Source organism: Ambystoma mexicanum, chromosome 12 (genome assembly GCF_040938575.1).
Source record: "Ambystoma mexicanum isolate Mex_15411 chromosome 12, UKY_AmexF1_1, whole genome shotgun sequence".
NCBI classification, from domain to species: domain Eukaryota; kingdom Metazoa; phylum Chordata; class Amphibia; order Caudata; family Ambystomatidae; genus Ambystoma; species Ambystoma mexicanum.
The window spans coordinates 124,444,242-125,597,674 of record NC_090936.1 but is presented as its reverse complement, the minus strand read 5'-3'; the positions used below and the strand labels follow the sequence as shown (position 1 = coordinate 125,597,674).

General features: G+C 45.1%; 1 protein-coding gene across 1 annotated transcript; it reads left to right on the top strand.

Annotated features, from left to right (window-relative positions):
• Positions 1-203,910: 203,910 nt before the first annotated feature.
• On the top strand, positions 203,911-1,001,987 carry SHISAL1 (shisa like 1). The gene is made up of 6 exons (XM_069628146.1): positions 203,911-205,292; positions 510,273-510,372; positions 636,319-636,532; positions 729,674-729,961; positions 931,159-931,298; positions 999,528-1,001,987. Exons 2-6 carry the CDS (start codon positions 510,306-510,308, stop codon positions 999,581-999,583), a joined length of 765 nt encoding a protein of 254 aa, XP_069484247.1. The 5' UTR covers positions 203,911-205,292; positions 510,273-510,305; the 3' UTR covers positions 999,584-1,001,987.
• The last annotated feature ends 151,446 nt before the right edge of the window (positions 1,001,988-1,153,433 follow it).

Sequence of the window (1,153,433 nt, the reverse complement as noted above, 5' to 3'; positions counted from 1 at the left end):
CCAGCCTTTTGCTTTGGGAAAATACATCACCTCACTGCCAAACCTGTAGTATGGAATGGCAGGAATATGGCGGTAAAGGAATTACTGCCCAGTTAGTGCTGTTTTTTACTGCCCCGCCGTACTCGTAATGAACCCCAAACACTTTAAACCACACGTGCCATGTGTTTTGCAGTATTTGTAACATGTGTGCCGTCAAGCTTTATCACAGGGGCTAGGAGATCATCAGGGTGCAAACAGGCATGGAAAATCAAAATGAAGATGGTACGTGGTGGCGTCAGAGTGCTAAAAGAGTGTGGGTTCAAAGCAGAGTGGGTTATCAATGTGCTGACCTAGTAGAAAGAATACACCAGGCTCCAGTCTACAGACCAAAACGTGACCAATACTCTCACCTACTCTCAGTCCCAGCATTCAACAGAGCCAAAGCCGGCGGCACCAGCTTTGAAGTACTAGCCCCAAAAGCCTGGAAAGCGCTTCCGCTTAGCTTAAGAAACAAAGAATCCCTCACAGTTTTCAGATAGGTACTGAAAACAAAATTATTTAACTAGACCACCTCCAAATTGTACAGCTTCGTACACTGTTCCCATGTAACCATACAACACCAACTGTCATTAACCTGTATTACTCCTATGTACAATCGGTGCTATTTGTATCACTACCTCTGTATATCTGCCCTCATGTACTTCTCTTACTTACTATATATGATATTTGTATCACTGCATATGTAGTATCTGCCTTCGGGTAATAAGTGAATATTCTGTAACGGTGCCACGATGCTCAAGGGCCGCTCGGCGCTTTATAAATCCAAATAAAATAAATAAATAAATGTATGTGTTGCATGAATGTGACAAAGAAGCGTAGGCAAGGAGAAGCTATTCAAAATGTGGTTATGGGGATACTGCGCTTCTCCATGTGCGATTCAGTGGGCCTCATTATAAGCATGGGGTTAAGGCAACAACGGCACCAGTATCGCTACCGGCACCGTTGCTACCGTACCGCCATACTACAAGTTGTGCTCGCCGGTCTCTCTCTGCCCGCCAGGGCCGACCAGGTTTGGTGGCAGTGCGGCACCAGCAAGCACAAATCGTAGATGCACCGTTACAAACAGTGCCCATGCATCCGAGCTCCCCATTCCCATCCGGCCCCAAAGGTGCTGAATGGGGATGGGGAGTCCCTTATTGCGAACACCCGCGAATGGGCAATTACCGGGTCCGCCAAACTTGTCATGACCCGGTAATTGCCCATTCGCGGGTGTGTTTTGTGAGCTAAAGCACATTTTTCTTAGAGCACAAACCCTTGGTACGACCCTGCACAAGCCGTAACTTAGAATATACGAATGGTATTTCACTCCCTATCCATGAGGCTGAAAATGTCCTTTTACTGCAGCCCAACAGAGTTTGATGCAGTAAGTTTCAGAACCATGTTTAACTTCCTGACATTTACCTTATAAGGCATATTTTTAATCTTCCAACAAACATGTTTTGCTCCTGGGAAACTGCATCTCATGTCCATCCTCTTCTTTTCATCTCTATGCATCCGTCAGCAATTTTACATTTCAACAGCTTAACAGTTTTTGTCGCACTAATCATTCAGCGCAAATGTTGCAAATTAGCTCAATTAGCCTAATTACCAACTAACGATTTCCTAGACTAGAAGCCAAAGTTATTGTCAGCATTGCTACCCCGTGCCATGTTCTGGAAAGCTAATTCTGCGAATATGTTTGTAAGTGATGCCTTTGGTCAAGTCAATGCTGTTAATCACTGCACTAGGCCTTTCGGATGAATGGGGCATTCTGCTAGCATCGCCATTTTGTCCTTCACTGGACTAGCAGACTGGGTATACTCGAGGGTCAATCTTTTTCATGATAAAGCAGAAATCAAAACAGGAATGATGGAAGAGCTGCTCTTGGAAACTTGCCTCCTTCTTTGTCCCAGGGGGGTGGCACTAGGGAGTCACCTGCCCTGAAGCTCCTGTGGGGGTGCCAGTGCAGGTAGATTTAGAGCCTCATGACAATGCCCACTCATGCTAAAAACAGAAGGGTCAGGAAAAAGAACTACAGAAGCACCAAGCCAAGCGGTGGTGTACTTGAACCACTTTGTTGGATTTGCAGAACACCGTTGGCTTCTCTAATGAGACATCCTCATATCAGGTGGGGAAGGGTCAGTGGGAATGTCTAACATAGCACTGATGCTGCCCTCAAACATCAGGGAACTTCCCTTAAGGAGATGATGCAGTTTTGCATGAAGGCTAATGGTCAGTGTGACAAATCCAAGGAGATTGTTACCTCTCCCTGAAGGGGAGCCACGCCCTTTGAAATAGGGAGCTGAGCCTACAATGCTCAACACCTCCTACTGGAGAGGTTAAGTGGTATTCCTCTGGAGGTGATCCCCCACTTAGGCAACAGGAACATCCAAGAGAGGGACTATCACCCTTTTCCCAGACACTAACACGTTTTATGGGATATGCAGGAGCCATGGTATCTGGTAACCCTACAACCCCATTTAAAAATGGTATGCTCAGCTGCTGACCCTTTCGTTACCAGGTCCTAATGACGAGAAGACCAGCATCCTGGAAGAACAATGTGTTGCACCTATCAGGAGAGTGTCTCGTACAAGCCCGCAACCGAGTTGCAGCGCACACAGCAGGGGTGGCCGGGAAGGTGGAGTGGACACGGGGCGCAGCATCCAGGCCTGCGAGTTGCACAGGAGAGTGACGCAGAACTCTGAAGACGGGAAACCACAGCCATCCTCTGCAGCAATGAGAGCGAGTATGGAGGGCCTCAGAGGACCAAGGAGGAGCTCTCAGGAGAAGTCACCTTCCGATGGCCTCGCGAGCAATGGGGATAGAAGAAGCACCACCAGCCAATGCAGAGTCCAGTTGATGAGTCACACAAGTGGCCCCACAGAGAGAGAGGGAGAGAGAGAGGCCAAGCAGTTGAAACCCCACTCCCATGGAGCACCGCTCATCATAAACAGGAATGCAGTGACTCCGGAGTGACGGGAGGTGGGCGGCAAGAGAAGAAAGAGATAGAAGAATCCCAGAGTGGGCATTGAACAGGAAAGTCCCAGAGTGGAAAGAAAGACAAAGTCCCAGTGTGGGGAGAGAACAGAAAAGCCTCAGAGTGGGGAGAGAGAAAGAGACAATACCCAGAGTGGGGAGAAACAGAGAGAGAAGCCTTGGAGTGGGGAAAGAGCAGAGAAACTCCACGCACAGAGTGTTAGGCAGAATCACATGCAGTACCCTTTGGGAACACTACACATCATTAAGACTACAAGTGTAAGTACAATGTCACCTTTGGTACAAGCCTGTACTACACAGTAAAGTGGTAGCGATGGCTGAGCAGCCAGACTTATGTCAAGAGTAAAGTTAGCAGTACAAGAGGTTACACAAAGGACTAGAAATTACAATGATTCCAATAAACACTTAGTCAAGGTTTCTTGGTAAAATAAAATACATTTATTTACACAGTCATTTAGAAAACATTCCACTAGCAAAAGCAGCTCAATATCACAATCTAATACACTACAACACACAACCAATTAGTTTCTGAACAAGTTCAGATCCCCTGAAGTGTGAGCAAAATGGCACTTCAGTTACTTAAAAAGGGGGTAAAAAGACAAGGTTATAAGAATCAACAGCACAAATACTTTCAGGGCAAAGGGTTTCAGTTCACTACAACCAGCAATTCAATTCAATAGGCCTGGGCCAAAGTCAATGGTTCAGAGTCTTGTATAGGATAGCACAGTTCTGGTAGTAAATAGTTAAGTCTTTGCCACGGATCTTAGAAGAATTCGGTCAGACGAAAAGTTAGATGTTGGTTTAGAGAAGGACAAGCCCTCAAAGTTGGGAAAGTTTCACAAACTTTCACTGCGGCCGAACTGAGTTCTGCACCGTACTTGCACAGTACCTTGTAAGTGAAGAAAAGTTGTAGCTGAGGCAATTGTTCCTGGCAGTTCCTGCAGATCTCGCTGTTCCTGAGCTTCAGTCGTGGGGAAAAGAAGGAGGACGTCGGGAGGTTCCTGCACTACCCATGGAAGAGGCCACAAGCTTGGCAAAACATTGGTTTAAGGTGTGAGTGCCTTAAAGACCACGAACTGGTATCCTTCCCACTGGCTATATGGTTCTCCACAGCACTCTGCAGAAAATTCGACCAGTATGGGGACGGTGTCCAAGCAGCTTACAAGTTAGTTGTACTCACCAAACTCAAAGGAAAAAGTTAACCTTGAAGGGCTTCTCTGTCGATGGAGTTTCAGGCAATTCGGACCTGCAGCAGGGCTTCACCGGTGAACCAGGAGTTGCAGTAGTGTTCCTCCAGCTCGTCTTCGGTTCCTTCATTCCAGTGGTCGACTCTGCTTTCCAAGTCCCAGAGGCCTACTTTTAAACAGTTTTTCCCCATTCATTCCAGCCTGGCTGTCGCTCACACAGCAGGGTGGCTGACCTTGCTGGACAGCCAGCCGGCCAATCATGCCGGAGTGCATTCAGGTCTACTAGGAGACTAAGCACAGGGAGTTTCGGGCACCTCCCTCACATCTTGTCCACCCCAGACACTCAGGCACCAGAGGAGGGCACCACACTTTTACATAGAGTGCTACCTACAACCTGTGGCCGGTATCACTGATTTATTTTCACCAGTGAACTATGCGTCCGTAGGCCTCATTACTGGTTCATAGACCCCCAGTAATCTATATATTGTATTAGATTTCCCCAGACAACATGCACTGGGGAACACACATATACACTTATTTATCACCGCTAAGTCTATCTGTATGAACAAGTGGGCAGCTGTATTACAAAAGAACAAAAATCTTCCTCACGTCTGCATGGGCAAACCCAAAACAATGAAAACTCAGAAGTATATATATATATATATATATATATATGTATATATATATATATATATATATATATATATATATATATATATATATATATATATATATATATATCTTATATTGTAAACAATTACCGTGTCATGATACAGTTCTTACCATTTACATTTCAGCACTACCTGCAACAAAATGAGAAGAGAAAAACAAAACCACAGATACAGTGCAAATAAATCTTTTTCAAACTAGGCATCACATTTCATAATTCAACACATGAGGAAAAAAAATGCAAATTATTTTCTTTTGCTTTGCTACTCTGACTGCCTGTTATTTTTAGATCACATTCATCAAACAATTGCACAAGAATAACCTCACTTCGACCTTGTATGCTTACCAAAGATTTGCAGTTCCCTCTCCCACACGATCTCCTTTAGCTCGATTCAGAAGGACAAGCCCAGTCAGCATGAGCATGGATTGCCTCTGTTATCTCGGGTGTTTGAAGTCTGTGGCGAAAACATAGAGTTCTCAAGCCAGTGCTAAGTGAGACTAGGCACGTCTGCCTGAGAGCCCAGTCATTCTCCGAACTAATTCTCCCTCTGCCCTTGTTCCCCTAGCAAAGTTCTGCACCTTCCCATTTTGCTTACGTAGCAAAACTGCATATACATTGCTCCAATCAAATTGAAGTCAGCATCACCCTTCCTTTAGCAAAATAGGCCAGTTACACAGTGAGTAACTGTATCTAATATCATTTCCTGGTATGCAGGCTCTCTGCTTACTGCACACAGAACAATAAGGGAGAAAAAAAAATCAGTGGACGTTTGAAAAACGAATTTCAGAAAATGTACTTTTACCCTATTTGCACATAGAGATTACATTATAATGTTAATAAGTTAGCTCTAGTAATTAGTAATTGTTAATTAAGTCAGTTACTTAGATGAATAATGTAGTCTCCTAGGTATGAGGTATTTCAAAGAAGAGAAAAAAAAAATGCTGGTGCACTTTTAAACCTGCAGCTTCACATTGCTTTTTGCTGTATTATAAATCCTGTCTCCAGCCACATACTGACATGTTATGCTGGCAACATAGACTGGCTATATGTGTATGCCACATTATTGCTGGCAATCACATTCAGTCAAGCGCTATACACTCCAAGGCACTATAAAGCGCTATATACTACTACATTATCCCTCCTTTTCTGACAATTTGGTAGGGTTCCAAGCCACAATTGGAGGAAACCCAACTTGCGCTCCTCTTTTTCTTTCCATTATGGCAACTCAATAATAAACATTCAAATTTTTCACAATAAATCACTGCTTAACCACCACAAAACCAAAATTCATCTCAACTGAGTCCACCAGTTCTTACAAAATATTATACATATTTCTTCCCAACTGAAGTGGCCATAGTCCAATGTCCAATAGACATCAGTTTAAGTGTAGATCAACATTTTAAGTTCAATAACAAAATAATGAAATAAAATAATTAATTAAAACAAAGAATTAACATAACTAAGTAAAATCATTAAATAAAACAAAAAAGTTGTGGGACTCCATCGCCCATACCTTCAGTAAACAATGTATCCACAACGCTGCAGGTTCAGTTCAATATTGTTTCATAAATAACGTCCACCTCTGAGACGTCCCGACCAGCAACATCACATCATCTGGTTCATTTGATGTATTCTTTCATTCTGGCACTCTTGGATGCTTTCTATAGAAGTCATCTCTTTTGGCGTCCTGGTTACTTTGTCTTCACCTCCATCTGGAGGTATTACTTGATCTTCATCCCGTGGACTCCAGGACTCCATCATCTCCCGTGTCCTCCGGTCCTGTGACCTCTGACCTCAAAACGCAGGTTAATGATTCTAAATCAAATAGAAAATAGACAGATTAAGTACATAGCACAATTTTAAAATATATATATTCCAAAACATTTCGCCCTTATTCTTCGGTCTCTGAAAGTAAGCACATGTTAGAGAGAAAACAAACATACATCATTGAACATTAAACATATCTCAACCTTGCAATAAAACAATATCATTTACTTCAGCCCCCTTTTAATGATCATCACATATTGTATTTTCATTTAAATCTATTCTATCACCACAATCATATCTATTTTATTCCTCTGGTATTGGACCCTATAAATAGACCAATGTGTTTTCTTCCATGTATTTAGGGCACTTGATCTGTTTCTACTTGCTCAAGTCTCCTTACCTCATGTTTGGGATGCCAGGGCTTAATTTGGTTAACATGAACAAATTGCTCTGTTACCGTTTTACCTTAAGTTCTCAAAATTTTATAAACCACTGGAGATACCTTATCTATAATTTGAAATGGCCCTTGCCAGGCTGCCAGATATTTAGAATTGTTCTGTTTACCTTTTCCAAAATGAAATTTATACACCTGATCCCCTACACTATACTCTTTCACAGATGTCTTTTTATCATAATATGATTTTGTCAGCAGCCCTTTCCAAATTCCGCTGCACAAAAGCAAATGCATGTTGTGGATGCCTCCTCAGTTCTTCCATATATTCATGAACTGTAGATGTGCTTACAAGTGTCTGCTCATGTGTCCTGTATAGCAGGTGTTGTGGTAACACCATGTTCCTACCTGTCAATACTTCATGAGGCTGATACCTGTTGCTTTGGCAGGAGTTGATCTGATTGCCATCAAAACCAGAGATAAACGTAAATCCCAGCTTGAACCTGCCTCTGCTACAAACTTCTTTAATATATCCATAAAAGACCTATTACAACGTTCAACACATCCAGAAGAGGCGGGTCTGTGTGCAATATGCAGCTTTCTTTTCACCCCCAGTATCTGCCACACCTTACTCATTAAAGCGCTTGTGAAATGACTTCCTCTGTCTGATTCTATTCTTTGTGGTAACCCAAATCTTGAAAATATATGATTTACCAGTAATGTAGCTGCTGTTTGCGCACTACAATCTGGTGCAGGAATACACTCTTTCCATTTTGACATTAAACAAACCACACTCAAAATATAACGGTTTCCCCTGCTTGACCTTTTTACAGGCCCTACATAGTCTATTTGCAAATCTGACCATGGAAGAGTTAAGCCTCTTTTCATTAATGGGGCTCTATGCATTGGTGAAGCAGGTTTAAATTGGGCACATACTAGACATCCCCTAGTATATAATTCCATATCTTGGGACATATGTGGCCAGTAAGCATAATCTTTCAGTATCTCTAGTGTTTTTTGTGACCCTCTGTGTCCTGCAGTTATTGCATCATGTGCATGGTGTAGTATTAGCCCTCTGAATGAAAGGGGTACCACCCATTGTATTTGTCCTGTTATGGATTCCCTAATCATGAGTCCATCCTGTAGTTTAATTCATTTTTTATTCTTTAATAGCACCCTCAACTCTTCTTTTACCACACAATCATTTTCTGTTAAAGGATTTTGTTCAGGGTCTATCAAATGATTATAATAGATTCCCAAAATTGGATCATCTTTTTGTGCCTTAATCAGGTCTTGATCTGGTGTATCATAACTCCATTGCACTACTGGTTGTTCTACCTCTTTTGGAGCTTTAGAGCGTGTAATTGCATCAATCTGTATTTCACCAAGTAAATGTTCAATAGGTAGCAACTCTCCCATCACAGCCCCAATTTTAGCTAAATGATCTGCCTTATCATTTCCCTCCTTATCCTCTCCTGGAGTTTTTAAATGTCCACGAATTGTCCTCCAGTATATTGTCAAATCATTCTCTGACACCAATTTGTCTATAGCCTGTATCATGTTTCCATGTTTGAGAGGCTTTTATTGTATGTAATCATACCTCTTGCTTTCCAGCCAGGCACATATTCCACAAAGCTATTCCATGCATAATCAGAATCAGTCACCAGGACAATTTCACTGAATTTATTATCAACTGCAGTAGTAATTGCTTCACAAATGGCTGCCAAATCCGCTACTTGACTGCTCCTTGCCCCAATTCTCATCCCTATACTGGGAATGTCTTGACATTTCAACCAGACATTTCCTATTCCTGATACCAATTGTTTATTACTGTCATTCTCAATGTGAAAAGCACCACTGTCAACATATACAGTTGGCAAATCCTTGCATGTCTTTTCATCAAAAGCTTTATGTGGTGATTGTCCAAACTCCTGTAAACGAGATTCCACTTCTATTTCATTTGATACATGTTCAGCTGCACAGTCATGCAGATCAGCTAAACCTTGCGCAACTGGGCTTTTTTATGTTGGCCATATCTCACTTCTACAGGAAAGCCTTGCAATGCTAGTGTCCATGAAGTAATTCTGGACTGTGCTACGTTGCCTGACCTAATTCTTTTACTCTCTAAATACTGCAATAGTTGATGATTTGTCTCAATGATTACCTTTATCCCCTGAACAATGGGGCGGAAATGCTGTAGCGCCCACACAGTGGTCAAAAGGGCCTTTTCACATTCAGTGAATTTAATTTCAATTTGGGAAAATGCCTAATTTGCATAAGCAATGGTTTTGTGATTCAAATCATGTTTTTTTGATAACACTGCTGACATACAATGTTCAGAGAAACCTATTTCTATAAAGAAATCCCTATTCTTTATGGGGTATGCTAAACATGGTGCCTTTATAAGACACTCCTTCAATTTAGCCACTGCCCCAGATTGCTCTTTTTCCTGTTTCCAGGGTGTATTCAGCTTCAGTAGTTTAGTCAATGGCTGAGTAATTTCAGCATAGTTTTCAATAAACTTTCTGTTATATCCCATCATTCCTAATAAACTTTTCAAACCTTTTACACTTCTAGGGTCTTTTAGTTTTTGTATGTAGATTTAGTCCATGTTCAGTCACTTCATGGCCTAGAAAATTCACCTTTTTCTTGCACCATTGTGCTTTTTGTAAAGGTACTTTGGCACCTGCCTTTTGCAATTGGCCAAGAACATGTCTAATTTAATCAAAATGGCTTTTTAAGCTTTCATTTTTATCAGAACATCATCCACGTAAACTATAGTTCCTCTTTCCGCTGCATCAGGCATAGCCTTTCTCAAAAATATGCCAAATTCACTCCCACTATTGACGTACCCGAATGGAGTTCCAACCCATGCTTATTGGATCTTATCATATGAAAATGAAAATAAATTCTGAATCTCCTCTGCCAATGGCACACACCAATATCCAGATGTGAGATCTAATGTAGTAAACACCTTTGAACCATGCACCTGAGCTAAGCCTTGATCAATGAATTGCAGTGGCCATCTGGACACTGGCACTCTTTTATTTAATTCTCTCAAATCTGCACACAGACACCGTCAACCATTTGGCTTTAACACACCTAAAATAGGTGTGTTGGATGTGCTATGAATAGGCCTGATAATTCCCAGAGACTCCAAATGTTTTATTATTTCTGCCAGTGATTCTAAACATGCCAGTGGTAATCGATACTGGCGCACAAATATTGGATTTCTACTACACCCTTCCGGTAATGTGGCAACATGTAAATCAGTTAGTCCAGAATTGTATGCATCTTTAGCAAATACCTCTTTAAACTACATAAATATCTTCCTCAATTCATTTTTATCTTCATCACTATCGCATGCATCTGGTGACAAAATCTGCTCCTCTACCATTTTTGAGAATTCTGGGAAATCCTCCAGTGGAGGAATCTCTGTGCCTTCTTCCAACTGTGTGGCTGTGTCTATCTGTAAAGCTGCCCCTTTTTAATATTTTGGCATATCAGCTTCCACTTCAGTGTACTGATTTTCTGTTTCACTTTCATTTAAATCAAATACTATATAATCCTCTTGATGACAGCACATTGTCTCATTTGAATCATAAGGGTAGACAGAATGAATTTTAAATATTCCTTTGGGCTGAGAATCCAGGTATTCTGACAACACACCCCATGCATCTACATACCTTTCAGGGATATTTCCAATCACCATGTTATTTAGATCTGCAGTATAATGTGATTTTTGTATGGCCATTCCTAATGAAAAATTTTCTTCTAAATGAATATCCTGACCCCCTTTATTATTCACTATAATTTTTACAGACCCTTTACCAACATCTATCAATGGAATGTATTCCTAATCCAGGCCTTGCTGTTTTATGGATTCATTCAAGCACACAAATGCATCAGAATCCTTCATCTGCTGTCCATTTTTGCACTTTAGTGTTATTGCAACCTGCTTGGTGAATGCAGGAATAATAGTATCCTTCCTCAGTTGTAATTCAATTGCATATGGGACCAGTTGTGCTAATGATAAGCCCTTCTTTTGTCTTCAAATTCAGGTGCAGGCCCACCTAGCTGTGACCATATTTTTTGATTAAGGAAATCTAACACCATACACATTCTGTGTATGATATCATTGCCCATGTAAAAGTCATTTTGTCTTCCATTCACTATCCATACATTATGATAAATTGTTTTCTGCCCAATGTTAATCTTAACCATGCATCTGCCTGCAATTCGGTTTTCAAAGTCTGGACTGTCTAAACCAGAGACATATTGGTTTTTAATTCTAAAGGTTGGGATTTCCTCCCTCGCCATTATTTTCTGCCGTAGCTTCTCATTAATAAAGCTTCTTTCCTGTTCATATGCTAGTATGGCTTTTACCAATTTAGAATGGTCATTTACACCAATGTGAACCCATGGTTTCTCATCTTCCATGTGTATTTCAGCAAGAGTAGTAATGTGTTTTTCTGTGTCTGTTTTAGGAGTATTATTCTTTTTTGTAGTGTCTAAATTAATTTGTACAGATTGTTTCCCATTTTCACTTTGCATTTTATCTTGACACATCAAGATAACAGTGAAGCTGGGTATATAGCTATTCTGGAGGTATACCTCCACTGCATCATTCGTTTTGGCAACTGTGTGGCATTCATTTATACTGCTGTTTTGTGATTTTATTTTCTTAGGTCTCAATGGTTTTTTGGTTAAAGACCACAATACTCCATTCACCCCATCTATGAGAGGAGACAATCTTTTCAGGCAATATGTCCCCATCAGAAATGGAATTTCACAAATAGATGTGATCAATACCTCCTGTTTCATTCTGTGTTTTCCTATCTTTACGCCAACTTCGGTAACACCTATACTAGGCACCTCTCCACCGTTAAAATTATGCACTGGACCTTCACTTTGCCTCACTGTGATCTTATTCTGTGGAGATCTCCCTTCAATGATATTTTTTACCAAGTCTTTGGACATAATTGTGGCCTGTGCGCCGGTTTCAATCATCGCAAATGTATTGTATTACTCTTCTACAGTGATGGGAGCATAATACATGTCTTCAACTTCCTCTAATACACTTAAAAAGTGTGAATTCTGAATGATTTCATGACTCACCTTTCTCAGGTCTTTTTCACTTTTGGCCAAGCGCATTGGTAAATGGAAAGACATTTTTCCCTCCTTTCTGTCCATTTCTGTGTGAGAGACTTTATTCATTTCCCCATGTTCAGAGGTTTTTTGTAGTGTGGCCACCGTTCGCCCATCCATCCAGGGATCATCAGAGGTCACATTACAATCCTCCAACTGAACATGTGTGACAACATCACTTGGCAATTTGTCATTTTCTAACGCTGTGCATTTGTAATTATTTAGTATGGTACCAGTCCTTTTAACTTCTTCAAAAATATGTGGCTCAAAGAATTCTTTGGGTGATTGACTTGTACCCTCCTTTTGAGTATTTATTTTTTCTGCCTGTGTTTGGTTATTGTTTTGATTGCCCAGGGAAGGAGTTCTAGCATCCCCACTTACTCTCTGCTCACTGATATTCCCCATGCATGTGTCATTTTTCTTAAATCTGTCTCTTTGTTCTTTTGGAATTTCAGGTTTTCCTTTCTCATTGGTACACATCTCCAATGTTTGATTTAGCTCTAGGTTAAACCAAACTTCTTTTTTAGAAGTATTTGCACTTTCTGTCACATGTTCACTTACTGGTACTTTCATTTTTAAATCATTAGGCATCTCAGAGTCATTATGCAAAAACACATCAGAGCAATCTGTTTTCTTAGCACTGCAGGTATCATAAATACTTAGTAACTTATCAGAAACCACCCGGTCAGTGCTATGGCCTTCTGCCCCCTCCTTTGATGACTGTTTTTGTGCTTTACAGAGCTTTCCTATTTGCTCAGCCAACATTTTCACCTGGGCCTCGAGACACTGGAATCTTTCAGTTTCTCTAGAATCCTCTCTCTGTGAGCTAGGTCGATATTGGTTGTTTTTCCCCCTGACTGAATCTATTCTGATACCTCTCAGGAGAATGATTTCTATTGGGGTTGTTCCTGAACTCTTTATTCATATGTGGAGGGGAGCGGAGTGCACCCATCCTTTGGTTGTAGTCCCCTGGTGGTGGCGAATCATTGTATTGACGTGGAGCATAATTCGTATTCTGCCTCATGTCCTGTCTCTCCTTTTGTGGCTATTGACCCCTATGTTGATTCCTATTATCAGTAAATTGATCCACATATCGGGGTCTATCCTGATTACCATATATAATGGTGTTAGGGTCAAATCTGCTCTGTGTCCCCAATGTCTGATAGGGACAATTATTTCTTTGATCTTGGTCTTGCCTCTGGTTATTGATCATACCTGAAATATCAGGCCGATATCCTGCCCGGGGCCTGTCCCCTAAGTACGTAGGGCTAATGTAATTCTCTCTATTACTAGGGTAATGTGATTGAAACATTGGTGTAGGGACTGGCGATTTCTGATGATTACCCCTTTGTTCAGGTGTCAAATTATTTTTACCTGGACATTGAGCAGATTCAAGGGACATTTTGGCTGACCTGATCTCCATCACTGTTGCTGAGGGTTCTTTAGATTTTGGTCTAGTGTTTTTGATTTTATCATTTTCTCTACCCTGACAATAGAGTACCTCATATACTTTTGTACTTTGGTGTACAATCCATTCAAGAGATTTGTCACGGTTAAATTCACGGACCAACTGTGATATGATGTCTTTCTGTAGCCCATAGAAGTAGGCAGTTTTAAACTCATTGGAATTAGGGTGAAAAGATACATCAAAATGAGAAAAAGCTCTTTTCAAGTCTTGCAAAAATTGGCGAGGTGACATGTTAGGCCCAGGGGTAATCGTGTAAGCAACCTTTTTAGCCTCTTGCAATAACTGGAAAGGAGAAAAATGGCGTCTAATCTCTTTTTCAAACTCTGCCCATGTCATGTTCTGCTGTTCATTTAATCCCCTTATGATGCTGGCCGTCGGAGCATCTAGAAATAAATGAAAATATTGCCTGTATTGCTCCTTGGGTATCTGGAGAGCTTTAAATATATCATGCGCCGCTTCTAAGTGGTCCTCTATGCAGCACTCCCCTCCTTTTCTAAATGGTTTGATCAGAGCTTTGATGGATTTCATTATCTTTATGGGGCTGCTTGTTGCAATGCATGGAATTGCACTACCTGGTGACTCAACCCTGGTTCCAGGTGTATGGGATTGGTGGCGGCCCCCAATGGGTGTATCAAATCCCCCACGGGCGCTGCAACCAAGTTCAGTCACCGGCCCTGTCACTGGAGCACTAGCTCTTTGGGTAGAAATAGAATTCACCTCCACTCCATTGGTGCCCTGCCGCCTATCCTGGGACCTGGAAATGCATATTTGCTGTTCCAAATCCTTGCACTTCTTAAGGAGCCTATCTGCCTCCTTATGCAAATAGTTGTTTTCCTCACTCAATTTATTAATTACCTCCTGCATATCGCCCATTTGCATTTGGCATTCATTGAATTCTTTGTTTCTCTTGTCTCTTACTTGAAACATTTCAACCATTTCCTGTTCAGCATTTTGGAGATCACTTTCTTTTTCACAATGTTCTTTTTGAAAAATCTGCATTTCCAAAACAACCTCATATTTGTCTTGCCTAATATGGTCTACCAACGCTTTCAAATGTACCAATTCTTGGTCACTATCCTCAAACTGTTCTTGCTTTTAGACAATTGAATATCAAGATCCCTATATTTTAACTGCATGTCTTTTTGACATACCTCCAATTCTGCTCTTAACATTTCGTCTTTTTTACTTGCCCCATCCAGATCAGCTTTTAACCTGTTAATCAGATTAGTATCATTTTCTTGCATTCGCAGGGATCTGTTCAGGATCAAGGATCACATGGCTATGTGCCATGTCTTGGCACATAGCAGTATCAAACAATCTTTCTCTGCATGTTTATCAGCTGCATTTAATAGTTTCAAAAGGCAGACCTGAATTATGCTGCCTTCTGCAAAAATGTTGTCTAATGGTTCTTTCTGTACTTCACCATAAATCCGGTCATGCCATTCTGTGGCATTATTTGACGACCATGTCCCATGTACATATAACTTTGCCTCCAGATATTGCACTAGCTCTGAGAATGTGGCTTCCATTTGAGACATTCTGAAATTCACTTTTAGTGTCACACTGTTATCATGAAATGGGTTCCCTCCAATGCACGTATGATAGTGTGAGACACACTTGCCACACCCAATAGGTACTCTATAATCACTTTCCCGGCCTGTGCACCATATATGTAGGATATATTGTGTAAATTTGAGGTCTGGCAGTATTTTCTTACCGCCAGAAGAAGAGTGGTAGTTAAGAAATACTTATCCTCGCGTTTAGATTGGGTATGTTCTCACATCATCCTAGAGACCATACCTTATTATATTATATTGGCGAATCCAGTAATATGTGTTGGTGGCGGTATTTGGTGGTAATAGATCACTTAGTGGTGAGCATAATTTTCCTTCCCTACATTATAGCCCCATCATACACAAAACTTTCCTTACTATTATAATACTCTTAGTGATCTATAGAGGGCCTCGGACCTACATTCAGAGACACCACACTTTTACATAGAGTGCCACCTACAACCTGTGGCCGGTATCACTGATTTATTTGCACCAGTGAACTATGCGTCCGTAGGCCTCATTACTGGTTCATAGACCCCCAGTAATCTATATATTGTATTAGATTTCCCCAGACAAAATGCACTGGGGAACACACGCATACACCTATTTATCACTGCTAAGTCTATCTGCATGAACAAGTGGGCAGCTGTATTTCCAAAGAACACAAATCTTCCGCACGTATGCATAGGCAAACCCAAAAATGAAAACTCAGAAGCATATATATATATATATATATATATATATATATATATATATATATATATATATATATATATCTTATAGTGTAAACAATTACCAAGTCATGATACAGTTCTTACCATTTACATTTCAGCACTACTTGTACCAAAATGAGAAGAGAAAAACAAAACCACAGATACAGTGAAAATAAATCTTTTTCAAACTAGGCATCACATGTTATAATTCAACACATGACAAATAAAAATGCAAAGGATTTTCTTTTGCTTTGCTACTCTGACTGCCTGTTATTTTTAGACCACATTTGTCAAACAATTGCACAAGAATAACCCCACTTCGACCTTGTATGCTTACCAAAGATTTGCAGTTCCCTCTCCCACACGATCTCCTTTAGCTCGCTTCAGAAGGACAAACCCAGTCAGCATGGATTGCCTCTGTTATCTCGGATGTTTGAAGTGTGTGGCGAAAACATAGAGTTCTCAAGCCAGCGCTAAGTGAGACTAGGCACGTCTTCTTGAGAGCCCAGTCATTCTCCAAACTAACTCTCCCTCTGCCCTTGTTCCCCTAGCAAAGTTCTGCACCTTCCCATTTTGCTAACGTAGCAAAACTGCAGATACATTGCTCCATTCAAATTGAAGTTGGCATCACCCTTCCTTTAGCACAATAGGCCAGTTACACAGTGAGTAAATGTATCTAATATCATTTCCTGGTATGCAGGCTCTCTGCTTACTGCACACAGAACAATAAGAGAGAAAAAAAAAATCAGTGGACGTTTGAAAAACGAATTTCAGAAAATGTACTTTCACCCATTTGCACATAGAGATTACATTATAATGTTAATAAGTTAGCTCTAGTAATTAGTAATTGTTAATTAAGTCAGTAGTTAGATGAATAATGTAGTCCCCTAGCTATGAGGTATTTCAAAGAAGAGAGAAAAAAAATGTCTGTTGCACTTTTAAACTTGCAGCTTCACATTGCTTTTTGCTGTATTATAAATCCTGTCTCCAGCCACATACTCACATGTTATGCTGGCAACATAGACTGGCTATATGTGTATGCCACATTATTGCTGGCAATAACATGCCATCACATTCAGTGCAGCGCTATACACTCCAAGGCGCTATAAAGTGCTATTTTTTGCATTCAGTGAAGTGCTACACACTCCAAGGCACTATAAAGCACTATACATACACTCCAAGGCACTATAAAGTGCTATATACTACTAGAGACCTTTCCTGGTTCCTTTACATGAGGGGACCCAGTCAATCACTTTTCAAAATGTTGCTCCCATAGACTCCTTCCAGCGTGCTTCTTGGGGTACACATATGCCTATTTTCCAAACTCTCCTGCAGCCTTTGTTCTGTTGCATGCATATTCATCTACCTCCTTCTCTCATCCCATCCTGCCCTGCCTTCCCTGTTCACCACCCACCCATCCATTCATGTTTGTCACTCAGGGTTCTTAGGCCACACACATTATTCTAGCTGGTAAACCATCTATATTATTGATGTGTTTCAATCCTTTAAGTTTCACTTTTGGGGGTCATGCCCCCGTAAAATGTCATTAGGGAGGCATTGCTGCAATAAGGGAATTTGGCATGCCGATTGGCGACAGCTATTTCACTGCTTTATTATGCAGGATTACCAATTGTTACAATGCTTACACTTTTCCCCTTCTGTGGTTAAAGTGGTCTCTCTATTATGTTCCAATTACTGGTTGAAAAGGCTGTTAAACCGATTCTGTGCGCTTTGCTCTCTGCCTGTTGAACTCCCCTTTCCTACTCCAATGAGCCTCAGTGTAAATTGCTTGTGAAATGTTCCTCATCTACACTTCCTCATCGTTGCTTGAAGCAGCTGGCGAAATGTGTGTACTTACTCTATGCACATAGATAGCATATTTGAGATTTCCTCAAATATGGTGCATGAAACAGATAGGGCCTTATTCATAGAATTATCGGCACAGAGAATAGGGTACTTGCGCGTGCAACTGCGCACAAATCCACCTTTGTCGATTCATGGAATCGAATGTGCAGTACTTTTCTTGGACTTGTGTGGAGTTCGCGTTGGCTCTGCACGCCTGTGCGAGCCATCAAGGGCCTTGCGCGAGCCTCCAAGCAGAGCATTGGCGTGGCTTGGGAAGGGGGCAGAACACCAAAAATGGGGAAGAACCTGAAAAAATCTGGGCATTTGGAGGGACGGTCTGCAGGCACTCCCTCGCATGCTCACAATTGCACGGCACAAGACGTATTCATGGATTTGATCGTGCAATGTCTCGGCTGGGAAATGACCACGCACGTCCTTCATACGATCCGATACTCGAAGGCAGGCGTCAGTACACTTGCGTGTAGGATTTGCAGCGTGCAGGTGGGGTTGCATGTCAGAATTTGGGGTGCGTGTAATCAATCTGGGTTACGATGTAACTTAGGGGTATGCGTAAGTAGTGTAGCAGGGTGCAGGAAGGTTTTACGAGGGTTAGCATGCAGATTTACCAAGTTATTGTGAGTTATGATTTTTCATGCGCAAGTTGTTGGGGTGCCGATACAGTTATGGGGGACCCCGCGGAGGATCCCTGAGTAGCTGGTCTGCTTATGGGGGAACCCATGCACTGTTTGGAGGTTGCATGTATACGCACCCGGGGAACGCGCAAAGGTAGTTGTTAGTATGCTTGGCATGTGGGTGTGTGTCGGGGCCGTTCTGGGCACGACTTGCGAATACGGTTACTTTGTGCTATAGATTCCATGAATACGTGGGGTGCTCATTTTTCTTTCTGCACGCAAGCGCGCAAAGTGTCCTTCTCAGCACGCGGCCCTTGCAGGATTTCTGCACGAATTTCCATGAATCGGGCCATGGATTTTACAATTTCCCTATCGAATTGCGCACTCTTCTAAATATGTAGGTAAGTGTAATTTGCCACACCACCAAATCTCCTAATTTTGTACAAATCACCTTGGCAAATGACCATCAAAGCTGAAAACTGGTTTCTGGCATTTAGCCAACAGCTGCTTGCTTTCTGGGACTTGTAGTTTAATTGTTCTCGTTATCATTCTTATTTGTCTACAGTGGATTACTACTTCTTCTGTAGAGGTCTGTATGCCACTGATGGTCATCCATTTAATTGAAGCTTGTGTATGCCAGAGAGGATACACAGAATTCAATTGGCTTGTATAATACTGACACTGGCACAAAGAGGCTACATCAAATTCCAGTCTGTGTTTAAAAACACTGTATGCTGTAAGCCAGGATGAACTACACAGCTGGAACATCAAATCACCGAGTTTTAGGCGATTTGACCAAAAAAGGTGTTAAGGAGTTCAATCAAGTTTGACTGCTTTGGCCTCTAAAGGGATACAGGTGGTTGGAGTACATTTTCTATCTTAGGCAGCCTTCAGAGAGACAGGAGGTTGTTGCTGGATGCAGGCTTAGGACATTTACCGGTGGGTTAATAAACGTCAGAGGAGTTGGAGTAGTTTAGTAGGAAGAATGGTAGGCGTGTGATTGGGGATTCGCTCAGAGTTCGATTGCGGGTAGGTTTTGCTTAAGCATCGTTGTGTGCTGAATTCTGTGTTGGTGAACAACTCAAATGCCATCGGGTGAGTTTAGGGATAGGGATTCCTTGAGAGTGACAGGCGCGTGGCTCAAGAGACACCACACATGCACGCACGCAATGTTTGATTTTGTGTGACACCTATACATGTCTCTAGGAAATAGCAGTGAATCTTGGGGCAAGATGAGATATTTGGCATCATGTGTCAGTTACTCTAAGTGACACGCATGAAATGAGAAAAGAAAATGGTGTCCGGCTTGCGCATCACACTTAAGAGGGACAGGAGGAGACGATAATCCCTCAAGCCAGCGGTGCAAGACTCACAGTTGCATGATTTTCTGGGAGGAATTAGCAGAGATTCAATGGGGCAGGAGATACCAGTCACTAGTCAGTCATTATCCATCTTGTGAAGTGAGTGGATGAGACATGCAGCATTTCTGAAACCTGGGAGGAGGAGGAGCAGATAATCCCAGAGGGCAGCATGTGCGATACTCCTGCTCACATGACACTTTTTGGAGGAAGTAGCAGAGAGTCAGTGAAGCAGCTAGATGCCACATTGTCTGCCTCTCTTGAAGTGAGCAGATGGGAGACATGCCTTTGGGTGACCCTTAGCAGGAGGAGCAGAGAATCTCTGAGGGCAGCTTGTGCAAGACAAACATTGTTGTTATTTTTGTGGGAGAAAGTAGCAGTGATTCTAGCAACTTGCAGATACCAGTCACTCAGTGTCAGAGGATCAAGTTCAGAATCCTCTGCATTGTCCACAAGGCCGGCTGGGGCCTTGGGCCAAAATACCTTCAACTCTCTCTTCCTAAATATCTTCCTTCTCGAGCTCTTCGCTCATCCGCCCCCAACTCCCTCAGGGTCAGCCGCTTCTCCAAACAACGAGTTGGGGGCAGATCTCTCTCCGCTGCAGGGGCCTCCCTCTGGAACAGCCTTCCTGCCTCCCTGAATCTTGAGGAGAACCATCTCCGGTTCCGGATGCACCTCAAAACCTTCCTCTTCGCCTCTGCTTTCTCTCCCCCTCTCCCCTGCTAAAGTTACTGAAACTGCACTGAATCTGCAACTGGGCCACACACCGTTCTTGGTCCTTGGCCCAGCCACTCTCCCCTGCACTGCCTCCCCGGCAACCCCTGCACTGCGGGACTGTGTCTGTATCCCTACAGCCCCCCTTCCCAGCACCAGCACTTGTCTGCACTTACCTCGCACTTGCCACCAGCTGGCCCTTGTTATTTATCCTGTATGCTGTATGCTAATAACCCTGTACTGCACTTTCCCCTCTCCCTTTCCCCCATGCACTTTTCCCTTCCCCTCTACCCTTGCACCTGCGCGATCTGAATGACACCTGGCCTAGTAGGATCGTTGTCTGTCTCCCCTTGTTTCCCCCCCGCCTCGTCGCACCTTGAAACACTTGTGTATAGGCGCGTTACAAATGCCATATGATATCATATCAGTGTTGTGAAGAGAGAGGAGGAGACATGTGCCATCGGGTGACACTTGGAGGTGGGGGGAGCAGGGGAAGTGAACATCCCATATGGCAGGTTATGTGAGACTTGCACTTGCCTGCGTTTTCTGGGAAGGTGTAGCAGAGATTCAGGGATGTCTGAGATACTAGTTAGTGTCTACCTTGTGAAGTGAGTGGACAACACATATGCCATTGTGGACCACTTAAGAAGATGATCAGGAGGAGCAAGGAATTCCAGGGGGCAGCTTGTGTTAGACACATGCTCACATCATTTTGTAGAAGGAAGCAGGGGCGATTCAGGATTGCGGGAGATGCTAGTCAGTGTCCTTCCTGTGGAATGGGTGAACTAGGCACGTGCCATTGGGAGACACTTGATATTGGGGGAGGAGGAACAGAGAATCCCTGAGTGAAGCTTGTGGGAAACTCACGCTTGAATGATTTATTCATTGGAGGAAGTAGCAGAGATGTCAGGACTGAGGCAGGAGATAACCTTCAGTGAGTCAATGGCAGATTGGGACAACATGTCGTCTCACAAAAGAGCTTGAGGTGGGGGAGACATGCTGCCCATAGTATTTTCATGTTGGAAGCAGCTTTTGCTCTGTGCGCTGGGAAAGCCAGAATTGCATGAGGTCAATTGAAAGTATAACCCATCTCACATTCTACACCCTGTCACATGTCTCTCTGGAGTACATGCACCAATACAAGTGCATGCACGGGTATTGCATCACACCAATGAATATCCACTGTGACTGACAAAGAGGGTGCAACTTTAAGTTCCACCCATTATCTCAGGGGCAGAAGAGGGAGCGGTTAAGATATTCTCTACTGAAGATCGTCGAAGAACAACGCATGGTAAAGTTGAACCGCAGTGGGAGATTGAAATGCAGGTCTCTATCTCTGCTACCCAATCCAGTAATTGATCAGCTATTCTTGATGATGATGACAAGGAGGATGATCAAGACACAGATTATGATCCATTTGAGCCGGGGCACGAATGTGCACTGCTTGGGGAAAGCAGTGATGCTGAGCAGGATTTGAATCATACCACAAATACAGTGGCTGTAGTACTAATGCAAGCCCCACCTCCTCTCCCCCCCCCCATTACATCCTCTTCAAGGAACAGCCTTCCCATCACAGATCAGACTTTATCACATCATGACATGGCATTTATTACGGCACCACCACCACCATCACTGCTAGCATCTTCACACCCGTCTGTGTTTTGTCAGCCCACAACAAAAGTCAGAATTGTGGCATTACTTCACGCAGAATAAACAGCATCTGAATCTGGCTACTTCACACTCTTTTGGAAAATGGAGTGCCGGGGGAAGGTAGGTTCCAATGGAGTCCCACATCTACATAGTGCCATATGCTGTGCAGGGTCGGACTGGGACAAGAAATATGCCCAGTCACCCCAAAAAAAGTGGCCTACCCCTCGCTTCAAAAAAGGGGCACACCCCTCGCCTCATGACCCTTGACTTCTGATGACATCTCCGGAAGTGATGTAATTTGACCCCACCCCAAAGTGACATCCCGGAAGAGATGAAACACGACCTTTCAACCATTGACAAAACAGGAAGTGGCATCAAATAGCATTGTTACTAAGTACACTACGAAAAACATGGTTATGATATCACTAATGTGATATTCATTTCATACAGGGAAGGATCACCATATGTATCATTAGTATCTGTGTGTATAGATCCATATTGTCAAATTACTGTGAATCCAAGCTGACTTCCAAGGACAAATGATAATATTTTATTGTATAGCACTTACGCTTAAGCTCTTTTTTTATAGAACAAATATGCATACAATATAACCCAACCGGTTTTGGTACTCATTTATCAACCTAAGAAGGATGAAAGGCTTTTTGAAAAGAACATTTAAAATAATAATAATAATAAATTCCAAATTATTTTTGCCAAACCGCCTAGGCATGGCCAGAAACCGGCCCCCACATCCCAGGGACGATTTCGGCCCCGCCACGGGCCGAAAGGCAGAGGCTCTAATCCGACCCTGATGCTGTGGTCATATGGGCAGACATGCAAGGAAGTCAATTGATCTGACGGACATCTCTCCCACACTATCAGGCAAGCAGCATACCACTGCCACTCTGAAAAATAACTGTGCAAAAATACTGCAGCTGTTTCATTGCACAGGACATAAAGCACTACTCCATCTAACACAGTGATTCATAGCAGTGATGACCCATTGTATCATGGCTGTGTTGTGGAAGCATTTAAGCATGGGCAAACATTTCACAAGCCAGATGACAAACAGCACCTGATCGTATAGAAATTGTATGAGGAGGTTATGGCTGTGGTGTTGCTGGTCCTACAGCAGACTGAGAGACAAAAATCCATGTTTCCCACGACATGTGAAGGAGAGGTCAAGCCATTAACTATGGTTTATAGTGATTTTTTCGACAGGAAATGTTTCTACATACAAAAGTTTCGACACAAAAGCATCGGAAAAAATAAGTTTTGAATGCATTTTTTTTTTTTAAATTAATGGGGGGGTGGTTCCCCACCCAACCCTCCGTTTTCTTTTTAAAACAACTTTTTTTTTCTGTACAAAATTAAAAATAAAACCGGTAACATGAAAAAAAAATGCATTCGAAACTTTTTTTTCGATGCTTTTTTGTTGAAACTTTTGTATGTGGAAATTATTTTTTCGAAAATATAACGGGATACCATTAACTATATGGCCATCACAGCACGCTGGGTGGCCTCTTCTTCTACAAGCCAAGAGGGCTCCCTGAGTACTGCAAAGGGGGCAGCAGGTGTAGGCATTTCGGTATCAGGCAACATTGTGCATGCAAGGGCTTCAGGGCAGCAGCCACAGGGCAGTTTACATCTGGGAGATGGTGGAGGAGTTAGAGGCAAAGTGGATAAGGTCTCGTACTTTGCATTTTGGCTTTGTTGCAGCAAACAATGTATCAAATGTCCTTGCTGCCTTGCAAATTGACAATACACGTCCCCTTCTCTTTCAACCTATGGCCACACTCTTTAGCAGCAATTTTCAGCCTCTGAAAACTATGGTTGCTGTGGCCAGAGGATTGGCTCAGATCTCAGATGTGTTTTTCTGCCCGAGCTGAACTTATGCAACAAAGTGAGAGACCATGCCTTGGCAAGTGATGTGATTGAGGAACAGCTGGTGAGGGGCCTGCTTTCAACCTTGCAAAGTGTTTGACAGATAGTTGCATTTAAAGGTAACATTAGGTACTTGTTGGCTTCCTTCATGGACCAATTTATGAAGTTAAATTGGCTGCTTTTCATCAGCATGTGTCTGTATCAAGGGAGGAAGATACACAGCCATCATTGCAAGAACATTGTGTACTGCGTAAATGTGAAAGGATGCTTTTCTGCAGTGCTTACAACATCAACTAGAAAAAGAACACAGGCAGCAGGAAGAGCATTAACCAGCCCAAAGCGTTGGCAACTACAATGGGAATGTCAAGCTCAAGATTGACCACATCCATGGCCAGTAAATCGCTGGTACCAGTTGAAAGAAGTGTGGGCATTACGAGAGAAGTGTACAGGGCGTAAAAGTGAAGACTCAAGACACTTGAATACAGACGAGTTACTAAGAGGACCAGGAACATCAGCTGCACAGAAGCTTGATGCCTATCTAATGGGCTCTTCGCCAGTGGAAAGGGATGATGACCTAGCAGAGTTTAGGCTAAGGAAGCAGCCTGTCCAGTGGCAATTGCACTAGTTGCTATCGAATCTCTGAGCTGCCCCTTTGCAAGCAGTCCGAGAGAATGTTTAGTGTGGCCATGACAATTGTCTCCAACCACTGGAGAAGTCTTGCACTGATGCCTGTTCAACAATTATCTTCATTTAGCTATGGGTATATTCACTTTTGTAGGCTTTCCTAAAGACTGTAGACGGACATCTACCCAGAACCAAAACACTAGCATGGATCATAACCCATGAGTTGTTGCGCAGTACATGTCAGACACGGAAAGCAGAGCAGGTCTCTGTTGCCTTATGCATGTGGTTGGGAAACGGATAGCTGTAGGAGTGACTGAGAGGCCCTGACCAGTTGCTGACTTGCACATGAAAATGCCTTCTCTGCCACATGATTTTTGAGTCCTACTATTTTCACAAACACAAGTACGACTTGTCAAAATGTGTCAGCGTCTACCATAGTGTGCAATCACCCCTTTAAGTTCACAGGCTCTCAGACCGAGTGCTTTTACCCCAAAATTTCACGGGCCTCCCACAGAGCAGAGACAGTCCTCAAAGTGTCCATGCTCTCCCAAAGAGCGCTGCCACCCCTATAAGTTCACAGACATCCCCACAGTGTGTAGGTACCCCTTAAGGTTCATGAGCTTTCCCACAGAGCAGTGCCACAGTCACATGTTGGGAGTCTCCTTCAGAGAACAGTCCCCCCCCCATGACAAACTCATTTCCCCCCCTAAACAGTGACCTAAGGATGGACAGATGGTGGTGCAGTATTTGCCACTCGATGGTAGCGCCAACTACGGTGAAGACCAACTCCCTCTGGCTGAGAGGCAGCGGGCAAAGCAAGCAATGGGTGCCTGCATAACCCATAAGCCGGGTACCATGGATTCTGCCCAAATGTGGGTGCTGCTAATGGTGTGCAGGCACCCTACCTCTTGTTGGGATGGTGCTAGCAACAGAGGCCTGTCCCTCACCAAATTTGCTAGAGACCACTCACAGTGGTTGGGCAGGTTTAGTTGATACAGGGTTTATGCTGTTTAACACTGTGGCCCTGATGGCATCATGCTGCACCCTGGCCCAGGGAAGTACTAGAAACTGCATTTTGACAACTGCTGGATGGAGGTGGTGGGGGCAGCTGGGACAGTGGAAGCAGAAGACTCAGTCACCTGGTAAATATCTTAATGCCATCAGAGACTGCTGTCAACCCCAGGGCATGATCCCTTTATTCTCTTGGCCCTCCACACTGTAGAAATCCTCTCCCTCTTCAACCCTCACAGTCTGCCACACCCAAGCCCATGAAAGCTGGGTAGGATGGGATGTATTTTCTCCCTAGGAGTGCACCTTTTGTGCCTGACTTACCTGGTCGTTTATGGCAGGTGTGGAGTGAAACCTCTTCCCCTACCATTTACTTGTCCCTCTTTTTTTACATCCTACCCCTCATGTAGATCCACCACCTCCTGCAGCACCACCATAAGCAAGACATGCCTCTTAGGCTCTTTCCAACACAAGGCTCCTCCTGAAGGACCTTCCCCTGCTCTGCACCCTTGCCCTGCTGAGTGGAGACCTCTTTTCTTCCCCCTCGGCAATGTCACAATCCAGGCTGGACATGACCCACTGTATTTCCTCTGCTGCCACATGAGGAACATGCCTGTCTCCTCCTGCACCACCTTCATGCCCTCTTGCTCCACTAAAGGATGTGCATCCTGCAAAGGCACTGTCTTCCTTGCTTCCAAGGGAGCCTCCTGAGTCCGAGATTCCTATGCCACTAAGATCTAGGGGTTTCCGCCAATGACCCTCCATCCTCCTCTGCTCCTGCATTCAAGGTCAACTCCAAAGTCTTGGTCTTCGGCACTGACTCTGAAGACCAGCCATATTTTGGGGTTTGCTAATCAACCAGTTACTAATCAACTGGTAACGTTCTTTCGACTGGATGTTCCTCCAACGTATTCCACTTCTTTGACATATAATGTCCACAGCTGTTCACTTCTGAAACTTTTTCGGCAGAGGGCGTCCTGCGTCGATGACGTCGTGTCAATGTCCCTCGAAGGTCTCAATGGCGTGGAGGGCAGATGGACATTTCAAGAAGGTCTGGCTACCATGCTCTCCTGGCCCAATCCGGAGCAATGAGGATCATGTGGGAACCGAACCTCCGTGGAATGACCAATCCACTACAAACGTGTCTCCTAAGGCTCCTCTCGGAGGAAATTCCCTTGAGCAGAATCTCTCACACTTTGGGTTGGCACTGGTGGCAAAGAGATCCACTTGCGGGGTTCCCCAAAGGGCGAAGATCTCCTGAAAGACCTCCTGAGCCAACTCCCACTCATGAGAGATCAAGCTCTGCCTGCTCAGAGCGTCCGCCGCTGCATTTTCATCTCCGGCCAGATGAACTGCTGAGATCGAAATTCCCTGCTGGATGGCCCAGAACCAGAGCTGCATCGCCTCTCTGCACAATGGGAGTGATGCTACCCCCTCTTTTTCATTGAGGTAATGCATGGCCACTGTGTTGTCCATCATGATCAGGACACATTTCCTCCACACAGCTGGCAGAAAAACCTTCAGGGCTAGCCTGATGGCCCTCAGCTCTAACAGGTTGATGTGGAGTTCGGACTCCGACGGAGACCAACGACCGCTGGCTGTCAAGTCGTTGGCATGAGCACCCCATCCTGTGAGGGAAGCATCCATCACTACAGTCACCTTCGGCCATAGTTGCCAAAACTGCTCCCCCTTCATCAGATTCCCTTCATTGGGCCACCACAGAAGATCTTGGAAGACCGAGGGTGGAACCTGAACAGGATCCGACATCTTGCCCGAGAACTGCGGCCACTCCATCTTGAGGACCCATTGCAGTGATCTCATCCTCAGCTTGGCCTCTGGCAGCAGAAAAATGCAGGATGCCATGAGGCTGAGCAACCTTAAGAATTCGAAATTCGGTAGACTCTGGGCATGTTGAAACTTGTCCACCATCTGCACAATGTGATGAGCCCTCACCTTGGGAGCCGAGCACTTCCCCAAGGACGTGTCTAACACAGCCCCGATGTACTGGAGCTGTTGGGAAGGTGTCAGATGTGACTTCTTGAAATTGAGGGAGAAGCCCAGCCTGTGGAGGGAGAGGCAGGTGAGACCGAGGTGATCCAATGCTTGCTCGGGAGACCGCACCGGGATCAGCCAGTCGTCCAGGTAGGGGTAGACGTGAATCCCCCCTCGCCTGAGGTACGCTGCCACCACCACAATTAGCTTGGTGAAGACCGTCGGGGAGGAGGTCAATCCGAACGGCAGGACCCGAAACTGAAAGTGCGAGTCTCCAGCCGCAAACCTCAGGTACTTTCTGTGCTTGGGATGAATCGGCACGTGAAAGTAAGCATCATGTAGGTCCAGTGACACCAACCAATCCTGAAGTTGAAGGGCCTGGAGGACTTGAGAAAGAGTACCTATCTTGAACTTGTCCTTCCTGAGAAGTTTATTTAGCAAACGCAAGTCCAGGATGGGTCTCAATCCCTCGTCTTTCTTGAGGATCAAAAAATATGGGGAATACCATTGCTTGTTCCTCTCCACTACAGGCACCAGTTCTATAGCGCCTTTCTCCAGCAGGGTTAAGATTTCCTGCACAAGGAGCGGATCTGGACTCTTCAAAGAGAGTTTCCCCGGTGGATTGTCATGAGGCCGCTGATGGAAGGGAAGGCAGTAGCCATGGACTATGGTATCCAGAACCCACGCCTCTGAACTAATGGCCCGCCATTCTTCGAGATGCTGAGACAGTCTGCCCCCAACCGGTGGCCTCATGACTGTTTGGAAGTGGCTGCAGCAGTGCCTGAAAGCAAAGAGGCAGCTGCCTGGCCGGCTTTGGCACCTATATTTCCCCGCGCACCACGGGTACTCTTTCGCTGGCCCCTTTGACTGGTGACCCCTCTCGTTCTACCAAAGGCGGAGTAGTAACGAAAAGAACCTCCCCTCCACTGCTGTCCCCTCGGACAAAAAGGCAAAGGTTGAAGCACAGCTGCGCTTAAAGATTTTGCCGCAGCCTTCAAGGTCTGCAACCTCTCAAGGCTCTTGTTAGCATTGTTGCCAACCAAATGTGCGCCATCAAAGGGCATGTTCAGAAGACAGCTTTGCACATCCGCCGCAAAACCCGACTTCCGCAACCACGCAAATCTGCGTATAACGGTGCTGGCAGCCATGGACTGGCTAACACTGTCTGCCGTATCCAAACCCCACTGAAGGGATTCGCACATAGCATCCTTGCCATCTTGCACAAGAGCCAGGAAGCCATCCCTTTCTTCCCCCTCGGGAATATGTTCAGCCGCTAAAGAAACATAGTTCCACAGAGTGTGTGAGAACCTTGCCAAGGCACAAGTGGAGTTTGCCAATTTCAATGCCATGCTCCCAGCAGAAAATAACTTCCGAGTCCAACTGTCAACGCGTGTTCTCCCTATCAGGAGGGATGGTAGGGTACGCCGCCTGCCTCGAACTGGCTGTGGCCACCTGAACCACCAAACTCTCTGGAGTGGGGTGAGTGGATAAATAGCTGGGGTCGCTAACGTAAGGGCAGTACTTTTTTGTCAAAGATTTATTAACAGCCGGAAGAGATTCTGGTGACTGCCAAGCAGCTGCCACCCTTTTCTGTAAGGTGAGATGAAATGGTAACACCGGGTCAGAGGACGGACCTTGATCTAAGATGTCCGTTAGATCATCCTGCACAAGGTCTTCAGGAGGACTGGACCAGCCCAGATACTCCGAGACCCTAGCCATGAGTCTCCTGTATGAAGGGTTTGCCTCTACTCCTCCAACTGACTGTCTCCAGAAAGAATTGGAGCGACATCCAGTTCACCAGGGTCCTCAAATTCAGACCTTTCATCCTCTTCATATGTGTCATCCAGAGGGCGTGGAAACCCAGGCCTGGGGACAGAAGAGAGCCTGGAGTCCAATACTGGCCTCAAAGACTTCGCCCTAGCCTTCCTAGGAGGATCCACCACATCGGGGTACTCAAATGACACATTTCAGGCAAAAATCCCTGAAGGCGTTGAGTACGTCGAAGGCGTCGACGCTGAAAGCGTTGAGAACCTCAGCGTTGTGAGTGCCGAAGGCTTCGGCGTTGACGTCGACACAGGTGCCAACGGTGCGGTGGGCTGATAAGATGGCAAAGCTTCGAGCCCTTAGTAGGTTGCAGCGGTCTCGCTTGGGACGAGGACCGAGACCTAGAGGCACGTCTCTTGAGACCTTCTGAAATCTTGTCCAAACGGGACCTCGAAGGCTCCTGATGCGAGTCACGTCGTGGACCCAAGCCGAAAGGTGTGCGAGCCACGGTACGAGACCGATCCTGGCCGGCTTCGTTAGAAGGTGCGACCGGACCTGTGCCCTGCGATTGAAAAATCGCTAACATTTACTCCTTAAAGGCAGCCCATTCCTCCAGAGTCGAGGACTTTGTCAGGCACGCCACTTTCCTCGCGGCTCCATCCTCCGAGGCGGACGGGGAAGGTGACGGGTGACGGCGCCTCCGCAAATGCCGTGATGAGGAAGAAGAATGGCGGGTACTACTCCGGGACCGAGAACCCCAGACCTCCTCCCGTTGCGGAGAGTTGACCTCATTGGATTTCGACTTGGATTTTCGGGACTTACTGAGCTTAGAACCCCTACCTACCTGCAGCTTCCCCTTCCCCTCCCGCAAGGCCTTGGAAGTTAGCGACTGCCATTTTGAACAGTCGTCTGTGTCGTGACTCTCACCCAAAAACCACAAACAAATGCGATGCGGGTCATTGATTGACATTTTCGACTTGCAGTCCCGGCAGGTCTTGAAGCCAGAAAGCGGAGGCGGGGGGCGGTCAAAGAGAAAGACATCTTAACGATGAACACACAAGGTTCGCAGAAAAAACGGAACCGAGGCAAAGGGGGCTGTGCGTCCTATTTGTAACATCCGGTGATGTCGCCCTCGACGAAGGCCTTTGAGGGACATCGACCCGACATCATTGACGCAGAATGCCCTCTGCCGAAAAAGTTTCCAAAGTGCACAGCTGTGGATATTACATGTCAAAGATGTGGAATATGTTGGAGGAGACAATCCATTCGAAACAACTTTTTTTCTTTTTTGGGGATAAGGATTAGGGACAGGAACTTTTACTTGGCATTTTAAGTTTTATCAAGGGAAACAAAAAAGAAAAGGGACAAGTGGACAGAGCATTGCTGAAAAATAGATTTGTTAAGGAAGTCTGCAAGGGAAAGAATAAAGGGAACAACATTCACAGGACATTGCATAAATGGTTAAAAAACTAAAAACTTAAAGTGCGCAGCAAAACGAAAAGCATGTTTCAGTTTCATTTTTTATTGAAAATATTTTATCCATCTGGCTTTTTTTTGCCAGAAAGTAATACAGCCTTAAATTAGGTCATACCAAATTGAACCACAGGTTGTACAAGATCAGCACACATTCTATGGAAGGATGCATATACTGTAGGGAGGCATGCACAGAGTATGTTCAAGCATTATGGAAGAGTTAGGAGCAGAAGTTGTGCCAGTGGGATACAGTTGCAGGAAGATGGAATCAGAAGGCAGAATAGGAGGAATCAGATTGTACGGCCAGTCGCTTCTCCAAGCAATGAGTTGGTGGTAGATTTCTTTCTTCGTCTGGGGCCTTCCTTGGAACAGTCTCCCTGCCTCTCTGAAACTTGAGGAGAACCATCTCCGGTTCCGGAAGCACCTCAAGACCTTCCTCTTTGTTTTTGCCTTCTCTCTTTCTCTCCCTTCCTGATTTCTTGTCTGAAAATGCACTGGTCACCTGGATACCCTCTGATCTTGGGCCCAGGTCACTGCCCCGCCCAATTGGACAACCGCACTGCCTCCCAGCAACCCTTGCACTTAGGTCTGTATCTGTAACCATACACCCCCCTACCTGCACTTTGGACAGCCTGCTGTCTGCACTTACCAATGCACCTGCCACTCGGGTGCACTTCTTGTTATTGTTTGATCCCATGTACAGCACTTCCCCCCTCCCCTCACCCTTCCCCTCAGCTCTCCCCTGCACTTGCGTGATCTCAATGTCACTTGGCCTAGTAAGATCATTGTTTCTGTCCTCCCTCTGTCCCGCTCCCTTGCCTCGTTGCGCATTGAAACACCTGTGTATAGGCGCGTTATAAATGCCATATCATATCATGTCTGAAACAGGGAAGTGGGGGAAGCTTATGCTGACAGTCCATTCATATTAGGGATGCTGAACATCGTCACGGTTTCAGGGAGTAGAAGTAGGAGTAAAAGTAGTGGAAGAAGAAAAGGAGGGAGAGGAACAAGAAGGCAGTACATAAGACCACAAGGACACCGGATGCAGTCATCTTGACAGCAGCACATGATTGTGGAAGGATGCAGAGGAGGGCACTTCTCCAAAGTAAGAGATGCACATAGGGATGCAGAAACAGCACACTTGCTCGGGCGGGGTCTAGCACACAGGTGGGGGGATAGAAAACATGATATGGATGCTATCTGGGGCCGGGTTATCAAAGAATTGCACTTGTGCAAAACGTGGAGCAAACGAATTTAGGAATTTAGCACCAATTTTGCTACTTGGATAATATGGAATGGAGCAAAGAGGTTTAGCCCCAATCGGTATTATCTAAAATTCTTTTCACCTGGGCAAAAGCAAAGCAGGCTGTTTTATTTACTATGTTTGCGGCATGACATGCCATCTTGGTTCTTCCAGGTCACTTCTGCTTTAGCGAAAAGAGAATGCAATAATTCACCTGGTAAAGGAGAGGAATAGAAAGGCAAATGGGTGAATTGCTTGGGTTGAATTTCCTGTGCCAACGTGGCAACAAGACAGGGCTAAAAGGGAGGGTAAAGAAAAATTAGAGGTCAACAATCAATTATTTCCTCCCCACTGAGTCATTGGAGAGGTCTTGGGACAGGCACACGCGAGGGGAGTGGGTGAAAGGAGGAAAAGCCGTAGGGGGGGGGGGGGGAAACATCCATTCACCACCCTCCCTCCATCAAGTGCAAGTGCACGGATTAACCAGTTGAAGCTATCAATAATGCAGGATGACTGCAACCTTCCCACTCTCACTGGATGTCAGCTGATGCCATGTTAGCCAATTAGAATAGTGCCCCTTCCTCTGCTCCAGCTGCAGCATGGGAAATGGGAGACATTTCTCAATTCATAACCCCCTGGAGAAGGACCGACAAGCTGGATGCTTAAGGGTTAATACTGCAAATGCAGCTTACTGGTCCACCAGTGATGTCAGCTCTCCAGTCCTCAATGCATTCGTGCAGGAAGTCAGCAGGAGATGTTTGAGGTGCAGCACCGGCCATGGTGACCACCTCTGTGATCCTCCTAAAGTATTCATCTGGCTAAAAGCCAGTTCGATAGCCAGAGAAACATGTTCAGACAAGTGGAAATGTGCAGCCTGAAAAATGTCAAAGACACCAAAAACGACAAATACTTTAGTATTTTAGTCTTTACAAGGTAACAGAGTTGAATTGCAATCAACGTCTGGCCCATAAGCGTGAAAGCTGAACATGTCATGGACAGTTCATCAATGTTTCCTTGGCTCTAAGTTTTATCCTTTCTAGGGTTCAAGCAGGCATGACAATGCTTTACTTTTCTGGGAGATGAAACATGCCAAAGACAGACCTTTAGTCAACATCTGCCTTTGCCACTAATCTCCACTCATCATGCACGCAGATAGGGTTCCTGATTGGCAAGGGCCAGGGGTGAACTGGGCTACAGGGAACTCTGGAGATTTCCAGGTTGGCCTCTTTTGTGTGGTTACCCTGGCTTTCTGCTCCTCTGTATCCCTCTCGCATGCACTCTGCCCCCATTCCATGTATTCTCCCCCGCCCCCCGGCCACACTCCCCCCGCCCCGGTACCGTGCATCTCTTTTAAGTAAAGTATCTGCTATAAAGCATCCACTGCATTTTTGCTCACTTGTAACAAATGTTAAAGGGCAGTTTTCGTAATGTTTAACAACCCTTTGGTCCCTGTGTGGGGGCTTTAACATTCACTATCTCGCCCCATTTCTTCACAATCGCTTTGTTCGACGACCCCCAAAATCCTATAAGAGGATCTGGCTTGCTCACACTGTGATAGGGGGCCAGCCTGAAAAACAGTTTCAAGGCAACCTTTTGTTCCCAGTCCTCCCCTGGCGACAGTTTCGTGAAGGTGCAGATACCCGTGCCTCACCAGTGCTCTACCAGAGGTTTAAAAGTGCCCACCAGGATTTCACGAGAAGCTTCACATTTTGGCCAAGTATTTTCTGTTGCTCATCAAAATGACTTCTCGTAGGAATACGCATTCTATTCACAGTCCTCGGTACTATTCACCGGGGAATACTCCATGATAATTTGCCATAGTTTTAGACATATATTTGCCATTTGACTTTTGGTTTTTTCACATCTGAAGATTCTTTAGGGGTATAGTTGGACCAAGGCGGCTTCTTCAAATCACCCAGCTGGAAATGCCTTGGCAAGGTAGTTGTACACATAGATTTGGAAATATTTAAGTGTGCCTATGAAGATTTGGGCAGTTGCTACCTGCTTCTATAAATGCAAACAATGGGCCTCATTACGAGTCCGGCAGTAGCCGTGCTGGAAAAACCGGCAGGCTGCCGCTGGACCAGTAATTCCATTCCGCCTCTGTGATTGCCAGAATCACCGGGGCATTACAACCCCGGTGACGCAGTAATTCTGGAGGCGGAATTCTGTTAAGCCCCATCCCTGTGGAGTCCAATAGGACTCCATGAGGATGGGGACCATGGAAACACTGGTTCCGTCTATGACAGAACCGGTGTTTCCATGTCCGCCTGCAGGCGGGTGGTGTTACTTTCGCCAGGTCAGACACCTCCCGCCTGCAGGACTCGGAATCAGCTGGTCCGGAAACAACGGTGGCGGCGGATTTACCGCAACCGTTGTTTCCGGACCGGCTGACTTGTAATGAGGCCCAATGTGTTGACTAGATTATGTTGCTTAAAATACATATTCCTTGTCCTAAAAATCTTTGTGTTTCTGCCAAGGAGGTACAATCAGTAAATTATTCGCCTTGATACTACTCTATCAGTGAAAATAGCGTGGTCATATACAGTAACAAAATGAACTGCATTTTACAGATGAGTAAAGCTGGTGCACATTTTGCAAAATAGACTACATCATTCTTTCAAAATCCAAAATTGTGCTACACTTTTGATGTCAAAGTGGTATTGGCTAAAGGTGAGAGGCCGAGGGATGATTGGTAGAAATCATGCGTATCTTATGGTTTATTAGGTGAATGGCTACTTTGTATGTCCAAACATGTAAAATGATATGATGTTGGGGGTCAACGTGTCTCCATGTGTTTCTTGAAGGTTAGAAATAGTTAAAACAAACACTGATAAAGACAGTCAGGGGCTTTGACTTTGCTATCTTGTACATGTTTTCTCTGTTCACATACATGTAGAAAGAGAGAATGCAGTCATGAGGATAAGTGTTGAAGATGGCAAGCAGACATAGGTGCAGGAAGCCAATTGGGTCCTGTTGGCATGACATGATATGAAAAGTCATTTATAGAGCTCCTGTACACAAGTGTTTCTAGGCGTGACAAGACAAGGAGGGGGGACAAAAGAATTATCTTACTAGGCCTTGTGTCATTCAGATCACACAAGTGTGGGGAGGAGGGAGGTGAGAAGTGCCAGGGGAATGGGGGGAGAAGTGCAGGTAACTCAATAAGTGCTGTTGGAGGGTGGCTCATAAGTGCAGAGAGACAAGGGACTGTAGGGTTGCCGATACAGACCCTTAAGTGCTGGGGGAGCCCGGAGGCAGTGTAAGGGCAACAGGACATGCAGGAGCCTGGGCCCGAGTTTCAGTGGGTGACCAGGTGACCAGTGCTCGAAGCAGTCAGGGACATCAGCCAGGGAGAGGAAGACAGAAAGCGGAAGCAAAAAGGAAGGTCTTCAGTTGCTTCCGGAACCGGAGGTGGTTCTGCTCAAGTTGGAGAGAGGCAGGGAGGCTGTTCCAGAGGGAGGCCCCAGTAGAGGAAAGAGATCTACCACCCCCACTCTCTGCTTGGAGAAGCGTCTTACCCTCAGAGAGTTGGAGGTGGATGCTCGTTCTATAGCAAGCAAATATTTCCAAATACAATGAAAAACATTTATCTGATGAGCACATGCATGCATACAAAGACACCACACATATGGGGACACACACCCAATCATATACCAGATACCCCAGCAAAAACAGGCATTGCAGGCAGCCTTCTATCTCGTTAGGCGCACCATATTCAAGGCGTTGTGATAATTCAATACTGTTATCATGGGCTAGTTTATCATCTCGTAATTCTGCGATAGCATAGACAGTGTGCCATTTCACGCGGGCATGCCACACGAAGTGAGAAGTTTACTCGGGTGACTATTAATGGCTGGTCAAAGTGAATGCTTCAGCCTGGTCAGCCACCAAGGACACTCAAATGCCAGTGTATTTTAAGACCCTGTGGAGTGGTCCTAGATCGTCAGTTCTTCCATGGTTGTCTCTTTGAATCTGTATTAGGCCAATGCCACATTACAGACACCCACAATGTGGGGCAGCCTCACTGCCATGTCAAGCTGGGTATCCTGAGGAGGCTGGGTAACATGCCAGCCTTGGCATGGCTTAGGAGGGATCCGTTGCATGGCACGGTGTGTCATATCTGTGATTGAGGACAGGAATTAGGCAGTAGTAGTTACATTGCAGGATAGCATGGGTGGCTGAAGTTAGTCACGTGTCAGGCCAGCATGTGGGAGGTAGGGTTATTCACATATCAGACGTGTGCCTCAGAGGTATGGTAGCCGAAGGCAAAGTCAATTACATGTTGGACTAATATTGCTGTCCAATTAGTCACACGTTGGGCAAAAAGCATGAGGCAGAATCAATCGTTTGTTGAGCTGGCAGAGCATAGTTTGATATTTTAGGCACATGTCACTCAGGAACTTGCAGGGCTTCATCAATTAAAGTGCAGGACAGCAGAGCAGTGACCTCCAGTCACGCGCCAGGCTGATGGAGTGGGGCAAAGTCAGTTACATCAAGCCCTTCCCTGGAGAGGTCATCAAGGATGGGATGAAAGGAGTCGCCACCGGAGGCACAAGCATGGCCACACCCACATGTCTGACTGGGGATAATATTAATCTCTTCCACTTTCTGCCAGACAAAAAGCAATCTGACTGAGGCGTAGTTAACCCGACCCCCCCTTGAGCACAATGAAGGTTTGCTGGCGGTGCCACTCGAAGCCTGGAGGAATTACGCCAGTCTTTCAGGGTCGCCTGATTGATGAAACATCCAAGCATTATAGGTAAAGGGCACTTGCCATAATAGTCCCATGATCAATGGCAGGAATCTTGTGATATCAGAAGTACTCGCTAGGCCGCAGATTGATTCAATGGGCCAAAGTACCACTCGGATGACTGAGTGCAAAGGATTTGTGGGACCTAGCTGTAAAGCACACTGCTGCCTTTGATAGGGTGGCGTGTACGTGGATTGATTGAAAGCCACCAGATGAAGGCCCCAGACACATCAGGAAACTGAAACTTGTAGGGGTCATTTCTCTGCATTCCCAGAGCGGCAATTGTGCAAACGAGGACAAATGGAGCTTACAGTGGGGACAAAACAATATGTGCCATTGTTTGTTAGATATTAAAATGCTATTTGGATCCTAAATTACAATATTAGTATTTGACCGTTTATGTTGTTTTATGCTAACATTTTTTTTTTTTTTTTTTTTTTTATTTGTATTTAATCAAAAGATTTTTACAAAGTTTGAGGTTTCTGTCTGTGTCTGTAAGCGTGGCGAAGATAAAAAGGAAAGAAGATGATAAAATGAGAACAGCTCTCTAAAAATGTGCCTTTATCGGCCAGTTTATGGCTTCCAAGATTTTGTAGGATGCTATTTGCCATGATGTTTTGTCGCCTCCAATCAAACGAGACCAACATGTTTCTTCGTCCTCTATGATGAAATCTGAGAAGGTTGCTTTTAAGTATCTTCTTCTTATATGTTGGTTTGAGGCACATTTTAGGAGCAAGTGGCGGATTGTTTCCTTTTCTTGTGTCTCACAAAATCGACAATTATTGTTCTCCGACTGGCCTCTAATTGTCAGGATCTCGTTTGTCTGCAAGACATTTAGACGGGCTCTCATCAGCATGTCTCTCCCTTTCCTGGATGGGAACTTCTTTATATATTCCTGGAGTTCATTGAGTTTTTTCGTGGTTGACGGCAGGTGTAAGGTTAGTTTGTTTTTTCCTGCTGTCTCCAGGGTGCTTATCCAGTCGAGTTCTTTGATTTTGGTGAAGGTTCTCTTTGGGTACTTTATTAGTTGTTCTTCGTCTGCATTGACCTGTTCTAGCAAGCTGAAGTTTTCTTCTTTCCATTTTTTGAGGGTTTTGCTTGTATTCCTTTCTATTTCGAGGTTGATGAGAAAGTATATTGATGGTGGTTCAGCCATCCGGCATTTCCTGAACAGTCTTAGAGACGATTGTGAGACTGAACTTCTGAGAGAGGGTAAACTGAGCTCTCGTCGAATTGCTAACATTGTGTAATGGTGGTGGGTTTGTTTAAATGCTTTATTGTGAGGAATTGGTTGTGTGTTTTGCAAACAAAATGAATGCTGGAGTTGTACTCAATTATTTATTTGTGTTATTTATTTATACATATTTTTGTTCAGTGCTGGCCCTTCTCACCTGGTTTCCGAAGCCTTTCAAGGTTCAAAGGCTGAAAAGGTTGGAGTTGAAACAGAAGTTACAAAATGTGTTCAGGATAGGATAGAAATATTAGGATACACAATTAGTAGCAGGGGACATGGGGTGGGGGTTTGGGGGTGAAACAGGTATGCGTTGAGGCTCTGTCTGAAAGTGGTGCTGGAGGGTAGAGGAGATGTGGTGAGATAAGGTGTTCATGCCCTGGGTGCCCAGTGCATAAATGCTTGTTTTTGTGGACATGCTCGTTTTCAGAGTGGAATGTGTAGGAGCTACTGATTCACTTGTCTGGTGGTCGTATGGGTGATGGGTTTGAGTTTGGCTTGAAGGTAAGATGGGGTTTTATGGTGGATTTTTGTATTTGTTTATTATTTGTATCGCGCACCTAACCCTCAGGTAACTAGGCGCTTGAAAAAACTTAAGAACGTTACAGGCAAACATATCAACAGGCGATTCGACCAAAGGTTATATATAGGTCTAATAGCCAATAATTACAGATAAGAGCATAGGAAGCATTTGAATGACTAAACGATAAGGCACATGTATCTATGTAATACAAGGTAAGGGTAGAGATAAGTTGAAGGCAGATGTGGTCGCAGTACATACTAGGGCTTTAGATGGAAGAGTTTATCAGTGAGCCAACTCTTTACTCTGAATGGCTTTGAAAACAATGCAGAGACCTTTGAAGGCAATTCTTCGGGGTACAGCGGAGTCTGGCCAGAGCTGGGGTAATGTGTAAATGTTTGGGTAGGTGGAGGATGAGTCTGGCTACTGTGTTTGTTATATCTTGCAGGGGGGCAAGGTTGCTGCTGGGTGGTCCAGTGAGGAGAACATTGACGTATGTGTAAAGGAAAGGTGGGGGTTGAAGGTGAAGCCAGACAATTTGACAGGTGTTGAGTGGGATATGTATGCGTTGTTGGGGGAAAGCACCAAGGGGTGAATTTAGGTTTTTGAATGGGGGTAAGATGGGGAGGTATTCTGTTTTGGAAAGGTTGAGTTTGAGGAAGTGGATGGACATCCAGGTGGAGAGACGACTTTTGAAGATATGGAGTTGTGAGAGTGATGAGATTTGAAATTATATCTGCATGTCATCTGTGTTTTGGTGCTAATGGGTGTTGGGTTTGCTAAGGTTGAATATACAGATTGGGGAGTAGTAGAGAAGGAGAAGAGCCTTGCGGGATCCCGTACTTGCTTGTGTGGTGTCAGATAGAAAAGGAAGCAAGGACACAATGTGTATCCGGTCAGTACGGACGGCGGTGAACCAGTCATGGACGTGCCTCAGAGTTTCATCCTTTGGAATAGGAGTTGAGTAGAATGCTGTGGTCAATGATGTCAAAGGCTGCAGAGAGGTTGAAGAGTATGAACAGTGCTGTGTCCTTTGTCTGTGATGTTGTGGAGATCATCGAGGATGTTCAATGTGGTGATCTCAGTGCTATGTCCAGGTTGAAAACGAGATTGGAAGGGGCAGAGTAGGTTGTTTGTGGTGGTGTGTTGTTGCAGTTGGGTAGTGACGATGCGTTCCATGATTCATGCAAGGTCTTGCATGATAGTGATGGGGAGTATGGGCTAGAGATATGTTTTTTTTGAGGAAGGGTGAGATTTTCCAGTTTTGAGTGCAAAGGGGATAATGCCATGTGAGAGACTGGAGTGGATGATGTTGAGCCAGTGGGGAGCGAGGGTGGTAATGCAATTGTATGTGGCTTGAGGGAGGTGCGTATGCATCATCAAGGGAGTGTGCTGGTTTTGTTCTGTTAGTAAGATTGATGAGGTTGCCTGTGTCGATGAGAAGTAGCCCCATGTGTTGGAATGTTTGGGAGCGGGGGCTGGGAGTGGAAAAGCAGAGGGAAGGGCTCGCCTGGTGTGTATTCAGAGAGGAAGTAGTCCAAGAGGGAGGTTCATACTGCAGTGGATGGGTGTGCTGAAGGTGTGGATGGTGGTTTACAGAAGGATTTGACAATTTTGAATAGTTTCTTCATACAATCCACGGTGGTTAGGAGTTCTTGGAGGAAACGGCTGGTTTTGGCACTGCATATGTTTGTTTTGTTTTCTTTGTGGTTGTGTTTGAGTGGCCATTTGGTGGTGGGACATAACTTATTTAGTCAGGTGCTTTCTGGGTGTCTGGCTTGCTGCTTGATAGAGAGGATGGAGCTGTTGAACCATGCTTTAGGGTATTGACTGATGGGTTTTTTAAATTTGAGATGGGGTAATTGTGTTGAGCGCCTGTGTGATGAAGGTGTTGTAATTGTTGAAGAGAGTGGAGGGATGGTCATGTGGGGAGGAGGAGGGTGGTTTGAGTGGTGGCAAGGCTGTGTCTGTAATGTGTTTGGTTTGTCTGGCTGTGGGGTGAGAGAGATGTGTGGCACGTCGGGGGATTCTTCTGTGGTAGAGTGAGCAGGCCGGCGAGAGATAAAAGTGATCTGACCAAGACGTCTAGATTCGATTTTCCACAGAAAAAGGATTTTTTGCTTGAAATCAAAAGGTCCAGGGTGTTGCCAATTTCTGGGTGTGGGGTAGGGGATGAGTTTTATTTTTGTTTTATTTTTTTTTACATTTGTAGAGCGCACTGCAGCCCATAGACATCAAGGCGCTATTACATGAAGGCGTAAGCAGCAAGATTATGTAAACATAGGAAACATAAAGGTACTTAGTTACAAAGAGAGGAGCGGAGCATAGTTACAAATGACGTTCGTATGCCTGTAGATATAAAGGCAGGAAGGTTTAGACAAACAGCCTGGTTTTTAAGGCTTGTTTGAGGTCATAGGGGGTGAGTGAAGTGAGTATACTTTTTAATATATGGTTGCTACCTGGATATGAATTACCAGGTTTGAAGTCGCCAAGTTAAATATCGATGCAGGGGGAGCTTTGGTTGTTAGTTGTGAAGTCAGTCCAGTTGATGTGCAAGTTGGGATTGTGTCTTGTGGGGTGGTAAAAGAAGTGGAGAAAGGTGGGGTGTGGGTCTGATTGAGGGGAGCACGTGAGAGAGGGTTTCTTAGTGCGAGTGACTCTATATATGATGGCAATGCCACCACTTTGCTTGTGTGGTTTGTCTCTGTGATGGATAAGATAGTGCCATGGAACAGGTCAGGGATACTAGGTGTGTGATGGTTTTTGATCCATGTCTCCATAAAGAAGTGTTTATGTGGGGGTGGGGGGGGTGCTAATGAGTTCATTCATTTCATGTGTGTGAGCAGGTGCAGGGTGGCAGGGCCAGGCGTCGGACCATGGCGCGGCTCAGAGAGTACAACTGGAAGGTTCAGTGGCACCTCTACCATGCGGTTAGATCCCAGACTACATTTCCCAGGGTCCTATAAAGGACAATGCACACACAGGCGTCTGCTGACATTATCACGTTCTGATATAGAGCCGGTAGTATGGCGAAGTTAACCTTGTTCTTGGAATGTCCCAGCGCTTCACAACTGCTAACGCGAGAGTGGCACTTTGTGATTGCTGTTTTGGCTTTTTCTTGGACATGCTTTTTCCGTTGATTGGCTAACTGCATCTTCCTTTGTTTTGGAACCTTGTGTTTACACTTTGGTCTGGATTTTTGTACATGGACTGTGTTGGATGTCCCTTGGGTAGGTCGCCGTGGGTTTTGCCTCTTGGATTTGGACTCGATTACTTGGATTCCTTGTGGTTTATGATTTGGACTTGAGTTTTGGGCTTGGACATTGGCCTGTGTGACTGTTTTCCTTTGGATCTTGTGCATTCCTGGCTCTCAATCCCTGGAAAGTCTTCTCACTGGCTGCATCGGCGGGGTGTATCCCCTCACAGTTATGCAGGGATCTGGAGGGGCAGGGTAGGGAGGAGGATAAGGGGTATTGTTGGCCATAATAATGTGCAGTTTTGTTACCTTCCAGCCCCGTTGACGAGAGTCTTGCAGAGCTCCAAGACCTTTCAGTGCACTGACTCATCCACAGGTGATACTAATCTGTGGGTGGTCTAGTGGACAGGAAGATCTTGCTTCCGCCTGAGTAGGTGTCTCTGGGGACCCAAGTCAGTACAACATAACAAGCAGTTAAGAAAAATGCAGGTATATGAAACCGTTATTTTAGAGGAGCGCTGTTGTAGACTTTGGATTTGAATGTTGGATTTGTGCTTTGAATGAGGCACTTATGAAACCCACACCCGCAACATAAACAAGAATGAAAATAGAAAAGATAATTGCAAGAACCCTTAGCTCTGCCAACTCTCTGCTATGGATGCTCTGGCGAGCCGGCACCCTAAGTAAATCGCTTAAATACCCAAATTAACCCAGAAGTACTTCAGCAGAAAAGAAAAGAGATGTAAACAGGAAGCCAGTGGAATGTATTAATAAAAAAAATGTCCTCATAACTTTAAATTGGAAGATTGATATTTTACAAGTCTCCAAAAATTAGACTGAAAGTAATGTAGATTTTTTGTGTGTAGGAAACTATAAGGAAAGAGCAGAATTAGGGATGTGTCTTTGTATCAGTTAAGCACATGTACTTCCTCTATCCTTAGTGCATGTAGACAGATTTATTTTGGTAAACACATTTTAAAACAGTAAAACATCTTTGCATGTTAATATAAAAAAGATTGCATAGCATAAATCGGCTAAATTCAAATAGTGGCAAGGTACACAGGTAAGGTGTATAAAAGGTGAGAATTATGTTCAGTGCGGAGGCATAAAATCAATAGACGCTTTTTCCTGATGGACCAAGCAGTTCTCATGCATGAACTGTAAAATTGGCTGCGGAAGTTTGTAAACCGAGCAGTTGTATTCTCCTGGCCATGAAGTTGTTTCAGATCACTATAGCCCAAAGCCCCATACCATATTTGGCTTTAGCAGTAACCTTAGATGTATACGTTTTGAAGATCAGATCAATTGGTGAGCATTTAGAAGATTATGGAAACTGAAGCACACCTCTAGTTGCTTGGGCCATTACTTTTGCTTTTTTTGTACAGTGTTTTGTACCCAAAGAGGAAGGTGTGAAGGTCAAACTTAGGTAATCATATGATGTCACCTGAGTAAGTTTTGAACTCTTTATGGAAAAAGAAGGAGAGGGACCAACCTGCCTTGTTATCGGATTCATCCTACAAATCATTACGGCCAATTTGTTGATATTAGTTACTAATGCCAGACTATCCATAAAATCAGTGTATGATTTAATGAGCATTAGGAGAAGCCCTCGGAGTTCTGCCGATTAAAACTGTGCCATCTGCATACGCCAGTATGGCAATATATATATTCCCTAAACGGGTGACATAATCATGCCATACCACAAGCCTGTCCATACGCCGATTCATGTACATTGAAAACAGACTTTAAGGCCTTACGCATCCCTGTCTGAGTGAAGTCTCTACAGGGAACCTGTCAGTACAGTGCCCATTATAGCTGCTTCTCACAGAAGCTAACATTTTTGTGTATAAGTTTTCAAATGTGGACTAGGTCTTCTGGACAGTTGTAGTCCCTCAAACACTTGCATGAAATCTCCCTATTAACCTTGTCAAAGGCATTTCTGAGATTTATAAAGGAAAGGCAAACCCTCTCCTTTAGCTTCTGTGACTGTTCTACTACCAGTTAGAGATTCAAAGTCTGCCCATTAGTACCTAGGTCTTCTCTAAAACCAAACAGCAATTTGGGGAACATTTTTTCGCTAGATACCCGAGCTTGGATTATAGCCAAGATGACTTTACCAAATATTTTAAACTGGGAATTTAACATAGGAATTGGGCAGATCTCTTGGTCCCTTCTTATAGACTGGAAACATAACCACATAATGCCATGCATCAGGGAAATGTTTATATTCCAAATATACATTAAAAAATATGGTTTGAATGAGTTCCCAGAATTCATGCACAATTTTTAATAGTTCTAGAGGGATGCCATCTGACCCACGGCTCTGGCCTAACTTCTGATTATAAAGTGGTAGCTCACTTCTTCAAGGGTTATTCTCCTCTGTGTCTGATTTATGGAGTGCACAACCTTTTCACTGGCAGTATTAGATTTGGCCGTGCAAACGTTACCATAATGAGTGACCCATGCAAAATCAGAAATACTTACTTGAATTTCACTCAGTTCCCAATATGCAGGGGACCATAATTAACCAATTCCCAAACGATTTTAGAATTATGTTGTGATGCGACCAGAGAGAATTCTTCCCAGACCTCCAATTCGAATGTCATCTTGTTATCTACATTGATTTATTTATACTCTTTATGTGCATCAGCTATCTGGGTACTGGTACTATTAGGTGATTTTAATAGGGAAAGTAAATGTTTTTTTGCACGACAACAATTCTGACTGAACCAAGACTTCTTAGGGGAGAGCCAATCTGGACCTTCTGGTGCCTAAAAACCACGTCAGAGATCTACGACTTGATATCTGGATAATTATGCTCTGCTGAATGAATGATCCGTTTACCTCCTTCCATCTAATTACGTTCTTAGAAGTAGCTAGTGTGACATTTATGGCTTGTGGAATTACCAGTCTAGTGGTAGAGGACCCTGGCCATGAAACCTGGAGCAACATGACATAGTGATCACTAAATAAATCAGATAGTATTCTGAAATCAGTAAGCATGTTCCATTTTGATATGGACATGCAAAAGCAATCTATGGTTGAGTTACCATGATGACCAAGTAACGTATAGCTACCTGGGCAATCGTTGAAGTGTCTACTATTCGCTGGCCTCATTTCTCATATCAATAAATGACTAAAGACTTTCAAACTCATAGAACACATACGTGAATCATTCATTACAGGATGCAGAATGTTAAGTAGCAAATTCATGCTTACATCAAATAGGTCAACTTCAATGCGCTGACCAATCTTTGCATTAAAATCACCAACCAGGATGAACCAGGACACAGTAGGATCAGTAAGTTAGTCCATGATGTTTCATAAATCCAAAAAAGGTTGGTTGGAATTAGCTTTGAACAGGCTGTTGTAAAAATGACATAGATTAAAAAACAGGATTATTATTAGGCTTTCTAAACAGTAAAAACTGAACATATTCTGACTTAATAGGAACAATGTTAACAAATGATGCAAGCACTGACTTTATCAATATAGCAAGACCATCAAACAGGTGACCCAAAGCTTTTTTTGATGCATGGATCTGGTAGGTGACATTACCGTCCAGGATTATCTCAGAATTAGAACAAGTTTCTTGAAGTAAAATAATGTCATTGTTAATGTTACAATAGACAAGCTCAATCGAATATTTCAACAAAGGGCACTAACCTGGTCGGTATGACGGTCCAGAAGCAGCAATGGCAGAAAGCAAGAGACTCCCTGAGGACCCTGCTCCCCCACCGCGATGGAAAACCCACGGGGGAAGGAGCACGAACCCCAGGGAAACCCTCTGGGGAAGAAATCCCTGAACGATATGGAGGAGTGCCCCTCAGGTGGATGAGTTCTTCTGACGTGGATTCTCTGTGGTACGGAAGCCTGGACTGGGAAATCCAATCCAGGAAAAGGGCGTTAAATGGGATGAACAGACACCCTGGAAATGGAATCCGCCTGGAATCGATATCCCAGAAATCCCAGAGGTTCTGTATTAGAAAGTATTGGGATCGAGCGTTCACCCAACCGGTGACTGGGGAGCAGAGGATCGGCTGGATCAGAAGGACTCAGAAGTACGGCTTCCTCAAGCGGGTCAAGAAGGGCTGGCGCTGCAAAGGTGTTGGAGCGTCTCTGCTAACAGTAGCGACGCGACGAAGAGAGCCTTGCTGGTGTTTTAATGGGATCACATGACTTGCAATCGATGTCCGTTGCGGACGTAGAATGACTAGACTGCTGATACTTGCATAGGCAGGATTGGCTGTCCTTAATGTGACGGAACGTTGTATTGATCCACAAAGCCTTCTTTTGTAGAACGACCATCGCCTAAAAGGTGTAACAGTCATACTGTGACAGTTTAGAAGCAATCTCAAGATTATGAAGCTTTGATTTTGATTCAGCAATGCGCCATGAGATCATGTTGACGAAGCCTGATGAATGAGGAAGTAGCAGGACACAGGTTCCTGAATTTACATGCACCAACTGTACTCACTGATAAGATAAAGGGGTTAACATTTCTCAAGGGATAAGTCTTCAAACCTATTCTCGGAGAGGGATATGACAGAGCTAGATAGGTGGTGCTTTTCAACGGGCTCCAAACCATGCAACACCCTTACTATTACCTTCCTAGTTTGCACAGGCCTCCTGGTAGATACACTGTTTGGCATAGGGGTATTAGACCCACTAGGCCCCCTGGATGCCAAGGAATGGTGTGGATCGGGATAGGACTAGTAAGCCGCCAAAATGAAAAGGAGTAAAGCGGAACCACTTTCATTTGGGTTTGAGGGAGATTTGAGGTTAAATTGGAATGCAGAATATACTCCAATAAACGGGAGTTAGAAAACGTAATAACAATACAATCCCCTCAAGCACTGACCTTCCGAGTCCAAACCAAGATGTTCTTCTAGCCATTAAAATTTCTCCACTGTTAATATTTGGTCCTACAATATTCATATTCATCCAGTGAGATACTTTTGTTTAATAATGTTGTTGTATTTTCAGGAGCATTCAGGATTTACCTGAACGAAGGCACAGACTAGCGATAGTGCTTCTATTGGAAGAGAACTCGAATTGAAGGGGCTGTTAGAAGTCAAACATGGCTCCAAGACATTTAAATTAACCTTTCTTTGGACAGACGTTGGTGGCGTAGGAACAGGCTTTCGTAGTGCTACGGATACATCAGGTTGTGTCACACTGCAGGAAACTGGTTGGTGCTCCGAATTGGACAACACATCCTTTGACAGTTTATCCGCAAGTGACCATGTAAGATTGTCCAAAATAACCAAAGAATTAATTACGGCTGCCTTGAAAGTTTTAACATATTCTATTAAAGATTTGAACAGGTCTCCAAGTGCAACCACATCTTTATCGATGTCAGAGCGCCTTTTGTTAGTTTTTGCGTCTTCAATGGCTGACTGCTCATTTAACAAAATCTTGAACTGCGGAAAGTTTGCAAATTGACAAGAACACCACACCGGAGAAGTCAAGCTATTTATGGCAGGAAAGAGAGAGGGGGAAGGACATACAGACTCTGCAAGGGACCATCAAATGATTAGCCAGAGGGATAGATTTGGAAGCTATTACAGCGAACGGAATTGTACAATCACACCGGAAAAAAGGTCTGACCGTACAAAAAGTCAGAAAAAATCTACCACCAAAGGTTTGAACACCAAAAGTTTGAATCTTTTATGGTAGCATTGTTGGTAAGTATACTGTGTGGTATAGTGAGCACGGTGTTGCAAGGGACAGCCCCGCAGCACATCCGAAAAACAAAAAGCGGGGGCTGCGGGGGTGTCTCCCACAACACCCCGCTCACTATACTTTACAGTATAGTGAGCAGGGATTGCGGGCGAAACCCCTGTTGTCAAACTAGAAATTATATCGTGCCTCCTATTGCTATGAATATATGTATATTGGCCTACGCCAAGCTGCTAACAAGCTGCTTATAAACTACATGTGAATAAATTCGCATTGGAAGGTCCTGACCTTAGAAACCATGTAAACTGTAATTTTGGGTCAAGCCGCCATTTTAGGTTTTCTTGCTCTATAAAGTCACCATGTGAGCTAAAATGGTAGCCTATGTTATTCAGAACAGAACTCGATTGTCATGACCTCTGTACAGCCAATGTATAACTTGCCTGCAGGCCACTTGTTAGGGTCATGAGCTGAGACCTTGTCCTTCTGCTGACCTGTGTGCAATGGATTACCTGTATCACCGAAACTGATCTATAATTGAATGAGAACACCTGCTTAACTATATTTTATAAATTAAGTCCCCCATTGTAATGTTAGGCCTAGAGCATACATTATTACCATTTCTTCTTGTTAATGTATAAACCTAAGATGAACTAGATTTGACCTGGCAAGGGACCCTAGAGCAGTAACTTATTTATGGAATGGTTAACCCAAAGGAGGGCTGAACAGCAGGCTTGAAATGTATAAAAGCCTGACTGTTTCAATTCATTTTTGCACTCACTGAGCACACCGAACCACGCCGGAGTTCGCTGTGTTGTACTGAGGGTCGATAGCTATCTGAATTTTGTTCTGTTCTTTTGTAACTGGATTCAGTATAAAATAAAGTGCTTTGTATGTTCCTTTGCAACCTGTGTTTGGTGTGTTTCCTTTTTGGTTACCCTGCCTCATATTATTTCCTTGTTTTCACAGTTGGTGCCCGGAATAGGGACCCTCAAGATTGATGCCGGATTATTGAAGGTTGACGCACGCTATCGGACCGGGATCAGATGGTGTGAAATAACTGGCCCGACTGAATGAGACGCGACACCTCAACAGCGCTGCACGATCCGTTCCCTGGACAATAGCCGTGTGGTCTGAGATGGCATCTTGACGAGGGTCAATTTTTTGAGGCGGGCAGATTTGCCGAAATCACCATACACAAGGTAAAATTCGTTAGGTAAGTCCTTTGTAAACCGATCGGTCCTCCTTAGGTTTGGTCAGGTGAGTCGTTACCCGACTCTTAATTCAACCCTGACAATTTTAATTTGGCGCATTGTATCTGCAGACACAATTATTTACCAGGTAACACCGAGTATTTGAGAAATGCCTGGGAAATTGTCTAGCTGCTTTAGGGCATTATCCCGCAGCGATAGACAATCTTTGGAATTTAGCCGTCCAGCACCACAGGAGGGGTCACCGGCATGTACTATGTACTGTAAGCATGGCATTGGAAGTGTAGTATTTAATAAAATTTGGCACAGACAAACCAGACATGCCTCCGAACTTCAGTGGCCAGTCAATGGTAGTTTTGAGGTCCCTCGTATTGAATATTTAGAGTCAGTCTTGTTAAAAAAGAAGGCCAGACCTGCAGCATTTGATGTTTTGCAAAATTGGAAAAGAGAAGCGTTGCAGCAGCTTAAAAGTAGGGAAAAACATGTGCGCCGCCATAAAAAAAATGCTGAAAAGGTGTTGTTATATGATCAGGACAAACAGTCTGAGTCGGTTAGGAATATGGACAGGGCTTTCTCACTTGGTATTCAGAAAATCTATCCTTCTAAAGATCTTCATGTTTCTGATGAGTTTATCGACAAATTGTTAAATGAACGAAGGCCTGGTGCCTCTGCACCACCTCCGTATGTTCCTCTTCCTCCTGTTGTACCTCTTCCTGCTGTTATTCCTGCTCTTCCTGCTCAACCTGTTGTTCCTATTCCTCCGGTTGTTGTTCCTCCACCTGCTCCTCTGCCTCTTCCCATTGCACCAGTAATAGTACCTCCATTGAATTTGCCTGCACCCTCACTCCCAAGTAGTTCTGTGCCGCTTGTAGTTGATTAGGGTGCGGGGTCGAGGATTGTTACTCGTAATACTGTTCCTACAGAAAAGAAACAGGATTTGTTTGCATGGGCTAAGCATTGTATGGAGAGAGATGATCGAGCTAATGTTCTTGCCACACTTTCTAATATGGATAATTTTCCTGAGAAAAATGTTTTCATTGAAGGCTTAGGGATTCATTTATGTGTAATGTGGGGTAAATTAAATAATGCAGACCTCCCACAAGGGTTGAGGGACCTGAATACTTTAGCGTTTTCAAGAGACACTGTGGAGAAGGTACATGAGCATGTTGAGAGGATATTTGAGTATAGAAAGGAGTTGGAAAGGTTACGGAATAAGGATGACGAAGAAGAAAGTATGTATGTACAGAAACGATTTCTTCCGTGTCGTAAATTGACATCTGAGGAGGCGCGAATTTGTACAAAAGATGCAATTAGATGGATTTCAGACATATCGATAACTCCAGTTGAGGTATATGACACATACAGTCAATATACGCTAGAAATGCAGAGGATAGTGATACAGGTAATGGTAGAGTACCTGCAGGATGAATGTTTAAAGAGAAAGGTTAGTTGTCCCACAGAGTTATTGAGCATTTATAAGAGAGCTTTTTCACTTGACACTTCTTCGACTGCTTTAGCGCTCGACTTGGCTCTGTTGCTTAGTAAGCGTTCGGAGTCACCTATTTCTCAGTTGCCTATGAGAGAGGTTCCTCCGACATTTGTCCCAAAGGTTGAGGTTGTGGCCAATGCTGTAAATAACATAGTCGCTGTGAACATTCCTGCACATTATGTATCGCAGTTCGTTCACGTCCCGTTCTCAAGACAGGAAGTGAATACTATTAGGCAATCTATTCCTGATATTAGGAAATATCTGACTGGGTTCTATAAAGAGATAGAATCCGTTTTGCAGTCCTCAGTGTTCACCTTAGGTGACATTGATTTGTTGTTTCCTATACTCCTGCCCGTATATTTACGAAAACAAGTTAGAACTATTGACGATGTACCCAGGTTGGGAGATACATGGGCGAATATAACCAGACTCGATGGGGAAAGGCCAGCTGGCGAAAGACCGCAACAGGTGATATTAACTCTGCCTGACAGAATCATTGCAAAACTGAAAACTATAATCCCCGAAAAGAGAATTATTTGGGACAAGCTTACGGCCTGTGTCCAAGGAAAATCTGAGCTTGCTAGCGAGTTCTTTAATTGGTTCGAACAGGTATTCTCGGATTTCAGTGGACAAGACTTAGGCACAGAGTCTGGCAAAAGATTATTTGTGGACAAATTTGTACGTGGATTGCTGCCTGACATCCAGTCACAAATTATGTCTTCTGAGAGCGCTTGGCAGGCGAAATCCCAATCAGAAGTACTGCACATGGCTCAGTACTACGAGAACCGTGTCAATAATGAAAAAGATAGAGTCGAGAAGAGAAAAGGTGATTTGAAGACTAAAGTATTGTTACAGCAAATTGTTAGAGGCCCCAGAGGGGGTAGTTCGCAGATTAGAGGTCAGTATGTTCCACAAGGGAATGTGCCCTTTGGTCCTGTGAATATTAACCAGTGTGCCTATTGTCGCCAGGAGGGTCATTGGCGTGCACAATGCCCCGTCCTTCGACAGAGGTCGAATAACACATTTGGAAATATGGGTAGACAATCCAGAGGTCGCCCGGGTGTAGGGGGCCCTGGTAGAGGCCAGTTTTCGCAGGATCCCCAACAACCTTTTTCACAGGATAATCAGACTTCGAGTGTGGATACTAGAAACATATTTGATCATCCTTCTGCTGCATATCTATCTGAAGAGCTTCCTTTTGATGATATTTTGTTTCGTTATGATTGCCCGAAGCAGGGTTTGGAGCCTACACCTATTCCCGTTAATCAAAAAGGTCCCTACGTTGAAATGATAGTGGGAAATAGGAAACATCAATTTTTGATAGGCACTGGAGCACAGAAGTGCTCCATTGATCATTCTCGGGTTCCAAACATTCCACTGTCAGGGCAAACCAATGTTTCTGTAGGGTTTTCTGGCACACCAGTTGTTTGTCCGGTTTCTTCACCGGTACCTATTTCTTTGGGTCCCTTTATGGACCACTGTCCATTTCTCTTGACTTCGAATTGTGGAGAGAATTTGCTGGGGTTGAATCTGTTGAAGGAATTAAATGCGGTAATTCATTGTTCTTCTGATGGAGTGCGTTTGACGATTTCACCACAGCAATGTTCTGTTTCGCAATTCTTGACTAGACCTTTGCTGCCAGAATTCAGTAATGTACCAGAGTGTTTGTGGGCAGTTGATGACAATGATGTCAGCGTTTTGCAGATTGAGCCTATTAAAATAGTTTTGAAACATGGAATCAAGCTGCCCCGTATTCCACAGTATAAGATCTCAGTTGAAGGCGAGCGAGCTTTGAAGAGCATTGTTTCCGATTTTGTGCATCGTGGGGTGATTGAGGAGATTGCAGGAAGTTTGTGCAATAGTCCGATTTTACACGTGTACAAAAAAGGTGATAATGCAATTCCATTTCGTTTTATAATTGATTTACGTGCCATTAATAAAGTCGTCGCTCCGCAATTTCCAATTGTGCCTGATGTGACGACAATATTAACCATGATTCCAGCTACGGCTACTCACTTCAGTGTTGTGGACCTAAAGAATGCTTTCTTCAGTATTCCTATACATGAGGATAGTAGATACTTGTTCGCGTTCACCTTAGGGGGACGCTCATTCACATTTACTCGTGCACCTCAAGGTTATACTGAGAGTCCTAGTATTTATAGTAGGGCTTTGAAAGAGCAGCTTGATACCCTTAGATTGCCCCCTACTTGTACGTTGCTTCAATATGTTGATGATTTGCTTTTAACCGCTGACTCTGAGAGCTCTTGTAAAGAGGGCACTGTGTTGTTGCTCATCCATCTAGCTAAGCATGGTCACAAAGCTTCGCTTAAAAAGTTTCAATATTGTTGCCTGGAGGTCGCCTATTTAGGCTATCTCCTGTCAAAGGAGGGAAGAAGATTGACACCTGAAAGAATAAAACACATTTCTGGCATGTCTGTCCCAAATACACAAAAGGAAGTTAGAGCCTTGATAGGTATGGCTTCTTACTGTAGGTTATGGATCCCAAACTTCTCACTAGTGATAAAACCGATGTTGGCCTTGACGAAGAAGGGTATTTCTTCGCCATTGCCATGGAATACGGAGCATCAACATTCATTCGAGTTGCTCAAGACTGCATTATGTTCGGCGCCAGTTTTGGGCACACCGAACTATGAGAAGGCCTTTGTGTTGTTTGTGCATGAATGTGATGGATGTGCTTTGGCTGTATTAATGCAGGAACATGGAGGGAAGAATAGGCCATGCGGTTACTACTCTTCCGCCCTTGATCCTGTTGCATGCGCTTTGCCAAGATGTTTGCGCGCTGTCGATGCTGCTGCTGCGTCTGTAAAACAGAGTGAGGGAATGGTCCTAGGCCATGATTTAACCCTGATGGTGCCTCACTCTGTAGATATTCTATTGAACAAAACCCAAACGCAACACCTCACCTCCGCACGACTGACAAGATATGAATTAATCTTGTTTGCTCCCCACATTCAAATTAGGAGGTGCTGTGTTCTTAATCCGGCTGAACTCCTACCTTTCCCGCAAAATACTGTTTGCGGTGACGAAGAGCCACATGACTGCCTGTATACTACTGAACAAGATACAAAAGGCAGAGTTGATTTGAGGGACACTCCTTTGGATAACCCACAAGGGGAGCTGTTTTGTGATGGCTCCTGCTTCAAACTACTGGATCGTACATCCACAGCTTCTTATGAAGTCACTACATTGAGTACGGTTGTGGAGACCAAGAGAATTACGCATAACTCTGCGCAGGCCACAGAGATTATAGCATTGACTCGAGCTTGTGAGCTTTCCGAAGGGCTAAAAGTAAACATATATACTGATAGCCAGTATGCCTTTGGGGTGGCTCACAACTTTGGGAGACTTTGGTCAGAGAGAGGGTTTTTAACTTCGCATGGCACCAAGATCCAACATGGCTCCCTGATAGTACAATTGCTTTCAGCGCTTGCGCTCCCTAGTCAGTTAGCAATCATTAAGTGCGCAGCACATCGCAAGATTATAGATGATGTAGGGAAAGGGAATGCTTTCGCTGATCAAATAGCTAGACAAACTGCCTCTGATCTCTTCACGGAGATGTATGTTTCAAGGGAGACTGTAGATGCCTATGCAATGGATGAGGGTGTTGGGTCTGTACGGGATATCCAAGCCGATGCCACATTAGAAGAATCCAAGAGGTGGGCTGAGAGCTTGGGGAAACTCGATGATGATGGGTGTTGGGTGGACATGGTTGAAGGGAAATGGTTGCTTCCTAATGCCTATATAGTAATGATGGTTACCATGGCACACGGTCCCACACATGTGTGCGCTCAACAGATCACGAGAATGTTAGAGAAAGTCTGGGTAAATGATAAGATTTCAAAAATTGCCCAGCATTATGTCCAAAATTGCATGATTTGCCTACAACACAATGTGGGAAAGGGTACAGCAACTCCAAGAGGTAGCTTTGGGCCTCCTTCTGTCCCGTTTGAAGTGATTCACTTTGACTTTATTGAAATGGAGCGATGTAACAATCTAAAATATGTCCTTGTGGTCATTTGCACCTTTAGTAAGTGGGTCGAGGCTTTCCCTGTTAAAGACGCTACAGCCATGACCACTGCAAAGACCATGTTAAAGGAATTCTTCCCACGGTTCGGTTTGCCGAGAGTTATCTGGTCGGATAATGGTCCACATTTTATCGCTGCTGTAATTCTACAGATATGTATGGCATTGCAAATTGACAAACGATTCCATTCGGCCAGACATGCTCAGAGTGCCGGATTAGTGGAAAGACACAATGGTATCATAAAAAACAAGCTCGCTAAGACGTGTGCCGGCACCAAACTAAAATGGCCGGACGCCTTACCGATCGTGTTACTTTCAATGCGGACAACCCCTCAAACTAAGACTGGGCTCTCTCCCTTTGAGGTGGTAATGGGGAGACCTGCTAATATTTGGGGTTTGCCTAAAAGCTGCGCATTGCGCGATGTAGAAAATGTACTTCTCTCCGACTATTGTAACCAATTGACTAAAAACCTGTTTTCAATTTATCACCAGGTGCGAGAGGCATTGCCGGTGAGGTATGAGGGCCCCAGTCACAGTCTACGACCAGGGGATTGGATCCTCGTTAAATCCTTCGATAGAGCGTCTTGCCTCGCACCACGTTGGAGGGGCCCCTACCAGGTGCTCCTGGTCACTCAGACTGCGGTGCGGGTAGGAGGACGTCACCACTGGATCCACGGCAGCCACACCAAACGGATCCCACACCCAGTGCCATACGATACAGAAGACGCAGAAGCCCTTTCCGACATTGAAACCAACGTACCCGAAACGGCAGACGGTGGAGAGAGAGTATCGGAGGCCGTTCCGGAAGTTGTAAGGCCCGACAAAATGGCCATCTTGCCTCCTTGCTCTCCCACTGCATCGTTTGTGGATCATCCATCTTCTGATCCAACTTCCCTTCACTCGCTACCTCCTGTGGGAAGTGACGACATCCTGTCTGCTGATTCTTTTGCACCGGAAACTGTGAAGTATAATCTCCGCCCAAGGAGATAGGTTTGCAATACGGCTCTTGCTGTACAATTGAAAGAATTTGAGGGCTTGCCTTTTTTTGGCCCAATTGCATAAAGGGTACTGCTGGCTAAGGGTTGTGGGAAAAGACATTAAGAAGAAACGCGGCCGGAGTCGCCAGCAAACGAACAATTGGTGTTTCTCGATTGAAGACGACAATGCCCGCATCCGCTACCGTTCGTACTGAACTTTTGGACAAAAATGTGACTAGGAGAGACAATGAGCAGATATGTATGGGGGCCCCGAAAACGTTTTGTTGTCTACTGGTGATAATCACGGGACTTTTAGTAACTGTTGGTTGTGGGTTTTGGTATTTGGAGAGAATGTACCCTTTGAATGATTTCCTACCTGTTGAAAATATAACTGTTGTTCCCACTCCTTCTGTGCAACTACATACCTTGTCACCTAGAGATCTTTTGCATAGACGGAATTATCAAAATAACACTCTACTTCCAATTATGAATGCTACCCGTGCAATCTTTAACAGAACCAATTGTTGGATCTGCTCGCATTTACCGCAACATGGGGCTAGGTTGGTATATTCACCCTTTACCTTTGACAACTGCTTGTTATGCTTCACTTAGAGCACTGTTCTTTGGCCGATGGAACGATAGCATCTCGGGGAACTTTGATGGCACTAATTTGAATAGTTTTGAGAAACGTGTTCTGACTCCCCTGGGATGCTCGCTTTTCACAAATAGGAGTAAGCTCAATATTGCTTCTATTAGGCCTTCTGATAGACTGTCTCGTCCTTTCCAATCTTTGATTTCCTTTAAAATGGCTCCGATAGGCAATAAGGATGCCGTGCCTCCTTCTTATACTGTTAACCATAGCCCTGATTCAGTTTCTTTCTGCATACAGAGGAATGGCACCCGGTCAATGGGAGATTTTAAAGGTTGTGCCAATGTTGCAAATTTGACTGGGGAAGACAGACCTTTGTATGTAGACGAACCTATCTATTTTGTTTGCGGTAATGTAGCATTTCCATGGTTGCCCAGGGATTGGCAGGGAACTTGTTATCTAGGAATCCTGTTACCTGGGGTGTTTATAGCAAGTACTGTAGAGGTTTCAAAGGCTCGTCCACGGCGGGACGAGAATGGCGACACTCCAGCACAGGTTTTAGGAGATGTAGCAAAATCATTCCTTCCATTCTTTGGGCAGATAGCGAATTCCGAGGATATCAGGAAACTAGCGAGAGTACTGGAGAGAACCATCAACCGGACCACAGATATACTCTATAATATGACTTAGAGCAGAAAGCGATCAGATTGGTAGCGCTTCAGAACCGGATGGCATTAGATGTCATTCTGGCTGAACGTGGTGAAGTATGTACACTAGTGGGGTACGCTTGCTGTGTTTTCGCACCGGATTCCTCCCCAACTATTTTTAAGGCAATACAGAATCTGCACATTCTTAGTTCAGAAGTGCATGTTCCCGAGGGAAATTGGGATCTTAGCGCTTGGTTCTGGGACTTCTTGCGGTTTTGGGGTTGGAAAGTGCTTTCAGTCTTGCTGATTATTTTGGGAATTCTGCTATTTCTTTGTTGTTGTATCCAATGTCTACCAAGTATATGTTCAATGCTAGGGGGATGTTGCGCTCAGGCGATAGGTACAATAGGACATAAAGTGTATGCCCCGGATAAAACCTCTAAGGAGTATGTACTGAAAGAGATCTTAGTAAAAGATCTAATGGCGATAGATATTTCTGACAGCTATTCAGGGTGTATGGACGATGACACATGGAGTTATTTGCAGGGAGATCAGAAGTAGTTTAGCACTTGGCATAGGCCAAAAGGAGGGTTTATCAAACTAGAAATTATATCGTGCCTCCTATTGCTATGAATATATGTATATTGGCCTACGCCAAGCTGCTAACAAGCTGCTTATAAACTACATGTGAATAAATTTGCATTGCAAGGTCCTGACCTTAGAAACCATGTAAATTGTAATTTTGGGTCAAGCCGCCATTTTAGGTTTTCTTGCTCTATAAAGTCACCATGTGAGCTAAAATGGTAGCCTATGTTATTCAGAACAGAACTCGATTGTCATGACCTCTGTACAGCCAATGTATAACTTGCCTGCAGGCCACTTGTTAGGGTCATGAGCTGAGACCTTGTCCTTCTGCTGACCTGTGTGCAATGGATTACCTGTATCACCGAAACTGATCTATAATTGAATGAGAACACCTGCTTAACTATATTGTATAAATTAAGTCCCGCATTGTAATGTTAGGCCTAGAGCATACATTATTACCATTTCTTCTTGTTAATGTATTAACCTAAAATGAACTAAATTTGACCTGGCAAGGGACCCTAGAGCAGTAACTTATTTATGGAATGGTTAACCCAAAGGAGGGCTGAACAGCAGGCTTGAAATGTATAAAAGCCTGACTGTTTCAATGAATTGTTGCACTCACTCAGCACACCGAACCACGCCGGAGTTCGCTGTGTTGTACTGAGGGTCGATAGCTATCTGAATTTTGTTCTGTTCTTTTGTAACTGGATTCAGTATAAAATAAAGTGCTTTCTATGTTCCTTTGTAACCTGTGTTTGGTGTGTTTCCTTTTTGGTTACCCTGCCTCATATTATTTCCTTGTTTTCACACTGTAGCTCCCGAAAAATAAAAAAATAAAAGGACCCTGCGGTGCCAGTTCCCAATCACGAAGTGAAAGGGAACAGGCATCGCAGGCACACAGCCTGAAGAAAAGGTAAGTAGGGTTTGTTTATGTTGCGGGTGTGGGTGGGGGTGTGTTGAGGGTGTGGGTGGGGGGTGTGTCGTGGGTGTGGGTGTGGGTAGTGGTGTGGGTATGTAGGGGTTTTGAACGTGTGTTTGCATGGGAAATGTACAAACCTTTTGTGGTTCGTACATTTCACATGCAAACTTTTCAGCAGCGGGAAAATCAACCGCGGTCGGATCACGTAGATCAACAGCGAACGGGGTAGGAGTTACTACCGTGGTTGGTGGCGTTGTTCTCCCTAGCAAAAGATGGAAACCAACCTTTAGTGAGCCCATAGTACTTGACTCGATTACTCTGACGGGGGCAGATGCTGAAGCTGCCAGATGGCCTAATGGAGAATTAGTAACAGCTCAGCTAGCCCCATGCTTCTTTCATAGCACCTCTTCCGTTACTGACATCTGTTCATCCAATTTCCATGAGATAACCTTTAAATGGGCATCAAGCGATCCCTTAGCAGAGCTTAGAAAGAGAACTGGCAGAGAGCCTTTCCTTTGCTTCTTTCTGATTTCATATTTAGCTGCACCAAAGCCTTATGTTCTACTATACTTGCACCACTCAGTAGTTACTGAAAAGTAAGTAAGGGTATGTCAACAGCATTACCCCTTGATCTACACTCTGTTTTTTTGTTTATTTATTTGTAATGTGCGCCAGACCCAGGGGTAACCGGCGCAGCAGAAGAATATGCGAGACTTGCAATGTTACAGAAATGATACAGACATACACAGTATTACAGAATATACAAGTTATACAAAGGTTATACAGAGGTTCATCAAATACAATTTACCAATTTACATAGATACCAGTAAGTATGGGCAATAGTTAGAGATAGGGTATGTTAGATGCGAGGTAGCAGGGTTCCATCAGACTAGAGGTAGAGGGTTTGAGAAATTATGGATTACTAGCATTGATGTAGTTGATAAAGTTCCTTCTGAAGTGTGCGAAGGGTTGGTCTAATCTCAGGTGGTGTGGCAAGGCATTCCACAATTTAGCGGCTATTACTGGGAAGCTAATACCACCAATTCTGGGCAATTAAATCTTGGTGTTACCAGACAGTTCGAATTGACCGATCTTGTTGGTCTGTAGGAAGTTTTTCTCTTTATTTTGGCCGCCCGGTAGCTGGGCGCCGCATTATTGAGTGCTTTATGCGTTAGGGAGATCATTTTTAGATGGATTTTGTCGTCTTTAGAGAGCCATTTATGTTGTTGTCTAATAGAGGAGATATGTTCTCTTTTATTTATGCCGAGTGCAGCTCTAAGTGCATTATTTTGTAGAATTTGGAGCCTTTGGGTGATGGCTTTGTTGGCCACACTGTAAAGGGTGTTGCAGTAGTCGAGACGGGATAGTATAAGGGCTCTTGTTGGATTATACAGCTGGCATTGGAAATGAATGGTTTACCTGCTCTTATTAGTTTACAGGTATAGGCTGCCGTAGAGACTAGTGAGTTGACCTGTTTGGAAAATCACAAAGTGGAATCAAGATAAAAACCAAGCGTTTTTACTTCCCTAGAGACCCTTATGACATTGCTGTCTATGCTGAATGCGGCGTAGTCTGAGCCTAATTTCTTGATATTGGCCTGTGTGCCCAGGATGATCAGCTCTGTTTTGTCGTCATTCAGGCATAGACCATGTAATGCCATCCATGCCTGAATGATGAGATACACCCTATTCACCAACTCCGCATCCCTGCCATGATCCCCAGAAAGCGGAAGGAGAAGCTACACAAACCACACTTATCAGACTGCACTACTGTGCTTGAACTTTTCTGCATCCTCTCCGTATTCAGGGTTATAGATGCCCAACTTGTAGCAGCCCAAGCCGAGTATCTTCCTTTTACCCCTCTTCAGGTCAGGTCAGCAGAGCTGCAGAGAGTCATAGTGGGACGGTCCTACTGCATTTTATCTGTTCGAGCTATACTACAAATGCTATGGAGAAAGGAGGAGAACCCGGTAAGGACCAGGGAAGATGAAGTTAGAAATATACTGTGGAGTACATGGAATACACTGCAATGAACCACACCAACCAATATAATCAGACATGATCATCTCATCCCACTTCCCCCATCTCTCATTCCCGCAGGCAAAACCAGACCCCAATCAGGGGGTAAGGGATGATAAAGAAGGAGGATAAAAAAGAACAAAAGGAACTCTAACGGCTTGTTACCAGCATATCACTGGTGGCCGTGGCTCAACAACCCACCAAGGCCTTCTCCATGCCACAGCCGGCACCCTTCAGTACCTGCCAGCTTCCAAAACTACTATTTTTCAGCTTGCACAGTCCCAGGCCCTCGATGATCATTGAATGCAGGACCGGGAACACCAAGAGCACTGAAGTACCCAGCCGGTAGAGGTTCGAGGAAAGGACCTTTCAGCGTGCCGTCAACGTGAGCCTGCATAAAACTGCATCGCACCCCCTGGAACAGCTTCTTCTGTCATACCCTGGTAAAAGGGTGTAACTCCTGCAGTTAATCTGTATCTCCCGTGGTAACTGGACAGTGATGTCTGACAAGTCAAGGTCTTATCTCAGGAGGGGAGGAGGGTGGCAATGGGGCACAATAGACACCAGCAACCAGCACTCAAAGAGGATTGCTCACATAGCATTGTCTATGAAAGTACACTCTATTACTGAAAAGTCAAAGAATAATTATCTACAGGTAATTGACTACAAACTATTAAAGACTTTACAGAGAAAAATGACCTGAAAGGGTCATAACCAGGCAGAACAAAATACACAGTGGGCCTCATTACGACCCTGGTGGTACGGGGTAAACGGCGCCATAAAAGGTGCCGGCGCCGTTTACCCTGTACCGCCTCATTACGAGGTCCCCTCGCGGGACCCAGGAAGCAACGCCTGGTCAAACCAGGCGTGCTTACCGGGTCCCGCGAGGGGAAGAGGGAGCAAACAACGGGCCAACTCGTAATGGCCTGTTCTTTGCTCCCTCTCCCATTCCCATTCAGCCCTATGGGGGCTGAAATGGGAATGGGGAAAGACCGGGTCCGGGTCCTTGGAGGGAGGAATTACCGGGCCTTCCGAACTCGGAATGGCCCGGTTATTCCTCATTCTGAGGACCTGGACCCGGAAGCGATTTTGGCGGCATGGCTACTGCCAAGGTCGTAATGCGGCCCAGTGACTCATAGGTGTTATGACAAATATTTACATCAAATACAGGGACAATCAAAGAATTATGAATTATAGACACAAAGCTTAGTGACCCCACAAGAGTCATGTAGTTTAATGTAACAGTTGTTAAGAGGTCACTCAGTACACAGGAACCAACGGGTCAGAAAGACCTGAAAGAGTGAATTAGCAAGTCCAATACACCATACAGACACTCAGAGGTGGATTTGGAGTGAATCATATCCAAACCAGTGCAGGCAGAGCCTAATTGGGAAGGGGTTATACTGCTTTCCAGGCCAAGGCTGCACTTAGTTCATGACCATATATGGCCATATCCATCCCCATAGAAACTGGGTCGCAAGGAATAGTTTAAAGTCCCTTTGGGATTTAAAGGGGGCAAAGAAAAGCAATTGGAACACTGTTTTGTCCTTTACTGGACATCACTGAGACACATGAGTTAAAATGGCTTCTAAATAAAGGCGGAAATCATGTCCCACAATGGAAAAAATAAAGCGTTGGCACAGCTAAAAAACTCTCAACTGTCTAGGTAGATAAATCCCCCAAGACACAACTTGACTCTAGTTGTTATAGGAACACAAAATCATATATACCAGAAAGTGTATACGAGATCCAGTCCTCAATGAGATGTTACATAAAGTCGTACTAGAAATAAACAGAGTTAGAAACAAAGTTACCAAACAAGTAACATGTCTGACAAAAGTCAGCCAAACTTAAAATGAATTTTACCTGACAGTCAGGAAGCTCTTGGCTTGTTATTACAGTGTCCTCTGGATATTGGTGCTGCAACACACATGAGTACAATTCAGGACACGTTAGGGATTGCAGAGCATGCCAAGCCCTCTTCTATTGTAGTTTACAGATTTATAATGGGAAGCTGGCATGCGCCCTTCCTCTGTCATTCTGGCGATATCGTAGAATATTGGGACTATAACCTGAGAACACCTTCATTTTAATGTGCTATGTAGAGATAATGGAGTCATGTCAAACCTGCAGCACTTTATTTCATATTCATGTGGTTTTCCCCAGGAATATAAATTTCCCCTCTTAGTTTCTTCAATTGGTTAGGATTATTTGCTTTTCTTTCAGGATTAGATTTAATTGTAAAATGCTTGGTGTAGCCAAACATTTAAAATTCTTGTCTGCCATTTTGAAGTCAGGCAAAAGGGTCTGATCAGAGCAGTGGTGCTCCGGAACTGGAGTCCTGTGTCTATGTGAGGATACCATAAGTTTTCTTTAGACATTGCCTGTGGGTTTTGTTCCAGCGTGTGGAGGAGGGTGCAGGAAACTATCTTTTATAGACAACAAGCAAGCATTTCTCAGTTGTTTTCAAGGCTTTTCATCCTCGAGATGGCTGGAAGTCAGGTTCTTTTGCAATCACAAGGATTGTTGCATTTAGTCCCAATGATCAACAGGAGATTTGGTATTACAATCTTAGAAGAATGAGAATGCCTAAGGGTGCAGTCAATGTAAAGGACATTTTGTACACTGAGCTGTTTCACAGGGGGTGGTCCACCCCAGGCACTGTTCCCAATCCTAGCGGTGCCCCGTCCATCATGGGGTGCATCGCTTCACCGCCATGTTGCCTTGCACCTCGTGACAGTCCCACTGCAGACTCATATCCTGGGAGGGTGTCATCATCACTGCTGCACTGCCCGTGCCTCCTTTAGTGCATTGGCAGATCTTCATGGCCCAGGAGGGGAGTGGGGGATATTATTTAAACAGGTAGTGGCCCGTCCATCACATGGGACCACTGAGTCCACCGCTGTGCTGGGCGAATATCGATCTCTTCAGGCAGTGTCCCTGTCACTGGTGCAAGTTACAGGGAGCGGAGCCGGCCCTTTTACAATATGCACATGTGCGATGCAATGGAACAGGCCCACAAGTATACACTGCCACTCTTCACCGTAGCTCTTCACCACGTCTCCCGTGGCTCAGGAGTTCATCAGCTGCATTCCCCCTTCCATCTGGCAACAGGTAGAGTGGGCTTAGGCCACCACTGTTACCCCCTCTTCTGGCTCTCAGGGACAGCGAGGTCTTCTCTTATTGGTCTGCCTGGTCTTGCCCTGGGCGGGCCAACATGGGGCATGGCCGTTCCGCATGGTACGCGCTGCTCCATGCACACGGCTTGGGCTGGGCGGCCTTGATCTTCTACCAGGGCCACTGAAGACATACGTCCCGATTGCCTTTTCAAATGTTGACAGGGCCTGGCAAAATATTTTAGTACTTGGGTATTTGTTTGTACAACCTATCATTTGATGAGAGTACCTGGTCTTTGATGTTGTTACCTGGCAATGGTATGTGTACCTGGGATCTCATGGTTGAGTGTGGTGTAACGTGAATAAAAAAGCCTTGAGTAAGGCATTAACCCCTTGTATTGTATTGTAATGTACTGTATTTATTCTTATAAAGAGCTTTATACCAAAGCGCTGTACAGTTACAACAACAGGGTACATTTAACATAACAAAAATTGTAACAACAGAAGCAAATTACAAACATGAATCAGTCACCAAAAACAGAATGTACAACAAGTATTCAGAAGGGGAAGGGGAGAGGAGGGGGAGGGCTGGGAAGAATAGGGAGGGGAAGGTGGGAGGAGGTTGGGAGGAGGGGATGGGAGAGGATAAGGGGGGAGGAGGAGAAAGGGGGTAGGAGAGGGGGGGTGAGAGTACGCCACACCACATATTGAATCATGTGTACTGAGGAGGGGTGGACCTCAACTTGCGTTCCGCTACGTTCCTTCTTCTCCGGCATACAAATGCTTCAACCTTTGCGCCAGCATGAATTTCATGCCTGTACGCCACCTTTTGCCCTGCACTTTAGCATTTGACTGTGCAAATGATGCAACATTGGTGACAGTGAGCTGCATGCATGTATGTCAACACGTAACGGCTCCCTACTGCTAAATTACATCCTTGAGGAACGTGAGCTCCCTAGTGTTGTGATGGCAGTACCTTGCAGTGCCATGTGGGTACGGCCATTTTTAAGCAAGACAACATTGCCTTGTAATCACATACACAAAATCCCAAACTATTGGTTTTGTTAATGGTGGTTTAATTGCAAGACACAAATAAAACAGGGTTCAAAGATGCCTGCACTATTATTTACAATTCCAATAATGCAGTCATGCGCTGCTTTAAATTTAGACCAACGTGATCAAATTTGCATAACAGTCTGCTCACACATTTCCCGAGAACATGTAGTCCATTAAAAATATGTTGCGCTGATTCTGGGACATAATTTAACCCTCCATTTCCGGCCCCGCTGTTATGGGTAGCAGTGAGGTCAGCAAGCGGGGCAGATTTGGTTGGGAAATAGGCACACGATCAGTCAAAAGGAAACAAATAAGCCCTTGAGTGGTTATACTTATTCAAATTATAAACCCCAATGGAGTGGGTTGAATCATAGCAAATCATACGTCAGTAGCCGTGTCAACATACCATTCCCCCCTCACTGTTTCTCCAGGAAGCAGCTGAAAATCAGAGTTCACGCCAGGTATTTTAAAAAGAACATTTATTGTAAAATCACACTGTTTTCTAGATGGGGCGGACACAAAAGACATTCTTGACCTTTTCTCACATATGCATGATGCTACTCAGAGCGTGGAGGATTTCCCGCATGGTGTGGGAACCCCGCATGCAACCCATGAACCAGAATTCCCACACTAATCAGTCTGTGAGGATAAGTATCCCTTAGTTTCCGTGGACTGTGGCCACTTTTCCCAAGCTACAAAAAGCAGAGCAAGTGTATACCTCAGTAGGCAAAGATGTCCGCCATGATTGCCATGGTAGCCCCAATTACGTGTATACCTCAGTAGGCAAAGATGTCCGCCATGATTGCCATGGTAGCCCCAATTACGTGTATACCTCAGTAGGCAAAGATGTCCGCCATGATTGCCATGGTAGCCCCAATTACGTGTATACCTCAGTAGGCAAAGATGTCCGCCATGATTTCCATGGTAGCCCCAATTACGTTTATACCTCAATAGGCAAAGATGTCCGCCATGATTGCCATGTAGCCCCAATTGTGTGTATACCTCAGTAGGCAAAGATGTCTGCCATGATTGCCATGGTAGCCCCAATTGTGTGTATACCTCAATAGGCAAAGATGTCCGTCATGATTGCCATGGTAGCCCCAATTACGTGTATACCTCAGTAGGCAAAGATGTCCGCCATGATTTCCATGGTAGCCCCAATTACGTGTATACCTCAATAGGCAAAGATGTCCGCCATGATTGCCATGGTAGCCCCAATTGTGTGTATACCTCAGTAGGCAAAGATGTCCGCCATGATTGCCATGGTAGCCCCAATTACGTGTATACCTCAGTAGGCAAAGATGTCCGCCATGATTTCCATGGTAGCCCCAATTACGTGTATACCTCAATAGGCAAAGATGTCCGCCATGATTGCCATGGTAGCCCCAACTGTGTGTATACCTCAATAGGCAAAGATGTCCACTATGTTTGCCATGGTAGCCCCAATTGCAGATGTCTGGAGCGCATGCCTGCAATGCAGAGATCCAGTGTAGCTCATTGACTCCATGCAGCGAAAGGCACATAAACATGTTGGAGATCCCCTGCCCACCACTGGTTAGGTACCTGTGCTTTCCAGTGCGTGCATGCAGCGACCCCTTGTTCTGTGATGGATCAGAATGAGCAGGAAGCAGCCTGATCATGTGGATGTACGAGCCGTCAGGCTACTTCACCCCATTTATCAGCCTCATACAGCACATGAAAGCGATCGTGTCTGTATGAAATTGAGCAATCAAATGCATTGATCCTATTTCCATCGTTTAATCCTCCAAGTTTTTGGATCCTTCATACGGAGATCCAAAAGGCTTCACACCTGAGGTTCACACTGAATCTTTTCTGAAACGGAATTATGGTGACACATTAGGTTCCATTTCGTAGAACATCCTATAACCATAATCTCTGTTAATTAAACAGTGAATACATATTATTTTTGGACATTGTGTCGTTATTAAGATGTGTTTAAAACAATAATACCGCCATGACATTATAGAAAGCAACTGTGACAAAATGACTACTGTTGTTCAGGTGTAAACGGATGAGTTGTTGCTGAAACTCTGGATATCGATCCCGGTGTCTGCTCGGGATGCACCCACAATTCTCCAATTTTTGCAAATCTCTCAAAACATGGCTCTTTCAACAACATCTGACCAAGGGCTAATTCCAATGGACGCACGTACAGATGCACAAACCTCACAGTACTGCACTACTGTTAAAAGACGCCAGCCCAAATACTGGCAACCTACACTCGGCGTTCTGCTGCTCTCGAGCTAGGTCTGCGCTTTAAACAATAAAATAAATGCAAATAAAATTACGACAAAACCATCAGTGATCATGATCATAGAGGGGAAACAGCCAGAGCCTTACAGGGGTACCTCTTTTGTCCCTTTTGGTAATGTCTGCAGAGGGCAGGCTGTACTCATCAGGAGGATAGTGAGCTGTTATAGTTGCAACACAAACCACAATAGTACAGTGGCACCAAAATAAACGAATGGCCAAACAAGGTTTTAGAAAAAATAGAAATTTTAATAAAACTAACAATGCACACAACTAATTAAAAACACTAAACACTCTTGTAATGGAAACACAGAGAATGCAGACTTTTAGAAAAAACGGGCAAGCTGGATTGATAGGGTTGTTCAAGGAAAAGAGGTCAGCGGCAATGTGAATGTTCAAGACTATTCTTCAAAAAGTAAAGAACGGGGGCAGAAAACTCAGTAAGGTTCTAGGACCTCTTCAAATACTTTTGCTTCACAGTCTTTGGTGATCAACAGCATTGCGCCAGATTTCTAGACGCTTTACTGCACTTAAGCTGGCGTTGTGACAGTTGAGGCGTGCTTTTAAAGCAGCAAGTTAGTGTTGGTTCAAGGTGTGTGCTCGCAGTGGATTGGGTAAGATTTCATGACAATCGAATTGATGTCTTCCAGCAGGTCAAGTCGACGGTCGAGTTGGCAGCAAGAAGATGCTTCTGCTGGGCCGAGTCGACATTCAGGTCGGTTGCTTCCAAAGGATCGGGTTAAATTGAAGCAGTTTACTTCAATGGGCCAAATCTGCGTTTGGACAGCTTGAAAAACAGTTAAGCAGTTAAAAGGTTGGAGGGTGCCAAAAGTAGCGCTGCAGATCTTGTAATGCTGTGAAGGGAGTCGAGCTGGTTCAAAGTTGTCTTAAGGTTTAGAACAGGGTGCTGAGCTGCTTCTGGAATTTTCAGTTGTCGAAGGGCCTAATCCAGGGTATCCAGAGACAAAGTGCATCCTTTTTTCTACACTTCCACTCAAGAAATATTCTCTGGCACCTACAGAATACGTTCACCTCCAATGACCAAGATCCTGGTTCCAGTGCAGCAAATATGTCTTGGCTCACAGCAGTGACACCCCCAATTGTACCCCTGGGGTGGGTGGGGAGAAGAGCATGTGTCTTCCTTTGCAGCTTCTGTCTGCACCTTTATGTATGGCAGAGGACTGTGGAATAGATTGTATCACAAACAGAGTTCCAGGTGAATCCTTCTTGTCTTAAGGTCCAAAGATGAATGAACTAAGGGCAGGAATTCATGCCCTTATGAAGGCACAAGGCTACAGTGGATTAGTCCAAAGAAATCCTGTTGTCAGGGGTCCAATCCTGACTGCTGCCACAGGGGTTCTTTTTCTTCTGATGTCATACCCAGAGTTCTTTGTCTGCAGGACGTGGCGAGGGGGCAGGAAGTGTAGGAAGCCCTACAAAAATCCCAAGTGGGGGACCCCCTCTCTTGGCCTAAAAATGTCCTCTGAATACTCTAAATCCACACACGTCCCAAATCTGCCTATTTCAAATGAGGTTGAGAGTGGCTTTGTTATGCCAGGGACGTTTTTGAAGCACCAGTTCCCAGGGGATCTCCAAGTGAGAGTTCATATGCCCCAAATGAAGGTGTCACCTTCCTCAGAAGGATCAAAATAGAAGCTTCTTGGGCAGGACACTCCACGGTTGCTGTGGAAATACCCAGGCTTACAGCCAACACACACAGCCCTGTCATGGCTGGAGTACTGCTCACCATGCCGACACAAAATGACATCAAAATACTGTGGCTCTATAATTGTGTGACCCCGGTAGCCACCATGATATAACCAGGCATGACTTATATTTACATTTTAATGTGCCACCAGGCTGACTAGGTACACAATTATTATGTTTTAAATCAGGGGTGCTAATGATTAAAACAACTCTGCTGTTGGAATTTTGTGCTCCTGCAGCTATCAGGAATGCACATGTGACCTATGACCCTGCAAGGCAGTTGCTAAAGATGTCAGGAAACAGGCACAGCTAAGGCACATGTGTGTATTATGCTTTTGTCATGGAACATTATGAAAGGGTGGTCTGATTAGCAGGCCTCTCTTTCAGAAACAAAATTACCTGCATCCTTTTAATACCAAAATGATTAAACTCTCAAGCTATCCTGCCCTCACCAGATGGCATTCTGTGAAACCGACAAATACATGTGCTATTTATTATTTTAGAAAAAGCATGCCTCCTAGTGCACTGATTAAGAGTATTTGTGGACTTATCTATAAAAACGTTCCCTTCATTGACATTGGATCCTACAGTTTCAAACTTCACTCTGAAAAAAAACATGTCTTCCAAACTATAACATTTCATTGCAGAGTATATTTTTTAAATTCAGATTAACTGAAGTGAATGTATGAAAACAAGCTATGATCTCAGTATTTTAAAACTGGGAACGTCCATGGTCATAGTCAATTGGCACAATACTCCCACAACATACCAATCTTCGAAGCTAAAGAATGTGCTCCAATTGTATGAATTCCAGAATGGACAGTAGTAGTGGGCGAACTAGTTAGTGCAAAACTTGAATCACCCGAAAAATGTATACAAAGGTGTAAATCGTTCTTGGGGTGCCGGAGGAGGGAGACCATGAAGAGGAGTTTGGGAGTGTGGGGGCCTGGGTCACACTCCAAAATTGACCTGAAAAATGTCATTGGTCACTGAACGTTTGGACAAGTGACCTGCACAATTCTGTAGGTCATTTTTTGTGGAGTTCATAAATGACCCCTGGAAAGCAATCTGCTCTGTGGTTCTGGACATTGGAAGCATCATTTTCACTGGGACATGCGCTGTGCAAGTACACCACCACTATCACTGTAATCTTGTTATTACACAACCAGGGGTCAAAATCAGAACACTGCCCAGATTTAGACCTTCGTCAATTTGACCTAAGAGTGTTTTTTCAGAGGACCTCTGGTACTCAGGGAAGCATATGGGTGCCATGTGACAGAGTTGAACCCCTGCTATGCACAAACATCTGCCAAAGGATTTCTCCTCAGTGAGGGGGCAGCAAATGGTCCTTTTCCACCCAACAGTGCAATTTAGGGATGTGTTCTAATCAACATAAACATTAGGTGGAAACAAAATCTACTGAGTGATAAAACCAGGCAAAAAACGAATTGCATCACTCTCGCAAGCATTGCATAGCAGAGGCTAGGGCTGACTTCCCATGAGAGCCCCAGTAAAGCCCCTGCAAAGAGAGGATTTCTTGATGCTGCTTGACAAACACACTGCTTGTAGCTTTGGGTCCGGCTACACCAGAATCAGCCCCTCAATCCCATCACTCAGTGTTGTTGTTTTCACATGTTTTGGTTCTATTTCTACAGAGATTTTGAAATGCCCGCTGGAAAAAGTGGAAGTAAACCTGAATCCCTACCATAAAAAGAACTAAAAAAGCATGTATTTTTATTTTATTTTGATTCTATTGTGCATTTGTAAGGCGCTTATACAACAAGTAAATTGTGTTTCAAAGCGTGCACAGGACAACAGGGAGGGGGCATGGGAATGAAGAACAAATACAACAATGAAAGATAGAGTTGAACCTACTAGGCCTTGTAAGCATTTAGAATATGCAAGAGCAGAGGGAGAGAAGGGATGGGGGAGTGAGAAGCTGTTAGTGCATACGTGGAGTAGTCAGACGCCAAAATCAGTAATTGCAGGCCAGCAGTGTCATATTCCAGTGGGTGCCAAAGCAAAGTGCTGGGAGGGGTGGAGGCTGTAGGAGATTGGGTGTGGACGGCCAGGACCAGGAGGACGCATAAGGGCCCTGGTCACCAATCTCAGCAACTGTGGGATTTAACAGAGGCACAATGATGTGGATAGGTATGTATGCAAGATTAGGTGTGTGTGTGTAAACACACACTTGCATGTATGCACGATTAGGTGTGTGTGTGTGTGAACACACACTTGCATGTATGCAAGATTAGGTGTGTTTGGGTGTGTGTGCAGTGATGAATCAGATCGTATCATCACTGATTTCCCAGCAGTTACCTCCTCCCATGTGGCCAGGGGATGGCAGCCGCTACTTGATCCTGACCCTGGGTCAGCAACATGAGGGAGGATTACATGGGGGGAGACAACCTCTGGGAGGGGGTGATGGTATCAGCGGGTGAGACATGCTATCCATCTTTCCCCTTGCAGGATGAACCTCTCACTTACAACACACTAATGGCCTATTGGAATACTTGATATGATATGATATGATATGATATGGCATTTGTAACGCGTCTATACACAAGTGTTTCAAGGCGCGACGAGGCAGGGAGGGGGAACAAGGGGAAGACAGACAACAATCCTACTAGGCCAGGTGTCATTTAGATTGTGCAAGTGCAGGGGTAGGGGGGAGGGAAAAGTGCAAGGGGAAGGGGGGGGTGCAGTACAGGGTAAGTAGAATAAAAAATAAATAATAGAGCCAGCTGGTGACAAGTGCAAGGTAAGTGCAGACAAGTGCTGGGGAGGGGGGGCTGTAGGGATACAGAGACAGTCCCGCAGTGCAGGGGTTGCCAGGGAGGCAGTGCAAGTGGAGAGTGGCTGGGCCAAGGAGCGAGGTCGGAGAGAGTGGCCCAGTTGCAGATTCAGTGCAGTTTCAGTGAAGAATTTATTTCCCCTTCTTTCTCCACAGAGAGTATTACATCCCTCTCAAACATGAATTTGCCTTGTAAATCTGCTAAAACCATCTGTCTTAACTCCACATATCAATCCTCCAGGACTGACTTGCCATCAAAACCTGTTATGAACATTCTTCCAACATTTTCATGCAAGTTGCCAAAAAGGGGCTACTGTTCCCATAAAACCACCCACAACACTGCGACGAGCAAGAGGAGTGGAGGAATGCAGAGCAAGAGAAGCCCAAAGCACATTCAGTGCTCTAGTTGCTGGTAACACACACTTGCACCAGGAACATTTAATTAAGAATTGCAAGAAACTCAGAGGGACTGCTGGTGGGAGCGAGCTGCTCCTCTCTGCACGATCAAAGGGCTGGAAGAAAGTCAGTGGAGCCAACCAGCCCAGGAGTCAGATGCAGAAGGCTGCACATAGAAGATATCACATGGCCGGAATGCCAGAAGCCAGTGCAGGGCTCCTGGGTGTTCGTTGGTGTCAGAAAGCAGCAGTTCACCTACCAGAGACGCGTACAAAGCAGACGAGCCCAGCTGGAGTCACAGGAAATGGGGACGCAGAAAGAGAATGGTCTCGATGAAGAAAGCACTCAAAGACTGGTGGGCTGCAAGAGGAATAAGGAATGCTGTGAAGAGCCAGTGACTCCCCGTTGTGACAGAGTGAACGGTGGTGCGTGTTGGCAGACCACGTCAAACTCAAATAATTAAACATAATGGAACTGAGAGAGAAAGAGAGCCATTTGCAAAACCCAAGAGAGAAAGCATGAAATTGCATCTTCTAAAGAAGGGGGACTTTGATGTTTGCAAGCATGTGCCACATATGCATGGAAGAAACACTAACAAAGCTACATATATTGGACAGAGTGTAAAAGCCAACAAGGCTAACATGGCAAACTATAAAGAGTGGAAGTGTGAGTAAAAGCAGACAAGTGGAACGCCCTGGCAGGGGAGTATACCAAGCAGTTACAATTGTATGTTTGCAAGAAGCCATGGCAGGAGAGTATACCAGGCAATTGCAAGAGTGTGATTCCAGGAAGCCTGGAAGTATAGTACCAGGCAAGTGCAAGTGTACAACAAAAGTCCTAGTAGGGAGAAATATCAAGCAAGAACAAAATGAGAAGCATATGAGAATAGCCAAAATGTAGTGCTGGCACAAGAGATTGAGGAGCACATACCTGGCAGTAGAGTACACCAGGTATCCTGGCAACACAAAAGGGGCATAACAATGTGTGTGTATGATTTTGTTGTCAACCAAGAGGAAAATCAAGAACTGTTTTTTATAAGAAAATGTGAAGAAGCATCCAGGGGAAGGGAGACATCCTCTGGAGCAAGGAGCTCTATCCATGAGAGACTTTTTGTTGGAGTTACCTATTTCTTTACCCTTTTGAAAATTTCTAGAACACTGAAGGCCAAAGAAATTATCCTTTTCACCTTAGAGTTTATTCTTTAGAATGTGAGGGACGCAGAACGGTTTAGTTTTGGATATTCAGACACTGACAGATCGTTAGTTTCGAGGTCAGGTATGGGAACACCTCTAATGCAGGGACAGCGAGGCATTTTCCCAACCCCCTTTTATTTATCAATACAAGTCTTTAGCAAAAAGCATGTCTAACTTGTGTGTGAGTTTCATCCCTGACTCCTCATAGCACCCACACACTTGCATGTGTGTATGCATGCAAGGTTAGAGGTGGGTGAGCGTGCACACACACTTGCATGTGTGTATGCAAAAGTGTTTGTGTGTGTGCACACACTTGCATGCATGTGCATGTGTGAAGTTCTGCGGTACATCATATTTATAGTGGCAACTGTGGTAAGCCAGAAGGAGGACTCGGACTAAGAAACATCTTTATCAAAGGGTTTTATTAAAACTTAAATGAAAACGCTTTTCTAGCCCTACTGTTAAAATGGGAATTTCCTTTCTGACAAACTATACAAACTATACTAAGTTGCTTGTCAATAGTCAAAATAACAAAAATGGTCCTCTTTCCAAAACATATCCTCTAAACTGGCCCCTAAGAGAAAAACTAGGCAGAGGGTCCTGCCTTTAGAGGTATTCACCCCAATCTCTCTAAGGGTTGCCAGGAATCCCTTCTAGTTTAATATCCACAGGCTTATCCATAGAAAACACTTCTCCCTGGGTTACCAGTTCTTGACCATCTGTCAAAGTTCCAAAAGTTTCTCAAATTTACAAAATAAAGTCTCACGTTCCTGAAAAGATGAAATGTCCTAGCTGTCGTAGTTGGAGGGATATATTCCTCAAACCTCTCCACCACTTGTGTGGGTTTCTCCCCCACTAGGTTCACATCTTGATTGTCTCTGTGTTTCTCTTGAATTTGTTCTTCACTTGTCTTATTGTGCCCCCATGGCTCCATTGGGTCTCTCTGTCCCAATGTCTTACTTATCTCCCAGGGGTATGGGGAACACCTCTTTACATATGTCTCTCTTGGTTCTTGGCAGTGTCTGTGAGCCATTTGTCTGATTACAATATTTAGATTTCTTGGGCTCCCCTAACCCTGGAGTTCTCTTCCCAAGGTCTTACGTCTCTCTCTCTCTTTGGGGCATGGGTATCCACTTTTCCTATGTGGCTCTCAACTTTTGAGGGGGTTTCTGTGAGCTGTTTCACTATTTTACATATTTCTTTGAGATATAGGTGATCCCTCTCACCTTCACTTGGCTTTCTTTGTCCCAATATCTCACTTATCTCCCTGGAGTATTAGTAGCCCCTCTGTCCATATACATTTCAGGATTTTCTGTAAACCGTTTGGCTGATTACAATATTTGTGTTTCTTGGGTCCCAGTAACCCTTATTGTTACTTAGTTCTTTCTCTCTCTCTGGACCTTTATGCCCCTCGTAAGGGATTAGGGTAATCCTTCCATCTTCCCCTTTCTCTCTCTAGTCTCTCTGCCCCACCTCCACTATGAGCAACCAAGGTAGTTTACCCATCACAGTGTTTGCTGCAGTGACGTGGTATCTGTGCGGTAGCGCTGGCGTTCTCCATGGGTTTCTGGCTTTCCGTTTGTATATGAGTACCCTTTGTGTTTCGTTCACCTCAGCGTGTCTCTGTTTCTTGGCTTCTTCATTGCGAGTGGAGGAGTCATTCCTCCCTCGCGCTGTGGATCCAGCGTTCTTGGGTCCCAGGCCCACCATGTCCTCTGCATGATCTCTCCTCCAGATAAGGCCGCTGCGCTCGACCTTGGACTCGCCGACTCTGCACGGTTCTGTGCCTGGTCGGGAGCACCTCTTTTCCTCTCCTTCTTCTCTCCATGCACAGCCGGCCCGCTGTGTAGCGTGGCCCTGTCCCTCAGTGATGTGCTCACGTGGGAGGCTTGACATCTGCATACTGCTGATTCACCTCCATTCAAGGGTAGTCGCACCATTATTCTCGCTATGTGACCAAAAAGGGGAATGTTGTTTATGTTCAGCTGTCAGGCCCATGGAGAGACCAGCATTGTCTTCAGGCAAACATCCAACAGCACTTTCAATATTGTTTTGAGTTCCACAGCTGAATGGAACATCAGTTTCTCAGGTTCACATGTATGCAGATATTCTTTTAGCTGTAGGATGTTCCCCATGGAAATAGGAGTCCTTGTCCACTTCAGGGGAGTCCCTCACAATGAGGTCCCACTTTCCCAAACCCCTAGGGAGGGTTTTGCTTAGTGGGCTGTCCTCCCTAGCCTTAAAGGAGGTGGCTACTCACTCAGAAAAACTAACAAAGCCCTCAGATTCGTCATGCAATGCTTTGTTCAGAGTCATTTAAATACTTAGATGCAATGATGGTATAGATGGTGTCCCAAGCTTAATTAAAGTAATTTACAGTGACCTTACTGGCATAGATGGTGGCTGCAGCTTTATGAAAGTGATTTACAGTAACCATACTGGCATAGATTGTGGTCACAGCATCCTAAAACTGATTCACAGTGACTGTTACCGGACAAGATTCTGGCTGAAACTTCATAGAAGAGATTTACGATGAGCATACTGGCAGCCACATCTTCATGAACGTGGTAAGCCGTTACCATATTTGCAGAGATTGAGCCACAGCTTCATGAAAGTGATTTACGGCTAACATACAGGCATAGATTGTGGGCACAGCTACATGCAAGTGACTTACAATGACAATGGTATGCACAGAGGCCTTATGCAAATGTTGTAAAATGCTTGTGTACTGTCGGTGACATGACATCTGCTGCTTTTTTTCATGTGTTAACATAAAGAGCAAATTGTGTGGCTTCCTACCCCATTTTCTCAAAGAGATATGCTGTAAAATGCACCATGTCAACACAATATTTTAAAATATTCTTGTGTGGTAGCCCCTGCAACTTCCCTCCATAGTGATTGGTTGCTCGTACCAATTTGTGGGAGATTTTAACGCCACTGCAGTAAAAATATTATTCTGCCACCAGTAACCTTGAATCTTTGGGCCTCATTACGACCCAGGCGGTAAGGGGTTTACGGCAGCGTAAACAGCGCCGACCCTTACCGCCTGATTCCGAGGTCCCTTAGCGCCATGGCGGATTTAACACCTGCTTTTAGCAGGTGTTAAAATCCATGGCGCTAAGGGACCATGTTGTTAATTACGCCACCGTAATTTACGGTGGCGTAATTAACGCCTTCCCCACTCCCATTATGCCCTATGGGGCAAAAATGGGAATGGGGAAGGGTAAATGGGGATTGGGGACTTACCGCCCCGCCGACCTCGGAATGGGGGGGTAAGTCCGCCAATCACCATGGCGTAAACCTAGTTTACGCCATGGTGGTAAAGGTACGACCCAGGCGGTAACTTACCGCCTGGGTCGTAATGAGCCGACTTGTTTACACTGCTAATACCTACTCGGGAGCTTCCCAGGACCATGGTACCCAAATCAGCTGCTGCCACTGGCAAGCATATAGTAATTGTACTGGCCGTGCGCAGTGGTGGCTGGTATGCTTGTGCGTAACCCTCTTGTTTTGATGCCAAGTGAAAGATGTTCATTTGGCTTAATGACGTGTTTACATATTTCACCCAGTGCATTGTGTCCTGCAGCAACACGATCATCATGTGCATTGTGCTTTGTGGTGGACCAGGCCTGGGCCTCCTCAAGGAGATCTGGTGAGCCCTCCCTGCAGGGCTCGGAGGGGGATCCCCCAAAATGTGTGTCACGCCACTCCTCACGAGAAGTGATGAAGTACATTATGTATATTCGTATATGCTATTCGTTTTCAACATGGACTAAAATAAATGCATTTTGTGACACAATGAGGTCTATCCGTATTTTTTTTTAAGGAGGTGATTGAGTGGCACATTGGTCGTGGTATTTTCAAATGATTTGCAGTATTCTTCAAACCAAACTTTGACACCCATCGTTTCTTCCACATCCTTCCGCGTGTTCCTTTTGCTTGTGAAATCCTCTAACCTGGCCTATTTCTCATTCCCGATCCACAAGCATCAGCGGAAGATGAATCGTTGCAGCAGATTTCAAATTGGGTTTTGAACCTACTGTATGCTGCTGTTTTATTTCTTTTCTTTGAAGACTTGGCCCTAAATGTATTACTGGCAGCTGTTGTTAAGTTCACGCTGCTTAAGTCGACTCAGCGGATTGCGTCCTCGAACACCGAAATTCCTCAGGATCTGGGTCCTTCGGGGTATATCATCAACTGGAGCCTCAGCGAGGAGGCAGTGGGAATTGGTTGAGATATTTCTCTGTTGTTACGAACCATTGTCTCACCAACTGTTTGCTTGTTAATGGTGGATCCGAAAATGAACGCTGATTTGCATCTCTGAAGGACTTCTCTGCTTGTGGGGGCTCTGTTCAGAGCCGGCCACTGAATGCACAGAAAGATCGATGTCTGATTGTAATTACAATTTCCCCCATTCTTTATCTGGAGGTATGTGGCCATTTTGATTCTGCTAATCAGGCTTTTGGTAGCAAGCACTGACCGAGCCAATTGGTTTTGGCTGTCAAATGCAACCTTAGATGCCATCATTAACTTCATGCAATGATTTAAGGGTAGCAATCAAGTCTTCACCATGACATGTGTATAATATTTAACACAAGTAAGGCACTTACCGCACACACATAAATAGAGCAAAACAAATACTGTTCTGTTAAATCTGGCATTTGGGACTCTATCCATTACATTGACAACAGAGGCAACCAATTGCAACTAAGGCACACACAAAGTATTCACCTTGCAGCAAATCACAATGCCGGAAACATACAAAAAGGAATCATGAAACAATAAGGACAAATCACTAAAGTGGATGTTTGTTCAAACATATTTGCCATCTACCACTATTCATATTAATAGTTGAGCATTGGTTCCGTGTTAGATGGAATGTCCCTGTGACGAATTGGACTCTGCCCTGCAGGAGTAGAAGGATGAGTAGTGGCTAAACCGATTCAACACAGCCCTCAAACTTCTTGTAACGCTCACCTGATTCCCGTAGAGGCGCCGGTCTTGACTGGGCGTATACCGTATCTTCTAAGGTGATGTGTAACACACGGCTGGCTCTTTGGGCTGGACCCCTTTGCACTGTATGGCTGACTTGAAGGGTAAGGTGTCTGCAGATAGAAAATATGGGATTAATGAACTGGGTTATTGAATGTCTCTCTCTTCTTCCCTTTCTCTTCTCCTGTAGGACCCCAAAGGTTAACGCGCTCACCTTAGGTAAGTGAACGCCGTGCTCTCCATCTGCTTCGGAGCAGGGTGCTGAAACCAGTTTCCTCACTGGATAAGGGAAGCAGGCCTCTTGACTTCAGAGGACTGCTGTCCGTCGTTTTCTTCACGCACGGTAAGTTTCGAGTAATTCAAATGTCTTTACAAGTCTTTAGTAATGTTGTATCTTGTTTTGCAGGGTTCCGGCGATGGCGAAGATGGAGCCCGTGTAATGAATAGAAGCGCCTTGAAGCACGTAAGTAAGCGCTTGCTGCCTGCTTCACGGCGCGCTCTAACTGTCTTTTTTCTTTGCAGGTATAAGTTCGGAGTGGCTGCAGGGTGCCGGAATACCCACTGGGTTAGATGTGAATAAAGTAATGGCTCGTGAGTATTTAAGTTCCCCAAAGTCTTTAAACGCACCTTGTTTTATCTTTCAGATGCGGGATGCAGCGCCGAAGGCCTCCGGAGCGTGCGCAGAATTGGTAAGCTTTTGTCTTTCAGATGCCGGAATGCAGTGGAGCGTTGATGACAACCGATGGATCAGGTAAAAGGAGAGCTGTCACTGAAGACCGTAATGCTAACCTGTTCTTTCTTGTCTTTGTAGGTGTTGCTGAAGACTGGATTCAGGATGGTAAGCCTTTTTCCTTAGGCCCAGGATCAGATGCAGAAGACACGATGAGCGTTCTGCTGCAGAGGATGCAGAATAACGCAAAGCAAGATTCATCCATCGGGTGTGGTTTAAATAGCCTCCTGTAGTGCTTAGGTGTCTCCTTCCACAGCCACGCCTAGGAAAGAAAAGAGTCCCTGCTTTCCAGAAGAGTTCCAGGGTTCTGAACCTAGGGAGTGGCTCCTGCCCCACCCAACAGGAAAAGTAGTCCCGAACAGAAGAGGATCAGAGGCTCAACTGGCAGGTAAGTAAGCAGCATGGTCTGCCGCAGGTAAGTCCACCCAAGCATTATGAGCCCGGCGCTTCCAGCGCTGGGACTGGGCACATTTATGAGCCTGGCGCCACCGGCGCCAGGACAGAGTCCAAAAGGTCCCAATTGGGACCGGCTGGCGCTCGGAACCTGGGTTATGGGTCTGCTTCCAAGGGAGTTGGGCAAGTCCTGACCTCTTGGAAGCAGAGATCATGACAGTACCCCCCCTCAAGGCCCCTCCTAAACCGGGCTTCTCCGGGGGTTTGGGTTTGTCAGGAAATGTTCGATGAAATTTTTTGATTAGGCGAGGAGCGTGGACATATTCAGCAGGTTCCCAGGATCTCTCTTGGGGGCCGTAGCCTTTCCAGTCAATTAGGTAAAATAGTTTAGATTTGGAGATCTTGGAGTCCAGAATGCTTTTGACTTCAAACTCGAGTTCTCCATCAACTAGGATGGGTTTTGGAGATTTAGTTAGTCGGGTTTGAGGTTGCACGGGTTTTAATAGAGAGACGTGGAAGACCGGATGAATCTTCATGTGCGGGGGCAAGTCCAACTTGACCGCTACTGGGTTTACTATGGTAGTGATGGAATAGGGACCAAGGTATCTTGGGTTGAATGTACGTGGCCCTTTTAGAGGTAGATATTTGGTAGATAACCAGACTTGATCCCCTACTTGATATTGAGGGGCTTCCTTCCGATGTTGATCTGCTCCTTTCTTGTATTGTTCTTTAGCCCTTTGAAGGTGAGAAACAGCTTCCTTAAAGGCTTGGGTGATTGTAGCATGCAGGTATTCTACTGCTGGTGTTTCAAGATCTTGGAGGGGATCCAACTCCGAGGTTCGAGGGTGACTGCCGTATAAAAGAAAAAACGGGGTTTTCCCAGTTCCCGAATGGACAGAGTTATTGTAGGCATATTCGGCTATCCAAAGGATGTCTTTCCAAGTTTTTTCAGTTTGTTGCAGCATGCAGCGTAAATACTGTTCCAGAGATTGATTGGTCCTCTCGGTTTGTCCGTCGGTCTGAGGGTGGTGACTGGTCGATAGTCTCACATCAATTTGAGCCGACCGACAGCAACTTCGCCAAAAATGAGAAATAAATTGACTACCACAATCCGATATTAGAACCGAAGGAAAACCGTGCAGTCGGACGATGTTTTCCAGAAATTCACGGGCCAGAGTTGCTGCTGTTGGCAAGCCTTTGAGCGGAATGAAATGCGCCATCTTGGAGAATAAGTCCACGATTACTAGAATCGTATTGTATCCGGAGCATGGAGGTAGATCGGTGATGAAGTCCATAGAAAGCGTATGCCAAGGGCGAGGTGGGATGTCAATAGGGCGTAAGAGGCCTGCTGGTCTTTCCTTTTGACTCTTGTTTTGGGCGCATACTCCGCAGGACATTATAAAGTCTCTGATATCTTTTTTCCAAGACGGCCACCAGAAGTAGCGCTTGATCTTTTCTGAAGTCTTGGTCATACCGGGATGTCCTTCCATTAAAGAATCGTGATAACAAGAGATTACTTTTTTCTGTAAATCTGTGTTGGGCAGGTATAATCGTTCTTGGAAATACAACAAGTTGTCCTTTACTGCAAAGTCCTTTCCTTTTAAATGCCAACTCTGTATGTCTGCTGGAGTTACAAGTTGCCTGGCTTTATCCTTAACTTCCTCTATGGATTGTGTGGCGATTACACCCAGGATTCTTTGTTCGGGAATGATAGGTACAGGTTTAGGGTTGATCAAGTGTTCTTCCACTCCCATTCGAGAAAGGGCATCGGCTTTACCGTTTTTTGTACCGGGTCGATAGGTAATTATAAAGTCAAATTCGGCAAAGAATAATGCCCAACGGAGTTGTCTAGAGGATTGGGCTTTTGCAGTTTTCAAATATTGCAGGTTTCGGTGATCCGTAATCACAGTAACGGTGTGTCGGGCCCCCAGCAGATAATGCCGCCAAGCCTTAAAAGCAGACTTGATAGCCAGAAGTTCCTTGTCAGTAATCGTGTAATTGATTTCAGGAGGCGAGAATTTGCGGGACCAAAATGCCACAGGATGCAACTGATTGGTTACCGGGTCCTTTTGTGATAGAACTGCCCCCATGGCAAGGCTTGAAGCATCAGTTTCCACGATGTAGGGGAGTTCGGGGCGAGGGTGTTTTAAGATTGGTGCAGAGATAAATTTAGTCTTCAAATCCTGGAAAGCTTGTTCCGCCTCGGTAGACCATTCAAAACGTTTGTTTTTCTTTAACAAGGCAGTGATGGGCTGGACTATTCGAGAAAATTCGGGGATAAACCTACGGTAAAAGTTAGCGAAGCCTAACATGCTTTGCACACCTTTTACGGAGGATGGTGATGGCCATTTGAGAATTGCATCGACCTTCTTTGAATCCATACGTACTCCGCTAGGTGATAATATGAATCCCAAGAATTCAACTTCAGTCACGTTGAAAACACATTTTTCCAACTTAGCGAAAAGTTTGTGTTGACGCAATCTTTCGAGGACCATTTTTACGTGTTTCCGATGTTCAGATTCCGATGAAGAATAAACAAGGATGTCGTCAATGTAAACAACAACACACACATCTATGAGCTCTCTGAGGACATCGTTCATAAAATATTGAAAGGCTGCCGGGGCATTGCAAAGTCCAAAGGGCATGACCTGATATTCAAATAGCCCATATTTGGTGCGGAAGGCCGTCTTCCATTCATCGCCCTCCTTTATTCGAACCAAATGGTAGGCTCCTCTAAGGTCCAACTTTGTATATATGCATGCTTTTCTAACCTGGTCCAGGAGTTCAGGGATCAAAGGTAACGGATATCTATTCTTGACGGTGATCTGGTTCAGGGAGCGATAATCTATACAAGTTCTAAGGTCTCCTTCCTTTTTTGGAACGAAGAACAAAGCTGAAGAAGCAGGGGACTTGGAAGGACGAATAAACCCATTTGCCAGGTATTGATCCAGGTATTGACGAAGGTGAAGGTTCTCAGGCTCGGTGAGGGCATAAATTCTACTACAAGGAGGAGTAGATCCAGGTATCAGGTCTATCTGGCAGTCATAAGACCTATGAGGAGGTAGAGAGTTAGCCTGATCCTTCCGGAAAACATCTTGGTATTCTTGGTATTCGGGAGGTAACTGGGGAGTCGTCTCTGAAGAAGTAGCTGCCAGTGCAACACCAGGTGGAGGATGACAAGTAGAGACACATTCTGGAAACTGGACCGTTCTTGCTCGCCAATCGATCAGAGGATTGTGTTTCTCTAACCAAGGAATTCCTAGAATAACCTGAAACTGAGGGGCCTTGATCACATCGAACACGATCTTCTCATGGTGTCCATCTTGACTTACGAGCGTCACTTCTTGAGTGGTATGCGTTACTGGTCCGGAGGCTATCTCCGTTCCATCCACCGTAGTAATGACGTCCTTTACAGCCTTGGGACAAAGAGTTAGATTCATCCTCAAAACCATTGCATGATCCACATAATTGCCGATGGCACCGCTGTCGACGTAAGCTTCAATTGCATGTAATCGATCCGGATTATCAGGGCTAATGAGGACCATAGGTATCACGAAATGCGAGGTCACGGAACTGGTTTTCACGCTCGGCAAGAGGACCTCTATTCTTGTCGGGCGAGGTCGTTTCCCTGCTCTGAGTTTGTAACTTTGGTAACTGCAGCTCCTACTGCCTTCTTGGCAGGTTTCACCGGACAGTCTCGAAGAAAGTGCCCTGAGTTTCCGCAATAGAGGCATAATTGCAACTGTTTTCTTCTTTCCCGCTCCTTTTGTGTTAGAGGACCTTTTAGGCCCCCTACTTGCATGGGTTCCCCGGAGTCTACTCCTTTGGAAGGAGTTGGCGGTTTGGAAAATACTCGAGCATCAAACTTGGAACGATCAGCCTTCCTGTTCTGCAGTCTGTGATCTATTTGAACAACTAAATCTATATAGTCCGAACAATCTTGTGGGGGATTCACTACTTGGGCTAACACATCTTTGAGCTCTCCACGTAGACCTCTATAAAACAGCGTAATCCTTTTGTCCTCAGGCCATTGAGTTTCCACTATCAGTCTGTTGAAAGATGCAATATAAGCCAAAAGGTCTTGATTACCTTGTCGCAACGAAAGAAGCTCATTGTCCAAAGCCTGCCCCTGTGAATGTCTTGCGAAAAGTTTTTCCATACTGAGCTGAAAAGCTTGACAATCATGGAGGACCGGATCATCTTGATTTACTAGAGGGATCGACCAGTCTGCCGCATTACCACTAAGGTACGAAAGCACGAAAGTTACTTTAGCCTGATCAGTTGGAAATGCTGCTGGCCGGCATAAGAAATGCAACCGACACTGATTGATAAATACTGCAAACCTCTTTGGGTCACCAGAAAATCGTTCGGGCGGAGCCAGAGGTACATTCCCAGGTAGGTTGATCTGCACTGGACTCATAGAGGATGTAGAAGGAAGATTTCCCCCAGATGCGGGTAACGGGGTCTGTCCGGCTTGTGACTGTAGCAATTGCCTAGCGAGATCATCTGTTCGCTCCTTGGAAATAATCAGTTCCCTTTTTAGAGCGTTGGTTTCCTGACGGGCTGCATGCACTTCTGCCCTTAGTTCCCCAAGCAACTGGGCTAGCTGGTCGGTATCCGAGGTTTCCATAGCGCCTGGACGGGAGTTTTGTGGTAGGCTTTGCGTTCTGTAACGCTCACCTGATTCCCGTAGAGGCGCCGGTCTTGACTGGGCGTATACCGTATCTTCTAAGGTGATGTGTAACACACGGCTGGCACTTTGGGCTGGACCCCTTTGCACTGTATGGCTGACTTGAAGGGTAAGGTGTCTGCAGATAGAAAATATGGGATTAATGAACTGGGTTATTGAATGTCTCTCTCTTCTTCCCTTTCTCTTCTCCTGTAGGACCCCAAAGGTTAACGCGCTCACCTTAGGTAAGTGAACGCCGTGCTCTCCATCTGCTTCGGAGCAGGGTGCTGAAACCAGTTTCCTCACTGGATAAGGGAAGCAGGCCTCTTGACTTCAGAGGACTGCTGTCCGTCATTTTCTTCACGCACGGTAAGTTTCGAGTAATTCAAATGTCTTTAAAAGTCTTTAGTAATGTTGTATCTTGTTTTGCAGGGTTCCGGCGATGGCGAAGATGGAGCTCGTGTGATGAATAGAAGCGCCTTGAAGCACGTAAGTAAGCGCTTGCTGCCTGCTTCACGGCGCGCTCTAACTGTCTTTTTTCTTTGCAGGTATAAGTTCGGAGTGGCTGCAGGGTGCCGGAATACCCACTGGGTTAGATGTGAATGGAGTAATGGCTCGTGAGTATTTAAGTTCCCCAAAGTCTTTAAACGCACCTTGTTTTATCTTTCAGATGCGGGATGCAGCGCCGAAGGCCTCCGGAGCGTGCGCAGAATTGGTAAGCTTTTGTCTTTCAGATGCCGGAATGCAGTGGAGCGTTGATGACAACCGATGGATCAGGTAAAAGGAGAGCTGTCACTGAAGACCGTAATGCTAACCTGTTCTTTCTTGTCTTTGTAGGTGTTGCTGAAGACTGCATTCAGGATGGTAAGCCTTTTTCCTTAGGCCCAGGATCAGATGCAGAAGACACGATGAGCGTTCTGCTGCAGAGGATGCAGAATAACGCAAAGCAAGATTCATCCATCGGGTGTGGTTTAAATAGCCTCCTGTAGTGCTTAGGTGTCTCCTTCCACAGCCACGCCTAGGAAAGAAAAGAGTCCCTGCTTTCCAGAAGAGTTCCAGGGTTCTGAACCTAGGGAGTGGCTCCTGCCCCACCCAACAGGAAAAGTAGTCCCGAACAGAAGAGGATCAGAGGCTCAACTGGCAGGTAAGTAAGCAGCATGGTCTGCCGCAGGTAAGTCCACCCAAGCATTATGAGCCCGGCGCTTCCAGCGCTGGGACTGGGCACATTTATGAGCCTGGCGCCACCGGCGCCAGGACAGAGTCCAAAAGGTCCCAATTGGGACCGGCTGGCGCTCGGAACCTGGGTTATGGGTCTGCTTCCAAGGGAGTTGGGCAAGTCCTGACCTCTTGGAAGCAGAGATCATGACACTTCTACATACCAAGAGCCAACACAATCATAAAGGTAAAACTGGCACAGTGAAGGGCTATACCTTCCTCGCCTTTTTTGGTAACGTGGGCCGACGGAAGGCTGTACTCTCAAGAAGGGTGTGACTGTGGATCAGTAGCAACCCAAATAGTGAAGTATAACAGTCCAAAATAAAGGAATGTCGAATCAAGGTTCATATAACAAATATATACTTTAATCAGAGGTTGAAGTGTACAAAAAGAAGTAGTGGAACTATGTTCCCTACCGGTCTGCCCACACCCCCCCATACCTGAGCCTCCTTTCACACACAATCCAAACCACCAAACAAACACACCTGCTATTTTTGGAATGTATAGTGCAGTGCACTGAAGTGCAAGCTTCAACTTCATCCTACACTTTTATTTTAAAACTAAACCATTCCAGAACTGTTTCTTTATAAAATAAAAATATAGGAACGGTGAAACTTACAAACAAAAAGTATTGGAGCACCGCTCCCGACCACTCCCGCCCACTTCGACCTCTGACTTTAATGAAACACACCATGTACAATAATAACTAGATAACACTGTAACCTCCCCATAGAAGGAACCCAGAATATGCAAAGATACAACAGATGCAGCACTCTGGGTGATGAAACAGGGGATAAAAAGCAGTTCAAAAGCAACAATGTTCAAAAGGATATGTCTTGAGCATCCAGAAGGGATTAAAAACACCTAGCCAGTTGCTAGGGCCCCAAGGTGGACCATGGGGGCATAGATCGGTCACAGATCGACGGCGGTCGAGCTGGTGCTGGGATGCACAGGCCAGTCAATTCTATGTGGAGTCTTGCAGGTCGCTGTTCCGGAAGCACCAGGATAGGGTTGATCGACTTACAGGAGCAGCGATGAACAGGCCAGTGTTTCAGATGAGGACTCTAGCAATGCAAGACAGCAACATTTTGTTGGTTTGAGCCAAGGCTCTGGTGCGCTTCAGCTGGTGATGAATGGAGTTGAACAGGCAAACAGCCATTAGAAGAATAGTGAACACCAAAAGCAGCGGCGAAGGATCCTGATAGTTTGCTCGGTGTGGAACATGCGCGAATCGCGGCTGGCAGCAGGTCAACATCGAAAACAGGGATCTTGGCTATTCTGGATTCCAGGTGCTGCAAATCACACTCAGGGTCTCAAGGGCCAGGATTAGTAATTTTCTCAGGCTCCCAAACAGAGGGGAGGCTGGCACACACCTTCAAAGATCCTGGAACACTGAGGTCCTAGGCAACAGGGTGGCTGGAAAAAATGCAGGGACTGGTCTGGCAGCAAAGTTCACCCCCAACGCTCCCTGGGGATGGTTAGAGGACAGAGCTTGCCACTGCCTTGGAACACGTGCTGCCACCTCACAACTGGAGGACTTTAGAAAGGACTGTTCTCTGTAAGGTCCAGTGAAATCTTCTTCCAGATTTGGATTTGAGAGATGATTCAAAGAAGTGATGTGAGACCCCTTCTTTTAAAGCTGAAAGCCCACAGGTATTTGGACTAAAGCTAGCCTGCTTTAGGAGTCCAATCCCTCCTCTAAAATTAGTAGAATGTGCCCTTCTAACATCACACCCAAAGTGCTTTGTAGTACAGGAAGTGGAGGGTTTAGGAAAGAGAGAGGAAGAGAGAAACAAGATGGCAGAATCATCCCCAAATGGTACCGATGTCTCTCTGGCTACACTAACCCCACCCCCTTCCCTTCTCAATAGAAATAAAGGTCTTTATCAATGCAGCACCCTGGTGTGGGGCCTAGCCCTTTGTGAATAGGTGTGCCCTTTGATTTCTGTTCCAAGGACAGCTTCCTCTGGAGTGGCTGTCTATGGGGAAAGGATATTACCTGCTCTTACAAAAGAACAAAGAGAGGCACTCCCCCTGAGGCTACAGTACTACCGATCGGCAGGGGGAGGCTTGTCTGGAACAAATACATATAACCCTTCCACAGCTGATCTGCGCCCACAGGACTGACACATGTGTGATATGAAATGTAATGTGTCTGGGATAACTATGGGAGAGGCTGGCCACCATTGCCTAAGTCAGGTGTGGCTTATTTTTACAGTTTACAGTGGACACAATCCTCAGAGTTATGCAGTTTTTGGAATAGGGGTGTGTACCTTAAATGCAGCCCTTGTTCTGCAGACACTTGGCTGTTACTGCAACTGTCAAGAGGGCACCTCTGAACCTGCTCTGTGCCACTGTTAGAGCAGGTGCTGCAAATCAAGATACTGAAGTAGCACAGCATAAGTACACACTACACTATGCTTTTTGCATGGAGCTTATGAAATAGGAATCTGATTGGCAGATTTCCCTTTCAGAGATGGAATTACCCATATTATTTTATTATTTAATACAAATCAAAAAATCCAGGGCTTCTACAGCCTTGCTTGATGGGAATTCCTCACATCCCTTTTTTACCTGGTGTGGTACCCCATGTACCTATTGCTGGATTCTTGGATTTATTGCTCTGGATTCCTTCCCAATAAAGCTTGTTCTAAAGAATCTTTGTGAGAGTGACTCTGTTTTTGTGTGTCTTTCCTTAAGAGCCTTTAATACTCCCATGGAAGAGATACCCAAAGGTATTGTATATTGTTCCTGGGTGGATCTTTCCTTTCTGTTAGTCATGTGGCTAGACTGGTGTCAGTTTTCCTTTGCGCAAAATAATCACCACTCAGTGGAACCATTTTTGTCTTGCTGTGGTCCTTTTTTACCTACTCCTACGGGTTCCTAAAGAGGAGGCTGTCTTTGTTTACATCCCTGTCCTGGGGATTGGGGGTGCCTGTGTTTGTGAGTGTGCATGTGCATGGAGATTGGCCGCATGTGGTCACAAGAGGGATATTTCTCTGAGCTAGGGTCTGTAGCAGCCTGAACCAGTTCTGACAGTTATGTGTAGATGCCTGACTGGGATGAATGTGGATTTGGTTCATTGTGTGTGAGTGCTTGTAGATACCTGCATTGGTGGCCAGCCATTGTCTGGAGGAAACATGTTGGAATGTATCTTGCTGTGTGCGAAGACAACAAGAAGATGAGTTTTCTTTCATTCCTTGTCATATACAAGATGTCCCCTTTCCCACTCTCTTAGTATTGCTGCAGGATTGCAAACCTGCATTCCTACAATACCTGCTGTTCTTTGAGGAAGGGGACTGAAGAACTGTGCCAGTGTTTTAAGTGCTCCAAGAAATCAAATGGCAAAGCTCTGCCACACCAGTGACCCAAAAGGAATCGGCTGTGGACTTCTTCCACTCATTTGCCCAAAGAGACTCTCTCCCTGAAAATCCTAGGCATGCTTTCACCATCTGTCCCAGAAGCGGGAGACCCTATCCTGCGGACAACCAGTGTTGTTCTGTGACTGCTGGATCCGAATATTTTCCTTTAGGGGCACCTAGAAAGTGCCCCTGTTCTCCTACCCTATCTGAGAGGATCCCAGGGCTTGTGCCGTCTAGTGTTGCCCGACCGTATCATCGAATATCCAGCCCGACAACTCTGTTGTCGCTGGCTCCTCTCCCCTGTGGTCCCGAGGATGAATCACTTATGATCTTTCCATGAGGTCTCCTAATGCCACCTATATGTCTGGAATCCTGCGTCTAGGTTTCTGGATGATATAGGAACCGAGAATCTCCTATAAGTGCCAACCACAGCTCTGAAGGCCCAACACCTACTTCCCATGCTGCTGGCTCAAACCAATGGCTGAGTTGGCGAAGAGCATTTCATAGTCCATCCTCCCTGGAGTTTGACAGTCCCCTTTGCACTGGTGCAATATTACTGAGGCCTTTGGTAGAATTTGATGAACCTTCCCCCGTGACCTAAACTTGGAGCCGAAGAACACACCTGCACTAGGACTTGATCCTGGACTCTGGGATTCCACTGTCTTTCCTCTGACATTGAACTTTTTTTTTTTCATCTTGATTCTTATTTTGTGGTCTTTGCCACCCTTAAGATCTGACCAGAGACCTGGGACTGCAACTGTTGTCCTCCTTGGGAATGTGAGATCTATCCACACAAACACTTTTTTCTGCAAGGCTTTGTCCCATTGTGGCACTGTGGTTTTTGGAAATATATTTCTTCAAGGTTGGGGGTGACGATGGGTGGTGTATTTTAGACACCTTTATGGGTCCTGGGTCAACACACAAGTGTGGCCTGAGGTGTATTTTCTGTTAGGGTTTGTTGATAGGTTTCTTCTGTTTAAACTCAGTTTGTTTCAGCCTTTGCACTTGGGGTACAGGCTTTATTTGGCACTTCGGTGGTGGAGATCTTTGCTTTGACTCTGATGGGTCTGGCCCCTTTTGGGGTGGGTATCATCTGGGTGTATGTTGTACCATGTGTGGTGCAATCCTTTACAAATGTACTTGTACTTGGTGTTAATGTTTTACTTTTAATATGTCTTTTCCCAAAAAACCCTTGCCATTCCATTTGATTAAATCATGTTTTCCAGAAAAAGCATCCATTTTTCTTTGAGAACTATAATTACCGGACCTGTACTGATATGTTTGTGTGCTCTTTTCTTGATGCAACGTGTGTCAGGTCAATGCAAAAATAATTTGTGGCCTAGCCTCTCTTTTTTGTTGTGTAGCCTTTGTCCCATAGACTTTGCTTGTGGTCTCTGGGATCGGTGCTGTAAGTAACGCCAACCACTACCTGTTCTCCAGTGCACAATTTGCCATCCACAAGATGGCCACCACGTTTTTTCCACATTCCGCTGTTACGCTCTGCAGGAGGAGCCTGCTTTACCCGGACATCAAAACAGAGGGCTCTGTTCACCCCGGTGCGTTGTGACTTTCCTCTTGCCATTGACACTTATCTGATATTGTTTCTCCTTGTCTTTCTGACTCCATGTGAGCCCGCTCCTCTTTACTTTCCTTACCTTCTGCCAGCTCTCGTTTGCCTCGCTCATCTCGTACTGTGTTTCTTCAGTTCTGCTTCCTTTCCACTCGCTCTGCCCTGGCTTCTCTGCATTAGTGCTGCTTCCTGACATCTTATTGCCACTCTCCTGCTTTCATTCTACATTGCTCCTCCTGATCTACCAAGACATTTAAGAATATTTAAACCATGTTGCTTACAGTACACATTGATGTTACACGGTTTTCCTTACCCGTGGATGTAGTGATATTCCTTTCCTCTGTTTTTGTAAAGATTATATTTTTCAAAGAATATATAGAATGGACAATCTTTAATTCTGTGCTTATAAAAGTGTTTACTAAACCGTCTCACCACCATGCGTACCTTGCATAGAGTTTGCCCTACCGCTTGGAGAGCCAGGCATATTTAAAGGAAACCCCGAGAACCACCAAGTAAAGTGGATGTATCAGGGCCCTGTAAACAGTATCTTAAGGGAAATCCTTCCAACAAGTGTTAGCAGCGGTGGGATATGATGTCACATACTTAAGGTAGCTTAAAAAGGGTTAAAGCTATAAAATATGAAGGTGTTTGTTGTAACTCTATGGTTCCTTCCGGAGTGTCCGTGAGCCCCGTCCCACCGACAGAGCCACACGCACACAGATGTGGTTGGTTCGGGCTCCCCGGTCGCTCTGCAGCGGCCTGGAACACCCCCTTTATTTACACTGCATTTGTCACTCTGTCGCATGCGTGTGCCCTAAAGGGGCAGCACCACAGTGTTCACTAGTGTGTCCCTCAACAGATTTAAAGTTGAAAAACTCAGAGTGTAGGAGGAAAGGGAGCTCAGCAGGCACAAGGTCTGAGCTGAAGCAACCATTATTCAATTTTAGGATCAGTTTCAACAGAGGTGGAAACCTCTTAGTCTGCCTCTTCTCCAGCTGGCACAGGCACATTTCTAGCCTTACAATAAATGATTCCCTGAGACTTAAGTAGATGGAGTCAGACTTGAACTTTCCCAGCAAGGAAAGGTCCGAGCTGACGAGTTTAAGAAGTTCTACCTAAAGCTTCAGAAAGCTAACAATGACAAAGAGACAGAACACAAAGCCAAAGAACTGGAGCCAAAGCTGCAGAGAAAAGATTGTGGGTTGCAGGCTCAAAGCCAATAGTGCGCTATCTAGTCAGACCATTGATGTTAGCGTTAGAGCCCTTCCTTAAGAATTCCTCTGGGGTTGGTGCGCGAGTATAAAGAGGGGAATGCCATTTTATTATGGTTAAGTGCCTGTTAAGTAAATTGCCAGAAAGCACTCTCTAACCTTTTCTGACCTGACCTTTTCGTGGAGTTGAGTGACACTGAGCAAAAGGACTATGAGTAAATGAAAAGTGCTTTGATTGTTAACTTTTGGAAAACTCCTGTGATGTTTTGGATTCCGCTCTGCAGGAGTACACGGGTGAGTAGGGGTAACATGGCCCACTCAGCCCCCACCCCTCTACAAACCAATATCCAATGCAATCATAAAGTTAAAACGGGGACAATTACGACATATACCTCTATTGCCTTTTGTGATAAAGTGGGACAATGCAAGGCTATGCTCTTAAGAGGGGTGTGGATGTGATCCAATAGTGACCTAAACAACACAGTAAACACAGTCCAAAATAAAGGGAATGTCCTATCAAATTTCTATAAATATATATATACTTTCCTTAAAGACACCATCCGCAATAGAACACAACACAAACACTGTACACAAACCCACTCCTGTGAAACACAGATGAATTAACAGACTGGAGAAAGTAGATCTCTGAGCGTGGGGACAGGGGTGATGGGCAAATACCAAACCACGAAAGGAAATATCTTAGGTGAAAGAAGGTGCTGCAGTGACCAAACTAGTCTCTTGGATCCCAGTGGGGGCAGTTTGTGGTCACCAAAAACTAGTTTCAGTTATGTTGGACCCGGTGTCGAACGGTGATGCAAGTGAATCAAGATCAGTTCGAGCATGTTGGATCATGAGGTCCCAAGCTGCAAGCGGGCGCCAAGTAGGGGCGAATGCGGTCGCTCTGTGTGGTCAAAGGGGTACTCCCAATGATGCAGGTCAGGGCCTTCCCAGGGTCTCTTTGCAGTTTGGCCAAGCCGAGTCAGGCTTTAAATGCTGGCAGTGATTGATGAGTGATGCTCCAGCGGTTCGAGTCGGCGGGTGATGGTCATCGAAATGGTGATCTGGCTGCATTGATGATGCACCGTTCAAAGGCTAGCTGGGCCGAACCATGGTTGTATCCTCTGGTCAGAGTCGGCATGTGACTCACCAGTGATTCAGATTGGTTCTCACCGTCGAGCAGTTGATTCAAGCCTAGCAGGTGATGGGCTCAGCCACGGCCGCATTGAGCTGGTTAGAAGTGCAAGCAATAGTTGGGATTGGTGGAGGAGTGCAAAAGTCAGAGCTTGCGCCTTCCCTCAGATTCAAGATGTGGAGAACATGGTGAAGCTGGTTCGGTGCTGCAGAACAGGGAGTGCAAGTTAGTCTGGTATTCCAACTGCTGTTGGCCCACTCAGGGGAACTCAAGGACAGGAAGGTTCCATTCAGGGTCTGCTCTCCTAGCTTTCTGATGCAGTGTGGCAGGTCCTGATCCACAGCAAAGGTCAATCCCAATGTGCCCTGAGAATGAATGGGGGCAGATCTCTATTCTGCCTTGGACAGTTCCTTGTTCACCTCAGATGAGGGCTTTGGAAAGTGCAACTTTCCCAAAGAAAGTCCAGTGAGTTCTTCACAGGTGCATCAGAGAAAATCTTTCCCGTGGTGATTGGACTACATCTATTGTGATGACTCTTAGTATGTTGTCACTGCTTACATAGGGGGAGCCCCTTACCATGAGCCGGAGAGGCGAGGCCATTGCCCAATACTTCCCCTGGTGGTGGTACTCAGCAGGTGGATCTTGTGAGAGAGGAAACCCCCTGTGGGACCAGTGATGACTTTTGTGGGAGAATGTTGTATCCACCTGACATCCTCAGTTCGCTTTCACCCACACTCTCTTCATTCCCTCCCTCCTATCCCATATACTTCTGTACTATGCAGGAAATAGGAAAGACAGAGACGAGGAAGAATAGGGATGAATGTTATGAAAATCCAGAACAAGAAAGGACTCAGATGAAGAGGAGGCACCGATCCACAGGGATCACTCAAAGGAACATACCTGAATGGTCTAGCTTTCAATTGCAGACCCTGAGGACAACATGCACATAAACTGACAACGGACTTCCCCGAATTTCAGATGCTCCAGTGAGGAACCGCGAGAGGGACCAAAGCTCACAGATTTAGGCAGTAGGAGCAGACCCAGGCATGGAGACGCTGAAAAGGCGGTCTCAACCGGAACCGCTCAAGAAACCGAAAGGCTGGCTGCAGAAAGCACCAGCAGCACAGCACTCGAGAAACATGTGGTCTGGAGGGAACAAAGATGCTGAAGTGTGTCTGAAGCCGCGTAGCCACTGCGGCAAGCCCAGAAGAGTCACAGAGCACCGACAAAGAAGAGGATGATACTGGGAAGCCCGCAACCGACCAGAGGGCTGCAGTCAAGACCCTAAAGATACTTGTTTGGCTGAGCCTGAGGTTGGGGGCTCCAGGAGGGTGAGAGAAGCCCTAAGAAGCATAGTGAATGAACATTTACTGAGTTACAGTAACAAGGGGAATAGGGTCTGGGACCCTTATAAGAAAAGGACATACCAAGTTGCAAGAAGCTTTAATGTTCTTCATGGCAGTACTTGGAGGGAGGGCGACCCAGGACTGTTACATAAAAGAGAGTGCATATGAGAGAGAACTGTCAGAGAAATATATATGAAGACAGTACTTGGCAGGGAAGTAAAGCAAGTCTGTGTGTGAAAGCAAGAAGCCATAAAGAGAACTTTGAAAGTGATACCTATGGAGTCAGTACTTGGCAGCAGAGTAAATCAAGTCTGTGCTGTAGACAAAGAGACCGGATATAGAGGAAATAAGTCCTGCCAATCAGGGTCAAGTACCCATCAGAGTTTGGAGAAGCATCCAAGTCACTCTTCCTCATCATCGCAGTGCCTGGTAGGAGGAAACCAGGTCTGCCAACCAGGGTCAGGGACCCATCATAGCTTGGAGGAGCATCCAAGCCGTTCTTCTTCGCCGCAGTGCCTGGTGGTGGACACCAGGTCTGCCAACCAGGGTCAGGGACCCAGCATCATTTTGAGGAGCCTCCAAGCCACTCTTTTTTGTCACAGTGCCTGGTGGAAAAGAGTCAGGTCTGCTAGTCAGGGTCGGCTACCCTAGAGACAGAGAAGAATATCTGAGAAAGGCAACTGGTGAACAGTAATATTTCCTATTGAATGTTGAACTGTGTTACAAGCCTGAAGAAGGCTGGCGAAGGGAGACATGGCCCAGCTGTTAATGAAATGTACTGGAAGGGAGACATTCCCCCAACACTAAACTAACTAATACTCCAGAACTGTCTTTTCATCCCGGGGAAGACAGTCACTCCTCTGAGCTCGAAAGACCACCTTATTATTTAGTTTACCTTAGAGTGTGAAGGCAGAGCTATGATTTTGACATTCAACTTTGCGGCTTTCATTTTGGACATCCTTACTGTGACATTAACAGTTTTGGTTGAGGCAGAGGACACCCCATTAGAGTTAGGGTAAGACAGGGTTTTATTTTCATTTTTCACTTGAATAAGCGTTTATGCCAATCACCATGATCCCTCTGTGTCAGAGTCGTACTTCTGTATCCTTAAACTAGCTGCCTGCCTTAGTGGTCTAATCCCTGCTCTTGAACATAGTGGACTTTGCCCTTCTGATGTCACACTCAAAGTGCTTTGCCCCAGAGCAAGTGGAGGAGACTGGAAAGAGAAAGAGACAGGGAGAAACAAAATGGTGGAAGTCTTCTTCCATTGACTAGAACACTCCTGTTTACTCTAATCCTGCCCCATACCCTTCTCACTAAGAACAAAGGCCTTTTGATATGCAGCACCCTAGTGTGAGGTTACTCCTTTTGAATGGGTGTGCTCCTTTGATGTCTGGGCCCAAGACAACTGCCTGCTGTGCGGCTGTCTCTGGGGGAGGGTGTTACCTGCCCTCACAAAGAGATCAAAGAAGAGGTCCAGTTCTCCAGGGAATACACATCACCTACCAGCTAGCTGACTCACGGGAGCGGACACATGTGTAATATCAATTGGGATGTGGCGGCCACGATAAGTAGTGCCATGCACCATGCCTAAACTCAGGCATAGCTTTATTTGAGAGTTTACCCTGCCAACATCATAGGTTACTTATCATCATAGCTTTAGCAAAGGGGGGCATATTTTATATGCAGTCCCCTGCGCTGAAGAGACTTGGCTTTCACTGAGGCTGTCAAGTAGGCATCTTGTGACCTTTGAACTTAGTCTACACCACGGGTAGAGCAGGCACTGCGGATCAGGCTAATGGTGCAGCAGGGCACAAGTACACTATGCTTTTTGGCATGGAGTTGACAAAAAGGTGAATCTGGTTAGCAGATTACCCTTTTGGAAATGGAATAACACACAATGGCCCTCATTACGACCCTGGCGGAGTGGGTCTACGCCAGCGTTATTCGCGGCGGACCCGTCCGCCCTACTACGAGATCCCGTAGCGCCATGGTGAGTTTTCCGCCCGTTTTTTCCGGGCGGAAAAATCCATGGCGTTACGGGACCTCGTCGTTAATTACGCCACCGTATTTTACGGTGGCGTAATTAACTCCTTTCCCACTCCCATTATACCCTATGGGGCAAAAATGGGAATGGGGAAGGGTAAAATGGGGATTGGGGATTTACCGCCCCGCCAAGGTCGGAATGGGGCGGTAAATCCGCCAACCCCCATGGCGGTATCGGCAGCTTTCCGCCGTGCTCCATGGTGCATTTAGCACCACGATCTCCGCCAGGGTCGTAATGAGGGCCAATGTTATTTATTAATAAACATAAAAAAAGAGGACTTTGCACCCTTGCCAGATGGCAATTACTCACAATACCTTGAGAAGTTTAGGAAACACAAGGAAAAAGATAATGTGACCATGTCTGAATAGGTGAATACGTCAATGAAGGACATGCATGGATGGTTGAAAGGTTACAAGATAGACTGAACCAATGGCATGATTAATTTGGTGATGGCTGAGCACACTTTCAATACCCGTTCCCCAATGTTACATCACCCCCTTTCTAACTCTGGACTATTAGACCCAAAAGAAGCTGCTGATTGCAATTGACCTCTGAGTATCCAAGCAGTTAACCAATAAGGGTTTCCTCATCATATTATGAGGCACAATATACCGAACACTGACAAACATCCACCCAAGCTGGACGTCAAGAGTAGTGGGATAAGCACCGTGGCAGAGCGGATAGGGTGAGTGGGACACCTGAGGACAAGAAGGAGATTGTGAAACAACTAGATTCACACTTAAATATGATGATTGTGATTCTTCTGACTATTGGAAGGAGCTCCTTAGTAAAAGGAAACACCAAAAGAGATCCAGTCCAAGAGCCTTACCTTCCTGTCTGAGGGTGAATCGAGTGGTGCCTCCTCAGAATTGACCCTAGTCTCTCTGAAATCATTTACTTACTGTCCTACAGGACATCAATATAAAAACAAGAAGGTACCTTCAGATGATTGACAAGGCTAAGGGAAAACCTAAAGAAACAAGGGTAAACTTTCCCCCCTGAGCCGGAACCTGTGCATGAGCCAGCAGATACAGCAGGGTGTGTTCACTAAAGGAAGACCCTCAAGGTAATGTAGTGGCAGAGACCCTTGACATGGGAAATCATTGTGACCTACAAAGTCTTCTAGCAATACGTGCCCCTCCAGGTAAGAAGTCACCTAAGTCAGAAAAAGTGCAACACTCTTGTGAGACTAAGGTAACAGGCTCTTTAATATTCTACGGGATTATTCCCTGGAAAGCACAACATCTGTTAGGATGGTTGCCTTTAATGTCAGCCTTTAGAGCCATAGCCTGATGGCTGCAAGAGATTGGTGGTGCACAATGGTTAAAGGCCCATCCTTTTGGAGTTAACCCACAAGGCACCTCTGACTTGGTACCTTGGTGTGAAGGAAACCAATTAATCTTGTTGTGCCAACAAGGGAGTTAAAATGGGAGGCTACTGCAGCTCGGGCCACACTTGCCAAACTTTAAGCGAAGCTGATGGTATTTGCTAGAGTCACCTCTGCCCAGTGGTGACGGTGTCTGTCAGACCTTTGGCTCCCTGGTACACTCAAGGTAGACTAATTCCGAATTCAAAACAGCAATGTGTCAATTGGTGACACCTCACAGTAGCAAAATTCAAAGTGGTGAAGCTTCACAGCAACATAATTCAAAAGCAGCAGTACTCGGTGGTGCAAATCTCACATTAGCAAGATTCAAAATGGTGCAAACCTCACAGTGGCAACACTCAAAGTGATGAAATTCAAAACAGCAAAGTTACAAGTGCTGGAACTTTACAGTAGCAAAATTCAAAGGCAGCAGAACTCAGTGGTGCAAAATTTAAATTGGGCAAACTTCACAGTAGCAGGATTCAAAACATCAACGTTCCAAGTGGTGGCAATTGATGAATTCAAATTTTTTTGCGCGTTGTGCGTATGTTGCATCGTCCATTAGCTTCTTGTCTGTGGTCCCCTGGGCCGGCTTGGAGGTGGGAGAGATGGGTGAGACTGCAGCGCAAAAAAGGAAATTGCCACTTGAAAGGTCATGAAGAGTGCCGTTCCGGGTCACATGACCACCACCAGCACTAATCGGGGCCTGGGGAGGGTAGGCTGGGGAGTTCTCTTTGAAAGGTTAGAGGTTGGTATAGTCTGCCCCACTGACACTCCTAATTCCTTGGGCAGTAGAATCATTCTAGTGGTTGGTTGGCCATACCAATAGGTATCCTGAGGCAGTACCTATAGGTTCTGTCAATGCCAGAGCAGTGAGCAGAGCTCTCCTGGGTATCTTCACCCGGGTAGGATTTCCAGACATCAGGAATCAATAAATGAAAGCCATGTGGGCAGAATGTAAGCTGCAAATTCACCACAGTTTACCATCCCCAGATCAACAGTCTATTTAGGAGATTCCACAAGAGCTTGAAAAGCTTGATGGGTGCCTTAGAAGAAGATAAAGAGGATCTTCTCTTTCCACGCTTATGCTTTTCCTACAGAGAATACTTCATGAGGAAGTTGTATTAAGCCCCTTTGGGTTGATCTTTGGACACCCTGTGATAGGCCCCCTATCCTTAGTCAGAGTCGTTTGGGAAGCCTCTTCACCCAGTCCAATTTTAAACGTTGTGCACTATGTTCTGGACCTCTGAAGATGGATGGTCAGAATGATGCGTGAGGCAAATGAGAATCTGAGGGCAAGCAATACTCAGGCACAGGTTCTTGCTCAGTGGGAAAAGATTCCTTTAGACTTTCCCTTAGCCATGGCAAACATTGGTTTGACCTGAGGGACTCCCAGGTTGATCTCGTTGAAGGACAGACAGTCTATATTATGGATCACACCAAGCACAGAGTTCTAGAAGACAAGTTGACTGGCCCATACATAGTTCTCTCCCATATTGGGAAAGTCAATCCCCTAATTGAATTGGGGATTCCCAGAGAGGGTCGTATGTTCTTTAAGAGAAAATGTTTCTGCTTTGCTTCTGTGCTCAGAAAGATGAAGATTGAGAAAGTGAGCCTATCCCGAATATTGTACAGAACAAGCACAATGTGTAGGGATTAAGTCTCCTACCGCAGTTGACTCCTTGAGAACAGGAGATTGCAGAGTTTTTCCAAAGCAGTTTTCATCCCTTCTTTCACTAGAACCATGTCTCAGTTTATTTTGTATCATGTGGACAAATGGAGCAATGTAAAGAACAGGAGCGACAGGATGTCTGACAAAGTTAGCTTTCAATTCAAAGCTGCGGTCACCAAGATGTAAGGCAGGTGTGATAAGGCACTCCAACAGTACTTGGTCCAGTCCTGTGGTACTTGTACTTTGCCAGTGCGGTAATGTGCTGGTAAACCGGATTACTGGCACATTATTACTACACCGGCAAACCCATAATTAGCCCTGTTGTCTCACACCTGGGTGCTTCTGGAAGATTACTTTACACTACACTACGCTATGCTATTGGGCCTCACACACAAGCTCACAGAAAGGAATATTGCATTTACCAGTACTTTCACAACTTTGGAACTCATACTAATAAATACCTAAAGGTACCCACCCCAGACTCATACAACCCACGAACAAACAAATCTCAGAAAGCATTAACCAGAACCTTAGCAGAACTAAAGTCAGATCATAAAAACCCTACCACAGAATAAATGCCTTCAGATAAGAAAGACAATAGAGCAAGAATGGAAATAGAGCAAGAATTGAAATAGAATCCTCACATGCAACACACACACACACACACACACACACAAGACCCACAGGAATCTTCCACCTTCTCAACACACCATAACCCGTGCCAGTGAAGAAAGAATATATACAAGGACAGTACCTAAAACCTTACATATTGGAAAATATCTCTCCACCTACAAACCCTCAGAACCCACAACTCCAAGGATGACAAGAAGTACCCAAACTAGGACAAACTCTAGGGAATAATACAACAGTTAACCCGCCTCAAATTGTAATGCATGTTAGTGGATACCACTCAAGGAAGTAGATTGAGAGGGGAACAATACTCACCTAATTCACCTTTCAATAACAAGAGACTGGAGGTAAAATGCCAGAATGTTTCCCAACAACACTATAGAACAAACAAATCCCACTGGAAATCACCTGGAACTAATAAATAATGAGACAGAACCAATAGCGAAGAACCCCACCATCCAGAAACCAGAATTAAAACCTAACATCTTTGCAACGCAGGAGGAGTCAAACATCATGCCAATGTCAAAAGAGAACAAGACACTCTGCAACCTAATCATTGTTCAATCCATGGCAAATCACAAAACAGAAATCTTGCGCAAGAAAGGCAAAGTGATCCTCTCCATTACAGAACCAGGCTATCAGATGACTACAAAGCAGTGACACACAAAGCCCTAGACAACTCCAAACGTGCACATGCAAAACGAGAGGGAAGAAAGAGGGAGGCCTGGCCATGACCCACAGACACCTCCTCACCATCCACCCACCCCCTCCTCAGAGATCCCTGACTGCAACCCACTGTGCATCAACCTAACATTCACCCATTAGACTAACAAGACCACCTTACTGATATAAAGACCACCCACCTACAACCCCTGCTTCAAAGAAAAACTAGCGGATGCGTAAGCCAATCTTGCATTAAAATATGAAAACATACTAATAATAAGGGACTTTAACATCTGGTTTTTAAAAGACAAGGAAACCTTAAGCAACTCTCTCTGTGCTCAACTGACAAACATTTACCTCAAACAAATGGTCAACGGAGCATGCACTAAGGGGATATATCTTAGATGACATTTTCTGAAAAGAGGTGCTTACCACCACCAACTCACTCTTTCCATTTATCTGAAGCGATCACCTCATGATCTCTTTTTCAAGCAACACATCGACACTCACACACACACCCGCGACACAACACATTTCCTAGCAACACTGAAAAAGAACTTGAAAAACGTTAATATAAATAGTCTGATGAACCTATTGGAAAACACTAAACTCAACAACCAGCAGTGGATCTGAAGATGCCAGAAATACTTGAAGAAGAACTCCATAACTCGGTCACAAATGCCCTCGGATGCAGTGATACCCCTTAAGCATTTCAACCTATCAAAAATAAAATGTTAAATGGATCACCCAGCAAAGCCAAAAGCAGTTTCCTTAAAAACAAAAGGGGGGGCGTGGCTAGCCGCCATGTAAGCAGGACTCTCTCCTTGTAGCTCCGCATGATGTGCCCTTGATTCTGCTGCCGAACTGTGGCTTTACCCCACCACTGCCGCTGCAATTCGCGACACCCGGAGCTGAGAACCCAGAGCACCTGCATGCCAAGTCTGGAAACGCTACGACCTTCGGGAACAAAGATATTCGATTAATACCGAACTACGTCGGCACCAGGAAAATGGCGCCCACCTAGCCGAGGACGCAGCACGGGAGACACGGCGAGCACAAGCTGACAGCACCGTAGACTGGTGGTGCCTGCGGCGCCCGCGACGAAGCTGAACACCCTCCGCGGCGACGACCCGCACTCTGGTGTCCCCCCCCCGAGTCCCAGGGTGGCTATAACGGGCCCCGACACAGAGCGGCCAGCGACGCATCGCAAGAGGAAAGGACCCGCAGCCTGGGGCCACTGGCGGGGGCGAGGGAGACCGGACGGCAATCCAGCCTCGAGCGGCCCGAGGCGAGTCACCGGAGCCTCCAAAGACCAGACCAACACCCGAGAGGGAAGCCGCGCACCGGACCAGCACCCGGGGGGAGGGCTGTGCGCCCTCCGCGGCGGGGTCCTGTGCTCTTGAGGACCCCGACGAGGAGGGGCCAGCGACGCGCTGCAAGACCTCCCTGGAAAACAAGAAGGGTGAAAGGCCCCATCGAGCCCGCCCACAGAGGAAAGACCCGCAATCCGGAGCTGCTGGCAAGGGCTAGGGAGACCAGACGGCTTCCGGCTCCGAGCGGCCTGAGACGAGTCACCGGAGCCTCCAGGGACCGGACCAGCACCACACCCAAAGCGGAAGCGAGCGCGGAGAGGTCCGCCCAACACACGCGGTAAGGAGGGGGCGAAAAGGGGATCCCAACCACCATCACCAGCGCCCCACAAGAAATAAGCGGCCCCCCCCGCATAGGCGCCCCAGCTCGCTGCACTACATCATCCGCAGAGACAGCTGAGACCTGCGCGGCACCAACAAGGAGCCTACCCCGGGGTTGATGCACCGGGAGGGGCGCGCCCCTCCTCCACTGGGCCAAGAGACACAGCACCCATAGACTGAGGGTGTTGCGGCCAAAACACTCCACTAGCCCCACAGCACGCAGCGGCCAGCCCGGCCTAGCCGATCGAAATGTCAGCAAGAGGCAATAAAAATAAACAGCGGCAGACAACGATGGAAACATATGCGGCCTGCGGCCCAGCCAACCAGGACACCGACACCACCAGCACAACATCTCCTCAGGAAAAGACCCTGGAACCGGCAAACTCACAGCAACTGGAAGCCATTAAAGCCCTACAGAAGACCATGGAGACCAAAATCGACGCCGTGGCAATCGACCTAAACCTGCTGCGGCAGGATGTCCGTGCCATAGCCAATCGCACCGAAGCACTGGAGACCCAGGTCCGCGAAAACACGGAGATGAAAACCCAGATGCTTAATGACATGGACGCCTTGGTGCAAAAGGTACAAAATCTAGAAAACAGGGCAGAGGAAGCCGAAGGACGGGCGCGCCGCAACAACGTTAGACTCCTCGGACTCCCTGAGGGTATAGAGGGGAACGACCCCACGAACTACATTGAAAACCTCTTGCTGCAGGAAATCGGAGCTGGCAAGCTGTCGCAGGGCTTCACCATCGAACGAGCGCACCGTTCCCTCACCAAACGACCACCCCCCGGGGCCCCGCCCAGGCCTGTAATAGCCAAGGTACTCAATTACAAAGACAGAGAGGCGATCCTCGCATTCTCGAGAGCGGGTGGCCGCATACAACGAGACTCAGCCAAAGTGGCCATATACCCGGACTACACATTCCAAGTCCAAATGGCGAGAGCCCAATTCATCACCACCAAGGCACGACTGAAAAACGCAGGCCTACGCTATATGCTACTCTACCCGGCCAGGTTGAAAGTGCTACACAACAGCAAAGCACTACTGTTCGATACAACAACGGAAGCCAGCGAATGGATGGACAGGGAGCAAATCCCAGACATTGAACCCAGAGAGCACAAACCGCGGACGCAACGCCCCAGGTGACACAGGCCACTCAACCCTGGAGCTCGACCGACATGAGAATCAAGACACACCGCACTGCAGCAACATCGATACCCACAGGAGCGATATGGGAGTCCGTTAACTCCCCACAAGGCAACAACAGGAGAGCTCCTGCTGAAGGACCCCCAGAATTTTGGGTGCATTAACCCGCCCGTAGGGCGCCTGAAGACCTCGGTCAATGGTGCGGAAACGGGAGAGTCAGAACGAGGGGAACCTCGCTAGACGTGTTCAGTTAAAGGGAAGTTTAAGTTTGTTGGGAAGGGAAACCCAGTTTAGAGGACCCAGTTGGAAATTAACGAACGTTAAGTTAGTGGTTATGGTTCACTTAGAAGGGTATCCTAGAAGAGGTACCCAGTTACGGTTACATGGGTTACAGACCAGGTCCATCCGCTGCAAGATCGCCTCGAGGTTAGCTGAAGCCACCCGCAATCCCACCCCAAAACCACCCACAAGCCCAAAACAATGCATAGACCATGGCTGACAAAATTAGAATAATGTCCTGGAATGTCCGGGGTCTGAATAGTTATGTCAAGCAACATCGCATCCTTTCCTTTATGAAGCGACACAAAATCAGTATCGCCCTCCTTCAAGAGACACACCTTAACGCACCCAAACTCGCCGCACTGGCCAAAGCCTGGAGAGGAACCTGTGTTGGCACCACGTTCTCCTCATACGCAAGAGGAGTCTTGATTTGGATTGCACCATCCGTCCCCATCGCCCTATCACACACCAAAACAGATAACGAAGGCAGAATGGCCCTGATACAAGGCACCATAGAAGGAAAAGACCTATGCCTAATCTGCACTTACGCCCCCAATCATAACGCCACCGTCTTTTTCCATTCACTATACGCTCGCCTGAGCCCTTATAGGGAAGGCCTAATACTATGGGGAGGTGACCACAATTGCACCCTAGACCCGCGCATAGACAGAGCAGACAGCAAACACTCCCACCCCTCCCCCCCAGCCAAAGTGCTCAACGCCCTAACACAGCAACTCGCCCTGAAAGATCTGTGGAGAACACAACACCCCGACGCCAGAGCCTACTCCTTTTACTCCCCACCGCACAACGTGCACACTAGAATCGACACACTTTTTGTCAGCGAGGAACACCTGCCCTACTTTGAACACACCCAATACTTGGCTAGGGTGCTTTCTGACCACTCACCGCTGATCACCACAGGGTCCCTGACAACCCCCAGGCCCCCCGTCCCGACATGGAGGCTCAGAAGCGAGGCGCTCCTCGACAAATCCTTTAACGAACAAATACGACAGGGTACAACGAACTACTGGCAAACTAACATCGACAGTGTCCAACATATAAGCACAGCGTGGGAGGCATACAAAGTGGTAATAAGGGGCGAAATGATAGCCGCCTCGGGAGGAGCCCAAAAGCACATCACATCCCTGCTTGAGCGCACTGAAACTGAGTTGAGGGACCTGGAATCTGCACCATCCCCTGACCCCTCCCACTTACACAAGGTGATCGAACTCAAACAGGCGTGTTTAAAACACTGGGAGACACTAGGAAAGCTAAGCCACGCGAAATATACCGAGAGAAACCATGCACTAGGTGACAAACCCGGCAAACTACTAGCGTGGCTATACAAGCGTGAGATCCCTAAAACACCCATCTGCCTACTCTGAGACGAGGAAGGCCAGAACATCCACACGCAAGCCGAGATTAACCTAGCGTTCAAAAAGTACTATCAGGCCCTATACTCCGACCCCACCCCCCCTAGGGACACGGACATAGAGGATGCCCTCGACAGTATCAGGCTACCACACCTAGACGAGCACGTAACCGAGGCCCTAGATAACCCCATCACGCCTGAAGAGGTCATGGCCACCATCAGATCAATACCCACGGGGAAAACACCAGGACCTGACAGGCTCCCGGGAGAGTTTTATAAGAACTACGAAGATATATTGGCCCCCTTGCTATCCCAGGTATACAACGAGGCATACGAATTAGGCCACCTCCCCGACACCATGAACGAAGCGGTCATCATTCCCCTGCTGAAACCCAGCAAAGATAGCCAGGACTGCGGTGCATACAGGCCCTTGTCCATGCTCAATGTAGACTATAAGATACTGACAGCATTGCTAGCTAAGAGACTACAGGCGGCCATCCCACATTTGATACACAGAGACCAAACCGGGTATGTGCATGGACGTTCCATCACTGAAAACCTGCGGAAACTACACCACGTCATACACAGCACGGACAACAAACCTGATAGAAGTGCGGTGGTGTCCCTCGACGCCACCAAAGCGTTCGACTCGGTCAGGTGGAAATGGCTCTATGCCACCATGACCAAGATGGGAATCGGACCCACCTTCTTAAACTGGGTCAAGCTCACCTACGCACATCCCACCGCCAGAGTCCGAACCAACAACACCTATTCAGATAAATGGTGCCTCTCCAGAGGAACCAGGCAGGGGTGCCCCCTATCCCCCTTACTCTACATCCTGGCCATCGAACCAGTGGCAGCATACCTTAGGCTTGAATATGGCGATGGGGGTATAACAATAAACGGAGTGTCCCATTTGGTGTCCATGTACGCGGACGATATGCTCCTCTACCTGAAAGACCCCGAGCACATACTACCATACATACTTGAAACCCTAGAAGGATTTTCTAGATGCACGGGGATCCAAATTAACCACGATAAATCCTGCCTATACCCTTTGGCAGCCCTAAGTAATACCAGGAAAGAAAATCTCCCCCCATTAGCACTCCGGTGGGAACCCACCACATTCAAGTACCTGGGCATCAACATCCACCACGACCCCAGAACAGAGCATATAATAAACACAGTACGAGCTAAGGAGGGCCTAGCCAAATCAATCGACTTCTGGAGCAAGCTGCCCCTTTCGGTGGCTGGCAGAGCGGGGCTACTCAAAATGGTGGCACTACCGCGACTGCTGTACTACTTCACCAATGTCCCGTTCTACATACCGCCACAATTCTTCAAAGAACTTAACAAACTCTGCCGAAAATTCCTATGGCACGGGGGGCGATGCAGAGTAGCCCTAGAAACCACACAAAGACCGTACGACAAAGGAGGCCTCAAAATCCCCAACTTTGAGCTCTATTATCTGGCGGGCCAACTGAAACATGTAATACAGTGGATGGCGGACGATGCAACCACAGATACCCACCTACTACAACCCAGAAACTCCCCATGGCTGCTTAGAGACTTACTCTGGACTGAGTCGGAGAGGAGTCACCGAGACTCATACCTAATTCACCTGGGCATCCGTACCTGGAAGAGGGCCTGCAGAATCGCCAATCTGGCGGACCCCTACTCCCCACAAATTCCAATAGCCGCAATGATGTCACACAGGACAGAAGACCTGAAAGTGATCAGGAACATATGGGAACCCCTAGGCATAGCCACCCTGGGAGACCTGGTAGACGACCGAGGCATTCTCAGTTTCACCGAACTGCAAGAAACTACGGGAATACCGCCTGGTCAATTCCTCCTACACGGGGCAGCAGCGAACAAACTCACAAAACGATGGCCAGAGATGGAGACCCTTGACACCGGCCACGAACCCATCGAGAACCTACTAAGTGCGGCGGAGGGAGGCCACGAAACCTCGAGGCTCTACGAAACTCTACTGAACAGTGCCACGCAACAAAGTCTCAAGAGTAGAGACAAGTGGGAACTTGAACTCGGCGAGAGATTCGAAGACAAAGAGTGGGATGCAGTGACGCGCTACCACAAAAAAGTATCCCGGAACTCACGGTTCCAGCTCATACAATTTTACATTATTCATAGGGCTTACCTCACCCCACGTGTCATCTCCAGATTCAACGACACGAGCGCTGCAGCATGTCCAAAATGCCTGGATCCCTCTGCGGGAATGGCCCACATGTTCTGGGGATGCCCGGCAATCCAAACCTTCTGGTCACAGATCCAAACCAGGGCAGCTAATGCGGACATAACGCTTGACATGCAATCCCCCAAAGCCTGCATCCTGGGCCGATACCCCAAGAACAAAAAAAACAGGTCACTGAACAGACTCAAAGACCTCATGTACATCTTAGCAAAAAGAAGAATTGCTATGGCCTGGAAAAGCCCCAAGGCACCCGATGTGGCAACGTGGTGGGAGGACCTACACAGATGGACCACAGCCGAGACGGGAGCATGGGAACTGGCGCAAAGACACCAGAAAATCGACACCTCGGACGATCTACTGCAGTGGGTGACTCTTACGGTGTCCTTGTTCCACCCCAAGGGAGACAGCTCCACCGATGGAGACATAGACAGCACAAACTGACCTGGAGGCGTAAGACTGCAGGGCGTGGTTATGGACTTGGTCGGGGGGGGAGGTGGGAAGGAAATGGACCAATCCCCCATTGGCTTAGGGGACACTATGTTTGTATGTTCTTATTGTTAAGAAAATAATAAAGAAATTTAAAAAAAAAAAAAAAAAAAAGACACTACACAGTAAGAATTAGAAGACTGTTCAATCCACAAAATGAAATGATCAAACTCAAAGAGATAAGGACCCCTGCTCCATGCATCAACAACCCAACACACCATCCTTGAATTCAACCACCAACCTCCCACCTAAGAAAAATACAATACCAATTATTGACCTCAACGTGTTCAGGCCAAATACCACAGAAACGTTCTGCATACTTGGACTTATTTACCTCACACCTTTGGGAATGGAGACCCCGGACACCTGCCCAGGTAAGGCCTCTGACCTACACCTTTTATCCACTCACCCACCCACTGCCTGACCCCATCCCCTTAAAGTTCAAAAAGGAAAATGCCCCCAATCTACTCCCCAGCCTACCCTCCCCAGGCCCCGATTAGTGCTGGTGGTGGTCATGTGACCCGGAACGGCACTCTTCCTGACCTTTCAAGTGGCAATTTCCTTGTTTGGGCTGCAGTCTCACCCATCTCTCCCACCTCCAAACCGGCCCAGGGGACCACAGACAAGAAGCTAAGGGACGATGCAACATACGCACAAAACATTTGAATTCATCAATTGTCACCACTTGGAACGTTGATGTTTTGAATCCTGCTACTGTGAAGTTTGTCCAATTTAAATGTTGCACCACTGAGTTCTGCTGCCTTTGAATTTTGCTACTGTGAAGTTCCAGCACTTGTAACTTTGCTGTTTTGAATTTCACCACTTTGAGTGTTGCCACTGTGAGGTTTGCACCATTTTGAATCTTGCTAATGTGAGATTTGCACCACCGAGTACTGCTGCTTTTGAATTATGTTGACGTGAAGTTTCACCACTTTGAATTTTGCTACTGTGAGGTGTCACCAATTGCCACATTGCTGTTTTGAATTCGGAATTAGTCTACCTTGAGGGTACCAGGGAGCCAAAGGTCTGACAGACACCGTCTCCACCGAAATGCCAGAAATACCACCCAAAAGGAACAAGCTAAATCACACACATTACACTGCAGCCTGCTCAACATACAATGTATGGCAAAGCACAAAACAGAAACGTACATCCTCCCAAGCTAAGGCGGCACAAACACTCTCTTTTCCACAGAAGCATGGCTCTCAGACAACTACACCGTGATCACTCATGAGGCCATACCCGATAACTACAAACTAATACAATCTAACAGAGAAGCTGGAAAAGGTGGATGAATCACCTTTGTACATTAAAATTACATCAGCTCCACCTCCATACCCTCAACAAACATAGAAGACTGCAATCATTCCAAGTCAATACCCAAATTCAATGACCAATTCAATGTACTCATCCTTCTGATCTACAGAACACCAACCTACAACCCTACCTTTGCCAGAGAACTCACGAATGCCATAGCTAACCTTTCCACCAAACAAGACAACATCAACGTTTGGGCAGACTTCAACATTTGGTTTGAAAAAGATAATGAAACCACAACAAACCCTCTTAGCACCCTACTGTAAAGCCTTAATCTCAAACAAATATTGAACGGACCCACTCACAGAGCTAGATTTACATTTCTGCAGGGATGGACTTTAAACCGCCGACCGACCGGAATCAATGATGTGGAGCAAACACTGCATGATCCCTTTCAGCATCGCAATCCATAGATGCATGATGCCCACAAACCTAAACTCGCAGTGAAAAACAAAAAGAAAATAACCTTAAAACATTGACACAACTAATAGAAACTTAGCTTCAAGCTAAACAAAAAAACACACAAGACACAGTTGAAGAGAAACTCCACACCTGGATCATGGATGTGTTAAACCATTTAACAACCTTAAAACTCTTCAAATCTACACCAGAAAATTCACAGCAAGATGGGTCACAGAGTAACTGAGGAAAATCAAAATAACAAACCGTAAACTTGAAAGGTGAAAGAGGAAGCACTACAACCAATTGGACATAACTACCAAAAACAAATCCGGCTATACAAATCAGTAGTCCAGAAAGCCAAAAAAGCCTAACATAGTGTGGGAATCCAATCAGTAACAAATCGGCAAAATGAAACGTTCAGAATCATCAAGGAAATAAAAAGACCCAACTTTTAGCAACAACATCGTACTCTCGCAAATCTTATGCAACCGCACCACAGCCCACCTAAGAGCAAAAATAGAAGCAATCTAACAAGCCATCGATGCATCCCTATAGGACCACAAACAACGCTTTTTAAGAAAACAACACCCCAACAACCAACACAACACTCAACTGATTCAAACCTATAAGCAAGGAAACCTTTGACAGACTACTAAATGGTACCAACATAGCCGAAGCTCCCAGCAACCCTTGTCTATCAGATATCTACAAAATGCTTTTCAACCACAAAACACCATCCCACTACAACCGACTACTAATGAATCTGTCCCTAAACGCGTGAATAGTACAAACATCATTCAAATTAGCATATTTATTAATGTATTTAATGTTTGCTTGTTAGGTGCTAATAAAATAAGACAATACTGTTTCCAAGCGCCCACAGGGCAAGGGAAGAGAGCATGAATCGGAAAGACATTGAAATACATAAAAAACTAAATATTTAAGAGTAGTGGGGAGAAAAGGAAAAGAGGATGAACCTACTATGCCTTGTGAATATTTAGAATGTGCAAGTGCAGCAAGGAAGAGGTCGGGGGTAAGTACTGGGTAGTCTGAGCTCATGTTTGAGCTCATGTGTGAGCCACAGATAAAGGGCTAGGAATGTTGAGTGCTACACGACCTGTAGCCACGAGGGGTGTATGTGCAAGCCTCAAGGGCAGAGGGGATAAGTGCAAGTGCAGAGGATAGACAGGAGCTGGGCCAATTGGGTGTGGGAGGTCATGGGCCCGAGGATGCATAAGGGCCCACGACACCAATCGCAGAAACTGTGGGATTAGCAGGGGAGAGAAGAAGGGAAGGAGGAGGTAAAGATTAGAGTCTTAAGGGGCTTGCGGAATTCAAGAAGATCCTGCTCAAGGCACAGGGGACGGGGGAGGCTGTTCCATAGGAGGGATCCAGCTGAGGAAATCAAACAAGCACCTGCCCTCTGTTTAGCAAAACACGTTACACACAGAGAGTTGGAGCCAGTGGAGCGTAGTGGTCTAGAGGGAGAGTATTTAGCAAGATAGAATTGAAGATAGTGTGGGCCCCTTGGCCCAGGCCACCTTGTGGATGATGCAGAGGGATTTTAATTTAATCCGTGCAGCAACCAGAAACCAGTGAAGACTTTTTAGTGCTGGAGAGATGCAGTCTTTGGGCTTAAGGCCAAGCAAACATCTCACTGCCCTATTCTGTATTAGCTGTAGGGGTTGCAGAGTGGAAGATAGTAGATTCAGGAGGAAGCTATTGCAATAGTCAAGCCTAGAGAGAACCAGGGCTTGGGTCACATTGAGTCTCTGGGGGAAAGCGATAAAAGTGAGAATTCCTTTGAGAAAGAGAGCTGAAAGTGGGACTTTTATGGCAATGTCCTGAGTGTGAGGGAGGAAGGAGAGAGAGGAGTCGAAGATGACTCCAGGCTTTCTGGCTTCAGAAGATGGCACAGGGGAGAGACCAAAGAGGAAGGCCAGAGTGAAGGGAAGAAGGAGGGAGCAGGGTTCCCGATGGAAAGGATCTCGGTTTCACAGGAGTTGAGTCAGAGATCATTGGTGGTGCACCAGGACTGGGTGGCAGATAGGAGGTCAGGGATGATGGAGGGTGCAAGAAGGTTGACAGGGAGTATGAAAAAGAGCTGCTTAACACTGGAAGTTGGAAGAGAAGGAGATGAGGCAAGCAAGAAGAGAAGGGTAGATGTTAAAGAGTTAGGGGGAGAGGATGTAGCCCTGGGGGACACCACAGGTGGAGAGGGAAGTTGGATAGGAGAAGGTGCCCATGATGACTTGGAAAGAGCGGTCAGCAAGGAAGGATGTCAGCCAGTCTAGTGCCCATTCCGACATATCAAGGGCATCATGGAGCCTTTATATGAGGAAGGAATGCTTCACTGTGTCAAAGGCAGAGGATTGATCCAGAAGGATAAGGACAGCTGAGGAGTTGGAGTTCAGAGATACAAGCAGATCTTTACAGGTGTTAAGAAGAGCAGTTTCCATACCTCTGGATACTCAGAATTCATATTGATGGTCATGAAGACCACCAACAGGTTCATTGTGTGAGTTGAGTTGGGGCAAAGCCAAATCCTCCAGAAGTTTCCCAGGAAGGAGGTGATGGAAATAGGGTGATAGTTGGAAGGACAGGTAAGGTCTGATGAAGGTATGTTCAGGAGTGGGTGCACAAGGGGGTGCATAAGGGAGGAGGAGAACAATCCTGAGAGGAACGAGTGATTTCAGAAATCAGTGAGAGCAGTGGCAAGAGAGACAATGTTGTCCTTGATGGTCCTCTATGAGCAGGGGGAACCCTGCTTAGAGTAGGCCTTGATGGAGCAGACAACTCTGGTAACTTTTTCAGGCGTGACAGGGTTGAAGGTGGAAAATGAGGTTGGAGGAGGAAGGGGGTTGGAGGTAAGGGGGTGGAGGATGTGTTGTGATGGTGTGAAGCAAGGGTGGTAAGGATGTCCTGGGTTTTGGAGGCAAAGTGTGAGGCGAGTGTATTGCAGAGGGCCTCAGAGGGAGAATGGGAGGAGGAGACTAAGGAGGAGTTGGCTAATTCCCTGCAGATCTTGAAATGTTTAGCCATGTTATTGGATGCACTGGAAACCTGTGAATGAATTTGGTCTATTTTCTTGGTATGGATGGAGTGTCTGTATTGCCTTTAGAGCAGGCGACAGGCCAGTTTGCCAGAGGATGACCCTGAGGTTTGTACTTCTGTTCTGCTGCCCTGCACTTACGTTTCAGGGCCGCAAGTTCAGTGTCATACCAGGCATACATCAAACTGCTCCTAATAAAATGAGGTGTGAAAAAGAGACAACCCTACTAACTACAGACCTTTGTCAGAGCTCCCATACACAGCAACATTTTTGGAGAACCACCTGTTCAAAGAATTACTCAATCATGTAGAAAGCAACAAAATATTTGACCAATCCTAGGTTGGGTCCAGAGCAGTGAGAGGAACCATATCAGCACTCCCCTCCATATGGGATGACCTAAAACTAAATGTGGCTAACAACACCCAATCGTCCCTCATACTACTGGACATTTCAGCTGCTTTCGATATGATCAAACAAATAACTCTAATCAAGAGACAAAACTCTGCACTACAATGTCTGTCTTTCCCACCAACCGAACCAAAAGAACCCACCTACCACCATTTACATCGAACACAAAAAGCATCACCTGCAGCATACCACAAGGATCAAGCAGCTCCCCACTACTCCAACATTTACTTGACCCCTCTAATGAAGCTCATTCAAACCCATGCACTGACAGCTTACAAATATGAAGCAGACAGCCAGCTCACCTTCAAGATAACCACAAACCACAACTGTGACAACACCCTCAATAAATGCCTTAACAATATAAACACATGGATGGCAATCAACAACCTCAAACTAAACCGTGCTAAAATAGAAAAAATGATCTCCCTACAAGAAGACAATCCAACACAGACATCCCTCACCTGGACCCCGAACATGTGAACTCAAGCCGAGACATCAACAGTGATAACAAATCTGGAAAACTTCATGAATTATGCTCTCACTCTACAACAAAAAGTCAAGGCATTAGCAAAAAATGTCTACGGTTAATTAGAGGGATCCTCCCTTACCTCAATTTCCCACACAGAACCCTTTTGATCATTTTCTTGGTATTATCAAGAATAGACTATGCAAATAGTCTCTACCTTGGAATGCCTGAACGCTTCATCAAAGAACTACAATGCATCCAAAATACTGCAGCAAGACTACTCCTGAGACTAAATATAAGCGACCACATCAGTCTGGCCCTATAAACTCTACACTGGCTACCAGTAACGCAACACATCAACTTCGAAGCACTTTGCATTGTCATAAATCACTACACGGACAAGCAGCTAAATTCCTCAAAGCAAAAATCATCCACTATCAACCCAAGAAAAGATTTAGTATCTAGCACCGACCTCCAAATAGAAACAAGACACCATGAGAAAAGAAAATTCTGAGGAACCGCTTTCTCCCAAACTATGGAACTCAATCTCAAAGGAAATAAGAACAACGGAAGACTGCCTAACTTTCAGGAAATTATTACATCCTAGTTAGTCAATTTACCGAGATAAACACAGACCAACTATTCAACAATGACCCTCACCAGCAGACCACCCCAACCTCTAACAATGCCTGCCTCTGCAAACTGTAACCCTAGAACAATGGAAACACGGGGTGAATACCCACGCAATGAAACAATAATACACTATACCCAGATACCACACAAAAACCACTAACCATCCTCCCTTCTCTCTCTACTACACCCCAACTTCTTGCCTACCACACATGCCTAGAGGGCTAGTGAAACAACCAACCAAAACACTCATATCCACACATCACTCTCTAGCCAAACTACAAAACAAATAACCTCCGACACCAAACAACTTAAACACTGGATGCCTCCCTTCTGGACACAACAAGCACAAGCGCACAAAATGAAGCACAACCAGAAAGCTCACATGCACAGACCCCAGTTCCTTCAGGTTCTGCAGGCATCAACCAATGTCCACAACATCTATCCTACCCCTCTCTCTCTCCCCACTAATCAACCAAACCCACTTTACCTTACAGAGCCAGATGAGCACCTGAGGACCATAGAAATGGCAGTGGTGCACGGTATAAATCAACTTAACAAAAACTCAGAATAGAACAACCACGCGTTCTCACCCAATGAACCCTGCCCCAGCCATCTTCAAAAATCTAATCTCAGACCACTATTTCCAAACATTGACAAATCGCTCGTTGGAAACAGAACAATTCCAAAGAGATTCAAAGTTGCATGAGTGAAAACATCCCCAAAATGAACACAGGAAAAGCAGACAACCCAACTAATTAAACGGCCATACCTAAGATACTGTAGCCAGCTAAAATCCTGGGTCGTTACTTTTACAAAGAGAGACAAGAACATATGGAATCAAATGGATACCTAGCCATTCTCATGTAGGGTTTAGTCCACAGGTGCAGAATCCGTACTTCTATGTATCTGCGATTACGTTAAACTTCACGCTCAAAGTTACACTGGCTCACTGCTCATTCTACTCGAGATATCGGAAAGCCTCCATCGCCATCAACAATGTAGCACCAATCAAGAGACTACAAGAATCAGGTATTCAGTACTGAGCGGTACAGTGTTCAAAACCCTTCTTTACAGATAGAACTGTATCAAAATGTCTACCTCCCTTCACCTCAAGAACACAAACCATCAAATGCAGCATTCATCAACTGTCAAGTCTTTCACCACTCCTTTTGCACATTTACATGGACCCACTTATGAGATTAATTAAAACGTATGCACTAACAAGTTACAACTTTGCGGATGGCACTCACCTTTTTTTCAAGCTGACGATGGACAAGAACTCAAACATCTCCGTCGCCAGCAGCCTCAATAAAATAAACAAGTGGATGACAAAAAACAACCTGGAACTAAACCATAACAAAATTTAAATCATGGCATCTCCCAAAAACTAGGCAACACATGAACTGCTTCTCTAACCCGCAAAAACGGGAATGAGACTGAATCTTCAGTCACAAAAACCTTGAAATTCTCATGGATGTTGTGCTCGCTCTTCAGCCACAAATCAACATCACAGTAAGAAAATGTTCCTATCACCTGCATTCAGTCAGACATTTCATGCCTTATCTCAGCTTCCCACAGAAATCACTCGCCATCATCTCAATAATACTCTAAAGAATCAACTATGCAAACAGCCTATACCTAGTTATGGCCGACTACCCCACAAAAAGATTCCAATGCATCCAAAACAAAGCTGAAAAACTAAAAAGCCTCCACTACCTAACAGTGAAGAAAATGACCCTTTGAAGTCACTATGCATTGCACAGAGAGCAGAATTTTTACAGTCCAAAATCGAGCCCTACCAATCACAAAGGATTCTCAGATCCAGCAGCGACTTGATGATCGAAATCAAACTATATGAAAAAAGCAAAGACGGAGGCACAGCTTTCGCGACCCAAATAGAATAATTGAGGAACTCCATCCCTAAAGAAATCCAGATACCAGAAGACCATCCAGCACTCATGGAAATATTAAAGACAGGGCTCTTCAATGTACTAGGGTAGAGGATACCCACAACTAAGTGAAAGGAAATACCTACAGCACACTATAATAATTGTACCACCTTTGGACGGCTTGTCTCCCAACTAGGAAATGTTTCCCACTTTAGGAAACATAAGAAACACTCTCAAGAGCCAACCTACAAATGCACAAAAAAAGAGAACAGGCCCTAACTCCACACTGCTATCATGCCAGCCAAGCACAATCCATAAAACTCCAAACTCATCCTACGCAACAAGCAAAAACCCAGAAAGGAAGAATCACCAATCCAAAACACCCACTCTTCAGTCGAGACCAAAGAAAGATAATCATAACCCATAAAATAAAATTGTGCAACCTACCAAAAGAGCACAATCCACCAACCAACCCAAAAAAAATATCAAAAGCATGACCTCTAATTCCGCTGGACCACCATCAAAACAACATGACTGGGGAACGGCACAACAACAAGCAAAACCATTTGTGGAAGAGACCACCACCCTAAACATTTGTGGACTAACACTCAACAGGCAAACCTCAAACACTGCCAAGGACATCACGCTAAGCCAGAGACCAAAAGTATCCCTCCTTGGAAGCAGGTGCCACCTGGGCTGTGGATTACCGTCCACCAGAAGAATAGGCCACGACAGGCACCTGTTGATCCTTGCTGTGTACACACTACCTTGAGCACTGCAGCTTGTCTTTCACCCTACTCCTGTGACCATCCTACTCCTGCAAAATCATCAGCGACGATAGTGTGCTGAGGCAACATGAGCAGCATAAATCCCAATAACTGCAATATATTTTCCATATCTATTGTGCGTTTCCCCTAAATCCATTCCTAAAAAAGTATATTGCACTATATTTGTGCTTCTGGGTGCCCGTTGGAGGGAGCGTTGAATTCTTCTATGCTGTGTCATAGGCTGTTCACATCTAAATATCCATTAGAAATCTACTAACAATGCCAAGTTGGACCACCCTCACCCTCACTGACCAACTTGCCAACACAGAGTGCTAAATAAACTCCATCCGTCAGCCAAAAGATTTCAAATGTCTCCATATGTAGAGCCAACCTGCAAAGCCCACGACCTACCAAATTTCCCTGACATGTCAAACACATGAGGCCTTCCCATATGGAAACAAAATGCCTCAGGTAAACAAATGTGTACCTAGAAAACACCTGCACAGACTTCTTTCTCCTGGTTCTACAAGCACAAAATCTTTTCGCTCTACTTCAGTAACCAAATCTCACCACCACCTTTCCTTTCTGATCCCCAAGACTGCCTGTTGACCATCCAAATCACAGTGGTGCGCTATGTGAATCCACAAATATCATAACACAGAGCATACCTGCTCCAGACTCACCGCTTCTAAATTTGAAGTCTGCTGATCTGGCGTGAGGAGAAAAACAAGTGAGTCAATAAGAACCAGCCCTTTGGCCACACTTACTGCACACAACACAACTAAACCGTGAGCACACGTGACAATGTTCTGGTGGCTCCAGGATGTTTGTTGTTGCCTCCAGTGCAGGAACAACAGCTGAACACACACATTTAGTCCTGTAGCCATCATTGGAATTGTGCATTGCATAGTGTTTGGACTCTGGTTTCAGGAGATCTCAGAACCACATTTTTCATATTGAGGCAATATGCCCCGAGGCGGCAGGCCGACCCTGTAGGTAAGGGCCCGCTGCCCAAGTTAAGGGCCCGAGCACAGCAAGGGTCCCTTAACGATGGTGGCTGTGCCATTACCGAAAGGGTCGGCCCGCTGTCGAGGGGCAGATTGCCATTAACACCTGTGTAGTTTTCTACACAGGTGCTAAAGTATTTACTTTTTTAAAATAATGTTTTAAAAAAGAAACATACCCTTCCTGCAGCCACGACCGGGCTGCAGAGTGCTACTGAAAGCCGCAGTCCATTTTCATTGTTGATGACTGTACCATCATCAACATGAAAACGGACTGTGGAACAACAACACCGCTGGGCCCAGTGCAGCGCAGGAATGGTAAGTTTCTTACTTTTTTTTTTAGAGGAAAAACAAGACACCATTAGCACCCGCTTAGTAGGAAACTACACGGGTGCTAAGGTGAGTGGGAAGGGGGCGCGGGGAAGGGAATCGCCCAACCACTTAATGAAAGTGCTTGGAATGCGGGCTCACCTTTGTGAATATATGTTACAAAAAAGGAGGGGTGAGGTGCGCACTCCAATTCCTGGCCAATATACTACATGAAAAAAGAAAAAGAATAAACGTGTTAAATCCCAAAGTGTCCAATTCACTGGGTTAGATCCCAATTGTTGCAAAAATATTCACAGGGCTGGATCCCTTATGCTGTATTTGGGCTGCTGTTCTCCTCCTCCCAGCGCTTTCGTGTCCCAACACTCTTCAGGGAGGCTGTGTTGCCTTTCACTTCAGGTGAATCCAATTAAATTGCTAATGCAGTCTCTAAGACATATGGGAGCTGTAGTGAAATCATTAGTTCATTTCAGGTGACCAAAGAAAGACTCCCCTCCAGGAGCACACATCTTACCCTTAGCAGGGGGAGAAGGGAAAACCATAACTATGATTCTCCACTGTAGGGAAAAATGTCCCCGGTGCTGGTCTCTCTCTCTCTCTCTCTTTTTTCTCTACCTTTGTGAATATAGCCCGCCTTCCAAGCATTTTCATTGGCTCCGGGCGCCTCCCAGGGTGCTAATGAATGGTATGTTGACCAACTAGCAGCTCTTAGCTGCATGTTGCACTATGAGAAAATGCAACAGTGCACAACAAATATCTACATGATTACTAATACTCTTGTCCGCGGATACACGAATACTAAAATGTCTTATGAGTATCGAAAGCTTTACTCGCTAAGCTCATTCAAGCAAGCCAACGTATGGCCAGCTCTAGCCTACAGCATGGCTCTTGAACCTCTGAGGATTTTGCTCTTATACATCAGAATTCCCCTCTCTGTACGCTTCCGGGTACATAGTGCTTCAGGAAGGGGTGCAATGAGAACTTCACCAAAGAAGAGTGCAAGCGATTGTCTTGATAAAGGTAATCAGCGAGTACAGAGGTTTGACCATTACAAGGCTGAGCATCCATTCCATAGAAAAGGTAAACTCAGTCTTTCGCTTGGGTTCAACATATGGCGGTTCTGTGACGGCCCGAGTAAAACAGGCATGCATCAAAGTGGTCTAGGGGATTGACTGGGCTATGAGCTTCATGACAACATGGAGAGCACCATGCCTCCTGTTGCTATAGTTCATCAGCCATTAGACAAGCCTAGAAGCAGGAGAATTTCTGGGACAGACGATTGTCCCAGGAGGATAGCTCTGCGACAACATGCTCGTCTTGGAAGCCTCAGGGTATTTAAGTGTGTTATAAATATACAACTAAGACAAAAAAACAATTCCGCCACTAAAAAAAAAAACAATTTCTGTAACAGTGCCTCGATGGCCGCGGGCTGTCTGAGCGCTTTAAAAATGCAAACATAAATGAAGAAAATAGAAGAGTCATAAGGGAAGTGATTGTTTGGCCACTGCACAGCTATGCTGCATGTGTACAGGAAAAGGAATAACAGTGCAGCAACACACATCCGAAGGTATAACTTAACATTCCTACTTCCCCAGGTGGGAACCAATAGGTATTTCAACCAGTATTGGCGCATGCTTACTGTTGCAGTTGTTTTTCAAAAGGCTGAAGTCTCCCACTGCAAATAGTATTTGTTTTAGTCTAGCATGGCTGCCAGTGTTGAACACTGTACTGTGAGGATTTAAAAGCCCAGCTCCAGAATCACAAACAGCTTTGGCAGGACTGGTGAAAGTGCTGGTTGGCAAGTAGTTATGCTACATTTCAGAGAATATGACCCCTACCTGCATAATTCCCTTTGCCTTTTGTTGTGTTATACTCGGCATATCTGTGTGAAATAACAATAATGCTTATGTCAGAACCATATGGACCGTTTAGCAAGCGCATAACAGATTTTTGAAGAAAAAAAAACGTGGCCACCATTGTTCAAAAGTATACTGTAACCACTTACTGTAGGGGTTTTCACATTATGCATTTGGACTGATTTCTAATGTGTTGCCTTGGCAATGAGCATCCCCGTGCCTGCTTCTGATAGTTGCCCGTTGCATCATGTCCAGATTCTACTCTTCCGTACCCCCGTCCGCACCACCCCCGTTCCTCCATTTCTATCCCCCCTGCCTGCACCTGCATAAGTGTTGCTAGCTACTGCTCATCTGTCTCCTTCCCCACACTGTGATGGGCATCCAGGTCTTCGGAGGGATGAGGACTCAGATAAGGATTGCAGTACATCCTAGTTCGGGCCTTGATGTCTCTGTGAATTGCATTCTGGGAGTTTTATCTTGGTGTGTTTCAATCAAATGCATTAGGTTAAGTCAGACCGGGCGCCATGACCTAAAGAATAAGGAATGTCTATGGTAATAGGAACACCCCAGATCTACTCATTTTGCCTGGATTTTGTGGATGCCCTATTGTCAAATATTACTCTCCTAACATTATTTCTATTTTTTTCTAATTAAATGTATTATCTAAATGTACAATATTATATGTGATATAAAGTTTGGATTAACAGTAACATAAGCCCTGTTCACCACCTTTTCTGAATCAGGTGCGAAATGTACAGCTGTATATATATATATCAGCTGAGCATTGGTCAAAACACGTGACTGGGAAACCAGCAACCCCAGGAGCTGGGGTTCTATCTCCCCCTCTGCCCCCACAAACGATGTCATACTTTTCTAAATGATATTGTAATTATGTAATTATTATCAATGGGCATGTCCTGATAAGGGTTAATCCACTCTTAATGGAAAGACCAGCCTTCCGTTGCTAAACTGTACTTTGCTGCTTTCGCGGCGTAAGCCAGGTGAGCCACAATATGAAAGTTGTCCTTAATTAAGGTTGAGCCCTGCTACGCAGTGTCCTCTGCAAGTGGGGCTGAGGGAGAGCAGAGAGCTTTACTATACGCTGATAGAGGGCAGTTTCTACAGGCAAGTCATGAGGACTAGTCTGGCACTCTTGAAAGGCACTCCTCAGCTTGAGCGCAACCACCACAGTGCACAATGTTTTACAGTGGCAGCCACATGGCGGGTGCCCTCTGCTTTCACCTGCGGCGCGTCATGAAGGTCAGTACAAGTCAGGCGTTAAGGGTTTAAACGCGCCGTCGGCGCCGTTAACCCTTAAAGCCTGATTCACACTTTAACGCCTGCTTTTTGCAGGCGTTAAAGTCCAAGGCGCTAAGCGACCTTGGTGCTAATTACGGCACCGTAATTTACGGTGCCGTAATTAGCGCCTTCCCCATCCCCATTATGCCCTATGGGGCAAAAATGGGAATGGGGAAGGGCAAATGGTGAATGGGGAATTACCGCCCCACTCACCTTGGAATGGGGCGGTAATTCCGCCATCCACCATGGCGGAATCTGGCATGGACCATGGTGCTAATAGCACCATGGTCCACCGCCTGACTTGTAATGAGGCCCAGTGTGTATCAAGTGGCGGTGGACATGTATGCTGTGTGCTAGCCTGGGAGAAACAGGTGAGAAAAATCCCTTCAATCAATCTTCATTCCGTATACAGGTACACAATAGACAGTAACCAAAAAAAATGACAAGGTCGTAGCCACATGCATGTTATCTTATAGGAATGGAGTGTGTTTTAATGTTCATTGTGGCTGCATTGTCCGTCTTGTTCAGTCAATAGACACCATCCATTAAACAGTAGTTATACAATGGATAATCGCGCGCGTACACCTACACACACACACACACACACACACACACACACAAACACACACACACACACACACACTCACACACACACACACACACACACACACAAACACACACACACACACACACACACACACACACCCATATTTCATTCATGAAATCTCTTAACAATTTAGAGCATGTGAGGTTTTTTGTATGCTCCTGCACATCTCTACCGTACCATACAAACACATACAGATATTAGATTAGAGCACTGGCGGAGAGGTTCCCAATGCTTCTTTTTTCAAAGCTGAGTGCTCAGATGTTTACTCTACCATGCTCTGGTTGTTATATGTCTATACGAGCTTATTAACTTAAAACAGGTAAATAATAATAATAATAATAATAATATTAATAATAATAATAATAATAATACTTTTGTGATATAATCCATAATTTGGACTTTACACAGCATATGGAAGCATAGAAACAGAGAAAATAAGATGCAATAGAAAAATGAATTAGTAAAATAAAATACAGTAAAATACAATAGAACTAAAAAAAAAAACAATTCAATTTAGCTTCAAGTGCTCAATACTCAAATTCATCTGACATTTCTCAGTACAATTCATCAGACATATCTCAAAATAATTAATTAGAAAACCACAGGCAACTCTGGTAAAAAGGCAACTCGGGTAGAAGGCAAATTCCAAGGATACTATGAAGTTCACCACACCAATGGGTATCAAAAGATGCCCAAAGGAACAGATATATGGAGACACTAATGATTAGGATTGCAAATGTTCCTGTGACAATCTCCTTCTAAAAAAAAAAATTCTCGTTATTCTCTTTGAAGTCAAATCTATTTACTTCCTCCCTTCCGTAATATACGGGTAATTTCCTTTTTTCTTTTTATTGGTCGAACAGTTTTCAACCTTTAACATATAAAGTTCCAATTTCCAAAATCTTCTGGCCCCTTGAGCCTCTTTAAAGATCTTCTTGGTTCTCCAGATCATAACAGGATTGCTCATTGATCTCCAGGAGTGATAAGCAGATCCGTTCCACCAATTTTAGGGCATTCAATATCTGCCTAAGTTTATCAACCATCATTAGACGTTCCCACCATTCTTCCTCGACTATAGCATCCAATGGCACCGAGGAGTTCTTCAAATAAATGCTGCTTATTTTTTGGAATCTCGGGCAGGAGAGAGTCAGTTGCCTCATAGTTGCTAAGATTTCTGATTTTCTACAAAAAGACAGCCTGCCTCTTGAATAGTGAGCTGTTTTCTAATATGCTGCACTTCTCTTGACGGCAATAAGTTGAGTCTGAAACGCATCAATAGGTTCCTATATTGGGATGATGGAAATCTTGTGAGATACGGAGGGGAATATTTAGTTGTTTTCTTTCCCAAATAATATTATGACAGTAGATATTTTGCACCTTATGCATGTCCGTATCAATCCAGTCCTTCTCGCGTAGCAATTTCTTGGCCTTTTCCGGGTTGTCTTTCAGGGTCTCTGCAAAAATACTGTTTTGTTGCAATAGGTCTTTACATTTCTGTCTCCAGTTATGCAGAATTTTCTTGGGCTTGTTGTTTCCTGTTTTTGCCACTATCTCAAATGGGATAGGTGGAGAATCCAATAGGCATTTGCGATAAAGGGAGATAGTTTTCCATAGAACTGTCGAGGACATGGATTGTAGCCTTAACTCATGTCCGATTGCTTCAACTTTTAGGCAATTTGGTAGTTTTAGTATTTTCCGCCAAAAATAGGCCTCCAACTTCCCCCATTCTGCCCATGACAGATGTAGGCAGATCTCAGCACCATGAGTCAAAATAGGTACGACCTTTTGCTTATAAAAGGAGATGATCGGTAACAGACTAGGTGCCCTATCTCCGGTTGAGGGCTCTCCCCTGATTTGTTAGTTTTTCCAGGCGTTCTCTGATATCGGGTAAGTAAATGTTAGATTAACAACAAGATATCTGCAACTAATATACAGTCGACCAATGCAATTGCTCTTTATTTCGAATATGGCATTTACTCCTGAGAGGACATTTGTTACAGACATTCTAAAAAACTTGCAGAGAGGAGATGATCTTCCGTTGAATGATTGCTCTATGGGCAGAGTTACTTCATTGAACTGGTGTAGCCGGGATTGTAACTATGAATGGCAGCTAATATGTTGGTCTATGTAGATCTATAGTGTGCATAACATGTCCTACCTATAGATTGCCTATGCTCAGGTAGGCTTTATGTTCTGTCTAGTGTAGTCTTTTATGCAGATATTTCAAATCGATGGATAAAGGTTATTTCATTCAAGCTGACCACAGACCATCGGTATGCGCCGGGCACCATTTTAAGGATGGCATCCCTTGCCTATGCGGCTGGACAGTGCATAAAGTAAAATGCAGAGAATCTCAAAACCTATGCATAAGGGCAGCGTTATCTGCATGCAGATCTACACTGTGAAAAGTGGAGTTGTGCAGTTGGTTGCGTTTTAGGCTTTTCAATATTAGGGAGAAAGCAGTCCATGAGACGTGGGGCACCACATGACGGCAAAAGGCACATTGCAGGGCTACCAAAATGACGAGTGTCCATGACCTGTATTATAGTGGGTCTCAATGGTGGCTCAATTAAAAACAGAGCACACACTTTTGGCTATCGAAAATGGAAAATATAATATTTGATTTAAAATACATCTATTTGACTTTTTTCAAAAACCCAACTCAAAGGAATGTTGCATAACGAAAAGCCCCCGGAAAGGCGTGATTCATCGATTCTGCCATGGCCCACTGTGCAGGCCACAGCCGCAAGGACATTTTGTGAGAGTTAGTGCTTGTGTTTACTTAAGATTCTATTACAGTGTATGGAGCAACTTCTGCTCAAATTCTGGACCCCGAGGTCAGCTCTGAGGTCATTAGAAGAACTCCAAATGCTTCCCAAGTACTTGTTTAGAGAACACACTGTTTACATTCTTGGCTCTGGTGAGGACTTGAGCTGCCTTTCCCACAAGAAGTGTTTTTGTACCGAGAGTGACCCGCCGTGCCAGTTTTGCAAAGTATGCGCGTACTTATGCTTCTCACACAGAAAATAGCATGAAGGTTGACAAAGTTGGAAACCGCACGGGCACACCATAGACAGAGCCAGAGGGGGAGGCGAGAAAGATTACGACCCTGGCGTTAACCATGGCGCTATTAGCGCCATGGTTGACGCTGTATTTTACCAACTCCACCCTGGTAAATGGCGGAATTACCGCCCCATTCCGAGGTTGGCGGGGCAGTAATTCCCCATTCACCATTGGCCCTTCCCCATTCCCATTTTTACCCCCATAGGGCTCAATGGGATTGGGGAAGGCAGTAATTATGGTACCGCAAATTACGGTACCGTAATTACCTCGAAAGTCCCTTTGCGGCTTCCTTCCTTAACGGCTGGTAAAACCAGCCGTTAAGGTCGGGACCCGCAAAGGGACCTCATAATTAGGCGGTAAGGGTTTAACGGTGCCGATAACCCCTTACCGCCTGGGTCGTAATGAGGCCCACTTACTCTGATATCACACAGAAAGACAATAACAGGCACGCATTCACAAGTTGACACCTCTAAACACCCATTACACATACATAGGTTCACATATATATATTTTTTTAAATCACACAGAACCAAAGAGAAAAGAGGAAAAAGAGTATAGTTGGACACATACACACACAGATACAGCATAGGCAGATTGTAAACACGTAAGCAAAGAATCCCATAGACAGATGTGTGTGCACATGCATGCACCCTCACAGACAGGCACACATACGTATACAACACAGAAAGGCAGAGGGGGATTGAGAGACCCATACTTGCCAACCCTACTGATTTAGGCAGTAGGCTACCGCTTTTTAAGCAGTCCCACTGCCTACAGAATTGCGCGACAGATCCTACTGCTTTTTACAGTGGCAAGTCATTTATGTGACTCTAAGGCAATTCATCTGTCTGTGTGGGGGGCAGTTAAGTGATACATGTGAGTGATGGGCTCAGATCAATCCACTGGCCTGACAGCTACATGGCTCCGCCCTGCACTCTTGCAGGGACCGACATTAGGTGAACCACCAGTGAAGGCAAGTGGCATCGCGTACCACCATCACACAGCATCTGCCTATCAGACTGCGGAGGGTATCAGTCTCCATGTTGTTCAGTGTTCATCCTGCACTGCAGGATTAATTATCTACTGCCCGGGCAGCTACTACAGAGCAGTGGCAAACGTTGCCTACCAGCTCTGTGTGATTATTTTCTGTGTAGTTAGGTAATTGAATTTGGTGTTAACTTACCATTCACATTTATACATTTTAAACATTTGAGCATCTTTCCATGTTGTGCTGTTTGATGGGTTGTGCATTTTAAAATGCTCCAGTGGTGGCAACAATGTATGTTATGTAATTTCCTGTGATTTCATTGTTTTGCTATGTATTATTTTTGAAACATGAAAAATCCTACATCTTTTTGCTCACAGAATTTTGGCAGATATGGAGACCTAGGGGATGGGGTGCACGCATTCAGCCCAAATACAGAAAGACACACACATACAGGGGTGCACACTCACATCACACGAACAGACAAAGCGCGCACACAGCCATATACATCTAAAGTGAGGCACTGACACTCAGATCTGTAGATAAACAGAGGCACAAAACAAACACAGGAACGCACGCTCCTAGAAACAAAACACAGAACCACACAAAGCATCGCAAACTCACACACACATACACGGGCAAATGTATATACACAATCAAGCATGCAACAGCCACACGCTTGCAAATACTTTTCTAGATGTTAACTCTGCGTTTGCTGAATGTTTTCAAATAGAGGGGAGGCGTAGCAGCCAAGCTGCAGATCAAATAGTTGCTTCACAGATGAACCACACACTGTCTCTGACAAACGTTGCCAGCAATTTTCAAGGCAGCCCGCATTTTTCCCGTTTGTTGCCTGTCTTCATTTTAGATGTCAGCGTTTTATTTCCCTAGACCTTCCCTGCCCCGCGCGCTGTTAATTTTCTCTAAAATGGCAGCAGATAGCTGTTGTACTGTAACCGCGCAGAGGCCGGTGCTTGCAAAGCCGGGGCGACAGACACCTGCGTCATCCCGTTCCTAGGAGATGCTTTCCGAGTGTCTCCTTGCCATTTCATTTCCGCATAACCAACGGACTGGCTGGGTTCAGTTTTAGCACTAATTGAAGTCTGCTCGAACCACGCGCAGGCCCACACTTTGCCATAGTAACCGGGCCTTCATTAGCAAACTGAGTCTATAGTAAATTGTGCTTGGCAGGGAAGGGATGGGGTTATAAAAAGAGGCGTTTAGCTTGCTAATTTAATGCTCCTCATCTTAGAAGAAAACACAATATCAGGAGCATTCTTGGGGCTACTGCAGAGATTTGCACGGATTTGACACTGGCAGAATCACTTGATAGCGTGACAGTGACGTGTACACGTTATACTTGTGTTGTGGTATCATGTGGTCTCCTGGAAGTTCCATGCCACACTCTCCAGCTCTCTCGAGCACAGTGCTCAGAGGAAATACATATATATTACATTCAGTGAAAAAACCTTGTTAATTCGACGTTATGGTTAAGTTGCATAATAAAAACCTATCAAATTCAGTGGAAAAAACATAGTTAAAGCCAGGGGAGTTGCTAGGTCTGGAAAAGACCCGGGGCTACGCTGATGTCGGAACTGTTGGGACTGGGGGCTAGCTAGTCTTTTGGCTGTAGCTCCTGGGATTCTATCCGGGGCTACAACCAAAAGATCAGGGGCTACAGCCCCCTCAGCCCCCCCCCTAGCAACGCCCCTGGTTAAAGCGATATTATGGTTACAAGTAAAAGCGAAAGAAACCCAGAAATTCACCTAAGCAACCATAACTCGCGCCACCACCGTGCACTGCTAAGACTAACACCAGGACATCTGGGGCACTTGGTTTTGTTCACCGACATATGAAAGTCAACCGGTTTTCTTCACTGACTGTAAGAATGTTTAAATAAAAAAGTTGCTATATATGTAGAATACGTTAACCTTCGTGTATATTGGAGGAGTACTTTCCTTAGGGTTTGGTGTCAGCTCAGGGTGCACAGATATAGGCCAATAAGCCGGCCGTACACACACAAATCATTTGAGTACTTCATGATGAACTGTAATGTTATTGACATTTTGTATTGATGTTGTTTCTGTCTTCTATGCTGTAGTTTGCCCGTATGTGTTTCTAACTTGTATGCATTGTGGCTCTATATATATATTGTTTGTACTAACACACATATGTGGTAAGTCTTGACCTTACCTGTGTATTCCATGCTTACCATTACTGAAACCTCTGCAAGGATATCTTTCATTATTGTACAAAGCAAAAGTACCAGAATAAAAATATTGTACTTCTACAGTGTACGCTGCACCCATTTCTTATGTGTATGTATGATTACCTTCCTGTATTAAGAACAACACTAATATAATGTTTTTTTTACATAAGTACATTCGTTCATACATTAAGTAGTTTTGCGTAGATCTCCCAATCACCCCTAACACTTTGTTATCACCATTATAAACAGAACCACTTGTAAGGAATTGAAAATTGTGATGTCATCTTTGATGCCCTGGGTGTTAGTTTTAGCAGTGCAGTGTGGTGGTGTGAGTTATGGTTGCTTAGCTTACTATAACTGCCGAATTTCTGGGGGTTTTCTTGTTTTACTTGTAATCATAATACCCCTTTAACAAAGTTTTTCCACTGGATTTGATAGGTTTTTGTTAGTGCAACTTAACCATAACGTCCCTTTAACAAAGATTTTTACTGAATTTCATGGGTTTTTACCAGGACACGCTTACTTTTTCTACATGTCCATTACATCATACTGCCCCCCTTCCCCCAACATGATAGCCACAGAATCTGCGGACTGTGCGACTGTCCACGGTCTTTGGACAGCATTCACACTGCCCAAAAGCACAAGGGTTACCTTAAATTATTATATCCTGCAACGAACAAAGACATGTAGTTTAAACTACAACAGATATGTGTAGCATGTGTAGCACATTCAAAAATTAGATATGTACACACATTTTTATACATATGAAACCAGAAGTACAATTTCATAGGTTGCACAACATAATGGAATGCATCAAGCACAAAAGTGAACTGCACATCTAACAGTATTACCTAAGTGCAACCTTGCGTACACATTCAGAAGCAACTCCAAGATACTCAGAAGAAACCCTTACAAAAAGTAGTAAGTACACTATATTTCTGCCTGTAATAGTAGGGTTTGTTGTATGTACATGACTTGTAAGAAATAGCAGTATTGTTTTCTTTAAACAGAAATGGCAAGCACCCTGGAGTCGTTAGAAGAACATTTCCCCCATGATGAAATGAGTTAAGGAAATAACTCTAATGGTACAGAATACCATTTTTAAAGTAGAAACAGTGATGTAAATTGTTTCACAGGTCACTAAAACATGGTTTTCTTTTTAACAGTACATATTGCAAATGAAGAAAGTGGCCCTGAATAACTACTAAATGACCAAGAAGATGGGCACAGACAGCCCCTAAATCCAAATGCAGCAAATTAACTATTAAATCTGTCTGCAAAAATGGATGAATCGAACAATAATTTTGTACAGTTAATGACATTTGTTAAAAGTCATATTAAAGACAATATTCGATACCACTGCTCCACTTGTACCTGTGCCCCTTCCCCCTGTCCCAGCCAATTATCCCTACCAAATTCCTTCAAAGACGCTACGATGAAACTTCAATCCCTTCCTCCCCTCATGAACAGTCTGTAGAAAACAACAATTCCCCCATATATGTTTCCCATTCTGCTACCCCTTCCCTTTCTTAATTGACACTATTTCTGTGTCCTAATAAATATCTATTTGTGTACTGTTGGTGTGTGTTTTTTAAAAGCCTGCTTTGGATTCCTCGGATAGCACGACTGTCTGGGATGTCTGCAACCAAAATGGAGGTGTCCCAAAGAGCGCTCCTGTCCGGAGATGTCTACAAAGTCATGATACACTTTTATATAGTTCGGGCCGTGCCTCTGTCCTGTGGACACCTGGGCGCATCCATTTGCGCTGTGCAACCCGAACATCGCGCCTGTCTGGAGATGTCCGTAAAGTCGTGACACACCTTTATATATTTTGGGAGCCCCGCCCCTGTCCTGCAGACACATGGGCGCATGCTCATCCATTCGCGCTGTGTCCCCGAACATCGCATCTGTCAGGAGTTGTCTGCAAAGTTGTGTCACACTTTTAATTAGTTTGAGGGGCCCATCCCTGTCCTGCATGCACATCTGATCTCGCTGTGCTCCTGAACACCGCGCCTGTCCGGAGCTGTCCACAAGCATTTGTCGCACTTTTAATTAGTTTGGAGGCCCCATCCCAGTCCTGCAGACACCTGGGTGCATGTGCACACCGCATCCCACTCAATAGGTGTCTGCAAGACAGCCGTCCTATCCACGGATGTTCAGGGACGTCAACATGTGACCGCACCCGCGCTGCACATCAGGAGTATATGCGGACACTGTTCATAACCCCGGACAGTTAAAAAGTGAATTTTTTTGCCAATCCAGGGTGTCACCCTTGCAGAGGTCCTAGACCATTTCCTGGTTGATTGAGCGACTTTTTGTAACTTTTTGAGCTGTACCTGTGGATCGAACTGTCAGCGGACATTGGCGCGGTACCCATACAGCACCCCTAAAAGGGACACACCCACAAATGCTCCTCATTGTGTTTCTGGCTGGCCAGGAGTGAGCACCTGCTGCCGATTAGGAGATTGCCTATCCATGCTTTCTTTACATTCTTGAGAATGGCTTCCATGGCTGCTGCAGCTGCCCCACCACCACCACCATCACCTGGAAGGCCTGGAGTGGTGAACAGGCATGGAGATACAGAGGTGGATCAAGAGGACGAAGAGGATAAGGTAGTGGAATTCCCTGTCACCAGCTCCCAGCATGAATCTTGGGTGTGGAGGCTTTTTACCACCGTTGGGTGGGGGGTACCCAAGGCACATGCGGACAAGGTTCCATGCACTGAGTGCAAACTTATGCTAAGTCACGGGAAACCAGGTCTGTATAGCTACGGGACCACCTCCATGCAGCAACACCTAAAGTCGAATCACAAGGGAGCAGTTTGAAGGGTCGTACCTTTCGAAGGGGCGAGCAGTTTGACATCCACTATCACATCCTCATAATCCACTCCTGCCACCACAAAAGAAACTCCTGTGGGGCAGAGGATCCCTTTTGTCTCGGGAGGATAGCTCAGGGGCAACGTACTTTCCTTGGAAGCAAGAAAACACAGAGCAACACAGGTTCGATCCCCGGGTCCGCACTTAGGAACCACTGGGTATTAAGCGCGTTATAAATAACCTATCATATCATAATCATACTTTTTGAGGGTGACAGTGCTCTGTATGCACTGTGACACACTGCTCTGTAGGGGGGAGCAGTTTTGAAGTACTTTCGAGGCTGTGGTCCGGGAGCACGAGAAACACTGTCCCCTACCTAATTAGGGCCCACCCAACATCTTCCTCTCTCCGTCTGCCCCTTTATCCCTGTGGTTTGTGCACCTTCACTTCCCTCCCCTCCCTTGTGTCCCCGGCGAAAAAAAATCTAAAACACAAAAAATCGGTTATTTTCAGAACCACTTTTCACAGTTCAAAAATAGAAATACCAAAAAAATGTGCAGAACCCTATGCAGCATGCGAAGTTCGCGGACACCGTGGTAGTCCATGGACATCTAAAAATGTGGCTGGTAGTGCCATCAAAAACATTGTACTCTTTTGCGGGGGAAAGTGGTGGCTCTGAAGGAGAGTAGATAAATAATAAATATAAATGAAAAAGAAAATAGAGGCAATAAACAGTGGTAGTGCAGCCAAGCAAGTGGCAAGTGTTGTGTTTAAGGCAGCTGACTGAGTAAGTCTGATAAGTGCAGAAAAAGGAGAAAATGGGGGTGGGGCTGTTTGGGTACAGATACAGTCCCCAGTGCAAGGGGTGGCCAGGAGGCAGTACAGGAGGGTGGCAAGGTGAGCAGGTACCTGGGCCCCGGGGAGAGAGGGTGACCAGGTGCACAGTGCCAAGAGAGAGCAGATCAGCAGGGGAGAGGGGGAGTGAAGGCAGAAGCGAAGAGGAAGTTCTTTAGATGCTTCCAGAACCGGAGATGGTTCTCCTCAAGTTTTAGAGTGGGAGGGAGGCTGTTCCAGAGGGAGGCCCTAGCCGAAAATAGAGATCTAACCCCAACTCGTTTCTTTGAAAAATGATTGACACGGAGGGAGTTAGAGGTAGAGGAGCGAAGAGCTCAAGAAGGGAGGTATTTGCGGAGGGATAGCTGAAGGTATTTTGGACCCAGACCCCGGAAAGCCTGGTGGACAATGCAGAGGGTTTTGAATTTAATCCTTGCATCCACTGGGAGCCAATGGAGAGATTTCAGAGCTGGAGAGATACGATCCCAGAGCTTGAGGCCAAGAACAAGTCTTGCAGTCCTGTTCTGGATAAGTTGCAGAGGTTGGAGAGTAGAAGCAGGTAGAGTTAGAAAGAGGCTGTTAAGTAGTCCAACTTAGAGAGAACCAGAGCTTGGGAGACAGTGAGCTTCTGAGGGAAGGAGAGGAAAGGCAGAGTACCTCTGAGGAGGTGCAGTAGGAAGTTTGACTTTTTAGAGACCTCAGAGATATGGGCGGAGAAGGAAAGTGTGGAATCAAAGATGACCCCGAGGTTCTTAGCCTCACAGGTAGGGGTGGGAGGAGGGCCAAGGGAGGCCAGCCAGAGAATAAGGAAAAAGGATGGAGATGGTGTGCCGATGAGGAGGATCTCGGTCTTGCTGGCATTCAGACAAAGATCATTGGTGGCACACCAATCTTGAATGGCAATTAGGCAGTCAGAGATGAGAGAGAGAGAGGAGGTGGCTGAGGGCAGTTGGGAAATGAGTTGAGTGTCATCAGCGTAGCACTGGAAATTTGAGCAGAAAATGGCAATGCAGTAGGCGAGAGTTGCCAGGTATTGGTTGAAGAGCCAGGGTGAGAGGTTAGACCCCTGGGGGAACCCCACAGGTAGAGAGGAAGATAGATGATAGGAAGGACCCCAGTTGGACCTGGGAGGGTCGATCAGAGAAGAAAGAGATCAGCCAGGCCAGAGCCTGATCAGTGATACCCAAGTTATCACGGAGACGGTTGAGCAGAACGGTGAGGTTGACCGTGTCGAAGGCAGAAGAGAGATCAAGAAGGATGAGGACAGAGGGAATGTTAGAGTCGAGGTTGGAGAGCAGATCTTCACGGATGTTCAGGAGAGCAGTTTCCGTGCTTCTGGCCGCTCTGAAGCCAGACTGGTGGTCTTGGAGACAGCCAACCGAATATGAATGAAGGGTAAGCTAAGAGATCGCCAGCTTTTCAAAGAGTTTGCCCAGAAAGGGGGTAATGGAAATTGGGCGATAGTTAGACGGACAGGAAGGGTAAGATGTGGGTTTCTTGAGAAGAGGATGCACAAGGGAGTGCTTCAGAGGGGAGGGGAAGGATCCAGAGGCAAAGGAGTGGTTGCAATTATCGGCCAGGGCCGGAGCGAGTGTGTCAATGTGGTCCTCGATGGTTTTAGAGGAGCAGGGATGAACCTGTTTTGACGAGGCTTTCATAGATCGGACTTGTCTAGTAACCTCGTCAGGGGAGAAAATAGGAAAGGAAGAGAAGGACGATGGGGTGGGTTAAAGGGGGGTCTATGAGCACAGACTGAGAGGGAATAGGGGGGCAGGGGAGGAGAGGGTGGACAGGATTTCCTGGGTTTTTGAGATAAAGTGTGAGGCAAGGGCATTGCAGAGAGCCTGGGAGGCAAGAGGAGGGTGGAGACTGCTGCAGGGTTGGCAAGCTCCTTGCAGATCTTAAAGAGTTCAGCAGAGTTGTTAGATGCCGCAGAGATGCGGCATGAATTTGGGCTCTCTTTTTAGTGCGGACAGAGAGTCGGTATTGCCTTTGGAGCAGACGACAGGCCAGTTTGTCAGAGGATGAGCAGGAAACCCTCCATTTCCTCTCAGCCTCCCTACACTTACGTTTAAGTGTAGCTAGGTCGGAGTCATGCCAGGAATTGCACTTGGCTTTGGACTTCAAGCGGATCCTCATGACAGGGGCAAGAGCATCAAGAGTGTCAGAGATAGAAGAGTAGAGAAGGGACAGGGTTGTGTCGGGATGTGTGTCAGCCAGAGGAGGAGGAGGAGGAGAGAAGGTGGCAGCGAAAGCCTCAGCAGGCACACGCTTCATAGGTCAGATATCTGAGAAAGTAAGTGGCAGTGTTGGGGTGGGGTTGGCTTGGGGGGAAGAGAGTGAGAGATGGAATGAGAGAAGGCAGTGGTCACTCCAGGAGAGAGGAGTGGTCAGAGGGATAGAGAGGGGGAGGCCATGGGAGATCAAGACATCAAGTGTGTGACCTGCAGAGTGCGTTGGGCCGGAGGGGAGGATAGAGAGGGAGAGGGAATCACAGAGGTTGCGAAAGAGCAGGGATGAGGGACAGGGAGAATCAAGGTGGATGTTGAGGTCACCAAGGAGGAGGAGTTGAGTGGTTGAGGGCAGGAGGGAGGAGGAGAGGTCAGCCCACTCAGTGAAAAAAGAGGTGATATTAACAGGGGGCCGGTAGAGAGTAGCAACAGTAAGAGAATGGCAAGGATGGAGACATTGAGAGCCTGCAGGCAAGACTTTCAAAGGAGTAAAGCTGAGTGGGAATGATAGGGCAGGAATCCATCCAGGAAAGATCAGGGCTACGTCCCCTCCAGGTCGAGAGGATCTGGATGCAGAAAGGATCTTGTAGCCATCAGGGAGTAGAGTGTCAAAGCTTGTGACACAGCTGGCCGTGAACCATGTCTCTGTAAGACCGAGGACATCAAGGTCCAGTTCTTCTAGGAGATGGCAGATGTCAGAGGAGTGTTTGACAGCAGAGCAAGAGTTGAGAGTGGCAAGATGAAGAAGGTTGCCGGCCTTAAAGATCTTCCGGGGAGGGGTACAAATCAGAGGTACGCCCTGCGGAGTGGCAGAGGTAGGCTGAAGAGTGGCAGAGGAGGAGGGAGAAGTGGTCAAGGTAGCCAAGGAGTGAGAGGAGGAGACAGATGGAGATGAGAGGAAGTTGATGAGGCGAGGGAAACGCCTATCGAAGAGGAAGAGGTTGGCCTGAGGACCTTGGACGTTGACAGTGCCATTTAGGTAGACATTAAGGATGACTCTGGAGGAGTCGAAAGAAGTCATGAGGACATCTCAGCGAGTGCCACCATTAATGGGAGAGGAGGAGACAGGACAAAGCACAGAGATCATATGTGAAGTCCATAGATCAGGTGAATGAACAACAAAGAGGATGTCAGTGAGGGTCTGTCTGGAAGAGGCGCTGGTATAGGTATCAGCGATAGGGAGACCAGGGTTGGAGGCCAAGATATCCTTTTTAAATTTCTTTTTTCCAGACTTAGTGAGAAGGGAAGGATAGTTGATAGAGAAGCAGTTGGAATAGATGGGAGAAACAGAAAGCGCCATGAGTGGTAAAGGGAGGAGGCAGAGGAAGGAGTATGCAAGTAAAGGAGTAATGAGCAGTTACTCATGTGCAATTTCATTAACTTTACCACACATGCATACTTGCTACCTAACATTCTCCTTTCTAATCTGTACATACTTCTTGGCTTCTTGATTTTTCTCTGCATACTGGGACTTGTAGTGCACCATTTCTATTACAAATAGTGCAACATCAACTCCTACACTTTCAAAACTCTAGCACCGTAGGGCATACTTATCACGGGACCACCAGCCCCATTACCAACGCTGGTGGTGCTCCCATGTCCCCATTCCCATACAGTGCTATGCAACTCCAACCAAATAGAGACTAACATTTTCCACCACCTGACATTCCAGGCCAACTTGACTTGTAATGACCTGGTGACACTGGAAAGCTAGCTGCCCAACAATTATTAGGAATCTGGTGGCAACCCACCTGCATCAACGTCAGTGTTACAACAATACTCATAATCACGTGCAATGTTATTAATTCTTCTTCCCAACAACTCCTCCTACAGCGCAAAATAACGCCTTCTTGTACTACAATTACTTTTCCATTACCACATATACCCACTCATTTTCTTCTTTCCCAATTGTAGTGAAGAACAGCCTCCTGAAAGACAACAACCTCTCTCCTAGAAGTCAACCAGAAGAAAACGACTCTTTGCATCCTACAAAGTAAGTGCACTGGTGTAGTAGTATTCTTTCTGTTACTCAGTGTAGCCATATACTAGCCTACAAAATTCTCTCCAAACCAATATAATTTACTTCACTCTTACTCATTGCACCTCAGCAGGTAAACTCTTTGTATTCTCATCTGAACACCAGTATTGTAACACCCACTAGTATCGTGAAAACAATACATTGGGCCTCATTAAGAGTCCGGCAGTAGCTGTGCCAGAAATACCGGCAGGTTGTCGCTGGACCGGTAATTCCATTCCGCCTCCATGATTGCCAGAATCACCCGGGCATTACAACCCCGGTGACCCGGTAATTCTGGTGGCGGAATTCTGTTAAGCCCCATTCCCATGGGACTCCATGCGGATGGGGACCATGGAAACACTGGTTCCGTCTATGACAGAGCCGGTGTTTCCATGTCCGCCTGCAGACCTGGTCAGACCTGACTGAGTGACATCTCCCGCCTGCAGGACTCGGAATCAGCTGGTCCGGAAACAACGGGGGTGGCGGATTTACCGCCACCGTTGTTTCAGGACCGGCTGACTTGTAATGAGACCCAATGTCCTTTTTTATTCATGCACCGTACACTATCTTACGCACTAAACCAAGCCCTTCACACATGTACACACACACAGCTACTCTTACAACCTTCCCAACAAGAACTAACAGCCCATTGCACAATCACACAGCCCTCTTTCTATGTCTGCCCTGATATTCACACACTCATTCACAATGCACGCAAATACATTGCACAACTTTCAAACCGACATGTTCCTTTTTTCACCAAAAGACAGAAAAGAATGCCTACAAAAATGCAACTCTGTAGAAAACAACAATAACACAGAGCAGATAAAACTAAAAGCATGCAAAATACTCATCCACCTCTAGCAGAACTTAGAGAAAAATGTTCAAACAAAACTGCTAATACAGTCAGTCAACAAACCAGAACCAGCTAGCAGTAAAAAAACTAGGGTCCCTCTTCCAAAAAGTAAAAATAAAAGAAATATATAAAGAAGAAAAAAACTACTAATAGCGCTAGCACTACATCTACCAATGTTAACGAAGCCACAGTTAAGCATTCCAAAAAATAATTTTACTAAACATTTTCCACTGTAGAGTACTTCAAAATCTTATAAAAACAGCAGAAAAGCCAGTCAACCCTTAAAAATGACAGCGGATGACTAATCCTGGAAGCTTTCATTTACAGCGCAATGCTCCTCAAAAGAAAATTGTTTATATTAATTTTAACCAGAATGAAACCACTAACAAAAAGAATCAGTAAACCACAAAAAGTACTAATAAACATGAGCAATGTCAACATAGACACCTTTGCAAACTTCTGTGCAGGTGAATGGCACAGAACTATATCTCAATGAAGATGCATATAAACAAGAGCAGAACAACCCAATTGCAATACATGGTGGTGGCAGAGGGCATGAAATGGTAGACAATGCCATAATGGAGCAAGAAACCCTCACTGAAAAAATGTCCCCAACAAACTTACAATCAACTCTTCATTCCACCGAGCCAATCCGTCAACAAATGGCCCTGCATCACAATGTGTAACATACGGAAACAATCCTTTATGCCAATTCCTCAAACACTATGTGAAAGTAAAAGAGAAAATTAGAATGAAAACTTTGAAAAACATGGACTCCTGTCCAGTGCGCAATTACACTGGATTGCAAGGACATTAATTAGCCTCCATTACAGGACCTGTTTGCCAAAGCACCTTCCACCACATCGAAATGTTAGCAACACACTATTCCACTATACATAATCTTTTTCAGAGACTGTACTATGAAAAACGTCCTGCTTCAGAACTGCAGCATTTTAATAACTTTCTCCTACATAGCACAGGCAAAGAACTCCAACAAATAGACCACATCCAAAGCAAATATTTTGGAAGTGAAGATCACTTACAAAATTCAGTAAATTTAGAGAAGAGCAGCAAAAACCTTACGAATACTAATCTTCTAATACATACGTCCAAAAAAGAAATAGCAAAGTTTAAAAGCACATCTGCTGAAGTACTGTACCAGGTATGTGTGTGTTGTTGCAGAACCTTTTATAAATGGAGCACCAAAACTGTAGATATAACTTACAAAATAGAAGACAATGAGGAATCTCAATGGTTCCAATTAGCTCTAAATCTTATAGCAGAAAACAAATACAAAATTACTAACCCCTCAATACTTCGCACATACTGCAACCCAAAGCTTGATAATAACCAAATGCCTTCACAGGCTATCACTTATAACTTGGAAATGTTTCCACATAAAACCTCTCCAACAGGTTTATTTGTATGAAATCATTATAATCCATAAAGTAGACCCATTTCAAGCTATAATATGCCTTCAATCTAAAACAGCCAAATTGCCTCCTTCTGAATTACTAAAAGGCATTTCTGGCAAAGTAGTTTATGTGCTATTAGATCTTAAAGAAAATGTAGACACTCTGGGAGTAGAACGGCCAATAGATCAATCTTTGATTATCCTAGTGTGTGGTATACCAACAAAAGATAAAGAAATTAGGCAACGACTAGTGGACTTAAACAAATTTAAAAAAGCCCTACAATATCTTAAAGAGAACAATGAGTACTACAAAGAAATAAACATTGACAAAACCTGGGAAACCACTGAAATAATTCAGGATTCCTCACCAACTGGCCAATTTGAACTGGTAGATCCTATTAAAGCCTCCAATATTTTAGACCAGTATACAATTCACCCACTACACTCCAAAGACACCATAGACGATGCACTAGAAACATATCAAATGCGTCAAGCCAAAGGATCTCCAATCAGCATATGGATAAAAGGTGTAGAAGCACAAGCCTTTCCTCTACTCTTTCATACAGGAAATGAGGGAAAATAAGATGAAAGATGCACACAAATAACAGCATTAGAATACCACTCTTTACAAATGTATTCTGAAGACCCCTGATTCAGACAAAACATTGAATACATATTCCACCTCCAGTTTGAAAGTGAACTAGCAACTCTATGTTACAGAGCTGTACACACATTGAATACAGGTTCCAATGTGTTAAACATGTCTGCTACCCAACTACTTCAAAAGATAAAAGACAAAGATTAAGTTTTGCAGTCAAGTATCACAAATCTCTTGGCAAACATATGTGGTACAAAAGAATACTGGTTCCGATGTCACACTGAATACAGTGTATGCTACGGAACCTTGGCCTACCCACATGGTTTTTCACGTTGAGTTGTGCATAATATGCATGGGAGGACTTGCACAACGTCTTACGCATAGCAAACCAAAACAAAGAAGGGATAGACATCAAAACACCAGGATAACTCTGCTCTCTTGACCCTGTAAATATATTTTAAGATTCTTTCACGATCACTTTTTTTTGCCAAGCTGCAAACTTTATGCCCCTTGGAGAAGAGCAACACTTCTTTTGGATAAAAGAATATCAATCCAGAGGAGCACCACACATCCACGTGTTTTTGTGGATAATTGATGCTCCTACATTTTTTCATGACAGCGATCGCACTGTTTTGCAGTTTAATCACAAATATGTAACCTGCAACATCCCTTCAGAAAGCACACATAGTGAACTACATACACACATTTTACACTTCCAAAAACATAAGTGTGTCAAATATTGCCAACACCGATATAAGAACAAAGGTAAATACTATACCAAATGCTGCTTTGGTTTCCCTAGACCAGTTTCAGCAAAAGGACAAGTAAACAGCTTCATGTCTACTGTTAGACAGAGTGTGAAAGGCAAATTGCCTTAAAAACACACCGCATTAAAAGAAACAAAGCTTCAAAGTACATCAATGATTACAATGCAATCATTGCCCTCTTGTGGAATGCAAACATAGATATACAATATATTGCATACAATTCCACTGCTGTTGCAAGATATGTTACAGCCTACCTAACCTAAACTGAGAAAACCGAACAAAAAGACCTCTTGGATGACATATCATCAGACAAACCACTGTCACAAAAATTGCACAGCTTTGGCATAAAAATGCTCTCCCATAGAGAATGTGAATGCTACGTAGCTGCAGACCATTTAACAGGCACAGCCTTATATGGCAAATCTGAACACATAGAATCGGGTGCAGAAATGGTGCAAGGGCCGTGCACCGAGAAGGACCCTGCGCGAACCGTGGCATAGATAAAAACTTGGCGGGCATGCGTATTCATGGAGAACATGGAGGGTGCCCCAGAGAAAATGTGTGCCCTCCCACGCAAGTCCAGGCCGTACCCCAGTGAAATCACACAAATACACCTCGCAATCCCCGGTCGCATACCAGAGAAAACATGTGCCTTCCCATGCAAGCCCAGGCCGTACCCCAGCGAAATTGCGCAAATACACCTCGCAATCCCCAGCCACACCCCATAGAAAACATGTGCCCTTGCACGCAAGCCCAGGCCATACCCCAGCAAAATCACTCACACCCTCATAATTGTAGGCAGCCCCCCTCCAGAAGGGACACCACCCCCAGCACCCCTCACCTGTGACACCCACTGCAGGCAGCCCCCTCCCAAAGGGACACATCCCCCTGGCCCCATCACCTGTGACAACCCTTGTAGGCATTCACTGCAGCTACATCCATGAGTGGAGAATCTGCGCACACACCCTTTCTGGCCTTAATCATCCCCCAATATACACATCTGACAAGTGATTGGTAAAACTGGTTCCTGCTGACCATGCAACAATGCCAATGCATCAAAACATAGTGACCAAATGTGTACCCATGACAGAAGCAAACATACCAACAATGTGTGCCACATCCACAAACAATGGCCAGGCATGTCACAGCCATGACCGGTCCAGGCATGGGTGATGGATAGGGCAGTCAGAGAGTGCATGACTCAGAGACTGGTGAATTGTGCAGCCACTCTAGAATATCAAAAATGTGCCACTACTGTATTCCAGTGGTAGAGGTTGACCAACACCTGAGAGAAGCCATTCTGCGATACCACATGCTTCCAAAGGTGTATGCACGGCATGTGTGTTACACATCAATAACAAAGTCATGTGCCATGACTGTGAGCAAGGAACACTCCCACAGTCAGCCCAACTCCATACATCCCAACCACAATTAAGCCAAATACAGAGTGATGCAGCACAGGTCAAAGGAAATACTAATATACTGTGCACACCCATCCATCTAGTTGACACACCACCACCTGTAAGCCACCTGTGCATCTTGCCCTTCGCCAACCATTCCAGCAACAACAATGCACAAGCATGTACGCAAGCAGACACATGACTCCCAATGGAGATAAGCACAGGCTCAAAATACAACTAGCAAACAGGCCCACACCCAAACGAACAGCAAGAAGCGAGGAATTAAACAAACAAAAAGATACATTATCAATAAAAAAATCACATCATAAATTAACAAACAAAAAAATAAATATGTCCATGTACATTTTCAAAAGAAACATACTCATTATGCCAAAATAACTATATACAATTAAAGATGGTAAGTAATGTCCAAAAACTATGGTGAAAAACAAAACAATAAAAGGAAACCGACACCTAAATAACTATATACAGTACAAAAGGGGAAGTAATGTTCGAATAGTCTGGTCAAAATAAAATAAATAAAAGGAAACCTACACCTAAATAACTATATACACAGGCAGTGGGCTAGCCCATCTCCTTCTCTCCAATGTTGCTCAGACTTTCCACCAGGGCATCATCCAGCGCTGCATCCACTTCCTACAGGTGAGCCTGTGGTGTTTCCTGGAGGGTTTGCAGGGCCTCCAGCATATGTCTCTCCATCCCTTCCGCCTCCCTGCAAGTTGCCTCCAGGAGGACAGCCCACCTCCTCGCCCGACACAGCGCAACTTCCGACCTGGTCATCCTCACCCAGCCTCCCGAGCCCGCTGCCTCTCTGCTCCTATTTGCTGCCCATAGCACATGAACGCGGAGGACATCCTTATTCTGAGTTCCACGTTTGCATTCTGTACTATGCCTGTCACTTGCTCCCTTGTGATGATATGCCCTGAGAAAAATAGCCTCCTCCTTAGAGCCTGCTGCTGCCACAGTGCCCGGTGCCTGATTCGTGTGTACACCATCTGGGCTGATGACATTACCCCAGGGTTTACGGCCCATACCCGCTCGCGGGTGCCTGCTGTCCCTTCATTGCCGGTGTTCCTGACGGTGCCTGGATTGGCACGGTGACCACCTCAGCCGATTGACCCCCGACTCCCAACTCAGGCAGGGATGTTGGCTCCACCAGAATGGGCAATCTGAGTGGGACTGGTGCACAGGGGGACCTGGTGGTATCTGGGCCGGTAAGTGCCCCGGAGGATGACTGGCACACAGAGGAGGAAAACAAGGAGGGGGTCGCATTAATGAACAGCCCACGCAGTACATACTGGACAAGGAATGTTGCGAGCCACATGAGGAGATGGCATACCTCATCATGATGATGGCTGTACGCCTTGCCACACCGACCTGCAGGGTTACCAAAATGTCCTGAATGGCAACAGCCAATGGAATTTCAGTGTCGGTCTGTATGTATGCATCCAACACCAGGAGCTGGGTCTGGGTTGAGGCATGCCGGCAGGTGCATACAGCTACATCTGCTGGCAATGGGGCAGGAGTTTGCACAGGAACCGCAAGGGTGGCCTGCACACCCTCATGCCCCAGGGACAGGACTGCAGTAGTCACGCCTACCTCATCACATCCGCCTGACCCCATGGGATGTGCTTCTATGGCCACCTACTCCCCCTCCACCCCCGCCAACCTGGATTACTCTGGGGCATCTTGTGCACTTGATGGCTCCCCTGTTGCATCACCTGTCCCCCTGCTGCTGAGCAGTCCACAGCCACCTTCGCCCTCTTGGACTTACTGTCATGGTCATGAAGTCAGGGGCACAGGCATGCAGGGGTCGCACGCACAGGAGACCTGGGTGGACACTGTCCTGGCGCCTTTGGCGCCAGGCTCATGAACAAAAGTAAACAAGAACATCCATTTAACACCAAAAAGCTTGTATTATGGACATAGCACTTCCGATGCATTAACCTTGAACATTCCATCCATAAAGCAGGATGCATTAACCTTGAACATTCCATCCATTAAGCAGCCCCAAGTGTATTCTTGGGTGTGGCTGCTAATGGATTGCCTTCGCACATGCTCACTCTCTAGGAGTGGCAGGGTGTGGCTGGTATACCGGCCCTAATGGCCGTGCCCACGATCTCAGCTATTTAAGCTGCCCCGATCCTCAAGACAGACGCTTCGCGTTATTCTGCACTTGCAAGCAGCGTAACGTTCACTGTCACCTGAGATCAGACTTACCTTTGAAGATCCTGCTTCCTGGACATCCTGCTTCCTGCCAGCATAATTACCAACTGGGGGAAGCTGTTCTTACCTGTACATCTCTTCGGCGAACCAAGTATTCATCTTTACACTTTTTCTGGAATGCCGAAATCTTTATCTTGGCACCGCAGCACGACACGCTCCATCGTTGACAGCAGCACCTGCAAGATAAAACAGAAGACAAGGTTAGACATCAAAAAAACAGTCAGTTTAAGGTTGCTCTTCACCATACTTTGTGCTTTTCCTTAAACAATTACTACCTGCTGACGAACATTGCGGTAGCAACCATCTTCCATCCGGCCGCGTCTCACGTCTCACAGCTGCATTGAGGCCACATTTCCATCTAAGGGAAGAAAACAGAAGAGAGACATTATTGCAGGCATTAAAAGGAGCAACATATAAAGACATTAAACAGAACGAACATCATCACAAGAGCTCAAGAAAGAGTTACCAATCATAAGGAGAAGCATAGTCACAGCTGGACTGGACTAATCCTTATCAGGGATCAGCGAAGATACTAGATCCCATTCGACGCGCCCCTGCCAGAAGTAGCAGGACGGAGAGCTTATCTTCCATAATTCACAGGTGAGCTTTCTGGGCCAGCGTATGCTCACAGAAACCGTACTTTGGGGGTGAAGGGTTCGAGAGATACAAAAATCACAGATTGGCGCACTCACACACTCTTATCTCCATGCAGGAGCAGTATCGCCATGTACCACCGCTCACATCTTTTCTACTGAGGGAGAGGCCTGAAGGGGGTGATTCAAGTTCAGGGAGGGCTGCAACCATGCTCCAACACCTCCGCAGAGACTAGGTGAGCGTAATACTTACCCCTAGCAGCACTCCCCGATGGTCCTGGCGCGGCTCCAGCCACCTCACTCTCTGATGATGTACTATCATGGGTGATTGGCTGGGCGTTGCGCCTCTGCCTGGTGGAGGCATCCCTGCTGCCATGCTCAACAGCACTGCTTCCGCCCTCTTCTTCAGATGCAACTGTGGAAAAGGAGACACAGAACACAAACATCAGTTTACTGCACCAATGTGTGCGTGGCAATACAAACATTCATATGAAGTTCACTAGTCAAGGGAACAACCATCATCCTCCACCCCCACACACATGGACATGAAATCCACATCCATGCACATACATGCATATCCATCACTCCAGACATTCACATCAAGGTACATGCCACCTCACAACCAATCCATTTCGTATGCTACACACACATGCAACATGTGCTCATACACATGTCATGCACACACATCAACTGATAGTCCACAAGCAGTGTGATGAGCAATCACATCAGAGTCCCGTCAACTGTAATCCCGCAACATGACTACGTCAGACATTGAAATGCATGTGTTGCATCCAGCCCTGAGCACGTAATTTACATGACACTTGCTGCGCTCTGGCATTCAGTACACCAGAATTGGGGATATAGAAGTATGAGTAGACGCAAATCAGACCATTTGTGCAATTGGGAGTTGATGGACGAGTGGATTACTGTGATTTTTGGTGTGCCATGCAATTCGTTCACTTCTGGGACAGTACCAACTTCTTATTTTGGTGGGGGATTTGCCTCTGCTCATATGCATGTCTACTTTTCTTTTTTCAGTGGCTAATGGTGAGTCGCGTATGCATTTTTCATACTCTGCGTGCCCGTGTGTATCGCGTACCTCCATTCTTACCATTACAGTAGCTTTAAGGGCCCCGTGAACGCATTTTATGTGTTGCTAGGTGCCACAGCGTATCACGTAATGCTTATTCTTTTTGCGGAAGCTATTGAGGTCTCGCGTATACAATTTTTGTATTTATTTGGGGTGCCTGTATGTTGTGCATCCCGTGTTTTTGTGACATGGGGTACTTTTGAGCCTTGCTAGACCACAGAAGTACATTTTCCATCACGTACACTGCCCCCTGACTCTAATTGCCCTGGACAATTGCTTGGTGTGCCTCCATTGTTCAAATCCACCTGGACCATGAGTGGTAAGGCCCCAAGAGGGAAAGGTGGCAGAGGTGGCTGGAGTCGGGGCATGCAGTGGAAGCTTTTGCCTCCCCCACCCCCAGGGTTAGGGACCTGCAGTGGATGCTGCTGTGACCCCCCAGGGTCATGGACTTGCAGTGTAAGCTGCTCTCCCTGTCCCGTAGGGCAAGGGACGTGCAGTGAAAGCTGCTGTCCCCCCCCAGGGTTCAGGGACCTGCAGTGAAAGCTGGTGTCCCTGTCCTGAAGGGAAAGGGACATGCAGTGATAGCTGCTGTGCCCCCCCTAGGGTTAGGGATCTGCAGTGGATGCTGCTGTGACCCCCCAGGGCCATGGACTTGCAGTGTAAGCTGCTGTCCCTGTCCCGAAGGGTAAGGGATGTGCAGTGAAAGCTACTGTCCCCCCCTGGGGTCAGGGACCTGCAATGGAAGCTGCTGCCCCCCCCCCAGGGTCAGGGACCTGCAATGTAAGCTGCTGTCCCTGTCCTGAAGGGTAAGGGATGTGCAGTGTAAGCTGCTGTGCCCCCCCTAGGGTTAGGGACCTACAGTGGATGCTGCTGTGTCCCCCCAGGGTCATGGACTTGCAGTGTAAGCTGCTGTCCCTGTCCCGAAGGGTAAGGGATGTGCAGTGAAAGCTGCTGCCCCCCCCTGGGATCAGGGACCTTCAGTGGAAGCTGCTGTCCCTGTCCTGAAGGGTAAGGGACGTGCAGTGTAAGCTGCTGTGCCCCCCCTAGGGTTAGGGACCTACAGTGGATGCTGCTGTGTCCCCCCAGGGTCATGGACTTGCAGTGTAAGCTGCTGTCCCTGTCCCGAAGGGTAAGGGATGTGCAGTGAAAGCTGCTGCCCCCCCCTGGGGTCAGGGACCTGCAGTGGAAGCTGCTGCCCCCCCGGGGTCAAGGACCTGCAGTGGAAGCTGCTGCCCCCACCCCGGTTAGGTAAGTGCAGTGGACGCTGCTGTGTCCCCCCAGGGTCATGAACTTGCAGTGTAAGCTGCTGTCCCTGTCCCGAAGGGTAAGGGACATGCAGTGAAAGCTGCTGTCCCCCCCTGGGGTCAAGGACCTGCAGTGGAAGCTGCTGTCCCTGTCCTGAAGGGTAAGGGATGTGCAGTGAAAGCTGCTGTGCCTCTCCCAACCCCCTCCAGGGTCAGGCACCTGCAGTGGAAGCTGCTGTCCCCAACCCCCTGCCGGGGTAAGGGACGCACAGTGGAAGCTGCTGTCCCAGCATCATTGGGTGATGCCATGGCTCAGGCCACTAGTGGTCCAGCATCTGGTGTCCTGAGTGGTCCCAGCCACACAGGGTCAGCACCACGTGCCAAGAAGTCAAAGCCTGCACAGCAGGAAGAGGCTCAACCCCATGGCATGGCACAGGACACTGGCACGTTGAGGAAGAGGAACTAAAATGAAGAACTCCAGATCCTCATGGACTACGTGACCGAGCACCACCATGACATGTGCCTGCAACCAGGGAGCACACATACACCTGCTCAGGGTATGGTGCATTAGCAGCATGTCACGGATGAGATAAACACCTTAGGGTATGAGAAGCGCACTGCTTCTCAGGTCATGAAGCGGTAGAATTACCTCAACCATCGCACCAAGTCCAAACTAGGTGCCAACCTCACCTCTGCTATGGCAAATGGAGGGGGGTCACCGGAGGAGCAGGAGCTCACCCCACATGAATAGGTTATGAGCCAGTTAATTCATATGGATCAGGTGCAAGGCGTGGGAGGCCAGCCAGATAATGAGGGCACATCCAGTGAGTGACCAAGCTTGTGCATGCTGAGTAAGTGTAGGGAAACAGAACCAAGAAGTATGAATGTGTTGCACTAGTGCCTGCATTTGAATGACTGTCCTGGCTGAATGATGTCATGGTGTACTGATTCATGCACAGTATACTCTAGAGTGGATACAACCCATGTGTCGTACATCTGTTACACAGGACATTGTGACAGTAGTCATCCCCCACCAGCATACACACACAATATTTTCACCATGCTACCACAACATGGCATCTAGTTAGTTGCATCAGTGATGTGCGTGACTCTGCTCTGCTAGACAAGTGCTTCTGTCTAAAGCATGTGTTACACATCATGCACTGCATGGTGTATCTGGCCATTTACCCATGTACGTATGTGTTTCCATGCAACAGAAAACTTCCATGAAGACTACCAGAATGCCTCACAGTAAGCCATGAGTGACAATGCATTTTTCAACACTGTGCGCATCCCCTCTGCAGGTATGGCAATGACCCCAGTGTCAAATATTTGTGAGGACTAATCCCTGTTACCCTCCCATACTCAGCACACACTCAATGGGTCCATGCCCCTGTCCCTCTTGTGTGTCAATGTCCCGTGTCTCTATCTCCCAGTGCATGTAACTACTCTCTTCACATCACACATCTTGTCTATGTGTTACTCTTACAGTCCTACTTCAACTGGGACTCCACACTCAGGCCATGTCCACATTGTGTGCACTCCCTGTGCTAGTTCAACACTGATGTGGCTTGTGATTGACGTGTACATGGATGTGAATATGTGTGTACCTGTTGACCTGTAATGTAATAGCATGTTACAGAGCCAAATGACCATGCCCATTTGGCATGTTTTTGTCAATAGTTTGCTATGCCATGGGCCAGAATGTGCTTTCAGAGAACCATGTCTGTTGGCAATGTGTCCACGGGCTACATGGAGATGAACATGGCATGTTGTTGCAAGTCTGCATATGCCATAATCAGATGGCTTCTTGTACTTAGTGTGTGTATGCGATTTCTCTCATGCTGACATGCCCGACATTGGCCCTCATTACGACCCTGGCGGAATTCGGAAAACGATGGCGGAAATGCAATACCGCCATCGAATAGCGCTCGGTGCGACTATGACCCGTCACCGCAAAGTACGAAGCCATTAGCGACACCGTAGTGAACGCCAACGCTAACTGCACCAAGCACGCGCGCGCGCGCCATGCCAAACCGTAAACACCACCATGGCGCAAGGGTACGCCAATTCCGACCCTAGCGGACATGTACCTAACGCCATCAAGCATGGCGGAATGTACCATTCCGCCATGGTGAGAAGTACGGCATCGCGAATCAACCGTAAACGGCCCCACTGAGTGCCTGTACACCGCTCCCTGCCCACAAAGTACAACTCCCCGTAGGTGCAATGAAGTCACAATGCAACCATTGAAATGTACAAGTCACCCATGCATGCCAACGAACAAATGAAACACAAGAGGGGCCAATGGGAGCTGCAGGGCACAGATGGCACGAATACAGAAGCCATCCCAATGGACATGACCACAGTCCCCCACCAAGAAACGCACGCAAACACAGGCACCTGTGACCAGCAATATTCCGAAAATCACATCATTCCACCAGTCCACCTGGCTGACCGGCATCTGTTACACAAAACCCAATCCCCCGCCCCTGAGCATGACAACATTCAAACAGTCATATTGGCAGCCCCCATCCCTGACCTCACGGGCTTCGTAGGCAAACGCGCCCAGTACAGTACCACGCAACTAAACTCCGAAGCTGGAACCCAATGCAGATCTCCTCACAATACATCGCTCCCCAAATAGGCATATGCCACATCACTTGCAAAGAAGAACGCTACACGGGCCAAATCAGAATAGAAATTTAATGCACATCAAAATCACCAAGCCCATACAGCCATCAGGCCATGAACTCCAAAACACATTTCACCATTGTGGGCTGCATCCGCAAGAAATGACCAGCCACTACTTGTGTGACGCCCTGTTCCATCATGGTACACAGAGCCACATTCACGTACGAAAAGGCAACATGGAAGCGCACAGAACCGCAGGGCCGTCCCAATGGGGAGGCACTAGTCCAGCTGAAAGGCCGAAATGTTGCTCCGAGCCACCAGTACTGCGTAAGGGCATGTGGCCCATTGGCGATCGTCCCATAAGATCGTAATGCTGCTCCACTGATTAACACGAAGCAGCAGGTGTCGGGAGTAAAACCCATCTGCAGGAGTGGCATACAGATGGCAGTGGCAAAAGGGGAGGAGATACCTGTCAACCAAAAGAAAAGAAAAAGAACAGAATGGCCATCAGAACTACATTCCAACAACTCACTTCAATGATCACACTAAATCCACAGCCATATGCATGCTAGCCCACTCCAAAGGTCCATCACCACCCAAAAACCACTTGCGACTCATAACTATCTATATCGAGGTGTAAACACCATCACAAACGAGTGTACCTGTGCATGCGTCTGTCAAAACAGAATCCATCAGATGGGATTGGTAACGTGCATGGACACAAGTGTCTGAGGGCGCGTCGAGACAGGGAGGGCTCAACAAGGCCAGATAGACGATGGTCCCACTATGGCAGCCCTGCATCACATAGCGTAGGGGAGGCGGATAGATCCCAAGAAGCCCTGTACATGGCAAACTCTGTATCAAATCACCTGCCCATGCATCCATTCATCATTCCCTCATCCCGGGATTAAAACGCCTGAATATTTACTCACATAACATTAGAAATATCCATTGAGTCTGTGCGTTATGCAGCCTGCAAAATCCACAGTGCCCCAGCCCGTAATTCCAGTGTAGTGAAGTAACATGTATTTGGGAACGTCCGGCCTCATCGCCCACGTCGCCATTGCGCATCCCAAACCATTCATATCAATCATTGCATCCTCGCCATGGCCCCTGTCCCAAGGACATTGAACAATAGTACGTTATATTTGCAGTCAGACCTGTGGGCATTTCCTCGCCGCTAGCTGAAAACCGAAAGCGCCGCCCTTCGAATTCCTCATTTGCAACATCACGTCGAAGAGGCATCTGTGGCCGTTTGAAATCACTAATTAATCCATCGAGTGCGGCTGTGTGTGAAAATGGCAACTGCCTTCACCCACAAATGGGACGCCCCGCCCGTCGTTGCAACTCGGTACAGTGATGCATGAGGGCCCACCGTTACTCGAGTACTACGTTCCACTGACCCTTCACAAGTCTGTTCGCGACTGCACAGATAGTATGTGAAACAATGGGACCACAGCAGAATGAACATATCAACCAATGTTACACGGCCATCGGGTACAAATACATGATTGCAATAGCAAGATGCCATTCCCCGAATTGCAGCGTTGTGCGCGGGACGTGCTCGGCCAAAGGGGAGAGCAGTTTGCACAGGTGGAATGAATCACCACAGGTGGAGGCCATACAGCCTGAAAACACATAAATTGCACAGCCAGTCTCCTCCCACAACCACACCGAAATGCTACCGGCAGGACTCGCGATGTTGGCCCTGGGGGACATGATAGCCCTGCAAGTACTCCAACTCCAAGAAGAAGACGAACACCAACTACAACCGGCCGCACGGAGGAGACGCAGGAGGAGGAGGAGGGCAAGGCAGGGCCAGCAAGGGCCGCCAGCACAGCCACTACCACCACGCAGGCAGCCCGCAATCCCACGCCTCCGAGCACATCCGTTCAACCTCACTGATGAGCAGATCCACACCCTCTACCGTCTGGACCGGGACACCATAGCCGCCATTGTGGACATGACACAGGCTGACCTTGTCAGCATGATAGATAGCCCAACCGCCATCCCACCCCTACTGAAGGTGGTGTCTGTACTCCACTTCCTGGCCACAGGCACCTACCAGCACACAGTCGGACAGTTGCATGGCATTTCTCAGCCACTGTTCTCACGGACACTATTGCAAGTGCTCGATGCCCTCCTGCAGCACGCAGACGACTACATCTCCCTACCACGCTCGGAGCAGGAAATTACCAACACAAAAGTGGGATTCCATGCACTTGCCGGCATACCGGGTTGCATTGGTGCCATCGACTGCACCCATGTGGAATTGGTCGTCCCACATGCCATGGAGGCCCAGTACCGCAACCAAAAACAATTTAATTCTCTGAATGTACAAATGGTGTGTGACTCCAACAGGATCATTACACATTGTTGTGCCCGATTCCCTGGATCAACCCATGATTCTATGGTCTTGAGGAACTCTACAATACCACGCTACATGGAGCGACACGCAGGGAACAGATCCTGGCTACTCGGTGAGTCTCATTACATGCATGATAATGTGGGGTATGTGATTCGGCAATGACCTGGCAGGAAGGGGGCAGGGGGTGTGCGTACGTAGCAATGGCATTCCACATCATACGTTTATCGTCCACATACAGGTGATGCTGGATATCCACTGAAGAGATGGCTCCTCACACCAGTCCGGAACCCACGGGACCAGCATGAGGAGGACTACAACCATGCCCACTCACGTACCCGTGTAGTCATTGAACAGGCATTCGGCCTACTGAAGGGTCGTTTCCGCTGCCTCAGCAGGTCTGGCGGGGCACTCCTGTACCGCCATGAGAAGGTTGCAAAGATGGTGATGGCATGTGTCATGCTCCACAACATGTGCGTACGTAGAAATGTGCCCATGCCCCCTGACGCAGAACTGCAAGCACCTGATGATGGTCATGATGAGGGTGGGGATGTGGCAGCACCTCAAGGAGTCTGCGAGGCACCGGAGGGCCGTGACATTCGTCAGCATCTCATTGATGTATGCTTCTAGCACTCACGCCTGGTGGCTGATACATGGACACGGGACTCGTGGCACTGTGTGTGTCTGGGACATGCACAATATGGACTGTACGCCTATGATGGCCTAGTACACAAAGATCAATGTCCACACATCTCATTGGTTGATCGTGCACTGTTTATGGCATATGTGATATCATGTTGTACACCCTATCGACCCGCCACCCAAGTGAGCCCAACACACCCCCTCCACCCTCCTACCTCCCCCCCGAACACCAGTGTCCAAAGATGCTCATTGTCAGTGGGCAGTCGCTATTGCAAGCCCCCTCTGCGGGTATCAGGGGCACCCCTGCCTGTGGAGCGCAGGTTCCTCCCAGATCTACGTTGGGGGCTGCCCTGGACGGAACTTGCAACGGATGATGTCTCTGCCTGCTCACGTCCATGCATGTCCCTAAGGGTTTGCGAGAGCTCAGTGAGCACACGGCGCACTGCGGCAAGTTCGGCACATACGTCCTTGGACGTCGCATGCAGTTCCCCCCTCAGGCTCTCGGTGCTTCTCTCCATTTGGACTCCCAGGCTCTCGGTGCTACTCTCCATTTGTGTCCTTAGTGTCTCTGTACCTCTCTCCATTTCTGCCCTAAGTGTCTCAGTTGATGTTTCTATGTCTGCCTTAGTGCCCCCACATTCATCGGCATGGTCCTTGAGGAGCGTGGCCAGTTGCTGCTGTTGCACGATTAACTGGTCGAGGGACTGTTGCCTCTGCTGGGCCATGGCCATTTGCGGGGGTGTCACAGAGGGGCTGTTGTCCTCATGTTGCCTTGCCACAGGGCTTGTGGGGGATGGCCAGTCGTCGTCTTGTGGGTGCCCCTGCGTGGTATCCTCATGTTGTATGGGATGGGACAAACAGGGGGATTGGGACAGGTCATGGATGGATCTGACTTCGACATCCCCGTCTTCTGTGTCGGAGCATGCTGCCATCAATGGGGTGTCACCTATGGTGCTGCTGCCACCAGAGGCAGTGCCTTCTGTGGCATCCGTTGGGGGGACCTGTGGTGGTGGTGGTGTGGGCATGCTGGCTGCTGGGGTGCCTGTTGATGTTCCCTCCTCTGTGCTGCCACCTGATTTGTGCTGCTGCCGTGTCTTGATGCGTGCAGCTGAGGTGGAGGGTCTTTGGCCGTTGGTCTTGGCCCTCTTTGCAGGTGTGCTGGTAGGGGTGTCCTGAAGCTCGTCGTTTGGATCGGACCCTGTGGTGGAGTAAAGGAGGGCGAGGGTTATTGATGGGTCTGTGGGAATTGGAATGGCATTGTATCACATGCATTGGGGTGGTACCTGAGGGTGATTTGGGTCGGGGCCTTGGAGGTGCTTTCATTTGTGTGTGGAGTGAGGGTGCAGTTGTTGGGCAGCCTGCAGTTAGGGTGTGCCTGCTGCACGTGTAGTGCGTGTTTTAGGGGTTTTTAATTATTTATGTATTTATTGTGGGTTTTAACGTGCGCTATCAGGCCGATGTGTGTGGACGTTCTCCTGGACATGTGTTTCTGTTGCACTATGTGGACACATGGTACTTCACATGGATGGACTTTGTGGATTTGGCATTGTTTTATTTGGCCCACCTACCTGAATCTTCGGATGTCTGCACTCCTTTCTCCATCCCTCCGACTCCCTCTATGCTCTCCATTCCGATGGTGGAGGCACAGATTTCTTCCCAGGGGGTCAACTTGATGGGTGATTCAGGACCTCCCCCGGTGGCTGTGGCAATGTTGCGGTTGGCAGAGAGTATGCTGCGGACGCGTATCCGCAGGTCGTCCCATCGCTTGCGGCATTGCTGTGGGGTGCGGGGTGCGGTCCCCACCGCACTTACCCGCTGTGCCACCAGAGCCCATATGGCCTTCTTGTTTGCAAGTGCCGTCCTGGTCATTTGCGTGCAGAAGATGACGGCAGCATTCTCCTGGAGGGTCTCTGTTAGCACGGTGAGTTCCTCACGGGAGAAGTGGACCTGCCGCTTGCGGTCGCACGCTTTCTTCGCTACTTTTCCCATTTTTCTTGGTTTCGCTAGGGTGGATGACGGGTTGGGGTGTGTCTCAGGGTAGTGTTTTTAGTGGTTGTGTGGTTTTAGTGGTTTTATAGGTGTACGGCGGGATGTTTCCCGTTCCGGGCCCATGTTTTAACTTCCGTTTCCGTATATTTCCGGTCACCGTACTTTCCAGTAGGCGCACACTGCGGTGTCCGCTGTGATGGGTGGCGGTATTGCACCTAGGGCGCCGTACGGCGGCGGTGTGGGCCGTTTTGGGGTCATTTCCGCCATCGCGGACTTTGCACTTCCGCCATGCCGTGGTGCTCGTGCCCGATGGGTCGGAATGGGCCGCACTTTGCTCCTTCGTGCAATGGCGGAAACGCTATTTACGCTGTGGCGGTCCGGTCAGTCACTTTCCGCCAGGGTCGTAATGAGGGCCATTGTGTTGCAGGACAGAAATGTGATAAAGATGTTTACTGTCGACACAATTCAAATGAATCCTCATGTCTTTATATGTCCTTGTGCAGGTGATGAGGCATCAGATGCAGAGGAGGAGGAAGAGGAGGAACGAGGAGTCTGTGCTGTTCTAGACCACCAGTGCATGATGTGGTGTGGCAGCCTCGGAGAATCCACTGGTGCAGGTTACAAATTGGGCATTTTCCCTAATTTGTATTTTACGGGGGATCAGTTTTTAAACAGGAAAAATTCAAAACATCAAGAAAAAGCAAAAACTGATTTCCTCCCTCTCTGTCCCAAAAGAATGCAAATATTGGTACTTCAAAAATTATAACTTAATAATCACTGCCATGACACTACTACAACCTCTCTCTCCCCCATTTTGTTTTCCTTATTCTATCCCACCATATGGTTTTTACCAATTTTTTTATGTGTATTGGGTTCTTCTTTGATGTGTGTTTTGTAAACTCTTTTAATGACTGTTATTTCACACCACATTAGTTGTGTTGATAAAATAACAATCTTTTATGTGATTGAATGAAATGTAATTGTATTTTGAATAACACTTGTGTTACGTTATGCTTCATGGCTGTGATTATTAAGTTATAATTTTGAAAGCAAGAGACAGTGGCATCACATCAAGGGTCATGCTCCCTTGGGTCAGGCTGGCGTGGTCCCCGCACACATGGGAGGCATGTGCATGCTGTGGAGACAGTGTAGGAGCAGTCAATGTTGCATGCTGCACATCAACAGGGTGCTGCCTATGTTATTTTAGCTGAGGGCATTGATAGGGTGGCCAGTTCCATGAACCCACCAGCAGAACAGGTGGAGCACGAGCTGCAGGCATTGCGGTCCCCATGCCACTCACACAGGCTGAACATGGAAGCCAACAGCAGGATCTGACGGGCCGATCTGAGGTCTCTGCAGGCATCCGTGCTTGCAGAGGTTTGGGCCCAGAGGGAAGCCCTGAAGCAAGAGTTGTTGGGCCTCAGAGCTTTAATGGAAGACAGGAGATGCAACTATTGAGGCAGACCATCTCGGAGGAACTCTGTGCATCCCGTGAGGTTATGCATGGTGACATCCAAAACCTCATGGTGATGATGCATTCATCAGTGTCATGCCTGGTCGCTGCCACTGAGGATCCGGCCAGGGTAATGCGATGTGAGCGTCCGGCACCACTACCACCTTCTGATTCTGCCCAGGAAGGTAGTGCCAGCAGAGACATGCCTCCTTTTCCACCATAGCTGTACGGTCCATGAGCTCATGAAGGGAATTTCTTATTTCAACATCCACCCAGGTCGGAGTTGACATGCACCCTGCCCCTCCCCCGCCCGGTCCATGATGGACATTTTATTTTTATTTTATTTTTTTTCACCCCCAGGCCCGGATGTTGGCATTGTATATTTTGATTTGCCCTTTCCTGGTTTTCATTTTTGTTAATTTTTTACTTTATTTCACTTGAGTAGTGACACTAACAGCTCAAGGCCAAGACGTGTGCAGTGGTGTACATGCAGGCATGCATAGTGAAGTCAACTAGCATGTTTGCATGGTGGCGCACAGGGTGGCATGTGCAGGTAATTATGGGGTTGGTGTTCCGTTGCATGGGTGTGCTGTGTCAATGGTACTTCACAATGGCTGTTTTAATGACCTCTCCCATGTTGTTTCAGTAATTCGTGATGTGGCAGTGACTGCTGTCCCGGGGCAGACACCCTGCACCCTTTCACATCCATGCTCCCCATGCCCTCCACCAGGCATTGTCCTTGCTGTACCTGATTAGGAAACACAGTTCCAGGTGAAGGTGATGCGGGATTGACACAATGCCGACACAGTCAGCCGGCAAGCTTTAGCACTGTCTTGCATGTTGAGCATGCATCATTGGTGTGCATGTTTGCTGCATGTCTTGCTTATCTTATATGTCCTTTGCATGCTGACATGCCGGTATGGTAAATTGAGTGGTGCTCATGTCACTGTGTTACCTACCTATGTGTATTCCTCTATGGGCGCACCTACTGTGCTGTACAGCATGTCATTGTACATCAGAAAACCCGGCAGTGTACTCCTTGATCTGCCATTTCCTTGGGATTCCATCTCTGTGTCCTTCTCTCGCCCTCTCTCTGTTGTGGTAGACTGTACTCCTGGGATAACCACCATCTATTCCCATTCACCCTGTGGCACCCTGTGTTGTTCATGCAATGGGTGGTGTGTGTAGACATGCATGTGCATGTTGTTCCTGCTGTTACCATTAATAGTATTCAATTTAGAGGAAGCGTCTCCCGGTGGTGTGCATCCTATGCAAGGCAGGTTGGTTGCCTGGACAGGTAAATGAATGGCATTTGCTGACACTTGCGTGGGAGTGCGGCACGTTGTGTGTGTTCACTTTCGATGGACTTAGCTTGTGGTCCAACAGTACTTCTTCTGGGGGGGCATGTTTCACAGGGGGTGCTTCTAATGATGGGTATGGCCATGTTCTTCAAATGCATGGCTGGGGGCACTGTTCACTGATTATTGTTATTATTTTTTAAATTAAATTTAAAGTGCAAATTGGTTAATTAAAACCTTATACACTGAAATAGCTTAATAATACACAAAAAGTTAAAAATACATAAGAAATAGAGCATAGAATACATGGCATGAACAGAGCTTAATACATTTGCATAGGACAGTTCATATGTTACATCATCACAGAATCCATCGGATCCGTTTAGATCACAGATAATTCAGAACATAACATCCCCCCTCCAAAGATTGAATGGTTTACGGTAGCTCTATTCCAAATATAGAAGGCTGCACAGATATAAACCATACTTTCTGCCACATATATGGCAGACCAAAATTGGTCAGATAGAATCATATGCTGGTCACATACAAAATTGCCATAACCTCTAGAGTACAATTCTTGCAAATGTTCACATCCTGTAAGTATGTGTCTAATAGATTCTATCTCCCTTTTGCAGTGTCTACACAGTCTTTCTTCCATTGCTAAACCTGACCAGGCCCCTGTTTTTCCCCTGCAAGGCAATGTATTAAATCTAAGGAGAGCAATAAATCCTAACAGGCTTCTGTTTCCAGTCTTGAGCAGATAGCATCAAGAGGCCATTGGTTTTATGGGTTGTATTTGAATTTGTTTTATTTGTAACGCGCACCGTCAGGCCCGGAGGCATCAGGGCGCAACTTAGGACATGGTTACATAATGAGCATACATATATTCACATTTAGGTACAGTGCAAAGTATTCAGTGAACAGGAATTGGTGGGAGCCTTAGTACATAGGTCGAATATTGTTTCTTTTTGGCCAGGTTAGACACGTTTGAAAATACATCCCACTCAAAAGCTTTCTTTTTAAAACGGCTGTAAGGCAGATTCGTTTCTTCCATTATAGTAGGCATCTTCATATTAATTTCCATAAGGAAGGTGAGTGTTACTTCTTTCAAGTTGGTCATGTATGTGTTCAATTTGTCTCGCACATGCAAACTTTTGCCAATAAGTCCCAAAAAGCTCACTCCCTCCCCATCTCCCAACAAGATCTTCATGTGGAGCTTATAGCACCATATTTTCCAGAGCGTTTTAAGGGAAACCAACCCCAGTTCACTTTGTATTGCTTCAATTGGGCTCGATTTCGGGAGTCCCAGTAAGGGTTTCAATATTTTTCCCTCCAATTTCTCACGATTTTCCATATCTGAGGCTCCCACCAATTCCTGTTCACTGATTATGAAAACTGTGCATTCTAACTGTGTGGGCCTTTCATGGTTGTTTGGGAGTGGGTAGCATGGTCAAGTGTTTGTGGTCTGTGCCAGGTGCTGATGGTTGAGCTGATTTGTGTGTCATGTGTAATGAGTGACACTTCGGATCCCTAGTACGGTTTGTGGTAATATGGCTGTATGTCACATTTGGCCTGTCTAGACTATGGATCGACTATTACGGTGTGTAGCAGCAGCAGTTTAAAGCCACATACATGTTGCTATGTATGATTTTATGAGGGATATGTTGTTTACCAGAACATTAGGTTAGTGGTGTTTGTGCTTTTTCATGGATTTCACATGCATGCTGCACCATGGTTTTTACACCTATTAGTGCAAAGCGGCTGGGTGCATGGTACTGCTGCATTTTGCTGTGACAATGAAGTCTGCATTGACAATGCAGGTGGTTTACAGTATACTTTTAGCATGATTTTATCGTTGATTGATGTATCACACTGCTTTGTGCTGTCTGCTTATGTCTTCCATTGCGGCAGTACATTGTGACATCAAGCATGGTTCTGGCGGAGGTGCAAGAGGCGAGTATTTCAGTAATTGCCAACAAATCCAATGTATATTCTGCAACAGCTCCGTCACAGTACCTTTGAAATCTGCTTGCATCCCATATGTTTTGCAAATACACATGTCTAACTAAACCTACTTGTGGCCAGCTCTTCAAACACAACCCTCCGCACCTCTGGCCCCTCTACCACTCACTGTCATCATTTCTCATTCTCCTCATGCACTCATGTCTCCCCTGAAGTATTCACTAGAATACACAACTCCATGAAGTTGTCATCCCAAATGCTGTGCCGGTACTCCTAATGAACCATCAACAGCAACATTTCCTCTCTGGCAACTTTTCTTGCTGATCTCTGCAACCACTCCTTCGCTGCTGTTTAGTTTCCATCCTCCATCAAGCACTCCCTTGTGTGCACTATCCTTACTATGCCATATGAAATGCCTTCCTGACCAGAAAACTACTGGCACATTTCTTTCAACACCTTCCTGGGGAAACTGCTTGGCATGTTTGCCCTCCCACAAATCGCCACCCATGAGGTTGTTGTTGGGGATGTCTATGGACACCAGTGTGGATTGAAATGGTCTGGAGCCTGAGACACTGCTCTCCAGGACACGCATGAATAAATGGTAGCACACCTCAATTCACAATCTCCTGCTGTCCTCATCCTCCTTGATATCTCGTCTGCTTATCATACAGGGAGGCATTCCATCCTCATTAAGATGCTCCATGAGCTGCCAGTGGACTTGCTTAGCTCATTCCTAAAGAACCATTCCAAATAAACCATCCTGTGTCCCTTCTTCTACCCTACGTCAGCCTCCACCTGTGGCATCACGCAGGTGTCCATTCTTTTGCCATGCATCTTTGACATAAACATTTCCCTGCTGAAACGCTTCTTTGAATCATTGTACAACAAATTCATGTGCTATGCTGATGACACACTACACTTCAGCAATGTTCCTACTGACACACTTGCACCCTCATTCACCATGACTGCCTCTCAGCCATCCTGGCCTGGTGCACTGCAAATGACCTGCACTCCTACTTCTGGCACTGACTCTGTCTTTCATACATGGGCTCACTCACTGCCCCCTCATCTCAAGGCAGGAATCTTGGATTCATCTTCGACCACCCCCTTCCCTTCATGCCTCATATTTGTGAGAGTGTCAAGAAGTCCAACTTTCAGCTCTTGATGTTGAAAGTTACTGCACCCTTCCACACCCTCACACAGAGGTGCAATGCTACATGTGCTGTGGTCCTCTCCAGGCTACACTACTGCAACAGCCTACTCCTAAGTGTTCCTTGGTCCACCCTGCAACCCCTACAGCTTACCCAGATTAGGTCTGCAAGACTCGTCATTTGTCTCAGGGCCAGGGACCACATCTCTCCCCAATATAAAGGCTTCAGAGGCTCACAGACTCAGCACAGATTACATTGTAATCCCTGTATATCATCCAGAGGGCTGTCTGGGTCCCTGTTCTGTCTTCAAAGCTTCCTGATGAAATACTTACCTTCTATACTCCTGCATTCCTCTGGAAACTACTCCCTGTGTGTGAAGCACTTCAGTATTGAAAGGGCTGGTGGTGGCTCCATTTCCTATGCGTGATGTCTTCTGTGTAATAGACTCATTTTCCCTCTGTGTCTTGAGCATGAACTCCGTAGGTTCACGTTAATAATCAAGTCCTTTCTCTTCTCCACTTCCTTTGCCCATTCTCTTGCGTGCTGTTGATGCATTAGCGTGCCTCATGTTCATGGCCCTTATGTTTCCTGGGTGCCCTGACCCCACCATGTATCATCTGATTTACTGTGTATATACTGAACTTGCTCACAATCAGCATCACCACGTGACTTAGCACTTCCGTTTGTGTATTATGTTCTGCCCTTTTCACCACAAGATGTTCTCCATGCACTAATCAAAACCTTTTCCCTTAACATGTTGTGAACACTCAGAAGACATTGTGGGCTTGTCTCCCCTCCCAGTTATTGTCATGATTTCTTGGTAGTATTGATTGTATGATTGATCTCTGTTAGTAAATCATTTTCTATGTTCACCTGTCCCCAACCTGTTGCCCTTTGTGCACTTGTCAACATTTGGGGTTATTCGACAAATGCATAAGCAATGAACAACACATGTGTTTATCGATAGTATGCTTCCATGACTGTGATCAGTGCACTGTCCATATACTACGCAGGTGATGGCTAGCCATATCATGACATTGGTAGTCTGCCAAGGGTGGGCCATGTTTTGGATGAGATAAATTGTATGCATATGTGCCGTCTTCACAGTTTCATGCAGCATGGGGAGTGAAGTGTGCATTTTGTATGTGACATTGTGTAATGAATGTGGATGTGTTGCATGCACATTTGCTGCATGTCATTGAGGGGAACAGGCAGTGTGGGTGATTTATGGTGCGAGTGTGTGTGTATTGTGTGTTTGAATTGCATGCAGTGTGCAGGTGTTTGTGCATGTGTGCAGGGACACATGTCGATGGCTGTATTGGGACTTGTGCTTTGCATCTGTTTGATTTCACTGTGCCTGTGGTTCTTCAACCTTTGTTATGCATTTCTGTGGTACATGAACTATGTTTCATGTTTTTCTTTGTCTTCAGATCCTTATGTCAGGTAATGATGGCTTTTTCATGTAGTGAAATGTGAGTGTCAATTGCATGGCAAGGGGACAGGTAACATCTTCTTTTATATTGATCCTTATGGAAAGTTACACATTTGACCAGTATGGTAGTTATTCAAACCCACCACTGCAGAACGGGTCCACTGCAGTGTATATGGTGCATAGGGTTCACGGATTAGGCTATGGTGTGGTTAACCTCCTTTTTTTCTGACCACCCATCCCAGGTGGAACTCAAAGCATTTCCTTCTTCTATGGCTCTTCCAAACTGTGGCGTTCCCCAGGGATGTAAGCTATCCCCCTGCTTCTTCTATGTGTACATGGCTGACTTTGCAGTTGTGATTAGCACTTTCACCTCTGAATGCAGCGTTATGTGGATGACACCGCATTTTCTTTCAGGCTAACCTCAGCCGCCTCCTCTTCATCACTCATATCTGACTGTATGTCCACGATTCAGTCATGGTGTGCTGCAAAGAACCTCTGCCTTAACGCCAGCAGGACTGAGTGCATTTGCATTGAGACCCCTGCTCCAGATTTCCCACTTTCTGACTGTCCAGACTCTTTTCCCCTGCAGCCGTAACCACCTGCACATATATTAATCTTTGGGGTCATTTTCGCCTCCACTCTCTCCTTCTCATGTCACATTTCAGTCATCTCTATAAAGTACAACTATCAGTTACACCTCCTCACAGGTACTGTACCTTTTCTCACTTTCCCCCATCAGGTCACTCTCTCCACAGCCCTGGTTATCTCCAGGCTGGACTACTGCAACTGCCTGTTTCTCAACCTCTGTGCTTCTAATCTGCACCCTCTATGACTCACACAGAAAATGACCGCAAAAATGATCCTTGGCCTCAAGACCAGGGAGCGCATATGTCTGGCACTGATATCTCTCCACTGGCTATCTGTTGCTGCAAGGGTCAAATTTGAGAAACTATGCATTGTACACAAGGCTTTGTGGGGCCTGTGAACTACATGTCTGCAACTATTCATACCTCAATACGCTCCCTCCCTATTCCTCTCCTCCTGTATCTCCAACCTTCTTCAAGCGAACCAGTTGTCGGTGAAGAGATTTGGAGGAAGATCTTTATCATCAGCAGGGGCCTCCCTCTGGAATAACCGCCCTGCGTATGGAGCCTCATATCCTTTGGTTTCTGGAGCTCATCAGGAGTTTCCTCTTCTACTCGTCCTCCTCTCTCCCTCTTCCCAGCTAACCTATCCCTCTGCTCTCTCCCTCCTTTTTTCCTTACAGCTTGAAGACTGGCTGCCTGATGTACCTCAGGGTCTCACAGGCCCATGGCACCCCTGGCAGTGTTGTGTACACTTGCCTCCGGGACCTGCACTAGCCTCATCATTACTGCACCTGGTGAATGACCCTATAGAGTTGCATCTATCTGCACTTAACCCCGCCTCCACTGAATATATGCACTTCAACCACCCCAAACTTGTTCCCACACTCCACCTTCCACTCCCCGTCTGTGCACTTGCTCGTTCTGATTGCACCATGCCTGTACATTGTCGGTCTGTTCCACCCTGTCCTCGATCCCTGCATGGTGGCACATTCATGTACTTGATAAAACTGTAGATTCATCGTCAAACCTATTCACTGTTACCTCAACTGTTAATTATATAATATGCACTGACTCTGCTGGTACTGATTATGATGGTTTCAGTGATTCCAGGGCTCTGTACGAGTGTTCTTTCCCCATTGTTCCATCCATCCTTGAGCGCTTTGAGACACTTGCCTTGTGTATCAGGCATTTCGGGATATACTGTTTCATAACATGCAATACCATGACAAGTCTAATTATCATTTTACATGACATATGGGATGGTTTGCGTGACACAGAGGTGATTTGATTGAATGGTTGCCATGGTGGTAGTGGTGTCATTGTGTTCCTTTTGGAACACAAAGAGAAATGTCTTTTAAGTTCTAAGGGATGTACCCAATTTTGCACTTCTAATGGGACATGCTCAGGGTGGTTTTGTGGGCACAGGGGATTGGCCCATTGTCATCATTGAATGGGACCTGGAGTGGGGGTAAGGGGGTTTAGGTGAAATACGTTGCCACAAGCAGGGCACGTGTAGCCTCTGCACATGCCCTTTGCCCAGACATAAGCAGGCGGCGGGCCTGTGGGTGTGGACGGGGTGCCACATCATGTGCACTGGGACGCCAGACTGTGTTGCAACATTGTGCAGGACACAGGCATCAACTATGATCCTGCGGACTAGTGGTGATGCATATAGCAACACACCACCAGAGTGGTCAAAGGGGCAGAAATATGACTTGAGCACTCCAAATGTGCGCTCCACTATGGCCTGAGTTGTAATATGGGCAGTGTTGTATCTTAACAGGGCAGGTGTGTTGGGGTTGCATAGTGGCATCATCATGTATGTGCTCAGAGTGTAGGCACTGTCCCATGTAGAGGTGCGAATGTTTGTCATTTCTGGACAGTGTATATTTGTAGGTGTGCAACATGCATGTGCATGGAAATTCCTACTCACCAATAAGCCATGTGCTGCCATGCTTCCCAGATTCCAGTGCCCGGTGTCGGGGGGACATCCTGAAGGTGCAACTATCATGGTTGCTGCCAGGTGAGTTGGCATAGACAGAAGTAATGATTCCCTTGCCATCACACACAACCTGCACGTTGATAGAGTGGCAGTGTTTTTGGTTGAGGTAAATATGTTCTGTTGCTCGAGGTGGACGAAGAGCAACATGGGTGCAATCCATTACACTGAGCACTTTTGGGAAGAGCGCCACTTCAGCACTGCCTGCCTTCCTGCAGGTGTTCTGGGCATATATATATTCCGGCAGACAGAAGGACATGCAGGTATTATTGCCAACACCTGGTGTAGGCAGCGTGACAGAGTGGGCTGTGAAATTCCCCAACTATGGCAGTGGTCCGCTGGAATGAGCCATTGTGATTGTTTTACTGTGGAAGGCCCCTCGTAAGGCCCACATTTTCTCTTGTTCTTCCCCATTCCACGTGTTCCGCCCCCATTTTAGGTAGCTGCGCAGACAGCGTTTGCCCTTCGCTTGGAGTCTGACACAAGGCATTCGTGGTGTTGCAGTGACGTGTTGGACCGGTGTGGATTCCTTGCAAGACCCGGGTAAGACCAGCGCATTGTGTTCCATGAAGTTTTTGGACAAATTATTCCATGAATCGGGCCCAAAGTCTTCCCCATCAAGGGTTTGATTTTATTCTGCTACAGAGTCTCCCCAATCAAGGGGGGAGTTTATTTCTCTTTACAGTTTCTCCTCTTCAAGGGGCATAGTTTATTCTGATACAGTGTCTCCTCTTCAAGGGGGACATCTTATTCTGATACAGGGTCTCCCCCATCAGCTGAGAGGTTTTATTCTGCTATAGAGTTTAACTTTCAAGATAGAGAGGTAATTCTGCTACAGAGTCTACCATTCAAGGGGGAGTTCATATTGCTACAGAGTCTCCACTTCAAGACGGAGAGTGTATTTTGCTAGAGTCCCCCATCAAGGAGGAGAGTTTGTTCTGCAACAGAGTCTCCCCTTAGAGGGAATAGTTGATTCTGATACAGAGTCTCCCTTCAAGGGGTAGAGATTTTTCTGCTACAGAGTCTACCATTCAAGTGCAAGAGTTTATACTGCTACAGTGTCTCCCCTTCAAAGGGGAGAGATTATTCTGATATAGAGTTTCCCTCTTCAAGGTGGTGAGTTTATTCTGCAACAGAGTCTCCCCTTCAGCTAGGAGAGTTTACTCGTTTACAGAGTCTCCCCCTTCAAGGGCGAGAGTTTTTTCTGCTACAGAGTTGTCCATCCAACAGGCATATTTTATACTGCTACAGGGTCTCCCCCTAAAGAGGAGACTTTATTCTGATACAGTGTCTCCTCTTCAAGGGGAAACATTATGTTGATAGTGTCTCCCCCATCAACTCAGAGGTTTTATTCTGCTTCAGAATTTAACTTTCAGGATAGAGAGGTTATTCTTCTACAGAGTCTTGCATTCAAGGGGGAGAGTTAATTTTGCTACAAAGTCGCCCCACAAGGGGTAGAGTTTATTCTGATACAAAGTCTCCCCCTTCAAGGTGGCTAGTGTTTTCTGATACAGATTCCCCCTCAAGGGGAAGAGTTTATTCTGCTTTGGAGTCTCTCCATCAAGGGAGAGAGTTTATTATGATACAGAGTCTCCACTTCAAGAGGCAGACTTTATTCTGATACAGGGTCTCCTCTTCAAAGGGCGTGCTTACTCTGATAGAGTGTCTCCCCCATTGAGAGAGAGGTTTTATTCTGCTACAGAGTTTACATTTCAAATTGGAGAGTTTATTCTGATATAGAGTCTCCCCCATCAAGGGCAAGCGTTTGTTCTGAGAGTCCCACATTCAAAGGGGAAGAGTGTATACTGATACAGTGTCTCCTATTCACGGAGGACATCTTATTCTGATACAGTGTCTCCCCCATCAACTGAGGGGTTTTATTCTGCTAGAGAGTTTAACTGTTAAGATGGAGAGGTTATTCTGCCGCAAAGTCTACCTTTCAAGTGCAAGAGTTTATACTAGTAAAGACTCTGCTTCAAGGGGGAGAGTTTATTCTGCTGTAGAGCCCCTCCTGCCCCCATCAAGGGGGAGAGTTTGTTCTGCAACAGAGTCTCCCCTTAAAGGATAGAGTTGATTCTGGAACCGAACCTCCCTTCAAGGGGGAATAGTATTTTTCTGCTAGTGTCTCCCATTCAAGTGGGAGATTTTATTCTAATATAGAGTTTCCCTCTTTGAGGGGGTTAGTTTGTTCTGCAACAGAGTCTCTCATTCAAGTGGCAGAGTTTATTCTGCTCCAGGGTCTCTACATCAACGGGAAGAATATCTTCTGATACAGAGTCTCCTCTTCAGGTAGGAGAGTTTATTCTTTTATAGAGTCTCCCCTTCAAGGATGGAGAGGTTTTTCTGCTACAGAGTCTCGCATTCAAGGGAGAGAGTTCATTCTTCTACAAAGTCTCCTCCATCAAGGGGGAGGGTTTAATCTGCTACATAGACCCTGCCTTCAAAGGGGAGTGTTTATTCTGATATACAGTTTTCCCCATCAAGGGGGAAAGTTTGTTCTGCGACAGGGTGCCCTCAAGGGGAAGAGTTTATTCTGCTATAGAGTCTCCCCCTTCAAGGGGAAGAGTTTATTTGTTTACAGATTCTCCTCTTCAAGGGGCAGCATTTACTCTCATACTTTGTCTCATTTTCAAGGGGGCAGCTTATTCTGATACAGTGTCTCTCCCATCAACGGAGAGATTGTATTCTGCTTCAGAATTTAACTTTCAAGAGGGAGAGTTAATTCTGCTACAGAGTCTCCCATTCAAGGGGGAGAGTTTATTCTGCTGCAGCGTCTCCCCCCCTCATCAAGGGGAAGAGTTTATTCTAACACAGATTCTCCCCCTACAAGGAGGAGAGCATTTTGCTACAGAGTATACCCTTCAAGGGGGAGATTTTATTCTTATACAGACTCTTCCCTCAAAGAGGGGGGGTATTCTGATATAGAGCCTTCCCCATCAAGGGGAAGAGCTTATTTTTATATAGTGTCTATCCCATGAAGGCGGTGAGTTTATTCTGATATAGAGTTTCCACCATTAAGGGAGGAGTTTATTTTTTTACAGATTCTCCTCTTCAGTCTCCTTTTCAAAGGGGACATCTTATTCTGATACAGTGTCTCCCCCATCAACCAAGAGGTTTTATTCTGCTACAGAGTTTAACTTTCAAGATGGAGAGGTTATTCTGATACAGAGTCTACCATTCAAGGGGGAAATAGTGTATTCTGCAATAGAGTCCCATCAAAGGGGAGAGTTTGTTATGTGACAGAGTCTCCCCTTAAAGGGTACAGTTGATCCTGGTACAGAGTCTCCCTTCAAGGGGGAGAGTTTGTTCTAAAACAGCATCACCCATTCATGGGGGAGAGTTTATTCTACTCCAGGTGACTCCCCTTCAAGAAGGAGAGTTTATTCCAATGTAGACCCTGCCCCTTCAAGGGGGAGAGTATATACTGCTACAGAGTCTCCCCTTCAAGGGAGAGAGTTAATTTGTTTACAGATTCTCCTCTTCAAGGGGCAGAGTTTATTCTGATACAGTGTCTCCTCTTCAAGGGGGGAAGCCTATGCTGATAGTGTCTCCCCCATCAACAGAGAGGTTTTATTCTGCTACAAAGTTTAACTTTCAAGATGGATAGTTTATTCTGAAACAGAAACTCCCATTCAAGAGGGACGTTTATTCTGCTACAGAGTCTCCCCCATCAAGGGGAAGTGTTTATTCTGATACAGAGTCTCCCCATCAAGAGGGAGAGTTTATTCTGATACAGACTCTCCTTTCAAGGGGGTGGTGGTATTCTGATACAGAGCCTCCCCATCAAGGAGGAGAACTAATGTGTATGCAGTGTCTATCCCATAAAGAGTCTCCACCTTAAAGCGGGAGAGTTTATTCAGCTATAGGCTCCCCTACAATGGAGGGGTAGGAACTTATGCTGATATAGAGTTTCCCCAATTAACTGGCGGAGTTTATTCTGCTACAGAGCCTCCCATTCAAGGGGGAAAGGGGTTATTCTGCTACACAGTCTCCCCTATCAAAGGGGAGAGTGTATTCTGCTACAGTCTCCCCCATTAAGGTAGAGAGTTTACTCTGTTACAGAAACTCCTCTTCAAGATGCAGATTATATTCTGATACAGTGTCTCCTCTTGAAGGGCAAGAGCTTATTCTGATACAGTGTCTCCCCCATCAAGGGATAGGTTTTATTCTGCTTGCGAGTTTACTTTTCAAGGGGGAGATTTTATTTGACTACAGTGTCTCCCCTTCAAAGGGTCGAGTTTATTCTGTTTCAAAGTCTCCAACATCAAAGGGGAGAGTTTATTCTAATACAGAGTCTCCCCCTTCAAGGGGGAGAGTTTATTCTGATACGGAATCTCCACCATCAAGAGGGAGAGTTTATTCTGCTACAGTCTCCTGTTAAAGCATACAGTTGATTCTGGTACGGAGTTCCCCCTTCAAGAGGAGAGTTTATTCTGATACAGAGGGCCTCATTATAAGTTTGACGGGCCAGGAACTACGGTACCGGTAAGCTTGCCCCTACTGTAGTTCCCGGACAAGCAAACTACGAGTTGTGCTCGTGGGTGCCTTTCTGCCCGCCAGGTCGGACCTGGCGGGCAGAGCGGCATCCGCAAGCACAGCATGTCGGATGCACCGGCACCGTTCATAACGGTGCCGGTGCATCCGGCTTTCCCATTCCCTTTGAGCCCTATAGGGCTGTATCAGAATGAGCCCTATATGGCTCAAATGGGAATGGGGAAGAATTTTTCGTGGCGCACAGGAATGGGCAAGTTCCGGATCCGGCAAGGCCATAAAGTCTTGGTAATGGCCCATTTCTGGGTGCCAAAAAATTCAAATACCGGTGCCTCCGTGCTTGTATTACAGGCATAGCTACCGCTAGCCTCGTAATGAAGCCCAAAGTCTCCCCCAACAAGGGTGTGAGTTTATTCTGATACAGAGTCTCCCTTCAAGCGGGGAGTGTATTCTGATACAGAGTCTCCCCTTCAAGGGACAGCGTTTATTCTGATACAGAGTATCCCATCTCCAGGGGGAGAGTGTATTATGCTAGAGTCTCTCCCCATCAAAGTAAAGGCTCAACAATATTTCGGGACTTCCCTCGCCTGACTAGACTTTTCCAAAACCCTCCCTAGAAGCGTATAGACTCAGTTTAAAAAATACCAGATGGTGAAGAGTTCAAAAAGAGACGAAATTAATTTCTTGTCATGGGTGAGGATTTATTTCACAAGGAGAGATTCCATTTCAGAATAAATTCCCCTGGGGAGACTTTATTTCAGAATAAAGTCTCCACAGGAGACTTTGTTGTGGCACAAACATAGGGGCAAGGCCAGGGAAAATGCCACTGCCAAAGAGGAGTGCCTACACGAAGATATTTCTTCATTGTTTGACAAGCAAGTTCATCAGTTCAGTAATTAGTTCTCCTGCATGTGTCCAACACTTTAGCATTGTAGGAATATGTCTGCTCTTTTTTCTGTGCATAGATGGTCAATATGTTCCACTTGCCAACTTTGGAATCAGAGCAATATGTTAATTATGGTGATTTCTTTAAAGAAGCTCTTAACATTTATCTAATTTATAGGACACAGCGAGCATGATAGTATTTTAGTCTTGTTCATTGGTGTCTGTAAATCTCACAACTATCAATTGGCGCCTAGAAACACCATATGTTGTATCAGTGCCTTACAAATATCCAATAAAATAAATGGAATTGTACGATCGGACCGAAAAAAGGTCCGACCATACAAAAAAACAGAAAAATGCTAACACCAAAGGTTCGAACACCAAAAGTTTGAACCTTTGGTGGTAGTATTGTAGGTAAGTATAAAAAATAATAAAAAGACTACGGGGGCTGTCTGGAATAGTGAGCGGGGTGTTGCGGGGGACACACCCGCAGCACACCCAAAATAAAAAAACACCCCACTCATTATACTGTGTGCTATAGTGAGCAGCGGGTTGCGGGGGACACCCCTGCAGCTCCCGAAAAAAAAAATGAAAAGCACCCTGCGGGGCCAGATCCGGATCATGAAAGTGAAAGGGGCGCTGCAGGGACTCCGCGTGTAAAAAAGGTAAGTGGGGTTTGTTTATTTTAGGGGTGTGGGTGGGTGTGTGTTGAGGGTGTGGGTGGGGAGTGTTGTGGGTGGGGGTATGTTGAGGGTGTGGGTGTGGGAGTGCTATGGGTATGTTGTGGGAGTGGGTGGGGGTGTGGGTATGTAGGGATTTTGAATGCGTGTTCGCATGGGAAATGTGCACACCTTTTGTGGTGCGCACATTTCTCATGCAAACTTTTCCATCGTTGACTTTTCCGTGATGGGAAAATCACGCAGATCCAAATAAATAAATAGATTCATCATTCTCGATGGGCCAGTTGGAGTTTCAGCTTTAACCCCATATATGTTGACACTGTGGGGGGGGCAGCTGTGCATGGGAGCTGCCTGCCCCTACGTGTCACAGGCGTGCTAGAATATATTTGATGATTGGCACAAGTTAAATACTGCCTCCACATCAATAAATTGATCTCCCAAGGACCCGCTCCCAAAAAGATACTTTCTGTTGGGTGGAGAACACCACAAATCTCTTGATCCAATCTTTAGACGAGGACCTACCACCTGCCTCCCACACCTTAGGAACTTCCCTTTTCACAGCAATCACAGCCCTCCGAAGCCTCTGTTTGGATCCACATGAGTGCCTCAGGACACAGGGAAGCACACCCAGGATAATTTAACTCCAGCACTAATGTCCTACTACTGGCGGTAAGGTGTAATTGCATAATGTGGTGTTGCCTGGCAGAGTGATAATCTTGGCAGAGCAGTCATTTGCTGATAGTGGTATTTTGTAATGGGGACCAGGTCTGTACAGGAAGGTGTCCATTCACCATTGGCCCATAGTCTATCAGAAATATTGGCAATCATGTGGAGACTACCACCCAAGCAGGCGTTTGCTACTTCACACCTGGGTTCATTTCTGAGAAGGTTCCTTCAAACACATTTGGAATCCGTGCCTGTCTCCTTATATTCTCGTCTCTAAATCAGAATATAGTGAATCGACTATGATGCCCCCCGATCTGAGCTACAACAACAAAAAAACAGGGACTAACTGATTTGCGTGCACTCAGATTAAAACATATCACGAGCATAGGTTAACTCAAAGTGTATGGTCTTTAGAACGTGTTTCTTTAGACCCAGGAAACGCTGCTTACATGACCATACCAGAACAGACAGGGCCCATGGTGGCCCGGACGAGGGAAGTTACGGGGAGAGTGGGGACTGGACTGGAGACTGTTTGCCCGGGTGAGGTGTGAGGGTGTGATGACCACAACGCAGTGGGGAAAGGTGGATAGGCGGGGTAGAGTGGCGAACAGGGGGTTTGGTGGGTGAAACCCCCTAATGGAATGAAATCCCTGCCCTTTCGCAGAAGCTCTGGGACAGCCAAAAAAAAGAGTGACCTTTTGGAGGAACGGCCTCAATTAAAAAAAAATGTTTTCATTTATTGAACATTTGTATGGCGTCTATACATCAGAAAGTGTTTCCAGGTACCACAAGGCAAAAAAGTGGGTAGGAGTTGGGGGGGGCGGGGGAGGGGGACAAAGGGAAAAAGATAACAGTAACGGTCCTACTAGGCCTTGTGATATTCGGATTGTGCAAGTGCAGTATAAGGAAGTGCAGGGAGGGGGAATAGGGAGAGATGCAAGAGGGGCTAGGGGGGAGGGCAAGTGCAAGGGAGGCCTGGGAGGGAAAGTGCTCAGGGAAACAGGGAAAAATGGTGGGAAAAGGTAACATAGTGCGAGGGAGGGTGAGCCAGATTAAGTCAGTTGGTCAGGGAAGGGTACCCAGGGGCAGGTTCTGGAGGGGTTGGGGGGGCTGGTTGAGGAGGGCCTGGACCCGGTAAGGCTCATTAGGGAGACAGGCAACCAGACAGAGGCAGGTGGAACTAGTTGGGGGGAGGGAGTGGGAGGGATCTGGGAGAGATCATGACATATAACTGAACAAAAGCATAAAGGGGGGATTATTTGAAGGAACGTTCTAGGAAATGACTGCAGGAGTGAATTTCTCAGCACGAGAGTTATGTAGAGATGTCATGATTAGAACGTTCACTGTCATCAATACAGAGTAACCATATGAATCTGCCATGTGGGAATACTTTTATTGAGATAATACTGTTCAAAACCTGTTGAAGGCCTATTTGTAGATGGGTAATGATACAGAGAAAATTATGTGTACCCTCTCTTAATCCAAAACACAAAGGGCCTCATTCCAAGGTTAGTGCTACTAGTCATGGCGCTATTAGCGCCATGACTAGCATCATTACCGGTACCGTGTCCGCCCTGGTTCAATGGGGACTTACCGGTCTAGTCCGACCTTTGCAGGACCGGTAAGTCCCCATTGAAAATGTTGAATTGGGAGAATGGGAAAACAAGCTCCCCCCAATCTCATCAAGACCATGGCCTAGAGGATCACGGCCCAGACACCCCCCACGGGATGAGTTCATCTATCTACCAGATGACAAAATACCCTGGTTCAGGAACATAAGAGTGTGCCCACCAGCCTGTCCGAATCAAGCCGACACCTGCGGCATGGATGAACTCGACTAAGACAACAGCCACAAGTATCCACATCGTTAGAGATGCCATAACGACCTAGCCAACTGCCAAGAACACACGTGCCACCATGCACACTGGTCACTCACACACCAACCTACACGAAGAACATACTCAGTGCTATGACGTAGGTGACTGACACACCAACTGACGTGCATCGTTGTTGTTTTTCACATAGGCCTTTTTATAGTAATGCAGAAACGCAAAACGCCTGAAGAGCTCATGCATACACTTGCTGATGCTTCTCCCACCACTCGCCCTGTGACGACACCATCATGTATACCTAACACTGCTTGTGACGCCATGTCAACCCGTGATCTCCATACAATGGATTATGTATCGCCACCCATGAACTAGGCCCGAGTAGGCCGCAAGCAAGAGCCTCACCAGGAATATCCTCTCAGAGCAAGAGTACAAGTGCTGATCATGCAGAACGAGCCCCAGCGAGAGCTCATAGCCAAGGCCACGATGTTGCAACTCGCATGCTACCAGCCCGGCGCCAAGGTTACACCTGTAAAAAAGCCAAGCCCACAGAAACGAAATACATATCTAATGTGCAGGATTCTGCTCCAGCTACGGTCTCTCCACACGTGACCAAGCCGATCTGACAAGGTGCCAGACCCACGAGACAGAAGGTCGCCTGGGTCCCATGTCTGGGACACAGGTTGCAACAACGAAGCGGCAAGATGGACACCTACGGAGATGGGAACGACCTGCTCACAAGCCTATGAGCAGACCTGTACGTTGCCTGCACAAACACATAGTTGCACATTGTTGCTAATGACAGGTACACCGCGAGCTGGGAACGACGATGGTCCCAGGCTTGGGGGCTCGCGGGAGAACCAATCAGAACACAGGGGGGCTCATCACTGACGCCAGTAGTATTAGCCAATCACCAGGGGTCCCCTTGTAGCAATTTTCAAGTATCTAATAGTAGGGACAGCACAAGTATACCACCTGACTCATCCTTAACCACTAACATCCTTCTCCATATGTACCCTATACTAACCCTACCACTCGGGCAACCAATCCAGAGTGGCAATAGGTTTTTTGCTAACTTTCCCAGGTGACGCAGATAGCGTGTCATACTGCCGTAAAAAGGGCCTGCGAGCCCCACTAAGAGTGAGAGTCTGGAAGGACGCGTACGATCCGAGACCCATCCCTGCCGTCGTTATAATAAACAGCAGAACCACCTTGCTCCTGTGTGTGTCTCATACTCCTTTTGGGAAACACGGGAGGAGTTGGGGCCTCCCAGCCCGGAGGTCCGCAGACGGCTCTGCCGGCCCCGGGATAATCACCCGACAAGTTGGAGGCACTGCTGAGATCTCTTTAAGGTCTACCCTTTTGAGTTTTTTTGTCTTTTTCCAAGGCCTCTCATTGTGAGAAGGCCCGGCGACGCGACCCCCTCTGCCGCTGCCCCCTTTTGAGGACTAGAGGACCATTGCGGAACTGCGAGAAGACCGGACAGCGCAATCCTGATATTAGCCCTCTGGAGCCGGTTGAGAAGTATCCCGCCCGTGGTTGGAGAGTCTCCAGTCATGGTCCAGACGAGGGGAGGTGGAGAGCCGCTTGGAGGGGTGCACGCAGTCGAGCGGCCCGCATCAAGAGAACTTGGTGAGTATGGCACACCCAACGAGCAATGTGACATTGTGAGGGAGGGCGGAGGAGTTGTAATAAGGGCGGCGGGAGGTGTTATTACAGTGTGTTGCGAAGATTTGATTAATAAGTGTTGATAGACAAGTGAGCGGTAACGGGACAGGCACGAGGGCCGTCCTCTACCACATCACAGAAGCAGGGTGGGTGGAGCCATGAGGCACCACGTGCGGTTACTCGTAGACACTGATTGGTCCAGATCGTGGGCACCTGTAGAGGGGGTGTGTGTGGCTTTCCTACGAATTGGTGTTTTTGATCAATGAGTAGATGAGGATCCCTATTGATCGAGCAGTTGAAACTCGATAGATAGGTGATGTTTTCCTGTAGGAGGTAGCTAGATTGTTGCTAAGTACGGAAGATAATTGGCTGGTGAAGGCCCCCCCCCGGCGAGGGGTGTGTCACACGCGAGGCGACGCAGTGTGCGCAGTCCGATTATAAGAGTGTATTGTTGGTTACCTTGTTCCGGGCGTAACAAGAGGACAGCTGTGGGGTTAACGGGGACAAGAAGTTAAAACTTATTGCGCGCTCTCTTGAGGTGTAAAAGATCTTACTGGTAATAGTTGAAAGAGGTTGGTGACGTCACCCGTAAGGCCTTCATAGGACACCTTGACCACATTGCGTTGTCTGAGGGGTGGTAGGGGAGTAAGAAGAGGATAAGGGCGGCACAAGAGATGTGGGGAGGCCGCGCACGGAGAACACCGGCCACCCCCCAATACGGGAAGGGTGAACAGGGGGAAGTGACCGTGCACGGAGAACGCCGGCAACGCTGGGTAAGGTGGAAGAAAGAGGGGAATGGAAAAGGTGGGGCGGCTGTACAACCACATCACACAGGACACGCAGCCGCAGGGGGCTTCGTGTGCCGCGGCCGCAGGGGGCCGTACCAACCGTATCAAAGGAAGAAAACAAACATAGGAAAAGGACTGTATACTTGTAATTGTTCTACTTGATTGTTTTACTTTTAGCGGACGGCCGAAAGTCCCCCATCTACCGGGCCAGGTAACGACTGCTGTGCTGAGGGGAGTTAAAAGCACAGTATAACCATGTCATACGGGTCAGGATCTGGAGGGTGGGGGAACACTCTGACTACCCCCCTACAACATATTTGCAAAATGCTGTCACCCCACAGGGAAAAACCTATCAAATATAGCATAGAATGGACACAAGGAACAAACAACAAAATGACGACACCATGGCCGCCTAACGGCAGTTTTGAACCGTATGTCCAAAACTCACTGCTGACACACATACACAACACGTACAAAGGGAAGAAGTTGGCTCATCACGTGGAGGTGTTTAAGTTGTGGAGGATGTTCCAGGGATCCTGGCCAGGACCAACCGGAATGTTCACCGTGGAAGGGACGGCAGAAGAGAAGGGGAGCAAAGAAACAAAGGGAGGGAAGGAAATTAAGGAGGAAGAACGGAATAGGGAAACGGCGACCAGTAACGCACAGTGCACGGAAAGAGACAGGAAGGGGGATGAAAGGTCTGGTAATGGACATGAAGTAGAAGTAAAGAGGGAAGGAACAGAAGACATGCCCCTAGTGAAGGTAGTGAAGAAGGAGGAAGGTGGGTTATATCCTGTGACGGAATTACGAGAAGCAGCAAGGCAACAACTGACGGCAGCTGAGGGGTATTCAAACCCCGCATACAGCCCTCCACCATATACCGCTGCAGGTAGCTACCAGAGGGGGGAGGAGGTGACGAGCACGGTGGGTTCGAGATGCACGCAGGCGCGCACAAAGGGAGGGAAGAACAGCGAGGAGCACATTTCGAACATAGGAGAAGACGAATGGATAGCAGTGCAGGTGCTCTTAAAGCTGCGAGGGACATTAACAGGAGAAGAAAAAGATGTGGTGAGGAGAATAAATAAGGACGACACAGGTAGTACTGGAATAGGGGGTGAGGAGAGTAACACAAGGGAAGGAGAGCTGTCACAGGAAGAGGAGGAGATGTTGGAGGAACGATTGGCTGAATTGAGGGATGAGCAGAGTGCACTGATTAAGCAGCTCGAGCAAGAGGCACGAGGAAGGAGGAAGGAGAGGAAGGAAAGAAGGGATGAATTAGAAAGAATGAAGGAGCGTACAGAAGAGAGGAAGAGGGAAGTGGAGAGGATGAAGGCAATAGCGGAAAGGGTATCCCGAGCAGCACAGCGTGACATGAAGAGGAGGGAGGAAGAGAAGGAAAAGGAAATGGAACTATGGAAGAAGAAAATACTCTCTGAAAGCACCAGGAAATACGAAGAAGGTAAATTAATAGAAAGCATATTAGAAAGGGAAAAAGAGAAATGGGAAAGGAGGAGAAAGGAAGAAAGGATATTAGCGAAGGTAAGTAGTGAGCTGATGGAGGAATTGAAAAAGAAGAGAGAGGAAATAGGTGGTGAAATAGTGGAAAAGAAGGAAGAGGAGAGCAGAGGGAGGAAAGTGGAGCCTGGGGTAAGAACATATGCGTGTCGGGATGCGGAAGCGGCTACAACATCAGCGCAAGGGGGAGTAACTAGTAGAGGCGAACAGAAAGGAACGGATTTAATAGACTTAAAAACGGTGACAGTAAGGGGGAAAAGGACAGATTGGGGGTTGTCGCTCCTGGATGAATTCTGCAGCGAAGAAGAAGAGGGCGTGGGAAGAGAAGGAAAAAGCGGCGGTAGGGAGAGCTTAGATAAATTGTACATCACACGCGCTAACGGGGAATCACCATGGGCATGCAGGAAGAGGGAAGAAGAGAAGAGAACTGAGGAACAGGTAAGAGAAGTGGCAGGAGGAACAGCACACACAGTAACAGCCACATCATCACGCCCAACACGCCCACCCACACCCGTGCCTGAACACACACCATACATCGGCAGGCTCAGAGACCTCCCAGGACGCAGGCAGGAAGAACGGCCACTCACACCTGCAGTGAACCAAGAGAGTACTAGGAGGGGGAGGAGAAACGAAGGAGAAGATACGACAAGCAGCGGTAATATAGATATGGCAGCAGATTTACTTGATACAGAGGAAGAGGAGCAGTACACGGATTCCACCCCACAACAACGGGGGGGGGCAAATGGGGTACAATTTAATGCCACTATTGGAGAAGGGAGGGGCCAGACCACAATATGTCCCTTGGAAGCATGATGATAAGGAGAATATAAAGTGCAGGCTCCCATCACTAAGCGGAGGAGCGGGTGAAATAGATATACGAGATGGAAAAACACCGCGGGACAGAAACTAGCAGTGGGAGACGTGAAGGGACTATTAATATCAATATTAGGGGACGTGGCAGATGACATTTGGAAGAGGGCAGGCTTCCCCGGAGTTACAATAACAAACACGTCACATGACGAGGCGCCATTTGCCAACTGCAGGCATGCATTGTAGCAGGCCCTGAGGGTCCAGTACCCAGACACATCAGATATAGGAGCAATTACGTCACGCAAGATGTGTGAGAATGAAGATCCTGTTGATTATATCCAGGAGATTCAGGAGAAGTGGTGCTTGGAAACTAGGGAGCAATGGGACAAGACACCAGCCATTTTTTACCACATACTAGTACAAGGGCTCCCGGAGACAGTACAAAGACAACTAAAGAAGATAGTAAGAATGGAAGCTAAGGCCTGGCCGGAAATACAACTAACAATAATACACCACTGTAGGATGTGGCAAGAAAAGATGAAACAAAAGGAAGAAGATAGGAAAGCAGAAGAGGCAATATTAGTGCAGAAAAAACTAACAAAGTATACCATGGAAGGAGCACTAATAACTGCACCGGCAATAATGGCACCAAACCCCACCCAAGTAGTGGCTGCACAAGATTCCACACAACAACAAATAGTACCATTACCACAACTACCACAACTTATAACACAACAGATGCCACCACCCCCACCAAACACGGCTCCTACAGGAGGAGGGTACATGCCACCGGGAAATGGATATTATAACAACCCCCGGGGAAGGGGCGGAATGATGAGAGGGAGAGAGTATGGCCAACATGCACAACAGCAAGGGGGAGGATTCCAAAGTTACTACCCCAATGGCCAACAAGGGTACCAAGACAATGCGGGGAATTTCCCAGGGCAGGCCAGGGAACCACCTGTATGTTGGGTTTGTGGAATGTTGGGACACATGTCACGCACATGTAGAATGAGGCCCACCCCACCAGCCTGGGGGGAACAAGGACCACAAGGGCCTATGAGGGAGCAACAGGTTTGCCAGCGACAGCAGGGAACGCAACAGAGCAACACACAACAGCAAGTATCACCACAACAGCCACAGCAACAGATACACCACCACGCTGCACCACAACAACAGTTACAGACATACACACCACCGCAGCAACAGGTGACAGTAACACAACAACACCAAGTGCAACCAGTACAACAGCTCACTCAAATACAGGACCATAAATTGACACCCATTGATACACCGCTACAACAAACACATTTGGGGAGGGTGACTGTCTTGGGAAACAACCCTTACACGTGAAGCGGTCAGTCACTGTACCCACAATAGGACAGCCCACAGACATCCTTGGTGTGTCTCATCCTGTCGATAACACCTAATAGTTCGGAGGAACCACGCATTCAGGTTGCGATAGGTGACAAAAAATGTTCCTTCCTTGTTGACACTGGGGCAACTAGGTCTTGCATAAGGGAGGGTACATTTAAAATGTCAGGCGAGGCCATGCACACTCAAGGATTCTCTGGGGCTAGAGGGTTGGTTGCCTTTACTGATAACATCTCCTTATCTATAGGAGATTATGACATGTCTGTCCCACTCCTGTATTCAAAGGAGTCGCCAGTGAACATACTTGGAAGGGACATAATGAGCAGATTAAACATGACGATCTCCTTCACGTAGAACGGCATAATTTGTTCCACACCAGGAAAAAACATGCTTACTGCACGACAAATACTGCAAGCTTACTGTGGCCAGACAGTAGCTCGAGCTGAGCCTGTGGATGGCGAACTGTTCCAATATGGAACAGACATCGCATTTGCATGGATGCCAGGAATAGAAGGCAAGATTTGGAGGAGGCCAGCAGCATATTTGTTCAGGCCTGAGACACCAGCTAGTGAACCAGAGGGGAAGATGATTTCAGTGAGCATCGAGACCATTATAGCAACTGCAGATTACATTGCAGTACATGCCCAAGACAGGGAAGGGAGAGCATGGAGAGCAGTAATAGCACTGGCTGAGGGATGCAGGCTCACGCAAGTGTCTGACGAAGAGCTCTTTTCAGAAAGAAGAAGGAGAGATGGTATTTATGATGAGGTTGACATCTGGTTAAGAGTGACATACAAGCAAGTAGCACTGAAAATGGCAATGGCACTCGAGGCACCTGCATCTACCCCAGCACCATTTTACGAGGAAGACATGGCTAAAGTTCCAGCATCACTGTGGACCACCAGTCCCTATGACGTGGGCTGCATAAAGAGCATTGGAGGAGTCAAAATAAAGCTGAAAAAGGGCGCAATACTACCTAGAGTGAAGCAATACCCACTATCAAAAGAGGCAGATGAGGGCATATACGAATCCATAACAGCCCTGATAAATAATGGCATATTGGTACCATCAGAATCAACATGTAACACGGCTGTGTACCCAGTGCGCAAAGCTAAAGGAGGGTCTTGGCGTTTCATCCAGGACCTCAGGCCCTTGAATTACATTGTAGAGGCAGAATACCCCATAGCAGCAAACCCAGCCACGATACTATATGGAATACCAGCAGAGGCATCACGGTTCACTGTGATTGACCTCAAAAATGCCTTTTTCTCAATACCTCTGCACCCAGATTCACAAGATTTGACAAGCTTCACATACAGGAATACAAAATGGAAACACACCAGGTTACCACAAGGGTACTGCAAGTCACCCTCAATTTTCAACAGAGTAATACAGATGGATATGGGAAAAATTGAAATGGAGAGCACGGTGCTGCAATATGTTGATGATATAATTTGCAGCACAACTGAGGAGAGGTTCAGGTAAGACTCAGTAAAAATGCAGACAGTGTTGGCTGAAAAGGGGTACAAGGTAGACAAGGAAAAGTTACAGTACTGTCAGGAACAGGTACTATACATTGGCCAACTAATATCCCAGCACGGAAGAAACATTGCACCACAAAGAGCACAAGCCATAACCAACACACCACAACCACAAACTGTGAGGGAGCTGCAGCAGTTTCTGGGCGTATGCAACTACTGTAGAGCATGGGTTTTCGACTACAGCTCATACATAGGACCCCTGCTCGAAGCACTAAGAGAGGCACAAAAGGGGGACAAGAGGTTGGGGTGGACAAGAGAAATGAAAGAGGCATTTGATGAGTGGAAACACGCCATATCCACAGCTCCCGTACTAGCCACTCCAAATTACGAACATCAATTTTTCATTTTTTCACATTGCGACTCAGCAGTAATGAAAGCAGTATTGACTCAGAAAACTAGCATGGGACACAAGCCAATAGCTTTCTACAGCGGTCACTTGGACCCTGTCATGTTAGGACATTTCCCTTGCGAACAGGGCCTCGCCGCAGATGCATTTGCGGTGGAAAAATCATCATCGATAACAATGGGGTGCCCCACCACATTATTTGTGGAACATGCACTGTTTGCAATTTTGAACAAACCTAAGTCCACACTGACCAAACAGAGGGCGTCAGGTTACGAAATCATTTTGTCCAGACCCGAATTGACAATTGTCAGATGCAGTACTGTAAACCCAGCCAGATTCATAGCAAAGGTTGTTGAGGAAGGTGATTATGCCCACGATTGCACACAGACTATTGAAATGTACTCCAGCACAAGGAAGGTGGAGGAGGATGCCCTTAAGAGGGGTGAGATAATGTACATTGATGGGTCATCAACTATTGATCAGAGCGATGGGATAAGGAGAACTGGGCCAGCAGTAGTTAAAATGACGGAAGATTTGATGTATGTCCCAGTAGAATTCGTGCAATTACCGCAGCATTATTCGGCTCAGGCAGCGGAATTGGTTGCACTGATTTTGGCACTAAAGGAAAGTCTTGACAAAAGAGTTACTATATACTCTGACAGCGCATATGTCACATCAACGGTGCGCTCCAGGTTAATAAAATGGCAGAGAAGGGGGTTTAGTAGAGCTGATGGCACCCCAGTACAACATGCCATCTTGCTAGCAGAATTGATTGAAGTAATTAATGACCCCCAAGAGATAGCTTTGGTTAAGTGTCCAGCACACACTAATAGAGATGACTATATCTCGAAAGGTAATGAAACGCAGACGCATATGCCAAGCATGCTGCATATTTTGGTGAAATATGGACCCCCACAGAATCCGAGAGAGGGGGGGGAGGTCTATGGTAAAACAGATGATGATGAAGGAGGGGTAAACTCATATCCCTGCAACACATATAATGGAGTTGCAGGCAGCTGCACCAATGGCAGAAAAAGAACTGTGGGTAAAGAGAGGATGTACGATGTCCCCAACAGAAGTGCTGTGGTGTCAAAATAATACTGGAAAGGTGGTCTTGCCATTGGCACTGTTGAACACCTCCCTGGCCCAGCTTCATCATCCAGCACATACGGGAAAGGAAGTGATTGCAGCACGAATTATGGAGGCTTGGTTCTGCCCCGAGTTAAATTCTCATGTTACTAATTTCATCAGCAACTGCCTCACATGCCAACAGTTTACGGCCAGTCACACGCTGCAAGTGATAAAAGGTACTATACCCCGTCCAGAAGGACCCTTCCTACACCTTCATATTGACTACGTTGATATGATCAATGTATGTCAAGGACATAGGTATATGATTGTAGTGGTATGTCCATTTTCCAGGTGGGTCGAGGCCGGACCCTGCTCACACGCGGATGGGTTTAGAGCAGCTAAATGTCTAGTGAGAGAGGTCTCCCCCAGTGGGGTGTTTGCGAAGTGCAGCGGTCGGACAACGGCCCACACTTTGCTAAGGAAATGTTTGAGCACATCACATCTTTGCTGGGTATTAAACATAAATTTGCATGTGCATACCATCCGCAGGCCAACGGTGCATGTGAACGTCTGATGACCTATTAAAAGAAGAAATTGCAAAAATTCAGCAGACAACTATAAAGGGCTGGTTGTACTGCCTTCCGCTGGCTCTATTTGAGCTGAGGAATACGCCAGGATCTGATCACCACCTCACTCCCCATGAGGTGGTGACAGGACATCAAATTCGCCTTCCTTTAACGCCAACACCAAGAGCCTTTACTGACCATGATAACACTGCAAAGGTTTTTGGTGACGAAATGTATCAATATGTGTCTTCCTTGATTACTAGTGTCGCCTTTGTATCTCAACAGCTCGAGTGCACGCGGGGCGGGTCGAAGAGCTCTCAACAAGAAGACACCAACGAGGAACAAGAGAAGGAAGGACTATGCACTATTGCAGAGGGAGATCACGTGCTCCTCTGTAACTTCAATAGAAAGTGGAACAGCCCATGCTTTACCGGGCCGCACTTGGTAGAGGCAGTGGCTCCCAGAGCAGTAAAGCTACATGATAAGCGCGCCTGGAATCACCTACACGACGTGAAGCCCTACAAACATCAGACCCGCCCTAGCGTTGACGACAGGGCCATTAGAAGACCAACAACATCAACAACCTCGGCTACAGAGAAGGATACAGAAACCATCGCTGAGGACAATTGTGTCACTGCCCCTGACCACTCCTCAGTCACAAACACTGCCATTGACTTTGGACACTTGCCCATAGCCCACCCCATGGTCACAAGATCACCAAGTAAACAAACCTCTGCCCAACCCAGCCCCAGTCCCCTGAGCCCCAGCACCGCCAAGGCCACCACCGATTGAAGGACATTGTACAACAAACTTTGATGTTACACACACACATATAAAACACTTGTATATTTTTCTTCTACTTTCTCTCGCACATGCAGGTACCGCAAATCATTGTATTGTTTAGAAAGTGAAGTAACTAACAGTGTGCTCTGCTCAGGAGTAGATGCTGCCCACAGATGATAACACCCTGAGGCCCTATCACACCAATTTGCATATCATATAAGAAGGCCAAAGTACCTAAAAAGAAGAAGGGTACGCGTATATTACACCGCGTTTGTTTTGGCCATAGAACAATCATTCCCCCATCTTCACAAGCACTTTCCGGCTTTGAGGAATAGGTCACTAAGATTAGCTTGGGAACAGCTCCTCGCCTGGGCACTGAACGATTACTTGATAGGGAGAGCTTAACTAACAAATACTAACAATAATAACGAGCACATTCAGGATTTTCAGGCGGGGACCTTTAACATCGCACGAATAAGCTGCCAGACTGCAGCGAGGTAAGAGCAAAAATGCCAGTGAGAATAGCTCTTGTAATAAAATTGATAGGAGTGTTGGTCATCACTGGTCTATTGGCTGCCTCTGTATGGCAGAAAAACTATGCTCCCAATTTTATGACTGCATCCAAAACTAACCTACCCCCTCCCACGGCCGCACCAGGTATGATATCAGGTGGTACTAGCAACCCTAAAGGTAAGGGAGGTAGAGTTAAACGCAGCACATATACTGACAATAACGGTATCGATAATTACATAACAGATTCAGCACACGTCTCAAACAACATGTGGTACCAGCACATGACCCAAATTGGTAAGCAGACAACTGAGGGCAACTGCTATGTGTGCTCATTGATCCCATACGCCATGAGCGCATCAAGAACATTTGTTGCCACTGAAATACAGGAAAAAACAGTACAATGTATGATATATCTGGCACTATTCCAAACGAGGGGACGATTCCATGGGACGGTGGTGAGAATGCAGTGGAAAACAAGGGACACATACCCATACTAAAATAATTTCCTCAAGACATATTTGAACTACCACAAAAGCAGCTTACATGCTGAAGCATTCAGGTACATGACGGATGGCCCCGACAAAGGAGAAACAAAGAAAGTAATGCTAGAATACCTGCCGTGTGATTGGTACGCCACTGAAGTTCCTGGTGTACAAGGATGCTGGGAGAGACAACTGATAACAATAACTGGGAAAATATATATGAACAATTAATGGGAAATAGGAGTGGTTGGGAGCAACATGATAACAAGAGAAAATATTACCACCATACAGGAGCACAACGACAGATGTTGGACGACATGGGGTAAATATGTACCCATGCTGACGTGGATGGAGAAGGATGAAGACCCAAAAAGCATATTACCACTAATTGCACCCAAACTATGCTACCAACACAAAGGAGATGTGGATGTGGGATACAACACCAACTGTTGAAGCGTAGTGGAACTACCAGAGGGGGGTGCTGGAACGGCAGTTATAATGGACCACTATTGGGCCTGCGGTGATAAGGCATACCACACCTTGCCTCCATTATGGAATGGAATATGTACCATGATACACATCAACATACCATCACTGGTAGTGCCTCAAAAACATGTTAACATGGCCAATTTCCCCAAGATGGACGAAGGGAACAAGAGGAGGAAAAGATCTATTCAATCACAGGAAGGAGAGTAATCACCCCGACAATGTCAATCCCAATTCCCATTTGAGCCCCCATAGGGCTCAATGGGAATGGTAAGGGTGCTAATAACGGTACTGTAAATTACGGTATCGTTTTTGGCTCTGAAGTCCCTTTGCGGGTCCCGTCCTTAACGCCTGCTAAAACCAGACGTTAAGGAAGGACCCGCAAAGGGACCTCGGAATAGGGTGGAAAGGGATTACCAGCACTGGTGTCATTACCGGTGCCCAGTATCCCTTTGCGCCGGGGTCGTAATGACCCCCAATGTGTTGACATGCTTTGGTCACATTATGGGTTCAATGTTTTAACACTTGCATGCTGCATGTTTTTGAGATGCAAAGAGTTTGTTTTGGATCCTGAACAGAGGACATACACGAATGTGGAAATAGTCAACAATTCTTGAATCTCCGTAGTATTAAAAAAGTGGTGGGCACCACCCATATTGTTGATAATGTGCCTTCTGTTGTCTTTTGTGTATAAAATTGTATTTTCTGATCAGATGCAGAAATACATTTGAAAAAATAGGTCAGTACTACCTCAGGTGCTTGTTGTAAATTGAAAGTGGTTGCGAGCAGGCATGGCTGGGTGGTGGATGCGATGGCGGGATGTGGTCATGAGAAGATGGTGTGGTGGTTGGGGCTTCTTAGAATCATCTATGGGGCAGGATGAAAGTTGAGAAGGGTGGTGATAATGTTTCAAGATGCTGCGGGAGGGCCATGCTAGGAAGCCCGAACATAACTGTGTTTGTAATGCTTTGAACAAAAAGTAAGAAAGACCGGGTGTAGAGTGCATCCCTGCAGGCATCCAAAGAAGACAGAAATCGGCTCCAAAACGCAAGTACTATGATGAGAAAAAATGTAATTCACTTCCGTACCATAGTGTTATTCAATCTTACAATGATTTAATTAATGTAAGATCGCAATAAGTAACATGAATTTAACAGTATGATAAAACACTATTTATCAATACAAAAAAGTCTAAATACTCAGAAAAGAAAAACTCATTGATAAAAAAAAGATGCAGAAAGAAAAGGAGCACCTATTCAATCAGTGGTGGACAAACCTGCCAGACTAGACTAAACAAAGGAAAAATAGAACACTAGAAAAAACCTCACCCGCTACTAGTACAGGTTCAGTGCAACTACAAATGAAAATCAGCACAGAAATGTGTGAAAACAATCAATACATAAAAAAACTGAAAACAGAAACAAAGACAAACGCGTCACTATCAATACCTCTTCGTGTTATACCTGAACAGCGCATTCCATGAAAATGAGCAATGGCCAATGTCGGGGAGTACATGTTGAACCACTGAACATCTGACGGCAGGTATAATGGGTGGTGAAAGGCAGTATAGGCCTAAGGATAACTGTTTATACCACACTGTCACTGAGATGAAACTGGGCGTCCCAGCTAAACTCATGAAAGGTACCACCAGTCATCATGAATCCTAATTACTGAAATCCATTGGCAAGTAAACTGAGGTGCACACGATTGCTGTTGTGGTGTCCAGTTAAAGTACCGAATTCAAAAGGATCGAATGCCAAAGGTGAGAGTCAATTTGACCTAAAACAAAAGGGTCAATTTTTTTTTTTTTAAATCTTTTTTTTTTGGGGTTTCCGTTTTGGAAAAAAAGTGGTTATTACCACAAAAAGGGGGTTTGTGGGGGCACCCCCCCCCCCCAAAAAAAAGCATTTCTAAATTCGACCCTTTGGTTTTCGGTCCTTTGCATTCGAAACTTTGACCTAGAACCGCCGGTTTATGACTACATGCTTGCATGTGCTGATAATGATAGTTGGAAGTAGTGGGGGGGTGGCTTTGTGCAGACAGTGCTGATATAGACGTGACCTTCGTAGAGTTGTGCTGGTGATATGATGCAATACTGTTGCTGAGTTAGGTGGTTCCGGGAGTGGATCTGGAGGCAGTGGTATTCATTGCTGATGTGGAAAGTACCACAGGACACCGCCCTAGAGTGGCGCAGCATATCAACCACTTTCACTGTCTCAATATGGGCACATACTCCCAACAAGAGAAGTACAAACACGTCCAGAATAATAATAAGAAACAATGGACTTCTGGGATCTTGCCCGCCCGCTTTCAGCCCAGACAGCTCAGTGGCTGTGTTCTGATCAGTGGTACCAGCAGAGCAGTGCCAGACTTCTGGGATCTTGCCCGCCTGCTTTCAGCCCAGACAGCTCAGTGGCTGTGTTCTGATCAGTGGTACCAGCAGAGCAGTGACAGACTTCTGGGATCTTGCCCGCCTGCTTTCAGCCCAGACAGCTCAGTGGCTGTGTTCTGATCAGTGGTACCAGCAGAGCAGTGCCAGACTTCTGGGATCTTGCCCGCCTGCTTTCAGCCCAGACAGCTCAGTGGCTGTGTTCTGATCAGTGGTACCAGCAGAGCAGTGCCAGACTTCTGGGATCTTGCCCGCCCGCTTTCAGCCAAGACAGATCAGTGGCTGTGTTCTGATCAGTGGTACCAGCAGAGCAGTGCCAGACTTCTGGGATCCTGCCCGCCCGCTTTCAGCCCAGACAGCTCAGTGGCTGTGTTCTGATCAGTGGTACCAGCAGAGCAGTGCCAGACATATGGGATCTTGCCCGCCCGCTTTCAGCCCAGACAGCTCAGTGGCTGTGTTCTGATCAGTGGTACCAGCAGAGCAGTGCCAGACTTCTGGGATCTTGCCCGCCGGCTTTCAGCCCAGTCAGCTCAGTGGATGTGTTCTGATCACTGGTACCAGCAGAGCAGTGCCAGACTTCTGGGATCGTGCCCGCCTGCTTTCAGCCCAGACAGCTCAGTGGCTGTGTCCTGATCAGTGGTACCAGCAGAGCAGTGCCAGACTTCTGGGATCGTGCCCGCCTGCTTTCAGACCAGTCAGCTCAGTGGCTGTGTTCTGATCAGTGGTACCAGCAGAGCAGAGCCAGACTTCTGGGATCTTGCCCGCCTGCTTTCAGCCCAGTCATCTCAGTGGCTGTGTTCTGATCAGTGGTACCAGCAGAGCAGTGCCAGACTTCTGGGATCTTGCCCTCCTGCTTTCAGCCCAGACAGCTCACTGGCTGTGTTCTGATCAGTTTTACCAGCAGAGCATTGCCAGACTTCTGGGATCTTGCCCGCCTGCTTTCAGCCCAGTCAGCTCAGTGGCTGTGTTCTGATCAGTGGTACCAGCAGAGCAGTGCCAAACCTCTGGGATCGTGCCCGCCTGCTTTCAGCCCAGACAGCTCAGTGGCTGTGTTCTGATCAGTGGTACCAGCAGAGCAGTGCCAGACTTCTGGGATCGTGCCCGCCTGCTTTCAGCCCAGACAGCTCAGTGGCTGTGTTCTGATCAGTGGCACACAGACGCCGAGGGAACTGGAGACCCCAAACACTGCTGGAGCAGTGCATCGCTCCAGGGGATAAACTGGAGCTTCCCCCCCCACCCAGAGGTAAGCCTCTGGGCTCACCCCCTTCCGAGTGAAGTGGCCGCATTTTTTTCAACTTCTGCGCTACTTTAATGCGCATTGCCGGCCTCAGTAAGCCCTTCCCCATATGCTGCTCCACGGATGCCTTCTACCGATACACAGCGTTTTCAAACGTTAGCTGATGCACTAACGTAAGATGGCCGCCCAACGTTCTTAGCCCACTCCTGCATTGTCTCTGGGCCCCACGCTTCCACCTTGCCTGATTGGGCCACTCTACTGCACCTGACCTTAAAGCAAGCCTATCAAACGCTGGGAGGCGTAGCCGGCCATCGCACAAAGGCCTGCACAAAGGCTCCAGTCCTGTCCCTGCCTGTGATCACACAGACACCGAGGGAACAGGAGACCCCAAACACTGCTGGAGCAGTGCATCGCTCCAGGGGAGAAGCTGGAGCTCCCCCCCGCCCACCCGGAGGTAAGCCTTTGGGTTCACCCCCTTCCGAGTGAAGTGGCTGCATTATTTTCAACTTCTGCGCTACTTTAATGCGCATTGCCGGCCTCGAGTAAGCCCTTTCCCATATGCTGCTCCACGGATGCCTTCTACCGATACACAGCGTTTTCAAAAGTTAGCTGATGCACTAATGTTGTGCTGGCGCTATTCCAAGATGGCCGCCCAACGTTCTTAGCCCACTCCTGCATTGTCTCTGGGCCCCACGCTTCTACCTTGCCTTATTGGGCCACTCTACTGCACCTGACCTTAAAGCAAGCCTATCAAACGCCGGGAGGCATAGCCGGCCATCGCACAAAGGCCTGCACAAAGGCTCCAGTCCTGTCCCTGCCTGTCCTTGCCTTTCCGGCCGTCGGCCAGACACCCTGCATCACTGCCGGTTGTCGCAGTATCCCCGGCGGACCCCCTGCAAAACAGGTACACTTCTAACCTCAGTATCATCTTGCCACTTCCGACTGCCCAATGACACGCATTGATACTGCACATGATGCCTGAACAAACACTGCAATTAATGACTCTTTGTGAACTGCCCTAGTTACACTATTCTTTTCAATGTGTTTTTGGCTGCGCTGTGACTTTCACATTTAGGTGAAACATTGCCCTAGTTATACTACGCTTTTTAATGTGTTTTTGGCTGTGCTGTGACTTTCACATTTAGGTGAAATACTGCCCAAGTTATACTATGCTCTCTAATGTGTTTTTGGCTGTGCTGTGACCATCACATTTAGGCGAAACTTTGCCCTAGTTAGCTAACCTGTACTCCTGTACTTGCTGAGTTTGCCACTACTTGCACTTGCCAGCTCGCCTACCTACCTAGGTCCTAGTCTATCTGTACTTGCCTAGATTACCTAACTACCAGCATACGGCCTCCTACTAGATTGCTTAAACTCCCCTACTACCGAATTGCCACAACTAATACAGCTACGTGTCTCTGCACACAGCACTAGTCTACACCTTAGTCTGTACGTAGATTTGCCCATCACTAACACTTCCCTGCCTATGACCATAATGAAAACAACCCCATACCAAACACTTCACCTTGTACTGAGCCTCCTCACCACCATGGCACATGTGTCCGCCACATCACACCCCCCTAAGGATAGAAACATGAGACTGAGGGCAAGATTGACCAGTATCCTCGAACCATCATCCTACCACAACCATAGAGGCTACATTAATCTATCAAACAAACGCTCGCAACACCTCAAACTTGCCCCTATCCATCTCGCCCACATAATAACTAACCAGTCACCATCACAAAGAGTCACCCTAACTAAAAATAAACAACTTCCCACTACCATACCAACTAACACCATATTACTAACTGGGTCACTCGTCAATGCTAGATCCATGGTAGCCCACGCTACACAGATCTCTGACACAATATCCAATGAGAACCTAGACCTACTGGTCATAACCGAAACCTGGCTCCATGAGGCGGCTGGCCCTGCCATCATGCTAGCAATACCTGATGGCTACCAACTACTAAGAGTCGACAGACCTAATACCAAAGGAGGCGGCCTAGCCATCATTCACAAATCCACCTTACCCATTAGATTAGCTACTACCTTGCTATTTCAATCATGTGAACTCCTTACTGCTAAATTTCACCTTTCCTGCAACCGAACCCTTACCATGTATGTCATTTACAGACCACCTGGACCACTAGGATCCTTTGAAGACGACCTAACTAGTATCTTAACTAATAACACCAAAGACCATGCTCAAATTCTACTATTGAGAGACTTTAACTTGGGCTTTAATGACTGTAATGACAAATACGCCCTATCTGTTGCTACACTATTCAATGACTATGCCCTAACACAAAAATTCTCCTCCCCTACTCATATCAAAGGTAGGACCTTAGACTGGGTTGCTGATCGGAATTGCAACATTAGCATTACCAACATAATGCCACAATCTTGGACTGACCACTACCTTATTGTATTCAATGCCTCACTTGACCTTATCCGACCTAAACCTATACTTATGGCCCCGCCACTTCCCACTAGAAGTAAAAAAGACATCACAGCAGAACAACTCTTACCCCACCCCCTCCCTACTCTTGACCATCTAGACAACATCACTGACCCCACTTCGCTCGTGGAAACCTACAACAGCACGATGATTAAGGCACTTGATTTGATTGCCCCCACCAAAATTCGTAAAAGCAAACAACTTTGTCACTTGAACAACTGGTTCACACCACAGTTGAAAGACCTCAGAATTCAAAAAAGAAAGTTACAGTCTATTTGGCAACACTCACCCACTGCGGAGAACAAATTCATATTAGCCACTGTTGCCAAACAGTATAAAAAGGAAATTATAAGCGACAAAAGGAATACCTTTAATAATAGAATGTCTAAGGCTAAATCTGATACCAAGGAACTTTTCGCCATCCTCCGGGAAATGGAATCACCCATACCCCCGACTGATAACATTCCAAAAAATAAACTCTGGTGCACTAATATACAAAATGCCCTCGCGGGTAAAATTAGCTTGCTCCAAACTAAAATTGCTAATAAAAAAGCTTCCCTGCTCCTGCCAACGGAGGCCACACCTCAGTCACAGCTTCCTCTAAACCAGCCTAACACCCCTCACGTATTCAGCTTCAGACAAATAACTATATTAGAGACAGAAAAAATCATACTATCTCTAAAGCCGTCTAACTGCAAAGGAGATAACTGCCCTGCCCAAATTATAAAAGATGCAGCTAGAGACCTAGCCCCCTTCATCTTTAAACTCATCAATGCATCCTTTAAGTCTAACCTAGTGCCCAATAACTTAAAACAATCTTGGGTGCTTCCCTTGCTAAAAAAACAAACACTTGACCCCGCAATACCGACAAATTACAGACCCATCACCACCGTCCCATTTTTGCTTAAAATCAATGACAGAGTAGCGTACCTGCAAATTCAGGACTACTTAGAAACTAACAATCTACTAGGCTCAGGGCAATCTGGCTTCCGTCCTCTTCATGGTACGGAAACAGCCCTGATTGACCTTAAGACCCAAATTGACGAGTTGAAGGACAATGGCAAATCAGCTATGCTACTCCTCCTTGACCTTTCTGCGGCCTTCGACTTGGTAGATCATGCAGTCTTATGCAATCACCTCAGTTCTGCCGCACATTTTTCAAGTGATGCCATAACCTGGGTACAATCCTTCCTTGCAAACCAGACAATGAGAGTCTTCTCCCCCGTAGCAGCCGCTGATCCCACACAAGTTTCATGTGGTGTCCCTCAAGGATCATGTGTATCTCCGACGATGTACAACATCTTTACTAAGCCCCTGTTTGACAAGTTGGACAGACTGGGTAACTGGGTATCATCTTCACTAATTACGCAGATGACACTCAGATCCTTATCCCCCTTTTGGGCAACTACTTGGAAGACATGGCCTTAGTAAACAAGATATATCTCCTCATTCAGGCATGGATGGCATCTCACGGCCTCTGCTTGAATGACGACAAAACTGAGTTACTGATCCTCGGCTCAGAGTTGGCCATAAAAAAACTTGACCCGAACTATGCCTCATTCAACATCGACAACAATGTCATCAAAGTGATGCCTGCAGTCAAAACCCTCGGGGGCTACCTTGACTCAGCGCTCACCTTCAAGAAACAAACTAACTCACTAGCATCCTCCACTGCATATACTTGTAAACTGATCCGTGCATGTAGACCATTTCTAACTGAAACTAGCTGCATTACTCTAGCTAATGCACTCATCATATCCAAGCTGGATTACTGTAATGCTCTATCTGCAGGACTTCAAACTCTCCAAAATAACGCTATTAGCGTAGCTTTAAACATTCCTAATAGAGCTCATATCTCCACCTCTAGAAAAAACATCCATTGGCTAAAAATCAAAGATAGGATTGCCCTTAAAACCCTCTCCCTCACCTCTAAATGCCTTAACAATATAGCGCCCCTTACCTAGCAAACAGAGTCAACAAGAGAATATCAAACCGTCCCACTAGAATGACCAATGCCTATACTTTAGTGGTGCCTAGATACAAAAAGAGCACAGCTGGCGGCTCCAGTTTTCCTGTCATAGCTGCTCAAACCTGGAACAGACTCCCTCTTGATCTCAGAATGGACCAACCCTATCCCAGTTTCAGGCGGAAAGTCCTCACCTAGATACGCTCCAATGACACTTAGCTTGACCCCCACTGCCACTTACCCTTGAGACCCTGATGCTTGTAATTAGATTAATTGCTCTCTGGGCATCTTGCTTTATCTGCATTTTTCGTATTCGCTTGTACATGCACCTTGTTTCTATTTTAACTGTATAACTGCATTTTCCTGTAACCAAGTTCTCAAGTATCCTTGTACTGTCCGCGCCCAGCTACCCTTTTTGGGTTTGGTTTTTTGTGCTATACCAAATAAACAAACAAACCAGCAGAGCAGTGCCAGACTTCTGGGATCTTGCCCGCCTGCTTTCAGCCCGGACAGCTCAGTGCCTGTGTTCTGATCAGTGGTACCAGCAGAGCAGTGCCAGACCTCTGGGATCTTGCCCGCCTGCTTTCAGCCCGGACAGCTCAGTGGCTGTGTTCTGGTCAGTGGTACCAGCAGAGCAGTGCCAGACTTCTGGGATCTTGCCCGCCTGCTTTCAGCCCAGACAGCTCAGTGGCTGTGTTCTGATCAGTGGTACCAGCAGAGCAGTGCCAGACTTCTGGGATCTTGCCCGCCTGCTTTCAGCCCAGACAGCTCAGTGGCTGTGTTCAGGGCAGTGCCAGAGGGAAGGGCTCTAATATTATTACTGCCTGATCAGAAGAGAAACTTTCGGGTGAAAATGCACCGTTTTATGTGCATGAATTACTAGGTGCAAAGAGTTATAGATTATTTAAAAAAAACACCTTGAAATGTTGAATTGGCAACAAAACACCCCCAATGGGAAATCGGAATTACTCATTTTCCGCAAAAAAAATGTAACACCCAAGTTAACAAAAATAGGCAGTAAAATACTTTCACTTTAAATCTTACCTAGAGTTTTGATAGGGCAGGCGGGTTGGTAATTGCAATGAGGCTGGGCGATGGTGTCTATGGATAGGAGATGATGGCTTGGCTGGAAAATGGCGTTGTGTGTACATAAATAAACGTGCTGTGGCAATGGTGTAGTTGTGCATCAGAGATGTGCAATGCTAAAGATCGTGTGGATGGTTGGGATAGTGACAAACGTAAGAGGTGGCGTGGGACACAGACGTGCCATGATGGGGGAGTGCTGGTGGCTATGAAGTTAGATCTTATGGCTCTGGGAACTCAATATGGCATCGGGGCACTTGGTAGGATAACGTGACGCTGTGAGACTGCAGGCAGAGGGAGGCAGTGAAGGGGCGTGTGGCATTTGTGGAAGTGTGGTGTGCAGACCGAGAGGGTGTGCCTGGGATTCCGGCGGAACCTAACAATGTGTATATGTGGGCGGTGGTGGCACAGGTGGCTGGTGCGAGGGACTATGCCTACAGTATATTGGTGGGTATGGCTTTGTGAGTTTAAATGTTTTTATAGAGTGCCTATTGGGGTCGGTGGTGTGAGTGGATGGCGCGCGTACACTGCACTTAGGATACAATTGGGGAGAGTGCCGATATGGCAAGTGGGGGAGGGGTAAGAGGACGGTATAGTATTTGGAGCCGGTGTTTGCGGGGTGATGATAGTGAGGTGGGCAGATGGGGTGACAGTGAGGAGGGCATATGGAATGGCGAGGGACAGTGAGGTGGGCAGATGGAATGGCGAGGGATAGTGAGGTGGGCAGATGGGGTGACAATGAGGAGGGCAGATGGAATGGCGAGGGATAGTGAGGAGGGCAGATGGGGTGACAGTGAGGAGGGCAGATGGAATGGCGAGGGACAGTGAGGTGGGCAGATGGGGTGACAGTGAGGAGGGCAGATGGAATGGCAGGGATAGTGAGGTGGGCAGATGGGTGACAGTGAGGAGGGCAGATGGAATGGCAGGGATAGTGAGGTGGGCAGATGGAGTGACAGTGAGGAGGGCAGATGGAATGGCAGGGACAGTGAGGAGGGCAGATGGAATGGCAGGGATAGTGAGGTGGGCAGATGGGGTGACAGTGAGGAGGGCAGATGGAATGGCCAGGACAGTGAGGAGGGCAGATGGAATGGCAGGGACAGTGAGGAGGGCAGATGGAATGGCAGGCATAGTGAGGTGGGCAGATGGAATGGCAGGGATAGTGAGGAGGGCAGATGGAATGGCAGGGACAGTGAGGAGGGCAGATGGAATGGCAGGGACAGTGAGGAGGGGAGATGGAATGGCAGGGACAGTGAGGAGGGCAGATGGAATGGCAGGGATAGTGAGGTGGGCAGCAGTGGCGTAACACAAAATGTGGGGGCCCCCCTGCGAGCCATGCTGAGGGGGCCCCCCAACTCGGCAACAAATCACGGGTTGCGCCACACTCTGGGCCGGCCTAAACTGTCACGCTTGCACAATACGCATGAACGTGCTGCTGAAGGGGTATGCCGCACACTGCACTAGGAAAAAGATATAAATATGTGTTTTAATGCAATATACAGCACACTTTCTGAGATAAATTGGCTATAAAGCCAGAGTGTTTGCAATTGTTTTGTAGGGTAACACAATCCAATACATGGAAGTCACCAACAGTGCACAGGAACATTAATGCTTCCAACTGGCTGCACAATGTAGACCAGTGTAAACACGTAATAACATTATAGTACAGAATGCCAGGCCACATTTAGAAATACCTAGACTGTTTTCAGCAAAATGCCAGTCAAAGCAATAACACTCATCAAGAAGAGAGCACACAATAAAGCATGTGTCTCCATGGCCTCGAACAACACGGCCAAACTCTTTAAAATCTGCAAGGAACTGGTCAATCCTGTTGTGGTCTATACCTCTTCTGTTCCCTCCCATGCCCTCTGTACAGCTCTGGCCTCTCATTTCTCTGCTAAATCTCAGGACATCCTGTCCTCTATGTCATCTTCCTCTCTCGGCCCATTTCGGCCATCTCTTCTCTCCTCCTCCTTTTTCCTCTTTCTCTCTGACAACACCTGACGAGGTTTCTAGACAAGTCCGATCTATGAAAGTGTCGTCCAAACAGGTGCTCCGCTGCTCCTCCAGAACCATCAAAGCCCATATTGACACCCTCACTCCAGCCTTGGCCGATTTCTGTAATCACTCTTTCGCCACTGCAATGTTCCCCTCTCCCTTTGAGCACTCCCTTGTGCACCCACTCCTCAAGAAGCAGTCTGCTGATCCTACCTGCTGGAAAACTATCGCTCAATCTCCACCTTTCCTGAGCAAACTCTTGGAAAAGCTTGCCATCTCCCAGCTTACTCTCCATATTGAATCTGTTGGTTCTCTCCATGACCATCAGTCTGGCTTCAGAGCTGCCAGAGGCATGGAAACTGCTCTCCTTAACACCTGTGCTGCTCTCTAACCTTGATGCCAGCATTCCTTCTATTCTCATCCTTCATCTTTCCTCTGCTTTCGACAGGGTCAACATCGCCATCCTGATCAATCGACTCTGTGAGAACCTGGGCATCACAGATCAGACCCTAGAGTGACTGACCTACTTCCACTTGGACCGCCACTCCGCTCCCAGGTCGATCGTGGTCCCATTCTCTCCGCCACCTCTCTCTACCTGTGGCATTCCCCAGGGCTCTATCCTCTCACGCTGGTTTTTCAACCTCTACTTGGCCACTTTGGCCTCCCTGATCTCTACCTTATCTTCTAACTTTCAGTGTTGTGCGGATGACTCAGCTTTCCTTCAGGCTCCCCTCATCCTCCTCTCCTCTCTTGCTCATTCCCTACTGTCTATCCACGATTCAGGATTGGTGCGCCTCCAACAATCTCTGCCTTAATGCCAGTAAGACAGAGATCCTTCTCATTGGGACCCTTGCCACTGTGTTTCCTCTCTCACTATAGCAGACCACCTTGGGCCTTCTTCCTTTGCCTTCCTGCGAGGCAAAAAACCTTGGTGTCATCTTCAACGCCACACTCTCTTTCTCTCCTAACATCTCGGACATCACCAAGAAGTCCCACTACCAGCTGCTCCTCCTCAAAGGGACTCTTCCCTTTCTCACTCTCCACCAGAAGCTCACTGTCTCTAAGCTGGACTACTGCAACAGCCACTTTCTCAATCTGTCTTCCTCTAGTCTCCGTCATCTGCAAATAATCCAGAACAGGACTGCAAGACTTAGCCTTGGCCTCAAGCCCTGGGATTGTATTTCTCCAGCCCTGAAATCTCTCCACTGGCTGCAAGGATCAAGTTCAAGAACCTTTGCATTGCCAACAAGGCTTTCTGGGGCCAGTGCCGACAGTAAATCCAATGCTCTCTTCCAAAATACCTTCTTTCTCTAACCCTTCACTCAGCTACCTCCAACTCTCTAAGGCTTAGACATTTCTCCAGGCAGAGAGTGGGGGTAGACCTCTCTTTTCTGCTGGTGCCTCCAACTGGAATGGCCTCCCTGCCCCTCTCAAACTTGAGGCGGACAACCTGAAGTTTCGGAAGCAGCTAAAAGCTTTCCTCTTCTCTGCTGCTTTCGCTCTCTCTCCCCCCCTGCTGACCTACCTGACCTACCTGTCTGCTGTACTGACTGGCTGCTTGGCTACCCTCAGAGTCTCTCTGAGTCCAGGCTCTTTCTTGATTGGTCACCCTTGCACTGCCTCCGGGCCTACCATGCACTTAGGGGCTGTAACTGTAACCCTGCAGTCCATTGTTCTCCTTGCACAACCAATAGCTGCTCTGCCCTGGCTGCACTTACTGAGAGCATTGCTGCCCTGTTTTCCCCTCCCCTCTCACTTGCACTTCCCTGCTCCCTTTTCCCTTGCACTTCTCGTTCTCACAATGACACAAGGCCTAGTGAGTTTGTTTGTCTTGTCCTCCCTCTATCATCCCTCCCTTGTGTACACTTGTGTACAGGCGCATTATAAATGACTTCAATCACATCATATCATTTTATCACAGATGCCCAAAAAAATATACAATGCCGCAGCAAGAAATGGCTAGACTGGCAGCACCCAAATGCCAATCTAGCCAGGTAATTAAAGTTAGCAGGACTACTTTATCAGAAATGTCCAGTTAAAAGAAAGTCATACCAAACTGAGGAATGACTAGACTGGCTAAATCAAAATGCCTCTCTAGCCACTAATACCACATATCATGCCTGCTTAGCCTGGACATGGACAACCATTATGATTTATCACACAATCCTGCCCCCCCACACATCCACTCCCCCTCCCACCCACCACCCCAACCTCCACAATCAGCTCCTTGGCCCAGAATTACCTCTGCGTCCCTCTTCCTTGTCCCAGAGCTTTCGTATGAGGCTCCTTGCCTCATAGGTAAGTACTGGGATGAGGAACAGTGGGACTAGGAGTGATGAAGATTACAGGTAGCTAAATCAGGCATTACCTCCATGTACCTCTACCTCTTCCCAGTACTTTTGTATGAGGCAGAGTGCCTCAAACACACGTACTGCCTCGTATATAAGTACTGGGACGAGGAAGAATAGGGCTAGGAGTAAGCAAGGCATTAAACACAAGTAGTAGCGCAACACCATTGAGTTGACTGGGCTTCAGAACTACCCCCCTAACATTTTGGGCTATATTGACTCAACTTGGCTAACCTTTAGAGCAGTTGCCAGACCGAACAGGACAACAGATTTTAAACGGCACCTGGTTTTTGCTGTTAACAAGAACCCAGCAATTACCAACGTAAAGCATTTCACTGTTAGTACCTGCATTCAAATGCCACATTGTTTAGGCGATTGAAATCGTGATGTGGGTTTAGTACTTGCATGCCAAGGGAGTGATTGGAAGGGTAGAGAGGGAACAGGAGACTTATAGGAGAGAGTTAACTGCTTGTAACATTGAATCTGCACTAGAATAGTCTCATTAAAATGCGTAAATAATTTGGATGCGCCCACACAAATAAGTTTCCCCCTCCCCACCGCATGTGAAGTTAGCGCCTCTCCCAACATTTGAAGGGTTAGCCCCCCGAAATGAAGGTTTTCTTGTGCCCCTGTACACAAGCACACACACCATTCACCTTATACACACCCAGTCATCCACACATTTAAGTGTGCACCCTTTCACCATACACTCACACAGGTAGCCACCTATACATTTATGTGTGCACCCTTTCACCATGCAGGCACACCCCCACAGCCACCCATACATTTAAGTGTGCACCCTTTCACCATACACACACAGGCAGCCGGCTATACATTTGAGTGTGCACCCTTTCACCATAGACTCATACACGCACACCTCATGGAGTTGAGGGGGGGCCCTATTACTTAAAAAAGAAATTGGGGCTCATTACGGGTCCAGCGGTAACCGTGTCGGTGCTATCGGCGGGTTGCCGCCAGACCCATAAAAAATTACTATGGCCTGACTTCCCGGTGCCACCGTGCTATTTCAAGTCCGGCGGCTGGGAAATCAGGTGCCGGTAATTTCGTTAAACCCCAGACTCCACGGGAATGGGGACACAGAAGCACCTGCACCATTGTTAACGGTGCCGGTGCTTCCGTGACAGGTCTGCCTACTGTGGCTGCTGTGCCTGGCAGGGTCAGACCTGTCGGGCACGGCAGCCCCACCAGGCAGACCTGTAATATGCCGGTCCGGAAACAACAGTGCCTGTAAGCTTACCAGCACCGTTGTTTCCGGACCGGCATGGTCAGAATGAGCCCCATTGTTTCTTTTTTAAGTCACTATAACTTCATTAAGAAATTATTTCAGTTAAGGACCGAACCATAATCAAAATAATTTCTTTATGATGGCTGAGTGGCTTCAAAAACAAACAATTTCTTTTTGAAGGCATAGGGTTCCCCACCCCCCTCCCACCCCATGACATGGAGGCCTCCAGCCTAGGGTCTTCCATGTCATGGGGTACAGGGGCCCTCAGACTTCAAAAAGAAAGTTTCTTTTTGTAGTCACTCTGCCTTCATAAAGAAATTATTTCTGTTACAGAAATGTTCTTTATGAATGCAGAGTGAATTTCAAAAGAAACTTTTTTTTTTTTTAATTTTTTTTTTTTTTTTTTTTTAATTTTTTTTTTTTTTTTTTTTTAATTTTTTTTTTTTTTTTTTTTTTTTTTTACTGGGGCCCCCTCCCAGCCATGTGCTGGTGGGGCCCCCCACACCGCGGGGCCCCCCCGCACCGCGGGGGCTGCGGGGGCCCCTGTTACGCCAGTGGTGGGCAGATGGAATGGCAGGGATAGTGAGGAGGGCAGATGGAATGGCAGGGACAGTGAGGAGGGCAGATGGAATGGCAAGGATAGTGAGGAGGGCAGATGGAATGGCAGGGATAGTGAGGTGGGCAGATGGGGTGACAATGAGGAGGGCAGATGGAATGGCAGGGACAGTGAGGAGGGCAGATGGAATGGCAGGGATAGTGAGGTGGGCAGATGGGTGACAGTGAGGAGGGCAGATGGAATGGCAGGGATAGTGAGGTGGGCAGATGGGGTGACAGTGAGGAGGGCAGATGGAATGGCAGGGACAGTGAGGAGGGCAGATGGAATGGCAGGGATAGTGAGGAGGGCAGATGGAATGGCAGGGATAGTGAGGAGGGCAGATGGAATGGCAGGGATAGTGAGGTGGGCAGATGGGCTGACAGTGAGGAGGGCAGATGGAATGGCAAGGATAGTCAGGAGGGCAGATGGAATGGCAGGGATAGTGAGGTGGGCAGATGGGGTGACAGTGAGGAGGGCAGATGGAATGGCAGGGATAGTGAGGTGGGCAGATGGGGTGACAGTGAGGAGGGCAGATGGAATGGCAGGGATAGTGAGGTGGGCAGATGGGGTGACAGTGAGGAGGGCAGATGAAATGGCAGGGATAGTGAGGTGGGCAGATGGGGTGACAGTGATGAGGGCAGATGGAATGGCAGGGATAGTGAGGTGGGCAGATGGGGTGACAGTGAGGAGGGCAGATGGAATGGCAGGGATAGTGAGGTGGGCAGATGGGGTGACAGTGAGGAGGGCAGATGGAATGGCAGGGATAGTGAGGAGGGCAGATGGGGTGACAGTGAGGAGGGCAGATGGAATGGCAGGGATAGTGAGGTGGGCAGATGGGTGACAGTGAGGAGGGCAGATGGAATGGCGAGGGATAGTGAGGAGGGCAGATGGAATGGCAGGGATAGTGAGGTGGGCAGATGTAATGGCAGGGGCAGTGAGGAGGGCAGATGGAATGGCGTGGGATAGTGAGGTGGGCAGATGGGGTGACAGTGAGGAGGATAGATGGAATGGCAGGGATAGTGAGGTGGGCAGATGGAATGGCAGGGGCAGTGAGGAGGGCAGATGGAATGGCGTGGGATAGTGAGGTGGGCAGATGGGGTGACAGTGAGGAGGGCAGATGGAATGGCAGGGATAGTGAGGTGGGCAGATGGGTGACAGTGAGGAGGGCAGATGGAATGGCGTGGGATAGTGAGGTGGGCAGATGGGGTGACAGTGAGGAGGGCAGATGGAATGGCAGGGATAGTGAGGTGGGCAGATGGGTGACAGTGAGGAGGACAGATGGAATGGCAGGGATAGTGAGGTGGGCAGATGGGTGACAGTGAGGAGGGCAGATGGAATGGCAGGGATAGTGAGGTGGGCAGATGGGGTGACAGTGAGGAGGGCAGATGGACTGGCAGGGGCAGTGAGGAGGGCAGATGGAATGGCGTGGGATAGTGAGGTGGGCAGATGGGGTGACAGTGAGGAGGGCAGATGGAATGGCGAGGGATAGTGAGGAGGGCAGATGGAATGGCGTGGGATAGTGAGGTGGGCAGATGTGTGACAGTGAGGAGGGCAGATGGAATGGCGTGGGATAGTGAGGTGGGCAGATGGGGTGACAGTGAGGAGGGCAGATGGAATGGCAGGGATAGTGAGGTGGGCAGATGGGTGACAGTGAGGAGGACAGATGGAATGGCAGGGATAGTGAGGTGGGCAGATGGGTGACAGTGAGGAGGGCAGATGGAATGGCAGGGATAGTGAGGTGGGCAGATGGGGTGACAGTGAGGAGGGCAGATGGACTGGCAGGGGCAGTGAGGAGGGCAGATGGAATGGCGTTGGATAGTGAGGTGGGCAGATGGGGTGACAGTGAGGAGGGCAGATGGAATGGCGAGTGATAGTGAGGAGGGCAGATGGAATGGCGTGGGATAGTGAGGTGGGCAGATGGGGTGACAGTGAGGAGGGCAGATGGAATGGCAGGGATAGTGAGGTGGGCAGATGGGTGACAGTGAGGAGGGCAGATGGAATGGCGAGGGATAGTGAGGGGGGCAGATGGAATGGCGATGGATAGTGAGGAGGGCAGATGGAATGGCGAGGGATAGTGAGGAGGGCAGATGGAATGGCGATGGATAGTGAGGTGGGCAGATGGAATGGCAGGGATAGTGAGGTGGGCAGATGGGTGACAGTGAGGAGGACAGATGGAATGGCAGGGATAGTGAGGTGGGCAGATGGGGTGACAGTGAGGAGGGCAGATGGAATGGCAGGGGCAGTGAGGTGGGCAGATGGAATGGCAGGGACAGTGAAGTGGGCAGATGGGGTGACAGTGAGGAGGGCAGATGGAATGGCGAGGGATAGTGAGGTGGGCAGATGGAATGGCAGGGATAGTGAGGTGGGCAGATGGGGTGACAGTGAGGAGGGCAGATGGAATGGCAGGGATAGTGAGGTGGGCAGATGGGGTGACAGTGAGGAGGGCAGATTGAATGGCAGGGATAGTGAGGTGGGCAGATGGGGTGACAGTGAGGAGGGCAGATGAAATGGCAGGGATAGTGAGGTGGGCAGATGGGGTGACAGTGATGAGGGCAGATGGAATGGCAGGGATAGTGAGGTGGGCAGATGGGGTGACAGTGAGGAGGGCAGATGGAATGGCAGGGATAGTGAGGTGGGCAGATGGGGTGACAGTGAGGAGGGCAGATGGAATGGCAGGGATAGTGAGGAGGGCAGATGGGGTGACAGTGAGGAGGGCAGATGGAATGGCAGGGATAGTGAGGTGGGCAGATGGGTGACAGTGAGGAGGGCAGATGGAATGGCGAGAGATAGTGAGGAGGGCAGATGGAATGGCAGGGATAGTGAGGTGGGCAGATGTAATGGCAGGGGCAGTGAGGAGGGCAGATGGAATGGCCAGGGATAGTGAGGTGGGCAGATGGGGTGACAGTGAGGAGGGCAGATGGAATGGCAGGGATAGTGAGGTGGGCAGATGGAATGGCAGGGGCAGTGAGGAGGGCAGATGGAATGGCGTGGGATAGTGAGGTGGGCAGATGGGGTGACAGTGAGGAGGGCAGATGGAATGGCAGGGATAGTGAGGTGGGCAGATGGGTGACAGTGAGGAGGGCAGATGGAATGGCGTGGGATAGTGAGGTGGGCAGATGGGGTGACAGTGAGGAGGGCAGATGGAATGGCAGGGATAGTGATGTGGGCAGATGGGTGACAGTGAGGAGGACAGATGGAATGGCAGGGATAGTGAGGTGGGCAGATGGGTGACAGTGAGGAGGGCAGATGGAATGGCAGGGATAGTGAGGTGGGCAGATGGGGTGACAGTGAGGAGGGCAGATGGACTGGCAGGGGCAGTGAGGAGGGCAGATGGAATGGCGTGGGATAGTGAGGTGGGCAGATGGGGTGACAGTGAGGAGGGCAGATGGAATGGCGAGGGATAGTGAGGAGGGCAGATGGAATGGCGTGGGATAGTGAGGTGGGCACATGGGGTGACAGTGAGGAGGGCAGATGGAATGGCAGGGATAGTTAGGTGGGCAGATGGGTGACAGTGAGGAGGGCAGATGGAATGGCGAGGGATAGTAAGGAGGGCAGATGGAATGGCGATGGATAGTGAGGATGGCAGATGGAATGGCGATGGATAGTGAGGAGGGCAGATGGAATGGCGAGGGATAGTGAGGAGGGCAGATGGAATGGCGATGGATAGTGAGGTGGGCAGATGGAATGGCAGGGATAGTGAGGGGGCAGATGGGTGACAGTGAGGAGGACAGATGGAATGGCAGGGATAGTGAGGTGGGCAGATGGGGTGACAGTGAGGAGTGCAGATGGAATGGCAGGGGCAGTGAGGTGGGCAGATGGAATGGCAGGGACAGTGAAGTGGGCAGATGGGGTGACAGTGAGGAGGGCAGATGGAATGGCGAGGGATAGTGAGGTGGGCAGATGGAATGGCAGGGATAGTGAGGTGGGCAGATGGGGTGACAGTGAGGAGGGCAGATGGAATGGCAGGGACAGTGAGGGGGCAGATGGAATGGCGTGGGATAGTGAGGTGGGCAGATGGGTGACAGTGAGGAGGGCAGATGGAATGGCAGGGATAGTGAGGTGGGCAGATGGGGTGACAGTGAGGAGGGCAGATGCAATGGCAAGGATAGTGAGGAGGGCAGATGGAATGGGAGGGATAGTGAGGTGGGCAGATGGGGTGACAGTGAGGAGGGCAGATGGAATGGCAAGGATAGTGAGGAGGGCAGATGGAATGGCAGGGACAGTGAGGTGGGCAGATGGAATGGCGAGGGATAGTGAGGTGGGCAGATGGGGTGATAGTGAGGAGGGCAGATGGAATGGCAAGGATAGTGAGGAGGGCAGATGGAATGGCAGGGAAAGTGAGGTGGGCAGATGGGGTGACAGTGAGGGGGGCAGATGGAATGGCAGGGACAGTGAGGAGGGCAGATGGAATGGCAGGGATAGTGAGGTGGGCAGATGGGTGACAGTGAGGAGGGCAGATGGAATGGCAGGGATAGTGAGGTGGGCAGATGGGTGACAGTGAGGAGGGCAGATGGAATGGCAGGGATAGTGAGGTGGGCAGATGGGTGACAGTGAGGAGGGCAGATGGAATGGCAGGGATTGTGAGGTGGGCAGATGGGTGACAGTGAGGAGGGCAGATGGAATGGCAGGGATAGTGAGGTGGGAAGATGGGTGACAGTGAGGAGGGCAGATGGAATAGCAGGGATAGTGAGGTGGGCAGATGGGTGACAGTGAGGAGGGCAGATGGAATGGCAGGGTTAGTGAGGTGGGCAGATGGGTGACAGTGAGGAGGGCAGATGGAATGGCAGGGATAGTGAGGTGGGCAGATGGGTGACAGTGAGGAGGGCAGATGGAATGGCAGGGATAGTGAGGTGGGCAGATGGGTGACAGTGAGGAGGGCAGATGGAAAGGCAGGGATAGTGAGGTGGGCAGATGAGTGACAGTGAGGAGGGCAGATGGAATGGCAGGGATAGTGAGGAGGGCAGATGGAATGGCAGGGATAGTGAGGTGGGCAGATGGGTGACAGTGAGGAGGGCAGATGGAATGGCTGGGATAGTGAGGTGGGCAGATGGGTGACAGTGAGGAGGGCAGATGGAAAGGCAGGGATAGTGAGGTGGGCAGATGGGTGACAGTGAGGAGGGCAGATGGAATGGCAGGGATAGTGAGGTGGGCAGATGGGGTGACAGTGAGGAGGGCAGATGGAATGGCGAGGGGGCATTACTGTATGGCATGGAGATTATAACCCATTCATTCAGATAGGAAGAAGGGCGAGGTGGGGGCCCAGTGGTTGCAATGTTAGCGCCAGTGGGGACATCTGCAAAGGTGACAGAGTGCGTTTTTTTGGGGAGTATGTGAGAATGTGTGCAGCACAAGGGTTGGTCTTGAGGGGTAATAACGGGGGCAAAGTGAGTCCTTCTGGGAGGATGGGGGGCTGTACAGGGCAGGAGTTCGTCTTGTAACCCGGCAGAGGGTGGAACAGGGTTGGTGCCCGCCCGGGCAGGAGGTGGTTGGTGCTGGCAGCAGGAAGCGCCGTTCCCATGGCGTGAAGGACACGAGGGAGGCTGCCAGCGGCTGGGGGAAGTACGGGGCGGCTGGGAGAGCTGTCTCTCGGGATGTGGCAAAGAGACAGCCGAAAGCAAGTCACTGCCAAGGCGGGGTAGGCGCACCAGCTGTAGGGCTCCAGGCGCAGGCAACGACGGATTGCAACTGCGCGAGCTGCCTGCGCCACGCCATTCCGCTGCTCACGCAGTAGCGCTGAGTTTGGGAAGACGCGTCGGACGCCGAAAGCATCACTTTTTCATGGCATAAGAGGCGCGGGGAACACACAGACCACCCGCCCTGTCAGGCGGGGGCCAACCAGACGCGGACAACCACTGCGTGCCAACCCCCACCCCCCCCCCCAGGAGTTATTGACTGTGAGAAACTGGGGGCCGGGAGGGCTTTCTCTAACACACGGCCCTTTGCCACACCGCGCTCTCCCCTACCGTGTCCGCCGTGCTGTGCCCACACACTGCAGCGACCACACTGGAATTGGGTGTGAACTAAAGGACTCTTTCTTAACCTTGCGGTTGTGATCCTGTGCCCAGCTCGCGCTGCTGGAGCGCCGAGGTTGAGGCACCTGCCCACGAGTGGCTGGAGGATGTGGCACCTGCCGGCTTCGTGGGCATGACTCGGACTTGAGCACGGGAAACACTTGTCTCCTTCACTGTGATGAGTGTTACTCTTTTCCTGGTTGAGGGGGGGGCTGCAACTCTTTAATGCGAAACGGGACTCTCACGGGGGTGCCTCCTTCTAGTGTGGAGGGCGGGGGCGTTCTTCGCGAGTGAAGGGACTCGCCTGCCTGGTGGAGAGGGACTGGACGCCGCTTGGTGCGTGGCGAGTGACCAGGCTGCCTGGGCGTGTGGCAGGCCATTACCGCTTTGACCGACAGCGGAATGTTCATGCGGACGACTGGGACTCGGACGGCGTGCAGCGACCTGGCCCGTGGTGTGTGGAACCCGAGCGCACCGTGGAGAGATCGCATTCGACATGTGCAGCCGCCTGGCGTCCGTACTGTGTAGGAGCCCGACTGTGGTGTGACGGGCGGAGTCTCCTGTTTTGGAAGAACCACCGCTTCTCTCGTGCAGAGGGAGCCTGGCACTCGTGGTGTGGAGAAAGCCGACGCTCGAGGAGTTGAGGACCTGACTCGGACCGGGATCTTGTGGCGTGGCTGAGGGGGGGCCTTGAATCGCCTGTCATTCACGGTGTGGACTCGCCTGACTCCCTCGGCGTGAAGGAAACTCGCTGCCGTGCTGTGGAGGGACCAGTCACGCCGGTTGTGGCGGGAGAGAGGCTGAGCTGTGTGGTGCTTCTGACCTACGATGCTTTCCCTGGCGGAGCCGTGGAAAGGCCATCTCCCACCGCAGAGACGCAGGTAAGGGTGCGGTTTTGAGCGCAACACTCGTCTACACTATAATAGACTCGTGCAGCTGCTGCGCTACGGGCAGTTTTGCTGCACGCCTTTTAAAAGAGTGACGACTTTTGTTGTGATGGTTTCGTAAAAAACAGTGTACGTGTGTGAAAGTAGACTTGAAGTGACAGCAACCAGTCAGTAACTTAATAGGCTAGAAATAGCCTTCAAGTGAGAGCGGAAGGGGTGCTTTTCATAAAAGCGCGGAAGATGCGCGCGGAGATCCAGCCGAGAACCATGTCCCGTGCGCGTAAACGGGAACCCCCGTCTGCACGCGTAATAGTCTAGACTCCTGGACCTTACGCATAGGCGAGAGAACCTCGAATGTGCGGACGCGGGAGACGGAATCCGCGAGCGCAGATATCGCAGGACATGAAGCCTCCACCTGAACGCATGGAAAAGAGATTTAAGTCATGATTGCGTGGCAAAAGCCGCCCGGTTCGCAGGCAGGTACGTGGGAACGGCATGCTGCACAGGCGGAACACTTATCCGCGAGTACACCCCAGGAACGGAACCTGTGCTGCACACGCGAGGACGGGAACCTCAAACAGGCGCACACAGTTTCAGGGACCGGAACTTCTGCTGCTCACAATATGCAACAGCCCCCGATGTACACACACGTCGGCGTGTGGTACCTGCGCACAAGTGGTAGAGAACTTCTGCGCACGGCGATAATCGATCATGGAGACGGGCACATTGTATATGAACCCGCTATCTGTGCCCAAGTAGGAGCCCCGCCCCCTCCCTCTGCACATGGCGAAGGGAAGCAACGCCTGCCCCCTACGGGCGGCGTCCCCATGTTTGGACACACCCTGATGGGAAACAGTGTTGTGGACAGTGGCTCTTGTCTGCGCACATTAGAACATAACCTGTGTTGCACGTCACCCCTGTATGGGGACATGGTATCTTCCAGTGTGTATGTTGTGGTCACATGTTGTGATCACATGGTTCCCCATGTGACCACGTTAATAAAAGGTACGAGCTGCTTCCAGCTCGTCAGTCAGGACTAAACTGACTCCGGTGTCGTTCCTGTGCCGCGCCCCCCTGGTGCCATACCGCGTGCTGTAGGCCCGAGGACGGGGCCCAGGATGAGGACGGTGCCCCTGCCGGGCAACGCCGTCCCAAGGAGTGTGGAGGCCATGTGAACATGGCTGTTGTGGCAACCCCGGCCTGGGTGCTCCCAGAGCCGGGGCCGTCATGTGCTGGGTGCCCCCAGTCACGTGTGTACCTCCAGTGATCTGGAGCGCAGTGTGGTGACCCCCACTGCATCATCAGCAGCGTGAGCGCCGCCCAAGTGAGCCCGTTAGGTGATCCTGACATGAGCATGGGGCCCGGACCCCCCATCAGTGGCGATAAGGAAAGGGGCCCCGCGTGCCCTGAAGAAGAAATGGTGAGGCGGGCCCATCTCCAACTGGGCCCGCAAAGAAGAAAGGTTGGCGAGCTGCCCGCCCTGTCCCCCGCGGGAGACAGAACAAGTCGGCGGCTGCGCCACGTGGAAGAAAAGATGTGGCCCCGGGAAGAGGAGCGGCTGCCCTCCCCCCGTGTGAAGGAGGATTTGTGGCATTGGCCGCGTGAGCTGCTGCCCCCCCTGCTCCCCTCCAGTGAAAGTAAAAGAAAATGCGGCATCTGCACTGCAAGGAGGAGGCGCTGTCCCTCCCCCATCCGTAGCCGCGGAAGTGAAGAGCGGCTAACATCGCCGCAGTGAAAAAATGAGGCGTGCCCAACTCCAACTGGGCCCGCACGAGCTGCCCGCCCCGCCCCCGCGGGAGACAGAACAAGTCGGAGGCTGCCCCACAACGAAGAAATGAGGTGGCCCTGGGAAGAGCAGCTGCTGCCCCCCCCGTGTGGAGGAGGATCTGCGGCGTCGGCTGCCTGAGCGGCTGCCCCCCTCTCCCATCTGAGGTGGACTGCTCTGCGGCGTCAGCCGCAACGTGAAAAAAAGAGAGAGGCCACACGAAGAATTGCTGGTGGCCGGAGCCGCAAGGAAATAACCAGCCCACCCGCCTTGGCCGCCACAGATAGGGCCGGCCCAACAACAACTGGGCCCGCAAAAAAACGAAATGAAGAAGCAACGGTGACCGCAACAAGGAGGTGGACTGCCTGCCCCTCCTCCACACGCCACACGCGCTGTGCTGGAGCCGAAATACAGTGGGGCTGCCAAACAGCTGACGCAGCCCCATGGGAGGCGGGCCCAACAACAAATGGGCCCGCGCGAAAAAAAAACCCAGCAAAATGTTAAGCTTGCGGCAGCCCATCAAGAACAGGCCTGCCGCGGTGAAACAAAAATAAATAAAATAATTATGATTGAGGCGGGCCCACTCCAACGTGGCCCGCAAATTAAATAACAATGGTGAGGTGCCCGCCCCACCACCCGTCGGAGACAAAGCATGGCAGCGGTGCCGCGATGAGGAGGCGCTGCCCCTTCTCCATCCCACCGGAGCAGGCGGCTTCACAAAGGCCCGGAGCGGGCTCAATAAAAACAAAGGAGTGGACGTGGCCTAAGCAATCCGGGCCCGCGGCGGTGAGGAGGAACATATCGTCCATTTGAACATGTACGTAGCCAAGCAAGGGGTACCCTGAGGAAAGAGGACAGAATGCCCTGTGGCCTGGCAGCAAGGCTCATAGCACTGCACCAGGGTCATTGTGCCAGCAGCCCACAGCGCAAGCAGAATGGAAAGGGCCCATATACGTTGAGAACAGGGCGGAGCATTTACTCCAAGCCTTACGTCCTGAAGAAGGTCTCCGACCGAAACACGTGTCGACGCTTTTCTGTGAGAGATATCTGGTCAAATTTGGCACCAGATATACAACGACACCAGATATTATGGACTGGGTCACTGTCTGATGTGATAATTGAAAAGATTTGGTGTAACAATATTTCCAATGCTTATTGATGTATTAAACACTTGGGTGTTTTTAGATTTGAATGTCTGAATGAGTCCTGTATGTGGTTATGATTGATGGTACGAATTGATTGTTCTTTTATCGTTTTTTATGATATTAAGATGAATTTACTGAATACAAATTTGATATGTATTGAAATTTAGCTAGTGTCATCCCATTCTACTGATCCAATTTTGGATATTTGTATAGTATACCTGAAGGATCAGGGACTTGAGTGCAGGTCTACCCCTTTATTTACCCTTGTATGGGGACATGGTATCTTCCAGTGTGTATGTTGTGGTCACATGGTTCCCATGTGACCACGTTAATAAAAGGTACAAGCTGCTTCCGGCTCGTCAGTCAAGACTAAACTGACTCCGGTGTAGTCCTGTGCCACGCCCCCCTGGCGCCATACCGTGTGCTGTAGTCCCGAGGACGGGGCCCAGCACGAGGACGGTGCCCCTGCCGGGCAACGCTCTCCCAAGGAGTGTGGAGGCCATGTGAACATGGCTGTTGTGGCGACCCCGGCCTGGGAGCCCCCAGAGCCGGGCCGTCGTGTGGTGGGTGCCTCCAGTGATCTGGAGCGCAGTGTGGTGACCCCCACTACATCATCAGCGGCGTGAGCGCCGCCCAAGGGAGCCCGTCGGGTGATCCCGACATGAGCATGGGGCCCGCCCGGTGCTCCGGGCGGACCCCCCCAAAAACCTGTATCTGAAATATTACTATTGCAAATAATGCCTGAACCTCTTTCTGCACACGTAGCGAGAGGACCCTCTGCCTGAACACAAGGTGCAGGTAGTGTGTGCGCGAAAAGGGAACCTCCCTCGGAACTCTGAGCACACGGAGAGCAGCCGCGCTGCCCACACACACACACAGAAGGGAGGCGATGCTGCACACGGGGGCAGTGGGATCCACGTCAGCACGCTCTACGGACCCTCTATCGGTACACACGAAGGAGGGGACACCTCTCTGCACTCACGGGTCAGTTAAGATCTGCACACTAAGAAAAAGGGGACATGTGCGCGTGCGTGTCTGAGACTGTGATAATTATAATAACAAGAAGGAAGGCTGTGTGCACGCAAGCACAGAATAGCCCTTAATTGCACACATGGCAAAGGGGTGCACTGCCCTGCACACAAGGAGCAGGCAACTTCTGCACAGCATGTCTGCCTGCACACACACACACTCTCACTCTCTCTCTCTCTCCCGCTCCCTCTCTCTTACTCTCTCTTTAAGAAATCTGCTGTATGCTGCACGCATGGAGAGTGGAAGCAATGTCAGTACATATTATATTGGAACATGTATCTGTGTTGATACTAATAGCTCAACCGCAGCCTTAATAATCGAACCTCGATCCGGGCACAAGTACAAGAGAAGCCCTGTCTGTGCACATGGCGAAAGCCTCCACTGCCTGCACACAAGGAGCAGGTGACGTCTACACACAGTAACAAGGACACCTCCAACTGCACACACAGAGAAAGGGTATGCTGCACACATGGAGAGTGGAACCCATGTCTGGACGCTTTACCTGTACACAAGGAGAAGATACACCCCCCCCCTCTGTCAGTACACCTGGAGAGGGGAACCTCTGTCGGTACACTTGAATAGGGGAACCCCCCTCTGTCAGTAAACTTGGAGAGGAGAACCTCTGTCTGTGCACTTGAAGAGGGGAACCCTTACTGTCGGTACACTTGGATAGGGCAACCCCCGCCCCCCCTTATCCCCCCGCAGTCGGCAGGCATGGAGATGTAACCACCTGCCTTCAGACATGAAGGGAACCTCTGCCTGCACGCATTGGGACGAGAAACCGTGTCTGCACACACGTGTGGCGAGAGCTCTACCTGTACATGCAGGGACAGAAACTCTTACCTGTAGACCTGAAGAAGGGAGCCCTTGACATCACACATGGAGAACGGATCCTCTGCCTGCATGTATATATACAAAACTGTCTGCACACGTGGATAATGACTTCTCTGCCTGCACGCACGCGGCTGGGTACTTCTGCCTGCACACACAACGGAGGGGACTCAGGCCTGCACACATGGAGAACAGAACCTCGGCCCACATTCAATAGAAAACCTCTGTCTGCACGCCTGAGCAAGGGAACCTCTGCCTGCACACTTGAGCAAGACGCATCGGCCAGCACTCAGAGGGATAGCTACTTGTGCCTTGTCACACATAGAAGGGATCCTCTGCCTGCACAAATGCAGATGGGTACACCGCGTGCACACATGGGGAAGGGACCCCCTGCCTGCACACTTGGAGATGGGTACACCGCCTGCACACATGGGGAAGGGACCCCCTGCCTGCACACTTGGAGATGGGTACACCGCCTGCACACATGGGGAAGGGACCCCCTGCCTGCACACTTGGCGATGGGTACACTGCCTGCAGACATGGTGAAGGGACCCCCTGCCTGCACATATGGAGATGAGTACACTGCCTGCACACATGGGGAAGTGACCCCCTGCCTACACACTTGGAGATGGGTACACTGCCTGCACATATGGGGAAGGGACCCCCTGCTGCACATATGGAGATGGGTACACTGCCTGCACACATGGAGCAGGGATCCTCTGCCTGCACATATGGAGATGGGTACACTGCCTTCACACATGGGGAAGGGATCCTATGCCTGCACATATAGAGATGGGTACACTGCCTGCACACATGGGGAAGGGACCCCCTGCCTACACACTTGGAGATGGGTACACTGCCTGCACATATGGGGAAGGGACCCCCTGCTGCACATATGGAGATGGGTACACTGCCTGCACACATGGAGCAGGGATCCTCTGCCTGCACATATGGAGATGGGTACACTGCCTGCACACATGGGGAAGGGATCCTATGCCTGCACATATAGAGATGGGTACACTGCCTGCACACATGGGGAAGGGACCCCCTGCCTGCACATATGGAGATGGGTACACTGCCTGCACACATGGAGCAGGGATCCTCTGCCTGCACAAATGCAGATGGGTACACTGCCTGCACACATGGAGTAGGGATCCTCTGCCTGCACATATGAAGATGGGTACACCGCCTGCACACATGGGGAAGGGACCCCCTGCCTGCACACTTGGAGATGGGTACACCGCCTGCACACATGGGGAAGGGACCCCCTGCCTGCACACTTGGAGATGGGTACACCGCCTGCACACATGGGGAAGGGACCCCCTGCCTGCACATATGGAGATGGGTACACTGCCTGCACACATGGGGAAGGGATCCTATGCCTGCACATATAGAGATGGGTACACTGCCTGCACACATGGGGAAGGGACCCCCTGCCTACACACTTGGAGATGGGTACACTGCCTGCACATATGGGGAAGGGACCCCCTGCTGCACATATGGAGATGGGTACACTGCCTGCACACATGGAGCAGGGATCCTCTGCCTGCACATATGGAGATGGGTACACTGCCTGCACACATGGGGAAGGGATCCTATGCCTGCACATATAGAGATGGGTACACTGCCTGCACACATGGGGAAGGGACCCCCTGCCTGCACATATGGAGATGGGTACACTGCCTGCACACATGGAGCAGGGATCCTCTGCCTGTACACATGGAGAAGGGACCATCTGCCTGCACATATGGAGATTGGTACACTGCCTTCACACATGGGGAAGGGACCCCCTGCCTGCACATTTGGAGATGGGTACACTGCCTGCACACATGGGGAAGGGACCCCCTGCCTGCACACTTGGAGATGGGTACACTGCCTGCACATATGGGGAAGGGACCCCCTGCTGCACATATGGAGATGGGTACACTGCCTGCACACATGGAGCAGGGATCCTCTGCCTGCACATATGGAGATGGGTACACACCTGCACACATGGGGAAGGGATCCTATGCCTGCACATATAGAGATGGTTACACTGCCTGCACACATGGGGAAGGGACCCCCTGCCTGCACATATGGAGATGGGTACACTGCCTGCACACATGGGGAAGGGACCCACTGCCTGCACACTTGGAGATGGGTACACTGCCTGCACACATGGGGAAGGGACCCCCTGCCTGCACACTTGGAGATGGGTACACTGCCTGCACACATGGAGCAGGGATCCTCTGCCTGCACATATGGAGATGGGTACACTGCCTGCACACATGGGGAAGGGACCCCCTGCCTGCACATTTGGAGATGGGTACACTGCCTGCACACATGGAGCAGGGATCCTCTGCCTGCACATATGGAGATGGGTACACTGCCTGCGCACATGGAGAAGGGACCCCCTGCCTGCACATTTGGGGATGGGTACACTGCCTGCCACATATGGAGAAGGGATCCTCTGCCTGCACATTTGGAGATGGGTACACTGCCTGCACACATGGAGTAGGGATTCTCTGCCTGCACATATGGAGATGGGTACACTGCCTGCACACATGGGGAAGGGACCCCCTGCCTGCACACTTGGAGATGGGTACACTGCCTGCACACATGGAGCAGGGATCCTCTGCCTGCACATATGGAGATGGGTACACTGCCTGCACACATGGGGAAGGGACCCCCTGCCTGCACATTTGGAGATGGGTACACTGCCTGCACACATGGAGCAGGGATCCTCTGCCTGCACATATGGAGATGGGTACACTGCCTGCGCACATGGAGAAGGGACCCCCTGCCTGCACATTTGGGGATGGGTACACTGCCTGCCACATATGGAGAAGGGATCCTCTGCCTGCACATTTGGAGATGGGTACACTGCCTGCGCACATGGAGAAGGGACCCCCTGCCTGCACATTTGGAGATGGGTACACTGCCTGCACACATGGGGAAGGGATCCACTGCCTGCTCACTTGGAGATAGGTACACTGCCTGCGCACATGGAGAAGGGACCCTCTGCCTGCACACATGGAGATGGGTACACTGCCCACGTACATGGAGAAGGGATCCTATGCCTGCACATATAGAGATGGGTACACATCCTGCACACATGGAGATGGGTACACTGCCTGCGCACATGGAGAAGGGATCCTATGCCTGCACATATAGAGATGGGTACACTGCCTGCACACATGGAGATGGGTACACTGCCTGCGCACATGGAGAAGGGATCCTATGCCTGCACACATGGAGATGGGTACACTGCTGCACACATGGAGAAGGGATCCGCTGCCTGCGCACATGGAGAAGGCATCCTCTGCCTGCACACATGGAGATGGGTACACTGCCTGCACACATGGAGAAGGCATCCTCTGCCTGCACATATGGAGATGGGTACACTGCCTGCGCACATGGAGAAGGAATCCTCTGCCTGCGCACATGGAGAAGGCATCCTCTGCCTGCACATATGTAGATGGGTACACTGCCTGCGCACATGGAGATGGGTACACTGCCTGCGCACATGGAGAAGGGATCCTATGCCTGCACACATGGAGATGGGTACACTGCCTGCACACATGGGGAAGGGATCCACTGCCTGCACAAATGGAGATGGGCACACTGCCTGCGCACATGGAGATGGGTACACTGCCTGCACACATGGGGAAGGCATCCTCTGCCTGCACAAATGGAGATGGGTACACTGCCTGCACACATGGGGAAGGGTCCCACTGCCTGCACACTTGTAGATGGGTACACTGCCTGCACACATGGAGAAGGGATCCTCTGCCTGCGCACATGGAGAAGGCATCCTCTGCCTGCACAAATGGAGATGGGTACACTGCCTGCACACATGGGGAAGGGACCCCCTGCCTGCACACTTGTAGATGGGTACACTGCCTGGACACATGGAGAAGGGATCCTCTGCCTGCACATATGGAGATGGGTACACTGCCTGCGCACATGGAGATGGGATCCTCTGCATGCACATATAGAGATGGGTACACTGCCTGCCCACATGGGGAAGGGATCCTATGCCTGCACATATAGGGATGGGTACACTGCCTGCTCACATGGAGAAGGGATCCCCTGCCTGCACACATGGAGAAGGGATCCTCTGCCTTCACACATGGAGATGGGTACACTGCCTGCACACATGGGGAAGGAATCCTCTGCCTGTACATATGGAGATGGGTACACTGCCTGCACAAATGGAGATTGGTACACTGCCTGCACACATGGGGAAGGGACCCCCTGCCTGCACATTTGGAGATGGGTACACTGCCTGCACACATGGAGAAGGGATCCTCTGCCTGCACTTATGGAGATGGGTACACTGCTTGCACACATGGAGCAGGGATCCTCTGCCTGCGCACATGGATAAGGGATCCTCTGCCTGCACATATGGAGATGGGTACACTGCCTTCACACATGGGGAAGGGACCCCCTGCCTGCACACTTGGAGATGGGTACACTGCCTGCACACATGGGGAAGGGACCCCCTGCCTGCACACTTGGAGATGGGTACACTGCCTGCACACATGGAGAAGGGATCCTCTGCCTGTACATATGGAGATGGGTACACTGCCTGCGCACATGGAGAAGGCATCCTCTGCCTGCGCATATGGAGATGGGTACACTGCCTGCACACATGGAGAAGGGATCCTCTGCCTGCACAAATGGAGATGGGTACAGTGCCTGCACACATGGGGAAGGGACCCCCTGCTTGCACATTTGGAGATGGGTACAATGCCTGCGCACATGGAGATGGGATCCTCTGCCTGCACGAATTGGGACGAGAAACCGTGTCTGCACACACGTGTGGCGAGAGCTCTACCTGTACATGCAGGGACAGAAACTCTTACCTGTAGACCTGAAGAAGGGAGCCCTTGACATCACACATGGAGAACGGATCCTCTGCCTGCATGTATATATACAAAACTGTCTGCACACGTGGATAATGACTTCTCTGCCTGCACGTACGGGGCTGGGTACTTCTGCCTGCACACACAACGGAGGGGACTCAGGCCTGCACACATGGAGAACAGAACCTCGGCCCACATTCAATAGAAAACCTCTGTCTGCACGCCTGAGCAAGGGAACCTCTGCCTGCACATATGGAGATGGGTGGGGAAGGGATCCTATGCCTGCACATATAGAGATGGGTACACTGCCTGCACACATGGGGAAGGGACCCCCTGCCTGCACATATGGAGATGGGTACACTGCCTGCACACATGGAGCAGGGATCCTCTGCCTGCACACATGGAGATGGGTACACTGCCTGCGCACATGGAGAAGGGATCCTATGCCTGCACATATAGAGAAGGGTACACTGCCTGCACACATGGAGATGGGTACACTGCCTGCGCACATGGAGAAGGGATCCTATGTCTGCACATATAGAGATGGGTACACTGCCTGCACACATGGGGAAGGCATCCTCTGCCTGCACACATGGAGATGGGTACACTGCCTGCGCACATGGAGAAGGGATCCTATGCCTGCACATATAGAGAAGGGTACACTGCCTGCACACATGGAGATGGATACACTGCCTGCGCACATGGAGAAGGGATCCTATGTCTGCACATATAGAGATGGGTACACTGCCTGCACACATGGAGATGGGTACACTGCCTGCGCACATGGAGAAGGGATCCTATGCCTGCACACATGGAGATGGGTACACTGCCTGCACATATGGAGAAGGGACCCCCTGCCTGCACACATGGGGAAGGTGTCCTCTGCCTGCACAAATGGAGATGGGTTCACTGCCTGCGCACATGGAGATGGGTACACTGCCTGCACACATGGGGAAGGAATCCTCTGCCTGCGCACATGGAGAAGGCATCCTCTGCCTGCACATATGTAGATGGGTACACTGCCTGCATATATGGAGAAGGGACCCCCTGCCTGCACACATGGGGAAGGAATCCTCTGCCTGCACAAATGGAGATGGGTACACTGCCTGCGCACATGGAGATGGGATCCACTGGCTGCGCACATGGAGAAGGCATCCTCTGCCTGCACAAATGGAGATGGGTACACTGCCTGCGCACATGGAGATGGGTACACTGCCTGCACACATGGGGAAGGAATCCTCTGCCTGCGCACATGGAGGAGGCATCCTCTGTCTGCACATATGGAGATGGGTACACTGCCTGCACACATGGGGAAGGGATCCACTGCCTGCGCACATGGAGAAGGCATCCTCTGCCTGCACAAATGGAGATGGGTACACTGCCTGCACACTTGGGGAAGGGACCCCCTGCCTGCACATTTGGAGATAGGTACACTGCCTGCACACATATATAAGGGATCCTCTGCCTGCACATATGGAGATGGGTAAACTGCCTTCACACTTGGGGAAGGGACCCCCTGCCTGCACACTTGGAGATGGGTACACTGCCTGCACACATGGGGAAGGGATCCACTGCCTGCGCACATGGAGAAGGCATCCTCTGCCTGCACAAATGGAGATGGGTACACTGCCTGCACATATGGAAATAGGTACCCTGCCTGCACACATGGGGAAGGGATCCACTGCCTGCGCACATGGGGAAGGGATCCTCTGCCTGCACACATGGAGATGGCTACACTGCCTGCAGACATGGGGAAGGGACCCCCTGCCTGCACACTTGGAGATGGGTACACTGCCTGCACACATGGGGAAGGGACCCCCTGCCTGCACACTTGGAGATGGGTACACTGCCAGCACGCATGGAGAAGGGATCCTCTGCCTGCACAAATGGAGATGGGTACACTGCCTGCACACATGGGGAAGGAACCCCCTGCTTGCACATTTGGAGATGGGTACAATGCCTGCGCACATGGAGATGGGATCCTCTGCCTGCACATAAAGAGATGGGTACACTGCCTGCACACATGGGGAAGGGATCCTATGCCTGCACATATAGAGATGGGTACACTGCCTGCGCACATGGAGAAGGGATCCTCTGCCTGCACATATGGATATGGGTACACTGCCTGCACACATGGGGAAGGGATCCTATGCCTGCACATATAGAGATGGGTAAGCTGCCTGCGCACATGGAGAAGGGATCCACTGCCTGCACACATGGCGAATGGATCCTCTGCCTTCACACATGGGGAAAGGATACACTGCTTGCACACATGGGGAAGGAATCCTCTGCCTGCACACATGGAGATGGGTACACTGCCTGCACACATGGGGAAGGAATCCTCTGCCTGTACATATGGAGATGGGTACACTGCCTGCACACATGGGGAAGGGATCCACTGCCTGCACACATGGAGAAGGCATCCTCTGCCTGCACAAATGGAGATGGGTACACTGCCTGCACACATGGGGAAGGGAACCCCTGCCTGCACATTTGGAGATGGGTACACTGCCTGCACACATGGAGCAGGGATCCTCTGCCTGTACACATGGAGAAGTGATCATCTGCCTGCACATATGGGGATGGGTATACTGCCTGCGCACATGGAGCAGGGATCCTCTGCCTGCACACATGAAGAAGGGATCCTCTGCCTGCACATATGGAGATGGGTACACTGCCTGCACACATGGGGAAGGGACCCCCTGCCTGCACACTTGGAGATGGGTACAATGCCTGCGCACATGGAGAAGGCATCCTCTGTCTGCACATATGGAGATGGGTACAATGCCTGCGCACATGGATATGGGATCCTCTGCCTGCACGCATTGGGACGAGAAACCGTGTCTGCACACACGTGTGGCGAGAGCTCTACCTGTACATGCAGGGACAGAAACTCTTACCTGTAGACCTGAAGAAGGGAGCCCTTGACATCACACATGGAGAACGGATCCTCTGCCTGCATGTATATATACAAAACTGTCTGCACACGTGGATAATGACTTCTCTGCCTGCACGCACGCGGCTGGGTACTTCTGCCTGCACACACAACGGAGGGGACTCAGGCCTGCACACATGGAGAACAGAACCTCTGCCCACATGCAATAGAAAACCTCTGTCTGCACGCCTGAGCAAGGGAACCTCTGCCTGCACATATGGAGATGGGTGGGGAAGGGATCCTATGCCTGCACATATAGAGATGGGTACACTGCCTGCACACATGGGGAAGGGACCCCCTGCCTGCACATATGGAGATGGGTACACTGCCTGCACACATGGAGCAGGGATCCTCTGCCTGTACACATGGAGAAGGGATCATCTGCCTGCACATATGGAGATGGGTATACTGCCTGCGAACATGGAGCAGGAATCCTCTGCCTGCACACATGAAGAAGGGATCCTCTGCCTGCACACTTGGAGATGGGTACACTGCCTGCGTACATGGAGAAGGGATCCTCTGCCTGCACATATGGAGATGGGTACACTGCCTGCACACATGGGGAAGGGACCCCCTGCCTGCACATATGGAGATGGGTACACTGCCTGTACACATGGAGAAGGGATCATCTGCCTGCACATATGGAGATGGGTACACTGCCTGCACACATGGGGAAGGGACCCCCTGCCTGCACATATGGAGATGGGTACATCGCCTGCACACATGGGGAAGGCATCCTCTGCCTGCACATACATTGGGCCTCATTACACGGATGGCGGTAGGGATTTACCGGTACCGGTAAAATACCGGTACCAGTAAATCCCTACCGCCTCACTACGAGGTCCCTTTGCGGGTTGGGGGATTTAACGCCTGCTTTTTGCAGGTGTTAAAATCCAACCCGCTAAGGGACCTCGGAGCTAATTACGGCACCGCAAAATTGCGGTGCCGTAATTAGCGCCTTCCCCATTCCCATAGAGCCCTATGGGGCAGAAATGGGAATGGGGAAGGGCAATGGCGGAAAGGGGATTTACCGCCCCTCCAACCTTGGAATGGGGCGGTAAATCCCCTTTCCGCCAAGGCGGTGCCGGTATTTTACCGGCATGAGCCATGGCGCTAATAGCGCCATGGCTCACCGCCTACCCGGTAATGAGGCCCATGGAGATGGGTACACTGCCTGCACACATGGAGAAGGGACCCCCTGCCTGTACATTTGGAGATGGGTACACTGCATGCACACAAGGGGAAGGGACCCCCTGCCTGCACACTTGGAGATGGGTACACTGCCTGCGCACATGGGGAAGGGACCCCCTGCCTGCACACTTGGAGATGGGTACACTGCCTGCCCACATGGGGAAGGGACCCCCTGCCTGCACACTTGGAGATGGGTACACTGCCTGCGCACATGGAGAAGGCATCCTCTGCCTGCACATATGGAGATGGATACACTGCCTGCACACATGGAGAAGGGATCCTCTGCCTGCACTTATGGAGATGGGTACACTGCCTGCACACATGGAGCAGGGATCCTCTGCCTGCACACTTGGGGAAGGGATCCTCTGCCTGCACATATGGAGATGGGTACACTGCCTGCACACTTGGAGCAGGGATCCTTTGCCTGCACATATGGAGATGGGTACGCTGCCTGCACACATGGAGCCGGGATCCTCTGCCTTCCAGCAGAAAGACCTTTTCAGCCTTAATGGTGCAGCTGCCCCTCGTCAGGCATCCCTTTTGCTAAGAATGCAGCAGTCAGAATGCCTGGCGAGGAGTAGAAACGCCATAAAGGCTGAACACATGTGGTTGCTCCCCGTCCCCCTAAACAGGCATCCTTTTAGGTAATAGATGCAGAGATCAGCACCCTCTCCCTCTACAATGGACTGCCTGGTGGGGGTGTCTGCAGCCCATTAACCCGGGGATGATTAAGCGGGCGTGGCCTAAGAAGCCCAGGCGACCCCTCTGCCGTCAGCCCCGGCTCATTTTGCAGTGCCACATAAGGCACTGCTCGACACCCTTATAACCTGTTCAATGAGGAGTTTCAGGAAACCCACATATCCCACTGCAGGCTAACTAGACAATACAGTGCGTCTAACCTTCCGAAATCTCACAGCGCCCACTGTTGCCGTTGAGTTTCACGCGCTACCTAACACAGCCTGCTGCGATTATCGACAGAGCGAGAGGCAAGTGGACAGAACTTGAAATGAAAGCCTTAACTCAGCGGGCCAATCAGGATATACGTAGGGTGAACAGACGTGCCGGATTTACAATCACAGTCCCGGAACTGGGCCCTCTGTCACCCCCCCCCTTACAGTTTTTTAAATCAAAAACCCTGTCAAGGTTTTTGAGGAATGTGAGGGTGACTGTCTCGGTTTCCGGGAAAGGCAGGGTCGGCAACAATCATAAAGTAAACAAACATCAGACTACACTGAGCATTTCGCCATGATGGGTTGGGCTCGAACCCCCAACCTTACAGATACCAGCCTCATTGTTAATGGATTACGCCACTGAGACGCATGAAGCAAACGAATGGACAGCAAGCCCGGTAATATGTATCAGAGCAAAAGCTTACTTTTCTACTAGGTATGTTCCTACCCACGGTCAAAGCAGGCAATATATATATGCAAGAGTGTTTACAGTCATTGCATCGAATAAAAGAACATCAAATGCCTACCATAGAAAAACAAGCATCAAATGCATTTTTTTCAATTTTTTAAATGGGTATTCACCCCAGCCCGCTTTTTTTTAACCTTTAAAACCCATTATAATTAAAATAAACCCTTTACCTTTGAAAAAAATGCGTTTGATGCATTTTTTTCTTTGGTAAGGCATTCGATGCAATGACCAGATACCATGCAAGAGCACTGCTGGACATATGGTTGGATGAGGGAGGTTTGGCGGAGGTTTGAAAGGAGGGTGCAAGGTAGGTGGGCCAGCTATGAGGAGGGGTATTCTTTTATGTTGTTGGACATCCCCGTTTTGCATCTTAAATATCTGGTCACCCTATATATATAGTGCCAATCTTGACTGGTGTTCAGAGAAGGAATTGGGCCGGAACAAGATAGAGCTGTGCTCCCGCAAAAAGCGTCTTTTCCGGAGCGCTGCACAACCTGAGAGCCGAGTCCCTCCAGGTTGAGGAAACTCCCTGTCCCCTAGTGCTGCGAGTCTCTTGAACGTTGAGCCTTTGGAGTCTCAATGCATACTACAAGCTGCGTTTTTACAAACTGCACCTGAAAGTCCTTCACTCACCAGAGCAGCCCAACCTCAAGCAACGAAATGGGTCAAAACTCTATACATGTCTTCTACTTTACATTCTACTGTCAGGGTGACTATTCTGACAGATGAAACGAGCACCATACCCAGGGTGCATTGCATGCTTAGAAGTAATACACGTTTGAATTGATTTAATATCAAAGGCATGTTTGACAAATTGGTGGTCATTCTTAGTTCCCAAAAGGCATTTGTTTTTATGCAAAGCAGCCAGCATCCGATCTTCAGGGCACCCACATTATTTGACACCTAGCCGCCCCACCCAGTCTTACTCACACCACTGCTACCCTGCACACCCATGTTCCCCCAGTACATTTTGTCATTTTTCGGAACTGCTGGCGTTGCTCAACTACACACAGAAAGAGGTCGTTTTTAAGAGCAGTTTTGAATGAAAAGAGGTTCCAGGATGGGAATGGCAACTGCCAGCAGCAACGTGCTCCCCAGGTCTAGTTCTTCACCGAGTTAAGGCTACCTCACAGCATACGCTAAGCATCCATCAGCCATTTCTGATTAGGACTGGGGCTCCCTGAGCAGGGATAATGCATAAGAAAGAATGCTTTATTCAGTGGTTGCGAGGCAGTCTCGGACTGGCCTATATGGAAATAAAAAATAAAAAAAAAATTGAGAACCGGCTACCCCTCTCTCTGTACTACCAGGTCAGGCGAGGTGATCTACAGAGTCGTGGTGAACAGAGCTTTCACTTACCAATTAGTGAGCCACATCCATGCACAAGGCAAAGGAAATAAGGCAATGCCCGAACCAAAAATGCAAAATGCTAGAGTGGGCTAGTTTTATGTGTCAAAGTGGGCCACTTTTTTGGCCAGTGTCTGCCAGTTTGATGAGTTATTTCACCATGCAGCTGTTAGGTTTGGCCAGTGTCTGCCAGTTTGATGAGTTATTTCACCATGCAGCTGTTAGGTTTGGCCAGTGTCTGCCAGTTTGATGAGTTATTTCACCATGCAGCTGTTAGGTTTGGCCAGTGTCTGCCAGTTTGATGAGTTATTTCACCATGCAGCTGTTAGGTTTGGCCAGTGTCTGCCAGTTTGATGAGTTATTTCACCATGCAGCTGTTAGGTTTGGCCAGTGTTACTGAATACATATTATTTAACATGCACAATTTGCATCACATTTTATAAAAAAAACTCCCCCATGGTTATTAGACCCTCTCCAAGCCTCGGCCCAACTGACCTGTTGTTGGAGTAACCCTGATCTTCCCTGAGTGGGTCCCTACCTCTATCATACCCACCCAGCCCTACTCCTCCTTCGAAAGACTTGTTTGTAAGCTTGGTGTCTCTCTGACTCTCTCACCCATGCCGCTGCCTACAGTCCCCTAGGCCCTGTTTCTGTGTTTCTTTCGGAATGGGCTGACTTCACTTCCTCTCTTCTGACCTCTACCTCTAAACTCCTCCTCCTTGCAGACTTCAACATCCACTTTGACTCCACTGTTTCTACCCCCTCTCTCTTCCGTGATCTCTATACCTCTCACTTCCTCTTTATTCTCTACTCCGGCCCCACCCAGTCTGCCAGTCACACTCTTGATGCCTTCATGCCCACTGATCTCCCGCTCTCCAACCCTCTCACCACCTCACTCTCCTGGTCTGATCACTCTCCCCTCGCCTCAGATTGGTACCTCTTGCCCCCTAACCGAGCCCTCCACCAGCACTGGCAGCCTCCTTCGCGGTCAACCTTCCGATGAAAGAAGTGTCAGTTTATGCATTTGCTACCACCTTCATCCCTCCTCTTTACACTCCATCGACTCTGTCCTTGCCAACCTTCATCTTGCTATCCCCAACAATCTTGAAATTCTTGCCCCTGTCATGAGGATTTCACCTGAAACCTGCCTCCAAGCGTAACAGTTGATACGATTCTGATCTAGCCGCTCTGAAACGTAAGTGCAGGGTTGCCGAACAGAAGAGGCAGACCTCTGGCTCATGCGCTGACAAACTGGCCTGCTGCCTATTCCAAAAGCAATACTGTCTCTCTGTCTGCTCCAAGAAGAGGGCTCACATCCAGGCTTGTATCGCTGGAGCCTCAAACATGGCCGAACTCCTCAAAATCTGCAAGGAACTAGCCAATCCATCGGCAGTCTCTGCCTCACCTCTTCGTTCTCAGGCCCTCTGTACTTCACTGACCACCCATTTCACCTCTAAAACTCAGGACATTCTGACCCCGGCTTCCATTCCTCAACCTGTGCCCCTGCCTCTGTAAGCCTCTCTTCCACCCCTGCCACTTTCTCTGCCTTCTCACCTACCAGCAGGGTGAGATCTCTAGAGTAGTCCGCTCTATGACTGTCTCCTGCAAACAGGGTTCTCCCTGGTTTTATAGAACCATTAAGGACAACATCTCCTCCCTCGCTCCGGCTCTTGCTGACTTCTGCAACCACTCCCTATCATCTCGCTCTTTGCCCTCTTCACTCAAGCACTCCCTTGTGCACCCCCTCATAAAAAAGTCTTCAGTCGACCAGTCAAGTCCGGCCATTTACTGCCCTATCTCTGCTATAGACTTCCTTGGGAAACTCCGGGAGAAGTTGGTCTTCCCCAAATTGGCAAAACACACCGAGCTCGTTGGCTGTTTACTTGACCATCAATCTGGATTCCAGAGCCACGGACACTGCTCTCCTGAACACCCATGAAGAATTGCTTGCAAATCGTGACCCTAACTCTCCTGCTGTTCACATTCTCCTTGGACTCTCTTCTGCTTTTGACACAATCAACCATTCTATCCTCATAAAGCGGCTCCAAGACACTCTGGATATCTCAGACTGGGCACTGGATTGGTTGACCTCTGTTCTCACTGACCGGCCTTCCCAGGTGCTCCTGGGTTCCTTCTCCTCCTCCACCACTCTCCCCACATGTGGTGTTCCCCAGGGCTCTATCCTCTCGCCTTGGCTTTTCAACTCCTACCTTGTTCTGCTTGCTCAGATCACTTGATCTCTGCCTTCTCTCCACATTTCCAGTGTTAGACATCTGAGAACACATGCCTTTGGGAGAGGAGGTGAGCAGGCACTCTCATACTGTAAGTCCACACCTCAATGTCTGTCCCCGCACATGCAAAAATGCATGACCAAAAGTTGTGACACATTCCTATATACATCTGTGGATGCCCATGTGTGAGTCTCCTTCTTTAAATGGGTCCTTAGACAGGTTCCGACACATGGGTTGGCATCGGTGGACACCCACAAGTGCATCTGCTCCTTAGAATAGGTGCATACACAGGTTCTAAGGATTAGGTCTAGTTTGGGATGCCCCAGAAATCTTGAAGGACCTAGTGTGAGTGTATCACATATGGTTTGCATATAAATTAGAATTTCTTTTTTTTACTTAAATAGCACTTGTGTTATGAAATAATATAAACAAATATATCTTTTTCACAGCTGTCAACTGATTTTTCAACAAAAAAAACAAAGTTTTATTCCAGAAAGGAGGTTTCCCTAGGGTGTCCAATGTATTTCGGTCCGACGGACCGTGTTCAGGGTCAAGTTCTACAATAGAATAGTCAAATACATATTGTAAGTAAAATGTTGCTCAGGATATTCTTATCATATTGTTGCATTTGCTAATTCCACATATGTTAATTACCTGCCTGTAGTGTCTTCACTTCTCTATGAACTTCTGTTTCTTCTATCAAGTTGATAGACAGGTGTGCTTTTCTGGTCTGCTTTTTAGACCCGGGGGTCTTCATTAGAGACCTAGGGTGTAAAGTGTAAGTTACCTATAGTCCTGTATGCCTTTCTATGTAACTTTGTACATTCAGTAGAATGTGCACACTGGTAGTTGAATAGGTCATACCTGGTGATGTGGGGTGTTATCCTGCAGCAGTACCTCTCCTCGTGACCTATATGTGAAAACTTTCAGTTAGGTTGAGTTAGGGATTTCAATAATTACAACTAGATAGTTGATGCCTTGTGTTCCCTCAAAGGTCTTACCTGTGTTTCTCTTTCCTCTATCTGTCCGGTGTGATGAGGTCATGGAGCGCCGGTCGCCATTTTGTGTTATTTACATTTTGAAATGTATGTTAGATTCGGAATTCTCTGAACCACAGTAGTGTGGCAGGTTAACAGTACCAAATAATACGTGTCACATGGAGACTGATTGGGTTTTTAGTACATACTTGTTCCCAAGAGCCACATTTCAATGGCATGTTTACATGTGTACATGTAACATGTCACCTGGGTGTTTGCCAAAGATACGCAGAATTCTGTACATTCGTGATCTAATTCCGGAATTCCACAAAAGGTCAGTTTGTTTTATCACAATAAGGTATTCACTTAAAAGCTTGACACAATTGCATTGAATGTTAATGTCTTTTTTTGAGCACTCAAGCATTGAAGATTGTTATGTTACAGTGAGGTGCCCACTTAGATATCTGTGTTGATTACATTAACTGTTCCAAAGCGCATTACGGCAATCAAGCAAGGGTGATGGTCTAACGTGGTATGCTGGAGATGTATTCCTCGATTACAGTTTTATACATGTTCACAGTTTAAAGCGTACACATAGAGTGGAGGTTTTGCATGGATTAATGAGTACATATACAGTGGTTATTAAGCAAGGAGTAGCCAAATACATTAATAGACTAATTTTACGCTTCGAAAGGAGGTTATTATAATATATAACAGAACTAGTGACTATGCATGGGTGATGGTCAAGTGTGGTAGCAATATACATCTGGGCTACATTCTTATACATTGCAGAAGTGCATAAAAACGGAGCAACCGTGTATTTCAGTGTATATCCGTGGAGCAATTCTGTGGATACACAAGGGGTCATCACATACCGACACACTGTGCAATTCACCTATATGTTGGTATCAATTAAATTCAATGTCTAGGAGTGCATGTTAACAACCAAACATCCCAATATATAACACAATGGATATATGCCAAGTGTTTATACAATTTAAGATTCTCTGGTACACAATAGTTCCCAACATTTTTGTCAGTTATCAGGTGATTACATGTAAAGTGGTATGTGCAAGCCAATACAATATTTATCTGAGCTTTTAGTTGGATGGCCTTATGTTGTCACATTTCAAGAAGCTCTGTACAATGATAAATAGTGTGTGTGTGAAGTCTTGTATATGGAGTATCCCTTACCTTTGAAGGCTTAGTATCCATCATTACACTCTACTTTTTAGAGAAAACAATCAACATGACATTCCTTATTCATACACCTTGGGTGTAGGGAATTCAACTTTTCTATCCAGTATGTTTCTCTCTGGTCTAGAAGTTTGGAAATGTTGCTGTCCCCTTCCCTAGTCTTTTGACTGTTTCTAACACCTGACAGTTCATTTGGGATATCTGGTGTGTAGCTTCTTGGAAATGCCACGTCACTGGGGATCTGGTGTTACCTGTGCGAACAATGGAACAGTGTTCGTTGCAACGCAGTTTTGCTTTTCTGGTTGATTGTCCAATGTAATATTTGCCACACAGGCATTGTATACTGTAAATGATGTTGCTTCTCTCACATGTGGCAAAGCATTTCAAAAATATCTTTTTCCCCCCTGTTGGGGTGTGGAACACTGTTTCTTTTCTACACGAGACTACACAACATTATCAACCCCCTATACACATACACACATACACACACACAATTCAGTTATTGTGTACCGTGTGCAACAGGGAAGTAGACACACTGTGTATTTGTACTTCTAGCTGGAATTTGTTGAGCACAACCCTAGCAAAGGAGCAGAAGAGTGAAATAGAGGATAAGGGTCTTATCTACATTCCGTGTCAAAAAACAACATGGGAATAGGTGAAAAGAGGAGATTGGTTAAAATGATATTTTTGTAGAGTCCTTCATGCCGGATTCCTCTAATAGCGGTAATTGTTCCACAGTTCAATGGCTCTCAATTTATAAACTCCAGGGAAAATCTGGGTCTTCTTAGCAACCTTTCTTCCCAGGCCCATTTTACGATCAGTGATGGAACCCCTGAATATTGCTGTGGCAAATAGCTACATCTGGAGGTGCAATCCTGTCATTGTGCTGTTTTTTTTCTTGTTAGCTGTGGGGATGAGAACAGGTTTGATGGATGCTGAGAAAGGCAGTCAGGTTCCATTCCTGTATGAACATGATTGGTGCAGGAAGGATGGACCAGTGGAGACCTCTGTGTGGCAAAGAGAGACATTGGCCCTCATTCCGAGGTTGGTGCTAGTCATGGCGCTATAAGCGCCATGACTCGCACCAATACCGGTACCGCCACCGACTTGGTGGTATTGGGACTTACTGGTCCAGTCCGACCTTGGCGGGACCGGTAAGTCTCCATTTGTAAAGCCATTCCCCATTCCCATTTGAGCCCCCATAGGGCTTAATGGAAAGGCGTCAATAACGGTACCGCAAATTGCGGTACCGTTATTGACCCCGGTATCCCTTTGCGGGTCCCGTCCTTAACGCATGGTAAAACCAGGCGTTAAGGGAAGGACCCATGAAGGGACCTCGGAATAGGGCGCAAAGGGATTACCGGCACCGGTGTCATTACGGGTGCCCGGTATCCCTTTGCGCCCCCCTTGTAATGAGGGCCATTGGCTTCTGGCTGTTTCTATCTGGACAGTTTGTTGGCAGTTGGAGAGGGAGTTGGGGAAACATTGGAGAATAGTAACTCTGAACCCTAGTACTATTTATCAATATCCAGTGGCTCATTGTATCAAAGTTTGTTGAGAAATCAAGTAGTTCCAGCAGGTAGGGGATCAGCATTGTCTGTAATGTGGAGTGAGACCTCAACTTGTTTTGTTGCAACTTTGGTGTTATGTTGAAAAGGGAGGCGAATGAAAACAAACAGGAACTCCATGTACGACGGGAACTAAATGTAATCTAGGGAGGCGAAGGCAGCTCTAGAGAGGAATTTCACTTTAGTGTATAGGACGATGTCCTTATCTATGATGCATTTGAGGGATGATATTAAGAGATTATGATGGGAGAGTTTCTTAAAGGAATTCTGCAGAGGTGTGTTTTTGGAGGTATTGGCAGAAGAGCGGGGGTTGTTTTTTTCTATTGTCTATATGTTGTCTGATTGTGTACATTTGGAGATTAGACTTTTTAATGATGGATGATGTATTCTGGGAGGGAGCTGTAGCATTCCTGAACTGATTGGAATATATCTTGGCACTTGCTAAAGGCTTCGGATCGAGCTAATGGATCGCATGTGACCTTTGCTGATTTGATGAGTTTTCGCACTTGTTGAAAAGAGAGCTTATCGTTTTAGTAGATTGTCATCAAGTTAAGCTTGTGCTGCTTTTGCTTGTGATTGCAGATGTATTGCTAGCTGCGTGACACTTCACTTGTACAAGGAATTTGAGTGTTTTATCTTTGAGGAACATATCTTCAGGCAGTATCTGAGTACCTGAAATGTTTACGGTGCGGACGAGTGTGTCCAGGAGAATGTTGATTTCAGGGAAGGGTGGGTTTGAGGTCCTTGTAAAGAGCAGAGGTTTGAGAAATGTGATAAGGAAGTTGTTGAGGGCCTAAAAATGCTGTTGGAAGGGATTTCTGTAGAAAGGGGTGGTTGCATGGTTGCTTAATGTGTTTCCTTTCAAATTGGTTGTGCAACCGATAAGCTCTCTTATGTTGAGGGTGCGATAGTGATCAGATTGAGTAGGGCTTCTTTTATTTTTCCGGTTGGTGTCACTGTGTTGGTTAAATACTCTAAGAAGAATGTCAGTGAGTGGCCTTTAGCTGTGGTGGCAATGAGTTCAGCAGTTTAATTGGGGAATGTGCTGTGTGCGCCTGGCAATCTGTACGTCAGAGTATAGTGGATAATATTGTACTATTTTTTATTTGTTAGTAATTTGTGTGGAGCCCCTTGTAGGCAAGCTTCATTGTGGTGCCAAAGGTGAAATGAAAGATTGCAAAGTGAGGAATAGGGCAGATGCGCAGAGGTAGCCCTATTAAAGGGTAAATGGTGCAGCAGAAGAACGTAGCAAGTTGAAGGGAGGATAGCTCAGGGGCAACACGCTCGTCTTGGAAGCAAGAGGACGTGGAGCAAGACTGGTTTGATCCTCGGGTCCGTGCTTAGAAACCTCTGGGTATTAAGTGCGCTATAAATAACCAATTACAATACATGATAAAAGTGTTTGTATGACACTGCAACTTAAAGTAACATTACTATTTTTAGAAATAACGAGCACCTATCAGGATACGATACATAATACGTGCAGTTCCCTAGTACCCAATTTAGGCCTGTTCTGAATTGGGTACTAGGTACTGGACCAAGTGTAGGCAGAGACCCAGGATTCCATATTAAAGGAGTAGGCCCGTAAAGAAGAAAAGCTATTTTAATCAGTTCAGTTTTCAATGCTTGTTGGAATTTCAAATAGTACCCGTCTTTCCCCAAAGAAGGGGGAAGGCGATTCCATTTTCCTGTTCCATTTTAGGAATGCAAATCGTTTATCAATGCATTTAGTATAATTTTTCATGATTTTATTTTAACTTTTTCTATGACCCTCTGTGCTAGAATGTACAGGTTGAAATTTTATTTTGGTAGAGTTATCTTATGATGATATTAGTATTACTCGGGTGAGGGGGGTGAAGGGAAGTTGTTGAGAATTCTTTGGCAACAGTTTCATCAGCTTCTGTGTCCTGAATGTAATACGTTCCAGCTTAGTGTGAGGTCCTTAGTGAGTGGTCTCTCTACTTGTAGATCACCCTCTAAGGAGCATTTGGAGAACTTTTCGGGACAAAGGTGTTTATGAGGTTGTGTCTAGTTAGATGTTGTGGGGGAAACCTCTGGTATGTTGCCCTCTTTGTGAGTAGATTGCTCCATTGCTCAATGCCTAAGATCACAAGACATCTGTGGTGAATCCGATGGAGTCATAATTTCTTTCCCAGTGGTGAGCTCTCCCTAAGTGGTCAGGGGATGGTAGTCGCTACTTCATCCTGACCCTGGGGGTGGCTATATGAGGGAGAATCACATGGGGGAGACAGCCTCTGGGGGAATAGTGAGAAACCATCAAACACGGCATGGTATTCCCCTTCCTCTCTTGAGGATACCCAATCCATAACAAAAGCCCTCATGCCATATTGTTACACCTTCCCTCATTCCCCTAGGAAAGGTACTGAAGATCTTTGAACAAGATCTGCATGTGAACTCTCAAGATTTGACTTGTCACTAAAATTCAGGAAAGTATCTCCTCAGACTCATCCTATGAGTTATTAAGGAAAAACCTGCCTTTAATGACTTTAGAAAACACTTACACATCAAACGTAAACTACCAATCCCATAACCAAAGGAATACTGGGATGAGGAAGATGAACTGAGTAATGCAGAGCAGAAAAGACCAAGAGAACAAGCTGTCCTCTAGTCTTTGTGAGTAGGTACCTGTAACTGGGAGATTTAAGCCACAGCTGGCTATGGCACGCTACTGGGGAGAGGAAGCTGCTTCTCTAGGAGTTGCAGAAGGTGTCGTGGAGCAAACCGGCTCATGGAGGAAGAAAAGGAAGGCTGACAAAAAAGAAAAACATGCTGCAGGAATGCCACATGCCAATGCAGGACTCCTGGGCATTTGCAGGAGATCTGAGGCAGCGTTTGCCTTACCGATATTCAGCAAGAAGCAGCAGAGCCCAGCAGGAACAGCAGGAGACAGAGAAGCCAAACAAAGGCAGCAAGGCAAGAAGAGTCACTGAGCGTCCACCACAGGCTTGCCACGAGAGAAAAGCAGCACACCAGCCAGAGCCAGTGAGTCCAAGAATGGGAAGCAGGAACACCAGGGCGTGTTGACAATCATGCCAAAAGCGAATGACTGCAAAGGAAGCAAATTAAATATATGATAAAGAAAGAAACCGTGAACATTTCTATAATGGGGAAAAATAGAATGAAAGCAATGAACTTTCAAAGTGATGAGTGTATGCAATACACATATGAGAAAAGCCCTGGCAAGGCAGTATACCAGGCAGTGGCTGTATCAGATGAAGCAAACGTAAGAAAATCTTACCTTTGGGAGTGTGTTCAGAGCCCACACAAGAAAAGCCCTAGCATGAGAGTACACCAGGCAGTTACACCAGAGTACATTTGATAAAGCCCTGGCAGCACAATATACCAGGCAGTTGCAAGTGAATGTATTTGAGAATGTCCTGGCAGGAAAGTACACCAGGAAAGAAAAAAAACTGAAGAAGAGTGTATTGGAAACACAGTACGCAAACAGGTGTCCTGTGAAGGATGAATCAGGACTAGTAAAAGGCTATGTGGAAACTAAAAGAGAAGAGGAGTGAAAACCTGGCAGGAGAGTACACCAAACATTCTGACAAGAAAAAGCCAAAGAGCCAAGTTGTTTTTGTATCAATTGTGTTGTGGAACAAGAGAAACTCAAAGACAAAGAACCAATGTAGTTTTTTTTAGTTGTGTGAAACCAGAGCAACTCAAGGAACTGATATCTTTGCATCTACAACAGAAGGAAGAGCAAGCCAGGGAATGGGAACCACCCTCTGGAGAAAGGAACTTCATCCTTCTGGAACTTTTGTGTTGGAGTTATACTTTTTCCTTTTTGAAAATATATAAACCACTCAAGGGCAAAGATATTACCCTTTTCACCCTAGAGTTTATTTTGTTAGAGTGTGAGGGCCAGGTTAGCACTTTGGACAAAGGACGGTTTTTGCTTTGGACATTCTGACAGTTGACAGATCCTTAGTATTTGGTTAAAGGTAGGGAAACATCTATACTGCAGGGACAGAGAGGCATTTCCCCACCCCCTTTTATTTTAATAAGTCTTTGACAAAAACCACAAAGCCCTTGTGTCTGACTCTCCTTCCTGGTTCATTGCACATCTGATAAAGCGTTATGCTGGTTTGTTTATGGGACAGTTCAGCCAAAAGTTGGACACCCATGATAAGAAGTTTCCCTCCAATGCTTGGAGGTTTATCATAACATTGTTGTATTCCTTAATGGATTTGCGGTTGTAGCCAGGTGGGTGGTATGCTGCTGTTGTGGTAATAGTAGTTATGTGGTTATTAATGCATTTACTGAGTTAGCTCTGGAAAGATAAGATGATTTATGTGGTGTATATATTTTGAGGTTCTAAGAGTAAAATCACAGTATAGGAGCAGGACAGAGGAGAGAGGTGTGTTGGTTCCAGGTGCATGCAGAGCCAGGAGGTAGTGTGATGAATCTAGCAATGCCACTGCTTCCCTGGAGGGAACCTCCCCTTATGTGGCAAGGGAAAGGCAGAAGCTACCTGATTCCTACCTTGGAGGTGGTTATCTGTGGGAGGACCACATGAGGGAAAACAACCCTTAAGGAGGTGGAGTAAAGTTTCTAGGTTAAAACAGACATTTTCCTGTTTTGTTAGCCTCTGGTAACACCCCCATGCTCCCCCACCAATTCCTGTATGGCATACTGTAGTGTGGGTATAGAACCCCATGTCATGAACAATCATCAACCGTATTTTCATCACCCTTTGCTTGAAGACACTGAGACGAGGAAGCGGGCTGGAGCAATAAAGATCACTAGAACTGGAAAGCAAACGCTGCATTCTAGTTGTTGGAGAAGGTTAACAGGTGCTTTGACAGTTAAATGCACCACACCTGGAGAGAAAGAGACTCAGAGCCAGACTAAAACTCACTTCTCACGACATTGGTCGGGACACTGAAGGAGAGCAGACTGCTGCGTGGAATTGAGAAGCTGATGCAAGTGCCATTCAGGGAAGTCTAGAAAGATTTGCCGCTCTTGTGCCACAGACAGCAAAAGCTGTCAGGTTAAGGAGGCAAAGCGGGAACCGGAGAGCAGACGGGATGCTCTACCAGCCGGCAGGCAAGCACAGCGAGGATGGTGAGATGCAAAGGACACAAAAGCCACTGACAGAGATCGGTGGGCCTAGAGAGCGAGGTTGGGATGCCGGGGCACTTCATGGCAGATGCCACGTATCGTTTATGAACCTGGAAAGCGCAAACCGGGGAGATGGGACACAGGGCTTATTGAGCAAAGAGACTAACACAACTGAAAAGGGATAGATGACCCAATATATAAAACCTATAATTAAAAAGTCTTGGAACTATATAAAAGAGAAGGAGATTACTGATGAGAAGTGTGAGTCCGAGACCCGCACCCAAAAACTGAACCAAATAAGAGTTCTAGCAGGAGAGTAAATCAGGGTCTGGGCAGGAGAGTAAACCAGGCATACAGCAAGTCTGGGACCCACACATAATCAAAATTGTTGAACTTAGGAAAAGGGGAAAGTAGTTCCCCAAATGTGTGGAATATAGGTGAAGGGAGTCTACCTCCGCTTTCTCTGTGAAGTTGGTACACTGTGAAATGGTAAAGAAAACCCCGGAGGAGCTAAGGAAATTCAGGGAAGTATAACCCCGGAAACAGTGAATTGTTAAGCTGTGAAATCTGTGAATTGTGAAATTGTTAAGAAAGCTCAGGGGCAGAGGCACACTCCTTGAGCATGTGTATTGTGGAACTGTCAAAAGCTCAAAGGAGAGAGTCATACCCCTTTAAATTGTGGAATGGTATAACCCAAAAGGTGGTCAAAAGAAATAACACACAGCTTGAGTTGATGAACGGTGTAAACTGGAGGAAATTAGGGGAAGAGTCATCCTAGAAACATTTGTGTTAAGGAGCGTTATAAATACCAAATCACATGATATCATACCCCCCTTGAGATTGTGGAGTATGTTATTGTGAAATTGAACAACATTGAAAAGCCAGAGAACCCCAGGGGAAAGGAAGACCCCTTATACTGGCAGAACCTTGTTGGCTTCTTTTAGACTTTTGAACTTTGTTGCAACTTTGTAAAGAAACTTCAGGTAATCAGCTAAAAGATATTCTCCCCCTTCACGTTATATCAAGTTTACTGTGTGAGGGCCAGGTTCGGATTTTGGACACAGGACAGAGAACGTTTTGTTTTGGACTTTCTGACACAGACGTTCCTTAGTTTTGTTGAGGCAGGGAAAAGTCTTAAACAATCACCATAAGTTACACTGTGTCCAAATCTTACTCTTGATCCCTTATAGTGGTTAAAAAGAAAAGTATACACAAAATAACATAATTAATACAAATGAAGCATTTTACATTTCTGTTCTTAGGGCGAATAGCCACTCCCCACCCCCTCCGCCTAATGGGGCATTGCTGTGAGCTATCGTTCCTGTTTCAACTGTGTTTTTGTGCCTCTTGTGTCTGACACTAAGATGTAGGCTCTTTTGATCCGTGTGACTCTAGCCACGACTAAATCGCTCCATATTTTAGTAATTTATCATCCGCCCGCTGCAGATCCATTGTAAGTTTCAAACTTTCTGGAGTTTGAGGCAGACCTTAAATTGCACTTTGCCAATCTCATTATTGTCAGTGATTTTAATATGCACCCCAATGATCCTTCTGATCTCCAGGTAGCCCATTTTATTTCAGCACTGCTGCATTCAATCTCTCTGTTGTCCATAGACACTACTTGACTTTTTGGTAATGGCCTTGATTTGATTTTTGCGCCACCTGATCTGTCATCAGTATTCCCTTTCTAAGCAGGTTTCATGGGCGGATAGTTTTATTATTCTGTTACAGATTGAGGAGCCCTCTCTCTCTATTCCAGTGTGTTCTGGCCCTCCTCCTTGTGAGGAATTTGACCATCCACACAGTGGGTGTGCGCTCGCCTTGGCTTTTTTGAACTTTTAAATAAAACTGGTAGATCAACCTCTGGAAAATGTGTGGGGCTAATCTGCACACATTTTGCTATGCTCACCACATGACATACGCATAGACCTGTGTACTCTGGCTGGACACAGCCTACAGACGCAGTCCCCACTGTCCTATTTAGTTGGAATATGACAGCCAGGAGTACACCATGTCATCACAGAAGGGGGAGGGCTAAACCTTCCCCCAGCCATGGCCAGCCTATTTAACAAACAAAGGCAGCATGGATCTGCCCTGTTCTTTTGTTGAGCCCTGTAGCTGGTGGCATCATTAGCATACTAATCTGAGTTTAATTCAACAGGCTCACATGGTGCCTGCTGCAGAGGCAAACAAAAGAGACAGGAAACCCCAACACCCTTTCATATGCAGTGTCTTAACGTGATGCCAGCTCCCACCCTCAGTAACGATTGACAGTGAAATGTAATTTCTTGGACTGCTTGTTTACAGTAGTCATCCCCGGAAGAAGACCCCATTCAGAAGGTACAAGTATGTGGATTGACGGCACCTGAAAGTCTGGTCTCGTCACAGCTTCAAGGGAGACCTGATACTTTAACCAGGAACAACAGAGAGCTCCATTAACCAGAGGGACCCTTTGATCCACAACAGGCAGGACAATGGGTGGGACCTAGTAGTACATGTTTTAAAACCCTTTACATTTTCTGTTGCAAAGCAGTCTGGTTATGACCTCATGCATACAAGAGATTTTTGGTGGGACCCAGGATTTGTTCATTAAGGTAGGCTTAGCCTACACAAATCCCTGTGGTCCGTTTGGCTTTAAAAGAGGGCTGAGCCCCTCTTTTGGCAGATCATCTGAAGGCTTCATCAGAAGCAGAAAGAAGAACTCACATTAGACCCTGGCTGAAGGTACAATCTGCCTTACATCATCCGCCAGTAAAAGAAGGCCAGGACCTTCAAGAGGGAAACAAGATCCCTCCCCAAAACATCTCCCAGGCGACAAAGGAAGATACAGAATCCAGAGGACCCTCCAGGAGCTCCAGAACCGGTATCCAGTGAGCAAACACAATGTTCTGGTAGGCTCTGCAGCAAGCTAGCTAGGTGGGAAGTGCCAGAGAGTCTCTGAACCAAACCAAGCAAAAGACAGCTGCCTGCAACATTCTCCTCAGTTTTGGGCCATCCACCTTAAAGTATGACACATGCCCAGTGAAAAAGCTTGGAGGTGTGCATTGACAAACTCTCGAAACAGGGTATGTGTACAGTAGCTTGATTCCCCTAATGAAATAAGGGCCTAGACAAAAGGTGTTCAATACACTAAATAGATAATGCTAGGAAACTGAGTCGAAAGCCTTTTCTGCATCAAGCGTTGCCGTAGCCTTGTGGTTGATTTGAGACATTATGCTGAAGAGTCTACTTAGGTTATGCACAGTAGATTGAGAGGTGTGAGGGGTCAGAAAAGTGAAGTGGACAACTTTGTGAAGGTTTTTCAAAAGATGCCATTTTATTAAACTCAAAAAGGATTGGATAATCGCCTCACTATTTGTACCCTAATGAGGATTTCCTTGCCTAAAGTAAACTAAAGGAAACACTCGAACAAAATGATTCTGTCCCTCGCACTTGTACATACAACAACTCAATAAGGTAACATATGGCAATTCAGATACAACAAAATCATCAGTTATAGTCAAGATCAAGTAAGTGTTTCTCCTTGAAACCTGGATGAATCTCCCTTCACCAGATTCAATCATGAAAAAAGGAAATCCCATCTTGCAAGAAAGTACAAATATAGTTCCAATATGTCTCTCAAATAAATGTAACCAACAGTTCAAAGTGTGCAACAATTCTTTGGTCTCTCCACTTGGAGCAGAGAGTTCTACACAACTTTTCTTGAAAGAACAAGGACGCTTCCACAGTTCATCAAGAACAATAAGGCTTTCATCAGGATGTTTCTGAAATGGATCACAACATACTTACACGGTGTGTGTTTGTGGACTTACCACTTCTTCAACATTTTTAACCACATCACATTACTCCAGTGACTTTTGCCTGGTCCACTCACCTGCCAGGCCTATACTACAAGATCCCTTGTCCTGGTGTACTCCACTGCCAGCACTAGCAAAACTACTACTGATTCTACAAGTGCTCTTGTGCTTTAGTTTTATCTTCATACAACTGACAAAGTCTTATAATTTGGTCCCAAGAATTTGGGGTACTTCTTTTTGAAAAACATGAGACACATTGATGCTGCTTGTTCCACACTTATGATCGCCACATGCAATTCAGGTTATGCTCATCTCCTCCCGTACACTTTTTGTCAGAAGGGCAGCCTTCCTGCCACTCTTGGTTTACCCTCTTGCATTACCCAAGTGCTGACAGTGGCTTCTTCTCAATTCTGCTCCTCTTTGGCTTAGACAATGCTTGTTTAGGTCAGTTCCCTCTATTGCCTCGCTCTTCCTCTGACAATAGGGTTTACAAACAACTTGTTTCTTAATTGTTCCGCCTTGGCTTTAGAAATAGTTGTTTATGTTTGCTTCTAGCAATATTACCTCCTTGTATTGTTGGTAATTGTTCTGACCTTCAAATTCACACTGATAGTCTTCTGGTCTGCTTGCCAAGCTCTTACAGTGTCACTTTCTCCACTCTACATTCGACTGCCATGCAAAATAATAATCTTTCTGCTTTACATCAATTCAGCATGCTTCATGCTTATGTTTCTGTCACTTCACTACTTTTCTAGTATTTCGATATTCAAAAGCTCCTTTTCGGGCCAGCAGGCAGATACAGAGCGCTCCAGGGTTACAACACACAAGTGAACTCACCAGGTTTGCTGTGCGCATCTGCTCGGCTCGCTGCCTGTGGGTTCTCGGCTTCTTCTGCTCCGGGCAACATGGAAAACAGCCTCCACTGGTTTTCCATGTCCTGCGCTGAGCAAAACCAGAGCGTTCTGTGCACTAAAGGTGCTCTGGTGCTCGTCTCCCACCGGAGTCTGCCTTGTTGTGGGCAAGGCTTAGTGGCTTCATGCTTCCCGCCGCGCTACCTCTGCAAGCAACCACAATCTTCAGTGGGGAAGCTTGTAAAAATAACGCTTCCCACTGCACAAACTCTGCACCTCAGGTATCTGAAGGAAGAGACCCTCTCAGAATCAGCATCCGTACTGTAAGCCATGGCAGTTCTGGCATCTCTACGCTCCTTCTGCTGCAACGTCTGTAATGTTGAGTCCCTGCAACCACTCCACCTTCCACTGCTACTCTTGTCTATGGCCTGCATCTGAGGGGGGCTTCTATGCCTTTCAGCTTCCCCCAGGTGTGGGCCATTAACCCTATTAACCTGCACCCTAGGGCCTCTTCCTCCCTCTTCTTTGTCCCAATACTTCTGGCATTATAGGACTTGAAGTCGCCAATGTCCAAGTTGATCCTTTTAGGGGAATCTTTATTCACACCTTTATCTTTATCCTTAATTATCCCTTTAAAAGGAGTTTCACAAGATTCTACCGAATGGTTTGGTTCTCTAGGGGAACAGGACTCTCAGAATCTAATACAATAACATTTAAAGATTCAACTTTAATATTCCCCTGCTGAACATGGGAGCTTTCACCTCTACATGTATGCTTCACTTTGGGAAAACGATTCTTACTCCCAATACAGGATTGGTGAGAATACATTTGTACCATCATCCAGACAAATGGCGTTGGGAAAGAATAGCCTCTTTGGACAGCACGCCATTACATATGCAGGCATTACTGACTCTTCCACCTCCAAGGAAAAAAGAAATTCTGCGTCTCTCCTAGTGAAGTCCTCCCGCTCCCTTGTGGACCATCTCCTCCCAGGTGATCCTCCCAACTAATGCCAGCCCCAGGGTTGGGATCAGGACTCTGCAGGATTCATCACAGAGGGGTCAAAGCCCAACTGGTCTGGGTGGACCAGCTTGGTCATAAATGGAAACAATCTTGCTGCCAGAATCTTCCAAAGATGTTTGTATCCACGTTGATTAATGACAACCACTTGTACGAACCGAGTTCTTGCATCAGTTTATTTGGTTTGGGTAATACAGAGATAATTGCTTCCCTGAGAGATTGGGGCGCAATACACCTCCATCTATTGACTCTCACCATACTCTGTGTAGGTGTAGGGCAAGCAACTGTTTGAATTCCGCTAGGAACTGCTCTGTTAGATAAGGAAGCCTGAAACACTAACCTTGATAGATTTAGCTGGATTTCAGCAGATGGTAGTGAGAAGCACCTTGTAACCCCTGCTTGCCTGGATATTAAAGGCAGCCAGGCAGGGAAGCAGAAGCCTCAGGGAACTCCTCTGGGGGAAGAAAACCCTGATGGTAAATGGCTGGAACCTCAGTGGAGCAGGATCTTGTATGGAGCGGCTTTACCCGATGTAGTGAAGCGGGTCCAGATAAGTAGAATGGAGCGAGGCCGACATGGCAGACAGAAGATTCAGGCAGCTCTGTTAAGAACACACGATAAATATTAAGAGTTTAGGTAGAAATGGACAGAGTTACAGTATGAAGTATCAAGGAAGAAGAGCATTAGCAGGCACAAGCTTACAAGAGCGTATGTGGTTACGCAGCTTTTGATGGCTTCCTTATTCAGAAACCTGCATTGGGAGTCATCATCACACAGCGTAGCAATGATTTGACCGCAAGCACAAATTTACAAGAGCGTCTGTGCTGATAAAGAAGTGACGCGCATGTCTCTGTGGTTCCGCAGCTTTTGATGGCTTCCTCGTTCAGAGACCTGCATTGGGAGTCGTCATCACGCAGAGTAGAATCTAGAACACGACGGAAACTCCAGACATGGACAAAAGAATAGAAACATGAAGCCGCTTCCACCAATGCCAAACAGACCATCGTCTGCGATGCAGCATGACGCCATCTGATCTCTGTACTTTCACTGATGACAGGTCAGCAATAGCTTGCATCACTTCCTCTGCCGTCACCTCCGCCTCTAAGACCAAATCATTATCAGCAGTCCGGACCGGTAGATCATTGCCACAACTCTGTTTGCTATCATACAAACCACTGCAAACTTTAGCTACTGTAGCTTTTCGAACGACACCACAGTTGTCAAAGAGAACCCAACAAGCTTCAGATATCTCACACAAAGACCTGTAAGCGTTGCATAGATCAGCCATGTTTGCATGGTAGAGGTACTAGTATAAACATTGCCACAGTGCAAAAAACAAACATGCGTAGTGGATACATTTGTGGTCCGGCAGGCAGGAAATTGCTATTGTAATTCAACATCATTAAATAGGTGTTAAATCTCCATGGAAAAGATAGATCCAAAGTCATCTTGACATCAGTGCTAGACCCCTGTGAGAGAGAGGAAAATAACAGACAATAAGGGCCTCCTGATTTTTTCGGATGCGAACAAAAGAGATTGAAATCGACTTCCCTCTATTGTGTACAATACGGTGGATTTCACTGTTTCCCAGTATGGCGACTAACCGCTCTGTTGTGGCGTTCCCACACCTGTGCAATGTATTTCCGCATGGGTATCCAAACACCAATGGAGCAGGCATCTTCATGGCACAGAGCATGGAAATTCAAATTACAGAAGCACTGCATAGCTCTCATGGATTCAGCCCAGTATTTCTGTGTGAAAACCATTCCCAGTCCATATACTGGGAAATAGTAGTCTCCATACTGACAATGGCAGCAGTTAGTTCAATATGAACATGCCTGTGGTAGACTATCAGATGCAATATATAACAGGCCATTGCATTCCCTGTAGCCTGCAACCTCTGTTCTTACACCAGTGGGTTTCTGTGCTGCTGGCATGTTTCACCATGCTTCCTTTACTTTTTTGGGGTCCTCTCAGGGTTGTCCAAGTCTGGGCCTCGAGCGCCAGAATCCTGACTGGTTTTTAGGATATCCCTCATTAATATTCATGAGGGAAAATGTGCATACATTTGGAATCATTGTATGCAAATTTAGCTGATTAATTTTTATGAGGGGTATCCTGAAAACCCGGCATGGATCCGTTCCTTGAGGCCTAGAGTTGGACAACCCTGCGGGTCTAAGCCCTCTGCTCTTCTTAAACTCACCCACTGAACTGCTACTTCACCCAGTCACCCCACTTACCTTCTGTATGGCACATCGCACCAGTCCCTGGTGTCACTCCATGGTGTCTTCTCCCACAGTATGCCATGATGCTGGACCCACTCCACCGGTGTTTGATTCAGCCTGGTTTGTTCACTCCTAGCCTGGATACGCTGATCCATTAGCAGGTGCATGCATTCCCCCCAGCATTTTCACCCAGAAAGCAGCAGTCATTGCTTACCTGCATAGTGGACATTTTCCCAACTCCATTGCATTTGTGCATCGAAAGGAAAGAAAGCCCAGGCTGATTCCAAGTTCTCATGGTCTTTGGTGGACCTGTGCAGTGATTAACAGATCTTCCTGTGTGTGGGGATGGAACAGAATCATGGGAAAGAACCCAATGGAGATGTCGCTCTACTGGGTGATGATTTTGCAGCAGCCATTTTTATAAGATAAGAAAGAGGTGCCAAATATCAAATATAACATTCATACTAGACTTAGAGGGAAACATAGTGACCCATAAATTAGACTGTGACGTATCAGTGTCTGTGTATTCCCAATTGTATGTGAAGACTGACATAATATGAGTTTTGATTGTGGTTTCTACCTCTGGAAACAAATTGGTAATTGCGAAGAGGGGCTAAAGCATGCCCACTGATCATTTGCATTGATAATCACTGCCAGGATACTATTGGTACAATACCTCTGCTTATTACCAAAGCGGCTGAGAAAATAAAGAAGAAAAAAATGGTGAGTGTCTAATCTTGACTAATCAGAGCTTAATGTGTGTAGACTTATCAGACATGCTCTCTTACCTCCTTTCTAACCAACCAATCCCAGCAAGGTAAGTTGGGCCCACCCATGTCTGATTCTCTATCGGCCAGGTGTGGTGTGCCCCAGGTTTCTTCTCTGTCTCCACGATTGTTTAATATTGATATATGTCCACTGTTGAGTATCTTTTCTGATTTTGATCTGCAATATCATTCTTATGCAGACGATACAAAAATTTACGTCCAGATAAAACAACCAGTGGAAGCGATTGACCGAGTATTATCTTGTGCATATAAAATAAAAACTGGATGCTTGAAAACAAGCTTCAATTGTACCCTTTGAAAACTGAAGTCATTGTATTTGGCTCAAAGAAGGAACTAGCCAATATCCTACAATCTGTTCCATGTCCAGCCCTTTTTGAAGTTCCCACAAAGTTCTCACTCCAGGTAAAGAACCTTAGTTCCATCTGGCAGTCAAGCTTGAACTGCAATTTACAGGTTAATCAAATTGGTAAATCAGTCTACTATCAAATTAAACTGTTGAAGTCCCTACTACTTCTCATTGCAGAGAATGACTGTTGAGCGGTAGTGGGAGCACTAACTAACTCAAAGTTATACTATTGTAATGCCCTAAATTCATGGGCATTCCAAAAAGCCAAATACAGAGACTGCAGGTTGCTCAGAATTGCACTGTTGGACTAATTCTTTCGCAGCCTAGGAAATCGCCTAACTCCACCGCTTTGTAGGAGCTTCCATTGGTGTAACAGAGCATCTTGTTTAAGACCCTTTGTCTGGTTTTTAAATGTATCCATGGCCTGCTCCCGCCTAACTTGCCTCAAAGATTGCAGTCTACCACCCCAATCGGTCACTTCGATCCGTGGGATAGCGTCTTCTTGTGGCTCCACCATCTAGGTCCATTTCTTGGGGCGACAGATGCTTCTCCGCTGTAGACTTGTGGACCTGGTATATTCTGAAAATTGACTTACGAAAAATCGATTCTCTATGTATCTTTATGAAAAGGCTAAAAACCTACCTCTCTGAATAACGTTCTATGACAATGTTTAATTTTTCTGATCAATTGCTTTTATCGTCTGTGCCCAGATGCAGACTCTGCTTGGTTCCATGTGATATGCGTTATACAAGTACAAAAATCAAATCAATAATGACAGTCAATGGAAAGGGCAATTAAACACAATGATTTATACGTTTTGAACATATCCACACCTGTAAATATTTAATTGAAATTAGCACCCAGAGTGGAACATTAGAATCTTGTCATCCAACCAGGATCCATGGCTTCCATTAAATAATTGATCTTGGAGCCATGGATAGTGCCAGTTGGCATGATTGCAACATGCTCTCAGAGCTTCTCTGGTTGAGTCCTCTGCCACTCACCATCCGCCACTTATCTTTCTGTGTACCCCTTTCAATCCTTCTCTCAAGCCTGGCCCACAATCATCTCCTAATGCCCGCCATCACCTGACAAGCGATCTACCCAGTCCATAGCTATGCCATGCTCTGGCTTACTGATTCTGGCGGATGCTTAGTCACTCCCGCTGCGCATCACCAGTAGAGTGAACATTTATTGACACTCACTGCCCACCGAACAACAGAAGCTCAGCAGACCCTTTTCTCTCATTTCAAGGCAAATTCAGACACTCAATGTAGCACCTGGCAACACGATCGGTGGCTAGTACCAATATTACATGAAGCTGTTTGGCAATAAATAATATTGTGATCTTATACCTCTCCTTATGTGCCCTTGCTTTGCTCGGGCCCATACATTGGGCTTGCAGGCTCTTAACATCCTGTATTGCCTACAGCTCCAAGCAATATGGCTTAGTTCATCCCCTACCTGGAAGCTAGCACAGGCCACTGCAAACCTCAGGTAGTCTAGAGACGCCACAGGGCTCCATGCAAGCTTTCCATAGCTCTACCAGCTGCTTTATAAACATTTAAAATATATAATGCAACAGCAATACAAATGCAAATAAATTACGTACTCGCTTTGAAAATAGCAAATAACCCACGTCCCTCATCCTCACCACAAACCTCAGCCCCAACACTCGACTACAGATTTCAGATTTGTTTTTTGCATACTGCATGCATGTTTGAGTATTCAAGCTCTGCTAGTTGCAGTTTCTTGTGTAATTCAGTTTTAGCATGAAGTGGCGCATATGCAACCACATTTCCAAAGTTGTTACCCTTTACTGCTAACAAGAAAAATATGTATTTTCAGTGCCCGCTTGAGCAGGCTTGGTTCAGCCCAAATATGACTAGGAAGGCATAATTATAATAGGTCATTTATAACCCGTGTTGCTCTGCGTCTTCTTGCTTCCTGACCTATCCTCCCGAGCTGCTCAACTAGAGTTCCTGCTACTGGGTTGCCTTCAAATGCTTCCCTCTTACCTTTGGAGGGATGGTATCTTGTTCTGGAAAGCACACTTTAATATTATTGGTGCCATATAGAGTTTAACCTGTTTTGTGGCTGGTGTGTGGTCCATGCATCATCCAGTTTTTTTTTTTTTTTTTAGGCTTGGGAACTATTGTGATGCCTGTTAACATGCTAGAGTTATCAACACTTTTTTGTATGTTTTATAAAATAATCAGAGATGGTGGTTTCTGTGGCTTACCTGGAATTTGTAATGGGTTGGAGCATCAATTTTCTGGACTGTCCAGTTGCATTCTGTCAATGAAGTGAAGATTTGCGTGGGATTTTAAAAGTCACTTAGGCTGTCAACATAGCACAGCGGCTTAAGCCTGAGGTGGACTTATTGAGTTTCCTCCACAGAATATAAAAAATCCTTTAAATGATATAAAATGTAAAAATGGGCCTCTAAAAATGTACATAATTTAGTGTACATTTTAACTGTACATAAGCGTATGTATGCTGACATTTTATATAATAACTTCAGGCACAGGTTTTACAATATGCACAGCCAATAACCAAGTGTGTATGGTAGAGGGTCAGAAGAAGGTGATAGACTAGAATGTTCTATTCTCAGCTTTGATTTAGCTAATATGAAAACTGCCTCACTTTCCCTAAAGTATGGGGTTTCCTACCTAAGAAAAACGAACTGCGGTGTCCATTGGTCAATTGTGAAGTCCAAAGTAATAGTCTGTCCTTCGTCTGATTCTTACATACTCTGATGCTACGACTAATACATACCAACTAAAGTCCAGGAGAATTAGTCCCTTCTCCTGGGTTGCTTTCTCAGCAAGTTTCTATCAATATAGAATCATTAGATCCTTCTTGGTTATCACTTACCAGTCCGTTAAACTCTCTTAGTGGATTTGTCCAATTCGCTTGATCTCTCATCTCTTGGTTCTTCAAAGTCCTCTTTAAAGGGGTTCCTTTTCCTTGAGATTCTTTTACTCTGGTTTTATCACATAAACTTAAAAGTCTCGCTTCATCGGACATCCAACTTGTATCTTGGATGGCATAAGCAGTCCTGTTTTTATCATAATTCACAATCCTCTTAAAACTTTGGTTTTTACCGGGATGAGACAGTTAACCACAGTGATGATCCTCTTTCTTTTTACTACTCTGTTTCACTGAGACGAGTAAGATGAACCCAGTATTGAGTCTCACTCTTCTGGTTACTTTGTGTCTCACTGGCACAAGTATGAGTATAGTATTCCTTAAACTGCCTGGGTCCCACGCACTTACCGTTCCTTCGTGGTGTTGGGATTGCATCACTGGGTCGGTAATTTGTTTCTTGGACTCTTCTCTATGGGTCAGGATGGCAACTCTAGTTTTCTCGTACTCTCTTGCTGTCATGCTCCACATTATGGCTTTGTGCGTAGGTGCACAGTATGGGAACCACTTCCCAGTATTCTCTCCTCACTCGTCGGGTCTGATTGTCTCTTCCCAGAGAACTGCACTTGCTAGCTCTGCTCTCCAGGGCTTTGCTTTTTCCTGCACCTCGAGCACCGCTGTAGGCAAACCTCCCTATGTAGGAAGCCATGCCGCCTTCTCGCCCTCTCTCGCTTTGCTGCAATAGCAGCTTTCAAACTTCCTGGGTTTCTCTCTCACTGTGGTCTCCTCCCACAACAAGTATGATGCTGATGCAGCGCTGGGGCTTCCACTGCATTACGTTATAGTCCGTCTTTTCTGTTGGACTAGTGCTCATCATTGTTCCATTGGTTTTCTTCATCACAGTACCAGACAGGTACTTTTTCTCAGGTGCAATATCACAGTAGCAAATGTATAGTGATTTGTCCTGCTCTCTTCAAGCAGGTTTCACTAACTTTGGTTGTTGAGTGATTTGGGTAGGGAGTATCTCATCAGAACGCGAGTCCTTGTCATCATTGGGGAGTCTTTCCCAGTGAGGTCCCGCATGCCTCTACCCCTAGGAAGGGTATCGCGTAGTGGACTCACCTCCCTAGCTTCACAAGAAAAGGTTCCCCTCTGGGGAGAAGTGATGTAATCCTGCAATTCATCACAATATTTAATTTGAAAAGCCGCATTATGTCAATTTTTCATAGAAAGACCCATGTGTTCAGAAAACATTGAGAAAGGATGTTTAATTTAAAGCTCATTTGCTCTACATACATTTGGGAGAGATGCTGGTCGAAATAGCATTGGAAAGCTCATTGTCCAGGGAAAAAACAAATTATATTTTAAATAACCCAAGCCATGATTAAAAAATCCCCAAATTTACTTGAAATCGTGGATTCTTCCCAGATCATCATCTGCTTGCTTCACAGGACAATTTTATATTTAAGTGCATACTATGCAAAGTAGGCTAAGCAGAATCTATGATCTTCAGTTAACCTCCAGGTCATTAAGTGCAGCAAGCCCAAAGCTAATAGTATTCCGCAGTTCAAATGGCTAGTCAAATGAAGCCCTAAAGGAGTACATGCCAGAGTTTTCCTATGTCACATGTGTGGCAGGAAATAGAGAATGGGTTAAGAAAAATTAACTGAAGAATAGTTTGTTGTGTTGTCAATAAGATTTCAATTGAGTTAAACTCTTATTAAAATATAGAATCACCTAAAATTCCTGTTGCATAAATAAATATATATGCCTTATTGTGAGCATATGCTGCATCCATTCATATGAAGAGTACTGGCATTAAGTCAACTTTTACAACTAAAATATAGACATCCTCATTTTGCAATCTAAAGAGACCGGATGATTTGGAATACCGTTTACTCAGCGAGAGACCTATGAAAATGTGATTTTTTAACAGTGATATACAGAACCTCTACCAAATTGCGTGATTATTTGTCATGCAGTCTGCAATCTGGTGATGTGAGCTGCAGAGAGAAGTGCTTATTGGTTAAAGGAACCATAAACTAAGACACACTCATATATCCAGCCTTCTTATGTGAAGGAGCCAAAAGGAAATGTTTTGGTGTGAGATGTGTCATTTTGCCTTGGCTCTAGAGACCAATAAAATACACTGATCAAAAGGAATCCACTTTACTCCCCTTCCTGTTATGAGTGGAGTTTGCTGAATATTCAAGCTCAAACACATATGAAGAAAAGACAGTTTGGGGAAAACAGAGAAGCGAGAGAGTTCTTCAGACTGGAAAAAAAACGGCTTGGATTTCACCTGGATGTAGCAAATGGGCATATATCTTTAAAGGGCCTCACATAGATTGGACTGAATACAGAGGCAAATCCCAAATCAGCACAACATTATCTGAGTAGGATTCTGGAACAGGTGAACATTCAGAAGGGAGCGCTTACCTCACAGACCTGATTGGGGCCAGTTGGGCCTTTGAAAGACAGGCAAAAAGTGAGTACCTATGCCCAAAGATTATTTAGACATTTTACTGGGAATAAATTAAATCTTGGATAGAATTTAAAACCATTTTGGGAACCCTGTGTAAGTTATATCACTGATAAAATGAACATTGGACAAGGATCATTTGCTTTGTGATTTACAATGAAAAATACTCAAGGTAGCAAACATTAATTGCCACTTTGCCCTGATTTTTGGGACACCTGGAAGCTTGAGACATCAGAAACTGAACATGGAATAACAAGTCCTATGATTGGTGTCTGCCTTAGTCAATGAAGTAACTGACATCTATTCCTTAGTGGACACATATAATTGGGATGTTTTGAAGTGTGCCTTTATTCCATGAAAACCGTGAAGGTGTTAGACCCCACTGCCCCAGCATACCAAAAGCAAATGAAATCACGGGAAACACTAACCTTTATAATTGCCTGCAACAAATCCAACATCAGAGAAAATGCAGCTAAGTAGAGTCATCTATGCCCAAGCTAGGAACCAATAGTTTGTCATAGATTGTTTCTAACATTTTAGATTTAACTCAGCCTGAAATGTGGAGAACCATATTTTATGTGAGCTACAACTGCAATAATTATGAAGAAAAAAAACGTTATTCTGAGAACTGCTTCACCTTTTCGATTTGAGGTCGGATGCGGGCCTAATGTAAGCATATTTCTGTGAAACCTTCAATACCAAGTTGTGTGCCTACATGTAAAGTTAAGTCAACAATTAGACTTAGTTTAGAATGAGGTTCAGGTGCAGCCCCACTGTAATTCAAAAGGGGAATTACTTATCAAATTACCTTGTTTGTTGTCTCTAAATGTATGCGAGTGGGATCATTAAATTACACATTGCTCAATCAATAAATTGAGGATATGAGACCAAAAATAGAAACTCAAAGTAGGTTAAATGTGGTAATCTTTTTTGGTGGTGTGTTTTTAATCTTCCTTGCATAGAGTATCACCCAATTGATAAATAATCTGATGACACAATGTGATATTATCATTAGCACTTGTGGTGGAATATTCATAACCTGGCAGGAAATCACAACCAAAGGCTTCCAGTCATTATGCTCTGATATAGGCCAACATTCTTGTAATTCAGATGAATGTCGAGATTTCAGTAGCTCTCTGTGTGCTGTGGTTCCTCTCCCGGCCAACACCTACCTCTCTTGTACTCTATACTACAGGTTCTATCTCATTTATGGACTGTGTGCTTTCTGCCATCCCTCCAGTTTCTTCTGGGATGCAACTCTGAACGTGCACCAGCGGTAGTCAAGAAGGATTTGCTTAGTGATCATCTTCGAGTTTTGTTATTGTCTTGACCCTCAATTTGGTGGTAATTAAGGGTCATAGCATATCATCTGGACCTACCAACAGAACCTTTTTAACTGTAAAGCCTGGTACAGTTGGGAAATCCCGAGAGCTATTAACCCTGATCCCTCCTTATCCACCCCTGTCTTCAGCTCATGGCCATAAGTCAGGCTTCCAGTCCCATAACTCCCAATCTTGATTACCAAGCAATGCACACATGCTAGTTACCATTGAAAAGGGAAGGGCTGGCCTTTTGGTCTTACTTGACATGTTGGCAGCTTTCAACCTGCTCAACCACAACCGCCTATTGAACACACTCAGACCTTTAGCAAATTGTTTTAAGAAAGCCACTGAATGGATCCAAGCTTTTCAGTCCCTCCGCGTATCCAGAATGTATTGAGGCAACGCTTTCTCATCTTGGGCCCCTATCAAGTACTGTGTGCCCCACCTGCATGTCACCAATGTTATTCAACCTGTGCATAAGACCTCTTTGCATGCTTCTCGAGGAATCAGATATATTTTTTACAAACTACACAGACGGCACACAGTTAGTTCTGGAAATTAGTGGGGACTATGCACAGGACTCGTCTAATACCCTTCACATCTACAATCTAATAGAGTCATAGAAGACTAGTAATTGGATGTGCCTCAATGAAGTCAAGACCGAGTTTCTGATTTTTGGTTCTTCACAGGCATGAGCCGAACTGAACCTAGCTTATAAAAGCTTTGTAATGAGCAGTTGCAACCAATACCTCCCGCTGCTAAAAAAAACATCCGGCCATTCCTCACTGAAGAGAATTGTGACACTATTGCCCGTGCAACCATACTATCGTGGTTGGATTATTTCAATGCTCCGCTGATGAGGGCAAACACCATCTGCCCCGGGAAATGCCAAGTCATTCAGAATGATGCCATCAACATCATTAAGAAAATTCAGAGGAATGAGCACATCTCCAAGTACAGGAGAGACATCCATTGGTTGGTGGTGCGGGACCGCATTAACTTCAAAGTAGACCCCCTTGTTCATCATGCCTCTTTTGACCGTACCGGTCTCCTTAAAGTCCTTAGTCTCCCGTTACTCACCGACCATATCAGTGCACTCCTCCGACCTTGCACAAGTCCATTGCCCTAGGCTTAAATGCGATAATGGCTTAGGAAGATCCTTTTGTCGTCTGCACTGCAAAACTTTGGAACACTCTCCCACTTAAACGCAGACTTGAAGAACATACTAGGGTTTCCATAGATCATTAACAACCTATCTCTTTAATTAAACAGATCTCCCAATCAATTATTGGGCCAACTTAGGATCTTGAATTGTGATGTCTTTATGTTTGTCTAAAGAGTAAAATTGTGTACCCTGATGCACATTACCGCACCAGCCAACTGTAAGTTGGCCAGTGTGACACCTGATTTACCTCCAGCCTAGGGCAAAAATAGCCTGCATTGCCAGCACCGGTATTACCAGTGCTAGTAATACAGGCGATTCTAGGACTCCATGAAATAGGGATTTGCAACCCTTACCGCCACTTTTAATCCAGCGGTAATTCCTCCTGACCAAGTGGCCCTAATGGTAATTCCTTTTCCCCATATCCTGGCGGAATTACCACCAGGATACCAGAAAACCTGGAATGAGCCCCATTGTAGTTTCACCAATTCTTTAGAAGGAAGCCTGAAGTTATGGTGTTACAATAGTTTCAACAGCAAATCACTACTGACTGCATCAGAGTTTTTCTGAGATAATAGTAGACCTTGGACAACCCAGTAGAATGCATTGTCACAGAGACCCTTTGTAGTAATCACATGCATTAACTGCAAATTGCAATGAGGGTTTATGAACAGAACTATGCTTGGCCAACTTCAAAACATAGACTCAGTCTTCCCCCGACCACGTGGCACCCTGTCTCCTCCCATTTAACTGGTCCAGCTCCTTTGCATTTTCCACAGCACCTGCCCCAGAAGGTTTGATCCAGACCCTATTTTCTTTCTAGAATTGAAGCCAAAACTAAAAATAAATGTATATTAACAAAACAGTCTTCGAGTCTTTTAGTATCAGCAGCCAACTGGCTCATTCATTTAATGTTATTGACTTCCTCAGAGCTGAATATTGATTTGTAATCAGTTATAATTAGTTTTATCCAGTGTTTTAATGAATGTTTAAAATATATGCAATGTTTTGCTGAATCGTGATATATTATCATGGTAATTTTCAATTTGATGCTATTTTTGCTCAGATTGCTTCAATGCAGAAAAGTTGAAGACCGACTGATTGCATTATGCATTAATCTCGAATGAACTACTCAACTATGATCATAACTTTTCATTTTCAATCACCACTTGAGTTACTTTTTTGCTCCCAGGGATAGGGTTATACAAAGATAACACTTTGCTTGAGTTTGAAGTAAAGTCATGTGAACATAATGCAGTCTGTAATGCAGTTTCATTAATTACCTACAATATGCCCTAGCTCCTTAGAACTTAATTCATGTATTCCCACTGCAGGCTGTATTAACAGGAGTTTGCAGTAAGGTTCAAACAACTGGTTGTAGCTCTCAGTAGACTTGTAGCACTTAGCTGAATTTAGCAGTGGGATTCTGTGAAATTCATGTGTTTGCATATAAGTTATAGGCATTCATTTTGTGTTTTATTTTTTAAGTTGTATTAATATTTGTACATTTATTGTTTTAATGTTGAATTTGTATTAAATACTTCTGTATTAATTATAATTGTTAGTATTTGTTGTACATGTATTTATTATTTTTCCAACAAAACTGACTCCGCCAGCCCCACACCCACCATTGCATATGTTCCAGTGCCAAGTATCCACCCCACTCATAGATGTTGCACTTTATGATACAGGAAATAAATACATAAATTGAGTTTTTGTTTAAAGTGCGCTGGTTGATTTATCCAAATTATTTCCATGATCAGTTCACCTGGTATGAATTTTAATTGTGGGACATGTGCTGTGTGGGTTGACAGAAGTGCACATTGAAGTTCTGTTAGTACTCCTACCTTCTTCGGCATCAAGTGTCTATTGATTTTTTAACTATCGCATAAAATAGTGAATTCATTAATTTTAATGTGTTAACGTAGAGGGTCACTGAGTCCAAGCATACTATGATGGATTAATTATACTCATCATGATTCCTTTTCCAAACTATAGAACTTTCTAGAGCCTCTGGGCACACTGTATTCTCAAACAAAAAAGCCCCTCGATCTTCAACAGACCCCATAATCTGCCAGTTTACTGAAGCAGCCAATATTGGTTTGCTGCTTATCTCTGCCACGTGCCTCACTGTTCTGAGGGTAGGGAGAGATGCTGATAGATTTGTGCTCTCTAGAGGAGGACAGGAAGTAACCCACCCATCCTCACTGCAATTGGATTCCTTGATATCAAGGAAGGTGAATGCTGAATTGAAGAACAATTGTGTGGAAGCTCAGCTTTCTTTGAGGATGAACACTGGCCATCCTACATTATGTAATCCCTTTTCAATGATTTCCAGGATCTCTATTGAAGAATTTAAGAGGGGGCAGAGCGTGCATTGAGGTTGGAAACTATGCTTCAGCAGGCAAAGTTGCTTTCGTACCTGACATTTGAAAGAATGCTGGCAGCTGTGTTCATTGTGTGCACGTCAGCAACTGCTAGGGTACCTCACAGAAGAACGTGGCGTTGAGGATCAGTTTACAAGGCTTGATGCTGTTCAGGGACAACATAAGGAGAAGGAGTTTAACATTTTCAAAGAAGACAAGGATGCTGGTACCCACATCTCAAAAGTAACCCGAGAATGGCAGCACTTCCATCTCTGTGAAGCTGAACTCCTGTCCTCAAGGGGTAGGTCCTGTTACAAGGGGAAGCCTTCTTCCACAGCACAGCAAATAAAAACATTGTTTGAGGTGGGGCCAGGAATTCCCAAGATGTTTGGGGAGGTTGATCCACATCTTCTTTCACTGGCAGGCTCAGTTTAGGATGTCTGGGTTCCTGAAATGGGAAACTGGTACCGGATAGGGTGCCACTCTCCGTTTCCCCTCTAGGGAAAATATTAAACTCCCTGACAAATGTCCCAATCAAGGGATTTTTGTTTCACGAGGGGTTTCCAGGTCTTCCTAAGAAGGAACCCTTCTCACAAGTGTCTACCAGGCATGAGGGGGTTAGATGTTACATCGTCATCTTTCTGGTTCACAAGATGAAGGAGGGCTTTCAAGTAGTGCTCAATCTAAAGAGAGTAAGCAAGTCAATTGAGCCAGTCATGCCCAGGGTGGAAACATGCCAGGCATCCTCCTCCTCGCATTGAATTGAGACTGCCTGGACTTATCATGGACGCATACTTCCATATTCCATGAGAGTGGTAGATGACCAGATTTCAATGTATTGTTCTCCACCTCAGACTACAATCAGCCTCAATAGTGTTTTCAAGATAGCAATCTCCCTTGGTGGGCTTCTTTAACAGGAAATGTTCATCTTCGCAAACCTCAAAGACTGCTTCATACAGGTGAATTCATGACACTTTAAAGTAGATGGTGTGTAAAGAATGTCTGCCTTATTAATGAGGGATGCATTCCTTCTGAACGAGGAGAAGTCACACCTGACCCTACCACAAGACCTCGCCTTAAAATGCAACACTTCCACACTGGGACCGGTCTGGCGAATCTGCCTGGGAACAGGTACTTTTCTCTCTGACATGAGCTGGTGGTTGTCTGCGGCCAGTCGGAAGCATCTGCTTTACTGGGGCTGCAGATCCAGGGGATGAAGGCATAATGAATAATTATGAAATCATGAGACATGCTGCCTCTTTTACCTCCAATTGCTTATCTCCATGTCTGTTTTTTTCTGGGTTCACAGGACATAGAGAGCCTAATTCCTGTGTTGTTGACAGTGAGAAAACTTCTGCAGTGGTTGATTGGGTCTGGAAACCTGCCGACGGGCTCTCCTCTTTTACCTACTGTAGCTACGTTGTTCATGATGAATGTGAACACCCTGCATTGTTATGTGATACTGGGGACCATGGCTACTCAGAAGCTCTAGTCGCAGCTTGAATCAGAGATGAGATGCAGCTGGACGGGGCTGGTCATGATTGTTAGGTCACCAAAGTTCTTTGGACCTTGTGTCAAAGGCAAGGCCATCCACATAAAGCTAGACAACACCTCGACATAGGGTAATGCCAAGCAGATAAAGAGGGACAGCTGCTCATGAGCAATGTATAGGACTCGATTTGCATTGACACCTTGAAAGGAATTCACCTGCTTTCCCAGACAGCTTCTCACATCAAGGGTTTGGACAACCCCATCATGGGTGCCCTCAGTAGGATTTACCTGTTTTGCAGGAGATGGCTAATTTTCCAGAGGCTTTCTGGTTGTTGGCAACATCCTTTGATCTACCTATTTGCACCTCGAACAACAAACGTGTTCCACTGGTCCGCATGAGGTTTCCACACCCAAGTGCCTAGGATATAGATGACCTAGTGGTAGCACAATTGAATGCTCTCTTTTAAGCCTTTTCGACAGATCTGCTTGATCCTCAGGGCTCTTCTCAGGGTAAGCGGAAGCTTGGCATCATGGCATTCACAAGACTTGGGGGAAGAGTGCTGGAGAAGCAGCTGATCAGGGGCTTTCCATATATGATATATGGTATGCAATTTATAAAGCGCAACATCCACCTTGAAAAGGCCTCATAGCACGGAAAGAGATAAAGTCAAAGCTCAAAGCACAGGATCTTGAAGGGGAAATCCCATCCCCAACGAGAGTAGACCAGAGAGACTGGTGATGAATCCCTAGATGCTGTCACTTCTCCCCCAAGGGGGAGCCCCTTCCTGTAGGGTGTCCTGACCCACGTTTAAGCTACCCTGCTACAACATTTGGTGCTGTGGGCTTAAGAAATTCAAGATGGCGGAAAACCCACATGTGCGCCGAAATCCAGGAAAGCTGCGCAGTTGTGCGCACACCAAAATGGTTACCTAACTTGCCACCCACCAGGGTAAAGAAAGGTTTTTGTTAACAAAATCCACTTTTACTGATGTCAAAAAGTTGCTGAAATCGTGACTCATTGGACCACTTTAAAGATTCAACCCTTTTTGTGGGGTTCCACATAACCATCTTACTGTAAGGAGCCCCATCAAAACAATGTTAAGCAAGGATTTACTACCATGTAAGAACCATTCCTGTTTAGAATGCATTAATCCAAGAAAATCCCAAAAATGGGTGCAGTACCAGTACTCACCACTATCCAAAAGCCGGCGTTTTAAAACCCACTGTGTGTTTTTCTGAAGGCAAGCAAAATGCCTATTTCAAACCTTGCAACATGTGCAAAATATTCACTGAACACCAGCAGACATTTGGCAGAATGGAGTTTTGTGTGCCTACAAAATCTGGGAAATGAAGAGCCCAAAAACAATGCTTATAACAAAAATGCTATGGAGTCAGCAGCTTAAGCCTAACTGCAACTGGATTTAAAACCACCAAAATCGAAAATGTTAAATTAAATGAGTGACCTATGTTTGGTGTCACATGCCTTTGTAACTGTTGAAATGTCATAGTTTTGCACTTAGAATCAGCATTCTAGCTGCATGTGTAAAATTACAAGTTATTTTAAAAGCAACAAAAAGTTAGCTGAAGGTCTGGCTTAAGGAACTTGATTTTGCCTAGCAACGGATCCCATCAGGAGTGAAACTTGAGTCACAACTATGTTCCCAGGCCAATGTTCCTTTTGCTGCCCTTTTGCTGCTCACACAAAGGATATGCCATCTATCTGAAAATTGAATTATCTGTGCTCTGCAAGAGAGTGAACAAAGCCCTCTTCACTCAGGCAAAGGTTTTTATTACCGCAGTCGTAAATTGTAGCTTCCTCTTGGCAGGAGCTGGGAGGAGCACTGCCTGTGAGAAGCAAGCTGGCTTGGCAGAAACTGGAAAGACTGGTTTCTGTACCATGTGACCTGAAAAGACACACCCCTGCAGCAAGGATATGGTTTTATAAAAAGGGGGATAATTCATAGTGCGGACATGTGAAAATTTTATAAATGATACCATAATTCTTGTGATTTTTCTGCCCACGGTTTAAGACGTGGTAGGAACCGGTGGTATGTTCAGGGGGGTTTTAGCGGAAAAGTGGATATTACTCTAAATGTGTGCATGTTAAAAATCTGAAACTTCATCAGTTAATGTCCCTACCCCCTGCACACATGTATGTAAAGTTGGGTCCATGTCGGAAATTGAAAAAGCAGTTAAAAAGTCAATTATGTACACTCTTTGAATGCGAGCTCCTAGAATGAGCAGATTTGGACATAGACATGGCTAAATTCAGCCACACCATGTATATGTAATTTTAAACAAATGTGTACCTGTGCAAATATGTTTTTAGGTCAGATATAGATTGTGTGTAAAGTTGACAGGGGTGGGTTCTCTGTATCATAAACAGACCTCATCATGATGACACTTCATTTCATTCCCCCAATCAAGTAAGGAATGAAAATTTGACCAATGACAGGTGAGAGAGGCAAGTCTAGTGATGCAACACACACACCCATTCTCAAGAAACAGATAAAAGCAGAGAGTCAGGACACATAGGGACATTCAATTTCATCTGCCGCTGGAAGCCCTGCCGGAAAAATCCATACTTACCTCCATCAAACTCCAGAAAGCCAAACTAGAGACTTCAATCTATCCAGAGCAGAGACCAGACCAGAGAGAAAGCAGTGCTGTGCCTAGCAGAGACCAGACCGGAGAGAAAGCAGTGCTGTGCCTAGCCGAGACCAGACCAGGCGCTGTGAGCAGAATCCGGAAAGACCTGACCAGACTGAAGATCGTGACCAAGTCGCTTTCCTGTTCAAAATCTCTTGTGAGTACTTAGCAAAACTCAGAACACATCTCTTAGTTTAAATTCATCTAATTCAATCTATTTAACCTAAGTAGAACTGCCTCCTATCTGTCACCTGTCATTTCTAGTAAAATTTGTCATTTTGAAAAAGTGTGCGTTTAAAATTTACAAAACCAAAAACGACCTTTACTAAATTACTCATATCTCCGCAACCGTTTGGGCTAGAGACTTGCAATAACTTTTATTTGGAAGCTGAGATCCCAGGCTTTCCTAGGACCCCAAAACGGTAGAGATAGTCCTTGCGGTTCCTTTGTAATAGCGCTCGGCGCATCCGCGAATTTTGCCGCGATTTGCAATTTCTTCACATGTAAAAAAACTGCTGCTGCCTGATTTCATTTGCCAGAAATTCGTTTAACCTGCTAACTATCCCTGCATCATTGCTAGTGTGAGCCTGGACTAATATTAACTAGATACCACTCATCCTGAACCTCTAAAAGGGAATTAAGAGCGTTTCCAGCATATTTCTCATTCATTGCTAGCACCTATCAAAGCATTTGCCTGTGTTTTCAAACTTCTGTCTAAGCTTGCTGGATTGAACTGATTACATTGATTGCATTTCTGAGAACTGTGTGCTTTCCTCCCATTTCCTTGCATTGCATAAAGAGGGGGGGAGTAGCCAGAGAAAAGTGATTACATTGTTTGGTTGAAATCATATTGCGTATTTTCTGTACTGCATTCATTGAATATTGCATCCACCTGAGCCTACATAAAGCATCCTCTACCACATTATACTTTTGTTCCTATTTACCAGTGTGCTACCTTATCCATTTCATGTCAACTCATTAGTGATTAAAGAAGTGTGCTAGTGCCAGATTCTCCGTTGTTAATATTTACCATATCAGATTAAGTGTGATATTCAATTATTAATTTATTAAAAAGTGTGATATATATTTTAATTTATCAAATAAACCTTTTAAACTTGCAAAACAGAATTACTTCTTGGCTCAGTGGGGTCAGGGGGATTCCAAGAGAGGGGTGTTATACAAGGGTAGTCATCCAGAACGCATGAACTGGACCTAAAGATATATCAATAAGGGTTTTCATTCAGTATTCTAGACTAGGCGTTAACTTGGCTGTAGTGCTGAATTGAATCCTCTTACAAAGTGGGGGCTCGAGCCGAGACGTTGGGTTAGATTTACCAGTTGTGCAGCTTAATACAGTGTGCTAACTGACGGGATACATACACCCGGTCGGATCACCACGCTGCATTACGCTGTGAAGCATTCCTCAAAAGGGACACTCCAAGAAAAGTTCTGTTCTGCAAAAATAAAATACTAACTTCTGTAAGTCAGGACAGAGACCAATCTCTAGAATGACGACCTTAGTAGACATGAAAATAGCCAGAGAGCACCTCTTGCATAAGCTATTTGTGAGAGGTGAATGGACCGAACAGGGCCAGGATGTGTGGTTGCAGGCCATCACACAACAGGTCACTGAAACAGGGTCAGATATATATAGAGATCAGGGTCCCTTACATGTGGCCCTGAGTGAACTATATATGGCTCCTAAAGCCAAAGAGGAACACAATAAGATCGCCAGGATAGCAGCATACCTGTACCTATATATGGGAGACATGCAGGATAGATGTGCTGAAAGCCAAAATCTGGCAAATAGGCAACAGATGGCATTACAGAAGGTCCAATCTGATCTGGACTCTTCTGAGCAGAGGCTGCAGAGGAGCCAGGAGTCAGAAAATGACAGCAGACTGTACATTACTAAAATAAAGGAGGATATGGATGTGCTGCAAAAGGAAAAGTCAGAACAGGATACTAGATTTCTGGCCCTGCAGAAGGAGCACCAAGACAGTTTGGACTCCTTACTGCAGAGCCAGAAAAAGCTGGAGCAACAGATCAATTTCAACAGGGCATGCACAGAGCAGGTAGCCACCCTGCAAATCCAACTAGACAGAGAGAAAGAGGAGAGCAATAAACTGATCCTGAAAGACCTGGATACCCAGGCAGAGTTTGATCAGGAGCGCCAGAAAGCTGGTGCCTTCCAAAGGCAAAGGGACGACCTGGCGGCACAAATGCAGGCTCTTAGTCAGGAAAGAGACGCCTTAGGCCAGGAAGTCTGCCATTTAAAAAGGAAAATGGAAGAAAATCACCTGGCCCACCAGGGACTGGGTGACCTCCAAAAAGAAAACCAGAACTTGCTAGAGCACACCAGGAGGGTGGAGGATGCTCTAGCAAGAAAGGAGCAGGCCAATAGGGACACAGCTCAGGAGGTAACCCTCCTGCAGCAAAGACTGGCCCAGTTCTCCAGGACCAACCAGGAAGCACAGAGGGAAAATGAGGCCCTCTGTCAACACAATGATAGGCTCCAACAGCAGGTAGCGATGCAGGAGAGACTGATAGAGTCGAGTAAGGCCTTAACTGAGGAACTGAAGGCACAAATGCAGGCTCTTGCATTGCAACAGGGAGCAGGGGCGGATAGAGATGAGGTTCGCTGGGAAATGGAAACTCCGGAGCATAACCTCAGGAGCCCTAGTACCAGAGGCCCTCATACCTCTCAGTCCCTGGACTCTGCCACCCCCATGTCCCCTGGCGCACATGAGCACAGGGCCACAGGGATGGCAGATTACTATCCAGCCAGAAGCATGGGGCTCATAGGCCAGTACCATCCAGGAATGGGGGGGTGGGCATCCGGGTATGGGCACCCAAGTACAATACAGTTCAGTGGGGAACCCCAGGAGAGTAGGCCCATTAAGGGCATCCTGAAAACCTCTGCCCAGTTAGGTCAGTGGAGGGGGTACCCATCAAATCCTGACAGCAAGGAGGAATCTGAAGACTCCTCTGAACTGCGCAGGACACAGGAGACCAGGTCCCCACATTCTGCCAGCCATTCCCAGGCTCGCAGAATCCGGGAAAACCTGGAAGAACAGACGGGAACCTCTGGGAGCAGTGCCTCTGAGTCCGACGAAGAATGGACAAGGGTTACCCGAACCAAAAAGGCCAATAAGGCAAAAAGGGCCTTGCTCAAGGACCCCTTAAAGCAGATTAAGGCGATCAGGAGCGTCATCACGCCTTACCATAAGAACGCTAAGTATTCTGTTTGGGAGCACTTAGAGTTGTTTGAACAAATGATGGAGACTTTCCATTTGAAGGACAGCCAAAGCTGCATTCAATATGTAAAGTGGACCTTCTCCCCGGAATACTCCAGTTTCTTTGCGGGGCTGGAGGACCAAAATCATTTAAGATGGTCCACCTATAAGGCGGCCATCCTGAAACATTTTTCTGTTCACAGAAATCCTCAAGAGGCTCGCAAGGCAGCCTACAATTTGCAATGTGGGGAGGATCAGGCCCCACAAGAATTTGTGCAGGAGTTAAAGCGGGCTTTTGCACAGACCACAAGAAGGGTGCGCACGGATAGCCGTGAATTTATAAACACGTTTTTCCATGCCTTGCCCAAATATATAATGACCCAGCTCGTGAGAGATTTTCATGAGAAAAGATCTTTAGACTGGGTCATTGAACAGGCTACCCGCATCTATGAGGTGCAGAAGCCCATAGAAAATAAAAGCAATGCCCAGAAAAACCCCAAAGCCAACAGCACCCCTGCTGCTGCCAAGGTGGCAGAGGTAAAGGTCACCCCCGTTTTGGATTTGGAGATGGGGGGGCCTAAAAACCTACCTGCACCTAATAATGCTAGGCCCAGAAGGTCCTCGGGCCAGTCGCAGACAGGGAGCCAGGGAGGCAGCCCCACAAATGGGGTCCCTCGCTCTCCTGACTATGTAAGTCCTCGCTACAAAGGTAACAGACCCATCCTGGGTTATGTGTGGACTCCTCCAGCCCAAGGGGGGGGATCCAGCCAAGCACCTAACCCAGGGAACTTCCCTCCAAACTTCCTACAGGAGGGCAGAAATTCACCAAACCCTGGGCAGAACTTTTTCCCCAGATATCCACCCGACTTCCAACCCCAAAATCATCCATCCTTCTTTCCTCAATTCCCTGAGCCCAGACCACTGAATCCGGGAGAGGGGAGGCCAAGGGTGGAGGGGTACCAAAATCTTCCCAACCAGGGGTACTACCAGAGGAGGGACAGCTACCCTTCCCGGGATCAGCCCAGGGGAGAAAACAGGGCCCCGTATCAGCCTGAGCGGGTTTCCCAGTTAGAGCGCCAGGTTCAAAACCTGGCGCGGGATATGGGTCATATACTGAGGGCACAGCAGAACCCTCAGATCAGCATGCCGGCGCAGAACGCACCCAACTCTGGACCTGGTGCTCCAGAACAATGACGGGGGCAGCACCCCGATAAATCACCGGTTCCCAGGGAGGAGGCACAAAGGGAAGGGGGGTGTAAAGCCTTGGAGGAAGCTTCCTTCCTCACTTGTAAACAGCCCCTGGAAACCCAGGAACCGGAAACAAAATCTCTTGCCCCTGAAAGTCTGCCTCCTAAGGAGCAGAGGGGGGGTAGGAGAAACAAAAGACCCAAACAGACTCAGTTTGAGGAGGAGGTACAGATCTTCCAATTTGAGGGAGAGGGATCCTCAGAGGATCCTGGGAAAAGGATCTTCTCCTTCAGAGAGGGGGGAACTCCTCCCAAAGAAAAATGGGTCCCTAGGGATGCAAATCCAGACTGGGGAGAGGTGGAGACTGAGCTACCGCCGCCCACCATCTCACCCCAGAACCAACAGCAAGAAAATCCCCTGGTTCAAACCCATCCTGGGGACTGCCTCCAAAAAGGGGGGGGCGGCCCAGAACCGGAACCAGGGGAACCCACAATGGCTCTGATCTCCAGTTGCCAACTTTTTCTTTCAGATTCCCAAGGCTCTCCACAGAATTCTGCCCAAAATTATTCTCTCGCGATGTCCAAAACCAGAAAATTAGCCCACCAGTTGTCCAAAAATGTACATTATCTGTGCCCCCTTGAGGAGAAGGAGGGAAGATATTATGCCCCGGTACAAGTACAGGGGCAGGGTACAATCTCAGCACTGGTGGACACTGGATCTCAAGCTACCCTTCTGTCCAGAAGGGCCTTTGACGAACTGAATGCAGGAAGGGGAGAGAATTACCAAATTCCTCTCACCTCTCTTCCTGGACAACTGCAGAACTTTGACGGGAAGGAAATTCCCGTTGAGGGGACTGCAGACTTGGACATTAAGATCGGGCGACACAAGTTGAAACACCCGGTCATAGTTGTGACCCCAGAGGGCACCCCTTGTTTACTAGGGAATGACCTCCTGAGAAGGTTGTCACCCCTAATAGATTGCGTAAACAAGGTCCTCTGGACCCAGACTAGCCGACCAATAAAATTAAAACAGAGTGTCAACCATGTTAGTTTAAACGGCACATGCCACATGGTTGAACAAAAATCTGACCAAGTAGAATTTCACTTCCAGAATAGCCAAATTCCAGACGTGACAGTAATAGCAGTAGGACAAGAGACTGGTGATGGGGGGTCCTCTCTATTTCTGAAAATCAACCTTCCTTCCAGTCTAAAGTGGTATTCCACGCTGGAAGGAAACACTTTGAAATTCTATACCAATCCACAATCTGAAACTCCCACTCCTACAGTCCAGAAAGATGTGAAATCAGCTCAGAGCCTGGCTGATATTCAGCAAATTGGAGAGCAGTTGTTCATCCCTGTTCAGTTAAATGATGGGAAGGACTCTGTTCTCGCTCGAGTGTGTGTGAACAACGGTAAGAGCTTCATCAGCGAAGCCATGTTTCGCCAACTCCCAAAAGATCCAGCCATTCCCACCTTCAAACTGATAGACAAGTGGGAAATGGACCTGGAAGCACCCAATTCAAAACATCTCCTGCCAAGCAGGTGTATGCTCAAAATCTCCATTGGCAACAAGAGCATAGTCCACAATTGTTGGGTCGTGCGAGACGTCCCTGCCGCCTTTTACTTAGGCAGTGACATTCTCAATCGCTTTGCCATTAGTTTGGACCTAATAAACTTCAAAGCTTGGTCCCGATTAGCGGATAATCCCATGGGCTTTGATGATCCAGAAAAAGCATTTAGGTCAGCTCAATTGCTACCTTATGCAGTTGAAATTCAGGTTAAAGAGGAAGTCACCATCCCAGAAAGGACCCGACAATTCTCCCTGGAAGTGAAAGTTAAAAGGGGACAAGAGTTGAAAAACCCTGATGCTTACATACATCTAAATGCTTCTCTCCAACAGCAAGGGTTGGGGGTAAACCCAACACCATTAGTCAACATAGAACATGACACCATTCCAATAGAGGTGGATAACAGCGACTTAAAGAGTGTTACTCTAGCCGCAGGCACCATTATTGGAATGGCGGTTGATGACCGACATTTTTCCATGGATTTAGGTAACGAACTGTTAGGACCAATCCCCAAGGACTGTTTTGACAGTGACAGTGATGACAATACAACACCAGACAGGATTTTCACCCGGCATGGGGGGAACTTCCTGGTGTACACTTCCTGCCCCTATGGTAAGGAAGATGTGACGTGTGACTTCAGGAGGGATGAGGTGATTTTCCAGGTCCATGAGGGCTGCCTTTCCCACCTGAAGCCTCCGGTCCAAATCAGCACTCTGACCAGGGACTTCTCCACCCAGCTGGAGGAGGCCGCGGAGATAGCCAAACCAGAAGTCTTCCCGGGCTTCAGGCAGATGGTGGAAGAGAGAGTTAACCTAGCTGATGCCTGTGTGACTCTGGAACAAAAGCAAAAGTTGAAACAAGTTTTCTTGGATTTCCAAGATCTCTTTGCGGTAGACTCCTATGACTGTGGTCGCACTGACATCCACACAACAACAATCCCCACGGACCCTGGCATGACTCCAGTGTTTGTGAAGCAATATCGCTTGCCTCTCGCATCCATGGAGTCCCTTACTGAAATAATTAAGAACCTTGAGTCCCGGGGAATAATCCGTCCAGTCCACAGCACCTTCAATAATCCGGTGCTGGGAATATTGAAGCCAAACGGCCAGTGGAGACTCTGCGCCGACCTCAGGGAGCTCAACAAACGGGTCCATACTTCCCGATGGCCTCTGCCCTACATTGACCAAGGGCTGGCCCAGATTCAGGGGTCACAGGTATTCACTGCAATAGACCTGACCAATGGATACTGGACCGTGCCTGTCAGTAGGGAGGACCAATACAAGCTGGCTTTTACCTTTGGGGGCCAGCAGTACACATGGACCCGGACTCCCTTCGGATACCTTAACTCCGGTAATGAGTTCAATATTTTCCTACATAAGGCCATGCCCGACCTGGGTACGAGGGGTAACCTGGCTTATGTAGATGATGTCCTCATCAAAAGTTCATCTGTGGAGGAACACATAGCGGAGATCCGTTATGTTCTGACACAGTTGAGGGCCGCCGGAGCAAAACTTTCCTTTCAGAAAGCACAGTGGTGTAGAACCCGTGTTAATTTCTTGGGGCATGAGATTACTCCTCAGGGTCTCTGTCCCCAGGAAAAGAAAGTGGAAGCACTTCAGAAACTGAAAGACCCCACAACTCTGCGGGAACTAAGGAGCCTCCTTGGACTGACTAATTACAGCAGAAAGTTCATTGAGGGCTACGCAGAGATCACCAGACCCCTGATTCATCTCCTGAAGGGGGGGGTCAAGTGGGAATGGGGTCCAGAACAAGCCGAGGCAGTAAAACAACTCAAAAGAAGCCTCTCACAAGCGCCTTGCCTAGCTTACCCTGTCAGAAACAAGGAGTTCTTCCTGGAGACGGGGTTCTCTAATACGTGCTTGACGGCAGTATTATACCAAAAGCATGACAAGGTCAATAAAGTAATCTCCTATGCGAGCAAAACTTTATCCTCTGTGGAGGAAAAATTCAACGATTGTGAGAAGGCACTCCTGGCAACGGTGTGGGCATTGAAGAATTACCGCCCGTTTATCCAGGGGGAACACATCATAGTGGAGACTCCGCACCAGCCTCTGCAATATCTCCAAAGTGACAGAATCCGGGCCGGAAATGTGAGTAATTCCCGAATTACTTCCTGGATTCTGTCAATGCAAGGCTTTCCTGTGGAGGTCCGATATGGCCAAAACAAGAAGAGTCCCCTCGCGCAAGGTCTGGCTGACTTGCATGATTGTGCCAGAGAAAACTGTCTCGAGGACGAAAGTCTGAAAATCAAGGACAACATGGAGGCATACCTTAATTCCCCACACAAAGTCTTGGAAGAAGACAAGTGTGAGGGAATGCCCACTGTCTATGTGGATGGATGCTCTTACCATGTTGACAACAACGGGGAGAAAGAACTGGTGGCTGGCGTAGGGAATGCATGGGTGAATGAGTCCCCAGAACCCTCCGCTGGATACAAAATTGGTCCCCGAAGTAGTCAGGTGGCAGAATTGATGGCTGTGCATCAGGCCATCCTCACTGCTGTCCAGCATCAACTCCACAAACTGGTCATAATCACAGATTCGGATTATGTACGGAACGGGTTCGTGGAGCACCTGGTTAATTGGAAAACCAGAGGCATGTTATGTGCTAACAACAAACCCTTGAAACATGGGAAGTTGATCCAAAACATTGATGATCTGGTCACATCGAATGGGATGACCATCTATTGGAAAAAGATCAAGGGTCATTCCAAAGCAGAGGGACCAGAATAAACTGGAAATGACTTAGCTGATCAGCTGGCCAAAACCGGAGCCATCCAAGGGGATCTAATTGAGATTGAGTCCCTGTTGGGGGAAATCCAGGTCACTGCCATCACTAGGTCCCAGACAAATGCTCACAACAACCTTTCAATTGCACAATGGAGTAAGGAGACCCCTGATGCTGATTTGATTACCGCTCAGAAGGGGGATCCAATTATTGGTAAATTTTACCAGCACCTTGAGGACCCTGAGAACTTTCCCCTGACGGATACCGATTACATTGGGAAAGAGGACCTAAGAGTGTTGATGAAATGTCCCAAAATGTTCCGGATCCAAGACGGTTTGTTGGTAAGGAAATCCAAAGCTGGCCACGATCAGTGGGTGGTTCCTACCTCATTCCGAAGCCTGATGTTAAGTCACGCCCATGATGCGGCCACTGCCGGTCATAGGGGGTTTCACACAACATTGGAAATCTTAAGAGAGGTTGCATACTGGCCACACATGGGGCAGGACCTCGACCAGTACCTGAAGGGTTGCCTTGTGTGTGCACAATTTCAGCCATCATCCCTCACACACCGGGCGCCTTTACAAAAGAGGGGAATGACACTGCCATGGTCAGATTTACAAATCGACTTTGTAGGCCCTGTGATTCGCTCGGCTAGGGGGAATAAGTACATGTTGACTGTGACATGCTTGTTTACCAAGTGGGTGGAATGTCTCCCAGCCCCAAATTGCAAGGCAGAAACTGCAGCGGCCTTGATGATTAACCACATCTTTTCCCGTTTTGGTCTACCTCAAAGGATTGAGTCAGACAGAGGTAGCCACTTCACCAGTGAAGTAATGACAAAGATGTGGGAGATACTGGGGGTCAAGAGAAAGCTGCATATTGCTTATAGACCAGCTTCTTCTGGGGCAGTAGAGAGATATAACCGGACAATTGTGAGCATATTAAAGAAGTTTGTGGCAGATTCTGGGCCAAGTTGGGATATCCGATTACCTCTGGTCCTAATGGCCATCAGATCTACCCCTTCATCTGCAACCAAAATGTCACCATTTGAGTTGATGACTGGGCGCAAGATGGTGCTTCCGCAGCATTTGCTCTACAGGACCCAAGAGCAGACACTGATAAATGCCTCCACTACTCATGAGTATGTAGAGAATTTAAGGAAACACCTCCAACATGCTTTTGCTTATGCTCAGCGGAATCTAGAAAGATCGACTGATAGCATGAAGACCCATTATGACCTGAAAACTTCCAGGAAGGAATATCAGGTGGGAGACCGGGTCTATCTATACAACTTCCAAAGGAACCAGGCCAAGCAGCGCAAATTTTTGCCTACATGGAAGGGACCCTTTGAGATCGTCGATAAGATCTCCCCTGTGGCCTACAAGATCCGCATCCCCAAAGGTGGTTCGGCAGAGGGGGAAGACAAGTGGGTCCACATAAACCAGTTGAAATGTTGCCATCCCAGGCACACTCTGCAACAACTGGAGGAATCCTCTGGAATCCTAGCGGGTACTGTATCAGACTAATTCAGTTCCAATCATAAAACCTACCACATCTAGTCTCTAAAATATTGTGATTTACATGAAACTGTCTCTAGTGATACTGTTTTTTTTTTCAAAATAAGAATGTAATGTTTTGTTATGATGAAATGCATATGCTGCCCCACTATCTCAACAGTGGTGGAAAAAAATCGTCTATGAGTAGATATTGCCGCTTTTGCTTTATCATCCTAGGAGAGATGAAACCATGAAGGATGACCAAGGAGGACGATCCGGAGACCGGGAGCAGAGACGCAACGGGCCCGGGGTACCGCCCAATCTTCCCATCAGGACCGGCGAGGAGAACTGATCGATCTGACCGGATGGAGAAGAAGATGCTGAACTGTGCCATCTACAGAAGAGGAAGAAGATTATGCGGACAGACCGGTGCGTGGGTCAAAACCCTTGGGCACGCGACTCCCCATCGACCCAAACTCAAAGTGCAGTCACGTGGGGGGGCTTGTAGGGTGTCCTGACCCACGTTTAAGCTACCCTGCTACAACATTTGGTGCTGTGGGCTTAGGAAATTCAAGATGGCGGAAAACCCACATGTGCGCCGAAATCCAGGAAAGCTGCGCAGTTGTGCGCACACCAAAATGGTTACCTAACTTGCCACCCACCAGGGTAAAGAAAGGTTTTTGTTAACAAAATCCACTTTTACTGATGTCAAAAAGTTGCTGAAATCGTGACTCATTGGACCACTTTAAAGATTCAACCCTTTTTGTGGGGTTCCACATAACCATCTTACTGTAAGGAGCCCCATCAAAACAATGTTAAGCAAGGATTTACTACCATGTAAGAACCATTCCTGTTTAGAATGCATTAATCCAAGAAAATCCCAAAAATGGGTGCAGTACCAGTACTCACCACTATCCAAAAGCCGGCGTTTTAAAACCCACTGTGTGTTTTTCTGAAGGCAAGCAAAATGCCTATTTCAAACCTTGCAACATGTGCAAAATATTCACTGAACACCAGCAGACATTTGGCAGAATGGAGTTTTGTGTGCCTACAAAATCTGGGAAATGAAGAGCCCAAAAACAATGCTTATAACAAAAATGCTATGGAGTCAGCAGCTTAAGCCTAACTGCAACTGGATTTAAAACCACCAAAATCGAAAATGTTAAATTAAATGAGTGACCTATGTTTGGTGTCACATGCCTTTGTAACTGTTGAAATGTCATAGTTTTGCACTTAGAATCAGCATTCTAGCTGCATGTGTAAAATTACAAGTTATTTTAAAAGCAACAAAAAGTTAGCTGAAGGTCTGGCTTAAGGAACTTGATTTTGCCTAGCAACGGATCCCATCAGGAGTGAAACTTGAGTCACAACTATGTTCCCAGGCCAATGTTCCTTTTGCTGCCCTTTTGCTGCTCACACAAAGGATATGCCATCTATCTGATAATTGAATTATCTGTGCTCTGCAAGAGAGTGAACAAAGCCCTCTTCACTCAGGCAAAGGTTTTTATTACCGCAGTCGTAAATTGTAGCTTCCTCTTGGCAGGAGCTGGGAGGAGCACTGCCTGTGAGAAGCAAGCTGGCTTGGCAGAAACTGGAAAGACTGGTTTCTGTACCATGTGACCTGAAAAGACACACCCCTGCAGCAAGGATATGGTTTTATAAAAAGGGGGATAATTCATAGTGCGGACATGTGAAAATTTTATAAATGATACCATAATTCTTGTGATTTTTCTGCCCACGGTTTAAGACGTGGTAGGAACCGGTGGTATGTTCAGGGGGGTTTTAGCGGAAAAGTGGATATTACTCTAAATGTGTGCATGTTAAAAATCTGAAACTTCATCAGTTAATGTCCCTACCCCCTGCACACATGTATGTAAAGTTGGGTCCATGTCGGAAATTGAAAAAGCAGTTAAAAAGTCAATTATGTACACTCTTTGAATGCGAGCTCCTAGAATGAGCAGATTTGGACATAGACATGGCTAAATTCAGCCACACCATGTATATGTAATTTTAAACAAATGTGTACCTGTGCAAATATGTTTTTAGGTCAGATATAGATTGTGTGTAAAGTTGACAGGGGTGGGTTCTCTGTATCATAAACAGACCTCATCATGATGACACTTCATTTCATTCCCCCAATCAAGTAAGGAATGAAAATTTGACCAATGACAGGTGAGAGAGGCAAGTCTAGTGATGCAACACACACACCCATTCTCAAGAAACAGATAAAAGCAGAGAGTCAGGACACATAGGGACATTCAATTTCATCTGCCGCTGGAAGCCCTGCCGGAAAAATCCATACTTACCTCCATCAAACTCCAGAAAGCCAAACTAGAGACTTCAATCTATCCAGAGCAGAGACCAGACCAGAGAGAAAGCAGTGCTGTGCCTAGCAGAGACCAGACCGGAGAGAAAGCAGTGCTGTGCCTAGCCGAGACCAGACCAGGCGCTGTGAGCAGAATCCGGAAAGACCTGACCAGACTGAAGATCGTGACCAAGTCGCTTTCCTGTTCAAAATCTCTTGTGAGTACTTAGCAAAACTCAGAACACATCTCTTAGTTAAAATTCATCTAATTCAATCTATTTAACCTAAGTAGAACTGCCTCCTATCTGTCACCTGTCATTTCTAGTAAAATTTGTCATTTTGAAAAAGTGTGCGTTTAAAATTTACAAAACCAAAAACGACCTTTACTAAATTACTCATATCTCCGCAACCGTTTGGGCTAGAGACTTGCAATAACTTTTATTTGGAAGCTGAGATCCCAGGCTTTCCTAGGACCCCAAAACGGTAGAGATAGTCCTTGCGGTTCCTTTGTAATAGAGCTCGGCGCATCCGCGAATTTTGCCGCGATTTGCAATTTCTTCACATGTAAAAAAACTGCTGCTGCCTGATTTCATTTGCCAGAAATTCGTTTAACCTGCTAACTATCCCTGCATCATTGCTAGTGTGAGCCTGGACTAATATTAACTAGATACCACTCATCCTGAACCTCTAAAAGGGAATTAAGAGCGTTTCCAGCATATTTCTCATTCATTGCTAGCACCTATCAAAGCATTTGCCTGTGTTTTCAAACTTCTGTCTAAGCTTGCTGGATTGAACTGATTACATTGATTGCATTTCTGAGAACTGTGTGCTTTCCTCCCATTTCCTTGCATTGCATAAAGAGGGGGGGAGTAGCCAGAGAAAAGTGATTACATTGTTTGGTTGAAATCATATTGCGTATTTTCTGTACTGCATTCATTGAATATTGCATCCACCTGAGCCTACATAAAGCATCCTCTACCACATTATACTTTTGTTCCTATTTACCAGTGTGCTACCTTATCCATTTCATGTCAACTCATTAGTGATTAAAGAAGTGTGCTAGTGCCAGATTCTCCGTTGTTAATATTTACCATATCAGATTAAGTGTGATATTCAATTATTAATTTATTAAAAAGTGTGATATATATTTTAATTTATCAAATAAACCTTTTAAACTTGCAAAACAGAATTACTTCTTGGCTCAGTGGGGTCAGGGGGATTCCAAGAGAGGGGTGTTATACAAGGGTAGTCATCCAGAACGCATGAACTGGACCTAAAGATATATCAATAAGGGTTTTCATTCAGTATTCTAGACTAGGCGTTAACTTGGCTGTAGTGCTGAATTGAATCCTCTTACATTCCATGAGTCCAGAGTAGTGAGGCCACTACCCAATAGTTCCCCTGGGATGGTCCACAGTGGGAGGATTTCATTGGGAGAGACTGACCCTCTGGGGACAGGAATGACCATATAGGGTATGGCACAGGACATAACACCACAACCACACATCCCCACTCTTTTATCTTCTTATGAGAGCTAAATACCAAATACCCTGTCTATTTCAGAAGTAGTGCCATGAAAAAGAACATACTAGACCTAAGGAAATCTAGGACTGAGATGATTTGGCCCTGCAGAATGAAGATCACACCCCAGAAAACAGAAGGACTTAACCCTTTCATCAGGAATATACTTGAAACAAAGTATAAAGGTTGACATAGGACTAGACCTTTTGTCAAATTCAGTGGAACGAGGCATCAGGTTCAAGGAATCTCCAGCATGGGAGATTCAAATCCAGTCTGGGAACTGACACGGAATGGAGGACGCAGGCGTGTAGTCACAAGACTTCCTGCAGGGCTTTAGAGGAGCGCAGCTGCGCCAACTGCTCAGAAGAAGGGCAGGTGAGCAGCCCGATAACAGGAGATGCTAGACGACCATAGATGCTGCTGACGAAAGCCCAGTGAAGCAGAGAGCGGAGGCAAGGTACCAAGACCTGAAGAAAGGTCACTGGCAGTACAGGAAAGCCTGAGGGGAACACAGGGACAGTTAACAGGCGGGTGGACTCAGCCCCTGCCCAGCCTAGAAGTGAGCAACCGGCTACAGGTTCACTGGAGAGGCAGAGAGGTGCTTAGGTGGAACAAGAACCATAAGAGGGGGAAGGGGAACCCCAGCAACCAGAGAAGAAGGTTCTGGCACCCTAACAGTTACACAGATGTAAGTCACCTTCTTCATGGCAGTACTTTGCAGGAGAGTGAACCAAGTCTGCCAAATCACCAAAGCAGAGAAATACGGGTCTTAGATCAACACCCAAATAAAGAGGGAAGTACAAGTGATGTTCCTTGTGGCTATACATAGCAAGCAAAGTGACCAAGTGGGCTATACTAGGGAACCTTGGGTCAGGGATCATACTTGTAAATTAACTGTTGAGAAAGAAGGAATACAGTGAAGCAAGGATCATCAGGAGAGGGGAGTAATTCCTCCTGAGTATCGCTGAGGGTAAAGTGACTGTGAAACTATTATACCAGGAGAAGGGAGTCATTCTCCTGGTAGTACTACATCCACAGAGAAGAAGTCTGCGGAAGGGAGTCATTCCCCCAGGTTAAAGAAAAGCCACAGTCAAGCAAAAGGAGTCATTCTCTTGACAATTGAGAGAACCTTGAGGCCACAGTAAAGGGGATAATTCCCCTGCCAAGACATGTACTGTGTTGGGAACAAGTGATCCAGGGGAAGGGAGTCATTCCCGCAGGAGTGAGGAAACAGTGAACCTTCTGATACAGAGTGTTAAAGGATTGGCACTGCTTTGTTTGTGAAGGATTGGGACCAGGGGAAGGGAGTCATTTCCCCTGGTTAAGAACTTGCAACCAGAACTGTGCCACCCAGTCCAGGAGAAGGGAGTAATTCTCCTGGACCAAGAACATTGATGCAACCTTCTAGTTTAGTTATAAGTGCAATGGACAGAAGAGCAAGTTACTTATCTTACCTGGTAACGTTCTTTCGATGGGATGTTCCTCTGACGTATTCCACACCTACGACAGTAATGACCACAACTGTGCTGCTTCGGAAAATGTTTTGGCGTAGGCGTCCTGGGTCGATGACATCAATACGCTGTCCCTCGAGGGCCTCCGTCGAGAGTCCACATCACTGGATGTTATATATAGGACGCACAGCGCCCATAGCCTCAGTTGTAGTGTTTTCCCAGAATGTGTGGCACCAATCTCCTGCCAGTATGACTGCTGAAAGCCTTGCAGAACTGTAAGCTGCAATCGCATAAGAAATTCTGTAGAGGGGCAGGCTGGGAGGGTTTGATGTGGAATACATCAGAGGAACATCCCATCGAATTAACTTTACCAGGTAAGATAAGTAACTTGTTCTTCGAGGGGATTGTGTCCTCCGACGTATTGCACATCTATGACAGACTCTCAAAGCAGTACCAACGTATGGAGGTGGGAAAAGAATTTGCAAATTTAGAATGCCGAATCAAATTTCTGAATATAGGACTGCCTTACCAAAGGCCAACTCCTGCCCATGGATAGAGTCCAGGGAATAGTGTCTCACAAAGGTATGGACAGATGCCCATGTGGCTGCTTCGCAAATACTGCAAATCAGAACGCCCCTCTGTAGAACCGTGGAGGCAGCCACACCGCTTGTAGAGTGAGCCCGTAAGCCTACCGGAGGGTCCTTACCCGCCAAACGGTAACACTCAGAGGTCATCAAAATGATCCATCTGGACAAGGTCTGCTTGGAAACAGCCTGACCTAAACGTCTTCCAGCATAACCAGCAAAGAACTCATCGTCCACTCCGACCCGGGATATCCGTAAGAGATAGAAACTCAAAGCTCTCCTAGGATCCAACCTCTGGAGCATCTCCTCTTCCTTATCAGCATGCGTAGGAAGATAAAACGCCACAAGAATCACCTTCTGGCTTAAATGAAATTCCGACACAACCTTCGGAAGAAAAGAAAGACGAACCCTAAGGACAACCCTTTCCTTATGGAACACCGTGAAAGGTGGCTTGGCGGAAAGTGCCTGCAACTCACTCACTGTGCGTGCGGAAGTAAACACATCTAAAAATACAGTCTTAAAGAACAACAGTCTCAATGGACAAGAATATAAGGGCTCAAACAGAGATCCCATTAGGAACTTTAAAACCAAATTCAAATCCCATCCCAGCACCTGGAAAGGCGACGGTGGAAACACATTAGTGAGCCCTTTTAGAAACTGTGAGATCAAAGGGATCTTAAAATAAGAACATTCCTCAGACGAGCGCTTACATATGGACAGCGCCACCAGGTAACCCTTAATGGTACCTACTTGCAGGGCCTTGTGGGCTAAGAAAGCAAAAAGGACAAAACCAAAGGAATGGAAAATTGGAAAGGATCCACATTCTGTACCCTGCACCAGTCGCAGAACTTCCTCCAACGGCAATGGTACAGGGATTTCGTTGCAGGCCTTCTGGCCGAAAGCAACACCTCCATTACGTCTTCGTGGAGGTCCCAATCCTTATACCTCAGCCTTTCAGATACCAAGCATGAAGGTTGAGAGACTTGACCTCTGGATGGAGAACTCGACCCCTCTCCCGTGAGAGCAGATCGTCTCGGTAGGGAAGACGGTGTGGAGGGCAGATGGACATATCTAGAAGGTCCGGGTACCACGCTCTCCTGGCCCATGCCAGAGCAATGAGGATCATCCAGGGACCGAACCTCCGTAACCTCTGCAACACTTGCGGAATGACAGGGACTGGAGGGAACGGGTACAGCAGTGGGAAGGACCACTCCACTATGAACGCGTTCCCTAAGGCTCCTTTTGGAGGAAATTCCCGCAAGCAGAATCTCTCGCACTTCCAGTTGATACTGGTGGCGAAGAGGTTCCCCAAAGGGCAAAGATCTCCAAAAGAACTTCCTGAGCCAGCTCCCACTCGTGAGAGACCGTGCTCTGCCTGCTCAGAGCGTCCGCCGCAGCGTTTTCGTCTCCGGCCGGATGAACTGCCGAGATCGAAATATCCTGCTGGATGGCCCAGAACCAAAGCTGCATCACCTCCTTGCAGAACGGCGGTGACCATGTCCCCCCCTTTTTGTTGAGGTAGTGCATGGCCACTGTATTGTCTGTCATAATCAGTACATTTTCCAACCACACAGACGGCAGAAAAGCCTTCAGGGCTAGCCTGACAGCCTGCAGCTCTAACAGATTGATGTGGAGTCTGTACTCTGACGGAGACCAACGGCCGCTGGCTGTCAGCTCGTTGGCATGAACTCCCCAACCCATGAGGGATGCGTCCGGCACTATCGTCACCTCCGGCCATGGTTGCCAAAATGGAGCACCCTTCATCAGATTGATTTCGACGGCCCATCACAGAAGATCCTGTGCGACCGAGGGCGGAATCTGAACGTGATCCGACATCCTGCCGGAGAACTGCGACCACTGCATCTTGAGAGCCCACTGCAGAGATCTCATCTGCAGCCTGGCCTCTGGCACCAGGAAAATGCAGGATGCCATGAGGCCGAGCAACCTCAAGAACTCGAACGCCGGGGGACTCTGGGCACGTTGAAACTTGTCCACCATCTGCAGAATGTGATGAGACCTCACCTGGAGAGGCGAACACAGCCCCAGGGATGTGTCGAGCACTGCTCCGATGTACTGGAACTGCTGTGTAGGTGTCAAATGGGACTTCTTTAAATTGAGGGAGAAGCCCAGCTGTGAAGGGAGTGGCAGGTGACGGACAGATGATCCAGGGCTTGCTCGGGAGAACGCGCTGTGATCAACCAATCGTCCAGGTAGGGGTAGACGTGAATCCCCCCTTTCCTGAGATACGCTACCACCACCACCATCAGATTGGTGAAGACCCTCGGGGCGGAAGTCAATCCGAACAGCAGGACCCGATGTCATGATTCCTGCCCCTCATGTCCCCAGCCCTCCAAGATGTAAGGCTGAAGCCAGGCCACAATCACCGACATGGCCCTCAAGGGCCTCTCCATCCCTCCAAAGACCCACTTGGAGTCAAACTTGGCACTTGTGGCACCAGACTCACTCACTCCCGTAGGATAACATTGGGGATTGGACTTGTAGTGCATTGATGGGGACAAGATGGATGCCCCCACATATTTAGGTTCCCAGAACTGCATGTGCAGTCTATTCTTTTGGGTGTGGTTCAGCCCAGAGCCACCTGGGATACCCAGAGACTATTTAAGCCACGCCCAGGCTGAGAAATATGCTTTGTGTTTTCTGCACCTGCAGGTTGACACTCACCGTGTTCGGATCGGTCTCCAGTAGGCCTGCATCTTTCTTCTGCGCTCAGAACAAGAACACCATTAGGAACAGCCTTAGCTTGCAGCGCTTCTGCCCATCATTCATCGCTCCTTCTGTTCTGCGGGCATCTTCGGCGGTGTCATTCCCATCCCGGCACGTCGCTTCCTAAGGAAAAGGGAAAAGAACAGAAAAAAGGCATTAGTAAGCATTCAGCAAATCTTTGCTTATTTTTAAAGACTGTACGAGCTTTAAACTCTTACCTGAATCCCAGCCACTCTGGGGGAACTCTGTCTCCGAAACTTCTCATCCATCTGCAAAAGGGAATAGACACTCCAAGTTAGCGTGGAAACATCTAGAGGCGCTGCATACCGCGCTTTCTCACCGCATTTCTTCTTAATACCCGGCATCCACGCTGAAAACGTTGCGGCACCTAAAAGACATAGAAAAAGAACTCAGTTCAATACAAATACGAAAGGGTCGCATCGCGCTCTCACTCACCTTCAGCGCTACTCATCTCAGCAGCACGTCGCCATCCCCGGACAATGCCCATCATCTAAGGAAGGAAAGGAACGAAGTTAGTGAACTGTTCAAAAGACTCATTATACTTACCTGTCGGACTCTTGCCAGTGAAGTAACTAGGCAGCAACGAGCCTGCATCAATCAACGCGCCCCTGCAATGAAAGCAGGACGAAGAGAGCACACTTTCCAAGAAAACAAGGTGAGCTGTGAATCAAAGGGAAGGGTTGGACCCCGGGGAAGAAGGGGTTCAAGCACACAGAGACAACAGGGAGTTAAACTCTACCAATCCTGTGTTTTAGGCCCAGTCTCCAGTCGAGTAGACTCCAGGGAAGGGTTTGAGGTCATAAGAGGTCAGAACAGGCTGAGTGACGTCCCCGTGGACACCAGGTGAGCGTTACAGAACACAAAGCCTCACATCAAAATCCACCTGGACGTCATGGAAACATCAGAAACCGACCAGTTATCCCACATGTTGGGCAGCTACGTTCCGAAGTACATGCAGCCAGGCAGGAGACCAACACCCAGAGGAGAGAGCTGATAGTAGCCAATGAACACACTGATGATTTAAGCCGGCAACTTCTCCAGTCACAAGCAGGGCATGCACCATTGCCGGGAAGCGTGCCCTCGATGCCAGCACCATCAGCCAATCCCGTTCAGATAACCCTTCCTGGGGCAGTTCCCTTGGCCCCGCCTAAACGATTTACGGGGGATCCCAAGAGATTTGCAATGTTCATGAACCAGTGCCGCCTGCACTTCCTTTGTAGACCAGGGGACTTTCCGAATGACCAATCACGGGTCGCTTTTGTGCTATCCTACCTGAGTGGTAGCGCCGCAGACTGGTCTGTACCTTTTGTGGCCCAAGATGATCCTTTGCTGCATGACTTCAGGGGCTTTCAGCAGGAGATTGAAAAGCTGTTCGCCCATCGTACTCATGGGCAGGCATTAGACAACGAACTTCTGTCCCTACGCCAAGGGAATCAAGACCTGTTAACACACATAGCCACGTTCAATAGACTCGTAGTTGAAGCAGAATGGCCAGTGGAGAAGAGAACCACGTTATTTCATCGTGGGTTGAGGGGGGCGCTCAAGGATGTTCTCGCACAAGTAGTGAACCCCCCGAAAGACTGCTCAGAATTCATTGACCTTAGTGTTCAACTGGATCATAGGTTGCAGGACCAAAGAGCAGATCGAACCAGACCGGACCCTTGCCCTATGTATGTGCGTTCAAAGGACAATATTGCCCACAAAATGCAAGTTTCAGGAAAACCAATGCAAATCGGGGGGGTCAGATCCCCATTGACTAAAGTGGAAAGGGATAAAAGGAGACAACAGCAGTTATGTCTGTACTGTGGAAGGTCAGGTCATTTCCTTAAAGAGTGCCCTGTGAAGCCACCGAGGAGGACGTTAGGGGCCACGGACAAGGAAGATACCATCAAGGAATCGAAAACTCCCCAGCCCGTAGTGTAGGGGTCCACTTGTCGAGCGAAGAAAGTGAACTACAGACCTCCCATTTTGCACTATCTGTGGTCTTGATCAATCACCAACAACCATCTTGGATGCATGCAGTAAGAGCGTACATTGACAGTGGACCGTTGGGAATTACATCGACCATGATCTTGCGGCAAAGATGGGGCTTCCGTTATGCCCTAAATCAACCACCGACACTGTTACCACTGTCGACGGTACGGAAATAGCTTCTGGTCCAGTATCCCAATGCACTGCAGCTTAAACCCTTCTGTGCCAGGATGGACACCAAGAATCTATAGTTTTCGACCTCATTAAGGCTCCACAGTTCTGGTTGATTTTGGGAATGCCATGGTTGGTAGCTCACAATCCTCGAATCAATTGGCGAGCAAAAGAATTGGCCTTTCCCGAGACTTGCGCCCACACATGTTATCGCCAAGAGAAACAACCAATAGACACCAGAACCTCCACGCTTGCGACTGTGGCAATCGCCACCCTACCAAGTGAATACCAGGACTTTCAAGATGTCTTTCAGAAAGAACAGGCTAATACCCTGCCACTGCAAAGACCATATGATTGCCAAATCGACCTGATACCCGGCGCACAAATCCCTTGTGGGCGAATTTACGCACTCACGGAACCAGAAAACCAGCACCTGAAGGCCTATCTTGACCAATACCTGGCCAACGGGTTCATCCGTCCCTCGAAATCTCCAGCAGCCAGTCCTCTATTCTTCATACCGAAAAAGGAGGGGGACTTGAGAAAGTTCATCGACTATCGCGCACTGAACCAGATTACCGTAAAAAACGCTACCCCCTGCCACTGATCCCTGAATTGCTTGATCAAGTCAAAGATGGCCAAATCTACACAAAACTATACCTGAGGGGGACATTTCACCTTGTTCTCGTAAAACAGGGGGACGAATAGAAAACCGCTTTTCGCACCAAATACGGCTTGTACGAATATCAAGTAATGCCCTTTGGACTTTGCAACGTGCCTGCAGCATTTCAATACTTCATGAACGATGTCCTACGGGAATTGATTGATGTCTGTGCTCTAGTATACATCGACGATATTCTAGTATATTCCGCATCAAAGCAGGGCCACGTTAAACACGTCCGATCCGTATTGGAGAAACTCTGTCAACAGCAGCTCTACGCCAAGCTCGAAAAGTGCTCATTTCACGTGTCCGATGTGGAATTTCTGGGCTTTATTCTCAGCCTGAATGGAATCTGAATGGATGTACACAAGGTAGATGCTATCCTGAACTGGCCATCCCCAAATTCATTCAAAGGAGGTTCAAAGTATGCTGGGTTTTGCAAACTTCTACCGTCGGCTCATCCCAGGATTTTCGCAAATCGTGCATCCCATCACGTCATTGCTAAGGAAAAGCAACAAAAAGTTCCAGTGGACAACAGAAGCTGAGGAAGTTTTCCAGGAACTCAAAGCAAGATTCACATCTGCCCCAATCTTACGCCACCCTCACCCTGATCTCCCATACCTGGTGGAAACGGACGCCTCAAGCATGGCTATGGGAGCTGTCCTCTCACAAAAGGACCCCAAAACGGGCCAGTTACACCCTGTTGCCTTCTGGTTGCATAAATTCACACCTCCTGAACTAAATTACGCTATCACAGACAAAGAACTCCTGGCCATTTAGTGAGCCTTTAAGGCATGGCGGCACTACCTCTTGTACGCCAGACACACAATCACTGTAATAACTGACCACCGGAACCTCCAGTACCTAAAAACGGCAAAGGCCCAATCCTCACGACAACTACGTTGGGCACTTTTTTTTGCTGAATATGACTACGTGATTACATTTCGACAAGGGGTGAAAAACGGGAAGGCCGATGCCCTTTCCCGTATGGGGGTGGAAGAGCAAGGGTACAAGACCCCTGACCCAATAGCAATCATCCCGAGTGACAAGCTCCTAGGAAGTACAGCAACCATAACTCTCAGAAAGAATTACATGAAGAAATCCAAAACCTGATGAGTCCGGAGCAATTACAAGCATGGAGTGCACAAGGAGAACATTACATGATAAAAGATCAGTTGCCCTACTTCAGAAATCGTTTATTCTTACCAAACCAAGAACTACGAGAACAAGTCATGTCCAGTTATCATGATTCCTTGATCGAGGGCCACCCCGGAATCGCTAAAACCCTAGCGAAGGTAAAACGAAATTATTGGTGGCCCACGTGGCGTAAAGACATTATCCAATTCATCCTATCTTGTGGAGTGTGTGCTCAAAACAAGTCATCCAAGCAGAAACCGGCTGGGCTATTACAACCATTGGAAATCCCACCAGCACCCTGGCACACGTTGTCCCTCAATTTTATTACTGACTTACCACCCAGTCAAGGGTTTAACACTATTTTTGTGGTTGTGGACCTATTTTCAAAAATGGCACATTTCATTCCTCTTAAGGGGCTCCCAAATGCTTCCACTCTGGCAAAGGTATTTCTTGAAGGCATCGTACGGCTCCATGGGTTTCCTTCAGTTTTAGTCTCAGACCGAGGGACTCAATTTGTATCTAACCTCTGGAGAAAATGCTGCTCTATGGCCCAGATCGACATCCGGCTATCCACCAGTCACCATCCCCAGACACCCTTTTATACCATGTATGGCAGGCACCCACATACTTCTGAGTTGGACGTTCCTACAACCCTGGAAATGCCAGCAGTCAAAACCTTGCACATGACCATTTCTCAAACCTTTAAAAAGGCAGCTGAACACCTACTTCAAGCTAAGAATCGCCAAAAGAAGTTTGCTGATCAACACTGAGCAAAGGCCCCCAACTACCAAGTGGGAGACAAAGTCTGGCTGGCGTCTAAATACGTGTCCATTAAAGGAACCCAAACCTTCCGTCCAAGATACCTGGGCCCATTCACCGTCACCTCTGTGATAAATCGTGTGGCGGTCAGACTAGCTTTGCCGTCAAACATGCAGATTCATCCTGTATTCCACGTGTCTCTCCTTAAACCTGTTCAACCTGGGACCCGGGTAGCAACGCCACCGCAGCCAGTAGTAGTCTCCGGGGAGCCAGAATTCGAAGTCAAGGACATCCTGGATTCAAAGTATGTCAGATCCAAATTATACTACTTAGTAGACTGGAAGGGGTATGGTCCACAAGGCAGGACATGGGAGCCTTGTGAGTACATCCATGCACCTCGCTTGCTTAGAGGATTTCATCAAAACCATCGAAACAAACCAGGACCAGACAGAAGAGCCACCTTGAGAGGGCCTTGGGGGGGGGAATGCTGTCATGATTCCTGCCCCTCATGTCCCCAGCCCTCCAAGATGTCAGGCTGGAGCTAGGCCACGATCACCTACATGGCCCTCAAGGGCCTCACCATCCCTCCAAAGACCCACTTGGAGTCAGACTTGGTGCTTGTGGCACCAGACTCACTCACTCCCATAGGATACCATTGGGATTGGACTTGTAGTGCATTGATGGGGGCAAGATGGATGCACCCACATATTTCGGTTCCCAGAACTGCATGTGCAGTCTAGTCTTTTGGGTGTGGTTCAGCCCAGAGACACCTGGGATACCCAGAGACTATTTAAGCCACGCCCAGGCTGAGAAATATGCTTTATGTTTTCTGCACCTGCAGGTTGACACTCACCGTGTTCGGATCTGTCTCCAGTAGGCCTGCATCTTTCTTCTGCTCTCAGAACAAGAACACCATTAGGAACAGCCTTAACTTGCAGCGCTTCTGCCCATCATTCATTGCTCCTTCTGTTCTGCGGGCATCTTCGGCGGTGTCATTCCCATCCCGGCACGTCGCTTCCTAAGGAAAAGGGAAAAGAACAGAAAAAAGGTATTAGTAAGCATTCAGCAAATCTTCGCTTATTAAAGACTGAACAAGTTTCAAGCGCTTACCTGAATCCCAGCCGCTCTGCGAGAACTCTGTCTCCGGAACTTCTCATCCATCTGCAAGAGGGAAAAGACACTCTAGGTTAGCGTGGAAGCATCTAGAGGCGCTGCATACCGCGCTTACTCACCGCATTTCTTCTTCATAACCGGCATCCATGCTGAAAACGTTGCAGCACTTAAAAGACACAGAAAAAGAACTCAGTTCAATACAAATACGAAAGGGTCGCATGGCGCATCGCGCTCTCACTCACCTTCAGCGCTACTCATCTCAGCAGCACGTCGCCATCCCCGGACGCCGGCCATCATCTAAGGAAGGAAAGGAACGAAGTTAGAGAACTGTTGACTCATTATACTTACCTGTCGGACTCTTGCCAGTGAAGTAACTCGGCAGCAACAAGCCCGCATCAATTAACGCGCCCCTGCGCTGAAAGCAGGATGGAGAGCACAATTTCCAAGAAAACAAGGTGAGCTGTGGATCAGAGGGAAGGGTTGGACCCCGGGGAAGAATGGGTTCAAGCACACAGAGACAATAGGGAGTTAAACTCTACCTCTACCAATCCTGTGTTTCAGGCCCAGTCTCCAGTCGAGTAGACTCCAGGGAAGAGTTTGAGGTCGTAAGAGGTCAGAACAGGCTGAGTGACGTCCCCGTGGATACATGGTGAGCATTACACCCGAAACTGAAAATACGAGTCACCAACCATGAACCTCAGGTACTTCCTGTGCTTTGGATGAATGAGCACCTGAATGTAAGCATCCTTGAGGTCTAGAGACACCAACCAATCCTGCAGTTGAAGGGCCTGGAGGACTTGAGAAAGAGTTACCATCTTGAACTTGTCCTTCCTGAGGAGCTTGTTCCGCCAACCCAAGTCCATGATGGGTCTCAATCCCTCGTCTTTTTTTGGGACCGGTGGATTGTCGTGAGGCCTCTGCTGGAAGGGCAGACAGTAGCCGTGAGTTATGATCTCCAGAACCCACACATCTGACGTAATGGATCACCATTCTCAAAGATTCTGCGCAAGTCTACACCCAACCGGCGAACCATGGGACATGGCCTCATGACTGAGCAGACGCAGCTGCGGCAGTGCCTGAGGGCAAAGAGGCAACTGCCCAAGCAGCTTTGGCACCTCGAGTACCTTGTTTTCCACCTCTGGTACTTCTACGGTGGACCCTTTGACTGGCAGCTCCTCTCGATCTACCAAAGTAAGAGTAGTACCGAAAGGAACCTCCCCTCCATTGCTGTGCCCTAGGACAAAAAGGCAGAGGTCGACGTACTGCAGCGCTCAAAGACTTTGCTGCAGCTTTGGAGGTCTGCAACCTCTCAAGGCTCTCGTCAGCCTTGCTGGCAAAAAGATGGACACCATCAAAGGGCATATTGAGAAGCCGGGATTGCACATCAGGGGCAAACCCCAACTTCCACAACCACGCAAACCTGCGTATCACAGTGCCCGCAGCCATGGACTGGCTGACACAGTCTGCCATGTCCAGACCAGACTGAACGGATTCACACATGGCATCCTTGCCATCTTGCACGAGGGCTAGAAAACCATCCCGGTTTTCCCCTTCGGGAATATGCTCAGCCACCAAAGATACACAATTCCACGGAGTGTGAGTGAATCTTACCAAGGCACAAATGGAGTTGGCTGCCTTTAAAGCCATACCCCCAGAAGAAAATACCTTCTTCGCCCAACCATCAAAGCGCTTGTCTTGCCTATCAGGAGGGATGGTAGGGTAAGCAGCCTGCTTCGCTGGGGCCGTAGCCACCTGCACCACCAAACTCTGCGGAGTAGGATGCGTTGACAAGTAGCAGGGGTCACCACTGGCTGGACGGTACTTTTTCGGAAGCGACTTAATCACTGCCGGGTGACTCTCCGGAGCAGTCCAAGCCGCCTCCACCCTTCTTTGCAAAGCCATATGAAATGGCAACACTGGATCAGTGGGTGGACCTTGGTCCAGGATATCCGTCAGATCATCCTGAAGAAAATCAACAGATGGAGCAGACCACCCCAAGTACTCAGTCACCCTCGACATGAGACGCCTATACGAGGATTCGTCATGCGTACCAGGCTCAGGCCTGCCAAACTCAATCTCCGGAGAGGTGTCAAGACCACTGGCATCATGTAAGGACTGACGGAGGTCTTCCATTTGACTGTGACCAGACAACAGGTCATCAGGAACCTCAGGAGGCACAACCCTCTCCTCATCAGACCCACCTCTGAAATATAATCCAAAGGTTGGAATAAATCCAATCTGGATAGGGGAGCATAGAAGGGCTCATAAACAGGCCTCACGGACTTACAGAGAGCCTTCCTCAGAGTTTCCACAGCCGTCCGGGGCACCTCCTGCAAATTCTCCTATAACTTCGATAACTTCGACAACTGCTTCGAGGCCGGAGCCCCAAGAGTGTCCTTCGACGGCCTTGGCACCGTGGCATCAACGACTTATTCGGAGCCAGAGCCTCGAGAGAGTCCCTCGACGGATACGGCGCCAACGGCGTTTATGCCTTCTTGGAAGGCCTCACAGGCTCCGATGGTCTCAACGGCGTCGAGGACCGGGACCTGGAGGCATGGCTATGGTGATCATCCTTGTCCGATTGGGACCTCAACGGCTTCCGATGATCGTGCCGAACACCCAAGGCCGAAGGCGTGTGAGTGGTAGCTCTAGCTCATTCCTTGCCGGCTTCTCTCGAAGGCACGGATGGAACGGTGCCTTGCGTTTCGAAAATTGCCATCATCTGCTGACGGAATGCGTCCCATTCAGCCGGTGATGAATCCTTGGTGGGACAAGTCACCCGCCTTCTGTCAGAGTCCTCCGACGAGGACGTGGAAGGCGACCGGTGACGGCGCTTCCGAGAATGCCTAGAAGAGGCAGAGGAATGGCGGGAACCACTCCGAGACCTCCTGGACTTACGAAGACGTGGAGAGTCGCCCCTCGAGTTGTCAGTCGAAAGCCCAGCAGATTTCAACTTACGGGTTTTAGATACCCTACCTACCTTTAATTTCTTCTTTCACTCCCGCAAGGCCTCCGATGTTAGGGACTGGCAGTCATCGCAGTTGTCGGTGGTGTGGCTTTCGCCGAGGCATCAGAGTCAGACGTCGTGAGGGTCCGTGATGGACATTTTGGAACCGCAGTCCCGACACTTTTTAAAGCCCGACTTCGGGGTATAAGAAGACGAAGACATCGCAATCAAAGTAGAAGAACCGAGCGCGCCGAGATTCTGAAGCAAACACGTTTGCAGAAAAAATGGAACTGGGGCTACGGGCGCCGGTTGTCCTACATATAACATCCGGTGATGTTGATACTCGACGGAGGCCCTCGAGGGACAGCGTATCAACATCTCGAGGCAGGACGCCTACGCCGAATAATTTTTCAAAGCAGCACAGCTGTGGTCATTACTGTCATAGATGTGGACTACGTCGGAGGACACAATCCCCTTGAATTAGCTATTTTGACACAAGACGGTGGACTCGTTAGTTTATAAGGACATTCTGACAGACCCCTTTCGTATTTTAGTTGAGGCAGGGAAACCCCTCATAGAGATAAGAAAAGTTAGGGTTTCTCTTCCTTTTCTGCACTAATAAAAGTCTATAGCAATCATTATGCCAGTCTCTTCCCTCTGCACCCTTACACATCACTCTGGGGTGGAAACAGAAAAGTATTTAAATTATGCCTGAAATCTAAGTTACAGAGGTGCAGTGGAGTGCCTTAGGCAACGAGTTCCAAAGCTTTCACACCTGAACAGAGAAAGAACGGCGAACTCATCTTTCATATCTAAACTGTTTAAGGACGGTAATGTTGAAAACTTTTACTCAAAGTATGAAAAAGCTTTGTGTGTAATGTGTAGAGCATTACACTTTATTCTTTGTTCAACAGGGAGCCAATGTAAAGAACAAAGAGATGAAGAAATGTGGTCTACGAACCCAATGCAGCAGAAGCCTTGCGGCTGCATTTTGGACCCTTTGCAATCTGTGTATGCAGAACTTAGATGATCCTAAATGGGTCGCATTACAGATGTCCAATCCGCTAGAAACAAAAGCATTCAGCAGTTGGATCCTATGTGAAAACGTGAAATTGTCCAAAAGTCTTTGGAACGAGCACAAGTGAAATAAGTAGGCACTAGACAGCAATGAGATGTGGCCATTGAGAGATAATGATTCATCCAGCTGGACTCCACAGTTCCTGCCCCTTGGGGCGGGCGCTGGAGAGGCTCCCAGCGTGGAAGGCCAGAAATGAGAGAGCCATGACATTGCTGAAGGAGACCCATCGTTTGGCGGCCTCGAATTATACACCGTTGTGGAGCATCGCAACATCTAATTTTTTTAAATATTGGGATGGTGTGTGTTGTAAATAACACTGTTAACAGGATGATCTATTCCAGGCATTCCTTGTAATCACCCATGTCTCGCTCTTGCCTCAGATAAGTGGGTGGTCCCACCATGGGATCTTCCCCTGTTGCTCTGGGCCTGGCAGGGGTCCACTTTGAGCCCATCACTGTAGCCGATGGTAAGTTCCTCCCCATAAAGACATTCTTCCTGGGGCCATGCCATTGGCTAGGAGGTAGGCCAGCTATAGCCCTTTTGTGATCAACACCCTTCCCGGTGTGCTCCCTAGAGCCTTTGCCCTGCTCTGCGAACCAATATCTGCCTGCAGGTCTTCAGGTTCCACAGTTCAGAGGCCATTTTCCAGGCTCTCTCTCCCCTCTGGTTCTCCTTAGGACAAAAAGGCGCCCAAAATCATATTGTTGTACATCAAACAGCCTCTATGTCACATAAGCAGCGCTGGGGGCGTGTAGGAAGCCTATCCCCTCTCCATTACTCGGTTGCTGAGGGGTGCCTTTTCCCTGGCTTACCCCTGGTTACTCTACTGCAGCTATCCAGCCAAGAGCCACAAAAGCTGAGGCGGAATCTTGGGCTGAGGTGGGTGTGTCTGTCACTACAGGAGCTCTGCAGGACAGACAGCTGAGCTACCCCCAGCACACATGTGCATCATTATCAGCTTCACCTTCCCAGAGTGGTTGACCCCTGTTATGGCTCGGCCGGTCTCCAGTTCACACTTCCTGGACTTCTAAATGCTTGGAATTACCTCCACTAGTTCTCTCACTGTACTGTGGTCAGTGTGTGTTTCCATCATGTGGCCCAACCTGCTGTTTTTGGTATGCTTCACAAGTAAGGCCTGGTACGAGGGGGAGGGGCATGAGGGAAATGCTCTGATTGCTTACCAGTAATCTCCATTGCTCCTGGTCATGCTCTTCCTCGTACCAGTCCATATTCCATTTTCATCCACACTGGTGGGCATATCACCTTTGCTTCATCAGGGGGATGCTGTAGAGATTAAGCAACATTGCTCCCGGTATGGTTGGTGCCTGGGATTTTTTTAAAAAGAAAACATATGTTTGGGAAATGGATGCCTGTTCAGAGGTGGACCGGCTTGACAAGTAAGTACCTTCGCAAGAAAGAGAAGCAATAGGAACACTCAACTCACTGGTAAGCAATCAGGTCATTAACACCTTTTATCTGAATGTACATCTTCACAGACTCACACAATCTGACTCCAAACCTTCGCTCACTCAGGCCCAATCTTACAGCAAACGAGGCTTTCATGTGCCTCAGAAAATTCCAGGGCGTTCCAACCAGTCCTAGTTTGAGGTTTATTACAAGCAGTACCTCATTTTAATAAACCCACTATAAATTAATTAACATTAGTACACACGAACTACAAGGAACTCACACCATTACATTGCAAGCTTCAAGTAGATTGTCAACTTCCACGTACTCAGTGGAGTAACTTTGCTGAAAACGTTGGGGGGTGGGGGGGCATGACATCTGAAGAAAAGGTGCCCCAGTGAAATGAATGGAGAAAATGGTGAGCCATGAAAGTTGGGGGGGGGCAGACACCCTGTCCCCCCCCCCTAAAATTACGCCCTTGCATGTACTTCAGACAGCCCACTGAAAATAAACTGCACGGCCGGTCTGATGTGTAGTCCAATTAAATCAGTGTCCGGACTGCACATTAAAATGTTTCTATGGCAACTGAATCTCACTGCAAACATCTGGTAACTCAGACAATCCCACTTCAGCCATCTGACAGCTCACACAACCCTCAGATGTAGTAACTTACACAACTCCACCCGACGTCTGGTGACTCAGAGGCCCTCGCTGCCAGCAGCAGCTACTGCAGTCCAAGCAGCGGCCTTGCAATGTCAAAGACTGCAGCAGACAAAACATTACTGAATACTCTGCAGTCAGTCTCATTGGAAACCTCAGCAACTGTAACTCACAGGACAGGATTTGGGATACAGTAACCCGCAAAATGCAAGTAACTACCTTACCTGCAGAATCCCACACGATCACTGCCAAATTCAAAGTCAAGGGAGGGGACGCTTGATCAATGCTTCTATGCTTCTTAACCACTGGAAAGTACCGTTAGGTTTTCATCATTTTAGATCCTTTGTACCATCAAAGAAGCGGATGAACCATTTGCAAATCAGTCTTCACCCATTTGCAAATCAGTCTTCACCCCCCTCCTCCAACCCCCACCCGCGAGGGAGGAGCAGTGCCATCACTGTTTGTTTTCCTCAATGAGTGTCTCTTGGTGGATTTTAAGCTTACCGCGCATTGGCACCTAAGCTTCACCTCATCAAAAAAGGTCGCATTTGAGGTTGAAAAATATCCGTGGTTGCAAAAGTCAATAGGTTCTACTTTTGTACAGTGAGTGTTTTCGGGTTTGCCAGGTATTATCAGAAGTCAATTTTTCAGGTGTTGGCATCATTCGCCCAGGCAGTCACGCCAGCTGCCAACCTTCGGCATATAGCTACTGATAACCAAACACTGCGTTGCCGGCATATAACCAGGTACTCGCATCATTGCCAGATTTTTCCATGATATGCCTTGGTGCTGAATTCATGTCATAGGTTTTGCTATTAAAACATTGCAATGGGTGCAAACTTTGCCCAGTATCACTTAACGTTTCCGGTTTTTGTTCTTATTTTACACAGATTTACCTTTGCTGAGGTAATTTTACTTTAAACACATACTAGCCACCAACCAACCCAACACTGGGTCACGGGTGGCAGAAGAGCCGCAGTGCGCACACTGCACGCCGGGCCCTCTTCCCAACCGTTGTGACCGCCTTTCCCCTACTTTGCACGCCTGGCCCTCTTCCCAACAGTTGTGACCTCCTTTCCCTACTTTGCACGCCTGGCCCTCTTCCCAACAGATGTGACCTCCTTTCCCCTACTTTGCGCGCCTGGCCCTCTTCCTAACTGTTGTGACCTCCTTTCCCCTACTTTGCACGCCTGGCCCTCATCCCAACAGTTATGACCTCCTTTCCCCTACTTTGCACGCCTGGCCCTTTTCCCAACAGTTGTGACCTCCTTTCCCCTACTTTCACATATATGTGTAACGCCTTTTGTCAATTTCAAAGGAAAAATAAAGAGAATGAGAGAAAGATTGAAATAAAGAAAAAAGTGAGCTTGAAAGAGAAAATTTGAGATTGAAAGAAAGATTGAAAGATAGAAAGTGATTGAACGAAAAAAAGTGAGATTGAAAGAAAGAAAGAACAAATCAATAATGATCAAAGGAAGGGACTAGAAATGAAAAATGAAAAAACAAGGAAGGGTCTCTTTGCTCAATCTGTGACTCAAGCTCAGTAAAGTGTCACAAAGCCTGACCCCGTCGCAAGTAATTTAGGGAACACTGGCAATGAAGGGTGCTGTGCTGGGGACTATGGGACTCCTTACGAGGTCAGCGGTAACCCACCAGTGCTACCGGGGGGTTGCCGCCAACCCCGTAACACTGAATTCGGCACCTAACTTCCCAGTGCTACTGGGAAGTCCTGGTGGCGCGGGAAGTCAGGCACCGGATTTTGTAAGTCCCCATTCCTATAGTCTGATAGGGAATGGGGACTCGGAAGCACCATCACTGTTGCTGAAGGTGCCGGTGCTTCCATGGCAACTCTGCGTGCTGGGGCCGCTGCGCCCAGCAGGGTCATAACTGACAGGCGCAGCGGCCCTGGCAGGCAAACCTGTAGTGTGGTGGTCCGGAAACCTTGGTGCTGGTGAGCTTACCGGTACCCTTGTTTCCGGACCGCCACACTTGTAATGAAGCACTATGTCTCGTATGATTGCCAGGCACTAAATCACTGAAATTGTGAACTTCATAAAGTAGTGAACTGAGTGTTATATTCCTGTGACTGTATTTATTTATGCAGAGGGAGACCCCTATTTCTGTTACATACTGTAGGAGATCCTTGATGCAATGCAGGTGACTCCATGCTGACACTTTCTCTTTGGATTGTTCCAAGGCAGGGATTGCCTTTTTAGTTTTGGATAAACTCCTAGTCCCTTATATGCATCTATCACAACCCCATCCCGACCGAATATTAACTCTGAAACTCAATCTTGGTGTCATGTGTTTAGTCGATTCACCACAGTAGAGGTTCCTGTAAGCAATTGGAAAATAAGAGAACTTGAAGTAGGACATTGACACTGCCAGCAAACAATGCACGAGTTCTGAAATGTTGCTAATCCAAAGAAAATGTGTGTTGTAAATAACACTGTTACCTGTGCAGTTTTTTGATGCAGTCCTGGTGCTGCAGGGACTGCATTTAACTGCTACCTTGTTGCTGTGCACGGTCAGCGGCGTTGCTAGGGCGGGAATGAGGGGGCTAAAGCCCCGGCCCTTTTCGTTGTGGCCCCGGATAAAAGCTCAGGGGATACATCCAAAAGGTTACCTAGCGTAGCCTCAGATCTTTTCCAGACGTAGCAACACCACTGCTCACTGTGTTTAGCCACTTAGGGTACATGTGTCCCCCGGGTCTTTCTAGGTCTGTCCCCTCTTCCCTCTCTAAATATTCCCTCAAAGACACATGTTCTCCTCCTTCATTTGTTTTCCTACCACCTCTTTACTTAAACTGAAAACCTATTTCCCTGCTTCTCTGCTTCTCACCTTGCTCATCTAGTTTCCTTCCTCCCAGCTTTTCACATTAGCCACATTCTGCATAATGTTTAATCCTACAAGACAGAAATAATTTACATCTACGCCCATCTTCCCCCCACGCCTTGCCATCTGCCATCCCTTTCCTTCCCAAACCCAGTTTCCATTCCTCTTTAGCATGAAACCTAAGTTGTTTCGACAGCAAAATGAGGCGTCTTGCCTTCCTAGCCATGTCTGCCAGCTCTGCCCACTGTAACCCGTTCCATATTTTCAAAATCTATCCTCATGTAACCACTCACTCTGCTTAGATATGGATCACCACACTAGTCCTTGGGGAGCTAAACAAATGTAATATGAAAGGGGTGGACCTTTTAATTCTTGCACTGATATTAAGGTACACAATGTTTTTTAGGTTTTCATGCAGAGGATTTAATCAGTGATTTAGGTAGGTCAGCTAACACGTGTTTCGAACCTTAAGCATCTTTCTCAAGGCTAAACTAATTCTTGGCTGCACATGGATGATGGGTTTATGGCTTGCCGGTTGGATAATCCCGTTAGCAATGGTAGAGCCGGATTCCTTGGCTCTGTTGGGAAAGTGAAAATTGGCCTTAAGTATTTGTGGCTTAGTAACCCTGTGGGTATTGGCCATATGGTGCTTGCTGTACGAATAACAGGAGCCGAAAGACACAGCAAGCCCACCGGGGCTAAACCTATAGGATTACTAACCCACAAATACCTGAGGACAATCTTCAATTACCCAACGGAGCCAAGGAATCCAGCTTTACCATTGCTAACAGGAATGTCCATCCTGAAATCCATAAACCCATCAACCATGGGCAGCCAATAATTAATTTAACCTTGAGAAAGACTCTTAAGGCTCGAAACACGTGTCAGTTGAACTACCTAAATCACTGATTAAGGGCCTCATTACACGGATGGCGGAGAACCATGGCGCTATTAGCGCCATGGTTCATGCCGGTAAACTACCGGCATCGCCTTGGCGGAAAGGGGAATTACCGCCCCATTCCAAGGTTGGCGGGGCGATAATTCCCCCTCCACCATTGCCCTTCCCCATTCCCATTTTTGCCCCATAGGGCATAATGGGAATGGAGAAGGCGCTAATTACGGTACCGCAAATTGCGGTACCGTAATTAGCTCCGTGGGTCCCTTTGCGGGTTGGTTTTTAACGCCTGCAAAAAGCAGGCGTTAAATTCCCCAACCCGCAAAGAGACCTCGTAGTAAGGCGGTAAGGATTTACCGGTACCGGTAAACCCTTACCGCCATCCGTGTAATGAGGCCCTAAGTCCTTTACATGAAAACTTGAACAACTTTGTGTAGCTTATTATCAGCGCAAGAATTGCTGGGTCCAACCCTTTAATTTTAATATAAGAGGTGTTGGCAACACCTCTCCCTCCCGTGAACTTGCTGCTAATTCAATTTACCAAAACCTAAACCAACTGTATACCTAATGACCCAGTGCTGCGCGTGTTGATTCTGCCTCCATTGCACACTTTCCTCTTGTCACTAAACAAATTTAATAGCGTTTAAACATTCTGCTGTACAACACATTAAAAATTACTTTACTGGCGCATTTAAAACAATATTGACTTTGTTCAATAGGAAAATATTCACATACCAATAGATATCCGAACACTGTTTCCATCGATGAAACCCCTGACATCTCAGTGGTTTTAATATTGAGAGTCCCTTCAGACGTCCTCATAAAGTCCTATATTTCTATGAGCTCTAACAATTGTGTGTTCTCTGTTGGAGAAGCAGCACTAACTAAAGTGTGCAATGTGACATTGCTGCAAGCTCTTTAGCTCCTGCTTCTAACCCAGGAGAGCCTGGTTCTCTTGCCACCAACAGATATCAGGAACCACATTTGGTGGGCAAGCTGGTGCCATACAAACATACCTATGTGGCGTTCATTTCTATATCTGGCAATGTGTATAAAGAACGAGTAGAGACATCTAGAAGGCATTTTAAGCACAATTAATTGTATACAGTGGACAAAAAGGAAATGTGTGCAGCTCTCACAAAATGTAGATTTGTGTCACTCTGTGTGCTAGCTCCTGGTTCTCCTGTTCCTGGTTCTCTAGGGATATCTCCTGCCTACTAGGTGATAGCCAATACCCAGAAATTAGTTTTAGCTCCTGCTCTTGAAATCTTAATTTCGACCCCTACCTCTGCCAGACTATATTCTCCACAGAAGTAACGAAGAACCCACAACAACCCAGATACACCAAGACCAGCTCCTGACAGTCTACCTCCTTAGGATCACAGGTGAAGAGAACAGAAAGGGACAGCCTTAGGTAGGCATTGATTCTACATGACTGGCTCTGTATTCATGGGACTTGTAGTCCCATCCTGGGGGATATTGTTTCAGAGGATGATGTGTCAGTCTCCGATCATTCCCATTCTTCCTCTGTGCATTGCTTTTGCCTATTTCTAACCTGCTACACCTGCGTCAACATTAACTGAACCAGTGGCCCCAATGCCACCACAACCTAACCTGAACCCGGAGACTACAGATACCATTCTAACAAGAGTATGGGGCATGGGAGGGGTGGATGTTGTGGCAGATGTGTCAATGCTGGGTGGTTTGAGGTCACAAACGTGCGTATTTTTCTCAATTTATAAAATCTTTCCCTGTAGAGAAAGTATCTTTTGTTGAATTTATTTTGTACAGAAAGGAAATGAGAAATTCACGTTTTAATAAATAAAGATACACTTTATTGTGTGGTTTATAAGGTTCCAGAATTTGAGTAACTTCAAAATCCTTCTGATAAGGATGTAACTTATACAGTGTTTCTTGCTTGAGAAACTAGGCAATCCCGTTGGTTGGGAGTTAGTCTGATTCTATGAAGGTACTTCACCACTCCAGTGAAAGGACCTACCGAGGTCACGCGTTGTCAAAGCTTTCACAGTTAAACGATGTCTGCCGTGTGGAAGACAATAATGATCCCTGGGAAAAATGTGTTAACAAATACTTTTAACACCCCAGTGTGGCAGGGGGGAGCAGTACTAATATCATAACAGTCTGAAATACCCACAAAGGAAACTGCACTACCTTAAAGATCTTTAGTATCTAAATGTGCTAAATACATTTTGGGACTGATATCCATGTAGACCATATAGGAGACGCTCTTCCAAACTTCTGCAAATGCTTGATGGATTGCAGGCGTTAGATAACTAGTCTGGCCGTAATTCAGTTATAATTCCACTGAATTACCACCATAATCGGTTTCCTTACTACCACTTGGTCCCTTGGGTTTACCACAGGATTACAAGTGGTGGTAAGGTGGTGTTAGTCCCCATTTCCAAAGTCCATAGAACTCCGTGGGGATTTTGGCATAATTACTGCTAGCATTACAGCACTGTGCTCTTCTCATTGGGCTTCCATGCTCTCCATATCGCAGCTCTCCCCCTTCCATCCCATCCTTGCCCTTTGCAACACTCACAAAAGGTACCCTAGTTTTCTCTTTGACTACAGCCTTATCTACCTCATCTCCCATTCAGTGCTGCACACTCTGCTCCACCCATGCAACTCTATAATGCCTGATCGCTCAATAATAGGACCTGCTTCCCCACTGACCACTTTGACTTTTACTACCCTGAGCTCACTGTCACGGCCATCACTAAATCATGGATCTCCCCTCCCATGGCAAAACCATGCCCACTGTCCCCAACATAGACTTTATCATAAATAGAAATTGGCCAAAATTGGTTAATGTAGGAAATTGCAGTGAATTAACACACTAAACTATAATAAATCTAAAATGGATTCTGGAAAGATGTGTCTTTTCAGGTAATAAGATTGAAACGGTCAAGCAGTTTTAATACTTAGGGAAAACCTTTGAGGATAAGAGAATTGATGAAATGGAGAAGAATACAGATAGGTTGTTGTGAATCGAGGGAGACACTGGAGTCTACTAGAGCTTGGTTTGGAAATAAGAATGACAAATAATCACAAAAGAAGCTGACAACAACATCTTTAAGAAAAGGGCTACCAACACTTTTATAAGATGCACAGTTTTTGATTTAATTGATTGGATAGGCTAGCGGGAAGGTTATGCCGTAACACTTTGGGGATTGCTAATGGCATTTAATGAGAACTGATAAAGGGTCCACAATGACTATGGACATTTGCAATTCTCCTCTATATGCAATATTTTCGAAAACCTTGTCTCACTACAGCAGCTACATTTAGAGTGTCTGGAGACAGTGCAAATGGCATTGGTGCGTGGTATAAATCAACATGACATAACATAACATATATTACATGGGATTTTTTAGCAATATTTATTTCCACTACAGAAAGAGGCTCATTAGTAAAATAACACTTTTGGTTTAATCTTAAATTCTTTGAAAATAAAAATGGATGGTTATGCCACTTTGAAATGTTTTCTAGAATACGTAATTGTAGAATACGTAAATGCGCTTATTACCCAGAGTAGTGCAGACCCGGGAATCGAATCTGTGTTGCTCCACGTTGCCTTGCATCCAAGGTGAGCATGTCACCCCTGAGATATCCTCCCGATAAGAAAGATGTTAAGAAAGCATTCACCAGGCATGTCTTTTTTGGAATTACGTATCAAGGCACAAAGGGGAAAAGGCCATCTAATGGATAGCTTAACAAGTTTACTTCAACATGAATACCATGTGTACACATGAGACAGCTTGTTTAATTACAATTCATAAATATTCAGACAACATGGAGAAGAAACACGTTGTAACTATTGTGATGTAATCATTCTGTAAACTATGTCAATATTGTTCATGAAACTTAGATTTGAAGATACTCTAATTATGAAGTGCATAAAAACATCGATCAAGCAGAGAACTGCGTTCACAGGACAAATCCTACAAAACAAAAAGAACCATCTCACAAACTATACAAAACAGCCACACACCAGAAGTCTTGACCACACACGCTGATAACAAACAAGGAATCTGGGCTTGGTTACCAAAAGCTCTAACGATGCACCGGAAAAAATAGCAATTCACCCACAGAGAGCTCACTCCAACAACAACACCACAAGACGAAAACCTGCATCGTAAAGTGAGAGTATGCTTGTGGAACACCAGAGGGCATTCGCATTTAACAGCTCCAGGAGACGTCAATCTAGGACAATTTGACATCATATGCCTCCAGGAGACATGGTTAACAAGTGCACCAACCTTGGAAGGATTCCAGATAGTTATGTCGCCGGCAGTCAAGGGCCATTTAGGGCGACCGATGTCTGGACTCATGATTGCCTGTCTTACCGGATGTGGACTCTCTATTGGTACAACCCTAACTGCAAACCTGTCCCTCCTGGCAGTAAGCGTCACATGGAAACAGAAGAACATCACTGAAGAAACAGAAAACTCAATAATCGTTTTCAACGCATACTGGAATCCTGCTGCAATCAGTGGTGAAAGCTTTATCACAATGTGCGAACATGTCATCGACGAAGCTATGTCAAAGCTGTTAGTGTCCTCTTTACTGATTTGCGGCGATTTAAGTGCCAATTGCAATATTGAGAAGAGCCCACGAGCCAAAAAACATCTAACAGCCGCAGAACAACGTGGCAGAACATGGCTCGATCTGACGCAATCTCGAGACCTACACAATCTCGACCTTGCGTTCCCACAATCAAATCGAACACCGACTTGGGAACGTGCGAACACGAGTGAGACAATTGATTACATATTTTTCTCCAAATCGCTATTAAGCGCTACTACGTTCTTCAACGTACGTCGAACAGCTGCCAGCGATCACAATCTCTTGGAGACCTGCTGGACAATTCAAAGCGCAAAAAACAAGTGCACAAATACGGACATCGAGATTGATGCAAGAAGAACCAGACTCAAATTAAGTGTAGCCGGGATTAAAAACCTAACACACAAATACAAAGGCGATGCACAGTCAGCACATTCTAAAGCAGTCGACTACCAGCCTCTTCTAGTGGCATACAAACACAAGAAAACAAGTTTAAAGGTCACAGTCAGCATCAAAAAACACACCTACAACAGTGACCTAGTAACAAGAAGACGCGAGTACAGAAGAGCCAGGAGAAATGCTAACAAACTCGCATTAACCACCAACGACATTACTACACAAAAAGCCTTGAAATCAGAATACAGTGCTTGGTTACGAGACCATCGAGGCAAACTGTATCAGCAGGACGCCGAAAATATTACCAAAGCTCTAACGATAAACAATGCAAGAGGCATCTGGTCCTTACTAAGATCAACCGAACAGTCAGAGGCGAACCAGATAACGAGCAACATCTCACAACTGACCTGGGAAACACACTTCGCTGAGGTGTTCAAGTCTGTCGTACCCAAAAACAAAGTGAAACATCAGTACCAAGAAGCAAAGTGGACCAATCTAGAAGACAAAGACGACATTCTAGAAATCATTAAAAAGCTCAAAAATTCACGGGCGCCGGGCCCAGATGGAATCACCAACTTTGAACTCAAAGCGCATCCTGAAGAATGGGTCACTTTCATCAGTGAAATTTTTCGGCGCTGCACAGAGTCAAGCTCGGTACCGAAATCATGGACAACAGCTACAATAATCCCCATTTACAAAAAGGGAGATATAAAGGACCCGACAAATTTTCGGCCGATAGCTTTTCTGGACTGCATCGGCAAAGTCTTCGGATCATTACTTTTAAGAACATTTCAGTCCTGGGCAGTCACAGCCAAATGTAACGACCATCTGCAATCAGGTTTCAAAAAAATGCGGGAACATCGGGCAATATACTAATCTATAGTATACTGAAAAGCAGAGCCCTCCAGTCTGGTCATCCGTTGTTCGTTGTGTTTATGGACTTCATACAAGCGTTCGATCGAATTGAAAGACATCATCTCTGGATGAAGCTGAGAGGCTGGCAATGTCCCGATGCCTTACTGGCCCCCATTCAAGCCTTGCACCACAACACCTCGATGAGAGTGCGCCTGAGCTGTGAGGGTGAGCTATTCGAGGAAATTCCAATTTCTCGGGGAGTGAAGCAAGGATGCCCACTAGCTTCAGCCTTATTCCTAGCCTACATAGGCGATCTACAAGTTCGTACAACCAGCACGCGGGCCTTTCCGCCAAAAATTGGAAACTCTACGATTGAACGGCTCTTATACGCAGACGACCTTACACTATTTGACCAGACACCGGTAGGCCTACAACGCCAACTCAATGGCCTACAAGAGTACGCAAGGGAAAATGTTCTGGAAATTAATAAAGGAAAAACCAAGGTAATGATCCTACAAGACACAAAGAAGAAAATCACAAATTTCAAGTGGTCCCTTGAAGATTCTAAAATCGAAATCGTTCAAAACTTTAAGTACCTGGGAGTACAACTCGACAGCACAAAGACTGAAACAACTATGCAATCTGTTCTGTTTAAAAAGATCAAAAAGCTAGCAGCTCAGGCCAAGACAATCGACCGCAAATTTGGGAAATTTTCATTACAACCAATAATCAATTTCTACAAAATGAAGGTCGTGCCTGCAATAACATACGGAGCAGAGGCCATGCCGGCCATTCCAAAAAACATCTGGCTCAGGCTGGAAGCCTCATTCTGGGGGTCAGTGCTCAAGCTCCCGAACTCGACCTCAGGAGTAGCAATAAGATGTGAGCTGAGCCTCCAGTCCATGCAATGCACAGTAAACTGTAATACACTAATGCTCTACAGAAAGTGCAGAATGGTCGATGGTAATGAGATCTACAGCATGATCAAGCGTGAGATGGACCTGGGCAAATCCGAGATGTTATCAACTTGGCAAAAAGAAAACACTTTCCTCTTGGATACCATTGCCTCTGACGAAGCTGATCTTATCCACAATTCATGCTAAATTTTACAAAAGCTGAAGGAAGCGGACTGGGCAAAGACGACCGAGCAAGCCTCAGCTCAAAGGCTCACCGCCCACCTCCCTGGCAATACAAGAAAATTGAACGAGCTTCAAAATTACATAAAGAGATTCCCGAACAAATGGGCTCGGAACCTGATTCTAAGAGCGCGTCTGAATCTTTTACCAACAAATGAAATCTTGTACATAAGAGGGCTATCACCAACAGCAAATTGTCGCTTTTGCCACGGCACAGAGCCTCTGCCACAAGAAACAATTCGACACATTTTAATGACCTGTCCTGCGGCGTGCTCATTGAGACAAAGGTACTTCTCGCACGTAACAATAAACAACCAATTGATGGAAGAACCAACATGGTGGTGCAGACTCATTGGTGGTGACAAAACCAGCTGGCAAATAATAACAGCCAAAATACTGGAATTCATCGCGAACAATCTACTAAAAACCAAAGAATGATACAAAGAGTCCAAGTTTCACAAAGAAGGCCCAGATACAGGAGAAACAGAAGCACGTGCCTCAAAATGGATACTGTTGGCAGCAATGTTCATACAAATAAAACAGTAATAACTGTCATTAACAAACTAATAATGTTTTTGACAATTGAAAAAACTCTATTGCGTTAATCTATCTAAACAGCCCTGGGCTGATCACCTATCTATCCTTTATACACACCATTACTCTTTGACTGACTAGTGAATACATATCCTAGTTGGTGTCTTAAGCAAGGTCTCACTTACTACACAGTACAAGAATTTGAATATATCGGAGTGTCGCACAGCATAATATTCACTCATCCTTAGTAGAATTGTTTAGTTCCACAACAATTTTGTTGTGAGTAGTTAGTTGAGTTTAAAAGTAGATGAGAAGGGTTTGGGGTCTAGAAACAGGGAAATGGAACGGGCCTACCGAAGCATACTTATCTGGTTAAGCCCAGATGCTTCCACCAGACATCACCCACCCCTGACTTCTGCCATTTTCCTGGCCTAGCACGCAGGTTCATGTGGCCTATTGAGACCCAGGAAGGTGGTCCCTGTCTGCAAGGACACATGACAGAAGGAGAACCAAGAAAGAAGTGTGGGAATACCCAAACCCCCCAACAGTGAGTGACTGAACAGTGAACAAAAAATTTAGGGAAGGGACTAACGCCTGAGAATCGGAAAATCCAGAGAGTTTTTTGATTCCCAGTAAAAACAATGGTTTATAAAACTATTGCTAGAGTTAATTTGTAATTTATGCTCTTGCATGTCTATGCAATTGGACCTATGTAAGCAGTACAGTAAGAAACTTCAAGTTGAGAGTCAAAGAACATTTATGACCCATCAAGAATATAAACACATTCTATCCCTTAGTGATGGCTTTTGAGAGGCATCTGTGGCAAGCCAGACATAGGAGATGGACAAGAGGGCTTGTTTGAACAAGATGTTGTATCAAAGAAATAAAATAAAACCTCTTCTAAACCCCATTATTATGATGCATTCCCTGTGCTAGAAAACAACAAATGGGTGCTAGTCAGAATGTCTCACAAATATACTCTATCCTTCAACAAAACCTACACTAACCTAACATCTACTGTATCCCTATGAAAAGAAAGTAGGAAACATAATCTAAGTTTTACCTTAGAATAGGGTTACTACCCCTTGGGTACATTAGTGGTGGCTGGCTTTCTGACCCACACCAAACAGTTCTCAAGGTTTCTTCCAGCTATTGGGTTCTTAGAATGGTTCCACTCAAAACCAACAAAAAAGAATGTCTCTCAGCTTTCCTCTTTTCATTAACACAATATCCTGGCAAGGTAGTCCAAACAATTTCTTATGTATCCCTTCTCCTGGGATGTATCCTCCTGATCTGTTTAGGTTGTTATTCACAGCAAAAAGAGAAGGTACCCTCTGTACCTTCGGGGTTGTTCAGTGTCTTAGCCTCGTGTAGACTACACACTTGTTCAGCCCTGCTTGGTTTGTTCCTTTTCTCACCCTCTCTTGGAGTAGCCAGTTTCTCAGCCCAATCTGGGCTATGGGCCAGCTCAACCCTACTGTCGGTGTCACTTCTCGCACCCCCTTCTGGGTATTCATATTTTCATCACAGCATGGACTCGGGTGTGGCCTGTCTGCCCTCCACCAGCTCCTCGTATGCTGCTGCATACCTTCTCTCCAGCGGTTGTGCTCGTTAGTGGAGGTGGTCTCTCTGCCCCATGTGGATCTTCGTAATCAACTTGGCTCTTGTCTGTGTGGTCGTCTGTTACGCTTTGATTCTCCCTTCACGGGACATTTGTGTCGGCAAGAAAGGACGCCTGTCTCGCTTTCTTTGGTTTTGCTTCCTTCCCCAGTGGCCCATGTTTGTTGGGGTCTCTGTCTTCTTCAAAACACCAGCATTTCGCAGGCTGCCTTGGGTTTCTACACACTGTGCTGACCACATGGGCCTCAGCTCCTCCAGTGAGGGAGATACTCCCTCTTCTGTGCATCTGTGCTCTCCGGCTGATTCTCCCTCACGATGTTGATGTCCAGTTGTAGGTTCATAGCTGGAACAAAAGTTAAGATTCTATTGGTCCCGGTTTTCCCAAAGAGGAGGAAACAAATACAGTTCAGAAACCAAGCCAACCTCTCTAAAGCAATGTGTGATTGCTATGTTCAATCCACATATAAACAACAAAGATTTGGGTCTTTGAAGTGATGGGAGATGGCATGAAATCCTTACTTGGGCATTCCTGGTCTCCAGGAGGGAAGGGGGTCACCCCCAGTTGGATCCCACTTGCCCCGTCTGCTAGGGAAGGTATTGCATAGTAGGCTCACCTCCCTAGTCGCAGAGGTGATGGTTCCTCTTTGGGGAGAAGGGAAGAATACCCTGGATTTGTGTCACATAAAAGTGATGCCATATTTCTGAAAATATGGCCTAACAAAAATCAAACCAAACAGGAGAGGAGGAAACCTGGAAACCGGATTGAGAAAAGAAGCTAAAATGATATTCAGACTGAATGCATGGGGGGGTCATTACCATTTTGGTGGCATCCCATTGGAATTACCAGCGGGATGCCACCAAAACGGTAGTACCATTTCTGCCAATTGGAATGCCAAAATTACCGGCACCAGAATTAGTGCAGTAGTTCCGGCATTATTTTGCCAGTGAGGGCAAGGTTTACCTCCAGCTCTTTGCTGGAGGTAAATCTGTGTCCCCACCAGCAAACTTATGTTTTGCAGGTGCGGTGACAGGGCCAGTGCCGGAATTAGCAGCCCTTTTACTGCATCAGCAAAACTGTAATGGGGCCCAAAAACAACAAAGGGAGTCAATATTGCAGATGGCTTACATCTCTTCCTTTTCTAAAAGATGTAATAAACAAGATGAACATCAAACATTATATAACAGCACTCATTTCTTCATTTAAGGGTGGAGCGTGGTCTTTTACTATTCTATTTCCTATCCATCATCATAACTTACTAATTAGAAAAAAGGATGTTTTGATACTAAAGCACATAAAGGTGGAATAGATATATGTTGTGGATTAAATCAAATATATATTTTATGTTTCCACCTAATTCTCCAGTTACTAAATACTGCAAACCTTTTCCTCACTTCACCATTTACAATTTGTATACCTTATTATTTGGTAATAGGACCACCTTGATGGTAGTTTTGTTATTTTTCAAATGATAGGTCATAATTTAAGAGAGAATGGTAAACAAAAGGGGAAAGGGATTAAAGTATAACATTCTACTACTATTGACCAATTTACAAATCAGCTCAACAGATTTCTTTCTCTCTGGCGTGAGTTAATGAGGCATTTTTATCATGATAGGATAAATGGTTAATTACTTCCAGACTTTGGCTAATATCTTACTTATTTATACTTAAATGAAGTATTTTTACATGTCAAAGTAACTAGCTCATCACTGGAAACGGTAGGACATATATAGCACTGGCATACACTGTTTTGGTGCAATGAAATACACATTCATTTAACTATCGTAATGAAAATGACATCAAACCAAGTTTGTTTTTATACCACCTAATAGGGCATTCGAAGTTGAACATTTTGAAACATACATTATCTTGCTGCAACATTCTCTTTGGGAGATATCACCAGAAATATTAATCGAATATAACATTTGTTTAATACAAAATAATATGACAACTGCAGTTAGGTCTGCTAATAAAAGAGCATCTGGAGCCTTTTGCTGTGAGTTCAGAGCTAAAGGTATTAATGATTTCAATCTGGCAGTGGTACAGTCTTTTGTAGTTTAATGTTTCTGGGGGTTTCCAGGGCTTAGCAGATCTTGGATAAAACATTCTGCAAAGATTCCTTTCCTCAGAAAGGCCTGGGAGTTTGAAATAGCAGATTTGACAAAACAGATAACAGGTCAAGCAGGATTTCTATTATATATTTAAGATGTTAAGCCCACCACACACAGATGCAGGCCATAAACAAGCCCACCTTGGAATTTATAGCAAGTTCGGACATAGTTCCATAGACAGTCATTATTTGTATGGCTCAGTTTCAAATGAAATCCAATTCCTTGAGAGGGCAAGGCATATCAGTTCTGTTGTTGTTCTGCTCTGGAGCTTGTGGATTGAACAGACTATCAGACATCAGAGTTCAGTCCTGGCTTTATTTATTGTGGTCTCATTCACGATTGCCACTCTTAAAGTTACATTTTCTTCCCCTAGACTTCACCTTTTCATAACACAGTAGTTTATCCATTGAATTGGATTATGAAACTTCTATCAAAGGTCCACATTTTCAACATCTGTAGGTTTCATAACCATGACCTTTAATTTCTGTAATAAACACAAACACCAGCAGAAACTACAAGCTCAAATCCATTTTTTCTGCCACTAAGAAAAATGCATTGATTTTTCACTCTGATTCAAAGGATCTTCATTTTGATAAGAGTTGCAGGATATGCTCTGGCACTTGAAAATATGTATCTCGTGCATTGTCACCATTCTTTGGTCTTAGGGGCTACAAAACATCACACATTTTGCTTGCACATATGTTTTTAAAATGCTGTGTGCAGGCTGCATTTTAAATGCTTGTTTTCAAAATGCGTGTGAAAAACAGTAGAGAGATCCCAGATTCCGCTCAAGGCGGTATCCTACCTTGATTTGGGAGAACAAGACTTATCAATACATAGAAAGGTAGGAAACAGGTTGTTTGTCAACAGCTATTAGCTCTTCAAAAACTACATCAGTTTAGAAAAAATTGTCAATTTTAATATTATCTCATAAAAATCAAGAAACATTGTACATATAAAATACATAATCAGACACTCTAAAATAGTACACATATGTAACAAGACACAAAACATATAACGATTTCTAAAAAATAGAGATATAAATTATATCAATCTATGTTCAAACCTATGCTATAAATCCTTGTCAAATCGGGGTTTTGATCCTTGTGGATCACTCAATGTTTATCACTCAATCTTATGTTTAATTTGGATTGGGACCTCCTCTGTGTGGGATATTAAATACTACCATCCAATTTAGTATTATTTCTAAATTGGGAACTCAACATGTTTCAGTCCTCCTTGTAGTTGTAGGGACTTTCTTCAGGAGTAGTCAGAAAAATAGTATTTAGAGTAGCAGCAATTGGTCTGGAATCTTCTTGTTTTGAAGATTTATTCAATAGAAGAGCAGTAACTGGACTTCTTCGTGTAGGTGCTCTCTTGACTGTCAGTAGAAAAAGTCCACGACTGTTGGACGTATTTTCTTGTGGAAGAAAGGTTCTTCCTCTTTATCCTTCTGGAGAGTCAGTGGCGATATCTCTATGGAGCCACGGTATGATTAGTGTATTAATTTTCATCTGTTGAATGCTTCTTGGCTGCATGGCGTTTCTGCATTGCATACGGAAGTATCGGGAACGGACTACTATTAATTCAGATGTATTTTATGAGGGGTATCCTGTATCGGGAACAGACTACTATTAATTCAGCTGTATTTTATGAGGGGTATCCAGGATACAATTTTTCTGACTACTCCTGAAGAAAGTCCCTACAACTACAAGGAGGACTGAAACATGTCGAGTTCCCAATTTAGAAATAATACTAAATTGTATGGTAGTATTTAATATCCCACACAGTGGAGGTCCCAATCCAAATTAAACATAAGATTGAGTGACAAACATCGAGTGATCCACAAGGATCAAAACCCTGATTTGACAAGGATTTATAGCATAGGTTTGAACATAGATTGATATAATATATATCTCTATTTTTTAGAAATTGTTATATGTTTTGTGTCTTGTTACATATGTGTACCATTTTAGAGTGTCTGATTATGTATTTTATATGTACAATGTTTCTTGATTTTTATGAGATAATATTAAAATTGACATTTTTTTCTAAACTGATGTAGTTTTTGAAGAACTAATAGCTGTTGACAAACAACCCGTTTCCCACCTTTCTATGTTTTTAAAATGCACCTTGCTCTGCATCTTTTTAAAAATTAGATTTCAATATATAACCACATGGTTCATCCCCTCCCTACTTCTGGCCACCCCTCTCCAGTCTTTATTTTCCGACTCCATCTCAAACTCCATGTATGTCCACAACCAATTTTCATCAGTGCTCACTCAACTTCCCAAAATCCCCATACCCCTCTCTCAGTCCGTAGGGTTTAGCCATGCCCCCAGGTTAAACTCATTGCTTGCAGCTCCCCAATCTGGGTCATAATTATGAATTAAATCTTACCGGTTCACAGGCTTTCCCCAACTCCGCCCTGCCGCTAGATTTTCAGTGGAGAAGCCAAGCCTTAACCAAAGCTATCTAGTATTGTGGAGTCCCATTCAGATCCTCTCCGGAATGGGCATGCTTGTTCAGTACTCTGTGGTTCGAATACACGCATGGCAGCTCTCAGCGGTAACTGAAATTGATTGGAATAAGTTGCTAACGTATGCTATATTATTTCAAGGAGCATACGTTGTGGCTTGTACCGTGTGTTTCTGAATTCTAGCTTTCTTCTGCCAGTAGTCCTGTACTAGTTTGGAAGTAGCAGACACTCCTTCTCAGGCGGTTCTGATAATAGCCTCATATCACATTTTAGGGGGCAAGCTCTGGGATCAATGGTGATGCAGAGTTGCATCTGCGTTGTTGACTTATTCATATGTTATGCTTTTGAGGTGGCTAGAGGCCTGTTGGCTATACATGTGGTAAATCCCTGCCAAACAGCTGTGCCATGGTGGGTTGGACCAGGGTCACCTATTCACACAACCCCAAGTACCAACATTGCACAGCAGGTGTTGACTTCCAGCCCCATGTCCACCCCACCCTCTATCCCAAAAGCCAAATAGGGGACTTCGCCACACAACTTTACATTAGATTGCATTATTTAATGTGTTGGATGCTAAAGGAGGCAAGGGCAGTTTACTTGGGGACTGTACGCAATGGCCTTCCATAAAAACGAAGAGTTGCAGTTCACATGGTCAAAGGGAATGGCTACAGTAGTCTGTATGGCAGTATTTGGACTAAGGAAGGCAACTGAATGCAAACTGCCCAGCCTCAGAATGGACGGTATATGTGATCATATAAAGGGGGAGTATTGATGCATCATTGTTGAAATGCTTTTAATGTTTGAATTGATTGAAAAGTTTAAGGTTTGCCAGAGTAAGAAACCATATTATCTGAATAAAACAAACACATTGCCTGTCCAGACCTCTCTTTATTACAACGGCATGCATGCTCTTTGCTGTCATTTTAATCAGACCATCTGCTTTTTATAAAGTTCAGCCTGAGAGCTCAACCATGCTACCAAATCCCTTGATTGACAGACTAAGAGTCGTGCAGGGGAGCTGTGCTGGGGAGCCATAGAGTCACAGGTGGCTCGAATCACTCTGAGGCTTGAGGACATTTCAAGGGTTTTTATGTGTGCCCTAGGTCCATTCCTCCTCTCATCTCCCTTGGTGTTCCTCCCTAACCCATGCATGCATGATCCCAGGTTAGTACTACTGACTGGTAACCCCTACTGTCCAATTTCTGTCTTCAGCAACTGATGATTCGCTAAGGCAATGGCTCTCAAAAATCTCTCAGGGACTTCCTAGCTGTCCCTATTCCAGTCAGTTGCTAGTGTTCTGAGTGGGTTGGGAAGTGCCTTGCACTTACTCAGTTGAATTCAGGCTTGTTAACTCACAACCACACTTTCCTCCTTCCCTTCTACTTACTGTCTCATCGTCCTTCTTACTCCACCCACCCCTCGTCTGTCCCTCCAGTATTTCACTCTTAGCTCTTGCCCCTACTCTTTGAGGTTAAGTTTCCTCCCACACTCTTCTACTACTGCCCCACACCCCTACTCCCCACTGCTACTCTACCGCTCCCCTCCTACCCCTACTACTACTGTTATCCCTCCCACTGCTACACACCTCCTCCCACTACTCTCCTCCTCCTACTACTACTCCCCTCCTCCCTGCTCTCCAAGTACCCTCTTTCACCATGTACTAACCACTTCACGTTTACTCCCTACACTGATTTACTCTTGTTACGTGCTACACAAACATGCACACTTACAGTGCAGAACCACTATTACTCCTAAGTATTACCACACCTGTTCCACAATTCACATCCACAAGCCGACGCTGTCTCCTTCCTCCCGCTGGTCTCTTGGTCCACTTCCACCACAGACCTCACCTCAATAGCCCTCACTTCCTACTTCCTGCCCCCTGCTTGTATCTCCCTCCCTCTGTCCTGGTTGGCCAGCTATCCCTGTCCAATTATGCCAGGCCAACCCTCCCAGGGCATGTAGTGTCAGAGGGACTCTTTAAATGGGATTTGGCCCTGCCCCCTTTTCCTCACTAGGGCTTGTTGGCATTTTAATTCCCAGTCTAATGTCTCCTGATTTGGGGTTGCTCTGTGGTTTCCCTGCCCGCCCGGTTGCGCGGCGCTATTCTTCTCCCGACATGTATGAATGCAGCTTCTCGCTCTCTTGCTTGTGTGAGGCCGGTGTCTTTGCTGTGCATCATTGTTATCATCTAGCCCTCTTTCTGCACCGGCTGGAGACTCTGCTGTGTGTGGCTCTGCTGTGGTTGCGGGCATCCGTACTTAAGGACAAGACACAGTCAAGCAATTGCGCAACGTGGTAATGCTGGAGGTAAGGGTCTGCCATCATTCATACCGGTACAATAAAAGGGGTCAACTTGAACAGGATCTCCTTTCCTGGGTTTTCTCTTCCAACCTGGACGGGTTATGTACTGCCCCCTTTCACTTCGCTCACAGGCTGAAAAGCGTTGTCAACCCTTCTTGACAAGGCAAGGGTGCTGGCCTTGCCACAGGCGGTTAAAGAGATCCACATTTGGGCCTTCCCAAATCTCCCTAGTGCTAACACACTGATTCCCATTCTCACAGCCGTGCAATGGCGGTTTTTGTGTGTTAAAGATTCATGGTTTACTATTGGGAATACACATTTTTGGAGATGTATGCAAATTTGCTTGAAAATGTTGTTCTTTTTTGGTTTACCTATTCTCAAGAGAGCTTTAACTCTTACAGCCAGCGTATGAAGATTGTGTCAGCTGGTATTATAGTTGCACGTTAATGGACTCAGTAACCTTCTCATCTATTGTATGTATAGCATCACCCTTTAGACACCAAATGGCATACATAATAAACCTGAAAAGGACCTTACTGCCCTAAAAACCCTTTAACCTATGTCAAGTTTCAGAAATATATCCCTCCTGGCACCCCAACAATCAAACACACTGCACCTCAAGAGAAGACCTGTCAAATCCTGCAAGCGCTTTCTAAATGATCTTCAAATACATCTGCTTCATATAGAAGACTAACATGTACTTAGCATTATAGAATATAGCCAGAATCCAATAGACAACAGAGGAGCTCCATGTCAAAAGAAGCTCCATGGAGAGATACTCCAATGGAAGAATGAGGACAATACGGAGAACTAGCATATACCTAGCATTATAGAATATAGCCAAAATCCAGTGGACAACAGAGCAGCTCCGTGTCAAAAGAAGCACCAGGGAGAGATACTCCAATGGAAGAATGAGGACAATACGGAGGACTAGCATATACTTAGCATTATAGAATATAGCCAAAATCCAATAGACAACAGAGGAGCTCCATGTCAAAAGAAGCACCAGGGAGAGATACTCCAATGGAAGAATGAGAACAATACGGAGAACTAGCATATACCTAGCATTATAGAATATAGCCAAAATCTAATAGACAACAGAGGAGCTCCATGTCAAAAGAAGCACCAGGGAGGGATGCTCCAATGTAAGAATGAGGACAGTATGGAGAACTAGCATATACTTAGAATTATAGAATACAGCCAAAATCCAATAGACAACAGAGGAGCTCCATTTCAAAAGAAGCACCATGGAGAGATGCCCAGTGTTATAATAGAAAGAGGACAATATGTAGAACTAGCATATACCTAGCATTATAGAATATAGCCAAAATCCAGTGGACAACAGAGCAGCTCCATGTCAAAAGAAGCACCAGGGAGAGATACTCCAATGTAAGAATGAGGACAGTATGGAGAACTAGCATATACTTAGCATTATAGAATATAGCCAAAATCCAATAGACAACAGAGGAGCTCCATGTCAAAAGAAGCACCATGGAGAGATGCCCAGTGTAAGAATAGAATGAGGACAATATGTAGAACTAGCATATACCTAGCATTATAGAATATAGCCAAAATCCAGTGGACAACAGAGCAGCTCCATGTCAAAAGAAGCACCAGGGAGCGATGCTCCAGTGTAAGAATGAGGACAATATGTAGAACTAGCATATACTTAGCATTATAGAATATAGCAACATCCAATAGACAACAGAGGAGCTCCATGTCAAAAGAAGCACCAGGGAGAGATACTCCAATGGAAGAATGAGGACAATACGCAGAACTAGCATATACTTAGCATTATAGAATATAGCCAAAATCCAGTGGACAACATAGCAGCTCCATGTCAAAAGAAGCACCAGGGAGGGATGCTCCAATGTAAGAATGAGGACAATATGTAGAACTAGCATATACTTAGCATTATAGAATATAGCAACATCCAATAGACAACAGAGGAGCTCCATGTCAAAAGAAGCACCAGGGAGAGATGTTCCAGTGTAAGAATGAGGACAATACGGAGAACTAGCATATACTTCGCATTATAGCCAAAATCCAATAGTGGAGCTCTAGAGAGAATCAATGGGAAGAGATGATCCAGGAAAAAAAAGAGAAGGGAACAATAAGTAGAACTAGCATATACTTAGCATTATAGAATATAGTCAAAATCCATTAGACAACAGAGGAGCTCCATGTCAAAAGAAGCACCATGGAGAGATGCCCAGTGTTATAATAGAATGAGGACAATATGTAGAACTAGCATATACCTAGCATTATAGAATATAGCCAAAATCCAGTGGACAACAGAGCAGCTCCATGTCAAAAGAAGCACCAGGGAGAGATACTCCAATGGAAGAATGAGGACAATACGGAGAACTAGCATATACTTAGCATTATAGAATATAGCAACATCCAATAGACAACAGAGGAGCTCCATGTCAAAAGAAGCACCAGGGAGAGATGTTCCAGTGTAAGAATGAGCACAATACGGAGAACTAGCATATACTTCGCATTATAGCCAAAATCCAATAGTGGAGCTCTAGAGAGAATCAATGGGAAGAGATGATCCAGGAAAAAAAAGAGAAGGGAACAATAAGTAGAACTAGCATATACTTAGCATTATAGAATATAGTCAAAATCCATTAGACAACAGAGGAGCTCCATGTCAAAAGAAGCACCATGGAGAGATGCCCAGTGTTATAATAGAATGAGGACAATATGTAGAACTAGCATATACCTAGCATTATAGAATATAGCCAAAATCCAGTGGACAACAGAGCAGCTCCATGTCAAAAGAAGCACCAGGGAGAGATACTCCAATGGAAGAATGAGGACAATACGGAGAACTAGCATATACTTAGCATTATAGAATATAGCAACATCCAATAGACAACAGAGGAGCTCCATGTCAAAAGAAGCACCAGGGAGAGATACTCCAATGGAAGAATGAGGACAATACGGACAACTAGCATATACTTAGCATTATAGCCAAAATCCAATAGTGGAGCTCTAGAGAGAATCAATGGGGAGAGATGATCCAGGAAAAAAAAGAGAAGGGAACAATAAGTAGAACTAGCATATACTTAGCATTATAGAATATAGTCAAAATCCATTAGACAACAGAGGAGCTCCATGTCAAAAAAAGAAATCACAGCTGAAAAACTACTCCCACTTCTCCTACCAACTCTCATAGCTAGTCCTAACGATTCCAACCCTAGTGAGTTAGTTGAATCCTTTAACAACGCCATGACCAAAGCGCTAGACTTGATTGCCCCTACCAAACTTCACAAAAGTAAACGTGAAACTCACCTTAACTCTTGGTTCACCCCCCATCTCAAAGAAATGCGTATCCAAAAACGTAAACTCCAAGCTATTTGGAGGCATACTCCCTCTGCCGACAATAAAACCACACTTGCTAACTTTGCCAAAAAATACAAAAAGGAAATTATTCAAACGAAAAAAGACTCATTCAATCATAGAATTAGTAAAGCCAATTCTAATTCCAAAGAGCTCTTCACTATTCTTCGTGAATTGGAAAACCCTATTGCCCCCACAGACAATGTCCCTAAGGACAAATCCTGGTGCACTAGCATCCAAAATGCTCTTGCAAATAAAATCATAACCCTTCAATCTAAAATTGCTGAGAAAAAAGCCTCCTTGCACCCTCACGGTACTCACACCACCCCATTGAAGGAGTTACCCAGCACACCCCCACAAAACAACGATAAGCCCTTCAGGTTCACCAATATCTCTATATTGGAAACTGAAAAGGTCATTCTGTCCCTTAAACCATCAAACTGCCAAGGCGACAGTTGCCCTGCGCAAATCATCAAGGACGCAGCCAGAGATCTAGCACCTTTCATCTCGAAACTTATCAATGCCTCCTTTAACACGAGCACTGTACCTACCAACCTTAAAGGATCCTGGGTTCTCCCCCTTCTCAAAAAACAGACACTTGACCCAGCTATCCCCACTATCTACAGGCCTATTACTACGGTCCCATTCCTCCTTAAAATCATTGATAGAGTAGCCTACCTCCAAATCCAAAACCATTTGGAGACGCACCAACTGTTAGGTACACGGCAATCTGGCTTCAGACCACTGCACGGTACCGAAACAGCCCTCATTGACCTCAAGACACAAATTGACGAGCTGAAGGACAAAGGTAATACAGCTATGCTCCTCCTCCTTGACCTGTCAGCGGCCTTTGACCTTGTGGATCACGCAGTATTATGCAACCATCTAGCGTCTGCCGCTCACTTCTCAAGTGAAGCTATAGCATGGGTACAATCCTTCCTAGCCAACCGTTCGATGAGAGTGTTCTCCCCTGTAGCAGCAGCGGACCCAATCCAGATCACTTGTGGTGTCCCACAAGGCTCATGTGTCTCCCCGACTATGTACAATATCTTTACTAAGCCTCTCTTCGACAAACTTGACAAACTAGGGGTAACCTACACGAATTATGCGGACGATACGCAGATTCTCATACCTCTATCAGGCAACTTTGTCGAAGATACAGCTCTAGTAAACAAAATCTACCTCCTCATTCAGGCATGGATGGCCTCCCATGGCCTCTGCCTAAATGACGACAAAACTGAGATACTAATACTGGGTTCCGACTCCAACCTAAAAAAACTGAGCCCCAACTATCGTAATTTTAACATAGATGGCAACACAATCAAGGTGGCTACCGAAGTAAAAACCCTGGGCTTTTACCTCGATTCCACTCTATCCCTCAAAAAACAAGTCAACACCCTGGCATCCTCTACAGCGTACACCTGCAAACTAATCAGGACCTGTAGACCTTACCTCTCTAAAACCAACTGCATCATGCTTGCCAATGCGTTAGTCATGTCCAAACTGGACTATTGCAATGCCCTCTATGCAGGTGCCAGAAAATCCATCATAAATAAAATGCAAATCCTTCAAAACAACGCTCTTAGAGCAGCCCTTGACATACCCCGCAAAGCACATATCTCAAACGTTAGGAAAGACCACCACTGGCTCAAAATCAGCGACAGAGTCCTGCTCAAGACACTATCGCTTACCCATAAAGGGCTCAACAACACTGCTCCCCCCTACATCTCAGCCAGACTGACTAGAAAATCATCCAGGCACCATACCAGGGCTACTAACCACTACCTGCTCGAAACCCCTAGATTCAGACGCTCCAAAGCGGGTGGAGCAAGCTTCCCTGTCAAAGCTGCCCAGGCCTGGAACGCAATGCCCACTGCACTAAGAGCCAACTTACCCTACTCCAATTTTAGATGCAAGGTAAAAAACTGGCTCTGGACAAACGACAACTAACTCTTGAGGCACCCAATGACCATGATACCGTTGTCCAAAATGATTCTGTTCTCATACCTATACCTGTACACTCCCTCAAATCTACAATATGCTAGTTTTTTTCTTCTTCCACACGGCGTGTATTGATATGTCTTACTGTACTGTTATGTTGTTTCTCGCCTATACTCTGTATGTAACCCAAGCTTAAGTAACCTTGTACCTGCTGCGCCCGGCTACCCCTGGGTTTTGTGCACATTATCAAATAAACAATACAATACAAAAGAAGCACCATGGAGAGATGCCCAGTGTTATAATAGAATGAGGACAATATGTAGAACTAGCATATACTTAGCATTATAGAATATAGCCAAAATCCAGTGGACAACAGAGCAGCTCCATGTCAAAAGAAGCACCAGGGAGAGATACTCCAATGGAAGAATGAGGACAATACGGAGAACTAGCATATACTTAGCATTATAGAATATATCCAAAATCCAATAGTGGAGCTCTAGAGAGAATCAATGGGGAGAGATGATCCAGGAAAAAAAAGAGAAGGGAACAATAAGTAGAACTAGCATATACTTAGCATTATAGAATATAGCCAAAATCCATTAGACAACAGAGGAGCTTTAAACTGAGATGTTCCAGTAAAATAATGAAAAAGAGGATGATGAGTAGAAAGATCATATACTGGCAGTGCCTGGCCGACATGTGCCACCTTGGTTCAGTGTCAGGCTTTCTCGTCAGTTACATGTTAATGTCCTAGCTGAAGTGTTTTGGATTGACCCATTTTCTTTCATCAAGATATACGCTTTCAAGTGGGCCTGCTTTACCTCTCAGCAAATGTAGAATAGTTTTTTTTTGGTTCTTTGCCGCACGTTTGACATAATCCTACAAGTGACCCACTCCTCGTTGCAAGCTTATCTCACACATTTCAAAGAAGCCCTGACAACGTAATGGCTCATGCACCGGTACACAGCAACGGGGTGCATTCCAACGAACTAGAATAACACATCAAGCGCCTTTTGTATCATCATCATCAGTAACTTTATTCGGCCCAAAACGCCATCAAAGTACATCCTAACAATACATTTCTAAAATAAAAAGAATAAACAAAAATAAACAAAAACAGGTATTCCAAAACATTTTTTGGGGCGAGGAAAAGCAACACAGAAGAGCACAACACTCTCCTTAAGCACCACAATGCAAATCCAGGGGTTAACAGATCGACATTGGCCATTTCCTCAGCTGTAGTGCTGGTAAATGAATAGTTCCAAACATGACCTTGAGTGGATCCAGGTCGCAGGAGAATCTCCCCCTTAAGGCGTTGGTTAAGGGTACTTGGATGCTCAGAGCCAGGTCCCACCGCCGTTACCCCCCCCCAATCTTGTGTATAGTCAGTAGTAACAGTCCTGGGGATAGATACATTGCCTGCACATGCACCCACAGGGTGGACTCCAGTACCTAGGCGATCTCCTGTTGCTTTGCAGATATGCTCCCCCCCCCCACTGTTCTTCGATCCATTCTGAACTTGCGGTCGACTTTAGATAAGGGGGGGGGGCTAATAGATCTGACATAAGGGCCGATTTGGAGAGGAAGAGGGGGGGAAGGGGAAGAGGTCCTCCACCTCTGCAGTACCATCCATTCATTGATACAGTCCCCGGGCAAATCAAGTCTCTAGTATAAGGGAGATCAGCAGCTCTCACCTTGCCAAGTCCAAGTCCAAGTCTGCTGGTCCACTGGGAAGTCTGTAAAATGCTGCAGCCTTTCCTTTAGGGCTCCACCAAGAGCAGGGTGTGAACACCCAGGTGGGAGCAAACACACAGGCGGGAGCAAACACCGGGAGCAAACACCCACGCCCTTAACACCCGCGGGCTTCAGGCCCTGCGGGAAAATGCTGGAAGATTTATGGGGAGGGGGCGTGGCCTCCCCTCCAGGCTATATTGTGGCAAACAGCCGCGCGCTTAAGCCCCGTATAGTCTTTCTCCACTATTTAACGACATTAAATGCAATAATATTTAAATATGAAAAAATAGCTTATGTGGCATCAAATGCTGAGACAGCCTTTTACAGTGGACTCAACGCAACAAGGATGATGCCAGGACCTCCATGAGCCATGCAGGCGCCCCCCGTATATCTGGCAGAGAATCCAGAAAAGGCCAGGGCTATAGGAAGGAGCACCTTCATGAGAGGGCAGTCAAGCGCCCCTGCACATCTCCTACTCAGTCACAGTGCATCTCTGTGTGCACCCTCTTTTGCATGTCACATGCCATTTGTATGTATAGCAATAGCATGGGCTGCTTCTGTTTGGTTCTGTGGTTGCCACCAAACCATGGTGGTGCGATATAGCCACCCACGCGCAGAAACTAACGATGGGACCAAAGTGCCACCTCGTAGTCCACACTATGTAACCCCACTAGGTGGTGCTAATGCACATCCTTTGCGCCAAAACTAAACATGGTGTTCCAGTACCCCCTATGAGCCAGTGCCAAGTAAACCGAGCACTACTGGATAATTCTTCTGCATGTCTGCAATACCACCCCTCTATCTATACACACACATTGTACCAATGCTTCTGCTTCCCGGGATGCTGCTGAAGCGTAATCCATGAGCCAAAATCAAACGAGCAAGCATGTGCATATGATCAAGTACTATTTAACCTAGCAAAGAAACGCTACAGACCAGCACATAAAGCAAACAGAAAAAGGTACAGACACTTCAAAAAAAATTATTTTTAAACTGGTGAAAAAATTGTATTGTACGAAATTACTGAATGCAAAAAGTCCGACCCCCAAAAGTCCGACCCCCATTTTTCCGCAGATATATATGTGGAGGGGTAAAGTTAAAAAAAAATGTATAGGGGTAAGCTAGGGGGATGTGGGGGGGGTCTCCCCCCACATTTATATTTGCCGAAAAATTGAAGAAACAAAAAAAGGACTTTTGGAAGTCAGACTTTTGCATTTGGTCATTTCACGCAGATCCGAAAAAATCCCAAACTCGTTTAGTGCATACATACCTCAAGGCCTAATATTCTCGCACCTTCAGCAGAAAATCATTTTAATTTTGATGTATGTACATGTTTTCCATAACATAGGTATCTGTTTTTCATCGTGCCAACTTAACTACATAGTGGGAAAAGATAGAAATAATGCCTTACCCCTAGTGATTAAAGGCAATCTTAATAAATGTGTTTACCGCCAGATTATCAAACCCGTCCCCTTGTGCAAACAATTGGAGCAAATGTATTTATCACTAATATTGTTGGTTAGCCAATACGGAATGGAGCAAACAGCCCCATTCCATGTTATCTAAAAATGTTTTCACTAGCGCAAAAAGACATTTTATGTAACAACAATAGTACAAACAAACGTCCAATAGTTTTTTTTTTTTTTTTACCCTAGTGAAAACGATTTTAGGTAATACAGTTCGTGACAAAACCGGTTTGCTCCATTACGGATTATCTAAGCAGTTGCTCAATTTCCAGCACTGGTGCAAATGTTAGATTATTTGTTCGCCGGCAAACAGATTATTTAACATTTGCACCAGTGCAAAAAAGTGAGCAAATGCTTTGATAATACAAAATGGAGCCAACCAGTTTTGTGCCGAAGTCCACATTATGTAAAAATATTTTCACTTGGGCAAAAATACATCTATTTTTTGTACTATGTGTGGGAACGGCATAAAATGAATGATGTTTACTACATTTATTTTCCTATTATGCTGCCTCGTTATTATAGCAGTCTGCTTCAATTTTGCCCTCCTGACATTTAAACCTGTTTGCTCCATTCTGTATTATTTAAACAGAAAAATGGGTGCTAAATTTGCTTGCTCTGCTTTTTTGCACAAGTGCAAAGCGTTCATAAAATCTGGCCTCGGGAGGCTGCTATGCACTGTCAGTTACTCTTTGTACTCAACCACTTATTTCACAAGTTTAAGTACTGTCATTTCTGTCCCTCCATTTATCAAGTTGTACGATACGAATCTTCGAACCGCACTAAAGTGCAATATCAAGCAAACATGAAGCAATACATTCCCGTTGTCTTTTTTTGAGTAGTTGCATGGACTATGAATGCGAGGGAGGGTCAATACTACTCATTTGGGACAGGTGAAGGAAAGGGGCCAGATTCTCAAAAGGATTTCTGGCATGGAGAGATGCGTTAGTGCAACCTCTCCATTTCTGCCAGAAAAACGTTGCCCTCTATAGTGATGCACACCCCTGCTCCCACCACATACCATACGTGCATTTGTGCAAATCAGCGAGTGGAAAGGGGTACGTCTGTGCATTTCAGAAATAAGGTGCACTTTAAACGGCGCACAAATTAAACACCCGGGAACAGGTTTAGGGGGATGCAACGTGCATGAGAGAACCACTCCTTAGGTGTCATGTTTTTTTTATGTAGGACAGCGGTATGAAGCAAATGAAAAAGCACCACACTTATAACAATGAGAAAAATGCTGGTTTGCCAACTCACTCACTGCAGTGCACAAGGTGACATGAATGGCGGGAGGGATGTGTGCAGCGAACACAACTCTGAATGGCAACTAGAGTCCACTGTACAGCAGGTAGACGTGCAGAGTCAAAGATGAGAGAGGGTTGATGGACTGCCTTAATTGTTTTTTTGTTTTGATATATTTGATTCTTAAAGAACCAAATAAACAGAAATATAATACCATAACAAGCGTATGAGTGCAGCTACAGTACTATCTGATCATTACAAGACTGAGGGCAAGCTTACATATTTGGTTTTAAAACAGACGGTCATCAAATTCTTTCATCAATTCTTTGATAACGGCAAATCCGCATATCACGTTTACAATGATTATTTATTTAATTTCTTACAACAGAGGGCAAAAATTCAAGTTTCAAGCTACTAGCCAGTCATAGAAAAGTCACTTGCTACCTCAATGGTATCCATACACACTGCGGGTGTATGTTCAGCCCCAGGATACAGGTGAACTGCATCTGGCTAAGTTAGACCCAAAGATGCAGGAATAAGGAAAGCAAACTGCTGGCTGTCAGCCAGAAGGCCAGTATTTAACTCTCAACAGAATTTAACTTAACTCAGCTATTGTCTTCAGAAAAAGAAAACCAAAACCACTAATTGGGCCCTGTGTCCGATTGACAAGGACGAAAGGTTACCACATCATTCAACCATGTGACCCCTATGAGACTTATAACACAGTCCATCTTTGTCCAAAACAAGGAAATGCTCTGAGGAGCATTCTGCAACTTTGATTGTAAAAGTACCACATCAAAAAGAAAACTCCAGTGCCAGTAGTAATTCCAAGGCCCGCTTCAATGAAGGTTGTGACTCTGTTAAGCTGTTGACAAATATTTACATAAGCAGCACGTGGGAAACTGAAGGGAAATGTATTGTAGATGTAAAGCAGATGAAATGTGAAAAGTGCAAAATACAAAAGCACCATACTGTTTTTCTGTTCATAAGAACTGACTTAAGGCTGTGCCGGAATACACAGGGAAAGCATACCCCACCAGAGCACAAGGGTCAAACACTCATTCACCTCCCATTTGGTCAAACCCCTTTGAAGCTCAGCTGAGCCAGGAAGGATGGACTGTGGGCCTGGGACAGGAGTTTATTGGGTTGGAATGATGACCAATGAGTAAACAAAACTGCAGCCCATGGATCCTGAACTTTCTAAAATAATCACAATTGAATTCAGTTTGTGATGGGATCCTGGGCTGGCTGCCAATTTGACATGCAACAGCAGATAACCTGATCCCAAGGGGTGGAGTTATCCCCCTCTGCAAAAGGAGGTCAGGAAACACATGTTCAGGCCATTAACCTGGGAAGAATGTTAAGAGGTTTTGTTGCAGACTATGTCAACAGGAGACAGAAACCCGGCATTTATAGGGCTTGAGAATAGAAATATTGTATTTAATTAAGCTAAAGTATGCAAATAATGGGCTTCTATGGAGAATTACATGTTGCTCATAAACTGGTTAACCGTAATAGATAGAAAGATGGCTCATACGACTTCAGAAAACACACAAGGAGCATTATCTGCTGATAGGACTCGGCTCACAATTCAACCTGGGGAACCAAAGTTGTAAGCTAAAATATGATTGCAGCTCCCCAAAATAAGTTACACATCTGAGAGCCAGGTATCTTGTAGTTTATGGAATCAAATACCTGTTTGTAAAATATAATGATCCTAACTGTAATCCTTTCTGGGGAAATCACAAAAATCTGTCATTCATGCAGGCAACCTCCTGCCGACACCCGACAATGTTCATTGCAATCAGCATGATTAGACCCATTTTAGAAATATATGGGTTGAGACCCTTATTTGAAAATTGGAGAAAAGTGTCATGTTGAAGATCTTAACCTCATATTTCAGTTGTTCAGAAATGCAATTTCAGATGGGTGGAGCAAGAGCTCCCAGGAAATGGGGCCTGGAGGCCGGATGACCAATCATTGGGAAGGGGCTAGGCCTTGTGTAGGGGAAAGAGCGATCAATGTCCAATCCAAATCATTAGCCAATAAGCCAGCACATCCTCATTTAGACATTTTTGGGGTGTGACTAGGAGGGTTAAAACTGGCTGCACAATGGAAGTGAGGGGGAACTAACATTTCCAGGAAGAAAGGTGGAACTAAAATCAGGAGAGAAAAACAGGAGAAGGGCTCAGTGCCTTCCAGCCCAGAGACCAGGAGAGGGAGACACAAGGGCATGGGGTAATCCATAACTAGGTCCCATTGCTTCTCATGATATAACCCATGATGCCTGATGACCTCTCCTGTGCACGAACCCAGTTCAAAGTAAGTGCATTAACAGAACAAACCACTGGTGGGTATCTATTGGAATTAATATCTCCCCCCTATATATACACATTAATGAGATGAGTTGATCCCTAGCATTTCTTTATTACTTATTTAATTCCCACATAGCCAAAGGACGTGGGGCGATCTCAGGGAAATTAGAATTCTCCGATATCTCTGCCAGCGCTGGTAATGATATAGTTGTTAAAGTAATTGTGGATCACCTATTACCCTTTTGCCTATGCCAAACATTCTCTAAATGGGAGGGACGCATTAGAAAACGAAACTCTAAATTGTTCAACACTCTCTGTACCCTGCATTAAAGCAGAAGGACTTCCCAAGGGTCAAGCGAATCTCTGGGTCTGGGCTGTGCAGAAAAGTGCTGTCATGGTTAAGCAAAGTGAAAATAAGTGATGTAAAAGCACACTCCCTATCGAGAGTCAGCCCGGAACTCCAAATTGAATGGGAACATTCTAATTGTATAGTGACAAAGGGAAGGTTTTTATTATTTGTTGAGAGAGTATTTTATTAAATGTTGTTTGTGCTAGAATATTGCTAGAAATGGAATGTGCGCTGGGATGCCAGAGATAAAGAGCGCTGAGCATGTCAATTTCTTTTGTTCAGCAAAAGGGCACTACATTTTATTTAAGTTCGGCCACATATCAATTGCATTGTAAAGCACAATTGTCCTGTCACTTCCTAGGGTGCTGCATTGACTATCTTTACTTTGGGAGTATTATTGTGAGCAACCCAATTATCTGAAGTATTCTTTAGACCTGTGACCAGGGGGAACTAGAGACCAGGATTGAAAACTGTACATGCTGTGCTTCATATATTCTATGATCTGTGGCTCTAAAACACATTGATGGGTTTCACTTGTTTGCTGTAAGAAACAGTGTTAGGAAGGAAAGGTTTTGTTACACAGAGTAAGGTGGCATGCTTCTAGATAATCATTGCGTAAATATGGATATTTGCAATTAAATACAATTAAATATATATTCTTTCTGGAGGCCTGCCTGGTTCTTGGCTTCTATCTGGTAGAAGGGCTGATGGAGTATTGTGGTTGTATATGTTTCAAAGAAAGAGTTAGTCAAGAACCTTATTTAATTATCAATTTGTAAGGTGCTCTTGATTGGCGGGTTGGGGGTTGCAAAACTCCTTGAGTTAATTATTGCACCATAAATATAGTCTACAACACAGCAAACCATGTCTTACTCGCCAAGATTTAAATATCACCAGCCATTGGCTGGTGGTGAGTGCAAATGTTGCACCCTGGAACGCAACCTGCTAGTGTGATTCTATCCTATCAAACAACCAAGCATGATCTGCAGGTATTTTAAGGAGATCTCTATACAGGACAATTGGTGGGGGTATGGTGTTGATTTAATTCCCTTGCATTTCTAGAGTTCTTAATAGTTCATCATAAACCTGCCAGATTTGTTCCAATGTATCCAGGAGTGGTCTTCTTCAGAAATTCCTGCCTTTTAGCTCTCGTTATTTAAGAGAGTTGAATCTACCAGCAGCGGACAGAAGGCCACACTCACTATGTCACGTACTTAACGTGTTTTGCTTAGCTGAAATGATTACAGCGTGCAGAGGTCGTTTATCCATGGATGGATTTTCATTAAAGGTATGCCCTCACCAAAAAGTCAAAACAGTGACGATTCTGGAAGGACATGGACCTCATTATGTTGGTCACTTCCCCCCATAATGACTTTACTTCAGGGCACAACCAGAACATATGACTCAACGATCCAAGATCCTGGTAGCTGCACCAGCATACAGGAGAGTCGCTTAGTCCATTTGAAACATTGTTATGCGGATTAAGATATATCTTGCATTAGTTTGTACTGTTTCCCCGAGTCTAAGTGAGGTTGAAACATCTGGAATCAAAGACCATACAGCTGCAAACTCTGCAGTTTCTTATTGTACAATTCATTGAATTTGTCCTGTGCATAATTCTCTTCCAGGCAGGAGAAAACCAAGCAGACTTAATTGCATCTAGCCGGTGTTCTTAAATAGGAAGAGATGATTGTAAGATTACTGAGAAAGATTAGTTGTAAGCTGCTTTCGAAAACATGGATACAAATTTTGTAGTCTGAGATGATTGGAAAGAGTATTCGATAGATGCGTACCTAAAATAAAAAAAAAAAAACAACATCTCCGCTCTGGACGAAGTGAGAGACAGGAACTGTTAAAAGATATTGGGGCGGAACAAAGCAGTGATCGTAATTGACGATAAGGTACACTTTTAGTAGCGAGATAAAGGGGGACAAGCCCAAAAAGGCACCTGTACACCAGGCAGAGGGTCTTGATAATGATTCTCTGCTGGACTGGGAGCAGGTGAAGGTCTTTGGATAGTGGGAAGCAGATAAACATGTTGGGAGATGGAACACAAGGTCTCACTGCAGCTGTTTGTGCCCCTTGTGATATTGAGAGTTGCTTTCCCAGGATTCCTCTCAAGATAGCATTGCAACAGTTGAGTTTATTTGTGAACCTACCAATAATGGTTAATATTACACATTTACGCGTGGATCTTAGGACCAAGAGTGTGCCAAGGATGCTATGCGCAAATTATGATCTGCTATCAGCAACAAGTCGATCAGTTTAATTTGTAGATATGCTTCATCCATGTCTCTAACAAATTCTTCTCAGGATCTTAATCGACGCACAATAGTGGTGGGATCTTCTTTTTGTTGCAGGTCCCAATGTTGTACTCTCTATAGAAGCCTTTCTGTTTTCCCAAGAATGTCCTTGTTATATAGCAACTCAGACCTTAATTATTGCTTTTAAAACCATCTATTGTACAAACCAAAAAAAAAATAAGAATATTCTGTATATTTTACCAAAATAGGATTTGTGAGCATATGGTTTTTCTCACTACCTTTAACAACCACCATAATGTTTGATGATCACAAACTCTTTTTCAAGCTTCAATGGCTAAACTACGCATTCGCTCACTGTGGTGACTTTTGTGCTCTATCCACATTGTATATTTTGGGTCTAAGAAACTTTGCATGCATGACAGGAAGCATCCTGCTTTTGATCCCTGGCATACGAAGACTGTGATGAGATTGTATGGAACTTATTTAGATTTGAACCACCAGTTGGCTTTAATAGCAGCTCCAATGCAAAACAACTTCTCACAGAATGCAGCTGCATGGCTGAAATTACCCTGTGGTTGTGTACGTCATGAGAGTTGTTTCAGCAGATCACGTATGAACTGTGAACATGTCTGTTCCAATTTAGATTTTGATTTCATATGTTGCTGTTCCTAGATCGTATTTCAACCATTTGTCTTAAAACATCTTGTTACCCCCAAAGCAATGTAAATTAGTGTTGAGGATGCTGAAAGAGATGGGGTGTGTGCAGCAAAACCACGTGACCTAAACCAGAAGTGATGCTGGTCTCATCATCGATGAACCTGCACATCTAGACCTTTCATAGTGGATGGATGCAAATGTGCCTGAAATGTGAAACACAAATGACAAAATAAAAACATAAAGAAACAAATTCATATTGTGACAATATGTTTACATAGATAAATACATAAAGTGGGTAAAATGATCAGGAAATAGAATAATGAAAATCTGAGCATAATGCATACATAAAGAAGGATACAAGAAACCAGCAGTACTTTTAAGTATTGAAATGACTCCCAAACATCAGTAATACTGTGCCACCTTTAATCAAAGGCAGGCTGACTCTCCTTCCTTTTGAAAGTAACAAGAAGTCATATATCTGATTACCCTTATGAAATAGGTAATTATGCTGATTTTTCTTGATTTGTTTACCATATAGGAAAGTTATACTTAACCTGCATATCAGTTATTTTTATTTTTATTTTGACCTCGACATGTCATACTTTGTATCTTTCTAGGATTTGAACTACTAAGTATAACTTCTATGAGATGCTTTCGATTGTTCAAGACAAGTGTCCGAAATTCTCTTTGTGGACACCAATATGACAATGATTTAAAATCGATTCTAACGTCTGTTTGACTGTACCATCCCTGTGGGAACCACAAGACTGGGGTTCAGTTCATCTATTTTGATCAAGGGATCCAAGTCTCATTATATGTCTATTGAGGTTGCCACTATGAAATCTGGTGTCAATTGTTTGCAAATATGGTCAGATTGAATTTATACTATACTTAAAGAAGGGACTAATGTGGTCATTCACCTTATGCTTCTTGTTTTTTTTTTTTGCCATGGTTTGAGTTCAGATGCTACTAGAATAATGTACTTGATTCTAGAGCATTTATCACTAAATTGAGAAATCCAAGATGGTGCTTACAGTGTAGCACGTGTTTACATCATTACGTAATTACGTTCACTGAACCGCTACAAATATGGTGGCCATCTTTGTGCCACGGGTATAGTGGCATTCAGTAACTTACGAGTAACTCAGCTACTTCAAAGACCGTACCTTGCAGTAACAGGTACAGAAACCAAAGGCTAATTCCTTTTTCTCCCCCTACAAGTGACTGGTTATTATTTCTTCCACAGAGATTGGTGAGTCTTTACATAATTAATAATCCTTGTTTCTATTGTTTTGCCCTTAGATCCTTTGTCTAGACGAACATTGGTCTGACTTATTGTGAAATAAACCTATTTAGTTTTGAAAATACGGCGTGTCCCAGTCTATTTCTTGACTTTGTTCATTAGAAGACAAGCATGGCCGATGTTTTTCTATTGATACAGTAACTCCTTTAATAATATTAGATCTGACCCTTGTGGGCATATTGTGGATCATTATCTTTTGATGAATTGGCTCATTTTTGTCTGAGCACTACTATCCAATTTGAAAGGTAGGACCTACTTTTGTCCGTACTTTGTAATATACTATCAGAATACATACATGCTTGATGATATTGACACAGACATATCTATTTTTAGATTATCATGCAAATTCCTTTTGGGCTATTCTCTTCGATGTAGGAATTCGATAGGAATCATAAGGTAAATTACCTTAACTAGTTCCTCATCTATTTTCTAGAATTCCTTTCTTTGATATTAAGTTACTGATGGGTTCCCATCTTTATATATCTTACAGATTTATTTTGAATTTCTCCTGATAAAGGGAGAATAGTGTCCCGGAACGCATCGAGTTGGGGCCGATTGCTTTTATGAATACATCTACTGGACAAAGAATAGAAGCATTGTATATTGAAATTCATTTTTTTTCAGCTACATCACTTGAAATATATACTGGAATACTTTGCAAACTTGAGCTAATTTGTTTGTTTGGCGTTTCTTAGCCTTGAATAGAGTGCAGGGGAAGGGAGTGTCTCTATTATTAGGATACTATGTTTTGTTACTTGTTTATTGCAAACTTTGTGCCAGGATTGTCTTTTCTCCCCTGCACCTTGAATCATCTTACTATCCTTTAACTGGATTTTGACAATTGAATTTTCCCATATGGTATAAGAGTGCCGTGTAAGGATTGTTCTTCTTGATTATGCATTGTGAAGAACTGAAATGCATGCACACATTTTGTTGTGACACAAACGGACACAGGGGTGTTGCTAGTTCTTGAAAAGATCTAAACTACGTTAATGTTGGGACTGTCGGGACTTGGGGCTAGCTATCCATTTGGTTGTAGCCCCTGAGCTTCTTTCTGGGGCTACAACCAACAGACCTGGGGCTATATCCCCCTATGCCACCCCCTAGCAACGCCTCTGAATGGACACATTGCGTGCATGTACCATGCATCCAGGTATTCCACGTGTCTGAATAAATCACCACCATCGGACTACTAGAGTATCCCTAATATTCATCACTTTGTGTCCCCTCACCTTTGATCTGTCTACTATCTGTCTGTCTATCTGTGCGTGTTTCACAGTTATTTGCTGATGCTGTATAGAAGTGTTTACATCTCTAGGAGTTTCACTGACTTTCAGGAAGTATATTGCTGTTATGACTACTCTCCCACCCTTCTCTATGTGTACGTCAGTATGATATGATATGATATGGCATTTATAACGCACCTATACACAAGTGTTTCAAGGCGCGAAGAGGCAAGGGGGGGACAAAGGGAGGACAGAAAACGGTCCTATGAGGCCAGGTGTCATTCAGATCGCACAAGTGCATGGGAAGGGGGAAAGGAAAAGTGCACAGGGGGAAGGGAGCTGGGAAGTGCAGTACATGGGAAGTGGAATAATATGACACATAAAGTGCCAGCTATTGGCAAGTGCAAGGAAGTGCAGACGTAAGTGCTCCTAGGGGGACTGAGGGGATACAGAAAACGGTCCCCAAGTGCAGGGGTTGCCATGGAGGCAGGTGGGTAATTGATGGGGCCTGGGCCAGTGATCAGAAAGGGTGTCCAGGTAGCCAGGGCAATTTCAGTCAGGAATTCAGCAAGGGAGGGGAGGAGAGAAAGCAGAAGCAAAGAGGAATGTTTTGAGGTGTTTCTGGAACCGGAGATGGTTCTCCTCGAGTTTCGGGGAGGCAGGAAAGCTGTTCCAGAGAGAGGCCCCTGCTGAAGAGAGTGATCTGCCACCAACTCGTTGCTTGGAGAAGCGACTGACCCTAAAGGAGTTGGAGGCAGATGAGCGAAGAGCTCGAGAAGAGAGATATTTAGGATGTGGCTCTCTGCCTCCTCTTCCAGACTTGTAAAGCCTGTGGAGCTAGGCCCCTGAGAGAACTGCCCACATGCACCCAAGACAGGGCATGGCTTTCATAGCAGGTGCATATATACAATATAGCCTTGAGGCCTACTTGTGCACATGCCGTGGTGTCCCTGAAGGGCAACATGCTCAAACATTCCTCTCATGCATGTACAGAGCCCTGCACATACACGCCAAGCTGATATTTAGTGCGCCCGACGGTGGGCATTGCGGCTGCACCGCATAGTCGTGTGCACAGTGGAATCTAAGCACTGCACGCAGCTTCTGCAATCTAACCTCACTCACCTGATATTTCTATGATAGCACAGTATTGGCCCTCTAAACCATTCAAGGGATGGCATCTACGCTTACAGTTATGGGAAGGTGGGGGTATGGGGGGGGCGGTGCGAAAATACAAACGACCGGACCGAAGACACAACACCCAAAATCTGCGGAAGGCAGCAGTCTGTTTTTCTTTTCTCAGAAAATTCAATGACAGGGATTTGTTTTCCAATGTATTCATTTTTTTATTTTGGCATTAAGGCTAATTAATTGCTGTTTCAGGAAGCTCATTAGAATATGAGTGCTTCCATGACAACAAGGCCGGAGCGTCATCATTATTTTTCCGTGTCAGGTTTTGTATTCACGTAAGAGAACTGAGAATCTGTGCGGCTCTAAATATTTTTTTATGGATGGAAAACCAAATAGGCTTTCTGCTTTTCAAACAAAAAGGTAAATTGCTCTCAGAGCAGAGAAAGGAGGGCGGCTCGTATGATATGTGTATATAAACAGATGACTTTAATACGCTGTTTTAATTGGACAGTAGGTTTTGAAGTGGGCTCTCTCATCCATCACTTGAATCTATATTTTGTTTAGCCTTCTGTCTCATGCAGTGTTCTAAAGCCACTTCTGTATGTAATCGATGACTGATGTGTGTTGCGCTCATATTACCCATGTTACAAATGACAAAGTATTCTTAATCTCATGCAACTTCATAAAATTGCACAACATATTCTAATACACTTTCCAGAAACCTGATTGGCCGATTTCTGGGCTATACAAACTGGTATAGCCCGCAGATTGAATATAGCCCAGAATTTAATTGAAGCCACATGCCTCTGCACCTCGGCCCCTCCCGCATCCCATTCACGACCTTCAATAGTTAATGTTCTGCGTTGCTGTGCGAGCGTGCTGGACGTGGCCCAGCCCCCTCACGGAAGCTATCTGAAAAAAAAATCTTTTTGGTCGCTGCCATTGTAATTCACCTGTGTCCCTTACCACACCGCAATCCGGCAATACTGTATTTGCCATCGGGTATGTGCTGGCTGTACTGTGCCGAGCATGCCCAACGTGTCCCGGCCCCCTCACCTATCGTGAAAAGAGCTTCTCTTTCGTCCTCTGCTCTCCTATTACGCCCGCGTCCCATTCTGCACCGGCAATTGTTTATCTGCCGCATTGCTGTGCAACCATGCTTAACCCTTTAAGTGCCAAGGACGAGGTATCTCGTCCTTGGGATTACCTCCCCAGTGCCAAGGACGAGGAGAAATGTGGCCCTCACCATCTCACAGAAAGAGACGAAACGCTTTCTTTTGGCATACATAACAGTGAAAACGGCTGAAACACAAACATCTACCTACAAAAGTAACGTTCAAACAGTGTCGAATCCTTGCAATACTACCTGCTAAATGTCATTGAAGCAGTATTTATGGCTTATATGAAGAAACACTATATTTACATTAGTAACTACTTTAGCCCCCCATTTCCCTGCATGAAAAAGAAAATACTCGCACCTGCAGTTACTTTCCCCAATTAGAACACCCTTCTATTTAATAAAATGCTGAGGTGGTTCTAATAGCTTTATAAACCTGCTGCTCGGGCCATAGCGGTCGTTATGGTCCCTCATACCTCGTTAAACTCGGTCTTCCGGGCCCATTCCACCTGATACGGCCCTCTCTGGAGGTCTATAAAGCTATAATGAGGCTTTCTAGTCAACCTTTCCAGGCTCAAACTGGTTTTATCAGCCTACTCTGGATTAAGGGCCCGAGGGGAGCCGAGTACGCTTAACACGGGAGAAGAGACCAATACCAGCCGTTAATGCCCAGCCAGGGCAGGCTGTAACACCGTTATGATGAATTTGAAGGTCGGGTCAAGCGATTAGTAAGAAAAGAAACATGGACGAAACTGCTGTTGTGTTGTGAGAGCATCAATTCGAGCGACAATACTCTGTAGGCCCGTCCTGCGTAGGCTTTACAGAGAAGGCGCAGCGTTTTTCGTACAAAGAGTTTTGGCCCAGTGTTAAGAAATGCTTCAGGATTTACTATTAAATAAGGATCTTGCAGTGAGAATCTGCACAGCTACCATCACGGGGAACGTGCCAGCGAGCTGGAGACTCTGAAGCATTTGACATTATATTGTCAGAAGCTAATACTTATTAAGATGGAATGTTGTTCTCATTTTTTACATAATTCTTATTTTATTGCTACTGGGGTTTTCTGGAACAGATTTATGTTAGGGGTGCAAATGTGGTTGGTTATAGACTTGACTCATTCTTTATTGAAGTTATTTGTCTAATTGGGTGAAAAATTGTATTTATAAAGACTCAATTGTATTAATTATTGATGGAGCATGTGGTTTTATCACGACAGTCATATTTATATGTCAATTAAATGTTTCTTTGTGATGAAAGGTTTACATGCTGAAACGCATCACACCGATAAATAGTAGATACATGAAAAAACAAAAAGCAGGAGTACTCACCCTTGCGTGATGGGCGTGATCATGGAAAGGGGTACGCAGCGGGAGAAGTTTCACTGCTGAAGGTGGGAGCACAGAAAGAGGACATACAAGGCGGCCAGACAGCAGGGAATATGGAACAAAATGGAGGCCGGGCCAAGCGCAGAGGATGGAAGACAGCCCCCTTGCTGGGGGCAGTAATATCAATGGAGACAATAAAGAGCAGGCCGCATGCAATGAAGAGCGGGCACGGTTACCATCAGTGCTTTAACTGGGGTGAGAAACCAAGTGGGGGCTGTAACAATGGGGGTATGGCCTAAATGATGGGCGTGTCCAGAAGTGTCCCCAGAATGCGACAAAAAAAGTGGCTTTCCTCGCTGTCGAGTTACTTTGTTTTTTATTGTCCCGTGCTGAGGAACCCTGTCATGACAAGTCAGTGTTGCATTGCACTGTGCTATTTAACAGTCTATTAAATGAAATAAAAGAAATGTAACAACTAAGGAAGAACACAGTGCAAAGTGGCACTGGCTTGTCACCGGCAGTGCTGGGTTTTGAATCCCCAGCATGGAGATAAAACATAAGTGGCTGTTGGGGTAGTGTGAGCCCTGGAAGCGCCTTACCTCGATTGAGGTTTTTGGGAGACTGCCGGGGCTCAGCCTTGGCTAGCCCCAGCCCACTTAAAGCCCTGGTTATCAGGGAAGAAGGCTGGTACCGATGGACCAAACAGCAGTCCAGCAGCCATGGCTGAATCAGGATCAACATTCTGCAGTGCAGGAGAACGGCCTAACCCGGGTAGCGAGATTAACTGGAGTGACAGACACTATTGTGATTGTTTAGCGTAAGCAGAAAACATGGTGCCCAAAACAACTGCGTGGTGGATCTTTATCTGTAAGACACAGGCGTATCTTATATCAGTAGTTAGGATCTGGTCCAGCAACATTGGAACATTGGCTGTTGAAGGCCTCATTCCGAGGTTGGGGCTAGTCATGGCGCTATTAGCACCATGACTAGCACCAATACCGGTACCGTGTCTGCCGTCCTTCAATGGGGACTTACCGGTCTAGTCCGACCTTTGCGGGACCGCTAAGTCCCCATTGAAAATGTCAATACCCATTCCCATTTGAGCCCCCATAGGGCTCAATGGGAATGGGGAGGGCGCTAATAACGGTACCGTAAATTACGGTACCGTTATTAGCTCTGAAGTCCCTTTGCGGATCCCGTCCATAACGCCTGGTAAAAGCAGGCATTAAGGAAGGACCCGCAAAGGGACCTCTTAGTAGGGCGCAAAGGGTTTACCTGCACTGATGTCCTTAACGGTGCCCGGTATCCCTTTGCGCCCTACTCGGAATGAGGCCCAAATAGTGTATCAATACTGCTGTGACTTAATAAACATTGATAATTACATCAAAAACCTTTGGAATGTTCAGTGCTTTTGTGCACAATTAATGAATATTAAACTATGACATGGAGTGCAGACAAACATTTTAAGGAAAAGGAAAGCATATATTTCTACTTAAAGAGAATGGTCTTTCAATAGCTTTGCATACTGCTGAGAATAACTTCAAATGTCGATATCAAGCACACATATTTTGGGAGAACATTTTTTGAAAATATTATGGTCTTTCTTTTTAGGAGCCAATAGTGTTTTCGGGTGGACATGTTTGCCCATATATAACTAACGAATACAGTTTGCATGGTGTGAAATTCCTACACCCTGAATCCTATGCTTCATTCCGCAGAGCGGCAAGGAATGCCCGTGCATTGCGGTTTGCACCATGCAATGATGGCATGTCCATCACACCTCGGATGCTGCCATTCATTTCGGGATTATACCACTTGAGCTGGGGGAAAACGCAGTCCAGACTAACAGCTGTCTATCATGTATTATTTAGTTGCTGTTACGGCTAGCGAGGGCTTCACCAGGACTACCAGTCATCCATTCCCCCTAACTTAGTGATTTCCTTTGTGAGGAACTGACAAAACCAAGAAGCCCAGTTTGTCCTCTCAGGATAATAGAGCAGTTAGTTTTTGTAATCTCTCTCCAGTCCATGTTGTCAAAACATAGAGAATTGTGTGAAAAAAAATACAGTCTACCCAAGTGAACCTTATTTATTAAGTAATGAGGTCCGTTAAGTGATTAATGATTTGCGATCAAGTTCTGAACACTTCTTTTGCTCCCATGAATAAAATAAGCAGGAGAGTAGGATTTGTAGGATTAAGTAATGTATTGTGTTCAGTGAGACATCTTTCAAGAAATAACCATGAGAGACAATTAAAATATACAGGTAGGACTATAAAGAGAGGAAAGTGGGAACTGCAGCTTCTTAACCGAGTATTGACTGATAATGTGGCTGTGTTAGTTACAATGTGAAACCTCAGGCAGCAGATTAGTCAGGATGTCAACAGTATACACACCACCTGCCATTTCCGAAAACCACCTGGTTACAATGTATGTATTTATTTATTGTGCATTTGTAATGTGCTTATACATAAAGAAATTGTGCTTTAAAGCGCCCACAGGGCAAAGGGAAGAGGAACAGGAAACAGCAAAACAATGGAATAGAATGACAATGATTAGTAAAATACAAAGGCGGTCCCTACTAGGCCTTGTGAACATTCGGAGCGTGCAAGTGCAGAGAGAGAGAGAAGGGATGGGGGGGTAAGTTAAGTGCTAGAGGTTCCACAGAGGGTGGAAGTGCCGGAGAGCCAGTTGCAAGGCAACAGGTAAGTGCCGGGCAGTGACCCCTTGTTGGATGAGGGGTCACCAGCTAACACAATAAGTGCAGGCCAGTGAGACAACATACGTGCGGGGGGGGGGGGTGGATGCTGCAGGCGATTGGACAGAGGCCTGGACTCAGAAGGATGCATAAGGGCCAACACCACCAATCACAGTGACAGTGGGATTTAGCACAGGAGGGAGAGAGGGAAGGGGGAGGAGGACAAGAGGAAGGTATTAAGGTGCTTGCAGAACTTGAGATCCGGATCAAGATGGTAAGAAAGGGGGAGGCTGTTCCAGAGGAGGGAGCCAGCTGAGGAAAGGGAACGCTTGCCCGCTCTCTGATTAGAGCAGTGCTTGACATGCAGAGAGTTGGAGCCGGAGAATTGGAGTGATCCAGGAGAGTATTTGGGGAAAGCAAGTTGCAGATAGCATGGTCCCCGGACTCAGAGAGCCTTGTGGATGATGCAGGGGTGATTTAAATTTGATCCTTGCAGCAGGCGGGAGCCAATGGAGAGATTTTAGGGCTGCAGAGATACGGTCACTAAGCTTGAGGCCAAGGTTACGCCTTGCAGCCGTATTCTCGATTAGATGGAGGGTGCGGAGAAAGGAAGAACGTTGATTAAGGAAAAGGCTGTAACAATAGTCCAGCCTGTAGAGTACCAGAGCTCTGGAAACATTAAGCTTCTGGGGAAAAGTGAGGAAAGGGAGGATGCCCCTGAGGAGGTAGAGTTGGAAATGGGCCTTCTTGGCAAGGTCAAAGATGTGAGGAATGAAAGAGAGAGGAGTCGAATATGACTCCCAGGTTTCTGGTTTCAGAGGAAGGAGAAGGGGGGAGCCTATCAAGGGTGGCCAGAGTGAAGGGAGAAAGGAGGAACAGGAGTCCTGATAGGAACAATCTCAATATTGCTGGTATTGAGACAGAGATCAATGGAGGTACACCAAGACTGGATGGCGGACAGGTAATCAGGAATGATAGAGGAAGTCAGATGGGATGAATTGGGTAGTCTGATGAAGAGTTGAGTGTCATCTGCATAACACTGGAAGTGCGGGGAGAACGTGGCGATAAGGTGAGCAAGAGGGGCGAGATAGATGTTATAGAGCCAAGGTGAAAGGATAGAGCCCTGAGGAACACCACAAGTGGAGATAAAAGGGGCTGAGGAGAAAGAACCCAGGATAACCTGGGAGGGATGCTCAGTGAGGCAGGAGGTCAGCCTGTCCAATTCCCACTCCGAGATACCAACGGTGTGATGTTGCCGTTTTATAAGGATGGAGTGTTTGACCATGTCAAAAGAAGAGGAGAGATCGATTAGAATGAGAACAGCGGGTGAGTTGGAGTCAAGAGAAGCAAGCAATTCCTCAGAAGAGCAGTTCCCATGCCTCTGGATGCTCAGAATCCTGATTGATGGTTGTGCAGGAAACCAACAAGCTCTGTATGCTGGGTCAGTTGGGGGAACGCCAACTTCTACAGAAGTTTCTCAAAGAAGGGAGTGATAGAGATGTTGGCCGGACACAAGGTTTCGGCGGAATACTTTTTCAGAGGGAGTGCAAAAGGGAGTGCTTGAAGGAAGAGGGGAAAGGCCCAGTGTCAAGAGAGTGATTACAGAAGTCAGCGAGTGCAGGTGCAAGGGAACCAATATTGTCCTTAATAGTTCTGGAGGAGCAGGGGGAGATCTGTTTGGAAGAGACTTTCATCCAGCGGACTAGTCTACTAACCTTGTGCGATGCGATAGGAGAGAAGGAGGAAAGAGTGGATGGGGAGGAGGAGGGGCCAATGGTGGTAGGAGGATGGGAGGGAGGAGAACTCAGGATGTGCTGAGTTTTTGCAGTGAAGTAGGTGGTCAGTGCAGAGGGCCTGTGAGTGAAGATGTGAGGTTGAGATTGCAGATGGATTGGCCAGTTCCTTGCCGATTTTAAAGAGTTTGGCCATGTTGTTGGAAGCTCCAGGGACGCTGATCTGGATGTGAGCCCTCTTCTTGGAGTGAATAGGGAGATGATATTGCCTTTGGAGAAGGCAACAGGCCAGTTTATCAGAGGATGAGCTTGAGGGCTGCCGCTTCCGTTCAGCAGCTCTGCACTTGTGTTTCAGGGCTGCTAGATCAGAGTTGTACCAAGTGTTAAGCTTGGTGGGAGGTTTCAGACAGATCCTCATGACAGGGACAAGAATATCGAGAGTTTTAGTGATAGCGAGATGTAGATTGTTGAGAGCAGAGTCAATAGTTGATTCAGTAGAGGGAGGAGGGGGGTGAAAGTGGAAGCAAATGCAGCCACTGACACACGTTTCATCAGACGAATGTCCGCAAACAAGGTTGGCAGAGCTGGGGGAGGTTCGGTCAGAGTGCTGAGAGGTCCCAGGTGGGAGGAGAGGAGGGAGTGATCAGACCAGGAGAGTGGGGTGGAGAGTGGAGAACAGAGCAAGAGATCAGTATGAAGGATGGCATCGAGAGTGTGTCCAGCCGAGTGGGTAGGACCGGAGGGGAGAATAGAGAGAGACATGTACAGCAGAGGTCACGGAAGAGAGTGGTGGCCGTGATTAAAAGATCCAGATGGATGTTGAATTCATCCAGAAGGAGGAGTTTAGAGGTGGAAGTCAGGAGAGAGGAGTATAAATCGGCCCATTCTGAGATGAAAGAGGAGATAGGGCCTGGTTGCCTATAGATAGTGGCAATGGTCAATGAGGAAGTAGGAGAGATGCCAAGCTTGCAGATCAGGCTTTCAAAGGAGGAAAAGGGCTGGGTGGGTATGAGGGAAGAAGGGACCCACTCTGGGATGATCAAGGCTACTCCTCCACCGGCATGGTTGGGGGAGGCTTAGCCGTCAGGGAGAAGGACGTCAAAACCACGTCTGGGTGAGCACAAGGACGTCTAGGTCAAAGTCTGCAAGGAGGAGGCAGATGTCAGAGGAATGTTTGATAGCAGAAGAAGCATTATGTTTGGCTAGGTGAAGCCGGTCACCAGCCTTAAAGGTTCTCTGAGGGAGGGTCAGGGGGTGGTACACCCGTCAGAGGTGGTAAGGAGGTGCTGAGAGAAAGGAAGAAGGGATAGCAGGAGCGGAAAGACGTTTATGAGGAGATTAGGCTGTGGACCCTGAGCCATGAAAGTGCCATTGTGATGGACATTAATGATGCATCTCGAGGCTGAGAAGCCAGTCAAAAGAACTTCCCATCTAGTGCCACCACTAATGGGTGAGGAGGAGGATGGGGAGGGAGTGGAGATCAGATGCGGAGTCCAAAGGCAAAGAGAGGGGACAATGTGTCTGGAGGTAGAGATAACATAGGTGTCTGCAATAGGTAAGCCAGGAGTAGAAGAAAGGAGATCTTTGTTGAACTTTTATCTTCCAGACTTCATGAGGAAGGCTAGGTGATAGAATAGCAGTTACAGTAGATGGGAGAGACGGAGAGAGACATAGTGATGGATGAGAAGGGAGTAAAGGGATACAAGGTGATACTGCACAGGCACAAGATGACTCATCAGGCAGCCTAGCAGCCCAGAGCAGACAATGGCTGAAAAGCACACCTAGATCTGACATTAGCCAAAGAGCACTAAACAGCACAGAATGGAGGCTGCGGCAAGTTTAAAAGCACACCTAGATCTGACATTAGCCAAAGAGCACTAAACAGCACAGAATGGAGGCTGCGGCAAGTTTAAAAGCACACCTAGATCTGACATTAGCCAAAGAGCACTAAACAGCACAGAATGGAGGCTGCGGCAAGTTTAAAAGCACACCTAGATCTGACATTAGCCAAAGAGCACTAAACAGCACAGAATGGAGGCTGCGGCAAGTTTAAAAGCACACCTAGATCTGACATTAGCCAAAGAGCACTAAACAGCACAGAATGGAGGCTGCAGCAAGTTTAAAAGCACACCTAGATCTGACATTAGCCAAAGAGCACTAAACAGCACAGAATGGAGGCTGCGGCAAGTTTAAAAGCACACCTAGATCTGACATTAGCCAAAGAGCACTAAACAGCACAGAATGAAGTTGCAGCAAGTTTTAAAGCTCACCTAGATTTGATTTTAGCCAAAGAGCACTAAACAGCACAGAAGAGGGCGAGATGTTTAAGGCGTACTGCAGGAGTTCTAGAGGAGGATAAAAAGGGTATGGCACAGGTAGGCAGCAGAAAGCATGCTAATGGTGTTGTGTACAATGAATAACCAAGGCAAGAGGGAGGAGGTGACAGTTGCATGAGAGTGCAGGCACCCAGTTGGAGGGAATAGTGCCAGTGGTGGTTGATCTGGTGTGCAGAGTGGAGGTGCAAAGCCCATGGACCCATACTACAGGGATGGCGACAGTTAGGGCAGTGTGCATAGTGGACTAGGAGGCTTGGAAGATGTGCAGCTCCGTAAAGGGGGGGTGAACCGAACAACCTCAATAGGCAGAAGAGCACTGCTGTAATGTACAAACACAGTGCTGCTAGATTTTGGGGGGAATTACAGCACACAGCACCCCACACAGTGAAATGTGCGCAATTGAAGAACCAGGTCCCGCAGGGCTTACCTTGCGCTGCTGATTGGCGGTAGAGGTGCTTCTGCAGCCTTGCGCGTGTCTTCGGACTCACTCGCTGTACATCCACCAGGCTCGCAGTTTATTAAATGGTGGTCGCAAATGCCCAGAAAGAAGCAAGGTATCCCTCCAGGACCTCCAGAACCCGGATAGGCCCAGACAAGGCAGATTGCAACCCTTTGAGGCAGCCCTTTGAGGGGGCTGGCGTTCGCCTGCCGGCTCCCGTGCCCGTTTCTGGGAAAACTGGAAGGGTAGCCAATTGGCGGTGTCCTCACAGGATGCAGGATCAGCTGATGCAAATGCACATTGCAGCGGCCATTATGAAAGGCCTGCTCTGATGCGGCCTGAAAGGTGTTCGAGCAGCCTCAGGGCCCAGGTGATCATGCCCTGGGTGCAGGATGTGGACAGGGGATAACTAGATTACTACAATATACTGTAGGCAAGGTAAAAACAAAACATGGTACAATAAGATCTGATTGCCAGCTCAAAGGTTCCAAACCAATGAGCTTCATCAAACCGAAACAAACATTTTGCAGTTGTTTGATCTACAGCATTTTAAATGTGGATGGTTCGACCATGGGCAGTTGGTCGCCGTGGCCAAACAGCTGTTTCGATAGAGTTGGGGAAAATGAATGGATAACCAAGAGAAGGAGGGGGGTGGTGGACAGGGCTTGGGGGAAAGTCGGTATGAAGGAATTCACCATTATAAGAAATTATAAAAAAGAATACAAGCTAACGGCCAAGGGTACACATGTCACCATCAAACCAGCCTTTAAAATCATCAACATCACACATCAAATTAATCAAACTAGAAAAGACTTCCACAAACCAGTTTAACAGTGTTAGTCACATGAACATTTAGGTCTCGGGAGGAGAGCTCAGGGGCAACGTTCTCGACTTGGAAACAAGACAACGTGAGAAAGAAAGGTTCGATCCCCACCTTTGGGTTATAAATAACCAATTATAATTATAAAAAGTTGAACATAATCCTTCAATCCACCACCTAGACTCTCCTTTAACTAGCTTGCTTTCTATTAAATTGTTCACAGGAAGAACATCCTTCTTACACCTTACCCTAGCCTCCTTAGACAAACTTTCCAGAGAGGTTTGATAAAACCTCAATGCACGTAGTCTCAATAGCACCCTCAAAACCCCAAGATCAGAATATAGGGGTCACCACTCACAAACTGCCTGGTTGTGCCAAATGGTTTTGGTGCTGCATAGAGGGAGATAACCGCATGACCAATGTTTCAAAATGTGTAATAAGAAAGTCCCAATTAAAGGTTTGTAATAGAACATTTGGTATATGGTTGACATGACATACATCACCACCAAATACCTATGCCCCCCTAAAAATGTAAAAATCTGTCAGGTCAACCAGTTATTGGCAGCATGTTAACAAGAGATTGGAAGACCGAGTACAGAAAGTACAGAAAGCCACTTTCAAAGTTTCCTAGAAGAAAGGCTTCTATGTAACTATAAATATGCAAAGAATAGACAATATATCAATGGTTATTCATTTTGAACAATTCTTCAAAATAGATCCCATCTCAAAGTACACAGGTGCAACCCCAAGATTTAAGGACTTGTGAGATTTTAAGAACAGTAGGGATATATTAATCATGGGGCGTTGTAAAACCCCATACACCACCCTGACATTTTAGCTAACCAAAATAGGTATAGAAACCTGTTTATGGAATGAGAGGATGGTATTTATTTTTGCTACCATTTGCTACTCGCCATCTACTTTTTTTTGTTGCATTGCTAAACATGTTCTTCCAGGTGACCTAAGGATCTGGGCCATAATTGGCTCTCTCCATTGTGGGTTGCCTTGCACTTACCCGTTGTCACCCGCCATTGTAACAGTCTCACAACCTTTATCTAATTTGGTGACTTCTGATCTGAGATTACCCCTTGTGAGTCCTGTTGTCACTGTCTGTTCCCATTCACTTGTATTTCTTTCATGGCAATTGCCTGTTCCAATTATTGATATTTTATTAATTTTTGTATTGATATAGCTGACTAAGTCAACTTTACAATATTAATAAAACATCTTCATTTAACAGCATTGTTCAAATTAATACATAATAATAATAATAAAGAGAAGCATAAAACACTTATAAATTGATATCAAAACAAATCAATCTTAACTTCAATCAATATCAATATCAAATACAGGTTCAACTAACAAATTTGACACTAAAACAGGAACAGAAATCCTCCACATAAAACAATTCATAAAATAAAATCACACGATAATAACCAATAGTGTTATTACAACAATTCATAACAGCATAATCAATTAATTAATTCCATTCTTGCCTATAAATCTCTTTAACCTTACTCATTATATCGATACATTAAGGTTTGGTTCTTTGATCATTATAGCACCAAGTAGTTGAACCAATGCACAAATCTTCATACATTCAGTCTTTGCATCGTTTCCAACTTCAAAGCTTTTAAGGATGTTACTACACCAATTCTATATGAGGCAATCTGACCGCAAAAGACATATTGCCAGAGCAAATCCGGCATCATATCTCTGTACTCCTGAAATAACGGTCTCAAGTAGCGTAAATGCAGAGGTGTCAACATTTCACACCTTACCAGTATATGCTTTAATGTTTCCTTATTGTTTTCGCTCTTACAATTTTCTTGATATTGTATGTGGCCATTGCACTTCTATCTTTCTCTTCGTACGTATCTGATCGGACTACTGTACACCCCACCTGTGCTTTGGAGGTTCAGTTAAGCCATTTGTCGCAGTTAAACACATCACCTAGGTATACAAAACATAAATCCCAGTGAATGTCCAATAACATTCACTAGACAGAATGTTGCAAGAAAAAAAAGTACCAGCGAAACCTGGCAAGAACTCGTGGGACAGAGACCGTAAACACCAACCTGACTCTAGGGAGAGCAAGGAGGGAACCAACGCAGGACTCGGAGGGAGCGAGCCAAGGCTAAGGAGTAAAACTGACAACTGGTTAACAGGGTAAGAGACCCGACGCACCTGGGTAAAGCAGAGGTTGATCAACTCTTGAAACCGTGAGAGCGAGATTGAAAGCATTAATTGCTCTAAATGATGCATGCTTGGAATCTGAGTCATAAAATCCAGAGTAAACCACCAATCCCCAGACCACTGACAAACGCTGGCCATTGCCCCACAGGCAAAAGTCCCTGCATGGCCCACTAAACACAGCAAGTTAGAGTGAGGTGCGATACAGCGTGCCGATCAAAATCAAACGGAAAGTGTAATGAGCACCAGGGGTTTCCATATGCCAGGCATCCCTAGTTCTGAACTAAAAGTTCATGCCACCCATAACCCAAATATATATGGCAATGAGTGATGTCTCCAGACTGCCCCTCCACTCATTTGACAGTTGTCAGATCTTTGTTGCACACTGGGTGCGGTGTATCTATATGAGAATAATAGCAAGAGGTTTTATAGAGGTTGTAGCTGATGAATATACATATGAATTGTGTGACATGCTAACCCCAATTCCCATAACAAAATGATGCTTATAGTACACTTGTTATGGGAGATTACATGACATATTGGCTGCTTATTGCTATGCAAGAAAAACCTTTCCTTTCAACTAGATTTGATTGAAATGACCGCATATCATTCCGGATGGGGCTTTTAATGACAGGGGAGAGAATTCTGCTCTGGGGTTGAGAGTGAAATACATCTGGGTATTATCACCATATTTGTATTTTTTATTTGATTCTTGTTTGGGAAAAATTGCCTTTCACAAATCAAGAATAGCATACAGAGATTGAAAAGCATCACAATACTTTTTTTTTCTTTTTTATTGATTTAGTTGAAAACAATCAACCTTTCAATAGATGACATGAATACAATAGATAATATACATTAATATTGATAGATTATCATCAGAAGCGACATCAAAATTGTTTAAAAAGAAAAAAGAAAAAGAATAGATACGACAGATTTTTCCTTCCATTTTGCATTCTGTTATAACAGAAGAAGAATGTGAGTTTCACAATTAAACAATAAGTAGAACACTGAGAAAATCTAAATTAAGAGATATCAAAAAATGTACGACAGCAATTCTAATAGAAGTTTGTTGGCAATTGAATAATCGATTCCACAGTGATTCACAAGTTAAAATAAGATAGTCACAGAAAAAATGCTCAAAATATATCTTCTGTTTGACAAGTAAAGTGGGGCAAGAGGTCAATAAATGCTTAAGAGTTTCAGCTTGTTTACGATTCTGACGTAATCTGCATATACTAATTTCTTTGGGGATAATCTTACTTTTGGCTAAAATGTCATTTGTCTGCCACAAATTGAGTTGGCATCTCAGAAATGAGTTTCTTTTTTCAGCTGAAGGGAATGTGATAAAATACGATTCTTAACTATGGAACCGCTTAACGTAAAACTGTTGTCTTTGGAAATAATTATATGTCATGCACAGATCCAATCCTGTAACCACAATTTCTCTTTGGATCTAACTGGATTATTTTTCAAGAAATCCTCTGATATGCCTGCGAGTGACATGGAGGCCAGGATCTTCTGTTTCCAGACATGCATTCTTTTATGCACAGTATTTAGATATAATATTTATCAGAGAGCCCTGATTCGAAGGCCGCAGACTCTTCCTATACAGGGAACACATTTTCCACATATATGAGCTATTTAGAGACAAGAGGCGGAATTTGTGTAGCAGAAGGCACACCATTTGGCTTTGAGGCAGAGATAGGACTAGTTTCATGAAAAAACCCTCAACTCGAAGCCAGAAACATTCCGGACATCAAGCTCTAGATTCAGTTCAATCTATAATGGTTGGAACAACCTTCTGATTGTAAAATGTTAGATGAGGAAGAAGGGTAAATGTACCCCACTTTGCATGCAATATAAGGGCTTGTGCTGCTGATGTTCTAACTTTCCTACTAACGTCAAGCAGATATGGACGATCAGATATATGGTTATTAGTGTTTAGGCCCATATACGTGTATTTGTCGACTATCTGTAAACGTTTCTTTTGTAGGAACCAGGTGAAGGAGGGCTTCTTAATGGATCATCTGGTTACAGATATCAATATCGTGGATTTGTTAAGATTCACTATGAGCAAATTCAGATCTGTATATTTTCCCAATTGGGTCAGCAGATGTAGGCCTCAGGGAGTTTTAGCTAGGAGGACAATGTCATCCGCGTAAAACAGCCAGGGGATTGCATACTGACCCAATTTTGGTGAGTCAGAAATAATAAATAATGTCTCATGTCTAAGATAAAAAAAATAATAATGCAGAGGCTAAAATGCAGCCTTGTTTCAAGCCCCTAGAGGTGGGAATAGGTGCTGATAATTTTCCATCTAGAGTTACACGTACTTGAATGGTAGTATCAGAGTGGAATTGCAGTATCCAAAACTGGATGCTGGACGGACAGGCAGCATTTTCCAATTTGGACCTAAGTAGTTCTCTGGAAACAGAGTCAAATGCTGTTTGGAAATCTCTAAACGCCCTATATACCGGTTGCTTCATTTCAAACTCATGTAATTTGATGGCATGAAGGGTTTGTAGGTTGACTGCCGTACCCAAACCGGGTACAAAACCAGTCTGAAAGGGATCATGGAGGTTCATGGATCGCATCCAACAGTTGAAGTCTTTGAGTATCATATGAGCAAATAATTCATCAGGGACATCAAGTAATGAAATTGGTTTATAGTTTTCGGGAAAGTGCCGATCTCCTTTCTTATATACGCGAACAATATTTGACTTGCATCATGATGGAAGAATTTGGCGGGTTTTTAGGACTCTGCTAAAGATACTGAGCAAAATGTTAGCCCACGCTTCCAGGTGGGACTTGAGCATGGCATTGCTAAGGCCGTCCCATCCCGGCTCTCTGGATGAGCTGATTTTGAATATGTGAAAGTTTATGTCCTCCACACTGAGGTTAACGCCTCTACTCTCATGGACAATTAGTTCTGATTTCGGGCCAGATAGCGGGACGGAGGCATATAGGGGGTGGTGGTAAATGTTCCTGACTTCTTTGGGTACCGCATTTATCTGCATAGGTGTCGGGGTTACGTTACCAGCCTTATTCAGCAAACCCCATATTAGAGCAGAATATTTGGAAGCAAGGGCCTGTAACATTTATTTGGCATCTCGTTGAATAATCAGAGCTTTCCTTGATTTAATCCAGTTTTTGTATATGGTTTTAAGGAGTTTCATCCTGGCAGACTTGACTAATAGTGGAAGCATATCCAAGGCTCACCTGGATGAGCAATATGAAGTTCTTGTAACATGGAGCTCATGATCATATGCATGTAAGTGTGTAGGTTGGGGTCTGAAAGGAGAGTGTGTCGGTAGCCTAAAGCGCTGTAAAGCAGCAACATAGAGGATATCTGTGTAAATTAACTCCTGGTGAAGGATATCGGAAGGGTATTCTAGTTATAGATTTAATTCCTTTGGTAGATTGGGGTCCATCTAAAGCGGTTTCTGCCATTGGAACCTGTTAGGGCTTGAGCATAGCATTAATGTTGAGTAACGATAATCGGGGAGGACCAAGACCACAAGATCTTGGTCACTGTATTTTGGGGGTTTGAGCTGAAAATGTTCAATCTTAGCAAAGAGGTTGCGACCAACATAAACATAATCAATAAGGGCTGCCTGCCTATCTCTGTTGCAGGTGTTATGAGGCGGAATGTCATCGGGTCAATCCGTTGACCATGGTAAACTGTCTTTCTTCCATAATAGATGACCAACGGCTTATGAGATTCGAAAGACGAGTACTAGTTTTAGTGATGCAATTCATATTGAGATCACCAGCCAAAATCGTGTGGTCAGTCAAATGGTCGTTGCAGATCAGATCTAATACGAGCTCTAAATCACATAGGAAATCATTGTCTTGTATGGCAACATGATTTCAATAGATGTTTATCAAGGCTAAAGTATGGCTAGATGAATTGATTTTGCCTAATTGCAAATACATATTGGGATTAGCTCACAGAAGAAGTTGCAGGCCAGATGAGAGCTACCAGAAGGCCTGCCATGGGTCCTCATCTAGCAAGAGCTTTTGCTGGTAACAGGGATAATGTTTAATTGTCTCAGATCTGCGGTGAAGTAAGCCAGATCTCCTGGAGGGGCAACAATGTTGTACAAATTTAGAGGATTAGAGATAGTTGATGAGAGATGTCTGTGGCCTCTATTATTCCAACAGGCAAAGTTGCACTTGAGGGTTGTCTTGTGCTGGAGTTAATTTTGATACCTAGTTATGGATGCTGTGGGCATTGGTTCTACTTGACGCAGTGTTTGAAATGCTCCTTGGGAACAGGTTATCTTTAAAGGTAACAGTGGAGAAAATGTGTTTGTCCATTCAGCCTTTTTATTTATGACTGGATGGAGCGTATGCAAGTCAGATAAGGGTTGTTGGGTCAATAGGAATCCCAAGTTGTAAAGAGCTTATCGGGCTTGCCATATCATATTGAGGACAATCCCTGACTGCATCCACAATCTGACAATGGAGGAATCATGATTGTTTATAAATTCAATTTGGGCAATGTCAGCAGAGGAGAGGTCTTTAAGTAGCAGAATGTCCTTAAGAATGTTTAAGACACTAGTTCTGTTAAGATCATAAACCGGATAGCGACCACCTCTACATTGGAGAGTTAAGTGGTGGTAAGTGTTGGAGGTACAGCTACCATTCTTTAACTTAGGAGCATCAGTCTCATTTGCAAATGAGGACTTGGCAGTGTGTTTTAAGGATTCATGTCCTACGAAATTGGTTTTGCAGGGGATTGTCTCAATCTGATTTTGTGCTGAGTTTTCGATGTGCCTGGCATTTGCATGAGGGTGGCTCAAATTGCTGTGAGAGCCAGCAACAAAAGGAGCAACTGGCTATGCAATCTTGGCTCGTCTCGCTTCTAAAGTGAGAAAGTTGTCATTTATAGTGGAAGAAGAGGAGAGGCTGGGTTTAGTAAGAGCAGAGACAGAAATAGATTCAGAATCGGGAACAGAAGGCAAGGAGGTCGTTTTGTGGGGGCATCCAATCACCAGCAATAAATCATCTGAGGGTTCATATGCCAAGTAAACTGTAGGGTTCAATATAGCTGGTGCATCAATCTGCTTTTTCCGCAAGATATTTTTATGGTGGGCTAAGTTTGCATATTTTTTGGTAACAGCCGCATCAGCAGTTTGGACATTGTTTTTTGGAAGTGTCAAAGAATGTATAAAGTATTGTGAACTCGATCGATCGGTTGCAACTGCATGCTTGACTTTCTTGTTTATTTTGCAAGGGAGAGGTAATTTAGAAGATGTATTCGAATTTGAGAAGATTGTAAATGCCGGTTTTACAAGGGGTAAGGATAAAAAAGGGATTACTTTGTGGTTGACTATCTGGGATCACAAAGATGTCTTTGTGTTGTGCCACTGAAGTGATTGCAATGGATGAGTTGGGTTCATTACAAGGAGGCATGGAAGAGGTTAAGGAATCCTTAGCAAAGGATCGCATTGGGGGGTCCGTTAAAAACAGATCACTAAAAATCACGCTTTTTGGCTCAGATTCCAGTGAATCCTTTCGGGTTGTAATGTCTTATTCATAATAATACTAGGGAATCTCTTTGAGGTAGGTGGCGTGTTAATCCGCAGTCGTTGGTTTAATATGTCTGTTTAGCCATTTATTTTCTTATCAAGAGTTCCATATAATTTCATCAGCGAGAAGAGGGCTCTATTCATGGCTTGGAGTGGAGTGACTGGATTTTGACTAATTGCAAATACATATTGGGGGTAGCTCACAGAAGAAGTTGCAGGCCAGATGAGAGCTACCCGAAGGCCTGCCATGGGTCCTCATCTAGCAAGAGCTTTTGCTGGTAATGAAAGGTGGAACACCAGCTCGCAGGGATTGAGGGATGGAAGACCGAATGGTCGTGGTTTTTCTAGGAGTCGGATTGGCAAAGGAAAGTGACAAGACAGACGATTCATGAATTGAATTTGAAAACAGCGCTTTATAAATAAACTATCATATCATATTACCGCAGATTGGGAGAGTGTTGGCAAAGAAGGCGAAGGCAGAGGCATTCTTGCAGCTGCAGGTGATTTGGGAATTAAATGAGGGGGTGATTCGTGGCTTGGAGCATTTTCAAAGATAGCCTCTGCATCACCGAGCACATTGTTCTGAAGCAGTGCAGGTGATTTTAAAATACCATGAGGAGAGAGTGACTGATTGTGATCTTGGGCCCTAGTAACCATCTGATCAGCGGTTTCTAGAATCGAGGCACAATCCATCAAAGGCTCGGGGAGTAGGGGACAACCTGTCCGGCGGGGTACACAACTTAATAGTGAGGGGAGTGACGCTGTTGCCTTCAGTACATGAACGGTGCAAAACCTGAACAGTGGGTTAGTCACAGTTGGGATCATAATCGGAGTGAGCAGGGAGTTGGATGTGCAATAATTGCGAATGTCTGCTGTCAAAGGCATGGAGCTTGCAGGCGTGAGGGCGTTGCCACTCTTAGTTGGAATCAAAGTTTGGGACGTCCATTTAGGAGTGTATTTCGACTTATCCAACAGCTTTGCTATCTCCTTTGTAGGGGGCATTGCAGAGGTTAGTGTATAAACACTGGACATGTATGCTTAGACAGATATGATGGACAAGCGAGACGCGTAACTTGGTAAAGGTTTGAGATATTCAGACTGGCAAAATAACAGAAGGAACGAAGCTCACCAGCTCACAGCATACAGCCAAAAGCACTTGCAAAAGCACTTCGAAAATGTGCGCGCGCAAAAGTGCTAATGAAGGCTTGTAGGTAAGTGGGTGGAGCCAGGTGAGTTTTGTTTACTCTAGGAGGTAAAAGTAAAGTAGAATAGGTTGATTAAGTATGGCTCCCAGCAAATACATAAGTGCTCACACAAGTCCATATTAGTCCGTTTCATAATCCATAGCAGGTGAATTTTTCTTGAAAAACTAGGCCAGCGGGACACAGCAGGACACAGCCAACAGCACTTGTAAAAGCACTTAAAAAATGCGGCAAGTTAAAACTAGTTATCACAATTTATTACGTCATAAAGTACCATCATTTTTGTAAAGCTCATAACTATTTCCACTTTTCTATATAGATAAATGAAAGCAACAGCTAAAATGATCAAGCCTCAATTTCAGTCTATAAAGGTAAGACACAAGGAGCTCCTTCGAAATTCGGCAGCACGTGTGGCCACTGACACTCCTGGCTCCCACATTTCCCCCACACTTTTCTTTCTGCACTGGTTGACTGCATTTAATCGCATTTCCTTTAAGTCACTTTGTGTGGTTCACCGGGCATTCTAAGGGCTGGGTGTGGTAAGTGTCCCCCTATCTTCCGGTACGCCCATTACACTCTCAGGATGATCACCTGATCTTGGCTCCCCGATTTAGGCTAGCTATGACTGGTGGACGCTTCTTCTCTGTTGCTGGGGCCAAATTGTGGAAGACCTTACCGCTTTTCTTAGGGCTATAGAAAATCATCTCCAGTTGAAACGTTTGCTGACGACACCCTTTTTTTTTTTTACTTCTTTGGGTCTTCTGGTTCCAGTCCTCCTGTTGTACCTTGAGCGTCAAGATGACTTTGGTGTATGTAAAAAATAAAATTAAAAAAATAAAAACATAAATAAAAAAGGAGAGGGTTGCAATAGTCGATGCGTCTCAAAATGAGAGAAGCAACGTCTGGAGCATGAAAATAAGAGGGAAGAAAGGGAAGAACCTTTCGAAGGACTTTTAACTGGAAATGGCTGATCGGCATATGGAACTAACTTGCACTTCAGTTGGCAAAGAGACAGAGATTTTAAAACCACAATTTTTCACCAAAAATACTGGGGTGGGAAAGGGACCGAGGTCTGACGGCCCAAAAAAAAAGGAGTCCAGAAGGAAGAAAGAGGAGAAGAACCGAAAGTTGGGCAAACCACCAATACCTCAGTGTTGTCTCCATTCAATTTGAGCCAATTGCCACTCATCCAACATCTGGCCGCAGCCAAACAACCCCTAAACTGAGACGCTGTGTCCAGCTGAGAAAAATGTAACCAGACAATAACTTGTGTGTCATCAGCATAGGAGTAACAGTGAAAGCCATGGGAGTGGATGAGTTGAACAAGAGGCTGGATGTAAACATTGAATAAGGTAGGGGACAAGGCTGAGCCCTGGGGCGCCCCGCAAGAAAGAGTGTGAGAAGAAGAATGAAAAGAAGAAAGTGCAAGATCCTGGCCCCTATCACCCAGGAAGAGGGTGGATCTCGGCATAACTAGCCCAGCAAGACCAGCTCCTGATCGAGGTGAACATGAAAACAATAGCCGCTAGAGCATTTGTAAATCAATGAGCTCTCTTTGTGATCCAACATAACCAATGGTAGATCCAGTCTCACAGGTTGCCACATTGTTGGCTGGTTATTTGTTTCCTATTCATTCCAGCTCATTGCCGGTCATGCTGGGACGACCTGCAATGAGGACGTAGTCAAAATCGTTGGGGATATTGAGGAGCTACTGACTGGCTCCAGACACCAGCAGATGAGTGGTGATGGAGATGAACTGGTATATCAGAAATATAACTTTACTTAAAATGGCTGCGTGGAAAGCGTCTTGGAGAAGATCATGTTCATAATGCTCGTCTCTCGCTCTCCTTTATGCACCCATTGTGCACCATTCCTAGCAAGGTACGGAAATCAGATATATCAAAAATGCTTCTTGTTTCCACCCAACGACCATCCCCTGATAACCATCCAGCTCCTTGTTCCACAAATGTCGAACGAGGAATGGTTGATCCCCGTCCCAAGAACAGGTGGGCAGGCCGTGTCTTTAGCATGTTATGCACACCACTATTTAGAAATAAAAGGTTACAAAAAGGTTTTTTTAACAAAATCACTTTTTTCAGTCATCCAAAAGGTTTTTAAGTTATGCTTCTCCCAAGGAGCTGGCGTTTAAGCACATTTTATGAAACAGTGACCGCCGCAGTGACCACCCGGCACTCAGTGATCGAGTCCTCGTAGAAAGGTCTGCTGTAACTGGAAGGTCCCGCCTGCTGATATTTGGGGTTCTTCACTCTGTTCCCGATGGAAACAATGCATGATGGAGTAGACGGGGCGTGTTCCCAGGGCACTAGAGTAACTCGGCAATGCTTTATTGTTTAACGCTGCTTTTTACGTAATCATAGAGCGTCTTACCCTGTTGATTGATGCCTCGCTGGCCTTTAATGTGTACACGGACAATTATGTGCCCTCAAAGCACATTGTGATACACATAAGTTGAATTCCATGGCAATGTAGCCTAATGTAGCATTCGCAGACATTTGATATGGCTGATAAACGTTGCATTTTTAATTCTTTCTGCATGCCGTCCACCTTATGCCATTCGTGAATCCTTTTTCGATTTGCCAAGGAAAGTATCCACAACAGAAATGGCACTGTGTAACGGTGAGATATATATATATATATTTTTTTAAAAAAATTTTTTATTTGATTTAATTGTGTTACAATTTTTACTTTTTAATTTTTTAAGAACACATGCCAACAACAACAGGGAGGAGTCATAATTCTTCAGCTGACGTACAAATTCCCGGTGTCCTACAAAAGTCCTGCACTTCAAGTTAAAGTGGTTGTCTTATGATATGCCTCTAAGATGGGTAATTATCATGACAATTAACATGGTGTCCCTTGATTTGGACAAGGCTCTTTCAACCTAGAAAAGCCAGTCGCTTCTAGCGTAATCTCGAGAGGCCGGATAGCGAGCAATTAAAAGCAAGCCTCTTTATATTTTTAGCCTAAGATTCTCACGGGTGACGTGACGGCGCAACAGAAACGCCTTGGGGGAATAAGCATGCAGTCCATGTTATTTCCTGTCTCTTGGAAACATTAAGATGAAGAGCTCTCGACAGAGCTGGGAACCAAAATTGGCCCTGGAAATGTTTTTCGAAAGAGCAGAGGTAGCTCGTCCATAATGGTTGAAGGGGCGTCGACCCACCGGGTCTTGGCCCCCTCTGACCCATTATGGAGGAGCCAGCCCAGTGAAATAGGAGCACTCCCACAGCAGTTTTTTTCAACTGAGGGATTGCTCTTAACTGTCCCTTTAACAGTTAAAGTTCCCTAGCCATGCAAGCTCCATGAGCCATGCAAGGTTGGGGCGTTTGCTTCCCCAGCCTTATAGCTCATTGGAAATTCTGGCTGGGGAACTGCATGTCTGTATGTGCAAGGGGCCGCTCCTGCGCCTCCCCCCGCATGCAGACAGAGGAGGCTGGAGTGGGACATCTCGCCACTCACGCTCAGGCCCCTCTTAGCAGGAAGCTTCCTGGTTCCTGTTCATGCTAGCAGCGGCCTGTGTGCTGGTGAGAAAAGACCTGCGGCAGAAGGTCATTTTGTTTATGTTCCGTTTTTTTAATTTTAAATTTTGTGTATGGATGCGTGCATGCGTGTGTTGTTAGGTGAATGAAGGTATGATGATAGATGCTGGTGTGCATGAGAGCGCAATTGCTGTCTGCATGTTGTGTAAATGTGTGTGTTTGTATGTTCATTTATTTATTATTTAAATATGTGTATGGATGTGTGTATGCCTGTGTTATAAGGGAGTGCATGATGGGTGCTCGTGGGAATGAGACAGAGTGCTTGCTGAGTGTATATTGTGTAAATGTGGGCACAGGGGGCAGGCATGGCATGTTCTACTTGGTATGCTTAGTAAAGCATGCCAGCCTAGTTAGCTGGGAACCCTAGCAAATCATATGTAATGTCAAGCCCGGCCTCCAAGCCCCCCAGTGCCTCAGATGTACACACAATTAGATATCTGTACATGTTAAGCGCTGGAGGGCAATGAAGGAAGAAATGCCATTTATTATTGGGCATCTGATAGATGCACAGTAGAAAATACCATGAATAGGCCCCCCAGCACCTCACATGCACACAATTAATGTGTGCCTGTGAGATGCTCAGGGTCTCAGAGGGTGGGCATGGCAGTATCTCCTTGACATCTGTACCCAATAAAAAAACATGACTGTACCTTTTGACACCAGCTCCTGGCACACATCTGCCCTATGGGCCCCCCAGTGCCTTGCAATCACACATAATCACATTCATCATTATATGATTATGTCTGACTGCAAGGTGCTGGCACACCTTGGAGCAGGCATGGCATTTTTGACGGTGCATAGTTGATAAAGCAAGCATAATAAGTGTTACTATTTAGCTAGATATGCATTTTAATGCAGCCAGTCTAGCCATTTATTATTGTGGTATAACATTTTACATTGCCCATCTTTGATAATGCAAGCATGATCAGTGGTATTATTCTTTTTGTGGCATACCCTTTTGTATTGGTATCTTTGATGAAGCAAACATGATAAGTGATAATATGTAACTAGAATGGCATTTTTATGCAACCAGTCTAGCCATTTCTTACTGGGGCATGACATTTTGTATTGGTATCTTTGATAAAGCAAACATGATAAGTGATAATATGTAACTAGAATGGCATTTTTATGCAACCAGTCTAGCCATTTCTTACTGGGGCATGCCATTTTGTATTGGTATCTTTGATAACACAAACATGATAAGTGATAATATGTAACTAGAATGGCATTTTTATGGAACCAGTCTAGCCATTTCTTACTGGGGCATGCCATTTGGTATTGGTATCTTTGATAAAGCAAACATGATAAGTGATAATATGTAACTAGAATGGCATTTTTATGCAACCAGTCTAGCCATTTCTTACTGAGGCATGACATTTTGTATTGGGCATCTTCGATAAAGCAAGCATACGTGTTAATGTGTAACTACACTGGCATTCCAATGCAGCCAATCTAGTCATTTCTTATTGTGGTATGATATTTTGTATTGGCCATCTTTGGTAAAGCAAGCATGGTAAGTGTTATTATGAAGCAAGACTTGCATTTTGTATTCATCCATTCTAGCCATTACTTACTGTGGCACAACATTTTGTATTGAGCATCTTTGATAAAGCAAGCAGGATTAGTGGTATTATTCTTACTGTGATATGACATTTTGTATTGGGAATCTTTGATAAAGCAAGCATGATAAGTGTTATTATGTAGCTCAACTGGCATTTTAGTACAGCCAGTTTGGACATATCTTCATACTTTTGCATGCATTTCTAATGGTAAAGCCAACAGGAGTATGTTCTTATGTGGGGATACTGCCATATATTGGCAGAACAAACATGGACTGTTTTATTATAGTATCATTACTGCAATGCACAAAGCAAACATGAGTGTGTTATTGTATCAGAATGATAAGGTATAAAAGGTACAGTCAGCATGGAAATGTATGAGCACAGCCAGTGTGACTTTTTTTTATACTGGTAGATATTGTGGGAAAAGGCATCATGAAAATGTGTTGGAGAAATCCTCCTGTGCACTGTTGGTGACATACAATTTTTCTAAACAGGGTGCTCTAAAAGACCCCATTTTCAACCATTATTTCAAATAAATTCTGCAAGTGGTAGAACCCCCAGAACCCCCCTATTGAGTGGTGCGGCACCCTCATTACGCGTTAATCCCTTTGGCATATCTGGGACAAATATTCACGCACCTCAAGTTCAGTATCAATTCAAAAATTCAGTCCAATATCAATTCAAAAATTCACCAGCCGCCACTGCCAAAGTGCCCCCATATTAAAGCTGGTGAGCAAATGCAGCAAGCTCAAACTATACAAATAGGGTTTGGTGGGGTAGGAGGGGTGGGTGGGTCACCCCCATAAACTTTAAAAAATGTAAAAGCACATTCATCCCCATACACTTAACATAGGTTTAGGGTGAGGAATAACATACTGGAAGCTTTATAACAAGTTCCTTACTTTAAAGGAAAGCGAGGAGTGGGGAGAGATATAAGGAAGGGGGTGAGGTAACTGGGAGAGAGGCTGAAAACCAGGGTACCTTCAGAAAAGAGGCTCATTGCGCAGAGGCCAACTGGGAAATCTCTGGAGTACTTTGTAGGGCAGTCCACCCCCGGCTATCGAAAGATGATCTAGTTCCAAGTCAAAAGACAATTTAAAAAAGGGACATATATTGTTTTTCATGAACTATAAAACTATGCCTCACTCAAAACCCTGTATAGATATATTTCTTCCCTTACCCTTTACCATACTATTTTTCACCTATTTCTGAAGGCAAACCACTAAAGATATCTTTCAAAACTAATTGTCAAGATTCAGTAAATGGGGTTTGGAGCTGTGCCATTGCCTAGATTCACGAAGGCTAACAATCCAATGAATATTCAAGAGTGGTTTATACGTCTGCCCTGTGCTCTAGATACGTTTTTGAAGTGGGAGTATTTTACTCCTTTTTTAAAGGTGGTAGTTAAATTATGTTTTAGGTAGTAAAAAATGTAAATTCCATTCCTAATGGTGGTATTTTATAAGCAAGTAAAAATGTTTTAACTGTAAATCAGAAAGGTTTTTGCACTAAATATTTATTTGCACCTGGTTATTCATGAACATTAAAAGATACATGTTTACTTCGTCAGGCCAGGCAGTAATAACAGTTGTATTTCTCTTGCATTATGCACACTGATGGTCCATACGTATCCATGGAGCCAGCTGTGTGCGTGAACGCAGGGGCACATGCTCAGAGGTGTCTGTTTCCTGCTTATTGTTGGGAGTATTTTTACACTCTATTTGTATTTTTTGGGAGTATTTGCCTATTTTTAGGGAGTAAAAGTGACTGATACACGCATTATCTGTAGGGGTGCGTCCGCCTCTTGCACACTCATTGGTATTCTGAAGAAGGGGTGCTTGCCTGCATTAGCCAGCATGCCTATGTTCCTCCCTTCCACATAATGATGTAGACAGGATGGTTTCTAAATAGGCCCGCCCTGTTGATTTCTTACTGTTGGTTTTTGAGCACCAGTTTATTTCAATGAGGTAGCTCTGCTGTGGCCGCAATTGCTTCCTGTGTGTTCGGTGCACATGTCTGTGTGGATATTCCCAACACCATTGTGGAAGGGGGTGGGTGGCGGGGGCAAGAGGGCAGAGACTTGCTATGGTGCAACCACTCAGTGAATCTCTGGTGCTCTGCAACACGTGACCTAACCTCCGCCTCCATGATCTTTTCTGAGGCAATGAAAAACTCTCCACATATATAAATTGCACCATTCACATCTGTAGGCATGTACATAATCTGAGTTCCAGTAAAACCGTGTATTTGCTGTTTTGTTTTTTATTTTGTTATTTTTTTTTGTTGTGCATTTAGTTCGCAAGAAAACTTTTACACAACATACATTCACAAAATACAACAAAATAGCAAAAACTATGTCAATACAATAAATATAATTTAATAAATAAGACAAAACTAAAAATGTATTTGCACAGTACACATTTGCAAGGGCAGAAGCCATTTTTACTGCTTCAGAGCAGTTACTGGACCAAGTTCTTTCTCTGTTTCTTGGATCTCTTCATCCTTCGCACAGCCTTTGATTTTATTTATGCTGGGCAAATCCTACTGTATTGTTCCATGGACAATTTGTTCAAGCACAGATAACCCAGACATCGCCCTGCCCCCCAGCAGTGCTCTCAACAGATATATCCGAGCCTTTGACATCAGCTCCAGGCACTCATGCCTTGGGGGTCATTTGTGCACTTTCAGCTGGTAAGATAGCTCTGCAGCTTCAGCACTCGCTACTGCGATCCGTGTGTGATCTGCAGGGCGCAGGTTCGAATCCCAGCAAGGCCAACTCAGCCTTTTATCCTTCCAAGGTCGAGAAATGAGTAACAACTTCAGTGGGGTGATATTGTATTTAAATAGATTCTATACAAAGCGCTATATGCATAACACATCATTATCATTAAGTATCCACAGTCAATGATTTCTAAACATGCTGCAAACCAGCATTGTATTTGCATGCATATGTATAGCATAAGCAAACGTGGACAACACTGTAAAAGCATGAAATGCTGATTTGCCCCCTCGCCCGTAGGGTGAGGAACAATCCTTGTTGCATTCTATATAGAAATGTATTCTTCGGCCAGAGAATTCATATCTGTTTGAGAAATAGTGTTTGGAAACTGAAGAATGGGTTGAGCCGGATTAAGGTCTAAAGTGTATTTATTTCTCAGTCATTTCAATCGTGCCCACCAGCAGCAAAGCGTCCCTCTATACAGTAGGCTCAGCTGGCGATCTCACGTTTTAAAGCCTTGACACTAGGAACCTCCCCTACAGTACGTCATCAACACGTGTGCATGGTAGAATACTACACCCCTGCCTCCTATTAATACAACACACCATCGTGAATCTCGCAGGCTTGCGTGTCCACCTGAATGGTCTGTTACCACCAATCGTCAAGTTATATGCACTTTGGTCTCTTGTGAAGTTCTCACTCCGCCCCACTTGATCAATGGCACTCTCAATCCTCTCTCAATCCTCTCTCGCTCACCTCTTGCACCTCTTGAACCTCTCATTACCTTTACCACCATATTCATATTCCCAAATCTTCCATCTGCTGTCTTCACTGAATTACAAAGCACCTTTAAAACTCTGCATGGTGAGGACCGGTGTGCAGTTATGTCTAAAGTCTTAATGTGGAAAAAAGAATGTCGAATTTTTTTTTTTCGAATGTTTTCTTTTTTTATTTACATGTTTTTTTTGGGTTCCGCAAGTTAAAAAAAAAGGGTAAAACAAAAAAAAATTACAAAAAAGGGAGATTGGGGGGAACCCCGCCCATTTCAAACAAAAAACAAACAAAAATAGACATTCGACATTTTTTTTTTTTTACTTTATTTTTTTGACGTTATGACTTTCGACATAATGTAATTCGACATTATCACTACTAACCGCGAGGACCATATCATGGGACCCTGCCTTAATGGACACAGTAGTTTAATCCTGAAATAATCACCTTCTTTCACCTGGTTTCCTTTTACTGATTTCTGCTCATCATACTTCAGTTTTTCCTCATTTACTTCCCTTTTATCTTCTCTGTCACTTGCTTCACACCCTCCCACATCCATCTCACACTTTCCATCCACGGGGGGACACAGTTTATATTTGGGGCATTAAGATAAGTTGGCACCACTGTAGAAGAGGTGCCCAAGCTCACACAATTAGTCAGAATAATACTCAAGAATGGAAGACTCGGGTGCATGTCAAAACACAGCTTTATTCACTCAACAAATCCGAGCCGGGACAGCATACAAGCATCATGGTTCTCACAGCTCTCAGTTTTACATGGATTACATTTGAACTGTACACCATTATCCGTCACAAACTCCACTGGATAACCTTCCCTCCTAAACATCTCTTCCATGAATATGATCACATCTTTCGTGGTTATGGACCTTGTTACCTTTACTTCCACCCATTTGGACAAGATGTCTATCAATACAATACAGTACTGGTCTACACCTGTACTATGAATGGGACCAACAATATCCATGTCTACCCTCTCCCAAGGCCTTTGAGAAACTTGCACCAGTGACATCGGACCCAGTCTTGACACCCGATTATTTTCACTCAAGCAACATGGAACACAGTCCCTCACTATCCTCTCCACTTCCAAGTCACACCCAGGCCACCCAAACTCCACTCTCACAGCCCGTTTGGTTTATGTGATACCTTGGTGAACCTTATGGGCTGTTTCAATTATTCGTTTCCTCACTCCAATGGGTGGAATAACTCATTACATACCATCTTCTCCACATGTAGTTCTTTGCATACATTACATAGTCCTTTCAAATAAGCACCACCTACTGTTTCTTTCCTGAACACCTCACCACAGTCCAACACTTCCTTGACCTTTTTGAGAGCGTCATCTTCTTCAATAGTTCTCTCCCATTCATCACTTGTTATCATTTTTTGTTCACTCTTCCTCCTCCTGCTAATCCTTATCATCCTCTTCATCCACACCCAAGCAAGACAAACAATCCGCTGGAGTATTTCCCTTCCCGGGCACATATACCACCCATCTTCTTATTTGTGAAGATATGCCATCCAGTGCATTCTTTTGTAGTCTCTCTCAGCGGCTTGCGATCCATGCAGCGTTCCACATTTTTCTATTGCCCATCTGACTGCAAGTAGTTCTTTTTTAATAGTGGGGTAATTTACTTCAGCCCCTTTTAAAAGTCATGAAGCAAAAGCGATGATGAATTCTTTGTCTCTTTCCACTTGTGTAAAGACGGACCCTAGTCGTGTGTTGCTGGCAACAGTTGATAATATCGATTTTCTGCTAAGTCTTTCAGTGATGGTGTGCACTTTAATGCAGCTTTCATTGTAGTGAATTCCTGAGCGCATTCTGGGATCCAGATGAACAGTGATTCTCGAGCAGCATTCTTATGTTCACAGTCATGGTGGAGAAATTGGGAATGAACCTTGAATAGTATTCCACCATATCTAGGAACGTATGCACTGCGTCTGTTTTTTGGCTCCACTGCATTTTTCATACTATTGGCAAGTCTCTCCTTCATGTTTACGGCCTCCGATGTGACTATATGTCCCAGATACTCTATCATCGTTTGATTAATTTTGCACTTTCCTTTGCCAAATGTCAGACCCTCCCAATCAACATTTTCATCACCTTGTCCAGTCGCGGATCGTGTGTCTGCTGATCTGGACCAAATGCTAAGATGTCATCTTGCACACATATTACCCCTTCTATGTCCTTAAAAATCTGGTGGTACATAATCCTCTGGAATATGGAAGCGCCAGAGAGAGGCCAAAGGGCATTCTCACAAACTGAAATAGTGCTCCCTTTGTTATGAATGCCATCAATTGTTTTCATTCCGGATGTAACGTAATCTGGTGATATGCTGCAGTCCGATCCAATGACAAAAATATTTTCACACCATTCATGGTCGATAGAGTCTGTAATATGTTTGGGAGGGTATGGCATTCTGGTATTACACACTTATTTAGAGCACAAAGGTCTACACACACCTTTGGGTGTGGTAACTATTACTAGAGACGAGAACCATCTCAACGGCTGTGTTCCCTCGATTATACCGCCCTCTTCCAGTTGTTGTAAATTCATTTTTAACTTCTTGTCTTAGGGCCAAAGGGACAGTCCTTACTGTTTGGCCAATCGATTTGCATCTGGTGTCAAACGAATCTTATGGACAAATCATTTTAGGCATCCTAGTTTTTCCACAGAATACCTGATCTTGTATCTCCAATTTATCAATCTGTAAAACACATTCTGCATCATTGGGATTCAGTCTCATCTTCAATCTTTTTTGTTGCAGCCAACTTAAAAGAGGAACTGATCCCCTCTCTGTCACATACCCTTTTCCTACAGCTGTTAAACTCCATCATGACATCTAACCATCCGGTCAAATCAGTTTTGGCACCACTGTAAGCCTGCGGTTTGATATAAACTTTCAACAACTGTTTATTTGGTAAAGTCTTATCAAATATACTTCTCGGAAGTAGAGTATATTTTGCTCCAGAGTCTATCATCTGGACCTTACTGTCATCTATAGTCACCAAATCTCTTGGAACATCTAACTCCTCCTCTTCTCCAACAGCAAATGCAGCCTCTTCAGAATTGTCATACCAATTGTCTATCAAATGAACATTGCTAAATCGACAGAATTTCGTTAGATGCCCTTTTATCTTGCATTTCTGTCACCTAGCATTGAGAGCTGGGCATGCAGGACTATTGGCAAAGTGTCCACTCACTCCATCTAAAACGACTTTTCTGTGAATTTGTTGGTTTTGCAGCAGCCCTAGAGCTTGAGCCAAGTTTTTTTGTACTGTTTGCTTTAGGGTTGGTTGATGAAGAGAGCCTATTACCTGAAACAATTTCTGTTGTTTCAGAAGCATCACTGGCACTTTTTTCTTCTGGCAATTTTATTTTTTTAACCTTTGTTTCCATTGTTTTCACACACTTGTTGGTATGTTCTACTTCTTTTGCTTTGCCTAGCACTTCCTCGAGTGGTGGATCTCCCTTAGACCACAGTTGTTCTCTTATTTTCCTGTCGTTACATCCAACATAAACTGATCCCTTAACCGTTCATCCATGGTCTGACCAAAATTGCAGGTCCTTGCCAACCTCCTCATCTCTGTGATAAAGGCCTCCATTGTTTCACCCTCGATCGGAGTTCTCTTTCCAAACTTGTATCTTTCAAAAATGATACTCTTTTTGCACCCATAATGTTTATCAAGTTTCGCTATGCATTTTTCATATTCAATAAGGTTGTGAGCTTCAACCTCCGGTAAGTTAGGGAAGTCATCAAGTTGTTCTTGACCTGGGGTGCCTAAGCAATGCATCTACAGGGAGTTCTTCTGCTCAATACCATAGCTAGACCCACACAAAGCTGACGCATAATGTTCAAAATACTTCTTCCAGCATTTCCATGGTATTGGGGGGTCACCCAGATTAGGTAGAAATGTGATTGGTGGAGGAACATTCTGCATTTCCGGGAATGTGGTATGCCAGTCACCTGAAGCAATTTTATCTTACTTGAAATTGTTCACTGGTACTCTGCCATTCAAATTAATATATCTGCTCACATGTGTGTTCTGTGCAATGTTCATGCATACATGTTCATGTAAAATCTTTGCACTTTGCTGTTTATTGCAGCATGATTGCTGTTAATTTGAACTTGGTCACTGTGTTGCAGGCAGAATTAAATTTGATTATGCCTGTAATCCTTTGTGATCCCTAATTTGAATTTGCTGACTGTGTTGTAGGCAGACATGTTGCCCAGTGGGATGAATTCTAGGTGTAGCTCGCACACTGTATATCATGGAATACGAGTACATGAAAATCACATTAAAGACTGCAGTGCTTTGCTTGGGAGATAGTTGTTGAAACAGCTCAATAACATGCATGGTTTTGCGTTGCTTAGAGCTGATGCCTCATCCCCTTCCCACCGTCTGTGAATTTGTGTCCATCACTCAATTGCCTTTTTTGGCTCCTGGCTAGGTGGTCTGATTTCTCTCACGAAGTGCAGACGAAACAGAGGTGATTCCTGTTTGGTCATTTTGGGACATGGAATTGGCCAGAACTGCCACTGGTGAACTCTTCCATCCTACACTTCAGGATGGACCTGAAGAGACTACTCTTCAAAGAAGATCTCAACAATTGCTGCTCGTTCCACTCAATCAGACTTCTTCCACTCTGAAGTTCCTCTCCACCTCTACGCATCACAGCTATATCTGACATATCACAGGTATATCTGACATATCACAGCTATATCTGACATATCACAGCTATATCTGACATATCACAGGTATATCTGACATATCACAGCTATATCTGACATATCACAGCTATAGCTGACATATCACAGCTATATCTGACATATCACAGCTATATCTGACATATCACAGGTATATCTGACATATCACAGGTATATCTGACATATCACAGCTATATCTGACATATCACAGGTATATCTGACATATCAGAGCTATATCTGACATATCACAGCTATATCTGACATATCACAGGTATATCTGACATATCACAGCTATATCTGACATATCGCAGGTATATCTGACATATCACAGCTATATCTGACATATCGCAGCTATATCTGACATATCACAGCTATATCTGACATATCACAGGTATATCTGACATATTGCAGCTATATCTGACATATCACAGCTATATCTGACATATCACAGCTATATCTAACATATCACAGGTATATCTGACATATCACAGCTATATCTGCTACCACGGAACCCAACATGTAACACCCACCCCCGAGTGCATCCACTATGTACTGCACACGTGTGCTTCCCGACTAGGTTTGCGATTTATAAATCACATAATATATAAGAATAGATGCAGCATCTATGTGGCTAAGGAGGTGTCTACTCAGAGCAGCAGGACTCTGTGCAACCTAACCAGTAGAGGGCTGCACAGACTTACTGTGACTACAAAATCTATGCAGGTGAAAACCGCAAATCATAGTCATTTTCAAATGTCACTACTTCCAGACAACGTTCCTCTCATAGGTAGACCCTGCCACCATCAACGTAAACCGGCAAATGCCACAGGCATAACCATAACACTTCAACTTCCCATTGAAACAAATCAATGTCATGTGTTCCTACACCTCCAACTACACTAAAACTGCTGCCCCATGCTGGTCTCCCCACTATTGGCCTAGCTTTCCCTTTATTCCATGGGACCGCAAAAGACCAACGCGGGCATCCACAAGCTGAGGCAAACTTCCCCAGTTTCTTAGAGTATGATCAGCGTTTCCTCGGTGAATGCCACCTCCATTAAGGTTTTACCCTGCGTTTCTGTAGCTCACCCACACCGTCATGCAGCCACCTCCATTGAGGTTTTACCCTGCTTCTCTGTAGCTCACCCACACCGTCATGCAGCCACCTCCATTAAGGTTTTACCCTGCTTCTCTGTAGCTCACCCACACCGTCATGCAGATCGTGTGATTGCTTCGTCGGCTCAGATCAGGACAGTCATTTGCTGTGCGGCTCGGCCACTGCTCCTTCGATTTCACGGCCTCTTTCAGCAGTGACTCCGCCTGCTTAACCCACCATTTAACTAGATCATGTTCTAGGGAACTCAGTTGGCAGCCAAGTGATTCCGGAGGGAAAACTCCAGGCTCTATGTGATCATTGATATCGAGGTGGGATGAGCATTGAAGAACTAAGGGTGCAAGGAGGAGGCAGCGTGTGTTGAACTCTACAGTTAGAGTACAGGCCATAGGAGTGCAGTTGAACTGTTGTACGATAAACAGTGCAATCAACTTAGTACATGTTGGCATGTCACTTGAATGCATATACAAACCTTATTTATACATGCATTCCAGTGACATGCCAACATTAGGGCTGGGCAAAATGTTTAGATTTTGTTCTGCCAGCCGCCAAAGGAAAGTCTGTCAGATTTCAATCCACTTGGCCCTGAACCACCATTAAGCCATGCCTGCAATTGGAAAAGAACCGCACAAAGTTTCTCGTGTCGCTGCGCAATACTAGCACGGATCGGGGATCAAACATTTGCAAAATTTCTCTGGTCGCTTCCCAGAGTTAAGACGGTTCAGAACGAATTGCACAAGGTTTCTCCTGTCGCTGTGAGAAACAAGCACGGATCAGAGAAAAACATGCAAAGTTTTTACTGTTGATATGCAATACTGACATGGTTCAGAATGAGCAGCACAACGTTTCCCATGTCACTGTCTGAAACTGGCACCAATCGAAAAAGACCCTCAGGATGTGTCTCGTGTTGCTGCGCGAACCTAATACGAATAAAAAAAAGGGTGTAAAGTTTCCTGTGACGCTGTGTGAAACTAACATGGTTCGAAAAAAACGCACAAATTTGCTCGGTTCGCTCAGCGAAACTAGTACGGGTAAAAAAGAAAAACCTGTGCAAAGTTTCTCATCTCGCTAGAGGAAACCAACATGAGATCGAAACACCATGCTCTGTGCGAAACTGCACAAAACCAAGCAAAATTTCAGTAGCGGCGCAACTGTAATGCTGATTTCACGTAACTGCCAGAAGTGGAATACAGTGTGGAAATGTCACCTACCTCTAGCACACATGTGCTAAGTTGATTGCAATATTGTTTAGCACAGTAGTATTGATTTTGAGCCCAATGGGGAATATGTGGCACTTAAGCTCTCACGTACAATGCGAGCGGCGCAAGTAACATCTCTTATAGCCAACTTTACCAATAAGCAAGGAGGTCTTACGCTTTGGGGCACGCGCCAATTATACACGCAGGTATTTATCCCTATGATGACTTATGGTCTAGAATCTCTTCTGGACTTAGATCTCAGTTGGCTTCAAGTCATCGAGGGGAAGTTCTGGCGTCGTATACTTGGCCTGGGCCCGGGAGTTCCGATGGCAATTATTCGGTTAGAATTAGGACTACCCTCTATGAAGGCTATCGTCATGAAAAGGAGATTGGGGCACTTCTTGAAAATGCGTAGCACAACATCTAACCCTCTCCTGACTACTATCTTCCAAGAATTGTGCAAGAAACAAAATCTTCAGTCACCATATGTGATGATGATAAAACTTCTTGCTACAATTGGATGGACCTGGCGAGAAGGGCCATATTCTAAGCAAGTCCAAAATGCACTTGACAAGCGGGTAGAAATGTGGGATTGGTTAGAGAATTTCGCTCACCTTAGCGCGTTGAAAAGCTACGCATTTGTACAATACAGGTTATACTCATTCTTGCAACCCCAAGGGTATCTCAATCTCTGCCCCTCAAAAAAACTGCGACGATTTATTCTCCTATTAAGGATGGATCAACTGCCTATCCTGTTGGTCACGGGCAGAAGATTGCAGTTGCCAGTGGAACAACGCACCTGTCGGCTGTGTAAAGGAAGCAATGAATTAGAGTCAGCAAGACACGTTTTGACAGAATGTGGCACTATGATCAGTGTAATTCAATGTCACCTGGGGAAGTTCTCCCATAATCTAGCATCAATTGGAACATCATTATTCTGGCACCACTGCATGAATTCTGAGAGTATGCGAGTAATGTTAGCTTTCTTCAACATCTGGACTAGGATAGAAGAAATATTGAATATTCAGATTTGAAATTAGTACTCGTATTCTAAAACAGTATTCGCTGCCCCTGCCCTGGGAGGAGGTAATGGGCTGTGCTGTGAGTGCCCTTGGTATTGTAGTTATGAGAAATGAACTAAGTATTGTAGTTGTGAGAAATGAATTAGGTATAGCTCACCGCCTTGAATTTCTATCCGTATATTATAGTGGGCATCGTGGATGTTATTGTATAAATATGTCCTGTCTTCTTTTTTTTTTTTATACTTTTTTTTTTTTTTTCTTTTTCTCTTATTTACATGCTATATGAGCTTTTAGATTGATTGATTTTTTTTTTATATGTGAAAATGGTTTATTATCTATCATATTGTTATATTGTTATTATTCTGCGCATTGAAGTTTAGTTTATATATGTGTTTACTTATTAATATGTGTAAAGTTTATTAAATAGACTGTATCACATTAAATAAATAAATAAATAAATTGTTTAGCACAGTAGTGCAACAGCTTTCATATGGCCTGTAACGTAGCTACAGAGTTCAAAATCCATGCCTCCTCCTTGCTCCCTTAGATGTTCAACGCTCATTGCAGCTCTGTGTCAACGATCACATAGTGCTTGGAGTCTCCCTAAGAATGACTAGTATGCCAACGTGGCTTCAGCTCTTCTGAGAGGTCAATGAGGTTGCGATGGCATGATTTTCCAGGACAGGGTTACTCCAGAATGTTTGTTTTCTGGTGATTATTGCAGTGCACGGAGGGAGGACCACGTTGTGGTTAGGGGGTAGGACACTGTTGATGTGCAGGGGGCAATGCTGGATTTCTATTTCCCTAGATATCTCATTGGAGTTCATCTCAGTACGGGACGACATGCATTGGCAGAAGATAATGGAGTTCTTTTGCGGCATGGGACGTGTGACCTATGCCTGATTTTGAAAGCAGTGTTGCCTTTTGGTGGTCTTCTGTTAACTTTATGTCTTCTGTAAGGATCTCCCAAAGCTTTGGCTCTTGGTATGGTCAGCTTTCTGGACAGGATCTAGTAGTCTGGTACTGTCGCTCTCTGATTGGCAAATGCCTGGCCAATTATAGTTATTATCCAATAAAATGATTATGTTTGGAAATAAGGTGACCACTGAAGAAAGGCCTTTAGTATATAGCATTGTTAGGCAGAAACCTGTGCAGTTCCCTTAGGGACCACTGCAAAAGATTTAAGACTACAGGTGTTGGCAGTAAACCCACTTGGTAGCAGTCCGCACCACCCAGATTTACCTGGTAGCTGTGGCTGAGCAGTCAGACTTCCCTCAAGAAAAGTTAGGCAGTATGCAAAGTATGCACAATAGGCACTCAGATACAATAATACAAGCAAACACTGACCAGAGCTTTGGTATCAAAGTATATAATTATTTATTTAAAAACACGCAGTTTGAAACACTCCAGCACTCTTGTAAAATATTCTAAACACAGTTACTATTGTAATATATACACCCTTTTTCAGATTTTTCAGACCCTTATCAGATAAGTCACAGTAAAACACCACTTATTTTCATACAGAGGTGAGCGCTTAACTAGATTGCACGCCAATAAGTTTGTGAGAAAGGGGGGGGGGAGACAGAATATGGAAAGGTACACCACTCTAAGATTCAGGAACACTATAAGCAAGGCAGAAGAGCAAAAATCACTGGTGAGCCAAAGGCTGGTCCCACTCTTAGAGAGAGCAGAGCACAAATGCGCCCAAGATCACACGGTTACACTAGGCTCAGAAAGTCTTGCAGAGGGTTCAAAAAGAGTTTAGAGAGGCTTAGGAAAGTTTAGCCAGGGTGTACCAGGCTAACACGGGTTCGAAAGCCGGGGGCTAAATCTACCCAGTACAGTCGGTAGCAAGGGAAGCCAGGCGGGACACGGTACCTTAAGTGGGAAGGATCCTCCAGCGGTGGCAGTTGTTCCTGGTAGTGGGTGCAAGTTGCGTCGTCGTCCAGGGGAAGAGAAGATCTCGACTTGGACGAAAGATGAAGGTCGTTGCACTACCAGGGCAGAAACCAGCCGCAGAGTTTTCCGGTTAAAGGTGGTACCTTTGTTTCGCGGTCGTGGTAAAACGTGGTATCCCGGTTGCCGGGGTGCTTGGCACGGGCAAGGCGGCCATGAGGTACGTCGGGAAGGCGAAAAGACGGTGAAACTGGTTATCCCCACCAGTCAAAGGAAGAAGACTCTCCGGCGGGAGATCTTCTCTGTCGTTGGGAAAAGTGGTGAGGCAGTCCAGCAGGGCTCCACCGGTGGTGGTGTCGTGGCAGGTCGGCTCACCTTCTCCCTCGTCGGATTCTTAGGTCCTGTGGCGGCTTCTGAAGTTCCAGTCCCCAAAGCCCTGCTTTTATGCAGCAAACCCCCATTCACTCGGCCTAGCTGTCACTCAAACATGCTAAGTGGTGAGCCGGCCGGCTCACCACTTGGGCCAATCAGGACGGAGTGCGACTTGAGTTGCCTAGGCAACTCAGTCCAGGGTGCCTACATTCCCCTCCACCCCTCCTAAGTACCCCAGACAGAGTGGCACCACTTTGGAGGGCTTCTGTGGAGAAGCCTGCCAAAAAGTGGAACAAAGGGCTCGACTTGGGTTGGAGTCACAGAAGAGAACACAAACGCCATTTTAGAATCAAGTTTTGGCAAAAAATACCAACCGGCGAATTAATATTAATTAAATAAACCGGCGGTATGTTCGAGGCTACCGTAAATAATTAAATAAAGGTAGTAGCCTAAAACAATGGGAAATCCCATAGGAAAATATTCGCGGTTGAATATAAAAAGTAGTATCCACTGCCACCAGCCAAAACTCGATCAGGGGGGACGGAGACGTGCCCCCTCGACTAACAGACCCCGGGGCAATTGAATTGCCCCAGCCAGTAAGTCCAGAATATGATGGTTTATACTGGTTCTGTTCAGAATTTAAGACTAGTAAAGTCAATGGTGACTTTACATGCCCTGGGAGACAGTAGTCAGTCCCAGGGTATGGAGTCTATACTGGGGGGTTACTATGACACCCCTGTGTTACTGCACGGAGGGTGCTGTGTAACACACATCACAAAAACACATGAAGCCCTATGGAGTAAAAGACCCCATAGCCCATTAAACACATCTAGATTCAAGGAAACACACTGAAATCATGCCCAAGAGTGAGGGTAAAAGAGTCTCACTCTTGGCAGGAGAAAAAAATAAACCCCAAAAATCCAGCAAAGCTGCTGGGGGACTCACTAGGTTAGGAAATTCAGCCTAAACAGAGAATTCTCCCTAACAAGCATAGAGAATGAATTTTAAATATTCATGGTGGTGAGTCCTACCGAGCAGTCAGAGAACCCTTATATGTTGGATTCAAGTGATAAGGAAACATTTCAGCAACTCTAAGCAGGAGGGAACTGCCCTGGGTCTAAACAAATAGGCCTCAGCACGGGCTTGCACAAGGGGCAAGGGATGTTACTACTTAGTAATGAGCCAAGGAGCAGAGAATTATTGATTTGAGACCTTTCCACACAATGGGGGAAGAATGTTCTGTTTAAATAAAGAAACAGCCAGCCATTAGCACCCTGGAAAGGGGTGCTGGCCATTCAGGATGCTCGGGACATGGGCTGTATTGTCTAGTACAAGCCCGCGTTCCAAGCAGCCTGGGTGCTGCAAGTCAGAATCCCCTTCCCCACCCAATTTAGCACCCATATAGTTTCCAACGCGGAAGCTAAGAGTGTGTAATTTCAAAAGAAACGTACGTTGATGCACGTCCCGGTGCCTCGCGGAGGTTTCCCAAGTCAATTTTCAATGTTGATAATGTCACAATTATCAATATTGAAAACGGACTCAGGAACCACGACATGGTTTCTTTTTTTTTATAAACACACCATTAGCACCTGTGTGGGTGCTAGTGGCAATATCACGGGCCGACTGCTGCCGGTAATGGCAACCCCACCCGCGTTAAGGGACCATCAATTCGATCAGGGCCTTAACTTGGCACACAGGCCGTTACTGACAGGTTCGGCCTGCTGCCTCTGGTGATATCGCTGCATTATTGCCCCCTGCCACCCCATTGACTGCAATGGAACTGCCACCATTCCAATGTTCTAAAAAGGCGGTTTCACGTGTTTTAAACAATTTGTTTTAGAAAGTCTGCACTTTCGTCGACATGTTGGTCAATTCGACCATATGTACGTGACCAAAGTGCAGATTTTCAAAAGAAAGTCATTTAAAACACGGGGCACCTTAATATGGTATATTTGAACCGGTTGTAACAGCTGCTTCCTTCTCCGCTGGGAAGCACTGGCTCATGGGAATAGGAAGGTTGTACAATGCGCCATCTATCGACAATCAACACGTGTAAGGACATTCGACTTCCGGCCAACGCAATGGGGAGGTGAGGAAAAAAAGGACTTAATTTGTACCAGAGTTATAAATAGACACTGCATCCTTCAATGTACCAATAAACAGTAATATTTCAAGTGGAAGACCAGCCAAGAGTTACTCAATGTTTCCTAAACACATCATTAAAGACACAGTAGGCTGCTCTGCGGCTACAACCAAAGCCCGATATGTCTAATTAAGTTAAGGGGAGTTACACTAATCTGGGGTGCAAATCTAAGGCACATTTTCCATTCATAGAATCGCGCAAAGCACGCCAAAAAAATCAGCTACGTTTGCAAGATACTGTTACCAGCACTGTTAGTAAACGTGAAGGTAAACGAAACCCCTCGAAAAAGGAGTTCATTGTCTAAAATTCTCCTCAAGTCCGATCCACTGTATGGCAATCTTCTCATCACAGTTGGCCGGCCCTTCTGCACCCTGCAGGTACAAAGGTCAAACGCGGCACGCTGCCCACCGCGCTTAACACGACATAACACACTGTTGCCTAGTAGAACGAAATTGGGGCAAATTCACAAAGACGCTTGGAAAAGAAACTTTGCACTGGTGCAGTACAGTTTTGCATTGCAAGGCACCAATCCAAAACTGCCAATATTACAAAGTACATGGAAGCAAACCAGACGTGCCCGGGGACAAGTATTTTGCTGGTTAAAGTATCAGGGCAACATTGCACCGCACCCCTGCAATCTGTTTAATACAGACCCTGGTGTGCAGTCCAGATCTGTGGACCTCAAAACAAAAGCCACGCCACTCAAATACACCTATCCCCAAACTATTAACCCTTTCCCAATTTAAAAAATAGTGCCAATGCTTATCTTCCCAAGCTCAATTTCACTATAACTGATAGCCCTGCCGATTACTGACGACCAGTATTTTCTGAGTATTATAATTCTGCTGCAAACACAGAAGCATAGGAACGATTGATCGTTTGAAGTATTTCCTTATTGGTGTCGCTAGGGGCAGTCAGCTAGGTTCTGATCCAACTCTATCGTCCACTCATTCTTCATGGGACCCTCTTCTCTTTCCAGTGATACTTCCCAGCATTTTGCATATTCCTGTTACATTGGCACTGTTTTACATGGCTTACAGGGCAATGTAAATAGAGGAGAGGCATCAGCCAAGACACCCTGCTGGCGTACCAATGAGTTGTTCAATATATTTTTCAGCAACTCATTTTTTCTTTTTTATGTGGGGATTGAGGCAAATCACAGGAATTCGTCCCTTCTCCCCAAAGGGGAGCCCCCTGTGAGGCTAGGGATGTGAGCATGGTTTGCATCACCCTCCCTAGGGCTTAAGGCAAGTGAAACCTCAACCAGAGAGACTCCCTGTGTGGGGACAAGGACTCCCGTTCCTCTGAGGAATGCCCACATGTGTTTATGGCCTACTTAGGAACATGAGAAAACATGAACTACAAGGTATAGATATATATGTCTGTTTAAATAGGGAATGCCACTTAAATAGGGCCACGACACTGAGTCCAGGGAGATGCCGCAGTCAGCTGAGGCAAAGAGATGTCTAGGACAGACTGGAATGCCCTAGACTGATGCAACACCTAAGAGGGGAGGAGACTAACGCCGGCAAAGCACACAAGTATGAAAGTTACTGTGAAGCCGCAAGAGGAACGCAGGACACAGAGCGTCCAGAGGGACCTGAGACGAGAGAAGGCAATTGGGGTGGCATGACCACAGAGTCCCCGTGGTGGACCGAGGGTCTCTCAAGCTGCTCCAACACCACTAGGCTGATACAACCGCATACCAGAAGGTCACCCGAGGAGCTGATAAACTGTATTGAGAAAGGATACCGATATCGAGACGCCAAAGTGAAGCAAGACTACGAGATAATGAGGAAAACAGCTGACCCCGAGCAGACCAAAGCCCCAGTGACGTTGCCCCAGTTAAACACAAGTAACAGGTAATATGGGATAACCGATAACCGTGAGGCCTAAGGGTAATCATTATGGAACCATTCATACTCGTCCAGGTAATAAAAAAGAGAGAAGAAGAAAACGCAATGATAAGAGAAATCAGAGTAATCATTGTGGCACCATTCATACTCATCCCAGTAATATGAATGAGAGAAGAAGAAAACGCAATGATAAGGGAAATTGGAGTAAACATTGTGGCACCATTCATACTAGTCCAGGTAATAAAAAAGAGAGAAGAAGAAAACGCAATGATAAGAGAAATTGGAGTAAACATTGTGGCACCATTCATACTCGTCCAGGTAATAAAAAAGAGAGAAGAAGAAAACGCAATGATAAGAGAAATCGGAGTAATCATTGTGGCACCATTCATACTCGTCCAGGTAATATAAATGAGAGAAGAAGAAAACACAATGATAAGAGAAATCGGAGTAATCATTGTGGCACCATTCATACTCATCCCAGTAATATAAATGAGAGAAGAAGAAAACACAATGATAAGAGAAATCGGAGTAATCATTGTGGCACCATTCATATTCGTCCAGGTAATATAAATGAAAAAAAATAAGACAACAGACTGATCAGAGTAATTATTATGGCACCATTCACACTGATCTCAGTATTAAGCATGAAAGAGTAACACCATGGATTGATGATGAGAAAAGACGCCAGGGTTCAATTAATATTGGAAAATATAGTACAATCAAGACACAAATGCTTGAGGAAAGAACGAGAGTATTTGATGCAAGAAATACAAATGCAATAGTGACTGTGAGACACTTAAGGAGTGAGAGAAACAGGCATGATGAAAAGGGCCACCACACATATCTATCAAAGGCCAGAGATGCTGAAGAGACTGAATACCATGACATAAGGGAAAGAAAGATTTAAAGAGAGAGAAACTAATAGCTTGGGAAGAGGGTAATAGCATGCTATGTAGGCCAAGTAATTATTCAAGACCCAAGAAACCAAATTCCAGGAAAGGAAAGAATTGTAATACAGCCTTGAAGGAACTGTATGAACTGATAAAAGGAGTCACGAGGCACTACTTAAAAATATTGTACTGAAAGAGAAGACAGAAGAAGGAACTTGCCAGGAACAAGCTACAGGAGAAGGGAGCCATTCTCTCGTCTTTTTTTGAGAGAATAGTGGTAGGCTCAGTTAGATTTAGTGTATGGTGGACACTTTTCTTTTGGACATTCACTGACGACTGATAAGCACCTCTGTTAGTTTGATAGGTAGGGAACTCCCCATGGAAAGAGGGACAGGTAGGCATTTTGATTATTCCTTAATAAAACCTGCATTGAAATGGCCACAGAGTCAGTGCCCTCCTCCACAGGATGTGTAGGCATTCTGCTAGTGAGGTCTATCTTACATTGACATGTCACCATATCCCTGAGACCCACTATGACTTCTGCTCATACACAACGTGCCAAGCATATCGTTTTAAGATTACATTCATGGAGATGGGGTTACCCCATAAAGTCATCTTTGCTCTACCCAAAATCTACCTTTTCATACCGGTGGATAGCTCGCTGACCTAGCACTTACCTCTGGCACGGGACAGACCTGCATGCTTGCTTACGCAATGATTATGGCCTTGGCCTTCATGCTTCCAAGCTCGGACCATTCGGTTGGTTAGTATCAACATGTATTATTACAGTGCTTAGAAGCAGGAGGAATCCAGCATGAAATGTTACATTAACAAATTGATATTCCAAATCTTGTTAGAATTTCTGCCTTTTCACATGCTGATCAGATTAAATAGTTCTTCAAAATGAGTTGTTTCTGATATTCTTTCTCTACACGGCCTGCTTGCCACCCTTTTTCCTAATCTTAAAACCCATTAACAGGTTTGCCCAGCTGGTGTAGTAACAAAACTGCAAAATGAAAAACACCTCTTCCAACAACCTCAGAAAGGTTTTGAGGCTTGCTTCTGCCCTATCACAAGCCTATGTTAATTTGTGTAAGATCTTAAAGCTAGCTATTTTCCTCACTCCCTCTGTTAAACTTATCCTTGAAAATTCCACTCTCTAAATCACTGTTCAGACACAGTTTTTTGGAACTGCCAAAGTTTTCTAAGTTTACCTTGTAACCCGAAAGAGAATCACACACATGCGTTCTCCCAAAGTCTTCATAATACAGTTTTTGAGGTTTTACCGCATGGTAAACATATCATCTACACAAACAAAATATTTGTATTTGTGTCAATGATGAGGCTGCCCATTGCCCTAAGGCAGTGGTCCCAGAGTCAGGTCAAATAGAGTCAACAGCAATGGGCTTTCATGTCTCGTTCCCCCTTTGAGTCAAAAAGCATGAGCTCTTCTATTTATTCCGACAAATGCTTCGGATTCCGCAAACATAGCCACACCCCCCTGTGAAGCCCCGATAGAATAGGAAAGTCTCTGGGGACATGCAACACCATCACATTCACCTAAAATGCGTCTCTGCATGCACCCCCAGAGCCATTATAACTATCCCCATAAAGGCAAGATATTGACAAACGGCTGTTATACATCACTTGCTATCGCAATATGTTGCTATTCTGAAGCACGGCATGAAAGGTGCTATTATTACACAATGTAATGGTACCGCTGACCTCGGAAAGTCGAGGACAGGCTGCGTCGAGCATCCTGGGATTCACACTTTGACTTGCAAGTTCAACTGAGAGAGCAGGCACTTATCTCACCGAGCTATTTGACTGGTCTGTCTCTGGCCCAGCATGAAACTAATGGAGCATACTATGATATGGAAAAGCGACGTTTATGATATGGGGACCAGTTGGCATCTGCGGTACAACAACGGGAAGAGCCCAGGACTATCCGGAGGATACTGAGAACATGCCTAGTCCCCACAGAATGCATTGGCGTGGAGGACCTCATAATGATATGACAGGTTATTTATAATGCGCTTAATACCCAGAGGTTTCGAAACGCGGAGCCGGAGATTGAACCTGTGCTGCTCCGTGTCGTCTTGCTTCCAAAGCGAGCGCATTGTCCCTGAGCTATCCTCCCGAGACAAATGTCAATCAAATCAGCCGGAGCAGGCTCACACAGAGTGTGGCAACTAAATCACTCAAACACAAGGTAATTGGGTAGCCTTTGCTACCAACTTGGTTTTGAGCTTAAATGTCACTCTCCCGCCCACGAAAGAGGTTTGCACAACACATTTGCCCCTTGACAACTTAAAAAAATGTATCAATTTGCTACAAAAAGAAAAAAAAATGACCTAAATGTGTTACGGAAAGAAAACACTCTGAGCAAAGAGGCAAATGTCAAATGCACTTTCAAATGAGCCATGCATAATATTCCCACAAATACAAACATTCAACCATGCATGGAGCACATGTGGTCTAATCAGGGTAATATACATCATGCTGTTCACCTCTCCATAAGACACAGCGATGGTGCATCATGGCCAGGCAGTCAGTATTTGCTGCTTTCTTTTAATTACAAAGGGTATTTACTATCTGCAGATTGCATGATGCAATGGTTGACCCATCAAAGATAATGGGCCTCATTCCGAGTACGGCGCTAACCAATGGCGCTATTAACGCCTTGGTTGACGCCGTACCCGGACCGGCAGCGCCTTGGTGGATGGCGGAATTACCGGCCCATTCCAAGGTTGGCGGGGCGGTAATTCCCCATTCACCAAGGCTCTTCCCCATTCCCAAATGAGCCCCCATAGGGCTCAATGGGAATGGGGAAGATGCAAATAACGGTGACCGTTCATTACGGTCACCGTTATTGGCTTGGAGGCCCCTTTGCGCCCTCGACTTTAACACCTGCTCAAAGCAGGCGTTAAGGGCGAGGGCGCAAAGGGAACTCGGAGTATGGCGGTAAGGGATCACCGCCACCGGTCTCGTTACCGGTGGCCGCTATCCCTTACTGCCATACTCGGAATGAGGCCCAATGATTTGTTATTTGTATAGTGCCTTCGCCAAAGCCATGTACATAGAAGATGTGCATACAATTATCACACAACCGAAATGAGTGTAGGCCCATCCCCAGCCTCTTTGCGAGAGGCAGCAGCTATGTCATAATTGCGCCGCCTGACAGCCGTGGTAGCCCTGGTTGCATATCCGAAGCCTCTTCAGAATCCCGCGCAATGCAAATCTCTGCTGGGAAAATGATTGTATTTCTTCTGTTTCCTCCAGCGTCGCGCAGCGATGTTTTATCGCTGCCTCAATGGCTGCTCGCGTGAAGATTCCCCGCACCCAATGTTTGATGTGATCATCAGAGAATCTTCACATGACAGATGTTCCAATGTGCTTCATTCCATGCCAGCCTGTTCTTTCAGAAGGTTTCCTTGTTCTTCCTGAGATGGAATGCCTCCCAGCTCTATGGATGACCCAATTCTTCCATGTAATGCGGCTTCAGTATATGCTAAGGCGGGCTGCGCCAGTGCAAATGTGTTCTACGCTTCATAATCCACCAGCCTTTGGGCAGGTGGATTACGATTCCCACCCACCTGCCCAAAGGCTATCGAGTGCAGAAACACAACGGTGGATAGGGGTGGGGGGAGAGTGAGGCTACGAGAGTCAGAGAGCGAGATATCAAGGAAAAGAGCGGGAGATCATTCTGAAGTCTAGAACACACATACCTCTGTGGTTACTGATTTTTATTTTTTGGTTCAGTGCCGTCAACAAAAACATCTACGACAACACAATCAGTGAAAAAATACTCATAAATCATAACGAAGACCCCTACCAAAAACATATATACATAGCTAAATGTTCTATTAGACACAAGCGGTGAAATTTAAGATGCCATTTTTGATGATATGTTATGCAGTTGGTGTTATCATTTATTTTTGTTTTGTATAGCGCAGTAACACAAACAAGTTGCTTCACAGCACTTGAGGGAAGAAAAGAAAGGGTGATGCGCATGCAAGCCAATACTGGTGCTGCGCGTGAAAGTAAGACCAGTGGTGGTTTAATACGGAGAGACAAAATTTCATAGCCTCTCCACCCGCATGAAAATAGATGAGACAGAGAAACATGCATTCAGTTATCCCTTAATTCCCTCTTCTTGGTCAATATTTATAGCAATCCTTGCTGTAGTGATGTGTGTAAGTTTCTGGATACATTGTCTGATCTATGCAAAATGTTCTTATGTGATAAAGATGGAGTCCATATGCTATTGGCTGGGGATCTCGATGCGGAATGTATTATAGCTTTGAATATGGGGTGCCAGTTGGTAGGGGGGAGGAAGGTTTCCGATTCCAGAACTCTGGTGGAAGGCAAATTATAGGTAGAATTCTTTAAAGCACTGAATTTGAGTATCACTAAAGCCTCCACGTTTGGTGATGTTCCACCGAGGCCAACGTGGAGATCTGGTCAGAAATCCTTGTTCCTGGTCTATTTTGCACTCTTACCAACCCTGTTGGATCTTTGTGAAGAAATGAGTCTCTGAGACAGAGCTAAGTGACCATCAAAAGTTAAAAATAAGGATGAGATGCGAAGTGTCTAGCAAAACGGACCCCCTGTTAACACATTTATTGGTAAATCCGAGTGGAAATGGCATTTCCAGACACATTGGAAATAGGTACAATGCTTTAAAACAAGATTACCTTAAACATATCCACACTGGAGCAAAAGTCATCATGCATTAAACCTGGTATATTCAAAGTTGTTCTCCATGAATTTAACTGTACGCCTCACGGTAACAAGATAGATCGAACACACTGTGCCCCACACCTTTGACTGTATATTCCAAAATAAAAAGTAAGTGATAAGCAGTGAGGAAGTGCGGCTAGAGAGCTGAGGCATACGAGATGCCAAGAAACTGAAACAACAATTCCAAAACTGGAGAAAGGGTTATAAGTTCACACCGTCTCTCAAAGTAGGATCTAGAATGTTGCAAATCTGGACCCAGCGTGATTCTAGGAATTCCTGGGATTTGATAAAGGGCATGAATGTACGCCAGGGTCACCGACAGAGCAACCCTTAGCAGAGGGGGAGTGGGTAACACTTTCTTCATTTGTATAGGGAGCCATGCTTTATAGTGATATTTTCGAATTCAATAATTTCGAATGCATTATTTTCGAATCAATAATGTTGAAAAAAAATGTTGTTTATTTTTTATTTTTTTTTAATGGGGGGGTTCTCCCACAACCTCCGTTTTTTTAAAAAATAACCCTTTTTTTACTAGCCAAACCCCCAAAAAACATAAAATAAAAAAATAAATATTCGACATTTTTTTTTTCGACATTTTTTTTCTTCGAAATTAATGCATTTGAAATTATTGATTTGACATTTTCACTGCACACCGGGAGCCATTACAAGAGATCTGTGGCAATCCCTTCTCATATAATTTCACCCATAATAGGTCCCTGTGTATGCAGTTAAAGGCACCAGACAGATCCAGAGAAGCCAGAAATGCCGGAGTCCTGTAAACAGCAAGGAATGTTCTGGTTATCAGGAACACATTCACCTGTTCTGTGGTGCTAAGGCTTTTGTGAAACCCAAATTGGATACAATTATTGGATTTGATGTTCTAGACCATAGCAGATTTCTACTTTATCGTACTTACCCAAACAATTTGGTGATTGCGTCGGACAGGGAAGTAGAAGGGTAGTAACAAGAAGGGTTAACCCAATCACCCTTTTTGAAAATCGAAACCAGAATTGAATGCTTCCAGTTAGCAGGGATAACGGGATCTCTGTTATGATATGATATAAGTTATTTATAACGCGCTTAATACCCAGCGGTTTCTAAGCGTGGACCCGGGGATCGAACCTGTGGTGCTCTGTGCTGTCTTGCTGCTAAGGCGAGCACATTGCCCCTGAGCTATCCTCCCGAGACAATGAATACTGTTAACAGTATTGAAGAAACAAAAGGCAATTGGAGGCCACAAAGCAGGGTCAGACCTGTATTCATTCAACGGGCAGATATCAGGACTCCAATGGCTTGCAGTATCTTTCAGGGCAGTTAACTGACGGATGACCGTATCGTATGACGATATACTTTATTTTACTCAACAGCACTACATTCACTGCAATCACCTTGTTCTATGTTTAAGGACCATGGCTTTGATGTCCATCTAGGATCAATGCAGATTTGCCGAAATTGCTGTTAAAAAAAAAAAGCGATTCATAACTATAACGCCTTCGCAAACCACAAATTGAATGGTTGCCTGCCACAATATTAGCAGTCATTTCCTAACTCGGTAGTACTCCGTTTATCGACATCTTCACACCTGTGAACTACGAGTTGCAGACAGATTTCTGCAGTGGGTCTGTTAACCCACGGAGCGGCCCCTTACTGACTGAAGGAGACCTACACAGTACCTCAAAGTTCACATTGCAACTTTCCAAGGGCCTCAAATCTCTCCAGTTGCCTCAAACGTCCCTTAAATGGGAATATTATAAGACGATAGGTGGGGGTTAAAGGGCAGAGATCTCAAACCCTTCAAACGTCCTTGATTTTCTTAAAGAAACTTCATGGGGCGCGTGAGCTTCTTTTCAGAAAGTTTTCCCAGGACCAATCAAAAGCTTTGATTGAAGGAATTGTCTCGGCCTCTGGCGAGCACTCTTCATTTAGTCTTGTTTCTACGAAAAGTGTTTACGCTACCGCAGGTGTCTCCCTTTTTGAGATGTTTTGTCACTAAACTACAACATACTTACAGTGTGCAAATACACATTTAAGTTGCACTGCATTACACAAAGGCATTATGTTGCATCATGCACACACAAAAACACATTATTAATTTGTGTATAGTTCAAAGAACTTCTACAAACACAACACATTAAAATCACATGCAGCATATAAGATTAAAATGAGATCCAATCGAGTCCCTGTTATAAACACATTCAACGCCCCTGCAAATTAAAAGGACTACAGAGAACACATTGAAAAGACCAGCAAGTATAAAAAGTAGTCATTGTTTCAGTCAAATAATGTGTAGAAATCTGGTCTTGGAAACTGTTCATATTACAAGTGAATATTTATCGAAAGGCCACGCAGATGAATTAGGTGGCACCTGATAGTAATGTTGAGCAGACCTGTTAAAAAACACCACTTTTCCTCGGGTCAAAGAAGGCAAGTCTCCTATTCCCCCACAGCTAAGCTCTCAAACCTCACAGCCTGCGCTCCCTTAGCTTGCGAGATGCCTGGCAGACGTTCTTTCAGCCCGCGGTGATTAGTGGCGCCTCTGTACAGTATTGCCTTTCATTTGGCTACAAGACTGTTATTATCATGTTTGTAATAAGATCTATTTTAGAAACAAAGGCAGCTACTAAGAACGTGTCATAGTGTTCCATGGGTGTCTGTGTCTGAGCTGTCAAACGCCCAACTGTTTACCAGCCAGAGCAGTGCCAGCAGGTGGCACCTCGCCAAGTTTACTCTTCTTGCAAAGCCACACGACTTTAAAAAGGGAAAAGGGATTGCATGCTTTATATGGAATGCCATGCATTTATTGCACGAGGGATACAGCCAATCGGGCTGCTCGGAATTCGGCCTGTCTCCGACGGTATAAGTCCGCTGTTTCAAACAGCGGGGGGAGGGGCCCTGAATGACCCTCATCATTTGCCCCCGTGACGTTGGCACTGCCTGCAACATCCCCCACTGGCACAGAGGTGCTTATGGCTAGAGTAAAAACACGAAACCAAAAAGATATCTCACTTCTGCGACCTCATGACGTTTCACTCAGATGGATTCTCTTTTTTTGTTGGTGACTTCGCTGTCAAATCAACACTGAAAATGGACTACTCCTGATAGAAGTAGCCTCGTTGGGAGAAACATACGTATTATTTTCATTTAAAAAAAAATTATCCTAGCCTTCAGCACCTGCATTGCAGGATTGCTAATCGTAATGTCGATGCCCGCGTTAAGGGTCCTCACTTAGCCCATGCCCTAACGTTGGTAGGTGCGCCATTACCAACAAGATTGGCCTGCTCTCGAGGTTAAGAGTGCCTTTAAAAACTAGAAATGTAAACTAGCAAGTATGGACAGAGCCAATAGGCCTGGCTTTCATTCAATATTACATAGAGCCTGATATGTCAACTTATGTAAATTACTTTGCCATGCAGAGCTTCCCATGCCCAAGTGCTGCCATCATATGCCGGGTGCAGTCACATACGCCATGTCTTTTGTGTCTTAAATGTGATCTCTGTAGCCAGGTAAGTTTCACAGACCCTGAAAATGACAGAGGCACACAGTATAATTCCTAATATTTCCATCAAACCTCCACTCCCCAGGCTGGGTCCTGCTCTTTGCTAAATCATGTTGACTTATTGTAGGATTTAGAACTCTATAGGCACATGTATCACAAGGTTGCCGGGACTTGTAAGTCATTCTTGTGTTCAAAATGACAACCAGTTCTTAAATAAATACATATGTATTCTGAATGTCACGAAATGCACTGGTCTCATTGAAGAATATTACATTCCACTGCCAATAGAACAAGGTTCACCGCCTACAACGTACTACCCCTAAACCCACCCAACCAGGGTATCATTGGTTAATGCATAAGGGTGGTGCTTGGATCAATCAGGGAGGGATGTTGAGAAGCGGACATGTAAGTGAATGCACAAAGTGAAGCCAAAGTGTGGGGAACAACAGAAGTAAGACACCACCCGTTGTCTTCCCACCCTGCCACATGGACTCAGTCACAGAAGCAACTATACTTTGCTGGACCAACAATTAAATGGCACTGTTCAAAGACCACACATAGAAATTGATGCATCTGGTATTCTGTTATTCATGGAACAACTTCCTTTTGGCACTTCTGAAAACATCATGAAGCAAGACACAGACAACAGAATTTTTCAAAATTTAAACAGAAAGGTTTTATTAATTTAAATGTCACGATGGTTGAAGGTCTAACTTGCCCCAAGCTTATGTCAGATTTCCCTACCTAATGAAACTAAGGACAACCTGAGTCAGGAAGTACAACTTAAAAGTCTGTCTGTGTCCAAAACCAATAGTTGCCCTCACAATTTAAGCTAAACAATGTGTAGGGATGGCAATAATAAAAGAAATAGTGTTCCAAATAAGGTTCTGAGCTTCTTCCAGTTATTGGCTTAATTTCCAGGTCCCCTTGCCCAAGTTCAATAGAGTTCCACAAAGTCTCTCTGGGTTCCCTTCCCTGAGTTCAAGGCAGTTCCACAATTCAAAACAAAACAGTTCACCAAGAATTGGGATCCTTCCCAACTTCCTTACCAGGGTTACTTTCCTTAGTTCTCCAGTCCACATTGGTAAACACACAAGTCTCTTTCTAGATATTTTCATTGGCCCACTCCTCATCACATCAACACTCTTGCCTGCTCCTTTCAGCTACATTTCAATGTAGAAAACTCAGTCTAGGCGCAGTTGACAGACCACACGGTCCACCCATCACAGGTCGTGCAACCAATGCTCCTTTCTTGGATGTGGTTGATCAGTATCGCTTGCATGCAGGGGTCCCCCTGGTCTAGCTGCAGTTGACGGACCACACAGTTCACCCATCACAGGTCATGAAACCAACACCCTTTTCATCTGCTTTATCAACCACGGTTCACTGTTTTCAATAAACAGTGAAGAATAATGCCTGCATCCTGTTTACTTTCTTCCAACACCTTATCGTGGCTCGTTTGGCCACCATTCACTTAGTTGTGCTCTTGATACTTCTCTGGCTCCTGCCAATACCGGTTTTCTTCGAACCTGCAGGTCTTTGATCACTTGACTTGTGTCAATGCTCTTCTCGCCACCTTCTTGGGATTTTACTTGCTTTGCCAATACTTGTATTTCAGTCAATTCATTCTGTGGCACTCGCCCCTTGCAGAACGTTGCTTTTATTCCATACAAAATATGCTCATCTGCTTTCTTTCAGTGCAGCATTCAAAATTGCTTGCTCAAACATCCTCATTACTTATTTTCTTTCAGTATAATATTCAGCAAGGCTTTCAGTTTGTTTGGTATTCAAAACTCACAGGTTTAGTAATGGTTTCTGTGATTCAAGTTTGCAAACACTTGCTGCAGTATTCAAAAGTGTTTATAACAGTTTCTGCAAAGTTCATTGTTCATGAAAACCTTATTGCCGGATTGCAGAGCACCCGTATGAGTGTTCCCCTTCTGCACTCACTGACTTGAGGCTGCAGCTCCCGACAGCTTTGCATTCTTCCTTGCTGGCTTTCCCCACCTCCATGGTCTATGCGCTTCTCTCAAGGAGGGTGGGAAGAGCCCCACCGCTCTCTCAGATGTCTGCGCCAACCGTAGAATTTTGGCGCCTCACAGCTTCTGCTTGCACCTGACACAAAGGGGGCACAGGACTTCCAGACCTTCTCTGGGCCTTCCCCGGTGTCTCTGGTCATCATACGGCACAGCTTCCAACACTCGTGTCACCCTCTCCTGTTTCTACAGTACGCCAACTTCCAGCTGCAGCCGGCTCCACACTCCTGCCTGCTGTGCAACCTCTCTCCATCTGCAATGCACACATTTTTATTCTCGTTGGGCTTACTAAGAGGCCACAGGTGGTGGTCACTTAGTCTAATTGCCTGACCATAATTAAAGGGATATGCCTGTTTTTCACCATACTCAGCAGGCCTTGTCCTTGTCTCAGTACTAGAATGGTGAAATGACCTACCAGTGTTCATCACTCTGAGTCGCCTCTTCCTCGTCCCAGTACCATAGTGTGTTAAAGGATGGAAACTGAAGGAAAAGGTGTTACAATAACCCATAAAGGCCAGAGGGGAGGGGCTGTTCTTCAATAGGGAAAGGGGAATACCAAGTATCACCTTTGGATATCCTCTCCCCAATCCCCAAGGACCCTTCACCCAGGTGATCCTCCTTCACTTCTCCACTCCCAGTGATGGCCTTTTCCTGGCCAACTGAGGAGAGGATCCAAGGGGATTAGGTGCGAGGATACCCTGAGGTTTCCACACACTCTAGTTCTCTTTGGTGGATTTGTTCATTTAATTTTTTCAGATAAATTATCTTTTCTAGCAAAAAAGTCAACAATGGTGTATTCTTTTCTCAAATTCAAATGCTTTTATGTTAGCTAGTGTTATTGGTCTTGTGTAGAGCTATATCTGCCGTTTGCATGTGCTCTTGATGCTTTGAATCCTACACAGAGGTGGATCGGTGGTTAGTGGTAGAAACAGCCCTACAGATAATGGGTGTATCAGCCACTTTTACACCCTAGAAATAGGCAAATACTCCCCAAAAATTAAAAATAGGGTGTTAAAATACTCCCAACAAAAAATAGGAAATGGGCACATAGAAACCTGTCTTCCCTGCTTTCCCACACACGGCTCCATAGATATGTTTGGAGCGGTAGTACACGTAGTGCTACTGGAAGAAACTATTACTTTCATTGCCTGATTTGAAGAGCTAAAAAATTTATCTTTTAATGTGAATGAATAACTAGTTGCGACGAAATGGTTATTACACAACATTTCTGCTTTACTGTTAAAACATATTGAGTTATTTATTAAATACTCCTATTACGAGTGGGACTTACTTTTTACTGCCTAAAACTAATTTTACTCCCAACTTAAAAATAATACGGAGTAAAATACCCCCACTTTAAATTGTATCTGGAACATTGGGTAGAATAGCAAGTTGTTGTTGCTTAAAACATGGTGTGAGTTGATCTGAGAAATAATGCTCTGTCCTGGGTAAGTGTATATGTAGTAGGAACATGAGGTAATGTATGGGCGGCAGAGTAAGATCCCAGGGTGGTCGATTAAATGCCCCATGGCTTTCAAAGGCATCTTCCTGACTTGCGTGTGTTCATGATCTGTGGGCGTGGTTGACGAGTTGGTCAGTGTGTGGCATGAAATGTAGGTAGTGGTTGGTTGTGATTTTCCATAATACACGGCTATAGGAAGGAGTATGAGTTGGATGATGGGTGCTAGCAATGAAAGTTTTCTACATGGTGCTATTCTAAAGCAACATGGGTACTAGTTAGAATGTTAAAGTAAATGTTAGATAAAAGTTAATGCCAGTAGCATGGTGAAGGATACAAGGGGACAGAACTCTTATTCTTGTACCTCTTTTGATACCATCCACCCTTATGTTGCACTGTTGCCAGTTCCCTCAACCTCATAATGTCATCTATAGATGGCTACCTTTTTCACTCGTTCACTCTTGTACCCTCTTTTTCTATTGCTCTTTCTTGAATTCTTGAATTCCCTCTCTGTCTCTCTCTCTCTCTCTCTCTCGCTCTCTCTCTCTCTCTCTCTCTCTCTCTCTCTCTCTCTCTCTCTCTCTCTCTCTCTCTCTCGATAGATTGTGCAGCAAGCAATAAAAAATGCCACAAAGAGGGACCTGGGAGCATCCCTCGTTTGGTAAGTGCTGTGCTTTCAGGGAGGCAGGAAGATAACACTTGATATGTTAAAATTCATGTTCACATGACTCATTCTGAGTGATGCAGGATGGTATCAGGTAATATTATGCCCATAAATAATGTCACCATACATATAGTCGCTGGGATATGGCACAGGTGACATTATTTAGGGAGACAATATGTGGGGTAAATGGGAAATGGAATTGCGGTGGTGTCACCTGCTGTATTTAAAAAAAATAGGAGCTGCGAGGTTGTCCCCCGAAGGGTCCACGGGGTAATATTGCTGCAGAAAAACAGCACCATTCTTGTATGGCAACATTTTTGTGAGGATAGTATCACATGGAACCACATGGTGTGTGGTTAGATCAGTTTCAGACCTGAGACTGTGTTGCACATGCGCTGCGCCCACCGGGGCGTTTTAGATATTTACCCATCAGAACTAGACCCTTCAGACAAAGAGTAGAGCTTGCACAAAACAAGAGGGGTCCTGGGAGTGTCTCTCCGCCAACCTATATCCCAGGAGAGTCTCAGCCTCCTTCAACAGAGTAATTATGTCTGTGATTTCCAGCCAATCCCACAAAAACAAGAACACCCATTATATGCATCATGGCTTGATCTATCAACAGCGTTTGATACCATCAAAAGAAATCAACTATGGGCAAAACTTGATAAGTGGGGAATTACTAAAAGCCTCCTGGCATTTCTAATGAGCCTGTATCAAAATACCACCATACGCATAAGATTTAATCCACAAGGAGACTTGTCCGACGAGATAACTACAGATAGAGGCTTTAGGCAGGAATGTATCTTCAACCTCCATCTGGCAGACCTCAATGACACGCTAATCCCATTCCCAATCGCTCTAGTGGATTGCTTATGCAGATGTCATTGTCCTGTTAGATTACAACCGAAAGGTTTGCAACAACTATTAAACGCATTTGAGATTTATGCAGGAAAAAACGATTTATTGATAAATCCCGCTAAATCTCAAATTCGGATAATTCAAAATCTGGGTATTTGTAATCATAACTACAGTTGCAGAAGCGAGCAATACCACAAGTGAACTATCTAATACATCTGGCTCAGCCTAGGGCCACTCGTGGGGAAGATATTGAACACAAGCTCATTCTCCTTATAGCACAGATGAAAAAAATATTTTAGACCTATTGCAAATTCTCAATAATTCCTCTGATAAACTACTACAAAGCAAAGGTTGTTCCATCTATGCTATACGGCTTCAACACAATCCCTGACTCACAAATGATAAATTGGGACCGAGTCCAAGGAAAAATATGAAAGCAAATGTTATATATTCCAACAAGCTATCCAATAAACAGCCTTAGATATGAATTAGGGCTAGCATCATTGAGAATGAACCTCGTCTGGAAAATACTAACCTTATTCAGATGCATTCTGAAGATTCCTTGTATAGGAATGTTCTAAGCAAACTCGTCAAAGGTCAAAATAACTTTAATACAACTAAACAAGTATGTAATCTCTGTTCTGGGAGACTGATATCGTACTATAGCTGACTTGGTAGATAACCCAGAGGGAGTAAAGTCAGCTGTATCGTGAGCAGACTGGATTAAGTCTATCATATAAATGCAAAGTTATAAAATACATACATCACTTGCAGCTTTCGACAAACCTAAGCATCATTTACCAATCTATCTTTCCCGATTCCCTGATATCAAATTTATGATAGAATTTCTGAGAATGAGACTGCATCTTATTAAAACTGGTGAGGTTCAGTCCATTCGAGAAAGGCTGATGGCCGTAGCAAAGTGTAACTTATGCTACAATTTATTTATTCATTTGTATATTTATAGAGCACCGTAGCCCGCAGTTATCAGGGCACTTGACATAAAACATACAGATAACACATCAACCAACAAGCATAGTGCAAGACACTCAACACAAATACAAGGACGGGATATCTTAACAAATATTGAGAGGGTTAGCTATGGCCGCGTGCTACAAAACCAAACAGGTATATAATAAAGCTAGGGTTAGATCACAGCTGCTATCAAGGACTACTGCAATTCATTAATTAGTTCAGTACAATTCTAAGGTTAGTAGAAAAACACGCGTCTTGTGAAATTAGACATCTGTTTAGATACATGGGTAAACTGCTGGACCCACAGCCCACTGCAATACAGTCAGTATTGGCCATAGAGCACCATTTATCAATCCGAATACGCCGAAGTACTTTTAGGTCGAACGGTCTTACACAATTAGGGCCCACTATGGAGCCTGGCAACATTTGTGATTATAAAGTTTCTGGGATCTAGAGCAAAATTCCGAAAACTAGGGTCCACAATTTTGTCCATTTTGATTTTTTCTTTGTCGAATGTCACTACTGGATGGCCGTGCCAACGAAGAGAGTGATTTAAAGGGAGATATGATGACTTCTCGAGAAACTTTGGCCCCCCCGACCTGGGGCTCGGTTAACAAGCTTCCCTAACACGGGTACCCCAGTGGCAGAGGGCTCTAAAAATGGGAGGTTTGTGAGAAGTTGTGTGTTCTCTCAATTTTGGGAGGATTCAGTCTCTTCGCAGTGAAAGGGGTATCTTGAGCGTGTTGGAACCAACCGATTCCGCCCATCTTTGAAAGTCCCTAATGTTCATGCAAGCCTCAAGTTCCCTCAGAAACTGCTCCTGGAAAAGTCGCCAAGGCTCTGAGGGCTTAGATTTCACCAACCCCTTGTCCATGTTAGCCCCTATGCTTAAACCTAGCAAGTCCCCCTTTGTCTTTGGCTGGACTAGACCAGGAAGGGCTCCTATCCATGTGTAACCATCTGGTTGATCCCCTTCTTTCTTCTTGTCCTCCCCCCATTTAACCCTCCATTATTAGCTTTAGGGTTGGCTGCTGCTATCTGCGGGGGTATACCAGATGGTATCAAGGGGTCAGCCGCATTATCCTTACCAGGGAGATCGTTCTGGAGGTCATTCTGGAAATCCTTGCTAATGTGCAGGAGATCAGAGTAGGCAAGCTGTTCTTGCTGTAGGTTAAGTCTACGTTTGGCACTAAGTGCCAAGACCTCAGATAGGCGATTGCTATTCCTAAGAGGTGTCAGTGGTGTCAGTTTGTTGGGTGTCCTGACCCACGTTTGAGCTATCATGCTGCAACATTTGGTGCTGTAGGCTTAGAAAATCCAAGATGGCCAAAAAGCCCACAAGTGCGCCAGAATCCAGGAGAACCACGCAGTTTGTGCGCGCACCAAAATGGTTACCTAACTTGCCACCCACCAGTGTAAAGAAAGATCTTTGTTAACAAAATCTACTGTTACTGATGTCAAAAAGTTGCTGAAATCGTGGCTCATCGGACCACTTTAAAGATTCAACCCTTTTGTGCGGTTTCACATAACCATTTTACTGTAAGGAACCCCATCAAAACAATGTTAAGCAAGGATTATTTACTACCATGTAAGAACCATTCCTGTTTAGAATGCATTAATCCAAGAAAGATCCCAAAATTGCATGCAGTACCAACAAAATCCTCAAGGCGGCGCTAGCGGTCTAAACTCTGACAGGAGAACTGAGTGCAGTTGCTGACAAAGGGATTTGACTCAGCTGACTTCAAAGGCTGCATTTTAATTAAACATTAGCCACATGCTGTTCCCAGAGGCCTGAAGCCTGGGAAACCCTCTCACCTCCAGAGATTCACACCAGGAGTTAGAATCTCACATGACCTCTTGATTGATAGAAGGCAGACTGGCTGGGAGCCTCCTGGAGACCACACAATAGGCTCTTGCAATTGAATAGGATATGTTGATTTTGACTGTTTCCTGTCAACAAAGGCCTGCCTGCCAGAAGACACATGTGACTGACCCACCCAAGTCTTGGAGGCGGACTCCAACACTCTGAGAACTGAATTGAAAGCAAAATATATATTTTACAGAAACACTGATAACTCTTTGTAATCAAATGACAGAAATGTATAACTTTGAGAGCCTTAATTTAAAAAATGTACCTTCAATTCAAGCCCAAACTCCAATTTGTGTGATGTTCTGGGGGCAAACTAGCAGTTAAGAGGGTATTACTTAAAATGTATGCATGTTAAAAGTCTGATACTTCATCAATTAATGCCTGCATGCCTTGCACACATTTGGGTAAATTTGAGTAAGAATCTGATATTGGTAACCTGACCAAAAAGTGCAAATGTTGCCATTTCTGAATGCAAGCTCCCAGGAAGAGCAGATTTGGACAGGGTATACCTCCTGTGATATGTGATGGGTGCATGTAATTTTAAACAAATGTGTACCTGTGCAAATATGTCTTTTGGGTCAAAATATAGATTTTGTGTAATTTGACAGGGGTGGGTTCTCTGTACCATAAACAGACCTCATCATGATGACACTTCATTTCATTCCCCCAATCAAGGGGAAGAGGATGAAGTGGCCAATGACAAGTGGAGAGGGGTAGGGCCTAGGAAGCTAGCCTCTCCACCCATTTTCAAAACACATAAAAGCAGACAGTCAGGACAGATAGGGACATTCAATTCCATTTGCTGCGGAGCATGCTGCCGGACCATACAACATCCAGAGATCCAGACTTCAAATCCATCAATCTCCAGAATCCAGAGAGGCTAGACCAGCAGAGCAGAGCTGACCCAGACCGCTGTTAGCAGAACCAGAGAGCTGACCCAGATCACTGTGAAGAGACTCAGACCAGACCGGAGTCCAGTCCAAAACCTGACCAGATCCGTGGCGAGGCCCATTCTATTTCTAAATATATTGTGAGTACCTAGCAGAACTGTGCAGAACCAATCTCTTAGTTAAAATAATCTAATCCAAGCTATTTTAATCTAAGTAGAACTGCCTCCTAACTGTCACCTGTCATTTGCAAAGCTGTCACCTGTCATTTCTAGTTGCTAGCTGTCACTTGTCACTTTGAACTTTAAAATTTCAAATCTGAAAAACAACCTTTACCATATCGCTCATATCTCTGTGACCGTTTGTCTTAGAGACTTGCAGTAACTTTCCTCTGAAAGCTGGGAATCTTGGCTTTTCAACATTCCTATTCCATACACTTTTGCCGCAATCGCGAAAAACACACTCGCGAATTTTGCCGCGATTTGCGATTTGGCCCGATTTCTTTACTTGTAAAAAGACAGCTGCTGTTGCCTGAACTACTAAATTTCGTTTGCCTCTTAAGAACCATCCCTGAATCATTGCTAGAGTGAGCCTGGACTAATATTAACTAGATACCACTCACCCTGAACCCCTAGAGGGATATAAAAGCATTTTAGCATATTTTTCACTTCATTGCCAGCACATATAAAAGCATTTTAGCACATTTTCCAATATAGTGCTATCACATATAAAAGCATTTTGGGCCTGTGTTTCAAACTTCTGTAGTCTAAGCTTGCTGGGGTGAACTGAATTACATTTGATTGCATTTCTGAGAACTGTGTGCTTTCCTTCCATTTCCTTGCATTGCATAAAGGGGGGAGGGGATTGCCAGAGAAAAGTGATTACATTGTTTTGTTGAAATCATATTGAGTATTTTCTGTATTGCATTTTCATTCAACATTACATCCATCTGACCTTATATAAAGTATTCTCTACCACCTTATTCTTCTGTTCCTATTCACAAGTGTGCTAGTGCCAGACTATCCATTATTGATTACTGCTCAGATTAAGTGTGATATTCAATTATTAATTTATTATAAAGTGTGATATATATATCTATTGTTTAAATTATCAAATAAACCTTTTAAACTTGCAAAACAGAACTACTTCTTGGCTCAGTGGGGTCAGGGGGATTCCAAGAGAGGGGTGTTATATAGGGGTAGTCATCCAAACGCATGAACTGGACATAAAGATATATCAATAAGGGTTTCCTTCTTGATAGTAGACAGGAAACTTGGAACCATGCCACGTTACCTGAAAAATTCCCAGATCGTGAGATAAGAAACAGCTTTCTCAGACTGCGACTGAACCTAGCCTACACAGGAGAAATACTGGCTCAAAGAAACCAGGGAGAGAAGGCAACAAAATTCTGCAAAATCTGTAAAACCTCGAACCTCCAAACTTTGAAACATCTACTGCTGGAGTGCGAAGGCACATGGGCCACAAGAGTGTCTTTACTGAGGAGATTTGTAAGCAGAGAAGAGAGTCTAAATCAAGATGCATTCTGGAACAGACTGATCTCCGGCCAGGAAATCATGCTCACTGCAGCGATAGTAAAAGTCTCAGAGAAACTTACTATACTAACAAAGTATCAAAAGACGACACGGCCTACTGAGCTTCCTGGTTGACATTCTTCGGTCCCCCCAGTTATTCTAGTTATTCCCTGGTTTCCGAGATCCTATTGTAATTTTATCTAAGGAAATGCACTATTCTTTTGTAAAGGTTTTTCTTTTAAAACCAAAAAAAAAAATAAAAAAAAATAAATAAATAAGGGTTTCCATTCAGTATCCCAGACTAGGCATTGACTTAGCTGTAGTGTTGAATTGAATCCTCTTACAAATTGGGGGCTCGTCCGGGAGGCTCTGGCAAGAAAGGAGCAGGCCAATAGGGACACAGCTCAGGAGGTAACCCTCCTGCAGCAAAGACTGGCCCAGTGCTCCAGGACCAATCAGGAGGCACAGAGAGAGAATGAGGCTCTCTGCCAGCACAATGATAGACTCCAACAACAGGTAGCGATGCAGGAGAGACTGATAGAGTCTAGTAAGGCCTTAACTGAGGAACTGAAGGCGCAGGCTCTTGCATTACAGCAGGGGCGGATAGAGATGAGGTTCGCTGGGAAAGAGAAACTCCTGAGCATAACCCCAGGAGCCCTAGTACCAGAGGCCTTTATTTCTCTCAGTCCCTGGACTCCCCCACCCCCATGTCCCCTGGCGCACATGAGCACAGGGCCACAGGGATGGCAGATTACTATCCAGCCAGAAGCATGGGGCTCATAGGCCAGTACCACCCAGGAATGGAGGGGCGGGCATCCGGGTATGGGCACCCAAGCACAGTGCAATTTGATGGGGAACCCCAGGTGAGTAGGCCCATTAAGGGCATCCTGAAAACCTCTGCCCAGTAAGGTCAGTGGGGGGGGGTACCCATCAAATCCTGGCAGCAAGGAGGGATCTGAAGACTCCTCTGAGCAGTACAGGACACAGGAGACCAGGTCCCCACATTCTGCCAGCCATTCCCAGGCTTGCAGAATCCAGGAAAACCTGGAAGAACAGACGGGAACCTCTGGGAGCAGTGCCTCTGAGTCAGAAGATGAATGGACAAGGGTTACCCGAACCAAAAAGGCCAATAAGGCAAAAAGGGCCTTGATTAAGGACCCATTGAAACAGATTAAGGCAATCAGGAGTGTCATCACGCCTTATCATAAGAACGCCAAGTACTCTGTTTAGGAACACTTGGAGCTCTATGAGCAAATGATGGAGACTTTTCATTTGAAGGACAGCCAAAGCTGTATCCAATATGTAAAGTGGACATTCTCCCCAGAGTACTCCAGTTTCTTTGCAGGGCTGGAGGACCAAAATCATTCCAGGTGGTCCACCTATAGGGCGGCCATATTAAAACATTTTTCTGTTCACAGAAATCCCCAAGAGGCTCGCAAGGCAGCCTACAATTTGCAGTGTGGGGAGGATCAGGCCCCACAAGAGTTTGTGCAAGAACTGAAACGTGCCTTTGCGCAGACCACCAGAAGGGTGTACACGGATAGCAGAGAATTTATTAATACGTTTTTCCATGCCTTGCCCAAATACATAATGACCCAGCTCGTGAGAGATTTTCATGAGAAAAGATCTTTAGAATGGGTCATTGAACAAGCCACCCGCATCTACGAGGTGCAGAAACCGGTGGAAAACAAAAACCAGCCCAAAAACCCCAAAACTAACAGCACCCCTGCTGCTGCCAAGGTGGCAGAGGTAAAGGTTGCCCCCGTTTTGGATTTGGAGATGGGGGGCCTAAAAACCTACCTGCACCTAATAATGCTAGGCCCAGAAGGTCCTCGGGCCAGTCACAAACAGGGAGTCAAGGAGGTAGTCTCACAAATGGGGTCCCTCGCTCTCCTGACTATGTAAGTCCCCATTACAAGGGAAATCGACCCATCCTGGGTTATGTGTGGACTCCTCCAGCCCAAGGGGGGGGATCCAGCCAAGCACCTAACCCAGGGAACTTCCCTCCCAACTTCCCACAGGAGGGCAGAAATTCTCCAAATCCTGGGCAGAACTTCTTCCCCAGGTATCCACCCAATTTCCAGCCCCAAAATCATCCATCCTTCTTTCCCCAATTCCCTGAGCCCAGACAACCTAATCCGGGAGAGAGGAGGCCAAGGGTGGAGGGGTATCCAAATCTTCCCAACCAGGGGTACTACCAAAGAAGGGATAGCTACCCTTCCCGGGATCAGCCCAGGGGAGAAAACAGGGCCCCGTATCAGCCTGAGCGGGTTTACCAGTTAGAGTGCCAGGTTCAAAACATGGTGCAGGATCTGGGTCACATACTGAGGGCTCAGCAGAACCCTCAGATCGGCATGCCGGCGCAGAACGCACCCAACTCTGGACCTGGTGCTCCAGAACAATGACGGGGGCAGCACCCCGATAACTCACCGGTTCCCAGGGAGGAGGCACAAAGGGAAGGGGGGTGTAAAGCCTTGGAGGAAGCTTCCTTCCTCACTTGTAAACAGCCCCTGGAAACCCAGGAACCGGAAACAAAATCTCTTGCCCCTGAAAGTCTGCCTCCTAAGGAGCAGAGGGGGGGTAGGAGAAACAAAAGACCCAAACAGACTCAGTTTGAGGAGGAGGTACAGTTCTTCCAATTTGAGGGAGAGGGATCCTCAGAAGATCCTGGGAAAAGGATCTTCTCCTTCAGAGATGGGGGAACTCCTCCCAAAGAAAAATGGGTCCCAAGGGATGTCAATTCAGACTGGGGAGATGTGGAGACTGAGCTACCGCCGCCCACCATCTCATCCCAGAACCAACAGCAAGAAAATCCCCTGGTTCAAGCCCATCCTGGTGACTGCCTCCAAAAAGGGGGGGGCGGCCCGGAACCGGAGCCAGGGGAACCCACAATGGCTCTGATCTCCATTTGCCAACATTTTCTTTCAGATTCCCAAGGCTCTCCACAGAATTCTGCCCAAATCTCTTCGCTAGCGATGTCCAAAACTAGAAAGTTAGCCCACCAGTTGTCCAAAAATGTGCATTATCTGTGCCCCCTTGAGGAGAAGGAGGGAAGATACTATGCCCCGGTACAAGTACAGGGGCAGGGTACAATTTTGGCACTGGTGGACACTGGATCTCAAGCTACCCTTCTGTCCAGAAGGGCCTTTGACGAACTGAATGCAGGAAGGGTAGAGAATTACCAAATTCCTCTCACCTCTCTTCCTGGACAACTGCAGAACTTTGACGGGAAGGAAATTCCCGTTGAGGGGACTGCAGACTTGGACATTAAGATCGGGCGACAAAAGGTGAAACACCCGGTCATAGTAGTGACTCCAGAGGGCACCCCTTGTTTACTGGGGAATGACCTCCTGAGGAGGTTGTCACCCTTAATAGATTGCGTAAACAAGGTCCTCCGGACCCAGACTAACCGACCAATAAAATTAAAACAGAGTGTCAACCATGTTAGTTTAAACGGCACCTGCCACATGGTTGAACAAAAATCTGACCAAGTAGAATTTCACTTCCAGAATAGCCAAATTCCAGACGTGACAGTAATAGCAGTAGGACAACAGACTGGTGATGGAGGGTCCTCTCTATTTCTGAAAATCAACCTTCCTTCCAGTCTAAAGTGGTACTCCACGCTGGAAGGAAACACTCTGAGATTCTATACTAATCCACAATCAGAAACTCCCACTCCTATAGTCCAGAAAGATGTGAAATCAGCTCAGAGCCTGGCTGATATTCAGCAAATTGGAGAGCAGTTGTTCATCCCTGTCCAATTAAATGATGGGAAGGACTCTGTTCTCGCTCGAGTGTGTGTGAACAACGGTAAGAGCTTCATCAGCGAAGCCATGTTCCGCCAACTCCCAAAAGATCCAGCCATTCCCACCTTCAAACTGATAGACAAATGGGAAATGGACCTGGAAGCACCTAATTCCAAACAACTCCTGCCAAGCAGGTGTATGCTCAAAATCTCCATTGGCAACAAGAGCATAGTCCATAATTGTTGGGTCATGCGAGACGTCACTGCCGCCTTTTACTTAGGCAGTGACATTCTCAATCACTTTGCCATTAGTTTGGACCTAATAAACTTCAAAGCTTGGTCCCGATTAGCAGATAATCCCATGGGCTTTGATGATCCAGAAAAAGCATTTAGGTCAGCTCAATTGCTACCTTATGCAGTTGAAATTCAGATCAAAGAGGAAGTCACCATCCCAGAAAGGACCAGACAATTCTCCCTGGAAGTGAAAGTTAAAAGAGGACAATATTTGCAAAACCCTGATGCTTACATACATCTAAACGCTTCTCTCCAACAGCAAGGGTTGGGGGTAAACCCAACTCCATTAGTCAACTTAGAACATGACACCATTCTAATAGAGGTGGATAACAGCGACTTAAAGAGTATTACTCTAGCCGCAGGCACCATTATTGGAATGGCGGTTGATGACCGACATTTTTCCATAGATTTAGGTAATGAACTGTTAGGGCCAATCCCCAAGGACTGCTTTGACAGTGACAGTGATGACAATACAACACCAGACAGGATTTTTACCCGGCATGGGGGGAACTTCCTGGTGTACACTTCTTGCTCTTATGGTAAGGAAGATGTGACTTGTGACTTCAGAAGGGATGAGGTGATTTTCCAGGTCCATGAGGGCTGCCTTTCCCACCTGAAGCCTCCAGTCCAAATCAGCACTCTGACCAGGGACTTCTCCACCCAGCTGGAGGAGGCCGCTGAGATAGCCAAACCAGAAGTCTTTCCAGGCTTCAGGCAGATGGTGGAAGAGAGAGTCAACCTAGCTGATGCCTGTGTGACTCTGGAACAAAAGCAAAAGTTGAAACAAGTTTTCTTGGATTTCCAAGATCTCTTTGCGGTAGACTCATATGACTGTGGTCGCACTGACATCCACACAACAACAATCCCCACGGACCCTGGCATGACTCCAGTGTTTGTGAAGCAATATCGCTTGCCTCTCGCATCAATGGAGTCCCTTACTGAAATAATTAAGAACCTTGAGTCCCGGGGAATAATCCGTCCAGTCCACAGCACCTTCAATAATCCGGTGCTGGGAATATTGAAGCCAAACGGCCAGTGGAGACTCTGCGCCGACCTCAGGGAGCTCAACAAACGGGTCCATACTTCCCGATGGCCTCTGCCCTACATTGACTAAGGGCTGGCCCAGATCCAGGGGTCACAGGTATTCACTGCAATAGACCTGACCAATGGATACTGGACTGTGCCTGTCAGCAGGGAGGACCAATACAAGCTGGCTTTTACCTTTGGGGGCCAGCAGTACACATGGACCCGGACTCCCTTCGGATACCTCAACTCCGGCAATGAATTCAACATTTTCCTACATAAGGCCATGCCCGACCTGGGTGCGAGGGGTAACCTGGCTTATGTAGATGATGTCCTCATCAAAAGTTCATCTGTGGAGGAACACATAGCGGAGATCCGTTATGTTCTGACCCAGTTGAGGGCCGCCGGAGCAAAACTTTCCTTTCAGAAAGCACAGTGGTGTAGAACCCGTGTTAATTTCTTGGTGCATGAGATTACTCCTCAGGGTCTCTGTCCCCAGGAAAAGAAAGTGGAAGCACTTCAGAAACTGAAAGACCCCACAACTCTGCGGGAACTAAGGAGCCTCCTTGGACTGACTAATTACAGCAGAAAGTTCATTGAGGGCTACGCAGAGATCACCAGACCCCTGATTCAACTCCTGAAGGGGGTGGTCAAGTGGGAATGGGGTCCAGAACAAGCCGAGGCAGTAAAACAACTCAAAAGAAGCCTCTCACAAGCGCCTTGCCTAGCTTACCCTGTCAGAAACAAGGAGTTCTTCCTGGAGACGGGGTTCTCTAATACGTGCTTGACAGCAGTATTATACCAAAAGCATGACAAGGTCAATAAAGTAATCTCCTATGCGAGCAAAACTTTATCCTCTGTGGAGGAAAAATTCAACGATTGTGAGAAGGCACTCCTGGCAACGGTGTGGGCATTGAGGAATTCCGCCCGTTTATCCATGGGGAACACATCATAGTGGAGACTCCACACCAGCCTCTGCAATATCTCCAAAGTGACAGAATCCGGGCCGGAAATGTGAGTAATTCCCGAATTACTTCCTGGATTCTGTCAATGCAAGGCTTTCCTGTGGAGGTCAGATATGGCCAAAACAAGAAGAGTCCCCTCGCGCAAGGTCTGGCTGACTTGCATGATTGTGCCAGAGAAAACTGTCTCGAGGACGAAAGTCTAAAAATCAAGGACAACAGGGAGGCATACCTTAATTCCCCACACAAAGTCTTTGAAGAAGACAAGTGTGAGGGAATGCCCACTGTCTATGTGGATGGATGCTCTTACCATGCTGACAACGACGGGGAGAAAGAACTGGTGGCTGGCGTAGGGAATGCATGGGTGAAGGAGTTTCCAGAACCCTCCGCTGGATACAAAATTGGTCTCCGAAGTAGTCAGGTGGCAGAATTGATGGCTGTGCATCAGGCCATCCTCACTGCTGTCCAGCATCAACTCTGCGAACTGGTCATAATCACAGATTCGGATTATGTACGGAACGGGTTCGTGGAGCACCTGGTTAATTGGAAAACCAGAGGCATGTTATGTGCTAACAACAAACCCTTGAAACATGGGAAGTTGATCCAAAACATTGATGATCTGGTCACCTCGAATGAGATGACCATCTATTGGAAAAAGATCAAGGGTCATTCCAAAGTAGAGGGACCAGACAAAACTGGAAATGACTTAGCTGATCAGCTGGCCAAAACCGGGGCCATCCAAGGGGATCTAATTGAGATTGAGTCCCTGTTGGGGGAAATCCAGGTCACTGCTATCACTAGGTCCCAGACAAATGCTCACGATGATCTTTCAATTGCACAATGGAGTAAGGAGACCCCTGATGCTGATTTAATTACAGCTCAGAAGGGGGATCCAATAATTGGTCAATTTTACCAGCACCTTGAGGACCCTGAGAACTTTCCCCTGACGGATACCGATTATATTGGGAAAGAGGACCTAAGAGTGTTGATGAAATGTCCAAAAATGTTCCGAATCCAAGACGGTTTGCTGGTAAGGAAATCCAAAGCTGGCCACAATCAGTGGGTGGTTCCTACCTCATTCCGAAGCCTGATGTTAAGTCACGCCCATGATGCGGCCCCCGCGGTCATAGGGGGTTTCACACGACATTGGAAATCTTAAGAGAGGTTGCATACTGGCCACACATGGGGCAGGACCTCGACCAATACTTGAAGGGGTGTCTTGTGTGTGCACTATTTCAGCCATCATCCCTCACGCACCGTGCGCCTCTCCAAAAGAGGGGGATGACACTGCCATGGTCAGATTTACAAATCGACTTTGTAGGCCCCGTGATTCGCTCTGCTAGGGGGAATAAGTACATGTTGACTGTGACATGCTTGTTTACGAAGTGGGTGGAATGTCTCCCAGCCCCAAATTGCAAGGCAGAAACTGCAGCTGCCCTGATGATTAACCACATCTTTTCCCGTTTTGGTCTACCTCAAAGGATTGAGTCAGACAGAGGTAGCCACTTCACCAGTGAAGTGATGACAAAGATGTGGGAGATACTGGGGGTCAAAAGGAAGTTGCATATTGCTTACCGGCCAGCTTCTTCTGGGGCAGTAGAGAGATATAACCGAACCATTGTGAGCATATTAAAGAAGTTTGTGGCAGATTCTGGGCCAAGTTGGGATATCCGATTACCTCTGGTCCTAATGGCCATCAGATCTACCCCTTCATCTGCAACCAAAATGTCACCATTTGAGTTGATGACTGGGCGCAAGATGGTGCTTCCTCAGCATTTGCTCTACAGGACCCAAGAGCAGACACTGATAAATGCCTCCACAACTCATGAGTATGTGGAGAATTTAAGGAAACACCTTCAACATGCTTTTGCTTATGCTCAGCGGAATCTAGAAAGATCAGCTGATAGCATGAAGACCCACTATGACCTGAAAACTTCCAGGAAGGAATATAAGGTGGGGGACCGGGTCTATCTATACAATTTCCAAAGGAACCAGGCCAAACAGCGAAAATTTTTGCCTACATGGAAGGGACCCTTTGAGATTATAGACAAAATCTCCCCTGTGGCCTACAAGATCCGCATCCCCAAAGGCGGTTTGGCAGAAGGGGAAGACAAGTGGGTCCACATAAACCAGTTGAAGTGTTGCCATCCCAGGCACACTGTGCAACAACTGGAGGAATCCTCTGGAATCCTAGAGGGTACTGTCTCAGATTAATTCAGTTCTAACTTAAAATATCCTACATATCGCCTATCAAATTCTGAGTTTCTCAATGTGGGTGTTTTGGTTTTTGAATGCAAAAAGAAATGTGCATGTTCATATGTTTTGACTATAAATTTATATGCCACCCCACTATATCAATGGTGGGGGAGAAATGTCCATGAATAGGTATTGCCGCTCTTCCTTTGTCGTCCTAGGAGAAAGAAAACCTGGAGACGGGCCAAGGAGGACGATCCGGAGACCGGGAGCAGAGACGCAAGGGGCCCAGTGTACCGCCCAATACTCCCATCAGGACCGGCGAGGAGAACCGATCGATCAGTACTGGATGGAGGAAAAGATGCTGAGCTGTGCCATTTGCAGAATTGGAAGAAGATTATGCGGACAGACCAGTGCGTGGGTCAAAACCCTTGTGCACCCGACTCCCCATCGACTCAAAGGGCAGTCACGTGGGGGGATCTGTTGGGTGTCCTGACCCATGTTTGAGCTATCATGCTGCAACATTTGGTGCTGTGGGCTTAGAAAATCCAAGATGGCCAAAAAGCCCACAAGTGCGCCAGAATCCAGGAGAACCACGCAGTTTGTGCGCGCACCAAAATGGTTACCTAACTTGCCACCCACCAGTGTAAAGAAAGATCTTTGTTAACAAAATCTACTGTTACTGATGTCAAAAAGTTGCTGAAATCGTGGCTCATCGGACCACTTTAAAGATTCAACCCTTTTGTGGGGTTCCACATAACCATTTTACTGTAAGGAGCCCCATCAAAACAATGTTAAGCAAGGATTATTTACTACCATGTAAGAACCATTCCTGTTTAGAATGCATTAATCCAAGAAAGATCCCAAAATTGCATGCAGTACCAACAAAATCCTCAAGGCGGCGCTAGCGGTCTAAACTCTGACAGGAGAACTGAGTGCAGTTGCTGACAAAGGGATTTGACTCAGCTGACTTCAAAGGCTGCATTTTAATTAAAAATTAGCCACATGCTGTTCCCAGAGGCCTGAAGCCTGGGAAACCCTCTCACCTCCAGAGATTCACACCAGGAGTTAGAATCTCACATGACCTCTTGATTGATAGAAGGCAGACTGGCTGGGAGCCTCCTGGAGACCACAAAATAGGCTCTTGCAATTGAATAGGATATGTTGATTTTGACTGTTTCCTGTCAACAAAGGCCTGCCTGCCAGAAGACACATGTGACTGACCCACCCAAGTCTTGGAGGCGGACTCCAACACTCTGAGAACTGAATTGAAAGCAAAATATATATTTTACAGAAACACTGATAACTCTTTGTAATCAAATGACAGAAATGTATAACTTTGAGAGCCTTAATTTAAAAAATGTACCTTCAATTCAAGCCCAAACTCCAATTTGTGTGATGTTCTGGGGGCAAACTAGCAGTTAAGAGGGTATTACTTAAAATGTATGCATGTTAAAAGTCTGATACTTCATCAATTAATGCCTGCATGCCTTGCACACATTTGGGTACATTTGAGTAAGAATCTGATATTGGTAACCTGACCAAAAAGTGCAAATGTTGCCATTTCTGAATGCAAGCTCCCAGGAAGAGCAGATTTGGACAGGGTATACCTCCTGTGATATGTGATGGGCGCATGTAATTTTAAACAAATGTGTACCTGTGCAAATATGTCTTTTGGGTCAAAATTTAGATTGTGTGTAATTTGACAGGGGTGGGTTCTCTGTACCATAAACAGACCTCATCATGATGACACTTCATTTCATTCCCCCAATCAAGGGGAAGAGGATGAAGTGGCCAATGACAAGTGGAGAGGGGTAGGGCCTAGGAAGCTAGCCTCTCCACCCATTTTCAAAACACATAAAAGCAGACAGTCAGGACAGATAGGGACATTCAATTCCATTTGCTGCGGAGCATGCTGCCGGACCATACAACATCCAGAGATCCAGACTTCAAATCCATCAATCTCCAGAATCCAGAGAGGCTAGACCAGCAGAGCAGAGCTGACCCAGACCGCTGTTACCAGAACCAGAGAGCTGACCCAGATCACTGTGAAGAGACCCAGACCAGACCGGAGTCCAGTCCAAAACCTGACCAGATCCGTGGCGAGGCCCATTCTATTTCTAAATATATTGTGAGTACCTAGCAGAACTGTGCAGAACCAATCTCTTAGTTAAAATAATCTAATCCAAGCTATTTTAATCTAAGTAGAACTGCCTCCTAACTGTCACCTGTCATTTGCAAAGCTGTCACCTGTCATTTCTAGTTGCTAGCTGTCACTTGTCACTTTGAACTTTAAAATTTCAAATCTGAAAAACGACCTTTACCATATCGCTCATATCTCCATGACCACTTTCGCCGCAATCGCGAAAAACGCACTCGCGAATTTTGCTGCGATTTGCGATTTGGCCCGATTTCTTTACTTGTAAAAAGACAGCTGCTGTTGCCTGAACTACTAAATTTCGTTTGCCTCTTAAGAACCATCCCTGAATCATTGCTAGAGTGAGCCTGGACTAATATTAACTAGATACCACTCACCCTGAACCCCTAGAGGGATATAAAAGCATTTTAGCATATTTTTCACTTCATTGCCAGCACATATAAAAGCATTTTAGCACATTTTCCAATATAGTGCTATCACATATAAAAGCATTTTGGGCCTGTGTTTCAAACTTCTGTAGTCTAAGCTTGCTGGGGTGAACTGAATTACATTTGATTGCATTTCTGAGAACTGTGTGCTTACCTTCCATTTTCTTGCATTGCATAAAGGGGGGAGGGCATTGCCAGAGAAAAGGGATTACATTGTTTTGTTGAAATCATATTGAGTATTTTCTGTATTGCATTTTCATTCAACATTACATCCATCTGAACTTATATAAAGTATTCTCTACCACCTTATTCTTCTGTTCCTATTCACAAGTGTGCTAGTGCCAGACTATCCATTATTGATTACTGCTCAGATAAAGTGTGATATTCAATTATTAATTTATTATAAAGTGTGATATATATATCTATTGTTTAAATTATCAAATAAACCTTTTAAACTTGCAAAACAGAACTACTTCTTGGCTCAGTGGGGTCAGGGGGATTCCAAGAGAGGGGTGTTATATAGGGGTAGTCATCCAAACGCATGAACTGGACATAAAGATATATCAATAAGGGTTTCCATTCAGTATCCCATACTAGGCATTGACTTAGCTGTAGTGTTGAATTGAATCCTCTTACAAGTTGTGCCAGAGGTATATAAGATTCCTCCCTAGAAGTGGTGATGGTCAGGTCAGTACCCTCAATGATGCTTGACGCTGCCTTCATCCTCGTCACTGGCATGTTTACAGGCTAAGAAGTGCCATACCACTGGGCTTTCACAGTACCTGAAAACCCATCTCTAGTGTTCACCTAGAGAGTATGCACAAGCCTGTGTTCATCGCTTACCCACCAGAAAAGTACAGCGCCAAGTAAACGCTTATGCGGGTGGCTGGATGGCCCTTAAAAGTATTAGCAGATATTTAGAGATCTAAGCTCCGACTCCCATGTCATGCGCCAGCCACTGACCACCCACATACAGCTAAGATAGCGGTGGGAGAAACGGCGGAGCTGGGCAAGGTACGGGCAATGGGCAGAAAACAGGGTCGGGCTGCACCACTCAATGTAGCAGGCACAGTCGCATGAAGTGAGCAACTGCAGTCCTCACGATAGGACTCCACGCACAGCTGCGGTCTCTGCTGCAGCCCTCGCCGCCTGCCTTCTCCGACTCACTGATCTCTGCACTCCCGACATGGAGTCCAGAGTAAGGAACCCTACACAGGTAGAGACAGCATCAGGCCGCACCGCCTTACACGGCCGGCTCCGACGCTGATCGAGTTACACCCTAAGCGAGATACAATCATTACATCACATACTGGCATTGTGCAAAAGTACAGAGGTTTTCCGCAAAATAAGATTAAGGAAATGTGTGGACTTTAATGCATGGCTCAACACAGACTGTTTCTGGGAACGCATGATAGCAGGACATGAAGGAAATGTATCCATTGAAATCATTAAAGGTTTAAATGAATTAGGCATGATTACATTGTAGCAAAGTCATTTTATTGAGTGAATGACTTGTGTCCTTTTATATGTAAATAGGGATATGTGTTTAATTCATGTATATTTTTTCCTTCTTTTTATATTGTAGAAATTGGCATGTGAATGTAGTTTAATATGTGTATAAAAAGTCTGTTAATTGGCTAAATACACAGCAAAAAATAAATAGTCATTCAGTGTGCTAGAAGGCCAGCAAAGAGACAGACAGCGTGCATGGTGCGGTTCTGCAGCCAGTGTTATAAAGAGTGGCAAAGCTTTGTTTAACACATATTCAATGTAATTTAATGCTCAAAATAAACGACTCCTAGACAGTACACAGGCACCTATCAACACCATGGCACAGAGCTTAATCCAGATGGCCCTCCATCGATTGTATTTGGTGTCCAAACTTACCTGTGCTCCCACAGCATGAGATGGTGCTCTAAAACATCACGACAGGTCATTCCTAGGAAACTGTATTTTATTTCAATTCAATTCACCTGATGGCCTTGTATAGAGTACTTATGGTAGATATTTGTAATCTTAGCCAGTATGTGATGTGCCCTTTGCAGCTATACAGTACACATCATGTTGGCGAACCACCCTCCAAACATGTATTCCTTTTAACCCATCATCTATAATATATGCCTAAAACAAACTAACTTGATCATCTGCATTTTCTACACAGTGTGGAATTAAAAACTAACCACACTACCCATGTGCGAGTTTTAGCCAAACCCAACATGTCACAAAACCCATTGTCCTTTAATATAGAAAGAGAAATCCATCCTCAACATGGCACCTGCTGCATAGTGATGTAATGTACTAATTTTAAACATGTTCATGCTTCTATATACTTTATAACCAAATCATTGGTAGTGTACAGGTTCGAGAAGGAAGTTGTCAACAAACTCCATGATTGGATTAACCAAAACGGCCTGCTCTGTGTTTACCAGTTTGAGTTGAGAACAGAATGTGGCATTGAAACAGCCACCATCCATATCATAGAGGATGCTCTTCAAATCATGGAACAAGTGATGCATGCCTTCTTCTCCACCTCAACCTCACTGCCATATTTGGCACAGTCAACAACCACGGACTGAACATCCTACTTGCAAACAAAATGGGCTCCTCTGGCAAAGTTACTAACTGGTTCATGCCATACCTCTGAAACAGGCACCAAGTCGTCCAGATGGGTAACTTCAAGTCAGGCAGCCACCTTGTGGCCTGTGAAGTCTCACACAGCTCATTACCCTCCCTGATTATCTTTAATCAATACATGGAGCCATAGGGATTACTTCTTCATGACCCCGGCAACTCACCCCACCAACACACTGTCACTACACAATTATACCTCAAGGTCAGTGACACAAAGGAAGTCTCATGCCTCAGGTATTGCCTCACCCATATCCATTCTTGGATGATGAGCACATACCTGAGTGTCACTCCCACAAAGACTGAACTCTTCCTATTCAGTCATTCATGCAAGCAGGATACCATTCAGTTTTGCCTAAAAAACATAATCCTCGATTGTTTCACACCACACATGGGCTGACTGCCAAACCATTCAGCTTCACTATAGACAGCCCTCTCTCCTTCTGAAAGCACATGAAGAAAAAGGACCAAACCGCCTGGTACCAGCTAACCCTCCTCCAGAAAATAAAACCCTTCTTCCAAGCAACAGACTTCAGATCCACATTCCTAGTCCTGGTAATCTCGCAAATCGATGGGGGAAAACCCTTCTCACCTGCATTCTTGCAACGCACCTGGTTCCGCTTAGGGCGCTCAACATGCCATGACTCATAATAGGAAACTAAAGATAAGCCTCAATTTCTCCCACCCTCAGGGAGCTGCAAAAATTTCCCATCCCAGCCAAAATACTCTTCAAGGTTGCTTGCCTTACCTTTCTGGGAGCCACTGCTTGAGCAAATGTCTACTTAACTTCGCAAATATGTAGCTTTGGTGGCTCAAGCTCCTCCAGGAATGAGATGAAACTTATGGGCAAATTAAAAACAGGTGTGAGGTTGGCATGGTGACAAGAGAGACAGATGCAAAAGATATCATTTTCGAAAACCTGAATTCAAGATAGTGGGTTGGGATGAATGCATAACTGGCCCCAACTCTAAGGTGGGAGTAATCTCGATCATAAAGAAAATAAAAGGAAGTCCAATCAGTCAGTCAAAACAGAGTGGCTGTCTGTGTCAAACCTATGCTTGCCCTCATTTCTCGAGATCGACAATGTGTACAGGGTTGGATACACTTAAATAGTGTTCAAAGTAAAACAGGATGGCACTGGAGCTTATTCCACAGCTCCCTTTCCCAAGTTCAAGACACTCGGGTTCGTCACAGTTCAGTAAAGTTCTCACAGTTTGAAATAAAGTTCACACAAATTTTTACAATTTAGGCAGGATTCTTCAGGCTTCTTTTCCCAGACTCAACCCTTCTCTTACTTTCACACACTTCAATAGGCTTCTTGGGGCTCCCTTTTCCAACCTCAAGTCGTATTCATAAACATTCAATGGGCCTCTCAAACTTCCGTTGCTGAAGCTTAGGCCCTCTTGGTTTCACAAAGTTCAGTTCTAACTTCAAAGTATCCAAATCTTCATATTCATAGTTCACCTTTTCAAAGTACAAATCCTCTAGGGGTTCCCTTTCCCATATTTCACAAAGTTCTCTTGATTTGATTTTATAATTCACACATTCGGTGGGGTCTCCCTGCGTCATGGCGCAGTTGTCAGACTGCACAGCCCACTCACTACAGGTAGCGCAACCCAGGCCCCTGGGGCTTAGCTTCACCGCCTCTTTAGCAAACTTAACTTTATCTTCTTGATCAACTTCCAACTTGACACTTGTATGGTTTATTTCTGCTTCAAATATTTCGGCTTAGGGATTTCGCTCACTTTTCCTTTCTCCCGTAGCTCTCCTGCAGATGCTCTCTATTTTGCTTGCTTTTCAGTTGGTGCACAGCTCCCCTTCACATTCAGAGCTTCCTTCATTTTCCTTTACTTCAACAGAGACTGTCGAGAACGTGTACTCTTGCACGTGACCACCCTCTTACTTAGTATCTGATGCTTCCTTTCCTTGTGAGTTTCGCTATCACCTTTCACACAGTTCAATGGGCGCGTTCCTTTTCCTCCGCGCTGGCATGCAACTTGGTTTATTCGTGCATTCACAAACCGGGCTTTTCATTAGCATACAAACTCACCGACTGATTTGCTTTTGCGGTTCGTCACGCTGGGGCCAGGGTCTCACTATCTGCCCCTCAGGCACTCCTGGGCTCCCTCTTTAGCCCAGGGCAACAAGTAGCTTCTGAACAACACCTCCCAGGGGATCAGCACCCTTCCCAGCTCCTGCTCCCTCTCCTACTCCGTCCTTTCATTCCAGTTTTGCTCACTGACTCTTCTCAACAATGCTCCTACTCCCGTTCCAACCACACGCAAACTACTGAGTTTCTCTCTGTCTCATGAGACTCACCACCAGTAGCGCGGTGCCGGCGAGCAGGTCAAATGGGTTTGCATCGAGGTCAGGGTCTCACCACCTGCTCCTCAGACATCCTTTGGACCAGCACGTGTCTTAAGGGGAACAAGCATTTCATGGAACACCGCCAGCAGGATACAAACTGACTCGCTCCGGCTCCACTGAGACACGGTTCCCTAGCCACACTGCAGTCTCTCAAGAACACCAGGCCAGCGTCTCGGCATGCCATTCCCCTCTGGAACCTCCAGGCTTCTCTTCCTGCAGCTCCCTGCTCCGTGGCCCATCTGGTCCAGTCAACATCCCCAGCTCGCTCTGCTTCTCTGGGAAAACCTCTGTTAGGAATGAGAAGGGATCCACTGCTGGACTCAGCCACACAGCCACCTTCCTTCTGCTCTCCTAACTGCTTTTTATGTACTGCTGGGGGCTTTACCTTTTATGCACCTGAGCCCTGTCAAGAGGTTTTAGGTGTGATTGCTTGGCTTTGCTTGCCTGGCTCCAATTAGGCCAATTAAAGAGGCATGCCTCACTCTCAGCTCTCTTTTTCTTCCTTCCAGTACTAAAGTGGCAGGCAATAGAGTGCAGGTGTGTATGGGTGTTGCCAAATGCCTGACTCTGCCTGACTTCATTAGAGCAACATGTTGGCTTCCTCCTCACAGTACTATGGGGACTGTACCCATAGGTAATCGTTCCTACTCTTAGTTGCCTCTTCTTTGTCTCAGTATGTGTTTGAAATGGGGGGGGGGCAGGATACGATTTACAATATCCCGTTAAGGCTGAGAGTGAGTAGGGTGATTGATAATTGGGCAAATGTTACAGGTGGGAAAATGAGGGGAGATGTTTTACAACAGCCTAAAGTGGTCATGGGAGGGGTAGATTAACCATCCAAAGGAAAAAGGGGATATCACGTCTGCCCCATGGGTACCCCACTCCTAATACCCAAGGACCCTGCACCCAGGCTTTCCTCTTTCGCTTGTCCAACCCCAGGTTCTGGATCCAACAGGGGAGAAGGAGTGAAGATACCCTCAGGTTTCTCACACAGGAAACCGGCTTCTCTTGCTATGCTCCTGCCTAGTAAAACACTATCCAAGTGGCAATCTGGACTGTACCAAACCTATTGCAGTTCAGGAAGTAACTCAAGACATTACTTTTCAGTCAAAACCAAGGTGTCACTAAGGCTTTATGTATTCCTGCATTACAAACCACCCCCATGACCTGAAAATCCCATGCCACATGCTGTAACCCACCTCCTGAACTCATGTTACACTCAATGATATGTACAGCACTCTGTTGCTTCTCAGATAGGTATTCAATCCTAATACAAGTTCAAATACATAAATTCAACTTGAAAAAGATAGCAGCTTTGGGAAGTGGGTTTTGACGTCTTTGCCAGTGCTCTGTTTTTATTTTGCTAATTTCTATTGAGCATGCAAAAAAGATCCGACAATCTCAAAAATGTATATAAAGTCATTATAAAACAAAATTGACTGTTTCGATATTTTGGAGATCTTCGGCACACACCACTGATGCTGAAGTAGTGCACAACATTTTTTTAAAACTGAACAGAGAGATTCCAATTTCAAACAAAACAAAAAGAATTAGTATTTCTGTTCATGCACAGTAGGTTCGGTGGGACAGATGGATTACAAAATATCTCAAAATGTCCAAAACCATTCACAGCCACAACACACACCTTTTTTAGTCATGAAGAATAGGGTTGGTGGGGTTGGAGTGTCAAAATAAAATCAACAATATACTGATAATTGGAAACTGTTCTACAAAACACACAACATGATCAGCGACATCGAACATCGGGTAGGACTGCTGTACATGGGACAAAAACATTTAGCAAAAGGGGAAATATTCAACGAAAATGCACAAACATTTGCAGCCCCCAATACACACACTCATCGCTGCTCATCCCCTGCTCATCCCTTACTCTACCTGTGCAGACTATTATCGTCTCAGAATTTGGCTCTGAGCAACTGTTTTTCCCCATGTTCCCATCCTCCTTGAGTGCTTTGTAACACTTGCCTATGTATAGCCTCTATATAAATAAACAATACCATACCATACCATGTGCATAAGCACCAGAGGAACAACATTAAATTAAAAACATTACCTGAAAATAAAAATGTTCGGTAAAACAAACAAGATGGTCAGTCACGGCCACATGTACTGGGCTGGCATACGCGTGCAGTCGGGTCGGATAGACAAAAAGAAATGAAAAACATTCAGCAGAATAAAAAATATTCTACAAAATACACAAACATCCATAGCTCCCAACACACGCTACATCTATTTAGTCCTGCACAGTATGGTTGGGAATACAAAAGCCTGGGAGGCTGAGAAGGAAATTCCAGAATACATTTAGTGGAGGAGGGTGAAACGCCAACCAACAACCAAATAGGTCAGAACATTAAATTGTGCTACTTTTGTTTCTTTTCTTCAGAGTGCCAGGGCCAGTTAGGTAGTTTAGGTTTAAATAGAGGACATTATTGTGTTATGTAAGACAACCTGACAAGCACCTTTAGTATTTAATTTCTTAGAGAGGGAACGCCATCATAGCAATAGCGTTAGTTGAGGGACTTTCTTTTGTTAATAAAACGTGTATGTTAAACTTGTCCAATTGTATTTACGGTATTGTCCACACTTTAGAAGACTGCGCCACACTTAATACTCGTGAGATAGTTGATCTTTATTGTATTGCCTTTTATGGATAACACGTGTTTCGACACACCAGTGTCTTTTTCAAATCAGGGCTATTAGCACAACTTAAAACAAAATAAATACATTGTTCGTGTGGTGAAATTCACAAAATAAGCACATGTTTTAGATCAATCATGTAAAGTAAGGCACATATAAGCACAAAGCACAATAAAAGAAGATAATCATGGTGTGGTGTAATCACAGAGAGTTGGGAGGGGGGAAAGGGGAGGAAGTTGAAGGTAAGTACAAAAGAACAGTGTAGGAAAGGAGGATAGAAACAACACGTTATTAGTTATTTCAAAGCAAAAATGTGAATCATACATACAAGGTATCATTTATCCTTTATAGAATACTAATATAAAAAAGGGGTGGTTTTTGCCCTTTGGGCCCTTACCTATATTCCAAATCTAGATTTGCAATTCACTGAAACAAAACAGTCACGGGATGAACCCCCCATTAGGAATGACGCCAAAAAAAATGGCCTGAAAAAGGTATGAAACATTTCATTCTACATTTTGCTACATGTGGCATCACCGTTATTCATCACTTGTCAGAGCTCTAAGGCGATTTCACCTACAAAGGTAAACATTAAGCAAATAAACTATAATCAGAATAAAATAGTTCTCACAGTTAATGCAGTAGCTCTAAACAGAGAAAAATAAAACATGCAATCGAACATTTCATTATATTGGACGTTGAAATACTTGTTGCCCCTCCCCGATTCTTATCTTGCCAGTGCTCTATCTAAGGTGATTTCACATATAAGGTCAAAATTCATCCAAAGGAGTATGGTCTGAATAACATAATTTAACGTTACCTTGTCACATTCCATTAGTTGTCTGAATATCCGGGTATGGTTAATAAACACTTTTTTGGATGTTAGTAACCTTGGTTAATCTGAATTTGTACCACTTGATAAACTTTTTCCTGCATTAGTAACATGCACTAGTATCCCTTTGCCATTATGTTGTTACATTAATTAGTTGTCATTCCTCACAATAAGTTCTGATTTGCATATACAGTGGGCCACTGTCCATCTTATAAATAATCCTTGATAGATCTCATGTACAGCTCGGTGTAAATTAGATCCTATGATCACTGCATGTGTATTCGTGACACTGCATAATATTGGGTCTAAAATAATCCTTAGATTCTTGAAAGCTTGGAGCTTTTTCTATAAAAACTTGTCAGTTGCTTGTAAATATATCCTCCTTATTAGGAAAGTGGTTAGCTCAGTGCTCAGATGGTGGTGCTCCGCTGATGTCTGACAGACCCACTGTGTCCCAGTCAGATCTACAATGCCGAACAGAGAGCAAGGTACCTGAAGTTCTAAAACACTAAAGGTACGGAATGCTTAGGAGAAAAACGGCAGTTGGAGGAATGCCACCAGGCTCTCTCCCAAACTGCAAGAGAAGGAGGGACACGTCTGTGATTTCCAAGGACTAGAAGAGCAATGATATTAAAGAGATCAGAATGGGATATTGAGGAGATCAGAAGGACACCTACCTCGACCAACAGGATGAAAAACCAGAGACCTAGGGACAGGGGAGAGTGTCCATGTGGGGAATAATCCATAGGCCAGAGGGGCCCGCCGAACACAGTTGACTTGTACGGATGGACAGAGTCCAGAAGTTGGCAAGGTGACTAACCTGAATGGGATGAAAGGCACAACTAGATAAAAGGATTCCAGGATAAATCCAAACTGAACACCAGGAGCTTCTTGGAGACTGAAAAGTCAACACTAATCCATGGCCCAAGGAGAAGCAAGCAGAAGACCGCAAGCAGAGTGCAAAGGTTGGATGAATCCAGGAGCAACAGTAAAGAAAACCAGTCCAGACAAGCCAATTTTATGAATACTCCAATGTCAGAGGAAGAAAATCCAAAATGTAATCCAACCACAGCCAAGTTGAAGCACTGTCCCAGTAACATCACAACAGAAGGGAAATGCAAAAGACAACACACTCAGTTTTAGGTCAAGAAAGCGAAAACCAGATAGCACCAAAACAGCAAGGACATGCAGACAGAAAATCCAGTAATCAATCGGATGTCAGGAAACAAGAATTTGAGGCAAGACAAGAAAACACATACTCATGCAAAGTCAGCACAGCAATTACATCATGGCGCTAGACGTCGCACTATTCTGGACACTCCCATGTGCGTCACACTGTGCCATGGTACTGCCAGCTTCTGGGTCACCATGTCATTTTGTTTAGGTCGTTTCCCACAATTATCAACATATACATGTACTGTATAGGTGGTATCCTGATGAGAAACAGAATACAGGGCCAGGCCAATGGCTTATCTTGTGTCATCTAGGATTACAAATGTTTAAGACAAGTGTGGACTGAGGGGGGGCAGGAAGTGCAACATGGTGGAAATTATGGGAACTTCCTTTTTGTGTAGCATTAAAATGGCACAGGTGATTAAACATCCATTGCCCTTGAATGTTTCAACAGTATGGTGTTTCGGAATAATTTTTTACAAATTTTTATTTTTTTAATTTTTTATAGGTCATTACAAACTTTTAAAATATTTTACATGATCAGCAAAAGAACTTAAAATATGAAAAAGAAAAAAATGTCTGCACATTATTATACTTCCAAATCAATTCAACGAGGATTCATAGTTAGACGTAGTAACATGTTATATCATTGTCTTTCATGAACTCCTATTAGGGTACTGGACAGTGGCATTTCTGAACCAAAGTACACTAGCTCAAGCAAAGTCCGCCATTGTACTCTCTAATTTCTCCCGTAAAAAAGTTAATGCGAAAATTAGTTTAAAGTCTGTTCCTTCTCAAATTATGTTCCACCAATCTTCTCCTTCTAAATGCAGCCTCTTTAGAATTTCCGGTCCCAAGAGTGCCGTTCTTAGATTTCTTAATTTTTTACAGTATAGCACTAGATGTTTTAACGTTTCTTTTTCTGTTTTGCAGAATCTGCAATCTTCGTCAGGATCTTTGACTTTGCTTCTTATGTTCATGATTGTTTTGGTTTTAAACAAGTTCATACGAAATTTCAAGTAGATGTTTCTTCTTTTAATACATGGAAAATTTTGGAGATATTTGGGAAGAGTGTTAACTGCCCTTGCTTCGGATGCATTTTCAACCATACATCTGTGGACTGATCTTTGGTCCTGGTTTTCGCAACAGTCGAGCTCCCATAATTTCTTTTTTACAGCATTCGGATTCTGCATCAGTAGCAATTGGTCTGTTTGTAGTTGTTTTAGAGGGTTCATACAAGTTTGTTTCCACATACGCAGAACAGATGCTTTAGGATAGTTTTCTTCGTTACGAAGAATTCAATATTGAGGCAGGTCATCAGCTCCCAAAACTTTCCTATGCACTGACAGCATGTTCCACATCACCTTTGCATTAATTGAAGTTAAACCGAGCTCATATCGAATACAAGCAGATGGGGTCCCTCTGGGTAATGATAGCACTTTTCCACAGAATGTGTTTTCACACCATGACCATATCCCAGCAGGACAGCCAAACATTACCTCTGCACCAAAAATCAGTGCTGGGATAACCTTTGCTTTATAGAATTCTATGGTCTTTACTGTGAATTTCCCGTACTTCTTATTTAAGGCGACACCTTGGGCTGCTAAAGCTTTACATTTCCGACGGATTTTTATCACCATGTTGTCGTCATTAATACTGGAGTTTATCATCACTCCCAAGTACTGGGTTTCCATCGTCAGACGGATTGCTTGTTTTCCAGTTTCCAATTGAATTTTCGCTGATTACTTGCTCCAACTAGGTTTTGAAGAATCAGTATCTCTGTTTTCGTTGGATTAATCACAAGCCCATTTGCGTCTGTTATTCTTTTAAGGCCGTTAGTTTCTTTTGCAACCCAATCGGAGTTACATCCATTAACACGATGTTGTCAGCATATAGTATATGACCAATTCGAATTCCGTTTATTTTCGGATCAAAGGATCTAGTTGTTTCAAATGCTCTTTGTATGTCAGAAATGAAAGCACTAAACAGTGTGGCTCCAAGGGGGCACCCCTGTTTAACACCCCTTGATGTTCCAATAGCTGCTAAAAGTGTTCCTTGCAAATCCAATCTGACTTTTATAGTGGTGCCAGAATAAAGTTGTTTGATCGCAGTACGAAGCTCTTTGGGCATCCCCATTTACTAAGTTTAGTCTACAAGAGCTCTCGATCAATACTGTCAAACGCGTGAGCCAAATCTACGAAGGCTAAGTAAACTTTTGATTTTTCCCTTATGGCGTCCATTTTTAATAGATTCATTAGCATTAGATTTAGTCCGCATCCAACACCTTTTACAAAACCAGTTTGGCGGTGGTCGGCCACACCTGCCACTTCTATCCAGTCTGTCAGTTGTAATAACAGTTGGGTTGCAAAGATTTTTCTCACAACATCCAAGACGGCAATTGGTCTATAATATTTTGGGTCTGTTCTTAATCCCTTCATGAACACATGCACGATTATGGCACTTTTCCATGAATTCGGAATTCTTTTTTCCTCAATGATGTTTTTAAATAGGATAAAGCAGAACTCCGGCCATGCCTCAGGATGTAATTTTAATGTCAGGTTTGTTAGGCCGTCCGGACCAGGAGCTCGAGTCGAGCTAAGCCTTTTAATGTTTTCAAGGATATCTTCCTTATCAATGGAAATGTCCCAAGTTAAAGATGTATTTTGTTCGCTATATTTGCTGTCAGTGTTTTTAGTAAATAGATTTGCAAAATGATCAATCCATATCGTTTCGGAATAATGAAAACCTTTTTAGTAAACTGCAGCCAAAGCATCCAGTGAAAGTCCATTTTTGGCCAGGAATCGGCAAACATGATCCAGAAGCCATGGTCCTCTTTGAGAAGATAATGAACAGAGCCTTGGCATAGAACATTAGCTGTGGGATTTAAACTTATGTATGAACAGTATCCCGAAATATCAGATAATTAGGTACAACAAATGAAAACATTCATAGGTTGGGTCATTCATGCAGACCTAAGACATCAATCAGGTCAGAACTCCTTCAGATTTTATGGACCCAAATCCACTCGAGATGGTCTTGGGGCAGCTTAAGGGTTATTTGAAGCATGTTTCCTTGAGGGTCTAGAAGAAGGAAACTAACAAGGAGGGATCATTTTGGGACTATAAACTTTTATTATGAAAGAAAAATCCTATCTATCCCTACTTCTAAGAGGCCTGCCCTGACTCAACCTCGGAAACTTTTATGACCAGTCAGAATGTCCTTCCAAAAATAATATGTTCTCCATCCTCGCCAGAAACCTAGCAATCTAACCGTAACACTTAAACCAAAATTCTATAACAAAAGTAACGTTCCTTCACAGGATCCTGACTCCCTTCTGCTGGTGGTTTGCTTCATTCTTCTCGTAATAGGAATTATTTCAGTGTGCCTTGAAAACAGGTTCAGGAGAAAGACTCCCTTCCCCTGCTTCCTTTATTTATCAAAGTTCTCCATGACAATTCTTGAGCGCTTCTGCAGAAACTTGTATCAGTCCCTTCAATTGTTTCCAAGAAGTAGAAAAGCTCACATCATTATCTGGCCTCCCAACAATGTCTGGATGATAAGTACCTCTTCCAGGCTCCTCTGTGTCCTTCTTGTAAACCATTTGCAAGTCTACTTGAGCAGTGGTAATGGTTAGGCCACTACAACAAGGGAGATGAATTCCGATGCCTTTGGAGCAGTGATATTGGCTTGGCCACTGCGACAAGGGAGATGACTCCTGAGGTACACTGCTTGAGCTATGTTATGGGTTGGGCCACTGCGATGAGGGAGATGTCTCCCGATGCACTCAGAGGGAGCTGGGCCTCTTCCCGGACCCCATCCGGTCTTCCCACCATTCTTGTTACCTGTGTTGCTTTGGGGACTCTGCTTCCTGGGGTCTCGGGGGCCTTTCCTCCTCCTCCTCCTTGCTTCCTGTGTGGCTCTCCGACACCTTTTGGTCTCTGCATCATTTCTGACCTTCCACAGGTCACGCCACCACCAAGTGAGTATACTCCCTGCTGACTCTCAGGATGCTCTGGCAACATTCTGCCTTTCCTCTCTCGTTCCTGGAAAGATGTGATTGCTCAGCTGTAGAGTTCCATCCTTGAACTTCCAGGCTTCATGTGTTTTCTCCTGGCTTCCACAATGAGATCTGTCTTGTCTATTCTCGCATTCCTGTTTATAGTGTTTATGATGCCCTTGTGTAATGTCAACACTATTTGTGAATGGGCCTCATTACGACCCAGGCGCTAATGGGTTAACGGCGCAGTAAATGGCTGCGGAGTCGTTAACCTATTAGCGCCTAATTACGAGGTCCCTTTGCGGGACCTGACCTTAACGGCTGGTGTAGACCAGCCGTTAAAGTAGGGACCCGCAAAGGGACCTTGGTGCTAATTACGCTGGCGCAATTTGCGGCACCGTACTTAGCGCCTTCCCCATTCCCATTGAGCCCTATGGGGCAAATATGGGAATGGGGAAGGGCCATGGAGTAAGGGGGAATTACCGCCCCACCAACCTTGTAATGGGGTGGTAATTCCCCCTTTCTCCATGGCGGAGTCGGTAACTTACCGGCATGGACCATGGTGCTAATAGCCAGGGTCGTAATGAGGCCCAATGTCTTGTTTGCACTCTTCATGCCTCCAGTAAGACGCTCATTACAGTACTTGGCTGACTCTTCATCTGGTCACTCCATATACCTCATTTTCTTCTTCATTTCAGTAGGTCTTATACTTGTCATGTTAAATTTTCTTATACTGTGCAGTATTGACACCTTTGTGGTCTCTTGGTGCTCTGGTGGGTCTTTAATCCAAGAAGGCCGGGGGTGGTTAGTAGGATTGAGCGGGAGAAAAGGGCAAGAGAGCTGTGATGTGCTGTTGGCAGCTTCAGTTCGATACACCGTTCATAGAGCATAGGTATGATTTTCAGTTGGCGGCCGCCATGTAGTGTTGGGTGAGATTATGCGTAGTTTGTTTAGTTGTTGCTGTGTTGTGAAGTATGTGTGGTTTGTGGTGCTGTAGAGGTATGGTTATCTTTTGTTCAGTTTGAAAGGTGTATCCAGAAGGGTGAGTTTTTAGTGCTGTTTGTTAGTGGCAGTACATTTCCTACCCCTGCTGTTCTGACTAAATGCAATGCATATCCCTTTGACTGTCAATCATTCCAGAGTGTAGCAGTTACTACCTCCACAAGATCCTCCAGCGGTAGTGTGTTCCCTGTGGCTGCCTGGTTTCTGCATCAAGCACCAATCCTTTATGTGTGACAAGTTGTACACCCTTGGTGGTCCAGTTAAGTGGAACACTTCTCCCTCCACTGTTTCCACCTTTGGCCCTCTATCAGGAATGATTTACCTCATGTCTAAAACCACCCTTCCCAGTCAGACAACTCTCTTCTCCCCTGCCCTCCACTTCGGTCCGGCCTACCCCCACTCCTTCTATTATGTGTTAGTTTCATGGTGCTTGGAAGGTGTTCAGTAATTGTCATCCGGATCAGAGCTGCAGTGCCAGGTTTTTAGAAGTTTTCTGAATTTTAGATGGTCCTTCATAGTTCATATTTCTCTGGGAGGGAGTTCCAAAGTTTAACGGCTATACAAGAGAATGTCGATCCACCAAGTTTTTTCCTCGTGAATGGTTTAGGTTTTAAGCGGATGTCATCACTGCATCTAAGTCCTAGTCATGGGTTTAGAGTAGCACATGCTTTTACTATCAAGGGTGGATGACTAGAGTGACCATGAGGGTAGGGGTTTATGTGTTGTGGTGGTGGTGGTAGTATGGAGGCTTTTTCCCAGGTGGACGTTCTTATTCCAGGAGAGGAGCCCCTCCATATGAGGTCCTCCTGCATATCACCATCCCTAGGGGGACTATTGCTCCCAACCCTTCCGGCGAGAAGGGACGAGACCTGCGGAATCGTCACAGTTCAGAACTGTCTATTGGCCTGTGTCCTTGCAAGAAAAACTACTGTCATTTTATATGAATTGTGCAAATGTCAGTCTCATCACACATTTTACCAAACACATATGAGATGATTGCGTTTTTGGACAACTATGCTGTAGCCTTAAAACCACTTCTTAGCAGTGCTACTGTGCTTTGCTGGCATAGGTCCTAAGCAAGTAAATGAACAGTGGCCTCATTGATTCACTGCGCGGTCTCTTTCAAAATAGTTATGTTGCCACTCATTGATGCATAAACTTCAGGTGTGTAAGATACTTCCCTGTCTAATGCTGTCACAATTACTTTTGTGTTCAGATAAGTTCTGGTCTAATTGGGATCACACTGCATGTGGTCCACTCTTTGTCTACTGTCTACTGTAAAATGAACGCTGCATTGTAAAATAGCGATGCATACAGCAGTACTTCCACTGGTCACTAAACATCTGAACCTTCTCCAGAGCCCTTCCTTAGCAAGGACGCTCATACTCTCCCACACACCCAAACTAAGCAAGGGATCTGACTGTACCAATGGTATTAAGCAGGCACAACCTCATCCCACTGTACAACTTACTACATGTACTCATACACATGTTACGTTATGTTAAAGGATATTTATACGGAACACTCTCACCATCTGAGTGGTACCCTGGTGCGCTGGTGGATCTGAAAAGCAAGAGGGTAGGGTAAGTTAGTAGGTCTGAGCGGGGAAGAGTAAGAGAGCTGTGATGTGCTGTTGCCAGCTTCATTTCTGTTTACACTGTTCGCTGAGGTTAGGTGTGTTTTTCCGTTGGTAGCCTTCATGTGCTGTTCTGCGAGGCTATGTGTGGTTTGTTTTTTTGTTGCAGTGTAGTGAAATGCGTGCGTCTGGATGTGACGCAAGCTAATATTCACAATTCTGTCTGGATGTGATGCATGCTAATCTTCACAATTATATCTAGATGTGACACAAGGATAATCTTCACAATTCAGTATAGATGTGATGCAAGCTAATATTCACAATTCTGTCTGTATGTGACGCAAGGCTAATCTTCACAATTTACCCCATCCATAACTGCCCCAAGTGTTAACTGTGGCTGACTAATCCAATAGGGTTGATGCAATGTATGGAAACACACTGAGACTATCTTCAGAAAGGCTACCTTTTACAAGTGTGGTAAATGCTGACTACGGCTGATAAGCAACAAGTAGGTGGAGTACCTGGGGAGTAGGAACATTGGGTAATCAGACAGGTGTGGTAGTTAATGGAGTACAGTAATGGCTGACTACAACTATCAGGTTAAATGTGAGATAAGATTACTATACAAACTGTGGGCTGGACGAATCAGACAACAAGCTAATAGAGAATAAGATGGGAATAGTTGGGGTTGGTCAGTTTAGTGGGGAGCAGTAATGGCTGCACCCACCGCCCGAACTGCATTTACCTTGTCCGTAGCTTCTGGTTGATTGCTGAAGGCCTCACATGTTAACACGGGCCAACACAGACTGGAGCTGCTTCTTCGGGAGCTGCCCTTCGCCTCAAAGCCCTTAGTCGAGGCTTCCTGGACTGGAGGCTGCCCTGGTGGGTTGGTCTTAAATAACACTGCAGGCCGAATCAGCTGATCCAGGAGACAGGACTAGGGCGGGAATGCAGAGAAAACGTGAAGCGGTCTTGGGTGAAGAGGGCAGCTAAAGGCACACAAGGAGTGCAACTACAGTACCAATCACAGGGGAGGGGAGGCGGAAGGGGTAGGGGTGAAAAGCAGGTAGAGGTAGAGGGTTGGGGAGAAGGGAAAACTGGGAGGGAAGAAGAGAAAAAAGCTCCAGTGAGAGAAGGAGAGAGAGAGAGGAAGACAGAGACGGAGAGAGAGAGGAAAGAAATGTGTAAAAGAGCAAACATGGAGGGGGTCAAGAGAGAGGGACCACTCACCTGCAGCCTGTTGCAGGTTACAATACCGTCCTGGCTCAGGAAACCATCAAGGGGCACAGGCGTCCACGGAGGTCGGCCAATAACAGGGGAGGGGAGGGAAGGAAGAGGGGCGAGAAGCAGGTAGAGGAAGTGGGTTGAGGAGAAGGGGAAAACTAGGAGGGAAGAAGAGTAAAAAAGCTCACACACGTTCGATTCTGGAGGTATTTTCTAGAAAGAAATAACACCTGGTGAACCCATTGTAAATGCAGGCCTATAAGTCCCACAGTACAGAGAATATAAGGTTCAGGTCACCCCAGCCCCTCACACCCAAAATGTCACCCTTACAGTGGTGGGAAATGTTCCTAACTTCCATAAAGATAAGTGAGCCTTTTGATGTTGTTCACAGAGTGTCTTGTATTAAGCATTAGCAACCACCTCTAGTGTAAAGAAGAGGACACTCTAGCAGTGTGTGGCCACACTTGATCAACTGCACAAGGATTTTGCCCTCTGTATGCCATCTATGAATGCATTAATTTGCATGGAATTGCATGATTCTCCTATAAAAACAAATGAATACATACAATTAATTCTGTGGACTATTCAGGGAGGTCCATGCATTCAGTAGCAATAATGTTGGATAGTGGATGAGTGTTGGCAGTGAGGGTTTTCATGAAACAAAATAGCTGTGTTCATAGTTGGTGCAGTGATGTCCTGGATGATGGTGTATTGGTGTCTTGGCATGCCATTTATGACAATAGCACTATATATGACTATCACAAAGATAACTTTATAATCACATTAATGCTGTGGCTCAAAGTGGCAGCACTGTGCCTTGCATGCATAGGTTTGTTTATGTTTCTGTTTATTCGTTTATAATGCGCCAGAGACCGCAGGCATCAGGGCGCAACATATATAATGGACAACGCAGACAGCCTAAAATTTAGACGAACAATAACGTCTTAAGACGTTTCCTCAAGGTGGTACTATTTTCTTCCATACACATGTCAACTGGATGTGCTAAGTAAAAGGAATACTCAGTGGCCTCATTGATCCACTGCACTGTCAGTTTCTAAAAAGAGGTGTGGCTGCTCATTTGCACACTGTACCATGCAATACATGTTCTCTAATATCTTATCTGTCACTATTGCTCACAAATATTCTAAGAGTTTGAAATGGCAACACTCTCATTGGACACTGTGTGAGATCACACATTTGATCCTTCCATTCTCATGAATTCATTGCATTTTAGAAAGTGCTGAGTCTGATCATCCATGAGTCTTTAACGGACAAACAGCATTGTAATGGCCCTCTTATTGAGAGGCCAGGTTGCCCTGTTGTTTAGCCCATCAAAGTGTTGAACAGCCCATCAAAGGCAACTGATTTAAACCATTGCTGATGGCCATGGAAGCTGACAAAATGTTTGAAAATAATCTTGATCATCTCACCTGGAGCGTGTTTGCAGTTGCTAGCGAGGCTCCACAGTAACAGTTCTAAATGGGTAGTTGGGCAAGTCAACATCAGGGATGCTTTCCTTAGAACCATTGTCGGGGGGAAATTCTGCCGGGGTCGGCCGGGCCGTCCGCGGACCTCCAGGCAGGGAGGCCCCAACTCCTCCCGTGTATATCCCAGATGAGATGAGATAGAGTATGAGACGCACACAAGGAGCAAGGTGACTCTGCTGTTTATTAGACAAAACGGCAGGGATGGGTCAAGGAGCGCACGCGTTCGTCCTGACACACACACAATCGTGGGGCTCGCAGGCCCCTTTTACTGTATTATGACGCGCTACTTGCGTCACTTCAGAAAGTTAACAAAAAACCTATCGCCACTCTTAATTGGGTGTTCGAGTGGTAGGGTTAGTATAGCACACATATAGAGAAAGATATTAGTGGACAAGGTGTAGTCAGGTGGTATATCTGGGTTGTCCCTACAATTAGATACATGAGAATTGTTACATGAAGACTCCTGAGGATTGGCTAAATTTGCTGGCGTCAGTGATAAGAGCCCCATGTTCTGATTGGTGCGCCCGTGAGCTTCCCAGCCTGGGACCACCGTCGTTCCCAGCTCTCGGTGTACCTGTAAGTTGCAACAATGTTTCACTATGGGTACATGCAGACAATGTGAGGACTTATTCATAGCTGGACGGGGTACCGCTCCCACTGTTGCAGATGTCCATTGAGCCTTTCAAGTGTATCTGCCAGTGTCTCGTAGCGAGGGATCCAGACGCCTCTGTTCTCCTGGGTTTGGCATCTCGTCAGGTTCGGCTTGGTCACGTGGGGAGGGACCGTGAAAGAGGCAGAATTCTGCACAATTAATATTGTTTTTCCACTGCGCGTCTGGTTTAATTTGTTGGTGTGACTTTAACGTTGGTGCGCGGAGTACGAGGTTGCAACATCGTGCCTTTGATGATTTGCTCTTGGAACGTGGGTTTGCAACATTGCGACCTTGGCTGGTTGCTTCGCCGAGCTCATTCTGCAGGATCAGCAACTGACTCTTGCCTTGTTGATGTCCACGGGAGCTCTTGTTTGAGGCCTACTTGGGCCTGGTGCATAAGTTGTCCGTTTGGTGCACAGGTACTTTAGGTTATAGGAGCATATAATTTCATGACCAGTATTGTCTTCATTTTACTTCTCATGGCGGTAACTGGTTTCAAGAGAAGCGTGAGCAAGCTAGTAAAAGAGTTCATGACGCGTCTTGCGTTTCTTCATTCTGAAAGCCTATGTAAAAATAATAAAGATGCACGTCCGTGAATATGCCTGTCGCCTACGTCATAGCACTGAGTATATTCTTCGTGTAGGTTGGTGTGGGAATGTCCAGTGTGTACATTTGTCCAGATGTGCTTCCCGTTGTCTAGGTCGTCATGGCATCTCTAACGACGTGTATGTTTTAGTCTAGTTGATCCGTGCCGCAGGTGTCGGCATGGCCAGTGCGGGCTGCTGGGCAAGCAGATGGACACATCCGTATGTTCCTGTACCAGGGTATCTGGTCGTCTGGTAAATGGACAAACTCTTCTCGTGGCGGGTGTTTGGGTCGTGACCCTCTAGGCCAAGCGCGAGAGGCGAAGGACGGGAGCCTGGTCTTCCATTCTCCCACTTCAGTCCCCCCTCTGGTCGACTTGTCGACCACAAACATATCCTTCTCGTTATCTCCTCTTACTCGCCATATCTTAGTTATTCCTCCGAGATGTCCATAGTGGTTTACATGATCTTCAAAGGACCAATACATATATTCACAGGTACCTCCAGGAATACAGTATACCCATCTTCCTATGTAGCTCCTGGGGTTTCTTGGGTTCTCGATCTTCACTGATGGTGGATCTAGATGGTTGGTAATTATTTGGGTGCGCAGCTTCTCCCTCTCCTGTATTATTACACCTGTATGCTGGCCGTCATCTGCTGGCATCAAGGGGTGCATTCCCACCATTTCCAGCAACTCGTCAGTAGTGCGTGCCTTTCGTGCCTTCCAAAATCTAATTATGATCAGGGTAGCTCCAGCCAATATAGTACAGCCCACTATTATTTTCAGTCCATCTGACAGCCAGGATGGCATCCATGACCATAATAGTGAAAACCAGCTCTTATCCTTGTTCACACCGTTGCTTTCATCCATCATTTTGGAGTGCATCTGGGCCAATTGCGAAACTGCTTCTGTCAGTGTACCATTGTCAGCATCATTGGCAGGTATGAACGTGCAGCATGATTGTCCTATCTTTGCACAAACTCCTCCTTCCATTGCTGTGAGAAGGTCCAATACATATCTGTTCTGGAGTGCTACCATCCTTACAGCTCGCAGCTCCTCTTTTATTGCGTTGAACCCATTTACTGTAGAATTGATGGTCATCATTAGTTCCCATCTAGTTATTTGGAGCCATTTTGTGTTTGCGTAAGCCTGTAGTCCCGGGTGTATTATTGAGGAGAAGAACATTGCTGCTCTGCTAAATAGTCTGTGTTCTGGCGGTATTGATGTTAGTGCCGTTTCCGACCTTCCCCACAGGTAATTTCCTGTCAGCGGCTCTCCTTGTCTTTTTCTTCTATTTAGGACAGTGTCATTGCTGTTGGTCCTGTTCCCTTGCTCCTCCTGAAGTGGTGCAGATCTCTTTCTTCTCTTATCCCCTTCATTCATTCTAGGAAATTTCGCCACATTGACGTGCTTCTTAGGTACCACTAGTGATGGTACATTGACGTGTACCATTGTGCACACACCATTCCACAGGGGAGGCAGTGTATGGTATGCCTTTTCTCCACAGGCCCAATAATGGTCCATTATTACTGCTGTTCCCGCTCCCCCCTCAGGTAACTCCGTCACACTTGCGCAATTGGTGTTATATCCTACGTCCACCTCTCCTTTATGCTGGTAGCATACCTTGGGCGCAGTCAACGGTAGTATCGTTATTGGGTCTTCATCTTCTTCTACCCACGTGAGCATTGGTACATACTTGATCCACGTCGTCCAACATCGGTGATTGTGTGTCTCGATGGTTGAGATAGTTTCTTTTGTTACCATGTTGCTGCCAATCACTCCTATCTCCCAGCTGTTGTCCAGATACACCTTTCCTGTTATCGTCAGTAGCGGCCTCTCCCAGCATCCTTGTTTACCCGGAACTTCAGTGGCGTACCAATCACATGGTAGATACTGCAGTGTTACTTTCTGTGTTTCTCCTTTTGCAGGGCCACTTGTTATATATTTGAATGCTTCAGCATGTAAACTGGTCTTGTGATAACTCAAGTAGGTCTTGAGGAAGTTGTTTTCATATGGGTATGAGTCTCGTGTTTTCCATGTCATGTGCACTACAGTTCCTTGGAATCTTCCTTTCGTCTGGAACAGTGCCAAGTATATTATGCACTGCGCTATCTTCTCATTTATTTCTGTGGCAACAAATGTTCGTGAAGCACTCATGGCGTATGGTATTAATGAGCAGACGTAGCAGCTATCCTCAGTTGTCTGCTTACCAATGCGGGTCATGTGTTGGTACCATATGTTGTTTGTGACGTGTGCTGAATCTTGTACATAATTATCAATACCTTTATTGTCTGAGTATGTGCTGCGTTTAACTCTATTTTGCTTGGGTGCAATGTTACTACTACCACCTGACGTAACACCTGTTGCAGCAAGGAACGGGGGTATATTAGGTTTGGGTGCAGCAACAAAATTGATAGCACAGCTGTACTGCCAGACAGAGGCAGCCAAAAATCCGGTGATCATCAAAATCCCTATTATTTTTATTACAACTGCTAATCTCACCGGCATTTTGCTATTACCTTGCTGCAGTCCTGGCAGCGTATTCTTGCGACGTTAAAGTTGCCCGCCTAAAAATTCTCAGAAATGCTCGTTTTTAGATGTTAGTTTTGTTTTATTTAAGCTCTCCCTATCAAATAGTCATTCAGTGCCCAGGCGAAGAGCTGCTCCCACGCTACTCTAAGTGATTGGTCTCTTAGGACCGGCAAGTATGGGCGGAGGTGGGGCATGTAATATTCTATGGCCAGGAGGAAGGCTGTGTAGTAGACACGTACCCTTCTTCTTTTTAGGTATGTTGGCCTTTTTATTTCGTATACAAATTGGTGTGACAATTCTTCTGGGTAGTTATCGTCTGGGAGTACCATCTACGCCTGGACAGTGGACTTGTTAATTAGCTTTCTACTTAACAATACAATAATACGCAGTTCCTGTATGTGCGAGAGAAAAAAGAGAACATTCACGTGTTTACATGTGTATTTGTGCGAGAGAACATTCAGTTTAAGTTGCAATTATACAATAATACGCAGTTCCTGTATGTGCGAGAGAAAAAGAGAACATTCACGTGTTTACATGTGTATTTGTGCGAGAGAACATTCAGTTTAAGTTGCAATTATACAATAATACGCAGTTCCTGTATGTGCGAGAGAAAAAGAGAACATTCACGTGTTTACATGTGTATTTGTGCGGCCAGTGGCTTTCAGTTTAATTTACAACTGTCCTTGGGAGTCAATGGGCGGGGGGGGGGGGGTTTTAGCGCTCAGATGGCGGAAGTATTTTTACTCTTTGAACGTGTGACCATGGGGTGGGCAGTGTAGTGATCACCCCTTTCTTCGTCAGTTGTTTTCTCTGGGGTAGCTGGGTAGTGACACGGTAAGGGAACAATTGGGTCGTTGTCTGTGGTAGAACTTCCTTCCGCTGTCGGGGATGTTGTTGCTGTTCTTCCAATGGACCTGTCGTTGGCGCTGGGGCGGGTCTGCAGTTTGTATATCTTTACATCATGTAGGTGGTTCCAGGCACGTTTGTCCTTTAGTTTTACTGCTCTTGTTGATACGTCTTCTACCAGATGTGGGCCGGTGAACCTTTTGTCGTTCCACCTCCTATTGAAATTGCGAAGTAGCACGTGGTCACCTTTGGCAAGTTTGCACAAGTTCTCTTTTTCTAATTCGGTACTTGCGCCTTCTTCTTTATTTCTGGTGGACCCGCCCCGCGTGCGCTCGAGCTGTTGAGACACAAACACAACACTAGTAATCAAAGACGACACATATTGATACATTTCATCACCTAGTACACTCGCTGAACTTTCGTGGTCAGTGAATGCCCTTGACGTTGGCGTAAGGGGAAGGCGCATTTGACGTCCAGTAACCACCTCGTGTGGGGTGAGGTGGTGGTCGGACCCTGGCCTGTTCCTTAGTTCGAATAGGGCTAACGGAAGGCAATACAACCAACTTTTCTTTGTTGTTTGTTGTATCTTTGCAATTGCCTCCTTCAACAAGCCATTTAGGCGTTCACATACACCGTTAGCCTGTGGGTGATATGCACATGCAAATTTGTGCTTTATGCTCAGCAGGGCTGTGATATGTTGGAACATTTCGTTTGCGAAATGTGGGCCGTTGTCTGATCTTAACACCTCGCACACTCCCCACCTGGGGAAGACCTCCCTTACTATGAATTTGGCTGCTCTAAATGCATCTGGGTGTGAACAGGGCCCTGCTTCAATCCACCTAGAAAATGGGCATACTACTACAATCATGTACCTATTACCTTGACATATGTTGATCATATCAACATAGTCAATGTGAAGGTGCCGAAAAGGTCCTTCTGGCCGGGGTATGGTACCTCTTATCACTTTTAGGGTATGACCGGCCGTAAACTGTTGGCATGTGAGACAATTGCTGATAAAATTTGACACATGACAATTTAACTCGGGACAAAACCAATCTTCTCTAATTCGTGCTGCAATTATTTCCTTGCCTGTATGGGCTGGGTGATGTAATTGGCTCAGGGCGGTATTTAAAAGTGCCAACGGTATTACAATTTTCCCAGTACCACCCTGGCGCCATAGTGCGTCGGTTGGTGACATTGTACATCCTCTTTTTACCCATATTTCCTTTTCGGCCATTGGTGCTGCTGCTTGTAATTCCATAATCTGTGTGGCTGGGAGATGGGTGTACCCTTCTCTTATTAACATCTCCCTAGCCATTCCCCTCCCTCTCCCTCTCTGTGAGTCTGTGGGGTTCCATATCTCACCAAAGTATGCAGCATATTTCGCATGTGCGTCTGCTGCTGCATTCCCTTTTGAGACGTGGTCTTCACCATTGGTGTGTGCGGTGCATTTTACTAGGGCTAGCTCTTGGGGGTCGTTTATTACTTCAATTAATTCAGCCAACAAGAGGGCATGTTGCACTGGAGTGCCATCAGCTCTCCTAAACCCTCTTCTCCTCCATTTTGATAGCCCTGAGTGGACAGTGGATGTAACATATGCACTGTCGGAATATATTGTTACACGTTTGTTAAAACTTTCCTTTAACGCCAATATTAGTGCAACTAGTTCAGCGGCTTGAGCAGAGTAATGCTGTGGTAACTGTACACACTTCATAGCCACACACACCGGAGCCTCCATCATTTTTACCACTGCTGCCCCAGTTCTCCGTATCCCATCTCCTTGATCAATAGTTGATGACCCATCAATAAACAAAAGCTCACCTCCCTCTAGTGCATTTTCTTCAACTTTTCTAGTACATAAATATATTTCATTTAGTTGGGTGCAGTCGTGGGCGTAATCTCCCTCCTCAATTATTTCTGCTAGAAATCTTGCAGGGTTAACAGTGCTACATCTAACAATCGCTAGTTCAGCCCTAGACAAAATGATCTCATAACCTGATGCCCTTTGTGTCGTTAGTGTTGACTTGGGTTTATTCAATATTGCAAATAGTGCATGTTCCACAAACAGTGTAGTTGGACACCCCATGGTTATTGCTGATGCCTTTTCTACTGCAAAAGCAGCTGCAGCGAGACCTTGTTCGCAAGGGAAGTGGCCTAACATCACGGGGTCTAAGTGACCGCTATAAAATGCTACTGGTTTATAGCCCATGCTTGTTTTTTGGGCCAATACTGCTTTCATTACTGCTGAGTCGCAATGTGAAAATATAAAAAAGCGTCGCTCATAGTCTGGGGATGCCAGTACTGGAGCTGTTGATATCGCGTCCTTCAATTCGTCAAATGCCTCCCTCATTTCCATAGTCCACCCCAACTTTTTCTCCCCTTTATTTGCTTCCTTCAAACCCTCAAGCAGGGGTCCTATGTATGAGCTGTAATCAAATACCCATGCTCTACAGTAGTTGCATAACCCCAGAAATTGCTGCAGTTCTCTCACAGTCTGTGGCATGGGAGTGCTTGAGATGGCCTGTGCTCTTTGTGGTGCAATTTTTCTTCCATGTTGTGATATCAGTTGGCCAATGTAAAGTACCTGTTCCTGACAGTATTGTATTTTTTCCATGTCTACCTTATACCCCTTTTCAGCCAATATAGTCAACATTTTTAGAGAGTCCTCTCTGCATTTACTTTCGTTTATACTGCAAATTATTATGTCATCCACATACTGTAACACTGTGCTTTCCACCTCAACGTTACCCAAATCCATCTGTATTACTCTATTGAAAATTGAGGGTGATTCACAATACCCCTGTGGTAACCTGGTATGTTTCCATTTTGTATTTCGGTAAGTGAAACTTGTCAAATCCTGTGAGTCGGGGTGTAATGGTATTGAGAAAAATGCATTTTTAAGGTCTATTACTGTAAATCGTGATGCTTCTGCTGGAATGCCACACAATATTGTGGCCGGGTTTGCTGTTACTGGATATTCTGCTTCCACTATGTTGTTCAAGGGCCTGAGGTCCTGTATGAAGCGCCAAGACCCCCCTTTAGCCTTGCGCACTGGGTACACAGCCGTGTTACATGGTGATTCTGAGGGGACCAATATGCCATTGTTTATAAGGGCCGTTATAGTTTCATATATGCCCTCATCTGCCTCTTTTGACAATGGGTACTGCTTTACTCTTGGTAGTATGGCACCTTTTTTCAATTTTATCCGTACACCCCCTATGCTTTTTATGCATCCTACGTCATAAGGGCTAATGGTCCATAATGATTTGGGCACCTTTGACATATCCTCCTTAAAGAAAGGGACTGGGGTGCATGCAGGTGCCTCAAGTGCCATCGCAATTTTCTGCGCTATTTGTTTGTGAGCCACTCTTAACCATATTTCTACACTCATCATAAACACCATTTCCCCCTCCTCCTTTTCTTCAGAAAACAGCTCCTCATCTGACACCTGGGTCAACCTACATCCTTCTGCTAGTGCTATCACTGCCCTCCATGCTCTTCCTTCTTTGTCTTGGGCGTGCACAGCAATATACTCAGCTGTTGCAATAATGCTCTCAATGTCTATTACAAACACCTTTCCTTCTTGTTCATTAACAGGTGTTTCTGGTCGAAACAGATAAGCTGCTGGCCTCCTCCATATTTTCCCTTCTATCCCTGGCATCCATGCAAATGCCATGTCTGTTCCATACTGGAATAGCTCGCCATCTACTGGTTCCGCCCTAATTGCTGTCTGCCCGCAGTATGCTTGCATAATCTGTCGTGCTGCTAGCATGTTAATCCCTGGAGTAGAGCAAATTATACCATCCTCTGTAAAGGAGATTGTCATATTTAACCTATTCATTATGTCCCTCCCCAGTATATTTACTGGTGAGGCACTATAATACAAAAGTGGAACTGACAGATCATAATCTCCGATAGATAAGGGAACGTTATCAGTAAAAGGAACCAATCCTTTAGCCCCAGAAAATCCTTGGGTGTTCATGGCTTCGCCTGACATCTTAAATTCACCTTCCCTTATGCAAGACCGGGTTGCCCCGGTGTCAACAAGGAATGATAACTTTTTGTCACCTATCGTTACCTCTATGCGTGGCTCCTCCGCACTATTAGGTGTTATTGACAGGATGGGACACACCAAGGCCGTCTGTGGGCTGTCCTATTGGGGGTACAATGATTGGCCATTCCCTGTGTAAGGGTTGTGTCCCAATACCGTCACCCTACCCAATTGCGTTTGTTCAGTTTGGGGTTGTTGTGTTAGCGCTACTTGTTGTTGTGGCAGTGGCTGTTGTTGCGTTATTTGTTGTTGTTGTATGCCCTGCTGTTCTTGTGGTGGCCTAGGTTGTGCCTGCTCATTCCATGCTGGTGTTCCTGGCCTGACCCTACACGTACGTGACATGTGTCCTAGTAGTCCACAACTCCAACACACGGGTGGTTCTCTGCTCTGCCATGGGAAGCTCCCTGTGTTGTCCTGGTATACCGGTTGCCCTGTGGGGTAGGAATTTCCAGGTCCCCCCACCTGCTGTTGGGTATTATATCCGTATCCTCTCCCTCTCATAAATCCTCCTCTCCCCCTGTTATAACTATAATACCCAGCTCCTTGCATTGGGTACCCTCCTCCCACGTTTGGTGCGTGTAATTGCAGTGGCGGCACTTGCTGTGTTATACTTTGTGGAGGTGCTATTTGAGCTGGATCTTGTGCAGCCACTACTTGTGTGGGGCTTTGGGCCATTGGTGTGGGCGCAGTTATTAGTGCCCCTTCCATTGTGTATTTAGTAAGTTTTTTCTGTACTAGTTTGGCCTCTTCTGTTTTCCTGTCCTCTTCCTTTTGTTTCATTTTTCCTTGCCATATCCTGCAATGATGTACTATAGTCAACTGTATTTCTGGCCATGGTTTTGCTTCCATTCCCACTACTTTCTTTAGTTGTTTCTGAACTCCTTCTGGGAGCCCTTGTACTAGTATATGATAAAATATGGCTGGTGTTTTATCCCATTGTTCTCTAGTTTCCATGCGCCACTTCTCTTGAATATCCTGGATATAATCGACAGGATCCTCATTCTCACGCATCTTACGGGAAGTAATTGCTCCTATGTCTGATGTGTCTGGGTACTGTACTCTCAGTGCCTGCCATAGCGCATGTCTGCAGTTTGCAAATGGCGCCCCATCATGCGATGTGTTCGTTATTGTTACCCCATGGAATCCCGCTCTCTTCCAGATGTCGTCCGCTCTATCCCCTAATATTGATATTAACAGGCCCTTCACATCTCCCACTGCTAGTTTCTGTCCTGCGGTGTGTTTTTCCATTTCATATATCCACTTACCCGCACCTCCACTTAGTGATGGGAGCCTACATTTTATATTTTCTTTATCCGTATGCTTCCAAGGTACATACTGCGGTCTAACCCCTCCTCTCTCCAACAGTGGCATTAAGTTGTGTCTTGTGTCACCCTTTATGCTCCATAATATTGAGTCCTCACACCCCTCCTCTTCCCCCGTTTCCTTTACCACTTCAAATTCTTCCTTACTACCCCTCCTCCTACCTACCTCTCCGTCCTTTCCCCTTTTTCCGTCATTTCCTGTGTTTAATATGGGTATGTTTATTTGTCTGTCTTGCCTGCGGCTAGGGAGGTCTCTAAGCCGACATGCATAGGGAGTCAATTCGTCCATGAAGGGCGCAAGCTTTATTGTGCGCAGCGAGCGTGTGGCGGTTGAGCATGTAGGGTGCGATGGGGGAGGGCGTGATGGAGATGGCGATGATGTGGCTTCATGGATGGTTTGTTTTTCCACTAGTTGTTGCACCCTCTCCTCACTTTGTTCCAGCTCCTCCCTTCTCTTACTGATCCATGGCGAGTCTATGTTTGTTCTAGTGAGGTACAGCTTATCTAAGCTTTCCCTTTCACTCTTTCTTCCTACCCTCTCTACTCCTTCTTCCTCCTCACTGCAAAAATCAGTCATAAATGGTATCCCCCACTCTGCCTTTTTCCATTGTACTGTTACTGTTTCTAAGTCTATTAGCTCCATTTCTCCTCTTCCTTTGTTACCAACTGTTCCCCCTGGTGTTGATGTTGTTGCTACTTCTCTACTTCTATATACATCCCCCCATTTTTCACTCTCCTTATTACTCCCTCCTCTTTCCCCTTCACTCCTCTCCTCCATCTCCCTACTATTTTCCTCCCTTTTCCTTTTTAATTCCTCCATCACTTCGTTGCTCATCTGTTCCAATATTCTTTCATCTTCTTTCTTTCTTTCCCATTTCACCCTTTCTCTTTCTATTGCTTTCCCCTCTTCATATTTCTTAGCTGCCTCTGATACTACCCTCCTCCTCCATATTTCCAATTCCCTTTCTTTATCTTCTTCTTCCTTCTTTTTTTCTCTCAACACTACTCTTGACACCCTTTCTGCTGCTGCTTTTACCCTTTCAGCTTCTATCTTTTGCTCCTCATTTCGTTCCCTTAATTTGTCCAATTCGTCTTTACCCTCTTTCCTTTTCCTCACTCTCTCTTTTTCCCCCTTCTCAAGCTGTTTTATTAATTCATTCTGCTCATCCCTTAGTTTTGCCAATTTTTCCTCCAAAATCTCTTCTCTTTGTCGTAATAGCTCCTCCCCCTTCATCTCACTCTCCCTTGTACTATCCTCGTCTGTTCTCTTTACTGCCTCCCTCTCTTCTCCCGTTAGTGAACCCCGTAATTTTAATAATATCTGTGCAGCTACCCACTCATCATGTCCTATTTCTACAATCTGCTCTTCTCCAATCCTCCCCTCCCCACTATCATCTTCCTATGAGCCACATATGGTGGAGGGCTGTATGCCGGGTTCGAGTATCCTTCAGCCGCCCTTAACTGTCCTTCTATTTCTCCTAATTCTCTTAAAGGGTACAACCCTTCTCCCTCTGTTTTCACTCCCGGTGTTATGGGTATCTCGTTGCTCGGTTCCTTTTTTATGTTTTCTAATTTATCAATCTTTTCTCCTCCCTCTCCTTCATTCCCCGTATTCTTTATCCTTTCACACCCCTTTTCCCCATCCGTTCCCTCTTTCTTAATCTCCTTTACTTCCGGTGTTTCTCCCATAGAGAACATTCCATTTGGTCCTGGTCGGGACCCCTGGAACATCCTCCATAAGTTAAACACCTCCACATGGCTCGCCAACTTCTTCCCCTTGTATATATTGTGCAGGTGGTTTAGCAATGAATGTTGGGCATATGGATCGAAACTACCATTAGGCGGCCATGGTGTTAACATTTTGTTATCCGTCCCCTGGGTCCACTCTATGCTGTACTTAATTAATTTCTCCCTATGGGGTGGCAGTGTGGTGCATATGTGTTGTAGTGGGGTAGTGAGGGTGTTCCCCCACCCTCCCGACCCTGTCCCATGTGACATAGTGGTGCCCCACTTGTTACTCCTCCCTTCACTATCAGTTTGCAATTTACAACCTTATATTGTTTACCTGGCCCCGTAAGTGTGGGGACTTACGACAATCCTTGACAAATTATGCAATAATAATAATTAATAAAAAACAAAAAATAATAAAACACAAATGTATATATGTATAATTTTGTATTGTATATTCCTTCCCCTACGGCCCCCTGCGGCCGAGGCGCACGCAGCCCCCTGTGGCTGCGTACCCCTTACGACGATCTTATACAGTCGTCCTTATTCCTCGTTCTCCTCCCCCTTTTACACTTGCCGTGGCAGGCGTTCTCCGTGCGCAGCCACGCCCCTCTCCCCTTCTCCTCTTCCGATCCACTCGTTTATCGTTTATCTTCGTATCCGCTCCCTTATCATGTTTCTCTTCCCCACCACTTTCAAAACCCAATGTTCCTTGTGCTCGCGATATCCTATTAAATCCCTACTGGTGACGTCACCGATGTCTTTACGCTACTGGTACATTCTCATTATTAAATTTCAAAATACACTTGCAATCTACCCCCGCTAACCCTACAGCTGTCTTCCTGTCTCTCCTGGAACAAGGTAATCTCATCAATAATATAATCGGACTGCGCACGCTGCGTCGCCTCGCGTGTGATACGCCCCTCAACAGGAGGGCTTAACCAGCCAATTATCTTCCGTATTGGGCAACTATGCAACTAGCTACCGCCTACAGGGAAACGTCATCTACCTATCGAGTTTCTTGCTCGAACAATAGGGAACCTCGTCATCTACCTATCGAGTTTCTTGCTCGAACAATAGGGAACCTCATCTACTCATTGATCAATAAATGCCAAATCGTAGGAAACCACACACACCCCTACACGTTAGTCGCGACTTAGGCCAATCAGTGTCTACGAGCGGCCACACGTGATGTTTCGTGCTCCGCCCCCCTCTTTCGCGTGACGTAGCCGACTGCTCTCGCACTCGTCTCGCCACCATTCATTCCATTATCAACACTCAGTTGTTAATCCTTCGCCGCACATCTGTACAATACCTCCCTCCTCCCTTATTTACTTCCTCCCCCTCCCTCACAATTTCGCATTGCTCGTTGTGTGTGTCATGCTCACCAAGTTCTCTCGATGCAGGGCCGCTCGACTGCGTGCACCCTCCAAGCGGCTCGCCACCTCCCCTCGTCTGGACCACGTCTGGACACTCGCCAACCGCGGGCGGGATACTTCTCAACCGGCTCCCGAGGGCCAATATCCGGATTGCGCTGTCCGATCTTCTCGCAGCTCCGCGATGGTCCTGTAGTCCTCAGAAGGGGGCAACGGCAGAGGGGGCCGCGCCGCCGGGCCTCCTCGCAACGGGAGTGCCTGGAAAAAGTAAAAATAAAAAGTCGATCTTAAACAGATCTCAGCAGTGCCTCCAACTTGTCGGGGGGAAATTCTGCCGGGGTCGGCCGGGCCGTCCGCGGACCTCCAGGCAGGGAGGCCCCAACTCCTCCCGTGTATATCCCAGATGAGATGAGATAGAGTATGAGACGCACACAAGGAGCAAGGTGACTCTGCTGTTTATTAGACAAAACGGCAGGGATGGGTCAAGGAGCGCACGCGTTCGTCCTGACACACACACAATTGTGGGGCTCGCAGGCCCCTTTTACTGTATTATGACGCGCTACTTGCGTCACTTCAGAAAGTTAACAAAAAACCTATCGCCACTCTTAATTGGGTGTTCGAGTGGTAGGGTTAGTATAGCACACATATAGAGAAAGATATTAGTGGACAAGGTGTAGTCAGGTGGTATATCTGGGTTGTCCCTACAATTAGATACATGAGAATTGTTACATGAAGACTCCTGAGGATTGGCTAAATTTGCTGGCGTCAGTGATAAGAGCCCCATGTTCTGATTGGTGCACCCGTGAGCTTCCCAGCCTGGGACCACCGTCGTTCCCAGCTCTCGGTGTACCTGTAAGTTGCAACAATGTTTCACTATGGGTACATGCAGACAATGTGAGGACTTATTCATAGCTGGACGGGGTACCACTCCCACTGTTGCAGATGTCCATTGAGCCTTTCAAGTGTATCTGCCAGTGTCTCGTAGCGAGGGATCCAGACGCCTCTGTTCTCCTGGGTTTGGCATCTCGTCAGGTTCGGCTTGGTCACGTGGGGAGGGACCGTGAAAGAGGCAGAATTCTGCACAATTAATATTGTTTTTCCACTGCGCGTCTGGTTTAATTTGTCGGTGTGACTTTAACGTTGGTGCGCGGAGTACGAGGTTGCAACATCGTGCCTTTGATGATTTGCTCTTGGAACGTGGGTTTGCAACATTGCGACCTTGGCTGGTTGCTTCGCCGAGCTCATTCTGCAGGATCAGCAACTGACTCTTGCCTTGTTGATGTCCACGGGAGCTCTTGTTTGAGGCCTACTTGGGCCTGGTGCATAAGTTGTCCGTTTGGTGCACAGGTACTTTAGGTTATAGGAGCATATAATTTCATGACCAGTATTGTCTTCATTTTACTTCTCATGGCGGTAACTGGTTTCAAGAGAAGCGTGAGCAAGCTAGTAAAAGAGTTCATGACGCGTCTTGCGTTTCTTCATTCTGAAAGCCTATGTAAAAATAATAAAGATGCACGTCCGTGAATATGCCTGTCGCCTACGTCATAGCACTGAGTATATTCTTCGTGTAGGTTGGTGTGGGAATGTCCAGTGTGTACATTTGTCCAGATGTGCTTCCCGTTGTCTAGGTCGTCATGGCATCTCTAACGACGTGTATGTTTTAGTCTAGTTGATCCGTGCCGCAGGTGTCGGCATGGTCAGTGCGGGCTGCTGGGCAAGCAGATGGACACATCCGTATGTTCCTGTACCAGGGTATCTGGTCGTCTGGTAAATGGACAAACTCTTCTTGTGGCGGGTGTTTGGGTCGTGACCCTCTAGGCCAAGCACGAGAGGCGAAGGACGGGAGCCTGGTCTTCCATTCTCCCACTTCACCATATAACCAGGGGAGGGATCTGTACCACCATGGGTAGCAACCAGAACAGCGACTGGAAGGAGAAAGGAGCTACTGCATGTTCGTGCATGGGCGAGTGGTGCTGTGGGGGAAGCCATCCTGGGAGAGCCTAATGGAGGCAGTGCCACAGCGGTATTGCATTGGGGATAGTGAGTTTCATCCAGACAGCAGCCATGCTGGGTGTCAGGGGAGGAAGCTGGAGTGAGCACAATGAGGGAAATTGATCCTTGATGGTGCACAGGGGAAAGGCATGGCAGACACAAGTAGTTCCTCCTCAGTTACTTGCTTAGCAATGCAATGGATGACAAAGTCAGTGTCCCTTGCCAGTGACCCCTGTGTTTCATGTTTATGTTTATTTACTTATATTGCGCTGGAGCCCGCAGGCATCAGGGCGCATACATAAAACAAGGAAGAACAGACAGTACTAACATGAAGTAATTAGACAAACAATAGTGTTTTAAGACTTTTTCTGAAAGCAATGTTATTTGCTTCTCCGCGCATTTCCACTGGGAGGTTGTTCCACATCATCCCCGCCTGTGAAGCAAAGGATCGTCCATTACCTCGGACCCTTCTTTATTTTGGCTGAACTAGCCGCGTAGAGTTGTTTGAGTGATTTTGCCAGTACGTTCCAGGACTAATCTGTCCTGCAAGTATTGATGTGATTCACCACGAATGCATTTGGTACAATTGAATGAAGTTTAAAACATATTCTCGCACACATTGGGAGCCAATGGAGCCCCCTCCTGTGTATGTGTATCGATACCGGGTCTCGTCTTGTGGTAACCTTGGTAATACGGACTGCATCATTTTGGAGTGTTTGAAGTTTTTTTTATGCATCCCTTGTTGGCTCCTGCAAGAAGGGCACTGCAACAATCCAGCCTGGGCATCACAACGGCTTTCACCAGGGCTGCGCAATTGACTACTGACACATACGGCTTCACCAGTCTAAGTAGCCTTAGATGTTGCTTGTCTTTCTGGACCACGTTATTCACATGTGTTTCGTAGCAGAGTGAAGACTCTAGAGTCACTCCCAATGTCTTATATGGGCGATTGGGATATAGGGCCTCATTACACGGACGGCGGTAAGGGTTAACGGTCACCGTTAATGGCAACGGTCACCGTTAACCCTTACCGCCGTACTACGAGGTCCCTTAGCGGGTTGGTGCTCTAACGCCTGCTTTTTGCAGGCGTTAAAAACCAACCCGCTAAGGGACCTCGGAGCTAATTACGGCACCGCAAAATTGCGGTGCCGTAATTAGCGCCTTCCCCATTCCCATAGAGCCCTAAGGGGCAGAAATGGGAATGGGGAAGGGCAATGGCGTAAGGGGGATTTACCGCCCCACCGACCTTGGGATGGGGCGGTAAATCCCCTTACCGCCAAGGCGGTGCCGGTAATTTACCGGCATGGTCCAGGCTGCTAATAGCACCCTGGATCACCGCCTTCCGTGTAATGAGGCCCATAGTGTCCTATATGGTGTCCAGTTAAAGGGGCGAAAGCAAAAGGGTCGAATGCAAAAGGGTTGAGTGCATTCGACCGAAAACCGAAGGATCGAAAAAAATGTGTAAATATATGTATTGTTTTTTTGCTCTAGTGTACCTTTAAAAAGGTGTTTTTACCCCAAAAACGGCGGTTTGGTGGTACCTCCCCCCCCCAAAAAAAATACAAAAAAAATGTGATCCTTTTTTTGGTCGAATTGACTCGACCCTTTTGTCATTCGACCCTTTTTTTCGATCGTTTGACCTACAACCGTCCCATAGCATACAGCCCTTTGATCTGTGCAGTCCCGTCTTCTAAGAGACACACCTCGTTCCCTGATGGTGCAAATGCAGCTTCTTGCTTCACAGTCCAGTGATTGTCTTCTACATCTTTGAGAGTGGCATGGAGAGTGGCAACCCTGCATGTTGCAACTCTTATATAGACACCCATAAGCCCCCTTTTGCACTGGAAGAGCTCCTAGGCAGTCTCCAGCCTCATTGCCTTCAGGTCCATCATCCACCCGGTTAGGAGGTTTTAGTGAGCTCTTTCTTCCACCAGTAATGCCATCAGTGCCTTTGATGGTAAAGTCTCTGCTAAGAAATGTTTTCGTACAAGTTGCAGCACTGGTAAGGACGCTGAGGTTCGGGTGCCGAAGGCAGCATACATGCAGTCAAGTTAATGTAAAAGAGAGAGCATACAGGGCGAGTACAATAGAGAGCAAGTGAAGGGAAAGGAAACCGGCCTACCGCATGGTACAGTTTAATGATGAAACAGGCTTTGATCATTTTGGGGTCACTGAGTCGCTCTCCACCTTTGTGGATGCATTCTGCTTCTCAGGCCTTTTCAAGGGTGGCGACATGACAACAATGGTCTACTGACAAACGTAAAGGTTTTTGTAGCATGTCCGTATGGTCTATTACTTTAAAAAAACAAACGTTTTTTGATTGTATACGGGTATGGAAACACCAACAGTAACACTTGGCAACTCCTTGTGATAGTTATTTTACTAGGTTAAGTAGAACCAACAGCCTATATAACCTTGCAGCTTACAATCTATGCCCCCATACATTCCATTATGGCCCCATTGCATGATGGAGAGGACTTATTTATTTATTTTAATTTTTAGCCACGCGACAACTCGCCCGAAGGCGTCGGGGCGCACGAACGTCTATCAGCAAATAGTCCTCCTGATTTATCCATTACAAATCCAGGACTGAAAGTCTCAGAAAAATCTTCTGCCGTCATCTAGTGAAAACAAAATGTAGTGTCCTGAAAAGACAAACTACCGTCACCATCATGCAAGCCTACTTTTAAGCACAGATGTAGGTGTGCATTGTGAATTGACCAGGTGTCTGTAGAAATCCAATAAGAAAGGCTGGACCCTACATGGCCCTGATGGGCACTGTAGTGGGGTACTACAGCGCTGTTCATTAAACACTTTAATCAGAATATCTTATATAAGGTTTTTATGTTGCACAAAGATGTATTCCTAGTTGTGGGCAGAGCAAAACATATAGAGGACGTCAGGATTTAGGATGGAACCGGGAGCCACGGTGACTGCTTACTTCCCTGGCAAGGGTTCCAGCCTCTGGTCCATGCTCGCTCAGTCACGCGCGCCCAAACACGTTTGAGTGTACTTTCATCCCAAGACACATGTACACATTGCAGACACATCATCTATGTGCGAACACTAATGGTCATGCTGAATGATGCGGCGACACGTCACGCCTCATGCAGAGTGCGCCACCAAACTAGGGAGGACATTGGCTAGTATGCTGCAAATCCTTTGCAAACACATTTGCCCTATAACGGACTCTCAGAACAGGCCCGTTCCCCAACAGGTAGAAAGGTGAGGATTATTTTCTCCAGTTACACAATTAACAAACTGCGACATTCCCAAACAGACAGGATGTGTGCAGCAGGATGCAGAGGAAAGCTGCACTGTGCCCCACAAAGCAAATTACAAATGCCTTTCGTAACAGTCACCTGACCCAACTGGCCAATCAAAATGCTCCCTGTATGCGAAGTTTGCTCTGGAGTCACCACCAGTTGTATAGCTATGGCTGCCTGGAAAGTTAGCAGATAACGTTGAAAATAATTAAAACTATCGACTAATAATCTCCAAATCTGACTGGGTGAAAAGAAATCCTCTCCAGTAGGAAGCAAACTGGTGAGCAAATATAGCAGAAAATATAGACATATTTTTTAAAAAATATATGTTTTAAAGCTCCTCACACTCTCGGCATGCCCTCAATATGCCGAGACTGTGAGGAGGATGTACAGGCTAAGAGACAGCAGGCCACGGTGGTTGTGGACGCATCTAGCATGTCCTGATACACTGCAGGCATTTGCTACCAGGGTGATCGTACTTTGTAAGACTGCGCATCATTGGAGTGCGATGAAATGGTCATCGCTGAAAGTGGGACATCTGTTTGTGTCCACTGTAGCCAAGGGAGGCTGTTCAGTGAATTTCTTTCAGAGAATAGTTGGTAAGTGTGGTTGCTTTCCTTGGCTGGACAGACTTTACCTACCCCCCCCCCCCACCCCCCCTCTTGAACAGCTCAATGGACTCATCTTGGATGGCTGGGAAGAGTAGCTGAGAGAGGAGGGAGATGATACAATTGGCTAATGTGATGTGTAAGGTGTCGGTGATATTGATAGTGGACTGTGGTGTGGAGAGTGCACAGAGATTGGGGGGCATCTGAAGGGGAGATGTGGAAGATGATGCATAAGGGGAGTTCCAGGTGGAGGAGGTGGGTAATGTCGGGCACCTGAGGGATATGAATGTTGATGTGGATCATTAGATGAATAGTGGGTGGATATCGGGTAGGAAGACAGAAGGGGAGTGGATCATGGAATGGTGATGTATGGTGTGTACAGCGATGCGTGGGATATGTGGAGAATAATCTTCATGTGGAGGGTAAGAGTCCTATGGACATTGAAGGTGAAATAGTATGGAAGAAGTTAGGTACATGAAGGAGATCTGTTTACAAGGGGAGGCGGGCAGTTTGTTCACGGGGTTCTACGACTTGCCCATTGTGGAGGGAGTGTGCGCTTTCCTTGGGAAGAGCATTTTGACAGGGACACCGAAAGAAGAGTGGGCAGGGGTATACAAGGTTGTTCCATAGTGAAGATGATGTAGCATTCTTTTTTAAGGTTGTCTTCAGATGGTAGCAGTAGGTTTTGAGCATGTATGATTATATGGGGAAGATGTGTTATTCATGAAGGGAGTACGAGATATGAGGGTTCTGTGACTGGTGGTGGGGGTGTTTAGAAGGTGTTCTGGGGGATGTGGGGTGCGTCAAAGAGGGAATGGAATTTGAGTAAATGAAATGGGAAGTGAAAAGGTGTTGTGGAGTGTGCTGTGATGTGTGAGGGCTGGACGTGGCTGGTGATAATTCGAGGTTGAAAGCCCGAGCTAGAAATGTTAGAGGGAAAAAAGACCAAAGATTATTTTTCCGAAATAACCTTGGTTCTTTTCTCCCCGAAACATTTCCTACTTGGCCCCTGCCCCTACACACAGACCCCCACTCCCCTACTTACCTTGCTGCCGACTTACTGTGTCCCTGCAACACCTGTTCCTGTTCACTTCCGTGATCGGGAACCGGCGCCGCAGGGTCCTTTCCTTTTTTTCCAGGAATGGCTGCTGCAGAAACCCCCGCAACCCCCGGTCACAATGTAGTACGTGATTGCGTGATTTGGTTGAACTTTTCGGCCGTTCAACATTTTTGAACTGCTGAAATATGGCCAAAACACGCATTCAGGCTTTTGAGCTTGGTCATTTTGGAGGATTTTGCTGGTGATGTGTACATGGAGGGTGAAAGCAATGCCAAGTGCAGCAATAAGTAAAATGGTGGGCAGTGGAAGTGCAGTGGGGCAAGAGGCATGGGAGGTAGTGTTTCAAAACAGTTGGACACTCTTAGTTTTAGGAAAGGAGGCAAGAACATTCCTGGGCATCTGCCTATGCCAAGAGGGTAAATGACACTATCAATTGTGTATGCAGGCTAATGCGCTGGGGAGAGGAGGCGGGCACGCGGTGAGCTGAGTTCATTTGGATACTGTTTGGGTAATGTGATCTAGACTTGGTGAAGAGTGTCAGAGGAGAACGTGAGGTGCTCAAAATGGGTGGGGCAGCCAGCCAGTGGAGTAACTTTGCTGAAAATGTTGTGGGGGGGTGCATGACATCTGAAGAAAAGGTGCCCCAGCCAAATGAATGGGGACAAAGTGGTGTGCCATGAAAGTTGGGTGGACAAACACCCCCGCCCCCCCCTAAAATGACGCCCATGCAGCCAGCTGATGTGGGAGCGTGTTCTAGTTATGATGGTGGGAGCGAAGGAAAGGACGCATGGCAGGGCTGGTGAGTTTCACACTTTGGAACAGAGGTCGCCCTGCGGGATGACACATTTCAGTGAAGTGCAGAGGTGGAGAGAGACCATGGCGGTGGCAGCAGCCATGCTGGTTTTGGTATTAGAGGCTGCGGGCTAATACTCTATGATGCAGTGGAGGACCGTGGCTGTGCACACGGGTCTTGGGTGGGAGCCAGCACTCCTAGTTGCCAACATGTGAACTAGGCAAGACTTTTATATTGTATTTCTTCCAGCAAATTGACGATTCCCGTTGGCATAACATTTCTTTCAGGTTTTTTCTTTACAATTAAGAAATATAGCAAGAAAAATGTAGAATTATGTTCTCTTGAAAACAAAACAGTCTAAACCATGTGTTCTGAGCGATTTAAAAATAATTGTAGGAATTGTGTACTTTCTTTTATGTATGAAAGCTTGAAATTCTTCAGTAGTTTTTAAGATCCAAAGATTGAGGGTTTCATTGTGTACAGCCAGTACACAATATTACAGCAATATGTCTGAATAAGTAGGTCATTCCTTTTTAAAGCCTAGGATTTTTGATTTTGTTTCTGGTCAGTGTTGCATTTAGGCGAAGGTGTGCAACAACAGCAACTGTGCAAACAATAAGCTAAAGGGGGGACCGCGGAAAGATGCAAAGCACAAACATCCTCTGGTGAAACAGTTATTGTGCCCTTTAGGGTTGCTTGCTAACAATGTACTTCACATTGGAGAAAAACCTAATTTAACAACGTTCTCTCTAATATCAGTGTTATATGTGGAAAAGTATACACTTCGCCTGCTTGGCTTTCCATTTTCATCATTTCCTTTTTGTCTGGTGGGTGCCTCTTCCCAGACATTCGTTTTGGAGCTTGTTTACACGAGTATTCTTTGTCTCTGTTAATAGTGTAAACATGACATGTCACATCGTGGGTGGTCTTTATCTGCGAAGCACAATCTGGTAATGTCGATGACGGGTTCATGAGACTTTCCCTAAAATCTGTTCCTGACTTTCATGAGCAATTTCTTAATTTCTGTTATTGCAGTGGTGGCAGAGTAGTAGTAAAATGTAGGACATAAAATCAACAATCAGGTTTGTGAGCACTAAAACATAAAAGACAACGTAAATATAAAATCAATGATGCAACACAGACACAAGCTTAAAATGTAAGCACCATGAGCCATGAGTCAGTAAAGTGTCAGTGCTTTAAACCAGAGAGTTGAACTATTAACATTTTATTTTACTACACCATAAAAGAAAACAAGTGGGGGAAGGCAGTCTAAAAATCCGCAGGGAAGTGCATTCTAGAGCAGGGTCTGCCCTCTGCAGTTCTCTAGTTGTTTTGAACTAAAGCTTCCATGATCTCTAACCATTGACTACACTGGCTAGGGTTGATGGGCGGGGGGGTGCAGGGGGGGGGGGGTGGATATAGTCTATAACATTTGGAGAGCCAAACGTTTCAAACCCCTGGTCTAGAGCAAAACAACTCTTACTGAAATAGTTTTCCCTGTCTTATCCTTTCTGTATTTCAGATTTTTGCATCTTACTAGAATAAGGGTGCTACAGGGGATGTACCATTCAATCAGGTTTGTCAAATAACTTAGAGAAGCCCAATTAGCCACTGTCCCTATATGTATAAGCAACAACACTCTGGATTTGTGCCACCACCTTTAGCCAGTGAAAGTGTGTACAGGCTATCAAAATATGGCATTTCCTTAAAGAAATAAGAAATTAAATATAGTTTACAAGCAATAGTCAATCCAGGTGAAATGATTAGAAACCATGCTTTTGCCCATTAAGAACTGAAATGTAACTTTCCCTGGGCGAGTTGGGCCTTCCAATGTTTCCCTGCTTAAGCAACTATTATAAATTCCAGCAGGCATATTAGGACTGCACAAAGTGTTTCGAAGTGGTTTGGCCAGTCTTGGCCTATCTCCAATTGACATTTGGGTTTGTTCATCTCCATTATACATAACAACCCAAATCTGCCAGAATCTTCAGCCAGGCCATGAATCATCGGAGGATTCTCAGGAAGGTTTCAGGTGGTCCAGGTTTCAGGGACAATATTCAAGGTACACAGTCCAGAAAGGATACTTTCAAAAGGAGTAAAGGACACAGGCAAGATGGAAAAATCATGAAAGTGGGGGTGGGTCTGGTTAAGGGGTGTGATGGGTGGAAAGGAGCCAGACACGTTTAGGACATTCCGACTTGTTTTTAATGTAATTAAGTGAATAAGGTCAAACATTCCCTACTGCTAGAGGGAATTCCCTGCCTAATTAAGGGAACCAAAGGTGGTTGTCGGAAGTAAGGAAGTCCCAAAGTAAAATGTCGTCGGTCTAAACCTAACTCTACATGACCCTGCCAGTAATATAACCAACTCAAATGAGGCCAAGAGAATGTCTTTCTTCCCCAGGTCTCTCATCTTCTGGTGCTTTAAACATCTCTTTCACTCCATATGTTTTCTAATACAGTCTTCTGGAATAGTCTCTGGGTATCTCCTTGATAAGTTCTTGTAGCTCCTCCACAATGCTTTTGGGTCTCATTGTCTCTTTACTGATATCCTTCTGATAATTCTCCTAGAGATACTTTCCCGCAGTCCTGTCTACCCCTGTAGATCTCTCACAGTCTAGTAACCCTGGCTTTCCTAACTTGGGTTGAACTTGATCCCATTTGATAATTCACCTTTCCTAGATTCTCTCAACAACAGTCTCTTTCTTTATCTTGTTCACTTGCTAGTCCTATCTCACAACCCTCATTACAGGATTGTATGCCAGGCTTTTTCCACTTTTCACCTTTTTCCCTTTTTTTCCATGATATTTATTTCCAGTCTTTAACTATTTCCCATTCAGGGCTGCTCGTTATTCTCTGTATCTGTTTTCCACACTTCCAGCTAAACAATTTGTTAGTGAACACCTCGTCCTTATGACTGGGACAGGTTTCTCTCTTCATATAATCTTACCCCAGTGGCCTCCCCTTTTCCCACTCTCCCTGGTACCCCCATATATGCAAGGACATGTTTTGGGGCTCAGCACTCACTTGGCAGTCCTCTTTGGTAGCTTGTTTCTCGTGCGGCAGGATGGATGTATGTGATTTCTCAGAAAAATGTTCACCTAATGGAGATTTGACTGAATCCATTTCACGGAAAAACGAAAATCTACTTTTTACTTTTTCTACTTTTTTTTATAAGGCGGGGAGACACCCCGCAGATCCCCCACACCCCTCCCTACCCTAACTTATACCCTTACCCCACACCCCACCTATTATGCATTACACATATACCACTGCCCCTGCCATTTTCGGTGAAATAAATTTGGTGAAATCTCATTAGGTGAAATGGTATTCAAAGAAATCTACGGTAACACGCACGGCTGGACTGGGAACTAAAAGAGGCCCTGGAAATAATTACTGGGGACCAAAAGAGGCCCTGGAAATAAAGTTCAAAGTGGCCCCAAATTATACATTTTCAGCAAGCCCAATGCTTTTCCTATGAGAACATTTGGAAATACCACAGAAAAGAGGCCCAGGGTGCAGAGGCCCACCGGGAAATCTCCAGAGTTCCCTAAAGGCCAGTCCACCCCTGGTAACACGGCGTGCTCAAGGGACGAATGTGCTCGATTCGTTACATGGTTATCAGAAGAAAATAGAGGGGTGTAAATCTTAGACTACTCTAATATACAGCAGTGTATTTGCAGCTCGATATCAGAGTAGGAAAATAGGGGTGCTCCTGAGATGCATGTTTAACCTGCAGTTACATGTGTAAATCGGTAGCCTTTTTTCCTTCCGGAGCTGATAAGATGGGTAATGTTGGAGCGGGTAACTGAGATTTCATTGCAGACGTGTACCTGTAAAGGTCTGTGACAGAGATAATAAAAGGTCTGACCTGTGTGAGTCTAATATTCATCGCTCTGCGTTCAGTAAAATGAGTGCTGTTGAGGTGTGTATTGATGCAATAGTTTAGTTTAGTTTAGTTTATTATTTGATAATGCGCTCCAAACCCATGGGTAGCCATAGGTAAACACATAGTCGACGTGTCTTTGAAAGGCATACAAGGCAGAGCTAGCGTCGATAAAATGCTTCACTTTCATGATGCAGCCTTTAATCTATACATGCATACCATTGAGGTTGGTAATTTTGTAATTTGGGCAGTTCATAACTGACAATCTTTAACCTTTAAAAAAGTTCCTACAGGTTGTGGCACAGATAGTAACATGGAAGGCATGCATGATTCAGCCATTATCTTTTTTGAAATTGCTTGCTTCCTTGAATGTGTCCAGCAATACAATATGGAGATTCCATGGAAGGCGTGTACCTTTAAAACTGCATGTTGGGTTGGAACCAAGTCAAGTTATGCGCATTAAGGCCCAAACACTCATGTTGCAAACATGCATGATGCAGTTATCCATCCCTCTGCTGCTGCTATTATGATTACTAATTAGACATGACATATTGGGGTAGTATGAGTTGTCAGTTCTGTAAGTGTAAAAGAACAGTTCTACATCCTTTTTGTACCAGTGAAATATAAGACAATATTTATGTTTTCTTTTAGAGATAAAATAGCATATAATTAACAAGCAATTATCCGTGAGAGCAACATTTTTCTTACATTGGACCTCTGCAGGTAGAAAATGCCATCAGCCTGCAATTGTCATGACATAAACCAAACACCCATGCTTTCAGATGTTCATTAAACTTCAAACACCCTGAACATGTGTTTGGTTCTTAGTTTAGCCAGATCATTCCTCGTACCTAATGCCAAATATCAGATTTTTAGCACACGACACAATGCAAGTCTCCACATACCTTGCCACAGAGAATGACAATCACCACATGGCCATCAGAAAGCATGGCAAGTCTTCCACATACCCAGCAACAAGTGCGACTAACCATGACATGCCCATACACGGGTATGGCCAATTCAATGTAACAGGTATTCCCAGTTTCCTCCTTTGCTATTTTAGCTCAAAGCTCTTCTGTTCCTGTATCTTTCTGTACATTCCATCAATTTCCTCATCTTGCATATGCCACCCCTATACTTTGGCATCAATTTACTAAAAGGTCTTCATAATTGAAAACGTTTGTTTGCTCCCACAAGCCAATTAATACATTGTCATAAATAGGAGCAAAATAAGTGGCCATCGTTATACCCTCTTCTGGTGAAACACAATATTCTCATGTATAGAAAATGATTAGGCAATACAACCCCAGCAGGGGGGCATTACCGGTATGGTCCGAGGGTTATATTGCTATCAGTAGCCCAGCACGTTGTTCCACTGTACAAAGAGCAATTTTTCTCGAGTTGTGAAATGACGCTGCAAAAGTTTCTCTACTCGAGAAAATAAATGAAACAAAATGTCCACTTGGGATCGGGAAGAAGGACCTACACGTAGTACCTTCTTCATTTGCATGGCACCCATAAAAATAAATGTCAAAAAAGTAAAGAAACAAAATGGCCGCCATGGAATGGGCGAAGGGACTACACACAGTCCCTTCTCCCATTCGCTGGCGGCCACTCGCGGGAAAGAACTTCAGGATGCCGCAGCGTCAGAGCCTTGTCGGGCGGGTGAGGGCCAATGAGTTTGCTTTTAACAAGCTCATTGACCCTCGTCGGGTACTGATATTCAACATTAGAGAAGCTCTCTCATTAAACATTACTCTGCTGCTTAAGATTTGAACAGCGTGTTTGTGAAGTGTATTTCAGTGTGGACAATCCCGCATCTTTATTGATGCAAGAGTATGAAGGCCCGCTTCCACTTTCGCTATAAAATAATCATTTTGCTGAGATCTTTGTTGTGAAACAAGGCATACATGGAATAATGAAGCCGCATTATATCTAATAATGCTTCATGACAGAGTCCTCATACTTGCGAGCGTGCTAACAGCAGTTGTCATTATCCAAGTCTATGGTTCTCTTTAATGTTATGTTTGTGTACCACACCTTGCATAGTTGTAACAATTTCACGGCCTCTGTGCACTTAATGTTGAATGCCAATTATGACACACATGTTTAAGTACATGTTTTACAAAAAGTATATGGAGTGTTAACTGATGAGAGCAGGCCTCCCAATGTGGTTGCGTGTGTTGCTATGCACACTTGGTAGAAAATAAATAGTTTGGGCTAAAAATATTTCACTAGTAACCGATTGTTAAAGCCTCCCTCAGAGACCAAAACGACTGGTATCAACTGCTCAATTTCCTATCTATTTGTACATGCTTGCTTACATAGTAACCAGAATAGCACACCCAAAGGAGACAAATAGGGTTGATTTCATCAATACTCCTCTCTGTGTTTCCATGTATTGGTCTGCAAATGTTTGGCTGCGGGAACATCAGTTTATTGCCTAATTGCTTTCTGTTCCTTCTCGTTGATCAAGACCCGGAAGCTTTCTCTTGCCGCTCAGCCATCAGTGAATGGGAACACCTTTCTCCAGTACTCCTTGTGGCCCTTTAGATCTTCCTCTTAACATCTAACTGGACTATTACGAGATGTAAATGAGGTGGGATAGCAAGTCCTCACGGTTCCATATACCTGTGGCCATAGGTCCTGCTGCACAACACTGCGCGGAACTGGCCAGAAGGCACCGTGCAATGCTTGCAAAACTCCAAAAGATGTCAATAGATTAACAAATAGAAGGCTTGCAAAATAGTTTGTGTTTTTATTTGTTCAATTGTTTGGGACTATGTTGTCACGAAAATGGGGTGATTGTGAACGTGCTATTGTCATCATTGACATGCAGCTGAGTCAAGGCAGCCAAATGATTGGCAAACGAGCATATTCTGCTGCAGGTTGCTAACAGCAGGAGTTCACAGCATCCCTCACATCCAAACCTGTTGCGTTATCCATCTGCCCGATAGAAGCATAGCACAGCCCCTGCGACTCGAAATAGCATTCAGGGATGAAAGCCCTGAGAGAAGGATGTGCACAAAAACAGCCCATTAAAGGCTTTGGCAGTGGGGAAGAGTCTCAGATAGCTCGGGCCGCTGTTATAGATCTTTAAACACGCTGGTTGGTTCACACGTGTCCCAGACCAGCGTGGGGAATACGGATGGCCCACTGGAACAAAAAGGTGAACTTTGCATTGAAACATTGTCCTTGAGCACAGCTCACATGCATAGCAGACCACACCCACTGTGCGGGTAAGAGGGTTCCCATGTATTGGGCAGGATAAATGGGAGCGCATTTTAACAAAGACTTTAAGTAGAGCAAAGGCTTCCTGCTGGTGCAGCCAGAGACTGAAGTGTGGCTTATGGACCCCGGCCCAATGTGTCCCACTCATCCAGTTGTTTGTGTAGTTGGAGCTGTGGATCAAACATCTGTCAATTCTCAGGTGAAGCTCTGAAGTATGTCCTGACCTTATACCGAGGGGTGTGTGTGCTCCGTGCAGAGTCTTCGATGTCACAGTGTCCCTTTTGCGACTTAACACAGCTGCTCTGACAGCATTTTGATGAATGCAAAGCTTTAGAGGTTCAGGAGATTTTCTCAAAGCCACAACATCTAATAGAGGCTGTGTCCTAGCCCAGTATAATTGGTAACACCGTGCTGCTTCTGGGGAATGGGACTCCTCCTCGCTCTATATTGATGGGGTAGTGAGCAGCACCGTGCTAAGGAAGCAGAGTGATTAAACGCCTGAACGAGATGGGGCAAGAACAGCAGGACATCAGGTTTTTAAACATATACGTTCTTTTAATTGAGATGGTGGAAGGCTGGACGTCAAATGCACACACATATCAGGGAATGGTGTGCGAGACAGTCAATATCAAGTAGGTTTTTTTGTATAAACAATTTCTGTTGAATACATATTGAAGACATATCACAAAGTCTATTATTTTTGGAAGGGGAAGGTGGATCTTTTGGGTACCCAGAAATACAAAGAGGTATTAATAGGAAGCACATGCTTTACTTAGAGCCAACATAGTGGACATCTCTAAAGGTCCAGGAAACTCTTGAAAACCTAGATCTGCAAGCAAGATTTCACAAACCGGAAGTCACCCTGCTTCCTGCCCGCAGCCCTCCTCTCAATCTGGATGCCTTTCACATCTAACCTAGCTCCTGCTCCAGATGCCTCCTGGTGGCTGCCTGAGGCAGCATACCCTTCCATAAGTAGTTGCCCAGTCTCCTGTACTGAGTCTTGCAAGCACTTGTACAACACAAACATCTAGGAAGATGCTAATGAAGTCAGCTTCCATCTCTCCCTGCCTGCGCCAACAGGCCCTCGCCCAGCAATATGGCCTCTTCCCAGATCACCGGATGCTGTGCAACAAATGAGTGTTCTTAGACCGTTCACCTCTCCCCTATCTTCCCCTCGCACGTCCAAGATTAAATAGCGGGGCACTGTGAACTATCGTCTCCCACTTTTCTTCCCTTTGGGTGCTATGAAGCGAGGGCTCTATGTGAATACTGCGGGGGCAAATATACTGCAGCCGAAAAAAAATTCTCCGCACATTTTAACGCAATTATATGCCTGGGAGACACCCCCTTCCCCCACAGTACCGCCCCTTACTCCCCTCACATCATTTATTACGCTAACTCAACCCCCCACATAGAATTTCGTTAAAATACACAGTGTAATATACATCATTTCCGGCTTCAGTTTATGCAGAGCAGTAATGGGGTGATACCTAAAGCGATTCTGTCACGGTGGGTTTCTTAAAAAATTATAAATATACGGCTATTGTTTTGACTTTGAAACATTCACACTCGCAGAAAAGGTGCTTCTGCTGCTTTTCCATTCAACTTTTTCCAAGCAGCATGTAAGATACGTTTACATATTTTCCAGTCTTTTATTGCACAAAGAACTATGCATGAAATGGAAGATTTCCATGAATGTTGACATTCCCTGGAAATTCCTGTGTGATATTGCATATGGCGAGTTTAGAGGGAACATTGCAGGAGTTCGAAAGTGGGAGAAGCAAGAGGCAGTGGCGCTCTTCATACTGCATATAGAGTTAAAAGATAAATTAGCACCCGGGGCGGGGGAGCCAAACACGCGGGTTGCTCGGGTCGCGGGCTGCAGCCCACAATCTTAGCCCACGACCGAGCAGCCTTACGGCCGATTCCCCTGCCCCACCATCTGCACCCCCTCCCCTCGAGATTTTCAAATCCCTTCCCAACCACGCCCACTTACCCGATTCCTTTGGCATCAGCGCCCAGCAGTCGCCGCTATGTGTCCTCGCCGGCCACCATGGAAATGGAAGAGGGCGCTCTGTATGGAACCCCGCCTTGCAGTTTCAAGGTGGCTATCTTGAGTAAGTATTTTCAAACAAAATATGTTGTTTTTAGCACTCCAGGTTTCCTAATTGAAAACCAGGGGTGCTAATAGCAATAATCACCCGTTCTGGGGGCTTGACCGGCTGGTAACGGTGCTGGGGTCCAGAGTTGAGGTTGTCTCTTCGCTCAGGCCTGTAACTCGGGACACATCCGGTGCAGCTCCCAGAAATGATGCTTATTGCTATCTCAAAGTATTTATGAATTATTACACACCTGCATTGCTCTTTGCCCTCTACCGCTAAAGAAATCATGCGACCGGTGAGAATGGGGAGGAAACCAGTTTTTTTGCCAGAAATCTTTGCCCTTTTCTCAACATGTGTACACTTTAGGTCCTTCGCCGGTTACAATCTATGTAAACACGAAGATCGAAAACATTTTTGGGTTCACAATGTAAAATAAATGTATACCTTCACTCGCTTGGCTAAAGGAACATTCTGGTATGGCACGTCAGTGCATGATTTTGCCAGACAACTTCTGTGCATGTAATAAAACCTGGGCATTTGATTTTCTTCCACACTATTTTTTTTAAATAAAGTTTCGAATTAACTTCATTCAGTATCATTTTGGAGAGGAGATGGCTGAGTGATGGTTCAGCCCCTGAGTGTGGAGGGGTCTCCTACATGCTCCACGATGATGATATTGATTATAGATAGATGGCAAGCAGAAGGACCGATCAGAGTGATTTCTTTTTACTGTGTTGCTGTGTAAGGATTCACGAAGACCAATGGCCACGTAAGCTATTAGCGCGGCCCACGTCCCATATGGATTGGGGTCGAGAACACAAGAGATGTTCCTACCAGTGGGACAGATCCCAGCTTATTCAAGTGATTTTCTATGGGTCGGTCTTTTTGAGCAAAACACGTCAAATAATTGCTTTCAGGTACAATCAGCACACACATTATTTCAATACATTTTTAAGGTTTTGGATTAGTCAAAATTTTTCTATGTATATTATTTCACAACACACTTGATCACTTACATTAGCAACAAAGAAATGATAACCCTCCCCGGGGAGCAGCACATGTGAAGAGACACTGGACAAGGTGATAAAACACATGAAGTCTTATAACAGAAAAGGAAAAAGTGCAAAATGATTATTATTTTTTTAAAATGTATTTGCATATAACTTTTTAGATTTTTACAAAGACGTTTTCATAGTTAGAGAAAAGAAAAATGTGTAAAGTTGCTATGGCTGAGAAGTGTTGCCTGCTTTTACTGTTCGTTTCCGGTAAAATTGGCAAGGGTGCTGTACAGCGATAAGGTCCCGAAATGTTCTTCTAACTTGATGTGTTTTCCTGTTGAGGTTGGTTGGCCTTCTCCATGGCGAAAGTTATGAGTTTTACCGTCGCTATTAGCCATCTAGTTTGGGCTCCTGTGATGAGACGGTTCCACCACGTGTCTTCGTCGTCAACAAAAGAGTTTATGAGCAGAGGATCGAAAAAGGCATTCCTTTCTTGTTCTATTGCTGGGCAATCCATCAGTAGGTGTACTATTAAGAATATGACAACTTATTTGTGAAGTAGGCGGCGCAGCGGCGCAACACTGCGTTTCGGCGGGACTGAGTGTATCGCCTTCTTCAGGATAAGGAACCCTAATAGAGATAGCAAGGGTTGAAGAAGAGAGAGCTACTAAGCTAAACAGAGGGCTGCAACCTGATACAGAAGGTTCCCAAGTTACAAAGGACAAGCGCTGCATCTCTCACCGGTTTTTTAAGGGTTCATAGCGACCCAGTGTTGAAGGTGCTGGAAGTGTAAATGCCGAACCAGTCAGTCTTCTGCGGGTAGAACTCTCTCTATATTATTTGTGGCTTAGCGGGAAGCTGGAAACCACCCAATATTATACATGAATATGCTGGGCCCATATGTAACCGTCTATAACAGCATTAAGAGTGAAACATTCTGGTGGTACTGTTTGAAAGCCGAACATAAATCTATACATATCGCTTTGTTCAGCATTTGGAAAGAAATATTAAAATCAGGAAAATTAGGAAATCCGTCCAGTTAGTCTCGCTCATTGATAAACACATTGGCCATGGAACCCAGTAAGCTAGCTACTGTAAGTAGCTGTCTGATGGGCTTGATGGTCTTACTAATTGGCTATGACGAACTAGTAGGCTATAATGAACTTGGTACGATGAAGTGATTGGTACATTTTATATTTTATATTATTGGGAAGATCACATTAAGGATTGTATATAACTAACTACACATGTTTTTTTAATTTATTTTTGTCTTGATATTGCACTGCTACGTATGTTAAGGTATGAATTCTATGATGTATGTACGTAATGTATCTATTAGTGATCAATTGAACAATTTTATTGTTTTTATATTATGATAAAGCTCGTTTGAGCTATAAACATAATACAATTATATACACATTATTTCTAGAGAGAGATATATAGATTTTGGATAGTGGAAAGACGAAGAGAAAACATTCCGTACTTCATTTTGAAGCGTGTGGCTACATTATCAGTACAAGAAATATACAGCACAATGTAGGTAACTACATTTGTATAATTTGATTATGAACATACCCAGAACAAATTAGGATCAGTCGTAGTAGCAACAGTTCAGTGGTGTAACTGTAGGCCAGGCCAGGCCAGGGATAGAATGGCATATAAGTGATACCTTGAGAATTGGTCTGTGGCAGTAAGAAAAAGAAGAGGGGAGAAAATGCTATAATTAGGCATCAGTCACAATAAAGAGACCACATCTGGGTGGTCTCGAATAGGAAGCGCGTGGGGAGGGAACAGTAAGTGAAAGTAAAACGTACTGGAGAGAGGTGTAGTGGTCAGAACCACTCCTCAGCGTTACGCTGGACTAAAATGCTGTTCTTGTTTATGTATAGTCGTGGTATTTATTAAATATTAATATGTATCAGGATCTGGGGGGGGACAAGTAAATGGGGTGAGAGCAGGCTGAGGTGTATCCACACTCATTGTATACATGGATGCCATTGAAGGGAGCCCGAATAAAGATTACGGCAACTTACTTTATCCTCACGGAGACGTGAGCGAGGTCGCGTGGTGGGTGCAGCTGGGTTGCTGGAGATAGAACACTTGCGGTCACGGGTGACAGATTTAGACAGGCCACGCAGACCGTGGTGGTTGTGTATCCATGCAACCAATGTTAACAATCACGTGACTATGAAATGGTGAATGCTCCACGTGGGAATAGGAGGAAATAAGTAGTCTCAGAAGTTGTGTGTAATTGGAATAGAAGAAGGACTACAGGCAGATGACTTAAAGGTAGATAAAGGAATACACGGACTGGGGCTGGATTCCTAGTTAACACGTGGATTGAGGTGACACGTTACTAAAGATTTTATCAGCGTGGTCAATGGCCTTTGAGGATTCTGGTGAACCAATGGCTACATAGTGATTTGGTGTGGAAGTGTCCAGTAAGGACTGTTGTCTGCCCAAGGCCACACGTTAGATTGATGAACTACCGTTCCTCGTAGTTTTGGATGAGAGACCCTTGACCCCAAATTGGTCGGAAGATACGCAGCATTAATTTTAAAGCTTGGCCTGTTCAACGGATAATTTACGATTCTCTTATTCCAAATGTAAGATCTCATATGAGACATGGAAACTGGGATACCCCGAGGAAGACAAGTGATGCGACTCTGCTGGGTTCAAAGTGTATTAGTTCTCAGTGCTGAAACTAAACCAAAAGGATGATGTATTTCAACAATACAAAATCGAAATTCAATACTTACACTCGGAAGCAAATGAAAGGCAGAGAAGGTCACTTTTTAGAGGAGTCATAAGTACTCTATATTTTTATTTTAACTAAAGCACACCCTCGCCAAAGGACACAGTCAGCACATTTTAGTAAATACATGACAATAAAGAAAACTTAAAACCTTTAAGAGTATAGACCACATGGGCAAAGCAGGTCTTGCGGATGGAACAGCTGCATTCGTCTTGTACCTGCAGGGCTGCGTCCAACAAGCAGTGCTCAAGAGGCAAACTCTCGAAGAATGAAACACTGCAGTCTCAGTGTCTCGCAAAGCCTGCAGCTAGCACTGTAAAGCCACCATTTTGTCACATTTGATGCCATTTGAGTAGCCCGCTACCCTATTTCTTATTCACTTACCTGGTATTGGAAAGTGGTCGGGCGAAGGATATGTGAGAACCATTTTGGCCCTTCTCGAGGAGAACGTGGAATATAGTTTTTCACCAAATGCAGATTCTAGTGCTTCCTAATATGACCAGCTGTGATATCACATCTGCATTTAAATGTGCTCACGGGAAGGTCCCTTGACGGACAGATGCTGCTGCGTGTACATAGTCTCAGGGACATCATTGCACCGAAATGCCAGGCATAGTAGAGTGGACATCACACGACCCTTGACCTCTGGTGACATCACAGGAAGTGATGTAATTTGACCCCTACCCAAATGACTTCACAGGAAGTGATGGCATACGACCTTCAGATGCATCTAACACCAGTGTTTCCAGTCACACTTATACACCTTCTCTTGCATCCACTCACACTGCATCCTCCACACAGGCACGAACCCACCCACTTCACAATCTTGGTGAACATGATCTTGCTGGCGCCAAGTTGTCTCTCATATCTAGTATGTAAAAATTGTATAGTGTGGCTGCTAAGGGACACCCTTGTTTCAAACCTTTAAGCGTGTTCAATGGTTCGGTAAGGGTGCCACTTTGATCTAAACGCACCTGCATACTCGTTCCCGTATACAGTGCTTTTATGGCTGCTATCAAATCTGATGGACATCCCTTGTCCTGCAGTTTAGCCCATAGGATGTTTCGATCAACTTGATCGAATGCTGCTGCCATATCTATGCACGCTAGATAGAGCTTATCGTTTCCTCTCACGGTCTTTAGTTTAAGTAGATTTATTATTAACAAGTTCAATCCACAGTCTACTTTCTCGACAAAACCTGCTTGTCTGCAGTCAATATTTCCGGTCTCTTTTAACCATTCTTTAAGTCTCCTTAGTGATATACCTGCAAAGATTTTGCCCAGGAAATCCAACAATGATATATGCAATAATTTTCTAGGTTTGTTCTGTCACCTCTTCTGAAGATTGGAATTGTTATCTCCCTTTTCCAGGAGTCTGGGATCTGCCTGGTGTTATTTATTCTTGTGAATAATGTGAAGCACATATCGGCCCACATTTCAGGTGTTTGCTTTAACATTGAATTCGTCAGGCCGTCAGGGCCCAGGGCTCTGGATGTACTCGCCTTGTTAATCAGGTCCAAGATTTCTTGTTTACCTTCCAAAATACTCTTTTCCTTTCTCGTTCAACCTCTTCTGCCTCATTTTTTGCCTGTCCATATTTATGTTAAAGTGCTCCAACCACTGTGCTTCATCTATAGGATGTGTTTGTTCCACTACTTGTTGATTTGTTTTCTTGTTTATTATTGACCAAAAGAACCTTGAGTTTTTTGTTATTCAGTGCCATGAGCATGTACTCTGAGTCTTTTTGGTAAAGGATTGCCCAATGTGATTTTACCCAATGTTGGTAATTTCTTTTTAATTCTTTTCTGTGGTTTGCTGCGTCTGGTGATTACAGTCTCCTGATTGTCCTTAGATCTTTTGCAAGTTTTCGCTTTCTTTTGGCCAGCTCTTCATTATAATTGTGCAGTCTTATCCCTTTGTTTAATACCGTTTGTTGGCCTAATACACTAAAGGCTGTCAGGCAGCTTTCGTAATCTACTTGATTGGTTGAAATCAGCTGCCATTTAGTTATCTCGCTCTCCAATTTAGCTGCTGATTTTTGCACCGTCAATTTGAGCCGATTCAATCCTTTATTAGCGGTGACTTGGTGAACCCATTTTGTTGCATTATTGGATCTTTGTTTTTTCATATTCAGTTCTCTGCATTTAAGGAGTAGGATGCTGTGGTCACTCTTTACTGATGGCACTATCTTTAGCGACACAATTGTCCTAAAGGTTTCTCGATCCACAAAATAGTAATCTAGCGTTGCTGTGGCATTATGTGAAGCCCATGTTTTGGCTCCTTCCAGATCACCTGTAACAGCTTCATTTACCATATGTAGATCTCTAGCTCTCATCACTGTCAGCCAACTTTTAGCTCTTTTCATTTGTTGTTTCCTATGTTGTGGCATATCAGCTCTTCCTACCGTAATGCAGCAGTCTATATTTAGGTCCCCACATAATATCATCTGTGGCATAGAGTATGTTGCTCTTAATTCGTCAATGTTCAATGTAACTAACTCCAGAAATGTTTCCCCGTCTTTAGCTTTAATATTCCAATATAAGTTAAAGATTATTTGGGTTTTATTGATTTCCATTTCTTGTGGGTCATCTTGGAGTATGATATTTGTATTAGTGGTGACGGTGTTAGTACACTCACAATTTTGCCCCTCCAATCATTTTTGATTAGGGTCAATAGGCCCGCTGACGGTCTCCCTTTTTGTCCTTTGTGGGCTTTGTTTAAGTAACTCGTGAAGCCATCTAGAACCGGCGCCTCCATTAACCAACTTTCCTGTAGACATGTATGTCCGCATCGAACACCTCTGCGTTGATGTTTTGAAACATGTGGTTAAATCCTCGAGTGTTCCACGAGGACATGTGCAGGCCACATTTTTCTACCTGGCTTCCGGTCTAGTACTGTTCCCATCCAGTACTGTTCCCATCCTCCTAGTGTTTCTGCAAGCCATGACCATGATTTTTCAAGATCGTTCTTGGTCACCATTTTCTCGTTATTTCTTTCGCTTCCACTGTTGAATTTGGACATTTGGCCCTCTATCTTCATGCGTAACGCCTTGGGGCCTTTTAAGACCGTCGGCGAGAATCTGATAGGCTTGCTGTTTATCTCATCATCTTCCTTGTACTCTCCCCCAGGTTTTTAGAGGACTTCTGTATATTTGGTCCCTTGTCTCTTTGCGTCTGATCCATGGATTTGCCTCGGTACTGTGATAGGTCAAAACCCAGGCATCTCAATTCATCCATCGCTGCTAATATTAGCTGCATTGCTGACTTAAAAGTTAAGTAGATACAGATATTATCTGTTTCCTCTTCTTTTGGAAAGGCTACGATCTTTATATCTCTTGGATCAATTACCATAATTGTGGTACACTATGTAAGAGTCTCATGAGGTTTGCCCGATTTAGAATTAGGCCATCTTTGGTTTTAATGACTCTTTCCAGTATTAATTTATGAGCTGTTGTTTTTTCACGTAATGATTCAGCCCGTTTCAAAATTTGTTGTTCTTTCTGTTCTCCTTCTTTTTGCCTTTGTCGCATTACCTCTTGATTCTTATTTTTTTTTCTGTATGAAGCTTTCTTTTTTCGATTGATCGATCATTGTTTTAAATAATTATTTTTTTACATTTGTTTGTTTATTATATTTTTCAATTGCCTGTCTTTTTTCTTCCAATGATAGAAAGCCATCATTTTTTAAAAATGTTTTAGTTATTTTATTTACGGTTACTTGCGACTCCATCGCATTCTCATCACTCTCAAGATCAATTTCCAATTCTTGTTCGCTTTCATCATCATAGACTGATAATAGGAGGAGTGCAGCTTCATCTCCTTGCTCCACTTCTGCCTGTTCAGACTCTAGCTCCGGTTGTATGCCTATAAAGGTCAGTTTCTCTTTTTGTGGTATTAGTGCCAGATCTTCATTTGGCTTTTTCATTTCTAAACCGTTTTTTTGTGTCTTATTCATGATTTTATCTTCAAATGGCTTTAGATTTCTTATAAAATTTCTTGTTCCACCATTTGTCATCAATTTCTGTTTTGCCTGATTGTTTGTCTTTTTGTTTTGTTTTTCCAAGATTTTCCTTTTTTCCTCTTTCCCATTCTCCTTTTTTTTGTTTTCCTGATCAAATATTGCAAACAGCTCCTTAGTTTGGTTGGAAATTACCCTTTCTGATATATGTCCTGTTTGTGGATCAATAGTTATACTTTGTATTTCTTTCGTAGATTTTCTGTTTTCTTCTTGAGTGATTTCTTTTCTTTGACCATTGATTCTTTTTGGCATATCTGCCAATGTCGTGTTTCTCCCCTTAATACACTCACCAATTTTAGGTTCATTTTCTATTATTTCCAAGCTTTTATTTGACTCTAGGTTGCTCTCTTTTCCACTCTTTCTCTCTTTATCAATTTCGTCTTTTTTTGATTGATCAATTTTCTTAGGTTTCAAAGTCTTAGACAGTTTAAAAATGCTCTCTTGTCCTCACGAGCATCCTCCAGTGAGTCTATAAACGTTTTGAGGATCACGTTTTCAGAGTCCTTTTCTCTTGCCTTCCTTTCTTTTGTAGCCTCGATATATGATTCCATGTATATTAGGTTTGATTGCATAAGAGCCATCAATGTGGTTTGGTCTCTATAATTATCATACAGTGCTTCATATAATTTGAGAAATGGAGCAAGCGATATAGTAACCATGGATCCAATTGATGTTTGTAAATTAGCGCATTGTTCTGTGAAAGCTTCAAAAAGCTCCTGTGTAATGGGACTTCTACTTTCAATCATGTTTAGTTTATTTCCACAGTACCTTTTTTGTCCCAATGTATTCTTAGTAAGGTCAAGTTCACACTCCTTGTCATTGTCAAGTAGTCTTGTTTCGTGCATTTGCATTTCTTTATCTTGTTTTTGCATCTCTGTTTGTAACTCTTTGTCTATCCCTCCATTATGGACATCAACCATGGATGTTTGACATGCTTTTTCCTTGTACAAATCTGGTTTAGCCTCCTTTTCAGGGGCCATTTCTAGCATAGATTTATTGGTGTCTACTTCTGTTATTGCACATTTTGTATTTCTGTTGTGAGCAGTCGTGGTTTTGATGAATGCATAATCCTCATTCCTGTAGGTCTCATCCAGAATACATTCTTCCTGGTTTGATAGCTTTTCAGGGTATCCTGTTGTTAAGGTGATTTGTTTTCCCATTGCATTTTGCTTTATTGTAGGCGTTGTCACCTTTTGCCCTTGCTTTACTCCATTTTTTCCTTGTAATTTCTTCCCCTCATTTTCTTCATTATCATCTGTTGTTGTTCCAAGATCTGCTTTCCAAGCATCATGGATTGGAGTACATTGAGTTGATACTAACAGCAATTCTTGATCAGTTATTTCTTGTATATTTTGTGTTTTATCATACTCCTGCGTATCCATGTTTTGCATGGTTTGCTCTTTCCTATATTGTAATATCACTGGCTCCTTTACTTTGAAATGCCATTTTATTGATCTATTTTCTGTCATTGATTTAGAATTTATTTTCACCTTCTGATTGTTTGATTTTTTGTGTGATTCCATCGGTTTTCTCTTTTGTACCATTTGCTTTGTCTCAAGCACTTTACTTGCATTACAGTCCTTCTATTGTTTTGTATTGTCCATGGCCCCCGGCACTATGACCTCATTCTCCACGTATTGCACTTGTCTATCTTTATTCAGTTTACTGATATTAGGCATAGAAACATTTTGTGAGGAATTGTTTCTTTCTGCACTCATTGGAAGTTCTTCCACCACGTTCAAATATAAAGGAGAGTCAATTGGCAGATCTACAACTCCTGCCGGCATCGTTCCTATTTCAACTTCCACCGCTGTTTGCAATCTTTTTTTATTGAGGTCAAATACACCCTTTTCCAAAGGGACACAGAAAACCTCATCGTTCTGTTCCCAACTGGCCTCCCTGTCGAGCACAGGGACCTTGCTGAGGTTCCCAAGCCCCCTTTTCCTCTCGCCCTCACACAGCGAGTCATTCACTCCCCAGCCGTCGTCTCCAGCTGCCGTCGCGCTGTGCGCATGCACCGCATCCACCCCCACATCCCCACTGTTCGCGCCTCGCTCGCCTCGGGAATGGCAGCTCCCCACGCTGCCCAGCCTGCGGGAAAGTTAACAAGGTAAGGGTCTGTGCGTTTGGGGGGTGGAGGGAGGGAAGTTTCATGCTCCGGCAGCGGACATCAATTTCATTTAATTTAACAGCGAGCGCACAGGACACGGCGGCAGCAACTTACTTCTTAATTTTGATGGCTCTGCTGCTCTATTGTTGTTTGCCAGCTCGTCGTCCTGTGCTCCGACTGGTGTTGCTGATGTCTTTGATTTTGAAGTAGATTTTGTAGTTGTTTGCCGTGTGTAAGGCACAGATTGTGCCAGTACTGAGTCGTCCACAATTGGATGGTGGTGTTTGATACCTTCAGCCACATCTTCTATATTTATATTGGGATCCAAAGCATCCAAGTTATTTACTGTTGTTTTGACACAACTCCTCGTGCGTGGTACAATCACGGGTATGTTTGGTTCCATGCTCACTCTCGGCGAACACTCGGCTAACACACCGCAGACGCTCTGCGCCAGGAGTGAGTCTTTATGGCCAGGGCCAAGGCACAGCACAGCAGAAACTCCGCCTGCAGTACTAAGGGTAGTAGAGTTACTCCAGTCACTCCACCAGCACAGCTAACACTCGTCTAACACTCCGCCTCTAACACCCCTCTTGACCTTCACCCTCCTCCTCTCCTCTGCTGAGCCCTCTCTTCCACTTCTCCTCTCCAAGTGTCTTCAGTCACCAGCCTCCTCTTCACTCCTGGTGCCATCTACCTCTCCCTACGTGATATTCTTCCCTCCTCATCACCACTCCCGGCATGCTCCTCCTTCATTGGCCGTCCACATCTGCTACTTGCCACTACTCACTCACCTCCTCAACTGTACTGCTCTCCAGCTTAGCGGCTTTCTTATACACCTTTTCCTTCCACCTTCTGCCCTACTCTCCTGAAGATTGCAAGACTCTGCCTGCCAGGGACAGAGAGAGAGAGATGGATGCCTTAGTTGGTGTTAAAGAGGAAAGGTCAAGATGCTCCAGATTGTCTTACAGGGTTTAGCCACAGGTCAGACCCTGCATGGCATTATGTCAAAATGTTTCCACGCCCAATGGCCTTTTAGAGGCATGGCTCGCCAAGAGCTATCCCAGTAGCCGTAGAGGGCAGTTTGCCTCTGGACGAGGCCACACTTTAAGTTCGTATCTGCAGGCAATATTACAGGACAGAACATTATCTTACAGATATTTATATGAATATACTTCAGAAGGGTATATAAAAAAAAACCTGCTAAAGAGAGTGCATATATCTCAGCAGGGACATGCACATAGTACAGAGCCTTTTGTGCATTGACAATTTAAATTATATTACGAATATTGCTCTGGTGATATTTTTAAGGGACAGCATGGGTTTAAGTGGGCCGGGGCTAGCCCCATTGAGGAGCCCCAGCTCATTTTCCAGTGCCACTTAAGGCACTGAGGGACAGTACAGGTACATTTTTACTGGAAATGTATAACGATTGTATTTGTATGCACAAACATTTTCTATACCTTGTACAGGTACTTATATGGCTCATGCAAAGAATACAAGGTTTTTCTCATGTAAAAGAATATCTATATTTCCAGACTGCCACCATGGTAATAACAAAGGGACCTGGCCAAGTCCCTTTTCCATTTCCATTCGAGTCATGTGAATAGCGGTAAGGGGGAGGGACGGGGCAGTGTTGGGGGCAAGCGGTGGGCCCGCAGAGGGAAAGTCCAGCAAAGGGAGATGAAAGGTGGCGCATGGAGCGGAACCGAGGGCTGGCAATGCATTGCCCTTTTCAATTAATGAATCCCTCCTTCCGAGCCTTCTGATTGCCTGAGGCATGCCGCACGGGTGCAAAGACAACTAAATGAAAATTTCTATAAAATTAGGTGCAGGACACACTTATTTCCAGCCTTCGAGCTTTTTTATAAACTAAAAGTTAATTAGATGTTGCCAAAGAAGGTATAAACATTCAAAAATGTGACCAGCCGGCTCACAGTGGGGGAGGAGTAGAGGCAGAGGTGGTTTACCAGGAAGTGCAAGAACTTAAAAAGTACCTCTCGCGACTGACATTGACCAACACACTTAATTTCTGACCTACTGCAACCACTGTTGTTGAAGTATAGGGACCCACAGATGGCTCTATCGATGCACCTCACTCCTTCCCTGCAATTCCAGTACTCGGACCCACACAATTCCATGCCAATTCACCTCAATACCCACATGAAGAAACTGTGTTATTTGTATTTCATTGTAGTTGTCATTTATATAGCGCCTTTTACCATTATTATAGTATCAATGCGCTGTTAGTTGGAACGCCCTCGGAGGACCGAAGTCCAGCGTGTTGGAGTTTAGGGAGTATGATTAGGGTGAGTTTGTGTATTTGGCCAAATAAGGCTTAGCAGGGCTGGCCAGACTATCGTAGAGAGCAACCCATGAGGTCAGGCATGTGGATGGGTGATGAGAGGAGTGAGGAGATGTCGCGAGTGTTAGAGACTCGCTATGTGTTGAACGTGCCCAAATTTGTCATAGGTTTGCGCTGCATTCTGCTGTCAGAAATGTTGAGGCGTAGTCTGGTGTAAGTAGGCAGAGAATTATGGGAACAGCACAACCACATTTTGTCATTGTCCTTGCTGTATTCTGATGTGTGCGGGTAGCCATGCCTGCAGCCAGTGTCCACGGGTGAGGTGCGTTATACGCACCTACCAAAGTTTGTGGTTATTTGTTCTTTGTGCGCCTGCCGAGGTAATTGGCTCCTTCTGTCGATTCTTGGGGGATCCAGCAACCATTCAGAACTAGAACCCCTACACACAGCTTTGGAGGCGTCAGCACTTGTGGAATCCCCCACACAAACATGTATAGATGTGTGCGTTATGCAGCACATTAGGGAAGCAGACAGACAGGATGCAGCATTGGCAGCGCCAGCACAAGATTCCACTAAGGGGACCAGGGCAGCATGAGAAGCAGCACACTCAGAGCAGCAGTTGCCGCAGTAGTGCATGCTTCTCTGGAACAAACACAGAAAAAGCATTGGCAATACCAACTATAAGGAGTTTTGTGTAGGCATGGGAAAGGCACTTGCCAGGCACTGCCACATTGGTATTAATTAGCCATTAATGGAAGCAGCTGCACAATGGTGCGAGTACCTGGGCATCTAAAAGCAGTGCCTGGAAAATGTCCAATATTATGCATAAGCCAAAACGGTTGGCTTTGCCAATGCTTGCTTTTGTCAGGAATTCAGTGAAAGACATGCATATTGCTTTTAAATCGAGAAGCTAATGGCATACCTGGTTAAGACATCTTTATTACACCTGTAGCGGGTTTACAACTCCAATTAAGCCATTAACTCTCAGAACACTAGCGTTGAAAAAACACTGTCAGGAACTTTGAGTGCAAAATTTGATGGTAGGGCTTAATTAAAGCAAGCTAAGAGTTCCCATGAGGAGGGGTTTTGGACTAGGAGGGCCAGGAACTGGGTGGGAATGGCCATAGGGATTGCCATGGCCATGGGCGGTCAATGGGTGGGTAAATAACCAAAGAAAACACCTACAAGGTGTGTGTCCTTCCGCATATGCCATTTCTCCTTACTGTACTCCACTGCCGTATTGTTAGCTTATAGGCGGTGCAAGCACCACCTGATGGTCCAAACTAACAAGTACAATGGAGGCAGCAGTACAAGCTTCACCACACAGATGCACAGAACAGGCAGCAGCAGACTGGGTAAAGCATGGCTAGCACCAGCGCTGCAAGCTGCACCCACACCCCAGCAGTTACAGCACATACGCAGCACCACACTGAGCTTCCCCAATTACATGTGCACACACAAGGAACAAGTAAAGCATAGGCAGAAAAGTGAAAGGGTCCCCTCATTATGAACCCACAGGATAGGTCTAGCCCAGGCGTCAGGTAGGGACGAGCCATCCGGTTTGTGCAAAACACAAACCACACACATTTTAGAGTGGTGTGAGTCCCGCAAGCTTTTACAGCTTTTACAACTTTTTGGGTAGTTTAAGGAATAAGGTTCAACTGAATTTATATAAATGTATGTAAATATACAACCATTATAACATAAAACAATTCAACAAAGGCAGGGCATCCCTCAGGATGAGGGTTATGTTTCCTATTCCTCCCTTACTATTTTCTGGATGGTTATTTCCTAGTATAGACTCTGACTCATTAACAGACTACATGGCTCGAAATGTATAGTAAAGTAATTGTAAGTGTGTAATTATGAAAGGGCCTTCAGTGGACAGTTGTGATTATTAAATCGAACCATAAGTAAAGGAAGGCCCTTGGCATTTGTACTGTGCATTGTAGTTTTTTGCAGGTTATTTCCATATATAATAGATGATCCATCACATAGACTAGTTTATGCAGGTGTGCTGTGAGATTGGCATCATGGAAGGTGACACAGACAACATGTTCAATGTATAACAAAAGACTGTTATTAAATAAAATGTCAGGACGGAGTTAGGCCTAACTAGTCCTATGTTAAGGTGGGGTTTCCCTACCTAACGAAAGTAAGGATAGTCTGTGTCAGTACGTTCAACTGAAAAAAGTTGTCTGCATCCAAAACCTGCACTTGCCCTCGCAACTAAGACAAAGCAATGTGTAGGGATGTCAACCATAAACTAAACAGTGTTGCAAAATTAAAGTTCTGATCAATTTCCAGCTCAGGCTTACTCTTCAGTTTCTTTTCCCCAAATGTCAATATGTTCACTACAATGTTCAATTTACCTTCTTTTGGATTTGAAACAGTCAAGTTCCACACTTTTATAAAGGTCAGGATGCCCTTCTGCAATGTTCAACTACAGTTGCAGAGCAACTCGTCTCAGGGTTTTCTTCCACAAATTCAATACCAAAAGATTACACAAAAAGAAGTACCTTGAAGCTTTGGTTTAGTATTTCAACAATTCTTTACAATTCGGGCTCCCTTTCCCAAGTGTGGTATACACCAATGTTTGTTTTCCTTTTTCCACAACAGCAAATTTCCTTGTTAGCATATAGGGGTTATCTGGTCTTAGCGCAGTTTTAGACAACACTGTCCACCCATCACAGGTCACACAACCAGGAACCTTGCATTCACATGCAACAGTTCTTTATTCAACAGAAAGTAATTCTATGGACTTGGTGCAGTTTTAGACCACACGGTCCACCCATTACAGGTCACTTAACCAGGAACTTCCAGGTCTCCTTGAGTAGTTCAATATTCAGCCAAATAAGTAGTTTCTCCAATGTAGCTCCACAACTTTAATACACAAGTGGTTTCTCAACCTTGACTCCAATTTTTCTCTCAGAATCTTTCCTTCAACTTAGTTTCCCATTTTCTTTCAGTCATTGTTACCATGTTTGGTCTTCCCTTTCATTCAGTATTCAACAGATGCAGATTTTTCTTATTTCATTCAGTTCAGTACTAAATAAATGTAGTTCAATTCATTTCAGTCAGTTCAGCATTCACTAGGTGCCACTTTGGTTGTTTTATTCAATTCAGTATTCAATAAAGGCAACATTGCTTGTTTCATTCAGTTCTGTTTTCAACAAAGGCAACTTTGCTTGTTTCATTCAGTTTGGTATTCAGTAAAGGCAACGTTGTTTGTTTCCACGGACCGCTTCTACATTCATGGTCCCCTTGAGCGTCCAGCTGGTTACAGTGTCCTTGATACTTACCTGGACCCGGCAGCTCCTGTTAACAGCGTATCCATGAGCGGGAAAGCCTGTTTCCCAGGCGCTTACTCAGCACACTCCGGCTCTTGTGCACAGCTCCATCTCCGCTTCTTGGCAGCGCCTGCTGCCCACCTTCCCTTCTGTGGGATCTCCATCCTGCACAATCACACCAGCAGGAATCCCGGGTTTTGGTCGCCGTCTCGGGCTTCTCTCGCTTACGCACGGCTCCTTTGGCTTACATACCTCCTTCCCTGCTTCTCTGATGTGTGTCAGCCCTCCACCTCTTATACATCTGTGGTTCTCTAATGAGTTGCAGGTGTATACCATTAATGAATACTGCCTGGTGGCTCTGATGACACGATTATGCCTGACCTTTGTGCATCTTCTTCGTCCCAGTACCAAAGTGGTTAGAGTACATGGTGTCTATTCCTCTGAGTTGCATCTTCCTCGTCTCAGTACTAGAGTGGGGAAAGTGTGTACTATTCATAACTCTTAGTTATTTCTTCCTCGTGTCAGTACTGTTAGGTACCCCAAGAGGGGAATACAGGGATATTGCTGTATACTGACCTATTAAGGTCAGGAGAGGGTTAGGCTGATTGTCATAAGGACAAGGTGGATACTGTGTTTTGTCCCAAGGTATTTGTATATATTTTTATTTATTTTTATTTATATAGCGCTTTAATCCAAAGTGCTTAACAAGAGGAACAAGCATAATACAATAAGCAATACATGACAATTGAATCAGAACCAGAGAACAGTACAAGGAACAATTTACAATATTGATAGGAAGGTGCTAACGGAGAGGGGCTAAGCGAGGGATGGGGTGGGAGGAGTAGGAAGAGGTAGAGTCAGTAATGAGAGAGGAGAAAAGGAAGCTAGGGGGGTGAGTGAAAGAGATAAGATTTTAGAGAGGTGCGGAATGAGGAGTAGGCAGTAATAGAGCAGAAAGGAAGGGGTAGGCGGTTTCAATGGAAGGGAGCGAGAAGTGTGAAGGAACGGAAGTGGGAAGGGGCGCAGGGTGGAGGAGAGAGAAGAAAGAGATCCGCAGAACGGAGTGAGCGAGAGGGAGTGTAAAAGGTGAGAAGGGAAGATAGGTAGGGGGGGCAAGGGCATAGAGGGATTTGAAGACTAGACAGAGGAAATTAAATGTAAGCTATGAGTGAAAAGAGAGCCAGTCTAGTGAGTTGAGAGAAGAGGAGATGGAATCATGAGGAGAGAGAAGGCAGAGGGAGCGGATGGTAGAGTGGTAGATGGATTTGAGGGGGGAGAGGTGAGAGGAGGGGAGTCCAAAGAAAAGAGTGGATCAGTAGAAAAGTCTGGAGAAGATAAGGGAGGTGACTAAGAGTTTAGTAGCGTGAAAGGTTAGGAAGGGGTGAACTTTACAAATGTAATGGAGGTGGAAACTGCAAGATCGGGCAGTGAGAGAAATGTGGCGAGAGAGGGAGAGGTGGGGGTCAATGTGGAGACCTAGGTTGCGGACGTGAAGAGAGAAGGGGAGTTGGGTAGGGGGGAAGAGAAGAAAAGGAGGAGGGGAGGGAGCAGGAAGAGTGTTGGCTGGGAAGAACAGGATTTTGGTTTTGTCAGAATTAAGAGCAAGGAACTGGAAGGACATCCAAGATTTAATAGCGGAGAGGCAAAAGGAAAGCTTATGGTGGATGTCAGGAGAGAAGGAGGAGAAAGAGAGGAAGAGCTGGGTATCGTCAGCATAGAAATGGTGTAAGACACCAAAGTAGGAGATAATGGGAGCCAAGAAGGAAGTGTAGAGAGAGAAGAGAAAGGGGCCAAGGACAGAACCTTGGGGAACAACATGGTTGAAAGGAAAGCTGGAGGAGGTGCGGTCACCCCAGGAGACTGAGAAGGAGCGGTTAGAAAGATAGGAGGAGAACCAATTAAGTACAGAGTCTTTAAGGCCAAAAGAAGAGAGAGAACTAAGGAGTAGAGGGTGCTCGACAGTATCAAAGGCAGCAGAGAGGTGAAGGATGATAAGGATAGAGGAATGCTTAGAGTAGCGGGCAGAGAGGAGAGAGTTGCAGACAGAGATGAGAGCGGTTTCCGGGGAGTGCAGAGGGCGGAAGCCAGATTGGGTGGAGGGGAGGAGAGAATGGAAAGTTGAGAATAGACAATGCGCTCAAGAAGTTTAAATAGGAAGGGTGGAAGAGAGATGGGCCGATAGCTGGAGGCAAGTAGGGGATTAGCTGATGGTTTTTTGAGAATGGGTATGATGGTAGCATGCTTGAAAGGAGTGGGGAAGGAGGTTGTGGATAAACAGATGTTGAAAAAGGAGGTAAGATAGGGTATGAGGAGGGGGTAGATTATAGGGATGGAGGAGGTTGTAATTGGGTTCAGAGGGAGAAGCAGTGGGATGAGTTTTAGAAAGGAGGAGGGCAACTTCAGATTGAGAGATAGGAGTGAGTGAGGACATGGAAAAGGGAGAGGGGTGGAGGAGGAGAATAAGAAGGGGAAGAAAGGATAGATTGGCGGAGATTAAGGACTTTGTTAGAAAAGAAGGTGGCAAGATCAGAGGCAGAGAGAAGAGAGTAGATGGAGTAGTCAAGGGTAGGAAGAGAGAGAAGTTGAGTTAAGGTTTGAAAGATACTGCGAGGTATCCCATACCAAGTGTTTCTCCCTCTCTGTCTAACACATCTGGGATGACAATATTTCCTGCTCTTCTCAGAGATAAGGGACCTTGTTGAAGAATATTCCATAACCATTTCTGGGATAGGGGTTTCCTCCTGAAAGGAGGATGTGGAATACTGTGTTTTACCTAAGGGGATCCCACCTCCAATCCCCAAAGACCCTCTATCCAGGTGATCTTCCCATGCTTATCTACCCACAATGGCAAGATCCAAAAGCGATGCATTTCCCTGGCCACCTGCACAGAGGATCCAGGGGGAACACATGACAAGACCCTCGGGTTTCTCACAGTACTTAAAGTAAACCGACAGTTATTATAAAATGGGAATAGGTTGGTGAACTATTATAATTCGTAAAACTACCTTTAAATGCGTTATTACTAGGGGCTGCATGTGCAGAAAAAATGGTGCTATCGGAATGGTGCTGGTTTTCAGAGCCGTACCTCACCATCTATGGACAAAATATGGAAAGGTCTCGACATTCAGTACAACAGTGGATTTTCAGGGCCGGCCTACTACTGCGCACGCGGGCACATGTAGAATACTGCCCACTGAAAATATTTCACAACAGTTATGTGCCCAAGTGCCGACAAGACCAAATGCGCGCCAGAGCCTGGGGGCCCAATGTTTCTGTATAATCAGTGGAAAAAAAATACAGACACAAGAGCGCCGGTTTCCCCCATCAGCGACAGTAATTACTTTGTGGTCATTTACTTTGACATTTTTCATCATTTTTTTGTTTGGGGGTCTGCCCCCATGCCCCCCTTCCCCCTTCATTGCTCCCCCTACCCCATACCCCTCTCTACCCCGTTTTTACTCCTTAACCCACAATTATCTGTATTTTTCAATGACATTTTGAAGTAATTACTTTGTGGTAATGAAAGAACGGAATAGAGCAAAAGTCCACTGCGTTTTTGGATAAGAAATGACAAATGAATACTCTAACATGATGGTTAACAGGAGTACTTTCATGACAAGCAAGCCAGTCACTGACACATTGCCAATGTGGAGTAATTACATCGGTCTTTTGAATAGAGGCTTAAATACATCGATTTGTGTGCCCAAAACCGGGAAATCAGTGAAACTTGGCACCATTCATTGATTTCAGCCATTAACGTTATTTGCTCATATAATACGGGCAAATTGTTTTTTCCCCCACAGACAACAGGATCTCATGCTATTTTGAAGTTACTAGAACATTCCAACAGGTCATGACTTCAACTCTGATATATCCCATCGAATACAACCAAAAATCTCAAGAAAGATCAAGCTCCTGGGCAAAATGGCAGGGGCAGAGCGGAATTGAACCAACAGCGGGAACAGACATATCAGAAAGACTAGACTGCAAGCAGCAGTCATGTTGTGTGTGTGTGTGTATGTGATCCCATCACAGTCATGGGTTCACCCATGCCAAACACGGCCAACACAGAGTTTCAGCCACATGAGCCATCACTTTGCAGTCTACTGTTGACAAGGCTGCTGCTGCTGGGCTGTTTTAGTCTGTAGGTATTAATGTTTATGATCAATTAAAGTGTACCCTGGTTGAATTCTCCACGCACACATATACAAGTGTATATGATGTGAAGGGAGCGTAAGTGACTTATCCCCTATAAGTTAGTAAGTTACCTGACCTGGCCTGATGAGACGGGGAGTCTGTTTGTCATAATTAAGATAATTTCGTATCAGGTTTACTCTCTTCACTCTGATGCCTGTCATCCCTCATGTTTTGAATCAGCTGTTTTAGTCTGTGCCCGACGCCATGCGGGTTGAATGTGGCATGCCTCATGGAACAGCGTCTGCAAAGTTAATGGAATGCGAAAAGCATCATTTGCCGTTATCATCTGATTTGGCAGCCGATAAAGATGAAAGAGGTGGTGTGCAGCGCTGCTACTTACAATGTATTTAACTTTATGGGTAATGCTATAATATAATGGCCCTTATCTGTCAGGCAGAACTTTATAACATTATATCCGTAGTCATCAATGAACATGTGATGCTTGGGTTGAAACAGGGAAACCACTGGTGCTTTTGAGGTTTATGACACTGGTATGGAGCCTATGTTCTTATTTTTCCTCTGCCAGAGGTTGCCAATATTTTATATTTTCAGTACTTGTTCTAATTTACATATTTATTCAGTTTTTAACTTTTTTTTAGAGACGTGAGAGACGGCAATTCTTCACTAAGCATTACTTCATTGATTTCTATAAAAGTCAACAAACTAGTCTCTAATTCACAACAGTTTTGCTGCTTGTGGGTGGGGCTAACAGGTAAGGAAGTCCTGTGAAGCCAACAGCGCGGCGTTGTCGGGCACACTGTAGACCATGGCGACCGTCGTTGGTATAACTGTTGGTGTCTCTGTATTCATGGGTCATTAAATAGATATAATACCAAACACATGCTGCCACTGGTATGGCTTTCAGGTGCTGTGGCGGATGAGCGCCCTTGGGAAGACCTGAGTTTGAGCAGGCCTGCAAATGAAAGGAAGCGGTACAATGTGTGCATGCATTTATTGCCAAATTAGGGATAGACAGAGAATAGCTAGGTCTCTGGCAGCAATGCACGTTGCAGAGGCGTGAGGAAGAGTTCTGTTTCAGAGTCTATGTGACAGCTGGACCGCATTTTGGACCGAGGTGTATTCTATGGGTCGCAGCGTGCAAGGGGGTGGAGGGTGTTGGTTTAATGTAATAGTTTGTCTTGCATCGCAAATTGCAAAGGTATGGGGAGAAGTGCTATGTTAGAGGCTATGCAACAACTGGGCTCAATTTTACATGGTTCCTAAAACAACTGATTGCTGGCTTTGCTGCGCGTGGTGTACAGGACAGCCTGCCCCTTTGGCATACAAGCAGACGACATGCAGTTACAGGCACAAATCTAGGGTGTGACACGGATAGCCAATGTCGGATTTCCATTTGTCATTACCATCTTTATGTTGAGTAGTAACTACTGTGTTGACTTGATGTGTGGAGAAGATATTGCACAGTCACCTATGGAGGATCGAGCTCAATACCTGTGTTATTGCCGGTGTCATGGGAGTATCCAGACCTTTCGAGGGAGACTTCACGCTATCCTCTATGATGCACCACCTAACTGTGTACCTTGGGTGTGCGATTCCCCAAGAGGGAGGCTTGTGGAGGGGTAGGAAGTCATGTGGGAAAAGAGATCCAGATTATATATGGAAGTGTGCTGCGGGGAAAAGCCATGCTTGGGGTGCCTTCATGAAGGCGCAATGGTCCACTCTGCAGCGCATAGATACTGGGAGGGAGTTACAGATAGTGTGTGCTTGAACTGAGACTCAGGACCCCCCCATTTGGTCACTGGGATGACAAGCAAGAGTTCTGACCTGATATGAGGTGTCTGTTAAGCCTGTAGCAGGTACATTTTTGCTGCAGGTACTCATGTCCTTTGTTGTAAAAGACTCAGTGGGTGATGCACATCGCCTTGAAGGAAGATTGCTGCGATCAGAAGACAGTGTAGGACACGGTGGGCAGGGGAGATGTGTTGTCTGGGGCCAATTGCTACAGGGGAGATGTGTTGTCTGGGGCCAATTGCTAGGAGGAGACTTGCTGCAACATTTTGCACTCTTTGGACTTTTCTCAGCTGCAAGACGGGGCCCCTAGGTAAAGTGCATTGGCATAGTCAAGTCATGAGAGGACGATTGCGATGATCGCATTGACTATGTGGGAAGATCAGGAAAGGGAACCGGCAGCGAAGGATGTGTATGTGGAGGAAACGACTTTGATGCAATGTGACAGGGTCAAATCCGCGTCAAGAATGCACCAGAGATTTTTTACTGTGTTGAAGGTGGGTGGAGGAAGGTGTAAGGAGAAGGGCCACGCGGTGGTTTCAGGGAACAGGCTGGTGTTCCCACATAGCAGAATCTCAGTTTTGCCTGGAATGAGTAAAAGGTGGCCGTCATCCAGCGTTCAATCTGAGCGAGGCAGGTTACGAGATCGGGAGAGGTAGAGGAAGGCTGTTTGGGATTTTGAAGATGAGTTGGGTGTCGTTGGCCTAATTGTAGCACGGCAGACTGTGAGATTAAATGAGTGTGGGCATCGGGCTCACATGGAGGTTAAATAAGAGAGGGGGATAGTTTCTTCACTATATTAGGGAAGGGCGCAGTAGGAAGGACAGTGTCATAGAGCCACTAATTCAGTTTGGTAGATTTACCCAGAGGCTGGAATCGCAGTTATGAGAATGCCAAAGTGGCAGGATTCAGAGTTAAGAGCCAAACAGCTACAGGATTCAGGATGAGCAGGGTCTCACAGTGACAGAAGTCAGAGGGCCGAGTCTCACTGTGGTAATACCAGTGTTTGGGGGGCCTCTGCAGCTAAGATTCAAGTGACAAAATCTCGCTGATGTAGGGATTCAGGAGGGCCGAATGTCGCAACGGTAGACATTTGTGTGTCAAAGGGGCCAAAGTGGTCTATTTTGGCAGTGGCAAACGTACAGTGGCGGAGCCTCATGGCAAAGAATGAAGAGTGGCAAAATATGACAGTATTATCTGGGAGGTTGAATGAGGAGGTGGCCAATAACTTCCAAAGTCGACTTCAAGAGTGTCAACATTACATTGAGAGAGCTCAAAGAGGCAGAATTTATAGTGTGGAAAGATATCATAGTGGTGAGATTCGAAGTGGCAAGGCTTTCATGGGAGGAAACAAGAGTGGCAGATTGCAAGAGACGCATCATAATGGCTCGATTCAAAGAGGCAAAGACCTATAGTTGAGCGATCTTAAAGATGTCGAATGCAAGCGTAGCAAAATATCACAGGCGAGTTTCAAAGTGGCTGAGCTAACAATGGCAAGATTCAAGAGTGGCCAAATGCAAGTGAGGCATAATATTGACAGGCCGTGGGAGGTGGAGCTGGACTCCATGGGCCACAGAGTGTGGTAAAGGGCGCTTTCTAGCTGGCAAGGCCTACTCACGCCCAGGAACGGCTTCTTGTTGCTGCCTGCCTCAGTAAATATATGAAGAAAACATGATCAACTTCTACTTAGTAAGAAGAGTATAAATCCGGAGAAGAAAACTAGAAAGATAACATGACCCTACAAGTGTGTTATAGCTACCACTTCATTTCTATTACACACGGTAAGCATTTTCCTGCTCATAATGATGCAATCATGTTTTTCCTCAGTTTGATGGAGGCAGATTTCCCAAAGTTCCGTTCTGTCTGCAATGGAAATTTGGGACAGCCTCCTCGTCGCATTTCCGACCGTTTACTTTGCTTGATCTCGCAGAGAAGATGGCAGACACCAAGCTTTCACACAGATTGAAGACCTTTTAAAAAGGGTGTATCCTCCTCTATCCACAAAAATGGCAAATTTAGGGCTCAGCGATGGGACATGTCATTACAGATGTCCGTACTGTTCTCAAATCAGTGTCTTTCCCACTGCAGCCCCTCCAAGAGACTGCGGAATGAGTTGGGCTGAGTTGGAACAACCAGTAGGGGGCGCAATATGTTTTGGTATGAATTACATTTCACAGTTTCATGATGAAAATTAAACATCACTGACCAAATTCAGAAAGATAATCTGTCCACATGGTTAATGTCATCGTGGAGGTGTTCTGCTAAAGCGTGACCAGAGCAGGATTCCTCAGAGTATTATCTGAAGTCAGGGTTCCAAAAGATAGCCTTACAATAGGGTAAGAATCATCAGGGATAGTAACATCAGCATGCTAATTATATGTTAAGATTCAATCTACTCCTATTCTTATTTTCCTGCATCACTGCAACGTGTACAAGTATAATGCCACCATGTCTCAGGATTAGGTCTGCCATCAAAGCTTCAAAAGAATTGAGTGTTTTGATTAAACATGTCTTTTACTTCTCCTTCCATTGTGTTCAATTGGAACTAGCACCTCATGTTAGTGCGGTAGTGAATGTCTTTACTGGTGATAAGGGCAATACGTTCAACATGATTATACCTCTTTCTATGTGTGACCCCGTATTTGAGAGAATATCCTATGGTTGTACATGAAGTGGGGAACAGGACAGTGCCAAGTTTGGTGAGTGAGATGCCATCTCATCCATGCAGTAGCCACGATACAGTATTTGGCATATGGCTTGATTTTTTATATGACAGCACCAGAATTTGGGGTGTGCAGGTCTGACACTAGAGCACAGTGCCTTAATGTTGGACTGGAGTATGGCTTTCTTATTTCGATAAGCATCTATAAAAATATGGGTTTTTAATTCAGTATGCCTATCTAAATTTCTACTCGAATCATCTGACTCTTGAGCATTTTGTAATGTTCAATTCCTTTTCTACCCTTTTAGGGACAACATCAATATATTTAATTGTACCAGGTGTCATGAAAGGGGGGAACAGTAGCCTCAAACAAGCAAATGTAGGGTTCTTAAGAGGATGTTGGCTAATGTTCAAGGATAAGAAACAGAGCTAATGATAACATGCCATATGAGGTCCTACTTGGCCGTAGGCTTTAGAATTCCCCAAGATGTTCTCCAGCCCCAAAGAAACAAGCTAACTCCAAAGAACCTCCTTCATAAGCAGTAGACTGTTGTCTCCTGGTTCAAGGGTCACTCAACTTGGTATGATGACCTGATGAGTTTTATGTGGGATTGGCATATAGACTACAGGGTACGACTGCATCTCAAGAGGAGGTACAACTAAGCAGAACAGTAATATGAATGAGGATTAAGGTGATGTTGGAGAAAAGAGCCTACTCTAAAGGACTCGAATCCCAAAGTCCAGCTCTAGCCTAATATCAATACAAAGTTCAAATGTGTCTTCCCAGGACAGTGGTCAGGCAGTCACTCAGTCTCAGGGTTTTTAAAGGCGTCTCAGCACACTTCTTCTATAATGATGGTATGCTTTATGGGCTTTATGTGACTGTGGCCTTGGTCCTGGCTGTCATCTGTGTATTGCTGAGTGCTGAAGCTTTGGCCATTTTTTTGTCCTTGGATGGAAGGATAAGGCAACAGCCTCACAGCAGCTGCCTGGGCACGAGAGGTATGCGACCTGGAAGGCTGTGAGTGAATACAAGGTGAGTGAATACAAGGTGAGTTCATGGCTCTTGGAACGTGCATCTGTTACTGGATGGGATTACAACAGAATAATTCGGAGTAAAATTACCCGACAAACTCAAGAAGATGGCAAGTTGCTGTTTTATTAGCAATTATCTAAAACAGGGAGTTTAGAACAAACATCAATGAACGTACGCTCATTCTCTCTGCTGTCCACATGAAATACAATGATATATTTCCTTACACATCAGAATGACATCAGGCTAGTTGGCAATAGTGAAAAACCTATCAAGGATTGGGACTGTTTAAGGGACATATCTATAGATACAATCATATAGGAGCTAGGGTTGTTATTGGTTGCCCGATATCAGTTGGACAACTCATGACTACCCCTTCAAACATGTCATTTAAGAAAAATCAGTTACACAGCATGTCATTGGTTTCTCAAACTATAAGGTCCTTTGTTATAAGGACTAATATAATTGGTTTGGCACATTGTGCCATGTCTGGAACATTTGGTTCAATTAGGAGCATTTAAGCCAAGACCCAGGTGCATTAGATGTGACGAAGCTGCACTACCACCCAATTATCCCATCATCTCTCATCACACATGCCTTCTGCCATGAAATTCTCTTTGTACTTGGCCTTGCAAAGTATTCTTGTCCTAGGAATTCAACGGTAGTGAGGGCACCCACTAGCATGTCTGGCACTGCAAGTTCAAGCAAAATTTACATCCTCAACTCACATGAAAAGAGACCATGATTCTGTTCATTCTGCAAGCTTTTAAATGTTTTAAATGAATTAAGACTTGGCATCCTTTGTGTTCCTCCTTGCACCTTAACGTGAGAGGATTCATCCTCCACACACATGTTCCTCTTCAACGTAGATAGCTGAACTCAACTTCTAAGTTCTTGACTTCAGTCTAGACAGCCTCCCAACGCAGCTCCACCAACCTGCTATTCTACTGCGGCACAGTCCTCCATGGTTCTTCGGCTAACTTATTTCATGATACTAAAGTCCAGTTTCTGTACAATGGTGGCTCCGCCTGCATTCTTTTCACTACTTGTAGCTAGCCTATTCTATGACTTGATATATCTTGCGTTTAAGCGTATGTACATTCATTAAACTTCTGATTTCCGCAAGACTTTCTAATGTGTAATCTTCTTTTACATTTTTAAAGTTCACTTGATTCTTTACTTCGTCATTTCTCATCTAGGATCCATATATCGTCTTCATCCAGTATTTAATTTCTTTGTGCACAATTTCTTATGACATCAGTTCATTTTCTTAGCTCTTTCTCATACTCCTTCAGGGAGTTCGTCCTGCAGGCTGTTATCAACTTGAGGGTACATTCAACATGGTCATCTTAATGGATACCGTCTTCCATATACTCCCTGCCGTATTGGTACAAGAGCTGGTGTTAGACAGGGCACGGTCCCATGACTCCAATACAGGGGAGTTAGGGGGTAGGATTTCCAGCAGATATGTACTTCTGCTCCTCTACATTCCCCCCTCTGGTTGAGTCCTTGACCACCTCCTCAAGTCGTCCTGCTTCTTTGAATATTCTCTTGAATTGTTGGGTGTCCTGACCCACGTTTGAGCTATCATGCTGCAACATTTGGTGCTGTGGGCTTAGAAAATCCAAGATGGCCAAAAAGCCCACAAGTGCGCCAGAATCCAGGAGAACCACGCAGTTTGTGCGCACACCAAAATGGTTACCTAACTTGCCACCCACCAGTGTAAAGAAAGATCTTTGTTAACAAAATCCACTGTTACTGATGTCAAAAAGTTGCTGAAATCGCGGCTCATTGGACCACTTTAAAGATTCAACCCTTTTGTGGGGTTCCACATAACCATCTTACTGTAAGGAGCCCCATCAAAACAATGTTAAGCAAGGATTATTTACTACCATGTAAGAACCATTCCTGTTTAGAATGCATTAATCCAAGAAAGATCCCAAAATTGCATGCAGTACCAACAAAATCCTCAAGGCGGCGCTAGCGGTCTAAACTCTGACAGGAGAACTGAGTGCAGTTGCTGACAAAGGGATTTGACTCAGCTGACTTCAAAGGCTGCATTTTAATTAAAAATTAGCCACCTGCTGTTCCCAGAGGCCTGAAGCTTGGGAAACCCTCTCACCTCCAGAGATTCACACCAGGAGTTAGAATCTCACATGACCTCTTGATTGATAGAAGGCAGACTGGCTGGGAGCCTCCTGGAGACCACACAATAGGCTCTTGCAATTGAATAGGATATGTTGATTTTGACTGTTTCCTGTCAACAAAGGCCTGCCTGCCAGAAGACACATGTGACTGACCCACCCAAGTCTTGGAGGCGGACTCCAACACTCTGAGAACTGAATTGAAAGCAAAATATATATTTTACAGAAACACTGATAACTCTTTGTAATCAAATGACAGAAATGTATAACTTTGAGAGCCTTAATTTAAAAAATGTACCTTCAATTCAAGCCCAAGCTCCAATTTGTGTGATGTTCTGGGGCAAAACCCTGCTATTTATGTATACTACAGACTCTGTGTTTAAGCTAGAGACATGTTAATTTACTGGAGTATGTATGGACAGGCTGTGTACATGTGTACAAATCTGGAGAAAAATCCGATGTTGCAAAACCACTAAAAAGCACAAAATATTGCCATTTCTGAATGCAAGCCCCCAGGAAGAGCAGAGTTTGAACAGGGGCTACCATCAGTAAATGCATGATGGGTGCATGTAATTTCAAACCACTGTGTATCTATGAAGTGTGCATTTTGATCAAATATAGATTTTGTGGGCAAACTGACCAGGGGAGGATCCTCTGACCCATAAAACCTACAGCATCACTCTGACTCACAGTTCCTTCCCCAATCATGGGAGAGGGGAGAATTGGGCCAATGGGCAGTTGAGAGAGGGGCTGGCTAGTGATGCTGCACACACACCCACTTTCAAAACACATAAAAGCAGACAGTCAGGACAGATAGGGACATTCAATTCCATTTGCTGCAACGCGCTCTGCCGGACCACACAACATCCAGAAGATACTAGATTCCACACCTAGACTTTAAAACTCCAAAGAACTTGATTCAGAACTCAAAGCAAGGGCCTAAACCCACAAACTGAGAATTCTTCTCAGTGGGCCTCAGCATCCAGCAAACCTAACAGCGATAGCAGCATCCAGGAGCCGTGCAGATCAGCGCTGGGTCCAGAGAAAGCTGTGCAGAAAGATCCAGAAGCAGTGCTGTACCCAGAGAAAGCAGAGCAGTATCCAGAGCCAGAGGCAGAGCAGAGCTGACCAAGACCGCTGTGCGCAGAGACCGTCCGTGGCGAGTGAAGAAAACCTGTTGACCAGATCCGTGGCGAGGCCCATTCTATTTCTAAATATATTGTGAGTACCTAGCAGAACTGTGCAGAACCAATCTCTTAGTTAAAATAATATAATTCAATCTATTTTAATCTAACCAGAACTGTCTCCTAACTGTCACCTGTCATTTGTAAAGCTGTCACCTGTCATTTCTAGTTGCTAGCTGTAACTTGTCACTTTGAACTTTTACAATTTCAAATCTGAAAAACGACCTTTACCATATCGCTCATATCTCCGTGACCGTTTGTCTTAGAGACTTGCAGTAACTTTCCTCTGAAAGCTGGGAATCTTGGCTTTTCAAGGAACCTAGAACCGCATTCCTATTCCCTATACTTTTGCCACAATCGCGAAAAACGCACTCGCGAATTTGCCACGATTTGCAAATTTCTCCACGTGTGAAAACAGCAGCTTCCTTGCTTTCATTTGCCAAAAATTCGTTTAACCTGCCAATCATTCCTAGAACATTGCTAAAGTAAGCCTGAACTAATTTAAACCAACTAATCCTCAACCTGAACCTCCTGAAGGGAAATAAAAGCATTTTCAGCATATTTCTCACTGCATTGTCACCATATTAAAAGCATTTTGAGCCTGTGTAAAACTCATATCTATTCTCCTCTAAGCTTGCTGGGAAACTGGAACTCTGTATTACATTGTGATTGTATACCTGAACTGTGTGCTCTTCCTTCCATCTCCTTACATTGTATAGGGGGGGTGAATTGCCACAAAGGGAAAGTGATTACCTTGTCTTTTGTGAAACCATATCAGTTTATCTTCTATACTGCATTCCATTCATTCAACCTTGCATTTCCTTGAACCCTATAAAGCATTCTCTACCACCTTATTCTTCTGTCCCTATTTACCAGTGTGCTACCTTATCCATTTCATGTCAACTCCTTAGTGATTATAAAGAAGTGGGCTAGTGCCAGATTCTCCGTTGTTAATCTTTATCATATCAGATTAAGTGTGATATTCAATTATTAATTATTATAAAGTGTGATATATATATCGATTGTTTAAATTATCAAATAAACCTTTTAAACTTGCAAAAAAAAACTACTTCTTGGCTCAGTGGGGTCAGGGGGATTCCAAGAGAGGGGTGTTATATAGGGGTAGTCATCCAGAACGCATGAACTGGACATAAAGATATATCAATAAGGGTTTTCATTCAGTATTCTAAACTAGGCGTTGACTTAGCTGTAGTGTTGAATTGAATCCTCTTACAAATTGGGGGCTCGTGCCGGACGTTTGTATTAGATCTATCACTTGTGCAGATTAATACAGCGTGCCAGCTGACCAGATACACATATCCGGTCGGATCACACGCTGTGTTACGCTGGAAAGCACTCCTCAAAGGAACGCTCTAAGGAAAAGGTCTTTTTTGCAAAAATAAAATACAAACTTCTGTAAGTCAGGACAGAGACCAATCTCTAGAATGACGACCTTGGTAGATATGAAAATAGCCAGAGAGCACTTCTTACATAAGTTATTTGTGAGAGGTGAGTGGACTCATCAGGACCAAACGGTTTGGTTGCAGGCAATCGCGAAACAGGTCACTGAAACAGGGTCAGATATATGGGGAGATCAGGGTCCCCTACATGTGGCCCTGAGTGAACTATATTTGGCCCCGAAGGCCAAGGATGAGCACCACAAGATTGCCAGGGTAGCAGCATATTTATATTTACATATGGGAGCCATGAGGACAAATGTGCTGAAGGCCAAGATCTGGCGAGTAGGCAACTGCTGGCATTACAGAAGGCCCAATCTGATCTGGACTCTTCTGAGCAGAGGCTGCTCAGGAGCCAGGAGTCAGAAAATGACAGCAGACGGTATATCACTAAAATAAAGGAGGATATGGATATGCTGCAACAGGAAAAGGCGGACCAGGATACCAGATTTCTGGCCTTGCAGAAGGAGTACCAAGAAGGTTTGGACTCCCTACTGCAGAGCCAGAAAAAGCTGGAGCAACAGTTAGACTTCAATAGGGCATGTGCTGAGCAGGTAGTCACCCTGCAAAGCCATCTAGATAGGGAGAAGGCAGAGAGCAATAAACTGATTTTGAAAGACCTGGATACCCAGGCAGAGTTTGACCAGGAGCGCCAGAAAACTGGTGCCTTCCAAAGGCAAAGGGACGACCTGGCGGCACAGATGCAGGCTCTTAGTCAGGAAAGGGATACCTTAGGCCAGGAAGTCTGCCACTTAAAAAGGAAAATGGAAGAAAATCACCTGGCCCTCCAGGGACTGGGTGACCTCCAAAAAGAACACCAGAACTTGTTAGAGCACACCAGGAAGGTGGAGGATGCTCTGGCAAGAAAGGAGCAGGCCAATAGGGACACAGCTCAGGAGGTAACCCTCCTGCAGCAAAAACTGGCCCAGTGCTCCAGGACCAATCAGGAGGCACAGAGAGAGAATGAGGCTCTCTGCCAGCACAATGATAGACTCCAACAACAGGTAGCGATGCAGGAGAGAATGATAGAGTCTAGTAAGGCCTTAACTGAGGAACTGAAGGCGCAGGCTCTTGCATTGCAACAGGGAGCAGGGGCGGATAGAGATGAGGTTCGCTGGGAAAGAGAAACTCCTGAGCATAACCCCAGGAGCCCTAGTACCAGAGGCCTTTATCTCTCTCAGTCCCTGGACTCTGCCACCCCCATGTCCCCTGGCGCACATGAGCACAGGGCCACAGGGATGGCAGATTACTATCCAGCCAGAAGCATGGGGCTCATAGGCCAGTACCACCCAGGAATGGAGGGGCGGGCATCCGGGTATGGGCACCCAAGCACAGTGCAATTTAATGGGGAACCCCAGGAGAGTAGGCCCATTAAGGGCATCCTGAAAACCTCTGCCCAGTTAGGTCAGTGGGGGGGTACCCATCAAATCCTGGCAGCAAGGAGGGATCTGAAGACTCCTCTGAGCGGTACAGGACACAGGAGACCAAGTCCCCACATTCTGCCAGCCATTCCCAGGCTCGCAGAATCCGGGAAAACCTGGAAGAACAGATGGGAACCTCTGGGAGCAGTGCCTCTGAGTCAGAAGATGAATGGACCAGGGTTACCCGGACCAAAAGGGCCAATAAGACAAAAAGGGCCTTGCTTAAGGACCCCTTAAAGCAGATTAAGGCAATCAGGAGCGTCATCACGCCTTATCATAAGAACACCAAGTATTCTGTTTGGGAGCACTTAGAGTTGTTTGAGCAAATGATGGAGACTTTCCATTTGAAGGACAGCCAAAGCTGTATTCAATATGTAAAGTGGACCTTCTCCCCGGAATACTCCAGTTTCTTTGCGGGGCTGGAGGACCAAAATCATTTAAGGTGGTCCACCTATAAGGCGGCCATCTTGAAACATTTTTCTACTCATAGAAATCCTCAAGAGGCTCGCAAGGCAGCCTACAATTTACAATGTGGGGAGGATCAGGCCCCACAAGAATTTGTGCAGGAGTTAAAGCGTGCTTTTGCACAGACCACAAGAAGGGTGCGCACGGATAGCAGAGAATTTATTAATACGTTTTTCCATGCCTTGCCCAAATACATAATGACCCAGCTCGTGAGGGATTTTCACGAGAAAAGATCTTTAGACTGGGTCATTGAACAGGCGACCCGGATCTATGAGTTGCAGAAGCCAATAGAAAATAAAAATAATGCGCCCAAAAACCCCAAAGCCAACAACACCCCTGCTGCTGCCAAGGTGGCAGAGGTAAAGGTCACCCCCGTTTTAGATTTGGAGATGGGGGGCCTAAAAACCTACCTGCACCTAATAATGCTAGGCCCAGAAGGTCCTCGGGCCAGTCACAGACAGGGAGCCAGGGAGGCAGCCCCACAAATGGGGTCCCTCGCTCTCCTGATTATGTAAGCCCCCGTTACAAGGGAAACAGACCCATCCTGGGTTATGTGTGGACTCCTCCAGCCCAAGGGGGGAGATCCAGCCAAGCACCTAACCCAGAGAACTTCCCTCCCAACTTCTCACAGGAGGGCAGAAACTCACCAAACCCTGGGCAGAACTTCTTCCCCAGGTATCCACCCAACTTCCAGCCCCAAAATCCTCCACCCTTCTTTCCCCAATTCCCTGAGCCCAGACAACCGAATCCGGGAGAGGGGAGGCCAAGGGTGGAGGGGTATCCAAATCTTCCCAACCAGGGGTACTACCAAAGAAGGGATATCTACCCTTCCCGGGATCAGCCCAGGGGAGAAAACAGGGCCCTGTATCAGCCTGAGCAGGTTTCCCAGTTAGAGCGCCAGGTTCAAAACATGGCGCGGGATCTGGGTCACATACTGAGGGCTCAGCAGAACCCTCAGATCGGCATGCCAGCGCAGAACGCACCCAACTCTGGACCTGGTGCTCCAGAACAATGACGGGGGCAGCACCCCGATAACTCACCGGTTCCCAGGGAGGAGGCACAAAGGGAAGGGGGGTGTAAAGCCTTGGAGGAAGCTTCCTTCCTCACTTGTAAACAGCCCCTGGAAACCCAGGAACCGGAAACAAAATCTCTTGCCCCTGAAAGTCTGCCTCCTAAGGAGCAGAGGGGGGGTAGGAGAAACAAAAGACCCAAACAGACTCAGTTTGAGGAGGAGGTACAGATCTTCCAATTTGAGGGAGAGGGATCCTCAGAAGATCCTGGGAAAAGGATCTTCTCCTTCAGAGATGGGGGAACTCCTCCCAAGGAAAAATGGGCCCCAAGGGATTCCAATCCAGACTGGGGAGATATGGAGACTGAGCTACCGCCGCCCATCATCTCATCCCAGAACCCACAATACCAAAATCCCCTGGTTCAAACCCATCCTGATGACTGCCTCCAAAAAGGGCAGGGCGGCCCAGAACCGGAACCAGGGGAACCCACAATGGCTTTGATCTCCAGTTGCCAACTTTTTCTTTCAGATTCCCAAGGCTCTCCACAGAAGTCTGCCCAAATTTCTTCTCTTGAAATGTCCAAAACCAGAAAGTTAGCCCACCAGTTGTCCAAAAATGTGCATTATCTGTGCCCCCTTGAGGAGAAGGAGGGAAGATATTATGCCCCGGTACAAGTACAGGGGCAGGGTACGATTTCAGCGCTGGTGGACACGGGATCTCAAGCTACCCTTCTGTCCAGAAGGGCCTTTGATGAACTGAATGCAGGAAGGGGAGGGAATTACCAAATTCCTCTCACCTCACTTCCTGGACAACTCCAGAACTTTGACGGGAAGGAAATTCCCGTCGAGGGGACGGCAGATTTGGACATTAAAATTGGGCGACACAAGTTGAAACACCCGGTCATAGTTGTGACTCCAGAGGGCACCCCTTGTTTACTGGGGAATGACCTCCTGAGGAGGTTGTCACCCTTAATAGATTGCGTAAACAAGGTCCTCTGGACCCAGACTAGCCGACCAATAAAATTAAAACAGAGTGTCAACCATGTTAGTTTAAACGGCACCTGCCACATGGTTGAACAAAAATCTGACCAAGTAGAATTTCACTTCCAGAACAACCAAATTCCAGACGTGACAGTAACAGCCGTAGGACAACAGACTGGTGATGGGGGGTCCTCTCTATTTCTGAAAATCAACCTTCCTTCCAGTCTAAAGTGGTATTCCACGCTGGAAGGAAACACTCTGAAATTCTATACTAATCCACAATCAGAAACTCCCACTCCTATAGTCCAGAAAGATGTGAAATCAGGTCAGAGCCTGGCTGATATTCAGCAAATTGGAGAGCAGTTGTTCATCCCTGTCCAGTTAAATGATGGGAAGGACTCTGTTCTCGCTCGAGTGTGTGTGAACAACGGTAAGAGCTTCATCAGCGAAGCCATGTTCTGCCAACTCCCAAAAGATCCAGCCATCCCCACATTCAAACTGATAGACAAATGGGAAATGGACCTGGAAGCACCCAATTCCAAACATCTCCTGCCAAGCAGGTGTATGCTCAAAATCTCCATTGGCAACAAGAGCATAGTCCAGAATTGTTGGGTCGTGCGAGACGTCTCTGCCGCCTTTTACTTAGGCAGTGACATTCTCAATCGCTTTGCCATTAGTTTGGACCTAATAAACTTCAAAGCTTGGTCCCGATTAGCGGATAATCCCATGGGCTTTGATGATCCAGAAAAAGCATTTAGGTCAGCTCAATTGCTACCTTATGCAGTTGAAATTCAGATCAAAGAGGAAGTCACCATCCCAGAAAGGACCCGACAATTCTCCCTGGAAGTGAAAGTTAAAAGAGGACAATATTTGCAAAACCCCAATGCTTACATACATCTAAACGCTTCTCTCCAACAGCAAGGGTTGGGGGTAAACCCAACTCCATTAGTCAACATAGAACATGACACCATTCTAATAGAGGTGGATAACAGCGACTTGAAGAGTATTACTCTAGCCGCAGGCACCATTATTGGAATGGCGGTTGATGACCGACATTTTTCCATTGATTTAGGTAATGAACTGTTAGGGCCAATCCCCAAGGACTGCTTTGACAGTGACAGTGATGACAATACGACACCAGACAGGATTTTTACCCGGCATGGGGGGAACTTCCTGGTGTACACTTCTTGCCCTTATGGTAAGGAAGATGTGACTTGTGACTTCAGGAGGGATGAGGTGATTTTCCAGGTCCATGAGGGCTGCCTTTCCCACCTGAAGCCTCCAGTCCAAATCAGCACTCTAACCAGGGACTTCTCCACCCAGCTGGAGGAGGCCGCTGAGATAGCCAAACCAGAAGTCTTTCCAGGCTTCAGGCAGATGGTGGAAGAGAGAGTCAACCTAGCTGATGCCTGTGTGACTCTGGAACAAAAGCAAAAGTTGAAACAAGTTTTCTTGGATTTCCAAGATCTCTTTGCGGTAGACTCGTATGACTGTGGTCGCACTGACATCCACACAACAACAATCCCCACGGACCCTGGCATGACTGCAGTGTTTGTGAAGCAATATCGTTTGCCTCTCGCATCCATGGAGTCCCTTACTGAAATAATTAAGAACCTTGAGTCCAGGGGAATAATCCGTCCCGTCCACAGCACCTTCAATAATCCGGTGCTGGGAATATTGAAGTCAAACAGCCAGTGGAGACTCTGTGCCGACCTCAGGGAGCTCAACAAACGGTCCATACTTCCCGATGGCCTCTTCCCTACATTGACCAAGGGCTGGCCCAGATTCAGGGGTCACAGGTATTCACTGCAATAGACCTGACCAATGGATACTGGACCGTGCCGGTCAGTAGGGAGGACCAATACAAGCTGGCTTTTACCTTTGGGGGCCAGCAGTATACATGGACCCGGACTCCCTTCGGATACCTCAACTCCGGCAATGAATTCAACATTTTCCTCCATAAGGCCATGCCCGACCTGGGTGCGAGGGGTAACCTGGCTTATGTAGATGATGTCCTCATCAAAAGTTCATCTGTGGAGGAACACATAGCGGAGATCCGTTATGTTCTGACCCAGTTGAGGGCCGCCAGAGCAAAACTTTCCTTTCAGAAAGCACAGTGGTGTCGAACCCGTGTTAATTTCTTGGGGCATGAGATTACTCCTCAGGGTCTCTGTCCCCAGGAAAAGAAAGTGGAAGCACTTCAGAAACTGAAAGACCCCACAACTCTGCAGGAACTAAGGAGCCTCCTTGGACTGACTAATTACAGCAGAAAGTTCATTGAGGGCTACGCAGAGATCACCAGACCCCTGATTCATCTCCTGAAGGGGGGGGTCAAGTGGGAATGGGGTCCAGAACAAGCCGAGGCGGTAAAACAACTCAAGAGAAGCCTCTCACAAGCGCCCTGCCTAGCTTACCCTGTCAGAAACAAGGAGTTTTTCCTGGAGACGGGGTTCGCTAATACGTGCTTGACGGCAGTATTATACCAAAAGCAAGACAAGGTCAATAAAGTAATCTCCTATGCGAGCAAAACTTTATCCTCTGTGGAGAAAAAATTCAACGATTGTGAGAAGGCACTCCTGGCAACGGTGTGGGCATTGAAGAATTACCACCCGTTTATCCAGGGGGAACACATCATAGTGGAGACTCCACACCAGCCTCTGCAATATCTCCAAAGTGACAGAATCCGGGCCGGAAATGTGAGTAATACCCGAATTACTTCCTGGATTCTGTCAATGCAAGGCTTTCCTGTGGAGGTCCGATATGGCCAAAACAAGAAGAGTCCCCTCGCGCAAGGTCTGGCTGACTTGCATGATTGTGCCAGAGAAAACTGTCTTGAGGACGAAAGTCTAAAAATAAAGGACAACATGGAGGCATACCTTAATTCCCCCCACAAAGTCTTTGAAGAGGACAAGTGTGAGGGAATGCCCACTGTCTATGTGGATGGATGCTCTTACCATGTTGACAACAACGGGGAGAAAGAACTGGTGGCCGGCGTAGGGAATGCATGGGTGAAGGAGTTCCCAGAACCCTCCGCTGGATACAAAATTGGTCCCCGAAGTAGTCAGGTGGCAGAATTGATGGCTGTGCATCAGGCCATCCTCACTGCTGTCCAGCATCAACTCCACGAACTGGTCATAATCACAGATTCGGATTATGTACGGAACGGGTTCGTGGAGCACCTGGTTAATTGGAAAGCCAGAGGCATGTTATGTGCTAACAACAAACCCTTGAAACATGGGAAGTTGATACAAAACATTGATGATCTGGTCACCTCGAATGAGATGACCATCTATTGGAAAAAGATCAAGGGTCATTCCAAAGTAGAGGGACCAGACAAAACTGGAAATGACTTAGCTGATCAGCTGGCCAAAACCGGGGCCATCCAAGGGGATCTAATTGAGATTGAGTCCCTGTTGGGGGAAATCCAGGTAACTGCTATCACTAGGTCCCAGACAAATGCTCACAACGACCTTTCAATTACACAATGGAGTAAGGAGACCCCTAATGCAGATTTGATTACCGCTCAGAAAGGGGATCCAATAATTGGTAAATTTTACCAGCACCTTGAGGACCCTGAGAACTTTCCCCTGACGGATACCGATTACATTGGGAAAGAGGACCTAAGGGTGTTGATGAAATGTCCAAAAATGTTCCGGATCCAAGACGGTTTGCTGGTAAGGAAATCCAAAGCTGGCCACGATCAGTGGGTGGTTCCTACCTCATTCCGAAGCCTGATGTTAAGTCACGCCCATGATGCGGCCACCGCCGGTCATAGGGGGTTTCACACAACATTGGAAATCTTAAGAGAGGTTGCATACTGGCCACACATGGGGCAGGACCTCGACCAATACTTGAAGGGGTGTCTTGTGTGTGCACAATTTCAGCCATCATCCCTCACGCACCGTGCGCCTCTCCAAAAGAGGGGGATGACACTGCCATGGTCAGATTTACAAATCGACTTTGTAGGCCCTGTGATTCGCTCGTCTAGAGGAAACAAGTACATGTTGACCGTTACATGCTTGTTTACCAAGTGGGTGGAATGTCTCCCAGCCCCAAATTGCAAGGCAGAAACTGCAGCTGCCCTGATGATTAACCACATCTTTTCCCGTTTCGGTCTACCTCAAAGGATTGAGTCAGACAGGGGTAGCCACTTCACCAGTGAAGTAATGACAAAGATGTGGGAGATACTGGGGGTCAAAAGGAAGTTGCATATTGCTTACCGGCCAGCTTCTTCTGGGGCAGTAGAGAGATATAACCGAACCATTGTGAGCATATTAAAGAAGTTTGTGGCAGATTCTGGGCCAAGTTGGGATATTCGATTACCTCTGGTCCTAATGGCCATCAGATCTACCCCTTCATCTGCAACCAAAATGTCACCATTCGAGTTGATGACTGGACGCAAGATGGTGCTTCCTCAGCATTTGCTCTACAGGACCCAAGAGCAGACACTGATAAATGCCTCCACAACTCATGAGTATGTGGAGAATTTAAGGAAACACCTTCAACATGCTTTTGCTTATGCTCAGCGGAATCTAGAAAGACCAGCTGATAGCATGAAGACCCACTATGACCTGAAGACTTCCAGGAAGGAATATCAGGTGGGGGACCGGGTCTATCTATACAATTTCCAAAGGAACCAGGCCAAACAGCGAACATTTTTGCCTACATGGAAGGGACCCTTTGAGATTATAGACAAAATCTCCCCTGTGGCCTACAAGATCCGCATCCCCAAAGGCGGTTTGGCAGAGGGGGAAGACAAGTGGGTCCACATTAACCAGTTGAAGTGTTGCCATCCCAGGCACTCTCTGCAACAACTGGAGGAATCCTCTGGAATCCTAGAGGGTACTGTCTCAGATTAATTCAATTTCAACCCTAAAAGATCCTACATATAGCCTATCAAATTCTGTGTTTCTCAAGCTTATGTGTTCCTGTCTCTTAATTTAAAAAAATGTGCATGTTCATATCTGCTGAGTTCTAAAATATATATGCCACCCCACTATATCAATGGTGGGGGAGAAATGTCCATGAATAGGTATTGCCGCTCTTCCTTTGTCGTCCTAGGAGAAAGAAAACCTTGAGACTGGCCAGGGAGGACGATCCGGAGACCGGGAGCAGAGACGCGAGGGGCCCAGGGTACTGCCCAATATTCCCATCAGGACCGGCAAGGAGAACCGATCGATCAGTACTGGATGGAGGAAAAGATGCTGAACTGTGCCATTTGCAGAATTGGAAGAAGATTATGCGGACAGACCAGTGCGTGGGTCAAAACCCTTGTGCAACCGACTCCCCATCGACTCAAATTCAAAGGGCAGTCACGTGGGGGGATCTGTTGGGTGTCCTGACCCACGTTTGAGCTATCATGCTGCAACATTTGGTGCTGTGGGCTTAGAAAATCCAAGATGGCCAAAAAGCCCACAAGTGCGCCAGAATCCAGGAGAACCACGCAGTTTGTGCGCACACCAAAATGGTTACCTAACTTGCCACCCACCAGTGTAAAGAAAGATCTTTGTTAACAAAATCCACTGTTACTGATGTCAAAAAGTTGCTGAAATCGTGGCTCATTCGACCACTTTAAAGATTCAACCCTTTTGTGGGGTTCCACATAACCATCTTACTGTAAGGAGCCCCATCAAAACAATGTTAAGCAAGGATTATTTACTACCATGTAAGAACCATTCCTGTTTAGAATGCATTAATCCAAGAAAGATCCCAAAATTGCATGCAGTACCAACAAAATCCTGAAGGCGGCGCTAGCGGTCTAAACTCTGACAGGAGAACTGAGTGCAGTTGCTGACAAAGGGATTTGACTCAGCTGACTTCAAAGGCTGCATTTTAATTAAAAATTAGCCACCTGCTGTTCCCAGAGGCCTGAAGCCTGGGAAACCCTCTCACCTCCAGAGATTCACACCAGGAGTTAGAATCTCACATGACCTCTTGATTGATAGAAGGCAGACTGGCTGGGAGCCTCCTGGAGACCACACAATAGGCTCTTGCAATTGAATAGGATATGTTGATTTTGACTGTTTCCTGTCGACAAAGGCCTGCCTGCTAGAAGACACATGTGACTGACCCACCCAAGTCTTGGAGGCGGACTCCAACACTCTGAGAACTGAATTGAAAGCAAAATATATATTTTACAGAAACACTGATAACTCTTTGTAATCAAATGACAGAAATGTATAACTTTGAGAGCCTTAATTTAAAAAATGTACCTTCAATTCAAGCTCCAATTTGTGTGATGTTCTGGGGCAAAACCCTGCTATTTATGTGTACTACAGACTCTGTGTTTAAGCTAGAGACATGTTAATTTACTGGAGTATGTATGGACAGGCCGTATACATGTGTACAAATCTGAAGAAAAATCCGATGTTGCAAAACCACTAAAAAGCACAAAATATTGCCGTTTCTGAATGCAAGCCCCCAGGAAGAGCAGAGTTTGAACAGGGGCTACCATCAGTAAATGCATGATGGGTGCATGTAATTTCAAACCACTGTGTATCTATGAAGTGTGCATTTTGATCAAATATAGATTTTGTGGGCAAACTGACCAGGGGAGGATCCTCTGACCCATAAAACCTACAGCATCACTCTGACTCACAGTTCCTTCCCCAATCATGGGAGAGGGGAGAATTGGGCCAATGGGCAGTTGAGAGAGGGGCTGGCTAGTGATGCTGCACACACACCCACTTTCAAAACACATAAAAGCAGACAGTCAGGACAGATAGGGACATTCAATTCCATTTGCTGCAACGCGCTCTGCCGGACCACACAACATCCAGAAGATACTAGATTCCACACCTAGACTTTAAAACTCCAAAGAACTTGATTCAGAACTCAAAGCAAGGGCCTAAACCCACAAACTGAGAATTCTTCTCAGTGGGCCTCAGCATCCAGCAAACCTAACAGCGATAGCAGCATCCAGGAGCCGTGCAGATCAGCGCTGGGTCCAGAGAAAGCTGTGCAGAAAGATCCAGAAGCAGTGCTGTACCCAGAGAAAGCAGAGCAGTATCCAGAACCAGAGGCAGAGCAGAGCTGACCCAGACCGCTGTGCGCAGAGACCGTCCGTGGCGAGTGAAGAAAACCTGTTGACCAGATCCGTGGCGAGGCCCATTCTATTTCTAAATATATTGTGAGTACCTAGCAGAACTGTGCAGAACCAATCTCTTAGTTAAAATAATATAATTCAATCTATTTTAATCTAACCAGAACTGTCTCCTAACTGTCACCTGTCATTTGTAAAGCTGTCACCTGTCATTTCTAGTTGCTAGCTGTAACTTGTCACTTTGAACTTTTACAATTTCAAATCTGAAAAACGACCTTTACCATATCGCTCATATCTCCGTGACCGTTTGTCTTAGGGACTTGCAGTAACTTTCCTCTGAAAGCTGGGAATCTTGGCTTTTCAACGAACCTAGAACCGCATTCCTATTCCCTATACTTTTGCCGCAATCGCGAAAAACGCTCCACGTGTGAAAACAGCAGCTTCCTTGCTTTCATTTGCCAAAAATTCATTTAACCTGCCAATCATTCCTAGAACATTGCTAAAGTAAGCCTGAACTAATTTAAACCAACTAATCCTCAACCTGAACCTCCTGAAGGGAATTAAAAGCATTTTCAGCATATTTCTCACTGCATTGTCACCATATTAAAAGCATTTTGAGCCTGTGTAAAACTCATATCTATTCTCCTCTAAGCTTGCTGGGAAACTGGAACTCTGTATTACATTGTGATTGTATACCTGACCTGTGTGCTCTTCCTTCCATCTCCTTACATTGTATAGGTGGGGTGAATTGCCACAAAGGGAAAGTGATTACCTTGTCTTTTGTGAGACCATATCAGTTTATCTTCTATACTGCATTCCATTCATTCAACCTTGCATTTCCTTGAACCCTATAAAGCATTCTCTACCACCTTATTCTTCTGTCCCTATTTACCAGTGTGATACCTTATCCATTTCATGTCAACTCCTTAGTGATTATAAAGAAGTGGGCTAGTGCCAGATTCTCCGTTGTTAATCTTTATCATATCAGATTAAGTGTGATATTCAATTATTAATTATTATAAAGTGTGATATATATATCGATTGTTTAAATTATCAAATAAACCTTTTAAACTTGCAAAACAGAACTACTTCTTGGCTCAGTGGGGTCAGGGGGATTCCAAGAGAGGGGTGTTATATAGGGGTAGTCATCCAGAACGCATGAACTGGACATAAAGATATATCAATAAGGGTTTTCATTCAGTATTCTAGACTAGGCGTTGACTTAGCTGTAGTGTTGAATTGAATCCTCTTACAGAATAAGGGATTCTTTGGTATCCATATCTTCATCAGCCCCTACAGGGTGCCCACATTTTTTAATATGTTCGTCCCCACTTCAGGTCAAGTAATTGCATTCTATACTTGGGGTACAGAAGACCCAATGTCCCAAATAATTCTTATTATCTCTTGGGTACAGGAATGTCATTCCATCAGGTGCCACAAAACTTGCTTTTATGCAGTCTCTAATGGTACTTTCAGTCTGCACTTTGTCTTCTCTTTCATCCGTCACATCAATCATGATCTTCATTCCCACTGCTTTCTTTGCTGTTTCCTGGCATTGTGCAATTTTTATCCTTATAACACAGAATCCGAACATTATCACCAATATTGCTCCTAGGACCTTGAATATATTTGCCATCAAGTCGGCAATCCATGCAAACAGAAATGATAACCAATCATCATCTCCAATAGCCTCTGTCTCCTCCTCCATTTTTATGTGCTGTTCTGTCAACATGGTTACGGCATGCATTAGAATCCCGTTCTCACCATAATGTGATGGTGTGAAAGTACAGCAAGAAGGCCCGACCTTAGTGCAAACGCCTCCTTGCATTACTGAAATCATGTCAAGGACATACCTGTTATGGAGGGTCATTAACCTTATGGCCCTCAACTCTTCCTTTATGGCATTAAAATCCTTTTATAGTGGCATTGATTGTCTGTAACATTTCCCACCTGGTGATCTGCAGCCATTTGGCATTCACAGCTGTCTTGCTGAACAACTTGCGTTCATCAGGAATATCTTTATAAGCCTTTATTGATTTTGATGAAATATAATTCTCTCTTTTCATCCACTGGAGTGCAAGTGACCTTTTTCTCAAGTGGTCATCCACTTTTGGATAGTCCTTGATATTTATGTCACTCTGGGTAATCACCAAGGCTTGAACATTGATGAGTACAATGGAACACACTCCTCCCCAGTTCCTGGGCAACTTCGTATAAGCTCTGGTTCCACAGGCAAAATATCAATCCATTAGGACAGCAGTGCCTTTCGTCATTCCTGGGACATCAATTATGTTTTGGCACCCTTTATTCTCTCCAACTCAGACTTTACCTTTGTTTCGAAAGCACCCTGTTGCATTAATCAATGGGACTACAGCCATTGGTCCTGATTCATCATCCACCCATGTCAGCAGTTTAGAGTTATTGGCCCATGACTTTAGGCACTCATTCATATTCTGCACCTTGTGCACTGGCTCCTAGTAGATCAGATGCACAGGACATCATCCCACTTTTCCCATCCTTTGGTCATAATCACTTGTCCATAGATTAACAGCTCTGAATACTCCCAGCATCCATGCATGCCAGTTTTTTCAGTTTTGTCAGAGCAATTCATCCTCTTAATTTCTTCAATTATTACTTTGTCTTGTCCCATGGAAGGATACACAAGCATCTTTTCTGTCCATTCAGGCTCGTTTTCCGTTTGCATTGTCTTGATATAATCGTCCTGGTATTTTTTCAAAGTTAATCTGATCTCTGCTATTCTTTCCTTAAGGAGGCCGTTGAGCCTCTCACCTAGCCCGTTTGCTTTCTCAGGTTACATGCACCGGGTAATGCAGCTGCTCAAGTGCGATTTACAGTAATGCCACTGGCATCACTGGCTTTCCAGTACTTTCCTGTCTCCATAGTGCTTCAGTGGGGGATTGAAGAACACCCCCTATGTCTCCATAGCTCCTGCTCGTCTTGTGGGGCTCTACCATGTATCTCCATTAGTTGCGTAATTGACAGCATATTAAATCCCTCTCATACCAGCATGCTTCTATTTAATACTTCTTTAACATTTTCAGTTTTGCAACTCGAAATTTCAGAGGAATACGCAACCTTCTTGGCTTCTAAGTCTGTGGCTTCATTTATGCGAGAAATAAAGTCTGTTTGTTTAGTGTGCGCTGTGTATTATACGACTGCTATGGTCACTGGGAGTTGTAGTGCATTAATGAGCCTGTCCAATAAAGACACATGTTGCACTAGAGTGCCGTCTGAGCAGAGATAACACCTCCTGTTCCAACGTGACAGCCCTTCATGTACGGTTGATGTCACATAGGCAGAGTCACTGTACACCGCCACTTCCTGATCCTTGTGTTTCTCGAGCGCAACAAAAAGCGCTACCAATTCTGCTGCCTGTGCTGAAAAATGGGATGGTAGTCTTGCACTCCCCACTACCTCAAATTAACCATTCAATCTGTATCTTACAACTGCAGATCCTGAATGCCTCTCCCCACTAGTTTGATCGATTTTTGAAGAACCATCAATAAAGAGAATCTCCCATCCCACTAAAGCATTTTCTTTCACACTGGGATAATCATCATACAATTCAACATAATTAGTGCAATTGTGTACATAATCACCTTCTTCTATAGGTTCAGATACAAACGTAGCTGGGTTCACTATTTTACATCTCACAATTTTAATCGCTGGATTAGAAATCATTACTTCATATGCAGAAGCTCTTTGTTTCGTCAATGTTCCTTTGGATTTCTCTAACATGGCAAATAATGCGTGCTCCAAATATAGCTTCATTGCACAGCCCATGGTAATACTTGTGGACGACTTAATCACAACCCTAATGTTGTTCTTAGTGTGAGTACAGTTGTCATTACTGACCCATTGGTGTGTGAAAAAAAATACAATTCTTCACTATAATTGGGAATTCCTAAAACTGGAGCTGTACAAAATGCTCTTTTTAATACCTCAAATTTTTCCTCCATTTTGTCAGTCAAGTCTATCTGTGCTTTCTTAAGTGCTTGTAAAAGCGGCTTTGTGTATGTGCTCTAGTCACACACCCAGGGCTTGCAATAATTGCATAAGCCCAGAAATTGCTGCTTTTGCCTCATTGAATTTGGCTTCGGTGTTTTCATGATAGCCTCAGCTCTCTCAGGTGTCAATTTCTTTCCTTCTTGTGAAATTAACTGGCCTATATACACCACCTCTACCAGGGAGGACATTTAGGGATTGTCAGGGGTCGCACCCGCGCCCCATGGGGTCTCCCTCGCTACCCCTGTGGTCTCCCTTGTTACCCCTAAAATAAATTAAAAAATAAAATTAGATATATTTTTTTAATTGAGGCTCCTGGGCTGTGGCCAGCAGCATGTGGCTCTGTCTTTCTTTAGTGGCTCGTTTTCTGACAGCTATAGCCAGTAAGATAGCTCAGTGGGTGGAGTGCTCACTGCAGAAATGTACGTGTGCTCTGCAGGTTGCAGGTTCGGCTCCCAGCAAGGTCAACTCGGCCTTTCATCCTGCTGAGGTTGATAAATGAGTACCAACACAGGTTGGTTGATATTGCATGTATATAGGTTCTATATGAAGCGCTTACACGTAAGTGCTATATAATAACACATCATTATCGTTTGGCCTTGGATGTCTGCTTGCATTCACAGTAAATTGGTAAATGGGCCCATACCCACTGACATTAACGATGCATATGGTGATCCATTCTTGTATGAAATGTATATCACTTTACAGTGATAATGTAACCATATTTTACATGGTGTACTTAGAAACAATGCTATGTGAGCCACTTCCTGTTTTGTCAAGGGGTGAAAGGTCATGTTCCATCGCTTCCCATGATGTGACTTTGGGTCGGGTCAAATTACATCACTTCCTGTGATGTCATCAGAGGTCAAGGGTTGTTTGATGTCACTTCCACTACCCCTGGCATTTTGGTGAAATGACGTCCATGATCTCTACCTGGCATACTGTAATTTCTCCTCATCTACTTTGTATCCTTTGTCTGCCAATATAGTCATTTACTGAATAGAGCCCTGCCTACATTCATCCTCTGTTTCATGACAGATTAATATGTCATCTATGTACAGAATTGCTGCACTTTTGAGTTCAATGTTACCTAAATATATCTGTTGGACCCTATTGAAAATCGACAGGGGACTCACAGTACCCTTGAGGCAATCGAATATGTTTTAGTCTTTTTTGTCTGAATGTAAAGGAAGTAAGCTCTTGTGAGTTTTTGTGCAACAGGATCGAGAAAAACGCATTTTTCTTAATCGATCACAGTGAAATACTTAGCTTCAACCGGGATGCTACAAAATATTATATTATCGCAGGATTCGGAACTATTGGAAATTCTGCTTCTACAATCCGATTAAGAGGGCACAAGTCCTGGATAAATCGCTGCAACCCCCCATTTCATTTTTTTTTGTTTTATCGGATAGAGCACAGTATTGCATGAGGATTCTGATGGCACTAGGATTCCCTGCTTCATCAACGCTGCTATAGTCGTAAATATGCCTTCATCAGATGCTCAAGAAATGGGGTACTGTTTTGCTCAGGGTAAAATTGCTCCTGGCTTGAGTTTTATTTTAACCTCCCCTATTCCCTTTAATAGGCCCACGTCATATGGGTACGTAGTCCAAAGGACACTTGTCACTTTTTCTATGTCTTTCTGAAAGAACGCTGGTCTTAGCCGCATCAGAGCCGTTCGCTGTGGGACTTCCCTTTTCTCAAGCTTTATCCAATATGTAATGTTTATGAAAAACATTACCTCATCTATACGTTCATCTCTGAAAATATCTTCATCTGTTTTATCAGTCACTCTGCATCCCTCCTCTCCTCAAGAGCTATCACTGTTCTCCATGCTCTGCCTTCATCATCTACTCCTTCAAGCATTGCTATTTCCCTTCAGACTATAGCTGCTTCTAATTCTATAGGAATAGTCTGCCCTTGGTCCTCATTCATAAGTATGTGTGGTCTAAATATAAATTCATCTGGTATCCTCACAATTTTCCCTACTATCCAAGTAGCCATGTTAATAAAATGCTCACCCCATACATGAAAATTTCCGGATCTACCAGGACCCCTTGTAGAGCCACTTGTCCTGTAAATGCCAGTATAAACACTCATACATTTAAATAGTGTATTCCTGGAGTGGAGCACACCATCCTTGATCAGCGAATGAAATAGTCATGTTAAGTTTCGTCATTAAATCTCTTCCCAGAATGTTAACTGGCATTTGTTGCGAATATTGTAAGGGGACAGACATGTCACATTCCCCTACAGAAACAGGTAATTTATCAGTAAAATTAACTAAATTCATAGCTCTAGAGAACCCTTGAGCATTCATGGCAATACCTGACATTAGGTATTTTCCCTTCCTTATCAAGAGTGAGTCGCCCCAGTGTCTACAAGAAAAGAAAAAGATTTGCCTCCTATCATCACATCGACCCTTGGTTCCTCTTGGGGGTCAGGGATTACTGATAGTACTGAACACATCACGTCACCCTGTGAGCGATCCTATTGAGCGTGCACATTCATCCCTGTCAATGTAAAAGGATACACTCATAGCACAGTGACAACCCCTATCCTAGGGGCTAGTGTTTGCCCTGTGTTCACATTCGTTTGTGTCTGCATAGGTGCTTGTTGCGACTGCCCTTGCGGTGGGTGCATTTGCACTTGGCCCTGCTGTTGTGTCTGCTGTGCTTGTGTCTGGTAGGATGTGTGATCCTGGGCGAATCCCTCTTGTGTTTGTGTGCTGTATAGCTGTGGATAATCTGTCACCTTTCTTGAATATTGCCCATTTTGTTGCACATTTCCTCGACTTCTACATACACGTGCAATATGCCCTGCTATCCCACTATTCCAACGCAATGGGCGTGGCCCTCTGCCAAACTCACAATTTGTATCCTCCCTGAGTGTTCTGACTTCCACCCTGGGCATTTTGGAATCCACCTTGGGTGTTCTGAAATCCACCTCATTTTCCTTTAAATCCTCCACCTATTCCTCGTGGCCAAAACCCACGCCCACTTTGATCCACTGGGTGTACATTATTCATCTGCGATGCACCCATTATTTCTTGCGTTCCTACTCCTTCTCCACTTGTCAATAATGCCCCTTCTACAGCACATTTTGAAAAAAATGTGTGAACTAACTTGACTTCCTCAACCTTTCTGTTCTCATCTTTCTTTCTATTCTTCTCTTGTAACAATCGGCAATGATGCAAGACAGTCAACTGTATCTCGGCTCACGGCTTTGTTCCATTCCTACTTGTTTTTTAATTTGTCTCTGTACCTTTTCTGTCAAACCCGACACAAAATATTATAGAATAATGCCACAGTTTTTTCCCAAGGCTTGCACGTCTCAAGCTGCCATCTCTCTTGAATATCCTGAATATAAGCAATAGGGTCTTTTCTCTAATTCGTATATACATTTTCCAGCCCTGAAGTCATGCATAACTTACATTTTACGTTATCCTTATCCATCTGGGACCATGGAATTTATTGTGGTCTTTCCCCCCCACCTCTCTAGCAAGGGGAACTGTGTGGACCCCATCCCATATAGGGACCTCATTGTTCATTTATTCAATGCAGGGTTAATCGCCCCTGTTCGTCTTTGTGCTGGTAACAACCTTAACCTACTCGCATAGGGTGGGGATTCTCTTGCCACACTACACAATCGTCTTTGGGAAAATTGTGGGATATGGTATAGGATTTGGTGTTCTTTCCTTAAGCTGTTCCAGTTCTCACCTTATTACCCCTTTGTCCAGATTTTGATTTCCCAAGGGGGTGCATGCACCCTCCCCTTCTATCTCACGACCTGATCCCCTTTTTTCATTTCAAATTGCTACACCCCAACTGGTATGACCATAATCCTCCTCTTCCCTATCTAAATGTAACCTACTCAAAGACAATGCTCTGCGTTCATCACTGAACATGTTTTCCTCCTCATTCTGTGTTTTTGGGATCAGGGATCGTCTGACTCTTCCTTTAGTCCCATAGTAATTTTTTCCCTTATTTGCTGATATATCTTATCGATCCTCTATCCAATACTTTCTGCATCATATTTTTCCTCTCATTGGGAAAACTTTGCTTCTTGTTGGCCATTTCCCCTGTATTTTGTCACTGTGTTTTATTCGTTCTTTAAGATCGAGACTGGCATCAAGATCTCGCTGCCTTCTATTCTGTTTTATTCCTTCTTCCACTTCCCTTCGATCTCTTGCATCCCTTCTTGCACTCTCTTCTTCTTACTTTCATGCTTTTCTTATCTCTTCTTCTTCTCCTCTGTAATCTTTTTTCCTTCAATCGTTGTGCCTGTTATTCCTCTCTCTTTCTTTCTCTCCTATCCCTTTCTTCTATTTCTTTCTTCTGACTGTCATACTTCCTTTGTTCCTCTGCCCGCTTTTCCTCTCTATTTTTTCCCATCATTCCCTGCTTTTCCTTCCTTGTTCATCCTCCCTAAACCACCTTTTTCGTTCCCTATCCTTTTCTTGCTCGTCTTGGTCTTCCTTTGTCTAACGTGCTCGATGCTTTACCCATCTAACTTGAGTAATATCTGTCCCCCCATCCATTTGTTCTGTACAAGCATTACCTCGTAGACCCTATCCTTCTACCCTTTCCATCTCTTAATTTCCTTGCCTATATCTGTTGATATAGTGGATCTCACATCTCGTTCCTCTTTATCTTGTATGAATTTACACTTGTCTTCCTTCTGTTTTCTCTCTTCTAGAATGTCATCACTACTATAAGCAGTGGTGCAAATACTGGATTAATATACCCCACTGCTGATTTTAATTCTTCTTTAGGGCTTGATCCCGTCCCCTTTTATGTTGATTAAGCAGCCACTCTTCCTGTGGCTGGTCTTCTTTCTACTCTTGATACATTTTCCAGAGTTCTAAAACTGCCAGTCTTTTCTCAACAACCTATCTGTCTTCTGACTGGCACCAATCGTTTACTACACTCAACTTAAACCAACTTAAATTCCAACTTTCACAATTTATTACTTTTCAGAACTTCATACATCAAATAATAATCAAAATAATAACACAACATATATTAATAACCCGTGTGATCACCTTCCCTTTTCCCTATAATTATTTATAGTAAGAGGTATTCTTTCTTCACCTTTAATTATGTTAACCCATACAGAGTTTAGGACATCACCTTCGATGGTCCTGACCTTGTGTATCCTCTCGCTTAATATTCCAACTGGAATTTGAGACGTCTTCTTTTATCTCCCTTGAAATAGGATTAGCTATGCGTTCTGTTATCCACACAAAATTCCCGTTACCCAACTTATTTGCATAAAATATCACAATCCCACCCCTTTATTTTGCATTTCCCTTAGTCTTCTTACATCCGTTTAATCGACTTGAGGCCTTTTGTATTGACTCCTGCTCCAATCCGACCACTTTGTCTTCCGTCCGCGAAGCGCCTGTGGAAACTGAGCAAAAATGTCTTCAAAGAGAGACCTGTCCACCTCCTCGGTTTCTCTTGCAAGTTTATTTCTATCACCGCTCTCCACAGGAAACTCCACGATCTTCCAGCTAATGGCAGAGGATGCCCGATCGTCCAAAACTCTGAAGCCAAACTAGATTAGATTGAAACCATCCGCACTGCTACCACATGAGCGTATGGCCCTTGGAACGTACATCTGTTACTGGATTGCATTACACCAGAATTATATGGAGTCCAAATAACCAGGCAAACACTTGAAGATGGCAAGATGCTGTTTTATTAGCAATGATCTAAAACAGGGAGTTTACAACGAACTTCAACGGGCGGACGCTCATTCTCTCATATTTCCACATGAAATACAATTATATACTTCTTTATACGTCAGAATGACGTCATGCTACGTAATAGTGAAAATCCTATCAAGGGTTGGGATTGGTTAAGGGACACACCTAGATATACAATCATATAGGAGCTAGGTTTGTTATTGGTTGCCCGATATCAGGTGGACAACTCATGACAACCTCTTCAAACATGTAATTTAAGAAAAATCAGTTACACAGCATTTCATTGGTTTCTCAAACTATAAGGTTCTTCGTTATACAGACTAATACAATTGGTTTGGCATGCTTGTGCCATATCTGGAACATTCGGTTCAATTAGCAGCACATAGGCCAAGACACAGGTGCAAGTAGACAGGGCATGAAGCTGCCCTAACACCCAATTAGCCCATCATCTCTCATCACCAATGCCATCTGCCGTGAAATGAAATACTCTTTGCACTTGACCTTGCAGAGTATTCTTGTCCTAGGAATGCAACATGATTGAGGGCACTCGCTATTGTGCCTGTAACTCCAAGTTCAAGCTCTATTTCAATCCTCGACTCACGTGACAAGAGACAACGATTCTATTCATTCTGCAAGCTTTTAAATGTTTTAAATGAATAAGACTTGGCATCCTTTGTGTTCTTTCTTGCACTTTAACGTTAGAAGATTAATCCTCTGGAGACATGTTTCTCTTCAGTGTAGGTAGCTGACCTCAGTTCTTGACTTCAGGCCAGACAGCCTCCCAACGCAGCTCCAACAACCTGCGATTCTTTTGAGATACAGCCTTCTATTTTCTCTCTGTGGTTCTTTTGCTTACTTATTTCATGATACCAATGTCCAGTTCTGTACAATGGTGGCTCCGCTGGCTTTCTTTTCACTACTTGTTGCTAGCCTATATGATGACTTGATATATCTTGCATTTCAGCATATATACATTCATTAAACTTCTGATTTCTGCAGCACTTTCTAAAGTGTAATCTTCTTCTTTTACACTTTTAAAGTTCACTTGGTTCTTTACGGTATCAGGTAATAAAATTGCGGCAAAAATGTTGCCAGTAAAAAAAATCACAGCAAAAATGCTGTGGTTTGACCCGGCAAAGGTGTTCCCCATTATACCATTTAAGGGAAGCAGGGGTTGCGGGGCTGTCCCTCGCTCCCCTTAAATGGTATAATGGGTCTGGGGGTTGTGGGGGTGTCCCCTGCATCCTTTACATGATTGTGGCGGCAAAGCCACAGCATTTTTGCTGCAATATTTTGTGTGCACGGCCATTTTTGCTGCGATTTTAAGACATGGAACTGTTCTTTACTTGGGATCCATACATCGTCTTCATTCAGTATTTCAGGACTTTGTGCACACTTTCTTATGACGTCCTCAGTTCATTTTCTTAGCTCTTTCTCATATTCCTTCAGGGTGTTCCTCCTGCAGGCTGTCATCAACTTGAGGGTTCATTTGATATGGTTGTCTTAATGGATACCGTCTTCCATATACTCATGGCGGTATTGGTACAATAGCTGGCGTTAGACAGGGCACGGTCTTGTGACTCAATACAGGGGAGGTAGGGGAGTAGAATCTCCTGCGGATATGTACATCTGCTCCTCTACAAAGTAAATACTCGAACCAGGGTGTACCTGGGGACTGTTTACTGGGCCAAAGTAATAGCTGAATTAACTAAGTGAGATGTGCAAATGTTGTGAACCCAAATGAAGGGTTATTATGAACTGTACGAATAAGATGAACCGTGAGCAAAAGAATAAGAATTCAGAACTATTGAATGCCCAACTAAACAAAAGCTTTTTGACGAGCCTATGCATCTTTTTGAGAAGACTGTGAAAAGAAGAGAAGTGTGTGTGAGAAGAACACGTACACTAGATTGAAAGCAAAGAATTAATCTTATGAAATGCAGTGAAAAGCAAGAATTGAAAATTGCTGACGAGTATGAAAGTAATGTGGCAAAGCAAGAGATTGGCAAAGAGAAACAGACATCGTGGCAAAGCCAAAAGGCTGGCAAGGATAACGTTTAGTGAATGTAAACCTGAACACTGAGACTTTGTGGAACTGTCTTGAACTTGGGTAAGGGGAGATGAAAAGTAAGCCTAGAACTGGAAGAAGCTCAGAACTTTATTTGGAACACTATTTCTTTTGATGTTGACATTCATACATATTATTTAGCTTCAGTTGTCAGGGCAAGCACAGGTGTTGGACACAGACAGACATTTAAGTTGAACTCACTGATTCAGACTTTCCTTAGTTTTCATTAGGTAAGCAAATCTCACCTTAGCATAGGGCAAGTTAGGCATGCAACCATGCTGACATTTAAGTTAGTAACACTATTCTTGTTTGAACTTTGAATCTGATGTCTGTGTCTTGCTTCATGATGCCCTCACAATACCTAGTCATGTCCGCCCTCAGGTTGCCTTTAGCAGATTTTCACTGACAATAAGAATAGCTTCCTTTAACAAAGGAGCATTCACTTTATTTATTTTTTACACATTCTTCATTCATTTTGCGAATGTCTGCATTTTCGGAAGATCAAATTCCACAATGTTTAAATCTGGAGATTAAAAATAAAGTCTATATAAAGATCTGCAAATTAACAACTTTGGTATCAGTTATCCTCGCAACATCTATAATATAATTCCAGAGCTGGTCTATCAACAGGAGAGAGGGGGAACATGCGAACTCATCATGAGAAAATGAGAGGCTAAACTACCTTCAGGTTTGGTTGAATCAAAAATGGACTCAATGCAGATCATAAGCTAAGTGTATACGTACAAAGCAGAACTAACAAGAAACACAGAATATGTCAATGTCATAGACAAACATGACTGTATTTGCAAATACTTACAGCTAATAGGTGGTGCGAAATAATAGTGAACTCCAATCTATGTTATAAAACATTAACTGGTTCACCAACATAGAATAATGTCTCCGCTTTTGGACCACCATTTTTTGTGCGGTATAATGGTATGTTTTTAATAAAACCTATTATGAGGTGTTCTCTTTAAGGGTAAAAAATATTGTTTGGTCAAGGGATCAGTGGAACATAAAAAGGCAAATCTATAAAATTGAGCACATGAGAAACAACCGGCACAACAACACATTCAAAGATGTATCTATTTGATAGCTAATACCACGGAGCAGTCAACTTCTGGTATAGTATTTCTGCTATTACATGGCTTCCTACACCAAGTTGTTAGTTTTACCCATGTTTATGCTGCAATTACAAAATCGGTGCTGATATGTGTGAGAAGTCGACTCACTAACACCCTACAAGGGCTTCATCACAATGGATAAGCAACTGTATTTTCCTTACCAACAAACACTTCAGGGACCCTTTAGGCACAAAATTAGGAAACAGAAACTAAAACTCAGCAAATTTTATTATCAGAGTCCAAGAGTCAACAGGTCTTTTAGAAGTAAAAATGAGCTACTATAACTTGGGCCGGCATCCTGTAGCACGGCAATATCTTGGAAAGTGATCCCAAGCATACAATGACATCATGAAGAAGTGGAACCAATTTAATTAATCTCAATTTCAGTAAAATATATAGTTTCTCAATAAATCGCTTTATCTACACAGCGTTAATGAATGTGCACATATACTTGTGAGAATTAATTAAAAGAATTAATCAAAAAGGAAAACCAAGATCCCATAAGAATGACCTATAGAACATCCTTGAACCTTGATCACATTTAGGAATATAACATGGTAAGAGCAATTTTTCCTAATTTTTCCTTTGCATTTCACTTCCATTTCTACCTAGAATAGAATATAAATCATAGCAATAAACACACTTCGAATTGTCCTAATTTACTTTTTTTAAGCACCAGTGGATTCAAGAGGATATACAAAAATTCACAACATACTAGCAAAGCACCAGCTTTGATCCCTCAACCTCATGAAAGTAGAGTACAAAAATGAATGCAGCTATATCAGTAATGAACAATGAGCAGTAACAAGAGGTAAAGAAATGAAAGTACAATAGGATGACTCACTTCATTGTGATTAATTTGTAATGTGACCAACATTGTCACAAATGTCATTGTTTCTTTTGTTTCCTCCCTCTATTTTATGGAATAATCGTATCTTGGCAATCTTTGTTTTTCATTTTGCGTTACCTCATACTAACATTGCAGGAGTGTGTTGCTTAAACAATTTTTGATCACAGTGGTGGAGACAAATATTATTTGAGAGAACATTACTAGTTTTCCCTGTAGAAGCTCGCAAAGACTGAAACGGGTGTAGGCCATGGAGGTTTAAGATTTAGCTGAGATATACTGTAGGAAGCTATTTGTGCAAATGTTTAACACAATTTGTATGGTTACAAAATTATGAAGATGGTTGTCACTACACACTCCAGCCAAATTTCCCAGGTTTTCTTGCAATGAATTGAACCATCTGAACTTAACTTTTCACTGAATTTCAAGGGGTTTGGTATGCTATATCCTCGATGGTCTAACTGGCCATTGCCTTAAGCTGTATCCACTGTCCATATTGCAACAAGAAAGCAAAATGAATGACCGTATATACTCTGCGTAGCATCTAATCAGATCCCACCTGTTTTGGCAAAGGCTTGTGGTCGTGTTCACTGTCAACGTCAAACAATTAGGCCACTGGTGCATGCCCCCCTCTTATTTCCACTGTAGGTTCCCTCCAAGAAATTCCCATAGAAGCCTACCGTGGTCACCTCGCTTCACCTTGTAATACTACAGTAATCATTCCCGGTAAACATTCCTGCGGTAATGTATCATTTGCTGATTACCGAGTTAATGGGAAAACGATTGACAATTCATAAGTCTCTGCAATCCCCACTGCCACTCTCCATGTGCACCTCGCCTCCTTTCTAGAACACCCACATCTGCCCCACTCTGTAAATCCTCCCGGACCCTCTCCTATTACACCCTTTCACTCACCAGCTCATTTGTTGCATTTTCTCCAAGCACATCTTGCAACATTTCTGTGTACATTCAGAGGGAATCCTGTGAGATTCCTGTGATACAATGGAAACATTCTGCTACCAAACAGGCTCTAGCGCCCACCCCAAACTCTCCATTGATTGGCTCCTCTGTTCCCCCTCCCTACCTGTAGGTTAGTGTGAACCCAGCCCTTTCCCTCCACCATATCTCATTTTGAGCACTTTTCTTTTTCGGCTTCCCATGGGATTTACGCAGTATTTGGCCACTTCCAGCAAAACAAAACAAAAATAGTGAATTTTCATTTCAGAAAAGCTTCACGGCTGCAATGTGACATGGAAAAAATATAGACCTTTTTTACAGCATGGGGCATCCCCTTCCCTGTCCATTTATGTTCCAAACGACTTACCGGATTTACACCAAACCAAAAAGAAGGAATAGTTTGTGCCCAACTGGGTTCTCAATTGTTTAACACATGTTCCCCAAAACTTCCAGTTTGAGTGTGGGGGAGGGGCCGGGTGTTAAATTGGAAGGGCTAGGCTAAACATTTATTTTGCTAAATCTTAGCAGACTCAGTCCGGTAAGTCAAACATTATTACCGACAGAATTTGGGGAAATGTCCATGCAAATATATTGGGTTTAAAAATGCTATGTATAAAATAGCACTGCACTATAGGCAAAGACATTTTCCTGGAGAAAAAGGCCGGACACGTTAGCTCATTTGCAGACCCATAAAGCATTGCCCATCTGGCTCGGAACTGGTGGTGAACCTTCCAGTGATCCCTAGTAGGTGGTGCTGTGATGTGTGTGACTTGGCTGAAATAATTGCCAACTCTGCTACAGATAATTACTGAAAACTCCTTAGTTTGGAACTTATAGTTGCAGCTCAAACAATCACAGAAAATAACTTGCTCTTGTTACCAAGCCAACCAAAACTCTGCAATCCTATGCAGAGCCATTTCTGCTGTAAGCAAGAACAAAGGTTGTCAATAGTGTTTGCACGGGGAAGACAACTTTTGGAAGCCTCGCCCCAAAACGTTTCCCTCCACAGACAGAACGTCAAAAAGCAGTTAACACAAGTTATTTGCAGCTCTCAAAGTACAACAAGCAGTAATTGAAGCAAATTAGATGTGCCTGCTTAAAAAATCATCTACTTTCTTGAAGATGTTTGTGTGTTTGCTTGCCATGTCATGTTGTGGTCAGAAACGCTGAGGCCTTATGATATATGATATGGCATGTATAATGCGCCTGTACACAAGTGTTTCTAGGCGTGACAAGACAAGCGGGGGGGGGGAACAAAGGGAGGACAAAACAACGATCTTACTAGGCCTTGTGTCATTCAGATTGCACAAGTGTGGGGAAGAGGGAGGGGAGAAGAGCCAGAGGGGGAGGGGGAGGGAGAAGTGCAGATAAGTCAATAGGTGCAGCCAGCGGGTGGCTCATAAGCGCAGAGAGAAGGGACTGTAGGGTTGCAGGAACAGACCCTTAAGTGCTGGGGCAGCCCAGATGCAGTGCAAGGGCAACTAGACATGCAGGGGCATGGGCCCACATTCAGAGGGTAGCCAGGTGACCAGTGTGCATAGTAGGCATGGACATCAGCAGGGGAGAGGAAGAGAGAAAGTGGAAGCAAAAAGGAAAGTCTTGAGTTGCTTCCGAAACCGGAGGTGGTTCTGCTCAAGTTTGAGAGAGGCAGGGAGGCTGTTCCAGAGGGAGGCCCCAGCTGAGGAGAGAGATCTACCTCTCACTCTTTCCTTGGAGAAGCGCCTGACCCTCAGAGAGTTGGAGGTGGATGAGTGGAGAGCTCGAGAAGGAATGTGTTTAGGAAGAGAAAGTTGGATGTTGCGTGGTCCCATGCCCCAAAAAGCCTTGTGGATGATGCAAAGGGTCTTAAACTTGATCCTTGCAGCCATAAGGAGCCAATGTAGAGATTTCAGAGCTGGAAAGATATGATCCCTGGGTTTGAGATCAAGGACACGTCTTGCAGACCTGTTCTGGATGAGTTGTAAAGGTCGAAGAGTAGAGGCAGACAGATTTAGAAAGAGGCTGTTGCAGTAGTGCAGCCTAGAGAGGGCCAGAGCTCTGGAGGCAGTGAGTTTCTGGGGGAAAGTGAGAAAAGGAAGAATACCTTTGAGGAGGTGCAGCTGATAGTTTGACTTCTAAAGCCTGGATGCTACTTTATGTTCCAGGTGAGGGGCAGGAAGTAAAGGGGAGAAAGAGGACATAATAGGATTGATCTAGATTGTAGGAGAGAAGCCCACCCAGGAGTAGGATGTAATGTTAAAGAGAGGGATAAAAGAGTGACTGAAGCCAGGGAACCTACATCTCGTCCGTCCTTTCATGATAGGCTTTGATTATTTATGCTTTTCTTTTTGGTCCCTGCTAATTCCATTCTATGCATTAATGATCTAAGTGGGAGAATTAAATGTTTGGAGTCAGTTGTCACTAATTCTGGGGAGTATAGGGTCACCCTATTCTTAGGAGACCCTTTCTTGACCCTTCCCCACCCTTCTAATTACAGCCTATCTTACTTCTTTTTTTTCATGCTCCTTGAATGTATTGTGTATTCTCAGGTATCTGTGTACCTCCACAAATCCTCTCTTCTCCCTCTTTGTCAATCTGGCTTCCATCTTCTTCACTCTACGCAGACTGCTGGTCTTTCTTTCTTTCTTTCTTTCTTTCTTTCTTTCTTTCTTTCTTTCTTTCTTTCTTTCTTTCTTTCTTTCTTTCTTTCTTTCTTTCTTTCTTTCTTTCTTTCTTTCCGAGGCTCGGTACTTAATTGGTTTTGTTCCAACTTGACTTACCGCATCTGCTCGGTTTCTTGGGCTGGATAATCCTCAAAGGTGCTTCACTGCAATGCTGTGTTCCTCAAGGCTTGGTGCTGGGTCCTTTTCTATTTTCTCTTTACACTATTCCCCTTGCACCATCATCTCATCTTTTGGTCTTTCATGTGATTTCTATGCTGATGATTCACAGCTTTTTCTTTCGTTCTCTTCATTTTCCTCCTCTATTCACTCTAATTTCACGTCCTGTCTGTTGGCCATCCATTCTTGGATGTCTGACCACTCTCTTCCTCTGAACCCCTCTAAGACAGAGGTTCTCTTTTCTCCTGCTACCCCCATTCCTCCGTCTCTATCTCCACCTTTTGTTTCTTTCCCACTCCTCTCTTTCAGTCTCATCCTCTGCTCGGAATCGCTGCATAATCTTTGACTCCTCTCTTCTGTTTTCTCACTGTGCTTCATCTCTTACTCGGTCCTGTCGACTTCATCTTTTCAATTTTTGGAAAGCTCGCCCTTCATTGTCTTTTCATGCTGCTAAAACCCTTGTTTCTTCTCTCTGTTTCTCTCTCCTCTTGTATTGCTCCCGTCTTCTTCTTAGCCTACCTGCCACTCACCTGGCTGCGCTTTGCTCTCTATAATCCTTATATGCGAGCACTCTTTTCTCTCTCTTCTTGCGACTCCATTTTCCCTGCACTAATGTTGCTTCCTTGGCTCCCATTTGAATCACACTTACTTTTCAATTTCCTGTGTCTGGTATTTAAATGCCTTCCGGGCATGGCTGCTCCCTACAGGCCTGTCCTTCTCTCCTTCTATTCTACCACTCGCTCTCTCGCTGCTCTCAGTCCCTTTATCTCGTTTGTGTACTCTGTGCTCAATCTGTACCTTTCCTTTCGCTCATCTTGCCCCTAAGCACTGGGAAGCACTTCCCCTCCCGCTCCGGTCTGTCTCTTCTTATCCTCATGTTCGTACTCGTCTTCAGGACCATCTCTCATCTCAATGATCAATACCTGCTTCTGACTCGTTTGATTTAATCCGCTGTCCAGAACATTTTTTAAAGCGCTTTGGTGTGTAGTGATCAATAAATCAAATAAAATTCAAATAGCATTTACATGTAATTCATTACTAATGGCAGAAACGTAGAAATGCCCAGGGAAAATGATTTGTGGCCTCTGAAATCCACTGTAAAGAAACGGGTCCAATTACGAACCTTCGCAAATCAAAGATACACACCAAATGCCAATATAACGTATACATGAAAAGGGATGTTCAGTAATAACTACTTATGTGGCCATAACAATTGTCATCACCTATATATCAACGTGATCTTTAATTTAAATTGGGCAGACGAGGCTGGACTGGTCATTAGTCTCTGGTGTTCCCCTTAGCCATTGAAAGGGTGGGATTCTACCAGTGCAACAATAAAGGTTTGCAACCTAAAAGCTGTTGCTTATTGAAAGGTCTGAGTCATGGAGATGGGGGAAAAATTGGATGGTACTAAGTAAGTTTCATGAATTTGGATCTCATTGCTAATCAAGCACATTTTGCATGTTCCTTACAGATGCAAGTAGTATTTCAGTAAAGCAGTACAAGAGTGCAGAGGGATACGGCTTTCGGGATCTCGGACCCAATTTAATGATCTAAAATAATGAAAGGTATTTCCTGTTGTGATATCCCACTAAACTGAACAATATAATTGAACCAGGCCTAGGATCAGACTCTCGGCACGTGATTCTGGCCGCGGCAAAAGGAATTCAATCGTATAGGAAATGGCGAGGATAAACTGTGGCAATCGTTAGAGATTTAGAAAGACGGTAAGAATTTGCTGACGGGTTTTGTGGAATGAGGACCGGTCAAGGAAGTGAAGGGTGGGAGAACAAAACAAAAGGGTTTATATGATGCACATGTCTTCATAGGAACCACAGGTGATTGTCCTCAAAAGATCACCACCGATGCCAAGCTTAGCTTCCACACACAGAATCTGTACCAGTAATTAAAGGGCCGACTTCATGTTTTAAGCCGAGAGCAAGATTTTAAGGTTGCAGCCTTTCAGAGTGGAGCGGAGTGTGCGTCAGTGGCCACTTCCATGCCATCTTTCATTCAGTTGTTGTCTCTATTAAGTGCAGTTGTCGGAGGTAAAGTACAGCCGTACACGTCTGAAGACAACAAAGATGCCATTCACGTTGTATGGGACTCTTCGGGCCGATGTGACCCGATAACAAAAAATTACAATAGCATTCTTGGGGAGATAGTTTATTGTAGTCATAAACACAGCAAGAATGAGGCGATAAACAGGTTTATGTTCATTTATTAAATCGGTCAACATCCTGTCTGCACATTTCAAAGCAGTTCTCTGCATAGAGTGGCTGCATGGATTCGGCCGAGCTCTTTCAATCCTCAACTAAAAGCTAAAATAGGACTGCATTATCATCTGTTTGAGCAATCTTAGTAAGTGTGAGAACATTCAAATTGCGCTTAAGGTACACCACAAAAAGAGTCGTTTGCACATCTGAGGTGCCCCATAAGTATGAGTCAATGTGTAGAGTGAGGTTCTTAGTCGACACTGTAGATCACCCCTCCATCCTTTATATTCTTTCACTACTTTGCTTCATGGATACTGTACTTAGTGTCCTCCTACCTCTCCGACCACTCCTTATATATCTTATGGGACACCAGCATATCCCTGCCCCCCAGCCCCCCTCCATGCACCAGCTAGTGGCCATTCCTCCTAGATCAGTCCTAGGTCCACTTTGCCTCAACATACATCTGCTCCCTCAGCAAATGTATTTGCTCCTTTGGTTTTAAATCTCATCTCTTTGTTGATGATACTCATATTTCCTCCTTCCCCCTCCTTCACACCTGCAATTTCCGAACACACACCCAACTGCCCATCTACCATCCAGCACTGGATGATCTATGCTGCCTCATGATCATCTCCACACAGTCTGTTGTATTTCTCACTGCATCCGAGGCAACCCCACTGCTCCCCTTTCCCATCTCCTCCACTCGTACTAATCAACCCCTCATCATTGGAGCATAACCTTGGGGTTCCCTGACAGTGACCATAAACTTTTCATCAGCATAGTCATCAACCTCGTGCCGCATATTCTTTTCAACTCACCAAGATCCTCCCCCACCTCTATCAATGTTCACCGCGCTGGATGGCACTCCATGCAAAAGTGTTCTCTTTAAGTTCCAGCTAATCATCTATGATTCCATCAATGGTCTTGCATCCCACTATCTCAATGAGTGCATCTCACTGTAATCTCCCTCAAAAACCCACAGCTCCTCATTTCTGAAAAACCTATCAGTCCATCACCCCTCTGCACCTACTCTTGCTTGGCTCCATTTCCCTACTTGCCACACTCCTCTGCAATGCTTTTCCTCTGCCCATCAAAGCCATCTCTTCAGTGGAACTCTTCAAAATGAGAGTCAAACTCCACGTGCTAGCAATGGAAAGAACTCCCTAAACCCTTCTACCCTCCTGTACAAACGAACCCCCCAATCCACCTCCCCTGCATTCTTCCCTCAGGATCACTCTTTGTAAATGTGTAAATATTGGGCCCGGTGTCAGTGTCAAAAGGTATTCTGACCTCCATCCCTGCCCCGTGTATATGCTCTCACTCTTGCCCATTCACCCCCTATGTAGATCACTAAATCAAACAATGGGCCTCATTACGACTTTGGCGGTAGCCATGGCGCTACTGGCGGCATGGCTGCCGCCAAAATCGGGTCCAGGTCCGAGTTCCCGGAATGGGGAATTACCAGGCCATTCTGAGTTCGGAGGGCCCGGTAATTCCTCCCTCCAGGAACCCGGGCCCGGACCTTCCCCATCCCCATTTCAGCCCCCATAGGGCTGAATGGGAATGGGAGAGGGAGCAAACAACGGGCCGATTACGAGCGGCCCGTTGTTTGTTCCCTCTTCCCCTCGCGGGACCCGTTAAGGACGCTTGGTTTGACCAGCCGTTACTTACCGGGTCCCACGAGGGGAGCTTGTAATGAGGCGGAATGGGTTTAACGGGTCAGCCTCCTTTAGCGGTGCGCTTTAACCCGTTCCGCCTCACTCGTAATGAGGCCCAATGTCTCTAATATAAGGACACCTTAACCTAGGATCCTCTCTGCTCTGCGTCATTGCATACTTTACATTTCATTGCTCTTTGACAAGACTCCCTTTTCTTGCAAAATATAAATTTATATAGCGTGAACCCAGCCAGAGAACTGCGGAGTGACACCTGGCAATATTGTAGATTATGTTAATTGTGACCACATAACTCCATTTCACTGTTCCAGAGCATTTCTAGCACTGGACTTTACATGTGTCTGTTGTACGTCCTGAAGCTTAGGGTGCTAACGGCATTCCCGAGACAGGAAACCTCAGGTTTGGGGTATCTGCCTTCAGTATGGGTAACATTCCTTCCAGCTCTTTTGATGTTCCTACTTGTATATCTTTACAAATGCATTCATAATGTCAGTGTAAAAATATCCTGTCAATAGACTGATGGATATTGACAGGATATTGACGCATTTCTCACTTGCGCCTTGAGACCATACCAATGGTACATAAGGCGCTATATAAATGCAAAGTAACATAACTTAACCTTGCGGCCATTCCCCATCAGTAAACATCATCTAACTTTTTCTCACAATTGATTTGCAGACTATTGATAACAGTTTGATTTTCCTACAGTAGTGCATGAAAGACATTAGTGTCATCAAGAGCAGGTGATAATGACTCCTAATCCTGCTACTGCATTTTTCTCAACAGGTAATTCTCTAATGGCCGAAAGAAAGCAAAACGATGACTAGTTGTGGCCGACAATCCTTCAACGTGCTGACCGTTATATTATTGTTGATGTCATCAGCAGGTAACTCTAGTCCATCAAAAGCATATCTAGTTCAGAAAATGTTATAAGTATATGTTTTTGTATTTGTATTTTGTATTTTATTTATTTATAATGCGCACCTAACCCAGGGGTAAGCAGGCACAGAGGCAGCAAGAGGGTTGCAGAACTTAGTTACATACAGTAGGGTGAGGTCCAGCTGCGGTTACAGTGCCGGACGTATCACGCTTATTGAAGTATGAAGACACAGATTTTATTACGTATGTGGATTGTTTTACGGCATTGGCAAGCACGTATCCATGATATACTTTATGTTTACTAAAAGTATTATTTCAGAGACTGCATACATGTCAGATAAAGAATGGCAACCACATGAAGGGTGGGGCGCACTAATGTTAATAGAGTTGATTGACTACAGGAGAAATGTTCAAAATCATTTCTGGTGCTGGTGGCTGAAGGTTACATGCGATTTCAACAAATTAATTTACAGAGAATACTGTAATAAGAAAATGCTATAACGAAAAATATTTGAGTTTTTTTGTTTTTAATTTTATGGCCCCCTCTAAATCCCCCTACCCCTTTTCCTATGCTTTTAAACCCACCCCAACTCTCTCCCCATCACCTCAACCCCTTTCCCCATATACATTTTATACCAACAATTCGATATTTTTCGTTTTAACATTTTTTCTTATTACATCATTCTCTGTAATTTGATCTGTTAAAATCACTGCACACCCCTGGCTAAGGGATACATAGACACGACAAAACAACACATGTGTTCCTTGAAATTAATCAAGAAAAGGCAAATGCACTCTTATGGGAATAATCCCTTATGATTTCATACAAACTGATATCACGTAAATACACAAGGCAGATTTTTTTAAAGGAAAATCAGGTTTTTTATATCTATGAAAAAAGCTAAATGAATATTTTGAGTACAAGTTCTCAATCAGATTCAAAGAAAATATGTAATTAAAGCACAACCAATACATAGGTTAATGGTCACCTTGCTGATTCTGTGGTGACAATAATGTAACGTTTTACAAAGATGTTGCCACAAACATTAGGAAAACATCTTTTGAAATGATGCAACTGGATTGAGCTCACACAGGAGTAGGAGCTCTATTTATCACTAAGATATTGTATGCAGTAATGGGTTTCCTGCTCTGACTACACGTTTCGGATGTTATTCTCCCTTCTTCAGGTGAATGGAATTCTACCCTTCATGAAATGAAAATGATAAGATTGAATATTACCTCGGTCTTGGGAAAGATAGAAGCCCAAATCACACTATGCGAAAGCTCGGATAAAGGATGGACTGGCCTTGTTTAGTCAGAGTTATGTTCTAAACACAATCTCAATAAGCCCTGCCACTGAGGAGGACTATGGTAATGATGAACTAATGAAAATAATGTAAAGGAGATTCAGCCAACCTCTCTTAGTTTTCGATAAAGAACCTAACACACTAGTGAAGCAAAAACTACCCACTAAAAAAAACAGTCAACGAGAAAATGTGGTAACATATGGAATGCCATATGGGTGACTATCAACTGGGGGGTCAATATTTCACTTCGGGCTTCAGAATCCTATCTGTTAGACAGCAAGAGTGATGATCGATTTGTCCATGATATGGCTTTGAACCCTTAGATGGAATATTTCCCCTGACTTTCTAGTCACCCTATTAAAAAGATGAAGCTTTGGCAGTATGTAAAAAAAATTAAAAAAAACACTCTTACTTATTTGCATATACTTGAAGTCCAGTACATGGGTAACAGGGCCCTCGGCCTCCTTCACCTCTACGCTCGCTCATTCTCATTGCCTCTTCTTCCAGAGCCTCCCCAGCACTTCAACCATCTCAACCACCAACAATTCCATCTTAGAACTTAGGCACTCCCTTCTCCATGACATCATGAAATCTAAAACTGTATACAAGGAACATGAATGCACAATACAACACGCCCCTCTAGAATTGTATGTTTATGGGCGTCTTTCATGCCATTTTAACATTCTTGGACGAAAAGGTAGAGTTCTGTCTTCTAAGAAGGATGTTGCTTCCTATTTCGGCATAATGTGGGGTTCTGAGAGGAGTCAACATTGTGCAGAAAACCGTCCTTCAAAGGAGTAAGATAGGTGTGTGATGTCACTGCAGTGAAATATGATTTTTATTTTTCACTGCGGTTACTTTTTATTTTGGGTGTATTGTATAATGGACTTCAGAGGAAGCCATATACATCAAGTTAATCTAACATATGTGACAGGGCCAGCATTGTGGCTCTGTCAAAGGGGGCAGGGGAGCCCACACCCACCCAAATCGAGTGCCTGAATGCAGGCAGGCTCCTTCCCCCACCCCTCCTTACCTGCAGCGATGACTTCCACTGGGCCTTAAATGGAAGGGGGCAGCTGTCCCAAAAATGCGGAAGACGTCAGTAGCGGGGTCAGGGAGAGCCCCGCCACATCCAGGAGAGACGCTGGAGAGCACCCGGTATTGGTGGCATCCATAACACGTATGGCACAACACCTACTGCAGGTCTCAGCAATGGTCGATGCGGCACCAAGGGGTGCCACTCCACCACAACACCGGACTGTCTGCTGGAGTCTGCCCCTATAGGGAACCACTACTAACCCACCAGGGAAATTGTATTAATAAATACAGGCCTCATGAAGTCCTTTAAACACTATGCAGGGATATAATCAACTATCATGATGATTAAAGGCCCTGCAGGCCTTGAATGTGCCAGCGTCGCAGGACACCAGCAGAGGCCATGTTGGAAAAAGGGCAGGGCTTATCAGCCCTTTTAAGCCATCCCATTGCCTTCCCCTGTCGGACCCCTTGAAGGCAGGTAAGTGACTGGACACGGTAAGTAGCTAATTGTGGGAGGGAGTGGGATATTTAAGCATATTTAAGGAGGTGTGCGAATGTGTAGGTGTGGGTTAGTTGGGTGAGGACAGGAGGCAGTGGAGGAAATCCAAGAGACCAGTGGAGACGAGAGCGATTGAAGTAGGGAGGCTATTGTTAAGGAGGGGGTCTGTGGAGTGTTTGTGTGTGAGAGAGAGAGAGTGTTAATATTAGAGGTAGAGTAGGAGTAGTGCTGGACTGAAGTAGTGGTAGACGTGGTGGTAGTAACTGGAAGTAAATAAAGTTGGTAGTTGGAGTAGCGAGTGAAGTATATGGATGGTAGTGGGGAGTAGAGGGGTGTGCCAGGCACCATTTCGCTGGGTGTGCCTGGGTTCTGATCAGGGGTTAACGAGAGAGAGGTGAGCAGGGCCCGATATCCCTGGAGGTCCAGTGAGAGGAAGACAGTGGTAGTAGAGCGGTAGCAGTAGTAGCAGGATAGGAACAGTAGTAGAGCGGGAAGAGCAACAGTGAGTCAGAGAGTAGAAGTGGCTATTAGCATTAAGTAAGATAGAAATGATGATGATTATTGGCTGTCCAATATCCGGTGGACAACTCATGACTACTTCTTCATAGTGTCATTTTAAGAAAAATCAGTTACACATTATTTCATTGTTTTCTCAAGCTATAAGGTCATTCGTTATATGGACTAATACAATTGTTTGGCACGTGTGTGCCATATCTGGAACATTCGGTTTAATTTTCAGCACGTAAGCCAAGACACAGGTTCAACCAGCTAGGACAAAAAGCTGCCCTACCACCCAATTAGCCCAACATCTCTCATCACCCATGCCATCTGCCGTGAAATTCTCTTTGTACTTGGTCTTGCAGAATATTCTTGTCCTGGGAATGCAACAGGATTGAGGGCACACACTATCGTGTCTGGAACTCCACAAGACCTTTTTCCTGCCTCGACTCACGTGACAAGAGACCACGATTCTGTTAATTCAGCAACTTTTAAATGTTTTTAAATGAATTAAGACTTGGCAACTACTGTGTTCTTTCTTGCACCTTAACGTGGGAATATTCATCCTCTGCACACGTTCCTCTTCAGCATATAAAGCTGACCTCAACTTCTCAGTTCTTGACTTCAGGCCAGACAACCTCCCAATGCAGCTCCAACAAACTGCTATTCTTATGTGACACAGCCTTCCATTTTCTCTTCATGATTCTTTGGCTTATTATTTCATGATACCAATGTCCGGTTTTCTGTACAACAACCGGCTCCACCTGCATTCTGTTCACAACTTGTAGCTGGCCTACACGATGCCTTGGTCTGTCTTGTGTTGTCGGCGTATGTACATTTGTTATACTTCTGATTTCTGCAGCACTTTAACGTGTAATCTTCTTTTACAATTTTAAGATTCACTTGATTCCTTACTTCATCATTTCTCCTCTAGGATCATACATCATCGTCATTCAGTATTTCAGGACGTTGTGCACATTGATGTCATCAGTACAGTTTCTTGGCTCTTTCTCATATTCCTTCAGGGATCTCCTACTGCAGGTTGTCATCAACTCGAGGGTACAACGATATGGGAGTTTTAATGGATGCCTTCTTCCAAATACTTGCTGGTTTTAGACAGGGCACAGTCCCATGTCTCCAATACAGGAGTCGTAGGGGGGGTCAGATCTCATGCAGATGTGTACGTCTGCTCCTCTACATGACCCTAGGCGAAAGTGGGCACCATTCCATATTCCCCAAGTTCTAACCAATGACAGGAGAGAGAAAGTTAGAAGTTCCCTAGGGAGTCAGGTAGCCATCGTCTCAACGAAAACACCTAAAGTTTAGAGAAGAATAAAGACAGATAGGTGTTACCGATCTGAGTTACTAATCACCCCTATAGGGGCGTCAGGGCTAGGGAGGTGGGAACCAGGCCTGGGGAAGCCGAGAGCAGAAGGGCCGGTTCCAGTGCAAACATCCTGAGCCCCTTTAGACCCCAAAGAACCTTGTGAATCAACCATTCTGAACATAACAAGTCTTTAATAAACACCCTTGAATTGATTCTAGGAGCCAGCATGCTTATTTGTGGTGGGTATCCCGTCACACATGTGAGCAGAGCAGATTAGCCAAGGCCAGAAGGCAAGGAAGATACACGTGCCAATGTAGAAAGAGCACCCTGATTCACACAGAGGAAACAAGTCGCTTGCCCTTGTACAATTTGCTCTTGTTCCAACCTTGAGTAAATCAGATTTGGAACCCAGGCCATTTAGGAGGAACAAATGAGAATTTCTTCAAACAATTCCCTGAAAGTGGTTTACTTTCCCCAAAGGCTTTTATGACTTTCAAGACAACATTTCTTTCACTTTTCACTTTCCTGTGTCTGTCTTAAATTGTACTTGTAGGGGCTTGGGCCTGGTGTTCTTCCTCTTTTTACTTTAACTGCGTTCATTTGAGTGTGCACATTAAGATTGGCGCAAATTGCATGTGTCTGCATGTCAGGTTGCTTATGAATCAAAAAGTGCACGCAATGTATATGTGGTCTCAGTCACAACTTGTGGCTACTGTACTTTGTCGGTACATATCTATTACTTTGTGTTCTTTGCGTTGGGTCCCAAGTAAAATGCATATCAAGATGAAGATAAAACAAATTACTAAAACTAGTGAGTAAAACAATTCACTTAACAAAAGGTCTGAGGTCGAGGAGACATAAGTCACCCACTTATAAGCAGCCATTCATGCATGCATGTAATACAATATTGGGGCTAGGAGAGAATCATCTTAAAACGTAGATTTAAGAACGCTCTTAACAGGCAGCGATAATAAGGCAACATTTCTTAATGGAAAAAATACAGGCTGGGTACCAGGAGCCTACAGCTCAGAGTGTTTCAGAGGCGCCAGAGAAGTAAAGGACACTCATTTCTTTCAATAAAACAATCACAGCCCTCCGAAATGTGGTTACAAGCACTGGGAAGGCAAGTGGCATTTGGAACACAGACGCGCCTGCGGTGGGGACACAGAAAAACTGCTGACCGCAAATGCATTTTGAAAATTAATAATTGTATTTTCCCTAGTGCATATGCCATTTTGACTAGAACTAATGCTGTTGCAGAAGCACTATTTGCACCAGCACAAACTGCATTTATGCGCAAATAACCCTTTTGCTGACTTCAGAATTAGTGGACAGATTTTCAAAAGAATCGCAGAGAGCAAATGTATACTGCACTTATACAAACAGTGGGTCTCATTACGAGGTTGGCGGTATCAACGGTACCGGTATGCTTGCCGGTACCGTTGTTACCGGACCGGCAAACTCCGAGTTGTGCTGCGGGTGCCTTTCATTCCGCCAGGTCTGCCCCGATTTTACTAGCAAGGCTACCTCCAACCTTGTAATGTGGCCGAGTGTCTTTCTGTGCAAAATTGCATTAGCACAAGGGAATATGTCTTGCACACTAACATTAATGAATCTGCGGATGCACAATCTGTTTGCAAACATGCATGTATGCCCCGCTATTTGTTTGGTATTCTTGTGGAATACGTTAATGTGGTTGGGGACATTACGTCTGCCAATGGTACACCTTTACATTGACACTTACCTGGAAGAGCATGGGGTTCAATTCTGTAATCCCATAGTTGCATTACAGCTGCTTTTACTGAGAGGCAAAAAAGGAGTACCATAACAGGGAAACGTTATCTTAAACACCACAATCAAAATCTATAATGTGCTAAAAGATAAACCACAATTCTCCTGAGTTATATGTAATTGTTGATGCTCAATACATGGAGGTTCTCAGATACAACCACATTGGATACAATATAAATGCAGAGAGTGTGTCTACGAGAAAACAGTGTGATCATGAGTTACACGAAATATTGAAACATTCTGTGAAAGGAAATACTTATATAATAATAATCTCTGTAAACAGTGTAACAATGCAGCCCGCACACAACTCTACACTAGAAAGAAAGTTCTGTAACTTTATTAGAGCAAGTCTATATACATTGCTAGGATTTGTTATGGTCAATATCCCATATCCTAGGCATATAGTATACAGGGAAACCATTTAGTGTGACACACCAATGTCTCATGGCCATCAGAAAGTAGCAATGAGGTATTCGATTGGTTTTCACTTTCTTTATTCAGTGGAAATCCTATCAGTGGTTAAGTTCGTACAGGTCACTTCGTTGCATATTCACTGCTTCAATGAAGCTTTCACTGGTGTTGCAGAAGTGAAGAGAAAAGGCCAGAATAAGGCAGCCTCTCTCTTTCGGCCCACTATAGGACCCCACTTTTGAATACATCTGGCTCACCTGGCCCTGATGACATTTCTGCAGGTGCTGAACAGGCAAATCCTGGTTGATAGCCTTCTTTATTGCCCCCACTTCTTATATGAATGTGTGGCTTTGAGATCATCTCAAGTTCTTGGAAGGGCTGCGTTTTCATCTCATTACATAAACAAGCATTGGCAATGCCAACCGTTTGGGTTCCCGTACGTCGGAACTATATCAACAAATATGCAACCCATAATGTGTGGCCAACTAATATATCCAGTCGTTTAACAAATCTATTTCATCGCCAGCTCACCACCTATATTCAAATGCACGTCTATATGCAGGGGCTTATTTGTATTAAACTTCAGCAATGCACTAAATACACATGTTGTCTTATTACTTAATAATTGTGAACTTCAGGGAGAAAATGTGCATGAAAATAATCTAAAAAAAGCAAGAGTATTATTTGCATGCACTATTATGTGCCAGTTAATGCTCATTATGGCAGCTTAAAATGTGATGGCAAAACTACCTTGGCAAAGCCAACAGTTTTAGGTCTGAGTAGGCATGGGATAGGCATTTGGCAGGCACTGCCATAATGGTAGTAGATAGCCATAAGCAGGTACCAGCTGTAAAATGATGTGAGTACCTGGGCATATGATAGCAGTGCCATGCAGGCGTCTACCTAAAGCCTACATACAAGCCAAAAATGTTTTTTCCATTGCTTATTTTTAACAGGATTTCAGTGCAAGGAACCAGATGCAAGGATACATATTCTGTTATAAGTCAAGTAGCCGAAGGCTTTCTTGTTTAAGATATGTGTATTACAGCAGCTCTACATTTACATGTCCAATTATGCCATTTGTTCTAAGAATACTGCTTTGAAATAACACTGGCAGGCTATTTACAGCACAACATTTGATGTTACTGTGTGACAGAGCTAGCTCAAAGATCGGTTTTTGGTAGGGAATGGCCGGTTGGGGGCGGGAATGGCTATAGAGATTAGCAATGCCATGGCTAATTAATGGGTGAGTAAATAAACGTCCACAAGCTTTGTGTCCCTCCTCACATCCCATCTAACTCTTCTCATATTACAATGCCATAATTGTGGCTTATATGTGGTGTGTGAGCACCACCTAATAGCCAGAACTAATAAGTGGCTTGACAAATTAGCATAAGGACAGCACAATACCTCTGGAATTGACATGGGAGGACACGAAGACAGAGCAACTTAATACGAGTCTCTTTTAGGACATAGGTGTGTACTCAGCTGAAGCGGTTCATTCACTTGATTGGCAGTAGAACTTGTTTCTATTCTGCTATGGAGTAATAATCTACGTGTAGTGTTAGCTTTCTTATATAGAAGTATAAATACTAGAACGCAAAGTGTTGTAAACTTCATAAACAAAGCTAGCTGAACACCTAAGGCCTGAAAAGGAGCCACTTGAGACCTCTGCAAACTGGCTACTACCGAAAAGATTTCAAGACACTCCAAAGAAGATTTCAGGGTAACCCCTGTTTTTAATCATTCTTAATCCAGAGGATGCATCTTGCTGTTATCCTGATGGGATTAAATCTGCATTTCAACAGCAGTCAAACAAAAAGTCATCATACAAATCAAATAAACCTCTTTGAACCATTCACTTATTTGATTTAGTTTTTGTTTTCTGGAATTCAGGTAAATATTGAGAAGCCGGTTTTGGGCAGTGTGGTCTTTGCCTTTGTTATGGATACGTGCAGATGACAAATGCAGTGCAAAAGAAAACAGGAACCAGATAATAACAAGCAAGTGCAACCCAGCAAGAGTCTGCATTGGGGTGCTCATCTCCACAGGCTCTCACGCCAGCCTTTCGTTCTAGGGAGACTCATCTTGTCTCTAAAATAAAAAAGGTAACCTGAATTTTCCACCAAAGATGCCACTGTGATATAACAAACCCCAGTAACATAACATAACATCCCACTGTTCAAAGTGACAGTTTAACATTCATCTGTATGTTGCTGCAGAGCAGCCAAAGCTACTAGTACAAGACCCATAAATTTCATAAAGCGCCTGTATTGTCTACCCATAGATTTTAGTGCTAAGTAGCAAATTTGCAAGGTGTGCTTCATAGCTTTACTTAAACTGTTATGCCTTATTACGCTATATTAATGACATGCTGCCAGTGTCCCGCAAGGTGTACAGCAGTGCCTGGAAAAAGCTTAAAACATATGCACAAGCCAAAAATGTTGGCTTTGCCAATGCTTTATTTAAACAGTACTTCAGTGTCTTTGCCAATGCTTGTTTTTAAACAGGATTTCAGTGAAAGACACTGCTTATGATTTGTGTATATATCATGGGGTCACCCTGTGTGTATGAGATGTTTATATTATGTAGTATTACTGTGTTATGAATTGCTGTATTTATCAAATGTACTGTTTTATGGAAATCTTTTTACGGAGTGAACACATTTGACTGCTTATAAATCGAATGGCTGAATGCAGGTCTGGTTGACAATTATTGCACCTGTAGTGTGTTTACAACTCCAATGAAGTAATTACATTTCAGAAGATTGTTTTGAACAAACACTGGCAGGTGCTTCGACTGTAAAGTCTGATGGAAAGGCTTGTTAAAACGAGCTCAAAGAGTTCCTAGGAGGAGGGGTTTTGGGAAGAGGCAGGAATGATGGGTGGAAATATCCATAGGGATTAGCATAGCCAAGGAGTATGGGGCGGTTATGAGAATTGTAGGGCCAAATTAAAAGTGCTTCTTCGTGCTGCTGATTGAATAAACCGAAAAAAGAGAGTCCTTGATAGGAAGCTCCCATGCCTTTATTAAATCAAACTTTGATCTTTTTAGTTTTTTTTCTTTTTCTTGTGGGCAAGCTCTAATTGGAATGAAGTGGTCCAGGTTGTTGGCCTACAGACACCACGTTTTATTTTTGCTGGCATTTGTTCCATATCTGGCTGGTGTTTCTTCCATTACAAAAAATAACTTCATTGATAATCATAAAGCACTGAATGTTTTCACTTATTATAACAACAGAGAGAATGCCTTAAATGGATAACTAACACACTCTTGCCTTTCTGTACAGTTTTTAGTTTTGCATACCTTTATGGTCAAATGCGGTTTGTGTATTCCTGCAAGGGGACAGGCACCATTGCTTGTTGATTCACCCGTACTTCATTTATCCGGTCATTATTGGATGTTAAAGCCTTGCCCACTCACCCACTTGCTTGGGCTAAGGTTACAATACAATCTCAACTATTGTGCTGCTCCTTTCTTTCAAGATTTGAGGCTGCATTATACACTTCTTGGAGGCAGGACCTTAGAGCAAATTACACATCTTTGGTTTTCGGGTAGGTACTGGTAATAAGCAGCCATCTTCCCCACATGCCGTTGGTTTACGCAAGTGTCAGCAGAAGTGAGTCCAGAATGCTTATGACGGGTGTTCCTCCAATCATACTTTCAGCTGCATTCATTCATTTTATACATTTTTCATGTATAATGCGCTTAAAGGATAGTTCCGGGACTTTTTTTTTATTGTCCCTACGGGTCGGCCATGTGTTTGTAAGCATAAATCGGTAGATCGTAGGAAACTTTCCTATGGACCTTACCCGACTTTTCGCCCATTATCGCACTCGAAATCAGCCTCCATTTTGTGATAATCCTATCATTCCGCCGCATCGACCTGGCTCACCTGCCTTTGCGGCACTAAATCAAATCCCCCGCCCCTGAAACAGACTTTATCAAAACATTCATATTCCCCACCTCTATCCGTGACGTGACTGAGCTGCGTAGGCAAACGCGCCCAGGCGTCTTCTACGCGACTCCACACAGACCCCGGAAATCAACACAGATCAGCTCACAATACAGCGCACCACAATTCGGAATATGAAACTGTACTTTGAAATCAAACCGCAAGATTGTAAATGTGGTAAAGTACATTTATTTGACATCAAATGTTTAGAGAATATTCAGCGATTTGCATTTTTATTTGCTCATGTTCCAAAAAGTTCGTATTGAGGAACGCGATGGTCCTTTGCTGTACACAGGGTCTTAGAGCATCTCACAATACAGCGCCACAATTCGGAATGTGAAACCGTGGTTTAAAAGCAAACGGCAAGATTGTACATTTGGCAAAGTACGTTTATTGGACATCAAATGTTTAGAGAATATTCAGCGATTTGCATTTTTCTTTGCTCTCGATCCAAATTAGTTCGTCTTGAGGGAAGCGATGTTCGTGTGCAGTACACAGGGTGTTGGTTTACGATAAAAATAAGCTCTTCGGTCGCACTGATAATCGCATGGCTGTTCCAACAACGAGGCACTAGGCCACCACAACGGTAGGTATGTTGCATCTAACCGTTAGTACCGCGTAAGGGCATACTTGTACTTGGCGATCGTCCCATAAAATGGTCAGGGTGGTAACGTTGTTCACGCGGAGAAGCAACTGGCGGCTGTAGAAGCCGTCCGCCGGTGTCCGGTACTCGTGACACAGACAGTAGTGAATGATGTACCTAAAAACATAAAAAATGAAATTAGTCTCACCATCAGATCCTTATTAAAATCATAGCGAGGACAGCGCTACTGGGTGTACACAAGTGTTTAAAGGCGTGGCGAGGCAGGGGGGGGGGAGTGGAGTACAAGGTAAGTAGCATAAAATAATAAATAAATAGGGCCAGCTGGTGGCAAGTGCAAGGTAAGTGCAGAACAAGTGCTGGGAAGGGGGGGCTGTAGGATACTGAGACAGTCCCCCAGTGCAGGGGTTGACAGGGAGGCAGTGCAGGTGGAGAGTGGAAGGGCCCAGGACCGAGGTCGCAGACAGTGGACCAGTTGTAGCAGGGGAGAGGGAGAGAGAAAGCAGAAGCAAAGAGGAAGGTTTTGAGGTGCTTCAGTAAAAGCAGATGTTTCTCCTCAAGATAGTGCGCGGTAGAAAACAATATGCCACATAGAACGAACAAGTACAACTGAACCCGTCTTTAAAGCCACTGTATAGTAATGAAATTGCGGTATAAACTCATCAAAAGTTACTTACATTATATTTGCATTTTCCATTGTGTCTCTGTGTAGGGCAGACCCGAAACACCACTCCTTCTTTGCCGACGTTACTTCTTCTAATGAACGTGGCTCATCGTTTCGTTTCTGAAATTTTATTCATTATCTTTTCTTAGTCTTTCAGGATGGTCCCGGCCTGTCAAGGTCAAATCACAATAGAACCTTATACTGGGTCGTGGGCCGTTCCGCCACCCGAGCAAAACATCAAAGCAGCTGACCTTCACTTTGAGCGAGCACACATTTCTAGTTAGCTCCAGTTAGTGTAAGGGCATCTTGTCTGCGTGCCTTTTTTTTTATTGTCCCTATGGGTCGGCCATGTGTTTGTAATACGGAAACATTCTATAATTTTTGTAAAAATGATTTATATTACTGTTTGGTTTAATTGCAATGGGCCTGCAACATGAGGAGACTCGAGAGAACAGACAATCAAATTACAATCATTTAAACCGTGATGTGTATTTCTCAATGAGCTCTGCTTTAGGTGGACATGGAACAGAGGCAATGTTGGGTGGCAATGCAGTTGTCCCCTGCATAGGTTCGTTCACCACTCCATGTATGTGCCTATCGAGGACATCTACGATAAGTCTCTCAATAAACTCATATTGCATATCCTCAAACACTGGTTTGATCACCCATTGTTTACTTCTTTTAGTGAAGGCCTTATTGTAGCGAAGCGTCCCTAAAGTTCCGGTCGTCCTACTTTGTTGACGGCCAACATTATGGTTATGTGCCAAGACCGCTAGAAGAGTCCGATTTATCATGCCTTCCATGCCAAAATGCAATCTTTTGGGCCTGTACTTTAGGCACATATTGTGGAACACCTCCAAATCTCCTGTGTGGCAGAATTCCGTGAGTCCCCTCAAATCTCTTGTTATAGTTTTATCAAATACAATCTTTTCAATGGCCTTGTGAGTGGGTGATGAAGGAATCAACCACTTCTTCTTCCGTGCCTCCTCTGTGGACAAATGGCCATGTTCACATTTGTGGAAATGCTCATTTGTCGACCATCGATGTACGTTGCTACAGTGCAACATTACTGACCGCCATTTTTCCAGTAGAATTTCCAACGACCCTTCACATGTTTTTGAGCTCCACCAAAGATGGTTGCTGATTGACTTGGACCACTGTGAAATACCTTGCATATCTTTTTTTTTTCCTGCAGCCGACAATTTTTTATTGATTGTTTTTGCAAGATGCCATACGTCAAATTGGTGATTTATATTTTTGTACTCTTCTCTCATTGTCTTGGCAATTGAAACATGTCTGTCCGTGGCTATCAGGTCGATCACCATTCCCCGCGATTGTAGTTCTTGCAATGATGCTACAAAGCCAACTTTCTCCATGGCCACTGAGGATGTACTTTGTGACACCTGCACGACCACCGAACTCACAATTTTCTTACTTTCCATGTCCTGAAAGTGGTAGGTGCAGTACTTGGCTGAAAATCCTGGGCTGTCGCACTGTCCATCACCGGCTAGCCTGAAGCGTTTGCCCGCGAATGTACTTTCCATTGACATTTTTTCCATTCTCCAAGCTTCGCTGATGGCTGGAAATAGATAATCGGTTTGGTATTTGTAGAACTGACTTTTCGCAATGAAATGGATTCCCACAAACTGAAAGAAATACTGTAACTTTTTAAAACTTGAACCACTAAAAAGTGCGGCCGCTGCACAAAGTAGATTGCCTGCTGGCAGTTGCCCCAGCATGGGTTGTGCAGACCATGCGAACGGATGATATTGTGTACAGGTGGCATGTATTTTAAGGTTAGTGCCTCGAATTGCACGAGTCACATTAATCAATGGCTCCCCACATACTTCCCCACCAACCCAATGCCCACATTTCATCATCATAATAATATCCATCAAACAGCTATCGAATACAATGAATTTGGCCTCTTTCCTTATACTGTCACTCTGCATCCCAGCTGGTTCGGCCTGTAACGTTGAGGACATGTCACTCGCATGAAAGGTACAATCTCTGATATCGTCTTCCGCTATGCTGAGTGATATTGATGGTGTTTCATTGTCGTCCACTTCATTCTCTTCCATTGCAACATCTGTTCCTTGTCCGGAGATGGGAGAAAAAAACAATGTCTTCAACTTTCGCGCGCTCTTATTTTTTGCGGGTGTGGATTCTGTGAATTGATCTCCGACTGCATCCAAACTACCAGGAGGACATTCACTATCAATGGCTGGTGGTGGTATAGCTCCGTTGTCAATCACTTCATATTCTTCCCATTGGCACGATGCATCTCCAGTCTCAAGTCCCTGCCAAAAGGTTTGACAAGCAACATCTCTCGTTCGCTTCACTGTCTGTGTAGATCTAGTTCTTACACCCACTCGCAACTAGAGGACAGATTAGAAAAGGGATGTTCAGTTTAAACACAACTTACAGTATTGAACTATTGACAGTGAAAGACAACATAATATAGTGAACAGGACACTAACCTTCTTTTGCTTTCTTTTCTTTGAAACTTTCTTGCCTAGAAATTCAACATCTGGACGCTGTTGCTCCGACTCGTGTGTGCATGTCTCCACTTCCTCTCGCGCTGCAACGACTATATTTTCATGATAAGCACATCCATCACTCACTGAGGCTCCATCGACTCCCTGAAACATAGAACTTTCATTAGTATGTATAATAATATTGAAAACACAAAATGTACTTGGGGACCAATACCCATACGTACATCTCAATAGCAAAACACGAATGAACGCATTGTGTAGAACATTCAAACGACAATAGTTCACGCATTGTTGATCTAGTTAGATTGAACTGTCAAGATCCATACCTCGGGCTCCGCATAGACTTCCATTGATGATATTATTGAAGATGACGCTTCAGCAACTCCCTGAAACACAGTAATTGCATTAGTATGGTTTTCTATTTTGTTTAAAAGAACATAAACTTTCTGCAGGCGTCAACGGCTCATCTAAATAGACCTGCACAAATGATCAGTTGTCTAAAATAAATAATGGATATCTAAATATGATTCGATTTGCTCCATCGTTGGAAGTGTCACCACCCAGAGATCTGCATCAACTACTAGGGGTGATGTTCTTGTTGAAGAAGCTCCGTCAGCTCCCTGAAACATAGTACTTGCGTTAATAAAGAAGGAAGTATAGCGGATGTAATCACGTCATTTGATCTCGCATGATTGATCTGTCAGTATCCATACCTCGAAATGCATAAGAACATCAAGGGACGCTGTAACTGCGGTGCACACTTCTGCAAGCTGTTGCGCCGACCCGTAACTGCATGCTCCCCCTTCTTCTTGGACTAATGCTCCATCGACTCCCTGAAACATAGGACTTTCATTAGTAATGAACACAATATTGAAAAAAGAAGACACATAGGAGGGCGACGACAGAAGGACATACCAATGGCTCAAAACGAAAGAAACATTGTGTGTAACAATCACGCTACAAGAATGCAAGATCTGATGATCTCCATCGATGGAACTGTCCGGAAACGTACCTCGAGCATCTGAGTGACATCTACGGTTGTCGTCAATGCGTTGGACTCCTCAGCATCTCCCTGAAAGACAGTACTTGCATTATTTTGGATAACAATAATTATAACTGAAAACAAAGACTAGAGGACGAGTACTGTGGTGTACCATTAGGTAAAATGATTACACGATCAATTAAAACTATTGATTTACATGCCTAAAACAAGTCAGTGTCAGAATAGCTAAGTAAGATTACCCGATAGGCGCTTGAAGTGGCTGATGACTGCAATAACGACACGGATGGAGAATCTTCCGCCTTCATATTGAGTGGATACATAAATGGGGAAATTATTGTTAGCTAATGCTACACACTACCGCAAGGCCGAGAGACAAATACGTAAACTTGACTCACCAGTGGAGGGATGTGGAGGAATAGAGTGGGAATAGCGGTTGAGAGCAATTTTCGCCTCGCTCGCGGTGTTTTCTTCTTTATTAGCAATGATGTGGAGTACATGTCTGGGCTAAAGTGCCTGCTGCAGATGCGGTATCGATCACCCCTCTTGTCCGCAAAGACTTCAAGGACTCTACTTTCTAGCTCAGAGGCTGGATATCCGCAATATCGGACCCATTCTCTTATCTGATCTATTGTTTTAGGGAAAACATGCATTATAGTATCTTCAGATTTGTTATGGGTCTTCGAAGGGCAACCGCCAATGGAACAGGCAGGCATTATGGAAAGTTCTGAAAAGTAAAGATCAACAATTCTCTATGAATACCAATGTGTTAAAACATTAAATGACACATAAAAGGTTCAATTTTTTGTTTTGGTTCTTGGAACTATACACGTTATTCACATGCGGATAAGTATTTCAATAACTTTCAAAAAATAGAAAAAGTAATTTGACTAAACTCAGAACATGTGACTAGTTCCTTACATGTACTGTCGTGAACGAAAAGAAAACATGGATGCAATTTGATGACTACTAGCAAATAGATATAAATTAAAAAATTGGACGCAAAATGATTATGGTACATGGACTTACCTTGACGAACAAACAGTTAGATGCAGGGATCAGAGTAGTTTCTTGTCGTAGAACAGGGAGCAGTTCACAGGTTGCAAACTGACGAGTTTGCTCAAAGTGGTCACGGAAGTTCACAGAGACGAAGAGCAGATAACCAGCACCTTCACGGGTTGACTAGCAAAGCGCAAAGAAGTTCTCATTAGAAATATGAAGTGGGTTATAAAGAATTCGAAACAGGGGTGTGTTTGTGAATGAATGACGTGTATATGTCGTGGCATTATGCGGTCTGCAGGGGGCCGTCCAGCGTGAGGGGGGATGCTTGGCAGGAGACACGGGGTCTGGAGGTAGACATGGGAACAACAAACCCATGCTCTATAGACCACTTTGAAGTGTACATGGTCTTTGGCACCTCTTGGCCTTTATCGCTCCCTGACAGCTCCACTTGCCAGCAGCGCAAGTACCCCGGTGCGAACTGCCTTTGATAGGGCGGGGGGTGGATCGGGGCGGTGGTCGTGCAGACAAGACACAGGAAGACTCGTGAATGGAGACACACTTATGTGGATTGCAGGGGGCCGTCCAGCGTGAGGGGGGATGCTTGGCAGGAGACACGGGGTCTGGAGGTAGACATGGGAACAACAACCCATGCTCTATAGACCACTTTGAAGTGTACATGGTCTTTGGCACCTCTTGGCCTTTATCGCTCCCTGACAGCTCCACTTGCCAGCACAAGTACCCCGGTGCGAACTGCCTTTGATAGGGCGGGGGGGTGGATCGGGGCGGTGGTCGTGCAGACAAGACCCGTTTGCCGCAGGGCCTCACCAAGGAGAGGCCATCTAACTGAATGTAAGAGGATGGCTGCAGGATCTACTACATGGAAGGCAGGGGGGTGAGGAGAATATATGGGGGTCATCTCTGTACCCGGTGCCCAAAAAGAGGATTTATTATGATCAACCATATTTATTATTTACCTATAACCATGTTTTGTATCAATAAAATCCAACAGCTTTTTATTGCCAACGCTTGATGCCAACCCACAAAATAATATATGTATGACTGCTGCATATATGGGTTCAACGGTTATGTGGATTGAAGGTGTGCGGCCAGCGTGAGGGAGGATGCTGCCCGGAGACATGTGGTGTGACAAGACAAGGCACTGGAAGGCTATTCAACGGAGACACACTAGATTCATTTAAAAAATCAAAACAACCATTGCTAAAATATATGTTGGGCTTTATTTTAGATTTTAGTTAAACATAAATAATAAACATTACACATTGTAAAGTTGAGGTTGCAGCACATCGAGGGAAAATCCGCGGTATTGTCCACTGTCACTGGGGAAATGTTGTCTAATGGCAAGTACCGCACAGGCAGGTATTACTCTCCGAACGCGGTGTCCGAGCCTCCCGTGAAGCCACCAAGTGAAGCAACGATAGGCCACCAGCCTGTACCACCTGTGAAAAAAAAAGATGCAAACTGTATTAAACTGACCAAACTTTCTTATCAATGTCGATTCAGGTAACACATGTCATTTTTCTTAGAAAAAAATTATATCTAGAAAATGCACTATATGGAACCAATTTACATGCGTTCGAATGATATGTAAATGTAATTTTATATGTGGGAGACGACCATGAAATAGTGGTGGCATCACTGACATCACAAACAGAGTATACTTACTCGTTACTCGGATTACGCGGACGAACAGTGCCACGAAGTTCGTGCATAAGCACCATCATCATCCTCAACACTGTCCGTGAGAGGCAGGCTTCCCTGAACTCTGGCAGCTCGGTGATGCATTGCGGACTTTGCTCGCCTTCCTGCAGACTTTGCTCGCTTTCCGAAATGTAGGCCAAGCACCCGGAATTTTCACGGCAGCAGCAGTTCTCCTCCTCAGTTGGCATTAGCTCGCACCGATTGCACGTGCACCAGGTGGAGACGCCGTCCATGCGACATGGTCCAGGCTCTTCATCCGTTGACTGGTCCTCCCAACTGCCGTCCGAATCCCCATCGTTTTCGCGTGCTTGCCTTTCCAGTAGTTCCTCCTCGGTGTACTCGGGCTCGTACATATACGGCATTATTGTGGCCATTGTGCGGTAAAGATAGTAAAATAATTTACAGAGATGGTACAGGTGTTCACACGGGCTACAAGCGGCGAAGGTAGCTGACCAGAGCACTGAAACGAGTCACAGAATACTCAAAGTAACACAGAGAGAGGAATGGAATCGAAAATCTGCTGCTGTATGTTGTGAAACGGTCTGTTTATACTTATTGGGGAAAGAGGCGTCCTGCCATTTCCATGGCAACACGTCAATAGCTGAGGCGCAGCGATTGTTGACACGAGACGTGCTTGAAATGGGCAGTACGCGTCTGCTGATGTCAGGCTCAGGGGCGGGGGATTTGATTTAGTGCCGCAAAGGCAGGTGAGCCAGGTCGATGCGGCGGAATGATAGGATTATCACAAAATGGAGGCTGATTTCGAGTGCGATAATGGGCGAAAAGTCGGGTAAGGTCCATAGGAAAGTTTCCTACGATCTACCGATTTATGCTTACAAACACATTGCCGACCCGTAGGGACAATAAAAAAAAAGTCCCGGAACTATCCTTTAATACCACCAAGTGGTTTCTAAACGCAGGGATCGGGATTCGAACCTGTGTTGTGCTGCTTTGTCTTGCTTCCAAGACAAACAGGTTGCCTCTAAGCTATCCTTCCTCTGTCATTGTCAGTGACCATTTCATTCCTTCTGTTTTGCTCTGTGAAGTCATTTACATTTTAGTGAAAATGAGATGCTCCAGGCAGCGCTTCAGTGAAAATGGACCAAGAGGGCAAGCTCATCTTTACAACCTTTTTGTGTGAAAAGTTAGTAATCTTTGACAAACCGGGAAATATTTATGTTTTTAAGACTGTGAGGGGCAATCTGAATTTAAAAACCAAATCCCAACCACAGCCTGGGTTGGTTACATGTCTTTATATCGAAGTAATGTATAATGAATGCACATATATGAAATCTTTTATCTTGAAAACTTTTATAGTGAATGCATTTTTTTCTTTTTTTGGGGGGCCCGCCCCCAAACCCCTGTTTCCATCCCCTAAAAACCCATACCGACCGTTTCCAAAAAAATATTTAACCCTTTACCCCACCCTAAATACATTCACTATATCGGTTTTCAGTATTCAATATTCGATATATGGCATTCACTTTAAGATATGTTCACTTCATGTGCATATATACATGGGTGCCTGCTATGGATTTTCACTATGGGGGCAACATTTCTGACACTGATTGAAGGGAGAGAACGGTACGCATTCACAGGTCAAAACAACACATTTTAGGAAAGAAGCCTCATGATTTAAAGTAAGGTATAAACATGTAACATCTCACATTAGTACCCAGCATGCGCGGCGCAACGGGAATGCAGCGTGGTGATTGGCTCATTTGCGAGCCATACCACACGGTATTCCCTTGTACTCCGTGCGTGCCGGGTACTCTGTTCCCGGCGAGGGGCATGGCAGCCCCTGAGCCAATGAGGAGACTCGAAACGGGGAAATCCCCGTTGTCAGGCCTCTGCTCCACCTCCCCCTTCTCCTCACCTGATTCTTTGGATGTTAGGTCCTTGAGAGCAGCCTTAGCCCTTAGACGGTTCTTCTCCTTGTTGGAAGTCTTGTCCTTATGAGTCCGGACCTTCCGCTCGTGTAAATAAGGTCTGGTCCCTCCGGAGGCCACCTTGACAGTGATATGAACCTGCCCTCGGGGGCTCCCAGGGTGCCAGCCTCAACTCCCAGGGAAAAAGCCGGAAGGCAGAAAAAACCCTGGAGATCTTGTTTAAAGGAGTTGTGGTAAGTGGATTTCCGGAACCAATGAGTAGTGAAAAAACTCTTCAATCAGCTGAGTTGCCAAAGGAACACTCAGTAGATGGCTGATGTTTGCTGAGTCGGAGGCACAGGTAAAGTGGAAGAGGCAGTCTCCTCTACAAACCAAGAAGCACTAAAAGGATAGACAGAAGAACTGGACACAGTAGGATGAACATCCACAAAGAGAGGAAGCATCCAGAATGCTGGTGAGTCCCAACCGATAGAAAGATTATATATAGAGCCAACAGGTCAAAGAAAAAATAAAGGAGGAAGGTCCAAGAAAAAGGCTGACAACGAGTGGAAGGCAGAATCCGAGGCAGAAGAGAGGAATGGCCAGACGCCGCAGTACAGTAAGTAAGAATAAGTAGAAAGAGAAGGGTAGAGCCGCATGCAGTCAAGATGACCGCAGGCAGCGGAGCCTGGAACAGCAAGAGTGCTGAAGTGAGAGGTAAGCAACCCGGCACAGGGAGCCGAAGCGGAGAAGAGTAAACAAGCGAAGATAAGAGCGAACCGATGAGGAGGAATAACAGACAGGCTCTAAGTATATCAAACTGGAAATTATATTGTGCCTCCTATTGCTATGAATATATGTATATTGGCCTACGCCAAGCTGCTAACAAGCTGCTTATAAACTACATGTGAATAAACTCGCATTGCAAGGTCCTGACCTTAGAAACCATGTAAACTGTCATTTTGCGTCAAGCCGCCATTTTAGGTTTTCTTGCTCTATAAAGTCACCATGTGAGCTAAAATGGTAGCCTATGTTATTCAGAACAGAACTCGATTGTCATGACCTCTGTACAGCTAATGTATAACTTGCCTGCAGGCCACTTGTTAGGGTCATGAGCTGAGACCTTGTCCTTCTGCTGGCCTGTGTGCAATGGATTAACTGTATCACCGAAACTGATCTATAATTGAATGAGAACACCTGCTTAACTATATTGTATAAATTAACCCGCATTGTAATGTTAGGCCTAGAACATACATTATTACCATTTCTTCTTGTTAATGTATAAACCTAAAATGAACTAGATTTGACCTGGCAAGGGACCCTAGAGCAGTAACTTATTTATGGAATGGTTAACCTGCAGAAAGGCTGGACAACAGGCTGGAGAAATGTATAAAAGCCTGACTGTTTCAATGAATATTTGCACTCACTGAGCACACCGAACCACGCCGGAGTTCGCTGTGTTGTACTGATGGTCGATAGCTATCTGAATTTTGTTCTGTTCTTTTGTAACTGGATTCAGTATAAAATAAAGTACTTTGTATGTTCCTTTGTAACCTGTGTTTGGTGTGTTTCCTTTTTGGTTACCCTGCCTCATATCATTTCCTTGTTTTCACAGTTGGCGCCCGGAATAGGGACCCTCAAGATTGATGCCGGATTATTGAAGGTTGACACACGCTATCGGACTGGGATCGGACGGTGTGACATAACGGGCCCGACTGAACGAGACGCGACACCTCAACAGCGCTGCACGATCTGTTCCCTGGACGATAGCCGTGTGGTCTGAGACGGCATCTTGACGAGGGTCAATTTTTTGAGGCGGGCAGATTTGCCAAAATCACCATACACAAGGTAAAATTCGTTAGGTAAGTCCTTTGTAAACCGATCGGTCCTCCTTAGGTTTGGTCAGGTGAGTCGTTACCCGACTCTTAATTTAACCCTGACAATTTGAATTTGGCGCATTGTATCTGCAGACACAATTATTGACCAGGTAACACTGAGTATTTGAGAAATGCCTGGGAAATTGTCTAGCTGCTTTAGGGCATTATTCCGCAGCGATAGACAATCTTTGGATTTAGCCGTCCGGCACCACAGGAGGGGTCACCGGCATGTACTATGTACTGTAAGCATGGCATTGTAAGTGTAATATTTAATAAAATTTGGCACAGACAAAAAAGACATGCCTCCAAACTTCAGTGGCCAGTCAATGGTAGTTTTGAGATCCCTCGTATTGAATATTTAGAGACAGTCTTGTTAAAAAAGAAGGCCAGACCTGCAGCATTTGATTTTTTGCAAAATTGGAAAAGAGAAACGTTGCAGCAGCTTAAAAGTAGGGAAAAACATGTGCGCCGTCATAAAACAAATGCTGAAAAGGCGTTGTTATATGATCAGGACAAACAGTCTGAGTCGGTTAGGAATATGGACAGGGCTTTCTCTCTCGGTATTCAGAAAATCTATCCTTCTAAAGATCTTCATGTTTCTGATGAGTTTATCGACAAATTGTTAAATGAACGAAGGCCTGGTGCCTCTGCACCACCTCCGTATGTTCCTCTTCCTCCTGCTGTACCTCTTCCTGCTGTTATTCCTGCTCAACCTGTTGTTCCTATTCCTCCGGTTGTTGTTCCTCCACCTGCTCCTCTGCCTCTTCCCATTGCACCAGTAATAGTACCTCCATTGAATTTGCCTGCACCCTCACTCCCAAGTAGTTCTGTACCGCTTGTAGTTGATCAGGGTATGAGGTCGAGGATTGTTACTCGTAATACTGTTCCTACAGAAAAGAAACAGGATTTGTTTGCATGGGCTAAGCATTGTATGGAGAGAGATGATCAAGCTAATGTTCTTGCCACACTTTCTAATATGGATCATTTTCCTGAGAAAAATGTTTTCATTGAAGGTTTGGGATTCATTTATGTGTAATGTGGGGTAAATTAAATAATGCAGACCTCCCACAAGGGTTGAGGGACCTGAATACTTTAGCGTTTTCAAGAGACACTGTGGAGAAGGTACATGAGCATGTTGAGATGATATTTGAGTATAGAAAGGAGTTGGACAGGTTACAGAATGAGGATGACAAAGAAGAAAGTATGTATGTACAGAAACGATTTCTTCCGTGTCGTAAATCGACATCTGAGGAGGCGCAAATTTGTACAAAAGATGCGATTAGATGGATTTCAGACATATCGATAACTCCAGTTGAGGTATATGACACATACAGTCAATATGCGCTAGAAATGCAGAGGAAAGTGATACAGGTAATGGTAGAGTACCTGCAGGATGAATGTTTAAAGAGAAAGGTTAGTTGTCCCACAGAGTTATTGAGCATGTATAAGAGAGCTTTTTCACTTGACACTTCTTCAACTGCTTTAGCGCTCGACTTAGCTCTGTTGCTTAGTAAGCGTTGGGAGTTGCCTACATCTCAGTTGCCTATGAGAGAGGTTCCTCCGACATTTGTCCCAAAGGTTGAGATTCCTGCTAATGCTGCAGCAGGTACACCTGCGGTGGACATTCCTGCACATTATGTATCGCAGTTTGTTCACGTCCCGTTTTCACGACAGGAAGTGAATACTATTAGACAAACTATTCCTGACATTAGGAAAAATCCGACAGGGTTCTATAAAGAGATAGGCCCTCATTACAACTGAGGTGCTAAGTGCACCAACTTTACCACCATGGTGTAAACTACGTTTACACCATGGTGGATGGCGGATTTACCGCCCCATTACAAGGTGAGTGGGGCGGTAAATCCCCATTTCCCATTTTCCCTTCCCCATTCCCATTTTTGCCCCATAGGGCATAATGGGAGTGGGGAAGGCGCTAATTACGGCACCGTAAATTACGGTGCCGTAATTAGCACCAAGGTGCCTTAGCACCATGGAACTTAACGCCTGCAAAAAGCAGGCGTTAAGGTGGGAATCAGGCGTTTAGGGTTAACGGTGGCGTTAACCCTTAACGCCTGAGTTGTAATGAGGGCCATAGAGTCCGTTTTGCAGTCCTCAGTGTTTACCCTAGGCGACATTGATTTGCTATTCCCTGTACTCCTGCCTGTAGATTTGTGGAAACAAGTTAGAACTATAGACGATGTACCATGGCTGGGAGATACATGGGCTAACATAGTTAGGCTTGATGGGGAAAGGCCAGCTGGTGAGAGACCACCTCAGGTGATACTAACTTTGCCTGACAGAATAATTGCAAAACTGAAAACTATAATCCCCGAAAAGAGAATTATTTGGGACAAGCTTACGGCCTGTGTCCAAGGAAAATCTGAGGGTGCTACCGAGTTCTTTAATCGGTTCGAACAGGTATTCTCGGATTTCAGTGGACAAGACTTAGGCACAGAGTCTGGGAAAAGATAATTTGTGGACAAATTTGTACGTGGATTGCTGCTTGACATCCAGTCACAAATTATGTCTTCTGAGAAAAGTACTGCACATGGCTCAGTACTACGAGAACCGTGTCAATAATGAAAAAGATAGAGTTGAGAAGAGAAAAGGTGATTTGAAGACTAAAGTATTGTTACAGCAAATTGTTAGAGGCCACGAGGGGGTAGTTCGCAGATTAGAGGTCAGTATGTTCCACAAGGGAATGTGCCCTTGGGTCCTGTGAATATTAACCAGTGTGCCTATTGTCGCCAGGAGGGTCATTGGCGTGCACAATGCCCCGTCCTTCGACAGAGGTCGAATAACACATTTGGAAATATGGGTAGACGATCCAGAGGTCGCCCGGGTGTAGGGGGCCCTGGTAGAGGCCAGTTTTCGCAGGATCCCCAACAACCTTTTTCACAGGATAATCAGACTTCGAGTGTGGATACTAAAAACATATTTGATCATCCTTCTGCTGCATATCTATCTGAAGAGCTTCCTTTTGATGATATTTTGTTTCGTTAGGATTGCCCGAAGCAGGGTTTGGAACCTACACCTATTCCCGTTAATCAGAAAGGTCCCTACGTTGAAATGGTAGTGGGAAATAGGAAACATCAATTTTTGATAGACACTGGAGCACAGAAGTGCTCCATTGATCATTCTCAGGTTCCAAACATTCCACTGTCAGGGCAAACCAATGTTTCTGTAGGGTTTTCTGGCACACCAGTTGTTTGTCCGGTTTCTTCACCGGTACCTATTTCTTTGGGTCCCTTTACGGACCACTGTCCATTTCTCTTGACTTCGAATTGTGGAGAGAATTTGCTGGGGTCGAATCTGTTGAAGGAATTAAATGCAGTAATTCATTGTTCTTCTGATGGAGTGCGTTTGACGATTTCACCACAGCAATGTTCTGTTTCGCAATTCTTGACTAGACCTTTGCCGCCAGAATTCAGTAATGTACCAGAGTGTTTGTGGGCAGTTGATGACAATGATGTTGGTGTTTTGCAGACTGAGCCTGTTAAAATAGTTTTGAAACATGGAATTAAGCTGCCCCGTATTCCACAGTATAAGATCTCAGTTGAAGGCGAGCGAGCTTTGAAGAACATTGTTTCCGATTTTGTGCATCGTGGGGTGATTGAGGAGATTGCAGGAAGTTTGTGCAATAGTCCGATTTTACCCCGTGTACAAAAAAGGTGATAATGCAATTCCATTTCGTTTTATAATTGATTTACGTGCCATTAATAAAGTCGTCGCTCCGCAATTTCCAATTGTGCCTGATGTGACGACAATATTAACCATGATTCCAGCTACGGCTACTCACTTCAGTGTTGTGGACCTAAAGAATGCTTTCTTCAGTATTCCTATACATGAGGATAGTAGATACTTGTTCGCGTTCACCTTAGGGGGACGCTCATTCACATTTACTCGTGCACCTCAAGGTTATACTGAGAGTCCTAGTATTTATAGTAGGGCTTTGAAAGAGCAGCTTGATACCCTTGGATTGCCCCCTACTTGTACGTTGCTTCAATATGTTGATGATTTGCTTTTAGCCGCTGACTCTGAGAGCTCTTGTAAAGAAGGCACTGTGTTGTTGCTCATCCATCTAGCTAAGCATGGTCACAAAGCTTCGCTTAACAAGTTTCAATATTGTTGCCAGGAGGTCGCCTATTTAGGCTATCTCCTGTCAAAGGAGGGAAGAAGATTGACACCTGAAAGAATAAAACACATTTCTGGCATGTCTGTCCCAAATACACAAAAGGAAGTTAGAGCCTTGATAGGTATGGCTTCTTACTGTAGGTTATGGATCCCAAACTTCTCACTAGTGATAAAACCGATGTTGGCCTTGACGAAGAAGGGTATTTCTTCGTCATTGCCATGGAATACGGAGCATCAACATTCATTCGAGTTGCTCAAGACTGCATTATGTTCTGCGCTAGTTTTGGGCACACCGAACTATGAGAAGGCCTTTGTGTTGTTTGTGCATGAATGTGATGGATGTGCTTTGGCTGTATTAACGCAGGAACATGGAGGGAAGAATAGGCCATGTGGTTACCACTCTTCCGCCCTTGATCCTGTTGCATGCGCTTTGCCAAGATGTTTGCGCACTGTCGCTGCTGCTGCGTCTGTAAAACAGAGTGAGGGAATGGTCCTAGGCCATGATTTAACCCTGATGGTGCCTCACTCTGTAGATATTCTATTGAACAAAACCCAAACGCAACAACTCACTTCCGCACGACTGACAAGATATGAATTCATCTTGTTTGTTCCCCACATTCAAATTAGGAGGTGCTGTGTTCTTAATCCGGCTGAACTCCTACCTTTCCCGCAAAATACTGTTTGCAGTGACGAAGAGTCACATGACTGCCTGTATACTGCTGAACAAGATACAAAAGGCAGAGTTGATTTGAGGGACACTCCTTTGGATAACCCACAAGGGGAGCTGTTTTGTGATGGCTCCTACTTCAAACTACTGGATGGTACATCCACAGCTGCTTATGCAGTCACTACATTGAGTACGGTTGTGGAGACCAAGAGAATTACGCATAACTCTGCGCAGGCCGCAGAGATTATAGCATTGACTCGAGCTTGTGAGCTTTCCGAAGGGCTAACAGTAAACATATATACTGATAGCCAGTATGCCTTTGGGGTGGCTCACAACCTTGGGAGACTTTGGTCAGAGAGAGGGTTTTTAACTTCGCATGGCACCAAGATCCAACATGGCTCCCTGATAGTACAATTGCTTTCAGCGCTTGCGCTCCTTAGTCAGTTAGCAATCATTAAGTGCGCAGCACATCGCAAGATTATAGATGATGTAGGGAAAGGGAATGCTTTCGCTGATCAAATAGCTAGACAAACTGCCTCTGATCTCTTCACAGAGATGTATGTTTCAAGGGAGACTGTAGATGCCTATGCAATGGATGAGGGTGTTGGGTCTGTACGGGATATCCAAGCCGATGCCACATTAGAAGAATCCAAGAGGTGGGCTGAGGGCTTGGGGAAACTCGATGATGATGGGTGTTGGGTGGACATGGTTGAAGGGAAATGGTTGCTTCCTAATGCCTATATAGTAATGATGGTTACCATGGCACACGGTCCCACACATGTGTGCACTGAACAGATCAAGAGAATGTTAGAGATAGTCTGGGTAAATGATAAGATTTCAAAAATTGCCCAGCATTATGTCCAAAATTGCATGATTTGCCTACAACACAATGTGGGAAAGGGGACAGCAACTCCAAGAGGTAGCTTTGGGCCTCCTTCTGTCCCGTTTGAAGTGATTCACTTTGACTTTATTGAAATGGAGCAATGTAACAATCTAAAATATGTCCTTGTGGTCATTTGCGCCTTTAGTAAGTGGGTCGAGGCTTTCCCTGTTAAAGACGCTACAGCCATGACCACTGCAAAGACCATGTTAAAGGAATTCTTCCCACGGTTCGGTTTGCCGAGAGTTATCTGGTCGGATAATGGTCCGCATTTTATCGCTGCTGTAATTCTACAGATGTGTACGGCATTGCAAATTGACAAACGATTCCATTCATGCTCAGAGCGCCGGATTAGTGGAAAGACACAATGGTATCATAAAAAACAAGCTCGCTAAGACGTGTCCGGCACCAAACTAAAATGGCTGGACGCCTTACTGATCGTGTTACTAGCCATGCGTACAACCCCTCAAACTAAGACTGGGCTCTCTCCTTTTGAGGTGGTAATGGGGAGACCTGCCAATATCTGGGGTCTTCCGAAGCCTAGGGCATTGAGGAATGTAGAACATGTATTGCTTTCAGACTATTGTAGCCAGTTGACTAAAAACCTGTATTTCATTTATCACCAGGTACGAAACGCTTTACCCGCGCGATACGAGGGCCCAGGCCACAGTATACAACCTGGAAGTTGGGTTTTGGTCAAATCCTTTGACCGATCTTCCTGCCTTGCACCTCGGTGGCGGGGTCCGTTCCAGGTCCTGCTGGTCACCCAAACAGCGGTGCGTGTCGCAGGCCGGAAGCATTGGATCCACACGACGCATGTCAAGAAACTTCCTCACCCAGTGCCACATGTTACAGAAGAAACAGAACCCCTCGCTAACGCTGCAACCAATGATCCCAAAGCAGTGAGTAGCACTGAGAGTGCGTCGGAGAATCTTTCTGAGCCCGTGAGGCTTGGGGAAGCTGCCATTTTGTCTCCGCACTCTCCGAAAATGTTGCTCCCGAAAATTGCTGTTCCAACTTCACTTGTCTCTGATACGTTGCTTCCAACGGGAAGTGACGACATCTTGTTCTCGGATCAAACAATACCAGGCACAGCAAGATACAACTTCCGGCCACGAAGATAGACATACGGCACGGTTCGGCTGTGCATTCAAGGAAGGAAAGGATCATCAAGGGCTTGCTTTTGCCCAAAAAGTTGAGGAAGGGGATTCTGTTGGCTAGGGGTTGTGGAAGGACTAAGAAGCCGCGAGACCGTAGTGTCGCCAGCAACGAACATTGGGGTCGTCGATTGAAAATCTACAATGCCTGCTACCGCCACCGCTGCTGCTCGTATTGGACTTATAAATAAGGGGGTGACCAACTCGGACAATGAACAATGTGCCTGGGCCTCGAAAACGTATTGCTGTGTTTTTATGATAATATTTGGTTTTATAATAGTCACTGTCTTAGGCCTTTGGTATTTTGAAGAAACTCATCCTTTAGAGTCTTTTGCTGCCGACTGAAATTGTACCCACTGTTCCTACAGCTTTTGTAAATTTGCATACTCTGTCACCTAGGGACTCACAGCATAGACAGAAGTATCACAATAATACCTTGTTGCTTATAATGAATGCAACACATGCCATTTTTAATAAGGCTAATTGTTGGATCTGCTCCCATTTACCGCAACATGGGGATAAGGGGCTAGGTTGGTATATTCACCCTTTACCTTTGACAACTGCTTGTTATGCTTCACTTAGAGCACTGTTCTTTGGCCGATGGAACGATAGCATCTCGGGGAACTTTGATGGCACTAATTTGAATAGTTTTGAGAAACGTGTTCTGACTCCCCTGGGATGCTCACTTTTCGCAAATAGGAGTAAGCTCAATATTGCTTCTATTAGGCCTTCTGATAGACTGTCTCCTCCTTTCCAAACTTTGATTTCCTTTAAAATGGCTCCGATAGGCAATAAGGATGCCGTGCGTCCTTCTTATACTGTTAACCATAGCCCCGATTCAGTTTCTTTCTGCATACAGAGGAATGGCACCCGGTCAATGGGAGATTTTAAAGGTTGTGCCAACGTTGCAAATTTGACTGGGGAAGACAGACCTTTGTATGTAGGCAAACCTATCTATTTTGTTTGCGGTAATGTAGCATTTCCATGGTTGCCCAGGGATTGGCAGGGAACTTGTTATCTAGGAATCCTGTTACCTGGAGTGTTTATAGCAAGTACTGTAGAGGTTTCGAAGGCTTATCCACGGCGGGACGAGAATGGCGACACTCCAGCACAGGTTTTAGGAGATGTAGCAAAATCATTCCTTCCATTCTTTGGGCAGATAGCGAATTCCGAGGATATCAGGAAACTAGCAAGAGTACTGGAGAGAACCATCAACCGGACCACAGATATACTCTATAATATGACTTTAGAGCAGAAAGTGATCAGATTGGTAGCGCTTCAGAACCGGATGGCATTAGATGTCATTCTGGCTGAACGTGGTGGAGTATGTAAACTAGTGGGGTCCGCTTGCTGTGTTTTCGTACCGGATTCCTCCCCAACTATTTTTAAGGCAATACAGAATCTGCACATTCTTAGTTCAGAAATGCATGTTCCCAAGGGAAATTGGGATCTTAGCGCTTGGTTCTGGGACTTCTTGTGGTCTTGGGGTTGGAAAGTGCTTTCAGTCTTGCTGATTATTTTGTGAATTCTGCTATTTCTTTGTTGTTGTATCCAATGTCTACCAAGTATATGTTCAATGCTAGGGGGATGTTGCGCTCAGGCGATAGGTACAATAGGACATAAAGTGTATGCCCCGGATAAAACCTCTAAGGAGTATGTACTGAAAGAGATCTTAGTAAAAGATCTAATGGCGATAGATATTTCTGACAGCTATTCAGGGTGTATGGACGATGACACATGGAGTTATTTGCAGGGAGATCAGAAGTAGTTAAGCACTTGGCATAGGCCAAAAGGAGGGTTTGTCAAACTAGAAATTATATCGTGCCTTCTATTGCTATGAATATATGTATATTGGCCTACGCCAAGCTGCTAACAACTGCTTATAAACTACATGCCTGCTGTTCCAACTTCACTTGACTCTGATACGTTGCTTCCAACGGGAAGTGACGACATCTTGTTCTCGGATCAAACAATACCAGGCACAGCAAGATACAACTTCCGGCCACGAAGATAGACATACGGCACGGTTCGGCTGTGCATTCAAGGAAGGAAAGGATCATCAAGGGCTTGCTTTTGCCCAAAAAGTTGAGGAAGGGGATTCTGTTGGCTAGGGGTTGTGGAAGGACTAAGAAGCCGCGCGACCGTGGTGTCGCCAGCAACGAACATTAGGGTCGTCGATTGAAAATCTACAATGCCTGCTACCGCCACCGCTGCTGCTCGTATTGGACTTAAAATAAGGGGGTGACCAACTCGGACAATGAACGATGTGCCTGGGCCCCGAAAAAGTATTGCTGTGTTTTTATGATAATATTTGGTTTTATAATAGTCACTGTCTTAGGCCTTTGGTATTTTGAAGAAACTCATCCTTTAGAGTCTTTTGCTGCCGACTGAAATTGTACCCACTGTTCCTACAGCTTTTGTAAATTTGCATACTCTGTCACCTAGGGACTCACAGCATAGACAGAAGTATCACAATAATACCTTGTTGCTTATAATGAATGCAACACATGCCATTTTTAATAAGGCTAATTGTTGGATCTGCTCGCATTTACCGCAACATGGGGGTAAGGGGCTAGGTTGGTATATTCACCCTTTACCTTTGACAACTGCTTGTTATGCTTCACTTAGAGCACTGTTCTTTGGCCGATGGAACGATAGCATCTCGGGGAACTTTGATGGCACTAATTTGAATAGTTTTGAGAAACGTGTTCTGACTCCCCTGGGATGCTCGCTTTTCGCAAATAGGAGTAAGCTCAATATTGCTTCTATTAGGCCTTCTGATAGACTGTCTCCTCCTTTCCAAACTTTGATTTCCTTTAAAATGGCTCCGATAGGCAATAAGGATGCCGTGCGTCCTTCTTATACTGTTAACCATAGCCCCGATTCAGTTTCTTTCTGCATACAGAGGAATGGCACCCGGTCAATGGGAGATTTTAAAGGTTGTGCCAACGTTGCAAATTTGACTGGGGAAGACAGACCTTTGTATGTAGGCGAACCTATCTATTTTGTTTGCTGTAATGTAGCATTTCCATGGTTGCCCAGGGATTGGCAGGGAACTTGTTATCTAGGAATCCTGTTACCTGGGGTGTTTATAGCAAGTACTGTAGAGGTTTCGAAGGCTTATCCACGGCGGGACGAGAATGGCGACACTCCAGCACAGGTTTTAGGAGATGTAGCGAAATCATTCCTTCCATTCTTTGGGCAGATAGCGAATTCCGAGGATATCAGGAAACTAGCGAGAGTACTGGAAAGAACCCTCAACCGGACCACAGATATACTCTATAATATGACTTTAGAGCAGAAAGTGATCAGATTGGTAGCGCTTCAGAACCGGATGGCATTAGATGTCATTCTGGCTGAACGTGGTGGAGTATGTAAACTAGTGGGGTCCGCTTGCTGTGTTTTCGTACCGGATTCCTCCCCAACTATTTTTAAGGCAATACAGAATCTGCACATTCTTAGTTCAGAAGTGCATGTTCCCGAGGGAAATTGGGATCTTAGCGCTTGGTTCTGGGACTACTTGCGGTCTTGGGGTTGGAAAGTGCTTTCAGTCTTGCTGATTATTTTGTGAATTCTGCTATTTCTTTGTTGTTGTATCCAATGTCTACCAAGTATATGTTCAATGCTAGGGGGATGTTGCGCTCAGATGATAGGTACAATAGGACATAAAGTGTATGCCCCGGATAAAACCTCTAAGGAGTATGTACTGAAAGAGATCTTAGTAAAAGATCTAATGGCGATAGATATTTCTGACAGCTATTCAGGGTGTATGGACGATGACGCATGGAGTTATTTGCAGGGAGATCAGAAGTAGTTTAGCACTTGGCATAGGCCAAAAGGAGGGTTTGTCAAACTAGAAATTATATCGTGCCTCCTATTGCTATGAATATATGTATATTGGCCTACGCCAAACTGCTAACAAGCTGCTTATAAACTACATGTGAATAAACTCGCATTGCAAGGTCCTGACCTTAGAAACCATGTAAACTGTCCTTTTGGGTCAAGTCGCCATTTTAGGTTTTCTTGTTCTATAAACTCACCATGTGAGCTAAAATGGTAGCCTTTGTTATTCAGAACAGAACTCGATTGTCATGACCTCTGTACAGCTAATGTATAACTTGCCTGCAGGCCACTTGTTAGGGTCATGAGCTGAGACCTTGTCCTTCTGCTGACCTGTGTGCAATGGATTACCTGTATCACCGAAACTGATCTATAATTGAATGAGAACACCTGCTTAACTATATTGTATAAATTAACCCGCATTGTAATGTTAGGCCTAGAGCATACATTATTACCATTTCTTCTTGTTAATGTATAAACCTAAGATGAACTAGATTTGACCTGGCAAGGGACCCTAGAGCAGTAACTTATTTATGGAATTGTTAACCTGCAGTAAGGCTGGACAACAGGCTGCAGAAATGTATAAAAGCCTGACTGTTTCAATGAATATTTGCACTCACTGAGCACACCGAACCACGCTTGAGTTCGCTGTGTTGTACTGTGCGTCGATAGCTATCTGAATTTTGTTCTGTTCTTTTGTAACTGGATATAGTATAAAATAAAGTACTTTGTATGTTCCTTTGTAACCTCTGTTTGGTGTGTTTCCTTTTTGGTTACCTTGCCTCATATTATTTCCTTGTTTTCACAAGTAGATAAAGAAAAATACACAGCAAAAAAACGAATTTCGAGGAGCCGAAGGAGAGAAGCGAGTACTATGGAGTAAACGGAGCGTCAGAGTGAAGGTACACAGATACAACGCACCGAACCAGGGGGCGGAGTCGGATATTATAGGAGACTCCGCCATGTTTGGTGAGGACTAGAGTGTAACTATGCAGTATGCTAGTGCCTCCAGTGATTCCAAATCTTCCACCCTCGGTTCCTGACAGTATACCCCCATCTCCTCGGTGGACCCCCGGGTTTACCCGGGTGTAGCTGGTGAAACCTCTTCACCTGGTGGGGAGCATGGATGTAGCTCTCTGGTTCCCAGGATCTTTCTTCTATAGGATAGCCCTTCCAATGAACCAGGTATTGCAATCTGCCCTTGCGGTATCTGGAATCAACTAGACGAGCCACCTCATATTCGTCTGGAACCTGTTCCACCTGAGTACGCCCTCTATGGACTGGTCTTTGGAATGGATCTTCCTTATACTCCTTGAGTAGAGAGACATGGAAGACAGGATGCACTCTCTTGAGATAGTCATGGATTTTGAGCCTAAAAGCCACTGGGTTCACCTGTTGAACAATGGGAAAGGGCCCAATGAAACGCGAGGAAAACTTTCTGGTATGGACCCATTTAGGTAGAAATCTGGTGGACAACCACACTAATAGTCCCGTCTTCCAATCCGGATTGGAGCGTCTGCTCCTATCAGCCCATCTCTTTTGTGACTGTTGGCTAGCCAAGTGTGCCTTCTTAGCTAGCTCATGTACCTCGTGCAGGTCCTTCAAAGCCCCGTCCAACGCAGGAACCTTGGTAGCAGGTGAACTAAGCCAGGGCAGGTGTTGGGGATGAAATCCGTAATTACAAAAAAAAGGACTCATCTGAATTGAAGTGTGAATAGCATTTTTATAGGCAAACTCAGCTCGAAGGAGAAACCAATGCCACTCTTCCTGCTGGGGACTACAAAAGCATCTCAGATACTGTTCCAGGCTGGCGTTAAGTCTTTCAGTCTGGCCATTGCTCTGAGGATGGTACACCGAAGAAAGGGCCCTATGGATACCCAGGATTTGGCAAAGAGTAGCACAGAATCTTGAGGTAAATTGAGGTCCACGATCTGAGACAATGGTCCTGGGCAACCCATGCAGACGGACTATGTCTCGAAGAAAAGCTGCAGCGGTCTCTGAGATAGAAGGAACCTGTTGGAAGGCTGAAAAAATGCACCAGTTTGCTGTACGAATCAATCGTCACCATAATCACTGTCATGCCATAGGACTGGGGAAGATCCACTATAAAATCCATGGATATGTGTTCCCATGGGCGTTCTGGTAACGAATGTTGCTGCAGCAGTCCAAGGGGCATACCCATCTGATGCTTGTTGGAGGCACAAACGGAACAGGTAGACACGTACTGGTATACGTCGTTTCTGAGGGTAGGCCACCAAAACTCCTACGTGGTAATTCATAGGTCTTTCTAATACCTGGATGTCCGGTCAAGGGTGTATCGTGGCACCAGGAAAGAACCAAATTTTGGAGTCTCTTGGTGGGAATGAATAGAGCCTTTTCATGATAGTATAACCCATTGTTTCCTTGGACTATCGTGGAAGGAAGATCTGTGCAGGTCTGATACTGGGGAATCAACTCCTTAAGAAAAGAGGAAGTGGGAGCCAGAATCTTAAGCTCTGGAAAACCAAGTCATGCCCCTGATAAGACCCGGAGCCTTCTCCATGACTTCGTGACAAGGCATCAGCCTTCTTGTTTTCTATACTGGGAATGTAAGTAATAACAAAGTCATACTGTAAGAAAATATAGGCCCATCTGGCATGTCGTGCATTGGTGCATTCCATTTCATGTAACACTCGAAGGTTTCGGTGATCAGTATTGATAACAAAGCGATGGGCTGCACCTTGCAAGAGATGGCGCCACTCTTGGCAAGCTAATTTGATTGCCAATAGCTCTCTTTTCAGTACTGAGTAGTTACGTTCACTGCTAGTCAATGTCTTGGAGAAGTATGCCACTGGATGTTCATATCCGTCGTCTGATCTTTGAAGTAGAATGACCCCTACTGCTCCTATAGAAGCATCTGTTTCAAGGATGAACGGTTTGGTCTGATCAGGTTGGGCCAATATGGGTGCTGTGGAGAACCTCTTCTTGAGCGTAAGGAAGGCCTCCCTGGGCTCATTATCGAAGGTAAATTTGACACCTTTCTTGAGTAGAGAAGTAAGAGGGAGCACTGTTTTAGAGAAATTGTGAATGAACCGTCTGTAAAAGTTGGCTAATACCAGAAAACTCTGTAACTCCTTGATGTTTAACGGTTCCCTCCATTCCTTAATCACCTTGACCTTATTGGGATCCATTTCAATTCCCTTCTGGGATAAGATGAAACCTAGATAAGTCACTGAAGTAACCTCAAACTGGCACTTTTCTGGCTTGACCAAAAGCTGATGGGATAGCAGACGTTGCAACACCTTCTTGACCAGTTGCCTATGTTCAGTTAACGTCTTGGAAAATATCAGAATGTCATCTAGGTAGACCACCACTGACAAGAACAACATGTCTGCAAATACCTTATCCATATATCTCTGGAAAATGGCAGGTGCGTTAACGAGAGCGAACAGCATTACCCGATATTCAAATAGTCCAAAGGGGGTACGGAAGGCCGTCTTCCATTCGTCTCCTTGTCTTATTCTCAAGAGGTGATAAGCACCTCTCAGATCAAGCTTGGTAAAGTAAACAGGACCTTGAACTGCCTCCAAGATGTCCCGTATCAAGGGCATGGGATAACGGTCTCGGATGGTTACCTTGTTGAGACCTCTGTAGTCAATGCATGGGCGTAACTCGGCGGAATCCTTCTTTGGAATAAAGAATAACGAAGCTCCACAAGATGATTTAGACTCCTGAATGAGCCCATTTTGAATATTGGCATCAAGATAGTCTCGGAGGGCACTTCGTTCCGGGAGAGACAAAGGGTACATCCGTCCGAAAGGCACCGTTGCGTCCGGCATCAGGTCAATGCAGCAGTCTTCTGCCCGGTGTGGAGGTAGTGTCGGGGTATCATATCCAGGAACACCTCTGAATACTCCTGATACTGGAGTGGGACTGAGGATACTATTAAGGGACCGATGATATTGGTTCCATCCTTAGTTACTGCCTTGGTAGCAGAAGGATTTATGCAATTCGATTTACAAAACAGCGAGTTAAAGCTCACCCTATTGGCAGTCCAATCGATGTGAGGGTTATGTGTAACGCTCACCTGATTCCCACGGAGGCGCGGGTCTTCGCAGGAAGATGTCTGTAACACGAAACATGATGTGCAGGATTCGGTTGGCTTCTGGGGTCGAACCTCTCCGCACTGTGTGTTGGACTCGAAGGGTGAGGTTTCTGCAGGTGAAATAATATGGGGGTTAAAGGTCTGGGTTGTGAATGTCCCTATCTCTCTCCTCCCAGCCTGACTTTTGAGCCCCCCTCCCAGGTCAACGTGCTCACCTTAGATAGGTGAATGCTGGACTCTCCATCTGCGTCTAGTGCAGGGTGCCGTTGCCAGTTCCTTCACTGGTGAAACGTTGGCCTCTTGACTTCAGAGGATGGGTACCGTCGTTGTCTGCACGACCAGTAAGTTTCTGGACACCTTTAGTCTTTATAGTCTTTTTATGCGTGGCGGTGAAGCGCCTGGAATTGCGTAAGTATGGCAAGCGCTCTTACTGTCTCTTTCTTTGTCTTTGCAGACGACGATGCAGAATGAAGAAATCCGGAATTCGCCGCGTGCCGGTAAGTGTAACACTGCTGTTGTCTATGAAGATGCAGCGTGAAGAATCCGGAATGCACAGCGTGCCGGTAAGTAGAATAATGCTGTTTATCTTTGCAGGTGAAGATGCAGCGTGAAGAAGCCGGAATGCACAGCGTGCCAGTAGGTATGATAATGCTGTTTATCTTTGCAGGTGAAGATGCAGCGTGAAGAAGCCGGAATGCACAGCGTGCCAGTAAGTATGATAATGCTGTTTATCTTTGCCGGCGAAGGTGCAGCATGAGACACGGCCGCTGCCGATGGATCAGGTAAGTAAGCACTGCGTGTTAAAGTTCGTTCTGCTAACCTGTTGTTTCTGGTCTTTTGCAGGTGCTGATGTTGATCGGGTACAGGAATGGTAAGTATAATTCTTGCAGGTTCAGGATCCAAAGAAGAAAGGCTGGAACAGACTCGGTGAGCGTTCTGCTGCAGATGCAGAATAACGCGAAGCACGTTTCATCAATCGGGTGTGGTTTAAATAGCCTAGGAGTGATGAGGCGTCTCCTTCCACGGCCCCGCCTAGGTAAGAAAAGAGTTCCTGCTTCCAGAAGAGTTCCAGTGCTGTATCCAGGGAGTGGAGCTGCCCCACCCAGGTAAGAAAGTAGTCCCAGTTCACCGAGGACTTCTAAGAGTCTGGTAAGTAAGCAGCATGGTCTGCCGCAGGTAAGTCCACCCAAGCACCTTCACACCAATGATGAGCCCGGCGCTTCCAGTGCCGGGACCTATGCTTCTGATGAGCCTGGTGCCACCGGCGCCAGGACAGGGTCCAAAAGGTCCCTGTGGGGACCGGCTGGTGCCTAGGATCAGGGTTAGGGGCCTGCTTCCAAGGACGTTGGGCTGGTCCTGACTCCTTGGAAGCAGTGATCATGACAGTATCCCCCCTCAAGGCCCCTCCTAAGTGTGTCTTTCCCGGGGGCTTTGGCTTGTCGGGGTGATTCAGATGGAATCTCTTGACCAGACGAGGTGCGTGGACATGTTCTGAGGGTTCCCAAGACCTTTCCTGGGGACCGTATCCTTTCCAATCAACCAGATAGTATAATTTAGACCTGGAAATTTTGGAGTCTAGGATGTTCTTCACTTCGAATTCGAGTTCTCCGTCTACCAAAACGGGTTCTGGGAGTTCAGTCAATCGGGTTTCTGGTTGTACTGGTTTTAATAAGGAGACATGGAATACTGGATGTATTTTCATATGCGTAGGTAATTCCGATTTGGCAGCCACCGGATTAATTATGGCAGATATGAGGTAGGGCCCAAGGTATCTCGGGATGAAAGTGCGGGGTCCTTTTAAAGGCAGGTGCTTAGTGGATAACCAGACTTGATCTCCTACAGCGTAGTGAGGGGCCTCTTTACGGTGCCGATCGGCTGCCTTTTTGAATTGAGCTTTAGCTCTTTGCAGATGGGCAGTGGCTTCCTTAAAGGCACAGGTGATCTCCGAATGCAAGTGATGCACAGCAGGTGCTTCAATTTCTTGGGGAGGATCCAGGTTGGAGGTTCGAGGATGGTGTCCATATAATAGGAAAAAAGGAGTCTTCCGGTTCCAGAATGAGTCGAATTGTTGTAAGCGTATTCAGCGATCCAAAGAATGTCCTTCCAGGGTTTTTCTGTTTGTTGGAGCATGCAGCGTAGATATTGTTCTAATGTCTGGTTTGTCCTTTCGGTTTGTCCGTCAGTTTGGGGATGGTGACTGGTCGAAAGTCTTACATCAACTTGGGCTAGACGACAGCAACTGCGCCAGAAGTGGGAGATGAATTGACTTCCCCTATCGGAGACTAAAACCGAGGGAAAACCGTGTAAGCGAACGATGTTTGCCAAGAATTCCCGGGCCAATACTGAAGCTGAAGGCAGACCATTCAAGGGTATGAAGTGAGCCATTTTCGAGAATAGATCCACGACTACTAAGATGGTAGTATATCCCAAGCATGGAGGTAAGTCCGTGATAAAATCCATGGACAGGGTATGCCATGGACAGGGAGGAATGTCAAGTGGCTGTAATAGGCCGGCTGGTTTTTGCTTTTGACTTTTATTCTGGGCACACACACCGCAGGAGATTACAAAGTCTCTAATATCCCTTTTCCACGATGGCCACCAGAAATGTCTTTTAATCTTTTCCATGGTTTTGGTAATGCCAGGGTGCCCCTCCATTAGAGAATCATGATAACCGGAGATTACTTGTTTTTGTAGTTTCTCACAGGGCAAGTGCAATCGTCCTCGGAAATATGGTAGGTCTTGATCTACTGAGAATTCTTTTCCCTTTAATTGCCAGTCCTGCAAATCGGTCGGAGTTAGGAGCGATTTCACCGTGGTCTTGATGTCTTCAAAAGATTGAGTGCTGACCAAACCCAAAATCCTTTGTTCTGGGATTATGGGTATTGGATCTGGATTGATCAAATGTTCATCTACTCCCATTCGGGAGAGGGCATCCGCCTTTCCGTTCTTACTACCTGGTCGATAAGTAATTATAAAGTCAAATTCTGCTAGGAACAGAGCCCAGCGAAGCTGTCTGGAAGACTGAGCTTTGGCTGTCTTTAGATATTGTAAATTGCAGTGGTCAGTCATTACGGTGACTGTGTGTCTGGCTCCAAGAAGATAATGCCGCCAGGCTTTAAAGGCCGATCTGATGGCCAAAAGTTCCTTGTCTGTAATTGAATAGTTGATCTCAGGAGGCGAAAACTTGTGGGACCAAAAGGCAACCGGATGTAGTTGGTTTGTGACCGAATCTCTTTGTGATAACACTGCTCCCATAGCAAGACTAGAAGCATCCCTTTCCATGATATAAGGAAGTTCTGGGCGAGGATGTTTTAAAACAGGTGCAGAAATGAATTTAGCTTTTAAGTCTTGAAAAGCTTGTTCCGCTTCAGAAGACCACTCAAAACGTTTGTTCTTTTTCAACAGAGCGGTGATGGGCTGGACTATCCGGGAAAATTCAGGAATGAATCTGCGGTAAAAGTTAGCGAATCCTAACATGCTTTGAACTCCTTTTACAGAGGTTGGTGATGGCCACTTGATAATTGCATCAACTTTCTTTGAATCCATATGGACTCCGTTAGGTGACAATATGAATCCCAGGAACTCGACTTCCGTTGCGTTGAAAACGCATTTCTCAAGCTTACCAAAAAGACTATGTTGACGCAATCTCTCGAGAACCTTTTTAACGTGTCTCTGATGTTCTTCTTCAGATGATGAATATACAAGGATGTCGTCAATGTAGACAACTACACACACGTCAATGAGCTCTCTAAGGACATCGTTCATAAAATATTGGAAAGCAGCAGGAGCATTACACAGTCCAAAGGGCATCACTTGATATTCGAATAGCCCGTACTTGGTGCGGAAGGCCGTTTTCCATTCATCGCCCTCTTTGATCCGTACCAAGTGATAGGCTCCTCTGAGATCCAGCTTTGTGTATATACATGCATCTTTGACTTGGTCCAGGAGTTCAGGGATCAAAGGTAACGGGTATCTGTTTTTAACAGTGATCTGATTCAGGGCGCGGTAGTCTATGCAAGTCCTAAGGTCTCCTTCCTTTTTCGGAACGAAGAACAAAGCCGATGAAGCTGGGGATTTTGAAGGACGGATAAACCCGTTAGCTAGGTATTGGTCCAGGTACTGTCTGAGGTGAAGGTTCTCTGGCTCGGTGAGGGCATAGATCCTGCTGCAAGGAGGAGTTGTTCCAGGTATTAGATCTATTTGACAGTCGTAAGACCTATGAGGAGGTAGGGTGTTAGCTTGATCCTTCTGGAAGACGTCTTGGAACTCCTGGTATTCGGGAGGTAATTTGAGAATCTCCTCAGAAGAGATCGCCGCTAGTGAAACATCAGGTCGAGGATAACAAGTGGTAGAACACTCTGGAAACTGAACCGTCTTTGCTCGCCAATCAATCTGAGGATTGTGCTTCTCTAACCAAGGGATTCCCAGAATGATCTGGAACTGAGGGGCCTTGATTACATCGAACACTATTCTCTCCCGGTGTCCATTGTGACTCAACATTGTCACTTCTTAGGTGGCATGCGTTACTGGTCCGGAGGCTATCTCCGTGCCATCCACAGTAGTGATGACGTCTTTTACTGCCTTAGGGACAAGGGGTAGATTCATCCTTGATACCATTTCACGGTCCACATAGTTACCGATTGCTCCGCTGTCAATGTAAGCTTCAATTGCATGCAAACGATCCGGACGTTCAGGACTAATGAGGACCATGGGTATCACGAAATGCGAGGTCACGGGACAGATCTTAACGCTCGGCAAGAGGACCTCTACTCTTGTCGGGCGAGGTTGTTTCCCCGCTCAGAATTTGTGGTACAGGTATCCGCGGCTTCTACAGTCTTCTTAGCTGGTTTCACGGGACAGTCCCGAAGAAAGTGTCCTGAATTACCGCAATAGAGGCATAATTTCAGCTGCCTTCTTCTTTCCCGCTCTTTCTGGGTCAACGGTCCTCTCATGCCCCCTATTTGCATGGGTTCCACAGTGTCAGCTCCCTTATTCGAGGTCTGTGGTTTGGAAAACACTCGGGTATCAAATCTGGAACGATCTGCCTTCCTGTTCTGTAGTCTATGGTCTAGTTGGACAACTAAGTCAATATAGTCCGAACATTCTTGTGGAGGATTCACAACTTGCGCTAGCACATCCTTGAGCTCTCCACGCAGGCCTCTGTAGAAAAGCGTTATTCTCTTGTCCTCGGGCCATTGTGTTTCCACTATGAGTCTATTGAAAGAGGCTATATAAGTCAAGAGGTCTTGGTTACCCTGTCGTAATGAGAGAAGTTCATTGTCCAAGGCCTGCCCTTGTGCATGTCTTGCGAACAGATTCTCCATGCTGGACTGGAAGGCTTGAAAATCATGTAAAACCGGATCATCCTGGGTGACTAAAGGGATCGACCAATTTGCAGCGCTGCCACTGAGATAAGAAAGCACGAAAGCCACCTTGGCCTGGTCTGTTGGGAATGCAGCTGGTCGACATAAGAAGTGTAGGCGGCACTGGTTGATGAACACTGCGAATTACTTTGGATCACCAGCAAAGCGTTCAGGCAGAGCCAAGGGCACATTACCGGGCAGATTGATTTGCACTGGATTTGAAGCTGATGCAGAAGGATAACTCCCTCCTGGAACGGGCAAAGGTGTCTGTCCTGCCTGCGTTTGTAACAACTGCCTAGCAAGGTCTTCTGTTCGCTCCTTCTAAATTATCAGTTCTCCTCTTAGAGAGCTTGTTTCCTGGCGAGCTGCATGTACTTCTGCTCTTAATTCCCCAAACAACTGGGCTAGTTGATCAGTATCTGAGGTTTCCATTGCGCCTGGGTAGGAGTTTTGTGGTCGGCTTCGCGTTCTGTAACGCTCACCTGATTCCCACAGAGGCGCGGGTCTTGGCAGGAAGGTGTCTGTAACACGAAATGTGATGTGCAGGATTCGGTTGGCTTCTGGGGTCGAACCTCTCCACACTGTGTGTCGGACTCGAAGGGTGAGGTTTCTGCAGGTGAAATAATATGGGGGTTAAAGGTCTGGGTTGTGAATGTTCCTATCTCTCTCCTCCCAGCCTGACTGTTGAGCCCCCCTCCCAGGTCAACGTGCTCACCTTAGATAGATGAATGCTGGGCTCTCCATCTGCGTCTAGTGCAGGGTGCCGTTGCCAGTTCCTTCACTGGTGAAACGTTGGCCTCTTGACTTCAGAGGATGGGTACCGTCGTTGTCTGCACGACCGGTAAGTTTCTGGACACCTTTAGTCTTTATAGTCTTTTTATGCGTGGCGGTGAAGCGCCTGGAATTGCGTAAGTATGGCAAGCGCTGTTACTGTCTCTTTCTTTGTCTTTGCAGACGACGATGCAGAATGAAGAAATCCGGAATTCGCCGCGTGCCGGTAAGTGTAACACTGCTGTTGTCTATGAAGATGCAGCGTGAAGAATCCGGAATGCACAGCGTGCCGGTAAGTAGAATAATGCTGTTTATCTTTGCAGGTGAAGATGCAGCGTGAAGAAGCCGGAATGCACAGCGTGCCAGTAAGTATGATAATGCTGTTTATCTTTGCAGGTGAAGATGCAGCGTGAAGAAGCCGGAATGCACAGCGTGCCAGTAAGTATGATAATGCTGTTTATCTTTGCCGGCGAAGGTGCAGCATGAGACACGGCCGCTGCCGATGGATCAGGTAAGTAAGCACTGCGTGTTAAAGTTCGTTCTGCTAACCTGTTGTTTCTGGTCTTTTGCAGGTGCTGATGTTGATCGGGTACAGGAATGGTAAGTATAATTCTTGCAGGTTCAGGATCCAAAGAAGAAAGGCTGGAACAGACTCGGTGAGCGTTCTGCTGCAGATGCAGAATAACGAGAAGCACGTTTCATCAATCGGGTGTGGTTTAAATAGCCTAGGAGTGATGAGGCATCTCCTTCCACGGCCCCGCCTAGGTAAGAAAAGAGTTCCTGCTTCCAGAAGAGTTCCAGTGCTGTATCCAGGGAGTGGAGCTGCCCCACCCAGGTAAGAAAGTAGTCCCAGTTCACCAAGGACTTCTAAGAGTCTGGTAAGTAAGCAGCATGGTCTGCCGCAGGTAAGTCCACCCAAGCACCTTCACACCAATGATGAGCCCGGCGCTTCCAGTGCCGGGACCTATGCTTCTGATGAGCCTGGTGCCACCGGCGCCAGGACAAGGTCCAAAAGGTCCCTGTGGGGACCGGCTGGTGCCTAGGATCAGGGTTAGGGGCCTGCTTCCGAGGACGTTGGGCTGGTCCTGACTCCTTGGAAGCAGTGATCATGACATTATGCTTCCTTAACCAAGGTATTCCAATTACCAGAGGAAAGTGAGCTGCTCTGATTTGGTCAAATACCAGAAATTCTTGATGGTTGCCCAATCTCATTTGCAGAGGAATTGTCTCTCTCATTATAGGCCCCGAGGACAGGGGCTTCCCATCCACACCTTCTTTGGAATGTGTCTTGACTTGGGTCTTGTGGGGACAAGGTTCTCCTTGGCCCAGTTAAGGTCCATGAAATTGCCGGCTACCCCGCAGTCTAACAATGCCAACACCTCAGTAGGATCTGTATCGGACCACCGCAGGAAGACCTTGAAAACCATCAAACTGTTTTCTTCAGTATCCTCTAGTGTTCTTGAGTTGTAGGAAGGGTGGTTAGTAGTTCCCCCGAAACTTCCCTTGCAGCAGATCGGGGATTGGAGTTTTCCATCCTCCTAAGAGGAACCTCTGGACAATTTCATAATGGATGTTTCGAGGAACCACAGTACATGCACAACCCGGCATCTCAACAGCGTTTTCTTTCTTCAGGAGTAAGGGGTCCACTAGTGGCTCCTATCTGCCTGGGCTTATCTGTAGGGGGAGCTGACCTCGGAGCCGGAGTCTGGGAGGGTAGACCGATAGCCTGCAGAGTTCCGCGAATTCGTCTTCTTTCTTGCCGACGTTCCTGCAACCTAAACTCGATCTGGAGAGACAAAGTCATCAAATCCTGGAAGGACGTGGGCCGGGCTACCCGAGCAAGTTCATCCTTGATCACATCTTGGAGACCTCATCTGAATATCGTCTGCTGGGCAGAGTCGTGCCAATCAGTCTTGGCGGCTAGTCTCTGGAAGTGGGAAATATATGTTTGGACATCAGTGTTTCCCTGGCGAACATCCAAATTAGCTTCCAAGGAAGAGTACAAAACTTCGGGTCTGTCGAACCGGTCCTTAAAGGCCACTACAAATTGGTCATAGTCATTCAAGGAAGGATCATCATTGGTGACCAACGGTGTAGCCCAGGATAAGGCATTTCCTGTGAGATTTGCAATGATGAAACCGACTCTGGATCGGCCCGTCACATAAGCATGGGGCCGGAAAGTAAAGTATACTTTGCAAGCGTCTAGGAAATCCTTGAGTCCTCCTGGATAACCATCAAATGTGCAAAATTAGAGTGGCATAGTCGGTGTAATGCCACTTGTTGTCGAAGAGCGATATTTTCCATTCTCAAGGCTTGTACCTCTGCTGTAAGATTATGCATTGCAGCTACTAGTTCTTGATACTGCTCCAGGGACGCCATGGGTAAAGTTGGCGTTGTATGTTGTGAGGCTTCGGCTCCACCTCCCCCTTCTCCTCACCTGATTCGTCAGATGTTAGGTCCTTGAGAGCAGCCTTAGCCCTTAGACAGTTCTTCTCCTTGTTGGAAGTCTTGTCCTTATGAGTCCAGACCTTCCGCTCGTGTAAATAAGGTCTGGCCCCTGTGGAGGCCACCTTGACAGTGATATGAACCTGCCCTCGGGGGCTCCGAGGGGGCCAGCCTCAACTCCCAAGGAAAAAGCCAGAAGGCAGAAAAAACCCTGGAGATCTTGTTTAAAGGAGATGTGGTAAGAGGGTTTCCGGAACCATTGAGTAGTGAAAAAACTCTTCAATCAGCTGAGTTGCCAAAGGAACACTCAATGGACGGCTGATGGTTGCTGAGTCGGAGGCACAGGTAAAGTGGAAGAGGCAGTCTCCTCTACAAACCAAGAAGCACTAAAAGGATAGACAGAAGAACTGGACACAGTAGGATGAACATCCACAAAGAGAGGAAGTATCCGGAATGCTGGTGAGTCTCAACCGATAGAAAGATTATATATAGAGCCAACAGGTCAAAGGAAAAAGAAAGGAGGAAGGTCCAAGAAAAAGACTGACAACTAGCGGAAGGCAGAATCCGAGGCAGAAGAGAGGAATGGCCAGACGCCGCAGTACAGTAAGTAAGAATAAGTAGAAGGACACACAGTCAAGACGACCGCAGGCAGCGGAGCCTGGAACGGCGAGAGACGCCGAAGCGAGAGGTAAGCAACCCAGCTCAGGGAGCAGAAGCGGAGAAGAGGAATCAAGTGAAGGCAGGAGCGAACAGATAAGGAGGAATAACAGACAGGCTCTAAGTAGATAAAGAAAAACACACAGCACAAAACGACTTCGAGGAGCCGAAGGAGAGAAGCGAGTACTACGGAGTAAACGGAGCGTCGGAGTGAAGGTACACAGATACAACGCACCAAACCAGGGGGCGGAGTCGGATATTATAGGAGACTCTGCCATGTTTGAAGAGGACTAGAGCGTAACTATGCAGTACTCTAGTGCCTCCAGTGATTCCAAATCTTCCACCCTCGGTTCCTGACACCCGCTCCGAGCCTCCCCATGGCTGGAGGCTTCCTTCATCCCCCGCCGGGGACAAAGGTAAGACTTTTTATTTCCCCTTTTCTCCTTCCTCCCACCCCCCCACTTACCTTCTATCCCACGGTCTCCGGCGGGGGATGATGGAAACGTCCAGCCGTGAGGAGACTCGGAGCGGGGACATCCCCGCTCCAAGCCTCCACATGGCTGGAGGCTTTCATCGTCCCCCGCCGGAGACTGCGGTACGTTTTTTTATTTCTTCCTTCCCCTTCACTTCCCTTCTGCCCTCCCAACCCCACTTACCTTCTTTTTCTTCTGGTCTTGGGAGCGAACGCACTAGAAACACTTCTGTTCCCAGCGCGTCCGCTCCCGATGGCCACCATGGAAAGGGAAAACGGACTACGTTTTCCCTTTGCTTTGCTAGTGAGCAGCGCTTGATAAACTTAGTTATTGACTGCTTGGAGTTTATTTCTTTTGACACTTAAAATAATCCTTATTTGTACCTTCTGAAATGAAAGCATATTGCTAATTTGGACAATAACACCAGTGAAACTTCTGCAATAACAGCAGTTATTTTCAGTTAGCAAAACACAATCACCATATTTTTGCAATGAATTTCACATTCATATAGTGTTTCGAAATCAAACTTTCAAAAATACATTTTGCAAACACTATTTCTACCAATTGTATGTGGGAAGAAATGTGTTCAAGTTCCTGACTTGCATACTGCTCTCAGCTCCCGCTTTCAACATTTAACCAAAGTGAGTGCTCCCGGGCAAACCCTTTGTCACACTATGCCTGCCTATGATCAATCACCATCAATATTAATAAGAAATGTGTTACTTACCTGTAACTCTGGTTCTCCAGATATTGATATTGATATTGATATTTTATTTCTATCGTGCTCGTACACAAGTGTTTCAGAGTGCGACAAGGCAAGGGAGGGGAACAGGGGAAAACAAAACAGCGATCTACTAGGCCCAGTGACATGGGAGAGGGTGAAGTGGGAAAAGTGAACAAAAGGCTCCCACCAATCCCCTCTCAACCATGGCCTAGAGGATCACGGCCCAGACACCCACCACGAGAGGAGTTTGCCCATCTCCCAGACGACCAAATACCCTTGTACAAGAACATACGGATGTGCCCACTCGCATGCCCACCCGCATGCCCACCTGCCTGCCCTGCACATGCCGACACCTGCGGCATGGATGAACTCGACTAAACCATCCAGCACCAAATCGACACATCGTTAGAGATTCCATGACGACCTAGCTAACGGTCAGCACACTCATGCAACATACACACCGGACACTCCCACACCAATCCACACGAAGAACATACTCAGTGCTATGACGTAGGCGATGGACACACCCACGGACGTGCATCTTTATTATTTTTAACATAGGCTTTTCAAATGCAGAAACGCAAGACGCATAATGAACTTATCTAAAAAGGCTTGCTCACGCTTCTTCTAAAACCATGTACCATAATGAGGAATATAACGGAGACACGATACTGGGGATAGAGCAATATGATACCGTAAGCTAAAGCGCTCTGCATCAAATGGTTCCACCCATGCACCAGGCCCAAGTAGGACGCAAGCAAAAGCTTCCATGAACATTAAATGAGCAAGGGTTTGGTTGCTGACCCTGCAGAATGAGCCCAGTGAAAGCAGACAGTCAAGGGCACAACGTTGCAAACTCTCATTCTGCAAGCCGACGCCAAGGTCGCACCTGCAAGATAAGCCAGGCACACAGTGAGAAATGCAATATTAATTGTGCAGAATTCCGCCTCAACCACGGTCCCCACCTCACGTGACCAAGCCGAACTTGATAGGGTGCCAAGCCCAGGAGGAAGAAGGCGTCTGGATCCCCCTGTCTCAAGACACAGGCAGATACAATTAAGCGACTCAATGGACATCTGCAGCGGTGGGAGTAGTCGGCCTTCCTGCTTATGAATAAATCCTCACATTGTCTGCACATACCCATAGTGAAACATTGTTGCAAATGACAGGTGCACCGCGAGCTGGGAACAGCGATGGTCCCAGACTGGGGGGCTCGCGGGTGAACCAATCAGAACATGGGACCCTTATCACTGACGCCATTAACATTGACCAATCCTCAGGGGTCTTCATGTAACAATTTTTATGTATCAAATTGAAGGGACAACCCAAGTATACCACCTGACTGACCCTTAACCAATAACCACGTCCTCTATATGTATGCTATACTAACCCTACCACTAGGGGAACCAATCCAGAGTGGCGATAGGTTTTTTGCTAATTTTGCTAAGGTGACGCAAGTAGCGCGTCATGCTAAGGTAAAAAGGGCCTGCGAGTCCCACGCTGCTGAGAGAGTGTCAGGACGGACGCGTACGATCCTTGGCCATCCCTGCCGTTTTGTTTAATAAACAGCAGAATCACCTTGCTTCTTGTGTGTGTCTCATACTCTATCTCTTTGGGATATACGGGAGGAGTTGGGGCCTCCCTGCCCGGAGGTCCGCGGATGGCCCAGCCGGCCCCGGGAGAATTTACCCCCCGACAAGGGGGAGGGGAAAAGTGCATGAAAGGGAGAGAAGTGGAAAGTGTGAAGCAGAGGAGAAACAGATAAATAACAATAAATAAATAATAAAGGCAACAAACAGTGGTAGTGCAGCCAGCAATTTGCAAGTGCTAGGTTTAAGGCAGCAGCCAGGGTAGGTCTGATAAGTGCAGGAAGAAAAAGGGGGAGCTGTATGGGAACAGATACAGACCCCAGTGCAAGGGGTAGCCTGGAGGCAGTGCGGAAGGGTGGCAGGGTGAGCAGGTACCTGGGCCCTGAGTGCAGAGGGTGGCCAGGTGCACGGTGCCAAGAGAGAACAGATCAGCAGGGGAGAGGGGGAGCGAAAGCAGAAGAAAAGAGTAAGGTCTTGAGGTGCTTCTGGAACCAGAGATGGTTCTCCTCAAGTTTTAGAGTGCAGGGAGGCTGTTCCAGAGGGAGGCCCCAGCCGAAGACAGAGATATACCCCAGCTTGTTTCTTTGAAAAACAAACTGACCCAGAGGGAGTTGAAGGTAGAGGAGCGAAGAGCTTGTGAGGTGAGGTATTTGCGGAGGGATAGCTGAAGGTATTTTGGACCCAGGCCACAGAAAGCCTTGTGGACAATGCAGAGGTTTTTGAATTTAATCCTTACATCCACTGGGAGTCAATGGAGAGATTTCAAAGCTGGAGAGATACGATCCCAGGGCTTGAGGCCAAGGACAAGTCTTGCAGTCCTGGTCTGGTTTAGTTGTAGAGGGCGGAGATCAAAGGCAGGTAGATTTAGAAAGAGGCTGTTACAATAGTCCAAGCTAGAGAGAACCAGAGCTTGGGATACCATGAGCTTCTGGGGGAAGGAGAGGAAAGGCAGAGTACCTCTGAGGAGGTGTAGTAGGAAATTTGACTTTTTAGAGACCTCAAAGATGTGGGCAGAGAAGGAAAGGGTGGAGTCAAAGATGACCCCGAGGTTCTTAGCCTCGCAGGTGGGGGTAGGAGGAGGGCCACGAGAGGCCGGCCAGAGAGTGAGGGGAAAGGATGGTGAAGGTGTGCCGATGAGGAGGATCTCCGTCCTGCTGGCATTCAAAGATCATTGGCGGCACACCAATCATGCATGGCAGTTAGGCAATCAGTGATGAGAGGAGGGAGAGGAGGTGACAGAGGGCAGCCTGAAAATGAGTTGAGTGTTGTCAGCGTAGCACTGGAAATTTGAGCAGAAAGTAGCAATGCAGTGGGTGAGAGATGCCAGGTATGTTTCATAGATTCACATGCTGTGAGCATGACCCTGTCGGCCGGTTGGGAATCCTCGGTAGCAGAGCAGTTTGAACCTAAATTGAAAACTTTCAGTCAATTTTATGCCCTAATACAGTCATTTTGGTTCATACTGCCCACAGCCAATAGGAACACCTACCTTAACTCCTCCCCTGTCGACGATCTTCAGATTTGGCAAGCGCACATGAGTGGCAGCAAGAGCTAAAAGACTAGCCATGCAGAGTAGGTGGGTTGGTCGCATGTGAATCTGTGAAAGATACCAATGCTGGAGAACTGGAGTTACAGGTAAGTAACTAATTGCTTCTCTAGCACTGAATCTGTCATATATTCACATGCTGTGAATAGATTACAAAGCAGTATCACAACAATACATATGGACGGAGGCAAGCGCCCAGCATAGCTTACCATCGGAGACTTACTGAACTCACGCAAAAAGGTTCTGCAGAACGGACTGGCCGACTCTAGACTCTTCTGCAGAATCTCTGTTGACACAGTAGAATCTAGTGAACGTATACACCAATCTCCAGGTGGCTCCATGGCAGATATCAGGCAGCGGGATTGCCCAGAGGAAAGCAGTGGTTGCTGCCGCTGCTCTGGTGGAGTTTGCCCGTGGTCTGCCGGGAAGCTGCCTGCCGGCCTGTTGATGTCCGAATGAGATACAGGCCACAATCCATCTTGAAATGGAGGACTTTAACAGAGCCTTTCAGGTCCCTGAAGGTCCAAATGAAATAAACAGTTGATCTGTTGTACGGAATAACGAGTCACATAGTGCTTGAGAGATTGCACTACAACCAGCGTGTGCAGGGCCTGCTCTGCTGGGGACGGTGTGCCAAAGAACACGGGCAAAACCACCTGCTGATTGACATGGAAAGAGGATGACACCTTGGAAAAGCTGTGGGGACCTTGTTCCTCCCTGCTGTAGACATAGAACGTAGATGTTGTGTTGTCAGTATAAATCCAGACCACCTTTCCCCTCAGGTGAATGAAAGACTTCAGGGCCCAAAAAGACACCCATAGCTCCAGCAGGTTGATGTGCTGGGCTTTTTCCTCCTCCGACCAAAGGCCTCTGGTATGTTGGTCCTGACAGTGTGCGCCCCAGCTTTCCAGTGAAGCATCCATTGTGACGGTGGTCTGATGGTCTGGCACTAGATGTTTCCCCACTGACCACCAGCAAAGGCTCTGCCTGAACACTGGTGTTAGAGCAACGTGGTCGTCCCAGGACCCTGAGACTTGGATCCAGAGGGCATCCAGGAATTCCAGCACTGGCCTCATGTGTAACTGACAGTTGATTATCAACAGCATACTAATAAACCCATTGCCAATCCTTACTTCTAAATACAAATGGTGTGGGAAAACGATCTATGCAAAAGAAAAGTGTTCAAGAAACAATATGTCAGGATAGTTGAGCAGTTGGCGTCCCTTCTCCACGTTTTCAACAGGGGACAAGCTGGCGCACTCAAGCTTCACACACACTCTGGCTTCTCTTCCATGAGGATGTAGTTCAAAAGATGGGTATCTGGTCCTTCTGCGCCAAAGTCTCTTTCCTAATAAAAGTCTCTTATTGCAATACGCCTCGGGTAACACACAAGCACCAAAGTTCTTTTCTCATCAGGATTTTCACATTCACAAGTTCTCGGGTGTACTGTTCACCACAGGTTTCCCTCTGTCGGGCTCAGACCTCCTTAAACACAATGTTCAAAATTGGTCTCCCTTGATCGGCCTCAGACCTTAAAATCTAATTTTCTTTGCTTTCTTTTTGTTATCAAAATTCGAAGACTTTCGACAGTGCAATGGATTTTTCTTAAACCATCACAGGACCACTTTGTTTCACTTCATCTATAAGATTCACTTTATTGCATTTGTTTCTGCCACTTCTCGGCTGGGTACATCTCACATAGACTTTCAATTGAGCACACCTGCTGTGCCAGACCACTGTGTTACTTTGTCTCATAGCTTCTCTGATTCATATTAAATTTCAAACATCCATCAGCAATCGAGCTTTCCTCTCGTCTTTCATCGCACACATTAATATTCTTCGCTCTTGCGCTCTTCATACAATGTTGCTTCTTGCAACCTTGACTTCAACACAGACCGGTCTTGCATCGGTTTCCGCAACTCACCAGCTGTGTTGATCTCTCTGGTGCTGCTTTAATCCTAGAGCCAAGGATGGTACCACAGTGGCTGCTGCTCCTTGCTGACTCGGCCAGTCATGCAGGAGGGCCCTGGGTATCTCTGACAATGTAGGATTCTTCAGTCTGGTTTCCTGGCCCTGCGCTTTCTAATCTGAAGGTTTCTGGAAAGTAATGGTGTTTCGCCGGAAAGGTCTAGGTTATCTCCCTCCTTGCTCTCAATTCTAGGTTTGCTGCCTTTCTCCCCTCTTTCAGCTGAGTTACATGTCTCTCCACCAAACATTTTCACCGAAAAATTGTTTCAATGAAAAATGTTCATTGAAAACTTTTTCACCTAATGTAGATTTATGACACTATTCATTGAAAACCTGTATACCAATTTTTTTTCAATTGGGGATGCCACCCGAAATCCCTGTTTTCTGCCCTTTAAAACACCCCAAACATTCCCAAATATATATTTCTTTTTAATTTGGGTGTCCCCTCAAAAACCCTTTTTCAAAATGTAATCCTTTACCCCACCCAAACATATAAAGATATATTTTTGATTTAAAAAAATTCAGGGAAAGATTTTTTCTATGATAAAATCTTCCAATTAACATTTTTCGGTGAAACATCTTTTGAAGAAAAATGTTTCAGTGAGAAGACTGTATACCGTTCAGCTTCTGTCTGGAAAACGTTGCTCCTTTGTGTGCTTTGCCTCGTTCAGAGTGTGCTCTGTTGCCTCACCTTTTATCCTTGTGGGGAAGCTTAATGGAAGTCAGATGTGAATTGTTAGCAGTAATTGCCTGACTTTGCATGTCCATAGTAGTGGGAAATGTTGGCTATATTGCTCTGGTATGAGTATTTTTCTCCCAGAGAGAGCTATCTGTGTGAAAGTGTACATGCAGGGAAGGGTGGGGGAGTTACAGCTGCCAGGTATCCTACCTGGTAGGATGGATTAAAGGTGATATAGGGGGGAATACCACATCTCGCCATCAGGTGTACCACTCCGACTCCCTGAAGACTCCTCACCCATGTGTTATTCCCGCACTGGTCCACCCCCAGGGTCTGAATCCAAAGGCGATGGCCGTGCCCTGGCCAACTGAGAGAGAGATACCCAGGGACTAGCGGGGGAGTCACCTTGTGGTTTCTCACTCCAAAATAGGGTTCCTGTTGCAATGGAACCAGGCACGACTTCAGGAGGTTGATGAAGACGTCTCCTCGGGGTGATGGAAAAGGCCTTGGCTCTCCTTGCCTGCTGGCCCCCCTTGGGCACTGACCTCTAGTGAAGACCGGTCTTTGTGCAAGGATCTGCGTTCATCGCCGGAGGTATCTTTATGCCTCTTCCTGCTGGTGGCCTGTACGTCCTGCGATCTTGACCTCTTAATAGAGGTGGTTCGATGGACCATTCTGCCCTGCCGTAATGAAGCATGATTCCGTACCGAAGCAGATTCAGAGGCCCCACTGGCGTCCTCGAGCTACGCGACAAGACGACGAAGTCAATCCCTCAACGTCTTGTTGGATAACGACTGGCAGATTCCGCAATCTTGGATGACATGGTGAGGGTGAAAGCAATAGAGGCAGTCATTGTGATGCTCCTCTATGTAGACATTCTCCATGTCATCCCAAAAATGTGATGGTCCTGTGTGGTAGGCCGAGCTTTCTCCTTCGCAGCTGCCAAACTGTGGAATAGCCTACCTGCAGCACTGAGGGGGATGGGAAAACCATCTCATCTGAAAGTTATCAGTTTAGGTTTAAACTGCTCTACGTTACCGAGGATTCCCAGCCTGACGACGTGGAATATTGTGAAGATCCAATGCTGGAGAAGGGAGACAGTACCAGCTTTTGCACATGCTCCTGCATGGATCTCTCCCGGTGTCTTCATCACAGAGTACTCCACATTGATTGCTGCAGGTCTGGCAAATGCAAGCCCAAATAAAATACACCTGCTGATCTGTGTTAAGGGGCGCTTAAAGGAAACGGTTCACACTGTCTAATTAATCCAAATTCTGTATGGCCACCAGGAGCTTTGTGACTTTAGCACGAGACATCTATTCTGTGCAGGGAATGGGCCAGAACACAACAGAGCGGGGCTCTGGCAAAATATGTCCTGCCGGAACAGAGCTCCTGCAAAATATGTCTTACTGCTCCAGACCAAGGGGTTTGCCCACGACACTCCTGCTACAACCAGCAGGTGGCTTTCAGTAGACTCTGCAGCACTGCCCAGTCTTCTGAAAGCAGTCTGCTTGATGAAGCACAGGTTGCTTGTGCATGTGACAACTCGGCTTCAGAGCAGGATGTATTTGTTCTGAAGTCAAGTTATCACATGCACAAGCAACCCATGTTTTAACAGACACTTTGAGTACGTTTGGCATGGGCAACTGAATACAGAAACAGCCAAATCCTCATGTATTTGTTGCAGCTGTCCAGACTGGTAAATATGTCCTGCAATATAGAGGCATTCATTTCTTTGCGTGAGTAGTGTGACCAATTAAGACTGCAGAGCCCAACTTCCATCTTTCGTGCAAAAGGGTTTCTTACTGAATCACAATAAGACTGGTTTCAAATTTAAAATTCTGGACATAGATAGGTTCTCATAATACTGTCTGCTTTTATGCAAATCGCCAGGATTGGGATCTATGAAGAGATACTGTATTGCGTGTTCTGGCCTGGGACCACGCCCCTCAGCCCGCCTCTCCTCACCACGGCACGCCCCTCCAAGAATGAGAGGGTTCCCAGAGTTCATCTTTCCAATTTCCAGCACTGCATCTATTACCTGTGTGTACAAAAGGAGCGGCCGACACATCTACCGCATTAACTACATCCATGGACGACAAACGTTCACCCTTATTGCGCAATGCAGACAATGATTGCAATGCATGTAGCCTTATACTCTGTGGAACAAATAGCCAAGACCGAAAGACTTGGGTTCTAATGTAAGACTTTCCCTTACTTACAAACATATGTGATCCTGGGTAAATCTTTGCATATCTTTGTGCCCCAGAAAAAGTTGAAAGGACCGGACGTAGTCCCTGGTCCCAGTTCTGTTACCTGCCCAAGTTTGTAGCACCGAGAAACAGCTCGCACCAAATTTCACTTGATATGTAAAATAGTACCTATTACCGTACTGGAATAGATATATTTACTCTCGCGTACATCCTCCCTTCTTTCCCCAAATGTTTAGTTCCTCTGAGCGTTTCTCTCAGGGTTCCTACGCTGTACAGAACACAAAAGAAACACATAGAATGCCCAGAAACGGCAGCAGTCCTCTGCGACTTATACGGATGGAACCAATGAGACATCTTGTTTCCCCCCTCCTATCACGTGACTGTTCTGTTTAAGTATTCAAGACAACTGCCAAGCTGGGGGAAATGGACTTCAAACCTCAGTTCCTCGGTTGACTAATCTGTGTGATCCTGGGCAGAACACGTCAACTCCCTGTATATCAATACCCGCATGTCCCGAAATCATGTGCCCTTAGAACAGCAGTATCCAAACCTTTTTAATTGCAGCCTCCCATAAGTACACATTTTGTTGGGCGGGGCGCCCAAATGCAATACCTCCTTATATGTTTCATTCAAAGTAGTCAAGGCCCACCCCTTTAAGGAGCTTCATGTCTCCCATGGCCATTCTTTGCCCCCCCCTTTTGCAGGAAAGTGTTTGAATGCTGTTATGATAGAATAATACACAAAAATGAGAACTTAAAAATGACGTCATAAAGCATACTGCATTGGAACTCGTTGCACATTCAAACGTTTCTTCTGGAAACGTCTTCTGAGTGCGCTTTTTATGCACTGAGACTCTAGTTCTGTCCAGATTAAAACGAAGAAGCTGACACAAAGTCCAGTCCCACACCGCCTTGTTCCAACCTGCAGGTACCCAGCATTCGCCTGGATCTCTAACCCACATCACCATTCGTACACATAGCACGTAAAGCTTTTACCGCTTTCCCCAAATACAAACCAATTCAGGTTTCCTTCAAGAAACGGAGAAGGGACTTGTTGATGCCCGCATATCCTGCGCGATGACGTTAGGTAAAATGCATAGGGCCTCATTACAGCTTTGGCGGTAGCCATGCTGCTATTGGCGGCATGGCTGCCACCAAAACCGGGTCCGAGTCTGGGTTCCTAGAATGGGGAATTACCGGCCCAGTCCGAGTTTGGAGGGCCCGGTAATTCCTCCCTCTGGGATCCTGGGCCCGGACCTTCCCCATTCCCATCTGAGCTCCCATAGGGCTCAATGGGAATGGGAGAAGGAGCTAACAACGGTCGGATTACGACCGGCCCTTTGTTAGCTCCCTGGTCCCCTCGCGGGACCCGGTAACGACGCATGGTTTTACCAGGCGTCCTTACCGGGTCCCACGAGGGGACCTCGTAATTTTGCGTAATGGGTTTAATGGGTTCGCCCCCATTAGCGGAGCCCGTTAATCCATTACGCAAAAGTCGTAATGAGGCCCATAACTTCAATGAGAATAACACGTAGAAATCAGCTCAATTCAAGTAAATTGCGTGCCAGGGTGCCGGGATCTCGTGAGAACACACCTGCTAACAGGCGAACGACACTATGCAGTTTAGTGAGCGAACAACCTCTCTGAAAGCATCATTTGCCAATGACAAGCTGGGTTGCACGCCACACACGCAAAACACGTAGGCTACGTAAAGGTACTTGGTATGACTGCATCATAGACATAGAAGAAGGAGGTGCACTTCTGACAATCGAATGGCTTGATGGAAGCAGCTCAAAGAGTTCCCATGAGGAGGAGTTTGGGTGGAGAAATGTCGCAAATGGGTGGGAATAGCCATAGGGATTGGCAGGGAATGGGTGGGCTCGTAGCCAAACAACGGTGTGTCCCTCCTCACATGTCATATGCCATTTCTCCCTATGTGTACTTAAAAACTTGAATCGGGATAATATGTCATCTGTTTAGCTTTGTGAATTCTCTTCATCCTCCATTCCACTGCTTTCCTCCCCCATCTCCCTGTGCTCCGATTTGATTAAGCTAATTTCATGCAGTGCATTACGAAACACTAAAATAAATAAGTAGGTACATTTCCTCCTCCTTGTAGTCCATCGGCTTCAGATTGGGAGGAACATAAATGTGAGTGATTGGGATTAACATGAGCGTGAGGGAAAGTGTTCTTGTCCAGATTGTATCGGTTACATTGGGATAGCTCTTCGCCTCTTGGATACATATACAAGAATACAATGTACTCTTCCAAAATAAACAAATCCAGCTTTCTTCCATGCTGCCACAATGAAGCGAAGCCTTAATGGTAAGGTCAAAGTTCAATATCTCCAAATCAAAACAATAATGTGTTATTTATATAGCGCTTTAATCTACATATATACATTAGTATTACAAATTGTTTTTTTTTCACAATAAAAAGAAATCATAAGAAATGTAAAATGACCACAGAGAAAAAAAGGTAGGCGTTAAATACAATTATTAAAATCGTTACCACTCTGCCAGACTTTCCTTCATAATTCCACAAGGAACAGTATTTTTTAATTTAGAATTGTTTTTTAAAACTACTTATTAGGAACGGTTCCTCTCAAATCAAAGTCTATGCCAACTCTCTGGTAGAGCACCAGAAAGAGGAGACGATGCTCTATTGGCTATTAAAGTCACGTGCCTGGAAAAAAGGTCCTTGTTTAAACCATGTGTTCAGGAACATTTCAGTATCGAAAAAGAAGCTACATTTTTTAGGGTAAGTATGAGTTGATAGTGGTAATCCCCTCCACCTGTTTTTTTTTTTTTAAATAAGAAAATCTACGAATTAGGTACCACTTAAATATACAAAAGTTCATGTTAATTGTTCTTGTGCTTTTACTTGTGAACTAGACCGACAACTTAAATCTGAGTCTCATCACTCAAGAGATTGTGAACATCAATAATGAAGGTGATGGGTGAGAGGCTTGGAGATCATTTCAAATGTCCTAGGAGGCGATTAGGAAGAAACAAGGAATATATTTTGGGAGTGAATGTATTGTTATGTAATATTAATCTTTTTAAATGATTGGATTTTTTTGATTGGAGAATAACCTGATGTACTATTGACTTTGGTAAACATTGTTTGCCTGGTTTTAATGGAAGCATGCAATAAATGTTGTGCTTGTTATCACGTGCTGTACGGCTTGCCGGATGCAGTCTCCAAAGTGAAGTGGGATTGAGGAAGTGATTATCTCCTGTTGGAAATATTCCTAGACTTCATGTGAGAGAAAACAAAGACAATAGGCCTCATTACAAGTGTGGCACTCCGGAAATAAGCGTGCCGGTCGCACCGTACCGGCACCCTTTCCGGACTACTACACTACAACGCTGCTGGTGGCGGCCGCTGCGCCCGACAGGTCTGACTTGCCGGGCGTAATTGCACCCATCCACAGAGTTTCAACGGAAGCACCATTAGCAACGGTGCCGGCGCTTCCGTCTCCCCAGTCTCATGGAGTCGTGTGGGACTCCACGGGAATGGGGAACAACATTTTCCGGTGCCTAAAATCCAGGCCCGATGGGAGTGTCCCGGTTACACCAGGACATCAGGTCCCAGAAAAGTGTTACGAGTCCAGCGGCAACCTGCCGGTCGCACTAGCGTGTTACTTCCGGACTCGGAATGAGGCCCATTAATGTCTGCAAAATCCAATTTTTCCATATAAATCAATGAACTGATCTTGCGTCTACAAGCGGTCGCTCTTTGCGACCGCTTGTAGTCGCAATGTTTTAGTGGTTTCTTTTGAATTGAAGTAGATTAAAGTACGCAAAGATACCCCTGCATTCGAAACATATGTACTTGTGCCCATTGTTAGCTCATGCCGCCACTGCGCAGAGTTCAATAACAATCGCAATAAAGGGGGCAATAGGAACATAGGTCATCGTGTCAGTCAGTTAGTGTGAGTTTATTTCAGATACAAAGATGCATGAAAGAAGAGATGTGAATACATCACATGAATATAATATAGGTTAATGATAAAAAGGAACATTTACAGGGTGGAAAGTAGAGAATTTCTGTTTGTTTAATGCTAGCCTTAAAAGAGTTAGCACAGCCCAACCCACTAGAGTGGTATCAAGCAGTATTACATAGTAAAGTCCAGCTGGGCATTGCTCAGGCCCCATGTCTCTCACAGTAGGTTCCGCTGCAGTGGCTCTAATGCGACTATACGCAGGGCACAGAAGTCAGATTTTATTTGCAAGCATTTTTAGGAAGTATTAAACCTACTCTACATGAGTCCGGCCATTTGGTTTGTGTGGATCCCTGCTGAGGTGTGTTCGTTTATGCGAGGCTGACTGGCAGGGTATAGTCAATATAGTTTATACCCATGGAGGGGGCGCTATACAGATCCTTATTGTAGCAGGGCCTTTTGGGAGTAGAATAGGAGAAAGAACGTTCCCGATGCCCTGCAACATTTGGAAATGTGTAACATTTAGTAAACCCAGGATGGCTGCGTGTGCAGGTGGATTAGGAAAGCAGATTAACCATTTGGATTACCACTCCTCTGCCCACGCTACCCTGAAACGGGGTGGCACAATGAACATACCCTCCTAGCTTTTCCCCCAATACAGGAGGTTTGCATAAGTCGTCAGCGCAAAACTGAAACATTTTGCCTGATGTAAATATAACTCCCAAGTGCAGCGAGAGAGTTAAAGTACTTTCTATAGCGTGCAACTATTTAGGAGACGACAGTTCATAGTATGGGACTTCTAATGTATTTTATGCTGAAAACGCGTCGCTGATATAAGCGGCTGCAAATATTAGTTATGGAATTGCCTACAGCCAGGGATATCAATTTACCAAAATACCCGGGCTAGCGGAACGGACATCACTCACCGAATAATGACATCTCACAACCGGTCGCCCTGATGACATCACAGGAAGTAGCACCATAAGGCCTTTGGCCCTGATTACAACAGAGAAAGTTACAACGCAGATTGATACGGTCATTGATAAAATAACAAACACCTATGAAAATAGACAAAAGACTTTAGTTACCAACCACATTTAAACTAGAGCGCTACCCTGATATACCATGGGTGGGATCATGATACGCTAGCGGCACATGCATCATAAGCGGCATACGCCAGCAGCGCTGCCTTAAGATGGCAGCGCCAGCATAAATGGCCTGTTATTGCCATGCGTAGTCATCATCTGCTAAAGAGTGCAATGCATTTCCAGGTGCTGCCATACTATGCTGAGTGTAGCCTCTTATATGCGGGTCCTGCTGTCTAATGCCAGTTAAAGCCTCACATAACAGGTGAAGTCCTACTATGAGATTGGGGTTCCTGGACCATAGCTGAAATGTTCGAGGGAGAAAAGACCAAAAGTTATTTTTCCGAAAATAACTTTTGGCCTTCTCACCCCTGAACATTTCAGACTTCGCCCTTGCCCCCACACCCCTATTTACCTGTGGTCGGCACACCTCCTTGTGTGCCGCCGTCCTCAACATCCCTCTGTGACGCCGGTTACCTTCACTTACATGTGTGGGAACCAGCGCTGCAGGGTTCCTTCCTTATTTATTTTTTATTTATTTATAACTTGTTTTCTTTTTTACATACGTGGTGTCCTATATGCGGGGCACAGCCCCGAACCCCCTGAATCTGAAAATGCAAACATGGCGAGCGGGAGACACCCCCGCAACACCCGCCCCTCATGTTCGGTATTTTCCCATTCGTACGAATGCTATAGGACTTATTCTGTCTTTTGTACCATTGGTACGAATGGATTCGGTCTTTTTTGGGCGTTTCCCTAATATGCCTCACATGTCCAGGTAATTCTGTAGTATGCTAAGTGCAGTATTATATGACCCACGGCTGCCAAGTTAGATATCGAAGAAAAAACCCATCGGATGCCAGTTAAAGCCTCCGACGTCTGTGATAGTCACAGCGCCTGGAGTACAGGTGCTGCGTTACATTCTAAATGCATCGACACTCTCTATCACAATAACATTCTAGATAATGCTGCATACACCTGTCGTAGTGACAGAGGTAAGTTTACAAGGGTACATGTCAATGTGCTGCCACCATTTAGCAAGTGCAATCTCAACTACCCCAGGAATGGCATCTAATGACAGTCACGGGCTCTTATAAATGATACAGCCTTCACATACAAGCTACATCTTACCATTCTGCTGCTGCTATAATGGCTTGCCTTCCCCTGCCATCACTCTTACCTCAAAGGGCCTCTTAAAAACCCATTGAGGAACCACCTTGCAAATCACAAAGCAAAGGGGTGGGCGGGGTTTGCACCACTTACAGATGCAAGATGCATGAATGGAACTCGTGCGCTGGCTTGTATCGCAATCGGTTCTATTATTCTGATTCAAACCTTTTTTTATGAAGCCGTCCAAAAAAATGTATATTTTCTGCAATTAGAAATACCAAGGAAAGCTATTGTTCATCTGGCTCGTTTTCCATCAGTGTAGACATGCCCCAAACCCTGTAATTATCTGGAAAAAAGCAGCATGTTGTTCTTATAGCACTGCTGAGGGCCCCCCTACTGTGGGAGCAAGGGATTTCTCTCTTACAGAAAATCATCCCTTATTCAATGGTGAAGACATTTCAGAGGGGATGCCGGCTGCATATATGTCACACCCATGTAACTTTGCAGAGTTTACAAAATATATATATATATATATCTATAGTGCACCGATATCCCGCAGGCATCAGGGCGCAGAGGACAACCGGGGATACAGCCTAAAAAACAGACATGCTAATATAATCCAATAAAGTTATTTTCAATCTTTTCCTAAATAATAAACCATTTCTTTCTCGCAGATGGGTGGTCAATCCTCAGATGTGCTGCCTGTACCTGGAATGATTTTCTTAGGCCCTTCACTGGTCTACTCTTCGGAATGGCCAGACAAACCGCGTCACTGGATCGAGTTACTCTCTTGGGGCGCTCACAGAGTCCTGGAGGTAACCAGGAGCATGACCGTAGAGACATTTATGCACAACGGCACATACTTTAAAATGGATCCTGGCTGCTACCGAGAGCCAGTGCAGAGCTTTGTGATGCTCTGAGATATGTTCTCTTCTGGAGACCCCTTCAATGATGCGCACAGCATCATTTTGTAGAATTTAGAGCCTTTGTATGCAGCCCTTGCCAGCGCCAGCCAATAATATGCTGCAATAATCAATATGTGGCATAATCAGAGCCTTAACTATGGTGGTATAATTGGCCTCTGATACAAAAGGTTTGACTAGTCTAAGTAGTCTTAGAAAGTATTGCGCCTTGCTTAGGGTACGTTGGATTTGGGCTTCAGAACTTAATGAGGCCTCAAATACAACTCTCAATGTCTTAACTTTTGAAACAATGTTTACAAGCTGGACCTAGATGGCAGAGCTAAAACGGGAGGCATCCAGTTTAGCACGCGCTTGAGCAGAGCCAAAAATCAAAAGCTCCGTTTTGGCTGCATCGAGACACATACCATTGTGGTTATACAGTGTACAACACAAACAGAGATAGTGGTCGGGGGGGGGAGTGGCTATCATAGCTAGAGAATCAATGAAACAATTCAAAGCAAACTTTATTTGCAGTGGATCTGAAACCCTACAGTTGAAATTAACCTCCACAACCAACGACTGCCTTAACATAGTAGTGGCTCATAGGCCTCCTTCCGTAGCTTCAGATTTTGCTAACGAGCGCAGTTCCCAGCTCATAAACCTGAAATCACCAAGATACATCTCCATTGCTAGTCGGTAACTTTAACTATTGGAGAGGGAATGTGGCTGTTAAAGAAGTCATCTCACTTGAGAATATTCTAAAAAACCTTGATTACTTAGTGATCAATAATGAACCTACAACCCCACAAGGTAACCAATTGGACTGGGCCTTAACTCAAAACTTGCAGACCCAGAAAATCATTACAGAACCATGTATATTGAGTGATCGTGTTTTGGTTTCTTTCGAGGTAATATTGGAAAACAGCAGAAACTTTAAAAACATAGGGGCAGAACAACTAAAATCCTGCATCTCCGAATCCTGAAATCATTTAAAGATCAAGATAGCTGTGTAATGATGCTAAATAAATACCTTTCACAGATTCAAGACTTGGTGGAACAAGAAGCTCCAATGAAAACCAAAAATAGCTAGAAAAAATGGCAATCACCAGAAGTGGTTCAGTGAAGAGTTAAACAAGCAGAAAGTAGAAAAAAGAGCGCCAGAAAGAAAATGGCACCAAAATCTCTCTAAGGACAATAAAGACAACTGGAGACAAGCCAATAAAAACTACAGGGAAAGTATAAGAGAAGCAAAGGCTAATCATTATAATAATGAAATAGCAGCAGCATCAAATGCCACAAGTAAAATATTCGAGATATTAAAAAGTATCAAAAAACCAAAGGTCCTCACAACGCCCTTCTCCCCATTTAAGGAAGACTGCAACATAGTCCAAAATGCTTTCGTAGCAAAATCGCAAAAGGCAAGAAATAATATAGTGAAGGCCAGAGAAAACTCAGGAGAATTCTCGCCAGAGAAAGACTGTCCCAATTAGATACATTTAACTTCGTATCAGTTTCGGAAACTGAATTGCTGGGGGTACTGAATCAAACGAAACCACCATTGTGTGCTGAAAACATACTTCCTTCAAAAGTCATATTACAAAACAAGGAAATATTTGCACCAGTCTTGGTCAAAATAATGAATGCATCATTTAAAGAAGGATCAGTGCCTAAGGAAATCAAGAAAGTTACAATCACGCCTTTAGTTAAAAAGGCAGGTCTTGACCCCAAGGACCCAGGTAATCTTCGTCCAATCACTAATTCTAATTTCATCCTTAAGATATTAGATAAAATAGTGACAAATGAATTACAGAAACACATAAAAGATCAGGTATCACTTCATCAACAACAATCTGGCTTCAGGGCCGTCCACAGTAGGAAACGGCCAGGTTGGACCTGCAAAGCCATATGCTCGGGCTAGTTGACAGAGGCAAAACAGGGATGCTAATGTTGCTTGACCTTAGCGCTGCCTTCGATCTGGTAGATCACCAGTTCCTAGTAAAAGTGCTAAAAAGAATAGCTGAGTGCTCCCAGGTTGCCCTGGACTGGCTCACATCTTTTCCCACTGAGCGCCAAGCCAGAGTGCACTGGGGGGAAACGTTTTCCAAGGCCATTTCAATCATCTTCGGAGTACCTCATGGAGCAAGTTTGTCTCTGTTGCTTTTTAATATATACATGAGAAGCCTCTGTGACCTGTTCGATGATGTCGGCATCTTCTTTACAAATTACGCAGATGGTACGGAACTCGTTGTTGAATTGGAAGGAGAATACACCAGGGATAGTATGAAAATAGCTGAAGCGTACCGCATAATAGACCTATGGATGCAGCAAAATTGGATGTGTTTAAACAACGCGAAAACAGAGCCCATGATCTTCGGAACCAGCACAGCCAGGGCCAAATTAGGAGAGGATTACAAAACCTTCTCTATTAAAGAGGCTAAAATTCAGGTCTCGAGCAAGGTTAAGACATTGGGGATGATGGTTGATGCCCTGGTGAGCTCAGAAGCTCAGGTTCATTATTTGCATAAAAACAATGCATACTACCTATGTCTCATGAGAGCAATCAGACCATACCTGAATGAGGATAATACTGCAACCATTACCAGAGCAATAGCATTGTCTAGATTAGATTACGGGAATGCATTGTTATTAGGAGCAACTAAAAAAGATCTTGCCAGGTGTCAAGTCATGGAAAACGACCCGGTACTTATAGTGAATAGAATAAAAGCCTGGGATCATATAACAGAGGCAAGAAAATCTCTGCATTGGCTAAGAGTCGAGGATAGAGTGAATTTTAAGTCAATGACCATCATTCACAGGTGCATTTTTGGAGATGCCCCTCCCTACTTCAAGAAGCAATTTGTAAGATACATTACCTTGAGACAGTTACGCTCAGCGGACAAAGGATTGCTTAACGTGCCAAGATGTAATCTTAAGGCAGGTATGGGCAGATCCTTCTCAATATGTGCTGCGCAACAGTGGAACAAATTACCATCCACCCTGCGGCTGGAAAAGAATGATCAAGCGTTCAGGAAATGCCTGAAGACATGCCTCTAAGTGATCGCTCACTGTTATGAAATAAAGAGCCCATTGGGATTATTTTGGGTGTCCCAAGTGTGACCAGCATATGTTGTATGTTATCAGCGCCCTGTTGCCTGCGGGCTGCCAGCGCTATATAAGTACACATAACATAACATTGCTGGCCATCCAGTTTTAAACGGTATTATAAATTCTAGAAATAAGGCTCAAATCTTCTTCATAATTCCCACTGATGTTTATAATCATTTGGGTATCATCGGCGTAATTAGAAAATATCACTCCTAATGAGTCAAGGAGCTCACACAGTGGATGACGAAATATATTATAAAGAGCTGGAGAAAGACACACCTTGTGGTTCGCCAGAAAGCAGCATCTCTGGGTTAGAACGAGTTTCACCCCAGATGATTTTGGACACCCTATTTTGGAAGGAGGACTCAATCCAGAGGACTGCCTTCTCAGAGCAGCCAACAACATTCTTCAAATGTTCCATTAACTTGCTGTGGTTCACAAGGTCGAAAGCCGCTGATAGATCAAGCAACATCAGGAGCCCGACCTTGCTATTATCCACAATTTTAAGCATTTCACTCTGGGGGTCCAAGGAACGTTCTGTGCTGTGATGAGATCTAAAGCTGATTGTCTAGGGTGTAAGGTTTGTGACGTTTCCAGGTGTTCTTGCATTTGCGAAGTGGCCACGTTGTCCACCACCTTCAAAAGAAACAACATTTGGAATAGGTCTATAATTACTATATAGACCTTCTGATCGGACCCTGCTTTTTTCAATAAAGGAGTCACAGTCATTTTTTTTAACAGAATTGCGTATGTAGCTATCCCTAAAAGTCACGTTTACAAAATGCACTAGGAATGGCAGAAAGGTCTTGAGATGCTCCAAAATTGTTTTGCAGGGGAGAATCTCCCCCTGACAAGTTGTGGGTTTCATTTTGCTTTACAATTTAGCAAATAAATCTTCCGAAATAGGCTTAAAAGAAAAAGCTGTATTTTGCTCCTGATTGGTTTCATATTTATTCTCAGCCCAGTGGACCAATGAGGAGTTAGCTAAATTGTCCTTGATTTGGGAGTGAGCAACCAACATTTTATCTGCAAACATCCTCCGAATTGCTTCACAATCCTCGGTACAAGGAGAGAACTGGTCAGTCAAAGATTTAGGTTTTTCTAGGTCTCTCAAAATTTCAAACAACTTCTTGTCGTCATTCTCAGCCGCCCGGATCTAAAGGTCAAGGAAACTTTTCTTTGCCTGCAGGACTTCCTGATGATAAAGTTTGTCCAGGGACTTCCAAGTCTCCTTATGTATCTGTGTCTGATCTTTGTGCCATAGTCTTTCAACTTTCCTCTTTTTCGGGCGGATAGGGCTGCCATGAACCCTATCATTATTGGACAACTCGCGAAGAAGCTTACATCTGACAGGTGCAGCCCTGTCCAGGTATTTTACTAAGGCCTGATCATACTCTGTCACCAAGTGGTGAGGGGATTCCTCCTCGATAGTGTTAATCATTAGCTCCTCCAGGCATTGTTCCAAACCAACTACATTCACTCTATTGAAATTTCTACTCACCACCCTTTTAGCAGTGTTAGGTCTCATAATGGATGGGCGTGGGAGCGTCATAGTGAAGCTCACATAAAGTGGTCAGACCAAATCCAAGGTTTAATACATGTGGAACTGAGCGTCAAGTTCCTAGCAATGACCCAGTCTAAGGCAGTTGCTAGATTGTGAGTCAGGTCCCTGCTAAGGAACATAAAGTCATTGTCCATGAAAAGTTGCTCCAAATGAAGAGCTTCTATATCCTGCGTATTATTGAGCCATCTGTTGAAATCCCCTGGTACCAACGTAAAGCTATTGGGCTTATAAAGGGAAGCTAGGATGTTAAAAATGTCTTCATAGAACAAGGGTGTATCCGACGGTGGGTTGTAAAGTAGTACCACATTCATGCAGTTGTTAGGAGTAGGAGTGGTCTTCAGGAGAATCATTTTGCAGCCTGAACACCTAAGAGTTACTTGAAAAAAGTGCAAATCTTCTCGTACCAAGCAGGGCACCCCTCCACCTCTACAAATCTCACTGTTAGAGAAAAACATGTAGCCCAGAGGGATTGCCAGATGAATATTAGGACTACTGGAATCCTGTAACTTTGTTTCTGTAAGGCACATGATATCTATGTGATGATCCAATATATTATCCTTGACATCTAAGGCATGTTTGTCTAAGGTCTGGTATTTAGCAAAGCCATATTCACAGTTTTGTAATTACCTTCAACGCTCAGAAAAATATTCGGCACCATATCGGACTTCAAAGACATGGTGTGCTGCAGATCGTGTTGTTTAAAGTTAAGATAAAGACCCACTAGAGCTGCAGCGTCTCCAAGGCCGCCGGTACTGACGCGCCTGAAACTAAATGTGTAGGACACTACTACTTTAAAGATTACTGGGAGATGTAATCTCAACACAGTACTCCGAACCAAAACAACAGCAAAGCGGGGTAAAGAGGTCTCGTTTCTTGCCGAAAATTACTGGAAGGCAAGAGACAATAAAGTATTAGCTAAAAATGAGGTCAGTGCAAATTATTAAATAAATGCTGAAATATTCAATTTAAAAATTCTAATAATGTGCAAATGCAATGTGCATATATGTAAGCAGCTCAAACAATTTAACTGATTGAACTGATTGTTGTCCGGAAGCGAGAAATACTTTTACAATTGTGATATTTGGATGGAGGGGTGCTTCTGGCCACCACCTGTGCTCTAGCTCATTCGCGGCTCCAGTACCCATGTTTGCGATGTGTCGCGGCCCACACCAAGTGCCCGCCTATAGATTTTACAGTTTTTTCTCTTTTTTTTCTCCTGCATCACGGAGCCGCTCTTTCAGGCTGTACGGAACAGATACATTCTCCAACTTTAATGCGGGACCTCACTAGTGCTCACTGTATGGTTTTGGAGGTGCCCTTTTACGGGTGACACTCTCGCGGCCCCAACCAACTTTTTATTTAGTTACCAAATGAGGACACACCTGTGAACCCCTATTTTTCTCGGTCCCATAGCATATCTTTCTTTTTGGACCCCACCTGCCTGCTGCCACATGAATCCCCCCCCTCCCCTCCTCTCCCATGCCGTGCCGCCTTCTCCTGTGGTAAGCCATTTCTGCCATGGAAACCTTTTTTGTTGAAACTTGCCCATGATAAGATGACCTGGCGCATGTTGTGTAAGCATTATTTTGCACACAGTTACTTTATTTGATACCCGTTATTCCTTGACTTTGTACATGAGGGCTTGGAAACTGAACCTGCCACATAACATGGATGTTACATACACTCAGGGTTGAGAATTGAGGTGGGCTGCAAGCTATTTGCTCCTATATGTGGCTTAGTAGAGCCTGGTTACCTGTACACCAACAGCTATCAGGAGCTACTGTTGGCACTCCACGCCAAATGCTGACAAACATACCTATTTTACATTACCTTTGGCCATTTGGTACAATGTATAAATGAGCCCTAGAGCACATCTATAGAACATTTAAAGCACAAAGGGTCCCAAATAATAGACATGTTAATTTTACATGTTATACGAAAGTTAGGTTTGCAGAAAAATGGAAATTTAGATGGTATCCAATCAAGATCACTTGGAAATCTGATATCCCTAAAAGTCAATTTACTAATGCTGATGCATTTTTCAGTGATGTTACCGAAGATCAAGTTAGAGCTCCATAGGTGGTCCCTCTTAAAGCTCCCCCTCTGAGGGGGAAGGTCAACTGCATTAAAATTAATATGACATGCAGGATCAACTATATTGTTTTGATGCTCACTCTAAGCCCACCCAAAAACGTTTTTAAAGGAGTTGGATGCTATGATGCCAAGATCCTTATGGGACTGCAAACCACCAAGGCTAGCTCTTGGGAATCTACAGTTGTCCAACCACTTAGCAGGTATTAATGTCCATAACTTCAAGGCATATCCGTAAATTGACAAGACCCGAAGTTGACCTACGAAACTGAATCAAAGTTCACAATTGTAGCCAAGGACATTGATAACCACGAAATCCCAAAACATGCCAGAGAGGAACCCTCTAATGAAAGTTCTACATGTGAGCTTGTGTTCTATGGAAAACATGTTTTGGCCAAATTGGTATCTGGGTGGTATTCGTTATGTCAAAGATCTCCTTTAAGATGGCTCCCTTATTGCAGACTCTGCCAACAACATGTTTTGCTTGATTAGACCTACTCATAATACTGACAATTAAGGTGAATCCTGGTGATAGATCTAAGATGTACATCTTTTTGCAATGGTAATGAAGCGTGGTCACAAATGGAACTCTGTACGAAAAATTCCCATCCGGCTACCACATTTTACAGATTCTTGGCATTATCAGGCAAAGAAGATATTGAAGTCATGACGATGTGTGCTAGAGAATTTTCATTGGAACGGGGTTTGAGGTCTTCCTAAATCAAGATGCTACATAGAACATATTGGTCCCGGAACAGATGTACAGAAGGAACATATGAAATACTGATTCATGCTGGAACTGCCAGAGGGATAAAGGAACCCTGGGTTATATGATTTCAATCTGTGATAGGACCATGGAGATTTGCAAGGGGATTTCGAAAAGACTGAATTGATTGCAGGAAGCTGACGTGCCAATGCGTCCTTCCCTGTCTATCCTATGTGATGACAAGATACTACATGACATGACAAAAGCCTGGCTTTTCAGAGGAGGCATGCTTGCTAGGAAAATTACCCTACATGCCTGAAAATCAGCTAACCGTCTGTGTGTTGATAATTGGATTGATGAAATGCTAACCCTTTCCACTTTTGAGAAGATCGTTTATAAGAACAAAGGAGGTTTATACACATTCCAAGAGATATGTGCTCCATACCTTGAAATATATGGCTGAATGAGGTGCAGATGGCCTATGCGAGGTCCATGCCTTCTGCGATATATGCCCTTTAAATTGTAGTTTTTAATGGTTCATGACTGAGGTCAAGACACATTTCACCTCCTACTCCTAGTGTTCCATATCAAGTCAGTTGTTTGTCTACCCATCCATTTGCGTAATAATCTGATTATTTTCCTCTCTTTTTCTTTCCTTGATTGGACTGTAGAGAGTGCCTGGTTCTGAAATATGTGTATAGAGGCCCCCTGATATGTCTGGTCCACCTGTGTGTGACTTGCAGACATCATTTCCTGTTTTGTGGAAAAGAAATGGACTCTGGTGATTACTTCTGGTGTGCCTGATGTCGGGAAGCCTCTGCAGCCTTGCAGTCTATGGGTGCGATCCAGCATAAGAATCGATTTTCGCAATCTGGGAGGAGGGTTTGGAAGAGGTTGCTAATGTAGGCAGGCACGGCTTGATCTGATACGGAGGTGGGACCCCCTTTGATGCAAATGTTATCCCTGGGAGCCCTATTTTCCAAATTCTCCTGCTTGCGGTGCATGCTCTCGCTATTTCCTTCTAGGGTTTCGAGTTTCTGCTGTAGTTCCGCAATTTGCGTTGAGTGTTCGAGGACCTGGTCCTCTGTTCCACCTCTTCCATTCGGTTGTCTGGCTCTTCTATTTTGGTCGCAAACTCTGTCATGCAGTTGCGGAATTCTATCTTAATGTCTGCTAAAAGGGCTTGAATATCGTCCTTTATGGCCCATTGGCCCTGGGATAATTCAGGTGAAGAGGCCTTGGCTTGGTTGGGGTCTGCTTTCTTGGGTTTCTCCTGAAGTTGTAGCATGCTGGCTATGTCCACCGATTTCAGGGGCTTATGTTTGACCATCGTAGAGTAGGGACAGTAGCCAGATAGTGAGAGAGTTCGAGTGGTACTGGGCTACCAGTTTTCAGTAAGTGTCCCAGTGCTTTTAGACCATGTAAAAGTTTCGGGCATATGTGGTGGTTTTGTGCAGCTCGTGGGTTGTATGCCCCTGCAAAGTGACTGCTGTTTTCCCTTCCGGAGTCGGGGCTGCTTCGTTTATGGGGGCGAGTCCGTGCAGTTAAGTAGAGTGAGACCTGTGTGATTCCCAGAGTGGTTGTGTCTAGAGTGCTGCAGAGGGCCCCTCGCTCTAAGTGCTGGCGATGGAAGGTAAACCCAATTATTGGTGCCTTCTGGTAGTCCTGTGGAGAGTCTTTCCTTACTTGTGCGGCCTCTGCCGGCTTCCCCCGACGCGTGGGCCTCTATTGTAGTATGCAGCACTGTCGTCTGCGAGGCCTGCTCCTACTGGCCGGGGTAAGGTGTCTGGGAGAGCCCAGGCCCACTGCTGCTGCTCATTTAACTTAGTGCTGGTGCTGCCGCATTGTCTTGTCCACTTTCTCCCACCCTGAGTCTTCGGTGGCGTGTGAGTCAGGCCTCCAACGAGGTCTCAGAGCTTTGGCTATCTTTCTGTCCAACGTGGAGAGAAGGGTGGGAGGGGCTCCTCTACTTTTGCAGGCCCTAGCTGCAGCGGGTTGCTGGGGTGCTTATGGCGTGGGTCGATGTTCACTCTTCTTTCCCGGTGCCCCGATTTTGCGGGCGGGTGGGGAGAGTCTGGATCCAGGGGTGGCGCTCTGGGGGGCGGGGGGGATTTGGGCCTCTTGTAAAGCATTGTTGGTGAGTTGGGCCCTGCCCCAGCGAGGCACTCAGGGCATGGTGTGGAGGTCCTGCTCGTCTGCAGGTATACTGCCTGGGGGCCTCAACCGCTGTGGGTGACTGTAACGCCTCTGGCATAGGCTGAAGGTTGCCTTACTTTCCCCAGCGCCTTGGCTTTGTGGGTAGTCAAGGTGGGTCCCCCTATGGTATGGAGTTGGTCTCCTCCTTCAGTGGGGCTCCCTTCAGTTTGCCGGAGCACTAACCAGCTGTGGCACTCAGGGTATTGTGTGCTGATTCAGCCGGTCATTCCTAGTGGGCATGGGAGTGTTCACTGCTCCGCGACCGAGGGTCGCTTCGGGTTAGGAATTCGCTCCTCCGATGTCTGTCGGGTGTGGGCTCCAGGATTTAGTGCTGCTGATCACCAGCGGGTCTGGGGGCTGCAGAGCGGGAGCGACAGCAGCGAGATGGCCCGCTCCTCCTCTTTCGCTCTCGGCACACTCAGGGTGCCGCCATCTTGGCCTCAAGTGTTTCCCTGGCGCAGCTTCAGGAGCAAAGAGTTGTGGTCTCTGCACTCCGATTTTCCCACAGATTTCGGCCAGCTGTTCTAGGGGGATTCTGCCAACCGCCAGGTCGTCTCTGTGCCTTTTCCAGCTTCTATTACGGGCGTATAGTGGCTAGGACCCGGGCGTCCCACGAAGCTCTTAATGAGGCGACCGCATTAGCGGCGTCTCAAGCCACGCCCTCATGCGTTATACTTTTTGATAAACATTGGAATAATTCTCACACTGAGCTATACTGATGTGTCCCCTTCAGATACACCTGTGCTTAATGCAGGTTGTGACTGGGTCATGACCCTATGAAAGGATGGAGCAGAGATGGGGGTGCCCAGCCTCTGAGACCCCATCGTATGCCATGTCTGTGAATACTAGGGCCATCCACTGTCGCAAAATGCCTGCCAGCACTTTCTCTGTTCTGTATTCTCTCTTTTCAATTTCAGAACTCCAACTGCACATGGAAGCAACTGAGAAAGCCTGGCCTGGGGCCAGGAGAACGGAATCAAGAACAGTCATGATATGGACTGAGAATTTCCCTTCCTGATAGAAATGAGCCATCCAAAACCACCCTGACAACCCCAGACAGACCTCAAGCAAATGGAGGGTTAAGGGGGCAGCAGAAAACACACCCGGAGTGAGAAGTTACTGCAGGGGGACAGAAGAGACCAGGAAGCCTCTCCAAACCGAATTGGCAACTAAACACACCAACATCATAGAAAAGCCACAAGGAAAGCGAGTAGCCAAAGACCTTGGCTACTACCATTCCCGAGACTGCTTCCTAAACCATGCTGGAAAATGAGGAGGGAGTAGAGGGATTTTTAAAGGCCCTTGTAATCCAGCTCCAGGGGAAAAGACAGGCACTGATTGGTTCGTGGAGTCCGGTGAGTGCTGCAGCCAATGAAACAGGAAAAGTAAGATAGACCCAGCAGGATCATGGTATTAAAGTAGCCTGAAGGAATGGCATAGGCGGTGGTCAGAGGAGTCAGAGGCAGACCAAGAGACCAGGTGGAGGAAGGACCGTGCAGAGGAGCGTGGAAGCAGATTACTCAGGCAGACTGCAAGGTGAGGTATGTGTGAGGGAGAATAGTACCAGTTTGTGAGAGAGGCAGTGAATGAGGGCGTGTTTTTTAAGGTGAGGGTAGTAGTGAGGGAGGAGTGGGTGATAGGGGTAGGGGAGTGAGGGGAGCAGCTCGAGTGAGAGAAGGGGTGGGTTTTGGGAGAGAGTTAGGATAGCAGAGAGGGGTGTTTATGTTTATTGAGTTTATATAGCGCTTTACACCAAAAGCGCTTTACAGAATAACAACAGGTACAGTAATGAATGAAGCATAATTTACAAACATGAAATAAACCAGTGGTACAGTATTTAGAACAATTTACTCAGAGGAGGGAGGGAAGAGAAAGGGGGGCAGGTGACCGCCTCCGCACTATGGCGGTTCCAGTGTCCAATTTGAGGTCATCGGGGAAGGGAGGGACAGGGGGGAGAGAGGTAGGGAAGGAGAGTCGGGGGGGTGGAGAAGAAGCGCTTTCAGGGAGGAGCGGAAAGATGGGTAGGTGGGGGTGGAGTGGATGGAGAGAGGTAGGGAGTTCCAGCGGTGGGGAGCTAAGAGTTGGAAGGAGCAGAAGCGTGAGGAGGCACAAGGGGGTGGGGGTTCAGTGAGAAGGTAGAGATCAGCTGAGCAGAGAGAGTGGGAGGGAGAGCAGAATGAGAGGAGGGAGGAAAGATAGGGGGGGAACGTCATGGAGAGATTTATAGACAAGGCAGAGGAATTGAAATTTCAATTGTGAGCCAGCCGAGTTAAGAGAGTGAGGTAGAAATAGAGTCTTGAGGGCTGAGGTGACAGAGTACGGATAGAGGAGTAGTAGATGGATTTTAGGGGAGTCATGTGAGAGACAGGGAGTCCAAAGAGAAGAGAGGAGCAGTAGAGACGACGAGAAAAAAAAAGGGAGGGGATTAAGAGTTTAGAAGCGTGGAAGGTGAGGGAGGAGCGGAAGTTGAAGAGGTGGTGCCAAAAGCCACAAGAGGTCAGAGAGATGTGGTTGGAGAAGGAGAGAGAGGAGTCAATATGGAGGCCAAGGTTGCGGCGTGGGTCGAGATGGGGAGATTGGAAGGGGGAAAGTGGATGAAGGGAGGACGATAAGGTGAGAGAGTGCTAAGAGGGAAGAAAAGCACTTCGGTCTTGTCAATATTGAGAGAAAGAAAATGGGATGACATCCAATTTTTTATGGCCGTAAGGCAGGAAGAGAGAGTGTGGTGGAGGTCAGAGGGGAAGGAAGAGAAAGAGAGAAAGAGTTGGGTGTCATCCACATAGAAGTGGTGTGAGATGCTGAAAGAAGAGATGACGGGTGTGAGAAGGGAGGTATTGAGAGAGAAAAGGAAAGGTCTGAGAACTGAGCCCTGGGGAACGCCAAAGTTCAGGGGGAAGTTGGAGGAGGTGCGGCTGCCCCAGGAGACAGTAAAGGATCGGTTGGCGAGGTAGGAGGAGAGCCAGGACAGGACACAACCTTTGAAGCCAAAGGAGGACAGAGTGCTTAGAAGTAAGGGGTGATCTACGGTGTCAAAGGCTGCCGAGGATGAGAATTTAAGATTGCTTAGCGTAGTGAGCGGTGAGGAGAGAATTGAGTACATAAGTGAGAGCTGTCTCAGTGGAGTGTTTAGGGCAGAAACTAGACTGAGAAGTGGGGAGGAGGGAGTGAGAGGAGACGAAAGCTGAGAGTTCAGAGTAGGCTATACGCTCGAGGAGCTTTGAGATGAAGGGGTGAAGGGAGATTGGTATGAAGTTGGAGGCAAGAAGAGGGCTAGCAGAGGGTTTCTTCAGGATAGGGATGATGGTAGTGTGTTTGAAGGCTGAAGGGAAGGTAGCAGAGGAGAGACAGATGTTAAAGAAGGTGGTTAGGTAGGGGATGAGGAGAGGGTAGACTTTGGGGATGAGGGAGGTGGGGATGGGATCAGAGGGGGCAGCGGTAGGGTGAGTTTTGGACAGGAGATGGGATGCACAGGCTGGGGTGATAGGAGAGAAGGTGGACATGTTAGCAAGGGTGGAAGAGGATGAGGGGGAAGAGGGAGAAGGAAGGAGGGGATGTTTTGGTAAAGAGAGAGAATTTTGGATGAGAAGAAGTTGGCAAAGTCAGAGGGAGAGAGGGGAGAGTTCACGGAAGGATCAGATGTAGGAGGGGAAAGAAGGCGAGAGAGGGTCTGGAAGATACGGCGGGGGTGAGAAGCTTGTGAGTGGAGGAGGTTAGAAAAGTAGGAGCGCTTGGCAGATGAGAGGCAAGAGTCATAGAGAGAGTGATAAGAGAAGTAAGAGGATTGGTTGGTCAAAGAAGGGGATTTGATCCAGCATCATTCTAGGCGACGGAGGAGGCGACGCATGGATAGAAGGTGAGAGGAGAGCCAGGGTTGGGAAAGTTTGTGAGATGGTGAGAAGGAAGTAAGAGGATAGAGTTGGTCGAGAGAGGAGGATATAGAGGAGGACAGTGAGAAGAGGGTGTCATCGGCCGAGAGGGATGAGAAGTCAGGGAGAGGGGGGAGGAAGGAAGAACAGGAGTCAAGGAAAAGAGAAGGGTTGAAGTTACAGAGATCACGACGAGAGAAGGAAGGAGAGGACAATGAGGAAGGGGGAAGAGTAAGAGAGAAGGAGAGTAAGGCATGGTCAGAGAGATAGTTGGGAAGAGACTATACAGGGGAGGAAGAGTAAGTTGATAGAAAGATCAGATCGAGAGTGGATCCAGAGGAGTTGGTAGGTGCGGATGGTAGGGGAGAGAGGAGGTAGGAGTCAAGTAAGGAGAGAAGAGGGGAAGAATGAGATGAGATTTAGAGGGGGACGTTAAAATGACCAAGGACAGAGAGAGGAGTAGGGGAGGGAAAAATTAGAGAGAGAAGATGGTCCAGGTCTTCATAGAAGGAAGAGAGGGGGCCTGAGGGGTCTGTAAATGATTAAGAAGGATATTGCGTGAGGGAAGGGGAAGGATTTGAAGAGAAATTCAAAGGAGGAGAAGGTAGGGAGAGATAAGGAAGGGGATGAGGAAAGACATTTAGGGTGAAAAATGAGTCTGACGCCGCCTCTGTGACCTTAGGGGCGTGGGACATGAAAGAAAGAGGAAGAGGGGGTGGAGAGAGATGCAGGAACGGTGGAATTGAAGGGGGGATCCAAGTCTTGGTGATGCAAAGGAAGTGAAGGTTGAGTCAGAAGAACAGATCAAGGGTCGCAGTGGCTTTGTTGCAGATGGATCTGGCGTTCCAGAGGGCGATGTTGATGAGACTGGAGGGATTGGCAGTTGGGAACTGGATAAGATTGGAGCGAGAAGGGATTGTACGAGGGGGAAGGGATGTGCAGTCGGGAGGTGAGAGACTGGGGAGGACATGAGGATGAGCGGAAGGTGAAGGAAGAGGAAGAGGCGGGAGTGGGGGAGGGAGATGGAGGGAGGCCGATGGAAGGAAAGGCAGGTAGAGTGCTTGACAGGAAGGGGATGAGAGTGGGTGCTGGTGGTCACACAGCAGAGTGCCCACAATTGGAGTAGGTGTCAGGAGCTATTGCAGGTAAAATGGAAGGGGAACGGAGGGTGGGAGGGCTGGGGAGAGTGAGGTTTTAGAGAGGGAGGGTGTAGCAGTGGGATGCAGTGAGAAAGGTGAAGGAGAGAAGTGTGAATGAGAGGAGTCAGGGTATTGGGAGAGTCAACTGATCCCCTGTAAGGGTGAGTAGGACATCATAACCCGGAGTACGGGTACGAAATTAAGTGTCAGGAAGTGTGAGGAGAGATGGTGTGTAGAGTAGGATGGAGGAGAGTAGGAGGAGTTAAGGGAGAGTGATAGAGACACACAGGCAGAGGAACTACAGGGTGTACAAGGGAGAGGATTGAATGGGGCTTTGAGTGTCTGTAAGGCACAACCCTACAATACCTTTAGAACCATTGTCATTGATAGTGTAGAGCTAACCTAGAAGGTCTGTGAGAGAGTTTAGTCAGATAAGATGTTTGCCTTTTAGACCATCCCTTATATAGATGTCAGAACTTTGATAGTAGAGAGAAACAATCACTTTATACTGACCTTGGGGAGAAGGGAAGCCTGGGTTAGGATGGGACTGGTGCATTTTAAAGGACACCCTTTCCAGCCTGATAGTCTATTCTCCCTATGTTTTCTTGGCCCTATGCTTAAGAAAAGAAAAGGTGTGAAAGAGTATGTGTGTCAAGGATGGCACTCTGTCAAGAGTGGCACCGGGCACCCAGGTAGGTTTTGGGTGGCTGTGCTGATGTAAGGTGACAGATAAGAACACACAGCAGGAAGCTCAACAAGAAAGAAGAATAGGTAACAGTAGCTGTGAAAAAAGGGGCAGAGAAAACAAAGGTACAAACAAACTGGATTCCCTCTTGGGGTGTATGCAGAAATGGGAAAGAGTGCTCCACGTCCTTTTGGAAACTCCAGCCTTCTGCACAGATTGCTATTACAGGAGCCCACTCTGTATGCTCATGGCTGGGAACAACAGCTGTGAGTGTCTGTACAGAAACAGTATAACTGGAATGGATAACCTAAGGGAGGACCAAAAACTCAAGGAATAGAAGGACAGGGATCAAGAACAGGGGTTGCAAACAAGGAAGAGAGCAAAGGAGCAGTAGCCATGAAACAGGGGGGCTGCAAGCAAGGAATCAGGGCTGGAGTAACGGATGGCACAAGGTGCAGGCAAACTGTTGAGGACTGCAGAGGACTGTAGTAGGCAGCAAGCAGTGCTTTAAGTGGGCCGGGGCCTGCCGGGGCTGGGCCCCGGCAGTCTCCAGAAAGTGGGGCTGAGCCGGGGCCCAGCCGGGGCCCCCGTCCCACACAACATTGGCGGGATGCATTATCCCGGCACGGCCGAAGCCGCGACGGGAAATGCGCCCGTCATTATGTCGGCCAAGCAGACAGAAGTGCCAGCCAGCCACAGCTACGCTGAGGCTGGCGGCACTTCTGTCAGTGTAACTCCTCCTGATGACCCCTCATCAGGGTCATCAGAGGAAGTTACTGTCCCTTTGTTTTCCCTCCCCAGGTCACTGACCCCCGCGGGCTCCGTGATCTAATATGCAGATTAGATCACGGAGCCCGCGGGTTCGCAGAGGGTGAAAGACGCCTCGGGCTCAGTGATCTATGTGCTCAGAGCAGATAGATCACAGAGCCCGAGGTGCCTTTCTCCGTCGGCAAAGCTTTATAAAAGATGCCTTGAACTGTGTACGTTTCAAGCCATCTTTTATAAAGGTAGAAATATTTCTATGTTTATAAAAGACGGCTTGAAACGTGCACAATTCAAGGCATCTTTTATAAAGCTTTGTCGACGGACAAAGCCACCTTGCGGTTTGTTTTGTCCGTCATCAACGCTTTATAAAAGATGCCTTGAATTGTTTACGTGTCAAGCCATCTTTTAGAAACATAGAAACATGTTACAAATATCTATGTTTATAAAAGGTGGCTTGAAAAATACACAAACCATAGTAAGGTAAGCACACAAGTGTGCGTAACTTACTATGGTTTGTGCACTTTTCAAGCCACCTTTTATAAACATAGAAATATGTAACATTGCTATGTTTATAAAATATGGCTTGAAAAGTACACACACCATAGTAGTACGCATACAAACATATAAATGCTCACATACATTTATATATTTGTTTGCACACCTTACTATGATTTGTGCACTTTTAGGCCACGCCCACAATGAAAGCCATGCCCCCAAACGAGGGCCCCCCTCAATTTCTTACCCCACTTAAAGCACTGGCAGCAAGGCAGGGAGTCCAGAGGAGCAGGACAGAGAGCTGTAGTAGGCTGCGGACAGAGAGCCCAGAGGAGCAGGGCAGCAAAGGAGTGATCCCAGAGGAGCAGGGCAGTGAGGCAAGGAGCCCAGAGGAGCAGGACAGAGAGCTGTAGAAGGCTGCAGACAGAGAGCCTAGAGGAGCAGGGCAGCAAGGAGCGAGCCCAGAGGAGCAGGGCAGCAAGGAGCGAGCCCAGAGAACCAGGGCAGAGAGCTTTAGTAGGCAGCAGAGAGCCCAGAGGAGCAGGGCAGCAAGGAGCGAGCCCAGAGGAGCAGGGCAGCGAGGCAGGGAGCCCAGAGGAGCAGGGCTGCAGGCAAAGGAGTGTAGCAGGCTGCAAGGCAGGGAGCCCAGAGGAGCAGGGCAGAGAGGCAGGGAGCCCAGAGGACCAGTGCTACAGGCAGAGGAGTGTAGCAGGGTGCAAGGCAGGGAGCCCAGAGGACTAGGGCTGAAGGCAGCGGGGTGTAGCAGGCTCCAAGGCAGGGAGCCCAGAGGAGCAGGGCTGAAGGCAGCAGAGTGTAGCAGGCTGCAAGGCAGGGAGCCCAGAGAAGCAGGGCAGAGAGGCAGGGAGCCCAGAGGACCAGGGCTACAGGCAGAGGAGTGTAGCAGGCTGCAGGGGAGGGAGCTCAGAGGACTAGGGCTGAAGGCAGCGGCGTGTAGCAGGCTGCAAGGCAGGGAGCCCAGAGGAGCAGGGCAGCGAGGCACTGGATCAGAAGCAGGATAATACGGCAACAGGAACAGCATACAAATTGTGGCTCAAGGCAAAAAGGGGCTGGGAGAACTCTTGATGCAAGAGACTGAGCGCCTAGAGGCAGCTGCTTAAATACAGCCCTGCCATGTACTGAGCCAGGCTAATTGGCAGCACCTGGAGCAGCACAACTGTAGGTAATCTGCCTCCTCCCTCTCTGTTCCTGAGAAGGTGGAAGCTGTATGGATTGCTAGGGCTTCTGGGGATTGTGATTCCAATACTGATGAATGGGAATAGCCAGGAATTGATAACTGTAGCAAGGTGCATTATGGTACATGTAGTTAGCCGAATTAAATAAGAAAGTACCAAAGTCGTGCAAATGGAAATTAAGGACCAAAGTGTGAATAGGGGTTGTTCAAAAAGTATTCTGAAGATAAATGAGTTCCAAATAGTCCATGATGGTTGCCAATGTGTGTGCCAGTGGCACATGCATGACAGTATGCCCCTCTCCATGCCCCTCTCCAGGCCCCCAGAAGACTGACCAACAAGAAGAGCACGTCCAAGGCCTGTCACACCGTGAGAGAGTCTTATACTAAAAAGACACATCATGAAGATCCAAAAACTGTTTAAGGCTGCAAGGTGAGAGTTTTTAAAAGAGGAAACTTTACCATTGTTCAGAACCTTTGAGATTGAATTCAGTCTTAGGGGCACAAAACACAACAGTGTGTTCATGAACTGAGGAACTGTGAAGATCTGCTGCAGGCTCCATGGCATATATGTCTTTGAAAGTAGTGGTCTTCCTTAGGGCTGTCAACGGTACAGTGCTGAAAGATGGAACCAGAGATACAGCTGAATTGGTTGCTCTAGGAAGGTCTTCCAAATCTTCAGATGTATTGGTAGTCGGCGTGATCTTTATATTTGAAGACAAATCAGGCAAGACAGGAATTTCATTGCAAAGTGTAAACAGGGGTGTCTCTTTGTTCACAAATGGATCTTCAGCGGTATTCAGATACCTGGACTGGTTCTTGAAAGGAACGGTATCCTCTAAGCACTCAGTTGTCTCATTTGATATGATAGAAACTATCACCACTCCAGGAAAGTTTGAGGGATGTATTTCAGGAAGAGAAGGTGCTGTGGGATCAGGTTGTGTAGCAGAAGCAGAGGATTCAGCCGCAGCGAGCATAGCTGCGGAAGAAGCAGAATTCGGGGCATCGAGAGAATCAGAAGTAGCTTTAACTTCAGGAAACACAGCGGCAGGTTCTTCAGAAGCAGCAATGGCAACATCAAGATCTGCAGCAGGGACTTCAGGAGTCACAAATGTTGCAGGGATACCATGAGTTACAGGGAGTTCAGAAGCCACAGCAGCCGGGAGATCAGGAATAGAAGTAGGAAGTTCAGGTGCTGTAGCAGCTGGGAGTATAGGCGCCACAGGAGCACCAGCGGGCAGGGACGCAACTGAGACTGATGGAGTAGAGTCTGGTAGTTTAGGTGCTGCAGAGGCACCAGCAGGAACAACCGGAGCTGTGGCCTTAATAGGAGAGCTGTTAACTGGCATTGCAACAGCTACTGTCCTTGCAGGCAGAGAGGAAGGGGGTGCTTCTACTGCAGTAAGAGCGATTTGAGATGCTGCATCAGTAGTAGATTCAGGAGTACTAGCAGGAGGAGCAGCAGAGATTGGGCTAGCAGATTCAGCAACTGGTAGCATGGCTGATGTAGGGTCAGGAAAGGGTAGGCTTTCGGATGGCTGGCCTTCAAAGTCTTGTGTGCTCAAGTAGATAGATCGGTCTGGGGTATTGACTGTTGGCAAAGCTGGATTCAAGACAGGTACTGGGTATAGTTCAGGATCTGACTCATGGTCTGGTGCACAAAAGTCCATAGAAGCAGAGTACATCACTTCAGTAGAGGCTGTAAGTGTGAGTAAAGGACCACCATCAAGGGTAAGAACGGGGCAATCCTTTGACTCAGCAGGATCTCAAGTCAGATGATTACACTTGATTTGTGGTGTAATGGCAGTGTGAGTGATTCGGGCCACCGGAGGAGTTAATTCTTCATATCTGAACAACAGCCTGAGTTACTGTGGATAGCAAGTCAATGAGCTGTGTGAAGCTTTAGTTGGTATGCATATGCCAAGTTCAGGTCTTTCATCTGCTCTGTATAAGTCTGTATCCTTTTCTGTGTTGCCATTCCAGGCCTTATGTCAATCTCTAAAGACAGAATGTCGGGTGTTGGGCATAGTGTCAGATGGTCTGGTAAATTGTGTCCCTTTGCTAGATTCTTACAATGCAAATAGACAAATTCTTCATAGAGGTCTTTGGTTTGTCTCTTAAGGTGCAAGAGCTGTTCTTGTAATTGGTATGTTCCATTTGCCAGTTCTACAACTTCAGAATGTGGTGTAGCAGAAAGGCCAGGTGTTGCAATATGAAGACTGACCTTAGTGTTATCGTGGTTAGTAGTTACCGGGGAAGCATTAAGACATCCGATGGTCAGTATTGGTCTTTTGTACCCAGGGTCAGATGCACTAACCTCAGGATACTGAATGCCTTGTCCTGTTAAATGAGTGTTATCAGCAGTCTGGGGAGGTTGTGTAGCTTGCCAAGCTGATCTTGAGCATATCACTTTGGCAACAGCGTACTTTGGTTGAGAGTCTGCCACAATGAGTGCAATATATTTGGCTGTAGCAGTGTTAAGACATTGGTCCTGAGACAGAGCAGCCTGGAATAAAGGAATACAAGGTTTGTGTACAGACTGAATGTCGAATGCAGTGTCAGAAGAAACGCCACTGTTTGGGCTAACAAAGTCTGCAAGAATTCATTGGCCCTCATTACAACACCAACGCTAAACCATGGGGCTATTAGCACCATGGTTTGTGCCGCTGTTGTAACGGGTCCGCCATGGTTCAATAGGGAATTACCACCCCATTCCAAGGTTGGTGGGGCGGGAATTCCCCATTGAACCATGGCCCTTCCCCTTTCCCATTTTCGCCCCATAAGGCTCTATGGGAATGGGGAAGGCGCTAAGTACGGTACCGCAAATTGTGGTACCGTACTTAGCACCAAGGTCCCTTTGCGGATCCCTACTTTAATGGCTGGTCTAGACCAGCCGTTCAGGTCGGGTCCCGCAAAGGGACCTCGTAGTAAGGCGCTAAGTGTTTAACAGCGCTGCAGCCTTTTAAGGCGCTGTTAAACACTTAGCGCCAGGGTTCTAATGAGGCCCATTATCTTGCTGTAGTTCTTCTACAGCTTGGGACTGTGGATACAAATGTCATAGTAGTTATACATAGAAGGGTCAAAGAGCCAGTGGGTGTAGTACTGTGCTTGCAAACCTTTGTGTACTAGGGCTAGTCTGTCTTTTAAACTAGGGTTTTTGTTTGCTGTCCTTAGGAAAACTTTAGATTTTTGCAGAGGTTTCTTGAACCGAAAGGAAAGCATCTTTGGTCTGTGTGTGCCTTTCCTGCCTATGGGACAAGAATTTATTGGCTCTTGCTTTCTGTCAAGGATGGCACTCTATCAAGAGTGGCACCGGGCACCCAGGTAGGTTTTGGGTGGCTGTGCTGACGGAAGGTGACAGATAAGCACACACAGCAGGAACCTCAAAAAGAAAGAAGAATAGGTAACCGTAACTGTGAACAAAAAAGGGGCAGGGAATACAAAGGTACAAACAAACTGGGTTCCCTCTTGGGGTGCATGCAGAAATGGGAAAGAGTGTTCCACGGACCTTTGGAAACTCCAGCCTTCTGCACAGATTGCTATTACAGGAGCCCACTCTGTATGCTCATGGCTGGGAACAACAGCTGTGGGTGTCTGTACAGAAACAGTATAACTTGAATGGATAACCTAAGGGAGGACCAAAGACTCAAGGAAGAGAAGGACAGGGATCATGAACAGGGGTTGCAAACAAGGAAGAGAGCAAAGGAGCAGTAGCCAGGAAACAGGGGGGCTGCAAACAAGGAAGCAGGGCTGGCGTAACGGATGGCACAGGGTGCAGGCAAACTGTTGAGGACTGCAGAGGACTGTAGTAGGCTGCAAGGCAGGGAGTCCAGAGGAGCATGACAGAGAGCTGTAGTAGGCTGCGGACAGAGAGCCCAGAGGAGCATGACAGAGCTGTAGTAGGCTGTGGACAGAGAGCCCAGAGGAGCAGGGCAGCAAAGGAGCGAGCCCAGAGGAGCAGGGCAGCGAGGCAGGGAGCCCAGAGGAGCAGGACAGAGAGCTGTAGTAGGCTGCAGACAGAGAGCCCAGAGGAGCAGGGCAGCAAGGAGCAAGCCCAGAGGAGCAGGGCAGAAAGGCAGGGAGCCCAGAGAACCAGGGCAGAGAGCTGTAGTAGGCTGCAGACAGAGAGCCCAGAGGAGCTGGTCAGCAAGGAGCAAGCCCAGAGGAACAGGGCAGCGAGGCAGGGAGCCCAGAAGAGCAGGGCTGCAGGCAAAGGAGTGTAGCAGGCTGCAAGGCAGGGAGCCCAGAGGAGCAGGGCAGCGAGACAGGGAGCCCAGAGGACCAGGGCTGCAGGCAGAGGAGTGTAGCAGGCTGCAGGGGAGGGAGCTCAGAGGACTAGGGCTGAAGGCAGCGGAGTGTAGCAGGCTGCAAGGCAGGGAGCCCAGAGGAGCAGGGCTGAAGACAGCGGCGTGTAGCAGGCTCAAAGGCAGGGAGCCCAGAGGGGCAGGGCATTGGGGCACTGGATCAGAAGCAGGATAATACAGCAAAAGGAACAGCATACAAATCGTGGCTCAAGGCAAAAAGGGGCTAGGAGAACTCTTGATGCAAGAGACTGAGCTCCTGCAGGCAGCTGCTTAAATACAGCCCTGACCTGTACTGAGCCAGACTAATTTTGGCAGCATCTGGAGCAGCACACCTGAAGGTAATCTGCCTCCTCCCTCTCTGGTCCTGAGAAGGTGGAAGCAGTATTGATCACTAGGGCTTCTGGGGATTGTGGTTCCAATACTGATGAATGGGAATAGCCAGGAATTGATAACTGTAGCAAGGTGCATTATGGTACATGTAGTTAGCGGAATTAAATAAGAAAGTACCAAAGTCGTGCAAATGGAAATTAAGGACCAAAGTGTGAATAGGGGTTGTTCAAATAGTATTCTGAAGATAAATGAGTTCCAAATAGTCCATGATGGTTGCCAATGTATGCGCCAGTGGCACAGGCATGACAATGGGCCTCATTACACGGAAGGCGGTAATGGTTAACGGTCACCGTTAATGGTAACGGTGACCATTAACCATTACCCCCTTACTACGAGGTCCCCTAGCGGGTTGGTGCTTTAACGCCTGCTTTTTGCAGGCGTTAAAAACCAACCCGCTATGGGACCTTGGTGCTAATTACGGCACCGCAAAATTGCGGTGCCGTAATTAGCACCTTCCCCATTCCCATTATGCCCTATGGGGCAAAAATGGGAATGGGGAAGGGCAGTGGTGGAAAGGGGAATTACCGCCCCGCCAATCTTGGAATGGGGCGGTAATTCCCCTTTCCACCAAGGCGGTGCCGGTATTTTACCGGCATGGACCAAGGTGCTAATAGCACCTTGGTCCTCCGCCTTCCGTGTAATGAGGCCAAATGTGTCAGGATGTCCTACGAATAAACCTCAGTCCATTGTCCAGAAACCTAACCTGATCTCTGTCCCTACCATGAAAAAAAGAGCCTAACTTAAAGAAATTGACAATTAGGGCTCTTGTTCAAATGATAGAATGGTGACTGGTTTCTGATCCTACCATTACATCTCTGTATCACAAAGAACAGGGTTCTTGCCCTGTTGCACAAAACACAATGAAGGCACCAAAATGTCTCTCCCACATCCCCTCCTAGGCATGAGTAACAGTCTTTGTTGAGTCTCTTTATCAACTGCTTTGTAACAGTCTGATCAGGATCTTTGGCAAACACTTTATCTCACTTGCACTGATGAGGGACCCCCTGGTTCACAAGGCTGCACCAGCTATTTTCTTTATGCTGTCCACGACTGTATCTCGTGATGTTTGTTCCACTCTGCTACCTCCATTTCTATTTCACTCTCTAGGGTCTTGGGTCTCATACAACACCTTGGTGTGTAGTTTCGCTCAGCCCACTGTGGGCCCTGGTTCCTTTCACCTCACCTTGGGGTTGTATCACTCTCTCTCCCCACATAGAGCTCTGTTTCACCCCACCTTGTGGTTTCATGGCTCTTTCCCCGCTTAGGAGTTTTAGTCTCATGCCGCCTTGGGGTCTGCTTGTATCCACCCAACCTTGGGTTCAGGTTGCTCTCACTCTGCTTTGGGCTGGGTTGTTCTAATCCTGCCTTGAGGTCTGATTGCTTGCACCCCACTGTGCCTCCCCTTTTCCCTGTAGCCAATGGGTACCATTTTTCTCCTTGCAGTGCTCCTTGGGAGGTCAAGGAAGTTTGGCCTTGTCATTGCCTGTTCCCCAGCGTCTCCTGGGTTCTCTGCACCAGACATAGATCGCAACTCTCCTTTGCAGGCTTCTGGCTCTTTGGCAGCACTCAGTCTTCGGCTCACTTGTCATTGCATGGTCTGGGCCTTCTCTGCTCCAACTCTGGCAAGGCTGTCAGCGTTTGAAGTACTCGCTCTCCCAGTCCACCAGGCATGGTGTATGATCTCCTGAACCTGCCACACCACCAAGGAGGAGATCCCTCACATAAAGCTCTGCATGCTTCTCTCCTTTCCTCTTGGTCTCCTGCTGATTAGACCTTTATCTTCCAGGATGCACCTGGCCACCCTCTGTCCCCTGGGCCCAGGTACCTGCTCACCTGCCACCCTTATGCACTGCCCCCCGCAACGCTTGCACTGGGGACTGCATCTGTACCATGCAGTCCCCCACAGCCCCATTTTCTTCTCTTTACGCACTTATCAGACTTACCCAGTCCTGCTGCCGTAAACACAGCGCTTGCCACTTGCGCTGGCTGCACTACCCCTTTTTATTGCTCCATTAAAAATGTATTTGTATTTATTATTATGTATCTGTTCTCCTCTGCTCCGCACTTTCCACCCTCAACCTTCCATGCACTTCTCCCCCTTCCATGCACTTTTCCCCTTTCACATGCACTTGCACGTTCTCAATGTCACTGGGCCTAGTAAGATCGTTGTTTTGTTTTCCCTTGTTCCCCTCACTTGCCTGATCACACTCTGAAACACTTGTGTACGAGCGCGATACAAATAAAATATCATATTATATCAGGAAACAAGGGGTTGAGCTCATCGCCTATTCTTTGGTCAGAAATGTGGATGGTGTGTGAGGAGGGTCATAAAACATACCAGCCATTGGGAAAAAAAGTGGTAAGCCCTTGTACAATTCAGTTCCAATGTAGCCAACATATTATATTCCTCTAAGACAATTGAGGATAACACATCTCTGTCTAGGGATTACGTGTCCTCAAAGGGGGTAGGGAGTCCACCTCCACTGGGATCCCACTTGCTCTCTCCCCTTGGGGGAGTGTCAAGCTTAGCAGGCTCACCTGCCTAGTCCCAAAGAGGGTAGCTCCTTTGGGGAGAGGAGACGAATTCCCCAGATTCATCAAACCATCCATTCAAAGATCCCCCTCTGAACATCCGAGGTCCACAGTGCATATAGTTGTGTCCCAGTGAATGAAAATATCATAGTGGGAACAGATCTAAGGGTGAACCTGCCAATGGACAGTTTCAGGTATTTCACAGCAGCCCTAAAACACCAGGCCAGCACACCATTTGTATTTGCCTCGTGCAGCCTGGTCTCTCTGGGTGGGTTCTGTCACAGATGGCCTTAATAACTTAAAGAGCACCACTGAACACTTGAGGGTTTTTACTTTCAAAACAGTGTGAGATGTATTGACAGGTATTGTCATCATTATTAGATTGTTCAGTAATCAGATAGGCATATGGTCCAATGGACTGCATCGGGATGAAAAGTGTTTGTAGGAGGTTCTAAAATGCACCGGTCCCTCCCAAACCTATGCTCCCCTACTCCCCAGGTCAGTATCTACTGACTGTTTCTCCCTACTATCTAAGCAGACTTTGATCAAAGGGCATGTGTGTATAAATAAATGAATATAACAAGGGGGGTACTGGGAGACTCTCTGCCAGACATGAATCCTGGTTACAAGAGCCTTACCCAGAGTCTTTATCTCACTATCTTTCACAGAGGAGAAATATCCTACACATATCGGTCTTTGTCCTGCCCTGGGGCAGTCCAGCACTGAAATGCTAGGCAATTCTCCTCTGAACAAGTGTACCAACAGCAACCCCAGACACGTGTTTCGGTCTGGTTGAACCTCATCAGTAGGGTGTAGCTGTGCCTCTCTAAGAATAGTGAGGGGTCCACGTCTGGATTCCCCTAGTAACTTAGGGCGATACCCAAAGTTACTTGAAATATGCAAATAACAAGGGGGGTCCTGGGAGACTCTCTGCCAGACATGATTCCTGGTTACAAGAGCCTTACCAAGAGTCTTTAGCTCACTATTTTGCACAGAGGAGAAATATCCTACACATATCGGTCTTTGTCCTGCCCTGTGGCAGTCCAGCACTGAAATGCTAGGCAGGTGTCTGGGGTTGCTGTTGGTACTCTTGTTCAGAGGAGAATTGCCTAGCATTTCGGTGCTGGACTGCCCCAGAGCAGGACAAAGACCGATATGTGTAGGATATTTCTCCTCTGTGCAAAATAGTGAACTAAAGACTCTTGGTAAGGCTCTTGTAACCAGGAATCATGTCTGGCAGAGAGTCTCCCAGGGCCCCCCTTGTTATTTGTATAAATACATGGGCAGGGATGTCTAATAATAAACAGTAGGGACAGAAAGACAGTTCCTAGAGGTATCAGGGTCCAAATTCTGCCACATGCTCTCCATACAAAGCAATAACACAGTTACTTACTTATGGTGTTAATATACTTAACTTATTCATACAGCACTAAATATCCACAGTAGTAGGATACTGTGACCCAGCTAAGGGGATCCAGACAGTCTGCTTGGAGAAAAGAAAATGATCAATGGAAACATAAGAGGACGGGAATGCGGCCAGTAGATGCTACAAAGGGAGGAAGGGATGCAGTAGCGGAGGAAGGGATGCAGCAGCGGAAGAAGGCTCTGTGAAAGATTGGGTGCGCACATGCCCTGCTAAATGGACCATGATCTGCACCCGTCTTAAAATGCTGTGATGAATGCTTGTAATTGCAAGACAGATTTGGAAAATTGTGAATTGGTACGCAGAGTAATCTACTTACTTGGACCCACAATTCACAATGATGCAAAAATCAGACTTTGGTCCAAGAGAGCACCTACGGCAAGCAGCCCTCAACCTAATTACTGTAGTGGAAATGAGATTTAAATTATTGGCAGCTACGAGCCAGCTATGCTCCTTTACTGTGTAAGACTAAACTAAAGCTAAATGTAAGTCCTGATGCAGGGGTCTCCAAACTTTGGCTCTTCAGATGTTCTGTACTACATCTTCCATCAGCCCAACCAGCATTATGAATGGTGCGGGATCATGGTTGTAGCCCAAAACATCTAGAGAGCCAAAGCTTGCAGACCTCTGCTCTAATCCAAGCGTGCCTCCTTCCCTCAGAATCTCCAATTACGGAGAAGCGGAAACAAAATACAGAGCTGTCACGACTGTGCCACTGGCGCACCAATTGGTACTCACTATGGATTATTTTGACTCATGCATCTCCATAATCCTGCCTGGACAATGCCTATTCATATGTTTGTCTTTACTTTCTGTTTGCAAGACTTTAGAACTTCCTTATTTAATTTCACAAACTACATGTCCCATAATACACATTGTGGCAGTTCCCATTCCATGGCTATTCCTATGCAGCAGTATTAGAACTACAATGCCCAGAAGCATTAGAGATCAGTGCTGCTTTCACTTCCCAGGACCAGAGAGGGAGGAGGCCAATTTTCTTTAGGTGTGCTGTTCCAGCACAGGGCAGGTCAGTTTTTAAGCAGCTGCCTGCAGGAACACAGGTATTTTGCATTGAGCTTGCTCCAAGCCCTTTGTGCCCTGATGCTCGAAATTCTGCTGTTCAATGTTGCTGCCAGAACTTGTTCCTTCTCCTGTTCCAGTGCTCTGTGCTCTCTGCCTGGCAGCCTGGCTACTCTGCCTACTCTCCCCTGCCTTCTGCCCTGCACCTCTGTGCTTCCTGCACTGCAGCCCTGCTGCCCTGCTTGCAGTCTCCTGTTCCCTGTCTGAGGTTCCATGCTCTGTGCCTATAGTCCATGTTCACTGGCCTAGCCTTCTAGATTTCCAGTCCTGAGCTTCCTTTTTCTGGCTGCAGTTCCGCCCTTGTTATCCTAGCCCAGAGTTACTTTCCCTTGTCTTCCGGTTACATGCTACAGTCCAGTCTGTGTTATCTTAGTCCAGAGATTCAGTCCTGAGTTTTCCGTTTTCCTGGTCCAGAGTTTAGTCCACTGTTCCTTGATACCGGTCCTTAGTTTCTAGTCTGTAGTTCCAGTCTCCTATACCATTGCACTTCGATTATTTTCTAGTTGCATTTCCTCTTTCATTCAGGATCTCTGTGCTGAACCTTGCTTACTTTGACTGCCTGTTCTTCTCCAGGAATTTCTGTTACCGTTCTTGTCCTCACTCGTGCTTCTGTTATTCCTTTGTTCACAGTTTGGCTGCTGGGTTTCCTAGCAGGCAATCTCTGCCCCTTCCTTTGTCTCGTTCTACTTGTAGTCTATGGAGAATTTAATGTAACCGTGTGTTGGATTCTGTTCCCTCAGAGGGCATCCGCTGTCGGTACCGGCTGGACCCATTCCGGCTTGTCTCATATAAGTACACTCCTTGTGTGTGCCCTAGGGTCCAGACACAGAAGCCCCTCTTGCTGCCCCCTTCCATGGGCTTGCAGGTTGTGGTGCCTGTAACAGTAGCATACACAGAGGCATTGAGCTTCCCTTATATCTGTGGGCAGTCTCTAGTCCAACCTGTATAAACACTCCTAGTAGGAGTCCTCATTGTTTGTCCATTGCGCCTTGAGACTATACCAATGGTACATAAGGCGCTATATAAATGCAAAGTACCATAACATAACGTAACATTGCATGGTTCCCATCCCTTCTTGTTTACCACTGAGGTCTGCCCTTTCCTCCTTCTCTGTTGTTCTGCATTACTGTGTCTATTCTTCCTTCTTGTTTAGTCTCGTGCTGTATGTGGTTGCCTGCCCCATTACATCAGCACAGCCACCCAAACCTACCTGGGCGTCCTGTGCAACTTCTGACAAGGGCAAAGCAGTACTTGGATCAAAAATGAACCACAGAAGATTCTATGTGCTTAGGAAATTCCGTTTTTTCGGCCTTGCACATGTATAGGGCTTAATCTTCAAGTACATCAAAAGATAAGTGCCTGGGCCTTCCGGGTAATCTTCACAATTCTCCCGAGTGTGCAGATCTTGCTTTGCTCAGCACCAGTGCTCCATTCCAGCTTCCCATTGTGGAGTCAAACAGCTTACGGCCCTTTTAACAGCGACCAAAAGCTTCAAAGGTCGATCTATATTCCTTCAATGTGCATAACCATAGATGTTTCACTTGGAAAGTTGGCTTCTTATATTTTCATACATACATAAAGAGGTCATCTGATTCTCCAGTCAGCCGGTCTCATTTGTGTGACCTCGGCTGCTGCTCGTTTGTGCTCGCACGATCCTCCAAGTTCCCTCAGCCAGATCAAGCGACAGCAACCTCTCCGAGCCTCGAGCCACAAGCAGAATCGGGAAGTACACTATTCAGACACACACAGCACAATGCCTCAAAGGGAATGGCTTAGTGCACTTATAGAAAAGCCTCTCACAAGTTACAAACACAAGTGCTGTCGGGGCTCTATCTAGGTCTGGAAAAGATCTGGGGCTATGCTAATTTTTGGGACTGTGGGGACTGGGGGCTAGCTATCCTTTTTGGTTGTAACCCCTCAGCTTCTATCCAGGGCTACAACCAAAAGACCCGGGGCTATAGCCCTCTGACCCCCCCCCCCCCAGCAACGCCTCTGAGTGCTGTTATACTTCAAATCATAGCGAGTGGGGCTAGCTGCTCTTTGCCTAGACTCTGACTGCTAGTGCCACGCTTTGAAACACATTGTGTAGAGGCGCTATATAAATAAAAATCATATCATGTCATATCATATCATGACACAGGAATGGCAAAGTACTGTGTTCCTCGGGTGCCTCTGACATGATAAGAGTGGTGCAGGTCCACCAATCGCGGGGCACGCTTTTTTGAATGTGTCCCTCCTTAGCCCAATGCCATCATTTTCAAACTTTTAATCCACAAATAGTGTATATTTGTGTTAAATGCTTATCTTGTAAAACATTCAGTGTATTTTTAAGTACACACGCATGACATGTTCCCAGCAGCTGCCTTCTCATCCAATGCTCTATGTGACAAGAGCATATTAAGTGGGCCTATAGTAATAATGGAGCATTTATATAGCGCTACGAACCCTCAGGTATCTGAGCACTGCTTATAATTAACCGCGCTGTGTGGTGCTCGTTTAACAATCTCGGGAAGGATGAAAGGGTGAGACTCCTGCCGGATTCGAACCTGCAACAGCAGGCTCTGCAGATATCAAGGCGAGCGTAAAGCAGCAATACATCACAATAAAAAAATAAAAAAATAAGTATCAATCACTTTTAAATAGCAATTTCTGACCTTCTTGGTTCTTGCTATTTCCATTGGGGAACCAGACGTCTAATGCTGGTATCTATGAAAATTAACAATACACTATCCAGCAAAACAATTCTGCGGGTTGCTCCCCCTGAACTGCCTGATGTTGCAGAAGAAAAGGGGTGGGTGGGCTGGCTGATGGGGGACTCTGGAGATTTCGGGCCTCCACAGGGTTTAATCCGGCACCGCTGTCATGTGGTCTCGGCTATGGCCTCTACAATCCTCCAAGTGACCAGCCACGCTGCCATGTGAAGCCAAGGAGCTTTTAATTGAGCTAATACGCTGCTTTTGAACACAGGTGGCTTTTAAATCACACATTTGGAAGACATTGGGAGCCTGCTTTTTCTCACCCTTCTGAGTCGTTCTGCACTTCTTGTTCCCATTCCAGATCTCAGTCTATATGTGCATTCCTGGGGCATGTTGGCATGTCCTGCACACAACATCCGCACTCTGTAGGTTTCTGCATAACAGACACCACTGCAGCCTCTCTGTTGCAAGGGGTATCCCACTATTATGAAGATTGGGGGGGCATTGAGCATAATGCAGTTTGGTGCCAAGTGGAAAGATATGTATGGGGGCCTTTTTTAATTGCATTTTAGAATGAGACTCTCACTGCACTAAACAATTGTGACGGCAGTTGGAGGGGCATCCATACGGTTCTATGTTCTTAGATAGTTTTTTTTTTTCGTTGAGTTTGTCGAATATTTTTTGCAGAAAAAAATAATTGAATTTTTATTTTCTATCTTGGGGGGTGGGGAAGAAATCCACTTTCTTCCATATTATCTAGTCCCTATTCCCCACACACCCCCATCGCTTTTATCCCCTTACCCGCATTTTTTGAAGATTTCTTTTAGCTGAATATTTTCGGAAAAAAACTCCGCTATAAAAGCCTAGCAATGTACCAACATCGTAGCATGCATACACAGAATCAATTTGCCCTTATATGGCCTACAGTTTTCTGCCCATCCGGGTCGTCAAGGGTGCTTTGCTCTGCATCACTGCAATGCCTTCTCTGGGGAGCATGGCTCAGTGCCCTCCATGTGAACACCGGCTTTATGGCACAGTGTTATTTCAAACAGAAACATCTATCAATCTCCATAATAGAATCTCTGCTGATGTGGCAGGGGTTCTTGTAGTGCTTAAAGCAAAGGGGAGATTGCCAATTGCACCCTTAATCGTGGCAAAAGCTGGAACACATTGTTTGCCAAGACCTGAAGCAGTGCAATCTGTTGGCACCACTCTCTTAACGAAGAGCAACTGGCTATACAAAAAGAAGCAGACAATGCCACTCAAACAGCAGACATTTAACCCCATCCATGGACTATGATAGGTAGTCTTGATGGGGGTTGTAGTCAAAATATGAATCCCACACCAATCCCATTGACTATGGTGGCTGAATGCACTGGCTGGTCATAGTTCCATAATAAGGGCATTGCATATCAGAATGAGTGAAGCTCAGGAACAGACAGGATATCCAAATAACTCACATCAACTTACATTCCTAAACCTCAAGGTTTATGGTACTATGCTGGCACTGTGACCATACAAAGGGAAGTAATGTCAGGGTCCCGCAACCTGCGGCTCTTGAGATTCCATCACCCCTACCCGTTGCCTTTGATGGGTAGGGCTGATGGGAGTGGCAGTCAAAACAATGGGTAAGCTAATGGGTGTCCTTATATTTGTGTCCCCTCACCAACAAAACATATGCAGTAAAGTCTCGGGAGGATAGCTCAGCAGCAACGTGGTCGCCTTGGAAGCAAGACGACACGGAGCAACCCAGGTGCGGCTTGGAAACCTCTGGGTATTAAGCGCGTTATAAATAACCCATCATATCATAAAGAGAAAGGCCTCTTCCTAAAGGACTGTTCTGTAGGCGACGCGCGCTGTCTGATCCCTGTTGCGGAATAACGGCATCGTGTATTAGAATAAGTTTGGTGTACAGGCAAGCCAGTGATAGTGCTTCCAAAGTCATCAAGGGCAAAGCATAGGTCGTACTACGTACACATGCTACCTGCCAGATGTGGCACATGCCACCAGAAAACATTCTGATTCTACAACATGAACAGAAGCACAAGCGGGGGGGACTGGCAACCAAATGTGGCCCTGGAAATTATTTTCGAAATGGCCCCACATTACACATTTTCAGCAAACCCAACCCTTTTCCTGTCGGAAAATGGGGAAATGTCACACAAGAGAGGTCCAGGGTGCAGAGGCCACCGGGAAATCTCCAGAGGAGCCTATAGGCCAGTCCACCCCTGAGTGCAAGGCACGTCTATGGTACATATGGCAAAACCTGAAATACTGTTGTGTGCAGTCGAACTATACTGTAATGCACTGTCACTTAAAAAAGGTCGATATAATGGTTGGCTGAATTGCTGGGGAGTCGGTCGATAAACCACACCCCATACCTGATCACGGAAGTGGGGAGAGTAGAGGCATAGCAGGGGGGGTTTCTGAGGGGGCTATAGCCCTTGGTCTTTTGGTTGTAGCCCTAGACAGAAGCTCAGGGGACCTAGCAACACCCGAGGGGAGAGAACACGGCCTGGGTCTTTTGGTTGTAGCCCTGGATAGAACCTCAGGGGATCTAGCAACACCCCGAGGGGAGGGAACACGTCCTGGGTCTTGCAACACCCCGAGGGGAGAGAACACGGCCTGGGTCTTGCAACACCCCGAGGGGAGAGAACACAGCCTGGGTATTTTGGTTGTAACCCTGGATAGAAGCTCAGGGGATCTAGCAACACCCGAGGGGAGAGAACACGGCCTGGGTCTTTTGGTTGTAGCCCTGGATAGAAGGTCAGGGGACCTAGCAACACCCCGAGGGGAGGGAACACGGCCTGGATCTTGCAACACCCCGAGGGGAGAGAACACAGCCTGGGTCTTTTGGTTGTAGCCCTAGATAGAAGCTCAGGGGATCTAGCAACACCCGAGGGAAGAGAACACGGCCTGGGTCTTTTGGTTGTAGCCCTGGATAGAAGGTCAGGGGACCTAGCAAGACCCAAGGGGAGAGAACACGGCCTTGTTGTTTTGGTTGTAACCCTGGATAGAAGGTCAGGGGACCTACCAACACCCGAGGGGAGAGAACACGGCCTGGGTCTTTTGGTTGTAGCCCTGGATAGAAACTCAGGGGACCTGGCAACACCCCGAGGGGAGAGAACAGGTGCTGGGTCTTTTGGTTGTAGCCTCGGATAGAAGCTCAGGGGACTGAGCAACACCTTGAGGGGAGAGAACACGGCCTGGGTCTTTTGGTTGTAGCCCTGGATAGAACCTCAGGGGACCTAGCAACACCCCGAGGGGAGGGAACACGTCCTGGGTATTCTGGTTCTGGCCCCGGAAGTCTGCATCATCACAGAGCTGCATGCGAGATGAACATCACACCAGGAGGCAACGCTCACATACTGAACCATCGTGCATGTGACTCCCATACAAGGTGAGCACCAGAAGTCTGCATCACCACGGAGCTGCATGCGAGTTGAACATCACACCAGAAGGCAACGCTCACATACTGAACCATCGTGCATGTGACTCCCATACAAGGTGAGCACCAGAAGTCTGCATCACCACGGAGCTGCATGCGAGATGAACATCACACCAGAAGGCAATGCTCACATACTGAACCATCGTGCATGTGACTCACATACAAGGTGGGCACCAGAAGTCTGCATCACCACGGAGCTGCATGCGAGATGAACATCACACCAGGAGGGAACGCTCACATACTGAACCATCGTGACATACTGAACCATCGTGCATGTGACTCCCATAGAAGGTGGGCACCAGAAGTCTGCATTACCACGGAGCTGCATGCGAGATGAGCATCACACCAGGAGGCAACGCTCACATACTGAACCATCGTGCATTTGACTCCCATACAAGGTGGGCACCAGAAGTCTGCATCACCACGGAGCTGCATGCGAGATGAGCATCACACCAGGAGGCAACGCTCACATACTGAACCATCGTGCATGTGACTCCCATACAAGGTGGGCACCAGAAGTCTGCATCACCACGGAGCTGCATGCGAGATGAACATCACACCAGGAGGCAACGCTCACATACTGAACCATCGTGCATGTTACTCACATACAAGGTGGGCACCAGAAGTCTGCATCACCACGGAGCTGCATGCGAGATGAACATCACACCAGGAGGCAACGCTCACATACTGAACCATCGTGCATGTGACTCCCATACAAGGTGAGCACCAGAAGTCTGCATCACCACGGAGCTGCATGCGAGATGAACATCACACCAGGAGGCAACGCTCACATACTGAACCATCGTGCATGTGACTCCCATACAAGGTGAGCACCAGAAGTCTGCATCACCACGGAGCTGCATGCGAGATGAACATCACACCAGGAGGAAACGCTCACATACTGAACCATCGTTCATTTGACTCACATACAAGGTGGGCACCAGAAGTCTGCATCACCATACAAGGTGAGCACCAGAAGTCTGCATCACCACGGAGCTGCATGCGAGATGAACATCACACACATCATGAGGCAACGCTGGCATACTGACACATCGTGCACGGCATGGCTACTGGCACTGGGCACATACAGAGGGTCGAGCACAGGCCAGACGTTTGCCAGTCGCTGTTACAACACTTGGTGTGGGTGGCCCCAGGGTGTGCCCGTGTGTCTCTCCTGAATGCACTATGGAGCATCAATTTGTTTTGTATCATCGAAATATTGCCTCCGCGGTCAAGTGGCCGAGAACCTGGGCGCTGATCTTTGCGAGGCCTACCTGCAGCTCTCAAGCGAGAGCGCAGACCTCCTCGGCCGCCAAGCTGCAAGGCTAATGTTTGCCCCACCCGCGCACAAGCTTCCCCCCACAGCTAGCATTCTTTTGTAAAATTGTGCTCGGCAACTGGAAAACGAAAGCAACAGAGAGAAATACATGTAAAGGCCGGCTCAGCAGGGCTCTGGACGAGATGAGCTGGTTATTGTTAGCCATTATATGTAGAGTATTATGGGCAGTTAAGACATCAGTGCACACTTTAATGAAGCAAGAGTTGCTCACACTTCTTTTGAGTGAGTGCAAGTGTGACTGCCTGCACAGATAGTACAACACAGCTTTGTGTGTCAAAGGGCTTAGATCCAATTCTGTGCGGTGTCATCGCAAACGATGCGCCATATTGCCAGGGCCACGCTGCTGGGTGGCTATTTGCTGGACTCACGCGCTTCACCCTCCACGGCGGCAATGGGAATGCAAAGCAGCAAAACAAAAGCCAATCCGAAAAGGCCTTGGGAGGAGGTGAGATTCGAGTCCAGCCCCCAATGCCGATACCATTTCGCGGGTGTACATCCAAGCCACTTGCACCCAGCGCGTCGCTTTGCAGCGCACCCGCACACTTTAGCAGACCTGGGACCAGATTACAGAGACTTTGCACTAGGGCAAAGTTTGCCCTATTTTTAAAAACAGTGGCACACACTAGAAAATGATTGCACCATGACAAGGGCAGTTTGACATATTAAAAGCACCTTGGCAGAAATTGCCCTAGTGCAAAAAAGATGCCTTTTTCACTACATTATTGCACCAGGGCAAAGTTTGCCCTGGTGCTAATACAGAATAGTATTAGCACTAGGGCAAACTTTGCCCTGATGCAAAAATGCATCATAAATGTATCTTTTTGCACTAGGGCAATTTTTGCCCTGGTGCTTTTCACTTGTCAAACTACACTTTTCTAGTGTGTGGCACTGTTTTTAAAAATAGGGCAAACTTTGCCCTAGTGCTAATACCGTGCAACTTTGCACTTGCACCAGTGCAAAGTTTCAGTAATCTGGCTCCTGGGAGTGCCACCATAAAGCGCCATGCTCTTGGCGCAGCCAAAACTGACACATTGGCTGGCTGCTTTGTGTCAAATGCAACGCCATGGACAGAGTGAAAAGGCGCGGTTAGTTTCTTTTTTGGTCTATGGGTGACACCTCCCAGGGCTTGTTCTAAGGTCACATGTTAGTGACCATGTGACTTGAAGTAATAAAAGGGACGGGCCAGCTCCGGCTCGGCAGTCCATGTGACCTGACTCCTGCCTGCTGTGTGTTACTGCAGCGCAATGCTGGCGCGCGTGTCAGGCAGAGGGCCTGGTGTTGCAGGGCCCTATGCCTGGACAGTGGCCCTGCTGGGCAACGCCGTCCCTGCTGCCCTGGTCGCTAGGGTGTCACAGAGCCCCGCTGGGCAACTCTGTCGTCCTGTGTTCTGGAGCCCCTGCCTGGTAACTCTGGCTCGGTAGTCTGGATGACCCCAGGCCATTTTCCGGGTCTGGGTGATCACGGCCCATCAGGGTGATCCCTGCAACCAAGTATGGTGGGTGCCCCGACCACTCTGCGAGCCAGCCCGCAACTGTTGAGGTCGATGTGTGTGCTGGGTGCCACCAGCGATGGACGCACTGGCCTGCGTGAACGCAGGTCCAGTCACAACATTAAGGATTTCTCACCTGCGCCCGGTAAATGCACCGTTCACTCAGGTATCATATCTTAAAAGGCGACTGCATCAGCCTAACCTGTCGCTCTTCCCTTCCACTAGCAAGTAAACCATGTTTCTCTGCACGTGCTGTTATGACCCATCAAGTGTGCATACCACCGTGGCGCTACAAACATACATTTAGGAAGTAGCACAACTGTTTTTTTCCTCCAATTTTGTCACTTATTGAAATACGTTTCAACTACCCTGGTTTCAAAATGTGCTATGAACACCTTCACTGATGGATGCCAATGACATTTCAACGTATTCTCTTTCACGGGTTCTGGGCACAATTTAAATGGCAGGGGGATGGGGGAGCTATTCTCAGTGGGCGCTATATCAATTGTTGTGTCACTGGGGATGGTTGGTGGGATTCAAAGATGTAAATGCGCCATGATATAATAGCGCAAGCCAGAACACTTCTGCTTGGAAGAGGCCCCATTACACGTGCAGCTGCGGGCGTGTGCATGACCGCAGCCGTGTCAGCGAGGTGCCATGCAACGAATGGGGCCGCAAACCCAGAGGAAAGCCTGCTCCATAATTCATCACCTACTCCTTTATCTTTCAGACAGTGTGGAACACAAACTGAACAGCACACACTCTGTATTTAATGTCACAAGCTGAGAGACGATGGGCAAACCCAGCACTTTGAAGAGAATGGATAGCGCGCCTCGTGCCGCCGTGCAGGCACGGCCTGCCAATTTACCCAATTATTCCAACGTGACATGCGCACCGGCGTGGCCACCGGGCCATGAAGAGGGCTTGTTTTCCATTAGCCCTCATAATCTTCCTCTGTATTTACAGGGTTTGTTCCAGATTTAGCTGGTGAACGCCTGACTTCTGCTTTGAATGCCGTGAAATATTAATCATCGGGGCTTGGACCGATTACAGTGGATTGCATTTAAGGAAGCCGCTGTTAAGGATCTGTAAATGCGGCACTCGGTCACATAATCTCTTGTGCATGCACATACAGCCCCTGGTCTATGCCTTTTCACCGTGCACCGCTGCCATAACGCCTCAGAATATATTACTTCCCAGCTGTCCATACAATAGATGATGAAAGAAGCCTGGGGCCAAGTCAGTAGTACTAGGTTATCTTCCATTGCATTGACAACTCTGATAGCCATTTAAATAGTAGCGCCCAGGGTCGGGGCTGTGGGGGCATTAACACCTGGTAATAGCCCAAGGTCAAAATGACATGCCCAGGAGAAGTGTGGCCAAGAGAGGATGGCGGCAGTAATTGCCCCCAGTGAGCACTAGTGGACAGTTCTAGTGGAAGGTAGGTGAGAAAACAGATGCAGGAAAGTCAGTCAGCAATAAGGAACACGGTCCAGAAAGGTGTGACACTGGAAGGGAGCGAGCGTGAAGAGGAAAAAGCAGTAGCGTAGCACACACTCTGGGGGTCCCCCTGCGAGCCATGCATGGGGGGCCCCCAGGCTACTTAAAGCACCGGCATCCTGCACGAACTATGCCAATGGTACACAGGTGCTCCTGCCTCTCTCTGGTTCCTATGCCCAAGACGCGGCAGCGCTCCACTTAATCTACAGCATCATCCAAGCTTGGATGGCTACAAAAGGGCTTTATTTATTTGATCACATTTGTTATATGCCCAGACCCTGAGGTATCACGGCGTAGTTCCAGACAATTCCAAAATTACAGTTCTTAGCAGATACAGACAATTCAAAATACAGTTCTTAGCATTTATCAGCATAAGGTGGCAGGAGGAGACATATAGGAGAGACAGGACGAGAGAGAGACTAGTGATATAAACAGTGATTAAACTGAGATCATCATAATCTGCCCTAATGAGATTTTATCTAAACTGGGCCAACAATACTGCAACGTCACCATAGACAACTCAATCATCCCCGTCTCTCAATCAGTCAAGACACCAGGTGTCTACCGAGACTCAGCTCTGTCCTTGACAGGTCAGGTTAGCGCCATTGCCTCAGCCGCCGCCCAAACTATGAAGCTCATTAATGAGATTAAAGTTTATCTCTCCAAACAAAACTGCCTTGCTATCGCCAGAGCAACTATCGGAGCAAAACTAGATTACTGCAACATCCTCCTAGCAGGGACCGCTGCAGAAAATCCAGAACAATGCCCTTTGAGCTGCTCTCAACATACCCAAAAGGGACCATATCACTCAAGCAAGGCGTGATGCGCACTGGTTCCCCGTGAAAGATTGGATCAAGTTCAAGACACTCACACTCAAGTGTCATACACTCAATGCTCCACCCTACCTCTCCGACACTATTGCTAGAGATGTTTTCACTCGTCCGAAAAGAATCTGTCATGCCAATAAACTTTGCATCCCTCCATAAAAAGGGCCAAAGCCGGGGGCATTGGTTTCCCCCATATTGCACCCAAACTATGGAATGCACTACCTAACTCACTCAGAGCGGAACCCTCCCTCTCAGCATTTAGGAAAAGTTTAAAAAACCACCCTATGCAACTAACCACCGTCTCTATATGCCCTCTCCTTCTCCTACATTGTTTCTCTAATTCCACGTTTCTGTAACTAAGTATGTATAGCATGCATTTGCTTATGTTTTGTACTATGTAACCAAGCTCTAATGTTCTGAAACAGCGCCACGATGCCCAAGGGCTGCTGTGCGCTTTACAAATGTGAATAAATGAATGAACACAGCAGGCCGGCCCGGACCACCATGTGTGCTCAATGTCCATTGAGCTTAGGGCCCTTTAGGAACCTGATCACACAGAATAACTCCAAATCCAAATAACGAACAAACTCAGGAAGATGGCAAAGTCTGTTTTATTAACAATGATCTAAAACAGGGAGTTTACAACAAACATCAACAGACATACGCTCAGGTTCTCTAAGCAATCTTCACACAAATCATAGCTTTTATATCAAAAATACGTCAGAGGTGAGGTCATACTATGTGGCAATAATGAAAAACTTATCACGGGTCGGGATTTGCTTTGCATCTAAATGTACTTTCTATAGAAACTAGGCTTGTGATTGGCTGCCCACTATCATGTAGACAACATATGCCTACCTCTAAAACATGTAATCTTCAGAAACATTAGACACACAGTTTCTCATTGATTTTCAAGCTATAAGGTCCTTCATTATATGGACCTCTACAATTGGTTGGCATGCTTGTGCCAGGTCTTGAACATTCAATTCACTTAGCCCATAAACCCAAACCCAGGTGCAAGCAGATGGGGCATGACACTACATCCCCACCCAATTAGCCCAGTATCTCTCATCACCCATGCCTTCTGCCATGAAGATTGTCTTTGTACTTGGCCTCACAAATCCAAGTTCGAACTCTATTTTCATCCTTGGCTCACGTGACAGGAGATCACCATTTGGTCCATTTTGCAGGTTTTTAATGCTCTAAATGAATTGAATTTGGCAGTCTTGGTGTTCTTTCTTTACACCTTAACAAGGAATGACTCATTCTTTGCACGTTCACTTCTTTCCAGAATAGATAGCTGGTCTTGGCTGCTTCAGTCTTGACTCCAGGCCAGACAACCTTGTCTTGTATCTCCACGGTTCTTCTTATTCTTGCTGTGACACAGTTTTCCCTTCCTGCTTCATGGGTCTTGGCTTTCTCAATTCATGATACCGATGTCCAGCTTCTATACAATGCTTTGCCTGTGCCCTATTCACTACATATAGCTAGCTTCTATGATGACTTAGTCTACGTTGCGATTCAGCATCTGTACAATTATTGAACGATTGATTTTCTGCAGCACTTCATGCATGTGTGATCTCCTTTTTCATTTTCAAAAATTCACTTGATTCTTTACTTCGTCATTAGTCTCTTCAGGATCTATAGATCGTCTTCAGCCAGTATCTCGGGACGTCGTACATACTCTTTTGTGATGTCACTGGCTTCTTTTCTCTGCTCCTTCTCATAGTCCTTCAGGGAGTTCCTCCCTCAAATTGACATCCCTTCGGGATACATTTGGTGGGGTTGTCTCAATGGGTATCTTTTCTCGAACACACGCTGCGGTATTGGCACAATTGCAGGTGTCCAACACGGCACAAACTCAGGTCTCCAACATATGTGCGGTAGGGGGCTGGGTTTCCTGCAGAGACATGCAGCTGCTCCTCTACATTCCCCCCTCTGGTCGAGTCCTCGATCACCTCCTCAATAGTTTCCACATCCTGGTATTTTTTCTTGAAAAAAGTGTTTCTTTGGTGTCAATATCTTCATAACCCCCCTCCTGGTGCCTGCTGATTTGACATGTTCATCTACACTCCAGGTCATGTAGTTACATTGTCAATTTGGGGTGCAATAGACCCATCGTCCTAAGTACTTCTTATGATCCTTTGGATGCAGAAACTTGGTTCCTTCAGGTGCTGCGATGCTAGCCTCTATGTATTTTCTAACGGCGTCATCAGTCAGCTCTCTGGCGTTTGGTTCAGGTTTGACATTGATCATGATCTTCATCCTTACCACCTTCTTTGCCATTTTCTTGCATTGGGCAATCACCATCCTGGCCATACAGAATCCAAACATTACTAGCACCAGTATTACTCTAAGAACCTTGAATATATACTGTGGAATCCATGAAAACAAAGAAGCAAACCAGCTGTCATTTTCAATGTCATCTGTCGCATCTTCCATCTTGGCAGACAGGTCTGTCAACGACGTTATGGCCGCTGTCAAGGTTCCATTCTGGTCATTGTGAGAAGGTATAAATATGCAACATGATTACCCAATGCTGGTGCAAACCCTCCTTCCATCGCTGTGATCATATCAAGGACATAACTATTCTGGAGGGTCATCAGTCTTATGGCCCTCAGCTCTTTTTTAATGGCATTGAATCCCTTTATGGTAGCATTGATTGTCTGCAAAATACCTCATCTGGTAATTTGCAACCACTTGACATTCGCCACTGTTTGGCTTCCAGGCATGCATATAGCTGTCATTATCGTAGCAGTTTTGTTGAAACACTTGTGCTCCTCAGGAATGGTATCATACGCTGTTATTGACTTGGCTAAGAAATACTGTTCTCTTTTCGTCCTTTGGAGGAGTTCAAGCAATCTTTTTCTGAAATGGTCATCCACTTTTGGAAATTCACCAATGTTTAGATCGCTCTGAGCAATCACTAATTCTGAAACATGGATGAGCCCCGGGGAACACACTCCACCCCAATCCTTGGGCCACTTGGGCCACTTCATATAGGCTCTAGATCCAAAAGCCCAATATCAATCCATAAGGACGGCTGTCCCTTCTGTCATATCAGGAACATCAATTGTGGCTTTGCATTCTTTGTTATATCCCACGTGGTTCTTTCCATGGTTTTGGACACATAGTGTTGCATTAACCAATGGTACTACAACTACTGAGCCTGATTCGTCTTTTACCCATGTCAACAATTTAGAGTGCTTGGCCCATGACGTTAAGCATCCTGCATTCACTTTCTGCACTTCTTGTGCATAGTCTGTCTTCAGCAGATGAGCTACACAGGACACCATTCCTTCTTCCCATCCCTTCTTGGTATGCACTCGTCCAAAGATCAACATTTGAGTTTGTTCCCAAGATCTAGGTGATCCTGCTATTTATGTCACATCAGGACAATTAATTCTCTTCATTTCTTCAATGATAATCTTATCCTGTCCTGCAACAGGATATACACACATTTTGCTTTCCCATCCAGGCTCTGTCTCAATTTGTGTGGTTTTGATATAGTCATCCTGATATGGAAATGGGCATTTTGATCTCCATCGCAAGGTCGCCCAACTTCCTTGAAACTGTCCTCGAGTAGTACATGCTGCAAGATGGCTGAGGCATTTCGCATTGTGTGCTGAAACCTCCTTTGAAATGAAAGTCCTTACTATATTCATGGCATAGAGGATGAGTGAGCAGACAGAGCAACTCTCATCAGATACTCTTCCCCCCAACTTTTTCATGTGTTGATACCACATGTTATTCCCAAGGAAGCTGAAATAACTAGAAAAGGATTTATCTCTTCATTATCTTTCTCTACATCTCTTTTATGTCTCCCAATATACCTATAGAGATCAAGGAATTTGTCATTATCATTTTCATAGTGGGGAGAATCATAGGAGCTCTTTCTTCAGTAGAAACATTAAGATGATAGAGACTGTGAAAGATCAGGAACTAAAAACAACAAGAACAATCATGCAAATATAAATTACGCATAGTAATCTGGGCAGCCATTTTTTGTGCCATCCTACTGCTGGCTGAACTCGTGTTCATTCTATAATCGTACTTTCTTCTTTATGAATAATTTCTAATACAATCATCAGGCTTCTTTTATGTTTGCAGCTGTTTGTTCAATTATAGCAATAAGGAGTCTTTGTATCACTGGACCGTTTTAGGATCCTGTAAAAAAAGTCTGAATATTAACGTCACGTCTAACAAGAGCAGGGTAAGATTGAAGTATGTACACAAAGACAGCAACCACAAGCCGATGAACATCACTGCCATCAGGTATCATGTTTTTTTATCACCTAAAACAAATATTCTCCATGAAATGTATATGGATATAGATCATTTTTCCAATGTCTGATCAAGAACTGACGTTTAGGCATAATTCTGATTATATATTTATAAGGGTTCATTTCGAAACTCCAGGAATTCTCTGCAAGTCCTGCAGAGAATTTGATCGGGTCTGCACACACGGAAATGTTTCTTCTTGTCTTGCTTCTGCATCAGCAATGGTGGGAGGGAGGGTCTCGCCTTTATAAACCTTCATGTCGTTCAGATGCAAATAAGCTCTTCTTCCCTGAACCATAACAGCTGAAGGGGACACTTCTTCAACACAGAATGGGCCATTAAAGCGAGGCTCATGCCACTTCCGGGTAAAGTTCTTGATCAGGATCAGGTCCCCAACATATAACGTAGGTGGTGGTAATAGTTCACTTGGATTGGTTGCCGAATTATCTTCTTCTGTGTTCCTAGAGCATCCCCCCAATGCTTGACTTGATCTGAAATGAAAGAAATACTGGTAGTCATACATGTCAAATAATCATGCATCTCATCACCTAAAGTTTTGGCTACACTGTGGGCATCACTCATAATCCTAGACGGAGGTGTAAGGGCATACTCATTGGATCCCCAGTTACTAGCTCATGAGGGTTGAGGTGGTGGTCCGACCCTAGCTGATTTTGGAGACATATAAGGCCAGGGGTAGGCAATAGAGCCACCCCTTTTTCAAAGTCAATTTAATCTTGCCAATCCTTTCTTTGAAGAGGCCTTTGAGTCTCTCACAAATCCCTTTAGTTTGTGGGTGATACGCAAACAATAACTTGTGCTTTATGCTTAATATAAGCCCTATTTGCTTGAATAGCTCATTGACAAAATGTGGCCCATTATCGGATCTTAGTACTTCACACACACCCCACATCGGAAATACTTTGTGCACTAAATACTTCGCTGCAGAAGTGGTATCACGGTCTGTACATGAACCGACTTCGATCCACCTAGAGAAGGGACAAACCATCAGTAATAGATACCTATATCCATTACATATGTGCTGTAAACGGTTAAACGGACCAATCGGTTGAGGTATTATTCCTCTAATCATTCTCAGTGTATACCCAGCAGTAAACATTTGACACATGATGCAATTCACCATAAACAGTGCACATGTTCCAGTAAATTAGGAATGAACCAGCCTTCTGCAATATTGGCAGCAAGCCTTTCTCTAGTTACATGCGCAGGGTAATGCAGCTGTTCTAGCGCAACTTTCAAAAAAGTTACTGGTATCACTGGCTTTCCAGTGCTGTCCTGTCACCATAATGATTCCGTGGGAGATAAAGAACATCCCCTTCCTTTCCACAGTTCTTGCTCTTCCTTTGGTGTGCTTCCCTGAATCTATTAATTGGGTTATTGACAGCATATTAAACCCCTCCTGTAATAACATGGTTGTAGTCGACTTTTCTTTAATATCCTCAATATCAAAACTCAAAATTTCTGGAGAACATGCAACCCTTTTGGCCTCTACGTCTGCGGTTTGTTCCTGCAACAGTCTGTTTGTTTAGTATGCACTGCACATTTTACGACCGCTATGGCGACTGGGATTTGTAATGTCTTAATGAATCTCTCCAATAAGGACGCATGCTGCACTGGAGAGCTGTCTGCATGGAGGTAGCCCCTACTTTTCCAATGTGCCAACCCTGCATGTATGGTTGCCGTCACATAGGTGGAGTCACTGTACACCATCACTTCCTGTTCTTCATGTTTTTCAAGTGCGACAATAAGTGCTATTTAGTGAGACGGTAGCCTTGCACTTGCTACTACCTTGAATTCCCCATTTAATCTGTGCCTTACTACTGCAGAGATTGAATGCCTTTCTACACTAGTGAAATACATTTTGAAGAACCATCAATAAAAAGAATCCCCCCGCCAAAGCATTCTCTTTCACACGGGGTATATCATCATCAAATTCAACATAATTAGCACAGTGATGCACCTGATCACCTTCTTCTACAGGTTCAGATATGAATGTGACTGGGTTCACTATTCAACATCTTACAATTTTAATTGTTGGATTAGAAATCATTACCTCATAGGCCAAAGCTCTTTGAGATGTCAACGTGCCCTTGGGTTTCTCTAGAATAGCAAATAGAGCATGCTCTACGTAAAGTGTCATAGAGCAGCCCATGACAATACTTGTGTACTTCTCAAATGCAAAGGCGGCAGCTGCCAAAAATGGTTTGCAATGGAATTGCCCTCTCATAACTGTGTCTAAAATCCCACTGTAATATGCCAAAGGTTTATACCCTAATGTTGTCCTTTGTGTAAGCACTGCTGTCATTACTGACCCATTTGTGTCTGAAAACAAATAAAATGCCTCGCCATCATTGGGATTCCATAAAACTGCAGTGTACAAATAGCTTTTTTCAATCCCTCAAATCCTTCCTCCACTTCTTTGGTCCATTCTAGTATTGTTTTACAAACTTGTGCTTTCTTTAATGCTTGCAGAAGTGGCCTTGTGTACGTACTATAATCAAACACCCAGGTTCTAACGGAATTGCATAAACCAAGAAACTGTTGCATCTGTCTCACTGTGTTCGGTTTTGATGTTTTCATGATTGCCTCAGCTCTCTCAGGTGTCACTTTCTTTCCTTCATGTGACATCAACTGACCTTTGCATAACACCTCTACTTGACACTACTGTAACTTCTCCTTGTCCACCTTATATCCTTTACCTGCTAAAATAGTCAATAATCAGATAGAGTCCTGTCTACACTCATCCTCTGTTTTACTGCAAATCAATAGGTCATCTATGTACTGGATCACCGCCTTTTTGAGATCGATATTGCCTAGATCCATCTGTAGAACTCTGTTTATGATTGATGGGGACTCACAGTACCCTTGAGGCAAACATATGGATGTTTTAGTCTGTTTTGGTGAAGCGTAAATGAAGTCAAGTCTTATGAGTCCTTATGCAACAGGATCGAGAAAAACGCATTATTCAGATCGATTACCGTGAAGTATCGAGCTTCTTCTGGGATACTACACAATATTGTCACCGGATTAGGAACTAAAGGAAACTCTACATTTACAATTTGGGTAAGATGTCTCAAATCCTGGATAATTCTCCACGATTCTCCTTTAGATGTTTTAATCGGGTACACTGCAGTATTACACAATGACTCTGATGGCACCAGAATCCCCCGATTCCTCAGTGCTGAACTAGTCAAAAATGTACCTTGATCAGCTTTTCGAGACATCGGGTACTGTTTTGCTCGGGGTAAAATTGCTCCTGGCTTAAGCTTTATTTTAACCTCTCCTACCCTCTTCAATAAACCTACGCCTTAGGGGCCTGTGGTCCATAGGGTACTCTGCACCTTTTCAAGATCCTTCTGAAAAAATGCTGGTCGTAGCAGCATTATCGCCATTGTTTGTGGGACTTCCCTTTTCTCTATCCTTATCCAGTATGTAATGTTCATGAAGAACACTAGTTCGTCATCGCTTTGGTCTTCCCTGAACATATTGTCATCAGTTATGTTGGTCAGTCTGTACCCCTCCTCAAGAGCTATCACTGTTCTCCATGGTCTACCCTCGTTATCTATCCCTTTGAGCATTGCCATTTTTTTCATACTATAGCTGCTCCCAACGCTATAGGAATAGTCTGTTTACCCTCCTCATCCATAGGTATCTGTGGTCTAAATAAAACACATTGTGTATCCTCACAATCTTTCCTACCAGGCCATGTAGCCATGTCAGTAAAATGCTTACCCCATATAGAAAAATCTCTGGATCTACTGGAACACCTTGCAGAGCCACTTGACCTGTTAACGCCAGTATGAACTCTCTCATGTTAAAATAGTGTACTCCTGGTGTGGAACACACTATTCTTTGATCAGTAAATTAAATTATCATATTAAGTTTTGTCATTACATCTCTTTCTAAAATTTTAACCAGTGTCTGTCATGTATATAATAGAGGATAGACATGTCACATTCTTCTATGGAGCAATACAAAAAGGAGGTGGGCCAACTAGACCAGAGATGACAGCTGACTATTTTAAGTCATAGTAGCATAGCATTTATTGTACAAAAAACAATCATTAGAAAATAATCGATGGCATTTACATCAACAAAATATGGTTTTTCTATACCGCAAACACATCCCTCCATACCACTTCACTCATTAAATATTCTCAAGCATTCATCATCCCTTTATAACAAAACATCCGTGATATACCATTGATATCACACTTTGGCATCAATATCTATTTCCCACTTTGTTACTTTACAATGTGACCCTCTGACTATGTTCAGGGATTTAGAAAACTGTTGTCAACATGTTTCGGTTGAGTTCTCTGCAAGGGAAAGGTCCCCTTGTCCAATCCTTCGTAATCAGCCTTCTTCAAGACTGAGAGCAATCGCTGGTTCTGCCTTGCCTCTTCAAACATACACAAATGGGGGTGTGTGGCTGAAAAACCTCGGTTCTAAAAGTAATGTTAGAAGACTCAGTTAGTCTACATATTGTCATCTCTGTGATTAAAACCTTGTAATCGGTGAAAAAGAACAGCCACAACATTTTGCTGTAAATACCGGGCTCACCTCCTCTGTATTGCTAGGGGCCGTGGACCGGTGAGGTGGATTCAATCCTGGCATGAATGCTCTCGTTTGTAATGCTTCAGGCACAATTATCTCTCAAGTTACAGCTAAAAAGCGGCTTACTTACATGTGGCGCCTACTGTCAGACGGTGGATGGTTGTGATGTAACAAGATATACTCCTTCTCGTATTATACCGTCGAGACTAGGCTCTGTGTGAATAAGTCAAAAATGGAACCGGTCAGTGGACCGTAGCGCTGTTTGTGGTGCGCTCTAATCTGCTCGTGAATATGTTTACTTACCCGGTATTGCGCCGTATTCCTGCTTCCCGAGGTGTGTTCCTCACTCGGATATCTGCTTTTGATGCTTCGGCCGTGGTTTGTGCCCTTAGTTGAAGCATCGGCCGTATGCGTATCAGTTAGTATGCTCGGCCGAGACACGTGACCAAGGGAGGTGGTTGTGGGAGTTGTAGTTCGCCTATTGGGGAACTTAGTAGTTGGAGAGATTTGAACTCGAATACTCCTCATTTGGGACTTATTCTGAGTCAGAGCCTAGCATATATACATATATGCATCGAGTATAGTATCTCGTACACTTCCCAACGGAATTCTGGGTAACTTCATAAAACAAGGTGTTTGTACTCGAAATTTTAACTGTCAAGAAGCATATTCTGGATCAGTGCATGGCACACATGTGTATGCACATCAAGTGTAGTATCTCGTGCGATTCCCAAAGGAATTCTGGGTAATGTAGTCACAAAGATAAAGAGCACACACAACTTGTCTCATATTTGCTCATTTATGTAATTTTCCTTACAGTCCCAATCGGGCAGGAAAATCATGGGCTTCTGAGAACAGTAGGTGAACAACACCCCATCGTATCCCGCATCAGGAGTAGTCACCATGATTAAGTGTGTCCTTATGGCCTAGGAGTGCTGGTTATTTGTTATTCAATGCATTCCATTCCACAGAAATGTTTAACCCCATGTTGTACCGTGTCCATTTTTGTTCCAAATGGTGTAAAGCACTGGCCATATCTCCACCTCTGGTTTTCGTTTGGATGGTTTGTAGTATAAACCATTTCATTTCTGTATCCTTGTGGTTGTTTTTATTGAAGTGATCTACTAATGGTTTGTCTGGTGTGTGATTCCTAATGCAGGATCGGTGTTCTCTGATTCTCACTCTGACTTCTCTTGTTATTTTACCCACATATAGTAGGGAGCAAGGGCATGATATCACATAAATTGCGTTTTTTGTCCGACAATTAGTGTGACTTTTCATTGTATAGGTTTTTGTCCCGTATTGGAATGTCTGTTTTGTCTCGGTGAAGGGGCATACACTACAGTTACCACATTTGTAGTGTCCAATAATTGGAGGGAGGCCCCATTGGTTCCTGACAGTGTTGTCCTTAGATTTTTCACGATAGGTGTGGACTAGCTTCTGACGTAAGTTAAAGTTACGTTTGAAAGCAAACATAGGTCTTTTTGACAGAGTGCCAGGGTGTTTTACTAAATCCCAATTGTGGTTGATGATCTTTTTTATCTCATTGCTAATGGGATTGTACGTGGTAACACATACCAATCTTTTGTTTGTCCTTTTGTCCTTACTTTGTAGGGTGAGTTCCCTGTTCATGTTGGCAGCCCTCTTCAGATTGTTCTTAATTAGGCGTTTCGGGTAGCCTCGTGTGTTTAGTCGGGCTTTTAACTGTGTTGCATGTGTATTATAGTCCTCTCTCTCTGCACAATTACGTTGGATCCTTAAAAATTGTCCATACGGTAAATTATATTTTAGACCCTCAGGATGGAAGCTGGAGTAGTGAAGAAGAGTGTTTTTATCTGTGATTTTTCGAAAAAGCGAGGTGGCCAGAGTGTTCCCTTGTTTTTTTATCAATAAGTCCAAAAAACGTACTTGATCCTGGCTCCATTCAATGGTGAATTTGATATTCATATCACATGTGTTGAGCAATTTATGGAAATTAAGTAATGATGTATTGTCACCTCGGCATATGATAAACACGTCGTCTATGTAGTGATGCCACATTTTCAGTTGTCCCTGTGTTTGTTCTTGTGTGGCCCCTTTGATGTACCTTGATTCATACTGGGCCATATATAGGTTGGCTACATGGGGTGCAAAAGTTGCCCCCATGCTGACTCCTTTTTGTTGTTTAAACATTTGGTTTTTAAAGAGAAAGAAATTCTCTGTCATTGCCAGCCTCGAGCATTCAAGAATAAAACCTGTAGGTGGTTTATGAGGTCTATTACGCGTGTCTAGTACTTCAACTAATGCTTCCAGACTTTCCATCTGGGGTATGGACGTATACAACGCCTCCACATCCATGGTGACTAGTAAGTCTCCTTCTTCGATGGTGATATCCTGTAGGATTTTAATCATATCCGTAGTATCTTTGATGTATGATGGCATAGCTAAGACAAACGGTTTAAGGAAAAACTCGCTATAGATTGATAAAGGTTCTAATAGAGAGTCTATAGCCGACACAATGGGTCTACCAGGTGGGTTGTCGATGCTCTTATGTACTTTTGGTAGTATATAGAAGGCTGCTTTTTTCGGATGTTTTTTATTTAGAAATTTAGCTTCATCTGTACATATCCATTCTTCTCGTAATGCATATTCCGTGAGACTTTTAATTTCTTCTTGTAATCTATCGGTCGGATCTATTCCCAATGTTTTGTAAGATCTGGTGTGATTCAATAGTCTCATGCATTCTTTTTCATACTTGTCAGTGTCCATAAGGACAATCCCACCTCCCTTGTCGGCTGATTTTATGGTCACGTTCTCTTGGTTACTCAGGTCCTGGAGACTGTTCCTTCCGTCTCGGATTAGGTTATCTGCATGGTAATTTTTCTTCTTTAGGCTGGCAAGAACCTGTTGTGTCACCCGGTTCTCAAATGTGATTATTTCAGGGGGACAGGTGTGCACAGATGGTGTGAAATTAGATTTAATTTTTAAACCTGTGATGTTAATTTCCCCAGTATCTCTACCTTGTTCTTCTGTGAGCATCTGGTTCTGACTTGGTATGTATACTTCAAAGAAGTGTTTCAACCTGATGTTTCTGAAGAACCTCTGTAGTTCCAGTTCTACATTAAACGGATCTGCCTTCGTAACCGGGACATGGGACAGTCCTTTCCCCAATAGATCTTTTTCTGTTTGTCTCAGGTTGTGGGAGGCTAAATTGAATATAGGCATGGTGTCTGGGGTCATTGATTCGAATACCACTGTCTGGTTCTGACCCCCTGCTGTTGTTGTCGCGGTCTTCCTCTGGGACCTACTCTGCGAAAACCCCCTTGTTGTTGGGGAAAATTACCTCAGCCTCTTTGTGGTGTGCCCGATGTACCGGCCATTGAAGAGTCTGATCCACTCGAGGATCCGGATGAGTTTGAAAAAGTAACCGTCCGGTTACGTTTGAAGTTCTGGTTTGAATGAGGAGGTGGATTGGTGAAGAAACCTTCTTTTAAATAGGGATAGGTTTTATCTTCTTTATAACCTGCAATATCTTTTTTTAAACTTCGTGATCTTTCGATCTAGATTTATCTGACTAAATTTTTTAATCTCTAAATCTATATTTTCAAGTATTTTCTTGGCATCTTGGATGTTTTTATCTTCGATAAATTCTTTCTCAAGTTTGTCTAGCTCTTCCCCTTGTTTCTTTGTCACCTCCTCTGCTGTTTCGATTATCAATATAATCCAGTCACGAGAACAGCGATTACCAACACCACTGAAGTTTTTCTGAAATTTTGGATTATCGGTGAAAATGCAAGGAATATTTTTCACCTGAAGTCCCTCCGGGATGATACCGGCTTTTAAATATTGTTGCATAAACTTGCCATGAAGTTCAGTACGGGTTATTTTCTTCTTTTTTTGTAAAATTGTATCACTCTTATCTTGTTCATCCCCTGTTGTAGTTGCGGCTAACTGCAGGGGTTTCTAAGAGTTTCTTATAATGTTCATCGGTAAAAGAGAAAAGGTTCACTTTATTAAAACTAAAATTTAGTGAGTATTTACCAGCACGTGAACTTTACTCATGTTTATTATTAAATAGAATTCTTACACATTGTCCTTCATATTATAGGACTGTTTTTGTGTCGTGAAGCATTACAAACGAGAGCATTCACGCCAGGATTGAATCCACCTCACTGGTCCACGGCCCCTCGCAATACAGAGGAGGTGAGCCCGGTGTTTACAGCAAAATGTTGTGGCTGTTCTTTTTCACTGATTACAAGGTTTTAATCACAGAGATGACAATATGTAGACTAACTGAGTCTTCTAACATTACTTTTAGAACTGAGGTTTTTTAGCCACACACCCCCATTTGTGTATGTTTGAAGAGGCAACGCAGAACCAGCGATTGCTCTCCGTCTTGAAGAAGGTTGATTACAAAGTATTGGACAAGGGGACCTTTCCCTTGCAGAGAACTCAACCGAAACATGTTGACAACAGTTTTCTAAATCCCTGAACATAGTCAGAGGGTCACATTGTAAAGTAACAAAGTGGGAAATAGATATTGATGCCAAAGTGTGATATCAATGGTATATCACGGATGTTTTGTTATAAAGGGATGATGAATGCTTGAGAATATTTAATGAGTGAAGTGGTATGGAGGGATGTGTTTGCGGTATAGAAAAACCATATTTTGTTGATGTAAATGCCATCGATTATTTTCTAATGATTGTTTTTTGTACAATAAATGCTATGCTACTATGACTTAAAATAGTCAGCTGTCATCTCTGGTCTAGTTGGCCCACCTCCTTTTTGTATTGCCTTGTGATATTGCCTGGAGGGCCATAGACGTTAATCAGGCACCCTTATTTTTCCTTCACATTCTTCTATGGAGACTGGTAATTTCTCAGTAAAATTAACTCGACTCGTAGCTCCAGAGAACCCTTGAACATTCATGGCAATACCTGACATTGGATATTTTCCATTTGCTATACACGAAAAAGTTGTTCCAGTGTCTACAAGAAAAGAAAAGGATTTGCCTCGTATTGTCATATCAAGCCTTGGTTCCTCTTGGGGTTCTAGTGTCTCAGAGGGTATTGAACACCTCAAGTCACCCTGTGAGCTGCCCTATTGTGGGTACAAGCTCATCCCCGTCCCTGTGAAAGGATTTCCTCCTACCACAGCGACACCTCCTATTCTAAGTTTTAACACCTGTCCTGTATTCACATACTGCTGTGTCTGCATAGGTTCTTGTTTGCGACTGTCTCTGGAGTGGATTGATTTGTGTTTGTCCCTGCTGCAACACCTGCAATACTTGCAGTGCTTGTTCCGGATAAGATGTGTGATCTTAGGCAAAGCCCTCTCTGGTCTGTGTGCTGTATGGTGGAGGATAAACTGTCCCCCCTCTGGAAAACTGGCAATTTTGTACATTCCCTCAGCTCTGACATACACGTGCAATATGTCCTGTCATTCCACTATTCCAACATACTGGGGGAAACCTTCTGTTAATCCTTCCTTGGCTACATCCCCCCTGAGCACTCTGGTTCTCATTCTGTGTATTTTGAAACCCACCTTTGTTTTCTGAAATCTGCCTCCTCTTCCCCTATACCCCATACCTCTGCCTCGTGGCGTAAACCCCTATCCACCGTGGGCCATCGGGCGCAAATTATTTGCCTGTAATGTACCCATTACTTCCTGCATTCTTATTCCTTCTCCGCTTGTCAATACCACTCCTTATACGGCAAATGTTGTCAATTTTTTCGGAACTAACTTGGCTTCCTCAATCTTTCTATTCTCATCTTTCTTCTTGTTCTTTTCTTGTAATAACCAGCAACGGTGTACTATTTTCAACTGTATGTTAGCCCATGGCTTCGCTTCCATCCCCACTTGTTTTTTCATCTGCCTCTCTACTGGCTCAGGCAACCCCTGACATAACATGTGGTAAAATAATGCCACTGCCTTTTTTCCTATGGCTTGCGAGTTTCAAGCTGCCATTTCTCCTGAATGTCCTGAATGTAAGCAATAGGGTCTTCATCTTCTTTCATTTTTCGTGTGATAATTGCACCCAAATTCTATGTGTCAACTCTTGATAGACTTTATCATTCCTTTCTCCGATGCTCTCTGCATCAAATCTTTCTTCTTCCAGTACTACTCTAGATGCTGCTGGCATTGATTCCTTTATCGGGAGAATATCTTCCACTCTATCCCATCATATTTCTGGGCTTGGCCTCATTTGTTCTTTTCGAATAAGACTAGTATCTGAACTTCGCTGTCTCCTTTCGCTCTATTTCTTCATCCACTTCCCTTCGCTTTCTTGCATCCCTTCAAACTCTTTCTTCCTCTGGCCTTCGTTCTTCTCTCCTTACTCCTTCCCTTTTCTTCGTCTATGTAATCCTTTGTTCCTTAATCTCTGTGCTTCTTCTCTCTTTTTTTCCTTCCTGTCCCACTCTTCTATCGCTCTTTGTCTATTGCCATACTTTCTTTGTTCCTCTGCCTGTTTTCAATTTTGTCTTGCTCCTCCTGATATATATGTTATCGTCGCTCCCTACTTTTCCTTGTCTGCTCATTCTTTTTCATTCTTTTCTCTCATTCCTTACCCTTCCTTTTTTGCTCGTCCTTATCATTGCCTAATTTCCTCAATACTTTTCCCATCTATCTTGAATAATATCTGTCCTCCCATCCATTCATTTTGTACGAGCCCTGTCTCGTCTGCCTTATCCTTTTCTCCTTTCCATCTCTCAATATCCCTGTCTATTTCTGTCAACAAATTAGACTGTTCACTTCCCCCTCCCCTGAGAAAATGTTTTGACTAATGGGTTAAATGGTGCATTATACAGCACACGTTTTGTGAAAATGTAGGTAAAAGGACAGACTGTCTGCAATCAGTTTTTTAGGGTGTAGTGCAACTCATGAAAAAAAGTACAATAGATGCAAGTGACCAAAAGCGCACAGGCGCTTTTCCCAATCCATTGTCATTCTGGTCCCTGCAATAATTGCCAGTATAAAAATATTTTCATGCTGGCTGTGCCCATAAATTTCCCTGCTGGCTCCACCAAAATATGCTAGTATTGCCATATAAGAACATACTCATGTTCGATTTGAGATTTTTAAATAGTATTACTGGCACTAGGCACAAAGCGGCTCTGCCAATATATGCCAGTGCTCCTATAAGAAAATACTCTTGTTGGTTTGACCATTAAATGTGACATTTCACAATAAGAAAACATGTCAAAACTGGTTTCAATGTAAGCCAGTCTAAACCTGTAAGAACACTTATCATGCTTGCTTCATTATAGATGCTCAGTTAATAAAATGTCATGCTATAGTTAGAAATATACAGGCCGATACAGCAAAACATAAGTCTAGCGAGGTAATACTACTTATCATGCTTGCTTTAGCAAAGATGCTGAGTAATGAATGCCATGCCACAGTAAGCAATGGCTAGACTGGCTGCATCAAAATGCCAGTTTAGCTAGGTAATTACACAAATGAACGTGGCTTTGCCCGAAAATTCTATTAAAACATGCAAAGTTAATAAACGATGTGTCAAAAAGGCTGTAGTGATTCCCAGTCTTCCAGGGCCTTACATTCACACACACACGTGCATCCCCTTTCACCCACCAGTCACTCACTCATACATCTTCTCTCACATTCATTCACACTACATTCAAACACACAATGACATTCATACCCATTCACCCACTAGTCACACATATACCTTCTCTCACATACACTCAAACTGGCAACCGCCCAGAACACACACACACACACACACACACACACGCACACGCACACGCACACGCACACACACGCACACGCACACGCACACAAACACACACACACACACACACACACACACACACACACACACACATTCCTACTCACTCGCCCACCATTCACTCATCCATAAACCTCTCACCTCCACTTGCACTGCATTCTCCACACAGGAATGCACCCACCCAGAACATTGAAACAGACACCATCACATTCCTACTCATTCACTCACCACTCACTGACCCATACACCTTCTCTCGTATCAAACCACGCTGCATTCTCGAAAGGGGCACATACCCATCCCGATTATTCAAGCACACTATCACATTCCTACTCATTCACCCACCAGTCACTCAAACATAAACCTTCTCTTACATCCTCTCACACTGCATTCTCTACACAGGCACAACCCCACACACCCAGAACATTCAAAAACACACTATCACATTTATTCTCATTCACTCACCACTCACTGACACACAGCGCAGACATACATCTGACACACACATATACATGCACAATACACATCACATTAAAAAAAACAAAACACATCCACAAAACGGAGTGCTCCAAAGTGACTTGAGCAGAACCATCTCCGGTTACGGAAGCCTCTCAAGACTTTCCACTTTGCTTCTGCCTTCTAGCTTCCTCTTCCCTGTTGATCTCCTATCTGTCACTGCACTGGTTACTTGGTTACCCACTGAACCTTGGCCCCTGGTCCCTGGCCCCTGTTGCACACCTGCACTGCTGCCTTGGCAACCTTGGACTTGGGGCTGTAGCTGTAATCCTGCAGTGCCCTTAGCTGCACTTCCAATCACTTGCACTTAACCGTTGCACTGCCACCTGCTGGCCGCACATCATTTTCTTTTGTTTTATGCCTTAGTTGATTCTATGTGCTGCACTTCTACCCCTGCCCTTCTACCCCTTTCCGCTCCCTGGACTTGCACGATCTCAATGTCACTGGGCCTAATAAGATTGCTGTCTTGTTCCCCTTGCTCCTTTCCCATGCCTCGTCGCGCGATCAAACACTTGTGTATAGGCGCACTATAAATAAAATATCATATATCTTCTTTCAACTACCTCGACGGATTCAGGACCTTCTTTTTTCCTTGGGATTAAAGACATGGCGCTGGTGTTTTTGTCCCATGACTGGAACTTTTTCCGTCCAGAACTGGAGACAGCCTTAGGCTGGAGACGCTGGGATTTGTCCAGCCCCACTTAACTTAAGCATCGCCTATTTACATTAACTGACAGCTTTACCAGTTATTTGCAGACATACACTTTGACCCACTCTCTGTTTTCAAGGCAATCGAATATCTGCACATCTGTGATGAGTTAGTTTCAATAAAAAATAAAAAGAGTTTGGAGGTATCTCTAGATATAGAGAGAGAAAGACTCCAACAGTTCAGATCCACATTATAATTTACTGAAATGGGCTACAATGATATTGTGGCTCTCCAAAGGGCCAGTAAAAGGCATTTTGATACTTTTATTTACAAACTGAATAGTAATTTGTTCTCTGAAGGTTCTTGCTCAGACCAAATGTCTATTAGCGAAGCTCTTTGTGTTCCTAAAGGTTCATCTCAACAGGCTCAAGTTGAACTATTTAAGATAAATAACTCAAAAGTGGTTATTGCACTTAATTCAACCTAAACAGAGCTTGCAGCAAAATATGGCTATGCCTGTAAGTGGCTAGTTTGCGGATTAGAAGGTTTTTCCTAACCTGCAGACGTACATTGTAGCAACTAGTGATACTTAGAGCTCCTGTCAGCTCTTGGCCTGCTCTTAAAAAGGATTCGAAATAGCTTCTATCAATCAAGCATCTATTGAGCTGATGTGTGAGCTATTTGGAGCCGAACCTCAAAATGGCAGATTTCATTTGAATGTGGCTGGCATGGAAACAATACACAAAATGGAAGCTCCTTTACTATCTCGAGCAGACCCGACGCTCTTCGAGCAAATAGGCATTGGGTGGCTCAAAACCAAATCCAATTCACGGGAGTTATTGAAGTCACTGGATGCTATACTTCCCATTTCCTGTTTCCCCTTTTTGTCTATTCATGATTGTAGCTATGCACACCGTTCTTTGCCTAGCTATTTTCTGTTATACCACCCTGTGACATTTTTTAAAGAGGAGCGGTCAGGAAATATTGTGCTCTAAAACACGGAAGTAATTACCAGTGGAGCATTGTAGAGCACATATACATCCAGAATGAGCCCCACAGTTGGCGTCTGGGGCCATTTTCTTTTGCACGGCCTTGCATGGGGCCATGGTTCCTTCCACAGAGTTTACTATTCCCTGCAGGAAACGCTTGCAGATGCCATGAGCCAATTCTATTAAGTACTACATCATGCGATCTTGCAATGCTATTTTGACCCACTCCCCCCCAGTCTTTCGTTCTTTCAGTCCTACCTTTTTCTTCCTCTTTTTCCATTTTTCCTTTCAATTTGTTTTTCTTTTATGTTCTCCTTTTACCTACTTTCTTCTTCCTCCATCTCTAGCCTTCTCTCGTGGGTTTTCTTTTTCCATCTTGTTGCATATGGCAGTTTCTCCCTTTTGCTTTCATTTCTTCTCTTCGTGTTGTTTACTTCCTTGTCTTTCCTTCCCTCTTTTTTCGTCATTTATCTTTCCTTCTCTCTCCATGTTTCTGTATTTCCTTGAGCCCATCCTTCTTTCTCTCGTGCCTTTCTTTTCCAGCGTGTATGGATATGTATATATATGGAAAGCTGTGTACTCCTGAATAGTCTCCAGGTTATCTCTGCCGATTTCACAGAGATGGCATTAAAAGATCTGACAAATAAACTGAAATCTTTGTCAGTCTTTCTCCAGTAATGCAGGACCAAGGTTACTACCCTTAGCTAAAGGTCACGGCCAGTAATGAAGGAAAGAAGTGATGAGTGAAAAATTAAGAATGAGGAGAGGTGGAAAGACAAAAGGAGTAAATCAACGATGCAAAGAATGATTAAATGACAAACACAAAGAAATGAGGAATGAAAACAAACGGAACAAAGACAGGGAGAAAGGGAAAAACAAGAAGTGGTGCGAAGAAAAAAAGAGGAAAAAGGGAACAATAAACAGAAAGGAAAGTGAAAAAGGAAGGAAGAAAGACAAATGGATGAGGAAGCAAGAGAGAGGAAGTAAGGAGACAAAGATTGAAAGTGAAGGAAAGAAATGGAAGTCAGAAAGGGGTGGAAAGCAAGGAAGAATAGAAAATAAAATAAAATGATGAACGAAAGAATGAAAGAAGACAGAAAGGAGTAGAAGTATTAAAAAAGAGAAGGATGAAACGTGGGCCAAATTATCAGTGCAAAATAGTATTATACATCTTCTAATTGTGAATTAGTAAATCTCACAACTACATCAATGCACTTCAGTTGAAAAATGCCCACAGTCCATTAGCAACCGGGACAGACAGCACAGCCAATCAGCTTGTTCGAATTGTGGGCTGAATCCCATGATACGAACCTGCATTCCCAGCATGCTCGGAACTGTGAGCACCCACCCCACCATTTTTCCCCCACTTTCCCCCTCTCTGCTCCTTCACCACCACACGCCTCCTCAGCCCTCCCCACCACACTTACCATATTTATCTGGTGGTGGCGTCACTGAACCTTCTGCTTCTCAGGTTGCTGAGTCAATGGAAGGCGGTGCTACGTATTGAGCCCCGCCTTCCAGTTCCATGTTTATCCTAGGCAAGGAGATATCTCGTCCTTGGCACTTAAGGGGTTAATTAATGAAAACATGTTAGAAGGCATTGAATGGCGAAACACCGAAATCACCAAAAAAGGCCTTGGCACTGGGGGGTGGGAGGGACCCATGGCAGTTACAATTAAGAGCAATAACACCCTTGGATCAGGTGGAATGGCACCGGGGCCCATTGGATCCAGTCCACCAGTGAGGGATTTTAGCAAGAGGATCTTAGTTCCCGGAAAGCCCTCAGAAGCACCTATTCTTAGTCCTGCAGTTATGTCCTCACCTTCCCCGATTAGGCCTGGCCTCTCTAATAGCCACAACCTTTGCAATGTCAGGATATGATGATGCATCAGGGTAGCCACCCGATATTGCAGTCAGATCGAGCCGAGAAGCTTCGATCAATGTGAGAGGCTCAAATACATTTTCAAATCTTGTTAAATGTTTTGAGCCTCTGCTCTAAAAATGCCCTGTCATTCAAGCAAATTCAAACCTTCAATTGGAAACTCATTTGAGTTGCGTAGATACCAGTTCAACAGCCTCTAATTTTACTCCTTCTAATGTATATATTGTTTTCCGTCCCTTCATGATGCTCATTTCCCGTTGGCTATATATGATATGATATGATAGGTTATTTATAACGCCCTTAATACCCAGAGATTTCTAAGCACTGGGCTGGGGATCGAACCCGTGTTGCTCCATGTTGTCTTGCTTTCAAGGTCAGCACGTTGCCCCTGAGCTATCCTTCCAAGACATGAAGTTGTCCACCACCATCTTTATTCTTTCCTCATATAGTAATTACTCCACTACTTTAATACATTTGATAAACATTTGCATTTTTTCAAGTATGTGAGTGATTGTATATTTTAACACAGAATAACTACATCATCGCCACTATTGTGTGCAAAGACTGACGCTATGACCAGATAACAGGTCGTCAGGAACCTCATCAGGTACCAAACCTTCCTCAGACCCTTCATCCACCTCAGAGATATAATCCAGAGGCTGGAATAAATCCCTGGATGAGGGCACAGAAAAAGGTTCAAATACAGGCCTCACTGACTTCTTCAGGGCCTTCCTCATAGTTTCCACTGATGCAAATCTCCGGTAAAGCCTCCACAAAAGGTGTCGAGGGCTTCGATGGAATTGGCATTTACGTCGAGCGTGCCGCCGATGGATTCGACACAGGCCTCGAGGGCAGTGCCCTGAGCGTGTCCTTCGACGGCCTCTGCGCCAATGGCATCAACGACTTCCTCGGAGTCGGAGCCTCAAGAGAGTCCCTCGACGGACATGGCGCCGATGGCGTCGACGTTTTCTTAGAAGACCTCACAGGTTACGCCACTCTAAAGGGCGTTGAGGACCGGGACCTGGAGCGGGCTTGGCTAGAGCGATCCACCTTGTCCGATTGGGACCTCAAAGGCTCCCGATGATCGTGCCGACCGCCCGAACCCTGAAGTCGGTGGCCCTTGCATTGGCCCTAGCACATTCCCTGACAGCTTCTTTCAAAGGCGCGGACGGAACGGAACGGAACCCTGCGATTGGAAAATCGCCATCATCTCCGTACGAAATGCATCCCATTCCGCAGGAGAGGAATGCTTGTTGGGACAAGCAACCCGCCGTCTGGCGGAGTCCTCGCACGAGGAGGCAGAGGAATGGCGGGAACTACTCCGGGACCGAGACCCCCTGGATTTACGTCGACGACGCAGAGAGTCGCCCCTCGAATCGTTTGTCGAAAGCCCAGCGGATTTTGACTTTCAGGGTTTGGAAACCCTAGCTACAGTAAGCTTCTTCTTCCGCTCTCACAAGGCCATCGACGTTAACGACTGGCAATCGTCACAGTCATCGGTGGCGTGGTCCTCCCTGAGGCACTAGAGGCAGACGTCGTGCGGGTCTGTAAGTGACATCTTGGAACCGCAGTCCCGACACTTCTTGAATCCCGACCGCGGGGTAGAAGAAGACGAAGACATGATATCTTCACAAACACCAAGTTCGAAGAACCGATAGAAGTAACAGAAGAACAGAGGCGCTCCGAGATCTCCAAAGCGAACACGTTCGCGGAAAAAATGGAACTGAGGCTATGGGCGTCGTGCGTCCTACTTATAACAGGTATCAGGTAATATTATCCCCATATATATTGTCGCCGTAAATAATATCGCCGGGAAAAGGTTGTGGCGATATTATATGGGTAACCATATATATGGGGACAGGGGCAAAAAAAACAAAAAGATAATGTCGCCACAGAAAACAGCCATTTTTTGGCGATATTTTTTCATGGCGAGGTTTTTGTGGCGACATTATTACATGGAACCCTTATAACATTCAGTGACGTCGGCTCAACGGAGGCCCTCGAGGACAGCATATCGACGTCATCGACGCAGGATGCAGACGCCAAACATTTTCGGAAGCAGCACAGCTGTGGTGATTACCTGTCATAGATGTGGAAAACGCCGGAGGAACCAATCCCTTCAAAGTAGGGTTTCTATGTTTTACACCCACATCTGCCCATTTGCCTCAGTGTGGTATGTGCGGCTGCATACAGGTTTAGTTAGCTCAGGCATCCAGACAGCACAGTGGAATTTGCATACTGCGAATATCGGGTGACGCTGCCGTTGCTGCCGTCCCCAGACATCATCTTTTTTGCTGGTGATTCTGTGCACCAACCTCGAGCTTGCATGATACAGCAACTGGATAATCATGAGGGTTTCTTTATGCTTGGCAGATGTGCCTGGCAGTGGATTTCTCTGTGTGGCAGTGTGCACCTTGCCCAGAACAGGAAAAAGTATATAATTTGCCGTAGCCCCAACACACGCACTGTCTGGGGAAATGTGCGATGTTGGCAGAATCTGGGGATTCTCCTCATGCATACCTTGGGGACCGGAAGTTTGAACAAGCTCTTTTGCAAACCGTTTTTCATGTGTGCAAGCAATCGCTTATGCACATTCTGTGAAGCAATCCTAGACAATTGATCAACCGTAGTGTACAGAAGGCTCCTCATGGATATCCTACCCAGAAAGGATTAGAATCATGCTCTTAGAGTTTAAGTGGCACCGTAATGACACATTGTCTGCTCCTGATAAAATTGAACTATTTGATGAAGGATAATATTGAATTGAGGAAGACGAGATTAGGCAATCTACACCGGGCAAACTCTCTGCCTTGATGCAGTTTCCAGATTTAATGCGTATTTCCTTTTTCCAGATATTCATTGGAGCCAGTCTTTTGCTTGTATGTGGTCTGATGTCTTAGTGAATGTTTTTTTAAAGGCCATAAAGATATAGGGCCTCATTACACGGTAGGCGGTAAGGGTTTACCGGTACCGGTATTTTACTGGTACCGGTAAATCCTTACCGCCTTACTACGAGGTCCCTTTGCGGGTTGGCGAATTTAACGCCTGCTTTTTGCAGGCGTTAAAAATCCAACCTGCAAAGGGACCAGGGAGCTAATTACGGTACCGCAGTTTGCGGTACCGTGATTCGCGCCTTCCCCATTCCCATTATGCCCTATGGGGCAAAAATGGGACTGGGGAAGGGCAATGGAGGAAGGAGGAATTACCGCCTTCCCAACCTTGGAATAGGGCGGTAATTCCCCTTTCCTCCAAGGCGGTGCCGGTAAATTACCGGCATGAACCATGGCGCTAATAGCGCCATGGTTTACCGCCTACCGTGTAATGAGGCCCATAGTCTAATTTATCGATTCGATTATTAGGCTATATCCATTTGTGTTAGAACAGATTTGATGAGTATTTTAACTTCAATTGTATATTACAAAAGCACTATTATTATTACTATGGTATTTATTGAGCATGGACTTAGCTTTGGGGAACAACGGAGCACTTTACATAGGGTGAAGAACAAGGTTAGGGAGCAGAGAAACAATGGAGTGGGGATCTAACAATAGTGGAGCGACGGAAATTGTCAGCAATGGGATCTACGAGTAACTAGGGGAGGAAACAGTGGGGATCAGATCACGCAATCCTGTGTATGGTTTGGATTAGAGGGTGTATGGACCTAGGTGTTAGGGAGGAGCCATTCCTTAAAGAGGAGGCTCTTGAGCTCCTCCCCGAACTGTAGAAGTACAGAGGCGAATGGAATGTTGATGGGGAAGAGGTTCCAGAGTCTTGGGGCATAGACAGGGAAGGCCTATCTTCTGATTCAATGCTTCCTGCACCGGCAGAGTTCAAGTCTGCACATTTCCTTGCTTCTGGTGGATCATAGGCCTCCAGAGATGCTGAGTTTCTCAGTGAGGTCGACATAAAATATAAGGTCAGAAATATTAAAAGCAGTACTTTCAGTTCATAAGACAGCTGATTTGCTGCCGGTTCGTATCCCCAAGTCTGATCTACAAAATCTCTGTAATGTTTGTTACTCCTTCAGAAGTCTATTGTACCTTGCATCAAACAGAAAAAACACAATTATGTGCAATTAATTGCTTTGATGCTATTGTTAATGGCAATTCTGTAATAAGATATTAGCGTGACAATAAGAATCAATGTTTTAAAGAATGAAAGAATATTATATTGAAGTATGGTCTGGGTAAATAATTCCAATGTTTTTCTTTTTTAGCTTTTTCTGCCCATTTCCGGGTCTGTGAGCCATACGTAGACCACAAGGGCCGCTATCACTTTGGATTTCACTGCCCTCGTCTTTCTGATAACAAATCCTACATCCTGTGTTGTCACCATAACAACACAGTCTTCAAATACTGCTGCAATGAGACAGAATTTCAGAGCGTCATGCAGATGAACCTCACAATGGGTCCCGATGGATACGTGCACAAGTGAGTACAAGAGCCCCAGAAGCCATGTCGGCCGCAAGGAGTTTGCATGAGGAAACCATACTGTCTATGCAGTCAAGTTCATGTGACAAAGAGATTAGACAGTACTCGCCATTAATGCCAATGAGGGAAGGGTTGAATCCTAGAGATTGGAGTCTGATGTGGGTATTTCACTATGTTTATGCTTTCCACTACTGGGTTGGCCTTTCTGATCCTAATTTGTTTTGATTGCACCGGTTATATGATTATACTGCTATGGAACCGGGGCAACACTTTACTTCAAGTGTATGGACCCAGATTAAAAAAACAATTAAGATGTCTTCGAAAATGGAAAGAAATTTAAGATAGCATTTGTTTGTATGGTCTTGGAGAGTATTTTAGTTGTCATACCATTTCTGAGATTAATACATGTTGATGTGTTTACAGTGGTTACAGTTCACAAAAAGGAACTTGCACCAACATACGTATACCTCATACCGTACTTCATCAAGACCCTACTTTTCTCCTCCTCTTTCCCTCTCCCCCTCCCCTGCTAACTCCTCCCTCTGCCTCAGTGACTGGCTGCCTGGTTCCCTCTGAATTTTACAGGGCTCCAGTCCCCCCCATGCCCAGTCCACCTCCCTTCTTCGCACTTAACATACGGACCCACACCACCACAATAGCTGGCACTTGCCTTCCTGGCCTACCCTGATCCCTTGCACCTGCTCCTCCTAACCCTGCTTTTCCCTTCTCACACTAGCACTTCACTTATTGCGTAGACCAGCACTCCCAACACACCCCCTCACCCACGCACTTCTTGTTCTAGACTTGCACAATCCGAATGTTGCAGGTCTTAGTAGGACCATTATTGTATCTTTCTCCCTTGTTCCCGACCCTCTTTTTTCTTGTGGCGCGTATACTTTATGGTATAGTGAACGGGGGCTGCGGGGGATACCCCTGCAGCCTTCCATTACAAAAATAAAAGAAAAGCAAAGGACCCTTCAGCGCCGGTTCCTGATCACGGAAGTGAAAGGGAACTGGCGCCGCAGGGAACCCAGAGTGAAGATGAAGGTAAGTGGGGTTTGTTTATGTTAGGGGTGTGGGTGGGGGTGTGCTGAGAGTGTGGGTGGGGGAGGTGTTATGGGTGTGTTGTGCGTGTCGGTGTGAGTTTGTATGTGTGTTCGTATGAGAAAGGTGCAAACTTTTGGTAGTTCGCACCTTTCTCATGCGAACGTTTTGCCCGCGGTAGTTTTAGCAGCGGGCAAATCACTGCAAATCTTACAAACACCATTTGTTGTCTAGGCACCTTAGAAATATCCAATAAACTAAATAAAACCACCCAAACTGTCCGTCTCTGAATGCTTATCCTCAGACATCAATCTTTCATACCCACTCATACTCACCTACACAACGTTTTAAAAACATATGTGTGAATCCGAATACTTTTTAGCAACTAATAATATGTTGGAACGGATTGAGTTTTTTGTTGTTTTTTTATTTGTTTTGTTCTCTCTCATTTAATAGTTGAGTTTATGGTAGTATTTAAGTGGGGGGAAGACTTGTCGTACCTTCAAAATGTTTTGTTAGTCTTAAAGTTATGATGCTTTCACTGAAATATATTTTTATGTATGTTTATATGATGGTAAACTGAATAAAATAGTTTTTGTTTTTTAAACAAAAAAGGAACAGATTGAGGCAATTGCAGGCAGTATGCAAAACATTTTCGGGAGTCTCATCACTAAAGACTTTAAGGTCAAATAAGGCAAAGGACATGGGGGGTAATTTAGATCAGAAGCATTTGGTACAACATGATGCATCGGAGTAGAAGATACACAGTGGGGGTCCTTGTAAAAGGTGGTAATGGCATATGGGGGACCAGCAATTGGCTTGTTTGTGTTGGTGTGTCCCCTGCATACAATGTTCAACTTTTACAAAATGGAGTAAAAAACGAAAGCGTAAAAAACAGGCGAAATCACTTGTACTCCTTTCATTTACCCTTAGGTTTGTAGAAAAATGTAAGCACTGCCTGCAAATTACACTTTGCTGATGGCATTTATAATGGTTTTTTTTAATGGAATCCACGTGCAAGGGGTATAAAATGTATTCATGTTTTACTGTACAAGGCCAGGGTGTAGACAGCAGGGAAGCCCCTCTAAATTGCATGCCCTGCATCATCCATGGCCAGCCCTTGGACAACAGAACTATCCTCTAAATTGCATATACTGTAAATTAAGTGCTCAAGCTTTAGGCAGCAGAGCTACGCCCCTAAGTCACGTCTCCTGCACATGCAGTGCTGAGGCTCTAGACAGCAGAACTATCCCCCATAAAAGGCGCATACTGTGCACGCCCAAGCTTTGGACAGCAAAGCGAACCCCCTCCTTTGCAGGTCCTGTACCATAAATGGTTGGACTTTAGACACCAGGGCTATCTCCCTAAATTATATACACACTGTACCTCACATGCTCATGCTTTAAGGAGAAAAGCTATCAAGAGCCAAGGCATCCCAAGAAAAGTAGAAAATGACCAGGCAACCAAAGGGAGTCCACATGGTCAAAACGTGTATTTCTTTCATAGCTTTTTGATCCAGCTCGACCTGAAAAAGCAGAGATTCCAGTCCATTCCATATCCCTTACTAATGCCTTCTTGCCCTTGCCAAGGAGGGTCCTGATATTGATTGGCAACATTCCCTGCAGGCCACTGGGCACAGCACCTGAGCATGCTAGAGTGAGGTTTGAGGTGTTTCTCAGCCTGCCAACAAACATACTAGGGAAGGCAAAATGGGTTACCTCAAATTCTAAGTAGCCCTTTCTCTGAACAAAAGGTTCTCATCTCCCATAACCCTTTGCAAGTAGCTTATAGTAAATCGTGTGGAGGTTCCAGATTCTCCCTATATCTGCCAGACCACAGATTTGTTTTGTTACACATGCAATACAAAGTATCTATTTGAAAGAGAGTGACAGTGGAAATGTGAGCTACACACACATATAACCCACCTAGATGGATACCACATACCTAGCCATTAGCACATCAGCACCTTCCAAGCAAAGACTAGCTTTACTCTTTAGCCTGATCACACTCTCCCACATCAGCGGCTAACCAGACCCAAAGAGCTGTAGTCTATCAGATCCCGGGATCTTCCCTACGGATGAGATACTCCCAAGTATCACTGTGAACCCCATAGAAAGCCGATCGGCAGATAGGAACCGGCTACTTCCAAGCTGCACTCAGCAACACCACAGGTTTCACATCTTCCCCTCACAATGTCCCACTAAAGCCCCCCCACACCCTTTTCTTACAGAGCCAAAAGCAGCAGGGCCACCAATAGTGGTGGAAGCGCTCCATGCAAGACCACTTGCATTACATGTTACGCTTTACTTTTGAGCTCGACCCCTTAAAAATGTCTCTCGATAGGTTCTAGCTTTTGACTCTGTTTTATTGATACATTCTCTCATTTGAATAACAGGAGCTTAAATTAATAAGGTTTTATTTGCAATTGTTATCTCCACATTGAAAGGTTTTGACAGAGAAAAAAAAACATGAATCTTTTTCAAATAGTTAAAACAAGAAATGGGAAAACTTCCACTCTCAAGTGATCTTATTTTGGGTGTCTTGTATGCTTTTATTATTTGTTTTATTCCTTTAGTGTGACATGATTACACATTAAACCTTACACACGTTATATGTACAAACTATATGAAATACATTAAAGTAACATCTATATAAAAAAGATACAAATATTTTCTGATCAGTGTCATAGATAATTCAATGTTACAAACTGTATCTGCATTCCAATACAGCTTAATACTTATGTTGTCATTTGATACAGTTCATCAGAAAATGTAGTTTATATTTTTCTCGAGCCAGAGCGTGAATTTGTCTACATAATTTGTATGCTATGGAGGATAGACTAATTGATTTTCCTGCCCTGATATGATTCCAGTGCGCATCTGTGTCCAGTGCTAAAATGTCATACATAAATATAGGGTAACTTCAAATTAATTTCAATTGTAAAGCCTTACATTGACTCAACAAATCTTGAGTTATTTCTAGAAATTGATTACAAAGTTTGCATTTGTGATATTTTTAATCTAGGGCCAAGTACTATGACTGTAGGAAGCGAAACAGATTAAATCACAGTGACATTATGAACAAGTGTAATCCAAGATCTCTGAACAAATCAGGGACAGGGGTAAGATTTTGGAATTCTGTCTGCTATAGTTCAATAAACCTTATTTGATGCAATCAGCACTATAGCTGTAATCCCATAGAGTTTGGCCCTATTATTCAATGTCGCCTTTATTTGGAAATAACTCAATGTTAAATCTTGCTGCCAATTTATCGATTCATCGAGAGATATGCAAGCTTTTACAAACATTCCATTATTTTACATTGTGTGGAGCCTTCGTGAATTATCTTAACGCGACCCAGGGGAGAATTATCATAAATTGTGATCATCTTAATGTAGAATACTCATGCGCTTCATCTTTAATAATGTGAATAGAGAGGTAAGTCCCAGTTCTCACCTAATTGCTTCAACAGAAAAGCCGCAATGTAATCCCAAAGCATTTCACCAGAGTGTTCCCTATACTGTCTTTAGCCAATCATTGATTTTTTTTCTGGGTAATCTTCCAGTCCATAAAACATACCTGGACTTATAATTGTTTATATATTTTAAGTAGACTATCAATCGAGGAACCACTTTCTGACAATGTAAATTCTTTTTTTAAGAACATGAATTTGCGTACGGCCTTGAATGCGACATAATTCTGCAATCTCGATTTCATATTCTTGCTGCTTAAGAGCGCACCAAGGTAAACAAACTCAATCGGTACATCATCTGTTTTTCATGAGAATTTCCTCAAACCACAATGTTTGTTTTATCATAATTATTTTTCAGATGATTATTTTTAGAATAAGCAGCAAGAACACGAAGAGACCCATGCAATCCAATAGGCGGCTTCTCCATTACTAGGTCATCTGATTATCCTAGCCAATTTATGGGGCTTGAGTTTAGCTTTGGAGTAAAGCAGCACATGTCTTTCAATGCTATGTGAAGATCAGAGCTGTACAAGTTGAACAATATGGATGCAAGGTCACATCCCTTTTTCGATCCGGTATTTGTGGGAACAGATTTAGATAGTTTGCCTGTTTTGCCCGGGCTTATTTTAACAGAAGTCTTCATATGGTATTGTTTGAGTAGATGCAGGATACGACCAGGAATATCCCATGTGTTTGTTCTTATGCAAGACTCCACACTAGTCATATTGGAAAGCTCTCTCATGGGCTGTGTGCGGGGAAGCCACCCAAACAAAACGCCAATGGGCCTCAATGTGAGTTTGGGAGAGTGGTTCAAAAAGTGGCAGTAATTCTGCCACGGCCACTTTTAGCACACTACCAAATTCCGAATGTGGACTTGAAGTGGAGGATTGACCTCCAGGATGATACTGGAGGTAAAACCTCCAATTTAGACCCACAAATAGGTGGATTTGGTATGGGGTATCGGTGCTTGTAATAAATCCTACACAAATCCCAAGGGACTTCTAGATCTATGTTGCCATACCACCACTCGGAATTCTGTGATTAGTCAATGGGTGCGAGTGGAAGTAGCAGTAAACAATTTTGGTGGTAAATCGGCAGATGTATCACCAATTTACCGCTAAACTTGAAATGATGCCTAACGTATTGTAGTTGTGGAAATGATGTGAACGTTTTACTAATTCAGTCCTAAACTCGTACTATGAAGGGTTTTTTTTTTTTTAAGGAGGGGCTAATCTTTTCTATTTGCTAAGTCTCGGTTATAGGAAGAGGTGCTTCTTACTAAAGCTGGCTTACAGTGTGACTGAGGTGCTTTCGGTCAGGACATCAAACCAATCTGAATGGGTGCTCTTGTAATGGAGCACGAATGAAGCTGCTGCTATGCCGTCACAAAGCACTCAATATGCAACACACAATTTCAGGAATACAAGCTACTGAAAGGCGACATAAATAAACACTGATCGGATAAAGAGTTTGGGCTTCTACAATGCGGAAACATACTGTGTTTTTGGCATTTGCATGCCACGATTCTCACACCATTTCCCAGTTCTCAGTATCATTCATATGCGTGGGTGCTCTCACAACTTTGCAGGCATTGCCATATTAGGCTCTGCAGCTCATATCAAAAAATATGCATTTTCTGACCTACAAAGAATTGACAAGTTATGACCATGTATTCAAATCATTCCTCGGCATTGTCATTGCCTTCACAAGTCCTACACTGTGCGTTAAAATGACCATTAAATGCCTTTGCACCCCATCATTTGCCAAACATTCTCATATTAGGTCAGGTCTTGTCATTGTATGTCCGGTTACCCCGATTGTGTCCTGGTCAATGCCATGATCTAGCCAGGTATGTGTAATATGCAGGTATTGTTTGCATGTGCAATTCTTGTCATTGTATGGCCAGGTACTCACATCATATGCCTGGGATTTAGAATATTTGGTGGGTATTCTATTGTAGGACCAAATGCCCTATTAGCGAGATAATGCCCTTGTATGTCCAGGTATACCCTTTGCAAGTTGTTGCCGTAGGTGCCAGGTGCTAACATTATATGACTTTCCCCATTGTATGCCCAGCACTCACACCATATTACAGCTTTTGCCATCAAATTCCCAGGTACCAGCACCCCTGGCCAGGCACTGTTGTAATGTTCTTAGGTATGACCACCATATGCTAGATACTGGCCAACTACCCACGTCATTTACTTACAATTGATGCCAATCCAATACTTCTGCACTGCCCAATTCATGAAGAAAAATATCCCAAAGATATTATTTCCAAACTCTATTTGTCACCTTAATTTACAACACCTAGCCATGTATTTACACAGTGCAACTTCCTTATTTAAAAGATGTTATTTTCTTGTTTATATTACAGTCAGTCAAAATACATTATTCTCATGCAACATGTGTTCCATTTGCAATCCTTTTTAGGCAGCACCCTGCATTCTCCTCACTATGCAGAATCTGCTCTATGCCAGCTCTAAGGCACTAGTGAACAGTAGCCCAATTCCAGACACAACACAGTCTATGGGCCTTATCACAAGTCTGCCAGACTACGAGAATGCCTGCAGGCGCCGCCCTGGTGGACCCTGCAGGCATGGTTTTGATAGAAGCACCGGCACCGTTAGCAATGGTGCTAGTGTTTATGTGTCCCCCACGGGAATGGGCACTTACAGTTCCCGCCGCCTGACTTCCCAGGCTGCCAGGACTTGTAATATCCCAGTGACACCGGGATATCATGTCACAGAAACGGTGTTACCAGGTCGGCGGCCGTCCTCGTAATGAGGCCCTGGATGTGCTTCTGTAACTTAACCAGCCTTGGATTCATCAGGATTGTGTATTTCCTTCATTATAAATGACAATATTCACAACTATTTTAAACATATTGCAATGCTATGGACAGTGGAAAATGAACACATATGCTTATTTCAATCATAGGTAAAGATAGGAAATCCATAAAACAGAGCCTCTTCTCAATTGACCGACCCGTTGATGTTCAGTCCAAGGGTAAATATTGTTTACCACTTCGTAGATCCATTAAAAGCTCTGCTGCAACTGATTGTTAAAAATGCTGATCTTCGTGTTTACAAATGCATTTCTCAGGCATGGCCATCATATGCCCAGGTACCTGAATACAGGCCTGGCTGCTGGAAAGAAGGAAGAAGCAACGTTAAGCAGTAGATAGTCGATGTACTTCTCTTTTTACAATCACCTGTCGGGGTGATTTCCCGGGGGCCGGCGGAGCCGACCGCGGACCTCCGGGGCTGGGGACGCCCCAACTCCTCCCGCGTACCCAAAGGAGTATAAGGCACACACAAGAGCAAAGTAATTACTGCCGTTTACTGTAGTAACGGGACGGATTGTTCTTGGGCCGTATGCATCTGGGGAGACCCTCTCACTGTTAGTGGGCTCACAGGCCCTTTTTACCGTAGTATGACCCGCTATTCGCGTCACCTGGGAAGAAACGTCACAAAACCTATCGCCACTTCAGGTTGGCTCCCTGAGTGGTTGGGTAGGTATAGCTACCTATATGAAGGAATATTAGTGGATAAGGACGCGTCAGGTGATACACTTGGGTTGTCCCTAACATTTGCTACAACAAATTGGTTACAAGGGGACACTTGATGATTGGCTAACTAAAATGGTGTCAATGAGGTGCCCCTCGTATTCTGATTGGTTCCCTCGCGAGCCCCCAAGCCTGGGACCATCGCCGTTCCAAGCTCGCGATGTACCTGGTGCATGCAACAATGTGTAACTATGTGTAACTGGTGGACAATGGACAGGTTTTGCTAGTGGCTGATGATCATGCCTTTCCCATTGGTGTAGGTGTCCAACTTGTCGCTTCGTTGTTGCAACCTGTGTCTTTAGACGTGGAACCCTGCGGCTTTCTGTCTCGTGAACTTGGCACTTTGTCAGTTCGGCTTGATCACATGTGGAGAGACCGTAGCTGGGGCAGAATTATGAGTATTTGATTTGTATTTCGGCTGTGAGGGACGCTTGGCGCCGGCAGGTGTAACCTTGGCTCTGGGAGCGCGGCATGTGGGTTGCAACATTGCGGCCTTGGCTGTAGGCTCACGTTGGGGCTGGTCTGTGTGGTCAGCGCTTTGCTTCTTTGTTTTTAGAGGATTTCGGCTGAGAGGCTCCTGCCTGGGGACTCTTGCTTGCGGCCTACTCGGGCCTATTTCTGGGTGGCGGTATATGGTTCATTATATGGCGTCACAAGGCGACAGAGTGTCACAAGTAGCAGTAGATACATATAGGATGGCGTCTCTATGGGGATAGGCAGCGAAAAGCATCTGTAAGCATGTATACACGAGCTCTTCAGGCATCTTGCGTTTCTGCGGTGCTATAGGAGGCCTATGTGAAAAATAACAACAATACATGGCCGTGGGTGTGTCAGTCCAGTACGTCATAGCACTGAGTATGTTCTTCGTGTAGGTTGGTGCGTGAGTGACCAGTGTGCATGGTGGCACATGTGTTCTTGTCAGTTGGCTATGTCGTCATGGCATCTCTAACGATGTTGATGTTTTGTGGTTGTTACTTTGTCGAGCTGGTCCATGCCTTATTTCGGTGCTATGCCTGTCAGCAGTCTTTTTATGAGCACAAAAGAACCGTTAGTTTTTTTTATGCATTGGGAAAACCCCCAGACTTCTCGTTTTGATTCTCCATTTTTGTATTGTATTCATTTTTTGTGAAAAATAAAAACTGGCAATTTAACCCAATTATATTAGCGCATATATAAATATAATGATATGCCACCATGCATGTGGGGAGGATTTCACTCTGTCATAAAAAGCATGCAGAATTAACCTAGGTTAAAAAAAGGCACTCTATATCCTGGCCCTCATCAAAAACCCTTCATGTGTGACTGTGAGATGTGACAAAGTGCATTGTACTGATGCATCCCACTCATCTCAGTAGACAACAATACTTGGACACTTAGGATTGTGGCCTTCAACACACATGGATGCTATACATATGGACGTATGAGGCAGTGTGCGGACCTTGCACTTTATGCAGTTTGAATCAGTTGCTTTCAAGGGTCTGACAGGATTACAATGCACATATCATTTGGTCATGTGGACTCCAGAAGCTCTTTTTTATTGTTCGATGTTGAGCTTCGTGTGCCGGTAGCTGATGCACAAGTAGTAGTTGATAGCCAGGCCACGTTATGTCCAGCACAATTCTGACAGTGCCATGAACAACTCTTGTTTCATCACTTCATGAAGTGGCTTTGTCAGGGGTAAAGTGCCATCGTTTTTTCACTGTATTTCAAGAATTTTGTTATGCTATAACTTCTCCAGACCCTGTTGGCGATGGCCTCCGACCGTGGCCACTGTCCCTGTTGCACCAATTATTAAAAAAGAAAAAAAAAAAACTTGCCATGGCCCATACCACAGGTATAGTAACTAACCAGATCAAAGGAGCCATGGTCTTGGGCCATGTTCACTATCAATGCTGCAATGAGGAGGCAAACATTCTGTTTTCTACTGCCCAAGGCCCATATCCCGCTTACTATTAAATTATCAGAGCCCAACGGCCATGAGTACTCTCCCTCTTCCACCAACACAATTAAAATGCATGGGCAACTGACTGCTGGCCCATGCCCCATCTTTCCCCCTACATTCATTTCCTTTTCGCAATGGTTTCCCCATTGAACTACCCATCTTATATAACCCCAGTTATCATTCTACAGGTAATGAATTATTTGGAAATTACCATGGTATTGGTAGAACGTATAACAATGGAAGTCTTCCCCATCGCCACTGACACTGTTGATGTGCCACCTCCTTTCTAGACCCCTTCGTCAGCTGCACTCGGTGTAAATCCTCCTGGGCCACCTCCATGTATGCCCTTTTTGAACGTTTTGGCGAATTTGCCCCAAATGTTTCATTTCGGGGGAGGGGTGGGGGCTGGTAGGCATTTATTTGGGAACATTTCTCACAGATCCGTTGACCAAGTTACAAGTTATTAGCAACAGAATGTTTGCAAAAGTCAAAGGTTCATAGATTTAACCTCATATAATAGGGCATCTGTGGTCACCCTATTATAAGTGTGTGTATGTATATTACAGTTGCACTATGTTAATTTTATTTGGTGTCTATCCAGAAATGTAATTTGTGAACCTCGCCCTGAAGTACTTTTCTTGTGCACAATCCTGACTTAACTCTTGGGCAAATAGCCTACCCTTGCATTGTTTTATTTATTTTGGTGTTCTAAACTTCCCTCGCTAAACAGAAGTCTGTCTTCTTTTAAAAGTCTTTCTTTGCGCCAAATTAAAATTAATGTATGCCTACAAATGTCTCTCACAAGTTGGAATTCCTGACGAAAAACTTTTCCTTTCTCTCCTATTAATATCAAATTACATGAGTATTCTAATATGTTTCTCTTGATGTGCTGTTATTGCACATCCTGGTCTGCCTCTCTGGCCCATTGACCTCTGTGTTAACATGTACAATGGCCCTCATTACAACACCGGCGCTAAACCATGGCGCTATTAGCACCATGATTGGTGCCGGTGTTGTAACTGGTCCGCCATGGTTCAATGGGGAATTACCACCCCATTCCAAGGTTGGCGGGGAGGTAATTCCCCATTCAACCATTGTGGTACCGTACTTAGTACCAAGGTCCCTTTGCGGGTCCCTACATTAACGGCTGGTGTAAACCAGCCGTTAAGGTCGGATCCCGCAAAGGGACCTCGTAATCAGGCGCTAATGGGTTAACAGCGCCACAGCCTTTTACGGCGCCGTTAACCCATTAGCGCCAGGGTCGTAATGAGGCCCAATGAATTGCTAGTTGAAATGGATTTATTTATTTATTTCATTTGTTACACGCACAGACCCTGGGCTATCATGGCATGGTTACAGACAGCTTGAATATTGGTCGTACAATCTTGGATATACATTAATATAGCCTCCAGATTAGGTACTGGACATACATCATGCAGCAAATTTGTTTACAACAATGGTAGATCATACAATAGACTCATGAGTATTTTTTACACTTTCAAACATTATTTACAATTTCAAACAGGGGGACATTGAGTTAGTGTTGGTAGGAGGCATCGTATTAAAAAATTGGTCTCAAAGCTTGATTCCCAGACATCAAGTATGTGGCACTCTGGTAAGTTACCTGCTCTCTGATTGAACGTCATTTCCACTATTAGCGCCATGGCTGCCTCCAAATCCTTACCGACTCCGCCCTGGTGAATGGAGCTATTACCGCCCCATTCCAAGGTTGGCGGGGGCAGTAATTCCCCATTCCCAGGGCCCCTCCCCATTCCCATTTGAGCCCCCATAGGGCTCAATGGGAATGGGGAAGGCGCTAATAAAGGTACCGCAAATTGCGGTACCGTTATTAGCTCCAAAGTCTCTTTGCGGGTCGGGTCCTTAACGCCTGGTAGAACCAGGCGTTAAGGGAGGACCCGCAAAGGGAACTCGTAGTAGGGTGGTAAGGGATTACCGGCAGCAGTGCCCTTACCGGTGCCCTTACTGGTGCCGGTAATACCTTACCGCCCACCTCGTAATGAGGCCCATTGTCTCGGGAGGATATCTCAGGGGTAACGTGCTCACCTTGAAAACAAGAAGACACAGAGCAACACAGATTCGATTCCCGGGTCCCGCGCTTAGAAACCTCTGGGTATAAAGCACGTTATAAATAACCTATCATATCATTGAGCACATTCTTGCTATGAAATACTGGGCCCGTCCCTAACACTGTGCCTGAAATAGTAAAAGTTCCTTCAGTGCTTAGCAAAGCTCCTTCTAAAAAAAAGGAGGGTTGGGGGGGAAACCCCCCATTTTGAAAAATAAAGTCATTAAAAAAAATTTGACATTTTTTTTTTCGGCCTTTTTTTTCGACATTTTTTTTTCTCGAGATTTGTAAATTCGAGATTATGACTATAAACCGATACAGCCTGTATATACTGTAAATTGCTCTGTCTTGTATTGCCCCGATGCTACACTACCGGCAATCACTATATAATATCATATCCTGTATATAATTTACTGTTTAGTATCCTGTATATAACTTATTGCATTATATTGTATTATATATGTTATATTATTAACACCTTGTAAATTGTAACTTTTAACTTTTGTAACCCTTGTAAGCTTTGCATATCCTGTACTGCTGCACCCTCTTACCCTCAGGTCTGGTGCGCATTATAAATGAATAAAACAAACAAACATCACAGAACAATAGGAACAAAATACTTGCATTAGAACCAAACTTAGTCTTCATTCTTGAGGCACCTATTTCTTCACTTATTAGTGAGGGCTGCAGACAGAGCTTAATGCTGGAAGGATGGCTCAGGGGCAATGCGTCTGCGTTGGAAGCAAAACAACACAGAACAACACTGGTTCGAATCCGAGTCCCACACTTAGAGACTGGTCTCCAGGATTAAGTTCATTTTAAAAGATTCATTAATTAAAAAGGCTAGTCAGTTAGATGTCCTAATCTGTATTATGTTGTACACAATCGAATGTAAGTCATTTTCTGCTATCCAAATTGCATTTGTTTGTGTTTTAGCTATCTAGGTTTGGTGTCGGTCCAATAACAGAGATGACCTGGGTACATTTCAAATGGTTGCTAATGTGCCAAAGGCTGCATATGGGATTCCATGTTTTTCCCTCAGACATTTGACCACTGTATATTTTACCACATTGTTCACCGGTTTTTCCCTCATAATGCAGTGGGTAAACCCCTCCTTCAGACATCGATGACGCTCCATCATTCATAGTGTCTCAGCCAAAGGACCCACCTGCATTTTGCAACAAAATGTTAGTTATAAAAAGCGTTAAAAAGAGTTCTGCCGTGAAGTTTCTGCTGCAAAAAGACTGTATACCGCAAGTGGATGTTAAAGAGGAGGGATCAAATGCGCTTTGATTCCATTTCCAATATCCCTTCTCATTCCTTTATTGTGTTTGACTGTGTCATAGACAATGACGTTGTGCCACAGGAGGAGGGCTAAGAGCGTGCTTTCACCAAGAGGCTCGCCATGTCAGTCTTAGTTTTGGATCTGGCACACCATTGTTGGTAATAGACGAGCTTTTGGGATTCCACAAACTTCTATAGGGCATGGGTGATGATCTTGCTGATGCATGTGGAAGTTGGAACTCAGGAACTAATTGGAGAGCTCCCTCTTATCGGGTATTCACTTCCTTGAAGGAGTAGCGGTCCTTTAGAATGATTGGACATTCAAGGGACTATATGCTCTGTTTTGGTAGGTGTTTAATTAATGTTTTATAACATAATTAATAACAGAGACCAGTCTCTAAGCTCGAGACCGGGTTTCAAATCTGTGTTGTCTTGTTTCCAAGACAAATGTGCCTCCCCTGAGTGGCCCTCTGTGACAAATCATTGGATGTCGTCACTTCTCCAAAAGGGAGAACCCCTTCATGTGAGGCCGCTACCCGATAGTCCCCCTGGGGGTGGTATAATGAGGGAGGATCTCATGAGGAGGGTCTCCCTCTCTCCCCCGAGGGAGAAGGATGACCATCTAGGGTGTAGCCCTTATAGGAACATCACACCACCTACACTCTAGCCTCCTCGTCCTCTGCTAATCTCTTTATAGAGACTAGGCCTATGTGCTGTTGTAGACTACCTCAAGGTGCTGGAAAGTACAGAGATGAAAAACAACATCAGGAACATAGCCAATCCAAGTGCTGGGACGAGGTGGGACATAGGAGCAATGAGGAACAATACTAAGGAGAAACTGCAGCAGTAAAAAGTCTGCAGAGGCGTGGTTCCGCTTACGTGATAAAGTCCAAAGGAGGATTTCCTGTCAGAACGAGAGACTGTGAAGCCCAGGAAGTACGAAGACGATACAGAGAAGGCCAGGATGGAGCCTAGAGTAGTCCGCTCCCAGATTCAAGAGGACAACAGGAATCCTTCACCCGACGGCATCCAGATGGTAATGGGAGCCTGGGAAAGGGTGATGCAAACTCCAAGGACTGGGCAGGAGATTTGCAAGGGGAAGGAACCAAGACACAGAGAAGCCTGCGCAGCACTCCGAGCCGCAGAAGGACCCCAGGAAGAATTGGCCATGCATCCCGGTTGCAGATAAGGTAACAGGAGAGGGGCGGGGACCGGTAGGGGCCGAAAGGTGCGGGAGGCACAAACCCTGTACCGAGATTATGAGCAGGACTATCTTCCTCGTGTCAGTCATTGGCAAGCGAGGCAGCCAAGGGGACAGAAAGAGAGGGGAAGAGAAACCGGGGTCAGGGATCCCACCCAGGAGAGTGATACGAGTCATCTTCCTCATGGCAGTACTTCTGAACCAAGTGGGCCAAACCAAAGAAGAAGAGAAACGAAGGACGAGGACCCAAACCAAGAGCTCAATATGAGTCACCTTCCTTGTGGCAGTACTTGGTAGGGAAGTGGGCGAAACCAAAGAAATCCCTCTTAGGAAAAGGGAAAGATCGATTTTCTCTTGCTTTATTACTAATAAAAGTCTATAGCCCCAAATATGTCACCTTTCTTCTCCACCCTTACACCTCCCGGAAGATAAATGGGGTCGGTGTTGTTCTTGATGAATGTTTCCTAACAATGGTTGGACCAAACATAAGGGTCTGCTACCCTAGGCTCCTCAGGGCGTTTGCACTACAAAGCCCATTAACACTAGCCAGCATAATTAGTGGAGAGGGATCATGCGATGTGTAGTTCACGTCTTGAGAGCTGCACGCTTCAGAACCTCGGGAAGTTAGACATGTTTTCATTACCCCAACCCTGCTTGTCATAGGTCGATTTTATTTTTTCAGATGAGGAATCTTACATAAAACTCCATGGGGGTCATTACGACCCTGGCGTTAAGGGTTTAACGGCGCCGTAAAAGATGTTGGCGCCGTTAAACACTTAACGCCTGATTACGAGGTCCCTTTCCGGGACCCGACCTTAACGGCTGGTTTTACCAGCCGTTAAAGTAGGGTGCCGCAAAGGGACCTCGGTGATAATTACGGTCCCGCAATTTGTGGTACCGTACTTAGCGCCTTCCCAAGTCCTATTGAGCCTTATGGGGCGAAAATGGGAATGGGGAAGGGCCATGGTGAAATGGGGAAATACCGCCCCGCCAACCTTGGAATGGGGCAGTATTTCCCCATTTCACCATGGCGGACTCGTTACAACACCAGCACCAACCATGGTGCTAATAGCGCCATGGTTTAGCGCTGGGGTTGTAATGAGGGCCCATATAATCAGGAAATAAAACTCAATAGTGCTCACTTCCCATTGGCTTCACAGGAATGAAGCACACCAGAACTAGGATTTTCTTCGTAGCTAATTGATTGTGTGATGCATATTTGGTCGACTGTCACATCCGGACCCTCACAAGAGTTCAAATGCAGATCTTTGCATGAGGTTAATTTACACAATAAGCAATCTTCCCGGCTTACACATCAAACCTCCAGCTTTCATTGTAGAAAATACTTCTTTTATATATTTTAAGCGTTCTCCATTTGTAGGTCAACTGCACACGGATTTATAAAGCCCACACTCTGTTCCACGAGGGCTCTGCGAAGGAATTGCTGCAAAGAGATGTATTTGTGTTTTATTTCCCTTATTTCCCCCAGCGCAGTTCCGAGGCTGTCGAGTGATGCAGAGTCATTTCATGCTTTACTGGGCATGAGGGGAGATGATGGAACACTTGCCGGCTTCGACCTTAAAAATTATTTGTGTGCAATGTTTTGTCTGCCATGTGCCCTGCGCTTGCTTCCTCCATTTGACGGTAGTCTGTACACGGCGGAGGCATTGCAGATTTATAGAGACAGCACATCACAATACCTTGCATGGTTTCATATGGAGTTAACATTAGGATTGTGAATAGTCTCTGGTGTTGTTTTGTCACAAGCTTGTGTTTTGTACTCGCAGTAATAGCTGTCAAAATGATCACCTACTGTCACAGTAGAGTGTCTGTATTAAAGACAATAAACACGTAATTTCTTTGCTCGTATCTGTCACATTGGAAATAAATGCGCATTTTTATATCTGCTCTAAACCCGGTTCTAAGACTCAAAGTCTGAGTTGCAGCCAGGGGTGTTGCTAGGTCTGGAAAAGATCAGGGGCTACGCTAATGTCGGGACTGGCGGGACTCGGGGCTAGCTAGCATTTTGGTTGTAGGACCTGAGCTTCGATCAGGGGCTACAACCAAAAGACCAGGGGCTATAGCCCCCTTAGCCCTCCCTAGCAACGCCTCTGGTTGCAGCTGCCTTGAAGCGTTGGTGTCTGGCTAACCTGTGATTTTGACGTTCCCCAGGCAAGCGCGTATTCTCAGCTCGACAGCAGGACAGTCATCTCTGATGAACACAGTGCGTGGAGCCTGGAGTGGATTCCACACCCTGGCTTTCCTCGGTTGGAAAAGCCCACTAATATCAAATGCGGGACCCACTCCTGATGGATGGCCACAAGCATGTTGAATAGATGCAATACTGTGGTGGATATTTGGGACCCTTACCTCAGCCCGGATTCCTCACAACTGCAGAGGTCTGCTCTAGTTAGTAGTTATTGCATAGAAGTAGACCAGACTTGGTATCGCGCTGAATAAAACCTGCCATTATCATGCTGTTGGCGAATGTGACGATTCACAAGGTGTTGTCACTTCACCCCAAGTGGAGGCCCTTTTCATAAGGTGAGGCCACTACCCAATAGTCCCCGTAGGGGTGGTTTAATGCAGGAGGGCCTCATGAGGACGAACGCCCTCCTTGGGGATAAGGATGACCATCTTGGAGTCATCACAGAGAATAATAAAACATGTCCAAATTCTGTAGCCCATCTTTCCATCCCCAACCTTCTTGTTGAAAGCAGAACCATATATTACTGTGATGCAAAAGAAACAAATGGCCTTGAAAACACCAAGATGAGCAAGAACACAGAAAACACAAAGGCTGCCTCCAATACAGGCACTAAGACGAGGTGGCCCTGAGGAGGCATAGAGATCCTCAGTCAAAAGTAACAAGGGACTTTGACAGCCTGCCCCTCAAGAACGGCCTGCAATGTGTAGAAAGCAACAATGGACTATAAAAATGGTCACCCCCAGAATGGAGCCCAGCTGCAGCACCTGTTGGGAAAAGAAATCCCAGATCTGGTTGCAGATCAGAGGAGAAGAGGGACCAAGGACGCTGGTGGTGGGCTGTGCAAGTCCTCTATAGGGTTCTGCAGGAGCGGACCCATGCACAATGCTAAGGGCAAGAAGAATCGGGCGGACCAGCAGCGGGAGACGCTGCAAAGCCGCAGAAGCAGACGGGGCATACAGCCCTCAGGCACGATTTAGTACCTTGCTTTTTGGACCAATGCAGAAATTGTACCTATTTTTAAAATAAGGCACCAATGACTCTCCCAGTAATTATCGTGCCATCTCTCTTTTAAGGTAGGAATATATATGCCCAAGCAAACTTGGAACATTTGGAAAAGTGGATTGAGGAAAATGAGATCATAAACCACTATTTGTTATGTTTTTTGGTTTCAGTAGCGGAATAAGCACAATTGACCCATATCTCCGCTTTTGCCGAATTTGTGATTAATATGTTACTCTCAGAAAAATGAGTTTATATGCTGTGTTCATCGATTTGCATACAGCCTTTGACGCTGTTCCCAGGGCACGACTATGGGCCACTTTTTGTGCTGAACTCGTTTTTATAGGCCATATAAAGTCTTTACTCTGGGAATACAGCTACCATGAGACGGGGCACGGATGTAAGTATTAACGCGAAAATAGATATAGGGCTGGGAGTTCGCATTGGGTGTGTCCTGACACCCTACCAGTTTTGTATTTTTATCAATGGGGTGATTAAGGAATTATTGGCCCTTCAGGTGGATGTCCCGATTTTAGCCAAGGATAAAATGCTGGTGCTAATGTGTGCAGATGCTGTGGTCCTCCTCTCCCTTATGCCTGCTGGGCTAGATCCGGAATTAAATGCCTTTGTGGAATTCTGCGGTATGAATGGGCTGTTGGTCAATGTCACGAAGACGCCATCTTTGATTGTTAATGCATATAGAAGGAAGATAAAGCTGGCAGTAGCATTTGAGCTGGATGCAGGGACGATAGAACAGGTCGAGTATTACGCCTATCTAGGTCTGAGGGTTACACGAAATTGCCGCTGGGAGGCTCATTTGGCTAAGGCAGGAGTAACGCAGGCAAGGTACAGTGGAACATTGTCGAGATTCACTAGTGAACATGGGGGTGTGTCCTTGGAAGCCTGTAAGGCTCATGCTCGACAGCCGGCCACATATGACATGGGATGGCCAAAGCTCACGGTTATTGAAAACAAATATAACATACTTGCACTACTCTTTAGTACACAGAACCTGCCAGGGCATTTGGAAACCGGCATCCAGAGCATGGAACTTTTCTGCGGGGCACGTCCTGTCTGCTATTGGTTGAGACTATGGTCAGCCGATGAGTTGGGGGAAGTACACAGAAGCAATCAGTGATGTGTTATCTGAGGTGGGGGGCGGGGGGGGGGTTCACTTCCGTGATTTGTCCATGTCAAATGTGAACTCAACAGTTTTGGGCTGTGTGGATTCTGGTCCAACCCGGCTACCACGACCAGCGAGAGTAAATTAGCCGTTAAGAGTACTTATGTGGCCAACCTTGGAGCCGGACATCCCGAATGTAGTTGGGCAATCGTCTTTGATGTCTAGATATTGGAGTCTTAAACAAGTGCTTGGGTATGAAGCATAACTTGATTTATGTCAATCCCAAGCAAGAACAAGCTCTATACCTAAAACTCTGGATAGGCACCCTACTGCTGGCGAGTCTCTGCAATAGGTGGAATCCTAATGTGTCAGCCAAATGTGTGTTCTGCCCAGATTCAATCAAGAACCCCATTTATTTTCTTTTAATTTGTCCACAGTACTTGTGGCCAAGACAATTCCTGCACCGTTGTTTAGGGAAAGAGAAGCTCCAAAAACTCATGGCTCTCGATCGCTCTCTGATGTGAAGCCAGTTTATTGAACAGCGCAGCATCTGGCATGCACTTGGTGCATCAGGCTATAAGATGTGAATCGGTAAAGCTCTAAGAACTACATGTACCACAACTACACTGACCCCCTGTGGATGTCAAACGATGGATGTCTAGGAGGCTTTGGTCTAGTATGATGGACCTGGATATGTTTTACTGCGATGTCCCATGTCTTAGTACTCCTGTGACAATGACATAATTATGTATTCTTGCACATCAATTGTTTGGTGTTTTGCCATGTTTATGCTGCTGTTGCACAAACCAATATTGTCTGCCTTTCAATTGATGTAGTATGAACTTATATGTGTATGCATTGACTCTTGTCATTTGGATATGAAATTGCTGCTACTTATATAAATGTATGGAATTTTATATTGATTTATACTTGTATTGTAGTTTCTTCCTTATTGTGCTTGTTTAAAGATGTTAATGTATAATGTTGATTTTTGCTTTTATGATATGCTCATATCGAAATAAAGCTGACAAACGAGAAGATGGACTACCATCCCTGGAAGCCCCAGTGATGTACCGAAACCTGAGAGCAGGTAAAGGGTAGTATGAGATACCCGAGGGGATGCAGGGCCACTTGCGGGGCCACAGGCAGGAGCCGCGCAAGTAATCCTTACCTAGCTTCGTACAAGGCATATCGCTGATGGACTCTTGAATGGTCAAGAGTGCATCAAACCTCCTCCTTTATGTAACAGTTGGGAAGAGAAGCCCACAGACCACAAGCGAAGGGTCCAGGACCCCGTCCATCATAACAGTGGGGAAGAAGAGACCACAAGCCATACAAGAAGGTTATGGGACCCCAACAAAAGTAAACCAAAGCATAGAGGAAGTCTTACTCATTATAGTGGTGGAGATAAGTCCACTAATTACAAGCAAGGGATGTAGGACCTCAACGTGAAGGAACGAAGCTCACAAGGGATTTCTCCTAGTCACAGTGGCCACTAGAACCCAGAGAAGGATCTGGAATCTGTGAGAGGGCCGAAATGAGAGACAGACAAAAAGTTGTAATGTTTTCATTAACCAACATCTTTATTAAAATATAAGGGTTGGATAAAGGCCTCTATTTCCCTACCGAGGAAACTAAAACTAAAGATCAGTTGTTCAACTTAGAAACTGTCCTTGGGTCCAAAACCTACTAATCCGACCCTCACGTTAGAAATGAATAACTAAGGGTGCAAGGAAATGTCTCTGACTTCTATTGGGCAAAAAATGAATCAAAGCAAGTAGATAAATCCAACAGAAGACATGCTTGGATGCAGAGGGCGGTTCCCTTCCCCTGGATATTTCAGGCAAGATGGCAACATGTCTTTCTAAACAGTTCCTTAATGATGGAAATACCGTTCAGCTCTTCCTAAACTTTCTCTGCCGTGAGTTTACAAAAAAGAAACTTGTTCAAATAAGATGTTTCATATAATATTCTCTTTAGCTTATTTGGGCATCTTGGTGGATCACCTGATGCACTTGTTCATCAGGAAACCTCCTGTGAGTTCTTCAGGTGTTTAGGTGTCAACATTAAAAAAAAAGGTTCAGACTTCCTCTTTGGTTTTTTTTCTTTCCCAAGTGGGAACACCATATTTAAAGGTCCCACGTACTTGTGATGCAGCATAACTAGTCTGCATGGTTAACTTTGTATTTCTTTCAGTCTGCATTGACTCTTTCCTCCTCCTCCTCCTCTCAGTACTTGGGGCTTCATGGGAGTTGGAGTCCAAAGGATTTCTAAAATTCCCAAAGTGATATTGGTATTTCCCCTAGAGTGATTTTATGGACAGGGTTTACAACGGGAGAGATTTATATAGTGACAACAAGCAATCAAGAACTTAGGAATTATGAGGTTTTCTTCCCAAGAAAGCAAATAGCATGTCTCTCCTGATGGACTCATCGCCTTCTCCAGACAGTTGTCTCCTCCTACACGATTCTCCCTCAAAGTAACCCCCTCCTACAGGGTCAGCATCCGGAAGCAGCTGCCGTCCCCTGGCCATGTTGGAAGAGATCCTTGATGAGGAATCAGTGCTGACTCCATAGGATTTATCACATATCCTAAAAAGATTTGGGACATTGCTGAAATCATGTCACAAAGGCAAAGTGAATATCAAGCTGGAAGCCATAAGAAGGAACTGCATCGAGCAATACCAGGAGAAGGGAGTCATTCTCCAGGTACCAAAACAGAAGTTGTGATGGAGACACCAGGAGAAGGGAATCATTCACCCCTGGCCTTGTGTTGAACTGTGCCAAAGCATACCAAGAGAAGGGATGCATTCTCTTGGTACTGAACTGAGAGTTGAAGTGAAAAATCAACAGGAAGGGAGTCATTCCCCCTGGCCTTATTGTGAATTGTACCAAGCCATACCAGGGGAAGGGAGTACCTGGTTCTATTGGATATTGTACATAGCTGCACCAAGAGAAGGGAGTCATTCTCCTGGAGAGACCATTGTGTAAAGACTATCTGAAACCTGCAAGCCTGGGGAAGGGAGTCATTCCCCCTGGCCTTATCGTGGATTGTACCAAGTCATACCAGGGCAAGGGAGTCCCTTGTTCTATTGGATATTGTACATAGCCGCACCAGGAGAAGGGAGCCATTCTCCTGGAGAGAACATTGTGTAAAGACTATCTGAAACCTGCAAGCCTGGGGAAGGGAGTCATTCCCCCTGGCCTTATTGTGAATTGTTCCAAGCCATACCAGGGGAAGGGAGTCCCTGGTTCTATTGGATATTGTACATAGCCGCACCAGGAGAAGGGAAATTCTCCTGGAGAGAACATTGTGTAAAGACTATCTGAAACCTGCAAGCCTGGGGAAGGGAGTCATTCCCCCTGGTATATTTGTTTTGATGGAACATTGTGTTGAACTCCATACAAGAAGCAGGAGAAGGGACCAACTCTCCTAAAGAAGTAACTGTTAGTTACCTTTTCTGTTGTAGTGTGAGGGACAGAAGTATGTTTTGACACAGGACAGGGAAAATTACTCTGACAGATATTCTGACAGACCCTTTTATAGTAGTTTTGAGGCAGGGAAACCCCTCTTGGAAGTCAGAGATAGTAAGGATCCTTTTTCACTTCAAAATAAGTCTAAAACCAAAACCGTGCGGCCCTTGTTTTAGCGTCCTTCGACACCCTTACATGAAACTCTGTTCAGTATGATAAGAACAGGAATTTCTACCTTTTCTAGTCAAACCAAGTCTTGGTCATGATAGAACATAATCTGAACCAGACTACCCTCCCCTGCTCGCTGATCTCAGTCATTGAAGAATCCCAGCTGCTAGTAAACTGGAACCATCAAAAACGAAAAACTACATTAGGGTGTGATTAGCATGGCATGGCCATGGGCAGTCAATGGGTGGGCTAATAGCCAAACACCTATATGCCATGCTTTGTGTCCCTCCTCATATGCCATTTCTCTCTATATGTACTCTAATGTGGTCGTTTCAGCTTATAGGTGGCAATTTAGCGCCACCTAGTAACCGAACTAAAAATGTTCAAATCCGATAAAGGACCGTTTCCAACATGCACACAACTCCAGGCCTTAGGAAATAATGTCCCTGAACTACACATCTGCACTTTTAGGAGAGACCACATTTTGACCCAAGCATAGGTTTGAAGATTAATATTAATGGAAACTAGAGGGGTGCCCGTCAAGCATTATGCTTTAGTCCAGCCACAGATGCCTAACCCAAAAGTGCCAACCTGGCAAAGGTACTTGCATTGGCATAACTGGGAACAGGATGGAACGTGTCCCAGCGGAATCCTAAAGTTCCTGGGGATCCACATCATGAAGCGCCTCTTTGCTGGTCACAGGCTATGCGGGTATCAACCTGGGCAACAGGGCGCGTTCACGTAGCGGAAAGGGAACGTATAATCGCGCAAGGGAAGACACAGCACAACTCAGAACCATGCTATCACATTGGGGAATAGCCAGCATTCGGTCTACTAGATGAAATGTGCAGCTCCAAGATGCACAAACTGTATTGCACTAGAATTATAGGCACTATAACGTAAAATATCTTCTGTAAGCCAAAAGGTGCAAGCCGGGTCGAACTGGGGCATGAAATGGTCTCGGGCACCAATGATAAAGTGGCCCACAGTTGCAAATAGCAATTCTTTCCTTTTGTGGCACTGAGTGGTACCCAGGGGTTAGAATGTTGCGAAAATGTGATGCAGATTGTGCATTTTAAAGAATATTCATTCAGTAATACTGGTCAAAACTACTAGCCGCATGGTGAAGTAACTTATCAAACTCCCCACCATGGGCCAAAAAGTGGCCCATTCTGACCCAAAAACTTGCCCACACTAGCATTTTGTGATTCTGGTTCGCCATTGCCCTATAGGTCATTCTGAACCTGGGTGCAACAGCGCCCGGCTGTGATACGGAATGGGTGGAACATTGTGCCCGCAGCCATAAATTATAACGGGCAACATCCTGATTTGCCGTTGGGATGCGTCCCGTTTAAAGCACGGAATTCCCTGCGGGCCCACCACTTCAAGGATCGTGTGCCAGGGTGGGCAAACACCCTTGGGAGGTAGGAAAAAGTAAACTATCCTGAAGGTCGTCTACATTTCTTAACCATTGCCCTCCCCCAATGTTCAGACTGGTGCATCGTTCATTCAGAGACAGTAGGCCTCATTACGGGTCGGGCGGTCCGGAATTAACAGTGGCGGTAAACCCGCCGCCACTGTTAATTCCGGACCGCCCGATCCCGAGTCCTGCAGGCGGGAGGTGATGTTCCCGCCAGGTCTGACCTGGCGGGTTTAACACCGCCCGCCTGCAGGTGGACGTGGAAACACCGGCACCATCACGAGATGGTGCCTGTGTTTCCACTTCCCCATTCCCATTGAGTCCAATGGGACTCAATGGGAATGAGGATTAACACATTTCCGCCTCCGTGACTCCCGGGACACCGGGGCTGTAATGCCATGGTAATTCCGGGAGTCACGGAGGCGGAGTGGTAATACGAGTCCGGCGGTAACCAGGCAGTTTTACCGCTGCGGTTACCGCCGGACTCGTAATGAGGCCTAGTGTTTTTTTTCTGATGGGTTTTTTGCCCATTGATATTTTTAAACCTCATCGAAAAATATAGGGGGTTGTGGGTAAGGGTATGTACGGGGTGGAAGGTCTGGAATAGGGTAACATTAATACGGGATGTACGGGGGGGAACTCTCCCAAAAATAAAACTCGATGAGCTTTTTTGAAAAAAGAATTCAGCAAAAAGAAAACTTGAATCTTTCATTTTCCAACTCTCCCCAATTTATTCTCATGGCAGATTTGGTATAATAACTTATCTTCCATTTTCTATTGCTTCAATAACATAAGCTCCGAGAACTTCGCAAAATAAAACAAATGATTTATTGAATATTTTATGCTTCATTAACTTCTTCACGTTATTATGGTTATCCTATGTTTATTAGCAGCAAATAAATCCTCTAGATGTCTGTAACTTGCAAACACATGTGTTATCCTTATTAATTAAAATAATAAAAATTATTAAAAATTTGTTTAAAAAAAACTTGAAAAAAACACTGTTGAATGAACATAGAACCGTTCTGACTATAACAATGGACTGGTCATAGACCGAGGCCGCGGCACGAGAGTTGGGCTATTTCGACCCTCCACAGGAACATTACGGGTGAGTCTCTGCACCCTGAGTCTGCACACACCTTCAAGCGAACCTTCAGGCTGGATGCCAATGGGATGGTGACCATAACTGAGCAGTCGGTTGCTCGGTATGCCGGTTAAGCTGTGCCAGGTGCTTTGTATTGTATTGCACCCACAAATAGGACTGTGCTGCAGATGTTATGTATTCTCGTGCACTGCAAAAGAAATGTAGACAAAGACAATCACCGAGTACATTACAGCACACAATTTGCTATCTAGGCCAAATACAGCTTACAAATACTTGGTTATATGTAATTTTACCGATGGAAAATTCAGAGTGGTACATTTCATTGCGACCATAACACCGAAAAAACACTAAATCTTTTCATTTTATTTGGGGGATCCCCAAGCCCCTTGATTTTCTACCCTTATAACGTCACCCCAACACGATCCCGACTCATTTTAACCCTTTACCCCACTACCCTTTATATATTTATTTAATATTTTCAGTTTTTTTCAGTATTATGATTTTCGGTGAAATGTACCATTCTGAATTTTTTTCGGTAAATTGACTGGGTACCAAATACTTATCATGTTTCATGGTCATAAAGAAAGCAAGAGTATAAGTGCTCTTTGCCGATGGTATAATATGGCATTATGAACCCTATACTGGGGGTGAGAGCCCAACAGCCCGAGTTAAAGGCCAGAACGAAGCAAGGCTAGATTGAGATTGCAGCCTGCATTACTAGCCTCCCGATTGGCTGGCTCCCACCCACATGGTGCTAATATTTGGTATACAGTCTTTATAACGAAAATTGTATGCACAATGCAAATATGAAGAAAATGGTATAATGAAAAACATAACGAAAATGTATGTGGGAGTTGGGTAAAGGGTTAAATCTTGTGGGAAAATGGTTGGGGGGGGGTTAGATGTGGTAAACAGGGATTTGGGGGCACCCCCCCTCAAAAAATAAAAGAAAAAAATCGTTATGTTTTGTTGTCATGACATTTTCGTTATATGTGCATTCGTCATAAAATCAGTCGTTATAAAGGCCTGTAATCCTAATATTCATTTCTGTACCCAAAGATAAACAAAAGGAGTTGACTATTATAAAACACCCTAAACATTGGAATTTATACTACGAGACCTCTTTGTGCAGATATCAAGCTACGTCAATCTTTGGTAAAAATCTATCATTGGGTGTTTTATCTCTGTATAAGGACTAAGTTTGAACATACTATGCAGCTGTTTAGTGCCTGGAATTGGAAGATTGATTCTGTTATTCACAAATCACGCTAAATCAAACACAGGGATTATCCAATGGAAATGTATGTGATATTATTCTCGTTTCGAAAGTAAATATATTTGGAAGGCTTTGGCGACATGGGTAATGTTACATCATAGTGATAAAACATGCCCGGGACTGCGGCGCCGGATAAAAATAGCAAGGATTGTTTTTAAGAGAAGGATGGTATGTACTTAACACAATATTTAAAAAAGGCTCTTTTCAAAAACATGTCTCCCTAAATGTATTGGACAGCGTCTCGGGATCTGTCTTCCTCCTCGCAACGTGAGGAGAACGGGTTATGTATTTGGCGTCGCCCTACTCTTATGCAGACGAGACAGACACGCCAATATGTGGGCATGAACAAAAGAGACTGATAGGGATGAGGGGTGAGTTTGGGGGTGGGGGGCAGTGTGTGAAAGATGGATTGGCAGAGAGAAGGAGAGAGTGACGCACCAACTGAAACAGACATGGAAACTAATGGAAGCACCTGAAAACGCCAACTAATTTCTCAAAACAAGATCTTTTTTTAGCTGGAGCTGGACAAGGATTGAAAGGTGTCTCGTTGCTTTGTCATTTCACTTTTCTCAGCAGCGATGCTGCCTCTCTCCTCGTGGCAGAGTGCATTGGGGCAGTGTCCCAGGGTTTCCTGGGGTTCTTCTGTTAGGCTCCGCCCCGCTGTGACTTCCGGGTCTGAGCAGGGACTCTCCTCTCCCTCATGCTTACTGCCTCATCACGAGTTTGGCGGTAACCCTTAAATGCGGTGGTAATGCTATTACCGCCACATTTAAGGGTCTGCCAAATCGCAGATTTACCCCCAGCTCTGAGCTGGGGGCAAATCCGCTGCGATTTTGCCGATTTTTGGTGCTATTACCGCCGGTGGTAATAGTGGCAGCGGTAATATCACCGCTATTACCTCCAATGGTAATAGCGGCGGTGGTAATATCGCCAAACATTCCCCATTGGGCCCAATGGGGAAATGAGAAATTCCCAAATGGACCCAATGGGGAATGGGGACTTACCGTTCCGCTAAACCTGTGATCTGGCGCTAATAGCGCCGGGGGTTTGGGGTAGGGCTAATAGCCCCGGCTGTAATACCGCCGGGGTTAGTTTTCAACTCGTGATGAGGCCCTCTGGCTGCAGAGGTCACAGCTATGCGGCACTGCCTCACGTGTTTTCCGGGCATTTAGCTTCCAAAAAGCAGGTAAGAAGGATTACACTTGGGCTGGTGATCAGTAAGGGCCTTGGCAGATCAACTTAAATGCCTCTACAGTGCCCGGTAAAAACAACTTCAATTGGGAACTCTTTAGCAGGCGGCAAGGTAGCTCTATTCTCACAAGAGTGATACAAGTAATTGGCAACTTTTTTTAAATGAAGGGGATAGCTACACCGTTTCTAAAAGAAAGGTCCTCCCTCTGCCTGCATACTTGAAAACTTAATGGAAGCCAATGCATACTGGAAGTTGTAGTCACAGCTCTAGGTCCATCACAGACCTATTGGACCTAGAATGTCGGCATTGTGTGAAACACATCCTTGGATTGCGTCTCCAAGAATGAATTGGTATGTGGTTGAAAACTTCCCTTCTGAAGGTATGTTTTTATTCCTCCCTGGGAGGGAACCGCTGGGCAGCGTAGCCCTAGCAGTTAATTGTATATTGGCAAGCTAGGCTGTGGGTGTGCAGAACCAGATGGCTTATACAGTGTTAATAACGAAAAATAAATAACGACAAACATTTTCAGTGACACCTGATTAACAAAATAAATGTCAACATTTTTAATAAAGGTATATGTGAGGGGTGGGGTAAGGGATAAAAAGGGTGGGGGCGCTTGGGGGGCTTAGTAAGGCACGGGGAAGGGGTTTTGGGGGGAGACCCCCAAACAAAATAAAAAATACATTAGAAATGTTTTCATTGTGTAGGTGTCACTAAAAATGTATGTAATTATTTATGGCGTTGTTTTAAGCACATGGTACCGGCTAATACATAAAACCTTGCATAATGTCGGTACAGAGCAAGATCTGAAAGCTTTGCCTCGCCAGATGGTTTGGACTACAACTTCCAACAACCATAGCCAGCATAATCAAGGGGAAGCCATCATAAAACTCATAGGGCAAGTTGGCACCCAATCTCGAGTTGGGCAGAAAGTTGGAGTTTTACCGCCAGCCTTTTGCTGGAGGGAACAATCTCCACTAGCCACCTGTTTTCGCTGCTATTGGCGTGGTGCTCTTTGCGCCGGTGCTAACAGTGCTGAGAAACCCCCCCATTGGGTCCAATGGACCAAAATGGAATTTACTGCCTTACCACTAGTCAAGATTCGGCAGAAATTGCGTCGGACCGACTAGCGGTAACGCTCATTGCGGTCGGCGGTTTACCGGCACAATTACCGCCGCGATACTGATGAGGCCCATAGTCCCAAACATCTGGAGAGCCGCAGGTTGAGAATGCCCTGTGTGAAAGACGTTTTTCATTTTAAATAGGGGATGAAATACTCCCGTATGGAATGGGAGTATCGCTAAAACTCACAGCATCTGTAAGCCAAATATATGTCTTTGCCTCCTTTAGATATAAGCAATACAAGTTTAGTTTTGGTGAATGCTTCCGAGAAGGCATTGAGACCGACGTCCTTTCATTCTGAAGCGTATCTTGGAGAAAATGGCAGCCATGTACGGGAATGAGGGAGGCTGCGTTAGATGTAAACGGTGCCAAATAGACCCATGCGTCAATGTATTGCTTCTGGAGATGAAAAGTGTCCCGATAGTAAACTCTCATGCGCTTGGCTGTATTATCGATCATGCTACCAAATGAACTTCCCGGCACCGTCATGGGTAATACTTCTGAATCCTGCACATTAGGCGTCACATTGCTCGCCATCTTGAAGGTCCATGGGACGTAGCTGGGGGCTGGAGAAGCTACTGCTGGCAGTAACTCTGCCCGCCAGCAAATCCTCCATTTCCCATGAGGAAATACCTCGACGCACGTGCAGGAGGTACTGCTTCTTTATTGGAACCAAACCTATACTTCGATGGACTAAAACTAAAATCAAGCGTTAGTCAAGTTGCCACGTGTTTCTCAAATACCGCCAAATTAATAATGATGGAATATAGCTCTCAATAGGAGTCAGGTAGTGATGGAAAAACAGGCTATATTTTAAATAAGGCCTGTTTGTACCAACCGCTTGATTTTAAATCTTGAGGTATTTATTTACCGGACACTGTATTTCAAGGAATAACACATGTTGTAAATACTCCATGATTACATGTTCGAAAAAAACAAAGGATTCCCAAAGTGGATGTTTACAAATGTGCACCCCTCCCCCGCAACAAAGTAAACACTTTTTGTCCTTTAAGTGAAGGAATACACAGGTGGCTGTCTAACTTAAAGTAAAGACATTCATGGTAGGATCTCAAAGGGGAGTGATAAGGTGGGCTTGCCAACTGCCAACATTCTCACCCCTTTTTCTGCACAATGTACAGAAGGCTCATTGCTGATCCGTGTGGGCATTTCCTGGCACTGTACATCCCCCGAGCAAAAATAAGAATGCATTAATTTTAATGAGACATGCTGTTTAGGAAATTGCACGGGCACTTTTTGCAAAAACTGCAAGTTTTCAGTTCTATGAATTCCCGTTTTACGGCAGTACACGCATAATGGTGTGGAGATGTTTAGATTTGCGCATGGACTACCCGTAACGCATGGACTCCCGGTATCTGCTTGCCGACATCCGATGTGGCATATCGCACACCTTGCGATGAAGGCCGTTCAGGACAGTTGCCATCTACTCATGACTGGGAAGCATGTATTTGACAATTGCAGGGTTGTCCCGAGTCACATGGCGTGTGCAGTGAGATATCCCTTTTAGGCTCTAACGGGCACACAGTGAAACACTGTAACATGCATTGATTGTGTAATTTGCGACTTCGTTTACTTTTAGGATTTTTATGGTGCACCACTGTCACCTGTGAGTTCCTCCAACTCAGGTTAAGGGTTGTCCAGTCAAAGATCGGCCGCTTACTCAAATAGGAGAGTTTGGACGGGTTGTCTGAAAACACCCAATGATATGCGTGGCCTAATCTGAATGGGAACTTGCTTTGAAAGATTCCGAGTAGAGTGAAGAAGTGACAAACCCCGAGACTCAAAACTTGAGTCCATGACATGGTCAGAAGATGCAATATAGCCGACGTCAGAGTTTGATATGGTGAGGTGATTTCCAGGCAACCATCTGAAGTTGTCTCTTGCTTGCACTGGGGTTCCGTGGAACCCTCTGTAGAAAGGACACAGAAGCCTCGTCTCTGAGAATACTGATTTGTGGTGGAGCAAAGCGTACTTGATGATGCCTTGCTCCACCATCCACACAGTTTGCCATTTGGGGGCTGAAAATGAACACCACATAGTTGTTTTTTACGTGCCATATTAAATATCGATTAATTGGAAAAGAAAAGTAGAACATCTTCTCTTTCTTTAAGCTCACGGGCAATTATCATTCATTGCGGCCTCTCTGGAACTGATCATGCGGCATTCAGGGAGGCGCAAAGAGCAGGTCCTTGCAATGTCATTCTGATCTTCGCTCGAGAGTCAACTCGAGTGCAGATTGAAAACATATGAAAAGTTATATCGCTTCTGCTTCAATGCCAGTATTCCCCTAGAGGGTCCTGTTCAGGTTGCAGTCAGGGGTACACTCCAGATGTTTTCAAATCTGTTCGCCTAAATCTTACCTCCTCCACAGTCCTTAAAGAAGAACCTGGTAACATACAGCATCAAATGCAGCCAACAAGAATGAAAGTAATATCTCCATGGGTTAATAGGGTTTTTATAATGAGAAATAGCTTAATTTGATGGAGCAGAATCTCTCAGATCATGAAATTGCAGTTTTATGTAATTATGTCCCTGCAAAAATGTCTCCTGACAAAAAAGTCACAGTTTTTTGCAGGTCCATTATTACATTGAACATACGGGGGAAACACCTGCAACCCCCAAATTTGTATTATTTTTACAAGGGGAGCAGGGTTCATCCCCGCAACCCATCCCCATACATAATTTCACCATATATAATGTTGCCAGTGGCTTTTCCCGATGAGATCATGTATGGGGACATTATTACCTGACACCGAAATTGCAAGCCTGGACATTGCATTTCCAAAACCTTCATAGGAAACAAATCTTACAAGGGCAGTTCACAACCCCCTTTGCCCACCTTTACAATCAATACATAGCAGTGAAATGCATAGGTTTTTATTTTAATGTGTATACTTGTTTTTCCATGACATCGTATATTTATATATTTGGACCATTGGAGTCCATTTGGACTCCCCCAGTTTATGGGGGAGGTTTGATGCATTTTCATCAGAGGCGCAACTGTGAGCTTGCAGATGTTGCTTGCTAGAGTCTCTAATATGACGTATTACGGAGGCTCTGAGCACTTATACATGTAAAAAAACAAGAGCTGGCCCTAATATTGGCGACCTTGGACAGCTTCAAGAAATGTTCAAGAACAAACAAAAATCCAATGAGCTAAGTCTAATATGGAACAACTTAGACAATGTAACCGATGTCCAAGAACAATCCCGCTTTCTCACATCCGTGCCAGCAAACTACAGCTTCTTTCAATTAAATGTTACGCTTCTAACATGAGAGGTCACCTATATACTGTTTTGCTTAGCGACCTTTTGATTCCTTCTCTACATAACCCCTGCACGAGATGGAGAACATTTGTAATTCTTTCTTGACAACCCCAGCACCCTCGCCGATTGTAAAAAACCTGGGGGTTCTGATGGACAATAATCTCACGCTAGAGCCACAAGTAAACGCTCTCCTCAAGAAATGCTTCTTCCTCCTGCGAGCGGCAAAGAGAATCTTACCGTTCCTTTCGTTCACCGACAGAACAGCTACCATCATCCCCCTCGTCATGTCCAAAGTAGACTACGCCAATAGCCTATACCTAGGCATGCCTGAACGACTCCTAAAAAAACTACAACACATTCAAAACGCGGCAGCCAGACTACTTCTGAAACTACCCCGAAGAGAACACACCGCACCAGCACTGAAAACACTACATTGGCTACCAATAAAACAACAAATAAAATTCAAAACAATGTGCATTACACACAGAGCAGTACATAACGAAGGCGCTGAGTTCCTAAGAGACAAACTGCGCCTACATCAACCAACAAGAACGCTCAGATCAAGCATGGACATCCGCCTGGAACCGAAGCCATACAACAAAAGAAAACTTGGAGGATCCTCCTTCTCTCACCAAGCCCCGAAAACCTGGAACGACCTTCCAAAGTACATACGTAACACAAGAAACCACCTACTATTCAGGAAATTACTCAAAACCTGGCTCTTCATGTCATAACTAGAAAGACTGGCCACAGGGACACCGACATAACTAAAAACATCAATGAACCTAGAGCGACCGCGATACACACCGATCAATCAATGGGAAAAGCCGAGGTAAATAACCCACAACATACTAAAGGACTGAACTGGAGTCAGTCGCAACACGACCAAAGACAGTAAACATAGAAAACTAAGACAGAAAGACTAGAACTAATCATCAAGAGGACCATGACCTTAACTATTACCTTCCCCTACAGCCCTAAGGACAAAACATAGAGAGGGAAAGGAAGCACTACGGGCCCTAATGCAATGGGTGAGAAACAGAATGTTTCATCACTACACACTGTCCACCAATAGAAAGCAGGAAGCACAATGCCCCACCACACAAAACTACAACTAAACAACAGTCACAAGGATCTTCACCCCACGGAAACCAAAGAACCTATTAGTACAGAAGGATACGAACGTCTGAACACACAGGCTCACCTAGACGGATCCACTAGGACGACACATCAACACGCCCCCGACCCTGAACCATTCAAAGCCTTAACGCACCAGGGTCATACTAGATCACCTAAGAATAGATATCACCCACCCAGTCCCACACCTGAAGATTAGGTTCAGACGCACCCACCAATCCAAACTATACTCAATAGGATACAGTTGGATCAGCACAACACCACCAAAGCTAATCGGCCCACAAGGAACCAGCAACATCCCAACCCACAGGTATACAACTGTAACGGAACCATAAGTACCTGAATCAGGATACAGACCCCACTAACCCAACCCTCAATCTTCTGCATACTTAAACCCACACAAAACCCCACAACCATCTCTCTCCCAGCAATCCGCACACACTTTACCACACCGCATCAACAACACATAAACTTCACCCACAGCCCTCAAGGCCCTCGTCCGGTCCGATACTAGCAACAAAGCCCAGCAATCGGTGTAAACAGAGCTGAAGCTGCCAACAGCACACCACTTCTCCCACTCCTCTTCTCCCCTCTTCCCGACTAACCCTACCCACGCTTCCTGTTTACAGATCCGGCAGAGCGCCTTGGGAACCAATTTCGTTGGTGACAGTGTGCTATACAAGTACCGATAACATAACATAACATTGCATCCTTTGTGCTCGCCGTTCATACCGAGATCATCTCAGACATGATTCTGTATGGAAGTCCCTAAATTCTTACATCTACTGTGACAACCTTTGGGCATTAGAGGGGTTTGTATGATCTTTCCACAACAGGGTACATTTTAGCAGCTATCCAGAAGGGGCACAGGCAGGTACATACAAGCAAAGTCCCCGGAAAAGCCCACCGGGGCGTGCAGGTCCATATTACGGCAGCTAACTCGAAAAAGGGATTAAACATGTGATTATTTTAAAATCCCCCAAATTTAGCAACGCTGTGAGGGATCAGAGCAGATCTCAAACAAGAAAGAGTGGGCAACTATAGCTGTGAGTAGCCCCGATTTTTTGTTGGACAAAGTATGTGTGTTGGGATTGCTCACTCTCTGGACAAAGGTGAGGGAGGCAAGGCATGCTTTAGGATGCACCCAGGCAAGTATGCAGCTAGTGCGCATTCACAGAACGGAAGTGACTCAGTGGAAACGAGAGGGCCGAAGGAGCATTAGAAGCACAGGTGTTTTTGGACGGTGGCCCTGAGAACCTGACTAGCCTAGCCAATACCAAGACATGTTTTCAGGAAGTTGCCATGATTGTGATCATAATGTCTGCTCTTTGGAACACTGGTGAATGTTAGAGAATGATGCACGCGAGATTGAGGGGTTCTGACCAATATACGCCATTACACAATCCTAGGTTGCCAGGAATTTGAGAAATAGTGGCTTGACACAAAGGTGGCACATGGTTAGAAGTAGTGAGCTAGTTAGCTATCGGGGGAAATGCTCATGTTCTCGTGCAATCTTGGAAATTACGTCCTTGATTATGAGATAATTCATTTGTTGAACTTTATTCGGCCGTGAGGCCATCAAAGTACAGACAAATACATCATAACCGTAACACATAAATTATATAGAGTAAAGGTAATAAACATCAACTAGACCCCCATATCAAGGACAGAGTCTACCAATACAATTATAATTACTCATTTATTACATCCTTAATCACAACAAGTGGTTTCTAAGCACAGGATCAGAATTTGAACTTGTGTTGAGCTACGCGCTCTTGCTTCCAAGACCAACGCATTGCCCCTGAACTATCCTTGCTCCCCCCACCTATCTACCTATCAGCTATCTACCACCCTAGGCCAGTTCTGATATGAACTGCCTCTAGGAGATTAAGATACAGCACATATAACATTATCAGGTACTGCCTCATCCATTGGTGGCCTCCTCTGGTCTTCTCCCCCAATGGGGCTATATTGGCTTCAGAGAGGGGTTGGTGCAGGGACCTCATTCCCATAGGGTATGAGATTCCTATAGGGGGAAGCACTTATTACAGTTGCACTACTTGGCGATTGGCAGCGTCTCATTCCAGTACCTAATAAAAAACTGGGCAGCCTTGGGTCCCTAAATTCATTGCGAATGATGTCGTAGATGCATCCCTCCTCATGACACTGTCTTTTACATCTTATAACATCCTCCCTAAATAGGGAACGGCATTCATAGACAGTTCTGAGTCAGTGGGTGCATTTATTTGAGAGGGCGTCTCTAACTTCCACCTGGTCGTGGGGGCATTTGGGGACACTGCGCAAAAATGCAATCCCCCCCCCCCGCCACGCCCTCTCATTGTTCCATCCCCCGTTTCTTGTCCTAGGTCATCATTTTGCAACTTTAGGACACTATGGTGGACCAGTTCTGGGGCCACTCTGTGACCTACTTCTTCATTTCCACACCCCAGCCTGCCACCCTGTTGATTGTACTGACCCTCATAGTTGCGCTCCACAGAGCCAGCCCACCCGGGCATTTGTGCTGGTATATACTGCAGTTTGTTGGCTATTGGGAGGAGGGGGAATACCATGGTCAGATTGTTTCCAAGATCCAATTTTTACTGACAATCTGGATGGAAGTTCAGAATGAACGGAAGGGGCCATTTATAACAGACTGGGTCTCGTCCATCTTTGGGGTGTGGTAAGACTTCTCCACTGCTGGTTCAGCCACCCTGGATTGACCTCTGTGCTTGGGTGATGCTCCCCTGGGATTCCACCAATTATGCATCTGCACAATCCTAGGAGTCGCATTAAAAGGTTCTTCATGACCGCCAGTTCTGTAAGAGCAAAAGAGCATTGACAGCCATGTGCTGGTTCCTCGGGAGTTGAAGCAGGGATGAGAGTGGGGGCAGAAATAGGGGGTATTCCTGGTGGGGTCCCTACATTGAGAAGGGTAACACATGGAGGGATCCCTTTCGCAGCTGTCAAGCCCTTGCAAAGCAGTGTGATAAGCAGTGTCTTTTGATGGTATTGGAAGACTTGTTCTGAGCAGTGAAATCTCCATCCCCTGTAATCCTCTTTCCAAAAAGCTGGGTATGTCGTTTGAGGAAATAGCAACCTTGGTTCCCTATAAGCTTGTGTTTTGTGATGTTATGATTACCTCAATAGCAGGTTAATTCATACAAGCCATCACAGGCTTATTCAAGTTCTCATGATAGCTCTTTGGGGGCACAGACATAAGTGCAAGGGGAGGAGGGTCAGTTGCAGCAGAAGATGTGGTGGTTTTTTAAGTCAGGAACCACTCCCCGGCACTCCAAAGCTAATCAGGTCCAGTGAAAGCACATGGCTTTCCCCAGGGCTGACTACAGAGTGGGCTAAGCAGCTCTTTGCATAATCTTTCCTTTCTTCGCATTTAACAAAATTGCCCTCCGTGATAATCTCACTTGTATTGATCCCCTTCACAATCGTGGCGCTTCCCAGGAAGTGGTTCATTTCATTAATTAGATTATAGGCCTCACCACGTGATCATACTGCAGGCCCCCAGCTTGGTAACACCTTGGTCGGAGGCTAAAATGGGCGATTCCTGCTGCCTTCGTTTCACAACCAAAATGTTCCTTTTAGTTATTTTTTAAATTTTTGTTTATTTAATTGCTTATGGTTTACTAACAAAAAACCTTTGAAATATCACATAATAATGTATACATACGGTTAAAACCGCATTTCAGAAAAACATATAACCATATAGCGATAGCCCGCTCGTTCTATGCAATAGAGCTAAGACCATGCAATGGTCGGCTGCCCAAAGCTCAGGAATAACCTTTTTGGCATGAATAGTTCTATGCTAATTGATTATGTCCTGGTTTAGGCCAGAGACTGGAAATGTGTCATAGACTTTGAAATGATAGAAAGGTATGAAAGTGACCATAAGTCTCTACTGTGGTCATCCGAGGGGGAATACATTCCGCTAATCTAGCACTAGTTAACACCCAGACTGCATCAGTGGTAGGTCATGCGTGTAGAGCTGTACAATGGTCAAATATTGTGGACCATGAAAAGAAACATGAGCTCTATAATGCTACCCTCCCACCTACTGAACATATGTTTGGGCAGGGAGCCACTGATAATCAAATAATTAGGGAATTTAAGATCTAAATAGATGATATCCTTCACTTTGTCACTAGATCTAAACCAGCAGTAAAAAGGAGTGCCTTGTGCCGTACCCCTTGGTATGATCTAGAGTGTCGGGAGGCTAAGAATACCATACCAGCCTGTTCAACAGCAGGCCTGGCACTAAATAGGGCTGGGCTACGGGGGCTCAGCATATCATACAAAGGGCTAATCAAAAGTACAAAGGCAGAATACCACAAGCGAGAGTGGAAGCGACTAGTGAGTGCATTTGATGAAAGAGACATTGTGATATTTTGGAAACTTGTCTCTGGTGCTAGAACAGACACTGTCAGGGATTTAGAGTGCATCATCACACCAGATGAGTGGGTTGAGCAACCCTGTATGGAGGGCGTATAGACGAATCTGACCCAACGAAATCAGACTCCAAAGTACCATCGGGTTGTGGTATGCCCAATCTAGGGATTGATAGTGTTTCTGTGGACATATGTTCCCAAAAAGGGGGCAAGGCACCGGGACTGGATAGAATACCAGCTGCCATGTTTAAGGACGAAGCAGCAATATGGGAATCCCCTGGAAGTTACTCTTGGCCTGCATGAACGCAGGACCTGTCCCGGAATCGTGGCGTACGGCCATAATTAAACCAATATTCAAAAAGGGCGAGAGAAACCTGCCACCCACAAGGGCACAGTCCGGCACCAAAATGCTAGGCAACTCTAATGTGAACAAGATTACCATCAGCAACCCCAGACACGTGTTCGCCCTTGTTGGGCTCATCAGTGAGTTGAAGCTGAGCCTCTCTAAGGCACAGGGAGCAATGGATCCACGTCTAGATTTCCCTTGGCTACTTATGGCAAACCCCAAGTAAAACAAATGTACAAAAAGGGTGTGGGAGCCCCTAAACTGAGGACAAACATGGTTGACATAACCTGTTCGATGAGGCGCACCCCAATCAGTGAGCTAAAACGTGGTTGTAGACCCTCCTGAGTGGAAGCAATTCCAAAGAACAGGTTATTTGAGCCATGTTCTTTCTCAGTAGAGGGGCTCCCACACTCTTGTGAAATTTGGAAAAGTTGGGGTTTCACCCCAACACACCCAGGGTAATCCAGAAGTCGACCCACACTATCTGTGCCTTAGAGAGGCTCAGCTTCACCTCACTGAGGAGGCCCAACAAGGTGGAAACACGTGCCTGGGGTAGCTGATGGTACTCTGGTTTAGATGAGCGTTGCCTAGCATTGGGATGCTGCATTGCCCTTTTGGGTGGGACCAGACTGATATGTGAATGGGTATTTCTCCTCTGTGAAGGGTGCAGTGAGCTAAAACGTGGTTGTAGAGCCTCCTAAGTGGTAGAAATTCCTTAGAACAGGTTATTTGAAATATGTTCGTTCTCAGTAGAGGGGCTCTGATGCACCTGTGAAATGTGTGAAAAAAAAGGACTCTACCGTCAATCGAAGGGATGCTTTTGAGAACCAGTTCATTTATTCATGTATTGATTTACTTTATTTCTATAGCACTGGAACAAAGCCCATAGGCATAGAAGCGCTGAGGCAAGAGAAAGACACACGGGGAACAGAAAGAATAGCCATAGAGAAGGACCAGTACTTCACTGAAAAGAGGACAGAGATCAGTTATTCAAAGAGGATGGTTTTCAGCATGTGCTTAAAGGCTGCTAGAGACGGGCAAGACCTTAGGTCAGGAAGCAAAGCATTCCACAAACGTGGGGCTGCCATGGAGAAACAACCGTCCAACACAAGAGACAATTTGCCCTTTGGAATTTGAAGGAGGCATGAATTATTTGACCTTAGTGTTTGCCTAATAGGCAACCAGGATAGCTTATTAGAAAGATAAGCTGGGCTATTCCCATTACGGCATGCATGGGTAATGCAAAGGGTCCGAAACATAGTACATCTTCCGATCGGCAGCCAATGTAAGGATCTCCTAGCCTCCGATACATGGTCAGATTTTCAGAGCCCCACTACCACCCGCACAGCGTTATTTTGCATATGTTTCATACGTTTGATGGTGGAACCACGCTGCTGCTTACCCATGCACAATTCTTCCCATGATTACACCTCTCTGTGTGGCAGGAAGAGCTCCGATTTTAAGTGCCAAAAGGCTCGGATTTCCCAAGAATGTTGTGTCTGATGTGGGAGCAACTTTAAGGCAACTTGCAAGACGGTCACATTAAATTAATGTTACCACACTGTATGTACCCACAAATAAATGGGGGTGTATAAAGATTTGTGGTCCTCAATGGTGGTCTGGAAAAGCCTTTGAGTAATAAAGTGGATGTTCATAACTTTTGTTTGCTTTTCCGAGACGTCATACTCAATGGAGTGTGTGACGATTCAAAGGGCCTCGTCTGCTCCCCGGGGGAACCCTTCCCTGAAAGGCTAGGGAGGTGAGGCTACTGCCAAATGGTCCCCCTAGGGGTGGTGGAAAGCAGAACCTCACAGGGAGAGACCCTGCATCTATAACAGTCTGCAGAGAATACCACTGAAAGTACTACTGTGTGTTACTGTAGCACTCCTTCCCTTCCTTCATTCCTTGAGACTTGACATCATTAAGCTAACGAATTATAAGAGTGCTGACATACCTTTTTCTAAAAGTACTGAGAAGAGATGTCCACGAGGAGGCAAACAACCAAAGGACTATGACACTGTGCCTGGGTGGGTCCAGCTAGGAGAGAGAAAAACAGAGGAAGGACTGAAAGAAAAGTGAAGCCGGCAAGGAGCAAGCAAATCCCGGGAAGTTCAAACCTGGGAACCTGTCAGCTGTGCAGAGAAGCTGGTCTTCAGAAGAGATGACACTGGAGGGTTCAAGTCCTGGAACAAATCTTGTCAGCTGGCAGAGAGCTGACTCACTCCAGTGCTGGGGAAGTCAAGGTGGTGGTGTGACCTCCAGGTGATGGACTGCTCGGTCCGGCAACTATGCCAAGGCTACCAGCGCCAGGCATTCATGAAGCGTGCAGGTAAACCAGAAAGAAGCAACGAGCGAACAGCAAACCACCCCAGATCCCTGGAGAACCAGGCATGCATTCCCAGCACAAACCAGTTAACAAGAACTGCTGGAAAGCCTGGTTTTCGTCCAATGAGTCCAAAGTGTCGAGAAAGCCTCGGGAGGAATCTCCCTTGTCAGTGGTGACACCCAGAGAACCAGGCGACAAAAAAGCCTCAGGAGAATTCCCTCATCACAGTAGTGATACCCAGAGAACCAAGAGTCAAGAGAATCTCAGAGTGAACTCCCTTGTCGCTGTAGTGATACCCAAAGGTCTAAAAACCAACAGTGCATCAGGCGAAATATCACTCGTCATAGTGTTAATACAATTGAGAATAAAGAGAATTCTAGACCACAGGAGCTGTCTGGAGATTATCTTCACAACGTCATACAATGGGAAGAAATTGCTAGAACTGTAAAGCAAGCTTTCAGAAGCCCTTGGGAAAAAGTGAAGAGACTTTTGAGGACTGTTGTCAAAGAATATCCCAAGGCAGCCTTTACGATTGTGTGAGATGGGTCAGGAGAAGGCAGTCATTCTCCTGACCATACCTTCTTTGTTGAATCAGAAACGAGAGAAAAAGGTTGAAAGGAAAGAGATTCTGATTGCACCAGTTTACCAGGAGAAGGGAGCCACCCACCTAGTATTATTCTTTCCTATGGATTCTGGACCCTTTTGTAGACTAGTGGTAGGGTTAGAGTATGTTTTTGGACAGAGGACAGACCTTTTCATTTGGGCACACATTCTGGCAATGAGCACTGGAGTTGCAGTTGTTAGGTTGGGATAACCCTTTTGAGATATGGTGTCAGGAGACCCATTCCTACTTGGTCTTTGTGGCATAGATGAAAGACAACTATATGTCGAACCCTTCTATAAAATCCAAGATGGCGCAGACTTGTCCTGAAGAAATGAATCTCCAACAGCGTTCTAGCTGTTTTCAAGATGGCACCCACACCATTTAGCGTTCCCGCAGTCATGAACTCCACAGCATACATAGTGCCAGCTAGCAGTGAGTGCAGTGTGTCGTTTGATTATTAAGCACTAATGCTGTCTTTCCCTGGTTCTTGTTTGCGCTCTGAGCTCTCCTTGTGATATTCTTTGCTGTTCCAACTGCATTTGTCCTTTCCATTCCCATATTCCTTCTGTCCTGTGCCTCCATTCTTCCCTGCCTCCTCAAAGCTTCTTAGCCTTTCATCCTCCTCATCTTTCCCTGTGCTGCTTCCTTGATGCTCATTTGCCTTTCTTGTTCTGAACATTATTCTGCACGCTGCCTTCCTCAGAGCTCCTATCTGACACCACTATACTCCAGTTCATTGGCCCTCTGTCTTCATACCTACACTGCAGAAACTCCAGGGTTTTTCTCCCCATTGAGGGTTTCCCTGAGGGTACGCAGCTTCCTGTTTTCCCACTCAGGGAGCTGGATGCCTTAAGGGGGACATTAAGAAACATCAATTGGCAGCTACAAAGACACAGGTTAGTGCCCGCTTTGTTGACAAAGTTGACATAGGGAGAACTAGGACCTTTTTTCCTTACATTTAAAATAATACTTGTTGAAACATGCCACCCCTTTGTCTGACTCCTTACTCCACCACACCACAATTCCATGTAGACCTCTGTGCAGAGAAAGCATATGAATATTGCTCAGCTATGTGAAATAAGGGTATGAAAATAATCTGGGTTAGCCATCACATGATGTAACAATCTACTCAGTCGCTAGTACAGTTTTAGCTGTGGTTAAAACCGTCAAACTTCTATGATTCGGTGATGTTCCCTACTGCACCACCATTAAGAGTTGTGACAAGGCCAGGATCCTGGCAGGGGAGGGCTGGCAAAGAGAAACCTCTACCCCTTCTTTTTGTTCTAGGATGATCTCTTGCAGTACTTTGCCATACACGTTTCATCCTTGCCCAAATACTTGTCAGGTTCTGTTTATCCGGGAACCAGCTCTCAAGAATCCAGAGCATCATCTCAGCCGTGCCCATGAGAAACACTCCAGCAGTGCATGCTGTTGTCTCTAGTTTCAATGCCTGGAAACAAAGACGGTTCCTCTCAGTGATCACAGTATCCCTTGCCAAACAGGAAGAGATCCAACAGGGATGCCCCCATATAAAGTAGAAGAATCGAAGGTACCATGGCGAAGAACTTTAAATCAAGCTCCCAGCTGCAGAAATACTCTGAGACCAACTCTGAGACCACTGGGGACTTCGGCGAGGGGCCCTAGGAAAACAAACATTCAGATTCATTTTCAGGGAAACCAGATTAGGTCTCCCCAACACGAACTTGGATTTGACAGCATCCAGGCCACCATTCCGGATCTGTGGAAGTTCCTCATTAAGCAGGTCAGCATGGATTTGTCCCCTTTTAAATCTTGTACCCATACACACACACACACACACATCCATCCCAGCAAGGTGGAAAAACACAGATTAGACAGGGGAAGGTGGACAGTGGTCAAAAGAGGAGAGATATTTTAGGAGGGACAGAAAGGCGGAAGTGTGGGATTTTCAGGTGAAATGCAAAGAAACTAGCGGTCCAGTGCACACCAATATTATGGAATAAGTTAAGGATATGTATAATGGTAGGAGGCTGCAAGGCAGAAAAACAACCCTGCCACTGCGTTACGTAATGACAAGAGTAAGCACACCGGTGTCCACTGTCCGTTGAACACTCACGTCCCCTCCACACCAAGTATTATTGTCTAACAAACAACAATTTAGAGTCAATGTTAATGACTCGTGTAAAAGAAATGAGTCACTAGTTTTTTTCAAATAATTAAATCAGGTAATCTCCCTTAGTTTTTGTTAATGGGGGGTCATAGTCTCGGCACGGGAGAACAAAGCACAGAGCACTTATACTAAGAAAGACTAATGACTACCCCTCTCATCGTCCAGGCAGGTTGGGTGAAGTGATATATCTGTTAGTCACATTTGTTTATAATGCAAATCTCCTATTGCTAAACCAGCGTACATAAACATCTTACTTATACACTTTCACAAAATACAAAACATTACAAATCAATAGTCATAAATGTGTCTACATCAGTTTATTGTCAAAAGCACATTTAGAAAATTAAAAAGAGAAAAGAGAACGATATATAGATATCAATCAATAAGTACATAATCAGCTGAGTCTAATCTTAAAAACATGATAGGGGTTAGAAAATACAATGAGAACTGGCTGGTATTGGTGCAGCCGTATTCTAGATATTAGACTTTAGGAATTAATAAGTCTTGTCTTGTGTCGACATGTTTCGGCCTTGTTGGAGATTGAGACACTATCTCTAGTGTCTTAACGCCTGTAATTTTTCGGCCTTCTTCAGGACAGACAATTTCTTTTATTCAAAATGGAAATCTCTTTCATATACCCCGATCAATTTGAATAGTATCCTGGATGGACGTGAGAGAAACGGCTACGAATAGCTGTAATAGTGTAGAACTTCTTATCACCAGGGGTGCATAGATCGCCTGTTCGTTTATTCACCCGGCCCGACAATTAATGGGACCTTGGGAAGGAGGCAGCAATGACAGGCTGTCATGGCTTCAGCTATGGCGTACCATGGTCCTGGAATGTTTCTGGCTAGAGATAGATAGCCGTTGTAAAGTACGGAAACGTTATTTCGAGCTTATGCATGCGCTCGAAATAACGTTTCCTTCCCAAGGTCCCATTAATTGTCGGGCCGGGTGAATAAACGAACAGGCGATCTATGCACCCCTGGTGATAAGAAGTTCTACACTATTACAGCTATTCGTAGCCGTTTCTCTCATCTCACGTCCATCCAGGATACTATTCAAATTGATCGGGGTATATGAAAGAGATTTCCATTTTGAATAAAAGAAATTGTCTGTCCTGAAGAAGGCCGAAAAATTACAGGCGTTAAGACACTAGAGATAGTGTCTCAATCTCCAACAAGGCCGAAACATGTCGACACAAGACAAGACTTATTAATTCCTAAAGTCTAATATCTAGACTACGGCTGCACCAATACCAGCCAGTTCTCATTGTATTTTCTAACCCCTATCATGTTTTTAAGATTAGACTCAGCTGATTATGTACTTATTGATTGATATCTATATATCGTTCTCTTTTCTCTTTTTAATTTTCTAAATGTGCTTTTGACAATAAACTGATGTAGACACATTTATGACTATTGATTTGTAATGTTTTGTATTTTGTGAAAGTGTATAAGTAAGATGTTTATGTACGCTGGTTTAGCAATAGGAGATTTGCATTATAAACAAATGTGACTAACAGATATATCACTTCACCCAACCTGCCTGGACGATGAGAGGGGTAGTCATTAGTCTTTCTTAGTATAAGTACTAGTTTTTTTCAGACATGATTTTTGTTTCTCAATTAATTATAGCACACATAATGAACAATTATTCACAATTAGTTACATGAAATTCTCTACACTACACATCATTCCCATATTTCTTAACAACAATAGAAATATCTCTGCTCTACAGGTTTCGAAACCTCAGTCCCTTCTTCAGGAGCAAAAACTCACACTTTCTTTGATACGTGAATGTTTACGATCTATAAACTCAAATAGAGAATACTCTCTTTTAGTTCTAGAAATTTCACAAGGTTACACGTACTTATTTAGACACAAATTCTATCATGGCCATCCCCTGATCATTCACCTGGTGTCAGTCAGTATTATATGCTCACATTCGCTTTCCTCTATTCCTAGGACCTGGTTTTCAGCCTGTAAATTGATAATCAATAGAATTAGCTGTGCCTTAGGTGTATAAACATGGTCATAAATATTGACTGGAAATACTCTTACCTGTCAACTAGACTATAGAGGGATCAAGCTAATATAGGATCAGATCTTCTGGGCTTCTCTATAATTGTTATATATACTTGACTTGTAGAGATTAGTATATAGTGAGTCCCTGATCTTGGTATAGTTTATCACCAATGCTAGCATGCAGCTTACTGCATCTAATAGTTTAACATATCTATTGTAATCACCTTAGCTTGACTTTTCATCACGCTTAAGGACCTTGTAGTGGTCTAGAATAGGTGGAGCTCTGCAGCGTTACCCCATAATCTTGCCACATATATGAAAAAGGCAATATTTATCCCTGGAGTAATAAATCCCGGTCTACATGCTCCAAATTCATCAGCTAATTATGTTAGGTTACTGTTAAGAACAGTTGACTGCAATGGTGTCTCCTATCCTGAGGCTTACTTTAGTGCTGCTTGTGTATCAATGCGCTTAAGGGGGTAGTCTGCTTCTCTCAGTAGTAATGGAAGCGCGGTGTCCAGTTAAGGGATCGAATACAAAAGGTTCGAATGCAAAAGGTGAGAGCCAATAGGATCGAAAACAAAAGGTTTGAATTTTTTTTTTAATTATATCTTTTTTTGGGGGGTTTCCGTTTAGGTAAAAAAAAGTGGTTTTTACCACAAAAACAGGGGTTGGGGGGGATCCCCCCCCAAAAAAAAAAGAAATGTACAAAAAAAACAAAAAATTCAAACCTTTTGTTTTCGGGCCTTTTGATTCGACCCTTTTGTCATTCGATACTTTTGATTCGATACTTTGACCTATAACCATGGAGCGCTATAGTTAAGAGACTCCCAGGATATGATGATCCTGTATGTAATAAGGGAGGGGCGACTTAAGTAAAACCGCTGTGTTGTCCGCTCGCCCTGTATTCTTTCTTCTGGAAAAATCTATTTGTAGCCTCACCTGCCATCAAGCTACTTCATATACGGGTTCTGACGCAACAGGACGATTTCAAAATGGGCGCATATTTATAAAGCGTCACTGCGAAGTTTGCACGCGATGACGTCGTATGTAAAAAACATATGGCGTTGGAGCATCTATTGTGGTTCAAGCTATCTTGTATGGTAATGATGCTGTTATCTACTAACTCTGCACATTAAGCATAAGGGTAGTGAAACACTACACGACTATGTCAATACTCTGAAGTTAGAATTTTGGGTATCATGTCATGGGTGACATCTTCTCTATGAGCAAGCGGTGACCCATTGCTAGGGGGCAATTTCATGGTAAATACCCTGATGGGCATGGCCTCTTATTGATTATGTTAGGCTTTTCAGGTGACGTCAGAGGAGCAGGAGGAAGACCAAGGCAGCAGCAGAAGGAAGGAAGAAACAGTGGATTGCAGAGGCAGATCGTGGAGAGGTAGTGGTGCGTCACGTGAAAAGATGCTGGAGTGTAAGGGGGCGTGTGGGTGTGGCAGGAGAATAGAAGTTAGTGCAAGGAGTGATTGTGAAAACAAAGGTACAGAATGAAAGGAGGGTGCCGGTGTAGTAGTGGGGGGAGGAGTATAGCAGTGGGTGGAGTCATGTTTATGTTTATGTTTACAATTATATAGCACGCCAGGTACCCTAGGGCTTAAGGGCGCTGTCAAACGCAAAACATACAAACAGAGCAGGGCAAATACATATAGCGGAATCCAAGACCTAACTCACCAGTGAGGGTCATACCAAAAAAAGGTCAGAAATAAAATGGAAGCATGTTATGAGAAGTGTACGCTTTTCAGCCCCTTCTTAAAAATCTCCTTGGAAGAAGTGGTCCTCAAAATAGATGTAGTGGGAGGGGCAAAAGGGGGATGGTAGTTTAGGGGCGGGGAAGAGAAGTTACATCAAAGGGGGGAGGCGAGAGGAAGGAAGAGCGAATCATATGAGAGTATCAGGAGGGGTGGAGGGAGCGCGTAGAAGGGAAGTGGCGAGTGTGGGCATGAGTACATTTAGCGGAGTGCAACTGAGTAAATGCAAGGCACTATGCCGGTCACGGGAAGGAGGACTAGTAACTGGATAGGGTAGGGATGGATTGTTCCCCGACACACTTACGATCATTCTTTCCAGGCAGTCAAGGGGTGGTGTGAGGGTCCCCTTGAGATAAATGACCTGTAGTAGATTGCCGGAACTCAATCTAATCACTTTTTTCATTACTATAGGCCTTTTCACTGCAAGTGCATGCTGTCGCAATTTACAACCAACGACAAATGATGTTCTCTCCCACCAAGAAAGTGTCTGTTTTGCTATTTGCTAGTCTTTAGTCCTCTGCTTCATTAAAAGTACACAGGTTTTTTTTCATTGTGCTTTGGTTTACACAATTGAAACCTTTCACAATACATAATTACACAACAAACGGGAAAATATGAAAAACAATATATCAATACCGTGCCAAGATTAAATAAAAGCAGGATGTGGTATTATTGGGTGCAGAGGGTTTTAAATAACAAATTGCCCTAAAAAATTATACGTGCTCGGTCACTGCCTAGCACCTATTGCATTTGAAACCGCAAATCCCAGATTTCCAGTTGTGACTGATGTGTCGTTTTCTGAAAGTGCATTCTGAAATGTACCAGGTTTCTCCCTCGCCTCTGCTGTGTGACGGAAATAATTATTCTCAAAGTAGACACATTTCTCACAAAATGAAATACACGTCGACTCTGAAGGCCAAGTGTTTTTTTTTTTCTACAGTTCAATTTGATAGAATAAACATACTTTGTGTCAACCTGAAGTCTACAGCAAATTATCATTAAACCGTGTAATTTGCATCGGATGGTTTGATTAAGGATTGAGCAGACGGAAGTCCTCCCGTCTCCAGGTGCCCACTATGCAGATCAACTCTTATGCACTGTAACTGCTTGCAAGTGCACAGATTGTGCTCAGAATTTTAATATTCTCACTTCTCTTGATATTTCCTACGCCTTAATGCTAATCAGAGACACTCAGTTCAACACATATATTTACATACAAATGTTCATGAATACCCGCTGCTGGCAAAAAATATTCATTTCGATGTACTGAAATGTATGGAAATCTATTCCTCGCTCAGCCACAGCATTGCTGGATTACTTAATATCCAAAAGGGGGTCCTGCTTTAGCCTGTGCACTCGCCTCCTAAACTGGGGCACACTCAGCAGCCCATCTACCGAAGACATGTTGCTGTCCTGCTTTCCATTAAAAAATAAATAAATAAATAATGTATGTAGTTTATATATGTAATGATGGCGTGCTCCCACTATTCTCAGGCTACCCCTTGCCTTTGAAAGAATGTGAAGGGTTGCATCGAAAATATGTACAGCAATGTTCAAGACCTTCTTCCTTTGCTAGGTGTTTCCAGAAAGGTCTGTCTTGGTTGATTTAATAAGGCACTTATTTCCAATACCCAGCAGTAGTTAGAAAACCTGGGAGCACTATTTCAAACAGTGACACAAAGTTACACCATTAGTGGGGACATGCTCGCCGGCACACATTTGATTCCAGCCTTGCTAAACAATTAAGTTTGAATTATTCAAACGTCTTGGAACTGAACCTCATACTCAAACCCCTCCGAAGAGTAGTTCTTGGCTCAAACATCTGTCAAATCTTTGCTTTATTATTTTGTTCTTGTCATTATTTTTAGTTTGGGCTATTAGGTGTCGCCTGTTACACCTATAAGCCGAAACCTTTGCATTAAAGTACAGAAAGTGAGGCATGGCATATGAGGAGGGACACCCAGCCTGTAGGTGTTTAGTTATTTGCCCAGCCATTGACTGGCCATGGCCACGCTAATCCCCACAGCCATTCCCACCCAGATACTGCACCTCCCGCCCAAAACACGTCCTCATGGGAACTCTTTGCTCTCACTTTATTCAAGCCTTACCATCAAACGTTCTACTCGAAGCACCTGCCAGTGGTTTTTCAAAGCCGTTTTCTGAGAGCTAATGACTTGATTCGAGTTGTAAACCCTCTACTGACGTCATAAAAATGTCTTATAGTCCGCCTTCAGTTATTCGATTTATAAGCACTCTGCGTGTCCTTCACTGAAGTCGTGTTAAGAACAAGCATTGGCAAAGCCAGAAGTTTTGGTCAGGTACTCGCACCATTTTGCACCTGCCAACATCAATGGCCAGTTGAGACCACTGCGGCTGTGCCCGGCAAGGGCCTTTCCCATGCCTCCACAAAATCCCAAAGTGTTGGCATTGCCAATGCTTGTTTATGTATTGCTGTTCAGTTATTAGGATTTTTTCTTTCAGACGGACTTACATTTGATTCCAACCCATTGTTGCATACAGGTCACATTGGATTGGATCCATTTGAACTAGAAATTAGGCAAAGCCTTTATTTGAAGGCTCCCTTAGAACCCCTATTGACGTTTGACTTATTCCAACTGGTTCAACCCATTATGCTAATGACTGTAGCCATGACTTGAGTCAAGTACTTTAGGGCGACATTCCAACCAGCATAGCATTGGTTACAGCTACACACACATGTGTCGCACTGCACATGGGTGTATGCGCAGAAGCTATGCATGTGGTAATCACTTGCATGTGCATGCCAAAGTAGATAAGCACCCGCATAGAACAGGTGTCCACTGCCACAGTCTGTGAGGATGCGGTAATTGAATGAAGCACCTTGTACTTGGAAGCGGATTGCGAAATATAGAATGTACAGAATGGAATACACCGTCACTTCTCTTTGGCAAGGGACCGGTGCAGTGCTACAGTAGGTTTACTTCTTTTATTTTATGCTCGGGAGGATAGCTCAGCGGCAACGTGCTCACCTTGGAAGCAAAACAACACGGAGCAACACAGGTTCAATCCCCGGGTCCGCGCTTAGAAACCTTTGGGTATTAAGCACGTTATAAATAACCCATCATATCATGTGTACTAATATTGCTATCGTAGGAGCGATAAGGACCAGTAAGTGCCACTTATCCAACGATGGAAATAATACATAAAATACATGAAAAACATGCGATTGGATGTGGGCTGTGGTTGCATATTAAATAATTCGATTATTATGGTGCATGCGCCCCCGCAAATGCCATAATTGTTTTAATTACGTTTTATTTTAATACAATAGACATCAGCAGTGGTTTTGCTGTTTAGCACTCAAGAGTTGTTAGTGTCAAGAAAACACCTTGGTGGTGTGACAAGGCTGGCACTCTGGCCTTGTTCAGAGGGGATGGGAACGCCTCTCGCCCCAGGGTGGGAAGCCTAACACGGAGCAATGAGTGTTGCTCATTTGAACTGAATTGCTTTTACCTGAATGAATGCTCTGCACTAGTGAAACCCGGCATTGCGAGCTGTTTAGGGGCTCTTGCTGGCACCCGCTCGCTTCCTGGGGGAGGCAGAGCTGCCTTGGGACACGTGACCTATCACGTGACTTTCAGCGCCTTTAAAACACTGAGGCTACCACCCGAGCGGCGAGTGTTGCTCATTTGAACTGAATTGCTTTTACCTGAACGAACGCTCTGCACTAGTGAAACCCGGCATTGCGAGCTGTTTAGGGGCTCTTGCTGGCACCCGCTCGCTTCCTGGGGGAGGCAGAGCTGCCTTGGGACACGTGACCTATCACGTGACTTTCAGCGCCTTTAAAACACTGAGGCTACCACCCGAGCGGCGAGTGTTGCTCATTTGAACTGAATTGCTTTTACCTGAACGAACGTTCTGCACTAGTGAAACCGGCATTGCGAGCTGTCTAGGGGCTCTTGCTGGCACCCGCTCGCTTCCTGGAGGAGGCGAGCTGCCTTGGGACACGTGACCTATCACGTGACTTTCAGCGCCTTTAAAACACCGAGGCTACCACCCTTGCGGCGTTAAGCCCGACAGGGGTAAAGGGCGCCAGCTGTTGTGCGGCTGTTTGGCGCTGTGGCGCATAAGGGACAGTTGTAGCAGCTTATTCATTGATACTGGAACTACGAGGTTGATTCGTAAATTTGTCTTCTAAAGTACATTCAACATCTAATTGACCCACTCATACTGTGTTTGCCTGCCCATAAATGAGACTTAGGAACTCACCCCTTACGGAAGATATGGGGGACCAGGATGGGTCATACTTGGGTGGAGAGGGTGCAGCAGGCCCAACAGTGTCTAATTCTCCAGTACCGGGCTTAACCCAGTCAGCTCAAATGATCACTCATGCCCTCATTCATACAGACAGGGAGATGATAATTGAGCCTACTATTCCCTCATCTCTTATTCAAAAAGGTTGGAAAAAGAGGGCTGGAATACACGCTAACAACAAAAAAAATCCAGAGCAGAATTAATGACCATTTTGCCAGAAAAAGGAATAAGAGCACCAATGATTTAGCTGAACTAACAGACATTACATGGCAGCTTTCTGATAAAAACCATGAGGACGGTGAAAAATCTCCTCATACAGAACGTCCCGAGGTAATTCCGTCGTCACCAAATAATACATCAGAAAACAGAGTAAGATTATCTGGACTGCAGGATCAACACCAAGGGTCCATGATTTCATCTTCAGAGGTGCCCTCTTCAGCCAGTGGAAGTACACTGGCAGCTCTGAGTTTTCTTCTTAACTCCCTGGTCTCAGTGTTTGAACTCTTAAAAACAGAAGTACAAACCCAAGCAGGTCCTCTGCTGAATCTTTCTAATGAAGTTTCAAAGAATGAGTCAACAACGACGGCACTGAATAATATTATGAACACAATTTTGATCCCCATCATAAAAGACTCACAAATAGAGGGAGTAAAACAAGGGCTGCACATCACCCAAATTTACACTTTATTAAGGGAAGAGGCAAAGGGTAATGTTATAACACAAGAACACCTAAAAAAACTCCCCTTGGAAATTCAAAACTTTAAAAACCAGAGTCAAACATTGATGGAAGAGGGTCCGACTGATTGTTTTGACGATACTCTGTTGTCAGACTCAGTTTTAGAAGAATTTATAAGACTAGCAAATGCATACATTGAAGGAATAGAAGAGATCTTGGAGAGCCCATTAAAAGCAAATGCTGAAAACCTCCATGACTGTTCAATTGGTGAAGTAAATTTGAGCTTAGGGGTTTCCCAGAACCCCAAGAGAAGGCGGCGGCTAAAGCAGAAAAAGAGGGGCAGTGTCAAGGACACCCTTTTACACCTACAGCCTGAGAAAACTCTGAAAAAAGCTAAGAACCAAAAAAAAACAGCCCCAAAAAAAAACAGAACCAACGCATTCTCGAAAAATTTGGCAATACCTGCCGAGGAGAAATCACCAGAACATACCGCTGCCACATCCTCAGCTACAGACTCTTCTCAGAGTATAAACCCTATTAAATCCAGCACCAGCAAATGGGGTGCCAGCAAAAATGGGAAAAAAAGGTACCTGTAAGAGCTAGTGAGGGAATTAGCGGCATCAAGGCACAAACGTCAAACACCGGTATGCAAACTGAACCTACATCTTCCTTGATTGCGGCCCCTAACAATCAAAATCCAAATGCGAGCCGCTCAAACATTAAGATAGCCCCAATATTCTTGAAAAATAAGGCTCAAAAGGAGAAAAAAGATAAAATCAGTTGCGTGGACTCACATGAAATCTTAAATACTAAAATTAAACTGGCTCCTATTTTTCTAAAATCAGTGGCGAAACCAGCAATCCCAATATTAACAACTGCACCCTCTCAGCCACCACTTATTCGTGATGAGGGGTCAATTAGGCCTGCACCAAGTGAAGCTGTTTGTCGGAACGGTGGGGGAAACTCCAGAAGTCTCGAGTCTTCTCGCCAGAGTGGAGAAAGAGAGGAACTAGATGGAGCCCTTCACATTACAACTGCAAGAAAAGTGGACTCAGAGATGGCAAACTTTACAATCCCGAAAGTTTGGTTAAGACTTGAGAGACCCAATAAGTATACATCACTCTGTAGATCAGCCATATTGTCGGAAATTAAGAAAAACTACAATCTGTTTCTCTTTGCCTCAGAAGATATAGAGTATGTTAAATTCCCGGCAGTTGATGACAAATTCTACGTGGAGATCGGTTTGATATCAAGAAGAGCACAACAAGCCCTTTTTAGTAACAAAAAGGAGCTGGCTAGAGCAGGCCTGCTGGTTTATGAATCAGAAGAGGAAGATAGGCCTAGAAACCTTCCCAACACTACGAACGGTATCAGAGGATGATTTGGAGTTTGCAGGTGTGGCCGGAACATCAAAAGAGCCACCAAGGAGTATAGCATCTGAGTTCAAGCTAAATGAGAATCTCATAACAAAACTCCCTGAGATTATCTCACAAATCTTTTTGAAAATTGGGGAAGAGCAAAATAGTCTTTAGACAAAAGGGTTTAAGACTAGTCTCTTGGAACACGAGAGGTCCGAGTTTCTTTAAAAAAAGGGAACTAAAAAAGGATCTGTTGCAAAATAATGACATTTTGCTATTCCAGGAGATCTGGCTTGTCAACCCCAATGAGATAGAGGGTTTCACAGTTTTGAATCTCGGGGCCTTACAAAAACAGAAAGGGAGCCCAGCAGGAGGACTTGTAACAGTACTCAAAAATTCTAGTATTAAAGGAATTGTACCCCTATATAATAATGTGATAGGCATACAAGCCTGCAAAGTAGAGATAGAACTAGATGTACCTCGCACCACTCTGGTGCTTCTTAGCATCTATTGGAATCCAGCCAGTATGAAACTTCAAGAGTTCACAGACATTTTACATTCTATACTTACGGCAGTGAAGATTGATTATGAAGGAGCCCACATTATTCTAGCAGGGGACTTTAATGCAGATCAAATTAACCCAAGGAGTGTGAGGTTTGGACAATCCAAGTCGAGCAAATTATGGAAGGGCAAACATTGGGGGGACTTCCTTTCGTCCTGGGATTTTGAAAGGATCCATGAGAAAAATAGGGGTGTGGAAGTCGGAGGACCCACATGGCGCCAAGGATCCTCTCAATCCACACTAGATTATATTTTTGTATCATCGGGTCTTACTATCCACAACCCCAGTCTCACACTTAATTGGGAAGGAGGCAGTGACCGTGCAAGTTTGGAACTTTGGTTTTTGGAAATACTGAAACCACACAATCAGTTCACCTCCCAGGAATTTGAAAGCCCAAAGGGCAAATTGAGAGTGGTCAAATATAAACAAGGAGGGAACAAGCTGAATGAACTTTTAGAAGCAGTTCCATCATCAGTGTGGATAGAGGAATCTCACCCAGAGGAATTTGGGAAATTTGTGTGGTCTATCTGTCTCCCAAGTGATGTGAAGGCCGCAGGGAAACAAACACATATTCATCAGTTCGATGAAGACACTCATAAAAAGAAGAGAATCCTGCGTCAAACACTCTGTTACATAAGGAAATATGGAGTAGATGATCCTTTTCATTGTGTGCAAAAACTCAAGAAGGCTAAACAATCTTATAGAAACTGGACAAAGAACCACAAATTTAAAAAATTGCAAGAAGTTGGGGAGAGAATGCTCTACCTTCTTAACGCTAATAACTGCAGAAACTTCTGGGCAGTGTTAAGTCAACTTGAGACTGGCTATAATAGTTCCCTATGCAACTTGGTTCCAGAGAATAAATGGTTGGACTATCTATCCAAAAATTTTGAACATCCGGGTTCCAGAGAGTTCATCGGGCCTACTACCAATTGGGCATTGACATTCAATGAACATGACATTGAGGAGATCATTGCTTCCTCTTCTACGTCAAAGGCGGCTGGGCCTAATGGACTTACCTTCCAGGTGTTAAAAAATCAGCCTAAACTATGGGAAAAGTTGCTGTACCATCTTTTTCAGGCAATCCTTAAGAGCAGGATATATCCCCCCTCATGGAAGAGTGCATTAATTATTCCATTTTTCAAGGGGGGCGATAGGTTGAGCCCAGCAAGCTACCGACCTATCGCCCTCGTGGATATAGACAGCAAACTCTTTATGCGACTACTACTGAAAGAACTTATGTTGTGGGTCGATTATAAACAGATCCTCTCCCGGCATCAAACTGGCTTTAGGAAAGGACTCTCGACCAGCCTAAACGGACTCCTCTTGAATCTACTTAGTGAAAGATCCAACGAGAAGGAGGGTACTCCATTATTTGGGGACTGGGTTGATCTGTCAAAATCATTTGACCTAGTGGACAGGTCCCTACTCTGGCAGAAGCTCCTTAGCTAGGGATTCCAGCACCCCTGTTGGCAATGCTTATAGAGCTGCATAAGAACACTACCAATAGGGTGAGGCTGGATGATCTTGGCAATCTCTCAGAGGTAATACAGGTTTTCAAGGGAGTTCGGCAGGGGTGCTTGGGTGCGCCTTTATTTTTTAATCTATTTCTGTCAGACATTGCAGACTTTCTAGCTCCTGCATCGATGGTATGCCCTAGGATAAATGGCAGAAGAATACATTGGTTGGCCTATGCGGACGATCTTGTCCTGTTGGATGGTTCAGCAAATGATCTGCAACAGCTCTTGTTCAAATTAAGTGAATATGCCAAATTAAACAGCCTCATAATTAATCCATGAAAGTCTAAGATACTTATATTCAAACACCCTAAGAAAAATCTGACCTCTAGGAATTGGACCTTGGACGGTAAGGTAATCCCTCTGGTCGAAGAGCTCTCCTATTTGGGCTACGAAATCTTAGCTTCCCCAGCCTTGAACAAGGTGATACCGGTTATATTTGAAAAGACGTCCAAAATTACTGCTCAGATGAAGAATTTGAATGGAAACTTTTGTAAATTTTCAATACGTCCCCTCATCAAATTCTACATAGGTAAAGCAGTTCCAATTCTCCTTTATGGCTTGGAAGCAAAACCTCTGCTTAAGAACTACAATTGGAATAAAATTGAGGGACATTTGTGGAAAACAACACTACACCTTCCACAATGTACCCCACTCGTCAGTCTGAGATTTGAATTGGGCTTGACTTCCCTGGTATGTCGAGCTGATTGGAAACTTTTGTCTCTTTACCGTACCATAATAACATCAAGTGTGACCACTCTTTATTTCGACGTAAATGAACATCTTTTAAAAGCAAAGTCGAAAAAAATGCTGGGTCTGGAGAGAAAAGTGGGAGATATCCTCCTCAGGTTGGATTTGACAGTAGAAACGCTCATTCAAAATCCAATTAAGGTTAAAAAACACCTTGAAATGAGTGATTGGATCCAAACAATCGATGGAGTATGGAACCTTAACCCACCAAATCTCTTTCTGAAGGTAGAGAGAAAACCCGGTGCTATTCCATGCTACCTCCAAAATTTTCCTGTACGAAGTATAAGAAATAATTTTCTAAGGCTGAGATTAACATAGCTTACACAGGGGAAATCTTGGCTCAAAGAAACCAGGGTGACAAAGCAAAAAAACTCTGCAGGCACTGTGACTCTCCAAACTTACAATCACTCAGACATTTGTTGTTGGAGTGCGAAGGCACATGGGACATAAGATTACAGCTGTTGGGGAGGTTTGTATCCAGAGAGGAGAGTCTAACACAGGACTTATTTTGGGACAGACTTATTTCTGGTCAAGAAATCATGCTCACTGCGGCAATAGTACAAGTTTTGGAAAAAGTTCATATACTAGCGAACTGCTAAAACCATGGATCTCAGTGAGCCGGATTGTTGTGGTTGATTTGTCTACCCTAGTCACCCTTGGTGGTTTATATTAATTTTAGCTAGCTGTGTTCAATGTTGGTGTAAACAAGTATTTTTACATTTTTGTAAAGGTTTTCTTTGTAAAAACCAAAAACAAATACATTTTAAAAAAAGCAATCCAGATCCGGTCCTACCTCTGAGGAGTAACTGTTGCAGTTGAGAAGGTGCCAAACCTGCCCCCACCCCTTGCCAGCGTATACCTGTGCAGCACTGCTTTATCTTGCGCCATGCCACGCCTCAGAGATCAAATGCTCATCAGACTCTTCCAGCCTTTCCTAGAATCAGAAGGTTGGAGGCGACGAAAGACTAGCAGCAACAAGAGGAGAACTCCTCTCCCACACCCAATGTTATCAGCGAGACATCAAGGAAGGTACGGACCACAGCCGCAGAGAATAACCCTCCAGCATTCTCCATGACATGGGCGGTTTGGCCGGAGAAAGACACTGCATCAGGCCGCATACATACCAGCTTCTGTACAGACTGCTGCACCGGTGGAAATAACCGGCAGCAGATTCCTTAGACCACTAGGGCTTGGACAAGGAGCATAGAGAGCGGGAGAGGAGAACATTCGCATGGCATGGTAGAAGTCGTATCGAGTCAAGCAGGGGGTCTGAAAGGCGTGATCCCATAACCCTTTACAAAACCAACTAGATAGCGTAGGGACATTTTTAGGAAATCCCAGAGGAAGCTTACTTAGAAAAGGCATCCTGCCTACAGATTGTATAAAATAGGTCTTCAACAGTATAAATCAATATTCACTATATACTAAGTGGGGTCAGGGATTTCTGGGTTAGGGAAGAGGTGACTTGTCAGATGAGAGAGAGGAACAGCCATACGGCCAATTGAAGAGGGAGGATAGCTCAGGAGCAATGCGCTCGCCTTGGAAGCCAGACTACACAGAGCACCATAGGTTTGATTCAACAGGCCTGCGCTTAGAAACCTCTTGGTATTAAGCATGTTATAAATAACTTATCATAACATAGCATTGAAAAATCAATACAAAACTTTAATCCTTCTCTGAGGCTTAGAGTAGCTATTGTGCCACTTTGACAGTGGTAGCAGTGTGCTTTATAAATTTAACTTGGCATTACATAACAGGACATGGTGCAGACCACAAGACACAAAAAGGAAAAATAGAGGTTGTATTTCGGGTTGCACTCCGTCTTACTTAGAAGGGAATGTTATACTTGTGCATCGAATCCACAATACAGAATACAATAAAATGTCATTTCCTTCAGAAAGGTTTTAGTGTACAATCGAAAGCACTGTTTTTTTGTTTAGCCGTCAATTTGAAAAATGAGAAGTTTGGAGAGATCAAAGGATTGTGTGGGCATACGGACTGACACACCCAGAGGAGAAGGAACTTTCGGAGCTTTCACATAACAGAAAGGGGATGTTTCATGTGGGCATGGAGACCAACAGCCATGGTCGGGGATGTTCCAGTTGGCGAGGCTGGCTGAGAGTACATCAGGGGATTCGTGTTCTTTGCCAAAACATGATACACTGGACCATAACTTGCTCATATGTAATGAAACGCTTGACCCTGATAGATAGTAAAACAACCTGGAGTCTAACTTTATGTAAGGTACAGTGGTATTAAGTCAGTTGCCTAAGCCTATTTCCAGAGCGGGGGAGGACCCGGGCCAGGGAGGCTAGATTACCAGGGCCTACATGCCAGTGCCATTGGCTCCCTAGAGGAAGAAAAATTGGGAATTGCAGAGCCTTCCTCATAGGCTGTATTGCTTCACATGATCAATGGCTTCAAGATCCTATGTTTTTTATCAAAGTAATTGTTCTTCTCTCTTCTCGTGGACTAAAGTTCCTCAATTTTATATGGGGCCCCGATCCTCATGCGGAGAGCCAGAACTGGAGTTGTGCCGATACCTACAGCAGAACCACAGTGAAAGCAGTGACACTTCCTTCATGGATTTAAGTTGCGTAGGGTATAACCGTTTAATAGTGTGCTAGAGCCATTTTATTTTCTGGGTTGGCTAGCTGCGTCCCCTGCACTGAGAGGCATTACCCTAAACCTCCCACAGTAAAGGCTAAGCTAGTGCTATTGTGCCAGTGATTCGCACTTTGCCCAAAGAGTTATATTCTTTCTGACACAATACAGTGATTTCCAAAGTCAATTTAGTTGTGCTTGTGATTTATTTTGTTATTGACTGCCGACACGTGTTTCGACACCTGGTCATTTTCAAGGCTGTACGTTTTATCCTGATTTGTTTAAAATGATGATATGTGATTCCATAAAGCCATCCCAAAATTATAAAACCAAACGAATATAGATAATTGTACATACCAATTGGGGAAGAAGGTTGACACATGGGAGAAAGTAAACAGAAAAGGACATGGTATCATTTAAAGACCACAGTAAATACTGCTATCCATTTCATCATTATCATTGCACATTAAAGTTAGTACTAATTGCTCAGTATTCATTTCATCATCCTCATTCTGTTTGCTGTTTTTTGTTAGTATGCTGTTCAGTCCGTTGCGTGTGGCAACCTAAGGCCCGTGCCCGGTAAATGGGTACATAGGTTCAATACCGTGATTACAGATGTGAGTGGCAACCCGACTAGTATTTTGATGAGGGGAAATTCAACTTTTAATAACATGCAGTTGTGGAGTGCCACCCAATTGCTGCATCCATGGGGTTTGTGTCACATGAGCTATATATAAGGGATCTTACCAATTGGTCTTGGTTATGGGGCCCTATTGGTAAAATAGATTGTTCTTAGTTAGAGGTGGCAATAGTTTCTTATTTTATTATATGGGTACCATTGGTACATTAAATGTGAGCCAGCATTGGGTCACTTACCCATGCACTTTGAGTTGCTTGTTCCCTAGAGTCCAATATTGGCTTGGCTTCTTCTATTCAAATCGTTGTGTTATAACTCTTCTTATAGATGCTGTAAGTCAAATACGTTATAAAAAATAGCTTGGTGTTATTGACCTCCCATATCTAGTTAGAATAAGTGACTCATAAGGGTTCGCTTTTCGCTTACCTCCAGTGGCTTCTTATTCCTTTGGTCTGTTGTTTACTACTAGCCCATTGGTAGTCTGCTCTAGCGAATACATTGTCCTGTTGGGATGAAAATATATTGGCAAGCAATTGAGTTAGTATCTATCATATCATATCTTTGGCGAAGAGACATTCTCATTAATGTCCCCTCTCTGAGCTTATTTAGCGCACGGTGATCGTATTGCAATCCCAATAAAATGCATTTATATATATATTTTTGTATCACACTTATTATAATGCTTGCCTGACTGATCCTCTTAGCGTTCAGGATTCAGGTCCCCATCCTGCTTACCTTACTAGGCTTGGATCTGTCCTTTGAGATTGATCCCAGGCACTGCGCGCATAGTGGCACGTCAGCGCCATTTTCCTTGTTTATTTATGAGGTTGAACCTGCGTGTGTCGTCACACACACAGGGGCGTGATGTTACATTGATGTGACAGGCTCAGTTATGCTTTTGAGACGAGCCGGAGGATAATTAAAAACACTGCTTAACCTGTTTCCCCATTATAAGGTCACGTGCTGTTTCTCAAACCATGCCTCAGTTATTATATATTCGTGCGTTTTGCCAGAGCATATCCTATGGGTAAACCATATTCATTCCATGCCATGTGGTCCATATATAAGCCTCACATTCTCAGTTCCTTAACTTCCATAAGTTCTAGGTGTGTACTACTAGCTTCATTCTTGCAAGTAAAATGGTGCTCATCAGCGCTGAGTGTTACCGCTGGTTTATGGCAAATTCCAAAGTCCTGCTTGTTTTTTGGCCCCATGCAGTACATAGTGTGCTGTTGGGATGAAGCTCTAGCGATAAACAATTGTGCTGGTATATATTAAATCACACCTTTAGCGAAGAGACATTTTCATATTTGTCCACTCTCTGAGCTTATTTAGTCCGTGGTGATTGTACTGCATTGCCAATAGCATGTTTATGTATATATATATACTGTGAACACTGGGTAGTGGCGAAACACGTCAGGCTGCCGTCTGGCAAGAAAACTCTCACTGGGAGAATGTAATGGATTTTTTAACTGCTGCAAATGAAAAAATAAAGGTTGTTTCATAGCATACAACCGGCGTTGCAGTGTTTGCTGTTGGTTGCCCGTGATTATTACGTCATTTGGAACACTTTTGTGCGTGGAGTGCTGCTCGCCAGAACAGTTTCTTCTGATGCCGTTCGTATTTGAAATATATATATATATATATATATATATATAGCACTTGTTGTGATTTTACTTGACTATTCCTCTTAGCGTTCTGGATTCATGTCGGCATCCTCCTTACCTAAATAGATTTGAATCGTCCTTTGGGATAGATCCCAGGCATTGCACGCTTAGTGGCACGTCAGCGCCATTTTCCTTGTTTATTTTTGTGGTTGAGCCTGCGCGTGACGTCACATGCACGGGCAAGTGATGTCACACTGCCTTGACATGCTCAGTTCTGATTTTCAGCGGAGCTTGAGGATAACTAAGAACACTGCTTTGTTGTTATATATGTGTTAGTAGTATACATCTAGTACTTATGGAGAACGCCCTATCTTTAATTCTACACATGTAGTTGTGAGCGTCCGCGCAGAGCATTACCGCTGGTTTATGGAAATTTGAAAAGCCCTGCTTGTTCCTTAGCCCCATACATTTAAGGTTAGTGCTATTTCTTAAGCAACTGTCTATCATTGTGCATTGAAATAATGTAAGGTACTGGCACAAACCGTACCAATAATCCATAACATATAGTGCAGGTGCACTTCTCTTGATGAGATGGATGGGTCCATGCAGACAAGTGTGAACTGGTCTATAAGCATTGTCCTCTGTGTTGGGGTTCTTGGTTTACATTTCATATCATTTTTGATTTTTGAGTGGCGAGGCTGGCAATGGCTAGTTGGGTGCTGCATGCAAACCTACATTTCACAGTGCGTTGTGCCAGTATTATTTACAAGAAAACATGAATTTCATGCTCGGTATTGAGTCCTTGTTTCGCACACCATAAAACGCAGATACATTTTGATTCCATTCGTCGCAATTTTAAATTCAAATCCCCTTCTCGTTTTCCGAGTATGGCCCTCATAAGACCTCTAAATCTTAAGTTATTCTTGTCTGCCATTTGGTGGGGTGTACAGTTATAATGTCGACTGAAAAAAATTGAATGCAAAAATGTCGAAAAAGAAATGTTGAAAAAAAATTCAATTTTGTTTTTTTTTATTTTTATGTTTTTTGGGGTCTAGCTAGTAAAAATAAATGGGGGGATTGGGTGGAACCCCCCATTAAAAAAAAAAATAAAAAAACACATTCAAAATGGTTTTTTTCCGACATGTTTGCAGACGACATTTTCACTATAAACCATTTGCTGGCAATCTTGCCAATGAGCGCTCAGTGGCAACTTGTTGTCTTGGCTATTTAGATTGGCCACATGTTCTCTGATTCTGCCTCGTAATTGCCTAAAGGTGCTCCCCACAGACATTTTTTTGCAGACACAGATAATGGCGTACACCACAAACATTGTTCTACAATTGATAAAATCTGTTATTTTTTTGTTTATTTTTTTATTTGATTTAGTTCATTACAAACTTTAAAATTTGTACCAGCAACATCTCATATCTTTATCTCTGTACCATCTTTGTCTGTAAAATCTCGACAGTCTGCATGTACCGCATTTATGGAAGCCTATCACATTGCTCAGCCAATCGCACCCACTAGTTTGGCTGATGTCTAGAAACGAGGGGCACAGCTTATTCCTGAAAGTGGGTGCTCCAGTGAACACATATGTGGGTTTTTTGCCCAAATATGGACATAGGTCTGGGCCCATGAGTAAGATAGTCCAATGCCTCTGCACTATTTTATAATGTGTGTGCGTCTTTATAATATCAATATTATCCGCTTTCCCATGTGCGAACAATCCAATACAAGTGCTGTTAAGCCCAGAAAGAGCCCCTCTATTATTTCATCATGTGGTCTCATTTCTTGTAATAATAATTAGGCATTTATATAGCGCTACGAGCCCTCAGGTATCTGAGCGCGACTTATTATTACCCACGGTGTGTGGTGCTCATTTATCGACCTCAGAAGGATGAAAGGCTGAGTTTGGCCCTGCCGGGATTCGAACCTGCGTTAACAGGCTCTGCACGGATATCAAAGCTACTCGCTGTGCCACTTGACCGGCTAGTAGTCTAGCACAGGAAGTGCAGAGTAAAAAAAAGAAGAAAATGGCCTCCAAATAAAGTACAATGGCTTTCCAATGCAAATGTATTAAAGTAACTCTGCAGGATCGAAATGTATGCAGGCAAAAACCAGTTTCCCAATATCCATAGTGCCATGTATTTGACAAATATTCAAACCTCAGTAACTAAATAGGCCGAAGGAATCTACTAGGCCAGCACTTACGCTGTTGTTATCCAAACGGTTCTTAAAATAACAGCTATCTTAAGTGAGTATTCTCCTTATTGAAACACTTTAAATGATATGTTAAGCCTATTCATATTGTGCATAAAACATAGGACTCTGTTTAATTTGCCAGGTGTATCCCTGCATTGCCCCAGTTCTGTGTGACAGTATGTTAATAGGGAAACCCATAGACAAAGGAAAGTGCTTTCTCATGCAAGCTGTTGACCAATTAGGATGCGGGACATTGCAGGGAGAAGTAGGGCCGAATGATTGAGAATACCCTGAACCAGAGGAGACTTCCTCAGAGCGGACGCTGGGGTGTCTGCAGGAGGCATAACTTCCCCCTCGCTTCCCAGAGATGCGCCCCAAGCCGGCAGGGGAACTCAATCTCCGAACTAAGCCTGTAAGCGAACGAGAAGGACTAACAAGGAGGTTAACCGGGCAAAATAAATGCCATGACCTATTTGTAAAGCATAACCATATAAAAACCGATAATGGCCTCTGCACGCTGAGCCAGCTCAGAACAAGTGTGACAGTGACCCAGAACCGGTGGAGAAAGCAAGATGCCAGAGGGTGCGCCGGAGACCCCTGGAGAAGGAGACGCTGTTCCATGTGGACGAGCAACGGTCGCAAGTCAAGAAGAGTTGACCTGAGAATGATGGGGAAGCTGTGTGAAAGAGCAAGGAGCCCTGAGCAAGCCGAGAGGTCCTGAGATATCAGAGAGCTGGTGAGAGGAAAGCCACACGCCGGCGGAACAGTGCATAAGGGTGGCCAACCCAACCCTAAACTGAGAATCTGGGGCTCGCTGCCAGATCGGTGTGGGCACAATATGGGTGAGGGTATTTAGGAGGGAACTGGGCACTATATCTGTGATAGTGACACAGGCAATATACGCCAGAGAATGTGAGCTGGGAATGCATCCCAGAGACTGTCAAGAAGTGTGCTAGACAAACATACAATGAGACTGTGTTTAGAGAGAGTCATGAAGTGTAGTAGGCGCTATAGCCCTGCGACTGTGTTTAAGGAGTGGTGAAACCTCTGCTGGTTACTATATGCCCAAGGCTTGTTTTTGCTAAAAAGCACGATGGGCACTATAACCCTTGAGGCGCCCCACGTGCAATGTCCCTAGAAAGGTGACCAGTTCCCCGCATTCCCTGAGACTGCCCAGAAGTAAACTAGGTAAGAAGGAGGCTGTGCTTAGAGAGACAGTCCTGGAGTGTACTATGTGCTACATCCATGACATTGGTTAGGGAGCGTCAAGAAGCGCGCTGGGCACTATATCCCTGGAAGTGCCCCAAGTGCAATATCCCTAGAAAGGTGCGCTGTTCCCTGCATCCCTTAGACTGCCCAGAAGTAAACTAGGTAAGAAGGAGGCTGACCTTAGAGAGACAGTCCTGGAGTGTACTATGTGCTACATCCATGACATTGGTTAGGGAACGTCAAGAAGCGCGCTGGGCACTATATCCCTGGAAGTCCCCCAACTGCAATATCCCTAGAAAGGTGCGCTGTTCCCTGCATCCCTTAGACTGCCCAGAAGTAAACTAGGTAAGAAGGAGGCTGACCTTAGAGAGACAGTCCTGGAGTGTACTATGTGCTACATCCATGACATTGGTTAGGGAACGTCAAGAAGCGCGCTGGGCACTATATCCCTGGAAGTCCCCCAACTGCAATATCCCTAGAAAGGTGCGCTGTTCCCTGCATCCCTTAGACTGCCCAGAAGTAAACTAGGTAAGAAGGAGGCTGACCTTAGAGAGACAGTCCTGGAGTGTAGTATGTGCTACATCCATGACATTGGTTAGGGAACGTCAAGAAGCGCGCTGGGCACTATATCCCTGGAAGTCCCCCAACTGCAATATCCCTAGAAAGGTGCGCTGTTCCCTGCATCCCTTAGACTGCCCAGAAGTAAACTAGGTAAGAAGGAGGCTGACCTTAGAGAGACAGTCCTGGAGTGTACTATGTGCTACATCCATGACATTGGTTAGGGAACGTCAAGAAGCGCGCTGGGCACTATATCCCTGGAAGTCCCCCAACTGCAATATCCCTAGAAAGGTGCGCTGTTCCCTGCATCCCTTAGACTGCCCAGAAGTAAACTAGGTAAGAAGGAGGCTGACCTTAGAGAGACAGTCCTGGAGTGTACTATGTGCTTCATCCATGACATTGGTTAGGGAACGTCAAGAAGCGCGCTGGGCACTATATCCCTGGAAGTCCCCCAACTGCAATATCCCTAGAAAGGTGCGCTGTTCCCTGCATCCCTTAGACTGCCCAGAAGTAAACTAGGTAAGAAGGAGGCTGACCTTAGAGAGACAGTCCTGGAGTGTACTATGTGCAACATCCATGACACTGTTTAGGGAGCGTCAAGAAGTGTGCTGGGCGCTATATGTCTGAGACAGTAAGGCATCAGCCAGACAGAGAAGCAGAGGAAGGCCAGTATCCCTGCAATTGTATGTTTATACAATTCTTGGATATGGCCTTCTCAGTCGAGAGCCAGGGTCAATGTAACTTGGCTTTGCATGATTGCTCCGCTCCCAACGTACGTTTACAAACCATTGTCGATAAACAATTATAACGACCACCTTTAGTGTAAATCAAAACAAAAAAGTACACAAAAAATGTTTGTGTTCAATTAATTATACATTCATAACAATATTGCTATTAAATACAATTATTTCAAAAAGCGAAAATCACAAAGCGAACTTTAGGACGAGCCAACATCCTGCACACTCGAGCATTGTGTATCTCAGACACTCACTCAGTCATGCAATTTTAGATTGTCAAACATTCTTGCATTCAAAACATTTCATATGTTGGATATATTCGTTATCCGAATCGGAGTACTATAACTCCCTTAGCATATTCCAGCTATATCATTTCCCGTACACAGCCTTCTTCAAGATCAAACGGTTCAGTGTATCGATTATTGGTACCCTAGGTTCATCCTTCAATTCTTTTTTTGGGTGTGCAAATAAAGTGTCACTGATTCTTAATGAATTTTCTTCCATGTAATATTCCACGAATGTTTTTTAAACAGGAGTTTAGGACCTCATTAACGTGTGTGCTTTTAGTCTCATGATTGCCTGAAAAAAAATCAAAACATGCTAATTATCCAAGATTTAAAATCATGGTGGTCATTTCCACTGCTAATTAGGTAGTAATATTTTGCTGTGTTTTTAGATTCAGAGTACTTAACAATAGCCAGACTCACCTGCTTAGCAGTTATTCTGTATATTTATTTTCATGGTCTGTACCTGATATTATAAAACCTTTTTCACGGGAGATAATTCTCATTTTGTCTATGATTAGAAAAGTATTGCTGAAGAAAAGGCGGCCACACATTTTCCACTTGCTTTTTAAAAAAATGGAGTCTGGAACTATCCTGAAGCACTACAGTGTATCCTTTACTTAGCGTATATATTTATTTATTTATTACAACGTGTTTCTAGAATGTTGAGAGAAGAACACTCTTTACATTTGTAGCGAAACAACTGGAATATTTAGGCATGTATACTGTTATCTACCTTGAGAAGAATGAGACCTTTTGAATTATATCATATAATAATATCTACTTTTTATATAGCCTACAAACCCGCAGATATCTAAGCACTGAAATAACAGCTGATATGATTTTCTCACTGTCTGGTACTTAATGTATCTATCTCAGGAGCATGTAAGGCTGAGCTGGCCCTGGCGGGACTCGAACCTGCATCAGCAGGCTGTGCACAGATCTCCAAGCGAGTGCTCAACTCAATGTGCCATTTGACCAGCATGTGTTCTGTTAATGCAATACAGTGGTTTTTCATCTGCATCTCCTTTCTACCTGTGCTGTTCCCATGCTCCAGCAGTACACGGGTGTCCGTCACCCTAACCTGCCTTCCTCTGTTTTCATCCTCATTTACAACACAGCGCACGGAGACACAGGGAGGCAAAACCCCCAGACAAACACACCTGCTATTTATGGGAATGTGCAGTACAGTGCACTGAAGTGCAAGATTCAACTTCTTCCTACACTTTTATTTTAAAACGAAACCATTCCAGAACAGTTTCTTTTTAAAATAAAAGTATAGGAACAGTGAAACTTAAAAATAAAAAGTATGGGAGCACTGCTCCCGACCGCTCCCGCCCACTTCAAATAGGAATAGGATGCAGCATGTGGGCATATCTTTATGGCCCAACGCAGGGGTCTGTACTGGGGAGACCCCCGGCTGGCCGATAGAGCCGGGGTTTGCTCCGGAGTACTTTAAGACGAGATAGCTGCACCTTTCAGATGGATGGGGGGTGCAGGTTTATTACTCCGACACCAATCAATAAGGACAACTCAATGGTTTGGCAAAAGGAGTCAGTTTAATGACAAGTACAAAAAACAGGGATTCATGGAAATCAACAGTGATGCGATAGTCTGTCTCGCTTCAACTCCAACGAATTTCATACAAACAGTAACATTTATACTCAAAACTCGTCATAATTAACACTCAAAAGTTAATATGCATTTCTTTTGGTTAGGAAAAGGTAACTTTAACATAGGTACTATATCTGCATATGGTAACGGAGTGAGGGGATTGGATGAACACTATCAGGTGGGCGTCTAAGCCCTTCCTTCAAACATTACTATTGTAGACATCACTAAGAGTACGACGTCCCATGGTTCTGCTATCTATAGGACCCTAGATTATTTGGTCCATTGTGATTGGGTTGGCTTCAACCCCATGCATAAATTTCCACTTTACTTAACACCATGCAGAATGGTCAGCCAGGTGCAGGGTGCCCCACGATTCACCTGGCCTTCCTTCAATCCATCATTACTTTAGTGGCTATTGTGTCAATTAGTTAGCCGTGGTTGGTCTCGAAAATGCATCTTCTTGTCAGGAAAAGTTATGATATCTCGGTCTGGGCGGCTGCCAAGCATAGGTGTGAACCTGTGCTCCTTCTCACTCGGGTGGTCACGTGCTGCTCACACCGTGAATTTGCCGAGTTTCCCTCAATTTGTGCATTTAATTCTTATTCGGCTTGCCACCTACCTACGCCTCCTTATCTCAACCTTCCAAAGACAGAATTTTCTGTTCTTAAGTTTCAAGTATGTGAAGCTAATGTTCGTTCCTTCTATTGGTCTGACCTTGGCCCTTCCTGGCACAAGTTGCATCTGCTGAGTTTCGATTCAGCCATCTCTTCTCGAATCTTGTCCTGTTTGGCCTCTAGTAACCTGAGTTGATTCTGCTTTTGTGTAAAGTAGACTCTATAATACTGTGCTTCGTTTTGAGGTAGATTATGTATAATGGCACTTGCCACTCTATTCTTCTACTTAGCATAGCAAGCCGCACTGTTTTCTTTGCTTTCTTGCGGTTTTAAGCATATGTACAGGCGTTAGCTGGTTGAATGACTTCATCCTGCTTTACAGCTTAAGCTTCTTTATATTTCAACATCGTTCTCTCCTTTCAGGTTCACGATATTCTTATTCATGGCATTTCGTCTCTTGTGTCATCCTTGGGTCATCATATCTCCACTCTGAGAGTCCGTCCGCGCCTTCGTGACGCCAATATTCGTCTTTCATTAAGGCCTTTTTGGTTTCTTCCGGGATGGTACTTAGGCAATCTTCATTTCGTCTTATTTGCTGGTAGGGTTTTCTCAATGGATACCTTACTGTCCATGGTTTCCTGGGTATTGGTACTTCAACAGGTGTGGTTCTTCTGATAGGCACTGGGCAGAGCCCTACTGCGGCTCTCTGCTGGTTTATTTTTTCATCACACGTCACAAATTTTGGTGTGAACATTCCTGGTAATTCAAAATGGGCGATGGGAGTGCAGGCTTTATTTGGGACCTCCTCTACAGGTCCACAGCCTATGGCTCCCCAGAAGTGTTGAACTGCATCTTCCATCAGCCCTAGCCAGCATAACCAATGGTGATGCACCATGGAGTTGTAGTTCCAAACATATGACTCGCTGCAAGATTGCATCCTACTGCCTTTCTGTACATGAACATAATAATTTATGATTAATTGTCAAACAGAGGTTTTCCTTTGCATCTTTTCTCCTCGGTGCTTCTCCTTGATATTAAAAGTAACTGTTAGTTTTGCATTGATGAAATGTCAATAATGAGCCCAAAGCAGAACTTGCATCACCCTATAACTGATGACAGGTCAGGTTGTGGCTTTTCTACCCAAATAGCTTTATTGCCCTCGGCCCCCTGAGAGAATAAGGACAGGCAAAACGAATTGAGCCCAGAGGCTTCAGCACCATTGGACTGCAGTTGCACCACTCCCTGCCCCTGTTCACACAGGCAATGTGAAAGCAGCACAAGCTAGACAGGGGAGGGGGGCTATGAATTGTTCTTGGTCATAATAACTAGAGACCTGCACTGATGCAATCAGGCGAGCATGCGCATTGGTGCATTTTCTATCCTTCCATTCACTCTTGTATCTCGGATTCTCTCCTCTCTCATGCCTCTCTCAACTATCATAAGATAAGTAAGACGCCGGCGGGCGTCTTTCTTATTTCAACTTTAATTTCAGTACACTCCTTCCTTTCCTCTCTAGCGCTTCTTGTTCCCTTCTGCTCGACTTTCATACTAGATCTCACTGCATGAGCAGACATTGGGAGTGAGGGAGCCCAGTTGTCCACGTGCAGTCAATCAATAGCGTCCACCCAGGACACTTAGCACTATAAATGGTTTTTGGTGTAGAGGAGCACACAACACCGTACTCTACACCGCATGCCCTTGACTATGCATTTTGTTATGACATCATAATGATATGTAAATGAGGCAACAGTGGTGGAAAGGGTCTCACAGTAAAACATCTGCTACTCGGGCAACTTTCAGGTTTAAGGATAGAATGCTCTGCAGAGCAGTGCATGGAGTATTCATCACTCATGTTATGCACTCTGGCCTGAAAGGCGAGGGCAGATCAAAAAGTCCGAAAATCAGTGCTCTCACCAATCATTCTCTGTAGGCCATCCATGACTGATATACATGTTTGCTGGGAGTTGTACGGGTTCGAAGACATTCTGCGGATCGTGATAAAAAAGCTAAACTAAAAAGTATTGTGTGTCAGACAATGTGGTGTGAAAGCATGAGTGCATGGCAGTGAAGCTAGTCAAAAGTGGCCACTGAGCAGCACACGGCCACGAAAAACAAAAACAACCATAAACAAACAATGCAACCGCAGGAACTGCAAAAACCTTCCTTTCCATGTATCTAGCATGCAGAGAATTCACGCCAGTGGAATGTGTCAATGACGTCGAATGTTGTGGGTGTGATGGGTAGCAAACTGCAGCAAAGGGTATCCGTGGCATGTCACAACAGCCGCGCAGTGGCAAAGGTTGAACAAAAAAAATAGTGAAGAAAGGACTTGGGTGGTAGCAGGGGTTGTGAACAGGCTGCCACATCAAGCAGGGTAAGAACATCACAGTGCAATGTTCGATGGAGGGGCCAATCGCATCACTTTAAAAATGCCTTCAAATGCCGCCTGCCTGGTGCCGCTAATGCCGCTAATCGAATGCTGCTCACTCCGGACCTGGGTTCAGTAATTCACCAATGCTACTCCCTTGTGAGTCGAATGCAGCCAACAGTTGTAGTCCTCATTTTCTCAGTCTTATTCTGCCCAAGCCTCACTTCCTGTGCCTGCAACCTCCCCTCTTTCTGGCAGCCACTTGTAAATGCGCCCTACCCCTGGTCATTCACTTGCACTTTCCACTGAGTGGCCTCTTCCCAATTCTGGTCTCTTTATGACCATCGCTCTGCACCAGATGTGAACACTTCTCCTCCTACATCTGAATTATTCCACCTTACCATTCTGAAACGGGCGCGGAGCCGGTGCGGCGTGCGCCTATGTGTAATTCATGCAGGCCACAGTGCAGACCGGTCTTCAGCAGCTGCTGTACACACAAGGTGTGGTGCTCCCATTCAGGCTCTTGCGGGTGACCTCCCTCAGGTGCCTTTATGACCTGAAAAGATGATTGATGCTAAATTCCCAGGAAGCAGCAAGGAAAAGACAACCCTCCTATAAGGCTGTACCTAGGGGCCAGCTACAAGCAGTTAGTGCAGAGATCAGGCACCTCCCAGCGGCCAGCATGAAGCTGTGAAGGAGGATATCTGGCGCTCATAGAAGCGAGGAGAGTGCTTGAGAAGTGAGGTGAGTGCTTGATGCCGGATCAGAGCCAGGCCTGGGTGTGGGATCCACCAGGTAGAGGGAAGGTGCTCAGGTTGAACACAGAGACCAAGAGTCACCCCAAGGACTTTGAGTAAAGTGAATATGAGGAATAGAGAACGGGAGTAGACAGAATGAAAACACGTTGCACACAGCCGCAGGTGGAAAGCTAGGGATGATTAAGAAAGAGTGCAATGTTTGCACATTTAAATGCCATGGCATCAACATCAACGAAGTGGCAACTTTTGGGAGGTGAAGAGTGTGAGACTGTTTAAAGACCACCTGCCAAAGGAATAAAACAGCTGACAGAAACATTGACACTTTTCACTTTTAAATGCCATGGTACTAATATGGAAGGGCGGAGAATCACTGGGAGAAAGAGGAAATGGACGGCTGCAAGTTCGAATGTCGTGTTTCATCCCCTGTCTGGGAACTCTGCAACAGGCCAAAGGAAAGAGAAATACCAAGAGTGGTATTATTGTGGAAGACGTAACCAAAGAAGCAATGGCGACCACTCTAGAAAGAAGGACAGCTCTTCTAGATGGAAGTTGTACTTTGGAGCAAGCACAAGAGTTCTAAGAAACAATTGTACGCAGGTACAGAAGAATGAAATGCACTCCAGAGAGTAACAGCATGCCAAAAATAGGCAGGTTGCTGAAAAAAAAGACACCGCCAGAATTCGCCAATCATAAAATGTAAACTTTTATTGGTGCAAGGAAACAAAAAGAGAAAGTGCTTGGAGATGGTGCGTTTCGCAGGTGTCCAGCCGCTTGATCACAATGAGCAGTGCCTGAAAATGGGAGGTATTTGAAACCACAATAGCTATTCTGTGATTGTGCAATACACTAAACATAAAAAACGTACACAAGGAAAAGTGGCTTTAACAGCGCAGTAAAAAAAGCCGGACATCTTTCAATGGACAAAACATCAAACAGTGAGATACACGGAATACTATAGCAAGATAGATCAAACTAAGTACATATATTACACGGCCACGGTAGTGACCGTGTAGTTATGGTTAAGTTGCTAATCCCATAGGAAGAGCACTTTTTGGGCGGCTTATAACTTCGCTCTCCCTGGACAAATCTTCACCAAACTTTGCGAACAAAGTATATGGCCCACTCTGGATTTATTTGCAAAGTTTGGTGAGTTTTGGTCCAGGGACAGCAAAGTTATAGGGAGGGTCCCAAAATGTCTTTTTTTCCCATAAACTGAATGGGGAAAAAACTTTGCTCACGCCTACAGCCCAAACCTTTGGACGGATTTTCACCAAATTTGTGGCAGGAGCAGCGGCTTGGTCCCGAAAGCGTGGGTTTGTAAATTTGGTGAAAATCTGTCCAGTACTTTTTAAACAAATGACCCAAAAGTATGTCACAAAAAATTAGCGATATCTATGTCTGATATGCGATCACACTTCCGTATACGCTCCGCGGACATTGCCCTGATTGGCTAATCGGCTTGCCTCATGTTCCCAGACATGCGACATGTCCGCTGATTGCATGGTGAAGAGCGTGGAGTGCGTCAGATTTTTAGGAACGCCTGCCATCTTCTGTCCGCTGACATCTGCGGACAGCACGGTGACAAATGGTGGAGAAATACAATTTTGGCAAGTGTGTCGGCGTGTGAGACTGTTTGGGGAAGGTGGGGCAGTAAGAGATGGGTCAAATATTGTATCTATTTAGGTGGCAGGCACCCCTGTTGTGTTTGTTGTGTCCGTTATCAGACGCGCTGTCCTCGATGTCCGCAATCGACCCAAATGGGGGTGATCTAAGGACACTATACCTGTCCGTACTGTTCGCATGCAAGTTGAAACTGATCTAAGAACACACACAGTGTCCGGGATGTCCGTAATTGGGCAAGCGGGGGTGTCCTAAAGACACTATACCTGTCCATACTGTTTGCAGGCAAGTTGAAATTGTTATAAGAACACACATGGTGTCTGGGATGTCCGTAATGAAACGAAAATGGAGGTGTCCTAAGGACACTATACCTGTCCGTACTGTTCGCAGGCAAGTTGAAACTGTTCTAAGAACACACACAGTGTCTGGTACGTCCGTAATGAAACGAAAATGGAGGTGTCCTAAGGACACTATATTTGTCCGTACTGTTCACATGCAAGTTGAAACTGTTCTAAGAACACACACGGTGTCCAGGATGTACGTAATTAAACGAAAATGGAGGTGTCCTAAGGATACTATACCTGTCTCTACTGTTGGCAGGCAAGTTGAAACTGTTCTAAGAACCCACACGGTGTTCGCGGACATAAAAATTGACCATATGACATAGTTAAAATGTTTGATTCTATGGGTCTGATATATGGGTGTGATATGCTGCGGTAGTTGTGGCCAGGGCCTATAGTCTTGGGTCCATGGCCTGCAGCCATGCACCCAAGAGTCTAGGCCCTGGCCACAACTACCGCAGCATATCACACCCATAGATCACACCCATAGAATCAAACATGGTTGTGATCTATGGGTGTGATATGCTGCGGTGGTTGCGGCAAAGCCTAGATTCTTGGGTGCATGTGGTGGTTGTGGTCAGGGCCTAGAGTCTTGGGTGCATGTGGTGTTTGTGGTCAGGACGTAGAGTCTTGGGTGCACCCAAGACCAAAGTTCAAGACCAAAGTTATAATTACTGAAGTTATAGTCCGTAATGAAACGAAAATGGAGGTGTCCCAAGGACACTAAACCTGTCTGTACGGTTCGCAGGAAAGTTGAAACTGTTCTAAGAACACACACGCTGTCCGAGATGTCCGTAATTAAATAAAAATGGAGGTGTCCTAAGAACACTATACCTGTCCGTATTGTTCGCAGGCAAGTTGAAACTGTCCTAACACCACACACGGTGCCCATGGACATAAAAATTGCCCAAATGACATAGTTAAAATGTTTGATTCTATGGGTGTGATCTGTATGTGTGATATGCTGTGGTGGTTGTGGCAAGGGCCTCGAGTCTTGGGTGAATGTGGTGGTTGCGGTCAGGGCATAGAGTCTTGGGTGCATGGCCGAAGGTCACGCACCCAAGACTCCTTTGGAGGATTTGCAGTGAGATCCTGTTGCGTTTCCGTTTGAACTATTTTTCTTTTACAATGTTTTCTTTTTTGTTGAACATGATATGTTTTTAGATGGGGGGTGTATAGTGAACATGGTCTATTGTATTCTAAAATGCAAGGAATATCACCGTTTACTTTACTTGCATCAAAGTTCATTAGAAATAGACCGTCAAGTGTACGTAAGTGTGATAGTGCTACGTAGCTCATGCCTTCTTTAAAGACTGTGTTACCAATATCTATCAATGCTTTGTCTAGGGTAAGACCTTGTTATTTATGAATGGTGACTGCGTATGCTAGAGATAGAGAAAATTGTTCTCTGCGTACATACATGTCTTTGAAGAGAAGGAATCGAGCTGTTGAGCGCCCTATCCTTTTTACTGCTGAACGTTTGTCAAAGAGAATATTGACAAACTGAATGTTGTTGTCACGTGGGTATGTTTGAAAGCCAACAACTGTACCCAGTGCTCCATTAACTAGTCCTTGCTCCACGTCAAGGTTACGTTTAAGCATTGCTCTACAGTTTAAGGATAATTTAATATTTTTTCCAAACCAGCTGTGTTGGAGATAGAATTTTCTAAGGTATTTAGTCTTGTTGTGGCTTGTTGACACATGGGTAGTGTCATACTATGTACGTCCAGTTTGCTGTTGCGGAAATTTCAATTATTGGTTGCATTTCTTTTTTCAACATCGTTTCATTGAATTCGGAACAGCTTGCAAGAGTTGGCATTAAGGACATACAATTGACATTTTTGTGCGTTAATTGTTCCATAACATCAGTAGCACATGAGTTATGGCCATAAAGTGCATGGATGTGCCGGGTTTTTAATATTGCTTGTGCCTCTTGAGATAGTACACCAACTCTAATACTTTTTAAAATATTGGCATAGGTGAGGTCTGCAGACTGTCGCATGTTTTCAGTTAATTCTCTGTATTGGAAATGTTGCCAAAGGTTGAAATTTCCTATGCTGCCAACAGTTTTTCGCTAGAGTTTGTGTCCTAAGGTTTTAAAAATTGGTTCACCTCACAGGTGTCAATTGAAGAAGATCTCCGAAAACAATAATATGTTTTCCTCCAAAGAGCTCTTCATAGTTTGTTTTAAGTACTTCTTGTAATCTGAGGTGAATCAAAGCCAACATTAGGTTGGAGACCATGCTCACTTCATCTATTAGTAGCATTTTAATTTGTTTTAACACTCTGCATAGTTCCATTGCAGCTTCTTTATAAAGTTTGTAATATTCTAATTTGTTTTGGTGTTCTACTGGCAGGAGTAGTAATCAGTGTAAAGTGACACCACCTATGTTGTAGGCATCTAAACCTGTGCGGGCAGTTACAACAACTGACAGTTTGTTGTTTGTCAATTGTTGACGGAACTTGCTGATGATTTTGATTAAGAATGTTTTGCCTGAACCATCTTCACCACTGATGTATAATAGTATAGGTTTGTAATTTTGGCAGGTACATTCTTTATTTTCATGTTGTACACCATGTGCAATTTCTTTTGTTACTTCTTGAAAAATGCTACACTGCTCATTGTTTAGTTTTGATTGTAGTGTACTTAAGTCTTCTGTATCTTCAAACTGACACATGGTGTTTTCTACTTCTGTCATAGCTAATTCTGCCTCATTTTCTTATTAGTGGCTGTCCCAGTGGTTCTTGGCTTCCTTTTATAAGAGATTGACTACTGTCAGGAGTGTCCTTTTCTAGTTGGGCCTGGAGTTCTTCTTTGTGTTGCTGTTCATTGTGCAACATAGTTTTGTACTGTGTAAAGTTTACATCAGTGATAGTGCTTTCATTTGCTTTGAAAGTGTCTTCATAGGAGTCATAGTTATCTAGTATTTCTTCTTCTTTTCTCCAAGGTTTAAAGAGTTGTAGCAGGTACATGTAATATAGTTCTTTATGTTGAGGAGTTTTTAATGACAATTTGATATGAATAATTAAACTTGGTTTGGTAAGTTTTACTAAGCTGCCTTCACAATTTGTCACTCTGTATCTTACCTTTTTTTCCATCGGGTTTTATACTATTTTTGTATGTGAAGTTTTGGGCTATGTGGTATAGAAACATGGTTTCCAAAGTGGTACTTCTGTTGTGGTAGTATGTGTCCAGTAAATTGTTTTTCAAAATGTATTGGCTGTTGGGATCATTTTTGGCTATTGTTCCTATGTCGTCATATGATTTGAGAACTCTTTTTCTAGATTTAGCAGGACCAAGACTTAGCCATACTATATGTTCAGAGTTTCCATACAAAGCAGTACCGGGTAAACGATCTGCAGCTTCATAGCAGCCACATTCTCTATCGGAGAGCATTTTTATGCCCAAGCTGTACAATTTCTGCGACAGTGTTTTGTCTGATGACAGGTCATTCCAGAGATCTTGAAGCTCTGTTTTTTCTGCTTTGGTTAAGTAGGCTGTAACATATTGTGCAACTGCAGTGGAATTGTCTGCAATTTACTGCACATCTATGTTTGCATTCCACAATAGGGCAATGATTGCATTGTAATCATTGATATATTTTGCTTCTTCTGTTCTTTTTATGTATTATGTATTTTTAGGTGATTTACCTTTAACACTATGTCTAACTGAAGACATGAAGTTGTTCAGTTCACCTGTTTCTGTAACCGGTCTAGGGAAACCAAAACAGCATTTGGTGTAGTATTTCCGTTTCTTTTTGTATTTGCGACGACAATATTTGCCACATTTGTGTCTTTGAAATTGTAGAATTTGTGCATGAAGATCACTATTTGTTGCTTCTGATGGAATTTCACAAGTGACATATTTTTCTATAAACTGTAGCACAGTGGCATCACTGTCTTGACCAAATGTAGGAGCATCTTTGAACCAAAAAAGCATGTGGATATGTGGTGCTCCTCTGGCTTGGTATTCTTTTCCCCAAAAGAAGTGTTGAACTTCTCCGAGGGGAGGAACAGTTTTATTACAAATAATGTGTAGCATAGCAATGAAGCGATGATGGAAATATATGGAAACATTAACAGGATCTAGAGAGCAAAGTTCTCCAGGTGTTAGTATATCTTTGTTTGTTTTGTTTTTGTTTGATATGCGTAGGAAATCATGCAGCTCTTCCCATTCATATTCTGCACAACTTAATGTAACAAACCAAGTGGGTGGGCCAAGGTTTTCTATCATACAACGTATATCTCCGTGACGTCGGAACCAGTACTCTTTCGTACTGCGCATGTTTGCTAACAGAGTTGTAATGCTTGATTGTAAAACTTCATCTTTTTCTTGCACTTTTTGTAGTAATTGTGTAGCTGACATATTTTGAAAGTGGGTTTCTGATTTTAATGTGTGTGGAACTCCGTAACATAGAGTTGCTAGTTCACTTTCAAGTAGTAGGTAGAATATGTATTCCACATTTTGTCTAAATCTGGGATCTTCAGAATACATTCGTAATGAGCGGTATTCTGATGCTGTTATCTGAGTGGGTCTATCATCGTACATCGTACCTTCCTCCTTTGCCAGTAGGAAAGAGTAGAGGAAAAGCATGTGCTTCTATACTTTTTTCCCATATGCTGATTGGTGATGCTTTCGTTTGTCGCAATTGGTAAGTTTCTAGTGCATCTTCTATGGTGTCATTAGAGTGTAATGGATGAATTGTATAATGGTCTAAAATATTGGATACTGTAGCAGGATCTAGAAGTTCAAATTGACCAGTTTCTGGTGACTCTTCAATTATTTCATTTGTTTCCCTTAAGTTTTCTTCAATATTTATTTCTTTGTAGTATTCATTATTGTCTTTTAGATATTGCAAGGCTTCTCTAACTTTATGTAAATCTACCAGTTGTTGCCACATTGTTTTGTCTTTTGTAGGTACACCATTTACAAAGACAATTAAACATTGTTCTATTGGACGTTGCACTCCCACAGTGTGCACATTTTCTTTTAGATCTAATGGTAAATATACTACTTTGCCGCAAATGTCTTTCACCAATTCAAAGAGAGGTAATTTTGCTGTTTTTGGTTGAAGGCGTATTATTGCTTGAAATGGGTGCACAGTTTCAATTATGATGCTCTCATATAAATTGAGTTGTTGCAGGAGTTATGGTAGAGGGAATAATTCCAAATTATTTGTGATAGCACGTGAAGGAGTTTGATTGTTGTCAAGTTTTGTAGTGCAGTAACTGCAAAGTGTTAAGGGGTCAGTTATTTCATATTTGTTTTCTGCTACAAGGTAGAGAGCTAATTCAAACCATTTGGAATCTTCATTGTCTTCTATTTTGTATGCTATGTCTATAGATTTTGTGTTACTTTTATAAAAAAGTTCTGCGGCAACACACACACACATGGTTTGGTACTTCAGCGGAAGTACTTTTGAATTTTAGTATTTCTTTTTTGTATGTGTGTAGTAGAAGATTGCCATGTGCAGAATTGTTGCTAGTCTGTTGTAAATCTATTGCATTTTGTAAGTGGTTTTCACTTCCAAAATATTTACTCTGGATATGGTTGATTTCTTCGAGTAGGTCTTTGGCTGTACCATTTAGAAGAGTGTTATTTAAATTGGCTAGTGCTAAAGCAGGACTTTTAGCATAGTACAGTTTATAGACTAGATTTCTTATAGTTGAATGATGTGTTGATATCATTTTGATATGATGGAAGCTGCTTTTCCAAATAGGTCCTGAAATGCAGGGCAATGAATGTCCTTGCAGTCCGGTGTATTTGCGCACTGGACAGGTATCCATATTTTGCAGCAGTTTTATTTTGATTTTGTCTTTGCCTTTTACATATTGATTGAGGAACTGGCGTAAAGATTTGAAAGATTTTTTGGCAATTTTACACATTGACGTGCATGATCATTTGTATACTGGACGTTCTGGTTCAGTCGAATGAAGAATTGATTCTGAGTTTTCTGGGGATATTTTTGTAAGCAGTATTTCTTGTTCCATTATGGTATTAAGTTTTTCATAACCTCGTCCACTGCTATGGATGGCAATTGTGTTTGTTTGATTTTGTTTGTATGCTTCTTCATTGAAATATGGGTCTGTGCTTGTGGTGTCACTCCATTCACCTCCACAGATATTTGAGAAGTTATTTTTGTTGACATTCCGTTAATTGAGAAGCCTTTTTGTAATTTAGTACTTAGTTTTGTTAGTGGTTTAATTCTGTTTAACACTAAAATAAATAACTTTCTTTGAGTAGGATTGCACTGTCTATCAAAGCTTCTAAGATTAATTTTCTACGGTAGTTTTTAAGGGTTGTGCATGATTTGTCTCCTGGTTGTATAAGATTCTGAAGGACCCTGTGGCGGAACATTTTTGCTAATTTACTTTTTTTGGTATGGTTACTTCCTACTATATCAAGATTTATAGGAGCAGTTTTAGCAGTAGCGGTAGCTGCATTTCTGTTAATCATGTTCTGTTTTCTTTTACATTTTGATAGAGGAGGCAAAGTTTCTGTACTGGAAGACTCGGCCCTACAGACTTTGTAGAGACATTGCTCCTACAAGAAATCGGGGCGGGGAAACTTTCCCAGGGGTTCTCAGTGGAGCGTGCCCACAGATCTCTCCAAAAGCGCCCCCCCCGGGGTCGCACCCGCGCCCGATAATAGCAAAAATCCTCAACTTCCGCGACAGGGAAACAATACTGCGCCACTCCAGAGAAGGCGAAGCGATTAGAAGACAGGACTCCAGAATAGTCATATACCCTGATTACACCCCTACGGTACAGCGAGCCAGAAATTCCTTTATACCATGAAAGCCAGGCTACGAACTCTTAATATAAAATACATGTTGCTCTACCCATCTCGCCTTAAAGTCTTATATAAAGGGAAGGCAATCTTCTTAGAGACCCCAGAGGCGGCAACCATGTGGATGGAGCACAACAATTTGGCCGAGAACGGAGAGGATCCTCAGGAAAACAGATAGGAGCAAAATGAATAACAAAATGAACACCCATGAAAGGTCCCACACTGGAGATGAGACACTTAACCGGATACTGCAAGGGACCTCACTGAGAATATAGCTACGTCGGGCAGGACCACGAAGAACCACGAGCAAATACACCGCTGACACGCCCCCTCACGGAAAGTGCAGGTCAAATGCCTACACACCACCCGTGCCGAAAGGCCTGGAGAGGAGCCCCTGAGCGCTGCAAGTTAGAAGCAACTGCTGGGGGCAGTTTGCAGTTAAACGTTTTTGGTTATTCATCCGTTCAGATGAAAGTTACAACAGTTGGTAAGTCTCCAGAATGTATCAACTTGAATGAGGGGGAGAGGGCTGAAGGGGTTGGCACTCTGAGGGTAACCTCCCTACAAGACATCGTGATCAGCAACCTCCAACCTAACGTAAAATGGCGGGGAATGGGAAAATAATGACATGGAACGTGAGAGGTCTTGGTACTTACCTCCGAAGGAACAGAATTAAGTCATATTTACAGAGGAAACAGGTTGGGATAGCGCTCTTGCAAGAGACGCACTGCACAACGACATCTATGGACAAACTTCAGGAGCACTGGGGGGGACAGGGATTTGGTACTGCTTACTCGAAATATGCTAGAGGGGTATACACATGGATCCAACCCCAGCTCCCCTTCCGACTATCCAAATTTATTACCGATCCTGAGGGCAGGTATGTGATTGTATGGGGACACATCGAACAACAAGAGTTATGCATAGTGAACACTTACCTACCTAACAACAGCATCCTGGCTTCAATGCACGACATAACCACTCTACATAGAGACAGCCTTTTTATTTGGGGTGGTGATTTCAATTGTGTGCGGGACCCCACGCTCGATAGGTCGCTACCACCGCCTACCACCACTATGGCTGCCTCAACAGCACTAAACACGCTGATAGACAGACTAGAATTGGCTGATGTATGGCGAGAACTCCACCCCCACACACGAAATTACTCCTACTTCTCATCCCCACATGGCCTCCACACGAGGCTAGACTACATTTTTATCAGCAGGGAACACCTATCCCAGATGGAAGGAGCAGAATACTTAGGAAGGACAATCTCAGACCACTCCCCCCTAATGGTAAATTGGAATCGTGCCGGCCCCAGGCCCCCCATCCCTATGTGGCGTATGCCAATAACGGCCCTGAAGGACCAAGCATTCCGAGATGTACTGCAGGATACGATAGACGACTACATAGAACTAAATAAGGGAAGCGTAGACTATGTAAGCACGGCATGGGAGGCCTTAAAAAGGGTGACCAGGGGAGAGATACTGGCGAAAGCAGGTGGCATCAGAAGATCGCTACGCGAAGAATTGGAGCTGGGCGAGGCAGAGATTCAGAAGCTTAGTACGGACCCCAGAGACCCACAACAGCACGAAGGCAGACTTTGTACACTCCGCGAGGAATGCTCAAATGCTTGGAGCATGCTCGCTAAATTCGACTCTGCCACCAGAACGAGCAGGACGCACACAGAAGCAGATAGACCTAGTAGGCTCCTGGCCTGGCTCTGCAGGAAGGAACATCCCTGACACACCATTACCCTGATCCAAGACGAACAGGGTAATGGTCTTTGATGTCCTAGGTGTTAGTCTTAGCAGTGCACAGTGGTGGCGCGAGTTATGGTTGCTTAGTTGACCATAACTGGCGAATTTCAGGGGTTTTTCAGTTTTACTTGGAACCATAAGGTCTCTTTATCAAAGATTTTTCACTAAATTTCATAGGTTTTTTAGTAGCGCAACTTAACCATAACGTCCCTTTAACAAAGTTTTTTTACTGAATATATATATATATATATATATATATATATATGCAAATATTTCACACTACAACTCTCAATATGATATGATATAAATAACCTATCATATATCATCATATGGAGAGTTGGAGCGTGGAATATTTGCAAGGTCTTTTGAAGCAGACCTCAAGCATGCTGAGAGTTGTAGTGTAGAAGAACTAAAAGGTCATTGCAGAACATGATTTGCGCATGCTGAAAGTTCTAATCGACAGCAGTAACCATCTAATAGCGTTGAAAAATTAAAATACCTTGAAGCATATTTTTAGGCGAAGCGAATAGTTGTACATTGTGCAACATTTTCTGGCTATTCTTTGTCAGCGTTTCATCACACAGACAGATCAGTATGGCCACATTACGGTTTTGCATCCATGGTCATTTAGCCGAGTGAAACAACTGGTACATTTGTCCAAACATGGTAAGTAGTTTGGATCTGTGTGATTATCGTGAAAAAAGAATACTGAAACTGAAAATAGCGCATTTTTGTTTCTTTTCTCTCATTTCAAAGCAATTATATGTAGGGGAGACCGCATGCAGCCCCTGCCTCATTCTCCACATACATTATTTCTTAAACTAACCCCATCACATATAATTGCATAGAAATGCGCAGTCAAAAATTCAGCATTTTTGGGCTCTGCATTTTTGCTGCGGAATTATGGGGTGATACCAGTGGTTTGGCATGATTTATGAAAGTTGCCTGCACTCCCCGCTTCATGTGCTTCCCATATATCTGGTTTTGTTTCTAATCCACAGGAAGAAAGAGGTACCACTCACCCTTCAGGCCCCTCTTATTCTGTGCCTGGTACCAAGAGGCGCTAACAGCCAAGTGGACCATCCTGCCACCTATATGACACTTTTATTAATTTTAAACACGCTTAATACCAGCAAGTGGCTTCAAAGTGCAGGGTCGGGATTTGAACCTGTGTTGTGCTGCGTTGTCTTGCTTCAAAGGCAAACGTGTTTCCCCTGAGCTATCCTTCCTCACTAGAACTTGATAGGCAGATGCCAGCAGAGGGATAAAACAATGCATCAGACATTAACTTGGTTAGTTTTCTGCTAGGTACTAAGATTGGACTATAACCTCTGTTAGCATTATGCACGCTCTTGAATCATTTAAACACGTATAGCACACTTTAAATGCCACAAACAACTAGTGAACAGCCATCTTACTAACAACCGGCTTGTGCAATACCACCACACATTTATGTGTTGCACCCACCAGGACAGCATGGAAACCTCCAGTGGAGGATGACACTGTTTCACAGCCCAGCTAACTCAAGGCACATGACACTGTTCACTACTTTGTGTAATTTAAATATTACTTGTTTATTATTAATGTACCGCTTCTCTTAGGAGTGCATGTTAATTGTAATGTTTCAAACCACATCAAAATACAATAGCTGTCATCATCATTCACCTACTTTGATCTTTTGGGGATTCATATAGCAGTACATTTGAGTTTATTTCAAATACAAGTTCATGAAACTGCTACATTAAAAACAGTATCAAAACAAAAATCAAAATTAAATAAAATCAAAACAAAAGCAGCAGAATGATCAAATCCTGACAGTAGCCCAAAATGTCTTTCTCCAATTGGGATCATCCTAACCAGAGAGATTTCAAGCAGCCAATAGATCCTTGAATCTTTAACTTGTAAATGATCAAATTTGCCACACAGCATTGTCTAAAATTAATAGTCCCAATATCGCCAGTAAAAGTCATTTATGAGGGGCAATATACCAGTTACAAAAAAGAACATACAACTACTTTTTTAACCAAACCACTGTCAGATCTACAAAATACTGTTTGTTCTTTATACAAAACTTTTTTTTTTTTTTTTAAATAAAGGAAAGTTGATCAAATTGAATAATCATCTAAATTCGGCGGCACAACTTGATGAGGTAGATAAACTTCAACTCTCCGTTTGCACTCCGAGGATATGAAAATAAAATGTTGCTTGCTTTCACAGAGTTACCATTAATTAAGTCAAGATATTTACATAGGTGAACAAGAGCCACTTCACTCCGGCTTTCTTTAACAAACAAATAGCCATACAATATCCTGTACCTTCTCCAAAATCAGTACATCCTTAAATATTGACTTAATATATTAAAGTAATAAATGGGCAGGAGCATACTGACGTTTAAATGAAACAGGAATCAGTTTGATCTCATGATATAATTGCTCCTCAGTTGTCAAAGATGCTACTCCCAATGCTGCTTTCAAGAATGTATGTTCTACGAACAAGGGATACAGATTATTTGTTGCCTATACGACTGCACTGTACTGAGCAATACCTATTGATTTAGCCTCATATACTTTTAAAGCAGGGAGCAGCATCTGACTACCATGTGATAGTTAGAAGTGCAAAGTGCTCATGTTTTATGGATTCATATGAGACCCAATAACATCAATCTGTGGGCATCATGATCTAGTTTTGGAGAACCTAATTGCTACATAATCGAACATTCTCACTTTAGAGAACACGATATTATCCACATAAAGCGTTGGTGTTTTCTTTGGTAAATTAAAATCTACGACTTGTATCTATTAAAAAGCACCACACTAGATTTAATAAAATCCACATGCCCATTCAATAGTTTCTGTAGTGCAGCTATCACTCTCCCTATCTACACCATATTATCTGCATAGGCTAAACACAGTATAAACCTATACAGAGCTTTAGGAACATCTTTTGTAGCCGTTTGCAGGAATTCATCAAACTCATTTAAATATAAATTGAACAATAATGGCGAGATCATGCATCCTCAACGTAAACCATAATTGATTCGACAGGTGTCAGAAAATAGCACTGCTGTCCCACATATCACAAAGGCTTCAAGTGTGACTGTAATTGGAGCTGTATTGTAAGCAATTCAGAATCAATACCTAACTTCTTCAAATGCCACCATAACAAGGGTCTGCCCACTTTATCGAATGCTATCAGTAGGTCCATAAATGCCAAATATATATTTATTTTATTGGTTATAGTGGGAACCTAGCTCAAGAGCAACAGAGTGCTATATTCACTTTTTTAACCCAATAATATTTGTCAACTACTAATAACAAATTAAGACACTGCTCTAGCAAGCCCAAACCAGGACATAAATCCAGTTGGAACTTGGGTAAAATATTTGACACTTTGATTTATAGAGGTTTCTATAAATAGATTTACCCAATAGCTTCAATGGACTGTCACTCAAAGATCTGGGTCGATCACAACCAGGCCAAGAGCAGGATCCTTTTTTAGAAATATGAATGATAGAACTAAGATGCCATGTATCAGGTCATTCCCTAATAATTAAAACTGCTTGAATGATGTTTAATAACAGTGATACCCACACCCCTGCATTAGATTTATAAAGCTTGCCAGGTACAACATCAGTCCCTAGAGCTTTCGAATAGCCTAACTGATTAATAAAATCAATCATAAGCTGTAATGATAGGCTCTCAGCCAACTGTTTAAGACTAAAGAATGATGTATCGGGTTGATATTCATAACGACTGATGATTTCTCGGCCATAACTTTATCTGGACAATGTAGCCAGTCATCTGGGGCTATATTTCCCTCGATAGCCTCATCTACTGGGTTTACTTTAGGACTCATTGATACCAACCGCCAAAAACATTTGGAATCCTGAGCCTTATAATAAAGTAAGCGTTTGTTCCACTTATCCTTTTCATAGGAAGGTTTAGCTCTACATTTATAATTCGAATGAGCCACCAAAAATGCTATATTGTTTAAATGTGTGTTCTTATTTGTTAACACCAGGTTTCTTTATGCATTTTACATTCTCTTGTAGTCCAATCGTATTTAGAAGACTTCACGTGTTTTTGGTACTTTGACGCAAGTACATTCTAAATAACATTATTTAAAGAAGTAAAGGCTTTAACATTCTATCTTTCATATTCATAGTGAGAAAGAAAATCAATTTTGAGAACATAATATCCGTGAATGATGTACTTCGATAAGCGGGATTCATTTTTTTTATAGATCATTTAACCCTTCTCCAATTATTAGTGGTAGTTGGGAAAGGAACAACGTCATTGGACGTTAAGGTAGGAGTCATTTGTCATACTCAAATAAATAATTCTCCCTCAGTCACAAGTCTGAGTAATAAAATATTCAATAAGCACCTCTAGATGGTCTATGAGTTGAGGAGCTGCCATTAAAAGAACATAAATTATATTTACATCAACAATTGGAAAGAGTTGTACCTTCTCTATTAATACACTGGGAGTTTGCCCCCATGCCCATAATTAATTACTATCTATATTATAACTGTGGACCCCTATACCAATTTGGCATTTACAACACAACAATCAGAATGGAGTAAGCCCATAAGGGTCAATTATCCGTTCATATAAATTATCAAGTTCATTTAGGCCCTTCTTTTGAGTATCAGCTCCTCCACAATTATTATATATATTAATAATAAGCCCACTTTCTCCTGGCACTTGTCTACATTTTATGATTTGCATATTACTATATGAATCCGATTGCAAACAAAAAATTGTAGCCAGAGAAACCTTGATACATCTCCCTGTAGGCCAACTCCTTGCAAGGGGCCAACAAAGGACTATCCAAAGTGCAAGTTTCCTGCAGGGGCATAATATCACAATAGACCAGTTCATGGTGTCGGTATTTGAACATCCCATTGCTTAAACAGGATATGTGGGTATACTCATTGACTGAACCAGATGCACCCATGGATAGAAGAAATACATAAGGGCGTTGGGAGTAACACATTGGAATCATTAATATTAGCACCATTATTAGAACTGGATTTCCTAAGATAAGCAAATACTTCTTGTTTATCTTCAATATTCAAGGGCCATGCTTCAAGCTAAACAAGACTATATGCAGCTCCCTTAAGGGCTCTGAAGCCAACTAAAAATGCATATATTGTCCGTTTGATAACAATTATAAACATCGACAGTCAGACTATCCACTACCCAATTGATCAACCAGGGCAAGATATGAATAAAACAAAATAAGATTCCCATCAATAGTCTGTGAAGTTGTAGGGTTATTCTTCTTGGCAGCAGTAGGTGCCATGCACGTGAACCTGCATAGGCAGGAACAAATATACACATTTTGTGTGATCATGGTGATACTCATGAAGGGGCTTACATGTATTTGTGCCTTTGCCAGATACATCAGCTGGTGGGAAACCAATTATGTCATTTCGAGAAATATCAGAGTTTTGTCAAATGACAAAGCAAACCACTGAAAACTGGAAGCTCTTTGTCAATGCCATTTCTATCAGTTGGAAAGGTTAGAAATGAAAAATACACCTACAGAACGGACAAACAGAGAAATATTAAAAATCGCCACATAAAAGTGACTTCAAAAAGGTGGGCCTCTTCTTGCACCCAAGTCGCTAATAGAAATGTGAACCCCTCACAGTAGCAATATACACAATTCCTCCCAAAAGTCAAAACCAAAAGAAAAACTGGAGGAGTACATACAAAGCTGCAGAGAATATTGCCCTACAAAATTCTAAAGTAAGAAAAAGATAAGGAGGATTAGATGGAGAAACAGAAATGCATAGAAAATTCACCTACATAAATAATCTACAAAAGAAAACTCATCATTCCACCCAGTTCACTCCAAGAAACTTCAATCCCTCCCAGTGGTAATATAGAATAGTTCACCTATGAAATTTACAGTGAAAAAGGAACAGTAGGTGAAACGTGTAAAACCACCCAAGAAAATCACCCAAGAAAATTCACATATAAAAGGCAAAAGTGAAAAGGGAATAAATAATATGCGAAAGCTAAAAAAATAATAATGATAATATGGACCATTCCCCAAAGACCCCCTGCCCGTGTCATCCCCAGGGTAATCTGCAACAATTCATTTGCAAAAATCAAAACGGACAAAATGAACCAGCAGAAAACATAAGCCAGCAAAGCGAAATTCACCAAAAGAAGCCAAAACTGAAAAAGCATAGGAAGAGAGAAATAAAGGAGCAGAAGAGAATTTTCATCTGCAAAAGTCAAAACAGACAAAACAGGAGAAGATCATAAAACAGCAGCAGAGAAAAAAGCCTACAAAACTCAAATGTGAAAAGTAAAAACCTAGAGAAATGGCACAGAACATTCACCTACAATATTCTCCTTGCACCCAAGTCTTTTGAAGAAATGTGAACCACTCCGTGAGCTGAGGTATAACCACCTAAAAATATAAAAACTGAAAAAAGAAGGGTACATTTAAAAAACAGCAGAAAAGATTCACCGACAAAAGTCACAAGTGAACCTAGAACAAATGGAGAAATCTAAAAAAGAAGCACACAAGTCATATACAAAGGTAGATAGATACCTTTGTGCTCCCAAGTAACTCCAAGAATTGTGAACACCTCACAGTAGTAACACATAAGAAAATGACCAACAAAAGTAAAAACTGAAAAAAATAACAGAAAGGGAATCATAAAGAAGCAGCATAGAAAAAGCACTTTAAAAATCAAAAACTCACCAGCAAAACTGAAAATAGAATAAACTAAAGAAACATACAGTAGAAAAATATAAAAGAGCGGCACAGCTTCACCTCACTGATGAGGCCCAACAAGGCTGAAACACGTGTATGGGGTTGCTGTTGGTACTCTCGTTCAGAAAGCAATTGCCATAGCATTTCGGTGCTGGACTGCTCATGTGGGCGGGACAAAGACTGATATGCAAATGGATACTTCCCATCTGTGAAAGGTACAGTGAGCAAAAAGCAGATGGCTGCGAACTCTCAAACTGGTTAATAACCACTGAACAGGTTATCATGCCGTGTTCTTTCGAGAGAGGGGCGCCTGCTACCTTTTTTGTATTTTTGGAAGGAACTTGGGCTTGGTCACCCTAAGTTACCTGGGGGCAACCAGACTTGGATTCCCTGCTCACTGTGCTCAGAGAGGCACAGCTTCACCTCACTGATGAGGCCGAACAAGACTGAAACACGTGTATGGGGATGCTGTTGGTACTCTCGTTCAGAAAGGAATTGCTATAGCATTTCGGTGCTGGACTGCCCATGTGGGCGAGACAAAGACTGATATGCAAATAGATATTTCCCATCTGTGAAAGGTACAGTGAGCAAAAAGCAGATGGCTGCGAACTCTCAAAGTGGTTAATAACCACTGAACAGGTTACCATGCCATGTTGTTTCGAGAGAGGGGCGCCTGCTACCTTTTTTGTATTTTTTAAAGGAACTTGGGGTTGGTCACCCTAAGTTACCTGGGGGCAACCAGACGTGGACTCCCTGCTCACTGTGCTCAGAGAGGCACAGCTTCACCTCACGGATGAGGCCCAACAAGGCTGAAACACGTGTATGGGTTTGCTGAACTCGCATTCAGAAAGGATTTGCCATAGCATTTCGGTGCTGGACTGCCCAAGTGGGCGGGACAAAGACTGATATGCAAATGGATATTTCCCATCTGTGAAAGGTACAGTGAGCAAAAAGCAGATGGCTGCGAACTCTCAAAGTGGTTAATAACCACTGAACAGGTTATCATGCCGTGTTCTTTTCGAGAGAGGGGCGCCTGCTACCTTTTTTTTAACATATAAAAGAGATCTACAAAAGTAGACCTCTTCTTTTGCCAAAATTGCTCCAAGAAATGAGAACGCCCGTCACAGTGGTAGCATATAAAAATGCACATAGAAAAGGCAAAACAGAAAGAGGAGAAACCTAGAAAAGCAGCACAGAAATATAATTTGCAAAAGTAATTTACAAAAGCTGACGTTTTCTTGCACATAAGTCTCTCCAAGAAATGTGAATCCTTAAACAGCGGTAACAATTGATCTACATAAAGAAAAAAGGAACAGGAGGAGAACAATTAAAAAACAAGGAAAATTCTCCTGGAAAGGCAAAAGTGAAAAAAGGAGGGAGAGAAACAAGAGGAGAAGCATAAAAAGCCATGAAGAAAATTAACCTACAAATTTCACAAATGAAAAAGACAAAAGCAAACATTCAAACGCACCTGGCAAATTCACCCACATAGTCAAAACAGGTTGGACCCTCTTTTCTATCCCTGCTAACTCAGGACAGGAAAACTTTTGAACGCACCAAAAATTCCTTAAAAAAATTCTTTGCTGGTGCAAACATTTGCCAAAAGCAGAAGAATTAAATCAAACCTGAAAAACAAAAGAAAACCTCTTTTTACTTTTTAAACATTAAAACAGAAAAACAGCAGAAAACATTGACCTACAAAATTCAAAGCTAAAAAAGAAATAGGTGGTGGCACATGAAAAACCATCAGGGAAAATTCACCCATTCGCTAAGTGGTTACTTATATATAGTAAACATCATCCACATATAATGATGTTATCCAGCAACCTGGCAAACTTTCCCCATTTCACACTTGCCTTCATGACACTTAGACCTTGACACTGTCAGTGCCTCCCCAGTATATTCTCCAGAGCTAAGCCAGGTATAATTTTGGAGCAGACCAGAAAATCAGATTACACAGCTGCATCAAAAGCAAAGTTCCAACTGAGGCTCAAGATACGTACTTACACACATGGCCGCCCACCCACACGCATTTGCCTACATACACCAGACTAAAACACAAAGCACAACATCTCTGCTATCAGAATGCAGCTATATCCTACTGTATTTGTATTTATTTATTTGTATTGCGCACCTTGCCCGGAGGCTTGCTCCGACAATACGCCTGGTCTACCTGGACACATAACGAGTCTCTCGTGCTCACATACACTCCTGAGCACCTCTCTGCACCGATCCACCTGCCTGACCATCATGGGTATCTTACTGGGGCTCTACCATCCCACCAAACTCCCTATTGTGGTTAAATGCACAACCAGATTCTAATCCGTCGGACAATTTCCCCATACCTTGGACCTTGGTCGATCAAGGGTGTTCCCCCACAAGCTGGTTGAGGTCATATTAACCCGATAAAGGCACTGTATAAATGACCTAGTTCTACTCAAAATGGAAAAAAAGTGAGTACAAGTAAAAACATTAACACACAACAGAGAAAAACCAAGAACATTCACCTACATATTTCATCCACAAAAGCCTTTTTGGTGCTATCCCCAACTACAAAAAGCATGTGTTCCCAAGACAACTTTGCCTTACTACCAGGCCAACAAAATAAACTTGTGCGACTAAGACTGCTTTGCATATTGTAGGTATGAATAGGGTTTATATAGAATAAGTTTGAATTCTGATAATTTAATAAGGCTAATATGATCTTGCCACTAGTAGCTACCAAATATCTTAATAGTACAAGATGGTGTTATTTGGCCAGATGTGAATGTATAATGACGTGTGTGTAACACTGCTTTGGTATGCTCACACACCTACACATTTTACATGTACCCAAATCGATTTTGACATACACACGCACCTATAAAATTTGCATGTCCCTCACACTACTTTGGTGTACCCCTCTGCCAATAAAATGTCTATATGCCATACATCTTTCGCTCTGTGTCCTCTTGGTCTTCTCCTGGTTTGGTGTGCTGCCATCCTCCACCAAAAATCCCTAAAAAATCCTAACCTAATTTTCTAACTCTAGCTATGCCCTACTGTACATGTAATACTACTGTAACTTACACCCCAACTATTCCCAGGCTCAACGCCACAGGTTTCCTTCCCAAACTATCTAAAGGAAAAGCTCTGTAATATTACTCTTGCATGAGCCAACCCAAGCTGCTTTGTGCACCCAATTGTGTTAACGTTCTAGTTTTGAACATGTATTGAAAACAAGTCAAGCGCAATGCCCCTTCAAGAGTAAACCAAACCAATCAGACTTTGCCCCAGCCCAGTAATCTGATGCTGGTTGGTTGGGACACAACCTCTGTCATTGACTCATTCCAATTGGCTGACACTTTCAAAGCAGCAGGTATCATTCACAGCAGCTGCTCATAATAAACAATTGGGTTTTAAAAGAAAGTCTCCAGATGTGAAAGTTACAACCATTAAGCATCAAGCCAAAGACAAAGTATAGGGTTAGCGGTTGTGTGACCTGTTATGGGTGTACTCTGGTCTTACATCTGCGCCTAGACCAGAAAACACTGAAAGGTGAACAAACCCTAAAGAAGTGTGAAACAATTGGTGAAGCAAACCTAAAGGTGGGTCAAGTGAGCCCTGTATTTTCTTTTTGAACTTTGAACAGATGAAACCAACATGAGTGTTTTGTATGAACTATGATACATTTGAACTTGGCAAAGGGAATCCCAAGACCTCCTCTTTATGTGAACTATGATAAATTGAACTTGAAGAAGGTAATTTCAGAACTTGACCGGACACTATTGAAGTGAATCTCTATTGGAACTGCATTCCACTTGAAATAGGGAATTCAAGTAGAACTCAATCTGAAAATAGCTTAACCTTTACTTTTTAACACTTATATTTTGCTGAGAAGATTCCCCCACTCTGTTTAGCTATAGTTGTGAGGACATGCATAGGTTTTGACACAGACAGTTTCTTATTTTGGACTTACATAGACTTTCCTTAGTTTTGTTAGGTAGGAAAAATCCCACCTTAACATAGTGCTAGTTAGGCGTTACGTCATCCTGATCATTAATACAGTTTTGTTTGGAACTGTAAATCTGATGTCTGTGCCATCTCTCTTGATCCCATGCCTGCCTCACACTGGTTCACCCATCCCTATAGGATACAACCAAGCAGCAGTAACATGCAACATGTTTCAAAGTAAAGCATAGGAAATAAAGCACATTTCTACAATGGACTCTTGCCATGATTATATGGTTACATTGAACTGTGGCTGTGCCTTTGTGTACTGGCGACCGGGCATTACAGTCACACAATATATTGGTTGCCCTAGGAAGCAGCCAATCTAAAATGTGAACTTCTGAAGGAGTTTGACTTTCCTTGACCTTTAGCTACTTGATGATCACATAAATCCATGCCTTTCAATGATGGCAAGTAATTATGGACACAGACGTGTTGCATAAACCATGTGCTTAGACTCTGCTCCACACAAACCCTTGCTTTTGCATCTGCAGGTGTAGTACTAGCATTATGTGTGACATGCTTTTTTGCAGTTTCTTGATTAAGTATTACCAGATGATGATGTGTAGCACACAATTTCTTTTTGCCAATGGTATTTGTAGCTTATTTGTCGTGATGGAGCATTGAAATGAAATAACTCCATAATTTATATATTTTTAATTATTCCATTACATGTTGTATTCCAAATGTCACAAATGAGACATTACTTAATTGACAGAGAGCAATGCATAATTTATGCCGCACGTATGTGTTTCCATTATTAGTACAATCTCATAAAAATTGAAGTATTGCAAAATATTTACTTCTCATGTCTCTTCTATTTCTTGCAGCAATTACAGCGCGCTGGTCGGCGTATGGATCTATGGGTTTTTTGTCGTCATCTTGCTGGTGTTGGACTTTCTGTATTACGCAGTAAGGAACTATGAATTTTGCAAGTTTTATCTGGCACGATGGGGCATACAGGGCAAGTGGATGCAGCCGGAGCAAGGCGAGTGGAACAGCCCTTCCCGGGACACATGCCAAGTACAGACTCATTCTCAAATGCCCCAGGCTCTGCATACATTAAAAGGAGATCCTGGAAGCCCACCATTGATGTCTTTTCAGACCTCAACCGCCTGGTAAGATTCTGACCCGCTTGATATTGTGAACACTTGAATGAAAAACCATGCCCTCTTGTCCTATCTAAGTGGGACGGCTCATTTCATGTTTCTTTTAGAACTTTATAAGTTGCCGGTCCGGAAACAAGGGTGTCGTAAGCTCACCAGCACCCATGTTTCCGGATTCACAAACTCTGAGTCTGCCTGCTGTGGCCACTGTGCCCGACAGGTCTGACCCTGCCGGGCGCAGCGGCCAGGGTAGGAAGAGCGGTCACGGAAGCACCGGCACCGTTAGCAATGATGCCGGTGCTTCTGTGTTCCCACTCCCATGGGAATGGGGACTTAAATGTAACCAGCGCTTGACTTCCTGAGCCGCCGGACTTGGAATCTCCCAGTGGCACCGGGAAGTCAGGCGCCGATAACATTTTACAAGTCTGTCGGCAACCCGCTGGTAGCACCAGCAGGGTTACCGCCGGATTCATAATAATGCCCCTTGGCTTAATTGATGTGATGCAGGATTATATTTCATGATTGGCAATCATTCACAATATTGGTTTGGTATTTGTATTTGTTTTATTTGTAAAGCGCAGCCAGGCCCGTGGGCAACCGGGCGCATTATCTTACATACAGTTTACAGGACGTTACAGTTACATACAGTAGATCAGGTATGTATAGTTGAACACGGCAGGAGACTCTAGCTCTCCCCATTTACAAACATGGTTACAGGACGTTACAGTTGCATACAGTAGATCAGGAATATACATTAGAACAAGGCAGGAGACTCTAGCTCTTCCCATTTACAAGAAGGTCAGTAATGGTAAAATAAATAAATAAGTAGGGAATACAATACATACAGGAAAGCAGAAAATAAAACTAATGATCTAAGGAGGTTAGACTGTCATTGTGTCCATGTCCTGAAGCCAACGTTTAGTGTTGCGCTTGAATAAGTGGAAGGAGGGTTCAGATCTAAGAGAAACAGGAAGTGTATTCCATAACTTTGATGCCAATACAGGGAAGCTAGCACCTCTCGAGTTATGGAGTTTGAATCTTGGTATGGTCATTGTATGCACTTGGACTGCTCTAAGTGGTCTTGAGGACGTGTGTGACGTGAGTTGCTTAGTAAGGTAGTCTGGAGCGTGGTTGTCCCTAGCTTTGTGTGTTAGAGCAAGAGTTTTGAGCGATATTCTGTGCTCTGCCGGAAGCCAGCGCAAGTTGTGTCTAGTCTCAGAGATATGCAACTTCTTAGGGATGTTGAGGGCTGCCCTGATGGCATTATTCTGAATTACTTGTAACTTGTTGATGTTTTTGTGGCTAGTACCTTAGTAGAGGGTGTTACAATAATCAATTTTGGATAGAACTAGAGTTCTAGCAAGATTAATGCAGTTAGGTGTGGTAATGAAAAGCCTGCAGGCGGTGATTAGTTTACAGGTGTATGCGGATGATGTTGCAACCGCATTAGTTTGTTTGGAGAAGGATAGGGTGGCGTCAAGGTAGATGCCAAGTATTTTAGTGTTGTTGGAGACGGTAATGGAGTTACCATCCATAGTAAATGATTTAAAGGCTGTGTTTAGTTTCTTCAGTTTAGGGTGTGTATCATGGAGTAGCAGTTCAGTATTTTCGTCGTATAGACAAGGACCATATTGTGCCATCCATGCTTGTATCACTGAGTAGATTTCGTTGAGGGTTTTGCTGTCAGTTGCATAGTCTCCAGAGATAGGAATGAGTATCTGGTTGTCGTCCGCATAGTTAGTATACGTGACACCCAGATAGTCAAGTATGTCGAATAGAGGCTTCGTAAAGACATTGTATAGAGTAGGGGACACACAAGAGCCTTGCGGAACCCCACAGGGTACTGGGGAGGGTTCAGCAGAGTCAGTAGACGAGAAGACCCTCATAGTTCTGTTAGCCAAGAAGGAGCTGATCCACGAAGGGGCAGAGTCGGAGAAATGTGCTGCAGATTTCAGATGGTGGCATAGCGTTTGGTGATTGACCAAATCAAAAGCTGCTGACAGATCAAGCAGTAGGAGGAGTGCTAGTTTACCATTGTCTTTTAGTACTTGAATTTGTGTGGTGAGATCTATCAGGGCAGTTTCCGTATCGTGTCTAGGTCGGAAACCGGATTGCCTCAGTCCCAATAGGTTATTAGATTCTAAGTAAGCCTGTATTTGCAGGTATGCTGCTCGGTCCAATATTTTTTATAAAAAGGGTACCGTTGTTATAGGCCTGTAGTTAGACGGTTTGGCAGGGTCAAGAGTCGTTTTTTTTGATTAAAGGAATGACCCAAGCGTCTTTTAAGTTATCAGGCACTACTCCAGTTTTGAAGGAGGCATTGATCAGGTTGGTGATAAATGGCGCAAGGTCATGTGCAGCTGCTTTGATGATCGGGGCAGGGCAGGCATCACCTTGGCAATTAGATGGTTTGAGTTTCCTAATGATATTTTCCACTTCCCAGATTGACAAAGGTGAGAAATTGAATGGTTTGCAGGTGGGCTCAAAGGTGGAGGTCTTACTCAGATATTTTTTGTAATCAGGGTCGGAGAGTAGCATGCATTTTTTCGCATTAATTTTAGATTGTAACAAAGCTATTTTATCTAAGAGAGCCTTCTGGATGTTAGTACACCATAATGCATCTGTGATACATTTGTCAACAGGGGCGATAGGCGATTCCAGTTCTTTTAGGATTTTGAAAAGTTATTTTGTATTTGATTCCGCTTGTATGATCCTTTTGTTATCGGTGTCTTTTTTAGCAAGTATAATGGCCTTTTTGTAGTTAGAAGATGCTAAAGTTAGCTCATTCTTATTAGTTACTGAAGGACACTTTTTCCGGTGTGCTTCTGTATTTCTCTTAGTTTTGCGCAATTCCCTAAAATGTGACGTGAACCACGAATTCAGATGACGTTGAGGTTTAGGTTTCCGTAATTTTAAAGGGGCGATAGTATTCAGTGCTTTAAGTATTGCCTGATTGTAAGTGTCCACTAGGACTGTAGGGTCCGATGTGGAAGTGTTATTGAGGAGGGGGAGTATTAAAGGAAGGAGTTTATCAGGCGTCCTAGTGTAGGTGGCTGGAGCAATGATTGGTGCCGGACATAGTGTAGTGGCTTTGATGGAAAAGGTTATTTTGTGGTGAACGGACCAAATACATGGTTCGTTAGATAGGAGATCAATGGTGCAATTAAAGTTGGTGAGCCAGTCCAATGTTCTTCCTTTGATGTGTGTGGGCTCGTGAATGATGTGGGTGTGACCAAGGTCTGATAGAGTGTTGGCTAGGTCAATGGCGTTAGTATTCAAGGGGTCATTAAGACCAAGGTTAAAATCACCAAGTAAGATTCTTTGTGAATTAGGTTTGTTAGTGGTGGATATAAGGGACACAATGTCATCAATGAATGTGGATATAGGTCCAGGTGGTCGGTAGATGAGGTGTACTGTTGCTGTATGTTTAGCTGATAATGGTAGTTTGATGGACAGGGATTCAGCAGATGGGATTTGTAAATCCTGAATGACTCTAATGTCGATGGTGTTTTTGAAGATGAAGGCGAGAACGCCTCCCTTCACCTGGTTGGTGTTTCTGTCACATCTAATAATAGTATAGTCATTGGGTATGGCTAGAGCCAAGGAGGGGCCAGATGCTGCATTTAGCCAAGTTTCCGTGACCGCAAGGAAGTCGAGCTTTTCAGAAGTTATAAAATCTGCAATGTCCAATGCGTGGGCAGGAAGGGACCTAGCATTCACTAACGCTGCTTTGATGAAGGCGTCTTTTGCAGGGGTTTTCTGCATTGGTAGGGGAATGTCAGGCAGTGTGTTAGATGCCGAGGTCGTTTCTGATTCATTAGTCTGGTTTCCTGGGATGTTTTGCTGACGCACATGTTTATTACACTTGTGGGGGTGAGGCTGGGGTGTTTTAGTCCACAATCGATCACCTAGTCTGAGGTTTCTGAGTATACCTATGGCACGCACATTTTCAGACTTTCAGTAGAAGCATGGAATAATGTATCCTTGTGAAAATACATGTGAGGCAATGTCCCTAAGTATCAGGTTATTTGTTGCTAAAAATATCCATGGCCTAGTCCAAGAACTTGTTTTGCAATTTGTAAGTAAGGTTACACTTGGGTGAATTATTGATGTGGGTATGCAGAGCTTGCGTACGACTCCTAATGAACACATTTGTTATGTGTAAATCTAAGTTAGGAATGTGTAATGTAAACATGAAACAATTGTAACTTAGATCCGAAGCTAAAGAATGATGTGCTCCCAGAGCACTTTGAGAGTAGTTCCAAGGGGCAGGTGCTCATCAACGAATAACATTGTGGGTATATAATGAAAAGCAGTGTGCATGACATGTACGCTGGCTAGAGGTATGGAAACTCAGACAGACATGAACTTGATAAAGCCAAACAGAAAGGGCACTGTAGTATTGTGTTGTGCTGCATTTTGCATCAGAATTGAACCAACACATCGGTCTAATGGCTTAAATTAATCGCCAATATTTACCACATGTGCTACATAAGATATAGCAGGCACCACCGCACGCAATGCCTCGGAAATAAGATCAATGGTAATATGGTAATGTAAGTAGTGCAATTAAAAGTACACCAACACAACACCCACCAGCACAAGAACTACCATGGGCGTCAAACATAGGAGGAAAGAAAACTAGACGAGATCTTGCACCTATCCTATATATCATTTTTAAGGTTGTGGAGAAGCATCCTGACACTGAGACCAAGACACTCTTTTTCTAACATTATGTGAAATTAAAATCAGGATGGCCTTCAGACCCCATTGTGTAACACATGTCACTGTTTATTTGCATGTCCTCATCCTACATCTGTCGGACTGAGTATACATGGTTCATGGTTAGAAACACTTTAATGTTAGGTTGTGGGGTTTGACAAAACAAATAAGCGTCATGCATTGAGTGCTTACTTATGTAAGCATAGAACCCTTTTATCACAGACATGTTTGTCAAATACAAATATCTGTATACATTGGGCCTCATTACGAGTCCGGCGGTAACCGTACCTGAAATTCCGGCAGGTTACCGCCAGACTCGGATTACCATTCCGCCTGCGTGATTCCCGGAATTACTGGGATATTACGACCCCGGTGACCCGGGAATTCCGGAGGTGGAATTCGGTAAATCCCCTTCCCCAATTCGGTAAATCGGGAAGTGGCAACACCGGCACCACCTCGTGATGGTGCCGGTGTTTCCACATCCGTCTGCAGGCGGGCGGTGTTAAGCCCGCCAGGTCAGACCTGGTGGGAATGACACCTCCCGCCTGAAGAATTCGAGATCACCCGGTTCGGAAACAACGGTGGCAGCGGGTTTACCACCACCATTATTTCCAGACCGGGTGACTTCTTTTAACACTTCATTTAATGAAAATCAAACAGGAACCTCCATTGGCGCTATTAGTTTCCTTTTATATTTTCAGAGTGTTTGGGACTGTCCATCATGGAATTCTTACCTTTTATCAGAATATATTTTATATGGTTATTTTATGTGCTTTGCGGGTGTAGCATTCATATTATGGCAACAATACATGTGCTATTGGATTATTAGAAATGGACATTGTACAATTGTATAAATAGCCAGTTTACTATGCGAGTGGAATTAATAATGTACTTAAAAAAAAGCTTTTTGGTAGATAATTCAGACTTTTCTTTCTCAAAATGTCATTCTTTCTAAGAAAAGGTTGGGCTCATATTAAAATTAGTGATATGTTTCTTCTGGGAGCACCACAACAATGGAACAGTATGCACAAACACCAATAATTAAACCAAAAAAAAAACATCATGAACTCAGTTGTAAACACATCTGCCTCGTCCTTAGATCCCATTCAAGACCAGTCGTAACCCCAACACCCACCACCGAGCATATCTATACCCTTTCACCTCACCCCACATGGAACATGCAACCTCAGTGGGATGGGTGATGGTGACATTCAGGCAAGACACCAGCGATGGCAACAGATTCCTCTAAATAGCACGCACCTCCCTCACCACTGCCAGATATCTGTTTTTTCTCTGGGAAAATTGCCATCTACAATGGGTGGGATAGCTCTGGCAAATATGCACTTGACATCGCAACTCTCACAGAGGGAGATCAACAACGTGAGTCAGAACGAGAGAGAGCAAAAGGGAGACAGAGAGCGCAAGCATGGGATTTGATTTGATAAGCTGGTTACAGCTTGCAATCTTTATATTGGACTGACTTGTATTTTAGACTACTATCTGTTGGACCAGGTAGGGCCCTTTGTAGTGCAACAGAAAAGTCACTTTGTTTCAAACTGGGACAGGTAGCCTGTCTATATACTAATGTGAGAAAGGTTAGCTCAGGGGCAACGGGCTCACCTTGGAAACAAGACGACACGGAGCAACACAGGTTCTAACCAATCGTATCATGTCTTGCACTACTGACCTTTCTGTATTTTGTAGTCATGCATTTTATGTTGTGAAAAAGGGAGATGCAGCTTTAGGAAAGACAGCATTTGTGTTTGTTCTAGTTTTATATTATCTATTCATTTCAACTGAATGTTAACCGTGCAGGAGAGAAAAATGCAGGTCTGCTGAACACAGGCAAAGTGTTACATGTGAACTAGTACGTGTTACAAACAGTGATCTTTCATTGCAGGTACTGCCTAAAGATTGTGGCAAATCGCAAACTGTCCTATTCTTAAACCCTTTATAAAAATAGGCCATCTGGTTCTGACAGAAAAGGGGACGCCTGCCTTCATGAGCAAATGATTTTGTTCTCAGAGGAGGAACTCCAGGCCCATCGGGAAACTTGTTAAAGCGTATGTGCAGTGGGCAACATAGGTATTTCTAAATCGAACACAGAACGCATGTGGGTACTGTCAGAAAGAAAACCACTGTGACCACATTCTTGATAGACCTCAATGAATTGTCTGTTTACTGCCGTGAATGCAACAATCATTGAATTGGTGTTTTCTATTTGTGTCAGAGTACCTTTTCCATATAACTTTTTAACGTAGTTCCAAATGAATTGTCCACACAAGCATCTGTCCTCATCACCCCAGCAATCGTGTTCATAATTAACATATTACAATTGTAGACTTTAATGTGCCTCTGAATGTTTGCCACGATTTGAAAGACAAAAAGATAAAGTGTGCAGTTTTATGTTTAGTGTTCTATAAGGAAATTGCACAGAATGTCTATTAAAAATCACATCAGAGGTCAAGTTGTATATGAATAGGTCAACCTATTGCCTGATACTACAAGTCAGAATGGCTTAAATTGAGCATGTTCCCTGTTGCATGTGAAGAAAAGGCATTACCCAAATGTATCTAAAAGATTTGCACGAATGGGAGATTTGACCGAATGTGGTCACTAGCATTAGTTCGATTTTTTTTATCGATTTGTGTCTGAAAATGCCGAACATGACGAGCTGGGGTGTGCAGGGGTGTCCCTCGCTCCACATATTCGGTATCTTCAGCCTCTGGGGTTGCTGGGGTGTCCCCCGCATACATAACATTGGCGGCGAGGGACAAATACCGCTTGGGCCACATTTTTTAATCAACGTTCAAAACGGGGGCTCAAGCTGTTACATTGTGGGCAGGCCAGACAAACTAAACGTTTACGGTCAGACAACGCACATCCGAAAAATATACCCATAATGCAGCATTGAAATTCTGTCAACTTTTAAGTTGTGAATTTTAATTCACCCGGAAACATATGTTTCTGCCAAGCTCTCCCTTAGTTGGCTGTTTGAAAACAAGCATTTCCAGGTCTTGCAGGGATTGATGGATGTGTGGTTAATAACGTTAGTGTATTTTCAGAAAGCACATAGAGGCCTTTAACCCGAAACCTTTGAAAGCATTATGTTTCACAAAGAATGTGCAACTGGTACAAGAGGACTCAGCAATGAAGAATAGATTACAAATGTGTGCTTTTTTCAACTTAAATCACATTTTCATAATCCACAGATGGTTTCTACTGATAATGATCAAGTCACATACAGATGAAATTCAGCGGATGTATAGAAAACACTGGGCCTCATTACACGGATGGCGGAGAACCATGGCGCTATTAGTAAAATACCGGCACCGCCTTGGCGGAAAGGGGAATTTCCGCCCCATTCCAAGGTTGGGGGGGCGGTAATTCCCCCTTCCACCATTGCCCTTCCCCATTCCCATTTTTGCCCCATAGGGCTCAATGGGAATGGGGAAGGCGCTAATTACGGTACCGCAAATTGCGGTACCGTAATTAGCTCCCTGGGTCCCTTTGCGGGTTGGTTTTTAACGCCTGCAAAAACCAGGCGTTAAATCCCCCAACCCGCAAAGGGACCTCGTAGTAAGGCGGTAAGGATTTACCGGTACCAGTATTTTACCGGTACCGGTAAATCCTTACCGCCATCCGTGTAATGAGGCCCACTGACTTTAGAATGGTGTCAGATGACAATTGAAAATACATCATCACTCGTAGTTTATTAAACATTTATATCATAGAAAAACCAAATACATATCTGGATTCAGTAGTAAATCATACATCAAGTGCACATAAGAATGATATATTAAAGTGTATATTTTATGCATAATTTGCATATTGTAATAACAACATCATGTATAAAGTGGTAGAATTCTAAATTAAATATTGGAATTCAGAATATTGTTAGGAATATGAATATTTTGTTTTCACCAACATCACATGCATGCATAGATTTTTTCTAAAAATTAATACTGCATTTCGATATTTTTTTTTCACTTCTGAGGGGCCATTAGTTCGTAGCCCATATGCCCTTATGACACATAAAATGCTATGGGCCAAAATAAGCAAGGAGGAGGGCCCTACAGGGTGTGGGAAAATAAAAGGAACCTATCACAAGACCACTTCAATCCTGAATGCTGTGTCAAAAGATGCTGGATTGGTCGAGTTTGCATCCTATGTATAAGGGCACAAACATAAAGCAAGAAGGGAATGGTTTTGGGAAAACAGAGAAGCAAAAGATCCCGTCTAGCAAAAGAGACAGAATTTGGATACCAACGTGGATTTTTCCATATTAGACTGGATACAGACCAAAGCAGTACCAGTTCACATTAGAGGGAATTTGAAACAGAGGAACAGAATAAAGGGAGAGCTTAACCACCGAAGCTGCCTGAGGCCAGTTGGTGTCCCTACCTGTGCTGTCCTTTGAAAGACAGAGTAAAAGTGAGTACCTAAATCACAGGATTATTTCGATATTTTCCCTAAGAATTAGTTAAATTGCATATACCATTTTAAAGTATTTTGAGAACCCTATGCGACTGTAAAAGGGAATACAATGCAAGGTGCATGTGCTTTGAGACTTATAATTACAATTGAAACCCTGAGGAGCATAATCAATCATTTGAGAACTTTGGGGTCTCAACAAGATGTAATGTGGAGAACAAGTCATCTGATTGGTGTTTGGCTGCCTGCCACTGTAAATAAAATACATTAAATCTATTCTTTATGGAACTCATTGAACTGGGATGTTGTGAGGATAAGCATAGGTCCTTGAAAATATTGAGTAGGCTAGCCTCCACTTTCCCAGTAGGCTTGGAGCAACAGCCATTTTGATAAATCGAATCATTTACAATGATTTGCGACAAAAAGTAGAAATTAGAGTTTAGTTGTATTTGTATTTTATTGTTATTTATTACACTTTACACCAAAGCACAGGACAGGATTAAAGAATTGTATATCTAGTACAGGCAATGAGGAAAAATAAAATAAGCCAGTTAGACAGAGAGAAGGTTGAGCTCAACATGAGAACTGAATAGAGGATAAGAAGACATGGAGAGAAGATGGAGTGGAAGCAGTGTTTCAGTGCAGCAGAGAAGCAAGACAAAAGAGCGGAAACCTGATTGAGCACAAGGAGGCTGAGGAACAGTATGAAGAATGTGGGAGTGGGAAAGACACAAAAGAAGACAAATATGGTAGGAGAGATTATGCACAGACTTTAAAGAAAATGACCAAGGGAAACTGAATTTAAGGTGAGAATGGAAAGGAAGCCAATGCAGAGGAAAGAGCAGGAGCAATAGAGTCGCAAGAGGACGGAGAGAATAGTAAACAAATAGACAAGTTGCAGATTGATTTAAGAGGACATTGACATTTTGAAAACCTTTATTCGACAACATGTCATCAGGTTCAAACATCTCAAAAAACATGCTGTTAATATAATAAAAACTGACACAAATAAGCATTAAAAGAAGAATTCATTCTTATCTCAAGTTATTAAATCAAGTTCTACGTTAAAAAGCGTTTTCTAGTCGGAATCATAAGGTGCAAATGCAAATATTGCATAAACCATCATCGCCCTCATCCACATAGGAGGACAGATGCTAAGACTAGGGGCCTCATTACGATCTTGTCGGTAAGTGAAAAACGATGCCGGTAAAGGATTACCGGCATCGCTTACCACTAGGGCCGATTATGACCCGAGATAGTGCTATTAGCGGCACCAATATCAACAGTGCCGTTAAAAGCGCCAAGGGCGCGGGCACGCGACTCCTATACCGGAAATACCACCATGGCGCTAAGTTGTGAACATTACGAGTCACGCGGACATGGAAATAACGCCTTTGTGAAGGCCGTAAAGTACCTTACTGTTATGGCGCTAATACCGCCATCGTGGACCAACCGTAAATGGCCATGTGCAGTGTTCCCAGCTGCAACAGGTGCACACAATCAGCACAGGTGAAGTCAATACAGACTGGGCAAGCACAAAAGGAGCACACCCCACCCCTTCCTACACACAGTTACACTCCACAATGAATCCAACACTACTAGCAATGCTGGGGCTGCAGGACCTGATTGCAGTGGAAGTGCCACAACAACAACTACAAGAAGTACAACAACAGGCAGCACAGAGGAGACGCAGGAGGAGAAGGAGGGCAAAGCAGGGCCAGCATACCCCACCAGCACAGCCAGTGCCACCACTGCGAGTGCCAGAGGGAATGGAGCAAGCTCATACCCCAAAAGCAGCCCAGACTGGACCTGACACCTGACCACATAATGCAAGATGTAAGCAGCCCTACCATGCGAATGAAGCGATGTCCCAACCATCCCACAGACATCTGCATGTGCACTGTACCAAATCAGACTGCATCCCCCTCAACAAAATGCAGCTACAAGCAATGACTATAGCCAATACAAACCCCAAACACCATGAACTGAAAGGCCAGTCCCCCATCACTGCGTATAACGGAGTCACATGAGGGTCAAATACATAAATACACCACTACACTGACACAGATGCCCAACTACATTGCATGACACCATTTGTTGTGCGTAGGGAGAGCATCATGAGGATGACATTAACGTTGCCAGGATGAAAGCATACAAATTACTGGACATCTGCAAGATCACAGAAACAACTGTCGTGGACTAACACAGTGCAAGGAACTGGACCCCCAGCGCACACTAGTCGATGGCATGCAAAACAGTCCATCAGAGGAATACACACATAGCACTCATATCGTGTGACTCCATTCATGCATGGAAATGGGCTTGAGATGAAGAAACAAATGCATGCCATGGTTTCACTCAATGAGGTCAAACATGATGAGTTAACTTACACATACATTGTTGCCCACATGCAGGTGATGCAGGCTATCCTTTGAAGCGGTGGCTCCTTACCCCAGTCCGGAACCCACAGAACAGGCAAGAGGAGGACTATAGTCGTGCCCATACACAAACCCGTGTGGTGATTGAGCAGACATTTGGCCTCTTGAAGGTACGGTTTCGCTGCCTCAGCAGATCTGGTGTGTCACTCCTGTACCGCCATGAGAAGGTGGCAAAGATTGTCATGGCATGTGTGATGCTACACAATATGTGCATCAGACGGAATGTGCCCCTGCCCCCTGACGCAGAACAGCAACCACCTGACGAAGAAGATGAGGAGGGTGGGGATGGGGCAGCACCCCAGGGAGGATGCGATGCACAGGAGGGACGTGACATGCGTCAGACTCTGATCAACAAAATCTTCTAGCACACATGGATGGGGGGTGTCACATGGGGATGGCACTTGGGGCACTGGGCGTGTCTGGGACATGCACACTGTAGACTGTTCACCAATAAAACACACGTACGCAATGAGCAATGTCCACACATGTGATTTGTGCATAACCAAAAAGTTTATTGAAATAGTAATTCTAAGTGAACACACCCACTCCCCCTCCCCCCTCAACTCCCCAACACACCCACTCCCCCCTCAACTCCCCAACCCACCCACTCCCTCCTGCCCCCTCAACTCCCCAAAGCACCCACTCCCCCCTCCCGCCTCCCCCCTCAACTCCCCATAACATGGTGTGGGTGACTGTGCTCAAGTGCATCATGTGGCATCTGTACACGAGGCCGCGTCTATTGGCGCCCCCCTCTCCCGGCACCCAGTGCACCCCTGTCTGTATGCCGCAGGTTCCTGTCCGATCTGCGGACGGGGCTGGTTCGGGTAGATCTGGCAGCCGAGGAGGAACTGGGCTGCTCACATGGACGCATGTCCCTCATTGTTTGGACTAGCTCGGAAAGTACGTGCCGCACTGCGGCCAGTTCGGCACAAATGTCCTTAGAAGTGGACTCGATGGCAGCCTTTACAGTATCATCACATTTGCACATTTCCCCCCTTGCGCTGGCACATTCTGCGACATGCTGTGTTAACAGGGATGTTAGTTGCTGTTGACACGTGATTATGTCCTGCATTGACTCCTGGGTTTTGAGGCCCGTGGCTGATGGTTCTGGCGTGTCCATTATGCTGCTCCCCTCCTGCACATCTGCTACTGGGCATGGAGTGGCCAGCCAAGAGTTTTCAGGAGATTGCCCCTGTAGGCCATTGTCATGCTGGCTGCACGGGGACTGGTAGGGGGAATGCAGGGGGCCAGTGGGGGGACCCACGACAACATCTACATCCCCTTCCTCGTTGTCTGAGCTAGCTGCGGTGGCAGCAGTCTCACCGATGGTGCTGCTTCCCGCTGACCCAGTACCTTCAGTGGACACCACCGGGCGGATGGTTGAAGTCGGTGGTGCCGTAGTGCTTGACTTGCAGCACATCGGTGCCGTGGCCTGTGATGTGCTGTGGGATTTTTGCTGTTGTGGGGGTTTGCTTTTTCTAGCTGAGGTGGAGGGACGGTGTTGTGGCTCTTCGGGCCTGGGCTTCTTGGCAGGTGTTGTGCCTGTGTCTTCATCGGCACTGTCCAAATGAGAGCCTGTGGTGGACCAAAGGAGCAAGAGGGTTAGTGATGGGTCTACGGAAATTGAGCAGGCATTGTGATGGCTGCATTCATTTTGATTACTAGATGGTGCACATTGGAGGCAGTGACATACAGGTTGTCTCCCTCTTAGGTGGTAGAAGCACGGAGGCATGTGGGTGGCTACAGAAAGGGGGTGCATAATGCATGTGTACAAGGTGGAGGTCAGCACTGCCTGTAGTCAGTCTTGTGCTAATGTGTCGTGTGGACCCTGTTAGGCATCAATGCACTTACCAAACATCTGGACATCATTGTGTTGAGTTTGGCATAGCTGGACTTAAGGCACCTATCTGCGTCGCCTGATGTCGGGGCTCCTCTCTCCATATCTCCGACCCCCTCAATGCTCTCCGTGCCTATGGTTGCAGCACATATCTCCTCCCACAGCTGCAGTTTGATGGGCGACTCAGCTCCTCCGCCAGTCGCAATGCCCAGATTCCTATTGGCCGCCAGTATACTCTTGACGCTGAGACGTAGATCGTCCCTCCTTTTTCTGCATTGTCTGGCATTGCGGGGTGTTGTGCCGACAGCACTGACCCTCTGGGCTACCATGGCCCATATGGCCTTCTTTCTCATCAGCGCCGGTCTGGTCATCTCCGTGGAAAAGACAACATCGGCATGCTCTTGGAGGGTTTCGGCCAACATATTTAACTCCTCCCTTGAAAAGCGCTCCTGCCGCAGCCGATCTCCAGTCTTTTTCAAAACTTTGGCATTGTGATGTGGAATGGGTGGTGTAGAAGGTTTGTGGAGGTTGTGGGGGTCAGGTGTCCACTGGTTGAAGAGGATGGCAATGGATTGTGTTTTTAAAGATGGCCGCCGTGCTCTTTCCCGTTCCTGTGCGGTGACGCAACTTCCGGATCCGCTTATTTACGGTCGCCGCTAATAGTGGTTCCTGCTAATTTCGGTTACCGCTATTAGCAGTGACCGCTAATGTCGATGGCTAGGGTGGCGGAGGTGCTATTTGCACGGCATACGATGCCGGTAAGTGGGGTTTTATGGCCTTTAGCGGCATGGCAGTGATTACATTACCGGCATGGCGCAATGATCGTGCCCGAGAAGTCGTAATGTGCCGCTTTTAGCAGTCTCTGGCCAGCATGGACACGTTAATTGCGCCATGCCGGTAATGGCCGTTACTTACCGCCAGGGTCGTAATGAGGAACGCGTTTAAAAAGAAAAAACCTTGTAATTCTAGGAGACCTATGCTCGCAGCCTAAAACACTATTAAATTCGGCACAATAATACAACATTGGCAAAGGGCATGATCACTTTATCAGTGGCCTCCTCCTCAGCAGCCAAGCTCTATGCATGTAACAAGCATTTAAGGTGTAATGAATTTAGGGTGTGAATGGAAGGAAGCCAATGGAAAAAGGAAAGAGCTGGAGCAATAGAGCCGCAAGTGGACAGAGAGAATAGTAAACAAACAGACGAGTTTAAGAGGAGTCAGTGCGAGACAGGAAGACCAAAAAGAAGAGAAAATCGACTCAAGGCACAAGCAATGATTAGTGAGGGTAGTAGTAGTTTAAAAGCATGAAAAGAGAGAAAGGGACAACCCTTACAAATATTAAGGAGATGTGAGCGACAGGAGCGAGATATAGAAGAAATGTGATGTGCAAAGGAGAGTGAAGAATCCAGATATACTCCAATGTTATGAGCCATGGAAGAGATAGATAGCATAGAGGGAGGAAAAGAAATAGAAGCAGGTGGAAGCTGAGGAGGAACCGTAAAAGCTGGAAAGAAGACAACCTCAGTTTTAGAGGATTTTCATACCAGAAGTGATCAGCAATCCATGAATGTATGGCCAATAAGCAAGAGGTTATTTTGTCGTGAATCAGAGAAGAGAAAGAAGAGAAAGATAGAAAACATTGCTTGTCGTCAATGTAGAAGTGGTGTGAAAGCCCAAATGAAGAGTTAACAGAAGCCTAAGGGCAAGTGTAGACAGAGAAAAGAAGAGGGCCGAGGACAGATCCCTGAAGGACACCATGATGAAGGGGCAAAGTAGAATGCAGGTGTGTCTATGCCCAAGCTCAGAGTCCAACATGTTTTACATAAACCAGCCAGATCTTTGAGAATCATATTGGAGTTGTAACTTCACAAAAATAGTTTTTAATAAAAACCTTGTGGGAACCTCTTCACCTTTAGGTTTCAGGTTAGATGTGGCTTTAAAGTAGACAAGGTTCTACTGTAGATTGATGGTTTCACAACAAATAAATCAAGCAATGTCAAGTTGTTTGCTTATATATACTGATAGACAGTATTCAGATTTGAATTATGATACAATTCCTGAGCATACTGTTTTGAATAGTGATCCATATTTGTTTTTCTATATATGGATGTTTATGCAAATTCATATGTTAGTAAGACAAAAATAGGGAGGCCACAATGTATTTACTATCATTGGAGTCAGATTTAATTTGTTGGATTTTTAGGTGCCTTCCTCAGCATTGAGAGCTAGGAGACCACCTGAAATTCCCTAAATATTTTAAATATAACAAATATATTCTTATTAAAAAAAAATGCCATTTGCACCAGATAGTGGGGTGGAATTGTTGCAGTGGGGGAAAATAAATCTGTGCCATTTCTCCATCTTCTATAAACCACTAAAAATACATTCCAAAGATGCTATAAAAACTTCATATTAGTTTTTTCAATAAATCATGACAAATTTGTGATACTGATGGTTCTCCATTGGTCTCTTGCTGCCGTGTTCCTGTTTCAAAGATCTGTTTATCAGTATTTCCAACATTTTCCTTTCTCCACATCTATTTCATAGATATTCACCTGGAAGGTAATGTGTTAAAGTATTCAGCGGGCTTTTGTTATGCATGTTCTGTTGTACTCTTTCTTCATCTATGTCTTTTTGCCGACTGATCTGCTTTGTTGCCCTGTTATCCTGATGGTTTGTTTTCTTCATATTGCCTGCATTCCTACTGTTTCCCACATTTTCCTCTAGGTCCCCCCGATTGATTGTCCTGTAATTTGGCGTTCCACTTTTCATGGTTGTTTTCTCACATTGTATTGCCTGCATCCCTGATGTGCTATTACTTTCTTCTAGGTTCCCTTGCCGTCCTTTCTGTTAATTGGTTTTATCTATTTCCCATCTGTGGTCCCTTCCCTCTAGGTCCCACTTGAACTTAATTGGCCTTTTATCTCTTCTTAGCTGTCATTGTCTGTCTGCTTGCTCCCATCCTCTTTGTGTCCAAACCCTAGTGTCACCCCACTATCCACTACCCCGTTCCCCTCGACCCTTTCCCTATGCATCCTCTATGGTGCTTTCTGTCTCGCCTATCTTCTCAAACTGCTTTTCTATCGACTATCCTGTCTTTCTCACCATGTCTGGTAGGAAGAAGTTCAAAAGGGATATTCTGGTCTCCAACCCAGTCCTCCCTATCGCTGATACCTATGCCATTGCTTCCTGCAGACAGACCCTCAATGACATCCTCATTGTCATTCCCTCTCCAGGCCTATGGACCCTCCAGCCCATCTGTACCCATCAGGGACCATTCTGGGCTATGGGCATTAGAGGACATTTATGATCACACATGCGCACCGCGTTTTATTACTTATTCACAAGATGCTCTTTCTCCTGGCTCCTCCAGCTTCTAGCTGGCCTGTCGGAGTTAACACACTATAAACACCAATCACAGTGGGCATTCCTTCCTCCTCCCCTCTCTGTTTGAAATGCTTTCTCATGAATGTCCGGTCTGTGGTGTTGCACTGTGATGACATTTTCTCCATCCTTGATGAGCAAATACCAGACATTCTCTGCATTACAGAAACGTGGGTCAACACTGCATCTGTCATATATATGATCCAGATGCTTCCTGCTCAATTTGAGATTCTCCACATAGACCGTCCTGCTCCTACCATTGGCGGCGGGCTGGCTATTGTTTAAAAAAACTTCCTGAGTTGCTTTATTGTTGCATATACTCATAAACTGGCCTGCAAACTGTTTTTTATCTGAACCCAAGTTTCGTCTGAATAGTCTTTTCATTTCCATATTGTTTACCGCCCCCCTTGCTATGCCACTAACTGTTTTCTTAATAGTTTCTCTCAATTCACAGCTGATCTATCAGTGATTTACCCCAACATAATTATCCTGGGAGACTTTAATCTCTATCCAAACAATCCCCAGAACCTGCAAGCCTCCAAACTCAGCTCGTCCCTGACCGACTGTGGACTACGCCTTAACAATCATGATCCTACTCACTCGGCAGGTAATCAGCTCAACCTCATCTTTACAGATATTCTTGGGACTCTCTCCTTTTCTCCCTTACCAGTTCACTGATCTGATCATTTTTCGGTCCCTTTTTCTATCCCTCTTGCTCAGCCTAAAACCATACACAAACCCTCTGCTAGAATTCAACGCAGGTGGATCAATGTTCCCCTTGAAAACATTGCTACATCTATTAATATCTTCACTCACCAAAACTTTCTTATTGGGATCAACCCATGCGACTCCCTTATTGAAGCCATGCAGTCCACCGCTGATCTTCTGGCCACCTCTAAACTTGTTACCACTCGTGCTAAAAAGTCTGCCCCTAGTACTCCCCTGATTTACACATTTTAAAACAAAGCTGCAGACAAGCTGAATGCAGATGGCAATGTATCTCTGACCTTTTGCAGACTGCATTTTAAACGCCACCTGCTCCTGTAAGAAATTGTTTAGGGTGGCAAATGAACTTATCAAGCCGATCTGTCCACCCCTTGCCTCTCTGCTGTCTCAAAAATATTGTGACCAAATCACGCACTTCTTTAAGGCTAAAATGTACAATATCTGAGAGCTTATATATGCACTGAAAGACCTGTGTCTGTCATCCCATCTGATGTCTCTCTCCACCCGGCCGTCCCTTGTACTAACAGTTTTGAATTTATGACAGTGACGGACACCATGGTTTCCACTGCCCTTTCTATACTCAAATCCTGCTCTCCTTTGGACCAGATTCCGCTATATATCCTGCAATCCCAATCTCACGAACGTACTCCTCTTCTAACTTCGTGTCAGCAGTATTCGTTCTCCACTGGCCACATTCCTGAATCTCTTAAACATGCTGTGATCCCTCTTCTTTTGAAGAAGCCACATCTAGATCATGCTGCCATGGAGAATTGCTGTCCTATATCTCTTGTTCCAATATTAATGAAACTGCTTGAAACGATTGCCACTCCTCAATTTTCCTCTTTCTTTGAAAGCAATCATGTGTTTCACCCTTTCCATGCAGATTTTTGCCCTGGCATGGGTCCCAAGTCCATTCTGGTCTCCCTCCGTGATCACATTGCCCTACTCGAGGACACCCGAGAGGCTGAGGCTCTCATCTTCCTTCACCTCCCGCAGCCTTGGATACCGTTGATCATCACAGGCTTTTGCAATGTTTTCCGGAAGTTGGTATCTCTGGTACCCCTCTGAAAATGGCTGACGTCTTTTCTTTCTAACCGGGCCCAGACTGCATCTCTTCCCCCATTTCAGTCTTCCTCCATCACTCTAGACTGTGGGGTCACGTAGGGATCAGCTCTTTCTTCTCTTCTGTTTAATTTCTATATGCTGGCCCTTGCAAAAATTGATTTCTAGTCACGGTATTCATTTATTTTCTTATGCAGATGACACTCAAATTCTCATCGTCTTAATGCTCCTTCTACTGACCCCCCTCATAAACTAAAGAACGGACTTTCTGCAGTCGCTGACTGGATGTCCACAAATTGGCTAAACTCAATGGCGACAAAACAGAGATGCTGCTGGTTGGCTCCACCTACTCTAACTCTTCCTGGACCTCTGACTGCTGGCCTTCTTACCTTGGTCCCTGCCCTGAACCTGCCTCTGTTGTTAAGAGCTTGGGCATAAAAATCATGTCCTCTGGATCCAGGTGAGCCCAAGTATCGGCAATCTGGCAAGCCGGTTTCCCAAAACTTAAAATATTTTAAAAGTTATCCCTTTCCATCCAGCTCACTGTAGATCTAAAATTGTCACGGCCTCCATCATGGGTTCCATTGATTACTTCAATGGAATCTATCTTGGCTCCCTGAATTCCTCCTTCAACGTCTGCAGATACTTCAGAATTCAGCGGCCCGTCTTGCTTTGAACACTCCCAGACTGGCACATTCCTGAGAGCGTCTTCATGAACTTCACTGGCTCTCTGTGAAAAGGTGTTCAAAGCTCTCTGTCTGGTGCACCGAGCTACCCACAACGGTGGGGCAGAGTTACTATAATCTAAACTAATACCATACACTCCTGGCAGAGCTCTCTGTTCGTCCAGTCTTTTCTTGCTGAGTATCCGCTGAGTCTCTCGTACTCGGGCTGGAGGCTGCTCATTCTCTCTATGTAGCCCTACTCCATGGAATGCTCTCCTGGCTGAGATTCCTAACATTTCTTACTTTCTTTCATTTCGCAAACATTTGAAAACTTTACTATATTCGCACCCTCTACTGCTTCCCCGGCCGCCCTGTTGGCTCCGTCTTCCGCCACTTCTCTGGCATCCTCCTCCTCCTCCTCCTTGGATACCTCATCCTCTCCTCCTTCCTCTTCTGCCCATCCTCAGGCTCCTTGTACACTTCCCCAGGGTGTACCTCAGACCTGTACCCCTTCACGGATGTCTTTCAAAGGTGGCAACCTGCTCCACATTGCTACTCTCAACTCTCGCTCAGCTGCCGCCTCCTTGAAAAATTTAACCTGGACGTTCTCAGTCTGACCGAGAGATGGTTCACGGCCAGATCGGTCACGAGTGTTGACACTCTCCTCCATGATGGCTACAAGATCCTCTCCTCACCCAGAACCAACTGTCCCGGTGGGGGTGTAGCCTTGATCTTCCTGGAGTGGATCCCTGCTTCTATCATTCCTATGTAGGACTTCTCCTCCTTTCAATGCCTGGTCTGCAGGCTCTCTCTCTCTCCTGGCCTCTCTCTCATTGTGGCCACTATCCACCAGCTTCCTGGCCAGGTAACTGCCTTTCTTTTTTTTGTTCCTTTCTCTCTGAGTGAGCAGACCTCGCCTCCTCTCTCCTTGCCTCTACCTCTGAACTTCTGCTCCTCGGAGACCTCAAAATCCACCTGGATGCTTCCTGTCCTTCTGGTCTCTTTCGCAACCTCTGTGATTCTCTCTCTCTCTCTCTATTCACCCCTCTGGCCTGACTCACTCTGCAGTATCTAACAACTCAGCCAAACTCTTTAAAATCTGCAAGGAGCTGGCCAATCCTGCTGCAGTCTCTACTTTCCCTGTTCCCTCCCAGGCCCTCTGCATGGCCTTAGCCTCTCATTTCATTACTAAAACCCAGGACATCCTGTCCACCCGCTCCTCCTCTCCATCTTCCTCCTTTCCTGGCCCTTCTGTGGCCACCTCCCCTCTTCTCCTCCTTTCCTCTTCTCACCCCTGACAATTTTTCTAGACAAGTCCTATCTATCAAAGTCTCATCAAAACAGGTTCTTCCCTGTTCTTCCAAAACCATCAAGGACCACATTGACCCCTTGCTCCAGCCTTGGCCGATTTCGCCAATGGAACCTTCCCCTCCCTCCTGAAGCACTCCCTTGTGCACAACCTTCTTAAGAAACTCTCTGCTGATCCCACATGTCTGGCCAACTATTGGCCATCTCCATTACTCCTTTCCTGGGCAAACTCTTGTAAAAGCTGGTCATCTCCCAGCTTAACCTTCACACTGAATCTGTTGGTTTTCTCCATGACCATCAGTCTGGCTTCAGAGCTGTCAGAAGCACGGAAACTGCTCTCTGAACATCTGTGAAGACATGCTCTCAAACCTCGATTCTATCTTTCCTTCTTTCCTCATTCTTCTCGATCTTTCTTCTGCTTTTGATATGGTCAACCATGCATCCTGCTCAACTGGCTCCAGGATAACCTGGGTATCACTGATCAAGCCCTGGCCTGGCTGACCTCCTTTCTCACTGACCGACCCTCCCAGGTCCAGCTGGGGTCCTTCCTCTCTTCTATCTCTCTCTCTACCTGTAGTGTTCCCCAGGGGTCTAACCTCTCTACCTGCCACTGCTTGCCCACCGCATAGCTGCCCTCTGCTTCAACTGTCAGTGTTATGCGGATGACACTCAGCTCTCCCTCAGGCTCCCCTCAGCCACCTCTACTCCTTCTCTCTTTCCTGACTGTCTTTCTACAATTCAGGATTGGTGCCCCGCCAATGATCTCTGCCTTAATGCCAGTAAGACCGAGATCCTCCTCAGCAGAACACCAGCTCCATCCTTTCCTCTCACTCTCTTGCCTGCCACTCTGGGAAGAATACCTGAAATGGCTGAAATCAACTGTCTGAATGTTCCTTTTGTCACAACTCTATATTTATATTTGTTTGTAATCCGTTTCTTTACTTCTTCGGTAGGCAGAACAATTGGAAATTAAAAGAATCCAGCCTGGCCACTCTAGTGGCACTAGTCCTTGTCAAGTGAATGCGTTATGCTTGACCTCCTCCATTATTATATATTGTGTGCAATGATTAAAACGACCTAAATTAGGTTGTTGAACATTTGATCGACTTGTTCAGATTCATCTTTACGATTTGATCTTTTACAGAAAGCTTCTGAGTCATAATGGCTTACGTGGGTGCTCAAATAAACATGGAAACAATGCACTTTTTGTATCAGACCTTAATATGTTTGATAATGGCATAAATAGGCAACAGTGAACCTGCTGTGATTAGGCTTGGATGCAATATTAAATCTGGATACCCATTGTGGGAAATTCTGGTTCAAATGCCACATTTCTCTGGGCATACCTGTCGTGAGGGTTGCCCAGAGCAATGCCAGTGGTTAAGATTCATTCTAAACCTTCCAGCCATCACCTCTTTGTTGTTGCTTTGTCACCCCGAGTGGAACGGGTATGCCCAGACGTGGGTCCCGTGCCTGCTGGGCCTAGAGACCCAAGCTACTCCTCACTGATGAGGCCCAACAAGGCCGAAACATGTTTGGGGATGCTTGTGGTCTCGTGCAGAAGGGATGTGACCTACAGTTCGGGCTGGACTTCCCCTTTGGGGGTGGGACCAAGCCTGATTTGCATATGGTCTTTCCCCTTCTGTAATGGCTTGGCAGGCGAAGAACGATGGCCTGCAGGGTTGCCCTGAGCAATGCCTGTGGTTAAGATTCATTCGAAACCTTCCAGCCATCACCTCTTTGTTTTTGCTTTACATGTAATTACTGTACACCATTAATTAAAACAAGAATTTAGCTGAGAAATGCTAAGGTGATCAAATTAAACGCTGGGAGAGTCAATGTATTAAAAATGATGGCATCATAGGGAACTGGGCTTCTCTTCAACAGGCCAAAGTGAACACTTATACATCTTTCAGTTGCAGCCCTATGAAAATATATATTCAGATTACGTTCTGAAAAAAAAGAGATACGGAAGATGAGCTTGTATATCAAGGACAGCAGGCACATTATTAAAACTGAAACAGGTAGAGCATAAACAATTGATAAGGATGGATATCCTGCTCTTGTACTTGAAGACCACCATGATAGATTCTGTGAACTATATAAAAGAAGATCATACATGTAGAAGACACTTCACACTGTTTCATGTGGAGCTTGGAAATGGTCATCAAGGAACATTTTCTTCAGTTTCATAACCTACTATTCTAGTAGATAGGTGGCAGTGTGATGTGTGCCACAGTGGCATTGGTTGTGGGCAAAATGTGTGGAATCCTCCAGAGAGACAGTGATCTCCAATCATGCAATTTCTTAGGTCAAATAGATGTTGCCCTGGAAGAGATGTTTAGAGGACATAATGGACATCTGGCAAGGACATACCATTGAAAAAAGATACATTTGGTAAATTCATTAACATTAACCTTAAATGAAGGAAAACTGGTGGTTCAACCTCAGGACAAACACAGAGAATGCAACTCAGTTATTTGTTTGAGCTCTTTCCACCATCGATTCATCTTAATTAGGATTTCTAAAAAAAGGACTAATTTCTTCAGGCTCATTTCAACAATACAAACATGAATGATTTTGAAGCAGAAGCTATTAGGCTGAATGAAAACCTGTGAGCTAACTTTGTACCTGTTAAAGCTGTAGTGTGAACAGAAAAGTGCTTGTTATAAAAGAAAAACAGAGGCACTAGTTTAAGAACGCAATAGAAATACCCGACGGGTCTGGCTAACACAACTCCCGATTACGAGTTCAGCAGTGCATTACCTTTTTGGCTGGTACTCTTGACTGCCATTTTTTTTATAGCAGTAATGGAATTCCTGTCTTACTTTACTGCACTGCCGAATTCCCAGTTTTTAGGTGAAGTAAAGCATTTACCTGCAGCATTTGGCAGGAGGTAACTCCTCCATGTTACCTCGACAAATTAGTGGATTTTCCATGGTGCAATTACTCCTCATGGTACATCTGCAAAACCCTAATTGGGAGTCCTATGGACTCCAAAAATGGTAAACAACATGATCTTACCACTACTCATAATTTGACAGTACATTCTCTGAACCTAGTGGCAGTAACAGATCAAGGGATTTGGAGGAAATTTAACAAACTAATCACAGAATTACAACAATATTCCTAATGAAGGCCTTAGTGTACGAACCTTTATAAACAACGTCACCGCTTGTATTTTCTTTTACTTTCATAGGTAGTATCCAGGGCCCTCCAGATGAAAGCAGAAGAGTCCCTAAATTGTTCTTGTGGAAAAATATAAAGAAACTTGACTTAAAGTACTCTATGAAATTGAGAAATTATGTTGTTATAGCGCAATAAGAGTTTAGCAGGAGGCATAGTCATACCCAAATGCAATGTATGTGTTCTGTATTAACACAAAGGAGAGATTATTTTAGCTTTAAAAATAATTGACACAAGAGAAAAGACCACTTGATATATGATATGATAGGCCATGTATAACGTGCCTGTACACAACTGTTCTAGGTGCGACAAGACAAGGAGTGGGAACAAAGGGAGGACAAAACAACAATCCTACTAGGTCTTGTGTCCTTCAGATCGTGCATGAGCAGGGAGGGAGCAGGGGAGGAGTGCTGAGGGTAGGTGGTGGAAGGAGAAGTGTGGAACAAAAGAAAAACAAAAGAGCAGGCAACGCGTGGCAAGTGCAGGTACTCGTATGTGCAGCCAACAGGTGTCAAATAAGTGCAAGAGAAGGGACTGTAGGGTTTCAGATACAGACCCAAGTCCAGGGACCCCAAGAGGCAGTGCAGGATTGCAGGTGGACAGGCAGGGACCTGGGCCCAAGTTCAGAGGGTTACCAGATGACTAGTGCATGGATCAGGCAGGCAATCGGCAAGGCAGAGGAAGAGGAAAGGCAGAAGCAAAGAGAAAGGTCTTGAGTTGCTTCCAGAATTGGAGATTTCTCTGCTCAAGTTTCAGAGAGGCAGGGAGGCTGTTTCAGAGAGGCAGGGAGGCTGTTCCAGAGGGAGTCCCCAGCCGAAGAATGAGATCTTCCCCAACACTTTGCTTGGAAAAGCGACTGACTCTCAGAGAGTTGGTGGCGGAGGAGCAGAGAGCTTGAGGAGGCAAATATTTGGGAAGAGAGAGTTGGAGGTAGTGCAGTCCCAGGCTCCAGAAAGCCTTGTGGACAATGCACAGGGTCTTGAATTTGATCATTGCCGCCACTGGGTGCCAGTGAAGAGATGTCAGAGCTGGAGAGATACGATAGCTGGGCTTGAGGCCAAGGACAGGTCTTGCAGTCCATTTCTGTATGAGTTGTAGACGACAACGAGCAGAGACAGGAAGATTTAGAAAGAGGCTGTTGCAGTAGTCCAGCCTAGAAAGGACCAGAGCTCTGGAGACAGTGAGCTTCTGGGGGAAGTAGAGCAAAGGAAGAATACCTCTAACGTGGTGCAGCTGGTAGTTGTTTGACTTCTTAGAGACGTCAGCGATGTGAGGAGAGAAGGAGAGTGTGTGGAGTCGAAGATGATCCCAAGGTTCTTAGCCTCACGGGTAGGAGCTCATGCTCCTACCCGTTAGGCTAAGAACTTTGCGGTTATCAATGGGCCATTTCATCGACTTGTTCAGATTTATCTTTACGATTTGATCTTTTACAGAAAGCTTCTGAGTCATAATTGCTTATGTGGGTGCTCAATTAAACAAGGAAACAATTAACTTTTTTTATCAGACCTTAATATGTTCGATAATGGCACAAATAAGCAACAGTGAACCTGCTCTGATTAGGCTTGGATCCAATATTAAATCTGAATACCTTTTGTTGGAAATTCTGGTTCCAGTGGATTCAGCCCTGACACTGAAATAATAAAAATAATGACTTTCTGCCACATTTCCCAAACACCCATTCCTGTTAATTCCAAACAAATGAATGACAAATTACTGATTTATCGGTCACACTCTGCACTCTGCAGTGAAAAAACATAGTGGAATTATTTAATCAGGGGATTAGAAATTTTACATTTTTAAAAACTAATGGGGCATCAGGTTTTCCTTTTTTTGTCAGAACTCATTACCAAAGGTCAAGGCCAATCCAGAGAAGCTGAACATTGTGATAAATATATTTTATTTTTTTCAGAGGCAACATTGTGGAATTGCCCATTTAAACCCATGTGACTGACCTACTGAGTTACACAGTGGAGGCATAACTGCAGAATTGGTGACCCCAAGGTTGACCATGACTGAAGCTTTCTGCAAAAGATCAAATCGGAAAGATAAATCTGAACGAGTCGATCAAATGTTCAACAATCGTTTTAATCATTGAACACAATATATAATAATAGAGGAATGCAAGCATGATGCATTCACTTGACAAGGACTAGAGCCACTAGAGTGGCCAGGCTGGATTCTTTTAATTTCCAATTGTTCTGCCTACCGAAGAAGTCAAGAAACGGAACAATATAAATATGATATAGGGTTGTGACAAAAGGAACGTTCAGACAGGTGATTTCAGCCATCCTAAAGAAGCAGGCTTCAGTAAGGGTGCATAAAGTGCCCCCAACGACTTAGAAATCAGACACATATAGGTTTTGTTGTTGAGAGCAGTCAGTACAATCTTTAATGGGAGCCCAGAAATAAGGCTATTAGAGGTGGAAGATTTGCCTTTAAGACTCTGCGAAATGGACTTCTCTGTCAAGCCGATGGAAATGAAAAATAATCTGCTGCTAGACCCACAGACTAAGGGCCTGAGGTTTCCCCAGTATTTTGTAGCTGCAAAATGGAATTTAGGCAGTAAAGTAGCTTATGTGGCACTTGAATTTCCAAGTCATTTTGTTGTTATTGGAAACTGGCATGGTGATGAACGTTGTTCTTGTCCTGTTATCAGGGGCGTTGCTAAGGGGGGTAAAAGGGGGCTATAGCCCCTGATCTTTTGGTTGTAGCCCCGGATAGAATCTCGGGAGCTACAGCCAAAAGACTAGCTAGCCCCCAGTCCCAACAGTTCCGACATCAGCGTAGCCCCGGGTCTTTTCCAGACCTAGCAACTCCCCTGCCTGTTATGTTGCCATTTCTTTTCATTAGCAAGCCTTTTGCATGTAGCACATCTTTTCCCCACTTAGCTACTGATTACAGTGTTGGTGACATGCACCCTCTGTTAGCAAGTATATTTTGTTAAGCTGAACCACTGTGTGGGTCATGTAAATTCATATTTGATTTTCCGGTGGGGAAAAGATGTCAGGCACACTGAGGGGAATGATCAAAGCTGAAGATTACACCCATTTTTGAGGTGACTTTATTAACCCCCTGAGTACTTGTAATATACCACTTAATGAAACATTTCAAAGAAATGATGTTAAAAAATATTCAAAGGCAAACAAATACCACAACCATCACTATTTCCACTATACATAGAACATTAACTATCAATTTAGAGATGTCTGATTATTTTGTCCTCCCTGAAAGGGGTCAATAAATCTCCCAATATCTTTTTCCAGTAGAACCCAAAATACCAAAAGATAATTTACCTACTGAAATCAAATGGAAAGCTGGAGCATCTTTTGGGACATATGTTTCTCTTCCTACAACCAAATATACCTTTTTCCACTGCAAAGATGTTACCTGTTGGTTAATTTAGAAGCTGAAATTATGCATTGATGCTTAAGCTTCCACGTCCTTCAAATGGGCCAAATCAGTAATGGGATGATCCGCCAGATGGTGTTACTTCTCCCAGAGGGGAGCCCCCTTCCAAGAGGCTAGGGAGGTGCGGCTGCTAATCAACAGGCCCCATAGGGGTTGTAAAGTGCTGGTGGACCTTTAGGGAGAAACTCCTCTCTTGGAGGTAAGGTTGTGAGTCCTGGTCAAAGCCCCTTCAACTCCCGACTCCATGGGTAATAACATCCCCCAAACCTTCTCTACCTATGAGCCAGTCTGAAACTTTGTGTTATTGTAAAATGTCAGACAATCTCGCTGCAATAAGTATAGGGACCAAGAAGATCCCGAGCATGTTACAATCAAGTAGGAAGAGTGCTTGACCAACTGTTGTCAATCGAATTGAAGTTACGCTGGGGCAGTTCCCACTATTTAAACCAAGGAGAAAGAAGGTCCTTGGTCTGTTCAGAATCGAACGAGAGGCCCCAGAGAAGGACACTGATATGAAGGTCATGCTTGGTCAGAACACACAAGCATGTTGGGGATGGCGGCAGTAGCAGTAGTAGAAGAGCATCTTGCAAGTCGGCATGACATCTTCAGTATCAGTAATAGTAGTAGTAAAAGTACCGGAAGGTGAGCTAAAGACGAGGTCAGGCGAAACTGGTGCAGCACCCTACCAGCTCCAGAGAGGGAGACTGGGTGGTGCAAAGGTGAATCTATGGAGAAAAGGTTGAGTGAAGTAGAAACGACTGAGCGTGGGTCACCCAGAGAGTATCTTGATAGCTGACTGGGAGCCAGCATAATTGAAACCAAGAGAAAGTGGGTACCCAGTCATTTTACTAAATACAAAACAGAGTGGTACATTTCACTGAAGCACATAACACTGAAAACCACAGAGAATATTAAATATATATGGGGTAGTGGGGTAAGGGGTTAACATGAGTTGTGCTGAAGTTGAGGTCATGTTATAAGGGTAGCAAAATAGGGAGCTTGGGAGGACCACTCACCTTACAAAACAATTTTGTTGTTTTTCTGTATTATGGCCACAATGAAATGTACCACTCTGAAATTGGGGTCGGTAAAATCCCATATAACCGGGAAAGTGTGGTGGTGGCGTGACCTGAGATGGGTGCACCATGCGGTCTGGGAATGATGCCAAAACCTCCAGCACTGGCATACCACGGAGCCGCATGGGCAATTAGATGAGAAACAGCCAGAAGTGCAAACAGTATGCTACTTGGAAGTGCTGGCTGGTCAGGTCTGCACTGAATGCCTCAACTGCCCATAGGCAAGGGCTGTAAAGCCAAGCAGGCCCCAACTAGAGAAGAAGGAAGAAACAAAACATTATAGGACCATCCCAGACAGAACCATTGAAACGCTCCCTGCCCAGAACAGGTAACAGGAATGGAAGAACGTCCGAATGGCAGCCACAGGATATGTAAGCAAAAGTCGAAGCACATAGAAAAGAGATATGCTTTGAGCCGGTGTAGGCACTAAAAAGTTTTCCTCCAACCATCGATGATGCATATCCTTTGGAAGTCATCCTCAAGAAGATGAACTCCTGGTCCAAGTGGTCTTCGAATTGCTGAGAACAGAATTCTCCTGTTGTACAGCCCAGAAACTGGGCATGTGCAGGTAGCCAGAGGATAACTTTTACGGCACACAACAGTGCTCAAGACGGTGTCTTCTTTTTCGGTAACACCGGATCCTGCCAACGGTCTGTGCCTGTTTGAAAACCAACGGGACACACACCTTTTCTAAAAGAGAAGGAATAGACATCTTTTTTCCAACTCGATATTGGAGATACTGGCCTCAGGAGACCAAAGAGCAATCAGCAAGCCTCTTCCACTTCCCTGTTGGGCAAGGTAGAGAAAGTAGAGGTGAGGAAAACCCCTGGAGGGAAATACAGGATTTGTTAAAGAAGTTGAAGATAAAGTAGCCTGGAATAGGATTACAAAGAGCTGGGGAGCACTCTAGGACCAGGGAGTCCTTCTCCTTGCCCCACCTGGAAATCGTGGAACGTTATGTTTTTGTTGTGAATTTGGGAATCACTCCTTTCTTTGTGTACCTTGGAACATTTCCTGAGCTTGAGAACGCTGCACCTTGAGAGACTTATACCCAGCAGAAGGGAGTCATTCTCCTGGGTTTTAGAAAGAACTATTTTTCTTAGATTAGGATTTGTGTTTAAAAATGCCAAGGACAAGTATGCTTGTCCTTTTTGCGTAGACTTACATAATAGCCTGGCACTTAAGGGGTTAAGTGTTTGGAATAGAATATGAATTTAGACTAGGACAGTGAATTATTGATTTGGACTACACAGACTTCCTGACTGTCTGAGTTTTAGTTTGCTTGAGGTAAAGAAACCACCTCTAGTTGGGGATAGGTATGTTTGTTTATCCTATAAATAAGCCTTTAACAATCACATTATCACTGTTTGGTCAGACTCCACATTCCATGCCACCACAGTGAACACCAGTTGAATTCTCTATGGATCTTGCCTGTCTCATTAAAAGCTAAGAACTCAGGATAAGTCGAGCTGATCTACAAAATGAGTTGACTGAAATATTTAAACCTAGCTGCAGTGTCACTGACATCATTAGCTAAGTTTTCTATTAGAACCACCAAGGGGGATGGCATATAAGAGATGGTAAGTAGCATCACGTTGTGCATAAAGACCTCTGTTTAAAAGCTCTTTCACCTGTTTTATCTAGAGCACATTTTCCGCAGCTAATCACAACTCTGATTTCAAGACCAGGAAATATTGGGCCAGAGAGAAAGGGCATGAAAATTTGTCAAGCATGGTTTTCTTGACCCCAACTATGGGTAGGGACTGTACTATGTTGTCATTAGAGTCTGATATCTTGTAGCTAGGTGAGCACAGATTCCCTTCTCCGGCATCGAGGGTCCTGAGGTAGATAGAGGTTGCGCTCTTGACTTGTGTCATTCACAATCTGATTAACAAGATTTGAAGTAAACAACTTGTCGTGGATTGTTCCAACCAACATTTTATTTTTATTTTTCACCTTTCTTTATTGTTTTCAATAACAAAGCAAATAAAGGGCAACATTGAAACAAGCATAGACAATAAACCCCCCCACCCCGAACTAATAAGTATCAGCAAGACAATAAAGTCAAAATAGACAGCACCTGCACTGGAACGGGGATATGACCGTTAACTGATAATCCCTCCAACCCTCCCTTCTAAAATCCACACAAACAAATCTCACAGTAGGTGAATGTCCCACCAGAAAGATTCCCCCAGCTGCCCTGAAGCCACCCCAACAGTGTAACACAAGGGTATCCCCCCAAATACATCTGGCCCATGGCCCTAGAGGCACTTTCTGAGTCCATAGCATCCCTGGCCAAGAATGTCCTTAAAGGGCCCCAGTAGTCAACTGGTCGCCTATTGCTAGGCAATGACAATGCATTTTGGGTCTCACGCCTTTCACAATTGTTCAAACATTTCAACCATTCCTGAAAACAAGGTGCTCCACACGTCATATCAATCAAGGACCTCGCCACAATAGACGCCATGCCCGCGAGCTTTGTCTCGGCTCGGGCCTTGATTCAAACAGTGATAGTAGCCCCACTTCTGGGGAATCCTGCAGTTGGCAAGGTAGCATCTGTCTCACGGCCCCTTCAATCTGTTCCCATAATGGGCGTATCTGTGAATATTCGCACACCACAAGTAGCAAATCAGCCCCATCTTGGGGACATGGATAACACTTAGCGGGTCAGTCAGGGTAATACTTATGAAGGCGAACCGAGGAGTAGCTAATCTGGTGCAGAAGTTTGAAGTGGATCAGGCGAAAGCGGTTTTTCAATGACAGTTTCCGTGTTTGCACACATATCAGTTTCCGTCACCGCCTCCCACTTCTCTATACATTTAATCTACTTGTCTACTTTCTGCTGTTTGATAATCCCGTACAGAGAAGTGTGAGGGGTCAGCAACGAGATGCGGACACAGTGTTGTAATATTCTCAATATTCACCATTTTTATTGAAAAAAAATTGGGTTTGGGAAAAAGCCCTATCTTGCCCTACCCAAAAGAGAATGTCCATACTTGTGAAAGTAATACTAAAATAAATTGACCTTGTGTCCAAAATGCATCTAACCCTCACACTAGCATACAAACTGAAAGGTACAATACCATTTCTATTGTCAATTTAACCAAGTTGTACCAACATCATATATATACAGTTTCAACAAAACAAACTTTGCCTCCAGGATTTAGTTTCCCTTCCCCTGAACTGTTTCAGGAAAAGGCATTTGAAATACTCTGTTTCAGAAAAGTTCCATTTAGGGTAATGAAAATATCTCTTTGCTGGGTCTTCTCCTTAATAAAAAAGGTTTGCGATAATAAAGTTCTTTAGATTGGATTTCCTGGTGTACTCACATACCCAGCACTCCTCCACTGAAATATCCAACTTCAACAAAACTTAATAGGACAAAGACTCCTTTTCAATACAACCTTGAATTTCCTGGTACACTCCCTTGCCAGGAATATCCCCTTTGTGGCTCGCACATAGGTCAACCGCCACTGCAAGGGTCAATACCCATCCTTACGCACCACTATTAAACTCCCTTCCGATGTTTGTGCCATCAGGGATCACAGAGTGAGCTTCCACGTACGGAGGATAGCTGGGCAATCCACCAAAGTGGGTCCTTGTTGAAAGACACACCTCTGTTCCATCAGACTGCCGAAGACCCTGCACTGAGCCGGGACCTCACCTCTCAACATGGCTACTCTGCTACTGATGTGAGGGGGCAATCACTGCAGCATTGCAGCCATCCAGGCGCAGCCTCAGGTGCCCTCAGAGCGCGTTGACAGTGAAGGATCTGCTCTGGGACCATCAACTTAATGTCACGCAGTGTGGCGTCATTAACTGTGCCCTGCCCGCTGGGCTCCCAACGCTCATGTGCCGAAGGGGGGAGCCATCTGCCAGCCTCCTCGGGGACCCTTGCCACACAGGCGGGCCTGTGTTCCTGCCAATATCCACACAGCTCATGGCCCGTATGCTGTGGCGCTCCATGAACCCCAGCCGCTGCCCATAAGCAGATGTGCAGTGCCCACTGATCGATTTGTCGTATCCTCACCAAAGCAAACCACCTCAGGCCAGTCACACGGCGGGTCAGGCCTCCCCAACCCCTCAATATCCGCAAACCCAGGATGTGCTGCAAGGGGTTATTCCACGTTGCTCGGAAGCAGCCGTTCCACTTAAACCACTGGCAATTTCAGGTGGGCCTCAGTCTCACCTCTGCTGTTGTTTGGGACGCCCCGTGGGCACGGCCGGAAGATCTTCATGTGGCTAATGGGGCATGGGCTGCTATCTTTGGATTACCGACTCCGCCACACTAGCCCCAGGCAGACCTGTCTGCTTGTCTCCGTTGAAGCGGGCGGATCAGTTATTTAATGCCCACAGCTGCCATAGTCGCCATGCCGCTCGCCAACCCGTCCCCCGAGCTGTTGACCACAGGGTGCCGGCAAGTGCGGGTTTCATCCCCCAACTGCTGCGCTCAATTGTTGTGGAGCTGGGCTTCGGCAGCTAAGCCACATCCACTTTTTTAGGAACCCAGGATATCTCCAAGATGCGACGGACCCACAGGGTGATCCTTAGTTCTTTGTGTGCCGTCTAGCTTCCGATTGCACAGGAGTGGTTTTTTTGTGTGCTCAACCACACAGAAAGAAGAATATTTAAATAGGATAGGCGCGCCGTCCGTCGGAGCGGTCTCAGGCTGCTGCCATTTTGCAGCTGGGCAACAGCGCCCCCTCCAACCAGCTTTTTCAGACTTTGAACTTCTGTCAAAATTATATCTGCATAATTATTTCGAAACCAGTTTGGGACTTAGCATGTGGAGTAAGGCAAACCCATTCCTAAGCCTAAGGCCAAATTTGCTTAATTTACTTTACTTTGCTCTTGAAGAAATTCACTCCAGCCCTTTGGCGTTTTAGTGCACTTTGAAATGTATTAAAGAACACGGATATCTAATAAGTTGACAAAGAGCCGTAGGATAGCCATGCTAAAGACATACCATCTTCATCACGAGCCTTCTGTGCCAGCTCTAACGCAAGGGTCTTTCAGCTTTCTGAAAAGTGGTGACAAGAAGCCACTGCTGAACTGCCCAGAGAGCTCCAAGCTTTCTCTAGGCACTCCCCATCCAGCTCTCTGTTGCTGAACCAGGACTTAGAAGTATGGTGCGTTGATCTAATGCCATTGTCGAGCCTCGATGGTCATCCAGTGTGCCAGGCTCTTGCATACAATTGTTCTACTGCGGATCAGCAACCGAGTCTGGAGGTGATTTTGACCATTGGCATCAATCCCTGTGATTATAAATCAGCAACCCGTCTACATACCTAGTAGAGTGCCAAGCATGCCTCTCTCCCAGAGCCTTGACCCACTAAAGGCTTTCATCTGTTCAGGCATGTTTTCATTATGCATTTCTTTTAACGGACCATTACGATGCAATTCATTTTAAAGCTGCTAGCTTGAATCGCTATGGGAAGGCTTTTTATATAATTGCTTTTTTTTTCATTTATAAGCACCCAGGAGGTTATGACACACATACACGTAGCCAATAAGAGGGCTCAGACCACACACCTTACCCTCTGGCTTGGGTACACAATCAGTGCCCGCTGATGGGTAACGCGCAACACTTAAGGCCTGCCAGCCCTTGCCCCCCCCCCCACACCCGCCGCACCTCTTTCCTCTGCTTCCCAGCAAACCCGTTCCCCCAACCACTTACCTGATTCTCACATCTCTGGACCAGTTGCCACAGTGGGACACCTTGACTGTTCTCCTTGCCACCTCCATTGCCTGCCCGAGTCCCTTCACCCTGCTGATGGCTGCCATTTAAATGATACAATTGGTAGTTCCTTTTCTATTTCCACAGTCGGACACCTTGGGCCTCATTACGACCCAGGCGGAGGACCATGGTGCTATTAGCACCATGGTCCATGCCGGTGTCCGCCATGGCAGAATGGGGAATTACCACCCCATTCCGAGGTTGGTGGGGCGGTAATTCCCCATGCCGCCATGGCCCTTCGCCATTCCAATTTTTGCCCCATAGGACTCAATGGGAATGGGGAAGGCGCTAATAATGGTACCGCAAATTGCGGTACCGTAATTAGCACCAAGGTTCCTTTGCGGGTCCCTATTTTAACGGCTGGTAAAACCAGCCATTAAGGTCGGGTCCCGCAAAGGGACCTCGTAGTAAGGCGGTAAGGGTTTAATGGCACCGACACCTTTTACGGCGCCGTTAAACCCTTAACGCCAGGGTCGTAATGAGGCCCCTTGACTGTTCTCCTTGCCACCTCCATTGCCTGCCTGAGTCCCTTCACCCTGCTGATGGCTGCCATTTAAATGATACAATTGGTAGTTCCTTTTCTATTTCCACAGTCGGACACCTTGGGCCTCATTACGACCCAGGCGGAGGACCATGGTGCTATTAGCACCATGGTCCATGCCGGTGTCCGCCATGGCAGAATGGGGAATTACCACCCCATTCCGAGGTTGGTGGGGCGGTAATTCCCCATGCCGCCATGGCCCTTCCCCATTCCAATTTTTGCCCCATAGGACTCAATGGGAATGGGCAAGGCGCTAATAATGGTACCGCAAATTGCGGTACCGTAATTAGCACCAAGGTTCCTTTGCGGGTCCCTACTTTAACGGCTGGTAAAACCAGCCGTTAAGGTCGGGTCCCGCAAAGGGACCTCGTAGTAAGGCGGTAAGGGTTTAATGGCACCGACACCTTTTACGGCGCCGTTAAACCCTTAACGCCAGGGTCGTAATGAGGCCCCTTGACTGTTCTCCTTACTACTTCCATTGCCTGCCTGAGTGCCTTCACCCTGCTGATGGCTGCCATTTAAATGACCCTATTGGTAGTTCCTTTGCTATTTCCACAGTGGACGTTTTACTTTTTGATTTCTCTATCTTGTGATACAGCCACTAATTTTCAAAAATTAATGTTAGGACACACACAACGTGCCGGGTGCTATTAAAATTATAATCCTCTTTCAGTCTGAATTCCCGGGTCGGTAGGCACTGAAACCTTGCTGCACTTGCGCCTTTAACTGGGTTTTCCGGGATGGTGCCATCCCAAGCAATGACTGCATGGACATTTCTCTTCATCTCTTCAACCAATTGTGTTACCCCATCAGCCCTTGCGGATGTAAGCCTTACATTTGGCAAACCTACCAAAGAGTGAGCCAAGAGTCATTGAAGAAAACTCTGGCCCATCTCTATTCATGATTTTGAATAAACCATGTTACGCTTTCACACCTCTAATTCCAGAACAGCGATTTCATCAAAGTGCTCAAAGGATCTTTTTTTTAGAAGAATAACTACTTTTCACATGCTTGCATTTTTAAATCGTGACCAACAAAATGAAAGCTAACAGGAGGGCATGACCTAATTACCTGTAGAAACTCACAGTACTGTACTTCCGGGTTCTTTATTTTTGGGGCCCACAGAGAGTAACACGAAAATGAAACCAATAATACAATGTAATTTACGCCTGCGATGTTTTGGTTACAAACGTCTTCCTTCTGGAGTTCTTGCCATTTAAAGCTAAAGCACATTAAGCAGTGTGTGCCTGCTCAAAGAATGTCCCCTGGCGAGTAGCATTACGGATGTTTGGTCAGCGTGTGTCGGCTTGCAGAACATGACTACAAAAGGGAAAACACCGCAGCATGCAGCTTCTGGAGGAAGGTCTGCTAGGTTCCACACGAAAGGCATTGGGCCTCATTACAGGTCGGGCGGTCTGCAATTAACAGTGGCGGTAAACCCGCCGCCACTGTTAATTCCGAACCGCCCGATCCCGAGTCCTGCAGGCGGGAGGTGATCTTCCCGCCAGGTCTGACCTGGCGGGTTTAACACCGCCCGCCTGCAGGCGGAAGTGGAAACACCGGCACAGTCACGAGATGGTGCCGGTGTTTCCACTTCCCCATTCCCATTGAGTCTTATAGGACTCAATGGGAATGGGGATTTACCGAATTCCGCCTCTGGAATTCCCGGGACACCAGGGTCGTAATGCCCTGGTAATTCCAGGAGTCACGGAGGCGGAATGGTAATACGAGTCCGGCGGTAACCAGGCGGTTTTACCGCCTCGGTTACCGCCAGACTCGTAATGAGGCCCATTAACAATTAAACACAAATAAGACTAACACATTATTCCGTGTGTGTTCCAAGTAATCCCATTGGGCCTCATTACGAGGTATGCTGGTAGCCATGCCGCAATTTGCGGCATGGCTGCCGGCAAAACCGCATCCGTGTCCTCGGAATGAGGACTTACCGGACCATTCCGAGTTGGGATGGCCCGGTAATTCCTCACTCGAGGACACGGACACGGTTCATCCCCATTCCCATTTCAGCCCCCATAGGGTTGAATGGGAATGGGAGAGGGAGTAAACAACGGGCCATTACGAGATGGCCCGTTGTTTGCTCCCTCTTCCCCTCGCGGGACCCGGTATGCACGCCTGGTTTTCCCAGGCGTGCTTAACGTGTCCCGCGAGAGGACCTCGTAATGTGGCGGAACGGGTTGAACGGCGCCGCAGCCTTTTACGGCGCCGTTTAACCCGTTCCGCCAGGGTCGTAATGAGGCCCATTGTCTACAAAACCAACTAAGCGGTTCCTTCTCGTGTGATGCGGGGAGCCTATAGTTCATGGCGCAATGGATGCTGTTTGGAAGTGTGTGCGTATGCTAAAGCTTGTTTTGCACCGATGCACGTTGCTGGTCATGTGGCACAGCGAGTAGAGCACTCGCTTCGACATCATGCAGAGTTTGCTATTACAAGTTCGAATCCCGGCAGGGCCAAACTCAGCCTTTCATCCTTCCGAGGTCCATAAAAAAGCACCACACACCGTGGGTAATAATAAGTAGCGCTATATAAATGTGAAATTATTATTTATATGGCTTGCACAGAGCTGGGATCGGGTTATAATTGTTACCGGGATCTTGGTTTCAGGGAAACCAAAAGTGTAGGTACAGCGCACCACACCCCAGTGAGAAAATGTGGGCATGCGCAGAGAGCGCTGTGCCTGTCACCGGGGCCAGTTCATGAAGCAAGTGACTTCGCGAGGCACGCATGCTCTTAAGGCACAGGAGTGCTGTGCCAGCACTCGGAATAATGTTCAAGCATAGACTGGAAGTGCTCTTTCTTCTCTGTCCGTTTTTTTTGTTTTGCCTTTAAATCACAAAGCCAGCTATAGAGGCACAGGGGCTCGTACTAAGCCTGTCAAATAACTTCTTAACACATCTCTTTGATATCAGGAGAGCATTTAAAGCATTGGGTAATTAGCGGATGATGGTGCAGACACAGCAGTTAGTGAGAAGTTGGTAGTGATTAGCCTGTGCAACGTCCCCCAATAGGTGTTAATTTTGGGTGCCTACAATAATAGGATACATGCAATCATGCAAGATGTGTGCATCGATGACTTGGTCATGCATTTGCTTTCAGTGTCCAAGTCTCGATAGTGTAGGTGTACAGTCCAGAAGAGATTTGATTAGGCTCACTTTCTATAAAGGTACTTGCAGTCATGCTTTCAGAATGGGAAAAATACAACTAAAATCATACATTTCTGCTCAACATGCCGCTAAAAAGATGGATACATGTTCAGCTTTGTTTACTATGTGATTAGTGTAACATTTCAAGTCTAAAATGAAGTATCATTTCAACTCTGGAACTCCATCACTACACCCATACCTCAGCCCTGCCCCCATTGCTCGGACACCTCTCCCAGCCCCACAGTGGATGCGTTCACAAGGGACTTATTTTTCCTTTTCAAATAATATACATTGGTGTAACTCCTATACAACTTCTCTTGTTCTCAATTATTGCCACATAATCATTTTAATGCAGAATAACTTACCTTTGCTTTACATTCTTTCTACCACATTATCTCACCTGGACCTCTGTCAGTTTAGCAGCATGCTGACTTCCAAATCTTAGAACATTCTGGAACTGAATATCTCTTGTAAATCACTTCTTGTGTGTGACTCACTTGTTTCAAATGTCTGGTCTAATAACTTTGCTATAGCCTTTCCTTGTGCTATGACTTCTAGACCCATTTCTGATCAGCATGCAAATAAAATGTGCACAGCTAGATCATGTAAACAGGTTTCAACTACTCTTATGTAATGCTTTATGTTCCTTACTCATACAATTTTCTTCTTGCTCGACTGATATCCTTGACCTAACTTCTAATTTTCTAGCAGCTACCTGCCTCGCTGCTGATCTCTTAATCCCCATTCACACATTCAAGATGAAACAAAGTTATTCTCCTCATTGGTTCCTCTTGCAGCTAAGATTAGACGTACTGAAAGAGCATGGCAAAAAACTCAGGATCTTACATTGACATTGCTTTCTCTTTATTCTGTCAATCTTCTAAAGCCAATATACAGGTTGTCAAATCTCATTTTTCTAGATCCATATTTCATCTTCTTCAAATCATCCACGTGAATTTGTCATAATAATAATACAGGATCAGCAACAGAGTTGCATATTCCCATTGCTGAATGCTTCCTCTTTTGAGTTAAATCCTTCAACTATTTTGTCGACAAAAAACAGAAAATACAGGTTGATGTTCATCCTAAAATCCCCACTTGCCTTTGGCTACCTTTATTATGTGTCCTCATTCAGTCGACTTCTGGGCTCCTTCATCCCTACTTCTCATTCGGATTGTGGACTTTTTTTTATTAAGTCAATATCCTATTCTGATATTTATTTGCCCTCCTTTCTCATTACAACTATTCCAGATAGTTTCTCTCTTGGGTGCCCGTGATAAATAGGTTCAGTTTAAAATTAACCTTTCACTAAAAAAGTACAAATACATTTTTCCAAAATTTAAATTCATGAATAAAACATCAGAACATTGAAGACGATTCATTTCCCTGAAAAAAAAGAATCATTCAGCAGAAGCAAAAAGTTTAGCTCAGTTTTGAATCTTAGTGTATATGCTTTTCCAAAATTCCATGACTGAAAGAATAAGAAAAACCTGACTTCCTAAGGTAATACGTTGCCAAAACAATGGAGGCTTAAAAAACGAACAAAACACATTTCCCTAAAATATTCTGTCATAAAGAATCCAATTAATTACATACGCAATCAAATGCTTCAAAGTCTCCAAATAACATACATTTTTAAATAAATAAGGGGATACAACATGTATACACAGCACAAAAAAATGCTTTTCCCCTGATGTGTTCTTGTGAACTCACCCAGTCTAGTCTCTAGAACACACCAAACTTAACATAACACCCCAAACTGTATATAGATTTAACTAGGCTTTGTCACTTGTATTTGTTATACTTTGTTTTAAAATAGATACAATCCTTAAGAAAGTACCATCGGAAGCAAAGGTGGAACATTGATAAATGCTTTCTGTGCCCAGGGTGCTTCCCTGAAGCCCTAAATATGTCCAGATGATTCTCCTGTTAAAGATGTTAGGCCTTGATCCCTTGGAGAAAGTGAATTATTTGCCCATAACTGCTTTACTGTTTCTTGGTTAGATACTGGAAAAGTGTGCAGAAATCAACTTGACCATCACCTTTCATTATGTGCTTTCATGCAGGACTATCCATATTCCGACCATGGTGTAACACTGAGATTGTTACCCTCTAGGTGGTGGACTACGCTAGGCCAATACTGGATTCTATCAGAGGCTTGTTTACTTGCTCCTCTACACCTCTTAGTGGCAATTGACAGAGTTGACGTATTGTTAAACCTATTATTCCCCAGGTAGGTCTATCTGCCGATCTGGTCCTGTTCTGGATCACTGCCTGCCCGCTGTGGTAAGTCAGAAGAAGGAGTCAGACAAAGGGGTAGCATTTACAACTCAAAGTTGTATCCAAGTAATAAGAAAAAAGACCTGTCTTCCCCTAAGACTAGAACGGTTGCCCTACCCAACTGAATTCTAACTCGGGTGCTCGTCATCAGGGTGATTGTCAAACTAAAGACTCAATGCTCTGTCCAAAACTATCCTATTATAACCCTACCACTAATCAAATGTATTCAGCAAATCGAAATGAAGACAGGAGAATTACTCCCATCAACTGGTCCAACTGATTCAGCCTTAGGGGCTACGTGGGATATATTGACCCACTCAACGATATTGCCCCACTTCACTAAGCTGCATTTGCACAAGAAACAGCAACCTGGCTGCGCTGGCTCCTGTGCACACCAGTACCTCAAAACTGTATTTTGGCAGCAACAAAAAGATGGCTGCACCATCCTGCCTAGCACACTTCAGTCAAAATGGAACAAGGGGACACACTGAAAAAGTATGCCAGTGTGTTCTGAAACCTATAAATGGAATCAAGTGAAAAGGAAAGCCTGCCATTGCTGCAAAAGCCAAAAATCCCCTTCAAAATAAAACATTTCACCCTTTAAATATGCTGCTTTAACGCTAATTCCATCTGTTCATTTTGAAACCACTGTGATTAAAAAGGCCCTTTCATGCTCAGGATATTTCACTGTGCTTCACCAAAACCAGGAATAATTCCTAAGTGACAGGCCCAGTTAAACCAGCTCTGAGATAAATCAATAAGCAATTTCACTTTCATTTGCACAGGAACACGCATTATTTCTTTTCAAATGTACATTTTCATGCTCAGGATATTTCACTGTGCTTCACCAAAACCAGGAATAATTCCTAAGTGACAGGCCCAGTTAAACCAGCTCTGAGATAAATCAATAAGCAATTTCACTTTCATTTGCACAGGAACACGCATTATTTCTTTTCAAATGTATCCAAGCTCAGCAGTTCAAAGAGTTTTTAACTCTCTGAGCCAGGTGAAGTGTAAATGTATCTATACTTTAGATAAAACTCCTGTATTCAGGAAATGACTACAGCTGCAAAGACAGTATGGGAATCTGAGGGAGCTGCAAACCGAATTTAAAGAAAGAAATGCTAACAGTTTTTAACACATGGAAAAATTGACTTTGCTGACTGAAGAAAAAAATGGGCCTGTTTATAAATAAATATTTTATGAAAGCCTGCTTACTTAGCAATGTAAAGGGATTATGTTAGTGGTGATAATACACACATAGGCTATCTTCTTTCACAGGTTTGTTTTAATTCAGGACCCAAAATAAGAAATTAAATTTGCAGTTATTCTAGTTGCCAGCCATGAAACTTCTCGCAAGTGGAAGGGGGGTATCATAAAAACTCTCATCAGATAATGAAAACCCCCTGATAATTCTGGGGTGCAACAGACTTTTGTCTCTGCTTGGACCCAACAAGGAAGCTGCCAGGGAAGGAAGCCAGAGGTGTGAGGAAGGCAATATAACTCCAGTCAAGGGAATAGCCCCACCCTGCTCTAAAGGAAATGACAGTTGGCAGCAGCGGAAGGACAGAAAAAAAAATGGATTCAGAAACAAAGAGACAACCATTTGTTCACAAAGACTATTTTAGAAGAACAAGTTACTTTCTTACCTGGTAATGTTATCTCGTTGGGATGTTCGTCCGACGTATTCCTTATCTATGACAGGTAATCACCACAGCTGTGCTGCTTCGAAGTTTTTTCGGCGTCAGAGTCCTACGTCGATGACGTTGATACGCTGTCCCTCAAGGGCCTCTGTCGAGAGCCGACGTCACCAGATGTTATAAGTAGGACGCATGACGCCCGTAGCCTCAGTTGTAGTTTTTTCCCAGAATGTGTGGCACCAATCTTCTGCCAGTATGACTACAGAAAACCTTGCGGAAACGTAAGCTGCAATAGCATAAGACATTCTGTAGAGGGGCAGGCTGGGAGGGTGCGATGTGGAATACGTCAGATGAACATCCCATCGAAAGAACGTTACTAGGTAAGAAAGTAATTTAGTTTAGAATGCCCAATTAAATTGCAGAAAAGAGGACTGCCTTGCCAAAGGCCAAATCTTGCCCATGACAGAGTCGAAGGAGTAGTGTTTTACAAAAGTATGGACAGAGGCCCATGCGGCTGCTTCACAAATGTTACAAATGAGAACACTCCTCTGCAGAGCAGTAGAGGCAGCCACACCCCTAGTAGAATGGGCTCGTAAACCTACCGGAGGGTCCTTACCCGCCAAACGGTAACATTCAGAGATTGTCAAGATAATCCATCTGGTCAAGGTCTGCTTAGTAACAGCTTGACCCAAACGCCTTCCAGCGTATCCTACAAAGAGCTGATGGTCTACTCTGACCAGGGACATGCGTGAGATGTAGAAACTTAAAGCCCTTCTAGGATCCAACCTATGGAGATCTCCTCTTCCTTACCAGGATGCAGAGGAGGATAGAATGCCGGAAGAACTACCTTCTGGCTCAAATGAAATTCCAACACAATCTTCGGAAGAAAAGAAGGACGAACCCTAAGGACAACTCTGTCCTTGTGGAACACAGTGAAAGGTGGCTTGGCGAATAGTGCCTGCAACTCACTCACTCTGCGAGCGGAAGTAACCGCAACCAAAAATACAGTTTTAAAGGTCAACAGTCTCAAAGGACAAGAATGTAAGGGCTCAAACGGAGCTCCCATTAGGAATTTCAGAACTAAGCTCAAATCCCAACCGGGCACCTGGAAAGGTGAGGGTGGAAACACATTAGGTAGCCCTTTCAGAAACTGAGAAATCAAAGGAATCTTAAAATAAGAGCACTCCTCAGACGAGCGCTTAAATATGGACAGCGCCGCTGGGTAACCCTTAATGGTACCTACTTGCAGGCCCTTGTGGGCTAACGAAAGCAAAAAAGACAGAACCACAGGAATGGCACATGAAAAAGGATCCACATTCTTAACCCAGCACCAGTCGCAGAACTTTCTCCAATGGCAACGGTACAGGGACTTTGTTGCGGGCCTTCTAGCCCAAAGCAACACCTCCATCACGTCTTCAGCGAGGTCCCAATCTTTATACCTCAACCTTTCAGAAACCAAGCATGAAGGTTGAGAGACTTGACCTCTGGATGGAGAACCTGACCCCCTGCTGTGAGAGCAGATCGTCTCGATAGGGAAGACGGTGTGGAGGGCAGATGGACATGTCGAGAAGGTCTGGGTACCACGCTCTCCTGGCCCATGCCGGAGCAATGATTATCATTCGGGAACCGAACCTCTGTAACCTCCGCAACACTTGCAGAATGACGGGGACTGAAGGGAACACGTACAGCAGTGGGAAGGACTACTCCACTACAAATGCGTCCCCTAAGGCTCCTCTTGTAGGAAATTCCCGCGAGCAGAATCTTTCGCACTTCCGGTTGACACTGGTGGCGAAGAGATCCACTTGTGGGGTCCCCCAAAGGGACAAGATCTCCAAGAGAACTTCCTGAGCCAGCTCCCACTCGTGAGAGACCATGCGCTGCCTGCTCAGAGCGTCCGCCGCCTCGTTTTTGTCTCTGGCCAGATGAACTGCCGAGATCAAAATTTCCTGCTGGATGGCCCAGAACCAGAGCTGCATCGCCTCTCTGCACAGAGGGAGAGACCCTGCCCCCCCTTTTTGTTGAGGCAGTGCATGGCCACTGTATTGTCCGTCAGAATCAGGACATTCTTCCCCCGCACAGATGACAGAAATGCCTTCAGGGCTAGCCTGATGGCCCTCAGCTCCAACAGATTGATATGGAGTCTGGACTCCGATGAGACCAACGATCGCTGACTGTCAACTCGTTGGCATGAGCTCCCCATCCCGTGAGGGATGCGTCCATCACGATCATTACCTCTGGCCAGGGTAGCCAAAATGGAGCCCCCTTCATCACATTGCCTTTGATGGCCCACCACAGAAGAACCTGGGCGACCGAAGTCGGCACCTGAACGGGATCCGACATCCTGCCGGAGGACTCCGACCACTGCATCTTGAGAGCCCACTGCAGAGATCTCACCCGCAGCCTGGCCTCTGGCATGAGGAGAATGCAGGATGCCATGAGGCCGAGCAACCTCAAGAACTCGAACGCCGGGAGACTCTGGGCAAGTTGAAACTTGTTCACCATCTGCAGACTGTGATGAGCCCTCACCTGAGGAGGAAAACACTGCCCCAGGGATGTGTCAAGCACTGCTCCGATGTACTGGAGCCACTGGGTAGGTGTCAAGTGGGGCTTCTTTAAGTTGAGGGAGAAGCCCAGCTTGTGAAGGGAGTGGCAGGTGACTGACAGATGATCCAGGACTTGCTTGGGAGAGCACACCCTGATCAACCAATCGTCCAGGTAGGGCTAGACGTGAATCCCCCCTTTCCTGAGAAACGCTGCCACCACCACCATGAGCTTGGTGAAGACCCTCGGGCGGAGGTCAATCCGAACGGCAGGACCCGAAACTGAAAATGCGAGTCGTCAACCGCGAACCTCAGGTACTTCCTGTGCTTGGGATGAATCGGCACATTAAAGTAAGCATCCTTGAGATCGAGAGACACCAACCAGTTCTAAAGTTGAAGGGCCTGGAGGACTTGAGAGAGAGTAATCATCTTGAACTTGTCCTTCCTGAGGAGCTTGTTCAAACCGCGCAAGTCCATGATTGGTCTCCATCCCCTGTCCTTTTTCGGGATAAAAAAATATGGGGAAAACCATCTCTTGTTCCTCTCCGCTACAGTCACCAGTTCTATGGCGCCTTTCTCTAGCAAGGAGTGGATCCGGACTCTTCAAAGAGAGCTTCCCCGGTGGATTGTCGTGAGGCCTCTGCCGGAAAGGAAGACAGTAGCCGTGGGCTATGATCTGCAGAACCCACACATCTGAAGTAATGGCACGCCATTCTACAAGATGCTGCGCCAGCCTTCCCCCAACCAGCGAACCATGGGACATGGCCTCATGACTGAGCTGAAGCGGCTGCGGCAGTGCATGAGGGCAAAGAGGCCACTGCCCGAGCGGCTTTGGCACCTCGAGTACCTTGTTTTCCACCTCTGGTACTCCTACGTTGGCCCCTTTAACTGGCAGCCACCCTCGATCTGCCAAATGAAGAGTAGAATCGAAAGCAACCTCCCCTCCATTGCTGTCCCCTAGGACGAAAAGACGGAGGTTGACGTACTGCAGCACTCAACGACTTCGCTGCAGCTTTGGAGGTCTGCAACCTCTCAAGGCTCTCGTCAGCCTTGCTGCCAAAAAGATGGTCACCATCAAAGGGCTTGTTGAGAAGCCAGAACTGTACATCAGGAGCAAACCCCGAATTCCACAACCACGCAAACCTGCGCATCACGTGCTCCCGCCATGGACCGGCTGACACAGTCTGCCTCATCCAGACCCGACTGAATGGATTCACACATGGCATCCTTGCCATCCTGAACGAGGGCAAGAAAACCATCCCGTTCCTCCCCTTCGGGAATATGTTCAGCCGCTAAAGATACACAATTCCACAAAGTGTGAGTGAATCTTGGCAAGGCAAAAACAGAATTGGCTGCGTTTAAAGCCATACCCCCAGATGAAAATACTTTCTTCGCCCAACCATCAAAGAGGTTGTCCTTCCTATCAGGAGGGATGGTAGGGTACGCCACCTGATTCGCTGGGGCCGTAGCCGCCTGCACTACCAAACTCTCCGGAGTGGGGTGCAAAGCCGGGGTCGCCACTGGCTGGACGGTATTTTTTCGGCAATTACTTATTCACTGCCGGGAGACTCTCCGGAGCAGTCCAAGCTGCCACTATCCTTCTTTGTAAGGCCATATGAAATGGCACCACCGGGTCAGTGGGTGGACTTTGGTCCAAAATATCTGTCAGGTCATCCTGCAGAAAATCCACAGGTGGAGCAGACCACCCCAAGTACTTCGTCACCCTCGACATGAGACGCCTGTACGAAGACTCGGCGTTTATACCAGGCTCAGGCCTGCCAAATTCAACCACCGGGGAGGTGTCCAGACCAGCGAGGATTGACGCAGGTCTTCCATCTGGCTATGACCAGACAACAATTTGTCAGGAACCTCGGGAGGGACAAACCCTTCCACATCTGATCCTTCATCCTCCTCTGAGATATAATCCAAAGGCTGGAATAAATCCCTGGATGAGGGCACAGAAAAAGGTTCAAACACAGGACTTACCGATTTACTCAGGGCCTTCCTCAGGGTTTCCACCGGTCTCCGGAGCACCTCCGATAAAGGCTCCTCAAAAGGCATTGAGGGTGTTGACAGAATTGGCGTCGATGTCAAGTGAGGCACCAACGACTTCGACAACGGCTTCGAAGCCGGAGCCCCGAGCGTGTCCTTCGACGGCCTCGGCACCGATGGCATCGACGACTTCCTCGGAGCCAGAGCCTCGAGAGAGTCCCTCGACGGACATGGCGCTGATGGCGTCGATGTCTTCTTAGAAGACCTCGCAGGCTCCGACGGTTTCGATGGTGTCGAGGACCGGGACCTGGAGCGGGCATGGCTAGAGTGATCCACCTTGTCCGATCGGGACCTCGACGGCTCCCGATCATCGCGCTGAACGCCCGAGCCCGAAGGCGTGCGAGTGGTAGACCTAGCACGTTCCTTGCCAGCTTCTCTCGAAGGCATGGACGGAACGGAGCACTGCGATTCAAAAATCACCGTCATCTCCTTGCGAAACGCGTCCCATTCCGCCGGAGATGAATGCTTGTTGGGACAAGCAACCCGCCGTCTGGCGGAGTCCTCGGACGAGGATGGGGAAGGCGACTGGTGACGGCGCTTCCGAGAGTGCTTAGAAGAGGCAGAGTAATGGTGGGACCCACTCCGGTACCGAGACACCCCTGGACTTACGCAGACACGGAGAGTTGCCCCTCGAATCGTCAGTCAAAAGCCCAGTGGATTTCGACTTTCGGGGTTTGGAAACCCTACCTACAGTCAACTTCTTTTTTCGCTCCTGCAAGGCCTTCGACGTCAAAGACTGGCACTCATCAACAGTCATCAGTGGCGTGGTCCTCGCCGAGGCACCACAGGCAGATGTCGTGCGGGTCCGTAAGCGACATCTTGGAACCGCAGTCCCGACACTTCTTGAAGCCCGACCGCGGGGTAGAAGAAGACGAAGACATGATACATAACAAACAACCAAGTTTGAAGAACCGATACAATCAGGAGAAGAAACCAATTGGCTCCATGTGGATACAACCTTGAGGTACACCAGAATGCAGATAACAATCAATCTATCGAAGGGTGTTTTCCCCTGCAACTCTCTAAAGACTGAAAGTTCTGATGTTATATTTTCCCTCCTGTTCTCCTTCACATTTTCAGTAATGTTTATCGTCCCTCTCTTCAACGTAATCACCCTTAGTCTGACCTGGTGTCCTCAGTGAAATCTCACTTTTGCTCTTGATTCTTACATAAATTGTGTGTTGAATATTTCCATTCTAACCCAGTCCTTTTTTTCTCAGTCACCTGGTGAATAGCAATGCCATTTGAGTGTTTGTGACTTTTGTTACCTTTGAAATCAGTGTTACACTCTCCAGCCTCTCTCCTTTCAGGCACTCAAAAATGTGAGTACATTTCCCTGACTTTGAGTTCTCTTTACCGGTTAGCTGTTCACACTGTTTGTAATTCTAATATGCTACATTACTTATAAATCTATGGCTTTGGGTCAGCCTCCCTGTATGTCTGCCAAGCAGTGCTTAATTTGCAAGACCATGAGTGCCAGACCTCAATAATTTTCTCGCCAGTCTGCGCCACATTTGTTTTAACATTTAATTTGTATGTAGCACCACATGCCCAAACGCATGTAGCGCGTGGAGCGGGAAGTACAACACCCAAAGTTCCCATCACCCATAGCTTCTCCCAACACTTTCAACTTATGTGGGTTGGCAGCTGCAACTCCCACTGGCTCATCGGGGGATGGATACACTGCCACCACAGATGTGCAATTTAGAAATACCAATCAACTTAACAGAAGAACATAAAATGACATACTAGTCATGGGCTATGAACACTGGTGTTGCTTGTTGTGTGACTTCAGCGAACTGACAGATACTTAAAATAATACAATTGGCAAAAGAGCACATGTTCAAAACGAGCATGAGACAATAAGTGCCGGCGCTCAGAAATACATGTGAGGGATGAGCCCTGACAAACACCCCCACAAATTAAGCACTACTGTCAATCTATTTCTGGAGGATGAAGATCTACTCATAGCAAGCACATCCCAAGTCTGACCATTGCCCCTTTTGAGCACTCTCGCTACCCTCTTAAAGTCTTCTTAACAGCAGCTCGTTGTGCCTGGAATTCTCTACTTCCATCGATTCATCTCTTGACCCCACCCTTGGGATTTCGTGAAGCTGTCTTTTTTTGGACAATCCTTAATAATGCTGCTTCATTGTAGTTATTCTATGTTGCTCACTGATTATTTTATATGCAATTTTACAGCACCCCATAGCATCAGATTTTGTTGCACGCTAAATATTCTAAAAACCAACAATTCATAATTTATCAAACTAAAACATCATTTTCACCAGACTCAATTTGCCCCTGCTAGTACATTTTGTATTGTCAAAGACTCCACTCACAGCGTTCCAATTTATCATGACAATCACAAGGGAAGGTGAAGTATCCCCGCGGAGACAAAGTGATAAACCAAGTATGGTTATTTACTTATGATTCATGGACCCGGCGCTCTGCTCTCCACCCCACTCTCTCCACTCCGTCCTCTCCACTCCAACCGCTCTCACGCGCTCCCATAAACAAACCACAACATTCTCTCTCTCTCTCGTGCAGGCAGGGTCGCTGTCACCAATGGGGATTACAAGATACAACATCACCCCCCCCCTTTTTGCAGAAAACAGAATACAATGAATAACCAACAACATAACAACACAGTAAAATCAGGATATTAGAATACAGTAAAAACCTGAAAGGAAAACTTTAAAATAATACATTCTGATGCAATCAAAATGGCTTAAAAGACTTGGTCCTTGTGTCCTGGTTTCCTAAAGTTAACGTGACATTACTTTATCATGACATAGTCCCTGGACCAAATTGGTAATCTCTTCTCTCTGGAATCGCGCAGCATTCTATTTGCAGCATTAACCCCAGTAATGTTTCTCTGATGCATGTCTTCCACATCTCTGATCTCAATATTTGCAGCAACATTTCTTCTATGTTGCAGATCAACAACATTTCTCCGCAGTCCAGTATCCACATTAACATTTCTTACATCATTTCAGATAGGAACATCATCGCCAAACAAATCAACTGCTCTTCTGTTAAACTTAACTCGTCTATTTTCGGCACACGCCCCATTCCACCACCACTTACTCACTCTGACCAAATTCCATACGGAACCACCACTAACTCTCACCGCCCTCCTAAACACTTGCAGCACCTTAACAGGACTGCTATATTTAGAATCTCCCTTTCTCACACTGCGCCCTAGCTTTACTCTCACAAAATCACCTGGTTGAATCCTCTTTTTAGATTCTGAATCCCCTGTATGCAAACCAGAATTCATTTCCTGATGCTCACAGGTTCTCTCATCCTTGGTTTCAAAACTCCCCCACTGATTAACCCATTCTGGATTGAGTAACCTGTTAGGGGCTCGCCCTCTCATTATTTCAAACTGAGACACCTCCAATCCTCTTTTGACCGACATCCTCACGTTCCAAAGCTTCTCCACCAGAGCCTCATCCACAGGAATATTGTTCCTTAATGCCATCTCCACAGTCTCTACCACCATTCTGTTGCATCTCTCAACTAACCCATTGGTTTGTGGATGATACAATGCAGAAAACCTCCATTCAATTCCCGACTTCCTGGCAAATTCTCTGACCTCTCTACTTTATAACTGAACACCATTATCGCTAATTATCAATTTTGGAAAACCTCTCCTGAAAATTTGCTTGAGAAATTTAATTATTTCAAAAGAGTCAACTTTTTTAACTGCTTTTACTTCTAACCAACCTGAATAATAATCAACCATAACTATCAGAAAACTCTTTTCACCTATCAACTTGACATAAGGTCCGACAATATCGATGCCCGACTTCTCCCATGGTGCTTTCCCCTTATCTACATTAATCGGTTCTGACTTAAAAATCTTGCAACTCTTGTTGCTGTTCTAACACGGCCAACAATTCCTAATGAATCTTTCAACCGCCAAATCCATTCCTGGCCACCAGTACTTCAACCTCACATTGCTTTTGGTACCGGTGATGCCAGGATGTCCCAAATGTGCCTTTTCCATAATTTCAACACATAATGCTAAAGGAGGTATCAGCTTATCACCTCTCACCAACAATCCATCTTCCATGGACAACTCATCCTTCACTTCCCAGAACTTCAGACACTTTTCACTAATTAGTCTCTTCTCTGGCCATTCTGACTCAGTGTATCTCTTGACCTCTTGTAGAACATCATCCTTACTGAATTCCTCCAAACGAGTTTCTTTTGAAGTAACCTCAAAAACAACTGCCACCATCTCTTCATTACCTTCTACTTCCGTCTCGTTGCTTCTCAATGGCAGACGTGATAAAAAATCGGCAATGACATTTCTTTTCCCTGGCACATTTCTCACTTTAAAATGATAGTCTTGTAGCTTGATGCTTAGCCTGGCCAACCTAGGTGAAGCCTTACACATCCCTTTCACCGTAAGAACCTCTATCAAAGGCTTGTGATCCGTTTGTATCAAAAATCTACTTCCCCACAAATATTTCCTAAAATAGATTACCGCCCAAGTGCAGGCTAACAACTCCTTCTCAATTACTGAGTATCTACTCTCTGTGCCTGAAATAGCTCTGGAGGCATAACTGATTATTTTTTCACTGCCATTTCCATCAATTTGGGACAGCACTGCACCCACTACATTTCCACTTGCATCAACAGTCACCTTAGTCAAATTTCCAAATACAAATCCCCCTAATTCCGCAGATTTACAAATCTCCTCTTTTATGCATGTCACCGCTGCATTACATTTGTCACTCCATTCGAATTTAGCATCCTTTTTTAACAACCGCCTCAGAGGTTCTGTCACACTAGCAAAATGTTTAACAAATCTGTTATAATACTTACATAATTCTAGGAATGATCTAAGTTCATCCTTGTTACTAGGATTAGGTGATTCTCTTATTGCCTTCATAGCATCCCTTTTTGGCTTGTATCCTCTACCATTCACTGTGTGCCCTAAGTACTCCACCTCTTCCACACTGAATTTGTGTTTACTATGTTCGATCTTCAACCCCACATACTCCAGCCTTCTCAATACTTCCTAAAGTCTATTGTCATGCTCAGCCGAACCTTTACCATACACAATGATGTCATCCTGATATGCAAGTGTTCCTTGCAATCCCCTAAGAACATGCATCATAACCCTTTGGAATACCGCTGCCGCAGATGCCAATCCAAAAGGCATGCGCTTATATCTGTACTACCCATGTGGTGTAATGAATGCAGTGATGTCTCTACAGTCTTCTGTTAGGGATATTTGATGCTAAGCACTAGAAAGATCAATTGTAGAGAACAGGTCTGCACTTCCAATTCGATTCAACATTTCAGAAATTATTGGCAGAGGGAAAGTGTCAATTATAATGTTCTTGTTGACATCTCATAGGCCCCACAAATTCTTGGCTTCCCATTCTTCTTAAGTGCAACTACAATGGGGCTTACCCACTCTGAAGATTCAATTTTCTCTATGATGCCTTCTGACTCCAGCCTTATCAACTCTTGTTCCACCTTGTCAGCTATAGCAAACGGTATGGGCCTAGACTTCAAGTGTTTGACTGGCATAGCTTCCTCTTTGAGACGAATCCTATGTGTAAAATCCTTTAGTAATCCCAACTTCAACTTGGTTTTAGCTTCATTCTCCTTTTGTTGACTTTGACTGCTATTAACGACCGAAATGTGCTCCTCTTCATTGGGATCTAGCCTGATTTTCAACCCAGCTTGATCTTTCCATCCGATAACGTTCACTCCTTCCTTGGCCACATAGACCTTTACTTGTGCTCGTCTGTCCTTAAATTGGATGATACACGGAAACCAACCAATCATTTTGATCCTTGATCCTTCAAAACCTCCTGGATCTCTTATGTCAGAAGCCATCAAGTCACTTTTAAGCCCACAAGTTACTAAGTTTTTCCAAGTCTTTTCAGTAATGATTGTCCATGGCGAGCAGCTATCGACTTTCACCTTGAGCTTCCAATTGTCCAATATTACCACACAACTCGGGCACTTGAATTCTCCTTCTGGAGGTAAGCGAATCAGAAATACCCTTTCTTCATCCGATTCTTCATCTTCATCTTGTATTGCAGAAATCTTTTTTTTTTCTGTCTGCAGCTGACAGCAAAATGGCATTTGATTCCACAATTTCCACATTTCTGCCCCAATGTCGGGCACTGTTTGGCATAGGCATAATGGCCATACCTGCTACAGTTGTAGCATCTGTCTCCTTCTCTAGAGTGTGCGCTCATCAACTTGGGTTCATTCTTCACCCAACTGTTCCCACTATATGGGTTTCCTCTATTCTCGAAACCCTTGAGTCTGTTACTCTTGACAGATGTGTTGTCCACTCGTTCCTTGATTCTCAACATATTGATTTGTTCTTCCATCTCCGACACAACCTTGACACTTTGTTATTGCATGCTATGAGTAGCTTCTTGCTTCTTGCACTTCATTTCCTTAGAGCACAGTTGTGTGTGTTCAATTTGTTTGGCTATGGCAATGGTCTCCGGGAGGGACGGGTTACCCACCATCCACAATCTGTCCTGAACCAAGCTGTCCTTCGAATGGATAATAATTTGATCTCTAATCAATTCGTCCAGAGTGATGCCATTTCCAAAACGACAGGTGCGGGACAAGGTTCTCAGTGCAGACACATATTCCTCTATCGATTCATGCTCCTTCTGTACCCTTGTGTAGAAATTGTATCTGTTTATAGCTACATTCGTTTCTGGAGCATAGTATCTGTCCAATTGCCTAATGGCTTTTTCGTGTTCATCAGCGTCGCCTGCTTCACCTGCTGATAATTCTGGTAGCTCCCTAAATTTCCTTTGGCCTTCTAATCCCAATGCGTGAAGTAGCAACAATTTCTTCTTGTGGGATGTGAGTCCTTCTTGTTCAATTGTTTGAATGTAATTTAACCAGAATTCTTTCCATTCCGGCCACACAACAACAGGTTAGCTCAATGTGAATAGAACAAGGCAGAGGTTACAACCATAAGTTGCCATGCCAAGCCTTAGATCCCCCTCCTTCTCTCCCTTTTGTCTTAGTAACCACTTAATCAATCTTCTGAAGTTGATACATTGTTTCAGCCTCAACACCAATTTGCCTCTTCACCTTAAATCAACACTGAAAAAAAATCTCCTTTACTCAATTTTCCCTAGAAAATCCCTATTCTCAATATCCTTTTTTACTCCTGACTTTTATCTAGTGACATTCTTTTCATTGTCCTTCACCTTTTTTTCTCTACAGGCACAGAAAAATCAGGATTATCTGCTCTTCCTACTACTACTATTCAAGGGACACAACCACATCTAAATTGTTCCACCTTTCATGCAAGGTTTCCTCGGTTCCTTGTCACTCTGTACAATTTGCTGACTCTTCCATCTACAGGACCTCCCACTGATCCAATAATTCAAACTATGCGCTAGTCTTTTATACTGTTTACCTAGGAAGGGCCTGCATCTTGAAGTGCATCACAAAGCTCAAGCTGCCGGCTGCGATTATTTTCACCAATGCATCGTTTGTCTAGAACTTCCTTCAAACCATCTGACAAGTCAATATCACCTGGTATTTTCCCTCAAGACAAAGCTTTCACCCAGTGGTCTTTTCTCCTCAAACTGTATTGCATTAATTGGCCAACAAATGACAGGTATGACCCTTGGTGGAGCAAACTCCACATACAAAATAGTCTTTGCAAATAAAATAAATCAAATGTGCAATGGGCATTCTCTGCAGGAATTCTGTCAGGAGAGGAGGAGGACTAGAAGGAGAAGAGGGTCTTGTAAACTTTGACTGAACTTCCCAGAATGTGTCATTGATTTTGAGTATTTATAACGCGCTCGGGATGAACTTAACCGTGTAGTGGCGCAGCTGGTACAAAGTTATATAAGGTACAAATCCGAGTGGCTGGTTGGCATGACCCTATACATAGGCTACCTGCTCCATAGGGGATGCAGGCCATTGGTCCAAGCACCGTTGTCCATCTTCTCCCATGTGGGCTTCTTCTCTTTGAACTGTAAACAGAGGGGATACAAACTACATTACACCTGGAACCTGCTTATCACTATTAACTAAAATACTGGTGGTGTAAAGACTGTACTTTATGGCTATACTACTAGCTTGCCAACTTCAAAGTATTCAGTATCCGCTACATATTTCAAAGGATTTCAACCTTTGAACATTCCTCCCTTCATTGCCACGTTTATTAAGTACTCCATAAGGTTAAGTTAGGTTGTTGCAGAAATATTTCAATCAATGATGTCTGATCTAACTTAAGGATTCTTTGTGCCTGATAAACAAAAGTACATCTCCAATGTGCTAAACCTTCAAATTTCAAGCTGTGCAGGAAAAGGGTATTTTGCTTAAAGGCTCTCCCCTTAAGACAGATATGTCTAGTCTTACATATTGTGTACTTTATGCAGTTGCCCTTTTTTATTTTAAAATTGATGAATAAAGACCTTAACTGGCATGTTTATACCCTTAGGTGACCCTTTCTGCAGGGAGCAGATTCAGATGGGTTAAGATCAGATACTGTACACCCTTTCAAAAACCCTAGTTCTGGGGCCCTTTCTAAGAGCCAGGCATTGCCATTCCTCTTAATGATCAGTTGAAATTATTTATTTTCTGTTCCAGTCACATCTAAAGGATCTTTAGCAGCTTTTACACCAATGCCCACCAGGATGCCACCCATTTCATACTGACAAAGTTGCATTTTTGCATGATTGGAATGAATTTCTCTGGAAAATAAATTCCTGGAAACTTATGCTCTAAAGCTTAGCAGCATTTTCACAAAGTGGGCCATTCAATCGTGTTGTCCTGACTATCAAATATCAGTAGCAGCCTCTCTGAGGGCATTCCTTTCGTACAGTTTCTTTTTTGCAGGACTGCTTCTGTGACCGAATACCATCTGCTGTGGTGTGCACACTTGAGTTGTTTTGATTTTGCCATGTGAAATTATGATGCTTTTCTCTCCCAGAGAGTATTCTCTGTCCCGAATTTACGATTGAAGCGTAGTGTCTCTTTATACACATTAATAGAAACACACAAAGCATGTTCTAACTCTTATTTAGCATTTATGTATCTCTGATTCTCTTGTAGAGACATTTATGAGTATTAAATATAATACACATTGTAAAAACATAAAATATAATATATTCATACAGTATTAGGCGTACTGTAGATTAATAGAGTCCAAGCATCCTATACTTCTCCCTTTCACTTCTCGGAATTGAAAGATTACAATCAATCAACAATATGTATAACCATCTGAAATATGGCAATGTAAAACTTAAAGATATACTCACAGTAGTGCCGCCAGAATTGCTGTGCCTGTAAACATGTACTGTTACACCAACCACTGTATACCCATTGAATGTAAAGGGCACAAATATCTGTCAAAGGCAAATGGCTTACAAAGGCAATCACCAAAGTACAATTTAAGTAGTTGTAATCATCCTGCTAATTTCTTCCCTTGCATCCCATACTGAATATGTGGGGACCACTTATCCTGACCAGAAAGGTGTAGAATATGTTTTTAAATGTGTTTTGCTCATATTGGTTACCTACCAAGGCTCAGTGTTTTTATACATCCCTAATTTAACAAAAATACATGGTATTCAAACAAATGGAAAAATTATATTTTTGTACAGAGGCTTAAAACATTTAACAGAAAAGCTTAATTCAGTCCCAAAATATAGAAGCAGCTAAGAAATAAAAACTAAGGTAAACTGGCAAGTTGCCAATTGTTAGGCCTGGAAAACAGATTTGCTCTGCTAAATGTATTAGGGTTTCTGCTGCATCTTCTTACCAAAACTAGTCTTGCCCCCGCAGCTCTGTGGATCATCTTTGCCAACTCTGCCTGCCCCACATGAATCTTCTTTCCAGGAAACCTAATGAAGATTGTGTTCAGCTTCACTTTACTGCTTGCTTCATTGGTTAAATTCAGGCTTATCTCAAATCCACCACTGCTCCTGCCAATCCTTACCTTGCGTGCCAGTGTCTAATCTTAATTCTTGATCTTTTAAACCTCCTGGCCACACCTTTTGCCCACAGCTTACATTGTTTTTTTTTGTGGAAAAGACTATGGAACTTTATGAACCCTTGATCTTGCGGCCTACCACCTTGTACCCCTTAGAAAGGAAAGCTGAGCCAGCCCCAACAAAGCTCAGGCTGCTCACACAAATAAAACTCAACCAGCCTCAAAGCAAAACAGAACAAGTCAGCTGGTCTTTATCTCCGAGCTTAACATTGTTTTTTGTGAAAACACACAGAAAATGTTTTTTGGACAACAGCTAAATGGTTCCTTCTCATAACCATTAATTCTTCAAATGTTGAGCTATGTTTCCACGTGCATTTGACTTTTCAAAATGTCTGAAATGTCAAAGAACATTTCTGAAGCATTCATCACAATGGAGAAATTCAACTGATTTCTAAAATGTAATCTGTTAATTATTCAAGGCCATGCACACCTTGAAATATAAACACTGATCACAACGATGTATTACAACTAAACACCATCTGTCCTCAGTTAATTTCCTTCTATTTAAAAACACTTATATTAAAACAATTTGATTTTCTTTGTAAACATAATACTGCGTGATTGTGTGTCATCACTGGACAATTAAAACATCATATTTTCTAAATGAATAAAGCATCTAATGCAATTTATAAATTGGCCGGCTCTGCACTACAGTTACCAGAATTCCCTGCTGCCACATCCTGGTACTTACCAGAGGGAGTCAACCCTGTTTGAGCTTACTGCAGCTGGGACCCTGAGTAGCACCCCAGCCACCCTTCCTTTTTTTATTTTACATATCTAACTGGAGACTGGGGCTCCAGAGGGGCTGCACCGTGGCTGCCCCCCTCCCCACTGAGCGCTAATATTGGAAAATGTGGGAGAGTTGAATCCTGGCTGGCTCTACACTACAGTTACCAGAATCTCCTGCTGCCACATCCTGGTACTTACCAGAGGGAGTCGACCCTGAACTCTGATTCCAATCAGCCTTCCTGAAGATTGCTGAGGCATGAGAGCGTGCTAGGAGGAGAATATCTTTGAGCTTACTGCAGCTGGGATCCAGAGTAGCGCTCCTGCCACCCTTCCTTTTGGTTTTTAAAGTGTGTATGATGAACTATTAAATGGAAGGTTTGCTAATTTCGTGGACTCTGATGAACACTTTGCGGTGACGCTGAAGAGTGCTCCTCATTCTTTGTTGTAAATACAGCAGCACTTCGAGATGTATATATATATATATATATATATATATATATATGAAGTAGAAAAGCAAACACGGACCGCGAGGTCGGGTTTCTTTAAAAGCTGCACTCCCTCCAATTAGTGAAATCCATTAGTTTCCATCAGCAAGTGCTCGCCGAAAATGTCCAGTAAATAGGAAAGCAGACCACTGCGCAGCAAGAAAAATTCGCTTAAGAAGGTTTCAAACTTTAATTCAAACATTTATTTGCAGTAAAAAAGACGGCTTCCCAGTAGCAAGAGGAGGCTACCTGACGCGTTTCGCCACACTCCTGTGGCTTGTTCACATATATATATATATATATAAATAATCAAATAAAATAGACAACCTGGTACAACAAAAATATATGTTGATCTTTGTGGCACCCAGCTCCCAATCACATTAAAAAGTGTAGAGAAAATAATGGAAATCCTATCTTCTCATAAAAACAGGCAGCAGAAAATTGCAGCCACGAGACAGGAGATGGGGTCTGAGATTGGGTTTTAGTAAGAGGCACTGGGTGTGGGTGGAAAGGAGTACATGGAGTGAGGGGGTGTTGAATTAATGCAAGTAATTTGAAAGGGAGATGGGCCGCTTGGTGCAGTTCTTAAACACTAGCTTTGAGACTCTGGCTAAAAAGACTTTTCCGTTTGCCATAACAGGGTATATATGCCATTCACTGCATTGTCACCACTTAAACGTGGCGTCACAGATTAGGGACGTTGAGCCTCATTACACGTTTGGTGGTATCCCGCTGGTAAATCTGACAGGATACTAAACGGTGATACCGTTACCACCACGTGATCTGCCAGAATTACCAGCAGATTGCAAGTGGCAGTAAGTGTTGGTATTCCACATTCCATGGAGTCCGATGGGGTCATTGACGGTCTTACCTATTACCAGCATTTTTTGATGGTGAGGTGCCAGAATTACCGGCAGCTCAGAGCTGCAGGTAAATCCGGCCACTCCACCACCAAACCTGCTGGTGGGGAAACGTGTTGGTACATGTTATTACCGGCACGTTATTTCTGCACTGGCATACTTGTAATGAAGCCCATTGAGCCGTGAGTGTTTGGAGTTTGCATGTATATGAATGTTTGGGGGTAAGCGTTAAAAGGGGTGAGAAGTGTGGATGAGTGACGGGGATGTGAAAAGGGTTCATAGTGGGAAGCCCCTTATTGTATGAAGTAATTCCTTTTAATGAAAAAAGTAGAACTAGCATAATTTTGTGATGTCGGTATCAACTCCTGCATCAAAATTCGATGCGTGTTGAGACAATGTTGAATTTTCTGGATGGGACATTGTTTGGAGGCAGAGCAGATTTTATACTCCGTCTCCAAAGTCTGTGTAGAAAATCAAATGAAAATGTCACAGAATATCATATACTGGCGGAGGGCTTATCTTGGCCAGCCAATAACATTCCGCGCCAGCAGCCGCCTCTATTGAAATTAACCCAGAAATGGCCAACATTGGATGCAAAGAGTGGACGGTATGCTATACAGACAGACACAGCTCCCTAGGCAGCAATCATTCTCAACGTGCTGTGCTAGGGGCGATTGTGGCAAGAGTTCCGGTTCCCTGTGGCAATAGTTGCTGCTCACCCCCCCCGCCCTGCACAGATGTGTGTGCTCAAGCCTTAGTAATTGGGGTAAAAGAAGTAACACACACTCACACACACAAAGCCCATAACGATTGAAGGCTCAGACGTGGTTACGGAACAAATACACTTGAAGCGGATTAAAATCACTATATGATACTATGCGACTGGTCCACATGCCACTGGCTCTACATCTGTGGCCATGTGCTTAAGAGTCAGAGCCAGTGGGTTGCCAAGGGTAGCTAATACCTCCCTGGGATAACAGCAAAAGAGCAGAGGTACATTTATTCTAAATAAAGCAGAAACCCGTGCTTGCTTGCTTCAGTTTGTGAAAGCAATATCTGAACTTGTCATCAGTGAACCAGCCCACACATGAACAAAAAAGCCTACATGATGACATGATATGATAGTTTATTTATAGCGCGCTTAATACCCAGAGGTTTCTTGGCGCGGACCGGGGATCGAACCTGTGTTGCTGCGTGTCGTCTTGCTTCCAAGGCGAGCACGTTGCACCTGAGCTATCCTCCCGAGAACTACATTGGTCTTCATGTAGATTTCAGGATGACCCACAGATGTTTGCGGGACACTTGGGGATCCAGAACTCCACTCTAAACCAGCTAGTGGGATTTGCTAGCCTGCCTGACCTGCCCTTATGCCACTATTTTTCCAAAGCCTTGCGCTGGGAGAGGGAGAGTTTCAGAAAACCATGACCATCCTCTCTCCATGGGCAGCTGAACACTGACAAATGTTTTGTAGTTCTTATAAGTTTGCAGGCCTGCACTAGTCATAGGAAAAATAATGTTTCTGCCTAAAGTCAGGTGGGAGATTTTTAAACCTAAAAATATTCATTCCCACTACCATGCGAAGGTCTGCGTGGCATGTCTCGTTTCATCAAAAAATTCTCCTGACCCACACTACTAATAGCATTTTACATTCCCCTGGAACAACAGGGCTGGACAAACTCACTGGGGCCAAATCACTGGAAATTCTAAAGAATGCCTTCAATTGCAATCGCTTGGAAATCCAGTTGATGTGAATTTTTGACTGAAAAGTTCAGGTAAGTGGAGCATTAACCGAATGCACCGGCACAATGTTTGTATTGTCGGAAACACCTTTTTCATTAGAACTAATAGTGATTGTGGCACAACGCGGCATAAAGATTCTGGAGATCTAGGGCCTCATTATGAGTGTGGTGGTCCGGAAACAAGGGTGCCACACCGGCTCCCTTGTTTCCGGACCGCTACGCTACGAGTTTGCCTGCCGGGGTCGCTGTGCCTGACTGGTCCGACCCTGCTGGGTGCAGCGGCTCCGGTAGGCAGACTCATCACAGAAGCATCGGCAGCGTTAGCATCAGTGAAGCAACATGAACACCTTCTATCAGGACATTCTATATACATGTTATGTGTGGGTGCAATTATTTTAATAGGAGTGTTCACATGCCTACTCACTCCCCAGACTCCTCCCCCTCCCCCATATTTGCTGCTCATACCTATTAACCTCTGCATGATGGGGTAAACTAGAATGTTTCCAGTAGAATTTTCACCAGTGGCACTCACCCACCAGCGGCATTCACTTGCTGGCAAATTCACCAAAAGTAGATCATGTCGATGGTAGCCACATTAGCAACAGAAAAGACAAAAACCACATCATATTAGACCAAAGGGGATACAGAAGCAGCATGGGTCTACTGAATTCTTCTTGGCATGTTGAGAATCTCATCACCACATTGGGTACGATGGTGAAACCAACACATTTCACTCTTTTTGTGTACAACAAGAACTTGTACAGGGACTGATGTGATCAGCTTCACTACAAACTGTGTAATGTTTAGAAGAGAGGGCCCATCTCCCAGTGGATATTTATTTAATTGTAATGCTTGTGGAAAAGTGATAAGCTGTCCTGCATCGGACAACTCAAGCAGCGGTTGTATAAGAGTTCATTATCTGTATCACCGACTGGAAGTATTGACGAACAAGGCAAGAAATGACTAGAAAATCAGAGAGCAGAAACTCCTCCAATTAACAGGGTATTTTTGCAGTTTCATAAACAAGCGAAAAAAAAAAAAACAAGACCAGAGACCAATCACAGAGTCTATCTTTTTTCTAGATCTGCCAGGCAGGAAAGTAGAGCGAGTCACATATGGGCAGGTCCAAGGATCTGAAATCACATTTTGACAGCTGAACAATTTGGATTCTTCCCTAAACAGAGTGCCAGGAATGCCCGCAATGTCCACCAGCTGCAATGAAGTGGTTCAGATTGTGCAAAATAGCCCAACAGAAGGAAGCGACACCTGAATCCGTGCCTAACCTGCTCAAATGAATTCGGATAAGGAGTGCGAGACCCTCTTCTGCAGGTATGGGCCAGAGCAAATGGTGCCCCAGCTCTAGTTACCTTGGATGAAGACCAAGAGTCAAACTGTCAGGGGCAAGCTCTCAAGCCCCATTTGATGACCTTGGGCCTCATTACGAGGTGGGCGGTAAGGGATTGCCGGTACCTTACGGCTCTATTACGAGTTCCCTTTGCAGGTCCTCCCTTAACGCCTGGTTTTAGCAGGGGGATTTTGGTGCTAATAACGGTACCGCAATTTTCGGTACCGTTATTAGTGCCTTCCCCATTCCCATTGAGCCCTATGGGGGCTCAAATGGGAATGGGGAATTACCGCCCCCACCAACCTTGGAATGGGGCGGTAATAGCTCCATTCACCAGGGCGGAGTCGGTAAGGATTTGGAGGCAACCATGGCGCTAATAGCACCATGGTTACCTCCAACCTCCTAATGAGGCCCCTTATGTTAGAAACTGAAGACCGAATAGTCCCACAGCTCAAAGATTTCTCCGAGATCTATAGGTAGGACTGTTCTCACTATATGCCAACAGGTTTCACTCATTCTATCTTGAACTTTAACATTTTTCTTTATCATGAGTAATTAATACATGTTTTGGTAAATCATTTTTATCGACATTGTATACAGCAGTGGTAATTTAAATTAAGATTCAGAATGTCGGTTAGGGTTCGGGAGGTCAGAACTGCCATTTACAGATACCATGGGTGATGGGTTAGTCTAGCAAACACATTCCTAAGCAGTGTTCTTCCTTGTCCATGTTTGGTTTGTCACGAGTGCCTCTAGCCTTATTTATTTATTTAGACAGTGCACAAATAGCCCGGAGGCATCGAGGTCCTGTTACAGGTACAATAATTTATTTTGAATCGGTTTCACATACAATACATTATGATGAAGGGGGCTGTTGCAGGTAAAGCTAGTTAGTTTTAGGTTATGACAAACAATGCATTTGGTACAGGTAATGACATATTATGCTTTTAGTACAGGGTTATGATATACAATGCATTTGGTACAGGTAATGACATATCATGTTTTAGTACAGGGTTATGACATAAAATGCATTTGGTACAGGTAATGACATATAAGGCTTTTAGTACAGGGTTATGACATACAATGCATTTGGTACAGGTAATGACATATCATGCTTTTAGTACAGGGTTATGACATACAATGCATTTGGTACAGGTAATGACATATCATGCTTTTAGTACAGGGTTATGACATACAATGCATTTGGTACAGGTAATGACATATAAGGCTTTTAGTACAGGGTTATGACATACAATGCATTTGGTACAGGTAATGACATATCATGCTTTTAGTACAGGGTTATGACATACAATGCATTTGGTACAGGTAATGACATATAAGGCTTTTAGTACAGGGTTATGACATACAATGCATTTGGTATAGGTAATGTCATATGCTTTTAGTACAGGGTTATGACATAAAATGCACGACATAAAATGCATTTGGTACAGGTAATGACATATAAGGCTTTTAGTACAGGGTTATGACATACAATGCATTTGGTACAGGTAATGACATATCATGCTTTTACTACAGGGTTATGACATACAATGCATTTGGTACAGGTAATGACATATCATGCTTTTAGTACAGGGTTATGACATACAATGCATTTGGTACAGGTAATGACATATAAGGCTTTTAGTACAGGGTTATGACATACAATGCATTTGGTACAGGTAATGACATATAAGGCTTTTAGTACAGGGTTATGACATACAATGCATTTGGTACAGGTAATGACATATCATGCTTTTAGTACAGGGTTATGACATACAATGCATTTGGTACAGGTAATGACATATCATGCTTTTAGTACAGGGTTATGACATACAATGCATTTGGTACAGGTAATGCCATATAAGGCTTTTAGTACAGGGTTATGACATACAATGCATTTGGTACAGGTAATGACATAGCATGCTTTTAGTACAGGGTTATGACATACAATGCATTTGGTACAGGTAATGACATATCATGCTTTTAGTACAGGGTTATGACATACAATGCATTTGGTATAGGTAATGTCATATGCTTTTAGTACAGGGTTATGACATACAATGCATTTGGTACAGGTAATGACATATCATGCTTTTAGTACAGGGTTATGACATACAATGCATTTGGTACAGGTAATGACATATCATGCTTTTAGTACAGGGTTATGACATACAATGCATTTGGTACAGATAATGACATATAAGGCTTTTAGTACAGGGTTATGACATACAATGCATCTGGTACAGGTAATGAAATATCATGCTTTTAGTGCAGGGTTATGACATACAATGCATTTGGTACAGGTAATGTCATATCATGCTTTTAGTACAGGGTTATGACATACATTGCATTTGTTGACATACAATGCATTTGGTACAGGTAATGTCATATCATGGTTTTAGTACAGGGTTATGACATACAATGCATTTGGTACAGGTAATGACATATCATGCTTTTAGTACAGGGTTATGACATACAATGCATTTGGTACAGGTAATGACATATCATGCTTTTAGTACAGGGTTATGACATACAATGCATTTGGTACAGGTAATGACATATCATGCTTTTAGTACAGGGTTATGACATACAATGCATTTGGTACAGATAATGACATATAAGGCTTTTAGTACAGGGTTATGACATACAATGCATCTGGTACAGGTAATGAAATATCATGCTTTTAGTGCAGGGTTATGACATACAATGCATTTGGTACAGGTAATGTCATATCATGCTTTTAGTACAGGGTTATGACATACATTGCATTTGTTGACATACAATGCATTTGGTACAGGTAATGTCATATCATGGTTTTAGTACAGGGTTATGACATACAATGCATTTGGTACAGGTAATGACATATCATGCTTTTAGTACAGGGTTATGACATACAATGCATTTGGTACAGGTAATGACATATCATGCTTTTAGTACAGGGTTATGACATACAATGCATTTGGTACAGGTAATGACATATCATGCTTTTAGTTCAGGGAGCAAGGCACAGGCCAGGGTTACAGGTTTAGGAGAGCAGCTGTGTTTTAAACACCATATTACATGGATGGGTGCACTGACTCAAATTCCTCATACACAAGGTGGGTATTCCCTAGAAAACCACTGATACATTCTCTGCAGGGAAAACGGGTTGCCTGGCCTCTGAGTGATACAAGCTACCTGTGGGAGTTCTCTAGGATGTATCTGCAGTTTGCGCAAAGCAGCCAAAAGACCTGAGCTTCACAAAAAATGAGGTAAACTCTTTCAAATGGCGAAAAGCGAATTATCTTAATTTGAACATGCAGTCAATACCTTAGTGGGGAGTTGGGAATGATAAAATATCTTAAGTGGGTTTTGATTTGGCATTTGCTTATGGTGAGTGAGGTATTGCAATAACTAACCTTTGCCCAGGTTTTCTGAAGTGGACAATTGTGTTCTTCAACTGCTCCGTTTACCACAATTGTGCTGATTACATTTTCAGATTGCCTAGACATTGAAAATCAACATGGCAAGTTATTACACGTGTGTGTAGCTTATCAAAGCAAATGTCTACAAAAAGGTTTCTTCTGATACAAGTAAATGTCACCAGGTGTGAAATCAGGAATGTGCTTCACACGCACAAACTGAAGAAGAAATACAATATGTTTTCGTGAGCTTTCAACAGACACACAATTAACATATCAGATGGAAGAAAAATCACATCCAATGCAGGCGCTTGTCATCAAGCAAAGGCCTGCCAAAAATAGCTTCTCCTCCCCAGCGCTAAAAATACGGAGAACTTGATGGGCTGCGGGGGCGAAGTGGGCAGATCTGTTGCATGCTCTACAATATGCCACTATGTTATTTGGCATTTCTACCAAATTAAGTTGCTTTCTTCAAAGGGCAAGCTTCCTAGTGTGAAAGATAAGCTTAGCACCAGGATGCCAACAGGCTCGGTATATATGTATTTATCATTCATTTTATTTTAATTAGGGCATTTACAGAGAGTGTACCTTATTACAGAGACTTCTGTAACAGGAAAAACACATCATTATTACAGAACATTAAATGACACTATTGTATGAACGGAAAGTGCAGGCATTTGAAAAACAATTTGTCAGCTGGTTCTCACCACAACTCACATTGCAGAGATCATTGGATCTTGGGTGTACACTTATGGGTCTGCAACCATTGGCTCGCCAGATGATTGGGACCAGCACCCATCAGCCTGAGCCAGAACAGTCAATGGTGAGTGATCATGGGATTTATAGTCCCACACATCCTCACAGTGGCAAGTTGCAGACCCCTGAGAGGTCTACCCAGGATCGAATTATCTCTGCAACATATGCTTCTCCTATGTAAATAATGTTCCTTCTCTACCCCAAGCTGTTTCTTCATTTACCTCCTTAACCCAAAATATTATCAATGCAGTGACACCCATGCTTTCCTCTTATGAAATGTTTTCTAAACTCGATCACCATATGGCCAGGCTACAAGATAGAGAAACAGTCTTGATTGGCTGGATTTTGGCAGGGGTGAGGATGGCCGCCCTTCCCGAGTATGCTCAGGTAGCAGTTAAGTTTACAATCCATGACCAGAGAGCTGTACTGAGGGGCAGAATCAAAGGTGGTTCCTGAGGATTTCTGAGCAGGGCCAGTGGAGAGAGGCTGTTGCATTGCAATGTTAGTACATGAATGCTCTGCCTGAGTGAAGGTCTTTAAGGTGTGAATGATCAGGAATAGCACATATGCTTTGACGACAAGAAGGCCAGCAGCAGTCAGTCTGGAAGTAGAATACTCTGCTCAACCATCCCACAAACTCACCAGCATCTCAAAAGCCAGGGAGTGTACGCTTTTAATGACTCGCTCCACTAGACAGCGCTGGACCTTCATCTTTCCGTTTAAGTGGAAGACTAATGCTACCTTGACCTCTTGACCATTCCATCAGATGGAGGAATCTGGAAAAGAATCTGTAGTCACAATATGCCCATAACTTTGTGCATCTACAACTACAGCACTCCAGGCACCTCCAATTAATATAGAGGGATAATTAGAGCCATTGAGGAAAACAAATATACATCGAGGAGTGAGATGCAGCCGAAGTACAGAGAGTTAATTAAACCATGATGAAAGGCTCAGACCTAAGCATTAAATATATCGTCTACCTTAAGGTCAAGCAGAAAACTTCAGTCGGAAGACAAGCCTCTAATGGGACGAAAATAGAGAAAAAATAATACAGACCCCGAACGTATCTACTGTTTGAAGATTCCAGAATCAATGGCCCTTCCTCGATGAGACTCACATTTCACATCACCCATGGTATTCTGTAGACACAATGATGCATCATGCGGTTTTGGGTCCTCAAAGTAGCTTGAATGCAACACCAAAATTCTCATGGTTTCATTTAGCCCTGGGAAAATGTAACTACATGGTTTAAAGGGGAAGACGGTGAGGAGGCTCCATTTCAGTCTAAGTCTGATTTCAGAGAGACAGGGGGTCGTTGCTAGAGGTTGGCTTAGTAAGGACATTTGGCAAAGGTAACACTAAACTAGAGTGGAGTTTAGGACCCGAGTTTGAAGAAAGTTATGTAGAGCTATTGACTGACTGGGGTGCCAGAGATAGATTTGGGATAGGTTTTGCATCGATCTGGTCATACATTCTGTGATTTGACATTATTGAACACATAGGTCCCAGCTGGTGTTCGTTTAGGGCGTGAGAATCCTAGTGAAAGATCGCAGTTTGGGTTTCTCCAGCGACTCGGACATTAGTCATGGTAGCACTCCAAGGTTGGCCATGGTTGTGTTAGCTGACAGGACTTTAGACTTCTGTGAAGGGTGCATATTAAGGACTGGTGTACCACGAACAACACAGATAGGCTGTGGCCTGAGCAACCTTCCCTAATTTCTTAAAGGCATGGTCTAGTAAAAAAATTTATTTAAAAAATAGATAGGCAACATAAAAAAAAAAATACTAGCATTCTCTTTTTTAAAACTTCCTATGTAAAATTTTGAGCTATTCAAGCTCAAAATTCGCAAAAGCAAGCACATGGGCGCATCCATTTTGTGAAATGGATGCCATCCTGTGCTGGCTTTTGCTTTTGCGGCACTAATGAAGGAAAAGCCAGCCAGCTGTAGTAAACAAAAGCTACCGCTGGGTGGCTTTCCCTTCATTAGTGCTGTACGCGGAGGACGGGGACCGGAGACCAGAGCAGGAAAGCTGCAGCTGAATCTCGGTAAGTGCTATTATTTAAAAAAAAAAATAAGCACTAGCTGGGGTTTTTTTTCTAAGTTTTCTGGGCTTTTGAAGTGACCGCAAACATAAATACAACGTTATTGTGTTGGAAAACGCTGCGGTTTTTCTTTCTAAGTTTCTCAGGCTCCTCGGGCTCGGAGGAGCCTGAGAAACTCGGAAAGAAAAACCGCAGCGTTTTCCAACACAACTGTGTTGTGTTTCTTCCTGAATCTGCTTTCCCATTTGGGGCTCTCGGGTTCCCCACGGGGAGCCCGAGAGCCCCAAATGGGAAAGCAGATTTAGGCAGAAACAACGCGGCATTGCGGAAAACAACCGCGTAGTTTCTGCCTGAATCCGCTTTCCCGTTTGGGGCTCTGGGGCTCCCCACGGGGAGCCCGAGGGCCCCAAATGGGAAAGCAGATTTAGGCAGAAACAACGCAGCATTTAGCATTTCCCATTTGGGACTCTCTGAGAGCCCCAAATGGGAAATCAGCGCGGCATGTAAACGCTGGAGGAGCCTGAGAAACTTGGAAAGAAAAACCGCAGCGTTTTCCAACACAATAACATTGTATTTATGTTTGCGGTCGCTTCAAAAGCGACCGCAAACATAAATACGTTTTTAAACCTGCGGTTTTATTTCTAAGTTTTCCGGGCTCCTCTAGCCCAGAAAACTTAGAAAAAAAAACGCAGCTAGTGCTTATTTTTTAAAAAAAATAAATAGCACTTACCGAGATTCAGCTGCAGCTTTCCTGCTCTGGTCTCCGGTCCCCGTCCTCCGCGTACAGCACTAATGAAGGGAAAGCCACCCAGCGGTAGCTTTTGTTTACTACAGCTGGCTGGCTTTTCCTTCATTAGTGCCGCAAAAGCCAGCACAGGAGGGCATCCATTTCACAAAATGGATGCGCCCATGTGCTTGCTTTTGCGAATTTTGAGCTTGAATAGCTCAAAATTTTACATAGGAAGTTTTAAAAAAGAGAATGCTAGTATTTCTTTTTTTTATGTTGCCTATCTTTTTTTTAAATAAAATGTTTTACTAGACCATGCCTTTAACTTATATAGAAACTTGAGCAATATGCCATCAGCCTCCAACCCAAGAGTTGTGTTTAATTGATGCATTGAACCTTTTTACTGTAGTATTCTGAAAGGTCTGAATCTTTACTTGTATTGTGTTTAATGCCGTTTGTTATTGTCTGTTTTGTCCTTGTTCAGCACTCTAATGCCTTCGGGCCTACGTTGGCACTATACAAAATAATAAATACAAATATATGCTTGTGAATCTTCATTTCTGGAGAGCAGTTTTTAGGAGAGTTAGGCTCACCGTATTTCAGTTGGAGGAGTAACAATGATTTGGTAATCGTCTCTTGAATCAATGGAATTGGGTGACAACTGAGAGAAGGAGCAGAAGGAAGAGCCGGGAATCTCTGAAGGCAGCTTGTGGGAGAGACCCTGAATACTGGGAAAGTGTCACTTGGATGATTCTGGTGGGAGGAGCTGCAGAGCTTTGGTAAGGAAGTTGTCACCAGTCAGTATCCATCTCCGGAAGTGACTGGATGAGACACGTGCAATCGTACGACACCTGGCAGGAGGATTGGGTGGAGCAGCGATTTCTCGAGGGCCGCTTGTGGTGGAGTCAGACCTGTGTTATTTTGTTGGGAGAAAGCAGCAGAGACCCGAGAAGATGTGTAATATGCCAACCAATGTCTATCTCTTGAAGTGAATGGACTAGACATGTGCCCTTGGGTGACATCAGGGAGGGGGGTGCAGGGAATCGGTGAGGGCAGCTTTTGGGAGAGTCCCACTCAGATCATTTTGTGGGAGGAGGCAGCAGAGTCAGGGAGCCTGGTCATACACCAGTCAGTGTCTCTCTCTTGGAGTGAGGGAACATGACAAATGCCATTGACCAGCAGGAGGAGCACAGCATCCCTGATGGCTGCTTGCGAGAGCGTGGGATTTTCGTGGGAGGAAGCAGCAGATATAAGAGGTAGAAGGTCGTACACTAGCCAATCCGTGAGTACCAGATTGGGACAGCATGTCAACAGTGCACAAAAGAGCCGCAGACAGGGGGCGATGCATCGCTCGTCGTCTTTTCCCGTCTGCCGCAGCACTCGCTGTGTTCACTGGGAAAGGCAGAATTGCGCATAGTTAATTGGCAATATCATTTAACTCCCATTCCAGATCAAAAGTCGTTCTGGACTATTGGGTATTGCCCCACCATAATGGGCATCCACCGGAACAACAGAAGGGGTTACACTTTCAGTTCCTCCCACCACCACAGCAACAGAAGTGGGGTGGGGAGGAGGGGCACAGAATTTATCTCCTGACGATCAGTCAAGAACACCATACAGGGTATTCAAACAAGTCCTGTAATAATAATGATGATGATGATGAGGATGATGACATGGATGATGAACAAGACAAAGATTAAGATAATGATTTTTTATTTGTATAAAAGCTTTTGCCAAAGCTCTTTATATAGAACATATTTACATACAATTATCACCCAACGAAGTTAGTACTCCTTTATTGACCGCAGAAGGATAAAAGGCTGAGTTGGCCTTGCCGTGATTTAAACCTCTGACGTTCAGATCACACAAAAATCACAGCAGCGAGCACTCAACCCACGGAGCTATCTGACTGGCATTATAATCCAACCGTTGTGCAGGCAGGAATGCGCAGTGCTAATGGAAATGAGTGACATCGATGGGGAAATGAGTGACACCACAGATCAGAGGCTGCAGTAGTAATAGAGGATCGCCCCAACCAGTGTGTAGCCTCACTGAGAAACAGCCTCCCCCTCACAGATCAGAAAGTTTAGCACCATGTGTACTACAAAATACCACCACAACTGCCACCACTGCCCAGATGAGCAAGCCTCTCTCTTGCTAGCCTACAACAAAAGTCTAAAGTGTGGCAGTGCTTCACACAGAATAAACAGCATCCACATGGAGCCACTTGCACACTCTGCCAGAAAGTGGTGTGCCAAGGAAAAAGAGGAACCAAATTGAGCACCACATCTCTGCGGTCCCACGTGCAGCAGCACCATGCAAAGACATGGAAAGAAGTCAAAAGATCGGAAACGCATCCCCTCCCCTTACAATCACACAGCCCGCATGCCATTAACAGGCCACGCAATTATCTCTGCCAATGTGGCAGCTGCGTGTGGTAGTTGGAAGCTGAGTGTGGGAGTAGGACCCGAGTCTCTAACCTACACTCCCCAACAATGCTGAGCAGCAGTGATTCCCTCACTGCATCAGGCCAGTGTTGTGAAAGCATTTGAACAGAGCCATAAATATCTCAAATCCCACGACATGAGATTGGGTGTGTTACTAATGGGTCCGTAATGTGGAAAATAGAGCTCTTGCCCCACTCACTTGATGAGAACCCTTGATTCCAGTGACGTATTGGGAAACGTCGGTCACCACTGCAAAGGTCCCAGACACAATTTTCTATCACAATGCAGTAGGGTAATTGTACAACTAGGTTACGGCTCCCATATTTTCCTTGTTCATCTATTTGGGTATCCAAAAGAACGTTTTTTCTAAATTGGAGGCCCTGGTGAACCGGGCTTGTCCCTATGATCTGTGGCCTAAGAATGTTCAACCGTGTATCAGATGCCAGAAGGTCTGTGCACTGCTCCAGATGGAGGGCCAGGTTGAGATAAGCATGCCGGCCCGTGATGCCGCCCCACGCTATCTCGCTAATACGGCTATTCCCCGTTTGCCACTTCGCACTCTTAGATCTAGCTCTTGGGAACTACTGACAGTCGGCATATACAGCACGAGCCGCTACCGGAGGAGCTGGATTCGGATCCCTGGATGTACCGTGTGGAACAAGCTTCTTCTTGTCATCAGACAATGAGCATCCCTTCCAACTTTGAAATGTAGACTTCAGCAAAATAAACTGTCTTTTGATGTTGCTTGATGCTCCATTAGGCTGTAATGTGCGCGGTGCTGTGCTGTGGGTACCTTGATGTCAAATGATTTTAAGATTTGTATTCTGTTTGATCTACGTATGATGTGGGTTTGTTATCTGGATGGTTTGTCTTGTGCCAAATGACATCTGCACCTTGATACTGTGTATGCGGGGATATGTTGTGCCCTACAAATACATGTTACTACTACCACCATGTGATAGGTACGTTGGTTGTTTGTGGGGCAAAGAAAACCAACACTTTTCTAGGTTCGTGTGGACCAGTGATCAGAGCATTGACTACATGGCTGTCAAGGCACACCGTGTGGAGTTTCTGTATCTTCCAGCCAAGAGGGGTCACAGAGTAATGCAAGGGGAAATCATGTGTGTGCAGTGCAGAACGAGCACATTCTACACGCACGTGTTTGAGAGCATGATCCACAGGGGAGGCGACATCTAAAAGGAAGAGCAGGCACCGTTGTTAAGGTCTCTTAATTTGCACCTGGGCTCTATTGCAGCAGAACATTTATCAAATGTCCTGCCTGTCTTAGGAATTGGCAAGACAATGCACAGCCCTTAGATTGTGCATGTCTTTCACCTCATGGTCATAGGTTTTATCAGCGAAAGCTGGATCAGGGTTGTTTTTGGAGGCCTGTGGCTGGGAAACCGATAACGGTTGGAGAAATTGAGAAATCACTAAAGTTCTTGGTATCTCTCACATGGTGCAGCCACCCACTAACATTCTTGGGTTCTCGAAAAAGCACAGTGACCCACAAAAGTTCTCGAGTTCTTGCACGGAGTGAAATTACCCACTAATGCTCCTGGGTTCTTCCCTAAAGTGCAGCCACCCGTAAAGTTCCAGGGCTCCATCACATGGTGCAGCCACCCGTAAAGTTCCCGGGCTCCATCACATGGTGCAGCCACCCGTAAAGTTCCCGGGCTCCATCACATGGTGCAGCCATCCGCTAATGTTCCAGAGCTCCATCACATGGTGCAGCCACCCGTAAAGTTCCCGGGCTCCATCATATGGTGCAGCCATCCGCTAAAGTTCCTGGGCTCCATCACATGGTGCAGCCACCCGTAAAGTTCCCGGGCTCCATCACATGGTGCAGCCATCCGCTAAAGTTCTTAAGATCTCTTGGTGGGATGAGCCTCTGGCATGGCAAAGGGGTGGGCCTAATACCGAGGTGCCTGGCACGTGGAAGAAGTCGATGCCCCGTGCAAAGGTTCTGCTTAATATGACTGCAGAGCAAGGCCAGTAGACATAATGGGGCTCTGAGAGGATCCCCATACCATGACTGGCACAGTTCCCCCTAGATAAAGCAGCGGGTCATACTCAATGGATGCAATGAGTGGCTTAGACGTGCCCAGGCAAGGCCACATGCCATGCGCAATGGGCATAGTAAGTATATTCGGATACATAACTATAAAACGCTCAAACTCGAGAAAAAGAACTTTGTTAGCTGCAGTTAAGTTAAATTTGCTCTATAAAAAAAAACACAGAAATTAACTGAGAACATTTTTTAGTTTAAGGGACATTATGTTACGAAAACCCTACAAATGTTCAAGATGCCACAAAGGTGCTCATAAATGGCCTGCACATACCCACACTTCCTAAAGGACCATTTGAGAGCCCAACCCAAGTCAAATCCCTAATGGCCTGTAAAATAAACTTTCAAGAGCCAAATGTCCATGTCAATGAGCACAATGTGCATGACATTAGCAGTGTCTGCTAGTGGCTGAATTATAGTTGCTTTAGGAAACAAAACTTTTTAATTTATCGGGTTTTGTTATTTTGCTGTCCAACCACAACATTATTTTAAGTAAAGTTGCTTAAGTGACAATTTTTTTTAATTGTCTATTAGTTTTTAAAAAACGTTCACAATATCATACATTACTCAAGAAGGTACACTCGATCCTTATATAAATTCATAAAAAGGAGAAATGTGTTTCCTAAAATTCACAATTCTACACAAAAGAATGTACCTTGTAAACAGCAATTCTACTCATAGTTAAAAAAAAATACATTTTATATACACATTTTTAGAATCAATTATTACCAAATCGAAGTATACTCCATAAACTTGTATCTGCCATAACATAATTAATGTCAACTATACTCTTAAAATGTGTGCATCTTTCATTGTAAAAGAAGGGGCAATATAATAACAAATGTTTTAGCATCTCGATAGTACCTGGAAGCTTGCAACCACAACAAAGTCTCTCAGGTCTAGGAATACAAAACCTAGCCACTAACACTTTGTTAGTTAGCAGAGGTTTCAATTGGAATTGCACATACAAATGCCTTTTCTTCTGACATGGGAATTTCACCAAGTATCTTGGTAGTCTACTTCTTTTTCTAGGACATTTTGCCTGATCCTGAAATTGCGGGGATTGGTATAGCGTCTCGGGAGGATAGCTCAGGGGCGACGTGCTCGCCTTGGAAGCACGACGACACGGAGCTACACAGGTTAAAGCCCGGGTCCGTACTTAGAAACCTATGGGTATTAAGCACGCTATAAATAACCTATCATATCCAATCATATCATGGGGCCTCTACTGTGGAACACCAGTTTGAATTATATAGTTTAAGATTTGTTTTCCTCAACTCCAAACTAATTCAATCACATCACCATCTACAGTTTTTAAAGCTCCCAACATTTCCTTTACAAAGCACTTTAAGGATGATGTCTTATCCTTTTCTGTGACATTTTCCCTAATTATCCCAAAAATGGTAGGTGGAACCGCATTTGTTATTTTTACGATTCTAACCGACACCCCAGGGAAGTCAGACCCAATTCATTTCTAGTCAGCGCATTAGGCACCCACATCGGTGGACCCAGAACCCTCTTCCACATTGTACCTTCTTCCAATGAGGTCAAAAATATTCCTAGAGAAGGGAGATTCATCTCTAACCCGTATATATCAATCATGGTACCTCTTGAGGCCATGACATTTGATTTAAGGAACCATTGAAAACGTACAGTACGTGTTTAAAACAAGCTCCATGGATGGAACCAGAGGTGCTGCTTTCATTCTCAGCATTTCCTTCACCATCAAAGTTGACAGGGTTTGATGCATATAAAATACCAGACATTTTAGATTGTTGACGATATCCAGACGTTGGTCCCCTGTTGACCGTAGGAATTTCTTCCGAGCTGGTTTGTTGGTGTAAATTAGCAACTTGCATTTAGACCCATTTATCAACAGAATATTCTCCATTGCATAATCAAAGATGCAGGCCCAAAGGTGTGGGATCAAAGAGGAGAATAAGGATTATGCATAGGAACCGTTCACCAGAGCACAGTATTCCCTCTGAACTTGGTGACACTTGCCAGAAAACAGGCAAGGAGGCATTGCTGCATTTCTCCACATGTTCCTTTGAATCAAATGTTGATTGACTACATTCTGATGTCCGGCAGACAAAAAACCATGGCAGGCATCGTTGGAAATGTGGGGGGGGAGTCGCATTAGACCTGACAGCATGCCAAATCCGAAGCTTCTCCTTGGGATAGTGCATTTATCAGCATTTTATGGAATGCGATAACCAAATAACCAATATGCACAGCCAAATACATTTCACAGCTTCATATTACATTGGTACGGATGATAACATATTGAATGATAATCTTTAAAAAAATTGATTGATAACAACAACGTTATACCAACATTGATCTTACAAAGATATTGGGCCAGATTCTCCAAATATTTTTTGGTGCAAGGGATGAGATGCGCTAACTATCTCACTTGAGCAAATAAAGAGGGAGTAGCCCAATCCATCTGTGTCATCTTTTTACCTTTTGCGCAAATCAGGGGCGTTTCTGTGCATTTAAAAGGGCATAAAAGTGCATCCAGAATTCACAAACGGGATGCATTTTTCAATGAGCAGAACTGAAGCACATTTCTTTGCGCCTGATGGGATCATGTGCCGGGGCAATGCGCAAATCAAGCGAGGGTCGTTTCCTACAGCGGCACGCATTTTTCTTTTTTAACCACAGCTGTCACACTTGCGTTTCCAGCCCTCAAACGGGATGGTAAGGCTGCCTTTTTCTCGTGTTTCACAGAGATGAGCACACATTAAAAACCCATCCTTTACTCTTTTTTTTATTTGCGCTCATCTTTGAGAGTGATGGTCCATTGTTTCCCCATGAGATCAATAAATATTTCGCAATTTACTGTGGAAAATCTAAACATCTTAATGCAGGAAATCTTATTCTCACAAGAGCAATGAGTGTAGACAGGACTCGAATTAGCAAATCCTTTTAAATCAAAATCAAAATGTTTAAGGTTTTGTTGCAGATGCTAGTGACAATTAGTTCATGAATGGTCTGATCTGCTCTTGATAGTACCACGACATGGTTAAGGAGGCTGTTAGGATAGCTCAGGGTCATGTGCTTACCTTGGGAACAATGTGGTGTTTCCCATTTAAGTATGTATATGTATTGCCCTTTTAAGATGTGTCATGACAGGATGCTAATAAAAGGAGCCCCTGCACGCACGTGCCTCAGAACGGGGGCAGACTCCCAAAATGGATCTCGAGTGTTCATGGGCCTGCAGGCCTCCCCGTGTGATCCCGATCCTGCTACCCTGGCCTGCAGGCTGAAGCCGTGTGAGCAACAAAGCCACCCAGATCAGCATGTGTGACCTGGGTCTCTCCAGGACACTCTCCCCCTGGATGCTCCCGGCATCCCTGGTGTCCCGGCGCCCCAAGCCCGTGTGACCACGGCAGAACAGGGTCCTCCCTGCAGCTCCATAAATCTGGATGATTCCCAGGAACGTAGTAAGGTGCTGGGCCCTCCAGCACGGAGGGAGCCGGCCCGTGTACCCACGGACTGCCTCACAACAAACAAGACAATGCTGTGCAACATTGGTTTAATCACCTGTCTGGGGCTCAGAATCTGCGGAGTTCTGGCATTAGGCAGGACTTAAATAAAATGCCAAATTAAAAAAAAAAATACAAAAAAGATTAAAGTTTGCAAGAGTCTCAATAGTATTGTTAAGCAAGAGTGGCCTTTAGATTGCTAGACCATCTGCATTAAAAGTTGCCAGTAGGCTATGCATCCTATTTATATATATGAAAGGTCTCTGTGCTTTTCTTCACACAGCACTTTTCAAATAGAGACTGCACTGCACTGACGATCACTAATGAGGGTGAAACATGTATGCAGTTGCTGAATCCTTGAAAGCTGCCTTTCTTGGGTTGCAAAATTATACCTATAAAATGCGGGTGACCTATAGAAAAAGACATTTTCCTGGAGCAAAGGCTTGACATTTGAGGTAATTTGTATACCCACAATGCATTGAGCATTTTTCTCTGAAATGGAGGTGACTACTGGGTGGCGCTGTTTTTTTTTAGACTTAGCGGAAATGTTATGTTATGTTGATGTATACCGTGCACCGCTACCACAGGCTAATTCTGCTTTCACATTTTAGTTGGAGGGTTTTTTTTCCAACCCTTTTAAACTCACCATAACTTGGCTGGTGTTGATCTATATGGGCAGAGAAGGTCGGGTTGAGGCACACTCTGGTGTTAGATATTTAAAATTATTTTAGGATGTCGGGCATTGGGAACTGAGCTTGCGCACACCCATCCTTATCAGAGACCTTGCTAAAGTTCTGCAAAGGGGGAAAGGAAACATTATTGCTGGACGGCTGTTTGCCACCAATGGGGTGACGGACGTTGCTGCCAGTTTCTCCTCGCGTTCAGATGCTGGGGCTCTTTGGCAGCATATTAAGGAGCAATGAGTGGGCATGGCTGTTGTTTTTTGTTCTTGTACTTCGGGTATAGAAAAAAGTTGAGTCTGTGAGTGGGGTGCAAACCCAATATAAGGTGCCTCTGTGAAGAGCACTCGGAAATAGGACAAAAAAGAATAACCTTGGCTGATCAGCCAGCGGTGTGGGCTGCACACCCAAATGTCCACTTAGTGGCTTCCAATGTGTATAATTGAACAGGATGGTAGTACAACTCGAAAATAAGCACCAATATTCATTCAATCACTAATAAAGCTAATCTTAGTCAATAAATTGTTAATCATTTGGAAGCAGATGTACATGGGGTCTATGCATTTCGGACAGTGAAGGTCCTTCGTCAGGGCCTGTATAATAGTCTTGGTAAGTTCCAAATTGTCACATCAATACAGCCAATATAGATCAACACAACAGTCGAACACAACAGCACACAAGCGTACAACAAATTCACATAACGTACGAGGGACAAGAGAAAGATAGAAAAATAAAAAAGAGAAAACTAAGAGAAGAGTATTAGCTACATGCTTTCTGTGAAATTGCGAAGACGGACTAAAAATAAAAATAAAACGTGTGCTGAACTGGCGGTGCTTTCAGAAAATAAGACTTTCTGTAATAAAAAAGAGATAAAGCCTGAGTTCATAGTTGTATCTGTAATGCAAACAGCAAACTGGCTGCAGACCGACAATAATAAAGACGGTGATCGCCTCTTAACATCTATCTTACCATATGAGCGGTGGCTCAATTCTTATTCGCGGCGCCGGCATGCGCGAGGCAAGCCGACGTGATCACAAGAAGTGAAACTGACAAGTTTCCAAAGAAGTTCCCTTGCGCTGCTGCTGGGGTCTGAAAAGGATGTACAGATCACGGTCACGCGGATATTCTTTTATTATCCACCGACATCTTGTAGTCATCGGATCAGGGAGAGAGTGCCCGCGGTGTGCTTACCTTCGGGTCCGGAGCAGCGTGTCATTTCGCCTTCATCGCGACTCAGGCATGCACGGGTAAGTAATAGCCAAAGCAACAACCTGTTGGCATATTGTCGCAGATGGCCTCAAGAACACACAGACTCTCGAAGACAATGAAAGGTTTTTGTTAATATTTTCAGAATAGTAAAGTTTTTTTTTTTTCCTCTCTCTCTCTCTCTCTCTCTCTCTCTCATTCAGTGTGGGCCATCTCCTCCTTATCTCAGGCATCCTAGATGGAATGTAGAGATCCGTAACCCCTACTATCTAGGAAGGTGTATTTCTGGTTGTAATGGTCTGATGGCTGCACACTGATGTCAGAATCATATTTAATGTCTTAGTAAGTGTAAGGGCTTTCCAGCATTTTTGGGTGCCAGTTTGGCCAGGGGACCACCGTGCGGCTCCGTCACAGGCTTGTGTATTGTCTTTGTGGGTGAGCGTGTTGGGATTGCTGGAACACTGAGAGGAACCCGTCAAGTATTAGCTGTTACTGGAGTAACTTTTGTCTTGCTGGTCTGTTTTACATAGCGGTTTTCCTTTGCTTGGGTGAGAAGTGGGTTGTTCTGCAGCACAGCAGCTCTTTGCGATCTCTCTCACTGTCAGGTTGCTCACCCACACTTCTACTGCTAGGAATGCTGGTTGCTGAAGTCCTATGGCACAAGAAAGACTGTTCTCCATTGAGCAGTACAGGAATGGGGCAAGAAAAGGTGGTACTCATTTCTGGCATGCAGGGGGAATGACTGCGGCCCCACCAACTCTCACACCCGCCTCGGGATCAGGTCAGACTCTGGTGAAAACCCTGGTAGGCCTCCCACCCCAAGTGAAGAGGGGTCCGCATTTACCTCCTGAAAGGCTCAGGTCCCTATGTCACAATATGTACCTCAATGTTTCAAGCATTTTAATGTTAGTAATTCACGTAGTGCACGTAGTAATTCAAGCATGCAGCCCTTTTAGCACAGGCATATTTGTGAAATATTAAGATCAGTTGTCATTCTTATGCTCCCAAAATGCTGTTCGATTCTATCCAAAGTAGGTTGGAAAGCTCACTGGTGTTTTTGCTGCCTTTCCCTTTCTCACAGTGGTATTTCGAAAAAGTAGGATAGGAGTGTACCAGACTGTCCATCTCAGAATGTAAACTTCTATTAGAAAATATTTAAAAAATATGCCTTGCTCAGAAAAACAATTTCCACCCTTTTATTCTAAACTATAAGATGCAAGGGATCATTAGGAATAAACACTGTAAAATTAATAAAAAAGTTAGTTTACAATGTTAGTGTGCTCTAGCACCTTTAAGCATTTGTTGTGCTAGATGGAATTACCAAAAAATACTTCGGACCCAATAACCGGTCAGACTCAAAGGAGAAGGTAAAATACTGCTTTAATCTCAAGAAGTAAAGCAGGGCGAATACACACTCATCAATTCGACTCACGCAAGATCACACTATTTTTTCATTGAGTTCTAGCTTTTAGAATACTAGATGCGTCATCAATGGTGTCATCCTACGTGGAAAACTTCAAAAACCTATCAAGCGGTGGGATTGGATTAGGGGATCATCTCGACATAGCAAAAATGTGTGTTTCAATCCCTCATTGGTGGTCTCTTTTCTGTGAGACACACCCTGAGCTACTTCTAATCACATATAAGGTAATCGTCATGGCAGAAAATGTGTCAGCGAACCAATATTTTGCAAAATTGTATGAAGATGTGCATGGCAGGCTATTCTAATTGGTTGGCAACCCAAATCTAACCTTGGACATTCGGCTTGTTAGCAGCACGAACATAGAAACGAAACTCAGCTGGTTGAAGATACGTCCGCTCTTCCTTTGTTTCCCAATTTGGCCACCCCCTCTCATCGGTAGGCCTCATGCCAGTGTCTTCTGTCTGAAGGTTGACCTTGCCAGTCTGCACGGTTTCGGGACATGAGAGGGAGTTTAGATACACCACTATCTTAGCTCCAGGGATAATGAATAGCCCTTGTATGTGAGGTCTTCATCACGTGTCGTAAGACCATGAATTTGTCCATATCAATGGTGCTTTTAACCTTATTTGATTCAGCATTTGGCAAGTCGCTTTATAAGTCGCTATTTGGCTGTTGTGGACTCCTGGGACGGCGCCGTGCTTGTATCCGAAAGGACTTTAAAGACTTTCCCATATCTGCCTAGTACGGCCTCCATAATTAATGGAATCAGCAAAATAATGGACAACATACCTTGCCTTAGCTATATAGCATTTTCTATCTAGTAGTAGTATACTAACTTTGTTATTTATACTTTTATACACAAGTACTGGAAGCCCCACCCCTTTACCCAGGAAGCATACTTAAAGAACGACCCCGCTTTTTGTGTGTGTGCACTTTTGTCAAGTCACATTACAAGTCGCAGTTTGGCTGTTCGGCAGCTTGGGGCGCCGGGGTGTTGGGCCAGACTCATTTTTATTACGTTGCAATCATGCTTGGCATGTTCCTTGTTAACATAATATAAAGATAAGTACATCAGTCATGCAAAAAAGACCATGTGCAGTGAGATTGCTGCAGCTATCTTTCACACCCAAGTCGGGCTTGTTGATCAGCTTGTCTCTGCCAAAGTAAAAACTATTAAGAATGACTATAGATGCTGGCTAAAACAGCATCAGTTTTTCCGTGAAATCAATAGATGGCAGCAAATTGCCTATTTTGCTCAATCAAGGAACACAACTAGAATATGGGAAGTTATTCGGAGTACAAAGAAAAGAGATCTGTCCATAAACTGTATTTCAGAAGAAGCATGGACTGCCCATATTACATCTACTCTGGGCCGCAAAGAATGTAACACCGAGCATTTCCATTACCAAAGGTTAGTTGGACTTGTAAAGCATCCATCTTGGATATCATAAGCATCATAGCACATTTTAACAACTCCCGCCCTGCTGGGCCAGACGGCGTGTGCAATAATCTGTTAAAATTATCCCCAGAATTGTGGGCAACCGTCCTACATATGCTCTTTACTGAAATCGGTGTGATTGGTATTATACAAAGACATGGAGGGTGAGCCATATTCTCACAGTTTATAAAAAAGGTGCATGGGATGATCCAAGGAATTTTAGAATGTTAGCTATGCTTGACATTCCTTCAAAGATATTTGCACGGGTCTTGCTTATAGAACTGAATGAGTGGATATCCATCAATGGTATACTACCAGCTAATCAGATTGGGTTTAGGCAAAGATCTAATACTACCCATAATCTTATTGTATTGACCTCTGCCATTGACTACGCAAAAGGAGAGTGTCAAATGGATATTGCGCTTTTATTGGTTTTTCAGCCGCGTTCGACTCGGTCCTTAGGAATCGTCTGTGGCAGAAGTTAAGTTCTTGGAATATCCCCTTGGGCCTCCTAAAAATGCTTATGCTTTTATACACTGATACTTTGGTACGTAATAGATTGGATGCTAAAGGTAAATTGTCTGGGCTGATACCAACAAGTTGTGCCGTTAAGCAGGGTTGCATTGTGGCAGCAACCCTGTTCAACTTATACCTGGCAGACATGCAACAGGTCTTCATGATTCCAGCACCCTTCCCTGTTAAGTTGGGCACTTCCTTTGAGGGGTGGTTGGCCTATGCTGAAGATTTGCTGTAGTTAGACTATACCCCCAGAGGCCTACAGAAGATGCTGGACACATTGGCTGCACATTTTACTATGAATGGGCTTACTATAAAAATAGGAAAAAGTAAAGTTATGATCTTTCCAGTCAAAGAATCTCAACAAAAAACATGGTATGGAAAATGAATAATGAGATTCTTGAACAGGTCCATTATTATAAATATCTAGGTGTCATAGTGGACGATAAGTTAAGATGGGATAGGCAATGGACATCAATAAAAGAAAGATGTCTTATGTCAGCCAATGTCATCAGCGTTTTCATCGGCAGGAACGTTGGTTATTCTGTCTATGCAGTCTTGATGTTGTATACTACAAAAATACGAGCAATGCTTCTATACGTGATTGACATATGGGGCCACAAATATCTAGCGTGTTTAAGAAAGTGTGAAGCCTTGTTACTCCACAAGTTTATGCGCCTACCTAAAAATATATGTTGAATTCTTATATCTTGAATTTGACATGAAATGCTTAGAGTCAGAATGCATTACTAGAACTGTTATGTGCTACGATAATTTAATGAGATTGGATAATGCAACAATTGTTGTAACACACGTGCAGGCTTTTCTGAGAACAGATGACTGTTCATCGATGGGTTCGCTGGGCAAGATTAAATCTATGTAATGGGCCGTAGGTTTTGTCCACTCCTCAGAGTACAATGTCCATCTCCAGTTTAAGGGTTGGCTTAATATAATGCTGGTAACAATCAGTCATGAACGCCACATTGTTGAGTTGTCCACGAAAACACATAGTGGCCTCTACTGCCAGTATAGGATGGCACGAGAATCCAGGCCTAACTACATAATGGCTTACTCTAACCCCAAGACTTTTAGATTTAATCTGATGATGAAATTTAACTATTGTGAAGCTCTGGAAATAAAGGGGGCATGGGTGGGTCTCTCGTACCTTGCGAATGTGTCGTCTGTGTGGATGTGAGGTCGTTTGAGTCCTCACAACACCTGATGGTATGTTGTGACAGCCTATCTGAACTATGTTTGAAGTTTTTAAAATCCAATGACAACTCGATTGATACAAGCATTATCTCATACCTGTGGCATAATGTTATAAAAGGTTACAATAGTAATCTTATCTATTCAATACTTTTTTTTAAGGTATCCGTTACAAGAACCTTTTACAACCAATAAAACAAAGGGAAAGGGACAAGTAGATTGTTTTAAAATGACAACAAACAAATAAACAAATACAAAGCAAAATCTAATAAAATAAGAACCTACCTAACCTGTCTCTCTATCCAACCTGAAGTTTACAAAATGAAAAAAGAAAATAACAGAAAATAAGAGCATAAACAAATGTTAAACTTTAAGACTATAGTCCTTATCACAAAGAAAGGCCAGGGGGGTGGAGGGGCAAGACAGGAGGTCCAAGGCCCTACGAACACATTGAATTGGAGCAACCCTCCTCAAACCTCTTTTTTCTGCTCATAATCCAAAGGCGACTTCTACAGGAGTAATCTTATCTATTTTATGGTCTCATTTTATTTGCGAATTGTTGACATCTTAAACTGTTTTTAGTTATTGGTAATTTTGTAATAGACAATTGTGATCACACCTTGTTTTTTAATAATTTATTTTATTTTGATGTTGTGAAAATAATGTACCTATGTTGCTTATACAAAGCCGATTCGGCTATAAGTACATTAAATAAATAAACTGAAATAAATAAAAAACGAATTCAGCATTTGCTGGGTGCAGTTCACCTTTTGACCTTTAGAGAATTGCTCACTCTATTCCCCATTGACTTCATGCCTTTTGATCATCCAATATTTGGCATCAGTAAATGTGTGTGTTCCTCCTAATCTTTGGAAAATATGTCCTTGCGCATGGTCTGGGTGTCTAGTCAAAGGATCGAATCTAAAGGGTCGACAGGTCAAAGGATCGACACCAAAGGGTCGACAGGTCAAAGGATCGAATTTTTTTTTAAAATTATATATTTTTTTTAGGTTTTCGTTTAGGGAAAAAAGTGTTTTTTAGCAAAAAAAGGAGGTTTGGGGGGACCCTGTGTGAAAAAAAAAAAATAATTCGATCCTTTGACCTGTCGACCCTTTGGTGTCGATCCTTTGACCTGTCGACCCTTTAGATTCGATCCTTTGACTGGCAACCCATGGTCTGCTTGTAGACTTCCTTTGTGCTTTTTCTTCATATCTCGAAATAGCATCCTTGGTTCAAAGCCAATGTACTCCCCTATTTCGCAAGGAAAACAGCTTATGCATCGTCTCTCCACGTTTAAGATCCTGGGCTTGTATTTTTGAGGTAACTGGGTTGATTGACATAATGCGTCGTCGTCCATCTTGTTCTGATGGTAGTCCTAGGCGGTGTATATATACCTCTCATAAGCAAGCTTGTATGTATTCTTTCTACCTTGCGTTTCAGCATATTTACAGTTATTGAGCAGGGGGGTCACTTCATTCTTCTCTGTATTCGTAAATACTGCATTATGGAGTACATGTTTCTCTTACTGCTTCAGTTACATCATCATTCTTAAGTATTTTCATATTGTTTCAGCATAGGGTCATATATCTTCTTTCGGATATTCTTTTGCTGTTATAAAACTTTGTTTAACGTACATCCATGTCATGCACCCTTTTATTCATGGCTGCTCTTCGACTAGTCGAAAAGGGACATCCTTCTTGGTAGGTTTCCGCCACTGTTTCAACATGAGGATATCTTCAGAATGGCTGCATGAGTGCATATCGTTTTTCATACAGTGGACGTGGTATGGCCATGTCGCATAAAATTGTACATGGGTTCCCAATTGTAGCTCCTCGTCTGCTGCTCCAATAGGGTCGGGGTGAGGGGGCGTTGACTAGGGAGAATATGCCCACTTGCTCCTCTACACCCCTCTTCCCCCGGTCACATTCTTGACCAGACTCTTCGCCTCCTCTTCTGCAATTCCTGCTTTATCTTCTTCAATCATCTCATTATATTTTCTTTTCTTCGGAACCCATATTTTTATCACCCCCTTCAGGTAGTCAGCATTCTTTATGTGTTCATCCACACTCCACATCATCAAACGACATTCTCCTGCCGGTGCACAAAATATCCATTGTCCCACATATTATTTCTGATCCTGGGGATAACAGAACTTTGTTCCTGGAGTTGCAAGCAAACTCTTCTTTATATTTTCTCGGGTACTTTCTCCTGGTTGCATCTGTTCTCCACTATGTTTATTAATGTCAATCATCATTTGCATTTCAATAGCTTTTTTGGCTGTCCTATGCCATTGTCCCAAGATGATCCTTATGAGACAGAATCCCAGCATTAGTAATAGTAATATTGCTCTAAGTAGTTTAAAAGCATTTGCCAACCAAGATGGAATCCATCCAATCAATGATAAAAACCAGTAATCTCCTGTTGTTTTATCAATTTCATCTCCCATTTGTATGTGTAGGGTTGTGAGCATCATAATGGCCTCTGTCAGTGTCCCATTTTCTCCATCATGTGAGGGTATAAAATGTACAACAAGAAGGTCCGACCTTGGCGCACACGCCTCCTCCATTGCTGTTATCAGATGCAGAACATACCCGTTGTTTCACAATTCTTCCTTTATTGCACTGAATTCTTTTATTGTTGCATTGATTGTCTGCAACAGCACCCATCTTGTTAAACTGGACACACTTTAGAAAATCGGCATGGGACATCTTTCTTGGTACGTTTCCTCCACTGTTTTAATGTGAAGATATCTTCTGAATGGCTGCCTGAGTGCATATCATTTTTCATACAGTCGACGTAGTAGCTCCTTGTCTGCCACTCCAATAGGGTGGGCGTTGACTAGGGAGAATGCATCCACTTGCTCCTCTACATTATTACAAATACACAATTTCCTATTTTTATTTTTATTTAGCTGCTTCTGTCAAAAAGCATAACTCCACCCCAAGATAGCTTTTTCTTCCCTCTAGTTGGGTAACCGTCAGCAACCGCTGGGGTGTCTCTAGCAAACTGCACCTGACAACACAATATGCGGCCAATAGGAGTCAGAGAAACAGATAGAAAAAGTGCAGTGAGAGAGTATATGAGAGAGAAAGACTGCTAGCTCTACATATGATATGCTGCGTACAAATGAGTTGAATCTTCATGTTTTAAAAGAAACTCATTTGACGGGTTTATTAGATTTCAACAGAGTAAAGGTTGTCACCTCTAGCATAAAATGTGCATAAAAAGCCACCCATTATCACAGGAGGTGTGTGTATCACAATATCCCAATTCAATTTGTCTTAAGGACAGTTCAAGGTATTTAAACCAAAGTATCTCATATATTAAGATTGTCGGCATGATGGCCTTTTTTACGAGTGCACAAGGTAGCAGCTGAGAATCTTGCAAGTAGTAGGTTGCCTCTGTTCAGGTGGGAAATGTCCATGGCTGGGATGGCTGTTCTGCAACTCATCGCAGGGATGAAGGGTTGGACCTCGTGGAAGAGGGTGAGCTGGTACCTTGCTCTTTTGGGCGTTATTTGTAAAGTGCCTTTTGAAGGGTGGGAGAGGTCACAGATTGATGGTAAAGCAGATCCATTATTCACTAATTGAAATTTAAGGCATGAACCCGCTGAGCTCCATTTTTGTCAGCCAGTTCTTGGCATGCCTGCCATTTTGGGCTAAGGGATCAAGCTGATATGCATGTAATTTGAAGCCCATCAGGAAAATGACCACAGTAATATTCCAAGAACATACAGCTATCTTGACAGAAGCAGCTAGCAGTGCCAGGCTGGATTACGCCAATGCCCTTTATGGCAGACTACCCAAACATGTAATGCTGCCATTTAACTTGTATGGGACCCGGAGAGCAGAAACCATGTGATAGACAAAAGGTAGACCATGCACTTGTTACGGTTCAGGGATGAGGTCCCACTTAAGGTGGCACGTCTGCATAAGAAATGTCACCATATGGATGGCACCTGTTGATCTCAAGGAGAACGTAGTTCCAACTTGCCCAGGTAGGAAGCACTGCAAGAGTAATTACTAAGTCTGTGTGAATTTCCTCAAAAGTGGCCCATTTACTTCCATCGGTCATTACGCCAATAGTTTGGTGACTGGCAGACATTTTCAGCTGACTTTTGAAGGTCCCAAACCAGTCTCCTTGCACTGCTGCAAAGGACCCCATGCACTTCTCTGAGCAACCACTACTCCCCATGGTCTCTATTCATCCCCAGCCTGCTAAAACGAGTTAAAACTTTTTTCTGTTTCCAGTGCAAGTGCAATGGAAATAGAGCAAACATTTAACATGATCCACTGCCCCTCAAGGGCATGCCAGGCCGTAGTAGGGGAGTGGGGTGGACATGTTGAAGGGCACTGTAAGGGATGACCGCACCATGCCCTCTCTTCCATAGTACCTGGAAGTGTTCAAACATTTCGGGATAATTTGCCAAAAAAGTTTGAATATGTGCAAAACTCAGGATCTCTCACCCCAAAGACCTATGTACAGAAGATCACCTAATCTTCAGAAAACATCTAAAACCGGGCTATTCAACTCCAACATGAGACCAGCAGCAGACTCTACAACTATTCACCTAAGCTTCTACGCACCTTAAAGTATAGAAACTACAAGGAACCAACAGGCAACCTGTTGCTAAAGACTAGTGTAAAACGTACTCACTTGGTTCGGACCACAAAAAAACTAAATGGAATTGAATTAATACTAACTAAAATGTCTAATGAAGCATCCCAATCACTTTCGCAGTTGGCATGTTCTACCTCACACCCAAAGGGAGCACAAGGGATCCCCCTACTACTCATGCTATTTGTTTGTCTTCTCTCCAGTTAACTGACTCCTCTCTAAAATCTATAGGGAGGCCAAGCGATGACACACATGATGCAAGGCAATCATGGGTCATTTCCTATTAAAGCAAGGAAGGGTTGTATCAAATACCTTTGGGAACTAGGGGAATCTGTACAAATGAAAAGAGCTCCTAATAACAAAAGTGCCAGTAATGGGTTAACACAACATGGGATATTTCTCAGGTGTTTAACACCTTCAATGGAATTCCTCCATTAAATGCTCGAAAAAAATCTGATAAGTTGTTGACCCTTCAGGGGCCCCTCATCTACAAAGCATTGTTCCGAACCTATGCTTAACAAGTTCTTAGCCTCCAGGCTAACCCCCCCAAGTTAAACAAACATTTTCCAGTTCTTGGCCACAATAATAAATCCAGGTCTACAAACACTTGCTTAAATCTCAAACGCAAAAAAAAGACGTTTCCTGAGGGTTTTCTCACAGACTGGACCCTCCTTTGGTCTTCCTGCTTTCAGTATGTCCCTGTAGAGCCCTCACAGGTCTCTGGCTTCTCAAACATCTCTTGATTCACCTCACCATCTTTGCCTTCATATTTGTCAGTTCCCCTTGCTGCAGTGTTGTTTGTTGCCATCCTTTGGCATGTCCCTTCATCAGATAAGGGGGGTGACAAGCTCCTTTCATCTTGCAACTTCCCCCTCACATAAAAGCAAGGGGAGTTCTGCCACCTCACCCCACACCTTACACTACACACACACCAACACACACCTCCCACAGAGGGCTAGCACAGGCATAGCTTTAAAATGCGAACATGAATTGAGCTATGACTAATCTTGTCTCTCTAATCTTATTACAATCCCCCACATTCAGCAGGTAACTTTACCCAGAACATTTTTCACTTCCAGCTCTAGGGCTCTCCCTTTAAGATAACATATCCACACCGTCTAAATCAAACCCACAGAAGAATATTGGAACACCCATCAAAACCACAGGTGTGTTGCACCAGACTCTCCCTCTATCCCACCGACAACCCCACTCCCTCTTTTCTTACAAAGCCACACAAGCCAAAGCCAACCTAAAAGCTAGAAAGGTACTTTGTAAGAGCACTTTACATTACATGATATCACAGCAAAGCACTCTAAGGTACTCCAGGCGAATGCCCAACATTTCCTTAACATCTCCTCTCAAAGCAGCAAGCACTATCACACAGGCAGCTTTGATTTGGAACTCTGACCCTAAAGTCACTGCTGACCCTACTTCCAAGACACAGTCTTTCAGGTTATTTAGGAAGCAATTAAACACATCTTTGTTCAGTTTAACGTGAGCCACTGAGTAATACAATGACAGTGCCAAGTGACACCTCATTGCAATGTGCACTATGTAATCAAACACATGCTTACTAACAGGCTTTTCCTCTTGTTATAGCCCTACATTTTGGATCCATATTATGCCAATATAACCGCATTAGCTATAAAGCAGTATCCTATTCCTTCCATGTATGATGTGAAACCTCAAGAGAAACTTTGAAACCTGCAAGGGGAAGTGTCCTTCATTCCTTTTCTCCCAATTTAAAGTTTTTGAGATTGTTTCCAGATCGTTCTAGGACCTGAAAATTACCAAAATCACCAAAATGACCATAACAGTGCTCTGCGCCTTCCAGGTAGGCCAGCATCATTTGCATCAGACCTCACTCACCACTTCCCAAGCCCTCGCACGCAAATACCCCACACACTCCATTGCACGTTCAATCCGCAGAACATGATGCTCATCTCCCCCATCACCACCCACACTCCACCTCCAAAACACACTAAATGCTCATCAATGTTCACTTTGTGGTACTACATTTCAGACACATAAATTAGACCCACATCACCACTCACAACCCAGATGCACTCTATATCACAAAGGTAAGATGTACCTCTGTCTATGCACATCTTCTGCACGCCCTCATCCCCACAGCCGATAACTACCAACACAAAGACCACAATGGGAATTCTAACGTAGGGATTGTGCATGGAACTCATCACCTGCCTCTTCTCACTCACCCATGCTTTGACAGAAACCTTCTATCTTATCCATCGTCCACCCCAAACCAACAAGGGCTTTCTCGAAATCACAGACCTCATCACGACAGCAATAGTCAACCACACAAGACTTCAATCTACCTGGAAGCCAAGCCTACAAGAAAAACAGACACGCTACTCAATCTGCTCAAAACCATGAACATCAAGCAACTGGTCACAGAACCAATCTGAAACAAAAGCAACAAACTCAACCTTGTTTTGAACACCTCTACAGCCACTGAATATCTGTCCACCCCTTTGATTGGACAGACCAAATAGCCATATGTGCATTCACTGCCAGATCCTGCAATACCAAAATCAACTGTCAATTCTGCCAACAACTTCTTAATGGTCAATAGAGATAAAATAAGGCAACATTGAATTGTCCAAGCATACCAGACATCTCTCCGACATCTGCCTCGGGCACAACATGGTGGACCGAATTCAGGACAATTACTCCAGAAGACCTCACCAACCCTCCTACAGCCCACAAACCGACTACCTAAAATGAAGGCACCCTTCCCCCTCCAGTGTTCCATTTTAGGAGAAGCAATCACACCACTTATCAACACATCTCTCAAACAAGTCATCTTTCAATAACCACTGTAAATGGGACAGAGCTTCCCTCCTGGTGAAAAACTCCACACTCCATCCAGAAGGCATGGTAATGATCTCTCCAACGCACGTCTCCCCTTCCTCGGCAAAGTGATTGAAATGACAGTCACCATCCAGGTGCACAAAAGGATCACTCAGCACAATCTCCTACCATTACTGTGATCTCTCATTCAAAATTAACATTGCCCAGAAGACCCCAAACACCATGCCACCAGTTCACACTCAATAAAGTTTAGCCTTTCATTTCCACCATGAGTTTCAGAACAGTTGCCCAAGCCTGGATGGTGGCAAGGACTTACTCGCAGGTATCCCAGATGCCACCTTAGCACCTCTGGAAGCTGTCCAGCATCCTGCTTCCACCATTTCTTGTTGCCCAAACTGACCTTTTCATTGACTCATAGCGTCACTATTTTGGTCTCAAAATATCCCTCCTACATGGTTGAAAAAGACGTGCCAGAAGTTGCTAAAGTTCTGCCACCAGTTGTCACATTGTGCTTCAACAGGGCTTAAAGTGCCTACGCATTTATGGCCAGTCCAAAACACACAGTAGAACGCCATTCTCAGGCACCAAAGCATGTTGGCGTGTATCATAGCCAGAGCATTATGGACTAAAGGGTAGAACACTCACCTGCAGCAGAAGGGAGGATCCAAGAGTATTGGGTATGAGTCTCATTAACACTAGTCTCCTTTTATTTTTGTATTTACAAATGAACCAGGCAAATGATGATAACATGGGTTTATGTGGGCCAAACCAGTTATTGACCAGACTAAAACATGAATTAAAGGCAAGTAGTGGTGTCATAGTGATTGAACCTGTGAAAACACACATTAAATATCCACAGCTACAACTATGCCGACCACACCCAGCTAATCCTAAAACTCCTCAACTCAAAACCCAGCTGCCAACCCGACCTCGCTGCCTGCCTCCTTGACATTGATCACTGGATGACCACAAACCACCTCCTCTTAAACCCCTTCAAAACTGAAATCATGGTGTGTGGTAACACCAAACTTCTTCCACACCCTCTACCCTGGCCATCAGCCATGGGCAATCCCGCGACATCCTCAACCTCAGTAAAAAACCTTGGATACACTCTCGACTCTGACCTAACCCTCTCGCACCAAGTCAACAACGTCTCTAAGTCCTGGCAGTACCACCTCAGAATTCTTAGGCGCATTTTTCCATAACTCTCCTTTCCCAACAGACTCACTGCGGTCAAATCAATTGTAATGCCAAGACTGGACTATGCTAACTCCCTCTACCTCGGAGTCCAAGCGTACCACCTGACTAAACTCTACGCCACGCACTGTAAGATCAAGCTCTGCCCGCCACCTAGTGATACCAAAAACCAACTCAGTCAGGTTAGGTGGATCATCATTCACAGCCTTGGCCCCCACTCTGTGGAACTCACTTCCACACCACATCCGACTCACCGAAGACCTCATGTCTTTCTGCAAATTACTGAAAACGTGGCTCTTCCCATAAAAATCGACTTCGACTCTCATCACAAACAGTATAAACAGCGCCAATAAACAGAAACCCAAGGTTACTGAATTTAAAATAACAATCCAGCATCGAAACCCAATCGAGAAAAATGAAAAACTAAAACTGCCACTGTAAATAAAACGGATAAACTGAGTAGAACGAATGAAGTGAATGAAATGAATGAAATAGGTGAAACGGATGCAGTGGGTGCAACAGATGCAATGGATGAAACAGATGCAGTGGAAGAAGCGGATGAAGCGGACAAAGTAGCTGAACGGTTGGAGCGGATGAAGTGGATGGAGCAAATGAAGTGGATGTAGCAGATGAAGTGGATGGAACGGATGAAGTGGATAGAATGGATGAAGTGGATGGAACGGATGAAGTGTTTGGAACGGATGAAGTGGATGGATCGGATGGAACCGATGGATCGAATGGAACGGACGGAACGGAAGAAGCAAATGGAACGGAAGAAGCAAATGGAACGGAAGAAGCGGAGAGAACGGATGAAGCGGAGAGAACGGATAAAGTGGAGGGAACAGATGAAGCGTATGTAACGGATGAAGCGGATGGAACGGATGAAGTGGATGGAGCAGATGGAACGGTTGAAGCGGATGAAATGGATGAAGCAGGTGAAAAGGATAAAGCGGATGGAACGGATGAAGCGGATGGAGTGGATGGAATGGATGAAGTGGATGGGAGGGATGAAGCGGATGGAACGAATGAAGCGGATGGAACGGGCGAAGCAGATAGAATGGGTGAAGCGGATGGAACGGGTGAAGTGAATGGAATGGGTGAAGCGGATGGAACAGGTGAAGCGGATAGAATGAATGGAGCGGACGGAATCAGATGGAGCGGATGGAATGGATGAATCGGACGAAGCCGATGTAACAGAACAAGTGGATGGAAAGTATGAAGCCGAAGGAACCAAATGACTGGATGAAATGAAACAAATGGATGGAACGGAACAAGTGAATGGAACGGAATGAAGTGGATGGATCTGGAATGAGGTGATGGAACTAGAATGAAGTGGATGGAACTGAAACGAAGTGGATGAACCGAAATGAAAGGGATGATCCAAAAAAAATGAATGAAACGAATGAAATAGGTGAAACGGATGCAGTGGGTGCAACAGATGCAATGGATGAAACAGATGCAGTGGAAGAAGCGGATGAAGCGGACGAAGTAGCTGAACGGTTGGAGCGGATGAAGTGGATGGAGCAGATGAAGTGGATGTAGCAGATGAAGTGGATGGAACGGATGAAGTGGATGGGATGGATGAAGTGGATGGAACGGATGAAGTGTTTGGAACGGATGAAGTGGATGGATCGAATGGAACCGACGGATCGGATGGAACGGACGGAACGGAAGAAGCAAATGGAACGGAAGAAGCAAATGGAACAGAAGAAGCGGAGAGAACGGATGAAGCGGAGAGAACGGATGAAGTGGAGGGAACGGATGAAGCATATGTAACGGATGAAGCGGATGGAACGGATGAAGTGGATGGAGCAGATGGAACGGTTGAAGGGGATGAAATGGATGAAGCAGGTGAAAAGGATAAAGCGGATGGAACGGATGAAGCGGATGGAGTGGATGGAATAGATGAAGTGGATGGGAGGGATGAAGCGGATGGAACGAATGAAGCGGATGGAACGGGCGAAGCAGATGGAATGGGTGAAGCGGATGGAACAGGTGAAGTGAATGGAATGGGTGAAGCGGATGGAACAGGTGAAGCGGATAGAATGAATGGAGCGGATGGAGCGGACGGAATCAGATGGAGCGGATGGAATGGATGGATCGGACGAAGCCGATGGAACAGAACAAGTGGATGGAAAGTATGAAGCCGAAGGAACCAAATGACTGGATGAAATGAAACAAATGGATGGAACGGAACAAGTGAATGGAACGGAATGAAGTGGATGGGTCTGGAATAAGGTGATGGAACTAGAATGAAGTGGATGGAACTGAAACGAAGTGGATGAACCGAAATGAAATGGATAATCCAAAAAAAAAACCCAGATCAAATATAACGACTGGATGAAATACAAAGAACCAACGAAGTAAATGAAACTGAAAAGTAGATCGAACGCGTGGAAAGGATGGTGTGGATGGATAAAGTGGATTGAGGAATTAAATGGATGCAAAGGGTGACTGAACGAGTGTTGGGAGTAGACAGAACAGACAGAGTGGACAGAACGAATAGAGCGGATCGAACGCACTGAGTGAATCAAATTGATAGAGTGAATGCAAAGGATGGAACGGAGAGCTAGTTAGAATATAAGTCTACTTGTCAAATGAACGGATGAAGTGGATAGAGTGGATTAATCAGATGGAACGGAGTAGATGAGCTGGCTGGCAGAGCGAATGGAACAGACGAAACACGTAGAGTGGATGGAACGAATGGAGTGGGTGAAACGGATGGAGGGGGTGGAACAGATGGAGAGGGTGAAACGGATGGAGGGGGTGGAGCTTATGGGAGGGTGAAACTTATGGAGGGGGTGGAATGGATGGAGGGGTGGGACGGATGGAGGGGGTGGATGGAAGGAGTGGGTAGAATGGTTGGAGTGGGTAGAACAGATGAAGTGGATGGAATGGATGGAATAAGTGGAACAAATTAAGTGGGTGGAACAGACGAAGAAGATGGAACGGACGGAGTGGATAGAACCGACAAATGCATTGGAAGGAGTGGATGAAACAGAAGGAGTGGATGGAACGGAAGGAGTAGATGGAATGGATGGAGTGAATGGAACGGATGGAGTGATTGGAATGGATGGTGTAGATAAGAACAGATGCGTGAATAGAACAGATAGATCTGATGAGTGGACTAAACAGATGTGATGAACGAGCAGTTAGAACAGATGGAATGGATGAAACGGATGGAGCTGATAGAACAGATGTAGTGAATAGAACGGATGTCTAGATGGAACGGATGGAATGGATGGTAGGGGTCGAACGGACAAAACATATGTGTGGACTGAACGGGTGAGACAAACGAGCAGACTGAACCGATAGAAAGATGAGTAGTTTTAGCAATTAGAATAAATCAAATGGATGGAACGGGTGCAGTGGTTGAAACGGATACAGTAGACAGTACCGATGGAGTTGATGTAAAAATGAACCAGGTGGAACAGATGGAGTGGATGAAACTAATGAAATAGATGGAATAGATTAAGTGGATGGAACAGGTAGAGTAGATGAAACAGGTAGAATGCATGGTGTGGATAGAACTGTTGGTGTAGATGGAACAGAATGAATGGAGGGAACAGAAAGAGTGGATGGAAGAGGAGTGGACGGAACAGATGGAATGGATAGAACAGATGGAGTGGTTAGAACTGATGGAGTTGAACGAAAAGTTGGAATGGATAGAACGGATAGAGCAGATGGAACGGCTAGAGCAGATCAGAGTGGATAGCACAGATGGAGTAAATGGAGTAGATAGAACAGATGAAGTGGATAAAACAGGTAGAGTGGATAGAACGGATAGACGAGATGGAACAAATAGCGCTGATGGAACAGATGGAGCAGATGAAACAGTTGGAAAGGATGGATCAGTTGGAAAGGATGGGACAGTTGGAAAGGATGGAACAGCTGGAAAGAATGGAACAGATGGAATTGATGGAACAGATGGAATGGATGGAACAGAAGGAGTGGACAGAACGGATAGAACGGATGGAGTTGATGGAACGGATGGACAGGATGGAACAGTCAGAGTGGATGGAACGAATGGAGTGGATGGAACGAATGGAGTGGATGGAACAGATGGAGTGGATAAAACGGATGGAGTAGATGGAACAGATGGAGTGCATGGAACAGATAGAGCCGATGGAATGGATTGAGCAGATGGAACTGATGAAGTGAGTAGAACACACGGAGCAGATCGAATGATTAGGAAGGATGGAACAGATGGAACCCACTAAACAGATGGGAAGGATGAAATAGATCAACAGATTAGAGAGAGTAGTTTATGTGGACGAAAGATAGAATGATGGAATGGATGGAAAGACTAGTAAATCAAATGTTGAACAGGACGAAATGTAAGAACAGACGAAGTGGAATGAACGGACAGAGTGAATAAAACAGATAGAACAGATGGTACTGATGAGAGCTCGACCCAAGTGCCTTAATGGAAACCACCATATCACACTACCACGCTTACTCTCTCCTATACACCACCACTCAGCTAGAACACAGCGATACTATGACACATTTGGTATAGCTGTTCTCATACTAACACCCGCCTCATACTACTCATCATCCTAATTAAACTCAGCGAGCACACACTGCTAGCCTAAGCATCTCCTCAGGCCTAATGCAGCCAGAAATCAGTCTGGGTGTCAACCCACCAGAATGAACACATATTCCTGACCTCCCAACCACCACACCTACCGCTAAGAAGCAGCTATCATGCAACTGTCACACCGGCTGCACACATATCCGGTGCACCCACGCACCTTATTGATTCCCTCTCTCTCTCTCTCTACTGACTTGAACTATGGTTCCCGAAGGCGTTCAACCTACCAGTACTTTGAAATCATACCAATGATACATAAAGCGCTATATAAATGCAAAATAACATAACATAATATGACATAACCTATTAAAGTGTACTATTAACAATGTGTGGGATAGTTTCACTCCACACTCTCGTTATTATTAAAAGAGAACAAAAGAATGAGAAAAAGGCGCTATTGGCAGAACAACTCAAACCAAGGGTTTTTCATGTTTTCCTTTAACCCCCTTAAATGCTCAGCTCTGTAAAAGTCTATGCAAATAGGAGATTGTTAATACTATGAATGTGTTCAGGAACGGCTTTCAAAGGTTTAGTAGCAATGACTGTACGGCAACTGCCAAAAGCTCTACACAGCCTGCAATGATACATGGACATGGCATACTGAGTGGCAGATCACTGCAGCCGACAAGAGCAACGCCACGCAAAAAGAGATCTTTAATATAAAATTCAGGTTGGCCGAAGAGGGATTTGTTGGCCAACGTAAGCCGTCTGAATGGGATACCACTTTTACTGGAAGCCAAGGCAGTTTACTTCGCACTGGGGAAGTATGGGTCCATGTAGGGCCGTTGGCGACAACCCTCGCAATGATGTTCTAGATCACTAACGTTCAAACATAATTATTTTTCTAGTCTGGTCAGTGTACTGCTTTAGCTGGCATAACGTCATATCATCAATACACATGTAGTAGACAGTAAGTATTTAAAACATGTTACACATGAGAAGGGACCACTTAGGGGAACATTCACTTCCTGAGGAGGACATTGTTAGTGAGAATTAATTCCAAGCATGACCCCATTTCATACCTCCTAGACAACCAATGCTGGTATGGACACCCGATGCTGGTATGGACATCCGATGCTGGTATGGACACCCGATGCTGGTATGGACACCCGAAGCTAGTATGGACAGCCACTGCTGGTATGGACAGCCAATGCTAGTATGGACAGCCAGTGCTGGTATGGACAGCCAATGCTGGTATGGACACCAAATGCTGGTATGGACACCAAATGCTGGTATGGGCAGCCAATGCAGGTATGGGCAGACAATGCTGGTATGGACAGCCAGTGCTGGTATGGACACCAAATGCTGGTATGGGCAGCCAATGCAGGTATGGGCAGCCAATGCAGGTTTGGGCCGCCACTACTGGTATGGACAGCCAGGGCTGGTATGGACAGCCAGTGCTGGTATGGCCACCCAGTGCTGGTATGGACAGCCAATGCTGGTATGGACACCAAATGCTGGTATGGACAGCCAATGCTGGTATGGGCAGCCAATGCAGGTATGGCCACCCAATGCTGGTATGGGTAGCCAGTGCTGGTATTGACAGCCAGTGCTGGTATGGACAGCCAGTGCTGGCATGGACACCAAATGCTGGTATGGGTAGCCAATGCAGGTATGGGCAGCCAATGCAGGTTTGGGCAGCCAATGCTGGTATGGACAGCCAGTGCTGGTATGGCCACCCATTGCTGGTATGGACAGCCAATGCTGGTATGGACACCAAATGCTGGTATGGACAGCCAATGCTGGTATGGGCAGCCAATGCAGGTATGGCCACCCAATGCTGGTATGGGCAGCCAGTGCTGGTATGGGCAGCCAGTGCTGGTATGGACAGCCAATGCAGGTATGGGCAGCCAATGCTGGTATGGACAGCCACTGCAGGTATTGACACCCAATGCTGGTATGGACAGCCAATGCTTGTATGGACAGCCAGTGCTGGTATGGACAGCCAGTGCTGGTATGGACACCAAGTGCTGGTATGGGCAGCCAATGTAGGTATGGGCATCCAATGCTGGTATGGACAGTCAGTGCTGGTATGGACACCCAGTGCTGGAATGGACAGCCAGTGATGGTATGGACAACCAATGCTGGTATTGACAGCCAATGCAGGTATGGGCAGCCAATGCAGGTATGGTCATTCAATGCTCGCATGGACAGCCAATGCTGGTATGGACAGCCAATGCTGGTATGGGCACCCAATGCAGGTATGGGCAGCCAATGCTGGTATGGACATCCAATGCTTGTATGGACAGCCAGTGCTGGTATGGACACCCAGTGCTGGTATGGACAGCCAGTGCTGGTATGGACACCAAATGCTGGTATGGGCAGCCAATGTAGGTATGGGCATCCAATGCTGGTATGGGCAGCCAGTGCTGGTATGGACAGCCAATGCTGGTATGGGCAGCCAATGCAGGTATGGACATCCAGTGCTGGTATGGACAGCCAATGCTGGTATGGGCAGCCAATGCAGGTATGGGCATCCAATGCTGGTATGGACAGCCAGTGCTGGTATGGACACCCAGTGCTGGTATGGACAGCCAGTGCTGGTATGGACAGCCAATGCTGGTATGGGCAGCCAATGGAGGTATGGACATCCAGTGCTGGTATGGACAGCCAGTGCTGGTATGGACAGCCAGTGCTGGTATGGACATCCAGTGCTGGTATGGACAGCCAGTGCTGGTATGGACAGCCAATGATGGTATTGACAGCCAATGCAGGTATGGGCAGCCAATGCTTTTTTGGCTGATTTTTATTTTGTAAAGAAATCAGCTGAACAAAGTATGCTGTGAGTCTGAATGCACAAAACGCAAGTTTGTCTGCATATGGTTCCCCAGAACATGGTGAGCTCTTTCAATTGGAAATGGCGTAAGCATTCTCTTGGCATGTGTGGCTGGAGGCTGCTCACTTGTCGCGTTCTCCACACTGTGTGGCCTGCATTTGATAAGCAGCCTCAAAAGCTACACAGAAGCCAGGGAGGTGTCTTCGAATGTGCAGGCTCTAGTAGGGGCAGTGAGGGCCGCAACACGAGTGTGACTCAGGAACATCAGCGTTGAGGCACTGAGGTCCAGCTGTCAGTTCACATGCATACCACAGCATGAATAGAGTAGGGGTTATTGCTTTAATGTATGTAAGCCCTGGTATTTGTATTTGATAAATGTATTTTTTTTTGCCCTGTTCTTCAACATTGCATCGCCAATAACACAAACTATACAGTGGTAATACAGTAATCTACACTATAGGTAGGTAAACAGGTGTGAATATTCAAGTGAGGCAAGAATTGCCTAGTCTGAGACATGTAAATGTCATCCTTCGATGCAATTAAAATCGTTCAAATAAGTAAAGAGGTCTATCACTTCAGGGCGGCTAATGCTGGTGGAACGTGTATTGTAGAAGGTCATCATTATTTATCAAAATTCAAATGCATGTCCTCAGTTGTGTAAACCAACAGAGCTAATCCACAAGGTTTATTTTGCGGACGCCATCAGCCAAAAGCCGCATTTCACAATGTGTTCTTTTTTCCTCAGCCCCTCCACCTGTTGGCTCGTGATTTGTACGTCCTGGGATGTGTTAATCCACTCAAGTGGAGACACACTTAATCCCTATTTAACAACACCTTCAATTTCCCTTCCCCACTCCCTTACAACAAAGCATAGTTTTGTATCTTAATTTCACTGCATTGGGCAACAGGAGAGTGGCAGATGTTGAAGGTCAGTGGCCTCTTGAAAAGTCACTGCTCAGCAGTCATGGAGTGCTCTTTGCTTTTCAAGCTGGGGATAGGGTATGGCTTGCGCAGGATACAAACACGTCATCAGTCACGGCACCGATTCTCGCCCTCCCCACAGACTTTCTTCTTCCTTCTAGAGCCTGCCTTTAATGGCCATTTATATATATATATATATTTGCTAAATTTAATCCTCAGCCAATCAGTTTACAAACAGAAGCACACAATGCAATCATGCAGTATGTTGAACGTGCAGCCCATTGTTTTTGACAGTACATCAATATAGATGCATAATCAAGCATTCTGTGGTAAAGGTGTACACTTATACTTTGTACACATTACTTTTATTCAAATTGTAGGCCACTATAGGCCATTTTAGGTTAAAACAGTTAGCACAAAAAGTAATTGTCAGAGTGGTTCAAACCCAGTGTCTGTGCCTGCTCCCTTTTTCAAGTTGAATGTGCAAATCTCTACAGTATCATTGTTGTGCTTATGAAGCATGTTTAAAACTGCATAAGCTTACCCTTGGCAGGTGAAAACTTGGAGAGTTATTTACTGGTCATCGCGCCTAGAAACACTTGTGGACACGCATGATATCATGTCGTATCATATTAGGGCAGTATATAAAAACAACTTGCTCGGTATGGCTAAATCCTTGCACTTGTGCAGTTCGGTTTGCATCTAATGCCACATTGTGCAAAGCGTAGAGATGTGCAGTTAGTTTTCCTATAGGTATGCAGGTGATGGGGTGGGGAGAACAGCCCTTTAGGATGAGTAGCGGTACCCTGGAGATGGATGGGGATGCAGATTTTATTGATACATCAATAATCAAGACAACACAAATAGTTTGGCAAAGTGTATCTGTTTTAATGTCAAGTATCTAAAACAGGGAGTACAACGAACACCAGCAATCGCTCGATACTCTGACTCTACCTACTTCATAAAAAAACTAGGCTTTTATACCTAAAATTGGTCATTACCGACGTTTTGACCTGCGTCATTACCAACGTCATCCTACATGGCAAACTATAAAAACCTAACGGGAGGTGGGATTGGTTCTAAGTGAATAACTAAGCATAGGTTCCATATCTGTATAGGGTAATGCAGGGAAGTAATTGGATAGTTAACATCAGGCGGGGCAACTAATCCCCCCCCTTCAAAATGGCCACTATGAACGTCACTAAATGTACAATATCCCATTGGCTACACAAGCTATAGGACCCCCCAACTACGTGGTCCCCTACAATTGGTTGGCTTAAAACCCCCGTCAGTGCTTTTCCACCTATGTTATCAGCACGCAGACTGAACAACCAGCTGCGGGTGAGCTCATTTTAGCACCAGCTTCCCACCAATTAGCATATCGTCCATCATCACCTCAATGGTCCAATGTCAATTAGTGCTTTGAAGTTGGCCTTGAGTTTGTACTGTTCTCTGAGAATTTTTAAGGAGTATGGGCACCAGCCGGCCTCAGTGCATAGATGTAATCATCTTGTTCGTCCAACTTCCTTCTATCACGTGAGTGGACACCATGAAATTGAGCCTTTTTGTGTATTTGATTTTATGCTTCAATAGTCCTCTGACGTCTGTTGTTTTTTGCTTGACCTCTCTGAACAGGAGCTTCTGTTCTTTCACATTAATTGTATCCAATGTCAGCCAATTTCAGTTTGATAAGACCTTGGCTTTCCTGGCTCAGTCAACCTCTTAGCTGAACTTTTATTCAGTTTAATTCAATTGCTTTTCTTAACTGCTACACTGAAATGAGGCCTTCTTGCTTTGTTCAGTACTGCTTATATGCCTAGTGGAAACATCCATCCTTTTCTTGTCCATATGTTTCTATAGAGGTATAAATGTATATATATTTGGTGCTTGCCACGGTCTAACTTTTTTAAAGCATGTGGCTAGCTTCACGATTGCTTTGCTGTTTGCATTTCATTACATCTGTACATGTTTAAACTAAGTATCTTCATCAGGTTTGTGGCATAAGTCTCTTCATCTTGATCCCAAGATGTCACTTATCCTTGGTGCTTCTTTGTGCTTTATAAATCTGCCTCTCTGGTCCGGTTATCCTTCTATATGGGTGTCGATTCAACTTTGGATTACATCACCATTCATCTTTGCCATTAAGTTTCTCTGCTTCTTCAGGAATCTCGCTCAAATGGCCATCATATCGTCTTGTATACAGGTATGGTTTCCTCAATGGGTACTTTACCTCCCATATTCTCTTATGTATAGATATTCTTATGGGTACTGAACAGAGTCCACACTCTTCTCTTTGCTGGTTTAACTGTTCAGTATTCGCCGCATACTTTGGCTCATACTTTTCAGGTAATGTAGGCGGGGCAGTTGGAGTGGGGGTACTTGGCTCCTCCCCCACACTGAGAAGCAGGGTGTTGAAGCAAAGGGTACATTTTAGATCAACTGATGCTGCAAAAGTTCATGAGAAGTACTGTAGGTGTTTATGTTCCATCTACAGAAAAGCATTTCACTATAATGGGTTTGCGATATGTAATATGGGGTCACCCGATGAAAACTACATAGTCCCTAGCTTTGGCATTTTAAAACTAGAAATTAGAATTTCACATCTAAATAAAGTACATAAGCACAGTTAATTGTGCTAGTGTTCATCAGACCTAAGTGATTACATTGTATTTGGGTAAGAATATGCCTTAAATGTATTGTATTGTATTGTAGTGTAATAGTCATTTATACATCGCCTTTTCCAATTTGTATGGCCTCAAAGTGCTCTGTTGTAGGAAGGCCTCAGGGACCATAGTCCAGGAATGGGAACATTTCTAAGAGTAGATTTAAGATTGGCCGAGATTAGGGCTTAGGACGGCTGGCAAGGCTCCAGTAAGTAGCCCAAGAGGTCAGGTATGTGGCCGGGTTCTGAAGGTGGTAACGACAGAGCGCTAGTGCAGGAGACCATGTGTACTCAGCTAGACCACATTTGTCGTAGGTTGTCGCTAGATTCTACTGACAGAGCTGTTGAGGCAAGTCTGGTGTTTCAGTGCAAAGTTTATGTGACCAGCTAGACCGAATTTGTCAAAGTCGTAGTTGCATTCTAGAATGCGTTTGTGGAAAGCCATGCGTGCGGCAGGTGTCCACCGAAGTGGTGCGTTTATACATACCATAAACTCGGATGGAGCTTATCTGTGTTGTCACTGTGTCAGATTTACTGTCACTGCGGGTCGCTACCCCTAAGTCTGCGGGCGATAGATGAGTTGTCGTAGAGCACCTTCTTGGTTGGACAGACATGCTGCCATGGAAAGGCCAGGCTAATGGATGTGCCTGACAGAATACAGTCCCCACTGGGGGGCTGGCCGTCCTGACTGAACAGCGACCCCCACCCACTGCAAACCGCAGCGAGAGTCAGCAGAAGCCGTGGGGGAAAGGGGAAAGGGGAAAGGAGGTTCCCAGCACTAACCTCCCGAGTCCCCATCTAACGCGCACAGTCTAACGCAAAATACCAATGAAAATAAATGAAAAGGTGGGGGTCACTGGATTTTGAGAAGGCTAAACTAGAGAAATATCCTTCAACACATTGATCATGGGCTTATGGGAGTTTAGATATTGAAAAGTCGCTGCTAGATATTTCCTCTGCTTCTTAAAACCAGGCTTAATCGAATGACCTCTTTTGTAGTGTGTGGTTGCATGCTTTTGCCCGATGCATTTAGAACAAATACACAGTCTGCATTTTGAAACTGAACAGTGCAGTTTCCACACTGGGAAAACTTCTCTTCCGTTTACAGCACAGTTATATTAACATTTGAGACTAAATGTCAACATAATGTTTTCTTTTCATCCAGTAAATGTCACCAGATGTGAAATCAGGCAGGCGCCACACAGGCATTTTCAAGCAGCGATAAAATATGCATTTATGTGCTTTTAACAGATAAAAAATATAATGCGTCAAACAGAAGAGAAAATCCACTAAATGCGGTATCTTGCCATTGAGCGACAGAATGCGAGCAAATAACATCTCAAGAGTGCTTTAAATATATATTTCTTGACATGCTGTGGGGGTGTGCAAGCAGATTTCTTGCATGCACTCATTTGTCAATATGCTACGCAGTATGGTATATAAGAATCAAGTCATGTTATCCTGGGTGTACATATCAAAATCCATGACAGCTCCACAACACAATCGTCTGAACCGAAGCCCGAGCGGGAATCGCTACCTTGCTTAGCCTGACTGTCTCACCATAAATGTAAAATATATACACAAGATCAAACTATCTCTGGGCAGAAACGTGTATCTGCCTACTGCGACACGGTCCTGCGTCTTACTCTAGGGACATCTAGTTGGGCGACAAAAGGGTTCCTTGGACCACCCTGAGCCAGTGGGAGATGGATCCAAGGATGGTATGGGTCCACCCTCCGTCCTGGGGTTGGGTATCGTCACACATGGCAGAGGAATGCACCTCACCCTTTAGGGCATAGCTCAGGGAACTGCAACATTTAATGCTAAAGAATGCGCCACCCCTGAGGCAAAGTCGGAGAAGTACAAAGGCTGGACTCTTCCAAAAAGGTTTGCGATTACTTCCAACTATTGGCAGCACACACCTCTGGCTCCACTGCTGGTGAGGCATCACTGTGTTTGGATGATGCCTCGCAGGCGTGAAGAGAAGTGGACAGGCAATACAATATGGGAGATCAACGTACTGAATCAGTGGTCCCCACATCATATAGTATGTCTGTTGCACAATTAGAACCAAATGATCTCAATGCAAACCATAGACCAGGCCAATCATAAAGGGCCAACCATTATCCCGCACAGATGCAGGAGAAAAAGCCTGATAGCCAACATGGGGAGGCTCCCACGGGTTTTAAAAAGGCTGCGTCAAAACATGGATCAGTAGGCGCTTGGAGAAGGAGGTTGCTGTGGGCGTTGGAGCAAGTTGGCAAGTTTGGAAGGATCAGGGAGAAAGAGGATGAAGCCATCGATGAGGAGGAGGTTGGCATAAAATATCACGGAGCGGTTCGGAATGTACATCAGGAGAAACTAGCTGTAGGATATCTGGAGGAGTTCCTTGCACAAAATCTGGAGGAGGTTGGTGTAGCATGTCAAGTGGAGGTCAGACCGTAAGATCAGAGGTAGGTGGGAGTGAAGTCAGGAGCAGGTGCACGAGGCTAGCAAGGTGGTATCTAGCAAGGACAGGAAGAATGGCCAAGGGATGGTGAAGTGGTGAGACTTCAATCTGAAAGGGTCAAACCCACATTGTGGCTTGTTGGCGGGGACGACCAGAGAAGGACTAGAGAGCTCTACAAGAGGGGAGAAATTAGGACCCTAAGAGGGGAAGGTGATAAGGCTCCATTAACCGTACCTGTGGAAGGCAAACCCGAATGGCACTGCCTTAGGGTGGATGAAAAGTTTCAATTGTAGGAACATAGATAGCTGTATCTTACCATAAAAGAAGACAAGCAAGAGGAATCACAGAAACAGTACCCCAGAGTCTGAGTGAGTAGGTGGTATCCTGAATCCTTGAGAACCTTATAAGACAACCCTCCTACTGGAACGTTTGAGAAGAGGCAGTTCTGACAATATGACAACATATATTTTGTTTTTACACAAGAGATCAGCTTTTTGTGTTAAAAAGAATGCAGTGGTTGTACTCTTTGTGGGGTCAACTTGACTACATAGCACAGTGTCAAAAAAGTAAAGATGGTGAGAACCTTCAGGATAGCTCAAATTCCCAAAAAGACCACCCCAAGTTAGCTGGGATGGGTTTATTATATATGTTGACAAACCTGGACATTCATCCGGGGAGAATGAGTCCTTGTTTCCAGAGCCAGAGATTTGAGCTACCTGGGAGAACCAATGGAATAACCCTCCCCTTCAAATCCAACCTACCAGTGTATAGATGTGGGGACTGAGGTGATTGTCAGACTCTCATGGGGTGTTGAGGATACTTTTGTTTAAACACACCTCTAAGAAACTCTTATTCCAGGAGGGCGTCCCTACAGTGCAGCTGATTTGTGAAATATACCTTCCCACCCAGCCTGAAAAAGTCAGAGCTAGACACGATAGAAAGGGGTTGAGCTATGTTTAGGTATTTTTAACTTCTCCAGAGATCACCTAGACGCAGTGGGAATAGTCGGCACATGAAATCGAACAGGAGCAGTCAGAATCTTTAAGGCAAAAGGTTTCTGACCCGGAGGAGATAGAGGTACTCCCATGACAACCCAAATTTGATTTAGCCCAGAGGAATGATCCTTCCTCAAGCTGCCTTTGATGCCACCATAAGCACATGTGACTGGGCACTATTTTTTAGAGCAAATTAGCCTTTTGTACAGAATAATGAATATGAAGGAAGATGAACATACTATATATCAGTTGGTACCCACTCTCCCACTGCAGACACTTTTCGGGAAGCCATTATTGATCTGCCCTACTCCCACCTTTCAGCTGGACACCAATGGGGAACTAAGACTCAGGAACATTTTCTTATTCAATTCCTTTGGCCGGGGATCAACTATCAAATTCATAGATGCTACCTGGGGTGCCCAATGTGCCAAAAGACATGTAGGAATGATGTGCGTACAGCTCCTTTATACTCATTACATATCAACATTGCTCCCTTCTCTAGAATAGGCTTCCAAGTCAGAAAAGAGGAAGTCCAACTACAGGATGCAAATGTTGAGCGGTTTGAGGACATCCTGGCTTCCAAGACAAAGAAGGAATCGCAAGGTTTCCCTAGCTTAGATGGATACTACCGACACTTCATTCCAAACCTTTCAGCTATTGCAAGACTTCTTATTAATGCTCAAATTTAAATGATCATTTCATCCTACAAATAGATGTCTCTCAAGTAAACAGTACTCTCTTAGGTATTCGCCACTCTGTTTGACTAACATTTGGGAACCACAACAATGCTGAGTAAAAGAGCAATAGAAAGGACAGTCCTCCCCCCAAAATGTTTAGCAAATCCGGATATTGGCAGAACCCACCCTTGGCCCCACTGCTGGCATAGCACAGCTGCGATCAGATTCCGCTTATCATTCACAAACCTATTCAGACAGGCATCCCAAGACAGCAGACAGGGGCTATAGTGCCTGACCTGCACAAGCACACTTTAAAAAAGTGGCTGTCCTGGCAGGAAAGCAAACAGCTCAATGATTATTGATAGCAGTCTGTGAATGGTTCATGAAAAAGAAATAAGCTGGTAATCTGAAACAAAAACAGTTCTCGCATAGAGATCCCCACATGATCTCACTGCAACAATCAGACCTGCACAATACCAAAGGCGCAAACACTATCGCACACAGATGCAAATGCTAAATACAAGTATCCATTATGGGGAGGCGACCACATCATTTTGAAAGGCTGTCTCACAACATGATGGAGTGGGTTTTTTGGAAAAGGAGGATGCAGCAGGGTTTAGTGTGAATTGACTGGGTGGTGTGGAAGGAGTTAGCGTAGAAAAAACTGTGAAAGAGACGGCTGGCAAAGAAAGGGGGGCAATGGCCATGCATTAGGAGGTATTTCTAGAAGAAGATCCAAAGGGATTGTAGTAGATAAGGCAGAGGTTGGTGGAGAATGTCAAGAGGAGCTTGGACCAGAAGATGAGGAGGAAATGCCAGTGAGGAGTTGGGCAGAACTGAGGGAGGCCAGTGGGTTGGTAGCTAGCAGGAACAGGAAGAAATGTGATGGTACGATTGGTTCAAGAAAGGGAGCAGTGGTGACAATCCGATCTGAAGGGGTTAATCCAACAGTGGGAGTGGAAATTAGCTTGTGCCATGGCAACAAGGGAGAACAAGGCCAGAGGATAACTAGAGCAGTAGTGGAGAGCTGCCACATCAGGACCAAAAGAGGGGCTGAAAAGGCCCTCTGGAGCATGCCTCTGTGAATGGGGCAAGGTACCCAGGTGGCTCTGTCTTAGAATCAAGGAAAACGCATTAATTCGATCTGAAACTAGAGGAGGAGACTTAGCAGTGGCTACCTGGACTACAAGGAGAACTGGAGGTGGTTGTACCCACCATCAACAGGAGACAAGCTGGAGGAAACAGACTAGACTGAGTGATGGCTGGTACCCCAAACCCTTTGGAACTTAATAAGGCAATCCATGACCTGACATTACACGACAGGTCTGAAGAAGCCCAGTCTATGCGGGAGGAGACATACCATTTCAGCTTGACCTCCAAAAAAATGGGCTCATGTGCATAAATTGCCCTGCGGGCTACACATAATGATTTGAACTGAATTCTCCGACTAGCAGGCAGCAAATGGCTACCGATACATATGATCACAAGGATCCAAATTAATTTGCATTCATGCTGCGAGATTCTGAACTTTTGGAAGTTTGTGAATTTAAGATTTAAGATTTAAGATTTTGGGAGAACTAATGAAATAGTTCTCTGACAGATAGGATACCAAGCTATAGACTAGAATGGACTGGGCATTAAGTGAGAAAAACCTTAACACTCTGAATGGGATGTGGTCAACAATCTCTGTTAATCTCTGTTGTCCCCAGTTTCTTGACTGCGAGGCATATTGTTATGTAGATTTTTACTTCACCTAGAATTAAAAACATATTTGAATTACTAGCTATGTTTAAACCTATTCAATCCTATTTTTGGTACACTGTTTTATTTATATCTATCTTAAATCATCAACCCAGACCTAATTGAATAGAAGGATTGTTTGATGGTGGCGTAGTGTTTAGGGATTCCTGTCTCAATTTGAAGTGATGCAGTCAATATCTATTCTTCAATGGACTGTGAGGCTGAGCCCAGTATTCTCTTGCCTACAATCAAACTCAAGGTTAGGAATATTTAATAGTACGCGAGTGGCAATATTCAATTTTATGATAGTTATACATTTCTATCAATTCTTAATAATTTCCATGAATGATTGCAAAGCAAGCTTTGTCGCCATGTTAGTTCAGTTTTAAAAGAGGACAGCATGCATATTTTGATTCCTTTCATTGGATTGACTGAAAATACCATGCTGAGATGATACAATCAATTAGATTTCGAAGTCCTGTAACCTCCATCCAACGGTGTTCACATAATAGAATGAGCAACAAAAGAATAACAGCACTCCTCTCACCTAGAAAATGCTTACACAACACCACTGCACGCAATGTGTTTGAAAGTCATCTTAAAGTGGGACCCAGTGTTCATTGCTCTGTATGGCAATTGTTCGTTTTTCTGTCAAAAGTTATGTTAAAGGACATTTGTACCGCGCACTATCACCACCGGAGTGGTCCCCTGGCGCTCTGGCCGTTCTGAAAGAGGATGGGAGGTTGAGTTAGTGGGAGGAAGCAGGAAAAGTGCAAGAGAGCAGTGATGTGCTGTTGGCGGGGCAGGGGTGTTTGTGGCCGGTAGTCGTCGTGTACTGTTGTGCAAGACTATGTGTGTTTTTGTTTTGTTTTTGCAGTGTAGTGAGGTTTGTGCGGTTTGTTGTGCTGTAGGTTTGGTTGTGTTTGTTTTGGAGTTTGAGAGGTGTATGGAGAAAGGGAAATTGTCAGTAGGGTTGGTTAGTTTGCCTCTCTATCCTGAATTGAGGCGCTCGGCTTGCGTGGTGTCCCCTGGTGCTGCTCTGTCCTGATCTGGGTCCGACTGGCATATAAGATTCCTTACTCCTCTGGCCCCCACCTCTAACATGCTCTCTTATAGCTCCCCTTATCCTCCCTTCATAATCCTGTGGCCAGTGCACCTGCCAATGTCAACCTCTCAGGTAGTGTGGTGATTGCCAATATCTCGACAATTCCACACCACTGAAATTGTTGGTGGGATTGTAGTTGACTCAGTCTCTGTGCTTGCCGCCTGTGTTCCAATCTATCCAGTGTCACCCGTCCAGGTGCCGTGGGAGTTACCCTCTCAGGTCGGGGATATCCGTGTCCTTTCCGGTTTAGTCATCCTTTTTCCGGTTTTGGTTTCCAGATTTAGTCTGTGGTGTTGAAAAGGCAGGTTTTTAGTGATTTCCTGAATTTTAGGTGATCTTCAGTGTTTCTTATTTCTGTTAGGATGTTGTTCCAGGTTTTTGCGGCTAAGTGGTAGAAGGAGGTGCCTCCAAGTTTTTTCTTAAGGTATGGTTTGAGTTCCAGGCAGATTTCGTTGCTTGATCGGAGGGGTCTCATTGGTTTGTAGACTGTTACTTTCTTTTGTAGGAATTCTGCTCCTTGTCCGCTGATTGCCCTGTGCGTTATGCACATTGTTTTGAAGGTAATGCAATGTTTTACTGGGAGCCAGTGTAGTGTTTTTAGGGCTGGAGTGATGTGGTCTCTTCTGGATAGTTTGAGGAGTAGTCTCGCTGCTGCATTTTGGATCCGTTGCAGTTTCTTCAGGAGGTATTCTGGTATTCCGAGGTAGAGGCTGTTTGCATAGTCGATTTTTGACATGATTAGGGCGATGATATTGAGTGTTTTGTGCATGAAGGAGAGGAAAGGTAGAATTTTTCTTGCTGTGTGGAGGAGGAAAAAGCATTTCTTCACTGTTGCATTTATTTGTGGTTCCAGGGTTAGGGTGTTGTCCATTAGGACTCCCAGATTTATTACTACCTTCGATGGTGTTGGTGCGTTTCCCATTTCCGTAGGCCATTGGATGGTGGTTTCGTTCTCTTGGTCTTTGGATACGATCATGATTTCTGTCTTTCCTGGGTTGATTTTTAGGTTGTTGGCATCCATCCAGTTGAAGACTTCTTTTAGACAGTCGGTTAGGGTTGAGTGGTCGGCATCAGTGTCTTTGATTTTGTAGATGATCTGAGTGTCATCTTCGTAGTTGTAACATGTAATGTTTTATTTTTTGAAGATTCTGATGACCGGAGTCTGATAGATGTTTTGATTTTCAAATTGCATCATAAAATGAAATGTTTTTAAACCTTCTTACGTTCATGACAATTCCAACACCTTAACTGTATCTCCATCTCCAGGTCTGTAGAGATTTCTCACAATATAATCATTATCAGAAATAATATAATAAGTGCTCCTATTCATTTCTCCATTAACGATCAATAAAGGCAAAATAATGCCAAGTCTCTAGTGAAAGGTAAATCCAGTTGAGCCCTCTCACAGATCAGCATCTCAAATAATGTATCATACACAATTAAACTTGGCATCTATAGAGTACCTATACCCCCAATAGTTTAAGTACTCACAGGTGTACCAGACATTTCAGGTGCTTGATTTTTGTTGCCACATACATTATCAATGGTCACTGTTTGTTTTTGAAGGGTGTAGTTGTTTCATTGTTGTTTGTCATTAGCTTTTCAAGTGCAAGCATTACTTATATTTTCTGACACCATTACATGATATGATATACGTCATTTATAACGCACCTCTACACAAGTTTTTCTAGGCGCAACAAGACAAGGGAGGGAAGACAGAAGGAGGAGAGGACAAACAAACTTACTAGGCCATGTGTCAGTCAGATCGTGCAAGTGCAAGAATGAGAAGTGCAAGGGGAAGAATGGGTAGTGCAAAGAAGAGGGAAGGGGAAACAGGCCAGCTCTGAGTAAACCTAACCAGGGCAGCATGGTTCTGGGTAAGTGCCAGGAGGCATAGGGACTGTAGAGGTTACAGTTACAGCTCCTACGTGCATGGTAGGCCCGGAGGCTGTGCAGAGGAGACTGATCATGAAAGAGTCTGGCACCCAGTGAGACTCTGAGGGTAGCCCAGCATCCAGTCGGTGCAGCAGACAGGTAGGTCAGGAAGGTCAGAAAGGGAGGGAGAGAGAGAAAGCAGAGGACAAAAGGAAAGTTTTGAGCTGCTTCCGGAACTTCAGGTGGTCCAGCCCAAGTTTGAGAGGGGCAGGGAGGCCATTGAAGAGGGAGGCACCTGCGGAGGAGAGAGATCTACCCCTCACTCTCTGCCTAGAAAAGCGTCTGACCCTTAGAGAGTTGGAGGTAGATGGGCGAAGGGTTAAAAAATTAAGGTATTTGGGAAGAGAGTATTGGATGTAGTGTGGGCCCCGGCCCCAGAAAGCCTTGTGGACAATGCAAAGGGTCTTGAACTTGATACTTGCAGCCACTGGATTTCAGGGCTGGAGAGATACGGTCCCTGGGCTTGAGGCCAAGGATAAGTCTTGCAGTCCTGTTTTGGATTAGTTGCAGAGGGCAGAGAGAAGCGGAAGGCAGATTGAGAAAGAGGGGTATCTGGTCTTTCCATTGAAACATTTACCATCAAATTAAAATCCAATGAAAACTATCCATTGAAATGCATTTCCATTGAAAAGCATTTTCATTGAATGTTAGAGTTAGCGTTAGGGGGGTGACCTTGGAGGCTGGGGGGGAACCCCCCAATAAACAATAAAATGTTACATGAAGCTGGCCAGTGCCGAAATACTTTAAAGATTTCAGCGCTGGACAGCTCCATGTAACGTGTTACTGTGAAGCAGGTTTAATTGAATTCCTATATTCGATGGACCAGTTTCGATGGCTATGTAACTTAAAATGTAAAATATAGTATTTCGATGCATTTATTTTCGGTGGTTTTAATTCGATGGATTTCTTTTCCGATGGATTTCTTTCGTTGGAAAGACTAGAAACCGAAAGAGTCTGTTGCAGTAGTCCAGCCTATAGAGAACCAGGGCTCTGGAAGCAGTGAGCTTCTGAGGGAAGGTGACGAAGTGAAGAGTACCCTTGACAAGGTTAAGCTGGTAATGGGACTTTTTGGCATCTTCCAAGGAGAGAAAAATAGAGTGGAGTCAAAGATGACACCAAGGTTTTTTGCCTCACAGGAAGGTGAGGGTAGAGGGCCCAAGGAGAGCGGCCAGAGTAAGAGAGGCAAAGCGGGAGCAGGGGTCCCAATGAAAAGAATCTCCGTCTTACTGGCATTAAGGCAGAGATCGTTGGAGACGCACCAATCCTGAATCGCAGATAGACAATCGGGAATGAGATAGAGAGGAGAGGTGGCCAAGGGGAGCCTGAAGGAGAGCTGAGTGCCATCTGCGTAACACTGAAAGATTGAGGAGAAGGTAGAGATCAGGTGGGTCAAAGGGGCCAAGTAGAGGGTTGAAAAAACAAGGTGAGAGGATAGAGTCGTGGGGAAAGCCACAGTTGGACGGTGAGGTGGCGGAGAGAAAGGATCCTAGTTTGACTTGGGAGGGATGGTCCAAGAGGAAGGAGGACAACCAGTCCAGTGCCTGATCCGTGATACCCATCTTCTCACTGAGTCGACTGATCAGGATGGCATGGCTGACCATGTCATAGGCAGAGGAAGGATGAGGACAAAGGGAATCCTGGAATCAAGGTTAGAGAGCAGAACTTCACGGATGTTTGGGAGAGCAGTTTCTGTCTCTCTGGCAGCACTGAAGCCAGACTGATTGTCATGGAGACAACCAACAGATTCAGTGTGGAGCGTGAACTGGGAGATGGGCAGCTTTTCCAGGAGTTTGCCCAGGAAAGGGGAGATAGAGATCGAACGATAGCCGACAGGTAGGATTGGCAGATGGCGTCTTGAGGAAGGGGTGTACAATGGAGTGCTAGAGGAGAGAGGGGGAAAGTTCCAGTCGCGAAAGAGTGATTTCAGAAATCGGCCAGGGCTGGAGCAGGGGTGTTAATATGGTCCTAAAGGTTCTGGAGGAGCAGGGGAGCACCTGTTTGGATGAAACCTTCATAGATCGGACTTGTCAAGAAACCTTGTCAGGTGTTGTCAGAGAGAAAGAGGAGAAAGGAGGAGGGGAGGGAGAGTTGGCCAAAGGGGGGGCCGAGAGAGGAAGAGGCAGAGGAAGAGGAGCTGGAGGACAGGATGTCCTGAGTTTTTGAGGTGAAGGGAGAGGCCAAACCCATACAGAGCAACTGGGAGGGAACAGGAGAGTTAGAGACTGCAGCAGGATTGGCCAGTTCCTTGCAGATTTTAAAGAGTTTGGCCATGTTGTTAGAGGCCACAGTGGATTAGGCTCGAATGTGAGCTCTCTTCTTGGAGAGGACAGAGAGTCTGTATTGCCTTTGGAGCAGGCGGCAGGCCAGTTTGTCTGAGGATGCGCCCCAAACGCTCCACTTCCTCTCAGCCACCCTGCACTTGTGTTTCAGGATGGCGCGTTTGGAGTCATACCAAAAGTTGCACTTGGAGGTAGGCTTCAGCCGGATTCTCATGACAGCGGTAAGGATGTCCAGAGTGTTGGAGATAAACAGATGCAGATTAGAGAGGGCTGTGTCATAGTGTGAGTCAGCTGCAGAAGTAGGAGGAGCAGAGAAAGGCAAAGGCATCCACTAACACATGCTTCATGAGCCGAATGACCGCAAAGGTAGGTGGCAGTGCTGGGGTGGGCTTTGACGGAGGGATAGAGAATTTCAGATGAGAGGAAAGTAGAAAGTGGTCAGTCCAAGAGAGATGAGTGATGAGAGGGTTAGAGCGGGGGATGTCTGAAGAGATGAGAACATCCAAAATATGTCCCGCAGAGTGTGTTGGACAAGAGGGCAGAATAGAAAGAGAAAATGTTCCGCAGAGGTTGCGGAAAAGCCCACAGGAGGGATTAGAAGCATCCAGGTGGATGTTCGAGTTTCAGAACAGAAGTTGAGAGGTAGAGGCAAGGAGAGAAGATGAGAGGTCAGCCCACTATGAGAGGAAGAGGCAACCTGGCCAGGTGGCCTGTAAATAGTGGCCAGGAGTGATATAGAGCCTGCAGACCAGACATTCAAAGGAGGAATAGGTCTGTGTAGGAATGACAGAAGCAGGGAGCCACTCAGGAAAGATCAGAGCTACTCCATATCTGGGTTGGTTGGTTCTGTGCTTGGAGGGGATATTGTAGCCATCAGGGAGGAGAGTGTCAAAACTCTTGACAGAGCTAGCCGTGAAATATATCTCTGAGAGCGTCAATATCTTCAAGGAGGTGACAGATATCAGAGGAGTGTTTGACAGCAGAGCGAGAATTGAGAATAGCGCCGTGGAGCAGGTGCCAGATTTGAAAGACTTCCAGGGTGGGGTACAGGCTTGAGGTGCACACAGGGGAAGTGGAAGAGGGGCCTGAGTGTGGGCAGAGGTGGAAGCGAGGAGTGGCAGGGGAGCCAGCGAGGTGCTAGTAGGAATAGCAGGAGAAGGAAGGAAGTTGATAAGACGTGGGAGACACCTATCAAGCAGGAGGAGATTGGGCTGAGAGGCCCTGGACCAAGGCGGTACCATTCATATAGACATTAATGATGACGTTGGAGGAGTACTAGGAGGCCAAGAGGGTCTCCCACTGAGTGCCACCATGAATGGCAGAGGAAGAGATAGGAGAGAGAGCCGAGACCATATGAAGGGTCATAGGTCTGGTGTTGGAACGACAAAGAGGATGTCGGCGAGAGTGATGTCTGGAGGAAGCACTGATGTAGGTATCAGCGATAGGGAGGCCTGGGTTGGAGACCAGGAGGTTCTTCTTGAACTTCTTCCTTCCAGGCTTAGTGAGTGGGATAGGATAGGAGATAGAGTAGCAGTTAGAGAGATGGGAAAAACGGAAAGCACCATAGAGGGTGTGAGGAGGAGGGAGTGAAAGAGAAAGGAGAGACGCACAGCTCCACACTGCAATGAAGGACGTACAATGGGGAGTGGAGAGGAGCCACATTAGGGGTTGCAACAAGGGAGCAGACAGGTGGCACACAACAGTACAACGGTAACTACAACAGTGCAACAGAAACCACAGTAGAGGGGTCCTAGAAGTGGGAGAGAGCCTATTGGAGCACAGATTCACAGAGCAACAGTAACACAGTAGAAGGGGACCTAGAAGCTGGAGAAAGCCTAAAGGTGCACAGATTCACAGATTAGCAGTAATACAAAGACGGGGACCTAGATGTGGGAGAGGGCCTATAGGGGCACAGATTCAAAGTGCAACAGAAACCAGAGTAGAGGGGACCTGGAGTTTGGAGAGAACCTAAAGGGGAACAGATTCACAGAGCAACAGTAACATAAAACAAAAGTACGGCTAACCACTGGCAGGGGGGGGGTAAAGCCTTATGTCACGCAAAGACAAAGAACAAAATTTCAGCAGAATTAAGGGACATATGCACAAACGCTGGGTAGTTTAGTAGGGAGCAGTAGTGGCTGCACCCCCTTCCCGCACATTCCTTACTGATTCGATCTCTGAAGGTCGAGGACTGCGCCGTGGACTCGCACTCTGCCGAACCCCTTTGTCACCAAAGAACCTGCAGTGCTCAAAACCGCGCACTTGCCCATCACTGGCTTTGCCACAGAGGGTTCAGAAGGCCAGTTTTAAAGGCCTGAAGGCATCAATGCTGTGGCATAGGATAGCGTGGTGTAGTCGCAGCGAGCCTAGATTGGGCAGCGTAACCTGTGGCGCTGAACACCACGCCCTTGGCCTTCGCTGACATTTGAGAGATCTCTCTTCATCCATCACCCCCATTGCCAACTTCACCTGTAGAAGCATAGAGGTGGCCAATATACACTCTCGAGCACATGGAGCATACTTTTTTTTTCACTGGTTTTCTCACTAACAGTAATCCTGGGACCCAGGCAAACTGAATGTTGAGTGCCTCAAAGAGAGTACACAACACCGTTTCCCAGAAAAGTTGTATCTCAAAGCAGTCTGAACCTTGCAGCTCTCCAGATGTTCTGAACTATAATACCCATCATCCTCTGCCACTGACCATACTGGCTATGGCTGTCGAAGTTGTAGCTCAAAACATCTGGAGAGCCAAAGCTTGCAGACTACTTCCTTAATGCAATCCCACCAAATGTCCTTCAACATTCTCTCCAATAATTATCTGTTTATTATGGGCATAGCTTGGATAGTCACATTGTGTCATGTACCACTAGAATAGCAATTTATATCCCAATTCCCAACATTGAACACGTGTGAAAGAGAATTTAGTGATGTTTCATAAATTAGCCCAATTCTCATCAAAAGCGCAACTAAAATTTCAAGAACTATTTGTTTACGGATAAACCCAAAACAACAAAGAATCTATCAAAAATAAATGTCATCACAACATATAGCAGTGATGCAAAAATATTTAAAGGAATCCCGCGAAAAACATTGGAACATTCTCAAAACCGATGAAAATGTGAAAAAATACTTAAATGGCAAACCTACTATTACTTTTCGTAAAGCTAAAACAATAAAGGAACAGATAAGCCCTCTTTTTTAGACCGTAACAGCCAAAACACCTATGTAGTCTCTTTAATTTGCAACAACCAATTGGAGTCTATAGATGTTATGTTATGATAATGGTATTTATATAGCGCACCGTCACTAACGGAATTGGTCCCCAGGCGCTCTGGCGGATCTGTAAACGAGAAGCTTATGTGTTGTGGTGTGGTGAAGTGCGTGCAGTTTGTTGTGCGAAAGATGGTTGTGTGAGTTTTTTGAATGAGATAAGTATGCAGAGAATTTGAGCTTATTTTGGTTAGTGGGTTATATATCATTTAACATGCTAACATTCACAGTTCCATCTAAGTGTGACACTTGCTAACCTTCACAATATTACCTAGATACGCCGCAGGCTAATATGCTCAATTCTAAGTGTGGCACATGCTAACGTTCAAGTTACATCTAGTTGTGACAGATGGTAACATTCACAATCCTATCTAGATGCAGCGCAGGCTAATGTTCACAATTCCATCTAAGTGTGGCACATGCTAACATTCACAATCCTATCCTGATACGGCGCAGGCTAATGTTCTCAATTCTAAGTGTGGCAAATGCTAACATTCACAATCCTATCCAGATACGGCGCAGGCTAATGTTCTCAATTCTAAGTGTGGCACATGCTAACATTCACAATCCTATCCAGATACGGTGCAGGCTAATGTTCTCAATTCTAAGTGTGGCACATGCTAACATTCACAATCCTATCCAGATACGGTGCAGGCTAATGTTCTCAATTCTAAGTGTGGCACATGCTAACATTCACAATCCTATCCAGATACGGTGCAGGCTAATGTTCTCAATTCTAAGTGTGGCACATGCTAACATTCACAATCCTATCCAGATACGGTGCAGGCTAATGTTCTCAATTCTAAGTGTGGCACATGCTAACATTCACAATCCGATCCAGATACGGTGCAGGCTAATGTTCTTAATTCTAAGTGTGGCACATGCTAACATTGAGAATTCCATCTAAGTGTGTCATTGTCTAGCCTTTGTATTTCCATCTAATTGTAGCGTCTGCTAACATTCACAATCCTATCTAGATGCAGTGCAGGCTAATGTTCACAATTCCATCTAAGTGTGGCACATGCTAACATTCAAGTTCCATCTAGGTGTGGCAAATGCTAACATCCACAATCCTATCTAGATACGGCACAGGCTAAGTTTGAGAGGTGTATGCAGAGGGGTGAAATTGTTAGTGGATTGGTTAATTGGCATTGCTGTCCTTGCAACTATGTCTAGCTGTGAAGCTTGCTATCATTCTCTAGATGTGGAAACTGCAAAATCTGCCCTAATATGGAAAATGAGATGAAGAGTTTCAAATTACCAAATGGTAAAACCAGAAAAATAGTACAGTACATAAACTGCAACAGCAAATTTGTGGTTTATGGTATTCAATGCATATGCAGCAAAGTGCATATAGGAAGCACAATCAGAGTACTAAAACGAACATTACTAGAACACTTAACAGCAATCAGAAACAAGGATACCAGATACCCTGTGGAAATGTGCTTCCGCATTGAACACAAAGAGAATGAAATAGATCTCATAAGGTTTTTTGGACTAGAAAAACTATAAGCGCCAATAAGAGGAGGCAACAGAGAATAATTGTTGAGAAAAAAGGAAGCAAAATGGATTTGTCTCATGGACATGAGTATCGCTGTCTTAAATTTGAATAATGAGATGTTCCATTGGCTGTAAAACTGCTAAGATGTGAAGCTCAAGGAACATGTTGAACTGGGGCAACTGTAAACATCAATGACATGTATCCTTTTTTTCCTCTATTTGTAAACATGAACGAAATGATTTTTTGTTTTCTCCTTGTTAGAAATAAGTACACATTGAATTTAAACCACCGTGTTTTTCCGAATGAGATTGCAATCACCCCCAACAAAAATAAAAAATTAAAAGGGGGAGAAAATACCTCAAAGGACAGAAAAAAGCAGGCGCATGCCCTTAATTAGCAAGTAACAGCTCGTGACATATTTCGGCAATAAATCTAGAATTAAAATGGCTGTGGAACGTTAAAATGTAGTGATGTGATCACGTAGAAATACGCAATGACATCATTGCACCCATGTTTAAAAGCCCGCCGAAACCAAGCGAATTTCAGATCGTGGATCGGCGGCCTAGGAGGCAAACGTATCTCCCGGAGTTCAGGTAAGAAACCCATAAGAGCCTTTTCGAATAAATTCGAAGTTTTTCAAGGTAGAATACTTTGCAACAAGGCAACATGTATGGATTTCATACAAAGCAGCAAGAAATACCACTATTAGAATAAACTATTTAGTAATTACTTGGAAGCCACACTTTTTAGTGTATAAATATACAATGGTTCAAAGTTAGAGGAAACAGAAGAATCAGAAGCTCTCAACCTTTTTAACGTCCTATCTACTCGGAGGGAAAAGGGGAAAAATGTCCCCTATGTTGTTTTGTATAGACCAGGTTTTAATAAGACTAAAAGTATGTAAGCAGCAATAGTCAAAACAACAAATTGTAAATGTACTATTATTTGATAATGTTAAGGATTACAACCCGCTGTCAAAATTAACAGTCTGGCAACAGAAGAAATAAGAGTAAATAAAAGAGTTGGCATCATTTCTCATATTGAAACAAGGAAAGGGTGAGTGACTTTTCAATAGCCATAATAAACCTTCAAAAGTGGGGGGGACTGAGGAGCCTTCCATTCAGAAATGTGTATGTAACATTGTTGTTCAATTTAATTTTGTTTTCAGGCACTCTCCTGAAGAACCATGCTACATGCATGGTGAAAGACGTGTTGAGAGGCGAAATATAGTAAACATGCAACTATGAAAGAAACATTAAGCAAAGTTGTAACTAATAACACTTTGTGCTAAACCAGAACAAGAATAAAGCATTATTGAAGTACACAACTACCACTTGGACAATGTGATATGTATCTATATAAAAAAGCATTCACCCTAATACCAATGTACAATTTCAATTAGCACACACCAAAAGATACCATTTGAGAAAATACAGTTTATCTAAATAGTGTCACGGTCACGATGTAAATATCTGGTGTGGCGACAATTATAAGTCAAAATGGAAAAAGATTTGCCCAGGATTAAAGCCCACTACTTGACCGGACATCATTTTTAAGCAGAGAGCCGACCCATCCCACACAGAGGACCATCTTAGTCACAGGATTGATATGTAGCAATTTAGAATGTAGGGGCTTAGTGAGCCATAAAAGTCAAGACAAACTGTCTTCACTCTTCAACCTATCTATGGACCACCAGTGCTTCCCTGAATCTTTGTATCACTATCCCAATATTTCAAGCCGCAGAGCTTGTCAGGCTGTCAACGTTTGTAAATGCAACACACCTCTGTAATGAGATGCTGATATTTTCCTGGGAATTCTGGCCTTTCTTCCTCTCAAGATAAAGCACACCGACTCCATCTGGAGTTTAATAAGTATGCTTTCTATATTTAAGTGCAGATTGCCTGCAATATACATACAGCAATCACGATACAATCATCATTTTAAGAACATTGTTCCTCATTCTGGAATTGTAAGTTTACCTGTGGTAATTCCGTGGAAATACCACAAAGCCAAGTACTGTTACTACCAATTCATATGAAGGAATTATGGGCCGCATTCTGAGTGGCAGCATAATGTTTAATCCCCATTTAGGATCTAGAGAATATACAATGGGTAATTCCCACACTTTTTGGTGGTAAAATGGACAATTTATCTCCAGCACTTAGCTGGAGGTAAATCGTCCACTCTAAGGTCCAACGTATAATTTGGTAATGCAGTGAAACTGGCAGTAATTCTGTCACTGCCAAAAAGAGTGCCCTAACTTTACTACAGGGATTGTAACCGCACTGCCAAACTTGTAATGAGGCCCTTTGATCTATCAAATTCCTTAAAAACCAGAGATTTTGCCCCAATGGTATAGATCGCTGGGAAGCTATTGGTAAAGACTCGGACATTTGCTTTGTATAAGTCCTCAACATACTTATTGCTCCATATGTCTCCAGTTCTTCCAATTCCATGTCTCTGCACTCGATAGGAAACTAGGATGTCATCGGCAAACACTGAGATTGATGCACCTTTTCCCAAACTCAATCCCCCATAACTACTTCTTTATTCAGATTCATTGAGCAAAGAGCTGCAACACCAACACAAATATGAGGAAGAATCGGGGTCACCCCTGGTTGGTGCCCCTGCCGAACTGTATTTCTTCTATAAGATGCTCGTGTGCTCTAATCCCTCATATCCGATGTTTTAATATAGTTTGAATTCACTGAATAAAGATCTCCCCAAACACCCTGGCTCTGAGGAAGCAGCATATAGCCCCAATTCACTATGTCAAAATAATTGTATGAAGAATGAAAACTTCCAAACTGAGCCGGACAACACTGGCTTTTCTGAAGGATAACAGGTCTGTGGCCCACTAGCCAATGCCTGCGGCCCTTGCCAACAGCCACATTTCCTGGGGCATGGCAAAAGGCTCCACCTCGTCACCCATAGTAGCCAACGTTCACATAATGGGTCTGTGGGCTACTGACCTGATAGCCTTCGGTCATCTCTAGCACAATGTGGGCCGTTATAAGCCATCCAAAATTGGCTTTACCTTGGGATAAAGTGTCCATGGGCCATTGGCAATGGCAAGTGGCCAGGTCCAGTGACCAGATTCCAGGGAACTTGGCCTTAGGCTTTTTTCAAGGCACAACCATGAAACCCAGAGTAGGCCCTGGCCCTGGTCACTTTAACCAAGCTGTAAATGTGCTTGCGAACATCCCTAATATTCATGTATATTGTGCAAAACTGTGTTTTTTTGCTTTTTTTCGGTGTTAATATTGAACCCTTCTGGGAGCCCCCCAAACCTAGGGAAGGTGAGGTGGATGGGTGTAATATGCCCAAAAAATGAATGCCAAGAAAATACCTTTTGCATCAATCACCATTCATCTGAAATAAAGTTCACTAAAATAGTCTACATTTTTTATATATATATTTAATCAATCCTTGTTGTATTCCCTACACTACATGAATGAGGCAGAATTGTGAGTCTGATGTATTTTGGATCACATATCCATCTTCAGGGACAATATAACAGATGGGTAAATATGCATAGCAACATGTCTCCCTTTAAAGTATCAATTGCTATACCAAATCAACAGTGTATACGTTTAGTTTACTTTAGTGTGGTTTGTTTGTATAGCGCAGCCGAACCCTGGGGTAACTGGCCGCATTAGACTTGTAGAACAACATAGGTTACAGAAGGTTGCACATGTGAAAGACAGCAGAGGCCGATACAATATGATAAATATCATGAGGGACCAGGTTACAGGATGGTCCATGACAGTGGAGGCAACAGAGGTTATAAACTGGATCTGGTTAAAGATTGGTCCGCAGCTATAGATAACACACAATTAACAGGGTGAAAGAATTTGCTGCGGGCAAGTAACAGGCTATTGAGTTGTGAACAGTTCCTTCACCTTGGCTCTGAACGACCAGAACGATGTGCCAGCTCTGATTACCATGGGAAGTACGTTCCAACATTTCGCTGCTAACAGCGAAATCCTGCCGTTTTCAGGTTGAATTACGGAATGTTTCGTTGGTGCAGATACGTTAATTCTATACATTAATTCTATAGTGTACCCGTCTTCCATTGGGCATTCTTTCAATGTAAAGCAGAAATGTAATGGATATATTCATCATATGGAGCAATTATATACATGGTGGAAATAGATTCTGAAGAACATAACGGAAGACTACTTATAACAGACATGTTCCTGGCCACATAAATCAGGCCTTTAGAATATTCATGGAATTGTCTTCCTAAAAATGTTGAGAGCCTCTCCTATGGAGCACTGCTAAGCATCATAACGCGGATGCTCCGAGTAACAGCACCGGTTGCCCGGTCGCGTCGTCATCGTCTTTCAAGCATTTTGAAACACTGTGTATTTTTCAGGCTATTCAGACTGAAACCACTGTGGCCCTGATTCACAGTGCATTTTCCAATTCGCTTTGACATTATAAAACGATTCTGTGAATTAGGCCCTGTGGGTCTCATCACAAGTTGGGCGGAGCAGTAAAATGCGGTGGTAACGCTATTACCCCTGCGTTTACCGCTCTGCCCAATCAGGAGTCTGGCGGAAAATGGGAGTCATTAGCGCTGGGATACTGCCAACTCCTGATGAGGCCCTGTGTGTACGTTTGGACAATGTAATGATGTCATTGCTTATACAAGCATGTGTGTACTGTATATTGAATACGCTGTTGCAATGATAATGCTTATTTATAAAGCGCCTATACACAGGCAAGTCTTTCAAAGCGCTCAAGTAGGGTGGGAACATGGGGAAAAACAACAGTCACGCAGACCCCTTGAAATCTTGAGACAATAGTAGTCTGCACAGGCAGAGAAGTGCAAATAATACATTTAACAGTAGAGACTGTTGAGAATTCTGCAGTTTTACCAGGTGCAATTAAGGGGTGAAGACAAGGGAGAACAGACAGCCGATCTTCAGGCTTGGTGCATCCGGTTCGTGAAAGTGCACAGACGGTCAGAGGGAGGGGGAGGTCCAAGATAGAAGTCATTCCAGAAGAGATTCACTGTCACGAGAACGCGGATGATTTGGCCACGAATGAATGCGGAACCCGTACCTGACCACAGCGAAAAAAAAGCAAACCCGTGATTTGAGCAAGAACGGTGATTAATGCACAACGGGTGCAGATGGGAAGTATGTGTTATGACACATCGGTGAAACGAGCCGCTTGGGCTGGAGAACATAGGGAACTCAAACAACATGCCCAGAGGCAATAATACTCAAATGATCTAGAGGCGGAGTCAGGTCAAATAAGAACTAAACAGCACGCCTGGTAGAAGGCGAGTGAATCTAGACGACCGCTAAAAGACCCCAGAAACGGATCCCGCCCCACAGGTTCAGTGAGAGCATATGTTCTATAGGAGTGAGACGACCCAAAGTACCCGGCCACATCGTTGGAAGCATTGGAGTGACAGATAACAAAAGGGGTGGTGATTCCCTTCCAGATAGATGGACGGCAAGGGTACTACAAATCCCTAAAGAGAAGACACCACTAGAATCTCTACGCAAACTGTTGATACAACATTGTCTGTAGTAATCATTGTCTGCATTTAGGTTATGACGTTGACAGAGTCGTTATGCATGTCTTATCAACCCTTCATGTAAGCCCCTGAAGAATTTCCGAGCATTAATTACATTTACATCTAAACGGAAAGAAACATGTTGGGCACTAGTTGTGTGTGTAGAATGAGATGGTGACAGTGACTAAAGAAAAGAGTGAATGGATTGAGATTGAGTAAGATGTGTTAAGTGAGGTATGGCCTGGTATGATAAGCAACACAGCACAATACACTTTAATCGTTAAGACTCTATAAACTAATTGAATTACCGATGGAAAGGGTTTAAGTTTGTGCATATACTGCTGTTAATGTGACTTTCAGACTCTCAACACACGAGACTAAATAAGCACTTTAACTATACACCGAATGTGTTTTTTAAATAATTGCGTCTAAGTGAACAATAAAATATGTTCATTTTTTTTACAATTTCATGTCTAAGTAGTATTTTCTCTCATGCCCATAAATGAATATGGTATGAGATTAGAGTCCACCCAGAGAAAGCAGCAATGATGAGCACCAGCTCTATTGTTGCAAATTGGTAAGGGTGGATCCCTTTATGTTGAGTGTAGGCTGGTGTTACATACCTCTCTATCTCTCCTCTCCTTTTTGTTTAAATAGGAGGTCCAAGTGCACCCAGTCGGTGGTGACTGGGGCAAGTGCAGAGGGAGCCACTCTCTTGGGTTATTTCTCAAGTGCAGTGAGGGTGGGTGGGTGGGGGTGCAGGGACCTGAGGCAAGTGCGAGAGAGGACAGGCGGCGGGGGTGCCCGGGACCTGTGAGTCTCTGAGGTACACCAGGCGGCCACTCAGCAAGCTGTGAGGAAGAGGAGGGAGAGAGGGAAAAGCAGAGGGCTAGGTTAGCAGGGTAGAGGGAGAGAGAGAAGGAAGAAGTGAAGAGGAAGGTCTTGAGGAGCTTCCGCAACTTAAGAAGATCAGGCTCAAGATGGAGTGTGGCAGGGAGGCTATTCCAGAGGAAGGAACCTGCTGAGGATAAGGATCTCCCTCCAAATCTCTGCTTGGAGAACTGGCTCACCTGCAGAAGGTTGGAGGTAGATGAGCGCAGGGCTCGTGAGGGACAGTATTTAGGTAGGCAGCTTTGCAGGTAGGTAGGTCCCAGGCCCCAGAAAGCCTTGTGAGCAATGCAGAGGGTCTTGAACTTGATCCTTGCAGCCACGGGAGCCAGTGAAGGGATTTCAGCACCGGAGAGATGCAGTCCCTGGGTTTGAGGCCAAGGATAAGTCTTGCGGTTCAGTTCTGAAGGTGTTGCAAAGGGCACAGGGCAGAAGCGAGGAGGTTGAGGAAGAGGCTGTTGCAGTAGTTCAGCCTAGAGAGAACCAGGGCTCTGGAGACAGTGAGCCACTGGGGGAAAGTGAGGACAGGTAGTGTACCTCCGAGGAGGTGTAGCTGATAGAGCTTTTTGAGGTGTTCGAAATGGGGAGGAGTGGAAGATGACTCCAAGATTTTTAGTCTCGCAGGTGGGTGCAGGCGCAGGGCCAAGGGAGGCCGGTCAGAATGAGAGTGGGATAGCAGGAGCAGGGGTCCCAATGCAAACGATCTCAGTCTTGCAGGCGTTCAGGCAGAGGTTGTTTGCAGCACACCAAGACTGAATTGCGGACAGACAGTCAGATATGAGCGAAGAGGAGGAGGAGGCTGAGGGTAGCCTGAAGGATAGTTGCTTGACTTCCACAAAGAACACTGGAAGTTAGGTGAAATTGCCAATCACACATGCCAAGGCAGCCATATAGACGCTGAAGAACCAGGTGGATAGATTAGATCCTAGGGGAACGCCACAGGTTGAGAGAGCGATAGTCGAGAGTAAGGTTCAGAGTTCCACCTGGGATGGCCGGTCTGAGAGAAAGGTGGTTAACCACAGCAAAGCCTCACCTGTGATTCCCAGGGTGATACCCTATTGATACTTTAAGGGAGCACTGCTGCTAGGTGTATTTGCCTTGTACTGCTTGTTCCTGAGGATGGATCAGTAACCTGAAATTCTTTGTATGGGACTGAACTTTATTAAAGATGAATGGTGACTGACACCCAAGGTAAGCACCGTCAGGGAGTCTTTCCTTGATGTTGTTTAAACATTGATTCGTGTCCGCGCAGTGCAGGTGCGCTCTGGAGTCACTCCACATAACCAAAGGATCTGAAATTAAGGCTTGTTAGCATAACAGTGGTGCCCACCATCGCATTATTATTAAAAAAAGAAAATTAAACGTTTTTACAACTGCAATGACGGCTTTTGGAAAACAGTTGTGTGCTCTCTAACAAATTAAATTACACATTTCCTAACAATTCTATACATTTCTCTGGGAAAAAAGCCTTTGCGGACACTAGGATGTGAGTTTGTGTACATAACTGAGACATCACATATTTTTTAAATTGACTATTTTGCCATTTTCAAGCAACTGGCTGGATGGATTTTTTTTTCTCAATGCAAGTCCATTGGGATTTCACAAAGTCTGTGGCCACCCTATAACTTTGCCCCTTCGTGACCCCCAATGAAACCTTAGTCATCTTTGCAAAGAAATTCAGTCGGGTCGATATGATTTTTTTGTGAACGTCCAGGCGCTTTTTTTTTGTTAAAGTTTAGTGCAGATTCGACGAATGGCGGCAAAGTTATAAGCGACCCAAAAAGCGATGTTTCTGTGGGGAAAGCGGCTTAGCCTTAATGACAGGGTCGCCATCTTTGCAACAATGAGCAAAATGATGCACAATGTGCCTTATATCTCAATGATAACGCCCAGCGGTGCACTTAGTAAAACAAACGCTACTTGCATGTCGCCAAAAAGGAAACACTTCTTCTCTAGTGTAGGCAACATATCGCCACACTAGATGCCATGAATCTGCTTCTTAAAAATGCTAGATTAAGCTCTGAATGTTTTGCATATTCTAGCCATTATAAGAAAAAAAATTAACTAGACAACATGAAAGGGACAGACCTATTCAGCATTCCGTTGTGGCACTAGCCTTCTTGTCTAGGGGGGGGCTCAGGGGGCTATAGCCCCGGGTCTTTTGGTTGTAGCCCCGGATAGAATCTCAGGAGCTACAGCCAAAAGGCTAGCTAGCCCCGAGTCCCAACAGTTTCAACATCAGCGTAGCCCCGTCTTTTCCAGACTTGGCAACACCGGACACCCCCCGAAACTCCACCCCCACCTCACACTGCTCAGGTCCAGAATCTGCAGTAATGCCTTGTCATATCAAAGCTACACCTCTTGTCCTGGCTGCAGAGAGAGAGAGAGAGAGAGAGAGCGCGCAAGGGAAAGAAGGACATGGAGGGAGGAGGGTTCTAAGGAGCGGTGGGAGGTGATGTCGCTCTGATAGGGTTGGGGGAGCATTCCTGCTAATACAGCACAGACTTTGAAACAAGGGTTCGTGTGAAGGCGGTGAGATTGCTCAGCTTCCGATTTAAACTTCAAATTTCAAGAACATTACCCTTTTGATCAGGCCAGCAGGGGAAGATGTTAACAGGCCCAATTACGGTGTTGTTCCGCGGTGAGGGCCAGACATCCTTGCACAGTGCGGTGCACGAGGAGAAGGTCAGCTCTTTATTCTGATCTTCGCGTCTCGAGCCCGATCAAGCGTGCCTTCGCTATCACACTGCAATAGTCTCAGTTCCACTTCGAAAGCCGATTAACTAACCGCGTGTGCTGCACCTCTACCACACGCGCAATAGGTCGGGGCACACCAACTTGGAAGTATATGAGGAACGTACAGATAGGCGTGAAAGAGTATTGCTAAATACTACGGAGCAACCTCATGCAGGTGCACAGGTGCGTTTGTCCTATGATAAATACTTGAATCTCAAAAGGAAGTTGCGTGTGTATATGGAGGAAATAGCTGCATGTCCAAGGGACACACCCCTGGAGCGTCCACGCGCACAGTCTTTTCCGGTGTTTTCCGGAAACTAGTATATATTGGCTGACCAGGATCAGAGCCTACCCAAAGGGAGGGGGGGTCGTGGAGGAGAAAGTGGGTTGAGGGCGTTGTCAGTAAATGAATGTCCAGGCCCCTATTCTCAACTTGGCGCAGGGAAGGTGCTAAAAAGCACGATTCACTCGGCCAAAAGAGGTCGCCCAGGCTCCACTAGTATTCTCATGTGGGCCTGGGCGTCTATCGTAGAGCATGACAGTGCTCTGTGAGGATTGCGCATGTTTTTAGTTCTAAAGGGCGTAATCCAATCTCGGCAGCATTTTTGTAAAATAACGACATATTCGTTATTTTACAAAAATGCTGCTGAGAACACAGGTGTGTATGAACACGTTCCTATACACAAAGTGAGCAGCTTCAACATTGCAGGATGTTGAAGCTGCTTAGTTTGGTGTAAATCAAAGTGTTCATGTATACAACACACGGGTGTATGAACACTTTCATGTTCACCAAAGCAAGCAGCTTCAACGTTGCAGCAACGTTACATGAAACAAGGCTTCTTGCGGCCCTCTTCCAGTTTAACGCCACCAAAAGGGTACTGTATATGTGCCCTAGGTTAGCGCACATTAAACTGGTGGAGTGCTACAAGAATAGCCTTCCAAAAAGCCAGTTTACGAATGTGGCGGTTGCTAGGTTGGTTTCCAACCCATCCTAGCAACCGCCACATGTATTCCGAAAGTGGCGCATTCCTTCCGACTTCGGAAGAATGCGCCACCTTCAGAATAGGTCTTAAGTACCGAAAAGGTTGTAAACCCTTTGAACGTCCTTTTCGATACTTAACACCTGGATGAGAATATGGGCCCAGTGTCAATGTAAATACCATTTGGACATTCGTCATTCGCCTTTCCATGTCGGATCAATATGCCAATAGTAGTTCTTAAGCAAAACAATTTGCTTTGCTTAAGGCGCAGTGCAAACCTTACTTAACTATTATGTTCTCCTAAAGCATGCATGTATGCATTTATTTTTCTAAGAGTGTATTCACAATGGAGCCAATTCACAAAAAAAATAAATGTATACAGAGAAAACTCAGTAGGCACGTTTTGCGCTTGCAAATGTATGCACTTTTCGTGTGCCAAGCTATTCATAAATTATGCCGTGCACACAAGTGCAAATTCCGCCTATTTGATATTGTTTGCGCAAATGAACTTGATTTGCACAAAAAGAGCCATTGCTAGGCATAATTATATTGAAATAAAATGTAATACAGAAAGGGGTTAAATATATATATATACAACTTTCCCTAAAAAACTGTGCCACACTTAGGGGGAAGTTAATTACTCACTGGAGCACTATGTTAAAAAGTTACATTTGTTTCAGCTCTTTTGCCTGAGACACTAATCAGACTCATGTCAAGGCTCTTACGGAAGCAAAGTGCTAAATAGACCAACTCTCATTCTCATTTGCATTCAAACTGTTGAGAAGTGAGCCCAGTGTGCTTTCTATAGTGCTAGCACGCAGCATTGCATTTTCGTACAGTGTTCTATGACCGCTTGGCCAGTGTATTGAAGAGTTACATTCATTTCATAGCTGCTATTTAGAGAGAGTGCCTGGTGTAAAAAAAAACAAAAAAACAGAAGAGACTTTTGTCTGTAGACGCTGAACATCTATCCGGGGCTGCAACCAAAAGACCCGGGGCTATAGACCCATTAGCCCCCTCCCGCACCCCCACAGCAACGCCTCTGCCTGGCTGTACAACCCTTGCCTACCTAATGCAAGTTCCCCTTGTAGATCACGGGATGTGAATTAAGTGCAGAAGCTCAAGAGATGATAACGCAAAGAGCACGTCACTTGCTGCGTCCAGCTCCCAGGATGCTGGGTCTGTGCCAATGCTCATATGTAGGTTGGAAGCCAAAGCAGTTACCTTGTATGGCACACTCCAAGCTTGACTGAGTGAATCACTGGACCTGGGCCGGGTTAAACGTGTCACTCTATCATAGTGCATGTGAAATCCTTTTAACTGAATCCTTTCATTATAGTGTTTAATTAGCATTTCATTCATTAGACTTCCATTATTGCATCCAAGAAGTACTTTAATTAAACTCTGATACAGTTTCTGAGAGGTTTACGATTGTGCGTGCCCAGCAGCCAATCAAATCTTATAAGCAGAGGATCCAACTGCAGGGCCTTTGCCATTCAGTGGGCAAGGAATGTGGATAATTAAAGGAATTGAGGGAACACACACTCCTACATTATTATGCATAAGGTCAGTGGAATGGCATGTGGGTTGGATTCTAGGATCCTTAGTGCTATGTGAAATTCTCTGATAAACTCCACCCCGTACGCAGAGATGCAAAAGCCCATCCAAGCTAAGAGGTTTGGCTAGGGTGGGCCACATCTCAGCTCCAGGGGAGGGCAGAAGCCATTAAAGCATCCTGGGGCTGATTCACAGCCCCTTTTCCAGCTTTAAGTGTGGCTGGAATCCAGAGAAAGTGCCTAACTTGCACATTATGCGCAAAACCAATTTGCACACAATCCTACTAATATCTGCACAGGAGCCATTCCAAAGGATTTACTGCGGAGGGCTGAGCAATGCACCTGAACTTACATGAAGAATAACCCACATGTCAGCGAGGTGAAGATAATACATGTTGGCAAGTGCACCAATTGCTGCCAAATTGTCAGAATGTGTGTAGGAAATGAGACTGGCCATAGGGAAGTTACATTCATTATACAGGGGAAAGGCACTCAAAAGGGAAAACATGTTACTAATATAATGCATTGTTTGCACACGTCTAGATTGACCCTCTATAGGGCGTGTGAATGAGAATGTGTAATTGACGTCATAGCAAGTTACACATAGATTGAACAACATTCTGGGTGTCTATTCATAACCTTAAACCTTAATCTGTATAGATAATTGTCTACCTTTGTGACTCTGCTCGTAATCCATTTCTGCCGTGTTTAGTGATTGGTGGATACAGAGTAAAAATGCACTTGCCATTCGCATATCAAATTGACACGCATTTTCTGTTTTAACCAGTCGCAGCTTGCCAATAATGATGGACAGGTCACTGACCCGCCACCCATTCTGGACAAGCCAAGCCAGCCCAGTGTAAACACTGAGCTCTCCCCTCAGCTGCTTGCTCCAGCTGCCTTTAACTGTCAACAGGTATTTTGGTTTCACCAGAGGCGTTGCTAGGGGGGGGGGCTAACGGGGCTATAGCCCCTGGTCTTTTGGTTGTAGCCCCGGATAGAATCTCAGGAGCTACAGCCAAAAGGCTAGCTAGCCCCCAGTCCCAACATTAGCATAGCCCCGGGTCTTTTCGAGACCTAGCAACACCCCTGGGTTTCACTTTGACAGTTCGGATTCCCCAGCACACATGACCAATGAGCCATGCAAGGCTGGGGGTATTTTGATTCCCAGTCTTGCATGGCACATTGGGGATGAAGGCTGGGCATCTACATGTCTAAGCGTATGTAAGGGGGGGCTCCTGCACCTCCCCGCACATTTAGGCGGCCTGAGCATTGTGCACGGAGCACTCTGGCACCTTCGCCCGTGTGCAGGAACCAGGAAGTGTGCCCTGCTTCCTGTTCTTGTTGTGTGGACGGCAAAGGGCCTTCTACGTTCCCACGCAAGGATCAGAGTCTTAACCGGGACGGAAAGTAAGAAAATAATACAAGTATGAATGTTTATGTGTATGTATGTCTGTGCAAATGGCGATTACACGGTGCCTGGGTCGATGTGAGCGAGTAAATGCCATGTGAACGTGTGTGAGTGAATGAGCGAGTGCATGCTGCACATGAATCTGCACAGGCTTGTGCTGTCTTATTTAGGGTGGGGAGAACGGGTGATATTCATTTACTGGGCATAATGATAAAGAAAACATGATCAGTATTATTTCGTGGTTAGACTGGCCTACCTTGGTGCATCTAGTCTTGCCATATATTATTACAACGGCAAGGCATTTTTGCTGAAAAACAAGGGAAAAGCCATCATTATATATGTTTCAACAAGACCATAAGGACGTACATTGGTGCAGCCATTCTGGACAGGTTTTCTTATTGTTGCATGGGATTTTTAATGGCAAAAAGCCAACAACAGCATATCTCACAGGGAACACTGACATATATTGGCAGAGCCAGCATGGAAATGTTTTCTTATAGTATCATTACTGGCATTATGCGCAAAGCAAACCTGAGTATGTTCTTACATTGGAACACTGACCTATTGATGAAACCAGCATGGAACTGTATGAGCATGGCCAGGTTGCAAATGGTTTTTACTCCAGCATAGATTGTGGGAAAAGGCATCATGAAAATGAGTTGGAAAATGCTCCTGTGCACTGTTGGTGACTTGCAGCTATGGATTTTTCATGAGTTCTCTGCAATACCAACTGCATACTGTGAGGCTTTTTGTCCAATCTTTCACAGAAAATATGCTGTAAAATGCACCATGTTAATTCATTATTTGAAAATGGGTTTATGAGGGGGCAACCGCCTCCCAAAACCCGCTTTGATTGGTGCAAGCTCCCTTGCTCGGTCGCTGCTGCATATTTGTGGGAAACCTTTATACCCTCCAAAGGAAAACAATTCACCAGCGGCACCTGGTTCTAGCCATGCAGGATACGGCGTTGGCCCTGCCACCCCAGACGTGTCTCAATATACGTTGCAAAAACTGATGGCGTTCATGATAGAACTGTATGTACATACCTCACAGGGGTAGGTGCTGTGGCCCCTGTCACTCCTTGATGCTCATTACAGAATGCCTTCTAGTAATGGATGACTTCTCCTGGGGGAAATTCCTGTCCAGCAGACACAACTGCCCATCAAAGAAAGAAAGCAGGCCGGGCAAAATCTAGTCTCCTCCCCTGTCACTCTAAGCATTCAAACCACAATGCATTACAAAGAAAGCAGAGAAAGGATAAAAACATTCAACCAAGAGCAGCACGTTGCTGGCAACATTCAATGGAGGCTACAATATCTGTAGGGTAGCAGATGTTCGCCTGAAGAACCTGGACATTTGTGGGAGTGCGGAGGCTCTCCTCACCACCCCAATGGGAAAACGTGGACCTGATCCAACAAACACAGACATAGCCCAAACAGTTAACTCCATTTACATTTACTGCTTGCCTCCGAGTTATTATCTTAAATCCCAGTCCACAGGAGCATTACTGTTTGGCAGAGTTTTGTATCCCCTTCCATGGCAGCCATTAAACTATATATATTACGGGACATACATCTATAAGGCTATGATCTTCTATTACATCACAACTTTGCCTCCTCTTCTTCCTGCATGTTCTCATCCAGGCTCCTTCCCTAATCACACCAGGCATGTGTTGATTTTATTTAGTAAGTACTGCATCAGCATCTTGGCAAGAAAGATGACACACTTTGTGTGTCTATATCCATTTCAAACCCATCATGTCCAAGTTGCTGCGATGATGTGTTTATAGGTGTATCGCAATGCATGCCTTCAGGTAGTCACCGGACCATTTTTAGCCAGAAGTCCCTTTTTGTCCTGTCTGTGACAGCACCTTTGAGAGGAACATCAGAGGTTCATGGAGCAAACCAAACCCAACTTGGTGGTTGTAGGTTGAGGTTAGGAGACAATATTCTGCATAGCACACAACCTGGAATTACCTATGTTCTAGGTATATTGTCTGGAACGGAATAGTGGACGAGAATTGGCGATTGTCTCATCACCTTACGGAACATCGCCATTCCACTAAAGAACCTCACCTCATTGAGTGTGATTGTGTAGACCCTAGAATTGGTCACTTGTTTACCCGGCTGTAGACACTTATGAGATCAAGATTAAGGACATACATTGAGTACACTTTGCCAGTAACTCTGGAATTGGGTTAGGAGTTCAATTCCAAAAGTATAATATTGGTCTATATGTTTATTAACCATCTCACAATGAAAATGACGGGCTTATACAGTACACCATGGGCCTCATTACACGGATGGCGGTAAGGATTTACCGGTACCGGTAAAATACCGGTACCGCTAAATCCTTACCGCCTTACTACGAGGTCCCTTTGCGGGTTGGGGGATTTAACGCCTGCTTTTTGCAGGCGGTAAAATCCAACCCGCAAAGGGACCCAGGGAGCTAATTACGGTACCGCAATTTGCGGTACCGCAATTAGCGCCTTCCCCATTCCCATTATGCCCTATGGGGCAAAAATGGGAATGGGGAAGGGCAATGGTGGAAGGGGGAATTACCGCCCCGCCAATCTTGGAATGGGGCGGTAATTCCCCTTTCCGCCAAGGCAGTGCCGGGATTTTACCGGCATGAACCATGGTGCTAATAGCGCCATGGTTCTCTGCCATCCGTGTAATGAGGCCCCATGTCTTGCGCAAATGTTTATTTGTAAGAATGGTTTTGTTCATGTCAACCACATTGCACTTAAATGTATGCTTTGAAAAGAAATTCGCCTTTTTGTTGGTCTAAATTCAAAAAGTTGACAAAAACAGTGTAAAAAGAAAAAACATAACATGTCAGCAAACTATTAAATACTGCAAAAGTCTTTTTGGAACTGCTAATGTTTTGTGTATGATTAGATCGGCAAATGCATTAACATCTCTGTTGTGGATGAGAAAGGGCAGATTGATACTTGCTCTACAACTAAAAATCTAAGAAACAACTACAAAGCCTACACGAATTAGATTAAGACAGAAAAATACTAGTAGCAGGATGCCTTATGTATCATTGTGTAGACCGCTGCAGCTGCAATACTTGGTGGATCCATCTCTGCCTTTGCCAGTTTTGGGGCAAAGATTGCACAAGTGTGTGAGTCAAATGGCTCAGGGTCTTAATGAGCAGTATTTGTTACCAACTGGCTGTAAAAGCGGGTCGAGAGTGCTTGTACTTCCTCTCATATGACAAGTGGGGAAAAAAGGTCCTCCTCATCTTCAAGCCTCTACATGTTGGGGAGGCATGTTACCCAACTCATACACTCGCAGAGGTCAGAGTTTCCCGGGGTCCACCCCTGAAACACGTACCACATTTAGGCATGCACATGTTCCGGCATGATGTGGCCAGTGATGTGGCTAGTGTTTATCCTCCCGTTGTCACTGCTAAAATCCAACACTAGTGATGGAAAGGGCCAACCACATTTATAATGGGAACATCCCCATGAAGTTGTGGTTTGGACCTTCCCTCTTCTGAGTGAAGCGTTCTGTAGTTGGACAGGTTTACTCCATGGCGGGAGCTCTGGTTACCACCCATGCTTAATGTACCATTGGGTGCTTACGGCTGTGTGGTAATCTCTGCCCACGGCCTTCCTCTTTAATATGAGCCAATGTCTTGTGAGTGTGTAAATTTTACTAGAAAGCTGGGAGATTTCTAGGTGCCCAGTGAGACAAAAGAACATGTGACGACTAATATGTCATCATTTACTGCCCACATCAATTAATCCAATCTAATTCAGTAGTGAGGCAGTTTCTGGTCACGAGGGGTGGTGGGTGAAGATAATAGGGCACCAGTGGGAGGGTGTAGGGTGCCCTGTGCACCAAGGAGTAACCAGGGTGGGGGGGTGACTGCCACCCCTGCCCTCTCCCTGGCTCCAATACTGATCTAATTGTTTTCAAGCAGAAATGTTTAGTGCTTGATATAACGGGACTCTTTTGAATATACAATACATGAGGTGATCTTGTTTGCACCCTGTTTAATAGAAATCAATGTCCAGACATGTCCAGACATGTCCACAGACGGCTCGCAGATTTGACCCATTTCTCACAGGAACAAATACCGGCGTTCGCAGCATGTGTACAGCTTGGAAACGTCTCAGATAACTAAAAGGGATGCACTTGTCCTCAGCGTGCAAATTCTGACAACTATTACAGATCCCACAGCTGATGAAAGGTAGGCTCTGTGGGCTCCTTGAGAGGTGCAGCGTGCCTCATGTCATATTACCCATCTAAGTTACCATATGTTTTGATGCACGAGATTGCTTTTTAATGTAAATACAGTTTACGCTGGCTTATTAATAACCGCTGCAAAATGAGAAATCTCGGCTGGGGCTCTTCAGTTATTTCTTATATGGAGTGCACCCCAGAGTGCTACGTGTTATCTCATTTGAATAATGTCGAATTTGCAGTAATCTATTCAAGCTCAGTAAATAATGTCCTAGATTTATGGAAAACATCATAATCCTGGGAAATAGAGCTAAATATTTCCTGTTTCTTTAACTGCACATTTGTGTCACATCAGATCTGTGTCAAGGTGCAGCATTTCATGTTTAATTCAGGAAGGGATTTTATGGGCCGGGAGGATAGCAGCAGGGGCAACGCATTTGTCTTGGAACAAAGACAACACAGAGCAATACAGGTTCGCATCCCATCCACGCTTGGGTTCAAATCCAGGTCCCGTGCTTAGAGACTGGTCTCCATTATTAAAAGTGTTATACAAGGTTAGTTAATTAAAACGTATCCCCTCTCGGACAATAGTATCAACCGCCGAGACATACAGCGAATACAATGCCGCGTTTGTGTGCGAGTACAGAAAGTACGCCTGCGCTACCTTTGATGGGGCCAAAGAAACTCCTGGCCTAGTAGGATCGTTGTCTGTCTTCCCCTTGTTTCCCCGCCCCTGCCTCGTCACGCCTTGAAACACTTGTGTATAGGCGCGTTACAAATGCCATATCATATCATATCATACCCATTCCCTCTTCCTTGCTGGACTCCCCAAGGCAATGGCATCTCTCATTGTCACCAACGGCGAACACGACAAGGTTCCATGAGAACCTACCACCCCAACCAAAGAGGCCACCTCTCAGTAGCATCTTCATAGGTTGCCCTAGTTGTAGTCCATAAAGGTGTCCTTAACCAAGCAAGGGGGAAGTGCTGTTTCAAGCACCTGTGGGGTAAGAGGGCATGCACCAGTGACAGCAGGACATCAGTCATTTGCATGTATCTAACCAGGATAATGCATGCAGTGGTGCACCAAGTCAAGTATTACAGGAGGACCTGTGTAGAGCGTTGTTTTGCTCATGCACATTACATTATGTCTTAAAGTCAGATCACCACCTCTCTATGTGACCAAGAGCAGTCTCTGCAACCCATGGTGTCCGGCATGCCAGGGCTACAAAGCCAGAGGGTACACCTTCCTGGAGGTGACATATGGGCAATGCTGTAGAGATCCTCACCCTCACCGAGTACCGACTTGAGTGATGTCATGTTCATCCCTGAGGAACCAGCTACTCAATGCCTATATGTAACTTAGCGAATGAGTGAAGCACCTAAAGTGTGACCTAGAGACTCAGACATTGGAATATTCACTCTGTATCAGGAATGCAGTTAGTATTAGAATCCATGGAACCTGGACACACTTATGCAAGAATCTCTCCGATAAAGTCATCCCTTTGTGAGAGGGGAGCAGTGCAAGGAACGCCATAATCGATGGGGGAATTTGGAACTCTGTCAAAGATAATGATACCATTCTTGAGCACCCCTTGGGGGAAGGTTACATTATGGTTAGAGAAAAATAACCCCTGGTGTGAGGAGGAATGTGCAGTGGCAAAAAGAGATCTTGTTCTTCAAGCCAGATCCCCTATAGATAGGGGCATGCTACACGCCTAAAGACTAAAGTACAAACAGCTTCTAACCGCAAAGAAAAGAGAACATGAACAAAGGGGATGGGAGGGTTTGTTTGAGGCAATGGTCCAAAGAGATATGCCAAGGTTTTGGAAACTGTTTACCCCCTGTGCCCTTGGTGGCAAGCAGTCACTGCAATGTTATATCCCAGGCGTTGCCTGGAGGGCACACTTTTCAAATGTATATACAGATGGAGGTTATTCAACAGAGGGGGGAGTAAATAAAGAGCTCTCGGCCTCTTCCACTGAAGGGGCATTGGTTATTTCCAACATGGAGGTGGGATAGGCTTTGCACTCCCAGAAACTGGGTAAAGCAGCAGGGCCTGACTTGATACTATTTGATTTCTACTGGGATGAACCATTAATTTGGATCCCGGAATTGACGAAACGTTTTAATGCGGTTATTTGTGCAAACAAAAGCCCTTAGTACTTGGACTGAGGCCACAATAGTCACAGTATATAAGAAGTGAGGTATGGAGCGTCCCGAAAATTACCGCCTTATATTGCTGCTGGATTCCATTGGGAAGACGTTTGCCAAACTTTTACAAACCAGAGTACAGGGATGGGTGGACGACACCGGTATCATTAACAATGCACATGCGGGTTTCAGGTTGGGTAGAGGAACTGTTGATCATTGTTTTTTGTTATTTCTACTTATTCTAAAGTCCGCTAAGTTGCTTAAAGCAAAGCTATATGTTATCTTCCTCGACCTGAAATCAGCGTTCGATTTGGTACCCAGAGAAATCCTGTGGCAAGTCCTAAAGAACAGAAATGGTCCCCAACCCTTAATAGAAGCAATTAAATTGCTCCATGAGAAAACCTCAGTGTCAGTACGCTATGAGACTGGAAGGGAACATACTAAGCCATTTCAGGTAAACAAAGCTGCGTCATGGCTCCGGTCCTGTTTTTGCTTTATGTCTAGGAAATGCCTTGCATGGGACGTACCTAGATCCGCATCTACGAGGTGGCCAACTTTATTCTTTGCTAATTATGCGGCAATACTTGCAACAACCCCGAAGGGACTTCAAATAGCACTTGATATCTTCCTGGGGAAATGCAAGGAGCTTGGCTTAGAATAAAATATTACTAAAATGAAAGTAATGGTTTTTTAAGCCACAGTTCACCAAGTCCCATACGTTGAGAATCGAAATAGAAGGTCGGAAATTGGAGCAAGTTAGGTATTTTGATTATTCGGGATCTGATTTAATGAGGTAGGAGGATAGGCTGATCAATTGGTGCAAGCCAAGGTTAACTTATCAAAGCACACTGCAGGCATTTCTTCTTTGTTTCCCAGAGCCATGGTAGTGGGGCAGTCCCTCAGGCTATGTAATTGTTTGACAAGCAATCCCACCCAGCTGCGTTATATGGCACTGAGATATGGGGCTATACTCCCTCAAAAGGACTATCTATAATTGAGAATACCTGTCTCAAGAAACTGTTGTGATTACCTAAAAATGCCCCGACATCACTGATTTATCTGGCCCTGCAGACATGGCCCGCAGCCCCTCAGATTACTCTAATGCCAGTGCTGTATTGGGTAAGAATCTGGGCCGCTCCTGGTTTGCTTCCTTACAGAGATGTGCGTAGAGATTTCCTTAAAGTTTGTGCGCATGTGAAATCCATGCTAGTAGGGCTGACGCAGAATCCGTTTGGACTGCCCCTTCAGAATGCCGGCCTACCTTCAAAGTGGGCCTGAAAATAAAGGCCACGCTTGTTGCCAGGTCCAACTTGGAGTCCGCAGGCAGTGCCCTGAAGAATGGGTTGGTAGTCTTACCTAGCAGTATGATGGAGAATTGTAAGCATATCTGGGATGAGAGTCACCCACCCTATGAGCGCTCCCTTTAGGTACGCTTTAGACTAGGGCTTACTATACTCGATTATGGTCTGTTTCTAAGTCTGATGTTTGCCCTTTGTGTTGAGTATCTGATGAAACCCTATTGCACCTCATGCCAATTTGCGCTACTTCTCGAATTATATGGGGTAGGTACCCGTAACCCATCTTGTTGGAGTTGAAAATAAGAAATAAACATGATGCCATGCAGTTTTTAACCTGTTCTTTGGAGTGGAAGGTTATCTTTTCAACAGCAAGGTACGTGCATCGTGCCTGGCTCTTAAGAAGCAGACTGTTGGTACTGTGTGATTACGTACATGCCACCATTGAGAGGCTGCGAGCTTGCTCTCCTCTCTGAGGAGTCCCTATTGCTAGGAATTTGCTATATGAGACTGGTCCTTTGTCCAACCAGACTGTTCTTCTGCTTTTCTTTGTATGACTTTTATAGTATGTGCGTGTTTTAACCCTTTGTATTAATCATGATGTATAACATGAATTTTTATGGTCATGTTTTGCTAGAGGTCTATCCGAATAAAGCTTTCAAAATTAAATGAATGAAAGTCAAAAATCAAATAACACTGACAAACTTACCAACACCACAGCTTCGTGGAAGCAAGGTCACCGGAGGGAGCTTTGGTGAGAGATTGAAGGACACCACAATGTGTCTCCCATGAACGTGAAGCAGTGCACACTTAACCCAAGAGCTTACCTGTGAATGAAGGGCCAGCAAAGGAAAATACCAGGAACAACACAGGTGCCTTTGACCTGCTGAGGAATCCAGCCAGCCATTGGAAAACAGAAGCCGAGCCATCTAGGGATAGGCACAGATCCAAGGAGAAGGCAGGAATTCCACTTAGAATCAAAATGGACACTAGCCATTTTATTAGCTCTGCACAATGAGGACTGGAGGGAGGAGGACCCACACAACCACTAAAACAAAAGCTTACAGGGAGTTTTAACACAATCATTCACTGCAAGAGAGAAAGGCCAAGGAAGAATGCATTGCCAATTATAGGTAGAGACAGCACCAGAACAGTGAGGCAGTATTGGAAGTGGGAGACCTGGCAGAGCCAGAGAGCAGAGAGCAAGGATGCCATCAACCGCAGGCACAAGAGCTTTCCATGAATAATGGAGGATGGCCCCAGGATATCTAGGCTCACATCTGTGGAGGAAGGTGAGAAGAGACCACAAGAACTTTGCCAACTTAATTTCTTAGATCCTAGTTCCATAAGGATGCCATCAACCGCAGGCACAAGAGCTTTCCATGAATAATGGAGGATGGCCCCAGGATATCTAGGCTCACATCTGTGGAGGAAGGTGAGAAGAGACCACAGAAACTTGGCCAACTTAATTTCTTAGATCCTAGTTCCATAAGGATGCCATCAACCGCAGGCCCAAGAGCTTTCCATGAATAATGGAGGATGGCCCCAGGATATCTAGGCTCACATCTGTGGAGGAAGGTGAGAAGAGACCACAGGAAATTGGCCAACTTAATTTCTTAGATCCTAGTTCCATCCTATTGCTATCACCAGGGTGAAGGGCAATATAGCCCAGAGCGAGAAGAGCAATACAAATATTGAGAAAGACTTAGCAAGCAAGAGAACCACTCCCAGGTGAGAAGGGCAGTGTAAAGGGGTTAGACATCCCTTGCAGTGCTAAGGCCACTTTATCACTTGGAGAGAGTAAGAACAGAAGCAACAGAAATGCAACATGCTTTAAATATATGTATTAATGGCAGAAGTAGGTGCATGGTGGCCAATCAGTTGCACAATGCATCAGAGAGGTTTTTCAGAAATAAAAAAGCCCCATTGTTTTGTGCTCAATGCGGGAGATACCCTTGTTTATTCTGGAGTGAGACAAACATGAAAATAGGGGAAAAAAGTCATTTGGAGGAGGAAAAAAGATGAAATGGCATCAGGCTAGAAGTGGGTATGGGCAGAGAAAACAGTGTTAAATTGGCGAGTTGGTGGGGGGGACCTGAACCCATTAAGAGGTTGAAAGTTTTTGCATAACTGTGGATAATAGAGCTGGAATCCCACGGGATAACCACAGTTACTCTAGAAGTTGTGATCAGGAATTAAAGTGTGTCACCCGAAACGTCGACTGTTTGGTGGGCATAGGAGAGGACTAGGGAGGGAAAAAGGACCTCAGGGGAGTGAGGGGAGCCTGGCAAGAGGACCGTTACTTGGTGAGTGCCCGAGAGTGCAGGGAAGAGTATTGGATTTCGCACACTTTTTTTGATAACAGCGGTTATTTGTGAGAGTTTGCAGTTATCTGTGGGTATCTGTAGTACATTGCGATTTTTTTTGCAAAACAGAGTGTTAAAATAATGTGATTAATTGCAAAAAATTGGTATTTTACAGCTACAGTGAGGTGGGGGATAATGGGTGTGGCCAAAGGCTATAGCTAGTGGGTTACTTTAGGGAGCCTAATGATGCAATATGGAAAGCCATGGTCACAGGCCACGGCTAGTGGGCCCCAACAAAATCTTTTCGAACAACATGTCAAGGGGCCATGGCAGAAGGCCATTTATAGTGTGCCCAAAATAAGCCTAGTGGTGTGGCCACGATCGAAGAGAATGACTAGTGGGCCTGTTTAGGTGTGACTCCTCAACTAGGTCTGCCTGATCACAAAATAACAGGGACATGCCTGACTCTCACCATACTCTGCAGGCATCTCTCTCGTCCCAGTACCAGAATGAAAAAATGATAGTGTATTGTTCATTCCACTTCGTCTCCTCTTCTTCGTCCGAGTACTTTCAAGCGTCATATGTGGGAAATGGGGGAGGGCAGCTTTATAGTAACCCATAAAGGTTGGAGAATGGTCAGGTTGGTCATGAATAGGGAAAGGGGCATACCATGTCTCACCTGTGGGTACCCCACTCCCACTCAGTGAGGACCCTTTAACCAGGTGATCCTCCCTTGCTTTTCCACCCCCATGGTGAGGATCCAAAAGCGATGACCTTTCCCTGGCCACCTGAGAAGAGGATCCAGGGGGATTAAGAGGGAGAATACCCTCAGGTTTCTCACAGCCCGAAGGACATGTACAGTAGCCATGGCCAAAGGCCATGGCTAGTGGCCTGTAAAAAGCTACGGTATAACAAAACCGTTGAAAACTCATTGAAAAAACAGTTCAGGTCCAGTTAAGTTGCATGGATTTGATGAACAAAATCCTTGAAATTCAGCAGATGTGGGGATTCATGACCAACTAAACTCAGCACACTTCCGTTCCAAAGCCCATGAGTACATACGTATTCTAAAAAGAAAGGATTCACAATGACATACAAAACGGCATTATGTGGGACATGCATTAGTGGAGACATCAACGGGAGGGGGCCAAGTTAAGCTGGTCCTGACTTACCACATCCACCGAATTTCAAGGGTTTTGCTGCGTTAAATCAGAGCAACTTATCTGCACCTTACTAATGTTTTTTCAAATATATATATATATATATATATATACACATAAACCTTATAACCTTACCGCATGCCGTGTAGTTATGGTTAAATTGCTCAACTCATAGAAAGAGCACTTTTTGGGGCGGCTTGCAATTTTGGCGCATTTTGACAAATCCTCACCAAACTTTGCAAATACATTATATGGCCATTTTGGAATGATTTTGCGAAGTTTGGTGCGGTTTCGTCCAGGGGGGCAAAGTTGGAGGCTCCCACATATTTTGAAATCCTCATAGACACAATGGAAGAAAATGTTGCCTGCGCCTACAGCCCAAACCGCTGTAGACAAAACCAAACCAAACTTGCACGAGGAGCGGCATTGTGGTCCCAAAAACGTGCTTTGGCACATTTGGTGTAAATCAGTCTAATATTTTTTTTTTAAAGGCCAAAAAGTAGGTCTAAAAAATATCTGGGTCCAGTCCACAGACTTATTTCCTGATTCGGATCCACGGACACCTCTGGACCAATCAGGGGGTCACTTGGTGTCCACGGACTGCAAAGATGCATGCTGACTGGATGTTCAAAAATGTGAGGTGCATCATCATTTTTGAAACAGTCGCCATATTGGATCTGCAGACCACCGCTGTTGTCCCAGGAAAGCACTGTGAAGAAAAGGTCTGTAAGTTACATTTGGAGTTATTTTGTGGCCGAAAGAAGGCCTGGAAAGGGTGCCGGAGTGGGAAAAAATTGACAGGGAGCTGTATTTATAGGTGGAAAAAAGCAGTGCAGGTCTGCAGTCGATTTTACTGTCTGCGGACGTCATTGGGAGTGGCGAGGTTCAGGGTGAGTCTTGTTATTTGAAGGTGTATTGTACGTGCTTGTTGTAAGGTTTAATTCTATTCTGGTGGTTGTGGCCAATGGCCAGAATATTGGGGGCATAGCCATAGGCCATGCCCCGAAGAATCTGGGCACTGGCCACAACCATAATAATATGTGTATAGTAATAATAGGAACTGTAGGTGGAGTATACAGTATTTGTAATATGGTGGAATGATGTATTTGAAATATATATGGTATTTGTGACCATAATAGATTTGAGGATAATGTTTATGTAATCTGTAATTGTTTCGGATAATACTGGGTTGCATATGGCAATTAAGCTGGAATCTCTGGTTCTTGATCTGTGAAAAGAAAAACAGTATAATTTGTTAAACAAGACAGTTTAAAACCTTTAATTGCATACAATTGTACATATGTATTTACTTTTTTTACCCTCATAAATAGTACATTCTATGTACTAAATTTGGTACAACAGTGAGTGGAACACTATTGTATTGACATGAAATAACCATTGGGAAAAAATCCATAGTGGATAAAAAAAACCTACTGTAATTCCATTCAGATTTTAACATTTACAGTTTTAAAGAATGTACATGTTACACAATACTTTTGTGTGGTAGCATGGATATATTATGTGCGTGTTAGTGTGATAGGATGTTTTTTTGAAGTGTGTTGTAATTAAGGCTATGATTCAAGTAGTTATGTACATGTTGGTGTATTCAAACTATATTGTACGTTTCAAGATGTTTTGCAATACCAATAACTGTGATGAAATATTTGAAGTCTATTACAATGAAAAAGTAGTTAGATAACCGTTGGCGTATTGTAACCGTCTTGGATTTAAAAATTACTTTTGTAGTATTATGGATGTAGTTAGATACCTGGTTGTGTATTCTAACTGTGCATTGTACTATACTTTAGTGAGTAAATATGGGTTGAAGGAATATTAAGCAGGCATTTGTTAAATTTGCTGGTAACCTGTGTTTTGGAGTAACAGAAGTGTTGTTACATTGAAACCAAACACTTCTTTTTTTACATATGCAGTATAGAGGCGTGAAATTTTTGTGGCACCAGTGTGGTAAATTATGCCTACTGTTATGCAGGTTTTCTTGCCAAGAGATACTTTGCCGGGTGTGAATCCAGTCAGCTTGCAGTTATTTTTGGTAACATCTGCATTGTACCTTAGAAGCATTAGTATGACATATTGGCCGTGTGAGTTTATTTGTATGCTGGAATGATTATCTAAATTGCAAAAAGGGCATTATATGCCATGATTTGCATTCTGCCGAAGCTGGTGAAATGGAATGGATTCACAATTTGGTATGGATACATACACACATTTTTCATTAGGGATGTGCTCTTGTGAAGCATGGATGCAGAGAGTGCATGTATGTTTCCATGTGTATATATAGGGATGGTTTTACTTTCTGATGCTTGGAGTAAGTACATTAGGAATTCGTGTGGATCTTCCTGTGTGTTTATGGTGAATTCTACCATTCCTGTGCAGTGGTCCAATTCTTGCCTCATACCGGAGACACTGTAAGTGCTGTCAGGATTATTTGTGGCATTTCTATGAAGGATGAGCATTTGAAAACACAACTGGTCTGAGCCATTTAAGTAAATGTTGTTAACAATTGGTGGCAATTGGAAGAGAAGATTGATTGCTGCATTTGCATAGCAATTTACTTCAATTATGTTGCTGAATTTAAATGGACGAGAGCGTTGTGCCTCTGTATCCTTTGCTGGGCCTGCAGTTGTTTTTTGAGAAGAGACATTTGTAACTTTGTCTTCTGATGGATGTGCATGTATTTGTTCACTAGAGGGTTTTGTTTATGTATTATTTGATGGAGCAGCAGTTCTTTGCTTTTTTAGGGGTGTTGGTGGGAGATCTGCTATAGGTTCTGTTTGTATTTGTTTTCTTTTTAAAGTATTTTTTTTAGGTACAGGGTGTTAAAGGCTCGTCCTGCTCCCCATGATACCAGTGCTCATCCAGTTCCCCCTTGCCACCTGTGGCTTTCCAGGCACTTGGCACTCAGACACAAATAATACACGAGAGGCCAGAAGTTGGGTGAAAAGTGCTGTAATGCTAACACACACCAGTGCTTGGGAGGGCTACATTCGGCTCTGCCCCTCTCAGGCATGGCTCGTCCTAATGTACAATGGAGCAGCTACATCTTATTCTCTACCCATTAACAGCACGTATCATAATAACAAACAGGCTATTTTGCCAAACGGGGGAAAGAAAGTACATTTTGTAACAGCAGGCTGTTTCTACGAGGCAGCGTCTAGCAGCCTTGGGACTTGAGCCAGCAGTGTCATCAATGTGTACTTCTCAGGAGGGGCTGTTCATGCCCATCTCTGAGGCCTTGCACATTCCACAGCTCCTGATCACTTGGCTTGGGTGTTCAGCTGTAGTCCAGTCTTCTTGCATCAGATGGATCTCAAGAAACCAAAAGAAAGTGCAGAATCAGAAATGTAACATATGACATGTGCCCACTTTTTTCCTCTCTTCTAATTTTATCTATGAATCGCTGACCAAAGATTTCAACATTAAGCACACTGCAATAACATTATTCTGATGCATACAAGCTCAATGAGGAAACAAAACATTTAAAACATTATCAAACTAAGACAACTTATTGATCTCTTAACTCATCTAAAGCCATTCATTCACTGTACTGTATTGCATAAACACCCCCATCTATTAGCATCAGCCATAACCTAGGGTGCATCTAAAACACCAAAAACAGTCATAACTACATGTCCCGCCCTTTCTAGCTCTGAGCATCCCTGTCATTCTAACCTTCAGTAACGCCCCTTTCAGGTGTCTGTTATGTTTGTGTGTACTGTCCAAGTCAATGGCCCTCATTACGACCCTGGCGGAAAGTGACTGACCGGACCGCCACAGCGTAAATAGCGTTTCCGCCATTGCACGATGGAGCAAAGTGCGGCCCATTCCGACCCATCGGGCACGAGCACCACGGCATGGCGGAAGTGCAAAGTCCGCGATGGCGGAAATGACCCCAAAACGGCCCACACCGCCGCCGTACGGCGCCCTAGGTGCAATACCGCTACCCATCACAGCGGACACCGCAGTGAGCGCCAACCGGAAAGTACGGTGACCGTAAATATACGGAAACGGAAGTAAAAACATGGGCCAGGAACGGGAAACATCCCGCCGTACACCTATAAAACCACAAAATCCACACAACCACTAAAAACACTACCCTGAGACACACCCCAACCCGTCATCCACCCTAGCGAAACCAAGAAAAATGGGAAAAGTAGCGAAGAAAGCGTGCGACCGCAAGCGGCAGGTCCACTTCTCCCGTGAGGAACTCACCGTGCTAACAGAGACCCTCCAGGAGAATGCTGCCGTCGTCTTCTCCACGCAAATGACCAGGACGGCACTTGCGAACAAGAAGGCCATATGGGCTCTGGTGGCACAGCGGGTAAGTGCGGTGGGGACCGCACCCCGCAACCCACAGCAATGCAGAAAGCGATGGGACGACCTGCGGATACGCGTCCGCAGCATACTTTCTGCCAACCGCAACATTGCCACAGCCACCGGGGGAGGTCCTGAATCACCCATCAAGTTGACCCCCTGGGAAGAAATCTGTGCCTCCACCATCGGAATGGAGAGCATAGAGGGAGTCGGAGGGATGGAGAAAGGAGTGCAGACATCCGAAGATTCAGGTAGGTGGGCCAAATAAAACAATGCTAAATCCACAATGTCCAATCATGTGAAGTACCATGTGTCCACATAGTGCAACAGAAACACATGTCCAGGAGAACGTCCACACACATCGGCCTGATAGCGCACTTTAAAACTCACAATAAATACATAAATAATTAAAAACCCCTAAAACACCCACTACACGTGCAGCAGGCACACCCTAACTGCAGGCTGCCAAACAACTGCACCCTCACTCCACACACAAATGAAAGCACCTCCAAGGCCCCGACCCAAATCACCCTCAGGTACCACCCCAATGCATGTGATACAATGCCAATCCAATACCCACAGACCCATTAATAACCCTCGCCCTCCTTTACTCCACCACAGGGTCCGATCCAAACGACGAGCATCAGGACACCCCTACCAGCACACCTGCAAAGAGGGCCAAGACCAACGGCCAAAGACCCTCCACCTCAGCTGCACGCATCAAGACACGGCAGCAGCACAAATCAGGTGGCAGCACAGAGGAGGGAACATCAACAGGCACCCCAGCAGCCAGCATGCCCACAACACCACCACCACAGGTCCCCCCAACGGATGCCACAGAAGGCATTGCCTCTGGTGGCAGCAGCACCATAGGTGACACCCCATTGATGGCAGCATGCTCCGACACAGAAGACGGGGATGTCGAAGTCAGATCCATCCATGACCTGTCCCAATCCCCCTGTCTGTCCCATCCCGTACAACATGAGGATACCACGCAGGGGCACCCACAAGACGACGACTGGCCATCCCCCACAAGCCCTGTGGCAAGGCAACATGAGGTCAACAGCCCCTCTGTGACACCCCCGCAAATGGCCATGGCCCAGCAGAGGCAACAGTCCCTCGACCAGTTAATCGTGCAACAGCAGCAACTGGCCACGCTCCTCAAGGACCATGCCGATGAATGTGGGGGCACTAAGGCAGACATAGAAACATCAACTGAGACACTTAGGGCAGAAATGGAGAGAAGTACAGAGACACTAAGGGCACAAATGGAGAGTAGCACCGAGAGCCTGAGAGTCCAAATGGAGAGTAGCACCGAGAGCCTGAGAGTCCAAATGGAGAGTAGCACCGAGAGCCTGAGAGTCCAAATGGAGAGAAGCACCGAGAGCCTGAGGGGGGAACTGCATGCAACGTCCAAAGACGTATGTGCCGAACTTGCCGCAGTGCGCCGTGTGCTCACTGAGCTCTCACAAACCCTTAGGGACATGCATGGACGTGAGCAGGCAGAGACATCATCCGTTGCAAGTTCCGTCCAGGGCAGCCCCCAACGTAGATCTGGGAGGAACCTGCGCTCCACAGGCAGGGGTGCCCCTGATACCCGCAGAGGGGGCTTGCAATAGCGACAGCCCACTGACAATGAGCATCTTTGGACACTGGTGTTCGGGGGGGAGGTAGGAGGGTGGAGGGGGTGTGTTGGGCTCACTTGGGTGGCGGGTCGATAGGGTGTTCAACATGATATCACATATGCCATAAACAGTGCACAATCAACCAATGAGATGTGTGGACAATGATCTTTGTGTACTAGGCCATCATAGGCGTACAGTCCATATTGTGCATGTACCAGACACACACAGTGCCACGAGTCCCGTGTCCATGTATCAGCCACCAGGCGTGAGTGCTAGAAGCATGCATCAATGAGATGCTGACGAATGTCACGGCCCTCCGGTGCCTCGCAGACTCCTTGAGGTGCTGCCACATCCCCACCCTCATCATGACCATCTTCAGGTGCTTGCAGTTCTGCGTCAGGGGGCATGGGCACATTTCTACGTACGCACATGTTGTGGAGCATGACACATGCCATGACCATCTTTGCAACCTTCTCATGGCGGTACAGGAGTGCCCCGCCAGACCTGCTGAGGCAGCGGAAACGAGTCTTCAGTAGGCCGAATGCCTGTTCAATGACTACACGGGTACGTGAGTGGGCATGGTTGTAGTCCTCCTCATGCTGGTCCCGTGGGTTCCGGACTGGTGTGAGGAGCCATCTCTTCAGTGGATACCCAGCATCACCTGTATGTGGACGAGAAACGTATGATGTGGAATGCCATTGCTACGTACGCACACCCCCCCCCCCTTCCTGCCAGGTCATTGCCGAATCACATACCCCACATTATCATGCATGTAATGAGACTCACCGAGTAGCCAGGATCTGTTCCCTGCGTGTCGCTCCATGTAGCGTGGTATTGTAGAGTTCCTCAAGACCATAGAATCAGGGGTTGATCCAGGGAATCGGGCACAACAATGTGTAATGATCCTGTTGGAGTCACACACCATTTGTACATTCAGGGAATGAAATTGTTTTCGGTTGCGGTACTGGGCCTCCATGGCATGTGGGATGACCAATTCCACATGGGTGCAGTCGATGGCACCAATGCAACCCGGTATGCCGGCAAGTGCATGGAATCCCACTTTTGTGTTGGTGATTTCCTGCTCCGAGCGTGGTAGAGAGATGTAGTCGTCTGCGTGCTGCAGGAGGGCATCGAGCACTTGCAATAGTGTCCGTGAGAACAGTGGCTGAGAAATGCCATGCAACTGTCCGACTGTGTGCTGGTAGGTGCCTGTGGCCAGGAAGTGGAGTACAGACACCACCTTCAGTAGGGGTGGGATGGCGGTTGGGCTATCTATCATGCTGACAAGGTCAGCCTGTGTCATGTCCACAATGGCGGCTATGGTGTCCCGGTCCAAACGGTAGAGGGTGTGGATCTGCTCATCAGTGAGGTTGAACGGATGTGCTCGGAGGCGTGGGATTGCGGGCTGCCTGCGTGGTGGTAGTGGCTGTGCTGGCGGCCCTTGCTGGCCCTGCCTTGGCCTCCTCCTCCTCCTGCGTCCCCTCCGTGCGGCCGGTTGTAGTTGGTGTTCGTCTTCTTCTTGGAGTTGGAGTACTTGCAGTGCTATCAGGTCCCCCAGGGCCAACATCGCGAGTCCTGCCGGTAGCATTTCGGAGTGGGTGTGGTTGTGGGAGGAGACTGGGTGTGCAATTTATGTGTTTTCAGGCTGTATGGCCTCCACCTGTGGTGATTCATTCCACCTGTGCAAGCTGCTCTCCCCTTTGGCCGAGCACGTCCCGCACACAACGCTGCAATTCGAGGAATGGCATCTTGCTATTGCAATCATGTATTTGTACCCGATGGCCGTGTAACATTTGTTGATATGTACATTCGGCTATGGTCCCATTGTTTCACATACAATCTTTGCAGTCGCGAACAGACTTGTGATGGGTCAGTGGAACGTAGTACTCGAGTAACGGTGGGCCCTCATGCATCACTGTACCGAGTTGCACCGACGGGCGGGGCGTCCCATTTGTGGGTGAAGGCAGTTGCCATTTTCACACACAGCCGCACTAGATGGATTAATTTGTGATTTCAAACGGCCACAGATGCCTTTTCGACGTGATGTTGCAAATGAGGAATTCGAAGGGCGGCGCTTTCGGTTTTCAGCTAGCGGCGAGGAGATGCCCACAGGTCTGACTGCAAATATAACGTTCTATTGTTCAATGTCCTTGAGACAGGGGCCATGACGAGGATGCAATGATTGATATGAATAGTTTGGGATGCGCAATAGCGACGTGGGCGATGAGGCCGGACGTTCCCAAATACATGTTACTTCACAACACTGGAATTACGGGCTGGGGCACTGTGGATTTTGCAGGCTGCATAACGCACAGACTCAATGGATATTTCTAATGTTATGTGAGTAAATATTCAGGAGTTCTTATACCGGGATGAGGGAATGATGAATGGATGCATGGGCAGATGATTTGATACAGAGTTTGCCATGTACAGGGCTTCTTGGAATCTATCCGCCTCCCCTGCGCTATGTGATGCAGGGCTGCCATAGTGGGACCATCGTCTATCTGGCCTTGTTGAGCCCTCCCTGTCTCGACGCGCCTTCAGACACTTGTGTCCATGCACGTTAACATTCCCATCTGATGGATTCTGTGTTGACAGACGCATGCACAGGTACACTCGTTTGTGATGGTGTTTACACCTCGATATAGATGGTTATGAGTCGCAAGTGGTTTTGGGGTGGTGATGATCCTTTGGAGTGGGCTAGCATGCATATGGCTGTGGATTTAGTGTGATCATTGAAGTGAGTTGTTCGAATGTAGTTCTGATGGCCATTCTGTTCTTTTTCTTTTCTTTTGGTTGACAGGTATCTCCTCCCCTTTTGCCACTGCCATCTGTATGCCACTCCTGCAGATGGCTTTTACTCCCGACACCTGCTGCTTCGTGTTAATCAGTGGAGCAGCATTACGATCTTATGGGACGATCGCCAATGGGCCACATGCCCTTACGCAGTACTAGTGGCTCGGAGCAACATTTCGGCCTTTCAGCTGGACTAGTGCCTCCCCATTGGGACGGCCCTGCGGTTCTGTGCGCTTCCATGTTGCCTTTTCGTACGTGAATGTGGCTCTGTGTACCATGATGGAACAGGGCGTCACACAAGTAGTAGCTGGTCATTTCTTGCGGATGCAGCCCACAATGGTGAAATGTGTTTTGGAGTTCATGGCCTAATGGCTGTATGGGCTTGGTGATTTTGTTGTGCATTAAATTTCTATTCTGATATGGGCCGTGTAGCGTTCTTCTTTGCAAGTGATGTGGCATATTCCTATTTGGGGAGCGATGTATTGTGAGGAGATCTGCATTGGGTTCCAGCTTCGGAGTTTAGTTGCGTGGTACTGTGCTGGGCGCGTTTGCCTACGAAGCCCAGTGAGGTCAGGGATGGGGGCTGCCAATATGACGGTTTGAATGTTGTCATGCTCAGGGGCGGGGGATTGGGTTTTGTGTAACAGATGCCGGTCAGCCAGGTGGACTGGTGGAATGATGTGATTTTCGGAATATTGCTGGTCACAGGTGCCTGTGTTTGCGTGCGTTTCTGGGGGGGGGACTGTGGTCATGTCCATTGGAATGGCTTCTGTATTCGTGCCATCTGTGCCCTCCAGCTCCCATTGGCCCCTCTTGTGGATCTTTTGTTCGTTGGCATGCATGGGTGACTTGTACATTTCACTGGTTGCATTGTGACTTCATTGCAACTACGGGGAGTTGTACTTTGTGGGCAGGGAGCGGTGTACAGGCACTCAGTGGGGCCGTTTACGGTTGATTCGCGATGCCGTACTTCTCACCATGGCGGTATGGTACTTTCCGCCATGCTTGATGGCATTAGGTACATGTCCGCTAGGGTCGGAATTCGCGTACCCTTGCGCCATGGTGGTATTTACGGTTTGTCATGGCGCACGCGCGCGTACTTGGTGCAGTTAGCGTTGGCGTTCACTACGGTGTCGCTAATGGCTTCGTACTTTGCGGTGACGGGTCATAGTCGCACCGAGCGCTATTCGATGGCGGTATTGCATTTCCGCCAACGTTTTTCGATTTCCGCCAGGGTCGTAATGAGGCCCAATGTCTCTCTTACTTTCCAGTATATAGTCAGCCGCAGTACCTCCCAGTCCCTAGGTGCACCCGTAGTCCGTGCCAGCAGCAACTTGTCAGTGCTTGTCATATTTCCCCCAAATAGCATCTTGCATGAAACACTTGTGTATAGGCGCATCATAAATGCCATATCATATCATATTATGGTGAATACCTGGTCACTGACCACTCTCTCAGTAGTCCATGGAGAACAAATGACAAACAATCTTCCCACTATGTGCCTTTCACATCCATCTGTTTGAACTGCTCCTTCTTTAGCTTCTCTTTCTGTTTTTTCTTCCAATGAGCCACATAAATGTCCATGTGCACCTGCCAGCCTTCTTTTGCTGTGGGCAACCAGGCCATCTCTGTCGGGCACTGAAATGCATTGTCTTGCTCTTTCTCTGCATTGATATGCTGCATCATATCTTCATCCTCCTCTTTTGAATCGGCCAGGAGCGGTTCACATTTCCTTTGACACTCCTTGCTCTTCTGTAGGATAATCTTCACCACTTCAAGCTGTGGGCCCTCCATCACATGCCACTCCTTATCTTCTATTGATGCCATTAGCTGTGGGTCATTGTCAGGTGTCATGGGCCACTCTCGCTCAGATGCAATTATCTTCTTTCTTCTTAGAGCCAACACCACTGATTGTTATTCACCAAACACAATTAAGTCATGCTGACACTGACCACTTTCTTTATATGTGGGCCTGTCAATGTCCTTCTCTGTTGCACATGCTCTGAAAGCATTCTGTTGTGATTTGACAATCTCTGACATGTATTCGCCTGACACTACACCTTCCACTTGCATTTTGTTCCCTGCCCTGTCTAAGGTGCGCACTGCACAGTCACCCGTCCTTCTGATATCCAGTTTATTTGTTGCCCTTTTGTCCGGGCATACCTTCCCCATGCTGTCAGGACCCAGTTTGCCAAATCCGTCATTGCATCTCTTTTTTCCAAAATGTCCTCCCTCCCCTCTGTTGCACACAGTTACTGCCCTTGTACGCAAAACCAACAAAGAATCCCACAAATCAGCTTCCTTCCCTTACCTCACTGAGTGAGCTACCCTAGATGTATACATATTAAATCCTATGCATTTTTTACCCCAAAACAAGGGCTCTTGACCATGTAGTTGTTAAGAAAATATACATCTTTTAATATTTATCACAACATAACATCAATTAGAATATACAATATTAAAATAACACATACATTTATTCAAAACACATACTTAACCACATATTATTGTGTGTGCATTTCCACTAGATGCATAACAACACAATCATCAGACACCTTGTTTCTGCCTTTCATAGACATGGACATTTTGCACAAAAAGTTGTAAAAGTTGTAAAACCATGTTTTTAAGTCTAGGGCCCTCATTACGACCCTGGCGGAAATCGAAAAACGATGGCGGAAATGCAATACCGCCATCGAATACCGCTCGTTGCGACTATGACCCGTCACCGTAAAGTACGATGCCATTAGCGACACCGTAGTGAACGCCAACGCTAACTGCACCAAGTACGCGCACGCGCGCCATGCAAAACCGTAATTACCACCATGGCGCAACGGTACGCGAATTCTGACCCTAGCGGACATTTACATAACGCCATCAAGCATGGGGGAAAGTACCAATCCGCCATGGCGAGAAATACGGCATCGTGAACCAACCGTAAATGGCCCAACTGAGTGCCTGTACACCACTCCCTGGCCACATTGCACAACACCTCGTAGGTGCAATGAAGTAAAATGCAACCAGTGAAATGCACAAGTCACCCACGCATGCCAACGAACAAATGAATGTAGGGGCTCCAAGTGCCTTGTGAGTGGCCATCCATATTTGGCATGTCACCATTGCCGTACTGATGCAGCACAGGCATGCGAAGGTTCAAGTACAGCAAAATGAACTGAAAGATGAGACAAAACAACAACAGGCCCCCATCGCCTGACACCAGTGTAAGGCAACATTCAAAGCAGTATCCTTAGGGAGACTGCACCAGCCCTGTACACATGCCAGTAAACAAACCAACCATCAGCATAAGCATGTACCACACAAGTTGGCAGAGTGACTGAGCAGCCAGGCTCATCTCAAGAGGGGCCAATGGGAGCTGCAGGGCACAGATGGCACGAATACAGAAGCTATTCCAATGGACATGACCTCAGTCTCCCTCCAAGAAACGCACGCAAACACAGGCACCTGTGACCAGCCATTATCTGATAATCACATCATTCCACCAATCCACCTGGCTGACCGGCATCTGTTACACAAAAAGCTAAACCCCCGCCCCTAAGCATGACATCATTAAAACAGTCATGATGGCAGCCCCTATCCCTGACCTCAGTGGGCTTCGTAGGCAAACGCGGCCAGTACAGTACCACGCAACTATACTCAGAAGCCGGAACCCAATGCAGATCTACTCACAATACATCGCTCCACAAATAGGAATATGCTACATTACTTCCAAAGAATAACGCTACACGGTTAACATCAGACTAAAATTTTAATGCACATCAAATTCACCAAGCCCATACAGCTATTAGGTCATGAACCCCAAAATATCTACATTACTGTGGGCTGCATCCGCAATAAATGACCAGCTACTCCTTGTGTGACGCCCTGTTCCTTCATGGTACACAGGGGCTACATTCATGTCCAAAAAGGCAACATGGAAGCGCCTAGAACCGCAGGCCCGTCTCATTAGGTAGGCACTAGTCCAGCTGAAAGGTAGATATGTTGCTCCTAGCCACTAGTACTGCGTAAGGGCATGTGGCCCATTGGCGATCGTCCCATAAGATCGTAATGGTGTTCCACTGATTAACTCGAAGCAGCAGGTGTCGGGAGTAAAAGCCATCTGCAGGAGTGGCATACAGATGGCAGCGGCAAAAGGGGAGGAGATACCTGTCACCCAAATGAAATGAAAAAGAATAGTATGGCCATCAGAACTTCATTTGAATCACTCACTTCAATGTTCACACCAAATCTACAGCCATATGCATGCTAGCCCACTCAAAAGGATTATTTCCACCCATGAATCACTTGCCAATCATAACAATATAAATCGAGGTGAAAACACTATTACAAACGAGTGTTTGTGTGCATGCGTCTGTTAAAACAGAATCCATGAGATGGGATTAGTAACGTGCATAGACACAAGTGTTGGAAGGCGCGTCGAGACAGGGAGGGTTCAACAAGGGCAGATAGACAATGGTCCCACTATGGCAGCTCTGCATCACATAGCGCAGGGGAAGGGGATAGATACCAAAAAGCCATGTACATGGCAAACTCTCTATTAAATCATCTGTCCATGCATCCATACATCATTCCCTCATCCTGGTATAAAAACGCATGATTATTAACTCACATTACATTTGAAATCTCCATTGAGTCTGTGCGTAATGCAGCCTGCAAAATCCACTGTGCTCCAGCCCGGAATTCTAGTGATGTGAAGTAACATGTATTTGGGAACGTCCTGCCTTATCGTCCACTACGCTATTGCGCTTCCCATACTATTCATATCAATCATTGCATTCTCGCCATGGCCCCTGTCCCAAGGACATTAAACAATAGAACGTTATATTTGCAGTCAGACCTGTGGGCGTCTCCTCGCCGCTAGCTGAAAACCGAAAGCGCTGTCCTTCGAATTCCTCATTTGCAACATCACGTCGAAAAGGCATCCGTGGGTGCTCGAAATCACAAAATCATCCATGTAGTGCGGCAGTGTGTGAAAATGGCAACTGGCTTCACTCACAAATGGGACGCCCCGCCCGTCGGTGAACCTCGGTACAGTGCTCGCCCAAAGGGGATTGCAGCTGGCACAGGTGGAATGAATCACCACAGGTGGAGGCTATACAGCCTGAAAACACATAAATTGCACACCCAACCCCCTCCCACAACCACACCCACTCCAAAATGCTACCGGCAGGACTAGCGATGTTGGGCCTGGGGGACCTGATAGCACTGCAAGTACTCCAACTTCAAGAAGAAGACGAACACAAACTACTACAACAACCAGCCGCACAGAGGAGACGCAGGAGGAGGAGGAGGGCAAGGCAGGGCCAGCAAGGCCCACCAGCACAGCCACTACCACCACGCAGGCAGCCCGCAATCCCACGCCTCCGAGCTCATCCGTTCAACCTCACTGCTGAGCAGATCCACACCCTCTACCGTTTGGACCGGGACACCATAATCTCCATTGTGGACATGACACACGCTGACCTTGTCAGCATGATAGATAGCCCAACCGCCATCCCACCCCTACTGAAGGTGGTGTCTGTACTCCACTTCCTGGCCACAGGCACCTACCAGCACACAGTCGGACAGTTGCATGGCATTTCACAGCCACTGTTCTCACGGACACTATTGCAAGTGCTCGATGCCCTCCTGAAGCACGCAGACGACTACATCTCTTTACCACGCTCGGAGCAGGAGATTACAAACACAAAAGTTGGATTCCATGCACTGGCCGGCATACCGGGTTGCATTGGTGCCATCGACTGCACCCATGTGGAATTGGTTGTCCCACATGCCATGGAGGCCCAGTACCGCAACCGGAAGCAATATCATTCTCTTAATGTACAGATGGTGTGTGACTCCAACAGGATCTTTACACATTGTTGTGCCCGATTTCCTGGATCAACCCATGATTCTATGGTCTTGAGGAACTCTACAATACCACGCTACATGGAGCGACACGCAGGGAACAGATCCTGGCTACTCGGTGAGTCTCATTCCATGCATGATAATGTGGGGTATGTGATGCGGCAATGACCTGGCAGGAAGGGGGGGATGCGTACGTAGCAATGTCATTCCACAAACATCCTTTCTTGTCCACATACAGGTGATGCCGGGTATCCACTGAAGAGATGGCTCCTTACACCACTCCGGAACCCACAGGACCAGCATGAGGAGGACTACAACCATGCCCACTCACGTACCCGTGTAGTCATAGAACAGGCATTCGGCCTACTGAAGGCTCGTTTCCGCTGCCTCAGCAGGTCTGGCGGGGCACTCCTGTACCGCCATGAGAAGGTTGCAAAGATAGTCATGGCATGTGTCATGCTACACAACATGTGCGTACGTAGAAATGTGCCCATGCCCCCTGACGCAGAACTGCACGCACCTGAAGATGGTCATGATGAGGCTGGGGATGTGGCAGCACCTCAGGGAGTCCGCGAGGCACAGGAGGGCCGTGAAATTCATCAGAGTATCATAGATTCATGCTTCTAGCACTCACGCCTGGTGGCTGATACATGGACACGGGACTTGTGGCACTGTGTGTGTCTGGAACATGCACAATGTGGACTGTACGCCTATAAAGGCCTCGTACACAAAGATCAATGTCCACACGTCTCATTGGATGATTATGAAATGTTTATAGCATATGTGAAATTATATTACACACCCCATCGACCCGCCACCCAAGAAAGCCCAACACCCCCCCTCCACCCTCCTACCTCCCCCCCGAACACCAGTGTCCAAAGATGCTCATTGTCAGTGGGCAGACGCTATTGCAAGCCCCCTCTCCGGGTATCAGGGGCACCCCTGCCTGTGGAGCGCAGGTTCCTCCCAGATCTACGTTGGGGGCTGCCCTGGACGGAACTTGCAACGGATGATGTCTCTGCCTGCTCACGTCCATGCATGTCCCTAAGGGTTTGTGAGAGCTCAGTGAGCACACGGCGCACAGCGGCAAGTTCAGCACATACGTCTTTGGACGTCGCATGCAGTTCCCCCCTCAGGCTCTCGGTGCTTCTCTCCATTTGTACCCTCAGGCTCTCGGTGCTTCTCTCCATTTGTACCCTCAGGCTCTCTGTGCTTCTCTCCATTTGTGCCCTAAGTGTCTCAGTAGATGTTTCTATGGCTGCCTTAGTACCCCCACATTCATCAGCATGGTCCTTGAGGAGCGTGGCCAGTTGCTGCTGTTGCACGATCACCTGGTCGAGGGACTGTTGCCTCTGCTGTGCCATGGCCATTTGCGGTGGTGTCACAGAGGGGCTGATCAACTCATGTTGCCTTGCCACAGGGCTTGTGGGGGATGGCCAGTCGTCGTCTTGTGGGTGCCCCTGCGTGGTATCCTCATGGTGTAGGGGATGAAACAAACAGGGGGATTGAGACAGGTCATGGATGGGTCCTACATCGACAGCACCGTTGTCTGTGTCGGAGCATGCTGGCATTAATGCAGTGTCACCTATGGTGCTGCTGCCATCAGAAGCAGTGCCTTCTGTGGCATCCATTGGGGGGACCTGTGGTGCTGCTGGTGTGGGCATGCTGGCTGCTGGGGTGCCTGTTGAAGTCCCCTCCTGTGTGCTGCCACTTGATTTGGGCTGCTGCCGTGTCTTGATCCGTGCAGCTGAGGTGGAGGGTCTTTGGCCGTTGGTCTTGGCCCTCTTTGCAGGTGTGCTGGTAGGGGTGCCCTGCAGCTCGTCGTTTGACTCGGACCCTGTGGTGGAGTAAAGGAGGGCGAGCGTTATTTATGGGTCTGTGGAAATTGGAATGGCAATGTATCACATGCATTGGGGTGGTACCTGAGGGTGATTTGGGTCAGGGCCTTGGAGGTGGTTTCATTTCTGTGTGGATTGAGGATGCAGTTGTTTTGCAGCCTGCAGTTAGGGTGTGCATGCTGCACGTGTAGAGGGTGTTTTTAGGATTTTTTATTATTTATGTATTTAATGTGACTTTTAAAGTGCGCTATCAGGCCAATGTATGTGGCCGTTCTCCTGGACATGTGTTTCTGTTGCACCATGTGGCCACATGGTACTTCACATGATTGGACATTGTGGATTTAGCATTGTTTTATTTGGCCCACCTACCTGATTCTTCGGATGTCTGCACTCCTTTCTCCATCCCTCCGACTCCCTCTATGCTCTCCATTCCAATGGTGGCGGCACAGATTTCTTCCCAGGGGGTCAACTTGATGGGTGATTCCGATCCTCCCCCGGTAGCTGTGGCAATGTTATGGTTGGCTGATAGTATGCTCCGTACGCGTATCCGCAAGTCGTCCCATCGCTTTCTGCATTGCTGTGGGTTGCGGGGTGCGGTCCCCACCGCACTTACCCGCTGTGCCACCAGGGCCCATGTGGCCTTCTTGTTCGCAAGTGCCGTCCTGGTCATTTGCGTCGAGAAGACGACGGCAGCATTCTCCTGGAGGGTCTCTGTGAGCACGGTGAGTTCCTCATGGGAGAAGTGGACCTGCCGCTTGCGGTCGCACGCTTTTTTTGCTACTTTTCCCATTTTGTTTGTTTTAACTAGGGTGGCTGTCGGGTTGGGATGTGTCTCAGGGTCGGATTTTTAATGGTTGTGTTGGGATTCTGATTTTATAGGTGTGCGACGTGCTGTTTCCCGTTCCGGCCCCATGTTTTTACTTCCGTTTCCGTATATTTACGGTCACCGTATTTTGCGATTGGCGCTCATTACAGTGACCGCTATGATGGGTGGCGGAATTGCACCTAGGGCGCCGTACGACGGCGGAGAGGGGCGTTTTGGGGACATTTCCGCCATCGCGGACTTTGCACTTCCGCCATGGCGTAATGCTCGTGCCCGATGGGTCATAATTGGCCGCACTTTACTCCATCGTGCAATGGCGGAAACGCTATTTACGCTATGGCGGTCGGGTCAGTTACTTTCCGCCAGGGTCGTAATGAGGGCCCTAGTTGTTTGTTTGTTTTTTAGAGAGATTGCAAATTATGGTATACCACTCAGTGTGTGAAAGCCAGAACATGAACTAAGCCCGAGTGCCCTGATGACAGCACCAACAGGATACGCAATAGGGAATATTTGCCTTGCTTATCTTCTAAGAGATACATGTTTATGTTGGTTCTAGAAACACATTGTTGTATCAAGTGTTGGCACATTCCTTTTTTGCCTGTATAAATTGGGAAGGGCATAAACAAAAACGGTGACTCCCTGTGGAGGATACACCATAGAAAGGCAGAAACAAGGTGTCTGATGATTGTGTTGTTATGCATCTAGTGGAAATGCACACACAATAATATGTGGTTAAGTATGTGTTTTGAATAAATGTATGTGTTGTTTTAATATTGTATATTCTAATTGATGTTATGTTGTGATAAATATTAAAAGATGTATATTTTCTTAACAACTACATGGTCAAGAGCCCTTGTTTTGGGGTAAAAAATGCATAGGATTTAATATGTATACATCTAGGGTAGCTCACTCAGTGAGGTAAGGGAAGGAAGCTGATTTGTGGGATTCTTTGTTGATTTTGTATTTAATCATCCTCACCCACTCAGCCCCTAAAAAGAGGATCATTGCAGCTCATGAAAATTTGATGCCCTTGTACCCAGTTAGTCTGTGTCTTCCTGCTCTTCCTCTCCCCTCCCATTCTCGGAAAGACATAGTGCCACTCCCACAACATCATCCCCCCCAACATCCACAGGCACTGGTGCTAGCACCTCACAATCCTGCCCCCCTGTGTGTTCTCCCTTCTCCCACTCCTTTACAGCATCAACCCTACACCCTCTCTCCACGACAGGTGCTCTAACTGTATCACAGGTGCCTAAGAATGCTCTGACCGGATTACAGTCCTGTAGTTACCCTTGTGACCCTGTACTATATCACTAGAGCACTCTGAGGCACTATCTCCGTATTATTCCTAGAGTCCTGAAGACTTCAAATTCCCCAAATTTCACTAGTGAAATGAGCAACAGGTACAGCAAAACACACTATTTTGACATATCCATTGTATTGTTGTGAATCCCGGTCATGCACATCAGGAAGCGGAGCTCCCAGGGATCGGCACCATCTGTTACTGGCTCATCCTGCTCCCCACGATACCGGTGCTAATCCAGTTCCCTCACGCCACCTGTGGCATTCCAGGCACTCAGCACTCAGACAGAAATAATACACAAGAGACCAGAAGTGGGGTGAAAAGCGCTGTGATGCTAACACGCAGCAGTGCTTGGGAAGGCTACATTCGGCTCTGCCCCTCAAAGGCCTGGCTCATCCTTATGTACAATGGAGCAACTACATCTTATTCTCCACCTATTAAAAGCGCGTATCATAATAACAAACAGGCCATTTCACCAAACAGGGGGAAAGAAAGAACATTTCATAACAGCAGGCTTTTTCTGCAAGGCAGCCTTGGGGCTTGAGCCAACAGCATCATCACTGTGTACTTCTCAGGAGGGGCTGTTCATGCCTGTCTCTGAGGCCTTATTCATTCCACAGCTCTGAAATCGCTTGGCTTGGGTGTCCAGCTGTAGGCCAATCTGTATGCCAATCAGTAGGCCAGTCTTCCTGCATCAGATGTATCTCAAGAAACCAAATGAAAGTACAGGATCAGAAATGTAACATGTAACACATGGTACAGGGTATTTTTAGATGGGGATGTACAATGCACATAGCCTGTTGTATTCTAGGATGCAAGGAATGTCAGCATTGACTTTGTTTGCAACAAAGTTAACTAGGAATAGACCATCAAGTGTACAGAGATGTGAAAGTGCTGCATAACTCATACCTTATTAGAAGACTGTGCTGCCAATGTCAATCAATGCGTGCTCTAGGGTTAGACCTTGCGGTATGTGGATAGTGACAGCATATGCAAGAGATAGAGAGCATTGTTTTCTGCATATGTACAGAAATGTACTATTGTGCAGCCTATTTTTTTAACTTCACAAGTTTGTCAAAGTGGTGTTGTTGTCATGTTGATATATTTGAAGGCCAACAACTGTTCCAATTGCTCCATTGACTGAACCTTGTACTATGTCAATGTTACGTTATAGAATGACTCTGCAGTTTAGACACAGAGTTAATACTTTTTCAAATCCAGCTGTGTGGGAGATACATTTTTCCAAACTATTTAGTTGTGCTGTTGCTTGTTGACACATAGGGAATACCATGCTGTGCACTTCTAGCTTGTCTGTGGAGCTGATATGCAGTATGGGTTGCATTTCTTTTTTCAACATTGTATCATTGAACTGACTATAGCTTGAAAGGGTAGGCATTACAAACATGCATTGTATATTTTATTGAGATAATTGTTCCATGACATTAGGGGCAGATGGGTTATGCCCATATAGCTCATGGATTAGTCCAGTTTTTAAGATGGATTTTGCATCTTTAGTAAGCAGACCAGTCCTAATGCTTTTTAAAATGTTTGCATAGGTGAGATCTGCAGACTGACACATATTTGAGTTAGTTCTCGGTAGGGAACATTTTGCCAGAAATGTACACTTCCATTGGTGCCGGGTGTGTTACAGCATTGTTTGTGTCCTAAAGTTTTGAAAATAGGTTGACCTTTGACTGGTGTTTACTGTAGGAGTTCTCCAAAAACAATACAGTGTTTTCCTCCAAACAGTTATTTGTAGTCGGTTAGGACGTCTTGCATTCTGAGATGAATTAAAGCCAACGTGAGGTTGGAAACCATGCCTACTTCTTCATCAGGAGCACTTTAATTTGTTTTAGAATTCTGAGTACTTCAGTAGCAGCTTCTGCTGATAATGTGTAGTATTCTAATGTGTTTTGGTGTTCTACTGGGAGGAGCAGTAGTCAGTGTAAAATTACACCTCCTATGTTGTAGGCAGCTAAACCTGTGGGGCTGTTACAACAGCTGAAAGGTTGTTGGCTAAATTTTGGAGGAATTTGCTGATGATTTTAATTAAGAAAGCTTTGCCAGAACCAGCTTCCACACTTACATACAGGAACAGAGGGTTATAATGGTTACAGATACAAGCTTTAGTTTCATGTGCAATGAAGCAATGGTGAAAGCAATGGTGAAACTACCTTGATTCATTGACAAGGTCAAGAGAACAAAGTTCTCCTGGTGTTTTTATATCTATTCCCTCTTTATTTTGGTTTGCACTACATAAGAAGTTGTGCAAGTCAACCCATGCATATTCTGCACAACTTAAAGTAACAAACCATGTGGGTTGGCCTAGCTTCTTTAGCATACAATGCACATCAGCATGGCGTCGGACCCAGTATTCTTTTGTACCATGCATGTTTGCCAAGAGATTTGTGATACTTGACTGCAAAACTTCATCTTTGTCGTTTATCTTTTCAAGCAGTTGGGTAGTGGACATGTTTAAAAAATGAGAGCCTGTTTATGATGGGTGTGCAACTCCATAACAGAGTTGCTAGTTCACTTTCAAACAGGAGGTGGAAAATGTATTCTACATTTTGTCTGAATCTGCGTCTTCAAAATACATTCGTAAAGAGCGACATTCTGATGCACTAATTTGTGGGAATCTTTCATCATATCTTCCTCCTTTTCCTGTAGGAAAGAGTAGAGGAAAAGAACATGCATCTACACTTTTCTCCCATCTGCTCATTGGGAATCTTTTGGCTTGATGCATTTGATATGTTTCTAATGCATCTTCTATGGTGTCTTTGGAGTGTAGTGGGTGAATTGTATACTGGTCTAAAACGTTAGCTGCAGTAACAGGATCTACATGTTCAAATTGGCCAGTTTGGGGATAATCTTGAATTATTTTGGTGCTTTCTCTTAAGATTTCCTCTACATTTATATCTTTGTAGTATTCATTGGTTTCTTTGAGATATTGTAGAGCTTGTCTTACTGTTTAAGTTGACTAGTTGTTGCCAATTTGTTTTGTCTTGTATTGGTACACCATTAACGAGTACAATCAAAGATTGATCTGTTGACCGTTGTACTCCTAGAGTTTCTACATTTTCTTTAAGATCTAATGGCAAAAATACTACTTTGCCATGAATGACTTTTAGTAATTCAGATGGAGGCAATTTGGCTGTTTTTGGTTGAAGGCGTATTATTGCTTGAAATGGGTGTACTGTTTGGATTATAATGCTCTCATACAAATTAAGTTGTTGGAGAGCTTTTGGAAGTGGGAATATGTCTAAGTTATTAGTGATAGCATGTGATGGAATTTGGTTAGTGTCAAGCTTTGTATTGCAGTATGTGAAAACTATTGAGGGGTCAGTTATTTTGTATTTATTTTCTGTTAGATATAAAGCAAATTTGAACCATTTGGATTCCTCATTGTCCTCTCCTTTGTAGGTCATTTCTACTATTTGTGTGCTCTTTTTATAAAAAGTTCTGTGACAACAGACACATACTTGGTCTGGTATTTCAGCAGATATGTTTTGAAACTTAAATGTTTCTTTTTTGTACGTGTTTGTAAGGAGGCAGTGTTTTTGAGATTTTCGCTAATGGTTTTTAAAGATAATGAAGTTCATAAGTCAATTTCAGTTCCAAAATATTTACTTTGGATGTGCTCCATTTCTCAAAGGAGTTATTTGGCTGTTCCATGTAGAAGAATGTTATTTAAATTGTGCAATTCTAGAGCAGGAGTGTTTGCATAGTACAGTCTAGGCACAAGATTTTGTATAGTAGAATGGTGTGTTGCTAACATTTTTATGTGGTGGAAGGTGATTTTGCATGCAGTGCCTGAAATGCAAACTAATGAATGTCCTTGCAGTCCATTGTGGATGCGCACTGGGCAGGAGTTCATGGTTTTTACAGTTCTTTGTAAGAGGATTCAATTCAACACTACAGCTAAGTCAATGCCCAGTCTGGGATACTGAATGGAAACCCTTATTGATATATCTTTATGTCCAGTTCATGCGTTCTGGATGACTACCCCTATATAACACCCCTCTCTTGGAATCCCCCTGACCCCACTGAGCCAAGAAGTAGTTCTGTTTTGCAAGTTAAAAGGTTTATTTGAGAATTTAAACAATATATATATATATATATATATATATATATATATATATATATATATATATATATATATATATATATATATATCACACTTTATGATAAATTAATAATTGGATATCACACTTAATCTGAGCAGTCATCAATAATGGATAGTCTGGCACTAGCACACTTCTTTATAATCAATGATGAGTGGTTATAGGATGGATAAGATAGCAACAATACTTTTATGGTTTCAAATGGATGCAAGGTGGAATGAAAATGCAGTACAGAAAATAACTTGATAGGATTTCAGAAAAAGACAATGTAATCACTTTCTTGGACAATTCACCCCCCCCTTAATGCAATGTAAGGAGATGAATAGAATGGGACTCAGTTCTTAGGAATGCAATCAAATGTAATTCAGTTCACCCCAGCAAGCTTATACAACAGATAGGAGTTTTGAAACACAGGCAAAATACTTTGAATATGGTGACAATGCAGTAAGAAATATGCTGAAAATGCTTTTAATTCCCTTCAGGAGGTTCAGGGTGAGTGGTATCTAGTTAATATGAGTGCAGGCTCACTCTAGCAATGATTCAGGGATGGTTCTTAAGAGGCAAACGAAATTTAGAAGTTCAGGCAAAAGCAGCTATCTTTTTACAAGTAAAGAAATCGGGCCAAATCGCGGCAAAATTCGCGGATGCGTGAATCACGATTACGGCAAAAGTATGAGGAGAAGCAAGTCGGTTCTAAGCTTGTTGAAAAGCTGAGATTCTAAGCTTTCAGAGGAAAGTTAAACCAAGTTCCTAGCCCAAACGGTTACGGAGTTACAGATGATTAAATAAAGGTAGTTTTTCGGATTTAAAATTTTAAAAGTTCAAAGCGACAGGTTACAGCTTGCAGCTAGAAAATGACAGGTGACAGCTTTGCAAATGACAGGTGACAGTTAGGAGGCAGTTCTGGTTAGATTTAAAATAGATTGAATTATATTATTTTAACTAAGAGATTGGTTCTGCACAGTTCTGCTAGGTACTCACAATATATTTTTGAATTAGGCCTCCCCACAGATCTGGTCAGGGTTTGGACTGGACTCCGGTTCTGGTCTCGGCACTTCACAGTGATCTGGGTCAGCTCTCTGGTTCTGCTAACAGCGGTCTGGGTCACTCTGGATCTCTGGCCTCTGGTTCTGGATACTGCTCTGCTTTCTCTGGGTACAGCACTGCTTCTGGATCTTTCTGCACAGCTTTCTCTGGACCCAGCGCTGATCTGCACGGCTCCTGGATGCTGCTACCGCTGTTAGGTTTGCTGGATGCTGAGGCCTACTGAGAAGAGTTCTCAGTTTGTGGGTTTAGGCCCTTGCTTTGAGTTCTGAATCAAGTTCTTTGGAGTTTTAAAGTCTAAGTGTTGGATCTAGTATCTTCTGGATGTTGTGTGGTCCGGCAGAGCGCGTTGCAGCAAATGGATTTTAATCCCTCTCTAGCTTCCAGTGGCTCTTTTTATGTCTTTTGAAAGTGGGTGTGTGTGCAGCATCACTAGCCAGCCCCTCTCTCAACTGCCCATTGGTCAAGCTTTCCTTTCTCTCTTGATTGGGGAAAAGAAGTGGAGTGTCAGAGCGATGTCATTTAATGGCTTGCAGAAAGGACACTCCCCTGTCAAATTACACACAATCTATATTTGACCTAAAGACATATTTCATAGATACACAGTTACATGCACCCATCACATATCACATGAGGTATACCCTGTTCAAACGCTGCTCTTCCTGGGGGCTTGCATTCAGAAATGGCAACATTTGGTGCTTTTTAGTGGGTTTTGCAACATCGGATTTTTCTCCAGATGTATACACATGTACACGGCCTGTCCATACATACTCCAGTAAACTCCCATGTCTCTAGCTTAAACACAGAGTCTGTAGTATACATAAATAGCAGGGTTTTGCCCCAGAACCTCACACAAATTGGAGTTTGGGCTTAAATTGAAGGTACATTTTTTGAATGAAGGCTCTCAAAGTTATACATTCCTGTCATTTGATTACAAAGAGTTATCAGTGTTTCTGTAAAATATATATTTTGCTTTCAATTCAGTTCTCAGAGTGTTGGAGTCCGCCTCCAAGACTTGGGTGGGTCAGTGATCACATGTGTCTTCTGGCAGGCAGGCCTTTGTTGACAGGAAACAGTCAAAATCAACATATCCTATTCAAGTGCAAGAGCCTATTGTGTGGTCTCCAGGAGGCTCCCAGCCAGTCTGCCTTCTATCAATCAAGAGGTCATGTGAGATTCTAACTCCTGGTGTGAATCTCTGGAGGTGAGAGGTTTCCCAGCCTTTGGCCTGTTAATTAAATCAGATTGTCTTCTGGGAACAGCATGTGGTTAAGATTTTAATTAACTCCCAGCCTTTGATGTAAAGGCCTCTCCTGCAACTCCTGACATGCAGTTTCCCTGTCAGAGTTTAGACCGCTAGCGCCGCCCTCAGTCAAAAGCGGGTACTGCATGCAATTTTGGGATCTTTCTTGGATGAATGCATTCTAAACAGGAATGGTTCTTACATGGTAGTAAATCCTTGCTTAACATTGTTTTGATGGGGCTCCTTACAGTAAAATGGTTATGTGGAACCCCACAAAAGGGTTGAATCTTTAAAGTGGTCCGATGAGCCACGATTTCAGCAACTTTTTGACATCCGTAACAGTGGATTTTGTTAACAAAGATCTTTCTTTACACTGGTGGGTGGCAAGTTAGGTAAACATTTTGGTGTGCGCACAAACTGCGTGGTTCTCCTGGATTCTGGCGCACATGTGGGCTTTTTGGCCATCTTGGATTTTCTAAGCCCACAGCACCAAATGTTGCAGCATGATAGCTCAAACGTGGGTCAGGACACCCAACAAAGCCCCCCCACCCGACTGCACTTTAAATTTGAGTCGATGGGGAGTCGGGTGCACAAAAGGTGATGACCCACGCACTGGTATGTCCGCATAGTCTTCTTCTAATTCTGCAAATGGCACAGTTCAGCATCTTTTCCTCCATCCGGTATTGATCGATCGGTTCTCCTCGCTGGTCCTCATGGGAATATTGGGCGGTACCCAGGGCCCCTTGCGTCTCTGCTCCCGGTCTCCGGATCGTCCTCCTTGGCCAGTCTCCATGTTTTCTTTCTCCTAGGACGACAAAGGAAGAGCGGCAATACCTATTCATGGACATTGCTCCCCCACCATTGATATAGTGGGGTGGCATATATATTTTAGAACTCAACAGATATGAACATGCACATTTTTTTTAAATTAAGAGACAGGAACACATAAACTTGAGAAACACAGAATTTGATAGGCTATATGTAGGCTCTTTTAGGGTTGGAATTGAATTACTCTGGAGCGGTACCCTCTGGGATTGCAGAGGACTCCTCCAGTTGTTGCAGAGTGTGCCTGGGATGGCAACACTTCAACTGGTTGATGTGGACCCACTTTTCTTCCCCCTCTGCCAAACCGCCTTTGGGGATGCGGATCTTGTAGGCTACAGGGGAGATCTTGTCTATAATCTCAAAGGGTCCCTTCCATGTAGGCAAGAATTTTCGCTGTTTTGCGTGGTTTCTTTGGAAGTTGTATAAATAGACCCGGTCCCCCACCTGATATTCCTTCCTGGAAGTTTTCAGGTCATAGTGGGTCTTCATACTCTCAGCTGATCTTTCTAGATTCCGCTGAGCATAGGCAAAAGCATGTTGAAGGTGTTCCCTTAAATTCTCCACATACTCATGAGTTGTGGAGGCATTTATTAGTGTCTGCTCTTGGGTCCTGTAGAGCAAATGCTGCGGAAGCACCATCTTGAGTCCAGTCATCAACTCGAATGGTGACATTTTGGTTGCAGATGAAGGGGTAGATCTGATGGCCATTAGGACCAGAGGTAATCGGATATCCCAACTTGGCCCAGAATCTGCCACAAACTTTTTTAATATGCTCACAATGGTTCGGTTCTATCTCTCCACTGCTCCAGAAGAAGCTGGCCTGTAAGCAATATGTAGCTTCCTTTTAACCCCCAGTATCTCCCACATCTTTGTCATTACTTCACTGGTGAAGTGGCTACCCCTGTCTGACTCAATCCTTTGAGGTAGACCAAAACGGGAAAAGATGTGGTTAATCATCAGGGCAGCTGCTGTTTCTGCCTTGCAATTTGGGGCTGGGAGACATTCCACCCACTTGGTAAACAAGCATGTCACAGTCAACATGTACTTATTCCCTCTAGCGGAGCGAATCACGGGGCCTACAAAGTTGATTTGCAAATCTGACCATGGCAGTGTCATCCCCCTCTTTTGGAGGGGTGCACGGTGCGTGAGGGATGATGGCTGAAATTGTGCACACACAAGACACCCCTTCAAGTATTGGTCAAGGTCCTGCCCCATGTGTGGCCAGTATGCAACCTCTCTTAAGATTTCCAATGTTGTGTGAAACTCCCTATGACCGGCGGTGGCCGCATCATGGGCGTGACTTAACATCAGGCTTCGGAATGAGGTAGGAACCACCCACTGATCGTGGCCAACTTTGGATTTCCTTACCAGCAAGCCGTCTTGGATTCGGAACATTTTTGGACATTTCATCAACACTCTTAGGTCCTCTTTCCCAAAGTAATCGGTATCCGTCAGGGGAAAGTTCTCAGGGTCCTCAAGGTGTTGGTAAAACTTACCAATAATTGGATCCCCCTTCTGAGCTGTAATCAAATCAGCATCAGGGGTCTCCTTACTCCATTGTGCAATTGAAAGATCATTGTGAGCATTTGTCTGGGACCTAGTGATAGCAGTGACCTGGATTTCCCCTAACAGGGACTCAATCTCAATTAGATCCCCTTGGATGGCCCCGGTTTTGGCCAGCTGATCAGCTAAGTAATTTCCAGTTTTGTCTGGTCCCTCTATTTTGAAATGACCCTTGATCTTCTTCCAAAAGATGGTCATCCCCTTCGAGGTGACCAGATCATAAATGTTTTGGATCAACTTCCCATGTTTCAAGGGTTTGTTGTTAGCACATAACATGCCTCTGGTTTTCCAATTAACCAGGTGCTCCACGAACCCATTCCGTACATAATCCGAATCTGTGATTATGACCAGTTCGTGGAGTTGATGCTGGACAGCAGTGAGGATGGCCTGATGCACAGCCATCAATTCTGCCACCTGACTACTTTGGGGACCAATTTTGTATCCAGCGGAGGGTTCTGGGGACTCATTCACCCATGCATTCCCTACGCCGGCCACCAGTTCTTTCTCCCCGTTGTTGTCAACATGGTAAGAGCATCCATCCACATAGACAGTGGGCATTCCCTCACACTTGTCCTCTTCAAAGACTTTGTGTGGGGAATTAAGGTATGCCTCCATGTTGTCCTTGATTTTTAGACTTTCGTCCTCGAGACAGTTTTCTCTGGCACAATCATGCAAGTCAGCCAGACCTTGCGCTAGGGGACTCTTCTTGTTTTGGCCATATCGGACCTCCACAGGAAAGCCTTGCATTGACAGAATCCAGGAAGTAATTCGGGAATTACTCACATTTCCGGCCCGGATTCTGTCACTTTGGAGATATTGCAGAGGCTGGTGTGGAGTCTCCACTATGATGTGTTCCCCCTGGATAAACGGGCGGTAATTCTTCAATGCCCACACCGTTGCCAGGAGTGCCTTCTCACAATCGTTGAATTTTTCCTCCACAGAGGATAAAGTTTTGCTCGCATAGGAGATTACTTTATTGACCTTGTCATGCTTTTGGTATAATACTGCCGTCAAGCACGTATTAGAGAACCCCGTCTCCAGGAAGAACTCCTTGTTTCTGACAGGGTAAGCTAGGCAGGGCGCTTATGAGAGGCTTCTTTTGAGTTGTCTTACTGCCTCGGCTTGTTCTGGACCCCATTCCCACTTGACCCCCCCCTTCAGGAGATGAATCAGGGGTCTGGTGATCTCTGCGTAGCCCTCAATGAACTTTCTGCTGTAATTAGTCAGTCCAAGGAGGCTCCTTAGTTCCCGCAGAATTGTGGGGTCTTTCAGTTTCAGGAGTGCTTCCACCTTCTTTTCCTGGGGACAGAGACCCTGAGGAGTAATCTCATGCCCCAAGAAATTAACACGGGTTTTACACCACTGTGCTTTCTGAAAGGAAAGTTTTGCTCCGGCGGCCCTCAACTGGGTCAGAACATAACGGATCTCCGCTATGTGTTCCTCCACAGATGAACTTTTGATGAGGACATCATCTACATAAGCCAGGTTACCCCTTGCACCCAGGTCGGGCATGGCCTTGTGTAGGAAAATGTTGAATTCATTGCCGGAGTTGAGGTATCCGAAGGGAGTCCGGGTCCATGTGTACTGCTGGCCCCCAAAGGTAAAAGCCAGCTTGTATTGGTCCTCCCTACTGACAGGCACAGTCCAGTATCCATTGGTCAGGTCTATTGCAGTCAATACCTGGGACCCCTGGATCTGGGCCAGCCCTTGGTCAATGTAGGGCAGAGGCCATCGGGAAGTATGGACCCGTTTGTTGAGCTCCCTGAGGTCGGCACAGAGTCTCCACTGGCCGTTTGGCTTCAATATTCCCAGCACCAGATTATTGAAGGTGCTGTGTATTGGACGAATTATTCCCCGGGACTCAAGGTTCTTAATTATTTCAGTAAGGGACTCCATGGATGCGAGAGGCAAACAATATTGCTTCACAAACACTGGAGTCATGCCAGGGTCCGTGGGGATTGTTGTTGTGTGGATGTCGGTGCGGCCACAGTCATATGAGTCTACCGCAAAGAGATCTTGGAAATCCAAGAAAACTTGTTTCAACTTTTGCTTTTGTTCCAGAGTCACACAGGCATCAGCTAGGTTGACTCTCTCTTCCACCATCTGCCTGAAGCCTGGAAAGACTTCTGGTTTGGCTATCTCAGCAGCCTCCTCCAGCTGGGTGGAGAAGTCCCTGGTCAGAGTGCTGATTTGGACTGGGGGCTTCAGGTGGGAAAGGCAGCCCTCATGGACTTGGAAAATCACCTCATCCCTCCTGAAGTCACAAGTCACATCTTCCTTACCACAAGGGCAAGAAGTGTACATCAGGAAGTTCCCCCCATGCCGGGTAAAAATCCTGTCTGGTGTTGTATTGTCCTCACTGTCACTGTCAAAACAGTCCTTGGGGATTGGTCCTAACAGTTCATTTCCTAGATCAATGGAAAAATGTCGGTCATCAACCGCCATTCCAATAATGGTGCCTGCGGCTAGAGTAATACTCTTTAAGTCGCTGTTATCCACCTCTATTGGAATGGTGTCCTGTTCTATGTTGACTAATGGAGTTGGGTTTACCCCCAACCCTTGCTGTTGGAGAGAAGCATTTAGATGTATATAAGCATCAGGGTTTTTCAAATGTTGTCCTCTTTTAACTTTCACTTCCAGGGAGAATTGTCGGGTCCTTTCTGGGATGGTGACTTCCTCTTTGATCTGAATTTCAACTGCATAAGGTAGCAATTGAGCTGACCTAAATGCTTTTTCTGGATCATCAAAGCCCATGGGATTATCCGCTAATCGGGACCAAGCTTTGAAGTTTATTAGGTCCAAACTAATGGCAAAGCGATTGAGAATGTCACTGCCTAAGTAAAAGGCGGCAGTGGCGTCTCACACGGCCCAACAATTATGGACTATGCTCTTATTGCCAATGGAGATTTTGAGCATACACCTGCTTGGCAGGAACTGTTTGGAATTAGGTCCTTCCAGGTCCATTTCCCATTTATCTATCAGTTTGAATGTGGGAATGGCTGGATCTTTTGGGAGTTGGCGGAACATGGCTTCGCTGATGAAGCTCTTACCGTTGTTCACACACACTCGAGCGAGAACAGAGTCCTTCCCATCATTTAACTGAACAGGGATGAACAACCGCTCTCCAATTTGCTGAATATCAGCCAGGCTCTGAGCTGATTTCACATCTTTCTGGACTATAGCTGATTTCACATCTTTCTGGACTATAGGAGTGGGAGTTTCTGATTGTGGATTAGTAAAGAATTTCAAAGTGTTTCCTTCCAGCGTGGAGTACCACTTTAAACTGGAAGGAAGGTTGATTTTCAGAAATAGAGAGGACCCCCCTTCACCAGTCTGTTGTCCTACTGCTATTACTGTCACGTCTGGAATCTGGTTGTTCTGGAAATGAAATTCTACTTGGTCAGATTTTTGTTCAACCATGTGGCAGGTGCCGTTTAAACTAACATGGTTGACACTCTGTTTTAATTTTATTGGTCGGCTAGTCTGGGTCCAGAGGACCTTGTTAACACAATCTATTAGAGGTGACAACCTTCTCAGGAGGTCATTCCCTAGTAAACAAGGGGTGCCCTCTGGAGTCACTACAATGACCGGGTGTTTCACCTTGTGTCGCCCAATTTTAATGTCCAAGTCTGCAGTCCCCTCAACGGGAATTTCCTTCCCGTCAAAGTTCTGCAGTTGTCCAGGAAGAGAGGTGAGAGGAATACGGTAATTCTCCCCCCTTCCGGCATTTAGTTCCTCAAAGGCCCTTTTGGACAGAAGGGTAGCTTGGGATCCAGTGTCCACCAGTGCCAAAATTGTACCCTGCCCCTGTACTTGTACCGGGGCATAGCATCTTCCCTCCTTCTCCTCAAGGGGGCACAGATAATGCACATTTGTGGACAACTGGTGGGCTAACTTTCTGGTTTTGGACATGGCGAGAGAAGAGATTTGGGCAGAATTCCGTGGAGAGCCTTGGGAATCTGAAAGAAAAAGTTGGCAACTGGAGATCAGAGCCATTATGGGTTCCCCTGGTTCCGGTTCCGGGCCGCACCCCCCTTTTTGGAGGCAGTCACCAGGATGGGTTTGAACCAGGGGATTTCGGTATTGTGGGTTTTGGGATGAGATGATGGGCGGCGGTAGCTCAGTCTCCATATCTCCCCAGTCTGGATTGGAATCCCTTGGGACACATTTTTCTTTGGGAGGAGTTCCCCCATCTCTGAAGGAGAAGATCCTTTTCCCAGGATCTTCTGAGGATCCCTCTCCCTCAAATTGGAAGATCTGTACCTCCTCCACAAAGTGGGTCTGTTTGGGTCCTTTGTTTCTCCTACCCCCCCTCGGTTCCTTGGTAGGCAGGCTTTCAGGGGTAGGAGATTTTGTTTCCGGTTCCTGGTTTTCCAGGGGCTGTTTACAAGTTGGGAAGGAAGCTTCCTCCAAGGCTTTACACCCCCCTTCCGCTTGTGCCTCCTCCCTGGGAACCGGTGTGTTATCGGGGTGCTGCCCCCGTCATTGTTCTGGAGTACCAGGTCCACAGTTTGGGGCATTCTGCGGTGGCACGCTCATCTGAGGGTTCTGTTGAGCCCTCAGTATGTGGCCCAGATCCCGTGCCATATTTTGGACCTGGCGCTCTAACTGGGAAACCCGCTCAGGATGATACGGGGCTCTATTTTCTCCCCTGGGCTGATCCCGGGAAGGGTAGCTATCCCTTCTCTGGTAGTACCCCTGGTTGGGAAGATTTTGGTACCCCTCCACCCTTGGCCTCTCCTCTCCCAGATTAGGTTGTCTGGGTTCAGGGAATTGGGGAAAGAAGGATGGATGATTTTGGGGCTGGAAATTGGGCAGATACCTGGGGAAGAAGTTCTGCCCAGGATTTGGAGAATTTCTGCCCTCCTGTGGGAAGTTGGGAGGGAAGTTCCCTGGGTTAGGTGCTTGGCCGGATCCCCCCCCTTGGGCCGGAGGAGTCCACACATAACCCAGGATTGGTCGGTTTCCCTTATAGCGGGGACTTACATAGTCAGGGGGGCCGGGGACCCCATTTGTGGGACTACCTCCTCGACTCCCTGTCTGTGACTGGCCCGAGGGCCTTCTGGGCTGTGAATTATTAGGTGCAGGTAGGTTTTTAGGCCCCCCCATCTCCAAATCCAAAACGGCGGTGACCTTTACTTCTGCCACCTTAGCAGCAGCAGGGGTGCTGTTGGTTTTGGGATTTTTCTGGGTATTGCTTTTATTTTCTATGGGCTTCTGCACCTCATAGATCCGGGTAGCCTGTTCAATGACCCAGTCTAAAGATCTTTTCTCATGAAAATCTCTTACGAGCTGGGTCATTATATATTTGGGCAAGGCATGGAAAAATGTATTGACAAATTCTCTGCTGTCTGTGCACACCCTTCTGGTGGTCTGCACAAAGGCACGTTTTAGTTCTTGCACGAATTCTTGTGGGGCCTGATCCTCCCCACATTGCAAATTGTAGGCCGCCTTGCGAGCCTCTTGAGGATTTCTGTGAACAGAAAAATGTTTCAAGATGGCCGCCTTATAGGTGGACCATCTTAAATGATTTTGGTCCTCCAGCCCCGCAAAGACACTGGAGTATTCTGGTGAGAAGGTCCACTTTACATATTGAATACAGCTTTGGCTGTCCTTCAAATGGAAAGTCTCCATCATTTGCTCGTAAAGCTCCAAGTGTTCCCAAACAGAATACTTGCCGTTCTGGTGATAAGGCGTGATGACACTCCTTATTGCCTTTATTTGCTTCAATGGGTCCTTAAGCAAGGCCCTTTTTGCCTTATTGGCTTTTTTGGTTCGGGTAACCCTGGTCCATTCATCCTCTGACTCAGAAGCGCTGCTCCCAGAGGTTCCTGTCTGATCTTCCAGGTTTTCCCAGATTCTGCGAGCCTGGGAATGGCTGGCAGAATGTGGGGACCTGGACTCCTGCGTCCTGCGCCGTTCAGAGGAGTCTTCAGATTCCTCCTTGCTGCCAGGTTTTGATGGGTACCCCCCCCACTGAGCTAACTGGGCAGAAGTTTTCAGGATGCCCTTAATGGGCCTATTCTCCTGGGGTTCCCCACTAAATTGCACTGTGCTTGGGTGCCCATACCCGGATGCCCGCCCATCCATTCCTGGGAGGTACTGGCCTATGAGCCCCATGCTTCTGGCTGGATAGTAATCTGCCATCCCTGTGGCCCGGTGCTCATGTGCGCCAGGGGACATGGGGGTGGCAGAGTCCAGGGACTGAGAGAGATAAAGGCCTCTGGTATTAGGGCTCCTGAGGTTATGCTCAGGAGTTTCCCTTTCCCAGCGAACCTGGTCTCTATCCGCCCCTGCTCCCTGTTGCAATGCAAGAGCCTGCGCCTTCAGTTCCTCAGTTAAGGCCTTACTAGACTCTATCAGTCTCTCCTGCATCGCTACCTGTTGTTGGAGCCTATCGTTGTGCTGGCAGAGAGCCTCATTCTCTCTCTGCGTTTCCTGGTTGGTCCTGGAGCACTGGGCCAGTCTTTGCTGCAGGAGGGTTACCTCCTGAGCTGTGTCCCTATTGGCCTGCTCCTGTCTTGCCAGAGCCTCCTCTACCCTCCTGGTGTGCTCTAGCAAGTCCTGGTGTTCTTTTTGGAGGTCACCCAGTCCCTGGTGGGCCAGGTGATTTTCTTCCATTTTTCTTCTTAAGTGGCAGACTTCCTGGCCTAAGGTGTCCCTTTCCTGACCAAGAGCTTGAATTTGTGACGCCAGGTCGTCCCTTTGCCTTTGGAAGGCACCAGCTTTCTGGCGCTCCTGATCAAACTCTGCCTGGGTATCCAGGTCTTTCAAAATCAGTTTATTGCTCTCTGCCTTCTCCCTATCTAGGTGGCTTTGCAGGGTGACTACCCGCTCAGCACATGCCCTATTGAAGTCTAACTGTTGCTCCAGCTTTTTCTGGCTCTGCAGTAGGGAGTCCAAACCTTCTTGGTACTCCTTCTGCAAGGTCAGAAATCTGGTATCCTGGTCTGCCTTTTATTGTTGCAGCACATCCATATCCTCCTTTATTTTAGTGATGTACCGTCTGCTGTCATTTTCTGACTCCTGGCTCCTGAGCAGCCTCTGCTCAGAAGAGTCCAGATCAGATTGGGCCTTCTGTAGTGCCAGCAGTTGCCTACTCGCCAGATCTTGGCCTTCAGCACATTTGTCCTGCATGGCTCCCATATGTAAATATAAATATGCCGCTACCCTGGCAATCTTGTGGTGCTCATCCTTGGCCTTAGGGGCCATATATAGTTCACTCAGGGCCACATGTAGGGGACCCTGATCTCCCCATATATCTGACCCTGTTTCAGTGACCTGCTGCGCGATTGCCTGCAACCAGACCGTTTGGTCCTGATGAGTCCACTCACCTCTCACAAATAGCTTATGTAAGAAGTGTTCTCTGGCTATTTTCATATCTACCAAGGTCGTCATTCTGGAATTTGAGTTCCTTCCTGACTTACAGAAGTTTATATTTTATTTTTGCAAAACAGACCTTTTCCTTAGAGCGTTCCTTTGAGGAGTGCTTTACAGCATAACACAGCGTGGTGATCCGACCGGATATGTGTATCCGGTCAGCTGGCACACTGTATTAATCTGCACAAGTGATAGATCTAACCCAAACATCCCGGACGAGCCCCCAATTTGTAAGAGGATTCAATTCAACACTAAGCTAAGTCAATGCCTAGTCTGGGATACTGAATGGAAACCCTTATTGATATATCTTTATGTCCAGTTCATGCGTTCTGGATGATTACCCCTATATAACACCCCTCTCTTGGAATCCCCCTGACCCCACTGAGCCAAGAAGTAGTTCTGTTTTGCAAGTTAAAAGGTTTATTTGAGAATTTAAACAATATATATATATATATATATCACACTTTATGATAAATTAATAATTGGATATCACACTTAATCTGAGCAGTAATCAATAATGGATAGTCTGGCACTAGCACACGTCTTTATAATCAATGATGAGTGGTTATAGGATGGATAAGATAGCAACAATACTTTTATGGTTTCAAATGGATGCAAGGTGTAATGAAAATGCAGTACAGAAAATAACTTGATAGGATTTCAGAAAAAGACAATGTAATCACTTTCTTGGACAATTCACCCCCCCCTTAATGCAATGTAAGGAGATTAATAGAATGGGACTCAGTTCTTAGGAATGCAATCAAATGTAATTCAGTTCACCCCAGCAAGCTTATACAACAGATAAGAGTTTTGAAACACAGGCAAAATACTTTGAATATGGTGACAATGCAGTGAGAAATATGCTGAAAATGCTTTTAATTCCCTTCAGGAGGTTCAGGGTGAGTGGTATCTAGTTAGGATGAGTGCAGGCTCACTCTAGCAATGATTCAGGGATGGTTCTTAAGAGGCAAACGAAATTTAGTAGTTCAGGCAAAAGCAGCTATCTTTTTACAAGTAAAGAAATCGGGCCAAATCGCAAATCGCGGCAAAATTCGCGAATGCGTGAATCACGATTACGGCAAGAAAAAAGCTGAGATTCTAAGCTTTCAGAGGAAAGTTAAACCAAGTTCCTAGCCCAAACGGTTACGGAGTTACGGATGATTAAATAAAGGTAGTTTTTCGGATTTGAAATTTTAAAAGTTCAAAGCGACAGGTTACAGCTTGCAGCTAGAAAATGACAGGTGACAGCTTTGCAAATGACAGGTGACAGTTAGGAGGCAGTTCTGGTTAGATTTAAAATAGATTGAATTATATTATTTTAACTAAGAGATTGGTTCTGCACAGTTCTGCTAGGTACTCACAATATATTTTTGAATTAGGCCTCCCCACGGATCTGGTCAGGTTTTGGACTGGACTCCGGTTCTGGTCTCGGTACTTCACAGTGATCTGGGTCAGCTCACTGGTTCTGCTAACAGCGGTCTGGGTCACTCTGGATCTCGGGCCTCTGGTTCTGGATACTGCTCTGCTTTCTCTGGGTACAGCACTGCTTCTGGATCTTTCTGCACAGCTTTCTCTGGACCCAGCGCTGATCTGCACGGCTCCTGGATGCTGCTACCGCTGTTAGGTTTGCTGGATGCTGAGGCCTACTGAGAAGAGTTCTCAGTTTGTGGATTTAGGCCCTTGCTTTGAGTTCTGAATCAAGTTCTTTGGAGTTTTAAAGTCTAAGTGTTGGATCTAGTATCTTCTGGATGTTGTGTGGTCCGGCAGAGCGGGTTGCAGCAAATGGATTTGAATCCCTCTCTAGCTTCCAGTGGCTCTTTTTATGTCTTTTGAAAGTGGGTGTGTGTGCAGCATCACTAGCCAGCCCCTCTCTCAACTGCCCATTGGTCAAGCTTTCCTTTCTCTCTTGATTGGAGAAAAGAAGTGGAGTGTCAGAGCGATGTCATTTAATGGCTTGCAAAAAGGACACTCCCCTGTCAAATTACACACAATCTATATTTGACCTAAAGACATATTTCATAGATACACAGTGGTTTGAAATTACATGCACCCATCACATATCACATGAGGTATACCCTGTTCAAACTCTGCTCTTCCTGGGGGCTTGCATTCAGAAATGGCAACATTTGGTGCTTTTTAGTGGGTTTTGCAACATCGGATTTTTCTCCAGATTTATACACATGTACACGGCCTGTCCATACATACTCCAGTAAACTCCCATGTCTCTAGCTTAAACACAGAGTCTGTAGTATACATAAATAGCAGGGTTTTGCCCCAGAACCTCACACAAATTGGAGTTTGGGCTTGAATCGAAGGTACATTTTTTAAATGAAGGCTCTCAAAGTTATACATTCCTGTCATTTGATTACAAAGAGTTATCAGTGTTTCTGTAAAATATATATTTTGCTTTCAATTCAGTTCTCAGAGTGTTGGAGTCCGCCTCCAAGACTTGGGTGGGTCAGTGATCACATGTGTCTTCTGGCAGGCAGGCCTTTGTTGACAGGAAACAGTCAAAATCAACATATCCTATTCAAGTGCAAGAGCCTATTGTGTGGTCTCCAGGAGGCTCCCAGCCAGTCTGCCTTCTATCAATCAAGAGGTCATGTGAGATTCTAACTCCTGGTGTGAATCTCTGGAGGTGAGAGGTTTCCCAGCCTTTGGCCTGTTAATTAAATCAGATTGTCTTCTGGGAACAGCATGTGGTTAAGATTTTAATTAACTCCCAGCCTTTGATGTAAAGGCCTCTTCTGCAACTCCTGACATGCAGTTTCCCTGTCAGAGTTTAGACCGCTAGCGCCGCCCTCAGTCAAAAGCAGGTACTGCATGCAATTTTGGGATCTTTCTTGGATTAATGCATCCTAAACAGGAATGGTTCTTACATGGTAGTAAATCATTGCTTAACATTGTTTTGATGGGGCTCCTTACAGTAAAATGGTTATGTGGAACCCCACAAAAGGGTTGAATCTTTAAAGTGGTCCGATGAGCCACGATTTCAGCAACTTTTTGACATCAGTAACAGTGGATTTTGTTAACAAAGATCTTTCTTTACACTGGTGGGTGGCAAGTTAGCTAACCATTTTGGTGTGCGCACAAACTGCGTGGTTCTCCTGGATTCTGGCGAACATGTGGGCTTTTTGGCCATCTTGGATTTTCTAAGCCCACAGCACCAAATGTTGCAGCATGATAGCTCAAACGTGGGTCAGGACACCCAACATCTTATTCTTGTTTTATCTTTTAGTTTCACTTAGGGATTGAGGAATTGGCTTAAAGATTTGAAGGATCGTTGGCATACGATACATATTGAGCTGTACGTCCATTTGTATAATGGACGGTTTGTTTGGGCAAAAGTAACATTTGATTGAAAGTTTGTTGGGGACGCTTTTTCTGCAAAGGTTTCTTTTGCCATAATGGTGTCTCCTCAGCCATTATTGTCTATGGCAATTGTTTTTTTCTTGTATATAAGCGTCTTCATTGAAATATAGTTATGTGCTGCTTGTGTGAATCCATTCACCTTCACAGACCTTTGAAAAGGTATCTATATTGACATTGTGCATGTTTAGAAGTATTTTTTAATAATTTATTGATTAATTTAGTTAGTGGTTTCATTCTGTTCATATAAGCAACTTTCTCTTTAGTAGAAATGCTCTGTCAATTTGAGCTTTGAGGATTCATCTTCTGCAGTAGTTTTTAAGGGTAGATTGTGACTATTTATTTGTATTCACAAGATTGTTGAGAACTCTACAGTGAACATTTCTTTGTATTGCTTTACTGTGGCTATGTTAACATTGGTAGAAATAGTGTTAGGTTAATTTGGATGTCTGCTTTTGTTTGTACATTTTTTTACTTTTAGTTTTTGCAAGAGGGGGGCTTACATGTTTTAGCAGTGGCTGGTTTAGTTTTGTTGAGTGAGGTTACTGGTTGTTTTTTTAAGATGTATGAATATATGGCTTGTTTTTATTTTTATCTGCTATTTTTTCTTTGATTTCTATGGAGTTGGTTTTTAGTAGGCATTCTGTCCTGTCTTTTGGGGAAAAAGAAAGTTTGTGTTAGAAAGTTGTGGAATGTATTATTCATGGGTGTGTGTGATTGTACAGATGAATAGAGTGTTGTGTCATTATGCAGTGGGATGATAGATGTGCTTGGGAAGGTTGCAATAGTAAGAGACTGCAGGTGTGATAGGCTTGGGTTAGTGAGTAAGGCAGTGGTGCTCTGATTGAATAAGTAGGGACATTTAAAATTTTGGAGGGAAACAGTGGTTGTTATAATGGTGTGATTTAGTGCATATGCATGAGGGTTGTGTGGGTGTAATGGAAAAGGGGTGAAGACGTGTGTGTATGTGTGCTAATGTGTGTTTGTGATTTGGAATGCAATGAGTTTGAAAGTTGTTTGGTAGGAATTAGGAGTTCATGTGGGTAGGTGTATGGAATAGCAAGGAACTCAAATTATGGTATAGACGTCGATGAGAGATGATGTGTTATGCAGTAACAAATTGGTGGTGAATTGAATAAAGAGCAATGTTTAGATGGGAATGGAAAGAGTGTGGATGTTGCAATATAATGAGTAAAAGTGAAATGCAATGTTGTTGAGTAGAAAAGAATACTGTAGGCTAATATATAGTGAACGTATAATGTTATATTTAGAGAGCTATATATGCTATATTAATGTACTTAGATTGTAGGATGTGAAGAGTGTTCTTCGTAAATCCTTTTTCCTGTAATTTGTAAAAGAAAGTTATTGTCTATATATGTGATAATGGTGAAGTACTTTTAATAAGAGCGGTTGTTATTTTTTTAAGGTATGAGTTGTTGGGGAAAAAGAGTTAATAAAGTTGTGTTATGGGTGGTGGAGTAAAGTATGATAGCTATGTTGTTAGAACAATTGGTTTATGACTAGTGCTGTTTAGGACATTGTAAGGAAAAGGGCAAAAATTAGTTGTAAAAAAGATGCATATCTAGTTTAGCTTTGTGCTGGTGATTCTAATAAGAGAAGTGATGTGTTTGTGGTACAATGTATTTGTAATGTGTTGCAGTATTTTTAAACAATAGGGAAATTGTGGCCAAGCGGTAATGCAATGGCAGATTGTACTTGGAGCTGTGTTTGGTATCTTACAGTAGTGCTTGGAAAAGAACAGTACTTTATATGTAAGGTGAAGTGCTCTATATAGATACTTTGTCAGTATACACATATGTGTGAGCATGTGGAGAATGGTGGCACTAAAAGGGATGTAACGAGAAAGGTTGGAAAGTATGACATTTATATAGAATGAAAAATGGAAAATGCTGTGCATTTAAAAATGTTTCTTTTTAGAAGCATTTTGTTGAAAGTTAAAAAATGCATGTGCGCATTGACAGCAGCATTGTGTCCAACTTCTTTCTAAAAGAAAGGAAAAGCAGATGGAAAGGATTTGTAGAACATTTTTAAGTAGCACTGGGTGTGTGAAAGTTTAATATGTTGGCAGAACATGTAATTAACTGCCACGTGATATGGGCAGGTGCAGACTGCTGCAGTATATGGCCTTTGATAGAGTGGTTGAAAAAGAGAATATACAGACATTTTGAGTTTCATTTAGCCAAAAATATATTGGCAAAACACTGCCGAAAAAATCTGGTGATCTAAGAAAATAGAACCGACTGTGGTTCATCTCACCCATAACAAGGAAAGATATAGTGACACCTGAAACAAGACAAGACAGACAAGAAAATAGAGAAAAAGCAATCTGCAGCAGTGCAAATAGACAATGTATGGGCACAGCATGCAACAGATAATCCTAGCAACGAGGGATCCAGATGATTGGGTTGAGGTTCTGTTATCCTAGGCAAGAAATATGCATATTTGAGACCAGTCATTAAGCACATTTTGCACAATCACACTGGCTCACAAACAAGTTGAACTAACTACTCCAACAGGTCAGGATGTACCAGATAATCATATAGGTCATCATTCAGAGAGTAAAAGAATAGCCCAAAAAGCAAAGGCCTTGGTCTGGCTCAAATTCTATATCAAAGACTTTTGCCACCTTAGTTCTGGCATCATTATTATTGGATGCAAGCGCCCAGAGGTGAACTGATTATATCTGCAGTTTTGGATGAAATGGATAAAGAGCAATTTCAAAAATATGCAAATTATGTATGAAATGGGTAGGACATGATCTAGAGTGTCTTCATACAATTCTGGTGTTGAAAAGTAATGTCCATTCAAACCACACATTTGCACACATAGAAACCATAGTTGATCAGTTAATGGATTAAGGCGTCACAAAGCTGATGAGCATAAGTAACACCCCAGTACTACCCTTGGGAAGGCCAAATGTTATATACATATTTCTTTTTGAGTGCATGGTGGTGATCACACACTACAAGACAGACTATGCAAAACCTGTACAGCTCTTGCCTATTGCAACTCATTGCTTTCTCTTTGAACGTAGGACGAGCGGGCTCCCACTTTACGAAGCATGTCTGGACGCGGAAATACAAGAGGGAAGGCCTGTGCTAAGGCCAAGACTCGCTCCTCCCGGGCAGGCTTGCAGTTCCCAGTAGGCCGTGTGAAGGGTCAACCTTAAGTCCCTCTGCATAGTCCACAAGTCTTTCTGGGGATGGGGCCCTTACTATCTATAACGCTCTCCTCCTACTCTCCTGCAAGAGCCTACGTCTCGGCCTCCTCTGACTCTCTGCAGGTGAGCCGTTTTTCCAAACAGAGATTTGGGGATAGATCCTTATCATGTGCATCTGCCTCCCTCTGGAACAGCCTCCCTGTCTCTCTCCATCTTGAGCCGGACCTCCTTAAGTTCTGGAAACTCTGCAAGACCATCCTCTTCACTTCCTCTTTCTCGCTCCCTCTCCCCTGCTAACTTCCTTTCTCCTCTCTCCTGCTTCCCTCCTTCCTTCTCTTCCCCAACCTGCTGAGTTTGCTGACTGGTCGCCTGGTGCACCTCCCGAGCCTCAAAGGCCCCAGGCTCCCCCGCCAGTCCTGCACTTGCCTCCGGGCCTCTGCACTCTTCTTGGCACTACTGCACTCGGAATACGCACTTGTCCCCCCATCACACTTCCTGTCTGTGCACTTGCCTGACCTTGAATGTACTAGGCCTAGCAAGTTTGTCTGTCCAGTCCACCTCTGTCTCCCCTCCCTAGCTTGGTTGTGCCTGAAATACTCATGCATAGGCACATTAGATGACCAACCAACAATCAATCTGAAATGTCGCCAGGGCTAGTACGGTGGTTTATTTTTCCTGTTCACCTTTTCCCTCCCGTCCCCCCCACTTCCCTCCCCACTCTCTGTCACACACTTACACTAGTAGACATGCCTCTGGCCTAGTATGCTAGTTATTGTGTTAGATCATTCAGAATCTTCATGGTCTAGAAATGATGACTGTATTTGCCTTGTTCCCTTCCAACCTTGAAGCGCTTTGAAGCAATTAAACAATTACAATTACTCACTCCATTTACTTTCAGATAAGTGAAACCATGATTCAAACCATTTTCTAGAAGGATACAAAATCTCCTGGCAGATATTCAAAACTGTTGGCAATATGTTGCAGATGCATATGTCACTGATGATAATGTATCAGGACACATGGTAGACCTAGTCATAAGCAAATTGACTTCCAAGGGCATCCTAATCAATTTCAAATTTTACAAACTTGCACACTATGAATTGGGTTTTTGGGATTTTCCAATGACAGACAAGGGAAGAGAATTATCCTCTGAATTCCTGGAAAAGTTTGCCAACATAGAGCTCTCTTTTAGGATTGGTAAAGCATGGAAGAAGCTAAGTTTCCATCTTTGCAGCCGTAGTTAAAACTTTGTATGCACTAATGCAAATAAACCTTTGTGCAATAGACTGGAAAATACATATTTTACACCAGGTGCATTCCCTGATTGAAATCATAAATACATTGCAGGACAGAGGCACTGCACAATACGTGGAGATCGCTTTACACCAAGGGCAACATGCATTTACACACGCACACATTTGCACACACAGTAGAACACCTAGGCGATGCAAAGCCTGCAGCGTGCAGGTCACACATCTATGCTATGCCTGAACAGAAGGTTACAGCAGAGGTTGCTGAAACCAGTGCAACAATAATGCAGATTGCCTGCCAGCCAAATGATGCCTGGCAGCACACCTTAGGTACAGACGGGAGCTGCCACACGCACGTGTTTTAAAAATACAAAAGCACTGCACACACGCCGGATAGGGTCGGGTGCCACACAATCTGCCCCAGATGGGAAATCTCATTAGGGAGAGGATTTAAGGAAAATGTGCGATTTAGATGGCACAGAGCAAGCTAAAGTAAAAGAATGTTGTCTCAGGTTTTCTACAGAGATGGGTCTGCTGCACTGGCAATGGGTACACGTTTAAGCTACTAAGCTGGGTATGCCTCATTTAAACGATATTTAACAAATGAGAACGTATTTGTACACGGATATGTACATTCTTGGGGAATACTTTAGCATGAATAGGAAAAATGCACAGGCTTCTACTAGCAACGAGTTAAAAGAAAGTGTTCACACTTCAATACTGCATAGTGAGAGGCTCTAGCACAGATCTACATGGGTGGGCATAGAAGGAGTTAAGATTCTAAAAAAAAAAAACAATACCTGCAACCCCAATCTAGAAACAAATAGAAACGCTGTTTATTGTGTAGCTATCATACACACGAGTGCCTCATTTAGGTAATGTATTAGCCTAGTGCTGGGAATGCATTCGCAAACAAATATGTTAAGAAGCATACAGTGACAAAATCAAAATGGCAGCCATTAACTCGCTCAGCATCTCAAAGTGGCGCTGATGTTCTAGCCTGTTGGGAACTGATCTTGCACCTCGAAAGTTTTCCAAACACGTCTGCACCATTGGAAATAATACAGCAATGGGATATTTGTGACTTCCCACTCTTACCACCGACAGTGCTGCCACCTCTTTTTAGTTTGGGCTATTGGGTGGTGTGTCAGTGCCCCCTACAATGCCAAATGAATGTACAGATATGCGGGAGATGAGATGTGAGGAGGGGCATAGAGCCTGTGGGTGGTGGTCGGATATTTACCCACCTTTTAACCACCATGTTAATCGCAATGGCCCATCCCAACTACTACTGGCCCCTCCCCTACCAAAACACACTTAGCTGGGATCTCCTTGATCTACCTCGATCACACAAACATAGGGGTGTGCAACCTGCGACTCTCCTGGTGTTTTGGTCTACAACTCCCATGACCCCTCTCCATTGACTATACTGGCTAGGGCTCATGGGAGTTGCAGTCCAAAGCATGCGAGAGCCAAAGGTTGAAGATCCCTAGAGTAACATCAAATGATGGGCTTTTGTAGACAGCTGACATGGTTAGTTCTAAGCAGTCCCCTGAAAGGTAATGCCCTAATATTGCAGTTGGAAATGAGCTCCTAGGGTAATAGAAATGGCGTAACCAAGAGTTACTACAGTCGCTTCATTTTTGCAAGCAATATGTGCATCCTCGCATCTCTTCTTGCACCAACTTCCTGTTAAAACCTTTGGCTCCTCCAATGTTTATTTGCATCTATGTTGTAGCATTGGACGGTATCTGACAGGTACTCCCATCATATGCCCAAGAACTCATCATATTTTTCAGCTGTTGACCTCTTATGTTAGGAATGTGTTAGACCAGCATCAAGTATGTTTCAGGGAGATCAGCAGAAGCAATTCAAGACCCCTGAAGTCAGAGGGTACAGGAAGTCACCAGTTCTAGAAGGTCAGTACCTATACCTTGGACTAAGGGGCCAGGGTATCAAGTTGTCTGTTTACCACCAGTGTTTAAATGAATACAGGCAGTAAATGTCTTCTGACTTGTGGGAATCCCCATTGCAAAACGTTCTGCCCTAAGAAAAAAGATGGACATACATCCAAAATGATGACCACTCCAAGCGCAGAACATGACTGGGCAACACACACTCAGGTGATGAGTGCTTTGGGTTACACTGGCACTATTGATGCCATTGGATCGTACATCTGCTTTGGTGACTATTTATTACCACCAACTTGACATTTTAACTCATGGTGGCCTTGTGTTGATGAGTAACAGGCGAAAACAATGACAGAATCATGATATCTTGTGTTCCATCGGTGGCACTGTTACCGATGTCAATAATTAAAATTAGTGGTATGCATTGTTTGAAGTCATGCAATATTCCCAGGTCCCGAGACCAGACGCAATTCCTACACATATGATCATGACTGGTACTACACTTCTGGCTTCTCGCCTGTGCCCCAGTGTTCTGATTTAGAACAGTTAACCAGGAGAGTTGTTGGTAGGATATGAATGCCTTTGTTAAGTAGCAAGTACGCTACTGGTGGTCAAGCTTTGAACGTAACCCTCCCGCCTCCCCATCCGTGACCTACTGCTTCTTATACCCCCCCCCCACACTCGATCCTTCCGTATTAAAGTGGACCATTATTGTGCCTGTAGCGCAGGGTAAAGCACAGAAAGAAAGGGATGACGATGCTAAAGACAGAGGACTAGACTACTGCTTAGAGCACTGTTCTTCGGAGTGGTGAGATCGGCAGAGTGGGGATTTATCACCAGTCCGAATTCTCTCACAACAAGGCCAATGTATAACCATATTAACTGGACATACATGTGAGCAATGTTGGCATTAAGGGAGCCAGAAAGCTGAATGCTGGTTGAGATAGTCTAGGTAATAATATGATTTAAACATGACCATAAATTAAAGTCCTAATGTAAAAATACTTACTCTAAGGAAATGCTCATAGAGGACTATTATGCTTACAGCGTAAACTTTGTGTGTTTCCCCATAACCGTAGTTGGCAAATAAGATGGAGGTTTTAAGCTTGAGCTACCCAACACAGAATTAATTTGACAAAGTGTGTGTACATACAGCCGGTTCCGACAAGCGTATGCAAACATTTGAGAATATCAAGCAATGAGAGCCTTCTCAAACAGATACCTAATTGATATTGAAATAGAATTTGGGAAATGAAGGCCAGAATAGTTGAGTCTGTGACTTGCAAAATTCTGCATCAATGACACACGTAAAAGGTCATTTTGAACTTTTAGTGAAGAATTAGGTAAGGACTTTTCCATTACTTTGATATGGTTTCTCTCTTAAGGCCCGGAATTGCATTTGGAAAATCTGTGAATTTCCTGACCAGGAGATTCCGGCAGACAAATACGTTTTCTAATTGCTCAACTTGAGCAGTGTATTGCATTTCTGTTTAGATATTCCTTATGTTATGTTAATTTAAACCACACACCACTACCATTTGCATGGTCTCCAGTTGCTCACGTGGTTCTGTAAGAAATTAGGTGGGATAGATTTGTGAGGCGATAGGATGGAGCTTGTTCTCTTCTGCTTATGCTTGCAAAACCAGGGGAAATTGGCGTCTGTCCGTGTCAGCTTTCTGTGGGTGTTTTATTGTGTGCAGTGGGCTTGTGTCTGGAGCGGTAAGGTCCAGTGTCTGGGTTGTTTGTTATTTTTGGTTGTTCGTTCTTGTGGCAATGGGTGGCTTGCAGGGGTGTTGCTAGGTCGGGAAAAGACCCGGGGCTACACTAATGTCAGGACTGTCGGGGCTCGGGGCTAGCTAGCCTTTTGGGTGTAGCTCCTGAGATTCTATCCGGGGCTACAACCAAAAGATCAGGGGCTATATCCCCCTTAGCCCCCCCCTAGGAACACCTCTGGTGGCTTGTGTGTTTTTGTGTGTAGTGTGGCTGGCCCTTTTGGGCGTGTGTGGTACTTGGTAAGTATGCGGGAGAGGAGCAAGGAACAGGGGTGGTTAGGTGGCAAACAATGGCAAACTTCAGAGGGCAGCTAGCTTTCAACACAGTGGGGAGATTCAAAAGCAGCAGTGGCCCATTCAGCCTCGTGGCTATACTCAATAATGCAGCTGAATTTAAACATGTGGCTATACTCAAAAAGCAACTAAATTTAATACAATGGATATACTCAGAAATGCAGCCAGGTTTAAACACAGTGGCTATACCCAAATATGCATCTATGGTTGAACACGCTGGCTACACTGAAATATGCACCTAAATTCAATACAGCGGTTATACTCCGAGATGCAGCTAATTTAAAAACACAGTGGCTATATTCAGATATGCACTTAAATTCAATACTGTGGCTATATTCAAATAGTCAAAAGTGGGTTTGTTCTTTCAAGCCTTGTAGACCACGGGAGGGACCATTATTGACCCATCACCAAGTAATTGCCCAAAGTGAAGCCGTTGTCTGTAAGTTGGAGAAGTGTGATTATCCCAAACAATAATGGCCCCTACCGCGGTCTATAGGGCAATTAGCACATGGAGTAGTGCAACTAGCAAGCTGTTTGAATAGTTGGGAAAAGTATGAGCATACGTACGTAACTTGTAATGTTCATTCAACCAAGATGGAATAGATATCAAATTCACTTTAATTTTGTATTTTATTACCTTTTTTTTTAAGTTCGGGGAATTGAACTATAAATGCTCTCTGCCTTTGCACAGCTGAATACAATTATTTTTGTTCTGCTTTTTCAGGCTGCAGCTCAAAGAAGAGCATTTGGAAGGAGGTGTATACCGAAGATTTTAGTTTTCATTCTGAGCATTCTGATTGGCTGAGAATTCTATAATTAAATCCATGTGCTAATGGATAATGTTATTTTTAAATGTATATAGCATAGACTGCGGAATAATCAGCACAAGGACATTTGCACTGTAGCATTGGATGCAGGAATATGTATTCATAGTTCGCTATTTTATAATAGTTGTATTGACCCCATATTTATGTCCTCTGGTGTATGTGCAAGTGTGTATGCATGGGTGGGTATGTGCGTGGGTGCGTGCAAATGTGCAATTGTGAGTGATTACGAGTTTGGCAGTAATTCTACCAAACTAACACCAAATGGAATTACCATTACCACCACTTGGCCTGGCAGATTTACCTCCAGATTACAAGTGGTGATAGGCAGTGTAAGTCCCCATTTTTTGAAGTCTATCAGACTCGTTGGGAATTTCGTCGAAATTACTACTGGTGGTATTTCTGCCAATTTTGCCAAAGTTTTCGCAGTAAGGTGGTGGATTGCCGCACCTGTAGTGTGGTGGTGCGGTAATGTGCGGTAATGTGATGGTATCGGAATTACCACCCCATTACCACTGTTTTTACCACTCTGATGTATTCGTAATTAGGCTCAATGTGAACACTTTCAGTGTTTAAGTATTTTGAGTATTCAAAGAGGCAAAACTAAAATCGCCATGACCTTTTAGTTTTTGTGTAAATTTGATCTGTTCCACCCCATAGTGTACAACGCTGCACCCAATATGTTAGCTTACATCACCCCATCACTGGGTTGACACCTGGAATAGTCTTTGTTGTGCAGGGGTAGCGGAAGTGACATCAAATGACCCTTGGCCTCTGATACATCACCGGAAGTGATGTCATTTGCCCCCACCCCAGAGTGACATCATGGGAAGCGAGGGAACACAACCTTTCACCCCTTGACAAAACAGGAAGTGGCATCACATATCATTGTTTCTAAGTACACTACGAAAAATATGGCTACGATATTACTGTAAAGTGATATTCATTTCATACAAGAATAATCACCATATTTATCATTAATATCAGCTCGCATAGGCCCATATTACCAAATTACTGTGAATAGAAGCAAGCAGATGTCCAAGGCTAAACGATAATGATGTGTTATTATATAGCACTTATGATCAAGAGCTTTATATAAAACAAATATACATACAATATCACTCAACCTGTGTTGTTACTCCTTTATCAACCTCAGCAGGATTAAAGGCTGAGTTGATCTTGCCGGGAGTCGAACCTGCAACCTGCAGATCACACACACATTGCAACAACAAGCGGTCAACCCACTGAGCTATCTTACCGGCTATAGCTATCAGAAAACCAGCCACTCCAGAAACAAAAAGCCCAGGAGCCTCAATTAAAAAAAAAAAACTTTAGGGGTAGCAAGGGAGACCACAGGTGTAGTAAGGGAGAACTCAGGGCTCGCAGGTGTGACCCCTGGTGACCCCTAAAGATGTCCCTGGCCGCTCCCACGTGCAACTCTGCTGGTTGTGCCTCAGTCGGTACCCTAGAATCATCTTATTACGACAACTTGCTAGAATCAATGTGGACGAAACTAGCACCATTAAGAAACCTAGCCACTCAAAATATTTTCAGTTCGCACGTCTCTGATACAACACTGACAAACTGCGAAGCCCTGCAGTCAGACGCACCCCCTTACAAATTAGTGGTGCACTTCTGCTGATGGCCAATTTCCATGCAAAAGTGGCATATTCAATTTCATAAAGACCACAGTTAATGCACTTTTTATTGAATAGCGTAAACACAAGGGGCTTTCAGATTACATAGATCTTCGTGGATGAGAGATGAAATGACGTTTGCTGTCAGTGAAATGCTGTGACTGCATCCCAGGAGCCAGCTCTCTGCAGTTCTTTTTTTTTTTTACTTACCTCGTTATATCTCTAACATAACATCAGGTAGTGGCATCGATTTAGATATACGTTAGCGGGCCTTTACGTCCTCTGATCAACTTAACAAAAACATTGCTATTGTTTTGTCAGAATAAAATTATCCTGTGGGAAGTTACCTCACATTCCCTCTTGCTAATACACAGGGGTCCATTTTAGCTGCCTAACATGTAAGTCCAATCTCAGAGGTTTATACTGTAATCATCCATTTCTCTCTATTGCAACATTCTGTCTCCATCCCCTCCCAGATCTAACGAGACGTCCTGAATTTGAACTATATTCACACATCTTTGTCACACAGGCCTTTTCTTCAGGAACACAAGTTCCTTTCTGTGGGGTCATCTCTGTTAACATAAGAGGGAAATGTGTGGAGTGTGTGTGTCTGATCGAAATGTTCAGCATACTTCACAACATGCTACAAATCTGAAATGTTGCATGTGGGTAGGATCCATGGTGTAGACAATGTAAAAAGTATAAAATATACATTTTTCTAATTTTTGTGGTCTGCAATGCTTGGGTATGTGTGTGAGTGTGTTTGTGTGTGAAATGTTCAGCACACTTCACAACATGCTACAAACCTGAACTTTGGAGTGTGGGTAGGTTCCATGGTGTAGACAATGTAACAAGTATAAAAGATACATTTTTCAGATTCTTGTGGTCTGCAATGCTTGAGTGTGTGTCTGTGCATGTCTGTTCGTAAATGTTCAGTTCAGCATACTTCACAACATGCTACAAACCTGAAATGTGGCATGTGGGTAGAGTCCATGGTGTAGACAATGTAAAAGGTATAAAATATACATTTTTCCTTTTTTTAAAACTTTTCAAGCGTTTTTTTAAGCATCAGCAATGTGTGTGTTTTGTGTGTGTGTGTGTTTGTGTGATGTTCAGCACACTTCACAACATGCTACAAACCTGAACTATGGAATGTGGGTAGGTTCCATGGTGTAGACAGTGTAACAAGTATAAAATATACTTTTTTGGGATTTTCTTTTTTTAAGCTGTCTGCGATGGTTACCCCTGTCATATAGCTCTTCGCGCCACAGTTCTCCCGTAGTTCTACATTAAGTGTTCCTGAAGTTCAACAGTTCATGAAAACCTCAGAAGTTCATTGTTCCTAAACTTTCCACACTATCAGAATTCTAGCTGACATCAGAGGCATTCACTTTTGAAGTCATGAGGGTGACACAATAAGGTGTTTTTGTAGTAATGTGGGTGACAGGAAACAGTGCATGTCTCTTCAATAGTTTCCGAAAGGACATTAGCCATCACATTGAGGCAAATCTTGTGTAATTACAGAAACTTCCTTTCCCACGGAAGTTGATGAGTTTATGCCACCTCAACAGTATGAAGCTCACATGCTTTAGCCGTACATGTACGGGTACGGCACTTCAAGCTTACAAGCTTCAGCCTTACACATACAGGACTTAAGTTTCTTTAAAAAATAAAAAGGTTATTAAGAAAACCAAAACAAATGCAGTTTCGGCCTCATCCCCATTTATTTTCCCATAGACAAAATAGGCCAATTTTTGCCAGACTGGACAGCCCAAATCTCTGGACGGATTTGGACCAGGTCTGAAACCACATGGGCACGAAGCGTTGACTCGCGTTTGTGGTTTTGGGTTATTCCGTCCAGTACTTTTTAAAATATTTGATGGAGAAGGGGAGCTCCCTTTTCCCAAATAAATTGCTATATCTCGGGTAAATTGAGAAGAATCCGGGTGTTCATAAATGAAACAGCTGGCATCTTTTTTCTCTCTCAATGCGGAAGATAGCCGCAGCTACACCAAGGTCATAGCTGAGGATATTGGAAAATGAAACACAGAAAAAAGGCTTTTGGAGGTCAGAAAACATATAAATGTCATCAGGTTAGAGATGGGGAGGCAAGAGGACAACAAGTGAAATTTGAGAGTTTTAGGGGGTCTAGGGACCAAGTTTGCAACATGAGGCTCAAACATTTTTCCCATACCCTCGGCTATAACCTGGGGTATAGCCACAAATAACCAACATCTCAAAGCAAACTGTGTCACAGAAACACAGAGTATTGTGGGGGCATGGGGGAAGGTAGGGGACATGACAAGGTCTTCAAGGGAGTGGGTGGAGCTGGCACAGATGGGGGGCACTTAGTGAGGGCCTGGGGGAGCAAACAAGGATATTTTTCCATGAATATTCCAATATTCGCGTCTATAAAACTGCACATACACGCGGTTATCTGTAGTTCATACTAAAATAGACATCCGGGACTCCCATCCATGCATTCGGGACCAACCCTGCTAGGCTTCAAAGTGAGGAAGGGGCTGGCCCCCTCAGGCCATGTTGCCTAAATAATTAGCACAAGTTACAAGACACTTAGAGCAACATGTCCTGAAGGAGCCGGCTGCTTCCTCGCTTTGAAGCTAAGCAGGGTCAGTCCCGGTTACTGCATGGATGGGAGACCACCCACAGTCCCAGATGCTGTGTGTTTTCTTTGTTTTAAATATCTCATAACACACTAAGAAAACACACGGCATCCGAATACATTTTTCTTAAAACCATGCTACTGTCAGTCCTTGAATGTATTGCACTCCAAAGGTGAAGCTCCCATGACGCCCACATGAAAAGAGCAGCTATCTCTCGGTAAAGAGCTGCTAATACATGGAGAATTGCAAATCCAGCTTGCACGTGCGAGGCATATAATATGCTCCAATATGTTTCAAAGATCTTCTATGTTCCCAGTGTTCTCAGAGAACTCTGAGAGGCTATTTCTTTGCCTTTTGTTGAATTACATTCTGGTATTTGTAGTCTCCCAGTCAAGATGGGGGAAATAATGCCACAATTGTACACTTTTTTCCTAACATAATTCTATAAGAATGTATATATTTGAGTGGCACTATGGTATTTGTACTTTACAAGTTATCTTTAAAAAGCAGAGTAATTGCAATTGTTTAATTGTAAAGCGCTTATACACAAGTGAACTGCGTCAAAGCGCTTCAAGGCGGGAAAGGAACAAGGGATTACACTCGTCATTCTTAGGCCTTGAAGATTCCGAATGATCAAATAAAAACTAATTACTCAGCCAGAGGCATATCTACTAGTGTACGTGTGTGACAAAGAGTGAGGAGAGAATGGTGGTGGTGGAGAGGGAAGAAACGTACAGTGCAATGATCTACAGTGCTAGGCCTGGCTAGGGTGGGTGACAGAGGGAGGACCGGACAGACAGACTTGCTAGGTCTAGTACATTCAAGGTTGTGAAGTGCACAGAGACAGAAAGTGCGAGGGACGGGGGGGGGAGTACGCCCAGTCTAGTAGGGGCCAGGAATAAGTGCAGAGTGGTTGCCCCTTATGAGGAGCATAATGCAATAGTGGCAAGCAAAGTGCAGAGGCCTGGAGGCAAGTGCAGGACTGGCAGTGGAGCCTGGGATGGACCTGGAGGTGCACCAGGCGACCAGCAAGCGAGCTGAGCAGGTGGGGAAGAGAAAGAAGGAGGGAAAGAAGTGAAGAGAGAGATTAGCAGGGGAGAAGGAGAGAGAAAGAGGAAGAGTAAAGGAAGGTCTTGAGGAGTTTACAGAATTTAAGGCGGTCAGTTTCAAGACACAGACAGGCAGGGTGGCTGTTCCAGAGGGAGGCACCTGCAGAGGATAAGTAGCTACCTCCAAATCTCTGTTTGGAAAAACGGCTCACCCGCAGACAGTTGGAGGATGCAGAGCTGAGGCCTCTAAATGGAGAGTATTTGGGAAGAGAGCATTGTAGATAATAAGGGCCAGGTCCCCAGAAAGATATGTGGACTATGCAGAGGGATTTGAACTTTATCTTTGCATCCATGGGGAGCCAGTGAAGTGATTTCAGCACCAGGGAGATGTGGTCCCTTGGCTTGAGGCCAAGGATAAGTCTTGCAGTTCTGTTCTGGATAAGTTGAAGAGGTTGGAGAGAAGAAGCAGGAAGACTGAGAAAGAGACTGTTACAGTAGTCGGGTCTGGAGAAGACCATGGCTCTGGAGACAGTGAGCCTCTGGGGGAAGTTGAGAAAAGGTAGATGTCCTCTGAGGAGGTGCAGCTGGTAGTGAGATATGCCTGAGATGTGAGAAGAGAAGGAGCGAGTAGTGTCTAAGATGACCCCCAGATTTTTTTCCTCACCGGTCGGTGGGAGCGCAGGACCAAGGAATGTCGACCAGAGTAAGAGTGGGAAAGTGGGAGTGGGTGTCCCAATGAGGACGATCTCTGACTTGCTGGCTTTAAGGCAGAGATCATTAGCAGCACACCAGGACTGAATTGTAGACAGACAATGAGCGAGGCGAAAGAAGAGGCTGAGGGTAGCCTGAAAGAGAGCAGTGTGTCATCAGCATAAAACTGAAAGTTGGAGGTGAAGCCAGAGATCATGTGGACCAAAGGGGCCATGTAGATATTGAAAACCGGGGGGATGGATTAGATCCTTGGGTGACACCACAGGTAGAGAGAGTGATAGCGGAGAGAAAGGACCCAAGTACCACCTGGGAAGGACGGTCAAGGAGAAAGGGTGCAAGCCACGCCAGGGACTGATCTGTGATGACCAGGGTATCACAGAGACAGGTGACCGGAATGTTGCGGTTTACTGTATCAAAAGCAGAGGAGAGGTCATGGAGAATGAGGACAGAGGGAGAGTTAGAGTCAAGGTTTGCGAGCAGGTCTTTACAGGTGTTCAGAAGAGCAGTTTCCTTACCTCTGGATGCTCTGAAGCCAGACTGATGGTCATGGAGACATCCAGCAGATTCGGTGTGGAGGCTAAGCTGAGAGATAGCCAACTTCTCCAAGAGTTTGCCCAGGAAAGGAGTGATGGAGAGGGTTCTTTGGTCTGGGTGTGCACATGAGAATGCTTGAGAGAAGTGGAAAAAACTCCAGTGGTGAAGGAGAGGTTGCAGAGGTCTTCCAAGGCTGGAGCTAGAGAGTCAATGTTGTCCTTGATGGTTTTGGAGGGGCAAGGGTCCGTGTAGTATCCTGGATGTTATGTTGGAGATCTGTGTGAGTGCAAGGGCCTTGTGGAATGCTCCTGTGGAGCTTGGAGTATTGGGGCACCTGGGAGTTCCACAAAGGATGGTTGGGGACTTAGAGCTTGGCAGGGAACCAGGGTAGAGGCCTGTAGATCTTCTCTCCTACTTCTTATCTGTGCTATGTAACAAAGAGACAATAAAGCATGTTTCCTTTTCCACTTACCTGGGTCACTCTGGTTCCTGCTCCTTGTACATCACTGGCCCAGGGTACCTCTTGTAGGAGGCAGGATACATCAGTCCACCTGTTGGCAGAGGCTTTCATAGACCGGACTTGTCTAGAAACCTCCTCAGGTTTGACAGGGGAGAGGGAGGCGAAAAGAGGAGGAGTGGTGGGGGCGGCAGAAGGGGGCCCAGGAGATGATGGTGCATGAGTGGGTGCAGAGGAAAAGAGGATAAGATGTCCTGTGTTTTGAAGCTGAAGTCTGCTGCTAGAGCCACACAAAGGGCCCCACAAGGGGCCCGGGTGAGTGCAATTGAGGATAAGGCTGTAGTAGGGTTGGCCAGCTCCTTACAGACTTTGAAAAGTTCGGCTGTGTTTTTGGATGCCACACAGATGCAGGCTTGAATATGGTCTCTTCTTTTCTTGACCCGGATGCAGAGTCTATATTGGTTTTGCAGAAAGCGGCAAGCCAGTTTATCTGAGGGTGCGCTTGAAGATCCCCATTTCCGTTTGTTGCTTGAGTATTGTTGTTTGAGTATTGTTGAAATCCAGACATTGGGGTGAGGAGGGGGAATGATGAGAAGGCAAGTAAGCCATGAGTATTTTCCCACAATGTGGCAAGAGAGGTTGCAATCCTGGACACTGGAGCAGTTATTGTCCCCTGATTGTGACTGCTTTTCATGGCACAAGTAAAAGACACATGTGGGTGAACATTATAACATTTTTCAGAGGGTGGACGCAACCCATTTTTTTTTTTGTTTTAGGTTGGCAAGCTTGCTCAAATATTTGGCTATAAGAATTTTACTCAGGTTGTCATGTTCCCAGTGCAGACCACAAGACCCAGTGATTACTCACAATACCACAAGCACTTGTTTCATATTGGGATTTTATTTTCCTGGGAATATTTCACTACGATTGCTGGGTTTAAAAAATGAGCACCTTTGATACTTTTCCACCATATTTATTGGAACATTTCCTCTCAGGTTATTTTTCTGGTGTTTATCACTTTGTTTTAAAAGTCCAATGCTATTTTGTCTTGCACACTTTCTTCTAAGGGAAAGGTCAATTGAACTATGTTCACTTACTGTGCGTATATTCATGGATGCCAGATTTTGATTTTCAATATGGGGGCAAAAGTATCTGGACATATGTCATTCTTGCAGCCGGTTATTTTTTCCCTTTTCCGTGATGCTTAAATGCGGTTAGTTGGGATTGTGCGATGTAGCACAACTGTCACCAAGAGACCGGCCATAAAACAAGGGGCTTCTAGCACGCTGCTTAACCAAAGTGTGATCCTTGGCAAATAATGTAACCTCACTGCACATTGCCTAAATAAGTGGTGAGTTCTCAAAGCCTAAAGGAGAGAAGGGTGGGCCCCAGTGTTGTGAAGGTAGATGGTTGTTCAAATAGGTACTACATTAATCAGAGCAAGGTATGCTCATGCTGTGCTCTTATAGAAAAGCTTGAAGTTCAAAAGGTTTCCAATTATTTAATTGCATGAAAAGGCAATGTGCATCCAGATGTCGTGTCTCTCAATTTTGTATGCCAAAGCCTTTCGACATAGTCCATCTTCAGGGCTTGAACACTGAATATAAAGTAATTAAATTCAAGCAACCAATGGTGACAGCCAAATCGTAGATCGAATCAAACATAAGTAAATAATTGTATACATACCACACATTAGTCAAATGATGAGGTGAGAGAAACAAAACAGGACAAAGTCAACGTGTTAGGAAATATGTTAACAGGTGATTAAATTGTAAGAACACACAGGTGGAAGGGTAGAATTTACCTGACTATGGAGCCTTTTAAGTATCTGAAAATTAACATAAAGGAAAATAGGAATGATATGATATGATTAGTTATTCATAACACGCTTAATACCCAGAAGTTCCTAAGTGCGGACCCCAGGATCGAACCTCTGTTGCTCTGTGTCGTCTTGCTCCCACGGCAAGGACGTTGCCCCCGAGCTATCCTCCAAAACTTAAGCAGATACAGTGGGAAGCACTAGATCAGTACATGGAGTTACGTGGATCAGTGTAATTGTCCTTTAAGAGGTCAAATTATTTTCCACCTGGAGGGATGTATACGATTTCCAAGTCTCAATGATGTGGAACGGGACAATAATTACTGAATAGGATAGAGCAGGACCATTATAAGAGTCTTACCTTAATAATGCGAATGTAGCGTGCATACGGAGGAAAAAGACACGGAGCGCGTGTCTGACAAGTTATTTGTTTATCCCTCTGTGGTTGCCGTTGCTAGGCGATGCAGCGTCATGCGTACGAATACGCAATGACGCCAGCAGGGAGAGCGGGATTGCAGCCATAATGGGAGTGGCATGTGGGTTGGCAAAAAGTAAAGGAGGTTGGCCAAAAATGAAGGGGGATTGCAGCCATTAGGTGAATGGCTACAGAAGCTTGGCAAGAAATATGGAGAGAAGGTGTAGAGGGGTAGAAAGGCGACCAAATAGGAGGTATCAAAAAAGAGTTTGTATGAATTATAGTGAAAAAATATAAGAAGAAAAAGAAAATAAGAAAAAGAAAATAGAAAATAGTGGTCCAAAAGCACTGCATAGAAATTGCTGGAACAGAAAAGGAATGCAATGGTGCAATAGAGAAGACGCTGTACAACATATGATGGTACATGTGCGGCAATGATACATATACAGGTACATGTTCCGGAATAACAATTGGGCAATGCATAGAAGTAGGAGGTCTGTGCAGACATAGTAGTGCATACTGTGGGCTAATAAGCCCAAATAAGTCATGACCACACGTGATCAGTAGATTGTCTGCAGATTCCAAATACAGAATGGAGGAGGAAAAAGGAGGAAATTACATCAGGCTAGAAGTGGGGATGGGGAAGAGGACACCATGCAAAGTTGGGGAGTTGGACGTGGTCTGGGGAGCCACTTGCAGTTCAAACGTTTTTGCATTATCTGGGTTATATTGCAGTAATTCACAATACATTTTACAACAAAGGCACAACATTAATCCATGGTAATTGTTGTTAATGATCAGGGTAATGGAAATGGGGGGAAAAATAATTTGGCAGAACATCTATTGTGATCACATCTGCTAGGCCAGTGGGTCCAAAGAAACCTATTGGTGCAACATTTACAGTGGCTACGTCCAAAGGCTATGACTAGTGGGCCCCAAGGAAACCTATAGGAGGTACAAGTACAGTGGCCCCAGCTGTAGGCCATGGCTAATGGGCCCTAAAGAAATTATATTGGTGCAACATGTACAGTGGCCACAGCCAAAGGCTGTGATTAGTGGGCCCCAAGGAAACCTATAGGTGGAACAAGTACAGTGGCCACGGCCGAAGGCCATGGCTAGTGGGCCGTAAAGAAACCTATTCATGCAACATGCTCAGTGGGCGTGGCCATGGCTAGTGGGCCCCAAGGAAACCTATATGTGCAACATGTACAGTGGCCATGGACGGCCACTGGCCACAGCCGAAACCCATGGCTATTGGCTTTGAATAAACTATGGTATAACAAATCTTTGAAATTCACTGAAAAACCTTAGTTAAGATGCAATTAGATTGTGCAGATTTAACGCAACAAAACCCTTGAAATTCACAAGATATGGGAAGTCAAGCCGAGTGGTTGTAGACCCTCCCGAATGGGAATCTACCCAGAGAACATGTTATTTGGCAGTGTTGGTTCTCAGTAGAGGGGCTCCCCGACATTGTACCAATAACTTATTTGTTAGCCAAGAGCCTGTTCTATATCTTAAAGCCTCCCTCGCCTCCTTGGATGTACACTTTGGTACTGCTCTCCATAGAAATGAAAAGGGGGCCATCTTACTTATTTATTTTTGCTGAATTAAGCATTGTACACTCTATGCAACCCACGTTTTTACTCCATGAAAAATACCTTACATGCATGAGTTGTTATCTAGGGGTGCTAAAGGCAACAATGCCATCATGTGTGACTTTAACAGGGTGGTAATGCCCCACTGCCCATATTAACCCAGTCAGCCGTCTGTTATTACTAGATTGCGTTGCTGCTTAAATAAGGATATTTCACTGCTACCCATTCCTGTCAGTCATTCACTGAGTCCTTTTTTCATTTCTGAACCAACCGTTCTCTTTATTATGTTGTGTAGACTTGGAATGTGTGCACCTATGTCCCCTTTCTAACCTGGTAACATTTCTAAACCATTCTTTAGGATCATATATATCTGCTCCACCCTCCCACACCCCGAATGTGCAAAGAGAGCACAGATATGTGGGTCCTTCATATTTTTATTTTTGTTTTATTTTAAAAGGGATCCGCACCCCCGAGGGGGCTCCAGGCTGCCCAACAAGGCAAAGGAGGGCATGACACACTCCTCAGTTCAGAGTGTGCGGCGAGACACAGCTGCTGGAGGGAGAGCGGGGAGCTGCAGGGGTAGGCAAGATGCACAAGGTATGTTTTACAACACAAAGTATAGAGAGCCAGCAGGCTTTCTTTGGTGTTCACGTGTCGCAGTAATTAATACATTACAATAACACCAAGAGGTTTGAGGGGGGAGAACCCATAAGCAATCCCTCTACAAAGGTGGCCAACCGTTTCATAATATACAAAACAATGCTTATGAATTGAACAACTCTGTTGCAATGTCCAAAGCCAAAATGCCAACCAACAACAAAGGTCAGTCAAGAGTCAGTCTGAGCCAGTTCATTTCCTCTCAATACATATTTTAATGTTATTTTACACACAAAAAAGTTGTTTAGTAAAAAATCATTCGTTTAAAAACCCAACTATCAAAGTAATGAATACCACAGGCTGGTGTTAGTAGTTAAAAGTTAAACATGCAGATGAGTCGTCCCTGCTGATCAAAGGAGGTCCACTTATAGAGCATTTACAGGCAGGGCCACTGCAGTCAACAGTGACCGGAAGAACACACTTGACGAAGTCAATATGGTTTGCTCTTGTATAGAAAAAAGGTTCATTGCTGAAAGGACAGCGTATATTTGGTGCAGGTGAAACAAAATAATGATGAGGGGCAGAAGGAACACCAAAACAGGAAGTAGGAGGCACAGGATAGACTATTTAGGAAGTAGCAGGAGAGTTACATGGGGAGAGTACAGAGGACACAGGGAAGGTGCATAGGACCAGGAGTGGCCTCCTTTAGCCCCGTGCTATTATCCAATATCTAGAAGAGACGCCCTGTCTAGCCACAGGCATTCTGGGACGGCGGCCATTTTCACAGCCGACAGATCTAAAGACAACTCAAAACATTCTAAAAACTCACTCCTCCTTTTGTTTTGTACCAAAAGCCCAGGCTTTAGACTTTGCTGAGGCTGTAGAACGGGTTTAGGCCTTTACAAATCAGCCAGGCTTTCCCCAGGATGGTGGTCCTCGGTCCACCGCTCTCAGTCCTAGTTCAGGTCTGCCATTTTGTCCAACAGCCTCTCGCAGTCTTTGCAAATAATATTATCTTACACTTCTTTTGTGGCTGTAACTATATATTTACTGGTCATCACTGAAGTCGTCTGGGTCATGAGTTGGTCGACCTGGACTCTCCTTCTAGGTACCCCTACCCCAGGACCATTTGCTCTTCCAGTGCATGGCTTGCATCTAGGAAATGCACAGATTGCTAGACTGCACGGGCTGTCGGGCTTCCCTACCGCATGGCAATTAACAAGCCTGCCCTCAAAGCCCCCAGGGTAAGTGGTTGTTATCGTATGACTCTCCATTCCACTGTAGGATCTTTTTCAGGACAGAGGTACTAGGATTCATCAATCTTTCTTTCCTCCTTCTCTTTGTTCTCGCCCACGTCTTTCCTGCCTCTCCTTTACCTCTCACTTCTTCCTCTACTTTGTTCTTATTTTCCTCCCAGTCTCGTTCTCTCGCTCTCCTCCACCTCCTTGCCATTCCACCATACTTGCATGCCTTTTCTCTCCTTCTCCTCCCCTGCTCCTCTCTCTCGCTCCTCTTCACCTCTCCGCCTACTAAACTCTGCACTTTCCACTGCACCAGACATTCAGCACTCCAATTCCTAACGTCCACACCATCTCTCTGCACGCCTCGGCTTGAATCTCACGAACTGGCGTAAGCGGGATCCAGAGCTGGCCTTCTGAGCAATCCTCACAAACTACCCCCACTTTGACAATGGAGCGCAGTGTGGCCCCCGGATGCCAGTCGCAGTGCGTCCATAAGCAACTCACATCTGCTTCACGACCCCTGTGCTTTCAATAGTTCACTTTAATGCTCTCCAGCCAACCCTACGGGCCTTATGGCAAAGGATTCCCTATACACAGGAGGTAGGAACAGAAGCAGGGACCTGGGCCATCCTCCATAAGCCTCCTCTGGGGGCCAGCATCACAGAGTGGGCGGCAGTCCATGACCCATAGGTTCACCCCCATTCCGTCACCAAGACTAACTGATTTGATGTTGCCACACCATGTACTGGCATTTTGTGCCCAAATACTACCATCCAATGCCCAGGTGCTGCCATCAAAAAATGCAGGTATTTCAATTCTGGTAATTGACATACAATGTCCAGATACTTAATGGGCCAGGTATTGTCATTATAGGAACAATTACTCATGTTATAGGTAATGTGCTGTCATTATATGCAGCTCCTGTCATCAAATGGCCAGGTACTGCTGCCACTGTGTTTTATAAATGCCGCCCAACATAACATAACAGCGCCTGGGTTCTTTCACAGCATGACTGATGGTGCTACTGAATGCAATGCACCAGGCAGTAGCAATTTACACTGAGGTAATCTTATTAAAGGTCAGGCATTGCCATAACATGTCGATAAATTCCAATCGCTTGGTATAGCAGCTAAATGCGCATCTGCATCCATAACATGGCACGTATTGGGATCCTATGTCCAGGTACCAACCCAGTGTGGCAGGTGGCACCATTAAATAGGAAGGAGCTGAAGAAAAGCCAAACTACATGCAAGGTGCTCAAACTGAAGGTGCCAGGAACAGTCAAATACCGCTACACATTGCCACCTGCCTACTCATTGGATGCTCAACAGCTATAGGCCCTCATTACGATACTGGCGCTAAACCATGGCGCTATTAGCACCATGGTTGGTGCCGGTATCGTAACGAGTCCGCCAATGTTCAATGGGGAATTACCACCCCATTCCATGGTTGGCGGGCGGTAATTCCCCATTAAACATTGGCCCTTCCCCATTCCCATTTTTGCCCCATAGGGCTCAATGGGACTGGGGAAGACGCTAAGTACGGTACCGCAAATTGTACCGTACTTAGCACCAATGTCCCTTTGCGGGTCCCTACTTTAACAGCTGGTCTAGACCAGCCGTTCAGGTCGGGTCCCGCAAAGGGACCTCGTAGTAAGGCGCTAAGTGTTTAACGGCGCCGCAGCCTTTTACGGCGCCGTTAAACACTTAGCGCCAGGGTCCTAATGAGGGCCATAGTCTCAAAGAAACTGGAATTTGGCATCTATAAGAAGTTGAGCCCTGTGCCGCTGCCCTTCTATGCCGGAGACCCACATCTACCAAAGCACTAGCTAATACACAGCTATGTGAAAATGTCAATGTAAAGCACCACAGCATCACTTGAGAAAATCAAACACCACACTGATCTTGCAACGCACCACTTAAAAATAGATTCTGCAAGGCTCCCGTCATGGGAACAAAGAAAGCACTGTATCAAAGCTGCTTTGCCGCTGTGACAAATTCAATTCAATTATTGTTGCAGGTCTTGCCTGTGTTGACATCTTCCCTAATACCTTTGCAAGAGTTGTGCGCTGATCTGATGCCGTTTTTCCCACATAAAGATTGAGAATTAGCTACCGCCTTAGCACCTTCACCATTCTCCCATTAAGTTAAAATTGCTGCCCCAAAAAACAAGTTACCTCCTACCAATTTTGACACAATCTCAGTCAAGGGCATTTCAAAGATCCTGACATTCTTAAAGGCTTCTTGTTTTTCATAAGACATCTGCAATTCTAACATTGCCAAACTCTGCTTCCCTCAAAGGCTACTTTGATGGACAATCTTAGCAATATTTTTAATCAACCAGTGTGAATTGTAATACAAATGAAAGCATGCAATCATTACACATTTCTGAGGAAATCTTTAGGGGGCTCAGAAATTATATTATCTCCAACCTCTGATATGTTCCTGAAACACTTGCATTAACAGCATCCTTAACAGTTCCCTTCAAATATAAAAAAGTGACTATCAATTTTGCTTAATATATAAAGTGACTATCAATTTTGCTTAATATATATATATATATATATATATATATGTATATATATATATATATATATATTCCTTCATATACCGCACTTAATGGGATCTCACATTTAGATAAGGAAATCAGTGCACTTAATCAAGCTCGTTTTCCAATTTAGACATTTTATTAGTCAACAAGTGGGACGAAATGTTAATGCGTTTCACCCTTGCAGGCTTACTCCGCAATATTATAACATCACATCCACATTTATGAGTTTTCATGATGCAGTGTACATCTTCTATTGTTGCCATGCACATCATGTTTGTTTGTGATTAGACGGTTATATTAGTCGCCATCTTGGAGTGTCACAGCTTACAGCCAAATGTATGTGCCATTCTTATGTACCTTCCCCAAAAAGATTTTCTCTGTTACATCAAATAAAAACACAAAAATGCACGAGAAAGATATACAAAATCACTGTACGCGTATGGTTACATGCTGGTTAAATAACAGTGTCCATTAATAAACGTTTATCACAAGGAAAAATGTTATAAAATGTAAGCCTATCACTATTCGTTGAAGTGCATTGTACCTAGTGGAAATGCCAATAATCTTTCATCCCTTAAGGTGCATGTGCCTTGTACCTATTCTCATATATCCGGAGGCCATATGTCTGTTTGCACATGTCATTATATGGCGAGTTCCAAGCTAGCGAAAAGAAGCAATTGTGTATGGTCATCCTCATTGAAAGGGTAAACTGACCACTTTACCCAAGCAGTGTAGATACAGTGTCATGCACTAGAAGATTAGGCTGCATAATCCAACAGGTTTGAAGAAAATAAATGGGATGGCTACTTGGAGAAAGCATGTCCAGAGACAGGAAAATGACATGACAGACATCAGAGTCTGAGAAATTGAGGAAAAGTTCAACATTTTTAAAGGAAATAGTTTGAAGTGGCTGTGGCACATGTAGGTCAATGAGAAGCCTGATGAAAGGTAGTAGTAATTACAATTGTGTCAATGGGTCCTGTGATGAACCTAAGGTTACCACGACTTTTCATCAACAACCATACAACACTCATATGTTGAAGAAAAGACATATAGCACTGGGTTTTCCCATCCCCCCTACTCTAAATCCTGTTGGAACATATCTCCTAAAATATTCCAAAAAGAAACCACCAAAGTGGGTAAAGTACTGTGACGAGGAACCCCTACAGTGATTTGATATGATATGATAGGTTATTTATAACGCGCTCAATACACAGAGGGTTCTAAGTGCAGACCCGGGGATCAAACCTGTGGTGCTTCATGTCGTCTTGCTTCCATCCAAGGCAAGCACGTTGCCCCTGAGCTATCCTCCCGAGAAGCTGGAAAAGTGTCACCAACGTTCTAGTGGTTGTAAAAGAAGGGAAACTCACTTAGCAATAAAAACCTACAGAAACCATAACATGGGTTGTTGTAGTTGTGGTAGAAGCAGTTGCAGTGGCGGCAGTGGTTGTGGTAGAAACAGTAGATGTGAAAGGAATCGCAGTGGCAGTCGTTGCCGTAGTGGAAGTGAATGAAACGGAGGAAACATGGTATCACAACAAAAGGAACAGAAGATCAGAAAAGTACTTGTTTAACTTGTGGCCATTGCTGAGAGGGGAGAGCCAGGAGAAGAACCCAGGAGGATCCATTGAAGAAAACTCATTCACCTCGAAAACCCGAGGCAAGATGCAAAAGAGAACACTACGGGGGCTGGCGGCAGGGTTCTGCAGAGACGGTAGAGATTCCCATGTTACAGGAAACACATGGATGAAAAACCAAGAGCAGTTTCCATTACAGCAGGGAGACCAGCCTTTGGGTTAGAAAGATGTTGGCAATCACTCTGTGAGGCCGGGGTTACAGGCAGTGCCGGCAGACAATGTGAGATCACAGAGGCAGATACACCACTTCAGAATGCAGCCGGCAATTTCCCTCTAGGATCCAGGGGGAAGCATGTGAGGCGAAGCGTTAGCTGACTAGTGTCGGGAGCGTCATTTGGCTGAAGGATAGCACTGTGAGGACAGCTTGAGATGGCTCGAGTCACCACCGTTGGAGGAGTTGAAGGGGGCATCACGTGGCAGCGGACCGGATGAAGAGATTCAGGTACCGTTGGGGGAAGTATGAGAACTTCAATAACATATCAACTGTCAAGGGTGACAAATCAGCCCACAACATCACAATGAATGTAAAGAAACACCATACAAACTATTAGTGGTTTGGGGATGAGAAACCCCAATCCACAGAAGAAAAAAAAAAGCAAAGAAATAACAGGTATAATTCTAATGTGTAAACCTGTTAGTTATCACTGCTCTTCCTCGTCCCAGTTAAAGTTGACAAAGTCCACAGTATTGTGCAAGACAACATCACCAGTCTGCCAAGGACATAGAGGCCATTAAGATATCCAATTGTTGGTGTACTACATGGCTGTGGGGCAGTTGGAGTCAATGCAGAGTCTGTGCATAAAACATATCCATATAGCACTGGGGAAAAAAAGACTTCTAGAAGGGGACTGAACAGGATATAGATTATTGTAGGAGCGAAAGACCAGGAAAGGGGTTGTCCCCCTGGCATTGTGTACTCAAAACCACAGAGGGGAAAGACCAGTGAAGAGTATTGTCCCTCTGGCATTACAAAGCACACTTACCAAATAGAGCGTGTAAGGAAACCCAAGAAAGATGCATAAAATCAGCACAATACCTTATTGGTTTCCCCTTTATTAGGACCTTTGAAGCATTAGTGAGTGAGAGGGCCAGAATAGGTTTTGACACAGAATGGTGCATGATAATTTTGGACATCCTGACAATGACTGGTTCATTAGTTAGTTTTGTTGAGGCTGGGAAACCCCTCATAGATATAGGACCAGAGAGGTATTTTTCCAAGCCCTTTTTATTATTTAAATACAAGTCATTGGGCAAACTACCTACCTGTGTCCGTCACCTAAGTCCAGCACCTCACAGTCCCGGGCAATGTGGCAACTGGCCATGGCTGTCATCCGTGCACTCTACATTCCAGTGAGGTCTTTCATGATGTTATAATTGGTGTCATCAGTGTACTCATGGATTGCCCAATGGGGTCTCATAGTTGACATAGTAAAGCTTCCAGAACTTGCAGTATTCAAAGGGTTTTTGTTTCATTATACAAACATCTTAACAGCACTTCAACCATGTTTTTATACTTATTTTCCAGTGTGGTGTTTTATTCAGCCGTTTCAACGTAACTCTTTTTTAACTAAAGTCTTTTTACTGAATTTCAAGGGTTGTTGTATTCAGAATCTCACACCATTTGTAGTACTACAGATTATTCTTTGAATTTCATCACAGGTATCAACACTTTGTTGACTAATAATATGCCAACATTGAAAAAGAAGCTGGACTAAGGGCCCTGATTTCATTATCTAAATGTGCGATGCCATTAACTAAACAGTTTTATCACTAAATCAACAACTGTTTGCACTTTCTAGAATAGGGTCTATTGTACCCATAAATAGAAACACATTATTAAGGCTTTCACTCTCTTCTTTAGCATTTATTTATATTTATTCTCTGGTAGAGAAATGAACATTAAAATTAAAACAGTCAACATACAGTTCCCTATATTACCAATAAAGTAGTTGAGCATATACCCAGCATCCTACTCTTCTAAAATGTTAGAACTACGAATGACCAATCACCAATGTGTATGTAGCCATTGTGGCCCAGTAAAACCTAAAATCATACTGACACTTGTGATGTGAACTGGCAACCCAGGGAGCAGGTGATTTTATACAGACCAACCTCTAAATAACCCATTAGGTGGAAAGGTTTAAATAGTGTAAATAAATCCATGGCTTATATGGGCAACTAACTAAGAAAAACCGCAAAGCGATCTGCGGCCATTGTTAAAACATATTACAAGTAAAACATTTCAAATCACCTGCAAAGGGTTCCTCCCACCCTTCTTCTGTGCTTTGATGGGGAAACTTATCCTGGCCAAAGAAAAACGAAGGGCAACACATATTCTATGTGGACTCTGTGTTGAAACTCAGTAGCTCCATACACTCAGTGTGTTGACTGCACAGGGAAAATTGTAAGGTTAACCTAATAAACAATACTTCCTGGTGTCTCCTAATTGTCCTCCTGTGGAACAGGAAAAGATATGTTGAATACATTGGTAAAACTGACAGTCAATACATTTGAAAAGATTGCCAAAATTAAAAATTGTAGCCCTTTGAGACATGTACTTTGCTCGGGTTGAGGGCATCTGAAATCTGTTTGCTACTTGTCCCCAAAGCATTTCAGCTTTGCAATTTAGCTCTGTCTCCAAATTATTGAAGCAAGCATTAAAAATCAGAATTTGGAAAAATTTGCAAAGTGCCAATATTTAGGCTTGAACATTAAAATTAGTCTTGGTCTGGTCATAAAAGTGTCTGCTAGCTTCCTTACCGAAGCATTTCAAGATCATGTGGGTCAGCACTGCCCTCTTGGCCTGGCCCTTCAGGATTCAGAGTGCGGTAGCCTCTAGTTAAATTTCAGGAACTCTTTCAACTGTCTGAAAACAAGTGGCTTTCAAAGTCCCACCCATTTCGCTGTTAGCCAATAAAAATCCTAACAGATAATGACGTCTGATGATGTTTACATTAGAACCAAACCCAATCATGTTATTTGTTTCTTGCCTAAGAATTAGCGTGTTTGGACAAGATGGACCTTGGCTAAATGATACAAGTTATCTGTGCTTTAGCCATTGCATGTTCTCCTATTGTGTTTGCAATTAAATGTTTTCAAAATAATGTTTTTATTAAACAGAAAATTGCATGTTTATGAATGTCTGTGCTCGTCTGCTGCTATGCTTTAATAACAACACTGATAATGTGAGTATATATTCATTAGAGAAAAGCAAGGAGAATTTTTGTTTTGAAAAACAATGTAGCAAATGGGACATGGTTAGCAGATAGACTTGTTGCTTAGGCAATCTCTTATCGCCTGCTTTCCACAAAGAAATAAAAACATGCATTTTCTAAACACACCAAGCTTTTTTGTTTTGCAGTCAACACATTAACCCCGTAATGCAGTCTAAAAAGTTTCAATTGTGCTTGAGAACAGAAGGCTGGCAAAATCAATAGTTCTGAATGGACGTTTGTGAAATTCATCTCTGTCAAAGTTAACTGGAATGTTTCATTTCTAGCTGCATACTAGTTGGCCTGGCTGTAAGGTTATAGCTGTTCATAATATGGGCAAATATTGCAATGTATGACACTCACCCTCTCTTGCTCCAAGGGAGTTGGTGCCTCACTCACACTTTATTCTGCAAGGGGTATGGTGCTTATGCCACCCTTTCTTGCTCCAAGTGATGGTGTTCCTCTCATACCCTTTCTTCCAAGTGATATGCTGCCCTGCTAACCCTTTAGGGATATAGGGCCTCATTACACGGTAGGCGGTAAGGGTTTACCGGTACCGGTATTTTACCGGTACTGGTAAATCCTTACCGCCTTACTACGAGGTCCCTTTGCGGGTTGGGGAATTTACGCCTGCTTTTTGCAGGCATTAAAAAACAACCTGCAAAGGGACCAGTGGAGCTAATTACGGTACCGAAATTTGCGGTACCGTAATTAGCGCCTTCCCCATTCCCATAGAGCCCTATGGGGCAAAAATGGGAATTGGGAAGGGCAATGGTGGAAGGGGGAATTACCGCCCCGCCAACCTAGGAATGGGGCGGTTATTCCCCTTTCCACCAAGGCGGTGCCGGTATTTTACCGGCATGAACCATGGCGCTAATAGCACCATGGTTCACCGCCTACTGTGTAATGAGGCCCTATGTGTTCAGCCCACTGGCAAGTACATAGTGCCAGGCTCTCTGTTCAGCAGCATAAGGACCACCCCAGGAAGGTCAGGCTTTTCAGTCCATCAGGTGGCATTAAGGCCAACATGTGGATCAGGCTACCAACTTCCTTATGACTCTCTGCTCCTGCCGTGCCCTCAGACACTAAAGCCCAGACAGGCCTTAGAGCTTCCTGTGTTTCCCAGCTTTTCCAGAGTTGGGTGCTATTTGCCAATTCGACTCTGTTACTCACTTCCTTCTGACTGTCTCCTAATTTCTTCTTTGTTCTCTATTGACTACCTCCTACTACCTTGCTTCATCTATCTTTGTTGAATGCCTCTGTTCTGATCTTGATGGTCGTGCCGATTATTGAATACCTCCGTCCCCAAGTACCACACAGACAGAATGACCAAATACTGTATGTGCAATCTTTGAGGCCACAGGTGTAGTGAGCCGTCAACTGGAACCAGGAAATGCCGAAGAACCCCTTTGACCACTGTAAGGCAATAGACGGTTATCAAACTAATGCAATATGGGCACAGCAATAAGGAATTGATTGTAGCAAGGCTTACCTAGATGAGCTGTGGGCCAAGTTGTAATGCACTAGGGGCAACCAGCAGAGACAGTGGGCCGGGTTTCAGAGAAGCTAGGTTAGTAATTCCACACCTGGGCAGGTTGACAACAAGAGTCCAAAAGAGGGTTCCAAAAACACGTAATGGGGTCAAAACCAGTTCAAAGCACAAGGTCCAAGCAAAGGGATAGTCCGTTTAAGCAATCCGTGAAGAAGGTGCAGGGTCGAATATCTTTAGAAGCAAGCAAGAAAAGTTCCAGGGCAAAGGTAACAGATGAATCCAAGAACAAGTAGAGTATCCAAAAACAGTCCGTGGTCGTAGAGCCAATGAATCCTTGATGAAAACAATAACGCCAAACAGTCCTTACAAGAAGGAGCTGAGAAGCGCTGCCACCTTGGTTTCCGGCGCTTTTGACTGTTAGTTGTAGTCACATGATGCAAAAACGCGGCAGCATGGGAAATCACGTGATGGCAGAGGATGAACGTGATTGGCAGCAGTTCACCTCACGTGACGCGTGAATCGGCGTGTTCCTCGGCGGTGCTGCAAGGCATACGAGAGTTTCCACGGGAGTTGCCAGGACAATGAAGGTCGGAAAACACCTGGAAAACCAGTCATCCTTCTCCAGTGTTGAGCAGAAGGTCGTTTTCTTGTGCCCCGATGTGCAGTGAAAAATGTGCCAGGTAAATGTGGGCTGATTGTGGGTTGCCTAGTGGGTTGCCTAGTAATGGGCACACTGGGAGACGTGACAGCCTCCCCATTCATATTATGTCCAATCATCAAGTAGGCCTTGTGCTTCCTGGTCTAATTTACTAAGGCTTTTGATTGGATCATGGTCATTTCATGATTGCATGAGCCTATTGATAGCCTCCGATTTACAATCATCTCTGTTGTAGGTCTGCAGTGTTTCAAGGTTTCAAAAGCCTTACAGACCATGTTGTTTTGTTGTCCTGCAGTACAGCCTTCCTACCATTGCTGTGCTCCGGCAACCTGTGGTCCTTTAGCACTTTGCTGTCTCTCACCCACGGTGCTTTTTTCTATGTCTTGGTGTCATGTTGAGACAACTCTCTAAGTCAGATTTGCAATTTTACTATAGCACGCTCATGTTCTTTAATAGTCCATTCCAGAAATAGTCTGCGTCCCTGGAGGTCATCCCATATATTTGGATTCCTAAAACATGGGGCAGGGATCTTTCCTATCTGATGGATGAAGCCCATGATATTCACATATTTAATATTAGTATTGGCAGGTCAATGAGGGTGTGCCTCCAACTTAGACAATTACTTGCGGAACAAAACTGACCAAAATACAATATCCCAGCCTACGCCCATCCTTTGGTAAAAATGTGTGGGACAAGCGGGATTGTCCCACATGTTAGTGCAAGTATGTAGGGACATTGACAGTTCTGACAACTTGGAAGCATGTATTCCAAAGACAGTAGGTGCCCCATTGTAAAATGTCACAAAATATAGTATCCCAAAGTGTACCAGTCAAATCCATAACAACTGACATATCAAGTAGTAAATGCTTCCAAAAGATATTCATTTTAACAGATTGAGCAGCTCTATAAAATATCAAAATGTGATTAAAGAGCTTAGCGGTCTATTCAATAGGAACCACGCTTCAAAAAATCACATAGAAGGGTTTTTGAAAGCCATATTCTTTGATTTGTGATTGTCATTCCTTTTACTGAGGTGATCTGCTAATTTTCTGAGGGCTAAAGTGTAGTACAAATAATACCTCGGCTTACCCACGTACACTTCAACAGTGTAGGGTGCAAGCTTTGCCAAGTTCAAAAAAAATCAGAAATGGGTTAGAATTGACTCGCCTGTGCACTGCACATCCTCTACACCTAACATACACAGGTGCAGGTCGATTTGTCTTTCTTCTCACAAAATGACTTGTTTGTGATTTTGGGATACACTTTGCTCACAATTGCACTCCCTACTTGAATGATCTGCATGTTTTCCTATAAATGGAATGGGTGTGGATCCATACAAGGAAAAAGGTTTGTCATTCATGGAACAAGAAGTCCTGACCAACAGAAACGTTGACTGAATTAGCATTGTAATTAGGTTAAACTATCTAAGGATTGCTAGTAATAGCATAATATATTGAGGTGATATGCCCAGAGGTGGCAAGCCGCCCCTGTAGGTAACGGCCACCACCCAAGTTAAGGGCCTGTGCGCAGCAAGGGTCCCCTAATGTGGTGGTGTTGCCGTTACTGAAAGATTTTAACCGCCACTGAGGGGCATATCGCCATTAGCACCCATGTAGTTCACTACTCGGATGCTAATGGTGTATTTTTTTTTTAAAAAGTCCCTTTCTTGCGCTGCCCGGCGACCCAGCAGTGCTACTGACAGGAAGTCAGTGTTCCATGTTGATGACTGTGATGTCAACGACATGGAAACAGACTTCATGGAAACTGCACGTATGCCAAGTGGTGAAAGGGAGCGGGGGAGGGGACGGACGGGTGGGGTGGGGGGAATGCTGCCCACCAAGGCTACTCGGAACGCGGGCTTGTTCTATAGAATACAATTTAGCTCTCCCATACATTTCTGGATATAAATGAGCCACTGAATTTTCTTTACAGCTGAACTGCTCACCAGGGCTCTTATCAATTTATGTGAGAGGATGGCTTTCTGATTTGACCATAATGCCAGCCAGTGCGAGACTGGGACCGGTAACCACTCATCGGCAATGTGTAGGCACCCCAATTCCAAATGTACACCATAGTTTGGCGCAGGCTGCGGTAGCCCAAGTAGTTTTTTGTGAAAAGTGTTCTCCACATTTGCAATATTTGAAATCTTTTCCATTCCCCACAGTGCAGCCCCATAGTTAGTAGTAGATTTTGTTTGTGCCCTATACACTTCAAGGATTAGTTTAATTGGATGCCCCACACAGTTATGTTGAAAGCGGGACAAGCCCCCAAGAGCCTGTCTCATCCTCATGCATTGTTTATTAACATGTTATGTTATGTTATTTTGCAATTATATAGCGCCTTATGTACCATTGGTATGGTCTGAAGGCGCTGGTAGGTTGAACGCCCTCGGGAACCGAAGTTCAAGTCAGTAGAGAGAGTAGAGAGAGTCAAAAGGTGCGTGTGAGCACCAGGTATGTGTGCAGCTGGTGTGGCATTCGTGAGATAGCTGCTTCTTAGCGGTAGGTGTGGTGTTTGAGAGATCAGGAGTATGTGCTCGTTCTGGCAGGTTGTAATCCAGACCGATTCTGGCTGCCTTAGGCCTGAGGAGAACGCCTAGGCTGGAGAGGGGGGGTGTAACCAGCAGTGTTTAGTTAGGGTGATGGGGAGTATGAGGCAGATGATGGTATGAGAACAGCTATACCGAATAGTGTCATAGTATCACTGTGTTCTATTTGAGTGGTGGTGTAAAGAAGAGACTAAGCGTGGAGATGTGAATATGGTGGTTTAGGCCTCTTGTGATTGAGCCCACTCCAATAGTTCCATGCACTCGAATCCGTTCCATGCACTCCAATCCGTTCCATGCACTCCAATCCGTTCCATGCGTTCGCACCCGTTCCATGCTCTCACATCCGTTCCATGCACTCCAACCATTTTATGCACTGCTCCTTTCATTCGTGCTACCCACGTTATCCTTTCTCCATGCATCCGTCATCCATATACGTCATCTTCACACGTTCCATCCACTTCATCGGTTCCACCCACTTCACTGGTTCCACCCACTTTACCGGTTCCAAACACATCACCTGTTCATCCACGTACTTCATCCGTTTTACCATTTCACCTGTTCCACTCACTTCACCCATTCTACATCTGTTCACACTTCTAAATTCAACTTTCCACAGGGAGGATATTAGGTAACCAAAGTCAGCTTTGCACAGAGAGGGCATTAGGCACACTTCTAAATTCAACTTTGCACAGCGAGGATATTAGGCACACTTCTAAAGTCAACCAGGCCAGATTATTGGGCAAACTTCTAAATTCAACTTTTCACAGAGAGGATATTAGGCACACTTCTAAATTCAACTTTTCACAGAGAAGATATTAGGCACACTTCTAAAGTCAACCAGGCCAGATTATTGGGCACACTTCTAAATTCAACTTTCCACAGAGAGGATTTTAGGCACACTTCTAGATTCAACTTTTCACAGGGAGGATATTAGGCACACTTCTAAAGTCAACCAGGCCAGGCTATAAGGCACACTTCTAAATTCAGCTTTGCACAGAGAGGATATTAGGCACACTTCTAAATTCAACTTTGCACAGCGAGGATATTGGGCACACCTCTAAAGTCAATCAGGCCAGATTATTGGGCACACTTCTAAATTCAGCTTTGCACAGAGAGGATATTAGGCACACTTCTAAAGTCAACCAGGCCAGGCTATTAGGCACACTTCTAAATTCAACTTTTCACAGAGAGGATATTAGGCAAACTTCTAAATTCAACTTTGCACAGTGAGGATATCAGGCACACTTCTAAAGTCAACCAGGCCAGATTATTGGGCACACTTCTAAATTCAACTTTTCACAACGAGGATATTAGGCACGCTTCTAAATTCAATTTAGCACAGGGATGATGTTAGGCTCATATCTAAATTCAATCAGGCCAGGCTATTAGGCACACTTCTAAATTCAACTTTTCACAGAGAGGATATTAGGCATACTTCTAAATTCAACCAGGCCAGGCTATTGGGTACACTTCTAAATTCAACTTTGGACAGCGAGGATATTAGGCACACTTCTAAAGTCAACCAGGCGAGGCTATTAGACACACTTCTAAATTCAACTTTTCACAGTGAGGATATTAGGCACACTTCTAAATTCAACTTTGCACAGCGAGGATATTAGGCACACTTCTAAATTCAACTTTGCCCAGCGAGGATATTAGGCACACTTCTAAAGTCAACCAAGCCAGATTATTGGGCACACTTCTAAATTCAGCTTTGCATAGAGAGGATATTAGGCACACTTCTAAAGTCAACCAGGCCAGGCTATTAGGCACACTTCTAAGTTCAACTTTGCACAGCAAGGATATTAGGCACACTTCTAAAGTCAACCATGCCAGGCTATTAGGCACACTTCTAAATTCAACTTTGCACAGAGAGGATATTAGGCACACTTCTAAAGTCAACCAGGCCTGGTTATCGGGCACACTTCTAAATTCAACTTTGCACAGAGAGGATATTAGGCACACTTCTAAATTCAACTTTGCACAGTGAGGATATTAGGCACACTTCTAAATTCAACTTTGCACAGCAAGGATATTAGACACACTTCTAAAGCCAACCAGGCCAGATTATTGGCCATACTTCTAAATTCAGCTTTGCACAGAGAAGATATTAGGCACACTTCTAAAGTCAACCAGGCCAGGCTATTGGGCACACTTCTAAATTCAACTTTGCACAGCGAGGATATAGGGTACACTTCTAAATTCAACTTTGGACAGCGAGGATATTAGGCACACTTCTAAAGTCAACAGGCCAGGCTATTAGGCACACTTCTAAATTCAACTTTTCACAGCGAGGATATTAGGCACACTTCTAAATTCAGCTTTGCACAGCGAGGATATTAGACACACTTCTAAAGTCAACCAGGCAAGATTATTGGGCACACTTCTAAATTCAGCTTTGCAAAGAGAGGATATTAGGCACATTTCTAAAGTTATCAATGAATTCCCGCTTTATAAGTGCAGCCCTACCGCAGACATGCCTTAAAGGAGAACTTCTTAATGCAATGCTACCACAGTATGGAGATTTTTACAATAGTTTAGCAACATAGGCTTGAGTGGTAGGGTAGTATGGCTTGAAGTAATTGCTTCTGTCCCTGCCCTTGCCACACTTACTTATTGTTGGCTTCTTGCTTCTCCTGCGGACACCTGCAGATACAATCAGGAGGCTTCGAAATGGAGCTGTCCTTTGCCTTCTGTCCTTAGCCGATGGGCTGCCGGGAAGAGGGCTGCCCTGGGAGGGCTGGCAATGAGTGGGATCTTCTTGTCAGGACCAATCAGAGCGGGAGGTGGGAGGGAGGGGAATCAGGAAGAGAGTGCGGGGTGGGAACGGGGAAAGCAAGCAGAGGACAGAGGGGCCTGGGCCGGGAAAAGTGTGCAAGGATGGCCCTGATGGGCAGCATGCTAGCCAAGCTCGAACGCTAGGCCCAGGAACTGCTAGCTGTGCAGCCAATCACTTGCCAGAGGGCGGGATGGGAGGCGGGAGGAAGGAAATCGTGGCCGGGGCACGAGACGCACACAGGGAATCTAAACACTTTTACAGTGTTTTCCTTTCAAAAATGGGGTTGCGCGCTGCTGCTCCACTCACCTTCTTTCTTGATAGAGAAATGAGGAGGGCTGCAGCGCTCGAATGCTAGGCTCAGGAGCTGCTAGCTGTGCAGCCCATCACTTGCCAGTGGGCGGGATGGGAGGTGGGAGGAAAGGTAGAGACCAGGAAAAGGTGGCCGGGTCACGAGAGGCACACAGGGAATCTAAACACTTTTACAGTGTTTTCCTTTCAAAAATGGGGTTGCGCGCTGCTGCTCCACTCACCTTCTTTCTTGATAGAGAAATGAGGAGGGCTGCAGCGCTCGAATGCTAGGCTCAGGAGCTGCTAGCTGTGCAGCCCATCACTTGCCAGTGGGCGGGATGGGAGGTGGGAGGAAAGGTAGAGACCAGGAAAAGGTGGCCGGGTCACGAGAGGCACACAGGGAATCTAAACACTTTTACAGTGTTTTCTTTTCAAAACTGGGGTCACGCACTGCTGCTCCACTCACCTTCTTTCTTGATAAAGAAATTAAGTGGGCTGCAGCGCTCGAACGCTAGGCCCAGAAGCTGCTAGCTGTGTAGCCAATGGCCTAACCCTCACCAGTTCTCGGTAAAACAGATTCCCAGGTATTCAAAACTGGTAACCCTAGGAATGGGGTCACCTTCTCTCCATATCCTGCACATCTTGAGGTTTCTGACACCTGTGCTCTTACATGCCATGATGGCTGATTTTTTGGATTTCACTGACAACCTGAGGGTGGTCATAAATTGAGTGTAAGACAAGATATACTTCAAAGCATTTCAACAACTTTAAGTAGACAAGGCACTCTTCCTCTGAGTAACTCTCTTCAAAAGGTGCAGCCTCACAGTCTCTGGCACTACAGGTTGTCAACTTCAAAATAGTCTTTACAAGCTGCCAATTTCCCTTCCCCAACCTTACTTGCACCTTATATATATATTGATATATAATTGTATTCCCATGTGAAGGTACGGGATATATGATATGATTGCTTATTTATAACATGCTTAATACCCAGAGCTTTTTAAGCGTGGACCCGGGATCGAACCTGTGTTGCTCCGTGTTGTCTTGCTTCCAAGGCGAGCACATTTCCCCTGAGCTAACCTGATGAGACAGAGTTCAGGCCTTCTTTGGGATTCACAATTAGGCACACGCGACCATTCTTTGATCTAGATTTCACAAGTTAAAGATTGTAATTCTTGTATTGTCAAGGTTAGGTTTTCGGTAATGGTCTTAGCAGAATTCCCTCCCCTTAATTAGGGACATGTGACCACTCATTCAAAACCGCCAGTCTTTTAATAATGGAACAATGAGTTCAATCAATGTGAGCTTTGCACGTGAGTAAAATGCTTTTCAAGTTATACGCGAGTGCTACACTTCCATTGTTCAAGGGCTTTTAACTGCAACAAACAAATTCTACTCGCTTAAGGTCTTAGGCGAGTTAACAGAGAGTTGGATACTGTTGCCAGTAAGGCTCGTGCAATGTTTTAGAATGCTGTGCTTAACTCACCTGCTTCTTAAACACGTCTACTGCGGGTTGCACTGCTTTCCTGACTTCTGCCACAACTGCTACTGCTTCTGGCTCCTGGGGACCCACACCCTTCTCCAACAAAGGTGGCTTGGGCCCCTCTAGCTCCTAAAACCCACGGCTTGATGATTGCTTCTTGCCTCAGACTTCTGTACGTCTGCAGCTCGGCAACCACAGCAATCAGGCTCACATGGAGAAACACAGCTCTCCTGTACATCTTCCACTGTGCAGCCTCTGCACTTCAGAGTTTGGGGGAACAGGACCCTTTCAGAACAAGCAGGTGAAATCTGCTGTCTCCACGTTCTGGCATCCCTCTTGTTCTCCCATTTTTGCTTGGTTTGCCTGCCTTGTGCTTTCGTCCTTCTGCTACTACTACTACAGCTCGCATCCCAGTCACAGTTCCAGCTCTGTCTACTCCTTCTGATGGCCTGACCTGAGGTGGACTTTTATGGCTCCCAGGATTCTTCAGGTGTGGACTGTCAGGCTTAATTGCCTGACTTCTGCTACAGCATGCCTCTTTAGCACTGTTCCCTTCTGTAAAAATACTTTTTCAACAATTGAGCTCCTTTTAAAGGTAGATTTACTTCCCTTAAACTCATTAAAAGATGGACTGTTAGGATTGGTTGTTGAAGATAAGTACACTCAATTGAAGGCATTTTCTCTAGATCCTTTTATATTATACCTTAGGGGGAGGGTATTTATTTTTAAAATGTCTTTCTATTGACAAGGTTTGCTCAGATTTAACAGAGCTTGTACCCAGGGTCAGAGATCTTATATGTGGGTCAGGTACACTATAATTGCAATATGTCATTCCCTGTTTTGGCAACCCAGAAAGGCACCTCCTTTCAGAGGACAAATACTGTGTCCCATCCCTTGCGATTTCCTCACTACCCTTGGCCCGGTCTCCTCTTAGGTGATTCTCCCACAGTACACCACCCCCAAGGTCAGGATCAGGAAGCATCTGCCATTCCCTGACTATCTCGGAGAAGACGTTAGACAAGTTTTCAGTGAGGGTTCCATAGGATTCTTCACACAGGGCCCTAAAGAGCCCGGCTATCAGGGGCTGCATGCTTGTCCCATAAGGGACCTTAGAAATACAGAGGCAGCCACCAGAGTTATAAAAGTATTTTATAACATGTAGTGTGTGTTTTTATTTATGTGTGTGTGTGTTTCATGTGTATGGTTTTGGATCAATCCATCCAGCCTACCATGGGGCTGGATGGATTGCTAAAAAAGAAAACAAAGGAAAACAAAGGAATAGAACTAAAGTGCCTGGACAGGGTGCATTTTCAACCCAGGCTGGAAAAAATAACAGCCCAGTCAAGACCACGTGAGGGGGGTGGCCCAAACCAGGCTGCCTGGCAATGCCCTGTGTCGGCCTACATTGTGGCTAGCTAGGTGGGCTCTTTTAAATGTTCTCCTGGGCCACGTATGTCAGGTGCAGCCTGGGAAGTGAAGAGCAGGAGGTCTGGGCAGAGCGGTTAAGAAAGTGCCGGACAGGTTTTGGGAAGCAGGGATGATTTTCCCAGGCCCCCCAAGAGGGTGTGAATGCGGTAGAGGCCTAAGAGTGTGTTGTAGATGACTGGGAAGGTTATAGGAGGGAGGGAGGTGTTAGAAGGTGCATTATGGGCACGTTATAATGTAAGTGGATGTAGATTGCACTAGGCAAATGCCACTTTTAGCAAATAACAGCCATCTTGAAATCAAGGCCTCGCACTGCGCTGCAGCCCAGACACTAGGACCGAGCATAGAACGTAGAGATGCCTGTGTAAATGCTGGGTCAGGTTGCAGCCTGGCCAACAGTGAGAAAAAACAAATCTGCAGAGACTCATAAACCTTTCATTGTCTCATACTGTTAGCATGTGCATCTAAGAAGGAATGCACCCTGCAAGGCCATGAGGGGGCCGAGAGCTCCCGGTGGAATGCTATCACACGAGAAGGAGGGCACGAGCCTTCAAACTTCACCAGTCCAAACCTTAGGTTTTAGTGACCAGATGCCCCTGTTCCAAGACCCCAGCATTCCAGTGTACCGGTCAAACCATAAAACGGTTAGTGTGATACTTCATCAGAAAGATCATAACAGAAAGATTTCACCCCACCCGGGGTCCCTGTGATTTGTGCTGCGAGGTGCCAGGGAGTGAAAGTAACATATTTAAGCCCGGGATGGGAAGAACTGGAACGGCGCTGACGCGTCTGTGATTGAGCAGGGGTTTATAGTTAGTGTGACCTTGAAAGTAGCCTCTGCGCCCATGTCTGCACTACCAGGTGCACATTTGGGCCAGAGATAGGAGACATGCTGAATTGTTTCATAATTGGCAATCAGGAGCCCTGCACTTCATGACATGCGAAGAAGGATCCCACGAGGAAGAAGGACAGGCGAAGCTGGGACCAATGGTCTGGCATCCCCTGTGGAGAAGGCCGCCTCTGTATAGGGTCGTACCAACCAGCTATGTGGATTTGTAACCTATGTGATGTACATCAGCTGTGATGCTTTGTACCTTTAAAAACTACTGCTTGTGCTGATTTTGCAAGAGCGCTCCGTGGGAGCAGAGTTATTTGCTATTGCGTACTTGTTTTTATGAGAATAAACCTTGTTCTCCTTGCAATAGGTGTGCTGGGCCTTTTTCCCTAGTTGGTTGTTTTTTTACTGGTGTGAGTGCTGAGGGGCTTCTCTACACTGGCTTGCTGGCTAGCCCAGTTGAAGAGCATGCAAGGCTCAAAGCTCAGGACTGCACTGTTGAGCAGGCCGTATGAAATAAAGTCACGGGCTGCCACAAAGCAGCAGACCAGGTGAAGACCAGTGCCCTCCCCCTGCATCTACCGATGTATTGCTGAGGGGCGGCACTGAAGAAATGGGACATTGGCGAGTGGTGGTGACCGAGGCGGTGTACCTCTGGTCATGAGAATGCCACCTGATGCTAACATGGTGCTCGGCCACTGTGTTGATTGCAGTGGCATATCCCACATCAACTGGGATGCTGCCTGAAGTGAAGATAGCGGTGTGGCCACGGCAGTGATGTGGGGCAGTACCGTGGGGCAGTCCCCATCCCAATGGGGCCACGCCAAAGATTTTAAATTCATCCACGGGTGTGGCAGCAAGTACGGGTGGGCCTGTTGGGCCCCCCCACCCTATGAGGCCCACCCAGAACATTTGAAAATACATGTAGGTATGGCAGTGATTGCGGGTGACCCCCACACCACTCGGGCCACCCAGAAGTGTACAAGTATGCCACAGGGAGCAACAGGGATTGTGGGCAGAGCCCAACTTGTGCTGGGGGCTACCCAGAAGCTGTGCAGCAGCGTGGGCAATGTGGTGATCATGGGGGACCCAATGTGGTAGATGGGCCACCCAAAAGAATGAACAGTGGGGCCTGGGTCCAGCCACATCAGTGGACAGGCCCCAACCCAGCCCCGAAACAACCAGCCTTTTAAGCCAGCCCTTCAGAGTGCCAGAGCCATCAGAGACAGATCCATGGAAGGTACTGCGACAGGGGTGATGGACTGCAGCTGTCACCCCATTGTGACACAATGTTTATATATTGTATAAATGTTGCATGTCAGCGTATATATGTATGCTGTGACAAATCCCAGGGTTTTGTCACTGCTTACATGGTGAAGATCCTTCCCATGAGTCCAGGGAGGGCAGGCCCCTTCCCAATAGTTCCTCTGCAGGTGGTACTCAGTGGGTGTATCTCATGGGGGGGGAATCCTCCATGGGACCAGTGACAATCACCTTGGGAGAACGCAATATTCCCCACCTTCCTAGCGGTTGCCTCCTTCCTTATATACCATTCAAGACCCTGTAGTTCCCCACACTTACATTCACCTTTGTAGAGTTGAGGAAGCTGAGTGTCAAGAAAATACTGAAATGGAGAAGAGATACTGAACTCCATAGACATCAGCAATTCAGTACTGTGACGAGGAGGATCTGGGGAGCAATGAGAACTATTGATGTGAATCAGAAGATGCAGTCTTGTTGTTGGAGACTGCCTATTGGCCATGTGGAATACAAATTAGAAGATGGACTAACTCAGGTGTCAAGCCTGTCCTGGAGGCACCGAGAGCGAAGTTTGAAAACTGCAAGGGTGGTACCACGGGAAAAAGCTGTAGAACGGGAGAACGGTGGAACGAATCTGCCTTCCGCAAAAGGTTCTCCCACCAGCCAACAGACCCAAGGAAGCGAGAGAGAACCCAAGCACGAGAAACACTTGGAACGCCTACTGGAGTGAAACTGTGCAGACCAGCACACTGAAGCTGAAGGGAGCCGCGCAGACCGACACACTGAATGCAAAGTAGCATTGCAGAAGACAGCACGAGCAGGAACAAGAGAATCAGAAGGTCGCCCAGAGAGTCAAAGGAGCCCGAGCAGGACGCCACACAGACAGAGACTAGAATCAAGGTACAGGTGCTGCTCGGATCAATGAGAGGAGCTGGAAACCACACAAGGGGTTCCTTAGAAGGGTCGGGAACCCAAAGCAAGTTGAAGCTAATCATAATTGGTTTAAGGACCCCATAAGGAGTAGAAGGTCAAACCAATGCGCCACAACAGTGAACACTTGGCAGACGAGTGAACCAAGTGCCCTGGATGTAAAAGGGTCTGGGATCCAAGGGAATTACAGAAGCTTAGTCGAGACCCAAGAGAAGTGCAAGGGGAAAGAAATGTTAAACAAACTGTGTAACATAGCATATGCAGAACAGTAACTGGCAGAAGAGTACACTAAGTCTGTTCAGTGAGAAGTGAAACACATGAGGGCCTGGGACCCATATGAAGGTGGGGAAAGGCCCACGCAAGCAAGCCACAGGGGACAAAGACCTGCACAATAGGAAGAGGCACTTAAAAGGGGGCGAGGCCCAAAGCATGTCGGGGAGAACCATAGACAGCCCAGAGGGTTCTGGGATACATGTGAGAGAGTCAGTGAGAACCTGGACAGCCCAGAGGGATATGGGACCTACGTGAGGAAGTCAGGGAGAACCTGAAACAGCCCAGAGGCATCTGGGGCCAACATGAAAGAGTACAAGAACTTAAAAGAAATGCCCATGAAAGCGAGATAAAGGGGCTCCGCAACCGATACAAGAGAAAGACACTTTAAAAGGAGCTGAGGGCCAAAGCCAAGTCTGGGAGAACCAGAGCCAACCCAGAGGGATTTGGGACCTCTGTGGAAAGGTGCAACAGAATAAAAGTAAGGGGTCGAGGACCCACTTTAGAATAAAGAGACATTTACTTGAGTTCTGAATTCTACGTCAAGTCTGACAGGATAACCAGACATGAATCCACACTTTTGAGTTGGAAACACGGGGAAGGAATCCCCACCCCCCCCTCCTTTTTGGATACTTGGGAACTGTTTGCACATTGTGTTTTCACATTGTGAACTGAACTTTAAAGGGCCGTGTTCAGGGTAGCGAGAGAGTTTGGACACAGGACGGTGGACATTTTATGTTAGGGACATCCTGATGGAGTCTTTAGTATTTTGTTGAGGCAGGGAACCCTACAATAAAAGTCTTTGCCACCAAGCATGCCACCACTGTGTCAGACCCATACTTCTGCACCCATACAATGCATAGTTATAGGTGCCTTTTTAGTTATTAATGTGAGTTAATTAGCATAAATGTTATGTAGGGGATAGGTTTTTGATTGTTTTAAGTAGGGTAAATGCTTAGTAGCGGTAGGACGTTAAATATATGTAAGGAAGGTAAATAGATAAAAGAGGTACAGGGGAGGTACCCTGGCGTGAGCTCGAGGGATTGTATGGCAATCTGCCTGAGGCCGCCTAGCAAGATGGGACCACCCACAGAAACAATCCTCAGGACTCACACTCTATGAGTGCTACCTGAGTTTATGTAAGGGATCTGTTGCAGCAGACTTACCCTAAGGGTCCCCTCGACCCCTCCAAGGACGGTGAGCTGATGTAGGAGGTCCCCATATTAGTTGGTTGGCACACCAGCGGACTCCTCGGGAATAGAAAAGGGAAAGGTAGTACAAGGCTAAGTTTTTTATGAACACACAGGGGTCCCTGTTGGAATCCCAGCAAAATTCACTCTGGAGTCTGTGGCCTGACTCCAGACTCCAGAGTCTGGTAATATTAGAACTCAGGGTGTAGCCCACCTCCTGTCTACAGTGACTGCAGCGCCCCTCCCTGCCCAGCAGGCCTGGAGGGTGGTGTAGCCCACCTCCTGTCTACAGTGACTGCGGCGCCCCTCCCTGCCCAGCAGGCCTGGAGGCTGGTGGTGGCCTTTGGTAATATTAGAACTCAGGGTGTAGCCCACCTCCTGTCTACAGTGACTGCGGCGCCCCTCCCTCCCCAGCAGGCCTGGAGGCTGGTGGTGGCCATTGGTAATATTAGAACTCAGGGTGTAGCCCACCTCCTGTCTACAGTGACTGCGGCGCCCCTCCCTGCCCAGCAGGCCTGGAGGCTGGTGGTGGCCATTGGTAATATTAGAACTTAGGGTGTAGCCCACCTCCTGTCTACAGTGACTGCGGCGCCCCTCCCTGCCCAGCAGGCCTGGAGGGTGGTGGTGGCCATTGGTAATATTAGAACTCAGGGTGTAGCCCACCTCCTGTCTACAGTGACTGCGGCGCCCCTCCCTGCCCAGCAGGCCTGGAGGGTGGTGGTGGCCATTGGTAATATTAGAACTCAGGGTGAAGCCCACCTCCTGTCTACAGTGACTGCGGCGCCCCTCCCTGCCCAGCAGGCCTGGAGGCTGGTGGTGGCCATTGGTAATATTAGAACTCAGGGTGTAGCCCACCTCCTGTCTACAGTGACTGCGGCGCCCCTCCCTGCCCAGCAGGCCTGGAGGGTGGTGGTGGCCATTGGTAATATTAGAACTCAGGGTGTAGCCCACCTCATGTCTACAGTGACTGCGGCGCCCCTCCCTGCCCAGCAGGCCTGGAGGGTGGTGGTGGCCACTGGTAATATTAGAACTCAGGGTGTAGCCCACCTCCTGTTTACAGTGACTGCGGCGCCCCTCCCTGCCCAGCAGGCTTGGAGGGTGGTGGTGTCCATTGGTAATATTAGAACTCAGGATGTAGCCCACCTCCTGTCTACAGTGACTGCGGCGCCCCTCCCTGCCCAGCAGGCATGGAGGCTGGTGGTGGCCATTGGTAATATTAGAACTCAGGGTGTAGCCCACCTCCTGTCTACAGTGACTGCGGCGCCCCTCCCTGCCCAGCAGGCCTGGAGGGTGGTGGTGGCCATTGGTAAATTAGAACTCAGGGTGTTGCCCACCTCCTGTCTACAGTGACTGCGGCGCCCCTCCCTGCCCAGCAGGCCTGGAGGGTGGTGGTGGCTATTGGTAATATTAGAACTCAGGGTGTAGCCCACCTCCTGTCTACAGTGACTGCGGCGCCCCTCCCTGCCCAGCAGGCCTGGAGGGTGGTGGTGGCCATTGGTAATATTAGAACTCAGGGTGTAGCCCACCTCCTGTCTACAGTGACTGCGGCGCCCCTCCCTGCCCAGCAGGCCTGGAGGGTGGTGGTGGCCATTGGTAATATTAGAACTCAGGGTGTAGCCCACCTCCTGTCTACAGTGACTGTGGCGCCCCTCCCTGCCCAGCAGCAGGCCTGGAGGCTGGTGGTGGCCATTGGTAATATTAGAACTCAGGGTGTAGCCCACCTCCTGTCTACAGTGACTGCGGCGCCCCTCCCTGCCCAGCAGCCCTGGAGGGTGGTGGTGTCCATTGGTAATATTAGAACTCAGGGTGTAGCCCACCCCCTGTCTACAGTGACTGCGGCGCCCCTCCCTGCCCAGCAGGCCTGGAGGGTGGTGGTGGCCATTGGTAATATTAGAACTCAGGGTGTAGCCCACCTCCTGTCTACAGTGACTGAGGCGCCCCTCCCTGCCCAGCAGCCCTGGAGGGTGGTGGTGGCCATTGGTAATATTAGAACTTAGGGTGTAGCCCACCTCCTGTCTACAGTGACTGAGGCGCCCCTCCCTGCCCAGCAGGCCTGGAGGGTGGTGGTGGCCATTGGTAATATTAGAATTTAGGGTGTAGCCCACCTCCTGTCTACAGTGACTGCGGCGCCCCTCCCTGCCCAGCAGGCCTGGAGGGTGGTGGTGGCCATTGTTAATATTAGAGCTCAGGGTGTAGCCCACCTCCTGTCTACAGTGACTGCGGCGCCCCTCCCTGCCCAGCAGGCCTGGAGGGTGGTGGTGGCCATTGGTAATATTAGAACTCAGGGTGTAGCCCACCTCCTGTCTACAGTGACTGCGGCGCCCCTCCCTGCCCAGCAGGCCTGGAGGGTGGTGGTGGCCATTGGTAATATTAGAACTCAGGGTGTAGCCCACCTCCTGTCTACAGTGACTGTGGCGCCCCTCCCTGCCCAGCAGGCCTGGAGGGTGGTGGTGGCCATTGGTAATATTAGAACTCAGGGTGTAGCCCACCTCCTGTCTACAGTGACTGCGGCGCCCCTCCCTGCCCAGCAGCAGGCCTGGAGGCTGGTGGTGGCCATTGGTAATATTAGAACTCAGGGTGTAGCCCACCTCCTGTCTACAGTGACTGCGGCGCCCCTCCCTGCCCAGCAGCCCTGGAGGCTGGTGGTGGCCATTGGTAATATTAGAACTCAGGGTGTAGCCCACCCCCTGTCTACAGTGACTGCGGCGCCCCTCCCTGCCCAGCAGGCCTGGAGGGTGGTGGTGGCCATTGGTAATATTAGAACTCAGGGTGTAGCCCACCTCCTGTCTACAGTGACTGAGGCGCCCCTCCCTGCCCAGCAGCCCTGGAGGGTGGTGGTGGCCATTGGTAATATTAGAACTTAGGGTGTAGCCCAACTCCTGTCTACAGTGACTACGGCGCCCCTCCCTGCCCAGCAGGCCTGGAGGGTGGTGGTGGCCATTGTTAATATTAGAACTCAGGGTGTAGCCCACCTTCTGTCTACAGTGACTGAGGCGCCCCTCCCTGCCCAGCAGCCCTGGAGGGTGGTGGTGGCCATTGGTAATATTAGAACTTAGGGTGTAGCCCACCTCCTGTCTACAGTGACTGCGGCGCCCCTCCCTGCCCAGCAGGCCTGGAGGGTGGTGGTGGCCATTGTTAATATTAGAGCTCAGGGTGTAGCCCACCTCCTGTCTACAGTGACTGCGGCGCCCCTCCCTGCCCAGCAGGCCTGGAGGGTGGTGTTGGCCATTGGTAATATTAGAACTCAGGGTGTAGCCCACCTCCTGTCTACAGTGACTGCGGCGCCCCTCCCTGCCCAGCAGGCCTGGAGGCTGGTGGTGGCCATTGGTAATATTAGAACTCAGGGTGTAGCCCACCTCCTGTCTACAGTGACTGCGGCGCCCCTCCCTGCCCAGCAGGCCTGGAGGGTGGTGGTGGCCATTGGTAATATTAGAACTCAGGGTGTAGCCCACCTCCTGTCTACAGTGACTGCGGCGCCCCTCCCTGCCCAGCAGGCCTGGAGGGTGGTGGTGTGGGTGGTGGTTCTCATGGTGACTGTCCCTGGCCTAGGCTAGGAATGGGTGCTTCCTTGCTTGGGTTAAGGCCTAGGAAACAGGGGCCACATAAGCACAAATGCCACTAATTCTCACTATTGTGTACATTTTCCAGAACGTTCTGTGAACATGGAATGGAATCTAAATTATTTCTACAAAATATTTCTCTAATGGTCATGTTCCCACTATACATAATTCAAAACAACAATCTCCTGCCCATGCTGCAATTATCCTGCTTTGTTTATATTCCAACTGCAACACTTCTTCCCACACTCATTCTTTCTATCATCTATGCCATTCCCACATTCATTTGGCCTCTTCTGGACCCCCCCCCCCGCCCCCTGGAGATATTTACTGCAGGCTTTCCTAGTGATGCACAAGCACTGCTGAAAATTGTTCTGGGAGAGAATTTTGGATGTTGTCTATAAAGTAAATTAAATTGTGGCAAATCAATTCAACTGTAATACTTTTTGACTTGTGAAATCTCTTCTTCGTGCTCTTGTCCGATAATGGATTATCCTCGTTTTCCGCCTTGCTTTAATTTCTACCAGTCAGTCATTGGGGAGCATGGTAGGGCAAGGTTTAAGCATGGAAGTGTGAAGCGCTAAGACTTCAATTTCTATGGCCACTTTACATATTTTAAATTGAGGTTTGACATTTCCCAACGCTTCTGCGGCAGCATGATTGCTCCGTTCCATTTCAGGTGCATGAAACAGGTGGCCCAGAGAGTGGCAAGGTGAAACCATGTGCTACAGCAATCCCATTAGTTATGCTGAAGTTGCTGAGGCAGCCATTTTGGAAGTATAAAAGTGCAAAAAAAGGTTAAATAAATCATCTTTTTTTCATGAGTGGTTTAGCATATGTGGGTCTGTTCACACATCACTTGGTAGGGGAACCTGTGGGTTTATACTGATATTTATTCAATTTGAGCATGGCCATGGTTGAGTGATGTGCCTGGGTCGACGGTGAGTAGAATAAGGAGCGGCTGTCATTACCTAAAGCTTCAATTTTCCAAGTGTGAAAAACAGGATTCGTAGATCAGACATCCTGCAAAACTCCATCATGCAGCATAGCCGAGTCAGAGCCTAATTAAATAAATTACCTGTCTGGATTAACAGGTCCCAGTGCTTTGTTTTCTCCTCAGAGCACAATCGTATTACCGGCCTACTTATCTCAGAACTGTCGCCGTTCATTCCTGACAAGCAGTGACTCTTGATCGAACCAGTTCTAAGAAAACCCAAACCACATGAGTGGTTTTGGAGGCTGTTCAATTTTGATTAGTTATTTGGCTGAAAATATAAGAGAGGTTCAAGTCAAGAAAGAGTGTAAAGGAGGGCAGGGTGACATCTCTGCGGTTCCTAGAACATTGAAAGAATGGCGGGCCCTAGATTATGAACACTCCTGCGCTGAGCTGTAGGTTTTCGGTACTTTGGTGATTATATATGCAAGGTCACAGGTTGGTGGAGGTGAAGCCCACACCTCTTAGGTAATGTTAGAGAGAAGATCCTGGCTACCTTGCACTGGTATATCCACGCTGAGCTCAGTTGATACAGTGTAAGTTTATTTAAGTGAAGACTCTTAGTCTAAGTAGTGGTCTGCCGACACGTGTTTTGACCTCTGGGGTCTTTATCGAGGCTATGGTCCGAGTTGGGGGTTGGGGGTCTGTAGTCCCAGATGGGGTCCCCTTTAGGGCGAGTATGATTCTATATGGTCCCAGTCTTGGGTCCTGGATAGACAGGTTGCTTGTTTTAGGTGGTCCCGTGTGGAACAACGCTGTCCTGGAGGTGTCCTGGAACATACCTTATTGTCATATATAGGCAATCCGAGCCTCCTGTGGTTCATGTTATGGTTTTCCCTTTCTAAGTACAAGCATGCATGCTATAAATTGAAAAAAACATTTTTCTATTTTACGTAAGAGTGTGTTAGAAATAGAAACATGTTTCCATTTTTAATGTCAACACGCCCCGATTTTGCTAGGAGTAGAAACAAATATTTTTCTGTTCCTACTGCGAGCAAGTGCATTAAAAATAACAAGGGTGTTTTCTTTTTTCAACGCAAATGTGCCTGCTTACACTAGAAATAGAAAATACCTTTTCTACTTTAAACAAAAGGGGAGCAAAAGTAAGTGGCATGCACAGAGTGTGGTGGGGACGCAAAGCATTACTCAAGGTTTCATCAGATCTTTTTAATGCTTGGGAATAGACTTTTACTGGCACCCAATATCACTGTTGGAAGGTAATGTCATTGGGTGTCTACCAAATCCAGAACGCAGATTCACTTTGGAGATATCCTCTCAGTGATAGGTCGAAAGACCCTAAGTAAGATGGCTATTCTACCAGATTTATGTTACGCCTTATCTTGGAGAGTATATTCAAGTAGCCCTTTTCAAAGATTTTGGCAAACTGCTGGCGTCCTTGTACTGGGCACGGTGCAAGGAGCACCTCCTTACCCAACCTTCATAGAATTGATGGAGATGATATTGAAGAGGGGAACAACTATGAGAGGCAAATTCTATGTCAAGAAAAGATGAACAGAGCCCTGAACGGCTTATTCCAACAAAATCTTCTGGGCCCCTGGAAATGTCCTCTATTTTTTTTCTTTACTTATTTTTATTTGTGGTTATGGTTTAATCAATCCTTAACACAATATCACAACAATAAAAAAAAGTTACAAAATTGGAATACAAAAGGGCAATATATACACATTTAAATCTCTAAAATACATACCTTTGAATACAAACACTTTGGTGGGAAAAAATCACCCAAAATGGAATCCCCGTACTTGTTATAGAATTCAAACATTATTTTTTGCGTTGACCAATGATGTCAAATTAATTCAATGGGGAACATTGAAGCCAGTTATGCTAAGACCTTAAAATACACATATTAACACTACGTAACATACAATAATAGACAATATAATAGGCGTCTAATAATACTAATACATCTTTGCGATTTTATCCAATTACTAACTTAATCAAGTTCAGACGATACAGAAATCTCAGCAGGGCGGCTGTGTGCAAGTGAAGTTCCTCGATTCTTTACCAAAGGGAATCCGCAAGCACAGAGGAATGATCGTGCACGAATTTCATCGATTCGCGCTGAGGCACAAGGCCTCGTCTCGAGCGCCCCAGTAAGTGGGCACTAGCACTCCATTTGAAAAAGCATGACCTCTCGGAATTCTTCCATACTTTGCTAGGACCTCCTTAGAAATAGATGCAAAGCCGGGGATAAAAGCAGGGTTTAACTCATTAAGGGGCCGGCCGATTCAAAATATGTGTATTTACCCTGTTTGAAGATCTTTGGGATAAGTTTAATATTAGTAAAGGGAGATTTGTACAATATGCCAGAATGGAGTCCAAGGCTGTCAGAGAGATTCGGCCTAATTTTCCATACAACCCAAACCCCCATAACCCTTTCACTAGTCATCTGCCTTGGGTCTGGTCTTCATGCGATATCAAACATTTGTGAAGCAATACGCTCTACCACTCCTTACAAGCTGGGCTCGTTGGGCGGGTGATTTATGTAGACACATTGAGGATTCTGATTTCACATATTACTCACTTTAAGCAATTACAATTTACAATACTCCATCGCACTTGCAATACTCCAGTGATCAAGCAGAGCATGGACCTCACCGAACCCAGGGATTGCCCGAAATATAGGAATTCCAAGGGTATCCTTTTCCATATGACTAGGGCCGGGAATGTCCCAGTATTTCCAGCATTTGGAATAAAGGGAAAAGGGATTGAAATGGCGGCTGGCCTGACAGACGCTGCACCCCCAGTTGCATGCTTACTAGGAATTTTCTCGATATGCACCAAGACGAAAATATTAAATGTAGAATCATACTAGGGGCACGTGTCGGAATCGGAGCACGGTCCAGTTTGTTCAGCAGAGAAAGAAAATGTGGAACACTTTCCTGTGCCTTTCCTAGGATTACTATAGGAGGCGGTATTTAAAACCTGTTTTGCTAAAACATAACATTAGACATCTATCTTCTGCCTTACCTTGGCCTAAATCAGCTGCAGATTAATTGACTGAATTTTGCTCTCTCCAAATACATTCATCGTGCCCGGCTCCTCTGCAGGAGGCGGCCCTCAATCTGCACAGCCTAACACGTGAAGTATGTGGAGCGTGCCCATTTCTGCGATTGACGCAGCAATGGAAGATAGGACTTCAATTGTGGGCACATGCACACTTTACATCAGAATTATGCATCCTATGCTGTGACTTTCAAGTGATGAACATAAGGAATGTGTCACGGGAACTCAACATTTTGATATATTGCTTATGCTATGTATTTTTTATCTTGTTTTATGGATTAATCCGAAATAAACATTTAAAATGAATGATGATATATTTGGAGAACTGGGATATGTCTTAGTCAAACGGCTTAGAGCAATTTAAAGGTTATCAGCGACTGTTTCTACACTTTCTAGGTGGATTTAAGACCCGACTGCCTGGGCAACTGCTGAACACGAGCCAATGAAACATGTTATTAGTGCCCGGATAAGGGAGAATCACAGGGCATTCCACAGTGGAATACTCCCCTGAATAAATTATCCAATGAATATCCACCGTGGACCCATAACTCGCACTCTCTTTTTTTAGTGTTTATAATTTCATGATGATTAAAACAGGGAAAATTGACATGTTAACCCTGGAAAATTGCTTCCTCTGACATACATTGATGTACTTAAGTGTTTTCTGTTAACCCGATTCCCCGCAAGGGGCCAAACATTCTGCTCAACGCACACTGGAGGCACTGCTCAAGTATTACAGCCTGTTTTCTGCCTGTATTGATAAACTAGTTGTCAAAATGCCTATGGTTCTTTATGAGAGTATGGAAATCATGTACCCATGTTCATTTACTAAGATAAGTCAATTTTGAAGAATGGTACTTTATTTTTTATTTTTTTTATTAGTACTTGATTTAGACTGCATTTAATTTCGTATAAAATCTAAATCCCTGTGTACTTTACTCTTATTGTTAGACATGTGTTATTGAGAACATCAAACTGTGTACTTGTTTAGATAGTTTTACAGGTGCCTCCTTAATACAATGATTAATTCTTCTGCTCAAGGTAGTGATAAAAACTCAAATGGACAGACAAAAACACCTCGATGACTTTTTAAACATATCATTTAATGATGTTATCCCCAAATCTTCAAGAATCAAAAAGATCAAGAGGTAATATATTGATAATCGATAAAACGCTTGAAAACTAATGTCAATTGGGGTGTTTCACAAAAAGCGTAGGGCCTCATTACAAGTACGGCGGTGTGCTAAAATAACAGTGGTAATGGAGTGGTAATTCTGTTACCACTGTATTACCACACTGCCATACTACTATTTCAGTGGTAAAGTGGTGGATTTACAGCCAATAAAAAGCTGCAGGTAATACAGCTGGTTTACTGCTGAAAATGACACAGAAATCCTCATGGAGTCCTGCGGACTGCAATACATGGGAACTAACACCGCCTACCACCACTTGTAATCTGGCATAAATTAATCAAACCAAGTGGCAGTAATTGTAAATCTGTTTGGTGATATTTTGGCAGATCCACTGCTGAAAAACCACCAAACTTGTAACAAGACCCATATAGATGTGGAGTCCTGTACCTACTGCATCCAATCAAAATGATCGGATGTGGGTATTTTGGTTGATTGATGGCACGGTGCGGTGTGTAGGTGTGGTTGCATGTATGGGTTCCTGAGTGTTTAGATGGGTTGGTTTTATCTGTGGTTGTGTGGATGATCTAGTGAGTGGATGAACAAGTGGGACAGAATATATGATTATGTAGTTATGGATTAGTAAACAAACCAATGTGTTAGTGATTGCATATATATCAGGCTGCCATCATTGGGAATGGTCTTGCATACAGCTGCCAAATTGGTGACACAGAATAAGAAGTTTGACCCAATCACACCAATCTTGAACACTTTAAACTGGATGCCTTTGAAGCCATTGGGTTGTGCTACAAGTACGGCAGTGCAGTAAAAAGGTCAGTAATGCAGTGATCATTTGGTCACTGCTGCATTACCGCACCATGTGTTTGGTGGTAAGGTGAATAGTAAACCTGCAGCAAAAAACTGGAGGTAATCTTTCACCTCACCTCCCAATAATCAGCAAAATTGGCACAATTGCCGCCAGTGGAGTTACCGCCAACAGTAATTCTGCCAAAAGGCCTATGAAACATGTGGACACCAAATATTGGGACTTACACTTCCCTACCCCCACTTGTAATCCCACAGTAAATCCGCAGGACCAAGTGGCAGTAATGGTAATTCCATTTGGCGATATTTCCCCCAAAAGTTACTTTATAAAATAAATATGTGTGTCTGTGTGAATGAGCCACGCAGTGCATGGTGGGTACGTTTATTTGTGTATAATTGTGTGAATGAGTTCATAGGTGGATGACAAGCAGATGCGTTGGTCGATAATTGGATAAATAGCCAAGTGAATGGGGACATACGCGTGGGGAGTGTGTGTGTGATTTTGTGCATGGCTGGATGGATGTGAGGCAAGGAGACGAGGTAAAATGAGCAGTATTACCGCAGACTGCGGATACCTAGTTGATAGTTATAGGGCTCAGGCTTGTCCAGATAGCTCAGTGAACCGGAAGGGACTGAGGTGAGAGTCGAGTAAGTAGCGGAAGTGGGTTGGAACCTGATGTTGAGAGAGAACAGAGCATCACGGGTATACATACAGCAAAAACACACAAACATACTGGTAATGCGCCCCTAAGGAAAGGAGTGACAATAGCAAGAGGAGCAATTGGGAGCAAAGGCGTGTGCTGATTGGACAGGTGCATGGAGGAAGAATGACCAATTGCCACATAGATATAATCCTGTTCGTTGAATATTTGTTTGCTGAGCGGGATTGGCCAACCCTGGGTCTTCAGACTGATACATCCAAGAAACAATATGGAAAAACCCACCAGTGTGATCCATGTTACACAGTGTATTCTTTTCTTTGACTCGGACTGGTGAGGAATTTATAAAGAATAGACTTTTTGGTCCCTGCTTTGTATTTCCTTTTCTTTATAATGACAAACCACCGGCCTTGTGTAGCGTGATGGCAACTGTTCTCCCATTCTCACTTACTCCATCATACGCACTCACATGCTTAGGCCTCTTAACGCACTACCTTTTTTTGGAACCCCAAATAAAATGGTGCAGATTGAAATTTCTCGCAGAATTGAAGAATGCTGGAAGGGCAGAAAAATATGAGGGTTTTCAATGAAAAAATGGATCAGCCCTCGATCACACGGTCCTCTGTTTAAAGGCTGGCAGAAGGAAGCAGGAGACTTTGGCCTCCAGCCTCCTATGGTACCATCAATTGGGTGGCTGAGGTTCTGCCATGTAGCGGTAGGCATAGCTCTGGTCCACCTCGCCCGTGCTCAGCACTGCCTGCTCCCCTACCTTACTGAAACAAGCAGCAGCGCCATTTCTCAGTTTAGTCATTGTTAGATGGCGGGTGAGGTAAAAACCAGTTTCAAGCTGGCGTGGGCACTGACTATGCTATCGGCACCTATCACTCTTGTAATCCCAGGGATGCTAAAGAGATTGACCAATGAGGACTAGGGGTAACTTTGACACTGTCAAGAACGGGCGGAGGTTGATGCCCCCCTAAACCCCTGAGCCCTGAGCTGCACCACCTCCCGAGATAAAGCCAGGCACACAACTGGCAGTGCAACAATTCCACTTGGCATAAGTACTTCTGCCAGATGAATTGCCATCTTCATGCCACCATCGGTGTGCTTGCCTCAATATTTAGGAGGAGGCTCAGGCTCCTGGGAGGTGTCATTTAGTGAGTTTAAGGGGTAGATTCCTCAAGGGCTCACAATAAAGGGAAAGGGAGCACACCTTCACCCGTCACTCAATCCAGGACACTTGGGGATCAGAATTGGTCTTGTCAGTTTCAGAGCATTTTCTCCCATCAGACCAATGACAAAAATGAGACACTGTAATCATATTATATAACTCTAAACCGCAAAATCAACCTACCACAATGGGTAACTACATGATGGCCTCTCCAATTGGTACAACCTTCATTCGTTGTCAGGGTTTTTTTGTGGAGTTTTTTACCACTGATCTTTGGCTGAAAAAGCTCATAGAAAAATAGGGGGGGGGTGGTTAAAGGGATATGAGGGGTAGGCGGTGTGGGGAATAGGTAGTTAAAAACTGGGAAGAGGGGCTTGGGGGAACCCCCCACATTTAAACAAAATCTGATATGTTTTTTCAGCCAAAAATCGGTGCAAAAAACTCAGTGGAACAAACCCGGGCAATGGAATGACCTAGAAGCCTCACTAGACAATAACAGGTTCATCCTAACCTAAATGCTGATAACAGGTCTCATCAAGAGTCCTCATCCCCTCTCCTCTACCTAACCTTTATCCTTTCAGCAGCTTGGCACTACGCCCCCAACCCACACCGCTGTTCTATGCTTGATAGCACCACAACTGCCACGTTAACTGTGGCACAGACGCTCAGAATTCACGTTTAACCCTTTTGCATACCACCCTCTCCAGTACAGCCACTCTCCTTATGTCCCAGCACTGTCATTTCATAGATATCAGGGTTTCTCCTCTAGTTAAAAAGATATGTATATATGGGTCACCTTCACTCATATTCTAGAACCACACCAGCAGCCAGGACGTTAATACTTCCGCCGTGCACGCAGCAACATGACCTCTCACTGCAAGTCACTAACCACACCCAGTTCTTCTTTTATTTGCATATCCACACAGCACAAGCCGACCAAATAATGACAGATATTTTCTTCATGTTAGTTATTGATTGGTGATTCTTATGCTGCCAGCTGCAAGCACGTGTGCTTCTTTGTGCCTTCAAAGGGCAGGGGATAGGGACAACTGATCTTTCCCAGGATGTGACGTTATTCAGATCAGGCAAGTGAGTGCAGGAGAGCGGGGCATGTCAGAAAGCAAGGGTTACGTTGCCATACGTGCAAGGAGAACTGCATTGAACAGTCACTGCATTCTAATGGTGGACAGCAAATGCACGACGAATTAAGTAGTGAATCCAAGGCATAGAGCTGCACAGGCACATACCAGAGCAAAGGATGTTTGGGAAAAGAGGAGTCTTCAGCCTTTTTGGGAAGCAAAGATGAGTCCCCTCGATATGAGGGACGAAGGAAGATTGTTCCAGGCCGAACCTCCAGGCGTGCATTGTGCATTTCCTCAATGATTCTTTTTTCCGAACAGTTTGCAACTATGAAGGTTCCGGAAGTGGTTGCTCTCAGACGTCTAAGGGCCAGTACTTCCTTGCCTCTGGTGTGAGATTGTCTGGGCCCATGTTCCAGAAGGTTCTTTGAAGGATGCACATGAGTCTTGAACCTAATGTGGTCCTCGACAGGGAGCCAGTGCAGTGCAATTGTCACCTCGAGGCTTTAGGCCCCTGGCTATTCTGGCAGCCCTGTTTTTGCATTGCCTGGAGGAGATGTGTTAGGAATTTAAGAACGCCCAAGCGGAGGGGACTACCGTAGTCTTGATCTGAACTCCCTGCGGCATGTTCAGACGAAGGAGAAGGCACTTTAGTTGGTAGCGCCATTTTTTTGTAACCTCATGTACCTGTTGCGGGAAAGTGAGGAGTCCAAACCCACTACCAAGTTGTTTGCTGTGAAAGATAAAATAAATTTACTTTAAAAACCACCACCAGATCATCCAACTCCCTATGCCTGTCAGTGCCTAGATTTGCCCTAAAAAGAGCAGGAGGCACTAGTTTCACAGTGCTTGCCTCCCAACTTTGGAACACCCTACCACTCAACATTAAAACTATTGAGTCCTTTCCGATCTTTAGGAAACATGTTATTGGCTGGTTACTGAACAAAGAATAGCATTTACCTCCACTTTCTAAGAACTTCAACTCCCTAAGGCCGTAACCATGCCTATATTACATGTAAATTGTTGCACCATGTAATTCATGTAAATTGCTGTACTATGTAAATGTATATCTCATGCCTGTAACCGCTTCCTTAAGCGCCCTTCTACCTACGGGTCCGGTGCGCTATACAAATAAATAAAACAAACAAACAAACAAACAAAGAGAGGGAGGAAGAGAGGGACCCTAAAAGTCGGAGAACAAAAGTAAATGACCGCAGTTATTTAAGCAGTCAAACAAAGGCTTTTGCCAACCATCCAATCCTGATTTTTCAAAAGGGAGGTGGAAATGCGCTGTAAATACCGTGGTGAGCCAGTATGTTTTGTGTCTCTACTCTGCCTTAGATTGAGATATGGAAGAAGAAGGAGCGAGGATGTCTGCAAGGGGTTTGAGGTGGGCATTAAGCAGCCGAGGGGAGAGGGCAGAGCCACTGGGAAGGCCGCCGTTAAGCATGGTAGCTTTAGATAGACATGGACGAGGGTTAACCCTTTCAGCCAGGAGCCAGGAGATCCATTGCAGAGGGCAGCCATCACTGCCAAAGGTAGGCTTTAGACAGTTAAAAAGGTGGAGTGAGTGACAGGCCCAACTGCCACTGAAGGAGGTGGTGGAGGAGGAGGGCTGGAGTGTTCTTGTCAAGGGCCTTCAGGAGCCCCTTTATGGCTCTGCTGAGTCTGATTCTGAATTAGTTATTGTGTGAGAAATTCAATGTATACCATGCACTGAGGGGTGGGTGCTTTCCCCAAGATTTTGCCCATGAAAGCTGCGTTACCAATTGCCTGGCAGTTATACAGAATGCTAGGATCATTAATGGCTTATTTTTGGAGATTAAGAGCAGGTCTTCTTCGGGAGGATGGGGAATTCACCCAGGTACCAGGAACTAACAGCTTCATTAGTGCAGGAGGCAGAGAACAGATGGGAAGGCCGTTACAGAGTTCATCCGCGGGCCTGCAAAAGCCAGAGATCCAGACCTATGTGAGCTGAAACCAGGCAGTGGCCTGGACCGGGGCAGGGGAGGATGTGCCCTGAGAAGCAGTGATCAAAGTGAGCGGGAACGGTCGGGAGCCGCGTTCCACTGCTTTCAAGTGTTTCCGTTAGCAGTTCCACTGCTATCTACAAACATAGCATTCTGGAATGCTACTTTTTGAAGTTAAAGCACACCTCTTCACTTTACCATCTTAAAGCAATTAGGAAAGATGGGTGGGTGTGTGGGGGAGGGCAATGGCAACACTGAGAAGGAATCTGTACCCGCAGCCTGTCTCCCGCTGGTTTTTAATCTCAGGTAAAATGCTAAAGGTCCAGGCCATTCAGAAGGAATTATTTTTAAACATTATGTGGCTCTTGGGGATTTGTCCATTCTTGTCCCTGTGCAAGTGTAAAGTTGCAGTAGCGGCTTTAGTTAGTAGTTGCTTGGGCCATTGCAATGCCCTGTACGCAGCACCGGGTCACAGTTCCTTAAATCCTCACTAGCCCATTGGCAGGGTTTTTGACCTGAGCTGTGCAACCTGGCAGGTGTCTTTCTTCTTGTGAAGAATGAATGACTAGTAGTCTTTCAGTAGTTGCCAAAAGGAGGGAGTGCGAAGGGAGAGGTACGGAAGCATAATTGATTCAGGTGTTTGTGTTTTTTTCAAGAGAACTGGTGGTAATGACAAAACATCTGGCATTTGTGAATACCGGATGTTCTTCCACTCCACCCATCTGAGTTTGAAACTCTTACTCTCCACCTGCTTTTATTTGGCAGTAATTAGCGCCACATAAAAGCATTACCAAATGCGGTATTGACCACATTCGAGAATAAAAAATCCCCATGGAGTCCTGTGTGACTTAAAAATGGGGGATAGCGCAAGGGTCTGTACGACCTGAAATCATGCAGACTCGTAAGGATGCAGGTGGTAACAGAATTACCGTTTATCCGTATTTACAGAGGTCATACCACCAAACCCATTATGATTCCCTGATTGATGGAATTATTTGCGCGTAAAACGGGGATTTGCGGGCCATTCTGCCCGCAAATCCTCATTCGTCCGACAGGGATTTGCGGGCTGAATTGCACGCAAATCCCTGTTTTACGCGCAAATAATTCCATGAATCAGGGCCTAGTCTTTACTCCTTTTGAAGTTCATAACATGGTCACCACCTAGTTGGGAGATAGTGCCCACTAGTACGAGAGCTTGGGGAACACTTACTGTACATTAAGTACTGGTTGCTGAAATTGCAGTAGTGGAAGCAGATAGCTACCAACGGTTGTCTGTTGCCACCCATCAAGGGGCATCATTTAGGGGTCGCCAGAGGTCGCAACTGCGACCTCTGAGGTCTCTCTTGCGACCTCTAAATAAAAATATATATATATATTTTTTTTTTTGTAATGTAGTCTCCCGGGCTGCGGCCAGCACCATGTGGCTCTTTACTGCTGGAGTGGCTGGCTTTCTTGTTCAGTCCCCTTAAAAAAAGAAGAAAAATAAGAACAGGAGTGCCACAAGTCTAACACTTTCAGCATTGACCCTAAATAAGAAAGAATAGGAATACCAAATAATGTGTCTTTCTGGAATTCTATACAATAATTGCTAGAGTCATTAAAGGTTTATTTCAGGCACACTTCAGGGGATGAGTCACTCATTTAGTCTGTTCTTAAACACCTCAACTCAGCCTTTCATCCTTCTGAGGTCGATAAATGAGTACCAACACAGGTTGGGTGTTATATGGGTGTATATTTTTTCTATATACTGTGCTTAAGCTTAAGTGCTATAACACATCATTATCATTTGGTCATGGACGTCTGTTTGCATTCACAGTAATTTGGTAATATGGACCTGCACACTGATTTTAACGATACATATGGTGATCCATTCTTGTATGAAATGTACATCACATTATAGTGATATCGTACCCATATTTTTCGTAGTGTACAATGCTATGTGATGACACTTCCTGTTTTGTCAACAGGTGAAAGGTGGTGTTCCATCGCAGCACTTTGGGGTGGGGTCAAATGACATCACTTCCTGGGATGTCATCAGGGGTCAAGGGTCGTGTGATGTCACTTCCGCTACCCCTGGCATTTTGGTGAAATGACGTCCCTGCACCCATCACTTTAAATGGCTCAAGGGGTCGGCTGTGCGAGTTTGCACCCGTATCCGCAATGCAAACAAGCTGGGTGAGTGCCTGTCTAAAGACAATGCAGCCTTTCTACTGCAATACTGCACCCATTAAAGGCTCTGACCTCAGAGAGAATGCCTGGACCTGGCCAATCCGGTCTGGGATGTGGTGGCAGGTTCCAGCACCCTGAGAAGGCCCCCTCCGCTTCCCACCAATCTACTGGTAGGTCATGGACTCCCAGCAGTGCAAGTGAAGATCCAGCTGGGTAGAGATGACTTTCTGCAAAGGACTGCAGAATGCGCTTCTGCACTTCAGCTGACCTGCATATTAGTTCCATGTAATGCATGAGTGTGTGTAACTTCACACTGCCCTTTTTTGTTTGTTTTATGTATTCATGAGTTTTTTTTTTTAAGAACAGGCACATTTTCAACACATTATCGCTTAAACGCATGAGGAAGGGGGGAAACAGCTCTTGAAAATATGTGTGATAGCAGACAACTCCTACAGGAGAAGATTTATAACACGCCTGTACACAAGTGTTTCAGTAGATGGGAGGGAAGATAAGTACTAACATAGAGAACAAGTCAGAAATCCATGCCATACCTAGAACGGGAGAGAACGAAGAAAGGCAGTAGGTTGAAAAGGAAGAAAAAAAACAGGACAAAGGAAACATATAGAGCAAAAAAACACAGACATGTCCATCAACAAAGTAGATAACAGGCACTAGACAAGCAGTCTGCAACCTTTGGCTCACCAGATGGTTTGGACTACAAATTCCAGTTCTTCTCGCCATTGACTATGATGACTAGGGCAGATGGGAAGTGTAGTATAACATATCTAGAGAGCCAAAAGTGACAGACCCCTGCAATTGACACTTTGACCACCTCAGAGCTCCAAGATGAAGGCATGAAGGAGGGGGCTGTGATGAACAGTTCAGTTGCAGGATCGAGAGACAGACAGACAGATGTCCGTCAGTCAGGCGACAGCAGGATGGAGAATGCCCAATGTTTCAGGATTGGCGCGGTCCAGTTTCAGACACAGTTTGGAGATCATTTCCCCATTCCCAAGAGTGATAGAACAAGTGAAAATCATGCAGAAAAGGTGGACACATTTGTCTACGTTTGCTTTAGCACCCTGGAGGATTTATCAATTCTTTGCAGAGGGAGCTCATCGTGGAACACAGGTTCCATTTCCTCCAGCCCCATCCGCTCTGCCTGCCCAAACAGACCGCATTAACACCACTAATAGATTTGGATGCTGCAGTTAATGCAAGGGATTCCTAGGAAATCTGCCAGCTTTTATAACCTGCGAGGAGCTGGTGGATTCCATAGGAATCCCAGAGAAATGCTGTCAACTATGAATACATGGAAAGTGGAAAGAGGGCTTGCAAGCCCACACTATCACCATTCCATCCATACAATATGCACTTTCAGGAAATCTAGCACCTAGAGACTGTTCTGGGGTGAGATCGGACGGGTATGTGGTGAGGTGATAGTTGGTCTCCCTGTCTTGGACTTTAGTGTGGTCATATTGGGGATCGATGAGTCTTTGGATGGTCTCAATCAGAGTGAGAAGAAGTGGTTGTGTAAAATGATATGATTTTCTGTTGTTATTTGCAATGTTTTAATTGTTTTACGGTGATTGTCTTGTGATTTGTAATAGATGTTCTGTAAATAAAGATTTTTAAAAATGTTTTAAAAAAGTTCGACTGCATGGGCCCATTTTGGCAGCATGTGTCACATCTTCTGAGATTTTTAGGGAAGATAAAAGGGAACCGTGTGTGTATTCAGCAGTTAGGGTGCATTGTAGAAAATCGGGGATTACTTACGAGAGTTGAGGGAGGATTTGAGGGTGTGGAGAGGTACAGTACATTGGCTCAGATAGCAAAGTGGCATAAGTGCTGGTTGTCGTGGTCAATGTTTCACATTCATGTCACAGGCTCCAGTCCTACCCGTGCCACCTCAGCCTTGAATCCTTCTAAGGTTGATCAACTGAGCTACATTTAATTGGGCAACAACACATGCTACTTGGCATCATCAAAAGATTGCAAACAAGTAAAGTAGCAAGTGTGCTTTATGTTATGCTGTTATGTTACGTTGATTTATACAATGCACTACCGCCATTTGCATGGTCTCCAGGTGCTCATATGGCTATGTAGGAAGGTGGGCTGGGTATGTTAGTAAGGGAAGAGGGAAAGGATAGAGGTTGTGCTCTTCTGTTGGTGCTTGCAAAACCAGGAGAAACTGGCGTCTGTGTGTGTCGGCTTACTGAATGTGTTTGGATTGTGCGCACTGGGGTTATTGTGTCCGGAGGGGCTAGGTCCAGTGTCAGGTTTGTTTGTTTGCGGCAGTTTATTCTTTTGGTGGATTTGTCGGTGTGTGCTTTTTGTGTGGTAGGTCTGGCCCATTCGGTCATGTGAGGTATGTGTTGTAAGCGACTTCAATTCAACACTACAGCTAAGTCAATGCCTAGTCTGGGATGCTGATGGAAGCCCTTATTGATGTATTTTTTATGTCCCGTTCATTTACTCTGGATGACAACCCTTATATAACACCCCTCTCTCAGAATACCCCCAGCCCTGCTGAGCCAAGAAGTAGGTTTGTTTTACAAATTTAAAAGGTTTATTTGAAAATTAAACAATATATATCTATCACACTTTTATAGTAAATTAATATTTGATATCACATTTGAGAATATGATGTTGATCAACAATGATAATGTTATTGTGGTACACTCTTTTCAATGGCTTAGAAGTTGATATAGAGAGGATAAAGTAGCTGAGAATGCTTTTATGGCTTCAAGGACAATGCAATGATGAATGAAAATGCAGTACAGAAAATGAACTTGATATGACTTCAACAAAAGACAATGTAATCACTTTTCTTTGACAATTCACCTCCCCCCTCTATGTAAGGTAAAGAGATGGGAGGAAAGCACACAGTTCTCAATAATGCAATCAATATAATTCAGTTCCGCCCTAGCAAGCTTAGAGGAAAACAGGTAGGAGTTTTAAACACAGGTAAGATACTTTGATGGGGTTTGCAAAGAAGTGAAAAATATGCGAAAAATGCTTTAAATTCCCTATAGGAGGTTCAGGGTGAGTGAGAGATACTTAAACGAATTCAGGATCACTTTAGCAATGCTCTATGAATGATTGTCAGGTTGCACACGAATTTCAGCAAGGAAAGCAAGGACAAATATTTTTACACGTAGCTGAAATTAAGCAAAATGGCAAATCACGGCAAATTTAGTTGCGTGCGTCGAGCGCAATTACGGAGAATCGTTGGAAAGCTTAGAATCTTAGCTTTAAGATGACAGTTTAAACTCGCTCCTAGCACAAACGGTTCCGGAGAAACGGCCGATTTAGTAAAGGTGGTTTTTCGGATTTGAAAATTTAAAGCTCAGAATGACAGATGACAGTTTTCAGTTTTAAAGATGACAGAATGACACGATTCTAGGAGGCAGTTCTAATAAGCTAAAATTGTTTGGATTAGATTATTTTAAACTAAGAGATTGGTTTTGGCACAGTGCTAGCTGGGTACTCACACTAGATTTTGGACAGGAATGCGACTTTGTCACCGATCGGGTCAGGATTGGCTGGACTTCTGCTAGCGGTTCTTCACAGTGATTTGGTCTCTGGTTCTCTCTGGTTTCGGATACAGCACTGCTTTCTGGATACTGCTAAAGGTTCTTGCAAAAGTTCTTGGCAAAGAATTCAAACAGCTCGCCCGGCTGTTGAATAGTTTGGTTGGTTTTGAGGCCTGCTGAAGAGGATTCAGCTTGTGGATTCAGGCCTCTCTGCTACAAATTCTGGAGTTAATTTCTGGTCTCTGGAGATTGATGCATTTGAAGTCTGGATCTCTGGATGTGAAGTCTGAAGTCTCCCGGCAAAGCGTCCCGCAAGAAAGTGGAAAGTGAATGTCTCTACCTGGGTTTCAATGTTCCTTTTATGTGTTTTGAAAATGGGTGTGTGCCTGGGCCTAGCTAAGCCTGCCCCTCTCACTTATCATTGGCCAATCTTTCCTCTCTCCCTTGATTGGGGGAAAGAAATTGAGTGTCAGAGTGATGCTGTAGGTTTTATTGTCAGAGGAACCTCCCCTTGTCAAATTGCACACAAATCTTATTTCTGACCCAAATACATATTTATCTATGTACCATTTTTTTAATATTATAGGTCCAGTTAACATATTTTCTGTAGCACCAAACCATCCGATCCCTGTCTTTGTACGATGGTGTGTCCACTTATGACAGAATTCTCCCCTTTTCATCCAGATAATGACCTCTAAACCTTACCAGATTTTACACAAATGTGCACCAGGGATATGGGTTTCAGATGATAAAGTGTCAGATTTTTAACATGCATACATTTGGAGTAACAACCTTTTTTTCCGCTACTATCCCCAAGAACATACCACCGGGTCCTAACACCTCTTAAAATGTGCACAGAAAAATCATAAGAATGATGATGTTATTTATATAATTTTGACAAGTCCACACTGTGAATTATCCATCTTTTTAAAATCATGCTCTGGCCCCAAAGGGGTGTGGTTTTACAAAGCACATAGTGGAATTTCTGGTTTATCCACTTCCCCCAAGCTCAGCTGGCTCTCACAGGCACTGCCCCTCCCAGTTTCTCCCAAGAGGAAGCCATTTTACGACCCCCCCCAATATAACATTTGCCTGAGTTCAGGACAGGGCTTTGTTCAACTTCCTGCAGTCCCCAGGTGCTCCTCCCATAATCCAATCAGAGAGGTGTCATCTCCTTTTGGCAGGGGCAGCAGGATGCAGCCAGGCCTGGGAAGAGTTGTTGAGCCAGTTCAACTCCTGTCGGGGGTAGTTGTCAGGCAGAATTCAGCTAAATGTCACTTTAGTTCCCAGTTTTCCACATTCAAATCCAACATACAATTTTTGCACATGCAGCTAGAATGCTGATTCTAAGTTCAAAACTATGACATTTAAACAATTGCAACCGATGTGACACTCACAAGTAGGTCACTCATTTATTCTAAACATTTCGATTTTAGTGGCTTTAAACCCAAATTCACTTACGCTGCTGACATCCCCAGCTATTTTTTATATATACATTAAATGATTACTTCCTTCAAGTCATTTCAGAATATAGTTTTACATTGTATCCACCTCTTAGCAAGTCTTTCCTTGGCCTGGTTTGGGTTCATTTGTTCAGTTTTACACAAAAGTCTGGTGGTTTTAAAACACCGGCTTTCTGATAGTGGTGAGCACCAGTATTGCATCCATTTTGACATTAAGAAAATGAATTCCCCACAGTTCTGGGTTGCTTTTGGCAATCAGCATTGCTATTCCCAATGGTTTCAGGCTACTGGGTGTGTAGCCCAATGGTGGTTTTAGGCAGTGCCCTCCTGTGCTCACAACATAGGCAAAAATGGGTGGCAGCCTATTCTTCATGTTTTCCCTGTGCACTCTCTGGGGTGTTCTGGCCATCATGATGTTTTCAATGCCAGTACTGCATAGTTTTATGGTAGGGCTTGGCTGCATGGGTAAAAACATCCCACAAGCCAACCCCTCTTGCGATGGCCATTCTGATCTTTCACCGATGGAACTCGCAAGATCTGGGATGTTCGCCTCATCTTCTTCCAGTTCCGTAGATGGCACAGCTCAGCATCTTTTCCTCCATCAGGTTGGATCGATCGGTTCTCCACGCCGGTACTGATGGGAATATTGGGCGGTACCCTGGGCCCCTCGGATCTCTGCTCCCGGTCCCTGGATCGTTCTCCTTGGTCAGTCTCCATGGTTTCATCTCTTCCTAGGATGATAAAGCAAAAGCGGCAATACCTATTCATAGACATTTTTCCACTATTGATATAGTGGGGCGGCATATACATTTTATACATCAGGATACATTTTTCAGTCTTATTTTAAAACAAGATATAACATGAAACATTTTTTTTCCAATCATAATATTTTAGAGACCATATGTGGGATATTTTAGGATGGGAACTGAATTAATCTGGAGCGGTCCCCTCTGGTATTGCAGAGGACTCCTCCAGTTGCTGCAGAGCGTGCCTGGGATGGAAACACTTTAGCTGATTTATATGTACCCACTTGTCTTCCCCTTCCGAAAGACTACCTTTGGGGATGCGGATCTTATACGCTACTGGGGAGACCTTGTCTATAATTTCAAACGGTCCCTTCCATGTAGGCAAACATTTTCACTGTTTGGCCTGGTTCCTTTGGAAATTGTAAAGATAGACCCGGTCTCCCACAGTATATTCCTTCCTGGTGGTCTTCAGGTCGCAGTGGGTTTTCATGCTATCAGCTGATCTTTCTAGATTCCGCCGAGCATAGGCAAAAGCATGCTGAAGGTGTTTCTTTAAATTCTCCACATACTCATGAGTTGTGGAGGCATTTATCAGTGTCTGCTCTTGGGTCCTGTAGAGCAAATGCTGGGGAAGCACCATCTTGCGTCCGGTCATCAACTCAAATGGTGACATTTTAGTTGCAGATGAAGGGGTAGATCTGATGGCCATTAGGACTAGAGGTAATCGGATATCCCAACTTGGCCCAGAATCTGCCACAAACTTTTTTAAGATGCTCACAATGGTTCGGTTGTATCTCTCCACTGCTCCAGAAGAAGCTGGCCGATAAGCAATGTGTAGCTTCCTTTTAACCCCCAGTATCTCCCACATCTTTGTCATTACCTCGCTGGTGAAATGGCTACCTCTGTCTGACTCAATCCTTTGAGGTAGACCAAAACGGGAAAAGATGTGGTTAATCATCAGGGCAGCTGCTGTTTCTGCCTTGCAGTTTGGGGCCGGGAGACATTCCACCCACTTGGTAAACAAGAATGTAACGGTCAACATGTACTTGTTTCCTCTAGACGAGCGAATTACAGGGCCTACAAAATCGATTTGCAAATCTGACCATGGCAGTATCATCCCCCTCTTTTGGAGAGGAGCCCGGTGTGTGAGGGATGTTGGCTGAAATTGTGCACACACCAGGCACCCCTCCAAGTATTGGTCGAAGTCCTGCCCCATGTGTGGCCAGTATGCAACCTCTCTTAAGATTTCCAGTGCTGTGTGAAACCCCCTATGACAGGCGGTGGCCGCATCATGGGCGTGACTCAACATCAGGCTTCGGAATGAGGTAGGAACCACCCACTGATCATGGCCAGCTTGGGATTTCCTTACCAACAAACCGTCTTGGATTCGGAAACTTTTTGGACATTTCATCAACACTCTTAGGTCCTCTTTCCCAATGTAATCGGTATCCGTCAGGGGAACGTTCTCAGGGTCCTCAATGTGTTGGTAAAACTTACCAATTATTGGATCCCCCTTGTGAGCTGTAATCAAATCAGCATCAGGGGTCTCCTTACTCCATTGTGCAGTTGAAAGACCATTGTGAGCATTTGTCTGGGACCTAGTGATAGCAGTGACCTGGATTTCCCCCAACAGGGACTCTATTTCTATTAGATCCCCTTGGATGGCCCCGGTTTTGGCCAGCTGATCAGCTAAGTCATTTCCAGTTTTGTCTGGTCCCTCTACTTTGGAATGACCCTTGATCTTTTTCCAGTAGATGGTCATCCCATTCGATGTGACCAGATCATCAGTATTTTGGATTAACTTCCCATGTTTTAAGTGTTTGTTATTAGCACATAACATGCCTCTGGTTTTCCAATTAACCAGGTGCTCCACGAACCCATTCCGTACATAATCCGAATCTGTGATTATGTTCAGTTTGTGGAGTTGATGTTGGACAGCAGTGAGGATGGCCTGATGCACAGCCATCAATTCTGCCACCTGGCTACTTCGGGGACCAATTTTGTATCCAGCGCAGGGTTCTGGGGACTCATTCAACCATGCATTCCTACGCCGGCCACCAGTTCTTTCTCCCCGTTGTTATCAACATGGTAAGAGCATCCATCCACATAGACAGTGGGCATTCCCTCACACTTGTCTTCTTCAAAGACTTTGTGTGGGGAATTAAGGTATGCCTCCATGTTGTCCTTGATTTTTAGACTTTCGTCCTCGAGACAGTTTTCTCTGGCACAATCATGCAAGTCAGCCAGACCTTGCGCGAGGGGACTCTTCTTGTTTTGGCCATATCTGACCTCCACAGGAAAGCCTTGCATTGACAGAATCCAGGAAGTAATTTGGGAATTACTCACATTTCCGGCCAGGATTCTGTCACTTTGGAGATATTGCAGAGGCTGGTGTGGAGTCTCCACTATGATGTGTTCCCCCTGGATGAACGGCGGTAATTCTTCAATGCCCACACCGTTGCCAGGAGTGCCTTTTCACAATCGTTGAATTTTTCCTCCACAGAGGATAAAGTTTTGCTCGCATAGGAGATTACTTTATTGACCTTGTCATGCTTTTGGTATAATACTGCCGTCAAGCACGTATTAGAGAACCCTGTCTCCAGGAAGAACTCCTTGTTTCTGACAGGGTAAGCTACGCAAGGTGCTTGTGAGAGGCTTCTTTTGAGTTGTCTTACTGCCTCTGCTTGTTCTGGACCCCATTCCCACTTGACCCCCCCCTTCAGGAGATGAATCAGGGGTCTAGTGATCTCTGTGTAGCCCTCAATGAACTTTCTGCTGTAATTAGTCAGTCCAAGGAGGCGCCTTAGTTCCCGCAGAGTTGTGGGGTCTTTCAGTTTCTGAAGTGCTTCCACTTTCTTTTCCTGGGGACAGAGACCCTGAGGAGTAATCTCATGCCCCAAGAAATTAACACGGATTCTACACCACTGTGCTTTCTGAAAGGAAGGTTTTGCTCCGGCGGCCCTCAACTGTGTCAGAACATAATGGATCTCCGCTATGTGTTCTTCCACAGATGAACTTTTGATGAGGACATCACCTACATAAGCCAGGTTACCCCTCGCAACCAGGTCAGGCATGGCCTTATGTAGGAAAATGTTGAATTCATTGGCGGAGTTGAGGTATCCGAAGGGAGTCCGGGTCCATGTGTACTGCTGGCCCCCAAAGGTAAAAGCCAGTTTGTATTGTTCCTCCCTACTGACAGGCACGGTCCAGTATCCATTGGGCAGGTCTATTGCTGTGAATACCTGTGACCCCTGAATCTGGGCCAGCCCTTGGTCAATGTAGGGCAGAGGCCATCGGGAAGTATGGACCCGTTTGTTGAGCTCCCTAAGGTCGGCACAGAGTCTCCACTGGCCGTTTGTCATAAATCACCAATGTATCAATTGAAAAGGATACGGTAACCAAAAAAGGATACAATTGGTAGGGCTCTTCCGGATCCTTTTTCACGCGACTTGATTGTAGGTAGGTCAAATTAGACCTTCCAAATGATACAACTCTCTGAATGATAAAAAAGGCAGAGAGATGGATCACTGGAAAGGGCGTGGGTATTATATCGTAAGATATGCCTAGGATAGATAAAGTATCATAAGAAACTGTCACAAACTCAAATCACTATGATAGCACAGTATTAGCATTAATTCGAAACACTAACCTTTTGGCCAAACTGAAGAATACAACGAAAGTCTCTTGAAGAAAACCAGGAGTTGAAACAACGATAAAGGAGGGGAAGATTAGTAAGGGAGACTTATCCCGAACGGCACGAGGCTCACGCTAGATACAGGGTTGGTGCACCACTGGATAGCGTCCAAAGTACTGTGCACAATCACCTTCCAATAGTTCATGAAATACTTTCTTTCCCACGAAGAACAAAATTAGATTTTCACCTGTTAACTGTCACAGGCACCAAAGGTTCAAAGAAGTTCAGAAAACCACGTGCAGGATTGCACGCGACAGCGTACACACAGCCAGGCCAGCCGCCCTTGGAGACAGCATTTCCGCGTGAAGATTTAGCAAGCAAATAGGATACACGCAGCTCAGGACAGCCGCGCTTGAAAACAGCGTCCGCGTGTGAAGATTTGGCACACGAACAGGATACACAGAGCCCAGGACAGCCGCGCTTGAAAACAGCGTCTGCGTGTAGAGATTTAGTACGCGAACAGGATACACGCAGCTCAGGACAGCCGCGCTCGCAGACAGCGTTCTCGTGGAGATTTGGCACGCGAACAGGATACACGCAGCTCAGGACAGCCGCGCTTGCAGACAGCGTCCGCGAGGAGATTTGGCACGCAAACAGGATACACGCAGCTCAGGACAGCCCCGCTTGCAGATAGCGTCCACATGGAGATTTGGCACGCGAACAGGATACATGCAGCTCAGGACAGCTGCGCTTGGAGACAGCGTCCGCGTGGAGATTTGGCACGCAAACAGGATACACGCAGCTCAGGACAGCCGCGCTTGGAGACAGCGTCCGCGTGGAAATTTGGCACGCGAACAGGATACACGCAGCTCAGGACAGCCGCGCTTGGAGACAGCGTCCGCATGGAGATTTGGCACGCAAACAGGATACACGGCTCCAGGATTTAGCGTGTGGAGGAAAACACACTCAAAAAAGGCCAAAGAAGTTGCTGAAGGGAATGCGAGAACGCAGGTCCGGAGTTCAGCTACAAAATGCCAAAATTGACTTAATCAGAAGCAGCGATCGGCGTTTCCACACTGCTTATGTACGCACTGCCCTGATACACGTGACGGAACTAAATCACGTGAATTTTAACGACGTGAAAAATGCAGATGTCGTTTTCCGGGCAATGCATCGAACAACCTCTATTTCGAGTAGAATGGTCTAGTGGTTCTATGGGCGAAACTCATTTTGTATGGAGAGGTCGTTCCTGGTCCACAGATATGTCCAGCAGGCACGACAGTGCCACCCCCCTAAGGAGCAGCCTCTCCCCTTTTCGAGTGGAATCGCCTTAATAAAGCAGGAGCATGAATGTTAGACAGAGGTTCCCAGGATCTATCCTCGGGACCATAACCTTTCCAATCCACCAGATAATACGGTTTCCCAGACCGTAGCCTCATGTCCAGTATGTCTTGTACTTCATATTCGTCTGACCCTTTCACAGAAATAGCAACAGGCCGTATAGGCAATCTAGTAGCATCCGAGCATGGTTTGATGAGTGACACGTGGAATACAGGATGCACTCGCCACCGTTGTGGCAATGCCAGACGGACAGCAGCTGGATTTATAATGTGGAGCACTTCATATGGCCGATGTATTTAGGCAACAATTTCTTTTTACCGGGTATCCTCAAGTTTTTTGTGGATAGCCATATCTTCATACCTGCTTTGTAGACAGGTGCAGGGATTCTATGAGCATCTGCATAGGTCTTATCTCGTTTTTTAGCTTGGTCCAATTGCTGCTTAACTTTCGTCTGTAGACTCTTTATATCTCTAATATTACGTCCTGCTGCAGGAGTACCCAAAGACAAACTGGAATCCAAAGGAATGGATCGTGGGTGTTACCCATACAGAGCATAGAAAGGCGAAGTACCTATGGCACTATGGTAGGAATTATTATATGCGAACTCCGCTGCCGGCAGAACATTGAGCCAATCTGACTGAAACTGCAGGCACAAACATCGCAGATATTGTTCCATAGTGCTATTGACTCTCTCAGTCTGTCCATCCGTTTGAGGGTGATAAGCACTAGACAATCTGTCATCAATTAGTAATGCCGAATTTAGTGCTCTCCAAAAACGTGACGCAAATTGTGAGCCCCTGTCAGTGATTATCACTGAAGGTAGGCCAAAAAAACGGAATATATGCCGGATGAATAGATCAGCCAGACCAGCAGCTGTTGGTACACCAATACAGGGAATAAAAAGTGCCAATTTTGTAAAGTAGTCCACCACCACCCATATGCTATCGTAGCCTTTATTTCTTGGAAGTTCTACCACAAAATCCATTGATATCATGTCCCATGGTTTTTTAGGAACAGGTAGGGACTGGAGGAAACCCACTGGTTTGCCAGGAGTGTTCTTGCATTGACTGCATACAGAACATGTTGAAACATAATTTATAACATTTTGTGTTACAGACGGCCACCAACACCATCTTTTCAGCAACTCTAGGGTCTTCTTCTGTCCAGGATGGGCGGCAATCAAGGAATCATGACCCCAACTGAGGGCCTTGTTCCGAGTGGTACCAGTTGGTAGATAGAGTACTCCTTGTTTGAAAGGCAAACCATTGTATATATCAATATTCAATTCCTGAATCAATTGTGGATTTAGTTTCACCCACTCCTGTAACTCGTTTTTTTGGGAAGGTTGTGCAGAACAACTACATATCACGTGATCTGCCAACAACTTATTTTGCACCGATGGTTCTTCCTTCACTTCTTCACCGATGCGAGACAAAGCATCCGACTTGACATGTTGTCTGGCAGGGCGATAAGTAATTCGAAAATCGTATTGAGCAAAAAAGACATGCCATCTGGCCTGTCTAGCTGTAAGACATTTCATATTTTTGAATGCCTGAAGATTTCTATGATCCGAATGCACCAGCACCTGATGTTTGGCCCCAAGAAGATGATGTCGTCATTCTTGGAAAGCATCCTTGATAGCAAGTAATTCACGCTCAGTGACAGTATAGTTTTGTTCATATGAGGTAAGCTTACGTGAGAAGAAGGCAACTGAATGCTCCTCCTTGGTTTCTGCACAAACTTGCGAAAGTACAGCTCCTGTAGCGACACTGGAAGCGTCTGCTTCAACGATAAACTGACAATCCGGATCAGGATGTTGAAGTACAGGTGCAGTGGTAAATGCTTCCTTTAACCTCTCAAAAGAAGCTTGGGCATTCTGGTTCCAACAGAATGGAACTTTGGAACTAGTTAAAGCTGTCAATGGGGCCACTGTTTTGGAGAAAGAACGAATAAATCTGCGATAAAAATTCGCAAAACCTAGGAATGACTGTAATGACTTGACATTGTGTGGAACAGGCCAATTCAATATGGCCTTCACTTTGGAACGACTCATTCGAACACCTTGATTGGTAATGTCGTAACCCAGAAATTCCACTTCTTGTGTATGAAAGACACATTTCTCGGCTTTAACAAAAAGTTTGTTCTCTCTCAGTCTTTGTAAGACAGCTAACACGTGTTTAACATGTTCTGGAAAAGACGATGAATATATCAAAATGTCATCCAAGTAAATCACCACGAATTGGTCCATCATATCTCTGAAGATATCGTTCAAGAAGAACTGAAAGGTGGCGGGAGCGTTACAAAGACCAAAAGGCATCACTAATTATTCATAAAGGCCGTACCGCGTCTTAAAAGCAGTCTTCCATTCATCTCCTTTGCGAATGCGAATCAGATTGTAAGCACCGCGCAAGTCCAATTTAGAGAAGTACTTGGAAGTTCCTAATTTATCTAACAGAACATTAATCAGTGGTAAAGGGCACTGATTCTTTATGGTGATGTTGTTAATAGCCCTGTAATCAATGCCAGGCCTTAGATCTCCTTCCTTCTTTGGAACAAAGAATAAAGGAGAGGCAGCCGGTGATTGAGATGGCCGTATAAATCCCATATCAAGAGCTTTATCGATGTATTCTTTCAAGACAACATCTTCTTTGGGAGTTAAAGAATAAACTCGACCAGTAGGGATTTTAGCTCCAGGAATTAGTTCAATTGGACAATCATACTGCCTATGTGGAGGCAGCTGTTCTGCCTGACCTTTGTCAAACACATCAGCAAAATCTGCATATTCACTTGGTATATGTGTATCGCTCTGATGTACCACACTAATAGTGGAAATTCCCTCCATAGAGGCCAAAATATGTGATTTATTTGACACCACCTGACTGGTAAAGCAATGTTCATTGCAAAAAATGGAAGGATATTGGATCAATCCCGTAACCCAGTCAATGGAGGGATTATGAAGAATCAACCAATTAAGTCCAAGTAATATTTTGTACTGAGGAGCCGCAATGACATCGAAGACTATTTCCTCCGAATGACCATTTAATAAAGTCATCTGAATAGGTACAGTCTCCTCAGTTACCATACCGGAAATCAAGACTGATCCATCCACAGTATTAACAGTTTCAGGTTTGTACTTGTCTACAAGGGGTATAGAACATTTCTTGGTATATGTGATATCGATGTAATTATTAGTGGCTCCAGAATCAACCATAGCCTTGGAAACCAATTCTTGATCATCAAAACGTAAAGTCATCTCAACAGCTATATGTGCATGCGCTGGAAATGTAATGGAGTCCGATGTAACACTCGACACAGGGACTCCTGCTACTGTGGAGTTTTGGCGTTTCCCGAAGGCTTAACTGGTTTTTTAGGACATGCCGCCAGTAAATGCTCAGATGAACCGCAATACATACATCAATTATTTTTTCTTCGGTTCTCTCTTTCTGCTCTAGACAACCGGCCTCTCACCGCACCAATTTGCATTGGTTCAGGATCATTCGAAGAAGCTGCCGGTGTATCAGAACGAACCGGTGCATGAAGGAAAGGTTTTCTCTCTCCTTTGCGGGCATTTCTTCGGGCATCAATTTGTAAAATCAAATCAAGAAATTCTGAAAAACCTGTAGGAACCACTGGGACAGTGGACAAGGCATCTTTGAGTTCTTCTGAAAGACCTTTGTCGAAAACAGCCGTCTTCTTGTCTTCCGGCCATTGGGTTTCGGCTGTTAATTGGTTGAATCGTGCGATGTAAGCCAACAGAGGTTGAGTGCCTTGTTGTAGATTCAGCAACTCCAGATCTGTGGCTTGAGTAGCGTAGCGCATATCAAAGACTTTGTTCATAGCAGCCAGAAGATCATCGCAATCGTACAACAAGGGGCTATTTGATTCCAATAAAGGGTTTGCCCAAGCAGCAGCTGTACCCCCCAAATGGGAAAGCACAAATGCTGCTTTAGTAGTTAGATCGGGAAACGAAATTAGGCCGGCAAAGGAAATGAAGTCGGCACTGATTAACAAAAGTTCTATAGGTTTTAGGATCAACTGTGAACCTTTCCGGGGGAGCCAAGGGAAACTGTGTGGGCATAACCACTTTAGGAGTTTCCTGTGATAATGATGGTGCCGTAGTCCCAGATCCAGATGCAGTGGCTACTGGAACCTGTGCTCACTGAGGAGTGGCATGCATGGCTGGTTGCATAACATCCATTCAATGCCGTAGCATGTCCTGTGCCTTAATCATTTCATTTCTCAAGTCAGTGATTAACTGAGTCAAAACAGTTAAAGGATCCGTACCCGCCATGGCTTCTGATTCTGTCATAAATCACCAATGTATCAATTGAAAAGGATACGGTAACCAAGCACGAGGAGTAATCTCATGCCCCAAGAAATTAACACGGATTCTACACCACTGTGCTTTCTGAAAGGAAGGTTTTGCTCCGGCGGCCCTCAACTGTTTCAGAACATAATGGATCTCCGCTATGTGTTCTTCCACAGATGAACTTTTGATGAGGACATCACCTACATAAGCCAGGTTACCCCTCGCAACCAGGTCAGGCATGGCCTTATGTAGGAAAATGTTGAATTCATTGGCGGAGTTGAGGTATCCGAAGGGAGTCCGGGTCCATGTGTACTGCTGGCCCCCAAAGGTAAAAGCCAGTTTGTATTGTTCCTCCCTACTGACAGGCACGGTCCAGTATCCATTGGGCAGGTCTATTGCTGTGAATACCTGTGACCCCTGAATCTGGGCCAGCCCTTGGTCAATGTAGGGCAGAGGCCATCGGGAAGTATGGACCCGTTTGTTGAGCTCCCTAAGGTTGGCACAGAGTCTCCACTGGCCGTTTGTCATAAATCACCAATGTATCAATTGAAAAGGATACGGTAACCAAAAAAGGATACAATTGGTAGGGCTCTTCCGGATCCTTTTTCACACGACTTGATTGTAGGTAGGTCAAATTAGACCTTCCAAATGATACAACTCTCTGAATGATAAAAAAGGCAAGAGATGGATCACTGGAAAGGGCGTGGGTATTGTATCGTAAGATATGCCTAGTATAGATAAAGTATCATAAGAAACTGTCCCAAACTCAAATCACTATGATAGCACAGTATTAGCATTAATTCGAAACACTAACCTTTTGGCCAAACTGAAGAATACAACGAAAGTCTCTTGAAGAAAACCAGGAGTTGAAACAACGATAAAGGAGGGGAAGATTAGTAAGGGAGACTTATCCCGAACGGCACGAGGCTCACGCTAGATACCGGGTTGGTGCACCACTGGATAGCGTCCAAAGTACTGTGCACAATCACCTTCCAATAGTTCATGAAATACTTTCTTTCCCACGAAGAACAAAATTAGATTTTCACCTGTTAACTGTCACAGGCACCAAAGGTTCAAAGAAGTTCAGAAAACCACGTGCAGGATTGCACGCGACAGCGTACACACAGCCAGGCCAGCCGCCCTTGTAGACAGCGTTTCCGCGTGAAGATTTAGCAAGCAAATAGGATACAAGCAGCTTAGGACAGCCGCGCTTGAAAACAGCGTCCGCGTGTGAAGATTTAGTACGCAAACAGGATACACGCAGCTCAGGACAGCCGCGCTCGCAGACAGCGTTCACGTGGAGATTTGGCACGCGAACAGGATACACGCAGCTCAGGACAGCCGTGCTTGCAGACAGCATCCGCGAGGAGATTTGGCACGCGAACAGGATACACGCAGCTCAGGACAGCCGCGCTTGGAGACAGCGTCCGCGTGGAGATTTGGCACGCGAACAGGATACACGCAGCTCAGGACAGCCGCGCTTGGAGACAGCGTCCACGTGGAGGTTTGGCACGCGAACAGGATACACGCAGCTCAGGACAGCCATGCTTGGAGACAGCGTCCGCGTGGAGATTTGGCACGCGAACTGGATACACGGCTCCAGGATTTAGCGTGTGGAGGAAAACACGCTCAAAAAAGGCCAAAGAAGTTGCTAAAGGGAATGGGAGAACGCAAGTCCGGAGTTCAGCTACAAAACGCCAACATTGACTTAATCAGAATCAGCGATCAGCGTTTCCACGCTGCTTATGTACGCACTGCCGTGATACACGTGACGGGACTAAATCACGTGAATTTTAACGACATGAACAATGCAGACGTCGTTTTCCCGGCAATGCATCGAACAACCTCCATTTCGAGTAGAACAGTCTAGTCGTTCTATGGGCGTAACTCATTTTGTATGGAGAGGTCGTTCCTGGTCCAGAGATATGTCCAGCAGGCATGACACCGTTTGGCTTCAATATTCCCAGCACCGGATTATTGAAGGTGCTGTGTACTGGACGGATTATTCCCTGGGACTCAAGGTTCTTAATTATTTCAGTAAGGGACTCCATGGATGCGAGAGGCAAACGATATTGCTTCACAAACACTGGAGTCATGCCAGGGTCCGTGGGAATTGTTGTTGTGTGGATGTCGGTGCGACCACAGTCATATGAGTTTACCGCGAAGAGATCTTGGAAATCCAAGAAAACTTGTTTCAACTTTTGCTTCTGTTCCAGAGTCACACAGGCATCAGCTAGGTTGACTCTCTCTTCCACCATCTGCCTGAAGCCTGGAAAGACTTCTGGTTTGGCTATCTCAGCGGCCTCCTCCAGCTGGGTGGAGAAGTCCCTGGTCAGAGTGCTGATTTGGTCTGGAGGCTTCAGGTGGGAAAGGCAGCCCTCATGCACCTGGAAAATCACCTCATCCCTCCTGAAGTCACAAGTCACATCTTCCTTACCATAAGGGCAAGAAGTGTACACCAGGAAGTTCCCCCCATGCCGGGTAAAGATCCCTTATGGTGTTGTATTGTCATCACTGTCACTGTCAAAACAGTCCTTGGGGATTGGTCCTAACAGTTAATTTCCTAAATCAATGGAGAAATGTCAGTCATCAACCGCCATTCCAATAATGGTGCCAGCGGCTAGAGTAATACTCTGTAAATCGCTGTTATCCACCTCTATTGGAATGGTGTCATGTTCTATGTTGACTAATGGTGTTGGGTTTACCCCTAACCCTGGCTGTTGGAGAGAAGCATTTAGATGAATATAAGCATCAGGGTTTTTCAATTTTTGTCCTCTTTTAACTTTCACTTCCAGGGAGAATTGTCGGGTCCTTTCTGGGATGGTGACTTCCTCTTTAAGCTGAATTTCAACTGCATAAGGTAGCAATTGAGCTGACCTAAATGCTTTTTCTGGATCATCAAAGCCCATGGGATTATCCGCTAATCGGGACCAAGCTTTGAAGTTTATTAGGTCCAAACTAATGGCGAAGCGATTGAGAATGTCACTGCCTAAGTAAAAGGCGGCAGTGACGTCTCGCATGACCCAACAATTATGGACTATGCTTTTGTTGCCAATGGAGATTTTGAGCATACACCTGCTTGGCAGGAGATGTTTCGGATTGGGTGTTTCCAGATCCATTTCCCATTTGTCTATCAGTTTGAATGTGGGAATGGCTGGATCTTTTGGGAGTTGGCGGAACATGGCTTCGCTGATGAAGCTCTTACCGTTGTTCACACACACTCGAGCGAGAACAGAGTCCTTCCCATCATGTAACTGAACAGGGATGAACAACTGCTCTCCAATTTGCTGAATATCAGCCAGGCTCTGAGCTGATTTCACATCTTTCTGGACTATAGGAGTGGGAATGTCTGATTGTGGATTGGTAAAAAATTTCAGAGTGTTTCCTTCCAGTGTGGAATACCACCTTAAACTGGAAGGAAGGTTGATTTTCAGAAATAGAGAGGACCCCCATCACCAGTCTGTTGTCCTACTGCTATTACTGTCACGTCTGGAATTTGGTTGTTCTGGAAGTGAAATTCTACTTGGTCAGATTTTTGTCCAACCATGTGGCAGGTGCCGTTTAAACTAACATGGTTGACACTCTGTTTTAATTTTATTGGTCGGCTAGTCTGGGTCCAGAGGACCTTGTTTACACAATCTATTAGGGGTGACAACGTTCTCAGGAGGTCATTCCCTATTAAACAACGGGTGCCCTCTGGAGTTACTACTATGACCGGGTGTTTCACCTTGTGTCGCCCAATTTTAATGTCCAAATCTGCAGTCCCCTCGATAGGAATTTCCTTCCCGTCAAAGTTCTGCAGTTGTCCAGGAAGAGAGGTGAGAGGAATACGGTAATTCTCCCCCCTTCCTGCATTTAGTTCATCAAAGGCCCTTTTGGACAAAAGGGTACCTTGGGATCCAGTGTCCACCAGTGCCAAAATTGTACCCTGCCCCTGTACTTGTACCGGGGCATAGTATCTTCCCTCCTTCTCCTCAAGGGGGCACAGATAATGCACATTTTTGGACAACTGGTGGGCTAATTTTCTGGTTTTGGACATTGCTAGCGAAGAGATTTGGGCAGAATTCTGTGGAGAGCCTGGGGAATCTGAAAGAAAAAGTTGGCAACTGGAAATGGTTTCGGGTTCTGGGCCGCCCCCCCCTTTTTGGAGGCCGTCATCAGGATGGGTTTGAACCATGGGATTTTGGTATTGTTGGTTCTGGGATAGAATGATGGGCGGCGACAGCTCAATCCCCACATCTACCCAGTCTGTTGATTTGGTTTTAGGTTCCCCTGGTTCTGGGCAGCCTTGCCTTTTGGGAGGCAGTCACCAGGATGGGTTTGAACCAGGGGTTTTTGGTTTTGTTGGTTCTGGGATAGGATGATGAGTGGCGACAGCTCAATCCCCACATCTACCCAGTCTGGGTTGAAATCCCTTGGGACCCATTTTTGCTTGGGAGGAGTTCCCCCATCTCTGAAGGAGAAGATTCTTTCCCCAGGATCCTCTGAGGATCCCTCTCCCTCAAATTGGAAGACCTGTACCTCCTCCACAAAGTGGGTCTGTTTGGGTCCTTTGTTTCTCCTACCTCCCCTCTGCACCTTGGGTGGCAGACTTTCAGGGGTAGGAGATATTGTTTCCGGTTCCTGCTTTTCCAGGGGCTGTTTACAAGTTGGGAAGGAAGCTTCCTCCAAGGCTTTACACCCCCCTTTCCCTTGTGCCACCTCCCTGGGAACCGGTGGGTTATCGGGGTGCTGCCCCCGTCATTGTTCTGGAGCACCAGGCCCAGAGTTTGGGGCATTCTGCGGTGGCATGCTCATCTGAGGGTTCTGTTGAGCCCTCAGTATGCGGCCCAAATCCTGTGCCATGTTCTGAACCTGGCGCTCAAGTTGTGAAACCCGCTCAGGCTGATACAGGGCTCTATTTTCTCCCCTGGGCTGATCCCGGGAAGGGTAGCTATCCCTTCTCTGGTAATACCCCGGATTTGGAAGATTTGGGTACCCCTCCACCCTTGGCCTCCCCTCTCACGGATTAGGTTGTCTGGGCTCAGGGAATTGGGGAAAGAAGAATGGATGGTTTTGGGGATGGAAATTGGGTGGATGCCTGGGGAAAAAGTTCTGCCCAGGATTTGGTGAATTTCTGCCCTCCTGGGGGAAGTTAGGAGTGAAGTTCCCCGGGTTAGGCGCTTGGCTGGATTCCCCCCCTTGGGCTGGAGGAGTCCACACATAACCCAGGATGGGTCGGTTTCCCTTGTAGCGGGGACTTACATAATCAGGGGAGCGAGGGACCCCATTTGTGGGACTACCTCCTCGACTCCCTGTCTGTGACTGGCCCGAGGGCCTTCTGGGCTGTGAATTATTTGGCGCAGGCAGGTTTTTAGGCCCTCCCATCTCCAAATCTAAAACGGGGGCAACCTTTACCTCTGCCACCTTGACAGCAGCAGGGGTGCTGTTGGTTTTGGGGGTTTTCTGCGCATTACTTTTATTTTCTATGGGCTTCTGCACCTCATAGATCCGGTTGGCTTGCTCAATGACCCAGTCTAAAGATCTTTTCTCATGAAAATCTCTCACGAACTGGGTCATTATGTACTAGGGAAGAGCATGGAAAAATGTGTTGATGAATTCTCTGCTGTCCGTGCGCACCCTTCTGGTAGTCTGCGCAAAGGCACGCTTCAATTCTTGCACAAATTCTTGTGGGGCCTGAACCTCCCCACATTGCAAATTGTAGGCTGCCTTGCGAGCCTCTTGGGGATTTCTATGTACAGAAAAATGTTTCAAGATGGCCGCCCTATATGTGGACCATCTTGAATGCTTTTGGTCCTCCAGCCCCGCAAAGAAACTGGAGTATTCAGGGGAGAATGTCCATTTGACGTACTGGATGCAGCTACTGCTGTCCTTCAAATGGAAAGTCTCCATCATTTGCTCATAGAGCTCCAAGTGTTCCCAAACAGAATACTTGGCGTTCTTATGATAAGGCGTGATAACACTCCTGATTGCCTTAATCTGTTTTAAGGGGTCCTTAAGCAAGGCCCTTTTCACCTTATTTGCCTTTTTGGTTCGGGTAACCCTGGTCCATTCATCCTCTGATTCAGAAGCACTGCTCCCAGAGGTGCCCGTCTGATCTTCCAGGTTTTCTCGGATTCTGCGAGCCTGGGAATAGCTGGCAGAATGTGGGGACCTGGTCTCCTGTGTCCTGTGACGCTCAGAGGAGTCTTCGGATCCCTCCTTGCTACCAGGATTTAATGGGTACTCCCCCCACTGACCTAACTGGGCAAAGGTTTTCAGGATGCCCTTAGTGGGCCTACTCTCCTGGGGTTCTCCACTAAATTGCACTGTACTTAGGTGCCCATACCCGGATGCCCGCCCATCCATTCCTGGGTGGTACTGGCCTATGAGCCCCATCCTTTTGGCAGGATAGTAATCTGCCATCCCTATGGCCCTGTTCTCATGTGCGCCAGGGGACATGGGGGTGGCAGAGTCCAGGGACTGGGAGAGATGAAGGCCTCTGGTACTAGGGCTCCTGAGGTTATGCTCAGGCATTTCCCTTTCCCAGCGAACCTCATCTCTATCAGATCCTGCTCCCTGTTGCAATGCAAGAGCCTGCGCTTTCAGTTCCTCAGTTAAGGCCTTACTAGACTCTATCAGTCTCTCCTGCATGGCTACCTGTTGCTGGAGCCTATCATTGTGCTGGCAGAGAGCCTCATTCTCTCTCTGTGCCTTCTGATTGGTCCTGGAGTACTGGGCCAGTCTTTGCTGCAGGAGGGTTACCTCCTGAGTCCCATCCCTACTGGCCTGCTCCTTTCTTGCCAGAGCCTCTTCCACCCTCCTGGTGTACTCTAACAGGTTCTGATGCTCTTTTTGGAGGTCACCCAGCCCCTGGAGGGCCAAGTGATTTTTTTTCAGTTTTTCTTTTTAAATGGCAGACTTCCTAGCCTAAGGTGTCCCTTTCCTGACTAAGAGTCTGCATCTGTGCCGCCAGGTCGTCCCTTTGCCTTTGAAGGGCACCAGCTTTCTGGCGCTCCTGATCAAACTCTGCCTGGGTATCCAGGTCTTTCAGGATCAGTTTATTGCTCTCTGCCGTTTCCCTATCTAGGTGGCTTTGCAGGGTGACTACCTGCTCAGCACATGCCCTATTGAAATCTAATTGTTGCTCCAGCTTTTTCTGGCTCTGCAGTAGGGAGTCCAAACCTTCTTGGTACTCCTTCTGCAAGGCCAGAAATCTGGTATCCTGGTCAGACCTTTCCTGTTGCAGGATACACATGTCCTCTTTGATTTTAATGAGATACTGTCTGCTCTCATTTTCTGACACCTGGCTTCTGTGCATCCTCTGCTCAGAAGAGTCCAGGTCAGATTGGGCCTTCTCTAATGCCAACAGTTGCCTACTTGCCAGATCTTGGCCTTCAGCACATTTGTCCTGCATGGCTCCCATATATAGATACAAATATGCCGCTATCCTAACCATCTTGTCGGGTTCATATTTAGCTTTAGGAGCCATGTATAGTTCGCTCAGGGCCACATGTAAGGGACCCTGATCTCTCCAGATATCTAACTCAGTTGCAGTGATCTGTCGTGCGATTGCCTGCAACAACGCATCCTGGCCCTGCTCAGTCCAGTCACCTCTCACAAATAGCTTATGTAAGAAGTGCTCTCTGGCAATTTTGATGTCTACCAGTGTTGTCATTTTGGAATTTGAGTTCCTTCCTGACTTACAAAAGTTTGTATTTTATTTTGCAAAACAGACCGTTTCCTTAGAGCGTTCCTTTGAGGAGTGCTTTAACAGTGTAAAACAGCAGGGTGATCTAACCGGATATGTGTATCCGGTCAGTTGGCACACTGTATTAAGATGCACAAGTGGTAAATCTAATCCAGAATCTCCCCGCTCCGAGCCCCCACTTTGTAAGCAACTTCAATTCAACACTACAGCTACGTCAATGCCTAGTGTGGGATGCTGATGGAAGCCCTTATTGATGTATTTTTTATGTCCTGTTCATTTACTCTGGATGTCAACCCTTATATAACACCCCTCTCTCAGAATACCCCCGACCCCGCTGAGCCGAGAAGTAGGTTTGTTTTGCAAATTTAAAAGGTTTATTTGAAAATTAAACAATATATATATATGACACTTTTATAGTAAATTAATATTTGATATCACACTTGAGAATATGATGTTGATCAACAATGGATAATGTTATAGTTGTACACTCTTTTCAATGGCTTAGAAGTTGATATAGAGCGGATTAAGTAGCTGAGAATGCTTTTATGGCTTCAAGGACAATGCAATGATGAATGAAAATGCAGTACAGAAAATAAACTTGATATGACTTCAACAAAAGACAATGTAATCACTTTTCTTTGACAATTCACCCCCCCCCCCTCTATGCAAGGTAAAGAGATGGGAGGAAAGCACACAGTTCTCAATAATGCAATCAATATAATTCAGTTCCCCCCTAGCAAGCTTAGAGGAAAACAGGTAGGAGTTTTAAACACAGGCAAGATACTTTGCTGTGGTTTGCAAAGTGAAAAATATGCGAAAAATGCTTTTAATTCCCTATAGGAGGTTCAGGGTTACTGAGAGATACTTAAATTAATTCAGGATCACTTTAGCAATGCTCTATGAATGATTTTCAGGTTGCACACGAATTTCAGCAAGGAAAGCAAGGACAAATATTTTTACACATGGCTGAAATTAAGCAAAATGTCAAATCGCGGCAAATTTAGTCGCGCGCGTCGAGTGCAATTACGGGGGCACTATAAGGAGTAGGAACTTGGTTCAAGGCTCGTTGGAAAGCTTAGAATCTTAGCTTGACACGATTCTAGGAGGCAGTTCTAATAACCTAAAATTGTTTGGATTAGATTATTTTAAACTAAGAGATTGGTTTTGGCACAGTGCTAGCTGGGTACTCACACTAGATTTTGGACAGGAATGCAACTTTGTCACCGATCGGGTCAGGATTGGCTGGACTTCTGCTAGCGGTTCTTCACAGCGATCTGGTCTCTGGTTCTCTCTGGTTTCGGATACAGCACTGCTTTCTGGATACTGCTAAAGGTTCTTGCAAAAGTTCTTGGCAAAGAATTCAAACAGCTCGCCCGGCTGTTGAATAGTTTGGTTGGTTTTGAGGCCTGCTGAAGAGGATTCAGCTTGTGGGTTCAGGCCTCTCTGCTACAAATTCTGGAGTTAATTTCTGGTCTCTGGAGATTGATGCATTTGAAGTCTGGATCTCTGGATGTGAAGTCTGAAGTCTCCCGGCAAAGCGTCCCGCAAGAAAGTGGAAAGTGAATGTCTCTACCTGGGTTTCAATGTTCCTTTTATGTGTTTTGAAAATGGGTTTGTGCCTGGGCCTAGCTAAGCCTGCCCCTCTCACTTGTCATTGGCCAATCTTTCCTCTCTCCCTTGATTGGGGGAAAGAAATTGAGTGTCAGAGTGATGCTGTAGGTTTTATGGTCAGAGGAACCTCCCCTTGTCAAATTGCACACAAATCTATTTCTGACCCAAATACATATTTATCTATGTACCATTTTTCTAATATTATAGGTCCAGTTAACATATTTTCTGTAGCACCAAACCATCCGATCCCTGTCTTTGTACGATGTTGTGTCCACTTATGACAGAATTCTCCCCTTTTCATCCAGATAACAACCTCTAAACCTTTCCAGATTTTACACAAATGTGCACCAGGGATATGGGTTTCAGATGATAAAGTGTCAGATTTTTAACATGCATACATTTGGAGTAACAACCTTTTTTTCCGCTACTATCCCCAAGAACATACCACAGGGTCCTAACACCTCTTAAAATGTGCACAGAAAAATCATAAGAATGATGATGTTATTTATATAATTTTGACAAGTCCGCACTGTGAATTATCCATCTTTTTAAAATCATGCTCTGGCCCCAAAGGGGTGTGGTTTCCCAAAGCACATGGTGGAATTTCTGGTTTATCCACTTCCCCCAAGCTCAGCTGGCTCTCACAGGCACTGCCCCTCCCAGTTTCTCCCAAGAGGAAGCCATTTTACGGCCCCCCCAATATAACATTTCCCTGAGTCCAGGACAGGGCTTTGTTCAACTTCCTGCAGTCCCCAGGTGCTCCTCCCCTAATCCAATCAGAGAGGTGTCATCTCCTTTTGGCAGGGCCAGCAGGATGCAGCCAGTCCTGGGAAGAGTTGTTGAGCCAGTTCAACTCCTGTCGGGGGTAGTTGTCAGGCAGAATTCAGCTAAATGTCACTTTAGTTCCCAGTTTTCTACATTCAAATTCAACTTACAGTTTTTGCACATGCAGCTAGAATGCTGATTCTAAGTTCAAAACTATGACATTTAAACAATTGCAACCTATGTGACACTCACGAGTAGGTCACTCATTTATTCTAAACATTTCGATTTTAGTGGCTTTAAACCCAAATTCACTTAAGCTGCTGACATCCCCAGCTATTTTTTATATATACATTAAATGATTACTTCCCTCAAGTCATTTCAGAATATAGTTTTACATTGTATCCACCTCTTAGCAAGTCTTTCCTCGGCCTGGTTTGGGTTCATTTGTTCAGTTTTACACAAAAGTCTGATGGTTTTAAAACGCCGGCTTTCTGATAGTGGTGAGCACCAGTATTGCATCCATTTTGACATTAAGAAAATGAATTCCCCCTATTTCTGGGTTGCTTTTGGCAATCAGCATTGCCATTCCCAATGGTTTCAGGCTACTGTGTGTGTAGCCCAATGGTGGTTTTAGGCGGTGCCCTCCTGTGCTCACAACATAGGCAAAAATGGGTGGCAGCCTATTCTTCATGTTTTCCCTGTGCACTCTCTGGGGTGTTCTGGCCATCATGATGTTTTCAATGCCAGTACTGCACAGTTTTATGGTAGGGCTTGGCTGCCTGGGTAAAAACATCCCACAGTGTGGGTTATGCTGGAGAGGAGCGGGAGCAGGGGTGGTTGGTGGTTAGTACGGTGTGGTTGTTTTATTGTTGGTTCTAGGATCCGTAATGTGCCTCGATTGTCTTGAGCCAGCAGTGATAGCTGTGGGAGGTGGACAATGTTACGCTAGTCTCGATTCCAAGAAAATTGTTTGCAGTAAATTGTTTTTATCCTGTCTGTCATTTGCTAGGGATGGCTAAGGGTGACCTTAATGTGACATTAATGTTTATCATTTTAAAATTCTCTGTTTATGGACACATGGACTTGACCTACGCCATTGGTATCACACACCAACACCCATGGAGGAGCTGCAGCCTGACCGTCCCAGCCCACATAACCGTCCAGATCCCCCTCCATGCAGCCATGCCAATAACTGACAACATCATTACGCACATCACAGTCTGCTCCAGTCCTCTGGCCACAACCACATTACAGTCCACAATTGCATCTCGCAAGAGAGATGGTGGGTAGCAATGCACAGCATTGGTAAGCGGGATATACATCTAGGAGGCAGGCAGCTTCATATACATGTGGGCACATCCTTAATATGTAGGGCATAACATGTGCTTTAATCCAAGAGAGAAATGAGAACATGGGCATTAAAGCAAGATGCATAGACTGCTTAGTATTCAAATTAAGGGGCATTATATGGTATTAATCCAGTCGTGGCACCCATGCCACCACTCTGATCATTGCCTACATCCACACCCCTGCCCTCAACACCAATCAGACAAACCACCATCCACAACCACATCACCATGACAACAGCATTGCCTTCTTCATTGTTATCACCATCCTAAACCAATATCATCAGTTGCTGCCACCTGATGGTGACACCAAAGGTATTCTATTCAGGCAACATGGCTATAAGCATGGGCACTTCTTCCTCTAGCTGAGGTTTTGTCACACAAGGCCACCCCATTCAAATGTCTAAATCAATGTTATTGTACATTACATTTAACAGTGGAAACTCAGCCCCTATAAACAATACCTATTCAGAACTCCTGTAGAATTAGGCGCCCAAACAAACATCCAATTAGCATATAAATGATTATAAACGTTTAGTGTGAAAGACCCAAACACCAAAATACCATTTTGAATCCATACCATTATAATCACCATTCATCCTAACACCATCCAGATCTCTGATGCCATGCGCATTCCCAAAAGCACCCACTTCAATATTCAAATCACTGACACATTGCAGGCTACAGTCCCCTCCACGAGCCATGCCAACATCACCACCCGAAGTATCATCCTCTTCACTGCCCCCCTCCACATAGCCCACACCTTCATCTGCACCCAAAGTTACATTCCACTGTTTTTGGGAAGGTTAAAGGCAAAACCATTACAAAGCTCCCGCTGCATGGAAACCCACCGCAGGCAGATAATACTGAGACGCCCACAATGCGGGACGAGATTGTGAGACACAATCACCATGTGGAGCTCCTACAATAGGGAAGTCCAATTTACACAGACAACACTCTGCCAACAAGACAGCTTAACATGCCAAGAGACTGTGTGCCTACTTACAAGTTAGGTAGCACAGTAAATAATAAAATAAGCAATTATTCAAACCTATTTCGCCTGTCCCAGCTATATACACAATAGTTGAAAAATCAATAGGCAAACACGAAACAAATCAACACAACAGCAGGACAACTTGGAATAGGCTTAAAATAATGCATACAATTCGACATCATAGTTTCTATGGCAACTCTGAAATGGATAATATGTAGCCTTATTGCTGAATCTCCAAAGATGCAACGAAAAGAGATTATACTGTGTGCATGGCGCCTCTTTTAGTGCACAAATTGCATTTTCGATTGGTTTCCTTCAACTGTGAGGCTGCAATTAAGACTGTATCATCAAATCAAAACCTATTGAAATGTAGTCAAGGAAGTGACCCTCGTTTTCCCCTACTTATCTTTTCCAGAATGCAAAACAATGTGCCTCGAGTTGAGAGAGCTGCGCTCTGTGAGCAGTTTTTGAAAAGAAGCGGTTGACACGGCGGAGAGAAAGAGGAGGCTGTCGAGGAGGGGTCACGACAGAATTTCCATTCCGTCACACGACACGAAAAGACAATTGGACTCCGAGCGAGTACAGAGAGTCCACTTGTAGGATGGACTTTCCTAAGCAATATTTAACATTCCAGATTGTGGTAACTCTGGAAAGAGACTAATAACAAGTTGCTCCAGGGACTGTGGTGTTCAAGATGCTGTTGGAGAGAGGGCAATGCTTTGGTGGACGTTCTTTGCCTCCCTCAATGAGAAGCTGCCATTAAGAGCCTAATTTAAGTCAAAGTGATGAAAGTAATGTTTCCAAAGTTCTATGGTGAAAGAACCACACTTTTCCTAACCCTTTACCTTTCTGGTCGGCCCTCCAATCAACGACTATTCCTGTGTAAGCCTCTCCAGTGCTTTCTCTAAGAAGCCACAGAATAGGCAGATTGGCTTGGTCAGTTCACCAGGACAACACACTGGACCCAAGTATGTTCTTCAAATGTACTTGTAGCTCATAGCATCAGAGCCTAGACCGTGCCCGAGCTGCACAAGCGTGACCAAGCCATTGGGCCGTCATTTTAGGGGGACACCATGCCACCAGTACACCTTTTTTTTAAGTTGTGGGCTTTTTGGTTTGCAAATCTTAGCGGTCAAGCTTTCAAGTACAATGGGCCTCATTACGAGCGTGCCGGTCCGGTAACAACGGTGCCGGTAAGCCTTCCAGCGCCATAGTTACCGGACCGGCACACTCCGAGTCTGCGAGCGGCTGCCGTCCTGCCTGCCGGCCTGACCTGGTGGGCGGGACGGCACCCGCCCGCAGACTTACATGGAAGCACCGGCACTGTTGCACATGGTGCCGGTGCTTCCATGCTCCGCATTCCCATTGAGTCCTACATTGAAACTCTATGGGAATGGGGAATTACATTTTCTGACACCTGACTGTGAAATGAAAGTGCAGAACTGGTGAAGTGGTTTCCCAGGGGCATGGTGTCACCTGGTCTGCAATAAATGTCATGGATTAACCTTAACGAGGACTTGATCAGGGACCACCAAGTCCAACTCTCATAAAGCCCCAACAACACTAGGGTTTCAGGATAATCACTACATACGTTTACAAAAGAAACCCTTTTAGATTCACTTTATTGAAATTCATTTTGTGTGGACACCCTGAACATGTGATTTGCTTCTTGAAGACTGGACTTGGGGAGCAATGGATGAGATTCAGTGATTGTGTGAGATATCCATGCTCGGCAATGTATTAGAAAGTCTGTGCCTGCTACTAGACGACACCCGCTCACTTTATGCCTAACTTTTCTATTCTCGAAATCTCTGCACGTATAGTTCCGAAAAGGAAACAGAACTACTCACACCACCCCTGGGACATGCAGAAACCTTTTGCAAACAAGCAACAACAACATTTGAGCCTCTGTAGACAATTCTTGACCTGTGTACAATATTTAGATCAATGTAACATTGGAACCCATCTTTACATCTTCATTCTTTCTTAGACAGCCATGGCAAAGACATCCCACAACATAAAGAAACAGGTACCCACTACATAGATTACCACTCATTTAACTGCACTTCCTATCCGGCACTACGACCAAAGGATTGTCACGCTCCACACAAGCACCGCTGGCTTCCTTTCAAACTCTTCCAGCGGCAAAAGGCTAAACGCTTAAGAACAGAGGGATGTCTGTGCACTGTGAAAACACAAAGTGATTTTATGTACAACCTTTGTTTTATCAATGCATGCATTTTTATTTCATTCCCCCCCCCCTCTTTGAATTAAGAAACGGTTCCAGCTTGGTCTGGTAATTTCAAAGACATGTTAAATCAGGAGTAACAAAGGGGATCAAAGGGCAACCTCGGTCAGTTCTATGGGATTACACAAGGCTTTCAAAGTGAATGAATTGAAAGTCACTTGAATGAATACCAATGCATTTAGACTAATTGCAAGCAGCGACATCAAAGCAATTGTTCCTTCCTCTCTCTCCCTTTGAGAGCTGCCATGCAGAGGACATTCTGGTCTGCCCAGTATGCAAAGGCCAGCCGGCTTCTGCTTGCAGCATTTTAATGATTCTTATTGTTGTACTTGGTTTGTCACTGGTACATTTATGAAATGTCATATAATGGGAGATGTTTTTTTTTTCATGGTGTTTGATTGCAGATTCTTCAGGGTGGGGGCAGGGCAACCCAGAGGAAAATAAGCAGCGCCGTTTTCACAGTTGTGTTTCGTTCTGTGCATCTTTTTCACTTTCGTATCTAAAATGTAATTTAACTATTTATTTTTCTTTAGGGACATTTAACTGGTGAGTGCAACTCGTTGACATTGAAAGATTAGGTGTCCTTTCATACATGTTGAAAATAAAGTTGAACTGATCTCAGTTTAAGCAGAAGCAAAAGAAATGAAAAAAACTTAAACGGAGTATATTGAAAATCATTTTTTTTAAAAACATGTGTTTTTACCAAAAGACCTTGGTTAAAAACACATGAGTCTGATTTTCAAAGATTTGCACTACAGCAAATTAGGACATTCCCAGAGCATCTCTGATTTGCACCTCCTAACTTATACCCGATTCACAAATTCTAACTGTAGTAAATCTGGAGATGGCTGGCATATTGATATTGATATTTTATTTCTATCGCGCTCGTACACAAGTGTTTCAGAGCGCGACAAGGCAAGGGAGCGGAACAGGGGAGAATAAAACAGCGATCTCACTAGGCCCAGTGACATTGAGAACGCGCAAGTGCATGGGAGAGGGGGAGGGGAAAAGTGCATGGAAGGGGAGAGAAGTGAAAAGTGCGGAGCAAAGGAGAAACAGATAAATAATAATAAATAAATAATAAAGGCAACAAACAGTGGTAGTGCTGCCAGCAAGTGGCAAGTGATGGGTTTAAGGCAGCAGACAGGATAGGTCTGATAAATGCAGGAATAAAAAGGAGGGGCTGTATGGGTACAGATACAGACCCCAGTGCAAGGGGTGGCCCGGAGGCAGTACGGGAGGGTAGCAGGGTCAGTAGGTACCTGGGCCCAAAAGACAAAGGGTGGCAAGGTGCACAGTGACAAGAGAGAACAGATCAGCAGGGGAGAGGGGGAGCAAAAGCAGAAGCAAAGTGGAAGGTCTTGAGGTGCTTCCGGAACCTGAGATGGTTCTCCTCAAGTTTGAAAGGCTCCTGTGTGAACGTGATTCAGAAAGATTCCAGGTTTCAGGCATCACCAAGAGTGGCTTCAATGTTAGGGTTTGTAAATGAGGTGTAAGGCAGCTGGTGCAAAACTAAGAGCCTCACAGCCGCATCATGATTAATAGGGCGTAGATCTTTCCTGATCAGGCACCATAAGGTCAGACTGCATTCATAACACACGCTAAATATTGGACCAACTTTCCAAACTCTAGGCAGGGAAGTAATTGGAATTAATATTTGCTAAGCCCCAAATCCAGATAGGACTGGGGCTCTATGGCATGGATGGTGTCCCAATGTCGGAGGTGGCGGTACAATCTTTTGAGAGCAGGTTTGGTGGCCATGTGCAACCAATCTAAGGCAAGTGACTTTATGACTATTTGGTCTTTAAGTGAGAAGATAGGGACTGGCCAAACACATGCGCACCTACCCTGCATACACGTGCACCAAAAGCCCGGTGAAACAATGTGGCCTTCCAAAGGGAACATTCTGCACTGATTCTTGTGTCCAAGAGTTACTGAGACGTTTGGAGAACGCTTGAATAATTATCTGCTCCATCATTCGGAGTCCACCTCTTGGTCCAGTGAAAGAAAATAACTCACAAGGGCAAAAATCGTGTGCGATTCGATTGATAAACAAGCTTTATACGTTTAACGCGTTTACCGGAATAAATCTGTAAACCAAATACAATACCCACAGTTGGATTCAGATGAGAGTAAAACCCCATTCTTATTGTTTCAATGAAAAACAATACATTGAAATCAAAAGTAGATGTGGGACAAACCAGCATGAAGTACTCCATCAAAACATTACATATTTTCCTTGTTGGGCATCAGAACCCATCTTTGATCCAACTGCAGTGTGGCACAAGATCCTTAGAGGGTGTTCGACATAGTGAATAGAGCAATGGTGCAGTGATATTGCCAGGCATATGGGACAGAGTCTAGAGATAAGCACGCTCTTGTTTGTTGATACTATTTCTTTAACAGATTTGAAAGAGGATGAAATCAACCTGACCAGGGCACTGGTTAATGGTGGAAAGGTTATCCAAATTATTCCCACTCTTAATAACTCGTTAACTACCCAGGCGCAGGATATTTATTTTGTATTTGTACAGTGAATTTGATAGACAGATGGGAATGTTGACACTGACACACACATGCACACACATACAGACACCCATACATACACACACATGCACACACACACAGACACCCATACATAGACACACATGCACACACATGCTCACACATACAGACACCCATACATACACACACATGCACACACATACAGACACCCATACATACACACACATGCAAACACATACAGACACCCATACATAGACACACATGCACACACATACAGACACCCATACATACACACACATGCACACACATACAGACACCCATACATACACACACATGCACACACATACAGACACCCATACAGACACATGCAACCAGACAGTTTCCTCTGGAGTTCTTCTACGATAGGCAGAGTTTAGAGAGAGTTCAACCAAAAGGCACAGTCGGGGTACAGAATATAATTGATCTGACCAGCTGGGTTGAGAGCGAGGGAGAGGTGACAAAACACGGTCTGTAAATATCAGGTTAAGACTCTTCCACGAAGACTGTCAAAAAGTCAGATTTCACATCAGACACTGCAAAAGCCTGGTCCCGGGGATGCTAAAGAGACATACAGCTCGCCCCTGAATGCCCTGCCTTTGATTTTCCTAATAAGGAAAAATATGTTGTGGGAGTTGAAATGCTGCTATTAGGTACTTTTGCAATCACACAAAAAAATAAAAATGCATGGTTTCTGAGCAACTTTAATTTGAAGAAACAAAGCAGGGCCAGTCACTTTCAGTGGCCCTTGCCATATCACGAACATTACCCGCTCACATAGTTCCCGTCAGAAGAGTAACTGCATTTATGTCCAAGAAGCCCTTTCTTGGCTAAAGGTTGGACATTAAATAAAACAATATCCTCTGCCAGAAACCTGGAGACTCTTTATCCTGGCAAGACCTGCCTGCTCGCCCAGGCAAAGGTCCAGCTGTTGTGGATGTGAAATGCCACTGCAGGCCAGCATGGCATGGAATGCATTGTTGTTTGTGGATCCTTCCCATGGTGCAAAGGGAATCTGATCTCCTGCGAATAAGGGGCAAAAAGCCATCACAGGGCACATCGACTGGACACAGGGAGCCCAAGCAATGTTGCAGGGCTAGACACAGCCATGGAGTGTGTCCTGTCCTCACCATCTTCACACTCGCAGTAGAAATGCATTGTTTACAATGTCATGAAAGGGGCAGGTTTTGCAATAGGAAATAAGAGTTTTCCGAGGGAAGCGAAGACCATACAGAGGGCCGATAAATCGCTCGCGAAGAGAAGTGGTGCATTATAGAATAGAGCCCGTGGCCATGTGGAGGCCCTCCACTTCTGGAAGATCACAATGGATGTTCCTGCGCGAGTCATTTCTCGGGTGCAGGTAGCCTGGTGCAGACAAGAGAAACACTCAAGTTCTGCAAATTCAAGTTGCAACGTTCACCACTGGAAGATAACCCACCAGAGGAGATGAACAATGTCAATGGGGGCATGTAAAATGGGCACTGTGCATGTAGCTCCTGAAGGCCAATAATGTAAGCCTTCGATTATTTGGCTTCCGAGCCAAAAATATTACTGCCAGCAGCACAGAACATTCACCTAAGCAATGATCTTACTCCCTGCTTAATGCCCTTTGCCATTTACATCGATGTGTGCTGGTTACACTGACATGGCCGGTTGCCTGCGGTAAACTAAACTCTAAAATGTAAGAGGCAGGACGTCGTGTTTATGCTCAGCTGCAGATTGACGAAAGTGCTGTTCCTAATTAGATATTTCATCTGTATCTGCCCGGGGCTCGGTGTAGGTTAAGCAATGTAATATTGCATGCTCTAATTAAGCATCATCACCCAGAGTGGTAGGCTCATCCTGATTAGAGTTGCCCTCAACCACCCATAACCCTGAGCCAAAGGTCAGATCTTGTAATGAAAGTAAAATGCAAATAAAAGTAGCTAGGGCAGTAGAGCTTCAGCATTAGTTGCGTCAGGTTTAAGAGCAGCTTATGACCCCCAAGGGGCACCTTGGTACCCGGCTTGATTTTAACAGTCGACGGATGCTGTGCAGTGAGGGTAGTATATAATAATAATAGAATCCAATAATAGCATCCAATATAAAAATTCACCTTGGTAAAAGAAATATAGTAATAGAATCCAATACAAAAATTCAAATTGGTAAAAGAAAAATAGAAATAGAATGCAATACAAAAATTCAACTTCGTAAAAGAAAAATTGTAATAGAATCCAGTACAAAAATGCATCTTTGCAAAAGAAAAATAGTAATAGAATCCAATACAAACATTCCAACCATTGGGGTAAAAGGAAAGGTTTAAGCTGCTTTCTAAAAAGACAAGTGAATTTCTCGCTCGCAAATAAATTCTAGCTGAGCGCCGATTAATGTGAGGAAGAAAGTCCACCCCATTTTGTTGGATATTATTTATGTAGAACCTTTGAAGTGTGAAGGGAGTGGCAAGGAACATAGATTTTGTTCAAGGTAAACACGGTCGATCACACTTGGACTGCGCCACCTCCATTGTTACTTGGAAGAAATGGTCATTCTCACTTTGATGATGTTGAAGCACATTTATTATGGTTTGCTCCCATTGCCCATTAATTGCAGTTGACACGTGTTTCAGCCTCTCAGGGGCCCTTTTCAAAACAAAATCTTATTTGAGGGCATATTACTTGCAAAATCATACAATCTATCTGTGTAATCCACAAATGACGCAACCAATATAACACACATAACATGAATATAAAATATACATATACAGATGTACATAATATCATGTATTAATTTGTGAAACAAAAAATATATATATATGTATATAATAAAGGAAGAAAGGAAAAAGAGAGAAAAGAGAAAAAAGAAGAAAAAAATGGTGAAAAGAGAAAATCACAATGAGCTTTGGAAAGATGTACACATGATTCAACCTCCTAATTCCATTATACTCAAGATTCTAAAGGCTTATTTATCCTTATTTCCGCAATGTTTATCTTTGTTCAGTCAGATCACTGTACCATAATATGTCCTTAAATAGTTCTGATTCAAATATTCTTAAACATACCATTGTATAAAACATCGTGCACCCGCACATTCTTATCATTTTCCCGCGGCATTCCATACCATATTGTAAGATTGTCAAGTGTTATCAATAACTTACTCACATGTTCAACACATCGTGCTTGTGCACATAGTAGAATGGCATTTTATGACCTATTTGCACAACCTCTGCTATATTTCCTTGTTTTTGATTCATAACCGTTTATATAAAGAATATATATCATAATATGTAATTTGTGGCTTACCGGAATTCCATCTCACAAAAAAGTCTTGGGTTAGTCCCTGTGGAATAAAGCAAAGTACGTGTGTATTTAGCTATTTTTAACTTAAAAACCTGTAATTCTTGCTGTTGCACGTTCCCCCGCTATTTCTTAATTTATTTATAAGCTCGTAAATATGGCCGTGGTTTTCTGTCTCTATCGGCCCGTTTGTCTATTTAATCTGGTCTCCTGTGACACATAAAGCGCCAAGGCGTGGAGTGCGGACGTAGAAAATCGTCCCGCACTCTTCGCTTACCTTTGTTATCAGCGTTCTGCCCGTATTCCTCGCGTCGGCGTATAACTGTTGGAAAACAGTGCCCTGCGACGACAGAGATGTTTATCTGTTGCCATACCAACCTTCCTTGTTAGTCCCTTGTTGATGTTACCTTTGCCGTGTTTATAGCGGACATCTTATAACATTGTTTCCAACACGGAATAATCATTATATGATACTCGATTACTGCTCATTTCAACCTCCCATATTATTTATTGATTACATAGCCTATCTGATTGTATAAAAGAGTTTAGACCTAATGTTGGCATAATCCCAGAACTTGAATAATAATATTAATGATATTATGGCGTTACTCTTATCAAGACGCTGCGCAATTCGTACAATTTCTCTATTTCCTAGTCTGATGTGCCTTGATCCCTGAACATACTCTTGTACTGTTATATACATTATGAATATGAATTCGAAATGTTATGTATACACCTCTTGTTTGTTTAGAACCTAAGTGGGTGTTAAGCCACAGCAGCAAAACGATTTAACCATAGAAAATAAAATTCAAATTTGATTCCTTTTAGTGTTTTTCAACAAAGGTGTCAACACTTCCTTTTCATGGCTCCTAGGTCATCTTTGCAGTCATCAGATTTGTGGGACTCCGCCTGTATCATAATTACATTTCTATACTTATCTGTACACATACATCGGAACACTATGTGTAATTCGAATAATTAAAAAATGCATTATGTCTCACACAAAATCACATACATATTACATGTACATTGCTATCACAAAAAATGCACCATCTCATTGTCCTTGTTTAATCCAAAATCAATCGCTCTAAATTTACAAATAATTCTTGCTTCTGTCTGTCTCAGTTTTTGCTCCCAATTCCCTCCTCTTCTGCCCATTTTCGCTTTCTGTAAGCCAATAAATCTCAGGTTCTTTTTGTCCTCTAATTGATGTTCTTAACACCCACTTAGGTTCTAAACAAACAAGAGGTGTATACATAACATTTCGAATTCATATTCATAATGTACATAACAGTACAAGAGTATGTTCAGGGATCAAGGCACATCAGACTAGGAAATAGAGAAATTGTACGAATTGCGCAGCGTCTTGATAAGAGTAACGCCATAATATCATTAATATTATTATTCAAGTTCTGGGATTATGCCAACATTAGGTCTAAACTCTTTTATACAATCAGATAGGCTATGTAATCAATAAATAATATGGGAGGTTGAAATGAGCAGTAATCGAGTATCATATAATGATTATTCCGTGTTGGAAACAATGTTATAAGATGTCCGCTATAAAGGTTGGTATGGCAACAGAAAAACATATCTGTCCGCGCAAGGCACTGTTTTCAAACAGTTACACCCGATGCGAGGAATACGGGCAGAACGCTGATAACAAAGGTAAGCGAAGAGTGCGGGACGATTTTCTACATCCGCACTCCATGCCTTTGCACTTTATGTGTCACAGGAGACCAGATTAAATAGACAAATGGGCCGATAGAGACAGAAAACCACGGCCGTATTTACGAGCTTATAAATAAATTAAGAAATAGCGGGGGAACATGCAACAGCAAGAATTACAGGTTTTTAAGTTAAAAATAGCTAAATACACACATACTTTGCTTTATTCCACAGGGACTAACCCAAGACTCTTTTGTGAGATGGAATTCCGGTAAGCCACAAATTATATATTATGATATATATTCTTTATATAAACGGTTATGAATCAAAAACAAGGAAATATAGCAGAGGTTGCGCAAATATGTCATAAAATGCCATTCTACTATGTGCACAAGCACGATGTGTTGCACATGTGAGTAAGTTATTGATAACACTTGACAATCTCACCATATGGTATGGAATGCCGCGGGAAAATGATAAGAATGTGCGGGTGCATGATGTTTTATACAATGGTATGTTTAAGAATATTTGATTCGGAACTATTTAAGGACATATTATGGTACAGCGATCTGACTGAACAAAGACAAACATTGCGGAAATAAGGATAAATAAGCCTTTAGAATCTTGAGTATAATGGAATTAGGAGGTGGAATCATGTGTACATCTTTCCAAAGCTCATTGTGATTTTCTCTTTTCACCCTTTTTTTCTTCTTTTTTCTCTTTTCTCTCTTTTTCCTTTCTTCCCTTATTATATACATATATATTTTTTTTTGTTTCACGAATTAATACATGATATTATGTACATCTGTATACGTATATTTATTCATGTTATGTGTGTTATTTTGGTTGCGTCATTTGTGGATTACACAGATAGATTGTATGATTTAGCAAGTAATTTGCCCTCAAATAAGTTACCATAATCAAGTCGAGCAGTTCCAACTTGGACTTGGATGACTAAAAGAGCAGGTGTATGTGTTTCCTCACTTGGTCTGTTTGGCTAAAGAAGATGCCAGTCACCACGCTAACCTGGGGGGCAAGAGAAACGTGGAGGCCAATGGGGACGCCCACTTTTCGGTCAATGTTTAAAGGAGTTGTTAGGGTACAGTTGGCCAGAAGGTTGCGTTCTAGTCATCTACGATTGGATCACGAATGTGACATTTTGTTTTGCAACCATTGAATTTTATATGTTTTTCCAGTTAGTTAGAACTGGAAAACCTGTGGAAATATTGAAATTAGATGATAACAGGCCCTCTCAGGAGGATAGCTCAGGGGAAATGTACTCGCGTTGGAAGCAAGACGACACGGAGCAACACAGGTTCGATCCCCAGGTCCGCGCTTAGAAACCTCTGGGTATTAAGCGCTTTATAAATAACCAATCATATCATATCTAGATGTAATCGAGTTTGGGTGTCATCTGGGCATGAGTAACAGTAGGTGTCAAAGTTAAAGAGGAGTTTTGCGAGCTCTATAAAGTAACAAAGAGGAGTGAGAAATAGCAGGCACTTGACAGACGCCACACATGATTTTTGAAGAAGACGATTTGAAGTTGTCAACTGGTGGTGTTAACTGCCCATCAATGGTAGCAGCTGCACAATGGTGCGAGTACCTGGGCATATAATAGCAGTGACGGGCTAATGTGTAATACTTTTACACAAGCCAATACTGTTGGTTTTGCCAATGCTTGTTTGTAACAGGACTTCAGTGAAGGACACGCATAGTGATTATAAATCGAGTGGCTGAAACCAGACCTGGTTCAGATATTTTAACTACACCAGTAACACGTTTACATCTCCATTTAAGTCATTAACTCTCAGAAGACTGCTTTGAAAAACACCGAGCACAGGGTTTGATGGTAATGCTTGATAAAGCTAGATGAAATTGATCCCAGGGGGATGTGTTTTGGGCAGGGAGGGGAAGGAAGTGAGTAGGAATGGCCAAAGGAATCCGCATGGCCAAAGGCAGCCAATGGCTGAGTAAATATCCAAACAGCACCTACAAGCTGTGTGCCCCTCCTCATATGTCATTTCTCCCTAGATGTACTATAGTGCAATAGCATTGGCTTATAGGCAGTGCTTTAGTGCCACCTAATAACCAAAACTAACAAAGACAAATGTCAAAGCCAGAAAAACATCTAGGTCAATTTGCAAACTCCCCATTGTACTTAATGAGGAGAGGTGTAAGGGTTTACATGGTAATCAAAACAATGTGGCACTGTGCCATGTGTTTTAACAATGTGAATAATCTACTGGAGTCCAACATTTAATCGCATCAAAACATTTGAATATGTGGGACTTCTCTTTATAAAAAAATAACGTTAGCATGCATCTCACTCAAGAAAGGAGCGGAGCTGGTGAGCCGAGGTGGGGAGCCAGTCTGCAGCAGTCCGCTGCAGACACGCAGCCGGAGCCGCATGGACCCGGACGTGCAACCTCCAAAAGTATCAAAATCCATGCGGGCGATGGTGCCGGGAAAAAAGGAGAGAAGCAAGTCGGAGTCTGCCCCGAGACCTCTGAATACATCCGGTGATGGGTCTAGTCTCCCGGTTGAAAGGAGCGTGGCCCCAGGGGTTGGTGAGGCAAGAAAAGTGCCCCAACTCCCTCGAGAGCATGGGCCTGCAAAGGGGAGTACAGTCGTAAACAGTGCGGAAGAAACTGTTAACCAACCTGAGCTGAGGGATCAGTGACTGGCATCAGCATTGCAACTAACGCCGCTGGCCCCGAAGAACTCGCAGACCCCGGCTGTAATAGTTGAAGAATTCGCCCGAGCGACGACTGCGGAGCCGCTCGGGGTGCAATGGTGTGAGGAACTTACCTCCTCCCCCTCTTCCAGCCTCTCCAGCCCCGCTGCTGGCCGTAGTCCGCTTTCTGGCGGGAAGGCGAGTGGCGTCTGTGCGAGTGCGGTCGGAGGACGGCGCACGCCTGACCCCAAGCAGAAGTCCGGCAGTGGGGGCGAGCACACACGATGTGCCGAAGAGGAAGGGGGGTGGATCTCAAGAAGCCGGAGCCTGACGAGATCGATAGGTTACTCAGAAGCGAAACCGTGGCAGGCAAAAGCCCGGGCAAAAACCCGGCACGGATCATAGAAGCTTCTAAGAGGGGAGAAAAAGAGGTGGAAACGTGTGAAAACTCACCGCCCAGAGAAGACAAACAACAACAACAAAATGGTAATGAAGATACAGCACAAAATAAACTGGTTCACTTAATGAATGAAAGTGAAATGGAAACGGTTTCCCAACCCCCCAGTAATAGAATCCAAATAAGGGCAATGATGCACAATACCAGTAAAGAGAACGGTACTAGCCCAAAAAAAGCAGGGGAACCAGACTATAAAGACGAAAAGAAGATCAAAGGACATAAAGACCATTATAGAGATCAGTGGGAGCGAGACGGATTCTGACATCGAAAAGGACATGGAAGAGGAAGAATCCGACGAAGCAGTCACTGATATGGAAAGTAAAGTGGTTAGCAAGCCGGACGAGGAAACAAAAGGAAAGCAACCAAAGATTGCCTCCAAAGAGAAAAGTAAAAAAATACTGAAAAGCAAAACCCAGGCGAAATTATCAAAACAAGGAGCCACAAACTGGACGAAGAAAAGATCAGTAATCAAACAGCCCCTGACAGAAGGGAAAGCCAAGAAGGCCATGAGAAGACGGGGTCAACCCTCCAAAGGGCTGCCTAATCCACTTCTGTCATGCCCCTTAAAGCCATTCTTTACCCAACATCACAAAAGAAAGCTAGTCACAGAAGATGAAGTATCCGACGCAGAAATGCTTGAAGTAGCACTGGAAACGCCACCAGCCCAAAAGCAGAGAAACATGGAAACAGACGTCTCCTTAAAAGACAAGCGAGGGTTGGGAGACCTGAATCCCCAAGAAAACAAGGATGCCTGTACCTATGAAGCGAGGACAAGCAAAGAAGCTCCAAAGTGGGCAGAGGAGATGGGCTGGAAGGAACCTGATATAAGGCGGAATCTCAGATTCAAAGCATTCAGTGCCGAAACGCAACAACTAAAGAAAGGCTCAAGGAGACCATATGTGAAACGGAAAGAGCGGTGGAGGGGAGTGAGGAGGTGAGGGTTCAGACAGAACAAACAGCACAGGAGGCAAATCAACGAACTAAGATACATATCAAAAGTGAACACCGTCTAACCTGGACCAAGCCCCACCTGTCTACGGGTTTGACAACCACGTCACCTACTAAAACTAGGGAAACGTCCAAACCCCTTTGGGACAGCATCCGCAGGAACAAAGGGTCAGCTGAGCATCCATCGACAAGCGATAAAACTCAAAGTCCACTATTGGATTGTACGCAAATAGATTTGCCAGCTGAAATGAGAAGGTCGGAAAAAACCCAATTATCCCCAAAAAAGAGAAGACTAAGTGACATTGCAGCATCGATGCAAAAATAATCTCCAAATAAGAAACCTGACATGATTGCAATCATGTCTGCAATGTCCATAGTGCTAGCGCCCTTCTGCAAGTTATACGAAGCTATAAAAGAGGACGTTAAAGACAACACCGCAATCCTAACAAATATGATAACCAAATTGGCGCACGTTGAAAGCTACATTACAGCAGTAGAGGACAGAGCAAGCAATCACAAATCTAATTGGGAAAGTAAAATTGAACTCCTGGAAAGAAAGATCGAAAGTATGGAAGTGCTAAACAAAAAACTAATGGCACAATCGAGCGCTTCGAAAGAAAAATCTCAAGAGGCACAGGCATATTTAAAGAACAAGGGAAAAGTCCAGCCAACATCAGCGAAGATAAACAATCCCCAATCTCAAAAAAAAGGTGCAAGTGAAAACACTCCAGACAGAGGCCAGTAGAAAGCTTAAAAAAGACTCGAAATCGACCAGTGACCCACCAGAAATAAATCATAGTCTGGCAGGGTTGCTAAGAGAGGGGAATCAAGGCGAAACAAAGAAACGGAGTGCGAAAAACACCACAGCCAGATCGCCTAGAACTACGGAGGAATTATTGACTAGCTCCTATTTAATTAATATGTCTCTACATGAAGACAACGACCTGATTGAGAAAAATGAAGGCTTCAGAGACGTATTTAGAACTGGTGAGAGCATCAGCCAAATAAAAGCACTAAAGGTCGCAGAACTAGGGGCAGAAGAGGCTCATGGCCTAAAGGACAATAGTACGTCAACTGCGTCAGAGCCAAAGGATTGCAAACATAAAAATACACAACAGTCAAGCGTGCAGGAGCATAAGAGGAAACCCAGAGAAACTAGAATGAGAGGGAGTCCAAGTAAACATCGAGCCCTAAGAGCTGAAATAGAGAAGCAAAACAGCACAAAAGAGGAGATACGAGTATTTAAGCTGGAGCATATGGATACAGTCGAAGAATACATAAAACTAAATAGATCGACAGTATTGAACATAACAAAGAAAATGATTACGTTGAAAAAAATTAGGACAGAGGACTTCAAACTAGTTGAACCTTACCACAATGAAAAGAGGGCCAAAGCCTATTTTCATCTAAAATCAACCGGAATCAAATACATCGATCACCACGCATATGACGAAATAGAAAAAATTGGTTTTTGCCTGACTGAGATAAATATGACAAGGGGAAGAAGGGACCCTGTGACGGAAAAGTCTGAAAGGCCTAAACACCAAAAACACTATCAATCGAAAACCAAAGAACTATATTGCCAAAATCGCTGGAAATACACCCAGGAACCACAAGAATCCCAGATGAATCACTGCGATATCCACGGGGAAGGCAAACGAAATAGAAAAATGAGCGGGAGGGAAATATCCAAACACGACTCAAGATGGAGCCAAAATAGCAGGGATTACCCGGAATTTGAACGAATCTTAGACAGAAGTCAAAGAGATGAGCAGCAAGTCCCGCGGAAATATTCAGTTGAAGGTGCAAGAACCCTTGAGGACAAGAAAAGGATTCAGTGAAATAGCACGGCAAAAACAACAGAGCCGCCTCGATCCAAAGGCCCCTGGAAGTGGCTAATATCAACATGGAACTAAAGTACAGGGAAATAGCAACGACCAGGGTCAGCCTGCCTCCATGACAACGAAAGTAGAAGAGGCGTGGAGCGGCCCGAAAATGAAATATCCAGTTTGGGATTGTGGAATACAAGAGGACACGCACATCTCACGATAGCCGGATAGGTCAACTTGGGGCTCTTTGACATAATTTGCCTGCAAGAAACGTGGTTGGTGGACCAACCATCACTCGACGGTTATATCGTGGAAATTTCACCGGCAGTAAAAGGTCTGCTAGGTAGACCATCATCGGGTCTCCTAATTGCAATCAAAACGGGCCAGGTTCTATCCGAACCTAGAAAGTGGAAAGAGGCATATGAAATGCTGGTTGTCCTGACTACATGGCTACACTCCAACGAGAAGAAAGAAAATAGCCACCTAAATTCCCTAGCAATAATAAATTGCTATTGGAACCCGCAACGTATGTCCAAATAAAACATCCTGTTTGAACATGAGTACCACGATCGATGAACTGTACAAAGAATTCGAGAAAATCGAAATCATCATCTGCGGCGACTTCAATGCAAAAAGCACCGACACAGGGGGCGCACAGTCAGGAATTGCCCAGCGGCCCGAGGGCTCGGAAGCAACCACAGAGAGAGGAAAGGCATGGAACGAAGTCATCAGACCAAGAAACATACACAACATAGCCTCACTGTTCCCTAATCAGGTAAACATCCTGATGTGGGAACGTAATTCCTCGAAAGCAACCCTTGATTACATATTCTGTTCAGATGGGCTGACACTCGGTATGAGGAGATTCAAGGTCCAAAAAACTCAACATAGCAACCACAACCTACTGACCTGTACATGGCAAGGAAGTAGGCCGAGTAAATCGACACAAGAAGTAGTCACCGAAGTAAATGCCCAATTAACATGACTCAGTCTAACAGAAGCAGACATTCTGAAAATCACAAGGGCATGGGACCAAAACGTCACCAACAATTCAGCCAATAGGATTGAGGAAAGACCAAACTATTTACCTATGCTACTGGCATATCGAATGCAAGGGTCTAAAAACATCAGGAAATCAGATCCCGCAATACACGCGTTCGATAAAGCACTGGTTGACAAAAGAAAAGTGGTGCGAAGATCGAAAAGAATAGCTAAAAAAACAAACGAACAGGAAGATTGGGAGAAATGGAAGCTGGAAGTGAAAATGTATAATAGCTGGCGAAAACATCATAGAGTGGCCCAATACCAACAGGATGCAGAGGAGATGATAAACAAAATGCAAACAAAAAAATCCAGCGAATTTTGGGAACTGTTAAAAACAATGACGAGCACATCCAGCGCTATACAGTGCAATGCAGTGGCTGAAGCAAGGTGGATAAGATATTTAACAACAGAATTTGAGAGTCCGGAGGCAGTCCTGCCTGTGGTGAATCAGAGGTCCAACACTCCGTGGGTAGATGTATCCGATCCACCAGACATTGAAAGGACAATCAAAAAGCTCAAAACATCCAGAGTCCCGGGCCCGGACGGCTTAACGAATGTGGATCTTAAACTGTTCCCGAAGGAATGGTCAGAAGTGATCCGTACGATCTTTACGGAATGTGGCAGGAAAAAGCTAATTCCGGAAACCTGGCTAAACGCTGTCATAGTTCTGATTTACATGAAGGGACACCGAAAAGAACATGAAAGTTATAGGCCTATCACCTTACTGGACATAATAGGGAAAATCTATGCAACTCATCTGTTCGAACACTTTCGAAGTTGGGAAAAAACTGGCCCTTCGAAAGACTTCCCAAAAAATTGCAGTACAGTGATCAACATCTTTCTGATAAACATCCTGAAAGCAAAAGTAAAGGAAGGAGCGCCCAAGGTGTTGCTGGCTTTCGTGGACCTATCGAAAGCATTCGACAGGATAGACCGGAACAAACTGTGGTCAAAACTACAAAGTTGGAATTGCCCTAAAGAGGTGCTCGATCCAATAAAAGCTCTGCACTCCGAGACGAAAATCAGAGTCAAACTAAACCACCATTATCAGAGGAGATTAAGGTGAACAGAGGCGTAAAGCAGGACTGCCCATCGGCACCGGCCCTATTCATCGTGTTTCTATGGCACTATCAGCAGTCGGAAAGTAAAATAAGAGCATTTACCCCAAAAATTGGTAAAACAGAGATCCCATGACTTCTGTACGCCGATGACGTGATCCTGATAGACCAGACCAAAGTTGGGTTGCAACGAAAACTATCAAACTTGGCAAAGTACATCAGCGAAAAAACCCTAGAGATAAATAAGTCGAAAACCAAAATTCTGGTTATAGAGAAAGTACCAAGTAAAACGAAGAAGCATCCGACATGGTTTCTTGAAAATACCAAAAATGAAACTGTCAAGAGTATCAAATATCTGGGCGTATATATGGATAGTTCAGGAACAGATAACTCCTTGCAGAGCCAACTGTGGGAGAAAGCCAAACGTTTAACTTCTCAAACAAGAGCGGTTGATAACAAGTACGGGAAGTTCTCGTTAATTCCGGCAATAACCTTTTATAAAACAAAGGTAGTTCCATCTCTTGTGTACGGAACAGAGGCCTCTCTATACATTCCACGCCAGCTTTGGACCAAACTGGAGGGCTATGTCTGGAAATCTGTGTTAGGCCTACCAAAATCGACCTCCATGCCTGCCATCAGGAGAGAACTTGGCCTTGTGTCAGTCACTAGCGTCTATGGTTGATCAAAGCTCTATGAGATTGTATAGGAAAACAATCATGTCTGATACCCTACGCACATATGACATCATGAAAGAAGAAATCGAAACAGGAAAGTGCAAAGCCCTAAAAAATGGCTAAAGGCCAGAAAAGACGATTTAAACCAAATAGCCTGTACAGAAAAAGACCTAAAGGAAAATCCAGATCGAATCAAACGAAAAAGGGAATAATGGGATTGGATCACCACAATTGAAAAGGCAGTTGAAAATAAACTCCTAACACACTTACCACCGACCTTCAACAAGTTGAAAAAAACGCAAAACTACTGTCTAAAATTCCCGGACAAAAAACTGAGGAGTACGTTTATGAAAGCCAGATTAAATCTGCTATTAACGCGGGAGATTATAGCCATTCGAGGATCAAAGACAGACAAGACCTGTCGCCTGTGTGAAAAGGAATCAGTGACATAAACACTAAAACATCTAGTAATGGACTGTCCAAAAACCAAAGAAAATAGAATGATATACCTCCTACCGCTGATTTCAAATGCATGGATGGTACAACCAAATGACCTGTGGAACAGATTGATCTCAGGCGAAACAACTAGTTGTTCGGTGGCCATGGCGAAACAAATAGAGCTAGCCTTGAAAAAGATAAACTTGCAAGTGGCCACCGGTAATCAGCTGACAATCGCCGAGCAACCTAAGTGAGTAGGACAAAGATGCAATCTCATGTATCTGTTCCCCAAGGTGGAACGTTAGCACTACAGGGTGGTGGATTTGCAAGAAGAGAAGATACATGAATGTAAAGAGAGTATGAATCTTTGATGAAACTCAGTTTTATATGAGTAAAAATCAAATACATTTAAAAAAAATTAAAAAAAGAAAGTGCATATGCAGTAGAAGTACATAGGGGCACAGGTCGTTGAACTTTCCCATGTCATCATATTGCATGGCATTGCAGACTAAGTTCGGTAGCGCTCCATGTACATACTTGCCAACATGACCCATTCCAATCTGTAGGTGCTTATCCAGTCCTGATTTTGTTTTTTGCATTCTGGGATTTGCAGTTCTGCTTTTCCCATTATATAACTCTGACAAGTCCCAGAATGCAAAGGAAAAACCAAGACTGGATAAGCACCTACAGATTGGAATGGGTCATGTTGGCAAATATGCACGAAATCAGGATCCACTTCCGGGCGTTTTAGTGAACACAATTTAGTGTGATGGCAAATGCGAGCACACACTTAAAATGGAAAACGAGCTTCAACACCCAGCATGCAAAGCGTTGCAAAACAAACAAAACAATGCATTGCTTAGCTTTGGAGAAATGGGGCATAATTATCCTATTTCTTTTGAGAGAGAGGAACCTGCACTTGTTGAATACTGGGTAGGAGCTAAACACATGCGTTTCTTCAGTGGAGACAAGCTAAGCAGATGGCCGAGCTCCTGCCAGACCATATGTTCCGAATGGCTCTCAAATGTCGCTCCTAATTTGACGACTCTGGAGATTTACAGGGATTGCATAAATAAACGAGCGGTATTGCTTCCTGCCTTCTCAAATCCATCAAACATCCTCGTGCTGAGGACGAGAAGGCAAATGATAGATTAAACTTGTAAGTGAACTCGCTGCCCAGGCTACATCTGCTCCAGGCAGCCTCCTTATGATGCAAGGGCAGACTGGGCTGTGGTTCATAAGCACAGGCACACCTGTTGGTCGAATCAAAAGGTAAGATCTCCTTGTGCACGTAATTTAGCAACTGTGTCCAGTGTGGGGTGGAGAGGGGCCGATGAGCCAACCAGAAACGACCGCGGGCTGATCGTGCGATTGGAGGCCTTCCTCTTACGTCACTAGACTGAGGCGTAATAACATGCAGTATCTGCGCGACCAGGACGTTCACCCCAAGGGCCTGATTCATAGAATTGTTTGCGCGGTGCGAGTGTCTTTTCTCTTGTGAAAAGTGACTTTAACGTTGCACTGCCTACACACACCCTGCCTGATTCATGGAACCGTGCAAAGTGTCTTTTTGCCGTGCAGAGTGGCTTTGCACGGCAAAAAGACACTTTGCACGGTTCCATGAATCAGGGTGGTTGTTGGTCGTGCAAGGTCAATTTACACTAGTGAGAAGACACTTTGCAACGTGCAATAAATCCAATGAATAAGTCAGAGCTACAGTGGTAACATTGCGCACGAGTAAAGCGCATATCCTCCCATAGATATGTCACGAGTCCACATGAGCGATACAAACACGAATTGCATGGAATTTGACACGAGTAGCGGTGGCAAGTGTATTGTGTTTTTTTCTTGTTAATGTCTCATCGAAAGCTGACCCTTTCCCACATTTAAAAAGTTGGCTTTTCTTACAGATAACAGAAATAGGTTTTCCTTTCTGCACGTGTTGGCCTTCATTTGTGTTGCCTCGGACTTGCTGCAAGGGCTGGCCACAAAGTGCTTTTAATAAAGCCCGCCACCACCCATTTCCACGAGCAGTTTACTACATGCATAACGTATGCACATAGGGACTGATTTAAGTAACGTGCAGCTCGGTGCAAAGTGACTTCGCACTGCCAACACACACCCTGATTTACAGAACAGAGCAAAGGGTATTTTTGCAGTGCACAGTCACTTTTCACTGAAAAAGTACTCTCTGCACCACGCTAAAAGTGGCCTAATTCACTGTGCAAAGAGTACCTTTTCAGTGCATAGTGACTTTGAACTGCAAGAACATTCTTTGCACTGTTCTGTAAATCAGGGTGTTGGTTGGCAGTGCATAGTCACTTTGCACCAGTACAAAATCACTTTGCACCGCGCTACAAACTCCATGAATCAGGCCCATAGTCTATGGAAGCCTATGTACTTGGACAGACCTGTGCAAATTAGCAGTAAGCCTGAATTGCACATGGAGTCATTTAGCCAGTTGCATCTTTGCAAATCCCCTCCCGAGTGAGGGGCATTCCGCTGGCAGGCACTAGAGTCTTTAGACATTATTTAATCAAGCTGTACCTTTGTTGTTCCAGGAGGTTCCTGGGAATGCAAAGCATGCCAGTCCAGGAGTGAAGAACATTCTGAGAGGAGCAACGCGTGAGGCTGCCGGGGCATAGGGAGATGTGCAGCTTGGCAACGACCCCATTGTTTGACATTCCCTTCTGCCTAGACTGTCTTTAGGCCTTTATGTTACCGGAACTTATGCCAAGCTCCGCTGCCATTTGCATGGTCTCCAGGCTTTACTGGCTAGGGAGGGACGATTACTTTACTGTGGTGTTGATGGGTGCAGACTGGAAGTACCCTGACCTCTGCACAGGGGTGTTGCTAGGTCTGAGAAAAGACCCGGGGCTACGCTAATGTCAGAACTGTTGGGACTCGGGGCTAGACTAGCCTGAGATTCTATCTGGGGCTACAACCAAAAGACCAGGGGCTACATCCCCCATAGCCCCCCCCTAGCAACGACTCTGCCTCTGCGCACCTATCAGTTGCTAGGTTTCCCATTTAGAGAGCACAACAGGCATTTGTGCCTGAAGGGGATCCATGCGTGCCTATGGTGCTGGGATGCACCGGCCAGGGATGCGGTAAGTAAGGTGGTGTTGAGACGCAGTGTTCTGATGATTGAGGTGCGTTAGGGAGTCCTCACTTTCCATGCCTGTGTGGCTTAATTGGTAGGCGCATTGTGTGTTGAAGCATAGAATGTGTGCGTGTTAGTGTGGGGATCAGTCAGCGACCTTGATGGGCAGGCCAACAGAGAATCCAGAAATCACAGATCCATCTATTTTTTTTATTTTTTTATACATTTTTTACATTTGTATAGTGCACAAACAGCCCTCGGGCATCGTGGCGCTGTTACTTGAGGGGAGCTTAGTTACAGGGAAGTTACAAGTGGATTATGCATTTACATGTTTTACATCAGTACATTTGAGCAGAGGTTACAAGTACATATGCGGGTTAACAGGAGATGAGGCAAGCAGTCCCAAAAGGGGACTGTGGTTTTGTCATAGTAACAAGGCATAGAAAAGCATCGGAATTTGCATCAATGTCACCACAAAGCCTTAAAAGTGTAGCAGCATATAAAAACGGCCCAACAAGGAAAGACAGCCCAGCATCTTCTCCACACTCTTTCCACTGCAGAGGGCTCCCTTTGCACTTTTGTACTTTGTACTCTCCAACCCTGCATCGCTCTCTCTCTTAGTCTCTCGCTCTCTTTCAATCGGTCTGAAATAGATCCATGTTCCCCTCTGTGCAACATGGAACTGGGGCTTGGCAGCTGAGGGAAGGGAACAGTCTGGAAACTGCTTGTTATCATAAAGAAAGTGCTAAGGGTTAGGGAAGGCATGAAGATATGGTGCAGATAAGGGCAGGCAGAGATATGAATATCCCAGGAACCCAGTCCTCCTTGCCCAGCATGCTGGTTGATAGCTGAGACCCCTCCCATCACTCACTCGAACTTGGTCAGGTGCTGTGAACAAGGCCAGCTGGGATTTCTGTCCATTGGGGAAACACAGAGCAATTGTCAGGTGCTGGATAGGTCATTTGAGGGGGGACAGGATTCCCTGGTCGTTTCTCCCAGAAATCTACCCAAGTGTCACCCACAGGCCTCAAACTCCTCCCACAAAGTGCAGATAGCCACATGACAAAAAGCATATTTTCCTTTTTTAACTTAAAGTGGCAGTGTCTGGAGTAACCCAAGCGACCACCCACTTCAGGAGGCTTTCTGGTCAAGGGGGAAAGAAGGATAAAGGACGTTTCCTGTACCTGATAAAAAGCTAGGGAAACCCTTTCCTTTCCTACGGGAAAAGATTAAGTAGCCGATACGGATAGCACAAGAACTGTCAACTTCCCAACAGTTAGCGACAAAGATTGGAGCAGTGACTGGCAAGTGGACTATCTCTCCCTGTAGAGTCTTCTGACACCAAACATTGAGCCAAAACACATTGATTGTCGCTCCCTTTCACTCAATCGCTGAAAGGTTTTGATGAATGTCCATGTAACGTCATGGGGCATAACACAATTGAAAGAACCATATATTCAATGCGAATCATGTTCGTGCATGTTGTCATAGAATTCTGCCAGTATGTGTGATTATGACGGACTCCTCAAGCCGACTGAAAAATCAATATTGCATCTTGTGGTTTCACCAACGGAAATCATTTCGTAGTAATTTACTTGGAAATGATGACTTCGAAAATACTTTGAAAAATGTATGGAGTTGTGGGTTTAGGGGCAAAAAGGTGTTGTGGAGGGGTTTGGGTAGGGATAGTGGTGAAGGGCAAGGGGAGTATGGGGGACCCCCAAATAACAAACCAAAAAACACAAATTCAAAGTAAAACTTTGCAGTAATCACTTCGAAGTAAATTACTTCGAAGTGATTTCCGTCGGTGAAATGACATGGAACCATCAATATATCCATTCTAATACATGCTCTATTTCTTAATAACCATATACCTGTATATTGATTTGTATAACCTCCCCCTCCCCACTGAGGGCAAACATTCAATAATGGGGAGAATTGGATCCTGGCTGGCTCCAAACTACAGGGGCCAGAATTCCTTGCTGTAACATCCTGGCACTTACCAGTAGGATTCATCCTTGCACACCTGAATCAGACCTGCCTCCCTGACAATTGCTGAGGTATGAAAGCGCGCTTGGAGGAGAACATCACTGGACTGTGAAGCTGATAGAAGCTAGGACCCAGAGTTGTGCCCCTACAATCCCCGCTTTGTCTACACACACACATATATATATTTATTTTTTATTTATTCATCATTTAGATGCCACTAAAGAAATCAAAACATGGCAAGCTGATATGTGGTTCTTCTGGGCTTTAGAGCTGTTAATTTAAGGCGGATACAGTGTTGTGCTGATATACATATGTATAAAATATCTGTGTACTATAAGACAAAGACATTGATCTCAGATGGAGCAAAAATGCAAGCATTTATTTTCTTGATGCCTACGCGTAGTGCTTTGCTTTGTCACTCTGAACATGAGCGGAACTTATGTCGGCCTTGTTAAGCAAAACAGCCTATTCTGCTCAGATATTACACAGTATATTTATTTGCTTTACTATTCGCATATTATAGTACCATTTGCTCTCAAATCGTGTGATGCATAACAGCGGGGAGCACCTCCCTTAGTCCACATTTCACCTTTGCTTCTGGTCTTTCTGATAATCCAGGAAAGTTTTAGATCAACTGAAGTTTTAAAAAAAAGACACCAATTCCTGAAAGCACTTTCTCACTTGGCAATTTACTGGGTTGGCATCAAGCTGTGGCCAGTGTCTCCCAATCCTTCCTTGACCACTCATGACTATGCTTCAGATGTCAGCAGGTATATAGATGATGTAGCGTAGCTGTATCGAGGTGAGCGGGGGACCCCAATCTTCATGAAAAAATCCTCCCAGGGGCTGGTGCTTTCGACATGGTTTTAAAATGTTCTAAACATTTCTCTTAAACACTGTGTACAGCATGTGTCAAAATATGGATACAATGGATTATGCAGTTTTTGTTCATACAGTGCTTTGCATGTTCTCCGTTGCACACATGAGAGAAGCAATCTATGAGAACAGAACACCATTCCGGCAAGTCTACCGATACTGGCATCCATATGATTAAAAGGACACCTTGCCTCCTGCTGCCATCAAATCCATATGCTTACCGCAGTGTTCATAAATGTGGCCTGCCAGAGGAGATAGTCAAGAGAAGCAGAGGGCCCAATACATTGCAAAGGATTATTGGTGTCTCAGGTTGCCTAGAGCAAAGGCTGGGAAAGGATGCTTGGGAAACATATTCCACTGTCCACACACATGCACCAAGTCTTTCCTAGACATGCACGCCAGGTGTGGCAATTCATTTGCTTAACACATGAGAACACAATTTATAAAACAGACTGCGCTCCCACGTTGGTTGGCCTACAGATTAAAAATAATGAAGTGTGCACTTCTCAACAGAGAATTCTTGAATAGTGTTGGAATCTGTGAATCGCATCTGGAAAAACTCTTCGACAAAGGACAAGGGGTGTCAAAAAATAGCTCATGACTAGGACGCAAGGGCCTCCTGGATGATGAAGGTATGCCTCACTGTTACGCATTGAAAGATTGTATACCTATACAATAAATTATCTAAAGAAGCAAAACCTGATGGCCTAAACCTTATGGCCACGTTTTTATCCGTTACACTGTTTTTATCCGTTACACAGGGCCGTTTTCCTGCCCTTCGGTCTCACTTTTAAGGAATAGTGTGGCGGGCACTAAACACCACCTCTTTGTTTACAATAAGGCAACAGTAATTGACAAATATAAGCAGTGGCTCATTAAGGGGGTATTCCGCCATCTTGTACCGCCACTACCAATGCTTACGACAACCTCGAACAAGGCTCTTTGTGACTAGAACCTTTAGTGCTCAGTTGTGGTATAGACTAATTATGTTTGCTAATATGGAAAATAAACAGTCGTTTAGAACATTTTACGCAGTTGATATTCAACATGTTTTAGGGTCTAAAACTGTACGGTCACTTTTTTAATGAGTCAAGTGTATTATCGATTTTACGCCAGTCGATGTGTAATTTCAATAGGTTGCAGCTGTCCCTGTGACTGAGTCTAGTTGGAATCCTGTCATATCTTTGCTGTGTTCTCCGACTTCATGTGAACGTCATGTCGCCTCTCTGAAGTGACAGCGAGGAAAACCAAAAAACGTGTTTTACACTGCTTTTGTCTTTATACTGTCGTTTTTATAAAGATTGACGTTTAGGTTCAAATGACAGAGCGTATATGTGGAAATATCCTGGTAATAAAACTTGCGTTAATGTTTCAAACCCGTTTGTGGTTTTTTCAGGTTCTTTCTTTTTTTCTCTGTTGGCTGCATGTCTGTAGTGAACTCTACTTTGCGGTGTTACTTTGTGATTCTCATTATTGTAAATTACCCAACTGTTAATCAATTTCATGTCCTCTCTTTTCATCAAACTGTTTATATGAGAAGTTTATATGAGAAAACATTGACCGCCATTGACGAATTATTTTTTATATATTGAGCTTCTTACCACATTTTATCATTTTGTATTATTACAAATTTCAGCAATTCCTGTGAGACACCACAAGGATACAGAATCGTCTTTGAAAGAGATTTATTTTTAAAAACATTTGTTTATTGGGTTTACTGGTCATGAACGTTCCAAGACGGACACTCAGGTCGTACTCAAAAGGTCAAATTACAATTGCAAGATTCCAAAAGGCTAACAGACTGGGAACAGCCTTCCATATTAAGGCATCCACAATGTTGAACAACCTGCCCATCTCTTTAAGACTAGAACAAAAATACACAAGCTTCCGGAGAAAACTGAAGACTCATCTGTTCAAACAATAAACCGGTTCTAAGAAACTGATACCCCTAATTGACTTTTGAGCACCTTGTCCTGTCATTTTATAGGTTTTGTCCCCATGTGTACATGTAAGCACCCTGATGCTTGGAGCTGCTGGCGCTATTTAAACATATAACAATCCAAACAGTACAGGAGTGATTCTAGAACATGCAAGAGAACCATAGACGTCATTAATAGAGGACCTATACCCATATCGGAAAGTACATAATGCATTCAAGGGGCACAGCACTATTGGTCATCGTAGGAAATGTTCCTAGGCTTTGTAAACAAATATTACAAATACGGGCCCCAAATGTCAGGCGGACGAGCATGCAAGGGCATGGTGTGTATTAAAGCTGTTTCTATGTCCTGACAGTATGCAACATCTCCCAGCCAAGCAGCCACCCTTGGGCCCGGTCACTTCCACCAAGCTAGTGCAACATTCCTATGGGCCCGGATCAGGAGGAGCCCAGCCAGCCTGCACGCATGATTCGGAATGCTCCGAGTGAAACCCAGCAATGCCAATACCGGATACGTTACCACCTGTTCCTTTATCATAAGAGACAGAATCTCGAACACCTCTCTCCAAAACTCAGATATCCGAGAGCAAACCCATGGCAAATGAACTAAATCGGCATAACCTCTTTGGCATCGGCCACATTGGTGTGATGCCTCTGGATAGTGTTTACGTAGTTTGGCTGGAGTGTGGTATATTTGGTACATAAAACTTAAATGAATCAACATGTATCTTGCATTCAATGATAACCTCTTGGTTTGCCCCATTCTGTATGGCCAGTCCTCTTCCTGAATCTCTAGGCCCTAACAGGTCTCCCACCTTCTCGATGAATCCCCTGCAGACGAATCGTCCGCATAAGCGGTCTGTACATTCCTGAGACCAACCTTCCCTCTCCCTGGGCCTCAGTCACTTCCCGTAACAATGTACTTGTAAGCGGCTGTAAGGGGAATGACATAAATCATGCCTTGAGTACATTCCTAATTCGGAAATACATGAATAGGTCTAGAGGGGTGCTACCTCCTTTCTCTTTAAATACTGCTATGGTCAAAAAGGATCCATCCGGAATGTAGTCCCCGAATGTATTTAGGCGGAGTTTGGTCATGAGGACAGGTATACACATTTTAATTATTATTTTTTTTAAACAATGTTTTTTTTTTTAAACAACACTCCAAACATTACAACTTTTAGGACGTTCATAATCAATGTCAAACCAGCACACTATACATTTCCCATCCTCCCCCTTCCCTCCCCACAAACTCGAGCCGTTTCAACAGTGTCATCTGTATGAGCATTTTCGGGAATCTCAGTGCTTGTCAACTCATCTGAGTCTTCTGTTTCCTGATTGGCCTGGTGAGGGGTTGCAATTGAGGTCACTAGCTGCCTCCAGGCTATCAGGGGACCCACTTCCTCTTCTCCCCCCCTGGTGACAGCTTCAAACCAAACCGCAGTTTCTGCTTCTGCCAATCTCAGGAGGTCCGCCCACCATGTCTCCCAACACATTGCAATCCTGCGCTTGGCCAGGATACAGGCCAGATCCTTCATTTTGCTGATATGCTTTAAATTACGTGGCCTGGGGAAATTTCCAAGCATGCATGCCTCAGCAGACCCGACATCCAGCACCACACCCCCACGGGCCATTTTTGTCTTTATTTCTTCCCAGAATCTGTGTACCTCTGGGCAAGCCCAGAACATATGCAGCAACCCTGCCTCCTCCTCTCCGCACCTGGGGCATTTCCGTATGGCTGAGCCTCCACGCCTGGCTATTCTTCCAGGGGTTCAGGTAAGTTCTATGGGTGCCACTGGATCTGCTGGAGTCTCGCATTCCGGGACACCTTCTTATGGTACCTTTGAGCTCTATCCCACTGTCCATCTGTCATGGGTTCCCCTATCTCCTCCTCCCAGTCCTGCCTTCGCTCTTAAGAGCTCATATATGCTAGATATTTCGTGTCCACCCTCTGAGATGTCATACATCATTTCCAGGGTGGCATTAGGTTCTTCCGCTAGTGCTGTCTCAGGCCACCTTCCCCTTAACCTTTTCAGGAGCCTGATGTGTGTAATATATTGGCCACTATGCACCCCTGTCTCCTCCTGCAACCTCTGAAATTCCAATAATTCCCCTTCCTGCCACATATCTCCGAGGGTGGCTAGACCCACCGGTTCCCAGTACCTACAGACCGCTTCAAACAGTTGGGGGTCGTCCCCGCATAGAGCCACCAGTGGGACTTGCTAAGAGGGCAGGTCCGAGTCGGCCACCGTTTTCCATACTCTGCGCCAAACTTCCCAGCCCAACTCCAATAGTCTCCCCCTCCCCACCATCTTAGTTTTATGCATCCACACTGTCTCTCTTAGAAAGTATGGGGCTGAGTCACCCTGCAGAAGCCTGGCTTCAGCCGAGTCCTCTGCAGACAGCCATCTGCTGGCCACATACAACAGCTGTCCCGCCAAGTAATACAGTTCAAAGTTTGGCAGGTTTATGCCCCCCTTATCACAAGTGTTCTGTAGCTTCCACAGGGCCACCCTATTCCTGGAGTTGCCCCATATGAAGCCCCTGCACATGCCATGAAGTTTCACAAAAAAGCGTCTGGGAATCAAGTAAGGGACATTCACAAAAAAGTGCAAGAGTCTGGGCAGGACGACCATTTTGAGCAGCGCCGCTCTCCCCATCATGGCCAGCGGTAGTCTAGACCAGAACGCCATGCTATTCCTGATGCCCTCAATCGCTTTCTCTGTATTATGTTTGTGCTCTATCTCTATCTTGTGGTAAATGTTCACACCCAGGTACCTGAATGTTACAGTCTGCTAGGGTATCTGCAGGACGGGTAGCCTCACCGATGGGGTGCTCCTATACCCCCCCCCCAAGGGGAACAGCTAGACTTCCCGAGGTTCACCGATATGCCCGAGAGGGTGGCATAACGATCCATCACCTCCAGCACATATTGCAGGTTTTCTTCCGGGTAGCGCAAGTAGAGAAGGCTTTCACCGCGTCCAGCGACACGATAGCCATCTCACCCGAGTCTTCCTTAGTTTGATCAATGATATGGTGCAGCCTCCTGTGGTTATCTGTGACATTTCTGCCGGGGACATAACCCGTTTGGTCTGGGTGTATCAACTTGCTGATTACCCGCTTTAGCCTGTTGGCTAGCACTGCCGTAAGTATTTTGCTATCCTGGTTAAGCATGGACAAGGGCCTGTAGGACCCGCATTCCACGTCCGGCTTACCTGGTTTCAGGAGCAGGACGATCACTGCCTCGCGGAGGGACGCCGGCAGTTCACCCTGCTCATAGGCTTCATTAAACATGGCCAGCAGCGGCTGGAGTAGCTCCTGCTTGTATGTTTTATAAAATTCACTTGGTAACCCATCCGACCCGGGTGCTTTACATGTGGGGAGGTGTTGGATCACCGCCTCCAGTTCATCAGCGGTAATGGGGGCATCTAAGTCCGCGCATTCTATGTCATCCAAGACCTAGAACGCGCTGCTGCCCCATATCCTCCATTGTTTCCAGTATTTCCTGGCTCATAGCTTCTCCTGTATCCTCATACAATCGTCTATAGTACTTGAGAAACTCTCCGTTTACCCCCTCCAGGGTGTTATAAATTCGACCTTCCGCATCCCTGACCTCTCTGATCACCGAACGGGGGGTCACATTTTTGAATAGCCAGGCCAGTAGTCTACCCGGCTTATCCCCCCCTGCATGTAACCTCTCCGTATATTTCCTATAATTCAATTTGCATAATCTGTCCCAGAGTTCGCTACAAGCTAACTGTAAGTCTTTTATCTTGATGCTACTTTCTCGGGCGGTCCCCTCGCTTTGAATAAGGCCCTCCAGCTCTTTTCTGTTTCTAGCAGTTTCCGTTCAATACCCCCTTGGAGCCCCTTAGATTTTGATATGGCTACCCCATGCACCACCACCTTGAACGCCTCCCATACTGTTCCCACAGAGCGTACACTGCCCATATTAATTTCAAAGGATTCCTCGATGGCCTCCTTCAGATCCTCTTGAAATTCCGCATCCTGTAGAGCCTCAGTTCTGAGCCTCCATGTCGAGATACGCGCTCTGGGAGGTTGATGTTGCCACTCTACGACCAATGGCGAATGGTCGGATAATACCCTGGCCTTGTATTTGGCCCCCACCATTTCTCCCACTATCTCCGCCGCTATAAACACGTAATCCAACCTTGTGTGCAGGTCATGTGGCGCTGCATAGTGTGAATACTGCCTATCCGTTGGGTGTAGCCTTCTCCACACATCCTCCAGACCGAGGTCTGTCAATAGTGTCCTCAATGCTTTAGCAGCTGGCGCCGGCTTTCCTGGATTATCATCTGACCTATCTATCCTGGGGTTCAGGATGCAATTGAAATCCCCTCCCCACACCACCGCGCCACCCACCAGGGGGCTAATTTTACTGTATATGGACCTAAAGTATGTCACTGTATCGTGGTTAGGGGCGTACAGATTTATAATATTCACCTCCCTGTTTTCCAGGAGTCCCGCCACCACCACCATTCTACCCTCTGGGTCTATTGTAGAGCTGAGCAGCTGGAACGGCACGTGCGGTTCCACCCAAGGGATCACCCGCCTTGCATATGCCGAGTATGCGGCACCTATGACATTACCCTTCCATTTTCTTCTGACCACCTCCAACTTCTCCTTGGTGAGGTGGGTCTCCTGCAGCAAGGCTATGTCAATGCATATCCTCTTTAAATACATCATCACTTTGTTGCGTTTTAGATAATTATTGAGGCCCCGCACGTTCCAGGTCGCTACTCTGACATTACCCGATGCCATCTACTCGATGAACTCCCCCTCCACTCTCCCCTCCAATGTCTTCCCTGATGACCCATTGTCCGACTCTTAGCCCTGTTTTTTGACTCTTAACCCTCCCAATCTTAACTTTAACAACTCCCCCAGCCCTCTTTCCCCAACCCCGCCCCACTGCACACAACCCTCAAATCCCCAACAAATGCCCAGCTCCATCCCTGGATCTCAGCCCCCCCCGCGTCTGGTCCTGTCTCGTAGACCGTAGACTAGGACCCCGCGGGGCGTCACCGAACTAACGGTGACCTAACTAAGCGTTATGCAATGGGGTTCAAGGATAGTCTCCCAGGAGCTCCTACACACCCGATTCGGATTCGGATGAATTGCTACAAGCAGATCTTGCAAGCATGTATTTTCTGCTACACATTCCCACAGGCTTCATTTAATACTAGTCCCAGTGTCTTGTGCTATGTCTCCAGCGATGACCCAGCTGTGTGCTACTTATCTTCCGCGGCTCCTGTCTGGACATCCGATTCTTGGGGGCAGCCCTGCAAATCCAGCCAATCCATAGCATCCTCCGGCATCCCGAAAAACAGAGTTTTGTTCTTATAAAACACTTTCAGTTTGGCCGGATACAGCAGCATATATCTATGGCCAGCCTCTCGCAACCTCCTTTTCACCGAACCGAAGTTCATCCTGCTGCGTTGTACGTGCAAAGAGTAATCCGGATACGCTGTGATTTTCGCTGGCCCCCTCTCGATCGTGCCTCCCTTCCGGAAGAATTTGAGTATCTTCTCCTGATCCCGATAGTTCAGAATCTTTGCAATCAATGGCCTCGAAGGGGCTCCCGGGGGCGGTCTCCTTGCCAAAGCCCTATGCGCCCTTTCAACTGCAAATCCCTGGGTCAGTGCTCCTGCCGTTATTTCCTGCAAGAGCATGGATTCCACATATTCTGTTGGGTTGGGCCCTTCCATTCCTTCCGTCAATCCAACAATGCGAATGTTGTTGCGTCTGGCGCGCCCTTCCGCCTCCTCTGCCCTGTTCTCCAGGTTGCTCACACGTTGCACCAAGGCATGAAGTTCTGATCCGTGGGCGGCACATGCTGCCGTGTTTGGGGCCGTTTCCTTTTTCAGGTTTCCAGTGCACTCAGCGAGCGTCCTCACGTCCTGTCTCAGCAAATTAACTTCTTCCTGGACCGCTCCAATCTTAAGGTCTAGTCCCACTTTTAGATTGTTCATTGCCAGGCCCAGTTTGGTCTCCCAGGCCACTTTCAGGTCTGCTATTGCTGCCAGCACCTCCTGGATCGTGCCCGGTGTCTCCGTTTCTGGGCGTGGCAGCGTTGTCTTTGCTTTTGCCCCCGTCTGCCCCTGGAGGTGTCTTGGTAAAGGCGTCCAGTGTAGGCTGTTTGATCCTGGGCCTGATCACTTTATTAGACATCTTGCCGTGCCGTTCTCCTCTGCGTGTGCCTCAGTGTTGGTGGTCAGGTGGCCACCCTGGCCTGGCGCGATCCCACACCAGTCCATTGTTAGCCCGAGCTCATCCGGCCCACTATCTTGCCTTAGGCGCTCATGCTCAGTCTCGAGCCTGACTTGGCTGCCCCGTGTGGTTTAGAGGGTCCAGCAAGTACTCTGGGGCATGTCTAGCCTCTTTTCCCTCCTCTTGCAGCTCTCAGTACAGTTCCGCCAGGCTCGGGCCTACTTATGTGGATCAGCGCGTTGTGCGCTCAGTTTGGGCTATGGTGTGGGAGCCCTGGCTCCAGCGGATGGCTCGGCACCTACCTGCTTTCACAGGTGCTTCCTGGGCAATAGATGTATCTGGACCAATATCCGTGCCTCCAGCTTGCCAGTGTTGCACACGTGGCTCCACTGTCGTTAAGGTGGTGCCTGCAGTCCAATGTGCCTCGTGTCCGCCGGCTGTTAATTGGCGCAAGTGCAGCCTTGAGTACCCCGCCCACTTCTTTGTAGTTGAGAGTGCTTGGAGTACAGGGCTTGACTGTGGTTTCCTGCTCACTCCAAGACCTCTGTAGCAGTCGCCAAGGCCCCCTCGTCAGGACCCCAGAAATTGTTCTTTCTTATTACTTCTGCCCGTCCTGGGCTACACTGCTCACGGTTCCTCCGCTCCCCATTTGTGAGGCGTTGCCCAGTACGCCCCAGCTCATCGTCTCAAGGGCACAGGGCTACCTCATGCGTGTGCGCTCTTCATAATACTATAATGTGCATCCAGTGTGTCCTTGCGTGAAGCAGCAGTTCTCATTCCTCATCGGCACCTTAAATACCTCAATGTATGATCCACAGTGCCTCTGCGAGCTCTCAGCTCTGCTGCTCTCTGTTGGTCCTTGTCACTGCTTCCTATCGGTTCTTGTGTTCTCCCGATGCTGGAGCTCGCGTTCCCATACAGCACTCTAATTGTCAGTGCCGGTCCTCCCGTCACAGCATTTGCTTCCCTTGCCGCATCGATTGTATCTGTCTCAGCTGGGGGTCCCGCTCTCAGCCGGCCGCTTAGCCCTCTCGTATGCCTTGTCTTCGTTCTGTGGCCGCACCTCGCCCTCACAGCTGACATCCGAGATACAATATATCTCCTACTCCTGTAGATTAGATCGCAGCTGTCGTCCGCTCTCCCATCCAGCGCCGCCGTGCCTTCTGAAGCTGCCGCTTGTTGCAGGATTCTTCTAATGGGCTCTGGTGCTGCTTCTCCTCGAGACGGGGGGCCGTTTCAGTTCGCTCGCAGCAGCACGAACAATCTTTTCCTTTGTTCGTGACTCAGCGCCATTTTGTCGCCCTCTCGGGCAGGAACTTCCAAGCTTGTTTCCAGCCGCTGTCGGTTCCGCACACATTTCCCGTCTTGATCTATGCGCTACTGTGTGCCCGGAATATTCATACAGCTGTGGTATCCATTTCAAAGGACATGGCTCACTCGAAATGCATGTTCAGCATGCAGATTATTGACGGATCGACAGGAGCTCCGGGATGCACGTCCTTCTACACGGCCATGTAGCCACGCCCCAACATTTTCATTAGTTATTTCCATCCCTGCCACACATTTGATGGGTAACAGGGTGGAGTATAGGTCAACCACTCAAAGTATAGCCACTATCCTGTTCCAGGCATCACATGTGAATGAGACTACGTTACTTCCCCCCCACTGTATATCTAGCCCCATTTAATATCATCATTCGGAGTAATGCTGGAGCAGCCACAGCCCTTTCTGTCTGCACATGTGGTCCGACTGGTTTTGGGGAATACCAGAATGAGAGGAAATGCGCGTGAGCAGCCAAGTAGTACCTCTCAAAATCCAGGTGAGCTAGCCCTCCTCCCGCAAGAGGCTGTGACAGTTTGCCACTTGAGTCTCGGCTGAGTTCCAACAAGAGCCGCCTAAGATGTGGCCAAAAAGTGCATTGGAATGATCAGAAAAAAATATAGAAATCTGAGCAGTATTACTATTTAAACCCATGCAACTCTACCTACCGGCGAAAGTGGAAGGCCGTGCCGTCTCTGTACTTGCCCTGTGAGTTCATCTATCGCCCTATCATAGTTTTACGATGTCTAGATCCTTCGCTATCTCTATTCCCAGATATTTTGCATGTTCCAGTTCCCACCTAAATCTGAAATCATCTTGAAACACCGATGTAGTCGCAGTCAGGGGAAAACTACAGACTTGGCATGATTGATACGCACTATCCACTTCTTTATCAACAGCATCACATCATCTGCGTATAATGAAACAATCAATTTATGAGAATAAAGCTGAGCACTGCTCTGTATATGTTGTTCCCACAGCCTAGTTGTTCCATAGCGAAGTCAAACAGCAATGGCGAGAGGGGGCCTTCTGGGCTCATTCCCCTCCCCATTACTAGAGCCTCTGACAGCATCCCATTCACAATGATCCTGGCCATCGGGGTATCATACAGAAGCACCATCAGAGATGTGAATTTGTTACCCAATGCCAATTTCCCCAGCACTGCAACCAGATAAGGCCACTCGATCGAGTCAAATACCTTCTCGGCGTCTAGGGGCGCAGAGACAGCAGGCTCCTTCTGATTGATTATATTGAGAAGCCCAAAGAACCTGTGCAAGCTGTATGTAGTGTTTTCCCGGGAATGAACCCCAACTGATCAGCAAGGACCAGACCTTGCATAAATGGAAGCAGCCCATTAGCCAAGAGTGTGGCACATATTTTGTTAACCACATTTATAAGTGAGATTGGGCAATAGAATGCCCAATCACCAGATGCCTTCACTGCCTTTTGTAACCTGGTTATTGTGGCTTCCCTAATCATTGGGGGTGGGGGACAGAGGCCCCGGTCAATAGCTTCCATATATAGCAAATATGGGCTAATGCGCTTTTGCATGTTTTATAAAACTCGACTACTATACCATCGGGACCAGGGACTTTAGATCCCAGAAACTCTGATGACTCCCAGGATTTCCTCAATAGTTACATCTTGGTTCAGCATTTCTTGCTGTTCAAGAGTCAACCAGTAAAGCTTGACCTCAGCCAAATACCATTGGACCTGAGCAACCGATCCAGCCATCTTGGCAGCATACAAATTAGTATAGAACTCCTGAAACTTCTCAGTAATCTCGAAATTCTCCAATTTGTGCACACCATTTCTATCTGTAATAATGTCTATATATTTTGGTGTTGTGTTCATGGTGAGCATTCTCGCCAGTAGTGCACTGGGTTTTTGGCCTTCACCATATTGCTGCACCTGGTGGATCCTGCTAAAAAATGTAACTTCTCTCATAGCAGTCTCCTGAAACGTGTCCAGTTCTTGGCGTATGTCCACCAGCTTCTGCTTGTCACCTGGAACCTGGAAATCTCCCTCTAAACTCATGAGCCTCCAGAGGCTTCCAACTCCTTCCTAATCATCCAGAGAACCCTGTTGTCCTTGGCTATCCATACCCCTCCCCCCTTATTTAGCACTTAAAAGCCTCCCAGAGCATGCCATAAGAACTCCCACAGCCATCACTAGGGGCAGAATAATGATCAATCTCATCTTGCAGTTCACTGCAGTAGATCACACCCCTTATAGGAAAACAGGCTGGCGGTTTAAGCCTGAAGCCCTGTTTCAACTCAGGGATATGGCATTCCTGCATCTCCGGTGAGTGGTCAGAGATTGTACGAGGGAGGATGTCACAATTTTCAAACTGCACTATATTCGTCCTGGAGACAAAGGGCCTCATTACGACCCAGGCGCCGTTAACCTATTAGCGCCTAATTACGAGGTCCCTTTGCGAGACCTGACCTTAACGGCTGGTGTAGACCAGCCGTTAAAGTAGGGACCCGCAAAGGGACCTTGGTTCTAATTACGGTACCGCAATTTGCAGCACCATACTTAGCGCCTTCCCCATTCCCATTGAGCCCTATGGGGCAAAAATGGGAATGGGGAAGGGCCATGGAGGAAGGGGGAATTACCGCCCCACCAACCTTGTAATGGGGTGGTAATTCCCCCTTTCTCCATGGCGGAGTCGGTAACTTACCGGCATGGACCATGGTGCTATTAGCACCATGGTCTTCCGCCAGGGTCGTAATGAGGCCCAAAAAGTCGATTTGTGAGGCCATAATGTGAACTCAAGAATGGAATGTGTAACCAGGGTGTCTCAACCTCCACACATAAATCAGATCGTAAATCTGGAAAGTATCTTATTTTTTGGCCTGCTTTTGAGCTCGGTTGAGGCCGGTCACCAGACCTATCTATATCTGGGTTGAGGACAGTGTTGCAGTCCACTGCCCAAATCACTATGCACCATACCGCCATGGCCAATGCCTCAAGCATCCAATTATAGAAGCCCAGGCTGTCAGCGCTGGGGGCGTAACAATTGACCAGTGTGATAGGGATATTTTCTACATGTTCTTTAACAATGAAGGTTCTACCTTCCACGTTCTGAACCTCAGGGACTAGGAACTAGGATGGCAACTCCCCCAGCATATGTACAGTAACAGGAATGGTAACGCTGACACCCCCATTGGGATGCCCACCTGCCTTCTGAGGCACATGTAAGATGTGTCTCCTGCAAAAACATGTTTACATTATGTTGTTTTGTGTATAAAAGGATTGTTTGGTCTTACCAGGATGTTTGCCCTTCTTATATTCCAGGTGGCCACCTTAATCTGTTCTATGTCATATTTTCTCTTTTTGCAGGTCGCCTAACAAAAAAGCAGATTTTTTTCAGCCAATTTTAGGCGGGCCGCAAAAAGCAAAAACACGATGTAGCTTTGCCCCCACCCTGTCGGGCAGGATGTGCTATAAATTGGGAGGGTTTCATACCCCAAAACCCCTTCCTCTGTCCCACCTGCCCACCTCCTTCCCACAAAAGAATCCCGCTCACCCAAAAAAGCATGCAACAAACAACACACGCACACACTTACTGTTTCTCCCCCGATGGTGCTTCTGGTTCCTGGTGAGCCTGTCAGCACCTGCGCGAACTCATGTGTGGCCGGGGCATGTCAGTTTGATTTACAACGACCCCTCTGTGCGGTCACAGGGGGTCTTTCTAAATCAATCTTTTTTTTTCCTGTTTTTTAAGAAAGGTCTTTTAACCTAATACCCCTTAATCACCATGTAAGGACAACCTGTGATATGCATGTGTGTCGGACCATATTCCTGTCATTCCGCTGACACACCCAACCAGGAAGCTTGAGTCCCTGCATGCGGATGTACATCCCATATTCAACGAATCTCATGTACTGTGGTAGGTCAGAAGAAAGAGACAGACCTGTTTTGACATGTTTAACAAATGATTTATTTCAAGTATAAGAAAATAAACTTTCTATCCCTATTCTATGGGTTTCCATAACTACCAAAACTAACTAGGGTGCTTGTCATCAGTAGTGAAGCCTAAAATGTAAACAGTTTGTCTTCCATCTCAAAGCTAATCTATACTGGCCCTACCAAGAGAAAACAACAAAAATCCAGGATAATGACTCCCTCCTACTGGATTGGCTTTTCCAAGCCTAGCAGATGATTTTTAAATAGTTCTTGGCTATTTCTTGGATTAACATGTTCAGTTTCTCTCTGGGACTTTTTCACCTTTCTGGCGCCCCTTTTCCTTCTTAGGAGAAACTTCATCTCCACGCTGTGTTTGGGTTTTGATCCCTTCGTACTTTGATTTCTTGAAATGTCTCTTTAAATTTCAGGTTCTCGAATACTTTAGGGGAACTGAAATTCCTCTTTGCTCTCCTCCCACTGTACTCCTCTGGTTCCTTACTTCCTCTTGATAAACTGACTTTCTCTTTGGGACAAATATAGCAGCCCAACCAACTATATTTGATCCTTTGTTCAGTTCCTGTCTTTTTGTAATGAGTAAGACAGGTTCCACTGGGATTCTCCTTCTTATGAGTATTTGAACCTTCACTGAGATGAGTAAACTGAGTCCCAGAATTATTTTCACTCTGATGGATACTTGTCCATGCACTGGGATGAGTAGACTGAGTGTGATCTTGATCCCAGTATCGCCCCCTGTGTCTCCCACTTCTCCCATTAACTCCTTTCTCATGGACTAGCATCACTGGGTATTTCTCCAGGAACTGGGTGACACTCTGAGTTAGAAGAGCTCCTGCAATCACTCCAAATCTTCTAGGTTCTTCCTGGCCCCTCCGCGGAGCCAATACTGTAGCGGTCTCGGTGTTGTTTCTGGACTGGAGTGTCTACCTCCTACAGGTCACGCCACCTCTCACTCGGTGATCCTTCTCTGTGGGTTTTCTTCCTCTTCACAGCTGCGCCATATGCTCTCTTCGTGCCCCCTGGTTATGTCCACTGTCCAGACCCTACCGACAGAAGATCTGACAGTTCTCGGTGGCTTTCACCTCCTTGCTGATTCGAACTTCCCTGGTCTCACAACTCTTCCATAGTCCTTCTTCCATTTTTAAATTAGACTTCTGGATCCTCCCCAGCAGAGTATTGAAGTCCTTTCTCTCTTTTTGTGGAGCCCTCTCCCTTGCTTGTTCGTTCTTCATCATCACAGTTTGGTTGGCTTCCAACCATTGAGAATTTGGCATTACTTGCTAACCTCTCTTCTTCTCAGTATTTATATAATTTGTTTCTTGAAGTTGAACGTTAGGTCTAATATTGCAATAACAAAAAGTGACTTGTTTTGTTGGACTTCTCTGAAGCGGTTATTGTCAGTCCACCAGAAAGAGTTTCAGAGAGTTCCTCGAAAGAACAGGAGTCCTTGTCCCCAAAAGCAGACTCTCTCCCTGTGAGGACCCGCATTCTGCCATCCTAGGGGAAATATCGTGTAGGGTGCTCATCTCCCTAACCTCACAAGGAAAGGCTTCTGCCTAGGGAAAATTGTCCGAATCCTTGCAATTCATCACAGTACCTGTAGTGCAAGTCTTCTTCACGATCACGGTCACTCATGCATTTAACAAATATACAAACTGTCCCAATACTGCCCACACGGGTAACCCCAATCTGCCCGACTGCAATCCCCCGCTCAAATGAACAGCCAAAAGTGAAGCATGCCCAGGCTTGCTTGTGCCGATCAAGACTCAAGCCCAATCCTTGATGCTCCCCTGTGATAAACTGAACCGTCAATAAACCCTGCAACAGGTCAGGTATCTATGCTTATCCCCCACCATCTTTGAAAGTGTTAAAGAATGGATCAACCTCATTGGGATTCCATCTATAAAAAGGTAAACTATCAAAAGTCTAGTATTGTGTCGAATGCAAATATTAAGGCTTAATGTATATTTAAACTCTAAACATAACATAAAATAACAATAACAGCAACACTAAACATACAAATGCTAACGTTAAAACCAACATTGTTGGAATCTTAACTAACTCTCACAAGCAGCAAATTAAAAACTAACATCACCACATATGAATACATTTAACAAATACACCAAAAAACATCATATATTGCAAATATTGTATACATTCTAAAACCAGAAACAAAACATACATCCACATTCACACCTTATATTAAATGACAAACGCATGCACTCATAATTACTAAAATCAGTAGCTCACAAAACCAGGCATCTTCACACCACACTTTGCACCAAACGACAACTACCATTAGTATGTGAAGTACAGAAAAACACACATCCAACATTAATATACAAACGAACCACAAAATACTTTTAACACATCAACAAATTAATATATCAGCAACAATCCAAAAAATAGTGAGTTAAGCTGACAGCGATGTTGGTTTATTATGCTATTTTTTGTGGTTTTGTTATGTTATGTTAACTATACTTTAAATGTTAATGGGGCATTCCCAAAGTTTATTGACTAACTTGTTTTTAGAGAGTACTGTAAGGGTGCTGAAGTATGGGTCTTGATACAGTTGTGGTAAACAGGTTAGCATAGACATATTTACAACAGTAAAAGAAAAGAAAAATCCTATCTTACCCTACTTACTATGAGTGGTTGCCCTACCTCAACCCAAAGTACTACGGACCCAGTCAGGATGTCCGTAAAGTAAAGTATCCACTGTACTATGTCTAAACCTATATCCGTCCTTTACATGTTCAACTAACTAATGAAAACTGGATGTCTCAATAAACCAGAAGAAGACCCCCTCGCATCCTGGACGTAGACTCCAAGGCACAGTTTTTGTGAAAGAGAATGTATTAAAATGTTCAAACCAACTTAAAGAAAATGACATTTCGTCTCTCTCCTGGGATAAATCTCTTCCTTGGTTCTTGCTTCTACTTGTAGGCAAAACACAATTCGTCCCCCTCCTGGAGTAAATATCTTTAAAAAATAAAATACATTGTTCCCCAATCTCCTGGAGTGAACCTCTTGCTTAAACCACTTCTGTCTATGAAACACAAGTCATAGTTCCCCTCTCTCCTTGGAGGAAACTCTTTCTTGGTTGTTACTTCCACTTATAAACAAAACACAGTTCACCTCTCTCCTGGAGTGAATCTTTTTCAAAAAGAAACACCAGTTCCCCAATCTCCTGGAGTGAACCTCTTCCTCTGTCTGTGAAACAAAAATTGACCTTTCAATTCTTTTTTCAGGCCTGGTTCACTAGCCTGACCGTAGACTTTCCCAGTGGAGTATCAAGTCTGGTTCACTAGCCTGTCAGACTCTGTTTCACAACTCTAAGTCCCAAAAGATGTTTGCTCTTGTGCTGGGTTCCGGTTTTATCTTTTTATTTATTTATTTATTTTATTTTTTATTTGAACTTTACTCAGTTATCACTAAGTTTTGTCAAAACCTTCTAGGTTCCGCTAGTAGCGACAGGAAAAGGAGGGTCATGCAAAAACCTCCCCGGGGGGGCTGGCCACGTCTCTGTAGCAGGAGAGAAACAGCTGACATGGCGGATTTAAGTCATCTTTCCGCTGGATCAGAACCCAAGACCGGGCCACCCTCAGGCTGTAGACTGTTTATCTGATCAAACACAAGTTCGATCAGTTTGGCCAGGGCTTATTTCCATCTTGTGTTCTCACCAGAGATTAGTCTGTTCATCTGTTTGAAAAATCCACAGGTTTTCAGCCAATGCGGGAGGTGTAGCTTCCTACTTTCTGTCGTGCTGGGGCTCTCTATCACGAGGTGCTTCAAAGTCTCAGTGACAAGATCGTCTTTACATAATCGACAGCGCTTCTCGACACCATCTCCTCTGATTGTTATAATCTCTCTCGTAGGCAGGAGATTAAGTCTGGTTCTCATAATCGAGTTTCTCAGCTTTTTGTTAGGGAACTTTGCACAGTATTGCAAGGGTTTTTTTCCCATGTTGAAAGTCGGGGGTAGATGTTTTAACCATTTATTGCCCACCGCTTTCTCTGATGTCACAATCCAGTCCATGTTTTCAATTTTTCTTTTAATTCGGTCCGGATTTTCTTTCAGGTCTTCCTCGTACATTCGATTTTAGCCAGGTCATTCTTTTTGGCATTCACCCATTTGTTCAGGGCCTCACATTTACCTGATTCAATTTCTTCTCAAATGATGTTGTATATCGGTAACGTGTCTGACATGATGATTCGTCTGTACAAGCGCATAGCGCTTTGATCGACCGTTGACACTAATGATATGAGGCCCAAGTCTCTCCTTATCGCCGGCATAGCAGTGGATTTGGGTAGACCTAAGACTGCTTTCCACAGGTCGCCTTCATGTTTATTCCAAGTATTCTGCCGGAGGTATAACGCCGCCTCCGTTCCGTACGTCAACGCTGGGACCACTTTTGCGTTATAGAATGTTATGGCCGGAATCAAGGAACATTTTCCGTATTTGCGGTCCACTGCTCTTATTTGGGTCGTTAACCATTTCGCTTTTTCCCATAGTTGGTTTAAGAGGCTCTTTTCTACTCCAGAGCTGTCCATTTGTATCCCCAAGTATTTGAAACTAGTTACAATTTCAATTTTGGTCTTATCCAGGTAGATCTTTAGAGTCCTCATATTTTTGCTGGGGACTTTCTCAAACACCATAACTTTAGTCTTCGCTTTGTTGAGTTCAAGGTTGTTTTCCACAATATAGGACTCCAGATTGGAAAGTTTTCTTTGAAGGCCCACTTTCGTCTGATCGATCACGATAATATCATCTGTGTAAAGCAGCCGAGGGATCTCAGTTTTCCTGATTTTAGGGGGAAAAGATCTAATTATTTCTTCGGAGAGTTGGTAATCGCCTAAGAATGCCGTAAACAGAGCCGGCGCCAGAGGGCACCCCTGCTTAACTCCTCGGTTCACATTTATCTCCTCTGAGAGCGCGCCCTGTTGGTTTAGTTTCACTCTTATTTTAGTGTTCGAATGGAGGGCTTTTATGGGGTCCAGTATACTTGCAGGACAGTTCCAACCTTGAAGCTTAGCCCAAAGAGTTTGCCTGTCAATCTTGTCAAATGCCTTGGAGAGGTGCACGAAAGCTAGGTATACCTTGGGCGCTCCCTCTTTGACTTTTGCTTTCAGGATGCTGAGTAGCATGAGATTGATGGAGGGGCAACCATTTTTTTGAAAGCCTGTTTGGAGTCGATCTTTAGCCTGACTGTCTTTTTCCCATGTTCAAAAATTAACAAGGAGACGGGTAGTGTAAAGTTTGCCTAGAATGTCCAGGAGGGCCATAGGTCTATGACTCGCCGGTTCTTGCCTCGGACCCTTTTTATAAATCGGGACTATCACCGCTTTTTGCCATGATTCCGGCACCATGTTCGTTCTGCCACATTCCGAGAAGATTTTGCTGATCATTTCCGCCCATTTTTCTGGAAACATTTTTAAGTCCATATTCGTGAGTCCATCCGGACCCGGGGCTCTAGATGTTTTCAACTTCCGTATCGATGCTTCTATGTCTTCAATATTTGACAAGTCGACCCACGATGTCTCCGAGTTCTGCTGTGTCGTTAGTGTGTCGTTGGTCGGACCTTCAAATTCCGCAGTAAAGTATTGGATCCAATTTTCTTCTGCTACTGCGTTAGACATAGAGGCGGATTGGGTGTCGTTCATCTCTTTTATCAACCTCCAGAATTCACTCGATTTTTTGGTTTGTAATTTCTGCATCATTGCTTCGGCGTCGTTTTGATATTGTATGGCTCTGTGTTGTTTACGCCAGTTATTATAGCTTTTGATTTCCATGCGCCAGATCTTCCAATCGCACTCAGCGTTAGATTTCTTTGCTATTCTTAGCAGTCGACGGCCGACTTTTCTTTTTTCCACTAAGGCTTTGTCATACGTATGTTTGTTGTCTAGGCGATTTTTCGATTTCTTTGAGCCTTTCACCTGGAAGGAAAGAAGTAAGGGTAAGTAGTTCGGTCTTTCTTTCCTGTCGTTCCGGGAATGATCGCTGACTCTCTTCTCCCAGCTCTGATTGATTTTCCCAATGTCTTGTTCCGTTAGACTAAGGCGGGTCTGTTGCAGGTTTGTTTCGATCGTCCAGTCATACGTTTTCGATCTCATGATTGTAGTACGCCAGGTACAGCGGAGTAGATTGTGGTCACTATGGATGGTCTTTTGGACCTTGAAGCCTGTCAGCCCGTGAGTGAGTCCATTGGAAATGAAGATGTAATCCAATGTTGCTTTGGATCCGTTGCGTTCCCATGTCGGACTGTTCGTTTGATTGGGGAACAAAGAGGCAACATTTTGCACATTTCTTTGGCTGATTGCTTCATTCCAGGCTTTACCTCTTTCAATGGTTGAATCGAGACATCCCCGCTGCGCGGCAGCGCATTGTTTGTCACCCAAAGCCTCGGTACATTTAGCATTCAGATCTCCGCATATGATGAGCTCGATTCTGTCGAATTCTGCGTAGAGCTGGTCTATCGTTTCAGAGATGTTATCGCAGAAAGTTTTGGTTGACATTCTCTGGGGAATCCAGTAACAGTTTACTATGGCCACTGTCTTCTGAAAGCCATTTTCCCTCTCGGCTTTTCCCTAGATTTGCGAGGTCAAGATGACTAGCATTTCGTAGGACTGTTTCCACTTTTCTGGTTCGCTCAGTCCCGTACCTGTTTTTATGGCAGTTAGAAGACCCGATGACGGTCTACCTAAAAGGCCTTTGACTGCGTGGGAGATCATCACCGAGAACCCATCGAGAACTGGTTGGTAGACGAGCCAGGTTTCTTGTAGGCACAGGATGCCAAAGGAACCCAGATCGGCATCTCCGGGTTTCGTGAGGTGCATATGGCCTCTTGTGTTCCATGAGCCCAAAATATAGGATTCCTTTACGGGTTGCTCGCTGCTTTTATCGCGGAAATTTTCGCTGGAGTCGCTGAGGCAAGCTAACCCTGGTCGTTGCTATTAACCATCCTTTTTCAACCAGTTTGTCATTTGCCACTTCCATGGGCCTTTCGGATTTCTTTCGTCTGCCATTTTTTCCTGATGCAGGACCTCTCTATTTGTCGTGTCCTCTGAACGTTCACGATCTGACCTGGTGTGGGATCCGACGTATCTCTGTTCTTCTTTGTTGTAGCTTGTAGAATTCCCCGTACGGTCGGACTGATCTTTAGTGCGTTGGTAATGCCTTTGATTTGTGTGATCTCTCTCCGTCCGGTCCATGGGCCCTTTTATGTTCCGGCCTTGATGGTATGGACGTCTGTACGTCTCCTGCCTTTCCTGAGTCTTATACCCTTGGATTTGCTGGTATAAGTCCTCCGTTTTAGATCTGTAGTGGTTATGGCGTTTAGGCATTTCCGTCTTTACCTCTTGAGGGGCTTGACTGTCCGTATTACTTTTATGTTCCATCAGTTGATCGAATTCTTCGTAGACTGACTCGTCGATATATTTGATGGCAACTGCTTTTAAATGTAGATATGCTTTTGCCTTCTTTTCCCTATGATAGGGTTAAACAAGCAGGAGGTCCTCTGTTCTGATCTTTTTCAAGGTTCTCATTCTCTTTGTTATTTGAAGTATTGTTGGTCTGTTTAGAATGCAGAAGTTTTTCTCCACTTCCTTTTGTTCCAGCGTAAAAACTCGTATCTCCTCTTTGGATTCTTTTCTACTTTCCAATTCATTTTTTTCTGGTCGGTACTTCCGCGGGCTTCTTTGAGTATCCGCTCTTTCACGGTGATCTCTCGACTGAGGAGGGCTTCTTCTTATTCTTGACACATAGGTCTGAAGCTTCTCATTTTCCGGAGTTGCTTGGTTGCCCGCTCCTTGTGTAGCTGGCAGGCTTGGTACGCTCTTTTCCCTCTGGCTTGGTCGCTCCCTGTCCCTTTTGGGCTTGGCTGTGTGACATTCTGATCAATCTGAGGGGTTTTTCACCCACACTTCTATGGTGGATTCCTTTTGTTCCAGTGGCCCCTTTTCTGAGTGAGTAGAGATGTTCATTAGGTTGGTACAACCTAGAAATTCCTCTATTGTTCTTGGAGATCTCGTGGGGCCGGTCTCCTCTGCGTTAGATCTCAAATCTTGTCGATTTTTGCTCGCTAGGGATTCGCCAAAGCCCTGCACACTCAGGTCTTCTTTGACCGACGTGCTGACATCCTTTTTTGGATTTGATTTCCTTACGATGAAATCACTTTTCGGTGGCTGCGTTTTTTGTACTTTGGCCAGTGGCCTCCCTTCTGTTTTTTCTTGAGTCAATATCAGCACAGTTTTCTTTTTTTCATTTGTCTGTGTCACGGGCTCATCTCCCACATCTTCGGAGGCCAATGGGCTTGTTAAGGACCTTTTATTCAAGAGTTCCAAGCTCTCGATCTTTTTTCGAGCGCTTCAATTTTGGTTTCCCACATTGTTTTCTGATTTGGCAAAATCTGTGGTCCCTATATCGGTCATACTGGGTTAATTCCGATCGGGTTTTCCATGTTCTCCATCTTTTTCTCCAGTGCTGCAATTTTCCTATCCCAGTGAGGTTTCTGATTGAATGGATTTTCAGCGTTTGTTGGTAGACGGGAGTCCATCTGGGCTAATTTTGCCATTATGTTGGAAAGAATTGCTGTATTGTCTTGTACATTTTCTTTAATTGTTTCATACAGCTTACAGAAGGGAGCTAGAACAATGGTCATGGCCGACATGATGGCAATCATTTCTGGTTTCTTATTTGGCGATTCATTTTGTAGAGCCACTGCAATTTCGCTAAGTCGTCTCTTTTTCGGTGAGGCTTTCATGTTATCCGTTTTTTTCAAATTTACTGATGAGTTTATGTCCGGACATTCCCCTGTTAATCTTGGATTTCTATCGGTGTTTGTGGGGTATCTTGGTGATCCAAATTTCGTCGATGACAGGGGTGAAACCGAGGATAACCTCCTGGACAGATGTGTCTTTGACCAGGCCAAACGATCCTCTCTGTCTTGTTGGGCCCGGTCCGTACGATTGGATCCCCCATCGGATGTGCCCCTTTTGAGCCCTCTTCTTCCTGGTCATCATCCGAGACGAGGATCTCCTCTATAGTTTGGGGAACCCCATTAAGGGCATTTTGAGTTTGGGGAGTTCCGCTCCTCCCTCTCAGGTTGTCAATTATGCTCGAAGGGACCGGTTCCGGAGTCTCTGGACCCTTTGCTTTTTCACTGTCAATATGTGGATGATTTATGGGGATCGTGGCTTTTTCCTGCTGAAAACCGTTTGACCGGGCTTGTTTGTCTCTCGCCACTTTGGAAGGGTCAGTTTTCCTCTGTTTTTGTGCGGGCTGGGATTGCATTGCTATTTCCAGCATCTCCGCATCTGATACTTCCGTATCAATGCTTTGTTTTCTTTTATGTTGCTGTGTAAAGAAAGCTTTTAAAGGGCGTGATAGCAGAGGATTTGGCAGTCCTTTTTTGTTAAGTTTTCTTATTTTTTGATCCCCCAGCATGGTGTTTTTTGGCAATCTTATATTTGCCTTTTTTTTCCCTCCTTGCGGCCTGGTTGTTGCTGGGGTATTCGATGTACCTCTTTTTTTTCTTTTAGGACCAGCTCCGGTTTTCAGTTGGTCTCCGTCCGTTTCTTTATTAGAATCTTCTGATTCACCCTCCGATTTGTTTTTCACTGTCCGAGTCCTCTTCAACCGAATCTGTGTCTTTATCTGGATCGACGATTATCGCAGTGTCTCTGACTTCTCTAGCAAGGTTGGGTAACCTTGCCCTATTGTTGCCCCGGCCTTGCACGGTTTTCTCGCTGTCACGATCAGTCTCATGCATCATAGCTTGAATGGATATCGCATTAGGCATGGGGTCGGTTCTTACTGTTCCAGCTAGCAGATTGGCTGCCCTTTTTCCTTCCACCATGGGAGCATTTCTCTCTCCCTCAGAAGTATTTCGCTGAGTTTGGGTTTCTTTTTTTTTTGGGTTTGACCGTTGTCATTTCTTCAAACTCTGTCACAGTTCCCCCACTTGCATCTATGTGGCCAGCAGTGGGATTTCTGGCTTCTGTCCGCGTCTCCTCTGTGACAGGGTCTCGTGTGGGAGGGAAGAACACTCCAAGGCGATCCTGATCGGGTTGTTTGGGTTCGGGTTCCATGTCTTTCTCACCGCCGCAGGCCGATAGCCTCCAAACGGGGACGGACACAGGTGCGGGTGCCGGCTCGGGCACTTGCGCGTTCGGGAGCTGCTACTCCGCTCTTTCTTCCCCGGTCTTCCCCGACAGCGACGCCCACTGGGCTGCAGCCGCCCCTCCGGGCTCCTCTGCTTGCCCTCGCGAGTCAGGTACGTTAACGTTTCCTGGTTTGATGTTCGTCGGAGGCTCCTCCCCCGGTGCTTGAATGTTCGTCGCAGCCAAGCTTGTGGCCTGTTTGGGAGATAACTGAGCCATTTGTAACAACTCTAGGATAGAGGGGGACGCCATCGGGGTGGTCCTTGGTCTGGGAGCCGAGTCGGACTTACTCCTCCTTTTTCCCGGGCTTAGTTTCCCTCCCGAGTGTGATGTTTTTTTTCGAATAAAAGTCCTTTGGGAAAGTTTTAGGACTTTTCAAAGCTTTCGGGGGACGTACCTCCGGCTCCATTCGGCTTTGGCTTCGCGTCTGCAGCAGACTGCTGCAGACTTGCTCACACCTCAGGCTCACAGCTCCGCTCACCGCTCCGCGGTGTTTCACAGCAAAAATAGGCACTTCCTAGCGCTTCCACACAACGATGTGGACTGGTGCTGCAGACTGGCTCTCACCTCAGGCTCACAGCTCCGCTCCATCTTTTTATTCCTTCTCTGGGTCTCCCCGACTGCTTCTGGTTTCCAGCCCACTGGTTCTAGATTTCTTTGCACTGATGGGGGTCCTTGACCCTTATATATACCTTTACTTTGGATACACAACCTTGTTGTATGCTGGGAGGTGAGGGGACTTCCCCTCTTTCACGTGGGTCCCAGACCCTGTTCTTCTGCCTCTGCAGGGTCCCTGTCCTTGCTTTACCTAGTGTTCTCTTGGAAAACCTAGCACCAGGTAATAACCCACAAAGGTTTATTCTCAAGGTGTGTGTTAATGTGTATGCTTTTTCTGTTATCCCCTTGTACTCTTTGGGATGTTTTTATCTGGTTTACAAAGTTTATCACAAGTTGTAAAAGTCCTCTTTTAGCCCTTTTGCTCTTTGGGTTATATTTACATGGTTTACAAAGTTCATATCAAATTGAGCGATTCCTCTTTTATCCGCTTGTGCTCTTCGGAATATGTTGACAAGGCTTTTCAGTGTATTCAGCTCTCTCAAGGCCCCAACAAACAGTTCGACCCTTTCCCTTCCTTTGGAAAGTCTTGTGCGGTCTCCGGTCTCTTCGGAAGGTGGAGCAGAGCTTCACTGTTGCTGGTACGCTTGGCGTGCTCTTTCTCGCGGCTCCACAGCTCCAGGTTGTTCCTCACATCTCCGACTCCTCGCATCCTAGTTCTTGATTCACTGTTGCCGAACTGGCTTCCTTTCTCTCTGCCACTGGCCAGGTCCTCCTCGCTGGGACCTCTTAGAGAGTCACTGCTCTGCATCCCAGTTTCCAGCCTTTGGGTCCCCTGCCATGGAACAAGCGTCTCATTTCTTGCTCCTACAGGGCTGGTTCAACAGACCCTCGAGTCCTTCTTTCCATTTTATGATTGGGGGAGCCTCTTGACAACTGTACCGTGTGTTGGTTGCACAGTGGGTTTTTGCCCCCTTCTTCCCTCTTCTGTGTCTCAGAGATATTTAACTTTGGATAAGTCTCCCTCTTCTTCATCCCAGTTTTGTCAATGAGACGTTCTACTCTACTATAACATATAAAGGTATGGAAGACCAGAGGGTCCTGTGTTGGTGATAATGAGAGTGGGGGTATCTAAGGGGTAAGTGAATACTGCATTCTCCCAGGGCCATCTTCAGTGGTTCCATGAAGGATTTCCCTGCCCATGAGATCCCCCCATTGAGTACCACCCTCAAGGGGACTATCATGTAGTGCCCTCACCTCCCAGTCCTCAGGGGAAAGGGTTTCCCCCATGGAAGCATTGACAAGACCCTGTGATTGGTCACAGTACCTTGATCTCTTTGCCAATTGCCCTTCATAGGAGAGAATAGCACAAAGGATATTTGACAAAAGCAGATTCACCTTAACATTAGCTAGTAGGCAGGCAGGAATACCCTTCATATGAGCAGAGAATGGGCGTGCTTTATTATATAATATGATACTTTGGTATTCTTCACAAGAGTAGCAGACTACAACATCAATGCAATTAAACTATGGTTCTATCCATATTTTCAAGAGATGACATCATATCCTTCCCAAACTCATATGGCATTGTTAGAGTTTCTGCAAAAGCAGAAGATGCATATATGTTCTATCATATAACATAATAAAGCTGCCTATAGTGAGCTTCTGCTTGCACTAAAAACCATTAACACAGTTAGGGCAAGATAGGATGTCTAGTTGTTAATCCCTCCCCTCCCACTGGCCCCATTTAACTTTCTGTTCTAAGATAGCCCTTGCTTACTTAACTCTGTATTGTTTGACCAGTTCATTTTGACCATATCATCTTTTTCTGCAGGGCAGAAAAGTACATTAACATGCAAATTATGCAAATAGCCAATTTTCAGCAAAATGCAGTATACATTTTATTTGATATGCTTTGATTTACCCCTTCCACATGAAGGTAGACATTTCTAATGTAATGTCCACATTGTAAAAGTTAGCAAGGAAGTACGATGTGTTTATTTTTGGACTCAACAAAAGTTGTGAAAGTGAGCAGCAGAACACATTGCGTGACTTATGAAACTGTTGACCACCCTATTCTACTTTCCTTCTCTTTGGGCATTTTTGACCCCACTCTTGGTTGGTGTAAATCTTATCTTTCTGGATGTTCTTTTATATATCCTGGGCTTGCCAGCTCTCCCCTCCACATTCACTCTTGTATGGTGTTTCCCATTGTTCCGTCCTCGGTTCTCTTTTGTTATCACTGTACACTAGCCCTCTTTCCTCGCTTATCTCCTCTTTCAACCTTTCCTGTCACCTCTACGCCGATGGCTCCCAAATCCTTTTCTCTTTTTCTGAATTCTCTAACTCCCTTCATTTCCAAGTCTTTGCATGTCTTTCTTCCACACAGTCCTGGATGAGCTATCATTTTCTTCATTTTAATCCATCCAAAATGTATTTTTTTCTCCCCCTCCCCTGAACTCCTTCCTCCTCCTCCTTTCCCCCCCCACCCCACAGCTTTCATTTTCCTCTTCTGCTTGGAATCTGTGTTCTCTTTGACTCCTCTCTTGCCTACTCCTCTAACATTTCCCTTACTGCCTGTAACTGTCCCTTTCTTCTGTTTATTCATCATCGTGCCTGTTCTTTTCTTTCTTTTTATGCTAGCAAACTCCTCTCCTAATTTTCTTCCGTATTGATATTGATCGTCTCTCCTGATTGGACTTGCCACATTTCGTCATACCTCTCTATGCTCAATTTATAACTCTGTTATTCGCCTACTCTTTAGTCTTCCTCGGCGTTCTTCAAGCTCTCCTTCTCTTCTTACAGCTACAGCTTCTATTCTACCATTTTGAATCTTGTCTTCGGTTTCATTTTCTTTCTATTGTTTTTAAATGTCTTCATGGCCTCGAGCCACCTTATCTTGCTTCTCTTATTTATTTATATTCCCCCTCTTGAGCCTTACACTCCCAATCTACCTTTCGTCTTGTTGTCCACAAACCCCAGTGTGCCTCCTCTTGCTTTTGCTCCTTTTCTCTCCTTGCTCCATTTCATTGGAATCCTCTTCCTCTTACTATTTGTTCTTCTTCTACCTATCATATTTCCCATACTCATTTAAAGGCCCACTTTCTGCCCTCTTTGTTCGCCTCATAATCAGGTGTTTCCTATCAATCCTGTTCTGTGATTTTGTACTGTTGCCTTCTTTTTTTAAAGGAGCTTTGGCGAAAGCACGTTCTATATATATATATATATATATATGTTAATATGTGTGGGTTTGTGGCTCACGTATGATCCCTATACAATTCCACACTGTTTCACCAATCCGCATCAAATTGTGCCCAGTCATCTATTAGGACCCTCCGGACATTACTGGCTACATGACATCTGGACACCCAACCCCTTTCCCCGGATTTCAGCAAAAGTGAAAATCTCGGTGTGGGTTTGTGGGTTTGTGCATTCACTTATTTTTCCCTATACAATTTCACACCGGTTCAGCAATCTGTAACAAATGTTGCACAGTCACCTGTTCGGACCCTGTGGATATTACTGGATAGATGACATTTGGACATTTGGACACCCCACCTCTTCCCCCGGATTTCAGCAAAAGTCTCTGGGTTTGTGGCTTCACGTATGTTCCCTATACAATTCTACACTGTTTCGCCAATCTGCACCAAATTTTGACTGTCACCCATTAGGACCCTCCACATATTACTGGCTACATAGCATTTGGACACCCCGCCCCTTTCCCTAGATTTCAGCAAAAGTGGGTTTGTGGCTTGGCGAAGCGTTGTTCCTTATACAATTCCACCAATCTGCAGCAATGTTTGCACAGTTACCTGTACCTATGAGGGAATGAAACCTCAGGCTATGCCGGGTATTTCAGCTAGTATTCAATAAAACACAAAAAATACATTACCAAAATCATGACTGAACTAGATATTACAATTGACCTACTTGGTTGTTCTTAGTACTTCATTTGGGTGCATAGCCCAAAGGAAAACCTTCAATATTATGTTTATTGGCAGGTGGTTGGTAAGCAGAAACTGGACACCACCAACAACTCAATGGGAATGGTGGACACAAGACGAAAGGGCATTGAAGTTTAAAATCAAATGTATGCAAAGAAAGATGTGGTATAACTCAGACACATTTTAGGATTTATTTTTGTAATATGATCTGGAAGGAATAGAGCAGGAGTGGTAAAGATCCAGTTGTTGATGATAATGAAGTATGTGAAAATATACTATATCATGATCCAATGTCTGTCAATTTTCATGTTCAATTGTTTTTTTATCTCCACTTAATCATTCCCTCATCATTCTCATTTTTTAGATCCAGTCCCAAATTTCCAGTCAATCAAATAGTCAGAAATTCGCTGAGCTAGTTGATGCATAAGTGCAAAAAGGTAAAACCTGAAAAGTCCAATGCAGGCAACAAGACCGAGGAGGAAATGAAACTCTGAAACACAGTGAAGATATCCACATTTTTAAACCATGAATCGTATACTTTACTCTAAGGGTAATATGCCTATATTAAGGACAACATAACAATCAAGGAGCCTAATTACATTGTCGCCGGTCCGGAAACAATGGTGCTGGTAAGCTCACCGGCACTACGTGTTTGCCTGCCGGAGCTGCTGTGCCCAACAAGTCATGGTAGGCAAACCCTTGATGGAAGCACCAGCACCGTTAGCAACCGTGCCGGTGCTTCCATGTCCCCACTTCCATAGAGTTCTAAACAACTCTATGGGGATGAGGATTAACAAATATACCGGTGCCTGACTTCCCAACCACCAGACTTATAATAAGCCACTAGCACTGGGAAGTCAGGCGCCGGTAAATTTTTAGAGGTCCGGCAGCAACCCACTAGTGGCACCGGCAAGGTTACCGCCGGACCTGTAATGAGGTCCAAGAAGTCTGATAAGAAACTTCATTTTACAATAAAGTACACGGTCATTTATATAGCAATTGCAAACCCACTGTTGTATCATTTTAGCACTGAAGATATCAGTAAATGTAACTGGCCCTCATTACAACACCGGCACTAAACCATGGCGCTATTAGCACCATGGTTGGTGCCGGTGTTGTAGGGAGCCCGCAATGGGGAAATACCGCCCCATTCCAAGGTTGGCGGGGCGGTATTTCCCCATGGCCCTTCCCCATTCCCATTTTTGCCCCATAGGGTTCAATGGGAAAGGGGGAAGGCGGCAATTACGGTACCGCAAATAGCGGTACCCTAATTGCATGCGAGGTCCCTTTGCGGGTCCCTACTTTAACGGCTGGTCCAGATCAGCCGTTCAGGTTAGGTCCCGCAAAGGGACCTCGTAGTAAGGTGCTAAGTGGTTAACCACGCCGCAGCCTTTTACGGCGCCGTTAACCACTTAGCGCCAGGGTCGTAATGAGGCCCACTGTCTGCCCTGCAGGCACCTCTGACATCTATTATCAAAACATCATCAATGAATTGGATAACCAGAGGATTTACAATCCAGGCAAAAATTAACGTTCGCACACATTTAATATTGTGTTCTCATGGATCCCTATTTACATGAAGCTATAGACTTTGACAGTCTCTCCTGGTCAGACTACGCCTTTATCAACTTTTGCAACACTAATTAACTAGCAAACATGCAAATTTTCATTCAAGGGACAACCAATGCCAGCACTTGTGTGCTGTCGGGTCACCAGCATGCAATTTTCAACAGTCACAAAGTGTAGTAAACGTGAAGAGCACATCAAGGGGCAATGGCCTTTACACTTCACTTTTGCTTTCTGCTTTGGAAGAAATATAATGCTGCCTGAAAACTACTCTTTGCAGGTGGTGTTTTGTAATTAATTCCGATGAAATAGTAATATTGTGTAGGGACAACTAGGTTGTCTCACTACACAAATGTGGAATCAATTTTGGATTCATTTTTATTGATTTGTGGATGAATGTTTGACACTGTATGAGATTTAATGAATGAATGGCTCACTGTGAATGGAGTGAAATTGTATGGCTTCTTTATGGCCTTTTATGTATTTCCATGCTCTCCTGCAACATTTATGAAATTTAATGTGTTGATTTATTTATGATAAACTCATTCTTTACAAATAATGTATCATAGTAAATAAAAGTTGATACTTTAAGAAACAAACGTCCTCTGGACATTTTTTCAGTATACTCTGGTACTTTAATACTCCGGTCCAGAGCGTGGGGTTCTCCTGCGCCTTTCAGTTTCTCATGTTGGCTGCCATAACAGAATTCTGAACAATGGGAAATCCCAACTCTTAGTTATGTTGGTTTGAATGTAGCCGTTTGCCAACTCCGGGCCTGCGATTGGAAAATATGAACCTTATAAAGTTATGTTAAGAAGGAGACCCATGTGTGGCCCTCGTGACCCCCACCTGACTCTCAACCCGAAGCAGAGAAACGGGAGGTGCATATCACTCCTGGGTCCTTCCTCGCCATCAATGATGTATCGCAGATGTGCGAAACTCTGTTGACTCAGACGGCCATTTAAACCGTACCACACTGACGATATGGAGGAGATACAGTTGTCATTGACCGAACAAGGTGACTGACTACAACCTTGGAGAAGGGGATGATGTCTCTACTGATATCATGCCATAGATGTGTTACACATGAAGCTTATAGGCATCCATGCACAAAGATACGCAGACACTTAGGCCACACTTCTCTTATACACGAAGCACATGCTCATGACTCAGATAGTTACAGGACCGACACACTTACACAAGTATATTTTCAGCTATGCGGAAATAGCAAGACGCCAATACTTCGCACAACCAGCTTGCACATGCTTAATTGCGACTAACATGGGCTGCCATAAAAACAAAGATGGAAGCCATAGGTGCATTAAAGTGAATGGGGAAAGCAAGACGAACTTCAGAATACAGGGAGAGCTGACAGACTGACCAGATAAAAGCAGACAGATGAAGCTTCCAGCACAGGAACTATATACAGCCTCACCAAGGACGAGCAGAGATGAAAAGTTTACCGTTTACCAAGGCGATAAGGCACCTGCATGGAACACAGTCTAAAATCCTCATAATTACAAGCCTCATTTTGTGGTCCCTACACACATGACCTGGAGGAACAAGACGGAGCCTGTTCAATCAATGTGGATGGGGAAAGCTGTTCCCATCGAACCAAAGGTGGGAAGATACAATTACTGTACGGCTTCAAAGACAAATGTTCTGTCTCAAGACTTAGGCTATCAGAGATGGTACCATGTAGGGTACACACAGCACCCTTGTGATTGTTCCCACTGCCTTCAGCAGTTTGATGTGGCCTGGTAGCTGTCTAAGTCCCCAAGGCTGAGGAGACCTGTTCTGCCCAATCCCTAGGTGTTAAACAAGGTGGTCAACAGAGTCAGTAGGTGGGAATTGAATGTCTTGTACAAGATTGGCGTGAACCCATCTGGGGCAGAGCCTTTGGGTTGAGAAGTGAGTTAATTGCCTGCCTGTTTTTTCCTTCGTGATAGGAAGTTCAAGTTGGTCACAAAGGACTTGAGAGTGTTTAAGAAGCATGGGCTAGTCAAGATAGAAGACCTGCACCTCAAGGTCAGGCCTCTCAGCTGACAATAATTTCTCATAAGAATTTGAGAAAACCTTGAGTTTTGCCATTTCTGTAAAGTAAGGGACTCTATTCCCATCCCTGATGCCTGCAAAAAGGTTTCTGATCTTTTGCCTTTTTAACTTGTAAGCCAACAACTTGTTTGCTTAATTACTGTGTGTATGATAGAATTGCTTTGTGCGAAGCAAGGAGTTGGCCATTTCCGATGCCATCAGTGCTTCCAAGTTAGAGCTGGTAAGCCCTAGCTCCCTAAGAGCCTTCACGAATTGTGTTTGAGCGTGGGCCATTTCACACTCACACATCTGGGATATCAGTCATTCTCTGTTTTGATTCCTAGTTTAAAAATAGACGGCTGATCGACTGAAACGCCCCTCTTATAAAAGCTTTCATGGCGTCCCAAGGCATTTCGGGGGAAAACCCCTCCTTGTCGTTACCTGTAAAGTAATTAACAATGGCCACTGCTATTTCTTTGCGGGTGGTGGTATCCTGAAGCAGAGGACCATAAAGTTTTCATTCTCATTTGACAGATGGTAGTAATCTGTTAACCTTTATCTGCAACAAGACCATAGAATGGTCCGAAAGCAATCTAGGGTCAATATTGGCACCAGAAACGCAAGGAATTGAAGCAGCCAAAAGCAAGAAGAACTCAATCTAGGAGAAAAACATTGTGTACATGCGAATAGTATGAATATTCCTTCTCATTCCCATGGAGAAGCTTCCAGTCATGCACCAAACCCAGCTACTGCAAGACTTTCAGCAAGGCAAGAGAATTCCTATTATCTGTAGCAGGTGGGGAAAGATTGTTTTTCTAACGCGGATCCAGAATTAAATTGAAATCTCCCCCAATTATCAATTTGCCCTCTACAAACGCAGCTAGTGGGAATTCATGTTTTGAAGTAGTTATGTTGGTTGTAATTTCGGAAGTACAAAGAATTCAAGCTCATACGGTGTCCATACAGGGTTCTCTTTAAGAAAAGGACCTTCCACTAGGGTCCTTAAAAACACCCTTTTTGGAAAAGGGAGTGTCTTTTGCTATCAAAATCACCACACCTCTTCTTTACTGCAGTGGAGGTTAAATATTGTTTCGGGAACGCTTTGTATCCCTTCCTGCATTTGTACTGCAGAATAAGATGAGCTTCCTGGACTATGACTATATGAATGCCGGACATCTGAAGTCTACCACAACATCGACCTCCTCTTTGACATGGGAATTTAGACCCTGTGCATTAAGAGTTCCTATTTGCAATATTTCAGCCTCAGCGACTTAAGCCCAGTTTGCAAGGGAAGAGAACGTTAAGCAGGTGTCTTAAAAGTGAGACAACTCTGCAACCGCTAAAAGAAGCAATTGTCCATCACATATTATCTTTGTCACAAATATGTAGTGCACACAACACCCCCAAACTCTTAAGAAAACAAAACCCCCGTTAAATTAAAACAAGCCCAACAACCCCATCCCACTCCCTAAACCCAACTAAGAAAACCCATGAACCTTCAATCACCAAATGGGAAATTCGGATAGCACAGGTAGGGCCCACAATCGACCCATGTCCTATTTGAAAAAATAAAGATTGCAATCATTTATCAAAATATTTTGACATTTGAGACAAAAAATCTGTTTATGGGGGGCCTGTGTCCTTCAATTTTTGCATCATCTCCGAGACGAAGCCTGCCATTACCCAATTAACCAAGGATCTATGTTCAAGTCAGTTCCACTGACCGATGGGTCTGCGAACTTCAGAGCTTCCTTTCAACAAGAAACTAATGTACAGTTAACAAGGGAGGAAGATCTTGGTCTAATCAGCTTACTGCTGCCCCTTGATCTTAAAATCTTTTACCAAGCAGCTAATCGGGACCAACGGCCATCAGGTGGGTCATGGTATGGGGTAGTGGTGGAGGGTGAAGGAGAGCATGAAGGTGGGTTCATGATAGTCATTGCTTCCTGCATTGATGTGACAGTTCTCTGTTCACCGTTAAGGGTGCACATTACCGCACAGGGGAATCCCTTGTGATATTTCAGATCTTTATCCCATAATCACAATATAAAGTCACGAAGGGTCCTTCTCTTGGCCAAAGTGGATGGAGCGAGGTTCTGCAGTAGAGCTATCTTGGAGCCACGGAAAACCAAACTTGGGACCACTCTGAATGCCTTCATGATGCCCTCTTTGATGCGGAAGTAGTGCACCCTGGTCAAAACCTTCGGTATCCATTTATTGCAAAGCTGAATGGAGGTGTACAATCTGTGGGTATATAGTCTAGTTCTATTTCTTTGTCTTGTGGCCACTACAAAATAGATCTGAATAGAAGAACAAGTTACTTACCAACTGGTAACATTCTTTCGACTGGATGTTCCTCCAACGTATTCCACATCTTTGACATGTAATCTCCACAGCTGTGTTACTTTGGAAATTGTTCGGCAGAGGCTGTCCTTCATCGATGGCGCCGGGTCGATGTCCCTTGAAGGCCTCCGTCGAGAGCGACGTCACCGGATCTTATAAATATGACGCACGTCTCAGTTTATGTTTTTTCCTCCATAACGTCTGACATGCTCGTACACAATGCCTACTTGACTGCACATATCCTTGAGGTAACGTAAGCTGCAACAGCATAGGAAATTCTCCAGAGGGGCAAGCTGCAAGGGCGATGTGGAATATGTTGGTGGAACATTCAGTTGAAAGAACGTTACCTGTTGGTAAGTAACTTGTTCTTGGAATGGATTGTGTCCTCCAATGCATTCCACATCTTTGACAGACTCCCAAAGCAGTACCAGAAAATGGAGGAGGTAAAAGAATTTACAATACCCAATCAGATGGCCGAATAAAGAACCGCTTTACCAAAGGCCATATCTTGACCATGGAGCGTTATCCAGGGAGTAATGTTTGACAAAGGTGTGGATAGAAGCCCATGTCATTGCGTGACAAATATTCCTAATAGGAACTCCCTGCTGCAGGGCTGTTGAAGTAGCCACGCCCCCAGTGGAATGAGCGTGCAACCCTTCAGGAGGGTCCTTGACCGCCAATCTGTAACATTCAGTAATGGTGAGGATAATCCACCTGGACAAGGTCTGTTTGTTAAGAGCCTGGCCCAATCGGTTTCCAGCTTACCCCACAAAGAGTTTATTGTCCACTCCGATGCTGGACATCCAAGAAATATAAAAGTTCAATGCTCTCCTAGGGTCCAACCTATGGAGTCGCTCCTCTTCCTTACCAGGATGAGGAGGAGGATAGAAAGCAGGAAGTACCACTTTCTGGCTCAGATGAAACTCGGACACTACCTTAGGTAGAAAGGATGGGCGTACCCCTCAGTACAACCCTATCCTTGTGGAAGACAGTAAAGGGTGGCTTAGATTAAAGTGCCTGCAATTCGCTCACTCTGCAAGCTGATGTAACCGCAACCAAGAAAACCGTCTTGAAGACAACAGTCTCAAAGGACAAGAGTGCAAAGGTTCAAATGGAGCACCCATCAGGAATTTCAAGAGCAAATTCAGATCTCAAACCGGCACCTGAAACGGAGATGGCGGGAACACATTAGTGAGCCCTTTTAGAAATTGGGAAATCAATGGAATCGTAAAATAAGAACAGTTTTAAGACGAGCGCTTGAAGATAGACAGCGCCGCCAGGTAACCTTTAATGGTACCCACTTGGAGGCCCCTGTGTGCCAAGAAAGCAAGAAAGACAGAACCATAGGAATGGAACACTGAAAAGGATCGACATTGTGTCCTCTGCACCAGTCACAAACCTTACGCCAACAGCAATGGTACAGGGATTTGGTTGCATGCCGCCTGGCCAAAAACAACACCTTCATCATGTCATCCGGGAGGTCGCAATCCTAATATCTCAACCTTTCAGATACCAAGCGTGAAGGTTGAGAGTCTTGACCTCTGGATGGCGAACCCAACCCCCCTCTCGCGAGAGAAGATACTCTCGGTAGGGAAGACGGCGTGGAGGGCTGATGGACATTTATAGAATGTCTGGGTACCATGCTCTCCTGGCCCAATCCGGAGCAATGAGGATCATGTGGGATCTGAACCTCAGCAACCTCCTTAACACTTGAGGAATGACAGGTACCGGAGGAAACGCGTACAGAAGTGGGAATGACTAATCCACGATGAAGGAATCTCCTAAGACTCTTGGAGGAAATTCCCTTGAGCAGAATCTCTCGCACTTCCGGTTGGCACTGGCCTTGAAGAGATCCACTTATGGGGTTCCCCAAAGAACATAGATCTCCAGAAGGACTTTGTGAGCCAACTCCCACTTGTGAGAGACCGTGCTCTGCTTGCTCAGAGTGTCCGCCACTGCATTCTCCTCTCCGGCCAGATGTACTGCCGAGAGTGATATTCCCTGCTGGATTGCCCAGAACCAGAGGATCATTGCCTCTCTGCACAACGGGAGTGACCCTAACCCCCCTTTTATGTTGAGGTAATGCATGGCCACTCTGTTGTCTGTCATGATCAGGACACTCTTCCCCCGCACAGCTGGCAGAAAAGCCTTCAGGGCCAGCCTGAAAGCCCTCAGCTCTAACAGGTTGATGTGGAATTTGGACTCCGACAGAGGCCAACAACCGCTGGCGGTCAAATCATCGACATGAGCTCCTGTCATGATTCCTGCCCATATCTCCCCAGCCCTCCAAGACGTCAGGCTGGAGCCAGGCCAACGATCACCTACTTGGCCCTCAAGGGCCTCTCCATCCCTCCAAAGGCCCACTTGGAGTCAGACTTGGCGCTTGTGGCACCAGACTCACTCACTCCCATAGGATAACATTGGGGATTGGACTTGTAGTGCATTGATGGGGACAAGATGGATGCCCCCACATATTTCAGTTCCCAGAACTGCATGTGCGGTCTAGTCTTTTGGGTGTGGTTCAGCCCAGAGACACCTGGGATACCCAGAGACTATTTAAGCCACACCGAGGCTGAGAAACATGCTTTGCGTTTTCTGCACCTGCAGCGTGACACTCACCGTGTTCGGATCGGTCTCCAGAGCTCTATAAATAAATAAATCAATCAATCAATCAATCTTTCTTCTGCGCTCAGCTCCTGCAAGAACAAGAACACTGTTAGGAACAGCCTAACCTTGCGGCGCTTCTGCCCATCATTCATCGCTCCTTCTGTTCTGCGGGCATCTTCGGCTGTGTCAGTCCCATCCCGGCACGCCGCTTCCTAAGGAAAAGGGAAAAGAACAGAAAAAAGGCATTAGTAAGCATTCTGCAAATCTTCGCTTATTTTTAAATACTGTACGAGCTTCAAACGCTTACCTGAATCCAAGCCGCTCAGGGGGAACTCTGTCTCCGGAACTTCTCATCCATCTGCAAGAGGGAAAAGACACTCCAGGTTAGCGTGTAATTATCTAGAGGCCCTGCATACCGCGCTTACCCACCGCATTTGTTCTTCATTCACGCTGAAAACGTCGCGGCACCTAAAAGACACAGAAAAAGAACTCAGTTCAATGCAAATACGAAAGGGGTGCATCGCGCATCGCGCTCTCACTCACCTTCAGCGCTACTCATCTCAGCAGCACGCCGCCATCCCCGGATGCCGGAGCTTATCTAAGGAAGGAAAGGAACGAAGTTAGAGAACTGTTCAAAAGGCTCATTATACTTACCTGTCGGACTCTTGCCAGTGAAGTAACTAGGCAGCAACGAGCCCGCATCAATCAACGCGCCCCTGCGCTGAAAGCAGGACGGAGAGCACACTATCCAAGAAAACAAGGTGAGCTGTGGAACAAAGGGAAGGGTTGGACCCCGGGGTGGAAGGGGTTCAAGCACACAGAGACAATAGGGAGTTCAACTCTACCAATCCTGTGTTTGAGGTCCAGTCTCCAGTCGAATAGCCTCCAGGGAAGTGTTTGAGGTCGTAAGAGGTCAGAACAGACTGAGTGACGTCCCCGTGGATACCAGGTGAGCGTTACAGCTCCCCTTCCCGTGAGGGAAGCGTCCGTCACTACTGTCACCTCCGGCCACGGTTGCCAAAAGGGCTCCCTCTTCATCAGGTTCCCCTCATTGGCCCACCACAGAAGATACTGTGATGCCGAGAGTCGAATCTGAACAGGATCTGACATCTTGCCTGAGAACTGTGACCACTGCACCTTGAGGACCCATTGCAGGGATCTCATCCTCAGCCTGGTCTCTGGCACCAGAAAAATGCAGGATGCCATTGGGACGAGCAACCTTAAGAATTCAAAAGCCGGGAGACACATGGGAAGCTTGAAATGTGTCCACCATCTGCACAATTTGATGAGCTCTCACCTTGGGAGGCGAGCACTTCCCCAAGGACATATCCAACACAGCCCCGATATACTGGAGCTGTTGGGTAGGTGTCAGATGCGACTTCTTGAAATTGAGGGAGAAGCCCAACTTGTGGAGGGAGTGGCAGGTGAGACTGAGATGATCCATCACTTGCTCTGGAGATCGCGCACTGATCAGCCAGTCATCCAGGTAGGGGTAGACGTGAATCCCCCCTCGCTTGAGATACGCAGCCAACACCACAATTAGCTTGGTGAAGACCCTTGGAGCGGAGGTCAATGCGAATAGCAGGACCCGAAACTGAAAGTGCGAGCTGCCAGCCGCAAACCTCAGGTACTTTCTGTGCTTTGGATGCATCAGCACATGAAAATAAGCATCCTGCAGGTCCAGAGACACCAACCAATCCTGAAGTTAAAGGGCCTGGAGGACTTGAGAAAGAGTGACCATCTTGAGCTTGTCCTTCCTGAGAAGTTTGTTCAACCAAGTCCAAGATGGGTCTCAATCACCAGTCTATCTTTGGAATAATGAAATTTGGGAAATACCATCCCTTGTTCCTCTCCGCTACAGGAACCAGTTCTATGGCGCCTTTCTCCAGCAGGGCCAAGATTTCCTGCACAAGGAGTGGATCCGGAAGCTTCAAAAGAGACATTCCCTGGTGGATTGTCTTGAGGCCGCTTTAGGAAGGGAAGGCAGTAGCCGTGGGCTATTGTATTCAGAACCCATGCATCCAAAGTAATAGATCGCCATTCTTCGAGATGCTGAGACTGTCTGCCCCCTTCCGGCGAACAATGGAACATGGCCTCATAGTTGTTTTGGAGCAGCTGAACGCAAAGAGGCAGCTGCCTGAGTGGCACCCGCATTTCCCCGACCATCACGAGTATTTTTACATTGACCTCTTTGACTGGTGGCTCCTCTCGTCCTACCAAAAGAGAAGTAGTAACGAAAGGAACCTCCCCTCCACTGCTGTCCCCTAGGATGAAAAGGCAGAGGTTGATGCACAGCTGCGCTAAAAGATTTAGCTGCAGTATTTGAGGTCTGCCACCTCTCAAGGCTCTCGTCAGCCTTGCTGCCAAACAAATGCAGGCCATCAAAGGGCATGTTCAAAAGACGGACTTGCACATCCGGAGGAAAACCTGACTTCCGCAACCATGCAAATCTGCGTATAACTGTGCTCGCAGCCATGGACCGGCTAACACAGTTGGCCGTGTCCAATCACGACTGAAGTGATTCACACATGGCATCCTTGCTATCTTGTAAGAGAGCAAGGAACCCATCCGTTTCTTCCCTTTCGGGAATATGCTCAGCCGCTAGAGAAACACAATTCCACAGAGTGTGTGAAAATCTTGCAAAGGCACAAGTAATCCCTGCAGAAACGGACCTTGATCCAAAACATCAGTTAAATCATTCTAAACAAAAGCTTCTGGAGGACTAGACCAACCAAGATACCCAGTGACCCCATCCATCAGTCTCCTATAGGATGACTCAGCATGAGCCCCAGGGTCAGGTCTGCCAAACTCCACCTCAGGAGAAGTGTCCAATCCACTGGCATCATGAAGAAATTGATGTAACAATTCCAACTGACTGTACAGACAGGAGCCACATCAGGCTCAACAGGGTCAAATTCCAAATCTGACCTCTCCTCATCCTCACAGATATCACCCAGAGGGAGAAAGAACTCCTGCCTCAGGACAGAAGAGGGTCTGCAATCCATAACAGCACTCACAGACTTGGAAGTAGCCTTCCTTGGAGCATCCACAGTACCAGGGACCTCCATCGGAAAATTCCAGCCAAAAGGCCCCAAAGGCGTCAAGGCCGCCGAAGGCTGGTGTGAAGGTAAAGCTTCGACATCCGTATCCGATGGACACGTCGCCGACGGAGTCGATGCCGACCTCGAGCCCTTACCAGATTTCTGCGGTTTTGCCAGGGACGAAGACTGAGATCTGGAAGCAGAATGTCTCTGCCGATCAACCTGAATCTTGTCCGAACAGGACCTCGAAGTTTCCCGATGAGAATCGCGCCGAATACCCGAGCCCGAAGGCGCACGAGCCCCGGACCGAGACCGTTCCCTGCCGGCTTCTTCTGAAGGTGCATATGGAACTGTGCTCTGGGATTGTAAAATCGCCAGCATCTGCTCCCTGAAGGCTGCACATCCCTCCGGAGTCGAGGACTTAGTAGGACAAGCCACTTTCCTTGCGGCACCATCCTCCGAGGAGGACGGGGAAGGCGACCGGTGACAGCGCTTCCGAGAATGCCTAGACGAGGAGGACAAATGGCGGGAACCACTCTGGGACTGAGATCCCTGGGACTCCTTCCGACTAGGAAAGTCGCCCCTCGAATTGATGGTGGACATCCCCTTAGCAGCTTTACGGGACTTACTGGGTTTAGACCCCTACCTACCGATAACTTCCCCTTACGCTCCTGCAAGGGCTTAGCAGTCAGCAACTGGCATTTGGAACAGTCGTCGGTGTCATGACTCTCTCCCAGACACCACAAACAAATGCGATGCAGGTCCGTAATCGACATCTTAGACTTGCAGTCCCAGCAAGTCTTAAAGCCAGACCACGGAGTCGGAGGGGTCGAAGAAGAAGACATATTCACAAGGAATACACGAGGCGCGCGGAGTCTCCGAAGCAAACAAGTTTGCGGAAAAAACTGAACTGAGGCTACGGCGCTGTGCGTTCTATTTATAACATCTGGTTACGTCGCCCTTGACGGAAGCCTTCGAAGGACATCGACCCAACGCCATCGACGCAGGACGCCCTCTGCCGAAAGATTTCCGAAGTAACACAGCTGTGGACATTACATGTCAAAGATGTGGAATACGTTGGAGGTCACAATCCATTCGAACATCAGCTTTCACATCCGAGTATTGAATCTGTGCTGGACACCTCTAAGACTTATATTATTCCTCCTAGACCTGATCTCTGAATCCTCCTATCAGAGCTGTAGTTGAGAGCTAGCCAATTTAAGCTCGCCAACCCTGTTGGACAAATGGGAGAGCTCATAGGAGTTTTTGCATTAACCATCCTTCAAGTCATCAATACGAGTAGACTCTATTCTCTTATCGATTGTGGTCAAGTTTTGATGCAGTTCACCCAGCAAACCTTGAATTTCTCTTTTATTTCCGCCAATATTTGTAAAGGATCAAACCTAGTGGCAGGTGCAGAGATACATTGCTGTCCTACTCACGTGCTGCATGGATCTGAATATCAGCAGAGTGTTCAGGCTTTTTGTTTTTATCCTGATTGGGGCCTCATTGCCAGGAAGTCACTACTTTTACAGCTCTTCAGTGCCTTCGCTGACGTTATTGTGATACAGAAACGAGGGAAACATGTTTGGTTACACTCGGTGTGTCTCATGTCTGGGGTTGGAAGAATGGGCTAGGCCAGGAGCAGCCCTCCAATCAAAGTGAACCAGCAGATAATAGCGGTGACCAGATACAAATAGAAAAGGCCTCAAGGAACAACTGTCAATATATGACTGTTCTTATGAATGGAGAGGAGTTCAGCATTAATGATGCCCCAGCAGCAAAGAACTTCTCATCTGCCACATCTAGACCTCTGCCTCCAGACCTGCAGCGGCTGACTCTGAATCTTCAATAAACAAGGAACATCTAGGCTGGCAGTGATATCTCGGAGAAGCCGTAGAGGAAGGAAGCATCACCACCAGGAAGGGACCGCGACAGACCCACCAGTTCCCACAGGGCAGGCGAAACAGCCATTATCCCAAGCGCTGTCCCCACATCCCCAGAGCCGCTGTTATGCTTACTGATGGGGGAAGGGTGCAGGATTCTCCATCCAAAGCTGGGTTTCAAGCACCTAAGCCATCAGGCCCATCTTGGCCTAGGAGCGCGATGTCAGGCACCATCTTCTGTCGTTGTGCTGATCTAACAATTCCAGTTCCTTCTTGGCATCAGGCCCGGGGAACTGCAATCGATTAACAAAGATGTGTTGGGGTATTGATGCAACCTTGGGGCTCCTTTTGAAGAGGTATTAGAGGACATGGGTCCGCATAGCCCCTATTCCCCCACCAGCTCATGAAGCTCCCATCGAGCACGTCAGCATCGGCGCTCGGCTCGGCCACGCCCTAGAGCACAGTTTTACTCTCACGCAGGCGTAAAACCCGCGAATTCCAATGAAATCTGCTTCGCTAAATAGCAGGAGGATCCATTGGCAGGCATTTTACAATGCTGCCGGCAAAGAGTAATTTGCAAGGAGCGTTTTGTTTCTCTCAAAACAGAGGGTAAAAGGGAACAGTAAAGGTGATTTTGCCTTGATTTACTCTTCACAATTGCACTCCGCTTTGAGAGTTTAAAATTGCTTGCAGGGGACAAGTAACAAGTGTCAAAGTTGGTGGTCCCCAGCATGCGATCAGCATATACCACAAAATGATCCCCTTTATGATTTACAAGCATTTGTGTTTAGGATTATTAGACGTAAACAGTCCATGGCCTGGTGCATACATGTCAACAGGTAGGCCTTGCTTTCCACTTGATGCTTTGAGTTCCTCTGGTGCTGGCTAATGGTGCCCATGTATCTTCTAAGTTTTGTTTTGAACAATGCCTTGCAGAGAGTCCTGCCAAGGAAGACTCAGTTCAGAGCAAAAGGAACTCCACCAACCATAGAGTTCCTGAGATACCTCCGCAAACACCGGTTTCCCTAAATCGTTTTTTATTTTTTGTACGAATCATCGTCTGACCTTAACAGCCCTCCACAGCACTATCGCCATTTGGCGTGTGCTGTAACCTTCAATTAGGGAACGCATTACCTGGAGAAGTTTTTCGAAGTGCCCTCCCTGCCAAGTTTTCAGTGAAGGCTTGGAGGCAAATGCAGGCATAACATCAAGGAAACAGTCTGCCTGGCAGAAAATGAAACCAAATACATCGGGCGAGACAAAAGACTGTTTGCTTTTGATAACAACAATACAGAAGTAAGTCAATACAGCGTTCACTGCCAATATCAAGCACGGTGTCGCCTGGAGAAGCTATGGCTTTTGAATTCCAAAATATGTACATTTTTATGCCAGCATTTTAGCTCTTTACTTCAATCCAAAGTCAGTGACATAGCATTTAAATCAAGGCCACTCATTCTTGGCAGAAGAAGCGACAGTGCATTTAAAACACAGCAGCTCGATTACCACTCAGATTTAGCAGAGGGGGTTCACATAACCCCAGCTCTAAAAGCAGGGGCGTAGGAGACACATACATTCTGGCGGTACAGAGGACACCTTGGGGACTTTTTTTCTCCTTTTAATTGTTATTTATAATAATTAATAATAATTTAGTCAAAGAACTCGACTTTTCTCAAAATTAAAATAACAGCACGTATTAAATTACATATATCATCACTGTATAAAACAAGAGAAAAGAAGAAAAGAAAACAGAAGAAAAATAAGAAAAAGAAAAGCAGTTCAGAGTATAAAATCCTTCAATTTGGTGTTTCACTTCAGAAGGCTCAGTTTACGTAAAAATGTTACCACTTCCCAGGTCAAAAGGCTTCATGGCCTGAGCATAGCTAGTCCCAAAAAGATTGTGTGTCCACCCGCCATTCCTTGTCCACAAATCTCACAAACATTACAACCCTCTTGACGGGAATTTGCTGCAGACACAAACCACAGAGTAAAGGATCTGCCAATTATTTTGTAGTGAGTGATGATCATGAGCATTTGCTAAAAAAACAAATATTTCTTTCCAGCGTTCTGTACGCATGATACACTCGGTTGCTATTGTTTGTATGTCAACCAGATCCATTATATCTTTGTGTATATTGCACACACAAACATAATTGAGTCTTTTCTGAGTCATAATGTGCAATGTGAATACATTGGAGAGGTGGCTCAAGACAGATACCCAATGTTACAATTTTTTTTTAAATCACGCTCTCCTTCCTCTAAGCCTGGCTTAGTGAATACCAGAGGCCATTAACAGCATGTACTGCAGTTAGGATCAAACTATTTGGGTAGGACTGAAGGCATCCCCTCGCCTGGCACAGTGTCTATTGGTTGTGGCACCAGGCAAGCTAAGTTAAAAAGCCTTCTCTCTTGTATAGCTGAGCAGGGCATGCAGTGGGCTGTTGGAGTGAGAGTTCTGTGTGCTTTCGGTGACAGCCCAACCCAGCCAGCCAGTGCAGTGTGTGACAATGATCCACAGTTTGTGATTAAGGCGGTAGAAAGGTATCTTGGCGAACGTTGTATAAAAAAAAGGAGGCCAGGCTGTACCTCCCAAAAGTAATGGGGTCATGGAAAGTGTTAATCCCTGCTTGATGGATGCGGTGCAAATGGCGAGTCCAAGTGATGTGGACAAGAAGGAGGCGATCCATGAAAGAGTGAGTTGATTGCACCAATCGCCACACAAGGTCATGGGAGTCTGGGATTGATGGTTGCTGGGAGAGGAGGCTGAGGATTGCCATGCAGGGGCTGTTTTTGATGTATACAGTGTGGAGCCTTCAGAGGGGGTCAAAGTGCAAGTGCCACATCGCTCAAACGTGTGTACGAAGAGGAGGTGTGTGTTTTTTTCATTGCTTGAGCTCATTCCAAGTCCTTCCTAGAAGGGTGTCAAATGCAGAGTCTCGACCTTATAGTGTCCACAAAATAACAAAAGGCTGTGCTCCCATATAAAAATTAAAGGTCCCTTCCTCTTTGAGGTGCCTGAGCACCACCAAACCGCAATGGGTGAACCATTGCAGCTGGTTTCAATCTCGGCTCCTGTGCTAACGGGCTCAATTGAACCAAAACACGTGGTCCAGGATAATGCAATTTCCTTCACTGCAGGCCTCTTGTTGCCCACACCCATGAGCAGAATGCATCAGCCCATCCATTAGCCAAAACCTGATTAGCGTCACATAAAGTAGGGCTGCGAGGGCTTCCCATATTCAGGAACCTCCCTGTTCAGCCTCAGGTTCCCCTGTACCTGCATCCCCTATCTCACAATATATAAAGCTTCTTTTATTCTAAGGATTTTTTTGCAGATAACTTATTTTTGAAGTCCCACGTCTAAGTGCTTGCATCTTACTTTCACCAATAGAGCTTTTAGCAGGCGTTAAAAACCAACCCGCTAAGGGGCCTTGGTGCTAATTACGGCACCGCAAATTTGCGGTACCGTAATTAGCACCTTCCCCATTCCCATTATGCCCTATGGCGCAAAAATGGGAATGGGGAAGGGCAATCGTGGAAGGGGGAATTACCGCCCCGCCGACCTTGGAATAGGGCAGTAATTCCCCTTTCCACCAAGGCGGTGCCGGTATTTTACCGGCATGGACCAAGGTGCTATTAGCACCTTGGTCCACCGCCTACCGTGTAATGAGGCCCAAAGTCACCAATGCCTCTAATCAAAGAGCGTTCATACATCCAGACACAGTGTGCTTCCAGACTGCGCGCAACAACACACAGCAGCCCAATGTTGCATTTATCCACTCCTTCTGACTACCGCAACCCACCCACTCTCATTCAGTGCTTCCAGAGCACGTGCAGACCCTGCAAATCCCTACAATGTCGAGTCAGCCTTTCATCATTCCCAGGTTGATAAAGTGAGTACCAATTTCAATTGGGTAATAAGTAAAGTGCTTTGGATAAAAGCGCTATATGAATACGTTATTATTATTATTAAAAAGGGAGTAGTGCATGGGACAAAACTCATTAACATAACATAATAAAGCGTAAAATTATCATACCCCTTCTTAATAATAGATTGTTTGTAATATATAGGACATATTTAAATACATTACTATTATTACCCAATGAAAGTTGGTACTCATTTATTGAACTGGACGGATGAAAGGCTGAGTTGGCCTTGCCAGGATTAGAACCTACAACCTGCAGATGAAACACTGATCACAGCAGTGAGTGCTCAACCCGCTGAGCCATCTTACCGGATTATCTTCCTCACTGAGGTTTCTTCCCTGGTAATTGTAGCTGAAATTGTTCTTCTTAACATCACAAATGTCCTTACTTGTTCCCGGCGCACACAATGACTTCCCTTATGATACACCCTCTGCCTTTGATACTTTTGATCAATGAGCCCCGTGCTCATATGTCTATCTTCCATGTATATGTATGACTCTTCCCTTCATGGCTCTCCTGCTGTCAATTCATGCATACTCTATACCCTGCTGCTAGTAATGCCTTCACTTCACCCCCAAGAGCTTCAGTGCCCCCCGGGGCTCAGTGGTTGCCCCTCTCCCATTCCTGCCCTCTTCCATTCCTCTCTTCTCTGTTGTCACCGAGAGGTCCCTCTCCCATTCCTACCCTCTTCCATTCCTCTCTTCTCTATTGTCACATCCTGTGGACTGAGAGGCCCCGCTCCCATCCCTTCCCTTCCCTCTTCCATTCCTCTCTTCTCTATTGTCACATCCTGTGTACTGAGAGGCCCCTCTCCCATTCCTTCCCTCTTCCATTCCTCTCTTCTCTATTGTCACATCCTGTGGACTGATAGGTCCCGCTCCCATCCCTTCCCTTCCCTCTTCCATTCCTCTCTTCTCTATTGTCACATCCTGTGTACTGAGAGGCCCCTCTGCCATTCCTTCACTCTTCCATTCCTCTCTTCTCTGTTGTCACTGAGAGGCCCCTCTCCCATTCCTTCCCTCTTCCATTCCTCTCTTCTCTATTGTCACATCCTGTGGACTGAGAGGCCCCTCTCCCGTTCCTTCCCTCTTCCATTCCTCTCTTCTCTATTGTTACATCCTGTGGACTGAGAGGCCCCTCTCCCGTTCCTTCCCTCTTCCATTCCTCTCTTCTCTATTGTCACATCCTGGGGACTGAGAGGCCCCTCTCCAATTCCTTCACTCTTCCATTCCTCTCTTCTCTATCGTCACATCCTGTGGACTGAGAGGCCCCTCTGCCATTCCTTCACTCTTCCATTCCTCTCTTCTCTGTTGTCACTGAGAGGACCCTCTCTCTTCCCCGCCCTCTTCTATCCCTTTCTTCTTTATTGTCACATCCGGTGGACTGAGATGCCATTTATATTCCGATGACACCCGGATGTTCCTGTCCTTGTCCTTCCTTCCCTTGCCCATTGCACGCATCTATTTATCTCTTTCCACCACCAAAATCTGGTTGCTTTGCTCTCTCTTAATAATAAACAGGGGAGTTGCTAGGTCTGGAAAAGACCGGGGCTAAGCTAATGTTGGAACTGTTGGGACTCGGGGCTAGCTAGTCTTTTGGCTGTAGCTCCTGAGATTCTATCAGGGGCTACAACCAAAAGATCAGGGGCTATAGCCCCCTTAGCCCCCCCTAGCAACGCCCCTGATAATAAACATCTCTAAAACGGAAGTTCTTTTCTTTCCTCCACCTCCTACCCAAACTGATCTTTCCTCTGTTTCTATTCTCTTCCCCCTACTTCTCCCTCCTCCTTTCTTCCGCCCCCATCCTTGCTGTGATCTTTGAGCCTTCCCTTGATAAGATTTTGTTTGCATTCAGCAACTTAGACCTATGCAGGAGAGGGCCAGGTGGGCCGAAAGCCCACTGCGAAGAATAAGGGGGGAAAAGGAGAACTGATGGAGCCGAATGTGCCCAAGCTGGGAAGACAACACAGCCACTATCTAATGCCTAAATAAACATCCTGATAGCACCCCAGAAAATAAGGGGAGACCAGGGATGGAAACAAAGTAACTGTCAATGCATTCAGAATTTCACCCACGTCAATGCAAGGCCATATTAGACTTAGATTGGAACCGACCATTCTCCACAGAGAAATGGACTATCAAAGCGAGGCGCTCATTGATTGCAATCACGCACAAGATGCTCACTGTGATAATACGTGTGTTGAGGACACAGACTTTACTGTCATGCCTCTAGCGTGCTCACACAACGCGTGACCGAGACCCCTAGTCCTCTGGTTATGGGCCATTAGGAGTGCCACAATACAGAGAATGCGGCACGAAGGCCATCAGAAGAGGAGGAGGATGACAGAGGATGGTCTGCATGACAAGCTGCCGAGCAAAAACATTTCGAATTCGGGCAGCCAAAGGGCTATTGATGGGACAAAACTAATACAACTTTCAAATCACATTTCTCTGCAGGATTATGCAGCTAAAGCAAAATGGTGCATAGAATTTCTTTCAAGAGTTAGAAAGAAAAAAATGAATATAGTCCTTTTGGCAAGAATTAAAAATACATTAGAGAAGTTGTGTGCTTATAATTAGGACTACTGGCTTTATTCTGTGTTAATTTTTGAACAAGTGTGTGCATGATTAACTATTAATTGGACCTCCCGCATAACACTCCGTGCATAGTTTGGGAATAATGTTGAGGAGAGAAGTGCATTGTGGGGTGATTAGGGGCACCAATGAAAGGCTTGAAAATGGAGCTTCGCAATTAACATTTTGTTGCATGCTTAGATGGGAGTTCTCCAGACTTGAGCGTGCGGTGGAGTTAAGAGGCTTCTCTAGCATACAGCATGCCCAGGCACTACAATATGGACATGGAGGTAGAGTTGCAGTGCAACATCCATTGAAAGATGTTCATCCTGATTCTGAAAAACTGTATTCAGTGCTTTAAAAATAAATATGAAACGTTAGCTACCACCCTGTTGAGAGAGTGCAAGTGGAGTTCCTTGTCTGAGCGAAGGGCGTCATGTTAGCGTGGACGGTCACTGTGGGTCTTCCTTAATAGATGGCAGGGGTTCCCTCACCCCCTTCATGTGCACTGCCCCTTCCTTTATTCTCATCGTACATCATTGTAACAATTCCCTGAGTTCCTCATAAGGCTGCTTGCTTAATAGGACATGCATTTTTCTCAAGGGCAAATATGGAGAAGGTCAACAGCGTCCATTTTGAGTGCAGCGCAGAATGGAGAAAGCACTGAAAGAGAAGACTTATATGACTAGTTTGTGGTCAGTGTTTTCAGGCAATAGAAAATGGGCATCCCAAGAAAGGGGCCAGCTTATGGATGCAATGAACTGCCGACAGGATCTTTTACTTTCATAGAAATCTGTGTTATTCATCCTTCACAGCAGCAAATTATAGTATAGAATTCAAAAGTGATACTCTAAGCAACTTAGGGGTGTGAGGTTTGGGGTCTCCATTGCACTGAGGAACTAAGTCGAGTTGCAAATATCTTAATGAAACAGTTATTGATAGTTGCTAAATAAATTAATAATGTCATTGCGCACTCTGCCTCAAACGTCTGCTATATTGATGATCTGATCCTGGTAAGGGCACTTAAGAGATGTTCCAAGGTATGGGCCATAGAGACAGATTCACTTCTAAAGACCCAAATCAGTCAGCTTTGCTGGAGCCAGCTCTGCCAAATATTGCACAGCTCAAATATATGAAAGAAATACGGATTAGTTGTGGAAGAGATAAACGTGTGTTCCCCCATTGACATTGGTAAAAAAAAAAAAAGAAAACGTAAATAGCATCCAGAGGAACCTAAGTGCATTGTGGACAAGTGACTGCTGGCTGGCAAATTTCCTTCCTGTCCCATTTTAATGGCGGTGGCCATCTTGTGTTTTTTTTTTATGGGATATTTGGCTTGCGGTGATAACTATTTGCACCCCCGACGAACCCCTGAGTGCGAAAAGCAATCATCGTGGGTCTGTCTCCTCTCATTAATCTTGACACACCTCAAACACTAAGATCGCTATAACTAGAGTTCATATATACATATGTAAAAGCAGAAAGAGAATATCGAGGCTGAGTACCCCAAAAGGAAATACACCAAACACGGGCTTACAAAGATACACAGATCTTTATTCTACAACTGAACAGTTTTCAAAGGAACAAAGTATCAGATAGCTATCAGGCCCTCAGTACATCACAGCGAATACCAGCCCTTTCGGTGTGAGAAGTGAGTGGGGCTGTACATCAGAACATTCACTCTTTTTATACAATTTCTAACATGATGTCCAGCCCATCTACAGGTTAATCATTCCTCGGGCTAGGGGTTCGTGCCACGTTCACTTCTAATTTATTCACCTATATGCATATGGATTATTCCCAGTTTATACACAAATAAGTCACAATGGCAACAGTGTATCTTTGGATTTAACATTAAGCCTTCGTACATGTTTTATACAATGTAGTTCAACAAGTGTTCACATTCAGTATTTAAACAACATTGTGCTTAATATATGCTCGTGAATCAGTTTCGTTGGCACAGGTAATCCTTGATCTACAGGTCAACGAAGGACAAGGTCTCATTACATGACCCTAACATTTGGCCTGCGGGCAGTTTAGACATTAACTTACATGTAGAGGTCAGGACGGCCAAGTTACAAACAGAAGAACACTGTCCACCATTTTAGAACACAGGGTGACTTTGGAGTGAGAATCAAAATGGCAGATGAACCTAAAATGGCGGCTAAATCGATCTAAGATCGGAACTTTGCAACGCGGATTTCTTCGCAGAGCGACTGGGCTTAGGCCAGTATATTCAATAAAGGAGGAACGATATAATATCCTGTTTAACACATAAACCCCGGTCTGCCTGGAGTTTAGTTTCATTGCCATCTGTTTGGTGGACTTGGGGGAGTTATGAATCACTCAAAAAACAACACTTCTACAGTTCGAAATTGAGGGAGTTGAGAGCTATTAAGCTCCTGCTTCTAGCCTACGAGAACCTGACTAGCTTGGATCCAACAACTACCAGGAGCGGCATTTGGCTCCCCAAGCAACTGGGGTGCCTTGCAAACCTGCATATGTGACATTAACTTTGATTATTTGAGAATGCTAATATAGAAGAACTAGGACACTTGAACATAATGAATCATACATAATGGACAAAAAGTTAAAGTGTGCATCTCATTTGGAAGTTAGATCCGCTGTTCGCTGGGTACCAGCTCATGGTTCCCAAGCGGTAGCTCCTACCTACTGGGCGTTGCATGACATCCATGGGCTGGTTTTAGTGCCTGCTCATCGAATCTTAATTTCGAACCATGCTTCTACAAAAAGCACAGAACAGACGAAGTTTAGTGCTTTGCCGTTAGATCCCAATTTTGTCCCTATGACTTTTCCAATATTTGTTGTTTGATCATTCACTTTTATGATGTTCAGTGTTTGGTGTCCCTTTCACCAACATAATTATTGTTAACACTGTAATGGGATCTTCCTCCCAGCACTCTCGCACACAAATTATTAGTAGATAAGGCAAGATTGGGGAGTATAAATCAAGACACATTCATTGATTTATGTAACTGGATTCTCAATGTCTAATGCTCAGGGCAAGATTGCATTAAGCAGGATAATTGCAAACAATGTATTGTGTGTTACTTAGCTCAGAACACAGGGGAACGTGCTAGGTTATGTGATTGGGCATTTGTATAGCGCCTTTCACCATTGGTATGATCTCATTGCACTGTGGAATGTACGCCCTTAGGGACCGTATTTCAGGTCAGTGGCAAAAGTAGGGTGCGGAGTAGTGCGTGGGGTCCTCTACGTGTGTAGCTAGACCACATTTTGTAGTGGGTAGCTGCATTCTAACGCTAGTAGTAGTGTGGAGGTTGTGAGAGACAAGTAGTATGGGTGCAGCTAGGCTGAATTGTCTTGGGTAGCTGCATTCTAGCAGAGGTGGTGCTTGTATATGAGATTATGTGTGCAGCTAGGCAGATTTTCTTTGTGTGGGATAGCTGCATTCTAAGGATTGTTGAGGTGCGCATGGTGGTGTAGTAATATGTGTGCAACTAGGCCGAGATTAATCATGGGGATAGCCGCATTCTATTTTTTTTGGTGCAGAGGAGTGATTCAGTATATGGTAGGTATGTGCAAGATCTGTGCAATTGGCTTCGCGGAGGTCCCATCTAAGTGCAACCCATTTCACCCCCCTCCGAAATCATCTAAGTGTAACACATTTCCTAACCCCGAAACCATTGAAGGAACACATTTCCTACACCGCCAAAACCATCTAAGTGTCGCATCTCCTACCCGCAAAACCATCTAATTGTAACACATTTCCTACCTCCAAAACCATTGAAGTAACATTTCCTACACTCCCAAAACCATCTAAGTGTAACACATCTCCTACCCCCAAAACCATCTAAGTGCAACACAGTTCCTCCTCCCCAAATTCAATAAGTGCAGTCCATAGAGAATTCCCAAGACAGCTAACTGACTGATGTGCTGAAGCAAGCAGCCCAGTGCACATATATTGGAAAGAGAAAAGTCAGAGGGAAATTCCTGGTGTAAAGCTGCACCAGACCTCTGAGAAAAGTGACCATATTTGTTTGTCTCTCAATCTAGAGTGGATGCAAGAGGCCCAGCAGTGTTTTTGAAGTAAGTGCTGTCCAAGATGGCTGACCACAGTGCCTCATGGGGCCTTTTCAAAAGTGTTGTTTGATGGCTGCTAGACAGTTCATTTTCTCTCTGACCAGCAGGACACATCTATCCTCATTCTTTGTACGGGATATGGCAAGGACTATAAACTAGAGCTGAGGGTTCATGGGGTAAGGATACGAGACCTATATGCTCTTCAGGTTGCCCGTCAATGCCAAGAACTCTGAAGCACGTTTAACCATCGGTTGGTGCAACTTCTTCGATCAGGATTTGATGCTTGCATATCATTATCCTTCCAGGCAGGACACATTATCCAAGACATCCTTTTATTACAAGTCAAATAGTGAGAACTAGCTTTGAGGCTATTTATTAGTATCCAAACAGCCAATGACTGCTCCAAAATAACCCCCACTAATCAGACATCATCGAAGTGTAGAGAAGTGAACCACCCCGCTCCAATTCCATTTAGATCTTCCGTATCATTTGCAGTCAGACAACATTCAGTTTGGGATCTACATTTTGTTGGTCAACTGCTTGTTGAGCCAAAAGCTAATCAACTTCATCAATTTCAAGGGGTTCGTAATGATAAACTTGGTTGCCACTTGTCAGAGGGTACTAGAATCACAGAGATGGTGTAAGGGTTTTTATGGACGTGTTTGTGGGCCCTAAAGCGGTCCCCCTTTCTCAGATTATTTTGACCCTCCGCCCTAACCCAGTTGCACCTCATCCTCGGGTTATCAGATTCTGAATGTTGACCTCCTATGGTCTAAAGTTAGTCTTGTACTGGTGGTGAAGACCTAAAGGTCGAATGCCTTATATCACTAAACTCTCTCAGGGACTTCTTACCTTTACCTAAACCATCTAGTGCTGAGTGTAATAATAGGATATGGGATAGTGCCTTAAAAATACCCTGGTGGAGTTAGACTCCATCTGATATGCTCACTCTCACCTTTCTCTTTCCTACTCTTTCTTCTCCATGTAATCTCACTCCTCCCACCAATCCTCAGTCTCTCACTCTAGGTTTTACCTCCACCCTTTGATTTTACTCCTTCTCCCACTTCTCCTCCCTCCCAACCACTACTCAAAAACTCTACTTTTCCTTAGTACCTTACACTTCACAAACTATTTGTAGTGGTGTATTTTGTATTCAACCAATCTGTTTACAAACATCAGCACACATTTTAATTAATCAGTACCTAGGCAGGTTTTGTTAGAAAGTATTCCATGGACTTAAGATTCTCATCTCTCATCTGCAAAAAAAGTTGGCATTCTGCCTTCAGAAAAAAACCTGTGGGACAATGCTCTATCAATGTGGGAGGTGCCTGCTTGTGGAACGTCCTTCCTGCTGACATACCGCAAGAAGATAACCTTGTAAAATTGAGGGAAAAACTGAAAGCACACCTCTTTAAGCAAGCTTACCCATCCGAATGACTTGAGGTTTCTAAACAGCTGATAAGACAAGTCTTTTCTCTGTGATCAGTTCCAACTCTCGGCCGCCAGGCCACTCCTTGCCATCTGTTCTACTTACCTCCTCCAGAATGTTCTTACAAACTCTAGCGCTTGCTTACCGTATTGCTGTTGGTTGCACTTGCCCCGTGCTCCCCTTCCCTCCGACTTACACTGATCTTAACGAAGCAAGACCTGTGACTGAGCAGTTTATTGTGTCTCTCACAGTCTTTTCCCTCCCTCCTGGGCTTTGCAAAGTAATTTTGCAATGCAGTAGGCATTGTATAAATCTATAATAAATAAAGAGACAGATCATTTGTGCAGGATGTTGAGGGGTAACTGTGTTGCTATCTAAAGGTGTCCGAGTAGAGCAGGCAGGGGTGTTGCTAGGTCTGAAAAAAATCTTGGGCTACGCTAAGGATGGGACAGTCGGGATTCAGGGCTAGCTAGCCTATTGGTTGGAGACCCTGAGCTTCTATCCAAGGCTACAACCAAAAGACCCGGGGCTATAGCCCCCTTAAACCCTCCCCTAGCAACGCCTCTGAACACTGACATTGATATTTAAGGGTGTTCGTATGGAAAGCATTGAAAGTCTGTGGTAGAGGTCTTATGTTCTTACTCCCGACGTTCTCACTTGACAATACAGTGATCAGAAGAGTTAACCCTCACACCACTCCTCTATGTTTCCCTCTACCACTTAACCTCTGTAGTAAGCTCGTCATGCTCCTTTTGTTCAGTCTCCCTTAACTGGCCCACATTATTACCTAGGAAGCACAATGCCACTTCTGGCTGCACCGGTCCATGAATGTCCACTGTATCCAGGGAGATAGCATCAGGGGCATGATTTTAATATTGCCAGGGCAGCCATTTAGGTGTCGGGCTCTTTAGAAAGGACACAAAAGTCATTAGTCTTAATTCAAAGGCCTCTCTGCCTTCTTCTCCACCTCTTCCCTCTCCTGAACTTCATGCATCCCAGCTGCATCACTGATATCATAGGCAAGTTGTACTGACCTCTGCTATATTTCCCGCTCAAAGCGAACAGCCAGTGGTTTATTGTGCAATGCCTACTTCTTGCTCACTTCCTGCACCTTCACTGCATCAGCAAGATCCTATAGAGCTTGTTCTGGCACCAGCCACTTTCACTCTCGGGAGGATAGCTCAGCGGCAATGTGCTCACCTTGGAAGCAAGACGACACAGAGCCACACAGTTCGATCCCTGGGTCCGCGCTTAGAAGCCTCTGGGTATTAAGCGTGTTATAAATAGCCTATCATCATTTCCACTCAATGGTGTCCCACTTGACAATGTTTCCTTCAAAATGAGGTTGAGCAATAGTATGGGCTGCAGAGGTGTTGACACTAAAGAAAATACAAATATAGCACAGAAATGTCATGGAGCCTCACAAAAGGGATGCATGCAGCTCATAACAATGTACCCATAACAAGCTCTTCCAAGGCTAAAAGACAATGAATGACACCCTTGGACGTGGGGACAACACACCACACTGTAGTGTATCGTATATGGAACTCTTACAATGCCAATGGAAAATGTAATGGTCTACAATAGGGGGTGGGACAGGAAGGACAACCACTGTACAACACAGTAAATTACCCACTGTGATAGAGAGGAGATTGTTCTTCCTCAGAGATACTGAAATGTTCTTGCTTTTGCGGGGGGATTGATTCGATTCTCCTTTTGATGCATCTGTCTTTTGATGGCAGACCACTCACACCCCAATAGTAGTATATTGAACAACTTGAGCAGTTTTCATGGCATGGTCCAACTACTGAAGAACTTGTTTATCACCCTTTAAAGATTGCTGCAGAAGGCGCAGAAACCATTTAGAGATTGGTGCAGCTGCAGTTGGAAAAGGAGACTGGAGCGGAGCCCCTGGAACCTGAGGAGAGCAGGCAGAAGGAGGCTGAAGGAAAGACCTAGAAGGTTGGGGCAAGGAGGAAACTGAAAACTGAGTACAGACAGACTGACAATGTGGGGAGTCAGGAGACTGAGTTGGATGGGAGGAGGACGAAGGAGGTTGGGAAAAGGAATGCCCAGAAAGTGGCAGAGATTTGGGAGGAGTGTAAAACCTTGGTGGGGGTGAGGAAAATGCCAAAAGTGTGACGAAGATTCCCATAGAGGTGAATAAGGTAGCAGAGTATGGCATGAATTGGGGAACTATTATTGTAATAATGGAAAGTATCCAAAGTCTTAAAGAAGGAGAGAGCAATAACGGGGACTTAGAAAGACTTAATTGTTTTAGGGGAGATGCCTGAAGGGCATAGGTAGGTATCCAGAGGGTGTAGAAAGTGAGGAGGAGAAATGAAAGGTTGCGTGTGACTATAGTGATTAGAGATGGACAAGGAAAAAATAGGAAATGTAGGAAAGTGAAGCAGAGTGGGTAGTGGAAGTGTTAACTGAGGTGTAGAAGTGGGAACATTTCCAAAGCCTGAAAGAGACGTTGTTGAAAAGAAGTGAGGTGGTAAGATTGGGTAACCTCCAAGAAAAATTAGAAGGAAGTGAAGAGGTGGAAATGAAGACCAGTAAAGTACTGGCGAAGGTTGTAGTACAGAGAGGGTAAAGAAGAAGAATTTTGGTGCAGAGAAGATAGTAGACACAAAGACAAAAAAAGACACCTCTATAAAGTTAGCTAACTGAGGAAAAGGCTTGGTGTGAGCATATCTTGAGGTGAGACACAGAAGAGGAAAGAGCGATCTGGGCATGTGGCTCGAGGGGCAGAACCCTGACCTGGGAAGGAAGTGGGGAACCTAGTAAGAACTCTCTTTCAGCATCTTCTTGTCATCATCTGGTGCCAATCCATCCTAGAATGCCCTCCTCTCATGACCCCACTTACAGAATCCACCCATAGGCTGCAAGTACCTCACTAAGAGCCGGGGAGGAAATACCTTTGGAACTGTGGGAAATGGGGTGAGAGAGCCCTTAAAATTGTGGAAAATAGCATGCTGGAACCCCTTAAAACCGAGGACAGACTTCGCAAGTATTGTGTGCATTTGCCAGGAGAAATTCAGCATCAAGAATAACGGAGCACTGGCATAACTTTTGTTGGAATATTTTACTTTTACACGACACACTATCTTTGGTTAAATTGTCCCAGAAAATGACCTCGTCAAGGAAAAGCACCACCTTGACGACCTTAGTTTAATTCAGGCGCTGTTTGTTTATCTTTGCCAATCCTATCCACATCATACAAGGCCATCATGCTATATGATAAAAGGCCAGATGTATGCTTGTCTGAAGCCAACTGCCCGCTTTGCCTGGTATCTCCGCTAAAGGGAGTCATTGTTTTACGAATACAATGATAAGACTTCAAGTCCATCTTCCAGATGAACAAAATATGTATTTCAACAATGATAACATACAAGTAGCTGCAGAAAAGGCCCAAGACAGGGACACCACTTTAACAGCATTCTTCAAGTTGCATGAAGAGAATCATGCTGCACGTGAATTGCATTACTTTGACATCCCTCAACATATATTTGAGTCCAAAACCCTTAAGTGCAATCCAAGACAATGAGGAGCAGATACCAAAATTAACCATATGTACTATGTTGAACTTGCAATGGATTCTGAGAGATTTTCCTTGAGGTTACTACTCCTCCATGTAAAAGGAGCAAGATCCTTATGTAATCCTTTCTATTAACATAACATAAATTACGTTAAAATCCACCACATAATATATTTGCACTCTGAAAATGTCTTCCTTTAAGCACATTAGCCCATGTGCACAGACCTTTCCGCTAGTTTAGTAAGTCATGGATAACCGGATTCCCTGGTCTGGACTGTTTGTCAAACAATATCCACTGTGTGACACAACATAGTGGCAAGGTGTGTCAATGAGTGGGAAGTTTCAGGCATATAAAAAAAGAGTGATATCTACAAATGTATCTGTGAAGTACAGTAGGCCATTTAGCACTGGAGCCTTCGCTTTTTTGAGGGCCTTGATAGTCTCCAAAATCTCTGAGCCTCATTGGGGAATTGAGATTGAGTGTGCTTGATGGGGACATTTGAGGAGGGAGACAGTTTTTATAGAGTGTTTGTGGGTGTTCTCTCTGTAGGGTGGCATCTCAGTGCAGTCTTGAAAAATGTCTAGAGAAAATCTGAAGATGTGATATTATTTTGGTGGGTGCTCCATCATCTAAAAAATGGCTGCTTTGGATTTATTTTGTTTGGCCTGTTAGTATCCAGCTGAAAGCCTGCTCACTCCCTTACACACCAACTATACTTAGACACATGATTTAGAACGGCCATGTAAAGGTGACTAGTGTGTGTAGAATAAAGTTTCAACTTGGCTGTTCTGAATTCCTTAAGAAATGTAGATCAACCAAAGACAGTGAAGTACATTCCCTTGGTCCTTAGCCTTTCTTTCTACAAATTGTGGTTTCTTTCGTATGGCTTTCCTTGTGTTGAAGGCATACAATAACATGAGACCTGTCAAGAAAGACTTGTATTCACCAGAGGCTAGTTGATATGTCATTGGGGAGATTGTGTGCAACGAGTGCTGCATGATGAGGGCTTACCATAAATTATCAATCCTGTTTTTGGAGGAGGGAAATATCCTGCAGTGGGTAGATCCAAATCAAGCTTGAACCATACCAGGAGAAGGTCAGAGATATCCACACAGACTAGCAAAGGATTCTCTCTGATGGAGCAACAATTTTGCTGACAGTGTAGTGAATTAAGGTATTTGCACTATGAAGGTTAGCTAAAAAGGATCAATCGAAATTAATGAGGTATACGGCATGGCATGCATTCCTTAAAATTCATAGATGTGAATGCAACTTTCTGATTTTGTGACTACGAGATTTGGAGAAATCCACACTGATATTCTGATACAAAGAAGGCTTCCTAAGCAAAGTTAAGTCACCATCCATGATTTTATAATGTACCATGTATTCATGTACACATTTTGAGATGCCACACTTCTGTGTGATCAGATGTTCGGGGTATATATGTTAATCAGAGTGACAACCGTTCACGATTGACTGTTTCGCTACCATCAATCTTTATCTTTGTTTTACTTCTATGAGGAAGGCCTCTAATTGTTTATTGATGATAACGCCAACCCTGTTCTTGGCTACGGCAGGGAATAACGACATGGGCACCGAACCTCTGTCGATTCTCAGCTTGAATCGCATTCAGGCTTTTTTTTATTACCTTTTTTTTAATTACTGCACTGTCACAGTTAGCAATTTGTAACTTGGTGAGTACAATAGCTATTGTAATTTGGCTGTTTATTGCTTTGACATTCTAGGTAAAAGACTTAAAGCAAATTCATTGCCTGGCGTCAACGGAGTGCAGAGGTACCCCCAACCTCTGCAACACATGTCAAAGGTGTACCTCATGAAGCTTCCCTAGAAGTTACTCACCCGAGTACAGCTGGGAATCTGGAATTGCCGGAGTGCTTTCCCACGGGTCTTCGGAGTGCTTTGCAAGGGCTCCGAGGTTGCACAAAAGGCACAAAGGGGGAAACCCGCTATTCTGCATCCTACACTAATCAATACTGGTGTTCCAACAAACAATGGCCCTCATTACGACCCTGGCGGTGGACCATGGTGCTAATAGCACCATGGTCCATGCTGGTAACTTACCGACTCCGCCATGGCGGAATGGGGAATTACCGCCCCATTCCGAGGTTGGCGGGGCAGTAATTCCCCATGCCGCCATGGCCCTTCCTCAATCCCATTTTTGCCCCATAGGGGTCAATGGAAATGGGGAAGGCGCTAAGTACGGTGCCGCAAATTGCGGCACTGTACTTAGCACCAAGGTCCCTTTGCGGGTTGGTTTTTAACACCTGCAAAAAGCAGGCGTTAAAGTCTCCAACCCGCAAAGGGACCTCGTAATCAGGCGTTAAGGGTTTAACGGCGCTGCCACCTTTTACGGCGCCGTTAACCCCTTAACGCCTGGGTTGTAATGAGGGCCAATGACTGGAATAAATGTTACCAGTCATGTATGCCAGACAGTACAATGAAAAGGGGTCTAGCCCTTCAGTATTGCTATTCTGAAACTGTAATTTGGTTGCCTTGCTGACCACTGCCATTTCCTCCAATTCCCTGAATGTTCATGTTTTGGTTTCCAACTTTGATGGGTCCATTGGACAGATCCTTCTTTTTTTTAAATTTGTTTTGGCGGAATAAGCCTTTACAAAAGTAAATAAAAACAATTCAACAACAACTGACAAACTTGCGTTACAAGATGTACAAATTTCTTTCACAAAACAAAATAATTATTTTCTTTGCCAAACCCTGCCACTTCCAGATGTGATCTCAGTAATCTATATTGATGGTCTATTTTCCCAGAGAACCATTTTAGATGACTATTTCACAATTAATTAACACCTGTATAGCTGCCGATGATAATGTAACGTTTGTGCCAGAAATTAGTCTTTCCCACAAGAAATCAGATATGATATCTTCTTCTCTATGCACAAAGTTCCTAAATAGTTTTGAGCGATAAGTCCATGAGCCTTCACAGTCCATGAGCAAATGCTTTAGTGTTTGTTTGGCAGGGTTTATGCAAATAGAGCACAGTTTTTTAGCTTTCTCCCCTTAATTTCATTTCTCTAGGATTGCCCCACAGTGGATTAAATGTAATCTCATTCTGAGGAAGTTTGAACCCGATTTTCTGTCAGGGGATTTCATTAAATAACCTGATAAACCCCCGAGTTTCTTCTCCCCCCTCAATAAGGCACTTTGGACTGGATCCGATCTAACAGTTTCTATTGTTTCAATCCAGTCCTACAGTTCCCATTTTATTTTTATATGGAGTGGATTTTGGATCAAGCTTTCTACTTCAAGATCTATTTTTGTCAATATTTTCATTACTTTTTCCCCCAAGTAAATTCAAGAGGGGCGATTTACCCTGTGATTTTTGAGCCCTGAGATCTCCATACAGGGAAGTTTTTTTACCCATAATTATCTCTGGAAACAGGGAAATCAGTTTCCAATCTGCCATACACTTCAATGACTTTAAGCCCAGTTCGAACCTCAAACATTTTATGGATGTCCTTCTGTTTCCCACTCGTTCTGTCTGGCAGGAGAGTCGGGACGGAAACCCCTCTGCTCTCAGCCGTGGATGCCTTACTGCTTTTGCACCAGTGGACACTTGGCTCCAGTGCATCCAACCCAACTTCAGGAGACATTCTTTGACATTACATTTGGCATATGGCTGATAATTATATGTACGAGCCAGCCATTTGGCTTTGTTCCGCTTTATTACATTGAAGTTTTGTAGCGAAAAGACAGGTGAAAAGCTGTGATAGATGCAGCAAGCCACAACCATCTGTCACTCAATGAACTATGCAAGAGAAAAGACAAATCTCAATCTGATGCGGAAGTGTGGAAATGGCGGGTGCAGGGATGTAATGTCAAAGGTCCCGGGAAGTTGGCAAAACACCCTGATCCACAAACCAATGGCAAAGTGGGAAACCATTGACAAGACTCTCACAGGTGTAACCTGGAAAGACTCTGGGAACAGCAGTGAGTTGAAAGCTTCAACGACAGCTGGGTGATTTAAAGTACTGGAGACCAAATACATGAGAGAAATGTAATGATGCTTTCTGGGAATTGGAGTAAAAGTCTTAAAGCATTCCAGAATGACCCAAAAATTATTTTATTAAGGAAATGCTGCATTCTGGGATTTGAAGTGAAAAATACAAAATGCTCCGTGTATACACAAAGAGAATTTGAAAAAGGCATCACAACGAGTGAAGGAGATACATGACTGGCCTAAAGCCTTTGCAATAGTTTAGCGACTTTACAGAGATAGGTTTGGGAGAAGATCTCCATGATTCCACAGAAGATGAGGTGTGGGGGATTTCTCCCCCCCCATAAAGTTGGAGACGTGTACATTTGCCAGAGGATTACAGCTAGGATCTTGGCTCATAGAGTGGGGTCTCAGAGCTGTTCATGGTTTTGTGTGTCCAGATGTTCCAGGCAGGAGAACGTTTAGTAATCCTTTAGGTTCTTTGACAATTGAATACTATCTCATGGAGGTTAAGCATCGGCACCTTATACACGAGTATGAAGTTCTCGCATAACCCCATAGCGATCATGTGCCCATTTGTCTGACATTTTCTTGGCGGTGTGATTCCACTCTAGTCATAAAACTCAATTTCATTGAGGGTATTTTGACTGCCCCACCTCAGAAATATAACGTAAAATGGGAGAAAATTGACCCAGGCACTTTGTTTTTCCAAAGTCTGGGTCACCTGTGCTCTGAGCGGATGCGAACCGTATTGAAGTCAGAATCCATCCCTCTGAGTTAGCAGTAAACTTCCTTGAGCTTATGAGTACGGTGTCAAAATAATTTCAGAGGGAATTCAGGGATAAGAGGTTGACACAAAAAGGTTGGTTAAAAGAACTATGTAGAGTTTCTAAGCAAGCTTGTATCTATTTTGCACTCTCTAGAAATATCTAAAGGAGTAGTTAGTGACAAAGACTCGAGTTGAGTATCGGATGGCACTTGAGAATAGGAGAAATTAACTAGAAGAAGAGGCCTTGCACTCCATGCTGAGGGCCAGTGAGGCAAATGATGCTAGAAAATGTTGGGACTTTGTAGCTCAGGGCCTGAAATACAAAATTACAAGAAAGGGAACCAGGTCCCATGTATAGGCTCTGGCCTAGGTTGAGCACTTCTCTTCTCTGTATTATGGCCCGTCAGAGTTGAGTAAGCTCCTTCCCAGGACATTTCGCTTTTCTTTTCCTCAAGGAGGTGTTGACAGCTGTCCGCAACCAATCCCACAATCGTGCACTTGATCCTGATGCCGTTCCCTCGGACTTCTTTCAAGCCTGCAAAAAGCTTTGAGTAGTTTTGTTCACCCATAATTTTAATGCAATTTTGGCAACTGGGAATCTGCTGCGTTCTTGGCAACTAGCCATAATTTGTCCTATCTTTAAAGAGGGCAATCAGGTGTCCCCAATGCCTTACAGAGCGAGAATCCTATTAGACACATCCTTTAAGATCTTTGGGCGAGTCCTGCAATGTAATTTGGAGAAGTGGATCTCTTCAAATAAAATCCTGTCGGACATTCAGCTGGGTTTCAGGCCTGGAGATGGCAATGTGAATCAGGCTGTGAGTTTGTATATGTTATTGGCTAAGTCTGTCTTTGTGAGAGGGGAGACAGTCTTTTTGGCCTTCATGGATCTGAGCACCGCCTTCGACAAGGTCAATCGAGCATTGCTGTGGGAGGTGCTCGTGTCCATGAACTCTCCTATAGAGAATAATGACATTCTCAGACATATAAATTTGGGCAACAGAGCATATGTCCACTACGGGCACTGGTTCCAGTGCACATCCTTTTTTGAAGTAAATCTGCAGGTGCACCAGGCTTGTGTACTGGCCCCTGTCCTGTTCACATTGTACATCAACAGACTGCACCATACCTTGGTGGAAACAGGGATGGACTTCCTGACAGTGGGTAATAGCGCATTGCCTTATGATGTTGACACCGCCTTAGTGGCCTGCACCCCAAACGCACTTCAAAGGTTGATCTTGGAATACACTGTATTTAGGAACTCCCTTGATCTACAGACAAATACGGCTAGATCTGCAACATGGCTTGTGGCCCAGGTAGGAAGCCAATAAAAATGCACCCCATGCTGAGTAATTGTGTGGCTATCCCTAGGGTGAATGAATATGACTACTTGAGTATTCAGTTCTCACGCTTTGTCACAGGAGAAGCCCATGTAAGCAAACAAGCGATCTGCATGGGCCAATCATTGGGAACAGTGTCTCGTTTCAAGGCCATGTGCACTGGCCAGCCACTGCACAGGATTTTTAAGGTATAAAAGACTCAAACGAAGGCTGCTACCAATTGTGGTGCATGCTCATGGGATTTTGAGGGGGTTACTGCCCTCCAAATGAGAGAGAATACGTTTCTGGGAGCTGCTGGGATTTCCCAGCTCAGCCCCGACTCATTCCATTGATGCTCAACTTGGACTTGGGTTTCGGATCGATGAATGTCTTGAGTGTCCTTTTTATTCTGGCTACAGGTGGGTATTGTCTAATCCAAAGGCGGCCCTGATGCAGGACATTCTTAGGGCCACTATATGGGTGGAAGGCTGGAACAGGAATCCTTGGCTCAAGTACATCAATGAATTCTTGATCCGGTCGAACGTTCTCTTGCTGTTTCTGCCAAATTAGCTGTTAAGCACTGAACTGGAATCGAGTTTGAAAAAAGCTTTCATGTGCAACATTAAGGAATTTTGTGAAGCCAGCGCGTTGCTTACTCCTGCCAATAGGAGTCTGGGCATAGTTTTCTTGGTGGATATCATGCAGCCATACCCTCATCATTGGCGCTCATTCAGAGGATCGTTGGGCACTAAGTAGGGCCGGTTTCAAGTTGCTGCTGCTGGGAGCCGTTGCTGCAAGTTGGAAGAGCTATCCAGCTTCTTCCACTTGCCTATTTTGTGGGTACCAACTGGAGGATATCCTACACTTTGTAATGTTTTGCCCTCTTTATTCGCTCATCAGGCAATGTATAATCTTGCCAGTCTTATGACAGATGAATTTTATGCAATGCAGGCCTGCATTATTTTTCCTTTTGAAGGCAGACACCCCTTATAAGGCATCGATGCTCCTTTTGTTCTTAAAGGGAGCTTTGCACCTGAGGAAATGTCACATAGTTCCCAAGCAAGAGGCTCAAACAGTAATGTCTTATGTTTTCTTGTGCATGGGTTTGTTAGATGTGATGCTTACTATGGGCCTCATCACAAGTTGGGCTGTATCCCAGCGGTAAATCTGCCGGGATACCGCCCAACGCAAATAGCTCTACTGCGACTCGGTACGGCGCTATTAGCGCGGGATCCTGCCTTGCAGTAAGGCTGTAAATCCCCATTTTATTTAAGACTCTATAGGACTCTATGGGGCATGTTAGAGGCTATTAGCTCAGACGCTAAGAGCACCAGGGTAATAACGCCACAAGTGGGAGGAAAGTGGCTCAAAGCTGGAGGTAAATCTGCAACTTCCCACCCAAGGAGGCCCTATGTCTTTTGCTTAAGGATCGTTCTCCTCTGTTGTATGGACTGTTGGTTCAATGAATGAGAAAATAGCTGTTGTATGATACTCATATAAGGAGTTATGGTCTATGCAATTGTGATCAAGTATTTTTTGCACATTTTGCACTTATTGCTGGTTTGGGCTTCTGTTTAAATATATGTTTTAATTTTTATGGATATTACTTATTTTATGTGTTTGTTTTATTACTTGTGCGTGTAACGTTGTAATCGGTTTCCTAACTACTTTTGACTTTTATGGCACATGGATGCCAAAATAAAGTACAAAAAAAGAAGAAAAGAGATAACTGTCTTTACTAAAAATGCAGAATTTCAGTTTAGTTTAGCAAATGGCACTTGGCCAGAGGTGACACCATGAACACTGCATGGCAGTATCATTTTCTATCAGTAAACCTCAAGAACCTTTTGTCACTAATGCATTAAGCATTATCCTCAGAAGGATAGCTCAGGGGCAACGCACAGACGCACCTTCTTCTCAGCTTCCAATGGCCACTGTGGAAAGGGAAGAGGGGCTACATATGGAACCCTGCCTTCCCTTTCCATGGTGACGATGTTGGTAAAGGATTTTCGTCCTACAACGGGACGTTAACTGGGGCTTACCCCCCCCCCGGTGTTGCATGTGGAACGGGTACATAACGCCACATTCAAGGATCTTAGGGTAGGGCCCATTGCCAGTAATTGCCTCAGTTCCACAGATGTCATAGAAGAAATGTCTTGGTTGATGGAAATGTTTTGACCAGGCCCTGTCAAGATGCCCCGGGAAGGAGCTGCACATTTTGTTACTTGCAGAAACCTCAAAAGACCGAAAACTCTCTCTCTGGCCTTAGGTTCATGTCAATGTGCTCAATTAATATCCAGTGTACCGGCTTGTTTATATAGGAGAGAAGTGCTGAAAGGAATTTAGAATTTTAAGACCGTAGATACGTTTTACCAGTGATTTATCAAATACCATTCTTAAATTATTTGTTGTATATACCAACAATATCTCATATCTTTTAAATTGGAGTAAACAATTCCACTTAGACCATACATACAGAAAAGATTGAGTAATGTCTCAAGCACCAAACCTGTATCCTCCCTATCCATTGAATTATGGTACAAAAACTCTTCTCAAGACAAATTTGGTCAATGGTAATGGAGAGATCATTCTGACCAACAAGCATTTCTTGCAGGCAGGGCTCAAGTGGAGGGTGTACACGGGTGGACAGAGTCCACCCACTTTTGTCAGACGGTGGACTCAGTCCCCCCAGCTAAAATGAGAAACATTGAATGTCCTCTTTGAATTCATGAATTAAAGCCGACCTCTGGGATCGACCTCTGGGATCGAAACACAGTCGTCAGGTTTGCAGTCCGGACACTTCACCACTGCATTTTATAACCAGATGAAAAATAGCAAACAACTAAAGATGAAATGTCCCATTTCGGTACTGCAAGTTCCAGGGAAAACATTTGTATTGGTTCTTGGAGGTTAAAACATGCACACCTTTTAACGTTTTCAAAAACACTATTCGAAGAAAATATCCTTTCTTGGTTTTGTGTGTGTGTTGATTTTATGAAAAGCAAATGCCATTTGTCCTGTGCAATTTGGGTGGTTATGCAAAACCAATTTAATGAAATGTGCATATTTCACCTTGATATGCCAATTTCTGGCAACGTCACATCCCATTGCGTTTGTTGACGAGTGTCCCCACTTTAATTTTTAGGGCTTGACCCCTGCTTGCTGGGGTCAATTAAAGACCCATGGTGTGCTTTATAATGCTCACAATCTTTCTTGTGAACCTTTAACATATTAAAAACAGGGTGTACAAATAATACAAATGTTTTTTCTTAACAAAAGCAAACATGCATCGAGTGCATCAAATGCTCAAATTAATGGGGAAAATGGGAGAAGCCAGGAAGAAGAATAACACCAATGAATGACATTGGTTGGGATCCTTTTGTTAGACCTGATAATTCGCTGATCTCATTATATGAATTACTATGCAGCATGCCTAATATCTCTTCTTTGTGATTTGCTTGGTTGTTCCAATGTTAGTCAAGGGTGCCATTATGGGCAAAGTACCAATCCCAACAATCATGAACTGAGTATTAGAATGCTGGGGCCCCTAACTGTGATAAGATACCACAGAATCAAAATTCCCTGTTGGGTGTAAAAGCGCCAGTGTCAGTTTGTGCCACTTATCTATTTAATTGAAAAAGCAATGTTCAGCTAGCCATAGTGTCATGTGAAACTCACATCCTTGCCAATGACCATCTTCAATTAAATAGGTGGTACAGGAAGGGTTTACTGACTAGAGAAGAGACTTGTTTCTGAAAGTAAACGTTCCTGTACACCAATTTATTTGTACCTTAAGTTTACCTAGCACCAGGCTTATATGATATGATAGGTTATTTATAACGCGCTTAATAATCAGAGGTTTCCAAGCGCGGACCCGGGGATCGAACCTGTGGTGCTCTGTGTCGTCTTGCTTCCAAGGCGAGCACTTTGCCCTTGAGCTATTCTCCCGAGATTTATAGTAAGTGGTTTATGGTCTTTGACAGAACAATTTTTCCAGTACATAGAAAACTATCTCAAGCCATTGGTGTACACATTTCCATCCAATCTAGAAGCTAGTATGCAGTTACTCAACAATTAGAAATGTTACAATTGAAGGGACATTACTTGCTGTTGGCAGTAGAGGTGACAACACTATACATCTACGTCAAGAACTCACTGGCCAAATCTGCAATCGTTTAGCTTTGATCACAAAGGCCAGCCTCTTATATTGAATAACATAAAATAATTAAGAAATGCTAAATTGTAAAATAAAGATTTTTTAAATTTTTTTTAATGGAGGCTTGTATGAGAAGTTAATTGGAGCAACCATGGGAGACACACATGCACTTTCACTATGGAATATTTTTAAACAGGAAACTGTGAGATTATGGGTGCATGAAATCATACTCTACACCCAGAAAAAGAATATGCTGTGAAATGGCGAAGACATAACAACAAAGGCCAAGGCGTGTTACCGCTCTCAAAATATTATTGAAAACACTTTAGAGAAAGGAACTTTAACTTCAGTTTAGATAACCTGTAACACTAGGTAAATGTCCAGGCACAGACGCTAACTGTCCCTATATGCAGGTGTGCCATCCCTAGTGAGCAGTGGTGGGACGCCTATCTGGGGGAAAGACAGAGAGCGAGCTGTCCCCATCTATACTGCCTGGTTAACACAGAACCCACCATTCGTATTCTATTTTTCAAAAAATGTGATGGTTTTCAACTAGTCGTACTCAATTGCATTCTCAACAGTTGTATTAACATCTATAAAGAGAATCTAACAACGCATACTGCTTTATTTTTCAGATGAAGACGAAGACTAGTCATTCTATTCTTATTCGCCCTTATCGGCTCTTTGTTTACTAGTGGTCTTGTTTTTTTAAAATATATTATACACCCTCTGAATGGGTGTGTGGCAAAAGGAAACAAATGGGGAAAGAAACCTTCACTTGAAAATGTATTATCCATGGCCTCCAGGCCAGGGACTGTACCTATACTGCACCACAAAGCATCCTTGGCCTCAAGCCCCGAGCAGTATCTCTCCTGCCCTACAAAGCCTTCACTGGCTCCCAGTCTCAGCAAGGATTACATTAAAATCTCTCTGTATCATCCACAAGGCTGTCTGAGGCCAGGGGCCACTCTGTCTGGGGCCAGGGACCACTCTGTCTTCAACGCTTCCTGACCAAATACTCCCCTTCTAGACTACTGCCTTTCTCCGGCACTTTCCCGGCGGGCTCCCTCATGTGGAATAGCCTCCCTCTCCCTCTGCGTCTTGAGCAGGACCCCCTTAAATTCTGAAAAAGCCTCAAGACCCTTCTATTTTCCTCCTCCTTTTCCTCCTCTCTTCCCTACTAATCATACAGTAACCTGACTGATGTGCAGGGCCCTTATGTCTCCTCAGGGTCCTGACACCCCACATCTCTATCCCAGTCGCTGTCTATTTACTGCACTTATTTAGGCTCACCCTCCCCACGGGAGGTTGCACTTACGTTCTTCTCCTATTAACACTTCACTTCGAGCACTTCACCATGAGCACCACAGCACCTATCCCTTATCCTCGCTCCCCCTGCACTTGCAAATTCTGAACACTCACACGGCATAGTAGGTTTGTCTCCCCTTCCTGTTACTCTTATTAATTGTTTTGTACTATTAATTAAATTATTTATCTTGTTATTTCATTGTCTACTTTACCCTGTCCCCACCATGTTGCCCTGTGGGCGCTGTGAAACAGTTGTTGCTAATTGGATAAGAACCTAACAAGTGACCAATAAACAAACAAACTATCCCTGTAACTTAGTCAGGTGTGTATTCTTCTTTCTGCGCATTCTTGAAATTATCAACAGGTTTCAGTGGAATAAAAAGTAAGTGATACCACCTTCATCATTACGATCAGCTCAGACTGTGTTCATGAACCACCTTGATTGTATTCTATTGCCATAAACACAATCTCATAGCATCATTTCTTCATGCTCTGGAAGGTGCCCACTCAGTGTGTTTCTTCACAGGGACTTCATCTGGATTGTGTGGTCATTTTTAGTGTTCTATCTGTGGGGGCCCCATTTCCTGGTACTGGTGCTGGGTTCCCTTCTTTTTTGTTTCCTGAGCAGTGTCCGTATGTCAGTTTAGCGTGTGACTAGCTCTTCTGATGCCCCCACAGATATGAACCCATAGGCCCTTTAAGCGAGGTAGCGCTATATGGGATGGATGGGGGTGCAGATTTTACTCTTACACCTTTAATAAGACCGACTCAGGAAGTTGGCAAAAACCATAACTGTTTTAATTGCAATTGTCTTTAAAACAGGGAGTACAACGGACATCAACTGACGTTCGCTCAAGTGTCTCTCGAGAACTCTCAAAACATTTCATAAAAAATTACATTTATATAGTAAAAATGTGTCATTATTGATGTCATACTACGTGGCAAAATAAGGAAACCTACTTGGGTTTGTGATAAGCTTAAAGGGAACCTCTAGGTATACTTTCTATGGGGACAGGATTGTGATTGGGTCTCTAAGGTCAGGTGGACAGCTATGCCCACCCCTAGTGCAAGTCATCTTTGCTGTCATGAAATACACAATGGGCCTCATTACGACCCAGGCGGATTTCGCGGTGCTAAATGCACCGCGAAGCATGGCGGAAAGCCGCCGATAGCGCCATGGGGGTTGGCGGATTTACCGCCCCATTCCGACCTTGGCGGGGCGGTAAATCCCCAATCCCCATTCTGCCCTTCCCCATTCCCATTTTTGCCCCATAGGGTATAATGGGAGTGGGGAAGGAGTTAATTACGCCACCGTAAAATACGGTGGCGTAATTAACAACGAGGTCCCGTAGCGCCATGGTTTTCTCCGCCTGGTAAAACCAGGCGGAAAAGGCCGCCATGGCGCTACGGGAACTCGTAGTATGGCGGAGAGGTACGCCATGCACTACGCTGGCGTAAAACCCTCTCCGCCAGGGTCGTAATGAGGCCCAATGTTTCATTGGCTTTCAAACTATAGGGCTCTTTACTATGTGGCCCTCTACAATTGGTTGTCACGTTCGTACCCTTCTGGACTATTCCACTCACCAGCAGCGCACAAGCTGGTACACCAGGTGCTTGTGGGTTGGACTTGACCATACCTCCCCACCCAATTAGCCGATCATTCATCATCACTCCTGCTGTCTGCCATTCGAAATTGTCTTTGAACTCAGACCCACAAAGTATCACTGTGCCTGAGAATAAAAGGGAGTGCGAGCATGGTTTTATCTTCAAGTCTCAGTGTAGCTTGCCCAAAGTCTATTTTCATCTAGACCATGTGACAGGAGACTGTGTTTGAGCTCTTTCTTTCGTATTTAACACTATTAAATAAATAAAACCTGGCACTTCTAGTGTTTTTCCATTACACCTCAGCAGGAGCTCACCTCAATTCTCATGTTCATTGTATCTTCTCCTCGAATAGATAACCAGTTTCTTGGCTGCCCCAACCCTTGATACTGGGTCAGACAACCTTTCTGAAATCTTCCCTCATCGTCAGCTGTTTTCTTCTACTGCACCACACTTTCAGCCCTTCTGTTCATGGGGTCCTAGGTTACTAAAACACATCGTGCAATATCCAGATTATATATATATATAAAATGGCGGCACATCTGCAGTCTATTCACTACGTATAGCCAGGCTTATGACTACTTAGTTTACTTGCGTTTCAGCATCTGTACAATTATAAAACGGCTTGCATTTTCTTCAGTGCTCTCTGCACGTGCAATCTTCATTCCGCACATGAAATCTTACTCAATTCTTCACTTCACCATCAGATTCTATAAGGTCTATATACTCTCTTCATTGGCATCTCCTCTGTGTGCGTCATTTCTGCTTCATGTGACGTCACACATCTTCTCTTTAATTAATCTTCCCACTTCTTCTGGAACCTCCTTTAAAAGACTGTCATTTAATTGTGGATACAGATATAGTGTATAGGGTTTTCTCAGTGGATACCTTGTTTCGCGTCATATTGGCATTGTGCCTGGCGCCATTTCCAGTTTCCAACATATGGGACTTCCGGTAGAGGCATTTGGCTCCTCCTCTACAGATAGATCACTATAAAACACCACACAATCCAGATTAAATCCCAGTGAAGATACACACCGAGTATGCACCTTCCAGAGCACGAATAGATGATGCTATGGGATTGTGTTTATTGAAATCCCTCTCTCTTCAGTGTTTTCAAGACATATCAACTGCATCTTTGGTAAATGGCAGGGTACAGAGGCAGCACTGAAGAAATATGTGCACTATTTAAATAAAAACACATTTGGTATACATTTCACTAATCTACCGTAAGAAACACATTTCTTCAATGGAATTAGATATTTCAGTGATAGATAATGAAATTGTTACCAGCAAATTGAAAAAGCCTAATGAAGTGAACTTTATTCTGCATGCCGACAGTTGTCACTTGAATCACTTGAATCATGTTAACAATTCGCTGTTCAGGGATATTGTTTTTAAGAGACCCGCAGAACTGTGGCAGGGATCTAGATTACAACAAATACATTTCTACTATATCAAAACATGCAGGTGGACGCATGTGATGTGTTGCTCTATTGATTGCATATACCAAGAAAAAGTGTGTGTCTTTTCCAAAAGATGTACTATTCCTTACAAAATATTCAGCACAGGCATATCATTTGTACAGACTCTTGAACAAACACTGGTATTTATTATACCAAGACAATATTGTGGAGCTATCTACAATCAAAACCTATGGTAATATTCAAGAAAGTGCAAAGATAGGGGGCACTGTTCAGCAGCGAACAGATGAGGACTTGAGTTAATGGAGCTCCGTTTGTGGCCTGTAACATCCTGTTCTAAATATCCTTCAATTCTCCGACACAACTGCTGCTTTCGATTCTGTCCATCTCAAGGTGACGTACAGAGCACCCGCGCGAGATCTTACCAGAGAGAGCGAGTACACACCTACAATGAGCATCCATGAGCAGAACTCGGTAGACGCCATCTTAAGACGCAGGTCTCCCGAGTGGGTCCTGGACAGGGATTGACCCATTATAAACTCCATGTCCGGTGAGATACGTGACTTAGGAGAGAAAACTGAGAAGCCGGTGGAAGAACTCCTCGAGTCTTGGGGATCTGCATATAGGAGAGAGCGCGGGTGACTGACAGCGATACAGAGAGCTGTGTCACATCTTCTCTTGAGCCAGGGCCTGCTGTGGTGCCCACTCCCACACCATCGGCATGCGTCAGTGGATGGTGCAGCGCACTTCCCCTTTCCCACTGCAGGGGCTCCTGGCATCCTCGCCTATCACCTAGCCCCAACTGCTCAAGGGCGTGGGCAGCTTGGGAGAGCGTACCAAGGTGGGTGTGAGTGGGCAGGCCCATTGTAAGCAGACTGGTTGTCGACGGTGATCCCCACCTGGTATGGCAAGAGCGGCAAGGATGAGTCCACCTTGGTTGGAGGGGACAAACCACAGAGCAGACGAGGTATTAGCGGTGGTTGGCCATGCCCGGTTGGAGGGCCCCATGAGGAAGGGGCAACAGTGGATAAACAACCCAGGGCACAGCAAGAATAGGGTGTCCGGCCTGGTGTGCCGAACTGGGTGGGTGATTGTAACACATGGAGGGGGAAGCAGGCAGCCCCACATGACCGCCATCCATAACGGGTTCCCACCATTACGGAACCCTCAGACCATACTCCAGAAGGCATCCAAAGGTCAGAAGAGGTGATGCCCCACAAAGAACCAGAGAAGACCCTCACCCAGCACTGAACAACTCCTATCAAGAGAGCCTGGGGGGAACAAGGCTACATGATCTATGGCCTTGTGTGACATTTGAAACCTCAAACCTAGAACCTAACGTACTTCCTCCTGCATGCGGGAATAGCCATACCAGGTGTCACTTCTCTGCTTGCCACTTAACTCCCAGGTCCCTAACATGGCAAAGGAAAAAAAGTAAAAAACAAAGCTTGCAAAACAAAATGGATCAATATAGTAATAATAATAATAATAATAATAATAATAATAATACATTTATTGTGAAATAGTTCAAATTTGAACTTTACACAAAAGATACAAATACATAAAAATACATAAAAACATATTACAATCAATACATTAAATATTTGAGTATAAAAAGATTGAATAAAATTATACATGGATGCATAGTCAGACACATTACAGTACAAAGATAATACAGTGCAATGCAGAGGTAGAATATAGAAGGTAAGTGTGGCACACTCCATACATACCATATGCAACTCTACACACAGGATGCCTGACACGGAAGAACACATACAACTAAGTACCAGGAATCAATCGTGATAATCCAACCTCAAACTTCCGGCTTTGAACATAAGGACTGATTCCTAAGGTTCCTAAGGTTCCAGGGGGACCCTGCACGATTCCACTAATGGCGGATGGTTGGGTAATAAACTTTTGACTTTAACCCATACCCTGTATAGTGCCAGTTGAGTCCTAATTGAATCGTAATTTAAACAGTAATCCCAAAAGGACTCTCCCTTAATAGTCTCATAGTTGTTTACCAACATACGGAAATGGATCAATATACGGTGAGCACTCCCGTCCTACTGAAAAACACTGCATTACCCGGACTTGTGCATGAGCATGGCTCTCCAACAGTGGAGTTTTCCCTTGCATGGTGGGTGCTATTGCGCAATCTATGAACTCCTTGGAGGGCAAAATAGATGGGCTCAGTTCTGATGCATCGCTGCTTCGCCATGACCTTCACAAAATGGTGGACAGACTGGGAGAAGCAGAAAAACGCACACTGAGAGAAAACGTTGGGATGTGAGGCAGCAACGTAAAGTTCGGGAAGGCAGGGTCAGGGAGAGTAAAGGACGCTTCCGGCAAAACAGCGTTCTCATCTTGGGGCTCCATGAAAAGACAGAGGGTCCTAGTATGGAATGATTCCTTGGAAAATTGTTAGTGGCCCTAATGACACCCGGAAGCTTTTCCAATTTCTTGTCTCTCGATGGAGCACATCAGACACCCTCTGACCTGGCCATACCTGGAGACACTCCAAGAACAGTGGTTGCCAGATTCCTAAACTACCAAGACCGAGATGCCTTGCTACAAACAGTCCGTTCCGAAGGGCTGATAATGTACAACGGTCATAGATCACTTATTTTTTTTCCTGGCTATACCAGAGAAGTACAGAAAGTCCACCATTAGAATCAGTCAAGAAAAGGCTCCAGGCTCAATGTATGCTCACTTCTTCCTGGCACAGCTTAAGATTTACATCAATGGGATGACTCAACTCTTCACTGACCCGCGCAAAGCATGGACATAGCTTGAAATGCACACCAATGGAGGAACTTATCCACGGTAACAAAGACCACCTCCTTCGCTTACCCGTGATCGCTCAATCTCCTGGAGTTCAGAGAGGTCCAAAGACTTTGTCCCCATCCAACTACAGGAGCAGCCGCAGACTTCCTGGAATGGGGGTTGATGGTACTAATCAGCTCACAGGACCAGTAAAGCACACCCTCTCATAGGTGCAAAACATTTTCGGTGATCTTGATATGATGGCTGTGCAGGAAATGTCAGGTGGAGACTCCTGCAATGTTTGCCCCCCTCTACCTCCTGGGGGATTCCGATATCTTTCTTTTTTCTTGTCAGTTCTCAACTTTGTGTTACATAGTTAATGGTAAAATTGGTTTGCCACCAGGTCACATGTTTGGGGTGACTGATACTTCTGGTTAGGAAGAAGTATGGGGTGGGAGGAGTTTGGGCAACTTGGTTAATCATGAGCACAACTGGGTACCTTGTTTTGGCTGGCTTAAAGGCAGTAATTAGTACCCTGTGTCGGGACAATTCAGCCACTAATATGTCGTATGGCTCATTCACTAGACACTTAGATGGGGGATGAAGGCACTGAAAGGAGCCTGAAGCTCCTAAAATGGAATGTCAATTTTACTTGTCAAGTTTAGATACTTACAAGGGCAGAGTATTAGGATTTTTACAACTTATTTTGTAATGGACATGTTTTTTTTTTACAAGATTTGTTATGCAACTTTGACTACTGTATTTGTGTTATAGATTTATTTTGGTTAAGCTCTTATAAGAAGAGAAACTCTTTTTTAAATGTACTTAACTTAGGACTCTAGGTTGTGGGCCCCTCTCCCTGCTCAGCAACTCCAATAAATAACTAACCATTTAAGTGGCACTATCTCAATAGTTCTGACAACCGCTAATTTCGCGTGTCGAAAGTTATCCACTCCCTGGTGCATCCTGACCAATGCAGCTTTATGCCAGATAAATCCACGCGTATGACTATCCAGCGTCTGCATTTGGCACTGAATCTTGTGTCAACCCTGCAGGAGCCGCTAGCCCTTCTATCAGTGGATTTTGAGAAGGCTTTTGGTTCAGTATCATGGGAGGGACTTTTGCCGATAATGGCACGGATGGGATTCGGTAGGGAGTTCCTCTGCTGGACCCGGCTGCTTTATGCAACACCTCTGGGTGAGGTTAGAGTGAATGGGACAACTTCTCGGTCCTTTCTGTAGAACATGGCAACAGATAGGAGTGTCCGCTCTCTCTGATTCTATTCACCCTAGCCATCAAACCACTTGAGATACAGCTAAGAGAGGATGCAACTTGGTCCGGATTCAGATGGCCAACAGACCACAAAGATAGAGAATCATTATATGAAGATGATCTCCTGATATATCTGGGAGATCCAATGCTGTCCTGCCTGATTGTGACCAGAAGAGTTCAGGAATATGAGGCATTCAGCATACTCAAGGGGAACTGGCTTAAGTCAGTGTTGTTCCCTTTGCATGGGGAGATACAGCAATTCGGCGGACTGTCCATATCACATGATGGATTTTAAATATCTGGGCATACATATGGGAGCAACCCAGTTACGTTTTCTCTCACACAATCTACATCCTATTACTGATCATCTCACGGAGGATGTGAAACATTGGAAGCCACTACTCAAAAGGCTCCTGGGGAAATCTGTGTTGTTCAAAACGCTGTTGTTACCTAGACATAGGTATATTCTTCAAAATGCCACTCTCTATGTCCCCAAACTGGAGTTTACTTGAATAACCTCCACTATTAGGGAGCTGCTATGGCTGGGGTATGCAGCCCTGAATTGCCCTCACCACTTTGCCAAGATCAGTTTGGGAGGGAGGCATCGGTCTGCCCAATATTCGTCAGTACTACTGGGCAGGCCAATTGGTACCGATTAATGACTTGTTGCACATCGATCCCAGACTGCCCCACATTAAAGCCAAGACAGGCTGGATGCTAGGAGTTAAGCCGACACAGATTGTATACCGGGAGAATGGGAGACTTCATATTGCCTTGCTTAACATGCCATACTCTTAAGATTTGGAAAGAAGTCACCCAAAGTATCAGATGGGGAAACAAACCGACCCTGGTTCAGCCCCTATGGCACAACACACTGCTACCCGAAGTCAATAAGATAGGCACCCTTAAGACTTGGGTCAGTTGGAATATCCTAGCCTTAAAAGATGTGATTACGGCGGAGAAAGGCAGCCCATTTGCTGATCTCCAGCATACATATGGGCTGCCTACCTGGGGGTGATACCACTACATCCAAATTACACACGCCCTGCAAGAGCAATTCAGGAATCTAAATAGCGCCCTGCTCGCCACAAGAGGCAAATCTTCTGCCAGAGCTGATTGCCACTCTGTACCAGGTCATAACATCTCATCGTAAAGCAAAATAGGAGAAAGATGTGGGCCATATGGAGCCGAAGGACTTGGTGGAGGCCTTGTTGTTCTCACGCGGCAATATCATCCCGATTTAGATTGGCTCAACTTAAAATCCTTCATAGGGCTCATTATACACACACCCGCTACTTTTCAGATGTGGACGGGCCGCTGACACAAGATGTCTGAGATGCGATTGCTCAGACGGAGCCCTTTTTCATACACTATGGGGCGGTCCACAGATTCTCATCTTCTGGGATCAAGCCCTGGGAAGACTGACCATGGTAATAGGGGTGGCAGTTCTGTTCGAACCTAAGCTGCTGATGCTGGGGATATGGAGAGAAACCCAATACAACCGATTCAAAGAGCTATTTGTATCCACAACAATTATCCTAATTAAAGGTAACAGACAGGTTATAGAGAAAGCCAGAGACTCCCAGGTATAACAAATGGTTTTCTGACATGGACATGTGTTTGTCACTCGAAAAAAAGAGTTCATAATGCAAGGAGATGCCCGGTTAAGTTCCAGAAGATCTGGGATAAATAGGATGAGGCTAGCAGAATGGGGAGGAGGTTGCTTTTTCTTCCAATGTACATCTTGAACTGCTTAAGAATTCTTGCAAATGTGCTCAAGGTGTTGTTTACATGTTTTAAAGTAATAAAGTGTAAAATAAAAAGAATAAAAACGTACAAACATTAGGTCATTACCTATCGCTACGCCATTTGGTATTCACAACCCATAAGACTTCTACATGGTTGGCAAATATATCAATGTTGTCTTTGTATAAAGAAAACAATTGAGTTTGCAGTGGTTCACTAATAGTTAAACATGTACATCAAAGCACAATAAGGTAATACAAGAGTAATCACAAACTCACAACAGAAGATAAGCTTCTCCTATGGTACAAGAAAAACACGTTGCCCCCTCTTCTGCCCTCCTCCCCCCGCCTTCCCTCCCAAAACCCAAACGATCCTCTTGTGCTGTTTTGCCAGTATCTTCCGTATGAAGTCCTTAAACAATAGCTGTAAATGAATCAGCATTCCTCTCGACCAGGTTCAATCCCAGCCCCATGCTAAGAGGACTTAACCCGGTGGAGCCCCTTGGTTTCCCTGTCTGTAGGGCGCCCAGCACTCCTGCTAGTTTTTGTTGTGTATGCCGAATAGACTGTGAGCCCTCAGTCTTTGTGGGCAGGTGATTATCATATAATATGACTCTAAAAAGGTTATCAGAATTTTCAATTTCTGGAGAAGTCATCCGGGTTCTTCAAGAGATTGGAGGACAGCTTCTCAATTGCCCGAATGTTCCATAATTTAACCCATCAATGATTTATGTGTGGGGCTTCCAATCTCCTTCCACTTTGATGCTATTACCAACTTAGTCGAAAGCAGCATTGTGGTTATTACCTTCCCTCTATTGGGGTGGAATGGGTAGATTTCCATTTGTTTTTTGCATAATGGTGCTTCTCCTGGTTCGAATGGGAAAGCCTGATCGCTTACCTCTGAGATAGATCTTAAAGCCTCCTCCCAGAATGATTTTATGTGGGGCCATTCCCACCACATGTGAAGAAAAGTTCTCACCTTCCCACAACCCCTCCTGCAATTCTCAGGGTATTTAGGGTTAATTCTGTGGAGTTGCACAGGGGTTGAGTATCACCTTAATGTCATTTTGTAGGACGATTCCGTGAGCCCGACTGAGGTAGAGGAGAGTTTATCACATCTCCAGATCTACTGCCATTCCTCCTCTGTTATCTCCCTATAAAGGTCTGCTTCCAAAATCCCCAAGCATCGAACATATACTAGGTAGACACTGAATACAACAAAAAAGGAACAACAGAATTCCCAAAATAATCACTAAGACCGAAAGTACCTTCCAACCCCAAGATCGCAAGAAGTCCCCGAACCAAGCGCTAAGATCCTGGTTACCCTCGGGAACATGCACTTCTGAACTAAGGACGTGCAGATTCTGTATTGCCTTGAAGATAGTTGGGGAGGAATCTGGCACAAAAACACAGCAAGCAGACCCCACTAATTTACACACTCCACCATGTTCAGCCAGAATGACATCTAATGCCAACCGGTTCTGAAGCGCTACTAATCTTATCGCTTTCTGTTCTAATGTCATGTTATAGAGTATGTCCGTGGTCCGGTTGATGGTTCTCTCCAGTACTCTCGCTATTCTTCTGATATCTTCGGAATTCGCTACTGATTTTGCTATATCTCCCAAGATTTGTGCTGGAGTGTCACCGTTCTCGTCCCGCCGTGGACGAGCCTTTGAAACTTCTATTGTACTAGCTATAAACACCCCATGTAACAGGATCCCTAAATAACAGGTTCCCTGCCAATCCCTGGGCAACCATGGAAATGCTACATTACCGCAAACAAAGTAGACAGGTTCGACCTACATACAAAGGTCTGTCTTCCTCAGTCAAATTTGCAACGTTGGCACAACCTTTAAAATCTCCCATTGACTTAGTACCAATCCTCTGTATGCAAAAAGAAACTGAATCGGGGCTGTGGTTAACAGTGTAAGAAGGAGGCATGGCATCCTTATTGCCTATCGGAGCCATCTTAAAGGAAATGAAAGATTGGAAAGAACAAGACAGTGGGCCTCATTACACGGTAGGCGGTGAGCCATGGCGCTATTAGTGCCATGGCTCATGCCGGTAAAATACCGGCACCGCCTTGGCGGAAAGGGGATTTACCGCCCCATCCCAAGGTTGGAGGGGCGGTAAATCCCCCTTCCGCCATTGCCCTTCCCCATTCCCATTTCTGCCCCATAGGGCATATGGGAATGGGGAAGGCGCTAATTACGGCACCGCAATTTTGCGGTGCCGTAATTAGCTCCGAGGTCCCTTAGCGGGTTGGTATTTAACGCCTGCAAAAAGCAGGCGTTAAAACTCCAACCCGCTAAGGGACCTCGTAGTAAGGCGGCAGGGATTTACCGGTACCGGTATTTTACCGGTGCCGGTAAATCCCTACCGCCTACCGTGTAATGAGGCCCAGTCTGTCAGAAGGCCTAATAAAAGCAACGTTGGGCTTACTCCTATATGCAAAAAGCGAGCCTCCCAGGGGAGTCAGAAGACATTTCTCAAAGCTATTCAAATTAGTGCCATCAAAGTTCCCCGAAATGCTATTGTTCCAACGGCCAAAGAACAGTGCTCTAAGAGAAGCATAACAAGCAGTTGTCAAAGGTAAAGGATGAATATACCAACCTAGACCTTTATCCCCGTGTTGCGGTAAATGTGAGCAGACCCAACAATTAGACTTATTAAAAATGGCATGCGTTGCATTCATGATAAGTAGCAGAGTATTATTGTGGTACCTTTGTCTATGCTGGGAGTCCCTAGGGGACAGAGTATGCAAATGTACAAAGGGAGTAGGAACAGAAGGTACATTTTCAGTCGGTAACAAGGATTCTAAAGGATGCATTTCCTTGAGGTACCACAAGCCTAAGACAGTGACTATTATAAAACCAAATATCATTATAAAAACACAGCAATAAGTTTTCGGGACCCGGTTGCATTGTCCATTGTCCCAGTTGGTCGCACAATCATTTACAAGTCCCATATGAGTGGTAGTGTTGGCAGGCATTTTAGTCTTCAAACGGAAACCCCAATGTTCGTTGCTGGCGACCTCCCAGCAGTGCGACTTCTTAGTCCTTCCACAACCCTAGCCAACAGAATCCCATTTCTCAAATTTGGGAAAAAACAAGCCCTCGATGAGCCTTTCCTTCTCCGAATGCACAGCCGAACCATGCCGTAGGTCTATCAGATGCACAGCAAAACTGTGCCGTAAGTCTATTTTCTTGGACGCAGATTGTACCTTGATTTTCCCGGTATTGATTGATCCGGAAACAATGTGTCATCACTTCCCGTTGGAAGCAACGTATCAGAGACAAGTGAAGATGCCGAATTTGAAACAGCAGTTATTGGAAGCAAGAGAGGAGAGGGTACAGACAAATGGCAGGCTTCTCGAACCTCACGGGCTCAGAAAGATTCTCTGATACGCTCTTCAAGCTATCTACTGCTTTGGGATCATTGGTTGCAGCGTTAGCAAGGGGTTCTGTTTCTTCTGTATCGTGTGGCACTGGGTGAGGAAGTTTCTTGGCGTGCAACGCGTGGATCCAATTCTTTCTTCCAGAAACCCGCACCGCAGTTTGCGTGACCAACGGAACCAGGAATGGGCCCTGCCAGCGAGGTGCAAGGCAGGAAGAGTGCTCAAATGCCTTGATAAGCACCCAGCTTCCAGGCCTGGGCCCTCGTATCGCACAGGTAAATCCTCTCGTCCCTGGTGATAAATCAAATACAGGTTTTTAGTCAACTGGCTGCAATAATCTAAAAGTATTACATTTTTAACATCTCTCAAAGATCTACATTTAGGAAGGTTCCAGATATTGGCAGGTCTCCCCATTACCACCTCAAATGGAGAGAGTCCAGTCTTAGTTTGAGGGGTTGTACGCATGGATAATAACACGATCCGTAAGGCGTCCGGCCATTTTAATTTAGTGCCGGCACACGTCTTAGCAAGCTTGTTCTTGACGATACCATTGTGTCCTTCTACTAGTCCGGCGCTCTGAGCGTGTCTGGCCGAATGGAACCATTTGTCGATCTGTAATGCCGCATATATCTGCAGAATTACAGCAGTGACAAAATGTGGACCATTGTCCGACCAGATGACTCTTGGTAGCCTGAACTGTGGGAAGTACTCTTTTAACATGGTTTTCGCAGTAGTCATGGCTGTAGCATCTTTGACAGGGAAAGCCTCAACCCATTTACTAAAAGCACAGAGGACCACTAGTACGTACTTCATATTACTGCACCGTTCCATTTCAATAAAATCAAAGTGGATGGGCCTCATTACGATCTCGGCAGTAGCCATGCCGCTATTGGCCCGGTAATTCCTCCCTCCAAGGACCCAGACCCGGTCCTTCCCCATTCCCATTTCAGCCCCAATAGGGCTGAATGGGAATGGGAGAGGGAGCAAACAATGGGCCATTACGAGTTGGCCCTTTGTTTGCTCCCTCTTCCCCTCTGGTTTGACCAGGCGTTGCTTCCTGGGTCCCGCGAGGGGACCTCGTAATGAGGCGGTATGGGGTAAACGGCACCGGCACCTTTTACGGCACCGTTTACCCCGTACCGCCAGGGTCGTAATGAGGCCCGATGACTTCAAAGGGGACAGAGGGTGGCCCAAAACTTCCCCTTGGAGTTGCTGTCCCCTTTCCCACATTGTGTTGTAGGCAAATCATGCAATCCTGGACATAGTGTTTGGCAGTTTTCGAAATTTTGTCATTTACCCAAACTTTCTCTAACATTTTCGTTACTTTCTGGGCACACACATGCGTAGGGCCATGGGCAATGATGACCATCATCATTACATACGCATCAGGGAGTAGCCATTTTCCTTCAACTATGTCCACCCAACACCCGTCATCATCGAGTTTCCCCAAGCCTTCAGCCCACCTCTTGGATTCTTCTAACGTGGCATCAGCTTGGATATCCTGCACAGACCCAACACCCTCGTCCATTGCATAGGCATTTACAGTGTCCCTTGAAACATACATCTCCGTAAAGAGATCGGTAGCAGTTTGTCTATCTATCTGATCAGCGAAAGCATTCCCTATTCCTATGTCATCTGTACTCTTTCGATGTGCTGAACATTTCATAATGGCTAACTGAATAGGGAGCGCAAGCGCTGAGAGCAGTTGCACTATTAGGGAGCCATGTTGGATCTTGGTACCATGTGAAGTCAAGAACCCTCTCTCTGAACAAAGTCTCCCAAGTTGTGAACCACCCCAAAGGAATACTGACTATCAGTATATATGTTTACTGCAAGCCCTTCAGAAAGTTCACAAGCTGGGGCCAATGCTATAATCTCTGCGGCCTGCGCAGAGTTATGCGTGATTCTCTTGGTTTCCACGACCGTGCTTAATGTAGTGATTGCATAAGCAGCTGTGGATGTACCATCTGGAAGTTTGAAGAAGGAGCCATCACAAAACAGCTCTCCTTGCGGATTATTCAAAGGAGTGTCTTTCAAATCAATTCTACCCTTTGTCTCTTGTTCGGTAGTATACAGACAGTCATGTGACTCTTCATCGCCGCAAGTAGTATCTTGCAGCAAAGGTCGAGTTCAGCCAGATTAAGGACACAACACCTCTTAATTTGGATGTGAGGAGCAAACAAGATCAATTCATATCTCGTCAACCGTGTGGAAGTGAGGTGTTGCGTTTGGGTTCGGTTCAGTAGAACATCTACAGAGTGAGGCACCATCAAGGTTAGATCATGGCCTAGGACCATTCCCGCAGTCTGTTTTACTGATGCAGCAGTAGCAGCGACAGCTCCCAAACATCTTGGAAAAGCGCATGCTACAGGATCAAGGGCAGAAGAAAAGTAACCGCACGTTCTATTCTTCCCACCATGTTCCTGCGTTAATAGAGCCAAAGCACATCCATCACATTCATGCACAAACAACACAAAGGCCTTTTCATAGTTTGGTGTGCCCAAAACTGGTGCAGTTACCTCTACAAAGGTAATCTCCCTCAATTTTTGTTTTCGGGGGGCCAGTATCTCAGAACGGGAGACACACTGTCAGGAAAAATACTAAAGCGAGACAACTGGCTACCCCACTCTCTGTCCAACCAGGGCAGGCGTGGTGATCTACAGAGTTATTGTGGCGCGGGTTTACACCTTTGAATTTGGTAAACCCAGTTCATACAAGACATATCTCATACTTTGTGGAAAAAGGAATGGAACCATCCCACTCAATTAAAACACACTAACAACATTACTATTCTTCAATAAGTCCATGTCAATTTATTAAGTGTTAAGACCAATTTAGAAAATTTTAAAGAGAGAGAAGAAGAACAACAAACAACTATATTAATCGTAGTACACCAAAAAAACATATATTTTTCTCGCTCATTTCTTAAAAACAGTATGCTTTGTATGGGGTTCTTTGCCTAAATGAAAACCACTATTTTCACTTCAGCAGTTTACAGATACAAGACTATATTATTTGGCTAGTCTATTGTCAAGTGTCAACATGTTTCGGCCTTTTATGGAGATGAAACACTATCCCTAGTGTCTCTACGACCAAAAACTTTTACGGCCTTCTTCAGGACAGACAATTTCTTTTCAGATGATGGGCACCTCTTTCAAATCCCCCATGACAGGGTAAGCACAATCTAAAAACAAACATATATAAATTTACATACTATTACAAAACAATGGTTCCATTCCAACACACAACTTTTTTTTTCTTTTTTTCTTTTTTCTTTATATTGTTTACTAAATGCATAGTATTCTCATAATATCTTTCATTTTCTTCACAGCTTTTCACACAATAACATTGTTTCTATCCATAAATCACCCAGCCTTTACTTACATTCTGGTTGGACCTGAGCTTTACACTAGCTTCATCCTAGTCGTGGCAGGGCTTAATTTCTACTCTTGAGTATTCATGGATCAAATCTGGTTTGTTCAGAAATTCCACACTGTGTAAGGAACATATTTAACAAAAAACCGAATACACATTTAGTTCATTTTCATACAAAACAGAACCTCAACTTTACTCATGGTTTACTGATTCTGCCTCTGTTTATTGTCCCATCGGACCGCTGTGTGCATACCATAATTTCTGTATATTAGCCACAGGTTTTATTAAGTACTTTTATCAAGTGATTTCATTTTTATTTTTTATTTTTGTCACGTTCTTTTGCCACACATATAACGCATTCAGAGCACTAAGGCTCCTCAGAGTCAATCACCACCAGTGATGGACTGTAAACCTACTTAATTCCCACTGGATGTGAAACCTTCATAAAACAAAAGCGTTTATTGCCTCATGCTTTTCAATACAGGGAAAAAACTCCACAGCACAACAAAACGCCACAGCTCGATATCCCCACCGTCAGAAGAAACGTGTAAGCAGAAGCGTGTAAGCAGAAACGTCTCACTCTATTGCCTATGTAAACAGAACCAGACCGGCACACACAATTGTCAGTATTTCCCCAAATCTGTACTTCATAGTCTAAAAAAACAGAGAAGAAAACAGCACATGCAGCTGCCGCCTGAATTTTTTTAACCATAGCTTAAAAACGATCGCATCAATGCCCTTTCCATTTGGCCGCGCGTGGTTTAACACGCAGGTCCATAAAATAGCAGCCTTTAATCATTCTTGAAAGATCTGTCTGACAGGCTCACCTTCATTCGTAAGTAGGGCTCCGGCATCACATCAAGAACGCGTCCGAACCGTCGTGTTTGAATCCCGCTGTTGATTGCCTTTATGTTTTGTAGCTGAGATTTGCGTTCACGTGACATTTTCGTGTGCGTAGCCCTTCAGGGCAAATTAAAGGCACAGCGCTCACTACATTGTCTCTCGCGCACCGTCAAAGTGTCTATCAGGGTGCTATTATTGCGCGAGATGTCTCTACAGGTACTTGGCGCTATGGGAAAATGCGGTGCTGTGGAAACTTTTATTAAATGTACAGGGCTCAACATATTTATGTGCGAGGCACCTCAAAATCACTTTCAGAAATAATAATTTTCAAAAAACTCTAGTATATGAGGGAAAGCACACCGAAGGAGAAGGTCCTAATGATCCATTTCGCCCTGTGATTTTAGGTTTGCACGCCACTTGTGTATTATGTTCTGCAGAAATGTGGAAGACATACACTTCCGGATGACCTCATACAGTATGAGCACCCCAACAAAATTTTTCAAATTAATCGGGGCATCCCTTGTTATTAGAGCTCTCCATCACACACGGTATTCTTTTTCACCTATTCGGATCTAGGTTACATTAAAGCAACCAAAGAGTTCCACTCTACCGCTGTGTTCAAACCTTTATTCGCTGTGTTAAGGGAATAAATCCACCTTTGTTCACTGAGGTTGAGTAACATTTCTCTATTGCCTCCTCTCTCAGTGGCCGGAATTGTTTGTAACACAGACCATAAGAAATCGGTGTGTTTGTGTTTTTTTTATTTCATAATGTGTGACTAACAGTTTGTTGGGCACTTTATTTTTCAGACAAGATTTGTGTTCACAAATACGTTGTCTGATACATCTTTTAGTTTTTCCTATGTAGATCAAATTGCACAGACATTTAATTCCATAAATGACCCAAGATGATCCACAATTGGTAAAAATGCAAAACACCCAGTTCTTTCCATTAAGGTCGATTTCCTTGAGGTTACTTGTAAATGAACAGGCGACGCATGTACCACATTTAAAGTGTCCAACCACTGGCGGCAAATGCCACAAAGTTGTCTGGGAGGGTGTTTTCTCTTTTCTGGGGTACGAGTGAACTACTAGGTCTCTAACATTCTTTTGTCGCTTAAAAGCAAAACGTGGAGTGACTGGTTCAAAATCAGCAGTTTTTAGGATATGCCAATTCTTTTTTATAGTCCGTTTTAGCTGGTTACGGATTGGACTAAATGTGGTCACACATGTAATTTTTTCTTGTTGTATTTTTGGTTCCGGGTGAAGGCACCTGTCTCTATTCGAATGTTTTGCTTGCTTGAAAGCGGCATGTACTATTCTTTTGGGGTAGCCTCTAGTCTTGAGTCTTGCTTTCAGATCCTTTTCTTCCTTCACGTAATCCTCGATATTTGAACAATTTCTCCTAATTTGCAGAAATTGCCCAATGGGAAGGTTTTCGCGTAGGGCCAACGGGTGAAAACTATTGAATTGAAGAAGAGTATTCTTATCTGTGGGCTTTCAAAAACAATGTGGTCGACAACTGGCCACTATCAGTTTTGAGAATTAGCCGGTCAAGAAATGCAATGGACGAGGGATTCCATGTCATGGTGAATTTTATGTACATGCTCTGATTGTTGAACACCAAAAAATCTTGTAGTATAGCTACATCGGCCTTCCAAATCATAAACACATCATCTATATAACAGTACCAGGGTCCTATCTGTTCTTTAAATGGGTTATCGGCATGGTATATAGACGTGTTTTCGTAATAGTCCATGTACAGATTTGCTAAGTCCGTGGCAAACTTTGACCCCATACTTGTTCCATGGATTTGACGAAAGAAGACTCCGTCACAAAGGAAGACATTTTCTGTAAGTGCTAAACGAATGCACTCCAAAATGAAAGGGGCAGGGACTAGATCGAGGGTCCATGTTCTTTTATTTAAAACACCTTCCATAATTCTCAAACACTCTCCCTGTGGTATGCTCGTATATAAAGTAGTTACGTCTAAAGTGACAAGCAGACTATCGTTTTGACACGGTAGATCGGTAATGATGTTAACCATGCTCGTGGTGTCTTTTACAAAAGACTTCATACTTCTGACAAAGGGTCTCAGGAACATTGAAAGGGGCTCTAAGACCGAATTGATGGGAGACACAATAGGTCTGCCTGGAGGTGCGACTGCATTCTTGTGCACTTTTGGTAATAGATAGAAAGCAGGAATGGTCGGGTTAACTTTGACCAAAAAAGAGTATTCATCTTTTTCTTTCCATCCTTCTAGCATAGCATGATCCATCAAACTTTTAATGTCGTCTTTCAGACGCGCTGTGGGATCTCGGTCAAGCTTGCGATAAAAGTGGGGATTCTGGAGATGTATTTCAATCTCTCTATCATAAAGTAATTTATCCCATAGGACAATGCCTCCACCTTTGTTGGCTGGTTTGATGTGAAAAGTCTGATTCGCTTGTAACGATAGTAAAGCTTTCCTTTCTTCTCGACTCATGTTGTCCTTATGTCGGTTGTTTGAAAATATACATGTTTTACTTTCTTCAATGATTTTATTTTTGAAGGCTAAAATAGCTGGGGATACCATACTATTAAGGGGAATAAAAGTGGACAGTGGTTTAAGACCTGTTATACTTTGTTTTTTATTTGATGTTGGTGAATCTTTAAAGAGGTATTGAAGTCTAATCACTCGAAAGAATTTCTGTAGCTCTATTTGAGTTTCGGAATCCTTTGCTTTAGTCGTGGGCACAAAACGTAAGCCCTTTTTAAGGGCTTGGATTTCAGGATTAGTTAGTTGGTGGTTTGACAAATTAAAGACTGGAATTACCATGTCCTCGTGGGGCATCTCCAGTTGCGGGTTTGCATTCTGGGGGGCCCCTGCTGCCAGTTGCGTGGTTTCCTCCCGCGGCCTCTCTGAAAATTGGGCTGATTAGTCGGATTACTATTGCCTCCCGAGTTAGTGCTGTCAGAGTCACTACTGGTAGTATTAGAGGTGTTAGAAAATGTTACAAATTTGTTCCTCTGGCGGTTGGTATTTTTCCCCCTATTTCTAACTAAATTGTTTTGATCTTCATAGCAGGATTCGACAAGGTAAGGTAGGTATTAGTCTCCTTGTATGTTTCTGCATCTTTTTTATACTTCCATATCTTTTTGTCCAAGGCAAATTTTTTAAATTTTACAACTTCTTCCTCTATTTTCTCTAGTTTCTCTTTTTTATCTTTGATGTCAAAACTGGTGCAGAGCATAATGCAGTCTTGAGCAAAGCAAACGATTGCTGGTGTTCCGCGTTCCACGGCAATGGCGAAGAAATGCCCTTCTTTGTCAAAGCCAACATCAGTTTGATCACTAGTGAAAAATGTGGGATCCACAACCTACAGTAAGAAGCCATACCTATCAAGACTCTAACTTCCTTCTGTGTATTTGGGACAGACATGCCAGAAATGTGTTTTATACGTTCAGGTGTCAATCTTTTTCCCTCCTTTGACAGGAGATAGCCTAAATAGGCGACCTCCTGGCAACAATATTGAAACTTTTTAAGCAAAGCTTTGTGACCATGCTTCGCTAGATGAATAAGCAATAACACAGTGCCCTCCTTACAGGCGCTCTCAGAATCAGCAGCTAAAAGCAAGTCATCAACATATTGAAGCAATGTACAAGTAGAGGGCAATTCAAGGGTATCACACTGTTCTTTCAAAGCCCTACTATAGATACTAGGACTCTCTGTGTACCCTTGAGGTGCACGAGTAAATGTGAACGAGCGTCCTTCTAAGGTGAGCGCAAACAAGTATCTACTATCCTTGTGTATAGGAATACTAAAGAAAGCATTCTTTAGATCCACAACACTAAAGTAAGTAGCTGTAGCTGGAATCATGGTTAATATTGTCGTCACATCAGGCACAATTGGGAATTGTGGAGTGACGACTTTATTAATGGTACATAAATCAATTATGAAATGGAATGAAATTGCATTATCGCCTTTCTTGTACATGGGTAAAATCAGACTATTGCACAAACTTCCTAAAATTTCCTCAATCACCCTGCGATGCACAAAATCGTAAACAATGCATTTCAAAGCTCGCTCGCCCTCAATTGAAATCGTAAACTGGGGAATGTGTGGCAGCTCAATTCCATGTTTCAAAACTATCTTAACAGGCTTAATCTGTAAAACACTGACATCGTTGTCGTCAACAGCCCATAAGCTCTCTGGTACATCAATGAATTCTGGCGGCAAAGGTTTAGTCAAGAATTGCAAGACAGAAAATTGCTGTGGGGAAACCGTCAAGCGCACTCCATCAGAAGAACAATAAATCACTGCATTTAATTCTTTTAACAGGTTCATCCCCAGCAAATTCTCTCCACAATTTGAAGTCAAGAGAAATGGACAGTGGTCCCTAAATGGACCCAAAGAAATGGGTACCAGCGAAGAAACTGTACAAACAACTGGTGTGCCAGAAAACCCTACAGAAACATTGGTTTGCCCTGACAGTAGAATGTTTGGAACCCGTGAATGATCAATGGAACACTTCTGTGCTTCAGTATCTATCAAAAACGGATGTTTCCTATTTCTCACCACCATTTCAACGTAGGGACCTTTCTGATTGACGGGAATAGGTGTAGGTTCCAAACCCTTCTTCGGGCAATCCTAACGAAACAGAATATCATCAAAAGGAAGCTCTTCAGATAAATATGCAGCAGAAGGATGATCAAATATGTTCCTAGTGTCCGCACTCGAAGTCTGATTATCCTGTGAAAAAGGTTGCTGAGGATCCTGTGCAAACTGACCTCTACCAGGGTCCCCTACACACGGGCGACCTCTGGATCGTCTACCCATATTCCCAAATGTGTTATTCGACCTCTGTCGAAGGACGGGGCATTGTGCATGCCAATGACCCTCTTGTCGACAATAGGCACACTGGTTAATGTTCACAGGACCAAAGGGCACATTCCCTTGTGGAACATACTGACCTCAAATCAGCGAACTACCCCCTCTGGGGCCTCTAACAATTTTCTGTAATAGTACTTTAGTTTTTAAATCAACTTTTCATTTTTCCACTCTATCTTTTTCATTATTGACACGATTCTCGTAGTACTGAGCCATGTGCAGTACTTCTGATTGGGACTTCGCCTGCCAAGCGCTCTCAGAAGACATAATTTGTGACTGGATGTCAGGCAACAATCCACGCACAAATTTGTCCGCAATAACCTTTTCCCAGACTCTGTGCATAAATCTTGTCCACTGAAATCCGAGAATACCTGTTCAAACCGATTAAAGAACTTGGTAGCACCCTCGGACTTCCCTTGGACACAGGCCGTGAGTTTGTCCCAAATAATTATTTTCTCCGGGATTATGGTTTTTAATTTTGTAATGATTCTATCAGGCAAGGTTAGTATCACCTGGGGCGGTCTTTCACCAGCTGGCCTTTCCCCATCAAATCTAGTTATATTCGCCCATGTATCTCCCAAACCTGGCACGTCGTCCATTGTCCTAACTTGTTTCCACAAATCTACGGGCAGGAGCACAGGAAATAATAAATCAATATCGCCTAAGGTGAACACTGAGGACTGCAAGAAGGACTCTATTTCTTTATAGAATCCTGTCGGATTTTTCCTAATATCAGGAATAGATTGTCTAATAGTATTCACTTCTTGTCTTGAGAACGGGACATGACAAACTGTGATATATAATGTGCAGGAATGTTCACAGCGACTATACCCTGTGCAGCATCGGCCGCAATCTCAACCTTCGGGACAAATGTAGGAGGAACCTCTTTCATAGGCAACTGAGAAGTAGGTGACTCGAACGCTTACTAAGCAACAGAGCTAAGTCGAGCGCTAAAGTGAAAAGCTCTCTTATAAATACTCAATAACTCTGTGGGACAACTAATCTTTCTTTTTACACAATCATCCTGTAGGTACTCTATCATTACCTGTATCACTTTCCTCTGCATTTCTGGCGTATACTGACTATATGTGTCATATACCTCAACTGGAGTTATCGACATATCTGAAATACATCTAAGCGCGTCCTTCGTACAAATTCGTGCTTCCTCAGATATCAATTTTCGACAAGGAAGGAACCGTTTCTGTACATACATACTTTCTCCCTCATCATCCTCATTCTGTAACCTTTCCAATTCCTTTCTATACTCAAATAACCTTCCGACATGCTCATTTACTTTCTCCACAGTGTCTCTTGAAAACGCTAAAGTGTTTAGATCCCTTAACCCTTGTGGGAGAGCTGCATTATTTAATTTGCCCCACATTACACATAAATGAATCCCTAAACCTTCAATAAAAACATTTTTCTCAGGAAAATTATCCATATTATAAAGTGTGGCAAAAATATTAGCTTGATCATCCCTCTCCATACAATGCTTAACCCAGCAATCAAATCACACTTCTTCTCTGGTGGTAGAGTATTGCGAGTGACAACCTTGGACCCCGCACCTTGATCGACTACAAGCGGCACAGGACCACTTGGAAGAGAGGGAGCAGGCAAATTCAATGGATGTACTGTTACTGGTGTAATAGGAAGGGGTGGAGGAATAGGTGGAGGAACAGTAACTGGAGGAAGAGGAGCATTAGGAGGAGCAGGAACGACAGGAACAACAGCAGGTAGAGCAGGAATAGCAGCAGGAAGAGGCAAAGCAGCAGGAAGAGGAACATACAGAGGTGGCGCAGAGGCACCAGGCCTTTGTTCATTTAACAATTTGTCTATGAATTCGTCGGAAACACGAAGGTCTTTAGAAGGATAGATTTTCTGAATTCCAAGTGAGAAAGCCCTATCCATATTCCTAGTCGACTCAGAATGTTTATCTTGGTCATACAATAATGCTTTTTGGTGTTCGTTTTATGACAGCGCGCATGTTTTTCTCTACTTTTAAGTTGCTGCAACGCTTCTTTTTTCCAATTCTGCAAAACATCAAATGCTGCAGGTCTAGCCTTTTTCTTCAATAGAATTGACTATAAATACTCCATACGAGGGATTTCAAAACTACCATTGATTGGCCACTGAAATTTCGGTGTTCGTCTTATCACGGCGCGCATGTTTTTCTCTACTTTTAAGTTGCTGCAATGCTTCTTTTTTCCAATTCTGCAAAACATCAAATGCTGCAGGTCTAGCCTTTTTCTTTAATAGAATTGACTCTAAATACTCAATACGAGGGATTTCAAAACTACCATTGATTATCCACTGAAGTTCGGAGGCATGTCTGGTTTGTCTGTGCCAAATATCATTAAATACTATACTTCCAATGCCATGCTTACAGTACATAGTACACGGCGGCGACCCCTCCTGTGGTGCTGGACTGCTAAATTCCAAAGATTGTCTATCACTGCGGAATTACGCCCTGAGGAAGGTAGAAAATTTCCCAGGCATATCAAATTATTGGTGTTACCTGGTCAATAATTCTGTCTGCAGATACAATACGCCAAAATCAAATTATCAGAATTATTTAAGAGTCGGGTCACAACTCACCTAATCGATTTCCTAAGGAGGTCCGATCGGATTTCAAAGAATCTTACCTAACTAATCTTACCTCGTGTGTGGTGATTTCGGCAAATCTGCCCGCCTCGATAAGTGGACCCTCGTCAAGATGCCGTTCTCGGACCACAAGCTAATCATCCAGGGATCGGGTCGTGCAGCGCTGCTGAGGTGTCGCGTCTCATTCAGTGGGGCCCCTTTTTGTCACACCGTCCGATCCCAGTCCGATAGCGAGTGTCAACCTTCGATAATCCGGCATCAATCTTGAGGGTCCCTATTCAGATGCCAACTGTGAAAACAAATTCAAAATATCGAGGCTGACTAGCCCAAAAGGAAATACACCAAACACGGGTTACAAAGGAACATACGAAGATCTTTAATTTATACTGAATCAGTTACAAAGAACAAAGCAAAATCAGATAGCTATAGGCCCTCGGTACAACACAGCAAACTCCAGCATGGTTCGGTGTATTCAGTGAGAGACGCTGTACATGAGAATTTGTTGCTCTTTTATACCATTTGCAAACAAGATGTCCAACCCTACTTCGGGTTAATATTCCTCTAATACATTACTGATCTAGGGTTCATGCCGAGTTCGCATATCCACATGTAACTAGTTTGCCTTTAATACATACGTCAACAAGCCTGCTCGGCAACTGTGTGTTTTGGGATTTCCCATGCAGGTCTTCTCAAACATTAATACACTGTAGTTAACCAAGTGTTCTCAGTTCAGTATTTGAATACATTGTTCTTAACATATGCTCGCGGATTAGTTTCATTGACGCGAGTAATCCTTTACACACAGGTCAACATAGGACAAGGTCTCAATTCAGGACCTCAACAAGTGGCTTGCAGGCAAGTTACATATTAATTACGCACAGAGGTCAAGACGGCCAAGTTGTATTTCGGAATGACATTGTCCACCATTTTAACTCACAGGGTGACTTTACAAAGCGAACCTAAAATGGCAGATTGACCTAAAATGGTGACTTACATTGATTTTAAGGTCAGGACCTTGCAACACGGATTTCTTCGCAAGTGACTTACAAGCAGCTTGGCGTAGGCCAATATGCACATATTCGTTGCAATAGGAGGCACAATATAATTTCTCATTTGACACTATCATAGCTATAGTGCAGAGTAGGGGTTTTTCCAACCCCCAAGAATTGAATAAAGGTTCTGAAACTTGTGACTCTTGTGTCAGTGTTATACTTGCAATACCATACCTCCCTTACTTATGGCATCAGGGATGGGATACGACTCAATTGAGACAAATTGAGGGACCCTAAAATTCCAGAAACTTAGCCACAGAGCCTCAGACCCCGCTAATGCCACAAAAGAATACATAGGCTTTAATATATGTAGCAGCAGAGAAGCCACCAACTCTCCCGGGAAAAGGGGGATGATTGCCACTGACCTAGTTCTAATACCCCTTGTGGGTTGCTATAAAAGACTGGCCCCAAAATCTGGACTAGCCTGGAAATTTGGTCTTGAAGTCCCAGCAGGCATCATAAATGTTTGAGGAGACATTAAAGTTATTTTACAGAAACATGGTCAATCCCTGTTTGAAATACGTCCCGAGGACACAACTGCACAGGTAATTCATTAGAAGGCTCAATTTCCCTGTTTTGAGGGAGAAACTGAACTCAAGTAAACTGAGAGAAGTAACTTAGGCTTTGGAGAGGCCGGTGAAACACGTACCACCGGAGAGGAAAGGGAAGATGAACCTACCATCCTTCCCGACCTTGCCTTCGCCCAGCAAAATGATCCAGTACTTGCAGAGGCTTTCTTGCAAGTTACTCCTGAGGGAGAAGGACAAGAAAAGGGAAGTCCTTTTTTCTTCCTGAAACAGGGATTACTATATAGAGGAGAAATCTCCAGGGAAGGGGTAAGTAAGACTCAATTACTAATACCCAAAGCCCATCATAAGATCGTGCTAGAAATTGCACACTCTCACACTCTCACTTGACAGGGGGACACTTGGAACAATCTAAAACCCAAGCTCACATCAATGTGAAATTCTATTGGCCAGGTATCCACGCTGACATAAATAACTTCATTCATACATGCAAGATATGCCAAAAAAACAGCTCACGTATTCCCCTACCTGGCCCTCTAAACCCACTAAAGATAATAGAAGTTAATGTCTCTAGAATCAGGGTTGACATTATTGGACCATTGGAAACTTCTAATCTTGGCAATACATATTTTCACGTAATTATCAATTATGCTACCCATTACCTAGAAGCCTTCCCCATACAGAAGATGACAATTAAGCAAATTTTAAAACACCTGCTACCATTCTTTTCTAGGGTTGGTTTCCCCAAGGAAATTCTAATGGATCAGGGATCAAATTTCATGAGTAAGCTCATGGGTGAAGTTAAGGAATTACCACATATTACCACCTTAAGAACCTCAGTTTAACACCCCGAAACAGACGGATAGGTGGAGGGATTCTGAGAAAGTTAGTAGACGAGGATGGGAAAGACTGGGATTGTATGATCCCTTCTGCCGTGTTTGCAGTGAGAAAGAACCCTCAGGCAAACACCAGTTTGTCCTCTTTTGAGTTACTCTATGGTAGAAAACCAAGCAATGTCTTAGACCTGCTTAAGGAGACCTGGGAAGAAAGAGAAGAGGCGCAAATCCCCCTCTCACAGACAGCTACCCAATTGGGAGAGCACATGAAACTCTTCTGAAGTCTAGTGCACACTCATATGGTGAAAGCTCAAGCCCAACAAAAACTTACCCATGAAAAGAAGGCAAATCTAAGGACATTTTCAGTAGGACAGAAAGTGTTAGTCCTTTTACCTACCTCTGAAAATAAACATGTCTGAAAGTGGCACAGGCCCTATGAGGTACTAGAGCAAAAACAGGAACTTATACCTATAAAATAGCCCAAACCGATAGAAGGCAAAAGACCCACCTCTACCACATAAAAATCCTTAAAGAGTGGAAAGAAACTCCTTCCGCTACTACCTCCTCTATATTGTCTTGTTTGTTTCCTGAGGAGATCGACAACTCAGCGCTTATTCCCCAAGAACTACCTAAAGATAAGCAAAGGGTGTTTGAACAACCTTATTACTGCATACCCTGATGTATGCTGCGAGAAACCAGTGAGAGTACATGATACTTACCACTATATCAGAACTCCAAAGGGGAAAGTGATCAATTTGAAGCCATACAGACTCCCAGAAGCACGAAAGCAGGTGGTGATGGACGGGGTTAAACAAATGTTAAAGGCAAATATCATTGAGCTCTCTACAAGCCCATTTCCTCACCTATTGTGTTGGTGACTAAACTCGATAACTCTTCAAGGTTTTGCATAGACTTTAAGCAGATCAACGCCATCTCCACCTTCGATGCGTATTCTATGCCATGCATCAATGATTTCATAAACTAGGAAATGCCAAATTCTTGTCAACCCTAGATTTAACCAAGCGATATTGGCAGGTCCCTGTGCATGGACCGGATAAGGAAAAACTGCTTTCTGAACGCCAACATGGCTATTCCAATTCAAAGTCCTCCCTTTTGGACTGCATGGGGCACCAGCGACTTTCCAATGACACATGGACAGGATATTACAACCCTACTGTTTTGCTGTGGAACACCGTAAAGGTCAAGAACAGGGGAACGTTGATTTCCTTTCCCGGTTTCCCAGCGAAACAGATGCGGCTACATCACATAGGGGAAGGGTATGTGAGAAACCAAAAGGTGTCTCACTTACTAGTACCCATGGATCTCTCTCTCAGGTGCCCAGGCCACGGCCATCGCCTTTGGTTCCAGATCATGGAGGTGGACTACTGCAGGAGGATCACCTGGGTGAGGGGTCTTCAGTGAAGGTGAGACACCCAATGGTGAAACACGGTATTCCCCCCTTTGCCGTACCCATAGCCCATCCTATTTTATAGGATGCTCCAACATCCCAACTCCCCCCCATTCTACACAAACACTGGGTGCGAGGAAGAGGGTGACTGAGGGTAGAACGCCTAACACTTACATATCCCATTGGACACGTCTCGCTAATCAGGTCAGGCAAAGTCAGGCACTTGACTTTAATTGCATATGTCTGATACCCATTAGCTCTCCCTGCATTAGCTCTCCCAGCAGGAATTAAATGCAGAACATAGAGACACATTCTGAGCAAGGTGGAACAAGAGAAGGAGCAGCTCTTCCAGTTTGTCGCCTCCGTGAAGCGGTGAAGGAACTGCAGAGAAAGCCAAATCCCAGACAAGAGGGAACCTGCATTGTGTTTCAAGGATGCCAGCAAACCTCCCGGATGAACGACAGAGTTGGGGAGGCGAGGTCAAGCCTGTAGTGTCAAGCTTCACCTGCAAATCAAAGCCAAGAAAGCAAACCAGTGATGAACTTTTAAGTTGCCGATAACTGGGAAGCCAGTGATACAGAGTAAGACCAAGAAACACTGGGGCAAATAACCAAAAGGGAGAGCAGAAGTGAAAGTTGAAGTGTTCCTGCAGCTGTCTGTAGTAAAAGCCTTGCACATTCGAAAGTCTTTGACATCAGAGAATGGTCCGTGCCCGACTGAGGGAGACATAGAATATGAAGTAAGTTAGGGGAAGGGAACCCCTGATGAAGATGAATAATGCTTGGGGAAGGGGACCCCTGCAAGTGCTGTGATTGTGAGGTCCGAGCCCAACTGAGGGAGATCTACGCTGAATGAGGTACTTTTTGGTTGAAAGGTCCGAGCCCGGCTGAGGGAGACCTACGTGAACTCTTGCTGCCTTGAGAGGTCCGAGCCCGACTGAGGGAGACCTAAGTGAACTTTTGTCAAACTGTGAAAGAACTTTTGAAAAGCTGGAATTAGTCACTTTAACGTCAATAACTGCCCATCTGCTACTCGTGATCCAGCACTAACAGCGCCAGACCAAGTAACAGTAACGCTATTTGCGATGGCGGTATCCCTGTGGTATTACTGCCAGGATACCGCCAGACTCCTGATTAGGCCCATATGTCTTTTAACTTGCAGTTCAAATTGCAGACTTGTTGGAAATGCACACCTGTACTGAACTCCCTCACCCTCAAGTCTATCAATTATAGACTTCAAGAGTCTGCGCTTCTGTGGTTCATGTGACTTTGATAAAGCCTGCCTTGGGACTTTCTCTTTGTTCAGATCCGGCACGTGTTTTGTGCGATGAGGAATCTCTCCACTACCATTGGCCTAACTTGCTCTCAAGGTGTTTTTTTATAGCATAATTCAATGGAGAGGTAGGAAAGCTTTGTGTATATTAGGGACATTGGGAAAAGCAATAATTTCTTTATTGCTGCTCTATATGGAGTTTTATACTACAATTTAAAGATATGGGAGATATTGTTGTATGGCAGTGATATTTTATAATAGAATTTGAAAAAACAAATTCTAATGTTTGTAGCATGCAACAAACCTACCCTATTATCCCTATTATCCCTATTATCATAACATTCCAGAATTCCATTGTGTGGAGTGCCTCTCTCCCATATGCACAAGCTAATGGGTTCCAGTGCATCCCAGCAGGAGGAGGTATTTTGAGAGATAGATGCAGCGCCATTACACTACATTATTATTAATAAGACAATACAATTGTCTAGATGCAGAGGCAGGATTATCGTCTGCAATTCTCGTTTCAGACTTTCCAGTATAGTTGATGATGGTAGCTTGAGAAGTTGCAGAAATATTTTTGGCTCCAGAGGCATTGACATCTTTATGCTCAAATGCTTCCTGAATATTAGTCCCAGGAGAGGCTCAGTGAGTTTGTAAAATACAAGCTCATTGGCCCTTCATCGGGCCTCACATGCCCAACAAGGCTTCGAGCCCTGTTCTGTCCTGGAGTTCTTACTGCGAGTCGCCGCCATGGAAAGGGAGAATGGACTACATTTAGTCCCTTCGCCCCCTCCCACGACGGCCATCTTTTTGTTTACTTTTTTAACATTTGTTTTAATGGCCGTCGTGGAAAGGGAGAAGGGACTACTTGTAGTCTCTGATCCCTGGTGGCCTTTCTTTGTTGCTTTTTTTTCTCAAGTCGAGAATCAGCCACAGGACCTTTTCTCAATTTGAGAAAAACTTCTATTAACCCTGGTACGACGTGCCGGGGTACTAATGGCAATATAACCCTCGGAGGGGGTGCCCCCAGAGCTACGTTAAAGCCATCACTTCTCTCAGGCTTCTAACTATGGCCCTAGGGGCGTTGCCATACCGGTAATGCCCCACCTCTATCGTTATATTGCCTTATTGTAACTTTGTATATTGTTCCTTCATTTTCTGCTTTCTGGCATATTAAACTGTTTGCATAACACAGAAACATCAACCTCTAACTCAGCCAGTTTTTCTAGGGCATCCCTGCACATACATACTCGCTTTCAACCTCAGCCATGTGAAAATCTATGTTGCGTTTGGCAGGTTTTATCTTGGTGATGTCATTTTGGATGATAGCAAACACTTTTCTTGGTCTGAGCCATACATGGTTTAAGTGAGGTGACTGCAGATCTGGTTTCCATTGAGATCTGAACCCCGATTGTGATAATCAAACCACTACATTTGGAGAATAAACTGGGATACTCTGCAGGGATTATGTTAGAGGTACAATACATATGAATGTTGTGCAATGCGTCCACGATGGTTTTGAGGTGGTCAGCACTGAGGAAGCCCTCAGAGATTCGACGACCATGACTGAGGAATGCAAAAGCCCACCGCTGTTCAGGCTCCAAGTGAAACATAGATGAAGGTTTGTAATGGGCTGTCTTCGTGCGATTTGCAAACACATTATCTGTGAAATAGCTGCGGTCTACGAAGAGTATATAGTGACTTAGGGTCAGCTGCGCCCGTTCATTCTGGAAATTAACTATAGATTTACCCTGAGCAGACACATGACAAATGTATGGTTGTAAGGTCGATGCTTTGGATGTGACATTGCAAAGGTGAGTAGTATGTTAAATCATTGTGGGCTGTCTCTTTTGATCGATTTTTTTTGTTGGTGAGGCAACATCAGTGTATATAATAACTGTATTCCCTCTGGTGGTTTTCGCTCCTGACATGGCCATGCTTTCCAGGAGCAACATATCTGTGTGTTTCTTGGCTTTAGTCAGACATGAAGGGTTATTAATTAACTGATGAATTCCAACCATCAGAGAGCATAATGCTGTTCAGCAAATATGCACATATCCTCTATGGTGACAAGTGGATTCCTCTCAGGGACACTCCTTACCTGTGGTAGCCTACGGGCCAATCAGGGGAGAGAATAGGTCTGTCCCATTCGGGAGGCCACTACAATGAGTGATTGGACAGAGTGAGACTGGTTTTTCCTAAGGGCAGATCCCAATTCAGAGAAAATCTCCAAAAAGGTGAAAAAGCCCTGATGTAGACAGGCGCCTTGGATACCCGGAGAGCAGTTGAATGGTCTCAAGGAAGCAGGTGGAAATAGTCACCAAGGAGAGTACTTCCAGAATACTAAGATGAGGAGGAAACAAAGGGAGCACTGGACCGATGAAGGTAAGATAGGTAAAATGGGGAGCAATGTAGGGAACGTAGAACAAGAGGAGGCGTGGCAACACAGACACGTGTTGTGACGCATTAGCTTACCTGCCGTATCTGCTCTGGTTACAGTGATTTGACTGTGTGCATGCCTGCAGTGTTCCATGTAGCTTTCGTGCTTATGCTAAGCCAGAGGTACCATCTTGGTATGTCGGCTGAGGTAGGTCACAGCTGCCATATTGGAATGAAAGCAATTTGTCTCCAAGGGGTCCATAATAGTCTGTGTGGACACAACTTGACAATTCCTTTCTTGGTGGGGCTGCCGTACGATCGTGCTTGCTTCAAGGGCACCACACAGCTCCGCAAGGAGTATCAACGTCCCTGCATGCTGGCACATTCTGATACTTTCTTTGCATTCAGGATTCATCCAATTTTGGCATCCAGGCACAATCCCATCACCACTCCGCCAGCCCCCCCACAGTGCGGTCCATGTCACATCAACTGTGGGGCTGCTCCAAACCCTCAGAGTGAGCCCTGATCCGGTTAAGAGCCAAACATGTGTCCAAGGTCAGGAATACATTTGATGGCTCCACTCAACGGATTATATGGATCATTTTCTTCTTATTTACATTGGGATTCTGGCGTTGGTTACAGAGAAATTAAAAGCAATAAGGAGGAGAGGGAGGCTCCAATGAAAGTCAGAATCTTGGGTTGCACACCCTGTTGTTTCCCCTGCAATAGAAGGTTTTAAATTAACTAACATGTCAAATAGTTCTCAGGTTCTGACCTTGCTGTGCGACAGTCAGGTGTCATGGTGTCAGGTTTGCCCTTGCCGCTTAAATGGGCACTTAAATCAGTGTGTGCTTCCAAGTGGAGCTGAGCTGAGCCTCAAGATGTGGCTAGGCCTGTGGAAGCGGTGGCCTCCAAGATGGAGATGAGCCTAAAGCTTGGGCTGGGACACAAGGTAGGGATGGGATTCAAGGTAGGTTTCGGACTCTGGTTCCCGTGCTGGGCAACGGGAGTGGATGGGTCACATCGGGTCAGGGTTTGGCTGCATCACGACGGGGATGAGCTTGAGCTGCCAGTTCCATGTGATAATATCCCAGCAAAGATTTCGCCATACAAGAACGGCGCCTTTTTTTTGCTGCAATATTACCCCATGGAACCTGTGGGGGACATCCCCGCAACCCCCACATTTTTTTTAAATGGAGCCGGGGACACAACCGCAGCCGCCACTCCCATTTACCCCATATATTATCCCCCTAAATAATGTGGCCTATGCTGTTTCCCGGCGACTATATGTATGGCGACATTATGTATGGGGATAATATTACCTGATACCGAGCGGCCTCTGTTCTGTTTTGAGTCGCAAGCCAGGCATGGACCTCAGGGCAGATATGTGTCTCAGGGTAAGGAAAGGCTTTAGATGGGGATGGACTCAAACAGTTCCAGATCTCTAAGCAGAGATGGGTGTCAACAAACTATGGGGATGGGCTGTGGTGGAGGTTTTGGACTAACATTAAGAGGAATGTTTGAAAGGTGCTCTTTGGGAAGAATAGTGAAACTAGGTCTCTCACGTCTGTGATGTCAAAGCTAGCAAATTAGGCTAGAATTGGCTTGTTATGAGCAGAGGCGTAGACAGGGTAGGGCCTGAGCGGGCAAAGCCCACCCAGCATCTGTAAATGCCCACTCAGCAGCAGTGTGTGGGCATTTAGAGATTTAATGTCACTGCAGTGGGCTCAACTACATTAGCTTCAGGCCAGACTTTTTAGACAATCCTGGCTGCGTCTCTGGTTATGAGATAATTTCTAGCGGATTATAGGTTTATTCTGAACTGCAAATCATATCTATTATGCTACACTCAGTATTATAAGATCATTATGTACACCATAAGAAGAAATGCCCGTCTCCCATACAACTTTAAAATGTATCCTGCGCTTCTTGGGCCATAAGAAAATGTACGATTATCCTGGGCAAACCATGGTCGCCAAAGAATGACGGTGGGCATACTGAGAATAACAGTGGTTCATGCAAACAAAGTGAAGTTACAATCCAGAAGTCAATTGGCGTTGCTTCATTTTTGCTTCACCATTTTTCCAGCGGTCTGTTTCATGAGTCAGGACGCTCTGAAGAATCACACCTGCTTCTCTGGGACCTGGCTAAGAAGCCTAACTCTGTGTGGTGTCGGTGTTGCCGAATTCTCCACCGAGATATACTCTACTGATCCGAAATCTGATGGAGGTCAAATTCTTTCAATCTTGCCATTATTATTATTTTTCTTTTTGCTTCTATTTTCCTGGCAAGGCATGCACAGCCAACCTGGCGATGCTTATCTGGCCTCCTTCAGAATAGAAATGAACTGTTCTGACAGACATCATCTGATAAAACGTTCAGATGTTTGCTCAATCAATGGCGGCAGCTGCAACTGTGAGGCCGCGCCGGGTTCCCCAAGAATAGATATTCGCATTAGGCCCAGTTTCTTCCTTCAGAGTTCTGTGCTATTTGCAGAGATCCAATTTATCACTTCAGATGAGAATGGTTCGCCGTGCTGTCTCACCCGGGGTCTGCGGCAGGGCTCCGTCGGTGAACTGCGCGTTAGCCACATCGTGGTGACGCGCCCGCAGACTGGCGGCCGCTCATCGATAACCATTATAGGACAAGAAACTCCTTAGCAAATTGATATCATGCCAGAGCCTGACAGCTGGGAGGTGGAAACATGTGGAAAAGTGGAGAATGGATGACTCACCTCTTTTCAAAGTCGCCTGGGAGGAAAACGTTTTTAAAAAAAGACAATTCTGCTATAAAATGAGGAAACCAGTCAGCCAGACTCAAACCATTCACAAAACCACATTTCACAATATTTATGTGTTCTGGTTGTATGTTGGAATCCATTTAACTTTGACAAATGCCTACAATTAAAGACCTCCTAAGGTAACAGAATACACATTTTGTCTAGGGCAATTGGAATTAATTACTAATAATTTATTTGAATACAAGAAAACCAACAGAGACAGGTGTGACTAATTAGAAAGAAAAGAGATGAGCCAAGATTTGCTTGATTAAAAGACAAGTCAAGATCTCCCTACATACTGGCGGAAGCAAGTAGAGGAGAAAAGGGAGCATACAGCTGATCAAATCCAAAATACTCGGTATTCGGATCGCTGCGTTTATGGGAGCACGGGGGTAGCATTAACAGGCTTCGTGTATTCAAAATACGGGCTTGATCCCCACATGTAGAGCAAGCTCAAGGGCCTGAGATGGCATTGAAAGGGGAATTCAGTGGGGCATAGAGCTGGAGGATAAACATTGAGGGGGAACTACCCTGTGTCGGGTGTTCATGAGGAGGAGGCAGAACTCAACGTCCAATTGAAGGTCCAAGGCTCATCGCTCGGGAGTAAAAGCTCAGGATTCCTTGGGGTTTTCCCTGTGTCTTCTTTGGCTCCAATGAGAAGAGCACCTGGGAAAGAGGTTGCCATTGCATAGTTACTTTTTTACAATTAGTTTTCAAGATAGACCACGTTGATAGTGGCAGGTATCCACAAGATATTGTGAAGGCAAATGGACCTTTGATATGGGAAGCCAAAGATGTGCATGTCGCCAAATCCTTAGAACTAACAAACAACATAATAGAACAAAAAGCATAAAGAACAGACTTTTAGGAATAGTATATATATATATATATTTCATTGAAAACATCTTTACTTAAGGCGCAGTTAAATTGCACAGATTTACCGCATCAAAACCCTTAAAAATGTGGGAAGTCACAACCAGCTTAACTCTGCGACCTCCCGTTGATGCCCCCCATAATGCCATTTTGTATGTCATTGTGAATCGCTTCTCTTATAATATGTTTATGCTCATGGGCTTTGCATTGGGGAACGTGCCGAGTTAGGCTGATCATGGCTTCACACATCCGCTGAATTTCAAGGGTTTTGTACATCTGCGCAATTTACCAGCACCTTAACTAAGGGTTTTTCAGTGATTGTCTCGGGTTTTGTTATAGCATTGTTTTTTTACAGGCCACTAGCCATGGCCTTCAGACGTTTCCACTGTACATGTTACCCCAATATGTCTCTTTTGGACCCTTCAGGTCACAATACATGTTTTTCAGGCCCAGGCGAGTGAGCACAGCCTTCAGCCATACCCAATGTATATTTTAAAACACTAAAGGGCCAGAAGGCATGGTCTTTGCCCATGGCCAGTGGGCACGGCCTTCGGTTGTGTATACTGGGCATGCTCCTCGAATATGTTTCTTTTGGACCCTCTATGTCCCCTTCGGCCATGGCCACTATACATGTCTTTCGAGCCCACTGTGTATTTTAAAACTAACTCACTAGACATGTCCTTCGCCTATGACAATGGCCCTTTTGCATGTTTCCCCAATAGCTTTCTTTCGGTCCTACCACCCATGGCCTTTGTCCATGACCAGTGCACATGGCCTTCAGCCAGGTCAACTCAACATATTGCTGTAACAGGTTTCCTAACTGGGCCCACTAGCCATGCCCTTCGGCCGTGGCCACGCCACTAGGTTTATTTTGGACACACTAGCTATGGCCTTTGGCCTCCACCTTTGGCCGTTTCCACTTTCCATATTGCACCATTCGATTCCTTAAAGTAAGTCACTACCTATTTTTCTTTGTATTAATCACATTTTTTGAACAAAAAAAGAAACCCTTTTCCATTAACCGTGGTTTTATTTGCAATGTACTACAAATAACCACGGTTATCCATAACCACCTGCAAATAACCCTGGTTATTTTCATGTGACACACTCTCATTCCCAATACCATTTTCTACTATAACCCCGGTTATCCCCAGTATAATCCCGGTTATGCACAAATGTTCAAGCTCTGAACTTGGTCCCAGCCTCCCCCTCCAACTCCCCAATTTCTCATGGTGTCCTCTTTCCACCTCCCCACCTCTAGCCTGAAGCCGTTTCATCCTTTTGCTTCCTCCAAATCGCATTATTTCACTGTTTCGGCTAACCCCGGTCAAACCAGTTATAACCCTGGTTATCTCTCGCATTGAACAAAAAAGAAAATGGTGGCTTTTTCATTTCTGAAAGGCCTCGCTGATTTATTGTGGGAGACATATATAGCTATAATTTTGGGCGAAGGGGGCAACCCCTTTTCCGTCAAAGATTTTAACTAGTGGACGGAAAAGCCCCAGACTCTTCCCAGAAATAGAGTCAACGCTTCATGCCCAAGTTCTTTCTTACCTGGTCCAAATCTATCCAGTGGATTTTGCTTTGCGCTGTGCAGAAATTTTGACTTTTTCTCTGTGGCAAAATGAAAGGAAGTAGACCGAAAACATAATTTTTATTCTTTCATAATAACTTTTTTCATTTTCTAATGATTCTTTCCCAAAATATCCAGTCGGGGGTGAGAGGGCCAGTGACAAACCTTTAATTTGCAAAATATCAGCCAAATGCGCCATGCAAGTCTAAAGGTATTAGCAATTCAAATTTAGGATTTCCTATGGAACTTGATACTCAAATTAACCTTAGTGCGGAAGGCATAGTTAAGGTTAAGACGCGGACTCTATGGCATTTTCAGAAAATGACTTTTCTTAACTTTCAAATGCATGCATAAAAAAATCTGCAAATATTTCTGCATTAAAATTTCAAGCCAGCCGCCTGTGCATGGAAATTTCAGATGTCTACATTAATGGCTTCATAGTTTTAAAATGTTTTACTTTCATGGTGTTTTGAACAGCTTTTAACTAGGAGGTTTCCCACAGGGAAAAATAAATGTGGGCCAAATAGCTCTAAATTGTCCACTTTGATTTTCCCAATATCTACATTTTAGTTTGGTTTGGCGCACTGAATCCGAATTTTGAAAATCGACTCAGACAATTTTGAGATATTTGGGCAGAAAGAATGTGCATATTTCTTAGACTGTACACAGAGCATATGAAAAACTCACACAACATACACAGTCCAACATACGCTCAAGCAAGAAACATGGAATTCACACAAAGCACACACACATACACACAAAACATGCATGCCCACACACTTTATATACACACACACGTAGCACACTCAAGCAAGGAAGCACATAATTCAAACAGCACACACACATTTATTTATACATTTATATAGTGCTCCTAACCCTGAGGCATCTGGGTGCAATTCTTGACAAGAGCAGAGGTAAGATAAATGTAGTTTCATCATAGTTAAATGCAGTTACATCGTAGTTAAAGTATACAATAACAATTGTAGAAGGAGTGGGATAATTATGCTGAGCAGTGTAAAAAAACACAGAGAGATTGCAACGGACCAAGTGTTTTAGGGGATGAAGGGTGGTGCAATTACCGCTCTTGTGCGAAGAGCCATGTATTCAAACTTTTTCTAAAGGTCCAGAAAGAACGTTCGGCTCTTAATGACAGTGGTAGAGTGTTCCATAGTTTGGCAGCTACCACTGGGAAGCTCCTACTCCCTGCTTTCTGTTGTTTGTATCTAGAAATAGTGAGTAGATGTGCAAGGGTTGAGCGTGTTGGTCTGTTGGTTTGGGTTTTTATAAATTTGTTGTCAATATGTTTAGGAGCGTAGTTGTATAGGCACTTGTACGTCACGGAAAGAGTTCTGAATGAGATTCGATCCTGTACTGGCAGCCAGTGGGCGTTCCGCCGTCTTACAGTAGTCATGTGATTTTTTCTGGGGGTGTTAAGGGCTGCTCTTAAAGCATTGTTTTGGATCACCTGGAGTTTCTTTTTCAAATTATGGCTGCTAGTGCCAGTGTAAAGGGCATTACAGTAGTCTAGTCTGGATAAGATAAGGGCTCTGGCCAGAGTGAAACAACCGTCTGATGAAAGGAAAGGTCTACAGGCAATAATGAGCTTCGGCCCTAGTGTTGACTAGTTAACGTGAGGGCAGAGTCGAGGTAAACACCTAGGGTAGTCACTTCTTTGGAGACTTCGATAGTGGCGCTGTCAATGGCGAAGACTTGAAGTGGTTGTCTAATTTATTCAGTCGGACGATAAAACTGAGCTACTATGAGGAGTAGCTCAGTTTTATCGTCGTTTAGGCATAAACCGTGAATGACCATCCAGGCCTGGATAGTTTGGTAAATTTCATTTAGTAGTTTAGAGTCAATGTCGTAGGTGACTATAATAGGTATGAGGATTTGGGGGTCGTCAGCGTAGTTAGTGTAGCTGGCACCCAAGTTATCCAGGTGGTCGAATAGTAGTTTCGTAAAGATGTTGTAGAGTGCAGGGGAGGCGAAGGATCCTTGTGGAACTCCACAGGCGACTGAGGCGGGGTCTGCTGCTGCCTTAGGGGCGAAGACCATCATGGTTCTGTTGGATTGGAAGTACTGAATCCAATGAATAGCTTTGATTGAGAAGTGGGCCGGTGAGCAAGGTGTTTGCAGAGCATATTGTGATTGACCAGGCCAAAGGCAGCTGAGAGGTCTAGTAAGAGGAGGAGAGCTAGGTTGCCTTTGTCTTTAATCTCGCCCATTTGTATTTATAGATCTGCGAGGGCTGATTCATTGCCAGGTCCAGGCGGGAAGCCTGATTGGCAGAGGCCAAGGAGGTTATTGGATTCTAGGTGATTTTGGATTTGCAGGTAAGCTGCCCGGTCCACTATTTTGAGTAGGAATAGTACTTTTGTTATGGGGCGATAGTTGGTCGGCATGTTAGGATCTAATGTGGGTTTTATGAGCAGCGGGAGGACCCACCCATCTTTGAGGTTAGTTGGGATGGTACTAGATTCAAATGAGGTGTTTATTAGTGATGTGATGAAGGGAGTACATTCAGCTGCACAGCCCTTAATGAGTGAGACTGAACAGATATCCCCTTGACATCTGGATGGTTTAAGGCTTGTGATGATTTTTAATACTTCAGACATGGAAAGTGGTGCGAATTCGAATTGAGTGTTGGATTTCAAGGAGGCATAGTTTGGCATCTGGGTGTGTAGGGCAGGTATTAGGTTACACTTTTTGATTCAATTTTTGATTGTAGTAAGAGTAAGATTAAGTTGTCTAAGAGGGCTTTTTGAATGTTTGTACACCAAGTCATGTCTTTGAGGCATGATTCTTGTAGTGGCACTGCAGATTCTAATTCGCGTAGAATAGAAAACAGCTCTTTAGTTCAGAATTGGCTTTGGTAATTAGCTCATTGTAAGTGGCACTTTTGGTTTGGAGGATAGCTTGTTTGTAGTTTTTGGAGGCCATAGTAAAGCTCTCTTTGTTAGATTCAGTGGGGTATTTTTTCTAATTTGTCTCTGCTATTCTTTTGGTGTTGCACATGGTTTTAGGGTTAGGAGTATACCATGTGTTGAGGTGGGCAAGTGGTTTGGCTTTGCGCATACTCAAGGGTGCTACTTTGTTGACGGCAACTAGGAGGGTTTGATTGTATAGCTCAACCATAGTGGCTGCGTCAGTGCTAGAGTTATATATGAAGTCAGTGATAGGATGCATCAAGGGTAGTAGATTCTCAGCTGTGGTATTGCATGTATTTCACATGAGGGCGGCTGGTGCTTGGGTTGCGGAGGTGTCTATGGTGAGATTCTTCTGGAAGGAGAAGGTGATAACGTGATGGTCGGACCAAGGGCATGGTGTGTTAGATAGAATCTTAATGTTGCAGTTGAGATCTGCCAGCCAATTCAAAGTTCTACCTTTGGTGTGTGTAGGGTTATTGACACGGTGCGAGAAGCCTATCACAATGATAGAGTTGGCTATGGCTAGGGCATGGTCATCGGTGGGATCATTAAGTCCTAGATTTAAGTCTCCCATCAATATGATTTGCGAACATGGCTTGGTATTCCATGAAACAATTTGTGTAATATCTTCCTCGAAGGTGGATGTTGGACCTGGTGGTCTGTAAATGAGATGGAGGGTCAAGGTGAGGGAGGCGGTAAGAGACAGTTTGATGAAGAGTAGTTCACCGGAAGAGAACAACTGGTTGGGTATTTCTCTTATGGAGAGTTGTTTTTTGTCGATGAATGCTACTCCTCCTCCCTTGAATGCTACTCCTCCTCCCTTGGGACCATCTCTATCTTCCCTGAAGATAGTGTAATTTTTGGCGATAACCAAGTAGTGGGCTAGGCCATCTGCTGCGTGTAGCCAGGTTTTGGTGATTGCTAGGAAGTCTGGTTTGTCTGGTGTGATGAGGTCCGCGATGCCCAACGCATGTGCTGGAAGCGATCTTGCGTTGATGAGTGCACCCTTAATTGTGGAAGTTTCAAGGTTTGCATTCTCTCTCGCAGGCTGATTAGAGTGTGCGCATTGATGTTGGATGATGGCTGGTAGCGTTAAGTATTATGGCTAAGGCTGGTGGTTGGGCCTGGGATATTTGCACATTACAGGTATCATTGCCGTTTGATGTGGTCACGAGGTGTCTGCTGCTAGTGGCCTTTGGGCTGGGGGTAGTGTCCTTAGAACTGCAGTGCATGGATAGTAATGGAGTCATACACAACATACACAAACCCATACACTGTGTACACCCACAACATACGCACCCACACCCACTGTGTGCACATGCCCACACGCAACATAGACACCCAAACACAACATACATACTGTGTATACACACAACATATACATCCATCCCCACTTTTTACACACACAACATACAAACACATTTCATACAGACTGCACACGGAGCGTATGAAACACAACCTATGCACCCACCCACACTGCTTGCACATCGCAACATACACAAGCACAATAACTATGCTATATATTCATACGCCCTCACCCTTCTACATAGATAATACAAATACACTGAAGCAATGAAATACACAATTTTCAAACACAATAACTATGCTATATACACGAACAAAAGTAAATCAGAAAGTAATGCAGCCCATTACTTCAAAATATGAGTAAGGCCTTCAATAATATTGGCTATAACGAAAATATTTGCCTCATTACTTAAATGTACTCATCAATTTTAAAACTGTTTTCATTTTTACTTTGAGTGTCGCAGTGAAAAATGTAATGTAAGCCCTGTTCAACTGCATATGTAAATATACATCTAATTACATTAATAAAAGCACACAGCCATACATACCCTTCTGCATGGTGTAAACACAAACATACATATCCACACACACATTTGATACAGACTGTACATGGAGTGTATGAAACAACCCATACAACCCATGCACCCACCCACACTGCACACACATCCCAAAGTACACTCAAGCGCCCGCGCACACACACACAACATACACACCTACACACACTCCTACTGTGACGAATCTGGTCAATTCATCCGTTCTCCCGATGGGGAGTCACCCCCTGTGCGGAAGGGGTGGAGAGCCTGCTCCTAAAAAACCCTCTCAAACGGTTTGTGCAAGTGGCTCCTCACAGAAAGTGACCTTTGTGGAATAAGGACTCCCGGTCCAAACAAGATCTTCGAAACAAGACCACTGTGTCCGCATATATGAATGTGAATAAGACTGTTCCTACTAACATCAAACAGTGACACTTCTTGTTTTTCTCGGGGCAAGGGTGATTTTTGTTTAGAAGTTGTCATCAACTCAGAACACATCCATTTTTACTGCAACAGAGTATTTGAACCCAGAAACAACTGTGAACTGAGAGCGGTGTCCTACGCTGAGAGGAGACTGAGTCCCACGCAGAGATGTGCCTCTGTGGGAGCGATGTCTTGGAGAGGTGGAACCACACCTGACCGCGGGGCTGGCGGTGGTATGGATAGAGAGCTGAGCATAGCCGAACACCGGGATGCTGGCATCCCCTTTGACCAAGAAGCCAAGGTAGATGGGAGAGGTGGAAACAGGAAAGCCCTTTTTTTCTCTGGTGGCATGACACAAGTCAAAAGCAGTAGGCTAGGGGCCTGCCAAACAAAGGCAGATTTCTGGGAAGGATATTAATCCAGACTTCGATATCTTGCAGGTGTCTATTGTCAAGACAGCAATTTCAAGAGAAACCAACCTTTCCACAGAGAAAGGACCGTTGGCGGGAACAGACACCACTGAACACATTTAAGAGAATCTGTGAGGTCATGGGAGCCTGAGACTCACAAACAAGCAAACAGCTGATAAATAGCTGGGTGAGGAATGTTTGCACAATCGGGGTTAAGAGAACCTCCAAAGATCTGGGAGCCTAATATCCAGAGACGCAGCACAAGGGAAACGAAAAATACCACTGAGAAAATGCTTTCAGGGGCATGTACATATTTTGGCTTTAACCTTCAGAGAAACTATGAGGACACAGGAGCCTGAGAATCCTGAGAGAGTAGACACCCAGTACGTAGCTGGTAAAGAAAAGTATAATCATTTTCAGTCAAGAGAACATATATGGTTGAGAGAGCCAAGCATGCTCAAAGGAACAAGTGCTCAGTGTGAAGGATAATGTAAGAAACAGAAGAATCTTGGTGCTGGTTGGAAGAACCACTGATGCTCTGGCACTCTGAGACGTTTGAATGGGCAAGGACCTTTGTGAAACTGAGTGACAGGAAAATCTACTCCTTTTACTTAAATTGGAAAAGTCGCCAAGCATTCAAAAGCCTGAAAGGTCAAACAGTGCTGAGCCCTGTTTGAAGCAAGTTGATTGGTATATAAACATCATACCTCCAGGTTGGGGAGGCCAACAAACGTGTGAGAAATTAAAGTATTGAAAGACAATGAGAACCCTGTATGAAGAGTAGTAAAACGAAAGAAGTATATTTTGCATCCAAACCAGGGAAGCTGGTGAGGTTATGAGAATCAGAGTAGCCTAAGTGAACTAATATTTTATATAGAGAAAATACCAAGTTAGGATCAAATCCCTGAGAGAGCTGCAAGACTTTGTGGAGACAGAGAGACTGAGAATCGTTCCCACGAAAATTGTGAGAGACGTTTGGTTTTAACAAACTTACTTTGCTGATCCAGGTCTGGAGGCAAGACTGAACTTATATTGGAACTTTCACTTTTGAACTTTGAAAGACTTGCCATGTTCGGCCACGCAGAAGTCTAACTACGAGACCACAACCTGATCTCCGCCTTTCTGTTTTGTTTAAGTGGTAGGGCCAGTTAGGAGGTAGGATTTGGATGAAGAACGTATTCGTTTGATAGGAACGCTTAGTTTTAGTTTGATAGGCAGGGATTCCCACTGACAGAAAATGCCTACCTTGCCCTTTTGCTTTCGAGTTAAATAAAACCTTTTAAAAATGGCATTAAGTCGTTGGTCTCCTCCTTCTGGTATGCCACAGTACACATCACAACATACACTCTAGCTCAATGACTATGCTTGTACTCATACGCATTCACCCCATCTCTGTACATAACACACATACACTAAAGCTATGAAATACACAGTTTGTTTAGAAAAACAATAACTATGCCATATACACTAACAAAAGTAAACCAGAGAGTAATGCAGCCAATTACTGCAACTATGAGTAACGCCTCAATAATATTGGCAAAACAAAGGAAACCCTCATTACTAAAATGTATCCATAAACTCTAAAACTTTCATTTTGACTTTTCATGTTGCAGTGAAGGCGTTGTTCACCTGTACATTGATGTATGCATCTATTTACATTAATATGAGCACAATTAATGTTTTGATGATTGCCACCTCTATGCATCCAAGTACAACCTGCTGCCAAGTGGGAAAATACAATTTTGGTTCCTGGAAACAATCTTGATAGCCGAACTAATTCATTTTTCCAATCACAAATTGTTCCCTCCAGCATTAATCACAATTGCACCAGGGATATTGCCACTGTTATGATGTACAACAAGTTTCCTCATTATGTCTTTTTATTTTCCACTGCGACAGCCGTGCCATTACACATATATATTTGCAAACAGTGAACCGATTACCAGTCGGAAAACATACTCCCATCATCAAGAAATTCACACTTTACATTAAAACAAACAAATAATTAATATAATACCTCCAATGTATTTCACACAAAAAACAAGGAGTTTCCTATTAGTAACATTCTTTCTCTACATTGAAATTTACAAACATAGTTTGTTTTCCATTTTATATATAAACTTCAACAGAAACCTTTCTAACATTCTCACCTCAAATCACCACCTGCCTCTGAAAATTCAAAAACATGCGTACTGCAAAATACATACAAAACACTATGCACATGTGCTTGTGCAATGTCTATCAAAATACATTACCTTCAAAAGTGCATGCGTAACTTGACAAAAACGTTGTGCACATGACCACTATATTTGCACTACACCATGGAAGTACATAGAATCTACAAGCACATGTGTCATGTTCAATCGACACAAGCTGCGGATGTATATAATTAAGAACTGCACAACAAGTTAAAAATACAAGCTTAATAACAAACAATACACCACTTCTATTGATACTTACTTACAAAAGCAAAATCACTTAGTACAACTTTGAATATAAATACACATGTGATAAAAGTAAGTGCACATGCAGTATGTAAATTAAAGAATTGTTGCTATAGCAATCTCCAAAAAAAGACTAAATCATCCCACCAAACTTGTTTTACAACAGACATGTGCCGTAAATGATTGTTTTTTTTAACATTTTTTTCTTTATTGTGCATTTGGTTAAATGAATAAAATAAACTTTAAGCACGTGAATGAGCAAGCAATATATGAAACAAGAAGGGTATTTAAAAACAAGTCATAAATATCAGACACGTTAAAAACCTTTACACATTTCATTCTAGCATAAAATAGAGACATTTCCACGTATGCTTGTAACAGTGCCTACACGTGCCACCTTTCCAACAAGGCCTATACGCAATAGGAAATATGTTTGAAAACAGTGATCATAGCATATGTAAAGTAAGTATCCTTTATAAACTTTGAAAATAATTGTACAAATACAGCCACTATACAATTAATACAATGCTAAAGTAAACATATGCTATTTTCCTTTTTAAAAGTTAATTTATACTTCCTTTATTAGCAAATTGAAAAGATGTCAAAACCTGGAAATGAGTCTTCGATGGAGAAATGTAAATACACATTTATTTTTAATTATACTTATGTGTGCATGTAGGTACTAGAATGTTGGAACAAAAATAAAATAAAACTGAACAAAAGTACCTTTGTACTCATGCACTAGTCATATTAAAAAAACAAACCCTTGTCATCAATATAAAGGGAGCATAAGCATGTGTCATCTTGAGTTCTATATGTACAATTAAAAACAAATAGCCGTCTCCATTAATATAAAATCACCATATAAAGTATAACACTTATCATCAATATGAAGGGAGACTACGCATGTGTCATCCAGCATAGCATACGTACATTTAAAAACAAATAGCTTCTACATTCATATAAAATCAGCATAAAAAGTTATATTACAGTGTAGTACTTTCATTGTGTAAAATAGATTTTAAAAAGTCTATGTATTAACTTAACATGCCATTGTATGTTTGTGCATAATAGTTACATATTAAAAACCCCTTGCAGTTACAAAATAAACTTCAAATTAGCAACAAATGACTTCCAATTAATATAAAGTTAGCATATGAATGCATGTTTTCATGTTTTATTTGTACATGCAACAACACTTATGGGGTGTGTGTGTGTGCGTGTGTTTGTGTGTGTGTGCGTGTGCATGTGTGACAATCACACATTAAAACTGTTTCCGCAAAATTGTAATGCTAAAGCCCATAGTATGAATGTACTCATATGTGGACCATTTACACATGCCAATACCCCACCCATAATCAGAAACTGAAAACATATGTACGTTTTCATGTGATTTTCTCATTAAACACAAAATGCCTAATAAAGTTTAAAAAAAAGATTTTATTGAAACAAAAGAATCAGTAAAATGTACTTATATTTTAAAAAAAATACAAAATATTACATTGTTATTAAAAGACATTTTAACTTATCAAAACAGGTCTTATTTATTATTGGTGAAACAACAATATCAAGGCAGGATGAAAATGATGCAGAGAGCAAGATTGAGGCCAAAATGAAACATGGAAGTGCATTTAACTGTTTTTTATTATTGTATAGTTTTATTAGATTTGATATTGTATTGAACATTAACAACTTAACATATAACTTCGCCCCCTCCCCACCAGCAGTTATTGTCTGTCCCTCATCCGGCTAGTACGCTTATATGTGTTCATAGGATGTCCAATATTCTTATCTTATGTGGACACCACTTTGTCATATAGCCACTTTTTAGATAGGTCAACACTGGGCACCATTCCTACCGGAATCTACCTTGGTCTCTCTGGATTTTATAAGTTACCCATTCCAATGCCACAAAGCTCCACATTTTGTACAGCCAGTCCTGTATCTTTGGGGGAGTTTGTTGTTTCCAGTTTTGTGCTATCCTCAGCCATGCTGCTATCAATAGGGGTACCATGCCCCGCTTCTGTTGTTGGTGTCTTTGCCTTTGGGTTCCCACATACCACACATACCAAATGTTTCCCCCAGTTCGTCTGTGCCCTGGTATATTCCAGACATCTGTTCCTTGACCTCCACCAGAATACTTGTACCCTTGGGCAGTTTCTCCATATGTGCTGCCAGTCTCCAAATACTTTGCATCCTCTCCAACATAGATTGGACGCCTGGGGGAACATTGTATGTATTCTTTCCGGTGTATAGTGCCACTGCAGAGTCACTTTGATCCACATCTCCCTGGGGGATCAGATTCCACAGATGCACCCATTGTTTTTTGGAGTAGATTCTCCTAGAGTATCCCCCCATTTCCTCATGTAATTCCACTTAATGTGTTCTTCTTAGTCGTTCAAGTCTTTATAGAGGGTAGAGAGTAGGGTTTTCGATCCTGTGTCCATTGTGATGTATTGGTCAAAGGGCGTCAGTTGTCTTGTGGCTGCCGCTTTTATTGTTGGGGTACTTAGCCAATGCTTCAATTGATTAAATCTGAATCTGTCCCTTTCCTCCAAGTCTATGTCTTGGATGCAATCCTCAAACGATCTAAGTAATTGTCCTTGGTACATGTCCCTTTTTTTCAGGCAGCCCGCTTTCTCCCACTTCCTGAATGCTTCCCTCTCCATCCCCAGAAGGAAATCTGGATTGCCAAACAGAGGGAAGAAAGGTTAGGGTTTTGTGGATAGCGCCCCCCAAACAATTGCCCCTTCCCAGGTGTCTACTCCTACCCCTACTATCTAACTAATCCTTGTGTTGGGTGTCTCTTCCTTTTGTATAGCCACAGGAATCCCTGTAAGGGTGTTCCTGCGACTGACCTGTCCTATCGCGCCCATATTTTTTATTGGTCTCCTCTTAGCCACTCTCATAACCCTTAATTGTGTTGCCTCGTAGTACCTGAGAAAGTGTGGGAATTCCAGCACCCGTTTGTTCCTAGGCACCATGAGTGTTGATATTGCTACCCTGGGTGGTTTCCTCTTCCATACGTATGCATGCATGTATGGCCGTATTCAGGGAGCTAAAGAAGGACCTCAGGACACTTATAGGTAGAGCTTGGAAATAATACACTAATCTTGGCAGAATCACCATTTTTACTGTCGTCATTCAGCCCCACCAAGTTACCATCAGTGGATTCAATTTCATCAGGTCTGTTCCAATTGTTCCCATTAGTTGTGGATAGTTAGCCCCTTATAATTGTACAGGTTTTTTTGTGAGGGTTATTCCCAGGTATTTTATGCCTTCGTTTGCTTGCTTTAGTTTTGTCGTCTGTTCTAATATTTTTGTTATCTTGGGATCGGCTGATATATTCAGCCTTTCTGATTTTTGTTTGTTTATTTTTAGACCCGAGATCTTTCCGAAGTCTTCCAATTCTTTTATTAGGGTCGATAGTGATTGTTCCGGGTTTGATAGGGCGACTAGCATATCATCTGCAAAAGATATCATTTTATGTGATTCTCCTGCCATGTCTATTCCCGCTATTTGGGTCGATTCTCGTATCCTGACTAGTAGTGGTTCTGGGTATAAGGCGTAGAAGAGTGGAGATAGAGGGCACCCTTGCTTCGTTCCCCACCCCAGGATGACTCTGCCATTTAACGTAATGCGTATTGATCGAGTTGCATAGTTGGCTCTCACTATGCTAATATAATTCTCACCAAACCCTATGTGTTTCATTGTCTTAAACAGCATTGTCCATTCCACCCTGTCAAATATGTTTTCTGCATCTAGGATCGCCGGGTTTTGCGTTATTCCTGTTTTTTCTACGAGGTGGCAGATTCTACGACTATTGTCGAATGTTTGCCAGGTTCGTATGAAACTGGATTGGTCCTGTCCTATTATGTTCAGTTGGAGATGGATTTATCTATTGGCTAGTACTTTAGTGTAAAGTTTAGCATTTAGGTTGATTTATGCTATTGGTCTGTATGTCGCTAGCGTTAGTGGGTCTTTGCCTTGCTTATGGAACACTACTAGCTTTGCTTTGTTCATGGATGGCGTAATGTTTTTATTTGTCTTGAATGTATTAAATAGTTTCGTGAGAATTGGGGTCAAAATATTGCTATATTTTTTATAGAATTTCTCTGTGTATCCATCGGGCCTGGGGCTTTATTCTTTGGGAGGTCCCGTATGGCATTCTGGACTTCTTCCCTTATTACCCCTCCAGGTCTTCCCATTCCTCTTCTACTATACGTGACATGGGGAAACCTTGCAGATATTCTTCTTGTAGCTCTTCTGAGGGGCTATCTGATGTATACATTTTCTGATAGAATTCCCTAACTATTTATCCAATATCTTCATTTAATGTCTTTTCCTGCTCCTGACTGTTTCAAAGCTTCATGATTGTTTGAGTCCCCTTTTTTCCCCTTAACTGTCTGGCTAAGTGGCTGTCAGCTTTGTTGGCTTTCACGTAGTGCAATTGTCTTAGGTTTAGTAGGGCTTTCTCTGCTTGTTTTGTTATAAGTTTCTCCAGTTGACCCTGGATATGCTGCAGTGTTTTCCTTAGTTTGTTACTAGGGGCTTCCGGCATTTCTTTTTGTGTGTCTCTTAATTTTGCCTCAAATTCTTTTTCCCACTGCCTACTCTGCTTGTCCTTACCCACCTTTAGAGCTTCTAGGTTCCCCCTCATTACTGCCCTAAAGTCGTCCCATACTATATCTTGTGGGACCTCTTTTGACTCATTTTCTCTAAAGTACTGCATCATTTGGACCCCTCTTAGTTTGCTCTGTAATGGGTTGTGTAAGAGGTCAGTGGGTAGGTTCCAGTTCCACAGGCCCCACTTCGTTTTCCCTACTCTTATAGTGATCCTTAGCGGGGCATGATCCAATAGGGAGATAGTTCATAATTCTATTTCTTTCACTTTCCCCACTAGGTCTGTGGCTGCCCAGATGTAGTCTATTCATGACATTGATGAGTGTACATGAGAGAAGTGTGTGAACCCCTACTGCTGCCCTCATTTAATCCTCCAGATATCATGTAGGGCCAACGTGGTCATCTTCCGTCGTAGTGCTTTGGACGGGGCTTGAGTTCCCAGTGTGCTGTTGCCACTCCTGTCCTGTCCTGGGACCCATGCTATGTTCAGGTCTCCGGCCAAAATGATGTCCCCCTTGGCGAAGGTTTATAGCTGTGACAGTGTTCCCCTTACGTATCCATCTTGTCCCGTGCTTGGGACATATAGAGACGTGAGCGTCAGTGCCTGGCCCCCTATTTCTATGTCCTCTTCAAAGCCTTGACTTGGGCTCCCAGCCTATCATGTATTGCTATCAACACCCCTGCTTTTTTCTCCCCCGCATTGGCTTGGTACATTTGTGAAAATCCTTTCATTTTGCCTTTCCATTTATCTTGTGTTCTTAAGTGTGTTTCTTGGTACATGAGTATGTCAAGATTTCCCCCCCTGAGATGCTGTTCTACTTTCCTCATTTTGACTGGGGTATTTAACCCCCTTATATTGAATGTTAGTATTCTGACATCCTTTGTCCGACTTTTATTCGTTTCTTCCCTTCCCTTGTTTTGCAGATCCTGCCGGTGGTGTGCCTCCCTCTGTTTCACTCCCACCCTTCCCTCCCCCTATCCCCTCCTCCAATTTCCCCAAGTTGTCAACCATAACACCCCTCTTCAACTCCCCCTGCCCCCTCCTACTTCTTCCCTGAGGAGGGACCAGATTCCTATGTGTGCTCGAACAAAGGGTCTGTCACACTTGGCCCTCGTTTCTCCCCAGATATAACTGCATGGGGAGTCCTAAACCCCACTTAATGTTCCAAGATGTGCCCCATACTGCCCCCCTCCTCTCCAGCCACATTCTTCTGGTACGCGACATTGCCTTACCCCTTTCCAGGGCTTTGTGTGTCAGCTACTCCTATTTTACCATAGTCTTACTCGACCAGAGATTTTGTTTCCTGTTCCCCCTTTTTTTTTTCTTCTTCTCATGTTTTGCTTCCGCCTTTCCCTTTCCTTGGTACTGTTCTCCATTCCCATGGCTGCCTGCGATTTGTTGCTCCGCTTCTTTTTTCCTCCATGTTCTCGTCCCCTTCACTTTGGATATTCAGGATCTGCACTCCTTCCTTGCATGTAGTTATTCCGTGATTTCGTCCCTCCCATGTGAATAGAAGGCCGAACGGGAATGTTCCTTTGTACTGTATCTGTTTCGTTGCTAGATAAAGACCCATGCATTTTCTTTTTTGGAGCGTAGTCTGTGCTAAGTCTTTTTTTTTTTTTTATTTGTTTATTTATAAAAGTTACACATATATAATCAATCAAACAATCAGAACAATAAATACTCAGCAAAAATACACAGAATAACAGAATATTATATGTACATAACTTGCAATAAATCAGTAAATATCCAGAAAGTCATCCCACACCTTTCCGTACAACCTCAACTTCCCTTGCCTCTTGTAAACCACCCTTTCCATTGATGCAAGGGCAGACATGCCCTCCACCCAATCATCAAGAGAAGGCGCATTCCGTGATTTCCAGCCCCTGAGGACCAACTTTTTACCCAGACAAGCTCCACTTTTTCCGTGACACAGAGAGATCATCCAGCAAATCTCCACCTCCCAAAATCATTGTCATAAAATCCAATTCAACATCCAAATTCAAAACACGCAGACAGGCACCACAAACATCGTGCCAAAATCCCCGTATACGCACACATTCCCACAACAGATGTTCCAGACTTCCCACAACACCAGCATTCGTCTGTGCTAAGTCTTGATATAGATGCACCTCCTCCCCATTTATTCTCACTTACCCTGCCTGCCTCGCTTTTCTCAGGATTTGATCTTTCTGGTTGTATGACATCATTTCTACCAGCACATCTCTTGGGCAGGTGCCCGGCTCTCCTGTTCTTCTTGGTCCCACCTGATGGATCCTGTCCATTTGGGATGTGTTCCTCCTTGCCTACCACTAATATATCTGCAAATTCTTGTGCTGTGCCCTTCAAGTCTTTGTCCCCCACTGCTTCCGAAAGGTTTTTTATTTGTATGTTTTCACGCCTTTAGCAGTTTTCCAGGTCCTCGCATTGGATTTCGAGGTTTTGGGATAGGCATGCTAAGTGTTCCACCGTTTCGTCATTTTTTGGTGAGTCTTCTTCCATATTCTGTATGATTTCCTCTAACGTGTCCGTTCTCTCCTCTAGTTTGGCCACGTCTGTCCGTAGTTTCTGCAGTGACTGCCTCATTTCATTTTTCAATGAGTCAAACTGAGTTTGGAATGATGTCATGAATTGGCTTTGAAATTCTTTAAACCAGCCTTGCATATCTTTCTTGCTTACCATCGTATCGTCTTCTTTGTTTGATGGCATGGGCTGGTATTGGGCTGTATCTACTTTCTTGTGGGCTGTTGTGTTTCCTTTCATCCACAGCTGTCTTATACTTGGTTCTTGCCTTCCCTGGGGGCTCTGCTTGGATGTTGATACAACCTTTGCTCTTGTCTTAGACATGTGGGTGCCGCTGGGATCTCTTACGATGTGCCCCTTTTTCGTTGGGGGTATTTCCTTGTCTTTCGCCCCTAATGCTTGCACTGTTCTTTCTTGGTATTCTGTGGTCCCTTAATTGTGTCTCCTTTCACCTTGGGTTTTCAAAGAGCGGGGGGGGGCCTTGCTTGTTGGAACCCTCTCCACTGCTTCATTCCAGTTTGGCCCCTTTCAACCACTGCTCCTTTTACCTCCCTTCTGCTCTTGGGCTTGTTAGGGGATGGAGACCCCCCCGTTTTGTTTGCTTATCCCCTCTTGGGGACTGATGGGTCTCACCCTTTTCCGCGGATCCTCCCTCAGTTGCTGCTTCCGCTGGGTTCCTTCCTGTGATGGTTGAGTTTTATTTCTCCCCAAACCCCCTCCTGGGGCCTTTGGGGTGCCATCATCGTTGCATCTGCTCCCCACCTCCTCCTCTGAGTCTTATATTTGGGGTCAGGTGAGTCTAGCCCCTCTCTCCTAGTCACCCCTCTCTAGCTTCTTCCACTAATGGCCTTCCGGGGGTGGGTTGAAGATTGTTTCTCCCCTTTGCCCCTCCTGACGTTCAGGGGTATGTTTCTTTTTGCTTCCGCTCCTCACCCCCTCTTAATCTTGTGTGTGGGTCAAGGGCTACTTTCCCCTCTCTGAGGTTTGAACTCCCTTGTGTCTTCCTTACCTGATGTGGGGTATTGACTGTATCTCCCCTTTTACCCCTTCCTTGCGTTCAAAGTGCTGCCCATGTTGCTTCAACTCCACACCTCCTCTTTTCCACATTGTAGCTGGATGACTTGACTACTCCCCCTTCCTCCAGCTGCTTGATCCTGCGCTCTTTGGGGCAGGGCAGCAGGGGGCACCTTTTCAGTCCCTCCTTGTGCCCTTCTTTCTGTTTGCCTCCCTGGGGCCAGCCAGCCTACTGTGTCTCCTCAGCTTTATGTGGTACCAGCCGCTTCGTTGTGCATTCCAAAGGGGGGAGAGGGAGCGCGCTTCTCCTCTGTCCCTCCGGTTTCACTGGCTACTGCTGGATGACCCTGGTTGCTGCTCCGTTCAGGGTCGGTTGTGCTTGTTCCGCTCCTCTTGCGAGGCTGCTCTCCTGCATATCCACCTCGTTGCTCTTCTCTACCCTGTTAGCTTTGGTCTTCTCCTCCTTCGTGGTGCGGGCCATCCGCTGCCCAAGACCACTACCGCTGTGAGTCTCAGATTCCAGTCTACGGTGGGGTCAGTTCCATCAGTTAAGGCCGCTGGATGATTTGTTGGCCTTCTGCTGGGCTCCTTGCCTCCTAGGAGGATTGTAGCGGGGATATGTAAATCCGCATCCACGTAGCTTTTTTGTGACACTGTGGCCCTCATTACAAGTCAGGTGTTAAGGGTTTAACGCCGCCGTCGGCGCCGTTAACCCTAAACGCCTGAGTCACACTTTAACGCCTGCTTTTTGCAGGCGTTAAAGTCCAAGGCGCTAAGTGACCTTGGTGCTAATTACGGCACCGTCATTTACGGTGCCGTAATTAGCGCCTTCCCATCCCCATTATGCCCTATGGGGCAAAAATGGGAATGGGGAAGGGCAAATGGTGAATGGGGAATTACCGCCCCACTCACCTTGGAATAGGGCGGTAATTCCGCCCCCTTCCCCTTGCACTTTTTCCCTTCCCCCTACCCCTGCACTTGCGCGGTCTGAATGACACCTGGCCTAGTAGGATCGTTGTCTGTCGTCCCCTTGTTCCCCCCTCCCTGCCTCGTCGCGCCTTGAAACACTTGTGTATAGGCGCGTTACAAATGCCATATCATATCATATCATATCCACCATGGCGGATCCGGCATGGACCATGGTGCTTATAGCACCATGGTCCACCGCCTGACTTGTAATGAGGGACTGTTTATTGCGGCCCGGTGGGGAGTGACGCCATGCACGTCCTCCTCCGCCGGCCGCCATCTTGAAGTCTCTTACTATTGCTGCATTTAATTGTTTTAAAATAAAAATCTATAACAATGTAGACACTGAATACAAGAAAAAAAAGTATTCTCCAGACAAATAAACAGTCCTTTTTTTTAAATTAATAGGCCCTCATTACAAGTCAGGCGGTGGACCATGGTGCTATTAGCACCATGGTCCATGCCGGATTCCGCCATGGTGGATGGCAGAATTACCGCCCCATTCCAAGGTGAGTGGGGCGGTAATTTCCCATTCACCATTTGCCCTTCCCCATTCCCATTTTTGCCCCATAGGGCATAATGGGGATGGGGAAGGCGCTAATTACGGCACCGTAAATTACGGTGCCGTAATTAGCACCAAGGTCGCTTAGCGCCTTGGACTTTAACGCCTGCAAAAAGCAGGCGTTAAAGTGTGAATCAGGCGTTAAGGGTTAACGGCGCCGACGGCGCCATTAAACCCTTAACGCCTGACTTGTAATGAGGGCCATAGTCTGTAAAAATTAAACATTGTCCTTGCAAAAAATGTCCTTTTCCAACTAAAGTACAATATCCAGTCCTTTGTAATTGTCCTTTAGAAACAAAAATAGAATGAACCTGTCATTTGTGATTATTGTTTTTTTTAACAAAATTAAAATGAAACTATCCACTTTGATGGAATTCCAGCAGGAAACACAAGCATGAAAGTTGTGTATCCACCCAACGTCCATGTGCAGAAGAAAGCCGAGGGAAGCTGGAGAAAGGAAGACTCTCCATTAACGAGACCGGATCAGAGACCCCCTTGCAGCAGAGGGGTGTGGGTCCCAAGAGTGCCCACAGCAGCAACAGCAGAAATTACATTGGGAAGTCGAAGCAGCCTGCCGCCACTGTGTTTGTTGAATTGGATAAGGAAGCGCCGTACTCCAAATCATCAGGAATAACTTGCTGGTAACTGTAGCCAGCTTCATTTATACTCACATACACATAAAAGCGAGTAAAAGATGTTCACAGAAGTGAGAAGTCAATTTTAACCAGGGAATTGTATCACAAGCTTATATTGTTGAAGCTAAAGTAACCACGTGTAGAGAAAGCCTCTCTTTTCCCTATTGTTAACTATAACCTGTTGCCGAACAGTCACATGTCTCCTATTAAGGGGAGAACATCACTGGAAAGCCTTATGAAGCATAAACTGACTTTGTTGCAATGTTGCAAGTACATTTAACATCAAAAGAGATCACGCACCTGAAAACATGTTTCCCAATATCTTTTGAAGTATAACGCTGACTGAAAAGAGGGAACACACATCTTACACACACCTTTGTAGTGGCATTTCATTATAAAAAAATAGTGTATACCTAATTTTGTTTCTATAAAGAAACTAACTACTTGTGACATAATCATAATTTGCATTTATATAGTGCTACAAACCCTCAGGCATCTGAGATCTGCTTTTTTCACTAACCATGTTGTGTGGTGCTCATTTATTGACCTTGGAAGGATGAAAGACTGAGTTTGCCCATGCCGGGATTCAAACCAGTGTCAACAGGCTCTGCACGATTGTCAAAGCAAGTACTCTACTCACTGTGCTTTCTGACAAGCTATACTGAACACTTATGTAGCAGTAGCAGGAGCTGCTGAAGACAAGAAAACAAGTATTACCGAAACCAGTAGACCGAACCCTGTCAAAATGAAACCAGCTCAAGTAAGAACTAAACACAATTGTTTTGAAGCTGTTGTAACCCCTGAGCCGTCTGATACAAGAGTGACAAGGTTATCCAAGGCTGGTAGAGTGGCAATACAGCTTTGGTGTAACTAATGGAGAAAAGAAGTTGCATATGAAGCTGGGTGAGAAAGCTGGTTACTTGTTAAAAAGAACCCATTGCAGAGCTGAGACTCTTCAAGTTAAGAAGCAGCAGTCAGGGAGCTAAAGACAGATTTTCTGGTAGTTGCAAGACAGAAAAGAAAGGCAAAGAAGCTGCCCTTTCTTCGCATAACAAGAGAGAAGAGTGCTTTGCCAACCTGTAGAGGTCGAAGAGTCTTGTTGAAGTGGCCTAAAATACCAAGTCACTATAGCAGAAGTAGAACTGTGGTTGCCAATACTTTTGTCAGAACATCATTATTTGAATGTAGTAGAAGCAGATGTAACCTGTGGGTTCAAGAGAGCCAGCCCACACAGTATCAGTGACAGAAGAGAGTTGCTAGAGAGAACAAACCCTAAGAAGAAGCATCCTGGTAAACTGTATTCAAAAGCGCTGCTGAAGTTATAAGAAGAGGAGTTGTTGCCAAGCAGAAGCAATACTTTTGTCTTCAATTTTACCCATTCTTTCCTGGAAGGAGGTCCTACAGGAATACCATTGGTGCTGTTGTTTTCTTTGTGGAACTTGGAAAGGGAATATTTTCATCAAGCGAAGAAGAAACTGTTACCATTGGGTTTTTGGTTGTGTGAACTTTCGTTCCTTTGGAACTTTTTCAATACTTGATTTGAGACTTTCTTTTCCTTGGAAGAAAAGAGACTTTAGGACATTCAGGGGAGAGCACGATCTGCCGAGGACAAGTAGAATTCATCGTAGACACTGGTTATTTGGTAACCTTTCATTTATTTTGTTTCTATGTTATTTTGAATGTTTCTGTTTATTGCGAGGGTTAGTTTTGTGTATGCTCAGAGGTTTTCCCTTAGATCCCAAACTTGGTAGGGAATTCCCTGGTACAGTAGGTTTAGATATGGTTTATTTTATATTTTTGTTTACAAAAAATGTCCAACCTTGAGAAAACTAAATATAGTTGTGAGTCTCAGATGACTGACCCCTCACAGTAGACCAAGGAGGGGGTATTGAGAAAGAGGTCAAGAACCTTCAGCACGGCTTGGGAAAAGGAATACACTAGGACACATCTAGCTAACATAAGTGACAGCTTGCTATCTGCTCTCCCTCCTGTGAAACTCAAGCCCTTCCTGCCTCCAGACAGCTTCCTCCATTCTTCCTCGTCTCAGTAGCTGGGACCTAGCCTGCTCACAAGGGATCTGGAACCATCAGCAAGGCTTAGGAAAACGTATTTAGCCAATTCTTTCTCATCACGGGGCACCTGGGAGTCAGGCAGATCATCTAAAGATATGGACCATTGAATACACAGAAATCACTTTGTGTAAGGCTGTAAAGGCTCTGGGGAAAGGGAAAGGGAAAGGGAATCAACCAATAAGGCGGGTGGAACTTTTGTTTGCTTTTCTACACATTTTTGGAACTTTCATTTTTGAACTGCATAGCTGGACTGCAGGGCAGCAGCCAAAAGACATTTCCTTTTTTTCTTTATATTAAGTTTAGTTTGTGAGGGACAGGTTAGGATTAGGGCACAGGATAGCAAACTTTACTTTGGACCTTCTAACACAAGCAGTTTCGTTAGCTAGTTTTGTTGAGAAAGCGAACCCCCTCTTAGAGGTAGGATTAGTTAGTATTTTCTCCAACCCCCTCATTTTTGTTGGTAATAAAAGTCTTTGTCAACCAACATGCAACCCTTGCGTCCCTCCTCTTACTCCTAGACACTCACAGGACTTAACAAGGAAAGTATTACAGTGGAATTAGATGAAAGCCACTGCCCTCTTCAAAAAACAAGTACACCATGGTGTGTATATAAATATACAGCAAATATAAAAGTATATTGTCAAGTCAAGTCAAGTCAAAATAGTTTATTCGGATGCAAAATCCATTAAACATACAGATACAAATGCAGAACACATTATATTTTCACAATATTCAATTTCAGATTTTTTAAATATTCTCCATATGAACATATACAAAAATCCATAAAAATACAATAGTATATCTATTCACAATAAAAACCTAATATCCATAAAAGCCACTGTTCCAATAACCTTTTAATCCATCAAGGCATTCCATCTCCCTGTAACCTCATCAGCCCCTTTCTGAAATACATCGCTCTTTTCAAGAAGGAGAGCAATGCCCAGGCAGTAAAGATAGTGTCTGCGCTCAAAAGAAAGATGAGTGCTGCCTTATGATTGCGGATCTCTGTCTTCTTTAGAGCCGGTAACAATGTTACTTTACGTATCCCAGCATAGCCAGGACAAAACAATAATACGTGTGACAGATCTTCACGCCGGTAACCACACACCTGACAACAGGTAGAGTCTGGGAACCCTTTCCATTCTGCTGTATTTCCTTGCAGTAGGAGGCAATCAAACCTTGCCCTTGTGATTAGCCACCGGTCTTTTTTCTGGGACCTCCAAACTAAGTACGGTTGAATCACCAAGGGCCTACTGATTGCAGAATGTAGTTGACCTGATTTAATCCCATATTCCAATAAAATTCTCTTCCTTGTGACAGCCTCCTTCACCACCATTTTATGGCTTTTCCCCTCTACCTCTGTTATTAACACCTTAGGCAGAAAGAGAGTACCTAGGTTGGCCTCCTCAAGGGCTTTAGAAATATAGTCCAGCCAGGGAATTTTTCGGCATTCCCCATTTCCCAATACAGAACAAATAATAAAATGGCAGAGGGAGGCAAATTTGTTTGCCCATAGCCGGATCCAGAACAGAATCGGGGCCAATGCCCACAGGTCTTCCCAGAACTCCATTCCCAATTCACGATGAATTGCAATAAATCAGCCGAGTTTGGGAGGCCCAGCAGTCTCCTGATAAATTTGCTCTCTTTTATTTGCATTTCGTCAGCCCTCTGGAAGCCCCATATTGGGGCACCATACATGGTGATGGCCATTGCTTGGGCACTGTAGATCTTAGATATCGCTTCTAATGGTTCTCCTTCACACTGTGACATAAAGCGGAAAATGCCCAGTTTGCTGGTTCATTTTTATAGATTGTTTAGCTAGATGTGCCTTTGCAGATAGGGCTTCCGAGTAGCTTAACCCTAGGTAAGTACACCATAAATATACAGCAAATATAAAAGTATAATGTGTTAGTAGCTATAAAATGTGAAATGTGTTAGTTTCCAAGTTTAACAATAAATAAATAAAGTATAAATAAAAGTATGCAAATAATTAATTGTCAGAATACCAGAGGGAGAGAGAGTACCGACACTCTCCCCCGAACCACAGAAGCCGAATAGATTTGACCCTCCCACCGTGGTTGGCACGGGTACCTGATGTCAGATAATACAGGAAAATCACGTGGCAGCCAATGGGGGGAGAGGGATTAGGGAGAGGTTGTGGATGGGGAGACGGAAATGAGGAAAACCGGAAAGAGGGTTAAGGTAAAGCCTAGGTGGAGAGGTATGGGGGAAATAGGAACAAACATACATAGGCGTACACAATAAAACCTGTCTCCTGACCTGCCTGAATCCTTACACTTTGACTTAATGCAAACCTTAACATCTCATAACATAACCACCTTCATGTATGTCGCTGTGTCTTAAGAGCGACCAACTGTAGCATGACATAAATGCACACACAACATTGAGCATAGTGAATGGTACAAACAAGGATGACACCCTACATGAACATGACATAATCATGGCCCTTCAGGCAAGCAAAGTGACATACTGTCCACATAAAAAACTCCAAAAATCATATAGGCTGGGAATCTGGCATGCCTCTGCCACAATACGTAATGTTTTATAATATCTCTCCCAAAAAATACTGCACAATGGATGTTTCTGTCATGCGAGGTCCTTTAAATCAGAACATAAGACATTGAACCTCTTTCAATATTTGCACATGTGAACATATGAGCTTCCCAGCCCTGTATCAGACTTTGAGTAGTAAGTAATCACACATTGGCACCAAACTTTTGCTAGTACTTATCTGTGTGTCCGGGCGCCCCATAGGATGACGCAAAGACAACCCTGCAACGTGGCTTTCACAGCCCCAACCCAGTCTGCAGCTTCTCCTTGATCATCGGTAAAAGGAATGCTTTGATAAGCATCCAACGTGCAGACTCACCGCCCGTGACCCGGGCATGTAACCAGCTGTCCCCCGCATCTGTAAAGCTACGAGAAATCTTCCTGCATGTAGCCGTAACCGCCTGGGCGGCTGGCATAGAAATAGACCTGGTGATGATAATCAGCTGGGGAAGCTCGCGCAGATAGGAACTACATTCCACCCACAGGTTGGTGGGAAATGTGGTCCCATAATTTCTCCATGTAGCACACTAACATTTCTTGGCCCCCACACGCCTCCTGCACGACCAGATAGTGAACATGACAGTACCTCCTCTTAGGGCTTCTCACAGGGCCTGGTTTTTCCAGATGCCTTAAATGAAATTGTCTCACTAACCTGGGAGCATCAACTGCACTTGCCGGTTCCCATGAACAGTCTTTCGGACCATAACCCAACCAGTGAATTAAGTTCCCGTGGGGTTTTTTTGCTTCCTCTTAGAGCCCAAAATCATTTTCACCTCATATTCCAATTCACCTTCTTTCAATATGGCTGGTGGTCGCTACGTAATCACCCGAGGAGCTGCGGGTTTAAGCAAAGAAACATGGAACACGGAATGTATCTTCAAGTTTTTTGGTAATTGCAATTTCATGGCCACAGAAGACACACATTTTATAATCTCATAGGGCCCAATATATCAGGGTGCAAACTTGCGTGACCCCACCAGCGATAGATTTCACCTGGACAACCAAACTCCGTCGCCCACCTTGTATTTGGGAGCCGCTTGCCATTTCTTATCAGCCTGTATCTTATAAGCCTTCTTAGCCTTATCTAACTTAGCTTGTGCCTTCTGCCTAATGTTCAGAAGTAACTGCTTCCTTTCATGTAAAACAGGTATCTGCTCCACGTAATGTTAACTTACGATGGTTCTCCTCCTGATACTACATATTGTGAGGGGTCAGAAATGTGAGGCGGACAAACTTGGTAAAGGTTTTTCATAAGATGCCATTTTATTAACTCAAATGGGTTT

Coding starts and splice junctions, on each gene's coding strand:
- SHISAL1 (XM_069628146.1), top strand. CDS start 510,306: ATGACTAGTTGTGGCCGACAATCCTTCAACGTGCTGACCGTTATATTA. Junction 636,533..729,673: donor CCCGATGGATACGTGCACAA/GTGAGTACAAGA, acceptor TATTTCTTGCAG/CAATTACAGCGCGCTGGTCG. Junction 931,299..999,527: donor GGGTAGGCAAGATGCACAAG/GTATGTTTTACA, acceptor TATCTTTTCCAG/AATGCAAAACAATGTGCCTC.